General features: G+C 46.5%; 2 protein-coding genes across 12 annotated transcripts; both read right to left on the bottom strand.

Annotated features, from left to right (window-relative positions):
• Window positions 1–37902: 37902 nt before the first annotated feature.
• On the bottom strand, window positions 37903–167652 carry LOC146869331 (prolargin-like). Of its 4 annotated transcripts, XR_014980689.1 has the most exons (4): window positions 167528–167652; window positions 126212–127184; window positions 78385–78892; window positions 59883–60566 (listed from the first exon to the last, which is right to left on the bottom strand). XR_014980689.1 is itself a non-coding variant. In XM_085650452.1 (3 exons), the coding sequence occupies exons 2-3, from the start codon at window positions 127164–127166 to the stop codon at window positions 38258–38260; spliced, it is 972 nt and encodes a 323-aa protein (XP_085506578.1). In that variant the 5' UTR covers window positions 127167–127184; window positions 167528–167652; the 3' UTR covers window positions 37903–38257. The 4 variants fall into 4 exon arrangements, 3 of the variants coding, with proteins under 3 accessions (XP_085506578.1, XP_085506508.1, XP_085506442.1); XM_085650452.1 differs by lacking the exons at window positions 59883–60566; window positions 78385–78892 and adding an exon at window positions 37903–38274; XM_085650382.1 differs by lacking the exon at window positions 78385–78892.
• A 108580-nt stretch (window positions 167653–276232) lies between these two features.
• LOC146869330 (RNA helicase MOV-10-like) lies at window positions 276233–890958 on the bottom strand. 8 transcript variants are annotated; one of them, XM_085650280.1, is made up of 23 exons: window positions 890822–890958; window positions 767916–768012; window positions 733107–733261; window positions 732130–732368; window positions 682627–682867; window positions 680499–680648; window positions 582151–582313; window positions 580597–580751; window positions 553822–553998; window positions 547006–547153; window positions 495786–495947; window positions 468310–468413; window positions 456129–456226; window positions 455531–455650; window positions 453238–453340; window positions 409786–409903; window positions 408303–408494; window positions 407680–407754; window positions 379752–379877; window positions 376349–376437; window positions 314289–314410; window positions 286680–286770; window positions 276233–276603 (listed from the first exon to the last, which is right to left on the bottom strand). In XM_085650280.1, the coding sequence occupies exons 3-22, from the start codon at window positions 733256–733258 to the stop codon at window positions 286691–286693; spliced, it is 2814 nt and encodes a 937-aa protein (XP_085506406.1). In that variant the 5' UTR covers window positions 733259–733261; window positions 767916–768012; window positions 890822–890958; the 3' UTR covers window positions 276233–276603; window positions 286680–286690. The 8 variants fall into 8 exon arrangements, with proteins under 8 accessions (XP_085506406.1, XP_085506390.1, XP_085506397.1 ...); XM_085650264.1 differs by lacking the exon at window positions 890822–890958 and adding an exon at window positions 848117–848635; XM_085650271.1 differs by lacking the exon at window positions 890822–890958 and adding an exon at window positions 847921–848073.
• Between the last annotated feature and the right edge of the window lie 99717 nt (window positions 890959–990675).

Raw genomic sequence — 990675 nt, 5'->3', positions numbered from 1 at the left:
AAAAGAAAATCTTAAGGAAACGGTGTAGGAATAACACGTGATTGGAAACAAGCATCGGCAAAGCTAATAGATTTCGCCTACACCAGATCTAATGCCTTTGTCAATGTTTTTTATTACACGTTGCACAGCAGTGAAAGCTGCGGTGTAACATGGCTTAAAGTGAAACATCAAAAGTGATATGACGCGGTCGCGGGCAGCGTTGACTACAGTGGCGTCACTAGGGTTGGTGTCACCCGGTGCGGGTAACTCATGGTGTCACCCCCTCACGACTTACCGCATGGACCTCCTCCGCTCCGAGTCTGCCAGTGGACACAGTTGGCAAATAACGGGACCATACAGAATCCTTAGTAACGTTTGTAAATGTAGGTCCTATATTTACAAAATGTGCCTGTTAACAACAGTGTGATAATGACTCATTAATCAGGTTATACAGTGGGCTACCTGCTAGTCAACAGTTTATTGGAATTTATAATTTCATAGGTATGGTACTTTGTACTGGTGTGGTGTTCCCACTATCCAGCAACACGATATATCAGTGGTCGAAGTGGGGGGGAAAAAAGTAGGGGAACTGTGGGCGGAGAATCAGAGGGCGGGAATAACCCAAGGATTGGATCAGTGGGCGGAGCCAGAGGTGTGGCCAGAATGCGCAAACATCCCAATTTTATCAATCAATGGATACACATGATTAATAAATGTATTCACAAAGTGGGATATACTTCTAGTCACAGAATGTTCCCAAATACGATATAATGTGGAAGCACAAGCCATTTGTCTCCGAGCCATGGAGTTTCTGTCATCAGCACTTCTCCCTTTTCCAAAACAGCAGTTCAAACATGAATGGTTAGAAATCCTAGTTTGCAAATGTTTTCTAATTAATAATGGCTCCGCCATATTTGCTTCATAATGCAAGATCTGCAGCATGATCTGACCATTTAAACTAATAAATTGTTTGTAGCTTTAACGTATCAAAAGTAAAAAAAAAAGTGACTTTTGTTGCTGCGGAGTAGATGACAGTTAATAGCGCACTGTTCTATGTTAGGATTGTAACTTATAAACTGCAAGTAACAAAAGGATCTCTCTGACAAAAGCAGTAGCCCACTGGCCTATTTACATTATGTGCACTTTGTGATCTGCATGGTACATGTTATTTGCAGCACCAGGTACATTAACCCTCTGAGCTACCTTTCCATAAGTCAAATCTTCCATTAGACAAAATTCCGATCTCTCTCTAGGAGTCATCATGATATTTTTATTGTTACCGAAAATAGCTGGAGGCCAGGAAGGAGGCAGCAAGCGCTTTTAAAACCATAATATACTTGCAAAAATGATGCCTCCACCTAAAGTCAGCACCTGGTGTGGTCACACCGGTTGCACCGCCCTAGAGCTGGCCCTTCTCAAGGGTCCTGTGATCTCAGGGACAGGGTCACTCTTGTTCTAGGGTGTGATGCTTCATAGGCCTGCCCACAAGACTGGAGGTGAACTTCAGTATGTATAGTGGTGGACAAGCCTTGAAGGTTAACCTACACTTGTCATGCTAGGGTCCACCTGCTGGTGCTACGACACCGGGGCTTCTAATGTCTTGCGAAGCCTTCTAAGGTCTAGCATGAGATAGTGCTCTCTCAGGAGAGTGGTCTGGCGGACTGGTTATAAGGCTGAACCTGGTTCCCCAGTTCCAAATTCAGCAGCTCTGTCCATAGTGCCACATCCTCTCACCCACTGAACACCATACTGCCCCACTGAGAAAAACTCAGACTGCCTTCAACTACAACCCAATTGTTGCCAGCTATAAACACCTGGATGCGGCTCAATTTAAATTACGCACTGGGCAAGAGCAATATGTGGCCTACAAGTAAAAAGTGACAGCATCCTGGAAAAAGCAAACAATCATAGGGAATGCAAAATTGTGCAAACCATGTGAAATGTAAGCAGGAACAACATGCTTACCTTAACGCTTTTACACTCACTGTTCAGAAATCAGTGAGTGCTTTTGCCTGAAAAGTTAAGCACATGACAACAGGGCCCTGAATGGACCCATTTCAATGACCATTGCTTATATCCTTACAAAACGTAAGCAGTATGGTAAAGAAAGACAACATCCCTAGATGCAGAGCAGCAGTACAAATTTTGTTTTTCAATCCTCACATTGCAGTACCTCCAGGATTGGTGCACTAGTTCCAAGCCCTGGGAAAACAAAGCCAAGACAACAAAAATAGCGCTTCACTGGCAAACTCTGTAAAAGTGGCGCTAATGTGTTTGGGTGTGAATAAAATCAATCCGGCCAGTTTGCTACCACTCTGTCTTACTTTATTTAGTTATTTATGTTTCATATTTTTAAACTTTTATTCCCGATGCTGCACTCTGAAATTAAATGTCAGAAAAATACAACATTGATTTCCAGCAAAAGTGATTTTCTTTTTTGGATCCATTTCACAGGGAAGCAAATAAAAAAAAAGGAGAGGAAAGAGAGTGAGAACCCCGTCTTGCAGCCACTATTTTCAGTAAGAGAAAAACTGCCGCGCTAGCAGGCGAGAGGCCTCAGCATGTACACAGAGCTGCTGTGCCTGAAAGTCGTCTTCGCAGGCCTCCGGCCAGCTCAAAAGATGGGCCCACAACTCGGTGATCAGTGATCAGAGGCAGGCAACCTCGCTCCGCACTGCCTCCGTCCTCCGCCCTGCTCCCTGCTCAAGAAGTCACAAAAGTCACTCACTCACAACTCACACAGCACAGGCAGCATAACCGCTTGACCACCCATGATTATTAATCAATTGGTGCCGGAGAGACTCACCTGCTGTGTTGGTGCCTCTGCTACTCGTTATGCTGCTGCAGACCAGTCACACGCACTTTTAGGGCCCAATGCGCATGCGGGAATGACATCAGCCGCCTGCACGCGGGCCAAGAGAGGCGCGCAGACTCGGCAGAGGAGGAGACTGTGCGCACTCCTCCTCCTGAAAGGTTAGGTTGCTCTGCACACACCGGCCCTGTTGGTGCCACCCCATGTGAGGGTGTCACCTGGTGCGGTCCGCACCCCCATAGTGACGCCGCTGTTTCAGTTTATGTGGAAACTGGCACAGATTACGGTGGCTAACGGATTGTTATGTTAATTTCCAGAGCAACACTGGCATTCGCGGGGTTGCAAACTTTGGGTGGAGTATGTGCAGGAAATGCTGTGAATTCTTTTTTTCCTCACCTTTCCATGAGTACAGTACCCGCAGTTACCTGGCACACTGGAACTTGTAGCGGCAAGGTTGGAATTTCTGGGTATCATAACGGCCTCTCCTAAGGAGGGATATGGCCTCAGTTTTCTAGAGGTGCAGCCCTCTCTCCTGGTAACAGAGCATGCCCGGGGATTGCTCATCTGCTGGGCCGGATGAGCCTTTCATTTCACCAGGCATTTCTGCGGTGGGCTGGAGCACTTGGAGGACTCTCCTGGAGTCTCTATCAGTTTCCCCAGGCTCAATGCAGCATGTTTCAGGGGCTTCAAGGGAGAGGAAGGGAGGGAGGGGAAGGTAGGAAGAGAGCCATCAGAGAGGGAGGAGAGACGAGAGGAGGAGAGAGAAAGAGAATGGATGATAGAAATACAGATTGTGCGAGGAGAGAAAAGGAGCAGGGCTGGTTTGCGCATTTTTGCCGGGGCTGCTTTTGGTTCCCCAGTCTGGCCCTCCTCATCTGTCATTCCTGGTTGGTCTCTACAGATAGATAATCTGCTATGGCTGCGCCTCTCCTGGTCAGAATCCACAGTGATTCCAGGAGCAAAGAGCGGGTCACTGCTGCACTGCTCAAGAAAAAAAGTGCTTGAAGGATTTTCTTCCACGAGTAGATCAATGTGATTAACTGCTTACTTTACTTGTTCTTCATGAATTCTTCTTAATGATATAATATTAGAGTTTCTTCATTCGGTATCCACAATGCATTTTGGTACACCACGGGCCACATTACAGTCAGTGCCCCAACGGGTTATTGCGCCTGCTGCTTGTGTCTGCGTCATGTACCCTGAAGCACTCTTGTCTTATACAAAAAAATTGGTTTCCCTAGCACACGCTAATGTCAACCTGTATTACATAAATAACAGATATCAACAATTTTTGTCTTTCTTTGTATTTGTTAGGTTTATTCTCATATGTTCTTGTTTAGTTCTTTTTTTTTAGCCTCTTTTTAGCCAATTGAAAGCAAAGGTGCAAGTTGTGAGAAGGAGCTGCTGGGGGCTGAGAGTTCTGATTCAGAGAACTACGCGGACCAGAAGACCGTGGGGCTAGGAGCCGCCCACTTGACACGCCCTGCCTCAGCCCAGGCATACTTTACCTCTCGCGTTTCCCGCTTTGCGGGAAACACTCGCTGAAAGCAAAGGTGCAAGTTGTGAGAAGGAGCTGCTGGGGGCTGAGAGTTCTGATTCGGAGAACTACGCGAACCAGAAGACCGCGGGGCTAGGACCCGCCCACTTGACACGCCCCTGCCTAGGTGTATTTACCCAGACTCTCCCTTTGGTCCCGCGGGACGCGCGCCGGGCGAAGCCCGGGCCAAGGGCAGGCCCGTTTGAGCCCGTTCGAGACAGGAGAGGCTGGGCTGGGCCACCCCCCTGAGATGTAAGACAAGCTACCAGCTACCGGTCTGAGGAAGTGTGCTAAAGGGTGAGCCATCACAGAAGTGTGATATTGTTAACGGGTGTGGATTATGTGGCGGGAACAGTGGACCAGTTTATCACAAGGGCATCATCTGTACTGGCTAATGAGATCGCCGCCATAGAGAGACGCCTATCACTAGAGCCGCAGTTTAGGAAAAGGTCGTCAATGTGGGGCATTTCTAATGTACGTACACCGGAAAGAATGAGTCACCCAATTCTGGCCACGGATGTTAAGCAAATGATTGAAATGGCACCCCTAGCCCCACCAACAGTTCCGGACATGGTTGACTGTCCAGCAGTAGATAGGCCACAAGCTACTAAACAGTCACATCCTTGGAAGGATACGGGTGAGACCCGAGCAGACATTCACATGGTGCCCACTGATCCCATCGACCCCCCCGATCTACATACTCCCACACAAGGAGGGGTTATAAGGAAGAAACAAGGGGGCCCGCGAGGAGTCCATCACCAAAAGGGGAAGATGTCCGAAACTGCTGCACAGAGAGGAAAACAGGGAATAACACAAGGAGAACATCATGGGGCGGAAGAGCCGCCTGGGCCAGCGGTTACACTGGCTGTCACACTAACCCCCACAAATGAAGATAATTGTAGCAGGCGCACACTGACAATGGAGGACTCATATTGGCAGAAATTAGGGGCACTGATAACTGCCGCATTGGAGCCATTAACAACAAGACTTTTAGACATTGAAAATAGGCTTGCTGAAACAGAAAAACTGGTGTTAGCCGCTTTGGGGGTGTGGAAATTTAGCTTGCAAACTGAACATTATCTGCGCCATCTTGCCTCTCCCCAGCGCCACGCACAGCGAGCACACGGCAGCCATTTTAGGCACCCCACTCTCTCCCCCCGCTCATTATCGATCGCCAGCGCGTCCCCCTGGCGCTGCAAGCATCCCCCGCGCGCTGGCCACCCCCGCTCTCTCATACACAGGCCATAAACCCTCTCCTTCTGCGCGACCCTGCCATAGAACCACATCCCACGCCTGACCGACATCCCATACATGGTCATGCATCTCTTTGATAACCCCCTTCCTCTGCGCCCCATTGTCCGAACCGATCCCAGGCCATCACCTAGCCCTACGGATGCAGTTTATTACCCCTACTGTAAGGGAAACACCCCACATCAAAGGGATTACAGTAGATCAAAGCCCCTACCCCCTGAGACCCGGCCGGTCGCACCCAGCCCCGGGAATTGGCGGAATGTCCAGCTGTGTGATAGCCATCTCCTACTGTGGATGGGGTGGGGACTTCCACTGTAGATATGTGTGGGAACGAGCTCGAAGTGGGGATTCCGACGATGTTCTTTCATGTTCCAAGCGATCTCAAGAATGTGCCATGTATGATAAACCTGCAATAAAGTCATAAACGTGTGTATAAGAGACCAGGTCTCAGAGATGCAGTTAGAGCACCTCGTGACGATACTGTGGTAAATAATTTAATTACCGGGACTTAATTTGATACAGAAACATAATAAAAATAGCTCAGTAAATAAGAGGCAGAATCCGTGGTATTAGAGGTTCGGAATGGGCTTTATTCCAATGGACGATTCGAATAGGTTGCTCCAAGTTCCATCACCACGAAGGTTCAGGAAGTGAAGTACACACATTATTGATAATTAATCACTTTTATACAATAGGCATTACAGTGAAGCAAATGCAAGAGGCGTAACAATTGATAGTGTAGCTAAGAGATACATACGTAGCAAAAAATAGGCGTAACTGGGTGTGGCTAAAGAACGTCATCAGGTGTGATGTCATAATAGGGTGGTTCCATGAAAGAATTTCGCAATGTCAGCAGAAATACTTGGCAGAAATGCGCGCGCAGCCGCATGACGTGTGATTGACGTGCAACTAGGGGGTGAAGGGGACTTGACATTTAGCTCTACATGTGGCGACAGAAGTCTGGAGGGTCAAGTCAACCTAATCCCAAATCATATCTAACATCCTATGTTTAAAGAACTATGTTATCCAAAAGAGAGGTCTCTTTAGAGTAGAATCTTATTCTATACTGACTATACTGACTGTTAGTGCGTGTACAAGCGTCTAAGTGTCTACACTAGATGCGAGGGTAGAAATCTTCCATAATAATAGGGCTATGAATTACTTGCAGAAAGACAGAGAAGCCGGGCTTTTGCTCGGTAACTGGAAGAATGTTTACTTAAACTACTAGACAGGAATGCATTGGGCAGGGGCGGAGCAGATAATTTCGAAGGTGAAATACAGTTTTTGGCAGGCAACAGGCTGATGTCAGACTTCATGAGCCGCGCAGGGAATGAGACAAAGTTCATGGTCACAGATGCAGGCTCAGACTGGAGCTTTCAGAGGCAGAAGGCAAGAAAAGCTTGATGACAGAATCAGGGCCTACTTGCCTGGACTGTAAAATGGCATAAGTGAACCATATAAAGCCGGTGGCCTTTCATACTTAGGAATGGAATATCCGGCCTATTCATGGCGGATCTGAAAGAGGACATGTTGACGGTGGACGCACATGTGTTTGCGTCTTCATAACTGGAACTGGAGGAAACATACATGTACTTGTGATTCATACATGAAACCGTTGGGGTCCAAGATAGGGGACATAACTGATCAGAAAAATCCATATTTCCACATTCCCTCCTTGTCCCCTACTTGCCCGTTAAGAGATATCAATCTTCATCAATCCATTGATCTGTTCATATAGCATCATTTGTTCTTCTTTCTTCTTCCGTGATGAATGAAATCTTGGTGGTGGAATACACGATGTGGCACACAGACCACAGATCGCTGGTCCACATTGTAGACATAGACAGCAACTGAATAGTATGAGAAGGCCAATACCTAGGAAGGATAGGACCTTCCATCCAAAGGTAGATAATACACTCCAAAACCAACCGGACCAAGTCCAGGTGCCTGGATTCTGGTGTATCTGGCTTACAATCTTATGAAGGCGAGTTATGGCTTTATATACAGATGGCGAATTTTCTGGTATGAAAATGCAACAGCTTGATCCGATGACCCTACAGGCTCCGCCCCTATCGGCCAGGATGACGTCAAGGACAAGACGATTTTGAAGCACAACAATCCGCATAGCAGACTGCTCTTCTGTTAAATTGCCTAAGGCGGAAATAGTTTCGTTCACTACTGCTTCAAGGGTTCTAGTTAATCTACGTATCAGCTTACTATTAGTAACGGTACCTATATAGGGAAAGAGACCTTTATTGAAATCTGTGTATTTTTCCCATGCTGTTTCAGTGTAATCGACTATTGGGAGATCTCTCCTTTCTCTATTGTGTACTAAATGAGTATTTCTGTGATAATCAGGAGGAGCTAGAAAAACTGGTGGCAAAAGGAATCCAATGTAGCAAGTACCATCCCAATCTAGAGGCAAACGTACATATGCCGTCTGACCACATATAAAATAGGAATGGCGGGAAGCTCTAAATGTAGACTTGCCCTGATCACTAAATTCTACTACAGTGGTGCATCTACTATGGCCCATATGTATGGAACCATTCTTTCTTACACATAATTCACCTTTTACTGGAAATATTGACATAGCGGGCAAGATTGGAGTAGCTTCGGATTCGACATTTAGGATCATAAGATTAAGCGTAAAATTACCTAATCCATATACTTCATTTTCTAGATCAGTTCCTGTTCTCCTGGGAAGTCCCTCCTTGTTAGGGTAGCAGACTTTAAGTAAGACTAAATTCAAATTTCCCCATACCCAGTTATCTTGATAAACTGCAGAATTCGAATCTAGGGAATTAATTAAACTAAACCATGCTCCACAGGAGCCGTTGTGTGTGAACGGGTATGGAAAGAGAGGTAGAATTCCTTTATAATTCTGATAGGGAGGGAGTCGGCCACATATCCAACAATTTGTAGCATTGCTAACCTGATGGGAATGATGTAACATACTAATAAACGTGTTATTGCGCAGCGCAAATCTATAAGACAACTCAAGCGGAGGTAATTCACTAAAAGAATGTTCAGCAGTAACATTATAAACGTGTCTAGAAATAGGATAATATATATGCAACAATATACTTGCAGTAATTATTAAAAGACTTAAGAAAAACAAAATTAATAACGTCACTGTGCAATGACTACGCAGTGATTTACAGTACGCCTGTCGTTTCAACATTTTTCGGGTGTGTTCTCTATTCAGGTCTAAGGGATACATGTCAGAGACAATTCAACCGCTTCACCTTGGAGAGGACTTAAACAATCAAATTGCTTGACTGATTAGACCTGAGTTTTAGTTTATAATGTTCGTGATTACTTGTTTCAACCAAAGGAAGTTTTGAGTCAATGGGTGAAGACACACGAGGTGTGGTATTCACATCCGATGGTAGTCCATGAAATTTCTTGATATGGCTTGAATGAACCCAGCCTTTCCTGCCTTCGATCTTCACGGCTGTCCTTGTGGTGAGCAAGACAAGTTGCGGCGACTTCCACCTAGGATCCAGCTGAGTCTTCCGATCGAAGTTCCTCACTAAGACCAGGTCTCCCGGAACTACGTCATGGGATTTCACCTCAGTGTTGTCAGGAAAATCTGCAGCTACCTGTGAACGACAAGATTGTAGTGCAGACATCAAGGAAGCCAAGTAATCTGTCAGCATATTACAGTCAATATCAGTTATTTTGCGTGGTATGGGCGTCCCCCACATATTTGGTGGTCTGCCAAAGATCACCTCATACGGGGATAGCCCTGTTCGAGAGTGTGCTACCATTCTCATGTAAAAGAGTGCAACTGGTAACGCTACTACCCAGTCGACACCTTTCTCTCTGCATATTTTGGACAATCTGATTTTCAGGATCTGATTATGTCTTTCTACGAGACCTGCTGCCTCGGGGTGTCGGACACAGTGGAATTTCCACTGATAGCCTAACAAAAGTGAAACGTGTTTCATTAGTTCGGATGAGAACGGCTGGCCGTTATCTGAGTAGACAACACGTGGTAAACCGTATCGTGGGAAGAATTCTCGAACCAACTGCTTGGCAGTAGTCGGGGCAGTGTAATCTGAAACCGGGTATGCCTCTGTCCAACGGGAAAGAGCACAGACAACTACGAGAACATATTTGAATCCTCGACATCGTTCCATCTGGATATAATCCATCTGGAGGACTTCAAAAGGGTGATCAGGAGGCTGAAATCCACCCTGTTCTACAGGTACGCTTTTTCCTGGGTTGAACTGACAACAGATCATACAGGTACGAACTTTTTGTTTAGCTGCTGCTCGTAAATGTTTATTGAACCAAATGTGTTGAATGCTGTCTAGCATAGCTTTTTCTCCTAGATGCGCTGGACTATGGATAGTGTTAATAATGACTTGGACCATTGAATCAGGAAGGAACCACACAGATTTTTCCTTCGTCATCCATCCTTGATCCGTTTGAATCCCTCCTAATTCAGTCCATTTCCTTATTTCATCTGGTGTAGCATGTGTCTGTATGTCAATTACGTCAAGAGTAGGATCTTTAATCGTCATACAATGTGTTGGCGTCGGAACTATTGTCTTTGTCATGTCGGATGTTTGAGTTTGAGCAGTCTGTTTAGCTGTTCTGTCAGCTAGATCATTGCCTTGAGAAATGATATCAGTAACTTTCGTATGAGCTTTACATTTCATAATTGATATTGCAGTGGGTAGATGTATCGCATCTAATAAGGCATGAATGAGGGGTCCGTGCTGAATGTGGGCACCGTGAGAAGTTAAATAACCTCTCTCTCGCCACAGCACGCCGAAGTCATGTACAACTCCGAATGCATAATGTGAATCAGTATATATGTTGACTTTTTTATTTGTGGCTTGAATACAGGCTTGTGTCAGAGCGATGAGCTCTGCGGCTTGAGCTGACAAGGTATTTATGCAATTTGTTTCGATGACTTCAGTGTCTGTTGTGACTGCGTAAGCGGCCACTAACTCTCCTGTACTTGTTCTCATACATGAACCATCTACATACAACGTCAGGTCTGGGTCTGACAATGGGACATCTGTTAAGTCTTGTCTGGGTTTCGTCGTGATTGTAATAACTTCAATACAATCATGAGCTAGTGGGTCTGTTCCGATTACAGGTAAAAGTGTGGCAGGATTCAATGTGTTACAACGTCTGATTTCTATATGTGGCTGAAACAATGTTAATTCATACCCTGTAAGTCGCGCTATAGTCAAGTGTTGTGTTTGCGTTCGATTCACGAGAACCTCTACTGCATGTGGTACTTGAACTGTCAATGGATGTCCTAACACTATGGCATCGCTTTGTCTGATTGCTAAAGCTGTTGCTGCCACTGATTTCAGGCACGCAGGCAAAGCCTGAGCTACGGGATCTAATGTACTAGAAAAATAAGCACACGGTTTGCGTGATCCTGCTTGTTCCTGTGTGAGTACTGACAAGGCAGTACCTTCGCGTTCTGTAACAAAGAGTGTAAACTGTTTATTGTAACATGGTGTTGCTAAAACAGGTGCTTGACATAAAGCTTTCTTTAGGCTTTCAAAAGCTTGTGTATGTTCCTGAGTCCAAGGGAGAACAGTCGATGTGGCTGCCTCCTGTGTTGTCAATTGAATGAGTGGTTTTGCTAGAAATGCATACTGAGGGATCCACTGCCTGCAATATGAAGTGAGGCCTATGAAAGCCCGCACCTCCTTTTGTGTCTTGGGTATTGGCATGTTAGCTATTAACTGAATGCGGTCGGGTGTAAGCTGCCTTCCCTCCTTGGACAGCGAGTGTCCAAGATAAACAACTCGCTGAACACAGAATTGCAGCTTAGAAGGGGACACCTTGTGCCCCTTTTCGGCTAGAAATTGTAAAACTGTCAGTGATGCCTTCTCACATTCGGGTTCGCTTCTCGCGGTGATCAGCAGATCATCGACATATTGAAGCAAGGCGGTGTTAACTGGCATGTGGATACTGTCGAGTTCTCGTTTCAGTGCTTGGCTATAGATGCTGGGGCTTTCTGTAAATCCTTGAGGTGCGCGTGAGAATTTAAAGCTACGTCCATTTAAACGAAATCCGAACAAGTATTGGCTTTCCGGATCTATTGGGACGCTGAAAAAGGCATTCTTGAGATCAATTACAGTAAAGAATGTTGCTTCGGAATCAATAGCTGTCAGTAATGACGAGATATCTGGGACCACAGGGAATTGTGGCACAATGCACTTGTTTAATTCGCGCAGATCAATAACCAATCGATATACTGGCGGGGCCTTTGGATCTGTTCGTTTAAGAATCGGAATTATCGGTGAATTACATACATTGGAGTCTGTTTCCACAACCACTCCTTGGGCAATGAGCTCGTCAATGATTTGCAGTAAAGCCACTACAGCATCTGGTGGTAACTTGTATTGTCGCATTCGTGGTAGTACCACTCCTGCCTTTAGTGTAACTCGATATGGTGTAATATTCATGCAACCAACATCAGTAGGGCCTTGTGCCCATAGATGTGTAGGTAAAGTCTGCAATCGGGGATCAATGTCTCTAGACACATAGTGACCTTTGAAATCACGTAAAAACAATCTTACTCCTTCCGGAGAACAACATATTATAGCTCCTAGAGCTTTCAGTGTTTTTATACCTAACAAGTTTTCTGGACATGATTTAGTAAGCAATAAATCTGTAGTTCGGGTCAAAGGTCCTATCGTAAGTGGAAGAGGCTGTGATACTTCATTAACAATAGGTTTTCCTGAAAAACCAAGGGAAATATTCTGTGAGCCTGAGAGGGGTGCCCCTGGAACTTCACTACGTTTTATGGTTGTTCGACTTGCCCCTGTATCGAGTAAAAATTTTCTATCTTGGCCTAATAATTCACTATGTACATAAGGTCCTTCTTGATCTACAGGGACCTCGATAAGGGGTAAGTCAACTTCCCTCTCTAGGCTGGTTCATGCGTATCGTTGATAATCAGGATAGTCGTACTGTGTGGTCTGGTACAGCTGTCGTGTCGTGGTTTGTGTGGCAGCAACAGGCAGCGCTGGTGCAGCTGGCACAAACTGTATAGACTGTGGTGGAGCTGGCATGGACTGTGCATGCTGCGGGGCTCCTTGTTCATTCTGATCCTGTCTAGGTGGTCGTGGTCTTTCTTTTGTATTACCTATGGCGATATTATGTTTTAAAACTGGACAATCGTGTACGTAATGACCTGGCTGTTTACAATAGTTGCATGTCCCTTTTACAGGACCTGCTGAAACACTGGACTGTGTCGTACCCTTTTTATGTCCTTCAGCTGGAACTGTCTGGGAGACTAGCATTTTCATTTTCGTGTCTTTCATGCGTCTTTGTTCATGTTCTTGTTCCTCTCTAATTCTATTGTGATGATACTGTAACATTTGTAACATTTGTGATGGGGTGTTACCTTGCCAGGTACTCTCGAATTTTAATACTCTATTCTTCACTTGGGGTAAGGAATTTTCAACTAATTTTGTCACAAACAGATGTGGGTATGATTCGCTACTTGCTTTTATGCCACTATTTATACCAAAACATTTTTCAAATCGAGCATAGAAATCACTAGTGTCTTCATCTTGCTTTTGTTTACAGGCTGAGATTGTACCCCAGTCTTCCTTTTTCGTAGTTAATAAACGTGGCAGTACCTGTACTAGTAAACCTGGTAGTGCTTTAGTTTTATCCCCAAGCCCTGCTCCTGCAGTTCGGGCCTTTTCTTCTGCTTCTAATGCTGACCAGTCTATCTTTTGGTCTCCCACCTCCCACTCTTTTTCCTTGAGTTTTTCATAAATGCCAGCAGGCATCAATACCTTTAATATTGTCATAATGTCGGGATAGGTATACTCTCCCATGAGTAACATGTCTTTAATTTCTCGGTGGAAACCCGCTGGGTCTTTGTCATGACTGGGTACCACTTTCTTCATTTGTAACAATTCTATTTTCGATATGGGCGTATATACAAATACACGTTTAAACTCATTGTCCTCGCCTTTTATTGGGTGTACTTCTCGTAAGGGATTCTGTCTGTCCATGTAATACGTGGTTCTTTCCTTGATGGGCAGTGAGACATGTTCTGGGCATACAAAGAGAATGTACTGCTTTCTTGATTCTAGTATTTCTTTAATTAATTTAGTACCTGAACCTCTCCATCTATTTGTGAGTAATTCAGACAATATATCAGGTAAGGGACCAGGATCTGAATGCTGACTCTGATATAGTATAAGGAGTTGTTGAATCATATAAATCCCAGCTAAACGCTGTTCATCTGGGGTGAGATTCAAAAATGTGTGTGCTACTGTATCATCACCATACTTTCCGGGACTGTCAACCCAATGAACGGCTGACCTGGCTAATTCTTGTTCATCCATAGAATCGAGAAAATGATAACCCCTTCGTTCTCGGAGTAATTTGTCAGCGGCTTGGAACGAATGCTCGGGGGACCTTATATTTATTATAGGTGTTTGGAAATTCCTGTTATTATCTGAACATATCGGACGTATCGGGTCAATAAAACATTTAGTACTATTACAAGATCTTCCTCTACCTACATAGGCTATGGTGTCTGACTGTCCTGTGGGCAGTCCTGATCCTTCCTCCTCGCTTTGTTCGAACTGGTCTACCGCTAATCTCTCTTCGTGTAGGCGTTCTATTTCTTTACGGATCTTTCGGCACATGGCTATTATACAATTTTGCTTATCATGTCTCCCTTCTGATATATTCTGGCTCCATCTGGTAAGAATTTGCATTGCTTCCGGGTCTACCCCCGGTCGGTCTTGATTTCTGATCACACAATTTATGAGGAAACGTAACAGTTCCCCCTGTATCTCCACTTTCTGGTATTCCATAGCTCTGTTAATACATTCAGAATCTCGCCCTGTTTGGACAAAATGGTATATATTATCCAGATGCACAGTCATTCCTGGTATCTTCCCTAGATACACCGCGGCTCGTCTGATACGTAATGATGCCATGATCATTTCGTCCTCTTTGCCGGGCACAGGGTCATATCTACAATCTATAAGAAGTTCCTTAAGCGTGCGGGCATTTATGAGTTTGGGGGTACGTGAATGTGCTGATTCTTGAAAGGTAAGTTTATTTACTCTGGGTGGCGTAGAAAAAATGTTGGTAGCACCTCCCGTAGCCCCATCTGGGGTATCGGGCGTGAAAGGATTCGTTGAACGCGATACAGCAACTATAGGTGTGGACGCAGCTATAGAAGTAGCTGTAGGAACAGATGTAGAAACAGATGTGCTTGCCGGAACTTGTGTCAGGATTTGTTGCTGTAGAGATACAGATACTGGATCTTGGCGTTGAACCTCCCTGGCAGGCGGTCTATGTGGGGCGGGATTAGCGTACTCGGGAGCTGCGTCATCTAAATATGAGGAAAGAAAAACATCTTCTGCTGTTCTAGGATGCCCCTTAGGATGTATTTTTATTGGAAACAATGGGGGTGGCAAGTCTTTTGGTATCTCCGGAGTGGCCTTAGGTAATCCCTCGGCCAGGAGGGGATACATACCATTCATAAGGGCATTTCTTTGTCTGTCTATTTGTTCTGATTTCACTCGTGTACCTTCTTCAATTAATAGATTTTCTCGGACTTTATTTGAATTCTCTTTATTTTTCTCTTCCTGTCGGAGTGCTTTTTCTGTACGTCTATGAGATTCTTTACGCCATAACTCAACGGCGTCTTTCTGTGACTGTCTGACTTTCCTTTTCCATAACTCTTCCTCTACTTTCATGATGCACTCTGCATCCCAGGTCCCAGCTGCGGGCCACTTCTGACTTTCTGGTAATTCCTTGGTGTAGTCTACCCATAAATCAAGAAATAATATAGCGTCTAAGCCATGTTTGTGATACATGAAGTACCCTGGAGTGTCCCTAGGAGGAATAGGAACGGCTTCTTCGAGTACCCCTTTTCTTGTTGTGATCTGTCTTAATTTCGAAAAGAGCGGCATATTGGGAACTGATCTGATACTTGATCTTGAACAAACTTAATACAAATATACACAATAATGAACAGTCATTCATACCATAATATGCAGAACGTATTTAAAACATTTAACATTTAACATTTAACTGAGCAACAATGATGATGACGATCTAAGGAAAACTTAATCACTAAACATAATACTCGGCATTATCTGGATTATTCTGAAACTTGATATACTAGATATACTGCTAAACAGTACAGATACACTGCTGAAACAGTGCAGACCGGATTTGTGTACCCAAACCCGTCTTGACCGGCACAAACTATGTGCACGTCAGAACGCCTCCCCAGTAATGGTACTCACCGGGTAGCTCGGAACGGAAGGCCTCGGAACGGAACTGAACTGGACCAGACTGGACTCGACTCGAAAACTTCGGACACTCTGGACACCTGGCGGGCCTCTGTATACCTCGGATCTTGCTCTCTCAGCTAGGCTCTGGTCGGGATACTTCGCACTTCTCACCGCCTCGTCTGGGTGTTGATCGCAGCCTCAGTCGCCCCCGCTTGACCGGAGGGAGATACAGGAAATCCTGCTGGTACGCGTTGTTGTCCGTCCAGCTGTGGCAGGAGACCGGGCCTGCAACGCACCGCCGGCGCGTGAGATGAGAAAGTGTCCCTGTTCGGGCGCCATTCATGTGGTAAATAATTTAATTACCGGGACTTAATTTGATACAGAAACATAATAAAAATAGCTCAGTAAATAAGAGGCAGAATCCGTGGTATTAGAGGTTCGGAATGGGCTTTATTCCAATGGACGATTCGAATCGGTTGCTCCAAGTTCCATCACCACGAAGGTTCAGGAAGTGAAGTACACACATTATTGATAATTAATCACTTTTATACAATAGGCATTACAGTGAAGCAAATGCAAGAGGCGTAACAATTGATAGTGTAGCTAAGAGATACATACGTAGCAAAAAATAGGCGTAACTGGGTGTGGCTAAAGAACGTCATCAGGTGTGATGTCATAATAGGGTGGTTCCATGAAAGAATTTCGCAATGTCAGCAGAAATACTTGGCAGAAATGCGCGCGCAGCCGCATGACGTGTGATTGACGTGCAACTAGGGGGTGAAGGGGACTTGACATTTAGCTCTACATGTGGCGACAGAAGTCTGGAGGGTCAAGTCAACCTAATCCCAAATCATATCTAACATCCTATGTTTAAAGAACTATGTTATCCAAAAGAGAGGTCTCTTTAGAGTAGAATCTTATTCTATACTGACTATACTGACTGTTAGTGCGTGTACAAGCGTCTAAGTGTCTACACTAGATGCGAGGGTAGAAATCTTCCATAATAATAGGGCTATGAATTACTTGCAGAAAGACAGAGAAGCCGGGCTTTTGCTCGGTAACTGGAAGAATGTTTACTTAAACTACTAGACAGGAATGCATTGGGCAGGGGCGGAGCAGATAATTTCGAAGGTGAAATACAGTTTTTGGCAGGCAACAGGCTGATGTCAGACTTCATGAGCCGCGCAGGGAATGAGACAAAGTTCATGGTCACAGATGCAGGCTCAGACTGGAGCTTTCAGAGGCAGAAGGCAAGAAAAGCTTGATGACAGAATCAGGGCCTACTTGCCTGGACTGTAAAATGGCATAAGTGAACCATATAAAGCCGGTGGCCTTTCATACTTAGGAATGGAATATCCGGCCTATTCATGGCGGATCTGAAAGAGGACATGTTGACGGTGGACGCACATGTGTTTGCGTCTTCATAACTGGAACTGGAGGAAACATACATGTACTTGTGATTCATACATGAAACCGTTGGGGTCCAAGATAGGGGACATAACTGATCAGAAAAATCCATATTTCCACAATACCTTGCTGTCTGATCTGATGTGTTCTGCTCCGACGGAATAAAAACTTTGTTTCCTGCCTTCCAGTCTCCGGCGCCTGCCTCTTTCATTGGTAAATTATCGAATGGTATGAGAGGCGATTACCGCCGGGCAATACTTGAAGGGTTATCGACTGAAACTGCCGCTACCATTTAACAATTGGCGTCCCAAGCGTGGGGCCCATCAGAGACACGTGGATCCAGTGGGAGAGGTCCTGACGACAGAGTGAACGACTGCAACGATCGGGAGAGCTCCTGCCCAATAGACCCTCGTCTGGCAGCCGATCATCCGAACTTCACTGGTTCCGAGCAGACCTCTCTCGAGTGATCTACGGTCCTGACTGGGAACCATCAGGAGTGCCGCGGCAAATACGGAGAGTAGAGGACGATCGGGCGCTGGAGGCGGAAGACGAGAAACTGTCCACGCGGTCCGGGTAAGGTCGTGATACACGACAAATTGCGAAATAATTGATTGATTGTTTGAAGTTTTGAAATACTAGTATTGCTCATTGATTGTTCTCTTTGAGATATTCGCTGTCTACAAACGGGGAGGAGTAGAAATACTCTCTCTCTCTCCCTTTGCAGATAGTGAAGGGTAGGTAACGCAGACTTTTGTCCCCGTTGAAACCCGTCGTGCCTATCTTTATCTCCCCACTGATTGATTGTCCGAACATTGATTGTTTTGAAGAATAGTGCTCTTTGAGATATTCTCTGTTTGCAAATAACGTAGAATAGAAATATTCTGTCTAGTCTTTGCAAATAGTGAAGGGTAGGTAACGCAGACTTTTGTCCCCGTTGTAACCCGTCGTGCCTATCTTTATCTCCCCATTGATTGATTGATTGATTGATTGTCCGAACACTAGTTGTTCGATATTGGTTCTTTGGAGGTATTCTCTGCTTACAAATAACGAGGAATAGAGATATTCTGTCTAGTCTTTGCAAGCAGTGAAAAGATAGGTAGTGCTGACTTTTGTCCCCGTTGAAACCCGTCATGCCTATCTTCTCCCCACTGATTGGTAGTTGGTTCTGCCCGGACCGCTTATTAGAGGTGGACTATCCGGCCCCACTGGAAGGCACCCCTAATAAGGACATGTTCACTAAATATGGACTAGTCGCCGTAGCTTATAGCAAGCTATGGCATAAATATACAAGGAAGGACCCCGAGAGTCAGTGGCCACTGATGGGATCCTTCGACGACCATAAGATAGAAATGCTAGAAATAGCTCTGCGTAGTAATAAAACGACGCTTACTATGCTCGACAGTATCGGCATGTGGCGCAAAGAAGCAACGCAACGGAAAAAGAGGGAAGAAGTAAAAGCAGAAAAGGAATTACGAAAGGCAGCTCACCTTGCCGCTAGAAAGTTAGAAGAAGAAATAAAGGAGAGAAGGGAAACTAAACTAAGACAGGAGCCCGAAACATCAGGCCAGTACGCTGTTAGGACCCCCTCTATGCTCTACTCTGAGTTGTCCTCTAAGCAACGAACGAATGACGAATTACTATTAGGTCCCCCGATAATTTACATGCCCCCTCCATACGCACCCTCCCAATCGATAGTGCAACACCCACAACCCCTAAACACGAGCGAAAGCAGTACAGGGGCCTCGGTCCTCACGGCCTCCGCGCCGGCCGAGCCTCTTGTACTGAACACAACGTCGGCAGTAACGTTGGATGACCCTGAGATGAGAAAGAAAGATTCCACCAGAATGAATCGACTAACGAAGGATGAACGAACAGGAATCGACAAAATAGTAAAGACACTGGTGGGATCCTTTTTGACCCTACAAAACTAAAGTAACGCTAGGAAATAGCCCTTTGTGGGATATATGGAACTAAGGGAAGGAGCCAAGCTCACGGTCGAGACGGCCACGAGGTAGCCCGACTCCATCGCTCTCGCTACCTAAACATGTCTGCCCTACTACCCACCCCGCCCAATAAGCATGACCAAATCCTGCACAAACGGAAGCCTGCTGATACCCACCATCGACGTCACCGAACTAGGGCTAGATCGCGCACAATTGGGCTATGTTATTTTTCCGATTACGCAGTAACATCCTTGTGCTCGTCGCCAGATTGCAAATATGTACAAACACTCCAACGAAGTAGTATAGTTATAACATTTTAATAACTTATAGGTATAACAAACACACCAACAGGGTAAACAGGTTAAAACACGTTTTAAACAACTATTTACATGAGTCTGCTGCGACCTGCATCCCAAAGCATCCACGTCCACGTGACACCGTCCTCGCCTCTCCTTCCTCGAAGTTGCAACATTGGCCTGTTTTGGGCGGTCCTTTTAGTCGGTTTTGGGCTATAAAAGCCATGCAAAAATCCATTGACATCAGTGGCGGACGACTATGCGAATAGGCCGGAGGCTGCACGAAGCGCCGAAGCTCTGGCAGCGCCAAGGCGGGGTCTGCCATGCTGGGCGAATCTTCCCATTCTCTTCTTCTTTCTTCAATAACGGAGGGTGTCCTGGCCGGGGGAAGCGCCGCCGACAGGCCTCCCCCACCTCCCCAGGTGGAGGCTCGCCAGCAGATGAGGGCACCCCAACCGTCTCTTTTCACCGGCCAGCCAAGTTGGCGCCCCCTGCGCTCGACCGCCGGACGGCCACCCAAGCACGGGTTCACCAGGATCGCCACTAGCGCAAGACGCGAGGAGTGGGCCCCCGCAGCCAAGTAATCGGGGACCCACCCCGGTGGCGATACCATCCAAACTGCTGTTGTTGCTGCTACTGGAATCACCCCGGTGGCGATACCATCCGAACTTCTGCTGTCGCTGCTACTGGGCCCACCCGGTGGCTGTACCGAAGAGCTGCTACTGCTGCTGCCTTTGGACTCCGGCGGTCGGTTCTTCGGATCCAGGCCTAGCCCTCCGAGAGGCGATTCTGGACTCGAAAGCTTGTCTGCTTGGGCATGGGCCCCACCCTTGACAAAACACCCCCTCAGCTTTGCAGGGTTTGTGGGAGTCATTGACACTCGACTCCCGCGGACTTCCGGTAAGGACAAACCGCCGCCATTGTTCTTTGCCCCGGGCAGCAGCCACCTTGCCTCCGCTTGGTGCAGTGAGAAAGACTGATTCAAGACGTTGGCGGAAGAACCCGCCTGCTGCCCCGCCCCAAGAACGGACCACGGCATTGCTACAAAATCGCGGTGACGCCATGCTGACGCCAAGCTGACGCAAGCTGACGCTAACGAAAGTTCTCGAACTACCGAAAGGAATTCTGGTCCAACAGCTAATTCATGGAAAGACTTAGACTGTACACTGGCCCGACCTCGCCCCAAAATGGCGCCGATGTAGGAGAGGCCTACAACTCCTTGTGGCGTTCCAGTCACGTGGCATTTTGTGTTAAAAAGAGATATGTATGCGATGCTTCCACACATGATGGTCGGGGGGGGGGCAACCGATTTTATGCTAAAATAGTGTTGCTCATGATACTCGACGCCTCTCACGCCGTGGCCGGCCTATAGCGGTTGTAGGCCCGTATTTGTATACTGACATTGTTTTAAATAAAGGGCTTCTTAAAAGGAATTACGGAATCAATGTCATGACAAATCACCTAAGTTGGCAAAGGTTTTTCTTTTGAATAAATGATTGTTACTCCCAAGCAAAAGAATACAGATAATGCAGACCCCATTTGCCTGAATCTTTTTGATTAACGGAATTTGTACCCATCACACCTGTCCTTTTCCAAGAGTTGTCAAATCGATGGTCAACTATAGCTTAAGGTGTAGGCCGAACGCAAGGTATGGTATCTTGCACCATAATACACGACCGATTGAGAAAGGCATGCACGACCAGGGAACCCGAATTTAGGAGATGAATGAAATAGAGCATCTTTGTCTCGGACAAAAAGAATAATAGGTCTGTGGTATTACCCACTCCTGCGGCTAGCCTGGTACGTGGTAAGTAGAACTTTTCCGTGTCTACGCGCGCTAAGGTACTTTGAAAACTGCACATCCCCTCCCCTCTTTTCTCCCCTCTATAGGTCACGACGAAGTTCCGACTGAAGAATGGAGTGGACATGGACCGCACCGTGTTCGATATCAGGAAAAACATAGACAAACGTTGTGGGATAGTGCGTAAAGTGCAGACCACCATTGGGAACATGAAAAACTGTATGATATGATTGTGCGTGTGTGCTCCGATTATACGGTATGACTGTGTATGCATTTCATGCTTGGGTCACTTGAAGAGAGCGTCACCGTATGATTGAAGTGCTCGTCCATCGATCAAAGGGAGGAGAGTAAAAGGTCCAACACCCCCCCCAAGATAAACTACAAAATACTGAAAATACGCAGCATGCTTAGGAAAGAGGACAGGAAAGGAGAGGTCCCCATACTCAGCGTAGCCCTGAGTCTCCGTCTTAAGTTTCTGCGCTTGATGCATGTACTGTCACACCCTATCCGGTATTTGTGTGTACGTGATCACCGAATTTATGTCTTTTTCCCGCTTGTGTTTTCTTACATAGAACCGACCCATGCTACTCCATGTTGTGTGCGCACCAAGTGGCCTATTATCGTACCCATGTCTCTCTCTCTCTCGTTTTGTGTCGTACATATGCCAAATAGCCTACTTGATGCACTCGTCTCACTCTCACTCTCTCCCTCTCTCTCTCTCTCTCTCACTCTCTCCCTCTCTCTCTCTCTCTCTCTCTCTCTCTCTCACTCTCTCTCTCTCTCTCTCTCTCTCTCTCTCTCACTCTCTCTCTCTCCCCCCTCTCTAAAGGCTTTCTTGCCCTCTTTCTTTTTTAAATAAATTAATGACACATACCTCTTCGGTAAGTGTATAATTGGCCTAAAACACGGTGGTGTTCGAACAAATTGACAGAAACAAAACGACCATACTTTACCACGTTACTACCTCTCCTTTCTGCAAATGTTGAGCTTAATTGGCTGAAAAAGAAAGGACAGGTAAGACGACTGATGTCTCCCAATCTGGCCCTCATCACGGGGACTATATGTCATTGGTTTTGTCTTTAGAGCTTTAACAACAACACCTCCACCGCCCAGAATTGCCCCCGCCCAATTACCCCGAAATAGAATGTCTAAAGCACCCCGTTCTCCCAAAATAACCCCAGCCCTATACTAGCCGCCTCAGAGTATTTCGAACGAAACAGCTGATGACCTTATTCTCTAATAATACATCGCCTAAACTGATAAAGGGTTACCTATTGTCTCCAGCAAAAATAATGCTTAGCTTATGTTCCTCCCCGAAATGGATACTCGTGAACACGTGACAGTAGCACCTCGCACTTTTTTTTAAACTTAGCAGTCCTCGGAGGAAAATGTGTATTAACAAAACTTGTGTTAAGATGAACGAGTCTCTACCGGAGAAGCCGGTTCGAATTTTTTACTAGACCAGAAGGTTGACCGATGACAGGCTTCCTGCAACGATTATAGGGCGCAGGAATCGACACCTAGAAGGCCAGACAATGGACAGGGACACCCACAGAAACCTGCACCACAGCAATGATTAATAGATTAGTAGCACGCACACTAACATCAGAGTTAATAGACACCATTCATACAGCAACCGATACAAGCATTTCCGCAACTACTCGGTGGTTGGGAGAGAGGATGAAGTATGTAAATGTCTTCCCTGCCAACTCTCTAAGATTTTTGTTTCTTGTACCCATTCGAAGATAACCTGCGGCCATCGGAGGAGAGGGGTCGGACGTGACGCACAGCCTGGCTGCGGACCATGGAACATCTATGGCATCGACCAAGGGGGAAGCATCGAAGCAAAAAGGGCGTGAGACGAGGCACCATTATCAGGATGATAAGCGATAGAACGAAGGGCTATATCAAGGCCCCCTGCTCACTGACCATCGTGCCTGAAGTCTCAACCCGTCGGGCCCGATTGATGGGCCCAGTACTGGAAGATTCTGCTCTCCTTGGTCCGCATTTTTTTTTTTTTTTTTTTTTTGAAAACCTTTATTGACAGTTCAATAAGAACAAGTATGGGCCTACAACCCCCCAGGGCCGGCCGCTAAGCAAGCAGAGCAATAACGACAAGTATAAACACAGGCAGCACTTCGGGGAGCAAAATCATACTGCTAATACTGTGAACAGCGTAAGTAGGGCACCAGGAGAAAGAGGTTTTCATTTTATGATGAAACAAGGCAGAAGGATCAGGTGACAAGCAATTTTAAACAACGATCACGGATATGCAGAGTAATGAACGTTAGCGATTTACAGCAATCTATTCGGTCAATGGCGCAAACACAAGAACATCAGGATGGGGAAAAACATAGTATACAGTTGCGCCCGCAGTCCCCCGCCAGAACTCCCCAAGAACACCCCGGAAGTTGTGAACACATGGAACGGCAACGAGGCGTAGCAAAAGGAGGTGTATCACGCTGATCCCAGAAAAAGAAAAACAAAAAGAATCAGAGAAGAAAAAGGAGGCCATGGAAAAAAGGATGAAAGAATACGGAATCCCCTCCCCCAACCCCCCACCCTGCACCTCTGCAGATGAGTACGGCCCCCCCCCCCCAGCAGTGTGCCTGTCGCCCTGGAACCAGACCCGAAATGTAGAAGAATAGGGAAAAAGAAGTAGGAAAGGACCCCCACCAGACGGGGGGGTAGAGAAAGTGTTTATAAACTGGAGGAGGGCCTTCATAACAGACCCCCGGCTTCTCCCTCCCGCACGGTAAGGTTCCCCTAAAGTGAACAAGGAACAGCACAAAAACAATCTTCTCAAACCACGATGGGAAGCATTATGCACCTATTGTGCCAGTAGCCATGTCAGGAGAGCACACCACCTCAAGCCCGCCCGTCCACTAGGCGACCACCCCCGAGGGGGCAGCCTCATCCCTGACCACTCTGTGGAATTCTGCCCATGCCAACCCCTCGACCCAGCACCATACCCAATGTTCCTAGGCAGAGGAATGTCCAACAGCGACAGAGAAGCGACGCACACAGGTGGGGTGGAAGTCTCTGAGCATCAACACAGTCCGCCGCGTGAGGAAACAGGCTTCCCAGTGCTGCCCTAGGATCTGCACTGCACGCAAGGTTCAGGAAGGCAGAAGCAGCCAAAGCAGACATTAGTTGCTGGAGTTGTCTCTGGGTCGCAGGAGGGCATGCACGGGACGAGGCCACCACATCCCACTCAGGTCCAACGCCTCCGGGACAGATCAGGCCCTCAGAAGGTCGAACACACTGTAGCATACTGGCCGGGGCGTCCAGTCGTGTACTAACCTCAGGGGTGGCCGCCACAGCGTCCTCCTGCGCGCGGTGTGGGTAGACTCTGTGTTCGTGCAGACAGGCGGGCCGCCACTGCCCCAACCCCGACGCCACACCATCGAGCTTACTCCCCAAGATCACGAAACCATGAACCAAGGAGGAGTGAAGAGTACCAAGAGCCTCGAGGAGGTCGCCGTACCCCAGCTCAGCTCTCTGTGATCTCGCCGCCACACTCCCAAAAATCGTACGCTCACAGGCCCGCTGCGGCCCAGCGGACAGGATGGTAGGCTTCATCGACCCAAGATGGCCGCCAAGTATGCCCGACCCTCACCGGGGCCGGGACCCCGGGACAAGCGTCGCGATGTCCACGTCGCGGGTGACCGGGTTCCGGGGGCAGGCAAAAAACTATCCGTGGTCACGGGCAACAGTCGTCCCCACCACGGGCCAGCTCCCGTAGAAATCCGGGGGCGGCCCGCAATGATCGGGGCAGGATACGGACGGCGGCCGGGCAGCTCAACAGCAAGGCAGGGGCAGTCACCGGAGGATCTAAGATTTGCACCCCCGGTCATGCACTCGGTCAGCTACGCTGGGCAGTGGAAGTGACCACGCCGAAATGTAGGCCGAGTTTGGCACCACTCCGGTGGGCCGACTCCACCCAGTCACCACCGGCCGCTGTTGTCGCACTGCCACCCGGCCACGGCGTCCACTCGATGTCCCGGCTCCAGGGCCGCACAGGCCGCAAAGTTCAGATGCAATTTTCTCCGGCGATAGCACAGCTAGAAACCTCGGAGTCACACAGTCGGGAGCCCCTCTCCTTCAGAAACACGACCACGTAGCACAGGTTGAGGATCTCAGGCAGGATATCCGTGCGGGATGCGGAGGTTCACGGAGCCGGGAGTCTACGCTGCCGTCCCGGTCGCCATCTTGGCTCCTCCCTTGGTCCGCATTTTGATCCGATCCCACTCCACCCCCTCTTCCCTCGGCATCCCGAAGCACGTCACACCCTTCTCTCTCTCTCTCTCTCTCTCTCTCACTCTATTATATGGATTATGAATTTGACTTAACTACAGAAGAACGAAAAGCAGGTACCCTGTCTCAAAGTATCTATGATGAACTGTGTTAAGGAACAGGACTGTGATCGGAGAACAGCGAATGATCACACCCTGCCACGTGAGAAATTGGATTTGAGCTGGACTTTAGCTCCACCGCCGGTGCTCAACAGTGCCAACGAAAGAAGAACAACAATAAGAGCTTACCAGTGATGGCTCTTCGTAATAGGACACTGGAAAGAAGAACCCATGTTAAAGTTGAAAAATCCTCTCCCAACCACCTTTTTATATTAACTATCTTCCTATCGAGTTTTCATGATGTTGCATCAGTCACTTCCGACTGCACACTGAGAAGTTTAGAAAATCTAACTTTGTATAATGACATTCATACAACACCAGCCATGCACACGACTATACTGACTATCTTTTTGATCCACACGAAGTCTGGGCCTTATGTAATGTACGAAATATCCCTTGCTTTGCCAGAAACATTTTTTTGCTTTACAGTATCCTATTTGTGCTCAAACAAGCTCCCCTCTTCCTACCCCTGGGCCTGACATGCGGCGCAGCTGATGTAACTTTGTATGTACTACCTCCTCGCCTACTTTATCACCTGTATGTAACTATGTACAAATGTGTCAGATTACTCCTGCCTGCCCTAAAAACTCTGTATCTTTAAGGAATGTACGAAAAACATTAACGATATTATAGCTGAAGGTTAACGAAGGTAAACGTCGGCCAGGCAAGCTGGCGAGATATGTTAAAAGGGAGGACTGTGGAAATTTAGCTTGCAAACTGAACATTATCTGCGCCATCTTGCCTCTCCCCAGCGCCACGCACAGCGAGCACACGGCAGCCATTTTAGGCACCCCACTCTCTCCCCCCCGCTCATTATCGATCGCCAGCGCGTCCCCCTGGCGCTGCAAGCATCCCCCGCGCGCTGGCCACCCCCGCTCTCTCATACACGGGCCATAAACCCTCTCCTTCTGCGCGACCCTGCCATAGAACCACATTCCACGCCTGACCGACATCCCATACATGGTCATGCATCTCTTTGATAACCCCCTTCCTCTGCGCCCCATTGTCCGAACCGATCCCAGGCCATCACCTAGCCCTACGGATGCAGTTTATTACCCCTACTGTAAGGGAAACACCCCACATCAAAGGGATTACAGTAGATCAAAGCCCCTACCCCCTGAGACCCGGCCGGTCGCACCCACCCCCGGGAATTGGCGGAATGTCCAGCTGTGTGATAGCCATCTCCTACTGTGGATGGGGTGGGGACTTCCACTGTAGATATGTGTGGGAACGAGCTCGAAGTGGGGATTCCGAGGATGTTCTTTCATGTTCCAAGCGATCTCAAGAATGTGCCATGTATGATAAACCTGCAATAAAGTCATAAACGTGTGTATAAGAGACCAGGTCTCAGAGATGCAGTTAGAGCACCTCGTGACGATACCTTGCTGTCTGATCTGATGTGTTCTGCTCCGACGGAATAAAAACTTTGTTTCCTGCCTTCCAGTCTCCGGCGCCTGCCTCTTTCATTGGTAAATTATCGAATGGTATGAGAGGCGATTACCGCCGGGCAATACTTGAAGGGTTATCGACTGAAACTGCCGCTACCATTTAACAGGGGGGACAGAAAATAAAATAGTGTGTGGAGGTTTGCCTAGTGCGGGTGGGAGAGAGGCGGGGAAGGAACTGTTGGCTCGCCCTATTCCAGTTATTATTACCCCAACAAGCACAATTTCTACGGTGCCCCCAATACCACAGGAATGTCCAGTGGTTTCCGTGGGGGGGGGAATGGGACGAGCGGGAAGTTCCCACTAGCTGGGGGAGGAGCCATAAGTGCTAATGAAAGGGGGGGGGCAGAGGTACTGATCTGGAATTGCATTCAATTTTAGATTTACCACCGGAATGTACCCCGTATGTGGTGGTTCTCACTGGGGTCCCACCATGGGAGAGTGATGAAATCAAAGCTTATGACCAGCTGAAAAACAAGGTAATCCACTGGTTAAATATCCACAAACCATTACCCAGAGGGCTAAGATGCAAAATCCTTCATGTAAGGAGAGTGGACTGGATAGGAGGGGGAAAAAAAAAAAGGGGGTGGACTGTATTGTCATCAACTTTAGCGATCCTAGAGTAGTAGATCACATTTGTAGGGGAACATGGTCACATCAGGAGACACAAATCCAGGTTCACGAGTTGGGTTACTTCTATAGGTCTGCATATTTTGGAGGCACTCGCTCAAATCTGCGGCTTGCGGAGGAATGTAGTGGCCAGATAGGAAGAATAAGAGGGAGCGGGCGAGAATTTGGGCGAACATGGGAGTCTACGCAGCAAGAAGGAGAGGGTAGGTTTTGTACACAGCAGACATTAGGGAGAGGTGAGTGGGGGGGGGGGGCATGAATCAGTACAGCAGACAAGCAAGACCCCAGTGGGGTAGGCGCCTTAGCGAAATAGATTGACCCTGCGACATAAAAACCAGGCAGAGACAAGAACTAGCCAAAAGGGGGGCTCTAAAAAATGTAACAGTAAATGAGGTGGAAAATGTCCTGGTTAGGAAGGTGGGAGTAAATGAAACAGTTCAAGAGAAGATATCTCACATAAACCTGGAAGATGTCCGTGGAGGGGAGGTTGTTAGTGCAGGAAGAACATTGAATATGGTATCTTGGAATGTGGCGGGGCTAGTGACCAAATTCACAAACCAGGAATGGATAGCATACATCAAAAATTTTAATATCATTTGCATCCAGGAAATGTGGGAGACAGAATACTTACATTTTCATTTAGAAGGGTATAAACAATTCGGGACCCCAGCGAGCAAATCTACATCAGGGAGAGCAAGGGGCGGGCTTTTAATATTTGTAGATTTAACCATTGTGGGAACCTGGACAGACTTGAAATGGGGTACTGAAAACATGTTCGGCTTAAGTCTAAGAATGAGGGGACTCCATATCATTCTAGCTAACTTTTATAATGTGGGTGGTCAATGTGCAAGGGAACTTGAGGGAAGGCTAAATGATCTGAATGAGAAGACATTAGGGCCCCTTGCACCCATGTTTCTAATTGTGGGGGACTTTAATTGTCACTTATGCCCTAATCTATTGCCGATCAAGGAGGATTGGACCACCTGCAATTATGAGGAGGGCCCACATCTTGAACATACTCCCGAAGGTAAGGTGTTAGCTCGGGTGATAAATACACTCAATTTAGAGCACACCATAGATCTATTAGAGTTAAGACTAAACAAATTGATACCGCCAACATTTAAAGGAAGAGGGTGCTCCTCGTTTATTGATTTTATTGTGGTGTCAAAACAATTGAAGCCAAGAATAAGAGATTTCTCTATTGAAATCAGTGGTTTTAGTGATCATAACCCCTTAACACTGATTTTGGAAGACTCAAACTTATCTAAAATTAAGAAAAAGGGAAGGGAGACAATTGTAGAGACGGCCACTGATCAGGGTAGACGCTTAAAATGGACTTGCATAGATAGCGAGGAGTTCTACAGATCACTCATAATAGGGGGCAAACAGTTAATGGACGATCGCCTAGATTTAGCAGTAAATGGCAAAAAACTGGTAGAACTTTTTGAAGGATTGGGCCGTTTACTTGACGGCCTATTAATATCTAAAGGACAGGGCAGGCCAAATAACGATCCTAAATGGTTTGATAAGGCATGTTCCCTGGCACAAAAGAAACTGAGAAATGCCCTAAAAGTGACCCCTAGAGATAAACAAAGGATTGCACAATGCAGACTTAATTATAAGCAGGCAGTTAAACACAGGAAGTCTGCTCTACGCAACCAAACTTGGGAGGATCTTAGAGAGGCCTCGGAGAAAAAAGACTCGTCTAGTTTTTGGAAAATAATAAATAATCCCTGTTTTAATGAGGGATCTGGGGATCGGATCTCTTCTAATATGCTCGCAGAGCAGTGGGTGGAACACTTCAGTGGGCTGTATAATCGGGTTACTAATGAGCATCGGTATGATATAATAAATCCCCAGTTAGACGAAGGGAGACCAACGAGGGCAGCTAAAGCTGAATTTACTCTAGAAGAGATAAGAGTAGGAATCTGTGGACTTACCAGGAATAAAGCACCGGGCCCGGATGGGATACCCCCAGACCTCTTTTTAAGTAACGTTGATCTATGGGCACCACAAGAGTGCCAATTTTTAAAAAAGGAAATCGGGATAGCCCGCAACCTATCGCCCAATTTCACTAATTGATGTCACCGCTAAAATTTTAAGGCGTTTTATTTTAAATCGGTTGACAATTTGGGCAGAGGAGAAGAGCGTCATTACGGACGTTCAGTATGGATTTAGGTCAAGTAGATCCTCCACAGACCAAAGTTTAAATTTGTACTTGTTGGTGACAAAATATACCATTGCTAGTACTGAGGCGGTTTATCGTGCCTTTATGGATCTTACAGCCGCTTTTGACTGTGTTAACAGGGAGAAGCTATGGAATCTATTAAGTGCACTAGGGGCAGATCAAGAACTAATAGAGATCATGAAAGCACTCCACTGGAACACCTTGGCCAAAGTAAGGTACAACACAGAGGGGGGATGTACAGAACCCTTTGCTTGTACCAGTGGCGTACAGCAGGGGTGTATTTTGGCCCCATTTTTGTTTTCCATATATATAAATGGTCTGGAAAAAGCTCTATTGGATTTAAAAATAGACTCATCAAGAGTAGGGACTAGACCAATTCGTGTCCTGCTTTACGCAGATGATGCGGTCTTATTGGCACGCACGCCTTTGGGCTTACAAAAACTGATCAATGGGTTTGTCAATTTTATGAGCAACCTGGATCTAAGTGCCAATCTAGCGAAATCTTACGTACTAGAAGCAGGCAGGAGGGTCCACAAACGCTACAATTATAGAATAGGCGCCCATAAAATAGAGAAGGTCGCGACCTTCTCGTATTTAGGCATTCTATTCGATGGGCACCTACATTTTAAAGAACTCACAGAAGAAAGGGGCAATAAGCTCGCGGCCAGCGTAGGGGCAATCATGAATTGTGCCAGAAGGATTGGACGCTGGGCCCCAGAACAAATGATGAAGTTATATAACTCTATCTGCTTCACTAAAGCGACATATTGAGCAGAATTGTGGGGATTCGCGGGGGTAGAGAAGCTGCAGTTGCAGGAGAATAAATTTATGAGATGCTTGCTCAAGCTACCACAATGTGTTCCCGCAAGCATCATTCATGAAGAACTGGGTGCGAGCATGTATAGAGGACAAGGTACAGGTCAGACCACTTTTAGCCTGGCTAAAAATTTGGATTAATCCGGAAGCGGAACTCTCCAGACGGATAATTAAAGACTGCCTAGAAAGGGACAGGGGGATGAATATCCCTTGGCTAAAATATTTGAGAGCCACCTTTAAAGCAATAGGCCTCGAAGATCTTTTCTCCAACCCAGGCAGAATAACGAGAAAGATAAGGAGATAGTAAAAAAGGGATTTTTTATGCACAAAGTCACCGGAAGAGAAGATATGGATTGGAGGAAAAAGTCAGTGAAAGCATATGGGCTGGTGAGGACCACTGATGGAATAGAACCATATTTGTCCCTCATATATAACCCTCATGACAGATTTTTATTAACACGTTTTAGGTTCAATTTTTTACATTACTTATTAGCCGTACCGGCGGGTTTTAATAAAGTTTCTGAGCCAAAGGGCCCCTGCGGCTGCGATCAACGATCTCCGCAGGATGCCCTTCATTTTGTATTACTGTGCCCATTTTATTCATTGCCAAAGCGCCATTTTTTAATTGACCTGTTGAAGGAGAACAAATTTAAACATGCAAAGGTGGCCCTTCTTTATTTACAAATGACTAAAGACCCCAGGGTTCTATTCTGTATAATACGTTTTTTAAGATGTGCTTTTAAGTTAAGAGAAACAAGAGAGATTGGCTGAGGGTACAATTAGTTAGGATTAAGGAAGACCTACATATCATTGTTTATCATATGGATGCCCTTATTAGAGATTTACCAGGCAAGAGTAAGGCTGCCCTAAGATATAAGTGGGCAAAAATAGGGGAGTGTGCTTAAGTAATTTAGGATGTAAAAAGATTAACTGGCCTAACATATGAGAAGGAAGATTGTAAATATATGATGTTTTTTATTCTGTACTTTTTATGGCGTTAGTAAATGCCGAATAAAGTTTGTATTGATTGAATGCACATTTGTATAGGCCAAGGAATGGAATGCACATTTGTATAGGCAGAGGAACTGAATGCACATATGTATAGGCAGAGGAACTGAATGCACATTTGTATAGGCAGAGGAACTGAATGCACATTTGTATAGGCCAAGGAATGGAATGCTCATTTCTATAGGCAGAGGAACTGAATGCACATTTGTATAGGCCAAGGAATGGAATGCACATTTGTATAGGCAGAGGAACTGAATGCACATTTTTATAAGCAGAGGAACTGAATGCATATTTGTATAGGCAGAGGAACGGAATGTACATTTGTATAGGCAGAGGTGCACATTTGTATGGGTAGAGGAACTGAATGCACATTTGTATAGGCAGAGGAACTGAATGCACATTTGTATAAGCCAAGGAATGGAATGCTCATTTCTATAGGCAGAGGAACTGAATGCACATTTGTATAGGCCAAGGAATGGAATGCACATTTGTATAGGCAGAGGAACTGAATGCACATTTGTATAGGCAGAGGCATAGGCCAAGGAATGGAATGCTCATTTCTATAGGCAGAGGAACTGAATGCACATTTGTATAGGCCAAGGAATGGAATGCACATTTGTATAGGCAGAGGAACTGAATGCGCATATGTATAGGTAGAGGAACTGAATGCACATTTGTATAGGCAGAGGGCTGGGATACTAGAGATAATGCTAAGCTGTTCCTTCACTCCATCGCCAGTGACTATTGATATTTAACCTGAAATTACCATGGTCTACGTGACAGGCAAACGCCAGACTCGATCTTTCACCAAACATACATTACTGATAAAGATCTTTGGCACCCGTAGGCCCTCATCCCCGCATATTCATTTGAATTTCAGACGAGTATTAGAAATTGTGGGGGGTGGGGATGCTCACCACTAAACTTCTGAAATTTTCACTATCTGAAAACCCGGTGTGCTTCTCTAGAGTAAGTGATTAATCTGGAAGAGAGTCAGCTGAAGCCATGTGCTCCACCATCATATCCACTCCGAATTTACACTTGATCCAGAACAAATAGAACTTCCATTAAAATCAGGCATTTCATAATATATTCAGAGAGTATCTCTGGCATGTCATTTATCTCACAGGGCCTCTCGTGATTATGGCGTAGAGAGAAAGCAGAGTGCATTGTGGGAAACTGCACCAACGAAAGTCAGGTAGGTTTTTATGTCTCGCCTATTACGCAACTCATGCCCGTCACTTGCCATTATTGTCACACTCATTTGCTTGCTTCTCATTCAATGGTTTGCATTCATCTTCTTGAATTTGTCCCTCCCCTGGAGCATTACTTCTTTACCATCTTTTTGACTGGCTGAATTATATCCTTCCAGTGCTCAGTTTTAGGGGACTACTTTTTTTTGGCTAATCACTCTATCAGAGTGCATGTGTTTTGAAGTTCTCTTACTTGTGTGCTTTTCCTCCCACCATATACCCGCCCCAATGCCCTGTGTTGCTGTTCCCTAGTGTGCTGCTCACTCAATCTCCTGTGTTCTCCCCTATGCTCCCCTGGCCCCTGCGCATCATTCTGCTCTCTCCCTTGTGTGCTTCTCCACTGGCCCTTTTTTTTCCTATTCCACATATGATGCTTTCTATCGCCCACTTGTGTGCTTCTCTCTGCTATACTCCCCTACCCCCTACCCCCATGCTCCATGTTCTTTTCTCCATTGTGTTCTTCTCCTCCTAAACCCTGTGTTGCTCTCTACCTCTATGCTGCTTTTCCTCTCCTCCCCTCTCCTGCTCTCCCCGCCAACTCCTCAACTGCCCTTCACACAACGCCCCTTTACTATTTTTATGTAGTGCTATTGTGCTGAAAAAAAAAATTGGTATTTACTGATCCAAGTTGCATCTGGTATCTTGGATCGCTAAACGTAAAAAGAACAAGCATTGGCATAGCCAATAGGTCTTGCTTTTGGGACCTTATAAGTATTTAGTTATGCAGCACAATATCCTTGGTGCAACAACATCAGCTGTTGCATGGCTAAACACTTATACGGTCCCAAATGCAAGACCTATTGGCTGTGCCAATGCTTGTGTTCTCTTATCTCACCACATACTTAGAAACTACTCAGAAGGAACAGACACTAATTGCAGACTCATTTCTGGGAATGCAAATATCCCAGCTCCAGGACTTGGAGTGGTTTAAGTGTCCGTGTAAATATGCTTTCCCAGGGTAGATTCTTTAAGATGTCTGAGATCTCTTCTTGGAAGAGCATGCCTTTCAGGAGGTCTCTTCGGGAAGACTTACAGAATTCTCTGCACCAGCTCCATGGCACTGACCAACCAAAGCATTGTTGGTAGATCAAAAAGGCTAAAGTTGACAGGAAATAGTCCAGATCTTCTCCAGATCCAGATTCTAGAGCTGCAGTGGCAATGATACATGAACATGTACAGTGGTCCTTTATACTTCTGTGCCAGGTCATTTGTTGGAGCCTAGATAGCGCTGGGAAGAGACAGCTCTGTGCATCTAGCAGCTCTGAAGTGTTGGGGAGGGGAGGGCAGTGCTTGTGTCCACCATTGAAAAGCCAACAATCTGAGATTGATCAAAGGCAGCATCTTCTCTCCGAGTGGAGATGAGATAGCATAGCAGAAAACAAGAAGCATTTGCTGTGTCCTGGTTTAACAATCGCAGACAATGAGGCACTGGAGGACAATCAGAAAGAGCCTTCCTCGCCTCCCGACAATCCAGAGAACCAGTCAATAAACAGCCTTTGTTGGCTACAGCCAAATAGCAAGTATCCATTAATGTACTCGCATATATGCAGCCCCATGAGATAAAAAAAGTTTCTGGTCTGTGATTGGCTGCAGAATTCCAATTGCGTTACAGGCAAACTTTACATTTAAAGGTGCTTCTGTGCCTTCGAGTATTTCATCCAGGTTTTCTCTTGGTGGTTCTGCAGGTATTCGTTTACTTATTCTATTTGGGAATGCCTCGAATAATTTAATTTTTTTGCAGTTTTATATAGCGCGAACTCGACTCGAAGGTATTGGAGCACTTTACATGAGCACCAGTTACATTACATAAGGACATATTCATTTGTGGAAGGCACGAGGAGATGAAGTGATTTCCCAGAATAACAGGATGTTGAGCGGCTGTTCCAAGCATCAGTACCTGGCCTCTGGCGCGAGTGCCCCTGACTTGTGGCCAAGGAGACCCTTTTTAGGTCGAGGGACCGTCCGGTCTGCCGAAGGCAGAACCGGAAGTCCGGAGATCTTATGATGCTTAGAGTGGCTATTTAGCCCGCCTCTCTTTTTGCCTCTCCTCCATTGGCTGGCTTCCTAAACGGAGGCCAGCCATTGGAGGAGAGAGCCGTCCCACCAAATAGGCTCCGTCTTTTTCAGATTCGGGGGCGTGTTCCGTGCTGTTCTTTCCACTTTTTAGCCACGCCCTTTTTAGAACAGCAGGAACACGCCCCCGAATCCGAAAAACGCCGCTGCCTTTCTCCGAGGCATTTCTGCTTCACCTCGGAGAAAAGCAGTGGTGTGCTTGTTTCATTCTTGGGATGTTATAAAGAAAATAAAAGGAAAGCCCTAGGTATTTGCCGTGTTCCCTCCCGAATTGGAATCGCTTTGAAAAAGTCCAGTTGTAAACTGGCCTCTGATAAAACGTCCAGGAACACAGTCACGCTGGTCACGAGTGTCCATGGTGTTGGATTTCGCTGGGGCGCGTTGCGCCGTTTGTCAGGGATTTCTCGATGGTGAGTCCGGGGCATCCTGCGGCCATCTCAATTCCGGTGGTAGACAGCGATGTGGGAGGTTCGGAGCGGCTGTGCTTCGGTAGCGCTATTTTTACAAATTGTCCTGCTCCGAGCGTTTTGGGGGCACTCTTGGCTGGAAAAGTGTTGTTTAACCCAGTGATAATTGTTTGAGGACACAGTGAGCAGCACGGGCCAGGAGATGCAGCTCCTAGGCGTGGTGATTGTGCGGCGCCATTTGGGCTTATAGTTCTGCCCGGTCGGTTTGGGGCATGCCTGGGCCGGCTCGGCATTGGGTAACAGCGTAAGCGGCGCGGCCTGGAGCGGTGAAGGGGTCGCTGCAGGCGGGTGGTGTGTGTTCCCTGCGCTCACGTGTGGCGGGCTGTTGTGTCGGGCTTACAGGAAGCCGTGGCTCAGAGACTGTGGCAGGGGTCCTTGTGCCCCTGCCAGCATGCTTGTGTGACGAGATTTGTCTATACGGTTGCTCCAGGAGCGTAAATTATTCAGCCGGTGTTTGTTTTATCGCGAGGCGAGTCGCCCCGTCACAGACTGGCCCCTGGACCGATGGTTTCGGTCCGCCTGGGGGCCGTATGGGTCACAGTGCCTGTGACCGGGTGTGCGGCATGGTCATGGGCGGGAGCACTGGCATTAGTCTCCCACCAAGTGAGGGGTGAGTCGGCCCCCCCCTCCCCCAAGCCTCTGCGGGGAGGTGCTGCCCAGCCATGGCTGACTTGTACTGTCTGGCTCCCTCTGTTTCGCGGCGCTGAAAAGGTTAGATCTTGGGGTGGATCTACGGGAGCCTCTGCTCATGTCCTACTACGGTTTTGCCACTTTGTTGTTTGGGGGCTGGGAATGTCACAATGTCATTTGGTTCCACGCCACACTCTGGGTGCAGGCAGCGGTAGCGGGCTACGAGAGAATACTGGCCGCCTGAGGTGTAAGGAGGTAGCGTTGCGGATAGAGCGGTGGACTTCCACGATGGGGAACCAGGTTCGAGCCTGGGTAACGGCGCTCAGCATCCTGGGATTTTGGGCAGATCGCGTAATCTCCCCGTGCCCGACAAAAATGAATGTGTTCATCTGTAAACTGTGCGATCTAAAATGGCCGTGAGTGTGACGTCAAACATTTGGCACGTCCTTTTTCCATTTCAATGTACTCCCGCCTGGTGTACTTGCAATCGGTGCGGCTGAGGTGCGCGCGCTAATCTTTTAAATCCGCGTGTTCGTTCCCGTGTTTCGCTGTAACTCAAGTCTGTTGCGTAGGTCAAATTGCTGCGGCAGCCATGTGGCTGTTCAGGACAATGGGGGTCTTGCGCTGCTCAGAACTGGTTCAAGCGAAGCACTGCGCGTAGCTTGAGCCTGAGCGCTGATCTCCGAGGCATGTGTAACATGCTGTGACCCTTCCCTGTCTTGTCCCTTCCCCGCCCCCGTCCTGCCATGTCATTACACATGCGAGGTTGAGCCAGCAACGTGAAAGTCAACAACTTTTAGCAGGGAAAAAGTTCAGAAAAGAAGCAGGTGAGATATTTTAACTGTTACACGATGCGTGTTCTACCAACCGTGAACGCACCATGGTTTAAGTTCGACTGGGATTGATGTCTAATGTTTCATAATATTTAATGGTCCCCGGTGTTTATGCGATGAGCTTCCATACCGCGGAGGGAACCGAATGTATGTGCATGAAAATGAAGTGTGTGGTGGAGTATTGTGTTAATTCCAAAGCAGATTTTCGTGCTACCTTAAGAAAACTGTATCTTGTGCGCAGCATACAGCTGGAGGGAGCATTGAGCTCCCAGACAGGAAAGAGATGCTGTTGTGTTTCTCCCGAGCTTATCTCTACAATGGCATCGTAGGTATGGTTCTCTTGAGGAAGGGTTGTTGTGCTCTCAACCGGAAGGTGAATTTATTAGGTTCTTACTTTTGTGAGGATGGCTGTATTCTTAATTGTCAAGTATGTTGTAATGTAATTCACTTTGGGAATGAGGTTATGGTTGTCTGCCCATCTGACAAGGGCTGACTGTGTGTTCTAACCCTGGAGCTGAGCAGGGGACAGGGTTGTGTCCAGTTACAGTGGATATAACCTACTTGGCGGTTGCCTTGTGCATTGCATTAGGTGGGAACATGTCTAACTGCGAATGATATTGTCGTATAGGGAAGTAAGAAAATGACTATTGACAATGGTATTCGTGCTTGATGCTGGCGCTCGGGATCAGCACTGCCCATCTACCTGACTAAGTTACCGTTCACACTAAATATAATATTTTTATGTGGGTTAAAAAGTGAATCCAACAATTACAACTTATGTAAATGTACAATTAAAAATTTGCGAACATACGTGACAAGAGTTTTCAATTCTATTAAGGACACGGAGGCGAGGATTATGCTTCTCATTTCTTTACTGAAATTTGCTCAGCAGCCAATCATATTACAATATAAGAAAAAACTACAATACCCATGAACCCAATGGGTATGACGAAATAACCATAGAGTATGCACATATAAATAGTCAGCAAGAGAATACCACATCCTCTTTCTTTGGAAATTAGCAACAGTCAGAAGAAGAAAAAAGTGCAATAACTGGAAAAAAGGCGTGGAAGATAAAATCGTAGCTCGAACACTTCAACTGAAGACCAACAGGATAGAAACAGCTGATTTGATGCGTGAAACAACATCCCCCAAAACAGGAACCAGCAGACGTCCAGAAAAAATAATCCAAGGTAAAGAAGAAGCGCAGCTCACTTCGGATCAGAACCTGAAAAAAGATATAAAGTGGTAATATACCATTCCGAAGTGAAAAGAAAGCATAGAATACGTAGGGAGGGAAGAGAAAAAACAAGGATTGTATCCAAATACATCATAACAGTATACCAGAAATATATAGTTGAAAATTTATCATATGCAAAATATATAACAGAAAAAATGGGTGGGATAATCCTCGCCTCCGTGTCCTTAATAGAATTGAAAATTCTTGTCACGTATGTTCGCAAATTTTAATTCTATGTCAGGACCGGAGGCTCCGATTATGCTTGTTCAAAGCTGAGCCACCACAACAGAAGCAATATTCAGAATAGGTTTATAATAAAAAGTCTTAAACATAGAATCCGCTGACCAATCAGCTGCTTTCATAATATCTATTAAGGTCACACCCATAGAAAAGGCCTTGGAAGCCATAGCTCCACGAGTTTAGTGTGCACCAAAAGTAGTAACATCAATACCAGCTTCACCCATGAGCCATCTGACCCATCTGGCTAAAGTAGCCGGGGTCACAGGGCGAAAGGGTTTTTGCAACGCAATCAACAATTGACCATGTAAATCTTGACGAAAACGAGCAGTACTTACCTCATAATCCTTAATACATTGCACTACACAGAGTTTTGGATTATTGGGAAAACTTGGGTAAGTGACTGAGGCAGTATTACACTTAGTACGTCTGGAAATGGAAAAAGTAACCCCTTCAGGAGAAAAAGTACAACCTGCAAGGTCTAGCGAGCGAACATTAGACACACGTTTGCAAGAGACTAGATATAAAAGCATAGTTAACTTAGCTGATAATTGTTTGCGGGATAAAGAATCGTTGGAAGGCCAAGCCTCCAAAAAACGTAAGACAATAGACACATCCCACAATGCAACATACTTAGGACAAGGAGGTTTTACCAATCTGATACCTCTGAGTAACTTGGAAATCAAAGGATGTTCACCTGCAGGTTTACTATTAATAGGAATATGCCCCGCCGAGATGGCCAAACGGAAATTGTTGACAGTCCGATATGCAAGGCCTGAGGAAGCAAGGGAAGCTAAAAAATTCACAATCAAAGTGACATCTGTATTAGAGGGATCCACTTCCCGTTGAGCGCACCAATCACACCAACGTTTCCTTGCGGCTGCATAACGTTTGTGTGTGTTGGGAGACCAAGCTTCGTTGATAAATCTGGAAGCGTCTCCCGAAAGGCCTGAGACTTGCCAGCGATCTCCGAAACCCGCCATGCCACTAGAAAGAGTTGACCCGACTCTATTAGAGGATGAGGATTGCCGAGGGGATCCAATAACAGATTCCACAGCTGGGGAAGCAGAAATGGCACTGCACAAGACATCTGCAGAAGAACCGGGAACCAAGCCTGAGCCCTCCAGAGAGGGGTGATCAGAATCAACTCCGTCTGATAAAATTTCATGCGTGCCAGAACCCTGGAGATCATGAAAAACGGGGGAAAGGCGTAACACAGGTGAGACGGCCATGTCTGTAGAAATGCATGCGTGGCAAGAGCCTCCGGATCCGGACGCCAACTGAAAAACTGAGGAAGTTGAGTGTTGAGGCGAGAGGCAAAAAGATCGATCTGGCAGGGGCCCCACACACGAGACAGTTATCTGAACACCCGAGGGTGAAGTCTCCAGTCGCTGAAATCTCGAAGATGACGAGAATTCCAGTCTGCCACCAGATTGCTGTGACCCGGCAGGTACTCTGCAATCACCGTGATGTTTCTCTGAAGACAAAAGTGCCAAAAATCTTTGGCTATCTCTGCTAGAATCTTGGAACGTGTCCCCCCTAGCTTGTTGACATAACGGACCGCTGAGACATTGTCCATGCGTAGGAGAATGCAACAATTCGTCATGTGAGGAGATAGACAACGGATCGCAAAGGACCCCGCCAGAAGTTCCAGACAATTGATATGGAGAGATAATTCCTCCGAAGACCACCGGCCTCCCGTGGACATTGGACCGCAACGGGCTCCCCAACCCCACTGACTGGCGTCGGATTCTATCACCACCTCCGGGGACACTCCGAACAGGGCTCGGCCATTCCAGGACTCCATATGTTCCAACCACCACAACATCTCCCACCTCGCTTCCTCTGACAGAGGAATCTGATCCGAATACTTGAGGCCTTTCTGGAGATGGCGGATTTTGAGTCGCTGGAGCGCCCGATAATGGAGAGGACCCGGGAAGATGGCCTGAATTGATGAAGCTAACAGACTGACAATCCGAGCTATAGATCTCAACGACAAAAGCTGTTTGTGTAAAATCAATCTCAACTCCCGTTTGATTGTCCTGATCTTCTGAAGGGGCAATAGCAGTTGGCAAGAGAGAGAATTGATCAGGAAACCCAGAAATTCTATCGACTGCGAGGGGTGAAAAACAGATTTCTGAGGATTCACTAGAAATCCGAGAGACTGTAAGAGATCTATTGACCATTCCAAATGGAGCATTAACAGACGGGGACAGTGAGCCATGATAAGAATGTCGTCCAGATAAATTATCAGACGAACTCCCCGAGCTCGCAGTGACTCCACCACAGGCCTCAGAAGTTTCGTGAAGCACCAGGGTGCTGACGAGAGGCCGAACGGGAGAACCTTGAACTCGTACCAGACACCCTGCCACTGGAATTGATGAAACCGGCGATGAGGTCCGTAAATGGGAATCGACAAATACGCATCCTTCAGATCGAGGCGGACCATCCAGTCCCCTTCCTGAAGAAGATCCCTCAAAAGATGGATGCCCTCCATCTTGAAGTGGCGATAGACAATCCAGCCGTTGAACTCTTTCAGGTTGAGAACTAACCTGGAACCGCCTCCTTTTTTCTGAACCAGAAAGACGTTGCTTGAAAAACCCTGAGGGTGAGGAAAAGACCGGACAATAGCCCCTTTCCTCAGGAGGGAGTCTATTTCCGCGGAAATAATCGCCTGATCGTGAAGAGAAAACATCAAGGGAGAAGGAGGGAAAGGTTGACTTGGGCAACTGAAAAACTCTATTCTGAAACCTTTGACAGTCTCCAACACCCATGCATCGTTGGAGATCAAGAGCCAATTGGGAAGGAAAACTGAATCCTGCCCCCCAACATGACTTCTGTAACAGAGATCAAGCTCACCTGAAGCTGAGGAATCGTGATGTCCTCCTTGATGACCGCCGGCACGTCCTTTGCGGAATTGGTATCGACCTCTACGGGAGGGGTAGAAGGAAGGCTTGTTGGTGGCGGCGTTGGGGTGCTGACCTCCACCACGGTGGGACTGGAAACCACGCTGGTTAGATTGGTTAAAGCCGCGGCCGAACGATCGTCCCCTATATCGTCCGGCCCTCCCAAAAACCGGGCGAAAAGCCCGTCTAATAGAAGCCTGAGCCTTGTCCAGACCACTGAAAGTGGCGACAAATTTTGTGAGTTCCTTGAGAAAAGGATGCCCAAACAATAAACCCTGCGCCAAAGGACCGGATTCAGAGGAGGAAAGCTCAGCCAATTTTGGGTCCAATTTTAATAAAATGGAACGTCTGCGTTCAGAAGACATGGCACAATTGGCATTTCCCAAGTGACAAACAGCTCTTTCAGCCCAACCAATGAGGTCGTCAGGGTCAATGGCGGAGGAAGACTCTTTGGCCTGATAACCTAAATCCAAAATTTTGGTGAGAGGTCCCAATAAGTCCAATAACTTATCTTGACAAGAGCGCCAAGCTCTATCAATGCCTCTTTTTGGGTCCTTGGCATATTTCTTAAGATATGTCACCATAGTTGGATCCACCTCCGGAGTGTCTGCTAATTTGTCTGCTAAATCAGGCCGTGGACATTCAGAACGGAGACGGGTACGCACATCTTTGTCAAAAGGTTGACGAATGTGTGCCTGGACGTACTCCGCCACCTCCTGAGACGGGAGCCAAGAGGATGAATTAGGGTGCATGATGTCGGAAGGATCAAAAGTTAGAACCTGGGGATGCGATGGCGCATCAACAAAATGTTCCTTCCGGGCCTTCTTACGAGGAGGAGGAGAAGCGACCCCATGATCTGAGGAGGAAGAAGTAGAAGTACTGTCATCGTCTGTCTGACGATTTGGAGGGGACGAAGGCTCAATGGGAGGCTGGCCATAGGAATGTTCAGAAGAAAGGGCCTTGGCCAGTTTAACAAAATCAGATTTATGTGGATTGGATAGTTTGGAAGATTTAGCAGACCTGGAGGACTGTGAAGATTTTGAAGATTTAGAAGATTTAGAAGACTTAGAGTGAGGTAGCCAACCCTGCTGCACTGCATATTGGGACAAATGACGTTTCAATGGTGTAATAGCGCGAACCAGGGCCTTATTCACGGACGTTTGAACACCCATGTCAAGAGCCTCTACCAAATCCTGCTCCATAGAGCCAGAGGCTTCCTCATCATCATAATAATAGTAATCATCCTCCTCAAAATATTCAGCCATGGCAGTGCCTGGTGTAAATAAAGCCCACAAGAGGAAGGATATCAACAAAGAATCACTTATGCCAAAGCACAATAAAGGGGGAGCGGCAGAACCCCGTAGGCAAGACCAAACAACAGGTTTAATGACCTGAAATTATGTAAAATATTTAAATGTGGAAGGAGGGCTTGCCAAGCATAATAATAATAATAAGCCACTCTAGGCAGAGCCTATGCAAAATTATCCAGCCCCAACTGTGTCTGAAAACAGCAGGACGTCAACAGGGGCATAAAAACAGGCTGTGGGCATATGAGCAAAGAAGCGCTGCTCTCGCGCTGCATTCCTGAAGAGAAAACGATGTTTATCAACAGGAAAAATGGCCGCCGCGCATGCGCGGTAACGACCGCCTGAATGTAATTAAAGAAAGAACTACGCGACACGCGCGTAGCCTTTCAGCCCCGTTTTCTCCCTCTCCACGAATAATGAGGCGCGGGCGCACAGCGCCCGAACCGGGGAGGCAGACACATGCTCCCTGCAACGCGTATACGCAGGCAATACAAAATAAGCAACACTCGCGAAAATGAATTCAAAAGGAACGCGCACAGCGCTAGCAATACATACAAAGCAGATATAATAATACCTTTGCCATAAGTAAAAAACAGATTAGAGTATGAAAAGAGAAAGCAAAATGCACTTAACTGGCTGCGGAGCAGCAAAGAAAGAGGATGTGGTATTCTCTTGCTGACTATTTATATGTGCATACTCTATGGTTATTTCGTCATACCCATTGGGTTCATGGGTATTGTAGTTTTTTCTTATATTGTAATATGATTGGCTGCTGAGCAAATTTCAGTAAAGAAATGAGAAGCATAATCGGAGCCTCCGGTCCTGACATAGAATTCTACATACGTTTCAATAAGTGTTAAAATAACTACAGTCAGGCAAGTAACTTTTCTTAAATTATTGTCTAAGTTGCACACACATAATAAACTACGAAAGGCGCTAGTCGCCAGCATTGAAGGTAAAACTGATTTAAAAAAAAAAGTGACATGGATAACTTTAATAAATGACGGGTACTTTCCTCCCTTATTAAATATCCTGGTTTTTATGGGCATACTGTGCTTTAAACCATATCGCTTGCGCACTTACACCACGATGAGCTATTTTTCTGTATAGTTAGGCAGGCGATTGCTGCTAGCCGCTCCAAAATTATTTCTGAAAAAATAGACAGCTTATTATTATTACCTTTGTCAAGGACCGCAGGCGCTTCTGAAAACTGCGTGTGGCGAGCTGTGATGCTGTGTGCTCAACTAACTTTCCTATCCAATTGAGATTTTTTTTAAGCGATTTTCCTGGGAGGAGCGAGATCACCGGCATTAACGTTAGATCAAGTTTGGCTCACTTTCTTGGCTGTACTAGCCCACTGCATGATGTAACCGAGAAAGCCCTAACTTGTCTTTGCTCCTCGAGGTTCACTCGTGCACGTTATCAAGGTTTATCCTCCACTAAGTTAAAAGAAACCGCTATTTGTTCTGTACACACCTTTGTTGTTGGCTTGTGTAGCCGTTCTGTTATTGTTTGAATACACTTCTGTGTTTTTTTTAAGTGTCATTCCATCATAGTTTCGTTGTCTTTACAGATTGGTTACAGGAAATGCTTCAGTGCCGCCACTACATTTTAATGGGAGGTTTGTGTCCTTAAATCTTAGTCCTATGTTCCTCGTTTGAGGTGCTGGTTATAAGATGCTTTGGTTGCGCGGCTCACTGCTTACGTCTGTGCCACGCTTCGTTAACCTGGAGAAAGGAAACCTAACAAATTGTGTGCCAGGCGGTGGCAGTGAATTCGAGGTCACTCCATGTAACATTTTGAAGAAAAGCCGTCGAAAAAGTGAGTCACAATAAATAAGTAGAAAGCTAAATACATGTTGCACATCGGACGTTTTGTTTTGCTCGAGACGCAGCTGCTTTGCTGTCTTACCCCCAAGTTCAACATAACGCACGATACTGTGCATAAAATATAACGATTGCTGCGTTAAGGAACAGTAACGTGCTTCTCAAGTGATTGCGCGGTCTCAGAGATTCACATATTATCGTGAGACTATTTCACGCCATGTCACTTGTGGTTTTGTTCCAGTAAATGCAGATCACACAGCGTTACCATTTGTTTCTATTATGTAATCATTTCCGTGAATACGTTCATCTTGTTTGGGGTATGAAAGGCGAGAGTAAAAGTTCCCATAACACGGACGAGTTCACAATGTGACACCTGAAATGAGAATATTTCTGGCACTCTTGACAGATTTAGATGTAGTCAACAGTTCCAGGAGACCTTCACCAGATACCTCTCTAACTCCCCAGGCCAGGGTAGAACCTGAGGGGATCCTGCATCCCACTGGATGCAATAGGAAGGTGCACACAGGCTTTCCTACAGTGAGAGAATAAAATTAGTTTACTTAGTGGAGTACCATAAAACGGGTGCAAAAGCGGATACTACAGCATTTGCAGGCTATCAAAAATTCGGATGCTATGTACCCAGTAGCGAGCCATTTTGCAAAGGAACATCAGGGGACTGCAAGCCTTTTAAGTTACACTGCAATTGAGAGTTTCTGAGAAAATAAGAGGTGGATATAGAAAGGAGGGCCAGCAGCGATTGGAATCTCAGTATATTCAGAGATTAGATTCCAAGGAACTCTGGAGCTTCAATATTGATTAGGAGATGCACATTCATCTTTGATTGGTAATTACATTGTACCTCTGCTTGTTTTTAATGATCCAATTTTAAAGGTTACAATGAGTTTATGTTTTGTATCTACAGGTGCATGGCGGGTGATCATATAGAGAAAAGTACTGATGAGAAAAGTGTAAATAACAATGCCGTTTCTTTAAATGTTTTAAAAACAAAAACATAAACAAAAATAATATCATGAGCAATGCCAATAGCTCTAACTTTAACAATGCCGAGACCGTTGCATTGTAAATGCTTGTTCCTCATACAGCTCGTTGCTGAAGAAGAAACGGGTGCTGGCAGGTTTTTCATGTCTGTTTGGCTCCTGTTTTCCAATCCTGTATGTTCTTCCCCTTTGTGTGCTGTTGTTTTCGGTTTTTTTCCAGTATCACGATACCAATGTAAGGTACTTTTTATGCTGGTGATAGCAGTGATCTTTCGGTAACTTACTTGAGACTGTTCCAACTCAGACATAAGGCAAGGAACTAGATGCACGGGGCACCAGTGACTTCTGCCTAGCCCAGTGCTGAGTAATGCCTGTAACCATGGCAGCCTACTTTTTTCTCCGACTTTCAGATTGCTTTTCATCCAGTTAGATTTCACGATTAGAGCAACCTATGCTAGAGTTAAGGAATACGTATTAACACAGGGCTCTCCCTGTGTCCAACGCTGTGAGTCACTTGAGACGTTTATATGCAGTGATACTTTAAATTATCTTCTCTTATTTGTATGATGCACATCTGCAGTTTGTATGACGTCATAGCTGTGGTGTTGGTGACATGGGTGGCTTAACAGCACTCTGGTCTTACTTCCTGGCCAGAGTCTCGGTTCAGGTGGTTTGTGGCTAGTGAAGGGCTCAATTAAAGTAATAATAATAATGTAATACATTTAAGCTCATTCACAAAATACTTCTATCATACCCCAATAGAGCCTAGCATTCTATAGAGCAGCACTCCACAGTCACATTGAGCGCTGGGCAAGAGATTCGTGACATGGGTTTCTCACATCAGAACATATACCAGGCCTAAAGAATGTTAAAAGGAGGAGCTGGTGTCAGGTGATGCTGCACCAAGAGACCTTCGACCCTACAGCAGCCATTACATTTCCCGACCCCTCTGCTACCAGGATGCAGCAGATCTTACAGTTATTTTTCTCTGACCATTACTACAAGGTGCTTGTCACAAGAGATAAGGCTAGGTTGTCAAGGATTGTGTAGTTGCGCGATAAAGAGTACCTTTCACACCAGGCCCGCTTGGTTCCAGCCTCAATGGTGGGACACACAAAAGCAGAAGCGGCTTTCCGAGCTGCACCTTCTGTAGCCATCAGCCCTGAGCCCGACCACTCATGACAACATGATATACAAAGATTATCAGGAAACAAAGGTTTATTGTTCAAAGGGCTGCTTATCTCTGAGCGCAATAACGCATCTGGCTAACTGAGAGCGAGAGACTCTGTAACCTGAGAAACCCGCACCAACGTATTTTTTCCACTCATTCTACAACAAAGATCGGATTGTTTCTTAATAATAAGGCAACTTTCTCGAGGTTTGTCACGTTGATGCATTTAAAACGACCAATGCAGCGAATTCCATTTGCCGGAATGCGTCGAGATTACAATTGCGAAGTCTGTTTGTGTGACCGCGTATCTATAGGCCGTTTGCAAAAAGGAAACCGAATCACATGATTTTCGCAAACTCACAGTTTCCTTGTGGTAGGGCTTCCCGCAAGAAGGACGAACCGTTTTACAATTCTTTGACTCTGAGCAGGAATTATGAGCGAACGACGCATCTCGATATCTGGCGTGCCTGTCACTGACGTGTGTTTTGGGTACACCCGTGTATTTTGTGTAGATGCAAAACTTATGCAGGGGAGGAAGTGTGTCACAACAATTGTAGACTCCATGGCATAGCTACTATGGTAACAAGCCCGTCTTCAAACGTGGTGCAAGCGTGAGCGAATGTGAAAGCAGCACGTTTGCACATATGTTTATAATTAACGCGAGCCGCGGCGGGGGAAGGGCCGAGGAGCGTTGAGAGAGCAAGCAAGAGGAAAGCCAGATGCTGCCCGATCGGGCTTTGAAAGCTGGCGCTGCGCGCGTGACCGCAAGCGCTAGGCCAACAGAAGCCTGTGGTAGCACTTTTAACAGCACACTACTAAATGTCTCATAGAGCAGCGCATGCGCTGGCTCAGGCGAGACCTAAAAATGGCACCTGTGTCATTCTGTCAGCGCTCACATGACGTGATGCGCACATCTACAGAATGGCACAAGCAGCATCAGTGATCACCCCATCATGCCTTTTTTTCTTAATTTTTTTTGCAGAGGCTACACAGCATCAGAAGTCTACCCTGGCCTAGCCAATAAGTCCAAAAGGCAAGAACTAATGGCTTTGCTAATACTTGTTGTATAATAGTTTCATCAAAAATAGATCATAATATTTATTGACTTTATGGACATTGTAGAAGCTTTCCTGGTTACTGCTTTCTTGTGATATTTACAACTTAAATTCTGATTTCCTGTGTCTGCACGTACCCTATTAGTATTATTAGTAAATCACTTTGGCCCTCATTATGATGTCGGGTGGAAAACCATCTGACATCTCGCTGGAGGCGTTTCGCTTGACAACATAGGTTTCCATCTGACCGCTGTATTATGATACTGGCGGTTGGAGAAAAACCTGCGAGGGAATTCCACTCTGCTTCTGACGTGCGTAATTGTAATCCCAAAGTGGGAGCGGAGCCAGCCTCGGCTCCACTGTCGGGATTATAATGTCGCTTTCCACCTGCCCTTTCATGGTGGACCGCCTGCCACGAAAAGGCAGGTGGAAAGTGACTTTGGGGGCCCCTAGCAGGGCCCCTTCCTCCTGGCCCTCCGTTATAGGGCCTGGGGGGCACCCCCCTAAACATCCCTGCACCGTCTGACATTCGGTGCTTACCACACAGTGCAGGGATGTTTGAAAACATCAATTTTTCCATTGCAGCTTGTGCTGCAGCCCTTCTCTGGCCGCTGCAAAGCTCCAATAGAAACATTGATGTTTCCGACCGCCCATAGTGTGGTTGCATCCTAATACTGCAGGTGGAACTGCTGACTAATATTCAGGTGGTTCCATCCCACTACGGTGTCGGTCAGACACTTGTCCGAGTGACATCATAATAGGGCCCTCAGTAAGTACACCCAATAGATTTTTTTGATTTTCAAACATAATCATTTGTTATTAGTAAACTTCATATTAAACGATGTCTCTGTTTCCATACATATTATACTATGTCTCCAATTTTCACCCGACGAGTGTTTAGGAGATGGGAATTATGAAAAGATCTGGATAAATATATCCCATGTTAGGTGTGAGTAGTTTACCTATCTTGGATATTCCTTCTCCAGTGGTTCAGTTTTGCTTTTACCATTGTACATGCAGGTCTAATAGTAAAAAAATACAAAGAAAAAGAGGAAACGCTGAATGAGCTGTTTCCACTCTGACATGGGACAGATTTCAGGTGTTTTGCTTTGGAAAGCACATCTACAGCTGTAACTTGTTCTCGGGCTTAATGTTGTGGAGGCACAGAACAGGCATTTGTTTTCTCGGAAAATGTTTTGCCTGCAGTGTATAATTGACATCAGCTTGGAAAACCTACGAGTTAATGCATGAACTTCAGACCGCACAGCTCGAAAACACAGGCTATTCCGGCTCTGCTTCTGAGCCTTATTGTCTGTGCTTCACAGAAAGACCATTTAGTTTTGTGTTTCAAAGGATTGTTATATAGTGTAGTGTAAATCATAAATCTTTTAGGTAAGTTAGAGTGTTAGCTGTGGTTCTGAAGCTCTCCGATGGGTATTGGGCTTGCTTTTAGTTCTCTAAATGAGGCAGCCATGTGTATGATGGTTGCTATAAATGTTTCACAATAGACATTTTCTTGTAGCTACTAATGTCTATCAATAATTTGGATCTCCCACTTGGTATTCTGTCTCTTATCCTATTTGATTGGATGAGGGGTTCTATAATGCACCTCGGTCGGATGCGCCTTTAGCATTCGGACCCTCTGGGAAACTGACCGTCAGTGCTAGATCATGTCTGTCGTTCATGTCCATCAATATCAATCCAATAATCTGTCCTCATGTGCCCTGAGTTACAATTCTGCACACTCGTCAGCCCTAGTTCTGACCTTCTTGTAGGTATGAGTCTTTGTCCATGCGACTGACCTGATTTTCCAGCTATTACTTGCTGTGTGTCCATGGAATCCTTTTGCTGTCTTTACCCTTATTGTCTCCAAGATTCCTTTACACTCCCCATGTGATGCGACGAGAAAGGCAGACAGAGTAGTATCGGTGCAAGGGATTCAGAACCTTGTTACAGTGTAATAAGCAATGGATTGGTTCAGGGAGGTGTTGTAAGGCTCATCCTGGTGAAGGAAGTGGCGACATTGTTGGCAAATATTGATGTAGGTGTCTAGGGCCTTCACTGATGTAGCAACTGTAGTGAGCATCTTACGGACAGCTGTGGGGGCATTAATGGTGTACAGGGCTAGGAATCTTGGTGCAGGCGAATAGGGCTCTATTTAGAGTGGGCCGAGGTCTTGCTAGTGGAGGGATTAGGGACATTGTAAGCCCACTGGGCTGTGGGCCACGTTGGTTCAGAGGGAATAGGTTCTTTCTTGGTGCCAGGAATAGTAGGAGCTCAGGTAGGTCAGGTGTGCACAGGTGTAGCCGCCGTGATCAGTCAGAGGGGTAGGAGCTTGTCGATGTAACTAGCATGATTGAACAAACTGAGCTGCAGAGAAGCCAGGTACACAAAACGCTCAAGTCGTAGTTATGCACCACTCTAGAAATTGACAAGAGTGAGGAAGAAAGAAACATTTAAAAGTCAATAAAACATTGTTAAACAGGCTGAAAGTTATGTTTACCAGTGAAATTACAAAAGTTTTACAAAAAGGTTTCAGCTGGCGCTTGTCCATGCTATAATCTGAAGGGTTTCATCTGAACAGTCCTTGTAGTTTGCACCGGTCGCTATACACAGAGTACGGCCGCACTCCGTCCCAGGACAGAGCATCAATCAAATAGGTAAGTCCTTCTTCAATATTGCCTCCACACAGTTATAAATACCAAAAGGAGGAGGAAGAATTTGAAAATGACAGCCTCACCCATAATACGGTAATGACCAAAGCTGACCAGTATCTGGTGCCCTGCCAAGGACAACTCTACATCAACCCTTTCTATTTTACCTATTAAACTGGCCTTACTGTGCTAGTTGAATTTCCTAGTCTGACTTTAAATCTACACAACAACATTAAGGACTTAGCACCAGGTTCAAAAAGCAACCTCAAGGCCTTTGACCAATCCTTGTACCACCTCAACAGCATTGCTCAAGCTTGCCAACACCCAAAAACCAAACTTCAACAGCTGCTGGGAAACAGATTTCCCCCTTTCTCGAAGAGGAAGTCATACTGCCCCTAGCAAGGACGCCATAACTGATCCCAAGTGCCCAATGTAGCCCAGCCTCAATTTCTTCCCTACATCCCTTCACCCCTTTCACAGACTCAATGGCCTGTTCTACTGAACCACTTAACTTCTACCAATCTACCCTCTACCTCCTCACAAATAAGCGAATGCCTTACCAGCCACACCAATACACTGTAAACCATAAAAGACCAGAGACATACCACACCAACCAGAGGCTTCTTCTCAACCAACACTCCTAGCACACCCTCAAGGAGAACAGCTGATGCTCATCACTATTCCTCTTCCACTAAACCTGCCTAGGGTGCTTCCAGTGGCTTGCAATCTTCAGGGGAGTAGCACTCATTAGGTCAGCAATTATGAGGCCCTGAACATCCACAAAACCAATGCTGATCCCTCATCTCAGCACTGTAACAGAAAGGTGCCACATTGACTTGTTGGCACCCGTTATTCAAGATCTTCTCATTGCTGGCTGTGACATCCTATTGGAAAATAGAGCACTTGGATAGGGTGGTGTTATTGTGGTGGTCTCTCTTGACTCCATTCTGGCCAAGGAAGGACCCAGCGTGGGCTCTTGCCTCTTAAAACACCAGAGACTACCAGTGGAAGGCATTGGAGGCATCAAAACATCCACCTGACTGCACTATGTGCCTCCTCCTCCAAAGTGGACTCAATATATGCTCAACCGGACAATGACAGGTCACTTTCAAACTTACGAGGCAGTGGTAAACCCCCCTCTGCTCACAAGGAGCAGAACTACCTTCTTAGTGTCATTCAGCTTTGTTATATCCAAAGTGAAGCAAGGTTATTGCTTAGTTGCACATCAAAGAACAATTCAAAATTTGCGAATATACGTGACAAGAATTTTCAATTCTATTATGGACAATGGAGGCGAGGATTATGCTTCTTATTTCTCTGTTTTTATTACTCAGCAGCCAATAAAAACACTTATGTATAAAAAACTACAAATCCCATGAGTCATCAGCGCTCATGACAACCATAGATTATAACATATAAATGTCCGAACTGAGGCAACTACTTCCTCTTTCTTTGTTTGATCACAGCATATTTAAAATGAACCTTGTCCAAACACTATCTTGAAACGATGTCCCCGATGTTAGAGTCCTTCACGGCCCGACCCTGGACGAATGAATTTCAATCCGCAGAACGTGAAGATGATTCCATAAACTTCCAGCACTCGGTGAACAAGCGCAACATAACTCGAGAAGGAATAACCTTTTGACTGAATCAAGGTAGAAGAGTTGTACGTTTCACTTGCCATCTGACCCTGAAACAGAAATAAATCTTCGTAATACGAGGTAAAAGTCCACGGAAAACATAGTTATGACATTATACAACAAGGGAGGGAAGAGAAAACTTATACAATGGAACCACTCTAAAGGCATATTAGTTCAGCATAATACAGAACAACAGTATTGTATCCTTGGGTGGGATAATCCTCGCCTCCGTTGTCCTTAATAGAATTGAAAATTCTTGTCACGTATGTTCGCAAATGTTTAATTCTATGTCAGGACCGGAGGCTCCGATTATGCTTGTTCAAAGCTGAGCCACCACTACAGACGCCATATCCAATATAGGCTTATAGTAAAATGTCTTGAATGTAGATTCAGCAGACCAATCAGCTGCACTCATTATATCAGCAAAACTTACACCCATAGAAAAAGATTTGGATGCCATCGCCCCTCGGACCGAATGTGCGCCAAATTTTGAGACATCAATGCCCACTTCTTCCATGAGCCCCCGCACCCATCTAGATAAGGTGGCGGGTGTCACTGGTCGAAAAGGCTTTTGCAAAGCAATGAACAATTGACCCCTCATATCAGACCTGAATTCAGCCGTACTTACCTTGTACGCTTTCAAGCATTGGACTACACATAGTTTATAATTATCCGGGAACGCCGGATAAGAAACCGAGGTGGAATGTCCTTTAGTTCGTCTGGAGATAAGAAAAGTTACCCCTTCAGGAGTGAACCGATGGCCCGCGAGATCAAGGGCGCGGATATCTGAAACCCTTTTGCTGGAAACCAGACATAACAGCATGGCTAATTTCGCTGAAAGCTGTTTTCGAGATAGGTATCTGTTGGCCGGCCATGATTCCATAAACCGTAGGACCACGGATATGTCCCAAAGGACTGAGTATCTGGGGCACGGAGGTTTCACCATCCTAATACCCCGAAGCAGTTTACAAACTAAGGGATGTTCTCCAATTGATTTGCCATCTATTGGAACGTGGCCTGCCGATATGGTGGACCAAAAATTGTTCACGGTCTGGTACGCTAGCCCAGAGGACGCCAGGGAGGCCAAGAAGTTCACTACCATGGAGACAGATGCTGTATCGGGATCTGTGTTCTGTTGAGAACACTAGCTACACCATCTGCTCCATACAGATGAATATCGTTTATGAGTGTTGGATGACCATGCCTCATTAATGAACTTGTGTGCTTCACTCGAAAGTCCTGGGATTTCCCAGCGATCCCTGAAACTCGCCAAACCACCAGCGGAAGCTGTCCCAACTCTATCAAGGGATGAGGAGCCTTCTGAGGATCTAGCAATAGATTCCATTTCTGAGGAAGGAGAGGAGGTACAGCACAAGACATTTTCAGAAGGGTCGGGAACCAAGCCTGAGCCCTCCATAGCGGGGTGATGAGTATTATCTCCGCTTGTTGGCGCCTGGTTTGGGCCAAGAATCTGGGAATCATCGAGAATGGAGGGAAAGCATAATTCAGAGTCTGGGGCCATGTCTGGAGAAACGCATCTGAGGCTAACGCCTCCGGATCTGGACGCCAACTGTAAAACGCCGGTAACTGCCTGTTGAGACAGGAGGCAAAAAGGTCCAAATGACACGGACCCCATAGGAGATTCAGAGCCCGGAAGACTCGAGGATGGATTCTCCAGTCGCTGAAGTCTTGAAGGTAGTGAGAGTGCCAATCGGTTACCTCGTTGCTTCGACCCGGGAGGTACTCTGCCACTACTGAAATCCTGTGGAGTAGGCAATAATGCCAAAAATCCTTGGCTATCTCTCGATTTCGTTCACCCCAGTTTGTTGACATAGCGGACCGCTGAGACATTGTCCATTCACAAAAGAATGCAACAATCTGTCTTGTGGGGTGAGAGACTGCGGATCGCGAAAGAGCCTGCCAGCAGTTCCAATCAGTTTATGTGCAAGGAGAGTTCCTGTTGGGACCACCGTCCCCCAGTGGATATTGAGCCGCAATGCGCTCCCCAGCCCCAGCGGCTGGCATCCAATTCTATCATGATCTCGGGGTTGATCGGAATATGGCTCTGCCGTTCCATGACTCCATGTGTTCAAGCCACCACAGCATCTCCCACCTCGCCTCTTCGGAAAGAGGGATCTTCTCTGTATATCCGAGGCCTTTGCGGAGATGTTGGATCTTTAAACGCTGGAGTGCCCGATAATGAAGAGGGCCTGGAAAAATGGCTTGTATCGAGGAGGCTAACAGTCCTACAATCCGCGCCACTGACCGCAAGGAGACCACATGTTTGCTCAATACGATTCGCAATTCCTTTTTGATCGTTCTGATCTTTTGAGAGGGCAGCAGTAGCTGGCAGCTCCGTGAATCTATCTGAAACCTTAGAAATTCTATGGACTGCATGGGAGACAAAATAGCTTTCTGAGGGTTCACTACAAAGCCCAGACTCTGAAGGAGAGAGATAGACCATTCCAGATGAGTGACTACTACTCGGGGACAACTTGCCATGAGAATGATGTCGTCTAAATAGACGATTAACCTTACCCCGCGTGCTCTCAAGGATTCTACAACCGGGCGAAGCAGCTTTGTGAAGCACCATGGTGCAGAAGTAAACCCGAAAGGGAGAACTTTGTACTCGTAACACATGCCTTGCCAGATGAATTGGAGGAAGCGACGATGCGGGGCGGAAATAGAAATGGAGAGGTAGGCATCTTTGAGATCTAGACACACCATCCAATCCCCTTCTCGTAAAAGATCGCGCAACAGATGGATGGCCTCCATCTTGAAGTGGCGATAAACAATCCAGTTTTTCTCTACCTGAAACACATTGCTGACAAAACCCCTCGGGTGGAGACGTGACGGGGCGATGGTTCCTTTCCGCACTAGAGAATTGATCTCGTCTGTGATAAAATTCTGGTCGTGTTGGGAAAAATATATTGGAGGGTGTAAGGAGCCCTGACTGGGGCTGTTGTACATCTCTAGCTTGTAGCCCTGAATGGTCTCCAAAACCCTGGCATCTTGCGAAATCGTGCGCCAAACTGGAAGAAAAGATTAAATGCGTCCTCCCAAAATTACCTCTGAACATAAAACCAGTGTCACCTGAATTCCCGGTGTCGTGCTGGGTGGCCTGGTTGCTGTTGTATCTGCCCCTGCGGAACCTATTCCGAGCTCGTCTGGTGGGGTAGAAGGAGGAATTGGAAGAGTTGGAGTAATTGAAGTCCTGATGGCCTCCACGCTGTTGATGGAACTGGCCCCTTGGGGCGCCTTGATTTCCTCGGCTGAACGACCACCCTCTATATCGCCCGGCCCGAGTGAAAACCAGGCGGAAAGCCAGTTTCAAGGACTCTTGTGCCTTATCCAGGCCACTGAAGGTCGCCACAAACTTCGTGAGTTCCTTTAGGAACGGCTGACCAAAGAGGAGGCCTTCCGCGATGGGCCCTGCCTCTGATGTGGAAAATTCTGCTAGCTTGGGGTCTAATTTAAACAGAATGGACCGCCCCCTTTCGCTAGACATGGCCCAATTAGCATTTCCCAGCTGGCATACGAGACGCTGTGCCCAGCCAATCAGTTCATCGGGATCGATGGGTGCTCTGGATTCCTTGGCCTTGTATCCTAACTCTAAAATTTTTGTGGTGGGGCCCGACAAGTCGAGAAGCTTATCCTGGCATGACCGCCAGGCGCGGTCAATGCCTTTTTTCGGGTCCTTTGCATACTTCTTCAAGTACGTGACATGGTGGGGTCCACCTTGGGGGTATCCGCCACCTTCCCCGCCAAATCCGACCTAGGACATTCAGAGCGTAGTCGGGCCCCGACGTCCTTATCGTAAGGCCGACGGAGGTGTGACTGTACATAGTCTGCCACCTCTGGCGACGGGAGCCACGCCGTCGAATTGGGATGGATAAAATCAGCCGGCTCAAAAGTAAGTACCTTAGGTTGGACGGGGGTCTCCAAATGGTGCTCCTTCCTCTTTTTCTTGGCCGGCTCAGCCGCCTCCTGGTCATCCGACTGCTGATCGGAGGATGCATCATCAGGATCTCCGTAGAGAGATTCCGAGGGATCATCCTGAGTGGATGAAGCTTGATCCTTTGCCAAAGAATCGGCCAACTTTGCAAAATCCTCATTATGTGGGTTAACAACTTCTGCAGCGCTAGGCTTAGGAGGGTTGGGCTTGGCGGGAATCCATGCCTGCTGCAAGGCGTATTTATTAAGGTGTCTCTTCAATGGGGCGATAGCCCTTACCAAAGCTGAATTGACTGACTTCTGGACCCCAGCATCTAATGCTTCTGCAAGGTCCTGCTCTAAAGAACCAGCAGGTTCAGATTCATAATAATAATCTTCCTTGTACATATAGTCCACCATGATAGAGCCCAGTCAAGTAGCTACGCTATTGGTTAAGCGAACAGTGGAGGATAAATCCTCAAACCAACTTCCAGTGTTGGACAGTCAGGGGGAGAGGCACTACCCCAGGCAAGCCAAGATCTACTAAACCTTTTGTGATATAAGTGGAGGGAGGGGCTTGCCAAAAGCCTCTCTAGGCAATGCCTATGCACAGATTGTACAGCCAACTGCCTTCGCTAAACAGCTGGCGTAGGTGGGGGCTGAAACGGGCGAAAACACTTTGAAATTTGGGTCGTTCCCGCTCAGAAACTGATCGCTCTGGACTTTGTGGGGAAATTGACCTAAAATGGCTGCCGCGCATGCGCGGGAGCTGCTGCCCGTGAAAACCAAAAGAGGACTGCGCGGTCGAGCGACGCGCAGTCCTCGCTCCCTCACTCCCTCTCCACAGGAAAAACTGCAAAAGGCACGTCGCGCCCGGCGCGGGAGGCCTCGCGAACAAGAGCGCGAGGCAAAACTGGATTTGGCCGCCGCGCTTCCCCTACAGAAGGAGCTGACAAATGCTCCCCACAGCGGACACACGATTGCGCTAAGCAAAAAACACAGGTATGAGCAAATATACACTAGCATACGATCCAGCAATGAATCAAAGCACAGAACGACCGCACACTACAAAATGTAAAAAGGTAAAGTAAGAGGCACCTAACTGGCTGCGGAGCAGCAAAGAAAGAGGAAGTAGTTGCCTCAGTTGGGACATTTATATGTTATACTCTATGGTTGTCAGGAGCGCTGATGACTCATGGGATTTGTAGTTTTTTATACATAAGTGTTTTGATTGGCTGCTGAGTAATAAAAAGCAGAGAAATGAGAAGCATAATCGGAGCCTCCGGTCCTGACATAGAATTGCTGATGACTTCACTGTGGTTAGGGTGAGGCTTGCACATTGTCCTTCTTCGTAGTCTTCCAGAGGCATTTAACTCCAATAACTACAAAGTACTAAAAAATCCTTGCTCATCTTAATGCGATGTTAGAGGGACAATGTTTGAGAAGCAGTCCTTTAGCGGGTCACCTCCTTGTTCAGTTGCTCTCACCATGTACATCTGGCATCTTAACCAACCAATAGAACTGCACAACAAACATCCGCATCAACCAGGTCATTTCCTTGGCTAGAGTCTTTCTGAGCTTCAACATTGGCTGGTAATGTATACAGATGATACTCAGATTCACATCAAATAATCTAATAGATCTAGGACTGACTGGAAAATGAGGGACTGCTAAACACATGTCCATAATTGGACGGAACAGAACTTGGTTAAGCCTAAACTTCTTAACGACTGAAGTACTGCTTTTAGTTTTATAACTATTTGACTGGCTACCTTCTTTGGGCTCTTCGTTGTCTCACTCTCCAAATGGCTAGCACTTGGGAGTCAACATGAATGCAAACATATCACTGATTCCACAGGTCAGCATCAACAAAATTCCTTTAACTGCCTGCACATCCTCTGAAGAATCCTACATTTGCTGCATCTGCTGCATCTGCTGCAAGGATTAACTTTGTTCTGCGGTGTTAAGTTCTTGGATTGACTACTGCAATGGAATCGATTGGCCAAGACGATGATCCTGTTTCTACGAGGTCAGAATCATGCAGTGAGCCCCATTCCTGCCTTAAAGCTAATAGGCCATAAATGCCCTGCATTGATGACAAGCTACTGGCCCTTGAGCAAGGAACACATAAAATATTTGCTTCATGCAGTACCTTTTCATCAAGGTGACATCATAGCAGCTGGCCAGATGCTTGAGATTAGCCATCCGAAATAGATTCTCTCCCCATCTTGAGAGATTCAAATGTTTTGGGGACAGACACATACAAGACTCCCTCCTCTGGAAGGGGAGGGTCTTTGAATAATCCTGAAAATAATTGGTTATTGTCCCTTCTTAGATTATGATCCTAGGACATCATGTATGCTGCTGGCACTGAAAACAGGACAGTGGGAATATTCTTTCTTAGGAGGACATTACCTCACCTTGTAGACTGCATGCATTTCTGGCATTGTCCTACCCTGTTGTCTGCACCCGTCAACCTGCAGACATCCAGGGAACTTCACCAGAACAGCTTCAGATGCCTGCTCCTGGATGTAGACTTGCCATGCTATAGAGGTTTCCACTTTAGATAAAGTAGTTCTTTACAAGTATTCCAGTAGCCATCTTGAACCTGGACCTAGCTGTTAATCTTTCTCTGCAAGACTGGGGAAGTTATTTAAAGTTTGGCAAACAGGGAGCACAGCCATGAGTTGCTGGTGCCCCAAGCTCTCTATTTAGAGTCAGGGGAAGCAATTTGGTTACATTGCAGAGTGCAGCTGGTCCCACTGGCGTAAACCTTTGATCTGCCACCACATCTGCTGATCTGGTCCGTCAGGTTATGGTGATGGTCACAATTCCTCAATTTCCCTACCAGGGATGAGTTTACTACCGGGAGCCTTTGGTAATCCAGCCTTTATATCATGTCTCAAACAGCAGTGAGCATTGAGTCATTTTGACCACCTCCCACTTACTTCTAGCAAGGTGTATCTATGCCAATGAGGGGTGTCCATGCAGTAACATCCATTAATTGCTACGACCCTGGCTCTCCCTTTGGTACATCTGCCACCAGGGAGCGTCAAAACCTAACTCTTAACAGGGATCTATGAGATCCATTTTACTATTCTCAACTCCCTAGGTGTTTTTGGAGTCCTAGGAGGTTAGCCCCTCATAGCCAATAGGAGGTTGTTGGGAAAAGGGTGCAACAAATAAACCTTGTTACATCATCGTGGCTCAAAAACTGTGTAATGTCACTTCTGCTATCCCTAGTATTTTGGTCTATTGAGTCAGTGGATGACTGCGATAACTAGTAGAGCCTAGAAGTGATAGTGTTTCGAGGATTGGTGCACAGAAGGGCGGTAGGAACCCCTTAACGGGAACCCTTCCCTTGCAGCACCTGAGCACGCACTTTATTCGTTGGTTGAAGCTGTGCGGCCCCTCTCGCAGGATGAAGCCATATTTAGGCAAGTTGAAGAAATCCCCGACGCCCCCCCCCTACTTTTGGGCATTGCATGGACTACTACGAAATCCACAAGCTATCCTCACGCTACGGAGAAGCAAAGCTCAGTATAGTAAATCTATTCTTACCTATATATAACTACCTTCTCACCATCTTGGTCATTGATATTTAAACTACAATACTTTGCCACATTGATAATTCCCACATCCTTTTCGGATATACCGCCAGCAGTGATCTTGTCAATTCAGTTGGTAGCGCAGTTGTCAGGTCGCAGGTCGGGAGACAGCAGTCTTCCCTGCTCAGGATACAGTTATCTTTTGGGCTCTGGAGACAGCGCTGTTTTTTGTGAAGAGGGCAGTGGTTTTGTCAGTGAAAAGAACAGTGGGGTTGATTATGCATATTGCTGGTTTGTAATCATGATCCCTTAATCACAAAAGACCTTTTAACATTTTATTGTCAAGACCAACACAGCTGAGTCAATAGGAAATTAAGATCTGCTCTAATAACATATATTGCATACCTATGTATAGATAACTGACCTGGATACATTCAATATATATGCAGCCGGGAGAGTACACAGAACAAAAGCACTTTTCAGAAAGATCACAAATGTAGAGAGGTGAACAGCGACTTCTCCTGCTTGGCAAAACATCCCCAAAAATATTGACTAAATCCATAAAACATCGGCCCAGATTTCCTAATGCTTTGCGCCGGGTGTGCACCACTTTTGTGATGCATACCAAGCACAGTGTTGGGGTGGGATTTACTATCTAACGCAATTATGATTTGCGTTGGATAGTATCCCAAAGTAAAGCAAAATTCAGATTTTCCACAGCTTGGGTGGGTAGAAAATCATGATTTTATTAAAGACACGGAGACTGATATTACGCATGTTTCTTTAATTGCAACTCACAGCAGCAACACCAAACAATGTAAAGAATTTAGAACATTTGTTTAACATTCCAAAGTCCATATAATCCTGTGACAGCCAGCCATATTCCTTCTTTAAGCTGCGAACAAGTCAAAAGATTTACTCGATATCCAAATCTTTATAACGTAAGAGAAGAAGTCCAGAGAACGAAAAGAATCTCATCCGTAGATTACTTCTTCACATCACCACCTGAAATTCAAGAACAAAAATTATATCAATGGGAGAGAAAAAAACACAGGGAGGGATAATATCAGCCTCCGTGTCTTTAATAAAATCACGATTTTCTACCCACCCAAGCTGTGGAAAATCTGAATTTTATGGCAAGGCACGGAGGCCAATATTATGCATGTTTAAAGCCTTGCCATAATATTCCTTACTGGACAATCCACAGTCTTAAAATAAAACTTCTTAAAAACAGAGTCAGAAGACCAGTCTGCCGCTGCTAAAATGGCTGATAAACCACCACCCAAGATGAAGGCCTTAGAGGCCATTGCCCCTCTAGCAGAATGAGCGTCAAATTTATTTAAAATCGATCCCCGCCCTATTCATGACCTCTTTGACCCAACGAGACAAGGTAGGGGTAGATACAGCTTTATGTGGAAACTTGAAGGAAATGATTAGTTGTGTTTCCGAAACATTTCTGAGGGATTCAGTCCTTCTTTCATACTCACATATACATCTCACAACACACAGCTTTATACAATCATCAAAACTCGGATAGAAAATTGATCGAGACATAGTCTTGGTTCTTTTAGAAATAGAGAAATAAACCCCTTCAGGAACAAAACGATGTTCAGTGATCTCTAAAGCTTTCACGTCTGAAACTCTCCTGAAGGAAACTAAACACAGTAACATAACCAGTTTCAAGGAAAGATCTCTGAGACTTAAAAATTCATTTTCGTACCAACTTGTCAATTCCTTCAATACGATGTCAACGTCCCAAAGAGATGAATACTTTGCCCCAGGAGGGGCTTTGATTCTTACGCTTCTTAAGAGTCTCCTAACTACATTGTGCTGACCGATAGGAATGCTATCTACCAGATCATGACCAGCCAAAATTGCTGACCTACCAATATTAACGGTACTATAAGATTTTCCTTTAAGGAAGATCTCTGACAAATAGTTACCAACTTCAACTAAAGGAGCCGATACTGGATCCAAATTCCTCGAAGAACACCAATGAATCCATCTCCCGCATGCCAACCTGTATGCCTTAGAGGTCCCTGGGGCCCATGATTCTTTAATGAGTTTTGAAGCTTCCGGAGATAAGCCTGACATTTGCCAAGCTCTCCCGAAATCAACCAAGCCATTAGGTTTAAATGTCCCTGAAGAACTAAGTCGTGAAAATCTCCTACAGCGTTGGTTAGCAGATCCGGAACATTCGGCTGAAGTACTGGGTCTGCAATCAACATCTCCATAACATCTGGGTACCAGACTTGAGACGTCCAAAAGGGGGCTATTTTTTTTACTTTTAATAGGACTCTCTGAATGAGAGCAAAAGGGGGAAAAGCATAACAAGGAGACTCGCTCCAAACTTGGGAGAGAGCTTCCACTGCCTCCGCAGCTGGATCTGGTCTCCAACTGTAGAACCTCTGAACCTGTGCATTGATTCGATTGGCAAAAAGATCGATCTTGAAGGGACCCCACTTTTGATTCAATGATAAGAATATTTGACTCTTTAGTCTCCAATCACGGAAGTCCTTTAGTTGCCGAGAATTCCAATCCGCAATGGAATTGTTTTTCCCCGGCAAGTACTGAGCTAAGACCATGATGTTTTTGCTTAGGCAGAAATGCCAAAATTCTTTTGCCAGATCTGCTAAAGCCTTCGAACGAGGGCCTCCTAGTTTGTTCACATATCTTACTGCTGAAATGTTGTCCATCTTTAAAAGAATGCAACATTTCACTTTGTCCTTTGCAAAACTCTTTACTGCAAATGAGCCTGCCAGCAGCTCCAGATAATTGATATGCATTTGGCTCTCTTTCCCTGTCCATCTCCCCCCGGTAGTCAAAGATCCGCAGCTCTCTCCCCATCCCAAAAGGCTCGCGTCTGATTCTATGAACATATTGGGGCTCGGTCCAAAGATTGCCTTGCCGTTCCAAGCCACAAGATTCTCTAACCACCAAGTTAGTTCCTCTTTGGACTCTGAGTCTAATAGTATTTTGTGAGAATAGCTCACTCCCCTGTTCAGGTATAAGGTTCTCATTCTCTGTAGAGCACGGTAGTGAAGGGGAGCTGGGAAGATCGCCTGAATAGAGGCCGTAAGAGGTCTTATAACCCTCGCAACCTGTCTCAGTGGAACCCAAACACATTCTAGTAATCTTCGCACCTCTCTGCTAATCTTCCTGACTTTTTCCATCGGTAATTTCAAGACACAATCCAAGGTCGAGATCTGAAAAACAAGAAATACAGTCTCCTGACTGGGTACTAGACAAGATTTCTTTATATTTCCTATAAAACGCAGATCTTCTATAACCCTGACTGCAAGAGCCGTGTGTTCCTGAGCTTGAACCTTGTCTACTGACATTATGAGAATGTCGTCCAGGTAAATTATTAGTCTTATTCCCCTTGACCATAACCAAGCAGCTATGTGTCGCATCACTTTGGTGAAGCACCAAGGGGCAGAAGTCAAGCCAAAGGGAAGGCTCTTGAACCTCCACATGGTCCCTTTCCAAAGGAATTTCAAGAAATCTCTTTGATGTACACAAACAGGAATAGTCAGATAAGCATCTTTCAGATCCAGGCGGGTCAACCAATCTCCTTTCCTTAATACATCTCTCAGCATGTGAATACCTTCCATTTTGAAATGGTTGTATTCTACCCATTCGTTCACATCCTTCAGGTTTATTACAGGCCTCATTGTTTTGTCTTTTTTCTCTACCAAAAAGAGATTGCTTACAAACCCAACACATGAATTCTCCGCCTTTTCTATGGCACCTTTGTTTTCCAATTCTAATACCTCCTGACATACCAATTCTTCTTGTTCTTTTGCGAATCTTAGAAGAGGAGGTCTCCGTACCTTAATCGGTTTGGCGACAAAATCTATTTGATAACCTGACACCGTTTGTAATACCCAAGGGTCCGAGGTAATTTCTTTCCATCTGTCCAAGAACAGAGCAAGTCTTCCACCCACCTTTACAAGGGAAGATAAATGGTTGTTTTGAAAACATACCTTGGTATCTTGATCTTCTTTCACCTCTAAAGCGACCTCTACTTCCTCTCTGTCTCTGAGGAAAAAATCCTGGGAAATTTGAGCTTGATTGGTAACTTCCACCCCTAAAGCCACCTCTTGGGAAGGAGCCTCTCGAAATACCAGATCCGTGCCAAAAACTCTCCTAATATCCTTCTGAACCTTTTGGATAGAGTTAAAGGCTCCTGCGTATTTTGCCATTTCTTTTACAAACTCTTCACCAAAGAGTAAGCCATTTGCTGAATGTCCAGACTCTTTTCCAGCAAGGTCTGCCATTTTTGGGTCTATTTTCATTAGAAGACTCTTTCTCCTTTCGATACAGAGGGAAGCATTAGCATTTCCCAATAAGCAGATTGCCCTTTGCACCCATTGACGTAAGTCCTCTACATTAATTATGCCCTGTTGAGTATATGCCTCCTCGCAGATATCAAAAAATTTAGTCAAGGGGCCAAAGACATCAAGGAGCCGGTCTTGGCACCCTTTTAAACCCTTATCAAGGACCCTTCTTGGATCTCTACCCATTTTATTTAAAAAGGTGAGCATCTTAGGGTCTAATTCGGGTGTGAACGCGACCTTGTTGGCTAGTGATGGTCTAGGACACTCTGATCTCAAACGTGTCCTGACCTCTTTAGGCATTTCTTTGCGAATCCAATACTCTATGTATTGAGCCACATGTTTAGCCGGCACCCATTGTGGTGAGAGTGGGTGTTGGATTGTATTGGGGTCAAACATGAGCTCACCAAATGGATCAATAACTTGACCTTGAGAATTTGTGTCTTTATCTTTCTTAACCTTTGTGTAAGGGGGTCATCCTCATCTGAGGATCCAAAATCTGAAGAACATGAGATGATAATATCCCCGCTACTCGAGGATTCGTCACAACGATCGCCCTGTGATCACCCTTTTTGGCATTTATAGCCTCAGTCATACTGGCCTTTTATAGCCTCTTTGAGCTTTACCCTTAATGCCTGTCAAGTTAAAGGCAGCCTCGTTTAAATTATCCTTTTTTGAGGACATATGTTTTCTTTTATGGGGCACTTTCCTGCCCGAACCACTTGCATGAGGTTCTTCGCAAATTTCCTCCACAGACCAAAATTGTTCCTCATTAGGAATACTTTTGGCAAACCTGTCCTCCAATTTATTTACACATTCATCTAGTTTTTTGTCAAGTTGTAAAGCTAGAGCAGACATGGCCTGATCTACACAACCCTTAACTTTTAAATCCAGGGCATCATGTTTATCATTGTTATTTTCCATCTTTAAAACTAAAATGAAATTCCCTATAATAGTTAAAATCAAAACCCAAATAAATAGAATCCCACTTAAAATATACATTTGCGCAAAAAAAGGTCAGTAAGAATAAATTGAGTCGTTTTCCTCACAGTGTTCTCAGGTGAAGCCAAGCTGACAGTTAGACTGATCCTTGTCTGACAAGGAATAAACAATTGGGTTCTGCCACTTTTGCTTGTCCAAAAGATGGCTGCCACAAAGTAATAGATTAAAAGTAGAAAAGACCAATCCAAAATGGCTGCTGCATCATGTGATGCAAGTACGGTAGCCTATGAGGATCAAAATCTTTCCAAAGTGAAGGAGGTGATGAGGTAAATCATTCTGCCTGTTTGATATTGTATATACTCTTATTTTAAAACGTAAGAAAGCGGTTTTAGTTGTGGTATTGAGGCATGAATCATTTACACTGTTACGATTTGAAACACGCGCTGTAAATAAATAAATAAATGATTCGATGGGTGATTCATGCGGTCACTGCGTGATTATGGCCATGCGCGAGGCACTGAAAGCCTAAAAAGTGGATGAATCCGTGTCCTCGGCACGCTCTCGGCATTCAAAATATTCATTGTTCACTAAACTTTCAAACGGAAGCTCTTGCTCCGTTTTCTAAGATCTTCCGCATTGGGTGCGCAACGGTGAAACGAAGAAAGGAAGCGCGAGCGCGAGTCGAGCAAACAGTCTCCCTCGCGCTCGTCTGTGAAATACATTAAACGAGTTCCTTAATAACACTAAAAGAAGAACAAGGGAGGTACCGAGATTGAACAATAATAAAAGCCAGCACCCTAAAAGGAAATTACGAATTATTCAGCCGCAAAGATTCATTTAAAACATTAAGGGGCATATGTATCAAACGATTTTGTATTCGCAAACGCTGCGAATCGCAAAACAACAGCGTTTGCGAATACAAAATCGCAAAACGGTATGTATGAGCCATTTTCGCATCGCATAATTAAGGAATCGCTAATTTTACGATTTCTTAATTTTGCGTAAGCATTTAAGAAATCACATATTGCGATTCCTTAAATGCTATGTAACACGCACCCAAGTTGTACGATTTATCCTTAAGAAATCGCAAATTACCACCAACTTCTAGTTGGTGGTAATTTGCGATTTCTTTGAAAAATGCACTTTTTGGCATTTTTCAAAGTGCCACGTGGCGCACATACATGCCCTTAGGGCATGTATGTGCACCATATGCGCACACATGCTCATTTCAGGGGTGCATCAGGGTGTCATCATGACACCCTTGCACCTTTGAAATTATTCTCAATTTGCGATTAGCAAATTGCGATTCGCAATTTGAGAAATACTTCCCATTCATTCTTATGGGTCTCCTGGCCCATAGGAATGAATGGGAAGGTATTCCTTAATTGCGATTTCGCAATTTGCTAATCGCAATTAAGGAATATTAAGAAATCGCAAAATATTTGCGAATTTTTAAATACATCCCGTTTTGCAATTCTCAAATAGCGATTCTCAAAAAATCGCTATTTGAGAATCGCAAATTCGGTTTTTGATACATATGCCCCAAAATCAAGATTTGTCAGACAAAACAAGAAATGAATCATTAAAACAAGGCAAGAAAAAATCACAGTATGTAAATCACTACAATCACAAAGTAGATTAAAATTATCCCCAACAATATAAATGAAGACCAAAATGAGAGCGACCTTATCTTATCTGTGAGCAGCAACAAAGAAGGAATATGGCTGGCTGTCACAGGATTATATGGACTTTGGAATGTTAAATGAATGTTCTAAATTCTTTACATTGTTTGGTGTTGCTGCTGTGAGTTGCAATTAAAGAAACATGCATAATATTGGCCTCCGTGCCTTGCCATAAAATTGCTCTATATGCTGCTTTGTGTTACTTTGTGTCAGGTGGGCGTTCAATGAGTGGTGCATTGGTGTTCCCATGAAACCACCCATGTTTGTGATGCAAATGTCTATCTACAGACAGTGTTAGACAGGGATTTGCATCAAAATGTACACTTCCTCCAGGCAGGCGTAACGAGGAGAAATTTTTAATTTCTCCTTGTTTTTCCAATTTCGCATTTGTGCTGCATTGTACCTTAACACAACTATGGCAAACAAGGAAAATCTCACGAGGGAGTACACCCTCCCGTATGCAAACCACTAAATCACAATAAGTACTCCGTGGATGGGTGGCTGATGACCACGTCTCTTCTATAATATACCCTGATACGGTACTAATGGGAAGTCCTAAGATGAAGAGACCCACTAAGGAGTGGGGAAAGAAACAATTCCTTTTGTTTTAATTACCCTCACTCTCCCTAGTGGTTGCCCTGAAGAAAGTCCTGGACCTTTAAGGTCCTTGCAGGACTGAAACATATTGGCTTTATGGTCATAGGACCATAAATACTTCTATTTTACCCCCCCTTTTTACAAATTTTTATAACCCTAGTAGATGCAAAAATAAAAATAAAGGGATACGAGGATTTGCTTGCGGTTTTTTAATCTTTAATTCCCCCTGGTCACATTATCCCTGAAATACGGTCGAGCCCACCCTGACTTTTGGGCGTCAGGGTGACCTGATGATGAAGCATGAGTCCACTAGGGTGTGTGAGGGTAATTATAACAAAAGGAATGGTTTCCTTCCCCACTCCTTAGTGGGTCTCTTCATCTTAGGACTTCCCATTAGTACTGTATCAGGGTCTGTTATAGAAGAGACGGGGTCATCATCCACGCATCCTAGGAGTACTTATTGTGATTTAGAGCATTGTACAACATACCTACAAAGTGGGAAAAACCTTAAAGCTTAGTTTTTGTACTGGAAGGGACCCCTTCCAGTACCAAACCTATGCTTCATAGAACACACGCACTCTTACCCCATGGTGCATGGATGTGTGCGTTGGTACATGGCTGTTAAAAGTGCCCCAGAGCTGGAGAGAGAAAAAATGCACCATATATTACTAGATATGACACATTTTTTGTCTCTCCCTTTGACGCCAGACAGTGCAGCAACTTTGGTGCAGTGTTGCCTTGCGTCAAAGATTTACTATGGGTGGCTGCATTGCAACACCCAGGTGCCCCTCATGAGACCTCCCCTTGGTGCAAAGTAACGCAAGCAGTGCATTGCACAACTTTACGTTACTTTGGTAAACTAGCCAACCAAAATCCTGACTTGTGTTGGATAGTAGATTTAACCCTCACACTTTGCGCGACTAAAGTGATGCAAACGTGGTGCCAAGCATTCGTAAATCTGGGCCCTGGACCATGGTGTAGAAGTTGAAATGTAGTGCTGGACTGATTACTTACATTCAGAATCCAATGGGTAAAGCACTAAGGTGCTCAAAGGCCAGTCACAGGAAGAGCAGGTGCAGCAGATGTGGAGGCAGCAGGGCCATGTGCTAGTGAAACAGTAGAGAGCAGCCGGCTCGAAGGGTGATGCAAGCTGCAGCATGGGTTTAGCCAGGTCCAACTTTACACCAAGGGTGCAGTGAGCATAGCGTTGCATGTACCTGGACTCTGTACAGCACCACGGCTGCAGCAAGCACCAGCATAGGTTTTACCAGGGGCGTGCTCTTCACCAAGTGTGCAGCATGCATAGGGTTGGGTCTAGCAGGGCTCAGTTCTTTAACAAGGATGTAGTAAGCAGAAGTGTTGGGTGTAGCTGGGCCCTGCTCATCACGAAGGGTGTGGCAGCACAAGAATTGAAGTAGATAGGCCCTGACCTACATCATGGCTGAACAAGCTTAAGTGTTGGGTGTAGCTGGGTCCTGCTCTTCAGCAAAGGTGCAGCAAGCTCAAGCTTAGGTTTACCGAACACTGCTCTACACCAAGGGTATATCAATGCGCTCCCTTGTGCCACTTTGTACCAAGGGTTGTTTCATGGGTGGTGCTTGGGCGTGCCCATGAAACACCCATGGGTTTGACGTAAATCTCTATCTACGAAGAATTACAGACAGGGATTTATACCAAAATCTTGCGCCTCTTCAAGGCAGATGTAACGAGGAGAAATGTTTTCATTTCTCCTTGTTTTTCCCACTTTGCATGTGGGCTGCATTGTACAGCACACATAAAGTGTGAAATACCTAAAAGCCTAGTTTTGTACTTGAAAGGACCCTTCCAGCACAAAGCCTATGCTTTCCACTATGCAGACACCCTTGCCCTATGGCCAGTGTAATATTGTAAGACGTGCTGGGTGCTAGGACCAGCACAGGAGTTCTAGAGGTGGGAGGAGAATGGGAGGCAGAACAGGAGGAGTCAGGGGAGTAGTTCAGTGCAGGGAAAGAAAGGAGTAAGACGTATGCAAACAAAGCTCCTCACCACATAAATGTGTCGGTGTCGTACATTCATTCACGGCGACACTACAACTGGCGACGAAGGTGGTTGTGGACCTTGGCTGTCTTACCTGTGTCCCGTCGAGCGCTCCGCTGCCTCGGAGCTGCTGTGCTGTGTCGTGCACCGGGAGCTTTCTCCGGTCGCGTTGTGCCCCTGCTGTGTCTGCTGTCCGCTCCGCTGCCTCGGAGCTGTGGGGCTGTGCCGCGACCTGGGAGCCCACCCCAGTCGTGTGTACCCCTGCCGTGCACTCTCTTTACCGTGACCCGGGAGCCCACCCCGGTCGTGTGTGCTTTTTTCCGTCCACTCGTTTCATCGCGACCCGGGAGCCCACCCCAGTCGCGCAGGATCCGGGCTGTGAGTGCCCGTGCTGCTGTTGTCTGAAAGTGTCCTCGAGGGCGTGTAGGGTCTCGTCCTTGACCCGGGAATTGCATTCGTCTCGCCCGAAGGTACCGGTGCTTGCCTGTTTTCCTCGCTGCTAACACCACCTGCTTTTGGACTATACTCTCGCAAGGAGCGAGATTTCATCGGCGGCCATCTTGAGGTCAGGCGCCTCATCCAATCCCCTGCGAGAATTGCCGACGGCCATGTTGAGGTCTGGCAAGTGCTGGAAATCACCTCAAACCAGTAGCAAATGGGTTTCCATATGTGTTTTCGCACCATTACAGACTGATATCAGCGTGAGGAGTGGCCCACACGTTTTTCTCTTCTGTTGCACAATCTTGATCTCTATTACTGCTCGTGGTAGTAACCATACGTCGCGTGGCTGGTGGGACTGCGACATTCCCTAGGCTCCCTGCTGCTGAGCCCGCACCGTACCTTGCCTACTGATAGTGTCAACGCTACTGCATCTGCGCCAGGTGACAGGCTCTGTGAGACTTCCTGTGTCTAAACTCTTCGATACCAATCCATTGCTCACCTGTATTTTGCACTTCAATCTATCATGTCTAGGTCCCCAACGTCATGACAGCTTCATACCTCTGCTAACGCCAGCGCCAGGCTGGAGTCCCCTACGTCCACATCGCAAATTGGAGGCCACAGACTTGGCATGCTTGGAGGCCCTTTTTTATGCCCGCTGGAACCCCTAGTCCTTATTTCGGGGGGAGGCATGGGCCTTCACTGGCAGGAATGGCTAGAAGACTTTGAAGACTTCATGAAAGGTTCCCATGTGACTGAGGAGGATCAGCAACTGATTGTACTGCGCAATCTCAACGGGAAAGATGTTGGTCAGATTATAAAGGAACTTCCGGCTGATGCTGCTTCGTCTTATGCAAACATGCGTGACTCACTAAACAGAAAATGTCTTCACAAACAGAACATTGATTATGAAAGATACACATTCAATCTGGCATCTGAAGAAAAAGATGAGCCCATGGGTACATTCATCACGAGACTTAGACGCTTGGCCCGCTACTGTGACTTTGACTCTTTCACGACGGAAGAAGCCCTTTGCCTGTGAATCATAGAAGGATGCCAGTCTGAGTCATTACGCAGACGTCTATTAAAGAAAAGTTACTCTCTGGATGAGATTGAAGAAATGACGCGAGTACATGATCAAGCAGAAGAACATGCTAAGCGAATGGAAGCTGGAAGAGGCGAAAAATGATAACAGACATTCCGGCTCCAATCTCGCAACACCACTAGGTCTTCCCCTGCAAAGCAACGATCATCCAGACCCAAAGTTCAGTCTCACTATACAGGTCGTCATCGTCGCAGTACCAGTCGATCTGATAAACGACAGGAGCGCCAACTTAAATGCTATCGCTGTGGATAAGACTTCCCTCACACGGAAACTTGCCCTGCACTAGGCCAAAAATGCAGGAAGTGTGGCAGGGACAAGCACTTTGAGAACGTCTGCGGAGCACCTCGCAAAGACACCCACAGAGACAGTTACAGACAATCCAGACAATCCAACACTCGCATCGTGCCAAAGCAGTGTGGGACCGCAGAGATTCTTCCACTGGCTCTTCAAAGTCCAGCCATCATTCTCATGGCACATACAAATCACGTCGATCACAATCTCGTGAGTCAAGGTTGCTATCACCAATATCGCAAGACAGTGATGAATATGTCTGCATGGTCGCGGATCCTGACAGGCTGAAGAAATATCCGCGACTACATCTTCAAATGGACACACACATGGCCAAGTTTGTTTTGGACAGTGGGGCATCTCTCAACTATATTTCCGTTGCTTAATACAATAAAATGAATCCGCAACCACACCTGCATAAATCTGCCGTGCCGGTATACACATGGATGTCAAAGGAACCTCTTCCTTGCCTAGGACAATTTCAGACTAATCTCACATACAAGGACAGGACTATTCCAGCCCGTATTCATGTCATTGATGGCCCTGAAGCAGATTGTCTTCTCAGCTTGCCCACGACGGAACGGTTTTGACTAGTGGAAATATTGTACAAAGTTGATAACAAACCTGACATAGTTCACAAGTTTCCAAAATTATTCACCGGAATCGGAAAGATGGCTTATTGTCAAGTTTGATTGCATATAAATGAATGTGTGACCCCCCATAGCACAACATCACAGGAAAATTCAATTTCATCTTCAACAGTCTGTAGAGGAGGAACTGCAGGATCTTCTCCGGCCTGACATCATTGAGAGAACATCAGGACCCACCCCTTGGGTCTCTCCAGTGGTTATAGTACCAAAACAGGGCTCGCCTGACAAAGTGCGTCTCTGTGTGGATATGAGAGCACCCAACACCGCCATTGAAAGAGAGAGACACCCAGGACCTCACATCAGTGACATGATTGCGTCACTCAATGGTGTGCAAATATTCTCCAAACTAGACCTCAACAAGGGCTATCACCAGCTGGAACTCAACGAAAAATCGAGATATATTACCACATTCTCGACTCACCAAGGCTTATTCAGATACAAAAGACTCAGTTTTGGGGTTTCATCTGCCACTGAGATTTTTCAAGAGGCCATCAGGAAAGTAATCCATCACATTCCCAACACCCTATACTACAGTAATGACATTCTCGTCTATGGAGCAACAATGTAAGAACACGATACAGTGCTGGACCGAGTCTGTCATGCTCTGTTGGATGCCAACCTCACATTAAATAAAGACAAATTTGAATTTCACAAATCCACACTAAAGTTCTTTGGACATATCTTATCAGGTATGAGACCTGATCCTGAAAAGATCGCAGCTTTTAACGATACCCCCAGGCCGCGAGACGCTGCGGATGTGCGTTCGTTTTTAGGCATGGCAAGCTATTGTGCACGCTATATCAAGGATTATGCCACTATCAGTTACCCTCTGAGAAAGCTGACCAAACAGGGCCACCCCTTCCACTGGACCACGAGATGTAATCAAGCTTTCCACACGATTAAAGCTTCTGTTGAATCTGCCAACAACCGTGCGTATTTCAATCCTCGACGAAAAACTGAAATCACTGTGGAATGCGAGTCCCGTGGGACTTGGAGCTTTATTAGCTCAATATGACAAGGAGGGTGATCAACGATACATTGTAGCATATGCCAGTCGGAATCTCACAGACACAGAGAGAGCGTATTCTCAGCCCGAAAAGAAAAGCTTGGCGGTAGTCTGGGCTTGTGAACATTTTCACATTTTTATCTACGGAAAACACATCACGCTTATCACGGACCACCAGGCTCTGATAACCATCTTTGGAAATCCCTGAGCCAAAATGCCACCCAGAATAGAGCATTGGGGCATTCGCCTTCAAGAGTATACTTACACCATCATCCACAAACCAGGAAAAGCTGCAAATCCAGCTGACTACATGTCGAGACATCTTAAGGCAACGTCCAAATCCAATCCATCGTTAGCGGAGGAATATATCCATTTTGTATTGGATCAAGCCAAACCACCAGCAGTCCTGTTGGAGGCCATCCTTGAAGCCACCAATAAAGATGTCACCCAACAAAATGTAAAACATTGCGTCCAGACAAACAGCTGGAGGCATCTATAGGAATCCGGACAGAGTTAACAAATTGACAGTCATGAACTGTCCTCTTTTAGACATGTCAAGGATGAACTGTCCATCACCTCGGATGGTCTTTTACTAAGAGACAAACGGATCATCATTCCAAAACAGCTGCGCCAAGGAGTCATTAACTTAGCACATGAAGGGCACAGAGGTATCGTAGCTACGAAGAGGGCGCTGCGGGTGCGAGTCTGGTTCTCTATTCTTGATCAGATGGTTGAACTTACACTGAAAGACTGCCTGCAATGTCAGCTAGTAAGTCGAGAAGATCCCCCTGCGCCTCTACAAATGTCGGAATTGCCAGATGGTGTCTGGCATCATGTTGCAGTAGACTTCTTTGGCCCATTGCAATCTGGCAAGTATATTCTGGTCATCATGGACGAATACTCACGTTTCCCAATTGCGTCAACCAAAGCTGCCACCACTATACCTGTACTGGATGAGGTTTTCGCAGCATGGGGCATACCGAAGATAGTAAAAACAGATAATGGCCAACCATTCAATGGGCAAGAATTTGCCGCATTTGCCAACCACTTGAATTTCAGACACTGGAAGATTACCCCCTTGTGGCCGCAGGCCAATGGGATGGTAGAAAGATTCATGGCCACTCTAAAAAAAAAAACATCCAGCAAGCAGAACTTTCAAAGTGTGATGTGCAAGTGGCTTTAAATGAGGTATTACAAGCCTATCAAACCCCACCAGATACTACCACAGAGAGATGCCCTGCAACTTTAATGCTGGGTCGCACAGTGCGCACAAGAATACCGGCTTGGGAAGATGTAGCTAGTGGTATTCATCAAGACTCTGATCACGAAAAATAAGCAACAAGAGACAGACTGAAGAAGGAGAAGATGAAGGAATATGCAGACAGACGGAGAAAAGCTGCACAGCCATCTATCCAGGAGGGAGACTGGGTACTAGTGCGGCAAGAACAACAGAGAAAAGCAGACTGTCGATATCGTGCATGCCCCCTGCTGGTGACAAATCAAAAAGGGACCATGATCACAGCCACGTCAGAGGACAAGAGGATCACAAGGAATGTGACGCACTTTCAGAAATGCACGCCCAATGTCAGAGAAGCGTTGACCTCACCCAGCAGTGCGTCAAAAGGGGCCGCACCTGAGTTAGTAAGTGATCATCGGCCGTCCCCATCTCCTGATGAAGGGGAGCAGGCGACTCAGGAGGCAGTTCTACGGCCGCAGCAAATTCACCTGTTCGCCTGATTGAAGAACTGTAACTATGCTGTTTTATTTTATTGGTTAATCTATATGCACGGACACTTCTGAGGTATTTTCAAGTTGTTTAAGAAGGGGGGAGATGTAATATTTTAAGACGTGCTGGGCGCTAGGACCAGCACGGGAGGTCTAGAGGTGGGAGGAGAATGGGAGTGGGAACAGGAGGAGTCAGGGGAGCAGTTCGGTGCAGGAAAAGAAAGGAGTAAGACGTATGCAAATAAAGCTCCTCACCACATAATTGTGTTGGTGTCGTAAATTCATTCACGGCGACACTACAGCCAGGGCGACTGGAATTACGCAATTGTTCTGCTGCGGCATTTTTCGTTAAATTATGGATTTGACACAATTGCTACATACTCCTTCATCTGCTGCATAATCTGTAGATTTTAACAAAAAGTTACTAAAAATGCAGCAACTCATGTTGCCGCTCAGAGGAACGCCCTTTGCAAAGGTTGACTGGTCACCTTTCTGTTGCTTATTGGTATATTTGGGTGTTAAACCAGTTCTAAAGAGATGCAACCTATGCCCAGACAATGCTAACAAGTGTAAAAATAAGAAATCAATGAAGTAATACAATCACAAAATGTGACGCATTATGCCGCATCATTTGCCTTTTCTTGCAGCATAATTTAGTTAACGCCGTTGCATCATTTGACTTTTTCCTGGCACCTGATTCCAGCGACCTTGACCTTGGTGCATGGGTGTCTGCATAAGCTCATGACAGTCAAAAGTGCACCAGTGCAGGCAGAGAGCAGAACCGAGCCGCATCTTAATAGGCGTGGCGCTGTTCCGCTCTCTCAGTTCACGCAGCGCACTTCAGTAACTTTACTTGCTGCCCGCCCGGGGTTGCACAGCTTCCATGTAAATCTGGGCTCAGGGGTCCATAGGGCTGACACAATCGGGTTTAGTCTGCACTGTAGGACGCTGCGTTTGTATTAATAGCCATAGGGGCTAGATGTAGACTGCAGTAGATTAATGAATAAATGCAGCAATTTCCACGGTGTGGGAAAAGATGGACCAGTACAGACAGAGCGTTTGTCTGTGGTGATGGCTGGAGGGGGTTTGTAGGATTGAGGGTGAAGGGACAAGAGGGAAGTGCTTGTGAAAGAAGATACCTGAAGAAGGAGAATTACTATAGCCATAGGCTAACTGTGAGAGGTCGGGGGAGGGGAGGAGATCAAGAAGCGAGAGAATAAACAAAGACGGGCAGAGAGATGAACTTGGAAATGAGAAGGCATAGTGCATGAGAGAGGAAGCGAGTTGTACAAAGTGCAGGGAGGTCTCGAAAATGGGAAAATACATAGAGGCACAGAGATCTTGAGCACAGATGGACTTGATGGAACCCTGACAGAGTACAGAGAGGCGTGGGGGCCCTACTACCGAAACAAAGGAGCCTAAATCTGTGAGAGAAAAAGAAACTTACAACTCGAAAGGGGAGAACCAAACATGCAAATGGGGAGAGGCAAAGACTCAAAGCACAGAAGAAGAAGGACTTAGAACAAAGACAAGGCATACGACTACTGCACAGCAGAAAAACACACCTAAAATACAGAGTTCAACACAGAGCTAAATAGTAATAGAAAATAATTCTGGAGGATAGAGGGAGTAACAACGAGAAAGCCATGGGTACCGAGTTTCAGGATTAACTCCATTTGAGTCAGTTCTGAAAACATACAGGTATTTTCCTGGTGCCATGACCCTGGAAGCTGTTTTCCTGCCACCGTGACCCAGGAAGTTGTTTTTCTGCTATCATGACTCTAGAGGCAGGTCGACCAGATACACAGCCAGAGGCATCACTAGTCACATTTTGGGCCTTCTGCCTAGTTATGAAGTATATGTGCATGCAACCTGGCTCTTTATTGGTGTGCCTGTCCTGCCAGAGCCATGCTTCAAAAACTGAGCAAGAAGTACCTGCATGCAATGGAAGCGAGATCTGGAACACAAGGAAGGTGCAGAGGGGAAGACCTATCTAGGATCTAGCAAGAGATAGACTTAGAATACCAAGGAAGCCTTACAGATGCGAAGAGTGCAGGTGATTAAAACACATGACAGCTGAAGAGATACTGAGTGAGACAGAGGAAGATGTCAGGCACCAGACAGACAGGGGCTCCTCCATACCCCAGGAGGCTGGTCCTTCTCCAGGAGAGGTGCAATGAGTTAGTCAGGTAGAGTGAAGAATGAAGCGAGAGGCTGCATACACACACATGGCAGGCAGTTTAAGTAAAGGAACTGTCAGTAATACTGCATGGTACAGCGAGCTCCCCCTATGACCCAAGTAAAAACTGCAGTGTAGGTAATATCCTAACCCCCCCATCCCTCCAGGTGCCACATCCATCTCTAGTGACCAGCACCTCAGAAGACTTCAGGGACCTCCCTCTCCCCACCCCCTAGAGATCCAGGCTGGACAACCAATAGTCTGTGTAAATCATGCCCTCCAGCAGGGGGCGCTGGCTCTGCAAGTGGGAGGCCGCCCCAGGCGTCCGTCAGGGTCTCAAAGTGCCCACAATGGGCAAGTCACTTGGGAGGGATTGGCATGCACCTCCTTGGCCTTCAAAGGCACCACTGTGGCATTGTACAGGGTGACACGTGGGGTTGTGTGAGGAATTGTGCACCTCCAAATTGATATGTTAGTGAAAGTACACATATGCTTGTTGGAATGTGTCTTTTGGTTAGTATGTGAATGGGTGTAAAAATACACACGTGAATGTCTGTGTGCAGGTGCACACATGAGCACATGATACGGCTATAAAGATAAACATGGCTCCATTCAGGGGCAGAGCGGTTTGAAATGTATGACAATGTGCAGTTGTGTGTGGAGCGTAATGTGTTTCAGTGGCAATGCACATGTCGTAAGCATGGCATGGATCTGTGTTTAAGAATAGTGTTTTGTGCCCTTACCTCGATTTAGGAAGGTGTGAATCAGATAATGTTAACATATAAGTGAAGCGCGAGACTCGTCTAAGTGTCAAAAGTACATTATTGCGAGTTGAAACATACTTCCCTGAATGTATACAGATCACTATATGTGTTTGTGCGTTAATCTACCAGCTAAGGAGTACCCATGGAGCAGATTTGTGAATGTGCCTTTCTGTGCATTAGGAACCCTATGTTGCCTTGTGTGGTCCTGCTTGTAGGTCCGTCAATGTGAGTGCTTGCATGCAAACATATGTGTGTGACACAGTGTCCATTTTAGGTCTTGAACGCCCTGATCCGCGCCACACTTTCAGATAACTAATGGCTGTGTAACTTAGCTCAGTTGTGTGTCGCTGTATTCACATTATTTTACAAGGATGCTTTGAACATCAGGCACAGTTTGGAACTTTTGGGACCAGCATTACACATCCCTGACAAAAGCGTCCATGTGTCCATGTGTAAATGTGTGGTGTGCACCAGCCTAACAACGTACATGTATGTACATACACGCATATCACTGCACGTTTTGTACAGTATCTACATGTGACCGCTTGTATTTCTGTACCAGAGCATTGTGCATGCAGTCATGTACATACTGAGGTGATGCATGTTCAAAATGTGCTTATAGCCGAATGTATGTATGAATACTTGCAGACAACTGTTATTGTGTCCGTTCACAGATGTGCATACACATCAGCACTGTGTGCACTGGCCATAGTATGGACTCTGAATGTAAACCAATGCATGTGTGCCTCTTGTCAAATGTGCATTGATTGGAGGGTGCATCAGCGCGACGGCGGATCTTTGCCAGTGTGCATCAGTGGGAGGTTGTGCTTAAGTGTGATTACAAGTGCACCATTACAAGTGTGCATTGGTGGAAGTGTGCATCATTACAAGTGCAGATCAGAGGGAGTGTGCATCATTACAAGTGCAGATCAGTGAGCGCGTGCATCATTCCTGCATGCATCACTGTGGCTTGCATCCGGATGGCCCATTAGAGTGGATGTGCCTCTCTACAAGCGGGTGTGGAGGTCATTACATGTGCGCTTCCGTGTGGGCTACATCAAAGCATGCATTCGTGTGTGTGTGTGCATCATTACCAGTATGCATCAAGGTCGGTTGCATCCTGAGTGCAGACTGGTGTGAATGTACATCATCAGCTTGAGTGTGCACAGTTACAAGTGAACATCAGCATGCGCTTGTCACAGTAAGAGGCGGAATCATTGGAAGTTTGCCTTGGTGGTCGTGCTGTGAGACATGCCACCCTCTATGTGCCAACTGCTGATAAAGTCCCTTTCCTTCATCGATGCCTTGAGCAGGAGCTGACGTTTGAATGCGTGAAACCTCGCCGGCAGGAGATTTCGAGCATAAGTGTGACTCGAGAGCATTGAGGAGTCTCTGCATCCCGCCTCGAATCAGGCCAGGGTCACAGGGTTTAGGTGATGACAGACTGCAGGAGCCGGAAGCACAGCATGAGGTCCAGAGGGATAGGGGGCTTGAGCTGGTTCCCGTCTAGTCGCAGGTACCGCAATCGGGGGATCTTCTCTGGCACAGAGGAGAAGACCTCGAAGGACACCGTAGCAGGGCAGATCTCTGTGCCGTTGACCTCTGGAAAGGAAAGCAGAGGATTACACACTGTGCCCAGGAAAGGCACAGTTAACAGTAGGAGTTGAGGGAACTTTTCAGCAGAGGGAGACACCATACTGTCTTGAAGGCCTATCTTATCAATGTTCATAGTTCTCTTAAAGCCAAGAGTGTGGACGTTTAACAGTTTCCTGACTGCTCAAATCAACATTAAAGGGGCAGTAGTACTACCCCCCCCCCCCCATCCAAAACAGGCAACTTCTTCAAGTCAATCCTGTTCACAAATATGCCAGACAATACTGGTAGCACGAAGCCATCCTGAGTAGGGATCCATCGAGCCCTCCCTCCGGGATAGTGATTAGTCATGGTCAGGATGAAAACCTAGAACTTTAAGGTGACCACCTGTAAATTCCCATCAAACAACCATAATGGCTTCTTCAACCCTGTAAAAATTAGCTTTCATTGGGCACAGCTACAACTCCCTCAACCTGTGATTATTCAAAGGGACTGTCAGGCATTTCACAACCAAGAGTATTTGATATGAGAAGAAAATCAGACACGGACTGTCTAGGCTTCCCATCGGTTGGTATCTGATATTCACAGGAATAATGCGATTTTTCTCAGCTCTAGAAAATAATGTTAGAATATGACAGCATTTTAGAGAATTTAGCGTTTTCTTTTGACACTATATCTATTTGTGCCTTAAAAATAGCTAAATATTCATATGCAATGATTTTTTCAGTTATGAGGATAGAAACCAGAACCACTAGAATTATGCGATTGTGCAGCCACAGCGTTTTAAGCATAAATATGAACTTGCTATGTTTGCCACATAATCCATCACCTGCTGCCTAATCTGCAAATTTTAACAAAATAAATGTTGTTTCTAGCTGAGACGGTTAACAAGCTACTGAAAACACAGCAACCCCTATTTTCGTGCAGTGGAAGGCCCTTTGCAAAGGTTGACTGTCACCTGTCTGTTGCTTATGGCTACATTTTAATGTTAAACTGCTACTAATGAGGTGCAACCAATGCCCAGACAGTGTTAATAAACGTAAAAATTACAAAATAATGACATAATATTATCACAAAATGTGGTGCATTACGCTGCATAATTTGCCATTTTGTATTGCGTAATTTAGTCAGACCTGCCACCTAATTTGGCTCCCTTCTCCGGCTTAATTCCAGATTCCAGTGACTAATAACATTTCACTCCAGAAGCCCTTGATACTTGGATGTGCAATTTAGCGGCATCTCACCTCCCTGCACCACACCTGGTTGCATTCCAACCAGCTGCCTAGCCTTGCCTTCCTCGAGACCTATATCTGTATTGGCATACGAAGGTATTGGTCTGTCACAATTATGAGTAGTAGCAGCAATTGTTCTGCACCATGATTGATTGTGTTGAAACACACGGATTTAAAAAGGAAAAACTCTAAGACAAGCTTTAGGAAATGCTCCTAGGATGTGGGACAATTATATTGCATTACTTTTTCAAACACCTGAAAGCTTGTAGTTTAAGCGCCTGTTGTGAGAAAGTGCCCTCTTTCTTGCATGGTATGCCCCCACTTTTTGCTGAATTGCTGATGTACTTTGACTGAGTGTGCCCTGGGCTCCTGCCAATCAGGTACCCAGAGCCTATGTTCCTTCCCTAAAACTGTGTTGAAGCCTAAACCCAATTGGCATCTCTGGCCACATGTCAGCCCCTGGTAAATGGTACACTAGGTACCCAGGGCCTTGTGACCAGCGAAGGCCCCTAAGGGCTGCAGCACTTATTGTGCCACCCTTAGAGGCCCTGTACCCTGACACACACACACTGCCCTTGCAGGCTGAGTGTCTGGGTGCAGAACAAAAAAGAGAGTCGACATGGCACACATCCCTGGTACTGAAATGTTTATTTTATTTTATTTATTTTCTAAACTTTTAGAGCGCGAACAAATACCACGAATGGTGTCTCGGCGCTGGGCAGACAGAGAGGCACTTCCTGTGCATTATTGAGTGAATAACCAAGTCTTCACTTGCTTTCTGAAGAGCAGCAGTGAAGAGCTGTTTTTTATGTGATGGGGCAAGGAGTTCCAGAGCCTCGAGGCAGCTACCAAGAAACATCTGTCTCCCCAAGTGACTGTTCTCACTCGTTGAATGCATAGGGATGCGGATGAGGCAGATCTTAACGCTCTCTTGGGAACATACAGCTTGGTACTGAAATGTGCGTTATTTAACCGTTTGAAGTATCATGTTTTATAGTTAAACGTACCAAAGCGTAAGATATGTTTAGCATTCAATGTCAGGTCGATCAATTTAAGACGGACATCTGTTCATGTACTTTTTGATGTTTTTTGATGCTCTCTGATACATGTTTAAACAGCAATTGTGAATTGTCTTTTCAGAGTATTGCTCTTTGTGCAAAACTTTATTTTTCTTGTACTTTCAGAATATAAGACTCCTGAAGAAGGGCTCAGCCCGAAATGCATTGGGCGGAATTTAACGTTACACTATGAATGCAATAGTATGAAACTATTTAAAATCAAGTAAAAAAGATTAATCACATGAAATAAAACGAAGAAACTATTGAAAACATTCGTATGAAACTTTATTGAAAACAATTGTATAAAATGTATTTGAAGCATACCCAAGGAGTGCAAAGTTGGGGAAGTTACTCCCAAGGGAAATAATGCACATTTCAGTATTATAATCAACCTTGCGCTCAGAAGGGTTACCAACTCTGCACCCAATATCCTGATGAACCACGATCAAATTTAATGACATATACACACCTAGGAGTGCGTACGTTTCCACATTCCAATTGGATTCACACATCCCTGTGTGCCATGCCCACAACACACACTGCCCTGGCATACATCAGCCACCCCTCTAGCTGGGTTCCCTATGCCAGTGGTGTGGGTACAGGTGCAGTAGCCCTGTGCCCCTACAGTACCCAAGTCCATTTCTGGGCACTGTAAGTTCAGTGCTGCCATTTAAGAGTATATGGTGCTGGGAGATCGTCAACACGAACACCACAGCACCATGATGGCAACACTGAAGACTGAGAAGTTTGGTATCAAATGTCTCAGCACATTAAACCTGCACTGATGCCAGTGTGGTATTTAATGTACAATGCACGACAGAGGGCATCTTAGAGATGCTCTCTGAACCTAACCTACAATCCATGTCTTGTCTGAGGGGCTGCCTAGGCTGCCACCCAGCAGACATGTTGCTGGACCCCTGGGTAGAGAGCCATCCGCTCTCCTGGGCCTGCAACAATGCACATCCTGGGCGAAGTGCTAGGTTTCCTCCCCCAGAATGGGCAGGGGAAGCTTCAAAGGCATGCTGCCTTTTGGGAGCTTCTCCAGTCCACTTGTTGTACTCCGCAACTGGTCCCTACCGGTTCTGACTCCCACTCTGGCGGGAAGACTGGCTGGAAACACCAAGGAAGGAAAGGGGGTGGGCCAGCCTCTGCCAACCCCACCTCTCAGGTGGGGGAGGAGAGGTGAGGCAGATCTCCGGGCTCTCGCCATCTTTAAGATGGGAAGCCCTGCCCAATCAGGACTAGGCTACAGCCCCCCTCCCACAGGAGAGTGGCAGGATAGGGGGTTTACCCACCCCAGGGAGGGGACCCATTGGTCCCTGCCCTTTACCTACCTGTAACGCCCCTAAATTTAGTATTAAGGGGCACCCTGAACCTTCCTTCCTCGGATCCAGATTCCGAAACAAGAAAGAAGAACAAGGAACAAGAAGACCTGCCGTGCAGCTGCTAACAAGAGGAAGACACCAACTGCTTTGGCCCCAGCCCTACCGGCCTGTCGACTCTCGAACCTGCTCCTGCTAAACTCCGGCATCTCCTGTGGTCAGCAACCTCAAAAACCCCGGAGGACCTGACTGCCTTGTGACTCTGACTACCTGGGACTCCCACGAGCAGTGGTACTGCTCAAAGCAAGTAACTGACTCCTGGCATCAGCCAGGAACCGCGAACCCTGCACACTCTGCACCCGCCAAGCCTGGCCTGTGCCGGAGTGGAAAAAGATCACAAGGACGTCCCCCCGGTGACTGTGACCCCGAATCCAGCACCCAAGGTCCCACCTCGATGCTTCTGATGACGCCTGCAGCCTCAGAACCAGGGACCCCTCCATCCACGACCAGCAGCGGGTAAGATTTCCCGACACCAAAAGGCACCCCGGCACCCGGCGCCCTGCGGCTCCCTGTGCCCAATCCCGGGGTACCTACCTATCCTCCAACTACCCAACTTACCTCTCGAAGTGGTGGTCGCACCTGAAGAATCGTGGTTCCCGAGCTTGCAGCCTTTGTTCGTTCTTGGGCTTCTCCATTGCAATCCATTGAGCGCTCAAAAGCACCCTGCATCCAGCCTCCCGAGTGCCCCTGGCAGAGCAACTTCTTCTCTAATCTACTTCCCCATTTGCCCTTATCGAGTCAAGCTCCCACAGCCGCGTGGCCTTCTAGCCAGCAGCCACCAACCACAGGCCCCTGCCTCCAATAGGATAACATTGGGCCTAACTTACTCTGAGCTCGACCTCACACCTTACTTACATTTGTCTTTCAAGGAATTGAGGTCCCTATGCAAACTTAAAAATTTACCAATGGGCCTGCATCCAACCAAACTAGGGCTCCAGGAGCTCTTGGCTGAGAATGCTAAGGACCACCCATCTGAACATGGTGATGACCAGTCAGATGAGGACAGGGAGGACGAGGAGGAGGATAATGACCCCCCTCCAGCAATCCCTAGGGAGGAAAGGGCTACCATACCCTTGACTCCAAGAATCAACCTCTGGGAACCTTGAGACCACTTTTGTGGACCAGGTACCAGGGAACTCACTGGGGGACCCTCAAGTGAAGCTGGCCAAAAGATGGGATCTAGAGTCCAGGCTCCTGGCTCTAGAGAAAGAAAGAAAGGAGATGTATTTAGCACCCATCAATGGTGGCAGCAATACTAAAACTAAGGATAGGGAGGAAACTTCTGGTCCTAAAATCCCCAAAGGGATTGTCCCTAAATTTGAGGAAGGTGATGACATCACCAAGTGGTTCACAGCCTTTGAGAGGGCTTGTGAAATGAGAAGAGTAAAGAAACCTCTCTGGGGGGCACTCCTGTGGGAACTGTTCTCTGGTAACTGCAGAGACAGGCTTCTGACCTTCTCTGGGCCAGATGCAGGGTCCTATGACCTCATGAAGAAGACTCTGATTGAGGGATTTGGGCTCACCACTGAGGAATATAGAATTAGATTCAGGGGGCTCACAAAACCCAGACCCAGTCCGTGATTGACTTTGTAGACTACTCAGTAAAGACACTGGATGGTTGGTTAACTGGACATAATGTGCATGATTTTACTGGACTTTACAATTTGTTTATGAAGGAACATATCTTAAGTAATTGCACAAATGAAAAGTTGCATCAGCATTTGGTAGACCTAGGTCTAATTTCTCTCCAAGAATTGGGAAAGAAGGCAGACCACTGGGTCAAGACTAGGGTGACAAGGACAGCCACTGGGGGTGACCAGAAGAAGGTGGTTACAAACCCTCCCCAGGGGAAAGATGGTGAGAATCCCCAAGAGAAAAAGTCTGAGTCTTCTAAAGGGCCCCAAAAACCTGTTCAGAGAGGTGGGTCCCAAACTACTCCCTATGTGCCTCAAACATATAGGGGGAAGAACTATGATCCCTCAAAGGCCCGGTGTAACAACTGTAAGAAGTTGGGACACTTAACTGTAGATAAATCTTGCCACCACAACAAGGCCCCTAAGGCACCCAGTACAGCTACACCTAGGGTGGCAAATCTACAGATGGGATCAACAGTGTCCCCAGAGCAAATCAGAATGCACACTGAAGCAGTTCTAATTTCAGAAGGGGAAGTTGAGTTTGCCACTGTAGCTATGAGGCCACTCAACTTAAAGAATTATTTGCAATACCCCTGGGTGAATGGAACTAGGATAGAAGCTCTGAGGGATACTGTGAGAAGTTGGCCTGATATATGCTGTCCACTAGTTATAGTGGGCTCCTTGTATCAGTCCAAACAACCCCTTATGGTGATAGGTTAAAGACAACCTTTTATGAAAGCTATCCTAGTGGTAGCTATGGAGAGCAGCCTTCAGGCTAAGTCTTGAAGGAATGTAAAGCAGCTTGTTTTACCAGTCTATAATCTCTTGAATGACCAAATGAAAGGACAACCACACCAGGTATATATTTAAAATATATTTATTTAAGATAAAACACACCCCTCGAGTCTCTTTATGAGGCTAAAGTTCGAAGTATTTAAGTTACAAGTCAGAGTTCAACAGTAAAAGCACAAATACACGTTTGGGCCCTAGGGGCGTACCAAACCATATACGAATAAAGTGGTATAGGAACCTCGACTGAACTAGACACAAGGCCTAGAGCCTGTAGAAGTGCTTGGACCACAAGGAACCACACAGGGTAGAGACACAGGGGACCCACGGGGGACGCGTGCAGTGTGAGAACACAGGCGCGAATAGCCGTTAACTTCTATTGGGAAAGTCACGGTTGGAAATTAAGAGTTTAAGGACACTTAGAGGATGACTACGAGCAAACCCTTTTGGACTTAGAGGTGTCTAGGGCCAACACCCACAGGAGCACCGGAGTACTCGAGTTACCTCACCCAAGGAAGCCGGGTGCATAGGTGTCTTTTGTCGGGTTGCGTCGCTGTTTTCAATGGAAGCTGGCAAAGAAGTGCTGCTGCGTGAAGAGGAGAAGTGTCCGGGGAGATCCAAGCCTAGATCTAGGATGGAAGGAACCTGAAAGCAGAGGGGACAGGGTCTGGGTCACTTACCAGTGACCAGGGGCACGATAGTCCAATGCCCACAGATGTCGGGTGCTTCAGGTGAGTTGACGGGTGTCTTGACTCTTCAGCCACGAGGTCCAGGAGGCGTCGACGATGACAAGGAGCTGGATTCGAGCTGTCCCATGAAGTCTGTCGAGTGCTGCGGTGTCGGCGACCAGATTGGACCCAACAAGCCTTGGCAACGGCAAGTCACAGGAAATCAGAGAAAGGACTGCGGTGCAGACCAGCAAGGTCTGGGGGGCTCACCCAGCGAGGGTAAGTCGGGGCACGTCTGGAGCAACCAGGAAAGCCCAATCAGAAGAGGAGTCGCCTTCGTGGGGACCCACTAGCCAACGGGCTAGCGATCACGAAGGAGCCTCGAGCGGTCGCACTTGAAACCAGCCCACGGGTCACTCGTGGAGTGGAGGTCAGAGATCTTCGGTGCAGGAGGTGCTCAAGGCTGGGGCTACTCGGAGCCCAAAGCACAACTTCGAGGAAGACCAGGAAGATGATGGATCAGCAAAAGATCACGGTGTCCAGGGGTCACGGTTCCACGTCACCCACGATAGCCACTGACTGGACTCAGGGTAGCCTCGGGAAAGTCTGGAAATCCACATCTGGGGATGCAGAGACTTTGGCGTCTGGCGGGAGCTTCAGAATTGCAGACCGGACAGCTGCTTGTTTGGTACCTGCCAAGCAGGGGAGTCACACCTTGACCCCAAGGGAGATTTTTTCAGTCTTCTAGTTGAAATAGAACGTTGAAGGTCCAGGATATATGTTGCAGAGTTTCGTCCAGGGTAATCTAAAGTCTCAAGGACTGGGTTCCCATTCTTATGCAAAGTTTGGGGGTTGGACATACTCTAGGGATCCACCTATGGGAGGGTTTGGAAAGAGGGGTGGTTACACCTATTTCCTTTGTCCACTTTCATGCCAGAGCAGGGGCAGGTAGCCCCTGCAACCGGTTTGAACTGGACTATGCACAGGGACACCAAGTGTGCCCCCAGTGCAGGACTTCAAAGCACCAGAGAGTTCCCGCCCAGCCCCAATACACATCTGCCTGTCTGGGGAGGTGGTTACACCTCCCTGGGACAGGAAACCTATTGTCCAGGCCTCCCCTGCTGGAGTTTCGGTCAGCTGCAGGAGGCCAGACCCGTGTCTGTGGCAGTGGCATCCATTTTGTGATGCCAGGGCTTTAGAAAGTCTTTACTGGGTAGACCAGTGTGAACATGTCTCTCCCTCTAGAAGAGTGGAATGCTACCCCCGCCGCCAGAACTGGCAGGGGGGTAGTATTCCAAAGTGTTTGACACCAAACACAACATGTTTCCGTGCAGCCAGTCCAAAGTTAGCATTTACCGCAAGGTTATAATGCACTTAAGAGTATATGGTCAGGCTGCACCACAAACAGCATCAGAGGAGGTACTCCGAACACTGCAGAGGGGCTCTGCTCATGCAGGGGCACCTTCTCACATAAAAACCAAGCACTCTGCCTTCAGAATTGTTAAGGCCTGCCATAGGAGTGACTTATAGGTTTTATGTGTGTGCAATGGTAGTGATATAGGTAGCCTATATCACAGTAAGGGGTGCAGGCACCACCTTACCCAGGCTGCAGTAGCAGACCTGTGGTGTAATTTTGGAGTGCTTCCCAGGGGTGGCATAATACATGCTTCAGCCCCTGGTATGCCTCTGAGGTACCTATGCCCTAGGTACATAGTATACCATGTACTAGGGGCTTATAAGGCACTCCAGAATCCAATTAGAAATGTGCCTAATGTACATGGAAACCATTTTAGAGAGGGACTAGCTAGGCTGGGGTCCTGATTAGCAGGGCCACAGCCAGACTAAGGTCGTAAAACAGTGAAACACCAGCACCTTGCTGCGTCACTTCCTCTACCCTTCTATATTTGGTAATGACCACTCGACCGCGCAGCGGGCGCGCCGACGGCGCGCCGAAGGCACACCTAAGGCAAGCCCGTCTGCGCCCGTCCGCGGCCGGCCAGGGACAGGGGCCACGACCCCTGGCCGAAATAGGTCAGTAATATGCTGGAGCGCGCAACAACCCTCTGTCCTGCATTTGCTAAAGCCTGTCTCCATAGTCTTAATGCAGAAGACACTAACAACTGTAAAGAGTGTCAGTATAACTGGCACAATAGATCTACGCTTAAGGCTGAGAACATTAGGCTTACATGCGGACTACTTAATACCAGATCTATGCGGAAGCATAATCTTGATATATACGATCTGCTCACAGATATGAAACTCGACCTCCTATTCCTTACTGAGACTTGGCTTGACTCCAACTCAGAACCGGATATAGTTGCTTCTCTCCCAGCTGGCTATACCATGGTACAACTGGACAGAACTGTGGGCAGAGGTGGTGGGATAGCTATAATATCTAAGCAGCTACTATGTTGTCAACTTGAACCTCTCGCTATCGCTGACAGTGAGACAGGAGCCTTTTTCATTAAGGTTAACGCTGGTAACACGGTGAAGGGCTTCTTGGTCTATCGCGCTCCTGGTCCTTTTACCCACTTTACTACCAGCCTAACCGAAGGTATAACGGAAGCCGCTTTGCGTAGGGACAAGTTTATGCTCTTAGGTGACCTTAACATCCATTTGGATGACCAACAGGACAAAGGAGCCACTGACTTCTGTCAGCAACTACATTCCCTCCAATTACACATCAGATCTAAGGCCCGACCCACCAAAAGGGCCACTTATTGGACCCTATCTTTGTCAACTGGGAAGACATTGAAGTTAAGGCCCCCGTCCCAGTCCCTTGGTCCGACCACTTCTTAGTGCCTTTTATAATAAATATCCCTGCTAGCAATATCCAAAAGCGTACCAACTCTAAATATATGAGCCGTAAATGGACTGTTTTTTCCAAAGCCAAGTTCGATACTGCTCTGACTAAAGGCGGCAGACCAGGAGGTGAGGATGCTGATACTGCATCGGATAGACTAGACGGCCGCATTAATTATGCTTTAGATGACATAGCCCCTCTCTGTCATAAAAATCCCTGTAGTAGACCCCAGAGTTCCGCCCCCTGGTACAGCGATGAACTTCGCCTAGCTAAAGCGGAATGCAAACAACTAGAAAGACAGTGGAGGGTGGCTTACCTCGATCAAGCAAAACAGAGGTATATAGACAAACGCAGAGAATATCATAGCTTGATCAGGCGTGCCAAAACAACTTACTTTTCAGGTAGGATAGGAGAAGCTAAAAACTCTACCAAGGAGCTATTCAAAATTTATAAGGAAATCTCTCTCTGTGGCTCATCTGTTGACCCGTCCTCGGTCTCAGAGGAATCCTGTAACCGCATTGCCGCTTTCTTTTCTGATAAAGTGGCCACCATCTACTCCACTTTTTCAGGAGGAAAGAAAAAGGGAACAGAGTTCAGTGAGAGTATGTTGGTGGATGTGGATGTTAATAGCCTGGACAACTTTTTCACCCCATCCCCTGACGGGCTCCAGCAGATATGCCGCTCCATTAAGTCAGGATCCCCCCGTGATCTGGCATCACCGAAACTTCTTGGAGAGAGTATCGAGATCCTTGAACCCTATATTAGGGATGTTCTGGATCTTTCCTTCAGATCCAGCACCGTACCCAAAAGTTGGAAGCAGGCTGTAGTACTCCCACTTAAAAAAACAAGCATTTGCAATGCAATAGGTCTCGCATTTACAAGAGTTTGTGCTATTGGCATTGTAAATATCAATGCCTTTTAATTATATATTTAAAAAATCTGCAAGTGGTGCGTCAACAGGCACTTTGTGGTCATTGCTTACGAAAAGCAACGCTGGCAGTTACTACACCTCTTTTACTGCCAGTCTTTCTTTTCGTAAGCAGGGACTATAAGTGCGTGTTTATGCACAGCTTGCAGCTTTTCTGAACACATAAATAAAAGGTATTGTCATTACAATGCCAATAGCTCTAATTCTCGCGAATGCAAGACCTATTGCATTGCAAATGCTTGTTTGGAACCCAGAAAGTGCTGGTCACTGTTTTCCAACAAAACATAGATTTTTAAATGAATACTGAGTTATAGCTCACCGTCACAGCGGAGCAGCTACAGTACATTACCCCACCATGTAAATACACATGCACACGTAATGCTTGTTTAGATTTAAAGAAAGCTCTGGAGGGGTAACGCTGCACCTGCTACCATGTGTATGCAACATAGCTCCCAAAGTTTCAGATTGCTACGTGTGACATTTATATAATTTCAGTATAATTATGAGTAACATTCAACGAGTATAAGTGACACTTTCCTGTTTCTGCAAGCAAATACATGGCTGCATGTACAATTTTTCAAAATGTTTCCAATGCTCCATTGCAAAGACCAAATGAAATGTTTGAGATAGAACCATAGCTGCAGAAGAAGAAAATGTTGTACAAGCAGGCATTCCCTTTCAATCTATTTTTAGTAGAATACAATATGCCATGGACAGTCTAAAAATGTGCCCAAAAATGTAAAGGTAAGGAAATATTAATTGAGCACGTCTTACACATCCATGCCATTACATTTGTGTTAACCTAATACAGTTAGGCCCATGCTGCTAATATCAAATAAACACAGTGCACAGCGTGACTAACCTGCCTGTTCCCATTTCACAAGTGCCTTGGGGTCTCCAAGATGAGCGCTTCGGCCAAGCTTTGTTTACACATCTTCAGATGCCACGTTTCTTGGGTCGTCGGAATGGAGAGTCCGAGGCAAGTCCCCTCTCCTAAGGATTCTCGCTATGGTTGGCAGCAGTTTCAAAGGTTTGGAAACCCTCCGCATGTTGTTTTCCGGCAGGATTTTTGGAAAATTAAAAAGCATGCTGCCTGGTATCAGTCATGGGCGCTGAAAACCCTTTTAATGGCTGGTAGCATACAGAGAGTGCAGAACCAATGAGGCACAGCGTGGACAACAGGATACCAGCCCCACACTCTCTCTGCCTGCTGTGCGCGCCGAAACATGAAAAATAATGTTTTAATTGATTTGCCAATAATCCAACACTAATTATCCAGCCAGTTTCACACTGGCTGTCTCCTACGTCATATGGCAGTAGCTCATTTATCGCATTGAACCCTCTGATGAACTCCGCAGCATTTCAACTCCTAAGACTGAATGGCGGTGCGGCAGGTCAGGCTGGCCCTTTTAAGCCTGCACTGCGCTTAGACAAGACTCCAACTCCATTGCACACACACATGTCCATGAGTGCTAGAGGGTCGGGAGCAAAGGGAGTGCCATAGGTTTCTGCTCTTCCTGCTAACTTGTGCCACCAAAACAGCCTGCACAGCAGCACCCATAGTGCCTCCTACAGAGAAGCACACACAGGCAGCTGTGCCGTGGCGGCACCTTGTCTTATCGGGTGTGGGGACAGAGGAGAAGAGTAATACTACTGCTGCCTGCCAAACACGGGATCCAAGTGAAGCTGGGCCCGCTTCTCGGTGTTGTCAGTTTCACGCTGAATGCACATGGCACAGAGAGTCCGGCCTCACATCCTCATGATGCCGATACCATAAACAAAGTATCAGGCTCCGACAGTCTGCCACAGCGATCTCTACCCCAGCATAGGCTCTAGCCTCTGCCTAGCATCTGTACGCAGCGACGGGTGCCAAGCTTTCTCTGCGCCAGTGCTCCAACCCTGCTGGCTGAATCTGGAGTGAAGGTATCACCGCCGCCGGCCCGATTCGGCGCGAAAACCGGAAGTCAGGCAGCATCATGCCTGTCGTGGGGCGGGACTTCCGCCTTCCGCGGGAAGCCCGCGCGCACGGAGTGGCTGTCCGAGAGGAGAAGTGGTGACGCGGGGCTCCCATGCCTGAGGGAGAGCCCCGCGGTGGCGGAAGAAGTAATGGGAAGCCCTGGGTAAGAAGTGGCAGCAGAGGCCGCCGATGCAAGTGCGGGGCTCCCATGAGTGAGGGAAGCCCCGCGTGTTCCAGGTCATGTGAGGCGGAGGAGATTAGACTAGGGGAGTCCTGAGACGGAGCCTGTAGCAGCCACAAAAGAGCCCGGTGAGTGGGGCTCAGTTGTAACGTGGGGGCTGGTGTGTGTGTTTGTTGTTCAGTGATCTAGTACGCGTGCACTGGCTGGTTGTGTTTGGTGGCGCAGTTACTGCATGCAGCTGGCTTGCGTGGACGGAAGGGGGACTGGAGATGTGCACACGTGCGAGTTGGTGTACGTGCGCGTACACCAACTCAAATCCGCCAAAGCCTGCGCGTGCCCATCTCCTGTCCCACTTCCGAGGCAAGTCAGCAACAATAGATCTCGCTGGCGATAGCAGCGCTTCGCGCTGCGTTCGCCAGGCGAGACCTAAAAACTAATCTTAGCTGGGACAGGCTGGACAATCTCCGTCCTATCTCACTCCTCCCCCACCTGGCCAAAGTAGCAGAAAAGGTGGCAAATCTTCAACTTATGGCATTTGTGGAGAAAGCCAACCTGCTCCATCCAACTCAGTTTGGCTTTCGTGCACGCCACTCCACGGAGTCTGCGCTGCTCATGGCCACTGAGACCATCAGGCAAGGGGTAGATGAGGGGCATACTATGGCCCTCATTCTACTTGACCTAAGTGCAGCTTAGGTCAAGTAGCACATCAAGTAGGACTGTAGCACATTTCACCTTGCTACAGTGTCTTAACAAAGGTGGAGTCACTGGGTCAGCGCTGAAGTGGATCCAATCTTTCCTGACCGATAGGGGTTTTCAGGTCAGACAGGGAGAACACTACTCTTGTGTGTTCAATCTTGATCAAGGGGTTCCCCAGGGCTCCGCCCTGAGCCCCACCCTGTTTAACCTATATGCTTCCCCTGTAGCCACCATTGTGGAAAGTCATGGCATCCAACTAGTGTCATATGCCGATGACACACAGCTGGTCATCACGCTGTCATGGGCACCTGATGTTGCGGCATCCAGCTTCAGTGCTTGCATGCAGGAGCTTGCATCCTGGATGTCTAACAACTGCCTGAAGCTGAATGGGTCCAAAACTGAAGTGCTCGTGGTGGGAGGTGGTCCGAATGTGTGGTCCTCGGCATGGTGGCCAGCATGCCTGGGCTCCACTCCAGTGCCTTGTCAACAGGCCAAAAATCTTGGGGTGATGTTTGACTCCGACCTGTCATTTGATCCCCAGATTAATCGGGTTGTCGGAATGTGCTTCGGTATACTCAAGAGTCTAAGGAAGATCCAGGACCTACTTCCTGTTAGTGCCAGGCAGACTCTGGTGCATGCCTTGGTCACATCTAGACTCGATTACTCTAACCTCCTCTATCTGGGAATAACAGCTAGAAGCCTCAATCGTCTCCAGGTACTTCAAAATGCCACAGCCCGGCTGGTGCTGAGGCTTCCTAGGAGAACGTCCTCTAAAGCTGCTTTGAAGTCCCTACACTGGCTTCCGATCAGAGAAAGGATTACCTTCAAAGCACTATACATGTGTCACCGCATTATCGGGGGCAGGGCGCCCGTTCCCCTACACAGCCTCATCACCCCCTACAGACCGGAGCGGATGCTCAGATCCTCTGGCACCGGACTGGTAGTCGTCCCCAAAATTCATAAAGCTCGAATGGGGGGCAGATCTTTCAGGCTTGTTGCAGCCAGGAGCTGGAATATGCTTCCGATGGATCTGCGCCTCGAACCTTCTGAGGCCAAGTTCCACAGAGCTCTAAAAACACACCTCTTTCGCTCAGTACTAATGTAACCTCCCTGTTCTGGCCACTTCATACTTCTCACTCAGCGCGGGGACACGCCGGGGCGCGTAACCATGCGCTTTACAAAATTCCATAATAATAATAATAATAAAAAGTGGGGGTACCAATGTGAAGCAGATCCTACTCTCCTACACAACTCCCCCCAAACGCAGGGACATTAAACTAACTTTGACCAGTTGAGTCTTCATGTTCTAAGTGGAAATACCTAGAGAGTCCATCTGCATTGGCATGGTTACTCCCAGGTCTATTTTGCACTGTAAAGTCCATCCCCGGTAGGGAAATGGACCACCTAAGCAGTTTGGGGTTTTCACCCTTCATTTGTTTTAGCCATAAGAGGGGCTTATGGTATGTCTGAACAAGGAAGTGAGTGCCAAACAAGTATGGCCTCAACTTCTTCAGAGCCCAAACCACAGCAAAGGCCTCCCTCTCAATGGCTGACCAACGTTTCTCTCTAGGGGTCAGCCTTTTGCTTATGAAAGGTACTGCCTGATCCTGGCCTTCACCATTCAATGGTGACAGTATAGCCCCTACCCCCAATTCAGATGCATCTGTTTGCACAATGAACTTCTTGGAGTAATCAGGACTCTGTAGAATGGGAGCAGTGCACATGGCCTGCTTCAGATCATCAAATGCCTTATGACAGCTAGCTGTCCACTGAACCTTTTTAGGCATTTTCTTAGAAGTTAAGTCATTCAGGGGTGTCACTAGTAATCCATACCCCTTGACAAATCTCCTATAGTACCCAGTCAGGCCTAAGAAGGCTCTCACCTGAGTCTGGGTGGTTGGAGCAACCCAGTCCATGATGGTCTGAATTTTGCTCTGCAGTGGTTGAACCTGGCCCCCACCTACAAGGTGGCCCAGGTACACAACCTGACTTTGCCCTATCTGGCACTTGGTGGCCTTGATAGTGAGGCCTTTTTGCAGGGCCTCCAAAACATTCCTTAGATGATCCTCCCAGGTTGCGCTAAAGACAGCAATATCATCTAGATAAGCTGCACTGTAGGCTTCCAGGCCTGTGAGAACTGTATTCACCAACCTTTGGAAAGTGGCAGGTGCATTCTTCAAACCAAAGGGCATCACCACAAATTGGTAGTGCCCACTTGGGGTCAAAAATGTTGTTTTTGGCTTTGCATCATCAGCTAGTCTGATCTGCCAGTAGCCACCTGTCAAGTCAAATGTGCTAAGGTACTTGCCTGAGGCCAAAGTATCTATAAGCTCATCTGCCCTTGGAATTGGATGAGCATCAGTCCTAGTGACTGCATTGAGACCCCTGTAGTCGACACAAAACCTCATCTCTCTTTTCCCACCACTGGTGTGAGGTTTTGGCACAAGGACCACTGGACTAGCCCAAGGGCTATCTGAGGGGTCAATAACTCCCAAATCCAACATTTTCTGGACTTCTGTCCTGATACTGTCCCTGACATGGTCAGATTGCCTATAAATCTTATTTTTAATAGGCAGACTGTCCCCAGTGTCCACTTCATGAGTGCACCAGGTAGTCTGACTTAGAGTCAGAGAGAACATGTTTCCGGACTGATTGAGCACCTGTCTGCAATCAGTTTGCTGCTGGGCAGTGAGGCTGCCTGCCAAGGCCACACCATCAACTGACCCATCATCAGGGTTCTGTGAGAGGAGGTCAGGGAGTGGGTCACTCTCTTCCTCCTGTCCCTCATCAGTAGCCTTGAGCAAACCCATGTCAGCCCTGTCTACATATGGCTTTAGCCTGTTGACATGGAGAACCCTGGGAGTTCCTAGGTCTACTAAGTAGGTAACCTCTCCCTTCTGTTCAACAATAGTGTGGGGTCCACTCCATTTGTCTCGGAGAGCTGCTGGGGCTACAGGCACCAACACCCACACTTTCTGTCCTGGCTGGTAGACAGTCAGTACAGCCTTTTGATCATGCCAGGCTTTTTGCAGTTCCTGGCTAGCCTCAAGGTTTTTAGTTGCCTTTTTCATGTACTCAGCCATCCTGGAGCGGAGACCAAGTACATAGTCCACTATGTCTTGCTTTGGGGCTTGAGAGGCAACTCCCATCCTTCCTTCACCAAACACAATGGACCCCTGACAGGGTGACCAAACAAAAGTTCAAAGGGGCTGTAGCCAACCCCCTTTTGTGGCACCTCCCTGTATGCAAACAAAAGGCAGGGCAAGAGAATGTCCCATCTTCGCCTAAGCTTTTCTGGGAGCCCTTTAATCATGCCCTTTAATTCTTTGGTGAACCTTTCAACCAAACCATTCCATTGTGGGTGATAGGGTGTGGTTGATTTGTAAGTCACTCCACACTCCTTCCACATTGCCCTTAAGTAACCAGACATGAAGTTGGAACCTCTGTCTGATACCACCTCCTGAGGAAAACCCACTCTTGAGAAAACTCCCAACAGGGCTCTTGTCACCACAGGTGCTGTAGTGGTCCTAAGGGGAATAGTTTCTGGGTACCTGGTAGCATGATCCACTACTACCAGGATACATCTGTTCCCAGATGCTGTTTGGGGATCCATGGGACCAACAATGTCAATCCCTATCCTTTCAAAGGGCACCCCCACCACTGGTAGTGATATAAGGGGGGCCTTTGTAGTGCCACCTGCTTTGCCACTGGCTTGGAAGGTTACACAGGAGCGACAAAACTCCTTTCTGCCTTCAGACATGTGGGGCCAGTGAAAGTGAGGGACAAGTCTGTCCCAAGTCTTGTTCTGGCCCAGGTGACTTGCTAAAGGGATATCATGGACTAAGGTCAATAGGAAGCCCCTGAACTTCAGAGGTATAACCAACCTCCTTGTGGCACCAGGCTTGGGGTCTCTACACTCTGAGCACAGAAGTCCATCATCCCAATACACCTTAAGGGTACCACTAGCACTCCCAGCAGCCTCAGCAACAGCTTGCTGTCTGTGGGGTTCAAGAGAGGGGCAGCTCTGCTCCTCCTGGCTCAGATCTGCCCTAGAAGGTCCCCCTGTCCCCAAGAACTCAACCTGATCAGGCTCAAGCTCCTCTGGGACAGTTCCTTCTTCAGGACTGTGATCATCTCCCTCAAGAGACTGATCCTCCTTCTGAGTCAGGGGGGAAGGCTCTGCCTTAACCCTTCTGCTCCTCCTCTTGGATGGCACTTGGTCCGTTATTCCAGAATCCAAGGCCTGTTCAGTTTCAGACATTTTGGCCTGTGACCTGTGACCTGATCACAGCAAACACATCTGCAGGGATGCCGAGCATTTCTGCATGAGTCCTGAGCTCTACTTCTGCCCAAGCTGAAGTCTCTAGATCATTGCCAAGCAAGCATTCGACTGCTAGGTCTGCACTCACCACAACCTTCTTAAGGCCAGTTACCCCTCCCCAGGAGAAGTAAACAACTGCCAGAGAATGGTCTGTTCTGACATTGCTAGCATTGGTCACTTGGTACATTTCACCAAGTATAATCTGCCCAGGGTCCACAAGATCTTTTGTCACTATAGTGAAACTTGCTCCTGTGTCCCTGAATGCCAAAGCCTGTACTCCATTGATTAAAGGCTGTTGTCTGTACTTGCCCAAGTTACTGGGACTCAAAGAGGGGGTCATATCCATGCCCCCACCACAGACAAGAACAGCCTGAGTGGTTTCTCTGACTAGGCCAGAACCCAACTAAGTGCCCAGGGTCAACCCTTGGCTTGTGTATTCCCACCACCAATTGTAACTGCACTAGGAGGAGCAGGTGCCTTAGGGGCATTGGAGGGGGCTGAAGCATTCTCTTTGGACTTGGTGCAATCACTGGTCCAGTGTGTCTTTTGCGTACAGACTTTGCACCATGGTTTTGTTTGGCCTTTCCCTTTGTGGGACTGTGAATCCCCACCTGAAGAAGATTTTTGGGGACCTTGTGAAGACTTCTGGTCTTTACCCTTCTCCCCACCCTTGTCAGAGTTCTTAGAATCTTGCTTCTTTGGGTCACCACCTTGGTTCTGTACCTTCTGCCTCACCCTGGTTCTGACCCATTTGTCTGCCTTCTTTCCCAATTCTTGGGGAGAGGTCAGATCAGAGTCTACCAGGTACTGGTGCAACAGCTGATTTTGACAGTTATTTAGAATCTGCTCCCTCATTATCAAATTGTACAATCCTATGAAGTCACAGACTTTACTGCCCAATATGCAACCTTCCAGAGCCTTAGCAGCACAGTCAACAAAGTCCACCCAGTCTTGATTTGGTGTCTTTTGGGTATCCCTGAACTTTAACCTGTATTGTTCAGTGGTTAGGCCAAACCCATCTATCAGTGCACTTTTCAAGACCTGGTAATCATCAGCATCCTCTTCTATTACAGTGAGGAGCAGATCTCTACCTTTGTCTGCAAAGGAGAGCCATAAGATTGCTGCCCACTGCCCTTGGGGGACCCTCTGTGCTTTACAGGCCCTCTCCAAGGCAGTTATCTATTAGTGGATGTCATCCCCACTCTGGTAGGGAGGGACAATCTTACTTAGGTTTCTATGGTCATAAGACCTCTCCCTATCTCTAGAGAAATTGCTGCCACCAAGGGACTCTAGTCCCTCCTTTTTGCTGGCTCTGTAGAGCTCTAGGGCTTCCCTATCTAGGGCCATCTGCTGCTTTCTGAGGTTAAACTTATCTTGCTCATATTTCAGTAGTCTCTCTCTCCTGTCCTGGGAGGTTTCCCTCCCTCTGTGAGAAGAAACAGAGATCCCTACAGATGAGGTAGACTGGACAGACTCCCTTGAGAGAGATTTATTTCTTCTAACCCTACTTTCAACTCTTCCTGGAGGGACAAAGAGGGGAGCATTGTGCTCATCCTCATCATCCTCATTCAGTTGAGCTGTGTTCACCAGATCCTGATCATTGTCATCAGTCTGGTCAGCAGCAGAGTTTGGGCCAGGGGGAGTTCCACCCCCAGATCCACCCTCAACTGCTGCCCCACCCACTCTGCCTACCCCTTCAGGCCCACTAGGCCCTGAGAGATCATCCAGCCTGAGTATCTGTAAAAGATGCTGGATGTTTGGGCTTTTGCCTGTCTTACAGCTTCCTAATGGAACATAAGGCCCTAAGCTGAGCAAAGGTGAGATCCTCATATTTATAGGGGAGAAGCCCACTAGCTTCTGGCAGGGACCCACTGGTTCCTGGCTGATTAGGCATTACTAGTGTGGTGTGGTGTATTGCACTACCCACACTAGTGTGGCCTACTAAACTCTCTTGAGTTGTAGAAAGGGTGTGTGCAATAATGATGTCTCAGAGCACGCCTTATTTGAAGTAGGAAGCTTTATTAATATTGAGCTTCATAGAAATCAGCCTTATCGGTAAACCTGGGTCTAACCGTCTCCTCTAGAATCTGGCACACACACGGTGTTCCAGATTCTAGATTCAGCAAAACCCCACACATTTCCCTCCTTTAGAAATACAAAACAAAATTAAAACAAAAACATTTTTAAATACATGAACACTACTACATAACCTTTATACAAACAAATTGATCATTATTTACATTACACCAAAATAACCTACATCAATTAACACATTCAAATAAAAAATAATTATCACTTAGTTACATAATAATCTTTATACCTAACAGGCATTTGTCGTGACCTGTGCACATGGTCCTTAACCAAACTACTGACTTTTGGAGAAACAAACCTTCTCCAATTAGTTTTATTGTTAGACATTTTGGGTAACACTATATCATCTGATCGAGATGCCTCTTTATCAGGCCACAAGAATTGTGGTACTTTAATCACTTTGGATAAACTCCAAACATTTCCATCAGATAATTCAACCACCTGACGACCAACCCGAACTACTCTTAATGGATGAGAATAACGCGATTCACCAGCTTTAACCAACCTCCCTTTCTTCACACGAACCCAATCATTGACTCTAACTGGAGAAATAACATCTTTATTCAAACCACTTTTATCCAACACATCCCTGTCATCCTTGCAGGTACCTATATCTCTCATCCACCCTTGACTCAAGTTAGATATACACTTCCTCCCCCTCATCTTCTCAAAAGGCGACATATCCCCAGTGCTCCTAGGGGTATTCCTGTAACTCCACAAGACTTCGCTAATAGCTTGACTACAATTTTTCCCATTAGAAATTGCCAATTGTAACCCTTCCTTAAAAACTTTAATCCACCTCTCCACAATCCCATTACTTTGAGGATAATATACAGAAGCACGTTTGTGACTAATTCCATGTCTTTCTAGAAAACTTTTCATTTCAATTGAAATCAACTGTACCCCATTATCCGTCACCAGGGATTCAGGAAAACTCTCCCTTTCAAATACCTCATTCAAAAATTTAATAACCACACTAGAAGTCACATGAGGCACAATTTTAATTTCTGGCCATTGAGATAATTGATCAATGAGTACAATTGCATACACCGGTTTCTGACCAAGACAAATAGGACCAGCAATATCCAAAGAAACACACTGCCAAACTCTAGATGGTCTAGACACCGGTAGATGATCATATGTAAAACCTTTTTGTGATTTATCACTTACACCACATTATACACAATCCCTGACCTTGCGGTCAATAGCTTTGTCCATGGCTGGCCACCAAAATTCACTCCTAATTCTGCGTTTCATGCTTGTCATGCCCGGATGACCTTCATGAGCCATGTCTAAAATTGTTTGTTGTAACTCAACCGGGACCACTAGCTGTAGACCCCTCATTAAAATATCCTCCTTAAGAGACAACTCATGAGAAACTTGCCAAAATGGACGCACCAATTCCGACACCTCAGCCTTCTTTGGCCACATAGATTTGACGTACTTAATCACTTCCCCAAGTATGACATCCTTCTCACAAGCAAATTTCCATTCCTTCTCTTGAATACAACCATTAGACACCTCACAAATGGAAATCACCTTCTCCAGATCACTATCTTCTTCTACAACATTGTCGTCCACAACTGGCAACCTTGACAGGCAATCTGCCAGAATACTTCTCACACCTGGAATATATTCCACATGAAAATGAAAATCTTGTAATTTATATTGCCATCTGGCGATCCTTGAAGTGGCTCTACCACAACCTTTTGTTGTAAAGAGATCTACCAACGGACGATGATCAGATCTGACCTTAAATGTAGTACCATACACATACTTCCGAAAATATTCTATCCCCCACCAACAAGCAAGAGTTTCTTTTTCCAATGTTGAATACTTGCATTCTGCACCCTTCAATGGTCTTGATGCAAAACCAATGTTGACTAAATGACCATTCTGATTTTGCATCAACACTGCACCCAACCCAACATTGCTAGCATCGGAAACAATTATTGAATCATACGCAGTGTTGAACGTGGCTAGAGCAGGCGCAGATGAAATATCCTTTTTTAACCCCTTCGGTGCTCATGACGGAACGGTTCCGTCATGAGCCACGGTTGAGCTGTGCTCATGACGGAACCGTTCCGTCATGACCACGCCCGCGCAAGATTCCGTCAGCACAGCGGCGGAATCTGCGCAGCATGGAAGGGGTTAACAGCTTAAATTCATTTTTACAATTGTCATCCCATACAAAAAAAACATTTTTTTTAAATAAATTTCTCATATGCACAGTTTTGTCAGCAAACAAAGGTATAAATTTAGCATAGTATTCAGCTAACCCTAAAAAGGATCTTAACTGATCTTTGTTTTGTGGATCAGGAGCTTGTTCAATAGCCCTGATAAAATTTTGCTTGGGCGACACTCCATGTTTGTCAATTGAGTGCCCTAAATAATCAACTGACTTTACACCAAATTTACATTTATCTTTAGTCAAAGTTAACCCATTATCTTGGAGAATGCACAAAACTTGATGTAAGATATTCGTATGTTCAGTGGGATTGGCAGCAAAAATTAAAATATCGTCTTGAAAATACAGCACATTATCAAGGTCTTTCAATAACTTATGCATCAATCTTTGAAATACAGAGGATGCAGAAATTAGTCCGAAAGGCATTCTCTTATACCTAAACGCACCTTCAGATGTAATGAAGGACGTAAGATGTTTACTTTCCTCGTGTAAAGCAATCTGATGATAAGCATTAGACAAATCAAGAGTAGAGAATATCGCTGCACCCTTCAATTTGGTGAACATCTCACCTATATTTGGTAACGGATGTCTATCCACCCACACACTGTCATTTAGATCCCTCAAGTCCACACATAATCTGACTTTCCCGTTAGGTTTGTGCACGACTACAACCGGACTTAACCACAAAGATGATTCTATTTCCTCTATGATATCCAAGTCACAGAGCCTTTTAAGCTCCACCTTAACCGCCTCTCTCAAATGTAACGGAACATTCCTAACTTTATGAACCTTTGGTATAGCATCATGTTTTAACATTATTTTGTGCACAAAATTTTTTTAAAGACCCAAGTTTGTTGTTGAAAATACACTAGGAAATCTTTTCTCCCACTCAGACGCAGGATCAATGTCGATCTGACCAATCAAATCCGAATAACCTCGAACCTGATCCGGATGATTAGGGTCCAAAGTGATCATCAGATCTCTTTGTTGAGGCCACCCCAAAAGACATGAACCTTCTTTGGCAACATAAATTTTTGAAGTAATGGTTTTACCTTTGAATGTAAGAGTAGATGTAAAATAACCAATTACATCAATGGGTTTCCTACCATAACCAACCAATTTGATATCCGGAATAAACACACATCAGGAAATTGTTTAAGCCATTCATCCCCTATAAGTGTGTGTCTGGCACCAGAGTCAGCCATTACCCTCACATTTTTGTCACCAATGGTCACAGTGCATAATGGAGCATCTTTCAAATTGCTATTAATTTCATAAACCGCTAACATAAATTCATCCTCGTTGATGACATCATCAACTTCTTTTATATGCTCATCCTTTTGCATCTTTTGTTCAATACTTTTATTTCTTATCTTATTTTTGTTTCTGCACATCCTAGTATAATGACCTTTTAGTTTACAATATCTGCACACTTGGCCAATAGCAGGACACCTTTTGTCGTTAGCCAAATGACCTGGAATACCACATTTAAAACATATATATTCTTTTTTTTCTTGCATAACTTGAGTTTTAAATTTATCTTTGCTAGATGTCGATTCTGCAGCATTCGAAACCTTGACCGCATTGATTTGTGATGCTTTTTGCTCAGCAAGCTCTTTTAAACCCAACTCCATATCTTCGAAACGATGAGCAATATCCATAGCCTTATCCAAAGTCAAGTCTTCAGCAGCAAGTAATTTTTCTTGAAATTTTACATTTGCAACTTTATGCACCATTTGATCACGCAGCATTTGATCATGAAATGAAGAATAGTTACATTTGGATGCCAAAATTCTTAAATCATTTACAAATGTGTCTATGGATTCATTTACTAGTTGACCTCTGCTGAGAAATTTATGACGTGACACCACTTCATTGACTTTTTTTATGTAACGTTTATCCAATTTCATAATAGCTTCTTCATATACATCAACATCCTCTTCTGATGATGAAATCCGATTAGAACACGGTGGAAGATGGCTTAAAACATATCTTCCCTCTGCACCCAAACAATGTTTTAATATGGCCAGTTTCCTTTTATCAGTATAAGCTTCACCACCTATGGCTTCAATATATGCCTCAAAACCTTCTTTCCAGCGTTTCCATTCCAACACCGGTTCACCAGGAGATGGTAAAAATGGAGTGGGAGCATTAAAACCCTCCATGTATAATAATGAATTTAATGTAGCCAAGTATTCACTGGTGCTTCGTTTATGCTACTATATTTTTTTTTATTATTTTTTTTTATGTGTATATGTGTCACTATCACTAATGACAACACATGTTGAAATTGTGCGCACTAACTGTGTTCTGCACAAAATTTTAACCCAAATGCAGTTGCTGTGCACATCAGCGATGTACACGTAGCGTTACGCTCGTATTTTTCTCAAAATAGTAGCCCAAATACAGTTGCTGTGCACATCAGCGATGTACACGTAGCGTTACGCTCGTATTTTTCTCAAAATAGTAGCCCAAATACAGTTGCTGTGCACATCAGCGATGTACACATAACATTAAACTCGTGATATGCACTTAAAATGGCCGTCACGTTGCGTGCAGATATCCCAAAGTATGGCCGCCAACTTCATGACATCATCACGCCATAACGCGTGCTTGCGCAGTGATTCACTACAGTCATGAAATCGAGCCAATTAGTTAAAAATGACTATGCGTCTCACCGAAGGTCTTGTAAACATCGGATTTTCGTCAAATGCCTTCTGCTATCCCGCTCTTGCATCTGACTCGATACCGGCTCACTCACTTCAAACGATGACGGTCACTTGATCTGCAGCTCGCAGGACTCCAGGTTTACTTTTCTTTTATTTCCGCTTGTTCTCCAATCGTCGCCAATGCAATAATGATGTCTCACAGCACGCCTTATTTGAAGTAGGAAGCTTTATTAATATTGAGCTTCATAGAAATCAGCCTTATCGGTAAACCTGGGTCTAACCGTCTCCTCTAGAATCTGGCACACACACGGTGTTCCAGATTCTAGATTCAGCAAAACACCACAGTGTGTTAAGCCCTTGACACACATTTCAGTAGAACTTACTGTATACTAAACTTGATATTATATGTACCTAAGGTACCTTTAGTGGTTTTCAGTTGATCAATTCAATTGCGATTATCTGGTAAAACAATAGCAAGCTGGAATCCCACCGCTGCCACCAATGTGAGAAGTTGGCTTGATATATGCTGTCCACTAGTTATAGTGGGCACCTTGTATCAGTCCAACCAGCCCCTTTGGTGATAGGTTAAAGACAACCTTTTGTGAAAGCTATCCTAGTGGTAGCTATGGAGAGCAGCCTTCAGGCTAAGTCTTGAAGGAATGTAAAGCAGCTTGTTTTACCAGTCTATAATCTCTTGAATGACCAAATGAAAGGACAACCACACCAGGTATATATTTAAAATATATGTATTTAAGATAAAACACACCCCTCTAGCCTCTTTATGAGGCTAGAGTTCAAAGTACTTAAGTTACAAGTCAGTATTCAACAGTAAAAGCACAAATACACGTTTGGGCCCTAGGGGCGTACCAAACCATATACCAATAAAGTGGTATAAGAACCACGACTGAACTAGACACAAGGCCTAGAGCCTGTAGAAGTGCTTGGAGCACAAGGAACCACCCAAAGTAGTGACACAGGGGACCCACGGAGGACGCGTGCAGTGTGAGAACACAGCCGCAAATCGCCGTTAACTTCTATGGGGAAAGTCGTGTTTGGAAATTAAGAGTTTAAGAATACTTAGAGGATGAATACGAGCGAACACTTTTGGACTTAGAGGTGTCTAGGGCCAACACCCACGGGAGCACCGGAGTACTCGAATTACCTCACCCATAGGTGTTTTTTGGTGTCGGGTCCCGTCGCTGTTTTCAATGGAAGCTGGCAAAGAAGTGCTGCTGCTGTGAAGAGGAGAAGTGTCCGGAGAGATCCAAGCCTGGATCTAGGATGGAAGGGACCTGAAAGCAGAGTGGACAGAGTCTGGGTCACTTACCAGTGACACGATAGTCCAATGCCCACAGATGTCAGGTGCTTCAGGTGAGTTGACGGGTGTCTTGACTCTTCAGCCACGAGGTCCAGGAGGCGTCGATGACAACCAGCAGCTGGATTCGAGCTGACCCACGAAGTCTGTTGAGTGCTGTGGTGTCGGCGACCAGGATGGACCCAACAAACCTTGGCAACGGCAAGTCACTTGGAAATAGAAAAAGGACGTCGGTGCAGACCAACAAGGTCCGGGGGACTCACCCAGCGAGGGTAAGTCGGGGCACATCTGGAGCAACCAGGAAAGCCCAATCAGAAGAGGAGTCGCCTTCGTGGGGACCCACTAGCCAACGGGCTAGCAATCGTGAAGGAGCCTTGAGCGGTCGCACTTGAAACCGGCCCACGGGCCGCTCGTGGAGTAGAGGCCAGAGATCTTCACTGCAGGAGGTGCTCAAGGCTGGGGCTACTTGGAGCCCAAAGCACAACTTCGAGGAAGACCAGGAAGATGATAGATCAGTGAAAGAACACGGTGTCCAGGGGGTCACAGTTCCACGTCACCCACGATAGCCATGGGCCTTAGCTTTGCTGTGGACTCAGGGTAGCCTCTAGGAAGTCCAGAAATCCATATCTGGGGATGCAGAGACTTTAGCGTCCAGCGTGACCTTCAGAATTGCAGACCAGAGAGTTGCTTCTTTGGTGCCTGCCAAGCAGAGGAGTCACTCCTTGGCCCAAGGGAGATTTCTTCAGTCTTCTAGTTGAAATAGAACGTCGAAGGTCCAGGACATATGTTGCAGAGTTTCGTCCGGGGTAATCTAAAGTCTCAAGGACTGGGTTCCCATACTTATCCAAAGTTTGGGGGTTGGACATACTCTAGGGACCCACCTATGGGAGGGTTTGGAAAGAGGGGTGGTTACACCTATTTCCTTTGTCCAGTTTCGCGCCAGTGCAGGGGAAGGCAGCCCCTGCAACTGGTTTGAACTGGACTATGCACAGGGACACCAAGTGTGCCCCCAGTGCAGGACTTCAAAGCGCCAGAGAGTGCTCCCGCCCAATACACATATTGTCCAGGCCTCCCCTGCCGGAGTTTCGGTCAGCAGTAGGTGGCCAGACCCCTGTCTGTGGCACTGGCATCGATTTTGTGATGCCAGGGCTTTAGAAAGTCTTTACTGGGTAGACCAGTGTGAACATGTCTCTCCCTCTAGAAGGGTGGAATGCTACCCCCGCTGCCAGAACTGGCGGGGTGGTAGTATTCCAAAGTGTTTGACACCAAACACGACATGTTTCCGTGCAGCCAGTCCAAAGTTAGCATTTACCGCGAGGTTATAATGCACTTAAGAGTAGATGGTCAGGCTGCACCACAAACATCATCAGAGGAGGTACTCTGAATGCTGCAGAGGGGCTCTGCTCGTGCAGGGGCACCCTCTCACATAAAACCAAGCACTCTGCCTTCAGATTGTTAAGGCCTGCAATAGGAGTGACTTATAGGTTTTATGTGTGTGCAATGGTAGTGATATAGGTAGCCTATACCACAGTAAGAGGTGCAGGCACCACCGTATCCAGGCTGCAGTAGCAGACCTGTGGTGTCATTTTGGAGTGCTTCCCAGGGGTGACATAATACATGCTTCAGCCCCTGGTAGGCCTCTGAGGTACCTATGCCCTAGGTACATAGTATACCATATACTAGGGGCTTATAAGGCACTCACGAATCCAATTAGAAATGTACCTAATGTACATGAAAACCATTTTAGAGAGGGAGCAGCTAGGCTGGGGTCCTGATTAGCAGGGCCACAGCCAGACTAAGGTCGAAAAACAGTGAAACACCAGCAAAAAAGTGGGGGTACCCATATGAAGCAGATCCTACTCACCTACAGATACAGGTGCCAGTGTCACTATGGTGAGAGACACACTGGTTTCCCCTGAACAATACTTGATTGGGAAAACCTACCCAGTTACCAATGCTGACAGTGTTACCACTAATCATCCAATGGCTATGGTGACATTAGGCTGGGGGGGGGGTGGGGGGGTTACTGGCCTGAAACAGGTAGTGGTCTCTCAAAAGTTACCAGCTGCATGTCTGCTAGGAAATTAACTGGAAACCTCAGCCTGGGCTGAAGTTGAGTTGAAAACCCATGCAGCCATGCTGGGTATCCCTGAATTGGTGTGTGTGCAAACCAGAGCACAGAGCTAGAGGAAGGGTGAAAAAGTAGGTTTGGAGCCTGAAAGTATGGCCCAACCAACCAAGAGAAAAGGCACGAAGACTCGGGGACCAGCTTCTGTACAACAAACCACTCAGGACCCCTCTCCACAGGGAGAGGACTTGGACACCCCAGAGGGAACTGAGCCCATGGAGTTAGACCCTTACCAGGCTGAACTCTTGGGCCCAGGGGGACCCACTAGGGAAGGGCTGTGCCAGGGTCAGCAAGACTGTCCCACTCTTGAAAGCCTGAGGCAGCAAGCTGTTTCAGAAGCAAAGGGAGATGTCAGTGGTACCCACAGAGCTTATTGGGAAGAGGGATTACTGTATGCTGAGGCAAGAAACCCCACTCCTGGAACCACCAGGAGGATGGTAGCGCCACAGAAGTACAGGGAGTTCCTCCTAACTTTGGCTCATGACATCCCCCTAGCTGGACATCTGGGGCAAACCAAAACTTGGGAAAGGCTAGTTAGTCACTTTTACTGGCCCCAGATGCACCAAAAGGTGAAGGAGTTTGTCAGCTCCTGTGTTACCTGTCAAGCCAGTGGCAAGACAGGTGGCCACCCAAAGGCCCCCCTAATCCCACTGCCAGTGGTGGGGGTGCCCTTTGAAAGGGTAGGTGTGGACATTGTGGGTCCACTTGAACCTCCCACAGCCTCAGGGAACAAATTCATTCTAGTAGTAGTGGATCGTGCTACTAGGTACCCTGAAGCAATTCCACTTAGGACTACTACAGTTCCAGCAGTAGCCAAGGCCCTCCTGGGTGTCTTCACCAGGATAGGGTTTCCTAAGGAGGTGGTTTCAGACAGAGGTTCCAACTTCATGTCTGCTTACCTGAAACACATGTGGAAGGAGTGTGGAGTGCAGTACAAGTTTACTACACCCTACCATCCACAAACCAATGGCCTTGTTGAGAGATTCAACAAGACATTGAAAGGCATGATCATGGGGCTCCCTGAAAAACTTAAAAGGAGATGGGATGTCCTGTTGCCATGTCTGCTTTTCGCTTACAGGGAAGTGCCACAGAAGGGAGTAGGTTTCTCACCCTTTGAACTTCTGTTTGGTCATCCTGTGAGGGGACCACTTTGTCTTGTAAAAGAGGGCTGGGAGAGGCCTCTCCAAGAGCCCAAACAAGACATAGTGGACTATGTGCTTGGCCTAAGGTCCAGAATGGCTGAGTACATGGAAAAGGCATCCAAGAATCTTGAGGCCAGTCAGGAGCACTGGTATGACCAAGAAGCTGCACTGGTTGAATTTCAACCTGGGCAACAGGTGTGAGTTTTGGAGCCAGTGGCACCAAGGGCACTCTAATATAGATAGAGTGGCCCTTACCCTATCCTAGAAAAGAATAGTGAGGTCACCTACTTAGTTGACCTGGGCACTAGCAGGAAACCCAAAAGGGTTATCCATGTGAACCGCCTTAAACTCTACAATGACAGGGCTGACATCACCATGCTGATGGTGACTGATGAGGAGCAGGAAGCAGAGTGAACCTCTCACTGATCTCGTCTCCTACAGCCCACAAGATGGGTCAGTAGATGGTGTAGTCTTTTCAGACACCCTCTCTGCCCAACAGCAGACTGACTGCAAGCAGGTCTTGCAGCAGTATGCTAGCTCTTTTCCTTGACCTTCGGTCTGACAAACAGGTGTACCCATGATGTGGACACTGGTGACAGTGCACCTGTCAAAAACAAAATCTATCGTCAGTCAGACCAAGTCAAGGAAAACATCAAAGTTGAAGTCAGCAAGATGCTGGAGTTAGGGGTTATTGAACCCTCTGAGAGCCACTGGGCTAGCCCAGTGTTTCTGGTCCCCAAACCTCATCCACAGGGTGGAAAGAGAGAGATGAGGTTCTGTGTGGACTATAGAGGACTATAGAGGGCAGACTCTGTCACCAAGACAGATGCTCACCTTATTCCAAGAGCAGATTAATTGATAGATAAATTTGGAGCAGCAAAATTTCTCAGTACATTTGACTTAACTGCAGGGTACGGGCAGATTGGCATGGCCCCAGGAGCAAAAGAGAAAACAGCATTCTCCACACCTGATGGGCATTCTCAGTTCACGGTGATGCCTTTTGGGTTAAATAAAGAGCCTGCCACCTTCCAGGTTGGTGAACCATGTCCTGGCTGGGTTTGAGTCCTTTAGTGCAGCTTATCTTGATGATATTGCTGTCTTTAGCTCCACCTGGCAGGATCACCTGATCCACCTTGGGAAGGCTTTAGAGGCTCTGCAAAATGCAGGCCTCACTATCAAGGCATCCAAATGCCAAATAGGGCAGGGCACTGTGGTGTACTTGGGCCACCTTGTTGGTGGAGGCCAGGTGCAACCCTTACAACCCAAGATCCAGGCCATCCTGGATTGGGTAGCTCCAACAACCCAGACCCAAGTCAGGGCATTCCTTGGCTTGACTGGGTACTACAGGAGGTTTGTGAAGGGATATGGGTCCATTGTGACTCCCCTCGCAGAACTCACCTCCAAGAAGATGCCCAAGACGGTTAACTGGACAGTTATTTGCCAAAAGGCTTTTGACACCCTGAAAGAAGCACTGTGCTCAGCACCAATTCTAAAAGCTCCAGATTATGCCAAGCAGTTCATAGTGCAGACTGATCAATCAATCAATCAATCAATCAATCAAATAATTTGTAAAGCGGACTACATACCCACAAGGTTTTCAAGGCGCTGAGGGTGGGGAGTAGGGGGGTGGTGTCGCTACTGGCTGAACAGCCAGGTCTTGAGTCATCTCCTGAAGGTTAGAAGGTGTTTGGTTTGTCGTAGGTTGAGGGGGAGGGTGTTCCAGGCCTTGGCGGCGTGTTGGGAGAAGGATGCCTCTGATCTAGGGATAGGAGCGGTCCTATCCCAGACCAATGATGAAGGCCAAGACCAACCTGTTGCTTTTATAAGCAGGAGGCTACTCCCCAGAGAGCAGCGTTGGAGTGCCATTGAGAGGGAGGCCTTTGCTGTGGTTTAGTCCCTGAAGAAGTTGAGGCCATACTTGTTTGGTACTCACTTCCTAGTTCAAACTGACCACAGACCTCTCAGATGGCTAATGTAGATGAAAGGGGAAAATCCAAAACTACTGAGGTGGTCTATCTCCGTACAAGGAATGGACTTTGAAGTGGAACACAGACCAGGGACTGCCCATGCCAACGCATATGGACTTTCCAGGTTCTTCCACTTACACAATGAAGACTCCATAGGGCAAGGTTAGTCTCATCACCTTTCGTTTGGGGGGGGGGGTGTTGTGTGAGAAAGTGCCATCTTTCTTGTATGGTATGCCCCCACTTTTTGCTGAATTGCTGATGTACTTTGACTGGGTGTGCCCTGGGCTCCTGCCTATCTGGTACCCAGGGCCTATGTTCCTTCCCTAAAACTGTGTTAAAGCCTAAACCCAATTGGCATCTCTGGCCACATGTCAACCACTGGTAAATGGTACACTAGGTATCCAGAGCCTTGTGACCAGAGAAGGCCCCTAAGGGCTGCAGCACTTATTGTGCCAGCCTTAGAGGCCATGTACCCTGACACACACACACTGCCCTTGCAGGCTGAGTACCTGGGTGCAGAACAAAACAGAGAGTCGACATGGTACACATCCCTGTGTGCCATGCCCACAACACACACTGCCCTGGCATACATCAGCCACCCCTCTAGCTGGTTGCCCTATGCCAGTGGTGTGGGTACAGGTGCATGAGCCCTGTGCCCCTACAGTACCCAGGTCCATTCCTGGGCACTGTAAGTGCAGTGCTGCCATTTAAGAGTATATGGTGCTGGGAGATCGTCAACACGAACTCCACAGCACCATGATGGCAACACTGAAGACTGAGAAGTTTGGTATCAAACTTCTCAGCACATTAAACCCGCACTGATGCCAGTGTGGGATTTAATGTACAATGCATGACAGAGGGCATTTTAGAGATGCCCCCTGAACCTAACCTACAATCCACGTCTTGTCTGAGGGGCTGCCTAGGATTCCACCCAGCAGACTTGTTGCTGGACCCTGGGTAGAGAGCCATCTGCTCTCCTGGGCCTGCAACAATGCACATACTGTGCGAGGTGCTAGGTCTCCTCCCCCAGGTTGGGCAGGGGAAACTTCAAAGGCATGCCGCCTTTTGTGAGCTTCTCCAGGCCACTTGCTGTACTCAGCAACTGGCCCCTACCGGTTCTGACCCCCACTCTGGCAGGAAGACTGGCTGGAAACCCCAAGGAAGGAAAGGGGGTGTGCAAGCCTCTGCCAACCACACCCCTCAGGTGGGGGAGGCGAGGTGAAGCACATCTCTGGGCTCTCGCCATATTGAAGATGGGAAACCCTGCCCAATCAGGACTAGGCTACTGCCCCCCTCCCACAGGAGAGTGGCAGGATAGGGGGTGTACCCACCCCAGGAGGGGACCCGTTGGTCCCTGCCCTTTACCTACCTGTAACACCTCTAAATTTAGTATTTAGGGGAAGCCTGAACCTTCCTTCCTCAGATCCAGATTCCGAAACAAGAAAGACGAACAAGGAACAAGAAGACCTGCCGTGCAGCTGCTAACAAGAGGAAGACACCAACTGCTTTGGCCCCAGCCCTACTGGCCTGTCGACCGTCGAACCTGCTCCTGCTAAACCCCGGCATCTCCAGTGGTCAGCAACCTCAAAAACCCCGGAGGACCTGACTGTCTTGTGACTCTGACTACCTGGGACTCCCACGAGCAGTGGTACTGCTCAAAGCAAGTAACTGACCCCTGGTATCAGCCAGGAGCCGCGAACCCTGCACACTTTGCACCCGCCAAGTCTGGCCTGTGCCAGAGTGGACAAAGACCATGAAGACGTCCCCCCGGCGACTGTGACCCCGAATCCAGCACCCAAGGACCCACCTCGACGCTCCTGACGACGCCTGCCGCCTCGGAACCAGGGACCCCTCCAACCGTGACCAGCAGAGGTTAAGATTTCCCGACACCAAAAGGCACCCCTGCACCCGGCGCCCTGCGGCTCCCTGTGCCCAACTCCTGGGTGCCTGCCTATCCTCCAACTACCAAACTTACCTCTCGAAGTGGTGGTCGCACCTGAAGAATCTTCGTCCCCGAGCCTGCAGCCTTTGTTCGTTCTTGAGCTTCCCCATTGCAATCCATTGAGCGCCTGACGGCTCAAAAGCACCCTGCACCCAGCCGCCCGAGTGCCCCTGGCAGTGCAACTTGTACTCTAATCTACTTCCCCATTTGCCCTGAGCAAGTGACCAGGAGCCCAGCTCCCACAGCCATGTGGCCTGCTAGCCAGCAGCCACCAACCACAGGCCCCCTGCCCCCCATAGGATAACATTGGGCCTAAGTCACTCTGCACCCGGCTGCCCCTGTGCCGCTGAGGGTGTAACAGCTGTACTTACCTGACCCTGGGAGACCCCTGAGTCTACGCCCAGAACCTTAACTCTGCCAGTCGAGTACTTACCCAAAAGCCGATAACTAACTTTTCTTCCTTAGGGTAACATTGACTGGTTTCACTTGGAAATTCTTCTAAGTGTCGAGTTTTGAAACTTTTAAATATTCATCTAAAATCATCTGAATTACGAAAACAAATGTACTCACCTGTTATCAGGAGAGATCCCAGTGCTGGATCTTGGTGCCCAGCACTGACCCTGAAAAGTAATTACAACCGTACTTACCTAAACTTGATTTTCCTGCCATAGGATAACATTGCCTGGTTTTCACCATAATTTCTTCTGTCGATCTTGCAAACTTACAAATATTCGTTAAAAATCGCCTGTATAACAAAATCACATTCTTTCAACTGTTTACTGGAGATGCCCCAGTGCTGGGTCCAGGATCCAACACTGAGTTAGAAAAAGTAACCATTACTCAACTGTTTACAGGAACTGTCCCAGGACTGAATCTAGGATCCAGTCCTGTGGTAAGAAAAGTAATCCAAAAAGTAATCTATTGCATTTAACTAGAAATTCCCATTGAGCTCAATGTATAATTGTGTTTGAAATTGTGTTGCCTATTGCAACAACTGTAACATTGCATTCAAAAGTCTATTGCCTAATGAAAAGTATTTATTTAAAGCATCTCATTCTGAGAAAGTGTATTTTGATATCTATTGTTGGTTCTAAAATAAAACAAGCATATATTTTTATATACAAACCATTGGCCTAGAGTTCAGTTCTTGAGTGTGTGAGACCATTTGCTGACTGAGTGTGTACAACAAATGCTTTACACTGTCCTCTGATACTGCCTTACTGCTCGACCAAGCTACCACTTTAGAGAGTAAGGTTATATCTAACTTAGCCTCTGCCAAACCTCTGGGGACTGTGGACTCTGTACACCCTGTACCTATTTGGGAACAGTATATACAGAGCCACTTTCTTACACCTGTGATTTTTGGGTTTGGCGTGTAATGCTGGCAAACATAAGTATGCCTACTGTAAGGGGCTTTGGTTCACCCTCCTTCAGCGACTGGCTTTTGTTTTGTTTTTTAGCTCGGGAGAATTCAGCCATTGGGTTAATACATTGTCAGTGACTTTTTGGAATAACCTACACAAGTATTTGACCCTCAACCTCTTTCTATTGGCTGTATGGATTTATCCTTCCACCCTATTACAATGTACGAGGAACTATTTACATGTGAAGAATACACTTCGTTGTCACACATTTCATTTTTTGTAATCTCATCCATCCTTTGTATACACAAAGCAATATTTTTGTGAATGTTCTTTAACATTCCAATGCTTGTTTTCTTTGCTGTAACTTTGTAAACAAGCACTTTATGTGAGAATATTTGTGCATTACATTAAACCAATGTAACTGTTTATATTAAGCTTATGCTATAGGATATTATCTTATATTATCATTTTTTCTGAAACACTTCATTTGTAAAAAAAAAAAAAATGCAAATGTTCTTCGTTTTAAATAGTATTAAAGGTGCTTTATTTACACCGCTGGACTATGCAACCTGCGGAAGACATCGTTATCAACAGACTGAATTGTTATACATTTAAGTGGGTGGGCTTTGACTCGTTACAACTATGTAAGTCACTTTTAAGTAGCTGTAAAGATGACTGCTTGGTTTGTCTCAATGAAACTGCCAGCAAGTCTGATGTTCTTAGTTCTTTTAGAAATGTATCCCCGTTCATACAAAACAAATTATTATCAAGGCAAAGACCGGGCAGATAGTAAGAACGGTTGGTTCGACTCCAAATGCTCAAAAGCACATGCAGCCTTGCTAACCGCCTTGCATAAGCCCATGAGAGACGCAGGAGCAATAAAAATGGCAAGAGTAGCATATAAGGTATCCCTTAAAGAATGTAAAATTGCCATAAGATCGGAATTATGGCAAAATCTTAAGCAAGCCTCAGAACTGAAAGATACGAAAGGCTTTTGGAAGGCGGTGAATGCACCATTTCTTGCCTCTAGGAAATTACCTAGTATTGAAATCACACTGGGGGAGGATCAATGGGTGACTCATTTCTCTAGTCTCTATTGCAATCTGGTAGAGCCCCAAAATGAAGGGGTCCTGAGACTAAACCTCCCAAGCTATCTGCCAATTGATATTGACTTCAATGTTAATGAGGTGATTTTAGCTATAGATGTGAGTAAGGGAGGCAAAGCCCTGGGCCCGGATTGTATACCCGTAGATCTATTTAAATCTTGCCCTGCGCTTCGGGCCCACTATTAACTATGGTCCTAAGAGCTTGCTGTACCCAGGGATTTACAGCAACTTGGATTCTCTTGTAAAGGTGGCCGGGCGTGTTGTCTTAAATCGATTGCAGCTTTGGGTGGAGGAAAACGATATAATTTCAGAATTACAGTATGGATTTCGTCAAGGACTGGGTACTGTTGAACAGAGCCTGAACTTGAATCTCCTGATGAGAAAATATATATAAGCCAAAAGGGGGAGTTTATATTTGTGTTTTGTCGATCTGAGCTCAGCTTTTGATTGCGTCAATCACCAGAAGCTATGGTGTATATTAGAGACCATGGGGATGGATTTGCTGATTCTAAATTTTTTAAAGCAGTCTTACTTAGTCGCTAGGGCCCAGGTTCGATACGGGAGAAGTGGCAAACTCAGCCACAGTTTCCATGTTAAGACGGGGGTGCGGCAGGGGTGTGTGTGAGCCCCCCCCTTCTGTTTACACTCTATATTAACAGGTTGGGAGCAACTTTGAGAAGTTAATGCCAGGACCTACCAGGTATTGGTAATCGGCCAATTGGAGCATTGCTGTATGCGGATGACGATGTCCTCTTGGCCCGTACCCCCCTTGGCCTACAGAAAGTTGTCTCTAGCTTTCCTGCCTATATGTTAGATCTTGATCTTAAAGTAAACATTAATAAAACATTCACAATGAAATGTTGTAAGTCCAATGTTAAGTGCCGCGATTTCTATATTGATAATAGGAAACTCGGCTTCACTAATCACTTTTCTTACTTGGGCGTTGTAATCGAAAGAAGGGGCCTATGGGCAAAAGCTTCTGACTCCAGAAAATTGATATTTTGCAAAGCCATAGGTGCATTGATAAATTTTTCTGGAAAGGTAGGAAAGCGTCCAAGTGCTGATCTATTAACAATCTATAAAGCCAAATGCATACCTATTGCCATGTATGGAGCTGGCATCTGGGGCTATTGCAATTTTGCGTCTTTACAGTTGGTAGAAAATAGATTCCTAAGATACCTTTTAGCGGTACAGAGTAGCACTGCTATGTTTATCTGTCATGCTGAGTTGGGGCTGCCATACTTGTCCGACTTGATTAAAATGCAGCCTATCCTATTATGGCATAAGGTTTGAACAGGCATTTCAACTACCTTAAATCGGGACGTGATTAACGACTGTCTGTCTCTTCATGGGGTAGACCGTATTCCCTGGATCACATATGTTAAGAAATTCGTAAATGATTTGTTAATCCTGACAGTTTGAATCATGTCACCAGGAATGAATTAAAGTTGTTATGCATTGATCATATGGAGAATACTAGATTGTCCACAAATATAATGAAGCCTTCAGTTAGAGAAAATCAATTGGTTTTGACCCAATCAGGAACGCAGCCCTATCTGATAAACACCTTAGGAATTTATGAGTGGTTGCTATTGACCCGTTTACTCCTAGGAAATCTTCACATTAGGGTCATTTTTCCAAATATCAACGACTGGTCTCGTTCCTTATGCTTATGCCCCGGTGATAATACGTCTGTACAGTCCACAATTCATGTTATGTTTTTTTGTAAGTTTTATACTCTGCATAGGAAAATATGGATTTTACCTATTTTAATAGTGTATGGCTTGAGACAATGCCAACCTGCTTTTTTAAAGTTGCAACTTTTAAAAGATGGACCTGTGACTGATCACATAGCTAAATATTTGAAAGGGGCGGTTAGATATAGGAAGTCAATGGATGGCCCCTCTTTCCTCTAAATCGCTTGTGATTCTTGCTTCTTTTATTTAAGTTGTTCTGATGTAATTTAAGTTTTAAGTGCATTGTGCTTTTATTGTTTAATATGTCTTAAATCGAATAAAGCGTATTCAGTCTGTCTGTCTGCATTACATTAAACCTATGTAACTGTTTATATTAAGCTTATGCTATAGGCTATTATCTTATATTATCATTTTTTCTGAAACACTTTATTTGTAAAAAAATGCAAAAAATGCAAACGTTCTTCGTTCTAAATAGTATTCAAGGTGCTTAATTTACACCGCTGGACGGTGCTTTGACTTTTGTGCTAGGACGAAAATATTTCCATGTAAGATGCTCTGTCCCCCACTCAGTCTGGTCCTGCGCTATACACACCCAATAATGAAAGGAGCTGGACATTGAGGTGCAGGGGAGGTGCGGTGTTCAGACCTTGCTCCTCAGCTCAGGATAGACTGTTTTGAGGGTGCACCACAGACACCACCACGTGGGCAGGGCCCAAGAGTGGAAGTGGCTCATGGTTTTTCCCAGTACATTCCTGCAGCCCTCCACCTGCCCCAGGGTACAGCTAACCGTGCGAGGTCTTTGCTAGAATAAGCTGAGCCCAGAGATCCCCTGGGACCTACACTGTGTGCAGGTCTGGAGAAAGCTTCATATTGTATTATTCAGGGTTACCATGAAAGCTACTCCGGCGGGACCACAGCCGGCTCCGTGTTCATAAAATCGACTTTTGATTTCCGTGGTCTTATGCGAGCCGTCAGAGCCAACTCTACTAGGCGCCTGTTAGACCTGACATCCTTGGCGTGGGTTTTTCCCCTATCTTTTGCCTCTGCTACCTGGATTTTGATGCTGTGCTGGATTTCGTTTTTGCTGGTTTAGATGCTTTGGACACTCTGCCACTGCTAACCAGTGCCAGAGTGTAAGTGCTCCCTGTGTAAAATATCATATTGATTGGATATACCTGATTGGCATATCTGTATCACCATGAAGTCCCTAGTAAAGTGCACTGTGTGTGCCAGGGCTGGTGATGACAGATGCTACTAGTGGGTCTGCAGCGCTGATTGCGCCACCCACCTGTGTAGCCCTAATACAGTGTCTCAGGCCTGCCGCCGCAGGCCTGCCTGCAGTCCCCGGACTGCCATGTCCTCCTGGCCAGTGTCCACACTGGCCGGGCCTAACCCTTCCCTTTTCGTACACGTCAGTCATCCCTATGGAAGGCCCAAGGTACCCCCCTGGGCAGGGTGCAGTGTATGTAGAAGGTAGAGCATGTACTAGTGCAGGTAACATGTTCTGGTAGTGAACACCGGCCATTTTGTGTGTTCACTACTGCAAGGTTATCTTGTTCCGTAGGCTAACATGGGGGAGGCGGGTGCCAATGGCTATCCGCCTATCTTCCCATAGGAACAAGATAAGACATGAGTGTTTGATATCCCTGAGCTCAGCATTTAATAACACATCTTTTAGGAGAGGTTGTTTTTAAATCCTGAGTTGGAGAATAGTACTTTTTAGAGAGTAGCTGTTCTCTTGTCTGACCTTTCTGTGTGCCTGGGCGCGCTTGTGGATTGACTGTCTGGTTTGAGAGTGACAGGGGCTAGGGATCCCCCGGGAGGTTGGCTGAGTCAGCCCTCTGCTGAATGGCGACATTTGCAAGGAGAGTGGAGGGAGGAGATAGCACCTGGGATTGAATAGGGCTGTGCCTGCCTGCCACTCTGCTGGCTCCACCTCCTGCTGGGCGGCTGACGACTCTGCCCCTCACTCTGAAAAGAATGTAGAGGCCAGGAAAACAAAGTGCTCCAGCAACACCCAGAACTGGATCAGACCGGGCTCAGGACCCGCTTGCACAAAGACTTCAAAGACTTCTAGGGGTATAAGTACACGACCCCTGACAACAGATTTTTAGATTCGACCATCGAGAGGAACCTCTGCTGAAAGACGGACCGCTGAAGAACTAAAGGAAGATTGCCGTGCTGTGTGCTTTAAAGGCTGACCTGTTCTGCTGTACAACTGAAGCTGAGGAGGAGAAGGGGTCTTGCTGTGTGCTGACCCTATCCACTTGACCAAACAAGACTTTGCTGTGTGCTGTGTCTTCAACTGAATCTCCAAGGGCCTGAGAAGAGCTGGCCTCCTGTTTCGCAACCCAGGGATAGAAAGGTTGCCAAGAACTCAAGACTCTGCTGTGTCCCACCTGCGCTGCTGTGTGCCGCAGGGACCGTGGACTGTTCTACCAAGCTTCTCAACATCTGCCTGTGAGGTGGGCTGGCTGCTCTCTGTCTTGCTGGAGAGTACCACACCGATCCGGGCCTGACACCGGTTGCCGCATCAAGAAGATCGACGTGCTCATCGGCACGTGCCTTGCCGCGACCCGGAGGCCTGAAGCAGATCGAGAGTCTTATTTCCCTGCTCTACGAAGCCGCGCTGTGAGTGGCTGACTCCGGTGACGTCGACATCGTCACTGGGGGCTCGTCGAGGGAGTTGTGGAATCCTTGCACCGAACAGCCCGAGGAGCGCTTGTACAACGAGTGCAGCGACACCGCCGGAGCAACGTAGCTGCCTAAACATCGAGAGCCTACAAACTGATTCATTCTCAGTGAGTATCGAATCACTCAAGAAACTAGAGACTATCATCTCACGATCCCGACCAACCAAGAAAGCGAATATTGTGTAAACCTGTGATGCTTGATTTCAACTGCGGGAACTAGATAAAGATATATTATTTTTGATATAACTCACCTGTGTGATTTAAGCTTGTGGTGTGCGGAGGGGGGATCATTGTGGTGTCTACGTGCAAATACCTTACACATTGCCTTGGGGATAAGCCTGTCTGCTCGAGCCAAGCTACCTAGAGGGTGAGCAGGGGTTATCTACCGTGTGTGTCCCTGTACCCTGACTAGAAGCAAGGGTCCCTATTTGGTCTAAGGTGGATACCTCTGCCAACTAGAGACCCCCAGATCTAACAGCGCCCGTCATTGCATCGCTGGCTGGATCTGGTTCATGCGGCATCGCTCCCATTGGAGTTGGCTACAGCAACCTGCATAGCACACACGCCCTCACTGCACCATGAACCAGAGATAGTTTAATTTGAAGAGTGCCATCAAAGATCTCCCTCACTCATCACCGCGGACAGCCTTCCGCGCCTCCAGCGTCAACATCTCATCCCGCGGTGTGTCCATTGCCTGGCTACAGTTCTCCTGTCTGACTGTACGGGTCCAGTTTATCTGAACATCCCTGGTCTGGTGGCATGTCTCTTGTCCAGCTGCACATCCCTGTCTGGCTGTGTGTCTCGCGTCTGGTTGTATATCTCCTATCCACCTGCACATCCCTGTCTGGTAGTGTGTCTTGCATCTGGTTGTATGTCTCCCATCCACCTGCACATCCCTGTCTGGCTGTGTGTCTCGCGTCTGATTGTATGTCTCCTGTCCACCTGCACATCCCTTCTCTGGTTGTACATCTCCTATCCACCTGCACATCCCTGTCTGTCTGTGTGTCTCACGTCTGGTTGTATGTCTCCTGTCCACCTGCACATCCCTTGTCTGGTTGTATGTCTCCTGTCCACCTGCACATCCCTGTCTGGCTGTGTGTCTCATTGTATATCTCCTGTCCAGCTGCACATCCCTGTCTAGCTGTGTGTCTCGCGTCTGTTTGTATGTCTCCTGTCCACCTGCACATCCCTATTTAGCTGTGTGTCTCACGTCTGGTTGTATGTCTGCTGTGCAGCTGCACATCCCTGTCTAGCTGTGTGTCTTGCGTCTGGTTGTATGTCTCCTGTCCAGCTGAACATCCCTGTCTAGCTGTGTGTCTGGTTGTATGTCTCCTGCCCAGCTGCACATCTCTTGTCAGACTGCACCTCCTCTTTGAATGAACATAGACAAAAATAATCTTGTAATCTCGCATTGGCTGCTGCCACGTCCCGTGGTCGGTGAGGCTGAGAGACCTTCCTGAGGCCATCTCTTCAGTGTTTCCACTGGCTGCTCCTGGCACAGTCTCCCCAGGCCACCTGTGGCTCCTCAGACCGCCCCCGAATCTCTATACCCGGTCCACTTCCATCCATGTGTCGCCTGTCTGCAATGCTGGAGTCCTGTCCACAGGTCACTCCTGGCCCTGGATACTTCACTTTCCTCTGCCCCCACCAACTGATCCCGGCTGTGTCCCCCTCAAACTCACCCTGCCTCCGTCTTTGAGAGTTGCCTCTCCTCCATCTGCCCCTGGCTTTGTGTCTTTAGGGTCGCCAAGGAAACACAGGCAATGGCTATTCCAGCTGCATCTGCCTCCTCTGGCTTACGCTGGAACTGTCCCCGCAGGGTCCCCTAAACCTGTCTCTGCAGGCCCCCTAAATCTTCGTCCTCACCGTCTCTGGAGGTGCCATCACACAAGCCTTGTAGACGTGTGCGTGGTTCACCCCGGAAGTGTTTATAAAGTATCACCTTTTCTGTGACCGAAAGAGAGACCAGTTGGAAGTCCAGATCTCTACAAACTTTCTGAGGGACAGACCACGGAAAACCCACACACCCTGTAAGTTCCTTAGAAACATTTTCATGGGGTAGAGACTGAAAATGTGTCTACAAGGGTTGCAATGCTGTCCTGCTCATTAAGGATGCATTCAATGTTGAGAACATTCAAGAGAAGTTGAATGTTTGTACCAACCATGTGGAACGGGTGATGGGACAACAATCCCATCTCATTCTCTCAGATGCCGTCTTCTTCTTCAATCTGTGATCTGAGCATGGAATGCGAAAGGACTGATCAAGTGTCAGGTGGTGATGTCAAATCCCTGGTTTGGGACAAAGGCCGTAAACCTCTAGAGGACAGACAAGTGGACTCCCTGTAAATTCAGCTGGGGTTTGTAGAACTTCAAGAAGTTCCATGTAGGTCGCAATGGAACCTGCAAACTGTTACAAATCGAAGCAAAACACATAAAAGCCCCCCCATAGCCCCCGTCTGAGGAAGAAGAAGCTGCAGGTCTCGCTTGGTGGTTCTGTGCCAGGAAGCGTAAAGAGATGCCTTAGAAAGACGGAGCGCTTCAGGGACGAGGCTTGATTGGCCACGCGCGCGATATATCAACAACCTGTCCTGAGACATAGAACCTGTGAATTCAGAAAAGAAAGGGGGGGGGGCACAGACATATTTCCTTTCGGGCTTCTGAACTTTGAATACTTCGTGAATTAAGCTCCACACATCTTCAAAGGCCGACAGACAGAGCCACCGCCCAGGCTGAACAGCATATTATGTCACATTTCATGCACTGAAAGCAGATGCTGTGAACACTAGAACTCCACGTATTAGAACAGGGAGGAAACCTTTGAATGTATTCTGTTGCAGCGGCTGCTCTTTGCTGTATTTCTATTCATTGTGAGCAGGTGAAGCATGTGCTAATGTAGTAAATGTGTGAAGCTTTTGTCTAAAGCCCATAAAAGGGTGTGATTTCTTCATGCTAAGAGAGTCCCTCTCCCCAATCCTTTGAAGTCGAATCTATGCTGGAGTCGGAGCGCTGCTGAGTATTGCTGTCATTCCTATGAATTAAATGCTTATTGATCTCACATTCATGGCACAGCCTCTGCATGTCTGTACTTTAATTAATTGAGTAAACCTTAAAACAGAGCGCTTTGTCTGTCACTCTGTAGCAGAAATGCTTTATTCTTGCCTTCTGTACATTCCCTACCGAGCTCACCAAGAGAGACAGGTCCAGCGGGAAGCACCAACGTCCGGCAGGGTCTACACCGCTCCTGATCCGGTGCTAGTGCGATCAGGAGGAAAGTTCATGTATGGGCGCGTGTGTTGGCAGGTCTTTCATGGCTCTACAGAGAATAATCCTGGGGAGGACCTGAATTTGGAAAAAAGATTCAGAAGTGACCCTGTCAATCTCTGTGTAGTTTACAACCCAGAGTCTTTACCAGTTAAACTGACTCAGGCTCACCGCTGCTTACAGGCCAATCCACAGGATCCCAAAGATCTGTATTCCCCATTATCTCTGTCACTTTGTCATCAAATTGAGGCAACTGCAGCGCGTCCAGTTTAGAGCTGCCACTGTGCTCTCATGAAAAGGATTATCTTCAGTCTTTCGACTCATCTCCTAAGACAGACGAGAGTTTGAGAACCTGTACAGGTGACAGTCCAAGGGTGGAAGAGCTTCGCAACCAGATCAAAGTACAAGTTAAACATCCCTGTGGAGATTCTCAGTGGTTAGAAATAAGGAGGTGAAAAGTGTGAGAACACCCCCTGATGGTGCTTGTGCAGAGAGAGCTGTATCCTGGATAGACTAGGAGCACCCGTATCGACCTCTGACTGTGTCAAAAAAGCTGATGGGTCCAAAAGAGCCCATGCTGAGACATCTCCGTGGTAGACAGACTTACCATATAGCATGATCAATGGGAGAACAGATTCTGTCCCCTGAGTGTGGACTAAACCCAATCTGAAAACACTGATGCCATTGCACCAAAATTCCAGGGGCAGTGAAAATGGCGTCATACTGTCTTCTACTTTCTAAGATGTCACAAGCTAGTCCCCTTGTCACACTATTAGACCCCAACTCATCCATCTGCTCTTGAGAAACTGTGGAAAGGTTAAGGAGTGAATGGTATTGAAAATAAGCATGCCTTTAAGAGCCTGCTTACTTACTGTTCAGGCAGATATGTTTAAGCCCTTTGAGACCAGCAGTAGGAAGTACAGCGCCAGAGGCCCCACAGAACAACTAGGGGTAGCAATTTCTGCCTCCTGCTACTCTTAAATAATATCCATGCATGATAATTGTCAAGGCAGTTTAACAACTCCAAAACATCCTGCATTTGAGATGCAGCCATTTTGGTAACAGTGGCAAGTAATTAAGGAGAGGAGACACCACCACCACGCCCTTAACACCGGACACCACACTGCCTGCCACCTTTCTCCTGCCGAAACTGCAGCTGCACCCTCACCCACCTCCGCACTCAAGCTCCTCCCGCCACCCGGCCGACCCACTGCATACCTGACCAGCTGAGCAGCATCCTCCTCAACATGCGCTCCATCCACATACATGCCACAGAAATCTGGGACTCTTCTACTCTGTCTCGCCCAACAAAGCCTTCCTTATAGAAACCTGGATGAACCCCAGCCCAGCCATAGACATCGCCACTGCCATCACCTATGGCTACAAGATCACCCGCAAGGACCGCACAAACCAACCAGGAGGAGGCATCGCCACCATCCACAAAAACACCCTCACCCTGACCACCCACTCAGATGACCCAACGACAACCATGGAACATCTCCACTTTCACGTCCAGACCAACCCCAACACCACCCTCGTCTACAGACGTCCTGGCCCCCGCCTGCCCTTCACCGACACCATAATCGACTTCATCGCACCACAGACTCTCACATCCACCAATTTAATCCTACTCAGCGACCTCAACTTTCACCTGGACAACCCCAATGACAAGAACACCAAATTCCTCCCGGAGAACCTCACAAATGTAGGACTCAAGCAGCTAGTCATCTCTCCCACACACTCAGCAGGACATATGCTCGACCCCGTCTTCTCTGCCACTCTGCCACTCTGGCGCCCCTCAAGAAAGCACCCAGCAAGCAACACTCCAAGAAAGCCAGCTAGGTCACTCACCTCCTCCATGAGTCCAGGCGTACCTGTAGACAGCTCGAGAAAAGATGAAGGAACAACAGAACCCTGGAAGCCCACGCAGCCTTCAAAGCCGCCGTCACCGCACCCGACCTCCTCCTCAAAACTACAAAGAAAACGGCCCTTCAAGACAGAATCATTACCAATGCACACAACAGCAAAGAACTCTTCGCCCAACAGCAAGGCAACAGAAGACCCACCCTTCAATGCCCTCTTCAACAAACTCGGCACCTACTTCCGCGACAAGATCAAGCAGAACCCTCTCATCACTCCCGCCACCACCGCACCCAACAATGCCACCCCCCAAAAGATTCTGCTCAACTGGACATCGCTCACCACGAATGACACTCTGAAGACCATGAAGGGCATCCACTCTGGAACCCTCCATGGGCCCCTGCCCGCTCCACATCTTCCACTGAGCCTCAATCTCCATCGCCCCCAAGCTACACTGCACCATCAACTGGTCCATCGAGATTGCCACCTTCCTGGATGACTGGAAACACAATGAGATCAACCCCCTGCTGAAGAAGACATCCGCCGACCCGATGGACCTCAAGAACTTCAGACCCATCTCCCTGCTCCCCTTCCTAGCCAAGGTCATTGAGAAGGCCAACCATGTCCTTGACATCTCCCAATCCGGCTTTCGAAGCAACCACAGCACATATACCGCCCTCCTCGCCGCCACCGATGACATCCGCTCCCTCTTCGACCGGGGCGAAACAGCAGCCCTCATCCGCTTGGACCTCTCAGCCACCTTCAACACTGTTTCCCACCACACCCCAAGCATGAGACTCCACAACGCCGACATCCATGACAAAGCCCTGGACTGCATCTGCTCCAGCCTCAACGGTAGAACAGTGAGTCAGACTACCACCGTTCCTCTCAGAACCCATGAAGGTCGGCTGTGAAGTCCCCCAGGGCACCTACCTGAGCCCCACCCTCTTCAACGACTACATGGCCCCACTCGCAGCCATCGTCAGGAACCACAGACCCAGCATCGTCTCCTACACCAATGACACCCAGGTGATCCTCACCAACCAGCGCCACAATCATCAGCAACAACACCCGCACCAGGATAAAAGCAGCAGCTACCTAGATGAGAGACAGTTGCCTCAAGCTCAACTCAGAAAAGACTGAAGTCGTCATCCTGAGGTCCACCACCTCCACACGATGACTCTTGGTGGCCCGCCGCGCTAGGAACACCTCCCCACACCCACAGACCATGCACAAAACCTCTGCATCATACTGGACTGCTCTCTCACTATGAACCGATAGATAGACACCATCTCCTCATCATGCTTCCACATTTTCCACCTGCTTTGAAAGACCTTCAGATGTATCCCCACTGGGTCCAGACAGACGGTCGCCCTCACGCTCATCAGCAGCAGACACAACTACGGCAAAGTAGTCTATGCAGGCGTCTCCCAGAAACATCTCAGGAAACTACAGAACATTCAAAACGGTGCATCCAGGCTGGTTCTCAACATCCCTCGCCGTGGCCACATTACCGTTCACCTGCAAGAACTCTACTGGCTCCCAGTCAACAAAAGAGTCACCTTCAAGCTCCTCACACACACCTATAAGCACTCCATAATGCCCGACCAGCATAACTGAACCACCACCTCTCACACCACGTACCCACCAGACACCTCTGCTCCACCCAACAGGCTTTTGCCACCGTCCCACGGATCTGCTAGACCAGGACTGGGGAAAGATCCTTTAACCAGATAACAGCCAAGACCTAGTACGCCCTGTATCTCCACCTCAGGCAATTGCTGATGCAATTCAGGAAGGATCTCAAGACTGGCTCTTCAACTAACCTCAGTGCCCAGACAGACCTTCAGCCCCCCCATCCACATCGCCATGAGACCCTCATGGGTGAGTAGCTACGCTCTACAAATTATGATTCATTGATTGAATGTGGTCTGTGAGATAGAGCTGACATATACACCAGTGAAGAGGCAGAATGAGTTTGTGTATGGATAATAATAATCTGCTGCAACAAAAAAAAACAAAGAGCTCGTTTCACTTAAAAATTGAGCTCCCTGACTCCGAGGATATATAAAAAACTAGAACAGTGTCAATCAATGATTGCCAAGGGAATCTGTGTCATAAGTGAAAACTAGCTTTTGATCAGAGAGGACTCGAAGGCCTAACAAAGGAACCTCATAGACTTTGGGCAGCATGCATTCTTATACCAAGATTAAAAGGCCCACCATTACCATCCTCTTTGAAAAGCTTAATACTCACTTTCAATGACATTGTCATTCAAGTACAAGTGCTCCAGTGTGGGGCTGATCCGCGGCACAGTGGTCAGTCTGTTATGGGACAACTGCAGAACCAACAAATTCGAGACGTTGAAAATGTTCTTGGGCGTGCCTTTGTCAGACAATTGGTTGTAGTTTAATCTGATGAAGGCCAGGTTAGGGAAGTCTTTAAAGTAGTCATCAGGTATTTCCTCAATATTATTCCTGTCCAGAAACAGCTGGTGGATGCTGTTGGGGACACCTGATGGCATCTTTCGGAGGATGTTATGGGCAAGGTTCAGCTGCATGAGGTTCTTTAAGCCCTTGAATGTGTTCTTATTAAAGATCCCATCGCTCAGCTTGTTGTGGTGAAGGTCCAAAAGCAGCAGGTGCTCCAACTTATTGAATACACCGGCAGGAATTTTGGAAATTTGGTTCCTGCTCAACCTCAACTGTTCCAAGTGGGCAGGTAGGAAGGCAGGCAGTTCCTTCAGCTGATTCCTCTCCATGTACAAGAAGGTGAGGTTGTCCATCTTCTCTAGGATGCCCTTGCCCACCTTCTTAATGCGGTTGTTGTCGAGGTTGATCCATTTGATCCCAGTTGCATTCCTGAAGGATTCTTCCTGCAGGTCATCAATGAAGTTGTTCTGCAAATAAAGGTACCGGGTGCGGGCTGGGATGATTGGGACCTTTCTCAGGTTTCGGCTGTCACAGTAAAGTGCTGATGGGAAATCTGGTGGGCAAAAGCATTCCCGTGGGCAGTCTGGGAAAACTGATGGTGGACCAAAAGGAAGCGGTGGAGGCAGGTCCGTCGGCTCCACTGGTTCCGGAGGAGGTCGGGTGGGCTTCTTGGGTAGCTTGGGTGGCTTGGCCTTCGTTGGCTTTGGTCTGCGTTGCCCATCAACCTCAGACAACAGTAGCAGGATCAGAGGGAGCAACAGAATAAAAAAGGACTTCATGGTCCAGGTCCCCAGCAGCTGGAACACAAAAAGTGCAGAAGAGGCTTGTTAGACATGGTCCAAACCAGTGTTATACTCCCCAGCTGAACTAAAAAAATCTGTTGAACATGGTGACAGAAATATGACAACTAAAACAACCCAAATACATGCTGCTACTTTTAATGGTGTTTTCACAGCAAACAGTTCCCTTTGTACCTTATAATTCCCTTCCCATGGGGAGTCTTGGACCTCTACTGCCCTCAGTCCCTCCTACCATCTCTTATAGTCTGACATTTCTCTGCTCTAGCATTTCCTAATCCCATATCAGAACAGTGTGTCGCTGGGCACATCTGACCTTTCACAAGCTTTGTTATGGTGCGTTATGAAGAAGTTTTGTCACTTATCAACACTGGCATTACCAGACACACATCATCCCACATCTCAAGAAACTCCATTGGCTACCAGTCGTGAAGAGATGTCAGTTGAAGCTGCTCACTTACAAGGCACTACACAACGGAGGTCCGGCGTACCTCAGCAAACGAGTGAACTTCTACCTACCAAACCAGGAAACTCTGTTCCAGTTCCCTCTCTTTAGCAGCACCCAGTGCATCCGTCGTGAGAACTATGGAAGCTGCTGCTTCTCCCACCTGGCGGTTAGGATCAGGAACCCCCTACACCTAGGGTAGCTCTGTCTCTCCAACAGTTCAGGAAGGACTTGAAGACCTGGATGTTCATCCAATAGGACTAGGCAGAGGAATTCCGCAGCAGAACCCCATAGCACCGAGATCCTCACGTGGGGGACAAGACTTGACACTATACGGCGGGCCGGATTACTTTCCCTTTGGTGTTCTAGGGGGTGGGCAGAGGATCTCAGCACCGGGGCTTCTGGAGGGCGAAACTGTGGTCGGGCAGATTTGCGAATGCTCTAGCACGCCCCCTCAGCCAAAGAACAGCTAGGTTTCCCAGGCACAAGGTTCGTCTAAATAAAGTGTGTTGTGTTCTCTGGTGCACCAAAAATAGCCAGGGAATCAGAATCCCACCGGGCTCTTGGCTTTTCTTCTTCTGATCTGAATGGAGGGGGGCCTGTCTGTGGTGAGGGAGCCGCGGGTACCGGTGGGGCAGTCGGATGGGTGCCTTCAGGTGATGGAGCAGCAGGTAATCCCTGGCGTCACTATTTCCAGACAAGTTTATCCCCCCCTGTTTTGTCCTACCTGCTATCGTACCTGGTTGCGGTCAGGGTTTACGGCAGGATTAATCCACTGCTTTGGGACTTACCCACCTCACAGTCTTGTGCGGGCCTCGTGCTCCCCTGTCATGCCATGGCGCTGTTGCTTGTCTGGTAGGTGGGGCGGACAATGCTAGGGTGCCGGGCAGATGCATGCGGGGAGCACGTGGGTGAGTTGGCCCCCATTCGGGCTGCTGGTTGTGTTGAGTTTTACCGGGTCCACACCCCAGTTGCGGCTCCACATCCCCGTGCACTGGCATGCACGGAATTTGAACAGAAAAGCACATTTGTTAATGACCATGATGCAGTGCCGATGGAGGCCTAGTGGGTAACACCGGTATACCACCAAGAGACCCCTGCTCCACGGGCAATCCATCAGCTTTGCATTTGTCACATGATGGGCATGTTGTTGTGTCGCCAGATAATTTTAATTGAGAGGCGGTCGTACCTGGCACTGCTTGTGTCAATTCACCCGGGAGGCGGTTTCTCAAAGTCGGGTCTCTGGAACTATGTATGCCGTGTTGTATTTCGTATACCATGGACCACTCATCCACAGATCACCTCAGGATATACAATTGATTATGTTACTGCAGGGGGAGGGACTCAATCACGCTCACCCCTGCCAATATAAGCACAGGGATACCCCCTTTACAATTTTGAACCCGTAAGTGCCCAATGACCTACCAATGCTAATCCTCCGGATCCAGTCCACCGGAGCTAAATGTGAGCGGGGGTTCCTGGTGCGCACCCCCGTCAGTTATTGATCACCTCTGGAGCTGGTGACAGTCTGCCACCAGTTGGCGCTGGCTGTCTAAGTTTACTACAACAGGCATTGAGTAATTCAATCACATTGAAATTACTAGTGCGCGCTGCCCCTGCCATTCTTTTAGCCGTTGAAGCCTGGAAGAGTCTGTATTGTCACAATTGGACTATTGTCAGGGTAGGAGTTGTGAGGTTACCAGGAGTGGCAACACAGCAGGAGCAATGTGTGGGGCAAACTGAAGGGGCTGCCCGACTGCAGTCCTGGCAGATAGTTGCACAGTGCCAGGGTCAGTAGTTGCGATGTTAATATGTTTGGACAGCACGGCAGGAGCGATGTGTGGTGCAACAGAAGTGGCTGTCGGATGCAGGCCTGGCAGATGGTTTTGTACAGGTTAAGCACTGCACGTGCGGAATCTGTGAGGTCTTTGGGGCACAGCTGGGCCGATGTGGGTTATAGAGATTGGGGCGGGTCGCGTGCCTTCCTGCCCAGGTCTCAAATTAGTTCCAGGGGCAGAGCTCCTTGTTTCGATATCGTGAATCTAATGTTAGTTTTAGGAAGGCACGGCACAGTACAAGACCTCCAATATCCATACATCCCCCAGTTACCTTCACTACACCTGCCGTCCATTTCTCACTCTTTCATTACCCCCCTAAGTGCTGCACCACCGGATGAGTGTTGCCCTTCCATAGGGTTGGGGTCCCCTTTATAGGGGGGGCTCGACTTGGTGCGGGGATAAGGGGGAAACCTCGGTTACAAAGCAAAATTAGCAGGCATGTGAGCTTTTCCTAGACCATTGGGAGAGTGCACTTTTTTTCTGTGTTTTACTGATCTTGCAAGAGATCGGCATGCGATTTCTGGGAGTTAAACTGTGCTACGATGATGGCATCTTGGGCGAGGGCAGAAGCTGAGGCAACTCAGACGGGTAGACATATTGCCAGACACTGCCTAACCAAAAAAAATAAAAAAGATTATGTATTAACTAAAAGGGGATAGAATTAAATATAAGATTTTTTAAAGAATTAAGAAAGGGATCTGACCTCAAAGATGTCAGAGAATGAAATACAAGATAATGAAGACCTACCCCTTACTGAAAATATGCTAATGAGTTTCTTTGAGAAACACCTCAAGTCCCCCTTAAAAGAGGCACTGGAGGCAGCTGTTAACAAATAAAAAGATATCATGTTACTGAGAAAGACTCAGTTGACCTCTCTGAGGACGTAAACCCTTTACGAAAGAAAGGAGGTAAGGCCTTAAAAAAGACCAAACACTTTGAACCTCATGGTAGCTTGTGCGCTACAAATGACTGGGAACTATCCCTAGGTAGCCTGTGCGCTACAGGTGAACTGGGTGCCCCTAGCGGCATAATGAGAAAGAGCGACCATATTGGCGCAATAAGTACAGGTGTCCCTCGTGGCACAAGAAGACCAAGAGACCTTCATGGCACAAAGACCTCAGTTTACCAACTGACAATGATGATGAATACTTATTCCCAATAAATATTGATGATGAGGCTGACGAGTATCTATTTGATCCTCTTGATAATGACCTCCTTAATGAGCATTTATATCAACCCAGCAATTCTAAAATTATCAAAGACCCAGCGGGAGTGGCGATGTTTAACCCCACCTGCATCACACACCCTTGGGGATCTGTTTGGTGACCCTTGGACCACATAGCAAAATTAATTAAATTCTGGAACCGGAAACCCTTTGAAAAGGACACACGAATACTAATGAGGGCAGAATGCCCTAGACCCTTTTTAGGCAATAAATCGGGATAATACCAAACCTAAACCCCGAACTACTGACTTTCCTATTTTAAAACAGGAAGAGATCCTAGAAAAGTGCTTGAGCGCTGCCTCAAACAGTGCCAAGATAAACTACTAGGTAGTCTAGGACCAATGGCTAGAATCCTAGACTTAGCGGAAGAAGTCTCCCTTCAGGGCACTCCTGTGGATGTAGAATTACTCCGGGGATGGAGCCAACATGCCCTATGCATTCTTGGTAATGCCAACACAGGGCTAACCTCTGAAAGAAGAAGAGCTATACTAATGAGCATAAACACCAAATTGGGAGACCTTGCAAATAAAGATATCCAGGGTAACTCGAATGGCTTACTCTTCGGGGAAAACTTTACCAAAATATTAGGAAAGTATGATTCCACCTTCTCAGCCTTTAGTAAAGCCCAATCAAACATAAGACGCATGTTCGGGGGTATAATGTTTGGAAGGGCTGACAGGATGGAACTGGCTGTCAGCCATTCCACAAACAAAGTCAGCGTGGTTACAGGAGATACTTCATGGATGCCTTGACGGACGTTGGGATCTTGCGTGTCGGATGCTATCAAGACTTATCAGCCTCCATTTTGTATTGGGTCCAAGATGTCCCCATAACGTATGACTACGAATCAAATGTGGACTTTGTTCGGCACGCCTAAATAGTATACTCTTATGAAGGCACCCCTATATTTCAAGTCGAGGACTATCACTTTAAGATCATATTCTCGGATATTGGTTCATGCTGATGACCCATAGAATCATAGGGGCCCACGCTTCTCGACACTCTATGTCTGATTTGTTCCTTCTCTAACTGCTGACTTACTTTGACCTGTCTTTTCAAAAAATTATATATGGCTATATACTGTGTTATTAAGGAGCCCCCTCACTTCGCTACATGTATATACACAAATAAAAAGAAACCTTGGATGGGACTTTTGACCACCTGATGATCTCTACCTTCTGCGCCCTGACGAAGGAACTGTTGGACTTTAGGTCCACTCCGAAACACGCGTTGGCGCTTTGTTTGTTAATCATTTGAAATAGAAGGTTCCTATTTGCTATCTGTAGTCCTAAGTTTGTTAATAGATCTCAATTGTGATTTTTGTGATTATTGTCTATTTGATGCAGTTTTGCCTTTCTTTCTTTTCTATTTATGTATTGTTGGTATGTATGTTGTGTGTATGTGTATCTTGAGTTTGTGATTTTTTGTACTCAGTATATATTTTTTCTTGAAGGGGTTGCTCAGGTGATATTTATATGCAGAAACGCTTGGAATTGTCTAAACTGAATGTATATCAAATTTAATAATTTTGTCTCAACATTATTTTTTTCATAAAATAAATCAAAATGAAAATATTTTCAGTGGGACAATGATGTTTTTAATTACTTTTAGATATATTACCTATTAAGAATTTAATAGGGGGAGGTTTGTTGTTTGTATTTAGTTATTTCCCCGGCCCTCCTCTCCCTCTCATTCAATATTCAGGGGCCCTCTTAAGTTTAGTATTCTACAGGAGATACTTCTGCAGAAACAACAACTCCTTTTTCCCGCAAAGAGGCCGCAGCACCCGCACACAGAGTGATGGTAGAGGCAGATTCCAAGGCCAGGGATAACAAGGTAAGAGTGTTACATCCCATTGTTTCTTCCCATCGAAAGATAGAGAGAAGGATACGGCTTTTCACCCAACATTGGTCATTAATAATAAATGACTGTTGGGTACTAGATACCATAAAGGAATTCAAAATAGATTTCAATATGACACCTTACCAGATACACCAACCCAGAGAACTTAACCTAGACCAGGAACAATGAACTCTGGTAGATACAGAAGTGAATCAAATGCTATTAAAAGGGGCTATATGCAAAGTGACATACACAGGCAAGGACTCGTGAGCATGATATTCCTGGTAAAGAAAAAAGACAGAGGTTTGTGCCCTGTAATAAATTTGAGAGAACTAAATATTTGTCTAGTATACAGACATTTCAAAATGGAAGGTATCCCCCTTCTAAGAGACAACCTACAAGAGAAAGAGTAGCTTGTGAAATTGGATCTCAACAACGATTATTTCACAATCCTTATGGACAGGGACTCTCAAAAAAACTTAAGGTTTATTTGGAAAGGAATAACTTACCAATTTTGTTGTCTTCCCTTCGGCCTCTCCACAGCACCATGGTGTTTCACCAAGATTGTGACGCCAGTGGTCACCTCTCTGAGGAGCAGAGGAGTATGGCTAGTACTCTATCTAGACAATATACTACTGATGCCTCAAAGTCAAGAAGAATTACTAAGACACATGAAATGGTGAGGGGATCTTTTGGAAGGATTAGGATTTATTATCAACATAGAGAAATTCGTAATAACCCCAACACAAAATCTAGAATTCCTAGGGTTCCACGTAGGCACCATTACGGCCCAGCTACAACTTCCACTAAAGAAATTGTCCAAAATAAAGAAGGAGGTAACTTATGTGTTATCAAAAAATGTAGTGAGCTTACGCAAACTAGCAAGAGTAGTTGGACTTCTATCCTTTTCCATTCAAGCAGTTTCCACAGTTCCACTTCACTACAGATCCTTACAGAGACTTAAAATCTTCGGGGTTAAAAAGGGGCCTATGGTACTCAGAGAGAATTCCCCTATCACTGGAAGCTCAAGAGGACCTCCTATGGTGGCGGAACAATTTAGACAGCTGGAATGGAAAAGCAATATTTGGGAACACCCCGTATCACACTGTTGAGTCAGATGCAAGCAAACTGGATTGGGGTGCAAATTGGGAGGAATAGAAACATGGTGGAAATGGTCCCAAGAGGAACTCCCACTCCACTTAAATTGCTTAGGAATTATGGCAAGTTTGAATGCTTTAATGAGCTTCAAATCCGTACTGAAAAACAGTGTCATTCTTATCAACCTAAACAATTTTACAACTGTCTCCTACATCAACCGCGTAGGAGGCGCAAGGTCAAAAATACTTGCAGACCTTGCCAAAAAAAATTGGTATTTCTGTTGAAATCAAAAAATGGTACTGAAGGCAGAGTTGATCCCTGGCCATCAAAACACAAGAGCAGATTGGAACTCGAGGTTTCTAAGAGATTCAAGCAATTGGAAACTGAATCCAATGGTCTTCAAGAAGGTTCAGTGCCTCTGGGGTCCTTTGCAGGTAGACCTGTTGAATGAATGAATGATGCACATTTGTAGAGCGCACGGCTACTCAGCAAGAGTGTCCCGGAGCTAACAGTCTCCGTCTAACATACCAAGCCATGGAAAAAAACAGGATTTAAGAAGTTTCTTAAAAACCGCCAGGTCAGCCGTAGAGCTGAGAGTAGCTGGGAGTCTGTTGCAAGCTTGACCTCCCAGGAGCTTGAAGGATCTTCCCCCTGACCGGGCTAGGCTAGGCATATTCTGGGGACGCAGGCCAGTTCCATGGAGGATGACCTAAGAGTTCTGGCTGGCAAGTAGTGGCTAACTCTTATCCTGAAATATCCAGCGCCCATTCCATGAAGGGCTTTGAAGAACAGTACCAGGGCCTTGAATTTGATCCTTTTACTCATAGGGAGCCAGTGCAATGCCTTCATGGGCGGGGACATGCGAGTTCTTGTCTTGAGCATAAGAACCAGTCTGTCCACAACTGAAGGCCCTGGAGGAGATATTCAGGAAGGCCTAAGTACAAAATATTGACAAAGTCCATCCTGGAAGTAACCAGTGCCTGGACCATGGTTTTCCTGGTGTCCAATGAGAGAAGTGGAAGACATTTTCTCAACATACGTAGAAGGCCAAAGCAGATGCCCACTACAGATTGCACCAGAGATCTTATCGAGGGAGCACTGTCAATATAGATGCACAGATTTTTTAACATGGTTTGAGCTGAGAGAGGCATCGATATCTCCTCAGGCCACCAGCGTCTCCATTCTTATGCGCATGGAGTGCCAATATGATGATTTTCCCCCTAAGCCAATTGAACACCATAGTGAGGCACGATCCGATCTTATCATAGGCATATGATATTATTTTAGCCCCCCCCCAAGCTTCTGCCAGGGATACGAGGGGTGACATATATAGATTAAAAAGAGTGGGGATCAAAGCCGATCCCTGAGGGACCTCCAATTTCAAGCTGGGAATGGAGGAAGCAAAAGGAGGAGTCCAAATTTCCTGGCTTCTGTCCTCAAGAAAGGAAGACTACCATTCCAGCGCAGATCCGCCTATTCCAAGCTCTCTAACCCTATCCAGGAGCCTATCATTTGTGACCTTATCGAAGGCCTCTGACAGGTCCAATAAAATAAGGATAGCTCTGCCGCCTTGATCAAGCTTTTCTTTGATGTGTTCAGTCACCTCCAACAGAGCCGTTTCAGTGCTAAAATTAGCCGTGAAGCCAGATTGACTGATGTGCAGAAGATTATTATTTTCTGCATAGTCAGAAATGACTCTAGTCATATATTTCTCCAACACCTTAGAGAGAGACAGTAGAAGAGATATGAGCCTGTAATTAGCAAGCACATTCGAGTCAGCTGATGGTTTCCTCAGGAGCAGAAGAATGTTTGCATGCTTCCAAACGGAAGGCATATGGCCCATTGAGAGACAAGAATTCAGAACCTTATTGACCTCTGGGTTTATGACCGAGGCCAGCAATTTCACTGGACATGAGTCTACGGGCATGCCAGACTTGATACCCTTCAAAATATATAGAGATATCTCAGGCTGCAGAAAAGGTATCTGTAATAAAGCGGGGGTTTCCCTAGCAGGAACTCGCAAATGTGAGTGCTCATCTAGAGGCCCCCCTGAAAAAGATTTCTGAATAGTCACGATCTTCTAATGGAAGAACGTTGCCAGATGGTTTGTCCAGTCTGCGGAATGCGGGAGCTCCTTAATGGCAGCCTTAGGGGCTGTGAACAATTTCACAATATTAAAAATGTCCTTTACCTTTTTGTTGGAAGTCTCGGTTTTGTTATCCAGATAGCTCTTTTTGGCACCCTTGACATTAGTATAGTAAGATTTCAATGCAGCCTTATATTCCAATTTATCCTCAAGATTATAGTTTTTCCGCCATTTCTTTTCCAAGCGTTTACATACGCTTTTGCTAGTTCAAAGAAGATCATTGAACCAGGGGGCTGAGGGCCTGGCCTTCTTGGAAGTGCATATCATCAGAGGGGCTAATTCATGTGTGTTCTGCCTTATCCAGGATTCCAGTTGTAGTGTTTCCCCATCAGGGTTACCTGATAACGAGGGGACAGAAGATTCAAGAGCTTCCTCCAGAGCTGATGGTGAAATCCTGTGCAGTGCTATAACATTATTTTCAGCCCTACTCTGGAGAGTCCGGCAGTCAGTCCAAGTGCTGGGTACCCTAAAACTAATTAGGCAGTGGTCCGACCAGGCGGTCTTTCTGACGTTTGACCTGCACACCATGCTCTTTTGTGGTCCTGTTTGCCAGCAGGTTAATGTTTCAAATAGATCTGTATTACAGTTGTAGACCAGATTCCCAAGACGCAGTAGTAGACGCTCTGGTCCAATCGTGGAACAAAGAACTGCTATGTGTTCCCTCCCTTTGCACTGATTCAGAGGGTTTTACTGAAAGTTCAAACGGAGCAATGCAGCATCGTCTTAATTACACCATTTTGGAATACTCAAATATGGTTTCCAGATGTGATGGAATTGACACTGGAGGTCCCACGTTTTATCCCAGGGAGTTTAGACCTTGTCCAGCGAGACAAGAGAGGGAGGTACATCCTCTTCTTCTATAGGGAAACATGAACCTTCTTGCTTGGAGGATTTCAGGGGATCCAAAAGATACTCTGGCCTTTCAGGAGAGGCTACAAACCTACTGGATGAATCATGGGCACCAGAAACAAGGAGAGGATACACAGGTGTGTGAAGGAAAAGGTGTAGTTGGTGCCTGGAATGGGATCTGGATCACGTGGACAACCCTTTAGTGAATGTAGCAAGCTACCTAGCAGATTTATTTAAATTGGGTTTATGTTATAGAACAGTTAACTGTTACAGATCAGGGATTTCAGCAGGCCACTTACTAATAAACGATTATTTTATTGGTACCGACCCTTTAATACGTGGAGTAATGAAGGAAATAAGACTTAGACGTCCTACCAAGGCCAAATATGACTCACTATGGAATATTTTTGACCTATTCGTCTCTTGGCCTGATAACCCACATCTTTCCAGAAAACAACTATCCATAAATTAGCAACAATACTTTGTCTAATATCCTTTAGAGGAGTGTCAGATGTTAAGGCGTTAGAGATCTGTAACAGATACTATTCCCCAGATGGAGTACTTTTTGAAACATAGAAAAGAACCAAAACTATGTCTGAAAATATTTTTTATCCTTACTTTACTGATTGCCCAAAACTGTGTGTTGTAAGCTGCATGAAAGTTTATGTACAAAAAATGGTTGATGTTAGACTAAATGGTGAAAATCAATGACTAATATCCTTCGTAAACCTTTTAAGGCAGTCACTTCAGCTACAGTTTCGAGATGGGTAAGAACAGTCATGCTAGAAGCAGGAATAGATTTATCCAAGTTTGGCGCACACTCATCCCGTGGTACAATGGCCAATTAAGTGTTTAGGGGCGGAGGTTCCCTACCTGGGTGTCGATTCCGATCATGGAAAACCCGGGTACGAATCGTCGTTCGGAGCGTTTTCTCCATACGACTCGTACCCGGGAAATCCACATTACAAACCAGCAAGTACGATTCGTCCCGATATCCCATTTCCGTACGATTCGTAAACATTTACGAGCGTGGAAAACATACCCACAATTCCGATCCGGGACATCTTGTACGTGAGGTCCGGACGGAGTCAGGCAGCGTTCTACGGACCAGCAAGTACGATTCGTGCCTACGTCACTCCGCACGGATACATTTTTACGGCAGCCAAAAACTCTCGCGAAACTGAAGACGACGCGAACAAGGAGCAGCGGGACGCGACGGACAGCCATGGAACCCATTCTACGTGTCATCCTGGCCTTCATAGCCTACGACCTGGTGCACCGAAACCGCCGCGCACGCCGCAGAAGGTCAGAACAACACCCAGGGGCATAGGGGGTGCGAGGGGCAGGAAACATAACCTCTACATAATTACAAATATACCATATACTGTACATACCTGACCTCCAGGGTCTGGTCACTTCGGGGGGCATGTCCACTAATACCCGCGCATGCGTACCCGTCACCACTACAATGTTGGTACGGTCCGTACCCATGCCCTCAGAGCGTGGGTACGGCCCGTACCACCATTGTAGTGGTGACGTTCGGGTACGCTTGGTACGGACCCTACCCACACCCTCAGAGCGTGGGTACGGCCCGTAACACGCGTACCCCTACGTCACCACTACAATGGTGGTACGGGCCGTACCCACGCTCTGAGGGCGTGGGTACGGCGCGTACCCCTACATTACCACTACAATGGTGATACGGGCCATACCCACGCCCTCAGAGCGTAGGTACGGCCCGTACCACACGTACCCCTACGTCACCACTATAATGGAGGTATGGGCCGTACCCCCGCTCTGAGGGCGTAGGTACGGCCCGTACCACCATTGTAGTGGTGATGTAGGGGTACGCGCCGTACCCACGCCCTCAGGGCGTGGGTACGGCCCGTACCACCATTGTAGTGGTGATGTAGGGGTACGCGTGGTACGGGCTGTACCCACGCTCTGAGGGCGTGGGTACGGCATGTACCCCTACATCACCACTACAATGGTGGTACGGGCCGTACCCACGCTCTGAGGGTGTTGGTACGGCGCGCACCCCTACATCACCACTACAATGGTGTTACAAGCCGTACACACGCCCCCCAGAGCATGGGTACGGCCCGTACCGCGCGTACCCCTTCGTCACCACTACAATGGTGGGACGGACCGTACCCACGCTATGAATGCGGGTGTATGGGCCGTACCACGCGTACCCATCACCACTACAATGTTGGTACGGCCCGTACCCACGCACTCAGAGCGTGTGTACGGCCCGTACCACTATTGTAGTGGTGCCGATTCCGATCAGCAGTGGACAGAGACATGGGTGTGGGTGCCCAGGACTCCCAGCAGTGGCCTGACATATGAGTGGTGGGTGCAGAGGACTCCCAGCAGTGTCCAGACATATGAGGGCTGGGTGCAGAGGACTCCCAGCAGTGTCCAGACATATGAGGGCTGGGTGCAGAGGACTCCCAGCAGTGGACAGAGACACGTGATGGATATGTGCACAGGACTCCCAGCAGTGGACAGAGATATGGGGGTGGGTGCCCAGGACTCCCAGCAGTGGCCTGACATATGAGTGGTGGGGGCAGAGGAATACCAGCAGTGGACAGAGACATGGGGGTGGTTGCAGAGGACTCCCACAAGTGTCCAGCCATATGAGGGGTGGGTGCATATGACTACCAGCAGTGGACATAGATATGGTTGTGGGTGCAGAGGAATACCAGCAGTGGACAGAGACAAGTGACGGGTGTGTGCCCAGGACTCCCAGCAGTGGATACAGACATGTGAGGGGTGTGTGCATCCTAATCAGATGGCCACAACTTCATGGGTGTATGTACGCATCCCTGAAAATGGACTATGTTGATAGTGCCATAACAACACATCACAGACAGCAGTGTCCCACTCCCATGAGGATGGATGTTTTTCGCCCACTGCATGACACACCACATGTGGGTGTGCGTACAAATGACACCTGCATACCCACCCCTGGCTGATGCAGCACAATACACACACACAGACCATGCCACAAGACTGTATAGTCATGTCTATGCCCAAGAAAACAAGAAAGCCTAAGGGAACACACACTGTCACGCACATCCCCGGACTGATAGGGATGTACAGGTGCTGGGACAGCCACCAAGATGGTGTCTCTCATGGCTGGAATAGGGCGGAGTTCCCACAGATACAATGACCATAAATGTGAGTCAGGTGCCCAAATACCCAACAGAACAAGTAACATATGTGTGCTAGGCTGGGATTACACACATGCAGTGTACGGAAAAGTGTCAATTTCGACATCAAGGCATTGCAACATACTCAATACACAGGTACAGTGACTAGCAAGGATGGCACAGACGATGCAGCCGGAGACATTGATGAGCAGGCATGGCCATAGTGGAAGGAATCCGTCACCAACAGAGGAAATGTAGACACAGGTCAGCACAACAATTGGGCAACTCCGTGCATGGAAGATGTCAGGTGGCACAGAGGAAGGAACACTCCTTGGGACAATGTCTCAAAACACAATTAGCACATATGACCAAAGATTTTTAGAGGAGACCTTGTGATGGCAGGCAGATACCATGATCCACCCCATGAGCAGCAGACCACAACATTACCCTGAAACAGAACACATTAACACAACCCCAACTCCTGGAGCATCAGCACCCACATCAATACCTCAAATGCAATCTTGTTGAAAGTGAAAAGAAAATGCTTTATTCAGCACGAATAACAAAAAATAGAAAAGGACACTATGTACAAAGGCACATGGCCAGTCCATACGAGAAGTCCTTTGGGGGGACACTGGGGCACATGTCTCCCCTAGCTTGCCTGCACATCAGAACTATCAGGTGTCTCGACTGGTGGGGGGGCATCATGTGGGGAAGGACCAGGCACCGCAGGAACAGGAGGGGGAAGGGTAGGTGGGGTGGGTGCAGGGACGGACGACTCCACCACAGGGGGGTGGGGCAGCGCCAAAGGTGGATTCTAGCACGGCGCTGCACACCACTGCCAGGTCGTCCAGTGTCACCCCTGCACCCAAAGATACCACAGGCACCAAGGAGGGGGGGGTCGGAGGGATGGGGTGCAGCGCCACTGGGGGAGGGGGTGGACAGGGTGGGAGACTCAACTCCCCTACCCGTGGAGTGCCTTGCCCGATTGCGGGATGGTGATCCAGTGGGGCTGAGGCCCAGCACAGCCAAGTAGCTCTCCTTCTCAGCTTGTGGGGCAGGGGAGCCGAGGGGAGTGCAATGGGAGGTACTGGGTGGTGAGGCATGCGGACTCGGACTGTGGCTGCGTGTATGGTTGTGTGTCCTAGACCCAGTGGGTGTGCCTTTCTCCCCCTGAGTGTGCGTGCGAGGGGGTGTGCGTTTGCCCTTGTGTGTTGGTGTGCTGCCTGTGTCTGGTGTGGTGCTTGCCTTGGAATGTCTGGGTGTGCTTGGGACAGGCGTGGGAAGGGTGGATGGTGCAGGGGTAGGGGGGTGAAGAAGCGCTGCATGACACTCACTGCTGCCGTCAGTGAAGAGTCCATGGACCTCAGCAACATCCGTTGGTCAGACATCGCTGATGACATGCCCTCCATGTACGACACCATCTGTGTCAGCAGTCTGGTGTGGCCATGGAGGACATTCAGCATCGATGTCTGGCCAACCTGTAACTGACGCTGAAAGTCCACAGACTCTGCAGTGAGGGCAGCAGGGGGGACAGGGGCAGGGGGAGCGGTGCCTGGAACGAAGGAGACACGGTGTCTGCCTACATGGCCAGAAGGGACCCCAGCAACTGGGAGGGCGGGAATGGGAATGGAGGGGGCGGTGACAGATGTAGTGCTGCTGCCAGCTGTTGTAGCAGCCTCCGCCCCCTCAGGGAGTTCAGCCTCGGACCCGTCAGCGTCGTATTCGTCGTTGGTAGTGGACAGGTCCTCCGCCTGACTCCCCTCGCCCTCCGTGCCACTTGCTTCCGCAGATTCCCCAGAAGTGGTGGCACCGGTGCTGGATCCCTCCTCCGGCTCCGTGCATGTGTCTCCCTCGTTGTCCTCCGATGATGCTGTGGGCAAGGTGAAGAAACAGAAAATAATCAGTCACTTGTATACATCTGACACATGAGTCCAAACTAAATAGGTCACAGTGCACATCAGGAAATGCATCATGAGTAACATCGAAAATACTCTGCACATATGTAAGCCCTGCACTCCCCAGTTGGTTGACCCACCATGCCACTCGGTAACAATGACAATTAGGACACAACAGCAAATAACTTGATATCGAATTATACTGAGATGCCAGTGTCTGGGAACTGTTGAGCACAGCAAGACTATGAAGGCATGCCACCTCTTATTCACTGTGAACTAAACAGTATTGGTTCCCACAAGGGAAAATAACAGACACCAATGCTGAAGGTGTCCCCACCCTCAGAGACCTGTGAGTACATTAGAAACAACAAAAAGAATACATTGGGATCCATTGTGAATCACAATAATTGTCAAAATCTACATGTTTAGAAAGTGTGAATGTGACACTTTCTGACCAGAACACACATGTGTCTGTATAACAGAAGTCACAAAAGGAGGTGCACACTAAACGACATTTCCACAGTCGTTGTATGAGCTGCCAGCCTAAATCACAAAAGCCACTGTTCAGAAGAGATGGGGTATCAGTAAGTACATATACATGGCACAACGGTGGTCTGGATGGCTTGACACTCGTAAGTAGTAATCAGCAACAACCAAGGAATTACCCAAATGCAACAACACTGTGGCAACATGTCTATGCATAATCGCTAAACAAGTGTCAATCCAAATGTGCCTTTCAGTTAAAAGTGCCAGTGTGTCCCCGGCAAGTGCCGTGGTGGTGTCTTGTGCACTTCCCTGGGAGACATCTGTCATGCAGGAACATCATTGTCCTGCACAACAAAACTGAAAAGTAAAGGCTTGCTACAATTGGGAGATGTTGACAGGTGTAGTGAGTGGCAAGGTACCACACTTCTTGAGTAACAAATTGAATCATGCCACCTGTCACATGGACATCCGTAACATGATGACACATTTGGAAACACATCTGACCCACTGCCTGTCATGTGGAGTGCCACACATGTCCAAATACAGGACAATGCATGAGAGAATGGGCCTGCATTTGTGTTGGAATAAGGAGCACCTGCACTGAGGAGACACCCTCATGTGAACAAAGAATGTCCACACAGATGTCAGCACACACAGAAAAAACTACGTAGCATCTCGATCACACACAGGTGCCAAATATGGATGAGCAGGAAACATGTATTTTAACTCTTGAAACATGCTGCAAGGCACAACCATTGAACCCTGCACAACATGACTGTGTCCCTACACGTTGAGTGGCTGTCCTGTCAATTATCACACACAGGTCAGAGCTTGCAAGGAGACATAAGGTCTGGACATGTAGTCCTTGGCTGAACAACCCCCACAAACCTGAGACAATGTGATTGAGACAGTTCAAGAAGTGACAACTCTTAATCAGGGTTAACACAAATGTGCAGCAATAATTCCCAAAAGTACTCCACCACACCTCGTGAGGCTTGCAACACATATTTGTGAGAAAGAACCATCAACAGATAATTTTGAATATACACACAGGCACTGGCCAGTGTGAGGATGCACAATCAACATGGGCTCGACCTGTACAGTGGACACATGTAGTACATATTACATGAATACTAATGATGCCATTGAACAATGCCACAGAGGCCAAACTATGCTGAACACACAGAAAATGGGCACAGTGTTGGATGAGACACATGATTATGAGGCAAGGGTGTCTAAGGGGACTGTAGTGGGCACACTGCTCCATGGCCCTGGAATGATCTGACTGTAACATGAGCAACCCTCCCGGCACTATACATATCTCCCAACCATGCACATCATGTCTGAGGCCACAACATCGTTCATGCATGGTGCAAGTCTGTGCATTTGAAACCTCACACTCCTAGGTTGAGACTCATCATCAGTGCAAAGATACATGGACCCCCATCTGACTGAACAGGACAGGGCACAGGCAAGGTACCAACACATGTCACAGACCACCCCCACACATGATGCAGAAAGCTGTGTGCACTTGGATTACCTGGCAGAATAGATGACCATGTGCAAGAGTGATTGCACACAGACCAGGGAAAACATGTCAAGGAGGGGAAAGGGAGGAAGAACAGCACCGGTTGACTTTGAGCAACAGGATATGCCCTGCACTTATGAACCCTGCCAGTGTATCTGAGCACTACCAAGATCTTGGGACACACAACAAACACACATGTACCTACCCCCTCCTTGCTGCTGTTTCTCCTGTAACCGCCTATCCATTTCAGGGAAGACCACCGCCAGGACACGCTTCATCTGGTGGGTCAGGCGTCAGCCCCCGCCGTGCTTGCGTGGAGGTGAGTCCTTCAGCAGGACCCGGGCGATCCTCCTGGTCCAGCACCGGATATCCTGCCAGCGTTTCCGCACATGTGGCAGGCGCCGACTGCAACCCTCCACCGATCTCACGGCCCTGACGGCCTGCTTCCATATCTCCCCCTTGGCGTAGGCGGTTACCTGTGAGGATGACAAAGTGAGACAACATCACTACACCTGCTACATGTCACAGAGACACACATTTTAACATCTTTGCTATGTTGAACAGGGCATAGGATTGTGCCAACCAATAGCACCTTTGTAATAGGGAGATTAGCCTCTGTGGAAGCCCCAATGCACTACATGGCATTGAAAGTACACAGGTGGCATGAGGGGTGCGACACACTCCCTGATCATGGCACACACTGGTCATCCCAAGCAACACCAGGCTGATGGACAGCACCTCAAAGCAGTCACATGCCCCTGGCCACTGACGTAACCTCAGCAGAGTACACAGACACACACAGGCACAGAACAATCACCTGCCATAGGCAACAGCGACTACAAACCTCACTCTGCACATGTGCCACTTGCCTGTGGGGTGTCACAGGTGTGGTGCTAGCTCAGCAAGTCAGACGCACAGCACGGCTTACTTCTCACATCAGATGGTTAGAGCTGTTGCCTCCTCCATGCAGCTGTGGTGCAACACTCCACATACACACTCACACACATGACAAGGAACATTCACACACATCAATGTCCAGGGGGCGTACACATCATTTGGACTGTGTCAACACAGCTCCACTCAACTCACACACATCTGTGGGTACAGTCACCTAACACAACGGGGGGACCACTGAATCAACTCAGGCACATAGAAATTAAATTGCAAAAAGGATGAAAGTTGCAGAATGTGCAATGCACTACGCAGTGAATGTAAGAGTATGCACAATGCAAGTGATGAGTGCACACATGAGCTACATCATGCTCTGCATGAGAGACATAAGTCAATCACACCCCGGGGACCCCCTCTAAACAACATTGCATGTCTGTCACACCGGGACACAATGCCAGGAGTGACAGTCACAAACAAGGGCCACAGTCAAAGGTAGTGGAGTCAGCACTCACCTGCTCCCCGGTCTCCCATACAGGCTGGGGTACTGTGGGAGGATGACGTCCAGCAGCGCCTCATTCTCATCATGGGTGAAGGGCTGGGCCCTCTCCACAGACCTTGACATGGTTCCAGGGGAAGCACAAACAGCAGCAGTGGTGTGTAATAAAAGGTTGTGCAGGCAAGTACCCTCTCATGGGTCCTGCCTAACTTATATCTGCCTTGCTGTGCAGTTTCATTTACAGGAGTAACAAGTGATTGGTCAGGCACATTTGCATCCTACGTTTCCACCAATCGCTTTAAACATGCACCAGTGAGGGAGTTTTGATGGTTTGAAAATCAGAGCATCATGTCAAGTCAACAACCACTTTGCAACATTGTATATAGTGGCCAACCGACTCTTGCAGGCCACCTGATGGAAAAATTTGAACTGGGACCTCGGTATCCATGACAACAAGCATGCATTTAGGCCCGAATACTTGTCCCCCATGTGTCCCCTATGTAATTTTAAGTTAAACACACAGGTATGGTGCGTTTTACACGTACCCCTACGGCACCAGTTGCACACGCGTACGTGTACGCACTGGTCGTACACGTACGTGTACTACCGTAGTACAGGTATGTGTACGACCAGTGTGCACGCGTGCGTGAACGATCATTGTGTACGCGTGTGTGTACGATCAGTGTGTATGCGTGCGTGTGTACGGACCCTACACACACGCGTACACACTGATCGTACACGCACACGCGTACACACTGGTCGTACACATACCTGTACTACGGTAGTACACGTACGTGTACGACCAGTGTGTACGTGTGCGTGTACAATCATTGTGTACGCGTGTGTGTACGATCAGTGTGTACGCGTGCATGTGTACGGACCCTACACACACACGTACACACTGATCGTACACGCACACGTACACACTGGTCGTACACGTACCTGTACTACGGTAGTACACGTACGTGTACGACCAGTGTGTACGCGTGCGTGTACGATCAGTGTGTACGCGTGTGTGTATGATCAGTGTGTACGCGTGTGTGTAAGATCAGTGTGTACACGTGCGTGTGTACAGACCCTACACACATGCGTACACACTGATCGTACATGCACGCATACACACTGGTCGTACACATACCTGTACTACGGTAGTACACGTACGTGTACGACCAGTGTGTATGTGTGCATGTACGATCAGTGTGTACGTGTGTGTGTACGATCAGTGTGTACGCGTGCGTGTGTACGGACCCTACACACATGCGTACATACTGATCGTACACGCACGCGACACACTGGTCGTACACGTACCTACACTACGGTAGTACACGTACGTGTACGACCAGCCTGTACGCGTGCGTGTACGGAACGTACATCTCCAACAATAATCGGATGAAGTATCTGTAGACTCTACTATAGTGCCAAATATGTACCGTTGATTGCAGGTGGTGGGCACTTAGCGCTGCCACTGTGTTAAGGTCCGGCGTCCGGCATGGTGTGTATTTCTCATCATCAGCCTTCACCCCCAGAGCAAGAGAGAAAAGTCCGTTAACCAGGGAATACAACGAGAAGAAAACAGTGACATAAGGGAACGAGGGTGCAGAAAGGAATGTGTGAGAGTAACTGAGCTGACCTAATGCCCATAGCTTTTATGATTACAAAACGTAAGCTGAATGGTTTCAAAAGACCACGTTTGTGTATACAGAGCCGCAGTATGCATTTTGTAACCCAATGCACGGACCCAACAAGCAGGCATTTCAGTACCTCCGGGAATAGTGTGCTTTCCGGCCCAGGGAAAACATGGTTGTGCAAAGAGCGAGGAGGCGACAAAAGTAGGGCTTCACAGGCAAACACTAATGTGGCGCAAATGTGTTTAGGTGCGAATAAATCAATATGGTCACCTTGTTTCAGTTAGTTATTTGTTTTTCATTTGTCGAATGTTTCATTTCTCTCTACCCTGTCTGCCCTTGTCAAATTTGAATATTTCAGCAAAAGAGTACCTTTCCAGCAAGTGTATATCATTTCACAAGGAAGCAAATACACGAAAGTCTCTACTAAATGAGGAGGAGCGAGACAGAGAGGGAAGAGGGGGAATAAAGGAGGGGGGAGGCAGCTGGCAGCAGCGGGAGATCTGGACTCAAGCTGTGACTTACGACAACAGAGCACATCACACAATTGATTGAACATCAATAGCGCCTACTGAGACCTAATGGCCATAGCTTATATCATGTAAAAACAAAAGCAGTTTGCTCGTTGTGGTGGTCCGAGGGAGAATAAGATTATAAATATGACACAAACTTACATGAGCCAACCGCCTCTGCTCCTGGTCCGCGTTGGTGTCTCTGTCGCCTTCAAACAGGAACACCGTCATCAGCACACTGGAGTGGCAACCCCTCAGCCAATCATGGCGCTGCTGCAGCCCCAGGATTGGCTGAGGGCAATGCTTACGCTTCGCCCAACCCCTGCACATTAGGAGACCGAGGGGCTCATAATGGGCATGCACAAGGCAGTAAAAACACAAGTACGCATGACTGGGCACGGCCAAATGTGAGTTTACCATGCCCACTCATGCGCACTTGTGCTGGCTTACCCTGGCTTGTCTGACAATGCATGTCAGTCAACATGACGCCGGACCGCCCACGGTCCGACCTCATGCTGACTGACATGCATTGTCAGTTCACCCTCGGCGTTTATAGACGCCGAGGGAGCTGTATGCGCCGGCAGGGGCGGGGGGGCAACGCCTCCATGCCACAATGGACGCACCGCGCCTGCGTGTGTGTCCGTTGAGTGTGTACGCGTGTGTGTACCGTCCGTACACACACGCGTATTCTTACGACTGTCCCCAATATAGTGACACAACCGCACACAAGCCCTCAGAGCGTGTGTCCGGTGCGTTTCACAGCTTACAATGGGGATAGTAGGTGCTCACAAAAATGGAGGTCTCAGACTCGCACAAGGCTGTACATCAAGTGATTGTCAGTGCAGTCCTTCATGTGCAGGGACAATGCATTTCAGGCAGTGATATGATATGGCACATGTCTCATCATGTGTTATCACAATAGATGTGTGAGGACCTGTGTCCCAATGTCATGTGTGATGGGGCACTATGTACACACTTCTCCTTCCCACTTTGCACATGTGTGCATGTAGTACAAACATGTCAAGCACTGCATCACTGGAATGGCACAGTCAACAACACCCACAACTGTCCTATGGTGCCAGGGACTGTGACACTACCACCTGACATCTAACTGCCAGCATGCCCCGATGTGACTATGTCATGTGTGTCATGTGTTCCCATGAGCTTGCTGTTGCTGGTCCGTCAACTGCATCTGCTGTTTCTGCATCCAACATGTGTCTGTGTGTATATGTGCATGTCGCACATATACGCACAACATGCCACATGTGGCATCACACGTAACGTGTGTCTGGATGCTCCGAACATGATGGTTGTTTTACATGAGGACATATCTGCGATGTCTCCATGTCTGTGTTTCCATTACTCACGTGTACCCCTTCATTGTAATGTGTGTGATCTGTACATTAATGATGACATGTGACCTGTGCGTCTAGCTGGCCGCCAGCTGTCTGTATGAGATGTCATCCTTGGAATGCAGATATGTGGATGTATGTTACTCCTGTGATGTGTCTGGCTGTTCACTTACACTGGCACATAGCTAGTTCCAGGGCATGTAATGTAGAATTTGACAATCAATGGGTGTAGCTGTGTCTTCGTAGGGGTATCACCTGGATAGCAGATGTGTCTGGGAGGTATTGCACAGACCATACTCTGAATTTAGCTGATGTGTAGTAGCAGCGTAGCAAGTGCTCAGTTCATTGACCTAGATGTCATCATGTACTCACCCTTCATCATTCCTTCTGATTTAATGCAGGGCACCGCCCCTACCCAGACCAATGCCAGATTTGGGTGCCATGAGGGAACGTGACTGCATCAGATGCTACCGCTTCTCGCAACAGTTGATTAAGAACTTAACCGCGAGGCTGGAACCACACCTCCAACCGCGACACAGGTATCCTACTGCGCTGACCCCCAAGATGAAGGTGATGGCAGCCCTACATTTTTTTGCCACGGGTACGTTTCAATTCACCATAGCTGATGTTGGTGGCATGTCACAAACCATGTTCAGCCGTGTCCTGCATGATGTTTTAGAAGCCATGTTGCAGCACATGGATGAATTCATCCATTTCCCGACTCGTGAGCTGTTGACAGGTGTCAAGGGTGAGTTCTATGCCCTGGGAGGGATGCCCCATGTCATTGGGGCCATTGATGGGACACATGTGGCTTTTGTACACCACAGGCACAGGAGGTAGCCTTTCGCAACCGTAAACATTATCACTCTATTAATGCCCTTGTGGTGTGTCTTGCTAACATGCTTATTCCCATGTCTGTGCACGTTTTCCAGGGTCAGCACACGATGCCTACATCATGAGGCGTAGCAGGGTGCCAGAAATGATGCAGCGGCTGCACAACGAACGAGCATGTCTTGTTGGTGGGTATCCTCTGTTTGTCCTGTGTTTAGTGCTATCTTTGTATCCTACGTCATCTCCTGACCCACTTCTTCACATGATGTTTCCATGTAGCGGACTCTGGCTATCCCAACATGCCATGGCTGATGACGCCTCTCCGCAACCCCAGAACTGCTGCAGATCACCGTTATGGGCAGACCAGGCGAGTGATTGAGAGAATGTTTGGACTCCTGAAGAGCCGATTTCGCTGCCTTCACAAGACAGGCGGTCTCTCCCATATGCACCGGTGAAGGTCTGCAAAATCTTCCTCGTGTGCTGCATGCTGCACAACATGGCAGTGGAGAAAGCTGTGCCACTCATCCTGGATCCGGATGAGCAGGAACATCCACCCGTGGAGGATGAAGGGCTTGGTCACGAGGCAAGTGACGAGGAGGAGGAGGAGGACATCCGAAGTCAGCTCATCCGCAACTTCTTCTCATAATGGTGAGTCCCTGTGTCTGAGTGTGCACGCTTGGAGCCTTGTGTGGCATGTGTTGCTATGTGTGTGTCCAGCTGACTGTCTGCTAAGTGCCTTAGAGGTGTGTTCAGATGTGTCCCTCGCGTGATGATGTCATTCAACGCATTGTAGCTGAGACACTCAATTTTCAAGTAGCATGGTGACACACTTATTCCTGTAGGGTAAATGACCATGCATGCGGATGAGAATGTTTTGGCTGACTTCTTGTGTGTCTGTCATCCCCAGGTACTTGTGCATGCTGTCTGCTTGTGTCATGGTTGTCCTCCTGCTATTGCTCATGGGTATTGCAACGTGTGCTGAATCAGCGTTCCATGCACGGACATGGTGAGTAGTCATTTTGTGTGAGGATTGCTACAAGCCCTTTTGGGTGTGGTAGGTGTTTGTAATGTGTGTGCCCTGCTCCTATGCATGTAGGGTCACTATGCATACATGTCGACTCACCATGGGGCACATGACATGTAGCATGACTCACATGACTTGATAGTCACACTTCGTGACAGTCATCTGTAATGGGACTGTGGATTCTGATGAAGGCATCAATGTGTGTAAAACTACCCTGGCAACATACAGGATGCTACAGGTGGACAAAGTGTGGGACATCCCCATGACAGGCTCAATGGGGAATTGCAGCCTCTCTGTGTGCAGCAGGGGGTGTTTGGCTCACACACTTCACTTGTGTGCCAGTTCAATGGATTTACAGCCTCTGTGTTGTGAAGCGGGTGCCCAGTTTAGCTCCCACATGTTCAGGCAAAAGATCTGTGAGTCTGTTCAGATTGATGCATGTCCCGTGGTGTGAGCCTGAGTAATAAAGGTGTTCCTCACCCTCCAAGGTGCCTCATCTCACTCAATGCAGGTCTCTTGCCACTTTGCATGCGGCATCTCTGGCATAGTTGTCAAAGATTGGGAATATGAGTCTATGTGTAGTTTTGCAACATGCATGCAGTTACTCATGGATTCAATTGTCTATTGTGCATGAAGTCCATGTTTGTGTATGTATTTGGGCTTGTCGGTCCCCACAAGGGGCAATCAACGCCTGCTGAGGGTGTGTCTCCTGTGCACATCTCGGCCTTCGATTTCATGGTCCTGTGTCAGTCATCTTAGGTTATTGTGCATCCATTGTGTCTGTGTGTGCCATGGAAAAGCACACACTCCTTCATGTACATACGCCTGTTGCAGTTGTCCTTTCTGACATCTTTGTGTTTTGGTGCAACTTGTGGCATATTTTCAAGGACATGCCGCATGCTGATGCAGCCCCAGCAGCAAGGGCACAGAAAGTATCCGGATTCGGCAACACACATGCCTCCAAGATGATCCTCCCTTCCTCCCTCCACCCATTCATTTGGCCTGTCATCATCTTGTCTGTGCCACTGTTGCGGTCACACGGTGCCAAAGGATGGACCGTCAGCGCATGCAACGTGCACATTGCGTGACCTTCATGTCCTTGCATGACCCACATCACACTACAGTCTGATGTTGCAGCCACACTCCAAGCAATGTCCATCCGCAAATCTGCCGCATGCTCTCAGGCATACCCTAAGTACACACACAGCAGCTTTGCATGATGAGTGTGCCACTCCAACTGCCTACACAGCACTGCCACGCATTCCAGGCCCTGTCACACCAACCAGGTCATGTCCCACCTACTCCCCACCGGCGCTCTACCACAGCAAGTACATGGGAGTGGGAGTCAAGCCTTCAGCATGTAGTATGGTGTCATCATATGGCACATGGCCCAAGTATCATCTCTGAGCGTGTCAATCTACCTGTGTCCAGGACTACCCTATCCCCCATGACATGCGCACAGCAACTCCTCATCAGCTCGTATGCCATTGACAGCCAAGTGCTACTCACCCTCACCAAAGACGCCAACATTGCCAGTTCCAATATTCAAGAATGCATGTCATCCATTGATGAATGGCTGTACAGCAGCAAGCTGAGGCAGGAATGGTACAGGACTGAGGTAATAATCTGAGGATTGTCCCCTTACAGCTGGGTCAACTGGTTGTGTCCCACACGCAAGACACCTGCACAAGCACACAGTGGCCACGCACACAAGATGGTGTGCATCATGTATTGCTGGCTCACATTTGCCATGCTAATCTCAAGCATCTGTACCTCAGGCCGAAACTCACTCGGCATTATGCACATGATCCACAGATAGATCCACTCCATGGACAGACAGGCCATCCCCCAGGTCCACAACAACATCCGTGTCAAATACTGCCCTTCCCTATACGGAGCAAGTACATCCAAATTCACAGGAAACTTGTCCACATCCAGGGGGCATCTGCACACCTCTGCTTCAACATCCTGTGCCCCAGCCACATCACCGTCCACCAGAGATAGCTGCAATGGATCACTGGGTGCTGCCGGATGACCTTCACACTCCCCGCAAACACTCATGAGGCAGGCCCCAACCCCAGACTCCAAACCAACCTTGTACGTCTATCAGCCGAGACCCCGTTGGGCCATCTCCCTGCATCCAACCTTGCCCTGGCCACCATTCTTCACATCCACCATACTACAGCATGCAGGACATGTTTTGCACACCTGCCAAGACGTACCTGCTACTCCCTCCCTGGCAACATCCACATGAGCCATGTCCTCTACGCATTAATTGTTCCTCTTCCCAATTTGTCTGTCCGCACAGCATTTGAATCCCCCCCTCAGCAGCATGGGGCCATCACGGGTGAGTATTGTGCTCCATGTCTGTTTAGGATGATACATTGTGACCCAGGTGTGTCCTGTACCAGACTCAGCTCCCAGGGTATGGATGGCTGGAGTTAGTTAAACACTCAGGCATAGTTTGACATTTCCCTACATGTAGGTTGTGGACACATGCTAAATAACTGCAACATATAGGTAGAGAGTTTAAGATTTATTGTCAGTGGGGGGCGTGTTTAGTGGGGACAAGTAGGTGCTATACAGTGTCCATAGAATCCAAAGTTCACAGGGGGAGATGGGATCCTTGTCATTGGAAGTCATCAGAGTCCAGACCACAGTGTTGGTCATCATTGGTCAGACTGTGACCAGCAAGTCCATGTGGCAGAGAATGTCATTGGATGAGGTGCTGCTGTTGCGCCAGAGGTCCAGGTGCCAGGCCAGGTGACCTGGGAGATGTGGATGGTACGCTGCCTCTCACGGTCTTTTCCGTGGACGACCCACCTTCCCTGGGGGACCCTCAGATGCAGGCCTTGACAATGCTTGTGATGCTTCATCGGAGCAATCCTCCTCCTCCTCCCTCCCTGTGGCTGGTGTTGTTCATCGCCTGGTGGCACAGAGAGGGTTGCCCATGTTGTCGGCGATCTGACGGAGTGAACGGCTCATGTCCGTTTGCACCTCCAGGAGCTCAGCCAGTCTTGCCTCCATCCGTCCTTGGTGTTGCTGTTGACTGGCATGTTGCTCGGCCTGCATGTTCTTCATCTCATCGAGGGTCCCCTTGATGTCTGTGAGGTTTTCCACTACCTGGCTGATGCCCCTGGTGTCACGCCGGTATGCGTCCAGTATGTGGCTTATGTGTGACATACCGGTTCCCTCAGCTGGCTGCTCAGGTTCTCGCCTCCGCCTGCCTCCACTCCCACCACCCCTGACCACACGAGCCGGGCCTGCCGTTGTGGGCACATCGGGTCTACGGGACCCCTGAGGGATGGCATTTGCAGGGTTGGCTGCCTCCTCCTGGGTGCCCGGAGACCTTGTCCCTCCTGGTCAGACTGGCTGTGTTGTTTAGTGCGATCAGGGCTCCTGGGTGTTTCCAGGGATGTGGCAGGAATGGGGGTGATGGTTGGCCCAGATGTACCTGAAGCAGGTGCTGCAGGGGCTTGGGCACCAGAGGGGCCAGGTTGGCTGGGGTCATCCACGGAGTGGTGAGAGTCGACGCTGCCGGTGGGATCATCTTCACGCCGAGCCTGGGACTGTGATTGTTCCCCCCCAGTGTTGGGGGAGATCCATGACGTTGCCCTGTGTGTGAGAGAGAGACAATGTAAATGCTGTTTCATGCGACATCCATGTTTCATACATATTCAAGTTGGCACAGTTCCTCAAGGTAGTTGGATGTGCCTGGCATTCCTCTCAATGGACACTTGGGGATGGGTATGTTGCGTGGGACAGATTGATATTTTCTCCTGAGTGTTTGACCAGTGGAATTTTGCCTAGGATGCTTATTTGGCTATGGATTGTTCTTGTTGTGTCACATGTCCATTGTGAGAGTAGGTAAATCCGTTGGCTGCCCCGGGGGTGTGTGCTTGTGTAAGGGGGGGGTGAGGCCGGGCCTGCTGTTGGGTGTAGTGTGAGTTGGCATTGGGTCTCCCAGGTGATGTGTCTGTCCCCTCATGGTGCATGCTGGCATGACAGTGAGTGTGAGTTCCTGTGCTAGGTATCTGACCTTGTGGAGTTGGTGTTTGGGTGTACAGTGGTCACAGGAGGGGCCTTGTGCTGGCTACAGCAGAGCCAAGTGTCAGCTACCTTTTCAGTACTTGGCCAGTCCCTGTGCATTGAGCATGGTGCATGGGTATGTACCTAGGCCATATGGGCTGAGGGCATTGGTGTCTGCTTCTGAGTTGCACAATGTGTTTTGTGAGCACCACCCGCCAAGCATTGCAGACAGCCAGTCTTTGTTTTGTGTTTTGTGTAGCCTGGGACATGGCATGGCCTTGCTTTGTGAATGGGGCATTTAGACGTTAGTGGCAGTTGCGTGGTTTTTTAGTGTGGTTGTGTCCGGTGAGGGCTTGGGGGTAGTTGCGTGCATTTGTTGTAGTTGGGGTGTGGATGCCGTTTCCCCCATGTTAGCTCAGTGGTTTGTGTACTCACCAGGCTCTGCGACTCCTTCGACTCTGTACTCCCACCGGCGGCAGCGTGCGCATCACCTTCTCCTCCCAGGGATGGTAGTGTACCAGTCTGCGGGGCAGCCCACCTCCAGTGATGTTACTCTGGGCATATTCGTCACTCATTTTGCGCCGGACTGACCTCCGCAGATCGTACCACCTGGCTTGGCATTCATGCCTGGTCCTTCTGATGGGTGCAACAGCATTCAACCGATCGACGATCCTCTGCCACATGGCTGATTTTGCAGCTATGCTGGTCTGTCTGACCAATGTTCCAAAGAGCTGTGGCTCGACTCTGATGATTTTGTTGACAAGGATGTCTAGCTCCTCCCTTGTGAACTTTGGATTCTTGTCTGTGGGCATGGTGTGGGGTGTGGGTGTAGATGGTTGTGGGTGTGTGGGTGTGAATGTGACGGTGTGTGGGTGAATGTGGAGAGGGGGTGTTTGTGAAGGAGGTTGTGTGAAGGTGTGTAAGTTGAGGTGTAGTTAAGGTGTTGGTAAGGTGCAGTTGTTTGTCTGTGGGGTCTGGCAGCAGTGGGTCTGTTGCAAAGGCTCATGATTTGTGTGTGTGGGCCCTTTTTATTGGTCCATTTTTGGGTGTGGCTGTGTTTGAATTTTTGGTGGGTGTGTTATGAGAGGTGGTTGTGGGGTTGGGCCTCTGTTTGCCTGTTTGGATGTGCAAGGTCAGTCATTTAGCTGTATTTTGTCATGTAGACGTGTTGTTGTGCAAGTCGAATTGAGCCTCCTTGTGCTGTTTTACAGTGTCCGGGTTCGGTACGAGTCTTTTTCGCGTAGGTAAGGTGCGTACATGCGCGATGCTGGTTGAAGGTGCTGTGGTACGGTGTTGGGGTACGGTGCGTACAGGAACGTGGCTGGTGTATGGTGTTGGTGTATGGTGCGTACAGGCATGGTGCTGGTATACGATGTTGGGGTACGGTGCGTAGAGGCACGGGGCTGGGGTACGGGCCTGGGGTACAGTGTGTACAGGCACGGGGCTGATGTACGGGCCTGGGGTACGGTGCGTACAGGCACGGGGCTGGGGTACGGGCCTGGGGTACGGTGCGTACAGGCACGGGGCTGGTGTACGGTATTGGGATACGGTGCATACAGGCACGTGGCTGGGGTACGGGCCTGGGGTACGGTGCGTACAGGCACGGGGCTGGTGTACGGTGTTGGGGTACGGTGCGTAGAGGCACGGGGCTGGGGTACAGCCCTGGAGTATGGTGTGTACAGGCATGGGGCTGGTGTACGGGCCTGGGGTACGGTGCGTACAGGCACGGGGCGGAGGTACGGTGTTGGGGTACGGTGCGTACAGCCATGGGGCTGGTGTACGGGCCTGGGGTACGGTGCGTACAGGCACGGGGCTGGGGTACGGTGTTGGGGTACGGTGCATACAGGCACGAGGCTGGTGTACGGGCCTGGGGTACGGTGTGTACAGGCACGGGGCTGTGGGACGGGGCTGGGGTATGGCACGTACACGTAGGGGGCTGGGGTACAGTCCGGACATAAGGGGTACGGTGCTGACATACGGGGGTACGGTGCTAACATATGCGGGGGGATGGGGGGCTGTGAGACTCGTATTCGGGCACATGTTTAAACGTGTACATGAGTGGTATAGCGTTCGCTCTGTACGGGGCTTTTTCCATACGGTTGTACATTCGGACGGACGGGACGGATCGTACTTGCGCGCTCGGACTTATTTTTTACGAACTGTACATAAAAATGTCCGGGGACGTGTCGGGGACTTTTCCCGATACGAGGACGTGTCGGGGAATTTTCCAGATACGATTCGTATGTATTTTTCACATACGAATCGTACTTCACCGGATGGACGGTCCTTGTACGATTCGTACGGAAAAAATACGATTACGAGTCGTATGGGGAAAATTTTTATTGGATCGGAATCGGCACCCTGATATTGTAAAAGCAGCAGATTAGTCGAATGCATCCACTTTTGTTTCCTGATTTCTTTCCATTCTTTCCAGACACTTTGTCTCTGTGAAAATCTCCTCCTTATCAAATGCAATTAGAGAGGAGGACATCAAATAAACAGATTCCATATTTTCGTCGCAGCTCTAAGAGGATGATGCTTAGTTACCACAATGTTATATAATGTGCTATGTTCTTATGGAATGCTTAATTTATGATGTAACATGTTCTTTAAAGGGCTGCATGTGGGCAGCAATAAAAGGATTATTACATAATGTTAGCATCCGTTGTCTTTAATAAAATCCTGATTCTCTCTATATGTTAATTGAGGAATTGTCATTTTTCCCCCCATCCTGGCAACAATGCCAATAGTGAACTAAACAGGCAAGTCAGTTGTTTGGTGTCCGGGGTTGCTATTATACATGAACAACATTATAGTGTATTAAATTAAACACAGGAGAAGGTTTTGTACAGCGAACAACCTGAAGACATGTATTTTGAGGGTCCCAAATATGAGATAATAAAGAAAAAGGATAGAAGACGATATAAAATAATTTCCTAGGATCACACAATTTGGTAAAGTGGTGAAGCCGGGACTAATCTCAGGTTTTCTGGTTTCACATTGTTCAGTTCAGCCACTAGATGTATATGCTTTCCTTACCCTACACCACTTTACCGCCAATCCCCCCAAATCCCACCTGCCTGACTGCCACCCCGTTGGCATCAATGCGATCCTCTGTCACATCACAGGCTGAACTTTTTGGCCCCTGGGAAAATGTAGTAAGTACCCATGATATAAAAATAAAGTAGAGGGAGATAGAAGCATAGTAAAGGAGACAAGAGATATTAGAAAGGGCGGAGGAGAACAAAGAGGGCACTTAAGAGAGAGAGAGATCAAGAACATCAAGATGTGAGGAGACCGGAAGGAGATACAGAGAAAGTGAAAGAAGACAATAAAGGTGAGGACTGACATAAAATAATACAATGATGTAAGGGCGAATATGAGATACAGAGGGGGTAGAAAGAGAGGGAAGAGCTGAGATGTGGGAAGAATTGAGGATTGGGGAAAGAAAATAACAGGATGTGAGAGATAACGAAGGAAAAGGAGAGACAATGAAGGCAGAAGACCAGCCCAGAAAAAGAAGGGAGACATAACAGGGAAACAGAGAGAGAAACAAGCACTGGCAAAGCTAATAGGTCCCACCTACTCAAGAGCTATTGGTTATGGCAATGTGTTTTAACCATTATGTAAACCAGTGTGACTGCTGTTCAGCATGGCTAAAAATTTGTGGCATAGAGTGGAGTATGGTAGATTGGAGAGGGGTAAATTGGAGTACAGTGGAATGGGGTAGATTAGGGTAGAGTGGAGTAGGGTAGATTGGCCTAGAGTGTAATGGGTGCTGATTGGGGTAGATTGAAGTGGGGTGGAATGGGCTAGATAGGGTAGATTGGAGTGGGGGAGTTGGTTAGATTAGTGTGGTAGATTGGTGTTGGGTAGATTGAATTGGGGTAGATTGGGGTGGAGTTGGGTAGATTGATGGGGAGTAGATTGGGGTAGATAGTAGTAGGGTAGATTGCGGTAGATTGGGGTACAGTGGAGTTCGATAAATTGAGGTAGATTGAAGTGGAGTGGGGTGGATTGGGGCAGATTAGAGTGGAGTGTGGTAGTGTAGACAGGAATGGAGTTGGAAAAAGTGCAGTGGAGTGGGGTAGTTTGGGCGGATTATAGTTGGGAAGAATGGAATGGATTTGGGGTAGATTGGGTGAGTGAGGTAGATTAGAGTGTAGTGGGGTAGAGTGGTATAGGGTGGGGTAGTTTGGAGTGGGATAGATTGGGTTAGAGTGAGATAGATTGGAGTGAAGTTGAGTCGACTAGAGTGGAGAAGATTGAGGTAGATTGGAGTGGGGGAGTGGGATAGATTGAATTGGGGTAGACTGGGGTAAAAATGAGCAGATTGGAGTGGGGTGGGGAAGGCTGGAGTGTGGTAAATCTTGGTAGAGTGGAGTGGGATATATTGGGGTAGATTGGAGTGGAGTTGGGTAGATTGTGTAAGAATAGAGTGAAGTGGATTGGGGAAGACAAGAGTGGAGTGGGGTAGATTAGAACAAGGTAGATTGGAGTGGAGTTGGGTAGATGGGAGAGGAGTAGAATGAAGTGAGAAAGATCATGTGGATTCAGGTAGGGTAGTTTAAATGGAGTGGATTGAAGTGGAGTGGTGCAGATTGGAGTGAGATAGATAGGAGTGGGTTTGTTTGGAGTGGGGTATTTCAAAGTGGAGTGGGGTATATTAGAGTGGCGTAGATTGGAGTGGAGTTGGATAGAGTGGTGTGGGGTAGATTTGGATGGGGTGAGGTAGACTGGAATGGGGTAGATTAGGATAGGGTGGGGTAGATTGGAGTGGAGTAGATTGGGGTAGATTAGCGTGAGATAGATTGGAGTGCGGCTGATTGGATGGGATAGTTTGGAATAGGGTGGTTTGGGGTGGAGCGTGGTAGGATAGATTGGAGTGAGATGGAGTCAAGTGGATTGGGGTGAGTGGAATGAGGTAGATTGTGTTGATTAGATTAGGTTAAATTGGGATGGAGTGTGGTAGATTGAGAGGAATGATTAGAGTGGAGTAGTTTGGAGTGTGTTAGATTGGAGTGGAGTGGGGTCAATTGAAGTGGAATAGATTTGGATGGGGTAGATTGGGGAGGTGTGGACTGGAGTTGGGTAGATGGGGTGGAGCAGGGTGGAGTTGATTGGAGTGGGGTGGGGAGGATTGGGGTGGGGTAGATAGGGGTGAAATGGGTTAGATTGGAGTGGAATGGGGTCAATTTGAGTGGAGTGGGGTAGATTGGAGTGAAACAGACTGGGGTATATTTGGGCAGAGTGGAGTGTGGTATAGTGGAGTAGATTAAAGTGGAGTGGGGAAGATTGGGCGGATTGGAGTGTGGTAGATTGGAGTAGAGTGGGGTAGATTGTGGTAGATTTGAGTAGGGCAGATTGTGGTAGAGTGGAGTAGATTGTGGTGGAGTGGGGTAGATTTGAGTGGAGTGGGTAGACTACAGTGGAGAGGAGTGGGATAGATTGTGGTGGACTTTAGAGTGAAGTGGGGTAAATTGGAATGTAGTGGGGTATATTGGACAGGGGTCGTTTGGAGTGGAGTAGAACAGAGTGGGGTGGATTGGATTGGGGTACATTGGAGTGGGGTGGATTAGGGTACATTGGAGTGGATTCAATAGAGTGGTATGGGGTAGATTGGGATGGAGTGGGGTAGAGTGGGGTAGGCTGGAGTGGGGTAGATTAGGGTAGGATGGGGTAGATTGGAATGGAGTGGAGTAGATTGGAATGGAGTAGATTAGAGTGGGGCAGATTGGTATGGGGCTGATTGGATGGTGTGGATTTGAGTAGGGTGGCTTTGAGGTGGAGTGTGGTAGGAGAGATTGGAGTGTGATGGATTGGGGTGGAGTGGGTTAGATTGTGCTGGAGTGGGATAGAATTGGGTAGCATGTGATAGACTGGAGTAAAGTGGAGTGGGGTAGATTGGATAGAGTGGAATAGAGCGTGGTAGATTGGGGTAGAGTGGAGTGGGGAAGATTGGGTAGATTAGAATGGGTTAGATAGGTGTAGAGTGGATTGAGGTAGGTTGGCGTGGAGTAGGGTGGAGTGGAGTTAGATAATTTGGAGTGGAGTTGTGATTAGAGTGGAGTGAAATAGGTTGGAGTACAGTGTAGGTGGTAGATTGGGGGAGTGGGGTGAGGTAGATTGGGTGGATTAAAATATGGTAAATTGGAATGGAGTGAGACAAATTTGAGTGGGGTACATTGAAGAGGGATGATTGGAGTTGGGTTGTTTGGAGTGCGGTAGATTGGAGTGGAGTGTGGTCAGTAGGAGTGAGGTATATTGGGATGGGGTAGATTGGGGAGGGGTAGATTGGAGAAGAGTAGATTGGGGTGGAGTGGGGTAGATTGGAGTGGGGTACAGTGGATTGGGGTGGGATGGGTAGGGGTAAAGTGGGTTAGAGTGGAGTGGAATGGGGTAGAGTTGAGTGGAGTGCGGTAGATTGGAGTGAAATTGAGTAGGGTAGATGTTGGAGTGGATTGTGGTATAGTAGAGTGGGAAAGATTAGAGTGGAGTGGAGCGAAGTAGATTGGGCAGATTAGAGTGTGGGAGTTTGGAGAGGAGTGGGGTAGATTGAGGTAGATTTGAATAGGGCAGATTGTGGTAGATTGGAGTGGGGTAGATTGGAGTGGGGTGGAGTGGCGTTAGATAGTTTGGAGTGGACTTGAGTTTGGAGTGGAGTGAGACATATTGGAGTAAAGTGTAGTGGGGTTGATTGGGGTGAGAGGAATGAGGTAGATTGAGTGGATTAAAATATGCTAGATTGGGATGGAGTGAGGTAGATTTGAGTGGACTACATTGAAGAGGGATGATTGGAGTGAAGTAGTTTGATGTCCGTTAGATTGCAGTGGAGTGGGGTCAATCGGATTGCATTAGATTGGGATAGGGTAGATTGGGGAGGGGTACATTGGAGTAGGGTAGATTGGGTGAAGTGGGTTAGATTGGAGTGGAATGGGGTTAGATTTGAGTGGTGTGGGGTAGATTGGAGTGAAATGGAGTAGGGTATATTTTTGGAGTGGAGTGTGGTGTAGTGGAATGAGAAAGATTAGAGTGGGGTGGACTGAAGTAGATTGGGCAGATTGGAGTGTGGTAGATTGTGTGGATTAGAATAGGCTAAATTGGGATGGAGTGAGGTAGATTGAAAGGGATGATTGGAGTGGAGTAATTTGAAGTGCGTTAGATTGGAGTGGAGTGGGGTCAATTGTATTGGAATAGATTGGGATGAGGTAGATTGGGGAGGGGTAGACTGGAGTTGGGTAGATAGGGGTGGAGCGGGGTGGAGTAGATTGGAGTGGGGTGGGGAGGTTTGGGGTGGGATAGTTACGGGTAAAATTGGTTAGATTGGAGTGGAATGAGGTTGATTTGAGTGGAGTGGGGTAGATTGGGGTGAAATGGACTGGGGTATATTTGGGCAGAGTGGAGTGTGGTATAGTGGAGTAGATTAAAGTGGAGTGGGGCAGATTGGGTGGATTGGAGTGTGGTAGATTGGGGTGGCATGGGGTAAATTGTGGTAGATTTGAGTGGGGCAGATTGTGGTAGATTGGAGTGGCATGGGGTAGATTGAGGTAGATTTGAGTGGGGCAGGTTGTGGTAGATTGGAGTGGGGTAGATTGTGGTGAAGTGGGGTAGATTTGAGTGGAGTGGGGTAGACTAGAGTGGAGAGGAGTTGGATAGATTGCAGTGGACTTTGGAGTGAAGTGGGGTAAATTGGAATGGAGTGGGGTACATTGTACCGGGGTCGATTGTAGTGGATTGGAGTGGAGTAAAACAGAGTGGGGTGGGGTGGATTGAATTGGGGTACATTGGAGTGGATTCAATAGAGTGGTATGGGGTAGATTGGGATGGAGTGGGGTGGAGTGGGGTAGACTTGAGTGGGGTAGATTAGGATAGGATGGGATAGATTGGAGTGGAGTGGAGTAGATTGGAATGGAGTAGATTTTAGTGGGTCAGATTTGAATAGGGCTGATTGGATGGTGTAGATTTGAGGTGGAGTGTGGTAGGAGAGATTGGAGTGTGATGGATTGGGGTGGAGTGGGTTAGATTGTGATGGAGTGGGGTAGAGTTGGGTAGCATGTGATAGACTGGAGTAAAGTGGAGTGGGGTAGATTGGATAGAGTGTAGTAGATTGGGGTAGAGTGGACTGGGGTAGATTGTAGTGGGTTAGATAGGGGTAGAGTGGATTGGGATAGGTTGGAGTGGAGTAGGGTGGAGTGGAGTTGGATAGTTTGGAGTGGAGTTGTGATTAGAGTGGAGTGAAATAGATTGGAGTACATTGTAGTGGGGTATATTAGGGGATTGGAGTGAGGTAGATTGGGTGGATTAGAAAAGGGTAAATTGGAATGGAGTGAGGCAGATTTGAGTGGGGTGCATTGAAGAGGGATGATTGGAGTGGGGTTGTTTGGAGTGGTGTAGATTGGAGCGGAGTGGAGTCAGTAGTAGTGAGGTAGATTGGGACAGGGTAGATTGGGGAGGGGTACATTGGAGTAGGGTAGATTGGAGTGAGGTGCGGTGGATTGGGGTTAGGGTGGGTAGGGGTGAAGTGGGAAATGGGTTAGAGTGGAGTGGGGTAGATTGGAGTGAAATGGAGTAGGGTAGATTTTTGGAGTGGAGTGTGGTATGGTGGAATGAGAAAGATTAGAGTGGAGTGGACTGAAGTAGATTGAGCAGATTGGAGTGTGGTAGATTGGAGAGGAGTGAGGTAGATTGTGGTAGACTTGAATGGGGCAGATTGGAGTGGGTTAGATTGTGGTGGAGTGGGGTAGATTTGAGGGGAGTGGGATAGATTAAAGTGGAGATGAGTTGGATAGCTTGAAGTGGAGTTTGGAGTGGAATGGGTTAAATTGAAATGGAGTGGGGTAAATTGGACAGGGGTAGAGTGGAGTGGAGCGAAGTAGAATGGAGTGGGGTAGACTCTGTGGAGTGGATTGAGGTACATGGAGTGGGGTGGATTGGGGTACATTGGTGTGGAGGTGCGTAGAGTGGAGTGGGTTGTCATAGGTAGAGTGTTGTGTCGTAGAATGGAGCGGTGTGGCATAGAGTGAAAGGAAATAGAATAGAGTGGAGTGGGGTAGTGTGGATCATGCATGGTGTGGTACCACACTGACATTACAGACAACACATTTTCAATTGAAATGACCATTACATTTGGACTGAAATATGGTTTTACTGTACAAAAACAATAATGTGTGCAAATGTCATCATACAGTGCATTGATGTGTTTTGATCCCATTCAAATATTTGTTTCCACCACAATTCAGAATTTAAAAAAATCATTCACTTGTATTAATTCTGATATATTCTGAAGCCTTATCACAGTAAATTTTTTTGTTTTTGTGTGTTTGCTAGAAACAAAAAAACCTGCACCCTCTCCTCTTACATGGATACTCAGCAGGATTGTCACATAAATGTTCTCACTTTGAAGACAGAGAAACACAAGTAAACACCAAGGTCCCTCTGTAGAGAGAGCTTGACATTCAAGTTTTTGAATGCACACCGCAAATGTGACAAGATAAGAACACGATTTAAAGGCCTGTTTACAGAAAGCAAGTTTGTGGAAAAGTTCAGTAAGCAAGGTTTGGGCAAGGGGAGGGGCAAACTCAAGTTGGACAGCCTAGAGCAAATAATGCTAGCAAATAGAAAGCCAGAAAATGTGATTTACGAACCACAAAGCCAGTGGTGAACAACGGGCGGAATCATTCCTATGGCAGCTTTCTAAATGTCCCCAAGATGTGTTTAGCAAACCTAAAAACTTTAGGTTTGGGAGGGTATGGACAGTACGTGAAGGGAGAGAAAGGGCGAGTAGCTGACGTCGTGGCCGAGACAGGTGTGTGATCACAGCGCAGTCACGTCACCGCTTGCAGCATATATGATACACGGCAGTAAGCGAACGAGGGCCAGGCAGTGAGGAAACCAGAGGAAGAACAAGAGATGAACACACGCTAAGCGAGGAGAGGTCAAATTAGAAGATAGGAAATAGGAATAGAGAAGAAAACGCAATGAAAACAATGTACTGAAGATGTGATCAGAGTAGTGCAAACGGGCGTTGGGCACTTACACAGAAGAGTCCAATGTTTCAATCTCTCGCTGAAACCATCTCCTGCAGAAGCGCTGGTTTCCCCCAATGTTTACTAGAGCGCCTCGTGCTCACATCCACGGACCGCAGCACCTTCACCTCCTGCACCTCGCCCCATCACGTGTGATGCAGGGGGGCTCCTTACCCACCGGGCGGGGTGGCACCTGCGCCCTGACTGAGCTCTAACGGTGCAGCGCCTTACCTTAACGCTTTCCATCCACCGAGGTACAGTCTCTTACCTGGGAACACTCTATCGACCAGGTGTTGTCCCTTGCCTGGGAGTAGTACCTCCTCCTGATTCTATCTCCTACCGTAAAACTATCCACCTGGTGCGTATGGAACACTCTTCATCACCCGGGCGCTATCACCTTGGAACCCTCAGTCTACCTGCCGTTGTCTCTTAATCAGAGTTCTCTATCGACCGGGTGCTGTACCAGAGCTCTGCATCGACCGGGCGTTGTCTCTACTCTTAATCAGAGCTCTGCCTCGACCGGGCGTTGTCTCTACTCTTAATCAGAGCTCTGCATCGATCGGGCGTTGTTTCTTAGAGCTCCGACTCTATCGACCGGGTGCTGTGTCTTTCCTTAAAGCTCTCGATCCACCCGACGTTCTCACATAGAAGCGCTCCACCTACAGGGGCTTTTGGAAGCACTCTACCCACCGGGTGCAGTCTCTCAACTTGGAACCTTGTATCCACTGAGCACTCCTAGAATCTCCCCGGGACCTGTCTGACGCATAGGTGCGTTTCGTCCCAGGGCGCTGTCTCTTATCATGGGGCACTCTGTGCTTGGGGTGCTGTCTCTTACCTGGGAGTGCTCTCCCCTCAGAATCCATTATTTAACCTCTGGGGCACTTTACCTCCAGGGTGCGGCCTCTTACCTGGAAATGTTCTTTCCTCAAGGTTCTTGTCTGAACTATCCTGCACTCTATCCTCAGGGTGATGTCTCTTACCTGTCTATATGGTGCGGTCTCTCACCTACCCTACGCTACACCCTCAAGGTGCTCTTACCTGGAAGTGTTAGAGCACTTCGGGTGCTGCCTGACTTTTACCTTGCACTCTCTCCTCAGGGTCGTGTCTCTTATCTGAATATCCTTTATCCTCGGGGTGCTGTCTCTCACATATAGTGCAGGCACTCCACTCTCATTGTGTTGTTTCTTACTTGGAAGTGTTATGTTACGTTATGGATATTTGTGGAGCGCATGGCTACCCGAAGGCGCCCTAGCGCTAGCCGAGAGAGAGGCAGGTCACAACAAGGTGGGGAGTTTGAAGTGTTCTGTCCTCAGGGTGCTGTCTCTCGCCTTCCTTGCTCTTTACCCTAAGGCTGCGGTCTCTCTTCTGGAACAGCTCTATCCTCAGGGTGCTGTCTCTTGCCTTCTATGCTCTCTACCATAAGGCTGCGGTCTCTCCTCTGGAACAGCTCTATCCTCCGGGTGCTGTCTCTCGACGTCCTTGCTCTCTACCCTAAGGCTGCGGTCTCTGTTCTGAAACAGCTCTATCCTCAGGGTGCTGTCTCTCGCCTTCTATGCTCTCTACCATAAGGCTGCAGTCTCTCCGCTGGAACAGCTCTATCCTCTGGGTGCTGTCTCTCGACTTCCTTGCTCTCTACCCTAAGGCTGCGGTCTCTGTTCTGAAACAGCTCTATCCTCAGGGTGCTGTCTCTCGCCTTCCACGCTCTCTACCATAAGGCTGCGCGGTCTCTCCTCTGGAACAGCTCTATCCTCAGGATGCTGTCTCTCGACTTCCTTGCTCTCTACTCTAAGGCTGCGGTCTCTCTTCTGGAACAGCTCTATCCTCAGGGTGCTGTCTCTCGCCTTCTATGCTCTCTACCATATGGCTGCGGTCTCTCCTCTGGAACAGCTCTATCCTCAGGGTGCTGTCTCTCGCCTTCCATGCACTCTACCATAAGGCTGCGGTCTCTCGTCTGGAACAGCTCTATCCTCAGGATGCTGTCTCTCGACTTCCTTGCTCTCTACCCTAAGGCTGCGGTCTCTCTTCTGGGACAACTCTATCCTCAGGGTGCTGTCTCTCGCCTTCCATGCTCTCTACCATAAGGCTGCGGTCTCTCGTCTGGAACAGCTCTATCCTCAGGATGCTGTCTCTCGCCTTCCTTGCTCTTTACCCTAAGGCTGTGGTCTCTCTTCTGGAACAGCTCTATCCTCAGGGCGCTGTCTCTCGCCTTCTATGCTCTCCACCATAAGGCTGCGGTCTCTCCTCTGGAACAGCTCTATCCTCCGGGTGCTGTCTCTCGACTTCCTTGCTCTCTACCCTAAGGCTGCGGTCTCTGTTCTGAAACAGCTCTATCCTCAGGGTGCTGTCTCTCGCCTTCTATGCTCTCTACCATAAGGCTGCGGTCTCTCCTCTGGAACAGCTCTATCCTCTGGGTGCTGTCTCTCGACTTCCTTGCTCTCTACCCTAAGGCTGCGATCTCTGTTGTGAAACAGCTCTATCCTCAGGGTGCTGTCTCTCGCCTTCCATGCTCTCTACCATAAGGCTGCGGTCTCTCATCTGGAACAGCTCTATCCTCAGGATGCTGTCTCTCGACTTCCTTGCTCTCTACCCTAAGGCTGCGGCCTCTCTTCTGGAACAGCTCTATCCTCAGGGTGCTGTCTCTCGCCTTCCATGCTCTCTACCTTAAGGCTGCGGTCTCTCGTCTGGAATAGCTCTATCCTCAGGGTGCTGTCTCTCGCCTTCCATGCTCTCTACCATAAGGCTGCGGTCTCTCGTCTGGAATAGCGCTATCCTCAGGGTGCTGTGTTTTATCCAGAAGCGCTCTGTCCGAATGCTCGCTCTTACTTGCTCTTTCCACGTGGTGCTGTCTTTCTCTTAGCAGAGGGTTCTCTCTCCCACACGCCAGCTATAATCGCTTTTGGCAGGATGCTGTCTTTAGTCTAGAGGCTGCGGTTCCCTCAGGGTGCTGACTCTCACCTGCATGCATAATATTGGCAGGGCGCTGTCTCGCACCTCGTGGGCCCTGGAACTTTGCTCGAAGGTTAGTAATGTCCGAATGAGGTCTCTTACCTGAGGGGCACTCTCTTCCCAGGGCGCTGTCTCTCTCCCTCTCCTCCTGAGTCCAGCTCAGCGCTCAGTCTCTGCACTGCCAGTATGCTGAGCTCACTGCCTGCACTGCCTCCGGAGATTCCATCTGGGATGGAGGGAGGGAAGACGGGGAGAGGGAGAGAGGGGAGAGGGGCCTGGCAGGACAAAGAGTGTTTTATCTGCCAGCCAAAGTTCTCAAGATGTGTTCCACACAGCGGAACACTAATAACATTCCCTTCTGCAGGGCTCGGCGAGAGAGAGGGCCGTGCAGGAACGACACGTAAAGAGATTAACAGACAACATTATACTACATTAGTAAAGCTTTCTTCCTCTTCTGCATAAAACTAATCTGTGCACAAGACCCTTTGCCCTCCTCTGCACACAACAAATGCAGATAAGACCCTTTACCTTCCTCTGAACATGGCTAACATGTTTAAAACCCTCCAGCCTCCTCTGTGCATGGCTTACATGCAATGACGACTCTTCGCCCTCCCCAGTCTGTACATGGCTCACATAAGACCTTTCACCACCATGTGTGCAGTAGGATAACACCTTACGGTATTATGGATCTCAGAACAAGCCCTGGAAACTGTAGTGTACCACCTGGCCCTGCGCCACTGGCTACTGCATCACACGGACCTGTGGCCCGGCCTGGCCTGAGGGAGGAAATAAACAGGAGGTGGACGGCTCAAGGCCAGGGGCGTAACTCAAGCCCCTACAGCCCCTGCAGCTCCCGCAGATCAGGGGGTCCCACAACTCTTCAGCGGACCCCAACCACTTCATGGGGCCCCCATTCAGCCCAAGGCTAATGGATATTGGAGAGATATGGGATACCTAGTGACCCCCTCGTCTGATTCTGCAGGGGGGCCATAATTTTGTGTTATGCCACTGCTCTAGGGGCCACTCCCACACCAGGAACGGAGTGTTTGTGCGTGTTCTCTCATCGGCCAGCGGTCTCCTGCGCGGCCTAGTGTGACATTCTACACTGGTGGCATGGTGGGCAACACACACTGAGGCTTGTAACCAGGCCCGGTTCCAGGAATTTTCCTCTGGATGAGCCACAGGTATGTTTGGGTGGGCCAATGTGGGCCCAATATTTGTCAATTCTGGAGGAAGCCTACAAGCCCAAGATTACATCATATCTTCTTCCAAACAGGCCCACAGTACAGTTCATTGAGAGTAAGAGCTGATGCCTATACTCAAAAGCCCCGCCCTTATAATGACCGGCAGGCAAAGCTTCAACGGAACCACCTGGAGTCCAAGCAGATGCTAATAGCTCAAGGTTAAGGAGGTCCCTGTTCCCACACCTAAGCCTTCACAGTATGCACTCGGAAGACTGACTACTTACTCCTTGGAATATGTCCAACACCTATTTCTTTGCAGATTACTTCGCTGGACGGTGTAAAGGGTAAAGGAAGTGGTGGTGCCTAGCTGATTATGCGTGTAGTGTGTTCATCTCCTTATTGGTGCGGTGCAGTAGGTGGGGGAAACACCCTCAAACCCCCAAATGTATGGAGGAAGAATCCTGCACAAAACTGAAAGCGAAAGTCCTATGCACACGTCATATTAACTCAATGAAAGTTAATCCAGCAATTTGAGTGCAAATGTCAATGAAAGTCCAAATGAATCCGATTCTTGTCTTTAATTCAAACAGAAAGCAAAGAGCATCCAGCCAACGCGTGTTTCGTCTTATCGGGAAATATCCCTCGACTTCTTCAGGGCTGGGAAGGATTCAATAATCATTGTATAATCACGTTGCATCACATTGCTGTAGCATTGTTAAATTACTCACATCTAATAAAAGATCAAAGTATCACCTTAATGTGGAAACCCTAAACTCATTGTAAATTAAAATGTGACAATTTACTCGCTCCTCAGAGCGTGTGAATATGAAAAAAGGGAATTCTCTCTCTCCAATCTATACATGAAAGTGATGTGATAGGTGCCAGTCCAGCGTCGCTTGAACAACCGTATAGCCTGCAGCAGAAGAAATCACAAAATGTACATTAAACACGATGGAAGGCAGTATGTAGGTACAGTAGAAACTACATGTATTATCTAGCTATGGGAGCACAATCAAGCCTCAAAAAGAGTGGTACCTGTACTTCTTTGCCAAGTCTTTTCCACGATCTATAACACACAAATGATAGAAAGTGCCAAAGTACGGGGAAACTGTATTATTGGAAAAGGGCCAGGAAAATTAGTGGTAGATAGAATGTCATGAGTTAGTGACGGATCCTCACCCCTCCATCGGTTATATTTACGGCCCGGCTGGCCAATAAATGAGAGTATTCTCAGAGTTCTCACAAGCGCTCATGTAGTGTTCTACAATATTAAAACAAGTGATTAATAAGGTATTTTAATATCCAACCAACTGCTGCATTACTGGGTTACAACATAAGCTGATTGCAAACAACAACTCTTACCTATATTAGGATATGAGTCACGGACCGATATGAGATGTGCGGGAAAAGATTCCATTCCACACGTGGTAATTAGTAGAGACCTGCAAAGTGTATTGTACCCCATTAGAGTCCGAGAAACAGCCTGCTAATGTCATTGCATGTGTAGTTCACAAAAACAAACCCAAAGGGAATGGGTCTTACCTTGAGGAGTGCGCTATAGGGATATGTGTGCATTGGTCGAGTGCTCTGCTCCGGTTGAGGACAGATGCACGACCCGAAAGTGCTGTTTTATACCAAAAGACAAGCTCAGAACGACTAGAGCGTAAACTGCCAAGTTGGCATATTCAATCATGAAAACTTTATAATGCGTTTTGTTCCTGTCTCTTGAAGATGTGTTTATGCTAGTAACTTGAAACCAATAATGAGAAAAGATATTTTATGTCCGAGGGAAATAAAATCTAGGACCAGCGTGATTCAAAAGGATAATTCGTCCAATGTCGGATCGTGTGATGAAATGACCTGGTGCTGAATATTACAAAGTGTTTACAGGCCGTACTTGTCGGCCCAAGAAAAAGTTACAAAGTAGGGAAGTGATTCGAGCCAAGTTGGTTTTGGTGATTATATTTTTGCTCGTCGTTCTAGAGCTCCTAAGGTGTATGTGACTAGTCATTGTAACACGCAAGTATAGTGTACACTCATATGAGATGCGCGCTTATAGTTTTCGGATGTGTATCACAGGGTCGTCATTCATTCTGTCAGAGACCTAGAGTGATCATGTCAGAGGCAACTAAGTCTCAATGAACCCCAGTGTGGTGTGGGATATCTGGCATTGTAACTAAGGTTTAAATGTCAAGTCAAGGGATGACACTCTAAAGGACAAGGTTCGGAAACCACAACGCAATCAACCAGAGAGATTGATAACTGATTCCAATGAGACCAGCTTCATCCTAAAGAAAAGCCTGACCAAGCACCAGAGGATCCTGACAGCAGATAATTCACTGAAAATTAATCATATTGCTTCTCATCCTCAAATCACCTACAGACGGGGCAGGACACTCAGAAATCGACTTAGCCCCTCGATCCCACGGACTCGTGGTGACTCCACATGATTCACACCTCGGTCCATAGGTTTTTATAAATGTAGTTCCTGTGGTGTTTGCAGATGGGCCAAACACAACACCAAAGAATTTACTGAACATATAACATAAGATATATTATCAACTGTAACACAAGATATGTAGCATACGTCATTGTATGCGCGTGCCAGGGCCAATATGTAGGTAGAACCATCAGACCCCTTGGAGATAGGATTGGGGAACATGCCAGGGCCCTACACTAACAAGACGCTAGATACCCAATGGCACTCCATGCCGCCGTCTGTCCTTCTCAAGGACAACACAAACGCTTTACTTTCTGTGGCATTGATATCGTGGAACCCAGCCCACGTGGTGGCAACAGAGAACTCAGACACACGGAGGCATTCTGGATCATACGCCTCCGCACCGTCGAACACAGCCTCAACAGTGACCATGCGATGCAGTATTTCTTGGGGGATTAAGAATCAGGACAACAAAATCCTACTCTATATTTTCAGCCTTCATATTATCACAGGTTTGATCAAAAGTTGCCAATACCAGCAAACGTTACTGTTACGTAATCACTGTCACTGTTAAGCACCATCTATTTTTATATTTTGCCAAAGTGTTAACGTTTTGAATTACCCAGGACATGTCACCCAATTGTTTTGTCGTTCTATTTCGAATATTGCCTACGTACTTTACAAAGCAGAAGGTGTCTCCTTGCTTATCATAATAACCTAATTGTCAAAAACACACCCCTTTTCAAACTTAGAAACTCATGTCTTCCATATGGTATTATATGGCTGGGGTACTGTTAGAAAGTGGATTATTGGTAGGGGCAAATGTAGGTCTGTCACTGGCAATAAGGCCACTAACACATAATAGGACCCAGCATAGGTCTTAGAATATTATTCCCATGCTCAACCCTGGGTAACGTGGCTGCGAGCAGGCAGACTTAACTTCAAAGACAGGTATGTAAAGCATTCAAAAACACCAATTCAGTAAATAATTAAGACACAACACAAAATAAAAATCCAACACCAATTTATAAAAATATGTAATATTGTTATCTTTTACATGACGCCAAAATGAAAAAAATCCACTTTAGGGAATCAGAGATATGAGTTTTTAAAGATTAGACACTTTCTAGTGCTTAGAAACCAACAGTGCCCCTTTTAGTCATTTCGTTTTCTCTGACAGGGACACAACTTTAAAATTGTTCTGAAGAATTTCTCACCACTGTGTTGTGCCGCCTTCTCCAGCAGGCGGGGTCCAGTTAGAACTCCTTCCTGAAGTTCTGCTTGCGGGTCCCAAAGTATCCAACACACAATCCAAGGTTCTGGAATCTCCAAGAGGGTCCTTGAAAGTGTGAAACTTCAATTCCGCAATCCACATGAACAAAACCCTTACAAATCCACTGGTACTCCAGGCTGGGAATTCTTTGTGGGGATGTCCAGGTGAGCTCTGTTAACCTGTAGCTTGCAGGGAGTCCACTCTTTGGTCCTTTTGAAGCAGGTCTGATCCACAGGGCTGTAGTTTCCAATGGTGCAAAAAGGCACAAACTCAGAGTCCTGGCCTTTGGAAATGCACTTCAAAATCTTCAGCGTAGACAGACCCTTCTTATTCTTTTCAGTTTCAAGCAGCAGATCTAAGAGGCTCTGCACCTCTCAGATACGTATTCCAAGTTCTCTGGGTCATGCAGGACGTCACTTCTGCCCAATGGGAGCAGGATAACTCCTCAAAGATATGACCACATCCTGTAGAGTGTGGCATTATTTTGTCCCAGAGTGCATCAAATCTTCCAAATCCATAATGGCTGATTTTCCAGCAAGGAGGTAAGAGCTGGCTAAACACACCCCGAGGGAGGCTAATTTACTTAGACTCTCCCCCCTGCATCTGCTCATACTTTCCTTAATCCTACATCTGCCTGAGGTGGTAAGTTCAGAGCCGTAAATGACACTGGCCTCTGCTCTCCTCTTTGAAGACTATGGTTTACAACTCCTCCCAATGGCCTGGCATTCCTATGGAGCAGCACACTGCCCTCCCAGCAGAGCTGGTCAACCCCAGGGGCTCTTTATCACCTTTACAAGGCAGCCTGGGTAATCCACTTAACTCTGACCAATCAGGGCAGACCACTGGAAGGCTGAATTTGGACTTACAAACAAGAAAGTCTTATAACTTCTTGTATGTACACTTTAGGAGAAATTCAACAATATGATATTGCTGGATTTAATAATCCCACTCTGGGAAGTCTTTGAATGGCTTTTCTAGCCCTCTCCTATCAAGAATTATGAATCAACATCGTCCTACCATGTTAACCTATGTGCCAGGGGATTTGCAATGTGAAAAATGACTTGGGCCATTTTTCCAGCACCAGGACTTACAAAAACATATGTTATAAGTACTTAACTTATATCTACAGGAACCCCACCCCATGTGCAATAGGGGAGACTTTAGGGGTTCTGAATCTGTAGAAATATTGCAGATCCTCCCTCCACAGTGCTCCTAGCATCAAAGTCGAATTTGAGCAGCATTTTACCACAATTTGGGGAGTGAAATGTGAAATTTCACTTTACCCAGGCATATAAAAACTCATTTTATAAGGGTGTACCTTATACGTATCTGATCCCCCATCCCTGGGATACCTTGGGGAGGCCCTGGGGGCCCCCAATATGCCAAAACATTGTAGGTTATCCATTTTTAAGTGCCCCAAACACCAAAGCCGGGTTTGGGCACAATTTACTTCTTAAAAGCAGTCCTGGCACCCAGGGCTGTTTGTAAACTGACCTCAGGCTTCAGCAGTGCACACATGCAAGTGCAAAAAGAGCTGCTCGCCTCTAAACTGCCATGCCCTAGGGTACTAAGGACTTCTAGGTAGATTCAATCCCTCGGCCATATTATATACTAGGGGCTTATAGGGTAGGTCATACCAATCACAGGGGTACCCTACCATACCATTGTGTACCCTAGTGTATGTAGGTGTTTTAACTGTATTCTAATGTGTTTCTTTCAGCATAGCACAGGCCCTGGGCCTGGTTAAGCAGAGCCCAGGGTCAGTCAGAGTCAGTTACCACCAGTATCAGTCAGCAAAAAGTCAGGGGGTGCCCAGGGCACAGGATGACTTTGCAACATAGCCCCCTGTGGTCAGTTTGAACACGAAAGTGAGTCCCAAGCTAATATGGTCTCAGCTTTTTCATGGACCACACCACAGCAAAAGCCTCTCTCTCAATGGCACTTCACCTCTGCTCTCTGGGAAGAAGCCTCCTGCTAATAAAGGCAACTGGCTGATCAAGGCCTCCCTCATTTAGCTGTGACAACACTGTCCCAATCCCTTGCTCTGAAGCATCTGTCTGAACCACAAATTATTTTGTGCAGTCAGGGGCCAGTAGCACTGGTGCTGAACACATGGCAGCTTTCAGAGTGTCAAAAGCCTTCTGACAATCTGGGGTCCAAATGACCTTCTTGGGTCTCTTTTTAGAAGTGAGTTCTGTAAGGGGCCCCACAATGGTCCCATAATTTTGAACAAACCTTCTATAGTACCCTGTCAGTCCAAGGAATGCCCTGACCTGAGTTTGGGTAACAGGAGCTGTCCAATCCAAAATAGTTTGGATTTTCGCTTGGATAGGCTGTACATTGCCCCCACCTACCAGGTGGCCCAGGTACACCACAGAACTCTGCCCTATTTAGCACTTGCTTGCCTTAATAGTCAGGCCTGCCTGCTGCATGGCCTGAAGCACTTCCCTTAGGTGGCTTAAGTGATCCCCCCAGGTAGAACTGTATACAGCTATATCATCCAGGTAAGCTGCACTGAACGGTTCCAGCCCAGACAAGACCCAGTTCACCAACCTCTGGAAGGTGGCAGGTGCATTCTTTAAGCCAAAGGGCATTACCTTGAACTGATAATGTCCCTCTGGTGTGGAGAATGCTGACCTCTCCTTTGCTCCATCAGTGAGGGCAATCTAACCTGAAGTCAAATCAAATGTACTCAGTTACTTAGCAGCCCCTAACCTCTCAATAAGCTCATCAGCTCTAGGTATAGGGTGAGCGTCAGTCTTTGTGTCTGCATTCAATCCTCTGCACTCCACACAGAACCTTAACTCCTTGGCCCCCCCCCCCCGAGGATTAGGTTTGGGTACCAGCAGCACTAGACTGGCCCATGGACTCTCAGATGGTTCAATTACCCCCCGTTCCAGCATCTCAGCAACCTCAGTTTTAATGCTGGCTCCGACATGGTCAGACAACCTGTACAGTTTATTTTTGACAGGTAGGCTGTCACCAGTGTCAATGTGGTGCACACACCACTCAGTGATGCCTGGGGTCAAAGAGAACAGGCCAGTAAACTGCTCCAGCACTTGCTTATAGTCTCTGTGCTGCTGGTCTGTCAACTTGGGAGAGAGCACAACTCCCTCTACTGACTCATCTTGCACATTAGTGGAGAGCAGGGCGGCCACAGGCTCAGTTTCCTCCTCCACACCCTCATCAGTGACCAGTAACATGGTCATGTCTGCCCTGTCATGCTGGGGTTTCAATCTATTCACATGCAGGACCCTATGAGGGTTCCTGGGGGTGCCAAGGTCAACCAAATAGGTAACCTCACCCTTCTTTTCTAAGATTGGATAGGGCCCACTCCACTTGTCATGGAGGGCCCTGAGAGCCACAGGCTCTAACACCCACACCAATTGTCCTGGAGTATACTCAGGCATAGTAGCCTGTTGATCATACCAGTGCTTCATGAGCTCCTGGCTGGCCTCCAGTTTCCTGTTTGCCTTGTACATGTACTCTGCCATTCTAGATCTCAGGCCTAGCACATAATCAAGCACCTTGTCCTTAGCTTCTTTAAGAGGCTTCTCTAAAGACCCTCTTGGCAGGCTCAATGGCCCCCCTCACAGGGTGTCCTAACAACAACTCAAAGAGACTGAAACCAACCCCTTTCTGTGGCACATCCCTGTAGGCAAACAGTAAGCAAGGGAGGAGAACATCCCATCTCCTCCCGAGTTTCTCTGACAACCCATTTATCATGCCATTCAGGGTTTTATTGAATCTCTCAACAAGACCATTTGCTTGTGGGTGATAGGGGTTGGTGAACCTGTAGTTAACATCACACTCATCCCACATAGCAGTCAGATAACTGGACAGGAGGTTTGTGCCCCTATCTGACACCACCTCTTTTGAAAAACCCACTCTGGTGAACACACCAAGCAGTGCTCTAGCTGCCGCAGAAGCATCAATGGTTCTAAGAGGTATGGCTTCAGGGTATCTAGTGGCATGGTCAACTACCACTAAGATATACCTATTCCCTGATGCTGTAGGTGGGTCCAGGGGACCAACAATGTCCATCCCCACCCTTTGAAAAGGAACCCCAACCACTGGCAGTGGTATTAGGGGAGCCTTTGTCTTGCCCCCTGCCTTGCCAGTGACCTGACAGGTGACACAGGAGCTGAAAAACTCCTTGACCTTTTCAGACATATGTGGCCAGTAGAAATGGTTCACCAACCGGTTCCATGTCTTTGTCTGTCCCAAATGTCCTGCCAAGGGGATATCATGACCCAAAGTCAGGATGAACTCTCTGTACTTCTGGGGCATCACCAACTTCCTCCTGATGGCCCCCTCCTTGAGGTTTCTGGCATCAGTATAAAGCAGTCCATCTTCCCAGCAGAGTTTGTGAAACCCATTGTCATCCCCCTCCTCTTGCTTAGAAGCAATCTGCCTCAAGCTCTCAAGGGTGGACCAGTCACGCTGACCCTTAATGAACTCCTCTATGGAGGGTCCACCTGCTCTTTTCAGTTCTGCCAAATCTGACAGCTCTGGCAGGAATGGAGTCCCTCCCTCAGAGGCCAGATCCTCCCCATCAGGGTTAGATTCTTCCTGCACCTCTGGAGTTTGCTGGGCTGGCTCACCAGACCCAGTGCCCTTGTCCTTGGATGCTTGGCCCTTTGTTCCAGGGCCCAAGTGTCCAGCCCTTCTCTTCTGGCTAGTCTGTGACCTAGTCACAGCACATACCCACTCAGGGAGCTCCAATATTTTCATATGAAGTCCTCTCTCCACCTCTGACCACACAGAGGCTTCAAGATCATTGCCCAGTAAACACTGGACTGGGAGAACCTTTGACACAGCTACCTTCATAGGGCCTGTCACACCTCCCCATTCCAAATCCACCACAGCCATAGGATGGAGTTTGGTAGTGCTGTCTGCATAAGTCACCTGGTGAAACTCACCAGGTAGCAACCTCCCTGGAGGAACCAGCTCATCCAGGACCATAGTTACACTAGCCCCAGTGTTTCTGATAGCCTCAACCTCTGTCCCATTCACTTTATGCCTCTGCCTGTACTTGTCCATGTTTGGAGGTAAGGCAGCCAGGGTTGCAATATTCACCCCACCCAGGGACACCAAGGTTGCTTCCGCCACCTGACTACCCCTCTCTGGGACAGCACTCTCCACCCCTACACTTACACTGGCAATCCTTGTGGATGGCCCCTTAGGGTGGAGCTTCTTGGCGCAGACAGCATCTCCCTGCTTGTGTCCTGGCTGGTTACAGTCAAAGCACTTACCCACCTTTGAGGGATCAAATAACCTATCATTTTTTCCCTGATACCCCCTCCCTTTTAATTTGGGTTGGCTCAGGCCCCCCCCCCCCACCCTCCTTGTGCAGGTTTTTGTGGGTCTTTGCAGGACTTCTTCTGATTTTGACCTGGGTTTTCGCCTGGGGAGGGGCCTGGCCTTTCTTCTGGTCACCCCCCTGGTGCTGAATGGAAACCTGGGTTTTCACCCACTCATCAGATACTTCTCCCAGCTCTCTGGGGTCTGTCAGCTTAGAGTCCACTAGATGCTGGCGTAACTTCTCATCTGCACAATGAGTCAAAATATGTTCTTTCAAAAACAAATTATATAATCCCTCATTTGTGTCAACAGTGTTAGCAACAATCCAGCCTTCCAGTGCCTTCACTGAAACGTCCACAAAGTCTACCCAAGACTCAATTTCTGTGTGCCTCTAAACTTCACCCTGTACTGCTCTGGAATCAGACCAAATCTCTTGACTAAGCATGCCTTCATCTGCTGGTATGATTCTGCATCCTCTCCCTTCAGGGTCAGGAGCCTATCCCTCCCAGCTACTGGAATCAACTCCCACAGGAGTGCACCCCAATACCTAGAGTGACCCTACTCATTCTAAGGGCCCTCTCAAAAGCTGCTCGCTACTTGCCTTGGGAAGTTTGTGATCAAGACCACCACCCCTGGACATTTCGAAATCTTCATCATTTTCACTGCCACCATTTCTTTTCAATGCCTCCTCCCTCTCCCATCTCTTCTCAGCCAATTCCAGTTTCCTCTGCTCCAAAGCTATCAAAGCTAATTGAGCCTTAAGCTGTCCCTCTGCAAGGGACAGTGGTGGTTCTGGAGTAAGGGACTCTTCCCCCTCCCACCACCTGGAATCATATGGCTAACACTAGACAAAATGGAAGAGGCATCATCCTCACCCCCTCTGGGTTGAGGTTGGGGGGCTCGCCCTCTATCCTCCCTTGACTCTTCTCAGTTACCCCGGGCCAGGCCTTTACGGACTCAATGAACCCTGACTTCTTAAGCTTCTTTGAAGCAGGCAGTCCCCTAAGCCTACACTGTACCCTAGGATCAGCCATCTTGAACTGGGACAGTTTAGCCAGGTCCAGCTCCATGGTTAATGCAAAAACAACAGTTGATGGACAGAATGCAGAACAATGTCATACATTCACCCCAGTACAGACATCTGGGCCTAAATCCATCGTTTTTTTGCTCACCATGCCTTTCCAGTATGAACCCAGCCATATGCAAATCAGTCTGGACCCTGTGCCTCATGGGAACAGTCCAGTCCGAACTGCCAAGCCAGGTCCTCCCTGGACTGGAAACAAGCATCCTAGGACCGGTTTCGGGGTTTCACCCCTCTTCAGACAGGATAGCTTGATTCCAGTGGCATGGAGAGCACGGGACCCACGTCTGGGCCTACCCTTCCCACTCGGGGTGACAAATGTAAAAACAACATTCCGTCCATCATCTTTTTGTGTTGCATTTTCACCTTAAGTGGGAAGGGTATGCCCAGACGTGGGTCCCGTGCTCACTACGCCACTGGAGTCAAGCTATCCTGGCTGATGAGGGCTTAAAGCCCGAAACCGGTCCTAGGATGCTTGGTTCCTGTCCAGGGAAGACATGGCCTGGCAGTTCGGTCTGTACTGTTCCCATGAGGCACAGGGTCAAGACTGATTTGCATATGGCTATGTCTGAACTGGGGTGGCGTGGTGAGCAAAATAACGATGGATTAAACACAGATCTGTGACTGGGGGTGAATGTTTGACAATGTTCAACATTCCGTCCATCATCTTTTTGTGTTGCATTTTCACCCTAAGTGGGAAGGGTATGCCCAGATGTGGGTCCCGTGCTCACTACGCCACTGGAGTCAAGCTATCCTGGCTGATGAGGGCTGAAAGCCCGAAACTGGTCCTAGGATGCTTGGTTCCTGTCCAAGAAAGACATGGCTTGGCAGTTCGGTCTGGACTGTTCCCATAAGGCACAGGGTCAAGACTGATTTGCATATGGCTATGTCTGAACGGGGGTGGCGTGGTGAGCAAAAAACAATGGATTAAACCCAGATCTGTGACTGGGGTGAATGTTTGACAATGTTCAACATTCCGTCCATCATCTTTTTGTGTTCCAGCTCCATGGTTCCCTAGTTTTGGCAATAGGCACAACAGACTTAGAACAATTTGGAAAAATCAAAACAATGGATTAAAAACAGTTTAGTCCAAATTCCAAAAATCAAACTCAAATGATTTGTTCTAAGGCAATTTAGAGGATTTTTATAATCTTAATTCACTTTACTGAAAGGTGTACCTAACACAAGTCCTCATCCACGCCGCTGAGCACCAAATGTTGGAAGGTGGGTTATTGGTAGGGGCAAATGTCGGTCTGCCACTGGCAATAAGGCACTAACACATGATAGGACCCAGCATAGGTCTTAGAATATTATTCCCATGCTCAACCCTTGGTAACGTGGCTGCGAGCAGGCAGGCTTAACTCAAAGACGGGTATGTAAAGCATTCAAAAACACCAATTCAGTAAATAATTAAGACACAAAACAAAATAAAAATCCAACACCAATTTATAAAAATAGGTAATATTTGTATCTTTTAAATGACACCAAAACGAAAAGAATCAACTGTAGGGAACCAGAGATATGAGTTTTTTTAAAGATTAGTCAGTTTCTAGTGCTTTGAAACCAACAGTGCCCCTTTTAGTCATTTTGTTTTCTCTGACAGGGACACACCTTTAGAAATTGTTCTGGAGAATTTCTCACCACTGTGTTGTGCGGCCTTCTTCAGCAGGCATGGTGCAGTTAGAACTCCTTCCTGAAGTTCTGCTTGCAGGTCCAAAAGTATTCAACACACAGTCCAAGGTTCTGGAATCTCCAAGAGGGTCCGTGAAAGTGTGAAACTTCAATTCCACAATCCACTTGGAACAAAACCCTTACAAATCCACTGTACTCTAGGCTGGAAATTCCTTGTGGGGATGTCCCGGTGATCTCTGTTAACCTGTAGCTTGCAGGAAGTCCACTGTTTAGTCCTTTTGAAGCAGGTTTGATCCACAGGGCTGTAGTTTCCAATTGTGCAAAAAGGCGCAAACTCAGAGTCCTGGCCTTTGGAAATGCACTTCAAAATCTTCAGCGCAGAAAGACCCTTCTGATTCTCTTCTGTTTCAAGCAGCAGATCTGAGAGGCTCTACCCCTCTCAGATACTTATTCCAAGTTCTCTGGGTCCTGCAGGAGGTCACTTCTGCCCAATGGGAGCAGGCTAACTCCTCAAAGATATGACCACATCCTGTAGAGTGTAGCATTATTTGTTCCAGAGTGCATCAAATCTTCCAAATCCATAATGGCTTATTTTCCAGCAAGGAGGTAAGAGCTGGCTAAACACACCCCTAGGGAGGCTAATTTACTTAGACTCTCCCCCTGCATCTGCTCATACCTTCTTTAATCCTACCATCTGCCTGAGGTGGTAAGTTCAGAGCCGTAAATGACACTGGTCTCTGCTCTCCTCTTTGAAGACTATGGTTTACAACTCCTCCCCCTGGCCTGGCATTCCTATGGAGCAGCACACCGCCCTCCCAGCAGAGCTGGTCAACCCCAGGGGCTCTTTAGCACCTTTACAAGGCAGCCTGGGTAATCCACTTAACTCTGACCAATCAGGGCAGACCACTGGAAGGCTGAATTTGGACTTACAAACAAGAAAGGCTTATAACTTCTTGTATGTACACTTTAGGAGAAATTCAACAATATGATATTGCTGGATTTAATAATCCCACTCTGGGAAGTCTTTGAATGGCATTTCTAGCCCTCTCCTATCAAGAGTTATTAATCAATATTTCCCTACCATATTAGCCTATGTACCAGGGCATTTGCAATGGGAAAAATGACTTGGGCCATTTTTACAGCACCAGGACTTACAAAAATATATTTTATAAGTACTAGCCTTATATCTACAGGAACTCCACCCCATGTGCAACTAGGGGAGATTTTAGGGGTTCTGAATCTGTAGAAATATTGTAGATCCTCCCTTCACAATGCTCCTAGCATCAAAGTTGAATTTGTGCAGCACTTTACCACAATGTGGGGAGTGAAATGTGAAATTTCACTTTACCCAGGCATATAAAAACCCATTTTATAAGGGTGTTCCTTATACATATCTGACCCCCCCCCCCCCCCCGGATACCTAGGGGAGACCCTGGGTGTCCCTAATATGTCAAAACATTGTAGCTTATCTGTTGTAAATGAATGGTCCAAATGCTGGTTCTTAATGTATAGGGTTTATTCCAAGTTCAGAGGAAGCACAAGAGCGGACTCTCCACAACAGGAGCAACAAGCAACTGCCGTGGAAGAGAACTCAGAATCATATTACAACATAGAACATCCATTAGATCACATTCCACCACTACTAGAAATACAAAGAGTGTACTACACATCTTCTTTCTTTCTAATAAACAAATGCAAAACAAAACAAAAAGAAAACAAAATCAACATATAAAATCCTGCAAATAAGCTGGTGTTCTCCTAAATCTAGGAGTGTGATTAGAAACCAAAGACATTGGTAACGCAGAAACATTTGGAGTAGCAGGGCTAACAGATGTGCATGAATCACCCCCCCCACCCCCCACCTACCGCTTGAGATGAAGAAATCAAAGAGTTAGACACTGGTGGTGATGGAGCCAATAGATACCCACTATTGTTTATTGACCCACTCAAACAAGAATCAGGCACCCCTCTTTTATATAACGCAACACGTCTGAAATTACAACACTCACCATTATTGAGTATAACGCAATGGTCAAGAACCTTCTTGACCGTAAAAGGTCCCTTGAATTTGGGCAAACCTTTAACTACCCTTCCCGTCTTAACTTTGACCAAATCGCCAACGTTAAAAGGGCGAAGAAGAAGGTGTTGAAGAAGAACCCTGAACCGACACCACACGCTTCATCCAAGCAGGAATTAATTTTGAGCCAGGGGCTCGCCCTCCCATGAGATGGAAAGGCGAAGGCTGCCCATCAGCCGAGGAGGTAGTACGATAAGCCCACAACATCTCGTTGACCATCTTTCTTACAACGCAACCACCAGAAGAAGCCATCTGTATGATACCTTTCACAACCCTGTTGGGTTATAAAGAGAAGTACGGTGATGAGAAACACCGCAACCTTTGAGAAAAGACTGCATCTCCAAGGAGGTGAGTTGAGTGCCATTGTCGGTGATAACAATAGAGGGAAGACCCTCATCCTTAAACAAATTCCCCAAGAACTTAATCGTGCTCTCAGTGGTGATAGTATTGGTAAATTCAACTACCAACCATTTAGAGAAAATGTCAACTACAACAATAGCAAACCTATCCCTCTCATGTAATTCACCCATGGGACCAATGAAATCTAGGCAAATAGTGTGCCAAGGTAAACCTGGATTTTGTAAATGCCCTTGAGATGAACTAGGACCAACCTTAAGCCTCTTCTCACCATCCCGACAGGCTGAGCAGTTCTCCACCCATTCTACCACCTGTGAGTCCATACCTGGCCACCAAAAATGATCTTTCAAACGACGTTGGGTAAGAGTTTGACCTAAATGGCCTTTGTGTGCTAAAGCTAGAAGCTTACCTCTCAAACCAAGAGGAGGTACGAACTTTTCCCCTTTTATGTTAAGATTGTTATTGATAAGAGAGAGATCATACAAAACTTTAAGAAAAGGGCACCCAGAAATAGAGACCGCACTCTCCCTTCTAGAACCCAAAGTAGTTAATTTGAGAACTTCTTGTAACGTAACATCAGAAATCATTTCTCGCTCCCAATCACTCGCTTGAAAAACACCTTCACCGACGAACACCGCATCTTCCACAGAGGCTACAGCAATGTCCTCCCTAGGATCAGAGAGAGATTTATCTTCCACTGTGTGCCAATCCAAGGACAAACGTGAGAGACAGTCTGCTTGAATATTCTTCCAACCTTGAATATACTGAACAGAGTACTGAAACTCTTGAAGCTTGGAAGCAAGTCTGACTAGCCTAGCCGACCCTTTACCTGTGCCACCCGGAGAAAGAATCTTAATCAGAGGCTTATGGTCTGTTCTTAAGACAAATTTCATACCCCAGAGATACGTTCTAAAGTGCTCCACCGCCCAGGAGGCAGCTAGAGCCTCCCTTTCAATGACAGAATAATTATTTTCAGCCTCAGTCAATGTTCTGGAGGCAAAGGCAATAGTATTCTCAAATTGGCCAGATATCTGAGAAAGGACAGCTCCTAAACCCGTAGCACTAGCATCCACAGTTACCACCGATTTTTTTTTTATATCAAAAGGAGTAAGAACTTTCGCACTACAAATCTCCTTTTTTTTATTGTCAAAATTGTTTTTATTAGCTTAAAAAAAAAGGCATAACAAACATTACAGCCCAGGACATGTGTCTCGTAGCCGAGTGGACCGGCAAGCAATAGTGGATACAACATCAGAGTACCGACCCTAAACAAACCCAGAAGAGGCGAGCCTCCCCCATAAAAACTCACGCTAATGGAGGGGTACAGAGTAGCTAACATAGGGAGAGGATGCAAGCCCGGGAATTATACCCCGGAGACCCCCAGTGGGCGTCAATCGGGTTCTAACAGTCCTACGCCGGCAAGTACTCAAAAAGGCTCAGGCCAAACCACTATCTGACACTGTGTCATGGAGCTGCAAAACCAGTTTATAACCCCCCCCCCCCAACTCCCCACAATCCCTCCCGCCCCGCCCGCCCCACCCCACAAAATATAAGAGAAAAGAAGGAAGAGAAAGAGAGGGAGTAGAGAAAGAGATTGGCAGGGCTCCGGTAGAGGGCCCAAAGGTCCGGTGCCGGGGCAAGGGAGGGGCGAGGTCCATCCAGAGCGGGCACAGGCCAAAGGCTCCCCCAGGGACCCTGCAACAGCGAACCACACCCTCAGGGGGTGCCACCCACAGCCGCTGCGTCCGCCTACAGCTGAAACAGCTGCAGGCCCCTAAGCTGGGGCGGACATACCGCCGCCGGCAAACCGCTAGAAAGGAAATTCACCAGGGGGCCCCATTTAAGTTCAAAGGCGGCATAGTCATCCCTGAAGATGTCCGCCATTCTTTCCAGGCTCAAGAGCCTCCAGAGGCGGGCATGCCACATCGAGGCCATGGGAGCCGCCTGCTTCTTCCAATTGGCCACGATAGCCACCTTCGCCGCCCCCAGGCATAACCACATCACGGCCTTATCTGCTCTGGTTTGGTAGCGCAGAGAGGGATCTCGGAGGCCCAACAGTGTTGTCGCCATGGAGGTGGGGATCGGGTAGCCCAACATAGATTTAATTTGCGCCAGGATCTCCTCCCAGAAGGGGCGGATTGTAGGGCAGGTCCACCAGATGTGCTGAAAGTCCCCCAGCAACCCACAACCCCTCCAGCAGCGGTCAGAGGTACCAGGGAAAATACGCCGCAATTTAGCTGGATATAGGTACCAATCCACCATTACCTTCATGTGGACCTCACGCAATTCAATCGAATGCTTGTGCTTAGATATGTCCGACCACAGAGCCTCCCACACCCGTTCCTCAATTGGTCTAGGTAGCACCTCTTCCCATTTAGCCTTAAATCGCGGGGATGGGGAGACCACAGTGGCCAAAAGGTGCCCATAGAGAAATGAGATGGCCCCCCTCATGGTGGTGGTAGTGCGTACAAATCTTTCAAATGGTGTCTGGGGCCTGTGGATTGCTGCCTGGACCTCCTGTGATTGAAGCCAGTGCTTGAGCTGGAGGTATCTAAAGTGTTCAGTTTGCGGAAGGCTAAAGTCAGTCCTGCATTCGGAAAAAGTCATCAACCGTGACCCCCTAAAGAGATGCCCCATCATTAAACAACCCCCCTCCTCCCATGCTGCGAAAGGTCCCCTAGTGAACGCCGGTGGGAAGGCAGCCAACCCATGAATAGGGGTGTGGGGGGAAGGGAAAGTGGTCCACCGCTCGTCCGTCACCAAGGTGTCCCAAACCCGCAACGTCGTTCTGGTGGGCGTGCTGATGTACGCGTTGTCCCGTCTCTCGCGTTTCGGGCGCCACGCTATATCCCATATAGTCCGACCCGCCACCGACCTGTCCATATGTAGCCAATGTTTATCCGATTCTCTCTTCGACCATTCTATCAATACGCGCAGTTGAACCGCCTTATAGTAGAGGTGGAAGTCGGGGAGGCCCGCCCCGCCCGCAGAGCGAGGCCTCCGCAGCATGGAAAATGACAGGCGGGCTCTTCCCCCCCTGCCAGATGTAGCGAGAGCAGAGGGAGCGCATAGTCGAGAAAAAAGAGAGGGGGACATCAATGGGGAGGGCTTGAAACAGATGGAGCAGTTTCGGTAATATTGTCATTTTAAGCAAATGGATACGCCCCATCCAAGAGATAAACAATGGCTTCCAGCGCGCTAGGTCGGCCTTAATGTGCGTAAGCAGGGGGGGAAGTTGGCCTTATATAGGTCGTCTACGAAGGGGTGAGCTGAACTCCCAGATACTGGAGCGATGTAGTCGCCCAACGGAAAGGCGTGATCTGCTGGATGCGCGAGAGATCATCGCCCTGAAGCGTAAGATTAAGGATGTACGACTTGTCCTGGTTAATCTTGAACCCCGCCACCTGTTCATAACGACGCAGTTCTGCGTGGAGAGACGGGAGCGGCGCAGAGGGGTGCGTGAGGGAGAGGAGTACGTCATCTGCAAATAGGGAGATCTTATGGTCCTCTCCCACGAATGGAATCTCCGTTATCTGCGTGTTGTGTCGAATGGCCATCGCCAGGGGCTCAATGCTCAAGGCAAACAGGAGGGGGGATAGAGGGCAACCCTGCCTGGTGCCCCTAGAGAGGGGGAACGGAGCTGAACATGTCCCATTGACCTGGACACGCGATGTTGGGATCCGGTAGTTGGCCTGAATCATAGCGATAAAGGCGTCCGCAAAGCCCATCCGGCGCATGGTGGAGAAAGCCCCAGTCCACCCGGTCGAACGCCTTCTCGGCATCCAAACCAACCAGGATGGCCGGCAAGTGTCTCCTAGAGGCTTTTTCTATGAGATGTACAATACGTCGTGTGTTATCATGCATTTGCCTCCCTGGAATGAAACCTGATTGGTCGGGATGTATCAGCGCTGTCATAAGAGGATCGAGCCTAGCGGCCAGGATAGAGGAATACAGTTTAGCGTCCAGGTTTAGAAACGCAATTGGGCGATAAGAGGAACAGTGGTCCCTGGATTTCCCCGGCTTTGGGAGGACCGTAATAACCGCCTCCGCCATGGACGGAGAGACCACCCCCTGGGCGATGACGGCGTTAAAAAGAGCTTGCAGGCGTGGAGCCAGATCCGGCGCGAAGGTGCGGTAAAAGAGGGCTGTAAGGCCATCGAGACCAGGGGCTTTATTTAATTTAAGCGCCATGATGGCCCTGGTGACTTCCTCCAGCGAGATGGGGGCGCAGAGGTCTGCATTGGCGGCAGCGGCAACCTGGGGAAGCTGTAACCCCTGCAAATAATCTTCTTGCGCTGGGCTGTCCAAGGAATCCGACGAGTATAACTTGTTATAGAAGGAGTGGAAGCAGTCCGCCTTCCCCGCGTCGGAGCGAATCACCACATCCGTGGGATCTCGTATCCCCTCAATATATTCCCTATCCCTTTTAACTCGGAGTTGTCGGGCCAGGTGTCTCCCGATCTTGTTCCCCTGCGTATACGAGGTGTGACGGAGACGCAAGAGAGTAAGCTCAGCCCTGTTGGCGTAGATAGACTTCAGTTTGCCCCTCAGAGCCGTAAGAGGCCGCAAGGTGAGGCGAGAAGGCTTGGCCTTATGGGCCTGCTCCCCCGCTCCCAGCTCTACCTCCAGGCGTTCCCGTTCCGCTGCTCTCTGCCGGTTGAGCGCGGAGTTGAGTGCGATGCACTTACCCCTGAGCACTGCCTTAAATGCGTCCCACCGGATCAGCTCCAAGGTCTCATCCGCGCCGTTGAGGGTAAAGTAGTCGTCGATAGCCTCCCTCAAGGATGCGCGCAGCACTATGTCCCTAGTGAGGGAGGCAGGGAAGTACCACTTCCGCGGCCGATCCTGGGAGCCTGTCCAGTGCAGTGTGATCGTGACCATACTATGGTCAGAAATGGAGAGCGGGAGAATCCGAGCATCTCGTAGAGCCCCCGACAGAGAGCGGTTAATAAAAATATAGTCCAACCGCGAATACGACTGATGGACATGCGAGAAATGGGTGTAATCCTTCGTGGAGGGATGAAGGGTGCGCCATGCGTCGCAAAGGCCCAGATCGGAGAAGCGTTGTCTAGAAGCCGTGGAGAAAGCACCCGACTACGCCCTCTGGAAGTGCGAGCTATCCAACGCTGTTTGCCAAACCAGATTAAAGTCCCCCATCAGGACCACCGAGCCCTCCGCAAACTGTTCCAATTTCGAGCAAAAAGTGGACAGGAATCCCGCCTGACCCGTATTGGGCGCGTAGAGGGAAATGAAAGTGCAGGTCTGTCCTCTCAGAACCCCCTTCACCATTACCCATCTCCCAGTCTTATCCGAGCATACCTCCAATGGTTGGAACTTCATGAAACAGCAATGTTACCCCCCTTTGTTTGGTGGTGGCGGAAGATCTGTACATGAGTGGGTATGACCTATGCCTCAGCCTGGTGTCCTCCCCTCTACGCAGATGTGTTTCCTGTAGTGCAACTATGTCTAGGTGGTGGTCCGATATGTACTTCATCACCCTCTGTCGCTTCTGGGGGGAATTAAGCCCTTGAACATTCCAGGAGCCTATGGATAAAGCCATCGTGTAGGTGAATGAGAGTATCCGTCAGCAGTCAAGCCCAGAGTGTGCCCCACCGCTCCTCCACCCCCCCCCCCCCGGAAAACCCCCCCGCCCTCCATGTCAAGAGAAGAAAGGAAGAAAAAGAAGAAAGGGAAAGAAAAAAAAGGAAGAAAAATAACCAAGATACCCCAACTCTACACAAAATCCAAGTGTGAAATACTCGGAGGGTCATGGCAACCCGCCCACCCCCACCCCGGCAGCAAATATATCTCTATGCATAGAAAAGAAATGAGGAAAGCATCCTCAACTGTTGTTCCCAGGTCCCCCGACAGGCCCATACCGGTAGTCCAGTGTCCAGCGATACTCCCGCTCCCGTAATGTTATGTTATGTTATGTTATGTTATGTTATGTTATGTTAGTGCTATTTGTATTGCGCACGGCTGCTCCAGCGAAGGAGCGTCCCGGCGCACCGACAAGGTGGCGAACACAACACAACTGGGGAACAGAAATAATTATTAAGAAATTGGGGAGTGAAGGATTTAACAAAGCTCAGAAAATAAATGAGTTTTAGCGGCCTTGCGGAAGGAGAGCAGGTCACCAAAGGTCCGGAGTTTCAAAGGGAGAGCGTTCCAGAGTGCGGCTGCCCGCACCTTAAAAGAGCGACCCCCCACCCGACTGAGTTTGAACCGAGGGGCTACCGCTAATTCTTGGTCTAGCGAGCGCAGAGTGCGGCCCGGGATGTAAGGGCACAAGAGTTGGTGCAGTAAGGGAGGTGATAGGCCCTTCAGAATTTTGAAGGAGAGGCACAAAACTTTAAAGTGGATCCGCTGCCTAACGGGTAACCAATGCAAGGCTCGCAAAGATTGACCGGCCGAGCAAAACCTAGGAAGACCTATGATCGCTCTGGCCGCAGCGTTCTGCACTCTTTGAAGTCGGGTTAACTCAGCCTGGTTTAATCCTATAAAAAGGGAGCTGGCATAGTCCAACCGTGCCAAAACCGTTGCTTGCACCACCAATTGACGAGTTGCGGCATCGAAGTATTTAAGGGCAGGGCGCAGATTGCGCAGGATGCCGAAGCAGCAAGCCGCCGTCCTTTTGGTGTGGCCAACAAAGTTGAGGGAAGGGTCCAGCCAAACACCAAGATTTTTGATCTCCGCAACCGGAGTGGGGGTCGGCCCCAGCTCAGAGGGCCACCAAGTATCTCCCCATAGGTCCGTCCGCTTCCCAAAGATCATCACCTCCGTTTTTTTGGCGTTTAGTTGGAGACAGTTGGACGTCATCCAACCAGCCACCGCCCTGAGTCCTTCTCTGAATCTTGGGGCATCCACCCCAGAGTCCCCGCTGATCGTGACCGCTAGCTGGGTGTCATCTGCGTACGACACCATGGTCATACCACAGAGCTTCACAACCTCAGCCAGCGGCCTCACGTAGATGTTAAACAACGTGGGGCTCAGTGAGGAACCCTGTGGGACCCCAAGAGACAGAGGATGGCATTTGGACTGGTAGGGCGGGGACGCCACACAGAAGGAACGATCCCTGAGAAACGAACGGAACCACTGGTGTGCAGTGCCGATAACCCCTATCTCCTCAAGACGTTGCAGGAGAATGTCATGGGAGACCGTGTCAAAGGCGGCGCTTAGGTCTAACAAAACAAGCGCCGCCGTTTGACCTGCATCCAGAACTACCCGAAGGTGCTCGACCATAGATAACAGTGCTGTCTCCGTACTGTGGCCAGCCCGAAAACCATTCTGGGTGTCGTCCAGAATGTTGGCACGCAACAGATGACCAGAGAGGGCGGTGTTGACATGCGCCTCCGCGAGTTTGGCTGGCCACGGGAGAAGTGAAATCGGGCGGTAGTTCTCCGATTTTGTAGGGTCGAGAGATGGTTTTTTCAAAATGGGCATTACTACCGCATGCTTCCATTTCAAAGGCACTTGGCCTGATGATAGCGACGTGTTGATTAAGTCGCAAACCGGGCGAGCAAAAACCTGGTCTCTGAACATAGGTGGCTTGAGCGGGTCGTCCGGCGACCCCGACTTAACTCGGAGAGCCAAGGCCGTGTAAGACTCCAGAGAGAGAGAGGGGAGAGAGTCTAGCACCACCTGATCCAACCGGGTGGGAGGCCCCATACTGGTTTGTGCAGTGGAGGAGGGGAAGGCCCTATATATGGTCTGGACCTTCTCCAGGAAGAAAGCCGCCAGCGCTTCACAATGAGTATTGGAGCTGATGGAGTTACCGGCCGGCTTCCTTGCCACTAGGTCTTTAAGGGCCTTAAAGATGGTTTTAACAGGATTCCCACTATTGCGAAACTCCAGAGCGTAGTATTCAGCCCGGGTTCTACAAACCGCGCGGTGATAAGACTTGACCGCAGCCATATACAGGGTTTTTTTGCTGCTGTCATACCTCTTCCTCCAGTCTCTCTCTGCACGTCTGCAGACACTTTTCAGAGCCCTCAGATTGCCATCATACCAGGGACTGGGGGCGCGGGAGCCACACTTACTGAAAACCATCGGGATAAGGGAGTCGAGGGCCCTGGTTACCCATCCGCAGAAATGGTCATAACCAGACTCCACGTTCTCCACTGCACCCAGTGGGTCGTCAGTGAGAAGGCGGTGGAGATCTTCCGCCTTTAATTTGCTCCAGCGCCGTCTGGGCATGGCTCGCAGTGGCACCTTAAGTGGGGCTTCATCAAGGCTACAGTGAATGGTCACGAGTGAGTGGTCTGACCAGGTCAGGGGGAGGGGGGGGGCCACTGTAACCCCTTCTAAGTTAGAAAAAAAGGGGTCCAGAGTGTGGCCACCACTATGAGTGGGGTCCGAGACCAGCTGGAACAATTGAAGGGCCTCAAGGTCCGCCACCATCCCTCCCACAGAAGAAAGACGCAAAGTGTCAAAATGGAGATTCAAATCACCAATGATAGAAAAATTGGCAGACCCTACTGCTAGTGAACTAACCGCCTCAGGGAGAGCCTCTCGAAATGCCACTGAGCTACCAGGTGGACGGTAAATCAGCAATCCTGACAAGGTAAAATGCGGAGTAACCGCAACCTTGAACAGGGCGCTTTCGCAGCCCGTGATGTTCTGCACACTCCAGGCGCAAGAATAGCACGATTTAACAGCAAGAGCGACGCCACCCCCTCTCGAAGAGCGGTTGAGCGTGTAGATGGAATACTCAACGGGGAACGCCAGATTCAATACCGTAGAATCGGTGTCTTGCAGCCATGTCTCTGTCAGACAAAAGATGTCAGGGGGGTCATTGTCCACAAGATCAGCAATATCCTGATAATGCTTGACCGCCGATCTGACGTTCAAATTCCAGATGGTGAGATGTCGCGAAGAGACCTTACTGCTTATGGCAGGCTGCACTATACAAGACCCCAAACAGGAAGGGGCTTCGAGTAGCCAGCCGCCACAAGCACAGCGATGGGGGCCACACAAAGGGTCAACGCGGACTTCGGCGCAGGGAGGCAGACAGGTATTCAATGCCAGGAGACTATCCCTGGTATACATAAGCATGGTTAGAGATGCACCTGATGTAAAAATCGCCGCGAAGCCAGCGCAACCGAGCGCGGACGGGCGCAGACGGGCAGGACTCTGGCACGACTCCGGCCACGCGAGGACGCGCCCGCTGCGCGATCCCGCTGCGCTAGGGGAGGAGCCTTAAATAGGTGTTCCCAGGCGTCACATGTGCATTCAAGCGCTGTCAGGTGGAAAAGCCTCACTCCACTCACCCCACTCCAAGATGTCCGCCAAAAACGAACCAGGCACCCACCCCAGGACCAGACCCGCCAAAACGGCGGTGAAGGGGCACAATTTATGGTGCAGGTAAGGGGCAATTTAAAAAAGGGTCAAAATGACCAAAACAAACAAAAAGAATATATAACGTTTTTAAAACAGCAGTTTTACTGCAAAAACGCGCAAGCGCTCTCGCAGCAGCAGCTACCTTGTCAGGGGCTGAAAGCAGGAGGGACTCGCCCTAAATAGGTGTTCCCAGGCGTCACATGTGCATTCAAGCGCTGTCAGGTGGAAAAGCCTCACTCCACTCACCCCACTCCAAGATGTCCGCCAAAAACGAACCAGGCACCCACCCCAGGACCAGACCCGCCAAAACGGCGGTGAAGGGGCACAATTTATGGTGCAGGTAAGGGGCAATTTAAAAAAGGGTCAAAATGACCAAAACAAACAAAAAGAATATATAACGTTTTTAAAACAGCAGTTTTACTGCAAAAACGCGCAAGCGCTCTCGCAGCAGCAGCTACCTTGTCAGGGGCTGAAAGCAGGAGGGACTCGCCCTAAATAGGTGTTCCCAGGCGTCACATGTGCATTCAAGCGCTGTCAGGTGGAAAAGCCTCACTCCACTCACCCCACTCCAAGATGTCCGCCAAAAACGAACCAGGCACCCACCCCAGGACCAGACCCGCCAAAACGGCGGTGAAGGGGCACAATTTATGGTGCAGGTAAGGGGCAATTTAAAAAAGGGTCAAAATGACCAAAACAAACAAAAAGAATATATAACGTTTTTAAAACAGCAGTTTTACTGCAAAAACGCGCAAGCGCTCTCGCAGCAGCAGCTACCTTGTCAGGGCCACCTGACTTGATGAAGCAGTGAGCAGGCGAGGCCGCAGGAGTTCACGACAGGTGCACAGGGACCCCCTCCGCTTGTTAAAGCATTCTCCAGATGGCGGCACCCGCAGAGTCACCTGGGCGGTGCCCGCCCCACCGTGGCCCACTCTCCGGCCCTCGCCCTGGCTCCGTCAGATGTTGAAGTCCCCCCCTCTTCCTGCTCTCCTTCTGATGGGGAAAGTCCCAGAATGGCCCTGCCGGCCGCCAAGTCTGTCACAGTTCGTTGCTTGTTCTGGTACTCAAATGAGAGGCCAAAGGGGAAAGTCCAACGCTACCTAATGTGCTCCGCTCTCAATTTGGTAGTCAGAGGCCGAAAGGACTGGCGCCTCGCCAACGTCGCCGGGGATAGGTCTTGGTACAGCGCACATGTAAATCCCTGGAACGACACCTCCGCAGACGCTCGGGCCGCCGCTAGGACAGCCTCCTTGATTTTGTAGGAGTGAAATTTAGCCAGTATGTCTCTCGGCCTCCGCTTATCTCCCGGCGCCAAGAAGCCCACCCTGTGTGCCCGGTCAAGCTTGATCTTGAGGGTCTGCGGCTTCACCACCTCAGCGAAGAGGCCCTCCAGGAATGCCTCTAGGTCTGGACCCTCCGCCTGCTCTTCCAGGTGGCGCACGCGGATGTTATCGCGGCAAGCGCGATTCTCCAGGTCTTCCGCCTTGAGCTGCGTTAGCGTCAATTGATCTTGGAGGGCTTGAATCCGGCGCGAGTGATCCGTGGTCCTGCTGTCCAAATCCTGATGGCGGGCCTCCAACTCCACCACTCGCGTGCCCACCGCGTCGACGTCTTGCCTGAGGCCGGATAGCTGGTCGCGCAGGTCCGAGCGCAGCTGGTCAATCAAGCGCTGGACATCCTGGCCTATCTCCTCCCGCAGCTCCGCTTTGAAGTCCCGTAGTGAGGCCAGGAGGTGCTCCTTAGTGAACGCCATCGTGCCCGGCGCTTCTGCCGGGGTCCCCGACGGCCCCCTATCCGCTGGACCGAAGAAAGCTGTGACGGAGGCGTTGCGTTTTGCCTGATTCTTCTTAGCAGGCATATGGCCGCCCCTGACCAGCTCCGCCCGCGGTTCGCACGTGCAGGGCCCCCCGGAGCGGCACCCGGGGCCTCAGCCCGCTCCGACAGCACTCCTCCGTCGCTCCCGGCCCCTCTCACCACGGTCTCTGTTGGAGCTCCAGGGACCCGCCAGTCGGTGTTAGTGCGATGGGGAGCCTCTTCCGGCCCCCCCGTCCATTGTTAGCATGTCCCCTTGCAAAGGCTCTCTCTGCCATCCCCCGAGGGGGAGGCGCGTTGCAGATGCGGTGCAGCCGAGGGCCCCCAGTGCAACCACGAGGGGACGGCCCCCCACTAGCGCCTCAGGGTAGCTGGGACACGGAGGGCGGCTCACCTGCCACCCCTCCTCTCGCTCATTCCAGGCTCGCGCACACTCTTGGGGCCCCCTGGGCAGTTCTCCTCCCGCTCCTCACCGTGCCTCTGGCGCTCACGCTCCGCTCCCTGCTCAATGCGGCCGTTATATCGAGGGTTGCACGATCGCGGGTCCGAATCTCCGCGTAGACCGCAGCCTCGGGGGTCCGCTCCTCTCCCCCTCCGGGCCCGTGCCTCCACGAAGGCACCCAGGGAGCCGCAGCCGCACTCGTCCTCAGCCCGGGCGCGCCAGCCCGTCAGTCGCGCCCGGCGCGGAGCGCCGATCGCTCTATGGGAGCCGCCATCTTGTTCAACGGAGGCGCCGCTGCCGCCGCGGGTCTCAGGCGCTCCGGCAGCCTCCTAGCGGGATTCGGCCCGGATTACCGTTGCCCATCAGCTCGCCTACGCATACAGAGAGCGTTTGTCCCGCCCAGGGACCCAGGAACAGCCCTGTAGCTGGGGTAAGCCCGGGGTGTTGCGGGAGCCGACTCGGATTAGGTCCGATCGGCCATCTTGCTCAAGCCACGCCCCAAATCTCCTTTTTAATAGCGTCAAAAGATTCTTGTAATTGAGCAGACCAGACAAAACTCGTACCCTTCTTTAAAAGGGCCCTCATACTGTGGGTTTTATCAGAAAAATTCTTCACAAATTTTGAATAGTACTCAATGAGTCCCATAAAGGAACGTAATTGATCTTTATCCTTGGGTTGGGGAGCAGAATGGATTGCACGACACAAATCTTTCTTTGGTTGTACTCCCTTGGCACTGATGGTGTACCCCAAATAATCGATCTGTTCAGAAAAAAACTTACATTTATCCTTACGCAAGGTTAGACCAGCAGATGCAAGTCTATCAAGAACTACTTTAAGTGTAGTGTTATGTTGTTCAACAGACTGGCCAAAAAACAAAATATCATCTTGGAAATAGACCGGATTACCTACTCCATCAAAAATATCAGTCACCATTCTCTGGAAAACACTAGCCGCTGAATTCAACCCAAAGGGAAGACGAGTAAACTGAAAAGTGCCAAATGGCGTGATAAACGCCGTCATGTGCTTAGAATCTTTGTGTAGATTGATCTGGTGGTAGGCACTCCTAAGGTCCAACTTGGAGAAGAACTTAGCATCTTGTAGAGTGGTGACCAATTCAGTGATATTAGGGAGCGGAAAAGTGTCGGCAACCACACAATCATTCAAAGACCTCAAGTCCACACAGAACCGGAGCTTGCCATTCGATTTCTTAGTGACGACTATGGGGGAAATCCACGGTGAAGCTTCCACCGGTTCAATGACCCGTGAGAGAAGCATATCATCAATCATTTTTTTCACCTCTTGCCTAACTACTATCGGGATACGCCTGACTTTGTGCTGTACAGGCACAGAATGCTTTTTTAAAACAATGCGATGAGAGTACCCCTTGAGTTGGCCTAAACTCTCCCTAAACACAACGTCAGCATTAGCCAAGATTTTGTCTAAGCCATTATCCTCAATGATCATGACTTGTGGAGAAGCACGAGGATTAACAATTATCCCAAGATCGTACTGGTGGACCCAACCTAATATTGCCGGACCTGCTCTAGATACATATACCTTACCCTGGATGTTCCTATGGGAGAAAGTAATGTGAGCTGTAAAATATCCCAAGATGTCAATAGTCTCACCCTGGTAACCCCCCGGGGAGATATCTTTGGGCAAAAGACCTCGCATGCCCCAATTGTTCTGGAAAAGTTCATTTGGAATGATGGTATATTTTGAGCCGGTATCCACCATCAAATGCACTTCTTTGTCATCAATAACGAAAAGCGCCTTTGGCCTGACTTTGCGCTTCTCATCCAATTTAACATTAGAGTCACACTCAATCATCAAAATCTTATCACCCTCTTCCTCAAACACATCCGAATTCTCTACCACAGTTGTAATAGAAGAACGAAATTTGCTACGGCAGACTCTGGCATAGTGGCCCATGCGACCACATTTCAAACATTCCTGTTTGGCAGCAAAACAAAATTTAGAGTCCGAGGAATGGACTGTACTACCACACCTGTTACATGTACGGGCAAAAGACGGTTTTTGTGTACTGACAGCCTTAGTTGGAAGAATTTTCTTCGACATTTTCTTGTTCTTAACAGCAGCCACCTCATTATACTCTGAATAAACACCAGTTTGTTCTAAAACTTCTTGACCAGAAATTTCATTTACTTCACTAGAAGAACTCTTCTTCTCTAATTCTTTCATGCAGCCCTCTGACTCTTCGACAATCTTAGCTAAATCTATAGCAGACTGTAAATTAGGATTTTTCGCTGCTCACAGACGTTCTTGAATTTTTATGTTATTACACTGGACAATAAGTTGGTCTCTTATTAGCTCATCAGTCATGTTGCCAAACCTACACTTGACAGACATTTCTCTTAACCTTGCTACGAAGTCATCAATTGACTCACCTATCTTTTGACCCTTAGTGTAAAACCTATACCTGTTAATAACTAAGTTCTCTTCCTTGGCATACCTTACTTCTAACCTGCAAATAGCCTCTTTGTACTCATCTGGGAGGAGTTGACCATTGGCTTGTAAAGCTTGAGGTAGGTAGCGAAAAACGCGTTGACCCTCCTTGCCCAATGAGCCTAACAGTAAAGCTTTCTTTCTTTTCGCCGAAAACTCTTGTGCATCTAAAGCATCTAAATAATTTTCAAACATGGGAAACCAATCAACCTATGAGATGCTAGGTTGGCCAGGAAGAGGTAAGAAACTTGGAGGGAGTACCACGGAATGATTTTCATTGGACATGACTGTACTTTAAAACACACTTGAAATGCACTAGCTCAAAACAAAACAATCGTTTGCCCAACACTCCTAAAACTAAAAGGTGTTTTCCTCTTTTCCTCACTGTCCCCCCTTTTATGATGTCGAAAAGAATATGAAAAAAACCAAAAAAATTAAGCAAAAAAAAAAAGAGTATTCAAATTAGCGAACCCAAAGAGGCGTGCGTATCACCGAAAATGCACTTGAAAAAAAAACAATGTCTGGTGTGTGCAGCATGCACAAAAGTACCTTGAGTCAACGTGAAATCGGAAAGCGTGTGAATCGCTGTATGCGTGCTGACCACAAGCACCAAGATCCACAACAAGAATCCACGTAGTTCGTAAACTCCAGTAATCTCCAGAAATCGTTGTTACGATGGTGAGGTAACGCACAGTTGCAGGAAGTAGTTGCAGGTAGTTGCCATAGTAACCTCCAAAATGGCGCAGAAAACGTGTGCGTGAAGACGTGGATGACGCTTAGACGTCTGACGAAACGGGGACAGGGAAGAACATCGAATGCAGTACTTGCGAGGCACCGCTGTTACCAGTGAACATTCGATGATGTCACCAGAATAGGACGAGAGATCGCAGGCAACAGAGCTCCTCACGGAATAACTGCCACGGCCAGAGATCGCTTCAGATACGCCGAAGAGAAGTGAGTTGCTGTCTTTTCATAACGCGCTGGTTCAACAGTTTGCTCCTTCATAGCACGACATAGCCTCGCACATCCCTTACTCGCTAAAAGCGAACAGTCCAATCATTTGAGATAATCCAGTATAAATGGGCTAGGTTACGAGCTCTTGCCAGCGCCGCCCTTGGCTGATGAAGGCTGGCCTCACGTAAACGCGAACGGGACGTGGAGGAGTGGAGAGGGCTTCCGCTCTTGTGATGTGAAACCAAAATAGCTCACCAAAATAAGTCGAACCAAAATAGCTTGGGTGACCAGCGTGGGTTAAGGTAAAGCAGAAATCGTCGCCAAGAATTGTTGTAAATGAATGGTCCAAATGCTGGTTCTTAATGTATAGGGTTTATTCCAAGTTCAGAGGAAGCACAAGAGCGGACTCTCCACGACAGGAGCAACACGCAACTGCCTTGGAAGAGAACTCAGAATCATATTACAACATAGAACATCCACTAGATCACATTCCACCACTACTAGAAATACAAAGAGTGTACTACATTATCCATTTGTAAGTGCCCCAAACACCAAGTCGAGTTTGGGCACAATTTACTTTTTAGAAGCAGTCCTGGCACCCAGGGCTGTTTTTAAACTGACCTCAGGCTTCAGCAGTGCACACATGCAAGTGCAAGAAGAGTTTCTGGCCTCTAAACTGCCATGCCATTGGGTACTAAGGACTTCTAGGTAGTTTCATTCCCCCTGCCCTATTATATACTAGCGGCTATCATGCCAATCACAGGGGTACCCCACCATACCATTGTGTACCCTAGTGTATGTAGGTGTTTTAACTGTATTCTAATGTGTTTCTTCCAGCATAGCACTGGCCCTGGGCCTGGTTAAGCAGAGCCCAGGGTCAGTCAGGGTCAGTCAGAGTCAGTTACCACCAGTATCAGTTAGCAAAATGTCAGGGGGTGCCTAGGGCACAGGATGACTTTGCAACAGGTACTTACACTGAAGCTCGTCACAACGATTGGCATTGCCTGTAAAACCTAACTTACAATCAGGTTCGTAATCTAATGTCCTTTTCTTAGGGTAATAATGACCTTGACATTTAAACCTTAGTTACAATGCTGGATATACCACACCACACTGGGGTTCATTAAGACTTAGTTGCCTCTGACATGATCACTCTAGGTCTCTGACAGAATGAATGACGACCCTGTGATACACATCCGAAAACTATAAGCGCGCATCTCATATGAGTGTACACTATACTTGCGTGTTACAATGACTAGTCACATACACCTTAGGAGCTCTAGAACGATAAGCAAAAATATAATCACCAAATCCAACTTGGCTCGAATCACTTCCCTACTTTGTAACTTTTTCTTGTGCCAACAAGTACGGCCTGTAAACACTTTGTAATATTCAGCACCGGGTCATTTCGCCACACGATCCGACATTGGACGAATTATCCTTTTGAATCACGCTGGTCCTAGATTTTATTTCCCTCCAGCATAAAATATCTTTTCTCATTATTGGTTTCAAGTTACTAGCATAAACACATCTTCAAGAGACAGGAACAAAACGCATTATAAAGTTTTCATGATTGAATATGCCAACTTGGCAGTTTACGCTCTAGTCGTTCTGAGCTTGTCTTTTGGTATAAAACAGCACTTTCGGGTCGTGCATCTGTCCTGAACCGGAGCAGAGCACTCGACCGATGCACACATATCCCTGTAGCGCACTCCTCAAGGTAAGACCCATTCCCTTTGGGTTTGTTTTTGTGAACTACACATGCAATGACATTAGCAGGCTGTTTCTCGGACTCTAATGGGGTACAATACACTTTGCAGGTCTCTACTAATTACCACGTGTGGAATGGAATCTTTTCCCGCACATCTCATATCGGTCCTGTGACTCATATCCTAATATAGGTAAGAGTTGTTGTTTGCAATCAGCTTATGTTGTAACCCAGTAATGCAGCAGTTGGTTGGATATTAAAATACCTTATTAATCATTTAAGTTTTAATATTGGAGAACACTACATGAGCGCTTGTGAGAACTCTGAGAATACTCTCATTTATTGGCCAGCCGGGCTGTAAATATAACCGACGGAGGGGTGAGGATCCGTCATTAACTCATGACATTCGATCTACCACTAATTTTCCTGGCCCTTTTCCAATAATACAGTTTCCCCTTACTTTGGCACTTTCTATCATTTTTGTGTTATAGATCGTTGAAAAGACTTGGCAAAGAAGTACAGGTACCACTCTTTTTGAGGCTTGATTGTGCTCCCATAGCTAGATAATACATGTAGTTTCTACTGTACCTACATACTGCCTTCCATCGTGTTTAATGTACATTTTGTGATTTCTTCTGCTGCGGGCTATACGGTTGTTCAAGCGACGCTGGACTGGCACCTATCACATCACTTTCATGTATAGATTGGAGAGAGATAATTCCCTTTTTTCATATTCACACGCTCTGAGGAGCGAGTAAATTGTCACATTTTAATTTACAATGAGTTTAGGGTTTCCACATTAAGGTGATACTTTGATCTTTTATTAGATGTGAGTAATTTAACAATGCTACAGCAATGTGATGCAACGTGATTATACAATGATTATTGAATCCTTCCCAGCCCTGAAGAAGCCGAGGGATATTTCCCGATAAGACGAAACACGCGTTGGCTGGATGTTCTTTGTTTTTTGTTTGAATTAACCCCTTCGATGCTGCGCAGATTCCGCCGCTGTGCTGACAGAATCTTGCGCGGGCGTGGTCATGACGGAATGGTTCCGTCATGAGCACAGCTCAACCGTGGGTCATGACGGAACCATTCCGTCATGAGCACCGAAGGGGTTAAAGACAAGAATCGGATTCATTTGGACTTTCATTGACATTTGCACTCAAATTACTGGATGAACTTTCATTGAGTTAATATTACGTGTGCATAGGACTCTCGCTTTCACCTATTTCTGTGCATATTGTGAACTTTGGAACTGTTTATTTTCATGTCATTCTTGTGTGGTGTACTTCCATTAATGAAACAGTTTTAAAAAAAGCAACACATTTGGAAAAAGGAAAGCAGTGTTCTTAACAACTAAGAGTAATTTTCATGCCTGAGAAGTGTAAAACCATTGACTGCAGTCAAACAGGTGCCCTGGTTACAGAAGGGGACACAGATGCTTGTGCCGCCCCTTCTGTAATAGTGAAGAGCTTGCTCACATGTAAAGCCAGTGCTATATTGAAAGGACATTTCCTCATTTGCATAGGTTGTGACCCCACACAAACAAGGGATTCATATTGCCTCTTTATCCTTCCAATATATGGATGTGGGCACAGAGGCAAGCAGACTCACAGCATGGGAAACAAAGCAATCATCCAGACTAGCAGAATACTCCAGCCACGGTTGGGTTTTGCAGCAGTTTGAACTGAACGCTCCATAAAGTTCAGTTGCCTCTCTCGGGCCATCATGTTATATTGGTTTGTAAAACACATTCTAACCCAGGAGGGTATCCTGGCGCTGAGCAGGTGTAAAATTAGACAAGCCTAGGGCCTGACGTGGTTACTCGAAAAGCCAGACCTTCAGCTTCTTGTGGAATTAAAGAAAAAAAGAGGAGGCTTGGATGTGTGACAGCCTGTCGCTTCATGCTTTAGGAGCGATGTCGGAGAAGGCTCCACCGCCAGATTGGTTTTCCATATGCATGGGTTGTGAGCAAGTAGGATTCTTACTGAGCCGAGGTGTCTGGAAGGTTGCTGGGCTAGAGTGCCTTAAAAGTTTGGTGGAGGAGTTTGAAATGGGCTCGTTGGGGTATGGATAGCCAGTGTAGTTCCTTGAGGTGAGGTGAGATGTGTAAGTGTCGTGGGAGGTTGGGAGTTATTGTGGCTGTCGAGTTCTGGATGTTCTGTGGCCTCCTGATGAGATGCTTCTTAATCCCAGCGTTGAGGGTGTTCTTGTAGTCTAGGTTGCTGGTGGCAAGAGTGGGGATGATGATTTTCCTCTTGTTTACTGGGAGCCATTTGAAAGTTTTCCTCAGCATCTCCAGTACGTGGAAGCATAAGGCACAGATGCCATTGACTTGGACTGTTATGTTGAGTATGCAGTCAAGGATAAGCTGAAGGTTCTTGCTAGGGTTATTTAGTTCTGAGGTAAGTCTAGATAATTAACATTAATGCCACCGTGTGTCTATCATCCCACATTTCATAACCCAAATTTGCCCTTTATGAAACTAAATTATGATCAGTCCCAGTTCGTGGAGGTGTGGTTATATAAAGAGTATCACCATGGCCACTGGATTTATGTGGTAGGAGGGGACCAAATTATGCAGCAAGAAATGGCAAATTATGTGTTGGAATGCGGTGACATTTTGTGGTAGTATTACTTCATTATTTTGTTATTTTTACAGTTATTAACACTGTCTGGTCCGGGGGTGCACCTTACCACAAGTATAGCAATAAGCATTTGAAAGGTGAACAGTCAACTTTTGCAAAGGGTCTTCAACTGTACTACAACATGTACTGCAGCATTTTTTTTAGTATCTTTTGATCCCTTCGAGCTATGATTTTTTAAAAAAATCTGCAGATTATTCAGAAGATGATAGATTATACGTAAAATGCGGCAAACACATAATTTTGCGGAAAACACCACAGCCATAAAATTGCGTAATTCCAGTGGGGTTGACTATAACCTGAGAATGTGCAATGTACTGTAACGAGATATCAGAATAAGAAATGCTCACATTTGTAACTCTGCCATACCTGGTGAGAACAAATTCAGCCCAACACAATATCTTACTTGAGATAACACTGTTATTTACTTCACCTCAGCATCTGGCAGTAAACAAACAACATGCTTAACGCCCGATTCAAAAGTAAACTTAAACTTTTGTATAAGTTTACTATTTTTTGCTATTCATAAACTACAAGTTTATTTTTATGAACAGCAATTTTACGACTCTGAAGACTCCACACTCATGGCAGATACTCTGAACATAAAAAGTTAGGCCTGTCCTATCTTTTTATGTGCAGAGCTCTCCACCCCTACTGCAGCATCTCCTGAGATAGAAGATTACAGTTAGTAAAAATAAACTTGTAGTTTGTGAATATAACATTTTTTGTAAACTTACACAAAAGTGTACCGTTACCTTTGTGAATCAGGCCCTTACTCTATTAGACATTTCAATTCCACATTAATTCTTGGGGGGACATTTATGATTCCCTTGCCCCGGTGGCTGCTCATCCAATGAGGCATGCACTGCAACTATCTGAATAGTATAATGCATGCCCCATCCTACAGTATAATACTGCATGCATCTTACGCAAGCTAAATTACAGAAACACTCTCAGAACCCCCACACAGACCATAACCGAGGTGCAGAAAGCTATTCACAGGCCTTGGCCCTGGTATTCATGAACCTGCTGCTTCATTGGCAAGGAAACCTCTGTTCCCACTCCCCCAGTTAGAGATGGGGGACCCTCTGAATGCTTAAAATGGGGTTGGCTTGTGCCTGAAGTTTGACTGTAGCTCAGCTTGAGGTGCTCTTGGAACTTCGAGCTCTTAATGAGCCGAGCTTTCATAGACCTTATGCCTGCCACCCTCAATCTACCCAAGATGTGGCATTAACGTGAAAACTTCCAATTATGGAACTGAACAAGCTAGGTTCGAGTTTCGGCTCAGCATCCTGTGATATTGGGTAAATCTCCAGTGCCTAAAATAAATTAATGTGACCTAGTATAATGTAACTGGTTTTTATGTAAGGGCCCTTCAATACCTCTAGGCGTCTCCAACGAGTGGCTCTGGAACTACTGGTAGATCACTAGCACCCTCAAAGCAGCTCTCAGAGTTATAGCCATGCATTTCATTCAGAGTCTGTGCAGATTAAAGAAGGCAATACTGCTAATCTCAAGACACTTAGACAGCCAGGCAAACCAATGACACACCTCATGACAATCAAATACACACTAAGCCAGCCTATTGGGTCTGCAACATCACCATCTTTCTCTAATCTCAATCTAGCGGAGTCCCAAGGAGACTGGATATGTTGTAGGCCCTGCTCTATCAGTCGCATAGTGTGTGTGAAGAATGGGCCATGAAAGAAGAGTGCCAGCAGTAGCCTGAGCGGTAACCCGTGCTGACCCACTGAAATGTCGGACTACAGGAGCAAGGGTGTAACTAATGTGTTATTTGGGTGCATGATCAGTCAAAGAGCAGAGGAGAACAGGGTATGGACTAAGAGTTGAGACAATTAAGAGTCCCATCTGGGTGGGTGTACGCATATGTGCACATTTATGTGTGTCTGTGTGTGTGACATTGTGTCTCCCTTACATAATAAACAGTGTCGCTCCCTGAAAGCTTTTCCTGGTGTCAAGGACAAGCAGAAGTATAATTTTCCTCTCGCCCGCCCCCCCAATCATAACTGGTTCATTTCTGGCACAACTGTGTCATAATAGTGGGAATGGCATAGGAATGTTCATCCAGGACTAGTGTGGGCATTTGTGGTCTAGTTTGGCATTTTGAAGCCATCATTGATGTCTTAAGAGCGTGACCAGCCACATTGCAGCCATCTCTGACGATGGTGGCAATGCCGGAGAGTTGATAGTTTGATGATAATTCAAGCGGAGTTGGGGAGACGTACTGCTGTGGTTATGTCCTTTGTGCTGGAGGTCATGTGATGCTTTGGCTGTTATTGCATTAGTCAGGTAGAGACATTTAATACTGATAACATTTATCCTGGTGTATCATGTGGCAACCTCTCCTGTATTGCTGGGGTGGTCACTACTGATAATCCTGCTTAGGTTGTGCCATATCTGGTCACTATTTTACAGTAATAAAATATGCTAGTAGCTCGTGAGGACTTTCCTTGAGCAGAAGTAGCTCTCACTACAGAAAAGGTTGGAGACCCTTGAGTTAACACTAAATAAAAACTGCAGAAAACTGTACAAAGAGGTGAAAACAAAACATTAACATAAAAAGAAGAGGCTGATTTGTACAAAGTGAAAACATAAAAGCTGGATAAATTGCAGCTTCCCCACTTAAATTGTGTGATCTTTGGCAAATATTTTACTTCACCAAAACTAATTTTTCTTCATATTTGTGCATTATAGCATGTTCAAATATATGAATCAGAAAACCAACTATATAAAAATCTGTTGTGTTTGATTTAATAGACTAATGTTGCTCTATAATAATTTTGGCCACATAAAGGGTCCATGAGACAATAGTCTGTCAGAGGCAGGAATGACTCTTGTTTCAAAGATATCACTTTTAATAAGTACTTCTCACTGCAGCGCTATATAGTGACATATTATTGTCAAAGCTTCCGTATGTTAAAGAAATACACTTTTTTGAACTTTGAAGAGACTGTACCATATTTTAAATAATATTTGTTGTGTGTTATATATAAGAAACATTTTCAGGGCTCGGCTCGTGCATGGGCTCTAAGAGCCAAGCCAGAGCCTTAACTCGGCTCTGGGGCTCTCCCTGTTAATTTGTTGGCTCGCTCACCTCTACCCAGTGGTCGAAGTGGGGGGGAACGGCAGGGCACGGTGTGCCCCTACTTCTTCATTTCCAGCGATTCCGTTCCCCTATTTTTTATTTTGAAAATGCGTCCCAGGACGCAAGAATTCACCATTGCCTATAAAGCTCGGCGTTCCTGGCGTTCGAGGACGGGCGGCAGAGAAGTAACAGGACTCTGTCTTTTCCTTCTTACCCAGAGAACAAAAAATACAGTGTCCGCTTCTGCTCTGCCGCTTCAGCTGCCTTCCTCCCTCCCCCCAACTCTTTCCCTCTTCCCTCTCTTTCTGTCTAGCAGTTCGTCTCTTACAGGAAACCGAGAATTCAAGGCGGGGTTTTTACACTCTTTCCTCTCCTTTATTTTATTTCCTCCCCTGTGAAATGGATCCAAAAAAGAAAATAATTTTTGCTGGAAATGTCGTATTTTAATTCCAAAGTGCAGCATCTGGAATAAAAGGTTAAAAATAGGAAAAATAACTAAGTAAAGTAAGACAGACTGGTAGCCAGAGGCGCTACTAGAGCCAAATTTCGGGGGGGGGGGGGGGCAAATTTGTTTTCGGGGGGGTCGGGGGGGGGGGCTTAATCTTTAAGCAATAGGCAGAGTGGAGCTGCAGGGGCTCTTCGGAGGGGTGAAACAACAGCAAGGCCTCATTAACATGCAAATGGTCTTTAAAAGACCTGTGAAGTGCTCGTTGCGGCTGTGTGTGTGCCCCGGAAGCTGTCTCAAGCCCTTTGAGTCCAATTGGTGTTGCGCGCCTGCTGATAGCAAACTGACCAGATTGATTTTATTCACACCGAAACACATTAGCGGCACTTTTACAGAGTTTGCCAGTGAAGCGCTATTTTTGTTTTCTTGTCTTTGTTTTCCCTGGGCTTGCAACTAGTGCACCAATCCTGGAGGTACTGCAAAGTGTGGATTGGAAAACAAAATATGTACTGTGGCTCTGCGTACAGGGATGTGGTCTTTTTACCATACTGCTTACGTTTTGTAAGGATATAAGCAATGGGCATTGAAATGAGTCCATTCAGGGCCCTGTAGTCATGTCCTTAACTTTTCAGGCAAGAGCACTCATTGATTTCTGAATAGTGAGTGTAAACGCATTAAGGTAACCATGTTGTTCCTGCTTACAATTCACATGGTTTGCTAAATTTTGCATTCCCTATGAGTGTTTGCTTTTTCCACAATGTTGTCACTTTTTTTTTGTAGGCTGCATATTGCTCTGCGTCATTTAAATTGAGCCGCATCCAGGTGTTTATAGCCGGCAGCAATTGGGTTGTAGTTGAAGGCAGTGTGAGTTTTTCTCAGTGGGGCAGTATGGTGTTCAGTGGGGGAGAGGATGTGGCACTATGGCCAGAGCTACTGAATTTGTAACTGGGGAACCAGGTTCAGCCTTAATAACAGTCCACTAGACCACTCTCCTGAGAGATCACAATCCCATGCTAGACCTTAGAAAGCTGCGCAAGACCTTAGAAGCCCTGGTGTCTTAGCACCAGCAGGTGGACCCTAGCAGTGGCAAGTGTGGATTAACCTTCAAGGTTTGTCCACCACAATCCATATTGAAGTTCACCTTCAGTCTTGCAGATAGGCCTATGAAGCAGCATACCCTAGAGCGACAGTGACTCTGTCACTGAGGTCACAGGACACTTGAGAAGGGCCAGCTCTAGGGCAGTGCAATCGGTGTGACCGCACCGGGTGCTGACTTTGGGTGGAGGCATTATGTTTGCAAGTATATTAAGGTTTTAAACGTGCTTGCTGCCTCCTTCCTGGCCTCCAGCAATTTTCGGCAACAATAAAAATGTCATGATGACTCTGGTGTTTAATGTTCTTCCTAGAGAGAAAACATTTTGTCTAGTGGAAGTTCTGATTCATGGAAAGGTAGCTCAGAGGGTTAATGTGCCTGCTGCAAAGAACATGTACCATACAGATTGTGAGAAGTTGGCCTGGTATATGCTGTCCACTAGTTATAGTGGGCACCTTGTAACAGTCCAAACAACCCTTATTGATGATAGGTTTAAAGACAACCTTTATTGAAAGCTATCCTAGTGGTAGCTATGGAGAGCAGCCTTCAGGCTAAGTCTTGAAGGAGTGTAAAGCAGCTTGGTTTACCAGATTATAAACTCTTGAATTACTAAATGAAAGGAGATCCACACAAGGTATATATAGGTGTCAAATGGTGTCGGGGATCGTCGTTGATTTCAATGGCGTTCTACTCCAAAGTGTTGCTGCTGGGAAGTAGAAAAGTGTTCGGTGTGATCCAAGCCTGGATCAAAGATCAGAAGAACCTGAAAGCAGAGGGTACAGAGTCTGGGTCACTTGGCAGTGACCAGGGGCACGGTAGACGAAAGCCCACCGATGTTGGGTGATTCAAGTGCGAAGAGGCGAAGCTTTACTCTGCAGCCACGAGGACCAGGAGGCGTCGACGACAACCAGAAGCTGGATTTGAGCTGTCCCACAAAGGATGTCGAGTGCTGGGGTGTCGGTCCTCGTATTGAACACAACAAGCCTTGGCAACAGCACCCACGCAGGAAGAGAAAAGATGCTTTGGTGCGGACCAACAAGGTCCTGGGGACTCCCCAAGCAATGGAGAGTCAGGACACGTCTGGAGCAATCAGGTAAGCCTAATTAGAGGTAAAGTTGCCTTCACAGGGACCCACCAGTCGACAGACTAGGGATCGCAAAGGGACCTCGAGAGAAAACACAAAGGGCCAGCTCACGGAACACTCGTGGAGTGTAGGCGGGCAATCTTCAGTGCAAATGCTGCTCGGGGTCAGGGCTATAAGTAATCCAAAGCTTAGCTGCAGGAGTTGTTGGAAAGCTGATGCTTCTGCAAAGTGACGTGGTGTCCAGGGGTTCGGTTTGCACGGTCGCCACAAGGGATACGGGCCTCAGACTTGCTGTGGGCACTGTTCGACCTCTAAGACCACGGAAACCCACCTCCTGTGTTGCAAAATTCTTTGGAGTCTGGCGGGAGCTTCGGAGCTGCAAACCGGTCAGATCTGTCTTTGGTGCATGCCTTGCAGGAGAGTAACTCCTTTACTCCAAGGGAGATTCTTTACTTATCTAGTTCAATGTAGATTGTCGAAGATCCAGGATTCAGTGGTGTGAACATTTCTCTCTATTAGGGTGGAATGCTACCCTCGCCGCCAGAACTGGCGGCGGGGTAGTATTCCAAAGCGTTTGACATCAAACACGACATGTTTCCGTGCAGCCAGTCCAAAAGTTAGCATTTACCGCGAGGTTATAATGCACTTAAGAGTACATGGTCAGGCTGCACCACAAACAGCATCAGAGGAGATACTCCGAATGCTGCAGAGGGGCTCTGCTCATGCAGGGGCACCCTCTCACATAGAAACCAAGCACTCTGCCTTCAGGGTTGTTAAGGCCTGCCATAGGAGTGACTTATAGGTTTTATATGTGTGTGCAATGGTAGTGATATAGGTAGCCTATACCACAGTAAGGGGTGCAAGCACCACCTTACCCAGGCTGCAGTAGCAGACCTGTGGTGTCATTTTGGAGTGCTTCCCAGGGGTGGCATAATACATGCTTCAGCCCCTGGTAGGCCTCTGAGGTACCTATGCCCTAGGTACATAGTATACCATATACTAGGGGCTTATAAGGCACTCCAGAATCCAATTAGAAATGTACCTAATGTACATGGAAACAATTTTACAGAGAAAGCAGATAGACTGGGGCCCTGAATAGCAGGATCCGAGTCCGACTAAGTCATAAACCAGTAAAACACCAGGCAAAAAGTGGGGGCAACCATATAGTCAGATTCCACCCTACACATGTTTTGCAACATATAGTGCAAATCTAGCTAAAATGCTGTGGTGCTCTGAATGTAATAGTTTGGGTAGGGAATGATACAAGATGAGTACAAAAAGCAGATATAGAGTGGGAGGTTTGGGTGCTGTCTGTATAGTTCATTGTTGTGAGCAGAAGGCTCTATGAATTTTCATTATGCACAGGAGATAGGTGCACCATGGATTCCAATTAGGTGTCAAGAGGAGGAGCATTTGCAATGCATTGCTTGCCCTCTGCTACCACAGGCACAGTCCTCACTACCCCTGGTCTTGGGCCTTATCAAGGCAAGTGTAAAATCAGAAAGCAAAAAACAGTTCTTACATCCCAGTTTACTTTTTTTTATTTTCAAAAACCTTTATTGCGCAAGCAAAGTGTACACAGCTATTCAGCCAACAACCCGGAGGCAGGCAGCTTGTAGACATATTGACGCGCCAAGAGCGCGGATCAATGCCGTACACTGTTTAGAGGAGATTGATGAAGCATTCTGCAGCGCCAAACAAACAAACAACAACCCTGCCAGTAAGCATCATTGGTGGGAAGCATACAGCTCGCCAATCGGTACCAGACAGTAGATGAAATATTGCAATCGTCGTCTCAGCAGTACAGTGATAGGGACCACAGAACAGTAGACCCTGTCCAGGGGCCCACGAGCCCGCCGGATACGGCTGCGGCAAGGAAGCGGAGCAACCCTGCAAGGGAGTACAAATTGCCAACGAGGCCAAGCGAGTGCCGCCAGCGGCACCGCCGCGGCCACAGTGAGGAAAAGGAAACGACCCGCCCACCCGCCGCCCTCCCATCTCCCCCACCACACTCGTATCACTCACTCAGGCCACCAGCCTCTGAGTCCCTGCGCTGATGCTCCCGGGCCCAGCACACAAACGGGTCCCAAATGTCCCTGGGCCGGGATGCGACTGGCATCAGCTCCCAGAACGTCGCCAGCTGCGTGCAACCATACGTGACAGCCGCCAGCCAACCCTTCACTGTGGGCACCCTCCTCCGACCCCAATGGATGGCCACCTGCCTCTTGGCAAACAGCAGAAGCAGTGCATGCAACTTACGCGACGGTGGTGGAGTGTCTCTGACATAGCCCAGCAGCCCGACTAGAGGGGAAGGGACAACCGCTAGGCCCACAATCTGGTTTACCAACACAAAAACCTGAGACCAATAGCTGTCAAGTTTGGGGCAGGACCACGCTATATGTAGAAAGGAGGCCGCGGCCGATCCACACCACCAACAGTCATCCGCCTCCCTAAGGCCCATCCGTTTGAGGCTGACGGGGGTTCTATAGAAGCGATGCAGAAACTTAAAATGTATTAGCCGTAGATTATAGTTCGGCGATAGCTCGGTAAGTTGCCCGCAGCAGAATTCCCACTGCTCCTCCGTAATCTCAGGGTGGAGCTCACCATTCCAAAGCAACAAGGCCGTGGGCACCTCCACCTGGTCCACGCTCTGCATATGGCGATAGATGCGAGTAACCAATTTACGGGGGGACTGGGAGCCCACCACCGCCTCCAAGGCTGAAAAGACAGGCGGCGCGATAGGGAACTCCCTTGACAGCGCCCGGCATGCCTCCCGTAGCCGATGGTACAGGAATAATTCGGAGAATGGCACCGCACCCCCATCCCCGGGTGACGGGGGCGGCATGAACTTGCCATCGGGGAATAGGTCAGCCAGTGTACAAAGCCGCACCTTCTCACCAAGGTGTCCGGCTATCCCATCCGCCACACAAGGCAGCAACGGGTTATGCATCAAAGGGAGCGAGGGGGCATATAATAACGGAACCTGTGCCCTCCGGCGTAGCCGCTCCCACACCCACTGCAACAGCCCCGCTGTATCGACGTCCGCCCCAGGGCGGCGCGCCTTGGCGCAAATTGCCACCCCCAGTGGAAGGGGCGCCACCTCTGCTCTCTCCACCGCCACATGAGGCTGAAAGGGGGTAGGGTGAGACCAGAAGTGCAGGAATTGTGCCCGAGTACAGAGAGCATACAGCTTCATATCCGGGGCACCCAGACCTCCCCGCGCAACGGCAACGTCAACGTGTCCCACGCCACCCTGGCCTGCCCGCCCGCCCAGACCAACTCCACCAAGCAGGAGCGCAAGAAGGCAAAGAAATGCGACGTGAGTGGCACAGGTATATTGGCAAACAGGTAGAGGAACTTGGGCAGCACTATCATTTTTGCCAGCGCAATCCGCCCAGTCAGCGTCAGGGGTAAGGAAGCCCAAAGCTTCACTTTTGCGCGTAGCCACATCATTGCCCTACCAAAGTTGAGATTCCAGATCTCCTGAGTGTCGCGGCTAATCCAAATCCCCAAATATTTGACCTCTCCGGCCTCCCAGCGCAGGGGGTACTCGGAGCACACTTACGTGGTGCTGTCCGTGAGGGGAAAGAGCACCGACTTGGCCCAATTTATGGAAATGCCAGCGAGACCCTCAAAGCGGACGAACTCCCGCAAAATGGGATCAAGGTTGTCCGCGGGATTGGTAAGATAAAGGGTCACGTCGTCCGCATAAAGGGAGACCAGAAGGCTTCTGGAGCTAAAACCGATACCCCTCGCCGTGTGATGCTGCCTAATTCTGGCCGCAAGCGGCTCCATAGCTATGGCGAACAGCAGCGGGGAGAGGGGGCACCCCTGTCTAGTGCCTCGCGAGATGTTGAACGGGTCAGACACTATGCCATTCACCCGTGCAGTAGGCAGAGTGTAGAGCAATCGAATTTTCCGGAGCAATAACGCACTGAACCCCATCCTTTCCAATACTTGGAACAGATAGGGCCATTCAAGGGTGTCAAAGGCCTTCGTGGCATCCAAAAACACCACCGCGGCCTTGATCTCAGGGTGTAAATAATGCAGCACCGCAAATATGGTGCGCAAATTGTGCGAGGTCGCTCTCTCCGGTATAAACCCCGATTGATCTGGAAGGGCAATCAACGGCAGCATCGGCTGCACCCGGTTCGCGAGAATCTTGGCGAGGATCTTCACATCCACATTTATCAAAGAGAGGGGCTGATACGAGTTGAGGTCATCTGCGGGCTTATCCGGTTTTAGCAACGTGATAATCAGTGCCTCGCGCATGGTGGGAGGCAGAATTCCCGTTTCTAAAGCCTCCTCGTATACCGCCAACAACTTGGGCGACAGTTCCTCTGCATATGCCTTATAGAAGGCCGTCGTGAGGCCATCAGGTCCCGGCGCCTTATCAGGAGGCAGGCTCCGGATGACCTGCGCTACATCCCCTGCGTCTATCGGAAGATCCATATATTCCCTATGGTTGTTGTTAAACCATGCTAGCGCAATGGAATCCAGGAAGGGCGTGAGTCCCTGCGGGCACGCATCCTGGGTGTTAGTATATAACCGGGAGTAGAACTCGGAGAAGGCACCCACTATCTCCCCCCTAGTGTGAAGCAGTTCACCCGCTGACGTGTGCAGTTTGTGGATATATGTAGCAGGCCGCGGCGGCCTGGTCATGTTCGCCAGTACCTTCCCCAGCCTTCCGCCCTCGCCGTAGCACCGAGCCTCCGCATATTTCCCTAGGAATTTAACTTCCCGCATCGCCTCCTCGTCATAGGCCAGTAATTTAGCCTTCAGCAGCCCAGCCACCTCCGCGCCTCCGCCCTCAAAGAATGTGCGTTCGAGTCCCTTGATATCACCCTCCAGTGTGGCTTAGGTGCCCCGTATCGCCCTCAGCACCCCTGCCTGCCGGGCTATGCACTGGCCCCTGATGACGACCTTAAATGCCTTCCAGAGAGTCGCCACCGAGTCCACAGAACCCACATTTCTATCGAAATAGTCGGTGATATCCGACCTTATCTCCTCCTTGAAGGCATCATCGAGTAGCGCGTGGGGCGGGAGCCTCCACGAGAACGCCGGGGGAGGGTCGCCCGGCAGCCGCAGCCTCAGCATGCAAGGCGCATGATCAGATAGCGAGCGGGGCATGTGCTCTACCTGCGATGTCCACAATGTGACGTCTCGCGACACCAGCCAGAAGTCCAAGCGGGACCACGCACCCCCATGGGCTGATATGCAGGTGCCCTCCCGGAGGTCCCCATGACGACCGCGCCACACATCCACCAGCGCACCATCCATCACAATTTTGCGCAGCGCGGAGCTCGCCATCGGATTCAGCGTGCGAGCCACCCCCTGCCTGTCTGCTCTGTCATCAAGCACAGCATTAAAATCCCCCCCCCCCCCCCCAGATAATGGTGTCGCAGCCAGTGGCCTTCACCTGCCCCCAAATCTTTGGAAGAACCCAGGAGAGTCAACATTGGGCCCGTACACAGCTAGAAACACCACCGCGATACCACACACCTGTCCATGTACTAGAACATATCTGCCGTCCGGGTCACACTGCACAGACCCCTGCCTCCAGTCCAATCCTCGGCGAAGCAGGATTGCCACCCCCCGGGCATAGTTCGAATAGATAGCAGAATAAACGTGTCCCCATCTGGTGTGACGCAGCCTAGGGGCAGGAGTGGCATTCAAATGAGTTTCCTGTAGCAGGCAGACATCCACACAGTGCCACACCAAATAAGCATGCACCAACCGGGCCTTCCTGTGATCGTTGAGCCCCCGAACATTCCAGGTAAGACAGTTCAGTGTTTTGTCAGTTCTTGGCATACCCCACACAGAGGAAGTAGAGCATAAAACGACATGTGTACGAAAGTCGACTTGCACAGTCTTGGCACCACATAGCGAGCAGACAGTCTAGTTTGGCAGTAATTCCAGTTTACTTTTTGAATGTTTCACTCCTTCCCTTCCTTTAGCCGCTTGGAGTAAAGTGAAGACTCCGGGTCCTAAAGGAGAGTATTTATACAGACGAGTAAACAGTACAACTTCACACTCGTCTGTATATATCCTCTCCTTTTGGACCCGCGGATTCTATGTTGTTATAGATGTATGGTTAGGGGATTGATCCGCGCAGGTCTGTAAACTTCCCTCAGACCCTTTTTTCTTACCTGGTATTATATTGTAAAGTGAAGACTGTCCAATCAATCAGTCAATCAATCAAACATTTATAAAGCGTGGCAAATCACCCGTGGGGTTCTTGAGGCACTGGAGATGCTGCTCCTGCAGGGTGGTATGATCATTCAAACATCCAGGTCTTCCTACGGTAGAGCTATGGAGAGAACGGCAAACTTTGATGGCCCAGTTGACAGCAGAGGTGATGTCTCCTCCTCATTCCAATTAGCAGATGTACTGACGCCAGATCTATGTCGTTCATTATGTCAGGACATGTCTTTTCGTTAGCGATCTATCTTGTAATTGGCCTGGCTCTGCACAGGGACAGTGAATTGCAACACTCCTCGCTCACCTTATATGTGGATGTAAAGTTACCGGAACCAGGTGTGGGAAATGCTAATATGGTTAAGATGTATAATGTGTACCGATTCAATGTTGTTGGAAAGCAAATAAAAAAGCATCCAGGCCTTTAGTTCTTTCCTGAATTGCTGGAGTAACAGTGCGTTCCTGAGGTGCAAAGGGAGGTTGTTCCATGTTTCGGCTGGCAGGTGCAAGGAGCATCCTCCGCTGTTGGTTCGGCGGATTGTGGGGTGTCTGCGAAGGAGAGGGAAGCGGATCGAAGGTGTCTGGTCAGTTGGTGGAAGGTCAGGCCTTTGTTGATGTATGCTGGTCCTTCGTTGTACAAGGCCTTGTAAGAGTGAGACAGCAGTTTGAACTGGCATCTCTTCTGAATCGGGAGCCAGTGCAGTTTCTTGAGATGGGGTGTGATGTGGTTCCTTCTGATGGGGTAGAGTATGAGTCTTGCCGCTGAGTTTTGTATTGTCTGGAGTCTCTTCAGGAGGCGTCCAGGGATTCCTAGATAGAGTGCGTTTCCATAGTCCAGTCTGCTGGTAATAAGGGCCTGCATGATGGTCCTTCTGGTGTTGACTGAGAGCCACCTGAGGATCTTGAGCAGCATGCAAATGGTGTGGAAGGAGGCGGATGAGACTGCGTTGACTTGTTTTTTCATGGATAGTTTGCTATCCAGGATGATGCCGAGGTTGTGAGCATGGTCTGTTGGGGTGGGGGGTGGGCTGAGTCCCCTGGGCCACCATGCTCCGTTCCATGACGATGTGTAATTCCCGAAGATGAGAACTTCTGTCTTGTCAGGGTTGAGTTTGGGACAGTTGTTCTTCATCCAGTCCATGACGTTCATCGTGCATCTAGTGAAGTTGGCTTTGGTGAGGGAGGGCTCTTCGGACAGTGAAAGGATGAAGTTGGGCTGTGTGAAGGCTGTTGATGAGTTAAGGATGGAACAAGGGGTCAAGCCTCTGATTTTATTTAGGGTTCAAGGGTCTTTGATGCAACATTAGCTTCTTTTTGACTTTTTGCTTGATAGACGTCCAGAAGGTGCATCTTGAAGAGACACATTTGCAGCTAATTTCCGAAGGTGAGATTCTGATCTGTGGTTGGCCATTTGTTCCAGAACGTGGGTGCATAGACAGGCATGGCTTGTCATCTGGTCTTTTTTCTGTATTTGGTTGGTCAAGTTGGGATAGTTTGTTCAGTTTGGTCAGAAACCATTTTGTTCTGCTTGTGGTCAGCCTGTTGCCTCTTGCCAAATATACAGTATTCATGTGGTCAGTTTTTTCCTTCAAACTGTGCATTACTTAATTCATTGCGTGATCAGATTTCTGCTTGAATCACAGACACTCTTTCACTTTGTGGGCCAGCTTATCCTTTCACGTCTGCTACCTTCTTGTTCTGTGTCATCTGAAGTCAGACAGCCTTTTGTTTTATAATCTCTCATTCTCTGTGTTGTCAGTTTGTGTACTTAGGTCTGATGTCGTCTTATTCTTCACAAACTCACATATGCCAATCTCTTGATCTTCACTCCTTTGTTCTTCGTGCGGTTAGTTTGTTTCTTTAGCCAGAGACCCTCGTGTTCTATACCCTCTGCATGTGGTCAGCGTGTCGCTTTAGTCCAATGCCCTTCTGTACTTCATCTCCCCGTTCTTCATGTTTCTCAGCTTGAACCATCTGGAACATGCGCATTTGTTCCTCACTCTGGTAATCTTCATGTGATATGCATGTACTACCCTCGGTTCATGTCTTGCTCTTCTCACCCTTATTGTCTGTGTGATTAGCTTATACCTTCAGGTCAGAAGCCCTTTACTTCTCTACCCCCATGTTCTTCGTTTAATAGGCTTGTGCCTGCTGCTCAGCAACTGTTTTGTTTTTACCCCTTTGTTCAATTAGTGTGATACATTTTTTCATTGTGTGCTAAACCTGTCTCTTCAGGTCAGACTCCCTCTTGTTCATCCTGTGACATGTTTGGGTCCTCAGGTCAGACCTTATTTTGTTATTCTCCTGCTTGTTCTTCAACCCCCTATTTCCATGGAATGTCTGACAGAATATCGACGGACAGAAATTCGACCTACCAAAATATCGACACAAAAATATCGATGACAAGAATATCGAGATCCTATCTACAACATGGTAAGTACAAAAATATCGAAAATAAAATATAGAATGTCAAAAATATCGTTATTAAAAATATAGAGTATTTTTTAGTAAAAAAAAATATGTAAAATAAACCAAATAATACTTATAAACAAAATAAACATAATTAAATATATGCTATAATGTTTAAAATTAATAATTAATATATATAATGTAATAAAACATTAATTAAACATATACATATAATATATATACTTAATAATAAATTTTAATAATTGTTTTAATAACTTATAACTTGTTAAAAATTATTATAAATTACAAATACATCATACACATAAAACAATAACATGAATACAAATTAAATAATTATATATAACACATTTAAAAAATTACATTTTATTTGAATATTGTTAAAATTAATTATATATTACATTAGCTAAAATAATACAAAAAATATTAAATAGCACCGACAATAAAACCACTACTCCAGCTCCAAAAAAAAACAGTAAAGAAAATGTTGGATAGCGTAGAGCTAAAAATTACTATTTCCACTCCAGGGAGTGTAACAATAGGGAAAGTGTTGGATAACGTACAGGTATAAATTACTATACCCACTGCAGGGAGTGCAACAGTAAGGAAAGTGTTGGATAGCGTAGGGGTAAAAATGACTATTCCAACTGCAAAGAGTGCAACAGTAGGGAAAGTGTTGGATAGCGTAGGGGTAAAAATGACTATTCCCACTCCAGAGAGTGCAACAGTAGGGAAAGTGTTGGATAGCGTAGGGGTACAAATTACTATTCCAACTCCAGAGAGTGCAACACTAGGGAAAGTGTTGGATAGCGTAAGGGTAAAAATTACTATTCCAACTCCAGAGAGTGCAACAGTAGGGAAAGTGTTGGATAGCGTAGGGGTAAAAATTACTCTTCCAACTCCAGAGAGTGCAACAGTAGGGAAAGTGTTGGATAGCGTAGGGGTAAAAATTACTATTCCCACTCCAGAGAGTGCAACAGTAGGGAAAGTGTTGGATAGTGTAGGGGTAAAAATTACTATTCCAACTCCACAGAATGCAACAGTAGGGAAAGTGTTGGATAGCGAAGGGGTAAAAATTACTATTCCAACTCCAAAGAGTGCAACAGAAGGGAAAGTGTGGGATAGCGTAGGGGTAAAAATTACTATTCCCACTCCAGAGAGTGCAACAGTAGGGAAAGTGTTGGATAGCGTAGGGGTAAAAATTACTATTCCAACTCCAGAGAATGCAACAGTACGGAAAGTGTTGGATAGCGTAGGGATAAAATTTACTATTCCAACTCCAGAGGGTGCAACAGTAGGGAAAGTGTTGGATAGCGTAGAAGTTAAAAATAACATAGTTATAAATAAAATCATTATTTAAAATAATTAGTGATTTAATTATTAAATAACTCAAAATTATTTACAAATACCAATAAATAATTATTACAAACATAACTACCAAAGAATAATTAATTAACAATACATTAATAATAAATACCAATAAATAATAATTAATAAATATTAATTACCAAATAATAAATATTAAACGATAAAATATTTTTCATAACCAAAAACACATGAATTATTAAAAAGTAAATACCAATTAAAATATATTTAACCATTTAAAAAAATATATACCGCAAAATAATAATTATGAAACATTAATTACCAATTAAAAAATATTGAACTATTAAATATTTTTCATACGCCAAAAAAATAAATATTACACATTAATTACCAATTAATAATTACTTATTAATATATTTATTAGAAATATCAATGCATAATATTTAATTATATTTAATTCACAATTAATGATTAATCAACAATTAATTATTTTTCATAACCAAAATATTATAATTTAAAATATTTACCAATTAATAATTATTGTCCAATTAATTAATTATCAATACCCAACAACTAATTTAATAATTACGTAATTAGATTTCAATTACTTCCAACACTATTCCCCTATAAACGCACAACACATTCCACTAATAAAGTAATATACTTAACATAATTATCAATTAATCAACTAATTAAAACTAATTGCCAATTAATAAAAATTAATTACCAATTAATACTTAATTAACAATAATATAATTATCAATACCAATAAATGAAAATAAATTATTCATTAATTACAATTAAATTACTTCCCACCCTATTCCCCTATAAACCCACAACCCGCTACAGAACTTAAACGCAAAAATTTATTAAAATCAATTTATAATTCCTAAAAATGTATAATTAATTCCATATAATTAAATTACTTCCCACCCTATTCCCCTATAAACCCACAACCCGCTACGGTACTAAAACACAAAATTGACTTAAAAAAACATTGTTAACATATAAAAATTGTATACATATATGTTAAAACCAGTAGAACACTTAACTAAAAACATATAACACATACATATTAAATACATAATGAAATACATAACAATAATATAAATATCGATATTAGTAACATCAATATTAGTAAAATCGATATATTTGATGTCGATATTACTAACTTCGATATTACTAACATCGATATTAAAATAATTACCTTAGGATCGATATTCTGTCCATAGATATTATTGACATCGATATTCTGTCCCTTCGAAATTTAAAACTCGATATTAGTGTAGGTAGATATTTTAGTTTCGATATTTTGGCTGCTCACCATTTCCATGCATGACCAGCTGGCTCTTACCCACAGATCAGAATCTATTTTATTAGTTATCCCGTTTGTTCTTCACCCCCTTAGTTCCTTGCGTGACCAGCTACAGCCCGCAGGTAAGATGCCATCTAGTTTGCGCCTCCCATGTTTTTCGTGTGGTCAGCTTGTTCCACGCCTGCTTCCAAGACCCTTGTTTAATGAGGTGCTGCTGGAAAGAGTCTTGTTCTGTTGTTTGTTCCTGGCCTTGGTCAGCTTTCCTAGCACAGCAGCTCAGACAGTCCAAGGGTTTCAGACCTTACCTCACTGCGGCTCCTGTTTTTATTTTCCTTCTGTAGTTTTCCTTTCCTCTTTCTCTCTCATTCAAGTTGGAGACTCACTGTTGGAAGATTTGAAATGACTTTCGCTCAGGTCCAGTGTTCCTTGCCAAGAGTTTCTCTAACTATGGTCAGAAGTTTCCAAATGTTGGGATGTCTCATGCTCGAAAAATGCCACTGGATTTTATGAAGAGCTTCTAGTCTGAAAATGCTGAAATTGCGACCCCAGCTTCTCACATCAGCAAATTATTTCAAATACAGACAAATGATTGTAAGACATACATAATGATATGAATCACAAGACAACAGTAACATGGATATACAGAGTAAAGTAAAAAAATCAACAGACAATTAATACAACAGGACTGAAATTCAAGCTGAAAAAGCATGGGAAACAAGTAGATTTATGTACATTATGTAGTCCAAGATGAGCTGGGCGCAGGGGTATTCATCATGTTGCGTTTGAGTCACACCCATTTTCCTCTCCAATATTGTCTTCTACCCTCTCAATCTTTGACATTGCCATAGCTTCTTGTTCCCTTGTTTCACTCCCTCAGCATCTTGCCATGCGCTGTGACTGCCTTGATTTCGCATCTTTGTCTGCCATAGTCTCACCATCTCACTGAAACTTCTGTGCTCCACAACTTCAAATTTTGCTCGGCCACCTACAATGAGGATGTTGGCTTTTATCTATGGCTTTAGATGAGTAAAGAATTTAGCCTTCAGTTCTGAACCCCACACCCAGAGAAAGCTGGAATTACCTCCAGTTCATGCAGATTTTTACACATTCAAGGCACAGGCAGGACTCGCCTCCCATGGTTGTAGACAGCACAGGCGTAGGCTTCCCTCACAAGCATGATAATTATTCGTTAAGGAAAATGAACTCAAACTGAGTTTACAAACATGATAAACATAATTCAAACTCAATTTACAAACGTGATGGAGTTTTCAAATTGATAAACTGGACATTAGAAAAACATTTATAAAAAGAAATACAACCCTTAGAAAAGTGAGCCGACAGGAGGGGCTCGGCTAGTGAAGGATGGAAGGCTCGGTGGCAGGTAAAACTCCAAGAAATTTACAAGCTGGAATCAGCCCATGATAAATGAACATGTTTGACAGTTCACAAGTTCTAGTCCAATATTTTTCTGTCGAGCCAGACAAGGTATTTGGCGATTCAGAAACTAGAAAACTTCCACCCCGAATCACCTGATGAAAACTGCTGCATAAACGAGAACAGGCTGCAGAAAACCAAGGCTCAGTTTCTTCTACAAGCCCCTAAACCTTTTCCAGTGTGTAATGCTGATGGATGAAACTAGAGAATGCTGACCTGAGAGGAGCCCTTGGCTTGCTCAAAACATCTCCCTGATGCTGATGGTGAGTCAAAGTATATTACACAACCAAACATATTGTTTTCTGCTTCACATTTACTAGGAGTTTGATCTGCATTATTCCTGCTCCATAACATCTTTGTTGAATTTGAGGCTGGATTATGGCAAATCCCTGCATCTATAATCCTAAAACAGAGCTGATTTTGGGGTTCTAGACTGTACAGCACAGTTGGAGCAGAAGGCAGGGTGCATAGACACATGCTCAGCAATGAAAGAACATTGGTCCCTGGCTTTAAGGGCCTCTTTCTACTGCAGAAATGTGCTTTCAGGCAGGCCCATTCTTGCGACCATCTTTACCCACATTTAACTTAGACAAATCTTTCTTCACAGCTATATAATGCAGCTAGAACTCTCTTTATCCGAATTTAATGCTGCTGCAAATCTACCCAAATTTAATTCTGTCAGATACCTGTTTAGCCCACATTTCATTCAGTTTGTACCATCTTTATCCAATTTTAATTCGGACTGATCTGTCTTTTTACATAACTATAATAACTAGAACTATCTTTATCTTTCTTTAATACTGGTAGAAGTCTACCCAAATACAAAGTTGCTAGAGACCCTTTTATCCACATGTAACACAGCTGGAAGGTATGGTACCAGAGTGTTTATCCAAGACTATCCTTTGACATAAATATAGTATCCTAAATATCATTGTATATATTTTTTTAAATAATAGTTTGAACATGATATTTATATCAGCTAATAGTTTTTATTATGATGCTGTAATATACAGCCCAGAGAGAAACATCTTTACTCAAATGTAAAGCAACCTTAAATTGTTATATCTTCAGTAATTTCTCTACTTGGCTTTGAATCATGGTGTTTAGTAAGTGGGCGTCTCATGTGCCTTGAAACCTTTTTAGGTCGAGTCTAGGTAGCGTATATGCTGCTCTGCGAAACATGCTGTTATCTAGACTGTGCGAAAAGAACAAATGATGGTCGGAATGCTGAATTAATCAAACACTGGGTCCCGTTTTGGGGTAACACCCCCTCATCAGCCAGGCTAGCTTGAATCTGGTGGCGTAGCGAACATGGGACCCACGTCTGGGCATAGCCTTCCCACTTAGGGCGACAAATGAAAAAAGAACAAATGATCGACTGAATGCTGAATTAATCAAACATTCACCCCCAGACACAGATCAAACTTCTTGTTTCCAGTCCCGGGAGGACCTGACTCGGCAGTTCGTGCTGGACTGTTCCCATGAGGCACAGGGTCAAGACTGATTTGCATATGGCTGGGTCTAAACTGGGGTGGCATGGTGAGCAAAAGAACAATGGATTTAACCCAGATCTCTTGACTGGGGGTGAATATTTTGATTTGTTCTGCCTTCCGTCCATCATTTGTGTGATCTTTTGTAATCCAGACTGTGGCTTGAAGCACCTCTCAGCTTTTCCATTTGTTCCTGTTCGTGCCCTTCATAAGTGCCTTTTGGTGTTTCGGACCCTCCTGCTACATGTGGTCTTACTCTTTTTTTAATTTACGTTCCTTCGTGTGCACTTTTGTTTTCGGTCGGTCTCTGGCTTGTTTATCAGCACGGCGCCCACTTCACGGACTGCGTGTTGACATTTCCCAACAAGTACATTATTATGATAATCAGCATGACTGTCACCATGCTTTATTGCGTCGGTAGCCGCATTTCATGTAGAGCATGAGGAATCCCTTGTTACAACTTATTAAAAGAAAATTCCACCATCATGCAGGTCCACCACAAGCGAGTTTCTTTGATGGCAATAGTTTTCCTGCTTGCGAAGGCCACATTTGTATGACACATAAGGAACTCTATAGTAAAAAGAGCATGTTTTAAATATTATAAAATAGATGCTACACATTATTTATTAGTAGACTTATTATTTTGAAGAGTGGTTGCCCTTCTGTTCAATTTAGTTCACGAAGAAACGTATCTTTTATTTGTTTGTTGGTGAGATCAATTGTTCATAAATAGCAAAAAAAGTATCACCCAGTGATGACCGTCACGCTCACGCTAGGCGAATGATGGCCTGAATATCAGAGTGTAGAGCAGAGGTCTTCAAACTTTTGGATGCCGAGACCCCCCTGTCAACATTTTCAGGTGTGAGGACCCCCTCCTGACAAAAATGTCTAAACCTGTAGGCAGGGCTACTGGAATTATGAGGCAGATGAGGACCAAATTACGCGACAGGTTTGACTAAATTGTGTGGGAAGAAAATGTAAATAATATGTTATTCCGCGTATTTTGGGATAGCATTACTTCATTATTTTGAATTTTTTTACACACAGTAACACTGAGAAAAGTTTTCACCACATCAGTACCAGTTTATAACCAAAACACAGCAATTAACATCAGAAAGATGTCTAGTCAACATTTGTGAAGGGCCTTCCACTCCGCAGGAGTACGTGCTGCCACATTAGAAGCTCACCTGGCCCTGGCCATGAGCAGCAGGGGTCCCTTAAAATCCTGGCGGTCTTGTGCAGAGTTAAGCAGTTTACCCATGCTGGTTTCCTCTCACCCCCTCCCTTCCATCCCTCTCTTCTCTCGTCTCCCAACCCTGGATCCCTCTCTCACTTTGCAGGCCATTTTCTTTCACCCCTTTTTACAACTTATGAACTCTCCCCATGCAACCTCTCACTTTACCTTTAATCACCCCTTGCCATTCTGTATTTTCACTGTCCTCATCTCTAACAGACTCCCGCATTTTTCTCAGCGCCTCTCTGGCCCCATCACCTCTCGTGCCCGTCAGCACTTCTCATTCACCTCAAGTCTCTCCATTCAAATTTGTGTCTATTTGTATCTTACAACTCTCCAGTCCCCCATTCATCTTTCACATCTCCCCTTTGTTCTTCCACACCTTTTTGAACCAACGTCCCTCTCCCCTGTTACCTCAGCACCAGTGCCTAATTTGAGCAGGTGGTTTCCGGTGCTCCGCACTGGCACCTAACTGTGCGCACTGGCACTATGACAGACTTCCACATGGTGGCTCTGTCTGTGTAATTTAGAGGCGAGCAGAACAGCTGTTTATTAATTCAATACACATTAAAAACGATAAACTCCTGACACCCATGCCATTCTTATAGCTTTGGGGGCTTGAAATTGTCTGAATAGTCACACTTGTACAAGTTGCATAGGTATTGTCATTGGCCGCGCAGGCCAGGCAATGGGTGGGTGGTTAAAGTTACAGTGACCTACTGGTGAGGGCCCTGGCACATGTTTTATTACAAATTAATCACTGCTCAGCACCCACCCCAGTACTCCCTCTCTTCCCCTATCACTGCTGTCCCTCATCCATGTCGCATCAAATTATCTTTTTAGGTCACAGATCATCTCTCAGCTACCTTCTCTCACGGTTTAACAGTAGCCCTCACCTTTTGCTCACACTCACTTCTTGCGTGTCCGCACTTCCCTTCGGCACTTCACATTTTTCCTCATACCTGACCTCTTCAATCGAATTCTCTCACTCCTTTGGCATCCTCTCTCATCCTCTCATCTCTCCTCACGGAGCATACGGGTCGGACCGGTATGCTCCTCTCGGCCTGTGCCACTCTGCTTATTGTTCCCTAATTCAGGAAGGCATGAATTGTCTGTCTCACTGTTTTGGTGCAGGCCGCGTAGTTACGGAACTTGCATCCTCCTTTGCTTCGCTCCACCAAGAATCTACATCTAAATCTGCATATTCATCAAACTCCAGCTCTGGTCCAGGCAGCACAACAAGTTTTGGTCCCAGAGCAGGAGTGGGCAAAAAGCCTGGATTCTTGGCTCTGCCTATGCCGCAGGTCAAAAAACGGTTCCCTAAGCCTACATACTCAGTGCTTTAAAATTTGTACAACTTCAGCACATCCACAGGACCAAATTCTCACGAGTTGGAGTGCCGAGATGCAATGGGACTTGTATATAATGTTTTTATAAGATACATTATTCTTATAATAGAAATTGGCCAAAGTGGAAAACACTTTGTGTACAGAAAAAAACCTTTTAAGATATATGAAGCCCTGAGAATTAGATGAAAGGTGGGATATTGGTGCTTTACAAATACACAGATAAATTGTTTCATTAAGAGACAACTTGCTTATGTGCTGTTTTCAGACAAGCATTATCAATAAACACCATGTAAAATAAGTGTTACTGCACACGATCCCTGCTAAAATGGCCCTCTCTTTAATGACCTCAGATAAAGGAAAGTTTGTGCAATCCCTCCGTGATTTGCTCATGAAACTTGAAGTCTGTATGAACATTTATTCACTTATTTGTACAGCGCTATTCCACCCTTCTGTCACTTCTGAGCGCTAGGGCGTTAAACGATTTTTTGTTCTTGGCTAATTTCATTTGTTGTTGAACTGTGACATTCTTAACTTCCTGGAGTATTATTCACAGCTGAGTTTCCTAGAACTGTTTAAATGTAAGGAATAGGCAGAGTGGGAGTCCAGGGGGTACTGGAACCAGAAAAAAAACTAAGCCTTGGTAAGCAGTTTACAAAGGCATGAAAATATGCAAATGGTCTTTAACGACCTGTCAAAAACTCGGGTGTGTCAGAGATAAGACTCCAGACACTGCCCAGCCGAACCCACAGCTGCAGCAGCCCGGGCTGAGACACACGACGGAAGGAGGGGTGCTGAAGCCCTTGTAGTTCCATGGGCCTGGGCAGAAGTGTGACTGGGAATGCGCGCCCCACAGTTTGAAGACCCCTGGTGTAGAGTTTTGTCCCTTTTTTATTTTCATGGTGCTGTAGTGAGTACGCGCATGCGCCGAGAGGGGCGGCCGGGTGTGCACCTGCTAGGCACTTATTGCTTCCCTCAAGCGTAGTCCTGGTTTAGGGTGTTGGCTGCTTCGAGCTGCGATCTGTCTCTCGTAGGGCCCGCACAGAGGCCGGATAAGGAGGGCTGCTAACCCGCTCGAGCACCAGTGTCAGTGCAGTCCTCTAGAGAGGAGCCCCCTACAGCTCCCATGCAGGCCATCAAGTGTGTGGTGGTCGGGCACGGGTGAGTTACGGCTGTATATTACTTACTATACATAGAAATGCGCAGTACCCACCAGAACTGACATAGCTGTCAGTAAATAAAACTCTTGCCGAACCAAGGACGGCAACCCGATGCATTCAACTCACTGAGCTATTTTTTTTTTCTAGTGGTGTAGCTTATGTGCATGTAAATTAAACGTTTGCCGAACTAAGGACTATAACTTCATTGCCTTAAAATAGTAAGTGCAGCACTGCGCCGCCGGCTATTGAGGCGCATGGGAAGTATGTAGAAGTGGTCAGGGAAAGTGCTTATCAGTGCAAGAAGGTCATCAGAGCACACCTATATGCGTCTTCTATAAAATTACTTTCATTGATCAGGTTACTGACCAGCAGTGTTAAATGCGTACGAACAATTGTTTTTTTTTAAAAACATTGTCTTTTATAACGCCAATAGGTCTAACTTTCACAAATGCTAGACCGATTGCATTGCAAATGCTCGTCACATTCTACTGCGCTGTATACTTGTCGGCATCCTCAGAAGAGTTCCCCTTGGTCCACTGATGCTGCTTCTCTCGCTTATGGGTTTATTGGTCAGTTTTGAAAAAACCAATTATTAAAGGCAGCCCTGGGAATAAGCCCTGACAAAGTCAATAGGTCTTGTCTTTGAGAAGTTTTGGCTTTGCCCATGGCTTTTAGCCATGCTGTATAGTATCCCCAATGCTGTGCAGCATGGCTGAAAGAGAAAGAAAGCTTATGATGTGTCCTGCTGCGCCATTTTGTAGGTGCATGCACCAAGCATACACACACCTACAAAATGACACAAGCACCTTTTTTTCCTTTTTGTTTATCGATCCTAGTTGAATTGGTAATTAAAAAGAAAAACCTATGTCACTATAGAGCCATTCGATATATATCCTTTTCTAATTCCATAGCCGGCATCTAATGTGCTCTCATTTAGATTTCGGAGAACGTGTACTACTGTATGACTGCAAGATGTTATTGTTGTATTTTCTGTTTTACAGAAGCCTTAGGATGTCAGAGCTCCAAAGAGATCCTCAGACGCAGCTCTTTATTCTGATATTCTCTTTGTTACCTCTATTAACATTTGACATGACCTCACTTTACCTTAATCATACAAAATGCCTTAACACGTCACATATTATCATTTCACCACTCCTTTGTGGTTCTGAATATCAATTGACCAATACATCATATGTCACCACATCACATCAGAACACATCATTTCAGACCACACCATGATATCACATAACTCCCACTTGAACACATGACCACATCACACAACATGAACACATGACCACATAAGCAGGTAACCCACTAGGCTCCCTCCCTATACTTAAGTAGTTGCTGTACTAGTGATCCCCTTAAGGTGAGGTGTTAATGCTGCTATTTTAGCAGTCACCTGGCTACTGATCCACCTATGTACTAGCCTTAAATAGGTTATATGACTTGTTATCATTAACCGTTAGCAAGTTTACATGTAATTGTTATTCTTATTCACTTGCAACTTGTTGTTGCCAATGATGGCGGTTCTCACCCGCTGTCATCTCCCTCTACTACTAGGATCGGGTTGGGTGCGAGGGTTTATGGGGTGGGTGGGGTGGCGGGTTGGGGTTGGGGGATGAAAGGGATTGGAAGATTGGGGCTTCTTTTTTTCTCTTGTTTTTTTCTCATTTTCAGTTCCTCCTTTTTTATTCTATTCTCTTCCCACAGTAGGTATGCCGCCACCACAGGTGTTTATTCACACTCCAGGGTCACTCGCGAAATGAATCATTTACCTCACTCGGTATCGATCGCTCTCATTGCAGCTGGGTTTAGGCCCTATATACCTCTCTCACATCTTTTCTCCAATGTTTCCCAGGGGCTCTCTCTTAATTCAATCCACAGGCTAGCCTCACACTTGGTTATCTTGATTAACCATATTCCTCCACTAACACATGAATAACTCTCCATTGGATAGTATCTTAAAGATTATATCTCTAAACGTGAAGGGCCTTAACCACCCGATCAAACGGAAAAAAATAGAAAATTACCTTTTCAAGTTAAAGCAGGATGTTATCCTGTTACAGGAAAGAATGATGTCTCAAGATGGGCGTAGGAACTTTGGCAAGAGCCGGATCGCTGACATTGCTAGCTCGCCCAGGTAAGGCAAGAAAGGCAAGGTTGCCACCTTAATCTCCAAGAATGCAGGTTTCTCCATTGATTCATATTTGGCTGACAAGAGCGGAATATGGGTCCTTTCTTTTTTTTTTTTTTTTTCAAAATTCTTTATTGATTTTATATAGAGCATACAAAGAGACAGTAACAGGGTTATCATAACTATCTTGAGTTGTTAGAAGGCAAGTTTATACATTTATAATGAACCATAAGGGAAAAGCATTTCTGGTTGTCAAGAAGATCACTCCCTGTATACTGTGGAGAAGAGTGGTTAGAGAAAAGAGAAGGACAGAGATAGAAGCAGAAAAGAGAGCGCGACTGTTGGAAAGTGGGTTATTGGTAGGGGCAAATGTCGGCCTGCCACTGGCAATAAGGCCACTAACACATAACAGGACCCAGCATAGGTCTTAGAAAATTATTCCTATGCTCAACCCTTGGTAACGTGGCTGCGATCAGACAGGCTTAACTTCAAAGACAGGTATGTAAAGCATTTAAAAACACCATTTCAGTAAATAATTAAGACACAAAACAAAATAAAAATCCAACACCAATTTATCTTTTAAATGACACCAAAACGAAACAAATCCACTGTAGGGAACCAGAGATATGAATTTTTAAAGATTAGTCACTTTCTAGTGCTTAGAAACCAACAGTGCTCCTTTTAGTCATTTTGTTTTCTCTGACAGGGACACACAGAAACGGTTCTGGAGAATATCTCACCACTGTGCAGCCTTCTCCAGCAGGCTGGGTCCAGTTAGAACTCCTTCCTGAAGTTCTGCTTGCGGGTCCCAAATTATCCAACACACAGTCCAAGGTTCTGGAATCTCCAAGAGGGTCCTTGAAAGTGTGAAACTTCAATTCCGCAGTCCACTTGAACAAAACCCTTTCAAATCCACTGGTACTCCAGGCTGGGGATTCTTTGTGGGGATGTCCAGGTGAGCTCTGTTAACCTGTAGCTTGCAGGAAGTCGACTTCTTAGTCCTTTTGTAGCAAGGTAATCCACAGGGCTGCAGTTTTCAGATGGTGCAGTTTTCAGAGGTCAGGCCTTAGAAGTCTTTGCACAGCAGAACTTCACAGCAGGGCACGTCTTGCTTCAGTAAGTTTCAAGCAGCACATCTGGAGAGCTCTGCCCCTCTCAGATACTTATTCAAAATTTTCTGGGTCAAGTCACAGGTCACCTCTGACCAATGAAAGCAGGGTAACTCCTCATAGTGATGACCACATCCTGCAGAGTGTGGCATTTTGTGGTCCCAGAGTGCATCATTCTTCCAAATCCATAATGGCTGATTTTCCAGCAAGGAGGTAAGAGCTGGCTAAACACACCCCCTGGGATGGCCTATTTCCATGGACTCTTCCCTTGCCATCTGCACATACCTTCCTTAAGCCTAGCCCTGACTCCCGGTCAAGAGTGTCAGAGAGAAACTGAAACCCAGGCCTCCCCTCTGCCTTTGAAGAGCATAGTTTACGACTCCACCTCCTGGCCTGGCATACCTATAGACCAGCACACTGCCCTCCCAGCAGAGTGGCCCTTTATCACCTCTTCAAAGCAGCCTGGCTAATCCACTTAACTCTGACCAATCAGGGCAGACCACTGGAATGCTGAATTTGGACTTACAAACAAGAAAGTCTTATAACTTCTTGTATGTACACTTTAGGACACATTCAACAATATAATATTGTTGGATTTACTACTACCCTTCTGGGAAGTCTTTGAATGGTCCGGCTAGTTCTCTCCTCTCAATATTTATTAATCAATAACTTCCTACGATGTTAACCTATGGGCCATGGGGTTTGCAATGGGGTAAATGACTTGGGTCAGTTTTCTAGCACCAGGGCTTATAAAAACATATTTTATAAGTATTTCCCTAAAATACAGGACCCCCACCCCCTGTGCAACTAAGGGAGACTTTAGGGGTTCCGAATCTGCAGAAATATTGCAGATCCTCCTTAACCAGGTTTTCTAGCATCAAAGTCGAATTTGAGCAGCTCTTTACTTTTTAAAAGCAGTCCTGGCCGCCAGGGCTGGTTTAAAACTGACCCCAGGCTTCAGCAGAGCACACATGCAAGTGCAGAAAAGCTGCTGGCCTCTAAACTGCCATGCCCCAGGATACTGGGGACCTCTAGGTAGTTTCAATCCCCTGCCATATTATATACATCTAATGTGTTTCTTTCAGCTTGGCACTGGCCCTGGGCCTGGTTAGGCAGAGCCCAGGGTCAGTCAGAGTCAGGTACCACCAGTTCCAGTCAGCTAAAAGTTGGGGGGTGCCCAGGGCACAGGATGACTTTGCAACAGCGACGAGTAGTCTGGCTGTATTGATCAGTTCTGATATACTGAGGATTAGTTGGCAAGAGTGCAGTTACAGCTTGGTAGGTCTGCATGCGGTACCCAAAGTGCCGGCAACCTGGGTGAACCCATTATTACACAAATACAACCCGGGGGGACCTGCTATTGACATTCTGTGGACCCAAAAGGCCAAGGAGGTCAGGGAGGGTCATAATCAACCAGAAATTTGTCCAAAGAGTCTCACATCCTCCTTGACGAAGGTTTCCAGGGGGAGTTGTGAAGTGAGATGTTGTCCGCCCCTCTTCGGTGTATAATCCAATTCAACCAGCCCTTGAAGGACGTTTTGCTTGTATCCTTCCAGTTTGCTAGAACCATTTTAACTGACGACGTGATTAGTAGGTCAAGTAGGTCTTTGTCAGAGTCGGAGTTCAGGTTTGCGTTCGTAAATGCCCTATGTAATGCTGAGCAGTCTTTGGCTGCCTCACACCCAAACAGGTCCTTTAAGAAAGCAAAAATGTTCTTCCAAACTGGAAGATAAGGTGGGCGAGGTCCCCGTTATGCTGGTTGCAGTTCCAGCATTTTGCGTCCACCCTGAGACCTAGTGAAAACAGTCGGGCTGGGGTCCAGAAAGCCTTGTGTAGTAGCCAGTATTTCGTCTGTGAGAGGACCGGGGAGATCTTGTTCTGTGATACTGATCCCCATATTGTTGCCCATAGCTGTGTATTAGGTAGGTCTGGTGATTGTTGCTCCCAGTAAGCTATAGTCTTATCGTTAAGTTTAGTGGTTTTTGGGCACTGGACAGTTTGGTTTTTGAGAGTGCCGCTCTGATTTTTAGGAAGTTATAAAATTTGATATCTTCTAAGTTATATTTAGTTTTAAGGTCTGAGAAGGTTACTGGGTATGATGTGTTCTCTAGTTGCCAGGGACAATGTATGCCTTTTTGGATCCATGTGTTGAAAGTTAGGCTTTTGCCCTTGTACAGTATCTTCCTATTGGCCCAGAGTGACTCTGTCCTTGAGCCTTTGATGCTATTCTCTAGGCTCTTATCTACTTTTAGTAGGGCTATTTTTGTGTTCCTAAAGATAGACCTGGACATGTGAGAGTATAGTTTGTCCGTTGTTAAGAGTGCCAACGGGTTTAGGTTATTGAGGATGGCCCTCTCCACCTCTAGCCACACTGGGGTGTATCCGATAGGTGGAGAAATCCAATATGAGCCCTGCTTTGCCAGGAAGGTCAGCTGGTATATTCTAAAGTCTGCTAAGTTTACCCCTCCTAGTGTTTTGTTTAGTCTAAGTTTTTTAATACTGATCCTAGCTTTCTTCTCTCGCCATAAAAACTTGGTTATAAGGACGTCTAATTTGCGGTGGAAGTCGTCTGTCAAGAGAAGTGGTAGCATGCTGGTGAGGTAGTTAATCAGCGGGGTGATCATCATTTTAATCGTTTCTATTCTGCCCCACCAGGTGATGAATTTTGGGGACCACGAAAAAACACGCAAGACTATACCATGTCCTTAATATATATGGCCCAAATACGGACAACCCAGAATTCTGGGATTCATTATCCTTACCCCTAAGTAAAATCCCCAGCAATGACCTCATTATCTTAGGAGGCGATTTTAACCTCCCCATGGATATAACACTAGATAGACAATCCGGATCCAAAATTAACCCCTCTGGGGCACACAGGTCACTACACAAACTATGCGAAAGATTTAACTTACACGACTCCTGGAGGCTCCAGCACCAGGATACTAGAGACTGCACCTTCTTTTCAGCCCCCATAAATCCTACTCCAGAATTGACTACCTAATAATATTAAACCTCATATACACCTAATCGATCAAACAGATATACTAACGAGGTTAGTATCGGATCACTCAGCGATAACTCTCTCCCTTACTGGTACCAACGCTGATACCCTGAGTAAGAGCTGCAGATTCAATGATGAATCAATCAGAGACACTGCCTCAAAAGAGAGGATCGAGAAAACCATCTTAAACTACCTGGAAGACAATATCTGCTCTGATACCACGGTAAGGGGCACCCTTATTAATATACAATCTAAGATTAGCAAAGAACATAACAAAGATCTCCTATCCATGAAACAATACATTAAATCTTTGGAGACTGCACACAAATCTAACTTGGATCCGCAAACCCTCTCTAAACTCACTAACAAGAAATACAAGCTCAATAGAATCCTAAGTGAGAGAGCGGGCATTTGGGTCAACAAATAAAAAAGCTTAGGTCTGCGTGATGCAAACAGAGCTGGGAAAATTCTGTCCTCCTACCTAAAACATAAACAAAACTACAAGGGAATTGATTTCCTCACAGATAAATCTAACATCACACATACCAGTACCCAGAAAATATTAGAAATACTAAAAGATTTTTACCAGTCTCTTTACACAAACGACTCCGCGATAAACGCTTCCGCCTGTGCAGATTATCTTACGGACATCACGCTTCCGTCCTCACAGACCAAGAAAAAGCTTGCCTAAGCTCCCCTTTTTCTCTGGAGTAGGTAGACCTAGCAATTCAAGCGCTAAAAATTAACAAAGCACCCGGCCCAGATGGCTTCACAGCCAATTTTTTTAAAACCTTTGCCCATGTACTTAAACCAACCCTCTTGTCCCTTTTTCAATATTTTGCAGACTCTGGTACCATATCCGGCACCACCAGTGAAGCCACTATCGTTGTAATCCCCAAAGAAGGGAAAGACACGACTCAAGTCAAAAATTACAGACCAATCTCCCTAATTAATCTGGATGCAAAGATTTACGCTAAAATTCTCTGTCAGAGACTGGAACCTCTTCTTCCTCGTCTGATTGGGAATTCACAAGTGGGCTTCATGAAACATAGACTCTCCAATTATAACTCGGTCTTATTATTGAAAAAGCTAAGTTGGCCCCCCTCTGAAACAGTAGCGGTTACCTTTGATGCTGAAAAAGCATTCAACAGGGTCTCTTGGACTTTTCTCAATGAATCGCTTAAGAAATGTAATTTAGGAGATACCTTCACTAAAGTGATCATGGATCTATAGAGTGGTCCATCAACTAAAGTCAGGTCCGGGGGGTTTACTTTCCTCTGCATTTAACCCACAAAGAGGAACGAGGCAAGGCTGCCCTCTATCCCCCTCATTATTTATCCTAAGCTTTGAGCCATTACTACACAAAATGAGATCCAATCCCCTCATTCATGGTATCGGCTTCAACAACCTCAATGTGAAAGTCACGGCTTACGCTGACGACATCCTAATAATTTCTGAATTGGCCACACAATCTATCCCCACTCTCCTCCAAACCATTGAAGAATATGCCCAAGTCTTTAACTACAAATGTAATAATGACAAATCCGAAATCCTTGCTCTGAATAGTCTCTGCTCTAGGGCCCTGTTCACCAACACTGGGCACACCTGGCAACCGAAATTTGCAAAATATTTGGGTTTGGAATTCAACTCCGATATATTGGAATCCCTGAAACATAATGAGACACTTAATTTAAGAAAGGTAGAATCTCTTTGTGAGGGATGGAACCCTAAATTCCTGACATGGTGGGGCCGAGTTGAGACCATCAAGATGATGATCACCCCCATAGTCAACTATCTTACAAACATGCTTCCTTTGACTATATCTGAAAAATGTATACAAAAGATTGACAAACTGTTAAATAAATTCCTTTGGCAAAACAAAAAACCTAGAATCTTGTTAAAAAAATTACACCTCCCTGTTCATCTTGGCGGTGTTAATCTTGCAGACGTCAAGAACTACCAAACCGTCTTCTTGGCCAGACAGGGCTCACTTTGGTTCACTCAATCTCCGGACTATACTCCCATGTGGTTAGTGGTAGAAAAAGAGATCCTAGGCGAATTCCACCCGATCTCTTTCCTATCCAGTAACCCCGACACCCCGTCCTCGGGTAAATACATCCTCTACAACATAAAAAGGGCTGACTTGAAGATAGATAAAATCCTAGAACTTCCGATCTGTAGCTCGAATATGACTTCCATTTGAAACAACTCCAAAATTAGAATCCATGGCTCCCCAGCCTGCTGGTCTCACTGGGCTTCTAAGGGCATTCACTTCCTGAAAGACCTAGAAACTTCCCAAAACCGCTATCCTTTAGAGAAATGTAAAAGCGCGTCAACCTGCAAAACATAGATTTCTATGATTTTCTGAAACTTAAGGTTGCTGTATCTAAACTAAAGCCCTATAACAACAACCCTTCCCACATCAAGATCATCATATCTTTTAATAAATCTGGCCACCAGGCCTCCAAGTTCTACCATCTTTTATAACCGAAGTCTTCCACCACAGCCTCTAAAATGCAAATTAAATGGGATCCTAACAGCACGAATATGCCACAATCTTGGCATCAGATTTGGAGATAAGTGGTCTCATATAAAATATCTCCCTCCCTTGCACAGACAAAATTATAGTTATTACACAGGGCCTTCGGAACCCCGGCACGCCTGCACAAAAATCTCAAAGAGAATCCAGGTTGCTGGAACTGCAATGACCCTATGGGGGATCTCCCTCACCTTCTCTTTTACTGTAGAGCGGTCGGCCCATTCTGGGACTCATTGTTCAGCTTTATTCACTCTATTTATGGGGTCCCTCTGGAACAACCTTTCTTAACACTACTCAAGGTATTTTTAGACCCAAACATCAGATCCCACAATGACAGCCTACTAATTGATATCCTTCTCATGGCCACCTACAAATCTATTCTAACGAATTGGAAAAACACAGCCGCCACGTCCTTCCGGACTTGGCTAAACTGGATCGCCTTTCTGAGAGGTGCAGATAATATCTCATTACAAAATTCTCCATGGATTAAACGCAACACATCTATCTGGAACTCCCTCGACAACTATTTCACCACCCTAAAATCACAGTGATCCTCTTTTGTCCAACCACTATACTCTCATAAAACTTTCCTCTATCACATGGGTAGAATTATGAGAGATCTTTTAAATTTATTAACACCACCTCTCAAAACCCTAGGATGAACCCTTAAACGGAATGGAGCACATGATCTGGAATACGCCTGCTCATAAACCCGCTAAGATCTCCTTGGATTTTACACAATTCTTTATATGTTTGGTCTCTATGCCTTCTAGTGCCCCCTCTTCCCCCCTTTCATCTCATCTTACTCAATTTACTTTACTTCTATCTCTTATTTTCACGCCATAACACAGCTCTTTGGGTTTATTTGAATCTCCATTTGCTGTTTTTCTCTTAATTAGCATCTGTTTCCTGGATTTTGCTTTGTAAATCTAGACCCTCAGGACCCGATCAATCCTCCAGGACTCTATGCATTTGATCTGTATATTTTAAACTGGACGCTTGTATTCTCTGATTGCTCCTTTCTCTCTGTTCATTTGTATACAAAAAATCTGCTAAATAAAATTCTCCTGAAATATAAAAAGAAAAAAAATTGCGTGGTTTGGTGAAAACAACAGGGTGAGTGGAAGTGGAATATGGAGGTTGGTGGTTATAGAATCACAGAGGCAGAGGTGCAACAAGAGTGCCTGGGAAACAACATGGGTGTGGGTTGGGGGAAGCAAAAGAGAAGGCACGAGGATGGCAGTAACTCGGATACAGAAATGTGGAACAGGGGAGAAAGGCAAACAGGCAAGAGAGAGAGAGAATGAACTGAAGTTGAGAGGAGAAGCATAAGGCCAGGAAAGCAAACACTGGGAGGAGGGAAGAAGCACATATGGGCAAGTGCATCATGGAGGGAGGTAAGAAAGAAGAATACAAAAGAGAGAGCACACCAGCACAGTATAGAGGGGAGAAGTACGCAAATAAGAAGCAAACAAATGAGTGACAATAAAGTCATCCAATGATGAGTAATGGATGGGCTCTAAGCTCATTGTAAGCTGACAATAGATCTTTATGCCTACATAGAGTTGTGCTATCTGGTAGGCGAAATTGAAAAATATTCAAACCAGCCCTGTTTTTTAGGTCGAGCCTAGCACAGAGCGCATGTGCTGCTCTATGGAAGGCTTGTTGTGAGCACTCAACACTTCTCCGTGTGGGTCTGACTCCTCCCACACATTGGATTGGCCTTTGCGTGTATCTTTCAATAATGAAAGCACGCAAATGGCCAAAGGCGGGTGCATGTCCCACCTCCTTTCTCCTTTCCAATATGTCACTCCCACTGCGTTTTGCTCCCAGGAGCGAGCAGCGGTGCTCAGGGTGCAACTGCATTCCTCGTGGGTCAGGTTACCGTTCTTTCATTTTCGCTTGTTTCGTACATGCTGTTGCAGGCACCATAGCTATGGATTTCCCCGACCGCATTTTAAGAGCGCTGCTTTTCAGCATGTTGTTTTCCTTTCTGCCCTCTCATCGTCTTAGTGCCCAGTGCTGTTTCCGCTTCACTTATTCTCCCTGGCTTCCCCCAACAAAACTTCCTACACCGGACTGTGCATATGTCCGCCCGCATTTTTAGAGCACTGCTTTTCTGCATGGTTTTCACTTATTTATTTGCTGTAAATTCTGTAGCCAACTCTCGTTTCCTGTAAAGTGGTCCAAAGTCTTCGGCCATGTTCGCGAAAAAGGAAACTGTTTAAATATATGAATACATTTGGAATTTCAAAAGTTTTCAGTAAAGTTTCTGCCCAGTGCAGCAGCGGGCATCTGTTTTGGGTGGGAAACTCATACTGCGCATGTTCCTGCTTTTAGAGCTACCTCTCTGTTTGTACCAGGCAGTGAGGATGTCACTGTACCACCCCCTTGTTTGCAACATTTGGAGCCTGTTGGAAAACGAGGCAGCATCTGTGAGGCCTGCACAAATAACATGACTACATTTGTCCTTCACTGGGAACCAAACACCCAATTGTAGCGCCTGACTCTCAGAGGGTAGCGTTGCAGAGCAGTCTGAGGCTTACTCAAGGGAGGTGGTGTGGGCTAGTAATCGCCATTTGCAGGTGCGCAGAAATAACACTCAATAATTGATTGTCCAGTCTGTACTTTGCTTTATAAAAGTAAGAGTATATTTATTAAACACACACACTACTCAATACTATGCACCAATTTACAAATATACATAAGCTGTTGGAATTACTTTGTGACAGTGCATAACATCTCCACCCCTCCCGCAGGGGGGGTGGGGTCTAATACCACCACTCCCATGTATGCACATCAACTTGCCCCCAATGCAGTTAGTTGAACATAACCTGGAGCAAGGGCCCTGCGCACTGGCACCATCCCAGTGGCGACCCACCCCATTACCTCAACAAGCATTAAAAAGGGGTAAACCTGCCTTGGTGACACATGACCCTGACTGAGCATCTCCTACTGACCATGAAGTAGGCAGCTCTATATCTTAAGGGCTAGCAGTCTGGGGTCTTCACCTAAGCGCAGCAGCAAGAATCCATGTTTGCGCATACTTTAGAATGACAGTACTCATCACCTTAGTTGATCATTTGAATGCATTGCAATTACAGCCCCTAAAGGCTTCACATATGAAATCACAGGATTACACATATACAGACAGATACCCTAGCAGGACTGTCTGGCAACATAACCCCACTTGGTTTATGACATCACCTTACACCAGCACATCACATTAAACAAATGAATTTCAGTCCCTCTGAAAGAAATAACCATTAGTAAATGCATTTCGCTGCAGTTACACCACTTCACCTCCATGGAATGCCCTTCTCCAGACATCCCCAACTCAGCCCTTCACTCCATGATGCACTTCGTAGTACACCCTCAGCTGTAGCACATAAGTTCCAGCCCAGAAGGTGATAAATGCTGGCTGAGCCCTTGAGGGGTTATTCTTTCAGATGCCCCATGAAACTTATGGGGGGACTGTTCTCCTTTATGCTGGGGGAGGCTGCGGTGCTCCGGCAGACCCCTGCGCTTCTTTCCACACATGAGGGTGACCCCCTCCTCTGGGGGCCACCAGGCGCAAAAAAACGATGTTCTCCCCATTCCTTGCAAGGCATTATGGGGCGCTTCGAGCTCCTTCATATGCATAATAGATGAGCGGCTCTCCCGCTGTGCCGGGGAGAGCCGCGCTGGTGGTGCTGGCGGCTTCGCCGCTTCTTCTCCCTCCGGTGGGGGGCCCGGTCCCACCCGGACCCCCAGGTGATGTTCGGCGGCTCGGGGAGCCCACCCCCGGCCGCTCCTTCCCGTTTCTGGGGCCCGGTCCCATCCGGGCCCCTCGCACCTTCCGCCTTCCTGTTCGGGGTTCCGGTCCCACCCGGGTCCCCCGCCTGCCTCCGTGATGGAGGGCAGCCCGGGGAACCCACCCCCGTCTGCCCCCGCCGGCTCCCCGCCCGGCCAGCACCCTCGCGTGCTGCCGCAGGAGCCGGCACAACTCTTCTCGCCTGCCCGCTCCAGCGGGCAGACACGCAGCCTCCTCCATGGAGCGGTTTTTCGGGGGGAGTGCGACAGCACTTCCCCCCACCTTCTCCACACTAGGGGGATGGGGTCCCGGGCCCCCGAACATCTTCGGGGGGCGCGACGGCCGTCCGCATCGGTGGGGGCCAGGGTGGGCTCCTGGCCCCCTGCCTAGGGCCACCTTCACGGGGAGCGCACTTGGCGCTCCCCATCCTCCTTTTTCGGCGGGGGCCAGGGTGGGCTCCTGGCACCCCGCGGGGGTACCTTCATGGGGTGCGCTGAAGAACCGGGCTCTTAGGCCTGGCGGCGTCAGGGCACGCCTGAAATCTCCGAGTTCACCTGCCTTGTTATACAGAGACACGGAACACTTCTGGATGACGTCAAAGACCAAATTTATTAGCTGCAGCTCGCACAGTGGTCCTAGAAGTACACAGAAGTAGGTTCTCAGGAGACTGCCCACTTTACTCCGTGGGTCCCCATCTTTTATACACAATATTCACATTAAGAGGGCTACGCCTACTGCACCAAATTCTAGCCAATAGCAAACGTTTAAAAACAAGTATCATATAACAAAAATGCAATTTACAGCAGCCCAAACCCAAAAGTTAATCAATAGGTGAGTCCCAAATTCAATCTCCAGAAGCATGACAAACTTCATAATTGGGAATAGTATCCGTGTAATGAAAATAGTGTAAGAAAGGAACAGTGAAGGCTGATGAACAAGATAAAGCAGAAAAAGAATACTTGAGGTTAACCAATAGGTCAAACATGGATTAACGAGTTCAGACAAGGATCAATTGGCGAGATTGGTTTCCTAAAATTAATTTCACTGCCGGAGAAGGACCTAGTTAATGTATACACAGGTCGAAAGGACAAGGACATTCCGTTCGCCAAGATACCTTTGTGAGCCTACGTGAAGGCAACACAAAATGGCGCTGAAATACAAAATGGAGTCAAAATTCACAGAACCTCAGCGCGACGGTGCACCCTGACTTTCCTTCCTTGGGGGGCAGCCCCCGGGACCTGACCCACCCTGGGGGCAGTTTCCAGACCGGCGGCGGGGCCCCACGTGCTTCGTCGTCGGTCCCATCAAAGGTCAAAGGTCGTGTACCTTCTGGGGGGCATATCTCAGCCCCCAGGGGTCCGATCTCCTCCATTTTCACGTCCTCTTGCTCCTGGTGGCGCCCCGCAGCCACTGGGAGCACTCTCCTTCGCCCTCCGGGTCTCCAAGAGGGTGCCTTCTGCAGGGAACGGTCTTCACTGGCTCACTGCGCAGCCTTTCGCCTAGCTCTTCTTCTGGGCCTCTCTTCTCCCTGCGCAGAGGACACTGCTCCTGCGCACCGGTCCTGAACTCTTCTTTTGGTGCTGTTAGAGTCCTGGGGGCAGTCAGGGGGTCTCTCCTTCCAACTGCCCATTGTGCCAGGCTCCAGCACCTTCAGCCTCAGCAGACCACACCCCAGAGAGACCTTCTCTTCCTTTGTGAGCCTACGTGAAGGCAACACAAAATGGCGCTGAAATACAAAATGGAGTCAAAATTCACAGAACCTCAGACCCTCCTTTTGCCTTCACGTAGGCAATAACCTAAACTCATGTTAGTCTGAGTCTAAGTCTGCATCGATATTCATGAGGTCATCAAGGTGTTGCTGTAACATCATTTTTATATTCTCCGCTTCTTGGGGAACAGGTGTCCGAACGCACAAAGTGGCACATAGACCACAAATGGCGGGACCACATTGCACACAAAGACAACAAGAGAAAATAATAGCTAAGATCATACCAAGGAACCTTACAATCTTCCATCCCCACGTGGACAGTAGTCCCCAAAACCATCCCATCAAAGACCATTCTCCTTTGTCCTGGTGGATAGACTCAGAAATCAGGTGCAACTTAGATATGGCTTGGTATACTGTAGGGGAATTATCAGGTATGTAAATACAGCAACTAGATCCAATCAATTTGCACACTCCACCACGGTCTGCAAGTATGATATCTAGCACAATCCGGTTCTGCAAAGTCATAAGGCGGTCCGCTTGAAGCTCAGCCGTAATATTACTAAGAGCTCCTGCCACCTGATCAATAGTAGCTTCAACAACGCGGGCAAGTCGTCTTATATGTCTGCTATTGACCATAGGACCCCAAAACGGAAGGAAACCTTTGAGAAAGTCTCCTGCTTCTTGTGCTACGGTATCTTCCTGATCGAGGACACCTCTACTGTATCTAGTTCTGTGGTAGTCTGAAGAAGTAGTGTATGTAGGGGGAAGCAGAAAAGCTACATAACAGGTTCCTGAAAAATCAGGTGGCAACCAGGTATAGGCTCTGTCATGACAAACAAAATATGTGCCCTTAGCTGGCACAAACAATGGGGAAGTTCGAGATGAATAAACATAGGTTTGGGCACACACACTCTTGCCTAACTGAGCTTTCGGGTTCTGACCATTACCCTGTAAACACAAATGGCCTCGATAAGGTACTATCCAAATAGGAGATCTTTTTCGTCTCTCCTTTTCCGTCAGGCTAGCAACGTATCCAGTCATGTTCCAACCAACGTAGGCTCGCATCTCATCTGCAGGTATATTATTATAGGCATCAATGTCTCTGATCATGGCCACTATTCCTCTTATCAGGGCATCATTACTCGGATTTGCCTTAGGAGAACGCTGGGGTTGGACCTCATTCGCATAAATGAACATGGTCTGATAAGCCCAAACGGACCCATTAAAAGAAAAAGGCAAAACAAAATATGGCATTCCTTTGTCTGTCGTATGAGGCATGAGACCACAAACCCAACAATTAGTTGTGTTAACTACTAACTGGTGCTGGTGCAACAGCTGTATAAACGAGTTGTTGACAAACTCTGCTCTCCTTGTCTGTTCATGTTCGGGTAGTGTATAAAATTGATGCAGGGAAACAGTAGTAAAAGAAAGCATATGTTGGAAGGTAGGTGCAGGTATCTGTTGTATGGCATAAACAATCCAACCCACACAAGCTAATATGATACTTGAAAACATTAAAACACACAATATTATGAAACATCTGTTATGCAATAATTTCCAAAATTTCTTCTTCAAATCCGCTTTCTTAGCACTCTTCTCAACAATCGTAGACTCCATCCTCTAAAGGGGGTGCCCGTGGCAATCTTCCTTCTTCACTTAGGTGTGATATCTAGCGTCCTATGACACACTAGCCTGCAGACCTATTGCCACTACTCATGTCACACCCAAGACTCTACCACGGAACACACAACTGAACCGGATGATAGTTCGAAAAAGGAAAAAAAGAAAAATAGTCTCTTAGAAGGAAAAGTGCAATTTCGAAAAAAAGGTTCATTCAATTATTGCTCTGGACCTCAAATTGTAGCGGACTTTATTTGGAACAGTCTGGTCCTGAAAAAGTGTCTCTGGGTGACTCATGTCTAATCTCAAATGCGGTGGTACAGCTTCATGCAGAACTTCATCATCGTCTCTATCTGATCGAGTCCAATCCAGGTGCGCAATGCTAAAAGATACGAATCGGGGAACTTTCTCACCTTCCGAATCACCAATGCCTTCATGGACCCACTGGTCATAAGGTAAAGGCAAAGGTACCTTTTTACAATGCACACCATGGATCCAGTGTTTTTTCCCAAAGACCTTCAGTGCCGTACGTGTTGTCAACAGAACTTGACACGGTTTGGACCAGCGAGGCTCCAAATTCTTCGACCTCTGAAAATTTCGGATCAAAACAAAATCGCCGGGGTTGAATGGTGTGACCCGGATCTGTAGAAGCCGAAGGTAGAGCATCGTGGACCTGTTGGTGAAGAACACGCAATATAGCAGTCAAATCATGTAAGTAATCAATCAACATTGGGTATTCTATATCGCTGTACTTCTTAGGTCTAGGAACTCCCCAGACATTAGCCGGGTGCCCAAAAACTCTCATATATGGGCTAAGTCCCACACGAGAATGGACAGTCGTTCTCGTAGACAGAAGTGCCAAAGGTAAGGCGTCAGGCCAAGCAAGACCAGTGCTGGCCTGAATCTTCGCCAGCTTCAGTTTCAGAGTGTCATTATAACACTCAACTAGACCTGCTGACTGAGGGTGGTTCGCAGCATGAAACTTTTGTCTGATACCCAGACCTGCACACACTTTCTGCATTATGTGGCCTACAAATTCACTTCCATTGTCACTCCAGACAATTCGAGGCAATCCATACCTCGGGAAGTAGTCTTTGAGCAAAACCTTGGCTGTAGACAAAGCAGTATTATCCTTTAGGGGGTAGGCCTCTATCCATCTGGAAAAGGCACAGACAACCACAAGGACATACTTCAGGTTGTTACATCGTTCCATATGAATGTAGTCTATTTGCAGCACCTCAAACGGATACGTTGGAGGAGCAAAATGACCTGCCGGAGTTGGTGTTCCCTTTCCCGGATTATGCATTAAGCAAACTATACAATGTTTAACCAGATTCTCTGCATATTTGGGAATCCCTCCATTCTGCCATACAGGAGCCAAAAGCTTACAAATTCCCTTTGCACTAATGTGAGCTGGACCATGCGCCATAGTAACCACCGGAAGCACATACGCATCTGGCAACAACCATCGTTGATGTTCTGACAACTCTATCCAACAGCCTGTCGAATCTAACATTCCCGTACTCTCTCTCCACATACTCAATTCCTTCTCAGTAGCTTCTGCCTGAATCATTTTCACGCTTTCTATCGTATCCTCACACATTTTTCCTTCTCCGATCCATCTAGCAGGGCCTGCAACATATATGCGACTCGCAACATCTCTCGCTGTCTCTTTCGCTACCTGGTCGGCAAACGCATTCCCTCGACCCACATCATCCGTAATCTTCTTATGGGCGCTACACTTCACTATCGCTATTTGGGTAGGTAAAGTGAGCGATTCCATAAGCTCACTCACCAACTGACCATGCTGTATTTTAGTACCATGGGAGGTAAGAAATCCTCTCTCTCTCCACAATCGTCCAAAACTGTGAGCCACGCCAAACGCGCATTGGCTGTCCGTATAAACATTCACTCTCTTTCCTTTTGACAACACACACGCTCTCGTCAAGGCCACTAATTCAGCCGCCTGCGCTGAATTTTGTCCAATACGTGCGGTCTCCACTATCGTACACAAGGTGGTAACAGCATATGCCGCAGTCGTCTCACCATTCGGAAGCTTAAAACAAGAGCCATCCACCCATAGGGTACCATCGGGATGCGAAAGTGGAGTATCTTTCAAATCAATTCTGCCTTTTGTTTCCTCCTCTGTCCGGAGAAAAGAACAAGTTACTTACCTTCGGTAACGATGTATCTGTAAGAAACATTAGTTAGTTAGATTCCTCACCTTAGAATATCCCCAGGCGTCAGACTGGATCCGGAAGATTTTTCGTCAGCAATACCCCTTGCGCGTCGCTAGGCGTCGTCTGCGGCTCCGCGTCCGTCGTCGGCGTCGTGCACCGGGATGACGTCGTCGGAGTACTTATACGCCGCCCTCGCGCGCTGACGTCAGTTCTTGTACATAGCCTTCCGCGCCAGGAACGCAGAGCCATGCAAAGACCGACACTGGTGCCAAAAATAAAATCTAGGGGCCTGAAAGGACAACCTTAACCCTAGATGTCAGTTCGCAGAACGGGGAGGATGGGTGGGTCGGTGAGGAATCTAACTAACTAATGTTTCTTACAGATACATCGTTACCGAAGGTAAGTAACTTGTTCATCTGAAAGAAACACGTTAGTTAGATTCCTCACCTTAGAATAGATACCCAAGCAATACCATCCCCGGTGGTGGGTCTGCGAACCAAGATCACACCAGAAAGTCCTGGAGGACAGAACGGCCAAAGAAGCCATCCCTCCGGACTTGGCTGTCAAGGCAATAATGCCTGGCAAACGTGTGTAGCGAAGCCCACGTCGCCGCCTGACAGATGTCCTGCAAAGGGACACCCCGTCCCAAAGCAGTAGTAGCCGCTGTGGCCCGAGTAGAATGGGCGCGCAGCCCAACAGGAGGGTCCTTTTTCGCCAAAGAGTAACAAATTTTGATGCACAAAACGACCCACCGAGAGATGGTCCGTTTGTGCACAGCTTTCCCCTTCTTAGCACACACGTATCCAACGAAAAGTTGGTCGTCCACCCGGAACTGCTTAGTGCGGTCCAAATAAAAGGAGAGCGCACGTTTTGGGTCCAGACGGTGGAGCCTCTCTTCCTCTTTGGAAGGATGCGGAGGCGGAAAGAAGGTGGGCAAGGTGACAGACTGCCCAAGATGAAATGGAGTCACCACTTTCGGAAGAAAGGAGGGACGAGGCCGAAGGACAACCTTGTCCGGATGAACAGACAGAAAAGGAGGCTTTGAAGATAAAGCCTGGAACTCACTCACCCGTCTAGCCGAGGTGATGGCTACCAGAAAAGCAGTCTTAAGAGTCAGAAGACGAAGAGGACAATTGTGAAGAGGCTCGAAGGGAGCGCACATCAGGAATGTCAAGACAAGATTCAAGTCCCACTGAGGCATTACAAATGGGACAGGAGGGAACGTGTGAGTAATGCCTTTTAGAAAGCGTGTAACTACAGGGGACTTGAAAAGAGAAGGCTGATCAGGAAGCCGTAAGAAGGCAGAGATGGCAGCAAGATAACCTTTCAGGGTGCCCAGGGCAGAGCCCTGCCGGGCCAAAGAAAGAAGAAAGAGGAGAACCTCAGAAAGAGGGGCGGAAAGGGGATCCACAGCCTTTGCTGTGCACCATGCCACAAATTTGTTCCACCGGCAGGCGTATACCGTCTTTGTGGAGGAACGCCTGGCTGCCAGAATGATATCACAGACTTCAGGAGGCAAGTCAAATGGCATCAACTGCCGCCGCTCAATCTCCACGCATGGAGGTGGAGGCTGGACAGGTTCGGGTGGAGGACCGTCCCCTGCTGCTGCGACAGAAGATCCTCCCGAAGGGGCAGACGTATCGGAGGATCGGTCAACACACTGAGTAGCTCGGGATACCAGTACCTTCGTGCCCAATCCGGAGCCACCAAGATGACTTGGGCCCGGTCGTGCCTGATCTTCTTCAGCACTCTGGGCAGAAGCGGTATAGGCGGAAAGGCATACAACAGACCGCAACTCCACTCGCGACGAAAAGCGTCGCCGAGCGAGTGCCGCCTTGGAAATTCCAACGCGCAGAACTGCTGACATTGCGCGTTCTCGTCGGTGGCGAATAGATCTAACCAAGGCTCTCCCCACTGCTGAAAGAGACCTTGCGCCACCTCGGAGTTCAGACGCCATTCGTGATCCATCATGCACCGGCGGCTGAGTTCGTCTGCTCTGGCGTTCAGAGAGCCCGCCAGATGTTGAACCACTAGGGTGACGCCCTGGTGTTCCAGCCACGTCCAGAGGCGCAGAGCCTCCTGACAAAGGGTCCACGACCCCACCCCGCCCTGTTTGTTGCAATACCACATGGCGGTGGTGTTGTCCGTGAACACCTGCACGACACTGCCCCTGACAGAGGGAAGGAAGGCTTTCAGTGCAAGCCGGATCGCTCTCAACTCCAACAGGTTGATGTGGAGACGAGACTCTGCCGAAAACCAGAGGCCTCTGATCTCCGCCTCTCCCATATGGCCACCCCATCCCAGGAGGGACGCATCCGTCACTACGACATGCTCCGATTGGGGAAGGGAGAGGCTTCTGCCCATGACCCAATCGCGGTCCGTGAGCCACCACTGCAACTGCTGTGCAGTGCTCTCCGAGATCAAGACATGGTCGGACAGGTTGCCGTGATGCTGGGCCCACTGAAACTTCAGGTCCCACTGCAGAGCCCGCATGCGCCGCCTGGCGTGATGCACTAGTAGGATGCAGGAGGCCATCAGCCCCAGAAGCCGCAACACTAGCCTGACCGAAACCCAGGATAGAGGCCGAAAGATGGGAATCAGGGCCTGTATATCCCGGACCCGCTGTTCCGGTGGATAGACCCGGAACTGCGCCGAATCGAGAACTGCTCCGATGAAAAGGAGCTTCTGAGAGGGCCTCAGGTGTGACTTCGGCACGTTGATGGAAAACCCCAGCAAATGCAGGAGATCCGCCGTAGTCTGGAGGTGGGAGACGACTGCCTGGGGCGAGCCCGCCTTCAACAACCAGTCGTCGAGATAGGGGAAGACTGGAACCCCTGATCTGCGCAGATGAGCTGCGACCACCGCCATCACTTTCGTGAACACCCGAGGGGCACTGGTGAGGCCGAAGGGGAGCACGGTAAACTGAAAGTGCTCTTGGCCCACCGTGAACCGCAGGTAGCGCCGGTGGGCCGGCAGGACGGGGATGTGGAAATATGCGTCCTGCAAGTCCGACGCTACCATCCAGTCTCCGGGGTCTAGGGCAGCTAGAACCTGAGCCAAAGTCAACATCTTGAACCTTTCCTTCCGGAGGAAGGCATTGACGTTCCGAAGGTCCAAGATAGGGCGTAGGCCCCCTTTGCCCTTCTTGGGAACCAGAAAGTAGTGGGAATAACAACCACGACCCACTTCTTGACTCGGAACGCGCTCGACGGCACCCTTGGCCAAGAGGGCCGAAACTTCCTCGTGGAGAAGATTCAAATGATCCCCCGAGACACGGTGGTGCTGCGGTGGCATGGCTGGAGGGGTCGTCTCGAAGGGGAGGGAGTAGCCCCTTCGGACGATTTGCAGCACCCACCTGTCCGATGTGATGGACCGCCAGTGGAGCAGGTGATGGCTAACTCTGCCGCCCACTGGCGTGGAATGGGCCTGAAAGCTCGGACTAGGAAGGCTTTGAGGCGGATGCTGCCGGGGTGGATGTGGGCTGACCTCGTCGACCTCCAGAGCCGCCTCGGCGGAAACCACGTCCGCGACCGCGCGCAGGTTGGTTCTGCGGCTGGTGGCTAGGCGCACGTGAGGAGGCACCCCTTCCTTGGCCACGAAAGGGGCGAAAAGCGGAAGATTGCGACCGCGGGGCCGAGAGGCCCAAGGACTTGGCCGTAGCCCGGGAGTCCTTAAAGCGGTTCAGCGCACTGTCCGCTTTCTCGCCAAACAGGCGAGTGCCATCAAACGGCATGTCCATGAGGGTGCTCTGGACATCGCCCGAAAATGACGTGGACCGCAGCCAGGCGTGACGTCTAAGCGCCACTGTGGTAGAAATGGCCCTACCCAGCGAGTCCGTGGTGTCAAGCCCACAACGTATAGCATGTCGCGCGGCATCCCTCCCATCGGCCAGAGCCTGGGTAAGTCGTGTCCGGACCTCCTCCGGACACAGGGGCAGCGCGTCCTCCACCGCATCCCACAGAGAGTGGGAATAACGGTCCAAGAGACAAGCGGTGTTCAAAGACCGCAGGCCCAAACTAAGGGAAGAGAACAGCTTCTTGCCAAACTGTTCTAGTCTCTTGGAATCCCGGTCCGGCGGGGCGGTCGGGAAAGAGGATTGGGAGGTGGAGGCCTGGATAACCAGGCTCTCAGGGGTAGGGTGTTGGGACAGGAAACTGGGGTCGCCCGGAGCAGGGCGGTGGCGCCTGGCGACGTTCCGGTCCACAGGAGGAACTGTGGAGGACTTGGACCAGGTGCCCTGCAGAACGTCAATGAGGGCCTCATTGAATTGCAGCAGAGGCTCAGTGGAGCTTGCTGCAGACTGAAGCACCTCAGTAAGGACGTTAGTCCTCACAGCCACGGCAGGCAGCTCGAGCCCAAGGGCCACAGAGAAAGCAGCGCCCTCCTCCGAAGCCACAGTCGGAGGAGAGACAAATCCAGTGTCTGGAGAGGTATGCAGGCCACTGGCCTCCCCCAGTTCATCTGCCCAGTCCTGGGACAGTTGAGCCTGAACGGCCATAGGATCCTCAGATCCCTCCCAGTTGTCCCCATCATCCGACTCCTGGTATAGAGGAGAAAGTAACGGAGCCGGGCGGTAGACTTAATGTGTCTCTAGCGGCGTCGATCTCGGCGTCCATCGACGCCGGACCGGCGCCGGGCCCGGAGTGGGACTGAACCGGGGCTCGACGTCGAGCGGAGTCGACGTCGGGGGTGGTACCGGTGTCGACGCCGGCGGAGGAGGCGTGACAAGGTCGACCGGCGTCGACGGGGACTCGAGAACGGGTCCCTCGGGCGCTTGCGGCGTCGAGGCCGGAGCCGTCAACGGCGCCGGGGCCGGAGCCACCGGCAGGCAAGGCAGCCCAGTCGGGTCCGCGGGGCCCGAAGGCGCACCAGCGGGCGCCGACGGCGGAGCCAGGTTCCTCATGGCCGAGAGGAAAGCACTGACTTCCGCCGGCGTCACGTTAGTCCCAGGGACCGGTGGGTATGGGGACGGGCGCGGCGCCTGCGGCTCCGCCGGAGCCGCGGGGGTGGATCCACCCTGACCCTCGGCCGAGTTGCGCGACCGGCGAGGGGAGTCCGAAGAGCGATGTCGCCTCTTGGACTTCTTGGAATGCTTCGACTTACCCGAAGACTTGGATCCCGACGACCGATGGTGACGTCGGCTGCGGCTCCGCGACCGATCCTTGGACCTCCTCCTGGACCGGGATCGAGAGGCGCGCGGAGCCGAGTAGCGAATCTCGAGAAGCTTACGGGACCGCTCCCGTCTAGCCTTCGAGGTCAGGGCCTTACAGTCCGAGCACGACTCCGCGTCGTGGTCGAGGCCCAAGCAGTACAGGCACCGGCGGTGATGGTCCGTAACCGACATCAATCGGTTACAGTCCGTACAGGCGTTAAACCCAGGCATCCTACCGGCACCGGTGTCGATTGACAGGATCAAAAAGTTAGTCAAAAATTGACTAAAGGGGTAGCTCTCCCGGATCTGCGCTTACTGGCGCGGAAAAAAGAAGAACTGACGTCAGCGCGCGAGGGCGGCGTCTAAGTACTCCGACGACGTCATCCCGGCGCACGACGCCGACGATGGACGTGGAGCCGCAGACGACGCCTAGCGACGCGCAAGGGGTATTGCTGACGAAAAATCTTCCGGATCCAGTCTGACGCCTGGGGATATTCTAAGGTGAGGAATCTAACTAACGTGTTTCTTTCAGATCAATTGTGTTGTTCCTGAGCATCTTTCTCTACAGGAATCGGCAACAATGTAGCCGGGTTCAGAGTGTTGCATCTCTTAATATGCACATGACTAGCCAAGAGCGTCAACAAATAACCTGACAAACGTGCACTCGTAAGGTGCTGAGTTTTCGTCCTATTCAGAAGGGTATCCACTGCATGTGGCACCATCACAATCAGAGTGTTATCCAATACTAATCCAGCAGATTGCCGAATGGAAACAGCTGCTGCTGCCGTAGCTTTCAAACAACTAGGCAATGCCCTAGCTACTGGGTCTAAAGTAGCCGAAAAATACGCACATGGGCGCTGCTTGTCCCCAAATTGTTGTGCCAACACTGACAACGCACAACCTTCTCTCTCATGCACATAGAGTGTAAAAGGCTTACTATAGTCAGGAGTACCTAACACAGGAGCAGAACACAGTGAAGTTCGTAAATGCATAAAACTCTTCTGACACTCTTCTGTCCAGGGAAGAGGGTGTGGTGTATCCTTAAGAGTAAGTGCCAACAGAGGTTTCGCTAACAGAGAAAAATTTGGGATCCACTGTCTCCAATACAATGTAATGCCTAAAAATGCACGTACCTCTCTTTGTGTACGTGGTACAGACATTTGAGCAATTGCTTGAATACGTTCTGGGGTCAATCGTCTTCCCTCCTTCGACAAGAGATGACCTAAGTAGGTCACTTCTTGGCGGCAATACTGCAACTTAGAAGGTGAAACCTTGTGATGAAGGTCAGACAAATGGCGTAACAAAGAAAGAGTAACTTCTTTACAAATGTCCTCAGAGTCAGCAGCAACCAAAAGATCATCAACATACTGGATAAGAGTAGCACCAGGAGGCAAAGGAAAGGTATCAAGCTGCGTTTTCAAAGCCTGACTATAGATGGAAGGACTTTCAAAATAACCTTGAGGAGCTCGTTTAAACCGAAAGCTTCGGCCTCCTAAAGAGAAGCCAAAAATATCCCTACTCTCTTCAGCAATAGGAATGCTGAAAAAGGCATTCTTCTGGTCGATAACGGAAAACCAAGCAGCCGAGGCAGGAATCATAGTCAATAGGGCAGTGATGTCCGGAACAACCGGAAACTGGGGCACAACAATCTTGTTGACCTCTCGAAGGTCAATCACAAACCGATAAACAGGTGACTGGGAAGAATCAGTATGTTTAAGAACAGGCAAAACAGGACTGTTACACACATTACCTCTCGTCTCTTCAATTACACCTTTCGGAACCAAATCATAGATTATCTCAAAAAGAGCTCGTTCACCATCACTGGAGATCTTGCACTGGGGAATGCGGGGTAACTTAGCATTCGGCTTGAGAGTAACAACATAAGATGGAATCTGTAAGAGACCAACATCATTGGGGCCTGTAGCCCAAAGCGTTTCAGGAAGAGAACATAATGCAGGTGGGAGCTGGTCTCTAGACAAATACACTGGAGAAATCAATCTCTTACCCAGCGTGAGATGTACACCCGAAGGAGAACAATACAATGTTGCATGCAATCTCTTCAACAAATCCAGACCCAACAAGTTTTCACCACAGCCAGTTGTCAAAATGAGCGGAGCTTCCAAATCACAAGGGCCAATTGAAATGGGCAAAGGACAAGAAACTGGGTTACGAACTGGGGCACCAGAAAATCCTACAGAAACATTCGTTAAGCCAGACAAAGGTGCGCCAGGGAGTTTAGAGTGAATAATAGAACTCTTCGCTGCACCAGTATCCAAAAGAAAAGGTTCTGTAACAATTAGTGTAGTCACTTCAACATAAGGCCCATTTTGGTCTACTGGAACTGGTACTACTCCCTCGCTTTGTCCAAGGCTGTCCTAACTAGTACTAAAACCTGCATTTTCAACATAATAATCATCACTATAATACTGAGTAGACTGCACATTTTGCTGATCAAAATAATTCACTGCATTTTGAGGGGGAAAAGAACGCTCATTCTGGGAAAACGTACCACGTCCCCTACCCCTAGGCGCTTGCTGAAAACCACCACGTCCACGTAAACCAGGCATTCCACTCGTACGCTGTAACAAAATCGGACAACCACTTTTGAACTGACCTTCCTCTCTACATTGATTCGGACCCAGTGGCGGTCGCTGAACATAAGGCTCAGGCTTCTGCAACAGCTTCTGAAACTGTGGGGGTTGTGAAAACTGACGCTGATTAGGGCGCAGCGGGTAAGCCTGCTGCAAAAGAACTTTCGTCTTCAATTCCCTAGTCTTCTTCTCTACTTTATCCTTTTCTTCCTTATCTCTGTTTTCGTAATATTGGGCAGTAGCCAAAATCTGGGCTGAGGAAGAAATAGCCCATGAACTCTCAGAGTCCTTCAGCTTATTAGAAAGTTCGGGAAGCAAATTAAACACAAATTTATCCACAAACAAGCGTTGGCCACCTTCTGTACTCATATCCTGGCCACTATGATCGACGAAGGTCTCCTCGAACCTAGTAAAGAAATCAGACACACTCTCGTCCTTCTTCTGCTTGCAAGCCGCTAGCTTATCCCAATTAACTCGCAAAGGAGGCATCATCGTTTTCATTAAAGCAATAACCCTATTAGGGAGTTCTGCTATTAAAGGTTCAGGTTTAGATCCTCCTATCTGCCGACCATCCGTAGCAACAATATTAGCCCACGTATCTCCTAACTCCGCTGCATGATTCTCATTACGAATTTTAGCCCACAATGGCTGAGGAACCACATTTCCCATCAGCATATCTATATCAGCCAGATTCATAATACATGCATCAACAGTCTGAGACAACTCCTTATAATAGCCAGCAGGGTTTTTACGAGGATCAGGCAAGGTCTGCTTAAGAGCCAAAATCTCAAATCTTTTCCAAGGCACATGTACCCACACTCGCTGGAAATGCGCAGGTATAGCTGGTGGATTACCACCGGCACCAGCTGCAACTTCCTCTCTCCATACCGGAGGAACCTCTCTCATCGGATAATGCTTCACTCTTCTTCTAACAGAAGGGTCAGGTTCAGACAAAGACTGAAAAGCTAACTTAGACCTAAAAGTGAGAAGCGTCTCTACAGCTTCCCCAACACCGGGACCCACAATTGTCCCTTTAGCAAACTCCTGCTGAACATCAAGTAAACCCAACGGAACTGGACCCAACTCCATGTCCACCCATTCCTGACGAAGGAAGGCACACATGACATCAAAAACATACCTTTGTTTGGGCGCCTCCCACTGTAGGAAAGTATCCAGAATATCTTGTAAACTATACTTGGAGGCATTCAAAATCCACCTACGAGCGAGAAGATCTAACACTTCCCGTTCTTCGGGACTTGGAAGCCGACTACGTGTTTGTTTACGAGGAAGAACAGGGGTCAGATTCAGTGACCCAAGGAAAGGAGAAAAAAGACTAGAGACAGTATCAACCATTCGTTTACGAACAGAAGGGGAGGTTGACATAAGAACAGGAGATAAAGTATTCTGTGAAACAGAGGGGAAAGGAGCAGAGATAAGAGAAGTCAGAGAGGAAGGAGTTGGAGGCAAAGGAGTCTGAGGCAAGACTGATGGCCCTGGAAGGGGCTGTAGTGGGGGAGCAGGAACCATCTGTGGAACAACGGGTGGCTGGAAAACAGGGGGTGGAGCAACAGGGGGTGGAACAACGAGTGGAACAACAGGGAATAACGGAGGTGCAGTAGCACCGTGAACATAAGGTGGAGGCAATCTTAACAAATGCGAAATTAAGGGATCCTTTTCGGGGTCAACATCTGCATTCGAAGGGGGAGGTGGCAATGCTGGATAACATTTGTCAATTGCCATGCGATGTTGTCTGTCAGACACCTCAATTGAACGATCAGTTTCATCATCTTTAAACTGTCGAGCAGCTTGTAAAACAGGCATCCCTTTTTCCCTTCTATCTTTCTTTGTCTGTTTAATTTCTCTCTGTTTAGCTTCCTTGCGCCAAAGGCGAAAGGAGTCAAACATAGCCGGCTGGGCTTTCTTTTTAAACAATGCTACCTCTAGGTTGTCTAAAATATCTGATTCAAGTGGAGGCGGTGGAGACGGAGGGCCAACAGCGAGCGGAGGAGATAGTCCACCTCCAGCAGGACGTTCTTCGCCTCCGGGAACAGTGTGTGGAGCTCCAGGCCCACTCTGAGGACCTCGAGAACAGATCTCGGAGGAACAACATCCGAGTGCGTGGCGTGCCGACTGCGGATGAGGGGTCCGATCTGGGGGGCTATCTGCGGGCCCTGTTCCGAGAAATCCTGGGGGAGGCCGCGGACTTTCCCATCAGCATCGACAGGGCGCATAGGGTTGGCCGCCAGCGCCAGCCATCGGCACCCCCGCCGGACATTCTGGCCTTCCTGCCCGACTTTCCACTAAAGGAGCGTATCATGGCTGAAGCCCGCAGGAAACAGCCCCTGACCTTTCGGGATCGGCCGGTGGCGCTGTACCAGGACCTCTCTGCCATCACTCTACAGAAACGCAGGTCCTTTAGGATTGCCACTGACTTTTTGCGCGAGCATGAGACGCCGTACTCTTGGGGTCACCCCTTCCGCTTGATTTTTCGGTGGAACGGGGTATTGCATCAGCTACGCTCCTTGCAAGACATTTGTGGTGTCCTGGGGCTCACGGCAGCGGAGGAAGAGGGAGCTACGCCGTCGTGGAGGTCCTCGGAGGGACGGAATCGGCGGAGGTCATCGAGGCGGCGCTCAGCGACCAGTGCAGGGCGCCCGGACTCCCCTACCATTAGGGCGGACATGGCAGACGCCCTGAGGGCGGCGGCCGGGGACTCGATCGGCTCCTCTAGCGTGGCCTTGACGGCCTAACATACACTCCGGGGGGAGATGTCTTTAGCTTCTTAACATGCTTGGCACGGGGCGGGGGGGTTGGGGGGGAGCGGGCGGAGGTGAGTGGCTGGACGTCCACTTTGCTATTTTCTACGGACTTGCCCGTTTTGGGGCTTGACTGAGACTATGGGGTGTTTGAGTTTGGGGATGGCTAGTTGCCAAGGTTGGGTTTTGGGTGGGGGAGGGGGTTGTTTTGGGGTTGGGAAGGTCCCGTCCGATGTTGTCTTTGCCCGCTTTGTCTTGGCTTGTCCCGCGCTGCGGCCCCGCGCGCCCCACCCGCTGATTCCCTACCCATTGCATGGCGCTCCCGATCCCTGCGAGGAATGCCGGGCCTAAAGGTAGTGACCCTTAATGTTCAGGGTCTGAATAACCCGGTGAAGCGCAGGGCGATCCTGTCGTTGCTGGAGGGGACGCAGGCGGACATTTGCCTTTTGCAGGAGACACACTTATTGCCCCGAGACTGCCACAGGATGCGCTCTGCTAAGTTCCCCACCCAGTTCTTTTCCTCGGCAGCGAACAAGACGGCAGGGGTAGCCATTCTCCTAGCGAGCTCCTTTCGGGGGGAGGTGTTGCATAAGTGTGCTGAACAGAAGGGGAGGCTCCTTGCGTATCGCATGAGCCTGGGAGGCATAGCATTTACGGTTGGCTCCGTTTATAGCCCAAACGAGCACCAGGAGCGCTTCCTAGACTCCGCGCTGGTGGATGTCACTGCTTCCCCGGACCGACACGTTATCTTGGGCGGAGACCTCAACATTGTCTTTGACTCTGGGATGGACAGATCGGCGCAGCGCTTCCCGCAGACGGGGGAACTGTCCCAGGCTGGGAAGGCCCGAATTGCGGACATGGACTTGCATGATCTCTGGCGCTCCCTGCACCCCACGGATAGGGACTACTCTTTCTTCTCGCACGCACACCGCACTTACTCACGGCTGGACTACCTCCTGGTGAGTGGACCGATGCGTGCCGCTGCCACGGCGGCGGACATCGGGGTCCTGACCCTGTCTGACCACTCTCCAGTTATCGGCGTTTTCCAGTGGCCGGCGGCCTCCCCCTCTCGGGGGGTGTGGCGCCTCCGGGACACACTTCTACACAAAAAATCGGTGGTGCAACGCATCGGGGAGGTCATACAGGACTATCTCACTCACAATAGCAACACTGACACCTCGCAGGCGACACAGTGGGCGGCATTGAAGGCCGTCCTACGGGGGGAATTCATCTCTATCTCTGCAGCCGAGAATAAGGAGCGACAACTGAAGAGGGATGAGTTGACGGCTCAAGTTCGGGAGCTTGAGCAGGTCCACCGCCGTACGGGAGCGCCGAGGGTCTGGAGGCAGTTGAAGGCAGCGAGGAAGCTCCTCTCGGCTCTGGATCTTGATAGGGCGGAGTACGCCGCCTTACGTTTGAAACATGCCTACTACACTGGGGGGGACAGATGTGGCAAGCTCCTAGCACACCGGCTCCGGGTCGCGCAACAGCGCAGCGTCGTGAAAGAATTGGTGGGCGCGGACGGGGGGGTTGTCTCCGGGGACGCGGAGGTAGCGGAGTCTTTCCGCGGCTTCTACGAGGCGCTGTATGCTGAGGAGCCCTCCCCGCCACGGGAGACCGATAGCTATTTGGAGTCGGTGACCCTCCCGGTACTGGACCCGGCTCAGGCTGACCACCTGGAGCGGGACATCCATGTGGAGGAAGTGATTTCAGCTATTGCGCGGCTGAAACATGGCAAGGCCCCGGGCCCGGACGGGTTCACGTCGCTATTCTACAAGACTTTTTGCACGGCCGTGGCCCCTGTCCTTACGCGGCTGTTTAACTCTTTCTCCGCACCGGGAGCCATCCCCCCGGATCTCCTGAGGGCGACGGTCGCGGTAATCCCGAAGCCTGGGAAGGACCGGGCCCTTTGCGGCTCATACCGGCCCATCTCTCTCCTAAATGTCGACCTCAAGTTGTACACGGGGATTCTCGCAGCCAGGCTGGGTCCACACCTCCCCGACCTGGTGGAGGCGGACCAGGCTGGTTTTGTGCCCGGTAGACAGACGGTTGACAACACCAAGAGGGTGACACATGTTCTGGAGAAGGCCTCAAGGATCTCGGGGGAGCGGATGTTGTTGTCCGTTGATGCAGAGAAGGCCTTCGACAGAGTTCACTGGCCGTATCTTGAGCGGGTCCTTAAGAAACTGGGAATCGGCGATAAGTTCCGCACCATGGTATTTAATTGCTATAAGCATCCTTCAGCGTCGGTGCGGGTAAACGGGTGTAGCTCTGGTAGCTTTGCCATCGAGCGCGGCACGCGGCAGGGCTGCCCTCTCTCGCCGCTCCTGTTTGCCCTCTACATGGAGCCGTTTGCTCAGAGGATTCGTGACAATCCGGATGCTGTCGGGGTCCGGATGGGCCAGTACGTCCACACCGTCAGTCTCTATGCGGACGATGTCCTGCTGACTTTGGACGACCCTAGGAGGTCGCTGCCTACTTGCCTCCGAGAGTTGGACGCCTTCGCGGGGGTGGCCGGCTTCAAAATGAATATGAGCAAGTCGATGGCACTGGACGTGTCCCTGGCTGCGGAAACCAGGAGGGATCTTCAACGGCTCTTCCCCATGCAGTGGTCCTCGTCCACGGTGCCGTATCTGGGGATTCTGCTGGCGCCTACACTGTCGGAGATGGTTACGGCCAATTATGCCTCCCTCAGCAGGAAGATCAAGGACGAGCTTGGCCGCTGGAACAAGGGCCTGCTGTCCTGGCTGGGGCGAATCGCGGCGGTCAAAATGACGGTGCTGCCCCAGATACTATATCTTTTCCGGGCCCTTCCACTCCAACCCCCGGTGGGCTGGATACGACAAATGCAGGCTGACATCTCCCGCTTTGTCTGGCAGGGCCGCAGGCCACGCATGAAGAGGGTCCTCTCCACGCTTGCTCCGGAAGCGGGGGGTCTCGGCATTCCGGACCTCCGTAAGTACTTTCAGGCGGCACAGCTCCGCTATCTGGTGGAGTGGAGCAGGTGGGAGTCCGACAAACATTGGCTCTTCCAAGACCAGGCAGTGGCGGGCCGCACCTTACAAGAGGTTCCATTCCTGCGCCGCGCGCACCGCCCCGCTAATCTTTACGCTTCCTTTGTTACGCGGGTCCCCCTGCGTGTGTGGGACGCGGTCTGTGAGGCCCGGGGCCTTACCACCTTCCCTTCGCCGCTCACGCCCATTGCGGGCAACCCGGACTTCTCCCCTGGGATGGAGCCGGGGGTTTTCTCCCACTGGGTGCAGGCGGGCTGCAGGGCACTCTTCCAGATCTATGGCCCGGAAGGAGTGGTTCCTTTTCAGCAACTCCGCCAGGAGTTCGGCCTGACGGAGCTGGACAGATTGCGCTACATGCAAGTTCGGCATTGGGCCCTCCAGCCTCAGGTGCGTGCCGCCGCTGCCCGTCCAATTACACCGTATGAGCGGTGGTTGGCTACTCGGACCTCCGACGCTAAACTGATCACTGATCTGTACAAACACCTACAACCCCCGCCGTTTCACTACTACAATCCGGGGAGGGAGCGTTGGCACAGGGAATTGGGTAGGACACTCAGCCACAAGGAATGGGACAAAATTGCGTATCGGGCGCGGCACTCTGCATACCACACGGGCCTTACGGAAACCTTCACTAAAGTCTCCACATACTGGTACTACACCCCGGAGAGACTGTATGAAATGCATAGACACACTGACAAGGGGTGCTGGCGGAGCTGCGGGCAGGAAGGTACCCTTACACACATCCTATGGGATTGCCCAGTGCTGACCGCCTACTGGAAGGAAGTTCTGGACGAGGTGGATGAGCACTTTGGCATAGAGCTGCCGCGCCTCCCGGCGTATGTCCTGCTGGGCCTCCCCAATGACCTAATGTACCCACTGAAGTCCCGCAGGGGTAGGCAGATTGCGATAGCGCTGGGGTCTGCGGTTCAGAACATTCTGATCCACTGGCGCACATCCACCGCCCCCTCCATCACCGGTTGGTTGCACAGACTCTGGCATGTGCTGGGGATGGAGAAGCTGTCGCTTACGGTTGCGGGGGAGATAGACCAATTTGAGGAGCTATGGCAACCCTTTCTAGCGCTGCTGTCCACTGAATTCCGGGAGCTCACCTGCCCGAGGTATCTTAGGCTTCTCAGGCTGCGGCCGCCGGTGACCCCGGCGGACTAGCTTACATGTGAGATGGGGACCCCCGGCGGGGGGGGGGGGGGCTGTGCGGGGCTTCCTGGTTAGGGCTACTTTGCTGCGGGACCATAGGACGGGGGGAGGGGGGAGTGTTGTTGTTTTTGTACTGGGAGGATGGGGGATGGGAGGGGGGGGACTGTGTTCTGTTGAGGGGTTGATTGGGGGGGGTTTTATTGCTTTGCTTTTGGGTGTCGGATACGCGCGTGGGATTCCACAGCTTGTAATTCTAGCGTTCATTTACTGTGTTCTTCCCTCTGAGCCAACGCTTCACCTATTGCCAACCCTCTGGAGATGCATCCCTTCTTCTTTGACTGTATTCCACGTATCCTGCCTCCTGTCCCCCTCCCCCATGGTTTGTTTTGTCTCAATAAAAACGTTTTAAACATAAAATATCTGATTCAAAACTACCATTTTGTGGCCACTGTAGAACACCATCTTTCTTCGTGTAGCGAACCCATACATCATTAAAGGTAACGGGACCCACGCCATGCTTTGAGTAGAGCTCATAAGTCGGAGTTCCAACCGGAGGTATCAGACACGAATCCTCCAATCGGGAATCCCTATCACAACAAAAACAGCACCATTTCCTAAACTTACTGAGGCCAGGCATCGTAACTCACTGGTCTCATTACAAACTTCGAGGGGGTATTCAAATGACTTCAATCGCAAATATACATACCCCTCGGCTTTGACAATTGCAATAGCCGAATCAAAACCCAAGAAACAAACAAAACGTGGGAGCGACCCACTTATACTTAACCAAAATGTCTTCGCACGCCAACCAGAAGTCCGTCTTACGTCTCGTTTTACAAATCGTCACCAAAGGGACCAAGGCAGGGCGACAGTCAGGGTAGCAGTCATCAGCAGCCGTCGGAAAGGGGAAGCCGTGCAGCAAAAACCTTCGGTCCACCTCGACATGCAGGGGTCGATGTGGGGGCCCTCCTCCAGAATTTCCTCGCAGGGCTCCTCGCAATCTTCGGGCTGGACCGGTACCGCTGATGTGGCTCCACGTTGGGCACCAGTTGAAGAACCGGACTCTTAGGCCTGGCGGCGTCAGGGCACGCCTGAAATCTCCGAGTTCACCTGCCTTGTTATACAGAGACACGGAACACTTCTGGATGGCGTCAAAGACCAAATTTATTAGCTGCAGCTCGCACAGTGGTCCTAGAAGTACACAGAAGTAGGTTCTCAGGAGACTGCCCACTTTACTCCGTGGGTCCCCATCTTTTATACACAATATTCACATTAAGAGGGATACGCCTACTGCACCAAATTCTAGCCAATAGCAAACGTTTAAAAACAAGTATCATATAGCAAAAATGCAATTTACAGCAGCCCAAACCCAAAAGTTAATCAATAGGTGAGTCCCAAATTCAATCTCCAGAAGCATGACAAACTTCATAATTGGGAATAGTATCCGTGTAATGAAAATAGTGTAAGAAAGGAACAGTGAAGGCTGATGAACAAGATAAAGCAGAAAAAGAATACTTGAGGTTAACCAATAGGTCAAACATGGATTAACGAGTTCAGACAAGGATCAATTGGCGAGATTGGTTTCCTAAAATTAATTTCACTGCCGGAGAAGGACCTAGTTAATGTATACACAGGTCGAAAGGACAAGGACATTCCGTTCGCCAAGATACCTTTGTGAGCCTACGTGAAGGCAACACAAAATGGCGCTGAAATACAAAATGGAGTCAAAATTCACAGAACCTCAGCGCGACGGTGCACCCTGACTTTCCTTCCTTGGGGGGCAGCCCCCGGGACCTGACCCACCCTGGGGGCAGTTTCCAGACCGGCGGCGGGGCCCCACGTGCTTCGTCGTCGGTCCCATCAAAGGTCAAAGGTCGTGTACCTTCTGGGGGGCATATCTCAGCCCCCAGGGGTCCGATCTCCTCCATTTTCACGTCCTCTTGCTCCTGGTGGCGCCCCCCAGCCACTGGGAGCACTCTCCTTCGCCCTCCGGGTCTCCAAGAGGGTGCCTTCTGCAGGGAACGGTCTTCACTGGCTCACTGCGCAGCCTTTCGCCTAGCTCTTCTTCTGGGCCTCTCTTCTCCCTGCGCAGAGGACACTGCTCCTGCGCACCGGTCCTGAACTCTTCTTCTGGTGCTGTTAGAGTCCTGGGGGCAGTCAGGGGGTCTCTCCTTCCAACTGCCCATTGTGCCAGGCTCCAGCACCTTCAGCCTCAGCAGACCACACCCCAGAGAGACCTTCTCTTCCTGTGCAAGCACTTTTTAAAAGTTGAGTAGGGGGCTGGCAGGAAGTCTCTGTTGGTCCTATCAAACAGCGACACATCACGTCCCTGCCCCTGCTCCCTCCTTCTTGTCCAGCCTCTGAGCTTGTTCAAAATGGCGTCGTCCAGGGTTTCTGGCCACATGTCTCTGAAGCCCCTTTCGCCCACGCTGCCTTCCCTCCTTGGTGCAGCCTGGCACCCAGTGACAGCTGCTAATTGATGAGCCTGTAGCCCCTCCCATCTTCTCTTCGTGGAGAGGAGGCCCTAGCTTGTGGAAGAAAGGTTATCAATCCATCCAGCTGTGTCAGCCCTCAGCCTGGGTCTGGTCCTGGCTGGTTCAGAGAAATATGACAGTTCTGGATGACCGAAAAGCAGTACAAATATGACTTTGGACTCTGCAGAATACTTATTTTCACATTCGCTACATTGGACTTAAGTGCGTGTCTGGAATCTTTAGGCCTAATGGAAGTTAATCTAGCCATGGACCCCACATTCCCATAGGGGAATAATGAAGTGAAAACACACTGACTTTCCCTGGCATGTTTCTTTCCAGGGTATAAAGCCTATTCCATGTCACCACCCAATACTGCATAAGTCCTGCCACACCATTCACTTTGTAGCTGCTCCTGGACTGCGCACGCTAGGAATCTCCCCTGCGCAGCACGTAAACGTGTGCACACGCGTGTACACATGTGTCTTCATGTAACCAGCCTGGTGTCCCTTACTCCAGCTGCTGCGCAGTGGCCTGGTCAGGCCAGGGGAACACCAGTAAAATCCCCATGCAGTCTCTTACATCCTGAGTTCACTGTGGGTGAGTCCCAACTTATGAGGCTCCCCCACAGTAGAAGCCCAACAATTAGGTGCTCAAAAAGCGAAAAATCCGGGCGGCCCATAGTGTCAGAACCACCTTCTAACAGAGCCTCTGCTGCGAGCACCGTCACCTCCAGGGCCGTTTCTACCATTAGGCAAGAATAGGCGGCCGCCTAGGGAGGCAAAATGGCTAGGGCGGCAAAAGCGGGGAATGGTAGAGACGGCCCTGCATGCACGCTGCTGACTACCACTACCTAATGCGTCAGTAGAGGAAGTGTGCTTTAGCACGCTCAATTGATAAACTCGAAAAAAGTACTGGTGATACAAGACATCTCACAAACACGCACATTTTGCATCTAAACAAAATGTATTTCGGTAATCCAACTGCAAAGTGGATATGTACTCAAATACGCCGACTTTTGAACAAAAATAACCCCTCCTCTTCCTAAATTAAAAAGAAGAACCTGTTGCTTCGCCAGAACCCTCAAAACTATGAATTTCCATCCAGTCTTAAGGGCTTAGGGTGTATATGCGCACCACGACTGACTCACCAATGCAGTTGATTCCACGCCTGACCTAGAGAAGCGTCCTTTCACTGCACCGGAAGGACTAACGCTCTGTAAGAAGGAACACAAATAAGGGGTTGAGAGACCAGCCACCAGGTGCGGTCAACGTGTGGATAGATTTCCTGGAAGTGTCTGGTCTGTAATTTTTCCATGAAGAAGTGGGTGAGCTGCAGCGAACAGCTCTCGTTTTCACCGTTTATATCCCCAGGGACAGGCTATGGTGCTGTCTTTCCTCTTTATGCGTTTTTGACTGGCCTGTAGATTTTTCTGCATGAAGGCTTCCTACGTCGTGTCCTGTGTGCTCTGCATGATTTTTTTCTGTCCTGCAGATCAGTGCTGCACTTTGTTGATCTCCACCAGACCGCTCGTCCCGGTCCTGCAACAACTCACTGCAGAGTTTAATGAGGAGAGAGGAACCGGGAGAGGAGGTGATAAGACTGGGGAGTTCAGAGACTAGAGGTGCAGAGGAGGACCAAAGGAAGAGAGAGGGGAGAGGTGCACAGGAACAACTGCAAACTGAGTCATGAGAAGAGCTGAAGGAAATGTGCAGAAGGAGGCACAAGGGGTGAAGAGAAAGACCCGCGAGAGGAGAGTCGCACGGGGGGGAGAGTCAGAGGGAGCCGTGCACGAGGGGCAGTGACTGGTGCAGAGAGCCCTGCAGAGGAGAGAGGGGATCCGGAAGGAGGCTTCCTGGTAGAGAGGCGCCGAACACCGAGGTTGTGGGGATAAGAAGGGAGCATAGGAGAAGAAGTGAAAGGTAGAAGGAGGAAGCAGGGAGCCGTCCAGGGTAAGAGGTAGGCGCCATGGGAGAAGCAAGAGCTGTCGGGTGAAGATGGGAGTGCCGGCATCGGCATGTGGGATGAGAAGGGCACGAGGACAGAGAGTTCAATGATCCATGCAAGAGGGAAGGTGCATCAGTGACACGAGAGCAAGGATACTACTGAGGACTGTCACTGAGCGAGAGATGCTGTAGGGTGCTATCCACGGAGAGGCACTGAGGACTGGCACTGATTGAATGATAGTGAAGGGCACTAAGGACTGGCACCAAGGATTGGTACTCACAGACTGTCCTGTGGATTGGTACTCACAGAGGGGCACTGAGGACTGTCACTGAGCGAGAGGTGCGGAGTGGTGCTACCCACGGAGAGGCACTGAGGACTGGCACTGATTGAATGATAGTGAAGGGTATGAGGACTGGCACCGAGCATTGGTACTCACAGACTGTCTTGAGGATTGGTACTCACAGAGGGGCACTGGGGACTGGTACTGAGCGAGGTGTATCGAAGACTGGTGCTGAGGACTGCTACTAACAGAGGGGCACTGAGGACTGTCACTGGAGAGGGATTATGCGGACTGGCACTGAGCGAAGGGCACTGAGGACTGGTACTCACGCAGGGCCACTGCGGACTGGTACTGAGTGAGCAGTACTGAGGACTGGTACTTAAAGAGGACTGACCCTGAACAAGAAGTACGGAAGACTGCTATTAATGAGGGGAGGGGGAAGGGGGTCCGAGGACTAGTATTTGTGAAGGTCTTTGAGGTCTGGCACTGAGTGGAACTGAGACTGGCATTGAGCAAGGAGCTCTGAGGGCTGGCACAATAGGGAGGGGTATTAAGGACTGGCACTGAGAATTGGTACTCACCGAGGGTATCTCAGGACTGATACGGACCAATTGAGCATTGAAGACTGTGTTGAGTGAGGGGTACAGAGGACAGGTACTGGCCAAGTGTCCCTGAAGACTGTGTTCACTGTGGAGTACGGAGGGCAGGTACTGAACGAGTGAGCCCTGAAGAATGTGTTCACTAAGGGGTACTGAGGGCAGGTTGTGACCGAGTGAGCATGAAGACTGTGTTCATTGATGGGTACTGAAGACAGGTACCTACCGAGGGAGCATTGATGACTGTGTTCACTCTGGGGTACTGAGAGCAGGTAGTGACCGAGTGAGCATTGAAGACTGTGTTCACTGAGTGGTACTGAAGACCGGTACCTACAGAGGGAGCATTGACAACTGTGTTCACTGAGGGGTACTGAAAAAAGGTACTGACTGTGAGCAATGACAACTGTGTTCACTGAGGGATGCTGAAGACAAGCACTGACAGAGTGAGCATTGAAAACTGTGTTCACTGAGGGGTATTGAGGACAGGTACTGGCAGAGTGAGCATTGAAAACTGTGTTCACTGAGGGGTATTGAGGACAGGTACTGGCCGAGTGAGCATTGAAAACTGTGTTCACTGAGGGGTATTGAGGACAGGTACTGGCCGAGTGAGCATTGAAAACTGTGTTCACTGAGGGGTATCGAGGACAGGTACTGGACGAGTGAGCATTGAAAACTGTGTTCACTGAGGGGTATGGAGGACAGGTACTGGCAGAGTGAGCATTGAAAACTGTGTTCACTGAGGGGTATTGAGGACAGGTACTGACAGTGACTTTGAAAACTGTGTTCATCAAGGGGTACGGAGGACAGGTACTGGCCGAGTGAGCACAGAAGACTGTGTTCACTGATGGGTACTGTGGACAGGTACGACCAAGTGAGCCCCGATGTCTGTGTTCACTGATGGGTACTGAGGACAGGTACTGGGTGAGTGGGCAATGCAAGTTACTATTTTTGTTGTTTATGGTTTTGAAAATGAGGTGCACTTGATGCCTTGGTGGTATTTAAAGACAAGGCTCTATTGGGCATCCATGTACATAAATCTGTGAGTGTATGGCTACTGTAACGGTCTGGTCTGGGCCTTTCGTTGAGGTTGTTTGCAAGACTGACTGTTGTGTTTCCTGATAGTAAATGAGAGTAACATAGAAGGGTTCGGCAGTAGAGGGTGTGCCTCTCTAGCCTGGATGGCAGGGGGAGAGAGTGATGGTAGTAAAATGGAGAGGCCGGCATTTTTCAATTCTCGCCTAGAGCGGCAAAACACCTAGATATGGCCCTGGATGCATCTATTGCATCCATCAACCCCAAGTGAATGGGGAGAAGTGTATTATCCTCCTCTTCGGGTTCCCAAGAGATGAACTCACCCGCCATTATAAGAGGAGTAGGAAAAAACCTAGAGTGTGTTGACCAAAATATAAGTAGGTGCCTTAGAACTGCACCAGCACAGGCCCAGGAGGCGATTGGCTTGTTGCTCAACCAAGGCAGTCATTTGCTGCTCCGCGGAAGCACCGCAATGCTGGAGCCACTAAACAAAAGATACGAGCGCTGTCCGTCTGATTTCACCCTGAGCATGAAGAAACTGACAGCCCGCTCGACGGAAGCTGTCAGAAGAGCCGAAAGAAGCCAAGGAATGCCAAATATGTGGAGGAATGCACCCGCCCTCCTCGTACGCATGCATGCGCAACGCGCCCTCTATCAGGTCTGACGGTGCACTGCGTCTGCGATGTGAGGAGAAGGGAGCGCGCCGCAGGGGAAAATCCCCCACCGCGGTCTGAATAGCAGTCCGGTCAGAGCGTGAACGAGGTGCTCAACGCATTATCGCACACCGGGAAGGCAGAAGCAAGTAAGGACCCGCGAACACAAACAGCGCAGTATCGACCTCTCTGGAAGTCCCCCCCCCCCACCAGCAATAGGGTTCTACCGCAGCTGACGAGGCATTCGCCGAGAGAAAGGTTAGCGCCGACCTCGAAGTAAATAAAGTACAAACAACTCTCAATGAGCACAATCATGCCCTCAATGAGTACATAAGGGAACAAAGTCCACACACGCATAAACAAGATCAAGGCAAAACACTTATCTGGCTGCTGAGCAACGAAGAAAGAGGAAGTGCTGTTCCTTGATGTTGTTTATATGGGACTGCCTCTATGGTTGTTGTGAACTGTCAAAAGACTCATGGGATTTGTAGTCTTTTGTTGGTGATTTAGGTCTCGCTGAGCCCAGCGCATGCGCTGACTCGGAGAGACATTTTGCATGTGAGATTTTTTAAGTGCTGCTGGCTGGCCTAGCGCTTGCGTTCACGTGAGCGTGCAAGCGTGCAGCCGCCATGCGTTAGGCCAACCAGCAGCACTCATGAACACCTTTCTGCGTCATCGCGATCACTTTCGCTTTCACAGCGATCGCGATGACGTGCGTGGCCAATGCTTGTTTTTCTCTTAGCACCAAACTTGCAGAGCCTCGCATCCAGAGTCTCTCTTCTGGGGCCCCTCCCTTCCAGCCCTCACAACATCCACACTCTAAAACGGAGGCGCACGCGCAGGACCTGAGCAGACACCCAGGCAGAATCTCCTAGGTGCCTCCTTCCCGCCCCCACACCCGCTGCCCCGGGCGATGACAGCACTGTGCCCGCAGGTCACCGGAGGGCTAAGGGCCAAACCCACCCTCGTAAAAACTAATAGCGGTAAGATCGGTTGTGCGTTCATATGAACGCTCTTCACTCTAAGGGCAGCATTGCTCGTAGAACAGGTGCTCTTTCACTTACTGCTTAGTGGGTTTGCAATTTACACCCCCTTGTGCTTACCAAACTTACTTACAGAAACACTCGAAAAACACTTGCTGATAGAAGCACTAGGCTGTGGGTGTAAATCTGAACGTGTGACAGTGCTCTGTATTTATGACACTGTGGACTCTGGTGTGCATTTGTGATCGGTTTGTCTCCATATGCGTGTGTTTACTCGTGAAAGTTATATTTGCGTGTCGATATTTATGCGCGCATATCTCGAAGTGTGCGGTGTAAGTCTGTCAATGTACCTGGTTGTCTGCTGTGTACACGTCTATCTGGATTGTCTGCGTTATTAATACATCTTTGCAGAAATGTATGCACCATTTTCTATGTCGACAAACATATGTATTCTCTGAAACGTAAAACTAGAGGAAAGCGGGTCACCTCGTAAACTGAAACATCTCTCTGTGAGAAAAATATACACATACTATAAAATAAACACTAGCAAAGTGGGTCCGGTCACCACATTTGCAAAACTATTTCTGTGTGTGAAAAATAGACACGTACTATACTGTAAATCGCAAGCAAGGCGGGTTACTTATTTACAAAAAACTTCTTGTGGGAAACGGCAAATTCTGTCATTGCTGAAGGTAAGTTTGTAAGCTGTGTGTTTTTCTAAACATTTCTTCCGGGGGGCATTTGAAGTTATTCTCATGACCCCAGTGCCCGATTCCTTGGCGCAAAGGGTAGACCTAAGAATCTCCAAACCGTGTAAAAAATCATAAACATACAATTACAAACTCCCACCACAGTCCCTTCTTATGTTCTGTTGAAGAACAGTCAGAGCTGAACAGCGGAATGAGGCTTATCCGATGACTCACGTTTTTCCGCACAAGTTCATTCGAGGTTTTGCGAACTTTTATGCAATATATGTTTAATAAAGATAAAAATAATACAGCGTTAAACCTGAATTTGTTATATTTCCAATTTCCCCAGATATCATTTGCACCACTGCACAATTATTACGTGTTTCTCATTTATTTTTCAAGCGCACTAGGACCGTCAGAAATATGCTTGTGCTTACCAGGGCGTTTTATAGTCCAGAAAATCACTGGGCCACATATAGATTTTAAAGTAGAGCGACAAATAGACGTAGTGCCATTTGTAGCTTAGCAACACCAATGCCTTTGAAGGCTGAACGTAGCAGTATATTCTTTTCTTCATTTTTAGGTCTAGGTTTTGACAGTACCACCTTCTCTGTTTGCTCCTATTGGCTCCCTGTCTAGTATCTTTCCACTCTGCAAACACGCATTTGTTAACTTGTTATTCTCTGACCTATTGACTTTGCCAATGTTTTTTTCAGATCTGAGACGGCAAGAGGTAGCTTTTGATTGCATGGCCTCAAGGATTAAACATTACCATCTCACCCACTTTCTTATCCTTATTTACACAAGGCGTGGGCAGCTCCTATCTAGTCACCCGCTGTCAAACTTGCAACAAGCATTGGCTCGCTTTTGGGACCCTATAAGTGTTTAGTTATGCAACTGTTGCATGGCTAAACACTTATAAGGTCCCAAAGGCGAGACGTATTGGCTATGCCAATGCTTGTTTATTTTGCACGTCTTTATCTGCAGTCTGATGGTGTCACGGCTGCTGTGCCTGTGCCGAGAGCCACCAGAGATGGTGAGCTTGTCTTTAAAATAAGCAGTCCTGCTGGTCCTAGCTTAAAGATAATGACTCCCAACATGAGATGGATTGTTGAACAAAAAGTCGAGGATCAAACATGTCGCCCATGGTTAGACAGTCATCTAGGAGCCATGTCTAGCCAGGAAGGACTGACCACACTTAAAGTGACACCCGTCCAGATGGGTGGCGCTCTTTGCTTGGTTTGCCTGAGCGCGAGGGTGTTGTTTGTTTGCCGTAAACAGGAGTGAATCCCGCCTCCCTGGTGGTGCTTTTCCTCTCAGTACGTCAGCCTCGCCGAGCGACTCTTCGATGTGAAGATGACAGCGCCAGTCTGTTCCCTCTTTGTAGTTTGACTGCTCCAGTGATTTTCTTTTCTGTCTGACTTGCAAGGGAAAGATGACAAAAAAAGAAACAACCACCAACAAACGGGATGAGAAGGGAAGGGGCTGTGGCAGCCGTCCCTGCCATTCACTCGGAGGGAGACGACACCCAGGGTGCGGGCCAGCGGCGTGTGTTGAGAAAAGAGAAACAACAAAACGTGATGCCTCATAATTAAGAGGCCTTTAATTGCTGCCACCAGCTGTTGCGCGACAAAGATGAGTGCTCAGCAAAAGATTTAGCGCCAGTGTCAGTAACTGGAATGCGCAAGGACCGCAAACACAATGGAAGAGCTAATTAAACAGGCACATAACCGTCAAGTCATCGTCTATCTGAGACATGTCATCAACAACTACTGCAGGGAAATGCGCAGGTTCAGTGAAATATAAAAGCCTCATCTTAAAAACAACTAAGAACAAGAAAATAAATAAAGTAAATACGGTTAGCCATATGTAAACAAAGGCGCACGTTCGCCATGAAACTGAAAGCACAGCTAACTAGCACGCAACATCAAGCGGCTGTTTCCAGTGAGCTTTTAATAACACGTCTCCCACACACCAAATTGAAGACAAGCCCGGCGGAGCGTGGCGCGCGCGCTTGGCGGGGGAGCGCATTCCAGGCAGGGGAGCGGACCCTTTGAAGTGCTCCCAAAAAGCAGATTGCATGGCGGCACGATGCACGTGATTGTGCGCGTGCTAGCCATGCAATCCGCTTTTTGGGAGCACTTTTAAAACCCGCTTACAATAGTCACGCTTGGCGATCGCTTACACGATAGCAAGGTGAGACCTAAAAAAGGCGCTTGATTTCTCCTCACCGAAGACCCTCGCCCCAACCACTCCCGATGCTTAGTCAGCCACAACCAGGTCATTAAGATTGGGGATGGGGGGAGGGGAGAATGAGCTTCAGATTTTCCAACACTCACGCTGGGATATAACATAAAAGTACTTTTTACGGGGGCAGGGCGCATGAGGAGGCTTAAGGGGCAGTGGAAAGGGCGAGGAATATAGATTGGTATGGGTACTAAGTGAGGGAAAACACAGTATTTTGTAAACTTACCCGCAATTTAAAGACTTTGACAACAGACAAAGGGAGTGTGTGTGCGTTTTTGCATATGGGAAAAGTTGTGGTGAAATCCGACTTACACCTCACCATACAAGACTGAAAGCACTTGTACCCAACCATTTACAAGAAAAGAAATGTATTAGGGGGTATAACACCCAACTCCCCACGCTAAAACCACCCCTGACCACAGCAGCGCTGTTTGTGTCTGCATGCAACACATTCCCCACTGTACCCTAACCGAATGATAGCACATTGCTCCCAGGCCTAGTGCTGGACTTGGGCCAGAGAAAGGGGATGTGGCCTCAAGCTAGTGCTGCTATATAGGACGTGCCACCGGTTTATGCATGGCTCTCTATTTTCTTCTTACCCCTCCTATCAGTCTGTTAGCTGCCAGTCGTTTTTTTAGGCGCCTGTGGTGACCACTTTGTTTATGCCATGTACTTTCCTGAGCCTGTGTGTCTGCTCCGTGCCTGCTGTTGGGAGCCCACAGAAGATGGCGGTGAGGCCAGAATAGTTCTGCTTCTCTTCCCAGTTCCCGGTAGAGCAGTGCAGGCTGAGAGGATGCTGCACGTGTGGGGGGCTGGATTCCCTAGCAGCGATTGTGCTCTAGACCAGTGCTTTCAAAAGGTTTTAGAATATCCACCCACTCTTTTACATGACAAATATTCACGATCCGCCTAGTTTCAATGGACATGACGCTGTCATTTACAGATAGCATATTTTGCATTGAAATTGGCACTAAATTTGCAGACATGCAGTTTTAATGATAAAACTAAATTGCACGCAAATGATATGTATGGAAACTGGGTTTCAGTGAATATTTATCATTTGCGTATCACCAAGAAAAAGTGACTTTATTTGTTTAAATCCTCTTATTTGTTTCAATCACACTTCAGAATTACCAACAAAATGTGTGCTTCATTGTTGCTTTCCAAACTGCTGAATGTGTACAGTTCATTTGCAGGTCTTTACAGTCTGCTGTGTTTTATAGAAAAAATACCATCCCGCAGCCGTTCCTTTCACACTCTGTCCTGCTGGGAGATTGTCACATAGTTCACTTTACTGTTCTTTCTTTGACTGCGAAGTGTGAGGAGTTTGTAAACCCAAGACCCATGTTAAACAAGCACATGCAATGCAATACGTCTCGCATTTTAGAAACAATGACCTATTGATATTGTAACTGACAATGCCTTTTATTATAGCAGGTTTTTAAACATAAAAAGGCATTGTCATTTACAGTGCCAATAGCTGAACATTTTTCAATTGCAAGACCTATTGCATTGCAAATGCCTGATGTTTCCTGTGTAGTCTCTCCCCCTAGACTCTCCTAGGCAGATAACATGCAGGTCCTCCCCCAAGCCCTTCAGTAAAGTAAATGTTATTGAGCACAATTAATTAAAACCATTGCCACGATCAAACTCGATGCACCACCATCGGCAAAATCGTGCCAATAAAGCAATTATTCACTAGTTCGGTAAAACAATTACTTCTTTTACTTACTTACTTATTAAGATAGCCTCCTTAATTAACATAATAATTTCTTAAACACGGAAGTCACACTATAGTTAAAACGGGTTAAACAGGACATAGTAATATCACACTAGAAGCAAAATATCAATTTATTGAGGCAAACTTAAAAGGAGCAGTCATAAAACCCTCTAGTGCAAAATTGCTTGCTAAAATGTACAAGCCAGAATTTAGTCATTACAATGATTTAAAAAAAATCCCCAATGCCTCCAAAGGTTATCTTTTCCAGGCATTCCACAATCAGCTGTCCAGGGAGAGAACAGAGCAATTGCATGTGGCCTGCTATGTCCCGGGCTAGCGGGCGCGACTCAGGGCCACAGAGGGCCATGCCTTTCACCCACGCAGTACAGGCCATGTTTGTTTAATGGCTGGTGACTTGCAATGCTGGGGTCTGGCTGTAGGGTGACTATGTTTTTAGCTCAGGCGTTTGAGCTTGTGGGAGTTCACATACACATATATGTAATGATTTCACATCCATACGGCTGCCTGACTTGTGCTTTTAGTCAAAACTAAATTTTACAGAACGTTTCATATATAGAAAGACAATTAGATAGAGAGAGAGAGAGAGAGAGAGAGAGAGAGAGAGAGAGAGAGAGAGAGAGAGAGAGAGAGAGAGAGAGAGAGAGAGAGAGAGAGAGAGAGAGAGAGAGAGAGAGATAGATAGATAGATAGATAGATAGATGAACTAAGTCTAGCACGTCTGTGTGTGTGTGTATATATAACGGCACACCCTTTCGGTTTGGAGCGCCTTGGGAGACCAGCATTGTGGTATACTTGCAGTGGTGGCAAAACAAGGCGCCCCCCCAGCAGATATATTGCCATTTGGCTATATGGGCTGCAATGGGGAGAGAGGAGGCAACATGGTGTGCCTGAGGAAGGAATCGTTGAGGACTTCGTTTTACACCCCCGTGGGCACTCGAGCTGGTGTGTGGCCCGTGCTCATTAATTTGGGAGCATCACAATATGTTTGGAGCGCTTCTGAAACTTTTCAGCCGCCCACCCGGACTTCAGGTACCAGCATGCTACTGCCTGTGGGAGTGTCAGCGCGTTGCAAGTGCACATGATGTGGAGGAGGGGCATGAAGAACATTTAAACAGGAACAGTATTTACAGCAGCTGTACTGTGTGCTGACTCCCGATGGACTTTGTGAAACCGGCACTGATGAAGGTGACTTACCGCTGAAACGCGTATGCCATTGTTTCATGGACTGCCAGCACTGTGATATGCCTGTATCTCATGGACTGCCAGCACTGCGATATTTGATCGAAAATAAAGCCCTCAAAGGATTCCGGAGTGTGTCGTGCTTTTCTTCAGGGAACAAGTGTTGGTTTTTTATATATATATACACATTATATATATATATATATATATATAGATATATAGATATATATAGATATATATATATATAGATATATATATATATATAGATATATATATATATATATATATCTATATATATATATATAGATATATATATATATAGATATATAGATATATATATTTATTTATATTTTCTTTTTTTACACCGATCAGCCCCTCCCACAGGGCAAACCACCCATCACATTTATAATCCTTAACAAGCATTTGCAATGCAATGGGTCTCGCATTTTAGGAACTTTGACCTACTTATATTATAAATGGCATTGCCTTTTATCATTGCAGGTTTTTTAAACACATAAATAAAAGGTATTGTCATTTACAAAGCCAATAGCTCAAAATCTCGCAATTGCGAGGCCTGATGCATTGCAAATGCTTGTTTGTTAAGGCTGCTGAGCAATAAATAAGAGAGAGACAAGCATAACATAGATGACATGTTCAGACAGATGGCAGGCTTTTCCTTATGGTTCAGTGGCTTTGTGTCTCAAGATCTCGGGGTGCCATCTGCTACCATTGGCTTCCCGGGGCCTCCATAACCACTGCATTCGAATTGGACAATCAAGTTAATTGGTCTGGTTACTTGGCTCTTTAGGGAATGTGACGAAGAGAAGTCGAGTAATCAAGGCTTACTTTAGATGGTGGAAGGGGCTAGAAACTCATAGCGCATGACACAGCAAATAATGAAGTCTCAATATTCAGTCCTAACTGGCATTTCGAAGAAAAATAGGTCTTTATTTCCAGGTAATTAAAATAGGGTACTTTAAATAATATATATATAGATATATGTGGGTGCAGTAAATGTTATAAATAAATGCATTTTTATTGGACTTTTCAGCGTAATTGTCATGCCAATCTCACAGAACCGATCATAGAACATCCTCATGCCGACACTAATCACACACAGGAGGGGGCGGCATTTTTCAATTCTCGCCGACGGCGGCAAAACACCTAGAAACGACCCTGGTCACCTCTGAAGTGCAGACTGGACTTTACAGTTTTATTCCGAACTTGTCCAGTCTGACTGTACTCATCACAGAATACTCGGAGCCGGAGATGACCTTGCTGATGGACCCCGGGAAGAGCTGCCTGGCATCATCGGGGCGGCCTGCGAGTCACCTCCGCTGCCACCGAGGGGCTCCTTGCCAACACGTGTGGTTCTGAAAAGGCAGCAGAATCTAGCAGCCATGGCTCCCAGTGTCAGTGGCAGCAACAGACTGAACTTTTACCCATGTTGACAAGCCCGAAGACTCTAGAAGGATTTCTATTCTTACCTCCTAGGTAGCCGAAAAGATGGATCATTTTAGATTTCTTTCATTAGTGGGGTCTTTGTTTAAGCGTTGACACAAATTGCTTAAACAAAAACAAATATCTGATGTTTCTATAGAAACACCCCATTGTGCACCAAGGGAATGATAGTCGGTGTTTTGGATACATGTGATTTTTTAACTCCCTAAACTTTGCATGTCCAGCAATTAAGTAACTGCATCAGTGCCCCCTTAAGCAGAGTGGTGCTTCTTGTGAGTGCAACTCCTGGGTGGCTTACAATATCCTTATTTATACGGCCGGGGATACTTTATGCCATGTATATAAATCGCCTCTACATGATTAGTGGAATAATAGCCATTAAAATAAGTGTCCAGTGTTAAGTGAGATCGAATTATCACAAAAATATCAGCTTTAAATAATTTATAGTAATGCAACCATACTGGCCCCAAACATCAACTTGATATTTTAAGAATACGCTTAGTTCCTAAATAGCTGTATTTTATTTGCTTCAAATTAACTCTCACCTCCTCCAAATAAAAGACTACAATTATTTACAAATAATTTCAAGCACTAGGTTTAGCGAATCCACAAATTGTGGTACGTGTACAAGAAGTGTTCTCTCCATTCATGGATGTTCATAGGGTCCAGTAAAACTATCAGAAGAGGGTGAATGGTTTCCGCTCCTTTGATGCTTTGTGGACCATTTTGAAGACAAAAAAACTTTGACTGCTATTTGTGTGAAAGGGTTTGACTTGTTATTTCAAGAGCTTATGTGGCATTGGGCCAGGAAAATCCCAGCAGAATTTGGGATTTCTGTCCAAGTGCATATTGTTTTCCAGGATGGGGATTTGACGCACCAACACGGTTTGCACATAAATGTTAGTTTTAAACGTACTAGTGTGCAACAAGAGCTAAAAAGGCACGAGGGTTCACAATTTAGGGCACTACAATCCAATACATGCAACAATTACCAGATGAGAACATTTAGTAAAAAACAGGACTGCCCTCTCTACACTAGAAAAACAGTAGGAAAGAGACCTGCATTTAGAGGAAAGATAACACTTTTTGGAATGATTGAAGTACTAATCAGGCACCTTATGGACGCAGTCCCCTATACATACTCCGCTGGGGCCGTCAGCTGGTCCCAAAAGCCAGACAAGTAGATTACATTGTTCAGCCCCCCGTGGCCTTTCGAGGGCACTTGGATGTCTGCAATTCTTTATACTACAGTTTTTTTCTAGAGGCTTTGCTATACACAAACCATGATGGATAAACTTCATACCCCTGAATCTTCGGAGCATAAGCACCAAGTTTGGCATCATTGGATAATGTCTGAACCCCCCACAACGGATCGGTTCTGAATAGTATGGACCATTTACAATTGAGATTGGGATCCCCAATACTCAGAAGGAATGATCATGTCGCTGCACACCGCGGGAGCTGCTGTACCTGCTGACGCACTCTACTTGAAGCCTGCGATTGTTGGCTCATATCTGGTGCTTGTAACCAGGACTCTGGCACCTGGCCAACAATCGCTGCAGTACAAACGCAGAATGCTATCGATGCACTATATCCAAGTTAGTCAACACAGACCCATATTCATGAATATAGGCTCCATTAAGGACACCTACAAAGTGTGTGTACTTGTGAGTATGAATGACTGTGGCAAAAGAAAGAACATTCTAAACATGGAGGCAGGAGAGGGGCACGCCGCGGTACAAGGTGGAGGTGTTCTGTAAGATTTGCACCCAAAATGAAAAGGAAGTCAAGCAAATCTCAAACACTTCTCCACCGAAAATAGGAAATAGTTTCTTACAAGACATCCATGGTGCCAAACTCCAATAGTCCCTTCCTACTCCCTCAGGTAGGTTTCAATTCCCAATAGCTTGTCATAACGGAGAGCTCTGCAGTTAAAGGTGCAGAGCAGTAATGTCATTGTGATTGCAAGAGAGCGCCACCCACATGCTTTGATCATGTGAATGTAGGCCCCATATTTGAGACACTCGGGGCTGTCTGTGACCATGGTCTTGGCACCCGAGAACTCGAGATCAGAGTAAGTTGGGCTGCTGCAAAAGGGGCCATGTCCTGAAACCTGCACTCAAACCTTCATTGCCTCTTCAGAAGCATCGCTGCAATGGGGCATAACACATGAGCAGCTGAAGTACTGAAGAACCAGAGTCCGAATGTTCAGATGCTGCTAGTTTAATCAAGTGACTGTAGGCCAAGTACTGAAACAGGATGTGAAAACCACTGTTGACTGTCTTTAGTGTTTCGTAATTAGCTGCATAGATTCCATTTTTCTTTCTCGTTTTTACAAGGCACTTATAGGATTGTGCGAGTTTATCTGACTGGTAAACGATTAAAATGATTCTGGATGCGGTTTGCTACAACAAAGTACCATTTTGCGATTTCACACCAAGAAAGAGCACGTGGGAGGACAATGAACATGAATAAAAGACAGACAACTTCGGGACAAACACGTATGGAGGTAGAAGAGAACGTCTACCATCAGATCCTGCATGTCTTTAGGCCATTTCCATGTAAACCTTTAGTAAAGTCCATCTGCACAGGTTAGTGGAGAGGTGGACCATGTATGGAGCTTTGATGGATGAAGGAAGAGGCAACTGACGAACACATGACAAAGGCCGGTCCCATTCATGTGTCTGTAGGAGGCATGTCAAGGGCATCAAAGGTCATTCCTCCATTCTGGTTCCTCTTGCTGCTGGACAACGCTCTCTCCGCTAGACGTCCCTATAAAGGACATGGACAATAAGAGTAAAAAGTCGTTTCCCATATACATTTTGCAACCGAAGACACCTTTAACAGATCAGATGACATAGCGAATATGTGGAAGTAATTACGCATGTAATATGCTTGCTTTTTATGTGGACAACCCTTCTAAATGTTTGAAATTAGACAATACTATTGAGTTTACATCTGCACTGCCCACCAGCTAAGCTATTGTCTAAATGGTAATGTAGAGATATTTTACGTGTTTGAATATTTTTGAAAACACATTTTAAACCAAATAAAAATGGTACAAAATAACGACTTTGTAAAGATTAGTTCGCCTTTTATGCATTTAAAAGACCCATTATCAAAAAACCTCCAGGTCTACAACACAAAGTATGTTCTAGGTTTGCGGTTCTTAATCAGCGGTCCACGGACCCCTAGGAGTCCACAACACCGTGTTGTGGCGGAGTGAGAGCCCATCAAAAATGAAATACCAGATCAATAAAGTACATACACAAGAACAAGCAAAGTGTAAAACTGAAGATTTCTAAAGGTTTAGTAAATAAGGAATTTGAAATTGGAAGCTAAAACTTGAGTTTATATCCTTGTCATGAGTGATGTCATATGTGAGGTCATAAGGAACAGAATACAGGAGTAAACCCTTTCACCCAGTTGAGACCGGGTAAGTTATGTATCAAAAACGACAATGTCTCAACCAGTAATCATTAATAAAGACCGTTACACAAAGTGCGTTAATCACTTGAGGAGGGGGCACAAAGGGAGGAGGGAAGACCAAGAAATAGAAAATAAGGGTTGTTATTTGCAGGTAGTTATACAGCACTACATTACAATTGGATTGGAGTAACCATAACAACAAAATGTGCACTGAACGGGCTTGTGAGAGTGAACGGCGCAGTGACACAAGTGGTAAAAACAGCGTGGAATGGCGGGAAACAGTAAAAAATAGAGTTATTCAGGGTCAACAAGTACAGTTTGGATAAATATAAATACAATTTTAAGTTAACCTCGAATGACCCCGCAGAGGCCACAAATGATGCTGTGAATTTGACGGCGTTTCGACCAATTTAAATTGTGGTCATCATCAGGACGATGGATACTAATTTCTTATATAGTGCTGTGTGAGAAGAGAAAGGTAAATAAGGATAAGAATGAAAAGGCCCCAGATAAATGTATAGAAAGGAATGGCACCAGGTGAATCAATTAGAATTTACCTGGTGGCGCAAGGTTGATTCAATCAAGGTTGGATATTTTGGCGAGGGAAAACAGCTTGAGGGGTCGCTGGGGGAAGGAAGAGTACACAGGGTCATGGATGATAGGTCGCAAGGCCTAAGTAGGAAAAGGCGAAGTGGGAAAAAACGGGATTGGGGCATGACAAACAGTACCTGTTGAAAGCGTACGGGGAACACCTTGCTGGATCCAAATTGGCTCGGCAGATGAAACATACCCTAAGGGATGAAAAGAGGGGGGACATGCGAAGCACGAATTAGAATTAAGGAAAGGGGAAGTGGCCATGGACGAGGTCCGATCGGGTCGGGAATTATGAATTCTTACCTGGGCGTTAAGTAATTGCTGCCCGAATTGTAGAGGCTGGAAATAGCAATCCGCTAAGTCGGTCGGGATGCCGGGTAGCGGCGTGCGTGTCAAAAGTATAAATCAGACAGGATACGGGAATTAATCCAGGAGGATGAGCAAAACGTCCACACCGGTTGCGCAGCGCGTAGGGCATAAATGCCGGAGCACAGGGCTTCCTGGTCACGTGGGGGGTAGGGAACACTAGCTTGAGTATTGCATCCAGGGCAGGTGACCCAGGGGGACTTATTTTTGGAAAGTTCTGTGAAGATTTGTCAAACAAGGCCAAAGTTATTACCAACCTAAAAAAACACTCTTTCTATGGAAAAGCAGACCTAATAACTACCGAATGGCAACCGCAAGCAAGGCTCTGGGTAGCTATTCGAACTACCCAAAGCTGGTTTTACATTAACTAGTCTAGCCCACAGCTTGTTATGGTGGAATTTCTTTTTAAAAAGTCACCTTTACAACAATATGGAATATCGCAAAGCTTTCTTTGAGAACACTTTTTCCATACTGATACCCAGCTTGTTGATATGAATGCATATAAATCTCTGCAGGAAACCTGATTGTTGATAAGATGGATATAGTTAGTGAACGAGTGGGCCATTAAGGCACACAGGAGCTAATCTCACAATTAAGTGTTATTGCCCTAGCTGGAGAATACTGAACGGTAACTGCCCGCACAGCAATTATGGGTATATACCAAAGGCAACGACACAATGGGAAAAGACTAATTTACAGGCTATTTCAGTGCTAATAAATGTTACTTGGTCATCCACCAATGTTAAGCAATGGTGAATGTGATTGGGTATTATCTCCTCCCACTGGTGGATCTCGCTCTAAGGGAGAAGGGCTCCTATACATACAACACAATATCCTCGTTTTTCATTGTGGTCGAGCGACTGTATGAATATTCTACATTCTGATGGATACATCTGCCTGTAGATTCCTCACCTTTTGAATTAACCCATGCGCTGCAATCCACAGAAACATTTCTCCTTAGCTCTCCCACGTCCATGAGGAAGTCGTAATGGAACGGCTCCACATGCTACTCCGCGTGATGTCATCAGAGCCATAAGAAGACCTCGTCGGCGTGCTGACGTCAGTTACTTTTTTTCCGCGCCATTAATGCGTAACATTTGTTTTTCAGGGCTTTTCATTTCTGAGAGTTTCTTTGTTGCAAGTCTTCGGGTCTTTGTAGCAGCGACCATGGCTACCCAGAGGAAGTCTGGATTCAAGACATGCAGGGAATGTGGGGGTCAGATGTCGATTACTGACCCCCATGAAGATAGTTTGTGCTGTCTCTTGTCCGACCACACCGTCGGTGAGTGTTAGCCATGCACGCGCATGAACCCCAAGGCTTTAAAGGAGAGCAAGGCCAAGCTGTTTATGGCTAAGGCAAAAAAGCAGAAAAGAGGTCGAAGGAGGTCGAGGTCCGGGACCAAGTCACTGACTCCGCATACCTCGAAGTCGTCGAGGAAGCATAAAAAGAAGCAATGCCATGGTTCTCGATGTCATTCGTCAAAGGATGGACACTGAAGTCAGGGTCTCCTGCTCCCCAACATCATTGCAAGGATGAAGTCTCTCCTTCTCCTGAGGTGACTCCAGCACTGTCTTCGGCTCAGAGAGCGGTGACTTCACCAGTGCAGAGAGAAATGATGCCTTTTCCGCCGGCTACTCCATTCCCGGCTCCAGGGTCTCCGGCATCACAACCGGAGTAGATTGTGCTGCCTCCTTGAGCTGGCTCAGAACGCGCAGTACCGTATCCAGGGTATCCTGCCTTCCCAACGCCAGGTACGGCTCCATCTCATTACCTCAATGCGATCTTTGGCTTGTTTGTCAGAGCGGCTAACCCTGCTGGCGCACCAGTTGGCCTTATGGGCCCGCTGGCATACTCCCTGGGAGGCTCGCCACCTCACTTTCCTCAGGCACCTCTCATGCCTTTTATGCCAATGGCTCTGGGGAGTTGGCCTCTTTCAACACGAGGTTCTGGATGCCAGTGCAGTCTCGAGGGGAGAGAGGCAATGGACGGATCTTCTCCGACGCTGTGTGGCTCCAGTCCGGCGCGACCTTGTCCGACGCAGTCTACTATCCCGGTGGACCTCCCTTGGACGCCGATCCTAAAGTCACCGGCACTGCATCTGGCAGCCCCAAGAATGAGGTCTAGAAGGGAAGCGCAAAGGTTGATAGAAGAGTAGTAGTATAAAAAACAGCATGAGGAGGCTGAGGAGGGTGAGATTGTTGACCCTGATCAAGAATTTGAGGGCTTGCAGAAGGCTAGTGGCCTGGATACATCTCCTGAATGGAAGCTCTACTCACCAAAAGGTCATCCAACACAAGAGTTGACTTTGTATCACTCTGTCATTAGGAAGGCAGCTGATCTGCTGGATTTACCATTGCCTACTGTTATTGTGCTCCTCTAGGCAGTCAGCTGGGCCATTCCAGTCTACACCTGCAGATAGAAAAAATCCAAACTTGTGGAGCAATCCACAAAGAAAGTATTCACTTTGGGTAGTATGGCTCTGAAGTTGATAAATGTGACATGCCTGTTGGGCCCCTATATCCATGCTCTGATGGTTTAGGTGAGGGAAGTGCTCCCGAAGCTTCCTGAAGATGTTCAGGGCCATTTTTCGGAGTTACTTTCTGATACTCAATCTGCAGCCCGCCAGGTCATACAATCAGATCTGGACACTGTGGACTCTGTGGCCAGGGTAATAGGTCACTGTTTCAACCAGGAGGTACGCTTAGCTGCGTGGGTCTGGATTCTCACCGGTCATCCAAGCAACCCTATTGAACTTGCCTTTTGACGGTTCTTGTCTATTTGGAGGCAAGGCCGACTCGCCGCTGCAGCGCTTCGAAGACAGCAGAGCCACGGTAAGATCATTGGGTCTCCAGTCACAGCCCATTGGCTTCGGTTACCGCAGGTTTCGTGGTTTTGGCAGGACTTTATCATTTCGAGACAAACAGCAGCCACAACAGCAGCAGCAGGCGAACTCCCTTTACAGGTCATGCAGAGGGTACAGTACAGGTCTGCAAGGTTCAGCACAACAGCAAGTCTCCTCCTCTTCTGCCCCTCCAACTGGTACTGCAGGGAAGCAGCTCTAGCTCCTCCATCCTAGAGCACGCTTGTCCATTGGGAGGACTGGATTCCCATTTTCTACAGAATCGGAGGTCTGTTATTTCAGATTTCTGGGATGTTGAACCATGTAGAAAATGGGTACGCCCCACCCTTCCAGGAGTTCCCTCCCTCCTTTCTCCCCCCACCCCCATCAGGGTAACAGAAGAGCACCTCCTGATTCTCCTGTAGGAGGTTCTATCTTTACTACAAAAAGGTGTGATAAAGGTGGTTCCATAGCAGAAAAGGGGTCAGTACTTCCTGATTCTTAAAAAGGACAGTCGCTTGAGGCTGATCCTAGACCTCAGGGTCTTCAATTTTTACCTCAAGCAGGATAAGTGCAAGATGTTGACCCCGGCTCAGGTTCTTCTGGCATTGCAGCAGGAAGATTGTATGGTGTCGATCGATTTGCAGGATGCGTATTTTCACATTCCCACCCTTAAGTCGCATCGGAAGTATCTCTGTTTTACGGTGGGGTCTCAAAATTACCACTTTGCGGTCCTTATGTTCGGTCTTACTTCCGCACCTCGGGTCTTCACAAAGCTGATGGCAACCATAGCAGCACATTTCAAAAGATTGGGGGTTCCTGTTTGCCCTATTTGGACGACTGGCTGCTAAACGCAAAGTCACCAGAGATGGTGATGCATCATTTGCAAGAAACACAGCTGTTTGGATAAATGTACCCAAATCTCGCCTGGAGCCCCCTGAGCGCAACCTGTTCATAGGGGCAGTACTGGACACTACTGTGAGCCGTGCCTTTCCACCTCTGCAGAGGATTCAAAACATCCAGGCTATGATTCCACTTTTTCAGAATGGAGCGGTTGTTAAGGTCCTGAAGGTCTTGTGCCTGCTCAGTCTGTTCACTTCCTGCATGCTGTTGGTCAACCCTGCATGCCGGCACATGAGGCCCTCCAGTGGTGCCTCCGTAAGCAGTGGTTTCAACAGAGATCTCAAAGAGGTGGTCAGGATCGAGACACTGCAGTGGATCTGTTATGGTGGAGTGTTTCAGGCAACCTGTCTTAAGGGAAGCCATTTCAACCTCCCTCTCCGGTGACCACAGGGATAATGGCTGCCTCCACTCTGGGGTCGGGAGCTCAACTGGGGATCTGGAGGTCAAAGGCCTTGGTCTCCAGAGGAAAGATTGTTTAACATCAGTCTTCTGAAAATGCAGGCAATACGTTTGGCTCTCAAGGCCTTTCTTCCCTCTTTTCGCGGTCAGTCGGTTCAGGTTCTGACAGACAACAACAAGCAGGGAAGAGTAGGGTCGTATCGTCTCTGCAGAGGTTCTGCGACTTTGGTCCTAGGCTCAGAACTATCAGGGTTGCGTTATTGCAAATCATCTGGCCGAAGAGCTGAATGTGCGTGCGGACAGTCTCTGTCGGCAGTACTCGGCCGATCACAAGTGGCGTCTCCATCTAGAAGTGGTCCATCATATTTTCAGGATGCGTTTTTCTTCTTTTCGGTTGGGCCTATTTGCCACTGACTAGAACACGCACTGCATGTCATTCTGCAGTCTCCAGTATCTGTTCCAGGGGCACTAAGGGACGAGTTTGTTAGATTGGGGCAAACATCTTCTTTACGCATTTCCTCCCATACCCTTGATTCCTGGAGTTCAGAGGAAGGTTCGCCAAATCCGGGCCCAAGTCATATTGATCGCCCCGGACTAGCCAAGAAAGGTATGGTACACAGACCTTCTTTACCTCTCATTGCTCAGTCTCCCTCTCAGGGCAGACCTCCTCTTGCAATCGCAGGGGCAGGTTCTACAATCCCTCCTCCAGAGCCTGCACCTTCATGCCTGGAGATTCAACGGGGCAAACTGAGTTCTTCCTCTTTCCCACTGGATGTGGCGGATGTTATTTTATCGGCCAGGAGACACTCCACCAAACCTGTCTATTCTGGTAGGTAGGCCAGGTTTGTTAAGTGGTGTGGAACGAGATCTATTGATCTTTTGCAGGCCCATCTGTCTGATATTCTGAGTGCTCTTTTTCTTGCTCAATAGGGTTGTGCAGTAGATACTGTTCAAGGCTACTTGTCAGCCTTGTTGGCTTTTCTCTGTTTACCAGATCAACCCTCGTCGTTCAAATCTCCCATAGTTATGATATTTATTAATGGTCTCACTAATAGGTTTCCTCCCACTCCCTTTATCATGCCTCAGTGGGATTTAAATTTAGTTCTCTTTCAAGATGGGTTCCCCCTTTGAACCTTTACATAGTTGTCCCTTAAGGTTCTTGGAGTTTAAGACAATATTTCTGGTTGCAATCACTTCTGCTAGGAGGGTGAGTGAGTTGCAAGCTCTTAGTTCCAAGCCTCCATTTATTCATTCCATGCGGATTAGATGGTTCTTAGGACCAGAGCTGCTTCCCTGCCGAAGATGATCACTCCTTTCCACGTAGAGCAATCCATGCCTTTGTCTACTTTCTATCCTTCCCCTCACCCTTCTAAGCGGGAGGAGAGACTTCACCGCCTAGACCCTAAGAGGGCAGTCAGCTTCTACCTGGATAGGACTAAGGACTTCATGTTGGACGACCAACTCTTCATTGGATATGTGTCCAAGATGACCGGCAAGGCTGTCTACAAAAAAACGCTGTCCAGGTGGATTATACTCTGTATCAAGATCTACTTCGCCCTGACCAAGAAGGAGCCTCCTGAAGGTATTCGAGCTCATTCTACCAGAGCTAAGTCGTCTTCTTCGTCTTTGGTTAGAGGTGTCCCTGTTGTAGACATCTGCAAGGTGGCAACTTGGGCCTCACTCCAAACGTTTGTGAAACACTATTCCTTGGACTCGGAGGTAAGGAGGGATGGCCATTTTGCATGTTCAGTGCTGCAGGATTTTTTTGGTATAGGTAGGCAAGCACCCTCCGATAGGAGCAGGACTGTTTGGGGGAGTCATTTCAAAAGGTGAAGAAGACACAGGCAGATTTATCCATCAGAAGAACAACTTACTTACCTTCGGTAACGTTTTTTCTGGCAGATAAAGGATCCGCATGTGGATTCCTCACTGACCCACCCGCCTCCCCGTTGTCTGCCTGTTTACACCCAAAAATTATTGGTATGCATTTCATGTATTTTATTGTTGAAATAATGTGATACTTGACATAAGGAAATGCCTATGATTTAGAATTTCCAGTTTTAGTTCTGTTTTGTGTACTATGTATACTTGTGAAAATGTTGTCGGTTTGCCCGTTCATCTTGAAGGCACGGAAAAAATGGATAAAACGGACGTCAGCACGCCAACGAGGTCTTCTTATGGCTCCAATGATGTCACGCGGAGTCGTTCCATTGTGACTTCGACATGGGAGAGCTAAGGAGAAAACTTTCAGTGGAATACTGTGCATGGAGTAAAGGCGAGGAATCCATAGCCAGTTACTGTATCCACCAGAAAAAGCGTTACTGAAGGTAAGAAACTTGCTCGTTTAGCGCTTTAGTTCAATGCAGCAGATCATGTGACCACTTCACGCAGTCCAGTGCATCGAATTTCATAATAGAAGGTAGTGGCTGGTTCGGGTTTTCTTGTCACAGAAAGTGAAAATTGCTGGAGGTTGTCGTACTCTGTGAGACTTTCACCCAGATGATAGGATGGGTTGTCTTAGCAGATGATATTCTGAATTCATTTTCTCAGGAATAGTTTATTTCCTACCTTTTGCAACCACCCCATGGTTAGCCTAAGAGGAGTCCTAGGTGTACTTTATTCAATTAATGAATGTAAGAAAGTGGAAATCTTTTTCAGGTGTGCTACTGAACAGGCCTGGTGTTTGGCCGGGAGACTGACCACCACTGTCAGAAGGTTGGGGGCAGACTAGCAATTTTCTCCACTTCTGCTTTGCTACTATCGCTGACTCCCTGAATTTAAGTATTTTGTATGGTTTCACTTTAGCACATTAATTAAATCACTACGCTGAGTAGCATGTACTTCTAATTAATGAACCACACCCCTTCTGCCCTAACAAATGTATTAACGATTCAAGCAAAAAGTTGGTTTTCTTCTGCACGCAAAAGAGATTGAGTAAAATAAGGCAGTGAGGGAAAAGTGGTTTAATAGGGTCACCCAGTTTGGTCAAGCTGGGTAGCCAGGACTGAAACCAGGACTGTGGGTCAGGGCCATCAACTAGTTTTTGTCTCTGGGTCCCACAAACTCCAACTGCCCTAGGACCATCTGGACAGCTACAAATGAGCATACTGAGAAATTAGTTTTAATGTTGGACGATGTGTGGCTGCGAGCACAAATTTAAATAATTTTTTTCTTTTCTGAGCTTACAACTAGTAGCATTTAGCCTCAGCTCAGTCAGCTCCTGAAAGGAAGGAGTGTTGCACCTACGTCAGGAAGTGCTTAATTTGAGCCAATGGTTTAAGGGTGTTCGGCACCAGCGCTTAATTCTCAACACCGGCACTAATGATAGTCTACCACTTGGTGGCTCTTTCCGTCTAATCTTGAGATAAACATAACTGTGCGTAATAATTCATCATACATTAAATATGACAATTCAAACTATTCCACGACATTCTTATAGCTTTGGGTGGCTTGGAATAGTCTTAATGGCTAGACTTGCAGGAGTGCGATGGCCAGTAGTGGCACTCATACCGGCTGGGCAATGGGTGCTACACCCTGCAGTGGCTTCCTTATAAGGGCCCTGGCACTTTTCTAGAAATTAAGCACAGAGGTCGGGTGACCAGTCTGTATTATACTAAAGCGTCAAATTGTTCTACAAGGCCTCACTACGTGCCAATGAAAAAAAACAGTCAGAGAGCAAAAAAAAAATGATGAAAATGGAAGGGAAAACGGATTCAAATGGATGATCATGGAAAAATATTGATATTACAGAAAGAAACCTGACAAGAATACTTTAAAGTATTTTTTCTCAACATAAATGGATAATTGAACTTAAAAACGATTCAAAGTGACATTCCGAAAACAAAGGTGAGAGGAGAACGTGAGTACATTTAAAGGCCATTTTCATCAACTAATGATATTTGGTTTTTCTGGAGTGTGCAAGTACTAGCGCTTGAGGGGGAGCTCAAGTCAAGTGCTTGGCTGTTCTAAGTGTCTTGCTTTTAGTATTTATACAGTTAATGGCAACATTAACTGGTGTACGAGTGGTCAGAAATAGAGACTGCATTTGCCACCCTACAGTCATACTTGTGCGACCCACAGCTTACAGCCTTAATGTGCAGCAAATCCCTTTTGTGAATGTCAAAGAAAAAGCTCACTTGAAAGAGTAAATAAAATGTTAATTGTCCCCTAGGTAAATCTACCTTATTATCAACTCAGACAAAATATAGTATGTATGACAATAGAATATATGGGAGCCTGCAATCCTTGGTTTAAAGTCAATCTCCAAGTTGGGACATCTTCAGTCACCTTTAATAATGAAATGAAATAGCTGCTCACCTGTAATGAGTTTACAGTTGATTTGTGAGGTCATGAAACCTACTATCAGAGCCAGCAACCAAGCTGAATGGCAGGTCAAAGAGCAGACCTACTACAAAAAAAACAAGCATTAGTAAATGCATTAGGTTTCGCCTATGTGATTTTTTTGTTATAATTTGTAGCTTGCTGAGTAGCCGTACAATATAAGTAACAGAAGTACGTTAAAATGTTATGACTTGGTTACAAAAAGTCAATATATTGTGCTGTTAGTAGTACTATAATAAAGTGGGGAGATTAGGTAAATGGTGGAGGACCAAGATAAAAACAGGTACCTCTAGGGTTGAAAATGGTGCAGCTATGGGGAGAATAGGAAGAGGGTGGATTAAAAAAAAAATACAAGTACTGCGTAAGAGCTATTTTTGCAAATCCCAAAAATAAGATTACAAAAACCAGATGAAAAGGTGATGTTTAGTTATTGTCCATTGTTAGGATAAACAAATGAAAATGACAGTTAAAATGTTCACATAAGTGAAAGAAACACACTGAAAGTGAGATTATTTTATTGAGATGGGAAATTCTGTATTTTTTTTATTACAGATTTCTCTTGCAAAGTTTGTTTTATTATGCACTGCACATTTTATTCTATTATTGCGAAAAAACTTAAACATTAACAAACTCTGATAAATATTGGGCCTCCAGTAAATATTGGTACTTGTATTGTCGCACAAGTTACTACTTGTGTAACGATATATCTGTAAGAGACATTAGTTAGTGATAGATTCCTTACCTTAGAATATCCCCCGGCGTTAGACTGGATCCGTAAAGTCTTTTCGTAGCAGTACCCCTCCGCATCAATAAGTGGCGTTGTGCGGCTCCGCGTCCGTCACTGGCGTCATATGCGCCGAGGTGTCGTCACGGAGACTACTTAGGCGCCGCCCATGTGCGCCGATGTCAGTTCTGTACAAGACTTTCCGCGCCAGGAACACAGAGCCATGCAAGAAACTGACCAATGGTGCCATGAAACTAGGGCCCTGAAAGGGATGACCTTAACCCTAGAAATCAGTTCGCAGAACGGGGAGGATGGGCGGGCGGTAAGGAATCTATCATTAACTAATGTCTCTTACTAGTAGTAACTTGTGCATCTGAAAGAGACACGTTAGTGATAGATTCCTTACCTTAGAATAGATACCCCAGCAATACCAACCCTGGTGGTGGGTCTGCGAACAGATTACACCAGAAAGTCACGAAGAACAGAACGGCCAAAGAAGCAGTCTCTCCGGACCATAGTGTCAAGGCAGTAATGCTTGGTAAACGTGTGCGAGGCCCACGTAGCTGCCTGACAAATGTCCTGCAAGGGGACGCCGCGTCCCAAGGCAGTAGTGGCTGCCGTTGCCCTGGTAGAATGGGCACGCAGCCCCACAGGAGGCTCCTTCACGGCCAACGAGTAACAGGCCTTGATGCAGAGAACGACCCACCGAGAGATGGTCCGTTGTGCACAGCCCGACCTCTTTTTGCGCCCACGTAGCCAACAAAGAGCTGGTCATCCACCCGGAACTGTTACGTGCGCGTCAGGTAGAACGAGAGCGCACGTTTTGGGTCCAGACGGTGGAGCCTCTCTTCCTCTTTAGAAGGATGCGGAAAGAAGGTAGGCCAAGTGATGGTCTGCCCGATGTGGAAGGGCGTGACAACCTTTGGCAAGAAAGAAGAACAGGTCCATAAAACCACCTTGTCCGGATGAACAGAAAGGAAAGGAGGTTTAGAAGAAAGAGCCTGGAGCTCACTCACTCTTCTGGCAGAGGTGATAGCTACCAGGAATGCCGTCTTGAGAGTGAGAAGACGCAAAGGACAGCTATGAAGGGGCTCGAAGGGAGCACACATCAGATATGTCAAGATAAGGTTTAAGTCCCATTGAGGCATTATAAACAGTACGGGAGGAAACGTGTGCGTAATGCCTTTCAGGAAACGGTTAACAACCGGGGACTTAAAAAGAGAAGGCTGATCAGGAAGCCGCAAAAAGGCGGAGATGGCCGAAAGATAGCCTTTGATAGTGCCCAGAGCAGAGCCCTGCTGGGCCAAAGAGAGGAACAGAAAGACTTCGGAAAGAGGGGCAGAAAGGGGACCCACAGTCTTAGCTGTGCACCATGCCACAAACTTGTTCCATCTGCAGGCGTATACCATTTTAGTGGAGGGACGCCTGGCTGCCAGAATGACATCACAGACTTCGGGAGGAAGATCAAAAGCTGTCAACTGTCGCCACTCAATCTCCACGCATGGAGGTGGAGGCTGGACAGATTCGGGTGGAGGACCGTCCCCTGATGCTGCGACAGAAGATCCTCCCGAAGAGGCAGTCGGAGCGGGGGAAATTCCAATGCGCAGAACTGATGACATTGCGCTTTCTCTTCGGTAGCGACTAGATCTAACCAAGGCTCTCCCCACTGCTGAAAGAGACCTTGCACCACATTCGAGTGCAGACGCCATTCGTGATCCATCAAGCACCGGCGGCTGAGTTCGTCCGCCCTGGCGTTCAGAGAACCTGTCAGGTGTTGAACCACCAAGGTAATGCCTTGATGTTCCAGCCATGTCCAGAGACACAGAGCCTCCTGACATAGGGTCCAGGACCCCACCCCGCTCCGTTTGTTGCAATACCACATGGCGGTGGTGTTGTCCGTGAACACCTGCACCACACTTCCCCGGACAGAGGGAAGGAATGCTTTCAGTGCAAGCCGGATCGCCCGAAGCTCCAAAAAGTTTGATATGGAGCCGGGACTCCGCCGGAGACCAGAGTCCTCTGATCTCCGCCTCTCCCAAGTGGCTTCCCCATCCCAGGAGGGACGCATCAGTCACCACTGTGTGCTCCGGTTGGGTAAGGGAGAGGGATCTGCCACTGACCCAATCGTGATTCGTGAGCTACCACTGCAATTGTCGTGCAGTGCCCTCCGAGATCTGGACATGATTGGACAGGTTGCCCTGATGCTGCGCCCACTGGAACTTCAGGTCCCACTGCAGAGCCCGCATATGCCATCTGGCATGGTGCACTAGCAGGATGCAGGAGGCCATCGGGCCCAGGAGCCGGAGGGTCATCCTGACTGAAACCCGGGACAGAGGCTGAAAGATCGGAATCATAGCCTGAATATCCTGGACTCGTTGCTCGGGAGGAAAAACCCGAAACGGCATCGAATCCAGAACCGCTCCGATGAAGGGGAGCTTCTGAGAGGGACTAAAGTGCGACTTTGGCATGTTGATGGAGAACTACACCAAATGCTATATACAGATCGGCCGTAGTCCGAAGGTGGTTGATGACTGCCTGGGGCGAGCCCGCCTTCAACAACCAGTCGTCGAGGTAAGGGAAGACTGACACCCCCGACCTGCGCAGATGAGCTGCAACCACCGCCATCACCTTCGTGAACACCCGAGGGGCACTGGTAAGGCCGAAGGGGAGTATGGCAAACTGAAAATGCTCCTGGCCTACCGTGAACCGCAGGTAACGCCGGTGGGCCGGCAGGACGGGGATGTGAAATTATGCGTCCTGCAAGTCCAACGCTACCATCCAGTCTCCAGGGTCGAGGGCAGCCAAGACCTGAGCCAGAGTCAGCATTTTGAACTTCTCCTTCCGGAGGAAGCGATTGACGTTCCGGAGGTCCAAGATGGGGTGCAGGCCCCCTTTGTCCTTCTTGGGGATCAAAAAGTAGTGGGAATAACAACCACTCCCTACTTCCGGCACAGGAACGCACTCGATGGCCCCCTTGGCCAAGAGGGCCGTGACTTCCTGCTGGAGAAGTACCAAGTGAGCCCCCGACATGCGGTGGCACCGAGGTGGCATGGCTGGAGGGGAGGACTGAAAGGGAAGAGTAACCTCTGCGGATGATCTGCAACACCCACTTGTCAGATGTGATATTGCGCCAGTGGGTGAGGTGGTGGTGGATCCTGCCATCCACTGGCGTGGGGTGCTCCACAAAGCTTGGATTAGGAAGGTTTGGAGGTAGAAGCAGCGGGGCGGAGGTTGACTGACCCTCACGCTGATTCCCAGACCCGCCCCTGCGGAAGCCACGTCTGCGGCCGCGCTGAGGCTGGTTCTGCACAGACTTGCTGAAGGAACGCGCCTGGGTGCCTCTGCCGTGGCCACCAAAGGAACGAAACCCAGGAGTTGACGGGCTTTTTGCGGAAAGACCCTAGGACTTGGCCGGGGCTGCGCGAGTCCTTAAAACGCTCCAGTGCACTGTCGGCCTTATCACCAAACAGGCGAGTGCCATCAAAGGGCATGTCCATGAGTGAGCTCTGGACATCAGGCGAGAACCCGGTGGATCTCAGCCAGGCGTGGCGACGAAGCACCACAGTCGTAGAAATCCCCCTGCCCAGTGAGTCAGCGGTGTCCATAACACACCTAATGGCGAACTTAGCCGCATCCTTACCCTCTGCAACTGCTTGGGACAGCACAGCGTGGACCTCATCAGGACACTGAGGCAACACCTGAGCAACCATATCCCACACCGTGTGGGAATGGTGGCCCAATAAGCAGGCGGTGCTCACCAACCGCAGCCCCAAGCTGGCCGAAGAGAACAACCGCTTTCCGAACTGTTCCAGCTTCTTACGAGTCCTTATCCAGCGGAGCCGTGGGAAAGGCACTCTGCGACGTCGAGGCTTGGATGACCAGGCTCTCAGGCGTAGGATGAGTGGTCAGAAACGCGGGGTCACCAGGTGCTGGGCGGTGCCGCCTGGCGACATTCTTATCCACAGGGTCCCCTGTGGCCGGTCTCGACCAAGTGCCCAACAAGACGTCAGTGATGGCGTCATTAAAGGGAAGCAGGGGCTCCGACGAAGTGGACGCCATCTGGAGCACCTTAGTGAGATGATTAGTCTTGAGGGCCACCGTAGGAAGATCGAGGTTGAGGACCTCAGCTTCCCGACGGAGCACCATCGTGTAGGAGGCGCCCTCCTCCATGGTAGGCGGGGAGAGGCAAACCCCGGGTCAGAAGAGACATCGAGGTCGCCGGCGTCCTCCAAGTCATCCACCCATGGGGAACAGACCGCGGCGGCAGAGCTGGATCCGGAGAAGGAACATACGGCGCTGTGAACGGCGCCGGCCGGGGCTGAGCCGGTGCCGCATCCCATGGGATGCGGATCCCAGGTAGGAACGAAATGGTCCTGGAACCGGGGCAAGGGCCGTACAAACGGCACCCACTGCGGCGCCGGAGCCGAGGGTGGCGCTGTGGCCGGAGCCGGCAGTGCTGGACCTCGTGGCGCTGGGGTTGGAGCCAACGGCCCAGGATCCTGTGGCACCAAAGCTGGATCCACCGGCGGTGCCGACGGCCCAACAGGATCTGGACATGGGACCGCGGGGAGCCAGAGGCCTAAAAAGGCAGTCCATGGTGGCAAGAAATTCTTGCACCGGTTCAGGAGTCGCCGACGGACCCGGGTAAGCCGTGCTACTCCCAGGCTCCAAAGGAGCCACAGGGTCAGAACCCCTGTCCCCCTCGTCCACATCCGAGGACCGACAGGGGGACGTCGGAGAGCGAACATGCTTCATCAACTTCTTTTTATGTCATCGCTTAATGGAATCCAAGGGCGAAGACTTGGAGCCCGAGGAAAGACTGCGGCCCCGCGAGCGTTCCCGGGAATGGTCCCTGGACCTGGAACGGCATTGGGACGAGTGCCAGACCTCCAGCAGCTTCCGGCGCCGCTCCCTCAAGGACTTTGGGGCCATGGCCCGACAGTCCCGGCAGGACCGGGAGTGGTGGTCGCTCTCCAGGCAGTAGAGGCAAACATCGCGGGGGACGCCACCGACATATTGCGACGGCAGGCCACACAAGACTTAAATCTAGGCATCCCTACGTGCACCAAGGAGAAAAAGGGAGACAAAAGTCTCTAAAGTGTAATCAAAAAGTGACTAAGGTACGTGCTCTAACCGGATCTTCGCTTGCTGGCAGGGAAAAAAAGAACTGACGTCAGCGCGCATGGGTGGCGCCTAAGTAGGCTCCGTGACGTCATCGGCGCATACGACACCAGTGACGGACACGGAGCCGCACAACACCACCTACTGACGCGCAGGGGTGCTGCTACGAAAAGACTTTCCGGATCCAGTCTGATGCCTGGGGATATTCTAAGGTAAGGAATCTATCACTAACGTGTCTCTTTCAGATATTGTTTTACTTAGGGTTCACATTTTTTCTTTATTTGAACCGTACACTAACATTTTCAATTATTGTGCAATAAACTATAAAGTTTGGATATTGTAACAAATACTGTTTTTTTCCCCAAGGCATTTGTCCCTGTGTCACTGCATCTGCTGCACTATACCCTAATGCCTACTAGATTACTGCACTTTGCAGTTGGTATCCTTATGTTATATAAAAATGAAAATACAGGAGGTTGTTTACATTTCTTAGAACAACTCAAACCCTTTTTTATCAATTATTATGCTAAAATACCACATTTTGAAAGAATGCAAATACATCCACAGAAAAAATTCTCACTATTAGGAAATTACTCCCGCTTCAGTTGACAGAGTATCGCCCAATTATCACGTTCTTTATTCATATGGCCATTGGAAAATACGGCAAACAATACAACATGTTTGTGGTGCTGGGACAATATAAAAAGTCAGTCTTACCACATACCTGCCTAGTAAGCTATACACTCGGTGTTAAAAAGGTGAACTCACACCAAAGAAGAAACAAAATTAGTTTTTTTTTAAATGTAAAAATATTCCAAAATAGATACCTTCCGAAAAAAAGAACAGCAACACAAATCCCATACAGTCACCAAACACACTTGCTCACAAAGATAAGCTTTGAAACAGTGCGACAACAATGCCCAGCAGCTGGAATTTTCAAATTCACTGCTCTTGAAACTATACAGCCTCCCTTACCGTCCAGTAGAAGGAACAGGCAGCAATCACAAAACTCGAGGAATACTTTTTTTACTTTTTTATATTATTAATTTAATGTTTTTTATAATAAAATCAAAAGCGAGACTCAGAAGAACTTGAGTATATGGTGCGTTCGTGAAGCATACAAATCCAAGAATAAAGTTGACAGCGTATAATTCGTACGTTCCTGTGAAAATCGTCTAACCACACATACTTCTAGTCAGATACCAGCTTTGGCTAACACAACTCTCCCTCCAACACCACGCCAACAGTTGCAACTCATCGCCCCGGTAAGCTGTAGTGTGGGTTACATCAAAGGCATCTGGGACTCTGGCTTGGGTAAGTAGCACGGTCCCCTGATACTGTGTTCAGTCTTGTGTTGTGGCCTCGTCAGTGGATGCTACCCATGAGTACGTTTTGTACAACTCCCAGAAATTTTGGGGTCTGTTACGCGGAGGGAGTAAATCACTGTAGAGTTCGGTTTGTGTGCAGCAATATGTCATATCACGGGACCATTGTGTGATCGTTGGTACTGGGCCACGGAACCAGTTAAGGGTGGCCCTACGCCTGACCATCAGTAGACCCATACCCACCAAACGTCTGACCCCCTTCGCAATAGGCCTAGAGTATCCTAGGAGGGCCAACCCTGGGTCCGGTACCAAAGGTAGCTTGGTGATTTACCCTAGCTCTTTAAAGACCTCCCCCCAAAAGGCAGAGATTCCCGGGCATGTCCTGGACAAGTGAAGGAAGTCCACCGGCTGTGCTTTACAACGGTCGCATCTTGGGTCTTCCCGGAGGCCATACCGATGTAGCCTCTCAGGGGTGTAATATAACCGGTTAAGGTATTTGAAGTGGACATGCCTATGTCCCCCATTAAGTGTAATACGTTTGGTGCTGGTACAGCAGTAGGCCCACATTTCATCTGTTATATCTATGTTAAGATCGCACTGCCAAGCCAGACGCGCTTTAGTGTAGTGATTAGCTCTATATGCCATTGACGTGTTGTAAATCGTGGACACTATACGTTTTGGGGATTTAGCACGTATAATTTGCGTTAAGGCCAACAATTCCGGTGGTTCCAAGTAGTCGTCTCCTAAAACCGTCCTCAACGCCCTGCGCACTCTATGAAATTGGAACCTAGTCAGTAGAGTGGGTACCGTCTCAGTGGGGGAATATCTTCCCAAGCTTTCGCTGTTCCATCTATAAATAAATTGCCCACCGTCTTGAAGCCCAGGAAGTTGAATGCCAATAAAACCCCTTCATCTTTGCAGACAGTTCTCTACACGCTGCCCGTCCGAGCACAGAGATATCCCTTCGGGGGGTCGATTCTGGCGCTTTACAAATAAATAAATAAATAGGGCGTGAGCCATATGCACAAATCTAATGGGGTCTGCGGCAAATATAGTATTACGCATGCTTGTCGTTGTAGAAGGTGATGCCAAGCATGCGCCGTGGAGTTGATAGAGTCTAATATTCCTGTCAGTCTGTCCACATCCTTAAACAGTAATGCGGACAGCGGAAGTGGTGAAGCAACTTCCCCTCTCTATACAGAGGTTGGGGATGTCCGGAGAGCCGTGCATCCAATAATATGCATGAGCACTCTGTGCGGCCCTGTAGTATAACTCAAAGTCCGGTGCACCCAGTCCTCCCAGATGGTACGGTAAAACTAATATCTGCCAATTAACCCGCGCCTGCTTACCCGCCCAAGCTAGCTTAAGCATTAACGTAGTGAAGCGACTAAAGAAAACCCTTGGTAGGACCATTGGGATATTAGTAAACAGAAACAGAAGGCACGGCAGCACCACCATTTTCATTATGGATATCCTTCCCAGTAGGGATAGTGGAAGTTTTATCCACCGTTCAACATCATCTTCAAGCTTACTATAAGTAACACCGTAGTTCTCTCTGAACAATATGTCAGGATCTGTGTGTACTCTAACGCCCAAGTACCTCACCGCCTCTGTAGTACAATGCAGAGGGTACTCTGGGACTATGCGGGGGGGTGTTAGTAGTAAGCGGGAAGATAATGGATTTGGGCCAATTTACTTGGAGACCAGACAAAGCGCCAAAACGGACCACATCTCGCAAGACTGTAGCCAGGTTTCTAACATACAGAAGGGTGTCATCTGCGTAGGTAGAAAGTATAATGTTATAGTGTGGATAGTTGAGACCTCGGTGCTGATGGTACTCTCGGAGCGCGGACGCAAGCGGCTCCGCTACCAGCGCATATAGCAACGGAGATAAGGGACAACCTTGTTGTGTGCCTCTCGTGATACGTATGGGCTCGGTGACTATATTTCCTATCTTAATCCTGGCCATAGGTTACAAAGCGTGCCTAGCAATTGTAAAAAGGTAGGGCTGACACCCATCCTAGTCCAAACCTGCGTCATGAAGGGCCATTCAACAGAGTCGAATGCCTTCTCTAAATCAAGAAAGACTGCTGACAACTTATCTTTGCATTATTAGCATTAGTGGTGGTGAAAGGGGATGTGGCTTGTGCATGGGGGCAGCGCTTCCCCCACAGCTGGATGAATGGAGACGGGGAATGGACCTCTACATGGAGGCAGAAAGGGTTGCATATACAGCGAGGGGGTGCCCCCAGAAGTTCCATAAGGTACGGGGGAAATGGAGGAAGTATCATGAAGTATCATGGTCTGGATGGGGGTTTGGACCCTGAATAGCAAAGGGTGGGCCTCTTCGAAACTTACTGCGGTCGAACACGGAGTGCTATGGAACGTGTGTAATAGACTATGGGGGAGGACAGGCGGAGAGGGGAGTAGACTCCCAAATAGGTCACCGGCTCCAGAGCTGATTCTTTGGTGGGTTTATGTTATGGACAAGAGGCTATGGCAGGCAGGCGGGGGAGGGGGAGGGTATTTGGGTGCGAGAGTGACCATCTGTAACACGTTGGTTGTTTGGTTGAAAATGCAAATAAAAATATTTCACAAAAAAAAAAAAAGAAAGACTGCTATTGCTGACGTTTCTGGCCTAGTGTGCTGTAATGCCCCGAAAACCATGTGCAGGTTGTATGTCAAGTTCCTGCCTGGGACGAATCCGGCTTGCTCTGGCGCGACCAACAGCGGGACCAAGGGGACCAGTCGATTTGCTAAAATTTTGGCGAAGATTTTCGTGTCAACATTTAGCAATGACAGCGGGCGGTAAGAGGCACATTCCTCCGGAGGTTTGCCAGGTTTGAGTAACGCAACTATAACCGCCTCGGTCATTGAGGGTGGCATTGTGCCCGTGACACACATCGTCGAACAGGGTGGTCAGCTGCGGCAATAGTTGGTCGAGAAAAGCCCTGTAGAAAGAGACTGTAAGCCCATCAGACTCAGGGGCACTACCCGCTCGCATACCAGAAAGAGCCAGTAGGATTTCGTCATGTTCTATTGGTCTCATGAGGAACTCCCTGTGCATGTTGGTAAGCCACGGAAGTCGTATGTGTGATAAGTAGTCTAGTATCTCATCATCTGAAGTCGCACTACGTGTGGAATACAAGTCAGTATAATATTGGTGGAATCTGTCCGCCACATCAGAGACCTCCGTTAAGAGCTCTCCTTCCGCAGATCTAACCTCAGCCACTATTATCTTATCCCTTTTTTTCCCTAATCAATTGGGCCAGGACAGACCCCGGTCTTTCGCTCTCACTATACCTGCGAGCTGTGGCGTATTTGCCCATATGCTTAATTTCGTCATCCGCTGTTGTGTGGTATGACTCCAGCAGTTCCGAAAGTTCCGTCTTGACAAAGTCCCTTGGATCTATCAATAGTAATTGGGGTGACAGATAGAGCTCCTGAGGCGGAAGCCGGGAGCGGGGAATCCTTTTAATCATTTTAAAAATTGTGGTTTTAATCTCGTTTTACTCTTGCACGTAATAACGTGAATTTACCTGACTTGCATCCCGCGGTGTTGGCGCCATTCCAGGGAAGCCCCTCGCTCCTGGACACGCCCACTGACGCTCGGCCACGCCCCCTCCCACACTATTTAAATCGCGCCGTCTCACAGCGCGTATTGGTGACAGATAGAGCTCCTGAGGCGGAAGCCGGGAGCGGGGAATCCTTTTAATCATTTTAAAAATTGTGGTTTTAATCTCGTTTTACTCTTGCACGTAATAACGTGAATTTACCTGACTTGCATCCCGCGGTGTTGGCGCCATTCCAGGGAAGCCCCTCGCTCCTGGACACGCCCACTGACGCTCGGCCACGCCCCCTCCCACACTATTTAAATCGCGCCGTCTCACAGCGCGTATTGGTGACAGATAGAGCTCCTGAGGCGGAAGCCGGGAGCGGGGAATCCTTTTAATCATTTTAAAAATTGTGGTTTTAATCTCGTTTTACTCTTGCACGTAATAACGTGAATTTACCTGACTTGCATCCCGCGGTGTTGGCGCCATTCCAGGGAAGCCCCTCGCTCCTGGACACGCCCACTGACGCTCGGCCACGCCCCCTCCCACACTATTTAAATCGCGCCGTCTCACAGCGCGTATTGGTGACAGATAGAGCTCCTGAGGCGGAAGCCGGGAGCGGGGAATCCTTTTAATCATTTTAAAAATTGTGGTTTTAATCTCGTTTTACTCTTGCACGTAATAACGTGAATTTACCTGACTTGCATCCCGCGGTGTTGGCGCCATTCCAGGGAAGCCCCTCGCTCCTGGACACGCCCACTGACGCTCGGCCACGCCCCCTCCCACACTATTTAAATCGCGCCGTCTCACAGCGCGTATTGGTGACAGATAGAGCTCCTGAGGCGGAAGCCGGGAGCGGGGAATCCTTTTAATCATTTTAAAAATTGTGGTTTTAATCTCGTTTTACTCTTGCACGTAATAACGTGAATTTACCTGACTTGCATCCCGCGGTGTTGGCGCCATTCCAGGGAAGCCCCTCGCTCCTGGACACGCCCACTGACGCTCGGCCACGCCCCCTCCCACACTATTTAAATCGCGCCGTCTCACAGCGCGTATTGGTGACAGATAGAGCTCCTGAGGCGGAAGCCGGGAGCGGGGAATCCTTTTAATCATTTTAAAAATTGTGGTTTTAATCTCGTTTTACTCTTGCACGTAATAACGTGAATTTACCTGACTTGCATCCCGCGGTGTTGGCGCCATTCCAGGGAAGCCCCTCGCTCCTGGACACGCCCACTGACGCTCGGCCACGCCCCCTCCCACACTATTTAAATCGCGCCGTCTCACAGCGCGTATTGGTGACAGATAGAGCTCCTGAGGCGGAAGCCGGGAGCGGGGAATCCTTTTAATCATTTTAAAAATTGTGGTTTTAATCTCGTTTTACTCTTGCACGTAATAACGTGAATTTACCTGACTTGCATCCCGCGGTGTTGGCGCCATTCCAGGGAAGCCCCTCGCTCCTGGACACGCCCACTGACGCTCGGCCACGCCCCCTCCCACACTATTTAAATCGCGCCGTCTCACAGCGCGTATTGGTGACAGATAGAGCTCCTGAGGCGGAAGCCGGGAGCGGGGAATCCTTTTAATCATTTTAAAAATTGTGGTTTTAATCTCGTTTTACTCTTGCACGTAATAACGTGAATTTACCTGACTTGCATCCCGCGGTGTTGGCGCCATTCCAGGGAAGCCCCTCGCTCCTGGACACGCCCACTGACGCTCGGCCACGCCCCCTCCCACACTATTTAAATCGCGCCGTCTCACAGCGCGTATTGGTGACAGATAGAGCTCCTGAGGCGGAAGCCGGGAGCGGGGAATCCTTTTAATCATTTTAAAAATTGTGGTTTTAATCTCGTTTTACTCTTGCACGTAATAACGTGAATTTACCTGACTTGCATCCCGCGGTGTTGGCGCCATTCCAGGGAAGCCCCTCGCTCCTGGACACGCCCACTGACGCTCGGCCACACCCCCTCTCACACACCTTAAAGGATGTGTTGCCTCCGACCGCGCAGCGGACGCGCGCAGCGGGCGCGCCGCTGGCGCGCCGAAGGCGCGCCAAAGGCAAGCCCGTCTGCGCCCGTCCGCGCACGATCGGGCCCAGGGCCAGACCCTATGGCGGTCCTTCCAACTACAAAGGTAAGCTATTCTCGTAGAGAGCTACTTAGCCTTAGACCTAGAAAGACCAGTACATGCTACACTCCGCAAGACCCGAACCTTCCCTACCTCAGCTGCAGCAATTGCAAACCGACAAAGCTACTCCTCCACAAATCCCCGGTCCCACCGCCTGCCCTCAAAATGGCGACACTCAATTGCAGATCGCTCCCGAAGCATGCCCTGCATATTAATCATCTCATGGTCGATCTAAACTTGGACATACTCTTCCTGACAGAAACTTGGATCACTGAGCATTCCAATTCCGACATGGTACTGGCTCTCCCCCCTGGCTTTCTCATCTTGTCCCAACCACGCCCTATAGGTAGAGGTGGTGGTATTGCCATCATTTTTAGGGACCACCTCGCCTGCCGAACCAACACGATGGCAACCCCGGATTCAGAGAGCTGTTTCTTCACTTTTCAGCTTACTCCGACCAGCTCCCTGTCAGGTCTTCTGGTGTACCGACCTCCTGGCCACTTCGCCCCCTTCGCAGCTTCCCTCTTGGAAATCGTTTCCTCCTCAGCCCACCTTTCATCAAACTTCCTCATAACAGGTGACCTCAACATACACTTTGACGACCCGCTGGATACAGGGGCGGCCGAGCTTATCCGCGACCTGGCATCGCATGGCCTTCTCCTTGCCAACACTGGTCCAACACATGTTAAAGGGCACCTTCTCGACCCAGTCTTTGCGAACATCCCCTCCCTCCAATTTATTCACTCCCAACCTCTTCCATGGACGGACCATTTTCTGATCACTTTCCACATTCCTGGGGCCACCAAGAAACCCCACAAAGCCCCCATCTTCACTGAAGATAGATCGTGGGCCAAACTCTCTGCGGTGGACTGGTCCATAGCTCTGGACTCTTCTACCCCGAGCCTTGCGGTTGACCCGTCCGATGCTGATACCCAAGTAAGAAGCTGGCTCTCCTCTTCCCTCGATAGCTTGATTCCCATAAAAAGTCGGCAGATCAAAGATAGGACAATGGGCCATGCCCTGTGGTACACCCCGGAACTTCGAGACCTCCGCAAGGAATGCAAAAGAGCGGTAAGACTTTGGAGGAAAGACTGGCTACATAGTAATAAAGATACCTACAACATAGCGGTAAGACGCTACAAATCGGCCATCAAACTAGCCAAAACCACCTTCTACGACAATAGAATTAAAAACGCGACCAATTCGGCCAAAGAATCCTTCCTGATAGTCAAGGAACTGCTCAACACCCCCTCACATCTCGCTGCCTCCCCTCCCCCACCGGACAGATGCAAGGACTTAGCCTCTTACTTCGACTCCAAAATCACGCGGATCTTGGAGTCCCTTCCCCCAATCAGCCCCCTCTTCCCGGTTGAGGCAGACGCCGGCTCCACCAGCCCACGGTTGTCTTCCTTTAGAGGAGTCTCCCTCGATGAGGTCACCACCACGCTGGCCAAAATGAGAAGTGGATCCCCCCTGGACCCGGCGCCCGTCAGATTCTTAAAAACCGTTTCTCCCAGCACTTCACCCACCATTAGGGATCTGATTAACACATCTCTTGCCCAAGGCACAGTGCCCTCCTCTTGGAAGAGCGCAGTTGTCAAGGCCCTGCTGAAAAAGCCCAATTTGAACCCGGACGATATGGCAAACTATAGACCCATCTCGCTCCTCCCCTGCTTCAGCAAGGTGGCTGAGAAATTAGTCAACATACAACTCTCCCAATTCCTCGAAACAAATAAAATTCTACGTCAGTCACAAACCGGATTCCGGCCGGGCCACGGCACAGACACCGCACTCCTCTCCGTCATCGAGGAGGCTAGGTGTATCTTGGATTCAGGAGGATCAGTGGCGATGATCCTCCTGGACCTCAGTGCCGCTTTCGACACGGTGGACCACCGTGTTCTCCTCCATCGCCTGGCCAAGGCAGGAATTGTGGGAACGGCACTTGCTTGGATCAAATCCTTCCTCTCAGGTCGGTCATTTCAGGTGTGGGACGGCAACTCCCGCTCAGACCCCCTTCCGCTCACATGTGGTGTGCCCCAGGGGTCCTCGCTTAGTCCCACCCTGTTTAATGTGTACATGGCCCCGTTAGAGGATGTGGTTACCCCCTATGGGATAAAAATAGTCAATTATGCTGACGACACCCAACTCGTCGTCTCTCTTTCCCAGCTGGACAATAACCCTAAAATCCTTCTTAACTGCCTTCAAGACATACACACCTGGATGTGTGAATCATCGCTGAAGTTGAACGGGACAAAAACAGAAATCATGCTTCTGGGCAACAAATGGTCCTCCGTCCCTCCTTCAGTCTGGCCGGATTCCTTCGGGGACATCCCCACTCCTAAGACAGAAATTAAAACACTGGGCTTCTGGCTGGAGCAGGACCTCTCCTTGAAGACCCAGGCAGTCAAGACCGCGGGGATCTGCTTTGGCCTTCTCCGCTCAATTCGTAAAATCCTCCCCCTCCTACCACCCATATCTAGGAAACTTCTAGTTCAAGGGCTCATCCTAGCTCGTCTGGACTACGGGAACGCCGCCTACCTCGGCGCTCCTGACTCCACCCTGGCCAAACTCCAGCGTGCACAAAACGCCGCGGCGAGACTTATTCTCAACCTCCCTCCCAGAGCCCCGACTACACTGGCCCTCAAATCTCTGCACTGGCTTCCGGTCCGACAGCGAGTTGAGTTTAAGGCCATGTGCATCACGCACAAACTCATCAATGGGGCCGGACCTGCCGCCCTCAAAGATATGATTACACCTTATAAAGCTCACAGAAACCTTCGCTCGGACAACGAACATCTGGCCACAGTCCCAAGATTCAAAAAGTCGCGTACCGGTGGCCGCCGCTTCTCGGTTAAGGCCGCCTCTAACTGGAACGCTCTCCCTCGCCTGCTGCGCCTGGAATCTAGTCACGCACTTTTCCGCAAAAAACTCAAAACCCTCCTCTTCCCCAAATAGTTCCTGGTTTCCGCCCGTCCTGGATCTTACACGCATATAGCGCGGGGATGCCCTCGGGTCACCAGGCGCTCTATAAATCTCAAAATAAATAAATAAAATAGTCGCCTCTCTAACGTGCTGATTTTCCCTTCAAGGTCAGACAGCCGTTTACGCATGGAGCGAAGTACACCAGAGTGCTTTGATATCGTGAACCCTCTAATCTAGACCTTAAAGGTCTCCCAGACCACTTGGTAATCCTCTACAGAGCCCACATTAGTATAAAAAAACACAGGGATAAGCGTGAGCGAGGATTTTGGATTGACCCAAGTGAGGACTCCACGTGCGTGTGTGGTGAATCCTGCGTTGTGTATCTTGCCATGTAACCCTCTGCTACGTAACATAGTTAAGTTGGGTGGGAGATGGGTCTCCTGTAGTAATGCGATGTCTTTCACATGTCGTGTCAGAAACGAAAGGACTTTACAAACCTTTCTGTGATCGTTTAGCTCCCTAACATTCCATGTTAATGTTCTAATAGTATCCGTCCCGGTAGCCCTATTACCTACAGGAGAGTGCGTCATGTTGTCAGTGTGTGTTGCCATGTCGCAATGTGAAGTATCACATTCCAAGAACATATCACATGTGAACAACCATGATTGAATATCCCATAGTCTGAGTCTCAAAAACGTCCCTCCCCCCACCCACATCAGGTCCCCCCCAACTGTGGCCTGATGGAAAGCACCCCCAACACTCCCCAAACAACCCATCCCACCACACAACAAACTCAATGCAGTTACCCCAATGGCATGCTGCCCACCTCCCCCCAACTAGTTAACGTGACTAAACTTTCCCCTGGTGTGATTCACGCATGGGCGGATGTTGCTCGCTAGCTTATAGGAAAAAACTGCCTAGCCCATGTAGAGCCTCGCCCCACACACCGTCTAAACCATAGTGTACAACTACATGTCTGGATGAACCACCGAGTCCTCAAATGGCAGGGGGTCCATATCGTATATGCCTGGGCACCCAACAAGCAGGTAGGGGCTAGGATATGCTAAATCAGTCCAAGATTCCCCATAAGAGATCCTCAAATGCAGACGCCCAACAAGATCATGTGGGTGGCCCTCCACCCCCCCAATAGCCCTCGTGGAGAGGGGGGACACCGCAGTGACAACATGTTACCACCTGTACTAGTTCCCAAACTTCTCTCCTATGCCCCCAACTGCCCAACTACTTGTTACGGTCTGCATCTCTGAATTACAGGACACGAATCACAACAATCCCGATACCCAGCCCAGTCCTAGCATGATACTCATTGTCTGCAGGCGGTACTCTGGCGTGAGTCCCCAGAGGCGGGCGCAGACCCAGGGAGCAATGTGTCCTTTCCACCACAAACATGGATGAGAAGACATCGTCAACTAGTAGAGATATGAGGAGTTTTTCTATGAATAGTTCCATGTTGCCTGTGGGGGTATTTTCCGGAAGTCCTGTGATTCGGAGATTACAGCGTGGTGAGCGCGCTTCTAAATCCTCTGTTTTATCTTGCAGGACCCTCCTCACTCTGTCTAGTTGCTTATGCTCGGCGTCCAGGGTGGTTTGCGACCATTCCATCTCAGTAATCCTGCGCTCGGACACATCGAGACGCTCAACGTGCTCATCTAGTCTTTCCACCATGCGATCCATTCTATAGGACAGGGCATCCATCTTAGTGCCCAGCGAGGTGATACCACTCTGCAAACTTCTCCATTGCGATCAGCATGCCCCGAATGTCCTGGTGTGTCTCCTCAGCAGAGTGTCCATGCATGCTGGCCTCGTCTTCAGTGGTGGTGTCATGAGACTTCGATGGCTTTTGATGGAACAAGAGCTTCGGCTGAGACCTGTCTGTTCTTCCCATTCTAGTCGTTTCCAAGCACCGCTACGCAAGCTGCAGGGCGCAAGTCAGGCTTGAGGCGCAGTTATAGTGGTCCGCGTGTCCAGATATAGCCTCCTCAGGACTCTATAAGGTTGCCGTGGTATTACTCAGCAGACCGGATATATCCTCGCACCTGTGAGCTATGTCTCAAGCCTGCGTCGTTTGATCAGGCCTGCTCCGTGGGGCAATCTCGGCACAAGCGTGTATAAGGATGCGGACTCCTCAATGTCGAACCACCGGCCCCCACAGTCAAGCGCCAACACCTCCTCCGCACCCTCACCACCCTTCGACTCCAGTGGTAAGGTGGGTACCTGGTTGTCTCCGTGTGGCCGCTCCTACTAGTGAACCATGGGGGTGGGGGGGAGGTGGGGGGAAGACCATCTGGCAGCAACCCATAGCTGTGCTCCTAGCAGATAACCCCAGCGAGGCCGCGTTCACCTGCCACTACAGCGCGGGACCGGGCAGGCAGCGCCGGGTGGAGGCCCGCCCCAGCTTTCCAGGCTTTAGGGACTGCCCGAGGTGGATGCGTGACGATCCCTCGCCGCACAGACGCAGGCCAACCCTTCTGGGTGTCACCCCCTCGATTGCGTGGAGCACCCACTCGAGATGTGGCACTCACTGGCCTAAGCGCTCACTGGTGATGCGGCCGCACAGATGTAGCCCCAACGCTCAGGATCGTAATGGCGGAGCAGGTCGCTTCAAGCCATTAAGTCGCAGCCCCGCGGGGGAGCCGGGAATCTAATTCTGTCCCCCTCAGTTATCTCCGGTTACGGTAAGGCACCAGGCGCCCAGACATGCAACACCAGGCGGGCGTTCTTTCGCCAGTCTTCTCACCTGGTCTCCGCTACTTTGTTGCAGCTCAGCGAGCGCCCTGTATTTGTGCCGCTACGGCGCTCTTCCGCCACAGATGGAGGCCCTGCTCTCCAGGTAAATTCTCGGTCCGAGAACTGCTCCGCACGCCTCGGGGCGGGGGTTTGTCACCAGCGCCGTCACCTCAAATCAGGTCCAGAAGCGTTGCACTCCCAAGCACCGGAGTGCGGGTCACCGCGCCGCACCACCAGGGGATCTCGGACCGGCTAGGCCGTCACATGCAGTCTTCCGCAGCTTCGCAATGAACGATCGCACCAGGACTGGGATCGGCACTGTACTTTCCGGATCTCTTCCGGTAACCGGGACGCGCTTTGAGGCTCAATTTAATGCGTGTAGTTGTCGGATAATTGAATGGTAGTTCCACGGTGTATCGGAACTCGCAGCTCAAGTGGCCATCTTGATCACGAGCAAGCTCCGCCCCCCCAACTCGAGGAATACTTTTACAGGCAGATGACAATGCTTACAATCCAAGACTCTGCTGCAGTTGTCTGGCGCTCTAATGTTATACAGAACTGTCCCAACAGATAAAGGCAGTTAAAACATCCCTTCAGAGCACCACAGAGGGTGCTCATGTTAAGCACTGCAATCACTCAATTCGGGCTTATGCTACATAATGCGCCAACAACAAACATGACAGAAAAAAAAAATGCAATTTTGATAGTGGAACAATATCACAAAGAATGTGAAAATGTGTTAAAAGTTCCACCAACTGAAACAGAGTTAAACAAGCATGTTTTGAATGCGTGCAGCCAGGGGACAACATGTGGTCCTGGTGCAACTCCACCTGCTGAGCCATTTAAATCATGGCCATAGTGCCTGCAAGATAGCTGCATTTGTGACGGCCTGTTTAGTAGTAAAATATAGCAATATTCTGTGTTTAGTGAAGTTCTGACAGTTTCTAGGGCTGGTGCCACTACACCTGCTGCACCATTCAAAACATTACCCTATTGCCTGCAATGTAACTCCACTTGTGGCTGACCATTTAGTAGTAACATTTTGGGAATAGAGCTGTTCCTAGAGCTTTGGGGCCCAGTGTAATTGCACCTGCTGCACCATTCAAATCATGACCCCTACTGCCTGCAAGCTAACTGCACGTGACTGCCTGCTTAGTTAAATACAGCAATATTTGGTGATCACAGGAGTTCTGACGACTTTTGGCCCCAGTGCCACTGCACCTGCTGCACTATTTAAATCATGACCCTAGAGCCTGCAAGATTACCAATTGTGACTGCCTGTTCAGTTGTAAAATATAGCAATAATCAGTGTTTATCGGGGTGCCTAGAGCTTTTGGTCCCGGTGCCACAGCACCTGATGCACAATTCAAATCATGACCGTAATGCCTGCTAGATAACTGCACTTATGACTGCCTGTTTAGTGGTAACATTTAGTAATAATTTGTGTTTAGTGTGGTCTCTAGAACTTTTGACCATGGTGCCACTGCACCTACTGCACCATTAAAATCATGCCCCTTTTAACTGCAAGATAATTGCATTTATGACTGCCTGTTCAGTAGTAAAATATAGCAATATTTGGTGTTTAGAGGGGTTCCTAGAGCTTTGGTCCCAGATGTAACTGCACCTGTTGCACCATTGAAATCATGGCCCTAATGCCTGCAAAGTAACTGCACATTTTACTGCCAATTTGGTAGTAACATTTACAATAATCTGTGTTTAGTGGGGTCCCTAGAGATTTTGGCCACAGTGCCCATGCACTGGCTAAAGCATTTAAATGAAGCCCCTTTTAACTGCAATGTATCTCTGACTGCCTGTTTAGGAGTCAGATATAGTAATATTAAGTGTCTAAAAAGTAAACAGTGTGCAGCTTTAACAAAAAGAAATAAAGTTCAAACCACCAACAAGGTTGGAAATGAGTAGCTAGGCCACAGGACACTGATGAAAGAAACAGAAGGGAGAACAGGCTACAACCATTAGAAACGGAGGAAAGTAATCAGACAAGCATACAGACCAAAAGTCCCTTTAAAGATATATTAAAATAATGGATTTCACAAGCACAACCCAAGAGCTGTGCAGGCGAAACCTAAAAAACGAGCACTGGTATTTTTCGCTTCTGATAGGTTTTTCTGAAATGAACACTGATCTTCAGAAAATAAATATTTGTAGCAGTATATATTTTTTGCATGCACGCAGTTATTACTAGAAAGAATATCTCTGCATGTTTCTACACATTTCAAACTACAGTTTTTTCTTTATCTGACATACATTAAACGGATTCAAATATCTTTTGGGCAAAAAAAATGTTACTCCTATTTACACTTGTGATTTTTAAACAATATTCGTACAATGATTTTTATCTGTGAATCTCTGCACATGGATAACTCTAAATAAACATTTCACATATTATCAAAATCCCATACAAGCAATTTTTAAAAAAACAGTCAATCAAACCAATGCTCATGCAAATATAGTAAAAGCACTTTGCTTTACTATATTTGTATGAGCATTGGTTTGATTACTGTTTAAAAAACAAACAAAAAAAAAAATCAGTGTAGGAATATTGTGATTTTTCATCAACAAGTAGGAGGAATGACAAAGGATACCTTAAGTTTTTGATTTACATCTCAGTACAAGATTGATCGATTAACATTTTTTATAAAATATTGATATGGAGTCTGTGGTTCTGTATACAAGGAATATGCTACTTACCAGTATGCATCTGTTCTTGGCATGTAGAGCTGCAGATCAACACACTTGTGCATAGATCGCCATCTGGTGTTGGGCCCGGATGTTTGCAGTTTGTTTTTCCTCTTGGAAAGTCTTTGGAAGTCACGAGGTAGGTGACTCCTCCTTTGGATCGTATTGCGCATGGGCTTCGGCTCCATCCTCAGATTGTTTTTCGCCAGCAGGGAAAGATGGAGCGTAGTAATAACAGTGAAGATGCCCATGTGTGTGCTATCTAAATAAGATAAACTGGGACAGATACAGGTAGCCGGGGAGGCGGGTGGGCGTGTGTAGATCTGCAGCGCTACATGCCAAGAACAGATGCATACTGGTAAGTAGCATATTTTGTTCGAGGCATATGAGCTGCAGATTACACACTTGTGCATAGATTATATAGCAGTACCCACCGTTAGCGGCGACCACCCGTATCTGTTGCAGTGGTTGGAAATAATGTTTTGAGTACTGCCTGGCCCACACTAGCTTGTTGCTTAGTTTGCACATCTACACAATAGTGTTTTGTGAAAGTGTGCGGTGTTGACCATGTAGCTGCTTTGCAGATATCATCTAATGGGATGTTCCCTAAGAATGCCATGGAAGCCCCTATTTTTCGTGTAGAATGGGCTTTCGGGGGAATGGATAGCGTTCACTTTGCTTTATGGTAGCAGATTTGAATGCATTTTACAATCCACCTAGCTATCCCTGATTTTGAGATGGGGTTGCCTTTGTGTGGTGGAGAGAAACAAACAAACAGTTGTTTGGTCTTACGGAAAGGTTGTGTTCTTTGAATGTAGTAGAGTAATGCTCGTTTGACATCCAGTGTGTGAAGAGCCCTTTCTGCAACGGTCTGTGGTTGCGGGAAAAATACTGGTAGTTCTACTGTTTGGTTTAGATGAAAAGGAGAAACGACTTTAGGAAGGAATTTTGGTGTCGGTACGGAGAACAACCTTGTTGTGGTGCATTTGGAGAAAAGGTTCCTGAATGGTAAGTGCTTGTATCTCACTGACCCTTCTAAGGGAAGTGATGGCTACAAGAAAAGCGGTTTTCCATGTTAGGAATTGTAGTTCGCATTTGTGCAGAGGTTCGAAGGGAGGCCCCATTAGCCTTGTGAGAACGATATTTAAGTTCCACACAGGTGAGGGTAACACTCTGGGGGGAATTATTCTTTTAAGGCCTTCCATGAAGGCTTTAATGGCAGGTACTCTAAAGAGTGATAGATGTTGCCTGTTTTGTAGGTAAGCTGCAATAGCTGCGAGGTGTAGTCGAATGGACGTATAGGCTAGATTGCACCTTTGTAGGTGGAGTAAGTAGCCTATGATGTGTTGAATGGACACGTCCAGTGGATTGATGGTGTTATGGCAATAAACAACAAAACGTTTCCACTTGGCGGCGTAGCACGCTCTAGTGGTAGGTCTTCTAGCTTCTCTGATGATGTTCATACAGTCAGGGGGAAGATTTAGGTACCCGAATTCTAGGATTTCAGAAGCCAGATCGCAAGGTTGAGCTGTGCTGGGTCCGGGTGTTTGATCTCTCCATGGTTCTGGGTTAAGAGGTGTGGAGAGAGGTGTAGTTTTTGGTGCGGTACTACAGATAGTTCCAGCAGTGTGGTGTACCACGGTTGTCTGGCCCAAGTTGGAGCTACCAATATTAGTATGAGGGAGTGTTGTTGTAGTTTGCACACCACTAGTGGAATGAGTGGGAGAGGCAGAAAAGCGTACGCAAATCTGCCTGACCAGTTCATCTATATCGCATTTCCTTTGGACAATGGGTGTGGGTATCTGGCGGCGAAGCTTGGGCATTTGGCGTCTTCGTGGGTGGCGAAGAGGTCTATCTGTGGATGCCACCACATTTGAAAGTACGGGTGAAGAACTTGCAGGTGAAGCTCCCACTCGTGGATTTGTTGTGTCTGCCTGCTGAGCAGATCTGCCACTGTGTTTTGGACTCCTGGGACATGCTGAGCTAGGAGAAAGATTTTCTGGGGTATTGCCCATCTCCATATGCTCTGTGCTAGTTGAGAGAGCTGTGGAGTGTGTGTGCCGCCTTGTTTTTGAATAGAATACATGGCTGTCATGTTGTCTGTGCGGATCAGGACTGCCTTGCCTGAAATTTGGGTTTGAAAAGATTTTAGGGCTAAGAAGATTGCTAGTAACTCCAGATGGTTGATATGGAGTAACTTTTGTTGAGGTGTCCACTTGCCCTGTGTGGTGAGATGTAGTAGATGAGCTCCCCAGCCGGAGAGCGATGCGTCCATTGTCAGTACTATTTGAGGAACCGGGTCCAGGAACGATCGACCTTTGGAAATGTTTGTGGTGTTCCACCACTGCAGAGAGCGATGGGTGCGACCGTCTACCAACACCAGATCTGTTAATTGACCCTGGGCCTGGTTCCATTGGTGTGCTAAGCACTCTTGGAGAGGACGCATCTGGAGTCTTGCGTGAGGTACTATGAAGATGCAAGAGGCCATCATCCCTATTAGTTGCATAAACACTCGAGCTGGAAGGGAGTGTTGTGCTATGAATTTTGTGCGTAGAGCTTGAATGCTTGCAATCCTGGCAGGATTGGGGTAGGCTAGCGCTCTTGAGGTGTCTATGGTGGCACCGAGGTATTGTTTTATGTGGGATGGTTGTAGATGGGACTTCTGGTGGTTTACTGTGAAGCCCAGTTGGTGGAGTAGTTGAATGGTGGTGGACGTGTGTTGTACACACTGATTGTATGACCTGGCTTTTATCAGCCAGTCGTCTAAGTATGGGAAGACGTGGATGTGTTGTCTTCGCAAATGTGCTGCCACCACTGCTAGGCACTTGGTGAATACCCTTGGCGCTGTTGTGACTCCGAACGGGAGCACTTTTAATTGGTAGTGTTGTCCGTCCACTACAAATCTGAGGTACTTCCGGTGAGCTTTGTGCACTGGAATGTGGAAATAAGCGTCTTTTAGGTCTAAAGTGGTCAAAAAGTCGTTTTGGGAGAGGAGTGGAAGTACCTGCTGAAGCGTCACCATATGAAAATGGTCTGAGTATATGTATGTGTTTAGGGGCCGGAGATCTAGGATGGGTCGCAGAGTCTTGTCCCTTTTTGGTATGAGGAAATATAGGGAGTAGACTCCCATATTTTGTTGGTTGGTAGGAACGGGTTCTATTGCCTGTTTCTGTAGGAGGGAGATTACCTCCTGCTTAGATGTTCTTGTGACATTGGGCGCTGCCTGGGGGGAATGTTTGGGGGGGTAGATATTAGTTCTAGGCAGTAGCCTGACCGAATTATCTGTGTTACCCCTTTGTCTGAGGTGATGGTAGCCCAGACAGGAAAGAAATGTTGGAGTCTGCCTCCGACCGGAGTTGAATGGTCTGGGGGGTGCGGGGGGGGAGGGGGGGGGGGGGGAAGTCATTGTGTAGGCGGTGTGGCAGAGCGGGCGTTGTTTGTTTTGCCTTTGCCTTTATTATTGTTCCCCCTATAGCCGCCTCTTTGATAACCCCTTGTGAAGGTGGACTGAGTAGGGGATTTGTATGAAGTGAACGCAGTGTCTGAGGAGTAGCCTCTAGACGTACTTCGAAAGGAAGAGCGGCGAAAGGAGCGTCTAGGAGGGTGTGACTGTAAGGCTCCCATGGATTTCACCGTATCCGTATCCTTCTTCATTGTTTCTAGGGCCTCATCCACTTTTGGGCCAAATAGATGTTCCTGGTCAAAGGGATGGTTAAGGATGGAGGCTTGTACCTCCGGTTTAAACCCCGATATTCTTAGCCAAGCATGGCGACGGAGGAGGACGCTGGTATTGATGGCCCTGGAAGCTGTCTGCTGCATCTAGGGCACAACGTATAGAGGTGTTAGTAATAGTCTTACCCTCTTGAATTAGTTCGTTGGCCCTAGCTTTATATTTTTCAGGGAGGTGGTGCATTATGCTTTCTTACTCGTCATAATGTGCCCTGTCATATCTGGCCAATAGCGCTTGAGTATTGGCGATACGCCACATATTGGCTGCTTGTGACGCAGTAAGCTTCCCTGATGCATCCAGTAGTTTTGACTCTGTCAGGTGGTGGTGCTTCGCCTGACGCTGGGAATTTGCCCGTTTACGGGCAGTGGATACCACTAGAGAATCTAGTGCAGCTGGCCCTCTGATGTAGGAGGGATCTGTGGGGGCAGCTTTGTATTTTTTCTCGACGCGCCGGTTAATGACCCTGGCCCTAACTGGGTCCTTAAAAACTTCTGGCGCATGCTTTACCACTCCTTTGAGCATAGGTAATATGGAGGTAGACCTATGTGTGGTGTCGAATGTGTCGAGGAGGAAATCTTCCTCCACGGGGTCGGTATGCAAGTCTACCCCGTGATAGTGTGCCGGTCTTTGCAGTAGATGGTGGAACCCCAATGAGTCTTCCGGTGGAGATGGTCTGGAGGGGTAAAGATCATCTTGTGGGACGTTGGGGATATCCGGGATATTGTAATCGTCCCATGGGTCTGGGGATCCTGTAGGGGTGGGGTCCCCTGTGGGTAGGTCCTGGGGCACATCCCCCTATGTTATCATATGGGTCCCCATGATCATCATCGTGTGGAGAAGGGGTGGGAGAACGATGAGGTTGGGGTGGAGAAGGCGGAGGTGGGGAAGGTGAAGGAGGTGGAAGAGGTGGGGAAGGTATTCTGAACGGAGAGGTAGCAGAGTCCTTCCTCTTTGGAGGTGGAGCAGGCTTCTCCAAATGTCTCTTTTTGGTAGAGAGTGTCAAATGTCCAGTTTTTGGATCCTTGGTGAGTGTTTTTTGCAAGGGATCCGGTGTAAATAAGTCCGGTGAGGCTGGTCGGTCCGTCGGTGCCGGAGGCGTCAGGGCCGTTAGCTTTTTAGACTTTTCTGTACCGGTTTGTTGTTTGGAAACCGGTTTGGGAACCTCCGGACGCTTGGTCGGCACCGAGATGGGTTTCGGCCTCGAAGTGTCGGTGTCGGTGGCCTTGTGTGCTTTGGTCGGCACCGAAGGTGGTGTCGGTGCCTAAGAGCTGTGTTTCGACCCCGGGTGCTTCGGTGCGGGGCTCGGTGTCGATATGGGAGTCAGCTTCTTTTTCGGTGCCGAAGCGTGTTATCGGCACCGACGATAGGCTGGCTCGAGCCCATGCCGCCGGAAGGCTTGCTTGGCTTCTTTACCGGGCCCGAAGGTGCAGTGTTGGAAGCAGTGTCATTGGTCTTGCCTAGGCCCGGAGGCGAAGGTGTGACCGGAGCCTTTTTCGGTGCCGGCAGGGGTGTGGGGGGGGAGGGGGATCAGTACTCACGACCCTCTGGCCGAGGTGATGTCCTCCACATCTGAGTCGTCGGCTTCGGAAGCGCTGACGAGCCCTCGTCGGTGTAATGCTCTGGAGCGTCGATGCCTTCTCCGAAGATGACGTCCGGAATCGTCGTCGAGGAGTGCGCCATAGTTCTTCTGGCTCTTCGGTCCCGAATAGTCTTTTTGGACCGGAAGGACTTACTCGTCAGACAGTCTCGAGCCTCGTGTTCAGGGGAGAGGCAGAGGTTGCATACCTCGTGGAGATCGGTGTGGGGAAATTTGGACCCACATCGAGGGCACTTTTTAAATGGAGTCCTTTCCATTAGCCAGAACCGGAGCTTGGAGAGGCCCGAAGGCCGCCGTTGACGACCGGAACCGAAGGTCTGTGCCGATGAGAAGGCGCGTCGAGTGGGGGAGATCGCGATCGAAACAATACCGCGGTTTGGGGTGTGGATTGCGTGTCGATCGTCGAACTGGAAGCTGTTCGGAACCGGAGTGCGAAGATTACATCCGAGCCCGATGGCGGAAAAAAACAATCTGAGGATGGAGCCGAAGCCCATGCGCAATACGATCCAAAGGAGGAGTCACCGACCTCGTGACTTCCAAAGACTTTCCAAGAGGAAAAACAAACTGCAAACATCCGGGCCCAACACCAGATGGCGATCTATGCACAAGTGTGTAATCTGCAGCTCATATGCCTCGAACATATCAATTATTGTGATTCAGCGTTACATGAATATAAAAGGAACATTTTTTAATAAAGGAGGAGACACTTTTGCAAAAAACAGGTTTTATGCATATTGAGTATGTATGCATGAATGTGATAATAGAAGAACAATAGGGGTGTTCCACAATATTGAATGAATAAGCACATGAGGGACAATAGTTTTTTTTCCGGTTATTTGAACCCAGTTCCCTTTGTCCGTTTGAAGGGTTACTCTCTATTAGTTTAGGTACACACCGAAAATGGAAACAGCTCCCATTTAAATTCAATGTGAAATTCTCCTCTATTGATACTGGGCAGGTAACGAGGTTAGTTAACCAAGAGTCAATACTTCAGTATGAAATAACATGATGGCATGTTTACTATGTTACAACGTACTAGGTTTTACCTGGTGGCTCTGTATTTAAATTGAGAGCACTCAATCGTTCTGCAAGATCATCCTCTGCCATGTCATCTTCCTGGTATGGGAACCCAGTGTAACCTCCTTTATCGCTACAGTACTTAAGAAATCTGTTGAAGAAAAGATTCAAAATATGTGATACAACCAACACAAGTTCCAGGCATTGCTACACAAGGGAAGTCCACTCATTTACAGTACTCTGATCGCTGCCAGGAACATGCAAAAAAACTGGCTACATAATACAACCCCACTTATGAGAGCCATCATACACCAGAAAAGCTCTGTTTTGCTCAACTGCAAGTAGAATATATGCATTGCCTATAATCAACAATAAAAACCACGCTTCATGTTAAGCTTTCATACCAATATGTAGGTATTGACTTATGTAGTCTGTAAGCAAACGTGTTAGAGCACCAACGTTTTATACTCAGTGATTTCATAAAAAGTCTGATCATCATCAACAAAAGACCTAGTCAATTTGAATGTTACTTGAAGAATCAAAGATCTATGTCTCTCAAAGACCATTTCCATGCTGCATGGTGTTCATCGGGGTGATATAGTAGTTGTGTTTAAAGATTAAGGGCCTTATTACGACTTTAGCGGTCCTACAGGGGACGGTGCAATGCGCCATCCGCTGTAGAACCGCTATTAGAAAGTGAATTATTAATGCCACTGAAACAATAAAGGGCTCAAAATAGGTCTCAGAAAATGATTCCCATGCTCAACCCTTGGTAGCTTGACTGCGAGCAGGGAGGCTGAACTTAAAAGACAGGAATGTAAAGCATTTAAAAACACCAATTCAGTAAACAATTAAGACAACACACAATAAAAATCCAAAACCAATTTATAAAAATAGGTAATATTGTAGTCTTCAAAATGACACCAAACATGACAAAATACAATGTAGGGAAATGGAGATAGGAATTTTTAAAGATTTCGAACTGTATAGCATATAGAAACATATAGCGCCGATTGGGACATCTAGTCGTGCTGGACCGAGACAAGGTCAAAGTTTCAGGCCAACCGCGATGGAGCCCTGCACGGCTACCCCTCGCGGTAGGCCTCAGTCAAAGTTTTAACCTTCTGACTTAGAAACTTTTCTGAAGCTTTTCTTCTTGGGGTCCCTCGAAGCTCTCAGCCAGTCCGGAGTCGGTGAGGGTTCGCCCGCTGGCTTGCCTTGCAATGAGCTCCCGGCCAAACTTATGGAAGTCAGACCTACGGAGCCTTCCAGCGGGACAAACCAGAGATCCAGGCCAGCTCACAGTTGAAGGTGGGTGGCTTGACTCTTGCGGTTGGTCCTGGTCACCTTTCTACGTTCAGATTTATACATTTTCACTGAGCTTTTTGTCCTGGGGTCCCTCGATGCTCTTTACCAGGCTGGATTCAGTGACAGTTTGCCAGCTTAGGTTTCTACCAACTCCTGCTCAAACTCTGGAAGTCGGACCTACGGAGCTTTTCAGCAGGACGAACCTCGTGGGCAGGCCGGCTTGCGATTGAGGGTCGACGGCTTGGCTGGCCAGGTAAAGTTGGTCCACTTATGGAGCTTTGTTTCAAAGTTGCTCCAAACGTTTTCAAACTTCTGGAACATCTTTCTAAAGTTTCTTTGAGGGTCCCATAGTTCCCAAAACGTAGTCCAAGGATCTGGAAGCACCAAGATGGTCCTGAAAGTTTGGGACTTCAATTCTCACAATCCACTTGGACAAACCCTTAAAAATCCACTGGTAGTACTCTAGGCTGGGGATTCTTGGTGGTAATGGTCCAGGTGAGCTTTTTTAACATTCAACTTAAAGGAAGTCCACCATGATTTTAGTGGTCAGTCATTGGCCGATGATACGGGTAAGCATTTGTTTGTTGACAAATTTGTCGCCAGTATGTTACCCGGAAATAGCTAGTCGCTTAAAGGCCAGCAAGATTTCTTGGACTACATCTTCCCCAGTTTCCCTTTTGACTATGGCCCAATATTATGAACGACAGGAACAGGAAGCGACAGGCAGGGAGGATAAGAAGGTTAAGGAATTAAAGACAAAAGTTATGTTGGCTCAAGTATATGGTCCACCATTTAGGGGAGGTGGAAGAGGCGGACGTGCAATGTATACACCTGGGGTGCCCCCTCTCCCTTGAGCAAATTTGTCCCCTGATCAGTGTACTTATTGTAAAGAGACTGGGCATTGGTGTTCTGAGGGCCCTCTTCTGCGAGGTCAGCAGTACCAGCGGGGAAAGGGAAGTATGAGAGGACACCCAGGGAATTCAGGAAGCAGGGGAGGTACAGGAGCTTGCCCCAGATTTGAAGCAGTTGAACAAGGACCAAATTACTCGAATACTTTTGATAGACGAAATCAATATCAAATGTCTGATTATTCTGCTGATGCCCTTGCAGATTCCGATTATGCATCGGGATGCCTAGGATGGGGTAAGGAACCGGTTGAGGGGCCAGTAGATCAAATGGGTGCTTATGTTGATGCAAACGTCTTGGGATCTACTGATCGGTTTCTGGTTAATACAGGGGCTACCCGTAGTGCTCTGTCTAAAAAATTGGTTCCTAGGGCTCCCCTGTCCGGCACAATGATAACATCGATAGGATTCAATGGGACACCTACACCTAGCCCGTTTTCACAGCCACTTGAATTCGGACTTGACAAATTCACTGCAGCATGTCCATTTTTGCTTTCCCCTAACACGCCAGACAACATTGTGGGTATCGATATGCTTAAATATTTTCGTGCTACAAAACGTTGTTCTCCGGAAGGTGTGCTTGTTATTTTAAATAACAGTTATCCAATGGTTGAGAGAGCCTGTCTTATCAATGAGGATGCAGCTCTGGCGTCCTTACCTAGTGTGAAGAAGGAGCACTGATATTGTTATCATTTCTTGCCTCCCATCATCACAAAGTCTCACGAAAGAAATTGCAATATTGTAGACAGCAGGTTACCTATTTAGATCACCTCCATTCTAAGGAGCGACATGCACTCACACCAGACCGTATTCAAACCATTCTAGACACTCCTCTACCCCGCACTCAGAAGGATGTTCGTGCACTGATTGGCCTCACTTCTTTTTGTAGGCAGTTTTTCGCACATTATTAAAACTTTGTGGGCCCTTTTGATTAAAGACACTCCGATGCCCCTACCATGGACTGATGAGTGCCAGAGCGCCTTAAAACAGTTACGCCACGCCCTTTGTTCTGCACCAGTATTAGGTACCCCAGACATGTTGATGAGTGACTATCTGTCCCAGTTAACTGACAGCTTGTCTTCTATTTATCAGCAGGTGCGGGAAGCTCTCCCTTTGTGAGCCCTGCTGTGCTGACAGATCATTGCGACATTTTGGTCACCGAGAGAGGATGAGCTGTGTCACCTAAAAGACCTGAGGAAGTCTTCCCGGACCACACGATCCTTGGTACATCTAGATATCTGCTTCGATCCAGGAAGAAAGACATTTCATCGCAAAAAGAGACTGTTTGAGCCACTGTCCTGGGTGGTTAAAGACTGACTGCAAAGGGGGGGTATGCCTTTTAGTGACTACTCGTCTCAACGTTAGTGAAGAAACCAAAGCCTGCCCAGGACCTTAGGGCATCAGCTATTTTGTTGTTTGCGGATGAAAATGAGCTCGCCTAAGAAGAAGGAGATCGCTGCGACAACGTGCAACGGGTGTACAATCTGCATCTTTGGTCTGACTTTGACTGCTGCCATCATCGCCACTGTAATGTGGGTAGTGAAGGAAGTAATGCCTGGAGCCTCCTTACCTAACATTACTGTTACATCACTTGCTGCAAAAGAGCACCATCATTTTGATTTGCTGCAACATGAACAGGGATACCAGCAAAATCTGAGAAACAAATCATTTCTTCAAATGTTGCATCAGAAACACCAGCTAAGCAATGCTACTAACTGTTGGGTTTGTGGCAAGATTCTTCCTCATCACAACATAAAAGTAATCCCGTTGGGGGCGCTAGGTGGCGCCAGCCAAGATGGCCGCGACGGTGTGAGGCTCCTGGCTGCCGGACCCCTCGTAGTCGCCCCACATCCGTGGATGCTGTCCTAGGCTGGATCCGCTGTCCGCCGAGTGTGGAGGTCCCGATACCCGACCCTCAGAGCGAGTTTGGCCTGTCTTGGTGCCTCCGGGGCTGAGTTGGACGGCCCGCAGCCCGCGCCGGCGCTCGGGAGGAATCCATCAGGCTCCCTGTGCGGCTCCATCCGCTGCGAGAGGCCCCGGCGCACCACGAGGGGCGAGGGCCGCACGATCCTCTCCAGCTGCTGCGGACCCGGAGGGCGGACGCGCTGCCCGTGCTGCTCCTTCCTGGCACCTACTTGGCGGCGGTGAGGCTTGTGTTGCTGCTGCCTCCCGGGGGGTGAGTCACCCTGGCCGCCCCGCCGTGCTCTCCTGACGACTCCCTGGCTGGCTGCATCTGGAGGTGGCGTAGGCGAAGAGCGGCTGCCCCGTGACCGGAGGAGCTGAGACCCTTTGATCTGCTTCTGAGGTGAGCTGGGGGAGGCGAGGCTCGACGGACGCTGCCCGGGGGTGGTGAGGCCCTTGTCGGCGGGCGGATCGGCCCGGGGCGGACGCTGCGGCCGGCGTGGGACGACCCCTCCTGTGCCCTTGATGTAGACCGGCGCGGACTGCGGTGGTGGCCCCCCTGGGGACCTGCCCCCCCAACTCGGGCACATGGCTGGCTGAGAGGGGTCTCCCCATCGTACCCTCTCTGGAGCCGCGTCTTGCCCCCCGGATCTCGGGGGGGTTGGGCTGTCGGCCCCTGACCTCCTGCTGCCTTGATCACACCGGCGTCCCGGTGGCCCCCCCCACAGTTCACCGTTGGGCACCAGTGCGGGCGGACATTCTGGTTGGTGGCCCCCCCCCGCCGTGGCGACAGCGATCTGGTCCGGATCCAACGGAGTGGCCGGGTTGCGCCCCCTGCTCCTTCCTTTCCCATCGCCCTCTCCGGCCTGGTGCAGGGGGCTGCCCCGTTGTTGAGCGGGGGCCGTCTGCCTGTGTTCCATCGGTCCGCCATGGGCAAGGAGAAGGGCCCCAAGTTGCCGGGCACTTCTCATCAGACGCGGATCGACCAGTTCGCCAGCTCGGACCCTCCGGGCGGGGGGGGGGGGGGCCTCGGCCCCGAATAAGGACCTGACTGTCATCCTCCAGGCCATTGATGCCTGGTGGGATGGTTGGGGAGGTGAAGGTTGATGTCGCGCTTTTACGGCAAGATCTCCGCAACGCCACAGCCCGCATTACGGAGGCGGAATCCCGGATCTCGACGGCGGAGGACAACATTCACTTGCTGCAGGATCAGGTCCGGGAGCTCACCACCCACTCCAAGGAACTGCACAGGCGGGCAGAAGATGCAGAAAATCGCGCCCGTCGCAACAACCTTCGCCTGGTGGGTTTTCGGGAGGGAGTGGAGTCTGGCCGTGCCGATGATTTCCTTGAGCAATGGTTCAAGTCCTGGATGCCGGAGACCGGGCTGTCGACTTGGTTCGTGGTGGAGAGGGCGCACCGGTCGCTGGCGGCCAGACCCCCCGTGGGGGCTCCCCCGCGCCCGTTTATCCTACGGATCCTCAACTTTCGGGACAGAGACGCTATCCTGCGGGAGGCACGAGTGCGTGGGCCTTTGACTTTTAACAACCACACCATTATGGTTTTTCCGGACTACACCCGGGAGGTCCAGGAGCAGCGCCGTTCCTACATGGATGTGAAGCAAAAGCTGCGCTCCCTGGGTCTTCAATACCAGCTCCAGTTCCCGGCCCGCCTTCGTGTTGTCTTCCAGGACAAGACACTGTTCTTTGATACCCCCGGGCAGCCTGGACTTGGCTCACTGAGGAGCGGCCTCTGCGCCCACCCGCGGGGGTGTCCTCCGCTGCGGGGTCCCGAGGCCGCGAGGCGCCCGTAACCCGACGACCACGGCGCAGGAAGCGCACGCAGTCCCGGCTGCGCCGAGGAGTGGCGACGATCCGGACCCGGTCCGCCAACGCTTCTGAGAGACGTGTGAGGGGCTCGTCGGCCTCCTCCGACGCTTCGTCTAGGGCGGCAGGGGGACCCCGGCGTTGCTGGTCGCCCAGGCCGGGGGGATCCCCTGTCCCTCTCACCGTACAGTCGGACTTGTCTGACCTTTCCCGCAGTCCTGCCCTGTGATGTGTGGTCTGCCCCGGGTGTCCACGGGGGGAGACGGACCTGTTCGAGGGCGGGGAGCAGGGGACTCTGCACTCTTATGCTTTCTCGCCACTACCTAGGCTGTATCACTGAAATCCGTACCTCTGGAGGGGTCCACTACGCTCTTATACCCGAGCATCTAAGCTTGGGGTCTTGTACCTGTTGGGGTTTGTTCGGGCGACAGATGCTTCCGTTTTCGAAGTGTAGGGTGGGGGGTGGGGGCCTGGGGTTGGGGGCCTGTTGGTTGTTTCTTTCTGGGGGAATGTTTTGTTTGGGTTGGATTTGTCTTTCTTTGAACGTCTTTTACTACACCACACTCAGTGCATTGCCGTGCCTCTCCACACACCCACCCGCGCATGCCCCACTGCCGCTCGCCCTCATGCGCAGTTCAATGCTCCTCCCCGGTGTGGGACCCATGGTCCTGGCCTCTCACTGCCATCCCATCTTTAAAGTGCTCTGCTCTTACCATTCCCATGGGTGATCTCACCTCCAGGGACCGCGTGCGCATTCTGTCATGGAACGTGAACGGATTATTGGACAGACTCAAACGCACTGCAGTCCTTAAGTATGCCCAGCGCGCCGAGGTCGATGTCCTCCTTCTCCAGGAGACCCACCTGCTGGGTGAGAGGTGTCCCTTCTTGGCCAGGTAAGGGTATGACCGGGTGTGGCACTCGGGATACTCTCGCGGATCTCGGGGAGTCGCCATCCTGCTGCGCCGCTCCGTCCCCTTTGTCTTTTTCCGGGTGATCCGAGACCCCCAGGGGATGGGGATCGCTATCAGCGGTACGCTGGATGGTCGGCCGCTCAATTTCCTGTCACTCTACGCGCCACCCATTGAGTTGTCCAGGGCACTATCCCAGGCCGCATCTATGTTGGCTGATCTCCCACCGGGTGCAGTTGTGGGTGGGGATTTTAACGCTGTCTCCGCCCCGCCACTGGATTCCTCTGGTCTGGTATCGGCGCCCCGCGCGGGCTAAGCAGCTGGTGGGGTGGGCAGAAGCTCAGGGCTTATGCGACGCTTGGCGTATTTGGCACCCGCACACACGGCAATACACCCACACCTCAGCCGCCCACCACACTCACGCGCGGATCGACGCTATCTTTGTCCCCTCCACCGATTGTGCGGGCATCCAGGACGTCCAAATCCTTCCTAGAGGGATATCCGATCACTCCCCTGTCCTCCTGGGGCTGGGCTCCCCGCCCCAGGGGGCCCGTCAGATGTGGCGCTTCAACGCCTGGTTTCTCCGGGATCGGAAGCTCTGCAAGGGGGTGGGATCCGCGTTGGTGCAGTACTTTGGCGACAACGACGGGTCAGTCTCATCGGCGGGGACCCTCTGGGAGGCGGGTAAGGCCACCATCAGGGGGGCCGCCAAGGCGCTGGTGGTGCACCACCGTCAGACGCAGCTCCAACAACTCACTGCCTGCGAGGCCCGGGCGTTGCGTTTGGAGCAATCGCTACCCGCGGATGGAGATCCGGCTGTAGATAGACAGCTGCGGCTTTTAGGGGAGGAGATTCGCCAGCGGTCGCTAGACGCAGCTAAACTCCTCTGCCAGTCCTCGGTGGCACGGGTCTACGGGTGGGGTGATAAGAATGGTGCTCTGTTACACCGGCTGGTTACGTACTCGGTGGCGTCGCGCATTATCCCGGCGGTCACCGATTCGGAGGGCCAGCTTAAGTCCTCCTCCGTGGCCATGGCAAACGCCTTTGCTCAATATTATGCGCAGTTATACCGTGCCCGGGCGCCGGAATTGTCCCTAGTTTCGCTACTTGCAGCTCATAATTTAAAGCTCCCTTGCCTTCGGTCCGGTGACTGGGAGAGCCTGGAGGAACCCATCTCTCTAGAGGAGATTGGGGAGGCGATAGGGCGCACATCCGCGGGAAAGACCCCGGGACCGGATGGATTCCCTCAGGAATTTTATGCCACCTGCAAAGACCTTCCGACGCCTCGGTTGAGCGCCCTGTATGCCGAGGCGGTTGAACGCGGCTCCTTTCGCCCAGAGGCCGACATGGCCACGATTGTGGTTTTGCCCAAGTCCACACCACCCTCTTGTGATAGGTCGGCCTATCGGCCGATTTCCCTCATTAATACGGATATCAAAATCTACGCGGCGGTCCTGGCGCAGAGGCTTCGGCCCTTCTTGCCGCACCTGGTCCATCCAGACCAATGTGGCTTCATGCCGGATCGGGGTACTCGCCACTGCCTGCGTCGCCTTCATGTGGCTCTGGCTCACCGCCACCGCATATCCCCATATCTCACGCTCCTACTCGCCGACTTCGAGAAGGCTTTTGACTCGGTTGGGTGGCCCTATCTATTCGAAGTCCTGGCTCAGATGGGTTTCGGCCCCAAGTTTGTTGGAATGTTGCGGGTCCTTTACGCGCGTCCTCGTGCTAGAGTGCTAGTTAATGGGGCGTTGTCGCAGCCGTTTCGGATCGGCCGGGGGACGCGGCAGGGGTGCCCGCTGTTGCCCCTTGCCGCCCTGGTCCGCGCAGATCCTCTTTTTCGGGGCTGGGAGTGGCCGGACCTTGTGCCCGACAAAATAGCCCTGTATGCGGACGACGTATTGCTGTACCTTAGCGACCCGGCCCAATCTGGTCCCCGTGCGCTCCATCTCTTGGGCTTTTTCGGCCGTGCGTCCGGCCTCTATTTGAACCCACACAAATCGGTCCTGGTACCTCTGCACCCCTCCAGGGAATGCTTTGACTGGCAGGACAGGATTCCCCTCCGCCGGCTGTTCTTTAAATACCTGGGTATTTGGATCTCTCTTCTCCCAGAGTTGAGCTGGGCCCTTAATGTGGCCCCCCTGGTCAAGAGGGCCAAGGCTGATCTGGCGCGCTGGCACTCGCTCCCGCTTAATCCGCTGGGGAGGGTGGCACTCTACAAAATGATGGTCCTCCCCCGGTTCCTTTACGTACTACAAAACACCCCCGTGTCCTTTCCGCGGCCTTGGTTCCGCGAGATGGACGGGCTGGCTACTCGATTTCTCTGGGGTGGGGGGAGACCGCGGCTGGCCCTCGCTACGTGTCGCCTGCCCACCTTCGATGGAGGGCTCGGTATGACCAATCTCTACCTCTACTATTTGGCCACTCGCCTCCTCGTTATTCATGATTGGTTCGGAGGGGGTTGGTCCGACCCGGCCTACAGGGTGGAACTAACTGCCTTGGGTTTCCCCTGCATTTTGGATCGTCTGTATGGTGCCCCCATTCCCGCTTCCTGCCCCGACATCACTAGAGCGATCTTTTTGGCCTGGCGAGCGGCGCTCCGTCACACCCGGTGGACCGGGCAGCTGACTCGCGCCACTCCCCTTTGGCATGGGACGTGGTTGCGAGACGTTGCTGCCCTGGAGGGTTTTCGATCATGGGACCTGCTCGGCATCTCCCTGCTGGGGGACGTCTGGCGGGGGGGACGCATGTGCTCCTACGCGGAGCTGCAGGCGCGCTTCTCTCTACATTCATCACAATTTTACAAGTACCTCCAGCTGCGCCACGCCATCCGCACCTACACTCCCCTGGATGTTCGGTTGCCGGACCATAGTCCCCCGGAAGCTCAGGTCCTGCTGGGCAACCTAGGGAGGGGGGGTATTTCCCGTATACACCGCACTCTTATTAACAACACTCCCGCGGTCCAGAACGGCTTGAGGGGCAGATGGGAGGGGTGGGTGGGGCCCCTGGACGAGGTGGACTGGCGGGACGCCCTTATGGCCCACGGCTGGTGACGGCCTCAGCCAAGCTACGGCTGATTCAAATATATTATCTCCACACAGCGTACCTTACACCGGCGCGTCTACACCGTGCGGGCCTCTCAGCTGAAGCTTCCTGCCCCCGCTGTGGTTTTGACCCGGCCGACTTCATTCATATGGTGTGGTCCTGTCCGGATCTTGGGGATTACTGGAGGGGCATAGAGACTGATCTCACTGAGGTGCTGGGCTGGGAAGTGCCACACAATCCTAGACACGCCCTGCTGGGCATCACTGATGGTCTACAGGGTACCCGCGCAGAGAAGCTGTTCCTTATGACTGCGTTCATGGTGGCCAAACGGGATATTGCAGCGGCATGGAAGCACTCACAACCGCCTACCTTGGCCAAATGGAGTGCTGGTGTAGACTGGTGCGCGGCCCAGGAACGGACTCTCTACCAGGCGAGGGGTTGCCCCAAGAAATATCGTAGAGTATGGGGGAAATGGTTGGGCAATGTACTCTGAGTGGGTGTGTTGGGGGGTGGGGGCGGGGGGTGGGGCTTTGGGTGGGGACAGGTGGAGATTGGTCTCATTCCGTGTGCTTGCACAGTGGTGGTTTGTCCGGCTCAATGTTCCTTATTGTGTTTTTACAAAACCTAATAAAACTTGTTTATCAAAAAAAAAAGTAATCCCGTTGTCACAGCCTCCTTTCTCTCACAATGGCTCATGCCCAGCTTGGTTCAAACTTCTATATGCCTCTAATGAACAAAGTCTGTTACCCCAACGAAGATGGGGACACACAAGCAAAAGGTACTGTTTTAGAAATAAAAGAATATAGTAAAGGAAGTGCAGCAACAAACTATGTGTATCCAAATTCAAGGTCGGCTAAAAGAAATGGACCCCTTGTTATCTATGTACACAAAGGCGGCCAGTGGTCATGGCAACAAAGTACAGGCGATATGGCAGTGGGCCACAGTAACTCTACTATAGTGTTGCAGATGTCTACGAGAGGCCGAAGCAGCCTGCTTGCATCACGTCACACTTTTATTTTGTTTGTGGAATTAAGGCATACAACTTCCGACCTTCAGGCTGGTCTGGTAGCTGTTACATAGCCTTCCTCCTACCACCTGTGTTTTTGGCTCCCCCAACCTACCATCAAGAGTTGCAATTGTTCGATCACCATGCTGGTGGTAAGGGAAAACGTGCAATCGATGTCTCTGTAGTCGAACAGACAGAGACCACTTGGGAACAATATAGGCCCACATGCATCAAAACAAAAACCGGTCGCAAACGGGCAGATTCTCAGAATCTGACCCTTTGCTCCCGGTATTTTTGTATTTGGGATGCATCATCCCAAATGCAAAAATAGCAAAATAAGGAATCTCTAAATTGCGATTCCTTAAATTGCAATTGCATTTAAGGAATCTCAAATTGAGATTCCTTAAATGCAATGCATGAAAGTAAAAATATTAGCGATTTCGCTAATAGGGGGAGCAAATTACCATGAAGTTGAACTTCATGGTAATTTGCAAAAACATTGAAAAATGCACTTAAGTGCTTTTTTCAAAGTTCCATTTTACACACACACATGCCCTTGGGGCATGTGTGTGTGCAAGATGTACTCATATGCAGATTTCAGGGGTGCAACAGGGTGTCCTTTTGACACCCTGGCACCCTTGAAATTGCATGAGCAATTTGCGATTCTCTAATTGAGAATGGCAAATTAAGAAAGTCTTCCCATTCAGTCCTATGGGCCTCTAGGCCAATAGGAATGAATGGGGAGGTAATTCCTTAATTGCAACTCGCAATTTGCAAGTAGCAATTAAGGAATGTTTAGGAATCGCTATTTTGTAAGCGATTTCTACATGCATAGCCTTTAGCTATTCCTTATTAGCGAATCCTTATTTTTCGCTAATAAGGAATCGCAAATGGCATTGTTGATGCATGTGCCAGATCGACTTTAATAGAGGATTCGTCTTCTTTGTTGGCCCAGTACAGAACAGTAAGCTGGTCCGTCGCCTCACCCGTACAATGGAAGCAGTGATCAATCAGACAACTGCGGCCTTAGGGAACATGACAGAAGAACAAGCATTGATCCGTATGGTTGCTTTGCAGAATAGACTTGTTCTAGATGCTATTCTGGCTGATCGAGTTGAAGCATGCTGTATCATCGGATCCAGCTGTTGTGTCTTCACACCGGACAATTCACCTTCTGTATAGGCGTCATCTCCAAACTACACAAAATAGCTACTGAGATGCATCAAGACTCAGGAACATGGACTTGGGATGGATGGTTCTGGAGCGTATTTTCTGTGTGGGGTTTGAAAATATTATTGGCCTTGTTCATAATTATTGCAATTCTCTTCTGTATCCAATGCGGGGCAATGCTTTGTCCCCTCTGTATTTCCACTTGCACTACTTGTCTACCATCTAAAAGGAAAGTCCAAAATGTAAATGCCGGTTTAGCAATAGACCGAGAAGTCAGCGCTATGATGTTAATTGATTTACATGATGTTTATTGTACCCCTTTAAAAGCATAAGAAAATGTCTTAGCTTATGCTAAAAGGGTCATCTGTGGAAATGTGTAATATTTTACTTAGCGTAAGTGACAGCCATTTTGGCTGTGGTGTCCATTTAGTTTCCTTCATAATTCTCCCATCCTCTGCAGCTCGTCTTTTAACTCTGCTTGTGTTATCTATTTTAGTTGACTTCCTGACTCAGCTAAAGCAATGTACGTGCTGAGGGTTTGTTGTAGCTGCCAGTGCACCTGGTCTCAGATGTTAACTGTCGACCATTTACTGCTGCCATAAGCATTCCTGCTCCCCCTCCCACTTTGCTGACCACGTAGTTCTTCATCTGCCCTTGTTTGCAGATAACTATTTCTAAAACTTGTTCTTCCTATTTCTGTTCACATGCTTACATTGCAGAAAACTGGTATAAAAGGGACATGGTTTGTGCATTTAGTGTACTACCTCCTGCAGCACTTGAGTGCTGTGTGGATGTGGTCCCACTTATGAGTGAGTAATAAACTTGTTATTTATTCCAACTCCAGTGCCAATCTCTATTTTGTTGGTCTCTGGACCCGTGGACAAGAGGGTGACCACTTTTAGGCACATTTCCGCAGAAGATGGGTGAAACCCCGAACCCGGTCCTAGGATGCTTGCTTCCGGTCCAGGGAGGACCTGGCTTGGCAGTTCGGGCTGGACTGTTCCCATGAGGCGCAGGGTCAAGACTCATTGCATATGGCCAGGTCTAATCTGGGGTGGCATGGTGAGCAAAATAATGATGGATTTAAACCACATCTCTTGACTGGGGTTGAATGTTTTGATTAGTTCTGCATTCCGTCCATCAATTGTATGTCTTTTGCTTTCTCACCCCAAGTGCGCCAGGTATGCCCAGACGTGGGTCCTGGGCTCACTGTGCCACTGGAATCAAGCTATCCTGGCTGAAGAGGGGTGAAACCCCGAAACCGGTCCTAGGATGCTTGTTTCCGGTCCAGGCAGGACCTGACTTGGCCGTTCGGGATGGACTGTTCCCATGAGGCACAGGGTCAAGACTGATTTGCATATGGCCAGGTCTAAACTGGGGTAGCATGGTGAGCAAAAGAATTATGGATTTAACCCAGGTCTCTTGACTGGGGGTGAATGTTTTGATTTGTTCTGCATTCCGTCCATCAATTGTGTGTCTTTTACCTTTTTTGTGTGCGACACCATCCATTAATTTTAAATGGGTGCAGTTTCAGGAGTTCCCCTAATCCTCCACCTGATCCTTCCCCGCTTCCCATCAGTGATCCGCTGTGAGTATTAGCTCCTCACAGTGTCAGCAGAAACATAGATGAAGTAAAAAAGCTGTGGTATTAGAAAGCATGTATTGTGAATGAAACTTTTTCAAGGATTGCTGCTTAAAATTAGCATGCAGAACATCATAAGCCTATGAGCTATTGTTTTAAAAATCTTTCATATTATGTTTTACATCTCCAGAGTGCTATTGCTAAGGACACAGGCAGACAATTTCTCTTACCTTAAGAAATTAGTTAGTGCTAAAAATCTTACAATTACAAAGTTGTTTTTGATTTGCCAATGTGATGCAACCATGATGATACCATGCTGAATTTGCAGATTCCGCTTATTTTGAGCCTTTTATCACTTAGGATACTGTCAGGACTCTTTATGAGTTTAGGGGGATTTAATCGCCTAACTAGGGATTCTACTATAATTTATAATTGTTTTCTCTATCCGAGTCTTCATGGTAAATTATGTATTTTCTCTGTAATGTATGTATTAACAATTTTGCATGAAATCTTTTAAAACTTAATTTTGATCTCAAACTCAGTTCTTGAGTGGTCCCAGTTTCTAATTTGACTGTACTCTGCTAAATTTGTGTCATCGATGGGGAGGGTAGTCTCTTACTGTTAGATCATGGAAAAGATTCACATCTCTGCACAGCGCAAGATAAATTTAGGGGTTAACATGATATTGGGGTTCAGGAGATTATTGGGGTTCAAGCAGAGGATGGTTATCTTAAGAGCAGCTCCTCTTTAAGGGGTCCCCTGAAAGATTTTTGAAGTTGTGTGCCTTTAATCCACACATCAAATAAGAAAATACATTTTGGAAATATGCTAGTTTTCGGGTGTCGGACCGTCCTGGGAAGTGACTAGCTGTATTGGCTGTGTGTTGCTGAACACATTTTGAGTGTAAATATGAATAGGGACAAACTAGGTTTCTGAATGTATTTTGAAGTATGAGTTGTGATTATGGATTTCTGTGTTGAACTATTTGGATATGTGATGATGATCTTGGGCTCAACTTTGGACTGATTACAATATTATTCACATTTGTAAACCGATTTGAAGATTGGAGTTGGTTGTCGGATTAGTCAAAATTTCAAGACTGAGATATTGATTATTTGTCTGTACCATAGTGTGTAGAGTGATGCACCGACTGCACATCAATAGGGTTTGTGAACGAACAATTTAGTTTTTTTCTTTTAAGGATTGAAAATGTATTTTGAATTAATGCGCTAACCGTGGGTGCACAGGGGAGAAATATATACTCAGAGGCATATTTCTGCTGGTCAGGGTTTGCCTGGTGAGAACTTCAGTTGGTGGTTTCCTATTGTTCGTATTTGAACTTCTATGGTTGGTGATTGAGTTCTTTTACTTAAAATAATTACTTTTATTCCTTTGTAGGGTAAACAAACGATTAATTGATTTTTAAATTGTTTAAAGTATTGCATAATTCTTTTAATATCCAAAAAGAAGTCATGCTGTGACTAGTTGTTCAGCCAGGGAGCCACTCTGGTACTGGTGAGACAATCACAAAGCCACATTCTAATTGGTTGGTTGCTGACAGAGTCAGGTTGCGATAGGTGGACCTTTGACAGAGCTGAGCTGTTATTTGCTGTTGTCCGCTAAGTTTGTTTACAGTGATTTATTGTCGTTTTGAGTTTGTTTTTTGTTTATTTAGTGTGAAACATTGGTGGTGTATTTCCAAAACCTAAATCACAAGGCGATATATCTAAAGAGTCAGAAATTGCAGAGCGAGGCAATGGCAGCATATGACATTTTGGTGGAGGTCGGGTACTACACATGCATCTGGATCTCTGAGTGGAATATATATACAGCACATAATGAGGTTTTACAATTTCCACTGGAAGGCACCTTAAATATTAAAAAGCTAGATTTTCTTAGACAAATCATGTACGACATACAGCCAGTAAAACAAAATTGAAAGAAAAACCTCTATACTGACCTATCTAATTACAATATTGGCCAAAAGCTCATACGCAAGACATGTTCCCCATATACAAAATCTTATCACATGTGCTTATTTGATACATTATTTTGTTTATTAAAGATATATTTTTTCTCTTTTATGTATATTTTTGTTCTCTTTTTTTGTGCTCATAATGTCATCAAATCATCATATAAAAACATACATATATTACAAATTCATATAAATTATGCACATTTGAAGTACAAATCACAAAATCATAAATAACCCCACAAACAACCATCATACCTACATTCTTACCCATCAACCTGTTCAACCATACTATCATACATACATACAACACAAAAGTGACAATAGAATACAAAGCATATATGGGATCCTGTATGGGTTTGACTTCTACAAAGACACTTGATAATTTCATTATCCATCTCATCAACTCTTCTTTTATCTGTGTGTCTGGTAGGATTCCCAAATGTCTGGAAATGGTCTACGCACATTTCGGTGGGAAGTTATACCACCTTCATCAGGACCAAATACAGATTTAGATATATAACACAAAAAGAGTGGACGGGGGTTATCTGAATAGATCTGTTGAGTTCTCAGTAAGTGTATCTATAACTGTGATGTATCTGCATCATCATCTGAAACAGCCCAGAATATGGTTATTTCATGAATGGCAGATTGGTTCTGTCCCAATTAGGTACCACCAGGTGCAAACTACCCCTACGCCAGCAGTTTAGTGGCGTCACTGTGCTCCAGATCAAATAGTCATATAACAAATTGGGGGTGCGCAGCTTCAAGAAGTTCACTGAATCAACAAAAGTAGGAAAATAACTTCTTTATTCAAAAAAAATTCTCATAAAAAGTCAATTGATTTTTACACAATCCAGCCAACGTGTTTCATTCCCATAGCGGGAACTTCTTCAGGGCAAGCAAAAAGTGTCACAAATCTGAGTACACTTGTAGTGCAGATATATCCGCAACCATAGGTAAAGTATGCAGCTGTTGAAATCGGTGACCCTTTCCAGTGAACAGTAAGCTCCTGTCTGAACCTGGATGGAAAAGAAGCAACGTCCATCAGGTATATGTGAAGACGAGGTCTGTTAGTGGTGGAAAGCCCCCGCCACGACAAATCAGCGACTGAATGTAGGCTAAATATGCCCGTCAACGACTTCAAATCCAATTCTGGTTGCAAAAAGGGGAGGGGATCCAGCCGTAATATGGTTGTCCTTTTCAGGGATTCATTTTGAATAAATCCTCTTGTGACAAAGTGTATTGCACCACGACCACACAGGTTGATAGGTCAAAAGGGAAGGGGTTCCTCTATTGAGAACGAAAGTGACTGTCCGCCCTCCTCACCAATTGGCTTTTTATGAGAAAATGTTTTGAATAAAGAAGTTATTTTCCTACTTTCATTGATTCAGTGGACATCTTGAAGCTGCACACCCCCAGTTTGTTATATATATATATATAATTAGAAATGTTGAAGTTAAAACTAATCATAAAGAGTTGAAACAAATGATCCCAATACATGAAGAGCATTTATTAGTGGTTTTAAGGCTAATATGTACTCTAAAATGATTAGGGGGTATGCAGACTTCATGAAATTGAGCAAGTGCTACATATGTACTTACCGTCCCACATCAGCTAGGGAGGGTTCGACATACATATAATTAGAGATTTCATACTCATTTTCTTGTAATATTTCATACCAATTTTTAATAAAGAATTTATTTCTCGTTGACAGACTGATTTCAACATGTCTTTAGAGAACTTATTTACTGATTAGAATAACGGAAGGGGTAAATATATTTAGTATTTGAGTGAGATTGCACAAAACAGAGAATACTAATTTAAATAGAGACTATTTGTGTCCATTGGGTAATAAAGAGAATGACTATATCAGAGAATATAGTGAGAGAGGAGTAATAGTGAGAAATCTAGAAGGGAAGAAGATTGCTTGGAAGAAATAAAAGAAGAAGTGGAGGAATTTAGATGCTCAGGCTTCCATCCTATGTTGGAGGTGGATCAGGAAAGACAAGCATTTGCAATGCATTAGGTCTCGCATTTACGCGAGTTTGAGCTATTGACATTGCAAATAACAATGCCTATTGGCATTGTCATTTACAATGCCAATAGCTTTAACTCGTGTTACTGCGAGACCTATTGCATTGCAAATGCTTGTTTTGTTCACCGAATATTTCACCTATGCGTTGGACCTCAATTCGATTTGTGACAATAAAACAGAATAACGGGCAGAAAGTGGCGCGCGGGGTGCAGCGAGGGCGTTCATATTGAATCTAGTCAGGAAGCAGTGGCAACATTTCTGCCTTAATTGCGCACAATTGGTGCATGGGAAGCCTTGATAAAAATGATTTCCAGGTATGTTGCACATAGAAAGCACAGTCAAGTTAAACCGGTCACCGTTTAATTGGTGTGTTGTGACTGCGCAACAGAGAGTCCGGCGCGCGCGTTTCAGTGTTTTCAAAGAGGGGCTGCGAATGGCGCACACGGCAGTCTGAACTATTTACAGGATCGGATTTGCAATCCCCGGAGGGGTGTCACGCTGTGAGATGTGCTGAAAGCAGCCGGGTCAAGAGTGATTAATGGCCCGCTGGTCAGTGTAGTAACACGGTCCACCTTAGATGTGGCTGTGTAACATCAACTAACTTGATGGCGAGGAACAAATTGTATCTCAAAGCTATTATTATGAAATTCATTGACAACGTGAGCAGCCTCCCGAGGGCATGTCGGGAAAAAAACGTTATGGAATTATATCACACGAACCAAACCTAAAACAAGCAGGAAGTGGGATAAGGGAGGGGGTGGCAAATGGTGTGCACTTTCGCGGCCGCTTTGATGTTCTCAGTGGCCGCGCGGCTCACTGAGAACATCAAAGCGGCCGCGAAAGTGATCAGCAGGCTGCCAAATGGTGCGAGCGCCCGGCGCACATGCACTGTAGTTGGCGGCCTGAAAGCACTGGTTTGCACTTTCAAATCCCCCTTTTACAAAAGCTCTTGTGAGAGCAGCGCTAAAGCGCTGGCTCAGGCGAGACCTAAAAAGGACTATGATGTATCCAGCGCAAACGCACTTTAAAAAAAAGTGCATTAACCCTAGCTGCATTTTAGCACTTTATTAAGTTAGTTTAGCCACACTGCAAATCATCTGCACTGCTGTACAGCGTGGCTACAAAACTTTGCCAAAGCCAATAGCTCTCATAGGCGAGAACTATTTGCTATGACAATGCTTGTTTAACATAGGCTCTTCCATAGAAAACACAAACATCTATATTGCTCAAAACTTCCTGTATTAATTTCACCAACTTTCTATGCACACAGAACCAAATGGGTCCACAGATGTGCTTCATAGGGGTGGAGTAAACGATATTTGAAACCATGGTATATAAGGTCTAGCTGAGTAAAATGCTTATAACCCAAAATCAGGCACCTTAGTGGTTCCTAGCCTGGGACTTATGATTGGTCACCTCAAATGTAATCCAGCAACTCTCCTAGAGCATGGAGTAAGATCCCTGGGGGGTCAAGTCCTGAGATTATGGAACAAACTCTTCAGCCTCAGCTCCATTCAGCATCCAGCTATTTTCAATTCTGGATGCTCTCACTTGGATCATCTTTCAACAAGGAAGGATGTGTGGAGAGTATGATGGCCAAGACATTTTCAGGAGCCAAAGTTTTGCACTGTCTAGAATTTTCTGATGCTGCACATCAGATTTGAGCTCTATCTGCCTACCCTAGACTCTGCAGCATTAATTACTATGGGCAACGATGCTGGGAAGATGTTTTTTTCAACTGTCTAGGCTCTGACATTCCCATCTAAGCACAAACAGATGTTCTATGTGACATTCTCTTATAGTGCTCTAAAGAGACCAAAAGGAAACATTTTTGCACTTTATAAAACAAATAAATAAAATAAATAATGACCCTTTTAAGGAAAGCAGTTTGGGCAACAATGCTGAATGTTGCAAAGACACAGTAAACTGAGGCCTCCAACACCAGCACCATCTACCGCTATTCTAAGATCAACAAGTATTGCCTTCACCATCAACTATGCCCCATGTGCTGGTCTAATGCAGTCCTCAGTCTGTAGATTAAAGATATGGGTTCCTTAAATAAATGACTGTTGTTGATTGTTTACTGGCTGTCATCAAGAGTGCCAGCCACAAGACTGGAAAAGGATGTGCAGTTTGTTAGGACAGGACAGCATGGGATTTTCAGCAGCGGGGTGGACTCTGCATTTTTAAATGTAATATAGGCCAATTCAGAAGCTAAAGAGGAGTTGAGGATTTCCAATAACAACTAACCTCTGTTAATGAGGAAACAAGCAGGTGTCTGTCGGGCACAGGTTTATCGAGGCGAACAAAGCATTTCTGCTGTTCTGAAAGGAGAGAAATTATCTCGCTGGCTAGCACCATGAACATGCATCCTAACATAATTTTACTTTGTACGTATAGCCCTCAGTGCAGGGACAGCTTAAGGATGTTGGGGGCCCTGGGCCAAACGTAATTTGGGGACCCCTGTTCGAAACTGCTTTGAATTTATGATCCAATTCAAGCTTTTTCATGCCCTCTTTGGCCAGGTCACTGACAGTGCACAGGCACACGTGTCCAAATTCTAAATGCGTTTACATAGAATATTCAGGGATAGTGACATATTTTTAATATGTTAACCCAGCAGCAGCTCACTAATATTACTGCAAATAATCTCTGTGACACCCTCCCATTTCTCATATAGGAGGTCCTGTTTTAATCTAATCAAAACTATTTTATGGATGTTGAATGAGACATAAACACAACATTTCTCTGCAAAATGTATGTGATAGAATCGAACACATCACCCACATTAAAATAGAATTAAATGAAAATTGTATTTAAAACAATTATTCAAGATCATAAGGGCAAGGCTCTCTGCAGAACACAGCTAGCTTTATCAGGGGGCCTCAAAGGCTGGGGGGGCCTCAGCCCACTTTGCCCATGATTTAAAACGCCTCGGTGTGAGTCGAGTCTTATTGCTCAACAGCAACCCGTCTCTGGAGCTCAAAACAAAAGAGATGGTAGGAATGACTCACAACAGCTTTTGCATAGAGTATTTAATCAGTCTTGCTAGAGATATGTTGAGCATGAGTGTTAAATTAAATGAGACATTTATGTTCACCTGTCTCTAAAAGACATGCTGTTCCCTCATCCTGAGAATTTTTTTTTTTTACTGTTTTGGCTACTAAAGATACAAGCCGAAATGTGGAAAAAAGGGCGATGAGGGAGTATTTCAATGTTCCCTTCGCATTGCGTTCAAGTGGAGGACAGTTTATGAGAGGGAGCTAAAACAAAGCGATTTAATAGTTGGCACCCATTCACATATTTTAACATGTGGCATCGTAAAAGATAAATAAATAGAAAAGACTGTAGATAAGTAAAAGTTCATAACGGTTCCAGCATATCCTTAGACTTATAGTATATAGATGCTAAAACGAAAAAATATTATTCCAGTATTGGGACGAGGGAAAGAAGATGCGCAGCTGTCTGACAGCAGAGAAAGCACCGCCTGCTCCTCTGTCCCATTCACATATTTTAACATGTGGCATCGTAAAAGATAAATAAATAGAAAAGACTGTAGATAAGTAAAAGTTCATAACGGTTCCAGCATATCCTTAGACTTATAGTATATAGATGCTAAAACGAAAAAATATTATTCCAGTATTGGGACGAGGGAAAGAAGATGCGCAGCTGTCTGACAGCAGAGAAAGCACCGCCTGCTCCTCTGTCCGGGCTGAGGAACTCTGACGCGAGCGGCCATGCTTGGAAAGGATCATTGTACTGGAGTGTAGAGGTCAGAGGACGGAGGCCTCTAGATATCAAAAGACTGCCAGAAGAATGGCGGGATTCCCAGCAGCCCCGAGAGGACTCCATTGTTGATGGGGGACAGTGGGCTCGGACATCAAAGGGCAGCAGTGCCCCCCTAACCCCAGTGCCGTACTGGACATAGACAAGGAGCTGAGCACAGCAGTCCGGATGCCTCTTCACCTCCTCATACCGCAGGGCAGCAGATCAATGCCATCTGCATAACAACATCATGAAACAATACAAACACCCCCACAGCAAAATAATGGAACATTCCACACGAGTCAGTGGTGTCCAGCTATGAAAACGTGATAGTGTATCGTGCTGCCCGGCATCTACTTAGGCGCGAAGTAACTTGATCATATTATGCCTTTAGGGCAGAAAGGTGTCACCGAAACAGGGAATTGGTCGATTTTCATCGCATTGTAAAGCACAAATTAACAAAGGGCGTGTAAGAAACATAATACCTGAACATGTTTCTTGATTATGGGGCCAGGCTACATACTATTTGTCAACAAGCTTTGGCAACGCGGCCGCGAAAGTGAAAGTGATCGCAACCGCGATTACGATCGCGTGCAACGGAGGGCGCGCGTGCACGTTCACGTGCACTGTAGCTTTAGGCCACGGCAGCACTTTTAAAAAGCCCGTTTACAAAATGTCTCGGCCAGATCAGCGCAAGCGCTGAATCAGGCGAGACCTAAAAAAGGAGATGTGTATGGAAAGGCGTAACCCTAGGGAAGAAGAGAAAGTGGAATTTGTATGCGTGAAAAATCTTAGATGTGGAGGTGTGAGAAGTTGGCCAGCCATATGCTGGTCACTAGTTATAGTGGCCACCTTGCACCAGTCCAATTCGACTCTTATGGTAGATAGGTTTAAGACAACCTTTTAAAGAAAGCTATCCTAGTGGTAGCTGTGGAGAGCAGCCTTCAGGCTAAGTCTCAGAGGAATGTAAAGCAGCTTGTTTTACCTTATAATCTCTTGAATTACCAAATGAAAGGACACCACACAGGTATATATATCAAATATATATGTATTTATTTCTAGACACACTCTACTAATCTCTTTATGAGATTAGAAGCCAGGAACACATTCAAATATCAACGTTTCACAATAAATTAAGCAAAAATATGGCTGGGGCCCTAGGGGCGTACCAGACCATATACTAAAAAAGAGGTTTAGGTAAGTCGACTTGCAGAATGACAAGGGCTAGGGCCTGTAGAATCGCTGGGGCTTCACGACTGCAGTGATAGCAGGTAAGTAACAGACCCACGGGAGACGCATGCAGTGTGAGAACACAGCCGCGGGTTCCCTATTGATTACAATGGAGCAAGTCGCGGTTTGATTTTTAAGGTTTTAGGGTACTTCGAGGAAGTCTACAAGCAAGCCACTTACAAGGTAATTAATTCGAGGGCCAACACACACTAGGGCACCGGAGTGCACGAGTTACCTCACCCAGGGAAGCCGGGTGCATAGGTGCCTTTTGGTGTCGGGTCGCGTCGCTGTTTTCTATGGAGACCAAAGAAGACTTGCTGCTTGTGGCGACTGAAGAAGTGTCCGGTGGAATCCAAGCCTGGATTCAAGATGTAGAAGACCTGAAAATTGAAGGGACAGTGTTCACAGTCACCAGTGACTCGGGGCCAGGAAGATGAATGCCCACGGATGTCGGGTGATTTCAGGTCATCGATGGTGTTTTGACTCTTCGCTCACGAGGTCCAGGAGGGATCGACGATGACCAGCAGCTGGATTCGGAGTGTCCCACGACGTCTGCAGCTGACTGCGGTGTCGGTAACGGGATTGGAGCCAACAAGCCTTGGCAACAGCAAGTCTTGTGTGGAGTGAAGAAAGTCGATGGTGCAGACCAGCAAGGTCTGAGGGACTCACCCAGCGAGGGTGAGTGAGGGCAGGCCTGGAGCAACCAGGGGAGCCCTTTTAGTCGATAAGAAAGTCTTCAGGGGACCCACAAGCCAACGGGCAAGGGATCGCAAAGACGCCTCTTGAGGAAATGCTTCACAGGAGCACACGGTCACTCAGGACGGGGTAGGCCTCCGATTTTCGCTGCAAAACCTACTGGAGGCTTGGGCCACAAATGGTCCAAAGCACAAGTTCGTTGAACGTCGTGAAGGGGTTGCACTCGACAATAGTGCACGGTTCCCAGGTATTGCAGTTCCTCGTCACTCGTGGGGTCCAGACACCACAGCTTCGCTGGGGACTCAAAATGGCGGATGAGGGGTCAGGAAATCTGCTTCTGGGGTTGCAGGGACTTCGGACTCCGGCGGGAGCGGGAAAGTTGGCAACCATTGTTTCAAGTTTTGGTGCCTGCCAAGCAGGGGAGTCAGTGCTTGACTCCAAGAGAGATTCTTCCGTCTTCCAAAGGTAGTGGAACGTCAAAGGGCCAGGATTCTTCTTGTAAAGCGTCATTCAGGGTTATCTAACTTGTAATGGCAAGGTGTACCTATTTTATAGTAAAAGAAAGGGAGGGACTAGCTCTATGACCACTCCTCTAGGAGGGCCAGGGGGGTGGGTGGTTACACCAACTTCCCTTTGTCCAGTTTTGCGCCAGAGCAGGGGCTGGTAGCCCCTGAACCGGTTTGAGCTGGCAAATGCACAGAGGAGCCTACTGCTCCCCCAGTGCAGGACTTCAAAATACTCTAAGTGTGCACCCACCCAGCTCCAATACACTAAATCCTGACTGGAAGGTGGTGACACCTCCCTGTGACAGGATGCCTATTGTTGGGCTTCCTCCACTGTGAGTTTCGGTCAGCAGCAGGAGGGCAGCCCGGTGTCTGTGCTGGTGGCATCCATTTTGTGATGCCAGGGCTCTTTCAGATTTCTACCGTGTTACCACAGTAGGTACATGTCATCCCCTCTAGAAGGGTGGGATCATACTCCCTCACCAGTTACTGGTGTGGGGGTATGATTCCAAGATGTTTGACACCAAACACGACATGTTTTGATGCAGTCATTCCAAAGTTAGCATTAACCGGGAGGTTATAATGCACTTAAGAGTATATGGTTTAACCGCATCCACAAACAGCCACAGGGAATAGACCCTGCCAGCTGCAGAGGGGCCCTGCTCAGGCAGAGGCACCCCATCACATTGTAAACCAAGCACCCTGCCATCAGGATTGATATGGCCTGCCATAGGGGTGACTGATAGATTTATGTGTGTGTGCATGATGAGATATAGGAACCTATACCTCTGTGAGGAGTGCTAACACTACCTCACCCAGGCTGCAGTAGCAGGCCTGAGGTGTCAGATTTAGTCTGCTTCCCAGGGGTGGCATAATACATGCTTCAGCCCCTGGTAGGCCTGTGAAGTACCTATGCCCTTGGTACCTAAGGTACCATATACTAGGGGCTCATAAGGTACCACAGTAACCAATCACTAGTGCATCTAATATGCACTCCAAGTCGTTTAGAGAGAACAGAGACTAGGGCCCCAATTAGCAGGGACCCAGCCAGACTATAGCCAGAAACCAGTGTATACATCAGAAAAAAAGTGAGGGCAACATAAGTGCAGATCCTACTCTCCTACAGGAGGTCTTTTGTCTGGAGGAGAACCTGTTATGAGAGGAAACTTCTATGTTTGTGGAAAGACTGTTTATTTTAACGTGCTGGGAAATTAGGTGGGTTCATGTTTTTTAGCTTTAGTTTTTCCTAGAATGTATCATATAGAGGAGGTGGATGAAGAACATAGAATGTGGAGAGTAAAACGAAGTTCTGGAGAGAGATTTTAAATATTTTAAGAGCAATTACTCCTACAATGGGTGCAGCCAAGAATGATGTGAATATTAGTTACAGTAGTATACCAGACTTGCTGTAGCTACAGTAGGGTCTTTAGATTAGTACATTAAAACAATTAAAGCAATGGTCATGCAGAACAGTCTAACCTTGGATAATCTTTTTGGTGAAAGAGGGCAACGTTTGCAATGTAAATAAGACACAGAGGTGTTTTACTTGCATACTGGATTAGAAGTGATTGATTCATTTATTACTAACATAACTCATTTGACTCATGAGATGTTCACATGATATTGAAGTTCAGGAGATTACTGGGGTTCTTCTCCCACACTGGGCCCAAACTGAGGTGGCATGGTGTGCAAAATAACAGACAGGGATGCTGCAGGAGTAATTAGCAATGGCTGAAATTAAATCAAGCATTAAATAAGTCTCTTTATTGTATGCTCCACCACAACTCGAGAAGCACTATGTTTCACAGCCTTATTACATCCTCAATCACAGGGAGTTAAAAGCTTCGAAAGACCCAAATGCTCTGCCTTCAGAGTTGGATGCTTGGTGTCTGTTCTCTATATACTGCTATTCCTAAAACTGACTTCCTGATTAAATCTACCTTGAGACTTGAGGGCTGTGAAGAACATATAATCTACAATGAAGTATCACTTTGTTTTCAAAGGTAGTTAACCAACTTTTGTCCTGCTTTTGTCATGTAACATGACATTAACATAGTAGAGGATTTTTTGGAAGTGGACCAGGCTACATTAGCCTAGGTCTAGAACAACTGCTAGGCTTTGGCTTGCTTGCAAGTGAAGTGGTATTTCTGTGTGCCACACTGGCTGTAAATGTATTATTTTACTGGACAAATCACAGGTTTAGTTCCTCAGTTATTGAGCCTAAATCCCATATTATTCTGAAACGCTTTTGAGGGTCAAAGTCCAAACTCCTTGACAGCAGCCACTCATGTCTGTGGTACTGCACGCAATGCCTTCCAGTTACAGTATGTGTGTGAGAGATCAATACTTCAAAGGCACCCTTGAGGTGGTTTAGATCTATACTGGAAGATTGTTTAGTGTTACACTGAAGAACTGCAACTCTTCCCTAGTCGCCATCAAATTTAGAGTTCAACAGGGCTCCCCGTTGTACCTTTCTCTTTTTAATATCCATTGAAGGTTCCTCATGAACTGTCCATGAAACCAGTCTTGGGTTCCACTAATTTGCCAAAGACCCACACATCTGTTGTGGTGCATATGGTGGCAGGTCGTGGAAAGAGTGGCTTAAACCGAATGCTAACAAATTTGATGCTACACCACTTTTACTTTCCCAACTGTTTCATTTGCTATCATGCCAAATTCCACCTACAATGTTTTCCCTATAGATTACTGTTGCTAGAGGGGGGGGGGGGGGTCAAAGTGAGATGCATATTTGATATGCACATCCCAGGTAAACTGGGCAGTCCATAGAGAGTTTTTCAAGCTTTGTCAGCTTTGGAGAGTACACTCCAATTTCTTTTTTAAAATTTTGTTTTATAGAGCGCGGACTGGACCCGAAGGTATCAGAGTAAATTACATGAGCACCAGTTGCAAAAATTCAGACACATTCATATATATATATATCTATATATATATATTTTGTTAGGCAGAGGAAGATTAGGTGATTTGCCTAGAATCCCAGGATGTTGAGCGTCCCTGCCGAGACTTGAACCTGGTTCCCCAGCTTCAAGGTCGACCTCCCTGGCAGTTAGGCCCCATCCTCTCCAAATCCTCCAGCTTGCAATATGTTTAACGACATCAAGTGACTTAACAGAGGATTGTCAGTTCAACAATTTCATTTACAGCTAGTAGACAAAGGTCACAGTCCATCTGAGCTTTGCCTTAATACATAAGGATCCAGAGTATGAACATCTTGAGGCGACTTTCAAGATCATTGAGCAATATGTTGAACTACGGGTAGTTCAGCAAGTGCCAAGCAAAGGTCCAGGAAAGTGTGACAAATGTTTTTCTTACAGGCCCAGTGGCTTATTTAAAACAGATTCCTGGATGGCATGTAAACCCATATATATGCCTTATAGCTAAGCAAATGTAGTGTGCTCGGATGAAAAACGTTAAACATAAGCCCTGCTTGTACATTAGGACACCAACAGTGAGAGAACCTTTCCTTAAATATTCTCAGCTTCAAATAAACCGGAGCCGGGAGGAACTAGGCCTTTGAGGTCAGTTTCCATAGGTTTGCAAGTCCTTCTTTGTGTTATACAGTTTTCTACACAGAGGAGGTGGACTGGAACATTCCTTTTCTAGTACCATAATGATGTGACATTTAAGGAACAGAAATTCAACAGAAAGACACAGGCCTCTTTGGTTTTAATAAATCATTAAGCCCCTCAATTTATTTGCAGTACGCAGTGGCTATGGTTTCTTGCACGAGCCATCTTCTCCTTTAGATAAACAGGCTTGAGATTCTCAGCCTAGAGAGAGGATACTCCAATGGGAGCCAAGGGCAGGGGAGAAGAACCCGAGCCTCATGTGCAGACATTCCCCAATGTTGCAAAAAGGTTTTCAGGCCAGGCTGGAACTGAGCAAGTGGCATAGTGTGTAGAAAGATTTCTATACCAACACTGCCACTCGTAGCTGAATAAATCCAGATTTCAATACAGCATTGAGCCTGGAGGGCAGGTTAGAGATAGTTCTATATGCAGCAGTGGCTCCTCCGCGGCCGGCTGCAGGTAAGTCAATTTTTTCAAAAAGGATTTTGTCATTTGTTGTCCAGTGACCCCTTCCCCCACCAAATGGCTCACCACTCTTCGACAACACCAGCCGCTACTGTCTGTTAGGCCACCAGACGAAATAGGGTCCGGTACCACAGGAGTTTTTAAGTGTTAGTCAAGGAGTTCGACATTTGGAGATTGGAGACGAGTGCGAAACCAGGAGCTACACTGGATTGCAGTTGCGACAGAAAAACCAAAAACGGAAGCCTTGAGTGTTGAGTCTCCGTAGAAAGAAGAGACACGGACACAGGGTTCTTACTGCTCAGCTCCTTTATTAGTTCCTTCCTCGTCCCCGGGCTAACGGCTAACTGCCGTTCCTAGCCCTCCGCTCCTCCCTTTCCGCCCGCCCTGGTCCCCACTCAGGCCGGTCCTAGTGCCTGACCTGTTTGGTCATTATGCCCTATTACATAGGCACCATTACATTGAGTAGCTGGTGGCTGACTGTACAGGCCTGAATTACCCAAGAGAGACTCAAGCCCTTACCAGATGTGGGGTTTTGGTCTTGTGTCAAACACAGATTTAGGTAACTTTAAAATGAGGCGGGGGTGGAGCTTGCCGGCGCGACAAGATGGCCTGGAGCTAGTTGAGCTCCGCTACGATATGAGACAATCTTCACTATTATCACTATTCTGGCAGTTCTTTTCGGTTTAACGAGGGCTAATGAGGACGTTCTGTGTGTCGGAAGCCAACTGGTGCTGAATCGTCCGAGTTTGAGGCGGGTCTGTGGTGTAACTGCAGAGCTACGAGCGCCGGAAGGTGACACGAGTTAAGTGTGGCCCTGAGCCCCGCTGTGGTACGAGACGATCCCCGCCCCCCCCCTCGCCCCCCCCCCCGAGGAGCGACCCGACCCGTTAAGGAGCACCTGACCCGCTGAGAGCACCTATACCTTGGCTGCACATCGCCTGCAATCGGAGAACGCGCGCAGTCTACCAGCCCCCACAGATCCCTCTTGCTCTGAGGCCTGGAGGGCCTGTGTTGGGACGCAAAAGTGCCAGAAGGCCAGGAGCAGAGGTCTCGGCCTAGTGAACTACTGCGGGGAGCGGCGAGCTGGGATCGCACTGGGGCGAACCTTACTAAAGACGACTTGAAGCACCCTTAACTGGGACGGTGAGTCGCAGGAGGCCTGGAACTGTCCTTGAACGGCCCCACACGAGACTGCCTCTGGCAATAGAGATTGAATCACGTCCAGGCCCTGCCAGAGCTCCATTAGTCATGAGCCTGTTGGGCGCTGGGCACTAGTAGCGGTGCAGTACTAGGCCGTGATCCAGACGCCTGGTCAGGCCATATAGCTGCCGGTAATTTGAAGATTAGATAGTGAGATTGTGAGCAGTTGGGGGGCACCTGAATCACGGTGCAGCACTAGACCGACCTGGCACTGGCGGTGGTGGTGAAAGAGCGTCAGGGGTGGCCCAAGGGCTTAATCCTCGGCGCAAAAGCACTGAGCATTGGGAATCCCCAGAGGCACAACGTGGTAAACCCACAGCTACAATCCTAACCTGATAGACACTGGGGACCTATTGTGGAGTGGACCTGGGACTGTTTTATATCCTCCCGCTCCCTCTCTCGCACGACTATCGGCGCTGGAGGGACCAAGGGGGTGCTCCTAAAAAAACTCGGATTTGCTCCTTAAGCTGCGCTGCAAACATGTGAAGGTAGATCTCTACAGTGCCTCCATTGGGACGCAAACTAGCGACGATGGGGAAGGTGGACAAAGTCCAATCCAAACTCCCATTTGAGCAGCGCAAAACTAGGACCAGAGAGACAGGGGACGCTCCACACATTGTAGAACCGATTGACATGAGCGAAGAATCCCCTGCAGCATTTCGGCACATCCTGGCTACAATTCAGTCCAGCCTCAACTCAATAGATGGCAAGATAGACTCGCTAGTCTAGCTCGTTGACAGAATGTCTTAACGCCTATATAAGCACACCGAAAGGCTTGATATGGTGGAAAGGCGTATCACTGAGGTTGAGGAGGCCCACATGAAGGCAGATGGGCAAGATGCTCATGCAGCTACAAGATAAAGCAGAAGACCTCGAAGCCAGGTCTCGAAGGAGCAACATACACCTTACGGCACTACCCGAAACAACTTCTACCGTAAGCATGGAACTATTCATTGAAACCCTGCTAGTCTCACTTCTGGGCCGGGAGCACTTTCTCCGCCATTTTTGTAATTGAACGCTTGCACCTCTCATTGGGCCCGCGCCCTCCCCCAGGCGTTCCACCGCCCCCGTTTAGTTTTTATATTAAAGGGATATGGATGCGGCCCTGAGGAAGGCCAGAGACTTGGGGTCTTTGCTGTATGAGGGCTCTACACTATCGCTATACCCTGACTTCATGGCCAAAGTTCAGGAAGACCGGAGACAGTTTGCCCCACTAAAGACGTGCTCAGGAACTGGATTATGCAATGCTCTACTCAGTGCGTCGGCGAGTCACTATGAAGGGTGTATCGAAGATCTTCACGGATCTCAAGCCCCTACAGAAAGCGCTCAAGGACTACACCAAGGAGCAACAGCGAGCACCTACATTGGAACTGTCGCAGGGAGCTGAGGGAGGCATTATGGATGAAAATGATTAGAACTGCACCGCAAGTATTGCTTACAGCGGGAATGACAGCGGAGGGAAGGAGGGAGTGCGGCGAATTTACCGGTATACTAAAACTGCTTGGGTCACGATGGTACTTAATTAGCAGTTTAGGAGAGTCTTCAGTGCGTCCTAGGTGTATGGTTGTAGAGTTGGCAGTTTCCTAGATAAGCAGTATCACTGTCTCTACACCCAAGCGGAGATGTATTGTATTTGGGACTACCCTAGTATAGTTACACAGGGACTTTAGTTGAGGGAGTGTGGGGCCAGCGGAGCCAGACTACGAGATCTCCCACGGAGAGAGTGTGTCAATTAATATAGGAAGCCCCTTTCCTTTACCACCCTAAAATTAGGGGATAACTGCAGCACTACTCTTTAAGATAGACAGGCCCCTAGATACTGCAGCCACCGAATGTAGAATGTGTAATAGGCTTCAGGCAGATAGGGCCTCCGACCCTGGATGGTCTGAGAGATTATACAATGTGTTGACACTAGGCAGGTAATCTGCCATAATAGTATTGAAATGGCGGATAATCACTACTGGCAGATTCCAGTGGTGAGAGGGTGGAGTGGCAACATCCGCCCCTGTGTGTGAACCACTTGATTGCACTAGGCCACTTATTTGAATTTGGGGGTGGGGGGGGTAGAGGGTTCACCGATTGTGTCCAGTTGGGGTTGATGCAACGTGGGTGGGGGGGGTGATTAAGGGGTACTCTTTGTTGGAGTCATTGCTGAGATGGGACCATGACATACTTTCTAGACATTTGCCACATTTGTTGGAGGTTGACATAGAGGTACACACATTGTTAACAACAGCTACCTGTAATCCTTAACAATGACACAGCAAGAAGGTCTACTAAGCAGATTCTTAACCTGGAATGTCCGAGGCCTTAATAATTATCGCAAGGTGCGGAATGTGATTGCGTACCTTAAAGGACACGCAGTTGACTTACTCCAAAAACTCATTTGCCTACGGACAGCGCAATGTTAACACAAAAAGCACTGCAGGGTTCGTTTCATGCCTCAGGATTTACTTCTCGCGCCAGAGGGGTCCTCACATGGGTAAACCCGAAATTAGGATTCGAAATTGTCCCAGAGGTGACGGATGGTGAAGGGAGGTAAACTTTTTCCAGGTGTAGGGTAAAGGGGTTAGATATACGGGTTATTAATGTGTATGATCCAAATTACGACAACCCCCTCTTTTACAGGTCCCTATTTGCTTCTCCCAGTGTAGACGCAGTGCTTCCACTATTAGTGGGAGGGGATTTTAATTGTGTACTCGACCCAACTCTAGAGCGTTCTGGGGTCCTGAGCGTCGCACGTCTGCCTCAGCAAAATTTATCACAGACACAACATTACGATTAGACATGGTAGATGTTTGAAGGGCGAGATTCCCGGAGCAAGGGGGGTACACACACTACTCTGCTCCACACAGACTTCATACGAGAATAGAATTCTGGCTTTTGTCGCGCAAAGTGTACTCTGAAATCAGGGACTATAAAATCCACCCTCGGACCCTTTCGGAACACTCCCCTGTGCTCTTGGTTCTGCGCAGCCTGCAGGGACGACCTGCCCAGTTTACCTGGAGGTTACCCCATATTAACTATTAGACATGGCATTCAGGGCTGAGATGACTAAGGCGATTGAGGACTTCTTTACGAATATAGACTTAGTGACACTTTTCCATGGTCTGGGAATATTTAAAGTCTATATTAGAGGGGTAGTTATATCTAAATACTCTGGGGTGCTCCGTGCAATCAGGAATAGGCTAGAGCAGCTAAAGGAACGACTTGCTGAGCTGGAATCCGCTATGGGTCGCGATGGGGTAGAAGAGGGAGACGATAAATTGCAAAAAACACTTGCGGAATATCATGAGACCGCAGATAATGAAGTTCAGCATATGGGGAAATACACAGTTGCGAAAAGCCATGGTGAGGGGGAGCGACCGGGTGCCACCCTTGCGGCACTACTAAGGAACAGAAGAGAGGCGTCGTCCATAACAGCTATACGATCAGATGAGGGTGAGATGTTAGTTGAAGGCATTGCCAACCAATTTAAGCAGTACTTTGACTTCCTATATCGCTCCCGCCCCCTGGCAGAGGACAGAGCGATCCGGGATTATTTGGAGCACATAAAATTACCCTGGCTCACTAATGAGGCATTACGACATATGAGATCTGGCAGTGCACCGGGACAGGACGGCCTGCTGGTGGCCTTTTATAAAGAATTTGCAGATCTTCTCATTCCGCACTTGGCTACGCTTTTCAAGGAGCTGTACGAGTCTGGGGAACTGCCTCCAATAATGAGGGAGGCTATGATAGTTACCATTCTCGAGCCCGGTAAATCACCAGAGAAGTGCTCTTCTTACCGCCCATTGTCGCTATTGAATGTGGACACTAAAATCTATGCCAAAATATTGGCATATCGTCTTGCTCCTCTAGTCCCAAGTCTGGCCAGTACAGAACAGGCGGGATTTGTCCCGGGTCGCAAACTCTCATACAACCTGCGCACATTCTTTGGTACTCTTCAACATGTTAACCCTGATGTAAAGGCCACCGTGATATTCCTGGACGCTGAAAAAGCATTTGACTCTATAGAATGCCTGTTTTAAGTCCTGAAAAGGATGGGTGTGGGTGGAGTTTTCTTGAACTTAGTCGCTGTATTATACAATTCGCCTACTGCAAGAATACGCATTGGAGATATGGTCACTGCCCCAGTAAGAATTTCAAGGGGCACTAGACGGGGCTGCCCACTGTCGCCCTTCCTATATGCCATAGTTGCAGAACCCCTTGCATGCGCCCTGGGAGAATATCATGGATTCCGCGGGATACGCTTCCCTAAATACAACTTAATTGTATCATTCTATGCTGATGATACGTTGCTCTACATCAGGGACCCGGAGGTCAATCTGTCCCTGGTGCTGAGGGAGGTTGTTCGGTTTGGCATGTTATCGGGCTTAAGAATTAACTGGACTAAATCCATAATTTTCTCATTGACCCCTTCCACTACACCTTTTGAACTCGAGTTCCCATTGACCTGAACTACTGAGCCAGTCCGCTATTTGGGAATACAAATCCATACAGACCCGGAGATAGTTTTTAGGGAAAACTATGGGAGGGCAGTTACCAAACTAGAGGAAGACGTTGAGCAGTGGGTATGTCAGCCTATCTCGCTGTTCGGGCGGATATCGCCGATGAAAATGGTGGTATTACTGCGGTTTTTATTCTTGTTTTTAAACATTCCTATGGTCTTACCAGCTTTTTTCCTTAAAACCATCACCTCTACACTGACTAAACTTGTGTGGGTTGGAAAGCAGCCAAGGGTGCAATGGGAGGTCCTCACTATACCTTGCTATCTGGGGGGGTTGGGAGCACCTGACTTGGATCTGTATTAAGGGTAGCAAAGAGCACACATGCCTTTCATTGGATACATAAGACTCTAGAACCGCCGCATCTGCATATCGAAAAGGTGGGGGTCACTCCACTGGACCTCCCTACCAGTCTATTTCGGACCCAGGATCGTCATACAGGAAATCTTGATTCCATCAATTCCACGGTACATGCGTGACATGACTTGGTCAAGATACAAGACTGTTATGTGCTATATTCTCCATTGGCTCCACAGGAATGGTGTGCCTGGCTCCCTATATGCAGGGATCACGCAGTGCTCAAGGCACTGCAGACTTTGAGCATCAAGGAGGCGGGAGACCGCTTCCTGGAAGGGAAAGTTCGAACGTGGGAGTAGGCAGCTCCGGAAGGCATAGTGGTCACCCCATTAGTGCAGTTCCAATACCATAGGGTGAGACAAGCTCTACACGAGATACTAGGAGACAACATGGCGGAGCCCCCGGAGGTGACCCCATTTACTCTCATACTAAAAGCGGAAACCCCTGCTAAACTAGTATCCAGTTTCTATAGTGTTATTTAGGCATATCGTACAAACTCCTACACAAAATCTAGGCTGAAGTGGCAAAGGGACTTGGGCATGAATATAGATGATGATATTTGGAGAATTAGTGGTGAGGCAACTCGACGGGTGTCTCTAAACGGCCGTCACTGACTAATCCATTTCAAATATTTACAAAGAGTTTACTATACCCCAGAAAGGCTATTTTGCTATGGGTTGCGGGAGACTGTCGAATGTGAGAGATGCAAGAAGTGCCCGGCGGATTTCATGCACATAGCTTGGCAATGTCTGATAATCGCCAAGTTCTGGGAAAAGGTATTCCAAACACTAAGTGACATTACAGAGGTCCCTATGCTCCCAGATCCATTATTTGCTTTGCTAGGCTATACTAAGAAGATAAAAAAGCGTATCAGACGCTTGATTGAAATGGGGGTGTTAACAGCAAAACGCAGATTAGCCATGCACTGGTCGCGCGGCCCGCCTCCCACAATACAGGAATGGTCACGGGATATGCTGTATTGTAATACGCAGACGGAACTGTACAGTAAGTTGCTTCCCCCCCACAGTCGTCCTAAGAACTTCTCGGGATTATACCAAACATATCTTGCTGGGAAGTCCCTCTCGACCATAGACGCTACGCCCCGCGCGAAGAACACCTTGGGGTAAATGTTACTGTTATTTGATAAATGTGATACTGACGTATGTAACAAACCTGCTTAACCTTCCTGTTCTTATAAATGTACTCTGGGTGTGATCGAACTGTGGTGCTATGTCCACTGAACGACTCCTCTATGGCTCCATTTAGTTAGAAAATAGTTTGCATTACTTTTTCTTTTAGTAGGCTCACAAGTCCATGCTTCAAGTTGGTGCATCTTGTGATGGTTGTATTTGCTATGAACCACCCTTTGGAAGCAAAACCTGTTTTTATTGTAATGTATGACCTATTAAATGCAACAATAAAAAAAAAAAACCTTTAAAATGAGGCCCACAATGTGAGAAAACGAAATGCCATTTTAATTGATTTAGAAAGCCATCCATGAAAGCGTGGCAAATTCAAAAGATAGAACACAAGAAAGTGAAGTTTGAGAGTGTTACTTCCATTCTTGAAAAATTCATCAAAGGCACAAAGAACAAGCATTTGCAATGCAATAGGTCTCGCATTTACGCGAGTTTGAGCTATTGACATTGCAAATAATGCCTTGCATTTTTGTTTTCGTTTTTAAAACATAAATAAAAAGGCATTGTCATTTACAATGCCAATAGCTTACACTCGCATGAATGCGAGACCTATTGCATTACAAATGCTTGTTTGGTATAGTTTTATAGCTCACACTCGGCCTAAGGACATTAGACCGCTTAACAGAAACTGACATACCGAGACAAAACATACACATTTTCAAACCTTTTTGGGCACAAGGAGATTAAGTGATTTGCCCAGAATCACACGACTTTGAGCAGAAGCCAGGATGTTGTCCCACTTCAAAGTCAGCAGCGCTTACCACTAGGCCACATCCCTTTTGCCGTGTCTGCATGCTGACTGATACACAAAACGAACATGTGGCATGCAAAACGTGGGTATATCGTGTGTGCAGTCTACCCAGATTACTGCATAGTGACCGGTACAAGGGGACGTGTGAAGAGCAGAACGGCGCGCATTGCCCGGTTACTGCAGGTCGACTAGTATACCAACATCACAGACCTACATTGCAGACGTATATACCTAGGCATTGTTCTGTTATCACTGCATGCTGATTGGCGGAAAAAAATTGAAATATGAAGCGCAGAACCTGTTCACATGTTTCCTTTACTTTTATTACAGCATTCTGGATGGCACACTGCACTTTCTTTCGAAGGGTAGAGCGCTGTGCATTGTAAGGTTTTTTTCTGCATGCCCGGTGACACGAAAGCAAATGCGAATTGCAGAAAGTTGTTCTTATGCATTGGTCTTTTACAACTGCAAGCTGGCAGGTACCCAACACAGGATTGAAGCACACCGGAAGGGCTGCGTGTGGATGCAGTGCTGAACTAACAGGGGCTGAGATGCAGTGACGGAGATGAGTGCACACAGTGTGCGCGTGCTCTGGAATTGAAGGAGGTGCTTCAAGTCAGGACTGGTCTCGGCCCTGCAACCGCAGGGCGGGGCTTCAGGCCAGACATAATCGCACTTTGGCAGGTACATACTGACCCTCCGCTCCGAAACAGCGGGGGGCGCTGCAGGTGAGAACTGAGGTGAGTGTCGATGGCAAGATGCTGGCATGGTAAGTGGGGCTGTAGGGGGCTGGAGGGTGTCATTAAACCTGTAGGGTGTTAGTACAGCTGATGTCTCAGAGTGAGATTAAGTCAAAGTGACACAAATGTCAAGACTTGTGTGCTACGCATTAAAAATATGTTCCTTAGGAATGCTATAACTATTACTATAGAGTTTTTTTGGGAGCTGAGGCTACAAATGTGATTCTCTAGCTCAATATAAGCAATGAATGAAAATTTGAGTTATCAGCATAGTAGTTTTGCACATCAATGCTTAAAGCAAACATGGCTTAAATTACACAGTTTTAGGGACTAATGGCTTCATTATTATTATTATTAGAGTTTGAGGCTATGTGTTTAGAAATCTAAATGCTATCGCAGCCCAACAATTCAACTTCTAGTGTATCAGAGCTTAAAAGCAAAAGATCCACCAATGGATTGCTAGTTTTACAGGATAGGAGTTGAATGGCATTTAAGATGAAAACCATATGATATGAAGGCTGAGTAGTCTCAGTGCTATACATTTCATTTATTTAGTTTCATACAGCACTGTACGTGCCATCAGGACTAGTCCACAAGTTCAAAATTAGGGACTAGAAGGAGTCTACGTCTACAAGGCATGACTACTATCCGATATCGTGCTCATGACACCATCAAGTCTTAGTCAATGGATAGTTTAGGTTTTTAGTAGTTTCCTGAAGCACATATAGTCTATTTATTTAACTGACTTGTAGAGAGCATGGCTACCTAAAAAAACAACCTGCATTTCCAAAAGCCAAGCATGATTGTTAAAGACGTGTTAACATCCATGTTTTGAGGAATTCGCCGAAAGCTGTAAGTGATTTGCAGACTGTTTCAAAACTTGGGTCCCAGATATGCAAATGCCCGACCACTGCTGGAGCAGAGTTTTCTGTTGAAAATTTATTGGGTTTTTAAGCTCCAGTTTTGTCTATATGTTGAGAATTAAAATACTAATTTGTAATCATTAATTATTCGTTTTGTGTGAAAATTCTGTCTAACCAACACAATTAACAAGAGAAATTACACGTGGGAATGCATACATGTTGCTTAATAATAATGTGCAGGTTTAATTAAATGAATTATGCTAAGTGCTGTTTGTTTAAAGCACAAACCGCTTTTGAAATAACGTGTATTAATGCTTAAATATGTTGCAAAAGGCTAGATAATTACATACACATAAGGGAATTAGTGGGAATAACACTGTTTAATCATTGCGATGATGTAGTAACGTTGTTTGTGTTTCTTTCAATTAAGATGGTTCGTTTTGGCCTAAGGGAAAATGGCTGCCGTTTACAGCCTGTGCTCGAGTGAAATGAGATGACGAGAGGCCTTGTTGAAAGTCACCTGACTATGGCTTCTGCTGGAGTTTTGGAAGTTTCCATGATGACAGCGACTCCAGGCAATCGTCCAAATAACCTTGGAGGAAAAGAGAGCCACAATGAACTTTGTGATTACAGTGATGGTTTCGCTATGGTTCCGTGGAAGAACATTTACAAAAGTTACATTTGCAAACTCGAGTTTCCTTCTTCCGTCTTTTTTATTTTTGTGATTTTTCTGAGCGGAGATTTTCCAAATGTAGCGATGCTACATCCTTTCCTGCTCGCTCTGCTCAGCGGTTCAATGGATATTCAGAACATTTTATGTTGCGTTATTTTTGAAAGATTTCCTATAAGTATTGTTAGCCTAGAGAGGGTCTAAGGCCACTTCTTCCCAAACCTGCGTTGGTGAGGATCGATGCTGTGAGGACGGCGACTCGGGAGACTTCTACTGAGAGACCCGTCCTGACCCATTTATGACATTTAGCTAGAATAGGTAACTATGAGAATAATGATTTTGTTTTGATTGACTTTCCATTTGAACTAATTTTAGATAAGATACCATTATTTTAAATACAGTGTTGGTGGTTATTTCTTGTCATTTATTGAGTACTCTATTGTGATTATTGTTTAAATCATGACTCAAGACAGTGTCAATTTGGTCTCATTGACCTTACTGTAGATGCAGGGTGTTTAGGAGGTTTCTCTCTCCATGGTTGGCATTGATAGAGTAATCTGAGTGTATGTTAGTGAAATGGGCCCAAGCGTATGGTGAGTGTATGTGCGTGTATCTGTGAAATTACTCTATCCGTGGAAGTAGAGAGAATTTATATGCCCTGATCTGCACCAATTTCCTGGTAGCAGAATTTGATGGTTTTGATTATTGTCTTGATCTGATTAGATTGCTTGTACATTGGCTTTTTGATTCATTGATTATTGATTGATGTTGGTATATGTACTAATATTATATGTTGGAGTCGTCGTATTGAGTTTTATGTAGTGCTTCTGGAACTTGGGAGCTGGTAGCAGTTCCGTAGTAGGGCAGAGGGAAGTATATACTGCTCTCGGGAAAGACGGGATTGTTGGTCCTGTACGTATGCAGGAGAAACGTGTGACAAATTGAAGTTGCGCGTCACATTGTCTGGGTTCGGAATCAGTTGACATCGTCGTGTGTTACTATTAGGGATATATCTCTGGTATAAAAGGACTGTGTATGATAGCGAAGGTTATCTGTGAAACTCTGGTCTTAAGTCCCAGGGATCCGTAAGGTTCGCCGTTAAAGCTTATCGCGGGAGAAGTAATAGGTATTCTCTGAGCTTGTCTGAAGGACTGGGCAGAGGTAAACACTGCTTGGTTAATGCGTGTTATAATTCTGTAGTAGGACAGACTGTTCGCTGTTCTCGGGAAGGCAGGATTCTGTGTGTATGTACTATATTTTCTTGTATGAAAGTGCGTGAATGTATGAGCATTTAATTGATTGTAAGACTCTTTGGAGCAGTCCTAGAGGAAACAGTTAATGAATGCATGATAGAAGGGCAGAGTAGAGGGATGTGCTACTGTGTCAACGAGAGTATTAATTCCGTAGTGAAGCAGAAGTGAGCGCTGTTTCAGGGAAAGACGGGATTCTTGAGAAATAGATTTTCTTTACTATTCTATGGTTAGCGAAACAGACAATGGAGATGTTTATATGTTGTAACTAATAGATTTTGTAAAATTTGACACGAAGTCCACTGAGAAGATTTTGTAAAGGAGGGGTAGACGAGTGACAGGAGACAGGAGCAGGAGCGACTGCAGCGACTGCTGACGTCATACAGACCGCGCTCTGATTGGATAGTAGATCAGAGCAGTGCTCGCGCTGGGATTGGTGCGTTGGTGTGAGCCGCGCAAGGATTGGAAGGGGTACAAGGTGACGTAGACGCTCCAGGATTAGTGCGTTGGTGTGAGTCGCGCTGTTATTGGATAAAATATCGTATTGTACAGTTGTATTACGGAAGGGATTAGAAAGTTTTGGTAAACGCTAAAATGTATTACCAAGAAGAGAAAAAGAAGAAATCCTTGTTCGGAAAAATTAAAAGATGGTTTGACAAGGATAAAGATGTTAAAACAAGAGAAGGTGAATTGTTACCTCCAACGAAAACGCCTGCATCCTTCATGGTTGCGAGATATGGGTATCATACCTGTATATGGTTGGAGAATTGGGCTAGGAAGATGGTGTCCTAGCATTCCCAGAACATGGTTCATTTAATCTGGCCGTGTTGAGAAATTTGCGGGAGAAAATGATGAGTCTAGAGCCTAGACCAAGGCCGACACAGTTTGAGGCTTTGGTGGAATGGGAAGAGGAAGTACATGAGCGAGAAAAACAGAGGTCTGGAGGCAACTATAGATACATGTTTGAGAGGAAATATGATTGTGAAACTCATCATGATCGAATGAGGAGATGGCGAGATGCTAGTATGTCAGAGGGATTATATCCTATGAGAACAGTTGACGAGAAAGAAGAAAGGAAGGGTACGGAAAGGGTTCCTGAGGCAGAAGTGAAAAGATATAGAGTTAATGATTATGAGGATGAGGTCTTGGATGACATGATTTACAAGAGACCACCTCCATATAGACCAGAACCAGAAGAGAGCACACCAGTTGCTTCTCCGATAAGAGATACATTGCGTATCATTGAGACAGAAGTTGTGACACCTGAATTGAAAAGTGGTAACCCTTCCAGAGAAAGAGAGAGAGAGAAAAGATGTGGTGATGAGAATACGAGAGAATTAGCCAGAACTACATCTGAACTGACTGAAAAGATTAGAGAACTGACGAAGAATCTAGAAGCTGTTACGGTGCCTGTAACCATAGGTCCGGTTATGCCTGTTTTTGATAAGCAGAGGACGGGTGAAAATGGTTTGGTGGTTCCATATGTTGGGAATAAATTGACAAGTTTGGCTGGTCCCTCAGGAGAGTCAGCAAAAAGGACAGAAAATAATGATGATTTGAGACAATCCAGACGTGACACATGCAGTGGAGGATTAGAGGTACAGTCTAATTCGAGATTGGATGCTAGTGATACTAGTTGGTCAGGGATGCCAATTTTAGAACCACAGAGGATGCCAGAAAAAGTGGTTCCTGTGAAAAAAACTACTGAAATAACAGCTGAAGATTTGAATGATTGGATGAGAGTCCTTCAAAAGAGGGATAAAGATTCCCAGGCAATTGATGTGGCCAGGTTACGCATAGAATTAGAGGAGCTTGTTGTAGGGACAATTCCCACAGACATTCTAAAAAACCATCATGATGGAGAATTATTGTTCATGTGCAAAAACATTACCTGGAGAGCTAAAAATACACATGACAGGTTAAGAGCAATAGCGAATGAACAAGGAGTAGACATTGATAAGGTGAAAGCTTTGCAGAAGTCTTACAGGATGGATTTCACGGACAAAGATATTGAAAATCTGAATGGTGCTGGTAGAACAGGACAGATTAAGGAAATGATTGCATTGTTGCGAAAATGGGGTGATGTAGAAAAATCGAAGGATAGGTGGTACAAGAAAAGGGAAGAATCAGTGGACAGGACTTATTCAGCATTTCCTGTGAGAGAAAAAGAGAAAACAGTGGATGCTTATCCTATGAGAGAAATACCTGGAGGAGGATATGTACATGTTCCATGGACCAGACAGGATATTTTATCGTTTACGAATGATTTCCCTCGACTGAGAGAAAAGCCCGTCGAGTGGTATAGGCAGGTAGACAGGTTTGTGAAATTGTCAAAAGTGCTGTGGATTGACCTGAATAGTCTGTTTGATATAATTGTTCCAGCAGACTTGTGGGCTGAGTGTAAAATAGTTGTAAGTTGGCCTACTGAGGAATATCCAAGAGATCAGAGAACAGGAGCAGCAGATCCAGAGGTAATGAGGAAGTGCGATCAGGTGATTGTATACCTGAAAAGTAAAGTTCCTCCAAAAGAGACAGACTGGGTTAAGATAGATCGAACACATCAGGAAGCAAAAGAATCAGTTCATGCTTTTTATGAGAGGCTGATACTGGCTTTTAAACAATTCAGTGGGGATGAGCACCTGGGTGACAAGGATTTGAGTCATTTTGTATACAGATTTGTATATGGCCTGAGATCTGAGATTAGTGAGAGAATTCGTGAGCATACAGTGGACTGGCAGAGTAAGAAAATAGATGAGATTCTGAGACATGCAAAGTACTTCAGTGATGAAATTGAAGCAAAACAGAGAAAGCTGAAAGAAAAGGCAATGTGGGCACAAGTGAAGGTTGCGGAGAGACAAGAAGCACAGTTGGTGGAACAGGCAAATAATCCAGGGAATAGGCCCAGATATGCAGGGAAAGGAAAGGGGAATCTGGAGGAAGCTAAGAAAAAGTTCCCTTGTCACAACTGTGGCCAACTGGGACATTGGAGATCTGAATGTACCAATCCACCATTAGCGAATAATGAGAGTAAACCCTTAAATCAACAGGTGCAGAACGAGGGGAATAATCAACAGCAGCAACAACAGAAGGTTGTGAGACAGCAGAGCCAAGAGCCAAAACCGCCCTTGCCGCAGAATAGAGGGTCACAAAAGTATAACCAGGATTCAGGATTCTACAATGAGGAGCAGGTAAACAAACCAAGGCGTTCTAACCAGGTGCAACAGTATTTGTTAAAGAATGAAGGGAGTGAGTCTGAAGGTGAATATTGACGGTGCCGAGGAGAGGAGGAAGAGTGCATACTTGGTGCAACTCTAGAAATAGACCAGGCAGGACCATTTGTGGATGGGAAAATAAATGAAGAAAGTGTTACTTTTTTAGTAGACACAGGTGCGACAAGATCAACTGTCAGGTCAGCAGATATTAGAAATCTTCCTCTCTCGGATGAAGCAATCCAAGTAGTTGGTGTAGCCAATACACAAATCAAGACACGTCTTACTGAACCAGTAAGGGTACAAATAGGGAAATTTTCAGACATGCACAGATTTGTGGTCTGTGACACTAGTCCAGTGAACTTGTTAGGCAGGGACCTGCTATGCAAGATGAATTGTACAATTTTTTGTACTCCGGATGGAATAGCTTTTGAAACACAAGATGAGGATGTTTTGTACCGAATGACTCTAGATAATAGAGAAAGTGAGATGGTTGGTACATATGCTGTGTTTAATCCAGAGGATTTGCCTCAAGAGCTGAGAGACACAGTGAAAAAGACAGTTTGGGATTTTACTGGAGAGGATGTGGGATTGATGAATAATGTAGATCCTGTGAAAATTTCAGTGAAAGAGGGAATTACTTATCCTAACATTCCTCAGTACAAAATGACACCAGAAATAATTGAAGGAATAACTCCTGTAATTGAGAAAATGATTCAGCAAGGAGTTTTGAGAGAACTACTGAGTAGCCCGTGTAATTCACCGATAATGGGGCTAAAGAAACCTAATGGGAAGTTTAGGATTGTACAAGATTTGAGAAAGGTTAACAAAATTGTGGTGGCATGTTGTCCCATTGTGCCAAATCCGTCAGTGATTTTGTATCAGATTCCACATGATGCTGAGTGGTACACGGTGATTGATTTGTGTCATGCTTTCTTTTCAATTCCATTGCATCAAGACAGCCAGCCGATTTTTGCATTTAGGTTTGGCCAGCGTATTTTAGCATGGTGTCGAATTCCACAGGGGTACACAGAGAGTCCTTCGATATTCAATCAGTTATTGAAAAAGTCATTGGAGAGTTTGATCATGCCTGAAAACTCAGTACTAGTGCAGTATATTGATGACCTACTTGTGGCATCAAAGACACGCGAAGCTTGTGAAGTAGATACCATAGCTTTACTGAATCATCTGGCAGATGGAGGGTTAAAGGTATCTCCAGCCAAATTGCAATTTTGCAAGAAAGAGGTGCATTATCTTGGACACAATATTGAAAAAGGTCTGAGAAAGGTGACTGATGACAGGATCAAAATTATCAGGGGAATGAGAGCCCCAAGGACCCAGAGAGAAGTGAGGATGTTTCTGGGGATGGTGGGTTATTGTCGTCAGTGGATTAGTAATTTCTCCCTGATAGAAAAGCCACTGATTAAGCTGACAAAAAGTGAGATGAAAGACCCATTGGAACTAGATGGAGAACAAATGGCAGCATTTGAGGAGTTGAAGAGCAGAATGTGTGAAGCCCCTGCTTTGGGTATGCCAGACTATGAAAAAGAGTTTGAGTTGTACTGTAGTGAGAGAAATGGATGTGCACTTTCAGTGTTAATCCAGAAGCATGGACAACTGAGAAGGCCTATTGCGTACTTCTCATCGACACTTGACCCTGTAGCTGTAGGTTTACCAGGTTGTTTGAAATCTGTAGCTGCAACATGCAGAAGTCTGGAACAGAGTGAGGGAATCATAATGGGATATCCTGTATGGGTATTCGTACCTCATAATGTGGCAATTCTTTTGACGAGAAGCAGAACTCAGTACATGTCACATAGTCGGCTGACTAAATATGAGAAAGTCATTCTGCTGGGAGCATCAAATGTGACTCTTGAGAGATGTGTGAATGTGAATCCAGCAACATTATTGCCAGATAATGAAAGTGTGGGTATAAAGACAGAAGATGATCACAATTGTTTGGATGTGCTTGATTACTGTACAAAACCGAGACCAAACACAAGAGATCTTCCATTGCCTGAGAGTGATCATGTGCTGTTTGTGGATGGATCATGTCTGAGAAATGATGAGGGTGTGCTGAGTGCAGCATATGCAGTGTGCAAGGTTTCAGAAGTTATGGAAGCTTCACCATTGAAAGGAGTGAAGTCTGCACAAGTTGCTGACTTGGTGGCATTGACGAAAGCTTGCAAAATTGGGAAAGATCTGAGCGTGACTGTGATGACTGATAGTCAGTATGGATTTGGAGTTGTGCATGATTTTGGCCAGCTTTGGCTACAGAGAGGTTTCTTGACGTCGAGTGGGACTCCAATAAAGAATGCTGAAGTGATTGGAAAATTACTTGAGGCGATACAGCTGCCTAAAGAATTAGCAGTTGTAAAATGTGCTGCTCATGGACAAGGAGATGATTTTGTAACTCTTGGAAATCGTTTCGCAAACGATATAGCACAATATTGTGCTAAAAATAATCACTCGATTAATAGGGAACGAGAAGGGGAAATGTCTTTTTGTTCTGTGATGTTTACTAATGTCCTAGAAACATGGGATGAGGTGAAACAGTTGCAGGATGAGGCAGGAAAAGAAGAAAAGAAAGACTGGATCAAGGCAGGTTGTGCCCCAAGAGAAACAGATCATGTTTGGGTTTATAGAGATGGTAGACCAGTCATGCCAAACTCTATGTTGTCAACAATGGCAAGGATGTATCATGGCCAGGGACATTTGGGAAGGGATGTGTTATATTCTGTAGTCAATGTTAAGTGAGCCTGAGTTATTCTCTTGCTTCTTGTTATGTGTGTGTGATGTCAGCTCATGATGTCACTGTTAGAATGTTATAATTCAATTGGGAGAGTCTGACAGATGCCGGAGTTGGTTGGCAGTTCAAGAGCTGTGTAGTCCTGCTATCTCAATAAATTCACTTTAATTCAACTGGATTCTGAGTGAATTACTACAGAAATTTGGCGACGAGTTGACTACACAGCAGAACCCACGAGAATCTACTATCAAATCTAAAAATTTTATCGAATATATCGTTTTTTTTATCAAGACCTTCCAGTTTTCAAATCTAAAAATTCAACTTTACCTGCACGATGGATTTCTATACTTCATCTAACACTGCTGTTACACCGCAGTAATTGTCTCCTGATTTCCTGCGATCCTGGATATCTATTCCTGATTTACGATCCGTTACTTCAGGTGAGGGCAAGCTTCTGCTGTCTGCTGTGTCCTCATTCTCACCATCTCCAAAGGACTAGTACCAGTGATATCTCTAAAGGACAAGGACCTGTGAGTATCCCTTGAATATTTTTATTTGGAGGTGTGCGTGACTTTTTGGAATTATCGCCATACCGGCGCTTGGTTAGAGAGAAGCCTGGTTAGAGAGGCTGTTTCTGTTCTCTCGCAGCCTTGCGTTACCAAGTTTGCAGTGTTTTCACCCTTTTACCATGCTCAGTGTTTGAAGACAATTTGGGAGCGCTAACGTTTTGCTTCGTGTGAGCTACCTCAGCGTGTCCGGACCGAGCAAGTTGTGTTGTTTTGAATCTGCTGCAGCGTTTGCTTCTCGTGTCGTCCATTCTTCACGTCGGCTGTTACGCGCGCATGTGCACAAGGGATTACTCGAGCTGTTTACACGCGCACCATGTTGTGGTTTTCACTCGAGCATGCGCTTAAAATATCAATGTCATAGTGCACCCTGGAAACATCCTGGTTGTTGTGTTTCCCAGACAACCGTATCCGGGACAACGGACGTCACAAAGCACGTCTTCTAGTATCGAAGTTTCAAAGTACCCTGGAAACATTGTTGTGGTTGTGTTTCCCGGACAACAGCGTCCGTCAATATCCAGCTGACAGTGTACGTCACAGACCACGTCTTCAAACCATTGAGTTTTGGTTATTTCTTTGACTACTGTTTCCTGAAGGCATTTGCTTCAACCACGCTCATTGGCTGACCACGCGAACATCACAGAGCAAGTTTAGAAGCCATGGAAGCTTGATTGTTTCTTTTACTACTGCTTTCTGAATGCATTTGTTCCAACCACGCTTACATGCCAACCACGTGTGAACTTTGTTTTGTCAATCACACGCGCGAAGGATTACTTTGCCAACCATTTGACTGAAATGTACACATTCAAAGTTTTTTTTTTAACATGTTTGTTTATCTTCTGTTTATGTTTACTGTCAAATAACTTATTTTTCTTCTTTAAACAGGTTTCAATTTACTGTTAGTTATTACATTTAAAAAAGAAAATATTTTTTTTTAATATTTACATATACAGGTTTGGTGGAATTCTGCAAACTGTATCTTATATGCAATCCGGTGTTTGTGTAACTAATATTTAACATGTCAAGTATGCAGTCAATCAATGCTCCTCCTGCCTTTTTGGAAACTCCTGGTGAACCTCCTGTCAAATGGGATGTCTGGTTCGATGCTTTCGAGACTTATTTGGGTGCAATAGGGGCACTACGTTATCGTCCTGAAAGGAAAAAGTATCTACTTTTACACTCCTTAGGATTTGAGGGTAGATCAATATTTAAACATCTACCTGAGTTGCCAGACAATGGGGAGGAGCTAGATGAATATCTTATTACGGTAGCCAAACTAAAGACCCGCTTTGACAAACAACCCAGTTTGATTGTGTTAAGGCATAAATTCTTCAAGCGTAAAGCAGGCTGAAAATGAGGATGTAGATGGGACATTTCTATTCTTAGGAAATTGGCCTCAGTATGTTGTTTTGAAAATTTCTCAGAACAACTTATTCGCGATCAATTTGTATGTCATGGGAAAGACAAACACATTAGGCAGAAACTACTTTCCATGGACAATCCTACTCTTGATGAAACAATCAAGATTGCTAAAAGTATCGAGACTTCCCAGGTGTCACTAAAAGAGCTTGATGATAAACCAGTTGAAAAAGTCAGTTTTGTTGGTGGTGTAAAGAAGGATAAGGGGAAAGTTGGGAAAAATGTTTCTAAGAATTTTGCTAATAGCAAATCAGATTCTGTTATACCTAACAATGTTTGTTTACGATGTGGTAATGCATCACACATCAAGGGTGGGAAATGTCCAGCGTTGAATTCTATGTGTAATTATTGTAAAAAGATGGGTCATTTTGCATCTGTTTGCCTCAAGAAGAAATTTCAGAAAAAATCGATAGCATGTGTGGTGGAATCTGCTGACGAGTCAGATGAAGATATTATCTCTGTTGTTCATGATGCATGTGCTGTCGATGAAACACATATACCTTTAACGGGTGATCCTTCATCTTGTGTTGACCCAATAGTTGAAATAGTTGTGGGTGATAAAAAGCTTAACCTTCTTGTAGATTCTGGTGCTAGAATCACAATGATTACCCAGAAACTATTTCATGAAACTTGGGGAGACAGAGATTTGTTCCCTCCTGATAGATCACCAGTCTCGTATGAAGGACGGAAAATTGATTTGCTAGGTTTTATTGAAGATTTCTTAAGTTTCGAGGGAAGAATGATAAGGGGTAAAATCTATGTGGCAGTTAAGGGTTTGAATATTTTAGGGTGGTTTCACCAAGGTCTTTTTGGCATGATTTTAAGACCAGGAGCTAAAGAGCAGGTGTTGCTTGTCACTTCTGATGGAGTGTGTACTAAGTGGAAAAATGAATTTCCTTCTGTCTTTAGCGACAAACTGGGTAAAATTTCTGGTTTCAAGCATAAAATCATTGTCAAAGATGGAGCTATCCCAGTAAAGCACAAACTTAGAGGGGTTCCTTTTAGTGTTCGTGAGGATCTTAACAAAGAACTTCAGACACTCTGTGAGAAAGGTATTATCGAACCCACGGAGTCCTCTCTTTGGTTGTCTCCTTTGGTTGTCGCTCGTAAAAGGGACGGACAATTGCGTGTGTGTGTGGACCTTAGGTCACTCAACAAAGAGATTTGGGTTGACTCCCATCCTTTGCCAAGAATATCCGATCTATTCACTTCCATTAAAGGGGCTAGTGTGTTTTCAAAGTTGGACCTGGCTAGTGCCTATCATCAGATAGAGTTGCATCCTGATTCTTGTGCATTAACGGCTTTTGTTTCTCCTATTGGTACATTTAGGTACCGGAGGATGCCGTTTGGATTAGCCTCCGCGGCATCTGTATTTCAAAGGGTCATGCAAAACATGTTAAAAGGTGTGGAGGGTGTCATTGTCTTTCAAGATGATGTCCTCATTTACGCTAAGGATAATGATTCACATGATTCAATTGTCAGACAAGTTCTTGAAATCTTCAAGAAGAGTGGAGTAGTACTCAAAACTGATAAATGTAAATTTTCTTGTAGCGAGGTTGAATACCTTGGGCATTTGTTGACTCAAGAGGGTATAAAGCCTAGGCAGGGATTGATTGATGCAATTTTGGAGGCCCCTGTACCAGAAGATAAAAAAGGTGTAAAGTCTCTTTTGGGGCTCTTAGAGTACTATTCTAAGTTTATTCAAAACCACGCATCAATAGTTAGGCCCATTAGTGACTTGTTAAAGTTTTCAAGGAAGTTTGAGTGGTGTGTCGAGTGTGACCAGGCATTCAGCAAAGTCAAAGAAATTTTAAGAGATAGTGATGCTCTCACCCCATTTGATCCAGATCTATCGTGTTGTGTAACTGTTGATGCCAGTCAGAAGGGTCTGGGTGCAATACTTACACAACAGAATGGAAATGTTGAGAATACTATTGCATTTGCTTCAAGGGTGCTTAGCAATGCAGAAACGCAGTATTCTGTGATCGAGAGGGAACTGCTTGCTTGTCTATGGGCTATAGAAAAATATAGACCTTACATTTTGGGTAGACGTTTTAAGTTGTTAACGGATCACAAACCGTTGGTTGCCATATTGTCTGCGGGACCCAGTAAGTGTTGCACTCCAAGAATCACAAGAATGGTTAGCAAACTTCTTCAATATCAGTTTGATATTCGTCATGTTTCTGGAGGAAAGAATGTCAGGGCGCACTTTTTGTCTCGTTTTCCTCAGAGCAGTGAACACAGTGAAGGGACCAGTTTTCAAGATCTAAATGATGAGGATAATGAGGATTGTTTGGTAGCTTCAATAGATATTCCGGTCCTTGCTGTTGGCTCAGAGTCTGATTGGAGGACAGCATTGTTGGATGATTGTCTTCTTCAAGAAGTGTGCCAGTTTGTCAAGGATGGGTGGCCGAGTGAGAAATCGTTGTCTGCATTGTTACAACCGTACTGGAAAGTTGAGTCAGAGATTTCAGTAGAAGACGGCTTATTGATGAGATGTGACAAGCTCATTCCACCCCATTCCTTGAGGGTCAACATTATTAAAGAGGCCCACGAGGGACACCTGGGCATCACTCTTACTAAACGTAGAGTCCGTCAGGATTTTGGTGGCCCAGGATGGATGTTGAGGTTTCCACTATAGTTGAAAACTGCCTGGTTTGTCAGACATCTGAGAAGAGTTTGAAGGTCTCAACTCCACCTTTACACCCTATTGAATGTCCTTCGGGACCTTGGGTCAAAGTGGGTATTGATATCATGGGGCCGTATGATTCTTCCTTTGGGTATGAAATACATTTTTGTAGTAATGGACTATGCGTCCAAGTGGCCTGAGATTAAGGTTGTCAGGGAGGCCAACTCTTCATCTCTGGTCAAATTTCTCAAGGACATATTTTTGAGGGAAGGTTTCCCACAATTCCTGGTTTCTGACAATGGGACACAGTTTTTGAGTGAAGAGTTTGAATCTTTTCTTATGCTCAGTGGGATTAAGCATCTCAAAAGCTCATTGTATCACCCACAAACTAATGGTCTCGTTGAGAGAATGAACAGGGTGGTTGGTGATTGTGTCAAGTGGGCTGTTAATGGAAGGCATGATGTGTACAAAGCTCTTGAGAGCATGTTGTGGTTCTATAGAACTACACCTCATTCGTCTACGAAGGTTTCTCCATTTGAGTTATTAAGAGGTAGGAAGGCCAATACGAGTTTCCGTCCAGGCTGGATGGGAAAGTGGGTGGACTCACTGTGTGATGTTGAGGTACTCATGGGTAAGGTTAAAACAAATTCTGATAATACTCAAGAAAAAGAGAAAGCATGGTTTGACAAAAAGAAAAGTGTAAAAATGGTCTCTTTCTGTGGGTGCTTTTGTACGTATTAGGAGTCCTGTACACATCAAGAAGGGATGTTCTAAGTTTGGACATCCGGTCAAGGTCATTCGTATTTATAACAATGTTGCCCAGGTTGAGGGTGGTCATTGGTGGAATTTGTCTAGACTTATTAAAACTAGGTCTGATTTGTCTTCTAAGAAGTCAGGTGCGTCAAGCAAAGTTTTTACCTGTTCTAAGGATACTAGTGTGTCAAGCAAAGCTTATGGATCTTCCAAAATACTTTCAGGTCAACGTAGGAGAAGTTCCAGAATTCGTGGTATTCCTCAGACTTCGTGACTAGTGTTTTGTTTTTTTTGTATTGTATAATGTGATTAGTGTTTAGTTTAGTTTGCCAGAAGGAAGGGAGGTATGTTATATTCTGTAGTCAATGTTAAGTGAGCCTGAGTTATTCTCTTGCTTCTTGTTATGTGTGTGTGATGTCAGCTCATGATGTCACTGTTAGAATGTTATAATTCAATTGGGAGAGTGACAGATGCTGGAGTTGGTTGGCAGTTCAAGAGCTGTGTAGTCCTGCTATCTCAATAAATTCACTTTAATTCAACTGGATTCTGAGTGAATTACTACACACCCATCCTCCCTCACCCATCCTCCCTCATGAAGATTATTACAACATATAACAACGCAGACTAACACTGCGTACTTTGGGGAAGACTTAAACTGTCAAACTAGCAGTGACCCCATCCTTCCCCCTGAACATTTGAAATACATGTAGTGAAAGGTGAACACACCTGACGACAAACACCCGAGGCCAGAAACAGACAACAAGGGTGAACCAACACTACACATACACGTGTACCACAATATGGACCACATAGAGGATACACACAGTGAGGCGCAGGGCGACTTACACACGACCACAACTGAAGCGCAGGCCGACTTACACAGGACAACACGTGATGCACAAGGCGACTTACACACACAACAACATCTGAAGCGCAGGGCGACTTACACAGGACAACATGTGACGCGCAGGGCGACTTACACACATACAACATCTGAAGCGCAGGGCGACTTACACAGAACAACACGTGATGCACAAGGCGACTTACACACACAACATCTGAAGCGCAGGGCGACTTACACAGGACAACATGTGACGCACAGGGCGACTTACACACATACAACATCTGAAGCGCAGGGCGACTTACACAGAACAACACGTGAAGCGCAGGACGACTTACACACAACACAAAGAAGTGGGAAACCACCCACCAAGACCATAACCACCCTCACATAAGAAAGGGATGCGAAGATCAGGTCTTTTACACAGACTTGGTACAATGCAAAGTTCAGGATGATTGCAGAAAGCATTTGTCAAAGATGTTTGATTTGCCAGCAATTTAACACTGGGAAAAAGACAGTGGTGAGTCTGGAAACGATAGGCAGAAAAGGTGGTCCTTTTACGAGAATGCAGATTGATTTCATTGAAATGCCACAAGTGAACAGATTGAGGTATGTTCTAGTGGTAGTCTGTTTGTTCTCGAGGTGGGTGGAGGCCTATCCGACTAGGAGAAATGATGGAATAACAGTGGCAAAGTTACTGTTAAGAGAGCGGATTCCTAGGTACGGGTTTCCAGTAACGATTGAGTCTGATAGAGGTGGACACTCCTATAATGAGCTCATGAGTTTGATTTGTGAAGCATTGAGCATACAGCAGAGGTTACATTGTGCTTACAGACCAGAGGCTTCTGGCGTGGTGGAGCAAATGAACGGCACAATCAAGAACAGGATTGGTAAGATGTGTTTAGCCACTGGAATGAAATGGCCTGATGTCTTGCCTCTAGTGCTAATGACTATTAGATCTACTCCAGATAGAACTACTGGTTTGAGTCCACACGAGATTTTGATGGGACGTGCAATGCGTCATGCATTTGTGCCTGTCAATAAGTTGATGACAATAACTGATGACATGATTTTGGATTACTGTAAAGGCCTGGCTGGCGCAGTTCATTCTGTGTTTCACCAGGTTGGAGGAGAAGCTACCACACTTGAGAAGAAGCAAGCTCATGATCTGAGTCCAGGGGACTGGGTGAGGATTAAAGTGCACAGAAGAAGAAATTGCTTGGTTCCAAGGTGGGGAAGGCCAAGACAAGTCATTCTGACTACGACAACTGCAGTGAAGTGTGCTGGTGTGAAAAACTGGGTACATGCAAGTCATACTCTGAGAGTTCCAAACCCAAAAGATGGGACTGGTAAGGAGTATTTTGAAGAGTCAGATTCCAGTGATGATGAAGAAACAGAACCAGTGAGAAGGAATCGGAATTTTGAAAGAGCTGAAGGAGAAAGAGAGTCAGGTGATTCTTTCTTTCCAGGAGAAGCTTCAAGAGAAACATTGAGAGTTTCAAAAGGGAGATCAGATTCTGTGAGAGAGCCTGAAGTTCTAACAAGCAGTGGAGAAGAAAGAAGAGAAAAGAGCAGTTCCGCAGAGACTACTCCTGAATCAGATGAGGAGGTTGAAAATCCACTTGAGATTACACCTGAAGAAGCAGGGTTAGAAGAAGATAGAGAGGGACAGATTGCGGAAGACCCCCGAGGAGGTGTAGGGAACATTCCTGATAAGCTAGGTGAAGGGACAAGTAGACAGCAAGAAGATTGCGTGTTGGAGACCCGAGGAGGGACAGAAATAGGGAAGTCTCAAACAGTGGTGAAAAAGACTGTGGAGCGAAAGAAAACTGCTGAAGAACAAGAGGCATTTGAAACAGAATCGGATGAAAGTGAGAATGAGAAATCAGAGGGTCGAGTTCTGAGAAAGAGAACTTGGATTGGAGAAAGAAATAATAAAGAAACAAGACCGAAAAAGGTTGTGAAAGGAGATCTTTGGCCTAATAACAGAGTAAAGAGGCTGAGATACAGACTGACAAGAGCAAATACCTCGAAAGCTGAACAAGTGAATGAGGTGTCGAGTCAGAATTCAGCAAAAGGTGAAAAACGAAAAGAGTCGAAAGAACCAGAGGAGATCAAAAGGATAAGAAAACCTAACCAGAAGTATAGGTCGCCGGAATGGACGTACGTGGCACTGTCTGAAGGTGAAGAGGCAGAAAGTCAGGGAAATCCAGAGGAGACCTTACGTGAAGTGGTTGAGGAAGATACAGGTGAAATCCTGAAAGTAATCTTGACTGACATTGGAGAAAAGTCGGGTACTGAGGATGATGTTGGAGATTTAATACAATTTGATGTTGAAGAAGATGAAGTGAAGAGTGATGAGTATCCAAATTGAGTGAACAAAAGAAATCACTTGGAGAAAAGTGAAAAGAAGAAAGTCTGAAAATTAATTGTTTGAAGTAATCCAGAGTTTTAGAAATTCCAGTAGTGGAGTAGTAGAGGCGAAGTCAAAAGACACGGTCAAAGTAGTAAAATGGCTAACATAGAAAATAATCAAAGTAGATGTGCCTTCTTGAAAAGATGGTGTAGAATGTGCTGTTGCTGTACATGATTATTAATGCACTATGGGGTATATTAGCTTTATTAGTTACTTTTAGAGTTACAATAGGTACATTTGAGATACACACTGAGAATGTGACTAATGTAGAGAAGAATTCACAGAAAGTAGTTCCAACTAGAATTAGTAATACTTACATACATAAAGATAGGTCAATTAATGATTTTTCTAGTAATGTTTTTTCAAAATTGTTATATGAATACGTGAAGACAATGGAAGTAAGGGATTGCTACGTATGTATGCAGTTACCTGCATCCGTTTCAGAGGGTGTTACTTATCACCATTTACCAGCTACGTATGGAATTTCATGTAGTGTGTTGAGTAGTGTTTTTTATTTGTTAGGGAAAATAGATTATGTGATGTCTAACAAAGATAATATTTTTGGGCAATTGCCTATGAACAAAAGGCTGAATCCAGCTAAAGAAGCTAACATTTTTGGTGAGATTTTTATTGAAAAAGAAGAATTAACATTAGATTACATTTTTAAGAACAATTTAACTTGCAGTTTGAAAGAAGAGGAGAAGGCTTTCCTAAATATGGTAGAGGAAAGGAGAATGAGCATGCATGAAAAGGCAGGGAAATACAAAGTGAGTGAGACAATTTGGGACATTGAGATGGGGAAAGAATTGAGAAATGGGGCTAGTCCAACTTTAGCTCTAGATGCACCACAGAAGGGTAAGTTATGTATTACAAGAAAGAGATCCCAATATGATACATATTTTGTTGGGACTAGTGAGTGTCATGATACATACTTCATTGCAACAGGATGGGGTTTCAAGGGAGGAGAAGATCCAGTTTTCCCAGGAGTGTATTATGTTTGTGGGAACAAGGCTTATTACAGGTTGCCTGATCATTGGTTTGGCACGTGTTATGTGGGCCTGGTCTTTCCAAAGATCTTTCATATAGATAGAATAGAGGATGTAGAACATATTAATTTACTAACACGTTTTAAGAGAGAAACTTGGTCTGAAATTGTAGGTGATATCTTTGGAGCTTTAATTCCAGCAGTGGGAATTTCTTTGAATGCATATGGAATTAGGAAACTGTCAACAGTGGTGGATCGCTTATCGACAAATACCGCTGGAGGGTTTCTTTTTGGTGAATACGGAGATGATTGCCGTACGTGCCATGTCTATGCAAAATCGACTTGCCCTTGATATTCTATTGGCCAAGGAGGGTGGGGTCTGTGGAATGCTGAAAGTTCAACATTGTTGCACTTACATTCCTGATGAAAGCAAAGACCTAAAGGTCTATATCAAAAATATTACTGATTTGCATGAAGAATTAGTACCACTGGAAGCTGAAAGTATCTGGACCAAAATAGCTAATAAAATAGTTGCTGTTAAGAGTTTTATTGCAAAAATAGGTAGTACTATTATAGGTAAGATATTGTTTCCTTTAACATGTGTAATTGTTGCTTTATTGATACTAAGATTGGGGTGTTTGTGTTGTAAAAACAGGGGAGGGAAAAAGAAATTAATCAAAAGAAATATTGAAAAGAGAAATAAAAGGTCATAAAGAGATCAACAAGAAATAGAATTAGAAGAATTGAGGGAGAGTGTTTACTTGGAAACGAAGAGGGATGATGAAAGGGAGTCTGGTGTGTAGTGTTGTGAAAAAGAAAAAAGACATTTTCAATTTCTCCTAAAATGGGACTAAATTTTTTTTTTGGGGTTATTTGGTGATAATATCACCAAAGGGGGATTGCTGGAGCAGAGTTTTCTGTTGAAAATTTATTGGGTTTTTAAGCTCCAGTTTTGTCTATATGTTGAGAATTAAAATATTAATTTGTAATCATTAATTATTCGTTTTGTGTGAAAATTCTGTCTAACCAACACAATTAACAAGAGAAATTACACGTGGGAATGCATATATGTTGCTTAATAATAATGTGCCAGTTTAATTAAATGAATGTTGCTAAGTGCTGTTTGTTTAAAGCACAAACCGCTTTTGAAATAACGTGTATTAATGCTTAAATATGTTGCAAAAGGCTAGATAATTACATACACATAAGGGAATTAGTGGGAATAACACTGTTTAATCATTGCGATGATGCAGTAACGTTGTTTGTGTTTCTTTCAATTAAGATGGTTCGTTTTGGCCTAAGGGAAAATGGCTGCCGTTTACAGCCTGTGCTCGAGTGAAATGAGATGACGAGAGGCCTTGTTGAAAGTCACCTGACTATGGCTTCTGCTGGAGTTTTGAAAGTTTCCGTGATGACAGCGACTCCAGGCAATCGTCCAAATAACCTTGGAGGAAAAGAGAGCCACAATGAACTTTGTGATTACAGTGATGGTTTCGCTATGGTTCAGAGGAAGAACATTTACAAAAGTTACATTTGCAAACTCGAGTTTCCTTCTTCCGTCTTTTTTATTTTTGTGATTTTTCTGAGCGGAGATTTTCCAAATGTAGCGATGCTACATCCTTTCCTGCTCGCTCTGCTCAGCGGTTCAACGGATATTCAGAACATTTTATGTTGCGTTATTTTTGAAAGATTTCCTATAAGTATTGTTAGCCTATAAGTTATTGTTAGTAGTCTAAGGCCACTTCTTCCTAAACCTGCGTTGGTGAGGATCGATGCTGTGAGGACGGCGACTCGGGAGACTTCTACTGAGAGACCTGTCCTGACCCATTTATGACATTTAGCTAGAATAGGTAACTATGAGAATAATGATTTTGTTTTGATAGACTTTCCATTTGAACTAATTTTAGATAAAATACCATTATTTTAAATACAGTGTTGGTGGTTATTTCTTGTCATTTATTGAGTACTCTATTGTGATTATTGTTGTTTAAATCATGACTCAAGACAGTGTCAATTTGGTCTCATTGACCTTACTGTAGATGCAGGGTGTTTAGGAGGTTTCTCTCTCCATGGTTGGCATTGATAGAGTAATCTGAGTGTATGTTAGTGAAATGGGCCCAAGCGTATGGTGAGTGTATGTGCGTGTATCTGTGAAATTACTCTATCCGTGGAAGTAGAGAGAATTTATATGCCCTGATCTGCACCACCACCACCACGGGTTCTGTTGATTTTGGGAATTATGCAAGCTCCTGATGGCTAGAGCGAAACGAGCGTTAAGGTGTATACCAAGTATACCAATGTTTCTGTCCTTGAGGCTCTTGGCTTTAGATAAATCGGATCAGACTAACTTGATGACCACAGGGTCTCTCAAAGTGTATTGATTTATAGCGCAAGTCACACACTTTCCTAGGGCATTTTGGGGCTTAAATGGTCCAGACTCTCAAAGACCTCACTCAACATAGTTTGGTCGTCTGGCTGGTATGTCGGCTTAAATGATCTTAAGTATCAAAGTGCAAGTATTTCATTTCTCAGAAGCCCAATGCGTCTAAAGGGACAAGGATCTAATAGTTTGAAAGCACATATGCCTAAAAAGCTTTGGTGATCCGTGGTTGTCAGGTCTTAGAGTTAACCATATGACTTATTACTATAAATTTCAGGCTTGTCAGGACAAGATATTGCGGGTCTTAGACCATGCAGTCACAGAACTCGCGGTCGACTTTTAAATAATAGGCGATGGCCTCTTCTTTTTATGGGACTTTAGTTTCACAGTTTTAACCTTAGTCAAAAGATTCTGTTTTTGAGTCCGAAGCTTCAAATGGGCTTAATATCACTAGAACTCGGCAGGCCAACAGCTTTAGAAACAATCTTAGGTCAAATCTTAAAACTTGGATGTCTCATCGATTAACGTACTCCTGTCTCACTTACGTTTTGGCTAGTGCTTTCAAGGGAAATACAGAAGTGCAGGTACTCACTATTAAGTGAAGTGCCGATACTCTACCATTAGATATACTGCAGTAGTGCTGTAAAGTGCAGGTATTCTCCCTTTCAAATTAAAAAAGTGCAGGTACTTGGTACCGGACAGTATCTGCCAATTTGAAGCACTGGTTTAGGCATACGATTAATGATTGTAAGGCACAAAACATCGCATGCCTAAAGACTGGAGGTTCTTAGCAGCAAAAACCCTGCGCTGGAGTCTTGGGCCTTAAGGCCTCCGGACTTTCAGTGCTCTATGTTCTGGGAAGGGGTATAGGGATGGATAAAAGGTGTGAGGGTCGCGGCGGCGCACAGGCAGATCTCACTGGCTGTTTGCAGGATCTCACGGCGCAGACCGCTCGTGTAGTCGATGAGCTCCTCCAGGCTCTGCTAGCTGTGCTGTCCGTGGCCCGAAAACTTATGCAGCACCTTCTCCAGCTCCCGCTCCACCGTCACCCACTAGTCCATGGTGGGCTCCGGCAAGGGGAGGGGCCGGCGGTGCCTGAGCCTTGCCAGGGACCTCGCGGGGGCTCTCGCAGTCTCCCTGCACCTCTCTATGGCTCATAAGTGTTTCATGCTTCCCTGTGGGGCACACGAGGGAGGAGAGTGGGGCCTCGTGCAGCACCGAGTGATGCCTTGCGGGGGGGAGCAGACGGCCTCGCGCACTGTCTAGCGACGAGTCTCTTGAGCGGGGCCTGTGTCTCGTGTGTTCTGTGATGAAAACTGTCTCACGCGTGCCGTGACAGAGCAATTGCCGTGTTATTGTTTTCACAGATGAGATGGGGCTGAGTTCCAAGTTGACCTGCTTAGTTTGGACAAACCATTCTCACGTCTTTTAGGGTGACAACCGATAGGAACATGGATAAGACAACTTTTGGAGTTGCATTGGGAAGCTGAAATGTAAATCATAAAGAAACCGGCAGCGCAAAAGACCCACAGTTCGTTCTCTTCACGTGCAATACTGCATGACGTGAAACACCCCTCCAGTTCCATTTCTGTGCCACGGTCCATAAACTACGCCCTCACGGAAGTTTGTCCATTGAAACAGTCCTCGTGAACTAAACTCTGCACACACAGCTCAGCGGCAGGGAATCAGCTGACCCGGGGAGAGGCACAGCTGAGATAACAAACCATAAATCTGGGCGCGCACCAAAGCAGAATAAAAAAATAAATAGTGCTTACTGACTAAATGAAGGACACAGTATAATGCCACAAGTAAAAGATCCAGTCCTGATGGGCAGTCCCAAAAGGAGACGGGCGGTAACAAGGAGGGACTAAGAAGCCTCATTTTCAATCGGAAGCCAGCGTTTACCATGGACGATGACGCCAGCCAATGAAAAATATGGTCGGGGCTTCCACTCTACTTCTAAAACATACCCTGCTGCAATATGCCTCGCAGAGTGAGCAGCGCATGCGTGCTGCAACGCTAGGCGAGACCTAAGAATGTAAAGTTTACCCATGGGTGTAGCAGACATTCCTACCGTCACTGTCCCAAACAGAACCTGGCCAGTTCCTTTTCATGAACCTTGGGGTGTCTCTCTGCCCTTATATAAATGATGCACATTGGTCCCACGCACGCTGCCAACTAGCTTAACGCTCGTAAGCACAGCGCTTTTTCCTGCCTCCTAAATGTTGTTAGTGAGCTGTGCATTCCCACGTAGAAGAATGTTGAGAATAGACGTTTCTAGATAAACAGGATTTTACTGACTGAAAGAGTTGTATTTAGAATCCTGATTGTGCGGGCAAAGTTTGTTTTGTTAAACATGAGTAGAGAAGAGATTAAGAATTCTTAGTATCATTCTCGAGTTTTTAAGGGAGTGCTTTGTGTGCACTATCTCGTTTTTAAAACAGAGTGCACATTGTGTCAATGTATTACAAATGACCGGAGCTGCGCTGGTAGTTTACATAGTGGTTCAACATGGCAGAAGTTAGCACAAGAAAACCTACATTCAATTCAAGGCCCGTGATTTTAACGCTGGATTAAATTGCTAAATTTGGATGCAAATGTACTGTTTAAGTTCACTGCATAGGATATTGATCATGGTTTTCTTTATGTGACAGAGGCACGAAGAGGAATAGAGAAAAGTTGCGCATTTCAGTGTGGTAGAATTGTAAAATTTCACTTTTAACTGAGAATAATTCAGAATCCATTTTGAGATGGGCCGGGTATTCTTCTCAGGTAGCACCGAAGAAAGTGCCAAGCTGAAGAAGGTGTGCGCACTGTGAGGTAACTTCGATATGCAAATGAACCGGTTTAAAACCCCAGCAGATGTTTGAAGACCCCTATCTTGGCTTAGAAATGAATGGGCAGCTCTAAACTGGAGTATAAACCTGGCCAATCCTAGATTAAAAAGTACACAAAGAGGGTTGGGAAAAATGACAACTGGGAGAATAATAGATCCACAAGTATATATGGGTGAGAGAGTGAGGGCCGGCCAGAAAAGAGTGGACTTCCAAGAATTTGAAATAAAGTAAAGCAGAGGGGGAGGGTAAAATTAAACTGCCCAGTTTAATCATCCAGGTAGAACAATAATATGCAACTTATAATAGGCAAACAAAAAGCTCTTGGTCTATCCATATTTTACCAGAAAGCCCACATACCTTAAACCTTGCGCATGGCTTCCAAGCCCACAAGCAGCCCGGTGCCCGTTGCTCCTGGTTCCTTCAAGATCACCCAGGCTCAGAGTGCTAAACTGTGCAATCCCAATGCAGAAACACCACAAATGAAGGTGGCAGGTGTGAGTGCGCCATTGTCTTAGATCAACATGAGCGAGGCAGCCAGACTGCAGGGAGGGGGTGGTGTGAATCTCGAGACAATAGGATCATGGAGACGAGATTCAATATGGCATTTAAAAATACAGTCAGTGAGAAAGGACTTGCCCCATAAAGGGAGTTAGTGATCACAAGTTAAGAAAAACATGTACATTTGTTAAAATGTCAGTACAAAACAGAATACTGAAGAAATACGAATGCAGTAGTAGTAGTCTCATTAAATCAACCAAAGTACAATGAAATGCATTGCGATGAAGGCAATCCGTCACAGGACTCTGCAATAATGAGCAAAATCAGGAAAATAAGACTAGGTTTATATGTGCAGCAAATCAATAGCAAAAGGGACGGCGTCCCTAGTAAAAACTGCAAGCCGTACATCTCACCTCCAAATCCAAGGGTTTATATGGTCAATTTCAAGATAGAAAATTACAGAAACTGCTACGTCAGCATGGTGGGAGCAAAAATATTATTTTTGCAGAAAATCACAAAACGTCATTTAAAAACGTCATATAAACCTACCGTGTCAACACTATCACACTCAATGACTATTGATCGCCCATTATAACAGACTGTCATGGGGGGGGGGGGCTGTCATTTGGGAGGGGTGATTGAATGCAATATAGTCTGCTAGCAGGAAGAGATTTGAAAAGTAGCAAAAACTTCCTCCAGAGAGTTCTTTGAGAACATGTCATTCAAAACAAACAGTGCATATCTTGGTGTGTTCGGTGTCAATAGCAAAATAAATAAAACACACAATGTTTAAAGTCAGCAGCCTGGTTTACAAACATGAATTCGAGGCCTAACTGAGTCCTAGATTAGACTTGGCCAGAAAACACATTGAAACACACCCTAAAGATTTCCTTTCAAATTTTAATAGTTCCATGTAAATGTACAGATATAATTAAAATGTGGAAAGTTACACACAGGTGTGAATGAAATGCGAAGGTGGCCAGTGTTGTAGGGGGAACAATCCAATATACTAAACACTCAAGCAACACACTATTGCCTTCCAATTGTGCTTCAAGCACACACCCTGAATTCTTCAGGCTACGCAGTGTTTTGCCATATACGCATACATATATCTGAGAGAGTTTGGGATAAAGGCACTGATGAAGCAGCAGGTATGTTTGTTAAAGATGGAGTGATCATAAAAGGTCAAGAAAAATCACTGTGTCAAGTACAGTAAGTAAGACTTACCTGAGGTCAAGGGTTTGAGGTTAGTCTGCTAATGCTGCCAGGGCAAACCCTGTTGCTATTGTTCACACACACTTAAATGCAAAGGTGTAGATTATCCACACATTAAGAAGTTGGAAAAAATGATCATTGGTATTTACCTGGACCAGTTGGGATCCTTGTCGAGTATAATGGGATTTCCCACCACTATCAAGAGGGCCTTTGCTCTGGTTATTGCGACGTTAAACCTCTGCAGAAAGAAGGATACAAAAAGACAAAGCCATTACGCTCTTGATTGGTGAAATAGACTATTTTCCACAAATAGCAGCTCTAGAACCACTCTTCCTGTCTGCACGTATTTCACCCTTAACAAGAATCTAGTGCGTTTTTTGCAATATCGTACGTCCCTTAAAACTCATGGTCTGGGTCTGGTCAGTTTGGTGGGAACAGACCGGCAGACACCATCACTGAACGAAGCTCAGACCACCTAATCCAATAAGCCAACACCAGGAAGCCATTCTGGGATTCATCATCATCTCATCAAACTTTGGTCAGAAACTGAACTATGAGATCACCAAAATGTTGATCCTAAGCTGTTCCAGCGTGCATCTATTTCAACTTATAGACCTCTGGTCAACCTCGCTTGCTGGGTAAAGCTTGGAACAGGAACAAACTGGGACTCGTTGCAATTTACTGCGTAGTGTGAACATCTTTTCTCCATTCGAGTACATTGCAGGGCCATGCAATGCAACTTTCCAAAGACTTACCATTAATACCACTGAACTCCAGATTTTATTTCTGCATTAGACAACTTTCCATGAATGGAAAATTAGGAATGGGGATAGTACTGCAAAAAGCTGCGACTTATTTAAGAAGTAAGGCATAGTCTCTCCTAGGAAATCTAGTAAAATGAGCAAACACAGATGTCCTCGCACATGAACTTTTTTCATTCCTCCGGGCATTGTTTGTAGCAGCTTTTTTTAAATAAGTGTTGAGTACATTGCATCCACACCTCAGAATAGCGGCGCGCAGTGCTTCGGCAGCAGTTCTGCCAGTGGTCCTCATCTCTCTATGTATTCATCTCATAACTTCAAAAACCGCGCCTTCATCCACCACCATCACAAACCAAAACAAGATGATGCCATTATCAGAACTTCCAAATCAGCCATTCCAAGGCTGGACTTATTTGTTTTTTGAAAAAAGGAAAATCGAAAATCTGCAGCAGAAACCTTTAGCAAAGAGTCAGCCCAATGGGCAGGTCATTGCTGCACTCATTGAAATGGAAGCGCCCAATGGCCAGGTCATTGCTGCACTCATTGAAATGGAAGCGCCCAATGGGCAGGTCATTGCTGCACTCATTGAAATGGAAGCGCCCAATGGCCAGGTCATTGCTGCACTCATTGAAATGGAAGCGCCCAATGGCCAGGTCATTGCTGCACTCATTGAAATGGAAGCGCCCAATGGCCAGGTCATTGCTGCACTCATTGAAATGGAAGCGCCCAATGGCCAGGTCATTGCTGCACTCATTGAAATGGAAGCGCCCAATGGCCAGGTCATTGCTGCACTCATTGAAATGGAAGCGCCCAATGGCCAGGTCATTGCTGCACTCATTGAAATGGAAGCGCCCAATGGCCAGGTCATTGCTGCACTCATTGAAATGGAAGCGCCCAATGGCCAGGTCATTGCTGCACTCATTGAAATGGAAGCACCCAATGGCCAGGTCATTGCTGCACTCATTGAAATGGAAGCGCCCAATGGCCAGGTCATTGCTGCACTCATTGAAATGGAAGCGCCCAATGGCCAGGTCATTGCTGCACTCATTGAAATGGAAGCGCCCAATGGCCAGGTCATTGCTGCACTCATTGAAATGGAAGCGCCCAATGGGCAGGTCATTGCTGCACTCATTGAAATGGAAGCGCCCAATGGCCAGGTCATTGCTGCACTCATTGAAATGGAAGCGCCCAATGGCCAGGTCATTGCTGCACTCATTGAAATGGAAGCGCCCAATGGGCAGGTCATTGCTGCACTCATTGAAATGAAAGCCAGATTTCATGGGCAGGTCATTGCTGCACTCATTGAAATGAAAGCCAGATTTCATGTCTTGCGCCACATCATGACTAAACCAGCTTGAGTCACCTTGGGCCTTACCAGCATTATTCACAAATGTTTCAAGATCACACAATTAAACACAAAAGAGATCAGCTAAATATTTAGCTATACATAAATGGCGGTTACTGATTAGCATTGACACCAGTATGAACTGTACAATGACCAACACCATGATCCCCCAACAGTGCCATACACCGCACCACTCCAAGTCAGACATGCTGCCTTAACCTCATTTATAACCACATAAAAGCGCCGCTCCATCCCACGTTCCGACACCAATGTTGTGGCCATCGCTGTTCTGCGATCCATCTCATGCCTGCTTATTGCGCTCCCTTGCTCGATTTTCCCTAATCCCGCACTGTTAAAGACCACCCACAGTTTTTTCGAAGAACAATTGTTGGATGTTTTCTCCCAATTTGCTATTTTTTTAGGTCTTGCCTACAGACACATTTAGACCTATTGTGTCCAGTAGCAAAACGTATAGCAGACTCTGGGTCAGCCCATTGCTCGTGAATGGTTGGCTTTGTCAATCTCATTTGTTTGCTTCTGGTGTCTGTCTCTCCCTTGAAGAATATCTGTGGTACAGTGTTCCTAGTTGGATACATTGTCTGCTTCCCCTGCTTACATTAAGGGAGCTACATTGGTCTTTCAGCACTCCATGGGACTACAAGTTTTGTTTGTGCTCTTTTCCATTCGCTACTTTCTCCTCACATGTCAGGGCCACAATGATCTCCATGTTGCTCCCCCAACTCGTCTTTTGCCTCCCCATACTCTCCCTGCCCTACAACACGCCACAGCCCACCACGGCCCCCCAATCTCCTCTGTTGCGCCTCTCTGCCTTGTATTGCTGGGCACTCTCTTCTAAATTGCTCATCTCATTCCAGCTCTTGTCGCTCCCCTGCACAACATTTATTTTCCTGGAGGACCAGCAGATGACGTGTTCTACTAGGCGGCTCCTCTCTCTACAATGCCCTTTCACAGCTGCACGCTTTTCAGTTTACTGCCCAAAGATAGGCATTCTGAAGAGTGCATGATGCATGTGTGCACAAAGGTTATTATGCCAGAGCTAGCTTTTTTTACTTTGTTTTTGCCAATGCTGTTCAGCACGGATAACAAACATTGGTAAAGGCACACGGTTAGCCAATGCCTTTCAAAGGGAGGACATATTGGCTTTGACAATGCGGGTCACTTATTCCACCAGTTCTAGTAAAATTTCCCTCCAACATTAGTTACTTTAGATTTTTTTTCCTGTCTAATCCTCAAATACACTACCTCCCACTCCTCATAAACCATTTGCAGCCACGTCCTTAGCAGAATTTTAAAATAAGGTAACAACTTTGTGATTGAGAAGTAGCATGAATGCCTTTTAAAAAATGTTCTTTACTCTACTTTTCCTTTGAGAAAACACAGCTGAATACAAGTCCTCCACTGCACAACCATGAGAGCCAGACTTACTTTGAGGTTTTTCAGAAATCCTAGATTAAAATCTGCATCGAGCTTGACATAGTCTGTGCAGCTCCGCACTGTGGATATAATGATCACCCTCCGTTCTTGACCTTGATACTCTTCCACTGACCCAACCTGAAAAAAAGAAAAAAGGACTAGTTAAGACTTTTTAAAAAGAGATGAATAGAAATCCACAACAGCAAGGGGACATTAGGAAAGCTGAAGAGGGAAAACAAAGAATTTGTAAATTTTTATCAACAACTCTACACTAGGATCATGAACAGCTCCCTGATGACTGGAGGGATGCCACACCGTCTAAAACTTGGCCAAGTCTGCAACTCCTTAAAAAACCGGGAGCTGACCTGAATGACAACAACTTCAGACCAGTCTCTAACCTTCCCTTCCTAGCCAAAGCCCTAGAAAGATGTGTCGTATCACAACTAAACCAACACTTCAACAATAACAAACTCCTAGACCCTCATCAGTCAGGCTTCAGAAAGGGCTGCAGCACAGAAACAGCCATTCTGAACATAGTGGATGACCTGCAAAAATCCCTGGACACAGACTGATGCTGTCTGCTCCTACATACTCCTAGATCTATCGATGGCCTTCGACATGGTCAATCACAAGCTACTCTTGGATTTCCTCCAAAAGGGGATTGGAGCGGAAGGGCTGCTCCTTAGCTGGTTCACATCTTTTCTACAAAGCTGCTCCCAACAAATAAAAATAAGCAATCCGACCTCTGACACAATGCTAATCACCCAGGGTGTCGCCCAAGGCTCTGTCCTCTCGCCTACACTATTCAGTATCTACATGGAGCCCCTTACCATCATTCTCAACCAAGCAAACTTACCCTTTCACCTATACACAAATGACACACAGCTCTATTTGGAAATCTCCTCACTAGACTACATGCACAGACAAAACGCCACTCTCAAAGAAGTCCAACACTGGCTAACTCGCAACCACCTAAATACCCCTATTTATCCTGCATTTATGGACCTATTGAGCTCATTTGAGTTCATTCACAGATTCAAATTATCAGCTACCCGCGTGTCCCTGGGCTTTAATGAGGGCTTGGTCTCTTTCCTTAGACTCCTTCACCAGGATCTCCTGGCTTCCATTAATTTAACAAGGAGTATGCCAAGGATGTGTACTTGCCCAAGTCTTTTTTAGGTCGAGCCTACAGGCAGCGCGCATGCGTTGATCTGCAAAACTTGTTGTGGTGAAGTAGCGAATAGAAGCCCTGCCCACTCTCCACCCATATTTTCCATTTGCTTGTGTCATTGTCTGTCCTAAATGCTGGCTTCTGATTTGTCAACAGGCTTGTTAATCCCTCCTTGGTACCACCTCCTCTTCATTGGTCACCTCCCATGGCAACAGGCTCCTTTACTTCGGTTGTTACACGGTACATCTTTAGTCTCACAGCACTATTTTCTTTAATGAGGTTCTCCTACTGCAGGCAGTGTTGTGGTGCCTTCTGCGCCCCTTCACCCTCCCTCCTGTTGTCCATGCCTTCTTTCCCCCCCCCCCCGCCCTCCTTCCCGTTGTCTGTGCCTTCTCTACCCCACCTGCCCTCCCGTTGTCAGTGCCTTCTCCTCCTTCCCCCGCCCTCCCTCCCTCCCGATGTCGGTGCCTTCTATCCCTCCGCTCGCCATCTCTCCCCTAGTTGGTGATGCCAAGTTGCCAACCATTTGCAATGCATTAGGTCTTGTGTAAATTAGAAACCTATTCAATTTCAAATGCTTGTTTTTTTTTCATCTTTCTGTGCATGGTGTTTTCTTCTATTCCTGTTTCTAAGCTAAGGGGTGGACACTGGACTAAAACTCGTGACCGAATGACTATGACAAGGACATGGCAATAGTAATAATGCGTGGCGTATGAAGGGTAGGACTGAGTTGAGGGACATGCCGTCACGGCTGACTCAATTTTATTCCCCCACCTTGAATATGAGAGTTGCTGAACTGAGTAAGAATAGTACATTTTTAGGTCTCGCGTGTGGCAGCGCATGCGCTGCATGCGCTGTCTCAGCGAGACTTAAAGTAATTTATATATTGGCTTCACCTCCGTGTAATTTCTCCTGCCCCTCGTGATTGGTTTAAATTTAGCATTGCTGTTGTTTTCTTGATTTCTGTTGGCTGTTGGCCCTATTGTCACTTCCGTGTAGTCCCGAGGCAGCGGCGCCTAACTACAGTTTTCTTCCGCTTCTGCTCGCACTTAATTGCCTGCAGTGTGCCATCTGGTTGGGGGAGGGGTGCCTACTCTCCCTCGTTCCGGCCGCTTGTCTTTGCAGCCTACTGTTTCTTTGTATCAGAAGATACTTCACTTCCATTCAGCCTGCCTAAGATTCTTACCTCGTGGATGCGCATTTCCTTTCACTTTGTCCTACCTTTTAACTTATATTGGGCAAACTGCAGGTTTGTTCTTTGCTTCCTGCCGCAATTACATATTCACTGCTGAAGCCACACAGGAGGCTGCTCAGAGGATTTACAGTGCAAAACCTTTCGTATTATTCAAAATAGCCAGCTATTTACATTGCAAATGCAAATTTTTATTTCATTTCAAAGTATGCCAGTATTAGCATAAACAAAGAAATTATTTTCACGAAGAAAAGGGTGCAGTACCACAGGCTGTCCCTAGGTGTCCCTGGTCCTGCACCCTTTCCTTCGTGAAAGACATTTCTTTGCGTACTGGTGGCATACTTTGAAATGGAAACCAGCTATTGACATTGCAAATGCTAATTTTTATTTCATTTCAAAGTATGCCAGGATTAGCATAAACAAAGAAATTATTTTCACGAAGAAAAGGGTGCCATACCACAGGCTGTCCCTAGGTGTCCCTCGTCCTGCACCCTTTCCTTCGCCAGAGAAATTTCATTGCGTACTGCTGGCATACTTTGAAATGGAAACCAGCTATTGACATTACAAATGCTAATTTTTATTTCATTTCAAAGTATACCAGTATTAGCATAAACAAAGAAATTATTTTCACGAAGAAAAGGGTGCAGTACCACAGGCTGTCCCTAGGTGTCCCTGGTCCTGCACCCTTTCCTTCGTGAAAGAAATTTCTTTGCGTACTGCTGGCATACTTTGAAATGGAAAACAACTAATTAGCATCTGCAACGCCAATCGCTCACATTTACACAATGCTTCATTTAGGATTCATCTCCACCGAGGGAGCATGTCTTTCTCTCCACTAATTAACCTCTGGAGTTCCATTATTTTACGATTATTTCCCGTTGTCTGCATGTTGGGATCTCTGATCACACAAGCCATCCATCTGCTCCCTATGTTTGCGGTTTCCTTTTCTTCCCTGGATTATCTAAATGTATTTGATCATAACCGCTAATCCTAAAAAAAAAAATAATGATACGCAAAGAAATTCCTTTCACGAAGAAATGGGCGCAGTACCACAGGTTGTCCCTAGGTGTCCCTGGTCCCGCACCCTTTCCTTCGCCAAAGAAATTTCATTGCGTACTGCTGGCATACTTTGAAATGGAAACCAGCTATTGACATTGCAAATGCTAATTTTTATTTCATTTCAAAGTATGCCACTATTAGCATAAACAAAGAAATTATTTTCACGAAGAAAAGGGTGCAGTACCACAGGCTGTCCCTAGGTGTCCCTGGTCCTGCACCCTTTCCTTCGTGAAAGAAATTTCTTTGCGTACTGCTGGCATACTTTGAAATGGAAAACAACTAATTAGCATCTGCAACGCCAATCGCTCACATTTACACAATGCTTCATTTAGGATTCATCTCCACTGAGGGAGCATGTCTTTCTCTCCGCTAATTAACCTCTGGAGTTCCATTATTTTACGATTATTTCCCGTTGTCTGCATGTTGGGATCTCTGATCACACAAGCCATCCATCTGCTCCCTATGTTTGCGGTTTCCTTTTCCTCCCTGGATTATCTAAACGTATTTGATCATAACCGCTAATCCTAAAAAAAAAAAAAAATAATACGCAAAGAAATTCCTTTCACGAAGAAATGGGCGCAGTACCACAGGCTGTTACTAGGTGTCCCTGGTCCTGCACCCTTCCTTCGTGAAAGAAATATCTTTGTGTATTATGCTACTGCTGGCATAATTTGAAACGGAAACAAGCATTTGCAATGCAAAAGGTCTCGCAATTACCCTAGTTTGAGCAATTGGCATTGTAAATCACAATGCCTTTTATTTATGTTTTGGTTTTTGAAACATAAATGAAACACAAAGCCATTTACAATACCAATAGCTTAAACTTGCATAAATGCGAGACCTATTGCATTGCAAATGCTTGTTTTTTAAACATAATTCCATTTGTCGTGCATACTTTATAAAAGGTCACGGTCATACGATTTTATTTCGCCCGGTATCAAATCAGGAGTTTCCTATCTTTAATGCTCAGTTTTAAATGGCGACTCGTTGTGAAGGACCTTCAATTGTTAGTGTTGTATTGTTAGAGCAATACAGCGAGTAATGAAAAAAGATTTCCCCTCTCCCACCCCAACAGAATATGGGGACATGCTACAGAAGGGATGGGGAGCCTGCGACGCAGTGGCTGCAGAGCCCTGCGTTACCCACCAGGTGTCACCATTGTTTAACTATTCTTTTTCTTATTGTAGAGTAGTTGTGTATGGTGCTTCCAATGGTAATTTCATCGATATATCGCTTACTACCCATGGCGAGGCGTTGACATTAAATGAAAGAGGACTATGCAGTACACCCTGACGATCGATCCTTAAAGAGCTCCAAGGTGGCAGAGAAACCAACAAAAATAAAGTTAACCCCTTCCATCAATGCGAGTAGTTATTGCGGCTCTCCGTTTTGATTTTCCCGTCTTTTACATATATTTTTACATCACATTCATAGTCTGACAGGGGGCCTGGGTTGCCACTAAGCGTTCATCTGTTTTGCTACGCACACCATTCACTCCTCACCGTTCCACTTTAGGCGATTTATATTACGTATACTCACTGTTTTATTTGCATATAGCTCCTCTCACTGACGTTACAAGGTTTCTTAGCACACCCAGTATTGGAAGCTTAGGGCCCTCGCTCAGGTATTAGAGAACGTGTTTGCCAAGAATGACAGTTTAATTGGTGATGCCCGATAGAACTCCAGGCTTCAAGGTTGCGGGAGTCAAATACCACATTCTAGTCTCTTATAAAACAGAATCACATTTATACAAGACTCACCCCAACAGATTTGCAATTCGGGGGGCTTAAGCAAGTGTTTTAATACTGTTAACTCAAGTGCACGTAATTTGTCAATTTCACAAAGCCAAAGGGTAAAGTTAGCCCCTTATTTGCAAGTTGCCCACAGATCTTAACCAGCAAGTAATTGATGCACTGAGCATTTTCACTTTCAATACTGCAGTGTTGCACTCACGGATGTGGAACAGCGTATTTTACGTAGTCCTGCTATAGGGGAGCAGTTACCCCAACAGCGGCAGCTTTTGATCTCAAAATAAGAGCACGGATTCCGCTGTATAAAAATGTTATCCGGTCCTGTAGCCGAGCTGCTGGCAGGCCCGGCCCGGGCATTTTTTCGTTGGAGGGCCATAAAGAAGCATGGGTAAGCCATGAAGGTGAGTGGGTGCAGACCAAAAAAACAACAACGTATTTAATCGATCGTATATATTAGGTATTGGCATCTGTCCGCATTTGACATTTTTAACAAAATAAGTAACCAAAGAGCCTCATACTTTGCTTTCTTTGAAGTGCTTCTGGCTTCGGGGAAGGGAGGCTGCTTGTCACATCTTTAGGCTGCGGACCTTTAAAACTGCAGCCTGCTCCTTCTTGGTCACGTGCAGCAGCAGAGTTGTGTCTGCTGCCATGCAGAGCCCCTTTACAGCTTGTCATGCTTTAAAAAAACGGTGGCAGTTTTTTTATTTGCAAAGCATTGAAGTTTAAACATATGACGCAATAAGCCCGGGATCAGAATTCAGTTTTCAAGATATCCCTGCTGGTCATTTGTGCATCATAGCAGCTAATAAACTCTGCTGACTTGACATCTCTTCTCAGGCCTGACATTAGCCTATGTCAATGGTGTTAATGGTTGAAAAAACAAGAAGGGAGACCCCCAACATTAGGGTGAAAAACACTTGTTTTTCAGTTCTGAATGGCCTTGGGTGGACCAGGGTATTCCTTGGGTGGACCTGGCCCACCTTGCCCACCCTCTAGATCCGGGTCTGGCACTAGGGGGTGGGATGCATGTAGCTGTGGGTCACTGGCATGTGCCCTCTATATCTTTAAATACTGCTCTGTATTGAAGGAAATCGCTAAAAAACCTTGAGTCTTTTTGACTTTTATTGAAATTATGATTTTACCTGACCTACCTGTAATACACAAAAATATATGATGGACAGGGGCAGTGAAAGCCAAAACATTCTTCCTTTCACACACGCACGACACACACACTCTCTTACGCTCCCATATGTCACCCCACCCCTCCACTCATGATCACCAACTGCAAAATTCTCTCGAAACAGGCACAGCCTGAGCGTAAGCCATACATCCGTACGCACACACATGCACACCCCCTCCCCCATGGGCATCAACAGAGCAAGATTCACTCAGGCTCCGCTTCAACATGGAAAGCAGCGAGCTCCTGGCAAGCACACAGGTCCAGGGCAGCCTGGAAAGCAGCGAGCTCCTGGCGCGCACACAGGTCCAGGGCAGCCTGGAAAGCAGCGAGCTCCTGGCGCGCACACAGGTCCAGGGCAGCAAGCTCCTGGCGCGCACACAGTTCCAGGGCAGCAAGGAAAGCAGCGAGCTCCTGGCAAGCACACAGGTCCATGGCAGCAAGGAAAGCAGCGAGCTCCTGGCAAGCACACATAGGTCCAGGGCAGCCTGGAATGCAGCGAGCTCCTGGCGCGCGCATATAGGTCCAGGGCAGCAAGGAAAGCGGCGAGCTCCTGGCAAGCACACAGGTCCATGGCAGCAAGGAAAGCAGCGAGCTCCTGGCAAGCACACAGGTCCATGGCAGCAAGGAAAGCAGCGAGCCCCTGGCAAGCACACAGGTCCAGGGCAGCCTGGAAAGCAGCGAACTCCTGGCGCGCGCGCACACAGGTCCAGGGCAGCAAGGAAAGCAGCGAGCTCCTGGCAAGCACACAGGTCCATGGCAGCAAGGAAAGCAGCGAGCTCCTGGCAAGTACACAGGTCCAGGGCAGCCTGGAAAGCAGCAAGCTCCTGGCGCAAACACACAGGTCCAGGGCAGCAAGGAAAGCGGCGAGCTCCTGGCAAGCACACAGGTCCATGGCAGCAAGGAAAGCAGCGAGCTCCTGGCAAGTACACAGGTCCAGTGCAGCCTGGAAAGCAGCAAGCTCCTGGCGCAAACACACAGGTCCAGGGCAGCAAGGAAAGCGGCGAGCTCCTGGCAAGCACACAGGTCCATGGCAGCAAGGAAAGCAGCGAGCTCCTGGCAAGCACACAGGTCCATGGCAGCAAGGAAAGCAGCGAGCTCCTGGCGTGCACACACAGGTCCAGGGCAGCAAGGAAAGTGGCGAGCTCCTGACAAGCACACAGGTCCATGGCAGCAAGGAAAGCAGCGAGCTCCTGGTGCGCACACACAGGTCCAGGGCAGCAAGGAAAGTGGCGAGCTCCTGGCAAGCACACAGGTCCATGGCAGCGAGGAAAGCAGCAAGCTCCTGGCAAGCACACAGGTCCATGGCAGCAAGGAAAGCAGCGAGCTCCTGGCAAGCACACAGGTCCATGGCAGCAAGGAAAGCAGCGAGCCCCTGGCAAGCACACAGGTCCAGGGCAGCCTGGAAAGCAGCGAGCTCCTGGCGCGCACACAGGTCCAGGGCAGCCTGGAAAGCAGCGAGCTCCTGGCGCGCACACAGGTCCAGGGCAGCAAGGAAAGCAGCGAGCTCCTGGCAAGCACACAGGTCCAGGGCAGCCTGGAAAGCAGCAAACTCCTGGCGCGCGCACACAGGTCCAGGGCAGCAAGGAAAGCAGCGAGCTCCTGGCACGCACACAGGTCCATGGCAGCAAGGAAAGCAGCGAGCTCCTGGCGCGCGCACACAGGTCCAGGGCAGCAAGGAAAGCAGCGAGCTCCTGGCAAGCACACAGGTCCATGGCAGCAAGGAAAGCAGCGAGCTCCTGGCAAGTACACAGGTCCAGGGCAGCCTGGAAAGCAGCAAGCTCCTGGCGCAAACACACAGGTCCAGGGCAGCAAGGAAAGCGGCGAGCTCCTGGCAAGCACACAGGTCCATGGCAGCAAGGAAAGCAGCGAGCTCCTGGCAAGCACACAGGTCCATGGCAGCAAGGAAAGCAGCGAGCTCCTGGCGCGCACACACAGGTCCAGGGCAGCAAGGAAAGTGGCGAGCTCCTGACAAGCACACAGGTCCATGGCAGCAAGGAAAGCAGCGAGCTCCTGGCGCGCACACACAGGTCCAGGGCAGCAAGGAAAGTGGCGAGCTCCTGGCAAGCACACAGGTCCATGGCAGCAAGGAAAGCAGCGAGCTCCTGGCGCGCGCACACAGGTCCATGGCAGCAAAGAAAGCAGCGAGCTCTTGGCAAGCACACAGGTCCATGGCAGCAAGGAAAGCAGCAGGCTCCTGGCACGCACACAGGTCCATGGCAGCAAGGAAAGCAGCGAGCTCCTGGCGCGCACACAGGTCCAGGGCAGCAAGGAAAGCAGCGAGCTCCTGGCGCGCGCACAGGTCCAGGGCAGCAAGGAAAGCGGCGAGCTCCTGGCAAGCACACAGGTCCATGGCAGCAAGGAAACCAGCAAGCTCCTGGCACGCACACAGGTCCATGGCAGCAAGGAAAGCAGCAAGCTCCTGGCGCGCACACAGGTCCAGGGCAGCAAGGAAAGCAGCGAGCTCCTGGCAAGCACACAGGTCCAGGGCAGCAAGGAAAGCAGCGAGCTCCTGGCACGCACACAGGTCCATGGCAGCAAGGAAAGCAGCGAGCTCCTGGCGCGCACACAGGTCCAGGGCAGCAAGGAAAGCAGCGAGCTCCTGGCGCACACACAGGTCCAGGGCAGCAAGGAAAGCAGCGAGCTCCTGGCAAGCACACAGGTCCATGGCAGCAAGGAAAGCAGCGAGCTCCTGGCAAGTACTCAGGTCCAGGGCAGCCTGGAAAGCAGCAAGCTCCTGGCGCGCACACACAGGTCTAGGGCAGCAAGGAAAGCGGCGAGCACCTGGCAAGCACACAGGTCCATGGCAGCAAGGAAAGCAGCGAGCTCCTGGCAAGCACACAGGTCCATGGCAGCAAGGAAAGCAGCGAGCTCCTGGCGCGCACACACAGGTCCAGGGCAGCAAGGAAAGTGGCGAGCTCCTGGCAAGCACACAGGTCCATGGCAGCAAGGACAGCAGCAAGCTCCTGGCACGCACACAGGTCCATGGCAGCAAGGAAAGCAGCAAGCTCCTGGCGCGCACACAGGTCCATGGCAGCAAGGAAAGCAGCGAGCTCCTGGCAAGCACACAGGTCCAGGGCAGCCTGGAACGCAGCAAGCTCCTGGCACGCACACAGGTCCATGGCAGCAAGGAAAGCAGCGAGCTCCTGGCAAGCACACAGGTCCAGGGCAGCAAGGAAAGCAGCGAGCTCCTGGCGCGCACACAGGTCCATGGCAGCAAGGAAAGCAGTGAGCTCCTGGCAAGCACACAGGTCCAGGGCAGCAAGGAAAGCAGCGAGCTCCTGGCAAGCACACAGGTCCAGGGCAGCCTGGAAAGCAGCAAGCTCCTGGCGCGCACACAGGTCCAGGGCAGCAAGGAAAGCAGCGAGCTCCTGGCAAGCACACAGGTCCAGGGCAGCCTGGAAAGCAGCAAGCTCCTGGCGCGCACACAGGTCCATGGCAGCAAGGAAAGCAGCGAGCTCCTGGCACGCACACAGGTCCATGGCAGCAAGGAAAGCAGCGAGCTCCTGGCACGCACACAGGTCCATGGCAGCAAGGAAAGCAGCGAGCTCCTGGCAAGCACACAGGTCCAGGGCAGCAAGGAAAGCAGCGAGCTCCTGGCGCGCACACAGGTCCATGGCAGCAAGGAAAGCAGTGAGCTCCTGGCAAGCACACAGGTCCAGGGCAGCAAGGAAAGCAGCGAGCTCCTGGCAAGCACACAGGTCCAGGGCAGCCTGGAAAGCAGCAAGCTCCTGGCGCGCACACAGGTCCAGGGCAGCAAGGAAAGCAGCGAGCTCCTGGCAAGCACACAGGTCCAGGGCAGCCTGGAAAGCAGCAAGCTCCTGGCACGCACACAGGTCCATGGCAGCAAGGAAAGCAGCAAGCTCCTGGCAAGCACACAGGTCCATGGCAGCAAGGAAAGCAGCGAGCTCCTGGCAAGTACACAGGTCCAGGGCAGCCTGGAAAGCAGCGAGCTCCTGGCAAGCACACAGGTCCAGGGCAGCCTGGAAAGCAGCGATCTCCTGGCGCGCGCACACAGGTCCAGGGCAGCAAGGAAAGCAGCGAGCTCCTGGCAAGCACACAGGTCCATGGCAGCAAGGAAAGCAGCAAGCTCCTGGCACGCACACAGGTCCATGGCAGCAAGGAAAGCAGCAAGCTCCTGGCGCGCACACAGGTCCAGGGCAGCGAGCTCCTGGCAAGCACACAGGTCCAGGGCAGCCTGGAAAGCACCGAGCTCCTGGCGCGCACACAGGTCCAGGGCAGCCTGGAAAGCAGCAAGCTCCTGGCGCGCACACAGGTCCAGCGCAGCAAGGAAAGCAGCGAGCTCCTGGCAAGCACACAGGTCCATGGCAGCAAGGAAAGCAGCGAGCTCCTGGCAAGCACACAGGTCCAGGGAAGCCTGGAAAGCAGCAAGCTCCTGGCGCGCACACAGGTCCAGGGCAGCAAGGAAAGCAGCGAGCTCCTGGCAAGCACACAGGTCCATGGCAGCAAGGAAAGCATCGAGCTCCTGGCAAGCACACAGGTCCATGGCAGCAAGGAAAGCAGCGAGCTCCTGGCAAGCACACAGGTCCAGGGCAGCCTGGAAAGCAGCGAGCTCCTGGCGCGCGCACACAGGTCCAGGGCAGCAAGGAAAGCAGCGAGCTCCTGGCGCGCGCACAGGTCCAGGGCAGCAAGGAAAGCAGCGAGCTCCTGGCAAGCACACAGGTCCAGGGCAGCCTGGAAAGCAGCAAGCTCCTGGCACGCACACAGGTCCATGGCAGCAAGGAAAGCAGCGAGCTCCTGGCAAGCACACAGGTCCAGGGCAGCCTGGAAAGCAGCAAGCTCCTGGCACGCACACAGGTCCATGGCAGCAAGGAAAGCAGCGAGCTCCTGGCAAGCACACAGGTCCATGGCAGGAAGGAAAGCAGCGAGCACCTGGCACGCGCACAGATCTAGGACTTCATGGAAAGCAGAGAGCTGCGCGTGTGCTCGCACACAGGTTCCGGGTAGCATGGAAATAATAAAGGGGCAATGAGACCTTTTCTGTTGGTCCTGGAGCACTCAGGGGATACTGATTGACATAAGCAACTGCACTCAACAAACTCAGCTTTGAAGCATGCATGTTTATTATACATAAAAATAACTGACAGCTAAAATTAGTCGTACCTCTTATTCTTCCTCTCTACCCCAACCTGCACATCCATCCATTAATATGTTCCTAGGTGCAAACTATATAAATCCATTTACGGCCATACATACAAAGTGCTCCTAGAGAGTTCTGGGCTTAGATATAGGACCTAAAGATAATTGTAGCTCTTATGTGGGCCAGTTTTGTCCCGCTCTTTAAGGTAATGAGGACAAAAATCATTCCATCCTTGGCTTATGATCGCAAAATCTTGCTGGGGAGAGATGGCAAGCTCGTAAATAAGCTGGTCACCTGCAGAGATCCTCCTCAGCTGCCCAGATCAAGCTGGAATTTGGCCTTCTCAAATAGCGGGTGGCCAGGGCAGGTGCGTTCCTAAATCTCTGCCACAAAGTTCGGCTTACCAGGAGAGGAAGCTTAGAGGCCCTACTGTGGGACGAAGTTCAATCTGGTGGTCCAAGACAACCCCATTTCAAGTACCTCTGAGGATTGGTGCAGCATCTTCAATGCCAGAGAGCTCTGGGCACTACAACTGAGTCAAAATGCCTTTAAGCAATGCATTAAAAAGCGAGCGCGCTCTCTGTTATATCAGGCTGACATGGATGTCCAAGCAAAGCGCAGGCACGCATGGGCCATCATCAACTCCTACCAACCAAGGCAATTTCAGCCTTATCTGGAGTGCACATACTCAAAGTATAAACAAGCATTTGCAATGCAATAGGTCTCGCATTTACGTGAGCTTGAGTTACTGACATTGTAAATGACAATACTAATAGCTTAAACTCTCGCAAATGCAAAACCTATTGCATTGCAAATGCTTGTTTGCTTTATACTAAAAAATTCTTATTGTCTCTGCTGCGTAGGTATACGTTTTCTATATAAAAAGCTGCCTTTTTCTTTCTTCAGCAACTTAAGGATTATGACACGTTATTGGGTCTGTCGCTTTCCATTTTAGCACAGAGAAAGAGTATGTTATTTTAACAGTTATGCTGTTTATTTAACGATTATGATCCACATTATTGCTTTGGATAAGCTTTGAAATGCACTTTAGCCTAGAGGAAGAGTATGTTCTTTTAATTGATACAATGCTTCTCATTATTTGCACTTAATGTCCAGGCTTTTTTGTTCCCCACACTAGCAGTTTAACAAAATATTGTAATTCCTGATAATGTTGGATTCTAAGCAAGGTTTTATACTGTGGTATGCTTTTAATGTTTAATGTATATTTAATAGTCTTGCATATAGTTATTCTTTTTAAATCATGACATCTTCTGTAATGTACATCTTTTATGATCTACTTGATGAGATCGAATAAACCTTGATTGAATTGAAATCTGTAAATAATGCCAGGTTGAAAGACGCCAGGGGAAAAGTCTATAAGGAAGCGAATTTCTCCTAAAGGGTGAGCGGCGCCAAGAGAGGAAGCTTTAAGTTAGCTCTCCTACAGGCTATTTCTTCCGGACTGTTGTGTTGCTGAAGTGACTGCCTGTCTGCTAGACTGCTGCCTTGCTGCCCAGTTGCCCTCCTGCCTGGGTCAGAGGAATTGGTCCTGTACCTGAACCTAGGACTCCCAGATTGACTCCAAGGGCTAGCCTGCTGACCTCTTGTTCAGAGCTACAAGGACATAACAGGCTCCCAACCACATGAACCAGCACCCAGACCCAGCTGAAATAAGCACCTGACAGACCCAGCTGAAGTAAGCGCCTGACCCCGAAGAGGTGCCCCTCAGGTTGTGGACTCTTGGTATGGCCTCAGTCGGGCATGTTGGTGCCAAAACATTGTTTGCACTGCTAGCCAGTGTGAAGTTTTGTCAATCTGACCCTTTGCACTACAGCGTCCACTGCTCGCAGGGAATGCCACAGCGAACCTCCGGCCCAACCGTTTGTGATAACAAGATCTCCGCAATACAGTGACGACCATCCGGAATGCCAGGCCTGCTCTTTGCGCTAAATCAACAAACATCCATAATGCTTCCCTGCTCTTCCCAGCCCACCCAACTGCAAGTTACCCTTTGAGCTGGACTAAGAGGTAGTCCTTGTATCTAATTTGCGCTCCATCTCAGTTGGCCTGAACTTGTACCTTTCTCCTGGACTCACACGACCAGATAGCCGCAAGTAGCACTTTGGGCTTTTTGGCGCAGTTTTCACTCAAATATTTAAGATTGCATATCTATGGTTCTACAAATTGTATTTTTGTTACTTTAGTCTTGACTTATTTTATTAAATAGTACTTTATTTCTCTAAATTGGCGTGGGATTTTTTGTGCAGTGTTTTCACTTTATTACTATTTAAGCACTGCACAAATACTTAACACATTGCCTCGAAGTTAAGCCTTACTGATCTGTGTCAAACTAGCAGAGAGTTGATCACAGGTTAATTTGGGGTTTCCTTGTGCCTCACTCTGACAAGGATTGTGGTAGCGGCTTAAATAGAGCTTCACCCCCTTCAGACAGTCACCCATTTTCTCACAGTTGGTCAGTCTTTTACTGGCAAAAACACATTTAATATGTGCCTAAAAAGCACAATACTACTTATTTTATTTATCTTAAAAAGAAAATAATAGATGAGGAAAATCCTTCAGTTTCTTGAAACAAAATATTGAATTCTACTTACCAGAGTCTTGGTTACTGCTCAATTTTACTACTACCATAGTCGACATCAGCTTTCCCAAAAGACTGACAAAACATTGGCTGCCTGGTGTCTTGCTCATGTGCTCATGTAAGACTCATCTTAGTAGCAAGACATCAATGAGGCCTTCAAGATCTTTCATCTGACTTCCCCCTACCCACAACATACATCTCCCTTCTAATCCCTGAAGGAATCCAGGATTGCCTATACATTACTGTGCACCATACACAGCCTACTTCAACCATGGACATGGCTAGATCCAGAGAAGGGCCCCGAATTACTTAACTATTGGATTCCTCTAAACAAGCTAGCTGCTTAAGGCGCGGATCTTTGAAACAGCTTCACATTGACAAAACAAACTAATCACTTCCAGTTCTAGAAGCTCATGAAACAAACTAATGAGTGAACTATGACTAAATAATGTAAATGTTTAGCAAACCACTGCTTGAACAGGGGCTTACCAATTTTTCAGATGAGAAAAAACAAGAATATTATATCTGGACAGGCTAGGAAGATTGCTGGGGGTCCATCGACAAAATGAAATTTAACGTGGAATCCTAGCCCCGAGTTAAAGAGAGAACCATATTTTTATATTGAAATATCAGGCTGTGACACAGAGGTGCCAATCATGGAAAAGCAATTAGTCTCCGCATCTGATTCAGTCTGGGCGCTGTAAGCACAAAGACTGCACTGACCCTTTATTTTACATAATCGCTTGCTATGCCCTTGCCCTAATTCCTCATCCCCGTTGTGTCCACCCCAATATTATAGGGGTCCTGCCCTGTAGAAGATCATAGACCCACAAGGAAATGCACATTTGTCAGAGAAAACGAGAAGTAGTAGGTGTCTCTCAGTCTGTCTCTAATGATTTATGCTCTAATAGAGCCTTAACTCAGCATGTGCTATCATAGGATTATGTATTAAGCAGCATTTATCTACAAATCATCTGCATCAGAATGATTAGAAGCAACTCACCAGATAATATGCAGAGTAAGGCACATGTTAGCTACCGTCCTATTTCACCTCACATCCCAAATCTGTTAATCTGGTTCCTTCTTGAAGTATCTAAATATTGTCGTCAAACATCTAACATATATATATAGCTGCATTGATTTCCTCAGCTTAAATTATGCAAAGGTATATAATAAGTATTCACCCACATACTTAAGCCATAACTGAGTCAGCAGTCGGACTTCAGTATCTACCCTCAGCAATCTGTTCATGTGTCTGAAAACACCCTTGCGGCAGTGCCCTAAATACTCTTATCACCAACAACTTTGTATGGAGTGACAAAGGGTCGCTAATGCTCTGAATCCGCTTTGCTACAAATATGTGCAGTCAATGCCCCTTTACGGAAGCATGCAGAAGCTATTACTATTTGTCCCTTCTTTCTTTCAAGATGGAACTTTGCAAGGTCATCTTCCCTTGCAGCTACCATTACTATGCGAGCAGAGAACGTATAGTTTCTTACCTGTCGGTGCAGTTTTGCAGCTTGAAGAATTTTCTGGATTTACTATGCTGTGCATCTAGTGGCTGGGCCCGGAATTGTAGGGTCTCTTTTTTCGTGGTTTTTTTCGTGGCCGGTGGGCGTCAACATACCACCATTTAGTGTCCTTCTGTGCTTCCTCCGGAAGCTCCCACCTTCGGTCGCCATCTTCGGATTTTTTTTTTTTTTTATGTTCGTTCTTGTTTTATTTATTTCTTCCTCTGGTCTCATCTTTCTGGCGGAGGAGGGTGGGTTCGCTAGTGAATCCGTAAAATTCTTCAAGCTGCAAAACTACACCTACAGGTAAGAAACTATACGTTTTGCAGCATGAATCTTTTCTGGATTCACTATGCTGTGCATAGACTTTGTAGCGGTTTTCTAGTCTTGTGGTGGTTGGGTGCAAGCTGAGTGTTGGTTTGTGAAAATACGTTGTAAGACCTATTGTCCTACTTGTGCTTCTTTTTTCTTTTGAATATCCATGCAGTAGTGCTTTGTGAAGGTGTGCACTGTAGACCATGTTGCTAATTGCCCAATTTCTTGAATAGGCGTATTTGCTAAAAAAAAGCTACTGTTGCTCCTTTCTTCCTTGTTGAGTGAGCGTGCAGTGCTCCTTGTAATGTCTGACCTGCCTGGTTGTGGCACAACTGTATGGCTTGTGTAATCCATCTTGCAATGGTATTCTTTGTGATTGGTCTTCCAAGAAAACTGTTGGTGAATGATACAAAGAATTGTTTTGTTTTCCTGTATTCTTTGGTTCTTTCTATTTAGTGCATGACTGCTCTTCTGGTGTCCAGGGCGTGTAATGCCCTTTCTGATTGTGTCTTTTGTTTTGGGAAAAAACTTGGTATTTGTATTGCTTGGATACCACCTTTGGCATAAATTGTGGATCAGCTCTCATGACGATTCGGTCATTATGTATTTGGAAGTAGGGCTCTTGCAGTGTTAGAGCTTGCAATGCACTTACTCTACGTAGTGATGTAATTGCAATTAAAAACGCTGGTTTTAGTGTGAGAATTTGTTGCGTTGCTTTGTGGATTGGTTCGAATGGTGCCTTTATCATTTGAGCTAGTACTACATTGAGATTTCATGCAGGTGGTGGCATCTTTCTTGGAGGTGCTATTCTTTTTACTTCTTCTAGGAATCTTTTGACCACCTGGGATTTGAATAAAACTCTTCCCTGTTTCTCCCCTTGTGTACGCTACGATTGCTGCTTAGTGTACCCTTATAGATGTGTAGCTCAGTTTATTCTGTAGTAAATATGTTAAGTATTTTAGTACTGTTGATTCTCTTGTGATCCTTCTTGAAAGTTTCTTTAAGGCACCATTGAGAGAATCTTTTCCATTTGGCTGTGTAGCACTTCCTTGTTGTAGGTTCTCTCGCTTCTCGGAGTATTGCCATTGTGGTCTCTGGTAGTCTGAGGTGAGCAAATTCTAAGTCCTCAGGAGCCATGCTGCTAGGCTTAGGCTCTCTGGTTCTGGGTGTAGCACCCTTCCGGTTCTGCATGGTTAAGAGGTCCTTTCTGTTGGGGAACTTATGCATTGCCCCTTGAGTCATCTCCATTATCTAGGAGAACCAGGTTTCACCGGCCCACTGAGGAGCTAAGAGTATTAATGTCATGTGGCTGATCCTGCATTCTTTGAGTACCCTGTGTCGCAGTGGTATCGGGGTAAGAGGGTAAGCAAATGTCCCTGACCAGTCTATCCATAGCGCGTTCCCTAGGGACAGTTTGCACGGTTGCCTGGAAGCGAAGTGCTGGCATTGTGGGGTGTTGCAAATAGGTCGATTTGCGGAGTTCCCCATTTTTTGAATATCTTTAGGATTTCAAATGGATTAATTGCCCATTTGTGGGATGCTGATGCTTGCCTGCTCAGCCTGTCTGCTTCTACATTTTCCTTCCCTGGCAGATGTATTGCTAGCAAGTCTATTTTCCTTGGGATTGCCCATCGCCATAGCTCTTGGGCTAAGGTTGATAGTGTTATTGTGTTCTTCCTTTTTTGTTGATGTAAAACATGGTAGTTGTATTGTCCATTTGGATTAACACCCTCTTCCCATAAAGCTCTTTCTGAAAGGCCTTTAAGGCTAGGAACACAGACTTTAACTTCAGGAATTTGATGTGTTTTATTGCATCCTGTTGTGTCCACCATCCCCTTACTCTTAGGTTGTTCATGTGCGATCCCCACCCTAGCTGGGAAGCCTTTGTTGTGATGGTCACGGTTGGAGTTGGTTGTGTGAGAAGTCTCCACTGTGCTATGTTCTTTCTGTTCATCTCTTGATGAACTGTTTGCGTGACAACCACTAGATCCTCCCAACTCCCTGTTGCTTGTGACCATTGCTGTTGAATCCATTCCTGGAATGGTCTCATGTGTAGTCGAATGTTTGGGACTAGATGAATGCATGAAGTCATCATCCCTAGCAGTATGCCCACTGTCTTTACTGTCAGAGCTTGCCCCTTGTGGTATAGATTTGTCTCCTTCAGTATCGCTAATGTTCTCTTCGTGCTTGGAAATACCTTTCCTAGTATTGTGTTGATTTCTGCCCCTAAGAATATTTTTACTTGTTCTAGTTCTATTGACGATTGCTTCCCAGTGTATTGAGAAACAGTGTTGAGCAATGTCTCTATGACTTTCTGTATGTGTTCTTTGCAAAGACTGTACAAGCTTGCTCTTACTAACAAGTCATCTAGGTATGGGTAAACATGAATCCCTTGCCTTCTTAGGTGGGCCGCTACTGCTGCTAGGCATTTTGTGAAGACTCTTGATGCTAATTTCAGTCCAAATGCTAGCACCGTAAATTGGTAGTGTGTTTTGTTGATCTCCTGGAAGAAGTTTCTTATTCTGCCTCCCACTGATGTTATATGTTGGAGGGATTGTTTGATTTTTGGGACACGTTCTTTTGTTATGTTTGTCTGTTGTTGCACCCTCTGAGATTTTATTTCAGTGTGCGTAATTCTTGCAGTGAAGTCACTTGAAGGTGGGTTGCTGTCCCCCTCTTTGTTGTTAGTCTCTTGCTCGAGGGCACCCTTGAAAGGATTGTCTTCAGTGTTGGTATTGCCAACCTTGTTGTTGTTGTTGTTGGCCCTGCTGCTGGCCCTGGCGTCCTCCTTGATAATCTTGTTGAAATGTTTGGTGTAAGGCTACAGGCTGGTGGTTACCTCTGCCTGCTGGTCTCCGTAATGGTGCTCCCCTATGCATGCCTCTGGATTATAGTGCCCCCATGGACCTTGCAGTCTCATTCTCTTTCTTTAATTGATTTAATTTCTCGTCCACAGCTGTTCCGAATAGTTTTTCACCATTGAACACAGTGTTCAATATGTTATTTTGTACCTCTGGTTTGAAACCTGAAATTCTTAGCCAGGCGTGCCTTCTCTCAGTTACCCCGATGATCATCTGTCTGCTAGATGTTTCTTCTGCATCTAGGGCTGATTTTAAACATGTGTTCGCCATGTTCTTCCCTTCTTCCACTAAGTGGCTTGCCCTTCTTTGGAATTGATCTGGCAGATGTTTTAGTAGGTCACTACTTCCTCCCAGTTTTGATATGCATGTCTATTGATTAATGCATTTGAATTTGCGATATGCCACTAAATTGCCGCACTTCGTTCCACCTTTCTCCCCAAGAGATCCATCCTTTTCCTTTCTGTCGTCTGGTGGTGGCCCCACATTAGTGGGTATATTAGCTCTCTTCCTAGCTGTGGAGGTTATCATAGAATCAGCTGGCACTGAACCGCCGATATACATAGGATCCTTTGAGGAATGTTTGTATTTTCTCTCACCCCTTGGTGTTACAGCCGGTTCTTTACAGGCTTCCTTACCCTGGTCCAGCACACTAGGTAGCATGGGAAGGAATTGAGTCCTTGTTTGTGTAGGCAGCAAGGACTCTAGGAGAAAACAGTATTGAGGTTTTTCCTCCTCTAACTGCACTCCATAAGTGTCTGCAGCCTTCTTTATCACCCGATTGTACATCTGTTAAAAAAGTACACTTTGGAGGGATGAATAAAGATCCGCAGTCCATTTGTAGATGAATAAGGTTATTTAATTGAAGATGCAGGTAATACAGCTCAGCCATCCAACTGCCAGCAGGTTCATCTCTCAATCTCTCCCAACATTCCTACAGCCAGCTCATGATGAGTTGGCACTCTAGAACCCCATCACCTCACAGAGATGTCAGAAGTGACAAAACACAAATTATCATATTACAACATATCTCCCTCCTTACATTTTACATTGAATTCACAACAAACAACAGAACGTTATACAAAATAATCCTTCAAATAAGAAGGTGTGCGTGAAACTCTGCTAGGTCTTATTTTCCCTTGAGGAACAGTTTTCTCTGTTGGCAAAACTTGAGAAAAATACACATCATCATTTCTTTTACACAAAGCTACCAGACTCAAATTCCACACTCTGTGATCAGCAGTTCTTATTGCATTATTAAAAACTTTTATCACTTTAATGGGTTTGGAAAATTTAGCACCAGCAACACAAAACCCAGGTTTTTTAATCCTAACCATGTCGCCAACCAACACTTTTGTCACTTTGACAGCGTGTCGCATATCATAGTTTTCTTTACTCTTGAGACACTTAGAATCTTACTTGTCTTTCCAGGAAATAGAATCCTTAATCCCACCATTGGTCGACAGAACTTTGTTCACCCAAGGAGGTTCTAGAAACGTATCAGGATTCCTTCCCCGAAACAAAAGAAAAGGAGACTTCCCAGTTGTAGAATGGGGAGCAAAACGCTATATGCAGACTCTTTTTGATATTTCATCTTTCCAGTCAAGTCCATTTTGCTTGGCTAAAGAGATAGTATCTTTAAGAACTCGATTAAATCTCTCTACAGTGCCATTTGCCTCTGGATGATACAGAGCACACTTCTTATGTACAATACCACAACCACTAAGAAAGTTTTCCATTTCTCCAGAGACTAGTTGGACCCCATTGTCAGTCAAAATTGTCTCAGGAATACCTTCCTTAGCAATGAGCTTCTTTAAGCAAACAATAACACTCTTAGTGTCTATACTCTTTACAACAAATATCTCCGGCCACCTTGAAAACAAATCCATAATTACAATAACAAAAGAGTCCGAACCATCCCCATGAATAGGTCCTAAAATGTCTAAGGCTATATTTTTCCACGGACCACTAGGGCGAGATCTTTTTTCCATGGGCTGAGTTCTAGTCTTAAGGCCTTTTTCGCTTAGGGTACATTGAACACACTCTCGAACTAAATGTTCAACTTGAATGTCTACTCCTGGCCACCAATAACTTGAGCGTATTTTTTCTTTCGTCTTGGAAATACCTAAACGCGCCTCATGAGCTAAATTCAATAATTCTTTTCTTAGGGATGTGGGTGGAACCAATCTGTGACCCCTCAACAATAAACCATCACAATCAGAAAGTTGATCCTTCACCAACCAGAAATCTTTCACTAAAGAACCACCCTGTTCTTTGTGATGCCAACCATTACAAATAAGCTTTAGTACCTCTTGAATGGATGCATCAGCCTTGCAAGCGTCTAGCCACCGTTCGTGAGAAATCACCTCACAATCCACCACACACACAAAATCATGAGGATGACCAAAAGCAACATCCTTCTCAGAGTCAAGTAAATTTGGTTCACCAGACGGAACCAGTCTTGAAAGTGCATCTGCCACAAGATTCTCACTACCTGGAATATATTTGACAACAAAATCAAACCCTTGCAAACCAACAACCCATTTTGAAATTCGCGGCGAAATCGAATCAATGCCTTTGCTAGTTAACACTTCACGCAGTGGTTTGTGATCTGTCTTAACAACGAAAGATGTACCCCACAAATTTTTTTTGAATTTCTTAATAGCCCAGTAAACAGCTAGAGCTTCACGCTCAATGACTGACTATCTGGTTTCAGCCCCTTTCAGACTTCTCGAAATGAACATAATGGTGTTCTCAGGAGCAGTACCTCCTTGATATAAAACTGCACCAAGCCCCTTCAAACTTGCATCGGTGGAAATAATGGACGTTTTGGTGGGATCATAATTTCTAAGATTAGGTGCATTTTGTAGCATAAGTTTCAAGTCACAAAACTCCTTCTCACAAGAATCATCCCAACAAAATTTCTCTCCCTTTTTTAGAAGGTTCCTTATGTTATATGTAACTTCTGCAAAATTCTTTATGAATTTATTGTAGTATTCAGCCATGCCAAGAAAGCGCATTAATTCTTCCTTAGATGTGGGAGCCATCAGATCTTTAATAGTGTTTACCAGATCAGCTTTTGGAACTACTCCATCAGCACTTATGGTATGTCCCAAGTAGTCAATTTTATCCAAGCCAAATTTACACTTTTCCCGCTTAATAGTCAGATTGTGAGCAGTAAGTCTACCAAGCACTTGCCTCACTCTTTTCCCATGCTCCAACACATCGGATCCGTACACCAATATATCATCTTGATATACACAAATTCCCGGACATCAACCAAAACCTTCTCCATGACTCGTTGAAACACTGAAGCGGCAGAAACCAGGCCAAATGGAAGCCTTATAAATCTGAACGTCCCAAAAGGCGTAACAAACGCAGTCAAATCTCTAGAAGATTCGTCAAGTAGTATTTGATGATATGCGGACGTCAGATCAATTGTACTAAAGATTTTCGCTCCTGCCACCATGCTCAACAGCTCAGAAATGTTTGGAAGGGGATATTTGTCTACCAGTACACACTTGTTAAGCTGTCTAAGGTCCACACACAACCTCAGAGACCCATCCGGTTTTCTAGCAGCTACCACTGGAGCCAACCAAGATGTCCCTTCAACTTCTTCAATGATCCCCTGAGATTTAAGTTTGTCAATCTCTTTGAGCATATCTTCTTTGACTGTAAAAGGAACATTCCGCACCTTGCTAGAAACCGGAACCGATCCCGAGGCCAACTTTATTCTATGGCAGTAGCCCTTAAGGCAACCCAACCTTTCTCCAAAAACCAGGGGAAATTCTGCCATAAGTTGTGACTGTAAGGATGTGTTGTCTATTGACTTGATGACATTCCTCTCTTTGATAATGATGGGAGGTATACTATTGGGATCTAACATGACACCCAGGTCTTTTTGGTGCCACCAGCTAATAATACTATCCCCCTTTTTAGAAACATAGATCTTCCCGGAGGTGAAACGATCCTCAAATTCAATTAATCCCACAAAGTACCCTTTCAATTCAATGGGATCACCACCATATGCGGTGGGACGAATGTCAGGTTTTAGGAGTTTTACTTTGGAGCTCAAATTGTCATTAATGAATTTACTAGAAACAATAGTAATCTTTGCACCTGAATCAAATAACACTTTTGTTCTATGACCTTCTACTAGTATAAAATCCAAGGGTCCATCACTTCCAACCTGAACTATAATTTGTCCACATTCAAAATCATGTAGATCTGTTGTATTTTCTTGAGAAACTTCATTTATTGCGCTTCTAGAAGCCTTGATTCTACATGCACTCACCATGTGTCCCTTTTTTTTTTACAAAAAGAACATATAGTATTTAGGGCAGGACAAGATTTATCATTCACCCAGTGAGTTGTGCTGTTACACCTGTAACACTTACCACTCTTTTTGAATTGAGCTGGAGACTTAGTACTTAACTTGTCCTTAGTCAGGGATTTCACTAAGGAATCAGTAGGTTTGTGGGACACATTAGTATTAACCACTGTAACATCAGAAACTACTTTGTCAAGATCTTTTTTTATTTCCTTAACACACGCTAGTGAGTGTTCTATCCTTTTAGCTATTACTAAGACCTCATCAAGAGATGGTTCGTCTTTTAGCCAAAGTTCATCTCTCACTTTTTCAGAGATGCAACCAAGCATAAATTGATCTCTTATCCTTTCTTCAATCAGGATATCAAATTTGCAAGTGGAGGCTAAACGTCTGAGATCTGTTACATAATTTTCTATACTCTCACCTTCTTTCTGCATCCGCCTTCCAAAGTGATAGCGTTCCAAAATAGTACTAACTTTAGGTAGGTAATTCGCGTCAAGCTTATATATACAATGTTCAAATTCATTCAAACCCGCTGCAGCACTGCTTGGAACATCAGGAAGATGATCGAAGACATCTTGACCCTCAGATCCAAGACAGTGCATTAGCAGAGCCGTTTTCCTCTCAACACTGAGAGAGGTACCGCATACCCGAGCCAAATACCTTCTTCCACTTAGACCATTTAATAGGTGGATCACCTGGAGATTGTAAGAAAAACGGTGCAGCCGTAACATTTTGCATGACTCAGAAGATTTGAGATTAAAATTATTAAGATTTCCTTTTCTTCTTAACTTATACAGCCACTCAAACTTTACCAAATGCTAATGCCATACGTACCAATTAAGCTAGTCTTAGTATGAACATAGGAACAAGTTGTACAGACATTTTATTAATCAAACTTAATTTAAAAATTTCGTGTCAAGCTGCGTGTGTCAGCGATGTTAATTAGAGGACACACAGCATAAGCGGGAATTGTACTCGACACAACACTCTGCGTGGTAATGACTGCTCGTGTCAGCGTCGTGCGTCACAAAACACACAGAATGACTGTAGGTAAATAATTGTAGTGGTGATGAGGATCAAATGTTGTTAGCTGTGCGTGTCAGCACTGCATAATCACGCACATGTTGAATAAGTGATGTATACCTCAGTGGTAACGTTCAACAATCCTAGAAGCTGTGCGTGTCAGCGTAATTTGGCAAAATGACACGCAGTACCAATATAATTGCACTTACTGGTAGATAGCTGTGCGTATCAGCGTTGTACTACAAATGTCAGAAAGACGTTCCCACGATGTGGTCTACGAGTCCGCTATGCAATGAGCACGTTATAACAATATTTGAAACTTTTCTCAGAAGCTGTGCGTGTCAGCGTAATTTGGCAAAATGACACGCCGTAGAAATATAAATTGCACTTACTGGTAGATAGCTGTGCGTGTCAGCGTTGTACTGCAAATGTTGAAGAAACGTTCCCACAATGCGGTCTACGAGTCAGCTATGCAACAAACAGGTTATAGTCGTCCGCTTCAGGCTTGTCGTTGTCAGGGAAACCAACGTGAGCGAAGGTGCGTCCTAGGCTGAGAGGCGTTGCACAGCTACGTGAAGTGCGCTTCTGGTTTGCCGTTGCCAAGGAACATGTTCAGAAGGAGACGCTGCTTACGCTCTGACGTTTGATGAAACGTGAGATGCGTTCCAAGACTGCTGCGGGTTCTATGAGTGACGCTGCTGTTGACAATGGCGATTCACCCGGATGCAGAACACGTCAGAAGAATGTTGCACGAGTACTGGAACTGCGCTTGAGAGAGAGCGCGAGCAAGAAAACTGCAAGTCTAATTTAAATCATTTTGACATAACCGGCAAATATTGAGATGTTCCATCCACCATAAGTTAAAAAAAAATAATCATTTGTTCCCACACCGTATCTTCCTGAACGAAAATTCTGTCCCACGTAGAAACACTTGCTTGTAATTTTGATAAAAAACAGATAGCAGTGAAATCGGTTAGTGTTTAAAACGTAGGCGTTACGGTGGGTTACAAGATATCTGATGTGGACTGTTGATATTGCCAGACGAAGTGGGTCGGTCACCAATAATAAGCACTTTGATTACAATAAAAATCTTACTTGAATGTTCAGCAATGTAATGAGGATGAGATCCGTTTCTTGATCGTTAAAGATTCATGCTGTTGTCTGGAGTTGAGCTGTTGAATCCCATCCTCGTCGCCAGTGTTAAAAAAGTACACTTTGGAGGGATGAATAAAGATCCGCAGTCCATTTGTAGATGAATAAGGTTATTTAATTGAAGATGCAGGTAATACAGCTCGGCCATCCAACTGCCAGCAGGTTCATCTCTCAATCTCTCCCAACATTCCTACAGCCAGCTCATGATGAGTTGGCACTCTAGAACCCCATCACCTCACAGAGATGTCAGAAGTGACATAACACAAATTAGCATATTACAACAACATCCCAATGTCATCTGGTGGTCAGGGCCTCGAGGGGTACGAGTCCAACCCTTCTTCTGGTGATTCGGCGTCAAGATCTTGCCACTGCATGTCTTGCGCCTCCGAGGTCGCCGAACCGTGATATGTTCGGTCCTCTTCCTCTACTTTGGCTTTGAAGTAGTAATCTTCTTCCTCGACCGGTTCTGGCGTCGTCAGAAGATCTAGTTCTTGGACGTCTTTCACCTTCGGTCGAAATTTTCAGCGGAATTTTGAATTGTTTCATTTTCTCGTCGAAATCCTTCTTGCGTTGCAAGATACTCGCCATTTCGGCTTCAAGCCTTTTTTTTTTTCTTTTACAACTCAGACGCATGTGTTTCGGCGTCGAGATTTTCTGCCTTTCTTTTGTAGCTTGTCTACGTTGAAGCTTGTTTAACCCTTTCTTTTTTCGATGTTGAATAGTCCTTTTTGTGACTACTCTTCCGACAACTGTTTTTTCTAGGGTCTTCGTGTCTGGGAGTCCTTGTCAAAGGAACCGACAGACTGTTTGTCCTTGGACGCACTTGCAGTCATCAAATGTTTCAACGCCAAGGCTCCCTTCGAGGACTTGGAGTCACTCTTTCATGGATCGGCTGACTGTTTGGGGGTCGATGCTTCTCTTACCTCCTTTGGAGTTTTCTTTTCGACCGACGACTGGGACGTGCGCGTCCTCTTCGCCGCCAGGCCCTTCGGCGACGTTGTCCTCTTCTTCACTGGAGAGGACCAGGTCTCGAAGCGACGCAAGTGGTCCTTGACCCTGCATGTTGTAATTTGCTTTTCTGTGCCTCTCTCTCACCCTTAAAGTATTCGGGGTGAATGCCGAGCTTGCGTCGCAATCTTCGCTTCGGTGGTCCAGCGGCAGGTAAAGGTTACAGACCGAATGCTGATTCTTCAGTGTGTACTTGTGGTGACTATTGTTGCAGAACTTGAATGGTGTCTTGTCCATTACCGTGCACAGGGAGCCCCCAGTATGCACATTCTCCGTAGGACGTCGAAGCTTTGGTCTTTTTTCTCTTTGCTCTGTCCCGGTTCACTGACTCGAAGGCCAGTATGTCGATAAAGTTATTTTCTTGCTGTTTTTGTTATTTTTCGTAGATTCTTCTCTCCAAACTTCTGGAGCTCCTTCCGTATCGATCCAGACCCAACGGCAGAAAAAAAGAATCTGAAGATGGCGACCAAAGGGGGCTTCCGGAGGAAGCACGTTGATGTCACTGAAGGCCACCAAATAGTGGTATGTCTACACCCATCAGTCACAAAAAAAAAAAAGACTACAATTCCGGACTCAACCACTAGATGGCGGAATAATGCACAGCATAGTGGATCCAGAAAAGATTCACGCTGCAACACTGGAAAGTTCCCTTCTCTGCCATAATCATTTGAATGGTGTCAGAACATGTGGAGTTTCTACACTGAAAACATGCATGTATCTGTTAGCATTACCTTTCAAATTGTTTTCCTTTAAAGGCTCTATTCCGGTTATATGTATTCTGTAATATTAAGCACAACCATGTTGACATGCAATCAGGCCTGTGCTGCATGTAACATGCACTACTGTCACACACAAACGCTGCCACTCACACACACCACACACACCGTCCATGTAACATCAAGAGGAATCACAGCAAGAAACTGAAATACATCAGTTTCTATTTACATTTGATCATGGAGACAACTGTAACCATAGCAAGACAGCACCAGTAGTAACCATGCACTGGGAGGTAGCCAGAAGGTGACATGTCAACAGTGTACAGAACTTATTTAATTTAACAATGTTTGACATATAGTCAAACAGTGACAGTAGATGGAAATCAAACCTTGGTATAAAGGACCAAAGAAGGTATTCTGAAACAAAAAGTACAAAATAGCCCTGTAAAAAGATGTATTGTACCATTTCCACTGTAAATATTTCATAAATTGTAAGACAGAGAAAGCTATTTTACTGAGAATTTCAGAAGCACCATACAACACTAATTGCTCATGCAAGTGTAAAATGAAGCACATAGGATTTCAGTTGCATGCTTTTAAAGATGGATGATATGTAGGAATATTCGTGAATCTCTCCAACAGCAAGGCTGTATCTCATCTTTGACCTGCTTTTGTATAAAATCCTATCTGGAATTCTGGGTTGTGTAAAGTAAAGCAACCACTGCTGAGAACTGCTTTGCCCTGAATATCACACTTTGCCAATTTATCCTTCCATTCTGGCTAGGTTGGGTAACTGAACACCAATAAATTAGGTGAAATTTGTTATTTATCACTTGAATACAGCAAAAGTGCAGGTTTTATCCAGTGACCTCAGTGATGAACGCCAAGTCTGCATCCACCCTCTGGTCAAATGATATGAAATATGTTAACATATACTAGATGATTTACCATGTAAACAACAAGCTATGGTTTACCTTCAAATCCTTGATATCATTCATGCCTTTGAGCACTGGATCCAACTTAGTTATGGCTTTCCTGATCTTTTCAACCTGGAAAGATTCAACAGTGCAAATAGGTTAAGACTACACAAATGTAGCTTATTAGATCAGTCATGATGGCAGACTGTGCTGCTGCATGAATCATTTAAGAAAGACATTTTCAAATGCATGATTAAACACAATAAGCAACAAATGATACGGATTACAGCGGCTTATCTAAAAATGTTCTCTCTCTCCAATGCGGGACAACATCTAAAGACAAGTATCTTGGGTTGGAGTATTCCTATAGAAATTAACTTATCCAACCCTATCCCAATGCAGCGGGTTAAGAGAAAGTGAGACTAAAACAGTGTGTTCTCTAGAGGCCAATCTCCCTTACCAGAACAATGGGGCAGCATTATGAACAGGCTTCTATGTATTGCTGGCAAATGTCTTCTCACAAAATGAATTACACTGGCTTGAGCAACACTACTTTACCAAAGATGATACTCTCCATTAATCAGTGTAACATTCTAGTTTTTAATGTCACATAAAGCACTATACAAGGTGGCACAAATGTTGAACCAAGATCATAGTTTGCAATTATACCAACGCCTTACCTGTTTCCGATAAGGAGAAATAATGCCAATTTCCTTAGGAGAGAGTTTGGGCGTCCCCTTCTTTCCCTGGGCAACCAGCAGTTTCTTGAGGTAAGATACCACAGCATCAACCTCAGTCACATTGAAGAATGAAGGGCTGTTGCCTTCACGCTGGTCTTCTCCTAGTACCCCATTAAAAATGATTGGAAATCCCTAAAAGTGAAAACCGGACTAACTTTAAAATCTTCCATTCAAGGAAAATGCATTCAAGTATACACAATTATTTACTGGAGAACAATTCCCCTACTACTATGCTTGCAGTATGTGAATTAGTGAATCTTGACGATATTACACCTCTAATAAGACTGGTCGAATACAACAGGAAAGGAGTAGACAAAAAATTATCTTGCATTAAAATCAAATGAAATAAAAAAATGTTTTCCTACGATTAGACAAAAATGACTAGGGATGCAGACATCTTTTCAACATCTTTCATGTCGCTGCAAAGGTTGGAAGGGTGACAGCATGCAAGGGCGGAAGGTGCAAAGGAGCAAAGAAGTTGTAGACCAGACAGAAGCACAACAGCGTAAAGGCGCCTGGAGGAAGGGCAAGAAACGTCTTAAGCAGAGAACGAGTAGGAAGTGAATCCCAAGGACAGAAGCAGCAGAGAAACAGTGAGCGGAGATGTAAGCAGCACAAAGACATGGACCCTGAACAAAAAGGATCCTTGAGAGGTGCTGTTCATATGATGGGTGTGGATGGGATCACATACCAGAAACTATAGGCAAGAGAGGATTAACCTTCACATGCAGATGCAGAAGAGTAGCCACGAAAAATAGGATCACAGCTCGAGAACAGAAGGACAGAAAGGTGAAGTGCAATAATAAAAAAAAAAAGTGAGTAAAAAAATAAAGAAATCAACAAATTTAAATCAGCAAAAGGCAAAAGCAGCATCGGTAGACCAAAAACTTGGATTACTATGCACTCTAGCATTTGTCCTTGCAGGTTGCTTTTTTATTAGTTAAAATAACAAATTTAGTTTTGAGTACTCAATGATATGGACTTCAGAGTTGGACAGGTGTATAAATATTTCCAAACTGAAAAAATAATCTATTGTGGCATTTACATGGTACGGAGGCTTGGTACGAGGTTAGGTTCCGCAACACACAATACTTTGAAATTTTGACAACCTTAATGCCCCATTCACTAACGAATTCAGCCAAGTTACACTTAACAATTCAGTGTCTGAAGAAACCACAAATGAAATGGCAGAGCGAAACGTAGTCAGGAACAAGAATACTTTCAGATTACCGCAAGATCACGGACAAAATAATGTAAAAAAATAATGAAAAATGCTTTTATGCAGATTGTACCTCCTGAAACAAACCCCTCGAGAACATTGCTACTGAACAAACTTGGCCTTGTAAATATTAGATACACGACACAATCATGAAATAGCACACTCGCATAATGAATGCGACCTCATTTGGAAGCAAGTGCTTACCTGCTTTGGTAGATGTTCCCAATTGCAGTAAGAATGGCTCAGAATCTGATCTGCACACTCCTGAAGTTCTCCATCATAAAAAAGCTCATTTGGTATCTTGAGGATATCTGGATGGGACCTTAATGAGACAAAACAGCGCTGTTAACCTTATTACTGCAAAAGGTCGCCAACTCCTAAATATCAGTTAATTTAATCTTTCTTCCAACAATTTGTACGCCCTAAAGCCTGGCACTAATCATTTTCTGTTACACAAAAGACTCAACATTTAGAAATGATACCTTTCTGCGGTAGGTGGCATACTCTATCGGGTGTTGACCAAACACTGTGTAGGAGTGTGCATGATTGGGGCATAGATCTGCAACTATGCAAAAAGACTATCGGTTGTCCCAACTTGCAATGTTAAAGGAGTGAAAGAGTGGGAATGCTCACCACAACAGTAACCTTCCCTAAAACCATAGCCGATGTCCTCTTGACCACAGTTGAAGATAACCCCTGCCCTCAAACATTGATGAACTTCTCCGTTACCTTAAACAGTCAACCAACCCACCCTTATATGCATCCTTGGATCTTCAATGGGATTCACATGCAATGCCCTTCACTGGCTGGTTTGCTACCTTTCCAATCAATACCAGTCTGTTAACATAGGCACACAAAAGATCCCCATCACCTGCGGAGTCTCCTAGGGCTCCATACTCTCTTGTGTCAAACATCAATCTATACATTGAACTGCTTGGTACTCGAATTCAATAACAGCATCAAGATTCAGCAATGTGTCGATGATGCACAACTCTACTCGAAAACCTCCTCTGCTTCAGACATGCAATGCCTCAAACAGCGTGCACATCCTCCAGACCTGGATATCAAGCACCTACCTGAAGCTCAACCCAACCAAGATAGAATTCCTGTCATTTGCCAAGAACAATAAACAAGATAATATTCAAATCGGGCTCAACAACAGGAACTTTTACTGCTGGGAACCTCCACTTTCATCAAATGCCAAGTCACTTGGATCCACCATGGACACTAACTTCACCTCGAAGGAACACATAGTGAGGAAATTCGATTTTTGATCTCGCTTGTATTCAGCCACCGTTTCTTTGTGTTCCACCGCCATTTTGTGTTGCCCTCACTCAGGCAGCACAATGAACGAAGTTTTTCTGCTGATCTTACTGCGACGTGTCAAATAGCCTTCTGCCTCTGTTTACGAGACTGATGTCAGGGACTGGCTGAGTCCACTAATCCTCATCTGGTTTGACTAAACCCTGTCTCAACTGTCTGTCGGTTCACACCATTCTTTCCTGACTTTATCTTATCTTCTGGCCTTCGCTATTCTCTACTTGTATTCTCTCATTTCACAACTGTCCTCCAAAGCATACAAATATGTCCTGCCACCTGCAAGTTGAGTTGTAGACACTACCACTGATTAACTTGTGGGGAGGGGTGGCAAAAACAGTTGGAAGAGAGGTTTATTTGGGTTACTTGATATCTTGTTTTCAAACTTTTCTCATTGGTTATATCTTGTTTTCAAACTCTTCTCATTGGATAACCATGTATGCATTGGGAGTGTTCTTGGTGAATCTATGCGCTATAAAAGATTGTGTGTGATGCAGTAGAGTGGCAGTCTCCTAAGAACATACTGAGTGTACTTCTGGGACAACTGTACTTAGCTGCAGCTAATAAACCGGATCTTCTACGTTCAACAGAATGTCCTGTGTCTCTGTTCAACAAAGCAGGTGAACTCAGGAGATTAAGGCGTGCCCTGCGCCGCCAGGCCCATAAGGCCCTGGTTCTTCAATTGGTGCCCTCTGTGAGGCGGCTTCAGAGGTAGCGATTTTGCCTGAGGGTCGTGAGGAACCCCGCAAGAAAATTCTGGAGGAATCGCGAACCACGTCAAGCGACCCCTGTATGTCGAAGTGGTCCGAAGGTCTTTTTCAGCGCGGTTTCTCCTTCCTGACGGCTGCTGACGACTGCTGCCCTGACTGCCGCCTTGCTTTGGCCCCTTTTGGTGATGTATGGAATCGCGAGACGTTAGACGGGCCTCTGTTGGCGTAAGAAGACACTTATTTAGGTATTGGTGGGTAGCTCCCACCATTTCGTTTTTTTTTTGTTTTGGGCCTTTGATTCGGCTATTGCAAAAGCCGAAGCCGAGGGGTGAGTACAGATTGTGCTGTGTTATGCGATTTAACCCCTTGATGTTTGTGAACAGTCCAGTGAAATAACGATGCCTGGTCTGAGTAAGTTTAGAAAGTTTTGTTGTTTTGGTTGTGATAGGGATTCCCGGCTTGAGGACCCTTGTCCAATTCCTCCGGTTGGAACTCCCACTTATGAGCTTTATTCTAAACATGGTGTTGGCCCCATTGCCTTTAATGAGGCATGGATCCGATACACAAAGAACGATGGTGTTCTACAGTGGCCACAGAATGGTAGCTTTGAGCCTGACATATTAGATAATTTGGAAGCAATTTTGTTTAAAAGAAAAGCCCGGCCGGCAATGTTTGACTCTTTCCGCCTCTGGCGTAAGGAAGCCAAACAGAGAGAAATTAAACAGGCAAAACGAGATAAGAAAACACAAAGTATGATGATTATACAGGCTGCTCAGCAGTTTAAAGATAATGAGATTAATCATGAAATGGAAATTTCAGAGAGACAGCATCGTATGGCGATAGATAAATGCTATCCGGTGTTGCCTATTTCCCCTTCTGATAAAAGTAAGGATCCGGAGGAAGTCCCTTTGATGTCTCACTTAGAGATTGCCTCCTCCCTATGTACAAGGTGCTAATGCACCCCCATTGTTACAACCAGTTCAGCCATTAGTTGCGCCTCCGCCTGCTCCGGCTCTTCCGCATTTGCCCCTTCCGGTAGTGCAGCCCCCCACCTCTTCCGCCACCGACTTCTTTGCCTCCGTTTCCTGAACATCAACCTCCTTTGCCTTCGGCTCCCCTTATAACTGTTAATTCTTCTGTTAGTTCACCTAATACCTTGTCCCCTGTTCTTATGTCTAATTCTCCTACTGTGCGCAAACGAATCACAGATACGGCCTCTGGGTTTCTGTCTCCTTTCTTTGAGACTTTGAATATGTCTCCGGCTTTTTCTCGAAGACAGTCTCGTAGTCAACTCCCAGGTTCCGACGAACGGGTGGTATTGGACTCTCTCGCTCGCAAATGGATCGAGAAGGGTCCCCAGTATAGTGTGAAAGATATCATGACCACCTTTCATCAGTGGGAGGCGCCCACGCAGAGATATGTATTTAATGTTGTGTGACACTCTCGCTAAAGAATGGGAGGATATGGATTTGGGTTTACTTCCTCAGGGTTTGTTAGATGTTCAGGCTAATTTCGATAAGGGACTCATTGTGGGTTCTAAGGTTGAGGATGCCGTTTAGGTCCTTATTTTCCTCACAGACCTTTTTTGATTCCGATCCTGCTGTTAGGCTGACATCCAAACATTATCCCATGAGAGAGGTTCCTCCAGTGTGGAGAGAAGCGGTTGCAGCAGCAGGTGCTAATCCAGCTGTTCCCGCGCACTTCCAGCGTATATGGGTACATGTCCCCTGGAAGAGATCTGAAGTTTTGGCTCTTAAACAGTCTCTACCGGCTCCCTGTAAAAACACTGCTGGTTATTATAAGGAGTTGTCCCAGACTGTTGATGCCTGTATTATGAATTTAGCCGATATTGATATGTTGATGGGAAATGTAGTCCCACAAGCATTATGGGCTCGGATTCGTAGAGAGGATCACGCCCAAGCATTGGGTGGTACTTGGGCCGCTATTATTGCTGCGGATACAGCTCAAGTGGGTGGTGCTAAGCCTGATGTTTTGATTTCAGAACTCCCTGGTAGGATTACTGCTTTAATGAAAACGATGATGCCCGCGTTGAGAGTTAATTGGGATAAATTAGCTGCGTGTAGGCAGAAGAAAGAGGAGTGTCTCTGATTTCTTCACTCGTTTTGAGGAGACGTTTATTGATGACAGTGGTCAGGATATGACTACGGAGGGTGGACAGCGATTATTTGTAGATAAATTCATATTTAATTTGCTTCCCGAGCTGTCACACAAGTTGAAAGATTCTGAGAGTTCATGGGCTCTTTCTTCTTCTGCCCAGATATTGGCTACTGCTCAATATTATGAGAACAGGGATAAAGAGGAGAAAGAAAAGCAAGAGAAAAAGACGAAAGAATTAAAAACGAAGGTTCTTCTGCAACAAGCTTATCCTCCTCGTTATACTCAGCGCCAGTTTCAACCAGTTTCAGAGGGTGTATCAAAAGCCTGAGCCCTTTATTCTGCGACCTTTATTAGGTCCTAACCAATGTGCCTATTGTAGAGAGGAAGGTAATTTTAAAAATAGCTGCCCGGTTTTATTGCAACGTAAGGGAGAACTATCTGCTCCACGAGGCCATGGTGGTTTCCAGATAATATAGAGGGGTAGAGGTCGAGGTGTGATGCCTCAAGAACAGCGTTCCTTACCCCCTCCAAATTCTACGAACTACTTCGATCAGCAGAATACTCAGTCTACACAGTATTACAATGATGATTATCATGTTGAAGGTGAAAATGAAAGCCTTCACGCTAACTAGGACAGCCATAGACAAAGTGAGGAAGTTGTATCGATTCCAGTAAATCAGGATGGGCCTTATGTCAATGTCACTACAATGGGTGTTTCAGAGCCATTTCTTTTAGATACTGGTGCGATGAGAAGTTCTGTCATTCACTCTAAACTCCCTGGGGCACCTTTGTCTGGCTTAACAAATGTATCGGTGGGATTTTCTGGCGCTCCAGTTCGTAACCCGGTCTCCTGTCCTTTGCCTATTTCAATTGGCCCTTATGATATGGAAGCTCATCTTCTTTTAACGACTGGTTGCGGCGAGAATCTGTTGGGTTTGGATCTATTGAAAAGAATGCATGCAACGATATATTGTTCTCCTTCTGTGCATCCTACTTTAGGGCAGAAATTGACTTCTTCAATGTATTTGTCTAAAGATCAATTCCCACCTGAATTGCTCTCTCTTCCTGCAACGCTCTGGGCTACGGTCCAAATGATGTTGGTTGTCTTATGTTGTTACTCTCAAGCCTAATGCTAAATTGCCACGCATTCCTCAATACAGAATTTCCAATGAAGGTGAAAGAGCGCTTTTGGATATCATTTATGATTTGGTTCAGAAGGGTGTGATTGAGGAAACGAGAGGAAATGTATGTAATAGTCCTATTCTTCCTGTTCTTAAACGTACTGATCCTTCTAAGCCTCCTGTTCATCGTTTTGTGATTGATCTTCGGGAGGTCAATAAAATTGTTGTACCACAGTTTCCTGTTGTTCCAGATATCACTGCCCTGTTAACTATGATACCTGCCTCAGCGGCTTGGTTTTCTGTTATTGATCTGAAAAATGCTTTCTTCAGCATTCCCATTGCCAAAGAGAGTAGGGATTTTTTTGGTTTCTCTCTAGGAGGCCGAAGTTTCCGGTTCAAGCGTGCACCCCAAGGCTATTGTGAAAGCCCCTCCATTTATAGCCAAGCTCTGAAATGTCAGCTCGATGTTTTTCCTTTGCCCCCAGGTGCTACTCTTATTCAATATATGGATGATTTGTTTATTGCTGCTGATTCAGAGGGTGTCTGCAGGAATGTGACTGTTGCACTGTTACGTCACTTGTCTGATGTTAATTATAAGGTTTCGCCTTCTAAACTACAATATGTCCGTCGAGAGGTTACCTATTTGGGTCATCTCTTATCAAAGGAGGGAAGGTGATTAACCCCAGAACGAATTCGAGCAATAGCGCAAATGTCTGTGCCATTTACACAAAGAGAGGTGCGCGCCTTTCTGGGCATCACTTCTTATTGTAGACAGTGGATTCCGAATTTTTCTTTGTTGGCCAAACCTTTGTTAGCACTCACTTTGAAAGACACACCCCAACCCCTTCCTTGGACTGACGAATGTCAGAAGAGTTTTTCTGATTTATGTACTGCTCTGTGTTCTGCTCCTGTGTTGGGTACTCCAGATTACAGTAAGCCCTTCACGCTCTATGTCTATGAAAGAGAGGGTTGTGCGTTGTCAGTCCTAACACAACGATTTGGAGACAAACAGCGGCCATGTGCCTATTTTTCAGCTACGTTAGACCCAGTAGCCAAGGCATTGCCTAGTTGTCTTAAAGCTACAGCAGCAGCAGCGATTTCTATTCGTCAGTCTGCTGGAGTGGTGCTAGATAATACTCTTGTTGTTATGGTGCCACATGCAGTGGATACTTTGCTAAACAGAACAAAAACACAGCATCTTACGAGTGCTCGTTTGTCTGGATATGAGCTGACGCTCTTGGCTAGTCATGTGCACATCAAACGATGTAATATTTTAAATCCAGCCACACTGTTACCTCTTCCAGAAGAGAAAGATATTCGGAAACAACAGGATTGTTTTCTCCATACTGAGGAGGAGACAAAAGGCAGGATTGATTTGAAAGATCTGCCATTAGTGGATCCAGATGGGATCCTATGGGTGGATGGGTCTGGTTTCAAACTCCCAAATGGTGAGACAACTTCAGCTTATGCTGTTACCACCTTGTATACAATCGTGGAGACAGCACGCATCAGACATAATTCAGCTCAGGCAGCTGAACTGATAGCTTTGACCAGAGCGTGTGTGTTATCTAAAGGAAAGAGTGAATGTGTATACCAACAGCCAGTATGCGTTTGGTGTGGCGCATAGCTCCGGTCGTTTGTGGAAGGAAAGAGGATTCCTTACCTCCCACAGTACTAAAATACAGCATGGTCAATTGGTAACTGATCTTCTTGAGTCACTTGTTTTGCCTACCCAGATAGCAATTGTGAAATGTAGTGCGCATAAGAAGATTACTGATGATGTTGGTCGCGGAAATGCTTTTGCGGATGAGGTAGCAAAAAGGACAGCCAGAGAAGTCGCATGTATGTTGCGGGCCCTGCAAATTGGGTCAGGGAAAGAGGGATGTGTGAGGACACAATAGAAAGTGTGAGATCGCTTCAGGGAGATGCTACAGAGAAAGAGTTGAGAAAGTGGAAAGAGAGTACAGGAATGTTATACGCAACAGGATGTTGGATAGAATTGTCAGAACACCAGCGTTGGCTGTTACCAGACGCCTACGTACTGCCTGTAGTTACTATGGCGCATGGTCCAGCCCACATCAGTGCAAAAGGAATATGTAAACTTCTGGCTCCAGTGTGGCTGAACGAAGGGATTCCAAAATGTGCAGATAATGTGGTGAAGCATTGTATCATTTGCTTGATGTACAATCCGGGAAAGGGAACCCCAACTCCGGCAGGTGATTTTGCTCCCCCAACATATCCTTTTGAGGTGTTGCAAATCAACTACATTCACATGGATCGATGTAACAATCTTAAATATGTTCTGGTAGGGGTATGTGCCTTTTCCAGATGGATAGAGGCTTACCCCCTGAAAGACAAAACTGCTTTGTCCACTGCCAAGGTTCTTCTTAAAGAGTTCTTCCCTAGGTTTGGTTTGCCGCGCATAGTCTGGAGTGACAATGGAAGTGAATTTGTAGGCCAAATTATGCAAAAGGTGTGTACCGGTCTTGGTATAAGGCAGAAGTTTCATGCGGCAAATCATCCTCAGTCCGCGGGTTTGGTAGAGTGCACTTAACTTAAGCTTGCAAAAGTACAAGCCAGCACAGGTCTTAATTTGCCCGATGCTTTACCTTTGGCTCTCCTGTCCACTAGAACAGCTGTACATTCTCGTTTGGGACTCAGCCCATACGAGATTGTTTTCGGGCGCCCAGCTAATGTATGGGGAGTCCCTCGCCCTAGAAAGTATTCTGATATACAGTATTCAATGCTGATTGACTATTTACATGACCTCACCACTAAATTACGTGTTCTTCACCAACAGGTTCAAAACGCTTTACCAGAAGCCTCCACAGACCCAGGTCATTCTATCCAACCTGGAGACTGGGTCTGTGTGAAACATTTTCAGAGGACAAAGAATTTGGAACCTCGCTGGAAGGCGCCTCGTCAAGTTCTTCTGACAACTCGCACAGCAGTAAAAGTCGAAGGGAAAAAGAACTGGATCCACGGCGTGCACTGCAAGAAAGTGCCCTTGCCTTTTGATCAGTGGGTTCGTAAGGGTATAGGTGATTCTGAAGGAGAAAAAGTCCCCCGATTCATACCTTTCAGTAGTGCACACCTGGATGGAACTCGATCGGAGAAAGATGACGACGACATTCTACAAGAAGCCGTACCTTCCCATCTCCGATTAAACACTACAGAGCCACAGACCCTATTTCAAGACCAAACTGTACCAACAAGGACTAGATACAATTTAAGACCTAGATTGGTCAAGGACACCAGAGATTTCCATCTCTTCTGCTACATTTATCATCTGTCCAGGTTGCAGGGTCACGGTAGGAGTCTTGGTTTGTGACATGTATAATGGCTAGGCCCCCAGGACTTGCAGTGTCATAGGACGGCTAATAATCACAGCCAAGTGAGTAAGGAAGATTGCCGTGAGCAACAATTTTAGAGGATGGATGTTATATTAGGAAAGAAGGATAATAAGGAAGAGATGAGAAAGAAATATTGTAAAATATTGTACAGTCGATGTGGCGTAACATTGTGTGTTTCTATATTTTTGTGTATCTTATTGGCTTGTGTAGGTTGGGTTATTCATGCTATGCAGCAAAAAGTTGTCCCTAATTCTATCTCCTTGCCTCTTCATTCTACTATCTCCCCACATCAATTATATACACTTCCCCAACATGAACTAAATCAGGAGAACAGAATATTTTAATAATTCATTTATCCAATTGTTGCACCAACACCAATTGGTAGTCAACACAACCGACTGTTGGGTGTGTGGACTTATGCCTCATACCACAGTTAAAGGGATGCCATATTTAGTCCTTCCATTTCCTTATGAAGGTTCCGCTTGGACCTATTTTGTAATATTTTCAAATGCATATCAGAGCCGATTTAGACATCCAGTTGGTTCCTATGGTAGTAAGCCAGATTTTAGTCATAATTCTCCGACTAAAATTGTGGAGAATAATAAGGTTCCTGTTGACGAGAGACAAACATACTAATTGGAACGTGACTCGTTACATTACTAGCCTTACAGATAAAACTAAACAGGGAAAATCTCCACCAATTTGGACTGTCCCTCATCAAGGTAATTTCTGTTTACAAATGAATAGCCAGACTACTGACACTGGACAAAGAAAAAGCTTTTGTTCCCATACATACATCTACACGTCTCAGAATTCACCGCCGTTAGTGCCATCCCAGGGCACATATTTTGTCTGCCACGATAGAGCTTACACGTGGCTACCAACGGATTTTTCAGGAACATGCTATATAGCTTTTCTTCTCTCTCTTACATACACTGCTCCTTCAGGCCATCATAGAAACAGATATGGCAGAGGGATTATTGATTCTAAAGACACGGCAGGACAAGAGGGAAGTGATTTCCTCAAAGGATTTCTTCCTTTTTGGGGCCCAATGGCCAACAGCAGAAACATGAGACAGCTGGTTCGTGTTGTTGAGACTACCATAGATGTCACTGTGGGAGCCTTGAGTAATCTCACAGCTGAACTTCAGGCGGATCGTCTCATGACTTTGCAGAACCGGATTGCACTAGATGTTATTCTTGTAGATCGTGGTGGAGTCTGTAAATTGATCGGATCTATCTGTTGTATTTATATGCCCGACGACGCCCCTACGGTATACCAAGCCATCTCCAAATTACACATGATCTCCGAATCGATTCATCAAGATGAAGGAGATGTGTATTTATTAGGATGGTTTTGGGGATTACTATCTAAATGGGGATGGAAGGTACTAACCTTCCTTGGAGTGGTTTTGGCCATCATTTTTTCCTGTTGTCTCTGTATGCAGTGTGGCCCCGCCATCTGCGGTCTTTGTGCCACTCTGTGTGTCCCAAGACCTGAGTCACACAAAACAGAGAACATTAAAATGATGTTGCAACAACAGTTTGACGACCTCATGGCTATTGACATTGATTCAGATTAACGTGAATCTGTGTGTTTTGCCTGAGTTATGGCAAAAGGAGGGTCTGAGGAAATTCGATTTTCGATCTCGCTTGTATTCAGCCACCGTTTCTTTGTGTTCCACCGCTATTTTGTGGTGCCCTCACTCAGGCAGCACAATGAACGAAGTTTTTCTGCTGATCTTACTGCGACGTGTCAAATAACCTTCTGCCTCGGTTTACGAGACTGATGTCAGGGACTGGCTGAGTCCACTAATCCTCGTCTGGTTTGACTAAACCCTGTCTCAACTGTCTGTCGGTTCACACCATTCTTTCCTGACTTTATCTTATCTTCTGGCCTTCGCTATTCTCTACTGGTACGCTTTCATTTCACAACTGTCCTCCAAAGCATACAAATATGTCCTGCCACCTGCAAGTTGAGTTGTAGACACTACCACTGATTAACTTGTGGGGAGGGGTGGCAAAAACAGTTGGAAGAGAGGTTTATTTGGGTTACTTGATATCTTGTTTTCAAACTTTTCTCATTGGTTATATCTTGTTTTCAAACTCTTCTCATTGGATAACCATGTATGCATTGGGAGTGTTCTTGGTGAATCTATGCGCTATAAAAGATTGTGTGTGATGCAGTAGAGTGGCAGTCTCCTAAGAACATACTGAGTGTACTTCTGGGACAACTGTACTTAGCTGCAGCTAATAAACCTGATCTTCTACGCGCAACAGAATGTCCTGTGTCTCTGTTCAACAAAGCAGGTGAACTCAGGAGATTAAGGCGTGCCCTGCGCCGCTAGGCCCATAAGGCCCTGGTTCTTCAATAGCCAAAAATCAAAGATGGCCTTGTACCAGCTCTCTCCTGTACAAAAAAAGAGAAACCATTTCTTCCAGAAATGGACTTCAGAACTGCATTTTAAGCTGTCCTAATCTTGCATCAGGATGGTGGTAATACCCTACTCCATGGCCTCCTATGTGCCACACTGGCACCATTTAGGGGCACCCCGCATGCTGCAGCACATTTTATTCAGGGCCTGAAGTCATAAGATCACATCACCCCCATCCTGATGGAATGGAACTCTATGGGCTTCCAGCTTTCTCTCCTCTTAAGCAGTAACTTTATGCTGGTCTTTGACCATGTACTTTCCTCCACTGCCTTCCGCTTAGGGTACTGCTATAGAAATACCATATGCACACATGCATATATTGGGCAGCAAAGGATATCATAATGCTTTAATTGGGGTAGGTTGTCCAACCGCCTCATGGGATCCTCAAGGGAATGCATTGAAGTATGCTGCAGCCAAGTTGGGAAGGTGTTGTCTAAGGAGACTTCCCTTTGGACAAGCACAACATCAAAACCCTATAGTGTTTCTAGAATTGGGAACTAATTGGGATTACTAAACTATACAACGTCTGGTGGCTCAAAGATCACTTGAGCACCCAAATAACAAGTTTGTGCACGCTGAACTTTCCATTTTTGATACTTAAGGTTGGTATGCTTGTAAACTAAATGAGAAATCAACTGGGCCTTCAGATGACAAGGATGTGGAAGATGCACAACTTGGCCTCATAGAGGGATTCTAAAATTCTATATGGTTTACGACACACAGATTCAATTACTGTTTAGGAAGGTGGATGACAATACATGCTTGAGAGACTGGAATGGTTGGCACTGCTGTACATTATCGCAATGCCACAGTACCCAAAAGATTTTGTGTTAAAAAGGCAGAACACTGTTCTGGGGCTCAAGCTGAGTTTATGGCCAAGGCGGTCTCTGGGAGTTTGGGGCAATTGAGCCCCACCAAAATGCAATAAATAGTTATGCAATATTTGCATGGCAAATGCACATGGATGCGCAGATTATGAAGTAGCTCAATTTCTCCACTGGAGACAGCATCTTAAAATTGACTTGTGAATGAACAAACAATTGTTTATACACTAGACAATGTTGGCCTTAAAGTTTGCTACTGTGGAGTAGTCACTGGGGACTGAGTGGGAGATGCCATATGATTATATATGGATATCACTATTGCTACTATATACTGCCTGGATAAACCCTCCTGTTAATGCAGTGCCTAAAATAATGTTGTCAATGTTTGGACATGCCTGCAAGTATAACCAATGTATGCTGATTTATCCCTCAATGGATGGGTATTTCTTGCAATGTATTTCACCATGGCTTTTATGTTTATATTTGCCAAAACCTAAAAAAGAAGCCCTTTCTATCAAAAAAGTAGAGAAGGTGAAGTATTTCTTTAAAGGCATAGTTTACATCATCTTCACTGTAAGAAGAAAAACAATTTAGCTGCCTTTGATTTTTACCTGTGCAAGCCTGCCAGCCTTTGGTGAATCTTTTTTTTTTTTGTATATTCATTTTTATTGGCATTTCATTATTACGCAGAATACATCGCATATGATCGTTAAATGAACACAGTACAAATTTAAGGCGTTTCATTTGATATGGCATTGTGTCAGCAGTCTGTGGTGGTATAGATTATGGTTAACTGGATATCACTGCTGTTGGAGAAGAACTTGCTAACTGGACGCCCGAGGACACGGGGCATTGTCTGTATCAGGTACCGTGGGTACGGGGCATTGTCTGTATCAAGTACTGAGCGCAAAAAAATAAGAGTTTGCAGACAAAATATGTATACAAGTTATACTGGTATCCATCTAAAGATGGCTATTTTAATTTAAATTAAAAGGAAACATTAAGTCACATACATCTTTGTCTAGAGGATTAAAGGTTGCCAACCATTAGTGTGCTGATAAGCAGGCACAGTGAATTTCAATAGGAGCAGAAAAAAACTGGAAGATACATTATGCCACTTACATAGCTCTTTGCTGCTCTGAAAGTAAATCGCATCAATCAACCTAACTAGATATACCACCAGGCTGCCACTTTTTATCCCAAGGACATTTTCCTTGAAAAACGCATGGGTCTAGTTAAACCCTGCATAAAAAGTATAGTGCTCATTGAGATTGTCTTGGGGTTTCCTACGCATTGTTGCCACTGCTTATCTGTGATTTCGGTGGAGAGCGACGCTGTCCAGTATTCACGCAGTGGGGACAGTGAGGGGGCTGTGTCTGTTCTAAGTGAATAATGTAGGAGAGTAGGATCTGCACTTATGTTGCCCCCACTTTTTTTCTGATGTATACACTGGTTTCTGGCTATAGTCAGACTGGGTCCCTGCTAATCAGGGCCCCAGTCTCTCCGTTCTCTCTAAACGACTTGGAGTGCATATTAGATACACTAGTGATTGGATACTGTGGTACCTTATGAGCCCCTAGTATATGGTACCTTCGGTACAAAGGGCAGAGGTACTTCACAGGCCTACCAGGGGCTGAAGCATGTATTATGCCACCCCTGGGAAGCAGTCTAAATCTGACACCTCAGGCCTGCTACTAAAGCCTGGGTGAGGTAGTGTTGGCACTCCTCACAGAGGTATAGGTTCCTATATCTCACCATACACACACATATATAAACCTATCAGTCACCCCTATGGCAGGGCCTATCAATCCTGAGGGCAGGGTGCTTGGTTTACAATGTGAGGGGGTGCCTCTGCCATGAGCAGGGTCCCTCTGCAGCTAGCAGGGTCTATTCCCTGTGGCTGTTTTAGGATGTGGTTAAACCATATACTCTTAAGTGCATTATAACCTCCTGGTTAATGCTAACTTTGGAATAACTGCATCAAAACATGTTGTGTTTGGTGTCAAACATCTTGGAATCATACCCCCACACCAGTAACTGGTGTGGGAGTATGATCCCACCCTTCTAGAGGGGATGACGTGTACCTACTGTGGTAACACGGTAGAAATCTGAAAGAGCCCTGGAATCACAAAATGGATGCCACCAGCACAGACACTGGGCTGCCCTCCTGCTGCTGACTGAAACTCGCAGTGGAGGAGGCCCAACAATAGGCATCATGTCACAGGGAGGTGGCACCACCTTCCAGACAGGATTTAGTGTATTGGAGCTGGGTGGGTGCACTCCTAGAGTGCTTTGAAGTCCTGCACTGGGGGAGCAGTAGGCTCCTCTGTGCATATGCCAGCTAAAACAGTTTCAGGGGCTACCTGTCCCTGCTCTGGCGCGAAACTGGACAAAGGGAAGTGGGTGTAACCACCCCCTCCCCTGACCCTCCTAGAGGAGTGGTCATAGAGCTAGTCCCTCCCTTTCTTTTACTATAAGATAGGAACACCTTGCCATTGCAAATTAGATAAAACCTGGACGACGCTTTACAAGAAGAATCCTGGCCCCATCGACGTTCCACTACCTTTGGAAGACAGAAGAATCTCCCTTGGAGTCAAGGAGTGACTCCCCTGCTTGGCAGGCACCTGAAACTCTAATCAACTGTCGCAAACTTTCCCGCTCCCGCCGGAGTCCGAAGTCCCTGCAGCCCCGGAAGTGGATTTCCTGACCTCAACGGCCATTGTGAGTACCCAGCAGAGCTGAGGCGAGTGGACCCCACGAGTGACGAGGAACCGCAATACCTGGGAACCGTGCACTATTGTCGAGTGCAACCCCTTCACGACGTTCTACGAACTTGTGCTTTGGACCATTTGTGGCCCAAGCCTCCAGCAGGTTTTGCAGCAAAAATCAGTGGCCTACCCCGTCCCGAGTGACCGTGGGCTCCTGTGAAGCATTTTCTTCAAGAGGCGTCTTCGCGATCCTTTGCCCGTTGGCTTGTGGGTCCCCCGAAGACTTTATCGACTCAAAGGGCTCCCCTGGTTGCTCCAGGCCTGCCCTCACTCACTCTCCCTGGGTGAGTCCCTCAGACCTTGCTGGTCGGCACCATCGACTTTCTTCACTCCACATGAGACTTGCTGTTGCCAAGGCTTGTTGGCTCCAATATGGTTGCCGACACCGCAGTCAGCTGCAGACGTCATGGGACACTCCGAATCCAGCTGCTGGTCATCGTCGATCCTTCCTGGACCTCGTGAGCGAAGAGTTAAAACACCCTTGATCACCTGAAATCACCCGACATCCGTGGGCATCCATCTTCCTGGCCCCGGGTCACTGGCAAGTGACTGAACACTGTCCCTTCATTTTTCAGGTCTTCTACATCTTGAATCCAGTCTTTGATTCCACCGGACACTTCTTCTGTCGCCGCAAGCAGCAAGTCTTCTTTGGTCTCCATAGAAAACAGCGACGCGACCCGACACCAAAAGACACCTATCCACCCGGCTTCCCTGGGTGAGGTAACTTGTGTACTCCGGTGCCCTAGTGTGTGTTGGCCCTCGAATTAATTACCTTGTAAGTGGCTTGCTTGTAGACTTCCTCGAAGTACCCTAAAACTTTACAAATCAAACCGCGACTTGCTCCATTGTAATCAATAGGGAACCTGCGGCTGTGTTCTCACACTGCATGCGTCTCCCCTTACTTACCTGCTATCACTGCAGTCGTGAAGCCCCAGCGATTCTACAGGCCCTAGCCCTGGTCATTCTGCAAGTCGACTTTCATAAACCTCTTTTTTAGTATATGGTCTGGTACGCCCCTAGGGCCCCAGCCATATTTTTGCTTAACTTATTGTGAAACGTTTATATTTGAATGTGTTCCTGGCTACTAATCTCATAAAGAGATTAGTAGAGTGTGTCTAGAAATAAATACATATATATTTGATATATATACCTGTGTGGTGTCCTTTCATTTGGTAATTCAAGAGATTATAAGGTAAAACAAGCTGCTTTACATTCCTCAGAGACTTAGCCTGAAGGCTGCTCTCCACAGCTACCACTAGGATAGCTTTCTTTAAAAGGTGGTCTTAAACCTATCTACCATAAGAGTCGAATAGGACTGGTGCAAGGTGTCCACTATAACTAGTGACCAGCATATGCCAGGCCAACTTCTCACAAATAATATATGGCCGTGATGGCTTTCCTACCCGACCTGTGGGTCAGTAGTGTCTGCAAGGCTTCAGAAGTCGGTGGTACCGTGCTTATGTCCCACCAGATATGTGTTGCCTGTTGTGTCAGTGTTGCGTAGAGAAGGAATGTTACGGGAGCCACCCCGTAGTTGTCCCTCAGAGTATCAAAACCACACAAGGCAGAATCTATGAATAAATCCCCCCCATGCTGTCAGTCCAGCCTGCTTGCCAATCAACCAGTTCCTGATGCTTTAGGTAGGTGTATGATCCTGGTAGCGTCTCAATGGGGAGGTCTGGGGCATAGGATATGATGCGATTACTTTCAGAGCAGCAAAGAGCTATGTAAGTCTAGAACTCCTGAGGCCTGAGCCGGGAGTATTATCGAGTGACTCGTGAGCGTTTCATTGCTTATTTTGCAATCAATCAATCAATCAATCAAAGACATTTCTAGAGCGCGCTACATACCCGTAGGGTCTCAAGGCGCTGGGGGGGGGGGTGCCGCTACTGCTCGAACAGCCAGGTCTTCAGCTTCTTCCTGAAGGAGAGGTGGTCTTGGGTCAGGCGCAGGTCGGTCGGGAGGGAGTTCCAGGTCTTGGCGGCCAGGTAGGAGAAGGACCTTCCTCCTGTAGTCGCTCTTCGGATGCGGGGGACGGCGGCGAGGGCGTGGCTGGCAGATCGGAGGTGGCGTTTGGGAGCGTAGAAGTTGACTCGGCTGTTGAGGTAGCTCGGGCCTTGGTCGTGTAGGGCTTTGTGTGCGTGGGTGAGGAGGCGGAAGGTGACTCTCTTGCTGACGGGGAGCCAGTGGAGGTCTCTCAGATGTCCGGAGATGTGGCTGGTTCGTGGGATGTCGAGGATGAGTCTGGCTGAGGCGTTTTGGATCCGCTGGAGTCTCTTCTGGAGCTTGGCGGTGGTGCCGGCGTAGAGGGCGTTGCCGTAGTCCAGTCGGCTGGTGACGAGGGCCTGGGTGACGGTCTTCCTGGTCTCTGTGGGGATCCACCAGAAGATCTTCCGTAGCATGCGTAGGATGTTGAAGCATGACGAGGAGACGGCGTTGACTTGCCTGGTCATGGAGAGGGAGGAGTCCAGGATGAAGCCCAGGTTGCGTGCATGGTCTGTCGGTTTGGGTGCGGTGCCCAGGGCGGGAGGCCACCAGGAGTCGTCCCAGGCGGAGGGTGAGGAGCCCAGGATGAGGACCTCCGTCTTGTCTGAGTTCAGCTTCAGGCGGCTGGTCGTCATCCACTCGGCTACCTCTTTCATCCCTTCTTGTAGGTTGGCTTTGGCGGCGGCGGGGTCGTTGGTCAGGGAGAGGATCAGCTGGGTGTCGTCGGCGTAGGAGATTATGCTGAGGTTGTGTTTGCGTACGATGGCCGCGAGGGGGCTCATGTAGACGTTGAAGAGGGTGGGGCTCAGAGAAGATCCTTGGGGGACGCCGCAGATGACTTCGGAGGCCTCTGACTTGTATGGTGGTAGGCGGACTCTCTGTGTTCTACCGCCGAGGAAGGAGATGATCCATTCTAGCGCCTTGTCCTGGATTCCGACGTTGCTGAGGCGCCGTACTAGGGTGCGGTGGCAGACCGTGTCGAAAGCCGCGGAGAGGTCTAGGAGGATGAGGGCCGCTGTTTCTCCATTGTCCATCAGGGCTCGGATGTCATCGGTGGCGGCGATGAGGGCGGTCTCGGTGCTGTGATTGGCTCGGAAGCCGGACTGAGAGGGGTCGAGGGATCCGTTTGTCTCGAGGAAGGCGGCCATCTGCTTGTTGACGGTCTTCTCGATGACTTTGGCTGGAAACGGGAGAAGCGAGATGGGGCGGTAATTCTTGAGGTCGGTGGGGTCCGCTGTTGGTTTCTTGAGTAGGGCGCTGAGTTCGGCGTGCTTCCAGCTCTCCGGGAAGGTGGCGGTGTTGAAGGATGTGTTGATGATGTCTCGCAGGTGGGGTGCGATGACAGCGTCGGCCTTGTTGAAGACGTGGTGAGGGCAGGGGTCAGTCGGTGATCCGGAGTGGATGGAGTTCATCGTGCGGATGGTGTCTTCGGTACTGATCGGGGTCCAGGCGTGGAGGGTGGTGGTGGGGGGTGGTTGTTCGGTCATGCTGTCCGTTGGTTGGTTGTTGAAGCTGCTGTGTATGTCTGTGATCTTGTTGTGGAAGTATGAGGCGAGGGAGTTGCAGAGGTCTTGCGATGGGGTGATGTCGTTGTTTCCTGCGCTGGGGTTGGAAAGCTCTTTCACGATGTTGAAGAGTTCCTTGCAGTTGTGTGCGTTGTTGTCCAACCGGTCCTTGAATGCTGTTTTCTTGGCGGCGCGGATCAGCTGGTGGTGCTTCCGGGTAGCAAGCTTGAAGGAGGTCCTGTTGTCCGGTGTCGGTTCCCTTTTCCAGACTTTCTCGAGGGCTCGGCAGTTCTTCTTGGAGCTCTTGAGTTCGTCGGTGAACCATGGGGCCTTCTTGCTGCCGGGTCTGCTGGGCGCGGTCCTCAGTGGGGCGAGTTCGTCCGCGCAGTTGCTGATCCACTTCGTGAGGTTGTCGGCGGCCTGGCTGGGGTTCGCTGAGCTGGCAGGAGGGTGCTGGCTCAGGGAGGTGGCGAGCTGGTCTGCTGTGATCTTGTTCCAGCTTCTGCGGGCGGCCTGTTGTTGGTGATGGTGGGTCGGCGTTCTCTTGAAGGTGAAGTGGACGCAGCTGTGGTCCGTCCAGTGAAGCTCTGTGGCGTGGCTGAAGTCGATGTCTGTGCTGGATGAGAAGACGGCGTCGAGAGTGTGTCCGGCAAGGTGGGTGGGGGTGGACACCAGTTGCTTGAGTCCCAGGTTGGCGAGGTTGTCGAGCAGGGTGCTGGTGTTGCACAAATCATTTTATCTGATATATTGCTGCTACTTGCTTTTATCCTGTGTTTTAGTATTTTAGTCGAACTGGGGGCACGTCTGGGATAGAGGCGGAGCTCTAGATTTTGGGCCGCCATTTTGGATGTACGCAGGTCAGCGGGCTAGGCTCCCTGACTGCGTATAAATTGACGATCTGGCGCGAGCGCACAGCAGGCGCGCCGTTGGCGCGCCGAAGGCAAGCCCATCTGCGCCCGTCCGTGCCAGGTCAGCGCCTAGCGCCAGGGACTCTGCCGATTTCGGCTCGGTTACTGAGCCAATCCTCAGATATGACACCCTAACCTTGCAGAACCTCAGAAAGGGGACAACCTTAAATTGCCCTTGCCTGGTACCGAAGGATCTGCCCTTAATTCCCCCCGATTACTGTTCAGGCTGTGCCTCCAGTATTCCGAGGATTCTTAACATCCCCATTTCCATTAAGGAAGGGAAGAGGGGAGAGGCCGAGATCAAGAAGGATCGCTCATTAGCTTGCATTTTGTTAAATGCAAGGTCCCTAAGTCAAGCATAGCCTTGAGTGTGCTAGACTTATGGAGGAACTGGAGGTTAAGGTTGCCTTCATAACGGAAACATGGACCGATCCATCTGCAGGGCCAGACATGGTGAAGGCCACCCCCCCGGACTTCCTTTCTTATACTATGGATAGGCCTTTAAGGAAAGGCAGAGGTTTGGCGGTGATATATCACTATTCCATCAAAGCATCCTTCCAGCCCATCCCCATGGACACCTGCGAAGCCCTATTTTTTAATCTCATGTTAACCCATCACCAATCTTTTAAGGGCTGTCTTGTGTACAGGCCACCTGGGATCCGGAACTCCTTCCTGGCCTCCGTTGGAACGTTATTGGAGGAGGGGCTGCTTTCCAGGGCCTTTACAGTCCTGGGAGATTTTAACTTCCACCTAGAATTAAGGGAAGATGGGGACACTATGGCTTTGCATGATTTAATGCTGTCAGTAGATCTCAGGCAGCGGGTTGAAGGACCTACGCACAGGGGAGGGCATACCCTGGATGGGATTTTCTCTAACCAAACTAATCTTCATTTCCAGGGCCTTCTCCCTCTGGCTTGGTCCAACCATGCTGCAGTTCAGTTTGAGATACGACTAGGCAATCTTGGTAAGGAAACCATTGGTCGAAAGAACAGTATAAAAATCCGAGCCTGGAATAAGGTGGAAGAAGTTTCTCTTAATAAGCTGCTATCCTCCTCAGCAGCCTGTATGTCAGATGAAGTGGAGAGCGCTTGTCAAAATTATATGGGCTGGCTGCAGCAGGCCTGTGACAGACTAGCCCCGATTAAAGTATTACGGCCAAAGAGAGCACAGCCCTCCGCCCCATGGTACTCGCAGGAGCTCAGGACCCAAAAGCTCAACTGTAAGCAGCTTGAACGCGCTTGGAGGAGCAATTATAAAGGAACCGAGAGAAAAGCGTACAAACTCAGCCTGCAGACCTATAAACAAGAAATTGCGTCAGCCAAACAAGATACTTTGCCGCTCAGATTTTAGAGTCTAAAAACGCAGCAAAAGAACTGTTCAAGACGGTGGCGATGCTGGCATCGCCGAAGCCAAGGCCGGTTCAACCGAGCCAACAACTATGTGAAGACCTGGCCGAATTTTTTCTGGCCAAGGTGGAAGTTATTTTCGGGGTTTTCAGTGAGGGAAGTACTGGCATTATGGACGTGAGCAGGGAAGGCCCGAGGTCAGAGCATGCTTCCGGCCCAACCTTTGACAAATTCCGGACAGTTTCTACACTGGATACACAACAAGGCTTGATGGAAATTAACTCAGGCTCCCCTTTTGACCCCTGCCACAGCAGGGTGGCTAAACTGGCTTCGGGTCTGATTGCAAAGAGGCTTACAAGTATATTTAATCTTATGTTTGAAACCGGTCTCTTTCCAAGGCTGTGGAAACTAGCATCGATTCTACCATTACTAAAAAAAAACAACCTTCCAACCAATGATCCTAATAGCTTTCGCCCGATCGCCAGACTTCCTCTACCGGCCAAGCTGGTCGAAAAATTCTTGAACAGACAACTCAGTCTCTTCTTGGTTGATACACAGGCGCCTGACCCTACTCAATATGGCTTCAGGCCAGGTCACAGTACGGAGTCCGCTTTGGTTAAAGCCACGGAAGAGATTAGGGAGGCAGTGGATCAGGGAGGTAAGGCGGCACTGATCCTGCTCGATCTGTCCGCAGCGTTTGATACGTACCACCACTCAATACTCCTTAATCGCCTAAAAACGTGTGGTATCGGTGGTAAAGCTTGGGACCTTATCAGATCCTTTCTAACAGATAGAAAACAAGTGGTAACTCTGGGGGAGTTCCAGTCTAAACCTTTTTCCACACCTTGTGGTGTCCCTCAGGGGTCATCACTCAGCCCCACCCTTTTTAATATTTATGTGAGCGCACTGGCATCCGTTATTAGCGCATATGGATTTGGCATCACCTCCTACAGAGATGATACTCAAATCGTGGTATCTCTGACTCCAGGGGGGGAGGTGGACACGAAAGGGCGACTGCGGGAGTGTATGCTAGCAGTATGGAGCTGGATGGCTAAGAACTGTCTCAAATTGAACTCTGACAAAACGGAGGTTATTCTGTTCGGAAACACCTCCAATTTCTGGACCCCGGCCTGCTGGCCCGATTCTATGGGTACGCTTCCGGTTCCGGTTGTAAAAGCCAAAAACCTCGGCATAATACTCGACGACAGACTGACGCTAGAGTATCATATTAAGGAGGTGACTTCCAAAACTATGTACACCATCAGGATGCTGAGGAAAGTGCTACCCCTGTTGCCCCAGGATAGTACACATGGTGGTCAGTGGGCTGGTTTTGGCTAGACTGGATTACTGTAATGGACTATTTAAACGCGCAACACAGAGCACTGAGTAAACTACAGATTCTGCAGAATGCTGCAGTACGTCTACTTATGGGCTCCTCAAGATTTTCTTCGGCCTCTTTGGGAAGAAAAACCTTGCACTGGCTTCCTGTCAAAAGCCGAATTCGGTTCAAGGCACTGACCATGACCTTCAAGGCATTGCATGGCCTAGGCCCAGAATTCCTAAAGGACCGACTACACTGGCATGTGCCGGGTAGAAGCCTGCGGTCAAAAGAAGCTAATCTGGCCCATGTCCCGCGCATTAGGAAAGCCCGCTGGGGTGGTAGGAGTTTTGTCTATGAGGCCGCTAAGGCTTGGAATGACCTCCCTTTCTATCTCAGGACCATGACAGATCTTCTGTCATTTAGAAAGGAACTCAAGACCTGGTTGTTCCTTAATGAATAACCCCGGTCATCTATTTATTAGCTCTCCCGGTTTCAGGACTCTCAGGAAATTCTAGATATCGCCAGGACACCTCCGGGTAATTGCCGCGCTCGACAAATATCAATAACATAACATAACATAACATAAGTGGCATAATGTATCTTCCAGTTTTTTTTCTGCTCCTATTGACATTCAATGTGCCTGCTTATCAGCACGCTAATGGCCGTCAACCTTTAATCCTCTAGACAAAGATGTATGTGACTTAATGTTTCCTCTTAATTTAAAGTAAAATAGCCATCTTTAGATGGATACCAATATAACTTGTAGACGTATTTTGTCTGCAAACTCTGTTTTTTTTGCTCTCTACTATTGACTGCAGCCCTCATCACACTGTCCCCTTTCCACAAGCAAACATACACACACCCTCTTCCTTGCCTTTTAATAAACAATAGAGCTGAAAGCAATATACCGTGGCATGATTTGCGGTGCTAATTTAGTATTGAACCCTCAACAGTGTCACCAAAGGCCGGAGGGACCTCCGTTGGCGGCCTGGAGATGGGGGGGGGGGGGTTTAGTAAGTGGGGAGCCTTGGAGGAAGAGGCGCTAAGGTCAGAATAAATTAAAGGCATTTGCAAAAACCACATATCCATGCAATGGGAGACACTACTCCACTCCTATAAGCAGGATGGGCAGGCAAACCACTGACGCAAGTCACCCCGCCTCCCGCGGGAGGGATACGTCACGGAGAGACCCAGCGCACCTCTCCTGTAGAAATTGACATACAGTAGAGCGTGGCCCAATGCCAAACACAAACAACAACCAGCACACTCTGCCACGACATTTCCCCTCCACATCGAGGTCCACACAGCGCTGAAATCAAAGCCGACAAATCAGCCAACCGGCCCCTATAATAATGCGGTATCACGCATACAGTTATAGTTACCCTAGATGAAGAAGTTAAGTTTCTCGCTAAAAGCACAATAAGCGGAGTACCCCAACTCAAACACCGCAGATCAACACAGAACCCATGATACAGACAATGCCCTGTGTCCTCGGGCGTCCAGTTAGCAAGTCCCTCTCTAACAGCAGTGATATCCGGTTAACCATAATCTATACCACCACAGACTCCTGACAACGCCATATCAAATGAAACGCTGTAAATTTGTACTGTGTTCATTTAACGATCATAGGGCAGCATTTGGATATCACGTAATGCCACCAGGCACTACGGGCTGCCCATAGCAGAGTACAACCCTAGGTCCTCTTAAGCTGGGCTCTAGTACCCGATAGCCATTCAAGCAGGTCTGCTCCCGTTAACGATATTGCCCAGGTGTCTAGTTCAGCTAGGTTCTTCTTTGCAAGCCAGCGCATGGGCCACTAGAGCTGGGCGGAAGCATAGTATAACTCATAATTGGGCGCCCCCAGTCCTCCCTCAGATATAGGGAGATGAAGCTTTGAGAGTGCTCCCCTCGAGTTGACCCATATCAGGGAAACTAAGAGTGAGCGTAGGTCATGGAACAATTTCTGAGGCGGTCTGTAGGGGAGAACTGCAAAATAGTATAGGAGCCTAGGGAGGAGCAGCATTTTGGATATGGCAATCCGGCCCATAGGGGATAATGGGAGAGCATTCCAGAACGGGAGACTCGCCCTAGCACTGGCGATCGCCTTCCCCAGATTGCAGTCAATCAGATCAGACGGGGAGTGGTCGACCTGGACTCCCAAGTATTTATATGAGTCATACACTCTGGTAAGTGGGGCATGGGGCCGCTGCCTTTACTCAACTTGGATTGGTGATATCAGGAATAAGACGGATTTATCCCAATTAACTTTCAGACCAGACAACCGCGCATTGGTTTTTAAGAGTTCAACTAGACCTCAGAGCGCCTTGCCCTGGATACAAAGATAAATCAGTGCATCGTCCGCGTAGAGGGACACTATGTGCAACTGCGTGTGCACTCGAATGCCCCAGTCGATAACATGGCTGCGGAGCGCACAGGCCAGGGTCTCCATGGCCAAAGCTAACAGCATGGGTGAGAGTGGGCATCCCTGCCTGGTACCGCGCTCAATATAAAAGGGTGGTGAGATAACGCTGCCTGTTTTCAGCTGGGCACGTGGGTTGGTGTATAACATTTTCACCCAGAGAAGGAACTTAGGACCTATACCAAAATCGAGCCAGCACAACATGTAGGTAATCCCACCCCAGGGTATCGCAGGCCATTTCTATGTCTAGGGCTGCTATCCAGTGTTACCCGGGAGCCGTTTGGGCCCACTCTAGGATTCTAAACAGGGGACGAAGGTTCAGTCCCGTGCTCCCGCCCGGGACAAACCCGTTTTGGTCCGTATGGACCAACAGGAGGACAACCTCCAGCAATCTATTGGGACGCAATTTCCCCAGAATTTTGTATCCAGTGCTTCCTTATGTGCCAATCTCGTTTTGGAGAGTACTGGTAGTATGTGCGGGTCCGTGGGGGCCGTGCATTCCTGGTTTAGTACGTCGGCAGCTAGCCCTTGGATTTCCCTTGTTAGTGTCATGCGGGTACCGTACACTGCCTGTATGACCTGCCCGTTGTAGGACGACCTTCAGGGCGTCCCATTCAATACCAGCATTTGTGGCCACCCCTTCATTAGTCTGGAAGTATGTGGTTATGGACTGCGAGATGGTGGCATTCAAAGCCGGGTCACAAAGTGCTTCTAGAGGGAGTTGCCAAGTCTTTACGCTGGGTCTGGATGCACCTCAAGTCAATTGGACCTGCAGGGGGCTATGGTCCGATATTGTGTGAGCTAAGTACTCAGCGTGAGCTACATGAGTTAGCGCCGTTTCCGTACAGTAAATGGTGTCAATACGCGTGTACAGGTCATGGAGAGTGGAGTAGTGTCAGTATACCCAATCGATAGGATGTTTTGCGCGCCAACCATCAAGCAATCGCATCTGCACGGCCCAAGCGGTCATTGTGTGTGCAAGCCCAACAGCCTGTGCTCCGGGGAGGGCAGGAGCATTCAAGAGTTAAGTCGTGCCCCCCCCCCCCAGTAAGTGGAAGCCGATGGATCACTGAGGAGTGCCAGGTTTAGTGTTTGGTGGAATGCGGATTGTCCTGAGTTGGGCACATAAAGTGATAACACAGACCGCTGGCGACCATCTAGAGAGCCTTCCAGAACCGCATAACGGCCTCCAGTGTCAAAGCGCATGTGCATTATCTGTATTGGAATACCTGGTGCCACTCAGATCATGGACCCCCTAGTGTAGCCTGAGTAAGTCATGCCTATTACTGTGCCCCTCCATCTTTTACTAAGCAACTGCAATGTTTGTTGCGTTAAATGAGTCTCCTGAAGTAGAGCTATGGCAATCTTGTACCTACGTAAATACTGGTACACTTTGTGTCTCTTGAAACAACCAGCCAGACAGCACACATTCCAAGTCAACAATAAGTAATTATTCCCATGCATGTACATCGATAAGAGCTAAGTACGGTAGATGTGCATTCCCCACATGCAGGAGACAGCTCAATAACCCACACAAGGCAATCCTGCATTTTAGCAAGGCAAGCAGGCATATACATTTAACTGACATTTTGTGGTATACTATAAACCAATCCCACCACCCCAGGCCACATTGCAAGAGGCCATATGCACTTACATGCAAACATAGTAAATTAAAGAAGCAAAGAAAAACAGTAACTTGCACAACTCTGTAACAGTTGCTTATCATGTGTGGGACGTGTGGATACTCGCTCGGTCTCGCCGTCGTCTTCTGATCACCCTAGTAGTATGTTCATGAGCGAGCCGCTCCAGGAATGACATACTTGCAATCAGCAGTCGCCACCTGCTTGTGTATAATATTACATTTGTTTGTTTTACACAGTTCCGGTGAGTCGTAATGCCATAAGTAGCTAACCCAGTTCATCGGAAGTCTGTGGCTTCATGCTGGGGCCGTCGCCCAGCATCAACTGTTGCTGTGAGTCCGATAAGGAGTATTCCTGTTCTGGAGAGGCCTGCGTTTCCGAGTCTAGATGGGGAGGTGATGTTGCAGCTCCGTGCTGTTCGGCGTGTTTGAGAGCTTGTTCCCTTTCCTGCACTGCTTGGGCCTTGGTGGGGCATGGCCCGCAAAGCTAGCTGTGGCGTCCACGGTGTGCAACTTTCTTCCATTGTTGGCATAGGCCCCCACGTCGCCACTCCATTCTGTTCCACCTAGTTCCAGGCATCTTCAGGAGGCTGACAGAAGATTGCGCTACCTTTATTGTGTATGCGCAGAGTGGCCAGTATTGTAGTGCGTATTTTATCTCATGCTCGTGGAGGCAGCGTTTAACGTCCATAAAGGATGCCCTGCGATGCTGTACTAATGTGTAGTCCGGGTATATGTGCACTTCCGCATTCTCAATTACCCACGGGGCCTTGTGACCTATAGGATGTGGTCCCTATTGCGGTAGTTGAAGAGGCGTGCGACTACTGGCCTGGAATGAGCGCCTGGTCGATGAGGGCCTCCCGGAACTATGTGCTCGCCCCACGGAGAAGAACTTAGAGTGCTTGCCCTGAAGTATGGTGTCTGAAAGGAAAATGCTACTTACCAGTATGCATCTGTTCTTGGCATGTAGAGCTGCAGAGAATCACACTGTGCATAGATCACCATCGGATGCTTGCACCTTGTTGTTGTCCTGGAAGAAGTCTTTTGTAGTCACAAGATAGGCGACTCCTCTCTTAGAAGATAGTGCGCATGGGCATCAACTCCATCCTCAGATTGTTTTTCGCCATGATGGGAAATGATGCAGTTTGTAGAAACAGAAAAGATGTTCATGTGAATGTATCTAAGTAAGATAACATTGGAACAGATACAGGTTCTAGGGAGGTTGGTGGGCGTGTGAATCTCTGCAGCTCTACATGCCAAGAACAGATGCATACTGGTAAGTAGCATTTTCCGTTCGAGACATATGAGCTGCAGAATTCACACTCTGTGCATAGACTGTACAGCAGTGTCTCCCCTAGCGGTGGTCACCTGTATCAGTTGCAGTGGTTTGAAAAAGTGTCTTAAGAACAGCCTGGCCTACAGAAGCTTGTTGCTTTGCCTGCACATCTACACAATAGTGTTTGGTGAAGGTGTGTGTGGTAGACCATGTCACTGCCTTACAAATGTCTTCTAGGGGAATGTTCCCTAAGAATGCCATGGAAGCCCCTAATTTGTGTGTTGAATGCGCTATAGGGGGAATTGTTAATGTGCGTTTTGCTTTTTTGGTAGCATATCTGAATGCATTTAACTATCCACCGGGCAATTCCAGCTTTGGAGATGGGGTTGCCTTTATGAGGCTGAGAGAAAGCTACAAACAGTTGTTTTGTCTTTCTAAAAGCTTTAGTCCTGTCTATGCAATAAAGTAAGGCTCTTTTGACGTTGAGCGTGTGAAGAGCTCTTTCCGATACGGAATCAGGGTTTTGGAAAAACACTGGTAACTATTTATTAAGGTGAAAGCAGAGATTACTCTGGGAAGGAATTTTGGATGTCCTAAGAACCACTTTGTTACGATGTATTTGTAAGAATGGTTCTTGTATGGTTAAAGCCTGGATCTCACTTACTCTTCTGAGAGAGGTGATTGAGACAAGGAAAGCTACTTTCCATGTAAGGAATTGTAATTTGCATTTGTGTAAAAGCTCAAATGGGGGACCCATGAGTCTAGTAAGAACAATGTTTAGGTTCCACACTGGAGAGGGTGGCAGTCTGGGTCGAATTATTCTTTAAGGCCTTCCATAAAAGCTTTGATAGCAGGTACTCTAAACAATGACAAATGTTGTCAGTTTTGTAGGTAGGCGACAAGGGCAGCCAGATGTAATCTTATAGATGAATATGCCAGCTTGCATCTTCAGGAGCCAGATTGCTAGATTCAGTTGTGCTGGATCTGGGTGCCTTATCTCTCCATAGTTCTGCGTGAGCAGCTTTGGGGAGAGCTGTAATTTTTTATGTGGAACTATTGAGAGCTCGAGTAGTGTTGTCAACCACGGTTGCCGTGCCCATGTGGGAGCAACCAGGTTAATCTTGAGAGACTGTTTGAGCTTGCGTACTACTAGCGGAATGAGCGGGAGTGGCGGAAAAGCATACGCAAATCTGCCTGACCAGTTGATCCATATTGCATTGCCCTTGGACAACGGGTGTGGGAACCTGGCGGCGAAGGGTGGGCATTTTGTGTTCGCGGGGAACAGATCTATGTCTGGTTGTCCCCACATTTGGAAAAAACATTGAAGAACTTCCGGATGAAGTTCCCATTTGTGTATCTGTGGAGTTTGACGACTTAACAGATCCGCAATCTGATTGTTCACTCCTGGCAGATGTTCCACCAGAAGATAGATGTTTTGTGAAATGGCCCATCTCCATATGCTTTGCGCTAGGTGAGACAACTGCAAAGAGTGTGTCCCTCCTTGTTTTTGTATGTAATACATGGCTGTCATATTGTCGGTGCAGACTAGGACAGTCTTGTTGAGGAGATGTGTTCGGAATGACTTTAACGCTAGAAATATTGCCAGTAGTTCTAGTTGATTGATGTGGAGCACTCTTTGTTAGGTGGTCCACCTGCCCTGAATTGTGTGGTTTAGGAGATGGACTCCCCAGCTGGTGAGTGATGCGTCTGGCACTATCTGTGGAACTAGCTCTAGGAACGGCCGCCTTCTGGAAAGATTTTTTGTGTTCCATCACTGCAGAGAGCGATAGGTGCGGCTGTCCACCAACACCAGATCTGTAAGTTGACCATGAGCCTGGTTCCACTGATGTGCTAAGCATTCTTGTAAAGGGGGCATCTGGAGTCTTGCGTGAGGTACAATGAAAATGCAAGAGGCCATCATCCCTATGAGCTGCATAAACACTCGTGCTGGAAGACAGTCACTGGCGTAATGAAAATTGAGAGTGTCTCCCTGCAAGGAACGTGAAGGGCCCCCTCCAGGCTCAATCAAGAGCTCTCCGGCCAGAGTAATGTGCTGAGGGGGGCCCCCTGGAGTTTGGGGCCCCACCGCACCGCAGGGGCTGCGGTGGCCTGTGTTACGCCCGGAAGAGAGTGTTGGGTTTGAAACTTGGTGATGAGTTTGCATACTGGCTATCCTGGCTGGATTGGGGTATGCTAGGGCTTTGGAAGTGTCTATTGTGGCTCCTAGATACTGATGTAGGTAGGAGGGCTGAAGGTGTGACTTGGTATAGTTTACTGTAAACCCCAAGTTGTGTAGCAGTTGAATGGTTTGATAAGTATGGCGAACATATTGGTTGTGTGACTCAGCTTTTATCAGCCAGTCGCCCAGGTATGGAAATACAACTGATTTGCTGCCTTCGCAAGTGTGCCGCTATTACCGCAAGGCACTTTGTGAATACCCTGGGTGCTGTGGTCACCCCGAATGGGAGAACTTTGAATTGATAGTGTTGGCCGTCCACTGTGAACCTCCAATATTTCCTGTGAGCAGGGTGTATGGGAATATGGAAGTAGCCGTCCTTGAGATCTAGTGTGGCAAGGAAGTCACCTTGTTGAAGCAGTGGAAGGACTTGTTGAGTGATCATGTGAAAATGATTTGATTGTATGTAGAGATTGAGAGGTCTGAGGTCCAGTATTGGCCGTAGAGTACCTTCCTTTTTGGGGATTAGGAAATACAGGGAGCATGCTTTTGAAGCAGTGAGAGAACCTCCTGTTCGAGGAGTGTCAGATGTTCTGTGGATATCGGACGTTGTTTGGCTGGTATGGTGGGGGGATTTGCAGTAAGTTCCAGGCAGTAACCATACTGGATAATTTGTCTTACCCACTTGTCTGTAGTGGTGGAGTTCCAGACAGGTAGGAACTGTGAGAGTCTCTCTCCAACCAGAGTGGAATGGTCTGGAGGGAGTGGAGGGAAGTCACTGTTTATTAGCGGGAGAGGCCCGAGTGTTGTTGTTACCTCGTCCTCTACCCTTGTTGTTATTTCCTCTGTACCCACCTCCAAAATATCCCTTATTGGGGGATGATTGTGTGGTGTTTTTATATGAGGAAGCACCCGTGTCTGTGCTGATGTTTTTGGATGCTTCTCTAAAGAAGGGGCATCAAAAGGAACCTCGTGTGGATGGAGACTGTAATGCTCCCATGGATTTAGCAGACTCTGTATCTGCAGCTGGACCAAATAGCTGTTCCTGATTGAACGGCTGATTGAGGATAGTCATTTGTACCTCCTTTTTGAAACCAGAAATGCGCAGCCAAGCAGGTCTTCTCAGTAACACACAAGTGTTGACGGATCTAGATGCGGTATCTGCCGCATCGAGGGCACATTTAATTGATGCATTTGTTATTAATTTGCCGTCTTGAATCAAAGCATTGGCTTTGGTTTTGTATTGATCAGGCAAATGCTTCATTAGGGATTCAAGCTCGTCGTAATGAGCCCTATCATACCTGGCAAGTAATGCCTGTGCATTGGCTATCCTCCAGTGTCCTTTGTGACTGCGCAAACGTGTCTAGTAGGAAGTCTTCCTCTGTGGGATCCGAATGCATTTGAACACCCACCCTCCGCACCTGGACGACGGTCAGCACCGAAGATACCACCCGCACGATGAACACCATCCACTCCGGCTCCCCTACTGACCCCTGCCCACACCACATCTTCAACAAAGCCGACTCCGTCATCGCACCCCAACTCCGGGACATCATCATCAACAACAACTCCTTCGCATCCGCCACCTTCCCAGAGAGCTGGAAACACGCCGAGCTCAGCGCCCTCCTTAAGAAACCCACCGCGGACCCCACGGACCTCAAGAACTTCCGACCCATCTCGCTCCTCCCGTTTCCGGCTAAAGTCATCGAGAAGATCGTCAACAAGCAACTCTCCGCCTTCCTCGAGACTAACGGATCTCTCGACCCCTCGCAATCCGGCTTCCGAGCCAACCACAGCACCGAGACCGCCCTCATCGCAGCCACAGACGACATCAGGTCCCTGCTCGCCAACGGGGAAACAGCCGCCCTCATCCTCCTGGACATCTCGGCAGCCTTCGACACCGTATGTCATCGCACCCTGATACAGCGCCTCAGCAACATTGGAATCAGAGGTAAAGCCTTAGAGTGGATCCAGAGAGTCCGTCTTCCCCCGTTCCGATCCTCGGCCACCGAAGTCACCTGCGGCATCCCACAAGGATCCTCGCTCAGCCCCACCCTCTTCAACATCTACCTGAGCCCCCTCGCAGCCACCGCACGCCAACACAGCCTTAACATCATCTCCTACGCCGACGACACCCAGCTGATCCTCTCCCTCACCAAAGACCCCGCCACCGCCAGAGCCAACCTCCAGGAAGGAATGAAAGACGTCGCAGAGTGGATGAAGCTCAGCCGGCTGAAACTAAACTCCGATAGGACGGAAGTCCTCATCCTGGGAACATCCCCCTCCGCCTGGGACGACTCCTGGTGGCCCCCCGCCCTGGGTCCCGCTCCAAAGCCCACGGACTATGCACGCAACCTGGGCTTCATCCTGGACTCCTCCCTCACGATGACCAAGCAAGTCAACGCCATCTCATCATCCTGCTTCAACACCCTGCGCATGCTCCGAAAGATCTTCCGGTGGATCCCCGCCGACACCAAGAAGACGGTCACCCAGGCCCTCGTCACCAGCCGACTGGACTACGGCAACACCCTCTACGCCGGAACCACAGCCAAACTACAGAAAAGACATCAGCGCATACAGAACGCCTCTGCACGACTCATCCTGGACACCCCCCGCCTCAGCCACATCTCTTCCCAGCTGAGAGACCTGCACTGGCTCCCCATCAGCAAGAGGATCACGTTCAGGCGCCTCACCCACGCACACAAGGCCCTCCACAACATGGGCCCCACATACCTCAACAACCGCCTCACATTCTACATGCCCACCCGCCAGCTCCGCTCCGCCAGCCTCGCCATCGCCACTGTCCCAAGCATCCACAAGACCACTGCTGGAGGAAGATCCTTCTCCTACCTGGCAGCAAAGACATGGAACTCCCTCCCCACCCACCTACGTCTGACCCAGAACCATCTCTCCTTCAGGAAACAGCTCAAGACCTGGCTCTTCGAGCAGTAGCGGACCCTCCCGCCCAGCGCCTTGAGACCCTGCGGGTGAGTAGCGCGCTTTATAAATTTATTGATTGATTGATTGAACACCATGGTACTGGGCAGCCCTATGAGTGAGCTTACTAAAGCCAATGTTATCATCTGGGGGAGATGGCTTTGTCGGGTATGCATCGGGATCAGGAAGGTCTGGAGGACCTACTGGGTCATCATATGGATCCTGTGGCATGTCTGTGTCGTCATCAGGGTCAGTGAAAGGGTCATTAGTCCTTCCCCCACCCCCTAAATCATCATCATCATCATCCTGTGGTGGTGGTGAGTATGGAGGAAGTATGGGTGACTTTGGAGGAGAGAAAGGCTTAGTAGGAAGAGGGTCTTAAAGGTGAAGTGGCACAGTCTCTTCTTTACAGGCACTAGAGGGATGTGTGCGGTGTTTAATTTCCTCTTCCTGGGTGGAACATTGACAATATGTCCCATCTTGGGGTCCACTTTGAGAGTTTTCTGTTTTGGATCAATGGGATCCGGCCAAAAAAGTTCTTCCTCTTCGGTAACCGCTTTCTGCTCTGGAGCCTTTGCAGGGGTTTTTGGATCCTACGGCTACGAGTCGGGAATCTTAGTCGGTTCCTGATGTTTCGGATCCGAGGCCTTTTGCTGCTTCGGTGCAGGGGTGTTCGGTGCAGATGTCTTTTTGGGATTTGCAGGAGTAGGATGAGCACCCGGCTTCGGTGCTGTTGGTGTCTGGGAGACACTGATATGCGGCTTGCTCGGTCCTGAGCTGCCGGAAGGCTTTTCTTTTGTCTTCGGAGCCGAGCCTGAGGGCGGGGCTTCTGAAGCTTTGACTGGGCGAAGTTTTGACCGGTGCCTTCTTTTTCTCGGGCAGGGGCACTTGTACTCACTCGTTGACCCGGAGTGATGAGGTCATCGGAGTCAGAGTAGTCTGCCCCAGAAACGATGTCCAGATCCTCAGAATCCTGTGCCTCAGGAACATCGGGGCCTTCATCGATGATGACTTCTGGCAGCGGTGCAGCTTGTTGCGCCATAACATGTCGTCGGGCCCGGCGATCACGGATGGCCTTCTTGGAGCGGAAGGAGGCGCAGGCTTGGCAGTTTTTCTCCTCGGGCGAGAGACAGAGGTTGCAGACCTTGTGTTGGTCGCTGTGTTGAAATTTAGCGCCACACTGGGGGCATTTTTTGAATGGAGTCCTTTCCATTAGCCGTAGGCCCGAATGGCACCGACAGGCCCAGGGGCCCACGTCGATGACCGGAATCGAGTATTTGAGTAGCGCGTCGAAAAGCAATTGATTGAAAACATTACCTGTCGAGTTTGATATGCTTTGCGCATCGAAAAGGTTTGGATAACACGGCACCGAACCAGAGCGCTGAAGTTACATCCGAACCCGATGGTGGAAAAAAACAATCTGAGGATGGAGTCGATGCCCATGCGCACTATCGTCTAAGGGAGGAGTCACCTATCTCGTGACTACAAAAGACTTCTTCCAGGACAACAACAAGGTGAAAGCATCCGATGGCGATCCATGCACAGAGTGTGAATTCTGCAGCTCATATGCCTCGAACACCAAGTTTCCACATATAGCTCCATGCTCTGTCCCTCAACGCGTTCCGGCATGCCCACCAGCCGCACGTTGTTCCGGCACGATCTACCTTCGACATGATCGCTGAGGTAGTTCACCTCCTCTTGCAGTGTCTTGATTGGGACCACGGTGGATTTTATGTCCATCACCGCCGCAATGAGTTCATCGAGGCAGTGCGAGAGATCAGCCTGTGGCATGGTTTGGGTCATTGATGACTGGTCAGACCCCACGGCAACAAACATTGGGCCCTGTGGATCAGTGGTCAGTGGCTGCTGCTTCTCCAGTTTTGTCTTGCCCATCCTGATGGTGGTAGTGCTCCGTAGATTCCAGGTAGAGGAGGGGTAGAGGTGTGTTGGAGCCAATGCTCATGCCCCACTACTGGAGGCACCCCCAAGCAAGAAGGGGTAGTCGATCTTCACGCCTGCAGGGTACACGATATTAGTGAGGAGGTCTGAGTCTCAGGCCCCTGTAGTGCTGACTGATGAATACGTGCATGCGGTGGGAGGGGAAAGTTTAGGCTCGGGATATGCCCACGGGATGTGGAGCACAGGCGGCCTACCTGTCTCTCTTGCCGGGCCCGGTTCCAGTATGGTGCAGTAGCGCTCCTTCCGTGACGGGTGATATGCAGGGTGCTGGGCTAAGCAGCATTCCGTCGGGTCACAATACCCCAGTGAATAAGTCCCGGGTCTCCCTGTTGCAGCCTGATGGGTCCTTGGATATGGAGGGGGTGGGGCGCACGGAGGAATATGGGGCCCCAGCCCGACCTTGGTGATGCAAGCCTTGAGGCAAGCTCAAGGGGAATGGAGCACGGGTGGCCTACCTTCATGCGTGGCCGGGCCCATCTCCAACGTGATGCAGCGGTGCTCCCCCGGCGTTGACTGTCACACAGGGGGGGCTCGATTTGGCTGGACTCCGACCTGATGAGCCCCTGCCTCAGCTGCGGGGCTCGCGGGTGTTGTACTCAGTCGAGGGGGAGGCTGCCGGGGGTGAATCAGGCCTCCGCGGGCAGGTGCGCCTTTAGCGAGGGTCTGGTGGGGGAAGGGCAGCAAGCGTGAGCTAAAGTCTCCGATTCAGTGCACGGCTTCCCCGTGGTCCAAATTGCTGTAAATAGCTTTTGACAAAGTCGCGGGATGCCCACGGTGCGCCCCGTAGCAGGTTCGGAGGACTTTGGCTGGTCCTTGGCGGCCAAACTCAGGATGGTTGGTGGTCGTGATGGAGCGAGCTCAAAACTCGACTGCTCACATCGCCATCTTGGACACGCCCTGAGAATCATTGTTAATCATGATAATCATGATGTTAAATGGAGCATAAATCAATTTTGGACTATTACAATTATTGCACTTTGATGATGTACTGTAGTATGATTGTGTGAATGTGTGGATAATTGTTTGTCATATCTTTTGTTGTGATTCACACATTAATATATTCTGCATGCCAGAATTTAAAAAAAGATAATGATTAAGTAATAAAAACATTTCAATTTTAAGTCAGTCTTTTGGCCCATGTATAGAGTAATCATCTATTGGGTGTGTTTACAGAGGATCCCTATTTATACACTGATAAATGCAGACCCATCCAGGAGAGCCAGATTCCAATAGACAGAACCACCACAGACGAGATAAACCAAGGTGTCACTAAATTAGAAAATATGGAACCAGGATGGAATCAGAATGATTTTAGAACTTTAGCTATGACTATCTCTTCGTGATCACTACTAAATCCAGTGCCACCCAGAATCTGGAAGAAATGGTCAGATTGCATATTTTTAGTAGAAATGGGTATAGGTAATCAGTCCTTAACTACAAGCAGAGTTACACACAAGGGCGGCTCCTCCATTTGGGCGGAGAAGCGCCGCCCCACTGTTTTCTTGCAGTGCCAGAAGCAGAAACATAAAATTGAATTTTCATGCTGCGCAAAACAGAAGGTAGGGAGGGGTATGCCTGGTTGGGGGTAGGCGGTTGGTGGGTTCGGGAAGGAGTGGCTTGCACCACTCTGAGTACCCCGACTGTTTGGTCAGCCCTATTGCAAGCCATGACTGGTCACACACGTGGAAGAAAGCACTAATAACCCCTCTATTGAAAAACTTACAGCATACCCATCAGTGCTTAGTAACTATTGGTCAATATTGCAACTTGTCAAGGCCCCACGAGGCTTACCTGGTATACTTGTGAGGTTATCTCGCAGAGACGACACGAACAACCTCCACCGCTCCCCTCCACACCTCGGCAGGTGGATACACTGACCGAGTTGAGGATGGAACCAGGGGAAGGAGACAAGGACAGGGGAAATGAGGTCGTCTGGCAGGAGCTAAGTTGTCTGAGGGTGTGTTGGAGGATCGCCAACTAGAAGAGAAAATGACCCATGGATTAATAAACGGGTTCAGCTTCTAACCTACTTGCTCATGCTATGCATTCATCTAGCACCAGGTTTCAAAACACAGTCACCTGAAAGGCAAGTGGGTCCAGGCTTTTCTTCTGCCAGCAAGGAGTGCGTTGCGGACGTGCAAGGAGGAGGTGCTTTCAAGGAACGAAAGGAAATGTCACAAAATGTCACAACATAAAGCGCTCCGGCGCGGTGAAATTAAAGGTGCTGCGATTCACGCTTCCCTGTGCGTGTCGCAGTATGTCTCCACGTAAAGCGCTCCGGCGCGGTGAAATTAAAGGTGCTGCGATTCACGCTTCCCTGTGCGTGTCGCAGTATGTCTCAGCATAAAGCGCTCCGGCGCGGTGAAATCAGGGTACTACTGCGAACACACTTCCCTGTGTGTGTCTCAGTGACGTTCTTGAGGTCTATGGAGGGCACACGATGCCGTGAACAAGCTACCCTGTGCGTGTCACGGGACTTCTGGGCGCCCCGGTGTGGCGTTCCCCTAGTACAGCAGTGAGCACTTGCGGCGTGGTGCTGTACGAGTTTATGGGGGCAGAGGTGCTCCTGCACCGGAAAGGCAGAGGCAAGGGACGGCAGGAGTCAAGACGAGGGCCAAGGGAATGTGGGCTGAGGCGCTCCTGCGCTGGGGAGTCAGGAAGGCAGCCAAGCAAGGGTGACGCAAGGCGGGTCGGCAAAAACCTAGTCTCTGGATGTCAAGGCTGGAGCGGTGGTCAGGCGGCAAGCGGAAGGCTCGCTCTCCGGTTCTGTACTGGAAGCGCTGCTTTGGTTGAATACCGCGGTTAAATGCGGTCTCAACCGGCAGCGCTTCCCAGGCGAGTGAGGCACTTCCGGGTTGTGCGGACGAGCGGACAGCTAGAACGCTGACTCGCTCAGTTCTGCTGCGCATGCGCGTGCCGTCTGAATCCTTCTGCTGCGCATGCGCGTGTCGTCTTGAATGCTGGTTCCCCGCTGCACCATGACACAACTCCCCTACATGGTAAAAGTCCTGGAAAGATATCTCAGTAAGAAACCATCAAACTATCTAGATCATAACCTCTTAGAAAACAGACTAGTTTTAGACCTGCACATAGCATGTAGACAACACTAGGACTTGCTATGGATGAGCTCAGTCGTGGCCGGCATGTCTCGCGGAGGAGGTGTGAGGGGGTCAGAGGGGCAGAGGGGGATCACGTGGGGGGGTGGGAGGTATGGAGGTTTAATTTTAATTATAAAAAAAAACTACAAAAAAAAACTTAACTTAGCCGGCCCGATCCGGTCCCACATCATCTCTGCTTCTCTGCTCCTCGCAGGAACCAGGGAGCCTCCCTCCCCTCCCCTAAGCCAATCACGACGCTGCAATGGCAGCGTTTTGATTGGTGGGGACGCGCCTAGCCAGGCGCCTATGGAGAAGCCACAAATCCCTAAAATTGGGCTAGCGACTCCTCCCCTGGCCTGTTGCAGGATTGCCCACCCCCAACCAACCCTTCTGATTTCTCGCAGTGCGAGAAGCAGTAACATAAAATGGTATTTATACCATTTTATGTTACTGCTTCTCGCACTGCGAGAAAGCAGTGGGGCGACGCTCCTCCACCCACATGGAGAAGCCGCCCCTGGATAAGGTCCAGATGATGGTTGACAGAGTTCAACCAGCGGTCCTGATCTTGATTGACTTGTCCGCCTCGTTTGACACGGTCATTCATCAAATACTTCTATCTAGATTAGAAGATATAGGCGAGGATGGTACACAATTAAAGTGGATTGAATTCTATCTCTTAAATACAACAAAGCGATCTCAATTCCCCCTTTCTAGTCAGAATTTTTAAAAGTAGAACACGGGGTACCTCAGGGCTCTACCCTTCTCTACCAATCTTTTAAATGCCCACTGTTGACAATTATCCAATCACAGGGCATTAGCTTTGTGATCTATGCTTATGATGTGCAGCTGATACTTTCGTTAGATAGTGATAGGCACACTTTACTAGAAGCATGCCATAACTGTCTAAGAGAGGTGGAAGAGTGGAGAACAGCAACTCGCTAAAATTCAATGGTGAGAAAACTGCAGGTCTATGTTGTTCACCCTCTAATAACCCTCATTTACTCCCAAACAATTTCTGGCCTTTGACTAGCAAAGTCAACTTGGAAACATCAAAGTCAGTGTGTAATTTGGGAGTATATATTGATGACAAGCTCTCTATGTAGACATGTCAATATGACAGCGGCTACATGTTGTGGACTACACCGAAACCTTGGGAAACTCCAGTCACTACTGCCACAGCCAGCAAGAAGCTAGTGGTGCAAAGCACAGTTCTAAGCAGAGATGATTATTGTAAGGCGCTGCTACTTGGAGCTCCAGGCTCCCTAATACACAGGTTATATGGAATACATGCAGCAGCAGAAAAACGTGCATTAGAAAAACCTAGACATGCCTCTTCTTCTGGCACCAGTAAGGAACTCTACTGGCTTCAAGTGAAAGAGAGGATCACATTTAAATGTTTGTGCAGAAGGCAATATAAGAAACAGGACCTAGGCTGCTACAAAGAAAATTCAAACACTACATTCCAGCAAGGAACCTACACTCCTCCTAAGCCAATCTATTATGTATTCTGCAATATCGGAAAAAGAGATATGGAGGCCAAGCATTCTCAGTGAGGGCTGCCCAGCTGTGAAACAAGCTGCCATTCCCTTTAAGAGCCTGATTCAAGTTAAGAAGGATCTGTAAACCTGACTCTTTCCCAATTACCCAGTTGTGCACTAGAAGATAGAACTAAAGGATGTACCTTCAAGATAGACTGGAAAATGTTTTTCTGGGGCTGATCTAGTTTTTGGGAAACTGCATGTGAGTGTTTTATTTATGTGTACGCATGCATATACAGTTAAAGCGCGCGCATGCTTGTCTTTCCAGTTTTTATGTCTGCCTCATGTAACATAGCTGCCATTGTTTCAGATTGCCTATGTGTGACATTTTCATAATTTCAATGAAGCGCGCGCGTGATGCACCAAGAGCTTTTGGATGCAGTTTGTTACTTGTTGGTTCTGACCACTTGCGCGGCGGGTAGGAATGCTGCCAGTGCCTAGCACTTGCTGTCCTGAACTCTCCCAGTCCCTTATGTTTGCCAAAGCTGCCACCGATTTTGCTGCAAAAAGAACTATTGATGGACAGAATGCAGAACAATGTCATACATTCACCCCAGTACAGAGATATGGGCCTAAATCCATTTTGCTGCCACACTGCCTGCAACTGCGCCTCCTTAAACTTAGGCTGTATGCAGCTCAGCACACACCACCCTCCCGCTATTCACAAATGCTGGTATTTATGGAGGAGTGCTGCTGGAGTGCTGGAGGCTAATCCGAGACAGCAAGTATGGGAGAGCTTGTGGCTTACACAAACCTTTGTGACACTGACCCGGGGCATTTTGCTACTATATGTCCCCTTTTGCCCTGAAAGTGGAATTTCAACCGGCAGGTGGGCTCTTCTCCCTCTGGAACTGCATGTGACTGTTTTTTACAAGTGTACGCCCGCATTTACAGTAAAAGCGCGTTTGTGCTTTAAAAATGTCTTTCCTTTTTATGTCATCCTCATGTAAAATAGCTGCCAATGTTTCAGATTGCCTATGTGTGACATTTTCATAATTTCAATGACATTTTGGGTGACATTCAAAGATTACAAGTGACACTTATTTGTGAGCAAATATCAAGCAATTATTGAGCTGTTTATGTTGATTTTTGTGTCTGTGGCTGCTGCTGTGGAAAGGCACATGTGTATAGGTTATCGTTACTTGGCAGGCGGGTAAAAATAGATGCAGCCGGGATCGGCAGCAGGATTTTCGTGCTGCTTTCCAATTGCTAACTTTGCATAAGCCCTTGGGTGAATTATGTCTGTTGTCAAGCTTTCATACTCAGACATATCAAGCTCTTATACTACGCAGCCATTGCAGTTTGTTGTTGGCCGGGGACGGGGGCAGTGGGCCTCCTAACAGGCGAGGGTCATATCAGGTGCCACGCGAGGCCTCTCAGAAACATGCTTAAACTGCACTGCTCACCCCCGTGGTGGTAATATGTTGTTCTGCTGTCTGTGTCTTGTAAAAATTGCTTGGGGGGTCCACGGCCTCCAGTAGTGATTCAGTGGGGGTCCTCAGGAGTCAAAAGTATGGGAACCACTGCTCTAAAGAAAGAGGCAAGGTGATTTTACGCCAAGAGCTACGTAATGTAGAATCATGGTTTTTTATCAAAGTGATTGGAATCGAAAATTTTAAAAGATAGTGATCAGTCCATAATAATTGAACTGGGGATTTTACAGTGATTTCAGACAAAATGGTAAAAAGAAGGTCAAGGGTGTGACCGGCGTTATGCGTAGGTTCTGGTACCAATTGGGCAAATGTGTGTCCAATGGGACATGCAGCTGAAGGTGCACTGTCCACATGGAGTCTGGCCAGTAGTATTGTGTTGCTCTCTTTACTTCATCAGCGCCAGCCTCCCAGGCCATGAAGGTGGTGTTTTGCAGGTCTCTGGGGGCCTAGCACATCAGGGTACCCCCCTGCCCCAGCTGGTGCTCTCTTCTCCTCAGGGGGTTGAGACAGCTTAGTTGGCACTCGGCGGTGATCACAGGACTCCGCCCCTACCGGGCTGAAGTCAACCACATGCCCAGCTCCAGCCACGGTGGATGCTACTCGGGTGGCAAGCTCAGCCCGCCGGCAAGGGAACAACAGTTGGCCCAGCACTGACTGAGACGGAGGGGTGGGGGATAGAGCCCTGGATTTGACCCCATAAGGTACCCGGGGGGGAAAAGGCAAACACCAGGGGGGACCCCAGCAGGTCGGATAGGTACCAGTTGCCGGATGGGTGTTCAGAATATTAAGTGGCCCAGCTTAACATGAACGGCCTCCATCTTGCCAGTGGCAATTGGATGTCCACCCAAAGCTACTTGGCTACTTAAAGTGCTGGGTAGGGTTTGAGGGGAGAGCTCCTCAGGGAGTTTGCCTCACATACTCCCTGACTGCATCCACCCAGTAAATTTGTATTCTTTCATGTCCTCAACCTTCAAGATTTCCTTCTGGGTGCCACAGGGCTCTGCCCAATCAAAATGTATGTTGAATGCCTATATTCACCCCTCCAGCACAGGTTCCAGTTGCTAAGTGATTGGCTTACATATGTACGTTGACAACACCCATATAGGTCTTAGACGTGAGAAGGATGGTGGTCATCAAAAGGGTCCAAGGACTAACACATTTAGGGTTGGATGAATCAAAATGGTAATTCCAAAATTATTTTTCTGGGGGGGGGGGGGGGGCAAGTGGACCAAACCACCTTAATACTGACCTCCATTAATGTGGTCCTAGACACCAACCCCACCCCCCCACCTGCAAGTTATATTTCCTTCTTACTTTGCGTCACAATTTGAATGTCATCTCTGGGTCTTTATCTTATTGCTCAAGTTCCACCCCATCCTAATCATGTTAAAATGAGAATGCTTGTAGTTTCAATTGTCAAGTTAAAGCTTAATTTCTGTAAACGTTTCGACACCAGGCACTCAGCTGTAGCATTTAACGAGTTTAAGTTGGTCCAAATCTTTGTAACTGGCTTCATCTATGGCTTTAAGAGAGCGAATCTGAGCCAGGAAAACGTTAGGCTGCCTGAGGAGCAAATAACCTATTGACTTCAAAACTGTTTGCTAGCCCCCATAACCGAGTTTGGGCACTTCTACAGAGCACTCCTGTGCTACCAGCAGCCACAAAGTAAATCTTCTAAAACCTATTGCTGCATCTACCACCTTAAGTAATTCCATTCATCACAATATCTTTATAATGAAGGGATCTTGCTTTAGCACCCTTGAATCACAACATGGCCTGGAACCTATTTGTCTGAAGTTTAGAACCATGGGGACACACTGTTCTTCTGCAAATTAACCTTAATCGTTCCATTGTACTTGGATTCCCTACGCTTCTCATCATTAGACCCAACTGACACTTTGAAACTACCTCCTGGATGCACACTCGCTATATCTAAACACACAATCTAAAACATAATTACCAAAGAATAGGAAAGGGAGACTTAAATGTTATGCAGTTTTCAGGCATGTACTTAAATGATACAGAACCCCTTCCTGGAGTGAAGCCACCTGCCACAAATGAAACATGGATTGCCTCCTCAAACAAAAACAAGGAGAAACCTCCCTCTCAACAAAAACACAAAAGATATTCAGAGAAACACAAACTTTAAAGTGGTGTGGGACAGAGATGGATCTCTCACACTAGCTGAAAAATGGCCAGATGGATGGTATAGATAGAGGGTGATCTTTTAAGAGAATATAGACAGTAAAACGCAGCCCAGTATGTTGCTGCTTCCAACCTTTGCAGACGGTTGAAAACACCTTGTGATTTAACACATATGACTAATGATATAGGACAGGGGTCTCCAACCTTTTCAGTAACCAGAGCCATTTATGTTCATTTAAATGTATCCCAAGCTAACAAATAGTACTGTTGTAATAGTGACTACATCAAACAAGATTACGTTCGTGACTACCCTAAGCAAAATTACCAGCAGTGATAGCAAGAGTGTGCAGGGTTACAGGCAGTAAAGTAAACCAGGCTTTGCCGATTTGGAAAGTCTCTACAGAGGCAATACATAAAAGCCACAGCTTGAATACACCAGGGTAATAGTAGTAAGTGGAGAAGTGGAGAAGTGTGGCTCGATGATTGGAGTGGCAGACCCTGATGCAGAGGTCTAGCCCGGGACCAGGGTTCAATTCCCCGCCTCGGTGGGTCTTGGGCTCAAAATTCCATGAACCTGATAATTCTTGCCTCGGTGCCATTCCAATCATGGAGTCCCACTCTGCAACTCTGGGCAATAGCTTGCTTAATCTCCACAACGGCCCCCACAACGCTAAGGATGCCTGGCCTCCACCTTGGGGGTGCCCAGGTGTGGACGCCTCACGGGGAAAGCCAGGATGGGTTCCACAGCGGTATTCGTACAAGAGCCTTGAGACCCTTGCGGGTGAGTAGTGCGCTATACAAGTATCAATTTACAATTTTTTAGTAAGTCTGACCTACGCCGCATGGCTCATCACTCAACTATATTTACGTATATCATGGCAATAATGAGAATACACACATTTTCTTCTCAAATATACACATTTCAATTTTGGTATACATATATTAATTCAACCAAACAACATCTTCTAATTTAATAGGGTGGGCTGCTTACAGGAGTGCAACTTTTATGTAGCTGGAGAGTTATCAGTAGCTCTCAAGCTACTCATTGGAGAAGTCTGATCTAGTACAACTTAATATTTTGCTAGCTTGCCATATGTAACCATTGTTAATCATACTGTTCCCTGAAGCTCAATCTCTTGCAGCATAAATACCAATTTCTTCAAAGAAATACAACCTGAAAAGCCCCACCATCAGGTTTCAATAAACTTGTATGGCTTCTTTTGAAAGAGCCTATACTACACATAATTGCAAATAACGTAAAGTGGCTAGTGTACCATCACGCCTTGATTTACAAACTAAATGCATACAATCTTCTAAAGACCAACCTGTAGTTTTTCAGTAACTTAGTTACAAACACTGAATTAAAACCTCTGTCAGTCTTTTGATAAAGGGAGTTCTGGGTCATGAGTCTTTCCAGTAAGGACATGTCTGAAAGAGAGGAAAGAAGACGTTCACCTTACTATTAAAGTCAAATAGGAAGAAGACTTTACCTTAATTAGTTTACTAGAACAAATGGCTAGCCTTTTCATAAATACGCTGCAACACTTCCTTATGGTTGCAGTACCTTGGGAACCCTTTCAAAATATGTAGTACATCTCTTCCTCTTACATTCCTGTCTTTCGCAGTATGGCACCATCATAAAGTTGCTTTAGATCTTCTGTACAGAACATAGTCAATTAAGTCTGAGTTATGGGTGAAAAGTGGAGTCCATTTTAATGCATCTAGTAGCACAGATTTAAGGTTTTGTTTGAGTTAAACACTTAGTAGTACATATATACACACCATATATATGGGAGACTACCTTTACTACGCGGGCATTTCACCGCGGTAGGTTTACAACGCGGGCTTTACAACGCAAGTCGTTTCAATGACTTGCACTGGAGGGCGCTGTAAGCTAAGGAATAGTACGATTTACTATCCAATACCTTCCCTACTGTACATAGACTGGTGTTGGAATAGTAAATCGTACTATCCCTAAATCCAGTGCCCTCCAGCGCAAGTCGTTGAAACGACTTGCGTTGTAAAATCCGCGTTGTGAGATACCGCGATCAACATGATCGCGTAGTATCGTCATACATTCACCTATATATATATATATATATTTATTTATTTTAATCAGGCCCAGGTGGTGGCAAGACTTGTGAGCCAATGGGGGTGTCCAGGGTTCTAGACGGTCTAATGCAAAACAAGACGTACATCCAGTAGATGAAGAATTGAAAAGAACAATCAGAATGATGATCTCACACACAGTGTGGGTGGAGAACATTTGTAATCCCCTGCAGAGTACTGTACACCCATAAAGCCTGGACTTCACTACTTAGTTCAAACAAAAAACCCAACTTCAAGCAAAAGGTTCAAGAAGATAAAGCCACAAAGTTGTCAAAACAGAATGCTTAAAGCACCACTGCCTTATCAATTCAAGATCAGAGGCCACTGTGTGGAGATAATCAAGAAACCCTCCTGTACAACCTTCCTCATAATGGCCTACCTTCTTCCAATTCTGGTTTCCATTTACAGACAGCAACATAAACTCCACATGAATCACAAGCAAATATCCCACTTAACAAAGGGCACACTTTTGTAAAGGCTTTCAAGAAATATCTACTCTAAATATTTCAGTTTTCAGGAATTTCCTGAAATACAGGTTACTGTGTTCATAGTCAACAAATTATGATGGAGGGCGTTTCATCAATTACATCCTTTAACTTGCAGGGACTTGCCTCAGTGATCCTTCCTCTTACAGGTTCAATGAAGGATCAGAAAAGGAGAAGCTAAGTGAAGGTTCCTAGTAGGTAAGCACATAGACGTCACATAGCGCTGCATGAAACAAAGGAATATAGGCGAGCCCTCCTTTTCACTGCATTGAAGGGTAAAAGGCTCAGCTGAGCACCAGTGATTGAACAGGGTCCTGATCCTCAGCTGGCGGCATGTGTTAGTCATCCTCACAAGACTGACGCTTCACCTCAGGTCATTCTCCATGTGGTTCTATCCCTACTCGTGACAATGCTTGAAGGGTGAGTGAAGATTTGTACAAGTACATTTTGTACTTCATAGTTTCAACTCAGTGAACAGGAAGCCTCACCAATGTTCTTTTGTTTCATGCTGAACTTACAGGTCTCACCACCCTCAAGTGAGAATTACCTTTTTTCACCTCCACATAGGTCACACTTTTACACCAAAATTGGTCTTTCACTTCCATACTCCTACATAATTGCTCTGAGCAACTGGATTTATAATCCCATTCAATAAATGCATTGTTTTTACCCACAGATCAGATTGTTTTGTAGCATTGGAATTCGAATGCGAAACCAAGTGCCACCAAGATGCCAGATGAACAATATCAATGGCCTAAGCAAGGGTGGCAGCAGTTTCAAAGGCACTCATTTTGCGATTATTCTTTCACTATGTCAACACTATCTCACAACTTAGGAGTCTGTCCATCTCAGCTACAGGAATCCAGGAGTAAAGAGACAATTTTAAGTATACACTCTATTAAGCTGTATTTGTATGGGCCCTTCATCTTCATTTTAAGTTTTACCAAATTTTAATCCTCAAAATTTTACAGTTCAAAGGTTTCTTGTAAACCCAAATGTATACGTCAAGCACCTTTGGACTCACCTAAACCATGTTTGATGGCGACAGGGGACCTCAAGATTGGCCCTAGCTGCTTCGGGTCACCTGCTAGAACCAGCTGTCCTCCATCCTTGTTGGTCAGGGTGTCCATTGCATCCATTATTCCTGAAACGGTTAAACTAAAGGTTTATGCTGGCTGCTCCTCTTGGATCATTATCAATACTGCCAAACTGAGAAGCATTACCAAAGCCTTGAGGCGCTTCATGTGACGCTGCAAAACGTTATTGCATTGACATAGTCAGTCCCCTGTTAAAAGGTCATCCATAGGGGGAACCTCTTCAAAGCGAATATTGTTTTAGGTGCACGGAGTTGACAAAACCCTCTCAAAGTTTAAAGACCTTCCAGAAGGCTCATTCAGGGTTTGTGCAGAATAAAAGATGCACACCAAGGAAGAGTATTTTCTGCTACTTCCTCGCAGTGGTGCTCTAAGACCACTGACTCTCATATCTCATCCAAAATGAGAGGAAACTTCACAATTGACAATGCTAGGAGTTAAAGATGTAGAAATGTTGCACATAAGCAAATGATGTGAGACAAAGGTACCAAAAGCAAAACGAATGTTTTCAAAACATAATACCCATACCTGCTATTGCAATGACACATTCAGGCTCCACGGCATGCCCGGATTCATCAATGAATACATGAGAAAAGTGACCATGAGGGAAGTTTGCAGAAACAAGTCTAAAAGGAAAATAGAGTCAAATAAGACAATTATCAACATGGCTTTATCTACCCATATTAATGAACTAAAGACCTAAGGCAGAAATGCAGAAGGTGTAAGAAAATATAAATTCCTGCATATGCAGCAGCCACAGTAAGGTGTAAAATGCCAAATAAAGAATAAAGGAGTTTCTTTATATTCTCCCCCCTGCATCAGTCAAACATACAAAAAAAACCATCTGTTTAGGTTAGAGAATCTTGGTTAAAGTTTTTAATTCTGGAAATAATCCTAAAGGACATGCTACCTCTGATCAAAGGCTGGCAAGCCCAACCATCATTGTTTCTGTTGCATGTATCCTGAGAACTGAAGTCTAAAACGGCATCTAGCTGGACTACCTCAAATGCCTGCATTCCCAGGCAGTTCCATCAGTTTTATTACTGGTGATTTATAACAGATTTGTTTCATTTTTTCAGTTTTTCTTAAAAATTCTGATGGAAATGGAGTAAATGATTTAATTTTCAGGAGCACAACCCCCTTCTCCCCCGTGGATTAGGCCCTTAAATGAATATTCTGCTTTTATTCTTGTATCTTCCGTTTTTTTTGTTTTTTATTATTCTCTGCCTTTCTCACTGCCTCACACCCAAATTATGCCAACGTTTGCCCAACCAATTCCTCTTTTCCATTTTAAGTATATCCTTTCCTGATGCTACACTTTTTCCCTAAAACCGCACTTTGTTTTTTTACTTCTCTGCAACATATTCCGTTTGCTTCCTCCATTAATTTTGCATTTCCTATTTAATCACCCCAAATGTCAGTAGGCAGAGGTAATTAAATGGAGTAAGTGACATTATCGTCCCAGACACCGTATCCAGACCCCATTTTCGCTGCCCCCTTTCATTTCTCCTTTGCAACAAATGCAGTGAAGTTACTCCCTTCAGAAAATTGTCCTATATAAAAAGGAAAGTTACCATAATAGATTCAAAAAGTGGGTTTGGCTTTTTTCATGACGTGCAATTCTGTCAAATGTTTCTTGTGGCCTTAATGCAACGCCTAAGACTTCCCAACCCACCAGCCCAAGTCACAAGGATCCTTCACTTGGCCGCGCGGAACAGACGAGTTTGCTTGTAAGCCTAGAGAGGATCAAGGCAAGGACACCGAGAGCTGTGCATTCCTGTTCCTAGGTTTTGGCTGTGAAGAACCATCGCGGCTCAAGGATGTGATTTCTCCGAGTACATCCGAGGATCTCACAGTCCATTCTTGTTTTGCAGTTCAGAACTCATGCGGAGACCCTCAAGTGCAGGCTGCGTTTGCTCTGCCCAAAACAACCCAACGAACAGAAACATTGGGGACAGCACATGAACACGTTTTGCACATTACTGCCGCACATTTCTTAGCCCGTCTCAGTAAGACATGGACACCATCAATCAGTGGTTAAAAAGGTTTCCTGGGATCTAAATTAAAAGCTTTTTTTCAATATATCTTGTGTTTTTTGCAGTAGTCCATGTTTGGCCTAGAAACAGATTTTGCTTTATTTTTTTCTTTTGTTAAAGTCTTGTTTGGCTTCAATCTTGTGGACCTAGCTTCCCACCTTTAAAGGAGTCGTTGACTGAGAACCACTGCCATCAGACAATAACACCAAAGTGCACAGGAAGTGAGCAGCTAGGCAGAAACGGAAGGGGGGGATTAAATGTCTGTTATACTTGGCTAATGCTTGCGGAAGGGGGGGGGTGGGGAGGCGAATCAGCGGTTGGACCAATTTCTAGAACTGCACCACCATGATTTAGGACTACATGATTCTTTTTGCTGCCATTGGTTGCACACCAGTATTATGTCATTGTGTAAAACTTTAAAGTTATAAAAAAAACAACAACAAAAACCATACTACGCGCTTGACTTATCCTACTAGGACTGCCGCCTAACTTCAGCCTGCGGAATGCAGTGTGCGCACACCTTCATCGCCGCATCAGAATACAGAAGCGACAAGGTATAAACCAAGAAACAAACATTGCTGAGTGCACACCCTTACCTTCCAGCTGTCACCAGGGTTGTAATGATAACCCTGTAGGTCTCCAGCTTCTCCTTCCCAGGGAACACATGGCACAGCTTCATCGCCGCATCAGAATACAGAAGTGACAAGGTATAAACCAAGAAACAAACATTGCTGAGTGCACACCCTTACCTTCCAGCTGTCACCAGGGTTGTAATGATAACCCTGTAGGTCTCCAGCTTCTCCTTCCCAGGGAACACATGGCACACCTTCATCGCCGCATCAGAATACAGAAGCGACCAGGTATAAACCAAGAAACAAACATTGCTGAGTGCACACCCTTACCTTCCAGCTGTCACCAGGGTTGTAATGATAACCCTGTAGGTCTCCAGCTTCTCCTTCCCAGGGAACACATGGCACAGCTTCATCGCCGCATCAGAATACAGAAGCGACAAGGTATAAACCAAGAAACAAACATTGCTGAGTGCACACCCTTACCTTCCAGCTGTCACCAGGGTTGTAATGATAACCCTGTAGGTCTCCAGCTTCTCCTTCCCAGGGAACACATGGCACAGCTTCATCGCCGCATCAGAATACAGAAGTGACAAGGTATAAACCAAGAAACAAACATTGCTGAGTGCACACCCTTACCTTCCAGCTGTCACCAGGGTTGTAATGATAACCCTGTAGGTCTCCAGCTTCTCCTTCCCAGGGAACACATGGCACAGCTTCATCGCCGCATCAGAATACAGAAGTGACAAGTTATAAACCAAGAAACAAACATTGCTGAGTGCACACCCTTACCTTCCAGCTGTCACCAGGGTTGTAATGATAACCCTGTAGGTCTCCAGCTTCTCCTTCCCAGGGAACACATGGCACAGCTTCATCGCCGCATCAGAATACAGAAGCGACCAGATATAAACCAAGAAACAAACATTGCTGAGTGTACACCCTTACCTTCCAGCTGTCACCAGGGTTGTAATGATAACCCTGTAGGTCTCCAGCTTCTCCTTCCCAGGGAACACATGGCACAGCTTCATCGCCGCATCAGAATACAGAAGCGACCAGGTATAAACCAAGAAACAAACATTGCTGAGTGCACACCCTTACCTTGCAGCTGTCACCAGGGTTGTAATGATAACCCTGTAGGTCTCCAGCTTCTCCTTCCCAGGGAACACATGGCACAGCTTCATCGCCGCATCAGAATACAGAAGTGACAAGGTATAAACCAAGAAACAAACATTGCTGAGTGCACACCCTTACCTTCCAGCTGTCACCAGGGTTGTAATGATAACCCTGTAGGTCTCCAGCTTCTCCTTCCCAGGGAACACATGGCACAGCTTCATCGCCGCATCAGAATACAGAAGTGACAAGGTATAAACCAAGAAACAAACATTGCTGAGTGCACACCCTTACCTTCCAGCTGTCACCAGGGTTGTAATGATAACCCTGTAGGTCTCCAGCTCCTCCTTCCCAGGGAACACATGGCACACCTTCATCGCCGCATCAGAATACAGAAGCGACAAGGTATAAACCAAGAAACAAACATTGCTGAGTGCACACCCTTACCTTCCAGCTGTCACCAGGGTTGTAATGATAACCCTGTAGGTCTCCAGCTTCTCCTTCCCAGGGAACACATGGCACAGCTTCATCGCCGCATCAGAATACAGAAGTGACAAGGTATAAACCAAGAAACAAACATTGCTGAGTGTACACCCTTACCTTCCAGCTGTCACCAGGGTTGTAATGATAACCCTGTAGGTCTCCAGCTTCTCCTTCCCAGGGAACACATGGCACAGCTTCATCGCCGCATCAGAATACAGAAGCGACCAGGTATAAACCAAGAAACAAACATTGCTGAGTGTACACCCTTACCTTCCAGCTGTCACCAGGGTTGTAATGATAACCCTGTAGGTCTCCAGCTTCTCCTTCCCAGGGAACACATGGCACAGCTTCATCGCCGCATCAGAATACAGAAGCGACCAGATATAAACCAAGAAACAAACATTGCTGAGTGTACACCCTTACCTTCCAGCTGTCACCAGGGTTGTAATGATAACCCTGTAGGTCTCCAGCTTCTCCTTCCCAGGGAACACATGGCACAGCTTCATCGCCGCATCAGAATACAGAAGCGACCAGGTATAAACCAAGAAACAAACATTGCTGAGTGCACACCCTTACCTTGCAGCTGTCACCAGGGTTGTAATGATAACCCTGTAGGTCTCCAGCTTCTCCTTCCCAGGGAACACATGGCACAGCTTCATCGCCGCATCAGAATACAGAAGTGACAAGGTATAAACCAAGAAACAAACATTGCTGAGTGCACACCCTTACCTTCCAGCTGTCACCAGGGTTGTAATGATAACCCTGTAGGTCTCCAGCTCCTCCTTCCCAGGGAACACATGGCACACCTTCATCGCCGCATCAGAATACAGAAGCGACAAGGTATAAACCAAGAAACAAACATTGCTGAGTGCACACCCTTACCTTCCAGCTGTCACCAGGGTTGTAATGATAACCCTGTAGGTCTCCAGCTTCTCCTTCCCAGGGAACACATGGCACAGCTTCATCGCCGCATCAGAATACAGAAGCGACCAGGTATAAACCAAGAAACAAACATTGCTGAGTGCACACCCTTACCTTCCAGCTGTCACCAGGGTTGTAATGATAACCCTGTAGGTCTCCAGCTTCTCCTTCCCAGGGAACACATGGCACAGCTTCATCGCCGCATCAGAATACAGAAGCGACCAGGTATAAACCAAGAAACAAACATTGCTGAGTGTACACCCTTACCTTCCAGCTGTCACCAGGGTTGTAATGATAACCCTGTAGGTCTCCAGCTTCTCCTTCCCAGGGAACACATGGCACAGCTTCATCGCCGCATCAGAATACAGAAGCGACCAGGTATAAACCAAGAAACAAACATTGCTGAGTGCACACCCTTACCTTGCAGCTGTCACCAGGGTTGTAATGATAACCCTGTAGGTCTCCAGCTTCTCCTTCCCAGGGAACACATGGCACAGCTTCATCGCCGCATCAGAATACAGAAGCGACAAGGTATAAACCAAGAAACAAACATTGCTGAGTGCACACCCTTACCTTCCAGCTGTCACCAGGGTTGTAATGATAACCCTGTAGGTCTCCAGCTTCTCCTTCCCAGGGAACACATGGCACAGCTTCATCGCCGCATCAGAATACAGAAGCGACAAGGGGTGCCGTTCGTGGAAGGAGTTGGACATTGATTTTAATGATGAGCTTTTAAACGGAGGGGTCTATCCAAGGCAGAGCAGCGGAGGAGTCGCCTGAAATCCTTGCTGGAGGCTGTCACCTGAGGAAGTGAGTGTAAAGCGGGACTGCGAGGACCAGCAGCCCCGTGCCTGAACACAGCTGTGTCCTCTTCCCGTACTCCCGCCCTCCCGCCCTGACGCTATAACACTCCTCACGGCCCCCGCTTCGCGGGTGCCGTTCGTGGAAGGAGTTGGACATTGATTTTAATGATGAGCTTTTAAACGGAGGGGTCTATCCAAGGCAGAGCAGCGGAGGAGTCGCCTGAAATCCTTGCTGGAGGCTGTCACCTGAGGAAGTGAGTGTAAAGCGGGACTGCGAGGACCAGCAGCCCCGTGCCTGAACACAGCTGTGTCCTCTTCCCGTACTCCCGCCCTGACGCTATAACACTCCTCACGGCCCCCGCTTCGCGGGTGCCGTTTGTGGAAGGAGTTGGACATTGATTTTAATGATGAGCTTTTAAACGGAGGGGTCTATCCAAGGCAGAGCAGCGGAGGAGTCGCCTGAAATCCTTGCTGGAGGCTGTCACCTGAGGAAGTGAGTGTAAAGCGGGACTGCGAGGACCAGCAGCCCCGTGCCTGAACACAGCTGTGTCCTCTTCCCGTACTCCCGCCCTCCCGCCCTGACGCTATAACACTCCTCACGGCCCCCGCTTCGCGGGTGCCGTTCGTGGAAGGAGTTGGACATTGATTTTAATGATGAGCTTTTAAACGGAGGGGTCTATCCAAGGCAGAGCAGCGGAGGAGTCGCCTGAAATCCTTGCTGGAGGCTGTCACCTGAGGAAGTGAGTGTAAAGCGGGACTGCGAGGACCAGCAGCCCCGTGCCTGAACACAGCTGTGTCCTCTTCCCGTACTCCCGCCCTCCCGCCCTGACGCTATAACACTCCTCACGGCCCCCGCTTCGCGGGTGCCGTTCGTGGAAGGAGTTGGACATTGATTTTAATGATGAGCTTTTAAACGGAGGGGTCTATCCAAGGCAGAGCAGCGGAGGAGTCGCCTGAAATCCTTGCTGGAGGCTGTCACCTGAGGAAGTGAGTGTAAAGCGGGACTGCGAGGACCAGCAGCCCCGTGCCTGAACACAGCTGTGTCCTCTTCCCGTACTCCCGCCCTCCCGCCCTGACGCTATAACACTCCTCACGGCCCCCGCTTCGCGGGACGCGCGCGGGCCGGGCGAAGCCCGGGCCAAGGGCGGGCCCGTCTGAGCCCGTCCGAGAACGCCAGAGAACGGAACGGGACCCCTCTCTAACACCTGCTGCTTGTAACTTTGGGAGCCTGGTAAGTGCAAGCCTATTACAGCTCCTTTGTAACTTAGAGAGATTTTTGTTTTAAAACGTGGCGACCGGATGACAAAAATGGATAAAACGCAGAAAAGGGATGGTCCTATCTTGCAATCGACTGGGGGTGCCCTAATGGGAACATTGGACAATTTCTTGGTGAGAGTGCAGACAGTCCTTGCTAAGGATATCGAACTAACGGAGAAAAGACTTTCATTAGACATTCTCTGCGACAAGAGGTCTTCTTTGGGGAGTATGGTCAATTCAAAATCACCTCCCTGTGGTCAGCCCGTAAGGTTGGATTCTTCGAGCCCAGTATCGCCCGTGTTGGAAGAACAAACCAACGAGCCAATGATATGCCTTACGTCTTTCATTGAAATACCGGACGATAATGTTGATAATGCTAATATGGGTAATGGGGTCTCCATTTCAGAACCTTTGCTAGGTGTAAAAACTCGCTCAACCAGCAACCTAAATGCGGCTTCCGGCAAGCAACAACCAGCCACCACCCTGAAAAAAAACTGTAGGGGTAACCAAAAGAAAGCCGCTGGGAAGATCATTAATACCAAGGCTGGTCAATCCCTAGCCCCAGCTCCACCGAAGGCTTTTGCCGCACACCCCAAACCCCAAACAACTGATGTAAGGTCACATCCATCACCATTGTTGGGGATGGCGGATGTGGAAGTAACTGATACTGTACCTTTTTGGGCTAAAATTGAAAGTATTCTTAAGAAATTATGTGATCCCATCTACGAAAGATTAGGCTCTATTGAGAGTAGACTTGTGTGTATGGAACTCTCACTCGCATCGGGGAATTCTCGGGGTGGCAAATAACACCAGAGCTCGTCAAAACAGCATTCTGGTATAACAGGCCAACGGATTGTGACCAAATCTACAGTCAGTAATTTGACTAACTCCACACTAGATAATCGGCCTATCCCCCATGAGCCTGACCAGACCCCAGTAGTGGACATTAGGATAGCAGACGAACATCTCTCCCCACACCCGATATCAGCCAGCCCTAGGGATAGTAGAGAAGTAACTGGCAGGCAGTTTCCAACCATTCAGTCCGGAGCACAGGCCTCTTCAGGCCTAATTGATTTACATCTACCCCCTGAAGCTGCCCCCTATGTGGTGATTTTAACTGGGGTTCCCAGCCTGGCGAAGGGGGCAAGGGAATCCTATTGGGATTTGAAGAACAAATGCACTCATTGGCTTAATGCCAAACGACCTCTGCCGGCCCAGATGAGTGCTGAGATCTTATATGCAAGGCGTGTAAACTGGGTGGGCAGAAATACAAAATCATCTAAGGGGGACTGTGTGGTTGTTAATTTTAGGGATAGGCGGTGTGTGGAATATATTTGTTCCTGGCCCCAAAACGCTTCCGCTTCTTCCTCTGTGATAAGCACAATGCCACTGTCTTACTTTTATGTATCCAAGCCACAGTTTACAGGTGGGAATACATGCAGGGGCCCCTTGACTAACGGAACCTTTTTTGAGGATATAAGATCGATTAATAGATTCGATGTACTCTCTGGGTTAGCGGACTGTGACTGACTGTTTAGTGGTAGTATACACTCTAACGTTGCCATACCATGTGTATCCTTACTATCATCAGGCACATGTGGTAAAACAAATGTGCTCTTAATGCCAGATGAGGGTACGTGTGATAGCGATCCGCCTAATGATAGTGATGTTAATACATCCCTTGTACAAGTAAACATGATTGGGACTAGTGTACAAGGCATGCATGTTGAATGTCAGAAGGAAATCTTAGGCATTAACTCCAGGCCTTGTCTTGGTCAAGATATAGTCCCTTCTCCTAAACCAATCACAGGGACTATGGAAGGGGGATCCAATTCTGCAAGCCACGTATTGTTTTTATCTTGGAACGTGGCGGGTATAAACTCTAAGCTAGCATCTCCCCTTTGGGTGGATTTTATCAGTAAGCATGACATCTGTCTTTTTCAAGAGACATGGTCAGTGGATCCGGTGTTCATGCTGGGATATTTGAACTATTTTGCTCCGGCGGTGAAAATGCCCAGGGGACGGGCATCAGGAGGCCTGATCATCTGGGTTAAAAAGAATTTGGAATGTAAATTTCAAATTATCCAAACACAGAACCCCGATATATTGGGAATTAGGCTGACCAGCCCGCAAAACCTTAAAATTGACATTTACAATGTATATGCAAGGGGCTTACCAGGTGGGAAAAAATCTGAGGTGATATCTGCATTAAACACCATTGTAGAATCTAGCCCCTTTGATGTGCTCCCACTTATCGCTGGAGACTTTAACACGACCTTCGAGCCACTTGGGTCTCAAGACATGCTCCTGACAGAGGAAGAGGATGCAAAATGGGGTGTCCCACAGCTTGAGGCGAAGACTGTCAGCAAATGGACTGAGGCGGCCCTGTACCTGAAAGGGTTCTGCCTGGGTAACCAGCTGAGGGCAGCCAATGGCAGAACCAAATCAGATAGGATGTGTAATAAAACGTATAGCAATGGCACAAGGGCAAGCAATATAGATTACCTCTTAGTCCATTTGAGGATGTGGCATATGTTAGTGGATATGGTGGTTGAGACACGGATTGAAAGCGATCATAATCCCCTAATAGCTGCGTTTGATTTGAGAATGGGAGCTAGCAAAGATCAAATACCCGATAAGAATGGTCCAGCGGTAGTTCTATCAAATAACAAACGCCACCTTAAATGGCGCCACGTAGCAGAACACCCAGACCTGTTGGATAGTATAGAGTCCCACGTTGAAGAGGCACTGTCGTTAATTACGGCAGTAGGTAATTTAGGACAACTCCCAGTAACATTTGAGGAAATCCATGGGAAGTTAGTTGGAAAACTAAAATCTTGTTTTTGCAAACCCCCCGTAGTGCTGAAAGCCCAAAGAAGTAAGCAGGAGGGTTGGTATAACGCCTCCTGTAAACATGCTCGCACCGAGCTGGGACTTGCTTTAACATCGAAAGATCCGAGCAAGATTAAATTTGCTCGTAATATTCATAAAAAAGCCCTATGGAAAGCAAAAAAGGAGTGGAACGAAAGTGAGTGGCAAGACTTAAAAGCAGCATGTGCTCATAAAGACCAGAAAAAATTCTGGAACATTTTTAAATGGAAAAAGGGCGAAATAGTTGACAGCCCTCAAAATCATGTACCACAGAGCTCTTGGGTAGATTTTTTTAAGTCTCAATATTCGATAGGCCCTGTGGAAGCTAGCGAGTCTTCTCAGGTAAGGCCTTTTTATGATACTCCTGTGTTTAGTGTCGGGGATGTTGACATTGCGCTCGACAAGGTGACTCCGGGTCGTGCACCCGGCATGGACTGTATCCCGGCCGACGTTTTTTTGTACAAAAGAGAGAGGTGGTCATTATATATTATGCACCTAGCAAATGCTATTGCACAGGGAATGCCGATCCCGTATTCTTGGAAAGGTGCGGAAATCGTCCCAATATATAAAAAAGGAGATAAATCGTTGGCTTGCAACTATAGACCCATTAGCCTGATAGATGCTTTACAAAGGATTTTGGGCAGGCTGGTCTTGGGCAAAATCCAGACCTGGATGGAATCAAGTAACGTGCTGAGTCCATTGCAGGCGGGGTTTCGCCCTAAAACCAGCACTATAGACCAGGTATTTAGGTTTATTGCCCTCTATTGGAGGACAGTGGTCCTGGAAAAAGGGGTTTTGTATGCCGTGTTCGTCGACCTGCGGGCGGCCTTCGACTTGGTCCCACGTGGCAAGCTGTGGCAAGTGCTGGAGGGTTTGGGGATGGCTCCGGAGTTGTTGGCATTAGTCGTCCGCCTACATGAGGGCAATTTTGCTCGGGTCCGGTGGGGAAGGCAGGGCGAGGTTACGGAGTCTTTCCCCGTGGAGCGAGGAGTGCGGCAAGGCTGTGTCTTGGCACCGACCTTGTTCTCACTCTTCGTGAACGGGGTGGCCGAGTTCCTCTCCCGGGTCCCCTCAGATGCTCCAGCAATGGCCGGTACCCGCATTCCTGTCCTTATGTTCGCGGACGACACTCTGCTGATTTCGAAAACCCCGAGTGGCCTACAGCTGACCCTCCGGCGCTTTGAAGAATTCTGCTTGCTACGTGGTTTGGAGATTAATGTCTCCAAGACCAAGTTTATGGTTTTAAATGGCCCGAACCCGTGTAGATCGTACAAACCCTTTAGTGGCGTAATTCTAATGAACGGCTCCCCCCTGGAACAGGTGGACGCCTTTACCTATTTGGGAGTAACATTACAGAAGAATATGTACTGGAAAAGCCAAATAGACTCTATTCTGAAGTTTAAACAGCAGACAGGTTTCCTTCTAAAAAGGTTCAAAACCTCGCAGACCCAGCCAATAGCCCCACTCCTTGAGGTTTATACGATGAAGGTACGCAGCTCATCCTTATATGGTTCTGAGCTATGGGGATATGGAAGTAACCCAAAGCGATTGATCGCCATGGAGAGTGAGTTCATAAGGAAAGTTGTTGGCGTACCGCAAAGTACTCCTTTGTTACCCCTTTTTTGGGACTTAGGTTTGAAAACCATACAAGACACTGCCAATCTGCGACCATTGCTTTATTGGCGCAGGATTTGGTCAACTGAGGAGCTAAAGCATTATGCGTTGGGCCTAAAAGAAATAATGGAGAAAGATCACTTTCATAGAATAGACTGGTTGAGGTCCATTAAGGTGTTGCTATACAGACTGGGTTGGAGCAACCTTTGGGACGATCCCCTAAATGCTGTTTTCCCCTCAAAGGAAATTGTCAAAACCAGATATTGGGAATTTATCGCCATCGAATCTGCTGCAAAGGGGTGTACTTCCCAGCTAACAGCTAGATACCTGGAGATCAAGGTTTATCCCAGTCAGGAACGTTATTGGGATTTGATAGAAGCACCAACTGATCGCAAACTTTATTTTCAGTTTAGGTTAGGCACTCTCCCTATTACTTCATTTACATCAAAATGGACAAAAGGGTCCTCGGACAAATGTCCAAAATGTAGGGACAAGATCGAATCTATGAGCCACTTTGTTTTCTTTTGTCCCCTTTATGAGCTCCCACGGAAAAAATGGGTTTTACCTGTCTGTCGCCTCTTAGGCACCCGAAGATATGTCGAGGCATTAAGAATCTTGTGTTCTGACCCAAGCCCACTAATTGCAATTGCAATGGCAAAGTACATAAAGTGGGCCTGGATAATACGCTCCAGGCAGACAAATATCAATAGTGCCAATTTAGTAGCGCTGATTTGAAGTCATGTATAATGTATCTTTTACCTTTTAATTTCGGATTTATCTGTTCAATTTAAATTAAACTAGGAAGTTTTTCTTTACTAACTGCTTCACTAGATATTATTGTTGTTTACCTAAATTGTTGTTTAGTACAGGTGTAAGTCCGAAAATCATGTGTTTATGGAAATATGTTATGTCTTAACTTATGTTTTAGCTTGTGTATGAAGTTTGGCAAATGTATGATACTTTCATGACTTAATTGTCGAATAAAGTTTATTAAATCGACAAGGTATAAACCAAGAAACAAACATTGCTGAGTGCACACCCTTACCTTCCAGCTGTCACCAGGGATGTAATGATAACCCTGTAGGTCTCCAGCTTCTCCTTCCCAGGGAACACATGGCACAGCTTATTTTCGTCCCAATTGCAGCATGGCTAGATTCAATTGAAATATAAACAAACACCACTCAGATTCAATTTTAAATTGTTAGATTTTGCACAGGATTATTATACTTCCAAGTGAGGGGTGCAAACTTCAAAGGCAAGTGCTTGATTTCAGTTTGTTCAGAAAGAAAAATATGTTGTTCTGCAAAGTGGTAGCTCTACCTAAGACAGGGGTATTTTCTTCCTTTGATTGAATGAAAACACAAGTCCCCCTTTTTTGCAATTTTACATCCTCCATGATGGTGTACTCCCTAAAATATTTTTAATACTTCAGGTAGTTAAAAAAGCATTAAAAGGAGGCATATCTTGCGGATTGACAATACTTAAAACCCAGAGCCTCATGAGTTGTGAATGTCCACTAACGCCTGTATTAGCCCACGTGTCACTCACTGCCAGAGGTGCAGGCTGACCCGTGGGATGGGCATTATGTTTAATGTAGGTGGTACACAACTGTCCTAGGCTAAATCACAAACCTGTCTTTTTTTACATTATGTCAAAATCTAAGGTTTACTGATCAGACTATGCAACATGGCTTTCTGAAGCATACATTTGAATGCAGTCTATTCTTCAAATGTAAATTTCAGGATACTGTTTGCTTCAAGTCTTTACTACTAAAACTAATTTAAGTGGAGCGAGCTGGGAGACCATCAGCAACCATGCACCTGCTATAGATCACAGAGTGGTAAATAAAGCAATAGACCCCACGAGCAAATGCCTACAGTTAGTGAAATATATGGGATATGTACTCCAAGAGCGACCACTGACCTAATGTATTGTGGGGTGTAAGAAACTGGGTTCCTTGGTGATGAGACAGGACTCCGCATCGCAGCCCTGTAGCTACTTCAGAACCACAGTTGCATGACGCATCCTTGACCTGGTATCTTGCAATGATCCACTAACAAGGATTTAAACTACTTTGTTCAGTGGGCCAAACTTGCTCCTTCTAAGAAATTGGGTTACTGGTTGAGGGGGGTGAAACCGTACTCAAGCAGCAACCAAAATGTCCGTCAGGGTGAAAACACAAGCAAACTCCAAATTTAACTGTGGTTAACCCTTAACCCCAAAGCAGTAAGGCCTAACTTGGAGACAACGTGTAGAGTATTTATGCAGTACTTCAAGCAGTTTTAAAGTGAAAACAATGCAAGAATGATCCCAAACCAATTTAGAAAAATAGAGTAAAAGTTAATAAATTGAGATCAAAACAACATAAATCCAAACAGTAGAACCGGAGATACGCAATCTCAAAGTTTAAAGTAAAAATAGTGGCTAGCACCAGCTTTGGTTATCTGGTCACAACAGACTGGGACAAAGTCACAAGTTGAGGTCGACTGCAATGAGGCATGGGCCGGATACATGGACAGTTAGACCCATCAGCTTTAGGGTGGTCTTCCCCCAAACGTTTTGCCTCACTCCTTCATATTTTTCTGATCTCGTTTCTTTTGGCCTTAGAACTCTACGAACTTTGCCACTGCTAACCAATGCCAAATTGTGTGTGCTCACTCCTTAGAACATGGTATCATTGGCTTATTTACTTTACTTATAATTACCTAGTGAAGTGGTACTACATTTACCCAGGGCCTGTAGATTAAATTCTAATAGCAGGCCTGTAGCACTTGTTGCACCGCCCACTTAAGTAGCCTTGCAAACCTTTCTCAGGCCTGCAAATGCAGCCTGGGTGTGCAGTTTTAAACTGCCATTTCGACCTGGCAAATCAACCTTTTGCATGCCTATACCTGCCTTTTTAGGTCGAGCCTAGACAGCACATGCGCGGTCTGCAAGACCTAGAGCAAGCAGTATACTGGCATGTAATCCCGCCTGCCGCTTGCCTTTGGCTAATTCCTCCGTTGCTCTTCTCTTTTGACTCTGTATTGGTTGGCTCTTCCAATACATCACTTCCGATGTATCGGAAGCAGCACCAACCAACTACAGTTTTGTTACGGAGTAAAGTGTTTAGCTCTTTCATTTGGGACTATTTCGTCTGTTTTGTGCTAGGGATATTTCATCACAGCAGCGCCAAGCACTGCACCCGGTTTCCGGTTATTTTCTTTTCTTTTTTATCTATCAGCATGGTGCCGCTTCATGGGCCACCATGCTTATACCTTAAATATGCACGGGCGCTGCGCTTTATAGTTTAGCACTGCGCCCGCTTTCATCATTATTGTCGGCTGCTTCTCGGATTTTCCTTTCACATGTATACTCTGGTGTTCCTCATGCACCATCTTCGCCACCTGCCTTCTCTCACTGACCCTTTCTTGACTGTTTTTAAGGGAGATGCCTGAATTAACTCTGCCTGCAACCCGGAGCCTTCAGTTTGTGCACCCCGCTTCTAGTCAGTCTCTCACATTGAAGCTGTTAATTGGCCACAGACGTTACCATGGCAGGCTGAGGGCTGCAGCGAACCCTTTAACCATGGGCTTCAGGGGTGTAAACTAGGCCCTGCCACAATCCAAGGTTAGCTCCCGCAAGGTCTGTGAGCCCCTCTACCCCCGTCACTCAATGCAATTGTAATTTGATTTATATAGCGCTTATTCCCGCTTTTCAGCGAGTCCCAGATGATTTCCTTTCATTTTGCGGTAATATACTATAACGAACAAGGCACACGTAGATCTTGCAAGTATTTAGATGCGAGTTGCACATTTTCAGACGATTCCTTGTTTTACTCTAAATACCTGATGTTATCTGAATACAGGGTTGGGACACTCCACGTGAAGAGGCTGCCATGAGAAAAGCAGGGCTAATGCCTCTAAACGATTGAAACAAAGGCCTGTAAGATTAATCTCCTCTGCACTTCTGATGCAAGCTAAAAGAAAAACTGACTTAGATGAACATTCTTTAAACACATGCCCTCACACGATCACCAAATATGAACAGACTAATACCAGCTGACTTAATGCTACCTGGACCGCCCTTGGGGTTTCCATATACAAATAATTGTAACGTCGAACTTCGGTGCAGTTTTATTAATTGAGGTGGATCGGGACTACAGCTCCCAGAAGGCACTTGGTTATTCATTCAAGGTCTGCTATATAGTGTCTCAGTGAGATGGATGGAGCAATTTGTAAATCTAGAATACCATGGCAATGGTAAAAATGCGTTATTCATGCTTTTGTCCTTGAGGCGGGGTGAGGAGGAGGGGGGGGGGGGGGAGATCTCACAATATTACTGTATTATCTAACACTCAGTGGTACCAAATTAAATCTGATGAAGTTATACCTCATCTGGTAAATACCTCACACACTGAGCCAGTATTTACCATGTGTAATTTTACTGAGTACGAAATTAGTGCACGCAATTGTGGTCATTTTAAAATGAGACCCTAAATGTTGTGTTAAAACAGCACAGTTGACATTGTGCCACAAAGCTGTACCGCCTGATTTAACACAAAAAAGTAAATGATGTCAGGAGACTTTAAGTTGTCCCAGATTTCCATTTTTAAACTCTGGTAACTTTAGGTGTGAACCCTTGGGGACAAAAAACAAGTAAGGGAACCACTGTTCATGTGCATGACCAGTAATTGTGGCCCAGTGACGCTACTTCTAGCAGCAAGCCACGTGTGTGGTGATAGGTGTGCTCTCTCATCACAGCAGCAAAGTGGCGTAAAGGCCAGAGCTCCCGACTCTGGAGCTGGGGAACCCTGTGATTCTGGGCAAATCATTTAATCTCCCGGGGCCTACCAAAAAAACATATCCTTGTGTAACATAATTGGTGCTTATGTAAAGCGCTCCAATAACTTCAGGTCGAGTTCGCGCTTTGTAAAACTGCAAAAAAAGGTTGAGTGATGGGTGCTGAAGATTGGGCTAGTTGGGGGTGCCACATAAAGAAAACAAACTTGTTGGAGGGGCCAGCGTCTCTAGGTTTCCAGGAAGCCTGGCTGGCACTTTTGCTTCAATACTTGTTAGTTGTTTTCCATCCGATAAGTGGGGTGTTTTGTGCCTTGGTCGACAGTGCTAAATGGCTTTGTACATCTCTTCACACATTTTGTGGCAACCTATCTAATACTGTGTGTAAAAGAATATTAAAACAATGATTTTCATATTTACAGTGCTTTCAGCAAGCTGGGATCTCGTAGCAAAATGAATGCACATCACCATTTCCTGGTGCACCAACCTGCGAGAGCAATGCACACAGACTCTACAGCAGCAGAACTGGCAGCAGGCCATGTGGACAGCTTCAATGTTTAGTACTAGCATTGAGGAAATGGCCACTACTCACCTGCAAGCGTTCAGGAAGCACCAAGTCAGGATTCACTTAGGTCTCGTCACAATGTTGCTCTTCCACAGGCTTGAGTGGAGCTTCACCTTATTTTGCCAGTATAGGGTAGGATGGGATACGTATTTATATAGCGCAGCGAATGCCGAAGCGTCTTGGCGCTCATACAACACAAAGGGGGAAACGAAATCCTCAAATACAAGCCTCTTGAAAGAGCCGTGTCTTTAACATTTTTCTGAAGGTCTGATGGTTATGTATAGATTTTAAAGAGTGGGGAAGCCTTTTCCAGAGTCCGGCGGCACGAACCGAAAAGGCTCTGCCGCCCCATCTAGCTTTCCTAATCCGATTAATCTTGATGAGACTCTGAGTGCTAGATCTTAGCACACGGCCGGCGGTATAAGGAATAAACAGCTTCTGAACGTCCCTAGCACCACCTCCGAAGACAGCTTTGTGTACCAGGCAGATAGCTTTAAAATCTATACGCAGATGGACAGGAAGCCAGTGTAATGCAATGATTCCCTCTGAGATCGATTGATCTCTTGGGACGTCCAATAATAACCTCGCCGCTGCGTTTTGGAGAGTCTGCAACCTTCCTACCTGCGTCTTGTTTATCCCTAGCAATAAAGCGTTGCAGTAGTCTAGTCTGGATAGGACAAGTCCCACTACCACCGCCTTGCGCATTTCGGCGCTGATGAAAGGAAAAATCTTACGCAGCGTCCTTATAAGTAAGGAGCAGGATGATGCAAGGCTGTTGACATGGGCTGAAAAATTCAGCTGACTGTCAAACAGCATGCCCAGATTTCTCACTTTGGGCACGGGGCAGGGACACTCCCCGGCCCTTGCCGGCCACCAAGATCTGTTCCACAAGCGACTTCCATGACCAAACTCAATAATCTCGGTTTTCTCAGTATTAATCTTCAGGAAGCTTTCCTGCATCCAACTCATAATTTCTGACAGACACCTATGGAATTTAAGGGCCAAGTCAGTAGAATGTTTAGCCGCGGAAATTATGAGCTGAGAGTCATCAGCGTAGGAGACTATCTGGAACCCATGCTTCCTGATGAGTTTCGCCAAGGGAGTCACATAGATGTTGAACAGAGTGGGTGACAATGCTGAGCCCTGAGGAACACCACACGGCAGCTGAAAACTGTCCGACTGTAGCCCGTCCCAAAGTAAATTTTGCTCCCTCCACTCCAGAAAAGAGGAGAGAAGGGACAGTGCCGTCCCCCGAATGCCAACCTCCTGAAGCCTCTGAGTCCACACCGTATGATTTACGGTGTCGAAGGCTGCTGATAAATCTAGCATCACTAGGACTGCCTTACCTCCCTTGTCCACAATATTGCGGATCTCCTCTGCTGCCACCAGAAGGGCTGACTCCGTAGAATGCTGTGCCCGAAAACCATGTTGGCTCGAATCAAGTAGGTTGTGGGCAGTTAAATATTCTGTCTGGGATCTATTTAGCTCCCTTTCCATAATTTTAGCTGCAAAAGGCAGAGCGGCGATTGGGCGATAGTTCTTTAGTGTAAGAGGGTCCAATGAGGGTTTTTTTTAATAGCGGTCTGATGATTGCACTCTTCCAGCTTCTAGGGTAAGTGCCGGACTCTATTACCTGGTTGATTAAAGCGCATAGCTCTCCAGCAATCAGGTCTGGAGCAAGGTGCATAACAAGGGGGGGGGGGCAGGGATCTTTAGGTGAGCCTGATTTCGTCAGAGTAATCAATCTACAAGTTTCCTCTATTGTAATGAGAGGGAAGGGGCTAAGGCCAGAACTGTCCTCCCCACCAGTTGTCAATAGCTGGCTATGACTATCTGGACTAGGGTGCAGATTAAGAAGATCCCTATATATTACCTGCACCTTGTCTTGAAAAAACCGGGCAAGTTTCTGGCACATTTCCAGGTTTGGCCGATAAATGTTATCCAAAAGGGGCTTGGAAAGGGCCGTGATAGGTTTAAAAAAGCTCCTTGGCTGAATTCCCTGCATCCTTAATCTTAGTCTCATAGATTTTCCTTTTGGTTGATATAATTGCCTCTCTATAAGCTGATAGAGCATGGTTATATCTGGCCTTTCGGTCAATACTATAGTCGACTCTCCAAAGGCGCTCAGCCCTTCTACAAGTACTCTTCAAGACCTTAAGCTCCCTATTGTACCAGGGGGCAGATGGCTTAGTCCTACTTGTACCAAGCCGTTTAACAGGCACTACTTCATCAGCCGCATCCGCCAGCCATTTGTCAAAGAGCAGTGCTGCCTCGGAGTTGTCACTACTATGAAAGGGGCGTGATTGACCCAGCGCAGTAATTAGATTATCCGCCTTCGTCTGAGACCAAAGTCTAGTTATTACCTTCGGCGCTTTAGAGCGGGAGGACGCTGCTACTATTTCCGCTCTGATAGCAAAACCCACTACGCTGTGGTCGGACCAAGGAAGAGCTTTAATGTTAATAATTTCCAGATCCATCTTGCTCGTCAAAATACCATCTTGGGTGTGTCCCATTGTATGAGTCGGACCTTTGACCACTTGGTTAAAGCCTAGGGCTGTTAGATTATCCAGTAGTAAAGCTACCTCTGGTTGATTACTAAGTTCTAAGTGGTAGTTGAAATCGCCCAGAAGGATAAAAGGGTGAGGATCCATTCGGGATTCCAAATGGCTCATAAGCTTTGAGGGGAAAGTGGATTTAGGCCCAGGCGGTCGATAGATTAATAGGCCTTGCAGTTTGAAAACATTTCCCAAATATATAGTAAAATAAAGTGCTTCTGCTGGGAGATCAAGATATGTTTCCACTCGCAGGTTTAAATGTGCTTGATGAGCCACCGCTATCCCCCCGCCCCTCTTGCCTCTCCTATCTTGAGAGGAGACCACATAACCGCTGGGTAAGGCGATGTTCCAGCCTGGGCCCGATGTATTGTCGGTCAAGGTTTCGGTTAGAAAGATTATATCAGGGGAGCGGCTTTCTACCAGATCAGCGATCTGATACTTATTGCTATGTAAAGAGCGAACATTTAAAAGTATGACAGTTGAATAAGAGCCTTTTAGAGTTTGAGATCCAATCCAGTCTGTTGTGGCTGGATTTATGTATGTTTATAGGGAGTAGGTATTGGTTGTTGTGTTTCAAACATGCACAGAGATTAATCTAGGGACATGCCACCAAACAGATGTACACTCTCGCATGCTCGGGCGAATCTATAGGCATGGCTTCCAGACCACATCTGGAAAAATAGCAAGGAGAAATAGGAGTTGGACAGACACTTGTTTTTTAGTGGATAGCATGCATCCCTCATTTTGGATTAATATTCACACAAAAGGATGTTTGCACTCATCTGCGGGCAAACCAAAGCATAATCCCAAATAGTAATTGTAATGATTCATTATCAATATTTAGTCTGGTCTAAATATTAATAATGATTTACTACAATTACTACTTGGGATTACGTTTTGGGCCAAAGATCATCCATCACTCGCTGCTGTTGATAGGAGTTTTACAGTTCCTAAAACCTCGGTAGAACAGTGAAACAAAGCAGACAGGCTACCTCACCGGGCTCAGGCCCTCACAAGTTAAAGGTGGGAGTTACCGCTCCTTGGCCTTTTTTTTTTTTTAATACTATTGTGGACCTCCTTTGTCTTCATATTTAGGCAACGTCTGGCCATACCCTCTTCCTTCGTCCTCACTCTTTAATACAAGTTTGCCAATTAGTTTTTTGTCTGAAATGAGATTATGGTTGTCTGTTGGGTCGCCTGTTTGGGTCGCCTGTTTGGGTCACCATCTTTTGCTTGCTTTGCCTGTTTCAGAAGCCATTCCATGCTTAGTCTGGTCAGGACAAGGCTCTGCCAGAGTCCTTCAGTCAGGGAGGTGGAGGTTAGCTGCATGAGCCAACGGTTTGAGATATGAGGCGGTGGAGGGAACATTTAGATATACATTGGTAAAGGAAGCTCGCCAGTCATCTATAACTACCAACCCCCACCAACAGCCCCCCATCTTTATTGTGCTTTTAAAAAACGGAACACTCCAAAACCTCAATATAGGAAACCTATTGTAGGTTTGTGTACCTGTGAATGCCTGTAAGGGTACCTGGCATGTCATGATTGTTGTTTTCCACAAAGGGTGGTTCTACTACGCAGTAAGAAAACGAGCATGTGCTATGCAATAGGTCTCGCATTTGCGAGAGTTTGAGCAATTGGCATTGTAAATACCAATGCCTTTTATTTCTGTATTTTAAAAACCTGCAAGCGGTGCGTAAACATGCACTGTGTACTTGCAGTCGTTGCTTACGAGAAGTAACGCTGGCAGTAACTATGCCTCTTTTACTGTCAGCCTTCCTTTTCGTAAGCAAGGACTATAAGTACAAAGGGCGTGTTTATGCAGGGCATACAGCTTTTCCAAACACATAAATAAAAGGCATTGTCGTTTACAATGGCAATAGCTCAGACTCTTGCAAATGCGAGACCTATTGCACTGCAAATGCTTGTTAATACATGCAAGTCACCCCTAGGGTGGACCCTAAACACCCCACCGGGTATGGTGCGGTGTATTTAAAAAGTAGGCCATGTACTTTTAATATTTACATGTCCAGATAGTGAAAACGCCTAAATAGTTTTTCTCTAATGCAAGAGCCACCTCTCCCATAGGATAACATTGGGGTTGCCTTATTACATTTATTAAAAAGATTGCATACCCCCTGTAGTTAGTCTTGAGCCCGAGCAGTGGAGGCAAGAAACCAGAGAACCTAATAGGGAATTCTCTAGAAGTTTCTCGAACTTCAAAGATGGCAAGAGGTATAATTATTGGACCTTAGACCAAATCTTCAGTACACTTCTGCACCAGTGGAAGACTGACTGGAAGGATTGAGGTGCTGCTGAAAGGACTGCCACTTTGTTGGACTGCTAGACTGACCTGCTGCCCTCTTGCCTTGGTGAGAAGGACTGGAACCTACAACCTGTACCCAAGACCATCAGAGTGACTCCAAGGGCTAGTTTCTAGTAAACAGCACCTTGACTCTGCAACTGTGAGTCTTAGCCTGCCACGGTGTGCCACCCCCAACCCAGACCCTTGGAAATGAGCTAGAAGGTGCTCGGTCAGCCCATCTGTGGACGCAGCAGAACGGACACATCTACTCTGCTGCACAGCGCAACCCTGAGTAGAACCGACTGATAGTCTCTGCTGTGTGGACTTCCCCGGCACTAGTACTTTGCATCCCCCTTGCAGCCTCATAAGAACTACTGCTGCACGACTCATCCTCACATCGCAAGCCCCTCATAGACGACTGCCTGAACGATGATGCAGGACTCCACACTACAAGTCCCCCAGCTTCCTCAAAACCAGTCTGTACATGATGCAACCTCGACACAGGACTTTACATCGAAAGCCCCTGCTTTGAAGGCTTCCTTGAACAGAAGCAAGATCTAGCATTGCAGCCTTGCAACTTCCCTGAACAGCAGCTATGTGATGCATCTCTGGCCTGGACCCCCCATCGCCTGCTCAATGCATCCACGACATGGGTCCTTGCAGCTCTCTGAAACCGGAATTTAGGTACTCTTGTTCAGCAGGGTCACTGTAGCAGGCGTGCGCTTCATAGCAGTTGGCCCAGAATTTGAGACTTTGTCCTGATTCGCCATGACAAGATAACCATAGTTGGCATTTTCTGCTTTTTGGAGCTATATTCACTGAAATCTTAAACATTGCACATCTCCAGTTCTATTGATAGGATTTTTGTTGTCTTGGTATTATTAGAATTATTAGATCTTACTACACTTTTCCAATTTTGTGTGGGATTTTTCTCGTGTTGTGTTTTCACTTTATTTGTGCTTGAAGTGGTGCATAAATACTTTACACATTGCCTCTAAAGTAAGCCTGAATGCCAAGCTACCAGAAGGTTTAACACAGGTTAATTTGGGTTTGCTTGTGACCCTGACCAGGATTGGGGTGGCTGCTTGAGATGGGTTTCAGCCCCCTCAATCAGTAACCCAATTTCTTACAGGGCCCAAGTACCTTAAATCCTGGTTTGTGGATCATTGCAAGATCCTGCGTCGAGGATGCGTCATGCAGGGGCAGTTCTGAAGAAGCTACACGGCACGATGCAGAGTTCTTTTATCATCGAGGAATCTGTTGATAAGGTGCTTGCTCTGCAAAGGCATACGCAGGCCTGGTTCCTAGGGTACTGTGATGCAAGGTTCATAATCTGGGATGCGTTCATGCTGCATTGGTTCTGCCCACAGAATCACAGTTGGGCGGGCAGAGCACCAGGAGGCCCACTTCCAAAGGTCCAGGACTGGGAAGTCACCACTTAGGGGTCGCAGCAGACAGAGGCCAGGAGGCGGACTCAAGGTGGTTGGAGCCATATCTTTCCCCAAGGCACTGAGCAAGAGACCAGACAACTAGCCATTGGAGTTACTCTGGTGGTCCTAGGATCAAGATGCAGGTCCAGTCCAACGCCGGCAGCAGGGTAACAGAATAGCAGTCCTTCTTGCAGAGCAGCACAGCACAGCAGTCCTTCCGAGTCTTCTACAGGTCCAGAGGTGTATTGAACAGTTGGAACCGAGGGTCCAATATTTATACCTGGTGCCCACTTTGAAGAAGGAGAAGGTTCTGGAGGTTTCCAACCCCAGAGGTGCTAGCAATTTCCTAACTCCCTGCCCTGGCCCCAGCTTGTCTGGAGTCACAAATGACTTGAGTTCAACACTTTGTGTGTGCTGAGGCAGAGACTTTGTGATGTGCAGGTGTGGTAGGTGACAGCTCATCCCCTTCATCAAATTAGAGAGGACCCATCCTACCAACACCTATTTCCCCTTTGTCTCACTGTCTGGGAGCAACACACAAAGACCAACTACCAGCTACATTTAGTCATTTGGAACAAGATGCAGGCTGCAGACATCAAACTGTTAGGACAAGGGCCAACTTTCTGAAAGTGACACTTTCAGTATTGGGACTTAAAATCCACACCTACCATTAAAGAGGGTTTTTTTTTTTTTTTAAATTTTTTTTATTTAGCCACAAGAAAAAAAAAAGCTTATTATTACATGCCATCACATTTCCTGCATACATAATAAAAAGAAGACCATCTCAGATATTTGGAAAGACAATAAAAAACATATCAAAATTCATGCATAAATATACAGTGAGAATATTCACATAGCAGCTTGGATTACCCTATAACTTTCCTTTGATAGTATATCATAGATAAAGTGACTGTGCCATAAATAACTTACTAATTACAAGTTTGCTACTTCACCAAATTGCTGATTGGGGCCCATAATTTCTGCCCAAACTCTCTAATTTTTTTTACCCTTGAATGGATACACTGCAGATTCTATGTTGTGGATAGCCAGTAACCTAGATCTCCAATTAGAAAATGTAGGAGGATCTGTATTAATCCATGGTGAAGTTATGCAAGAGTGAGCCAGGGGCGTAACACAGGCCCCACGCATCCTCCGCGGTGCGGGGACCCGAGCTGCAGGGGGGCCCCCTCAGCACAGTACTCTCGTCCGAGAGCTCGAGCAGGGGGCTGTGCGGAGGGTAGAGCAGCAAGACACGTCCTGAAATTAGCCTGGTGGAGAGGACAAGAGGCAGAGACAGATCGGGGGTGAAGCCTTGGAGAGGGAGAAAAGGATGGGAAAGTCTGAGTGGGGAAGAGGAGGTGATGGTGAAAGAGAGACTGGGGAGGGTGATCAGTGGACAGAAGGCAGGTAAGAGAGGACCCGAAGAGCATGAAGGAGTTGATTGACGTAGAACGAGAAGGGAAAGAGAGGCGAGGAGAGAGAGGTGGAGAGGAGACCGCAACGCAGAGAGAGAGAGGGAGCGGCCACCCATTACAGAAGTCACTGCAATAGTATTTATATAGCGCTTACTACCCCTGATGAGGCGCCGAAGAAGGAGATCGGGGAGAGAGAATAAAAATAGATACTTAGGAAAGATGTGCAGAGAAAGTGAAGAGAGTGTTGTAGAAAGGACAGAGAGAAATAAAGGTCGACACCCGAGAGAGGATAAAGGAGAAACCGATAGAAGAGATGGCACTGATGAGAGAGTGTACAGGACGAAGAAAGAGATGGGGAAATAAGACTACAGATAGAGGGAATGACATAAGACTGCAGGAGCAATGGCACTGAAGAATCGGGAAGGGGAGAGAACAAGGAGAAGTGAGGGACTCAGAAAGAGAGACACAGAGGGATGGATGGGGAAAAACAGGGAGTGTGAGAGGAAGTGATCGAGAAAAAGACGAGTGAGTACAGGGTGGGTGGAGGAGACGGACTAGAGGGAGTGATGAACAGAGAGAGGCAGCAACAGAGAAAGAGAATGATGGGGACAGGAGTGGACATAAGTGATGAAGAAGAGACCTTTGTGTGGTCGTGAACGGAAGGAAAGAGTGCGAGAGAAAGATAAAAGGGGAAGGAAACGACAAAGAAAGAAACCAGGAAGAGAGTGAGTGAGTGAGTGAGTGATAAAAAGGAAGTGATGGAGAGACTTGAAGGAGATGATCTGATGGAGACACACAGGGAGGAGAGTGAGTGATAAAGAGTGAGCGATGAGAGAGACAAAGAGGATAATATATGATGGAGATACAGGGAGGAGAGAGAGTGAAGAGAGTGAGTGATAGAGAGGAAGTGATGGAGACAGACAGAGGAGATTGTCTGATGGTGTCACGCAGGGAGGAGAGTGAGTGATCGAGAATGAGTGATGAGGGAGACAGAGGATATTATAGGATGGAGACACAGGGTGGAGACGGAGTGAAGAGAGGGAGTGGTGAATAGAGATAAGGTCAATATTATATGATAGAGACACACACAAAGGAGAGTGAGTGATAGAGAATGAGTGATGAGCAAGACAAATAGGATATTATATGATGGAGACACAGGGAGGAGAGTGAGTGAGAGGCAGTGATGGAGACAGACACAGAGGAGAATGTCTGGAGACACGCAGGGAGGAGACTGAGTAATGAGAGGGAGTGATGAATAGAGAGACGACAATATTGTGTGATGGAGACACACAGAGTGAGTGATAGAGAGGAAGAGATGGAGAGAGACTTGAAGATAATCTGATGGAGACACAGGGAGGAGAGTGAGTGATAGAGAATGAGTGATGAGAGATACAAAGTAGATATTATATGATGAAGACACAGGGAGGTGAGTGAAGAGAGTGAGTGATAGAGAGGAAGAGTTGGAGATACACACAGATGAGATGGTCTGATGGAGACACGCAGGGAGGAGAGTGAGTGATAGAGCAACAGAGTGAAGGAGGGAGAGAGACAGGTTATTGTGTGATTGAGACACACAGGGAGGAGAGTGAGTGATAGAGAATGAGTGATGAGGGAGACAAAGAGGACATTATATTATTGAGACGCAGGGGGGAGAGGGAGTGATGAATAAAGACAACAACAATATTATATGATTGAGACGAAAACAGAGGAGAGTGAGTGAGAGAATGAGTGAAGGAGAGAGACAGGATATTGTGCGATGGAGATACAAACAGAAGAGAGTGAGTGATAGAGAGGAAATGATGTAGAGGACTCGAAGGGCATAACCCACAGACCACAACCCTAGAAGAAGCACAGACAACCTCGGAAGCAGACCTGTGGAGAGTGGAGTAGACAGACCTTTTCCTACCCCCAAAGGCATGTACCCTGTGGAAGTCCTACATGAAGAAGTCAACCGGAGGGGCCCCTTCCACGTATCCTGCAGGGGGGGCCCCCTCAAGTTTCGTTACACCACTTGAGCGAGCAATAGCCATAGCAATAAACAGGAGCCCTATCTCTGCTCTATTTCTTTTATTCGCTTCTATGCTGTCTAATAGCTCTAAAATGAATAACATGGGAGTGATTAAAACCGGGAAATCTAAGACCTTAGTTAAAAAGTTCCTGCACGAAAATTTACATTTTTGGGCATATGAAGAACATGTGTAAAGAATCAGCTGCAGCTAGATCACATCTATTGAATGTTCCTTCTCTTCGCCCTTTCGCCCATTTAGCTACTTTTGCTGGAGAATAATATAGATCAAAAGCTGACATACAGTGTTGGCTTGACTTCTAAGACTCCCTGTTAATAACACTTGATTTGCTAGCTTCAAGGAATCCTCGCAGTATTTATTGAATCCTCCCCCAACATATTTTCCCAATTCCTATTCTGCACTTCCAAATCATCCGGGACAGATTGAATTACATTTTGATAGATCTTCCCTATCCTGGACTTATTCCTCAATAACTCCACATAGGGAATGCTTTCTGATATTCCCTTTATCCTGTTCTCGTTACTGCTTAGAAAGCTTCTCATCTGTAGGAATTTAAAAAAATCCCTTTTATCCACCCCAAACCTTTCCTGCAGATCCATGAATGACATAAGCTGACCTTCCCTGCATAGATCACCACGTCACTAATTCCTTTTTCCCTCCATCTAAAAGTGATTTGATCCTGAAAAAACGTTGGGAGTAAGCCCGGCACAGAAAATGGAGTATATATCAATTTTGGGATCTTTAGCTTCCGTTGCACTTGTCTCCATACCACATAAGCAGCTCTTAAGATTTCAAATTTAGTTTTTTATAATAACTCGGTTCAAGAATCTTGACCAAGCACCCTTTAACTCCCGCCCCAGTCCTATTTCATATATTGTCGGTCTGGCTTCCCCTGAAATTTGTGCTTTATCCCCCACTAAAAGAATGCCCATATGTTGCAAAATTGCCGCCTAATAATAAAGGAAAACGCCCATCCTCTCCAGCTTGTTTTGGGAGGGTCATCCATTTAGCCGCTCTCCTTGGTGTGCGGTACCCCAATAAGAATCTCTGACAAATCCTATCAATCTTTGTTTGCTAAGGTAGATGAGGGAAATTGTAGCGGAACTGTTCTAAAAATGTATAAAGACTTTGGGAGGACCGACATTTTGATGACATTGCTGTGACTGCACAAAGAGGTGGAGATGATCTAACTTCTCCAATTTTTAACTCCTATTATCTATTATTGTGGAGTAATATTTATATCAGGTATTTTTTCTATTGTAGCTGTAATTCTTACCCCTAGGTAAATTGCCTCCTGGACAACCGGGAGATCCAGCGTTTGAACAGGTCCAGAACATAAAATTTGCGTTTTCTAGATATTTAATTTATAACCTGAGAAGGTTCAAAACTGTTCTGCCAGCAGCTTTACCTCTGCAATTGCCGAAATAACATCTGTTGTAAGAACCGCGATGTCATCAGCATACGCAAGTGCCCTATAATTAATATCATCAATTTTAACCGCCTTAATATTGATGTCCAGCTCCAATGTCCAGCTCCAATTTTTGTAAAAAAAGGATCCAAATAGAGGGCAAAAAGCAGAGGTGAGCATGGACAGCCCTGCCTTGTCCCTCTGTCAATATTAAAGTCCCTTGGGTTTTGGCCCGATATACGGATTGCAGCCTTTGGAGAGAGATATATATAGTGTTCTTATCGCCTGAATAAACTCTCCACAGAATTCCTTCCATTGTAAGGCATAACACAGATATCGCCAGGAAACCCTGTTGAACGCTTTCTCGGCGTCCAACAGGGCTAACCCCAGCGGTGATTCCGTGGCCTGCGCTCGATCTAATAGAGCTATAACCCGGCGCACATGATCTGTTGTATCCCTTCCAGGGATAAATCCATGCTGATGAGACGATACTAGAGGGGTAATAACCTTACCTAATCTAGTTGCAAGTATCTTAGAATAGATTTTGCTATCGCAGTTTATGAGTGAGATAGGCCGATATGATGCTGGTATTAGATCAGATTTCCCCCTTTTTTTTTTTTCTTTTAATACTATTATAGCCGTCTTTTGCCATGAATCCGGAGAATATCCCCCTTGAGCATTTCGGAATATCTGCAGAATCTCCTGCTGACAAGATTTAAAGAATGTCCTATAAAACTCAAGGGGAATACCATCGGGCCAGTGGTCTTACCAAAGGCTAGAGAATTTAGAGAAGTTTTTAATTCTTGCAAAGTAATTGGTGATGCAAGAGTTTCATTTTGTGTATCTGTAACCCTCTTTGTTTCTAGATCTTTAAGAAAGGCTGCCTCGGGTTCTCCATCTACTAAAGTCCGTCCCTCTCAGTATATAATTGTTCATAGTAGTCTTTAAAAACATTTAATATTTCTGTTGGGGATTCTTGAGTCTGTCCTGATTGATCTTTGATTTTGATAATTCTACTTGCTACCTCACGTTGCTGCAGGCGTTTTGCTAAGATCCGGCCAGTGTTCTCCCCTAATTCATACTGGTCATCCCTATAATGTACATATTTAGCCGCTACCTCTGAGCCAAAGTGCTGATGTATTTTAGCCTTGATAATTGAAATTTCCTGCTGGCACTCCTCCTTATTAAGCCCTTTGCTAACACTTCTCGTGAGCTCAAGTTCCGCCACTTCTAACTGTTTGAACCATTTCCCCATTTGATTCTGCAGAGCTTTCTGTCGGGAAATGGAGAAGCTTAAGGTCTCGCCTCTGATCCCTGCCTTGAATGTATCCCATACTGTAGTATCGGCAGATTAATCTCTGTTTATATTAAAGAATTCAACAATCCATTTAGTCATGTGGTCTTTGTAAAGTGGATTGCACAAAAGTTTTCTATCAAAATTTCAGGGCCTTTGAATCCTAGTATGCCCAGACAGAAGAACTTCAACTACCAAGTGTTGTGATCAGACGTTGTTCTTGGGTAGATTTCCAATTTAATTATTTTAACTGATTGGTCAGAGATAAAAAAAATAATCCAATTGGACTAACTTATTATGGGGAGCAGAGTAGAAGTTAAATCCTGGATCCATTGACCTATGCTCAAACCAGATGTCTATCAGGCCTTGTTCCCTTACTAAACTTTGCAGAGCTTTATAAACTTTTACTTTCCTGCCCTGATATGGCAAGTCAGTGTTAAGTTACTAGCCAAGTGAATGTTAAAATCACAGCAGAGGATCAAGGGGTGTGGCCATAGGGCAAGTTCTATTCTTAAGAAATGTAATATGTCAGGATCATCTAGATTAGATTCATAAATGGAACATACTGCAATAGGGTCACTGCCAGCTATTCGTTCATATTCCACTATAGCCCACCGTCCCATCTTATCTTCCTTAACTCTCTTACAGATACCCACGCTGTATTTTGCAAGGATTGTTACCCCCATTGTTGTTGTTCCCTGCCGAGAGCATGCTAAGATGTTAAACCCCAAGTCTCGTAGCCACCCACGCTTGTTCCAAGGTATATGAGTTTCTTGCAGGCAAGCTACTTCAATCTGCATATATCGTAGGTATTTAGCCAGTATACCTCTTTTTACCCCGATCATTAAGGCCACAGACATTTAAAGAACAAATTTGGATTTTACCCATTATCCTTATAGTGAAAAGACTCAAATCCTGACTCTCCAAAAGTAACATTACATTATTAAAATGTATACAAATTATTTCAGTCTTCCTTAAGCATATGTACATATTATGACATGTAACAATCAAACATTGTCTTAACCTTTGCTTTCCCCCCCAACCCCCTCCATCCCCCTGCCCCTGAACCTCCCTTCCCTGCCCCCCCACTATCACCCCCCCCTTGTGTCCCACCTCTCTTCACTAACGGCTAGACTAACCAGGTCCTGTGATGAAAAGGGAGCCCTCCCTCGTACCCGCTCCATTTAGGAAAACAGAAAAAAACACCCAAAGTCAAAAAAAGCCCACCAATGCCTCCTCTCCAGAAATTGCCAAACAGTAAATGTATCTCTTTTCCCCATGTGAAAGGGCTTACTCAAGGGATTGTAAAAATTCCTTAGCCTGAATTTCTGATGAAAAAAAATGGGGGATTTCCCTCCAAATTACTTTAAGTTTGGCCGGATTCAGTATAAACGCATGCGCTCCCTTATTCTGGAATGGCTGTATTAGCTGACGAACTCGGCAGCTGCGTTCTACTGTTGTATGGCAATAATCGGGCCTTACAAAAAAAGTTTGACCATTAAAGGATCACTGTCGATCTGGGCGGGCAAGATCATATATTGCCTGGCGGAGAAGAAAATTCCCCACAAAAAACAAAATAGCTCGAGGTTTATTCCCTGCTGATGCGGAGGATTTCCTCTGTTTAAATGGAAATCTATGAGCACGTTCTATCTCTTGCACCCAGTTCCAATTCCCCAGCTCAGGCAATGCTCCTTTTAAAAGATCGACCATAAACTTTAGAGCGTCACCCCCCTCAATCCCCTCTGGGACGCCAAGGACGCTCAAGTTATTGAGTCTCACCCGATTCTCGAATTCCTCCAATTTCCAGCGAGTGTCCGACATTTGATTCTCCAGTGACACGGTCATCTCCTTATGGGTTGAGGCTTCGTTTCCAACGCATTAACTCTGCTTTCTACTTCCTCATTTCTCCCCAGAAAATCAGAGCTGGTCTTTGATATCTTCTGGATTGCCCCTTGCATCTTCCTGCACGCTGTCTGAACCCTCCGACTCTCAATGTGCGTTTCGTCTTTATGCGCCATGATACTTTGGTATATGGAGTCAAGCGAGGCAGACTCGGCTTCACCTGACTTGCTTCCAGCTAGGGGGGTGTTCCTTCTAATTCTGGGGAGACAGTAGTCCCATAGAAGGCCTCAAGTTTTCTTTTCCTTTTTACTGCCTCTGTTGTAAAGATTCCTTCCCTTTTTAACTGTGCCAGCGTCAGCTGGGGTTTCCCCTTGCCCCTTGTTGGACTCACTGAAATCCGATAACTGACCCTGGCTGTCTGAGTTAGACCAGTCTGTGATAACGATTGGGAGAAAAACGTATCCGCAGCTTCCACCTCCTCTCCACGATCGTTAGCAGTCTCTTCCTTTGGCCCCTCCTGTATAGCACTAGGACCAGCTAATTGAGATGTTTCATTGCCTGCCATTGCCAGTTCGTCATCATTCTTTTGCTCAGGTATTTCCCCTTTACCATCAAGGCACTCTGAGACCTGCCCCTCTCCACTAGGAGAAATTAAGGTTTGGCTCACCTCACAGTCCAAAGGTGATTGTATCCCGGGCAAAGCGTCTTCCATCTGGTGTAGACTGCTGGATCCAGTGCCTTGCGAATGTGGAGCTAAGCTTGTGGGGGACGGCTGGTCTTGCATCTGTGCAATTTTTTTATTAGAGACTTTGTCTAAATCCGTCACACTGGTGCGAGGGGGGGGGGGTTCTTGAAAAATTTCAGCCAGATGCCTTCTGTTTCGCCTGGTGGGGGTCTTTTCGCTGAGGACCCCTGGTCTGCTTTTAATATGGGCTTCTTGGCTATCGCTCCTGCCTCCCCACTGATTTTTGTTTTTTACTGGAGACATTGCCTGAACTGGAGCCTGATTAATGCTGCTCCCAGTCAGGGCAGCTCCGGTGACAAAAAGCAGCACCGGCCAAGCAGTGCAGGTCGGAATCCATGAAATGAGAACCGTCCGAAGCGAAAGGACACCTACAATCCTCACGGAGCGTTTTGCGCAGCCTACTGCAGCAACCACTTCTCCCCAGAGCATACTGTAGGTGGACTGGAAAACACGATACGGAGTGGTCGAGCTGGAGGGCTCCCAACAGCCGCGATTAGACAGCCGCCATCTTGCCGCAATGTTAATTTCCCATAAAAAAGGGTTTTAAATTACAATTCCATAGACAAAATCTACACTCCCATCTGCTCCCAACTGAAAGTTATCATGTATTAAAGTATTAAATGTAATGAGTTAACCCAATGTTATCCTATGGGACAGGTAGGCCACAGGGTATTGGAAGAATCATTTAGGAGTATTTTACTGCCAGGGCATGTAAAACTTATAAGTACATGTCTAACTTTTTTTTAAATCACTGCACCCAGCCCTATGGGCTATTTAGGGCTCATCTTAGGGGTGACTTCAATGTATTAAAAAGGAAGGTTTTGGCCTGGCAAGAGGTTTACCTTGCCAGGTTGAAATGGCAGTTTAAAACTGCACACAGGCTACAGTGGCAGCCCTGAGACATATTTAAAGGTCTACTTAAGTGTGTGCCACAATAAGTGATGCAGGCCTATTAGTAGGATTTAATTTACAGGACCCGGGTACATGTACTACCAGGGGCGTAGCTTGGTCAGTGAAGTGTGGGGTGGAGGGGGAGAGCTTCAGATTTTCCAACAATCATGCTGGCATATAATATTGAAATACATTATATGACAAGCAGGATACATGAGAGAAGCTCAAGAGGCAGAGGAAAGGAAGATGAATGCAATTGGTAGGCATACAATGTGAGAGAAAACACAATGTTCTGTAAAATATCCAACATTTTTAAGGACTTTTTAACTAGATGGAGAGATTGTGTGTGCATTTTTGGCTGTGTGAATGTAAAACTTCCAGGTGAATTTTGACAGACCTCACCATACCCGACTGAAAGCACCTTTACACAATTACTTCTCAGAAAATACATTTATTTGTGAGGTGATAACACCCCAACACCTCCACCTGGAGCTATGCCCTTGTGTAGTACCACTTTACCAGGGACTTACAAGTAAATTAAATATGCCAATTGGGTGTAAGCCAACTTTACCATGTTAAAAGGAGATAGCTCAAGCACTTTCACACTGGTTAGCAGTGGTAAAGTGTGCAGAGTCCCAAGGGCAGCAAAAACAGGAGAATGAAAGGCAAAAAACAGGAGAAAAACCACACCAAGAATGCCAGGTCCAACATGGGGATTTGTGCAGGATAGTTGGCTGGAGGCAGTTAATGTGTGTATGTTCAAATCAAACGTAACGTTCAAACATGGCTTGTCAAGACCAAGTATTTCTTCCATTTCACTAGCCACATGCATACATTTCCAGGAAGGCCAGTCATTTAAAAAAGTCATTTTCAAAACACAATTTAGGGCAATGAGGATCCCATCTACAGGCATAAGGAAAAACACAGAGCTCTAACGTGGCTACAAAGTAGACTATGGAACTTTAAAAATAAAAAAATAAAGTAGCATCTCCCTTTGTATCAATTTCCTGACCTCCCTAAACTAAGAGTACCTAGAGACCAATTCAGTTTGTCATACGACAGAGGCAAAAATATCCACCCACTTCCATCTGAAACAGATTTGCTCACTCCATTCTGTACAGAGGTTCACATACAGGCACTGAGATTAAGTTTTACACTGTGACTCTTCTGTGTAACTTGGCGTACTTTTGTAAGGGGGGAAAGTCATTTTAGCACAATTGTCTTCCTCATGCTAGTTGTGGATTTCCGATCTGCACAGTTTCAAAGAAAACAATAGAGCACTTTAAGTGTCCGAGAATTAAAAAAGGAATATGCTCCTTACCAGTATGCATCTGTTCTTGGCATGTAGAGCTGCAGATCTACACACTGTGCATAGATCGCCATCTGGTGTTGGGCCCGGAGTGTCTGCACTTGTTTTTGTCTTGGAAAGTCTTTGGAAGTCACGAGGTATTTGACTCCTCCTTTGGATCATAGAGCGCATGGGCATCGGCTCCATCCTCAGATTGTTTTTCGCCAGCAGGGAAATGATGGAGCTTAGTAAGAAAACAGGAAACATGCCCATGTGTGGTGTATCTAAGTAAGATAATACTGGAACAGATATAGGGAGGCGGGTGGGCGTGTGTAGATTTGCAGCTCTACATCCCAAGAACAGATGCATACTGGTAAGTAGCATATTCCGCTCGAGGCATATGAGCTGCAGATTACACACTGTGCATAGATTGTAAAGCAGTATCCCGTCCTAGCGGCGACCACCAGTATCTGTTGCAGTAGTTTGAAATTTTGTTTTGAGTACAGCCTGGCCCATACTAGCCTGTTGTTTAGTTTGCACATCAACACAATAGTGTTTTGTGAATGTGTGCGGTGTAGACCATGTAGCTGCTCTGCAGATATCACCTAAAGGAATGTTCCCTAAAAATGCCAATGAAGCCCCTATCTTTCATGTAGAGTGGGCTTTAGGAGGAACAGATAATGTACGTTTTGCTTTGTGGTAACAAATCTGTATGCATTTGACAATCCACCTAGCTATTCCATATTTTGATATGGGGTTGCCTTTGTGTGGTAGTGAGAAAGACACGAATAGTTGTTTGGTCTTACGAAAAGGTTTTACTCTCTCTCTGTAGTATAGTAGTGCTCTTTTGACATCTAAGGTGTGAAGAGCTCTTTCTGCGACTGTTTGTGGCTGCGAGAAGAATACAGGCAGCTCTACAGATTGATTGAGGTGGAAGGGAGAAATGACTTTAGGGAGGAATTTTGGATTAGTGCGGAGAACAACTTTATTAAGATGTATCTGCAGAAAGCGTTCTTGAATGGTTAGTGCTTGTAGTTCACTAACTCTTCGTAGAGAAGTAATGGCTACAAGGAAAGCAGTTTTCCATGTTAAGAATTGTAGCTCACATTTACGTAGAGGTTCAAATGGAGGCTCCATTAGTCTTGTTAGAACGATGTTTACATTCTACACAGGGGAAGGTGGTACTCTGAGGGGAATTATTCTTTTGAGTCCTTCCATAAAGGTTTTTATGGCAGGTACTCTGAAAAGTGAGAGATGCTGTCTATTTTGTAGATAGGCTGCAATAGCAGCAAGATGCAGTCTGATAGATGTATAGGCTAGGTTGCATCTTTGGAGGTGTAGTAAGTAGCCTATGATGTGTTGGATAGACACATCTAGGGGATTAGGGTTATTGATATGGCAGTATATGACAAACCTTTTCCACTTGGCTGCATAGCATGCTCTAGTGGTAGGCCGTCTAGCTTCTTTGATGACGTTCATACAGTCAGGAGGAAGGTTAAGGTAACCGAATTCTAGGACTTCAGGAGCCAGATCGCTAGGTTGAGCTGAGTTGGGTCAGGGTGTTGGATCTCTCCATGGTTCTGGGTTAAGAGGCGTGGAGAGGTGTCGTTTTTGGTGCGGAACTACTGAGAGTTCCAGCAGTGTGGTGTACCATGGCTGTCTGGCCCAAGTTGGAGCAACTAGGATGAGCGTTAAGGAGTGTTGCTGTAGTTTGCGCACCACCAGTGGAATGTGTAGGAGAGGCAGAAAAGCATACGCAAATCTGCCTGACCAATTCATCCATATCGCATTGCCTTTGGACAATGGGTGAGGATACCTGGCGGCGAAGTTTGGGCATTTGGCGTTTTGTTGGGTGGCGAAGAGGTCCATCTGTGGTTGCCCCCACATCTGAAAAAACGGTTGAAGAACTTGTGGATGAAGTTCCCACTCGTGGATTTGTTGTGTTGGACGGCTCAAGAGATCGGCTATTGTGTTTTGGACTCCTGGGACATGTTGGGCTAGGAGAAAAATGTTCTGAGGTATAGCCCACCTCCATATGCTCTGTGCGAGCTGGGAGCTGCAGAGAGTGTGTCCCGCCTTGTTTTTGGATATAAAACATGGCTGTCATGTTGTCGGTGCGGACTAAGACAGTCTTGCCCGATATTTGTTTTCGAAATGCTTTAAAGGCTATGAATATGGCTAGTAACTCCAGGTGGTTGATGTGGAGTAACTTTTGTTGAGGTGTCCACCTGCCCTGCATGGTGTGATGTAGTAGGGGAGCTCCCCAGCCGGAGAGCGATGCGTCCGCTGTCATGACTATTTGAGGAACCGGCTCGAGGAACGGTTGCCCTTTGGAAAGGTTCTTGGTGTTCCACCACTGCAGAGAGCGATGGGTATGACCGTCTACCAACACCAGATCTGTTAGCAGACCTTGAGCCTGGTTCCATTGGCGTGCTAAGCACTCTTGGAGAGGACGCATCTGGAGTCTTGCATGAGGCACTATGGATATGCAAGAGGCCATCATCCCGATGAGTTGCATGAACACTCGAGCTGGAAGAGAGTGTTGGGGTTGGAATTTGGTGAGAAGAGCTTGTATGCTGGTTATCCTGGCGGTTCTGGGATAGGCCAGCACCCTTGAGGTGTCTATTGTGGCACCGAGGTATTGTTGCGTGTGGGACGTTTGCAGCTGGGACTTGGCGTTGTTTATTGTGAACCCCAGGTCGTGAAGTTGTTGAATAGTGGCGTGAGTGTGTTGTACACACTGCTTGTATGAGCTGGCTTTTATGAGCCAGTCGTCCAGATATGGGAAGACATGGATGTGTTGTCTTCTTAGGTGTGCTGCCATCACCGCTAGGCACTTGGTAAACACTCTTGGTGCTGTGGTGACTGCGAATGGGAGTACTTTGAATTGATCGTGCGGACCGTCCACTACAGATCTTAGATATTTTCTGTGAGCGCTGTGAATGGGAATGTGGAAATAGGCATCCTTGAGGTCTAGAGTAGCAAGGAAATCGCCCTGGGAAAGCAGAGGGAGGTCCTGCTGGAGTGTGACCATATTGAAGTGGTCTGAGTGTATGTATAGGTTTAGGGGTCTGAGGTCTAAAATAGGCCTTAGAGATCCGTCCTTCTATGGTATGAGAAAATAGAGAGAGTAAACTCCCTTGTTTTGTTGTTGCAGGGGAACTGGTTCTATTGCACTTTTTTGTAGGAGGGAGATTACCTCCTGCTTTATCAGTAACAAATGTTCTTGTGACATTGGACGGTGTTTGAGTGGTATGGTTGGGGGGGTAGATGTTAGTTCGAGACAGTAGCCTGATTGAATGATTTGGTGGACCCATTTGTCTGAAGTGATGTTTATCCAGGCAGGGAGAAATTGGTGGAGTTTTCCCCCGACTGGAGTGGAATGGTCGGGGGGAAGTGGAGGGAAGTCATGGGGTAGGTGTAGAGGCAGAGCAGGAGTTGTTGTTTTTGCCTCTGCCTTTGCTGTTATTCCCCCTGTAACCACCCTTTTGGTATCCTCTGGTAAAGGTGGATTGTGCGGGAGCTTTGTAAGAGGTGGAGGAGCTATCAGAGGAGTAGCCTCGATGTGTGCTTCTGAATGATGAGCGACGAAAGGACCGTCCGGTAGTTTGCGATTGCAAGGCTCCCATAGATTTGGCGGTGTCTGTATCCTTCTTCATTTTCTCAAGGGATACGTCTACATTGGGATCAAATAGGTGTTGCTCATCAAAAGGCTGATTGAGTATAGAACTCTGTACTTCGGGTTTAAAACCTGATATACGTAACCAGGCATGCCTGCGCAAAAGAACACTGGTGTTTATTGCCCTTGAGGCGGTATCAGCTACATCTAGGGCACATCGGATGGAGGTGTTGATGATGGTTTTACCCTCCTGGATGAGTTCATTGGCCCGGTTTTTATATTCGTCAGGGAGGTGCTGCATTTTGGACTCAAGTTCGTCATAATGTGCCCTGTCATACCTGGCTAGGAGAGCTTGTGTATTAGCAATGCGCCAAATATTTGCAGCCTGTGATGCTGTGCGTTTGACAGAGGCGTCTAGGAGTTTTGATTCCTTGTATGGTGGTGGTGCGTCACCTGAAGTTTGGCAATTTGCTCTCTTTCGGTCATTAGAGACAACTAGGGAATCTAGTGGTGCGGGGCCCTTAATGTATACTGGGTCAGCTTTATATTTCTTTTCTATACGTGGGTTGATGACACGAGCCCTGACGGGGTCTTTAAAGATCTGATGCGTGCTTAATGACCCCTTTAAGCATGGGTAGTGTTGAGGTGGACCTTTGTGTGGTATCAAAGGTGTCCATAGGAAAATCCTCCTCTACTGGTCTGTATGCAGGGCCACCCCATGGTATTGCGCAGCTCTGTGGAGGATCTGGTTGAATCCGATATTGTCCTCTTGGGGGAGGAGTTATGGAGGCCTGGAGGGATAAATGTCATCCTGTGGGGTGTAAGGGACATCTGGGACACTGTAATCATCCCATCGGTCAGGGGAGCCAGTAGGGGTAGGGACCCCAAGGGGTTGATCGTCCGCACCTCCCCCTGCACTATCTGAGGTGTTATCATCATCTATTGGGGTTGGTGATGGTGTGGGAGAGTGATGTGGTGGAGGAGGAGGAGGAGGAAGAGAAGTCTCTCTTCTTTGGTGGCGGTGCAGGCGCAGGCATTTCTAGTGGTCTTTTCTTGATGCTGAGCATTAAATGACCAGTCTTAGGATCCTTCATTAAAGTCTTTTGGGTAGGATCTGGATGAAACAGTTCATCTGTGGAAGACAGATCCTTCGGAGTAGAGGGCTTTGGTGCCGTTAGTTTTTTGGGCATCGACTCGGTAGCAGTTCGAGGCTTGGAACCGTGTAGTTTTGAAGTGTCTTTATCACTTGGAACCGGTTGCTGTTTTTTTGGTTCCGAGGTCTTTGGTTTGGAAGAATCGGAGCCTTTTGGTGGGCATTTTTTAGTCTGCTCCGAGGGTGTGGTCAGTGCCGAGGAACTGGTGCTAGGCTTCGACGCCGAGTGCTTCGATGTGGGAGCAGCGGTCGGCGTTGATGAGGTCGAAGATGCCTTTTTCTTCGGTGCCGGAGTTGGCTTGTCGGTACCGAGGGTAGGCGGACTAGAGCCCAAGTCGCCTAAAGGCTTAGTAGGCTTCTTTATCGGGCCCGAAGGCGGGGCATGGGAAGCAGTGTCTCAGCGTGCACCTGGGCCTGAAGGTGGAGGTGGTACCGAAGCCTTTTTCGACAGTGTCGAGGGGGGGTGTGGGTCGGGGTCGATGTCTGTACTCACGGCCCATTGAGCTGGAGTGATGTCTTCGACGTCGGAATTGTCTGCTTCGGAGGCGCTGATGATTGCTTCCTCGACTCGACCCTGCTCCGGAACATCGACGCCCTCTTAAAAAGATGTCATCGGGGATCGAAGATGACGAGCGTGCCATTGTTCTTCGAGCTAGTCGGTCCCGGATGGTCTTTTTGGAGCGGAAGGAGGCACAAGCTGGACAGTCTCCAGCCTCGTGCTCCGGTGAGAGGCAGAGGTTGCACAACTCATGTAGGTCGGTGTGGGGAAACTTCAACCCACATCGAGGACACTTTTTAAATGGTGCGCTTTCCATGAGCCGGAGATGAGGCCCAGGTAGGCCCGAAGGCCTTTGTCGACGACCGGAATCGAAGACTTCGAAGTTGAAGGGTCGCGTGTGATTGGAAAACGCGATCGAAACAATACCGTCGAGAAGGGAAGGATTGCGCGTCGAAAAACAACGTTTACAGTTCCGAACTGGAACACAAGAACACATCCAAGCCCGATGGCGGAAAAAAACAATCTGAGGATGGAGCTGATGCCCATGCGCACTATGATCCAAAGGAGGCGTCACATACCTCGTGACTTCCAAAGACTTTCCAAGACAAAAACAAGTGCAGACATTCGGGCCCAAAACCAGATGGCGATCTATGCACAGAGTGTAATCTGCAGCTCATACGCCTCGAACACTATTTTCTGATGCGTACCTTAATCACCTCTGGGATAAGGCGGAAGTCTCTGCTGCTCGCATTTATCCTGTACAATTCCCTCTTGTCTCGGTGTTTCAAAAGGCGCTCACACAGCAGGTCAGCTGCACTGTTAGAGGGTGCACACGCAAGGACATGTGATGTAGGAATGCGTTCCAAAACCTGGATAAAAGATCAATGGAGATCAAAAGCCAAAACGGAAAAACACTTTAGCCAAGACAGCCATAGAATTACATACTCCACACTTCTGAAAATAATATGGACACATGGATTCATCTTTCGCAGGACTTGTGTATAGTGCTTTATAATAAATGTGCTAACACTGAGCAGGCCAGGTTGAGAATGAATATCTAAACTGGTTGCTTGGTCACGGTTAAGCTTCAAAGAAGATATCAAGGATATGCCGATCTGGCATGGTGTGTGGCAGAGAACTCCACAGATAATCAAAACAGTCATAAACATGGGCATTGCCCATTATTGTATTCAGGCAGCTTCCTTAACCGATATGTTCCTTGCATTAGGGCTGAAGATGACCGGACTGGTATACTGGGAAGGTTGGTGGAAATACCCAGCACACATGGAATATTTGTTGAGGCCATGAAAGATCCAGAACAGACTGCTCATTACAAAATACCATACAAATCTAGGGGATTTTTAAAGAATTTTAAATATAATGCAGAGAATTAAAACTAAATAAAGCAAATGACAGAGCACAATACTGAAAGAAAATTAATCATCAATTTCCAGTAATGTGTCAAGACCAAATTAAAGACCTCTTACCACAAGAGAACACCACTTACTCTAAGGATGCTAATTTAAGTTCAGAATTAACCATTTTCAAATTTTACATGCTTTTTAAGCCGCACAGCACTGGTCACGTTGCATGACAATGCTGTTTGATAATTCAGCCATTTTATTGAGCATATAATGACTGTGGTTCAACTTTCAATTTCAACACTAAAATAATTCTTTAAACTTTACTCCACACATCAAAAGAAATGGACAGCCATTGAAAAAGCACAACTTAACTGCTAAGTCAATATAGATCATATTTATAACATGCATCAAATAGATATTTAAAATCATAGTCTGCAATACCACGGAGTCTACAATAAGTTTCTAATCGCTGCTTATGTTCTACCGACTTGTATCACGTGCTAGTTACCAAGGAGGGTATATACGTGCCCTGGAAGGGAAGACCTGAGACAAGAGTAGACTAGTTGAAAAGCCAGGTTTTCAGCTTGCTTCTGAATTTAAGTTGGGTTTGGGGGGTAAGAAGCTGGTTGTTCTGAAGGGGAGCTTGTTCTAGGTCTTGGGGGCGATGGGGAAGAAGGTGCGTTCTCCCATTTTAGTTTGTCAGATGTGTGTGAGGAGCTGGCCAGCCAATTTGAGTTGCTTGGTGTGGAAGTTGAAGTGGTAGTTGAACTAGGCAGGGCCTATGTTATGGAGTAACTTGTAGAAGAGCGAGAGTAGTTTGATGGTGGTGCATTTCTTGATGGGGAGCCAGTGGAGGTCCTTAAGGTGTTTGGAGATTTGGGCTCATGAAGGAAGGTTGAGTACGAGTCTAGCAGCCACGCTTTGAGCTACTTGGTCGGTTGGAGTGCTTGACTGAGAGGCCAACATAAAGGGCGTTGCTGTAGTGTAGTCTGTTGGTGATGAGAGCCTGAGTTACTGTCCTGAAAGTATCAAGTGGGAGCCTTTTAGGGATTTTTCTGAGCATTTTGAGTTTACGGAAGCATGCTACTGCTATCATGTTGACTTGGCTGGCCATGCAGATTTGACTTCCATTTAGGATACCCAGGTTCCTAGCAGCATTGGTGGGGATAGCTGGTGGTCCACAGGAATAGGGCCACCGGACAGGGGTCCATAGAGAGGTGTGCTTGGAAGCACCACTTCTGATTTGCAATCACTGAGCTTGAGGCAGCTTCTTTTCATGCAGTCTGCCATGTCAGACATGCATGCTACGAAGTTTGATTGCGAGGTAGGCATGTCTTCCTAGAGGAGGAGTAGAAGTTGTGTTATCTGCTTTAAGAGATGATGTGGAGTCCGTGTGATTGAATAATGGAAGCAAGTGGAGTCTTGTAGACAATAAAGAGGTGGGGCGGCTCAGGGAAGAATCTTGTTTAAATCCACAGATCAGCTTGGTGGCGTCAGACTGGAAAGGGGCAAGGCTGACCATTGGAGCACATGCAGAAATGAATGAGCAGGCCCGGTGAAGGGCAGGGCCACAGTTCCAGCCTCAGGGTATTTGGATGAGGATTGAGTGCAAGACTGTCAAAGGCTGCTTTTAGTGATACTAACTGTGAGAAGTTGGCCTGGCATATGCTGGTCACTAGTTATAGTGGCCACCTTGCACCAGTCCAATTCGACTCTTATGGTAGATAGGTTTAAGACAACCTTTTAAAGAAAGCTATCCTAGTGGTAGCTGTGGAGAGCAGCCTTCAGGCTAAGTCTCAGAGGAAGGCAGCTTGTTTTACTTTATAATCTCTTGAATTACCAAATGAAAGGACACAACACAGGTATATATATCAAATATATATGTATTTATTTCTAGGCACACTCTACTAATCTCTTTATGAGATTAGAAGCCAGGAACACATTCAAATATCAACGTTTCACAATAAGTTAAGCACAAATATGGCTGGGGCCCTAGGGGCGTACCAGACCAAATACTAAACAAGCATTTACAATGCAACGGTCTCGGCATTGTTAAAGTTAGAGCTATTGGCATTGCTCAATGCTCATGACATTATTTTTGTTTATGTTTTTGTTTTGAAAACATTTAAAGAAACGGCATTGTTATTTACAATGTCAATCGCTTAATCACTCTCAAATGCGAGACCTATTGCATTTGCAGCCACACACAAAGCCACCCACACACATAGAGCCACCCACAGAGCCACTCACATAGACCAACCCACACACAAATAGAGCCACCCACAGAGCCACCTACACACACACATGCAGAAGCCCACTGACCTATTTACATTATGTGCACTTTGTGATCTGCATGGTACATGTTCTTTGCTGCAGGCACATTAACCCTATGTGCTACCTTTCCAGGAGTCAAAACTTCCACTAGACAAAACTCTGATCTCTCTCTAGGAAGAACATTAAACCCCTGAGTCATCATGACATTTTTATTGTTGCTGAAAATTGCTGGAGGCCAGGAAGGAGGCAGCAAGCGCTTTTAAAAGCTTAATTTACTTGCAAACATAATGTCTCCACCCAAAGTCAGCGCCCGGTCACACTGGTTGCACTGCCCTAGAGCTGGCCCTTCTCAAGGGTCCTGTGACCTCAGTGACAGAGTCACTGTTGTTCTTGGCTGTGCTGCTTCATAGGCCTGCTAGCAAGACTGGAGGTGAACTTCAGTATGGATTGTGGTGGACAAACCTTGAAGGTTAACCCAGACTTGCCAGTGCTAGGGTCCACCTGCTGGTGCTTAGACACCAGCGCTTCTAAGGTCTTGCGAAGCCTTCTAAGGTCTAGCATGGGATTGTGCTCTCACTGGAGAGTCGTCTGGTGGACTGGTTATTAAGGCTGAACCTGGTTCCCCAGTTCCAAATTCAGCAGCTCTGGCCATAGTGCCACATCGTCTCCCCCACTGAACACCATACTGTCCCACTGAGAAAAACTCACACTGCCTTCAACTACGACCCACACTTTACAGTAAATTATTCTCTTTTTCCGCCAAAAATACTACGAGGTGAATTATTGCTGCATTTGAGGCTGCTGTGCGCCTGGATGTGGTGCTGAAGTTAATACCTTGCTACAGTCGGGAAGATGTGTATCGTTGAACTGCAATGTGATGAACACACGAACAGCCACTTCATCCACTGCAGACACATATACTAAGTGTGCATTTGACCACTAACCTAACTTCCAAGCATTATGACGCCACATTTCAGATATCACTTGTTAAGATTTGGCGAGATGTGTGCTTTAGAGGATTTTTTCTTATTCCCCTAGCGGTTGTGACCCGTGTGTGGTTGGGAGCTGGGGAGGCAGTGAAGAAAGGTCATTGTGTGCTTAATGCCCTATACCGGCAGCATTTCACAGGCGTCGGTGATTCATTACCTTGGTGGGCCTGGAGTACTGGGTGAGGGAATCGGTAGTTAGACAGCAAGCCAGTTTGGTGTCCATATTTGGGTGGCCGCAGTCAAGGCAAGTTTAACTGTACCCGTGTAGGTCTCCCAGCTAAGATGTCCTGAGAGGAATACTATTTTCTTCATACAGTGCGTGCCATACAGCTTTTAGTTTTTTCACCAACTTTAATAACATACTTTAGGATTACCCTATGTTCCTGTTCCTAAGGTCCTTGTTTTATGGCCTAAAACAAAAGCCAGAAACAAGCTGTGGTGTTTTACGCCTGTGGTATGCAGAGGGCATAGATGTTAGTGCGGGCGGAAGACACATTGACCTACTGAGCCAATTTAGCCATCTGCAGAATATATTGTACCATAGGTGACGCAAAGTGAATAATCTTGAGGCTTCAATATGTTTTATCTATTCTGGTTCATTTCAAGCTATTGACAACTGGGGCTGAATTATTTGGTTGCTTTAATTCTGAAGAAAAGAGGGGGTATGCTGTTCCTATGGAGGGAGAGGAGATGGGGGTCCTTGTTTTTGTTGTTTTAACTCTGTCCTGAGTCTACGGTACCAAAGTGGTACCAGGGCATAACCAGAACCGAGCCCCGAGGGGTGGCAAAGAGTGAACTGGGGTAGAAGCAGTGTCCTAGTCACGTCGCGTTCGGTTCCATTTTCTATACAATAAATGTTTTCATGTGGTTCCTTTTTTGAGCATTTCATTACAGCCCTGGGGAGAAATGGGGGTTTTCAGTTCCTTCAAGTTAACCCCTCCCACATTTACAGAGATACTAGCGCATGTAGGGCAGACGGTAATTTTCGTAGCAACGCTGTCTTCCTCAGCCCAAAACCTTCGAAAGGACGCGTGCGTCACACGCAACTGTAAAAAGGCCTTGGAAGACGTCGGTACACAATGGCTCTGAGGAGGAAGTAAATTAGATGAGTAAAAAATAAACACTATTCCGGCGACGGCGCTTAGAGAGTTAAATAAAAGTGGCAAACAAGCAGTTACATGTATTCCTTTTGGTGCTGGTGCGCCGCTTTTCTTAAACAGACGAGCAAACTATATAGACCACATGGTACTATAGGGCAAGATAACTAAGCAGAATTTAAACAATGAGGTTAAAACAGGAACCAAAACACTGTCGCGCGGACGCTGGCCGTGTTCCACCGCGATTTTAGGTGATCACATATTTTAGGTTTGTGAACAACTCCGTTGTTGGCCACCAGCATTGCTGCTGAGATAGTAGAATCCTGAAAGCAATACAGAGTGGAGGAGTGATCCTAGAAGTGGAAGGCACGATACGAACCAGAGGGAGCGAATTTGAGGGATGGCACGGGAGTAACTGTAGAAAATATGTGTTCAAATAAACGTTGAATGCCAGAAGCAGCATACCTAATTAGACAAAACAGAGCTTGTGTTTAAATACTACTTGGACAAACTAAGAGTACCTGAGCTCTGAGAAGAAGACTGGCGTAACGGCCAGAGCAGCCGACCTTAAAACTGGGTAACCAGGCTCGAGGCTCGGCGTCGGTCCACCATTCTGTGATTCTGGGAAAATCACTTAATCGCCCCGTGCCTACAAAAATGAATGTGTCCTTGTGTAGTGTAACTGTGATGATGCAAAAGTGCTCCAGTACCTTGGAATCGAGTTCGCGTTAAAAAAAAAACTGCAAAAATAAAGACTGGAGAACAAAGTACACTGGGGCATCGGGGAAACTGACAGGACAAACAGAACTGCCCGTCTAAACTTATCGCGTCATATACCCTGCGTAATCCTCAATTCTCATCCTCAACGTCGTCTTTACATGCATGTTTCTCCTCCAGTATTTCGAAAAGTATTTTTTAAAATGTATTTAAAACAGTACTGTAACGTTTTGAAGGTGCATTTTGAATGAATGAATTTATACTGAGCATTTACATAGTTTATTTTAGCCTTGCACCTCCTTGACTGTTTTTTTTTCACCCTCTTGCCCTTACTTTCTCCTGTTCATGTTACTGTACATTAATGCTGGCTGAGCACTTGGTAAACCGTCTGATCTGTAATGAAACGTACACACTGTTTTTGTCTGGGTATTATTGCACAGGAGGCAGCCTGCTGGGCTCTTCGTTGCCCTTATAATTTTCCTTTCCTACTTCCTCCACAGCAATCTTACGGGGATTTGGGTCGGCCGATCTGGCTGCAGGTCGCAGAGTCCGCTTACAGGTTAGAGTGACATGCCTGCGCACGCTTCTCCGGGCCGGCGCGCTGTAACATTATCTCCTCAGACGGGTGCAGACGGGCCGAGATGCCGCCCATTGATCAGGCGGGAGGGGAAGCGCGCCGGAACGCCCCTGGCTCCAGGCTGTCTTCAGGGCACAGCTCCCGTAATCACAGAGGCCTTGTAGGGCTCGGGGTAATTATACGAGATGCCGCCGATACACACCAGAAATCTGAGGGAGCGAAGAATGAGGAAGCGGAGATCAAAGAGATAGTGCCTAAAAAAATAGAAACAGAAGCACGTCTTCGTTTCCAACTTGCTGGCTTCGTAGAGTTTGCTGTTTAGTGGAATGCATAGTCTAGACTGTATTGTTGCGGTTTACCTGAGGCTTCATTAACCAACACAGGTCCCAGCGTTAAAATATTGTCTCGGTTTTGTTTTCTCAAAGTAACGTGCTACGGGTGTCTGTGTACAAGCATTAACAAGGGCATCTGAAGGGCCCCTGGAGGGACCGTGTTTAGACCGAGGAGCAGGGGATGATGCCATGAACACCACCGCCTTTCTCCGAGGCGAAGCAGAAATGCCTCGGAGAAAGGCAGCAGCGTTTCCGAATTCGGGGGCGTGTTTTTCTTTTCTCTCCTCTTGCCATTGGCTGGAGGAGATATTGAGAAAAGTAGCAAAAAACACGCTCCCGAATCCGAAAAGGACGGGGCCTGTTCGGAGAGACAAACCTCTTCTCCAATGGCTGGCCAGCATTCAAGAGGCCAGCCAATGGAGAAGAGGGGAGAAGAGGGGCGGGTTCAAGCCCCTCTTCTCCAAGTCATTAAATCTCACAAGCGAGACTGCGCAAGCGCAGCCTTCGCTAGCTGAGACCTAAAAAGAGGTTTTGGAAAGTCGACTTGCAGAATGACAAGGCTTAGGGCCTGTAGAATCGCTGGGGCGTCATGACTGCAGTGATAGCAGGTTAGTAACAGACCCACGGGAGACGCATGCAGTGTGAGAACACAGCCGCGGGTTCCCTATTGATTACAATGGAGCAAGTCGCGGTTTGATTTTTAAAGTTTTAGGGTACTTCTAGGAAGTCTACAAGCAAGCCACTTACAAGGTAAGTAATTCGAGGGCCAACACACACTAGGGCACTTGAGTGCACGAGTTACCTCACCCAGGGCAGCCGGGTGTATAGGTGTCTTTTGGTGTCGGGTCGCGTCGCTGTTTTCTATGGAGACCAAAGAAGACTTGCTGCTAGCGGCGACTGAAGAAGTGTCCGGTGGAATCCAAGGTTGGATTCAAGATGTAGAAGACCTGAAAATTGAAGGGACAGTGTTCACAGTCACTTGCCAGTGACCCGGGGCCAGGAAAATGGATGCCCACGGATGTCTGGTGATTTCAGGTGATCAAGGGTGTTTTGACTCTTCGCTCACGAGGTCCAGGAGGTATCGACGATGACCAGCAGCTAGATTCGGAGTGTTCCACGACGTCTGCAGCTGACTGCGGTGTCGGCAACCGGATTGTAGCCAACAAGCCTTGGCAACAGCAAGTCTCGTGTGGTGTGAAGAAAGTCGATGGTGCAGACCAGCAAGGTCTGAGGGACTCACCCAGCGAGGGTGAGTGAGGGCAGGCCTGGAGCAACCAGGGGAGCCCTTTTAGTTGATAAAGTCTTCGGGGGACCCACAAGCCAACAGGCAAGGGATCGCAAAGACGCCTCTTGAGGAAATGCTTCACAGGAGCCCACGGTCACTCGGGACGGGGTAGGCCGCTGATTGTTGCTGCAAAACCTGCTGGAGGCTTGAGCCACAGATGGTCCAAAGCACAAGTTCGTAGAACGTCGTGAAGGGGTTGCACTCAACAATAGTGCACGGTCCCCAGGTATTGCGGTTCCTCGTCACTCGTGGGGTCCACTCGCCTCAGCTCTGCTGGGGACTCACAATGGCCGTCGAGAAGTCAGGAAATCCACCTCCGGGGCTGCAGGGACATCGGGCTCCGGCGGGAGCGGGAAAGTTTGCGACTGTTGATTAGAGTTTCAGGTGCCTGCCAAGCAGGGGAGTCACTCCTTGACTCCAAGGGATATTCTTCTGTCTTCCAAAGGTAGTGGAACGTCGAAGGGCCAGGATTCTTCTTGTAAAGCGTCGTCCACGTTATCTAACTTGCAATGGCAAGGTGTTCCTATTTTATAGTAAAAGAAAGGGAGGGACTAGCTCTATGACCACTCCTCTAGGAGGGTCATGGGGGTGGGTGGTTACACCCACTTCCCTTTGTCCAGTTTCGTGCCAGAGCAGGGGCTGGTAGCCCCTTTTTAGCTGGCATATGCACAGAGGAGCCTACTGCTCCCCCAGTGCAGAACTTCAAAGCACTCTAAGAGTGCACCCATCCAGCTCCAATACATTAAATCCTGTCTGGAAGGTGGTGACACCTCCCTGTGACAGGATGCCTATTGTTGGGCCACCTCCACTGCGAGTTTCAGTCAGCAGCAGGAGGAGGGAAGCCCAGTGTCTGTGCTGGTGGCATCCATTTTGTGATGCCAGGGCTCTTTCAGATTTCTACCATGTTACCACAGTAGGTACATGTCATCCCCTCTAGAAGGGTGGGATCATACTCCCACACCAGTTACTGGTGTGGGGGTATGATTCCAAGATGTTTGACACCAAACACGACATGTTTTGATGCAGTCATTCAAAAGTTAGCATTAACCAGGAGGTTATAATGCACTTAAGAGTATATGGTTTAACCACATCCTCAAACAGCCACAGGGAATAGACCCTGCCAGCTGCAGAGGGGCCCTGCTCAGGCAGAGGCACCCCCTCACTTTGTAAACCAAGCACCCTGCCCTCAGGATTGATAGGGCCTGCCATAGGGGTGACTGATAGGTTTATGTGTGTGTGTATGGTGAGATATAGGAACCTATACCTCTGTGAGGAGTGCTAACACTACCTCACCCAGGCTGCAGTAGCAGGCCTGAGGTGTCAGATTTAGTCTGCTTCCCAGGGGTGGCATAATACATGCTTCAGCCCCTGGTAGGCTTGTGAAGTGCCTATGCCCTTGGTACCTAAGGTACCATATACTAGGGGCTCATACGGCACCACAGTAACCAATCACTAGTGCATCTAATATGCCCTCCAAGTCGTTTAGAGAGAACAGAGAGACTGGGGCCCTGATTAGCAGGGACCAAGCCAGACTAGCCAGAAACCAGTGTATACATCAGAAAAAAAGTGAGGGCAACATAAGTGCAGATCCTACTCTCCTACACTAACTGATCAAGATAGCTGTGTTTTTTGTTAAACCACACCTGGAGGAATTGGAGGTTTGTGCTCTTGCTTTTGGCTGTTAGTTCATAAACCATTGCCCGTTTTCTTGATCTTCCTTATCCCACTAAAAATTTATTTTTGTAAAGATTTCTAACATCTTGTTAATTTTTTAGTACACAAGAAGAGCATCATGATGATGTTGCAGGCCTATATAGTTCTATCATAGTGTAAAATTGGAAATTAGATTTTTACCAATCCCTGTTGAAAGTTCTCGGGTTGGGCAAATCAACAGCTAGATACGCAACACAGAGGTTGAACTGCAAGACAAACATACAGTCTCCTTTCAGGCCTCTTTGTATAGGTCTTCGAGGATAATGTCATGAGCAAATAATCTATATTTGCACCCAGGCTTTAGTGTGTAGCTGCTGGATGGCTCGTGTTTGAGTTCCTTATGGCTGCTGCCCATACTGCACTTTTCAGGTAACTATCAAGGGTTTTTGCCTGTTTGAAGGATTTTTACAGCTCTAATGTTTAGGATTGATTTATTCAGCACTGACTAGTCTTCATCTTGTAGATTAAGTCTCCTTCATGTACGAGATTCCTTACAGAAACGTTTCCTAGTTACTACAAGTGCTGACGTTTGGGATTTGGCAACGGGGACACCTTGTGGTTTTCCATGAGATTTTGCATTGCAGTTCTTTCATTCTGCCTTATTTCAGATTTTTGCTAATTGGGCAGATTCAGGAAGTAGTGCAACACATTTCTATTACATCTCGTAAGATGTTCGCTTAATATTTCACATCAACATTGATTGATCTCATAATTCTCTTATGTGAAGTATCTGTAAAATACCCTTTTTTCATAGAGGATGCAGCAGTGACCCCTTCCATGAAGCCAGTAATATAGCAATAGTGAAACAAATAGTCGACTGAGCCATCTAGACCAATAAGAAGGAAAATGCTACTTACCAGTATGCATCTGTTCTTGGCATGTAGAGCTGCAGATCCGCACACTTTGCATTAGATCGCCATCTGGTGTAGAGCTCGTATACTTGCACCTTGTTGTTGTCTTGGAAGAAGTTTATAGTAGATAGGTGACTCCTCCCTTGGAATATAGTGCGCATGGGCATGGACTCCATCCTCAGATTGTTTTTCGCCATGATAGGAAATGATGGAGTTAGTAGAAAAGAAAAAGATGTCCATGTGTGTATCTCCAAATAAGATAGTACTGGAACAGATACAGGTCCCGGGGAGGTGGGTGGGTGTGTGCGGATCTGCAGCTCTACATGCCAAGAACAGATGCATACTGGTAAGTAGCATTTTCCGTTCAAGGCATATGAGCTGCAGATCGCACACTTTGTATAGACTGTACAGCAGTGTCTCCCCTAGCGGTGGTCACCTGTATCAGTTGCAGTAGTTTGAAAGAGTGTTAAGAACAGTTTGGCCTACAGAAGCTTGTTGCAGGGCCTGCACGTCAACACAATAGTGTTTAGTGAAGGTGTGTGTGTGGTAGACCATGTTTCTGCCTTACAAATGTCTTCTAGGGGTATGTTGTCTAAGAATGCCATGGAAGCCCCTAGTTTGCATGTGGAATGCGCTCTAGGGGGAATAGTTAACGTGCGTTTAGCCTTGTGGTAGCATATTTGGATACATTTAACAATCCACCTTGCAATCCCAGCTTTGGAGATGGGGTTACCTTTATGAGGTGGAGAGAAGGCTACAAACAATTGTTCTGTTTTCCGAAAGGATTTAGTCCTGTCAATGTAATAAAGTAGTGCTCTTTTGGGTCATTGTAATCACCCTAATCGTCTTGTGGTGTGTCCTGTGGATCCGTGAACGGGTCATTAGGGTCTCCCCCTAAGTCATCGTCCTCATCATCGTGTGGTGGTGGTGGTGTATGTGGTGGAGAGGTTACAGGCAGAGGTGGTGTAACAGGTTTAGGGGGAGAAATGGGATTAGAAGGAAGGACAGGAGAAGAAGGTGGTATGGGTGAAGTGGCACAGTCCTTCACAGGCACTGGTGGGATGTGTGCTGTGTCTAGCTTCCTCTTCTTGCATGGCACAGTTGTGACATGTCCTGTTTTGGGATGAATGTAGATCTTTTTCTGTTTGGGATCGACAGGATCCGGATGAAAAATTTCTCTTGGCTGTTTCGGCGCCGATTTGTTCAGTTCAGAGCGAAGCTGAGGTTTCTGCTCCTTGGCCTTAGGAGGTGTGGTAGAATCCTTTGGCTTGGTTTTCAGTTCCGAGGGTTTTGGTCTTGAAGCCGAAGGGTGGTCTTTAGGCTTGGAAGTGTCCGGAGCCGGTTTGTCTATCGGCCTCAGGGTGTTCGGGCCGGTTTGTCTTTTGGCATCGAAGCGTTCGGAGCCGATTTTGGAGCAGAGTGTTCTTTTGGCTTTGGTACCGAAAGCGCCTGTGGGACTATTACATGCGGTTTGCTTGGTCCCGAGCTACCGGAAGGCTGGTCTTTTTTTCTTCGGAGCCGGGCCCGGGGCTTCTGAAGTGTGTTTTCGGTCAAGACTGGGGCCAACAGGCGAAGTCTTGACCAGTGCCTTCTGTTTAGGTGGTGGGGCTGGGGCAGTTGTACCCACTCGTTGACCAGGAGTGATGGGGTCGTATGAGTCTTCTGCCTCTGACACGATTTCCAGGTCTTCAGAATCTTCCTCAGGGATATCTGGGCCTTCGTCGGCGATGTCCACTGGTTCCGGAGTGGATCTCTGCGCCATGATGTGTCGTCGGGCCCTACGATCTGAGATAGTCTTTTTCGATCAAAAAGAGGAGCAGGCTTGGCAGTTGGACTCGTCGTGTTCTGGCGAGAGGCACAGGTTACAGACCTTGTGATGGTCAGTGTGTGGGAACTTCGCTCCACACTGGGGGCATTTTTTTAACGGCATCCTTTCCATGAGCCATAGGCCTTTACGGCGATGATCGGCCCAGCGTCCCGCGTCGTTGACTGGAATCGATGATAGGCGCGTCGAAGATTTAGACGTTCGAAGCCAATTCCAAAGAGTTAGAGAAAAGTTTTGCGTATCGAAAATGTTTAAAATGGAGTTTCGAACTGGTGCGCAAAAGTTGCATCCAAACCCAATGGCGGAAAAAAACAATATGAGGATGGAGTCGATGCCCATGCGCACGATCGTCCAAGGGAGGAGTCACCTATCTCATGACTACAAAGACTTCTTCCAAGACAACAACAAGGTGCAAGCATCCAAGCCCAACACCAGATGGCGATCTAATGCAAAGTGTGCGATCTGCAGCTCATATGCCACAAACATGTAATTTAAATAAGGCAGCACATTTGGGCCCAGCGTTCTATCTAAGCGCAGCTTCATAATGACCTCACTCACATTCTTACTTTTCAACTTAAACACTGATATTTTCCTGTAACCTGCATGATAATGCAGTTCGTCTTTATCTATAGTGAAATCTAATTTTTTTTATATAAAGTTGCCAGACTTTATATAAAAACGGCTTTATGATTGGGGATAACTTCTAGCCTCTTACCACTTAGCTGTCCAAATGTCGGTTTGGATGTTTTTAAAAAAGTTTTATAATTCAAAGCTATTATTAATTTAGCATGATTGCATGACATTTCTGGCATTTTTCTCCTGCCTTAAGATTTTACTGAACCAGGTATTATGTCTTAAGATTTCATCACTGCTCAACAAACATCTCCGGGTTCTCTTGGGAGGACAGAATTTCTAGAAAAGGTTTTACTTAATGATGTCCAAATCAAATTAGATGGTATATCTATTGCCTCGATAAGCGAAGAGACCATTGATTTCGTTTTGACTGAGAGTTTCCATGCTTCAAAATTATTACTTATAGAGGTAGACCACTTATTTAGTTTCTTCTGAGACCAGTCGATACTTCGACCTGTAGTGCCTGGGTCGATAACGTTTGGCTATCAGAATTTAATATAAAACTTTGAGAAAAACGGTCACTCTCTACTAGCCTTTGATGACTGGAAGTTTTCTCTATAGAACAGAATAATCTTAATGACACTAAAGAATCTTTGCAGGCGCCAGAGATGTGCTCATTTAATTGGGTAATCAGTTCTAGGTCTTCAATTTAGGGCTTCCAGAAAACTGTGAAGGATTCCAAGCAATTAAAAATCCAGTATCTCCTTTATTTAGAAAGGTGAAGTACTGAGTAGTTCCTCAGATAAACGATGGTCATCAAAGTAAAAAAAAAATTATATGCTGTTTAAAGACACCAATTCTATTCAGTGAGGTGTCCGTGTATGCCAAGTGTAATTTATGAACAACATCAAGATTTTGATTCACTCGGTCGTTTGTGGCCCAAAGCAAAAATATCATAGCTGTACTCGTCCCAAGTAAATGGAAAAAGTAAATGTATGCAAGAGACTAAAATCACAAGTACAAAGAGGTTAATCAGTAACTAGTAAGATAGAACTATTTGATAAAAATAATGCTAAGCCCCCAGATGTCTGCGTCTTTTGTCAGTTTCAATATAGGCAGAATAATCCAGAAATAAAATCATTGGCTGGCAGCCCAGATTTCCTGCAGGCACAGGATATTGAAGCTCTTCACAAAGTTAGCTTTGCAGCATTGTACCATTTTCTGATAAAGTGCTACCAAAAGTGCCACAGGACATACAAGCATGGAACATAGTTACACTGAACACAACTCCCAAATATTCCTACCAAACTCAGGCAGCTCTGCATCTCCTGCACCTAGTTCATGTGCTACACCGCAGAATAGGTCAATAAAGACCCGCACAAAAAGGAAAGGTGAAGTTAGATTGTCAAATATTTTCTCTGTGTCACCTCTTATAAGTGCTTTATGTGGTCTTCGCACAGAAATGCTTATTTTTCCTAAAACATTCTCGATCCTTGACAAACTTCTCTGCAACATGATTGCCAATGGATTCAGGACTTATTGAAGACAGTCTGGCGACACTGGCTAAATATATGTTCTGTAGCACATACAAAGTTGCTTGAGGGGCGACCTTAAAGGGAGATTTCTGAATGGCAGGTTGAGGATACTGCTTCACTTAATTGAAATTGTAAAGTCAAAACAGTGAGCATCAATACATCTTTGAGTATATGAAATTTACCAGGCTATTATCTTTAAAACAGAGTTTTTTTTATTCAGAAGAAGAGTGATGGTTTTCAAAACTTTGGCTAGTGAAAAGTCTTTCTAATGTGAAGGCAAAGATTGTTTAAAAACCTTCTGATCCCCATTAGGAGCATTAGTTTCTATCTAGGGAAGACAGTTGGAGACTTTTTACTTCCCAACCATACTGAGACAAGGAAACAAAGTGTGCAATAGGAGTCACTTCCCTCAAGTTCTCCAAAAAGCAGGGCCCAGATAACAGAAGCCACAACATCAGTTGAACCCACCCCGTCATCCACTCAGCTACACTCCAGACCCAGAGTCAGAGCAGTCAGTCGGTTCACGTTGATCGAGCCCTGCAGGGTGGCCAGTCTCTGGCATGAACCATGGCGACAGGGAACAGGCTGAAAGCAAGGTGGTGAGAAGGCGGAACCAACCAAGGGATGCTTAGGTAAACTTAGAGTGACCTAGAAAGCAGAGTAGAGACAGTAATCCTACCACACCAGGAACGGGCACCGGGGCTGCAACTTCACACCCATCCTGAATCAGTAGAAGGACAATTAGTCCCAAGCTCACGAGAGCTCTGAAAGTTAAGGTATCGATGACACCTTAGGTAAGCGTTTTAGTCCTGGACAGTCGCCATACAACTCCTCCGGGCAGCCTCTCCAATCCACTCAACTTAACTGCCCATGATCTCAGTACCATTATTCATAAGAATATATTGTAAAGCGGTGATATACCTACTAACACGAATGCCATAAAAGGAAAAATAAAATACAAATTAGACCATCACTAATAACCTAAAAAGAAAATTATATTAAAGATATATTTACAAAAAGGTAATAAATCAAATATCATTTATTTTTACAGACTCAAGTAAGTCTTCTCAATAAAAAGGGTTTAAGATTATATGACCTGATTTGCTCTGAATTATCTCACTTTACTCAGTTATTTTTAACTGTATCCTCGAAAATATTCCATCCTTCCTCCTTATTTGCCATAGTGACATAACATTCCACATCCAACTCATGCGACCAATTAAAATGGTTCTTTCCTTCTTCAACACCTTACTCACTTACAATGCACTTAGCCACCCTGTTCATGTGCAAACGCTTCCATCACTTCATTTAGCTGTATTCAGAAAGAGCTTCTGCACTCTTAGGGGCCTGGAAAATGTACTTTCCCTGTTTTTTTAGGGCACAAACCATCTCTCCTTCCTCCAACTGTACCACTTTTGCTTGCTTTATCATTTGTAATTCTTCTGTGCATTCTCAATGTCATGTTTAAATACCTCCAAGGACCAGTTAAGCTTGTTTGGACTCCTTCATTCAACCTCAACTATCTTTGCTGAATGCATCCCTATACTGCATGATGCTGGATGGACTATAATGGTGGAGGTGGGGCAATCCATCCAAATCATCTTCTTGCGCTCAACCATTTACGTTTTGTTCTTACCCATAGCCATGAGGAGAACACCCTTATTTGATTAAGGGCCTTATTACGGGTTTGGCAGTACTCCTGCAGCACCGCCACAGCTGAGCTGGAAGGAGGACCGCCAGGCCTGTGGTGCACCCACCGGATTATGAGTTTAATCGAAGGCTGGCAATGGTGCAGTGGTCTCACAGCAGCAGCTGCATCAGGCTGATAGGAGAGCCTTAACAGCAGGCCACCTCGGCGACAGCGCCGGCATCATGTTCCTGCACGGTGTGGCAGACCTGCCACACCGTGCAGGAACAGGGGTGCATCTTCAGGGGAGCACAACATGTCCTCCCCCGCATGCACCCCTAGGCACAGAAGCAGCAGGGGGCCCTATTAGGGCTACCATAGTTGCATCTCCGCTACCCTTTTCACGGTGGGCTCACCGTCATCAAATGGACCGTGGTAAAGCAAATCGGAAAATGCTCGGCGGTACCACAGCAGCACCACCAGCATATTCCTGCCCTTTAACGCTGAGCCACTGCCACAGAATCCTGGATCCCGGCAGACACAGGATCCTGTGTCAGTCCGACTGCCACACTCTAAATACGGCGGGCAGTGGTTGAACTGCCACTGGGAGTATGGCTGTCCTAGGACCACCGTACTCATAGTAAGGAACTAAATCTTTCCACTTCCCCGTTAATATACAGAGATACATTTTTGTTCAATGCCATTACACCTCAAAATTATTTCAATTCCTCAGCTTCTTTTTGGAAAACCTCATCCAGAAATGTCACTATATCTACAGCATATTCACACTCCACAAGGTCTAGTTCTAGCCATTTCGAAAAATAACACATGGCCACAAGACGACTGGTATTTTCACCATTCTCAACCACAGGACCTGTTATAGCTACCCAAACTGTTTCCCAGGCTATGTCTGACATAATGGAGATTTGTCTGCGCATCCATATTCAGAACATTCTCTCACAATATATTCAATCCCCACATCCACACCCGGCAATAAGGAATATGCTACTTACCAGTATGCATCTGTTCTTGGCATGTAGAGCTGCAGAGTCACACACTGAGGATAAGATCGCCATCTGGTGTTGGGCTCGGATGATTGCAGGTTGTTGTTGTCTTCGGAAGAAGCCTTTGGTCACGAGGTTGGTGACTCCTCCCCTGGACAACAGTGCGCATGGGCATCCACTCCATCGGCAGATTGTTTTTCGCCATGATGGGAAAAGATGGAGTATATAGAAAAGAAAGAAAGGATGTCCATGTGTAATGTCTAAGTAAGACGGATGCTGGAACAGATACAGGTCCCGGGGAGGCGGGCGGGCGTGTGTGACTCTGCAGCTCTACATGCCAAGAACAGATGCATACTGGTAAGTAGCATATTCCGTTCGAGGCATATGAGCTGCAGATCACACACTGAGGATAGATTATACAGCAGTGCTCCCCTTAGCGGTGGTCGCCTGTATCCGTTGCAGCAGCTTGAAATAAAGTTTTTAGGACAGCCTGGCCCACGGAGGCCTGTTGTTTGGCCTGCACGTCAACACAATAGTGTTTAGTGAAGGTATGCGTGGTAGACCATGTGGCTGCCTTGCAAATGTCTTCTAAGGGAATATTGCCTAAGAAGGCCATAGAAGCCCCTATTTTACGCGTGGAGTGCGCCCTAGGGGGAACTGTAAGTGTACGTTTAGCCTTGAGGTAGCATATTTGGATGCATTTAACTATCCACCGGGCTATTCCTGATTTGGAGATCGGGTTGCCTTTGTGTGGTGGCGCGAAAGCAACAAAGAGTTGTTTTGTCTTTCGAAAAGGTTTTGTCCTGTCGATGTAATAAAGCAAGGCTCTTTTAACATCTAAGGTATGTAGGGCCCTTTCAGCTACCGAGTCTGGATTTGGGAAGAAGACCGGTAGTTCTACTGATTGGTTAAGGTGGAAAGGGGAAATCACTTTTGGAAGAAATTTAGGGTTTGTCCTAAGAACCACTTTGTTACGGTGTAGTTGTAAGAAAGGTTCCTCGAGTGGAAGGGCTTGTATTTCACTTACTCTGCGGAGGGAAGTGATTGCGATAAGGAAGGCTACCTTCCATGTTAGGAATTGCAATTCACATTTGTGCATAGGTTCAAATGGGGGACCCATGAGTCTTGTTAGAACCACATTGAGATTCCACACTGGTGCAGGTGGCAATCTTGGGGGAAGAATTCTTTTGAGACCTTCCATAAACGCTTTGATGGCTGGTACCTTAAAAAGGGACAGGTGTTGCCTATTTTGCAAGTAGGCTGCCAAGGCTGCTAGGTGTAAACGTATAGAGGAATACGCTAGATTGCATCTTTGCAAGTGTAGTAGATAGCAAATGATGTTTTGGATGGAAGCATCCAATGGATGTATGTCATTATTAGCGCAGTAGATGGCAAATCGTTTCCATTTAGCGGCATAACACGCTCTAGTAGTAGGGCGTCTGGCTTCTTTTATGATATTCATACAGTCTGGAGGGAGATTGAGGTAACCGAACTCTAGGATCTCAGGAGCCAGATCGCTAGGTTCAGTGTTTGAGGATCTGGGTGTCTGATTTCTCCATGGTTCTGGGTTAATAGATCCGGGGAGAGGCGTAGCTTTTGATGTGGAACTAAAGATAGTTCCAGAAGTGTGGTGAACCACGGTTGACGTGCCCAAGTGGGAGCCACTAGTATTAGTGTTAGTGACTGTTGTTTCAGTTTGCGTACCACAAATGGAACTAGTGGGAGAGGCGGAAAGGCGTACGCAAATCTGCCTGACCAGTTCATCCATAGGGCATTGCCCTTCGACTGTGGGTGTGGAAACCTGGCGGCGAAGGTTGGGCATTTTGTGTTTTCGGGAGTGGCGAACAGGTCTATGTCTGGTTGTCCCCACTTTTGGAAGAAGGGGAGTAGAACCTTGGGGTGTAGTTCCCATTCGTGGATCTGTTGTGTGTGGCGACTTAGGAGGTCGGCCACTTGATTGTGGATCCCTGGGAGATGTTCTGCTAACAGGTAGATGTTCTGGGGAATTGCCCATCTCCAGATTTGCTGTGCCAGTTGGGACAGTTGGAGAGAGTGTGTCCCTCCCTGTTTCTGTATATAATACATTGTCGTCATGTTGTCTGTGCGTATGAGGACAGTTTTGTTCTTTAGGTGAATTTGAAAGGATTTTAGTGCTAGGAACACTGCTAAGAGTTCCAGGTGGTTGATGTGGAGCAGTTTTTGTTGGCTGGTCCATCTGCCCTGAGTGGTATGGTGAAGGAGGTGGGCTCCCCACCCCGTGAGAGATGCGTCTGTAGTTAGCACAACTTGTGGAAGAGACTCTAAGAACGGTCTCCCTTTGGACAGGTTGATGGTGTTCCACCATTTCAGTGATCGAAGTGAGCGACTGTCCACCAACACCAGATCGGTAAGTTGTCCGTGAGCTTGGTTCCACTGTTGTGCTAAGCATTCCTGTAAGGGACGCATTTGAAGTCGTGCGTGTGGGACTATGGAGATGCATGACGCCATCATGCCTAGGAGCTGCATGAACACTCTTGCTGGAAGAGTTGGATGAGTTTGAAATTGAGAGATGAGATTTTGTATACTGGCTATCCTGGCTGTGCTGGGATAGGCAATGGCTTTGGATGTATCTATGGTTGCTCCTAGATACTGATGTAAGTGGGAAGGTTGTAGGTGGGATTTGGGGTAGTTGATAGTGAATCCCAAATCGTGGAGAGTTTGAATCGTGCGATGAGTGTGGAGAACGCATTTTTGGTATGTATTGGCTTTTATGAGCCAATCGTCCAGATAGGGGAAGACATGGATCTGTTGTCTTCTGAGATGCGCTGCCACGACTGCTAGGCACTTGGTGAACACTCTGGGTGCTGTTGTTACTCCGAATGGGAGAACTGTAAATTGATAGTGTTGCCCATCTACCACAAATCGTAGATATTTTCTGTGAGCGGGATGCATAGGGATGTGAAAGTATGCGTCCTTGAGGTCCAATGTGGCGAGGAAGTCTCCCTGTTGTAAAAGTGGGAGGACTTGTTGGAGAGTGGTCATGTGAAAATGATCCGAATGTATATACTGGTTTAGTAGTCTGAGATCCAGTATGGGCCTTAGTGTTTTGTCCTTTTTGGGAATGAGGAAGTATAGAGAATATACCCCTTTTCCCTGATGTTGAAGGGGGACTGGTTCTATCGCATGTTTTTGTAACAGGGATTGAACTTCTTGTTTGAGGAGAGAGAGATGATGCGAGGACATTGGACGTTGTTTGGGCGGTATGTTTGGGGGGGATTGTATGAGTTCGAGGCAGTAGCCAGACTGGATAATTTGTCTTACCCACCTGTCTGTGGTGATGGAAGTCCAGACAGGCAGGAATTGTTGGAGTCGCCCCCCGACCGGAGTGGAATGGTCTGGGGGGAGTGGTGGCAAGTCACTGTTTGGTGGCTGGTGAGGTGCGGGTGTTGTTGTTGTTGCCCCGCCCTCGACCTTTGTTATTGTTTCCCCTATAACCTCCCCGGAAATAACCTCTGTTAGGGGATGTTTGTCCAGAATTTTTAAAGGTGGACGTGGTCTCAGTTGATGTGTTTTTGGAGCCTCCTCTATAAAAGGAGCGACGAAAGGAACCCCGGTTTTGATGAGACTGCAGTGCTCCCATAGACTTGGCAGTTTCATTATCCTTTTTCATTTTTTCTAATGCAGTATCCACTGCAGGGCCAAATAGCTGCTCTTGGTTGAAAGGTTGAGCTAGAATTGCGGTTTGAACCTCCGGTTTAAAACCGGAAATACGGAGCCAGGCATGTCGTCTGAGTAAGACGCTAGTATTGACCGCTCTAGAAGCAGTGTCTGCTGCATCTAAGGCGCATTTGATGGAGGCATTAGATATTAATTTGCCTTCTTGGATGAGGTCAGAGGCCTGGGACTTAAAAGGTTCAGGCAGATGTTGCATAAGGTCCTCAAGTTGGTCATAATGCGCTCTATCATACCTGGCTAACAGGGCCTGGGTATTCGCAATACGCCAATGGTTACCCGCCTGCGCGGCGACCCGTTTGCCCGAGGCTTCTAAAAGCTTAGACTCTTTGTCTGGGGGAGGCGTTTCTCCAGTTGTCTGTGAGTTAGCGCGCTTCCTGGCATTTGATACGACTAGGGAGTCTAAAGGGAGCTGGGCCTTAATGTATGCAGGGTCTTGCGGGGCTGGTCGGTACTTTTTTTCGATGCGTGGGTTGAGAACCCTAGCTCGAACAGGGTCCTTAAAGACTTCAGTAGCATGCTTTATAACCCCTTTGATCATGGGCAGTATGTGAACAGTCTTTTGTGACTGCTCAAAGGTATCAAGGAGAAAGTCCTCTTCAAGGGCGTCTGTGTGCATTGTAACGCCGTGGAATGTTGCTGCCCTATTTATAAGTTGGCCGAACCCTAGGTGGTCATCAGGAGGGGAGGGCTTGGAGGGGTAGGTAGTGGGGTCAGGCATGTCAGGTATAGGATAAGACCAGTCATCCATGGGTGCTGGGTCTGGGAACGTAAAAGGGTCGTTTGGATCAACAGGATCATTAAATAAATCAGGGTCCGCCCCTCCCCCTAAGTCATCATTATCATCCTGTGGAGGAGGTGAATGATAGGGAGATGGTAAAGGTAAAGGTAAAGGAGAATCAGGAGGAGGAGGGGGGGACGGGTTAGGAGGTAAAACAGGAGAGGAAGGACGAAGTGGTGAAGTAGCACAGTCCTTTTTCCGTATGGGAGCTGGGGGAGGTGTAGTGTCCAGCTTCCGCTTTTTATATGGGATGGCAGTCACATGTCCCGTGTTAGGATTGATGTAGATCCGCTTCTGAGTAGGATCTGGTCGAAAAAGTTCATCTGGCTCCGAAGGTGGTGTCTGTGACGTCCGCTTCGGGTCTTTATGAGCTTTTTTCGGCGGGGACGCAGTTTTTGGCGTCGACGATTTTTTCGGGTCCGATGGATTTTTCGGAGCCGACTGAGTTTTCGGTGCCGACTGAGGTTTCGGTGCCAACTGAGGTTTCGGTGCCGACTGAGGTTTCGGTGCCGATGGACTTTCAGGCATCGATGTTGAAGAACGTCTCGGTGCCGGTGGAGACTTCGGTGCCGAGGAACGTTTCTGTGCCGAAGGAGATTTCGGTCTTGGAGCCTGTTTCGGTGCCGACAGTGGGTGTTTGGGTGCCGAGGGTGTTAAAGGCACAATCAGGTGAGGTTTGCTCGAGCCCGAGCCACCCACAGGCTTAGATGTCTTCGGAGCCGGGCCCGAGGGCGGGGCTTCTGAAGAGGATTTCCGGTCGCGACTGGGCCCAGCTGGCGGAGTCTTGACCAATGCTTTTTTGGATGGGGCAGGGGCAGGGGGGGTGGTACTCACACGCTGCCCTGGAGTGATGAGGTCATCGGAATCGTCGGCCTCGGACACGATCTCGAGATCTTCGGTGTCGTCTTCGGGAACATCTTGAGCAAAGATGTCCTCCGGTTGTGGAGCTGGTTTGGCCATAATATGGCGTCGAGCTCTTCGGTCCCGGAGTGTCTTCTTCGAACGGAAAGCGGAACAAGCTGGACAGGTGGACTCGTTGTGTTCCGGCGACAGGCAGAGGTTGCAAACCTCGTGGTGGTCACTGTGGGGGAACTTCGCTCCACACTGGGGGCATTTTTTGAAGGGTGTCCTGTCCATCAGCCGCTTCCGGAACCGGTCCGAGTTGATGTCGACGTCGATGGAATGAAGATTAAAGAGTTAAATCGATTGCTGGAAGTTTTCTGCTGGAGCGGAAAAAAGTTCATCCGAACCCAATGGCGGAAAAAAACAATCTGCCGATGGAGTGGATGCCCATGCGCACTGTTGTCCAGGGGAGGAGTCACCAACCTCGTGACCAAAGGCTTCTTCCGAAGACAACAACAACCTGCAATCATCCGAGCCCAACACCAGATGGCGATCTTATCCTCAGTGTGTGATCTGCAGCTCATATGCCTCGAACATATATCTTTTTACTCACCTTTTGGGCTTTACATTCCCTAAATGTCACAATTCTACAATCTTCCACATTTCTTTTGGTGGTACCACTCTTTCACCTCTCAAATTTAGAACACAACTAGACAATTGCTCACGCACGTCACAAAATTTGTGACAAACCGTGCCAATCATTGTTTCTTCATCCTACCTTCGATCACAAATTATTCCACATGAGTAGGCACTTCATCTTTCACTTCAGTTTTACTCATCTTTTGGTATGGTATCCATGCATGCTTTTCCTTCTCAAGCTACACTTAATTCTGTCTATGGTACTTCATTAAATGGTAGCAGAAAGCAACTTAACCACTCTGTTTTTATTCCAGGAACATACTGGATCCTGTCATTATAATCCATCAATTGTATGTATAATCTGGGAATTTTCAGGGTTGCAGTAATTAACCTTTCAGGGGACAACAGTCTTACCAGAAGGTTGTGATCACATCTTATAAGAACATCAAACCACAAAGTTTCTAAAAAGTTCAAGGCCTCACACAATGGCTAACATTTCCTCGCACTCTGCCATAGAGTAAAGTTCTTCCACAGGTGACAATGCTCTAGAAGCAAATGCCACAGTTCACTCTTTACCAATTTTAGTCTCTATGCGACAACACCGCACACATACCTTTGTTACTTGCATCTGTGGTTATGATGTATTCGTTTGCTGGGTCAAAACCTTGCAAAGCATTAGCTGAATTAATATCCTCATTGCAGAGCTCATTTTGAGTCGGTGGTTGCCAGTAGGGGTCACCAGCACCTATTTGTGGGGACATGCACTTATTTTTTGCGCTTCAGATATTTACAGAGTGTAAGAGGGGAAGAAAAAGACAGCAAAACCATCATGAACAGTAAGCAGAAACCTGCAAGTGCAGAATCGTGCTAGTGGCCGGAAGAAGGGGTAGGAAGTGTCTGGTAGGAGATTAAAGACTCGCGGCCTTGGCTTCTGCGCACTGCGCATTGGGCACTGGAACTCTTTCACAAATTAAGCACTGCCTACTTTTGAAATCTGCTTGCAATTTGGTATCCCATAAAAACTTAGCCTTACTTTTTTAGCAGTCTCATATCATATTTTTTCTGTGAAAATTAGGTACAGGCTTAGCATAAATTTCACTAGTGCTTAGAGTGATCGCAAGTTTTCTTTAGTAGAAGGTGCTGCTGCATTACATATGGCCTGCATCAATTCATCTTTCGGTTTAATCACTTCTTTGCATACTTTGTGATTTAGATAATTTAAAATTTGAAACTCCAAACTTGCACATGGAAAGATCTACAGATAAGACATATTTCTGGAAATTAAGACTTTCTCCAAGCCACCATTGTGTTGTTTCTTGTCCCTTACCATGACTAGAATTTCGCCCTAGAAGTACATGGTGCCAGAACCAACCCAAACGGCATCCACCTCATGGGAGTCATGAAATTGCTAAGTCTCTTACAGGCTGAGAGTAAACAGACCACGTGATTGGCCGATGGAAGAGAACCATTGCATCCCCTTGGTTATAGTATTTAATTAATTTAAGGTAGGGGAAATCTTTTAATTACTATATTATAATGGAATTGTCTGAGGTCTACAATAAAGAAAGCCATCCATCACGACGCCTCCACATGCCCCAGTATCGGAGCCTTTAATAGCTTTTCAGTTTCCAAATGGACTTCTCTTACAGTTCAAGGAATATTCCTTACTTTATGTACTTCGGTTTTCCATTTTTGTTTAAAAATACATTCCTACCTGAAAAGCCTTCTGAGGTGCCAACTTTCCCTGAAAATACCTGTGGAAATGTTCTCAGATATTCTTGCCCCATTGCTTCACTAGTTCTTATGACCAACACCTGTTTCGGACTAGTCGGTCCAAGAGCTCTTGGATGTATCCGCCATGGCAATGACAGACCAGATTCTGCGGCTGTTTTCCCTATTGACTTCGGTTTTTAAACTCAAAGCCGACTGTCCTATAACCCACCATGAGTATGGGATAACCAGCAAAGGTGTCTGGAACTACATTGAGTTGTAAAACCTGAGCAGCCAATACCTCAGCAAATGTCTAATCAGTAATCTTCTACCGCGACCCCTAATGAGAAACTCTCAAGGTTTGAAGCAGTGGGCTCATGGTATCTAATTGTTCTGCACAGATGTGTTTGAGTATTTTTTATGGCCTGCGGTATTTGCACATTATACTCAAAACTTGAAGGTGCTCAGTTTTTAAAAATTGATTTGCAATAGTTACACATTTAATGTTAAAACAGGACGGTGCTTGTGGGCATATTACAGGGCACTTTGTGTAGCATATTTTCATTTCACTGGCCATGGTGAGAGCCAGCAGGCACTCAAACCATTCGTGGGTGCCATCTTGGTTGGCGGTCTAGTCTTTCATTCCAGCCTCGTTATCTAATGAGGTCCGAGGTACAGATGCGCGTAGCCGGTTTGCTGCTGGTGCACCCAAGGCTCGCTTGTCTGCGTCCGTCCGAGTCTGGCAGGGGCTAGGGGATAGAACCCCGGCCAGGTTAATCACAGGAAGTATTCCGGACACCTCGGATGCACTGAAACCCCTTCATTGCTCAGTGGATGGGGCCTGCCACCACTCCATGAACCTCATTAACCAGCCCAGCAAGTGCTTCGATTGTAGACAATAACTGGGGCATGTAGAATCAGGTGCAACAACAGACTCATCCACACACCAAAATATGAGTGAGCAGAACTTACAGAGCAGAACTGAGCATCTGTGGCATATGCTCTTAATTAACCGCAAGTCTCTCCCAAAAAATAAACTAGAAATCTTTATCTTTCTAGAAGACAACTAGCTAGAAGTTTTATTTCGGACAGAAACCTGCCTAAAATAGGATTGTCTGACATTGCAGTATCGCTGCCCCATGGAGATTCCATCACAAGATGTGATCGAGCACATAAGATCGGCTACGGGGGCTGAACCTGGGGGGGTAGCAGCGATATAAAAAGATATATAAATCACCCGAGAACTAAGTTCTTCTCCGTCATGATTTCAGGGTGGGACGTTTCAGTCTCACTTAGCTTGCAGACAGCAAACTTTAAGGTGTTAGGTGACTTAAACATGCACCTTGACGATAAGTATGCACACAAGCCGCAAACTTCATATAGGACCCCTCAGCAATAAAGATCTCTCAAATGGTCTCCTCATCCGCACACAAAGGTAATCTGCCTGATCCATATTTTACTAATATTCCAATCCATTTCTCCTTTCCAATGACATAAAATAAACCCCCATAGCATTGCAATCAAGGATTACCAGGGAGCGGTCAGTACTGGATACAATAAGGTGGGGCATGGCCTTACACAATTCAGTACCTGAACTACCTGGAGAGGTCTCCTCATCACATTCAGAATTCAAGGAATGGGTATATGTTTCCCAAGATAAATTAATCTCACTAAGATCTAGCAAGAACCCCTTGCCGCAGGCAAACGTCCAGTAGATTTCTACAGAATGATGGAATTAAAGCAATATTGTAAAAGAAGTCAAAGGAGGTGGAGGGTAATCTATGATGACACCAGTAAACTTATCTACAAACAAAACTAGGAAAAGAATCAACATGCCATCCGGAAAGCCTGGATGGATGATTTTTTGGAAATGATTGATAACTCCTCTAAATTCTCAAAGTATCTTTATATTATTGTTAATTCCTTTTTAAAAACCTGTCACCTCAGAAGCAGGCGCTCCTCCCTCGGAGATCTGCGGTGAGCTATTAGCCAATCATTTCTTTGGGAAAGCAAGGCTCATTTAAAACGTGCTTGTAGTGACGTCAGATTACAAAACTAGGGCCAACAAGAAAGGAGGACATTTTAACTGTAGCAAAAATGGTTGAATCAGGCTCCCCACTTGACCCTGTACCCCTAAAAATCCTTCTAAAAGCTGGGGACATCATTCTCTCAGCACTAACTGACTTATACAATTCATCCTTGGATAGCTTCAGTATGCCAAATGCATGGAAACACGCTATCATCAGAACCTTGTTAAAGAAACCTTCTTTGGACCCTGAGCTGGTCGAAAATACTGGCCTATCTCCCTCCTCCCGGGAGTCAGTAAAATTCTGGAAAAGGCTATAAATAGCCATCTCTCTGTACTTCTGGAATCCAATAATATACTACAGCCTAGTCAAAGAGCGTGTTGGCCAGGTTGTAGCACTGAAACAGTGCTCCTGGTTGTCACGGAGGAGCTTAAAAGTGTTCTCAACCAAGGTGGATTAGCTGTGACCATTCTGCTAGACTTGAGTGGAGCATTCAACACAGTCTCCTACACTACTGTGTAGACTGGAAAAGATCGGTATAAAAGGTAGAGCATTATAATGACTCTCTTCTGTTCGAAACGATAGAAGTTGAAGCAAGAACGGGGCCATTTCTTTCTGCGATCCACCACTTAAATTGTGGGGTGACCCAGGGCTCTTGCATTAGCCCCACACTTTTCAATATGTACTTTCGTCCACTGTCAAACAATCTGCTCCTTAGGCTTCGCTATGAGGTCTTATACTGATAACATAGATCTTAGTCTCTATCATGGCCAAAACGGGTTCAATCTCACAAAAATTAAACTTCTGTTTAAAACAGGCCACCAACTTAATGGCTTCCAGTTGTCTCAAGTTAAATGGTGACAAAACTTAGGTTTTGGAGGTCGGCAACAACCACTTTGAGAGCAGCTAAGCTGTCCTTCTTACCTGGGTGACAGACCGTCCCCCAAGCAAAATGTGCAGAGTCGGGGTGTCACACTGGACAGTAAACTTGGCCTCCAGCTGCGTGGCCTCCTAAGAGCTCTTGGGGAGATGCATATATGGCTACCAGCTACAGTCCGTAGAATAGTGCTTCAAACTTTAGTACTGTTCAGCCTGGACTAAGGGAAAGCTATCCGGGAAGTCTGCTCTCTATCACAAATAAACTTTAAGCTTATACAGAACGCAGCTGCCCGAATACTATTGAACGTTCCCAAATTTCAATTGGCCACCCAGGTGCTCGCTGCCAATAAACAAGAGGATTCCTTTTAAAGCACTCTGCATAACACACCAGGCGAGGCACAAAGTAGGTCTATGCATCTTACATCACTGGATTAGCCCATATTGTGCCAACTGAAAGCTACGATGATGTAATCCGAGTCTCCTTTTCATGCCCAGAGTAGAAAGAGCCAGATGCAGGGGCGTCCTTTTGCCTCTTGCCCTCAAGCTCAGGAATACTTTAACGGTAACCCTTAGACAGAAGGACAACCTACGCAGCTTTAGAAAACAACTCAAAACTGTTTAAGCTCTTTGTATCCGAGTCAACTGGACATCGGGGCTAAAAAGCCCGTTCAGGAGGCCATGTGTTTAACCAATCCTTTGAACCCAATCTACATTCACACACTGATTTATTTCTGCATGTTTTGTTAAGACTGCTCACTAGCCTTGAAGAACTGGTGTTACCTGCAGCTCTACTAAATACCAGTCTTCATAATCAAGATTCCATGTTAAAAAAGGGCACCCCGATTATATGCATCTTCTTTTCCCTACTATTTTTCCTACAAATCTTTGGAAGGCATCCTTTAATTCCACATGCTTGGCATCCTGGATTTATTGCTGGACAATGGTTGGTAATAGCTAAATGCTCCAATTTGCCACACCTAGAACATCTCTTAATGTCACTTTTTCCAGTATCCGTCCAACCCGGTTTGCTTTTAAATGAGTTGGTCTGTTTACTTTGTTTACCCCTGATCATGCACAGTAACCTTTTGCCTAATCCTGACAATTCTAAATGGTGCTCTAGCACATTTTTTTGAAATCTCAGCTTTCGTCACCATTACAACCGCTAGAGGGGCATCACCAGGAGTCCATACCTTTCCCAGAATATATTCATTGGTAACCTGCATAATGATTTGGTCCCTTAGAAGCTCATCATTTAACAGGCCAAATCTACATATCTGTGACCTCTTTTATCAACACATCTCTAGACTCTGTTCTCCTTTTTTATCAACACATCTCTAGGCTCTGTTCTCCTTTGTTTTCAACGCATCTCTAGGCTCTGTTCTCCTTTGTTTTCAACGCATCTATAGGCTCTGTTCTCCTTTGTTTTCTGAGAAGAAAATAAATTAGTGATTCGCGATGCATACGGATGGTGTACAGTAGTATTCTAATGCATTTAGAAAAAAAGTCACCTTCAGCAGGTGGCCTGGGTTTCCTTTCAATACTGTACACTTTGAGACCCTAGGGTCCCAAGGAGAGTAGACATTGGTTTCCTTTCTAGAGCCAACTCCTCATCCTTGAAGGAGTCAATGTAATGCACAAAAGATTCCCTCTACTCTTGACGCTTTAGTGGAGGATTTCCTGATGTAGCCAGACATGGCTGTGCTGGCGTTAGTGGTAAAATCTGAGAAGCCCACATTGGGTATTTTTTGCAGTATTCGTTTAATAATCCAACATTTTATCCAAAGTGAATGAAATTTGTTGAAAATCCAGAACTTGGGATAGTGTGAAGTAACGTTTGAGGAAAATATGAGCCACATTGTTCACTTGGTAATTCCTCAATGCATGGCAGTTGAAGTGGTGAAAAAAGACAAGTAAACAAGTGCAATTACAAACTGCAGATATGTTATACTGCGTAGCCGTAAGCCTTGTGTGTTAAATAGTTTGTTAAGCGATTCAAGTTAGCCATCGCAGCGGTTCACATCATGTGACCTTACTGTGGCGTGATGTAATGCTTTAGGGATGCACAATCGTGCACATTCGTATCCTCGCTTGGCAACATACGAGCACACACACAGGTGACTGCTCTCAAAGGCGACCCTAGCGCTGCTGTCAGCTCAAGGTTTGTAAGGAAAAGTTGTTCACCAATAGTTGCCAGACTAGAGCAGTCCTTCAAATGCTGAACTAACACTGGGCTACAGGCGGCCTCTACAATCCATTCTAAATTTAACTAACATTCTCAAAACCATAGTTCACAATACATGCCAAAGCTGTGATAGAACTACTAATGCCATACAATGAAAAAGGGCAAGTGAGAACACCACAAGTTCATGTACAAAACTGTGGACCATACCATCAAACTTACAATCAAGCAAGGAAAGCAACTTTATAAAAAGCTAGAAAGGAAAAAAAAAACAGGAAAGACAGTGTTGGAAAACGAGGCAGCATCTGTGAGGCCTGCACAAATAACATGACTACATTTGTCCTTCACTGGGAACCAAACACCCAATTGTAGCGCCTGACTCTCCGAGGGTAGCGTTGCAGAGCAGTCTGAGGCTTACTCAAGGGAGGTGGTGTGGGCTAGTAATCGCCATTTGCAGGTGCACAAAAATAACACTCAATAATTGATTGTCCAGTCTGTACTTTGCTTTATAAAAGTAAGAGTACATTTATTAAACACACACACCACTCAATACTATGCACCAATTTACAAATCTACATAAGCTGTTGGAATTACTTTGTGACATTGCATAACATCTCCACCCCTCCCGCAGGATGGGTGGGGTCTAGTACCACCACTCCCATGTATGCACATCAACTTGCCCCCAATGCAGATGGTTGAACATAACCTGGAGCGAGGGCCCTGCGCACTGGCACCATCCCAGTGGCGACACACCCCCATTACCTCATCAAGCATTAAAAAGGGATACACCTGCCTTGGTGACACATGACCCTGACTGAGCATCTCCTACTGACCATAAAGTCTGCACCTCTATATCCGAAGGGCTAGCAGTCTGGGGTCTTCACCTAAGCGCAGCAACAAGAATCCATGTTTGCGCACACTTTAGAATGAGAGTACTCATCACCTTGGTTGATCATTTGAATGCATTGCAATTACAGCCCCTAAAGGCATCACATATGAAATCACAGGATTACGCATATACAGCCAGACACCCTAGCAGGACTGTCTGGCAACATAACCCCACTTGGCTTATGACATCTCCTTACACATGTGACTTACAGTCCCTTCAAAAGAAGTACTCCTGGCAACTACACTTCTCCTGCAGTGCGCCTCTTCACTTTAAAAGGAATCACAGGTAAAAGCATGGGATTGTGTAAATACAGCCAGGCCCCCTAGCAGGAAGGTCCAGCAACATAACTGCATTTAGCTTAACATCACCTTACACAGGTACTTCACTTTACACATGTGACTTTCAGTCCACCTAAAAAGAAATAACCACTAGTAAATGCATTTCGATGCAATTACACCACTTCACCTCCAGGGGATGCACTTCTCCAAACATCCCAACTCAGCCCTTCACTTCATGATACACTTCTCCACACACCCTCAGCTGCAGAACAAAAGTTCTAGAAGGTGTTTAAATGCTAGCTGAGCCCTTGAGGGGTAGTTTCCTTTAGGTCCCCATGGCACTGAGGGTGGGACTTTTCTTCGTGGTACGGAGGGGGGGGGGGGGGGGGGAGACTGCGCTTCTCCAGCAGCTCCCCAGCACCTTTTCACAAGTGAGGGTGACCCCCCTCCTCTCGGGGCCACAAAGCACCAAAACGGCAGATTTTCAAATGCCTGGCAAGGCATTATGGGGCGCTTCATGCTCCTCTTTACCAGCCCCAGCCACTGGGAACACTCTCCTCCGCCCTCGGGGTCTCTGAGAGGGTGGATTCAGCAGGGAGCTGTCTTCACTGGCTCCCTGCACCAGCCTTTTGCCTGGCTCTCCTCCTTGGCCTCTCTTCTCCCTGCGCAGAGGCCACTGTTCCTGCGCACCGGTCCTGGGCTCTTCTTCTGGTGCTGTTAGGGTCCTGGGGGCAGTCAGGGGGCCTCTCCTTCCAACTGCCCATTGCGCCAGGCTCCAGCACTTTCAGCCGCAGCAGACCACACCCCAGAGAGAGCTTCTCTTCCTGTGCAAGCACTTTTTAAAAGTTGAGTAGGGGGCTGGCAGGAAGTCTCTGTTGGTACTATCAAACAGTGACACCTCACGTCCCTGCCCCTGCTCCCTCCTCCTTGTCCAGCGGGGCAGTTGATCCATCACTTCACAGCCCCCTCACAATGCCCCCCCAGCCCCCCCAATAGCAATGGCAATCTTGTGGTGGAGGCTCGCATACTAAACATGATCATTTTAAGTTGAAACCAGATGCACTCGTGTTAAGTTTGGAAGGGTTTCCTTGGTTTTGGAGTTTGCTCCAACAACAGGCAGGCTTCCCATCCACTGGCCCAGTTTTAGGATTCAGGAGGTAGTGTTGATTACCCGATACGTGCACAGAAAATTATAGATGTCTTCTGTTGTGGTCAGTGTTTCATAAAACAGCAGTATAAATAAATTGAAATGCATTATCATTACGGAATGCCTGTAAGACCCGCTTCTGAGAGCACTGGGTTATGATTCTCATTTATGATTTTAAGAATGGTTTTACCTGATAACTTGATATGATTTAGGTGGAGGTAGATAAGCAGAGTAAAACGAAATCCCAACTGGTATGAAAGCGGAAATTGGTCCCTGAGAGATGAGCAAAGCTTCTATGCTGGCATCTTCTGGTAATAAGTCAATTCTAAAATCTTAATTGCATGTGCTTTACTGCTTCAGGGTACTTGAATTGTTTCACTACATAGTGACTTGAACCAGCTATGTGTTGATTTCAGTCCGAAAAAAGGTCTTGTTCTGCATTATAACTTAAAAATGACAAGTTATGCGACAATCATTTTGAAATCAATGGCCAGCAGTAAGACAGTGGCTATTTATTATTTGCATATTGAATTCTACATTACGCATTGATTTTCTGGCTCCTAAGCCCGGGAAGTACTCTTCCCCCAAAGGTAGAAGGGTCTATCTAAGACACAATGAAAGACACATTGATAGTATTGAAGCACAAACCAGATGAGGACCCTGAAGATTGTAGATAGTAAAGACAACAGATATTAAGCAGTGTTTGCTTCTTGAAAAGGTAACTGCTTCCCATTTGGCCCCACTGATGCAGAAGCTGCCCAATTCAGGCCAGGACGACGTTATACAAGCAGGAAGATTATGGCTAACCTAAGGTGACTATTTACACTGTTGGATACATGGGCAAACTGATGGTCATAAATGTGTATCTAATCTGGATAAACAAAAGGTGTTTGACATTTTATGCTAGCAATAGGACTGCAAATATCAACATAAACAAAGGTTTAAGCATGAACTAATATGTTGCAATATTGTTTGCTGTTCATTTTGCTCATAAGCATTGCAGCCACTATTCAGTTTTTTTATTCTGTAGTTACTATTCACATTGTGTGCACTAGGACAGGATTTTGTTTTTAAAATAAACATTTAAAATATATCTATTGCTTCCTAGGTGCCTTTCTGTTATAAATGCAGGCATAGAGTCCACTACTCAGCCCTTTGATATCACCAAGAACTAATCATTAACAGAAACACATCTCACTCAGATACTGATCATTGTTTTGCGGGGAGGTTGCTGCCTGTTGCAAAGTCATCCTGTGCCCTGGGCACCCCCCAACTTTTTGCTGACTGGAACTGGTGGTAACTGACTCTGACTCACCCTGGGCTCTGCCTAACCAGGCACAGGGCCAGTGCCAAGCTGAAAGGAACACATTAGAATACAGTTAAAACACCCAACATACACTAGGGTACACTATGGTATGGTGGGGTACCCCTGTAATTGGTATGACCTACCCCATAAGCCTCTAGTATCTAATAGGGCAGGGGATTGAACCTACCTAGAAGTCCCCAGTACCCTGGGGCATGGCAGTTTAGAGGCCAGCAGCTTTTTCTGCAGTAGCATGTGTGCAGTGGTGAAGCCTGAGGTCAGTTTAAAAGCAGCACTGGGTGCCAGAACTGCTTTGAAACAGTAAATTGCTGGTCAAATTCTACTTTGATACTTGAAACACAGTAAAAGGAGAATCTGCAATATTTCTACAGATTCAGAACCCCTAAAGTCTTCCCTAGTTGCACAGGGGGTGGGGGTCCTGTAGAAATTAGGGAAATACTTATAAAATATGTTTTTATAAGCCCTGGTGCTAGAAGACTGGCCCAAGTCATTTTCCCCATTGCAAACCCCATGGCCCATAGGTTAACATGGTAGGAAGTTAATGATTAATAAACATTGATAGGAGAGGACTAGCCGGACCATTCAAAGACTTCCCAGAATGGTAGTAATAAATCCAACAATATTATGTTGTTGAATTTCTCCTAAAGCGTGCATGCAAGAAGTTATAAGACTTTGTAAGTCCAAATTCAGCCTTCCAGTGGTCTGCCCTGATTGGTCAGAGTTAAGTGGATTAGCCAGGCTGCTTTGAAGAGGTGATAAAGAACCACTCTGCTGGGAGGGCAGTGTGCTGGTCTATAGGTATGCCAGGCCAGGAGGTGGAGTCGTAAACTATGCTCTTCAAAGGCAGAGGGGAGGCCTGGGTTTCAGTTTCACTCTGACACTCTTGACCAGGAGTCAGGGCTAGGCTTAAGGAAGGTGTGTGCAGATGGTAGGGGGAGAGTCCATGGAAATAAGCCATCCCAGGGGGTGTGTTTAGCCAGCTCTTACCTCCTTGCTGGAAAATCAGCCATTATGGATTTGGAAGAATGATGCACTCTGGGACAACAAAATGCCACACTCTGCAGGATGTGGTCATCACTATGAGGAGTTACCCTGCTTTCATTGGTCAGAGGTGACCTGTGGCTTGACCCAGAGAATTTTGAATACGTATCTGAGAGGGGCAGAGCCCTCCAGATCTGCTGCTTGAAAATTACTGAAGCAAGACGTGCCCTGCTGCGAAGTTCTGCTGTGCAAAGACTTCTAAGGCCTGACCTCTGAAAACTGCACTATCTGAACACTGCAGCCCTGTGGATTACCTTGCTACAAAAGGACTAAGAAGTAGACTCCCTGCAAGCTACAGGTTAACAGAGCTCACCTGGACATCCCCACAAAGAATCCCCAGCCTGGAGAACCGGTGGATTTGAAAGGGCTTTGTTCAAGTGGATTGCGGAATTGAAGTTTCACACTTTCAAGGACCCTGTTGGAGATTCCAGAACCTTGGACTGTGTGTTGAATACTTTGGGACCCGCAAGCAGAACTTCAGGAAGGAGTTCTAACTGGACCTAGCCTGCTGGAGAAGGCTACACAGTGGTGAGATATTCTCCAGAACCGTTTCTAAAGGTGTGCCCCTGTCAGAGAAAACAAAATGACTAAAAGGGGCACTGTTGGTTTCTAAGCCATAGAAAGTGACTAATCTTTAAAAATTCATATCTCTGGTTCCCTACAGTGGATTGTTTTCGTTTTGGTGTCATTTAAAAGATAAAAATATTACCTATTTTTATACATTGGTGTTGGATTTTTATTTTGTGTTGTGTCTTAATTATTTACTGAAATGGTGTTTTTAAATGCTTTACACACCTGTCTTTGAAGTTAAGCCTGTCTGCTCGCAGCCACGTTACCAAGGGTTGAGCATAGGAATAATTTTCTAAGACCTATGCTGGGTCCTATTATGTGTTAGTGGCCTTATTGCCAGTGGCAGACCTACATTTGCCACTACCAATAAACCACTTTCCAACACTGCCCAACTACCTTTCTGTCTCGGTTTGGCGCACTGACAAAGTAGTTCGTGCCAGTGGGTAGAGATGGCTCATATCTGGCATTCTCCAGTTTCAAGGCTCCTAAGCCTCGTATGATGGTAAGAAGAGATTAAACTAAAAAAATAAGTGACCTCAAAAATAGTAATGCTAACATATTGCATTGGTTAAAAAGAAAAATCAAAATCATGCCATTAGGTTTTTTCATCCCCAGATGGTAGACCCGTCACGTCTCCCCAGTCTTACATGTCTGCCTGTCCCAGGGCTAGTAATGTTATCATAGAAAATCCAGGTGCGAAAAAATTTCATTTGGTGTGAACGACATTTGTGCACAAGGATGATTTCCCTGCAAGCCAGTCTCTATATTTCTTAAAAAAACTCCAAATATAATTACCTTGCTTTTGCCTTACAAGTTGTCGGGGACCAATACAAAGCATTTCTTAGTCATGGCTAGCAACAAAGACCTTATGGATCATACAAAACCACTAAACAGTGGGCTTACAGCCAACTCATATTTTATCATTAGCTAGCTTTATTGTCACTCATTTTCTTGCTTCTCATTTCATTACTTTTCTTCCTCTATATTGAGCCTACTTAACAGCACAAACTGTCTTTTGTAAAAAACACAATGTGGGCTTACCAAGAACGTACAGGGGCTTACAGCCGGACCATTGCTTTCCTTTGGTTTCCCAGTTGCCTTCTTTTTATTCAAAGACTTTTCTTATCTTAGATTGTACATCTTGTGTTTGCCCCCCTCTGGAGCATAGCCTGTGTGAGAAGGTGGCCTGATATATGCTGTCCACTAGTTCTAGTGGGCACCTTGTATCAGTCCAAACAACCCCTTATGGTGAATTGGTTAAAGAAAACCTTTATTGAAAGCTATCCTAGTGGTAGCTATGGAGAGCAGCCTTCAGGCTAAGTCTTGAAGGAATGTAAAGCAGCTTGTTTTACCAGTCTATAATCTCTTGAATGATGAAATGAAAGGACAACCACACCAGGTATATATTTTAAATATATGTATTTAGGTTAAAACACATCCCTCTAGTCTCTTTATGAGACTGGAGTTCGAAGTACTTAATTTACAAGTTAGCAATCAACAGTAATAGCACAAATACACGTTTGGGCCCTAGGGGCGTACCAAACCATATACCAATAAAGTGGTATAAGAACCACGACTGAACTAGACACAAGGCCTAGATCCTTTAGAATCGCTGGGACCCCAAGGAACCACCCAAGGTAGTGACACAGGGGACCCACGGGGGCCGTGTGCAGTGTGTAAACACAACCGCGGGTTCCCGTTATCATCTATGGGCAATGTCACGGTTGGAAATTTAAAGATTAGGGACACTTAGAATCGAGTCAGGACCAAACCCTTTTGGACTTAAGAAGTTCTAGGGCTAGCACCCACCGGAGTACACCCAGGGAAGCCGGGTGCATAGGTGTCTTTTGGTGTCGTGTCGCTTCGTTGATTGCAATGGAAGCCTGCAAAGAACTGCTGCTGCCGTGAAGAGGAGACGTGTCCGAAGAGATCCAAGCCTGGATCTAGGATGGAAGGAACCTGAAAGCAGAGGGGACAGAGTCTGGGTCACTAGCCAGTGACAGAGGGCAGGATGGACCAATGCCCACAGATGTCGGATGCTTCAGGTGAGTTGACGGGTGTCTTGACTCTTCAGCCATGAGGTCCAGGAGGTGTTGACAAAGTCCACGAGCCGGATTCGAACTGTCCCACGAAGTCTGTTGAGTGCTGCGGTGTCGGCAACCAGATTGGACCCAACAAGCCTTGGCAACGGCTAGTCACTGGAATTCAGAGAAAGGTCTGCGGTGCAGACCAGCATGGTCTGAGGGATTCACCCAGCTAGGGTAAGTCAGGGCACGTCTGGAGCAACCAGGAAAGCCCAAGTAGAAGAGGAGTTGCCTTTGTGGGGACCTACTAGCCAACGGGCTAGCGATTGCGAAAGAGCCTCGAGCAGTCGCACTTGAAACTGGCCCACGGGTCACTTGTGGAGTGGAGGCCAGTAATCTTCGGTGCAGGAGGTGCTCAAGGCTGGGGCTACTCGGAGCCCAAAGCACAACTTCGAGGAGGACCATGAAGATTTGAAGAACTGGGGTTTAACCCAGCGGCGTCAGGGGCACGCCTAAAATCTTCGAGTTCACCTGTCTTGGTATACAGAGACACAGAATACTTCTGGATGGCATCTGAGACCAAGTTTATAAGCTGCAGCTAGTAACAGTGATCCTAGAAATACATCACGGTGTAAATTCTCAGGAGACTGCTCATTTTACTAAGGCGAGACGTCTCCTTTTATACCCGATATTCACATTATAAATGTACACCCACTGCACAAAATTCTAGCCAATAAGGTTCATTTTCAAACAAAGTGTCACATAACAAAAACTCAATTTACAGTATCCCAACCCAAAAGTTAATAATTAGGAATGTCCCAAATTCAATCTTCACAAGCCGGACAAACCTATAATTGAAAGCATAACCCATGTAATGAAGAAACATAAAAAAAAGAAACGGTAACAGATGTTGAACAAGATAAGGCATGTGCAAGGAAACTAAAAGTTAACGATGTCCTGAACATTGATTGGCAATCTCAGACAAAGATCAATCAGGGAAATTGGCTTTGCGGGGTCAGTTTCAGGTGCAGAGGTCAGTTTCTTACAGTTCATTTCAGAGTCAAAAAGAAACCTAGTTAATGTATACATGAACTAAGAAGGCCAGGCCACTTTATTCGCCAAGCTACCTTCACAGGCCTACCTGAGGGCAACACAAAATGGTGGCACAGAACAAAATGGAGACAGACTCGATAATTACAGAACCTCAGACCCTCCTTTTGCCATTACGTAGGCAATAACCTAAGACTCATGTTAATCTGAATCTAGGTCTGTCGATATTCATTAGGTCATCAAGGTGTTGCTGTAGCATCATCTTATTATTCTCTACCTCTCTTGGAACAGGTCTCCGAACACACATAGTAGCACAAAGACTACAAATGGCGGGACCACACTGGATGCAAAGACAACAAGAGAACAGGATGGTTAAAACCATACCAAGAAATGTCAAAATCTTCCATCCCCATTTGGACAGCAGTCCCCAAAAGCATCCCGTCAATGACCAGTCTCCTTCGTCTACATGGATAGACTCAGAGATTTTATACAACCTAGAGATGGCTTGGTACACTGTAGGGGCATTATCTGGTATGCAAACACAGCAACTGGATCCAATCAATTTACATACTCCTCCTCGATCTGCAAGTATGATGTCTAATGCCATACGGTTCTGCAAAGTCATAAGGCGGTCCGCTTGAAGCTCAGCTGTAACATTACTAAGAGCACCTGCGGTCTCATTAATAGTAGCTTCAACAACGCGGACAAGCTGTCGAATATGCCTACTATTGATCATAGGACTCCAAAAGGGCAAGAAGCCCTTGAAGAAATCTCCTACTTCATGTGCTGCGGTATCTTCCTTATTGAAGACACCTCTACCATATCTCGTTCTATGATAGTCTGAAGCAGTAGTGTATGTAGGGGGAAGTAGAAACGCCACATAACACGTTCCTGAAAAATCAGGTGGCAACCATGTGTAGGCTCTGTCATGACAAACAAAATATGTGCCTTTAGCTGGCACAAACGGTGTAGAAGTCCGAGATGAATAGACATAGGTTTGAGCACACACACTCTTACCTAGCTGAGCTTTTGGATTCCGACCATTACCTTGAAAACAAAAGTGGCCTCGGTGGGGCACAATCCAAATAGGGGGGAGACCTTTTTCGTCTCTCCTTCTCTGTCAAACTGGTACTATATCCAGTCACATTCCAACCAACGTAAGCCTGCACCTCATCCTTAGGGATAGCATTATATGCATCAATATCTCGGATCATAGCTACTATTCCCCTTATTAAGGCACTATTGCTCGAGTTATCTTTAAGGGAACGTAAGGGGCGTACCTCATTTGCATAGATAAACATGGTCTGAAAAGCCCACACAGACCCATTAAAAGAAAAAGGCAAAACCAAATATGGCATACCTTTATCTGTCATATGAGCCATAAGACCACAAACCCAACAATTAGTGGTATTTACTACTAACTGATGCTGATGCAACAACTGTATAAACGAGTTGTTGACAAATTCTGATCTCCTTGTCTGTTCATGTTCAGGCAACGTATAAAACTGGTGCAAAGGAACAGTAGTGAAAGAAAGCATAGGTTGGGAGGTGGGTGCAGATGTCTTTTGTGTAGCATAGACAGTCCAACCCACACAAGCTAATGTGATACTTAAAAACATCAAAAAGCACAATATTATAAAACATTTGCTATGTATCAATGTACAAAATCTTGTCTTAAGATCTATTCTCTCAACATCTCTTTCAGTTACAACAGACTCCATCCTCTAACGTGCTGCTCGCGGCAATTTTCCTTCTTCACTTCAAGTGTGCGTCCAGGGATCCTAGACGTCCCTAGAACCGCAGACCTTTCGTCAATACGCGGGCCACCCCTTAAGTTCTTATACCGCGACCCTGCACCTGAACCCGGATGGTGGTTCGAAAAAGAAAAAGAAAAATAGTCTCTTGTCTGAAAGAGTGTAATTCACAAAAACATTCAAATTTTATTTGTCCTTTTTAGACCCTAAGTTGTAGCGTTCTTTACCAGGTACAGTTTGATCCTGAAAGAGTGTCTCTGGGTGCGTAGTATCAAGTCTCAAACACGGCGGCACAGCTTCTTGCAAAACTTTATCATCCGTACGTTCTGACTGAGTCCATTCCAGATGTGCATCGCTAAAAGGTACAAATCTCAGAACCCTTTCACTCTCGGAATCGGCAACACCTTCCCGGACCCACTTATCGTACGGTAAGGGCAAAGGTATCTTCTTACAATGGGTACCATGTACCCAGTTTTTCTTGCTGAACACCTTAATAGCAGTCCGAGTTGATAACAGGACTTGGTATGGACCGGTCCATCTTGGTTCCAAGTTCTTTGACCTCTGGAAATTCTTGGTTAGAACCCAGTCGCCAGGTTGAATCGTGTGGCCTGCGTCTACAGAAACTGAAGGCAAAGTGTCATGGACCTGTTGGTGAAGAACACGCAATTTAGCAGTCAAATCATGTAAGTAGTCAACCAACATAGGGTACTCGATATCACTGACTTCTTAGGCCTCGGCCCACCCCAGACATTCGCCGGGCGTCCAAAAACAATCTCGTATGGGCTAAGTCCCACGCGAGAATGTACTGTTGTTCTCGTGGACAAAAGTGCCAATGGTAAGGCATCGGGCAATGTAAGACCAGAGCTCGCTTGTACCTTGGCCAACTTCAGCTTCAGAGTGCCATTATAGCACTCGACCAGGCCTGCTGACTGGGGGTGATTCGCAGCGTGAAACTTCTGTTTGATACCCAGACCCGCACATACTTTCTTCATAATCTGACCCACGAATTCACTTCCATTATCACTTCATACCATCCTCGGCAAGCCATATCTGGGAAAGAATTCTTTGAGCAAAACCTTGGCTGTAGACAAGGCAGTATTATCCTTTAGGGGGTAGGCCTCTATCCATCTGGAAAAGGCACAAACAACCACAAGGACATACTTCAAGTTATTGCATCTTTCCATATGAATATAGTCTATCTGCAGCACCTCGATGTCATGCCCCGCGGTCCAAGCCCTCAGACGCTCCAGTATTTAAGGAACCTCGACGCATGCAAACGCGCTTCGCGTTCTTGCTTCGAGCATCACTTCCGTCCTAATCCTTGGTGCCTGACTTCCGTTGTTCTGTTTCCTGTTTCCGCTTTCAATCCCGTGAGGGAAGACTACTTGCCGTGCAGTTGCCGCTGACTCCACCGTACGCGGCGTTCCGCCCCGCGGCCATCTCCACCGTCGCCTGCGGGTCGGACATTGCCTCTCTCCCCTTATTGCTGAGAGAGAGGTTTTCTTCATTGTTCCTGGCCTCCCCGTATCTCTCAGCACCTGCTGCATTTCCCCGCTTGTGCCGCTCACCTCGGCGCTGGGTCAAGCACGCTGATCTTTTTTTCACTGCCAGGCCGGGCATTGCCACTTCACTCCTTGTATCCTAGGGAGTGCCTGAGTCCGCATTTCAGCCCCAACAGGGTTTCATTGTTTATCTTCTTATTTCCCCCTTTCCCTACTTTTGGTGCTCCAACCAGGGGCTGACTCTGCCCTTTCCATCGGCCACTGTGTGTCCAGTCTGGTGGACTTCTGTTTGGCTTTACATACTAGCGTGGGTGTGACCTCACCTATCCCATGAAGAAGGTGTCCTGTGGTTCCCTTGGGATACTTGCGTGGATCACTGTGCTGGCTCTCCTTACAACAGAATCACGATTGTACTATATGTCTCAGGTGAACAACTACACTATTATCCGTAGTGGACTCAAGGTGAAGTACAATCCGGTGTGCCGGTAGTCCTCCAACAGAACGAGTGGGGGTGAGCTGCCCACATTTATAGGTTAAGCTCTAGTATACAGTGCCAACTCCCTTCTAACCCTGTGCTCTCCATTGTGTAGGATGTTACGTTTGAACCACTGACGCCTCCCCTCTACACAATTAGAAGTAACCATATAGTGGGAGGTGAAGTCGAGAGTCTAGTTATTCAAGAGGGTTGTTCTGAGAAAGCAGAAATTAACGCAATCTTTGTTTTACAGTGTTGCCTCCCTTATTCCTGACCAGACGCCAGTCACGCTACAGAAGTTTAAGCCAACCTTCCCTTGTTTTGTTTCCCTGTTTTCCCCTGGCGTGTCATCCGATACTCTAGAGCCTGATAGAGTCGGAAGACCATTGGGGAAGACTGAGGCATTTTCTCCGGGTTCCTGACGCTCCTGCAGAACTTTCCTGGCTCTCCTTACACTCGAACGGATACGTTGGAGGAGCAAAATGACCCGCTGGAGTTGGGGTTCCCTTTCCAGGATTATGCATCAAGCAAATCATGCAGTGTTTAACCAAATTCTCAGCACACTTAGGAATTCCACCATTCTGCCATACCGGAGCCAACAACTTACATATTCCTTTTGAACTAATGTGAGCCAACCCATGAGCCATAGTAACCACCGGAAGCACATATGCATCCGGCAACAACCATCGCTGGTGCTCTGACAACTCAACCCAACAGCCTGTTGAATCCAACATTCCTGTACTCTCTCTCCACATACTCAATTCTTTCTCAGTAGCTTCTGCCTGAATCATCTTCACACTTTCCTCCTTCCACAACCCATCTGGCAGGACCTGCAACATACATCCGACTCGTCACATCTTTCGCCGTTTCTCTTGCTACTTCATCTGCAAATGCATTCCCTTGACCCACATCATCCGTAACCTTCTTATGCGCACTACACTTCACTATCGCAATTTAGGTCGGCAAAGCAAGTGATTCACGAAGTTCACTCACTAATTGTCCATGCTGAATTTTCGTACCATGGGAAGTAAGAAATCCTCTCTCTTTCCACAAGCGACCAAAACTGTGAGCCACGCCAAATGCGTATTGGCTATCAGTATAAACATTCACTCTTTCCTTTTGACAACACACACGCTCTAGTCAATGCTATCAACTCCACTGCTTGCGCTGAATTCTGTGCAATACGTGCTGTTTCAACAATCGTGTGCAAAGTTGAGACAGCATATGCTGCAGTCGTCTCTCCATTCGGAAGCTTAAAGCACGAACCATCTACCCATGGGGTACCATCAGGATTCGAAAGAGGAGAATCTTTCAGATCAACTCTACCCTTCTTTTCCTCCTCTGTCCGGAGAAAACAGTCATGCTGTTCCTGAGCATCTGTCTCTACAAAAATCGGCAACAATGTAGCTGGATTCAATGTGTTGCACCGCTTGATGTGCACATGGCTAGCCAAAAGCGTCAACTCATAACCTGACAAACGCGCACTGGTAAGATGTTGAGTCTAAGTTCTATTCAATAGGGTATCCACTGCATGTGGGACCATCCCAATCAATGTATTATCCAATACCAAACCAGCAGACTTTCGGATAGAAACAGCCGCTGCCGCTGTAGCTCTCAGACAACTAGGCAACGCCCTAGCTACCGGATCTAAAGTAGCTGACAAATACGCACATGGGCGCGCTTGTCTCCAAATTGTTGCGTCAACACTGACAATGCACAACCTTCTCTCTCGTGTACATAAAGTGTAAAAGGTTTACTGTAGTCGGGGGTACCCAACACCGGAGCAGAACACAATGCATCACGCAATTCGGAAAAACTCTTCTGACATTCGTCAGACTAAGGAAGAGGGTGTGGTGTGTCCTTAAGAGTAAGTGCCAACAAAGGTTTCGCTAGCAAAGAAAAATTCGGAATCCGCTGTCTACAATACGAGGTGATACCTAAGAAGGCACGCACCTCTCTGTGTGCATGGCACAGTCATTTGGGCAATCGCTTGAATACGCTCTGGGGTCAATCGCCTTCCCTCCTTCGACAAGAGATGACCTAAGTAGGTCACTTCTTGGCGGCAATACTGCAACTTCGAAGGTGACATGATGAAGGTCAGACAGGTGTCGCAACAAAGAAAGAGTAACTTCTTTACAAATCTCTTCATCATCAGCAGCAACCAACAGATCATCAACATACTGGATAATAGTAACACCAGAAGGCAATGCAAGAGTATCAAGCTGAGTTTTCAAAGCCTGACTGTAAATGGAGGGACTCTCACAATAACCTTGAGGAGCGCGCTTAAACCGGAAACTGCGGCCTCCTAAAGAGAAGCCAAAAATATCCCTACTTTCCTCAGCAATCGGAATACTGAAGAAAGCGTTCTTCAGATCAATAACAGAAAACCAAGCAGCTGAGGCAGGGATCATAGTCAAAGCAGTAATGTCCGGGACAACAGGAAACTGTGGCACAACGATCTTATTGACCTCTCGAAGGTCGATCACAAACCAATACACAGGTGGCTGAGAAGAGTCCGTATGCTTAAGGACAGGCAGAACAGGACTGTTACACACATTACCTCTCGTTTCTTCAACCACACCTTTCTCAACCAAATCATAGATAATCGCTAAAACCATCACTGGAAATTTTGTACTGGGGAATGCGAGGTAATTTAGCATTCAACTTAAGGGTAACAACGTAGGGTGGAATCTGCAAGAGACCAACATCATTGGGACCTGTAGCCCAAAGTGTATCAGGGAGAGAACGCAGTTCCAGTGGAAGGCGATCCTTAGACAGATACATCGGGGAAATCACTTTCTTACCCACCGTAAGATGTACTCCCGAAGGAGAACAATGTAATGTCGCATGCAATCTTTTCAACAAGTCCAAACCCAACAGATTCTCACCACAGCCTGTCGTTAGAATAAGGGGAGTCTCCAATTCACAGGGACCAATAGAAAGGGGCAAAGGACAAGAAACCGGATTACGAACTGGGGCGCCAGAAAATCCTACTGAAACATTGGTCAAGCCAGACAAAGGTGCGCCGGGGAGTTTAGAGTGCATGATAGAACTCTTTGCTGCACCAGTATCCGAAAGAAAAGGTTCTGCCACACCTGATGTAATCACTTCAACATAAGGTCCACTCTGGTCTACTGGAACTGACACTACTCCCTCCCTTTGTCCATGGCTGTCCTAACTATCATTAAAACCAGCACTCTCACTTCCAACATAATAATCATCAGTGTAGTACTGAGCGGACTGGACGGTCGGAACATTCTGTTGGTCAAAATAATTCATAGAATTCTGAGGGGAAAAGGAACGTTCATTCTGGGGAAACGTACCACGTCCCCTACCCCTAGGTACTTTTTGGAACCACCACGACCTCTCAGACCAGACTTACCATTCGCACGCTGTAGCAAGATCGGGCAACTATTCTTGAAGAGACCTTCTTCTTTACAATAAGCACACTGATTAGGGCCTAGCGGGAGTCGCGAAGCAAAAGACTCAGGCTTCTGCAACAGTTTCTGAAACTGTGGGGGTTGCTGAAACTGGGAAGGTTGCTGAAACTGACGCTGATTAGGGCGAGGCGGATAAGCCTGCTGCAGAAGAACTTTTGTTTTTAATTCTCTAGTCTTCTTCTCTACTTTACCCTTCTAATCTTTATCTCTATTCTCATAGTACTGTGCAGTAGCCAATATCTGAGCCGAAGAAGAAACAGCCCATGAACTCTCAGAGTCCTTTAACTTATTAGAAAGTTCAGGAAGTAAATTAAAAACAAACTTATCTACAAACAACCTCTGACCACCTTCTGTACTCATATCCTGACCACTATGATCAATGAATGTTTCCTCAAACCTAGTGAAGAAATTAGACACACTCTCGTCTTTCTTTTGTTTGCATGCTGCTAACTTGTCCCAATTCACCTGCAGAGGAGGCATCATAGTTTTCATTAAATTAATAATCCTACCAGGTAGTTCTGCAACTAAGGGTTCAGGTTTGGCACCTCCTACCTGCCGCCCATCTGCAGCAGTAATATTAACCCACGTATCTCCTAACTCTGGCGCGTGATCCTCGTGACGGATCTTCGCCCACAAGGGTTGAGGAACTACATTACCCATTAACATATCTATGTCAGCTAAATTCATAACACACGCATCAACTGTCTGAGACAACTCCTTATAATAACCAGCAGGATTTTTATGGGGGTCAGGCAAAGTCTGCTTAAGAGCCAGGACCTCAGCTCTCTTCCAAGGGACATGCACCCACACTCGCTGAAAATGAGCCGGTGCAGCCGCAATACCATGAGCGGCATCAGCCACAACTGCCTTTCTCCATACAGGGGGAACCTCTCTCATAGGATACGGCTTCACTTTTCTCCTAATAGAAGGGTCAGGTTCGAACAATGACTGAGGTGGAAGTCTAGACCTAAAAGTGAGTAGTGTCTCTACCGCTTCCTCAACATCGTCCCTTTAGCAAATTCAAACTGAACATTAAGCAATTCCAGTGGAATTGAACCCAACTCTTTATCTTCCCACTCCTGACGAAGGAAGGTACACATGACATCAAAAACATACCTTTGTTTTGGTGCCTCCCACTGTAGGAAGATATCCATAACCACTTGTGGGCTATACTTGGAGGTATTCGAAACCCATCTACGAGCAAGGAGATCTAACACTGCCCGCTCTTCAGGACCAGGGAGCTGACTACGTCTCTGCTTACGTTCAGAAACAGGGGTCATATTCAGTGACCCAAAGAAAGGAAACAAAAGACTAGTGACAGTCTCAGTCATTCGTTGCCGAGCAGAAGGAGAAGAAGTTGACATGAGGACAGGAGACAAAGTGTTTTGAGGTGACAGAGACGTAGGGACAGAAATAAAAGAAGTCGAAGATAAAGGAGTGTAAGGCAAAGGAGTGAGGCAAGGCTGGTGGCAAGGGTGGCGGCCCTGAAGGGGGCTGCGCCGGGGAGGAAGAACCACCTGTGAAGCAACGGGTGGCTGAACAACAACAGGGGGTTGAACGACAACAAGGGGTGCAACAACTGGAGGTAACGGAGGTGCAGTAGCACCCTGCACATAAGGGGGTGGTAATCTCAGTAAATGTGACATCAAAGGATCCTTTTCAGGGTCTACAGTCACATTTGAAAGGGGAGGTGGCAAAGCCGGGTAACATTTGTCAATGGCCATGCAATGTTGTCTGACACTTCAATCGCACGATCTTCTTCATCTTCCTTAAACTGCCTAGCAGCTTGCATTACCGATATATTCCTTTCCTTCCTATCTCTCTTAGCTTGCTTAATTTCTCGCTGTTTGGCTTCCTTACGCCAAAGGCGGAAAGAGTCAAACATCGCCGGCCGGGCTTTCTTCTTAAATAGCGCAACTTCTAGGTTATCTAAAACATCTGATTCAAAACTACCATGTTGGGGCCATCGTTAAACACCATCTTTCCTTGTATAACGGACCCATACTTCATTAAAGGTAATGGGACCTACACCATGCTTTGAATAGAGCTCATAAGTTGGAGTTCCAACCGGAGGTATCGGACACGAGTCCTCCAATCGGGAATCCCTATTACAACTACAACAAAACCATTTCCTAAATTTGTTAAAACCAGGCATCTTTTAGCTCACTAGTCTTGCCTCAAACTTCAAGGGGTTATCAAAAATGATACACTTGCAAATATACGAACCCCCCGGCTTCGACTATTACAATGGCCGAATCAAAACCAAGAAACAAAAAGTCGTGGGAGCGACCCACTTATACTTAACCAAAATGTCTGTAACGCCACCAGAAGACCGTCTAACGTCTCGCCTTACAAATCATCACAAGAGGGACAAGACAGGGCGACAGTCAGGGCAGCAGTCCTTCGCAGCCGTCGGAAAGGGGAAGCCTCGCAGAAAAAAAAACTTCGGTCCACGTAGACATGCAGGGGTCGATGAAGTGGCGGCTATCCTCCAGAATTTCCTCACGGGGCTCCTCACAATCCTCGGGCTTGGACCAGTACTGCTGAAGTCGCCCCACGTTGGGCGCCAGTTGAAGAACCAGGGTTTAACCCAGCGGCGTCAGGGGCACGCCTAAAATCTTCGAGTTCACCTCTCTTGGTATACAGAGACACGGAATACTTCTGGATGGCATCGGAGACCAAGTTTATTAGCTGCAGCTAGTAACAGTGATCCTAGAAATACATCACGGTGTAAATTCTCAGGAGACTGCTCATTTTACTAAGGCGAGACGTCTCCTTTTATACCCAATATTCACATTATAAATGTACACCCACTGCACAAAATTCTAGCCAACATTTCAAACAAAGTGTCGCATAACAAAAACTCAATTTACAGTATCCCAACCCAAAAGTTAATTATTAGGAATGTCCCAAATTCAGAACAAGATAAGGCATGTGCAAGGAAACTAAAAATTAACGATGTCCTGAACATTGATTGGCAATCTCAGACAAAGATCGATCAGGGAAATTGGCTTTGCGGGGTCAGTTTCAGGTGCAGAGGTCAGTTTCTTACAGTTCATTTCAGAGTCAAAAAGAAACCTAGTTAATGTATACATGAACTCAGAAGGCCAGGCCACTTTATTCGACAGGCTACCTTCACAGGCCTACGTGAGGGTAACACTACATGGTGGCACAGAACAAAATTGAGTCAGACTCGAGAATTACAGAACCTCAGATTGTGTTGCTGCAAAAGTTCACGGTGTTCAGGGGTCACGGTTCCACGTCACCCACGATAGGCACGGGCCTCAGCTTTGCTGTGGACTCAGGGTAGCCTCGGGGAAGTCTGGAAATCCACCTCTGGGACTTCGGCGTCCGGCGGGAGCTTCAGAATTGCAGACCGGTCAGTTGCTTCTTTGGTGCCTGCCAAGGGGAGATTTCTTCCGTCTTCTAGTCGAGATAGAAAGTCGAAGGTCCAAGATATATGCTGCAGAGTTTCGTCCAGGGTAATCTAAAGTCACAAGGACTGGGTTCCCATACTTATACTAAGTTAGGGGGTTGGACATACTCTAGGGACCCATCTATGGGAGGGTTTGGAAAGAGGGGTGGTTACACCCATTTCCTTTGTCCAGTTTCGCACCAAAGCAGGGGCAGGTAGCCCCTGCAACCAGATTGAACTGGACTATGCACAGGGACACCAAGTGTGCCCCCAGTGCAGGACTTCAAAGCACCAGAGAGTGCTCCCGCCCAGCCCCAATACACCTCTGCCAGTCTGGGGAGATGGTTACACCTCCCTTCAACAGGAAACCTATTGTCCAGGCCTCCCCTGCCGGAGTTTCGGTCAGCAGCAGGAGGCTAGACCCGTGTCTGTGGCAGAGGCATCCATTTTGTGATGCCAGGGCGCAGGAAAGTCCTACCGGGTAAGACCAGTGTGAACATGTCTCTCCCTCTAGAAGGGTGGAATGCTACCCCCGCCGCCAGAACTGGCGGGGGTAGTATTCCAAAGCGTTTGACACCAAACACGACATGTTTCCGTGCAGCCATCCCAAAGTTAGCATTTACCGCGAGGATATAATGCACTTAAGAGCATATGGTCAGGCTGCACCACAAACAGCATCAGAGGAGGTACTCCGAACGCTGCAGAGGGGCTCTGCTCATGCAGGGGCACCCTCTCACATAAAAACCAAGCGCTCTGCCTTCAGGATTGTTAAGGCCTGCCATAGGAGTTACTTATAGGTTTTATATGTGTGTGTAATGGTAGTGATATAGGTAGCCTCTACCACTGTAAGGGGTGTAAGAACACTCTTACCCAGGCTGCAGTAGCAGACTTGTGGTGCCATTTTGGAGTGCTTCCCAGGGGTGGCATAATACAGGCTTCAGCCCCTGGTAGGCCTCTGAGGTACCTATGCCCTAGGTACATAGTATACCATATACTTGGGGCGTATAAGGCACTCCAGAATCCAATTAGATATGTACCTAATGTACATGCAAACCATTTTTACAGAGAAAGCAGATAGACTGGGGCCCTGAATAGCAGGGTCCCAGTCCAACTAAGTCATAAACCAGCAAAACACCAGGACAAAAAGTGGGGGCAGCCGTATAGTCAGATTCCACCTTCCAACAGCCTGTATACAATCTCCGACAGGCTGGCTTCTGTATTTCCACTGCCCACTATTAGGAAGTTACTTTTTCTTTTCACTTGAGCACTCCACAAGAGCGCTCCCCCACTCTATTTTGTTCTTTTGTGTACTGTTTTTCCCTTCTACCGCCACTCCCTGTGGCTTCCCTCCATCCATTCCTCTATTTGCCCAAATAGCCACTGTCTTTTAGGACAGACAATGACTGCCAACTCATCCACCTCAAAAACAAAACAAAAAGCAACAAAAAAGCTTTTTCATTCATTTTTTATTATATGTGCAGATTCATCACATATCAGTAAATAAAAATAGTGCATATTTTATTTTTTGCTTTTGGTGATGTAATGCACAGTATCTTGCTGAATCTGTACACCATCACTAGAAAGGCGTTGCTAAAGCCAATAGGTCCCAAAGGCAAGAACTCCTGGCCTTCCCAATGTTTGTTTTGATTGTCAGTACCCTGGAGCACAGTTTCTTTGCCATTCTTTTGACTGTATGACTATTATCCCTTCCACTGCACACACGCAGGCTACTTTTTTCCTTTTTAAGTACTATGTAAGGGCGCACATGTTTCTTTGATAGCATCCAAAAGACTGTCCCTGCATGGCCACCCCAATACCTTCCTCGGCATGCTCTGCATCACTCTCTTCGACCCCACCCGACCATTTCTTCCCCCCAACCTGTATTTGTTTTTACATTTCTTTATTACCTCCTTCAGCCTCAGGTTCATTTATTTCTCTTCGGTCTACTCCTACTGCTTCCCCCACCCTCTTTGTTGCTCCCTCAACCCTCATTGTCCTTTAAATATTTTTTTTTCAATTTGTGTGTCTAGTGTCTCCCATTTCTTCCAGGCTGCCCAGTGTTAAAAAAACCAGTTTTTATTCTATTTTACTGCTCTATGTGGCATTTTCAATCAATAAAAAGAAAAAAATGGCACCCATGCCATTTCAAAGGCACATGATTAGAGAAGGATGTAGCAGCTAGCGGCATTCTGAGGTGCATGTATGTATCCAGGTCATGGCTTTTTTTTTTGGTATAGCATTGGCAAAAAACGTTTTGCTGAGGCTGCACAGTTCCGGCAAAGCCAATAGGCCAAAAATGATTTTGCAAATGTCTGTTATGTTTGGTGGTGTATTAAAATCCCGATGCAGTAACACAAATAGGTCTCTTACCACTAGTGCAAATGCGTAGCAACGATGACCATCCTTCAGTAGACGAGTCACTTCTAAACTAACATAATTTAACTGCAAGAACACAAAGTGCAAGAGAATGTAAGAACTGTAGTTACCTGTTTGATTGACTCAACAAAGGTTACTGTTTTCCCAGTTCCAGGTGGCCCAAAAATCAGGTATGGAGCAGGCCTGGAGGATCCAGTCACTATCTGATGAACAGCATTGAACTGTTCCTGGTTACTCTCCAGGTTGCTATCGAAGAGTCTAAATAAATTAAGAACAGAGACAGGAAAGGTAATATCCTGAATGGGATCCACTAGCTAGCAGTACCAATCAATAGAAGTAAACATGGACTAGAGGTTAACTTTCTTTAATGTGGACACCGAATAATCTTACATTCCCCAAACAATCAAAAGGTGCAATCCGAAGCAAATCACTGTCCGTGCCTTAGATCCTCACATGCAAACATAAGGGTCCCTTTTATACATGCTGTCTGTCGCCCAGTGTTAAGCTATAGCTCTGCATATTTTAAAAACAGAACTTGTATAAACACAATCATATATTCAGGTTTGCAAAGTAAATTTGAAGCGGAATGACACGGGTATCCCAACCATCAATCAATAGACATCACAGGTCATGCTAACACCCAACCAAATTTATATCCAAGATTAGTACCCAGGGTGAGAATTCCACACTCCAGTTTGCAGGAGACAAAACTGAAGATCCGATTCACTGGAAATAACATTAATCGCAACACAAGGGTGAAGCTGCCACTAAGTTTTGAGATTTTCCCATAAACCAAAAAATGAGTTTGTGCGCTGTAGACTTTTTTTTTTTTTTTTAATAAATTTCTGGACCAGCCAATATCACCAGCCATCCCAATGTTGAATACGGTAACATTTTTTTAAGGTTATTTATAATGAGAAAACAGACAAATCATTTGTAAAGTCCAGTGTGATGTCAGTATGCTGTTGGTCCGTATGATACACTAGTGAGCTTCCTAGAAGGGCCTTAAATATATATATTTTTTTTATTTATATAGTTTTATAACGTGAAAACGTGATCCAAAGGTTTCAGAGTGCTGAGCAAGGCAACCCCCACAATGTGTTACATAACCTAGTAGCTCATATACACAAACCATAGTAATCACAAGAGAGTTTGTGGTTCAAGATAGGGCTTCTTGTGTGGTGCCAGTAGTTCCACGTACATGTGCATTTATGTGAGCACAATGACCCTGCTGCAAGGGTCTCGGAGTTGAGGTTGGTTAGAACCTTGCATTATGTTAAGAATCTGTCTAGAACAATCCTTTTAACCTCTTTCTTGAAACAGTTAGTTGATGAATTCAACCAATCCTCCGACGGGAGAGAGTTCCATATTATTGGCGTGGATCCAGTGGAGTGTGGGCCCAGGTTTTCTTTTTTCTGAATCTGTGGTTCCAGCAAGAGGGAGTTGGCACTTTGTAGAGATTAAGTACCCCCTGAAATCTTGAGCTTGTTTTTTAAGGTACTCCGGTGTATCATGGTGTAGGGCTTTATGCATCAGCCACACTATCTTCATCTGGATCCTTGCTTCGACTAGTAGCCTGTTGAGAGACTTCAAAGCGTCTCTAGTATCAGTTATTAGTCTCACTGTGGCATTCACAGACCCCTTGAGTGATGCTGTGCTTTATTTCGGTAAACCTCTTAGTGTTGCACACCCATATTCCAGTCTGGATACGACTAAGGATTGGACCGCGAACCTGAGCTCTTGTGGTGGGATTAAAAGTTTCACCTTCTTGAGGTTAAGGTGGAGAAATGCACTACGTGTGGATGCTCTGATGTACGCCCGCATGTTGAGATTTTCATCCAGGGTTATCTCAAGGGATTTCATTTTTGCACGCTTCCAGATAGCCCCATTCTGCATTCAAGTAACTCTAGAAGGCAGTTGTGGTCAACTGTGTGGAATGCCACAGATGGGTAGAGTAGGAGAATGGCAGGAGTCATTCTGGTCCAGTATGTTAAGTGGCATCCATGATGATTACGATGGCCGATTCAGTGCTGTGACCTGGTCTGAAACCAGACTTGAACTTGTCTAGTAGACTGTATTGTTTAATATGTTGACATAACTGGTTAAGTATACATTTCTTTAGCAGCTTTGCGAGGAAGGGGCTGTTAGACATTGGATGGAAATTATTTAGATCTGTAGTATCTGACATTTTTTAGGAGAGGTGTCACTTTCGCTATCTTCAAACATTCTAGTATGGTTCCTTGATTTAATGAGGAATTTACTATTTTCGTCCTGAGTGGAAACAAATTGAATGATGTCTTATGATTGTGGGGGGGATTGAATGATAGAAATCAGATATTGGTTTATAGATGCTTGTTCATCTCATCTTCAGTGATGGTTTTGAACTTGCTCCATGCGGCCTCATTCTAGGTCTCAGTGGGCTGAATGTGGGTTCAGGGTTTGTCCACTAATGTGATTTCTCACTGATCGTGGAGTATATTGTTATCCGATGTGGCTGTTGGCTGAATGTGGGTTCAGGGTTTGTCCACTAATGTGATTTCTCACTGATCGTGGAGTAGATTGTTATCCGATGTGGCTCTTGGTTCAATTTTCAGTATCTCCTCCTTGGAGGTTAGAAGGCTTTAGAGTTTTCCTGGCAGGTCCTCGCGATCACTGTGGGATTGCAAGATCCAGCTTGCCACCTGACAATTTTGAAAACTTTCACTGGCCTATTTTTGGCTCGGTCTAGTTGAGATTTGAAAAAAAGATACTTTTGCATTCCCTATTGTCTTCTTGTAGGGGTTTCTTAGCTTCCGTAGTGGTTTTTGATGGCCAGATGAGGGTTATTGTATCCATACTTTCTCTCAGCAAGTCGGAGTCTCTTCCTTTTTAGGTTGAGCTTACACAGTGTATACAGCTAGACGGATTGTTTACAATTCAATGGGCTTACAATGCGCCCACAGTATACAATGAGTTGTTTTTGTTGTCACTCTTTTGCAGTCTTTAGATTGCTTGCCCATAAGCTTACCTTCCCTCCTTGTCTCAGCTCCTCCTTCCTTGGAGCATGGAATAAGCATGTGTTCCTCCTCATCTATGTTCTTCCTCTTTTTTTGAAACACACTATTTTTAAATTTTATAAGCAGTCCTGTGTTATTCTTGGCCATGCAATGTTGCCTACTTTTAACACAGACATATGGCTTCCTTTTTTTGTTGCTTTCAACCTATCAGCCGTCTCTTTTGACAATTTAATTACTTACACCCACAACTGTACCACTCTACGCCACTCTATTCTATGCCCCTCCACTCTACACAGCGCAACTCCAAACCACCCAACTCTTTGCCATTCTACTCTATGCCACTTCACCCCACTCTATGCCACTCCACGCTTGTATGACAGAAGCATGCATGGCTAAACCACACGTGCCTATACCAAGCAGCCCCAACAAAGACTGCGTCTTAACGAATTCCTTTACCACGCAATTTCGAGGCAAATGCATGATTAGTGAAGGGATATTAGTTGTAAAGATCATACCCCAGCCCCCCTGCCCTGAGCCCTAAAACCAAGCCCCATGTACTAAAAACTACCCCGACCCCAGACCTGCCCTTGAGCCCTAAAAATGTCCCCAGCCCTAAATACTGTCCCTTCCTCCTGCCGCCTTCAGCCCGAAAACTCACCCCTTCTTAATAACTTCCGACTCTGCCCCCCTGCTGAACCCTTAAACTGCCCCCACCCCTGAAAACTGTCCTCCCCCCTGCCCCAAGCCCCAAAAGCTGACTCCCACATCCTAAAAACTACCCCGAACCCAGCTCCTCCACCATGAGCCCTATATATTGACCCCACCCCAGAAAATTACCCAAACCACCCCCTTCTCTGAGCCCTAAAGCCCGGAACGCTGCCCTATAAACCACCCTGACCCCACCTCACCGAGCCCTAAAAAAGACCCCACCCCCAGAAACTACCCCCACCCCCCAAAACCCAGCGCCACTTACCAGACGGCCTCCTCTCCCAATCCTTCCTCTTCCTGTGCCCAGCCAGCCACGCATCTAGACCGCACACTACCTTAACCACGCATGTATGGGGTTAAGGCATATGCGTGATTAAGGCATATACGGGGTTAAGGCATATGCGGGGTTAAGGCATATGCGGGGTTAAGGCTGCTGCGCCCAACTCCACACCAATCTATTCTACTCCACACCACTCCACACTACTACACCCTCCTCTATACCATGTCACTAACCTTTAGCCATTCTGAACAACAGCCACACTGCTGTACAATATGGCTATATGACGTTGGCAATGTCAATAGCTCTCACACAGGGAAGGCCTATTGACTTTGCCACTGCTTGCTTCTTTGTTGAACCAAGGATGGAAGAATTTGTTTGGTGTCTTTTGTGGCAAACCAGAGCTACCACCTCTAATATATCGGACATTGGTTTGTAGTGCTCAGTAAGCTCATGTATGCTCCTTAGTTTGTTTAGTGGTGGAAGGTTTCTCTAGGATAGGGAAGTCAGGTCATTTCAGCTCATGTTTCTAGTGTCTCTCATACAGTGCTTTTGTTTGATCTATTGACATTTTGGTGTGGGTGTCAACATAGAATATGATTTGGTGATTAAGTGACCAGTCAGTTGGGATGATGGAGTCTGTGGTAATGGCACCTCTTCATTATGATTAGATCAAGCACAGTCACTTTGGTGTGCGTCACACCTGTGCACACTTGTACCAGTTTATGATTGCTAAGTATGTTTTTCAGAGTAGTGACCTGTATGTCTTCCTCATTGTTCCAGTGGAGACTGAAGCCTCTTAGAAAGATGGAGTTTGAGTGTAGTAGGGAGTGTACCACAGTTGTTTCCATTAGTTGTTCGAGGAACAATAGGTTGTCCCCTGCCGGCTGGTAGAGAAGTTGAACTGCCTTCTGTGTGTATTTCAACGCTCATGTATTTGCAAGAAGATGAATTATCCACCATGAATGGCTTAATGTGCAGAGAGTTTCAGTACATAACTGCAATCCAACCAACCAGTCGTTGCGTATGATCGAGTTGTTTGATGGTAAAATTAGGAGGTGCAAAGATATCCATCAAGGGATTGGACGACTGATTTGCCAAAGTCTGGGTTTGAAATATCATGTCAATCTCATGAAACCAGATCGATTTGGCAATGCCTGTGCCAGATTTATCCACTGACCTGCAATTGAATAACATACACTTTATTGTAGGCTCTGACTTCTAGGGCTTGTTCTTGTGGTCCTTGATAAGAAGTTTCAAGATCAAGTTATTGGGGTTGGGCGTCTACACCTAGCAGCATGATATTTGTGCATTGCTGATTGAAATGATCGGTATCTCGTAGGTTGGTGAAGTGAGTGTCTGAGCTGCATCTTGCTAGGATTGTAATGGGTCTATATAGTGTCCGCCTTAGAGATTTAGTTGGACGTGTGGTTTTTAGGTTGAGCCTGAGCCAGTGCGCATGCTCTAGTGGAGTAAGGAGTAGAAGCCCCGCCCACTCTCCGCCCCTATTTGCCATTGGCTTGTGTCATTGTCTGTCCGAAATGTTGGCTTCTGATTCATAAATGGGATAGGTAGTCCCTCCTTAGTACCGCCTCCTCTTCATTTGTCACCTCCCATGGCGACTGGCCCCTTTACTTCGGTTGTTACACTATTTTCTTTATCCAATTTCTCTTACTGCAGAAACAACGAGCTTTGGTGCCTGCTTTACAACCCTTCCCTCCCGTGTTGTCCGTGTCATCTTTATCCCCCGCCCTCCCTCCCATTGTCCGTGCCTTCTTCCCCCCCCCCCAGCCCTCCCTCCTGTTGTCCGTGATGCCTACCAATAGGTCTCGCATTTACGCGCACGTGATTGAGCTATTGGCATTGTAAATGGCAATGCCTTTTATTTATGTTTTGGTTTTTACAACATAAATAAAATGCATTGTCATTTACAATGCCAATAGCTTAAACTTGTGTAAATGCGAGACCTATTGTATTACAAATACCTGTTTAGCCAGTGGTATGGCCGGTTGTGTGGTATCGTAAGAGTGTGTGGGGGTAACCTTCTTAGGTGTGTGAATGCCACTAATGCATACGTTTTTACCTCCAGTATGGCTAGTGAGGTCGCATTTAAGTTAGTGATGATGCTTTTTACATCCTCGCTAAGAAAGTGGATTTTGTATTCCAGCCTATTGAAGCTGCATCCACAACAGATAGGGTCACACTTACCTCACACTGCTACACTCCTTCTGTCGACTACTTTAAATGGTCGGTAAGGGATTCCCTCAAATCTTGTTAAGAAGCAACAAACTGAATAAATTGTGAAAGAACGAAACAAATTCATAGATCTGACAGTGAAAACGTCCCAATGACTCTTGCGGTTAGCCTTAAAACGCAATCAAACGCAAGAAAAAAAGGCAAGCTGCTGAGGATTTCATTGTGGAAATCTCAATTATAAAAATGAAAACACTACCACAGGCCCTCCCCTCTCAGGCCTCTGACACATCAGAGAAGAAAAGAGGGTGAACTGAATGATGCCAATGGTTTCAAGAAGTTTCCAACATCTCCCATCCAAAAGCACACGATGCAGAGGTGATAAGGGGTGCTTCCCCACTGTTAACAGACTGGTGACCTCTTTCTTACAAGAAAGTAGTGCTCATGAAACTATACCCTGCTAGTTTATAAACTGGAGACGATGTGATTGCGAGGCTTTCTTCAATCATTTGCAGCCCATTTGCAGCTGAGAAAGCATGCTTACATTGCCACCAACTGCTTTAGAGTAAATGTAACTACTGGACCCCATACCATGGAAGAACGCAAACATTTGTTTTTCAGTGCACCACTCTCCAGGTAAAACATGTAGCCCACATATAACGCACTTGAAAGGGCACTCAGCGCCATTTCGTTTTGCTGTAGCCCCACAACTCGAACATACAGCTGCCGGCCCTCTCCCATTCGGACCTTACCGCAGTTTTGTTCCAGGAGGTAAGATGCACTTCCCGTAGGACACGGAGGGAAAGAGGACATCTTTCAGGTGCTTCTGTACCGCGAGCTCCACTGCTCTATGCTGCACTCTGAGAGGCAGACGATTAAAGGTGAAGGTGACATCGAACTTCAAGTGGTCAACAAACGTGCCTAAGAGGCTGCAAAACACAAAAAGATTTAAAGCGATCAGCCTGCATGATCAAACTACCGACGTTCACGAGAAGACCACACATTCTGGACTGCACTCGCTAGTTTCCCCCTCACTACCACCTTCACAAACGAATAGGTTTTATTGCTTCTACAGGATACCCCTTCCAGTCCTAAACGGTATGAATTCTAGCCTAAGATCCAGTCACAGAAAGCAGTCTTGTTTGAGCAGGATGATCAGCAGAGTGAATGCAGTCATTTTTGAAGCTGGGTTTTGGTTGTTTTCTCATGGCCAGTGTTTGTAGCTGGAGATCTTAACCAATTTGGGCACGTGCCATTTGAAGGACTGATAGATGTACTTCCTGGATTGAGGAATGTGCAAGTGGAAGCAGACTATGGGGTCTTGTTGCAGTCCACAGTATGGGATGCGTTTTGTTATTTTAGTATATATTTGGTAGTTTATATCACACAGAAACGATCCAGGGTTGGCATCTCTCTTGACATAGTAGCAGCTGCACAAAGGAGTAGCTAACGCAATCAAATAAGCAGCTATCACATAAATCTAAAAATTAGATAAGTGGGAGGGTTAATGGAGAGACCCAAACTATAAAATAAGAATATAACTTCTGTAAATATTCAAATTGTTTTATGAAGAGAGGAGTGCTGTTCTGAACTAATTTAAAAAACTTTCATGTGTACAATGTTAACTATACAAGACTGTACATTTTCCGCATTCCCCCACATCGTTTCTGAAATTAATGCATACACTGGTCTAAATCACAACCCTCAACTATTTCAAATGAATCCAGTTTTTGTTACGTCAAATAACTAGACTGACTCATTGCTACACAATAAAAAAGATTATTATGCATTAAATGTAATAATGAGTGCACCTAGAAATTTACATACAAGTATGCATTATCTTTTTTTTTTTTTTAAAACAAATCTTTGAGTTTTTGGCTTATTTTGCATTACCCGGCCCCCCCACCCCCACCAGCCACCAGCTTACAGGCATTACAGTTTATTTGTATATATATACACATTTAACAGAAAAAAATAAGATATAGCCGCTTTTAATTTAGACATATTAGCAATTACAACTTTTTTTTTTTTTTGGGTTAGTCGATATCTTCTATCCATACTCTGAGTGGATCCCAGATAGCTAGGCCTTTCTTTTTCTTATTAAAGCCCTTACATCTGTATATGGCTATTTCAAAACTATAAGTTGCAAGTAAGCGTGCTCGCCATTGTTGAAATGAAGGTGGATGTAGATCTAACCAGGCCGACACTAAACAAATTCTAAATATTGCCATTGCAACAAATATTAATCCCCTTATTTGAGTTGATCGAGAATCCCCTTCTACCCACAAAACTATTTCTGCTGTTATTACAATATCGGTTTTGAGGATTTTAGAAAGAAATATAGAAATATCCCGTCTAATGGTATAAAGTTCCTTGCAAGTAGCAAACATATGTATTAAATCCACTTCGGGAAGTGCGCATCTTGAACATCTTGTCCCCTTGCCATTGCTCCATTTTGCTATATTTTTAGGAGTGTAGTATAACTGAAAAAAGGTCTTGTAAAATTGTGCTTGTAATTTGGTTGATATTAAGATTGGTTGCAAGAGGTTGAATGCAATTTGAATGCAGTTTTCGGAAATTTCTAATTTATCCTGCCATATCTGAATGTGTTTGTCGAGGTCATCAGGTAGATTAGTAATTAAATTATTGTAGATTTCACCAATTTTAATTGTATTATCCTTTATAATCATATCTATTATCTGTATTTTCTGAAAAGCTATATTACCACCCCCTTTTTTCAACATAAAGTCTCTTACTTGCAAATACTTGTAAAAGTCACGATGTTCTAGTGCAAATTTATTCTTTAGTGATTCAAATGTATTAAACCCAGTTTGATTGAAAAATACACCAAGTTTTGTGATTCCTGACATAACCCAGCGTTTCATACATGAATCTGAAAAAATTGCGGGGAGATTTTGATTGCAGTGGATAGTCGTGTAGTATGAAAATCTACCAATCCCCAGTATTTTGCGTACATTACCCCAGACGCAATAGATTCCTTTAAGGGTTTTAAACCGGACCTTTTTAAAATGACAGTCATAGGTCAAGCGCCAGAGATGATCTCCCGTTGCTGCCCCGAGAATAAGTTCTTGTGGGGTTGGAACCCTTCCTGCAGGATTTAAAGCGGGATTTGGAATTAGAAGCATTCTACTATCATTAAGTGTACTAGCCCACCAGTATGCTTTAGAATTGGGTAGGGCAAGTCCACCTCTATCTTTGGGTAAATTAATAAACTTCATGGCTCTACGCGATCTACTGTACCCCCAGATAAAACGAGAGAGGATACGATCCAGTTCTGTAAAGATATGTTGATCAAAAATTAAACCAATGCTTCTAAAAAAAAATATAAGAATTTAGGAAAAAATACCATTTTTATTAAATTGCTCCTGCCAAAAATTGTTAAATGTAAATTATGTAATCTCTTCAGTGATAAGTCCGTTTGTTTCAAAAGTGGATTCATATTTAACCTGACTAGATTGTTAAGATTAGAAGTGATATTTACCCCTAGGTAGGTCGCATTTTCAACAATCCTTTTATCAGCTCAGCTAATTTGATTATTAATGACAATTTGAGTTTTATGTTGGTTTAGTTTATAGCCTGAAACTTCACCAAAATGATTAGCCTCTGTTTCAATTAGTCTTATAGCATCACTAGGGTTGGTTATGGTTGGCAATATCATTGTAGGCTAATGTTTTGGTGTCTCCATTAGGGGTCCTCACTGGTATAATTGCTAGATTTGATTCTAACCTCCGAATGAAAGGATCTATGAAGATAGCAAAAAGCAATGGGGAGCAGGGACAACCCTGCCTCGTTCCTCTCGTCACTTTAAAGTTTTCGGATATATCCCCATTTATCACAACTGCTGCTTCTGGGTTAAGATTCATCATACGGGTTGCTTTGATGAAATTTTCCCCAATTCCACTCTTTGACCTGGCTGTCCATAGGTATTGCCAGGAGACCCTATCGCACGCTTTTTCGGCATCTAGTAATATCAGTGCCATAGGGTCTCCTGCCACCTCGGTCACGTCAGAGTGTGATGACTCTCTGTATGTGATCGATGGTAGATCTGCCGGGAACATATCCTTGTTGCCTGACCAATATAATTTTGTGTATGAGTGGGGCGATCCGACTGGCAAGTATTTTGGAATAGATTTTGGAATCGTTATTGATTAGGGTGATTGGACGATAAGCCCCTAACTCGGTTGGATCTTTGTTTTTCTTAGGAAATACAATTATTTTTGCTTGTGCCCAAGATCCTGGTGGTTGTCCACCATTAAAGACCTGGGTCATCAACATTATAAGTATCTCTTTTAGCTGTTTACTGAATCTGGCATAAAATTCAGAGGGAATTCCATCAAGCCCACTTGCTTTACCCGAGGGAAGACTGTTAATTGATAGTAATATTTCGATCCATTGCGGCGCCTCTGCCAAGCTATCTGTCTGTTTGGGAAAGCTGAGTCCATATAACCGTCTCCAAATAGTCATCAATTTGAGATTGGTTTTTATAAGTCTCTGTATAAAGTTCCGAATAATATCTTTTAAAACAATCTCCAATTTCTTTGGGATCTTGGGTGAGGCCTTTAATGGGGTCTTTAATTTCTTTAATTGTACTATCCGTATGTTCCTGTCTAGCTCGAATTGCAAGATGATGGCCAATACTTTCCCCGAGCTCATAGATTTTTTCTTTATTTTGGGTGGCTTTACTGATTGCTTTATTTGAGAACACATCTACAATTAGATTTTTTGTAATGGCAACGTCTCTAATTGCCTCTTCAATATTGATATTTCCCCGGATTGCCATTATGACCTCTTCCTCTTTTTTAGCTAATTCATTTTGTAGGTTTTTTAATTAAAATTTTTCCTCTTGATTGTTTTTAATTGAGAATCTCAGGGTTTCTCCTCTGATTCCCCCCTTAGGGGAATCCCAGACAATTTCCAGCGGTGCACTGCCAAGGTTATTTTCTAAAAATTCGGGGATCCAGTTCTCTAGAACCTTACAATATTCTTCATTCAGCAGAAGAGCCCTTTCGAACGTCCACCTATTGTGTTTAGATTCTATTTTACCAGTATCAAGACATATGGTTAGAGGGTTATGGTCGGACAATACCTTGGGTAGTCGATCTATGGAGCTATGTGTGGCTATATTGTGTGATGCAAATATATAGTCCAGCCTTGCGAACTTAAGATGTGGGTTTGAAAAAAAAGTGTATCCTGGATTGTTTGGGCACTTCAATTGCCAACAGTCGGATAACCCATGTGTGTTGCATAATTCTTCAAGGGCTCTGAAAACTTTCGGTTTTCGACCTTGATACTTAAGTTTATTGTGCCCCAGTGCCCAGTTTGAAGGAAGATTTAAGTTAAAATCACCACATACTATCAATGGTAGTGGCCAATGAACCAGTTCGTTGGATAAAAATTCTAAAAGACCTGGGTCATCGTCAACACACCCGTAGACCGAGCAGATAGTTAATTTCTTCCCCACACCATAATGGCATTCGGTGATTGCCCATTGACCAGATTTATCTGCAGCTGATTTACCGAATTGAAGACCCCGGCTACGAGCTAAAATTGCAACTCCCCGTGTTTTATTGCTCTGAGTTGTTGCCGTAATCACCTTATATCCGAGAGTTTTTAAGACTACAATTTGGGACCTTTCAACATGAGTTTCCTGGAGGCAGACAATGTCTGCCCCAATTGAGTTAAGACCAACAGCTGTTCTCTGTCTTTTATTTGGATCGTTTAGGCCACATATGTTAATAGTTAAAATTTTAATTTTACTCATTTTGAAGCTTTAGGAATACCAATTTTCCTAGCCTGATCGTTACGCCTGTAAGCCCTCCCCATCTCACTTCCCCCCCCAAGCCCCTTAAAACAAATTGAGACTGAATGTGTAAATATAGAAAGAAAATCTAGTGCCCCCTTCCCCGCCACCCATCCCCACCCCCCAATTCCCCTAAGAGAGGCTACCTGATTCAGGTTGAACCAGGTTGTGGGCATCATTGCAGTCAGAGGGCAGCAAGCGGCGGCTGACCTGACATATATCTTTATTTCCCATTTTCTTAACATCCCTGTGTGTTTTTTTTTTTTTTGTGCTCCCCTCCCTCTTTGCCATTTATGACTTGCTTGTTTTAACATTCCTGTTATATCTAACTAAATTCAGATTAGGTTATTTTTAGAGAATTACGGTTATTTTTTGGGTTTGTTTTTGTCTGAGATTGTGATTTCTCTTAAATACGCTTCAGCTTGAATCTCACTAGTAAAGCTTCTTGTATTGCCGTTAAAGATCATCTTTAACCGTGCAGGATTCTGTAAGTAAACAGTGGCGCCAATGCGTTCAAACGGGGTGAATAGTTGTCTCATCCTCCACCTTCTTTCGACAGTAGCATGGGCCCAATCTGGTCTGCAAAAGAACGCAAAGTCTTTAAATTCTCTTTTTTTTGTCGGTCGTGCGAGATCAAAAATAGTTTCACGTAGCACAAAATTGCCAAAGTTAACAAGGAACGCCCGGGGATATTGTGTTGATGTCTTGGTTCGCTTAGGGAGTATCAAGGGAAAGCGATGGGCCCGATGTATTTCCTTGTTAAAGTCCCACTTTTGTAGATGTGGAAATGATTCTTTCAGTAGTGTGATTATAAAACCCCTTGGATCATTTCCCTCAGCGTTCTCAGGAACCCCAAGAAAACGTAGGTTGTTTCGTCTGGCTCTATTTTCTTGATCTTCAACCTTCACCATTAAGTCTTTGATTATGCCATCCTGTTCTTTCCCAAGTGTTTGTAGATCACAGACATCTTTCTCCAAATTTTCCGTGCGTATTTCCACAGAGGCCATTCTGTCCGAAATCTCTAGACAGGTTTGTCCCACCTTTTGTATTGCTCCTTGAAGCTTCTGGATAGCTACGTGGTTTCTTATTATCATGTTTGACATCTTCATGAAAGTTCTTAATTGATTTGAGGATATCGCACAGGGAGAGTTCTGATTGATCTTGATTATCGTCACCTATCTCAATTTGCAGGTTTTTAGATATATTCGGTTTCCTCAAAGCCTTCCCCATGGGACTTAGGTTTACATCAGATTCTTGTGGTAAAATATTCCTGGGTTTATAGTTTGTTTGTTCGTTGTTACTCCCTTGATCCGTGGTGTCTTCAAACATTAGTCTATTTTGTCTCTTTTGCCTTTCCTTTTTTCTTTCCTGTTTCTTCTTTGTAGAGCTACCTCTTAAGGAGGTTTTCTGTTTCTTTGCATCGAGCTCTGATAATTCAGGGTCTGACATAATAGATTCGGAACTTGACTGTTCCAATTTCTGTTGCTCACTTGAGGTTGAGGCACCGGTTTCATAAATTTCAGAACCTGAACTTGAGTCAGGATCGGGTTCTTGTAGCACAGAGTGGGCTTTGTTCTGATCTTGGTCCCGAGCAGGGCATTGAAGATAGCTGGTGTCTTCCAAGCCTTGAGTGGCTTTACTGTTGGAACGGTCAGAGCGGAGACTTATGCCGATACTCGGTTTTTTTAACGTTGTGATGACCGCTGTTGTTGGTATTTCTATTCCTTGCGCACCTGTTTGTACAGGTGTGGTCTTATACAGTTCATTTGGTTCGTATGCTTCGTTTGATTCCGTTTGTGCAGTATTCAACGCTTCTCCCACACCTGGCAGACTCTCAGTACACACGCTAGTTAGGGGGTTAACTCCCTGTACCCCTAGCGTTGTGTTACTAGATTTCAAATCAGGTCCGGGTTGGCTGCATCCCTCTACAGGGCCGGAAGATATTTTGGCCACAGTGTTAAAGATGTTTGATATTCGAGGTTGGGTAGTGTCTGGTTGTCCGCTGCTTCTTGCAGCAATCTTTAGGTTTTTTATTGTTTGGAGCCGCTTCGATTTTTTCTCCATCAAATCAATTATATCTCTACATTCTTCATCATCACCGACCATATCCTTGTCCTTATCTTTTTCCTTATCTTTATCCTTGCCTTTCGATTTTGTTGTGACTTTGATTTTGGCCTTCTCCTTTTCCCTTTCTTTATCCTTTTCTTTCTCCTTCTCCTTATCTTTCTCCTTTTCTCTCCCCATCTTGACTTTCAGCCCTCTTGTTTCTGGGCGGGTATGACCGCTGTGAATCTCCTAAGTAAGCTGAGTAGGCTGGTCACCCGGGGCACCTTGACACCCCAATAAATCATTATCAATATTGGTGTCATTTTTCTGCTCTGGGTCAGCCCTCTGCTCCTGGTCCTGCTCCATGTTTCTAGGTGGGTTTGTATTTGAGTTAGTAATTACCGTCCTAAGCGTTGCTCCTCACTCTTGCTCTTGCTCTCCTTTATCCTCACTCTCACCTTCAAAGAAATTACCTGGTTGTCTGAATTTCTGCCACCTCCTCTTGCCGAGCAGCACTGTCCCGACAAACAGTGTGTGCCCTAGGAGGCAGGAAAAGTGAAAGACGAAACACCGCATCGACCAGCATCAGCCACCAATCACTTGAAGCGCTCACTGCGGGATTAGCGTTGCAGCGCAGGTCACCGTAGGATTACCGAAGACCGAACGTAGCAGAAGCTGACATGACCGCCAGAGCCGTCCCTGCCACGGACAGATCTGACGAACGAGCTGCGAAACAGGTCACAACCGCCAGGTTAGACTCCGGGGTTTTTTTTCCCCCACAGACACAGCTCTATCTTTATCGGTAACTCGAAGGAGATTGCATTCCGGTGCCTTCGCTGATCTCACTGATCTCGCCGGTGTTCGATGTTCAGTATTAAATATTAGATAACCATAGATAGCACATCTCTTGGGTTCACATTGCGATTATCGTAGGCTTGAACAGGTTCCAACGCTCAACGCTGTGTCTCCCTGTAATCGCTGTAATCGCTGAAATCACTGTAAATGCCCGCTGTCTGACTGGATGCATAACAGCTAATCCTTGTTAAGTATTTAGTCAGTTTGACGCAAAAGGCTCACTGGGGGTTCACGAAGATTCATGAGGGTTCATGAGCTCGTTCGGTTTTCAAACCATGCCGCCATCAACACACAGGAGAGTGGAGCTCTCAGGTCAGCCTGTGCCGGTTCGCGCTCCAATCACAATGACGCCATCTTGCCTCTGCGCTGTGCCCTGCGCCTCCAAGTATGCATTATCATTGTCAGAAATGGGGCTATTAATTTGGGAGGGTGGTACCCATACCAAATCAAACCCTTTGATTAAGTCAAAACACAGTTCTGGGGGAATCTCTGCTCAACCCCTGGAAATTATGGCACAAGTAGTAGGCAATTGCAAGACAAGTATGCAGTAAGTTCAAGCAGTACCAACCATTTTAAAGAAAAGAACACAATATCTCCAACTGATTAAGAAATGGAGGAAAAATGGAGTAAAAACATGAGCATATAAAATTAGTTCGGGGGAAAAAGAGGTATATTTTTAAATGTTTAAGTCAAATAGCACCAAGAAAAACTAAAGCACCAATCAAAAGTCACTGTTCTCTGTGGAGGTGCAATTTCAGGTCCTCTGCAATAGAGCAGAGGTTGAACACACCAAGTGGATTGCCCTGGTTTAATTTTTTTAACCTTCAAACCTATTTTTTATGAAAGTCAAAAATCCTCCAGTAGGGCAAGTTCCAAGGCGGTGGCCGGAGAGGGCCCCCACAAAGTTAGATATGTAGTTATTGAACTCCTGCTGAATCCGTTGGTTTTGGCACCAAAAGCTCTGAGTGTGACTAACCTGGGTTTTATGGCTTGCTTTAATATTTTGGTTGCTTAACATGTCAAATTGATTTGCCTCCTCACTACACTTAAAAATGTAAGCCAAATCTTATAACCAACAAACTCCAATGGGTTGCGAACCAAGACAAGTAGGATGACTGTTAGAAATGGGATCTCTGGTTGGCTAAGGCGTGCGCCAAATCCAGGCAGAGACCACCACTCTAGTCAGGGCAAGGGAGTTACACGCCAAAGATAACCCCTGCTCACCCCCTCGGTAGCTTGGCACGAGCAGTCAGGCTTATCCCGGTGGCCATGTGTAAAGCATTTGCGCAGGCACACAGCAACAACATCCCAGGCACACTACAAAAGGAACTCCACACAAGGTTATATCAAAAATAGCCTTTGTATTCTCAAAACACATTAGAATAGTAAACACATAATATACATGGTGCCATATGGCACTAGGTCATATCTACAAGGGAATTATTTACTCCTGACAGGGCCAACTGGACCACTGTCAGTACCATCACAAAGTGAACTTAGTAAATGTAGAACTTATCATAAACATAGAACACAACCAGTAACTACTGGTAATCACTGTACTTAGCATCGGCCTGTAACAAACTACATTATGCACAGCATCACATCAGGCGCAAATTACATTCTGCGCCAACCTCACCAGCATAAACACATTATGCAATTCCCTCAAGTCTAAATGCATTAGACAATAACCTCCTAAGTAGAACTACATTAGGGGCATAACTCACACAGTGGAACATAATCTCACTAGCATAAACCATGATATGCAAAACAACCTCAGAATCATAAAACACATTTAGAGGTAGAACACAGGATGCGTAAATCATTCTACATGAATCACATTTCCTAGCACCCAAAATCACTGTAGGGCCTGGCGCCCTATAAACCTAACAATCCCCCTGGCCAACTGGCCATCCCAAAGGGGCTCAAATGCCCTGTGTCCAGAATGTCAGGGCGCGCTGCCTAGCAGCAGGAGTCAGGGGTGCGCAATTGCGCAAACCTAAACGTTGCAGTTGGCACTAAGTGCTGCACAGCTGTGGAAGGATGGGGCAAAGGAGTGCATCTCACTCCGAACTACCAACATGCCCCTGAAGAAAAGAAAGACCTAAACGTTGCAGCTGCCCACTACTTGCTGGGCAGCTGGGAATAGCAAAATGAGGCTGGGCTCTCAATGGCCCTTAAAACAAATGTGCCCCCTTCGTTGGAGCCACATGGGGCTCTGAAGCAAATACAAAGCCTTGGAGCCTCACGGGTCTCTGTAAACAGCTATGTCCTCTTTGTTGGAGCCATCTGGCTCTGAGATTCCGGGGGCAATCGTTGGAGCCACATAGGCTCTGAAAAGTAAAACATGGCCCTGTTGGAGCAACCACTGGCCCCTGAAACAAATTATGCCCCACGTGACAGCTGCCCTCTAGCCATCGGGGCAGCAGGAAACAAAGAATACGGGCACGGCACCTCGGTGCCCTCTGGCCCCTACGGGGCTTGCAAATAACTTGCCCCAAGTTGGAGCGCGCTGGCTCCTAAAACAAAACATGCCCCACAAAGGAACTGAACTGCTCCTTCAACGGTGGAGCGGCCTGCTGCCAGATGGGGCCGCTCGCCAATTGAGCACTCACCGGGACTTTGGGTGGGGACTCTGCTCCTCTCCCGGTTGTTCTGCGGCGGCCCGCGGGACTCCCTCTTCACTCCGGGAGTCCCGCCTGGAGTATACCGGGGTAGCGGCATTCCTCTCTTCACCCGGGCCCCCTCCTGGGACCCGGGACTCGTCACCAGTACTTGGAGAGGCGGGGTAGGCTCCCGTCCTCCCCCAGCACGCAGCACAGCTACCGGCCGCACTCTTCTTCTCAGCAATTCCACGACAGGCATGATGCTGCCTGACTTCTGGCCCAGGCCAGCGGCGGTGATCCTTCACTCTGTAAAGTGTGGGGTGGGCACCCGCTTTTAGATAAAATCAATTTGCGGCATATACAGCGGGGTGGGCACCCGCTTTCCATTAATTACAGCGTGCGGCCATAACACGGCCACCATTAACAAGAACGCGGGGTGGGCACCCGCTCCAACAGCATCACTGGGGGAATCCCTCACACTGGGATTCCCTTGAAAAAGGGGCGGCAGCACAGCGCTGCGCAGCCCACACTCCTGGCAGAGGTTCAGCAAAAGGGAACTAAAGCGCTCCCAGGCGCTAGATGAGGCAAAAGTCCAGGAGTAAAGAGAGTAAGTCCTTAGAGAGGAAGGGGCATAGCTGGGCCCAGGGGCCAGCACACAGGGCCCTCCAGCAGGGAGGCAGCCCCCATGGCGGTCCCTCCTGGGCCCCAGCAGCAGCAAGCTCCCTCCGTCAGGAACAGAACAGGAACACTGAACCTTTACATGGGGTCACAGCCCCTATATTTATACTATTAAATCCTTTGTGTAACAGCACAGGGCTGGGGGGATACCAGTCAGAACTGGTACAGGGGATTTTTGGAGCACTTTGTTTTGCTCAGCTCCTCTCCTTTTCACAGGACAGGCCATGGACATCAGACGCACCACAGGAGGTGGAGCCAGCATTGTGGAGGGAAGGCACAGCCCTATTCAGGTCCCAGGCGCAACTCCTCCCTCCCATCTACATGCAGATCTTTCCATTCACCACCGGGCAGACTCATCCTGGCTCCTGGAATTCCCCAGCCCTCTCAGCTCCTGTCAATCACAAGCCAGATATGCAATTCATATCATGCAGGGAGACACACAGTATGTGTGTCAGAACCAGAGGGTTACCCCTAATTATTATTCCTAAATCAGGGTAAGGCTAAATTCAATTGGAAAGAACATAGATTTAGGAATATAGATTAAATAAGCAGTGTAAATTGAAGAACAGCGTAACTCTTGAATACAAAACTAAATAGTGCTAAAGTGCTTTTTATGCATTATTTTTATTTATGTTTTTATAGATTTGTAGCAAAAATATATGTATATCACCTTATTTACAAATACATGTTTTAAATTTCATTTTCAATTGTAAATCAATTATGGATAGTTTAACATGTTTTTCACAAATATTTAACAAAATTTACAAAAATTCCATTCTGTGTGACATAAATACAGAAATAATAAACATGGTACACCGATATCTAAGCAATGATGTGCAGAGGATGAAGTATAAATATGGCCTTAGGATGCTTCCACAATCCTACGCGCGTTTCGGCATGTGCCTTCATCAGGGGGCCATACATAGGTTGTCACTGGAATCTGAGTAAGAACATGTATAAAAAATAATATCAAGAGTATGCTGTACAATGATGTGACCTAATACAGACCATAATTGACTATCGTGATTTCTATGGTCAGACAATTTACAACACTAGTCTATCACATCTCATTTGACATATTTGTGTTTGAAAATTGACTTTTCACCTTACTTAATCCCTTCACCAAGAAAGTGACTTTTTTGCATTCTCGGAAAATAGCTTAATTATGAAACGATTCTACGAACTACAATATTCACTGTAAGAAGGGAAAGGAAGAAAGAAAAAGGGGGGGGGGGCCAAGAGAAACTGGAAAATCTAAAATGATTGAGCTGCTGGAAACCAAATTGTATGTGTATGGCGTGAATTTTGATAGCGGATAAGACGTGCTGACCTAGGTGTTAGTTAACTTCAAAGTGATTTGCTAGGGGAACTATGATGGAGAAGATCTTTACCTAATTACTCTATTGGGACTACAACTCTTTCGATAAAATGGAGACGACTACAGACGGATGTGCTAAAACGAACCTGCAGATCTGTATTGCAGCTGCATTTTGTTATATATAGCATGACTCACATTATATTAGGTGGATCCGCTTTGTGCTGGGTGTTACTTGTCCGTAATTGGGGTCCAATGGAATCTGATATTGTAAACAATAGAAAATAAGCTGTAAATTTATGTCAAGTTGTTCAGAAAATGGTGGCGAATAGCAACTAGGACTGGCTAATGTCAGAACGCTTACTTTAAAATGTGTTTACAGGTTCTCCCTGGTGTTCGTGACAAAGAAAAACAGGATTGATTGCTCTTGTATCGTAAGCGTATTCGGTTGACGGTGTAGACTATCGGCTAATTTGGGCTTAAGCTAGTTGTCTGAAAAAAGTAGAGAATAGAACAATTGCAGTGGAAACCAATCATGTTTCAACTGGATCAGTCCAATTATGAATGCGATGATTATCTTACTTACATCTATAGAGAAAATAGGCGTTCCACTTAATCATGTATTCTTATGACCTCCGATCTTTGACTTGTGTCCTATCAAGGAAGAACTAAAAGATGGAAGCAGAGTATGTGTGTTAATAATGGTCTCTATCAAGTTTACTCTGTGATGGTAAGACTCGTGACTGAATGAACGCGTACTTACTAAGTGTCCGAGGTGGTGTGTTTTCTACAGTGACGACTTGATTATGCTGGATATATCCTTAACGGAGCCCCGCCGTTCCTATGGTTAACTGGCGTGCGGTTCCTTGAAAGTCTAAAAAAGGAGGGAACAAGTATGAAAATACCTATTGTGAAGGAAACTAGTTAATCGTAATATAACTAGTACACGAGTATGGGCGTACTTACTCTGTGTCTTAAAGGTAGTTCATTCCAGCATAACCTCTCGGGCCGGCAAGGCGTCCCCGCGACGGCGTCTTTTTTCCCTCGTGTTTACGATCGGTTGAGGTTAGGGATCATGGCTACTACTTTTTGTATGCTTAATGTGTGTTTTGATTGGGCAGTCGTTTGATTGAAAATAAAATTAAGAATAATAAAAAGAGGACTGGCAATAACATGGCTTGTTGAAGACTGTGGCAATGGCGGCCATCTTAGAGTGGAGCTCAAGACCCAAAACTATTGGGTGAAGTGATCAAACACATTGAAGGTGGAATCCATAGTATAGAGTATTACATACTATGGGTGTTGATTTATTTAATGGCTTGTTCCCAAGGTATTTCACTGTTCATACCTTTGAGATAAGTATTCAAATGGAAAATCCAAAACACTTCTCTTTTTTTGCGTATATTTGTACCTATATTTGTGGGATGATTTCTAATTTTTTCTAGAATGATCCACTTTATTTGATCAGGTGTATGATTGAATTCCACATAGTGACGCACCATAGAGGCTTGAATTTTCTTGGTCCGTATTGCTGACCTGTGTTCAGTTAGTCTAGTAGATAGCATGCGAGCTGTCTCGAGAAGAGACAAGGAATTCTTGTGACAAGACCCTCGCACAGGCAGGCTGTGGAGTAAATGTGTGTGTCAGAACCAGAGGGTTACCCCTAATTATTATTCCTAAATCAGGGTAAGGCTAAATTCAATTGGAAAGAACATAGATTTAGGAATATAGATTAAATAAGCAGTGTAAATTGAAGAACAGCGTAACTCTTGAATACAAAACTAAATAGTGCTAAAGTGCTTTTTATGCATTATTTTTATTTATGTTTTTATAGATTTGTAGCAAAAATATATGTATATCACCTTATTTACAAATACATGTTTTAAATTTCATTTTCAATTGTAAATCAATTAAGGATAGTTTAACATGTTTTTCACAAATATTTAACAAAATTTACAAAATTTGAGAGATTTCGACATAAGAGCGGATGAAATGAAACAAAAATTTCTAACAAGAGGCTACCCCAAACGCCTAATACGAGACTCCTACAAGAGAGCAAGATTCTATGACCGGCAACACCTGTTAACATCACGCCAAAAAGTTCCCAATTCTAGATTAGTATTTATATCTAGACATTCCACGATGAATGCCAAAGTACACCATGTCATCAATTCGAATTGGCATATCCTAAATGCTACTAAGTCAAGAGGTCAAATTTTACCAAAACCTCTGTACGCATACAGAAAAAATAAAAACCTCAAAGATTTGGTAGTGAGATCGCGGTTGACAACAACACCTATAGATGTCCAAACACAAATGTGCAGTACAGGTCTCACCAGATTGACAGGCAACTTTAAATGCATGTCCTGTACAGCATGCGATTCAGCAATAGAAACCAAAGAATTCACCTTTAATAACAGAAATATCACATTGACAAATTTTACTAATTGCAAGACCACCAACGTCGTATATCTGTTAATATGCCCTTGCAACCAAGGCTATGTTGGAGAGACAGCTCGCATGCTATCTACTAGACTAACTGAACACAGGTCAGCAATACGGACCAAGAAAATTCAAGCCCCTATGGTGCGTCACTATGTGGAATTCAATCATACACCTGATCAAATAAAGTGGATCATTCTAGAAAAAATCAGAAATCATCCCACAAATATAGGTACAAATATACGCAAAAAAAGAGAAGTGTTTTGGATTTTCCATTTGAATACTTATCTCAAAGGTATGAACAGTGAAATACCTTGGGAACAAGCCATTAAATAAATCAACACCCATAGTATGTAATACTCTATACTATGGATTCCACCTTCAATGTGTTTGATCACTTCACCCAATAGTTTTGGGTCTTGAGCTCCACTCTAAGATGGCCGCCATTGCCACAGTCTTCAACAAGCCATGTTATTGCCAGTCCTCTTTTTATTATTCTTAATTTTATTTTCAATCAAACGACTGCCCAATCAAAACACACATTAAGCATACAAAAAGTAGTAGCCATGATCCCGAACCTCAACCGATCGTAAACACGAGGGAAAAAAGACGCCGTCGCGGGGACGCCTTGCCGGCCCGAGAGGTTATGCTGGAATGAACTACCTTTAAGACACAGAGTAAGTACGCCCATACTCGTGTACTAGTTATATTACGATTAACTAGTTTCCTTCACAATAGGTATTTTCATACTTGTTCCCTCCTTTTTTAGACTTTCAAGGAACCGCACGCCAGTTAACCATAGGAACGGCGGGGCTCCGTTAAGGATATATCCAGCATAATCAAGTCGTCACTGTAGAAAACACACCACCTCGGACACTTAGTAAGTACGCGTTCATTCAGTCACGAGTCTTACCATCACAGAGTAAACTTGATAGAGACCATTATTAACACACATACTCTGTTTCCATCTTTTAGTTTTTCCTTGGTAGGACACGAGTCAAAGATCGGAGGTCACCACCTCGGACGCTTAGTAAGTACGCGTTCGTTCAATCACGAGTCTTACCATCACAGAGTAAACTTGATAGAGAACATTATTAACACACATACTCTGCTTCCATCTTTTAGTTCTTCCTTGATAGGACACAAGTCAAAGATCGGAGGTCATAAGAATACATGATTAAGTGGAACGCCTATTTTCTCTATAGATGTAAGTAAGATAATCATCGCATTCATAATTGGACTGATCCAGTTGAAACATGATTGGTTTCCACTGCAATTGTTCTATTCTCTACTTTTTTCAGACAACTAGCTTAAGCCCAAATTAGCCGATAGTCTACACCGTCAACCGAATACGCTTACGATACAAGAGCAATAATATCCTGTTTTTCTTTGTCACGAACACCAGGGAGAACCTGTAAACACATTTTAAAGTAAGCGTTCTGACATTAGCCAGTCCTAGTTGCTATTCGCCACCATTTTCTGAACAACTTGACATAAATTTACAGCTTATTTTCTATTGTTTACAATATCAGATTCCATTGGACCCCAATTACGGACAAGTAACACCCAGCACAAAGCGGATCCACCTAATATAATGTGAGTCATGCTATATATAACAAAATGCAGCTGCAATACAGATCTGCAGGTTCGTTTTAGCACATCCGTCTGTAGTCGTCTCCATTTTATCGAAAGAGTTGTAGTCCCAATAGAGTAATTAGGTAAAGATCTTCTCCATCATAGTTCCCCTAGCAAATCACTTTGAAGTTAACTAACACCTAGGTCAGCACGTCTTATCCGCTATCAAAATTCACGCCATACACATACAATTTGGTTTCCAGCAGCTCAATCATTTTAGATTTTCCAGTTTCTCTTGGCCCACCCCCCCCTTTTTCTTTCTTCCTTTCCCTTCTTACAGTGAATATTGTAGTTCGTAGAATCGTTTCATAATTAAGCTATTTTCCGAGAATGCAAAAAAGTCACTTTCTTGGTGAAGGGATTAAGTAAGGTGAAAAGTCAATTTTCAAACACAAATATGTCAAATGAGATGTGATAGACTAGTGTTGTAAATTGTCTGACCATAGAAATCACGATAGTCAATTATGGTCTGCATTAGGTCACATCATTGTACAGCATACTCTTGATATTTTTTATACATGTTCTTACTCAGATTCCAGTGACAACCTATGTATGGCCCCCTGATGAAGGCACATGCCGAAACGCGCGTAGGATTGTGGAAGCATCCTAAGGCCATATTTATACTTCATCCTCTGCACATCATTGCTTAGATATCGGTGTACCATGTTTATTATTTCTGTATTTATGTCACACAGAATGGAATTTTTGTAAATTTTGTTAAATATTTGTGAAAAACATGTTAAACTATCCATAATTGATTTACAATTGAAAATGAAATTTAAAACATGTATTTGTAAATAAGGTGATATACACATATTTTTGCTACAAATCTATAAAAACATAAATAAAAATAATGCATAAAAAGCACTTTAGCACTATTTAGTTTTGTATTCAAGAGTTACGCTGTTCTTCAATTTACACTGCTTATTTAATCTATATTCCTAAATCTATGTTCTTTCCAATGGGAGACACACAGTACACAGAAATGCCAACTTCTAGAAGTGGCACTTCTCATCCAGTCACCATAAATCTGCGCACACTATTGCTGCTGGTTGGCTTGCAGCACTGGTTGTGCCACCCACAGAAGCGGCCTAGTAAAATGTGTCTAGGGTCTGCCACTGCAGAACCTGCGTGCAGTCTGGTACTGTCGCGCTGACTGCGCAAGTGCACCAACTTGCCAGTCCCTAAACCTTCCCTTAACTACATATTAGTCACCCCTCTGGTAGGCCCAAGGGCAGGGTGCATTGTAGGCATAAGGTAGGACATGCCCTGATGTGTGTGGCATGTCTTAATAGTGAATTACAGCCATTTTCGTTTTTCACTATTGAAGGCTACCTGCTCTCCATAGGCCAGAATGGGCTGCTGGAATTACTACACGCTGTAATCCCAGTGGACTCAGAGCATGGTAGAAAGTCAAGTTTAGTATGTCTGAACTCAGAATAATAAAATACTTCTTTTAGTAAAGTTTATTTTAATATCCTGTGTTTGTAAATACTACTTTTAGAAAGTTAGTATTTACTGACCTGGCCATTTCAGTCCGCCTCTGCTGTGTGTGTGTGTTCTGCCTAGCAACAGAAAGGAGCAGGGCTGGGGAATTCCAGGAGACAGGCTGGCTGCCAGGTGGTGGGTAGAGAAATTACACCAGGATGGGTGGGAGGAGTACACCTTTGACTCTGAATAGACCTGTGCTCTGTCACCACAATGCCGGCTCTGCCTCCTGTGGAGCGGCTGATGTCTCTGCCCTGCTGCTGAAAGGAAAGAGTCACCACAACAAAGTGCTCCAGAACTGGACTGAGCCAGGCCCAGGCCCCCTGGCGACAAAGAACAAAAGAATTGTGCTATAAAAGAAGGAGCCCTGCTCCTAAGAAATCAGATCCTGTTTGCGCCAAGACGAACCTCTGCCTGAAGGAGAAGGACCTGGAGAAGCTGAAGGAGGAATACTGTCTCTCTGCCTGAGAGACTGGCCTGCAGTGGGTGCCTGTCTGCTGGAAGGAGAGGAAAAGACTAAAGGAAAAGACTATGATTCAACTTGTGCTTTTAAACAATCTCCAAGGGCTTGCTTGTGAACTTGCCCCCTGGCCTGCGCCCCAGGAACAGTGGGCGCTACCTTCCCCAAGGAGAAGAGAAACTGCTGGAGACAATCCTTGAACGCTGACCCCAGAGAACCTGTGCGTCCCCCTCTCTCTGAGCACCGCGACTTCTGCCACCGGGGCTGCTGTGAGCACAGTAAAGGCCTGCCTGGCCCGAGCACAGCAAGCAACTGCCCCCCGAGCCGTAGCTCGCAAAGTAAAGAAGAACCTGACCAGGCTCCAAGCGCCGAGCCTCTGCGACCCCTGGAAGTGGAGAGCATTGTAAGGACCTGTGATGCCCTGTTTACCCCCTGAGCGAAGCTGCCAGCGCGACGCGCTGAAGATTGCCCCCGAGTTGCCCCTCCTTCTCCTGCCTGTGATCGTGTGGCCGAGACCGTCCTGGAGCACCCCACGAGGCACCGCCGCCCACTGCCAAAGAGGGACGACAACGCGACGTGGGACGCTCCTGCAGGGACCCCTGAAGCTGCTGTGATCATCTTTGGGCAAAAAATAAGGGACTGTGTGCGAGCGCGCTAAAGTATGACCCGTCTGCTGCTCGGGCCGTACTAGCGCTGTAGACCCGCTACGCGACTAATGCGTGAAGTGTGAGCTTTTGTAGGGTCGAAATCAGCTGTTCGAGGCGTCCCAACGAAGGTACGGTTCGTCCAGCATTAGATACATTGACGGCGCTCACGCGGGAAGCGTGAGCTTTGGCAAGACGCGTACCGGACGTGTACGACGCGTACCAACGAAGGTACGGTCCGTACGGTTCACGTCCCGAGTACGCGTGCTCACGCGAGAAGCGTGAGAAACGGCAAGTGACGTCCAAAACCTTGTACGAAGCATACGCAAGGCGCTACGAAGCGCACAGACACCCTAAGGAAGCTATTTTAAGTACAATTTTGCCATTTTGAGAACTGTGGACTGCCTGAAAGCATTTGAAAGTAACTGGAACATTTATACAAGAGAGCTGTATTTTGACAACCTGCCTACAGAAATCTTTTATATAAAGAACTTTATTTTGATATAAATCCAGCCTTGTGTCTTTGTGTGGTGGGGTGGTGATTATCGTGTGAGATATCTTGAACGCTTAACCTAATGCCCTCTGGAAATCTAGCCTGACTGCTCGCGCCACGTTACCTAGAGGGTGAGCAGGAGTTATTTTTAAAGAGGTAATCCTATGCCCTGACTTAGAGGAAAGGGTCCCTGCTTGTCGCAAGTGCATACCTGCGCCAACCAGAGACCCCGGATTCTAACATCCCCCATGCATTCCTATGGAAAGGCAGGCCCGACTCACCACACATACACAGAGAGCGCACGCACTTTACACTGGACCCCAGTGCTAAAGTGCTCTAAGGCCTAAAATCACCAACACCAGGTTACAGAAAAAGGCTAGGAGAACGCGAAAAGTTTCGGGGTGAACCTGCCAAAAGGGCCAAGTCCAACAATGACAAAGACAGATCAACAGAACCAGGAATGTTTCAGAGAGGAAAAAAAGCCATTTTGGAGAATTCAACGCCAAAGTGCAGAATTGAGGAACCTGAGAGATAGCTCAGAGGTGCAAAACCTCCTGAGTGTTTGTCAAAGTCATGAGGCTCTAGTAGCTGGCAGGCATGATCTGGGCACGTGTACACATTAAAGGTTAGATGAAAAAAACTTTTTTCTCAATACCTGGAAGGGTAGAGAGGTTACAGAGTTAGAGTAACTCCTCCTATTTATAGTCAATTAATCACTTAAATTACTCTAACAAATCAACCATGGTTGATATGGGTGCACTTCAGTGGGTAGAGATGTGAAGGATTTAGATAAGGTAAATACTTATATCTTCACCGAAAGGTGAGCAAGGAAAGTCTTCCTTTTTGTTTATTTACCCTCACACACCCTAGGGGTGTCATGCTTCATCATCGGGTCACCCTAACGCCTAAAAGTCGGGGTGGGCTCAACCACAGTGTTGGGAGCTCTTGTTAGAAGTTTTTGACCTGGGGGGCTGAATAAGTTAAAATACCTCAGATAGATCCCCGGTATCCCTTTATTCTTGGGTCTATCTGGGTAACTAAAAAACAAATATTGGGTCTTATTGGGAGTCTTATGGTCCTAAGACCCTAGTGCCAACATGTTTCAGTCCTCTAGTGGCCGTAAAGGTCCTGGACTTTCTTCAGGGCAAGGTTGGGCCTCCCTAGGAGACAGGAAAGATGGGAGTTCCCTATCCTGTACGTGGTGTAAGGGCAGAGTAGCTGCTCCTTGTTTAAGTCATTGATTATTTATCAATAATGTGTTAAACTCCATCTGTGAAGAGAAGAACAAACAACGAAGAAAAACAGAACAAAAACAAAACAACATACATTTGTATGGTAATGTCATAGTATTTCTGTAATACTGTATCCCACATTGCGTGCTGTGGAAGTGATTAAAGAACCACACGTGCCAAATTGTGTCTATGACATAGTGGTTATCAATTTCTTCCAAACATGTGCCACTCACGTCCATATCTTCACATAAAACTATTACGTGATAGATGATTGGTGGGGTGGCAATTGCACTCAAAAGACTGACAAAATTTCCTGTCAGTAAGTATTCACTAGTAACACACTCCATGCCTCACACTCGCTCCACACTCATACCGTGTTTGTGAGAATAACGGTAATCTTAGTCATGTTCATATATCATTAACCCTCCTCATCAAGGTTTGTGCATTAAAATTCAACGAAAATTCCCTTACCCAATTCTTGAATGGTTTCTGTATCTCAGGGGACCGTAAAGCATCTAGGGGTAGCTCTATAGTCAAACCCTAAAGTTATGACCCCAGGAGGTTAAGGGAAATGTGGGTAAACAGGGTAAGTGGTTTTTACCAAAAGACGCGTATCTTAACCCACGTATTCCCCAAATGGAGGAACACGGAATGAAAACGATGGCAATGGATCTCAAAATGCCTATCCGTCACTTACTTCGTCAAGAGTCCTGCCCCGTGTGCACACCTACTTGGCTTCGGTTCCCGGCTTTTGCGATAGTAATACGAAGGAGCCGCGTTTTTGTACCTTCATGTTGTCAGAGGCACTGATTGGTAGGCGGCAGTCGGCGCGGTCAGAATGACGTTATGGCGCATATGACGTAAAAGGAATCATGGGAGTAATAGTTTCTCATGATATTAGTGAGACACAACGGAAAATAAGTGTATATCTTCCGACAATTTGTCATAGTCTCTTAAAGAACAGGACAAAGGTCAAAATAACGCGTAACACTCAAGCGTTAGATTCAATCTATTGTACTTTAAGAGTGAATTATCGGAGGCACAGTGTTTTTTTTATTTATTACGCTTCTCCGACAGATGACTACGTAATTTTAAACGCAACTGTTTATTTCATTACAACACTCACAGATTCGAACTTTTGAAAAATGAATCGGTACTAATGGTAATTAGTTGGCTCACACTATACGTGAACCTAAGTGGATGTATCGAACCGGGACTCTTGCTAGTATTATGTTCCAAGGATTGTGGGAATTGTAGTTACCCAATTTTTGAACTATTGTACTGTATGAGTAAGTTGTGGGAGGCACAGTGTGTTTTTATTATTATGCTTCTCCGACAGATGACAATCATATTTTGAGCACAACTGTTTATTTCATTGGAACACACGCAGGTTCGAAATTTTGAAAATGAGGCTATAATAGTGGTACTTAGTAGGTTCACACTGTAGGTGAACCTAAGTAGATGTATCGAACCGGGACTATTACTAATATTATGTTCCAAGGATAGTGGGAATTGTAATTACCCAATTTTTGAAAAACCTTTTGATACACCAAGTTCATTGATATTTATTATCACTCCTCACTTGTCCCATAGGGATAGCCCTTAGGGGGGTGTTGTAGCAACTGTTTGGTTCGTAGTTTTCAATGGCAGTTATTTTCCTCATATCAACAGTTTGAATCCCCACCTCCACTTCACAATGACAATGAACAAAGAAAGAATATCCTTTCTAGATGTAATCTTCACAGCTAGTGAAGGTACTCTTAAGAACTCTCTGTTTACTAAATCTACAGATAAGAACAGCCTACTTAGGTTTGATAGCGCACATCCACGCTCGCTTAGGGAAAATCAACCTGTAGGTCAGTTTTTAAGGGTTCGTAGAAACTGTTCGGATCTTGACACATACAAAAAGGAAGCAGCTATCCTCACTAACAAACTCAAACAAAAAAAAGTACCCGATTAAGATCATAGATAGAGCAAACAAGAGTGCCCGTAATACACCAAGAGAGGCCCTGTTGGAGACACATGTAAAAAAACACTCTGACCAATTGATATGTGTTACAACATATAATACATCTTCCAATGATCTAAAGAAGATAAAAACAAAAAGTGGTCCATTTTGACCTCTAATACAATATCTTTTGAGAAACCTATGTTCTCATTCAAAAAGAACACAAGTCTGAGAGATGTACTGGTACATACTGACACATACACACCAAAAACTACCAATCAACTAACTCTTTGGAGAACGCCTCAGGTGACTGGACACTACCCATGTGGCTCATGTGTAGCATGTCCATTTACTGAACATACCAAAACAATAGAATTAGGATTACACTCTCCATGGGAACAGAGATCACATACTAATTGTAACTCTGAAGCAGTGGTCTATATGATCAAGTGCCCATGCGACCTAATGTATATTGGAATGACAAGTCGAAAAGTAAAAGTGCGCATCAGTGAACACAGGAGTACAATAAGACGTGCAATAACAGCAACGAAACTGACTGCACACTACAATGAAAAAAAACACAAGGACACAGAGATCAGGTGGACCATTATAGAAAAAATCAAACATGTAAATAACCTTCAACGCAAACTTCTGGAGCGTGAACAACGTTGGGTTCACCGTTTAAAAACTTATGAAAGGGGCCTAAATGACTGCATACCTTGGAACCAACTAAATAGATGAAGATAATGGGTCCAATTACGACTAGGCCCTATGTCTGTGTGTTAAGATGCCCCCTAAAATTATAGATCCAACTTGGGCACCTTAAACAGGATGGCCATACTAGTGTTGATTCACCTCTAAAATAGCAGTACTAGAATACACCCCTTTTTTTGGCTTCAACATCTGTCCTGTATGAAGGGAATATGAATACGACCACCGTATATCCTATGGCGTCGTGTCAGTCCCGATATGAGGAAAATAACTGCCATTGAAAACTACGACCCAAACAGTTGCTACAACACCCCCCTAAGGGCTATCCCTATGGGACAAGTGAGGAGTGATAATAAATATCAATGAACTTGGTGTATCAAAAGGTTTTTCAAAAATTGGGTAATTACAATTCCCACTATCCTTGGAACATAATATTAGTAATAGTCCCGGTTTGATACATCTACTTAGGTTCACCTACAGTGTGAACCTACTAAGTACCACTATTATAGCCTCATTTTCAAAATTTCGAACCTGCGTGTGTTCCAATGAAATAAACAGTTGTGCTCAAAATATGATTGTCATCTGTCGGAGAAGCATAATAATAAAAACACACTGTGCCTCCCACAACTTACTCATACAGTACAATAGTTCAAAAATTGGGTAACTACAATTCCCACAATCCTTGGAACATAATACTAGCAAGAGTCCCGGTTCGATACATCCACTTAGGTTCACGTATAGTGTGAGCCAACTAATTACCATTAGTACCGATTCATTTTTCAAAAGTTCGAATCTGTGAGTGTTGTAATGAAATAAACAGTTGCGTTTAAAATTACGTAGTCATCTGTCGTTGAAGCGTAATAAATAAAAAAAACACTGTGCCTCCGATAATTCACTCTTAAAGTACAATAGATTGAATCTAACGCTTGAGTGTTACGCGTTATTTTGACCTTTGTCCTGTTCTTTAAGAGACTATGACAAATTGTCGGAAGATATACACTTATTTTCCGTTGTGTCTCACTAATATCATGAGAAACTATTACTCCCATGATTCCTTTTACGTCATATGCGCCATAACGTCATTCTGACCGCGCCGACTGCCGCCTACCAATCAGTGCCTCTGACAACATGAAGGTAAAAAAACGTGGCTCCTTCGTATTACTATCGCAAAAGCCGGGAACCGAAGCCAAGTAGGTGTGCACACGGGGCAGGACTCTTGACGAAGTAAGTGACGGATAGGCATTTTGAGATCCATTGCCATCGTTTTCATTCCGTGTTCCTCCATTTGGGGAATACGTGGGTTAAGATGCGCGTCTTTTGGTAAAAACCACTTACCCTGTTTACCCACATTTCCCTTAACCTCCTGGGGTCATAACTTTAGGGTTTGACTATAGAGCTACCCCTAGATGCTTTACGGTCCCCTGAGATACAGAAACCATTCAAGAATTGGGTAAGGGAATTTTCGTTGAATTTTAATGCACAAACCTTGATGAGGAGGGTTAATGATATATGAACATGACTAAGATTACCGTTATTCTCACAAACACGGTATGAGTGTGGAGCGAGTGTGAGGCATGGAGTGTGTTACTAGTGAATATATAGACTTACTGACAGGAAATTGTCAGTCTTTTGAGTGCAATTGCCACCCCACCAATCATCTATCACGTAATAGTTTTATGTGAAGATATGGACGTGAGTGGCACATGTTTGGAAGAAATTGATAACCACTATGTCATAGACACAATTTGGCACGTGTGGTTCTTTAATCACTTCCACAGCACGCAATGTGGGATACAGTATTACAGAAATACTATGACATTACCATACAAATGTATGTTGTTTTGTTTTTGTTCTGTTTTTCTTCGTTGTTTGTTCTTCTCTTCACAGTTGGAGTTTAACACATTATTGATAAATAATCAATGACTTAAACAAGGAGCAGCTACTCTGCCCTTACACCACGTACAGGATAGGGAACTCCCATCTTTCCTGTCTCCTAGGGAGGCCCAACCTTGCCCTGAAGAAAGTCCAGGACCTTTACGGCCACTAGAGGACTGAAACATGTTGGCACTAGGGTCTTAGGACCATAAGACTCCCAATAAGACCCAATATTTGTTTTTTAGTTACCCAGATAGACCCAAGAATAAAGGGATACCGGGGATCTATCTGAGGTATTTTAACTTATTCAGCCCCCCAGGTCAAAAACTTCTAACAAGAGCTCCCAACACTGTGGTTGAGCCCACCCCGACTTTTAGGCGTTGGGGTGACCCGATGATGAAGCATGACACCCCTAGGGTGTGTGAGGGTAAATAATCAAAAAGGAAGACTTTCCTTGCTCACCTTTCGGTGAAGATATAAGTATTTACCTTATCTAAATCCTTCACATCTCTACCCACTGAAGTGCACCCATATCAACCATGGTTGATTTGTTAGAGTAATGATCTGGGCACGGCCATGACAAACCAGTCTTTGGCATTAGTCAAAAATTATCTTTTACTTGCCACCACGCCCAACCAGGAGACATCTCATTAAAATCTTGCGTCTTTACTTCAAAGAAGGGAACAGTGAAAGGTTTCAGTTCTTCAGCTGACGTATAATGAACAGAAAGGAGAATGTATTAACGAGAAGTGATGATCAAGTAAAGCCCTACACTGTTCTACGAGGGGTCTAGCCTGGCAGATTTCCTTTGAACAATCTGTCAGAATGTAATTTAAGAAAGAGCAAGCATGTGTCAACGATGGGGCTATATGGTATCAAAAAAGTGCTGTATTTTATGAGTAGAGATGGAGCACTGTCCTAGTGAATGGCTCCTGGCTTTATTTTCGTCAAGTTGCTGGCTTTACGTGTTGCTTTTGCGCTTTTATTCAGTCATGTTAAATGCTTTGGGCACTTATTTCCTCAACTTGGTGCACGCTGCAATAGACGAGAGGTGGGTGGACACCAACAAACTACAGAGGAGCAGAAACAAAGCCAACGGGTAATAGCCATGCAATAAAAAGAAAATCAGCTGAAGACAATCAGAAGAAGCGACTATGACAGAAAGTAGAACTATGCCAGTTTACCCGCACTCCTCCCCTCAAACCCGACATGGCTTCAGCGACAAACCCACCGCAAAGTACAATGAGGCATGCTTGAGAAAACGAGGACCAGCAGTCTTACTTTTGGGAGAACCCCAGCTTGACTTGTTCCAGTTCCACCGCGTACACGTAGCCTTTGTACCGAATGATATTTCGCCCTCCGAGGTGGTTGGCAGGGGTTACAAAGAGGTGATCTCCTCGGAGCACTGACGGTCTATTTTCAGCAACACCAGGAACCTGTGGTACAAGAGGAATATTAGGCAAAGACGCAAAAACATGTAGCTGGGCTAAAATGGCTTCTATCCATCCTCCCCAACTCTTGCTAGAATCAAGAACAGAAAACACAACCTAAATCCTATATCTAATATTACACTTAGTACCACTTTACTGCGAAAAACTGTAGCCACTGCAATGTACAAATGGCCAATAAGGAGCCCATTATCTATGGTTAAGTGCCCATGGCTGGCTGCTTGCGAATGGTTATTCCCCAAGGATTGCTGCACCTCAGCAGGCGCATCTGACAGCTCATAACAAAGAGCCCAAGACCGTGCCAGCAGCACACCCGCACCAGCATTTGTGCCCGCAATGCCAATGGCCAATGTTCACCTCAGCAGGCGCATCTGACAGCACATAACTAAGAGCCCAAGACCGTGCCAGCAGCACACCCGCACCAGCATTTGTGCCAGCAATGCCAATGACCAATGTTCACCTCAGCAGGCGCATCTGAAAGCTCATAACAAAGAGCCCAAGACAGTGCCAGCAGCACACCCGCACCAGCATTTGTGCCCGCAATGCCAATGGCCAATGTTCACCTCAGCAGGCGCATCTGACAGCACATAACTAAGAGCCCAAGACAGTGCCAGCAGCACACCCGCACCAGCATTTGTGCCCGCAATGCCAATGGCCAATGTTCACCTCAGCAGGCGCATCTGACAGCACATAACTAAGAGCCCAAGACCGTGCCAGCAGCACACCCGCACCAGCATTTGTGCCAGCAATGCCAATGGCCAATGTTCACATGCCCACAGGATGTTTGGCTTTTCCTTGTATAGTAGCAGTTGTGGGCGTGTATATCAAGTGTACAAAAACAAATAGACCCACGCTTGGGTAAATAGGTCTCTCTATTCACCAAATGAACAGAACTACTTTTGATGGAGCCAGAAGGATTAAAAGCGGAGTTTGCACAACTATCTCTGATGCACAAACACAGAATTGTGTGCACTTGCCTTTCTTGGCACACAGCTAGTTTATGTAAATACCAGCAAGCGTTCCACCTTAAAATATAATAAATGGTACAAAGTAAACATTCCCACCCTCTCCCCCCATGAAATTCAAACACACCTATAAAATGGAGCAAAGGGGGCATCATATTATAACCAAGTCTTGCAAGTCAGGCTGGCTTAATGCCTTCCTTCACCCGAACAGAGGCTTCCGCTTAGGACTCGATATCCCAAAGGCTTCAAACGTATTTATTCCAGAGACGCGTCATAACAAGGGAGGTTATTGCTATACCCAGAATATGAATTCAACAAAATAAGACTTCAATATGTGCTTGACCTCAAGACAATACCAATGTGACATTCAAACTGATGGGAATATTTAAAACGCCACCCACTAGAGGCAAAAACATTCTTACAGACAAAATGAGAAGCCTTCTGCTGCTCGGATCCTGGACCAGGCTCATGTCCGTTTGATCATATCTTCTGATGTCCACCTCCATCTGGATCTCCTCCAGCTGCAGCAGGAGCTGGAAGCGGCCCTTGTAATTTGAAAACTGCAGATCTGCCGCAAGCAATGACCTGGAAGCACAGCGAGGAATGCAGGTTGGGTCAAGCGGTCAGCACTCACGGGACAGTGTCTTCGATGGCATGGCTCAAATAAAGTGCACAAGAGAACGCCTCTCCTGGTCCGGGCTGAGGCAGTTTAAGCAGGGGCTCCCACTGGGCCAGTTGGGCTGGTGAAGCGAGTCCCACTAAAACAGGATCTATTCCAGCCTTCTGTCTGCAGATCTGCTGATCAATAATACCAATGGGGAATACAATGACGGAAGGGTGTGCATGTGAAAGTGAAGGATGAAGAATGGACAGATGGAAGAAAGGATTGGTGTATATATTGATGGATGAACGGATTGATAAAAGGGTGAAATGATGTATGGATGATTGGAAGGAGGAGGGTGAAAGGGCAAAGCAAGTTCTTCAAAGGAGGGCCGGGTTTGCTTGCTTTACCTTTATTAGTGTGATTGAAGATGTGGCTCAAATGGGGGTATTTAAAGGTTGTGGCTAGTCCCTTTACGTCAGACCTATTACAATACCAAAACTCCTACGACCGCATTCATGATTTCCTGAATTTCTGCTCCCCAAGGTACAGATGCATTTATACTTAGCAAAGGTAGCAACTCTTTATTTCCTGGAGCTGGGCACATTTTCTTTGCATCCGCTACAATGTCAGTAAATTAACAAAAGTACAGTAAGTGAACCTCACTTCAAGAATTTCCTTGCATGTGTAAGTCATGCATGCCTTTGCTATTTTTACACTAGCCATGCCCAGCCTAAATGTCTTTCAACATGTTTTTATGGAAGCCTACAATGGCAACCCTGAAAAAGTCGCCATTGGCTGGACTAAACTCCAATTTTACATTACCTCTCTCAATTTCTCCCACTGGTCCTTACACCAAAACAGGATTACACAGTTTTCAAGCCGATTTGGACAAACATCAACTTCCCTTGACAGGTTGTACCTTTCGCTTCGCACATGAGCATCCAACTGAATTATTGCACGAAGCAAGAAATAAAATGGGTCCGTTTTCAGAGACGGATTAGTCCATTCATCTTGTGGCAGATCTAAGTAGTCCTATATATTATTTTCATAAATAAACACAGGCCAAACAATGGCACCAGACAACGTGGCCACTGAGGATGAATTTCCAGAGATGCATTTAATGGAGCCTAGACATGGTGCCATACAATAACAGAAGAGCACCACACACATTCTGGGAACATTCCTTACTGGCAAAACCCACTCTCGTTTGAAGATCATTGGATCTGCTCGCGTACCAGCCCAAGACATTAAGCGGACACGCCAACTCTTTCACTGCTTTTTCTTCTCTCCAGCCACCTCAGTGGTGCTTTTTTCTAATCACCATCTCCTCGTTCTTGCTATTTCCTGGAAACTAATGACTAACCTTTCATTTTATTTTTCCCCACTGTAAGTTACCTAATGTTCCCTTTCTTACTCTTTTCTGCTAAATGCAACCCATTATTTTGTTTATTTGTAGAATATTTTTATGTAGTTTTATATTGTGTTTTAGGTCCCTTGCTCTCCCCAAATTAATTGCCTTTGAAACGATGTAACTTAAGTATATTCCTTTTAATTCCGTTACTGTATACAAATTAGCTTTTTCTATTGTTGCTCTTTTCAAATAAATGAATGCCACTCACGGTTCTTAATTATCTATGAACTTAGTGTGGGTAGAGGATAAGGGCCTGCCGAATTCCTCTGTATTTAAGTTTTGAAATCGTTTTCTTTAAATATTTACTTTTAATTGAATGCAATATCATACATATTTTATTATTTGTATCCTGCTTCGTTTAATATTTGGACATAATAGACCAACATTAAAGTGAATCAGGATATGCTAAGTACTCGCCAAAGATGAAATGGTGACTGAGCAAAGGGCCAATAATGAAATGGCAAGCAACAAAAAAAAATAATGATGAAATATTATGAAAAAGAATGTCTACCCATCTTGGTGAAATCATAGGCTGACCTCATCCTTTACCTTTTAGGTCTCGCTTAGCGTAGCAGCGCGAATGCGCTGCCATCGCTTTGCGAGGCATACGGTGTATACTGCAGTGTGGAAGCTCCGCCCACTCTCTGCCCATTGGCTTTTGTGTTAAATGCTGCCTTCCGACTGGTTTGAGGCTTGTTAGTCCCTCCTCATTCGTCATTTGTATCCTTTCACGGCTATCAGCCCCTTTACTTCCAACAGTATTTTTCTTTCCCTGCGTTCCCCCTCCCCTCCCACAGTCCGTGACTTCTCAGACCACACCAGCCCCCCTCCCTGCTCCCGTTCCTGCCTTCTTCCCACCCGCACTTCGGATTCTAATGCAATAGGTCTCCCGTAAATGCGAGTCCTATTGCATTTTCAATGCTTGCTTATCAAGTCCTTTCTGTGACGTGGGAGGCGGATTGGCTATACCGGCATGCCTCTGTTTGCACTTGCGTCTCACTTGTTTATTAGAGTCATTGCGCGCGGCTCTCCTGTTTCCGACGCCTCCTTCCGACAGGTGAAGAAAGACAGTGAAAGATGAGGCCAGAATATAGGAGTCAGGCCGGAAACTCCGGAATTGCAAGAAGGCACAGGAGGCGGCAAGGCTGTTTTAAAATATATATACGTGGTTTTTATTGAGGCCCACAGATGTTTGGGCTTCCGAGCATTAAAGAGAGCATAAATAATCTTTAATCGGTGCGTCGGCGCCATACTCAAATTGGCTTTTTATAAGTGGTCTATTTATTTGCCACATGCGGCCCGTTCCCTTCTTTGTGCGCGCATACTCCATGCCTGCAGCAGAGGTCTTCATGCACAGTCTTTGAGTGTCGTGCCTGAACGCATGCACACCCTGCGTCTGCCGACGAGGATTTCATGGATACCTCTTCTGGGTGCGACGGCTGAGCTCACGCACACTCCGGATCTGCAGAAGACTGCTTCACGCACACCCCTTCAGGAGTGTGACACCTTAACACTTGCATACACCGCGGTGTTTAGACGGGCATTAATCACAACAACATTACATCTGTGTTTGATTTTTAGAAACAAAACTCTTTTATATGTCTCTTTTGTGTGCAGCCTTGTCTTAAAAAACAGTGGGATATCCTCTTTCTCTGTGTCTCTAGTCCCTGCTTTACCTGTGTAAGGTGCAAATGGCTAGAGAGGGATCTGTTTTTCAGCGGTGCTCAACAGAACTTCAAAAACTGATTCATGAATCCATAAACAAGGCCAAAATAAACCCGACATCTGTTTGAATGCATTATTTATTTATCCCTTCGGACTTACTTAAGTTCAACATGTTGCAAATGTTTAATTGGTATAACGGAAGGCTGCCTTTAGAAAAATATACAAAGATTTGTATATTTGCACAGCTTTGACGTGGTGTAATCATTTTAAACCAGATTTTGCAACATGTTACCTGGGCTAGAGCGGTGGACTTCAAGCTGGGGAACCGGGTTCGAGTCTCGGCAACGACGCTCAACATCCTGTGATTCTGGGCAAATCGCTTAATCTCCCCGTGCCCAACAAAAATGAATCTGTCCATCTGTAACAAAACCCGTGCTCATGAGCGCTCGAATACCTGATATCTTCGGGTCAAGTTTGCGCTATATAAAACTCTTAAAAAAATCTTTGGATCATAGTTTGCTGGGTGCTATATAAGATGAACAACGTCTCCGGAGATTCATTTAAAAACTATTTTTTCAACTCTTGCCTTCACTTGTACATCGTTGTATTGCTTTGCGAAACCTTGACGTTATATAAATCCACATAGTTACATACAAAATTAATTAATTGTGCATATTCACCTGTGAATTTCACTGGTGAGATAGCCAGTGGGTCGGAGGACCTTGCCACGTGGGTCTGTAGAGAACTTGCAAGTGATGTTTCGTTCTGCCTCATCCTTTCATTTATCTGAGGTGGACGAGTCAGTATGCTACACCTATGTGTCCTTTCCATACCCCACTCTTCCCCAACCTTTGTCCGTATGAGGTTAACAATTTCAATACCGTTAGGTTTGGTAAAAATAATGTAAGGCTGGCAACAAGCAGTATAGAACAGCAAATTGACAAGAGGTTTTTTGCGTTGAACATATTTTGCGCCGAGAAGTAGCAAAACAATTCACAACAGCAATGTTGTGTCAATTACTAGCAGATTAGACTTGCAGTCAAGGCGCGTGCACAGCTGACATCTTGTCCTGTGTCTCATACAGGACACTTTCAGTCACATAATAGGTTGAGCGGCGTCTGATTGGTTGCTCTGATTGACATGTTGAGAGTGTGTACATGTGAGTGGAGTCCAGCATTAACAGGAACAGTTGCAGCTGGCTAGACCATCGTCTTTGAGGCTGAGCACAAAGCAGCTTGCATAGGGCTGGAAGGGTTTAAGATGGAGTTGTACTGCAGTACCACTGTTTCTCCCCGGAGCAGTGAGCCTTCAGGTCTCACACCTTGGGACAAGGTGGGTGCAAAAAGGTGAGATAAACACCCTGGAGCATCAGTAGTCAGTTACGATCCAGGATTCCATCAACCTGGAATCTTTCAGGTGCTAAAGCCAAGTTTACTATTCTACTTGCAGTCCGCAGATTTGTGGGAAAGTGCAAGTTTGGAGGGCTTATTTATAATCCAACTCACCACCTGGAATATTTTTGGGAAAGTTAAACATTCTGCAAATATTTTAAAACGGAGTTAAAATGTTGAGATTTAGCAAAGTCGGCAGGTACTGCTCTCAGGACGCCAATGAGGGCAAAAAGCTATGGATCAATCAATCATGGCATTTGTAAAGCGCACTACAAACCCGCGAGGGTCTCAAGGCGCTAGGGGGGGGAGGGGGAAGCTGCTACTGTTGGAAGAGCCAGGTCTTCTGAAGGTCTTCGGTCTAGATGATGTATTTATTTATTTTAGAAGGACAGCCGGATTACCAACAGAGTGCATTGTTGACCACTGATAAATTAATTCAGTTCCCTTACAAGAAACGTTGAGGTGATGTTGATCGGATATGAAAGTAAAAATTCTTGAAGGGGTTTCTTGCCAAGTCACCTAAACAAGTGCACACTAGCATAGTAACCAATATGAGTAGTAAATAACTATTTGAAGAGAAAAAGTAGGTCTACTAAAATAGTATTCCTTGACCAGATACTTTGTGGGTATAAATTGGTCCCATATCTTAGAATCTGAAAATGATAAATGTTCCTTTGTTTAAGGAGCTATTGAGGTACCAATCCAGCCAGTCCGACTTGGCTGACAATCATTGAAGTGGGGTGACTAGACGTCCCGGTTTTGCCCGTACACTCCCAGGTTTTAAAGACTGTTCAAACTTCCCGACAGTTTCTAACAAAACAGACATGGCCCAGTTTTTAGGTCGAGCATTCAAGACCTCTTGTATATACTTCAGTATATACTTTAGTACATATACTTTAGTATAACTTATATGTGTATGTTCTTTGTGGGCTCTGGAGATCAGCCCTAGGACTTTTCTGCTTCCGCTTAGGGACTTTCTTTTTTGTTCAACTGCCTCTATTTAACTGTCTTGATAGAAAATAACCAGCAGAGGTCAGTAAAATACCAGAATTGCTTTCTGCTGAGCAGACCCTCCAGGATTTCGCGATTTGCAAAAAAAACGCGAAATCGGCAGTTTTGTAAAAATGAAGCAATTTTTACAAAACTGCCAGCGAAAATTAGAAAATGCGCCAAAACGCTGAAGGTCCATACGAATTTCATCTTAAAGATGTAGATTTGTGAATCCAGAGGGAAATTGAAAAGCCGTCGATACATGGATGCGGGGGCAGGTATGTATGTTTTACCCACAGTGACAGATTCAAAGGGCTTCAGCCCCTTCCCTCCCCCGTCGTGTGTGTCAGTCCGGGCTGAGACAGCTTTCCGGGCTGGCGACCGTCTTAAGGCAGCCGCACCCGAGTACTTTACAGGTCTTTAAAAGACCATTCACTTGTTAACTAGGCTTTGTTCTGTTTTCACCCCTTCTTACAGCCCCCTGCACCTCCACTCTGCCTATTGGTGTAGGAATTAGCGCCCCCCCCAAAAACAATTTGGCTCTAGTTGCGTCTCTGCACAGTTGTACGCACACACCGAAGCAGGCATAAAATCCTTCATTTGCACGCACACTCCACGTTGAGGGGATTGATAGGTCCGAAATACACTTATTCTTGCTGACTGGCACAAATAAAACCATTGCTGCCCTGGTGAATGCAACATTGAAGGAATCTTTTAATAGCCGGTTTTAGCACACCAGGCTTGCATGCAAACATTAGATTACTACAGGCCTGGTGTGCAGCATGCCCACGGACACGTACTCTTGTTTTGCACATCATTGGTGCTTGCATTTGCCACGGTTATTTATGGCATGTGTCTGCAAAAAGGCATCCGTGATATGGTTGAGTCCTTTACACCACTTTCAAGAGGGCCGGCCAGACGAGTCTCAGCTGAGGGGGTTGTGAGCTGTGATTCATTCAGAAGCCATTAAGCCATCGAGCATTCGAAGCAGGAAGCGTAAACACGAGCTGCGTTACATTGCAGCGCAGGCTTGTGTTCGCAAGTACTTGTGGATCTTGGGGTAGGATATATTCGAAATTAATGTTGCTTTTTATGACATGCTCAGAGATTAACTCTTTGGTCATTATAGCATTGCCTCTCCCTTCTTTCTGTATATATGAATTAATAACACGCAATCGCTGCCTAACATGGTTCCAAATCTGCAGCAGCCATTTCAGATGGGAACAGCCCACGGTGACAGTGCAGTCTGTACATCCAGAGTCAGAAAGACAGTACAGGAAGACTAGCAGAATTAGCTTGAGGGACAAATGTTACAGTATTAGTTTCCTTGGAAATACAGCTATCAGAATCAAGGTGCTGTATGGTCCCACAAGATTGGGGGGCATCAGTGGCACCCTCAATTCTTCAAATTGACGTGGGTAGGTGATCAGAGGTGGGCAAGTCAAAATGGCACACTTAATTGCTTTTAGTTTACCCGTGAATTAGTCAAATAGTCTCTTGAGTGCTGGGTATGTACAGAGTTTGTGATGCTGAAATTAACCTAATCTCCAAATTCACTACAGCAGTAGTGGTACACACTGAACTGCCAAGTGGATTGGGAAGCACTTTATCCTTACGGTGAACAGTACGCAAAGAGTCCTTTTTTACTTTTCCCTGGGTGTGAGCTGAGAAAAGTCAATCAAAGGCTTCACAGAATTAACTGGATCTGAATTAATAGTTACAAGTTCATGTGTAATACAAGGATTAACTCTCCTCCATCAAGAGGACCCAGATGTATTTAATCCACTCAGGTTGCTTGATTCAGTACTGGGGCCGGCGACGTCTGATGCTGGTAGAGCCTGCTTATCTGCCAGCAAAACCTGTTTGGTGACCCCTAGGCTTTCCTCAACATTACTGATCTCATGGTTGAGGGCCCCCATAGCACTAGTTAAAACATTTGCAAAAGAGGGTGCCTGAGGAAGAGGTGTACTGCCTCTCCGATCCAGAGGCAGCGGTGCCCCGACACGATGCATGCATGGGCACTAGAACATCCCAGGGAGAAATACAGCACACTCCCACAAGGTTAGGACTGGAGCTGTGCTTCCGTAGAGCGGCAGATCCTTTAAACATGCCTATTACAAGTGGAATACTCTGCTAAAACAGTCTCCATTGGCTTCAGGCTGAAAATGAATGATTATGAGTAAAATAAAGTGCCGCAAAAATGCCGCTAAATTTCCATATTTGTGCCGCTAAATTTGCTAATCCATGCCGCAATATCCTGGGGGGGGGGGGGGGGGGTCTGGCTGAGGGACTTTCTTTTTTTAATTTTTCTGGCAACTGCCTCTTTTTAACTTTCTTGATAGAAAACGACCAGCAGAGGTTAGTAAAATTCTAGAATCACGTTCGCATTCTCTAGATTCCAGTCCACAGAAATCATCTTCCACGAGCACCCGTAGACAATATTTTTTTCAAATCTTGTATTTTCAGTGCTATGACCACCGAAGGCCCTGACAGAGCTTTGGACTATACCATTTCCCGCTGAAAGGCAATATTTCTCTCCATGTGTTCCCATACCTGGCGTGTCACGCCGTTTGGTGCTTACATTCCCTCCATCTTAAAGAATAGTAGATGTTTCAGCATCGTGCTGCATAGCTAACTACATATAAGGTCCTAAAGGCGAGACCAAATGCATTGCAAATGCTTGTTTCTCTAGCACCCACTAACCACGAGGTGAAAATGACATACTAGGGCAGAAAGGCTTTTTACTCCACCGGGCCTTTCCTCAGTGGGCTGCAGCCCTTGGAGGCCGGTTTTGAAAGTCACTGGGTGCATTTGTCACTTTCCCCAACTCCCCCAGGTTATCTACTGAAGGCATACAGAGGCTTCAAAAGAGAGAGAAATGAAGGGGAGGGTAAAGAGAAAGCGACCAGAGAAGGAGGAGAGGGGAAAAAAGGAGATAGAAATAATGAGTGGATGGAATGAGAAATTGTCTGAGGAGACAAAGGGAGCGGGTTGTTTTGAGCATTAGGCTAAGCGGCGGCGCACCCCTGTGACACCAGAAGAGCGCCAGGTGGCGCATTTAAACAGAGCGGCCCCCGGCAGGAGCAGGGGTGCTTTTACCTGGACATTGCAGGACGCGGGAGAGTCCGGGTCAGCAGCAGTATCTCGGGGGCAGCACAAGTGAAGGCCGACATCGCCAAGAGTCACCAGTGCCCGAACCACTCACGCCGCCGCCCCGGGACTACACTTACCGGTAGGCTAAGCGACGGCGCGCCCCTGTGACACCAGAAGAGCACCAGGTGGCGCATTTAAACCGCGCGGCCCCCGCGTCACGGGACGCAAGCAGGACGCCGGGCGAAGCCCGGGCAAAGGGCGGGCCCTCTGTGGCCCTCAGAGGCCAGAGGTGGCTGGGCTGGGCCATGGACCTTGGCTCCGTCTCAAAGAATTTATAAACTAAGTGAGTCTCTTATATTTTGTCACTAGAGTAAAGTGCCTGTGTTTACCTATTTTGGTTATTCGCGTTGTATTGTGGCATATAGGCAAGTTGGACCATGTCTAAGTCTAAGACCGACAAAACTGTATCTGGGCTAGGAACCATGGACAACTACCTGGTTAAAAAGGTGATCCAAATTAATAATGAGTGAAGGGCCTCATTAGGTCGAGGAGATCATCCTGTTCCACACGAAGAGGTGCCTTTCCCACCGATGGACCAGGCTGTAATTGATATCCTGGAGGGGGGCAATAGGGACACCATTACGGCTGAAGCACAGGTCCATGCTGATTTAAATGATGTCCTACCTGACATAATTAACGAATCAGCAGAAGAAGAAGAGCTACCACCCTCCCCTAGGCCAGTGAGAATATGCAGATAGGCACAAACTAAACGTGGGGGGAAGAATAGCAAAAAAAGAGCTGAAAAAGGCCATTCTGTCTCGATTAGCGCTGTGACTATAACTGATCGACAGGAAGGTATAAGTGTGGTTGTTACAAATCTAAACATAAATACGGAGCAACTTGCCCTTTTAACTCATTCCTTAGAAGCAAAGATAGAGGCAAAAATCATAGAGCCGATGAAACCCCTGATATCTAAAATAGATACAGTGGCACTAGAAGTTGAGAGATTGGGTGGGCTGCTAGCAACACACCTGGCCTCAGCAGCGGCAGGAAGATCCAAGGTGGTGGACAAGAGATCAGTTGCTGAGGGGCAGGGAGCTGGTAGAGCATACTTACAGCAAACCATCCAACCAACATCTGTAATTGAGCCAGCCCCACTTGAGTCTATCCCTCCAACCACTCAGAATAAAAAGGCCACAGTAGATCTTGAGGGAACGCCAGCTCCCAGGTATGCAAAGAAAAACCGCTAAGCTAACCTCCCTCCTGATTGCGCACCTTATGTGGTTGTTCTTACAAATGTCCCCCCCATTGAGTGTCATCCTCATCAGGCCCATGAGGAACCCCATGATTCATTAAAAAATAAAACAGTATCATGGTTGAATAAAAACTGTGGGTTTCCAGTCACAGTTGCTGACCAAATATTGTCAACAAGGAGGGTGAACTGGATTAGAACATCCAGAAAATCAACAAATGGAGACTGTATTATTGTTAATTGTAAGCATCCCCAACATGTTGCCACAGTTTTATTAAGAGCGGCATCCTTAGTTTATAATGTGAATAGTATATGTGTATGCCCACTTGGTTACTTCTATACCCATCTGATTAAAGACACACTGAATTCTGGGTCATTTCGACCATTCACTCCTATTCAGCCACCGACCCCTAATGGAGCATATTTGTACAATGTTGGTAATCAGTGTGGGAAAGGGCTCAATATTGTAACGCAGAATAGATTTGATACTCTCTCAGATCTAGAGTCATGCGATTGACGTGAGGAATTTGTGGGACAGGATAATGGGAGATTGGAGGAAGTGGGATGCGCAGAGACAATCCGGGTAAAAATGAGTCAGAATAATGTAATCTCATGGAACATTGCGGGTCTGGGCACTAAAATGGAGGATTGCAATTGGATTAGGTACATTAAGCAGTACCAAATCATCTGCTTGCAGGAGACTTGGTCTATTGACTGTAACCATTTTCTCGAAGGGTACAAGGCTTATTATGTCCCTGCAATAGCAACTATTAGGGGCAGGCCCAAAGGGGGATTGGTTACATTCATCTCGGTTGCATTATCCTGTAAAGTACGTAGAGTCTCAACAAGCAATACTGGAATTATCGGTCTAGTTTTAACGGGGGAAAACTGTATGGCCGGTGTGGTTAATTTTTATAATGCTATTAATTTCTACTCAGCTCCTAGCCAGATAGCAGCATTGAATGTTTTCATCAGTAGTTCTATGAAGCCTATGAAGGACTGTGCCCATAATCTTCTGATTATGGGAGATTTTAATGTTCATCCCTGCGGGGACCCTCTCTTTAAAAAGTATCACAGATCTGAACTGTCCACGATCCGCGGATTTTCATTTTGAACATATTACTGAGGGCAAACACTTAAATGATATGCTTAATGATCTGGACTTAACGGCGACAATGGCATTGACTGAACCTACTATGCGTTTTGAGATACCGACCTTTAAGGGTCATGGGAGGGGAACCTTCATTGATTATGTATTATTAACATCATCAATGCAGTCCTTTGTGGGTTTCTTTACTATTGAAGTCAGTGAGTTCAGTGATCACAACCCACTCACTGTACACTTGAGGGGCCCGTGGTTAGTTAAAGAAGGAATGAATCTCTCTTCAGGTAGGGGGGGAGTACGACAGATGGGAGACGTCGTTTAAGATGGTCCAAGATCACCCCAGATTTGCTGTACAAAGAGATTAAAGTCGCCTGTGCAGATGAGATTACGGTTTGTACGCAAGAAGGTGCACAGCCACACAATGTCCTTAATGCTTTCCAAAGTTTAGTGGATAACGTTTCAAAGCTGCTGTCAACTCCAGCAAAGAAGTTGGCGATCAAGGGACCTAAATGGTTTAATCATGATTGCTCAAAAGCTGCTACAAATTTAAGAATAGTACTGGCAGCCAAACCAAGGATAAAGGCAGAAGTTCAGCTATGTCGCAAGATATATAAAACTTCTATCGCCCGACACAAGGAATTCCTTAGGGAAGAGGCATGGAGTGAGATTCTTGATCCCTCTACTCTGCAGTGTAGCACTAGATTCTGGGCAGTGATGAGGAAGCCTTTTTTGGTCCAGGAGCCTGGTGACGGCTTAGAATGCCATATTCCTAAGGAGGACTGGGAAGCACACTGTAAGAAATTGTACTGTTGCTTGATGGATGAGTCTCTTTGCTCTGCCTTCTCTGTCAGTGGTGAAAATATTAGCTTTAATAGAGGTGAAGTTATTGAGGGCATTGTGGGTCTAACAGCTGGTAAAGCACCAGGGCCTGATGGGATCCCTCCGGACTTGTACAAGTCCGAGCCTAACTTTTGGGCACCCATATTAGAGTCTGTTTTTAATGCTGCTGTGAAAGATGGGTGCCCGCAATCATGGGGTGTTTCTACAATTGTCCCGGTTTTTAAGAAGGGGGACAAAGGTAGTCCACATTGTTATAGACCCATTTCACTAATAGACTCTATGGTTAAAATTGTAGGAAGAATTCTATTGCAGCGACTCTCTGACTGGGCAGAGGCAAAAAACATCATGTCCATTTCTCAGTATGGATTTTGTAGAGGTCGCTCTACAATAACTCAATGCCTTAACCTCTTTTTAATATTAAGTAAGTACACTGTAGTTCAAAGGGGTACCATCCATCTCGCCTTCATGGATCTGTCCTCAGCTTTCTACTGTGTAAACAGGGGAAAGCTGTGGCAGTCCATGAGGGAGAAGGGGGTAGACAGTGGTGTGGTTGATTTTTTGGCTGATCTACATAACACCAGAGCTAACGTGAGATACTCCCAAGATCTGAGTGTAACAAATAACTTAAGTATTAGAAAGGGCGTTCGTCAGGGATGTATCTTGGCCCCCTTCCTTTTTAATTTTTATATTAATGAGCTAGATAGCGTGCAACAGAATGTCCCGGCTGACTGTCCTAGAGTCGGTAGGCGGGGAATTCCTATACTTCTGTACGCAGATGATGCGGTTTTAATTTCGAGAACTGACAAGGGACTTCAATCTCTCCTAGATGCTTTTAAATTGTTCATGACAGATAGAGATCTTTTGGTTAACAATTCCAAATCATTTGTCATGCAAGTAGGTCAGCAACCAAGGAGGACTTTCACATTTAAAATCGATGAAGCTATAATCCCCTTAACAAAAACTTTCTCTTACCTTGGGGTCCTCTTTGATACCAAACTTAATTGGGCCCCTCACCTTGCAAAAAAGAAAGGAGAATTTGTGAGGGTTAATGCTTCTATTTTTAATTTTGCTGCCAAATTGGGGAAAAAACCCATTTGTGCCATGTTAAAACTGTATAATGCAAAGTCAGTGGCAACTGCAATTTATGGCAGTGAAATTTGGGGGTGTGTTGGTGGCGAGCAACTGCAGATTGCTGATAACTCTTTTTTGAAGCGTCTTCTATGTGTCCCTGCAGGCACGTCTAACCTTGTCGTACATGAAGAGCTAGGGACGCAGTATTTAAGTGACATGTTCTCTTTACGTCCCCTGACCTGTTGGCTTAAATTATGGTTGAATCAGGATATACCACAAACGCATTTGATTGTGAGGGATTTTCTGGGTCAGGATAAGGTAACGTGTACCCCTTGGATAAAATATCTGAAATCCAACTTTGCTAGGCTTGGCCGTCCAGAACTGTTTGAATACCAGAGTAAAATTGTAAAAGGGGACTCGGAGCTCATTAAACGGGCCTTCCTTATGGATAGGAGGACCCGGAGGGAAGGTGTGGAGCTCCAGAAACAAAGTGTGAGGAACTATAGAACTGTACCTGACCGGCTCACTGACCTCCCATGAAAAATTTTTGCTGACGAGGTTCAGGTTAAATCTCTTCCATCATCTGTTGATCAGACCAAAACCAGACATTTTTAATAAAGCGGCAGCACCCTGCGGCTGCGACGGAAAGTCTCCGCAGGACATGCTGCATTTTATATTTTTATATAAGTTTTATGAATTCCCACGCAAGCGCCATTTGGTAACTCTTTTAAAAAAACTTGATTTTACACAAATCAGACCGGCACTAATGTACTAACAACTCCTGCATAGTGACAGTATCCTACATATGAAGGAATTTTTAAAATTAACTGTCAAATTGAGGAACTGTCTGGACCAGTAATGATTCACTGTGTATTTTGCACTATCTATGTCCTCATCTTTAGTAATGACTATTTTGGGGAAGAAAGTATAGTTATTTACTTTTGGCACTTTACCTGAAATGTGTTTACTTTTTTCTTGTGACATGTATTTTAAATTGTATATGCACTTTTATGATTTGTAAAAGAACCGAAATAAAGTATTTTATATATATATACTGCACCAATCTCAGTCCGCGAAGATGAGCGCACAATCGTTTGCAGAGGAGATCAAACCCAGATCCAGGGAGGTCAAAGCTTTATGAATCTCACTAGACCTGCTAGGCCTCTCCAGGAATCAGGCATAGAGATCAAGATTGGCTGCATTACGCGGATTGAGATTTGGATACATTATCCCACAGCATACAAGCATAACGCATTGGAGCTAGGTGGTAGGGCATCACTAATCTTGTTCATTGGAGGATACACGTGGTCTGCAATTCCCGGAGGGTGGCTGTTTCTGCAAATAGCCACCCCTTGGTAGAGAAAGGTACAAGAGGACATTGCTGCTGCTGGAGCAGAGTTTTCATTTAGAAAATTCAGGGGCTTTTGAAGCTCTAGTATGTATATGCGTTTTATTAAATATTAATAAATAACAGTTAATTATTTGTCTTGTGCAAGTGTGTTTTTTATTAATCAATTCGTTTGTCTTAACATAAGAGAAAGTTACACGAGGGTTAGCATGTGTGTGCTGTTTCGGTTTTCTAAAAAATAACGTGCAAGTTTTCATGTTTAAACGTTGCTGTGTGCGGTTTATTTTGAGCACAAAACGCTGTCTGAATTAATGCTTTTTTATGTTGCGAAAGCTAGATAAATGCATACACATAAGGGTATTAGTGGGGTTAACACTGTTTAATCATTATGCTGTAGTAACGTTGTTTTTATTTCTTTTAATTGAGATGGTCTATTGCGGCCTATGGAGGCCTAATCCATGATGGCTAATTTTGAAGCCTGGCCTCGAGTGAATAGGTGAAAGACGTGACGAGGGAGACCCCTGCTGGAAATGGTCTTGAAGTTGACTGACCATGGTCCTTCTATGAAACTTTCCATGAGGACAGCAGCAGTTTTTGGGAGTTCTCCAAGAAAAGTGAAAGTGTCCTTGGCAATCTCGAAAGACAAAGGAGCCTTAGAGGAAAACTCTGAACTGTGGCTCGATGGCCGAGGAGAAACCGGATTAAATGTGATACATGTTTTATTTTCTTGGTTCCTGTTCCGTAGTCTTCGCTATGTGTATTTTTCCTGAGCGGAGGTTCACAAATGTTGCAATGTTGCATCCTTTCCTTCTCGCTCTGCTCAGTGATTCAGTGTAATTTTGCAAACTTGATGAGTGTTTCCATTGTAATTTTTACTATAAAAACTGTTAGCTTAGGGAGGGATCTTGCCACCCTTTTGCCACTTGCCATTTTTACCTTTGCTGCGTGAAGCTACGTTGCTGAGGATTGATGCTGAGGACTTCGTCTTGAGAGACATTTACCGAGAGACTTGTCCTGACCCGTTCTGACACTTAGTTAGAATAGGTAACTATGAGAAATGATTTATTCTGATTGATTTTACTTTGACTAATTTTAGATAAAGCAATATAATTTTAAACATGGTGTTGAATTTTCTTTCTTGTCAATTATTGGGTTTATATTTTTGATCATTATTGTATATGTTGTGTAGATTATGTTATTGATTAAGACAGTCACTAAACCAGATCTGATCGACCTGATATTGATGCAGGGTGTTTAGGTGTTTTCTTTCCACAGGTTTATTGTTGGTAGAGTATTTGAGTGTATGTTAGTGAAATGGGCCCTAGCGTATGATGAATGTATGTGCGTGTAACTGTGTGATTACTCTATCCGTGGTAGTGGGCATATTTTAGATACCCTGATCTCTATCAATTTCCTGGTAGCAGAGGATGGTTTTAGATGGTTGTCTTGATCTGATAAGATTGCTTGTACATTGGCTTATTGATTATTGATTTTATTTTGTCAATATTGGTATATGTACTAATATTATATGTTGAAGTCGTCATGTTGAGTTATATGTAGTGCTTCTGGAACTTGGAAGCTGTTGTAGCAGTTCCGTAGTAGGGCAGAGGAAGGTATATGCTGCTCTCGGGAAAGACGGGATTGTAAGGAATAACGTGTGACAATTGAAGTTGCGCGTTCACATTGTCTGGGTTCGGAATCAGTGACATCGTCGTATGTTACTATTAGATATTTCTGGTATGTAAGGAGTGTGTATCGTAGTGAAGGTTATCTTTGAAACTCTGGTCTTAAGTCCCAGGGATCCGTAAGGATTTCCGTTAAAGCTTATCGCGGGAGGAGTAATAGGTATTCTCTGAGCTTGTTTGAGGAACTGGGCGAAGTTGCTTAGTTAATGTGTGTTATAATTCTGTAGTGGGACAGATGTGCGCTGTTTCCCGAAAACAGGATTCTGTGCGTATGTACTATATTTTTCTTGCATGAATGTGCGTGAATGTATATACATTTATTGATTGTAAGACTCTTTGGATAAGTCCTAGAGGAAACAGTTATGAGATGTATGAAAGTTTGTTGACTCTTGAAAAATAGACTCTCTTTTACTATTCTGTGGTTAGCGAAGCAGACAATGGAGATGTTTTTATGTTGTAACTAATAGATTTTGTAGAAATCTTGACACGAAGTCTACTGAGAGATTTTGTAAAGGAGGGGTAGACGAGTGACAGAAGACAGAGACAAACTGCAGCGACTGTTGACGTCAGAAAGTCCGCGCTCTGATTGGATAGTGGATCAGAATAGGGTTCGCGCTAGGATTGGTGCGTTAGTGTGAGTCGCGCAGGGATTGGAAGAGCTGTTTAGTGACGTAAACGCTCCAGGATTGGTGCGTTAGTGTGAGTCGCGCTGCTATTGGTTGAGAAGCTCGTATTGTATATTTATAATACGGAGAGAGTAGAGAGTTTTAGTAAGCGCTAAAATGTATTATCAAGAGGAGAAAAAGAAAAAAACTTTCTTTGGGAAAGTTAAAAAGTGGTTTACTAAGGATAAAGAGGTTAAAACGAGAGAGGGTGAGTTGCTACCTCCAGCGAAAACACCTGCATCCTTCATGGTTGCAAAATATGGATTACATACCTGTATATGGTTGCAGAATTGGGTTAGGTATACTAAAGAAGATGGTGTTCTAGCATTTCCAGAACATGGTTCATTTAATTTGGCCGTGTTGAGAAATTTACGGGAAAAGATGGTACGTCTGGACCCGAAGCCGAGACCTACGCAGTTCGAGGCTTTAGTGGAATGGGAAGAGGAAGTTCATGAGCGAGAAAAGCAAAGATCTGGAGGGTATTACAGGAACATGTTTGGGAGGAGACATGATCGTGAAACACATCATGATCGGATGAAAAGATGGCGAGATGTTAATATGTCAGAGGGATTATATCCTATGAGAACAATTGAAGAAGGAGCAGTTGGAGTTAATGAGTATGATGATGAGGTCTTAAATGACATGATTTACAAGAGACCACCTCCATATAGACCAGAACCAGATGAGAGTACACCAGTTGTTTCTCCGATAAGAGATACAGTCTGTATTATTGAGAAAGAAAAAGTGACACCTGAATCAAGAAGTAGTAGTTCTTTCAGGGAGAGAGAGAATCGAAGTAGTGAGGAAAATGCCAGAAAATTAGCAAAAACGACAACAGAACTGACTGAGAAAATTAGGGAGTTAACGAAGAATCTGGAAGCTGTTACGGTGCCTGTAACAATAGGTCCAGTTATGCCTGTGTTTGACAAACAGAGAGCAGGTGAGAATGGACTAGTGATTCCATATGTTGGGAATAATCTGACAAATTCAGTTGGTCCTTCAGGAGATTCAGATAAAAGAGCAGAAAGAAGTGACCTGAGACAAACAAGACATGATACATGTAGTGAACTATTGGATACTAGTGAACCTAATTGTTCAGGGATGCCAATTTTAGAACCGCAGAAAAGAGTGGTTCCAGTGAGGAAAACTGCTGAAATAACAGTTGATGATTTGAATGATTGGATGAAGGTTCTTCAGAAAAAGGATAAGGATTCACAAGTTATTGATGTGGCTAGGTTACGTATAGAATTAGAAGAGCTTGTGACAGGAACAGTTCCAATAGAAATCCTGAAGAGTCATCATGATGGTGAGCTGTTGTTTATGTGCAAAAGTGTTACCTGGAGAGCAAGGAATACACATGACAGGCTAAGAGCAATAGCAAATGAACAAGGAGTTGACATTGATAAAGTAAAAGCTTTACAGAGAACTTACAGGATGGATTTTACTGAGAAGGACATTGAAAATTTGAATGCTTCTGGTAGAACAGGACAGATTAAAGAAATGGTGGCATTACTGCGAAGATGGGGTGATGTTGAAAAGTGGAAGGATAGGTGGTATAAGAAAAGAGAGGAATCTGTAGATAGAACAACTTATTCGGCATTTCCAGTGAGAGAAAAAGAGAAACCAGTGGATAATTATCCTATGAGAGAAATACCTGGAGGAGGATATGTACATGTTCCATGGACCAGACAGGATATTTTATCATTTACGAATGATTTCCCTCGATTGAGAGAAAAGCCCGTCGAGTGGTATAGACAGGTAGACAGGTTTGTGAAATTGTCAAAAGTGCTGTGGGTTGACCTGAATAGTCTGTTTGATATAATTGTTCCAGCAGACTTGTGGACTGAGTGTAAAATAGTTGTGAGTTAGCCTACTGAGGAATATCCAAGAGATTCAAGAACAGGGGCACCAGATCCGGAAGTAATGAGGAAGTATGATCAGGTGATGGTATACCTGAAGAGTAAAGTTCCTCCAAAAGAGACAGACTGGGTTAAGATAGATCGAACACAACAGGAAGCAAAAGAATCAGTTCATGCTTTTTACGAAAGGCTGATACTGGCTTTTAAACAATTCAGTGGAGATGAACACCTGGGTGATAAAGATTTGAGTCACTTTGTATACAGATTTGTATATGGTCTAAGACCTGAAATTGGTGAGAGAATTCGTGAACACACAGTGGATTGGCAGAGTAAAAAAGTAGATGAGATTCTGAGACATGCAAAATACTTTAGTGATGAAATTGAAGCAAAACAAAGAAAGCTGAAAGAGAAAGCAATGTGGGCACAAGTGAAAGTTGCAGAAAGACAGGAAGCATAGTTAGTGGAACAGGCGAATAATCCAGGAAATAATGCAGGAAATAGACCCAGATATGCAGGAAAAGGAAAAGGAAGTCTTGAGGAAGCGAAGAAAAAGTTCCCTTGTCACAACTGTGGCCAGCTGGGACATTGGAGATCTGAATGTCCTAATCCACCATTAGTGAGTAATGAGAGTAAACCTTTAAATCAACAGGTGCAGAACCAGAACGAAGGGAATTATCAACAACAACAACAGAAAGTTGTGAGACAGCAGAGTCAAGAGCCAAAACCGCCCTTGCCGCAGAATAGAGGGGTACAAAAATATAATCAGGATTCAGGATTCTACAATGATGAGCAGGTAAACAAACCAAGACGTTCTAACAAAGTACAGCAGTACTTGTTAAAGAGTGAAGGGAGTGAGTCTGAGGGTGATTATTGACGGTGCCGAAGAGAGGAGGAAGAGTGCATACTTGGTGCAACTCTAGAAATAGACCAGGCAGGACCATTTGTGGATGGAAAAATAAATGAGGAGAGTGTTACTTTTTTGGTAGACACAGGTGCGACAAGATCAACTGTCAGGTCAACAGATGTTAAAAATCTTCCTCTCTTTCGGATGAAGCAGTCCAAGTAGTTGGTGTAGCAAATACACAGATCAGAACACGTCTTACTGAGCCAGTAAGAGTACAGATAGGGAAATTTTCAGACATGCACAGATTTATTGTCTGTGACACGAGTCCAGTGAACCTGTTAGGTAGGGACTTATTGTGTAAGATGAATTGCACAATCTTTTGTACACCAGATGGAATAGCTTTTGAGACACCAGATGATGATGTTTTCTACCGAATGACTCTAGAAAATAGAGAAAGTGAGTTAATTGGTGCATTTGCTGTGTTTAATCCAGAGGATTTGCCTCAAGAGCTGAGAGACACAGTGAGAAGAGCAGTTTGGGATTTTACAGGAGAGGATGTGGGATTGATGAATAATGTAGATCCAGTGAGAATTGCAGTGAAAGAGGGAATTACATATCCTAACATTCCTCAGTACAAAATGACACCAGAAATAATTGAAGGGATAACTCCTATAATTGAGAAAATGATTCAGCAAGGAGTTCTGAGAGAACTATTGAGTAGTCCGTGTAATTCACCGATAATGGGACTGAAAAAGCCCAATGGCAAATTTAGGATCGTACAGGATCTGAGAAAAGTTAATCAAATTGTGGTGGCATGTTGTCCCATTGTGCCAAATCCATCAGTGATTCTGTATCAAATTCCACATGATGCTGAGTGGTATACAGTGATTGATTTGTGTCATGCGTTCTTTTCAATTCCATTGCATCATGACAGCCAGCCGATTTTTGCATTTAGGTTTGGCCAGCGTATTTTAGCATGGTGTCGAATCCCACAGGGGTAGACGGAGAGTCCTTCGATATTCAATCAGTTATTGAAGAAATCGTTGGAGAGTCTGATTATGCCCGAAAACTCAGTGTTAGTGCAGTACATTGATGACCTACTGGTGGCATCAAAGACACGTGAAGCTTGTGAAGTGGATACCATAGCTTTACTGAATCATCTGGCAGATGGAGGATTAAAGGTATCTCCAGCCAAATTGCAATTTTGCAAGAAAGAGGTTCATTATCTTGGACACAATATTGAAAAAGGTCTGAGAAAGGTGACTACTGACAGGATCAGAATAATAAGAGAAATGAAAGCTCCAAAAACCCAGAGAGAAGTGAGAATGTTCCTGGGTATGGTGGGATATTGTCGTCAGTGGATAATTAATTTTTCCCTGATAGCAAAGCCACTGATTAAACTGACAAAAAGTGAAATGACAGATCCATTAGATCTGGATGCAGAACAATTGGCAGCATTTGAAGAGCTCAAAAGTAAAATGTGTGAGGCTCCAGCTTTGGGTATGCCTGACTATGAAAAAGAATTCGAGCTGTACTGCAGTGAGAGAAATGGATGTGCACTTTCAGTGTTAATCCAGAAACATGGACAATTGAGAAGGCCTATTGCGTACTTCTCATCAACACTTGACCCTGTAGCTGTGGGTTTACCAGGTTGTCTGAAATCTGTGGCTGCAACATGCAGAAGTCTGGAACAGAGTGAGGGAATCATAATGGGATATCCTGTAAGGGTATTCGTACCTCACAATGTGGCAATTCTTTTGACAAGAAGCAGAACTCAGTACATGTCACATAGTCGGTTGACTAAGTACGAAAAAGTGATTCTGGGAGCATCAAATGTGACTCTTGAGAGATGTGTGAATGTGAATCCAGCGACACTCTTGCCGGATATTGAAAATGTGGGTATAAAGATGGAAGATGATCATGATTGTTTGGATGTGCTTGAGTACTGTACGAAACCAAGACCAGACATAAGGGATATTCCCTTACCTGAGAATGACCATGTGTTGTTTGTGGATGGATCATGCTTGAGGAATGAGGATGGTGTGCTATGTGCAGCATATGCGGTGTGCAAAGTTTCAGAGGTCATGGAAGCATCACCATTGAAAGGAGTGAAATCTGCAGAATTGCTGAATTAATAGCATTGACAAAAGCTTGTGAAATTGGGAAAGATTTGAGGACGACTGTGTTGACTGATAGTCAGTATGGATTTGGAGTGGTGCATGATTTTGGCCAACTTTGGCTACAAAGAGGTTTCTTGACATCGAGTGGAACTCCAATAAAGAATGCTGAAATGATTGGGAAATTGCTTGAGGCGATACAGCTGCCTAAAGAGTTAGCAGTTGTAAAATGTGCTGCCCATGGTCAGGGGGAGGATTTTATAACGATTGGAAACAGGTACGGCAATGATGTTGCACAGTACTGTGCCAAGACCAATCAGTCCATTAACAGGGAAAGAGAGAGGGAAATGTGTTTTCTTTCTGTGATGTTTACTAATGTCCTAGAGACCTGGGATGAAGTGAAGCAGTTACAAGATGAGGCAGGAGATGAAGAGAAACAAGATTGGATTAAGGCAGGATGTGCTCCAAGAGAAACAGACCATGTTTGGGTCTACAGAGATGGCAGACCAGTGATGCCTAACTCCATCTTGTCGTCAATGGCAAGGATGTATCATGGCCAGGGACATTTGGGGAGAGACGCGATGGTTAGGTAGTTTAAGCAGACCTGGTACAATGCAAAGTTCAGGACAATTGCAGAGAGCATCTGTCAGAGGTGTTTAGTTTGTCAACAATTTAACACTGGGAAAAAGACAGTGGTGAGTCTGGAAACAATAGGTAGAGAAGGAGGTCCTTTTACAAGAATGCAGATTGATTTCATTGAGATGCCCCAAGTGAACAGACTGAGGTATGTTCTAGTGGTAGTCTGTTTGTTTTCAAGGTGGGTGGAAGCTTACCCGACTAGAAGAAATGATGGATTAACAATGGCAAAGTTACTGTTGAGGGAGTTGATTCCTAGGTATGGGTTTCCAGTTACAGTTGAGTCTGATAGAGGTAGACACTTTCAGAATGAGCTCATGGGTTTGATTTGTGAAGCATTGAAAATACAGCAGAAGCTACATTGTGCATACCGACCAGAGGCTTCTGGTGTGGTTGAGCAGATTAATGGCACGATCAAGAATAGGATTGGAAAGATGTGCTTAGCCACTGGCATGAAATGGCCAGATGTTTTGCCTCTAGTTCTGATGACAATGAGATCTACTCCAGATAGAACTACTGGTTTGAGCCCGCATGAAATAATCATGGGACGTGCTATGCGCCATGCATTCGTGCCTGTCAATAAGTTGGTGACAATAACTGATGACATGATTTTGGATTACTGTAAAGGCCTGGCTGACGCAGTTCATTCTGTGTTTCACCAGGTTGGAGAAGAAGCTACCACACTTGAGAAGAAGCAAGCACATGATCTGAGTCCAGGAGACTGGGTGAGGATTAAGGTACACAGAAGAAGAAATTGCTTGATTCCAAGGTGGGGAAGGCCGAGACAAGTTATTCTGACTACAACGACTGCAGTAAAGTGTGCTGGAGTAAAGCACTGGGTACATGCAAGTCTTACTCTGAGAGTTCCAAACCCGAAAGAAGGGACTGGTAAAGAGTATTTTGAAGAGTCAGATTCCAGTGATGATGAAGATACTGATGATACGGAATCAGTGAGAAAAGAAGCAGAGAGAGCTTCAAGAGAATCACTGCGAGTATCAGAGAGAAGATCAGATTCTGTAAGAGAGCCTGAAGTTTCAAACAGCAGTGAAGGAAAAAGAAAAGAAAAAAGAAATCACACAGAGACTACTCCTGAATCAGAAGAGGAGGAGATTGAAGAACCACTTGAGATTATACTTGAAGAAGTAGGGTCAGAAGAAGATAGAGAGGGACAGATTGCGGAAGACCCCCGAGGAGGTGTAGGGAACATTCATGAGGAGCTAGGTGAAGGGACAAGTAGACAGCAAGAAGATTGCGTGTCGGAGACCCGAGGAGGGACAGGAGTAGGGAAGTCTCAAACAGTGGTGAAAAAATTTGTGGAAAAGAAGAAAGCTGCTGGAAAACGGAAACAAGAGGCACTTGAAACAGATGATGAAGATGAACAAACAGAGGGTCGAGTTCTGAGAAAGAGAACTTGGATTGAAGAAAGGAGTAATAAAGAAACAAAGCAGAAAAAGGTGTTAAGAGGAGATCGTTGGCCTAACAACAGAGTTAAGAGGCTGAGATACAGAGTAATAAGAGCAAATTCATCGAAAGCTGAACAAGTGAATGAAGTTTCGAGTCAAAGTTCAAAAGCTGAAGGAGAAAAATCAAAGGAATCAAACGAACCAGTGGAAATAAAAAGAGTAAGAAGACCCAACCAAAAGTACAGATCACCGGAATGGTCTTATGTGGCACTGTCTGAAGGAGGAAAAGAAGAAACAGTGACTCGAGATAATCCGGAAGTGGTCTTGAGAGAAGTGGTTGAGGAAGATACTGGTGAAATTCTGAAAGTACTCTTGACTGACATTGGAGAAGAGTCGAGTACTGAGGATCTTGATGTTGGAGATCTGATACAATTTGATGTTGAAGAAATTGAAGTGAAGAATGACAAGTATCCAAACTGAGTGAAAGAAGGATTCACTTGGATCAAGTGAACGAAGAGATCATTTGGATAAACTGAAAGCTGAAGAATTGCTGAAGAATTGAAGAAGTTCAAACAGTAGTGGAGTAGTAGAGGCTAAACTAAAATGGCTAACATAGAGGATAATAGAAATAGATGTGCCTTCTTTAAGAGGTGGTGTAGAATGTGCTGCTGTTGTACTGGATTATTAATGCTTCTATGGGGTATTTTAGTTTTATTAGTTACTTTTAGAGTAGAGTTTGGAATGAATATAGAAGATGTGACTAATGTAGAGAAGGATTCACAAAAAGTAGTTCCAATTAGAAGTAGTAGTTACATACACACGGATAGGTCAATTAATAATTTTTCTAGTAATGTTTTTTCTAAATTGTTATATGAATATGTGAAGACAATGGAAATAAGGGATTGCTACGTCTGTATGCAATTACCTGCATCTGTCTCAGAGGGTGTTACTTATCACCATTTACCAGCTACATATGGTATTTCCTGTAGTATTTTAAGTAGTGTTTTTTATTTGTTAGGGAAAATAGATTATAAGATGTCTAACAGAGATAGTATTTTTGGGCACTTGCCAATGAACAAAGAGCTGAATCCAGCTAAAGAAGCTAACACTTTTGGTGAGATTTTTATTGAAGAAAAAGGATTAACATTAGATTACATTTTTAAGAATAATTTAACTTGCAGTTTGAAAGAAGAGGAGAGAGCTTTCCTGGATATGGTAGAAGAAAGGAGAGTGAACATGCATGAGAAAGGGGGAAAATATGAAGTGAGTGAGACAATTTGGGACATTGAGATGGGAAAAGAGTTGAGAAATGGGGCTAGTCCAACTTTAGCTCTAGATGCGCCACAGAAGGGTAAACTTTGCATTACCAGAAGGAAATCCCAATATGATACATATTTTGTGGGAACTAGTGAGTGCCATGATACATACTTCATTGCGACAGGTTGGGGTTTCAGAGGTGGAGAAGATACAATTTTTCCAGGAGTGTACTATGTTTGTGGGAACAAGGCTTATTACAAGTTGCCTGACCATTGGTATGGCACGTGTTATGTGGGCCTGGTTTTTCCTAAGATTTTTCATACAGATAAAATAAGAGATGTAGAAGATATTAACTTATTAACACGTTTTAAGAGAGAAACTTGGTCTGAAATGGTGGGTGATATTTTTGGGGTTTTGATTCCAGCAGTGGGAATTTCTTTAAATGCTTATGGAATTCGGAAACTGTCCACAGTGGTTGATCGCTTATTGACAAATACCGCAGGAGGGTTTCTTTTGGTGAATACGGAATTAAGTGCCGTACGTGCCATGTCTATGCAAAATCGACTTGCCCTTGATGTTCTATTGGCCAAGGAGGGTGGAGTTTGTGGAATATTGAAAGTTCAACATTGTTGCACTTACATTCCTGATGAAAGTAAAGACCTGAAGGTCTATATCAAAAATATTACTGATTTACATGAAGAATTAGTACCACTTGAAGCTGGGAGTTTCTGGACTAAAATAGCTAATAAAATGATAGCTGTTAAAGATTTTATTGCAAAAATAGGTAGTACAATTATAGGTAGAATATTGTTTCCCTTGTCTTGTATAATTGTGGCTTTATTAATAATAAGATTGGTGTGTGTGTGTTGTAAAAACAGGGGAGGGAAAAAGAAATTGAATAAAGAAAAGAAAAATAAGAAGTTGAAGAGAGAACCTCAAGAAATTGAACTAGAAGAATTGAGGGAGAGTGTTTATTTAGAGACAAAGAGAGATGATGAAAGAGTGACTGGTGTTTAATGTTGTGTAAGGGGAAAAGACATTTCTGATTTCTCCTAAAATGGGACTAAATTTTCACAAATTTTTTTTTTTTTTGGGGTTTATTTGGTGATAAAATCACCAAAGGGGGGATTGCTGGAGCAGAGTTTTCATTTAGAAAATTCAGGGGCTTTTGAAGCTCTAGTATGTCTATGCGTTTTATTAAATATTAATAAATAACAGTTAATTATTTGTCTTGTGCAAGTGTGTTTTTTATTAATCAATTCGTTTGTCTTAACATAAGAGAAAGTTACACGAGGGTTAGCATGTGTGTGCTGTTTCTGTTTTCTAAAATATAACGTGCAAGTTTTCATGTTTAAACGTTGCTGTGTGCTGTTTATTTTGAGCACAAAACGCTGTCTGAATTAATGCTTTTTTATGTTGCGAAAGCTAGATAAATGCATACACATAAGGGTATTAGTGGGGTTAACACTGTTTAATCATTATGCTGTAGTAACGTTGTTTTTATTTCTTTTAATTGAGATGGTCTATTGCGGCCTATGGAGGCCTAATCCATGATGGCTAATTTTGAAGCCTGGCCTCGAGTGAATAGGTGAAAGACGTGACGAGGGAGACCACTGCTGGAAATGGTCTTGAAGTTGACTGACCATGGTCCTTCTATGAAACTTTCCATGAGGACAGCAGCAGTTTTTGGGAGTTCTCCAAGAAAAGTGAAAGTGTCCTTGGCAATCTCGAAAGACAAAGGAGCCTTAGAGGAAAACTCTGAACTGTGGCTCGATGGCCGAGGAGAAACCGGATTAAATGTGATACATGTTTTATTTTCTTGGTTCCTGTTCCGTAGTCTTCGCTATGTGTATTTTTCCTGAGCGGAGGTTCACAAATGTTGCAATGTTGCATCCTTTCCTTCTCGCTCTGCTCAGTGATTCAGTGTAATTTTGCAAACTTGATGAGTGTTTCCATTGTAATTTTTACTATAAAAACTGTTAGCTTAGGGAGGGATCTTGCCACCCTTTTGCCACTTGCCATTTTTACCTTTGCTGCGTGAAGCTACGTTGCTGAGGATTGATGCTGAGGACTTCGTCTTGAGAGACATTTACCGAGAGACTTGTCCTGACCCGTTCTGACACTTAGTTAGAATAGGTAACTATGAGAAATGATTTATTCTGATTGATTTTACTTTGACTAATTTTAGATAAAGCAATATAATTTTAAACATGGTGTTGAATTTTCTTTCTTGTCAATTATTGGGTTTATATTTTTGATCATTATTGTATATGTTGTGTAGATTATGTTATTGATTAAGACAGTCACTAAACCAGATCTGATCGACCTGATATTGATGCAGGGTGTTTAGGTGTTTTCTTTCCACAGGTTTATTGTTGGTAGAGTATTTGAGTGTATGTTAGTGAAATGGGCCCTAGCGTATGATGAATGTATGTGCGTGTAACTGTGTGATTACTCTATCCGTGGTAGTGGGCATATTTTAGATACCCTGATCTCTATCACTGCCAAAGGTCTCTATTCTTTCGCTGGTGTACCTGGAGTGAAGACTAAAAGAGTTTTCAGCTGTTGCTGTGTTTGCAACGCCTGGCTAAACCCAAGCAATAGCTCAGGGAGGAAGGACCTCGGGATTGGAGCTGTACGTTTCTCCACATGACCACATCTCTCCTATCCTATCCCATCCCCTCCCAGGACCAAGGCTGCCACAATGTGGACATGCTCATCAGGCGTGCCAAAGGCATACCCATCTGCACCCGTCCATGCCTGGACCGCGCCAGGGATCCTGGTCCTGCCCCCCTCACACCGCTACCACACTGCGACCCTCCCCACCCACAGCCCCAATCAGTGCTCCACACGCTGCTGCCACACCACACAACACTGAAGAAGCATCCTCCTGCACTTTTCATTCCCCTACCCACACCCAACCCTGACCACATCAACAGCACCAAACACTTCACTCTCACACAGTCCTGCAATCATCCACACAACACTCCACTCTCACATGCATGCTCCTCAACACCTGGTCACTCACCACATACCACAGAGATCTGGGACCTGCTGCACGGCAATGTCTCTGACCTACATTTCCTCACGGAAACCTGGCGGATCCCTTCATAGGCACATGACATCAAGAGCCATCACTAGCTGCACAATTTCCAGGCAAGATATACTTCTCAAGGCTGGAGGCGGAATAGCCATCATCCACAAGAACACCATGAACTTTACCACATCCACAGATATGATATTCTCCAACATGGAACACGTCGTTCAAACTCCACGTCACAGCCAACTGGACTCTAAGCAACACTTGTATACAGGCCACCCTGACCACGCACTAACTTCACTGACACCATCAAGGACTTTGTTGCACCATTCGCCCTTGATGCTAGCAATTGCATCTTATTCGGAGACCTGAACTTCCACCTTGAAGACAACACCTGCCCCAACTCAAGAGCACTGATTGAAGACCCTGGAATCATGGGCCTAGCCCAACAAGTATGTCGGCAGACACCTCCTAGACCCTATTTTCACCAACTTCGACAACATCTGAGTCGACGACCCCACACCAGTCTGTTGGAAAGACCACTCCCATACGAAGTTCAGCATCCCCGTCCCGGTCTAACGCACATGCACCACCACCAGACCAGCTTTGCTGAAACTGGAACAGCATCACTGAAAAGGACTGGGACACCGTTCTCAACACCCACCAACCCAAACTCAGCAACAGCCTCCCCAAAGTCATCAAGAATTTCAACAATTGCATCACCTCCTGCGCAGACTCCGTGGCAGCCCTCAAACACAGCAATACAACAAGATCCGGCCCCCAGGCTATTTAGTATATGGAGCAACTTAAACTGAAGAAACACCTCTGGTAACTATCGGACAGCAAATCGAGAATAAGCTAGCACAATGCAGACAGGAGTACGTTCAATTCTGCCCTAAAATTCTACCACCAAATGCTCCGGATCACCAAATGCACCGCTCTGGCAGACTACAGTGATGCCAGCACAAAACGAGACAAAGAAATCTTCGCCATTGTGAAAGATGTCACTTCACCATCAGACGCCTCCAACTTGATCATCCACTTGAAGGACCTTTGCAACAATCTTCCCTCTATTCTTCAGCAAAATCACTCCCATTTGCAGCAACTTCAGCCAGTAGCCGAATCAGACAGACCTCACCAAACACCCTCAGGCCTTATCCAAAAAACCTTGCTAACTACATGGCCAATGATCATCCTATAAGAGACCGCTCCCACCATGAAGTCTCACCATGAGTGGATACTCTGGAACCCCATCGGACCCCTCCCTCCACCACGCTTACTCCAGAGGACTGCAACCCATTAGAGCCATGCTCACACACATTCTGAATGCTTCCATCTCTTCCGCCACCTTCCCAGATGGTTGGAAACAGGCATCTGCCCTCTCATTGCTGAAGAAACCCTCTGCAGACCCCTCAACACTCACCAACTTTAGACCGATCTCCTTGCTACCGTTCCCAGCCAAGGTCTTAGAGAAAATCATAAACAGACAACCTCATCTAATACCACAACAACCACCAACTCCTCAACACCACTGTGTCTGGTTTCAGACCCTACCACAGCACCAAAACTGCCCTCATCCCCTCCACAGATGACATCCGAATGACTATGGACAGAGGAGAATGAGGGGCCCTCATCCCTCCTGGACCTCTCTGCAGGATTTGACTCAGTCTCCCACCCCTCATCCAAAGCCTACATCATCAGAATCCAAGGACAAGCACTTCAAAGGATCTGCTCCTTCCTGGCTAGAAGGATGCAGTAAATCAGCCTGGCACCGTACACCTCAGACTCCCTCAACCTCACTTGTGGAGTTCCGCAAGAATCCTCTATTAGCCAGACTCTATTCAACGGATACATGATCCTGTAGCCAGCATCATCTGCTCTCTCAACCTCAACGTCCTCTCTTACGCCGATGATACATAACTCATTCTCTCCTTCACGGGCAAGATGCCCAGTACCCAGATCAAGTTCAATGCCTGCACGACTGAATTTGCCCACTGGATGAAGACCAACTGTCTAAAGCTGAACATCGACGAGACCAAAATCATGATTTTCAGGATGAGTAGATCACTGTCGAACTCCAGCTGGTGACTAACACAGATAGGACGAACACACATCCCAACCACCCACACCAAAAACCTCAGGATCATCATCGATCACAAACTCAACATGACAGCCCTAGTTAATGCAGTCACCGCCTCATGCTTCCACACCCTGAAGATGCTGCAGAAGATTTTCTAATGGCTCCCAATCAGCACCCGAAAACGCACACCCTGGTCACAAGCAAACTGGACTAAGAACATTTTCTAAGCCAGGATCAACAAGAATATTCCCAGAAGGCTGCAGACTATTTAGAATCCAGAAGCACTCTCAACCTCCCATGCCGCACTCACATCACACCACACTTGAAGGATCTCCACTGGCTCCTTCCCATTCACAAACTAGCACAATTCAAACTCCTAAGCCACACTTTCAAGGCACTACAAAACACTGGCCCAGCATACCTCAACAATTGTATCAGCTTTCACAACCCTTACAGACACCTCGGCTCATACAGACTTCTAGTTGCAGAAATCACAAGCATAAAGAAAACTAGATCCGACGGTCAAGCCTTCTCCCACATCGCTCCTAAATGGTGCAACGATCTGCTGCGGGACAGAAGAGCCTGCTCCTCACTTCTTGAATTCCGCAAGAAGCTGAAGACCTGGGTTTTCGATTAGTCCCACTAGGTCCTCGGTGTTGCTAAACTCTCACCTGCTCAGCGGCAGTATATCCTCATGGATGATGGCACACTCCACAAATCTGCATAACATAACATGACTACCCCCACTCGGTGTCAGGAAACCAGAGCCCTTTGGTTATCCCTTGCTTTATGTGCCATCCAGGCTCCCAAATCCTGCATCAACTCAGCAGAGGTGCATTGATGCAGCCTATTGCACAAGTAATACCATTCTGCTTTTCATCCAACCACCATCTACTTTGTTATCCACTTGAGTGATATTGCCCAGAGACACAGAGTCCGACAGAGACTTTCAAACGTGTGTCCCAGTCCCCGAGCCTGATCATGCAGCACCAAATAACTCAAATGGTATTAAAGACAACTGCCACTTTAGAAACTACACTATGTCCATCTCAGGCCTCTGCTAAAAGTATCCTGATGTGTCTAACTCACCTCCCACACCTCTGGTTGGCTACTGAAGCCTTTTCTCATTTTTGAGTCCTGGAGCTTACCTTAATTCCCATCTACTATGTTGATGCCCCCCTCTCCAACCCTTCATACTCCATGCCTGCTGTTATAATTTTCTTGCATGGCACCAGGCTGTTCCTCTAAACCCTCATTGCATTTCATGGGGACTTAACCATTACTGTTAAACAAATCTGTGCAACCCACCTCAAATGTCCTATCTCAGAGATACTAGACTTTTAACTGTGGCCCATACCAGTGAAGTAATCCACTTTTCAATAATATTCATTTCTAATAAAAAGAAAAAAGTAATAACAAGACTTCATAGGCTTCCATAGTACTGCACTGTCGGACTAAAATGTGCCTCCCCACAGGTTGAGAGAAATGCAGTTTATTCCCTCGATCTTTTGTCCACGCAATTGGACTTCTAATGCATTCTTCAGTGAGGTTATTTCACATGTGTTTTCCTTTTCAACTATATGTCGAGTCAATTGGCCCCAGGTAGTTCAGCTCTCTCGAGGAACCTTCTTCAGTTAGTAGGACCGCACTCCTTGTGCATCCAACATACTGATTGAGAACTGCACATATTCCTTAGGAGGTACTGGTCTCTCTTCCATTCTTCACAACTCCGGGCGATAAGCCCCTGCTGAGCTCAAGCTGTGCAAAGGAGTATAGCATGGTGGAGACTGCCCTGAACCCCTGAAAACCTGCACATCCCACTACATCAGACTATCGTATGGTTCTCACTAATTCAGTTAGACTGTGCGTTTGGGCAACACCAGCGTAAAAACTATGGGGGACTGTGTCTACTCATACCATCGGAATGACCTAGTTCATGGATAGCTCACAGTGCACCATCTGGACCCTTAAACCTTTCAAGGTACTTGGTGTCTGCAACCTCAGAAAATTACTGTCCTGATTCTCCCAAGGAAATAGTGGAAAGAGATCTACCCTTTCATTGTAATCTCAGGCATGCCCTAAAGGAAACACAAGAAATAACCATATTGGCATTTCAAACATTCATTGAAGCAATTGGATTCCGGTGTAAAAATACGTGTGCTGCGATGATTAGTAGAACGAAAAAGAATAGTAACCAGCACTACGGGAATGGAAATGAAGATGAATACTACAACATTTTAGTTAATGCAGCGAATATTTAAATACACATAATTGTACTCCTACCTAGCATTGCCTAGCCTAGAGAGCAATTCTGTCAAATACCTTAGAGTGGTCCAACTCCCCATTTACCTGCATGCTGTGTGCCATTTGGTAGCCAGTCTGGCATAGAGCAGTCTGCCATCCCTCTCTGGGTAGGGTCAAGAGTCAGCTGGGCTGGAGCTCAGGCACGAGGTGACCAGGGCAATCTATAGCAATGCTATGCTACTCTCCCAAACAAAGGTTTGGTTCGGTTTACATAATGAAAACTGTCCCTATTCGTACCATGCCAGAGCTCGGGTCTGCCTTTGATTGTTGATTCTACCCACCCAGATGTCACTGAACAGACAACAAACAACAAGGCCAGTGTGGGCAGTGTACCGGGTCCTTGAACAGAATTCTTTAAGGTCTAATAATGTGCCTACCAGGAAAAGTAATTGTAAGCAAACCTTTTCTGAGTACACCATCTCATACCAGCGCGCAAGCAAATCTGTGCTAAAAGTCATTGTTTAAAAAGATGCCAACTTTAAATGTGGACATGTAAAATGCATGTGTTTGTGCACATGGCCTATGTAACCTCACCACAAGACCTAGAAAACAATTGTCTGGTATAATTTTTCATACATCGCTCTCAATTTTCCCTCAAGACTCAGTTTAAATGACCAGTATTAGCACAATCCAGAAGAGGTATGTGAATATCTTCAAAGTGATGAACACATGCAATTACAGATGGATATCTGTCAGGAACAGGGTTGTTTTATACCGAGGAGTTTGAAGTGACATCAGATAGACCATGAGAGGGAAGCCTAAATTGTCCATTGTATCCCTTGGAGCCTAGAGGTGAAAACACCAATTTGTTGATGGCTAGCCATGTACAATTTTGAGTGGGCGTGGCTTCCCCAAAATATCTTCCCCTGCAAGGTGAATGAGCCAAAACATCCCAATGCGAATACGGAGAAACTACAATGCAAACAATATTTTCCAAGCTCAAGCTGAAAACTCCCTTGATCAATTCAGTAACTGTGAACAATAGGAGGTTTGAGGCTGCCAAAGAAATAATTCCTCTGGGATTAAAAGACTAAACGAAAGGAAGATGGCAGAGTGAGACCGCTATGGTAGATGCTGTTCAGTGACCTCCCCATCGGCTACGAGGCTCCCCTATCTCCTGCGCCTAGGGGCAAAGGCTTGGCACGGGATGAAATGATGAGAGCATGGGGAGGGGCACTCTAAAGCCCCTCAGACAGCAGTCCAGCCTCTCACCCATTTACCGGTCTGCTCAAACGGCTTTGCAGCTTCACAGCAGAGCAGAGCGGATGGCTCGATAGCAGGCACCAAGCGATCGATGTGAAGGCTTGGCTCAGCTGTCACGCACAGTCTGGTACATGCGAGCCCAGCATAGCTCTGGTCCCATACTAACTGGGGGTGTGTTTTTGAAAAGTTTAAGCACTTCGTCCATCATGTCCTTGTGTTTGCTTTGTGCGCCTTAAGTTGGCAGGGTATACCCAGACGGGAGTCCCTTGCTTACTTTGCCTCTGGATTCAAGCTAGCCTGGCTGAAGAGGGCTGTTAACCAGAAACCGGTCCCAGGATGCTGGTTTCCGGTCCAGGGAAGACATAGCTTGGCAGTTCGGGCTGGACTGTTCCCATGAGGCACAGGGTCAAGACTGATTTGCATATGGCCATGTCTGAACTGGGGTGGCAAAGTGAGCTAAAGAATGATGGATTCAACCCAGATCTGTGACTGGGGATGAGTGTTTGAAAAGTTTCAGCACTCCGTCCATCATCTCCTTGCGTTTGCCCTGGTCCCATACTGGGCAGCTCCTTCGCTACACCATGGCAACTGCTCCAGAAGCTGTATCTTGAGCTTAGACAACCATCAGTAAAGGTGAGTGGACATCCGTGGTATCCTGCACAGCAATGGCCCTCCCTCACACTACAACCCCCAAAGGTCAGGGACGCACAGCAGATACTCAGGCATCAGGCAACAGTCCCCTTACTGAAGAAACTGGTATAGGCAGGAACGATGGCCAGGACACCAAAGCAGACCAGCTCGGTCGACCATTTCTCCAGCTACTTGCATCTGGCAGGGCTGCTCCGATCCTGTGGATCAGCATGCTCCATTCCTGGCTGGAGAAGGCTGAAGCCCTCATTGGAGCAGTGCAGGATGGCCTGGAGGAAAAGGACCATCCTCTGACTGGCGCTTCAGCATCAACGTTTCTGGTGTCACGGAGGAATGGTCCCCTCACAATAGTGCCTGATGAAGCCAATGGTCCCGGAGTCCCGGAGTCCCGGATGAGAGCGGCAGGGATGGCGAAAGTGAGAGCCATCCTGCATTGGGTACTTTCAGAGCTGGTGATCACTGTCCCAAGCGCTCAAACTACTTTTGCAATACAATTAGCTCAGGAGCAGTCTTACCCTCCGCTAAGCATCATTAATGATAACGACGATAACAATACTAACACTGGCACACTCCATAATTTGGACCCCAACCTCCAAGTTTGCACGTCATCAGACTAGGATAGTTCAACGCCACCATCCTTATCCAGCTGCAATGGCAGGCTAGTGTTGCCGGATGGCTCTATGCTTGCTCACCTCGATCAGGCCCTCCAGGATGTGCGGACCGGTGTCTTGCCGGGAGCATCGATACAGCCAGCAAAAGTGGCTGGGGGTGATGGTGAAATCGAGGTTACTGAATTATCTGCTGCATGTATGCCAGTGGCTGTGGAGGTGACGTGCCTACAGGGAAAAGGTCCTAAAACTGTCAGAGGGGCCAAAGGAGGCAAGAGCGGAAAAGGTCATGGTGGGGCTAAACCTCTCCCTACTACTATTGTGGGGCGACTTAAAGACCATGCCTCAAGTGATACGAAGTCTGACTCTGGCTTTAGTCCTCTTCGAAAGTGGGTGGCATCAAAGGGAGAGGTCAAAACCATTGTCTCAAGGCTCTCTAACACTGGCAGCACTGTCTCTAATGCATTGGTGGGGGCTGCAGCTGCCGAGGGCAGTGACTTACATCCATCTTCTATCTCTGGTATGGTCCGTATGGCATCGCCAGTGGTCCTCAGTCAACAGTGTAGCTCTGAAGGGACAGGGGCGATGAACAGGCCGAGACCAGGACAACATCTGCACCGCAACGCCAGTAGCAAGTACTGACACACATGACAAGGCCTGTAATTGGTCACTTTGAGCCTTCCGAGCAGGACATACCCTCCTTGTCTACAACTCTGCAGGCTTTGTCTCTTCAGAAGGCCGAGGCTCTGAAACACTACACTCAAGCAAAGGTAGACAGCCAAGATATCAAGCTAGCTCTTGCCGAAGTTACTAGTAAGGTTGCCTCTTTGTCCACAGACATTACTGAACTAGAAGAACATGTGGCAGTAGTTGAAGAAGCTAACACTCATTCCGCAAGCATTGCTAAAGCATGCAAAACCCAGGTGGCTGTTCTACAATCTAAGGTGGAGGATCTTGAGAACCGTCAACGGTGGCACAACCTACTAGTCTTCGGCATACCAGAGGGGAGAGAAGGCTCACATCCACCGGCGTATATTGTTCATCTGTTTCAACAAGCATTTCCTGAACTATCAGACTGGGACATAGACTCACAAGTTCAAAGGTCGCACTGTATACCTTTTACTATCCCACAAGGAAATCATGGCAATCCAACCCGTCCACGTCCGGTCTTGGTATTCTTGGGCAACTTCTTGCTACGCCAAGCAATATATACCATAGCGCGCCCCTCTACTCCTGTCAAATTGGTCACTATTACTATGTTCGTGCGCTCGGATCTGTGCAAGTCAACAATGGACTGACGATGGAGGATGCAGCAGTTAATCGACCCCTTTGAATCGGTGTGTTCGCAAGTTTATTTACAAGAGCCAGCACGCTTGAAGATCATAAGAAACTGATGTTCACATTTTTTCAGCATGGAACAGGAGACCAGACAGGCTCTGTCGAAATGGCAGGTTGAGACGTGTTAAGCGCACAGATCCAGAAAGATAGAAATTGAGCACAATGTGCCTGGCTGCTCTCTTACGTTCTCTTATCCTCCCCCTTCCACTTCTCCAGCCCTCCACCCCCTTTTTTCTATTTCGTCCCTTTTCCAGATTTAAAACGTATAAACTCCATTAGGGGCAGGGAGTGGGGCGGGGAGGGGGGGGGAACGGCCATTAATGGGTGTCAAACAGCCCAGGCTCTTTTCTTCTGTCTGAATGGGAGGGTGTGGGGCTGCCGTGCCATGGGGGCTGGGTGGACATTCACCGACAGCTCGGGTGGGATGATTCCTTTCAGTAGGCAATGGAGGGGGCTTGGGGATGGGAGTCCCTCAGGGATGGGGGGGTTCACGTGTTGGATATTGTTTTTTCACTGGGTGACGAGGGTGGGGGCAGGGGGAGGGCAGATGTGGGGGTTAAATAGCCATTTAACAGAAGTGTAAATGCTAAAACTAAGACGTCAGAAGTCCGAGAAATTTTAACTATCCAATGTCTGATTTAAAACTTATGTGCTGGAATGTCGAAGGGTTGAACCAATCTCGCAAACAGCGCTTAATCAGGGAGGAACATCTTATCCTGAAACCACATCCATTAGGCCTAACTGAGACCCATTTAGCATGCAAAGACTGGGACAGCTTGGCTATGACACACTAGTATGTACATCGCAGACAGTCTCTATTCGGGGGGTTGCTATATTGAAATCAAGGAGCCTAGCCACCACTATAATGCGTACAGACAGCAGGGGGAGATGGGCTATCGTTCAGCTGCAGATAGCGGGTCACACTGCTACAATCTGTGCCATATACGGTCCCAACTCAGACTGCCCCGAGAAGACGCCGTGTTTTGTCAGCGCCGCCCCTTTGTATGCTGAATTGAAAGCAGACTCCATGAAGACGCTCTGGACTCATGGAGGGGTTCTCTACTGCAGCCTATTTTCAAGAAGGGTGACAATACCGATCCCAAAAATTACCACCTAATATAGCACTGCTGGATATTGCAGGCAAAGCCTATGCCACTATACTATTGCAGGAGCTAGCTGACTGGGCTTCTGCCGAGGGACTTCTACCCTTTTATCAAACAGGGTTTCGAGCGGGAGGATCAACAGTGCACAACATTGTTGCCCCCTCGTACTAAGCCCATCAAGCTGTAACTCACACATCTCTCCCCATTTTTGCCTGCTTGACTACTCTGCAGCTTTCGACTGAGTAGTCCGGAACACACTCTGGCAGAAACTGGAGAGGTGGAACCCTCGACAATCCAATGACCATGGCTAAGAGGAGGATGCTTTGGGTAAAACTTATGCCCTCGGTTAATTACGCTCCGTAGGCATTCCCAGGCATGCTGGGTGACAAACTTAAAAAGCTCCATTGTACGGACTATAAGAAACTGTGACAAATTCCCTCTTACACAAGGAACACATTGATTAGACTCGAGTTCGCCCTTGTTAATCAAAAACTCTAACGTATGGCGGGTCTAGCGAAATTCTTTTACTAGACTACAGTCGCACATGAAAATACTATGAAGGCAGTTGTAAAAAAAATCTTCACAAACGAAAATAATTCCTGGTCCATTAACCCTTTAGCTGCTAGGACTTTTCCCCCTATGCTAAGCCTTTTTTGTGGCTATTTGGGGTAGTTCACGCTTGGGCCCCTTCAACTTTTTGTCCACATAAGGTATCCACGCTAAATTTGCGTCCTTTTCGTCCAACATCCCGAGGATTCTAAAGATACCCAAGGTTTGTGGATTCCCCTGGCGGGAGTGAGAAATTAGCCAAAATACAGCAACATTCTGTCATTTATGGGAAAAACGTGCTGTAGAAGAAAGTGTCTGTTTTTCCCCCTGAAAATGTTATCAACAAATGGTTTGCATTTTACTGGAACATAGCCTATTTTTCCTATTTTTTGTGCTTTCAACCTCCTTCCAGTTAGTGTTAGAAATTGGTGTAAAAACCAATCATGGAAAGCTATACATTTCTGAAAAGTAGACAACATTCTACATTCAAAAATGGGTCATTTGTGTAGCTCCTTCAAGGTTTTTCTATAGAAACCAACAGTTGAAATAAAATAAAATTGAGCTAAAATAATCAGCCATTTGTGCCTACATTTACACCTGTAACTTCTTCCAAATATAGCAGTCTTTTGAAAGCAATATATTGTTACGTCCACAGGACCTATCTGGTTGCGGGATATATAGGACTTGTGGGTTTACCAAGAACCTGAGGTACCCAGAGCCAATAACTGAGCTGTGCCATGCAATGGTTTTTCATTGTGCATTGGGTATACAGTAATTCATTTGGTAAAATAGGGTAAAGTAGGTATCAAGGAAACCTATATATTTCTGAAATGTGAACAAAAAATGGAGTTTAGAAGCAGAGGTTATTTCATCATATCTGAATTTGTGGGTACCCATACTAGCATGTGAATCAGAAGGCATCTTTCAAAATGTCTTCTTTTTTACACATTGTCTTACATTTGGAAGGCAGAAATGCATAGAATATCAATTGGTCCTAACACTTGTTCTACTATTTTGTGTTCCTCTACGTCTCCCGATAAAAACAGAGCCTCACTTGCCTAGTGCCCGTGGCAGGAAATAACACAAAACGCAACATGGACACAGCACATTTTCCAGTGAACAAGGACCCTTTTTTCGCTATGTGCCTAGCTGTGGATTTTGGACCCTGGTTCAGCTAGCAACTAGGGAAACCTAGCAAACTTGTATATTTTTTTAAACTAGACACCCAGGGGAATCCAGTATGAGGTGACTTGTGTGGCTCTCATCCGGTTCGGTTACCAGAAAATCTGTCCGGGTTTGGCAAGTTTCCCTACATGGCTGCCGAGACCCAGACTAAAAAGCAGTAACCTCCTTTGAAAACAGGTAATTTGGGGATAGATAGGGAGGCACCTGGGTTTTTGTTTTCAGGCGTGGCAATCACCTAGGTAAAACTACCAAACCCAGTCATTTCTAAAACTAGACACCCGGGGGAGTCCAGGGAGATGTCCCGTGCATGGATGCCCCGACGTTTTCTAACCCAAAATCCCCTGCAAACCTCAAATTTAGCTTAAAACAAAGAAAAAAATGAATTAAAAAAAAATCACATTTTCCACACATTACTGTGTGGTTTCAGCATACCAGCACAAATTTCCTACTACCCAGCGTTCCCCACTATTTCTTGATAAAAAAGGATACCTCACTTTTGTGGGGGCTCAAAGTAGAGTCCGCTTACACACATGTAGAATGAAAAACTGAGGGGGAACCAAAGAGTGTCCATAAGGGCTCTTCAGCATCGTGAAAGAACTCTCCAACCCCAGCTCCAACACCAACGACATCCCGCCATCTCAAGTCCTGTGCAACTCCCTGGCCACCTTCTTCCACCGCAAGATCACCGGCATCCACAACAGCTTCAACTCTGACCCCCCCCGCACCCACCACCGAGTCCACCACACCTGCGACTACCACTCGAACCAGTCGCATGACCGTCTGGTCCAGCGTCAGCGACGAAGACACCATCAAAACCATGAACTCCATCCACTCCGGATCCCCATCGGACCCCTGCCCTCACCACGTGTTCAACAAAGCCAGCGCAACCATCGCGCCCCACCTCCGGAAAACAATCAACTGTTCCTTCGAGACAGCAACCTTCCCAGAAAGCTGGAAGCACGCCGAGATCAACGCCCTTCGGAAGAAGCCCAAGGCGGACACCAAGGACCTCAAGAACTTCCGGGCCATCTCCCTGCTCTCTTTCCCGGCAAAATTGACCGAGAAAATTGTCAACAAACAGCTGACCCGCTACCTCGAAGTTAACAACATCCTGGACCCTTCCCAATCCGGTTTTCGCAGCAACCACAGCACCGAGACCGCCCTTATCGCCCCCACGGACGACATCCGGACCCTGATGGACAAAGGAGAAACAGCCGCCCTCATCCTCCTGGACCTATCAGCAGCCTTTGACACGGTCTGCCACCACACCCTATCAGCACGCCTCCATGACGCCGGTATCCAAGAGAAGGCCCTGGCCTGGACCACATCCTTCCTCTCCGGCAGAACCCAGAGCGTCCGCCTCCCACCCTTCTGCTCTAAAACCACCGAGATCATCTGCGGCGTCCCGGAGGGATCCTCCCTCAGCCCGACGCTGTTCAATATCTACATGGCCCCCCCTCGCCCACGTCGCACGACAACACAACCTCAACATCATCTCCTACGCCGACGACACCCAGCTGATCATATCCCTCACCGAAGATCCCCACACCGCCAAAGCTAACCTCCACAGAGGAATGAAGGCCGTAGCCGACTGGATGAAGGACAGCAGACTGAAGCTGACCTCAGACAAGACAGAGGTCCTCATTCTCGGACCCACCCCATCAGCCTGGGACGACTCTTGGTGGCCCACGTCACTTGGCACAGCCCCGGAACCCACGGACCACGCACGCAACCTGGGGGTCATCCTCGACTTCACTCTCTCCATGACCAGGCAAGTCAATGCCGTCTCCGCGTCCTTCAACACCCTCCGTATGCTCCGCAGGATCTTCAAATGGATCCCCCTCGACACGAGAAAAACCATTACCCAGGCCCTCATCACCAACAGACTCGACTACGGGAACACCCTCTACTCAGGAACTACAAACAAGCTCCTGAGACGACTCCAACGCATCCAGAACGCCTCGGCCCGACTCATCCTCGACGTCCCCCGCCGCAGCCACATCACACTTCACCTGAGAGGCCTGCACTGGCTCCCCGTCAACAAAAGGATCACCTTCAAGCTCCTGATCCATGCACACAAAGCACTGCACAACACCGGACCCACCTACCTCAACAACCGACTCATCTTCCACACCCCCACCCGAAGCCTCCGCTCAGCCAACCTCGCCCTTGCCACAGTCCCTCGCATCCGAAAAACCACAGCCGGCGGCAGATCCTTCTCCTACCTCGCCGCCAAGACCTGAAACACTCTCCCCACCATCCTATGACAGACCCAGGACCTGCTGGCCTTCAGAAGACTCCTCAAGACCTGGCTCTTCGACCAGTAGCAACCCCCCCCCCCCCCTCCCCCAGCGCCTTGAGACCCTCTCGGGTATGTAGCGCGCTTTACAAATGCAGTGATTGGTTGATTGAAGGGCAGTTCTTTCTATATATAGGCTGACTTTGCTTTGGGCACCCACACAAGTGAGGTATAATTTTTATCAGGAGATCGACAGGAACGCTGGGTGGGAGGATGTTTTTGTTGGTGCAGTGATCCTCACCTTTCCCACACAAACCTGTGAAGAAAATTTGAAATTTTGGCTAAAATTGAGGTTTGCAGTGGATTCTGGCTGAGAAAACACTGGAGGATCAATTCAAGCAACACCACCAGCGAAGTGACAGCCCACATTGCCAGCCAAATGCCAGTCCACGCACAACGCCAGCCAAGCGCCAGTCCACGCACACCGCCAGCCAAGCGCCATGCACACACACTGCCAGTAAAACACCAGTCCACACACACATCACCAGGCAACAGCAAGTCCACACACACTGCTACGCTACAAAGCACTAGTCCACACAGTCCGCCAGCCAAGCAGTAGTCTACACATACTGCCAGCAAAATGCCAGTACACACACTGCCAGCCAAACGGCAGTACATGCAGACTGTCAGCCGTACTAGAATACACACACAAAATTTCCCTTGTATCTAGTGGTTATCTGCCCCGGTTGGGGCAGGTGAGCCTAAACATATTGCTGATCTGCCACCAAGGGGGTTAGAAATGGGGAGCGACCCTTGACTGTGGGACCGCTCACTAACATGCTCGTAAACATATTCCTGGTGCCTAAAGGGCTTTCTGCCCCCACCCTGGGGCAGTTTGGGTATAATAACCACCACTGGTCCCCTGGGGGGGAGGGGGGTCAGGGGGTAGAAAGACTGGCCATTTTGTTCTCAGGTGGGGGGGGTGTATCGGCATGCCCATTCTGGGTATTCCCACCCCTACACAAAGTAAAAATAGTCCCTGGTGTCTAGTGGGCTTTGCCCCCCCCCGGTGGGGGCAGACCAGGGGCTGTGTCCTATATCTGCCCCCTAGGGGGCAGAAAAACACTGCTTATTTTTTGAGGGGGTGGGGGCATTGGCATACCCATTCTGCCCAGTGCCCACCCCTCGTATATAAAAACAAAATCCATGCTGTCTAGTGGGTCCTGGATACCTGGTTCCCAGAGGGCTTTTTGCCCCCCCTGGGCGGCAGATCGGGGGTATAAGTCCCATTTGCCCCCCACCCGAGGTGGCACAAAGACTATTAATGTCTGGGGGAGTGGGGGCATTGGCATGCCCATTCTGGGCAGCCCCCACCCCTCTTATTTAAAAATAAAATCCATGGTGTCTAATAGGCTTTCTGCACCACATGGGGGGGGGGCAGATCTGGGGTAATAACCTCCAACTGCCCCCCCCGGGGGGGGGGGGGAGAGGGAAAGCTTGTCCTTTTTGTATTATTGGGGGGCATTGGCTTGCCCATTTGGGGCATCCCTTCCCCTATGTTTACAAAACAAACAATCCCTGCGGCCTAGTGGGCTTTCTGCCCCCTGGAGATCAGGGGCTATTGCCCCCATGTGCCCCAGAGTGGGCAGGGGGGGCAGAAAGACTGATCTGGCCCTAAAATATGGGGGTGGGGGCAAAAGTCATTGCCCAAGGGGCCGCTCCCCCCTCCTTGGTGCTTAATGGAGTGGATCCCTGTTTGGGGATCGCACTGCTGCAGTGCTCCCCAAGCAGGGATCCACTAGGAAAAGGCACCATTGGAAAGCGGAGACTCTCACCTTTCAAATGGCAACTCTTCCATTTGCCTAGGTGCTCGGGGAGGTGAGATAGTCCCCATGAGCATGTAGGCAGGAAAGGTGAAATAAGACGATCACCTTATTTCACTTTCAGTGTACTGACGTTGGCACGCCATGCATGCCTTTCATCATAATACTGGGAAAAAAAAAATGCCCCAGGAGATTGAAGAATATCTTCCCCTGCTCCTGAGGCAGAAAAAAGAGAAGGAAATCACTCTGCTGTTTACAGCAGAGGGATTTGGTGGTTGTGTGCAGAGAACAAAATGGTTCTGCCCTCAGCACAAGAGCACAGTGGCGCCTGATGAAACCATTCAGTCATGCACACACAAGTGGTTAATCTTAGTCGTGAGGAAAACCCTGCAACTCACCCTCGAGAGCTGGGATAAAAATGCCATTAACTACACATTCATTAAAACTGCAATTAAAAAGAAACTGTACCTCCACTCGTGTTCAGGCTAAGAAAGCTCTCCATGCAAGGCCCTTAATTTTTTTTATTTTTTATTTCTTTATTGGTATTTTCTGCATAAAATTGTCATCATATTCATGTACATTTCCAAATGTATATATAGTGCATACAGTACAAAAACAGCGGAATATTTCCTGCATTTCTACAAATTATTGTTAGTGACAACATTGCATTTGCTAATGACATGGGTTACATCTTCGGTAGGTGTGCACTCTGGGATTCCAGTGCGCCATCGCTCATATTTCTACAACAGCTTGGTTTAGAAATTATAATCATTCCTAGCCACATCTAGCTTCCGACACATTGGACTAAGAACATACTGATATATGCTTATGCATATATAACATGAACATACATATGCTGCTTTTCGGAACCGAACATCACGTCATTACAGAAAAAGAATAGAGTTTCCGTCCAGTGACAATTTACGAAAAGAGATCACTGAAAATTACCAATAAATCTTATCATCTAAAACTATACAAAACAAACGGAGACCTACATTATATACAATTAAAAAGAAAAAAAATTAAAAAAGAGGGGAGGGGGGGGGGGAGGGGGGGAAAGTTTGCCATCAGCAAAATACTAACGAAATCATTTTCTCTTGGCAGGGTACGAGGAGATATTGTTGGATCCATTTCTCACAATACTATGGGGAGGTGCGTGCAGCTAGGTGTGATTACCAACTAGCAGAGGGGACCCCCATGTCTAGTGAGGCAGCTTGGGTGTGTGTACCTTCCCATGTCGTGTGGTGTATTCACGAATCAGTGGCCAACGTGTCATCTACAGTTATGGTGGTAGCGGCACGCAATGTAGTGAGGAGTGCGTCCCAATCTTGCGCAATAGGGAATTTACGGAGCCCCGCTCTTCCCAGTGCAATGGCATACTTTCCGCTTGTGCCCATGTTAGAAATGAGCACTGCCAGTTAGTTGTTACTGGAGGATGCGTGCTTTTCCAATTCTTGGTTATGAGTCGCTTTGCAGTAATTAAGCCTAGATCGTGAAACCTCTGGGCGACCTTGTGTTTTTTTAGATCTGGCATAGAGCCCTAGGAGGCAGGCTTCCCATGACATTGGCAGCTGAGGTGTCTGTACATCTCGCCAGTAATGCTGAAGAGATGTGCAAGCCCACAGCATGTGAAGCAGGTCTGCGCCTAGTTGTTGACAACGTGCACATGCAGAGGCGGCAGTGTTAAAGTATCTGTTTATCACGTCCGGTGAGAAGTATGCCCTTTGTATGATACAGGTTTGTATGAGTTTAAACCTAGAGTTTCTCGGTATGTTCCTGGCTCCTGCTGATATGTCGTCCCAGTCCTTATCTGTCCAGGGACTGTCCCTATCCGTCTCCCATCCAATGCGAAGGTGCTGCATCGGCCTCAATGTGTGTGCAAGCAACGCCTCCACTAGCCAGTGTACTATGTGCGATCCCGCCTCCAACACATGCAGATATTGCAACACCAGATGCGTTGGTGGTTCGGTTGCCAAATCTCCCCAGGCGGTTGACAGAGCCTTCAAAAGGGAGGTATGCAAAAGGAATTGGCCCGCTGGCAACCCAGACTCTTCGACCAACGCCTCAAATGATAACATTGCACCGTCTCTATATAAAATCGCCCAGAGTGTGCAAGTCTGCTGCATGCCAGGTTGTCAATGCTGTCTCTGATGTGCCTAACCTTCCTCTTGGCGTCCCCAATAGTGGCAAGATCAGCGCGTAAGGGAGTGTTGTGCGGGTAAGATATAGGCACTGTTTGCATTTATGGGTCAGTCCTAAATATAATTGTACTGGCCGTGGGGGTTTAGCAATGGGGTGGAACAAATGGTAAAGTTGAGAGTGTGTCCAGGACTGCTGCATAGTTGCGGTATCCTCCAAATATCTACCGTCCAACCATTTCGTCACCCACTGGAGCTGGGCAGCCAGATAATACAATTCCATATTGGGGACTGCTCATCCACCTTGGCCAATAGGAACATACATCTTTCATAAAGCAACTCGTGGTCTGCCCTTATTCCATATTAAATCTCGAAACAATCGTTCCAGCTCCCGAAAGATCCTAGGTTGGACATAAAGAGGGAGATTTGAAAAATAATAGAGCAATTTGGGAAGTACAATCATTTTCAGTAAGGCAATGCGGCTCGGTGCATTCAGTGGAAGTGTTTTACAAAATTGCACCTGGGCTGAAATAGCCCGGAACAGATTACCCTCCAATAAATCGCCAGGTGATCGATATAAAAAAATGCCAAGGTACTTGAAAGTGGTGGGATACCACGCAAGAAGCGATCCATTCAGAATTATATCCTCCTCTATGTCAGCATTGAATGAATAGATCCCTGATTTGGCCCAATTGACCCGGAGACCCGATTTCTCCTCAAATGTCTGAAGTATATCTGCAATGGATGCCGGGATCGCTGTAACATCCCGAAGATATAACAATAAATCGTCTGCATACAGGGAAACGGCATGTAGCCCATCCCCCAACTGTATACCCCAATCCTCACCATCTCTCCTGAGCAGCATCGCCAGGGGCTCCATAGCTAGGGAGAACAACAACGGAGACAGCGGGCAGCCTTGGCGCGTCCCGCGTCTCACTCTAATGCAATCGGAGACCAGATTTCCGGTGCGGACCCGGACAGTAGGTCGCCGATACAATAGACGAACCATATTCTAATATTGTTCCCCTAATTCATATTTGTCTAGCACAGCTGCCAGGTAGGGCCATTCCTAAGAGTCGAAGGCTTTTTCTAAATCTAGTCCAGGTAGCCTGATTGGAGCCAGCTATGCGCTGCATATTGTTGACCTCTAAAGAACCTCTGTATATTGAGAAGTGCACCGCTCGGGGACAAAGCCATTCTGGTCGGGGTGCACCAATGTTTTCACTAATGGCGAGAGGCGTCTGGCCAATAATGATGCAAATATCTTGTAGTCTGTGTTAAGGAGCGCAAGCGGCCGATAAGAGCCCAAAAGCTCCGGGTTTTTATCAGGCTTGAGGAGGGATACCAGCAGGGCTTCATTTTGAGTAGTAGGGAGGGTGGAGTCATCCAGTGCCGTCTCGTACACCTTTAACAATTGCGGTACCAAGATGTGCGCATATGCCTTGTAAAATTCGGCCAGCAGACCATCCGGTCCCGGCGACTTCCCATTAGACAATGAGAAAATGCTGTCTCGGCTTTCCTCAGGGTTAAGGGAAACGTTTAGTTCATCACTTTGAGTGCGTGTGAGCTTTGGCAGAACTGTGTCTTCCAGGTAAGCTTACAGCTCTAGAGATGTAACCCGCACGCGCGAACTATGACTACGACATCCTGACTACCGCCGAACACCTACACTTCCGGATCCACACCGACCCGAAGACCACCCTCAGAGGCACCCTGATCTACCGACCCCCGGGACCACGCACACAATTCAGCGAAGACATCGCCGACTTAGTCAGCCCGCATGCCCTCCCCTCTGCTGACTACATCCTCCTGGGGGACCTCAACTTCCACCTGGAGAACAACAACGACCACAACACCACCACCCTGCTCGACAACCTCGCCAACCTCGGACTCAAGCAACTGGTGACCGCCCCCACCCACCTCGCCGGACACACACTCGACGCCGTCTTCTCCTCCAGCAAAGACATCGCCTTCAGCCACGCCACAGGACTCCACTGGACGGACCACAGCTGCGTCCACTTCACCTTCAAAAGAACGACGACCCACCACCACCAGCAACCGGTCGCCCGCAGAAGCTGGAGCAAGATCACAGCCGACCAGCTCGCCGCTTCCCTGAGCCAGCACCCTCCCGCCAGCTCAGCGAACCCCAGCCAGGCCGCCGACAACCTCACGAAGTGGATCAGCAACTGCGCGGACGAACTCGCCCCACTGAGGACCCCGCCCAGCAGATCCGGCAGCAAGAAGGCCCCATGGTTCACCGACGAACTCAAGAGCTCCAAGAAGAACTGCCGAGCCCTCGAGAAAGCCTGGAGAAGGGAGCCAACCCCGGACAACATGACCACCCTCAAGCTTGCCACCCGGAAGCATCACCAACTGATCCGCGACACCAAGAAAACTGCATTCAAGGACCGGTTGGATAACAACGCACACAACAGCAAGGAACTCTTCAACATCGTGAAAGAGCTCTCCAACCCCAACGCCGGAAACAACGACACCACCCCATCGCAAGAACTCTGCAACTCCCTCGCCTCCTACTTCCACAACAAGATCGCGGACATACACAACAGCTTCAACACCCTACCGAAGAACGCCACGTCCAACCCGACCGAACCACCGCCCCCCACCTCCACCCGCCGCGCCTGGACCCCGATCTGCACCGAAGAAACCGTCCGCATGATGAACTCCATCCACTCCGGATCTCCGACCGACCCCTGCCCTCACCACGTCTTCAACAAAGCCGACGCCGTCATCGCACCCCACCTGCGGGACATCATCAACACCTCCTTCACCACCGCCACCTTCCCTGAGAGCTGGAAGCATGCCGAACTCAGCGCTCTACTCAAGAAACCAACAGCGGACCCCACCGAACTCAAGAATTACCGCCCCATCTCGCTGCTCCCGTTCCCAGCCAAAGTCATCGAGAAGCCCGTCAACAAGCAACTGGCCGCTTTCCTCGAGACGAACGGATCCCTCGACCCCTCACAGTCTGGCTTCCGAGCCAACCACAGCACCGAGACCGCCCTCATCGCTGCCACCGATGACATCCGAACCCTGATGGACAACGGAGAAACAGCGGCCCTCATCCTCCTAGACCTCTCCGCGGCCTTCGACACCGTCTGCCACCGCACCCTAGTGCAGCGCCTCCGCAACGTCGGAATCCAGGAGAAGGCACTGGAATGGATCATCTCCTTCCTCGACGGAAGAACACAGAGAGTCCGTCTACCACCGTACAAGTCAGAGGCCACCAAAGTCATCTGCGGCGTCCCTCAAGGATCCTCGCTGAGCCCAACCCTCTTCAACATCTACATGAGCCCCCTCGCGGCCATCGCACGCCAACACAACCTCAACATCATCTCCTACGCCGACGATACCCAGCTGATCCTCTCCCTGACCAACGACCCCGCCGCCGCCAGAGCCAACCTTCACGAAGGAATGAAAGAGGTAGCCGAGTGGATGTCGACCAGCCGCCTGAAGCTGAACTCGGACAAGACGGAAGTCCTCATCCTGGGATCCTCGCCCTCCGCCTGGGACGACTCCTGGTGGCCCCCCGCCCTGGGCACCGCACCCAAACCGACAGACCACGCACGCAACCTGGGCTTCATCCTGGACTCCTCCCTCTCCATGACCAAGCAAGTCAACGCCGTCTCCTCGTCATGCTTCAACACCCTGCGCATGCTACGGAAGATCTTCCGGTGGATCCCCACCGAGACCAGGAAGAATGTCACCCAGGCACTCGTCACCAGCCGACTGGACTACGGCAACGCCCTCTACGCCGGAACCACCGCCAAGCTCCAGAAGAGACTCCAACGGATCCAGAACGCCTCAGCCAGACTCATCCTCGACATCCCACGACACAGCCACATCTCCGGACACCTAAGAGACCTGCACTGGCTCCCGGTCAACAAGAGAATCACCTTCCGTCTCCTCACCCACGCACACAAAGCTCTTCACGACCAAGGCCCGAGCTACCTCAACAACCGCATCAACTTCTACGCTCCCAAACGACACCTCCGATCAGCCAGCCACGCCCTCGCCGCCGTCCCCCGCATCCGAAGAACGACAACAGGAGGAAGATCCTTCTCCTACCAGGCCGCCAAGACCTGGAACTCCCTCCCGACCGACCTGCGCCTGACCCAGGACCACCTCGCCTTCAGGAAGAAGCTCAAGACCTGGCTGTTCGGGCAGAAGCAGCACCCCCCCCCCCCCCCCCCAGCGCCTTGAGACCCTCCGGGTGAGTAGAGCGCTCTATAAATGCCTATGATTGATTGATTGATTGTATCGGTAGTGCGTTACAAATGCACTATGAATGCTCCGTTGAGTATACGCGATTTCTCCTGTAGCCAGTTTCACCGCTGCCATCGGTGTTGATGACTCGCTTTGGCGGATAAGCCATGTGAGTAGCCTGCCAGCTTTGTCGCCCTTGTGATGCGTCCTTGCCGAGTGTGCAGCGTAATTGAGACAACGCAGCCGTTCTAGAAACCGCGTATGTTCCTCTCTGTGACGGTCCAACTGTTCCAGAGCACCATCTATGGCAGTCTGTTCACTGACGGCCAGTCTCCGTTCCAAACTAGTGAGGTCTTTTTCTAGTTGCCTACGCATGCCGGCCTGCGTCCCCAGGCAATGCCCTCTGATCACCACCTTAAGGGCGTCCCATTCCACCAGTGCCAAAGTTGCCGTATCCTCATTGTCTTCAAAGTATTGTGCTACAGCGGAGGCCAGCGAGTCACGAAATGGCGCATCAAGGAGAACATCCGGTTGGAGGCGCCATACCGGAATTGGTGGCAGTTCAACCTCCCATTGGAACTCCAAAACATGAGGGTTATGATCAGAGTGTGTGCGTCCCATGTACAAAGAGTCTGAAATGCATGGTAAGAGACCATCTCACATGTAAGCGGTCTAGGCGTACATGTAGTTGATGGGCCCCAGAGTAATAGAGTACACCCTGTCTAGCGGATTTTTGAGCCGCCATACATCCGTGAATTCACCAATGCTTTCGCTGCCGTGTATGTGATGGTGCCTGGCAAGGGGGGGTAGGATCAATCTAAAGAGACATCCAGTACACAATTATAATCCCCACCCAAGATCATAGGAGTGTCATGCCATGTGGACAGTTTCTGCGACATCTAATCTAAAAAGGCAACCTGTTCAATATTGGGTGCATAAAGTGATGCCAATACTATCGGCTTACCGTCTAGTATCCCCTTAACAAGAACATACCTGCCCTCCCCATTTATTATTGTGTCCACCATTTGAACTGGTGTACCTGGTCTTACCCACACTAGGACCCCCCCGTGCATATGTAGAATATCCTGTTGCATATAATTGCCCTCTCCAGCGCCTATGGGGGCGTGTGATTTCTGCTTTAGCCAAATGCGTCTCTTGAATAAGCGCTATTTATATGCGAAGATGTTTAAGGTAGGAGTATATAAGATAGCGGCGCGCTGGGCTATGTATACCTCGCACGTTCCATGTGCCTATCCTAATGGGAGCCATGACCAGTATGTGTCAGGGGTACAAATGGTTCCGCCCGCCAGAGGTCAGGAGGGGGGAGCAGCAGGCTTATATTGATCATCCAAGAGCGCACGACTCGGTCTAGATCCATTCTCCAACACTCATACCCTTTTTTTTTTTACATACTTTTATTGAAACACCTCGGCAGCGTAAAGGTAGGATCACTTACAACACATAAGGCATTTTGTTTTTGTTCTCATCTTATACATAATACGGATCAACCAATAATGCGGCCTTACAGGTATTTTTCACATTCGTGGTAAAGAACTTGATATCGAAATCAATAAAACCAAGCATGTTAACTTATGAATTAACTCTGTCTAACTAAACTGGTCCCATCCCCCACTCCCTCCCCGCCCCCCTTCCTGGTCTGCCATTCTTTAGTCATATAGCCATTCACTAGATGACCGCCGTGGTGCTAAGTATCTTTTCCCTGTCTGAGGCCCTTAAGAAGTGGTCTGGGGTCTGCGCGGGTCTATCTATATTTCCAAGAAAAAGGAAAGTAGCTTATCGTGTTAAAGTGTGTTGTGTAGGGGTTAAATCTAGTTATTTAAAGGCCTCCAACATAACGTCTCATTCCAGCGAGATAGGCAGTTTACGTTATCCCCTTGCCTCCTCCCTACGCAGCACCGCACTCTCTGCGCCACCCCAGTGTGTCATGTCCTCTTGCCAGCTGGATAATGTCGGGCATCTAGGGTATTTCCATCTCATGGTGAGGGCCCGAACTGCCAACAGAAGGGCAAGATCCAGGAAACGCTGTTGAACCTTTTGTGTTTTTTTATGCCTACGGAGCCCCACAAGGCATTCTAGGGCATTGTCTCGAATTGTCATTTGAGTGACCACACCCAGATAATGCCGAACTCCATTCCAGTAATCCAATATGCACGGGCAGGACCATAGCATATGAATAAAGTCTGCCTCGTCACCTTTGCAGCGGGGGCAGCTGTGTTGGGCCTCTGGGAACATCCAGTGTATCCTTTGCAGAGTGAGATAGTCCCTATGTAGTATCATTGTTTGGATAAATTTCAATATGACATTGCGGGACACCTTCTTGGGGTGTTCTAGCATACTTGCCCATGCTTCATCAGTAGGTTCTAGACCGGCGTCCTCATTCCATTTCGCCCTAAGTGTTATGAGTGTTATGCTAGGATGCGCCCTGATACCGGTATACAACCAATTGATAAGATGCCCCCCTGCCCCCATATAATACAGTAAATGAACCAGGTTGTGTTGTGGGGGTTCCCTGCGCTGTGGTGCCCAAGTGATCCTGATGTAGTGTGAAACGATTGCATGTAGTAGGTACTGATGGCCCGGCGCTCCAGTAACCTGCACAAAGGTGTCTTGATCCAGGAGGTTACCATCACCAAAAAAAGCACCGACCTCCTCCACCCCTGCCTCTGCCCAGGTACATAGTCTAGCCCTCGTGAGCTTACGCCCGTGGACGGGACTACCCAGTAATGGTATATTTGTAGCGTATGGGGTCACTCCTGAGGTATACAGCAGCGCTTTCCTCCAGCATAGTAGCACTGTCTTCAGTAACGTGGGTCCCTCTGGGGGAATTTTAGCTTTGAGCAGAATCAGGGAATGCAGCCTACCCCAGTCAATATCTCCCAACGTGAATTCGATTTCATGTAGGTTCCTCTCCGCTGTCCAGTTAGACTGCCATTGGATTTTACAAGCATAATAATATGCCCTAAAGTCCGGGATCCCCAGTCCTCCCTTGCAGGTTTCCAGTTGAAGTTTTTGAAGACTTACTCTCCGGCGACCCGCCCCCCATATAAGTTCCACTAAGATCGTGTTCAAGGTGCGGAATATGGATTGGGGAACTACTATGGGCAAGTTAACAAAATAATATAATAACCGAGGGAGTACTACCATCTTGGAGATGGTGATTCATCCCATCACCGAGAGGGGTAAAGACGTCCAAAAGGCCACACTGGAGTGCAGGGCCACTATGGCCTTCAAAAGGTTACCCTCCAGCATATCCGCCTGTGATCTATATACCTGGATTCCCAGGTATTTGAAGGTGTTGTGGGCTACTGGTAGAGTGTCAGTACCAAATTGTACTTCAGCTGGGTGTGGCCCTTCCTGAAAGAAAAAGGCATGTGATTTTCTTGATTTAATAACAAGGCCCAATATCTTCCCAAAGTCCAAGAGAATAGTGGGGAGGGGCGTAGCATCGGCAGCCAAATCACGGAGATATAAAAGGATATCATCTGCATATATAGAAATAAGGTGGGCCGTGCCATCGATAGGTATTCCAAGCTGTTCGGCTGATTGCCTCAAAGCTATCACCAGAGGTTCCAGGGCGAGTACAAATGTAAATGTAAATTTGTATGTGCTTATATAGCGCCGAATCACCCCTGGGGGTATCTCCGCACTGTACTCATACCGCTGTAGGAACCCTTCCTGGCTATCCATGTGAAGTGTCCACTCCTGGGCACCCCCATGGTGAAGCCAGGCATCCCAGCGCTGTTGGGGCCATTGTGGAGACTAAGCAAGCTATTGCCCAGAGTTGCAGCGTGGGACCCATGATTAGAATAGGCACTGATGCGAGAATATCAGGTCCGAGGAATTTATAGCCCGAGACCCTGCCGCATCGGGAATCGAACCCTGGTCCCGGACCTGTGCTCTGCATCGAGGTCTGCCACTCTAACCATTGAGCCACACTTCTCCACAAACAGGGGGGACAGAGGGCATCCCTGCCGCGTTCCCCTGTGAATCGTGTACTCCCGGGAAATATGCTGTCCTGTACGAGCCCTCACCGTGGGGGAGGTGTAAAGTAGGCACATCCATTTAAGATAGTCGTCCGGGAAGCCAAAACGATGTAGGGTAGTGAACATGTAGTACCAGGTTATAGAGTCAAAGGCCTGTCGTAGGTCTAACGCTATGCAACCTGCAGCTGGATAGGCGGTCGGGGTAGCAGTCATGACATAGTGGAGCCGTCCATTATTAAGGAACATTCTATGATTCGGTAGGAATCCACATTGGTCACCATGTATGAGGGTGTGAAGATAGGGCTGTATGCGGTTCGCGAGAGCTTTACTTAAAATGTTATATTCGGATGCCAGGAGAGATAGGGGTCTGTAATTAGTAATGTCCGTGCCATCACGGCCTGGCTGGAGTATGGAGGTGACCAGGGCCTGCATGGTGGAGTGTGGTAAATGACCAGCCTCTAAAGTGGTCTTATATACCTCTTCAAGTTTGCGGACAAGGTGTCTGAATAGGTTTGATAAAATTCTATTGGCAAACCGTCTAGGCCAGGTGCCTTATTTCAGCTTAGACCTTTAATTGCAATACGTATTTCTTGTTGGGTGATAGGGCCCGCCAGTTCTTCTTGTATGTCTGCCGTCAGGGAGGGGAGTGTTAGATCTTGCAGAAAATCATCAATAGAAGTGCCGGTGTCATGTGCTGGGGCTGCGTAAAGACTACTGAGATAGGTGCAAAAGGCTTCATTTATTTCTTGTTGCGTGTGGGCTGAGGTACCGGATGGTGTGTAAATATGCGTAATAATGTGCGGCTCCGGTCTGTCCTGTACTATTCGGGCTAATAATGTCCCAGCTCTATCTGCTTCCAAATGTTTCCGCTGTATAAAAGCCCTGTGGTCTATGACCCGCAATGTTTCAAGTGTTTCAGCATGATCTATATGAGCACTCTGCAGTGTGTCCCTTTTACCGGGGTCCGTCGCTGCTTCCTGCTCTAAGGTGGTCATCATCTCTTCTACTCTCATTAACTTCTGTTGTATTTCCTGTCTAGCCCCCACTATCTGTCCAATTGCAGCCCCTCTCACCAACACTTTAAGTGCGTCCCATTCAATCAGGTGAGAGGAAGCTGTGTTCCAGTTTTCTGAGAAATAATTCACAATGGTGTCAGATATAGTAGTGCGGAACGGGGTTTCCTCCAATAACTGTGGTCCCAGACTCCAGGTGGGCACAGGGGTCGACAGTCTACCCCAGGCAAGTGTAATCTCGAGAGGGTTGTGATTCGAAAGGGTGTTAGCTAAATAAGTGGACTGGTGGACCTGTGTGGCTATGGCTTTGGAGCTGAGGAATCCGTCTATCCGTGTGTGGAGTTGGTGGACTGGTGAGTAAAAGGAGTATTCCTTATGTGTGGGGTGTAGACAGCGCCAAACGTCCGATAATGCTCAACCCTCTAGCCAGATGTTCAGCATCTCTGCTAATTTGCCTACGCTAGTGCCGTGTAACGGTGGATGAGACCTATCCAAGGCCACATCTAGCACTGCATTGCAGTACCCGCCCAAAATCCATGGAATGGTATGCCATCCGACTAATGCTGTGCCCAACCGTTGATAGAATTTTTCGGTCGAAGTTCAGGGCATATATACTTCCCAGAACCACATCTACGCCATCCAGTGTGCCCTTCAGTAGCATATACCTCCCTTGGTCGTCCATGCGACGATCTAGTACCGTGAATGGGACCCTGTGTCGAATCCAGATGGTAGCCCCTCTAGCGAACGCTGAATAGTTAGTGGAGTAAACATGACCCCACCATTTTTTGCGTGTTTTCTGGACCTCGGTGTCGGTGAGATGCGACTCTTGGAGGAAGACTATGTGGGCCTTACGCCTAAGGAGATATGCGTGTACACGGTGCCTTTTCTGTATTGGGCCTAGACCCCGTACATTCCAAGTTAGTATATTATAGGAGCCTACGGTGGTGCGACCTCTAGACATAAGGCTCTATAGTAGGTGAAGCTCCATATGTTATGGAGTCTGTTAATTGGTGCAGACCAGGAGTACCCCATTTCTTGAAAACTAACAAAACTTGGCTCAGCTTCTAAACTGTGCTGGGCCCAACAACTAATTCCAACATACAAATTACATATAATGGTGCATACGCTCTGTGGGGTGCGCTGTCACCGTCCATACTGCACTTTGTGTGAACGCGGGGTCCTGGAGGCTCGACGGAGCCCGGAAAGGGGGGGAGGGGGGGGGGGAGTATATACACAATATAAGTGTCATTTGACTACCACCACCTGGGTACATGTGAACCTCTATAAATCAGGCAGTACTGCTGGGAGATGGATAAAATCACATAGCTAGATATGGCCATACTTGAATACAGTAAAAAGTAACATTCCTACGATTACAGGCCTTTTAACTGCTATTGGTCAATCGTGATACCAGACAATACAGTTGAGACCGACAGGTCAGTGGCGATCGCAGTAATTAGGAATCCCTTCATACATTTGTGTCCTCATGCAAGGCCAATCATTTCACAGAGGTTGCATAGCTTCAAGTATCAACTAGATCATCTACTGTCTGAGGTGTAACTGAGCGGAACAGGGTGATACTGTGCTCAGAGTCCGAGTGGAGTGTGCTGTCGTCAGAGTCTGTGGAGATCTTGTGGCTGCCATCCCTGAATGACCCGGCCGCATTCAGAGCCTCCACCCTATCCAGCTGCTGTTGTTCTCGGGTCGGGCCAGTAATGCCTCCGCCCCGAGTCTGCAACAGTGTGCGGCGATGCTCCTGTCTCTGCGATCCTTTGTGGCTCCTGGGCTGCGATTCAGATTGACCACTCTGACTCGGCTCGAGGTTCATAACTTCCAGCCATTCCTCGGCATCACTCGGACTGTCAAAGAAATAGGTTTTTCTGTCATAAATAACCTTTAGCCTGGCCGGAAACAGTAATGCGTATTTGAGTTGTGCTGCCCGTAGTTTTTTCTTTACAGCTTGGTAGGAGGATCTTTGCCGTTGCACTAGGATAGTGTAATCTGGGTACAATGAAATTCGGTGATTCTTGTAGTGGATCTGTGCTTTTTCTCTGGCTCTTTGTAGGAGAACATCGCGATCCCTGTAGTTTAAAATTCTTACAATCAGTGGTCTCGGGGTGCGCCCACCTTTGGCGCCCCTGTTGGTAGCCGATGGGCTCTCTCTACACAGAAGTACAGTGAAAGTCAGTCTTGAGCCACATGTTCCATAAACCAGGTTTCCATGAAGTCCGCCGCCCTGGAGCCTTCGCTGATCTCCGGAAGGCCAATTACGCGTATGTTATTGCGTCCGTTTCTGCCCTCTGCACCCTCCACGCGATCCTGAAGACTGGTGACCTGTTGCAACTGTTGCAAGTGCGTCGTGTGCGTCGCGATTTGTGGTTCCAAATCTTTCAGAGCTCGGTCATATTCTGTAACCGTTCCAGCTAGCTTCCCATGATCAGCTTTAAGCAGCGTAAGGCCAGAGGTGAGGGTCCCTATTTGCTGCTCGAGAGCTGTCTGGGATTCGCGGATTCCCTTCAGGATTAGATCTAGCTTGTCAGGGGTGCTCTCCGCCGCTCCCGGCGATGGGGGCCTACTAGAGGTCCCAGGTGGGTTAGAGTTGCCACCCACGACCAAGTGGCCATCCAGAACCTCCCCCTTAAGCCTGCCCATGGTGGAAACCGGTACTGCCCGATAGTGGTGCTGATCTCTAACACACAAGGGAAGAGGGGGGGGGATGTTTCCCCCATCGCGCCCACACGTTGACTGCACCAAGCCCAATGTCCAGCACCACACCTCCAAGTCAGACCCCTAAGTGGTGTGTAGTGATTAGACTCCTTTGTGTACCAAACACAGTCAGTTGCTAAGGGCCAGGCCGGTGGTACTCAGCATATCCAGCCCTCCCTGAGTATAGGCACCACTCACCTCAGAGTTGTAATGCACAGTTGGCGGGCTTAATTCGACTCCTCTCCTAATAACAATCACATACTGTCTTTATACGGAAGGAGGAAGGCAATCAGCGAGCCTGTGCCCAGTGCACCCCCGAGCCACTCCCCAAGCTCAGTCAGGCCCAGTAGGGGCAAGGAAGTCTGGGCAACCGCGGCAATACTCACAGCACAAGCACCATCGTGAGTCAGGAGCAAGCAGATCCCCCACTGTCCGCCGCTGCAGTGGTGTCTTTTCCACGGGCCAGAATAGGGATTTTTCCGGCTAAAGTCGGGAGGAGGGGGGGGGGGGCGGGCCCCTTTTCAAGCACCAACGTGATGTGGCAGTCTTTCAATCTGTGCCCCCCCGCGCAGCCACTGGCCGATGTCGGCCGCACGCGAGGTATTATTAATGCACCTCGGTGAAGGGGCAGGTTCACATTCCAGGCAGGCCCAGTCCCAAGCGCCGCACCCACCACCCGTTGTGCCGCGGTGCTGTGCCGCTCCTATCCAGAGTCGACTGGGGGCTGCCCGCCGTGTAGCCAAGCTCTCAAAGTGTCATGCAGCCGCCAGGTCCGTGGGCGCTCAGTCCGCTTCGCAGGTCCCAGGGCGCTGCGTCCTGTGAGGCTCGAGTAGAAATCGACCTCCTGGTCTCGGCAGCACCACCGCACCAGGCCGCCTCCACCAGCAGACAGCCGTATTTCCGCATTGCCGGCAATTACAGGCTCCGCTGTCACCGCAGGCTGAGTCGGAGGCACTCGCAGGTACATGCCGATAGGTATGACTGGTGGGAGTTCATTTTGGGTGGTTCAGATTAATTTCTCCCCCCCACCACCGGGAATCCGGAGCCTCACCAGGACACGTCCGCCATTTTAGGCGGTTAGCCACGCCCCTCCACTCATACCCTTGTTGATAAAAGATGGCATAATAAACAAAAACACACAATCAAAAATTCCATAAGAGCAAATCTGCAACAGGCAATTGCCCAAACTTAAAATGGAATGGCACAAAACTAATGTCCGGGGGAGACTATTGTGCACAGCAATCTAAAAATTAAATAAAGAAAAGGAGGGGACCGCCAAATGTGGCTATACCCGGCTCTGGCCAGTCACCTGTGAACTGTGGCCGCTGTCTGTTTGTTATATATGAAATTCCCATACATTGAAAAGCTAAAAAGAGAAACATGGCAAGGATTATAAACCCAGTCCTGCACAATCCCAACTTCGGCATGACTACTAAATACAATCGTCAGAAAAGGAGGGGTTTAGCCCAAAGGATTAGAGGGTAGGTAGGGCTAGTTATACTATTTAAGAATTTTTTTTTTACCTATGCCTCTGGTGACTTCAACACTTATTCGTATGAAGTAAGATAAACGAAAATTAATACGTTTATCCAAGCAATGATTTATGCCTTTTATTTATTTTATTTTTTAAATTTATATCTTTGATCACAAAAAGAACACATAATAAACTACCCGAAATACCACATTGATATTTACAAAATAAAAGTGAACAACGTGAAAAATGTGTTTTGACATGCAATTATAAATAAACTCATAATAGTCAAACATTGAAACCATCAAATGCAATGTCACAAAAACAATCATTATATAAACAATACGAAATGCAAAGTTGTCAAACAAATTGATAGATTGGACAATTAACACCCTTATATTTGGAATCAATCAAATCCCCTAAATATCAGGGACACAAGGGAGTATATTTGTGATATTTAACCAAGAAGTTAGATTCCTTTGTCTGCCTTGTAATATTTAACCAAGGAGTTGAATTCCTTTATCTGCCGACGCGTTTCGAGTGCCGGTTAAATCAATTGCCGCACTCATCAGGGCTGGATTAATCTTTCTCACGAACAGACTGATTGTGACAAAAAAGGGAGGGATGAAAAAAAAAAAAGAATTTGAATCTTTATTAAAAAAAGGCGCTTCCCAAAGCCCTAATTGTTTTTCTATCTGTACAAGTTGGTGGTCACATACCTGCATTATGCCGGTTGCATGTAACCATCAGCAATGTATGTATAACACACAGTGGTTGCCAAACTGATTTTCAATATTGCGGGGCCAAGACGATTTTTAAACCGCAGATCTTTAATTCTGCAAGAGAAATGTTACACGCACATTCGCAGTGTCTGTTTAAATGAGTTTAAAACGTGACAACTAAGCACAAGTTATTTACTCACTCAAGAAGGGGGGCCAAAAACGTCGTCCCACAGAGGAAGTGTTGTAACAAATAACGATCCTTCACTCTCTTTAAAAGTAGTTCGTGGCTGCAAGAGCAAACAAGTGTAAGAATTTGTAAAAATCGTTTTTTAGCTAAACTCACTTGAATTCAAATGCAAACTCTATTTTGCTCACCTAAAGAAGCTTCAAGCTCAAGATTTCAGGCTCAAGGTTTCAAATGGGATCTGTCTCCATTACTGCTAGCAGCTCGCCGAGCTGATTAGCACATCATGTGACGGTGCATCAGTGTCACATGATGCATTTCTGACCAATCACAGGAGGAGATGATCTAATTACATTTGTATTGACTTCTGGGAGATGTAGTTTATTGAAGTCATGCGTTTCAATCCAACTTTCCTTGATGTTGCAGTATGTCCCCAGAACCAAAAATTGACAACCAGCCTTTACAAAAAAGAGACAGACAGGAACACTACACTTCACTATACAAGTTTGCATCCACAGTTACATCCCTAAACCAAAGAGCGACTTGATTACCAAGTGGAATCTAAAACCCATTTGTGGGCACCATAAGTGTGGTAACTGCGTGTCCTGCCCTGCTACTATAGAAGGAAGTGTATTTGAACGGAGTAAAATGGAGACATGAAAATTTCACAAATTGTAAGACTAGGAACGTTGTTTATGCAGTGGTATGCTCTTGCAATAAATTGTACATTGGAAAGACAAGCCAACAGATTAATGTGAGAATTACACAGCACAAATCTCGAATTAGGGGAAAAGTCCGTACAGCGCCTATGGTAGAACACTTTCTAGCTGTTGAACACAGCGAAAATGAACTGCGTTGGACAGTTATTGCATGGATTGATTCAAAATCGACATGTATAGAGACCGCTCTATTGCGGAAAGAGACATATTTAATTATGAAATTCGATAGCATCAACCAGGGCCTCAACTGCATGAGTGAGCTAAACAGAATCTAGAAGACTCATGAGCTATAATTAAATATATGGTGCTGTTGTCTGCTTCTGGACTTGTATCTCTCTAATAAAGCATAAATGGGATCGATATCGATATGTTTGTAAATATAACCGACCTGTGATATTGAAAAATTTTACCTTGGGTAATTGGATTGAAACACATGACTTCAATAAACTACATCTCCCAGAAGTCAATACAAATGTAATTAGATCATCTCCTCCTGTGATTGGTCAGAAATGCATCATGTGACACTGATGCACCATCACATGATGTGCTAATCAGCTCGGCGACCTGCTAGCAGTAATGGAGACAGATCCCATTTGAAACCTTGAGCCTGAAATCTTGAGCTTGAAGCTTCTTTAGGTGAGCAAAATAGAGTTTGCATTTGAATTCAAGTGAGTTTAGCTAAAAACGATTTTTACAAATTCTTACACTTGGTTGCTCTTGCAGCCACGAACTACTTTTAAAGAGAGTGAAGGATCGTTATTTGTTACAACACTTCCTCTGTGGGACCACGTTTTTGGCCACCCTTCTTGAGTGGGTAAATAACTTGTGCTTAGTTGTCACGTTTTAAACTCATTTAAACAGACACCACGAATGTGCGTGTAATATTTCTCTTGCAGAATTAAAGATCTGCGGTTTAAAAATCGTCTTGGCCCCGCAATATTGAAAATCAGTTTGGCAACCACTGTGTGTTATACATTGCTGATGGTTACATGCAACCGGCATAATGCAGGTATGTGACCACCAACTTGTACAGATAGAAAAACAATTAGGGCTTTGGGAAGCGCCTTTTTTTAATAAAGATTCAAATTCTTTTTTTTTTTCATCCCTCCCTTTTTTGTCACAATCAGTCTGTTTGTGAGAAAGATTAATCCAGCCCTGATGAGAGTGCGGCAATTGATTTAACCGGCACTCGAAACGCGTCGGCAGATAAAGGAATTCAACTCCTTGGTTAAATATTACAAGGCAGACAAAGGAATCTAACTTCTTGGTTAAATCTCACAAATATACTCCCTTATGTCCCTGATATTTAGGGGATTTGATTGATTCCAAATATAAGGGTGTTAGTTGTCCAATCTATCAATTTGTTTGACAACTTTGCATTTCGTATTGTTTATATAATGATTGTTTTTTGTGACATTGCATTTGATGGTTTCAATGTTTGACTATTATGAGTTTATTTATAATTGTATGTCAAAACACATTTTTCATGTTCACTTTTATTGTGTAAATATCAATGTGGTATTTTGTGTAGTTTATTATGTGTTCTTTTTGTGATCAAAGATATTAATTTAAAAAAAATAAAATAAATAAAAGGCATAAATGATTGCTTGGATAAACGTATTAATTTTCGTTTATCTTACTTCATACGAATAAGTGTTGAAGTCACCAGAGGCATAGGTAAATTTGTTTTCTTATATACTAAATACAATCGACACAATACATTAACAGCACTTAGAGTCTTTTATACTTGCATGTCCGGCGAGGGCGCACAGCTTTCTGTCTACAAGTGGAGGGAGAATTGAATACAGTGCGGGCAAATGTTCAAACAACATTATCGGAGGTCTGCAGAGTAACATGTGGTAGCGCGCAGGAGTCCTGGGAACCAGGAAGACTGTCCGAGAGTTCCTCATCACTTTGCGGACCTTGCCGATCAGAATCAGAATCGGATTCCCTTCCCAGTGATCTGCTGATGCTTGCCACGGCTTGCACCGCTTCAAGTTGACCACTCAACATCAACTCTGGTGTGGGGCCAGAGGTTTGAGACACCGAAGATTGAGATTTCCTTCTTCTTCCCCTACGCCGCCGCGGTGCAGCCTCCGGAAGAGTCTCTCTCCGTCCTATTGGGGTTGAATTATAGGATTCTAACCATTCTTCAGCGCTGTCTGGGGTATTGAAGAAGTGAGTCTTACCATTCGCAACAACTCAACTTCGCCAGAAACAACAGAGTATTTGAGATCACATTGTCACAAGCGCCTTTTCACCGCTAGATAGGAGTGTCTCTGCTTCTGGACTTGGAACATGTAGTCTGGGTAGTTCATGACTTTATGATTGTCAACTTGAAGGTCCTGCAGTTTCCATGTCTTTTGGAGAATGGTATCCCGATCTCTGGAGTTCAATAAACGTATTAGAAACGGCCTTGGGTTCGAACCTGGAGGTGGAGGTTTGGCAGGCACCCTATCTGCTCTTTCAACAACAAATTGTGGAGATGGGGCTTTGGCCGGAACCAACGATCGGATCCAGTCCTCTGCATACGTCACTTCATTTCTCCCCTCCACTCCTTCTGGCAGACCTATGACGTGTACGTTATTGCGGCGGGCCCAACTTCGGCATCTTCAGCTCTGTCTTCCAAGAACTCCACCCGATTCAATAAGTCACGGATGTTCTTTTCAGCCGTGGCTACTGTGATGTCTTCTTCCTTCTCATGACATGATGTACATTCCAAAGAATGTAGAACGCTGTTTGTGAAAGGGAGTTCCTGAGCGGTCAGTTGCTAGTTTGGACTGATGGCTGAGATGTTACCAATTAAACCTCTTCACCGAACTTGATGAGTGTACCTCGTTTATGTGAACTTTACATTGGCGACGATTTATGGGATACTAAGGAAGAGTGAAGAAAACACCTCAACATCAACGGCGTCGGTTTACCGAGTCAGAGGAGGATTGAAAGGCGGAGGAGGAACTGTTCTGTCTGCTGAGTTTCAAATTTTTGAGGAACGGTTTGACAAATCAGAACTTGTAAGGTACTGTTTCGTGAAAGGAATATATACATTTATTGCGCGTTATTCAAGTCCGATTGAGGAAAGCGTTGCCCGGTTATTTAAAAATAATTTAAATGGGTTTGTTTTTCCGGAGTAATCGGTTCGTTTAAAAATGGTAAATGCGCATATGGATGTCAAGGCGTTTGTAAAAGGAAAGGTAAACTATCCCCTCCAGCGGCTGAATTTAAAGAAGGGAAGCGCGTAAAGAGTTTCCCCGGCGGCAGGCATTTCAAAAAATTATTTAAAAGTGAGACCTTACCTTTGAAGGGTAACGAGGGGCTGAAACTGTGTGCTGAAAGGATCGGCTAGAATTTGAAAAGTCGAGGAAGAGTCGAAGGAGGTCGGGTTCCTGTTGTCTGTGGAGCTTCGTTTTCATGTTGTTTGGAAGCAAGGAGGTCCGTGTAGTTGCGAGGCAAGAGGAAAATGATGACGCATTAGAATCCTGTGTGGAGTCGGCGAAGTGAACGCGTTACTTCATCACGTGTTAACGCGTCAGAATTATTAAAGGAGAAAGACTCTTTGACGCATTGGAATCTTGTGATTGGAGTCGGCGAGTTGAACGCGCTATTTCAGCACGTCGGAGTTAATAAAGAAGAAAGACTCTTTGCATTTTTAAAAAAAAAGGAGACGAAGGAAAGAAAGACATTCTTTAAGGTTTAATGTTCTTGCTCATAGTATTGGGTAAAATTGTGTGAAACTTTAGTTAAAATAACAGTATAAGGGTTGTTTACAAAGAGGTAAAAATGGTATACTGAAAGTCTCTGTTTTTCACTTTAAGGACATTTTTCTTTTAAGGAAAAGTGGATTGTGTTTTTTAATTTTATGATTAAAATAAATATATTTATATAAATGTTATATAAAAATATTTATAGGGAGGCAAATTTATGATGAGAGATAATAACCAGAAAAAATAAATAAATAAATAAAAAAAAAAAAGGTATAACAGGATAGGAGAGACTACTGTTGAGGTCTTTGTAAGTTTTTGGGTTTGATTAGTTTAGTTAATACATTCAATATGCAAAACGTAACTCCACCGGCGTTTTTTCTACCAAGTCCAGGTGATCCTTTGGTGAAGTGGAGTAAGTGGAAGAAAATATTTGCGCACTATGCTAGGGTGTGTGGGACTAATTTAAGTGCGGAAAGGAAACATTCCTTACTTTTGCATTGCTTAGGCGGGGAAGGACAGGAAGTATTAGAAAACTTACCAGATTTAACAAATGAAGAACAGAGGGGTTTAAATGAATATGAGATTTGCATTTTACAATTGGATAAGCACTATTTACCCAGAACTAGCACCATTATGGAAAGATATCATTTTGGTTTGAGAGCGCAAGGCAAGGATGAGTCTGTGGAAGATTTTGTAACTGCATTAAGAAAGCTTGCTTCAACTTGTAAGTTTGGGGGATTAAATGAGGAAAGAATAAGAGATCAACTTGTTTTAAAATGTAGAGAAGAAAAAATAAGGGAAGAGTTGTGGCTGAAGGATGAGCCAGCTTTAGAAGAAGTAATCTCTATTGCAAAAAGGGTAGAGCACATGTTAAAATGTGTATTAGAGTTGAAAAATGAGAAAACTAAGGTAGATAGTTCTACGGAGGATGTACAGAAAGATGTGTGTGTGGTGAAAGAAGGTAAATCTTCTGTTTCGTTCAGTGAGGAAAAGAAAGAAGAGGGTGCGGAGACTTTAGTTGTGTGTATTCGATGTGGCATGACTGGCCATAAAGCAAATTTTAAAAGGTGTCCAGCGATGAATGTAAGTTGTCATATGTGTGGGAAAAAAGGTCATTTTATGAAGTTCTGTAAAACTAAGCAAAAGAAAGTACTAAATAAAGTGGTAAAGGAGGTAATTTGTCAAATTAGCAAAAATAATTCAGAACAACATCCTGTGGGGAAAGTAAAAATTGATGGAGTTGATTTGGAGATGAAATTTGATTCTTGTTCACATTTGACCATTATTGGAAAGGAAATATTCAAAAAGTGGTTTCAAGAAAAGAATAATTTACAAAGAATGGATGTGAGTCCAGGTGGTTATGGAGGTCAGCCTATAAAAATGCTTGGTTATTTTAATGCTACCATTGAGATGGAAAATAATTTAATTTTAGGTAAAGTCTATGTAGCACACAAAGGGGATGATTTATTAAGCTGGCCACATCAACGTTTGTTAGGTGTCACCCTGAACCCAAATGCAGAACCACAAGTTCAGATTCAGGAAGTAGAAGCAAGTGAAAAGATTGATGTAGTAAAAAAATTTCCAAATTTATTCAAAGACAAGTTAGGTTGTTTGAGAGGCTATAAACATGATATTAAACTCAAGCGTGGAGCACAACCTTCCATAGCTAAAGTAAGAAGAATTCCTATAGCGTTACAAGGAAAAGTGGAACAGGAATTGGATAAGTTGTTAGAACAAAATATAATCACACAAGTAGAAGCATCTGAGTGGTTGGCTCCGGTAGTCGTTGCCAACAAGCCTAATGGAGAGATTAGACTTTGCATTGACCTTCGCTCGCTGAATAAAGAGGTGGTTGTGGATAAATTTCCTTTACCTAATATAGATGAAATTATGTCTACTTTAGATGGTGCTAAAGTGTTCACGACATTAGATCTTACGCAAGCGTATCACCAAATTGAGCTAACTGAAAGATCACAGATTTTGACATCATTTATCACTCCCATGGGTGCGTTCAAATATAAGAGAATGCCATTTGGGTTGGTGAGTGCAGCCTCTGTTTTCCAGAGAATAATGTCATCTATCTTAAAAGGCATAAAAGGGGTAAAATGTTACCAAGATGATTTGTTGATTTTTGGTGCGAATCAAAAAGAACATGATGTAAGACTGGAACGTGTTTTGAAGAGATTAGAGTGTGCAGGTCTAACGTTAAAATATGAGAAATGTAAATTTTCGGTAAATGAAGTGAACTATCTAGGTCATTGTATTACTTCAATGGGTGTGGTACCTAAAAAGGAGTTGGTTGATACCATTGTAAATTTGAGTGCTCCAAAAAATAAAGAGGAATTAGTCTCTTTTTTAGGGATGGTGGAGTATTATGGAAAATTCATTAATAATCTCTCAAGTAAGTCATATTCGATGAGGGAGCTGTTGATAAAGAATAAGGAATTTAAATGGTCAGATGAGTGCCAGGGAGAATTTGAGGAATTGAAAATGAATTTGAAGGATGCACCAAAACTTCAAGCTTTTCTGCCAGGTGAAGAGACGGTAGTGGTAACTGATGCTAGTTCGAAAGGATTGGGAGCAATTTTAAAACAGATTAGAGATGGAAAGGAACAGTTAATTGCATGTGCATCTAGGAGTTTGAGAGGTGCAGAAATAAACTATTCCGTTATTGAGAAGGAGGCGTTAGCTATCTACTGGGCTTTGAACAAATTTAGAAATTTTATTTGGGGGACTAAATTCAAAGTCTGTACAGATCATAAACCTTTAAAGCAGGTGTTTGAGAAGAAAGGTCTGGATTTTATCTCTTCTAGGATAAGAAGATGGGTAATTGGTGTGCAGGATTTTGATTTTGAGGTTGAACATCTCCCAGGGGTGGAGAACATAACGGCGGATTGTTTATCTCGTTTGGTTGGTTTAACTAATGAAGATGTAATTTGTGAAGGAGAGTTTGAAAGTGATATAAGAGTGTGTGAAATAACTAGTGGTACTGTGAGTGAAGAAGAGTGGAAAGAGGAATTAAAGAATGACTCTGAGGTAATGGAAGTTGTTAACATGTGTCAGTCAGGTAACGCTGCTGATAAGTCGTTAGATAAAGTTTGGCGTATGGTTGCAGATGAATTGTCAGTGGATAATGATGTCCTACTAAGAGGTGATAAGTTAATTTCGCCTAAGTCTTTGAGAAAGAAATTGATAGAGGAGGCTCATATAGGTCATCTTGGAATTGTAAAAACAAAAGAGAGGTTAAGACATAGCTTTTGGTGGCCGGGCATGGATTTGGAAGTTGAACGTGTAGTGAGAGATTGTCTTTTATGTAAAGTAAGTGATAAAGTTCTGTCTCCAAGAACTCTGCCCATGGTTTGTCGAACTTTACCTAATTCTCCTTGGGAGGAGGTTGCTATGGATATAGTGGGTCCACTCACTGGAGAGCACACCACGCCTTATTTGTTAGTTTTGATTGATTTGTACTCTAGGTGGGTAGAAGTATTAAGTGTGTCTGATGTGACTTCTAGTAGTATTATTTCATTTTTGAAAGAAATTTTCAGAAGGGAGGGTTTCCCAACAAGTTTGACGGACAATGGTCCTCAATTTTGTTCAAAACAGATGGAGGTGTTTTTGGAGTCGTGTGGTATTAGGCATAAAAAATGCTCAGTTTATCATCCGGAAACAAACGGCACGGTTGAGAGGTTCAACAGAGTAATAAAGGAGAATATTCAGTTGTCAAGAGTGAATTCTTTGAGTTGGAAGGAGGAATTGCAGAAGTGTATTTTAGCTCATAGATTCTCTCCTCACACTTCTACTGGTAAATCACCTTTTGAGCTGTTTAAGGGGAGGACTCCAAACACGAAATTAAGCCCAGGATGGATGACTTGGGGGAAAGGTATCAAGGATAATAGAATTGGCACTTGGCGTGAGAGAGAGGAAAGATTACAAGGGAAAAATAAAGTATATTATGACAAGAGGAAGAATGTAAAGATGTTTCATGTTAAAGTTGGAGATGTTGTTAGAGTTAAGGCACCTGTAGGAACAATGTCTTGGTCTAAATTTACCAAACCTTTACAAGTGGTTAAATGTTTCAAAAATGCTGTGAAGTTACAAGATGGAAGGATTTGGAATTTAAATCGTGTTGTTTCTCTCAAGTCATCACAAAGGGAAATATGTGACAGTAATACTAATGCTGATGTCAATCATTCTAATCTGTGTAATGTACCAAGGAGGAGTGGACGGAGATCTGTATTTCCTTCACACTTAAAAGATTTTGTGAGCTAAGTTATTCTGTAACTAATTAGTGGTCAGGTTTGTTTTGTATTTTTAGCATGAATTTAATTTGTCATTTTCTTGTTAATAGAAGGGAGATGTGTGATGTCTTCTTCCTTCTCATGACATGATGTACATTCCAAAGAATGTAGAACGCTGTTTGTGAAAGGGAGTTCCTGAGCGGTCAGTTGCTAGTTTGGACTGATGGCTGAGATGTTACCAATTAAACCTCTTCACCGAACTTGATGAGTGTACCTCGTTTATGTGAACTTTACAGCTACTCGTGGCGAAACCTCTGCAGCATCCCCTTTTGTGGCGGCTGTGCGATCTGCGAGTTTTCGATGGTCTGCATGTAATAACGTGAGATCTAATGCCACCTTGTCTATCTTGCCTTCTAAGGAGGTGCGGATTTGATTCATTGTCTCTCCCAGCTTCTCAACAGCTGCCAACACCGCGTCGAGCTTGTGCGCCATGGGGTCCTGTGTCTCCTCTCCTGCCATCTTGTCTGCGTGCGCCCGAGTCTATGGGTGAGAGGCCGTCGCACTCCCAGTGCCAACCTTCGTTCGGCCCCCTCGTGACATGGAATGGCGGTTAGTGAGCGTCAGTCGCCTCTAAAGGAAGCTTTGAAGTTCACACTCGCCAACCGTGGTAATCGAGTTAATAAATTAACTGGGCTGGGCAGCAGGGGTCTACCAGTGCCACCCTCCACTGCACAGCAACAATCGTCGTGTGAGTTGTGTCAGCTGGGTCCTTCCGGCTCTGAATTCGGTGTTGCAGTCTCAACAGAGCAAGGGGTGTCGTGCTTAACAGACCCTTATGGACAGCCATACTTGATTACGCAGCACCCCAACCGATGAAGACAGTGGGGGAATGAACACATGTTGCGGCAATTCACGCCAAGACAAGAAGTGTATCAGCGAGGTGCGGCCGTTATGGCAGGCCTCAAATGGCTGTGTAGTGTCCCCCAGTTCCTGCTATTCCCAACAGACTGTACCTGGCAAGCCACCCCAGCAGAGCCAACCCCTGTTGTGTAAGTAGCGTTCGGGCAGTAGTGAGTCATGCAGTGCCCCAGGTCGCATCCACCAGCACTAACAAGCCGCGCGCAGACTGCCCTTATGTGTGCAGAGATGCCTCACCTCAGCCTTATTCCGGACAGCACGGCCTGGACGGATGGTCTCGGTCTCTCAATTACTAGGGGGGGAGGGGTAGTCACCGGTTTCGGGCGAGTCACCAGGCCCGGCGCTGTATCTCACTCTGTGGCAGGGCGGCGGGTCAGCTCTTGGACATAGACGCCCTTCGCTGTCACCACAGGGACCCACCGGTGATCTTGAGGCCTCAACCGTGGGTTGCAGTTGACACACTCCTCCGGTCTCGTACCTACCAGTCAGGCCCAATACTTGAAATCTCACATCAGGTGTCGCCATCTCACACCCAACAGCCTTGTGTGTGGAGGGGTACTTCATCGGACACTGCCCCTCTGTGTCAACTTGACCAGTCGTGGGCAGTTACCAGCTGCAGGCAGTGTGCAAGGCAAGACGGGCCACAGCTTCCGTCGAGGCCTAGGGGGTGGAGTCAATCCCCAGCCTCGCGTAGACTTCCATGCCCCGGCCCCCGAACATTGTGTCCAGGAAGGTTGCAAGCAGGGGGAATCACCTCTACAGCCCGGGGCAGCCGCTCACCTGCTTCCACCCGCAAAGCGCCTCAGGCGAATCATCGGCCGCTGTGTCACTACCCAACTCGCAGCGGGGGATCAGGTCAGCCACCAACCCCACGTCCTCACCGCCTAGTCCTTCAGATGGGCCCGGGAATTCAGCAGCCGATCACAGTCTCCACAGTGCACCAGCTCCACTCAGTTCAGCCCAGCAGACGGGGCCGATCCCCTGCCTTGCATGGAGGCCTGCCGCCGGCGCCTACGTCTCCCTCTCTGCCTGCAGCTCTACGGGCAATGAAGTTAGCCACCAGCCCTCTCCGCTGGATACTGTCAGTGACGATTATGGGCAGCACGCAGGGCTGGTCAGATCTGTTGCATCCGGCAGGGCCTAGAGGGTGGATCCAACTCCCGGTCTCGCGTGCCTTGCCGCATTCAGCGCCGTCGAGGCGCGCTCGATGACGCTATAGGCCGGGGGGAGGGGGGTTTTAAACACTGGGCTGCTCAGTAGCCATCCACTTGCTTTTGTCACCGAGGCATCAGGGCGGTCATAGGAGCAGTCTCGTCTGGCAGCAGCCCCCTCAAGTCTGTTGCCGACAAGAGTATTTCGGCCAGAGCCGTGAGCCGATGGCGGACCTGTACAGCGACACGACCGGCTTCATTGCTGGCTAAGCCACGCCCCCCCATGCAAGAGCCCTTCAGGATTTCCTAATAACATCACAAATTAATTAGTCATGCAAACTGTTGCATATGCTTTGCGTGGTTTCCGCGAGCGTTTCTCTTTCCACGCTCGTGGAGATCACGCAGAGTATTTGTTTTCAATTATGTGATTCTCGGTAGGGGTGGTTAAGGATTGCGGTTTTGGCATTATGTAACTGACTCCTATCTTATGAAGATGGATTAAACTCTTCTCTCAACATCATTCTTTTTCCTGTTATTTTTCTACTTTGAGTACGCCACCAACTTTTTTCCACATTGGCGACGAGCGGGCATGGATGTGCCCATGCGTTTTTAAGGATTACAAAAAAAAAAATTTTTTTTTTCGAAGAAAAGAAAGACTCCGGAGACCTACTCATCATATCCTACTTGTTACTGCTGAGGCTTACTTGGACGTATATTTTGCACCACAGAGTGTAATTCAACATTTCATCATTGTTCTGTGCACTAATTCCACAAGAGAATTGCATTTGTATAAGTGCGAAGTTGACAGATTGGGAGAGGATCTAGGGCGCACGACCGTTGTTTGCAACCCGAGATAGAGGGAATTGAAAATAGCAGAGGATTTTACACTTCGATCATCTAGGTGAGTTCAGAACGCTTTTTTGCGTTTTGTTTTGAAATCGCATTGCGGTTCACTCACCACTTTGATGTAAAATTTTCGGACCTGTTCTCCCTCATTCGCGTTTTCCGTAAGTTTTGAACACGCATGCACGCTATTACCTCACCACGTTACGCCGCATCTTCATCCTACGTGCTTCCGTATTGACTTGTTGTACCTCGTCACGGAGATTAACGTGTCTCCATACTTAATGGTGTCATTTCATCACGGAGGTTGGAATACAAGGCAGCATTCACATCTCATCGTAGAATAAGACACCTGTTTCCGCACGATCATCGCGTGTGGTGGAGCACTTTATCTTATTACAGAGGAAAGAAAGATTTAGCAACACGCATACTGCGTGTTGTGAGGTACATTATTGATTGGCAAGTGTTATCACATATTTCTTTTTATTTTATTTCTCTCTTTTGCCTTATTCATATGCACATTAAGCACATTTTGAAAATGTGTACGTTTACTCATCGTTATTGTTGTGTGACATGTCCGGTATCGTACCACCCCCTTCCTGCCTCACGTCATCAGGTGACCCTCCGATGCCATGGGAAGTGTGGGAACCTGTTTTTCTGGCATATGTTGAGGTCCTGGAAGGAGAAGACTGTGAACCTGAAAGCAAATTATCCTTATTAAAACATTGCCTAGGTGGATTTGGATTAAAAGAGTTTAAAACGTTAACTGCTTTAGTTAATCCTGGGAGAATTAACGTATACCAGTATGCTTCCTCACAACTCAATTTACGTTTTTGAAAAAAACCAAATTTGGTTATGGAAAGATTAATCTTTAACTCACGCACCAACGTCCTGATGAATCAATTGAAGACTGTGTTTCAGCACTCAGGTCTCTTGCAGCGTCTTGTGATTTTGAACGCATCTCATATGAACAGGTACTGAGAGACCAAATCCTAATGCATACCAATAGCAAAAAAGTTCAGGAAAGATTGTGGTCCACTTCTGATCTATCATTAAATGCGGCTATTGACATTGCCAAATCCATTGAACATTCTGAGGAATTTGTAAAAGTAATTAGAGGCAATGAAAAAGGAGATGTTTTTAGTGTCAACAAAGAGCTCAAAGATCTTGACAAACAAATAAAAAATTTAATCAAAGGATTGGCAACTCCAACAAAAGTGAGAGCAAATACAAGAATTCAAACGCAAGAGTTGAAAGACGCAATCCACCTTTACTCTGTTTTAGATGTGGAAGCAACAGCCATTTAGCAAACTTTAAGGGTTGCCCTGCTACCGATAGAGTTTGTTCTAAATGTAATAAGAAGGGCCATTTTATTAAGTGTTGTAAAACTACTCCTAGGAAGGTAAATTACATACAGTGTTCAGATGACGATAACATTTCCTATAGATAATGATGAAAATGAAATCAATACTGCAGTGATGGAGTTTCAAAATGTCCTTCCTGTTTCATCAACGTTCATGGAATCAGTTTGAGAATTTTGGTAGACTCTTGCGCTTGGTATTCCATCATCTCCTCAAACGTTTTTTATGAGAGTTGGCCAAACAGACATCTTATTCATCCCGATGTATCTCCTGGGGGTTACACTAGGCAAAAGATTGACCTAATAGGTTATTTTTACGCAGATTTAAAATTTTATGGACGCCATACCTTCAGCAAGATTTATGTGGCAAAATCAGGGCAATCCCTTCTAGGGTGGCCACACCAGCATGAATTGGGCATTAAACTTGATCCCAGAGCCAATCGTCCTGTTTTTGCTGTTGAATCCGATGCTCATTATGGGCCCATTTCAGTTGATAAATTAATCAGAGAATTTCCAAGCGTTTTCATTGGAAAACTAGGGAAATATAAAGGCTTTGAGCATGTTATTAAACTTCACGAAAATTCCATCCCCATTTGTCACAAAGTAAGAAATGTTCCACTGTCATATAGGGACAAATTGAAAAATATGCTAAAGAATCTTTGCAGTGAAGGCATTATAGAACCCATAGAGTCCTCCCCGTGGGTTTCTCCCAGAGTTATTTCGGTAAAATCTTCAGGGAAACTTAGGCTGTGTGTTGACTTACGCAGTTTAAATCGTGCCATTTGGGTAGATGCACACCCTCTTCCCAACTTGCATGAAATGGTTTCCACTTTAGCTGATGCGCAAGTATTTTCCTGCATTGATTTAGCAAGTGCGTACCACCAAGTAGTTCTTTCTGAAAATTCTAAAGATTTTACAGCATTCATTACACCAGAGGGTCTTTTCAGATATTGCCGCATGCCGTTTGGCTTAGCCAGTGCCGCATCAGTTTTCCAGAGATTGATGAAAGAGACTCTGGAAAGGTTGTCTGGGGGAAACAACCTTTACAACGCAACTTTTACAACGCAATGCTATTACAACGCATTTTTTACAACGCAAAAGCTTTTACAACGCATGCATTTACAACGCATGCTTTTATATGGTAAGTACTTTTACAACGCATTTACCATTACAACGCATTTTTTAATTTTTTATTTTTTATTTTTTTTGAGAAAACCGATGTTTGAAAAACAATTAATTAATATTTTATTATTTATATTAAATACTATATTTGAAAAATATGAACGAGTAATTAGAGTATTAATTATTTAATATTTAAGAAAAATTAAAAAATATGAGTAGTATAATTAAAGAATATTACTATTATTTTGAGAGATTAATACTTGAGTATTTTTATCTTTCTTATTAAAAATGTAATTAATAAAAAAAAATAAAAAAAAGAAAGAGTACTTTTAGAGTATGTAAAAAATAATTAATTAATAATTAATTATTTATATTTAAAACTATATTTTAAAAATTAGAAAAATTAATTAGTGTATAAATTATTAAATTTATTTTGAAAAATTAAAATATATGAGTAGTATTATAAAAGATTAATACTTGAGTATTTTTTAAATTTGAAAGAGTATTTATAAATTTAAAAAAAAAATAAAAAAAAAAAAAAATGAGTAGTATTATGAATGATTAATACTTGAGTATTTTTAACCATAAATAATAAAATCTAATTAATGAAAATAAATATTAAAAAAAAGAAAGAGTACTTTTGGAGTTTTAAAATATGAACTATGAATAATGAAAAAAAATATATATATATTATATTTAAAATATTAATAGAGTTATTAAAAATGATTTTAAAATAAAATTATACCAAAAAGAAAATAGAACTAAGAAAATAGAACTTACTTTTAAAAAATTCCCACGCTTTTGCATTGAAGTCTATGTGCTAAATTGTCCTTCATTTATTTTGGCAGCTTAAGAAGATACAACCCGCGGAACAAGAAAAGAAGGAGCGAAAAGAGAAGAAAAAGCAAGTTAGAAAGGAAAATGAAAATAGAGTCGAGGTAAGGAATACATTTAGTAAATTTACAAATTATAATGTACATTTTACATGTTTAAATAACAATAAAGAAAATTAATAACAGTAAACAAATAAGGTTTTTTACATATTTCTTTATTTGAAAAAACATAGAAAACACATTTTTGATTTATTGTTTTTTATAACATAATGTACATATTTTAGAAAACATACATAATTTATTATTATTTTTAAACATTAATTTATTGAAATAGTAAATAAAATAGTCCATTTTTAACATTGATGCACGCGATGACGTCATGACGTGAACGTAAACGTAAGGCGCCATTTTGAAGAGCATCGGAGGAGGAAGCAGCAGGAAGCTGATCTGCGTCCAGGTAGGAAACATTTTCACAATTATTTATAGATATAACGTTAAAACAAGATACATATATAGTAAAAAAGGAATAAGGAGAGGTTGCGGAATAACTAATTGATGTTTAAAATGTAAAAAAGCATGTCCACAATCATGTCATTAGTGTATGCCTATGTCGGGTCGCGAAAATGTATTTGTTCATCAAAAATTGTAAGTAACTGTAACAGTAATTAAAGTTACTATTAAAAATGTTTATTACAAAACTTCGGAACAATTAGAAATGATCTATATCTTCATTTTTTTTTTAAAAAGTTTGCGTATTCATAATTTCTGGATAAAAAAATTGTAATTAATTTGGTGTTTATGCAGCAATGTGCATTTCGGAAAATGGATTGACTATTGAAAATTTAAATAGGTAGAGTTTAATTGGATTTTATGGGTGGTAGTTTCTTAGGAAGTTTTCAAATAAATATTTACTTGCGATTGATTTTTGGAAAGTTGGTCGAATATTATGGAAAAGTTGATTTGGATACATTGGTTGTTTGGAAAAAAATGAAGATTGGGAAAGAAAATACAAAAATTAGGAGACCCGACTTGTAATTTTTTAAAACAATGTTAGAAAAATAATTGTATTCCAATTGTAATTAAAGGATATTTAAATTTGAAGCAAAGCAGGAAGGTAAGTACATAACTATTTTTAGAAAGAAAGAATGTTAGCAAGATTTTCCAGGTAGTCTAGAGCCACACACAACGAAAATTGTTGTAATATAGCCAATAGTCTCTCAGACATTTCCTTAGTTTTGACAGTTACTCGTGGGTTTAGACTACCTGCAAGTGTTTGGGCAAGTCTCATTTCTTGAAAACTTTGCTCCTTCTTCAAAGTTTCCAAGAAAGAGTAGAAATTTGGATGAGGTTTGCAAATTGTATGGTTGAAGGAGTTATGCCATCCCTCAATGGCATTATTTGTTTTTGCTTCTCCCTCTAAACAGCTCGTGTAGCAGTTCCACCACTCCACATGGAATCGTGGCTTCCTCCTGCGACCCGATCTGCTTAGGTGCCCAATCCATGTGTCCTTGAAATAATTTAGGATGGGTGCCAATTTCTCTTCATTACTTGTATAAAAAACAGATTCTATAATAGCAGTGTAGTACTCGTCCACACTATTGGGAGGAACAAAACAAAGTGCAGTTAATTTTTTTAGTTCAAACTGTAGTTTGCTATCATGAGAATATTCTGCAACTAGGGATGTTTTTTGTAATTTACGCCAAAAAGCCTGGGAAAAATGGAAAAAACATCCCTGAATTTGGGTATCCGTGTACGTTTTATTGATCACATTGATCATGCTCAATTCAAAATCTATTATTTTCCTAGGACTTTGAGAAGTTTTACTTTTAATAACAGATAAAAGTTCAGAGTATGTTGCAGAAGTTTTATCAGGTAGCAAACTATATACTAAGGGGATTACATTATTGTTAATTTTGGCATGAATAGTGTAAATTTGAGTGAAAGGATGGGGTGTACTTTTAAACGTCCCATCCATCATCCAAATTTCACTATTTTCTAACTTTGCAAGGTTACTAGGGGTACTAAAAATAAGAATTTGTTTCTGAGGGTTTTGGTTATCATGCAAAAGGAAAGGTTCATCAGAAAAAGAAATAGAAAGATCATGTGGAATTCTAATATCAGAAAAAGTATGTGGTGTAGATAATTGGATGTTACTTGCCTGCTTTGCTTTTGTCTTTGAATAATTCGTCTCAAATTAGGAATTATAGGCATGTTGCTAGCAACATGACTGGGGACATGCTGTGCAACCTCTCGTAAAATGGATCCTGTAGAATCATTGGAGGTGCTTGCAATAGCTTTCATTTCATTAACAGTTTCTCTAATTTCTACCTCCATTGCAGAGGCAGAGTGGTTACGTTCTGTTGTTTTTACAACTAAATTATCAAGTGTAACCGCTCTGCCACTGCAATGGGTAGTGTAGTATTGCACACACCTCCAATGATTTCTAGGAAAACTTATTCTTTCCTTACTATATATGTATCCTGCATGGTTTAATACATTTTTCCCTTTCTTCGATTTTATGTATTTAGCTGCTTCAAGAGTAGACATTATCTGTGAAGAGAAGAGAAGAAAAACAAATTAGGATGTAAAACTAAATACACTAGCTCTAATTTTACCCCTACACCATCCAACACTTTTCCTACTGCTGCACCTTCCTGGAGTTAGAATAGTAAATTATACCCATACACCATCCAACACTTTCCCTACTGCTGCACCTTCCTGGAGTTAGAATAGTAAATTGTACCCCTACACCATCCAACACTTTCCCTACTGCTGCACCTTCCTGGAGTTAGAATAGTAAATTGTACCCCTACACCATCCAACACTTTCCCTACTGCTGCACCAACCTGGAGTTCGAATAGTAAATTGTACCCCTACACCATCCCACACTTTCCCTACTGCTGCACCTTCCTGGAGTTAGAATAGTAAATTGTACCCCTACACCATCCAACACTTTCCCTACTGCTGCACCTTCCTGGAGTTAGAATAGTAAATTGTACCCCTACACCATCCAACACTTTCCCTACTGCTGCACCAACCTGGAGTTAGAATAGTAAATTGTACCCCTACACCATCCAACACTTTCCCTACTGCTGCACCTTCCTGGAGTTAGAATAGTAAATTTTACCCCTACACCATCCAACACTTTCCCTACTGCTGCATCTTCCTGGAGTTAGAATAGTAAATTTTACCCCTACACCATCCAACACTTTCCCTACTGCTGCACCTTCCTGGAGTTAGAATAGTAAATTATAACCCTACACCATCCAACACTTTCCCTACTGCTGCACCTTCCTGGAGTTAGAATAGTAATAGGTATTCCAACTACAATCCGTATTTTATGCATTTTGTGATCTTATTTAAATTAAAAAAAAAAAAAAAGGTTTGACTAAAATATTGATGGATTTATAACAGTGTTGATTAAAAATACCTTTTTTTGGGTTTTTTTTTCCTTGGTGAGGCTTCTGCTGTGGTATTGGCCTGCTGGCTGGAGTTTTGAGTTATGTGTTTTACAGATTTTTCAACAAAGTTGCAAACAATTGTCTGGGAAAATGAAAATAAAAAAATAAAAAAATTAAACACTGACAACGTTGGTGACAAATGCAATTTTTGAAAAAATGTTTGAAATCATGACATTGTATTTAAGTATTACTACATAACAATTTCCCTACTGATGCACCTTCCTGGAGTTAGAATAGTAAATTATACCCCTAGACCATCCAACACTTTCCCTACTGTTGCACCATCCTGGAGGTAGAATAGTAAATTATACCCCTACACCATCCAACACTTTCCCTACTGCTGCACCTTCCTGGAGTTAGAATAGTAAATTGTACCCCTACACCATCCAACACTTTCCCTACTGCTGCACCAACCTGGAGTTAGAATAGTAAATTTTACCCCTATGCCATCCAATACTTTCCCTACTGCTGCACCAACCTGGAGTTAGAATAGTAAATTAAACCCCTACACCATCCAACACTTTCCCTACTGCTGCACCAACCTGGAGTTAGAATAGTAAATTGTACCCCTACACCATCCAACACTCTCCCTACTGCTCACCTTCCTGGAGTTAGAATAGTAAATTTTACCCCTACACCATCCAACACTTTCCCTACTGCTGCATCTTCCTGGAGTTAGAACAGTAAATTTTACCCCTACACCATCCAACATTTTCCCTACTGTTGCACCATCCTGGAGGTAGAATAGTAAATTATACCCCTACACTATCCAACACTTTCCCTACTGCTGCACCTTCCTGGAGTTAGAATAGTAAATTGTACCCCTACACCATCCAACACTTTCCCTACTGCTGCACCAACCTGGAGTTAGAATAGTAAATTTTACCCCTATGCCATCCAATACTTTCCCTACTGCTGCACCAACCTGGAGTTAGAATAGTAAATTAAACCCCTACACCATCCAACACTTTCCCTACTGCTGCACCAACCTGGAGTTAGAATAGTAAATTGTACCCCTACACCATCCAACACTTTCCCTACTGCTCACCTTCCTGGAGTTAGAATAGTAAATTTTACCCCTACACCATCCAACACTTTCCCTACTGCTGCATCTTCCTGGAGTTAGAATAGTAAATTTTACCCCTACACCATCCAACACTTTCCCTACTGTTGCACCATCCTGGAGGTAGAATAGTAAATTATACCCCTACACCATCCAACACTTTCCCTACTGCTGCACCTTCCTGGAGTTAGAATAGTAAATTGTACCCCTACACCATCCAACACTTTCCCTACTGCTGCACCTTCCTGGAGTTAGAATAGTAAATTTTACCCCTACACCATCCAACACTTTCCCTACTGCTGCATCTTCCTGGAGTTAGAATAGTAAATTTTACCCCTACACCATCCAACACTTTCCCTAATGTTGCACCATCCTGGAGGTAGAATAGTAAATTATACCCCTACACCATCCAACACTTTCCCTACTGCTGCACCTTCCTGGAGTTAGAATAGTAAATTGTACCCCTACACCATCCAACACTTTCCCTACTGCTGCACCAACCTGGAGTTAGAATAGTAAATGTTACCCCTACACCATCCAACACTTTCCCTACTGCTGCACCTTCCTGGAGTTAGAATAGTAAATTATACCCCTAGACCATCCAATACTTTCCCTACTGCTGCACCTTCCTGGAGTTAGAATAGTAATAGGTATTCCAACTACAACACATATTTTATGCATTTTAGGATCTTATTTAAAATTTAAAAAAAAAGGTTTGACTAATGTATTGATGGATTTATAACAGTGTTGATTTAAAATACCGTTTTTTGGGGGGTTTTTTCCTTGGTGAGGCTTCTGCTGTGGTATTGGCCTGCTGGCTGGAGTTTTGAGTTATATGTTTAACAGATTTTTCAACAAAGTTGCAAACAATTGTCTGGGAAAATGAAAATAAAAAAAAATAAAAATAATTAAACACTTTGACAACGTTTGTGACAAATGCTATTTATGAAAAAATGTTTGAAATCATGACATTGTATTTAACCCCTTCAGCGCGGCGCGGATTTCCACGCCGCGCTGAAGGTTCCGTGCGCGGGCGGGGCCGTGACGGAGCGGTTCCGTCATGCGCACAGCGCGACCGTCGCGCATGACGGAACTGCTCCGTCATGCGCGTCGAAGGGGTTAAGTATTACTACATAACAATTTCCCTACTGCTGCACCAACCTGGAGTTAGAATAGTAAATTGAACCCCTACACCATCCAACACTTTCCCTACTGCTGCACCTTTCTGGAGTTAGAATAATAAATTTTACCCCTACACCATCCAACACTTTCCCTACTGCTGCACCAACCTGGAGTTAGAATAGTAAATTGTACCCCTACACCATCCAACACTTTCCCTACTGCTGCACCTTCCTGGAGTTAGAATAGTACATTTTACCCCTACACCATCCAACACTTTCCCTACTGCTGCACCTTCCTGGAGTTAGAATAGTACATTTTACCCCTACACCATCCAACACTTTCCCTACTGCTGCACCTTCCTGGAGTTAGAATAGTACATTTTACCCCTACACCATCCAACACTTTCCCTACTGCTGCACCTTCCTGGAGTTAGAATAGTACATTTTACCCCTACACCATCCAACACTTTCCCTACTGCTGCACCTTCCTGGAGTTAGAATAGTAAATTGTACCCCTACACCATCCAACACTTTCCCTACTGCTGCACCTTCCTGGAGTTAGAATAGTAAATTGTACCCCTACACCATCCAACACTTTCCCTACTGCTGCACCTTCCTGGAGTTAGAATAGTAAATTTTACCCCTACACCATCCAACACTTTCCCTACTGCTGCATCTTCCTGGAGTTAGAATAGTAAATTTTACCCCTACACCATCCAACACTTTCCCTACTGTTGCACCATCCTGGAGGTAGAATAGTAAATTATACCCCTACACCATCCAACACTTTCCCTACTGCTGCACCTTCCTGGAGTTAGAATAGTAAATTGTACCCCTACACCATCCAACACTTTCCCTACTGCTGCACCAACCTGGAGTTAGAATAGTAAATTTTACCCCTATGCCATCCAATACTTTCCCTACTGCTGCACCTTCCTGGAGTTAGAATAGTAATAGGTATTCCAACTACAACACATATTTTATGCATTTTAGGATCCTATTTAAAATTAAAAAAAAAAAAGGTTTGACTAATGTATTGATGGATTTATAACAGTGTTGATTTAAAATACCGTTTTTTGGGGGTTTTTTTCCTTGGTGAGGCTTCTGCTGTGGTATTGGCCTGCTGGCTGGAGTTTTGAGTTATATGTTTAACAGATTTTTCAACAAAGTTACAAACAATTGTCTGGGAAAATGAAAATAAAAAAAAATAAAAATAATTAAACACTTTGACAACGTTTGTGACAAATGCTATTTATGAAAAAATGTCTGAAATCATGACATTGTATTTAAGTATTACTACATAACACTTTCCCTACTGCTGCAACTTTCTAGAGTTAGAATAATAAATGTTACCCCTACACCATCCAACACTTTCCCTACTGCTGCACCAACCTGGAGTTAGAATAGTAAATTGTACCCCTACACCATCCAACACTTTCCCTACTGCTGCACCTTCCTGGAGTTAGAATAGTACATTTTACCCCTACACCATCCAACACTTTCCCTACTGCTGCACCTTCCTGGAGTTAGAATAGTACATTTTACCCCTACACCATCCAACACTTTCCCTACTGCTGCACCTTCCTGGAGTTAGAATAGTACATTTTACCCCTACACCATCCAACACTTTCCCTTCTGCTGCACCTTCCTGGAGTTAGAATAGTAATAGGTTTGACTATTACATTGTTGGATTTATAACAGTGTTAATTTAAATTACCTTTTGTTTTTGGTGTTTCTTATCTTGGTTTGGCTGCTGTTGTGGTGTTGGCCTGCTGGCTGGAGGTTTTGACCTGCTGGCTGGAGGTTTGAGTTATTTGTTTAACAGATTTTTTCAACAAAGTAGCAACCAATTGTCTGTGAAAATGAAGAAAAAAAAAATTAAAACAACTTTGACAACGTTGGTGAAAAAAGCAGAATGTGATTTTTTTTTTGTAATTCTGATATTTTATTTCAGTGTAACTACATACCATATCATATTTTCCATGGTGCTGCACCACACTTGAGTTAGAAAAATAAATGGTACCCCTAAACATACTACACTTTCAATAATGCCTCACCATTATGAACTTAAAATAGCAATGGATACCCCTACACCATCCCTCACTTTCCCTACTGCTGCACCTTCATGGACTTCGAATAGTAATTGTTACTCCTGCACCATCTAACGCTTTCTCTACTGCTGCACCTAAGTGCAGTAATATTAGTAATTGTTACCCCTGCATCATCGCACAATTTCTTTTATGATGCACCTTTAATGTTTAAAAAAAATTATTATATACCCCTACACCATACAACACTTTTGCTGATGCTAAAAATATATTTTTAAATTTAAAAATTAAAAAAATGAAATATTAAATCATTTACCTTCACTATAGCAAAGGTGAGTCGAGTAGGTTGAGGTGAAGATAAATTAGGCAAACGATATGTTGCTTTTGATAGAAAAGCAAATTTCTGTTGTAGGAACAAAAAAAGATGTTTTAAGTTGGTATATATTAAAGTTACTTCAGAGAAAAAAAATTGGTTAGAGTACATTTTATAAAATATAAAGTATTAAATTATTTTTAAAGCACTGTTTGTATGGAAATAAAATATGATTTAGGACAAAACAAGGTGTTAAAATATAATAGTGACTTACTAGTAGTTGGAAAAAAAGAATGCTTCTTCAAAGGATTGCAGTGTTCTCTCAGTCGAGGTCACAGTCAAGGTGTCAGAGGGTCAGGTTTTTGCGTCTGGTCTCTCTGGTAGTTGATAATCAACTGAATGCAAAATGGTGTCTTGCTGGTATTTATAAGTTTTAGTCAGTGTCACTATTATTTTTTTTAAAAACAGCGTTCGTTGTGTTTTTTAGTATATTTTATTTTGCTGTGGAAAATGATAATTTAAAAAATCATTAAAAGATGTATTGTTTTCATTTATTTGCTCCGTTTTGGCATCCATTTTGGAACATGTCTTTTGCTATTGTTTTCATAGAAAGTGTTGTAGGACAAGTTTTCGAAGTAAGATGGATAAAATGGCGACTATGTGTATGTGTCTTCTGTTTTAATCCGTTTATTTTGTGATATAATCATGATTTAAATGTATATGAACTGTTTAATTATTGGTTATTTGTGCAAAACTTTAAAATGTGTTAAAACGGATTTTTTGGGAAATAATGGTATTAATTTTAATACTCTAGTATTAATTTTAATACTCAAGTATTAATTGTAATGCTCGCGCATTATTTGGTAATGCATTTCAGTTAATTTACGTTCAGTTTTGCTCCACATTTTAATACACTTCCCCACCCTAAAACCCCTAATTTCCCTGCATCCCGTGCCAGATTTTATTGAACTTTTTAATAAAAAATATATTTTTTTTGGCGTTGTAATGGTATGCGTTGTAAAGGTTTTCGTTGTAAAAGCACTTTTAAGTATTTTACTTAGTTTTGCGTTGTAACAGTATTCGTTGTAAAATATTGCGTTGTAATAGTGTTTGCGTTGTAAAAAATGCGTTGTAAAGGTAGGCGTAATAGCATGCGTTGTAATGTCATACATCCGTTGTCTGGTGCCATTGCGTTCCAGGATGACATTCTGGTTTACGGAAAGAATGATGAGGAGCATGACCGCAATTTATATAATGTCATAGCGGCTTTGGCTGAGAAGGGCCTCACCCTTCGTTTGGATAAATGCAAAATAAAAGCAAGGGAAGTGGAATACTTAGGACACACAATCAGTGGGAAGGGAATTAAACCAAAACAAAAACACATTGAGAGTATTAACGCTCCCTTACCTACCTCGAAAGAACAGTTAGTTGCGTTTCTTGGGTTAACTGAATTTTATGCAAAGTTTATTCCAAATTATTCTGCTAAAGGTGACCCTTTCAGGTGTTTGCTTAAGAAAAATGCCAAGTTCATGTGGTCGAATGACATGACTGAAGCATTTGAAAAATTGAAGAGATTCATTGTTAATGCACCATGTTTAAAACCATTTGTCCCCGGAAAAAAATGTATAGTTATGGTAGATGCCAGCAATTTAGGCCTTGGAGGTGTCTTACTACAAAAAGATAATTGCAATGAATGGATTATAGTTTACGCTTCTAGGGCTTTAAGAGATGCAGAGAAAAATTATTCGGTTATCGAAAGAGAATTACTTGCTTGTGTATGGGGGCAGAACACTTTAGAAGTTTTTTGTGGGGCACTGATTTTATTATCAAAACCTATCATAAACCACTCGTATTTTTAATGTCCCCTGGTGGAGGTAGGTCTATGTCTGCACGGTTAGCCAGATTATCATCAAGATTACAATCCTTTTGCTTTTGTATTGGGTATGTTCAAGGGAAGGCGAATATGCACGCTGACTGTATGTCCAGGTTACCTATGGCTAGCGACAAGAACTATCAGGATGATGATTGTGAAGTCGCTTTCACCACACATGATATGAACTTAATACATGGTGGGAAACCAAGTCTGTGTGAGGATATCTGGATTGCTGAAATGGGAAAGGATGTTGAATTAAATACTGTCAAAAAATATATTGTGCAAGGTTGGCCAGAATCAAGGAGGTTATCTGGCGACATGATGAGTTTCTCAAAGATTCATGATGAACTAGCTATCGAAAATGGGTTAGTCATGAGAGTGGACAAAATAATTCCGCCTTTTGGCCTTAGAAACACCATCATGGAGATTGGTCATGGACACCTTGGGGTTTCATTTACTAGAAGGCGGATTAGGGAGGCATTTTGGTGGACTGGAATAGATTCCTCTGTCGAGCATTTTGTACGCAAGTGTAGTAAATGTTCGGGTAGTGACAAATCAGCTTTTCCTTTGCGTGTTGAATCTCACCCTGTTGACTGTCCTGTTGGTCCATGGAGGAAATTAGGGCTTGATATCATTGGTCCATTTCATGTCCTACCCAAAGATAAATGTTTTGGCATTGTTTTAATTGACTCTTTTTTAAAGTGGCCTGAGGTTAAGATGGTCAAAGAGGTCACTTCACAAAGTGTGATTGAGTTTTTAGATAGTATTTTTTGCAGAGAAGGAATCCCGCAAGAAATTGTTACGGATAATGGACCTCAATTCATTAGTAAGGAGATGGAGTCATTTTTTGGAAAATGTAGTATAACTCATAGGAGAATAGGAGAATATCTGTGTTCCATCCAGAGGCTACTGGTCAAGTAGAACGTTTTAACCGTGTGGTGAAGGAAGCGATCCAACTATCCACTAAGGGGGGGGGTCTTAATTGGGGTAATGCCTTACAATCCATGTTACTAGCATATAGGACATCTCCCAATTCAGTTACCTTAGCTAGTCCATTTGAACTTTTGAGGGGACGAAAACCTAGTACTAGCTTAGTTCCGTGGTGGTTAAAAAAAGGTTTGGATGACAACAAGTTGATTGCTATCGATTATGATGTTGTTAAACAAAGGGTCAATGAGTACAAAAAAAAATGAAACAGGTTATGGATAAGCAGAGAGGTTCGGTAAGCAAACAAAAAATTGTTACTGGTGACTTTGTTCGTCTGAGAAGAAAATAAAATGTTCCTAAAGGTTCCCAATGTTGGTCAGATCCAAAAAGAATTATAGAAGTGTTCAACAACGCGGTGAGAATAGAGGGAGGAAGTGTTTGGAATTTGAACAGGATCTCTTTGTTCAAAGGGGTTTCCCATTCACCTAGGGATCTTAGCAAAAATACATGTTTGGATGATGTACACAATGATGTCTCTCCTAAACAGCATCCAGGTTGCTCCAATTGGGACAGTGACTCTTCCAGGAAGAAACGTGAACATCATTGTCCTGAAAGGTTCAAAGATTATATTATAGATTAGTATACCTGTTAAAGGGGAAAATAATAATTATAAATAAATAAATAAATAAATAAAAGGGGGAAGATGTGTTGCATATGCTTTGCGTGGTTTCCACGAGCGTTTCTCTTTCCACGCTCGTGGAGATCACGCAGAGTGTTTGTTTTCATCTATGTGAGTGTGGTTTCCACGAGCGCCTTCTTTTCCTCGCTCGTGGAGATCACGCAGAGTATTTGCGTTCAATTATGTGATTCTCGGTAGGGGCGGTTAAGGATTGCGGTTTTGGCATTATGTAACTGACTCCTATCTTATGAAGATGGATTAAACTCTTCTCTCAACATCATTCTTTTTCCTGTTATTTTTCTACTTGGAGTACGCCACTAAATTTACCCCACACAAACCTCCTCTTAAACAGGTTTTGGGAAAACGCGCTCTAAATCAAATATTATGGGAAAGGCTGGTGCCACTCCCAATTAGAGAACTGAACCCGGCCTGGAAAATAATTGAAATCATCACATGCTGCAGGCTGTGCAATTACACAAGGGAAATCACTGGCTCACATGTTACTTTGCTACACGGCACTTCAGCATGCCCCGTCTACCCTTCCTGAGGCCAATCTTTTTGTACACCAGGGCACTCGATCGGCCAAAGAGGCTCTACACTTCTTATATTGCTTGGAAACCATCACGGACATGGAAAAGTTTGGAAATTTAATATACAAGGCCTGTTTACTGCCAAATGGCAAGTTGCTGGAAAAACACAGATCAACAACCAGCAGCCGATTGTTCAATAAATATTTCCCCAGCCAAAATATTGATTTCTTCAATTACCATACGTTTGGGGGAACAAACTGAACTTGCTTGCTAACATGCATCTGATTAAAGCAGTTATCTCCCAAAGCGGTGGCTAACCGGTGTCTGTTGCAGTGGTCTGAAATAGTGTGCGTAAAACTGCTTGGCCCTCTCTAGCTTGTTGTCTTGCTAACACATCCACACAATAGTGTTTTGTGAATGTGTGTGGGGTAGACCATGTTGCAGCTTTGCACACGTCATCTATGGGTATATTTCCTAAGAATGCCATAGAAGCCCCCAGTTTGTGTGTAGAGTGTGCTCTAGGGGGAACTGTTAGCGTTGGTTTTGCTTTTGCATAGCATATTTGAATGCATTTGACTATCCACCTTGCAATTCCTGATTTTGATATGGGATTGCCTTTGTGTGGTGGAGCAAAAGCGACAAAAAGTTGACTTGTGTTACGGAAAGGTTTTGTCCTTTCTATGTAATACAGCAATGCTCTCTTTACATCTAATGTGTGTAGGACACGTTCTGCCACTGAATCTGGTTGAGGGAAGAACACGGGTAACTCAACCGATCGATTGATGTGAAAAGCAGAAATGACTTTAGGAAGGAATTTATGATTAGTCCTAAGAACCACTTTATTTTGGTGCATTTGTAAAAACGGTTCTGCTATAGTTAATGTCTGAAGCTCACCCATCCTTCTGAGCGATGGGATAGCCACAAGGAAAGCAGTTTTCCATGTGAGAAATTGCAGTTCACATTTGTGCAATGGCTCAAAGGGTGGACCCATTAGTCTGAGGAGAACAATGTTGAGATTTCATACTGGAGCAGGTGGACGTCTCGGGGAATTACTCTTGAGTCCCTCCACAAATGCTTTGATAACAGGCACTCTAAAAAGAGATAGATATTGCCAAGTTTAAGTTTATTATGTTTTTGGCTCTCTTAAGAGGGCCACATAAAATAAACACACAATTATACAACAATACTTACAATAAAATCACAAAAGGACGGATGAGAAGGTAATACATCATATTCACTGGTCAAACAATCGTCTAATATTTCTCTATGTATCATTTAATAAATATCTAAAAAGCCTTTAAAAAAGTTAAAAACTTTAAAACAAAACATTTCATTTGGCGGACAATAAAGTGCATGGAAGAAGGTATTTACATTTAAAATTCCTAATTGTAAACAAATAGGTTTCAACCATTTATAACGCAATGAGCGTAAAGCGGGACAAATAAACAAGACGTGATTACGATCCTGTACAGTATTGTGACAAAGATTACATATAGGAGATACACCATACCATTTAGCTAAGAGGGGATTTAGTGGGAGCAAATCTTGTCTTAAAAGGTACCATAACCTACGGACTCTATGGGGGATATTCCATGTAAGGTATTGTTGTGCCAGCTTTGGTGTGTATGTATTTAGAAGAAGTTGCCTTTCTGTTTTTCCTTGTTGGGCAATCATATCCAATTTATAACTGAGTTCCCAAGATGCACTTTTTAATTTAGACTTTAGTTCAGAGGGAGTAAGTAAAAATAAAGTGCTTACATCCAACTCTAACAGAGTTACTGCTTTTCTAAAGTTTTTTACTAACAGGGAAAACTCGTTAAAATTGCCCAGAAGCTCATTTTTAATGGCTTCCCGTAAGGAATCCTTTTTACCTCTAGCTAAGCAAGCTACCCACCTTACCAGGGCAATCAACCCCTGTACCCAACAACTTCGGAGTCCGAATTCCAGTCTACATGAGGATACAGAACAAGCTGTGTTGATAGAAGTAATTCTTCTTAATATCTTTCCTTCCATTCTATGTAAAAATCCCCAATGTTTCAACTCCACTAATTCTAACCCATACAGTAAGGTTGGGGGAATCTTTGCCCTAAATACATCCAAAAATAGTGTGAGATGTCTCTTCCCTGTAGCCTTGTACAAGGAGCATAATCCCATACCATGAGCTAATGCTTTACGCGAATTATGGTCTATATGGGGTTTCTCACTTAGGTTTGCAGAGATTATTTTACCTAAGAAGGTATAGGTTTTAACCACCTCTAAATTATGTCCGCCTATGGCCCATCTATAATTTTCAGACCTACATTTTTTCTTTCCAAAAATACACATGATTTTACTTTTCGAAGTATTAATCTTCATATAACTTGCTTCTGCGAATTGATTTAATGCATGTAAGCGGTTAGACAGGCCCTTCGGGGTTAAGTCTAATATGAGGATATCATCTGCATACATTAAAATTGATACTGATGATCCTCCAATTATCGGGGCTATCCCACCGCACACTGAAATGGAAGAAGGAAGGTCTGCCGTATAAAGAGAAAACAATATAGGGGCCAGTATACATCCTTGTTTCAGCCCATTAGGAGAAGGAATAGATTGAGACAAACCTCTTTCTCCGCCTTGTAATACCTTACACCACGTGTTCGAGTGAAGGGATTTTACAAGTTCAAGTAACTGTAACGGCATGCCTAAAGTAGCAAGCTTTCTCCACAGCGTTGGACGGTCCACCTTATCGAACGCTGTGGAGAAATCAATGAATGCCGCATATATTCCACCACCACGAACACGTACGTATTTATCGACAATCACCTGTAATGCTGTTAAATTATCAAGTGTACCATGCTCTTTACGGAATCCAGTTTGTTCCAAGGGTAAAATGTCATTTAGTTCTATCCATTCAGAAATTAAAATCAAGAGACATTTAGCAAAGATTTTCCCTATAGAGTCCAATAGAGCTATTAGACGATAATTCCCAGGATTATCCCGCTCTCCCTTTTTAAATATCGGGATTAATATACTTCCCCTCCAAGAATTAGGGACTGATCTCGATAGAAAGCAGGCATGAAATACTGGAAGGAGAATCCTACTCCAGGAAGTGACATCTTGCTTTATTATTGACATGGGCAGCTCGTCCGGACCCATAGCTCCGGAAGCACTCATACTCTTTATCACTGAAGCAATGGCTTTCTCAGTCGGAAGCTCTATATTAGGCTGACTATTCGGGGCTGGGTCCCAGCTGTCACCCTCTACGCTGTTAGGGGCATACAAACTAGATATAAATATCCAGACATCTTCAGCAATAGAGATGGGGATGGGGGAAGTTCTTACCCAACATCCTTTCCCTATTAGGGACCAGAATTCTCTAGATTTATTAAAGGCCGATGCCTCTCTTAACCTAATCCAGAGAGAATCTTCTTTTTCTCTTTTTAATTTTATTCTAAGTCTAGCTCTCCTTCTTCTTAATAAGGCTATCTTATGCTCATTTTCCTTAGTTCTACTAAGGTACTGTTGCCTTACAAGTTTATTTATTTCCTTATTTAGGGGTAGTAATAAACTGGGAGGGAGATATAACTTCTTAGGTTTTCTTAATTTCTTAGCTCTCGTGGTAAGCTTTTCCTTAAAAATTTCAAAATATAAAAATTCCCTACCCTGCCATTCGTCTAATTCAAGTACGGTTTGGGCAAGAATTATTTGTACATCTTTCATAGTGGAAGGGTCCCAGAAACACCTTCCAGACTTGCAATGAATAGAAAGACCTTTATTAATTATAGACCAGGATTCAGTATCTGGGGGTTGTAATGAGACTATTATATTAATCACATTATGGTCGCTCAAGCAGGATTGAGAGATCATCATGTCCTGAATATAAAAAAATGAATCATAATCCGTAATTACATAGTCCAGGATGGATTCACCCCTAAAAGAATTATGTGTAAACTTAGCCGAGTGTCAGAAGGCATCCTACCATTTACGATTAGCCCCTCTAAATAACTGAGTTCTTCAAGTAATAACTTTCCTCTTTTATTAGTTTTTATTTTACTAGGAAAGATTGCTTGGGGTATATTATATGCTTCTTCCTTAAATTTACTTCTAAACATATCTATACTAGAAGTGGACACTTTGCTATTTAGGTCACCCATAAGTAAGATATATGGAGGGTGATCAAGCTCTAGTAATTGTTTTACATAAGAAAACATTCGCTTCAGGACGATATTAAAAATATCTTCAGGTGGGATATATGCATTTAGGATTACGAGAGAAGTCCGTCTACCTGTGGACGCTAGATTATTAATAGTTATTGATTGAAAAAGATTACTAGTGTCCTTATAATGGGAAAATTGCCATTGTAATGAATTTGATAAAAAACAGGCTATTCCTCCTTTCGCATGACCTTTTTTTGAGGGTAAGGCGGCGGCCTCAAATACAAAATAATCTTTTGCCCCCCATAAAGGGAATCTTTACACCATGTTTCCTGAATACATAGCACATCTGCATTCAAAGAGAATAGATAATCAAACTTCTGTGGACAATTATGTAATCCTGCAGCATTCCAGGATATGATTTTTAATTGTCTGTTAAAGATGTAGAAGCGGTCTTAAATTATTCGATGTATTACTAGATAAAACCCCTGGGAGCCAATTCCAGTGTAGATTATCTTCTGTTAAGGGAGTAACCAAATTTTCAAGGGGGGAAAGTACCTGAGAAACCATACGCTTTCCTCTAGAGACCCGTATCTTTAGATCTTTAATATGGATCTTGCCGAAAACCCAACTCTGAAACTCCTTTTCTAAAGAACATATGCTTTCCATTATTAAGAAAGGGTAACACACGTCAATCCCTCTACGTTGGAATGTTTCCGCTTGTTGAAGGACAAGATTCGCAATTATTTTTGAACAAAATTTTACCCTTACGCGCGGACCATTTTCAAACCTTATTATTGAAACCAAATCAATATCACTTGACAAAATAAGTTTTAAGCTTTCAATGTCCTTAAAGGAATTCAACAACCATGATCTGTTCATATTAAGGTCTGAGTCAAATAAGGGGAGAAAATCCAGTGACAGGGTATCCACACATGGATTAGAAGTTTTTAGTGGTACAGTAGTTAAATTTGTGGTCACATGCGCTGAAGGCCAAAAAGTAGATGCCGATGGATTAAGTACCCTTATTACAGTAGGCATATTACTTGTAACTTCATCCATTGGTACCGAAGGCTCTATCCACCAACCTCGGAACATAGGACTCCCCCATCCATAGTGCTGACATCAAGGGGACCTTCGACTATAGGGTTGGTAACACCACCAGCAACCTCTACAGAGGAAGTCTCCAATAATAAACTATCTGGAGTTTCTATAACATCAAGTACTTCTGTATTTACATGCTTTTGAAAAATATTTTGCCTCTGTCTTTTCTTCTTATATTTGCGAACAGGTTTCCTATTTTTCCATTTGTTCTTTCTACTTTTTTCTATTACTGTCCCCGTAATCACTACGGTTCCTTCAGGTTCTTTTTTATCCTGAATAAAAATGGGAAAAAGTTTGTTTCCAGCGGTTGGGTTAACCACTGCCGATTGTTCTTCCTTCAAAGTCGGTTCCAACTCTTTCCTCAAATTTAAAGAAAGTGGAGGAGAAGTCATTGAGGGCTCATGAATGTCTACTTTTACTGACATCCCCACTGGTACATTTTTTCTTAATGGAATATTACTATCAAGAACATTCTGGACAACGGGTTCGATAGGGAAAATAGACCCGTTCACAGCATTTTTGACAGTTAATACTTTCAATATTTCAGTAACTGAGTCCAGAATACAGTCAGTGCTCCCAACAAATTTACCCAATAAACCTAATATAGAGGTCAATAAATGTTCAAGTGCTATCAGGGAATCAGAAATTGGTTTTTCATTTTTTATATATTCAGGTGCAGTGAGAGAGCAAATACCTGATAAATTGAATTGCGGAGATTTCAAATCACTCTGCAATGAAAGAATGTCATTAGATGTAATAGAAGGAGTGCTACTATATAACAGTAATCCTGATGGCGTTTCTCCATTTAAGGAAATACTAGGATCAGGCTGTTTCAAGATTCTCTCGCCCATATAGCGACCACACAACTCTAGATCAATACTAGACGGAATAGAGATTTCTTTTATATCCACCACCTGATCTTCTGTATCCTTAAGAGTGTTAAACTGAAAACCTTTCGAATCTGCTTTCATAAGGACAGAATTGTCTCCTTTAGAGAAACATAGTGGGATGTCTACATCTTTAGTCAGGAATAGGGTGGAAGAGTCTTTTTCCGTAGTTAACATAGGGTTAGTATCGGTCGCTACTTCTAACTGCGGTTCCGTCGTATTTATTATCTCATTGTCAGTGATGTCCATATATTTGTTCTCTGGTTTTTCCCATAATTTAAACAACTGCATCTGTCCCTTCAATTGTAAGCAATGTTCAAATTTATTCCTCATGGGGTTGGATCTAGTTTTTATGCATGACCTCCCCCCTAGGACTCTTCCAGAGCGTAGTTTTTTTGCTGTCATGTTGTATAAAATAAAAGAGTAAAAACAAAGACTACCAATAAACAAATAAATAAACCACTGATATAATTAGAATCAGCAATCAGAATAAAATATATATGCGACCAGTCAATAGTTGTATCACCCTCACCGTTTTATCGCCTTCAATAACTGTCAAAATGTACTTGCGATGAACATCAATATGAAAATAGCAGGGCCCTGCCCGGCCGACCTCGGCCACAGAGGGCCCACCCTTTGCCCGGGCTTCGCCCGGCGCCGACCCGCGCGCGATCCCGCGACGCGGGGGCTAGCAGTTGATTTATGCGCCTCTGTGCGCAATAGCGATGACGTTGGCGGGATTCCCCCGCAAGGGTTCTTGGGGGCTGTAGTCTCGGTGCACACTGCGGCCGCGAGGGCTGGAAGTGCGGCGGCGGCAGGGAGACGCTGGAGGTTGCGGGCACAAGCGTGGATCCAGAAGGACAACCAGGAACACAACCAATGCACAGGTAGGATGAACTGCTCGTTAGTGACAGGGAACACCCGCTCTGCCGAGGCTAGCAGTTGATTTATGCGCCTCTGTGCGCAATAGCGATGACGTTGGCGGGATTCCCCCGCAAGGGTTCTTGGGGGCTGTAGTCTCGGTGCACACTGCGGCCGCGAGGGCTGGAAGTGCGGCGGCGGCAGGGAGACGCTGGAGGTTGCGGGCACAAGCGTGGATCCAGAAGGACAACCAGGAACACAACCAATGCACAGGTAGGATGAACTGCTCGTTAGTGACAGGGAACACCCAATTATTGCCAATTCCAGAGGTATGCAGCTATTGCAGCCAGGTGTAAACGTATTGACGTGTATGGTAAATTGGATTGTTGTAGATGTAACAAATAGCATATAATGTTTTGGACAGAAGCATCAAGCGGGTTGATGTGGTTGTTATTACAGTAAATTACAAACCGCTTCCACTTTGCTGCATAGCAAGCTCTTGTGGTAGGACGTCTAGCTTCCTTGGTAATATTCATACAGTCTGGCAGTAGATTAAGATGGCCAAACACCAAGACTTCAGGTACCAGATTGCCAGATTGAGTTGACTGGGTTCTGGGTGTCCTATGTCTCCATGGCTCTGAGTGAGGAGATTGGGTGTAAGACATAGTTTTTTTATGAGGAACTACAGAGAGTTCCAATGAGGTTGTGAACCATGGTTGACATGCCCATGTGGGAGCAACTAGGATTAGTGTCAGGGACGCTTGTCTGAGATCCCGAACCACTCATGGAATGAGTGGGAGAGGCAGAAAAGCGTAAGCAAATATCCCTGACCAGTTCATGAATCGTGCTTTGCCTTTGGACAATGGATGTGGATACCTGGACGCGAAGTTTGGGCATTTTGCGTTTAAGTGCGTGGCGAACAGGTCTACGTCTGGAAAGCCCCCCATTTGAAAGAATGGGAGGAGAACTTGAGGGTGTAATTCCCATTCATGGATTTGCTGTGTCTGACGACTTAGCAGATCTGCCATCTGATTGTCTACTCCTGGGTGGTGTTCTACTAGGAGATAGATTTTGTGATCACCAGCCCACCTCCAGATTTCCTGGGCTAGGTGGAACAGTTGGAGGGAGTGTGTCCCCCCCCCCCCCCGTCTTGGTATGTAATACATAGCTGTCATGTTTGTACGAACCAGGACAGCTTTGCCCACTAGATGGGTTAGAAAAGCCTGGAGGGCTAGAAATATGGCCATAAGCTCTAAATGGTTGGTGTGGAGCAACTTTTGTTGGTGACTACACAGGCCTTGTATTGTGTGTTGCTGTAGATGAGCACCCCAGCCAGTTAGAGACGCGTCCACTGTTAGTACTGTCAGTGGAACCGGGTCTATGAAGGGCCGTCCTTTTGACAGAGCTTTTTGAGTATCTAAAGTGGCTCCTAGATCGTTCTGAATATTGGCTGGCTGAAGATGTGACTTTGGCACATTGACTGTGAACCCTTGTCGATGTATTGTATTGTAATTGCATTTTTATAGTGCTTACTACCCCTGACGAGGCATCGAAGCGCTTTTTCGGTGAGTAGCACGCTACTCCAGGACCCATAGAGCATTAGTGTTGAATTAGTATAGTGAAATATGAAAGTAATTTTAAGTGGTGGATAAGTTAGTCAGTTATTTGGGTTCGGAACGTTAGCAGCAGGATAGAGGAGGAAAAAAGGTTTGTATTTATATAGCGCTTGTTACCCCTGATGGGGTGTTGAAGCGCTTTTTTTTGGCGAGTAGCAAGTTTCCCGGAAACCCATAAAGTATTAGTGGTGAATTAGTATGGTGAAATATGAAAGTAATTTGAGTGGTGGATATTAGTCAGTAGTAACTTGATTGTTATGAAAGTGTATTTGAGACACTGTTGGTACGTGCTGGCTTTGATGAGCCAGTCGTTTAAGTATGGGAAGACATGGATGCTTGGTCTCCTTAGATGAGCAGCTACTACTGCCAGGCATTTTGTGAAGACTCTGGGGGCAGTGGTGACTCCGAATGGGAGTATATGTTGGCCTCCTAGCACAAACCTGAGAAGTTTTCGATGAGCAGGGTGGATTGGAATATGAAAGTATGCGTCCTTTACATCTAGAGGGGACAGGAAGTCGCCTTTTTGAAAAAGAGGTAGTACCTGTTGAAGTGTTACCAAGTGAAAATGGTCTGACTGTATCTAAAAATTGAGTTCTCTGAGATCTAAGATTGATTGGTATGAGAGACCCGTCATTTTTTGGTATTAGGAAGTAAAAGGAGTACACGCCTGACCCTTGGTGTTGAAGTGGTACGGGCTCTATAGCTCTTGTAAAAGTAGAGACTGTACCTCTTGTTTGAGGAGGTGTAGATGATCTGGTGAGAGTTTGTGTGACTTTGGGGGAATGTTTGGAGGAGTGTTGATAAACTCCAGGCAGTAACCAGAACAAATAATTTGTAGAACCCTCTTGTCTGTTATTGACTGCCAAACTGGTAGGAAATTTGACATTCTTCCCCTGACAGGTGTTAGATGGTCGGGGGGGGTGGTGAAGAGGTGAGTCACTGTTTTGTATTGGAGGAAGAGGTGCGTGTGTTTGAACCTCTACCTCTTCCCTTACCATTATTTCCTCTGTAACCCCCTCTGAAGTAGTTCTTAAAACCAGAGCGTTGGTTTTTATCCTTGTAGGTGGAAGTATTTTCTGAGGAAGAATTGTTGGACCCCGCTCGATAGAAAGAGCGTCGAAAGGAACCACGGCCTTGTAGTAACTGAAGCGCCCCTATGGATTTGGCCACCTCAGTGTCTTTCTTAATCTTTTCCAGTGAAGAGTCTACCACTGGACCAAAAAGGTGTTCCTTATCAAAAGGTGTGTTTAAGATAGAGGTTTAAACCTCAGATTTGAATCCAGAGATACGTAGGCAGGCGTGCCTTCTTAAAAGGACACTGGTATTTACTGCTCAAGGGAGCACCTGATTTGATGGTTGAAAATAAGCTGTACCTCCCTTTTCAGGTCTTCCGCTTTAGATTTATGTTCTTGGGGTAGATATTGGATAAATTGTTCCATCTCGTCCCAATGCGCACAGTCGTATCTAGCTAGCAACGGTTGTGTGTTGGATATGCTCCAGATGTTTGCTGCTTGAGATGCGACTCTTTTCCCCAAAGCATTAAGAAGCTTAGATTCCTTATCTAGGGGTGGAGCATCTCCTGTGGTTTGAGAGTTAGCCCTTTTGCGTGCGTTAGACACTACTAGCGAGTCCAATGGTAATTGTCCCCTAATGTACGCTTTGTCCAATGGTGTTAACTTATATTTTTTGTCTACCCTAGGGGTAATGATACGTGCCCTGACAGCATCACTAAAGATATCATCCACATGTCTGATATTACTCTTGAGCATTGGTAGAGTGTGATGACCTTTGAGTAGTGCTCAGGGTATCGAAAAAAAAATCCTCTTCGAGGGAATCTTTGTGGAGTTGCACCCCATGGTAATTGGCAGCCCTACCCAGCAATTCAATGCAACCTACACTGTCGGCAGGTGGGGACGGTTTGGTAGGATATAAGTCAGGATCATTGCCTGTGGGCGAGTTAATGTTATAGTCGTCCCATGGGTCTGCAGGTATTGGCTGATTATCATCATCCCCATTATCATCCCCATCATCCTGGTTGTCAGGTGTATATGGTGAATGCTGAGGCGAAGTAGGCACAGGTATAGACTGTGGAGAAGGAGGAGATGGGATAGGAGGAGGGGAAGGGTTAGTTCCAACAGTTCCCTTCTTCAAAGGAGTGTGAAATTCCTCTTCAGCCTCAGTTACTCTTTTTAGAGTCACTGTGGTGGTGATATGCCCAGTTTTTGGTTGAATGTACAGCACTTTCTGTTTAGGGCCGGGTTTATTGAGCGGATCATCGAAACAGTGTTTTTTCGGTAATTTCGGTGCCGGCCGTGTTTCGGCACCGAGGGTTTTAGGGGCTGGAGTTTTCGGAAACGAAGCATGTTTCAGTGCCAAGTGTTGTGGGTCAGAGCCGAACTTCGATTTCGATCCCGAAGATTTCAGCTCGATGTCCGATTTAGCGTGTGGTTTTTTGTAGGCTTCAGTGCCGAGCCAGAAGGCAGGGTGTCGGAAGCGTGGTCTCGGTGCCGACCGGAACCCATGGGCACAGGTTGGTCCGTAGCCTTCTTTTTGGGTTGAGGTGGATTTCGGGCGAGGGAGTATCTGTACTTACAGTACGCTGTCCATGTGGGATTTCTTCATCCTGGTCGGAGCCGTACTCTGAAACGGAGATCGGTTCCTGTTCCTCCTCGGCCCCAATAGCATCGCCGGGTTCTTCCTTCGATTCAGTTCCAAAGAGATCCAGAATGGAGCCTGTGTGCTGGCTCTGCATGTCGAGACGTCGAGCCCGACGGTCCTGAAGCGTCTTCTTGGAGCGGAAAGCTTTGCACGCTTCGCAGTCCTGTACACTGTGCTCAGCAGACAAGCACAGGTTACACACTTTGTGTGAGTCGGTTCACAGGTATTTTGAGTGGCACCAAGGGCAGAACTTAAATGGAGTTTGTTCCATCGACTGCGAATCGAACCGACGCGGGTAGGCCCGACAGCCTACCACAAGCTCTCCGATCGAAACAGGTTTTTTTTTTTTACAGTAAACATGACACGCGAAGAATGAAATACGCGATCAGAAATAATACAGTTGAGGTAGAATGTCTTGCGCACCAAGGGAAACCGAAAGTACGATGTCAAACCGGAGTGCATCGACTAACATCCGAACCCGATGGCGGAAAAACACAATCTAACAATGGAGTCGATACCCATGCGCACTATCACTGAAAGGAGTCACTACCTACCTTGTGACTGGAAAGACTTCTTCGGAAAAAAAACAAAGTGCAACCATCCGGACCCAACACTAGATGGCGATCTGTGCGTAGCATATGATGTACAGCTCATATGCCTTGAACATGTAATTCTGTTGTATCAGCTTTTCCTTACCTTTTCTGATCCTTTCATTGGGAGAGCTCTGTTCCATAAGAAATCATGAGCGCAGGACTTAAACTACAGATGGCTGGTCACAGTTACTTACATAACTTGCCTGGTGTCCTCCATAACGGGACTGCGAGGGTTGGGTCTGTCTAATCCCAACTGGATAAGTTCTTGGACAATGTCCTTCAACTTCATGGGATACTTGTACTGACCAAGAGAAATGGACCGCTCAAGTTCATAATCCAAGAAACTGTAAAGACAAATGGCAAAGAAATTGTGTTATGATTCAAATATCCAAGTGCATTGTCATCCTTGACAGAATCTGCAGATGGTTTCTACATAAAATTTCAATGATTGTATTTGGTAAAAACACATTGGGAAACCCTATTGACACATGATATGGCCTCCATCCAGACACCTTCAATGCTCCTGTTGTGTTCATCTTTTCATTCAAATTTTACAGTGATCATGTAAAAACACATGGGTATTTTTATAATAGCTCCATCATGCCATGAAGATGTATTAGGGTCATACTTTTAATGAGGTGCACACACATACCCTGAATTTCACCACAAAAAATAAAGTTAAGGGTTTTAATGTTCTCAAAACCTAGAAGTAAAACTTGCAACACATTACTTATAGCCCACAAACCCATAGGAAACCCTGCTCAGATTTCAAGCCAGGCTTCTCAACATAATTATGGATTACATCAGTTGGCACAGGTCTTGATCAGTGTCTTTGTTAAGATCACACAAAGACCATCAAGTTATCAGCATAAGTCAAAACAAATGGAAACGAATGAAAGTGGCCGATAATTGCCTTGTCCTCAGTTATCATACTTCTGTCTCGCTCTCAACCTTCGTGAATGTGTTAACCTTACACAGGCGACCTGGAGTCTGGGACTATTGCTTGAGAATTTGCTGCCCATAGAACCACAGGTGACCCTTGCTATTTCTATCTGTGATCGTTTTACAATTTGTTTCCATAAGTCACTTGTCTCCAGCAGTTGAATTGAATCCCTATAGTCTCATATTAAGATAAAAAGTCTATGTAAAGTGCTCTGAAAAAGTAGCCTGGCCCCAGCCAGCTTACCTGGTTAGGTCCATAAAAGTGTACATCTGTACCCAGGATAATAGTATACCTGTACACATGGCCATACATGGCGAACACACACACATCTATTCTAAAACATTAAGCAATCAAGTGAGTTAGAGACGTCTCTCATTCAAAAATGTATCACATGGAATAGGTCAAGAGTACAGTATTCTGATTCACAGGCACCTTGGCCCTCAACACACAATCTGCAGAACCTAAAATTTTTGGGGATGTCCAAGTGTTCACAAAGCCCGTTTCCTTTCCTATCTGAGGTGATTATCCATGCCAATTTGATTTCATTGCTGGTGTTTTCTCTATGTCTCTTTGTATTATCTTGTCATGCCGTATAGTCTATATTTTGCTCCTTGTATATTTGATGCCGTTTATTAGGTTGTACAGCGTTTTGGCACCAAAATGTTGGTCAAGTTCGTGTTGGTCATGAAAGTGAACTATCTAAACCCACTCCAGTTTGATATTTTACATACATTTTTCTGGTCACCAGCGCCTTTTTCGGCCATTTGGTCGAGTACATACTCATTCCTGAGGTTTTTACAGTAGAAACTAGAAATCTGCAAGACATTACCATAAGTCACATTTCTTTCCTCTAAAATGGATTTAGTCGGGGAAAGGATGAAAATCCCAGGCCACAGGAGCACTGGCCAACACGTCCCATTTATGTACCCGTCTACAGAGACCAAAGGCTACATTGTGAATTCTTTTTTAAATGACCCCAATAACTGGACCACCATGCTCAACCACAGCCAAAATGGTTATTATACTTTTGCAACATTTTTCCATTTATAAACATGTAAATAACACGATTATCTGTCACTTAGCTACCTGAATGAAAGGCCGTGTTGCACACTTAGTTACTACCTCCAAATCGCCCCAATAGTGGATGTACTACTGGTTTTAATTTATCTGGCCAACTGCTTTACCCTCCTCACCATCCCAAAAGAGACTTTACGTTGGAAAAAAACTGAAAGAGTATTCTTAGTGAGTGAAATCAAACATTTTCTCAGTGATCTAGTTTGGCAGGTATATATCACACAGAACCCATAATAAACTCCATCTGTACATCATCTAAGCCATCATCTGCATCATTCTTGAAAACATGGCGACAAAAAGCTTACTTCTCTGGTGGAACTCCTTCATCGTCCAGATATGTTATTGGTCTTTGGATGGTCGCTTGGTAGGGCTTATATGGAGCAGTAGGGCCCAGTTCCTCAGCAAGGCTGCCATTTGACACAGCTGACAAAAAACGACCAATACAAAAGTTCCCAAAGCCTGTGCATGAAAACTCAAACACCACAGTGATGGGGAAATAGCCACAGTATTTTGTCAGGCAATATACTCGGACCTCATAGGCATCTCCTGCAAAACGACCAAAGAGCAGCAAATAATACTAGGTTTTATGTAACATTTTGCAGAAAAACTGTTTGCCACTGTGATCAATTAAGGTAACCAACATGTTAATTTTCCATAAATGTATGGTTGTCTAGAATGGTATTTTAATGCTTACATTGTTAAATATATAGAATAAAAATAAACAGTCAACCTTAGAAATATAATTTAAGTAAAAATTGTGATCTGTCGTTCTCCATAAAATGCCTAGAAGACATATGGATCATTCTACCACACCATATGGGGCTCCAAAGCCATTAAAGAATTCTGGAATTGTACACATTCATAACAGGCGACTTTTCCCCAGACCCAGAGAAGTCTCGACTCGCCTAAAAAGAGCCTTCGGATGCTGCGAGAGACTACTTCTCAAAACACAGACACTGTACGCAATGGGCCTGACGTCAGCACAGAAAGATCACACAAAGCTGGGGTAACCTCTTGACCACGAATGTGGATACTTGGAGAGGGAAATGTTTGGGGCATGAGAGGTCGAGTAAAGAGGGAAGCGGTTGTCCCAAGTAATAATCGAAGCAGGGCCGGCTCTAGAGCGGTACGATCGGTGCCACCGCACCGGAGCTGACTTGGGGTGGGGGCGTCATTTTTGCAAGTATATTCACATTTTTTTAAAAGGACCTGCTGCTGCGTTCCTGGCCTCCAGCAATTTTCAGGCATCAATTAAAATGTCAAGATAACTCCGGCGATTAATCATGATCCTGGAAAGAGAACGGAGGTTTGTCTAGTGAAATTTTTAATTTATCGTAAGGTAGCGCAGAGGGTTAAAATGCCTGTTGCTAAGAACATGTACCATGCAGATCACAAAGTACATATAATGTAAAGAGGTCAGTGGGTTACTGCTTCTGGGAAAGAGCTCTTTTTGTTACTTGTAGTTTATAAGTCAAAATCCTAATACAGAACATAGAGCTATTAACTGTCATCAAAGAGCTGTATGCAAACAACAAGGTATATGTTAGAGCTATATGGTTTTTTTTGCATAGTCTTTCATTATCCTAATCTTCCCAAAAGGGTTTATTAGGGCAGAAAACAATTCTTATTATTAAATAGAACCACCAACAAACATTGTCGCACAGGGCGCTGCGAGTGCTAAAGCCGGCCATGAATCGAAGGTCTGGACTCCGTGAAGATACTCCGAACATGACAATTAATAGTGGAGGTTTTCAAGTGGCGCGAACCAATAAGATGCTGGTTGGGAACAGCGGTGGTTGGGGATGGGTGGGTCGTTGACCAGCGATTACTAAACATAAAAGTAGCAAGCGGCATTGTATCTCCGGGACAGGTTGGAGAGATGCGCTAGAGTGTGATCCTCTAAGGGTGGGCGTAGTTCGCAAAGTAGCACTTCGCGAAGCTACGCAAAGTGAAGTTCGCACTACGCGAGCTACGCGTAGCACTTCGCGAACTGCGTAGTAACATGTTCGCACTGTGCAAGATGTTGTTTTCAATGATTGCACAGTGCGGACAAGCAACCGGCACTGTGCAATCATTGAAAATGGCATCTTGCACAGTGAGAGCTGTAGTTTTCTGCTGCTCGAGTAGATTTTTACTCGAGCTGCAGCTTTCTCAACGCGAACTGGTAGTTTCTCATCGCGAGCGGTCGCGAGCATACGCGACCCCTCGCAATGAGAAACCTCGCGTTGGGAATCTCGCCGGGAGGTTTATTTTCCATGCTCGCGATCGCCAACTTGATGTTGCTGATCGCGAACAAGGAAAAAGTCTCGCCGGGATGTCATTTTGCTTGCTCGCGGTCGCCAACTTGACGTTGAGGACCGCGAGCAAGCAAAAAATGACCGCAGCACTACGCAAAACTACGCTACGCGTGTTCGCACTGTGCTACGTGCAGTTCGCGTAGCGCGAAGTAGCGCGAACTTCGCAAACTACGCGAGCGTAGCGTAGTGCTTCGCCCAGGCCTAATCCTGTACACATACTGAACACTTATGTTCCGCATGCTATGCGGCATTGTTAAAATAGAAACAGAATAAAGAACGCTTTTTAAAAAAAGAGAATGGCCCAATCGACTGAAACGCCAGTGTGAATAGCTAAATTGAGTCAAGCGACGTTAAAAAGGGGCATACCTTAGCGATGCCTGCTTTCAAATCTTGTAACCTCTCTAATAAAGCATGGACTTCGACATGAAGCTTTTAAAGGTCTGGGCCACAAATCTTATAAACCTAGATTCTGACTTTGAGAAATGTAAAAAGACCGTGTTGTTGAACTATGAGATTTTAGATGCCATAACCATGCAAAAAATGCTCACAGATGCCACAACAAGCACTAATTAATAAGTCAGAGAGAGGCCTTTAAGTGTGGGCCAGATATGGATACGTATCTGGAGAGTTCCTTCAGAACTAGAGCGTGAATGCACAGACCCACAGTGCAAGGACTCCGTTCAGGGCACGTGCTGAGTTCGAGCAGCCCAGTGGACCGCAGCACAGCAAAAACCCACCTAGCTATTATTTGCAGGCAGTGTTTTCAGGTTACATACGAGCTGTTGCGTTAAACAGGTTCAGGGACACGGTGGATTTCGTCTTGCAGAAAATACACAAACTTAGCACTAAGTAATTGGGACTTGTAGTTTTAAAAACTTTATTTTAAAAGCCTTAATCTTGTGCAGATAAAATGCATGGCAAAACACAGGAAAACATTATTGCAGTTACAATTGTCATTAATGAAAACAATAAGAACATTTCAAATATTATTTTGCGAGTTCAGATGGTATTTTAGACCATATTGCTATTTGTAAACCTCATGCTAATTTAGTAGGCTAAAACATCATACATATCTGCATGCCGCGTATTTGGAATGACGCAGAGCATATCCTTGGAAAACACCAAAGGGCGGCTGTTTGTTACGAGAGTTCTTTCAGGAAATAACAGGCTCGTACTGTGCCCAGACTCTCCTGACGCATCTCTCCGAGTTAAGTCTGGATTAGGAACCGGGAAATATTATCGCAACATCGGTCGATAATCTCTCTGGCAAAGACCTCTCCTAATTAATAGTAAAAAAAGAAACTGAATTTTTATTAGGGTTTACTGCGACCATGGTTTTAAAATACGTCTCTTTAGTCAAAACTATCACATCCTTATTTACGTAAACTGAATTCCACGATTAAATTAATGGGCAGCGCCATGTTGGCCTTGAAATTTTCAGGGGGCTGCCAAATTGATAACTGCGTAATTATGTGTGTAATCAAGAACAAGAACAATGTCAGAGTACAGTGCAGGCATCCATTATGAAGACAAGATGTCAATTTACACTGGGTGTGGCCATGTTTTAACAGTAGTTGACATAGAAAGTGTGAAATTCCTCTTATACAGATAACATTTTAATGAGTAGAAAGCTGGCCTTAGAAAACAGATGACCTGAGATGAGAACTACCTTAGTGTTAACAGCAATATTAAGAACACGTCAATCACAGACATGTAAAGATGGTGCCAACCTTATGTCTAGGTGAAAGGTTTTGAAAACAAAGCTTTGGAAGATATTTACTTGGACTAAAACTGACAAAAATTATTGTGAATGTTCACTGCCAAAGTAACCAAGTAAAAGCAGAAAACAAAAAATAAAACGATAAAATAAACATATGTAGCGGCAACGGAAGTGTTTCAAATTAAAAATAGCATAAAACCCTGTCACTGGCCCAGGAAGAGAACCAGACTATGTCTTCAACTCAAATTAACCGCTTCGCTGCTGGGGCTTCCCCCCATGTGCTAAACCTTTTTTGGGCTATTTGGGGTAGTTCGCGCTTATGCCCCTGTAACTTTTTGACCACATAAGGTATCCACGTCAAATTTGCATCCTTTTCTTCCAACATCACCGGGATTCTAAAGGTACCCAGGGTTTGTGGATTCACCTGGAGGGAACCCAGAAATTAGCCAAAATACAGCTAAGTTTTTTTTGGACAGGGGGATGGGAAAAAAGGGCTACAGATGAAAGAGTCTGTTTATTCCCCTGCAAATAGTATCAACAAAGGGGTTGTGGTGCTGAAATCACCATCTTCCCAGCTTTCAGGGACAAGAAGACTCTCGTCAGAAAACAAAAAAAATGTTTTACACAGTTTTGGTTTTTTTCTGGGACATACCCTATTTTTGCTATTTTTTGTGCTTTCAACCTCCTTCCAGTTAATGGTAACAAGCATTTACAATGCAATGGTCTCGGCATTGTTAAAGTTAGAGCTATAGGCATTGCTCATGACATTTTTGTTTATGTTTTTGTTTTTAAATCATTTAAAGAAACGCCATTGTTATTTACAATGTCAATAGCTTAATCACTCTCAAATGCGAAACCTATTGCATTTGCACCCACACACAGAGCCACACACACAAAGCCACCCACACACACAGAGCCACCCACACACACAGAGCCACTCACATAGAGCAACCCACACACAAATAGAGCCACCCACAGAGCCACCTACACACACAGTTACCCACACACAGACCGAGCCACCATGCATAGAGCCGCCTACAAAAAAAGCCACCCACACAGAGACACACACACAGAGCCTCCCACACACACACAGAGCATTTGCAATGCAATAGGTCTCGCATTTGCAAAGTTTAAAGTTGTTGGTATTGTAAATGGCAATGTTTTTGGCATGGTCTGGTCTGTTGTGCACCCTCAGACCCCATGAAAAGCCTCCTCCCTCACCGAGAGCATGGTCTGGTCTGTTGTGCACCATCAGACCCCAGAAAAAGCCCCCCCCCCTGCCCAGAGCATGTGCTGTGAAGATCTGTTTAGATCAAGCGATGGCCCACGAGTGGGCGCACTGTGGAGTCCCTAATATTACAGAAACAACCTTTCAAATAATATATATACGAATGTATGTGTACATGAGCTGCATCAGTTATAGGGTAATGTTTCATTGTTCTGTAACTTCAGACGAGGCTTGGCTGCTTTCTTGGCTTGCTGGCGCTCCTCTGCCTCTCGTAAACAAGCAACTAACAACCGAAAGGCACACCAGCTGCCAGTAATCCAACTGAGGCTTGTCAAGCTAGTTAAATAAACATGTACAGGTCCGAAAGGGTGTGTGTTGGGGGGGGGGGGAGGGGGGAGGGGGGCTGGTGGGGGGAGGTAAAGCACTGGTGAAGGGTTTGTGATTGCTGGCCGTGGCCGGTGCTAAGTTAGGGCCATTGTAGGCAGCTGCCTTATGGCGCTATCATGAACTCACCAGATGGATACTAATGTCCGTGTAGCACGATTAGAAGGAGCGCCCAAACAGCAAAATATCATTTAGCATGGGACTCCGATAACCCTAGCAGAGGAGCGGTTTCTGTGCATGGTCGGCGGTGCACAGCTGATTGGTTAGAACGTCGCAGCACAAACAATGCAGTTGACAGTTCAGAGCACTGTGTTTTTTGGCGTTGTAGATTACAGTAGGAGCTCTGTCCCCGGCTTAATTTAATTCTGCACTGAAAACAGATGAATTGAGCCAAGAGTCCCATAATGACTTCTCATCACTGCGTTAGACATTCAACTGTATGTACTGGTGTTTTGAGACCACCTCTTAACCAATTTAGTCCTGGGGCATAGCATAGTAGGAGGTGAAGAATTATAGCCTGACCTTCCTGCAAATACAACTCGGATAACAGCACCCGGTTACACTCTTGCTTAGAACTTCACAGCAGCGTTTGATTACAATGCACGTGCAGGTGGGAGACGTGCATGTTTGCCGCCTACTTCCTTTACACGTGAGTTTAGACAGCCGCGTTTGTGCACGGCAGCCTAATCCCACCCCCCCCCGCCCTTACTGGCTGTTAGTCCCTTTTCCAGGGTAGAGGCAAAAGTTAGGGGTGGCCCACTGAGGCTGGGAATAAAACCAAGAGTTTTTTTCTTTCTTTTTGCAGTTCTATGTAGCGCACTGGAACGCATTACATGAGCACTGGTTACATTACACAAGGTAAGTAAGATTCATTTTGTTTTAGCACAGAAAGGCCATCCTAAATTCCAACAGGGAGAGGCGTGTGAGCTCGACCTGGGAACGAGGCGGCTTGTTGCCTTTCGACTCCCACAACAAAGCTACACGTCTTGAGGTGTTTCAGAAATAAAACGTGTCTGGGAGTCCGGGCCTTTTATGGGGTGTCTAACAGCTGCTCCGCGAGGGGTGAGAACCTCTCCTAATTCCAGGGAGGAGTCGGGCAAAGCTGGTGCCCGGTGGCCCGAGGCGTCTGAATCTTTCCAAAGTGGCCCCTGGATCCAGACGTGGAGGACGTCTCCGCGGATAGCCGCGGGCTCCGGATTCCGCTGCTGGCTAAGGAGGAGCAGCAGCCTGGGCCTCTCTCCACCTGAGTGACATCTGGCAGCGGCCCCTGCGTGCCAGACAGAATGTGCTGCTGGGGGAAAGGTTTCATCAGCTGCGACACAAACTCCCCCCCCCCCCCCTGCTGTCTCTGCGCTCCTAAAGTAAACCGAAGTGCTCCAAAGGAGGCCCTCCCAAAAATAAATAAATAAAAACACAAAAAGTTAACACTCTAGGTGCTTGTTTGGACTCCTCGTAAGTCGCCATGCCCTGGAGAACTGGCTTCTGGGCTCACCGCAGCAAGACACATTTAATCACATTACGCGCCACACTACGTGCATTTGTAGCCTTTACGGTGGTGCGTAACTGAGTTTCACGCTGGGGGAGGCATGGGCCCCTTTCCATGCTGCTGCTGCCCGGGAATCCCCGGAGCAGAGAAAAAGGAGCCTGTCTGGAATACCAGGCTATGATGGAGGAAGCTACAAAACACAGCAGTTCCAAAGCACAGGAGGATAACACACAACAGACACACTGCACCAGCCCCCACCATCGCCTGCCCCCCTCTGTGCCATTCCACCTCCACCGGCTGCAGCGGTTACCGTGTGGGGCCCTTGCAGATGCATTCACAGGGAGCACCAGACGAGGGCCCTCTCCGTGGTGGGTGCGGGGGGTGCGCAGGCAGGACTGGGTCATCCTTGGCAGCTGGACATTGCCTCACAGGCTTCCATGGAAAAGTAAAAAAAAAAAAAAAATCAAATCACAAGTGACTAAGGGGGTCCGCCAGTGCCCCTGCCAGGAAACTTCGGGAAATGCTGCAATCCTTACTGGAAAATCTGAGCCGATGTGACCCAAACGCCCGAGGAGAGGGAGCGAGCACCACCATCTTTCTCCGAAGTCAAGCAGAAATGCCTCGGAGAAACGCAGCGTCGTTTTCGGATTTGGGGCGTGTTTTTCTTTCTCTCCTCTTGCCATTAGCTGGAATGTTTACATTCCAGAGGAGGGAAAGAAAGTAAAAAACACGTCCCAAATCCGAAAAAGACGGGGCTTAAATGGACAGACGCCCCTCTCCTCCAATGGCTGGCCTCAGTTTAGGAAGCCAGCCAATGGAGAAGAGGGGCAGGTTCAAGCCCCATACTAGAAAACGTTAAATCTCGCTAAGCGAGACTGCGCAAGCGCAGCCTTCGCTAGCCGAGACCTAACAATGGGTATGAAAGCAATTATGGATCCTGGAAAGCTATACATTTCTGATAAGTAGACAACATTTTGAATCAGCAAGGGGTCATGTGTGTAGATCCTTCAAGGTTTTCGTATAGGAACGAACAGTTGAAAATAGAAAAAATGGAAAATGAGTTTAAAACACAGCCATTTGTGCCAACGTTTTCACCTGTAACATCTACCAAGTATGACAGATGTTTGAAAACAATATACTGTTACATTCAATGGACCCTTCTGGTTGTGGGGATATATAGGAACCCAGAGCCAATAACTGAGCAGCGTCTTGCAATGGTTTATTATTGTGTACCGGGTATATAGCAATTCATTTGGAAAAATATAAACAGGGGTGGGGGGAAAAAAAAAAAAAAAAAAAAAAATCGGTCTGAAAGTCACCTATGTGTTTCTGAAATGAGAACAAAATATAGAGTTTAGAAACAGTAGCTATTTGCACATCTCCGAAATTGAGGGTACCCATACCAGCATGTGAATTATAGGTCATTTGTCAAAGTGATTTCTTTTTTTACACATTGTCTTACATTTGGAGGGCAGAAATGCATTGAAAGTCAATAGCTAATAAAAGTTGCTCCACAATTTTTTGTTCCCCTAAGCCTCCAGATAAAAATGATACCTCACTTGTGTGGGTAGGTGTAGTGGCTGCGACAGAAAACGGCCCATAACGCAACGTGGACACCACATTTTCACAGTGAAAACTGACCCTTTTTTTGCAAAGTGCCTAGCTGTAGATTTTGAACCCTAGCTCTGACAGCAACTAGGGAAACCTAAACAACCTATACATTGTTGAAAACTAGACACCCAGGGGAATCCAGGATGGAGTGACTTGTCTGGCTCTCACCAGGTTCTCCCCTTTCAAACGATACCTCTCCTGACTTTCTACGTGCTCAAAGGGCTGAGATAGCCCCCTGAGCACGTAGAAAGATGAACTGAAATGAGCCTCTTGGCTCATTTCTTTTTTTCCCCCCAACTTTATTGATCAGTTTCAAGATGCAAAAACAAAACATCGTTCCAATTCCAGTTTCATGACAATGGATACAAACATTTGCCCGTTACATAATGTGCCTAACACAGGATATGCAGTACCCCGGCAAGATTTACAGTGTGCTTGAACAAGAGTATGTTTGCACAACGTGCTACCTCTCGCATCTCATTTCCAACCCCTGTACCTGCATATCTATCAATCCTTAATATGAGTAACAATCTTAGTTGTAACATCATAAAGCTTGTGTCCAATTATATTGTACAGGTAGTCCTGAATTAACCAATAATCCTCTTGGCTCATTTTACTTTCAGTTTCACTGAAATGACGTCAGCGCAAAGTGCACGCTGATTGTCATTTCAGGGAAACCATGCAGGCAGCCTCGGGAGCTGGGGAAGCTCTTCCCCCAGCTCCCGAGGCTGTTGGAGGGTAAAGGGAATCCCTCTGGTGCCTGCACCAGAGGGATTCCCTGTGCCATGTGCAAGGACACCTACACACATGAGCACCGGTGCGTCGGGAAGGGGTTAAACAAGTCACTTACCTTTGGTAATGATTTTGTTGACTTTGTTCTGCCCTGGAAGTGACAAAGCAGGCTGTAGCACCAAAGTCCGTTTGCTTGACTCTTTCTGCACCCTCAGGTGCAGATCACAAAACAATTGGAGTTACTAGGGTACAGATCTCTAGTTTGGGACCTTATTAGATGGCAAAAAGAGATAATTTCACAGAATGAGGTGGGAGGACAGTGAGTATTTTGCAGTTACAAACAGTATCCCCCAGACAGAGTGTTACAGAGTGTTCACCTGCTGCATACTTCTAACCGCATATTTCTCACCTTTAGACTAGATACCAAAGCAGTACCTTCCCAAGGTGGAGGGTATGTGAAGTGAGCTCAGACCAGAGTACTGCAGGACCAAATACACAAAATACCCTTTCACTCAGAGCTGGCTAACAAGACAGTGGCACTTCATCAATGTGTGCACGGATTCCCATGTCATAGCCTGGCAGATGTCAGGAACAGACACTTCATGTGACAATGCAGTGGGAGCAGCTTTAGCCCTTTTGGAATGAACCCTCAGTCCCTCCAGAGACTGATTCCCAGCACCTTCACAAAGTCCTTTTCTGAAAAGTCCTTTTCTGCCCAGCTTTACTGCTCTTTGCCCCAAACAACCCCACAAAACGCTGCTCGGCTATCAAGTCTTTGGTGCAATGGATGTAACGCAAGCTCTTTTGGGGTCCAGCTGATGGAGTGTCTCCTTTTCTTTCGAGGGATGAAGCGGGGCAAATAACTTTGGGAGGGTAATGGACTGCCCAACATCAAAAAGCGTCCCAACTTTAGGCATACAGCTGCCGGGTCCCTTGCAAAGGATTGTCTGGAAAAGTTTGTGTACAGAGGCTGCGTTGAGACAGCTTGGAGCTTACTCACACAACAAGCTGAAGCAATCACAATCGTGAAAAGGGTTTCAAGATTCAGTAGGAGCAACAAGAACTGGGGATCAGTTCGAAGGGGTTACACATGAGGAACATCAGGACCAAATTAAGATCCAACTGTTGCATCACAAAGGGTTTAGGAGAGGAGGTGTGCGTCATCTTTAACAATCCACATCACAACAGGTGATTTAACCATAAATGACTGGTCCTGTAAATGCAAAAAAGCCAACAAATAACCTTTTAAGGTGCCCCCTATAAAACCTTGCTGGGCAAAAAATAAAATTCAAAACCAAAGGAAATGATGGCCGGAGTGTTGAACATTGCAAGCACTCACCCCCAGTCAACTGATCTGGGTTTAATCCATCACCGTTCTTTAGCCCACTCTGCCACCCCAGTTCAGACATGGCCTTGCACACTTTGCCACTGGATTCAAGCAAGCCTTCCGAACTGGGGTGGCAGAGTGGGCTAAAGAACGGTGATGGATTAAACCCAGATCAGTTGACTGGGGGTGAGTGCTTGCAATGTTCAACACTCCGTCCATCATTTCCTTTGGTTTTTGCAAAAAATAAAATTAACAAAACATATGACAGTTTAGCTTGTACGGGGTCTTGGTTCTGGATTCCAGACCACGCCACAAATTTGTCCCAGCTCTCTGCATAAATAGATTTTGTAGAGGGGCCCCTGCCCACGAAGAGGACATCTCCAACCTTAGGTTTATTGAATACAGTCAACTGCAGCTGCTCAATCTTCACCCATTAAGATGTAGATTGTGCAGGTTCGAGTGAAAAACTTTGCCCTGCTGCTGTGACAGAGAATCCTCCTGAAGCAGTAGCCTGATGGTAGGAGCAGCTATTCATGCCCAGAAGTTATAGATACCACACTCTCCTAACCTAATCTGAAGTCACAAGGATGGCTTGGGTCTAATAGTTCCTGAGCTTCAGAACAAGGGAAAGGAGCTGCAGGTGCGGAAAGGCACACACAAGTTCTGTGCTCCTCTCTAGCCTAAATGAGTCTCCTAGAGAGAATTCTGACACTTTGACACTGCCTGTTCTTGGCAGTAATAAAGAGATCCAGCCCGGGCTCGCTCCACTGCTGGAAGATGCCCTGTGCCGCCTCTGGATGCAACCACCATTCATGATCAGCCAGGCATCGCTGACTGAGCACTTCCATCCTGGTATGTAAAGATCCCACCAGGTGGTTCATGATCAGGGAGATGCCCCAACGCCCCTGCCAACTCCAGAGGCGCAGCACCTCTTGGCAAGGACCGATGTCCCACTCCACCCTACTTTTTGCTTGATGTTCATGGGAGCCTGCAACAACCTTCACTTGATGGACGGCTGGAAGGCCTTTAACACCAGGTAGATGGCACGCAGCTCCAAGACATTTGTGAGAAGCTTGGTCGCAGAGTTTCTTGCTGAATCTTTACTTCTCCAGTGGATCTCCAACCTATCCACGATGACCTTTCCAGTCCAGCAGGGAAGCATCCATCACCAAAGTCAGCTCTTGATGGGGGAAGGAAAAAGATTCTGCCACTGGCCCGGTGGCAGTCAAGCAGTCACCATTGCAGCTCTTGTGCATTCTCCTCTGAAACCTGGGTGATGCCCGACAGGTTTTCTTGGAGCTGGGTCCACTGAGACTTCAGATCCCAGTGCAGAGTTCGCATATACCAACTAGCAAAGTGAACAAATAGGATGCATGAAGCCAGCAGGTCAAGAAGCCCCAAGGCTGCTCTCACTGAGATATAGGTCGAAGGCTGAAACATCAGATCATATTCCGAACGTCTTGGACTCATTGTGAGGGAGGAAAGGACCAGAACAAGACTGTGGCCAAAAAAGCTGTGATAAGAGGAAGATTCTGTGAAGGAGTCACATGTGATTTGGGCTAGAGAACCCTAAACAGATCCAAAGGTTCACCAGCGTCTGAAGGGGTCAATGACTGCCTGTGGTGAATCCACCCTCAAAAGCCAGTCATTGAAGAAGGGGAAAACTGGTCTTCCCCCATCTGAAGATGGGCAGTAGACCACTGCCATCACTTCAGTGATTTCTCACGGACAAGGCTGACGAGAAGTACAGCAAATTGAAATTCTTCTGGCCTAGCATGAACTGCAGGTAAATGCATGATGGGCACATGCTAGGGTTAGTTCTGTAAGTCAAAAGCTCTCATCCAGCTGCCATGATCCAGCGCAGGCAGAATTTGGGCCCGTGTGAGCATTTTGAATTTGTCCTTCTGCAGGACAGCATTCAGATGGTGAAGATCTAAAATAGGCTGTATATTTAAAAAAGGGTGAAGGCCTCTGTCCTCCTTTGGCACGAAGATTGAATATGCTACTTACCAGTATGCATCTGTTCTTGGCATGTAGGGCTGCTGACATTCATATCTGTGCATAGATCGCCGCCTAGTGTTGGGTCCCGATGTTTGCACGTTGTTGTCCTGGAAGAGTCTTCGAAGTATCCTGAGATAGGTGACTCCTCCCCTGGACCACAGTGCGCATGGGCATCCTCTCCATCCTTAGATTGTTTTTCGCCATTGTGGCAGTGATGGAGTAGATACAGAAAGTGATGACCATGCGATACAGTAATTCTGAGAGCTGCAGCTGCTACAGGCGCCGGGGAGGAGGGTGGGCGATATGAATGTCAGCAGCCCTACATGCCAAGAACAGATGCATACTGGTAAGTAGCATATTCAGTTCAAGGCATGTGGGCTGCTGAATTCATATCTGTGCATAGAATACATAGCAGTACCTCCTTTTAGCGGCGGCTACCAGTGCCAGCTGCAGCAGTCTGAAAAAGAGTTTTGAGAACAGCCTGTCCTACAGCTGCCTGCTGTTTTGAGTGTACATCTACACAGTAGTGTTTGGTAAATGTATGTATAGTGGACCATGTGGCTGCTCTACATATTTCCTGTAAAGGAATGTTTCCCAGGAAAGCCATGGATGCCCCTAACTTACGTGTTGAGTGGGCTCGTGGGGGAATCGTTAATGTGCGTTTAGCCTTTTGATAGCAAATTTGAATACATTTAACGATCCATCTGGCTATACCTGCTTTGGAGATTGCGTTGCCTTTGTGTTGTGGAGAAAAGGCAACGAAAAGTTGATTTGTCTTCCTAAAGTCCTTAGTTCTGTCAATATAGTACATGAGGGCCCTTTTACATCTAGTGTATGGAGCATTCTTTCAGCGACATTTTGTGGATTCTGAAAGAAAACAGGCAGTTCAATAGTTTGATTCATGTGGAACTGCGATATTAATTTAGGCATGAATTTGGGGTTGGTACGCAGTACGACCCTGTTTGCGTGAACCTGTATGAATGGCTCTTGAATGGTTAGTGCCTGGAGTTCACTAACTCTTCTTAACAAAGTGATTGCTACTAGGAAAGCTACTTTCCAGGTGAGGAATTGAATCTCACATGAGTGGAGAGGTTCGAAGGGTGGACCCATTAGTCTGGTGAGGACCAAGTTGAGGTTCCACACTGGTGCTGGTGGGTGTCTTGGGGGAATTACTCGTTTAAGTCCCTCCAAGAAAGCTTTGATGGCAGGCACTCTGAATAAAGAGAGGTGCTGCCTGTTCTGGAGATAGGCTGCTATTGCGGTTAAATGGATGCGTATTGAGGTGTATGCCAGATTGCATCGGTATAGGTGTAAGAGGTAACAGATTATGTTTTGAATAGATGCGTCTAGCGGGTTGATGTCATTGTGGGTGCAGTAAATGACAAACCTCTTCCATTTAGCTGCATAGCAAGCTCTGGTAGTGGGTCTCCTGGCCTCCTTGATGATCTCCATACAGTCAGGTGGCAGGTTTAGGTAGCCAAACTCTAAGACTTCAGGAGCCAGATTGCCAGGTTCAGCTGTTGCGGATCTGGGTGCTGAATTTCGCCATGGCCCTGCGTTAGAAGTGCATGTTTTATCCGCAGCCTTTGATGCGGCACCTCGGAAAGTTCCAGAAAGGTGGTGTACCATGGCTGGCGCGCCCATGTTGGAGCAACTAGGATAAGCGTCAGTGAGTGCTGTCACAGTTTGCGTGCCACCAGCGGTATTAATGGCGCTGGGGGAAAAGCGTACGCAAATCTGCCGGACCAGTTCATCCATATCGCATTGCCCTGCGATTGTGGATGTGGGAACCTGGCGGCAAAGCTTTGGCATTTTGCGTTTTCGTTTGTGGCGAATAGGTCTATCTCTGGGTGACCTCACTGTTGGAAGTACGGTTGGAGTACTGATGGGTGTAGCTCTCACTCGTGCATCTGGTGGCTGTGTCTGCTGAGCAGATCCGCCATCTGGTTGTCCTTGCCCGGGAGGTGTTCCGCCATGAGGAATATGTTCCTTTGAATGGCCCACTTCCACATGCTCTGAGCCAGATGAGACAACTGCGGAGAGTGTGTCCCTCCCTGCTTCTGCATGTAGTAAATGGCAGTCATGTTGTCCGTCCGGATCAACACGACTTTGTTGCACAAGTGTACTTTGAATGCCTTCATTGCCAGGAAGATTGCCATCAGTTCCAGAAGGTTGATGTGCATCTTCTTTTGCTGTGTTGTCCATAGTCCCTGCACTGTGTAATTGAGTGCATGAGCCCCCCATCCCTGGAGAGACGCGTCCGCCGTCAGTATTATTTGTGGAACAGGCTCTTGGAACGGTCGGCCCTTGCAAAGGTTTTGTGGATTCCACCAATGCAGAGAGTTGTATGCCCGACCGCTCACCAACACTAGGTCTTTTAATTGCCCGTGAGCCTGATTCCATTGACGTGCTAAGCACTCCTGAAGCGGGCGCATATGTAGTCTTGCGTGCGGGACTATGAAAATGCAGGAGGCCATCATGCCTATCAACTGCATGAACACTCTTGCAGGAAGGGAGTGTTGTGGTTTGAACTTGGAGATCAGCAGTTGCATGCTGTTGATCCTCACTAAATTTGGCTGAGCTGTGGCTGCCAGAGTGTCTATTCTCGCACCCAGGTACTGTTGTACGTGTGCGGGTTGTAGATGTGATTTTGGGTAATTTAGTGAGAATCCCAGACTGTGAAGAAGGTGAATGGTGAGGGACATGTGGCTGGCACATTGCTGGGCTGACTTTGCCTGAACAAGCCAGTCGTCCAGGTAAGGGTAGACGTGAATGTGTCGTCGCCGTAGATGTGCAGCCACTGTAGCTAGGCACTTGGTAAAGACCCTGGGTGCTGTTGTCACGCCGAAGGGGAGGACTTTGAATTGATAGTGCTGTCCCTGAATAGTGAACCTGAGATATTTCCTGTGTGATGGGTGGATGGGTATGTGGAAGTACGCATCTTTGAGGTCTAGAGTGGCTAGGAAGTCTCCCTGGCTGAGCAGCGGGAGAACCTGCTGTAGGGTGAGCATATGAAAATGCTCCGACAGAATGTAGTGGTTGAGGGGTCTGAGGTCTAGTATAGGTCTGAGCGACCGGTCCTTTTTTGGGATTAGGAAGTACAGGGAGTACACCCCTGTCCCCTGCTGGTTGACGGGCACGACCTCTATTGCACCTTTTTGCAGCATACTTAACACTTCCTGCTGCAATAATGCTAAGTGCTCTGCGGACATAGGACGGTGCTTTGGCGGTATTGTGGGTGGAGTGGAGGTTAATTCGAGACAGTAACCGTGCTGGATAATATCCCTGACCCACCTGTCCGTGGTGATGGCTTTCCACGTGGACAGGAACCGCTGGAGTCTCCCCCTGACAGGTGTTATGTGGTCGGGGGGAAGGGAGAGGGCGTCACTGTTTGTTCTTGGGTGAGGACCTGGTGTTGCCGTAACCGCGTCCTCTGCCCTTGGTGCTGGAGCCACGATATCCACCTCTGTTGTTTTTATCGTAGGTACTCTGTGTGCCCCCTTTATTGTATGGCTGCTGTGACCCCTGTCCTCTAGCTGCTCCCCTATTCCCGGGGCGACGAAAGGAGCCACTACGAAATGGCTGCGTTTGCAGAGCCCCCATTGACTTTGCAGTGTCAGTGTCCTTTTTTATCTTTTCTAAGGTGGTGTCAACTTCTGGTCCGAATAAGTAGTCGGGGTTGACAGGCTGATTTAGGATGTTGTTTTGAATCTCAGGTTTGAATCCGGAGATTCTTAACCAAGCGTGTCGGCGTAACAGGACGCTGGTGTTTATCGCCCTCGCAGCTGTGTCGGCAGCATCTAGTGCGCACTTAATGGATGCGTTTGTAAGAAGTTGTCCCTCTCTGATGAGGAGCTCCGCTGCCTCTTTGTATTCATCTGGCAGATGTTGGAGTAGTGACTCCAGCGTGTCGTAGTGTGAACGATCGTAGCGAGCCAGGAGGGCCTGTGTATTGGCAATGCGCCAGATGTTTGCTGCTTGAGCTGCAATCCTCTTGCCTGAGGTCTGCAGTACTTTGAACTCCTTGTCTGGGGAAGGAGCATCACCAGTTGTTTGCGAGTGCGCTCGTTTGTGAGCGTTAGCAACCACCATGGAGTCCAGAGGTAACTGACCTCTAATGTACATAGGGTCCCCGGGCGCAGGTTTGTATTTTTTTTCAATCCTGGGGTTCAGCACCCGTGCCCTGGTTGTTTCCTTGAAAATGTCCTTTGCTGGCTTGAGAACACCTTTCAACATGGGCAGAGTCTTGACAGTCCTCTCAGAGGAGGCGAAAGTGTCCACCAAGAAGTCGTCCTCAACTGTGTCAGAGTTGAGTTGCACTCCATGATTGGCTGCAGCACGTTCTATGAGGGCATTGAAGGCAGCAGTGTCCTCTGTGGGAGATGTTTTTGCACCGTAAAGCTGCGTGTCCTTGGTATCTGTTGCGGCACCTGGGTCTGCAGGGTCATCCCAAGCTTGATCTGGGTCCTGCTGCTCCTCAGGATCTATATCACTAGGGTAGGTGGTATCATCACCCATGTAATCCTCCATTGCGTCCGTGTCGGAGGGCGTCGGAGAAAAGGACTGGGGATCCGGATAGGACGTATGCAGGCGTTCGTATAGAACCGGTTCCGACTCTGCTGGCAGTTTCTGCTTTAGAGGGATTCTGTAAGAGTCCAAGGCCTGCTCTGGCGTGACCTTCCGTTTTCGGAGCATGAGTCTGCCGGTGTCGGCGTTGATGAATTGGGATGGTGAAGGCTCAGTAGGAGAGTTTCCAGTAGATGGGGACCTTGTCTGGCGGACACGTGTTCGGATCTCGAACATCTTCGGCGCCGTGGACGGCGGCAAACCAAAAGTGATGTTGGTTGGTGCCGAAGGTGCCTTTGGAGCCTTTTTCGGGTCGGGGCCCGACGTGGACTGGAGGGCTGCCCTTTCTCTGATGCGTTGCAATGACGCCGCAACTTGTCGCACCGAGAACGCCGAAGGTTCTTTGGTGCTGAGTGGTTCTGTAGAGGTAGGCGTGGACTGCTTCGGAGCCACAGGGTCATCGATTCGAGGAGAGGTAGTAGCGGTCGACGGAGTCGATGACTTGACCCGTGTCGCTGCCTTCGAAGTGGACTCCGATGGAGCGGCCATCTTAACTTTGGTGGTCGGGGCCGAGGCGCTTTTGTGGTACCGATGGCTTTCCTTTTCGGGTCGGTACCGACATCCGCTGCAGCGAGTTCGGCGCCGAAATCCCTTTTAGTGCGTTCGGAGCCGATGGTCTGTGCTGGCGTCGAAGGAGTGGAGGTCTTCGAGCCGACCACTGCTAGTTTCACTTTCGGTTTCTGTGGAACCGGTGCGACGATTGGTTTCGGTTTCGTTGAAGGGAAACCATTCTTTTTCTGTAATAATGGCTCTTGCTGGATGTTCGAGGCCGGGCCTGAAGGCGGGGCCGAAGAACTGTGGGATTGATCTCGGGTAAGGCCCGGAGGCGATCCCTTGACCGGAGCCGTAGAATGACGCACTTTGATAGCCTCCGTTTCGACGGGTAGGCCCTGCTCTTCACCAGAGCTATCTTCTTCGGCCCCAAAGGCCTCGTCGTAGTCTCCTACCTCATCGTCGGCTTCTTCCCTGTGAAAAAGCGCTTCATCGGCGTCCTCCGATCGGGAATCGTGTTCGGAAGCGGGGCTGGAGTTTGTCTTCCACGCTTTCAACATCCTCGTCCTCGGTGCTGAAGATGTTGGCCGGGGCCGGTGCTGATTGCTGCGCTTCTAATCTCGCTGCCCGTCGATTCCGGAGAGTCTTCTTGGATCGGAATCGGGCACAGGCCATACATTTCGATTCGTCGTGATCCGGCGAGAGGCATTTGTTGCACACCGGGTGGACGTCGATATGTGGATATTTGGCGTGGCATACAGGACACCGTTTGAATGGGGTCCTCGATTCCATCGTCGATGTAAGGTCGATGGTCGGATTAAACGGATCCGAAAACTGGAAGAAGTTTGCTAAACTAAGCAAGAAAGCTGTCGATACCGAGCGGGAACAGTACCGACGAAAACTAAAGGCCTTTTGGCCTGGAACTAAATTTTTCTAACTTGAGCTAAGATAAGCACATCCAAACCCAATGGCGGAAAAAAACAATCTAAGGATGGAGAGGATGCCCATGCGCACTGTGGTCCAGGGGAGGAGTCACCTATCTCAGGATACTTCGAAGACTCTTCCAGGACAACAACGTGCAAACATCCGGACCCAACACTAGGCGGCGATCTATGCACAGATATGAATTCAGCAGCCCACATGCCTCGAACATAGCGGGAGTAACAACCTGCCTCCTATTCAAAGGCTGGCACTGTTTCAATGGCCCCTTTTGCCAATAGGTTTGAGAAGTGCTAATCTGAGAAATGCTTTGATGTGGAAGGAAGGTGTGGTAGGTCAGAGAGAAACAGAAGGGCCTAACCCTGCTAAACTATTTAGAAGATACACCTGCCGGATGTGATGGATTGCCACCCTGGAACTGCTAAGGGAAAACTAAAGCAGTCTGGAAGCTGATGCCACAGGGGTGGGGGGGCGGGGGGAGACTGAGATGAGCATTATCCCTGGTGACCTGTGCAATGGCTGCTTGATCACAGTCCTCAGTCACAAAAGCACTGGGATGGCTGCTGCGGGAGTGGTGGGGACTGGCTGTTTATACACCAGTCATCTAGACTAATCTCAGAAGGAGAAAATATTGATGGGGAAACTGGTAGGCAGGGGTGGAAAGGCCCAAGGAACGTGACATAGCTTGGCTTTCCTTAAAGAATTTGAGGGCAGAGAGAGATTTCTAGCCAAATAGACAAGACCCATCAAAATACATCTACAAGAGATGCGGTCACATTTCTAAAATAAAAAATAAATTGTAAAAAGTAAGCACATTGGCAAAGGACCACTAGTACTACCCGCTCACCCCAAGCAATCTGTAGTGTCACAGCCAGCATTAATTACATAGTTGGTGGTATCCTGGTTGTCCTGAATGATTTGAGCCAAAGAGGCCTGAAAAGCCTCTGGGACCACTGGCAAGATCGCGCTGGTAGTGTCCCAGAGGGCACGCATATGAGGGTGTAACATGGAGACCGAAATAACAGACCTCAATGCCAAGCTGCCAGAAGAGAACATTCACTTCTTGAATGCCTCAGCTCTTTTTGAATTCCTGTCTACAGGAGTTGTAGGAAACCTATTCAGATTAACTTTGCAAGTAAAGGCCTGAACCACCAAACTCTCATGAGTAGGATACTGCAGAAATTGTGGGTCACCAGGAGCCAGTCAGTTGAGTCTGACTACTTGCCTGGTCACTGGTTAATAAAAACAAGGCTTAGCCTAAGTGCCCCTCAGGGTGCCAGTCAGGTCTTAGTTAAATGGAAGTATTAAGCTCAGATTAGGCTGACCCAGGGTATCAAACCTCAGTAAGGACATTTGTCTCGACTTCAACTGAAGGTAGCTGTAGGTCCAGGGCCTCACCTGCACATCTAATCACTATGACACATTTGATTTAATTACAAAAAATATAAAGCGCAAATTGCCCGCAGGCATCTCGCATCTGGTCCTTCCACCTCAAACCAGATTTTTTAATTCCACACGGGTAGCCATAGCTATAGGTATAATGAAAAGTCAGGTTTTTAATTCTTTGCGAAAGCAAAGAAAATTGTCCTGACTTTTAGGAGAAAAGGGCAGAGCATTCCATAAAATGCATGTAGAGTATACAAAACTACAACCACCCCCGGTCACTTTCTTAATTTTTGAGACAATCCCAGATCTAGTAGTAGGTGATCTATGTATTTTTGGAGTGTATCATCAGAATTTACTTCTCAAATACTGGGGTCCGACTCCATGAAACACTATGTGCCAAGCATAACACCTTCAAGGCAATCCTTTTTCTGACCAGGAGCTTGTGAAGCTCCACAAGTACAGAAGACACAGACTTAAATTTGGGGTTTTCTTGAGCAGACGGCAAGCTGAATTCTGCAGCATCTGGAGCTTATTAAGAAGTCTCTGTTTGATACCCAAGTAATAGTAGCAATAGTCAAGTCAGTCCATTGAGTTATGTGTAGCGGAGTGTAGCAGAGTTCTCTTCCATTGGTGTTCCAAGGGGGGAAATCGACCCAGTGTCCTGAGAATTATCAAGCTCACTGGCCTCCTGCAAATCCTTGTACACACTGTGTTAATAGTAATGTGAGTAAATCGTCAACATCATCGTCATAAAGCGATGGCAAACTCTGATCACCATCAGAGTCAAAAAGATGATGGAGCAGCTTCATTTAGTACCAAATGTTATTCCTAGATACAGGAAACGTAATTTTGCAGCCAGGAGCTCCCCCCTATAAAATGGGACCGGACCTTCATGCTTTTGGGTCCACTTTTCATAATAAATGACTTGGCCCTAAATACAAATCTTACCATGTCCTTCATGAATTGTGCGATAGAGTATAGCAGGTCTTGTACGCCATTCGCTGTCCTTGAGACAAAGACCGCTTCATCTGCATTTAGCGCGACTGGCATAGGACGTTTCCTAATTGTGTAATGTCTTACTTGTTTTTGAACAAATGTCTCTTGTTAGAAATGGGGGCCTCTAGTTGGCAGAGGTAAGTACCTTTGCTGACTAGAGACCCCCATTTCTAACATTGGTGGTCAGCGGTGAGGATTTGAACCTGTATTTGTACTTGTCCCGCAATGATTGATGCAGATCACTAGTTTAGTGCAGACCACTACGCAACAACATACTGGGTTTTGTTTTAGTTCTTTTTTTGATTGACCCTTAAAGTATCCACGCATCATGTCTCAGAAGAGTAAACCAGCAAGTGAGATGGCAGAATTGGAGTTTGATATTGAGGTTTTGCATACCTACAGAGTATATCAGCTCAAGCAATTTTGCAAAGATTTTGGATGTCCCATGAAAAGCATCTCCAGGAAGGAGAAGCTACAGAAGGCCTGAAGAGCCTGGTGGGAGGCCAAAGAAGCGGAGGAGACAGGTGATGCAGAGGTGGATGAGGATGCACAAGGGAATGGTTTCAGGTCACAGGATCTGCCTCTGTCAAGAACAGCCTCCAGGGCTGGCAGCCACCATTCCACTAGGAGGTTTTCCCCAGAGGAGTTGGAGGAAAACCAAAGGGCCAGAGATCATGAAGTTCAGCTCTTAAGCTTAAAGATGAAGCAATTAGAAATGGAGAACCAAAAGGCTGCTATAGAGAAAGAGAAGATGGCAGAGGAGAGAAAGAACGCTCTCGCTTTAGAGGAAAATAAATTGCTTTTGGCTCATGAGTTGAGCATGAGGGAACTGAACAATAAGGCCAAGCAAGTGGAGTCCAGTTCCAATGGTGACAGCGCGCAGCCAGTGCAAGGGCGTAAGGTTTACATACCCAAGGACCTAGTGCAGAATAACCAGAGGGGTGATGATATTTATGCATGGTTTACGGTGTATGAGATAGCCTTGAGAATGAATGAGGTTCCTGAGAAGCATTTGGGGGCGGACTGTGGAAACACGGAGGCCTCTGGGGGGAACACGCTACCACCTTTCGAGCAGGCGGGTACCTTGAACTCTGCCCATATGAAGGAGGCTTTATACCTCAGGTATGAGCTCATCCCAGAGCACTACAGAGAGAAGTTCATGAACTTTAAGAAGCTTGATTTGCATACTTGGGTTGAATGTGTGAACATGTATAACAGTGCACTGGAAGGTTGGGTGAAGGGCAGCAAGGTAACTGATTACCAGGGGTTGTACAACTTAACTGTTTGGGAGCACTTGAGTAGTCTGTGTGCCCCAGAGCTGCACTAGCATCTATTGGATAGTAAGCTAACTGATCCCAGGGAGCTTGCTAAGGAAGCGGACCGCTGGACTAGCACCAGGGTCCACAAGGGGACTGTGGGTAACCCAGCCAAGGGTGAGCAGGGTCCCCAGCAGAAGAGTAGCAGATTTACCCGGTGCCGAGATGTGATACTTTATTAAACCGTTCTCCAAATTTGGATGTTTTTAACAAAGTTGCGCTACAATTCGTGAAAATGTATGAAATGGACGCCGATACCTTTTTCTATTAGAAGAATATAAATCGCCTTGAGAAAGCCCTGGCCTTACTCGCCACACGGGGCAAAACACGTGTCAACTGTTCTCTCTCACTCTCCTTTATAATGCTCACAATGAAAAAATGATAAATGAGTGAAATGGACTCAATTAAGTGAAAAATAAAAAGAATTACTTTCACTCCAACGTACTTGTATTGTGCTACCTTCAAAAAAGTAATTAACCTACTGACAGGTGTGCAGATATGTATCTGGAAAGGAGGAACACATGCTCACAACCCTCTCTTCACTTGTTCCTTTTGAGTCAGAAAAGGTCCAGAGCCTTGAGCAAAATTCCTCCAAAACTCTAGGGATTCATATCCAGACGCAGGATCTCTGGACCGTTCTCTTTTTTCATAAATCCCCAGCAGAAGAGTGGGGGGGGACAAGGGTAACAAAAAGGAGTTCTCTAAAGGGCCCCAAAACAGTTCCCAGGGTAAGGAGTCCCAGAACCGCAAGCTTAAAGTGTCCTGACCCCCTAAGGGCAGGCACGACAACCGGGGTCCCTCCAAGGTGTTATTCATGTAATCAGGTGGGCCACATTGCAAGAGATCCTAAGTGCCCAACACACGCCCAGAACCCACTAGTGCACCGTCACCGGGGTAAGTGAGTGTAGCACTGGGGAAGGAATTGGTTCATAGTGAAGACGGCGAGCAAGCAGTTATGACCCTTGTCTCATTAGGAGACAGAGAGATGGTCCAGGGATCCTATCTGCCAGAGAACACTAAGAAATACAGGCAGTGGGTGACCATCATTGTGAGGAGGGCAGAGGCTCTGAGAGATACAGGAGCCAGTGTGGCATCTGTCAGGTGTCAATGGGGGTCTGAAGAGCAGGTTATTCCGAATGTACTTCACCCGGTAGTTGCAGAAGACCACTCTGAGCGCTTATGTAAGATGGCGCTAGTTCCCTTTGGGGGGTAAGTTTCAGGATCCTTGAAGGTCATTGTTAGTCAGTCCATGCCTGTAGACTGTCTGCTTGGAAATGACCTGGAGAGTTCCCCATGGAAGGAAGTGGAACGCCAGGCTCATTTGGAGAGGTTGGGTCTGCCTGAGTGTGTCTGTGTGACCACTTGCCAATGGCAGCCAGTAGGGGTAATCAAGAGGACCTGGAGCCTGAAACAGTGTCCCAGGTGCCTGCCAGGAAGAGGAGGGGTTGGGGGCGTGGGAAACCAGCCCCAGAAGTTACCACGGTACAGGAAGAGGCAAACCCTGAGGGGGATGCGCTGGAACCCACAGGGGAGCAGATAGCCGAACTGGGAGTCCTACCAGAGCTGACCCATTGGAAGCAGGAGGGGGGTTCCCCAGGGAGGAGTTCTGCATGACACAGATGGAGTGCCCTACTCTTATTGGTTTGGGGCAATGGACTGCAAACCAGGCAACAGGTGATCAGTCCGGATCACATCCGATTTACTGGGAAGATGGATTTTTGTATGGTGAGCCTAAGGTCGCTGAGCCTGGTGAAGCCCATGTGCTGGTGGTACCAGAGTGCTTCAGGACCTTCCTACTGGGGCTGGCTCATGACGTGCCTCTCACATGAGATTTGGGGTGCGACAAGACCCTTCAGAGGCTTGTCACCCACTTTTACCAGCCCCAAATGAGAAGGCACGTTGACACACACTGTAGTTCTTGCCCAACTTGCCAGGCAAGTGGCAAGAGTGGAGGGAAGTGTAAGGCTCCCCTCCAACCCTTTCCTGTGGTGTGCACCCCTTTTGAGCCCGGGGGCATTGACATTGTGGGGCCACTGAAACACAAGACAGCTTTAGGCAACAAGTTTACCTTCGTTTTGGTGGATCATGCCAACCGGTACCCAGAAGCTGTCCCTCTCTGGACAATCACAGCCCCCGTGGTGGGCCGTGCATTGATGGGGATCTTTTCCTGTGTGGGGTTCCCCAGAGAGGTGCTCTCTGACCGTGATACAACCTTCATTTCAAAGTACATGACATCTTTGTGGGAGGACTGTGTGTGGCATACAAGTACACCACTCCTTACCATCCTCAAGGGAATGGGTTGGTTGAGAGATTCAACCGAACCCTGAAGAGCATGATCAAGGGTCTTGCAGAACCCATGAGACGGAAGTAGGAAGTCTTTTTGCCATGTCTGCTGTTTGCATACAGGGAGGCACAATCAATCAATCATGAAATTTATATCGCGCACTACTCACCCGGAAGGGTCTCAAGGCGCTTGGGGGAGGGGGGCTGCTACTGCTCGAACATTCAGGTCTTGAGCTGTCTCCTGAAGGCGAGGGGGTCCTGGGTCAGTCGCAGGTGGACGGGCAGGGAGTTCCATGTCTTAGCCGCCAGGTAGGAGAAGGATCTTCCTCCGGCGGTGGTCCTCTGGATGCGGGGGGGCGAGGGCGAGGTTCGCGGATCGTAGCTGGCGGGTGGGCGTGTAGAAGGTCAGTCGGTCGTTGAGGTATCTTGGGCCCAGGTCGTGGAGGGATTTGTGTGTGTGGGTGAGGAGTCTGAACGTGATCCTCTTGTTGACAGGGAGCCAGTGCAGGTCTCTTAGGTGGCTCGAGATGTGGCTGCGTCGGGGGACGTCCAGGATGAGTCGGGCGGAGGCGTTCTGGATACGTTGAAGTCTTTTCTGAAGCTTGGCTGTTGTACCGGCGTAGAGGGTGTTTCCGTAGTCAAGTCTGCTGGTGACGAGGGCCTGGGTGACCGTCTTCCTGGTCTCGGTCGGGATCCATCGGAAGATCTTGCGGAGCATGCGAAGGTTGTGGAAGCAAGCTGAGGAGACGGCGTTGACTTGTCTGGTCATCGATAGGGAGGAGTCCAGGATGACGCCCAAGTTGCGTGCGTGGTCCGTTGGTTTGGGTGCGGTGCCTAGTGCCGGGGGCCACCAGGAGTCGTCCCATGCGGAGGGCGACGGTCCCAGGATGAGGACTTCTGTCTTGTCCGTGTTCAACTTCAGGCGGCTGATGTTCATCCATTCGGCGACGTCTTTCATCCCTTCGTGTAGGCTGGCTTTGGCGGTGTCGGGGTCTCTGGTGAGGGAGTGGATCAGCTGGGTGTCATCGGCGTAGGAAATGATGTTGAGGTTGTGTTGGCGTGCGATGGCAGCGAGGGGTTTCATGTAGATGTTGAAGAGAGTGGGGCTGAGCGATGATCCTTGCGGGACGCCGCAGATGACTTCGGTGGCCTCAGAGCGGAACGGAGGGAGGCGTACTCTCTGTGTTCTGCCGGAGAGGTAGGAGATGATCCATTCCAGGGCCTTCCCTTGGATGCCTGTGTTGTTGAGGCGTTGGACTAGGGTGCGGTGGCAGACAGTGTCAAATGCTGCGGAGAGGTCTAGGAGGATGAGTGCCGCTGTTTCGCTGTTGTCGAGCAGGGCTCGGATGTCGTCGGTGGCTGCGATGAGGGCGGTCTCGGTGCTGTGGTTGGCTCTGAATCCGGACTGCGAAGGGTCGAGGGATCCGTTCGTCTCGAGGAAGGCGGCCAGTTGCTTGTTGACGATCTTCTCGATGACCTTGGCAGGGAAGGGAAGGAGCGAGATGGGGCGGAAGTTCTTGAGGTCGGTCGGGTCAGCTGTAGGTTTCTTCAGTAGTGCGCTGAGCTCGGCGTGCTTCCAGCTGGCTGTGTCGAAGGAGGTGTTGATGATGTCTCGGAGGTGGGGTGCGATGGTAGAGGCGGCCTTGTTGAAGACATGGTGGGGGCACGGGTCGGTCGGAGATCCGGAGTGGATGGTGTTCATCATGCGTGTCGTGTCTTCGGGGGTCACCTCGGTCCATGTCTGGAGAGTGGCGGCGGGGTGTGTAGGTTCGACCGATGGGTGCGGGGGTGGAACGCCGAAGCTGTTGTGGATGTCGGCGATCTTGCGGTGGAAGTACGAGGCGAAGGAGTCACAGAGGTCCTGCGTGGGAGTGATGTCGTTGTAGCCGGTGCTGGGGTTGGAGAACTCCTTGATGATGTTGAAGAGCTCCTTGCTGTCATGGGTGTTCTTGTCCAGTCGTTCCTTCAGGGATTTCTTCTTGGTGGTGCGGATGAGCTGGTGGTGTTTGCGGGTGGCGAGTTTGAGGGCAGTCATGTTGTCGGCGGTCTTGTCGAGGAGCCAGGCCTTCTCGAGGGTGGGGCAGGCCTTCTTGGAGTCCTTGAGTTAGTCGGTGAACCAGGGGGCCTTCTTGCTTCTGGGTCTGGTGAGTGGGTTCTTCATTGGGGCGAGGTCGTCGGCACAGGAGGCACCAGAGAAGTTCTTATGGTTCAGTCCCTTTGAACTACTGTATGGTCACCCTGTGAGAGGACCTCTGAGTCTGGTGAAGGAGGGTTGGGAGAGAACTCCTGGTAAGACCCCACAAGATGTGTTCAGCTATGTGCTGGCCTTCAGAAACTAGTTACTGCTTAAGGAAACTCACTCGGCAAACCTTTAAGCTAGCCGGGAAGAAATGAAAAGATGGTATGACCAGAATGAAACTCAGATCGAATTTCACCAAGGCCAGAAAGAGTGGGTGATGGCACCAGTGGAGCCTTGTGCGCTCCTAGATCAATCAATCAATCATGTGTTTGTTAAGCGCGACTACTCACCCGTAAGGGTCTCAAGGAGCTGGGGAGGAGGGGAGGTGAGGTGAGGGTTCCAGTCCATCAAGGAGGGGGTCTGTCGAAGAGCCAAGTTGAGGTTTCTCGTGAAGATGGGGAGTGATGTTGACTGTCTGAGGACCGTCAAGATAAGTGGACTGGTCCATATGAGGTGGTGGAGCGCAAGAGTGAGGTGACCCATCTGGTTGACTTGCAGACTCCTGGGAACCCTTTGAGGGTCCTGCATGTAAACTGCCTCTAGCCACACTTTGAGAGGTCTGAAATAGCTATGATCCTTGTATAGATGATGGAATGGAAGAAGAGAGCGAGTCTCTTCCTGACCTCCTGTCAGCAAAGGAACATGATGGGTCATTGGATGGGGTACCCCAGAGCAGCAGAGGGACTGTCGCCAGGTGCTGGGACAGTTTGTCTTCCTGTTCTCCCTGACACCAGGAGTCACCAATTGGTGAGTCCATGATGTGGATACTGGGGACAGTCTACATGTGAAGCAGAAATTTTAACGGGTAGCGGACAAAGTCTGGGCCAGCATCAAGAAAGAAGTTTCCAAGATGTTGGCGCTAGGGGTGAAGGAGCCCTCAATCAGCCCCTGGGCTAGCCCAGTTGTCTTCGTGCCAAAAGCTGCTGCACCCGGTGCCACTGTGGTTCTGTGTGGACTACTGTGGGCTCAATGCGGTCACCAAGATTGACACGCACCCCATCCCCAGAACTGGGCCAACGCCACCTCCGGCCCCGACATCACCACTGCCATCCCGGACTGCTACAAGGTCCAGAGAAAAGACCGCCCCCACCACCCAGGAGGAGGATTCGCCAGCGCAGACAAGACCCCCTCCGACTCTCCACATCCAGCATGTGTGCCCCACTCTGACACAGAACACCTCGACTTCCAGACCAGCCCCAGGACCACGCTACACGGCACCCTCATCTACAGACCACTGGGCACTCGCACCCAGTCCGCAATCGCCGAGCTAGACGCACCCCACGCAATCACCTCCACAGACTACATCCCCCTCGGGGACCTGAATTTCCACCTCGACAACTGCAACGACCCCCACGCCATCACTCTCCTCAACAGCCTCGCCAACCACGGACTGAAGCAGCTGGTCAACACACCCACACACAGAGCTGGACACACTCTGGACCCTATCTTTACGGGAGGAACAAACATCCGGTTCAGCCACACCACCCAGCTGCCCTGGACGGACCACCACTGTGTCCATTTCACCTTCAACACCACCACCGCACCCAAGCCCGCACCGCGACAGCTACAAAAACTGGAGCAAGGTCACAGAGGAACTCCTCAACACCACCCTATGCCAAGACCCCCCCAGCACCACGACTGACACCAACTCCGCAGCCACAGAACTCCACCGCTGGATCACCCACTGCGCTGACATACTCGCACCCCTCCGGCACCCAGCCAAGCAACACCTGCTGAAGGCTGTCTGGATCACCAAAGAACTACAGGAAGCTAGACGCTCATGCAGACACCTAGAGAAAACCTGGTCAAACCAGAAAACCATGGAAGCACGGAACAACCACAGGAGCGCCCTGAAGGAATACCACCAGTGCATAAGGACACCAAAAGGACCTTCATAATCCAGGCCAACGCGACCAACGCCAAGGAACTGTTCAGCATCATAAAACAGCTCACAAACCCACCCAGCGAAGCCACGGACGTCACACCTTCCCAACAACTCTGCGACAAGCTCAGCTCATACTTCCACTATAAGATCAAGGACCTCTATGACAATTTCAGCGAACCGACGTGGGACATCACCCCCCCCCCACACCGCAACGCGGCCGATCAGCCAACGATCTCGACCTGGATGCCCACGACCGAACACATCTCCACGACCATGCATAAAACCCTTTCAGGAGCCACCACAGACCCCTGCCCACCTCATATTCCACAGGGCCGCCACAGCCATTGCACCCAAACTTGGACGGACCATCAATGCCTCCTGCACGTCTGGCATCTTCCCAGATGACTGGAAGCGGGCGGAGGATAAACCCGTCCTCAAGAAGCCCACGGCCGACCCAACGAACCTGAAAAACTACCGGCCCATCTCTCTCCTCCCTTTCGCAGCCAAAGTCACCGAGAGACTTGTGAATGCTCAGCTGACCACCTTCATCGAAGAGAACTCCATCCTAGATGCCTCCCAGTCCAGATTCCACAGTACCCACAGCACAAGATCACTCTCCTCGCTGCCACAGAAGACACCCATATGCTACTCGACCAGGAACACCCCGCGGCCCTCATCCTTCTAGACCTCTCTGCAGCCTTCGACACAGTCTCTCATCAGACCCTTGCAGCCAGACTTCATGACACAGGGATACAATTAGGCCTGGGCGAAGCACTACGCTACGCTCGCGTAGTTTGCGAAGTTCGCGCTACTTCGCGCTACGCGAACTGCACGTAGCACAGTGCGAACACGCGTAGCGTAGTGTTGCGTAGTGCTGCGGTCATTTTTTGCTTGCTCGCAGTCCTCAACGTCAAGTTGGCGACCGCGAGCAAGCAAAATGACATCCTGGCGAGACTTTTTCCTTGTTCGCGATCGCGAGCATGGAAAATAAACCTCCCGGCGAGATTCCCAACGCGAGAAGGTCAGGTTTCTCATTGCGAGGGGTCGCGTATGCTCGCGACCGCTCGCGATGAGAAACTACCAGTTCGCGTTGAGAAAGCTGCAGCTCGAGTAAAAATCTACTCGAGCAGCAGAAAACTACAGCTCGCACTGTGCAAGATGCCATTTTCAATGATTGCACAGTGCCGGTTGCTTGTCCGCACTGTGCAATCATTGAAAACAACATCTTGCACAGTGCGAACATGTTACTTCGCAGTTCGCGAAGTGCTACGCGTAGCTCGCGTAGTGCGAACTTCACTTTGCGTAGCTTCGCGAAGTGCTACTTCGCGAACTACGCCCACCCTTAGATACAATGAGCCGCCCTTGACTGGATCTGATCCTTTCTCTCCAGCAGAACCCAGAGGATCAGACTCCCTCCATTCCTCTCCGAACCCACCGACATCAACTGCGGAGTGCCCCAAGGCTCATCACTCAGCCCCACGCTCTTCAACATCTACATGGCCCCCCTCGCCGCCATCGTCAGACAGCATGGGCTCAGCATCGTATCCCATGCCAACGACACCCAGCTCATCCGCTCACTCACGAAGAATCCCGAAGACACCAGACTCTGCTTCCAGGAGGGAATGAAGAACGTGGCAACCTGAATGAAAGACAGCTGCCTTAAGCTCAACTCAGAGAAAACCGAGGTCTTCATCCTTGGACCCTGCAACTCCGCCTGGGACAACTCCTGTTGGCCCTCTGCCCTCAGGAACCCACCCACTCCTACAGACCAAGCATGCAACCTCGGCATCATACTCTAATCTTCCCTCTCCATGAACCGCCAGGTCAACGCCGTCACCTCCACTAGCTTCAACTGCCTGCGCATCCTCCACAAGACCTTCAAATGGATCCCCCCAACTGCAGAAAGACCATCACCCATGTGCTCCTAACCAGCACACTGGACTACAGCAACGCTCTATATGCTGGAATCAACAGATCTCTCCTACACGGACTCCAGACCATCCAGAATGCCACCGCCAGACTCGTCCTCGGGACTCCATGCCACGAACACATGACCCAACACCTACGAGACCTCCACTGGCTGCCTGTCGAGAAGAGGGTCACTTCAAATTCCTCACCCACGCCTAAAAATCCCTCAACATCGGACCCAAAATACCTCAACGAGAGACTATCCTTCCACGTACCCAAGAGAAACCTCCACTCCACCGACCTCTTCCTGGCAGAGGTCCCCCGGATCCACAGGAACAGACCAGCCAGGCAGGAGAGCCTTCTCCCACATCGCAGCCAAGACCTGGAAGGAGCTCCCCGTGAATATCGGATGCTCCCCAACCCTGCACACATTCAGGAAGGACCTCAAGACCTGGCTCTTCGACTGATCCGGGCTCCCCCTCCCCCCCCCCCCCCAGCGCCTTAAGACCCTCACAGGTGAGTAGTGAGCTATATAAACCCCAGATTGATTGATTGAACTGATGAGCTCGTTGATTGGTTAGGAGCTGCCCGTTACCGCAGTGCATTTGATTTAACATCTGGGTATGGCTGATTGTCCTAACTGATTGGGCCAAAGAGAGGTCAGCATTTTCAACACCAGAGGGGCACTAATAATAATAATAAAACCATTTCTAAAGCGCATGGTTACACTTATCCAGTGTGTCCCTGCGCTAAAAGATGCCACTACTCCCCTGGAGGCCAATGTCCGGGGCTCACCTGAATCCGAGGATCCAAAAGTTATTGTTTACGTGGGAAGAGATGAGTTTTCAGTTTTTGTCTAAATCTTGTTTCGGAGGGCTCCATACGTAAATCAAGCGGAAGCTTGTTCCAGTGTTTGCTGGCTAGAAGCCTAAAGGAACTACCTCCCATCCTGGTCTTGCGAACGAGAGGAAGTTGGAACAGCATCGCTCCGGCAGATCTTAAATTACGGATGGGACGATGGATGGTAAGAAGATTACGCAAATAGCCTGGGCCTTTTCCTTGGGCGATGCGATGGGCAAAACAAAGAGCCTTAAACCTAATTCTCTCCTCAATAGGGGGCCAATGAAGTTCAAATAATGCCATTTTACCTGATGCTCTCCGTGGGAGGTTTAACACCAGGCGTGCAGCAGCATTTTGAACGCACTGCAGTTGATGGATACCTTTTTTGCTAAGGCCTAGGAGAAGAGCATTGCCATAGTCTAAATGAGGCGTGACCAAGGCATGAATAAGAGTTTTCCTGGCACTGATAGGGAGTAGATCGAGAACTTTTCGGAGTGTTTTGAGTATACCAAAGCATTTTCCCGTGATCTTACTAATCTGGTGCTTAAAGGAAAGCTCCGCGTCCACCATGATCCCTAGATTTCTGACAGACTCCGCTGGATGGGGAATTGCCCCTAATTCTGTAGGCCACCAGGCCTGCGACCAGTCGGAGGGGGATTTACCAACCACAAGCAATTCTGTTTTGTTGCCATTAAGGCGCAAGCAGTTGTTGTTCATCCACCCTGCCACAGAAAGCATGCAGTTGGAAATGTTAGTAGCATCCTCTGCCTGATTGTGAGTAAGTTTAATAATAAGTTGGGTATCGTCAGCGTATGTGACCATATCCACTCCAAAAGCTTCCACAATATGCGCTAGAGGCTCCATATATAAATTGAATAACGTGGGACTTAAACTGGAGCCCTGAGAAACTCCATGTCTGAGTTTTCGAAGGGAGGATTTTTAAGGGGGGCAATGCACCTGGAAGCTCCTGTTTTCTAGAAAGGATTTTATCCATTCCAGTGCGGATCCCTCAACTCCCATATCTGAGAGGCGAGACAGCAGCGTTGAGTGCAGCACGGTGTCAAAGGCTGCACTTAGGTCTAGTAGAACCAATGCTGCCGTCTGCCCCTCATCTGCTAGTTGTCTCAGACATTCAGTGGAGAAGAGAACCGCCGACTCAGTAGAGTGGCCCGCTCTGAACCCTGATTGTGTTGAATGGAGAAGGAAATTCTCCTCAACATATTTCATGAGTTGTATATTTACTACCTTCTCTACCACATTCCCGCAAAAAGGGGGAAGGGAGAAGGGCGGAGATTTTGTAGCTGGGAAATATGTATGGTAGCTTTTTTCTTCAGGGGTATTACTTGTGCCGTTTTCCATGCATCTGGCACATAGCACTCCTGAAAAGATAGGGTGATCAGGTGTTGAAACTGATCAATCAGATCTTCTAGAACTTCCTTACAACGAATAGGAGAAATCACATCATAGGGGGAGCCGGACTGAATGCCGTTTATGAGGTGAGCAGGTCTTGCCTCTCAGGGACTTTGAAACATGTCATATGGGGTTTAGTGGCATAGTCATTTCTCACCATCGGAAGTTTAGTCGGCATGTTATCAACAAATGTGGCATGTATTACGTCTACTTTCTTCACAAAAAAGTCTGCAATATCCTCACATAGCTCATTGGAGCAGGTGTCTTGGGCCTCCAATCTAAAAGGAACAGTGTGTTCTTTGTAAATAGAAAAAAGCTCTTTAGTGGGGTTCTTTGCAAGTTCAATGCGTTCCTTAAGATGAGCGCTTTTGGCTGCTCTTATGAGTTTATGATATATTTTTAGTTCTTTTTTATAATTCAACATGTCTTCCGGAGTGTAGTTTTTCCTCCAGGCCCGTTCTAAGTTTTTACATTTGACTTTAACTACTTTAAGTTCTTTGGAAAACCAGGGGGCAGTTTTGGTTTTTCTGGCAGGTGGCTTGAGTGTCCAAGGAGCTACAGTGTCTAAAGCTCTAGATATCCATGTTTCATAGTCATTCCATGCCTTCAGCAGAGTATCATTAAACGGAGGAGGATCTTTAAGAAGAGCGGATTTAAAATCTTCCTGCGTGAACTTCTTCCAATCTCTGCGTTTTTGAGGCACGGGCTTGGTCGTCCTACCTTTCTGTTGGGCAATTTCTACCTCCATAGGGATGATGAAATGATCAGACCATGTTATTCGAATGGGTGTAGCAACTAATTCCGGGTTATGCCCTTTGGGTTGAGGAACGCCCCTGCCACCTTCCAGAGACTGGTCAACCAGGTACGGTTCAGGCTCGAGGAATTCAGCGCCGCCTACCTGGATGACATTGCTGTGTTCAGCTTCAGTTGGGAGGAAAATTTGCAACTTTCTGCGAAGTGTTGAAGGCTCTGCAAAGGGCAGGCCACACTATCAAGGCGAGTAAGTGCCAGATAGAGCAGGGATCTGTGGTGTACTTGGGGCACCAGGTAGGGAGCAGCCAGGTGGCACCCCTACAAGTGAAGAATGACCCCATTCTGGCTTGGGAGCCCCCCCAAAGACCCAGACAGAGGAGAGAGCCTTTTCAGGTCTCACCGGGTACTACAGATGGTTTGTCAAGGGGTATGGCACCATTTGTGCCCCCTTGACAGAGCTGACTTCAAGGAAGCAGCCCAGGAAGTTGATCTGGACTGATGCCTGCCAGACTACTTTTGATGCCCTGAAATCTGCCACGTGCACGGCGCCCGGGCTTAAGGCACCTGACTTCTCCAAAGAATTTGTTCTACAGACAGATGCTTCAGAGCATGGTGTGGGAGCAGTACTCACAATTAAACAACAAGGGCTTGGACCGACCTGTAGCTTTCATCAGTAGGAGGCTACTTCCCAGGGAACAGAGGTGGAGTGCAGGGAATGAACTTTACGGTGGAACACCGCCCTGGTACAGAACACGCCAATGCTGATGATCTGTCCAGATTCTTCCGACTTAGTGATGAGAACTCCCAAGAGGGTGGGTAGTTCTCCCCACTTTTCAGCTGGAGGGGACACGTGTTAGACCTGGCATCCTTGGCATGGTTTTCCCTGACCTTTTACCCCTACCTCCTATGTTTTTGATGCTGTGCTGGATTTCGTTTTTGCAGGCTTAGATGATTTGGGCACTTTGCCACTGCTGATCAGTATCAAAGTGGAAGTGCTCCCTGTGTAAATTGATATTGTGATTAGTTCTCCCCGATTGGCATATTTGTTTTACCAGTAGGTCCCTAGTAAAGTGCACCTAGTGTGCCAAGGCTGGTAAATCAAATGCTACTAGTGGGCTTGTAGCGCTGATTGTGCCACCCACATGAGCAGCCCTGAAAACAAGTCTCAGGTCTGCCACTGCGGTGCGCTATCTTGTCCCATAGGACAGAATGAGGAATGCTTTGTAACATTTTACAAGCATATCTTCCCATAGGGATAAGATAGACAAATGGAGTGTAGTATCCCTGAACACAGGATTTACTAACATCTTTTAGTAAAGATGATTTTTAAATTGTGTGTTTGAAAATACCACTTTTAGAAAGTGGCTATTTACTTGTTCAACCATCCTGTGTGCCTCTGCCTGTTTGTGGACTGACTGTCTGGTTTCAGTGTGACAGAGGATGTGCATTCCCTGTAGACCACCTCTGGTGGGGTTGAGGTGTGCCTGGCCCTTCCTGGATGACTCAGCCCTGAGCTGAATAGACCTTGTCTGCATATAGAGTAGTGGGAGGAGATTTCCCTTGCACCTGAATGGAGCCTGTCTCCCTTGAACAATGCTGTCTCCACTCCTGTGGTCATGCTGCACCAGTGAAGGCAGAACTGGTTTGAACTGGAATCAGAGCCCCCTGCACAAAGAACAAATACATTTTGAGTTATGAGTATTAGATCTAAAACCCCTGAACTTTAGATCATCCCTGGAATACAAGAGGACCCTTTGCCAAGGAGAAGAACTGGAGAGAATGAGGAGAAGTACTGCTCATTTGGTGTGCGAGGTTGGCCTGCAGTTGTGTTTCCTGCCAAGGAAAGGAGAAGGACTTTGCTGTGTTCCCTGCTTGAAGGAGATCTCAAAGGGCCTATGTGTGCTGGCCTCCAGTTCTGAAGTCTCAGGGACACAAAGACTTCACCCTGAGTTCCACTGAACACTGCTGCTGTGAGTTCTGACCTGCCAGGGGGTGCCTGTGCCAGTACTGGACCACTGGAGGTTGTTGCTGCTGTTTGGGAGCTGGAAGAGAGAAGGAACTTTAAGAACTACAAAAACGACGCATTGCTCTTCTTGAGGCTGTTTTTCTGACGCTATCCACGGTGCGAGAAGAATTTCCACGCATCGCTGTGCCGCAATGAAAACCAACGCAGCGTCCGTCGCTCCTGCAAGAATAGACGCATCGAGGGGTTGCGGCTGGAGAAAACCGACACAGCACCACTCGCCGCCACCGCATTGATTACCAACGCATCCCGGATTTCCATACATTGCACCTGTGCGAAAAGTTTTCCCGGCGCATCACCTGCAGAACAGAACAGTCTGGAAGAATCTACACAACACTTCCCCTTACACACCGGATTCGACGCATCACTTCCCCTGCGTGCAGCAGAACTGTTGCATTGCATCCCCAAGGTCTCAGGAACTAACATCTTTGTTAGACGCCTCTTCACTCTGCGGCTGTTTGACCTTGTGAATTTTTACGCAGCTACAGGTACTTTGTGTAAAAGTCACGCATCCATAGGTTTCTATGGCATTAGTTCTTGAAACATTTTGAAAGTCATATTTTTATCTGTGTATTTTGGATTTTTGTCGTTTTACTCTTTTTAAGTTTAAAGATATTTTATTTTTCTAAACTGGTGTGGTGTCCATTTGTGGTGTTTTTACTATATTACTGTTAGTGTTGGTACAAATACTTTACACATTGCCTTTGGGATAAGCCTGTCTGCTCGTGCCAAGCTACCAAGGGGGTGAGCAGGGGTTATCTAAAGTGTGTATCCCCCTTACTCTGACTAGAAGCAAGGGCCCCTATTTGGACAAAGGTATCTACCTCTGCCAACTAGAGACCCCCATTTCTAACATCTCCCTTACCCATTATTGTAGATGGTTAACAAGAATGGGTCCAATACACATTCCTGGTGAACACTTCTATTTGCTTTAATTGGGTCTGAACATTTGCCATCTCACTCATAGTGAACACTTGCAGGCATTGCCCCAATGCAAGCATCGAAGTAGGGTAACTAATGTTTCCTCTACTGTAGTCTCCATGATCAACCGCAGTTTTGAGCAGTTTAGGGTGGCAAATGCACAGATGAGGTCCGTAAGTACCAAATGATAGATCTTCTCCAGCTTTGACATCTTTCCCGATTAAGAGATATGGATTTAAAGATTTGTCTACGGTTCCAGTATTGAATCTCAAAAAGAGCATTATTTTCCTCTACCCAGGCCTCCAATCTTGTCAGCAACACTACCCATGATTTTGGTGGAGGAATCAAGTAAAGAAGTTGGATGACAGTAGCTGGGCGAGATTCTTTCCCCATTTAAAAAAAACTGCACTAAGCGTCTTTTTGACACCAGTGGATTCACTATTACACGTAGTGCTGAGTCTGATTACATGTGGGTCCTACTCTTCTCTTTTTCTTTCTTCAGTCGTCACTAGCGCTAGTGACAAGGGAAAGCCTACTTGTTCAAAGAAAGAGGAGCAGGGCCCACATATAGTTAGACTCATCACTACCTATAATAGGGAATCCACTGTTGTCAAAAAGATGCTTAATAGGCACTGGCATTCAGTTAGAGCCATCCCTGTTATAGGGAACAGAATGCCACCTCCACATCCTTTGGTCACATATCGCAAATCTAAATCACTGCGGGATATTGTAGTACACACCTACACAGACACACCTGACAGTACAGGAGGTTGGTTACATGAACAGCAAGGTTTATACAAATGCAGCTGGTGCAAAGCCTGTAAAGGGAGCAGCAGCAATCAAAAAACGTACAAACTACACATGGGCAAGACATGCCTCATCAATAAGCTCATCACATGTGGAAGTGATTATTGTGTATGTCCTTGATATTTGATATAATTTTTGGGAATTGACAGGATCATGAAGAGTGCACGAGGAGGAGACAGGGAGAAGAGGCTCAGACTTTTGAATTACTGAATATATTTTTCTGCTTGGGAGCAAGTCCCCAGAAGATCTCAATGAGGATGTTCACATAAGCTGATCCGGTAGTATGGTCTATTCCATTGCAGACCTGTGAAGTCCTGGAGTGACCGTGATGTCGGATTTGGCTTAGAATTTCTAATTTTGGAACTTTGATTTGTATGAGAATTGTGCTAGGATAATGTTGCCCTCTCCAGTGAAACAGAATGCGTTTAGGACTGCTCTCCCTTTCCCAGATCTCCTTTGTCAAGCAACACTCTACCTTATTTTATTTTAGGAGACTTTTAGTACCTTGTAAATTTCCTGTAGCAACACATTTTCCTAGTGTGCTGTTGAGGAGGTTATGGTTTGTGTGTGATTTTTTTTTTTTTTTTACATCACATGCGAGTAATATGCGGTCTGAAAGAGTGTTTGCTATTTTGATTTTTCATATATGAGGGGACAAGAGATCTGGCAATCTGATGTACAGTCTAACCATTTGGTTGTACATGTTCTTGCTTTCCCTTTTTATTAAATCTTTAATGAAGACTGACAAGATGGACTAGTGATAGTTACCTCTATTGCCATAACGAGTGTTAAACTGGTTGGCCTGCATACATTTATTCGTATAAATTCAGGACATGCACCCGTGACGGGTTCTATCAGTGTCACATTAAGAGTATGTTGTTCAATTTGCCTATACTTTATCCAATTTATTTAGTTTGGTGAACTTTAAGGCAGACACAGGGCAAGTATCAGTTGTACTATGAGCCACTTGCGGCATTATACATGTATTCTTTGCATTTGAGAAGCATGAAACTACCTATAATGATGAGTTAATACACATGTACTTTTATATCACTTCAAAAGCGGCAAGAGGCACTTACAGTAAGATAGAGCTTGAAGCTCAGCATAAATTCAAGATCTGTTTTACTCATGATATATGTGAGAAAGTGGGTTTCTGTTGCAGTCCCCCCACACACCTTTCACCTGGCTTTTGATGCAACTTTGCTTGAAGTGTACTGGGACCCTGCTGTTCAGGTTCCAAGTACCAGTGTTCTTTGCCTAAAAACTGTACAACAATTGGCTACTTCAGACCCCCCTGTAAGTCACTAGAAAATAGTACCTACCTAGGGCATGGGGACTGAAGAGGGGCCCCAAGGGACCACTCACCAGGGCCTAGGGACCCCTCTCCAGGGCCTAGGGACCCCTCACCATGGCCATGTTAAAGGCCACAGCAGTCTGCATGCCTTGGTGCAGACAAATCGACAAAGTCGACATGGCACACTGCCTGTGTAGCATGTCAAATTAGAACTACCTAAGGTATAAGTAAGTCAACTCTCTAGCAGGCCATACAATCCCTGAGGCAAGGTGCACTATATCATCGGTGTAGGCATATATGCATGAGCAAATATGGCCCTACAACATTTAATTCTATTCTTAATATTATATAAGTGACAGGGAAGCCATAGAGTACATGGGCTGGAAACGCGACAGCTCGAGTTCCCCAGCACCATGATGGCTTCACTGAACCCAGGAGTGTTTGGTACCAAACAACCCCTCCTAATAAACCCAAACTGATGCCAGTGTTGCATTTATTAAACCTGTACTCAAGAGCCACCTCGGAGTTGCACCCTGAAAACCTATCAACCCTGTTGTGGTTTCTGACTGGCTTTAGGCACCAGACATAATTCTAAACCCCTAGGTCGAGAGCCGCTGCTCTCGGAGGCCAGAAACAAAGCCTATCCTGGGTGGAGGGGCCACACCTCTTACCCCAGGATGAGCATAGTGCTAAAGAGGGAAGCTTCAAAGACCTTGCCGCCTTTGTAATGTGACCCCAGCCTCTGCTGCTAGCAGCAGATGGCAACCCCCAGTTCAAACCCACTTTTGGCGGGAGAACAGACGGGAAAACCTAAGTGAGAACAGAAGGGTGCCCCACCCCCTACGGCAACTACACCCCTCAATTGCTGGAAGTGAAGCACATTTTTCTGTGTCCCTACCGGTCACTCCCCTGTAATGATTCAAAATCTAGTATTTAGGTGGCTCCCCAGAAACCGGACTTCAGATTCAACCGACACAAGAAGACGACAGAAGACTGCTGTGGTTCAAGAATGGAGATCCGATGCAGAAAAAACTGGCGCAAACACCCACCAGTGCTCAAGAATCTACCTCTGCAACCTGCTGTCCTTCCTGACAACTGTGAGGCCCCCACAAAACCCCAGAGCCCACAAGCCTTCTGCAAATTGACCGGCACTTGTGTCAACGCGACTCACCACTGTAAAACAACCTTTGCAGCAGGCCTCTATTACCTCCCGGGATCCTCTCAGCACATCGATCGATGCTGGAAACAGCCCAGCTCCTGCGAGCCCCTACCCTCCTGCTAGTGGCCCAGATGGCAGAAGCAGCAACTTTAACAAAACACATTGACTCCTCTTCGGAGCCATTTCAAGATGCACAGCCGTTAGAGAATGAATCAAATCAATCAAAAGTTTCTTATTCTTTACTCTTCGTTTTATCCATCATGTACTCGGTTTCTTATTCTCAAATTATTCAATTCATTTTACTCATTCCATTATCTTTGTTCCAATCAAAACGTAGGAGGCGTTATGTTGTCCACTGGACGGAGCGCGTGTCATGTTTGCACGCCAAACACAGTTTGAAAGAGTTACGTGTCCAAATTCTGGAGTACGCCGGTGTGCATCTCACTACCCCACATCGTTTACCATTGAATCTGTCCGCTGTGAGATTGCACCCTTGAGGAAATTCTGAGAAGCACAAGGACATCAAAGGACGTTTAAATGGAATTACAAAACAAAACTTTCATCGTAGGAGTGGTTATTCAGCCACAAAAGGAAAACGCATTGACATTACAAACGAAACTGGCATTGTGTATCATTGAGTTGTTTCAACACAGCAAATACAGTTAAAAATTGCTTGAGCAGTATACGCATTCACAAATATTTGTAATGAATAGTGATATTTGCAGACGATCATGCTGGTTCATAGACGGGCAGGGAAAACAAGACAGAAACCGTGGGGTGAGGTTTTGGGACTTGTAGTTTTTCACATGAGATTGGATCAGCCAATGTCTTCAGCATTGGCTGGGTCCAGTAGAACAGTGTGCACGTGATTGTTCACCTGGGGAGAATCACACGGGAGGGAGATAAATTGCACTGGCTTTCAGTAATGGTTTTGGCTTAACAGCGAAGAAGTCGGGGCTGCGGCGTGATGTGGAGAAGCGCCCTGGAACAGGGTTAAAGAGTGAACTGGGTGGATTTTAAATGCGCGATGTAGCACATGTCACGGTAAGCGTCCGAACAGGGTGCAGCAGCGAATCTCATGTATTTTTAATACGCTTTGTTGCATTTGTTACGACAAGCGTTTGGAAGCAGAAGGGAGACTACAAGGATTGTAGAGGAGGTTCAACTATTAAGCTTGTGGTTTTTTCAAGTTTTCCAATTGCACATATCAAAAAGATTTCACAGTTTTAAAGACAGAGCCAGGAGCACAAACAAGCATTAGTTGCTGTGATGTAGATACAGGGATAGAAACTGTTAACATTATGTCGTTGCACTAAAACAGTAATGTTGATGTTAAAAGGTTTTTAAACATTAATTTTGTGTTCTAGATACCCCTGAAGAAGGGATTTCATCCCGAAATGCATTGGGTAATCTTAATAAAGATGTGGCATGTGGACAACATAACGCCTCCTACGTTTTGATTGGAACAAAGATAATGGAATGAGTAAAATGAATTGAATAATTTGAGAATAAGAAACCGAGTACATGATGGATAAAACGAAGAGTAAAGAATAAGAAACTTTTGATTGATTTGATTCATTCTCTAACGGCTGTGCATCTTGAAATGGCTCCGAAGAGGAGTCAATGTGTTTTGTTAAAGTTGTAACGCGCAACTGGACGGAGCGCGTGTCATGTTTGCACGCCAAACACAGTTTGAAAGAGTTACGTGTCCAAATTCTGGAGTACGCCGGTGTGCATCTCACTACCCCACATCGTTTACCATAGAAGCAGCAACTTTGCCACGAATGCATCTCCTCAGTGAGGGACTGCCCTGCAGTCCATCAGCGGCCCAAACCCAGCCAGTGAATTCCGATAGCTAGCACCCACAACTTCTGGTACTCCTGCTCCAAGTACACTCCAACTCCTGTTGTACCAGGGTCCTGGGCCTCCAAAGACCTTCACCCAGCCGGTGAAGAAACCTCCGACCGTCCAAGGTAGTGTGGTCCTCCGAAACTCCTCGGCGAAGTCCTCTTTCCAACGACTGCTAGGGTAACTGCGTCAGCTGTACTCCATCATTGAAGACTACACCTTCATCCCAGCAAACGCAACCACAACCACTGGGCTGGTGGTGTTTCTATAGAACTACAGTGACCTGCTGCCGTCGACCGCGTCGGTAACTGTGTTGACGGTCTACTGAACTCCATTAAAGTTATACGCATACCGGGCTTCCTCTGCTGGCCGCGATGGTAAATATTTGACGGTAATAACTGTTGTGTTCCTAGATACTGAGAGTACTGCATACTTTGAACTGTATTGCCTTTTTATTCTAACTACTAGAGTCTACACAGTATTTATTGAAGAATTTTGAAACTGTACAAAGTAGATCCCCGATTTGATGACTTGCGTCTCAAAACATGTATAAAGAAACTTGTTATTTTTATACAAAATTGGTCTCAGGTTTATTCTTGAGTGGCTCTCTCATTTATTGCCTCTGTGAGCACAACAAATGCTCAACACTGTCTTCTGATAAGCCTAACTGCTCGCGCACACTACCACAAAAAGAGTTAGTATGATCTTCTTGTTGCCTCCATCTTCCTCTGGGGATATCTAGCACGCTCTTCAAAGTGTACTTCCTTGTAGTACACTGTACAGAGAGGTGGTATCTTACAATACAGATACACACATATACACACAAACGTGTATATATATATATATATATATATATATATATAGGTAACTATAACTTGCGCGACCGCAATCCACAATGTGTCATTTGAGAGGTCATCATTGATGTGATGAGTGATGTCACTGACCATGTCATGAGTGATTTAATATGTGACGTCATCAGCAGTGGATTGCGGTCGCGCAAGTTATAGTTACCTGATCTAACTATAACGTGGAATTTCATTGGTTTTTTACGAGTGAAATGTACAGCTAACTATAACATGTGTGAAACCTATGGTTTTTTCAGTGAATTTGCAAGGTTTTTTTAAATGCTAATTCCTAACTATAACGTGTGTGAAACCTATGTTTTTTTCAGTGAATATATATATATATATATATATATATATATATATATATATAAATAATCTACTGGCGGTCGCCAGTAGATAGTTTTAGTTAGGATCGTGTTTCTATAGGAAATCCGCAACATTCTATTTGGAATAACTTTGGCGCCGATTGACGACTACTCGCGAAATTTTCAAAATAGGTGGGGCGCTCCGCTCCTTCCCTGAAAGTCTCGGGGGGATTCGTCAAGCGGGGGCTGAGAAAAAGTGGGGGTCCCAAAACGCGTTTTCCCCATGCATTTTTCCATAGGACCTTTAGTCCAAGCTACAGCCCGAACGGCTGAACAGAATTACTTGAAATTTGGCAGAGAGGTAGTCCTCAGGTCAGGGATGTGTCTTTTGCTGGTGTAAATCTGTTCAGTATTTCCTGAGAAAATAGCATTTAAAAGCATATATATATATATATATATATATATATATATATATATATATATATATATATATATATATATATATATATATATATATATATATATATATATATATATATATATATATATATATATATATAAGCGCGCACCGTGCGCATACGGTAAAACTTACCGTACGCGCACGCTGCCGTGCGCGAGCGCGATTCTGATTGGTTGTTAGATCTTAGTAAACATTCGAATCGGTCGAAACCAGGAAGTGTCGGCCTCCATTTTGTCTCTCGCAGTCTGAGGGGGTGAAAAACAAAGGTGGAGAACGTGAAAAGGGGGCAGGGTGGACAATTCCTGACCCCCAAGCCTTTGTCAGGGGGTCCCAGAAGGACCCCCAAGGGCCAAAATTTCTTTTAATTTTGTTTCGAAAAACCACGGAGTGCGCGTAGCGTGCGCGTACGGTAGAAACGGAAAAATTCCGCGAACTGCGCAACGTGGCGCGTACGGTGCACGCACGGTGAAAAACCGTAAAAAAAAAAAATAAATACATAACTTAGCATTTAAAAAACCTTGCAAATTCACTGAAAACACCATAGGTTTCACACGCGTTATAGTTAGGAATTAGCATTTAAAAAACCTTGCAAATTCACTGAAAAAACCATAGGTTTCACACATGTTATAGTTAGCTGGACATTTCACTCGTGAAAAACCATTGAAATTCCCCCGTTATAGTTAGTGCAGGCAACTATAACTCACGTGACCGCAATCCTCTGCTGATGACGTCAGATATTACATCACTGATGACATATGTGTCTTTCTGAAAAAAAAAAAAATTGTAATATATGTATAGCTAAAAATGAATGGAAGAAGACATGGGTAAATAAGTGTCTAAATACAGTGATGTAATATCTGACGTCATCAGCAGAGGATTGCGGTCGCGTGAGTTATAGTTGCCTGCACTAACTATAACGGGGGAATTTCAACGGTTTTTCACGAGTGAAATGTCCAGCTAACTATAACATGTGTGAAACCTATGGTTTTTTAAGTGTATATATATATATATATATATATATATATATATATATACACATATATATATATGTGTATATAGATTGTTGCCCTGAAATTGAAAACGGATACAAATGCTTTTATTGCACAACTCGGCATCCCACATCAAGTACACTCTGCCGACGCGTTTCGAGACAACATGTCCCTTCTTCTTGGGCTGTGTACTGCGCAGACTCAGTTCACTAATCCCCGTGATTTGCCTTTCATATTTAATTATTCCTCTCAGGTGAGTATTAACTGTTTTGAGGCATTGTGGGATTAGTAGTGCAATCCTCTGGTGGATATTGAGTCCGTAGCAGTCTTTGTTCACTAAGCAAATTTACACCCTCCAGTGGGCCCCAGTGTGGCATCCGAGTTGTAATTAGCTCCCTTCACGCCGTTATTGCCGCCCAGTCAGTATATATTATATATATATATATATATATATATCCACCGTGCAGAGGCTCCGGCAGTTCCCTGGATGTGAAGCCCTCAATGGGCCTGGACATGAGGATGTGCGCTCATCCTCACCTCGTGTTCCACAGACATAGCGCCGATACATATCAGTTCTACGTGGCCCCCTGTTCACGGGGTGGTGCTCCTCGGCGGCTGGGCTGCCGCCTAAATACAGTCCATTGCGCTTGCCCTCCGGATAAGGAGCACTCGAACACGAGTTTAGCTTCAAGCTTTATTCCAGGTATGCGCACATTCAAAATGTCAATTGCAATTCAGCTCCGCCGTGATGAGTGCCTGACGCGTTTCAGAGTGAGTTCCACCCCTTCCTCAGAGGCTCCGGCAGTTCCCTGGATGTGAAGTGACACTCCCCTATATTTGAATGCCTAATTGCACGTCCTGATTGGACTTCTCAGTTACATCCTGATGCTGAGAATTCTGGGCAATGTAGTGTCACCATCTCTTCATAATTGATCAAAAACGGGAAATATTGCTGCCGGAGCCTCTGAGGAAAGGGTGGAACTCACTCAGAAACGCGTCAGGCACTCATCACGGCGGAGCTGAATTGCAATTGACATTTTGAATGTGCGCATACCTGGAATAAAGCTTGAAGCTAAACTCGTGTTCGAGTGCTCCTTATCCGGAGGGCAAGCGCAATGGAATATATATATATATATATATATATATATATATATATATATATATATATATATATATATATATATATATTCACTTAAAAAACCATAGGTTTCACACACGTTATAGTTAGGAATTAGCATTTAAAAAACCTTGCAAATTCACTGAAAAAACCATAGGTTTCACACACGTTATAGTTAGCTGGACATTTCACTCGAAAAAAACCATTGAAATTCCCCCGTTATAGTTAGTTCAGCTAACTATAACTTGCGCGCCTGCAATCCACTGCTGATGATGTCACATATTACATCACTCATGACATGGTCAGTGACATCACTGATGATATCTCAAATGACATCACTGATGACATCGTCAATGTGATAAATTACTGCATCTTCTCACACCCTAATTTAACCGATGATACGCAAACTCAAAATTTCAGACGTCCATTCTCAAAACCATAAATACTCCAATACCAATAACTACATACCCACTTATTAACTCTTAGGTTTACATACACCTCCACTCATTAATATGTAGAGTCACTCATACACAGTCACTCCGTACAAGACTATCATATGCATTTATGCACCTGCATAGACACTCACACACCACCAATCATCCATAGAGGTACTGTCACACCTAGTCAGTTATGCAAATAATTAATCACACTCCCATTTACTCACCTATGCAGTTATACACACATAAGTTCATTTACTCATAAAAATAGTACCACATTCTTACGCTCTTATACAATCATTGATACAAGCACACACTCATCCATACAGCCACTCTCACAATCACACACTCACATATACCCACTTATATACTCTTACACACATATATACTGCCTTTCACATATGTAGTTAGTCACAAATGTACCACTGAGATATACATTCAATCCCTAACACACCCATACATACACTCACTCAACCATACAGTCCATCACAGATGCACTGTTAAAACCGTGCACCCATGGAATCACCCACTCACACATCTATGCACAGAGTCACACACAGCCTACCCACACAAACACTCAAGCACCCATACAGATACTCAGACAACTAATCGATAATCCATATAGACACTCATATAGCTATTCACAAAACCATGCAGCCACTTATACACCAACAGACAGAAACATGAAGACATTCACACAGTTTAGTCACTAGTCTGCAGTAAGATACATTTAATGACTCGCTTTTCCAGTCAATTACGCACGTAGAACATCATCCATTCACACACTTGTACAGCCACTCATTCTTCCACAGGCCTTTCACTATAAATATATAAAACATATTTAAATTTTACAGAAACACACAGTCACTGGATGATGTCATCAGTGATGTCATTTGAGATGTCACTGACCATGTCATGAGTGATGTAATATGTGACGTCATCAGCAGTGGATTGCGGGCGCGCGAATTATAGTTAGCTGAACTAACTATAACGGGGGAATTTCAATGGTTTTTTTCGAGTGAAATGTCCAGCTAACTATAACGTGTGTGAAACCTATGGTTTTTTAAGTGAATTTGCAAGGTTTTTTAAATGCTAATTCCTAACTATAACGTGTGTGAAACCTATGGTTTTTTCAGTGAATTTGTACGGTTTTTTAAATGCTAAGTTATGTATTTATTATATTTTTTATATATTTATTTTACAATAAACTACGTATTAAAATCTTTTTTTTTTTTATGGTTTTTCACCATGTGCGTGCACCCCGCGATTTAAAAAAAAAAAAAATTAAAATGTTTTTTTTCTGCCTTCGGGGTCCTTCAGGGACCCCCTGACAAAGGCTAGGAGGTCAGGAACCCTCTACCCTGCCCCCTTTTCACGTTCGCCACCTTCCTTTTTCACTCTCGCACTCAAAACAAACAAAATGGCGGCAGACACTTCCTGATTTTGACAGATTCGAACGTTGACCGACATGTAACCACCAATCAATTACGCTTGCGCACGTTAGGGTGCGCGCACCGTGCGCACACGGTGCGCGCCTATAGATATATATGTACTTTAACTGCAATTTTCTCAGGAACTACTGAACAGATTGACTCCATATATGCAAAAGGCACATCCCTGACCTGAGGACTACCTCTTTGCCAAATTTCAAGTAATTCTGTTCAGCCGTTCGGGCTGTACCTTCGACTAAAGGTTCTATGGGAAAATGCATGGGGAAACGTGTTTTGGAACCCCCCTTTTTTCTCGGCCCCCGCTTGACGAATCCTCTTGAGACTTTCAGGGTAGGAGCTGAGCAGAGCACCCCATTAGTTTTGAAATTTTTGCGTGGATTCGTCAACCGGCGCCAAAGTTATTCAAAATAGAATTTGTAGATTTTCTATGGAAACACGGTCCTAACTATAACTATCTACTGGCGACCGCCAGTAGAATATATATATATATATATATATATATCTATCCTACTGGCGGTCGCCAGTAGGTAGTTATAGTTAGGACCACGTTTCCATAGGAAATCCGCAACATTCTATTTTGAATAACTTTGGCGCCGGTTGACGAATCCTCGCGAATTTTTCAAAATAGGTGGGGCGCTACGCTCCGCTCCTACCCTGAAAGTCTCGGGGGTATTCGTCAAGCGGGGGCTGAGATAAAAGGGGGGTCCCAAAACACGTTTTTCCCATGCATTTTTCCATAGGACCTTTAGACACAGCTACAGCCCGAACGGCTGAACAGAATTACTTGAAATTTGGCAGAGAGGTAGCCATAAGGTCAAGGAAGTGCCTTTTGCAGGTCTGGTGTAAATCTGTTCAGTATTTCCGGAGAAAATAGCATTTAAAAGCATATATATATCTATATGCGCGCAGGGTGCGCGCACCGTGCGAGCACCGTGCGAGCACCCTAACGTGCGCGAGCGTAATTCTGATTGGTGGTTACATGTTAGTCAACGTTCGAATCGGTCGAAATCAGGAAGTGTCGGCCGCCATTTTGTTTGTTTTCAGTGCGAGAGTGAAAAAGGAAGGTGGCGAACGTGAAAAGGGGGCAGGGTAGAGAGTTCCTGACCCCCTAGCCTTTGTCAGGGGGTCCCTGAAGGACCCCGAAGGCAAAAAAATTTTTTTTTTTTTTTTTTTAAATCGCGGGGGTGCGCGCACAGTGCGCGCACCCTGAAAAACACCAAAAAAAAAATTTTTTTTTACAAAAAAAAAAAAAAAATTCGCAGGGTGAAAACCAAAAAAAAAAAAAAATAATAATTTTTAATACGTGGTTTATTGTAAAATAAATATATAAAAAAAATACATAAATAAATTAGCATTTAAAAAACCGTACAAATTCACTGAAAAAACCATAGGTTTCACACACGTTATAGTTAGGAATTAGCATTTAAAAAACCTTGCAAATTCACTTAAAAAACCATAGGTTTCACACATGTTATAGTTAGCTGGACATTTCACTCATAAAAAACCAATGAAATTCCCCCGTTATAGTTACTGCAGGCAACTATAACTCACGCGACCGCAATCCTCTGCTGATGACGTCAGATATTACATCACTGATGACATATGTGTCTTTCTGAAAAATAAATATTTGTAATATATGTATAGCTAAAGATTAATGGAAGAAGACATGGGTAAATAAGTGTCTAAATACAGTATTAGCATCAGCAGAGGATTACGGTCGCGTGAGTTATAGTTGCCTGCAGTAACTATAACGGGGGAATATATATATATATATATATATATATATATATATATATATATATATATATATATATTTATTTATTTTTATTTATTTTTATTTTATTTTATATCCTCAATATGATGCTCATGTGAATTACAAATAATGTGTGCCACAGCTGAAAACTTCTGAAATGCTGGATGACTGCTTGCACTTTTTAAAATGTTTTCTAGGTCTATTGATCTAGTAAGTTTGTTTTAAAGGGGTGATTGGGCACATTATGGTTTGATCAGGCTGTGACGAAGCCCCTGTGTGGGTGAAACGCATCGCAGAATTAACACTGGTGGAGTTTGAATCTTGGAGTGAGAGTCTTCCTGGGGTGGTATCCTCGACTCAGGTTCTTTCTAGATATAGATATATATATATACACACATACATATACACACACACAAATGGTAACCCCAGGAAGATCAAATCAGACTTATGGTACATGACTACATACTGCTCATAGGTACCTTTATTCAGCTGCTTTATAAAAATAATACATTTTGTCAATTTTTTATCAAAGCTGAATACCTGGTGCCAGAATGAGGGGGCTGCTCGCAGACACTTTCTTTTCATTTTCAAAGCCAAATACCTGCAGTCTTCGCAGAACTTTGTACTGCCTGAACGTCACCTCCTCATCACCCTTATTTTCAATACAGATGACGATTGTTTTAGGCTCATCTTGGGTGAGAGGAAATCGAATCCTTCCATTTGTAAGGTCATGTGCTGAGTAAATATGGATCCCTTTTTTCCCACTGATAAACTCCGACCTGAGAAGAAATGATCTGGTCAGCATGTTCATCCTTTAAACAGATGCATCCATGGCGAAATTCAGGGAATTTCAGACCTCAGTGCTGGAGGCTTATAGATTTCATTTGGTTGCTTTTGGGCTCCTCTTGAACGCAGTGATATACACTGGATTACCGATCATCAAAACAATGAATAGAAACATTAATGTGTGACGTGTTATTCAATATTATGGATATTTAAAATAGCTGAAGTAGTGCTACTTGAACACTTTCATGTGAATGTCATATATAGACTATGGTCCAAAGAATTAGCAAATTCTCAAGCTGCCTTTAACAGAAAAACAGCTAAGAACGCCCAGACCTGCGATGTTTATGTTCATCCGTCTTTCGTGGGGACTGTAAACCTGCCCTAAATGTGCAAAACACAGTGCTCCATTAACAAAATAGAGACCATCATGCACACACAGGAATGCATAAGTTCTCTATGGGAATGATGCCCTATTACCATCCGTTGATGAAAAGCCATAGATGCTAAAAAGGGAAACTACCTTGGCTCTACTAACTTTAAGTCACTTGAGGGGAAACACCCGCACCACTCTCTCAGGGATTTAACTCTCCTCCTAGCACAGCAGAGCAATATTTTACTATTCCACAAAACACTCTGTCGAGACATCTTGAAGGCTGAGGTATGACTATGTCTAAGCAACATTGCTCTACAGTCTAAGTATAAAACACTTGTAATACTCCGCAGTAAAATACCTGTTGTTCTTGAACCACTGAATATACTTTTTTGCTTGACCCCTTGAATATGTTTGACCGCCATCAGTTGGTGGAGTTCGGATGGGTTCTTCCTGTCGAGAAGTCTGGGGTCTTCTGTACTGATCTGCAGGTTCCCACCGATTCTTCTTCATTACCTAAGCAAAAATAATAATATAAAACAGTATTCTGAGGCACAACATGCCAGTCGATGCCGGGTAAGGTCAGTTTCTCTTTATGTGACTTTTTATTATCCAGTGGATGTATGCTTCTGCAATGTGTTTTATATACTACTTATTGGAGGAATCAAGGCTTCCAAATGACCCAGAAGAAACTGTACACTCGTATTCTCTACCGATATCCGAAGCTCACCTACAGTTGGGATGGTATTACATTCTGCTAAAAGGACATCCTAAACTAAGTGATTATTTTCAACTAACGTTGGTTAGCAATGGGGGTGGAGTGGAAGCAGAGTCTGTACATCACTAAAATATACGTGACAAAGTACAACCTGCTGTACATCATGAAGTATTTTGCAGATCATCATGGAGATCCGCAACCATATGGAGGAACAAGGCCAAAGGCAGGAGTTCCTTTATAAGGTCATTGAACTCAGAGGTGACTTGCAATGTCCTTATAAAGTGTGGCAGGGAGTACTTTATTCTTTATAATACATGACCACACAATCACCCTTTCCACAAAATACTTATATCCTTGGTGTGTCACTCTTTCATGTGAAAGACATAGAATGTTTGTAAACATGAAGAATACAATTAGAATAAGCTATCAGTCACACACTTCTTTAATGTCATGATGTGCATTGGTTTGACATGCTAATGTCTAAACACTAATCTATAAGTAACGTTTACTTTACATGACCAACGCTGGGTTGCATTTGCAAAATAATAAAACTATCTCTATTTTCTACCACGCAAAATTAAACAAACACAAAAGCAATTCGATATTGGTTTCAAAAAGATTTTAGAATCAGTTTAATACAAGTCAGATTAAAATAAACTGTTGCTCAGAATTAGCAGAAACACGCAAAACGATTCTATTTTTCCACTAGTTACCTGAAGCATGGTAAAATAAACATGCTGCCATAAATATCTTGTTTCTGCTTATTACTGTTCATCTAGAAAAACAGGAGAATGGAAAGCCACTTTCCTTTTTAGGTCTCGTGTTTGGCAGCGCATGCGCTGTCTCAGCGAGACCTAAAGTAATCTGTATGTTGGCTGAAATTTAGTCTAATTTGTTTTTCTGCTTGTGATTAGCTTACCTGAGGCATTGTGTTGTGTTCGTGCTTTCTGTTGGCTGTTGATCCTCCAGTTACTTCCGTGTAGTTCCAAAGCAGCAGCGCCCAAGTACAGTTTTCGTCCGCAACTCGCACTTGGTTTAATTAACTGCAGTGTGCCATCTGTTTCTCACGCCGCGTTTGTTTTATTTATTTAAGACGCGCTCCCCGTGTTCGCAATAGAACGGCGGCATTCCTCCAGCCCAGCATTCTACTTTCAAGCCTGGTCTGCTCCTAGCAAGGCTCTCTTACAAAGTCTGGTGCGTGTCATAATGTGGGGATATTTCCATATGTTTACAAGTTCATGCGCAAATTTGTTCTGGAATTTGGAAATGTCAGCGATGTGGCTTTCGGCAGCAGCAGCACCCTTGACAGCGCGTGCCAATTGCCCTTTCTTCTCGGCGCTCAAGCAATTTACATTCAAGCAGAGTGGCATTATTTCGCTGTTATGTAGAATCAAATGATTGGAAAACTCTGAGACCTTCTTTAAGTAGGCCAGGCCCGGTCTTTCTAAGCAGGGCGCCGGGATTCACATGTTAATAGAAAGCTATAGAAGTGACTGCCAAGGGAGGCGAGGAGTGTGTGTGGGGGGAGGAGAGATTGCTGGAGCAGGGTTTTCTATTTAAACCCAAACACCAGTTTATATTTTTGTATGTCATAATTAAAATTACTAATGATTAATTATTAAGTACTAAGTTTTGTTGAGTTTTATTAACCAACTTTACTAATGGAAGGAATTACACGTGGGAACGCAACTGCATGGCTTAATTAATAAGTGAACTAAGATGGTGAGCAAATTAATTAAATAAGTGTGGCTTATGTGATATTTGTTATGTGATTGCGCTTTAAAATAAAATGCTTTAATGCTTTTTATGTTGCAAATGGCCAGATAAATACATACACATAAGGGTATTATTGGGAAATTAACACTGTATAAATCAATACAATGTAGTAACGTTGTTTTGTGTTTCTTTTTAATTAAGTTGTCCATTGTGGCCTGTTAAGAAAATGGCCGACATCTACAGCCTGCATTTGAGTAAATTAAATATGAAGAGAGGCTTCGCTGATTGTGACCTCGGCCTCTGCCTGAATTAAAAGTTATGAAAAAGATGACAACTCTGGGATGTCCGCCAGTTATCCTTGGAGGAGAACAGTTGTCACAAATGAACATTTGATAAACTTGTGGTGGCTTCACTGCGAGTGATACAATTCCGGAGAAGGGCATCCGTGAATGTTACGAATTCGTTTTGGACTTCCTATTTCTTTGTTTTGAATTTTGAGATATCCAAGAGCGGAGATTTTTCTAATGTTGCAAGCTGACATCCTTTCCTGCTCAACAGACGTTTTAGAGCTTTGTTTGTAACTTTTAGTATGTAAATTTTAGTATAAATATTACTAGACTAGAGAGGGTCTAGGGCACTTCTTCCTGAACTTATGCTCAAGAGGATCGATGCTGACTGAGAGGACGGTGACTCTACATGACAGCTTGAGAGACTTTAATTCTTTGCTGAGAGACCTGACCTGACCTAGAGAACGACATTTAGCCAGAATAGGTAAATATGAGAATAATGATCTTGCAAATTGAATGATTCCCATATGAATTAATTTAGATAAAATAATTCTTGTTTGAATTACAGTGTCGGGTGGTTATTTCTTTGTCATGTTATTGAGATCTCAGATGTGTTTAACAGTTTCATCAAGACTCAAGACAATTCAATTTTGGTTGCATTGACCTCAAATTAGGTGCAGATTGATTAAAGGAGTTCTCCTTATATTCAGTACGGATAGGGTAATAGAATGGATGTTGGTGTAATTGGCCCCACCAGCGTATGATGAGTATATGTGCGCATGACTGTGAAATTATTTTGTCCGTGGAAGTAGGGAGAATTTATAAGCTTTGATCTAAAGCAAGATTACTGATGGCAATCCCCAAGTCCGCCTCTCCATTTGAATAGGGAGAGCCCGAGGATTACAACACCTTGCAGTCCAAAGGACTATTCATGGCCGTCACCTGACCTTATTACATACATCTCAGTCAGTGGTTCGGCTGATGACTATCAGCATCCTGACCCTTCAACTTTCCCACCTCCCACGCACATAAACTTGGCGGAAATTCACAGCGCGCTTTCAGTGCTAGTTTGTTCGGTCCTGAGCATGACAGATGCACTGAAAGCAGGCTGCGCGCTGCAGGACGAAGGAGCAGAGCTGGTCACTTGTGTGTTTACACCCTACAATGAGATGCCCAGAGGTCGCATTCAAATGAGAGTGGGAGTGGGAGTGAATGGTAAATGAGAGTGGAGGAATTAGCCCGCCATCAACAAGTTGGTCTCAACCTCACGTTGCTGTGTAGATTCGGAAACAAGTACTGACAAACTCAGTAGGTCTGGCTTTTGTAGAAAACCGAAGTGTGAGTGGGGGTAGACTATAATGATGCATTTGTAATTGCATTTATATTGCGCTTACTACCCCTGATGAGGCGTCGAAATTGGTAAGAGATGGACAGTGCCTTCACATTTAAAATATTTTGTTAAGTTTCCCAAAATGGCCCAACACACTGCATGCTCTTTGCTAAATACGTGTTTGTGTTACAATAAAAAAGAGATAAAGTGCGGTGGAAATGCTGTTGGCAGTGAGGGGCCTATGCGAGGGCACGATGACGATCACTTACAATATTTCACACCACTCACAGCGGAAGATGTGGGTGAGACAGATGATCTTCTTCCTGTACAACAGCTATTTATCTGAGAGGCTGTAGCTCAGTGGTAGAGTGCATGCTGTTCATGCATGAGGCCCCGCGTTAGATTCCCCGGCATCTCCGCTTCTTTTGCTACGTAAAATGGATTATGATTTATGTATATTTCTGGGTGACCGTCTACATAGCCCATAGCCATGTATTATTATTACCAAATGCATTATTGATAATAATATTCATAGATGTATAGACCGAAACCGATATCCATACAGCTGAATTGGAGCTGATAATGGCTAGAGAAATTAGTAGAATTGAATAACGATCGCTGGTCGGATAGAAAGACACTACCATGTCTGGTTTCACAGTTTCTCAATCACCAGCACAATAATGTTAGACAACTCAGTTTCTATATTCTTTAAAAAATCCAAAATCTATAAAAATATAGAAACCCCAAAAATACGGAAATTGAGAGGCAGTGCATAAAAATACAGTCAAAAACAAACTGTGAGAACATGCAGTGAGACAACATAAAAATGTAGCGGTTGGTACTATCATACAAATTTTACGTTCGAATTCGCTTTTGATACATACTACGTCAAACACTGACAAGCATGTATGCCCTCTGTCTTCAAGGATTTAGTAGAAGGACAGTCATCTATCTGGGTATGTAGCTCAGTGGTAGAGTGCATACTTCTCATGTATGAGGCCCTGGGTTCAATCCCTAGCATCTCCAGCTTTTTTTAATAAAAATGTGCTTTTCTATTTTTTTTCATTTACACTAATAGATCAGATGAAACATTTACTTTCTTTTCTTTTAATCGGATTTATTTTTCCGCTAATGACCGTTGCAATGCCTTCTGAGCACTAGCTCATTAATGTGCTACGGTGGCCCCCGCGCAAATGCTCGTGTGGTACTGGACACAAAGACCACAACATATTTAGTCACTTATGGATTTGCATTTATTATATATTAGTAGGACACTGTGCCCTCTGCTAAAATTTGCTTTTGTTAGTAGTCTCTCGATAGCAAATCAGCAGGAGTTGTACACTCATTTCATGTACACTGTACTCTATCAGCGACTTCCACCACTACCTGATTAGATATGCACCCCCTTTCTCATCACTTATGAACACTGCTCCCCATCTCCCCATAATCAGCCTTAGCATCTCTTACTGACTAGTTAGTGCACAGCACTTCAGTCATCGTAAGTGGCGTCTAGCAGTTAATTTCAGGAACTGCGACCGAGGAGACTGAAGCGCTCCCCAGGCAAACCGACAGTCTCTTAGCACTCCCTCATCATAAACAGACCTGTCTGACAGCCTTTAAGTAACAAGTCTTTGATTAACCTTCATAGGAAAGCGAGCTCACAGATCTGCGGCGGACGCAGTATCATTTCATTTAGAGTTAATCACTGCTCTCTTGTCAACATCGGACTCAATCCCAGAGTCGAGCCCGCTCTGTTGAGTTGATCAGCTAAGTGTCAGCGAGAGGCCAAGAAATGAATGAGCACTTAGTCTATGCTGTGCTCCTTCTTGAGCAAAGTTGATGTGTGCTAGCAGGCTGCCAGAAAAACGCTAGCTGCAGTGAAGGACTTACCTTTTAGAGTTCTATGTGGTATTGAGTATCTTTAACTTGGGTCAGAGGCGGCAGCTATTATTTATAGCGCTTAGTAACTGTAATAGCGTTGTATATAATAAGAAATCATCATTAATACTACTCCTGTTAATATTACTCTTCAGTGAACTCATGCCACTGGTGCAGAGTAAAGAATCTCGCACATGACCAAAAAGGTCCTTTTATCTTGGGTATACTATTGATAAGCTACTGTAGATGTGGTCTTAATTTATGCATAAACAAATCAGTGCAGAGGTCTAAAGCTTTTCTGCAGAGCCCGCCCCGGGCGCTGCCAAGTACCAATGCAGCTAGTATTGATTTCACCGCATGTCCTTCTCCCACCACCCTATGCTTCTTTTACCTTTGCCTCATTCTTGATAGGTTTCTGCTTCCTTTCCTCCCTGCTCTCTGCCCGACCCCTCTCGGTGTTAGACCTGGCATCTTTGGCGTGGTTACCCCTGACTTTTTGCCTCTACCTCCTGTATTTTTGATGCTATGCTGGATTTCGTTTTTGCTGGTTTAGATGCTTTGGGCACTTTGCCACTGCTGATCAGTGTCAAAGTGCAAGTACTCCCTTGGTAAATTGTTATATTGATTGGTTATCCATGATTGGTATATTTGTTTCACCTGTTAGCCCCTAGTAAAGTGCACTGCGTGTGCCAGGGCTGGTGATTCAAATGCTACTAGTGGGCTGCAGCACTGATTGTGCCACCCACAGGAGTAGCGCTAAAATGATGTCTTAGGCCTGCTTGCAGTGCCAATGTGCAGTCCAGGACTGCCATGTTGACCTGGCCAGTGCACCCACTGACCAGGCCTTATCCTTCCCTTTCTGTACATGTCAGGCATCCCTATGGTGGCCCTAGGTACCCCCCTGGGCTGGGCGCAGTGTATCTGAAAGGTAGGGCATGTACTGAGGTGTGTAACATGCCCTGGTAGTGAATTACAGCCATTTCCGTTTTTCACTGCTGAGAGGCTATCTTGCCCATAGGATAGAATGGGGAAGGCTGTTTACATGCCTATCTTCCCATAAGGGCAAGATAGAAAATCCAAGTTTGGTATCTCTGTGTTCAGAATTTAATTATGCATCTTTTTAGCAAGATGGTTTTTAAATTCACTGTGTGGGAATAGCACTTTTTAGAAAGTAGCTATTCTCCTGTTTAACCTTCCTGTGTGCCTGTGTGCTGGTTGGCTGACTGGTGTCATGTGATGGGCCAGGTGGCTCCAGGAGCCAGGATGAGTCAGCAGCAGGGTGAATAGGGAGATCTGCTTTAGATGGGTGGGAGGAGTAGTCCCTGGGTTTGAATAGGGCTGCCTCTGCCAACACAAAGCTGGCTCCACCCCCTGCTGGCCAGGCTGAGGACTCTGCCTCTGCTGGAACAAAGAAGGCTCCACCTCCTGCTGAGCGTCTAACGACCCTGCCCCTCACTCTGAAAGGAACCAGGTGCTCCAGAGCAGAGCACACCCAGGAACCGGTTTGAGCAGGGGAATCCCCCCACTGGAACAAAGAGAGACAAAGACTTGGAGGGGTATAAGAAGAGGACCCCAGACACCTAAACTTTAGATCACTTTGGAACTAAGAAGAAACCTCTGCCAAGGAGAAAGCTGAAAAGGACTGAAGAGGAGAAGACTGCCTGCTTGCTGTTTTGCTTTGCTGCCAAGGAGAGGGGAAGGACTTTGCTGTGTCCCCTTCTTTTGATTCTGATCTCCAAGGGCCTGAGAAGAGCTGGCTCCCTGTTAAGAAGTCCCAGGAACAAAAGGACTTCACCACCAGCTCCCCTGGAACTCTGCTGTTAGACCTGGCATCTTTGGCGTGGCTACCCCTGACTTTTTGCCTCTACCTCCTGTATTTTTGATGCTATGCTGGATTTCGATTTTGCTGGTTTAGATGCTTTGGGCACTTTGCCACTGCTGATCAGTGTCAAAGTGCAAGTGCTCCCTTGGTAAATTGTTGTATTGATTGGTTATCCATGATTGGTATATTTGTTTCACCTGTTAGCCCCTAGTAAAGTGCACTGCGTGTGCCAGGGCTGGTGATTCAAATGCTACTAGTGGGCTGCAGCACTGATTGTGCCACCCACAGGAGTAGCGCTAAAATGATGTCTTAGGCCTGCTTGCAGTGCCTATGTGCAGTCCAGGACTGCCATGTCGACCTGGCCAGTGCACCCACTGACCAGGCCTTATCCTTCCCTTTCTGTACATGTAAGGCATCCCTATGGTGGCCCTAGGTACCCCCCTGGGCTGGGTGCAGTGTATCTGAATGGTAGGGCATGTACTGAGGTGTGTAACATGCCCTGGTAGTGAATTACAGCCATTTTCGTTTTTCACTGCTGAGAGGCTAACTTGCCCATAGGATAGAATGGGGAAGGCTGTTTACATGCCTATCTTCCCATAAGGGCAAGATAGAAAATCCAAGTTTGGTATCTCTGTGTTCAGAATTTAATTATACATCTTTTTAGCAAGATGGTTTTTAAATTCACTGTGTGAGAATAGCACTTTTTAGAAAGTAGCTATTCTCCTGTTTAACCTTCCTGTGTGCCTGTGTGCTGGTTGGCTGAAGGGTGTCATGTGATGGGCCAGGTGGCTCCAGGAGCCAGGATGAGTCAGCAGCAGGGTGAATAGGGAGATCTGCTTTAGATGGGTGGGAGGAGTAGTCCCTGGGTTTGAATAGGGCTGTCCCTGCCAAACACAAAGCTGGCTCCACCCCCTGCTGGCCAGGCTGAGGACTCTGCCTCTGCTGGCACAAAGAAGGCTCCACCTCCTGCTGAGCGTCTAACGACCCTGCCCCTCACTCTGAAAGGAACCAGGTGCTCCAGAGCAGAGCACACCCAGGAACCGGTTTGAGCAGGGGAATCCCCCCACTGGAACAAAGAGAGACAAAGACTTGGAGGGGTATAAGAAGAGGACCCCAGACACCTAAACTTTAGATCACTTTGGAACTAAGAAGAAACCTCTGCCAAGGAGAAAGCTGAAAAGGACTGAAGAGGAGAAGACTGCCTGCTTGCTGTTTTGCTTTGCTGCCAAGGAGAGGGGAAGGACTTTGCTGTGTCCCCTTCTTTTGATTCTGATCTCCAAGGGCCTGAGAAGAGCTGGCTCCCTGTTAAGAAGTCCCAGGAACAAAAGGACTTCACCACCAGCTCCCCTGGAACTCTGCTGAGAGAGTTCTGACCTGCCTTGGAGTGCTTGCCCAGTCTTGGGGCCTCAGGAGGTCGTTTTGCTGTGTTTGGGAGCTGGGAAGCAGAAGCGTGAACAAGAGTGACTGGTACCCAACGCATCATCCGATTGCGTGTCGCAAGACGAGAGTGCGTGGAAAATTTAATCGCGGCACCATCGCAACACGCAGGGTCTCCGCATCGCCGAGTGCGTCGAGCATCGTCCCGAAGCGTGAAGCTTCCTGCCATTGCGAGGGTTGTCGCAGAACCAGTTTGCGGGCCGCACCACTGCCGGTGCGTGAAAAGTCTCCAATCGCTGCGTGCGTCGACGCAGAGTCCCGTTCCGTGGCGCATCGAGAGTTGCGGCGCCGGAAGGCAACGCTGCGCCACGCATCGCACCACATCGAAGAGTGTCGCATCGAACCTGTGCGTGAAGCTTCCCCCTAAGAAACCTACGCAACGAAAGCCAAAGGTATCGCATCCTCCCCCTACAGATCGGAGCCGGCGCATCCACCTCTGCTGCGTGAAGCAGGGCTGCTGCAAAGCCTCCCCAGGATCTCAGGAGCATCGCATCGCCTTTGCCATCTTCCTTGTTATAGCTTTTGGGAACCTTATCGCAACTACAGGTACTGTTGGGCACGAGAGTGTCGCATTTTGTGCATTGAGAGTCGCACTGTGCAGGACACTGATTTTGACATCCTGGAGTACTTTCTGCAAACTCTTGAACTATCTTTAAAGTAACCTTTTGAAGTATATGTTGGTTTGTCTGTAGTATTTGGTCTTGTGAAGTTTTTTTAGTAAAGATGCATTATTTTTCTAAAACTGGTGTGGAGTAAATCTGTGGTGTTTTCACTGTGTTACTGTGAGTGTTGGTACAAATACTTTACACATTGCCTTTGATAGCCTAGACTGCTCAGGCCAAGCTACCTAGAGGGTGAGCAGGGGTTATCTTAACAGTGTATCCCCCTTTCCTTGACCAGAAGCAAGGGTCCCTACTTGGACAGTGGAACCTACCCTGCCAACTAGAGACCCCCAGATCTAACATTGGTGGTCAGCGGTGAGGATTGAACTTGTATTTGTACTTGACCCACAGTAATTGGTGTACATCACTAGGAGTGCAGACCAATAGACAACCACATACTGTATTATTTTTGATTCTATTTTTGAGTAACTCTTCAAGAGCATCATGTCTCAGGTGGCAACAAGTGAGAGGGCAGAATTGGAGTTTTCCATTGCGGATTTATATTCATACAAAGTTGAAGATCTCAAGCAATTCTGCAAAGACCGTGGTTGCTCTTTTAAAAGCGGAGCTAGAAAGGATGTGCTACAAAGAGTCCTGAAGGCCTGGTGGAAGGCCCAAGAGGAAAGTGATGCAAATGAAGAGGATGGTTTTGTTCCCCAAGATCTGCCTGTGGGCAGACCAGTCTCAAGGGCTGGCAGCTCCCATTCCAGTAGGGGGCTCACTCCAGAGGAGTTGGAGGAGAATCAAAGGGTGAGAAACCATGAATTGGAAATTATGAAAATGAAAATGAAGCAATCAGAAGTAGACAAGGCGGCGGAGGAGAGCAAGAATGCCCGTGCCTTGGAGGAGAAGAAATTGCTTCTGGCTCATGAAGTGAGCATGAGAGAACTGGACATCAAGGCCAAGCAGGTGGAGTCCGGTTCAAATGGTGGCAGCGCACAGCCAGTGCAGGGGGGTAAAGTATATATCCCCAAAGATTTAGTACAGAATTACAATAGGAGTGAAGATATCTATGCCTGGTTTACATCGTATGAGATAGCATTAAGAATGAATGGTGTGCCTGAATGTAACGCCCTGAACATCTCAGGATCGTTTAACAGACACGATAATGAGAACGCAACCACTTGTGAAGGTTTAGTTATTTTAATGAAGGCAAAAATAATACAAGGAATAAACAAAGGTTATAGTCACTGAAATCCTCCAGGCTAAGTACGTTACCAGCCCACAGCACGGATGGTCCTAACCGTCCTCTGCATATACGCCGATCCCGGCGTATGCCAACAGAGGGCAGAAATGAAATGGCCGACAATGCCAATCGGTAGGCTGTGAGGGGCACGAAGAGTGTTGGGGAGAATCGAGGAGTCAGGGAAACACCCAGCCGGGGTCTCTACCTGAAGGGAGCAGCCGCTCAACCTCTTCCTCAGACTGCACCGGGACGCGGAGTCACCTCCTGGTGATGCGTCACCGATACCCCAATCACAAGCAAAGAAGACTGAACCGAGAGCAGCCGCTCGATCGATCCCGTGGACTTCCGAGTCTGTAACGCGGCAAACACCTCCTGGTGTGCGTTACAGCTGGCAGTCCCTGTATCTCTGGTCGGGCTGGTACGACTCCAACCAGCAAAAGCGCCACTGCGCTTTGACTCAGCCGAGTCAAAAAGCGAAGCTCAATGGTTATCCGGTAGAGCTTCCGGGTCCTTCACAGGTGACGATGGGGCAAGACACGGCCCAGGGAGTAACGACTCGACCTACCTCCGTTCTTGCCTTACTGGAGCACCACTCCGGAACACTGCTCTTCACTAAGCAGGTACGTCGGTGTAAACACAATATCCGACAGCGTTGTACCTCTCGGTTCCTCCCTTTATAGGGCGTGTTTTCCTTGAGTTATGTAACAGCTCTCCTGTTTACATAAGGGCGTGTTTTCCTTGAGTTATGTAACAGCTCTCCTGTTTACATAAGGGCGTGTTTTCCTTGAGTTATGTAACAGCTCTCCTGTTTACATAAGGGCGTGTTTTTCCTCCCCTCGCATGACAGGAATTCTTGACACTGAACAGCATTGGGGGGCGGGCCTGTGGAAACATTTTGAGGCTTCTGGGAGGAGTGTTCTAGAGCCCTTAGAATTAGCAGGTGCCATGACCTATCCCAATATGAAGGAGGCCCTATGTCTCAGGTATGGACTTACTCCAGAGCAGTATAGACTGCAGTTTAGAAATTCCAAGAAGAAAGAGTCTGAGACTTGGATGGAGTGTGTGAATCTGTACTCGCGGGCACTGGAAGGTTGGATGAAGGGCAGCAAGGTAACTGATTATAAGGGGTTGTTACATTTAATTAGTTGGGAGCACTTGAGTAGTCTATGTGTTCCAGAGCTGCGCCAGCATCTTTTAGATAGCAAGTTGACGGACCCCATTGAGCTTGCTAAGGAGGCGGACCGCTGGACCAGTACCAGGGTCCACAGAGGAATTGTGGGTACCATTGCCAAAGGTGGGCAGGCTCCCCAGCAGAAGAGTGGGGGGGACAAGGGTAACCAAAAGGAGTTCTCACAAGGGCCCCAAAATAGTTCCCAGGGTAACCAGTCCCAGCCCCCCAAGTCAAAACCCAAACCAACCTGGCCCCCTAAGGGCAGGTCGGATAACAAGGGTCCCATTAAGTGTTATCACTGTCAGGAATTGGGTCACAAGTCTCCTGTGTGTCCCAAGAAATCCCAGGCACCCACTGGTGCTCCAACACCAGGTATAGCTAGTGTAGCTTTTGGGGGGGATTTAATTTCTAGTGATTTGGAGGGTTTAGCAGTTATGTCCCTTGTCTCTTTAGGAGACACAGAGATGGTCCAGGAAACCCCTGTCCCTGATAACACTAAGAAGTACAGGCAGTGGGTGACCATCAATGGGAGGAGGGTGGAGGCTCTCAGGGACAGTGGAGCCAGTGTGACTACGGTCAGGTATCAGTGGGTCCCTGAGGAGCTGATCATTCCAGACGTACTTCACCCAGTAGTGTCAGCTGACAACTCTGTGCGCCTTTGCAAGGTAGCACATGTTCCCTTTGAGTGGGGGGGGTCTCAGGTCCTCTCAAAGTTGTTGTGAGTCCATCCATGCCAGTAGACTGTCTGCTAGGTAATGACCTGGAGAGTTCCCCGTGGAAGGAGGTGGAACGCCAGGTTCATTTGGAGATGTTGGGTTTGCCTGAGTGGGTCTGTGTGACCACCCGGTCCATGGCAGCCAGACAGGGTTGTGAAGCAGACCTGGAGCCTGAAACAGTGGCCCAGGTCCCTGCCAGAAAGAGGAAGGGCAAGGGGTGTGGTGCGTCCACCCCCGCTGTTCCCACGGTCCAGGAAGGAGCAGAACCTACGGGGGATGCCCTGGAGCGTACAGGGGAACAGGTCGCTGAGCTGGGAGACATACCTGAGCTGACCCATTGGCGGCAAGAGGGTGGTCCCTCCAGAGAGGAGTTCTGCCGTGCGCAGAAGACATGCCCTACTCTTGAAGGTCTGCGGCACCAGGCTGCAGACCAGGCAGCAGGTGCTGATCCGAAGAACTTTTTTCTCTACTGGGAGAATGACTTGTTGTACAGTGAGCCTAGGTTTGCTGAGCCCAGTGGATCACGTACCCTGGTGGTACCCGCAGGGTTCAGAGACTTCCTACTGGGTCTGGCTCACGACGTGCTGCTTGCAGGACATCTCGGGCAGGACAAGACCCGACAAAGGCTTGCCACCTACTTTTACTGGCCCGGGATGAAGACGGACGTCGCTTCCTTTTGTAAATCATGCCAGACTTGCCAGGCAAGTGGCAAGGCTGGAGGAAAATGCAAAGGCCCTCTCCAGCCTTTTCCGGTAGTGAGCACCCCTTTCGAGCGGGTGGGGATAGATATTGTGGGGCCACTGGACCCCAGGACCGCCTTAGGCAACAGGTTCATCCTGGTCCTGGTGGATCATGCCACCCGGTACCCGGAGGCTATCCCTCTCAGGACAACCACAGCCCTGGTGGTGGGCCGTGCGTTGATGGGGATCTTTTCCCGTGTGGGTTTCCCCAAAGAGGTGGTATCTGACCGGGGTACCAACTTCATCTCCAGGTATATGAAGTCTCTGTGGGAGGAGTGTGGGGTAACTTATAAGTTCACCACTCCTTACCACCCTCAAGGAAATGGGTTGGTTGAAAGGTTCAACCGGACCCTGAAAGGCATGATCATGGGGCTGACAGAGCCCATGAGACGGAAGTGGGACGTATTTTTGCCATGCCTATTATTTGCCTACAGGGAGGTACCACAAAAGTCTCTAGGGTTCAGTCCCTTTGAGCTTTTGTACGGGCACCCTGTTAGAGGACCTCTCAGTCTGGTGAAGGAGGGTTGGGAGAAATCCCCGGGGAAAACCCCTCAGGATGTGTTCAGCTATGTGCTGGCCATCCGCAACCAGACACAGCGCTTCCGGGCCCTCGCTCAGGCGAACCTGGAAGCCAGCCAGGATGAGATGAAGAGGTGGTATGGCCAGCATACCACTCTGATGGAATTTCAACCTGGGCAGATGGTGTGGGTGATGGCGCCAGTGGAGCCTTGCGCGCTCCAGGACAAGTGGACTGGGCCATATGAGGTGGTGGAGCGCAAGAGTGAGGTGACCTACCTGGTCAACTTGCAATCTCCCAGGAACCCCATGAGGGTCCTACACGTGAACCGCCTCAAACCCCATTTTGAGAGGTCTGAAATAACAATGCTACTGGCTACAGATGCAGGGATGGAGGAGGATAGCGATCCTCTTCCTGACCTCCTGGCAGCTAAGGAGCAAGATGGGTCAGTGGATGGAGTGGTCCTCTCGCCCACCCTGACCCCAGAACAGCAGAGGGACTGTCGCCATGTGCTGGGTCAGTTTGCATCTCTGTTCTCCCTGACCCCCGGTATCACCAACTGGTGTGTCCATGACGTGGACACGGGAGATAGCATGCCTGTGAAACAGAAGTTTTACCGGGTGGCTGACAAGGTCAGGGCCAGCATCAAGAAGGAGGTTTCTAAGATGTTGGAGCTAGGGGTGATTGAGCCCTCCAGCAGCCCCTGGGCTAGCCCAGTGGTACTTGTACCGAAAGCTGCTGCGCCAGGTGCCACTCCAGAACTTAGGTTTTGTGTGGACTACCGTGGGCTCAATGCTGTCACGAAGACTGACGCACACCCCATCCCCAGAGCAGATGAGCTCGTGGATCGGTTGGGAGCTGCCAACTACCTCAGTACGTTTGATTTAACTTCTGGGTACTGGCAGATTGCCTTAACTGATGGGGCCAAGGAGAGGTCTGCGTTTTCAACTCCAGAGGGGCACTTCCAGTTCCGTGTCATGCCCTTTGGGTTGAAGAACGCCCCTGCCACATTCAAGAGACTGGTCAACCAGGTACTGTCCGGGCTGGAGCAATTCAGCGCCGCATATCTGGATGACATTGCTGTGTTCAGTTCCACTTGGGAAGAACACTTGCAACACCTCTGCGCAGTGTTGAAGGCTCTGCATAGTGCAGGCCTCACTATCAAGGCCAGTAAGTGCCAGATAGGGCAGGGTTCGGTGGTCTATTTGGGACACCAGGTAGGAAGCGGCCAGGTGGCGCCCCTACAAGCCAAGATAGATACCATCCGGGCTTGGGAACCCCCCAAAACCCAGACAGCGGTGAGAGCCTTCTTAGGACTCACCGGGTACTATCGCCGTTTTGTCAAGGGGTATGGCACCATTGTTGCTCCCTTGACAGAACTAACTTCCAAGAAGTTACCGAAGAAAGTGATTTGGACCAGTGCCTGCCAAGAAGCTTTTGATGCCCTGAAGGAGGCCATGTGTACAGCACCTGTACTCAAGGCGCCTGACTTCTCCAAGGAGTTCATAGTGCAGACAGACGCTTCTGAGCATGGAGTGGGAGCGGTGCTCTCACAACTAAATGATGAGGACTTGGACCAACCTGTAGCTTTCATTAGTAGGAGGCTACTTCCCAGGGAACAGAGGTGGAGTGCAATTGAAAGGGAAGCTTTTGCTGTGGTCTGGGCGCTGAAGAAGCTGAGGCCCTACTTGTTTGGGACTCACTTCCGGGTTCAGACGGACCACAGGCCCCTCAGATGGTTGAAGCAGATGAGGGGTGAGAATCCTAAGCTGTTGAGGTGGTCCATTTCCCTACAGGGGATGGACTTTACGGTGGAACACCGCCCCGGTACAGAACACGCCAACGCTGATGGTCTGTCCAGGTTTTTCCGCCTTAGCGATGAGAACTCCCAAGAGGGTGGGTAGTTCTCCCCACTTTCAGCTGGAGGGGACACGTGTTAGACCTGGCATCTTTGGCGTGGCTACCCCTGACTTTTTGCCTCTACCTCCTGTATTTTTGATGCTATGCTGGATTTCGATTTTGCTGGTTTAGATGCTTTGGGCACTTTGCCACTGCTGATCAGTGTCAAAGTGCAAGTGCTCCCTTGGTAAATTGTTGTATTGATTGGTTATCCATGATTGGTATATTTGTTTCACCTGTTAGCCCCTAGTAAAGTGCACTGCGTGTGCCAGGGCTGGTGATTCAAATGCTACTAGTGGGCTGCAGCACTGATTGTGCCACCCATAGGAGTAGCGCTAAAATGATGTCTTAGGCCTGCTTGCAGTGCCTATGTGCAGTCCAGGACTGCCATGTCGACCTGGCCAGTGCACCCACTGACCAGGCCTTATCCTTCCCTTTCTGTACATGTAAGGCATCCCTATGGTGGCCCTAGGTACCCCCCTGGGCTGGGTGCAGTGTATCTGAAAGGTAGGGCATGTACTGAGGTGTGTAACATGCCCTGGTAGTGAATTACAGCCATTTTCGTTTTTCACTGCTGAGAGGCTATCTTGCCCATAGGATAGAATGGGGAAGGCTGTTTACATGCCTATCTTCCCATAAGGGCAAGATAGAAAATCCAAGTTTGGTATCTCTGTGTTCAGAATTTAATTATACATCTTTTTAGCAAGATGGTTTTTAAATTCACTGTGTGAGAATAGCACTTTTTAGAAAGTAGCTATTATCCTGTTTAACCTTCCTGTGTGCCTGTGTGCTGGTTGGCTGAAGGGTGTCATGTGATGGGCCAGGTGGCTCCAGGAGCCAGGATGAGTCAGCAGCAGGGTGAATAGGGAGATCTGCTTTAGATGGGTGGGAGGAGTAGTCCCTGGGTTTGAATAGGGCTGTCCCTGCCAAACACAAAGCTGGCTCCACCCCCTGCTGGCCAGGCTGAGGACTCTGCCTCTGCTGGCACAAAGAAGGCTCCACCTCCTGCTGAGCGTCTAACGACCCTGCCCCTCACTCTGAAAGGAACCAGGTGCTCCAGAGCAGAGCACACCCAGGAACCGGTTTGAGCAGGGGAATCCCCCCACTGGAACAAAGAGAGACAAAGACTTGGAGGGGTATAAGAAGAGGACCCCAGACACCTAAACTTTAGATCACTTTGGAACTAAGAAGAAACCTCTGCCAAGGAGAAAGCTGAAAAGGACTGAAGAGGAGAAGACTGCCTGCTTGCTGTTTTGCTTTGCTGCCAAGGAGAGGGGAAGGACTTTGCTGTGTCCCCTTCTTTTGATTCTGATCTCCAAGGGCCTGAGAAGAGCTGGCTCCCTGTTAAGAAGTCCCAGGAACAAAAGGACTTCACCACCAGCTCCCCTGGAACTCTGCTGAGAGAGTTCTGACCTGCCTTGGAGTGCTTGCCCAGTCTTGGGGCCTCAGGAGGTCGTTTTGCTGTGTTTGGGAGCTGGGAAGCAGAAGCGTGAACAAGAGTGACTGGTACCCAACGCATCATCCGATTGCGTGTCGCAAGACGAGAGTGCGTGGAAAATTTAATCGCGGCACCATCGCAACACGCAGGGTCTCCGCATCGCCGAGTGCGTCGAGCATCGTCCCGAAGCGTGAAGCTTCCTGCCATTGCGAGGGTTGTCGCAGAACCAGTTTGCGGGCCGCACCACTGCCGGTGCGTGAAAAGTCTCCAATCGCTGCGTGCGTCGACGCAGAGTCCCGTTCCGTGGCGCATCGAGAGTTGCGGCGCCGGAAGGCAACGCTGCGCCACGCATCGCACCACATCGAAGAGTGTCGCATCGAACCTGTGCGTGAAGCTTCCCCCTAAGAAACCTACGCAACGAAAGCCAAAGGTATCGCATCCTCCCCCTACAGATCGGAGCCGGCGCATCCACCTCTGCTGCGTGAAGCAGGGCTGCTGCAAAGCCTCCCCAGGATCTCAGGAGCATCGCATCGCCTTTGCCATCTTCCTTGTTATAGCTTTTGGGAACCTTATCGCAACTACAGGTACTGTTGGGCACGAGAGTGTCGCATTTTGTGCATTGAGAGTCGCACTGTGCAGGACACTGATTTTGACATCCTGGAGTACTTTCTGCAAACTCTTGAACTAGCTTTAAAGTAACCTTTTGAAGTATATGTTGGTTTGTCTGTAGTATTTGGTCTTGTGAAGTTTTTTTAGTAAAGATGCATTATTTTTCTAAAACTGGTGTGGAGTAAATCTGTGGTGTTTTCACTGTGTTACTGTGAGTGTTGGTACAAATACTTTACACATTGCCTTTGATAGCCTAGACTGCTCAGGCCAAGCTACCTAGAGGGTGAGCAGGGGTTATCTTAACAGTGTATCCCCCTTTCCCTGACCAGAAGCAAGGGTCCCTACTTGGACAGTGGAACCTACCCTGCCAACTAGAGACCCCCAGATCTAACATCTGCTGAGAGAGTTCTGACCTGCCTTGGAGTGCTTGCCCAGTCTTGGGGCCTCAGGAGGTCGTTTCGCTGTGTTTGGGAGCTGGGAAGCAGAAGCGTGAACAAGAGTGACTGGTACCCAACGCATCATCCAATTGCGTTTCGCAAGAACGAGAGTGCGAGCAAAATTTCATCACGGCACCATCGCAACACGCAGGGTCCCCGCATCGCCGAGTGCGTCGAGCATCGTCCCGAAGCGTGAAGATTCCTGCCCTTGCGAGGGTTGTCGCAGAACCAGTTTGCGAGCCGCACCACTGCCGGTGCATGAAAAGTCTCCAGTCATCGGGTGCGTCGACGCAGAGTCCCGTTCCGTGGCGCATCGAGAGTTGCGGCGCCGGAAGGCAACGCTGCGCCACGCATCGCACCACATCGAAGAGTGTCGCATCGAACCTGTGCGTGAAGCTTCCCCCCAAGAAACCTACGCAACAAAAGCCAAAGGTATCGCATCCTCCCCTTACAGATCGGAGCCGGCGCATCCACCTCTGCTGCGTGAAGCAGGGCTGCTGCAAAGCCTCCCCAGGATCTCAGGAGTATCGCATCGCCTTTGCCATCTTCCTTGTTATAGCTTTTGGGAACCTTATCGCAACTACAGGTACTGTTGGGCACGAGAGTGTCGCATTTTGTGCATTGAGAGTCGCACTGTGCAGGACACTGACTTTTACATCCTGGAGTACTTTTCTACAAACTCTTGAACTATCTTTAAAGTAACCTTTTGAAGTATATGTTGGTTTGTCTGTAGTATTTGGTCTTGTGAAGTTTTTAGTAAAGATACATTATTTTTCTAAAACTGGTGTGGAGTAAATCTGTGGTGTTTTCACTGTGTTACTGTGAGTGTTGGTACAAATACTTTACACATTGCCTTTGATAGCCTAGACTGCTCAGGCCAAGCTACCTAGAGGGTGAGCAGGGGTTATCTTAACAGTGTATCCCCCTTTCCCTGACTAGAAGCAAGGGTCCCTACTTGGACAGTGGAACCTACCCTGCCAACTAGAGACCCCCAGATCTAACACTCGGGCACCAGTGGCACTTTGGGGCCACGGCGCATATTTTCCACATCCTCATTGTTTGACCCTCAGCAAAAGAGAGAACAAATATTTGCAATGCAATAGGTCTCGCATTTATGCGAATTTGAGCTATTGACATTGCAAATGACAATGCCTTTTATTTATGTTTTAAAAACGAAAACAAATAAAAAGCCACTGTCATTTGCAATGTCATTAGCTCAAACTCGGGTAAATACGAGACCTATTGCATTGCAAATGCGTGTAATCAAATGTTAATAACACGGCATGTCAGAGGGGCTCTGGCATCGCAAAATAAACCATTACCATCTACTCCTACAAACTTCCGTATTTTTAGTGTTTCGAATGATCCTCTTAAATTGCGTCAGATTGTAGGTGGTCTTTAAATTCTATACACAGACAGGATGCTGCAAAGGGGTATCCTGCTCGGGGTCCACTGTGAGAACTGTCTCTTACTTTGTTAAATGCTTTTCTTGGACTCTGAATCTGCAACATCTTCGCTTCAGAAATTATTCACAGATGAGAAAGGATGGCCGGTGCCAAGAGACACATTCATTTTGCGAAGCTGGAAATATGTAAATGAGTTTAACATCATTTAAATAATGTTGGCATGGAGTGTATTCTTAGGACTGTGCATTGTGTTTGAAGAAAACAAACTCTGCGTAAGACTATGGGTCTGGAGAGGCTTATCGCAGATTTTGGGGCGAGGATACTGAGACGCTGGAGTCTTCACTTCCGGCTGGTATCCCAGTATCAAAAACTGGCATTTACAAGACTGGTCTCTGGAGTGTGGAATAACCACACGGACAAGGGCTTACCAGGTTCTTTTCTGTGTATTTATCCCCGATTTCGGGGCCAAATCCTCTGATTTTCCCCGCCTGTCCAGGGAGGTTAAAAATGTCAGCAGGGGGGGGGCAGTGCCTTGTCAGGGGCAGGGGTCTGTGTCCCAGGCAATGCAAAGTAAGCTGGAAGAGCGTTGATTACTCCCCAGGCCCATGTGCTTTGGGCGAGGGGGAGGGGGTAAGACACCCCCAGGCTCTGCCACTGTCCCAGGGCTGTCCTTCAGGGGATGTCCAGGGCTTGCTTGAAGGAAGAGTAGTCTGCTCTCCCCATGCAGATGTTGGGATGAGTGGGTCCCCTCTCTGATCATCTCTGGGTTCTGGCTCTGAACGTGGCTGGGTGCTGCCTCAAACTCAGGGAAGTCCCACACAGTGTTACATCACAGGCCATACCGTTGCCCACGACGCATCTATCTTTACCACCGCGGGCTGAGGTTCAGTCCATGGTCCCTCCCTCCTTCTCTTGGGCACGCCATGGTCCTACGCGGCGGCCTGCTGTTGCTGTTTTGGCATGGCCGGTGTGTCTCGCAACGCTCACACAATCAGCTGCGAGCCGCAGTTCAGCACGCAGCTCGTCTCTCCATCTATCAGGCACACCACGGATTAATGCAGCAACCCGTTGCTTTTCCTTCAATGTACCAAGGAATCTGTGCTCCTGGTTTTGGAGCTGCGGTCTCTTGTGCAGCGCTTTCCTCAAGCTTGGGAGATAAAGTTTCCAAACCTTAGCAGTCAACATGTGTTTATGAGCCATTTTCCTGCAGGCTTCATTCCATAATCCTTCAGCATTGTTCCGAACATTCCTTGGGAATGGTTTTCTTACACCATTCTAAGATGGTGACTTCTCTATTCTTTTCCATTTCCACTTCCCTATCCAAGATGGATGTATGTCGTTACAACGCACACTTTTACAATGCATGCACTTACAACGCATTTTTTACAACGCACAATCCATTACAACGCATGACATTACAAAGTAGGACACTACAACGCATTTTTAAAAACTACCTTTACAACGCATTTCCATTACAACGCATACTACCTTTACAACGCATACCATTACAACGCATAATATTAAATTACATTTAAGGTAAGTATTAGATAGTATAGGGGTGAAAATTACTATTCTAACTCCAGGGGGTGCAACAGTAGGGTAAATGTTGGATAGTGTAGGGGTAAAAATTACTATTCTAACTCCAGTGGGTGCAACAGTAGGGTAAATGTTGGATAGTGTAGGGGTAAAAATTACTATTCTAACTCCAGGGGGTGCAACAGTAGGGAAAGTGTTGGATAGTATAGGGGTAAAAATTACTATTCTAACTCCAGGGGGTGCAACAGTAGGGTAAGTGTTGGATAGTATAGGGGTAAAAATTACTATTCTAACTCCAGGGGGTGCAACAGTAGGGTAAGTGTTGGATAGTATAGGGGTAAAAATTACTATTCTAACTCCAGGGGGTGCAACAGTAGGGTAAGTGTTGGATAGTATAGGGGTAAAAATTACTATTCTAACTCCAGGGGGTGCAACAGTAGAGTAAGTGTTGGATAGTATAGGGGTAAAAATTACTATTCTAACTCCAGGGGGTGCAACAGTAGGGTAAGTGTTGGATAGTATAGGGGTAAAAATTACTATTCTAACTCCAGGGGGTGCAACAGTAGGGTAAGTGTTGGATAGTATAGGGGTAAAAATTACTATTCTAACTCCAGGGGGTGAAACAGTAGGGTAAGTGTTGGATAGTATAGGGGTAAAAATTACTATTCTAACTCCAGGGGGTGCAACAGTAGGGTAAGTGTTGGATAGTATAGGGGTAAAAATTACTATATTATGCGTTGTAATGGTATGCGTTGTAATGGTAGTATGCGTTGTAATGGAATGCGTTGTAAAGGTAGTTTTTAAAAATGCGTTGTAGTGTCATGCGTTGTAATGTCATGCGTTGTAATGGATTGTGCGTTGTAAAAAATGCGTTGTAAGTGTAGTGCGTTGTAAAAGTTGCGTTGTAAAGGTTGTTCCCCTCCAAGATGGTGGTTGTTCACTTCCTGTCGCATCACTTCCTGGTTCTGGGTATATAAGGTGCTGAATCTTTTATTTCTCTGCGTTGCAACACTCCTTGCTCTTGCTGGTCTGTCCTCGCTCCTTTTGGTGCATTTTGCTCCTGTCTGGTGAATCTTAGTTTCCTGTTGGTGCTTCCTGTTCCTGTTTGGAATCCTTTGGAGACTTCTGCTCTTGTCTGGAGCTTCCTGTCTTCTGGTCTGATTCCTTCTTGCTGATATATTCTGGCCTCTTCCCTGGCCTTCTCCTTTTGCCTCCTTTCCTTTCCTGGACTCTCCGTCTGCAGTTAGAGGTTTTTTCCCTTTAGGGATTTTCCTCTTTGGGACTCCTTCTGGAAGGCAAAGTCTCCTCTGGCGTTATGCTGTCCGGAAAGGGTTGCCTTACCTTGTACAGACCAGAACCTTCAAGAACTGAAATCGGGAACCATCCCAGCACACCAAAGTTGGCAAGAGAAGTTCCAGTCTCGTCAGACAGTGGTCTGAGTTATGTTCCTGCCCTCAGCCCTAGCCCTCCCATAGCAGTTTCACCTGGTGCACATCTGTAGAAAGTGAGAGAGGTCCCAGTGCCACTTGGCTTACAATTATCAGGCCTGGAGTTTTCAGAACCAGGATAAAGGAGCCTACAATTTTCACACCCTGCTATTACTGATCCTAAGACAGGTGAAATACCACAAGCCCCATTACAAGTGTGTCTGCATCCAGAATTATATGGTCAGAACACACTGTACCCAATAATTATATTCCCCAAGACAACCAGCCTGTAAGACTTGCTGTGGGCTGCAGCATTGCCCGGCTCTAGCCCACCTCCCTGTCCCCCCCCCCACCAGCACTCTGGGGCAACAAATGATGCTGCCCCCAGACAGGCACAATTGTGTGCAATTCACCATACCATTAACCCCACTCCATCACGCAACATTGGCAGTCTTGCAGACGCTTTGCAAATGTTTAGAAAAGGTAATAAACGTCTGTTTGTTTCACCAAAATATTGTATCCTGCCTGGCAAAGCACCCAGTAAATTTGGATCTGAGCAATTATTACACATTTCAAGAAATAAACTTGCAATGGCAGTACTAGGCTGCTGAGTAACTGACTGATGATGTAAATTCTCTACCTAGCAATATCCCAATTATGCGTGGAATATCACCACTCGTGATCAGGGCCTATTTATACTCCCACCTCATGAAAACTATGTGTTGATAAAGCAGTTTACAAAATGACAGTATTTCCTTTTGATTATCCTAGTGCTTGGGTGCCTATCATTGATCCAGGACTGCCAAATTCCCAAAAGAATCAATGGAGAACCCCTAACTATGTAAATTATTTTTATTTAAACTTAAGATATGTAAATGTATTTCATGTGGAAATCATGAAAATCTGGTAAAAATAGGGACCTTCTAAGCCTGTGTTGGATACTCTGGTCATAGTGTGTGTGGTTTGCAGTTCCTTTCAGAAAGAAAATTATTCTCAGATGTCTCAATCATAAGAAATTCCACTCTCCATGTTGAAGTCAGAAACATTTTTAGGGTGAAGCCTACCAGATAGCACAGCTGTCTGGCTGTGAAAAGACTTCTTGTGGGCATTCTGAACGCTTCCCTGGGATTACTTGGTGGTTTGTAACTCACATTATCTGGCTTTCTTATTTGCTGGCTTCATTTGTTTTAGGCTGTCCTGTATGTCTTTGTCCCTCCCATGGAGCATCACATGTATACTGTATTCTTCCACGAGTGCTCATTTTATGTAAACATACCCTTGAATCTTGCTCTTATCTGGTCACATTTGCTGTGCGTTCAAAGACAGAGCTCAAATGTCAGTTTCTGTCTTCCGAGGGAGCTTGGTGTTTACTTTTCTTTTTCGGACTTTAAAATTAGAGGATTTATCTGACAATCTCACTGGGTACTGGGAAAGAAAAGGTTTTTTCTAGCACACAAAATAAATGTAAATGTCTGTAAATGAACTGTGCAAATATATCAGAATATATCAGAATTTGTAAAGCACAAATAAAGCCTTTTTTTGTGCAATTCTGAAGTAAGGAGGAAACATATTTTAATATGATCCTAACAAATCAGTACACTTGGTGATGCCATTATCACACATTCTTGTTAGTGCGCTGAATAGTTTTATCAGTAAAACTGTATGTGCAAATGTAACGGTCATTTCAATTGAAAGTATGCTGTCAATAATGGCAGTGCACCAGCACACCATGCATACTCCACTCTAAGCTTTATGCCACTCCACAACAGTACTTTACGTCACTCAATGCCTCTCCACTGTACACCCTTCCACTCTACTCCTCTCCACTGTATGTCCCTGCACTCCATCCCACCACACACTTCCCCCTACTTTGCCACTCTACAATAATCCATATTTGTACAGCATCAACATTTCACCCCCTTAAGGGTTTCAAGGCACTTGGGGCCATTGGGGAGATAAGTGAGCTATTGCCCAGTGTCACATGATGCTGAGCTGCCGCCGGTACTGGGGATCGAACCATGAGCCCCGCGTGTTAGAGTCAGCCGCTCTGGCTGTTACGCCACACCTCTCACTCAACTCCACTCTACGCCACTCTACTCCACTTTTCACCAATCTACAATACAATAATCTACTCCATGTCACTCTCCTTTATGCCACTAACTTTGAGCCATGCTGAACAGCAGCCACACGGTGTACAACATTTCAAAAACACATTGGTAAAGCCAATAGCTGCTACATAGGCGAGGCCTATTGGCTTTGATAATGCTTGTTTAAATTGCAGCTTTAATTATGCTCTGTGACTTGTCTTTCTCCTTGGCTGCTGACTCTGACAGCAGCCACTGTGCCATCAGAAAGTAACTGTAATATGTTGTTACAGTTGAGGAGCTCCTTCATTCCATTATTACAGTTGACTAGGTGCATCACAAGTCACGTGTAATAAATAAATTAGGGACTGCCTTTATTACAGAGATAGCAGGCTGCCATTTATTATAAATTGACATTGTAACAGGGGCCATAAATTTCACACCGTTTGAAAACTGTAACAAGGGCATATAGGTTGTTTTATTTTACAGAAATTAGTTACCATGCTGGCCAGTCAGCGATAAGGAAGAGGACCAAAAACAGACCAGTCATAAAAACAGACTTAAAACATCCTGTTTTAGGAGAATATCAAAACTCTAAATGTCGCTCATATTTTTCAGATTGGGAAGCAATCCAAGATCCTGGAGAAGGCTTGACCAAAAGCCCAGAAAATTTTGATTACCCTAAAGGATTTCCTGTACATGCTCTAAATGCTCTCCTCCTGAAGATAAGTGATGCATTGGTTGGGATGAACTTCTCTTTTAACATTACTGAAGAGGTACTGGTCAACTCCTGATCGTGATCTTCAGGAATAGAAGCTTTTCCATGAAGCAGGAAAGCTCCAGCATCTCAGCTTCCATAGCAAGAGCCACAAGAGAGTATTGTACTGAGCTGCGGGAAAGTTCCATAGGGTCAGCATCCAGATCTATTGTTTTCAACCCTAAAATCCCATGTGGGTTAAACGAAAAACAAGATTGTGGTTTATTCTTATAGGATTGTCAAGCTAACTGAAAGCCACATATTACAAGAGGTTGGTGATCTAACCACAAAGAATACATGAGGTTAGCAGTCTGCCACATTTTCAACACGTTATGGACACAAAAGTGATGAGACTAAATTAAAAAACACTGAACGCAGATACTTTATGCGTTACTTAAACGCAACAAAGCAAGTAGAAGGTTTTCTGTTGATTACATAATTCTATATAAGTTTGTGTTTAACAAAATTACTCGAGTAGGAATATATTTATTTTTTACAGATTAATATATGTAATGTAATTCTTGTGATGAAGGGTCCATCAGTTAACGAAATGTGTGGAGTATTTCAGAACTGAATTTACTGCAATTCATACGAAATATTGCATGTGTGTAGGTATCTATGGATTAGAATACATAGTTTTGGATAGCATATATATATTTTTTTAAACGGCAGTTCTGAACTTGTGGTCTGCGAAATACTGGGAGTCCACAACACCACCTCAGGGTTGATGTTTACAAAATTCAATATTGGTGGATTCATAAAGTATGTACCCAAAAAGTGTAAAATTTTAAATTGAACATTTTAAAATGCTTTGTAAATGTTAAGGAGCTTGAAGTTAGAGGCGAAAAATGAAGGTGGCATACATAGTCGGATTCGTGGGTGCAGCGCAAGTAAGAATCTCGTATAAGCGATTGCTGGCCTCAATTCAATCCCTGGTGTATACCCACAAAATTTGCATGCATTAGGATTAAAAACAGATAAAGTGATAACCAAAAGTCCAGCATACCACTTTGTCTTTTAGAAATAAAACTACATTTTAAAAAGCTCCAACCTACCCATTAAAATTAAGATTTTTGTATACTTTTGCTTGAGGATTACATTAAAAAGAAATTAAGATTTCTTTTTAATGCAATCCTCAAGCAAAAACATACCAAAATCTAAATGTTATTTTAATGGGTAGGTTGGAGATTTTTAAAATGTAGTTTTATTTCTAAAATAATAAATTATGAGAAGGCAAAATGGCATCCGCCGGGTCGGACGTGCGGGCTGGCTCTCCCGGTCTCACCACCTGCACAAAGGGTGAAGCAGTAGGGGGTAGAAAAAGTCCCCTAAAATATGAGCAAGCGTGTGAAAACGTACCAGAATCCAAAGGACGGTCCGTCCTGCATGCTCAGAACTAGGGCTGCGGCGCTGATAATCAGCGTACAACAGCTCGCCGGGCTGCGTAGTGGAATCGGCGCTGGTGGTGTACTGCGGCCATGATGCCAGACAGAAGCATGAGGGGAAAGGGCGGAGCTGAGTCGACGATGCTTCACAAGGCTGGGAGAGGGAGGTCTCGCCCCCTGACTGACATCGCAGGGGCTGGAGCCGGACCCGTCAAGAGCTCTGTCAACACAGTTACATCGTCTACAGCAGGCAACAATGGCACCGCTGGATATGCTTTGGGAGAAAAGTGGGACGGCACACCAAAAGAAAGCATTAGTAAGCGCATCATTCCCCCTCTGTTTTCTGTGGCACAGAACGCTTTATCATATACCCTCAGATTAAAGGTATTTGACAGATGGTAGAGAGGTAAAACCCCAGATCTTGCTGTGGTACACGGCTCTGTGGAGGGGGACCTTGCTGTTGAAAAGTCGAATGTAGCAGATGCTGACATTATGATGCAAATTCTAGAGGGTGCAAATCCGATGCTGGAAGGAGCAGAAGGGGATAAACACCAAGATACCGTGCCATTGGGTGTACCTAGCACGGTCTAAAGTTAATATCTGGATCTGGGAGAATGGCCTCTACAAAACCAGAGATTTCAGGTGCTAAGAGTAAGGGCAGTTCCCAGACCACAACAAAGGAGATGTACTCTGGGGATAATGTTTACTGCCTGTCAGATCATTCAGACTCTTCCAATTGATGAGCTGGAGTCAATCCTGACGTTTCAAGTTAGGGGACACTCGCATGGCAGTGGTGACAGTGATCTAAGTAGCATGCACCCCAATGACATGGGTGGGAATACCCCAAAAGCCAGCTCACGGACGATCCGTAAGAGGAAGGACTTGAGAGAAGGGGTTACGCTGGTGGATGGCAGCGATACTTTGCAATGGGCCTACTCCTTCTCGGCAGAGATAGGCGCTGGCAGCGGGTGCATCCTAGAGCCCAATAAAGATTACATCAGACAGACCTGAGGAGATCTCACTAGCCCTGATATACCAAACTATTATGACTCACAGGGAAGAGACATGCACAGAGAGCCAGCAGACACAGAGTGCTTGTAGTAAATTGCAGAATTCTGTCTTACGCATCGCAAAATCGTGCTCTGAATTTACCGAAAAGGTTCAACGAAGCGGAACTCTGATTTCGTGCCTGGAGTATCAACTGGCAGCTCAGAAGGCGACAACGGAGGCCATGTGGTCACTTAAGGATGATACACAACGGAAGTTGACTGATCTGGAAAACCGTCTCCGAAGGAACAACCTCAGAGTCCTGCAAATTCCAGAGGGTGGGGAAGGCCAGGATCCCAGAAAATATGTCATCAAACTATTCTCAGAAGCTTTTCTGGAACTGACACAGTGGGACTGGCAGAGAGAGATCCAAAGAGCACACCGATTCCCATTCTCTCCTCGAGCAAGACCAGGACAAGCAGCACCCAGACCGAGAGCGATATTAATATCATTTAATAACCTTTTGGTCCACGAAGCTGTATCGTAGCCGGCGCGCCCTGATAGAAAGAGGGCAGGGAAAGGGGCAGAGTTTTTTGTTAGGTCAGATTTTTGCCATCAAACTGTAGAGAGGCGCTGGCATCTACGTCGGCTTATTGCACCATTTGAAGCTAAAGGGGCGCAAGCCTTTTTGCTAAATCCAGCTAAGCTAAAGGTGCTATATAAGGAGCATACTCCTTTCTTTACCTCTGAGGTACAAGCAAAGGAGTATTTGCAATCTATCTGAGGCAAGGGCAGGCGGCTGACATTGTAGGATAATGTATGATCTGCTTAGTTATGCATATCTGTTCTAACTACCAGGTGTTTTTGACTTTAAGGGCTCTTAGCCTTCTTCTGTCCACCCTCTCTCTTTTGCCAGTGGGGGGCATTTTTCTATGTCTTATGTCCTATCTTTATCTTTTTTTATACAAACATCATCTGCATGGAGTTAGATTGTGTGTATTATGTAGGCTGTGGTGTTTGGTGTTCAATGTTTTAACACAGGGTGGTGTGCAGGTGGGCCGGAGCAACCAGGTGGGGGGAGCTTGTCCTAGCAGGGACCACTAGACCCAAAGCCTTACTACAGGGGTGGGGGGGGTGTTGGGTTGGATGGGGGGGTGGAGGGAGTTAGTGGGGTGGCTTGCAGGGTGTGTGAGAGGGGGTAAAAAAGAAGGAAAAGCAATCCACAGCATGATAAGCGTGATGAGGAGGAATGAGCAATAACTACACAACAGGAGTATTGATAGAGGGAACGCAGCCACATTTAATTAGGTGATAAGATGGTTAAATTAGGATTACGTATTTGCTCTCTGAATGTTTGCAGGCTAAATAATAATAATATAAGACAAAACGTAGCTGCAGAGCTGTGGGTGATTCATCCTAACCTAGTGTGTTACAGGAAACGCACATACCCTGGGGTAAGCGGAAAAGTCTAATGGAATTAGGCTATGTGGTTTTGGCATGTTCACAACAATCCATAATGACTCGGGGGTTCCAGTATTAGCCAAACAAGAAATCCAGCAATCAGGACGAGTGTTAGTGGACAAACGAGGTCGCTGGGCTATTTTGGAATGCATTGCGGGGGCAGCTAAGTTTACGGCATGCACGGTATATGGGTCTAACTTGATGAGGGCTCAGTCCTGGAGGGGTTAAATGTGGAACTGGCATTAAGGCCTACCCCACTTTTACTCTGCGAGGATTTTAATATACATTTGGGTGGTAGGGAATTACAACCGGGCACACAAAACTACATTGACTGATCACGGTTGGATCGATGTATGGGCAACACTGCAGGAGTCGGACCTGGGATATACATTCTACTACCATCCGCATAGGAAAGCTAGTGAGACTTGATCACTTTTTCGTGTCACCAGTATTACTAACAGGAGCCAAGATGCAAGTCTTTCCTAGGATCACCTCCGACCATGGTTCAGTAGTGATGGATATTCCTACTCTAGGTAGCCATACGGTTCCGAGAGTTTTTACATTCGACAGGAAGCTCCTACTGGACAGTATGTTTATTGACCATATGAAGGGATGGATTAAGGACTTTTTCGAGAACAACCGTAATTCTACCTCAGGTTGGTTTGTCTCGGACGCCCTAAAGGCTGGGTTTTTTTTGAGAGGGGGGGGGTTTGAGGGAGTCTTGAGCTATGGATTGTATAAACAGAGGAAGGCAAAGCTAGCAGTTCAGGAATTCTATATGAATCTCAAAGCAGCTGAAGAAAATTGAGCCCAGGGGATCTTGACAGGTAGATATATCATGGAATTGCAAACCAATGTTGACAGATGTAAAGTCAATGTTAACTGGCAGACGAGCAAGGATAAATCTATTAAATGCCAGCTATAGATGGAGGACTGCTATGAATGCGGTGAGGCCATGGGGTGCGGTCTAGCGCAAAGACTTCGCTCAAAAGAAGTTTCGCAAAGAATCGATGGTATGAAAAACACACAGGGTAACTTGGTACATAATCCCCAGGAGATCCTAAAAATCTTTCATAACTTCTATGAAGAGCTATATGCAGAAAAAACGGCAGTGGGACAGACTATTGATATAGGGCTACAAAATCTAGTCTATGAGCTGCTGGGGCAGAAGGAGGCAGGGTTCTTAGATAGACCAATCACTATCAAAGAATTAGGAGAGGCCATAAATAGAACGACTAGCGGTAAGGCGGCTGGGCCCGATAGGCTTCCCTCGGAGGTTTAGAAGATCTTCATTCAAGACCTAAAATTGGATATGTTGGCTGTATTTCAAGCAGCACAAAGTGGGTTGGTGCTGGGATCCTGGGATCAGGGGAATATAGTTGTATTTAAAAAGAAAGCTAAAACACCAGATCTCCTCAGGTCTTATCGGCCAATATCCCTAGTCAATTGCGATTGGAAAATATATGCTACAATTTTAGCAAATCGACTGGCCAAAGTTATTTCCTCGTTAGTTTCTCTAAGACAACATGGGTCCATAACTTGCAGGGGGACCGTTAATCATATCAATAGGGTCATTACCCTCTTGGACATGGCAACGGTTCATGGTAGTGATTTTGGGCTGATTTTGTTTAGACGCCGAAAAGCCCTTTGATCGCATCACGTGGGGTTTTCTATTGGGAGTGTTTTACAGCAGATGGGTGTTTGGCCCTGGGTTCATTAAAACTATTTGGGTTTTATATCAATCTCCCATGGCCAAGATATATACAATGGGGCTCGAATCAGACCCAGTGCGTATCTCCAGAGGGACGAGGCAGGGAGGTCCCTGTTCTCCACTTTTATTTGCCTAATACATTAATCCTTTTTTAAATATGTTGGAGAAGCTCTGGGATTAAACCTGTTATTGGAGGGCAAGATCACTTTTGTGTTCTCGCATATGCTGATGACATAGCGGTCGCAACACCGGATCCTGTTGCAGGTATGCAAGAAATTGAACATCTAGCATATATGTTTGGTTCCGTCTCAGGTTATAAATTGAATGCTGTCAAAACTCAGAGCATCTGCATGAATCAAACTATGGACAACGATCCCAGAATAGTTAAAGAAGCAACATATTTAGGAATCAAGATTAGGGAGTGTCTAAAGGAATTGGTTGAGGTCAATTGGGGCCCATTATGGCTAATGGGAGCCACCTTTTGGAGAGGTGGGAATGCTTACATCTCTCACTGGTTGGAAGAGGTAATATTCTCAAAATGAATATTTTGCCCAAGATTCTGTACTACTATGTCAGTTCCACTGGAACTCTCTCAAGATCAGCTACAACAATTACAGTCAATGTGTGCTAGTTTCTTATGGACCCAGGGGAAACCGCATAGAGCGATGCGTTTTAGGACTCCCTCGGGAGAAAGGAGGGTGGTCAGTCCCAGATTTCACATTCTACTATATTGCCTGCAAATTACAGAACATGCGAATACTTTTAACAGGAGAAGAGGTGGGTAATACTGCTGAGGCCCCATCTATATACCAGATGGTCTTGGGACTGAAGTTAACAACTGTTTGTTTAAAAGGCAGCTACTACATGAAAACTTGTTTTAAGATCATGGTGACGGCCTTTAAGGTGTGGAAGGTAGTACGGAAAAGCCTCCAGATTGAAGGGTTGTCGTATTATATGCCCACCTCTACAACACCAATACTGCCTGAAGTTTTTTGGGGATCAGACGGTCGATAACTGGAGACTTAAAGGCCTTACGCAAATTGGGGCTTTTTCTGATGAAGGGGATCTGTGCTCCTCCTTCTCAATATTGGTTGATAAGTTTCATCTGCCTAAGAATCAATATTTTAAGTTCTTACAAATTTGTGATTTCTTGGGCAAAAGTGAGATCATGAGCGAACCACATAAATTAGTAGAAGCTATCAGGCACTGTGGTAAGATAGGGTTACTGTATAATCTGCTGTGAAAGACTAGGAGAGACGATCTTGATAGACAAAACTTCAAATGGGAAAATCGTCTAGGAGAGCAGGGTGTGTCTGTGGAGCAATCGAGAGATACAGCAGGGAAAATTTTGATTTCAGCCAATTTAAAAGCACAGCACTTTAAGACAGTGTTCAATTTGTACCATACCCCTGCAAAGATGTTGAATTGGGGCGGAGTTAATGACAGGAAATGCTTTCGCTGTGGAGCAGATACCGCTGATATTGTACACATTTTTTATTCATGTGAAAAATGTATACATCTTTTTGGACCTATTGAAAGGTTTGTGTCAGAAATAACAGGAGCCGGGATAAAGATTTCAACCTCCATGATGCTCTTAGGAATTGGGGAAGAGTTGCGGCAAGGCCTACCTGTGTTTAAATTCTGTTATTTCGTTTTCATAGCCACGGCGGGGGCTCGGTTGTGCATATCGTCTATGGGGCTGCAAAAGGAAGCCCCATCCTTTCAGATATGGAGGGCCAGGTTCTATAGTACGTTCAATTTGGAGTATAGCCTCTCCTCAGTCAAAGGGGTAAGAAGGCGCAAACTTGATATATAGATATATATATATATATATATATCTATCTCCATATCCATCCCATGATTGCCCATATGAAAGATTGAAAAGGTATTAGTGTTTTTTTATTTTCATTTTTAAGCCGCTTTATTAATTGCTTTTTCCCCTCTATAAACTCCATAATGAGATGTGGTACAAAAGGTTTATGTATTTATACATGTTGCTATGGATTGAAATTTAAAAAAAGAAAAAAGAAATTATGAAATCAATCATGATTTGTGCATTTCTCTAATGTTAACTTGCTTATGTATCCTTTATCGGTTCAAACTGTACAAATCACTTAGGCTGGGAACACCTGCGCCCAGAAGAGATCCATTGGGGGCCCACTGAAGTCACAAGGTTGAGAACCGCTGCAATAAAGAAATGCATTTGAAGGATTCTACAAGACAGCGACAGATTGTCCTCAAGGAACAAAATATTGTGCTGCAGTGCCTCTTAGAACACTGCTCAAGACAACAATATCAGGCTACAAGACGTCCCTTTGGGAGGCTGAAGGAAAAGATATGGAGAAAAACTGCTCACGGCACTTCAAGTGGATGCATCGGTTTACTGTGAGCTGAATAGAACTCACTGTATCACAGCAACCATTCCAACCAACCCCCACCTCCCCCTCCCCAATATACTGACAAAAGTCAATTGCTTACAGAAGAAGAATTGTTCATGGCTGCAGCACGGAAACAAAAAGTATTTTGCTTTGAGGCTCACACAAGAAATATCGGCAATGAACTGCAGAAGTAAAAGACCTTCCAACAGGTGATGGAACTCCTGTGACCTCACACAGTACTGTATAGATGGGGCCACCTTTCCATTGAATCCTTTAGTGGTAGTGTGAATCGCACCATGCAAAAATCACCGGAAGGGAAGACAAAAATTCTTAATAGACGATTCACAACCAGAAGAGGAAAGTCCAGACGGAGTACCCAAAGAGAGGAAACCAGATACAAAGATAAGCAACAATAAGGCAGACGGGAATTAGGCAGAGAGCAACAGACGGTTCAAGAAAGACCAAGGATATCATTGTCCAGCTCTGGGGGTTGCAAAAGAAACAACTCAATAAGTCAGGAGGACAATAATAAATGATTCGGACTTCGAAGCAGTTCTTCACCCCTAACACCTTACGTATGTGATTCTTAGACTGGATTGGGGGGGGGGGCAGGAACTCATCAGTAGACAGTCATGGGTCCTCCAGTATTTCTGAAAGGTCTTAAAATTGTGAATATAAGAGGGGAGAGAATGTTGTTAAGAGGTTAGAGGAACGGTGGGCTACATGGGAGGGAGGCGAAAGAGACAGCAATGCCAACCTGAACTGAGATACATGGAGGGGGGAGGGTTAAAGGTTGACTCTGCCCTATAGACTTCTAGCTGGTGATGAAAGCGTGCAACTACAAGATGTACTGGTGTTCCCTATGTATTAAAATGAATGAAGATGTATTAACACAAAGCAGTTTATATTGCAGTGAGCTTCTCTCAGGCTACTATTTGAGCGAGACAGTTAAGAGGTCTTACCATGAAAGTTAACTTGTAGTTTCATGGGTTACTGTAGCACCAACTTTGCTCTTAAGTCTGAACTTGGTAATAGAATGATGGAGTAGCCCTCATTAAGCCAGTGTGCGATTAAAATTGCATCCTTCAAATATTAGATGCCCATCCACTACGATCGAGATGTTTGTCTTGCAGTACATGAGATAACCCCTCGAAGAAAATGTTTTCTTTTAATGCTAGAGACCAACTGAGAGCCTTTGGGGAGCCAAAGTCGATTTGTCAGAGCCTACAAGATGCTGGGGACTGGACCAAGGTTCGGTAAATTAATTTGGCAAGTCCATGTTTTGTACCATACTTTAACTTTTGCTGGAGTGTGAACTAAAAGGGATTTCAATCTAGGTTAGGATTGAAGAATACTTGGCGCTACCATCCCTCTTGGTCTTAAAAATTAAAAGGAAAAATCTCCCACATACCCCTCTTCCACTGCACTACCAGTAACCAATTTAAATAAGAATGATGAAAAAGTGAATGCAATACCTTTGTGAAAAAAACATCATCTTTCCTCGCTTGAGCTTTACCAACTTCAACCAAGGAAAAGAGTATTGATGAAAAAGCTGGTCTTCTTTGCCCATCCCTTAAAGATTTAAAGGAAAAAAAAAATTAATCCTCACAGCATTTACAGTTGCATGTCTAAATCGAAACAAATTTCATGGCATGCAATGAAGGCTCTGGACTTGGGTGTCAAATATATTTTGACTCAACATACAAGTACTAAGCGAGTACAGAGAAAATAGATCATATATCTACAGATACAATATAGTATGCGTAGTGTTATTACATGTTCCTTAGTTGCATTTAAAAAACTTAAGCATTTGTTGTAGTTTTAAAAGCATACTAAAACAAATCAAAAGACAAAGCACAAACAAAGGTTAATAAGCATGAGAAAAGGGAAGTAACAATGAGGGAACATTTACATATATATCTCTGACTACCTAAAGGCAGAAACCTTTTGCTATGGTTCATGCAAATATTTAAGACCGGTTTAAGTGACTGCCTAAACGTATGGTCAAAGAATGGAGTAACAGTAAATTTGTACAAAGGCAACAAATACAGACCAAAACTAGAATCAACAGTCATTTTTTACACACAGACCATTTTAATCAATACTTGACTGCGTTTATACACGTTCATACTACTTGGCTACCACTTTTAGGTGATGTAACAGGCGTACCTGTGACCAAATTTAATGTTACTCACATTACAAGTAGAAGGCTCAGGCATTCTTTTCAGGATTCAAACTTGTGACTTGCAGATCACTGTATATTTCAGTGTGAGTGTGTAGTTCCAAGACATGCTTGGACATGCATCCAAGACAGACTATCTATCCTCGCTTTGAATAGTTCATTTGATTGAAACAAAAAAAAACATTGTTTTATGCTTATGCAGTTTACACAATAATACAAAGTCTCATTATTCAGGAACATTCCTATTTTCCGTAACCCCAATGTTCCTCGTTTAATCATTCAAAGAGAACTGGTAGTAACAATGTAAACCGGAGCTAAGCCCCTGGTAGCTATGGCTCCTAGCAGGCAGGCTTAACTAAGCAAAAATGTGTAAAGCATTTAGAAGTTTGCTAAAACTCCAATAGGAAGAACGGGAGATATCATTTTTTAGATTTAAGTAGAAAAAGTTCCTAGAGAAATAACTTGCCCAAATTGTGTCTGGAAGTCAAAAAGTAAAAAATGTATTTAAGCCCCACTTCAGAAAGAGACTGTATGTTTGTGAGGAAAAATCCTCTCAGTACTGGTCGCAACTAACACTCTAGCTGCTGCTGTGGTCCCGTTGGAGCGTTGAAGATTTCTCTGAATTTCTTTTAAGTCCTAATGAAGAATGGGGCTGTCATGGTTACACCTGCTCCCCCTGAGGCCCGGATATCTCTGTGCAGGATGAGCTGAAATTCAAACCAACACTGTGGAACTGCCAGTCAGATTCTTATCCCGGCAGGTCCTGCTGAAGCACTGCAGGAAATGTTTTAAAAGTTTGCCAAAACCCTTCTTCTGGTGCCAACCCAACCAGAGTAGTAGTACACTTCTATTACCCCCAGAACCGTAGGTGAGGCACTTGGAGACTGGCAGGGTGTCATGCAGAGGAAAACAGCATGGTCCAGTTCAGGTCAAGTTGCCACTGGCCAGCTAGGCCTTTCAGGATAAAGGTCTCTTGCAGCTTGTGTCTCTGTGGCCACTTAGGAGGTACAGGGTGCAAGTGGGAGCCGGTTCAGCTCTTTGTGTCTTCTTGTGGGTTGCAGTGTTGCTGTTCTTCCACAGGTCGAGAAAGTCTTCTGAGGAAGTGTTTTAGGGTGGCAGGGTGACTCCTGGCTCTTCCCAAACCAATGGGGTAGGAGTTCCTAAGGGCAAACCAACCAACTTCAGCAGCAGTTCACGTTTGTCCTACTACAAACAATCACACAGTGAATCTTAATCCCAAACTCCATGCTGGGGGCACCATTCTTTACGTATGCAGAACTCGTGTGCCCACCCAGAGGAATGGCCAAAGTAATGGGCAGTCACCTACTACATAGTCACTCAAAACCAGTTACGGGGTAACCTTCCTCCCACTGATTTGTTGCCAACCTGACTAAGGAGACAAAACGCCGCTTCCTTCAGAGCTCCACTTATATTTACTTGTGAACGGGCAGATCTCTTTCAAATTAATTAATCTCCTGGGTGCACCATAATTGGTCTTCCTGCAAGGGGAAGAAAATCACCTCTCCATACTCAAGCAATTGTCTCTGCTTTGGGACCATATTTCATACCTCTATCACACCTCAATCAGGCCAAGCACAGCCTGGGTAGTTGCTGGAGATTTAATGCCAATCAACCTCACCAGCTTCAGGCAGGGTAAAGGTAACTTTCTAAAAGTTTCATCTACAATAGGTTTAATAAAAATCTGACCTTACCACTGGATTTATTTTTATGAAATATAAAAATAAGCCTGTCAATAGAGTATGTTGCTGGTATGTTATAAAGAGTATCATCTATACTTTGATTTTCCCTACGTGACAGCTACTGCCTGACCAATGACAATGTTGTTTTTTGACTTAGACAATGAGGGAACATGCCTTTTCGAATTTCACATTTGCCACTCTTCAATAATACGCAGCGTATCTTGTGGGCAGGAATGTGCACTTAGGAGTGACTTAATACTTAAAAAAAAAAAATCAGTGTTCCTACCTGTCGAAAGGGTGATTATGACACGTCTGCGCAGAAGGGTTCAAACTGCTGCTGTCAGGATACATGGGGTAGGCCTGAAGCCATGTTTTTACTGCCACTTTTGTGGATGGGACAAAAGACAATGCAGTCCACAGGCGACTTAACTTTCCTCGCCATGCTTGTCATTCTTTCTACACCATACAGGGGAGTTAAATACGCCTGTCAGGGATTAGCCAATGTCTACATGGTTTTGGGGGTCGGAGCACATACATTGTGCAGAAGTGTCCTGGTGTGCAGAGTCTACAAACCAAATACAAATTTCACCAAAATATCGGGGTGGCCACGCAGAAAGGGGTATTTCCTCACATGGAGCAATTGAGAAGTATAGGCTCAATCTAAGTAATTACCACAGAACTAATAAAGACATTACTCAAGAGAAGGCTGATGTCAGTTACCAAACGGGTCCAAAAAAGTTAAGTGGTTCAGAGAGAAAAGCATCAGCACTGAATGATCAAAGTCCACTCAATCTACACAATACTTAGGAAGAGGAATTCAATCTAGTAACTCAAAGATCCTATGGTAGGGAACCCTTCAACTGTACATAGCTCACTTCTTGTGTCGACCTTTGATCGCGTGCTATTTTAAGCTGGCTGTGACAAATGGGTTTTAAAATAGACCACACAACCCCAGTGATTAAGCTGAATGTGTCAACCAGTCAACCTCAGTATTTTAGTTGGATGTTTTCTGTGTGGGAGTGGAAGGTTACCAGGCTGAGCCCTTAATATGTCCCACATAAGCAGCAGATTGTTGAATGGAAGATGTTTGCTTTAATAACGTGCAATCATAGTTCTAACTTTAGAGCTTGGAGGAGGATAGATTTTTGCAAATTAATTTTCCCCTTCTACTTTATCAAACCAGTACTTTTCATATGAAAGAGACAGGGTAACTAGAGACTAACATGGAAACCACTTTAGTACTATATGCTACAATTAAATTAGAGAGTGGTGTCCTAATGCATGTTAAATCTCATCCATGACTGATATTGCCCTAAGCTTTTTTTTTTCCACATTTAATGATTAATGCCATTGCAGCAACTCAATAATTAGAAGCACAAATGAATTACAGTTGCAACAATCTAACTAGTCGCACTTTAATGTGCATCAATATGTTAGCAAACCTACCAGATATTATAATTCTACACTCCGAGCAATTAACAGAAAGCTGTGTTTATCATAATACAACGCCATACAGTTAAGCAGCCAGTGGAGTATGGTTATGTGGCTCATGGCATCTGCGTAGAAATAAAATGACAATGACGTAAATACTTAGTGTAGGAGAAACCTATACTATGCTAACGTTTTCACATGTAGGTCTGCTACAGCACCCTTGAATAATAAAAAATGATTCTAGCACGCAACCTACCATCTATTCAAAGCTTCTAGAGGCTGAATGTAATAAAGGGTGCCGAAAAACTGGACTCCTAGCACTATATTTTGACAATACAATATACATTCTGGATGTTTATCAATGTAGATAAATTAGGGTTCTTAATTTATTGCCTATTTTAACAAAGACGTCAATAAGATTATGCAACTGTAAAACCAAACATTAATGTTCAAATTATTTTAGTATATAGCTAATATGCAAGACTACACAGAACAAATACATGAACCATAACCCTATAGCAAAATATAGCTTAAGCTATAGATAATGTATAAATTGAACTACTGATAGGAGTGTGTATAGATAGATAGATAGATAGATAGATAGATTTTTTTTTTTAAATTGTTTAAATAAAGTGTGAGCTACTAAGACAATCTTAACCAATGGGTAAAATTACAAGATTCTGGAAATGCGAGCAAGAGATAAATCAGTGCCTCTTCGAGTAAAGATAATCCAAGTCAACCATGTATGAATTGATAAATTTAAATTTTTCCAATTGGAATGAACAGATTGGATAGCAAAGATAAAAGGAAATCACATACTGTTATCTCTAGTGGCTAACGATAAATAAACATAAGATTTACAAATAAGCAAATTATATGATATAGGTTTAGAGGTAGTAAGGATATTTGCAATGGTATCCCAAATAATAGATCAAAATTGAATACAGGAGTACAATTCAAACAAATAATGTTTTTCAGAACCAGGGATTACTGGGCCCAACCGTGGGTGTTGAGGCCTTCTATTCCCGATGTCCCATGGGCCTACTTTCTATGGATTCTGAGCAACTGGGCCAAGCAACCCTTATGCACTTGACTCTCAGGGTGTCATGGTCAGAGCAGTCCATCAGAGGGTGGGGGGGATAGGGGGGAGAGAGGAGGTAAAGGATAGTGAAAACAGGCACATAATTCAAACTGCGCACAGCAGCAGCGATAGAACATTACTCAGCCAAATAATGTTTTTGAAAAAAGAGGTATTTTCTTTTTACTGCACATCAGCACAAAATAAAATTATGACTTACACAAACAGTCCTAATGTCGGGGCTCTATTGTTTCTTTGGCAGTTCCCACTCACTCCTCGCATTAGCGATCATGGTTATTTGCCATTCACTATTGGTAACATCCAGGGTATGCCCCCATGTGTTCAGTCTCTCTAGAGTCCAGTACGATTCTAAAGTCAATAGTGTTCCAAGCGCTACTGCACTAATTTAGCATCGACTTCTCCCGGGGTCAAAATGTCCAAAACTAGTCAGACCCGCAGTGGTAGGCGAGAAGCATTCGGAGTTCCTGAGTGCACCCCATCCGCAGGTGCTTGCAGTGGCTGCAGCGGAGTTCAGGTGAGCCGGCCACACGTGGCCTAGGCGGCCGGTGGGTGCAAAGTCTTTCACTCACTGTTGCATTCCTAAAGCAACCGGAGGCTCTCTGTAGCTCCTCATGCGGGGTAAGTGTTCAGTTTGTCTCCCCGTGGTGGCTGGGTGGAGGGGAGTTGGCTGCAAAGAAGACTGCCTTGGGGCCCTCGCCTGGGTGAAGGTGCGCTGGTGCTCCAATGGCATCCTAAGTTCTTTGGGAGAAGGGGTGTAGGGGGGAAGAACAAGTAGCAGTCCTTGGTGCTCAAAGTGACCCCCTCTCTGGCATACAGGGTCACCGCAACTAACAGTACACGGGCTCCTGCCAAACAAAAGGCATGGTGAAATTCTTCACGGTGGCCCCTCCTGGCATACAGGGTGGGTGCCCACAACTGCACAATGCTACGGCTCTTACCACACAGCAGTCTTTTCCATGGCGGCCCCTCCTGGCATGCGGGGTCGCTGTCTATGCACTACGCACAGGCTTTAGCATGATTGGCGCAGCATGGCACGATTCACAGCGGGCTACTTCTGGCATACATGGGTCGCAGACTCTGTCCTGCACTCAAGCAATGACTCAATCTGTGTAGTATGTAACAAGGAAATGGGGATAGCTCTAATAACCCTACCTCAAGGGCTAGTGCTATGCGAAAAACAGAAAAATACTGAGAAGTAGGGAAAGATACAATTAATTCTATTGATTACATCAATTAATCATAGACACAGCTCGAACATTGCGAGATCTTTTTTTATTAGATCTTTCCAAGTATTCATATTTTATCCAGATTGAAATAGGGTTGTTGCTAATTATAGTACAAACATACAAATTTTACTATATACAGAAATAAAACAAAATAATACAAAACGTTATAAAACTCAATACAACGCAAAATATGGTCCCTATAAGGAAGACTCCTATCTTCCATACACCTACTTGTATGAGGCTGTGCATCCGATTCCTGCACAATCACTCTGAACAATAGTCTCTGGGGTCTGTGTGTATTTGCAGAGCAGAAAGTAGTAGATCTTAATGCAACACACAGTGTATTTAATACATTCAATACTCCAGGCCTTCCAGAGACTTCGATAGTGCGGTGTCAACGCGTTTCGGTACTTCACTTATCGGCCTCTTCAGGACGTAATAAAAGACGGGGTGCTTATACAAAAAGTGTATACAAAAATATGTACATAATTTACAAAATGGACCGCATTATGGTACATACAAACTAAAATGGTCACTTGTGTGGAACCAACTGTCAAGTGACTATATAAAAAATTCCACAAATATCAAGGTTGCAGGAGTGAGTCCAACCAGTGTTCAAAAGTAAAAGATTTTACATAATTATTACACCACAGGAATGGGTAGACAAATAGTTGAGTGAAATTCCAGGTGAGTCAAGCAGTAAAGCAGACGTGAAAGAGTACACACGTGGGGGCGCAGCTTGGCTCACGGCGAAAATGGCTGCTTGAGCCTCGAGCTCCGGAGCATAGAACACCTATCCTGCAATAATCCTGCCACACAGCGCATGTGACTTTACCGGTGGTTGCGACCCGAGTACCGGAATTGGTACGCTGCCTGCGGCTGGTGATTCGGAGCCTGTAGACGCAGTTAGAGCCAGGAGATCTGCTGTGGTAGACGGAGGTGCGAGAGGCCTATGATCCCCAAGCGCTTGTACAGGCTAAGGTGGAGCGACGTCGTCGTGCGTGCGGCTTGGCAGACGGGGGTCGCAGGGTCCCTTTGCCGGTGCTGGCCCGTACCGGAGCAGAGCAGTGAGCGCGACACAGGCGCTGGCGGAGGCACCCCCGAGGAGTACCAGAGAGCGGGGGGCTGCCTTCGTGAGGGCTGGGCGCCCTCATTAGGATACGCAGCCAGCGCGGAGAGCGCATCAACACGCTGGCGCCCCCTCCACCCACCCGACGCGTGTGTGATGGCTGGGGTCGGGTTCTGCGTGAAGGAGCGCTGCCACGCAGCATAGCAGGAGTGCTGAAGTAACGTGAAAGAGATTTAGACGGTGCCGCGACGCAGCGATAGTCTTTTGCTGGCTGGGGCGGTGCTCGGAGCCGCTAAGCTGCCTGAGAATAGGAGGAATATCATCGCCAGCCACCACGAGTAGCCCCGCATTAGGAGCGGCGTGAGTGGCACCAGGAAAGCAGGTGCTGGCGGCGAGGTGGGGATGAGGCGATAAATATTGGAGCATGTGCCTGGTGGGCCTGAGCGGTCGGCCCCATATTGAAGGTGTGGTGCTGTAAGACATTGCAGCGGTGGCTCCAGTACCTCCCTACACCTCTGCCACAATGATTGGGACACAATGACAATGACAGGAGGGCACCGAAGGCAGCGAATAGCAGGTGTACTGGTGAGGGGGCCCAGAGCACTACTCAGCACCGGGAAAGAGGTGAGGCAGCAGACGCGGCGAGAAGACGTGCCGCACAAGAATATCGCAGACGGAGTACAGGCGGGAGCCTTGTACAGGAGGTGGTTACTCGGATAAGGCGACCTTTATAGGAGGTAGCGAGAAGGAAAGAGCAGAGCCGGATTGAAGTGGAGGCGTGGTGTGCCGCATTGCTGCTGCCGGATTATCACTGCGACAAGGTGGTGCCTTGCTGCGGAGGGGTCTATACACCGGGTCCCAGCAGAGAGGTGAGCAGGTGGCCGACGTGACGGGAAGCTCAATATGGCATACCTCTACTAGCCTAGATACGCAACCGCACATTGGGAATTGGTCCCCGACGGGCCATGGGTTGAAGAGGTGCGAGGTCTGGACGTGAGGCGGGCAGTAACAGGCAAAACTACATATGAAGAGTCCAGTCGACCAAGTTGCAATTACATACCAAGCAGCGGTATAGGACTGTTGGCCTGGGAAGACTGTTTCAGGTGAGGAGTCTTCTCGTACACTTTTATCACCTAGCCCCGGTGGGGGCATTCGGCATCGCTGTGTGAATTGCCCGGTTGCTGCAGTATACACGATGGGCAAATCGGATAGGACCCAGTCAAAACTGACGTTTGAGCAGAAGCACTCCAAAACCCAGGACCCGTCTGAGGGGGAAGTAAGCAGAACAACTCCCCCGATGGATGAAGGACAGGATATCCGTAGTTTGTTGCTCTCCATGGAGAAGGGATTGCAGAGTGGCATCACCTCCTTGGGCATAAAGATTGACGCCCTCTCCTACAGGATGGATCAGATGGGGCAGAGGCTAGACAAGCAGGCGGAGAGACTGGACATGTCCGAGCGACGGCTGGCTATGGATCACAAAAAGCTGGGACGTATCATGCAGGTGCTGCAGGATAAAAATGAGGACCTTGAGGCAAGTTCACGACGCTGCAACTTGCGGATCACGGGCCTGCCGGAGACGACGCCAACCAGGAACAAAGGGCGCTTCGTGGAGAAACTGCTGGTCGAACTACTTGGGGCTGAAGTGTTCACAAACATGTTTGTGGTGGAGAGAGCACACAGATCCTTGGGCCCCCGGCCTCCGCCGGGCGTGCCACCGCATCCAATTATAGCAAAACTATTGAACTACCGGGATAGGGATGCGGCTCTACACGCGGCGAGGGACAAGCAGACGCTGCCATATGAGGGGGTCGAACATCTCCCTCTACCCGGATTTTACTGCCCGAGTGCAGGAGGCTCGTCGGCAGTTTATCCCACTAAAGAAGCAGCTGCGGGAGCTGGGACTGGACTACGCGATGCTGTATTCGGCCAAGTTGAGAGAATAGGCAGGGGAAGTCCCATATCTTCATTGACCCTAAGGCATTGCAGAAGGTGCTAAAAGACTGGAACAAAGAGCAGAAGCGGAGTCCGGAGAGACAGTTACGGGAAGAAGCCACTGGGGGATCGCTGGAGGAACAAGACTGAGTCTAGCTAGACGGCAAGCATGTGTCGAATGTTTCCATCTACTTGGGGGTCGTGGGAGTGGGGGTTAGAGGGGAGTACGAAGGTATGATGTATAATGCGGTTATGAAGCAGGAATTTATTGATATACAGATTCCCGGTCAGTAGGCAAGCTATTATATGGGTAGCGGCCAAAAGAGCGTAGGCAGACAGACTAGTTTCAGCCTTCGTGAGGCCACAGGATGCATTCGACATAGCGTGCAACCTAAGAGGGCACACAACACGGTGCTTCGGGTCACACACTGCTATACAACGTATTTGCTTCTGACTTAGCTGTGGAGCCTAGACTTGTATTCTGCGCTCGGAGGTCGAGACTAACTCCAAAGTGAAATCTCTATATAGGTTGAGCACGGAGCGACCTCCGCCCACGAGTGCAAAACACCACTTCTGGTCTAATTTGTTTGGGGTGGGTAGAGGGAGGTGTGGGAAGTCCCTATAAGGGATGCAGCGTGGCCGAGTTGGGGGTGGTCTGCTGTGGGTGGGGGGGGAGGGAGGGGTGTGTCACAGTTCTATATTCGGAGGTTAGTCTGGCTGGACAAATTGTCGATAATTTCCCACTGCATATGTCACCTGCAAGACTCAGGACGATACATAATGTGTAACAGACAGGACGGTAATGACTAGCGAGGCCAAATCCCAGAGACTGGTGGACTCCATAGGAGCGGTGACCTAGAATGTAAGAGGCCTGAATGATTACCGGAAACTACGTAAAGTACTACACTATCTCACGCGGCACAACATTGACATTGCCCTCCTACAGGAGACGCACCTCCCGAATCAGAGCCCCATGATGCGAACTAGGGGTTTGATGGGGAATGTCAAGGCGGCTGGTTTCACAACACACGCCAGGGGGGTAATGACTTGGGTCAATCCCAGGTCGGATTTCAAGCTACAACTGTTGAAGGCTGATTGCGGCAGTAGGTTTGTGATCTCACACTGCCAGGGTAGGGGTCTAGACTTACTATTGGTTAAGGTTTACGGCCCCAACTATGACTGCCCGGAGTTTTTCACCACGTTAGCCAACATAGTTGGAGACAGCGGGGATCCTCATATTCAGTGGGGAGGAGATTTCAATATGGTTAGGAACCCGTGCCTCGACAGATCAGGGGGTCCGATCAGAAAGCCAGCAACGGCGGTTAAAGCGCTAGATAGGGCAATGATTAGTATGGCACTTGCAGATGTGTGGAGAACGCTCAACCCTACGGAGGGGGGTTTTACGCACTACTCCGCTTACTATAACCTACACACACGTATTGATTACTGGCTAGTGTCAACATCCCTTATGTCACAGGTTCGTAGGTGTCAGGTTCAGCCGCGTACCCTATCGGATCATTCTCCTATATTGTTAGATTTGTCCACTCCTAAGAAGTCCATACCTCCATTCACATGGCGATAACCCCCATACTCTCTACTGGATCCCCTCTTTAAGGAAGAGATGGCGGATGCAATAGTGACTTTTTTTGACACTAATGTTGGTTCAGTGGACAGTTTTCAAATGGTTTGGGAAGCGTTTAAGGTGTATATCAGAGGGATTGCCATTACCAAACACTCCTGGGTGCTTCGAGACATCCAAAAGAGATTGTCGAATCTGGAGCACAAATTGGGGGAAATTGGAAGTTAGGCAGCAGTCAGGGAAGGAAGAGGACACTGCAGAAGAGCTAAACAAAACTGTTAGAAGAATATCATGAGGCGGCAGATAATGAAGTGCAACATCTGGGGAAATACGCCACAGCACAAGTGTATGGTGAAGGCAACAGGCCTGGTTCAGTGCTAGCTAATATTCTCAAGGCCCGGCGGGGTAAAACCTCCATCACAAAGGTTAGATCGGAAGGTGGGGAGTTATTTATGGAGGAGGTGGACATTGCTAATTGCTTCAAATTGTATTATTCGACTCTGTACGCCTCACGTCAGACCGATATGGATGGGGAAATACTGAACTACTTGGAGCACATTCAGTTACCCTTCCCAACTAATTCGCATAGGGCATTCCTGGCCCTTCCTATAGAAAGAGATGAGATCTTAGAGGCACTGGCTGGAATGAAGGCAAACAGTATTCCGGGTTCGGATGGCCTCACTGTGACTTTCTATAAAACTTCATAGACCTCTTGCTCCCATATATATCGGAGTTGTTTGATGATATGAGTGTAACAGGCCAAATGCCACAGTCACTGCGTGAGGCTATTCTGGTGGCTATCCCCAAACTGGGTAAGCCCCCGGAGGAATGAAGCTCTTACCGCCCACTCTCCTTGATCAACGTGGACACTAAGCTGTTTGGGTAAGTCTTGACAACGCGCCTGGCTCTGCTAACCCCGGAGCTGGTCGCTCTGGAGCAGGCAGGGTTTGTACCCGGTAGAAACCCCACTTATAAATTGCGTACGGTGTTTGGCACAATGCAACATGTCCGGCGGGATTCTAAGGCGCTTGCTGTCTTTCTGGACATGGAGAAGGCATTCGACTCGGTGGAATGGTCTTTCATGAGACAGGTTTTGACTAGAATGGGACTCGGTCCAGTCTTTTTGCAAATGATTGGGGTGCTATACCATGCACCCATTGCGAGGATACGACTGGGCGACCTGGTCACAAACTCCATCTCTATCACTAGGGGAACACGTCAAGGATGCCCCTTATCGCCTATACTATATGCCCTGATAGCTGAGCCTTTGGCGTGCACACTCCGGGAATATCATAGTTTTAGGGGAGTGAGTTTTCCTACCTACAAGATAGTGGTCTCCACATACACAGATGACACCCTGCTCTACGTCCGTGACCCTGAGAATAACCTGTCTCCAGTATTGCGGAGGTGGTGCACTTTGGGGCGCTTTCCGGACTCCAGGTCAATTGGTCCAAGTCCATTGCTTTTCCGCTCACCCCGTCCACCACACCATTTGAGATTGAATACCCGTTGGAGTGGTCAGACGACGCGGTCAGATATCTTGGGATAAGGTTACATATGGACTCTGAAACAGTTCTTAGAGAGAATTATGGGAGGGCGGTGGATAAATTGGAAGATGATGTAGAAACTTGGATTGGGCTCCCTCTGTCGCTGGTTGGTAGGATATCAATTATGAAGATGGTGGTGCTACCTAGGTTTCTATTTTTGTTTACTAATGTCCCTATAGTGTTGTCGCGTGCCTTTTTTGCTAGGCTCACTAAATCTTTGGTACGGCTGGCATGGGCAGGCAGGCGCGCGTCAGCTGGTGAGTGTTGACATTGCCTTATCATATGGGAGGCCTGGGTGCGCCTTATTTGGAGTTGTATTATAGGGTGGCGCAGGGAGCTCAGGCGCATAGTTTGATTCACGGTGCGGAATCAGTTCCATATCTTAAACTAGAGATTGTTTGCCGATCCTCTCCCACTTCCGGCAGTCATCTTTGAGCTGGTTGATCGCAGAATGGGGTTTTTGGACTCCCTCAACTCAACTAGGCATGCATGGAATAACATACTGCAGCAAACGGTGGGGGGGGGCCTTATTATATTCTCCGGGAATGCCCTGAGATTGGGCGGTCTGGCTGTTCCCTTGTAAAGACCGGGGAGTGGTGCGTGCCCTCCGAGCATTGGGAATACACACGATGGGGGAACTGTTTTCAGACGGTGTCGCTAAAACATGGGATGAAGTTGCGACCGCGGTGGAAGCTCCTACTCTGCTGAAGCGTTTCCAATTCTACAGGGTGAGTGGGGCATTGAGGCAACACCTAGGGGAAGACATGGCCGAACCCCCTGAGGTTATGGAATTATTGTACCTCATCAAAACTAAATCTCCCCGTAAGTTAATTTCCAAATTATATAACATTTGTTGGACTTGGCCCTTTTTGCAGGGTCATCCCTAAACTTTTTGCCTTCCTCCTGTATTTTTTCTGACCTGGTGTTGGCTGTTTTATGACTCTGGGCACCTTACCACTGCTGACCAGAGCTAAGCTGCATATGCTCTCCCTATGGTAAAATGTATTATGTGAATTGATATTCATGATTGGTTTATTGGATTTACTGTCAGTCCCCAGTAAAGTGCACCAGGCGTGACAGGGCTTGTGAATGCCAATGCTGCTAGTGGGCCTGCAGCGCTGGTTGCGCCACCCACAGAAGCGGCCTTGTAAAATGTGTCTAGGGAACCTGCGTGCAGTCTGGTACTGTCATGCTGGCTGGGCAAGTGCACACACTTGCCAGCCTCCAAACCTTCCCTTTGCCTCATGTTAGTCACCCCTATGGTAGGCCCACGGGCAGGGTGCATTGTAGGCGTAAGGTAGGACAAGCCCGAGTGTGTTGCATGTCCTAATAGTGAATTACAGCCATTTTCGTTTTTCACTATTGCAAGGCTACCTGTTCTCATTAGGCCAGATGAGCTGCTGGAATTATTACACCCTATAATCCCAGCAGGCTCAGGGAACATGGTAGAGAAATAGGTTTAGTATGCCTGAACTCAGAATAATAAAATACTTCTTGTAGTCAAGTTTATTTTAATATCCTGGGTTTGTAAGTACTACTTTTAGAAAGTTAGTATTTACTTGCCTAACCATTTCAGCCAGCCTCTGCTGTGTGTGTATTTGACTGTCTGGGCTATGTGAGTGACAGGGCTGGGGGATGACAGGTGGTGAATGGCAGGAGGACACCTTGGTGGGAGGTGGGAGTGCCCCTTGGACTCTGAATAGGGCTGTGCTCCACCACCACAATGCTGGCTCCGCCCCCTGGGGAGCGACTGATGACTCAGCCTGCACCTGGCCCAGGAAGGGCGAAGCACTGTCAACAAAGTGCTCCTGGCTGTACTTGTCCCCTGAATGCTGGCTCCACCTCCTGTGGAGCGGCTGATGTGCCTGCCCCTCACACTGAAAGCAGAAGTCAGAGTACCCCCAACAGGACTGAGAGCAGTTATGCAAAGGCCCCCCTGGCCTGGAAGAACAAAAGAAATGTGGTATAAAAGTAGGAGCCCTGCTCCTTGAGAATCAGAATCCTGTTTTACCACAAAGAACCTCTGCCCGACTAGAAGGAGAAGAAGACGCTGGAAGGACTGGCCTGCTGCTTGCCTTGCTGAGAAAGGAGAGGAAGAGACTTGCTGAAAGGACTTTGCTGCTTTGTGCTTTAAACATTCTCCAAGGGCTTGATCTGAGCTTGCTCCCTGAACTGAACCCCAGGACCAGTGGGTTCTTTGTGCCTTTGCTCGTCCTGAAACTCGAGCCGTGTGTGCATCCAGCTGGAGAAAGACTGCGCCCCTCATCGCCCCCTCCTACGGCCGTGACACTCGGGAGCTTGCCTGCCTTTGTTCCCGTGAGAGCCTCGCTCCGACCGGAGTCGCTCTCTGCCCCCGGGCTCGGCTACCTGCTCCTCTGCCACCGTCTGCTACTGGAGCGCGCTGAAGCGCTATCGCCCCTCCCGCCGGAATTCCTCTCCGACGATCGTGATCCCCGCCGGGTCAACAGCTGCACGGACCGCGCCCTGTGACCCCGCTTCGCTATCCCGGACTAGGATCAGGCCGCGCCGCCCCCGTTGTGGAGACCCCCGCACCACCGTGCTGAGGGTCGTGGGCCGCGCCTGCCTGAGCGCATGCACCCGCTGACGTAGGATCCAAAGGTGCTCCCCCCTAATCACCGAGTCGCACTGACCCGTGCCGACTCCCAAAGAACTTGCTAAGTTCCTCAAGGTTCCAGTATCAGGCTCGGGGCCCGCAACGCCTTATTTCCCCGTCATCAGGAGCCGATCGTGCCAGAGGGCTGTGCTTTCTCCAGAGTCCTCCCGGGTGAGTGAGAGCGAGCGCATACCTCAGTCTCCACCCCTGGGACCTCGAACCCTCTGACAGGCGCCCTGCTCCCCGTAGCCCCCACCGCACCGCAAGCCCGTCTCGCCTCCCGTCCTGCCTCCGAGCCGCTGGGAAGAGCCGTACGCGGCGCAGGTGTGCTCACGCCCGATGCGTGAGCCGCGGTAGGGTCCGGGCCGATTTTCGACAGGGGAGAGAGGGAAGCGCGACGAAGCGCACCGAAGGGCTAGGACTGGCCTAAATCACCTAAAAAGTAACTGGAACCCCAAGTAACATTTCTAAGAGACTAAAGAATATCCATTTGGAGCTACAACAAAGAACATTTGCCTGCTTTACAATCTGGTGGCATAGAGAAAACGTTATTGGTCTTGTGATAAGTCTGCTGATATATATATACCTATATTTTTCCATAAAGAAGCATATTTTTCTATATCCAAGCCTGGTGTCCATTTGTGGGGGGATTGATGTGTTTACTGTGTGTATGGCTACTAATGCTTAGCTAACTAACGCCTGGAGAATAGCCTTGGCTGCTCACGCCACGCACCTAGAGGGTGAGCAAGGGTCATTTCAAAAGGGTTATCCTGTGCCCTGACCTGGAGGAGAGGGTCCCTGCTTGACACAAGGGCATCCTTACGCCAACCAGAGACCCCCAAGTCTAACAACATTGCAATGTCACAGAGAGTAGACCAGTACACTAAGGCCAGGCTGGCCTGGCAGAGGGATCTGGACACTGTAATAGATGATGCCATGTGGGCATATTGCTGTGCGGGTACACGTCGCATATCACTGCATGGCAAACACAGACTGATTCATTTCAATTATATAAATAGAGTCTATTATATGCCAGAACGATTGCATAGGTATGGCTTACGGGAAGGGTCGACTTGTGATAGATGCGGCTATCGGACGGCAGATTTTATCCACTTGGCATGGGATTGCCCTGGAGTTTACAAATTCTGGGAAGCCATCTTTCGGAAGATAGGAGCGTTGGTGGAGCAAGATCTGCCCCCAGACCCAGTAGTGGCGCTGCTGGGCTACTCTAGAAAACTTCCGAGGGCTGTGCGCAAGCTGGTGGATATGGGATTGTTGACAGCAAAGCGCAGAGTAGCACTGTGCTGGATGCGGGGGCCCTTACCCACAGTGGCGCAATGGACTCGCGACGTGCTCTACTGCTGCACGCAATCTGAGAATTTTAGTGAACTACTCCCGCCGCGGAGCAGGCCAAAGAACTTCTGGGGACTATACACTGATTATCTTAGAGAGGGTGGAGAGGGTATAGGGACAGGGATGGGGACAAATGACGGGACAGATCCTGACACGATGGCTCCCTGAGGAGATTGGGGGACAGTGTTTGGGGATGGACGGGCTTCCCAGACAGAGAGGTTGGAGGGGTACAGGAGGTGAGTGGGACTGGAAACGAGGGGACATAATGGCCACTGATCGAGAGTCACCAGTCTTAAATGGGGAAGATGGAGTGTAGTTACCTCTGAATCGGGATTTAACAACTGTACAGGGTGTAAGAGGATAGCTTTAAGGACAACGAATGGCCGGACGCCTCAAAGTTGAAAGGTGAGGGGAGGGTGTTGGTTTCTTTCTTGAATTAAAGAGAAAACTTTGCATTCCCATATGGGAAACATATATGGGATTTGACATACAACAAAGTATTATTTGTATAACGTACGGCGCTACAAATGTCGGACACAGCAATGTCCGGCCTCCAGGATGTGAGATAAGCTGTGAAGGGACGTGCCTTTCAGAGTGAATGCGGCCGGCCTCATGGTTGTAGGCGCACTGCTGTGTATGTCATCATGTGCTTTCAGTTACAAAATAGAATAAAAATTTAAAATAAAATAAAAAAAAAAAAAAGAAGAAAGAGTACACACACACCGACAGTGAAAAAGTGTTGAAAATCATGCCTCTGAATTTGAGTGCACCCCAAGAGAATCTCATAAATGACCCCAAAGGTTATTCATAAGGGGATATGCCCATCAATTTACAGAAATATCTTCAATCTTGGAGCATGCCAAGCGAGAAAGGAACAAGGTCCTCAGCCACGGGAGGAGCAGAGAGGTTACACAAAGCCCTTCGGCTACCTACATCAGAATGCAAATTACATGGGATTAAAGCCCCATTAGTTCCATTCTGGGATGCTCCATGATTGAGATATTTCTGTAAGTTGATAGGCATAGATCACACAAGCGCAGATACACCATCTATGTGCTGCGCAGCACTTCACACCAAACTGATGTGGGCCAAGGGTGCATTTAGCACACAGCAGAATTTTAAAAATGCGTGAGCCTGTAGGCCTCACTTGGGTGACATGGGTTAGAAAGGACCTATTTACTTCTACTGATCTCTACACAGTATGCTGCCACCACTGTGCTTGTGCTGCTTAACTCCTGGTGAAGTAGTTGTCTATCACCACTATGAAGGTGGCACTTTGGACACCCCTCCCGGTCCAAAAACACCAAAATCTGTGAGAGAGGCCTATGACACAGCGCCCATGCATTATCCTTGCTGGTCACGGACCAAAAAAAAAAAAAAAAAAAATCGGCATTAGGAATCCAGACATCAGTACAGTTGGACACGTCCTTCACCATGCAGAGGATTTTTCCATCCCAACATTGTTACAAATATCCGTCTTTAGTTTTACAATGCCAGCACATTGAAGACTCAATTAATAAAGCCTTAAAACGTTTACAAGGAGGATATAAGAAATTGTACACAATAAACAAATTTCTCTGACAGATATACGTGACCACCCAGAAATGCTAAAAAGTCATATTTGTTTCCTTTGCTATAAAGAAAACTTTACATGCAATTTATTATTCCAAATTTCACAATTAAAGCATACATGTTTAATATTTGGGGGGATGCTTCATTATAAAGTTTAGAAGCAACAAGCCTGTTTGAGTTGTTTAAACTGAAGAACAAACCAGTCTGGGAGAAAATATAGATTACCTACTGGCGGTCGCCAGTAGGTAGTTATAGTTAGGACCTATTTTCCATAGGAAATCCGCAACATTCTATTCCCAATAACTTTGGTGCCGACTGACGAATCTTCACGAAATTTTCAAAACTTTTGGCCAGCTCCGGTCCGCTCCTATCCTGAGAGTCTCGGGATGATTCCTGTAGTGGGGGCCGAGAAAAAAGGGGGGTCCCAAAACGTTTTTTCCCCATGCAATTTCCCAAAGGACCTTTAGCCGCAGCTACAGCCCGAGCTGCTGAACGGAATTACGCCGAATTTGGCAGAAAGGTAGACCTTGGTTCAGAGTTATGCTTTTTGCTTAAATGGTGTAAATCCGTTCAGTATTTCCTGAGAAAATCAAAAGTAAAATCACATATATCTGGGCGGAGCCTACCCACACCTCTCATTGTGAGATCTGATTGGCTGTCAGCACTTCATCCAAGAAGTGTTGGCAGCCATCTTGGGACCAATATACATGATAGAACCTCATTAAAAAGCATTGCAGTTAATAAAAGGTTTTAAGACTTTAGTTACATTATAAATCATTTGTTGATGGTACCATATTCATTTTAGGAATTGTGGTATGTTCTAAGGTGATTTTACCATGTGAAAAAGCCTTCTACTAGGATATCATGAATCATGTTTGAGAGAAAACTATTTTCTCATGCTTTTCCCACAGAGGTTTGGAAGGTGCGCTATAATCTAAACGGAGAGCATATTTTCTGTAAATTCACATTATCTTTCTTAGTCATGTGAGAATGAAGTCTAACATTCTCAGTAAAACATGTGCATCCAACAAGGGCAGAGACTGTCAGTTGATTCCTTTGTGTTCTACTGCAGCTTCCCAGAGTGTTCTAAAGAACAACTAGAGCGCTAACAGTCCTACTTATGACAAACATATTGCACACCTGAAGCCATCTAGATTGGAATAAAGTGGTAACTCTTAAAACATTTAATTCAAAAAGGAACAAAATAAGGGGGTTCATTTTGCCATAGAAAATATCATTAGTGCTGCAGAAAAAAAAATAAGGGCACATTTTGACTTCTCAAATCCTCTTCTATTTCATTAAACAATTCTGACATGCAGACTGAAACATGCACTTTGAATACCAGCAGCAGACTTCCATGGTGAGCAGTAGCTTTATTACAGTGATCTAATGAGCAACTAGAGTGCAACCATTCAGAATTTATGGCAAATGTGTGACACATCTGAATGCCTTCTTGATGGAACCAAAGTAAACAAGCATTGAAAATGCAATAGGTCTCGCCCTCGTTTAAGTTAAAGCAATTCTGTTTGTAATTAGGTGGCTTTTTAGCTTTGCTTGTATTAGTGTTTTTCAAACTTATATGTATGCATGCATTTATATTTGTATTTATATAGATATGCAGATTATATATATGTTTATATATGTAAGTATATATATATATATATATATACACATACATATATATAAATGCATATTCATATATATGTGCATATGTGTGCGTGTAGAGTGGTAGAGAGTGGTAGAGAGTGGTAGAGAGTGGTAGAGAGTGGTAGAGAGTGGTAGAGAGTGGTAGAGAGTGAGTAGTAGAGACTGAGTAGTAGAGACTGAGTAGTAGAGACTGAGTAGTAGAGACTGAGTAGTAGAGACTGAGTAGTGGAGACTGAGTAGTGGAGTAGTAGAGAGTGAGTACTAGAGAGAGTAGCAGAGAGTGAGTAGCAGAGAGTGAGTAGCAGAGAGTGAGTAGCGTAGAGTGAGAGTAGTAGAGAAAGTAGTAGAGAGAGAGTAGCAGAGAGTAGTAGAGAGAGAGTAGTAGAGAGTAGTAGAGAGTAGTAGAGAGTAGTAGAGAGTAGTAGAGAGTAGTAGAGAGTAGTAGAGAGTAGTAGAGAGTAGTAGAGAGTGAGTAGTAGAGAGTGAGTAGCAGAGAGTGAGTAGCAGAGAGTGAGTAGCAGAGAGTGAGTAGCAGAGAGTGAGTAGCAGAGAGGGAGTAGTAGAGTAGTAGAGAGTGAGTAGCAGAGAGGGAGTAGTAGAGTAGTAGAGAGTGAGTAGCAGAGTAGTAGAGAGTGAGTAGTAGAGAGTGAGTAGTAGAGAGTGAGTAGTAGAGAGTGAGTAGTAGAGAGTGAGTAGTAGAGAGTGAGTAGTAGAGAGTGAGTAGTAGAGAGTGAGTAGTAGAGAGTGAGTAGTAGAGAGTGAGTAGTAGAGAGTGAGTAGTAGAGAGTGAGTAGTAGAGAGTGAGTAGTAGAAAGTAGTCAGTGTCAGTCCGTCAGTGTCAGTCCGTCAGTGTCAGTCCGTCAGTGTCAGTCCGTCAGTGTCAGTCCGTCAGTGTCAGTCCGTCAGTGTCAGTCCGTCAGTGTCAGTCCGTCAGTGTCAGTCCGTCAGTGTCAGTCCGTCAGTCAATCAGTCAGTGTCAGTCAATCAGTCAGTGTCAGTCAATCAGTCAGTGTCAGTCAATCAGTCAGTGTCAATCAGTCAGTGTCAGTCAATCAGTCAGTGTCAGTCAATCAGTCAGTGTCAGTCAATCAGTCAGTCAGTGTCAGTCAGTCAGTGTCTGTGACAATCAGTCAGTGTCTGTCAATCAGTCAGTGTCTGTGACAATCAGTCAGTGTCTGTCAATCAGTCAGTGTCTGTCAATCAGTCAGTGTCTGTCAATCAGTCAGTGTCTGTCAATCAGTCAGTGTCTGTCAATCAGTCAGTGTCTGTCAATCAGTCAGTGTCTGTCAATCAGTCAGTGTCTGTCAATCAGTCAGTGTCTGTCAATCAGTCAGTGTCTGTCAATCAGTCAGTGTCTGTCAATCAGTCAGTGTCAATCAGTCAGTGTCAATCAGTCAGTGTCAATCAGTCAGTGTCAATCAGTCAGTGTCAGCAGGAGCAGCTCTGCTGACCTGGTTCTCTCCCTCTAAAGCAGCTCTGCTGACCTGGTTTCTGTGGCTCTACAGCAGGTCTGCTGACCTAGTTCTTAGGCTACAGAGCAGCTCTGCTGATCTGGTTCTCTGGCTCTACAATAGCTCTGCTGACCTGGTTCTCTGGCCCTAAAGCAGCTCTACTGACCCGGTTCTATGGCGCTAAAGCAGTTCTGCTGACCTGGTTCTCTCCCTCTAGAGCAGCTCTGCTGACCTGGTCCCTTGGCTCCAAAGCAGTTCTGGTGACCTGGTTCTCTCCCTCTAAAGCAGCTCTGCTGACCTGGTTCTCCATCTAAAGCAGCTCTGCTAACCTGGTTTCTCTGGCTATAGAGCAGCTCTGCTGATCTGGTTCTCTGGTTCTAGAGCAGCTCTGCTGACCTGGTTCTCTGGCTCTAGAGCAGCTCTGCTGACCTGGTTCTCTCCCTCTAGAGCAGCTCTGCCGACTTGGTTCTCTGCCTATAGAGCAGCTCTGCTGACCTGGTTCTCTGGCTCTAAAGCAGCTCTGGCGACCTGGTTCTCTCCCTCTAACGAGCTCTGCTGACCTGGTTTCTCTGGCTCTACAGCAGCTCTGCTGACCTGGATCTCTGGCTCTAGAGCAGCTCTACTGACCTAGTTCTTAGGCTCTAGAGCAGCTCTGCTGACCTGGTTCCCTGGCTCTACAACAGCTCTGCTGACCTGGTTCTCTGGCTCTAAACCAGCTCTGCTGACCTGGTTCTCTGGCTCTAAAGTAGCTCTGCTGACCTGGTTCTCTGGCTCTAAAGTAGCTCTGCTGACCTGGTTCTCTCCCTCTAAAGCAGCTCTGCTGACCTGGTCTCTTGGCTCCAAAGCAGCTCTGCTGACCTGGCTCACTCCCTCTAAAGCAGCTCTGCTGACCTGGTTCTCTCCATCTAAAGCAGCTCTGCTGACCTGGTTTCTCTGGCTCTAGAGCAGCTCTGCTGACCTGGTTTCTCTGGTTCTAGAGCAGCTCTGCTGACCTGGTTCTCTGGCTCTAAAGCAGCTCTGCTGACCTGGTCTCTTGGCTCCAAAGCAGCTCTGCTGACCTGGTCTCTTGGCTCCAAAGCAGCTCTGCTGACCTGGCTCTCTCCCACTAAAGCAGCTCTGGTGACGTGGTTCTCTCCCTCTAAAGCAGCTCTGCAGACCTGGTTCTCTGCCTCTAGAGCAGCTCTGCTGACCTGGGTTTCTGGTTCTAATGGCTCTAAAGCAGCTCTGCTGACCTGGTTCTCTGGTTCTAATGGCTCTAAAGCAGCTCTGCTGACCTGGTTCTCTGGCTCTAAAGCAGCTCTGCCGACCTGGTTCTCTGGCTGTAAAGCAGCTCTGCTGACCTGGTTCTTAGGCTCTAGAGCAGCTCTGCTGACCTGGTTCTCTGCCTGTAGAGCAGCTCTGCTGACCTGGTTGTTTGGTTCTAATGGCTCTAAAGCAGCTCTGCTGACCTGGTTCTCTGGTTCTAATGGCTCTAAAGCAGCTCTGCTGACCTGGTTCTCTGGCTCTAAAGCAGCTCTGCTGACCTGGTTCTCTGGCTCTAAAGCAGCTCTGCTGACCTGGTTCTCTGGCTCTAAATCAGCTCTGCTGGCCTGGTTCTCTGGCTCTAAAGCAGCTCTGCCGACCTGGTTCTCTGGCTCTAAAGCAGCTCTGCTGACCTGGTTCTCTGCCTCTACAATGGCTCTGCTGGCCTGGTTTCTCTGGCCCTACAGCAGCTCTGCTGACCTGGTTCTCTGCACTCGCAATGCACACACCCAACTCCGCGAAAATATATTTAAAAATAATATAAGTTTATTGTAAGTACAAATATATTATTTTTATGATTATCTTAGATAATCTCTTGCCCTAATATGTATATTAAAAACACATGCATACCATTTTGGAACATACATTTTTTTGGCGGGAGTCGTGCACCCAGCGCGCCCCAGCACGTATAGGACGTCACACATTACCCACAACCGAGCAAGCATCTCGTACCATAATGCGCATGTGTCGCAAATGCGCGGGAGCAGGAGTCACGGACTGGTCGCATACCAATCGCACACATCACGTAATAATAAATGTATATGATGTAACTGAAAAACACACAGCCGTCGCACACCGTACGCGGATCCTTCATGACTTTTCTAAAATGGCGGCTGGAATGCGTGCACCCACCGTGATGTGTACGCTTTGAGTGCGCGATTTCGAAAAAAAATTGAATTTTTTTTTTTTAAAGAAAATTTAAATATATTAAAATACAAAATGAAAACAAGAAAATTAATCAATATTTCAGTTAGAATTTTTTAATTTTTTTTTGCAATTTTCAGAATAGACGATGTTATTTAATGAATGAAATATTTATAAATAAACAGTTAAACTGTAGAAAATCAGTACAAAAAAATAGGTATAACTACTATCACACTTAAAAATTAGCATTTAAAAAAGCTTTGAAATTCACTAAAAAAAAACACATAGGTTTCAGAGAAGTTATAGTTAGAAATTAGCATTTAAAAAAACCTTAGAAATTCACAGAAAAAAACATAGGTTTCAGGGGTGTTCTAGTTAGCTGGCCATTTCACTCTTACAAAACCATAGAAATTCCTCTGGTTTAGTTAGTTCTGCTAACTATAACTCGCGCGCCCGCAATGCACTGCTGCTGATGTCACATATTGCATCATTCATGACATGGTCAGTGACATTACTGATGACATCACTGATGACATCTCAAATGACATCACTGATGACATCATCCATGTGAAAATCTGATACACCTCATCAGACACTAGTATAACATTTCATCACTCACTGTAAAATACAGAGTACCATATTTGAAACCATTGACACACCAATACCAGTTACTACATACCCACTCACTGATTCCTAAGTCTAAACCCACACACACACACACACACACAACTACCCATTCAACAACAATCATTTATACATGCAGTCACTAATTAATAGAACACTATCAAATGCACTTATACACATATATAGATATTGACACATCAGCAGTCATCTTAGTCGGTTATGCAGTCATCCTACTCAATCATGAAAAAAACTTAATCACACTTACATTTACTCACTTACACAATTATCCAACAACACCTCATTTATTCAAACACATAGTAACTCATAGTTAATATGTTAAAAAATCACCATTACAATTATACACATTCATATAGTTACTCACAATCACTAACTCTTACACATACTTATTTATATACACCAACTCTCACATAGAATGCCTTTTATTTTTTTTACTTTGTTGAAGATATACAGCTAAAACATATATTCGCTCACCAACACACAAATAAATACAATCAGTCACCCAAACAACTGTTTCCACATGCACTCTTAAACCTAAACACCTAGTCAACCATTCACACATCTATGCATAGAGTTACACACACCCCATCCAACCACACACAAACTCAGTGTTCCATACAAATACTCACCCAACTAATCAATAACTAATATACACACTCATGTAGTTAGTGACCAACTGATGCAGCATGTTATACAACAACAGAGACAGTGCTGCACACATTCACATAGTTTAGTTACTAATCCATGTATTAAGTGAGACACTTAATTACTCACTTAAACAGACAGTCAGACAGCTTCTAAATCCTCCATCCAGACAGTTATATATCCACTCAATCTTCAATACAGATTGGTATATAATACATATTTAAATTTCAAACTAAACCACATTCACTGGATGATGTCATCAGTGATGTCACTGACCATGTCATGAATGATGCAATATGTGACATCATCAGCAGTGCATTGCGGCCGCGCGAGTTATAGTTAGCAGAACTAACTATAACGGAGGAATTTCTATGGTTTTGCACGAGTGAAATGGCCAGCTAACTATAACACACCTGAAACCTATGTTTTTTCTGTGAATATCTATATATATAATATGACCATGTGACTTGGGGTCGGAACTTACCTTCCAATGAGGGCAATGCAGGACACTCAAAAAGGCGTGGGTGGAGTCTGAACGTGATAGCAGCGGCAACTGAGGAAGGCTACTATGCCGAAATGCATCTTGCTTTGCTGTCCTAATAAATCGGCTCCCAAGGTTTCCCCGTGTGGCCTCTTCTCCTTTTCTATCGGAGGGGTGTTTCGTGTTGATTCAATTTGCGCACCAGCCAGAGGTGTGCAAGAGGCCCTGTTCCATTAGTGGCAGAAGAGATGCTGGCACCAGCTTTTGAAGCTTTCTTTCTTCTTTCCGTGGAAGCGGAACAACTTCTGCCCGCCTCAAGTGCAAGAAAAGCCTATGACTACTGCCAGGTGCAGCTCGTGACTGCACGAGGAGATGTAATCACTGTATTGTCGTCTCAAAGCCAGGCTGATTTGCTTTCTGTGAGCTGGAGCATAAAGGGGACCCGAGGGAGTGCGAGGACTTTATTTTCATCGTGAAACTCCATTCTATCACTGCGCCTTTGCCCTGAACAGTTTTTTTCCTTCTCCAGGCAACACCCACCGGGGAGCGATGCTTTCTGGGAGTTGAAGTAACATCGGAACCACAGCGGGTAATATGACCATGTGACTTGGGGTCGGAACTTACCTTCCAATGAGGGCAATGCAGGACACTCAAAAAGGCGTGGGTGGAGTCTGAACGTGATAGCAGCGGCAACTGAGGAAGGCTACTATGCCGAAATGCATCTTGCTTTGCTGTCCTAATAAATCGGCTCCCAAGGTTTCCCCGTGTGGCCTCTTCTCCTTTTCTATCGGAGGGGTGTTTCGTGTTGATATATATATATATATACACATTCACAGAAAAAACCATAGGTTTCAGGCACGTTATAGTTAGGAATTAGCATTTAAAAAACCTCAGAAATTCACTGAAAAAACCATAGGTTTCAGGGGTGTTATAGTTAGCTGGACTTTTCACTTGTACAAAACCATTGAAATTCCCCCGTTATAGTTAGTTCAGCTAACTATAACTCGCGGGCCCGCAATGCACTGCTGATGACGTCACATATTACATCACTCATGACATGGTCAGTGACATCACTCATGACATCTCAAATGACATCACTGATGACATCATCCAGTGAATGTGTGTTTTTCTGAAAATTAAATATGTTTTATATATGTATATCTCAAGGTCGATGGAAGAATAAATGGGTATATAAGTGTCTAAATGGATGATTTGTTTTTGAAAAATTGATTGTGTAACTGACTGATTAAGTGTATCATAGTGAATACATGGCTTAGTGAGTAATGTTTAAATATGTAAATATCTGTATCAGTATCTCACTTTGTGTATAAGTGGCTGCATGGGTTGGAGAGTAGCTACATGGGTGTCTATATAGGTTATTAGTTGTTTTTTTGAGTATCAGTCTGAGTGTCTGCATGGTTCGGTGGGGGGTATTACGTAGTGCATAGGTGCATGAATGAGTGACTCACTCTTTGTATGTGTTGAAGACAGCATGTGTGCAGGACTGTATGGGTGGATGAGTGTGTGTATGGGTGTGTTAGTGAGTGAATGACTGTCTCAATAGTGTCTTTATGAGTAACTACATATGTTTTAAACTAGTATATGTGACTATTGGTGTATATAAGTGAGTATATGTGAGAGTGAGAGATTGAAAGAGTTCCTGTATGAATAAGTATGTGTTTCTATAAGTGATTGTTTAAAAGACTAAGTATGTGTAAGTTTCCGTAGAAGTAAGTGGGGTGGTGTGTGTATAACTGTATATGCAAGTAAATGTATGTTTGATTCTTTATTAGCATGAGTGACTATGTGTGTGAGTAGCTCTATGGATGAGTGGCATTGTGTAACAGGATGTATAGGTGTATGAGTACATATGATGAGTGAGTACATGTATGAGTGACTGTATAGGACTGTTGGTGAATGAGTGGATGTGTATGTGGATCTTAGAATTACTGAAGAGGTTGTTGTAACTGGTATTGGTATGTCCATTGTTTTGAAAAGTTTAGTCTCTATTTTTGAATGTGTGTATCAAAGGTTATATTAGGGTGAGAGGAGGTCTGCCACTCTATCACAAGGATGATGTCATCAGTGATGTCATCAGTGATGTCATTTGAGATGTCATGAGTGATGTCATGAGTGATGTCATGAGTGATGTCACTGACCAGGTCATGAGTGATGTAATATGTGACGTCATCAGCAGTGCATTGCGGGCGCGCGAGTTATAGTTAGCTGAACTAACTATAACGGGGAATTTCAATGGTTTTGTACAAGTGAAAAGTCCAGCTAACTATAACACCCCTGAAACCTATGTTTTTTTCAGTGAATTTCTGAGGTTTATTAAATGCTAATTCCTAACTATAACGTGCCTGAAACCTATGGTTTTTTCTGTGAATTTCAAAGGTTTTTTAAATGCTAATTTCTAACTATGCCTACAGAGATAGGACATGTGAAGAAAGAAGAAATAATGCACAGAAAGAAACAAAAGAAGTGCAGAAAGAAGCAACAGAAGTCCTCAAAGACGAAGAAAAGTGCAGGAAGAAGGATAACGTGCAGAAAGAACAAAAAGAAGAGCAGAAAGAAGCCTTGTTGCAAAATCCTCCTGTACCCTCAACTTTTTCAGACGGATACTGGTGGTAACTGAGTCTGACTAACCAGTCCTAGAGCCAGTGCTATGTTAAAAGACACTTAGAATACAGTGAAAACACCTACATACACTAGGGAACATTATGCGTTGGGGTCCCCCTGTGATTAGCATGACCTCCTCTGTAAGCCCCTAGCATATAATAGGGCAGGGGGATTAAAACTACCTCTTAAAACAGGCCACAGGGCGTTTTTGTACACGTTAACTCAGGCCCTGTCCCCTCCCTTCACCACTGTGTAAACACGCCCGGTGTCCGTTTTTAGTTGGGAGATTAAGTTCATTTGAATCCTGAGGGTCCCTAGGGTCCAACTAGCCCAGTAGGTACCTCCATGAAGTGCCACAGAGCTGCGTTGCAGAGAGGTGTAAAATGTGGCATGGCCTGGACCACCTCTCTGCAATGCAGCTCAGTGGCGCTTACTGGAAGCACTTGGTGGGCTAGTTAGCCCCCAGGGGCCCTCAGTATTGAAGGAAAATTATATCCCCAATTTAAAACGTGCCATAGTGCGTGTTTGCACACGTCACCTCAGGCCCCGTCCCCTCCCTTCACCACTGTGTAAACACGCCCTGTGGCTGTTCTAAGTTGAGAGATTAAGTCCCCTTGAATCCTAAGGGTCCCTAGGGTCAAACTAGACCACTAGGTACCTCCCGTAAGTGCCACAGAGCTGCGTTGCAGAGAGGTGTAAAAAGGGGCTTGGCCTCAGAACACCTGTCTGCAGCGCAGCTCCCTGGCGCATACTAGAGATGCCTGTTGGGCTAGTTGGCCCTAAGGGACCCTCAGTATTGAAGAGGAATTAATTCCCCAACTTACAACTCACCAGGGGGCGCGTTTGCAGAGTGCTGCAAGGAGGGGGCGTGGCCTCCGGCACAATGCCAGTCTTTTATTTATTTCAATTTTTTTAAGAAGGGGGGCTGTGTGGTTCCCCTTCTTATTCTAATTTATTGGCCCTGATGACCCCATCCCCCAGGGCCTGTCTCCTAATTATATTTTTTTGACCCCAATCCCCAGGGCCGGCCACTGTTGTTTATTATTTTTAAAAAATATATATTTATAGACACACCTAGGACATGCTGGACAAACCATATGTACCTATCACCATGACGATTTGCGTGATATTCATTAAAAGGCGACTATGCATACAATGAATCCACGTGGAATGTATTTACACCACTAGTGAAGCTCTGACATGTCTGATGCCCTACCGTGCCTAATCCCGGTAGACACCCTTGTCGTTTATTTATACAAACATGGGTAGCTATTGACGGGCACATTTAATACACATGCACACCAAGCCATTCAAAGGGGATTCGACAAAACTTCGACCAAAACTATGCAAGAAACCCCCCTCACGGTTAATAAAACCCACATCCACTGCCGGATGTGTAATACTTTTTATTTTACTCTCTGGAAAGGGGACGAACATCACTTGAGAGTCACAGCGCGCTCCTGGCAGAGCCCAATGCTGTGTTACACCCACCATTGCCTGCTGAGTGCCACACACCTCTGTGTTGTATTCCACTAGCTAGTGCATATGCTATGACACTCTCTAGCCCATGTGCACTGTAACACCACCCCGTGAATGTCATGCCACACTTGTCTTCGCACGGGTTATATTGCCCCATCTAACGTGCCTTCCTCGATGCCTATGTTATAACGCACAGTGCTATGCCATACATATTACAATCTGGGATCCATATCTTTGTCACAGTGCATATGCAACGTTACACTCCCCAGCACATATGTTATATTACAACTTTAGAGACTAGTTAGGTTACACAACACTGCCCTGTGCATATTACACTCCAAGGCGCATATCGCATGGCACGCGCTAGTGCCTGTGCTATCTCGCGCTCTCCAATGAATCTGTCATTGCGCACAATGTATTGCATATTATATTTCACACCCGGTTCATCTTATATCACACTTTTTGGTGCATAGTTTATACCATACACTATATCTAGTTTTCATTTTCAATCGTGCTCTCAGGACTATGTTCTATATAACACTGCGTCCACCTACCCTTTTCACGGGCATTACATTTTGCGATAGGGGGTGGGGTGTCAGGGGGTGTTTCTGCCAAGTGAGCCCAGAGTCACAGTCACAAACGTCCTCTTCTTCCTGAATAAAAGTGAATTATGCTGCATACTTGTTCGTATTTTAAGTAGTTCGCACAGACACACATTTTAAAAACAATAAAATTCCTAATACTCGCCTTCTCTGAACAGTTAGCTTGCTGCCTCATCCCCCTCCTCCCTATCCTCTGTTGTGTGAATCCATGGACTAGCCTCCTCCCTCCTGCCATGCATGGTCTGATGTGCTGCCACTGCCCTCAATTTAGTATGATGTACCAGTCCACTCCTCCTGCCCTCCATTGCCCAATTCTATGCCCCATCATTGACCTCCTGCTTAAACTCTGTGCTTAGCTTGCTGCCCCTATTCTCCTTCCCCCTGCCCTCCGATGTCTTTGTGCATGCCCCTGCTCCATCCTTTTTGCCCACCATGTTCCATGGACCTGCCACTCCTATCTACTCTGAGTGTTCTGTTGAGCTGCCACTCCCTTCCCACCTGCCTAGCATTGTCACATAACTGTAACCTGTCCCTGCCACCTCCACCCTGCCTGTCCACATGCCATGCCCCTATCCTCTTCCTCCTGTCCTACAGGTCCATTGTACTGCCACACCCTTCTGCCCTCCCTGGTCTGTTGTGCTGCAACTGCTCCTCCTGCCTGCCCCGTGCGGTCTGTTGTGAGGCCCCTTCCCCTGAACTTTCTTGTCTGTGCACAGGTGCTGACCCTCCCTTCTATCCTCCATCGTCCTTTGTGCATGCCCCTGCATCCTCCTTCCTGCCCATCATAGCCATTGTGCTGCCACTAACCCTCCCACTTGCCATGCATGGTCTTCTGTGCTGCCATGGCCCCCCCTACCTTCCCTGTGTGGTCAGTTAGCTGCCCCTGAACCCCTCCTACCTTCCCTCCATGGTATGTGTGTATGCCATCACAGTCTCACTGTTGCTCTTCATGGTGTGTCTTGCTTCTAGTGCCCATCCTGCCTGACCTCCATGGCTATCTTGCTGCTCCAGCCCTGCCCCCTTGCCCCCAGCCCTCTGTTTACATGTGCAGGCCCCTACTCCCTCCCTCCTGGGTTGTCTGTTCCATTGTAATGCCCCTGATCCGTCCCTCCTGCCCTTTATGGTCTGTTATGCTGCAGCTTTCTCTCCTATCTGTCCATTATGGTCAGCTAGCTACCATTGCCTCTTGCCCCTCTGTTCTCTGTTGTCCATGTGCATGGTCCTGTCCCCTCCCTCTTACTTTCTATGGATTGTTGTGCTGCACTCCCGTCCCGCATGCCCGGTGTGGTGTATTGTGCTGCTGCAAACCCTGATGCCTGCCCTGCAGGGTCAGTTTTGTGCACCTCTCCATGTCCCTCCTGTCCTCTGTTATCCAAGTCCATGTCCCTACCCCATTTCCTTCCATGATCCAATGTACCATACTTGCGAACATTTTGAACTTGGTAAGAGGGAGATTTTGAAAAAAAACTGAGGTATTGATTTTCCCCTTTGAGTTACATTGAAAAAGAGGAGATTGTAGACAGGAGACAGATCAAATAAAGCCCATTTGAGCTTAAAAACATTGGACGTTTCCTGGCTGAATCGGGTCTGTTGGCATGTATGGTTGTACTACCATTGCCTCTTCCTTCTGCCCACAATGGTCTATTACATTGCCACAGCCTCTCTTGCAAGTCCTGTATTGTTGGTTTGTTGCCCCTGCCCCCCTTTCCACTGCCCTCCATAGTCTGTTCTGCTGCCACGGCCCTTCCTGCCTGCTCAGTGTGGTTAAATTGTTGCATTTGCACCCTCCTACCTGCCTTCAATTTTCAGAGTCCGTGCCCCTGGCCTCTGCCTCTCAACAGTATCCTAATGAACAACTAGATTGCCAACATTCTATATTTATTACAAAAGTGTGGAACGCCGGACGTCATCTTGATGTAATCAAAACTGTAATACCTAGAGCATTTCCTTTAGAAATTACATATATGAGAGGGTCTTATTGGCATCAAAATTATGGTTAGTGCTGTAAAAGACTAAAATAAGGACATATTTTCTGAGTTTTCAAATAGTGACAAAGCACTTTTAAATTATTTGTTACCTTTATGTTTTTTTATCCAGTTGACCACTTGATTAAATGTTGCACTTAGGGGAGAGGACGTGGTGTTACTTCCAGAACTGCAGACTTTGCAACTGGGGAACCAGGTTGGAGTTTCTGCTTCAGCTCGACATTCTGTGATTCTGGTCAAATCACTTAGTCTCCCCATGTCTACAACCAAAATGAATTTGTTCTTGTGTGATGTAACCAATGCTCATGTAAAGCACTCCAATACCTGACAAGTCTGCACTATATAACACTGCAAAAACTCAAAATAACAAGTGTTTTCCACACTTCTGTCATTGGACTATATTTGGGCTACATCTGGGTGATTTTGGGCTACATTTGGGCTCTTTTGTCTCCGGTGGCCATCTTTGGAGATTTATTTGTTATGAAGTTTCCTAGTTTCCTCATGTACTGCAGTCTCCTCAGTAGGAAATGCTTTCAGTTTTTTACTTTGATTCCATCATGAAGGTATTCAGATATGTCACACATTTGCCATAAATTCTGAATGTTAGCACTCTAGTTGCTCATTAGATCACTGTAGTAAAACTACTGTTCACCATGGAAGTCTGCTCCTGGTATTAAAAGTGCATGTTTCAGTCTGCATGTCAGAATTTTTTAATGAAATAGAAGAGGATTTGATAAGTCACTCAAAATGTGCCCTCATTTTCTTTCTTCAGCATTAATCATAATTTCTATGGCAAAATGAACCCCCTCATTGTGTTCCTTTTTAAATTAAATGTTTTAAGTGTTACCAGTTTATTCCAATCAAGATGGCTTCAGGTGTGCCATTCTTTTGTCATAATTAAGACAGTAAGCGCTCTAGTTGTTTTTAAGAACACTCTGGGACATTCTGTCATTGGGCTACATCTGGGTGATATTTGGGCTACATTTGGGCTCTTTTGTCTCTGGTGGCCATCTTGGGAGACTTATTTGTTATGAAGTTTCCTAATTTCCTCATTTACTGCAGTCTCCTCAGTAGGAAATACTTTCAGTTTTTTACTTTGATTCCATCAAGAAGGCATTCAGATGTGTCACACATTTGCCATAAATTCAGAATGTTAGCACTCTTTTTGCTCATTAGATCACTGTAGTAAAGCTACTGCTCACCAGGGAAAACTGCTGCTGGTATTGAAACTGCATGTTTCAGTCTGCATGTCAGAATTTTTTAATAAAATAGAAGAGGATTTTAGAAGTCACTCAAAATGTGCCCTAATTTTTCTTTCTGCAGCACTAATCATACTTTTTAAGGAAAAATGAACCCCCTCATTGTGTTCCTTTTTAAATTAAATGTTTTAAGAGTTACCACTTTAATCCAAGCAAGATGGCTTCAGGTGTGCCATACGTTTATCATAAGTAGGACTGTTAGCGCTCTAGTTGTTCTTTGGAACACTCTGGGAAGCTGCAGTAGAACACAAAGGAATCAACTGACAGTCTCTGCCCTTGTTGGATGTACATGTTTTACTGAGAATGTCAGACTTCATTCTCACATGACTGAGAAAGATAATGTGAATTTACAGAAAATAAGCTCTCAGTTTAGCTTATAGATCACCTTCCAAACCTCTGTGGGAAAAGCATGAGAAAATATTTTTCTCTCAATCATGATATCCCAGCAGAAGGCTTTTTCACATGGTGAAATCACCTTAGAACATACCACAATTCCTAAAATGAGTATGGTACCATCAACACATGATTTATAATGTAACTAAAGTCTTAAAACCTTCTATTAACTGCAATGCTTTTTAATGAGGTGCTATCATGTATATTGGTCCCAAGATGGCTGCCAACACTTCTTGGATGAAGTGCTGACAGCCAATCAGATCTCAGGATGAGATGTGTGGTTAGGCTCCGCCCACATATGTATATGATTTTACTTTAGATTTTCTCAGGAACTACTGAACAGATTGACACCAGACCTGCAAAAGGCACACCCCTGACCTGAGGACCACCTCTCTGCCAAATTTCAAGTAATTCTGTTCAGCCGTTCGGGCTGTACCTTGAACTAAATGTCCCTATGGAAAATTGCATGGGGAAAACGCGTTTTGGGACCCCCCCTTTTTTCTCAGCCCCCGCTTGACGAATCCCCCCCGAGACTTTCAGGGTAGGAGCGGAGGGGAGCACCCCACCTATTTTGAAAATTCCGCGAGGATTCGTCAACCGGCGCCAAAGTTATTCCAAATAGAATGTTGCGGATTTCCTATGGAAACACGGTCCTAACTAGAACTATCTACTGGCGACCGCCAGTAGATAATATATATATAAAAAACTATTTAGAAGCGAGTTGCGCACTAATTTCGTATTTGGACTTAAGAACTGAATTTCTTATGTAGTTAAGATAGTATGTTGTTATGCTTTGCAGAAGACTTGGAAAAAAAGGAAAAAAAACATTTAAACAACTTTTCCAAAACATAACATTAGTAAGTTCATATGTGGATTATGCAAAATAAATTTATATAACATTTAATATTTTTGTAGCTGAAAAAAAGACGAATTTTAGTATTAGACCGAGATAAAATAGTAGCCAACGGGTCCTCTTTTCTAGACTTTCCTCAACTAAGATCTATTTAGGGGATTTAGGAGGATCAATAGTTTTGAATCAAAATGATCCTTGCTGATTTTAAAAAAGCAAATTGACTTTTGTAAAAATCACCTTATTCATTACATGCTTTATGCAGGAGGTCGGAGATTCTAGGCTACTTACTGTTCCAAATAAAGTTGGTAATAAAACATTTTAAATAAAATGTAGAAGGAATTTATACTAGTAGCATAGATAACCAATATAACATATTTGAAGACATTGGGCCCTATTTTGATGTCGGTTGGAGGCTTTCCGACCAACTTATTCAGTTTCACTTTTGACCGCCCTATTACAATGAGGGCGGTCGGAAGTAAAACCGCCAGGTCATTCCGGCAGGCTTCAGACAGGCTCAAGAAGCCCATCTGCCATTCGAAACAGGCACCTAATCCCTCAAGGATGACGTTTCCGCTGTCAGGATTACGATGCCGGTTTCCCACAGGCTTTTCATGTCGGAAAGCGACTTAGGGGGCCCCGAGGGACCCCTTGCAAAAGCGGCACCCGAATTGGGTCCTGGGGGGCATATATGGGGCTCCCTGTCAATCCCTGCACCGAGTGACAGGCACTGTGTGGTGCCTGCCAAGCTGGGTAGGGATTAACAAAAACTCCCATTTCCCTATGGGAGCTTGTGCTGCGTCCGGTTTACGGCCACAGCACATGCTCCCATAGAAAAATGGGAGCATTTGACTGCACCATGTGTGGTTGCATTGCAATAGCGGTGTCAGGACCGCCGAGCAGAGGTCGGTCCAAAGACAGCAACATCCACCTGACATCATAATGCAGACACTAATGTCCCAACTGCTTCAAATCGACCCAACACATTTTTAAAAAGTCAGGGCCAGGTCTCAATTCAGTCCTATTCTTTTAAGACCATTGAATTACAATTTAGTTCAATTGTGCTGATCATACAAATAGAAAAAAATACCCAGATTTGAGGGTAGTATTGCACCAAAGACTATCAAAAGGTACATTGAATATTAAGCAGGAAACATTCAGACTGGTTTACATTTACAACATATACAGGTACGCAAGTGCATCACGGTGTAACAGAAAGGATAGCTGTTAAAAGTAGCAATTGGGCTATTAAAATATAGTACATCTTTTGCATAAGTAGGGATTTTCAAAATGGCATCTTGAATAACTACTCCATTACTAGTGAGTACCCATTTCAATGGTCCGATAGCTAGCAAAAATAACAAGCATTTGCAATGCAATAGGTCCCGCTTTTATAAGAGTTTGAGCTTTGGCATTGTAAAATTACAATGCCTTTTATTTATGTTTTGGTTTTAAAACAAATAAAAGGCATTGTCATTTACAATGTCAGTAGCATAAACTCGCATAAAAGCAGTGTGTGGAGTGCAGCAGTGTGCGGCGTGCAGCAGTGTGCGGCATGCAGCAGTGTGCTGCGTGCAGCAGTGTGCTGCGTGCAGCAGTGTCATGCAGCAGTGAGTAATGCAGCAGTGTGCAGCAGTGTGTGGCGTGCAGCAGTGTGCCGGTTGCAGCAGTGTGCCGGTTGCAGCAGTGTGTGGCGTGCAGCAGTGTGTGGCGTGCAGCAGTGTGTGGCGTGCAGCAGTGTGAGGCGTGCAGCAGTGTGAGGCGTGCAGCAGTGTGAGGCGTGCAGCAGTGTGTGGCGTGCAGCAGTGTGAGGCGTGCAGCAGAGACACGTGGAGGGTGAGGAGAGACACGTGTGGAGGGTGAGGAGAGACACGTGTGGAGGGTGAGGGGAGACACGTGTGGAGGGTGAGGAGAGACACGTGTGGAGGGTGAGGAGAGACACGTGTGGAGGGTGTGAGGAGAGACGTGGAGGGTGAGGAGAGACACGTGGAGGGTGAGGAGAGACACGTGTGGAGGGTGAGGAGAGACACGTGTGGAGGGTGAGGGGAGACACGTGTGGAGGGTGAGGGGAGACACGTGTGGAGGGTGAGGAGAGACACGTGTGGAGGGTGAGGAGAGACACGTGTGGAGGGTGAGGAGAGACACGTGTGGAGGGTGAGGAGAGACACGTGTGGAGGGTGAGGAGAGAGACGTGTGGCGGGTGAGGAGAGACGTGTGGCGGGTGAGGAGAGAGACACGTGGCGGGTGAGGAGAGAGACACGTGGCGGGTGAGCGGAGACACACGTGGCGGGTGAGCGGAGAGACACGTGGAGGGTGAGCGGAGAGACACGTGGAGGGTGAGCGGAGAGACACGTGGAGGGTGAGCGGAGAGACACGTGGAGGGTGAGCGGAGAGACACGTGGAGGGTGAGCGGAGAGACACGTGGAGGGTGAGCGGAGAGACACGTGGAGGGTGAGCGGAGAGACACGTGGAGGGTGAGCGGAGAGACACGTGGAGGGTGAGCGGAGAGACACGTGGAGGGTGAGCGGAGAGACACGTGGAGGGTGTGAGGAGAGACGTGGAGGGTGAGGAGAGACACGTGGAGGGTGAGGAGAGACACGTGGAGGGTGAGGAGAGACACGTGGAGGGTGAGGAGAGACACGTGGAGGGTGAGGAGAGACACGTGGAGGGTGAGGAGAGACACGTGGAGGGTGAGGAGAGACACGTGGAGGGTGAGGAGAGACACGTGGAGGGTGAGGAGAGACACGTGGAGGGTGAGGAGAGACACGTGGAGGGTGAGGAGAGACACGTGGAGGGTGAGGAGAGACACGTGGAGGGTGAGGAGAGACACGTGGAGGGTGAGGAGAGACACGTGGAGGGTGAGGAGAGACACGTGGAGGGTGAGGAGAGACACGTGGAGGGTGAGGAGAGACGTGTGGAGGGTGAGGAGAGACACGTGGAGGGTGAGGAGAGACACGTGTGGAGGGTGAGTTGGAGGGTGAGGAGAGATGTGTGGAGGGTGAGGAGAGACGTGTGGACGGTGAGGAGAGACACGGAGGGTGAGGAGAGACGTGGAGGGTGAGGAGAGACGTGGAGGGTGAGGAGAGACACGTGGAGGGTGAGGTGGAGGGTGAGGAGAGACACGTGGAGGGTGAGGTGGAGGGTGAGGAGAAACAGAGTTGGAGGGTGAGGAGAGACGGAGGTGGAGGGTGAGGAGAGACGGAGGTGGAGGGTGAGGAGAGACGGAGGTGGAGGGTGAGGAGAGACGGAGGTGGAGGGTGAGGAGAGACGGAGGTGGAGGGTGAGGAGAGACGGAGGTGGAGGGTGAGGAGAGACGGAGGTGGAGGGTGAGGAGAGACGGAGGTGGAGGGTGAGGAGAGACGGAGGTGGAGGGTGAGGAGAGACGGAGGTGGAGGGTGAGGAGAGACGGAGGTGGAGAGTAAGGAGAGACGGAGGTGGAGAGTGAGGAGACGGAGGTGGAGAGTGAGGAGACGGAGGTGGAGAGTGAGGAGAGACGGAGGTGGAGAGTGAGGAGAGACCGAGGTGGAGAGTGAGGAGAGACGGAGGGTGAGGAGAGACCGAGGTGGAGGGTAAGGAGAGACCGAGGTGGAGGGTAAGGAGAGACCGAGGTGGAGGGTAAGGAGAGACCGAGGTGGAGGGTAAGGAGAGACCGAGGTGGAGGGTAAGGAGAGACCGAGGTGGAAGGGAATCAGAAGTGGAGGAGAGAGAGAGGTGGAGGGTGAGAAGAGACAGTGGTGGAGTGGGGGGGAGGGGAGGATATCACTTTTACTTCCTCTCCTAGTGTAAGGTAATGCCCCCACCCCACAGGTCCTGCCGGGGCCGAGAGCAGATCACTCTTCGCATCAGCCGTCACTCGAGACCGCTCCGTACTTGTTGGTAAATAGAGGTTCACTATCTGTAGATAATGGGATTCACTTGGGGGGCTGACTAACCTCCTCCACCCCCAGGGCCAACACTGAGAAGACATCAGAGACCTGGTGCTGCCTATGCTGCAGTACTGCGAGAGAGAGGGATGGGGGGGCGGGCAGAGGAAGAGGAGTGGGGTTAGAGAAGGGACAGGTGGGGTGAGAAAGAGGAGAGAAGGGACAGAGACAGAAAAGGAGCAAAAAAAGAATTAGAGAGAGGAAAGAGGAGAGTAGGGGAAAATGAAAACATTACGAGAGAACATGTAGCAATGAGGTGGAGAGAGAAGATGGGAGTGAGTAAGGACGCAGCCAAGAGATAGGGCAGAGACAAAAAGAATCGAAACAATACAAAAGTATTTTCCAAGCTCGTAAATAACCACGGGCCAAACAACTGATCTGCAATGAAGCATCCAAATCCGGTATATCATGACGTTAACCATGCAATAAAAAATAAATTTAAAAAAAAAAAAAAAAAAAAAAAAAAAACACGTATACACCATGTTGACCCTTTTCCATGCAACGTATTCTAAAACGCCATTCTCATTCATACATTCACAGCAAACCTGTTCACAAGAGTGACAGAAAATGTGGTATTAGTGTTACATTTTTGTTTACATCCATACCCGCTCACTTATGCAATTAAAGGATTCATGACCACACGGTTAAACAAAACGTACTGATTGGCCTTGCCGTGAAGGAGAAACACGTGTTGACACACACTCCCGATCTGTGGAACGTTCACCCCACTTTCTCGAAATTGAAACCAGTGCATGTGTCCGACAAACTTCCTGCCGCTTATCTGAATGCGCCAGTGGCAGAAGATAGTCACCATCTTGCAACAACACAATTAAAGGGAGGCATGTCTGTCTCTCCCCACCGCCACATGTCTCTGAGTCTTACTGTCTCATGCGAGATCTCCCTCTAGGAGACAGCTGACTCCGACTCCTCCCCTGAGACAGTACAGGAGATGCGTGCGTGTGCATAGTGTGTGTGTCTATATGTATATATCTGTGTGTGTGTTTGTATGTGTATATGTTTGTGTATGCATGTGTGTGTTGGTGTCCAAGTATGGGTGTGTCATTGTGTTCATTTGTCTTCATGGATGTGTACACATGTTTGTGTGTATACCTATGTCTGTGTATGCATGTTTGTGTGTATGTATATGTGTTTGAGTATGTTGGTGTGCGTGCTTGTTTATATGTGTATGTGGGGTTGGTGTTTATGTATATGCATATGTTAATGCATGTGTGTGTGTTTGTATATGTTCATATGTGTGTGTAAATGCATGTGTGTGTTTGCATGTGTGCATAGTTGTGTATGCATGTGATCAGAGGGAAGAGTGCACTTGAGGGCAAAGAGGAAAACATACAGGGAAGAGTATGTGAGGGCAGAGAGAAAAATACAGACGGAAAAGCACGTGAGGGCAGAGAGAAAAATACAGAGGGAAGAGTCCATGTGAGGGAGGGGAGAAAAATAGAGAGGGCAAAGCGAAAAATACAGAGGGTAGGGCGCATGTTAGACCGGAGATAAAAACATAGAGGGAAGAGAGCATGTGAGAGCAGAGAGAAAAATATAGAGAGAAGAACACATGCGAGGGCAGCGAAAAACATACAGAGCGAAGAGCACATGTGAGAGCATAGAGAAAAAATGCAGAGGGAAAAGTACATGTGAGGGAAGAGAGACAAATACAGAGGGAATAGCATGTGTGAGGAAAGAGAAAAATGGAGAGGGAAAAGCACATGTGAGGGCAGAGTGAAAATACAGAGGGAATAGCACATGTGAGACCAGAGAGAAAAACAGAGGGAAGAGCATATGTGAGGACAAAGAGAACAAGTACAGGCTATGCCAAGCGGAAGTGATCGAGTTTGCGATCAAACATCAAAGCGGCGAAAGTGAAAGTAATCGAGCAGAGCATCAAAGGGCTGGGTGAGAAGGGAGGGGGGAATGCAAGGGTCAAAGCGGCTAAAGTGAAAGTAATCGAGCAGAGCATCAAAGGGCTGGGTGAGAAGGGAGGGGGGAATGCAAGGAGCAGAGGAGCAGCTGTGCACGTGCACGCCATCGTGCACTCAAGCCCTAGGCCAGCAAAACCATGTGGGTAGCACTTTTGAAAGCCCACTTACAAAATGTCTCAAAGAGACCGCTTTCGCTGTCTCAGCGAGACCTAAAAAGGGGGCTAGCTGACAGCACTCTAGTTCCTATAATAAGGTTAAAAACGTTTGAAATTATCCCATTAACATACATTTTGGTCCGTGTTCAACGTATAAAGCTTTAACCATGCTTGAATGGTAACTAAATGAAAAACATTGCACAGATTTGAATAGAAATTCACAATTTACTTTTTCAAATGTTTATTCAGTATATAGGGCCCGATTATGAAGGTGGTGGGACTGCCACCATCAGGCAGTCGGTCCCACCGCCATCCAGCCCATCTGATCCGACCATCTCATTATGATGCAGGTGGTTGGATCACGTCTAGCGGGGGAAAGACGGCTCATCAGACAGGATCAAGGATCCAGTCAGTGCGGCGGTTGGACTACTATTCCCTACAATTGGATTAGGATGCCCCTTTCCACCGGCCTTTTCATGGCCGGTAACCTGCCATGAAAAAGCAGGCAGAAAGTGACTAGGGGGTTCCTAGCAGGGCCCCCTTCCGCCCTGGGTCTCCGCATTGGTTCCTGGGGGGCACCTATGGTGGTCCCCTATATATCCCTGCACCATGTGGCAGTATGGTGCAGGGATATGTAAGATGTGTATATTTTGTGCTGCAGCCCACAGGACAAGCCACAATACAAAGCATACAAATTGCGACCGCCGTAAAGGCGGTTGCATTGTGTTGCGGGCAGCGGAACAGCCCACTACTAGTCGAGCGGTCCTGCTTCTGCCACAGTGCCAGTCAGACGCTAGTCCGAGCAGCATTGTTATCAGGCCCCAAATGTCAAAAAGCATAGAGGTGATGAGGTTGAGTTACCTATGATAGATCATGGCAAAGCAGTCTTGTATTCTCATTAGAGTATCTATTTTTTTTTATAACACCAACTTGGTCAGGACCGATAATTGATATTATGACCGATGACAACCTATGTGCTAGGATTTACCGTACGGTCAGCTATTTTTTTTCTCCAGTTTAGTTTACTTTCATGTGCCTTTTTGGATAGAATTGTACCAATTATAATTTTTTTAAAGGCATAACAATGTGCTCTTTTAGAAGTATGTTCTACTTTATTACATATAAAGTAAGAATGGATGGCATTTAGCAGCTTCACTTTACAATGATTGTCGGGAATGGGATTGACTTGGGAGGGGGTACCCCTACCAACTTAATAAATCCACTGTGGTTAGGTCAAAACACAGTTTAGGGCGAATCTATGCTCAATCCCTGTACAAGCTCTTTAGAGCAGTAAAAAGCTCAGAGTTGGACTAACCAGAGTTTCTTGCCCACTCGGGTGAGACATCCCTAAGCAAGGCTCGAAATCTTGTCCCATTCCTCCGGAGATTGAAAATGTAGGTCTTAATAATGTTTGCCAAACGCTGAAGGGTGTCTCCTCGTCAGCCCTGTGGTCCTTAGGTCCTCAGAGTGCACTTTTCAAGTACAAACGTCTCTCCAGCTAGGACTCCCGCAGGGTCCAATCATCTGTGGTCAGCTGAGTCCTCTTAGGATCACGCGTCCTGGTTTTTGGGTCTCCTAAGTAAGCACGGAGGAGACTGACCACGTGATCATTTGGGAGGGGTGTCAGTACTTGATTTCCAGCAGGGTTCGGAAGCCTTTGCGCTCTTCAGTGAGTCCTCTTCTTCTGTGAGTAGTCTTCCAGCGTAGTCATTTTATTCATATGAAGATTCCTCAGGTCCAGCAATGTCCTGAGGTGGCGGCAGAGGTGCCAGGTTTATCCTATGTACTTGCTGGTGACTGGAGAGCGTGCCAGCATCTTTTCTCAATCTTACCAAGGACTTCAAAAATAAAAGAATACCCTTTGCAGTTACTGATCCAACGTTACTTATCTTACTATGTGAGGGGCAGGGTCCGCGAGCGCCGCAAAGCAAGCAACTGAAGTGTCATTGTGGGGCAAAGTGAATGGGACACTGTTTCAGAAACCTTCATCCTGAATCTCCTGTGTATGAATACAGACTCCACACTGATGGGCGTTTCACAAACTGTCACATCAAGGACATGCTCATTTCATTTGTGAAACTAGAGGCTATTCATGGCTGTTGCTAAGGTGGACTGGGGTCTGTTAATCCGATTACGTTGTACCGTCCACCACATATTCTGCTGTTCACCCTGTCCAGAAACGACAGTCGACATGAAACTTCTGAAACAGAAAGATTCTGTTCCATAATCTCTCATGTGTAGAGTAGGAAAGGCTATTCGCAAAACCGGACACAATGCTGAAATACTGGAGTACCAAATGCAACTGCACTCAGACTGCTGGTTACCCAGAAAGCCATACTACTAAAGACTAGCTCCTGGCATCAAAGAGTGGAATCGGCCCTATAGCAGGGATGTAGTATGCAAGACAAAAAGACCACATTAAGGACAGTGTTAAGAAACTACATGAGACTCAGAACAAATAAACTTTCAACGTAAGTGGCATCTAGCCTTTGCTGTCAGAGATATTCAGGAATTGTGGGATGAATAGATTTCATATAGTTATTGCAGTCATGTCAGTCTAATTGTGGTCATTTTGTGTGGCTTAACATTAATGATGTGCACCATCTTATACACTTGTGCTAGTAAAGGCTGTGTCAACACAGAATATGCTTGATACTGGTTTCAATCATTAAGGTGGTGATAAGGACGATGTAAACGCCGAAATAATACGTTTATATTAAATGTAATTACTGGTAAGGGCTTTTTGCCTCTCTGCAAAAAAACAAAGGGGGTGAGGGGGGCGAGAAAGCAAAATCATTTATGTGCCTTAATGTAAGTATTTTATTAAGAATCGTCAAAACGAATTTATGCCATAACATCTACTGAATACATTTCATGTCTGATTTGCAATTGTGTTTTATATTAACCCGAAGTGCAATTTATCTGTACCATGTCTGCAAAGTTTCATATAACTCTGTAATCCTGAAGCCATTTTTTCTCAGTGTTGCACATTTTTTGCACTATTTAGTAAGCTTAGCCTAGTTTTGAAGAAGTCTCAGTTGTAGTAAGTGGTAGTAGTGTCAGTCCTTGTTTATATTTCAGTATCTGGTCTTAAAGGACTTTCCACATTCTTTAAGTAAGAAGATTCTGCCATCTGCTCATTAGCTAGCTTCATTCAAATAACTTTTTCAATCAAATCCTCATGATTCTATTGACTTGTATGGAGAACAAACTGTATAAAAGTGTGCTAAAAATATATGGATTTTATTATTAGATGCTCCAACTGGAGCTTGGGAGGAAGCTCAAGTCTAGTTCATTGAAACGACAGTTTGCTTGGATATTGGCTATTTCTGCATTAAATGCAGCTTAGACTTTTAGGCTTTTCCAAAGTGCTGTGTTTTATGTTAGTCTATGGAGGGAGTTAGGACCGTGGAAGACTGCCAACCTAACCCTTGAAACATTACTTCTGTTCGAGGTAAACCCATCACTTCCTGGCTACTAATCATCACTGAGGAACAGTGGTGTGTGCTGAGCTTGGAGGTACTCTGGTCACCTTAAAATGTGACCCCATGCCATGAAAGTCCACAAATCCTCCATAACAAACAGAGGCTGTATTTCTACAGGATTGAATCAACATGGTCTTACAGATTCGTTTTTTTTAAATCAAGAATGCATAAACGATACAAATTGTACATATCTGAGGAAGCACTAAAGGTTATGAATCATGCTACGGGGCGAGGCTTGGGCAGCGAGGCGAATGGCAGTATGATCCGGTGGCGTGGACCGAAAACAGTGATTCCAGTGACTTGAACGGCATTAAAATGCTCCCAGGTGACTCCACATGAGAGGGTAAGAAAGCTAGATTCCAGCGATGCTCCATGTTTCCAACAGATCGCATTTTTTGAGAGTCCCCTGCCACTTCCAATCTTCTGAGAGGGGCCTAGTTGCCTCGTAAAACGGCTGCCGCCCCTTTTATCGTTCCGGACCCGGCGGCATTCAAGGAATGCTACTTATTCCTGGAGGCTCTATGCAATGACCGCTCCTCTAGGATTGCTCACATGCCATCGCAAGTTGGGGGGAATTTGTTGTGTTTGTTTCTTCTATGCAAAAACTGAATAAAGAGATATAAAAAATAAATTTTAAAAAAAACTTGCAACGGCACAGCGAGCCCAAATCAGGTATACACTGTTTCCACCCTTGTCACAGCACCGTCTCCCGCACTAGTTTCCTTAAAATACATTGTGCCTGACCCGAAGATGGTGTCAAGGAATGTGGTAGCCTAACGACATGTTAGCCCGATTCAACCTCAAAGAGACTGCCGCCCCTGGCTCACCAGACATCAGCCCAAGGGGCCAGAATACAGCACACATTGAGCTGAACACCACCAAGCTTGCTCCCACTGAGCCTGCCCCACTGTGTTTACTCCCTGCATGATCCAGGTGGCTGTGTTTCCTCCGCTTACCTGACACCAGCGTTAGGGTCTAGTCCACAGCGATTACCATACTGGACTCCACTAAGTTTACTCCATGAATTACCCCGCTGATTGAATATCTGCCAGCGTGGCTCCTAAGCTCCTGTTTTTAACATCTCTCTCCCTGTGTGCTGTGGGGGTTCTATGTGCTGGAGGAGCACTACTGCCAAAGCAATTCTCTCATACCCTCAATAAACTACCTAAGCTTGTATATCTACTGGACAAAGGGTACACACGTCGCAAACTCTGTTTAATTTCTAGCAGGTCAATCGGCTGCACAGGGCCCCCAAAGGATATCTTACTACTACCACTAGATGAGACAGTGACAGTACAATCTCACTACACCATTTCAAACATACCAAGGTGACACTAAGATACCAGGACATCTGGCCTATGGTCGGTCCCCTTTGCACACCCTTGTTCTCCTGCCCCATTGCTTGGCCTTCAAGCCTCTACCTGAACAAATTGGAAACTTTTCACCACTTGTGACACTGTTGTTGCTTGGACCATGGCAGAAAAAGAACCTAAAACATTTCTTAAGTGCTCCAAGGCTATTCCTCCAACTCTAGACTCGTCGATCGAAGGGAAAACTGACAATGCTGCTATGGGCACGATTAAAAAAATTAGCTGAGGTTCACAATCATCAAATCAACCAAGAGCAACACAGACACAATACAGCTACAATGGAGTTCCATAAGAGCAGACCTCTGTTAAACAGAAAAAATGGGAAACCCAATAGACCCTTGGAGGCTTGGGCAATATAGTACAATATCAGTTAAAAGTGCCTACAAGGGATTCATTTTCATAATGTCTTGGATAGATTCAGAAATTAATTTTAATAAGCCCTAATCAGTAGCTTATTTTGAATGCAATTCAAAACAATTCCTATTTTTATCGTGAATCAATCTTGAAAAAACCTTAACAACGTTAACCCAGCAGGACCCAGGCCGTTCTATAATAAATATTGGCTGGCTGTATCGCAATCCTCACTGGACGATTGAGGTTGCCATAAATAATGAGAATTCTCAAATGAGTGATTGCATAAATAATAGTTACCATCTTGTATCTTTAGAAACTGGAAATTCCTTCAAACCAAGACACTGCTTAGTACAGCCTCTCGGTTTCGAACATATAATCACCTACCCAGTCTTTCTAAAGGGTTTTCAGTCCACATATGACTAAATCATCCTGAAGATGATCTTACAGATGTCTTCACACCAAAGACCGAAACGTCGACAACTGCACCCATTTTCTTTGCGATTCTTTTCATTTCAGGAACTGTTTTTAATGTACCAGACGACAATATCTTTGCTTTTGTAACATATGAAATGGGTGATAACAAAAGTGTCAGTGAGATAAGATAAGAAACATAGCAAAAAATTGTTAAATCTCGGTCACTTTTGTTTTATGTGAATTGGATAATGTACCCTATCTGATACACAGTTTTATTCACATACATTTGTGCTTGAATTAGTATACACGTCTTGCATTGTTCTTTTATGTTAAAGTTTTTTTCAAGATTGATTCATGTTAAAATAAGGAATTACATTCATAATAAGCTACTTATTAGGGCCTATTAAAATTCATTTCTGAATCTATCCAAGAAATTGAATCCCTTGTAGGCACCTTTCCCTGATATAAGAGCAGACATCAACAACATTAGTAACAAGCTCTCTGATGCAGAGCAACAAATCAGCAACGTGGAAGATCTTGGATACAAAACAGAGAACAAACTCCGAACGCTCTAATCATCTACAAAATCCCTTCATTAAGAAGTATCAGACTTAGAGGACAGAAACTGGAGAGGTAATATTTGGCATTCCGGGGGGAGAAATTAGAAGACTCTGCTGACTCATGATTCACCTTCTAGGAAAAATGGCTCTCACAACCATCGGCAAATTCTTTGCCAAAGGAAGTTAACTAAAATAGATAGCACAAGCAGGGAAAAAAGACGAGCAGCAGAGGATGGAAGAAATACATAGCTGACAAAATGGATGCCACAAACAAGATGGCTTCAGCCTATGCTAACAGATTATCTGCGATTTCCACAAGAGGATATAAGCAATATGCATGCAAAAGAGTTTGTAGATGCCAGAACACGTGGTCTCAGACTCAACTGTCAATCGCTTAGTGCTACCATAAGCACTCCTGTTCCCCCTCCCACTTTACTGACTAAGTGATTTCCCATTTGACCACGTTTGTCGGTAGTTATTCTTATGTAGGCCTGTATCTTCTATTTGTAACCGCATGCTTACCAGTGCAGAAAACTCAGTATAAAAGGCCCCAAGTCACTACCTCCTGGAACACTTGAGGGTGTTGTATGGACGTGGTCTCACTCATAAAAGTGAATAAACTTTATTTTGAATTCAAGCTTCAGTGCCAATCTCTTCTTTGTGGCTTTAAGGACCCATGGACAGAGAAGGGTGAAACCCTGCACAGGTGGGCCCCTAAAAAGGCTCATTTCCACAGTTTGGCGTCCGACTCGTGGGGCTCATGGGAGACGCCGCTGTCTGAAGGAGTGGTCTTGACGGAGGACAGGAATCTACTGAGGAGGTACCCTGCACGAGGAGACCCTTTGTCTTTGCAGACTGACCTTTTTTCCGGTTTTCCCGATCTGACCCTCCAGGTGGTGGCCGGTGTCGACTGACATCTCCTTTGGCGTAGGTTTTGCAGTGACCATTAGTTCGACCCACAGCTTGGCAGGTGGAGGTTGGAGACTTTGGTTTGGTAAGGTCGCTGGAGCAACACTCTTGTTTTGGATTTGCTCGGCCAAGATTCTGGTTTTGTTTGTTTGTTGCAATAAACAAAGGCAGGTAATGAGGAGATTTTTGTCTCTACTTTTGATATACTTGGGATAAATACTATTTGATTATGTTATATTTTTGGCATGCCTGCTCCTAGCACACTTCGTAGAATGTGTTGCTGTCTTGGTGGTACCAATATGGATCTAGAAAGTAGTCAGCCAGCTCCCCTTATGTAGATTAAATATGTCTATTTCTTCCATAATGTATAGTACACTGTGGATCAAATATTCGAAAAAGGATCCTGGTCTACGATGGCCAGTAAATGGGTCATTTGATTTTAAGAAGATTCAGTATGTTCAGCAGTGTCTGTTTCAGAGAAAGAGTCGACAAGATATGTTTGATTGTGTATGAGTGTGGGAGAAAGAAGTGAATGAGAGAGTGAGGAGAGAAGAAGCTATTGCAGAAAAAGAACAGCGCAAATCGATTTATGAAAAAGCTTTGGAATTAAAAAATAAGGCAATGAAAGAAATAAAAGAGAAAGAAGATAGGGAGAGTCATTTAGAGGTAACTAGCCAGTACCCTGTTAGTCGCACCCCACTTATCCCATACTTAATAAACCTCAAGATGATTCTATTTTGTTAGACAGACCTCCGCCCCCATATAAATTCCCTAGTGCCCCTGAGAATGAAGGTTCTGATGAAGAAAATGAAGATAAGGAAGTCGGGCAACCAACTCGCTCTACTTTAACTACTGAACATAAGGCCACTCTTCGGGATGCTGCTCGTAAAGCAGCTTATGGGGATGCCTCCACGCCAGACATTCTAGCAATGGTCCGATTTAGAGCAGTTATATTTTTTAGAGACGTTCACTTGTGAAGTAATAACCAGCTATAGAAAACATTCTGGTGCTCTAGAGCCCTCTGATATAAATTCTGATTATAAACAGTTAAGTGATGGCACCTTTCTTTTTTCACAGGTGTCCGATCTAATTAGGCGAGTGGTTAAATTGCGAGTTGACACATTCCGTCTACGAGGAGAGAAAAAAGCAGTTGGTAAAGCTACAGCTGAGCAAACAGTTCAGATACCAGCGCGACAAGAAGAAGCTACAGGGACAGATAAAGACACTAGTAATCCTGTAGTTACTGTGAAGCCGATGCTTGAAGCTGCGCCTTTGTGTATATTCCTCCAAAGGGAGCGGGCACAAGTGACGATAAAACTACATATAATGCGAAGGGATATTTTATTTATAATAGGGTCTATACCCCTTGGAGTAGAGCAGACGTTATGGCTCTTAAAGCTGCTTTGCCTGATCCACGCAAAAATCCAGCCGCTTTTTATGAAGAAGTAGAAGGAGCTATTATCTCCTGCACTATGACGTTGCCCAATATTGACATTTTTTTGGGCCTTATTTTACCCCCCGATATGTGGAGATCAATTCGGAAGGTAGATGATAATGTAGCTTATGGTGATACTTGGGTGCATTTAGAGGAAATAGATGCTAATAGAGAGCCTGCGCAGAAACCGCAACAGGTGATATTAGATCTTTCCAAAGCCATTGTAACTAAGTTGAAAACTCCTATACTCCCTAAGAAAATAGATTGGACTACATTAGCGTCTTGTAAGCAGAAAGCGGATGAGTCAGTTTCTGATTTCTTTACACGATTCGAAGAGACATTCCATGACTTTAGTGGGCAGTCGTTGACAGATGAAACGGGTAAGCATCTGTTCGTAGACAGATTTGTTGCCAACATGTTGCCAGAAACAGCTAGTCGCCTAAAGGCCAGCGAGAGTTCATGGACTATGTCTTCCGCTGTCTCCCTTTTGACTATGGCCCAGTATTTTGAGCGTCAAGAATTGGAAGCAAAAGGCAAGGAGGATAAAAAGGTTAAGGATTTAAAAACGAAAGTTATGTTGGCTCAAGTCTATGGTTCATCATTTAGAGGCGGTGGTAGAGGTGGACTTGCGATGTATCGCCCTGGTGTACCCCCTCGAGCAACTCTGGCTTCTGATCAGTGTGCGTATTGTAAAGAGATTGGACATTGGCATTCCGAGTGCCCCCATTTGCGAGGTCAGCAGTATCAGCGGGGTAGAGGAAGTATGCGAGGCAGCCCAGGGAACACAGTAAATTGGGGAGGCATGGATAATTGTACCAGAATTGAGACAGTTGAACACAATCCTAATTCCTTTAATACCTTTGATAAGCTAAACCAATACCAAATGTCTGATTATTCGGCTGATGGTCCTAAGGATTTTTATTATGCATAGGAATGCCTAGAATGGGGTAAGGAACCGGTTGAGGTACCAGTAGATCAGAGGGGTCCCTATTTCGATGCAAACGTCTTGGGTTCTACTGATCGCTTTCTGGTTGATACAGGAGCTACTCGTAGTGCTCTGTCTAAACAATTGGTTCCTAGGGCTCCCCTGTCTGGCACAACGATATCATCGATAGGATTCGATGGGACACCTTCCCTTAGTCCACTGTCACAACCACTTGCATTTAGTCTTGATAAATTCACTGTAACATGTCCATTTCTGCTTTCCCCTAACACGCCGGATAACATTGTGGGTATCGATATGCTTAAACATTTTCGTGCTACAAAACGTTGTTTCCCAGAAGGTGTGCGTGTTATTTTAAACGACAACTATCCAATGGTTGAGAGATCTTGTATTAATAAAGAGGATATTGCTTTGGCATCACTACCTAGTACCTTGTGGGCTACATCAGACACCGATGTGGGTCAAATGGTTATCCCACCAGTACATATTCAAGTGAAGGAAGGTGCTTCGTTGCCTCGATTGCCCAAATATAAAATCTCTCCAGAAGGTGAAAAAGCATCGATACATATTGTTCAGGATTTGATCAGAGTGGGGGTTATGGAAGAAGTTCCTTATAATATCGGTAATAGCCCTATTCTTCCCTTTTTGAAAAAAAAGACTGATACTAAGGTTTATAGATTTATTATTGACTTGAGAGAGGTCAACAAGATAGTAGTGCCCCAATATCCAGTAGTCTCTGACATCACAACACTTCTTACTATGGTTCCTCCTACTGCAACTACTTTCAGCGTGATCGATTTGAAGAATGCTTTCTTCTCGATACCTATTCATCCTGACAGCTCTTATTTGTTCGGCTTCACTTTGAATAATCGCTCATTCAGATTTTGTAGAGCTCCACAAGGGTTTACAGAGTCCTAGCATTTATGGCCAGGCACTGAAAAGACAGCTTGATTCTTTCCCTGTACCGAAAGGGATGGCTCTTATTCAATATGTCGATGACATCTTGTTGGCTGCTGATGCCCCTGAACAGTGTGAAGAAGAAACACTGTTATTACTATCATTTCTTGCATCTCATCATCACAAAGTCTCTCGGAAGAAATTGCAGTATTGTAGACAGCAGGTTACCTACTTAGGTCACCTCCTGTCTAAGGAGGGACGTGCACTCACACCAGACCGCATTCAAGCTATTTTAGACACGCCTGTGCCCGTACTCAGAAGGATGTTCGTGCACTGATTGGTCTTACTTCTTTCTGTAGGCAGTGGATCCCTAGCTTTTCCTACATTGTTAAGCTCTTGTTGGCCCTTTTGACTAAAGACACTCCGATGCCTCTCCCATGGACTACTGAATGCCAGAATGCTTTCCAACAGTTACGTCAAGCTCTTTGTTCTGCACCAGTATTAAGAACACCAGACTACACTAAGGCCTTCACACTCTATGTACATGAGAGGGACAGTTGCGCTCTCTCGGTTTTAACCCAGATACACGGTGATAAGCAGCGTCCTTGTGCCTATTTTTCAGCGGTCCTTGATCCAGTCGCTCGTGCGTTGGCTGGGTGTTTTCGAGTGGTGGCAGCGACAGCTGTGTCCATACGTCAAAGTGAGGGAATAGTCTTGTCACATAGATTGCTTGTGCTAGTGTCCCATTCAGTTGATGCCCTTTTAAATCAAACGAAAAACACAACATTTGACTAGTGCTCACTTGACAAGCTATGAATTAACACTTTTGGCCCCTCATATCACACTGAAAAGATGTTCGATTTTGAATCCTTCTACACTATTGCCATTTCCAGCTACTCAGTCACAGTCACAAGAGTCACATGATTGTATATCCCTTACTGAAGAACAAACAAAGGGTCGTGTTGACCTACAAGATACGCCCCTTTCTAGTTTTGATGGGGAATTGTGGGTTGACGGGTCCTGCTTGAAGTTGCCCGATGGCACGACATCTGCTGCGTATGCTATTACAACACTTCAGACAGTAGTTGAACAGCTCACATCCCATAGAAGTCAGCTCAGGCAGCTGAGTTGATAGCGCTAACAAGAGCATGTGAGCTTAGCACAGATCAGTTTGTTAACATCTACACTGAGAGTCGATATGCTTTTGGAGTGGCTCACGATTTTGGGCAACTCTGGAAGGAAAGAGGCTTTCTTACTTCACATGGAACACAAATAGTGCATGGGGAATTAGTACATAATCTCCTTACTGCCTTGACATATCCTAAGAAAGTAGTGATTGTTAAATGTAGCGCACATAAGAAAGTGACTGATAAAATAGGGCAAGGCAATGCCTTTGCGGATCACACAGCCCGTGAGACTGCAATGCAGCGAACTACTACATCTATGTACGTGGTCAAGTCACAAGCTGAACATTGGCATGATGCCAGGCAAGAGGTGCTGGACATGCAACGATCTGCCTCTGCTGAAGAATTAGACCAATGGTCTAAGGAGGGAACATTGGATGATGAGGGCTGTTGGAGGAATAAAGAAATGACCAAGTGGAAATTGCCCACAGCCTATTTACATCCCATGATTCACATGGCACATGGGCTGGCGCATGTTGGAGCATCCTCAATAGCAAAGCTACTTATGCAAGTTTGGGATCATCCAGATATTGCTGGCACAGCTAAAAAGATAGTCCAGTCTTGTCTGATTTGTCTCCAGTACAATCCTGGAAAGGGAACACAAACTCCAACTGGAGGGTTTGCCATACCTACTGTACCTTTTGAGGTTCTACAAATTGATTATATCCAGCTTGAACGCTGTCATAATCTAAAGTATGTCTTAGTGGTGGTATGTGCCTTCAGTAAATGGATAGAGGCATACGCTATGAAAGATAATACAGCTCTTACTACAGCAAAGGTGCTCCTAAAAGATTTGGGATTTGCCGAGTTTTGTGGAATGACAACGGACCCCATTTCATTGGGCAAGTTGTTGATTACCTCATGAAAGGATTGGGAATCAAGCAGAAGTTCCATGATGCTTTTCACCCACAATTAACAGGGCTAGTGGAACGATACAATTCTACCCTCAAACTTAAGTTGACCAAAATACAAGCTTCGACATCTCTGAAATGGCCTGATGCACTGCCCTTGGCATTGCTATCTATTAGATCGATACCACATACACGATCTGGCCTCACACCGTATGAGGTGGTTTTCGGGAGGCCAATGAATATTTGGGGGATTCCTAAGCCACGCCCTATACATGATTTACCTTGTGTATTGATGAACGACAATTTGTCTCAGTTGACTGACAGTTTGGCTTCTATTTATCAACAGGTTCGGGAAACGCTTCCAGACAGGTCGCAGGGTGAGGGCCGTGATCTACGACCTGGAGACTACGTGGTGACGAAGTCCTTCCAGAGAGCCAGCTCCCTAGCCCCAAGGTAGCGCGGCCCTGAGCAGGTGCTCTTGGCTACCAGAACTGCGGTGCGAGTAACCAACCGGAAGAACTGGGTCCATGCCACCCACTGTCGGCGGGTTCCGCATGACCTAGTGAGCCCAGCTGTGTTGGCGGATAATCGCGGCATCCTGGATACAGAAATGGGACAAGCCACGTCACCTGAAGAACCTGAGTAAGTCTTTCTGGACCACACGATCCCTGGTACATCGCGATATCAGCTGTGACCCCGGAAAAGAGACACTTTGTTACTGAAAGAGACTGATTGAGTCACTGTCCTGGGTAGTGAAAGACTGAGTAGCAAAGGGGGTCTTCTAGTAGGAATTACTCATCTCAACCTCAGTGACAAAACCAACATCTGCCCAGGACCTTAGTGTGTTATCGGTTTTGTTGTTCAACATCGAGATGAACATGCCTACTGAGAAGAAATCGACTGCCGCAAGAGTCTGTGATCGAAAGAGTATGTTCATTATTGGACTCACTTCAATTATTGTTCTGATTGCTACAATCACATGGGTTGTAGAGGGAGTAACTCCTGTTCGAAACCTATTGACTGTGAATACTCCTGTCCCCATCGAGCATCACTATTTCACTCTTCCCTATCATGAGCAGCAGCACAGGATGTCCTACCTCAACAATACGTTCAATCAAATGTTGCATCACACCCACAATGCTATGAACATCACTAACTGTTGGGTGTGTGAAATGATGCCAGCTCATCAGAAAAAGGGAGGAACGCCTTTCATTCCCTTGCCATTTTCACATAATGGCTCCTGCAGAGCCTGGTTCGCACTGTTATGGGCTTCTCAAATTGCTAATATCACTGATGCTGGTGTAGGAGGATTCATTACTCAGCTAAATAAAGTGTGCTATCCTGAGGAGGAAGGAGATCCGCAAGCTATAGGAACTAAATGGGAAATGGAGGAATATCACAGAGGAAATGCCTCCACACGCTATGTTTTCTCCAACACACGGACAGTCAAAGGCAATGGCCTCCTGTTATTGCTGTTACTAGAGCTCGAGCAGGTCTTTGTGTAAGCAGTATTGGTAGCATCCCAGTGGGAAAAAGTAACTGTATTCTTACACTGGACATTATTGGAATAAATAGCAGTTTTTTGTCATCATATATCACCTATTTCATTTGTGGGAGTAAAGGGTATTACCACCTACCTATTGGGTGGTCTGGAATCTGTTATGTGTCCTTTTTGCTACCACCTGTTTTTGGCTCCTGCATCCTACCACAAAGTCTATAAACTGTACAATGACATTTCTAAGAGCCGATCAAATAGAACAATAAATTATAAGGTGGATCAGACTGATACTGCACTGCAGCAATATGTTGACTTTAATTTGGGACTGTTCTTCTTCGTTGGTGCGGCCTTTAACAGCAGAAAGTTCAGACGCTTGACACGTGTTGTAGAGGCTGTAACCAATCAGACAGCTATGGCCCTTGGAAATCTCACGGAAGAACTACAAATTGCGAGGGTTGTGGCGCTCCAAAACAGGATGGTCCTCGACGTGGTCCTTGCGGACCGTGGTGGAGCATGCTGCCTCATTGGGAGCAGTTGCTGCGTCTATATCCCTACCACGCCCCTTCCGTTTTTGAGGCAATTTCCAAGCTGCATAAAATAGCCACTGAAATCCATCAGGATTCAGGAACATGGACTTTGACTGGATGGCTATGGACAATATTTACTGTATGGGGCTGAACACTATTGTCAGCTCTATGTATATTTGTTGCAATCCTTTTTTTCCTGCTGTTTATGTATACAATGTGGCCCGATGCTTTGTTCCCTTTGTGCTTCTACCTGTACCTCCCATACCAGCTAAATGAAATGTTCAGAATGTAAATGCCCGACTAGTAACTGACCAAGAAATAACAAAAAACTGATGTTAATAGATATAGGTGATAACTTTCATGTTTTTTCTAATGCATAGCGAGGTCTTCAGCTAATGCTAAAAGGGCCGTCTGTGGAAATCGCAGATAATCGATTAGCAAAGGCTGAAGCCATCTTGTTTGTGGCATCCATTTTGTCAGCTATGTAATTCTTCCATCCTCTGCTGCTCGTCTTTTTTCCCTGCCTGTGTTGTCTATTTTAGTTAACTTCCTGACTCAGCTAAAAGCAATATGCATGCTAAAGAGTTTGTAGCTGCCAGAACACATGGGCTCAGACCCAATTGTCAATCTCTTAGTGCTACCATAAGCACTCCTGCTCCCCCTCCCACTTTGCTGACTAAGTGATTTCCCATTTGACCATGTTTGTCGGTAGTTATTCTTGTGCAGGCGTGTACCTTCTATTTGTAACCACATGCTGACCAGTGCAGAAAACTCAGTATAAAAGGCCCATGGTCTGTATATTCAAGTCACTACCTCCTGGAACACTTGAGGGTGTTGTATGGAAGTGGTCTCACTCATGAGTGAATAAACTTTATTTTGAATTCAAGCTTCAGTGCCAATCTCTTCTTTGTTGTTTTAAAGACCCGTGGACAGAGAAGGGTGAACCCCTGCACTAGTGGGCCCCTAAAAAGGCTCATTTCCACACTCTGCAAACCTCTCCGCTTTCAACACACTGAGCTGATCCTCAACTATATGTGCAAGCATAATCGCATCCTCTAGAATGACCCACAAAATATACATTTCGCAGGACCACTCAAAGTCAACAGTTGACACAAGAAAAGGTTTCCTGGCCCTTCGACCCCGAATCAAAAAACTTAATCTGCAAATTCTCATTCCCTGGATGAGCAAAATTCAGAGTTCTCGTCAATGGCAAGCACCATATTTTCGTTGATGCTAAAGACCTTACAACTTTCCTAGAGGACCATAAAATGGAAACCCAATTTTCCAATTCTAACAAAAGTAATCACTAACTCTCCAATTGATCCAGTACACATCTTGTACTTAAGCGAATAATGGTTCTGCTACACTTTTACCAGATTCCCTGATCATAATCCCAGATCAGTTTAGCATGTCTGTTTTTGCAACCATTCGATTGGCTGATACGGTAGTAATTACCAACTCTGTCTGCCCATACCCGATAATGTTTCCCACTGTTACTTCCTAATACATACTTAGGATTTAAGATAATATGTAACTGCTGTTGTAACCTGTACATGTTTACGACTACTTAACTAAAATATTGAGCCTTGCACCTATATCACTGATGTTACTTCACACCATTATGCCTTAAATCAAGCATATGCAATGTTGCAGTTTGCCCACTCATTCCTCCTGCTAGTTGGAAGAATTATTGCTGTAAACCTACCCATCCATTTACCCACATGGCCTTAAACCTGTGTTCATATTTAAGAGCGTTGTTCATACATAGATCACTTACGTTTTTCACCTTGATCAACTCACAAGTTGTTACTTACTCATTGATCTCGCAGCAGTCGGTTGATGTGTGGAATTTGGTTTTTAATTTCTTCACATTGCACTAAGAATTGTGTGAACATTGACTTATAGCTCATCTCATGTCCTCTTACCCACCAGAACACTCCCCTGATGTCCCGTTTTAACATCCACCGGATCTTTATAGATCTTGGATACCCCACAGTATACCATTCTTTATTACGGACACACTGTTTCCTTCTCCCTACAGTACGGTAATCCCAATACACTAGATTCGACAGATCATCTACTCTCGCAAGATGGCAAACCCATTCTCTGCAAATTGTCTGAAAATAGTCTCACTGACCATTAAGGGGCTCAGCCACCCTGTCAAGCGTAAAGAAATGGAGAACTACCCGTTTAAAATAAGGCTGACCTGATTATACTCCAAGAAACCTCAATTGGCCAGAAAGAAGCTGCTTCCCTTAGCAACAGACGGACAAGCAAAGTCATCTGTTGCCCTGCTGTGAATAAAAAGAACGGAGTCATAACGATAATCTCAAATAAATCCAAACTCAGTCTAATGTCTCACACCACTGATGACAAGGATAGGCTAGCAATCACAAAACTTTGTCAGAATGGAAACTATAGTCACCTAAACCTATATGGCCCAAACGCTGAAGTTCTCAACTTTTGGAAATCCCTGAGCGACAACCTAAAAAACATCCCTGTAGATGAATGGACGATAGTGGGTGGAGATTTCAATCTCCCCCTTGACCAAACTCTGGGCAGACTATGGAAATCCTGCCTCCACTCTCCAAAGTCTCACAAGGCCTTACTTAATATCTGCACTAGATTTAACTTTAAGGATTGTTGTAGGTTACAACACCCTGACACCAAAAGATTACAACTTTTGTTCATATTCCCCTTCCTCATACTTGAGAATGGACCATCTTCTTATATTGGCAGCATTATCCTCATACTCGAGAATTGACTATCTTCTCATATCAGTGCCTTTACCCACCTTATTTCCAAAACAGACATTCTTCTTCAACTAATATCCGACCATTCATGCATATCCTAAACAATTGCAGGTACTAATACTAAACCTAAAAACAAACTATGGTGCTTTATTGACCAATCGATAAAAGACGATATATCCAGATCATGCATAGAATCAACTATCCTTAATTACATCAATGAAAATAAGTCACCTGATATCTCAGCACCCACCTTTAGGGATGCATTAAAAGCAACAACCAGGGACACCTGAATAGATATTCAGGCAAAAGCAAACAAAGAACAGAGTAATATGTGTGCATTAGTAGCTGAAATTAAGATACTCAAAGCACTTCAACTCTCGAACCTGGACTCCACAACCCTCACCCTCTTAAAGAAGGAAAAATATAAATACAATAAATTGCTGAGAAGGCAGGGAACTGGATCAGCAAATTCAAATGCCTGTAACTCGGTGAGGTGAACAGAGCAGGGAAAATATTCATGTCCTATCTGAAACACAAGCAAAAACGAAATGATTTTAATTAAATAAAAGATAAACTGAACCGCATACAAATGAACACTCACAAGATTCTAGACGTGTTCGAAGAGTTTATGAGTCATTATACCAGGACGATTGCGGACTCTCTGCTTTTTCCTGTAAAGCCTACCTAGTTAAACTGAACCTACCACAGCTATCCCAAGGAGATAAACAGAGACTCAACTCTGCCCTTAGCACAGAAGAAATAGAGATAGCAAATATATGTCTCAAGTCACATAAAGCCCCAGGACCTGATGGCTTTACAGCTAAATTTATAAAACATTTGTACCCTCACTAATCCCTATAACGGTAAACCTATTCCAACACTTTGCAGAGACTGTTACCGGACCGACAAGTGACGCCATCACATTAGTTATTCCCAAGGATGCAAACACCGAACCTTAGCAAAAATCTACAGGCCTATTTCCCCATTTAATTTGGATGCTAAGAGATATGCCAAGATCTTAACCAAACGATTTGAACTACTTCTGCCTAAACTACTTAGTGGATCACAAGTAGGCTTCATGAAAGGCCGCATGTCCAACAATAACACTTGATTGCTATGCCAGGTACTAGAAAAAGCCAAGAATACATCCTCCAAAATTGTGGCCATCACGTTGGATGCCGAAAAGGCATTTGATAAAGCCTTGTGGATTTTCCTCAAAGAAGCCCTGACAAAATTCAATCTTGGAGAAGACTTTATCAAAATGGGATGGCCCTCTACATTAACCCCAGAGCTAGGGTGAGAGCAGGAGGCCTTATTTCTTCAACTTTTAAGTTAGAGAAGGAAATGAGAAATGCGTGTCATCTCTCCCCCTCCCTGTTCATGCTTGCCTTCGATCAACTTCTCTACAGTATCCAGAACAACAATGTAATCTCTGGTGTTAATTACAATGATATCATTATAAAAGTAGCGCATACGCAGACGATATCCTGATTGTGTCAGAAAAAAAAAAAACACCCCTCTATTAAAGCGCTGATTAGCACTATAGATAACTATGCTCTGGTTGCTGGCTACAGCCTCACTAGAGATAAATCTTAAGTCAAAGGCCTAACATACATCTGCTCTAAAGACCTACTAGAAGACGCTGGACTAGCATGGCAAACTGGCTACCTTCAATATTTAGGAATAGATTTTGAATCAGACCCAATAGACACCTTAAACCATACCGAAAAAAAGACACTATAGAAAGTACATAATCTTTTGGACAACTGGAACCCCAAATTCATTACCAGCTGGGAAAACTTTTAGACAATAAAGATGATGGTCACATCTATTGTAAATTATCTCATATGCATGCTCAAACTCAATCTCACAGATGACTTCCACCACAAACTAGACAAACTACTATGCAATTTTATTTGGCAAACTAAACACCCTAGGATCTCAATCAAGAAACTTCGACTCCCTCTAAGCATTGGTGGGGTAAACTTGCCAAATTTTTTGAAGGTATTAATCTGCTTTCCTTGCGAAACAGGGTTCCATGTGGTTATCTCTACGACTTGATTACATGCAAGCCTGGCTCATAGTTGAACGAGCAATCCTGGAACACTCTCACCCAATCATGCTACTGTCCACCAAAATTAAGCCTTCCCGACCAGCCATACAAATATTTCAAGACAAAAAAATGGCCTTACTCAGACTAGATAAATGCCTTGATTGCAAGATAAAGTCCTCCAACCTGATTTCTCTTTGCAATAACACAAAATTTAAGATTGATGATATCCCACTCCGTTGTAACTCATGAATCTCTAAAAGGCTTCCACTTTTTGATGCAAATAAGCCTAAAAAAACTACCTACTCACTTTCAAAGATCTTCAGAACCAATACAATCTAGAAAACATGGAATTCTAGGATTTCCTTAAACTTAAATCCTGCATATCTAAAGCCAAACCATCTTTCCAAGACCCCTCCCTTCCTAGGCTGATTAGCATCACCAACAGATCTGGACACCAGGTCTCAAGATTATACATACTCTTACAACTGCTCTCCACATGACTAAACTTAGTCATACAGGATAAGTGAGATGTGACATAATTCCATCTCCCAATAGAACTGGAGTCTGATATGCAAACAAGTCCTCTCCCACACAATGATACCAGCCCGTTCCCAGACCAAATTTTGGCGCCTACAAAGAATTTTTGGACACCCTCACGTTTCCACAATATTCACTTCAAAGACAACCAAACTTGCTGGAACTGTAATACAGAAATTGGTGACTTACCACACCTGATCTTTCATTGCACCACTGTTACTGCATTTTAGGACAGAATATTTACATTTCTCTGGACGCCACTTGGCTTTCAGATGAAACACTAGTTTCACTCCATCATTATGCGGTTTTTAGACTGTCAACTAAGTTCTCCCAATAAAGCGTTAATTCTAGACATTCCACAAACTACTGCATGCAGTTCCGTACATACCAATTGGAATAAAACTGCTTCCACTTCTTTTAAGTCATGGTTGAACTGGATCGCACTTGTGAGAGGTGTAGACAACACCGCACTGAAACACACCCCATGGAAACCCCTGCAAAGACCCTTGTGGGGAACACTTGACTCCTATTTTGCTAACAGTAAACCCCCACGAGGCCCCACACTTAATATACATTCTACCCTCCTATATCATGTTAGTCAATCATTAACAAATTAGCCTCTTGCAATACAATTCACACAGTGCGCTCATGCCTATATTTTGCTCCCACACCCCCCCCAGTGAACTGCAACGTTACAAGAAAAAAAATGAGTATTTGCCTTCAAATATTATCTTAAAATATTCTCTCATGGAAATGTACATCGATCTCATGTTAAGCTATATATATTGAACTTACATCTCGCTGCTAGTGCTTTAACCCTGTACTATGACATTGCTACCCTACCTGCAGTGCCTAGGATTCTGCACAATCCTATTTCACTTGATTTTCTTTTGTCAGTTATGTATTCCCACAAGTATGATTTGCTTTTTTCTTTTTGTAAAAGGTTAAACTTGCAAGTAATGCCTGGTGAAAGACAGAAAAAAGGAGGGCAAACAGCACAGGCGAAACAGGGAATGCAGGTTAGCAGGAATTAAAATCTCTAAAACCAAAGTGACGCATTCATATGGAAGCGGGACATTCAGGGGCCCCAATCTTTCTACATGGAAGCCAAAAATATAGGGCCCAGTTTAGGATGAATATTTATTTTACCAAGCTGATTCCCCCCAAAAAATACGGTCCTAGGTGCCTGGATCCAAAATTTAACTTATGGGGGCCACACTGATCAAGACCATCCTTACAAAATTATTTGGTAAACAGAAATGTTTTCCAGTTTTTCTGAACCTTAGTAAAGAGGGTTTATCCTTAATTCAGGCATGGAAATTTCCATTTGTGGCCCCAGAATGGAGGATGCGGAGTAACCCTTCAAATCACAACTTGGTTCTTGGAACCTCAAAGGCCTCATTTAATGATTCTGAGCAATTTTATGCCTCAAGTATGAGGGAACACTGCACAACCAGCATCTATATACTAAACATGAAAGCTTAAAAGTGATGCGTTTAGCTAGAGTGTTGAGTAAATCCAATAGTCGAGAGAGGATTTAAAACGAGATTTAATCCATAGGTAAGAATAAAGGAAGCACCGCTGGTTACACAGCTTCCAGCTCCAGCAGCACTCCAACAACTGTCGCCTCTTGGTTCATGGGACCGATCACATGCTCTATTCTAGAACACTGTGATCGTGCCATGAACCAAGGGTTTATACAATAACATGATCTCGTGCATGCAAGCACGAGATAAACAGAGAAACAGCAGGATATGACATACAACACATCTTCCCCCCTAAAGTAAAATAAACAAAAATTAAAACATTTAATACACAAATCTGTTTCTGATAAATGAAACAAAATCAGCCATCCACCCTGGTTTTTTCCGCTGTCGTTTTCTAGAATCTGCATCACTTTCCTCATCATTGGAAACATTCACAAATTCGGCATTGCTGATAGGACAATTGACAAGATCTTCATCTTCGAAATTGTCAACTGACTTTGTTTCATCCACAGAATTGGAATAAATACTTCTGTCCCCTTTGAGAACAGCAATTCTACTCAAATTCCAAACTTTATTATTAGTAAGTTTGACAGAGTTCTTAAGTACCTCCTTTATTTCAAAAGGACCCATAAATTGGCTCTCACCTTTTTTGACCCTCCAGGGTTTTTTTACTTTAACAAGCATCCCTACATTAACAATTGGATCATGTACAGACCCTCTTTTCTTGTCATACCGTTCTTTATTAACAGCATGATTTTTGATGAGATTATCCTTTACAATCTGAAAATCTAAATTAGACATGGTAGACGGAGCTAACCAATCAGGATTGCATTTGGTTCTTGGAAGTCTACCCCTCATTATTTCAAACGGGGAGTAACCCGTCATAGCATTAATGGAGGTTCTGTACATCCATACAGTTTTTAAAATTTGAAGTTCCCATTTATCATTTCCAATTCCCGTAACTTGGATAGCACTTTTGAGAACCCTATTAAACCTTTCAATGACACCATTACCACTAGGGTTGTACAGAGAAGTGGTACAATGAATTATGCCTACTCTATTGAAATACGCTTTAGCTTTATTAGACAGAAATTGGACACCATTATCTGTAATTAACCGTACTGGTAACCCCTCCTCTGTGAAAATTTTGTCCAGAAACAATAAAACCGCATCAGTGTCTACCTTATCTACAATTTTGACCACAGGCCATTTAGAAAAAACATCAATGGTAGCAAGAACAAATTTAGAGCAAGGACCAACAGGACCCATAATATCCATGGCAATAGTATGCCACGGAAAATCCGGAATGTTGTGTTCACCTAAATTAGGTTTGAGAGTAACCAAAGTCTTGTCAGCATTCGCACAAATAATGCAATTCCTGATAATACGTTCAATAAAAACATCCATGCCTGGCCACCAAAAATTGTTCTTCACTTTTGGTTGGTCCGGACAATGCCACAATGACCCTCGTGACCATGAGAAACAATATTATGTCTTAACTTGCATGGAGGAATGGCGCGATCACCTCTTTTTAACACGCCATCCACTAAAGAAAGTTCATCCTTGATCTCCCAAAAACCTTTAAGGTCGGAATCGATGTTCTTTTTATTCGGCCAACCTGATAAAATGTACCCCTCCACTTTTTTAAAAATGGGATCACTTTCAATTTCCTTAAACCAAACCTTTCGGTCAATTGGTGAAAGGTCTTCATCATGCACTAAAGCAATATGATAATCATCCCACTCATTGTATGTGCTTTCTTTCAAAGGCAAAGGCATTCTTGATAGAAAGTCAGCCGTAACATTATCTTTTCCAGGAACATACACAATGGTGTAAATAAAATCCTGAAGACGCATAGACATCCGAGCTATGCGTGCTGAAGCTTTCAACATGCCTTCAGTGGTTAAGAGGCGTACTAAAGGTTTATGGTCACTTCTCAGTAAACACTCCTTGCCCCACACAAACACCCTGAAATGTTCAAGCGCCCAGACACACGCTAAAGTTTCTCTTTCGATAGTAGAATATTTCTCTTCAGCAGGTGTGAGTGCCCTGGATGCATGCGCAATGATGTGTTCATTCCCATTTTTTGATTTCTGGGACAGCACCGCACCTAAACCCTTCGAACTAGCGTCTGTAGTGATAATACTAAGGAGCGAAGGATCAAAACCAGAAAGCGCAGTAGCCGTACAAATGGCTTTCTTGACATCATTAAATTCAGTCTCGCAATCTTTACACCACAGAAATTTGCTTTTGTTTTTTATTAATTGTCTTATGTTAAATGTACGACAAGAAAAATTTGGCACATATTTTGAATAAAATTCGGTAAGACCTAAAAAAGATCTAACATCATCCTTGGATTTGGGATGAGGAGCAGATCTAATAGCCTCAACCAAATCATTTTTAGGTTTGACTCCTTCCTCACACAATTCATGACCTAGGTAAGTCACCGATTTCACTCCAAATTTACATTTGGAATATCTAATGGTCAAACCATGGTCAGACAGAACTTTGAGTACATTCTCCAGTGCTGACAAATGCAACTGGAAAGTACTACCAAAAACAAGAATGTCATCTTGAAAACAAATTGCATTTTTGCAATTTTTGAGAATATCCTGCATTACACGTTGGAAAATGGCAGCGGCAGACGCCAAACCAAAAGGCATTCTGTTGTACCTGAAACATCCAAAAGGAGTAATAAAAGCTGTGTAGTCTTTGCTATTCTCATTTAACTCAATTTGGTGGTACGCTGCCGATAGGTCAATTGTAGAAAAAAACTTTGCTCCCCCAACGCTACTCAGCATTTCAGAAATGCGTGGTAGAGGAAACTGATCAATAATGATGTTATTGTTCAAATGGCGTAAATCAATACATAACCTAATTTTCCCATTGGCACGTTTAGCAACGACGATGGGCGAAACCCACTCAGAAGACTCAATTCGCTCAATAATGCCATCCCTCACTAAAGATTCTAGCTCTACTTTAACTTCCTCACGGACTGCTAGAGGAATGTTGCGTGCTTTATGAATTCTTGGACATGAATCTTTTTTTAAACGGATCTCGTGTTTAAAATTATTTAATTTGCCAATATCCGTGCTGAAAACACTGGGAAATTTTTGTAATAAAAGTGCACTAAGGCCATTAGACTCATCAATTACCATGACTGGTTCAGAACTATTGGGGTTAAGAATAATATCTAGCCTGCCCTGATCGAACCAGCTCAAGACAGAAGGTCCTTTTTTAGACACGTATAACTTGGTGGTGCACTCCCTATTTTTGAACCTGAAGATGAGCGTTCTATAACCTAGAATGTCAATTCTTTCACCTGAATAACCCTCTGGACTGATGTCCGTCAACTCCAACGTGCTACCTAGTTTTGGCGCGAATTGCGATTTCCATACATTCTCATTCACTATGGAGTAAGGGGAACCTGAATCTGCATACATCTTGGTATCAACACCCCCAATGACCATATCACACAAAGGTTTTTTCCTGATGACTGAGTTGTCAATATTCAGAATAGGATTATCAGAGTCTTTAATATTGAGAAGGTAAGAACATACCTCACTGTAATCAGAGCTAGGTTCTTCGCCCTCACTATCATCAGTTTGATCAATACACTTTACTTTGTTGTTAACCTTCTTTTTGTTGCAAGCTTTAGAAAAATGACCAATTAAACCACAATTTGAACATTTTTGCTTGATAGCTGGACAAAGTTTGAAATTAGCTAAATGGGTCTTACTTCCACATCTATAACACCTCAAATTATCTTTTTTTTCCTCATTCTTACTCTTAAAAGAACTAGAGGTTTTATTAGATTTAACGTCCTGTTCTTTGAAGCGAGTTTTAGCATTAACTTTAGCGATAGTATCTTTATTGGCATTGCTAGATTCCCCCTTGACCTGTTTTGCGCTTCTGCATGACATTTCAGATTTTCTTACGATGGCTAGAATATTCTCAAGATCCGAATCCCCATTGACCCATAACCTTTCTTGAATAGTATCATTGTTAGCATGCATTACTACCTGGTCTCTAATGAATTCCTCTTGTAAATCGCCAAACTTACAATCCAAAGACAAAGTTTTCAAAATGGAAACGTAACTGTCCACAGATTCATCTGTAAGCTGTTTCCTTTGAAAGAATTTGTACCTTGAAATGCCAACACAAACTTTAGGGGAACAGTAGCGATCAAAATCTGAAATAGCTTTTTCAAAGACATTACCATCACCACTGCTTTCCACTCTGGGTAATTGATTAAACGCTTTGAGTCCTTCAGGACCCAAAGAATGCAAGAAAATGCCTTTTTTTTCTGGAGGTTTCATTTTACCATTGGAATCTAGCGTATCAATATAGTTTATGAAATACGCTTTCCATTCTACCCAAGGCATACATGGAGAGCTACCAGCTGACCAATAAGGTTGGGGAGGAGCAAGAGTATAACCTTGTGCACACATGTCAATATTTTACAGAAAGAAAAACAGTAAGTGTAAGCTATAAGTACCGAATAAATAATTGTAAAAGCACAAAAGCAAAACAGATAACGTTCTTATGTCTAAAACACACTTCAAATTGTCAAGGAAATCATTTAAGGGGAACAAGAAAATTGAAGGAATCACCCCTGAAGACTTTGAAATGCAAAGAAGAAGGAAATCTTACATACAAAAAAAATTACCATTTTAAACCACTAGATGGCATAAATGGTTAAACGAAAATCAAACAGAAAATAACATATGTAAAATTCTGTTTCACAAAATACGAACCAAACTGGAACAGACTGAATTCGAAAAGTGTACGATGGTAATCCTTTCGTAAGGGTGAATCAGTCTCCTTAATGATGGTGTATTCTTTTTTTTTTTAAATAAACGAACAATAATGAATCAGGCAGTCAGAAAGAGGAAATCCGTGGGCTGTTGAAGTTCTGCCGATCTACGAGTAGCGTGGCACGTGACTCACGACGCATACGCCATCACCGTGGTTACGTAGTCAGCGCTGGAAGAAGAAAAGAACTCTGGACGGAAGAACGACGATGGAGCTTCTGGAGTGAATTCGGTGAGTGGAGCGTTGGTTATGTTTTTAAAACATAACAAATACACAGATGCTAGCTACAAATGTTCCGCATGTCTTAACTAACGATGCTGACATTGTAGGTTTCACAACTCTGTAAAGTACGAAAAGCTCGTCCACCTTTTTTTTAAATGTATTTCCCCGCTCCGCGTCAAAATCCGTTCAGACCTGGATACAGCATTAGAGGAAAATGAACTCGAGAAATGAACACTCGATCCGCTCAATTCCCACGAAGTGGCCAGGAACTATGTAAATCCAAACGAGATAGTCAATTAACTGGAAAGAAGGTATTTAAAAAAAAACGATGAAATTCTTGAAAAATATTCCAGCTCGAGGGTTCGAATAAAAGTGCTTCCTTAGGTCGTCGCCAGTTTTGTTGAGTAAATCCAATAGTCGAGAGAGGATTTAAAACGAGATTTAATCCATAGGTAAGAATAAAGGAAGCACCGCTGGTTACACAGCTTCCAGCTCCAGCAGCACTCCAACAACTGTCGCCTCTTGGTTCATGGGACCGATCACATGCTCTATTCTAGAACACTGTGATCGTGCCATGAACCAAGGGTTTATACAATAACATGATCTCGTGCATGCAAGCACGAGATAAACAGAGAAACAGCAGGATATGACATACAACATAGAGGCAGCCAAAGTAGGGTTGACAGCCCTCTCGAATGCTGTTGAACTTAAACTTGAGCACCATCCTAGTTGCGGCATTCTGGACTATTTGGAGCTGCCTAATCTGGCCCATGGGTAGCCCGAACCCAGAATGCCAAAGGCATCAAGGTGTTTGACATTACAACAGAATCCTACAACTAGTTTGTGAATGGGTTCATTCTATGAAAGGCAAGTGGATTTAATTGCCGGAGGCAGAAAAATGGTAACCAAACCATTAACTGTGTGTGATTTGAAGAGGAGGTTGAAATCCCAAGCCAAACTCGGGTTTCTCGCTGGTTTAGCATAATGGCAAAAAAGCTAAATAGTTCTATATGAGGAATTCAGTTCCAGCACCATTCACTTTTCGCCTAAGGAGATTGATTCTCTGGTCTATATCATCGATCCTTTTTTAGACTAGGGAAATATTGATCAGGACCCTTGACAGAGATCTGAATATCATTAGTTCAGGGTTGAACTTCAGCCCTCTAGCCCTCATAACAGAAAACAATAGTTTAATGTAAGTGTTACATAGCAGGGGAGATGGTAATGAAATATGGGGAACGCGGCATTTCACCTCATTTTCGGTAACAAAATATGGGCTAAACAAGAGTGTACGATGGCAGAGAAAGGACTTCAACTGTCCTGCTGCCTCCTCCAACACAGTGGCCTTTGACAGAAACCTTTAAATTGGGATGTCTTATCCACAATGTTGAGTGCGGACAGTCGGCACAAAACTACCTGGAGAGTCGTGTTGCCTTATTCTGCAGCAGCAAGCATGCAATCAAGTAAATTTACCGGTACTGTCTGTCCAAATCCTGGCAAAGGATTGCAAACTCACATTACAAAAAGACCTGTAGCTGTGAAGTAACTACCTTCTCCAGAATTTTGGAAAGCCAAGGTAGGCCTGTAATGGGATTATAGTACTATAAATTGTCCTTTAACAAAATATTTTTTTTAAAAAGACTCATGCTCCTGAAGCTGCATAGGCAAAGACACTCTAGGGGACATATGGACGTGGGATCGAATGCTCACATTCAGCGAGCTACACAAAGACTATCAATTTGTAGAGACGGAACAATACAGCTTTATCCAACTGAAGCATGCGCTTAGATGTTCACATCAAAGATGGGGAAACTATAGCAGAATATGCCCCGTTAGAAAACCGACTGCTATTAGACCCAATCCCTGACAAAACAATCTCCCTTACATACAATAAAATAATGAACAACTTACCTGACCCTCTCGGGGTGCTCTGGGCGAGCTGGGAACTAGATATTGGTCTGTTGGAGGACAGCGACTGGCAGAAGGCAATGCAGAGCCCCAGAGAAATAGCAATACGGGCCAAATTTCGATTAATCCAATTGCGAGTTTTGCACAGGACTTACTACTCCTGCACACTTTTACATAGAATTGGGTGTGTAGACTCAGAGCTACACATACGGGGAGTGGCTTACCCAGCACGTTCTTCCACACTCTATAGGAATGTCCGGTGATACAGCGATACTGGACAAGGGTAGCCGGTGTGATGACGGGGATAGTGGGCATACACATACAACCAAAGGTATGCTGGCTCTTGATGGGCGTTACAGGGGAGGATAGATGGCCAATATACACGAACATCTGGCTGATGCTAGCTGGGGTTGCTAAGCGCAACATTGCATGGCTGTGGGGTGCAGGAACACCTCCCAAATTATCAGACTGGAAGGCAGATATGGACTGGTGTCGCCTTGCGGAGAGGGTGATGTATGAGAGCAGAGGCTGCCCTAAGAAGTGCGAAAAATATGGAACACCTGGGGGAAATATAGAGCTTAAGAATAACGTCATCGGATGGGGGAAGCGATAAAGTAATACAGTGGCTTTTGAGGGAGAAGTTGACCTGCTTAGGATGTACAAACATTATTGATCTGTTCACGACAGTGCCCCGCTTCGGAATGTAATCTGTATTTTACATGTCAATATGATGTACGTTGTGTATCTGACTGGAACTGTTCTTGTTTCCTTTTCTGTTTGTTTAATAAAAATATATTATTTTTTTTTAAGTCATGACTGATTGTTTTAATGGGGGGCGTGGTCTGCAGCCCAAGATGGTGGTCGTTAAAGCGATGAGCTCCGGGCCGGGGCCTTGAATCCATTTCCTTATCCGATATTCCCTACCTGTCTAAGGGTACTTTTAGCGCTGCTGAACTGTCTTCACTGTCGGGCTGCCTCGACGCTGCACAGCGGAAGCCTGTGACCCTTGCAGAGTGGGTTTACGGACGGTGGCGCTTCCCGGCCTTTCCAGAGGCCTACTGGGGAATTGAAGCCGTGGACTGCCCTGGGAGCTGGCTGGGCTATGAGCGCCCGATCCCGGCCGCGGTGACAACTTTGGTCCCCGGGGCCTCCGCACCCTCACTGCTGGTGCTTGATTCTGCCTGCACACTGCCTGGGTTTGATGGTACACTCCGGATCGCTGCTGCCGTCGGGGGGTGAGTGCGGCGCACCGGTCAGCTGGTGAATAGCTACCCGCCGTAGCGGGGGCCCTATTAGACGCGGGACCACTTCGCGCCACGACTCGTTGGCGGGTCCCCTAATGTGCCCGCATTGCCTTATTGGAATGTGAGAAGGCTGGGGAGCTGGACTGGTGCTCCCTGATTCCCCTGCAACATCAAGGTGAGCGCCGATATTGGACACGGGCCTATGTGCGCCGCCCTCTGCACCTAGTGACACCTTGGGATCTCCGGGCTGTTTGGTGGACTGGCTAGACCAGGGATACAGGGTCTGTTTGGTGTGCTCCTGCTGCCTTCCACTTAGCTGGCTGGGGTGGGGCGGCCTGCTCTTGCTTGTGGGGGCCCTTTCGTGCCACGTGTCGGTGGTGGATTTCTGGCTGGTCCTGTGCTGGTCGGCACTGTGCTGGGGTTGCTGCCACGTTGAGGCGAGTGCACTGCTACATCTCATGGCCCATCTTGTTGTGGTCGCAGGTGGAGTGCCGGACTGCACGGTGGACTGCTTGGACTACTGGGGCCTTGCACCCCTGGAGCCGCGGGACGCTATATCACAGCCCTTTCCGCCGATCCTTTCCCATTGAGTTGGGGGAGCCCACTGCTGCACTGGGTATCGGCTGCCTTGTTCCACCTGGGTGCTCCAGATTGCTACTGTGCTTGGTTGTGTGGCATCCGGGCAGCTGACTTGTGCCACCAGTAAGTGGTGGGTACTTGCTATCTGACGTGGCTCTTCTCCGACTGCCTCCCTGGCTGCAGATGTGCCAGAGTCTCTGAGATTCAATTGCTGTAGCCAAGTGTTTGCTGCATTGCTCCACAACACCGCCGGTCATGGGCAGGGGAAAGCCCAGGGCGTCTACACGGTCGGGGAGAGCGGGTTCTCTCTCTCCACCTTCGGGCCATTTCTCCGCCCTTTCTCATCAAACGGAGGGCCATGTAGGCACTAACGCTCCGGAGGACAAACTGGACATGGTCTTGCGGGAGAGCCGCGATTCTCGCTCTGTGATGGAAGCGCAACGGGGCATAATCTCAGTGGATCTAAACTTATTGAAAGATGACCAGAAGCTTGTTGAGAAGGTTAAAAAAGCTGAGCAGAGGTTGGACAGTGTGGTGCCTCAAGTGCAAGCCCATGAGGAACAACTAACCCATATGCGCCAACAGATCGACTCCCTCCAGGCCCGGGCTGATGACACGGAAGGCCAGGCCCATCGGAATAATCTCCGAATAGTAGGCCTGCCAGAGGGAACGGAAGGTTCCACACCCACGGAATACATAGAAAACTGGTTAAAGTCTAGCGTGGCCCCGGTCGGATTATCAGCTCATTTCACAGTCGAACGGGCACATCGTGTCCCTACACGTCGAACAATTCCAGGCGCTAACCCACGCCCCATCTTTGCCAGGATTTTGAATTTTTAGGACCGGGATCATCTACTGTAGGCGGCGAGGGACAATGGTCCGCTGCAGATTGATAACGCGAAGATTTCCATATTCCCGGATTACACCCTGGCAGTGCAGCGCAGGCGATTTTCCTTTATGGAGGTGAAGGCACGAGCTTGGGCAGCGGGTCTGTCGTTTGCCTTATTGTTTCTGGCAAAACTGAAAATCCTTTACAATCAACGCTCCCTGTTTTTTGATACTCCTGACAGTGCGTGGGACTGGCTCGACAAGACGTTCCCCGATGTCCAACCAATGAGACAAATGGACTACTCGCTGCCAAAGACACAGCACCCCCCTCTGAGGCGTAAGAAGGGGCTTCTTACTCAAAGTTCTGCCTCCAGTCCCCTGATTCGTCAACAGGTGATGGAGGGCAGGCGAAGGGCACTCCATACTGCCTCGACCTTCCGCACCACTCGCACGCCAATCAGCTCCAGCCCATCTGAAGGATTGGATACAGATACGGATTCTGATGGCAGCGTTGCACTGTTTCCTTCGGTGACCACACAACTTAGCAATGAGACTCTAGCCTCCGCTGGTTCTTAGTTCTCTGACATGTGCCATCGTAAGGCACGCTCAGTCTTTTGTTGTCTCTCTGTCCAGTCTGAAGTACTGTTGTATTACATATGCTCATTTACTCGAATGGTAGTATGCCATGAAACTTGTCCGTCTGTATGACAGGTGGGGACGGTTTAGTGAGTCTCCCTGGCCCGGACCGCGTTCTGGGCGCTTTCATATGTTGATTGTAGCTCTTGCGTGACTATTGATAGTGTTGGCGACTTTTTCCCCGTAGGCGTTAACATTTGTTGAATGTGAAGCATGTTACCCTTGTTTTCACGGTTTGGTCGAACAAAGTTTGGGCGTTGGACCCAGTATTGGGACACTGTTGAGTTTTTTGTAACTATGCTGCAGGTCTGTGGGTTGTGGGGGGGGGGGGGGGGGAATGGGTGGGGTTGGGATCCAGGGGGATTTTCTATTATTTTTGGTGATGCCTGCTGTTAATTCTTATACTTTGGTCTCACGGAACGTTCGGGGTATGGGGTCTATTGCTAAACGGCACAGAATAGCTACGCAATTACATCGTTGTAAAGCACACATAATATGCTTTCAAGAGACGCATCTGGTTCCCTCCGAAACTATGAAACTACACAGGCGATGGCGGGGTCAATTCTATGCCAATGCATACTCTGCCTTTTCTAGGGAGGCTGCCATCTGTATGCGGGAGGGAATCCCCTTTTCCCTTACTGAGAGCAAAATTGACCACCGGGGCCGGTTTGTCCTCCTGCTGGGCACATAGGATGGTAGGCAGGTGGTGTTGGGGTCCCTCTATGCTGTGAACACAGATCAAGAGGCGTTTTTAACACGGGTCTCCCGAGCGCTTGCTGGCTGGTCCCATTTCCCATGGCTCTTGGGTGGAGACTTGAATGCGGTGTTTGACAATGTCTGGATCGTTCCCATCCCCCTTTATTTAACACTACGGTGAGGGCGCAGGCCGTGGCCTTAACACGTTGGGCACAAGGCTGGGATCTATTGGACGTGTGGAGGGCCTTGCATGCGAACATGAGGGAATATTCCTTTTACTCTTACCCTCACAAGTTACACACACGTTTGGATTACTTTCTTTGCTCCCCGGATTTATCCTCTTCTATTACACACTGGGAGTACCTGGGCAAGACTATATCTGACCATAATCCCATAGAGTTATTGTTGACTTGGGGCCGTCCTCCGGCTCCTATTCCGACTTGGAGAATGCAACCTCCGCAGTTAGAGGACCAGGTGTATCGGGCCGCATTGTCAACAGCTATTGAAACATATTTTGTGGAGAATGAGGGCACTGCCTCGTCCAGATCTATTGAGTGGGAGGCCTTCAAAGTGACGGTCCGGGGGGGGTCGCCATGGGGACTTTGGCGGGGTTGCGTAGGGAGACGATCAGGGACATAACGGCCCTAGAGGGGGGACTTGCAGGCTTTGGAAGTAGCGGCTCAGAGGAGCGCCGATGGCGTGGAGCCACTACAGTCCGCTAGAATTAAGTATGCTGAATTGCTAGAGCGCTTACGTGTGATAGATTTTAGTGCCTATACGCTGCACACACATTCCGAGGCAGATAGGGCAGGTACATTATTGGTGAGACTGATCCAACCTACGGTGAGTCCTACTCCCATTTTAGCTATCAATACAATCCATACCACGTTAGTAACCTCCCAGTCTGAGATCAATGCTGCGTTTCGGGACTATTATGCTCAATTATATACCACCCCAAGCTTGGATGTCTCGGCTCCCACACTCTCCTTTTTGACCAGGGTCCAACTTCCCACAGTTTCTGATTCGATCGCTAAGGAATTGGTGGCTCCGATTACAAGTGCAGAGACCTGGGTGGTGATAAAGACATTGGCCCGTAACAAAACACCGGGCTCCGACGGCCTACCTGTGGTGTTTTATATAACTTTTGCTGTTGTGCTGATCCCTAGGCTGTTGCAACTTTACACTTCCTCCTTGGAAGACTGTGTCCTGCCCCCCACTGCTAGGGAGGCAATAGTCACATCCTTATTAAAACTGGATAAGGCACCAACTGACCTTCTCGCTTATATGCCGCTTTCTATTCTTAACACCGAATACAAGATACTTAGTAAGATTTTGGCGTTGCGGCTCCTCCCTCATCTTCCTCGGTTGATCCATACGGATTAATGTGGATACATACCCCAATGCAGCACCTCTTTGAATATCCGCCGGCTCCATGCCCTAATGCTCGCAGCGTCCGACACTTCACCGCTTGCCGGTTGCTTATCTTTAGACGTGCGTCAAGCCTTTGATACCCTAAGCTGTCCGTACATGCTGGCAGTATTATCTAAATTTGGCTTCCCTCAATCTTATTGTACATGGATTAAATTGTTGTATACTAGCTCTACATCGCGCGCTAAACCGGGTTTGACCATCTCCCCCTCTTATGCAATCTCCCGGGGTACGCGCCAAGGTTGGCCCTTATCCCCGATGCTCTTCGTATTAGCCCTCGAACCTCGTGCGCAATATCTGCGGCAGGTCATGGTCCCGTGTGGCCTCCCCTTGCACGGGGTGATACACGCTGTATCATTATACGCAGATGATATGCTGTTGTATTTCCGGGATTTAGATGCCGATAAGCGCAAGATAGCTGCTGTATTTTCTAGTTTGGGGGAAATTTCTGGCCGGTGTCTTAACGTCTCTAAATCGGTCGCCTTCTCCTTCTATAATACTTATCCATATCCCCTTTTGCAATTTGGTCGGATGCAATTTAGAGTTAAACCTGTCACTTTTAAATATTTGGGAATTCATATATATAAATCCAATGCAGATACCATAGATGGTAATGTAGTGCGCCCCATTAATTCGCCGCGCTCTCAGATCGCCTTATGGAATACATTGCCTTTTACGACGGCGGGCCGCTTGGTGGTGTCGAAAATGGTTATGTTGCCCCGCCTCCTTTACTATTTTGTGAATTTGCCGGTTGTCCTCCCAGCCTGGATTTTTAAAACACTTGACACACTTATCTTCCTTAATATGGGGGACGGGTAGACGTAGATTGGCGCTGACTAAGTTGCAACTCCCTAGTGCTGCAGGGGGCATGGGGGCGCCTGATTTTAAAACTTATTGTATAGTGGGACAATTACAGTGGATGGCATATTGGTTAGCGGGTAAGAACTTATTTGAAATTGGGTACTCCCTGGACTATTTGAAACGTGGAACCCTTCAATCTCAGTTATGCCTGGGTGTACAAAAGCTCAGTGATCCTCCTTATTTGCTGCAAGTTGCACTACATTATTGGAAGCAGGCTAGACGACAGGCAAAGTTGCCATTTCGGTACGCCCCAAACATCCCGATCTGTGGGCTACATACTAGGCGTGGAATAATTTCGATGAATCAAATTCAGGGGTGGACGCGGGAGGGGGTGGGGACAGTCGGAGATCTCTTTGCCACTTGATGCCCCATGATGAGTTTGCACGTACTTATTCAGTGCCGGAAACCTTGTTTCTCACTCATGCTGCGGTTATGCGCTTCATTCAGACTTATTGGTGCGTAGCATAGATCAAAGAGAACCCCCAACTTTTCAACTGCTAAAATCGCTACACATTATGGGGCACGGCCGACACTTGGTGCGCTGGCTCTATCGAGGGTAGAGGGAACATTCACATATTCCGTTACTGCATCTTAGGCAGAAGTAGGACTTGATACTGGGGCGGAAACTGGAGGACAGGGAATGGGCTCAAATGTTAGAGCACCCCCGGCGAGTTTCTCGTAATTGTCGCCTAAAGATGATTCAATTATTTATATTACATAATGCATACCTTGCCCCGGCAACGATACGAAAGATGTTTCCTTCTGCGTCCTCGGCATGTTCGCGATGTGGGGCGCCTGAAAGTGATTTTCTCCATATGATATGGTATTGTCCAGTGCTGCTGGGGTTTTGGTCAGAGGTTGTCCAGGGTTTGGGGGGTGCTGACAGAGCGTACACCATGGGACACAGTTGAGGCCTGTCTCTTGGGACTTTTCCCCCTTCCTAGGAAGGCGAAATTGCTACGCCGCTTTGCAGGCTTGGCTTTGATGCTACCTAAGCGTATGATTACGCAGAGCTGGAAGTCTACTTCAGCGCCCCGTGCGGGCGCTTGGCGTGAGGAGGTGGTCAGATGGGCCATTGCTGAGAGGGAGGCTTTACACCGCGAGGAATGCAGGGGACTGCGGACAAGGACGATTTCTCTGGATTGGGCGCACCTAGTAGAACTATTTAAGACTGCCGGGGAGGATGACCTGGAAGAATCACAGATTGCGATGCATGACAATGATACAGAAGTTTGACTACTAAGGGTATGATGCCAATGCTCACACTACCCTCCTGCCTCCCATTCCCTTCCCTCCTGCTCCGTACCCTCTGGCCTTTTCGGCCTTCCTCCCATTCTGGACCTCTTTTCATCCCCTCCTCTTCCCCCCCCCGCCCCTCCTCCTTGTGCACCCTTCCCAGAGGATCTCAGACCTGACAATCACCAGTTCTGAGAGCATCAGCTGTGTGTATTGTCACTGTAGCGGCAAATGGTTCACTAGTTCAGTTTGGGGGGCGGGATGTCTTGGGTGGGAGTTTAAAGGAGTACTGTGACTAGACGTTCATAATTGGGTCATTATTCGGTATGCAAGTACACAGTCCGTATATATATATTGATCCATTTAGTAACAGACAGCACAAGATCAGCAAACTATTGACGTGCAAAACCGAGTATGCGATCTATGTCCTCACCTGTCCTTGCAACCTTAGCTACATTGGCAGTACTAAATTAGCGGTGCACAAGCGTATATTGCAGCACTTACGTGCTATTTCCAACCAAGACAACACCTACCCCGTCGCCCGACATTTTAAAGAAGTGCATAATAGCGACACTAGGGGGCTCAATTATTATGTCATTGATTCCATTGAGCCCAGTAGGAGGGGAGGTGATCGTGAGTTCAACCTACGCAGATTGGAAACACGTTATATTTTGCAACTCAACACCAAGACACCATCAGGATTAAACATGACTGAGGATCTGCACACTTGTTTGGGTTGAGTTGTTCCTCATACGTTATAATGTTGCACTAGAATCTGTAATGCATTAGGACTTCTTTTTGCGATATTTGCACAAGTGTTCGTCACTTTTTAGTCTCCATTGGCCTTTATCCTGTTATGTTTTACTGGAATTTATATCGGATGTGTATACGGCAATTTTAAGAAAAGTTTTAGTCTTTTGTCTTAAAGCTATTAAGTTATATTATTTTATGGCTATTTATCTAGTATTTAACTATTTATTATTGACAAACTGTAATTTTTATGTGAATTTGCGTCTTTGCACATCTGCTATTGTCATCTATTCCTACATACATAGCTTTGAGGGTCAATATTCGCACTCCGTAATTTGATGTAACGTCCTTACAATTTATGTTATACCAGTATTTAATTTTGGACGCTTGTAATCCTCTCTATATTTGTTCCTATAACAATATGAACAGTGTCCTGTTTGCCAGTTCCTGAGTCTTAACAACTTACTTTTTTGGTATGACCATGTCCAAATATGAATTGTTTATAGATATTTACATCATCATATTATCCTTTTTAAAAGCACAGGCGCTTTTGTATTTTTAATTGCACTATACACTTTTCTTATTGGCCCTAAGGGAGAACCGTTTATATGTTTTCTGACATTGAGAGCAGGCTGTATTTATTGACTTCGATATCAGCAAGTATGTTAAATATGCGTGTCATTTTGCCTTACTCATACGAGCATTTATGCCGTTATTGAAGAGCATGTCTCTTTGTTGCAAGGTATTCGGAGATTTGAGTCCAATATGTAACTACAGTTATTGGCAACCTGATTATATTGTCAGCCCTGTCTCTCCAACAATATTTTTACTATGTCTATGAAATTGTAACCATGTGACTCCCCCATGTGACCAATACTAGCACTTTAAATTTGTGTTAACACGAGTGTAACGCTGTCATGTGAGCAAGGCTCTGAGGAGCCGAAACGTTATGGCCGTCGCTCTGGGTGAATAAATCAACCTGCACTTGAATTTGGCTCGTGTACTTACTTCGCAAAGCAGTTGAAGGATTTCAAGGCTGGTGTAAGTGGTAGCTGTGATATATATATATATATATATATATATATTCACAGAAAAAAACATAGGTTTCAGGCACGTTATAGTTAGGAATTAGCATTTAAAAAACCTCAGCAATTCACTGAAAAAACCATAGGTTTCAGGGGCGTTATAGTTAGCTGGACTTTTCACTTGTACAAAACCATTGAAATTCCCCCGTACTAGTTAGTTCAGCTAACTATAACTCGCGCGCCCGCAATGCACTGCTGATGACGTCACATATTACATCACTCATGACATAGTCAGTGACATCACTCATGAAATCACTGCTCCTCCTGCCTGCCCTGTGCGGTCTGTTGTGAGGCCCCTTCCCCTGAACTTTCTTGTCTGTGCACACATGTTGCTGCGCTTTTAGTAACATTTGAACCGCTTGGGCTAGAAACTATTTCTTTTTTGTTAAAATCTTCAGACTATCCACCAGATCGTGGATTATGTGGAAATGGGGTAAATATCCAATTATGCGATAAACGCAGCAGCCACACAATCACATAATTCCAGTGACTTAGATTATGCGGCATTAATTCCTAGTACGTGCAAACCAGCAGTTTTTAAGTCCACAGGATCGGTCGAAAGTGGTTTACGAAAACACCCGTAGATTAGTAAATCACACGAGAACCCTAACGCTTATAAACTCAATTTAAATTATCGCTCCCAACAAAACAATGGCTAGAGCATAGATATCCGTAGTGCAGCATGTGCAGGGTCACCAGGGACCAGAGATGTGAAGGGCCCAAGCACTTCAATTGGAATGGGCTTTTTCTACCAAACTGGAGCATTGTCTTTGGTTTAATTAGGCCCCATTGTACCCTTATTAGGTCACTGCAAAAAGCGTTGGTCACAAAGCATTTGTCAAAACTGTCTGGGTGAAATAAAAATGCCTATGACAGAAAGCACAATTTACCAGCCCCTACAATCACAAAAGTAGAAGAGGGTGTTGCAACCAATTAACAGGGCGAGCCGAGCCAAGGGTCTCCAACACGAATTTAGCCCTGAAAATGTTTGCCATGGAAATCATACAATAAACATCGCATAAAATATGATAACGTCTATTCAAAACGTAAAAAAAGTGCATTTCTTTAACACGTGGATGCTCTGACATTCATACATCACATTATAGCACTGTACTTTTTAAAAGTGGTAGTTTCTAAACACGAATTTACAGATAGAGCGATATTGTCTGTGTCTATTGAATCAAACGCAAAGGGTTTTTGAACAACTGGTATTCTGACCTCACACATTTGAAGGTGCTTTCGTGTGTGATCGCGAGAAAAAGGAAGATCGGTAAACCAAAAATTTGCCTAAAATCACACAATTCATTTAAGCAAGGAAATCGTGATTAATCCAGGTTTTCTGGATTCACTGTGTGCAAATAAACCACTAAATAATACCCATTGGTCGTTTCTTTTACTACGTGTTTATGCTTTGTGTCTACCTTTTTGTACACAAGGGTAGAGCGAGAGAGGCCGGCAGAAGCCTCAGTTGTTACAGGCTTGAGGTTTCAACGAGACAGCGAGCTGTACTAGAGCCAGACCTCAGGCTCATGTCTGGCGTGAGCTCCCAGCGGCTCGCCCACCTCCATGGAAATGCACATATGCTGAACTGTATACAAATAGTTTCAAATCGATCTTGTGAATGAAAAACGTTATTTGAAAGGAAAACGGGTTAAAAAATGTCCCAAGCACCAGGGGTGGATTGGGATAAAAAATTGGCCCGGCACCCTAAAAAAGTGGCCCATATTTGCAGATTGCTCCTTTTTCGCAAAGCGCTGCTTCAGTGTTTTAGTATTATGAAAACAAAGAGGGGGCGCTGGGCCGCATCTTACCGGCACAGACGCAGCCCAAATCGGCCATCACTCGGGTCAAAACAGCGACCCGCAGCTGCAACTCGAACACCGGCCCATTGCCCGAGTGCCCGCTTTACCAATCCGAGCCTGCAAACAACTACCGCCACTTCCAGACTACTTCTGATTTTACATAACTTTATGCCGGAAAAACAGGAAATGCTGAACAACATGAACGTATCAAATTCTTACCCCGACCAAACAAATTATTTGCACGAGGTCACCACAGAGTAACCCAATAATGGATGCCATGAATAAAACAAGCCACACCAGATAACCTTTATTCCTAAACAAGTGTTTCGGACAAATAACTCTCAACGTCAAAGCAGACACAAACCTAAATGCAGACATCGCAAACAAACGCTGCGTTCTCAACAGACCCTCGTGTTAGAATGAGCAGTCACCAATTTTCTTTTTTAAAAATATTTTGTTTTAACCACCTAGATTATTAACTTTTCAATAGACAACTTGGGAAATGTATGATATGTTTCGTTATTCGTTAAAACATCCAATAAAGTTAGAGGTGTATAGACGAAATAGTAGGGGAAAACTCACGTTAAATTACCTCTTTTAGAAAGTGCAATCCGAAATAACTACAAAATATTATTTTGGACTGCTTGGACATGTTAAAAGATACAGGACGTAATTGGGACCGAAGGAAGGATGTCTGCTGTTTGATGGACCGCATACAAAGTTGGACAACAAGTTACTAGACAGCATTCATTGTCGCTGTTTCTTTTCGCGCGCACGTAGTGAATTACCTGGATCTTTCAGAGTACATGGTGAACCAGGATCAACAAACTGTTCCTAAATTTGCAACCCAACCTTTTCAGACCTATCACTAATTAACGCCACGTGACTAGAAAGCGCCCGTGACGCAATTGTTTGGTTCGCACCTGTGAACTCTCGGTCTACGTCATCCACGGCTTTCTCTCCATTCTCCCGCCACCCGCCCATTAACAGAGCAGAGCCAAGGCACAGACTAGACGTAACATAGCGGTAACGTCGTGTTTTTGGAAGTTGAGACAAACTCAGTTTTGACTGCCAGCAGGAGTGGGACTCATGTCGCGAGAGCTACCCTACATTTTCACCAATGCACCTCTGTCCTGGGTGCGAGTTCCAGTGAAAGTGTGGCAGCCTAAAAAGTCAGAATTGAATGAAGAAAACCCTTGTTTCGCCTTGAGGATACCACCAGCCAGTCCTGTCCTTTTAGCCAACACAGCTTTGCATTATGGGACGTGTAGATTCACTTAAAATTGTGTAGGTCTCAGCTCAGCAAGCGCAGCATGAAAATGCGGCCCCCGGGGGAAGTAAGACCAGCGGTCTAGTCTTCCCCCGGGGAATTCGCGCAATGGAAAGGACAGGGAAGGAAGGGGTGGGATAAGGGGCGGGGTCGTCAGGTAGGGGATAAAGGGGGGAGGAAGAGGGAGTCCTTCCTCTTCCTTTCCCCAGCGCCTCAGGGTGGGTCAGCTAGTGGATCGTTGGAGTCGGGGGATCGTCGGTTTTGTGGCGAGCTTCGTTGGAATTTGCATTGGTGGTCGTGGTATCGGCGGGAATTTCGAACGGTGAGCGGCGGTTGTTGGTGTGGAGCGTTTCTGTGGCGGCCTCGTCTGGCGACGGTGGGCGGCCTGTGTGTGGCGTTTTTGCGGGTCCGTGAGGGCGGGGGCGGTTGTGCGGCGGAGCGCGAGCAGTTATAGAGGGAGGGAGAGGGGGGGGGGCGCTCAGGTGCCGGACGATGCGGCGGTTCGGGCAGCGCTTCAGTTGTTAGGTCGCGCGGGGAGGGCTGATTTGCTGCGGCCGGGCGTCTTAGAGCAGGCGTGGGTGGGGATGTCGAGGACACCGTGTTCTGCGTCCGCGGGGGTGGCGGCGGCCGTTGCGGCCTGCATGGAGGAACCGCCTCCGAAGAAGCACGCGGCGGGGGCGCGAGGGGGAGGAAGGAAGGCGGGGCCTGTGGGGAAACCCGGAGATAGGCGTCTGAGCCTCCCGGCCTTGGGGACGACGGCGGAGGTGCCTGTAGGGGGGGGGGCGGGGTGGGGGGGCGCGTAGTGACGCGGGTGGTGCTGTGGGGGCGCGGCCGGGCTGGGGGCAGCGGGGGGGCCTCGTTTTTGGTGGATTACAGTGGGGATAGCGACCTGGTTGAGGAGGCAGAGGATAGGGTGGGGGATGATTTCGCCCTGTATCTTTCGGGGAGTGAGTCGGCGGGGGGTGAGGGCGGTGGGTGGGGGGACCAGGCTCTGGACTCGGTGGGTGGGGGCAAGGGGAAAGGTGGGGGGCGGGGGGGCAAGGGTAAAGGTCCGGCTAAGGCTGTGGGGGGACGGGGATCGGGGCGGGGGACGCCTGCCCCCTCAGGGGGTGCGGGCCGCGGTCGTGGGGCACGGGCCACGGGGGAGGGGCGGTGGGATGATCGTTGGGCGGAGATGTCTCTGGAGGAGCGTATCCGGGAACAGCGGCGGTTGATCGAGACGGAGCGGCGTTGGGAGGAGTTGTGTGCGGCTAGGGAGGGGGAGCGGGCGGGGGACCAGGTGGCGGGGGCGCGGGCGCTGGGTGTGGCTGGATGAGTCAGGGACGGACTTTCCGTCGCAGAGACCTGGTGGCGCTGGGGCCCCCTCGGACTATGCCGGTCCCGAGGGGGGGGGGGATCCAAGCCAGCGCAGATTGCTGGTAGAGGCCGGGGAGGGCCGGCGGGGCGCATGACGGCCTCCAGACGCCGGGACGAAGTAGTAGGGGGGTCCGCGGCGGCCTGCCCTCCACCGAGGGAGCGCGCATCATCGGCGCCGGAGTATGAATTTGTTCAAGGAGAGAAAGGCAAAGGAGTGAAGCGTGTAGTGCGTGAGGTGCGGGTGGAGACCAGCGAGCCTGTGGTGGTTGAAGAGCTGGATTACGAGTCGGAGAGTGAGGAGTTGGAGGAAGGTGAAGTGCGTGAGGTGACGGGGCCGGAGGCAACGCGGAAGTTTGGGGTTTTCCAGGCCAAAGCCAGCTGCAGCAAGGCGCCAGTGGTGAGGGTGTCAGTCCCGGGTCCCGGCGGACGGGCGCAGGAGGTGCCACGCACTTTGACAGGTGAGAGCACATGGTGGGGGGTGGGGGGTGGGGGGTGTGGGATGAAGGGACCGGGCGGGGGCGCCGGAAGTCTTGCAGGTCTGTGGGGGTGGGGGACAGGTTGGTGAGGGCGGTGGGAGAGTCGGCGCAGCCGAAGGTGCCGGCTAAGGCGGCGGCCCCGGAGGGGGATGAGAAGCGGATGGTGGGGGCCGGCGTTCAGACGGATAAGGAGGGGGAGAAAGAGGGGAAAGAGGAGGGGGGAGAGAAACATAAGAAGAAGTTGCCTTATATGGGTTTGGCGATGCCATTGGGGTCCCATCTGTCCGAAAAGACGAGGGGCAGGATTTGAAAACACGAGTATGTGGACGTCTTTAAATTGTTGCATCGGGAGATTCAGGCGAAAGAGGGGTCTAAAGAGGAGGAGTGGGAGTTGACGAGGTGGCCACGTGTGCCGGTAAATATGGAAAATTGGACGTCGGCTTTCTTGATTTATGCCAGTATTTACTGGCAAAAGCATGAGGATAGGGCGATTGCGTTATTTAAATTCATGGATATTATCAGGAAAGCGCAGATGCACTTTGGGGGTTTCGCCTGGCTCAGTTACGATGAGGAATTTCAGGCGCGGGTCAGCGTCAACCCTGACAAGCCCTGGGGAGAGGTAGATCAGGAGCTGTGGGTGCAGTGGATGGCCTCCACGCAGTCTTCTGCGTCCACCCACACGGCAAGTGGCCTTCCGGTGGCTTATCGGCCTTTTCAGTCACGTCCCGCCTCGGGGGGCGGGAGGGGGAGCCGGGGGAGCGGGGGGAGCGGGCGGGCAGGCTGCCACTGCAGGCGCAACAGGACAGCCTGCTAAGGGTGGGGGAGCCACCACAGGGGCTTGTTGGAATTTCAACAAGGGGTTCTACACCCGACACCCCTGCAGATTTAAACATGAGTGTTCTAAGTGTGGGGGCAAGCACCCGGTCACACAATGTTTCACATTGGCCACCCCGTCCGAGCAGTGGCGGGTCACAAAAGGCAGGGGGCAGACTGGGCCAAAGGGCTCCTACACCAGTTAGTGTGGAGGCCATGGGTCCGTGGCTCTCCCGCTACCCGGATCGGGCGGCGGCATTGAGGCTGTTCTGGGGATTCACGGAGGGGTTTCGAGTGGGGTACCAGGGGCCTTGGGAGTGCAGATGGGCGGAGAATTTGCGGTCGGCGAAGGAGTTGCCGGGGGTGGTGGAGGCAAAATTGCGCAAGGAGGTGCTCGAAGGGCGAGTGGCCGGCCCGTTTGACACGTGGCCGCTACCTGCGCTCATCATATCCCCGTTGGGGGTGGTTCCAAAAAAGGAGCCGGGTGAGTTTCGCTTGATTCACCATTTGTCATGGCCTGAGGGACGGTCGGTGAATGATTTCATCGCGTAGGAGGATTCTCGGGTGTTGTATGCGTCGGTGGATGATGCGATTGAGTTGGTGAGATTGTGTGGGCGGGGGGCTGAGCTGGCCAAGTGTGACATCAAGTCGGCGTTCCGCCTTCTGCCCATTCACCCGGCGGATTTCTCGTTGTTGGGCATGCAGTTTGGGGGGGCCATCTTTGTGGACAAGGTTTTGCCCATGGGGTGCGCGATCTCCTGCGCTCTGTTTGAGACTTTCAGTTCCTTTTTGCAATGGGCCTTCACTGACAGGGCGGGGCACCGGCTGGTGTCCCACTATTTGGATGATTTCTTGTTCGTAGGCCGTGGTCGATCGGGGGAGTGCGGGGCGGCTTTGCTCCACTTTCAGAGGATGGCGGGGGAGTTTGGGGTGCCGTTGGCGCCTGAGAAGACGGCTGGGCCCAGTTGTTGTCTGGCGTTTCTGGGAATTGAGTTGGATTCAGTGGAGTGGATGGCGCGCCTTCCCCAGCAGAAGGTGTCGGAGATACAGGACTGTTTGAGCAGCGTGGTGTTGCAACGGAAGATCGATTTGAGGTCCGTCCAGCGTTTGTTGGGCTTGCTGAACTTTGCGTGCCGAGTGGTGCGGGCGGGCAGGACGTTTTGCAGGAGACTGGGGCTGGCCATGTCGGGGGCGGTGTTGCCTCATCACAGGGTGCAGATTTCGGTGGGTGTCCGGGCGGATCTGCGAGTGTGGCAGGGGTTCTTGAGTGATTTCAATGGGGTCTCCTTGGATTTTGCTGATGAGAACATGGTGTGGCAGGTGCAGATTTTTTCGGATGCGGCCGGGGCGCGCGGCTTTGGTGTGTTTTGGGATGGCCGGTGGTGTGCGGAGCAGTGGCCGGCGCGCTGGTTGACACAGGGCAGAAGCATTGCGTTTTTGGAGTTCTTTCCGCTGTTGGTGGCGCTGCAGGTGTGGGGACAGGAATTCCGGAACCGGTCGGTGCTCTTTCATGTGGACAACCGGACGGTGGTGGATTTGGTGAACCATCAGAGGGCGAGGGACCTGCGGGTGCTGCACTTGCTGCGAAGTTTCATGCTGCTGTGCCCGCGCTTCAATGTGCTGTTTCGCGCGAAACATGTGCCGGGCGCTAGCAATGACATCGCGGATGCATTGTCTCGTTCGCAGTGGCAGCGTTTCCGGAGGTTGGCGCCCGGAGCGGACTTTGCCAAGACCAAGGTGCCGGAGGGTATCTGGAGCTGGGGGGAGTGAGAGTGGTGAATCTGGTGGAGCAGTCTGTTGCCGAGTCCACGCGGCGGACGTATCGTATGGCATGGGTGGAGTTGGGTGTGTTCTTGGGTTGGTCGCGGGGTGAGTGGCGGATGTCTCAGCGAGAGTGTGAGGCAGGTGTCGTGCGTTATGTGTTGCACTGCATGGATAGAGGATTGTCGTCAGTGACGATTGCAGGTAAATTGGCGGGGATTTCTTTCTATGGGAAGATCTATCTGGGTTTTGATCCAGCCAGGGGTGAGTTGCTGAGCAGGATGCTGAAGGGCTGGTCCAGGGAGCGGGGAGGGCGGGGGGGAGCGCCTTTGTGCGAGGCGATCACTTTTGAACTGTTGGTGGATGTGTTGGGGGTGTTGGGTTCTCTGTGTTACGATCTGTACGAGTTGGCGTTGTTCCGCCTATGTATGACGTGGATGTTCTTTGGGGCTTTCCGGGTTTCGGAGTTGCTGGGGGGTAAGGGGGGGATGGGGATGAGGTTTGAGGATGTTCGCTTGGATGGGGGGCGCCTGGGGCTTTGGTTGGGGCGTTCCAAGACGGATCAGGCTGGAAGAGGCTCGTGGGTGTGGTTGAGTGAGTCAGGGGAGTTGGGAGTGTGCCCGGTGCGGGAGTGGAGCAGTTTTTGCGGGCAGTGCGGCCGATTGGTGGGGGAGATTTTCTGTCATGCTTCTGGAAAAAGGGCCACGGCTTACCAACTGTTGGCGGTGCTGCGCATGGCGTTGCGGCGCTTAGGTAGGGACCCAGCGGGGTATGGGACTCATTCCTTTCGGATCGGCGCGGCGGCGGCACGGCTGGGTTGGTCCTGGGATAAGATCAGGAAGATTCGTAGATGGCGTTCGCGCTGCTGCGAGCTGTACGTTAGGAAGTAGGGCGGAGGGGTGCGCGGCGGCTGTGTGAGCGTTTTGTGCGAATGTTCTCGTTTCTAACGCTCCTCTTTTCTTCGTAGGTTGTTTTGGGGGTCCTGGAGCCAAGACGGTTACCTGGATAGTGGGACATTCATTTGTGCATTGGGCTGCCAAGTTTTCTGACAGGCAGGTGTACGGGCGTAGCCTGGGCCTGAGAAGCAGCAGTCATGAGGTGTTCTGGTGGGGTAGGAGTGGGATGCGCTGGGGGGAACTTTTGCCTTGGCTCACGAAGAAAGTCTCGCAGCAAGGATGTCCGGATCTGCTTGTTATACACCTGGGAGAGAACGATCTGGTGCGGCAATCAGCGGTGTCGTTGATTTATTTGATGCAGCGGGACTTGGAAGCGATAAAACGCAATCTGGCTGGCGCTTGTATTGTGTGGACAGAGTTCATTCCCCGAAGGGTTTGGAGGGGGGCGTTGAAGCCCGCTGCGGTGGAGCGCGCTCGCAGGAAATTGAATAGGGCGATGAGGTTTTTTTGTGAGGACTGTGGGATCAAGGTGCTGGCGCATCCTGGTCTGCGGCTCGAAGAGCCCTTGCTTTTTAGGGCTGATGGCGTGCACCTTTCACACATGGGAAACGCCTACTATATGATGGAGATGAGGGATCTGATTAGTGGGTTGTGGAATGAGTCGATTTGGTGTCTGAGGGGGTGAGGGCGAAAGGTGCACTTGTGTGGAGTGGGGCAGGTAACCGCCCTCTGGGGGTTCCCTGGTTGGCGGATTGGGGAGGGGGGAGGAGTCCATGACGGGCATACTCACCCTTCCGGGGAGGGGGATACTGGGGAAACGTGGGGGTGCGCCAGACCAGTGTACGACGAATGGAGATGATGGTGGAGTTTTGGGAAGAGAAGTGAGGAAGCGAATGGAAGTGAGAAGGTTGCGGTGTGAAGTGGGGATGGAGTAGTTGGAGTCTTGGAGAGTATGGGATAGTGGGAAATGTTGTTGTTGGGGATTGTTGGGGATTTGTGTTATGTTTCTGGTTATGATTGTCCAACCCTGTCCTAATAAAATGGCCTTTTACGCTAAAGTACCTTGCGTGGACTGATTATTGCGCGACGTTGCACTGCACTTGCTGACTGTGAATTCGTCGTATGTACCTTTGAACCCTTGTGTTTCTGTGTGCTTGTGCAGTGGGCGCTCACAATCTGCTACCCTCCAGCCTTTTCTCCATCAAATTAATTGTTCAACAAGTTTCTTTTCAAAATATTCGAAGTCTATTCTGCTCCTTGACACGAATTGCCGCTACGGTTGGATGACGCGCAGGTGGTGCCCGGAAGTAAACGCCACGGCGGACGACAAGGGTTGCAGAAACTGCAGCTTTATCTCACAGCTGTAGACACACTGCCAGAGCCTTCGAAGAATCTTTATGCTACTTGTGATAGTACACATTGAAAAGTACTTCTGCCTTCAAGTGACGTGCAGTCTCGTTCCTCACGCGTACCAAGCGCAGGCACTGCTTGTTTTTATTTGCATACCTTGCAGAACAGCTGATCTTCTACAGTAAAACCGAGGCTGCCGAACACTCCCTTGGTCCACACAGACCCAGAGACGGCGCTCGGTGGGCCTCTGTTTACACCTCTGTAAACCTCTTGTATCACCCTCAGGGCAGTGCGCCTTTTAAACACGTGCAGATGCAGATGCAGATAGCCTGCAGATCCACATCTGGGTCAGTCGGCCGGTCAGAGGGTGCTCCCACTGCTCTGCCGTCTTTACAACAGCCCGGGCAGTCTCGTGGCTTTGATTGCAAACAGTGAATCTGGGGCAGCTCTGCCCCTCAGCCACTGGTCAGGGAAGATCATTTCACCTAAGATTGAACAGCATCCTATGGCGTGCGTCTGTTGATGCTGGATTCACAAACGTGACTGTAGCGTCACTGCGTGAAGCAGCACCTTCTGTACATTGGAGTTGGGCATAGCCACGTTTGGTTTATGTTAGACCTGACAGACTTTGATGGGGTCTTTCCTTTACATTTTACCTTCTCCGATCCATGGACGTCATTTAGGGGTCACCAGGGATTGCCAGATGCGACCCCTGTGTTGCCCCTGAGACTGGCACTGCCTCTGCAACCCCTCGCCATGGAGATGGAAAAGTCAGTGCCAGAAACACAGGGGCACCTCGTCTTAATGGACATTCGTTAGGACTCAACTGTCCCTGTTTTTTGTCTATTTATTTTTCCATACCAATAGTGAACAATATCTTACTCGCTATTAATGTAATAACAAATAGAGTAGATGTAGCTGCCTCGTGACCCTCCCTGGCAACTGAGGTAAGTACAAAAAAAATGCTTTTAAATGTATGTTGTGTGCATGCTAGCAGGTTTGAGTGTGTTTATGTGAGAGTGTGTGTATGCATGAATGTATATGTATGTGTAAGCAAAGGGTGTGCATGTGTTAGGATATGCGTGTGTGTGAAAGTGAAGGTGTGGAAGATAAATACAATAGTCACAGACAGGTGAATTTGAAAGGCAGCTTTATTCGTATGTGCGGGAACAGATGGCACGGAAAAAACAAATGTCCGAATTGCAGAAGTTCAGTCTTTTATGCCCCCAAACCACAAAAAGCGTTTCATTATATGTCACAAGAAAAAGGGAGTTTCTCAGCAGCTATGGACGAATCCATCACGTGTACATGCTACAGGCAGTTCAGGTTACACAATTATCAGGTAAAGAGCCAATCAGAAGGAGCCAATATTGCGTGCTACCTGCATGCCACAAGGCCGTGGTGTTCACTTCCTTCCCACATGTCCAGATTGGGACATTAGGGTTTCTTCCACACTTAAGCCATGCACTAGTAATGGTAAATGCTGTCTGAAATATTTGTAATACTTGTTCAATCACGGACATATAAGCTTTGCCACTTATAAATATGGTGTGGCCAAATGCCTGTTGCTAATCTAGCAGCATGTGCTGTGAGGATGATGTCCATGAACAAGCCTTGCGATGCCAGCTTACTTCCAGTAGAGTGCATCAGCTCACAAAAGTTCAAAATATAAGCTATGCACATTCTACAGGGCTTCAGGCACGGTCCGTGCAGGTAACAGCGGCGGGGTAACGGGGGACTTTCCAAGGTTGACGCAGAGGGGAAATTAATTATTGAATTCATATTCCCTCTGCATCGTCCCTTGAAATACCCCCTTACCCGGTCCCACTGCTGTTACCTGCACGGACCGCAGCTGCAGGCCTTATCATCACTGAATATTACAGGACTCAGCAGGACGAAATGGATTCTATGCATGACATAAAAACATGATTCCGCAAAGGTCAAGGGGCATATGACGTCTCTGCCACCATTTTGGCGAATTGACGTCCATGCTCCCTGACGTCCGTGCTCCCCTCCAGTATGCTGAAATTCATTTTTGTTGCCTTTAGGACTCTGTGCACCTTACTGCTGCTTACCGGTGCTAAAGTGCCTGTGTTCACTCCTTAAAAGATGATGGAACTGCCTTACACTCAATTGGCATGTTTAATTTACTTGTACATTTCTAGTAAAGTGGTAGTTCATGTACCCAGGGCCTGTAAATTAAATGCTACTAGTGGGCCTGCAGCACTTACTGTGCCACTCAGTTAAGTAACCCTATAAAACCTGTTTTTTAAAAAACAAATCTCACTCAGTTGGGTAGCTCCAAAAGGATAGCTCAGGTATGTTGGATTGAAGCCCAATGGAGTGAGTTAAAATGGGCTTAGGCTCTCAAGAGAAATGTACAAAAACTTAAAGACCATATTTTATATGCAGAGGTTTTTTCTAGCTGGGAGACCTTCCCACATAAAGAAGTTACTTCGGGAAGCTGCCTCCATTTTGACTAATTGGAAAGAGAAGGAGTATCTGTCTCAGAAACTATCAATCCAAATGAGAGTATCTTCCTTGGGTAGGACAGATTTATATCCATATCTCTATTTAGCTGCCGGATCATTACTTAGTTTAGAAATTAAAAAAATTAGAATAGACCTAAATCATTTTAAGGCTATATCCCTGTTTGACTGGAAAAAATAGAGGAACTAAGGTATATTGTATAGGCACTTTACAAAGAAAATTTACTATCATTCACATATTAATTGATTGTCATCTTCTGTTATCCAGGCATCAGAAATTTTCAATACCATTGTTTTTAAAATATGGTGCATAGTCTCGCCTCCTTGCGATGTTTTAGTGAGTATCTGCTTTTTAGATGTGATTATAGGCTTGGGGTACATTTTACAATCTTTGAGAAAAATGGATTGTCATGAATTAATGTTTTAAGTGATTCCTAATTCATTTGTTTTCATGTAAATTGATATTTTTAACCAGTGTGCATTTGTTCCGAAGAAATTAAGGGTTTAGGATGTTTTTATTGTGTTTCATGAGAAATACGGATAGTTATGAAACAAATATCATAAGCAGTAATATGGTTATTTTACTGCAGCTAATTAAAGAATGTGGTGTTAATTTGAATTGGTGGTTGAACTAATGTCCTGCCTGTGTGCAGTTTTATAATGTCAATTTACCTTTCAAAATAAACTTTTTCCAGGCCGAAACCCCATTTTTTAGTAAATACAAGTCACCGATAAGATAGGCCCTAAACATCCCATAGTGCAGGGTGCATTTTATTTAAAAGGTAGGACATGTGTTTTTAAGTTTTACATGTCCTGGTAGTGAAAAAATCCCATATACGTTTTTCATTACCGTGAGGCCTGTCACTCCCACAGTAAAACATTGGATTACCTTATTACATATATTAAGTGCTAACCTTAGATTGGGAACAGATAGATATGTTCTGTTTTATCTTAAAATAATTGTAATTTAAAATCCTCTTTAATGGTAAAGTAGGATTTTAAGTCACAATTCTTAAAATGCCACCTTTAGAAAATTGATATTTTCTTGTCCTAACCATTTGGTGCCTGCAGCCTGTGATCTGAGTCACATGACTGTGAATAGTTGGCAGTTTGCCTTTGTGTATACCTCCCAGACAGTGAGACCGATGAGGACTAGGTGTTTGTAGGATGGACGGAGCAGAGCTGTTCTCTGCTGCACATACATTTCAAAGGGCTGCTTCCAGCACACTCACAAAAACTTGACACCCTCCATTGTCACCCTAGACTACTTGAAGCCTAGGCAGGGGAAGGAAGGACATTTCCAGAACTTCAAAAACTAGCACCAGGTATAAATATTGGACCCTCAAAGCAACTCTACAATATACTGCTGGACCTGCGGAGGACCCACAGAAGGACTGCCTTGTACTTCAGAGGACTTTTCTGCTGTTTGAGACCTGCTTTGTACCTCAGAGGACTGACCTGCTGCTACCACAGGACTGCCCTGGTGCTTAAAGCTTGCCTTGTCCCCTCAAAGGGCTGTCCTGCTGCTGGAGGCCTGCTTTTTTGCTTGATCCCCAGACTATCAAGGTGACCCCAAGGGCTAGTTGGCTGCTCTCCTATTTGAGCTACAGAGAAATAACAAGCTCCAGAAACCTTAAGCCCTGCACTTGGCCACTGCCTTGGAAGTGATGCTAAAGGCACTTATCCAGAGAAAACCTGAAAGTTGGGACTGAAAAACAAAATTTTCACCAAAACGTAGCCTGAGAATCAACAGGAGATCGGTCCTTAGCTGCTCGCCGATCCACCTGAGGTGCATCGCCGGTTGGCCTGACTTCTCCATAGCTCCTGCTATTTTGTTCTCCGAAGCACCAAATCCTATTTAGCAGGTCCTCTCAGAAAGGGTGTCTGGCCTTGTGGAGTCATTGTCGGCTACATCTTGCAGCTTCGTCCTATTGGACATTTTTTACTTCCATAAAAGAGACTGTCTGACGGGGACGCGCTAAAAAGATCATTCTGCCTACCGTGAGGGGAACGGTTGTTTCGCAGTGTTCCTGATCTATTCCCTGCCTAGCCTGTAGCAGAGACTCAGGGGCCGTGAGGGGAACGGCACCCGCCTGCTGGCAGACACGAACTACACCCCCCAGAAGGCCTAGCGCTCTCAGCGCATCACCGACAGCTGAGGGGAATCCCTCATAAGGGCGGGACGCAGACCGCAGCGCGGGACGCGCTAAAAAGATCATTCTGCCTACCGTGAGGGGAACGGTTGTTTCGCAGTGTTCCTGATCTATTCCTGATCTATTCCCTGCCTCGCCTGTAGCAGAGACTCAAGGGCCGTGAGGGGAACGGCACCCGCCTGCTGGCAGACACGAACTACACCCCCCAGAAGGCCTAGCGCTCTCAGCGCATCACCGACAGCTGAGGGGAATCCCTCATAAGGGCGGGACGCAGACCGCAGCGCGGGACGCGCTAAAAAGATCATTCTGCCTACCGTGAGGGGAACGGTTGTTTCGCAATGTTCCTGATCTATTCCTGATCTATTCCCTGCCTCGCCTGTAGCAGAGACTCAAGGGCCGTGAGGGGAACGGCACCCGCCTGCTGGCAGACACGAACTACACCCCCCAGAAGGCCTAGCGCTCTCAGCGCATCACCGACAGCTGAGGGGAATCCCTCATAAGGGCGGGACGCAGACCGCAGCGCGGGACGCGCTAAAAAGATCATTCTGCCTACCGTGAGGGGAACGGTTGTTTCGCAGTGTTCCTGATCTATTCCTGATCTATTCCCTGCCTCGCCTGTAGCAGAGACTCAAGGGCCGTGAGGGGAACGGCACCCGCCTGCTGGCAGACACGAACTACACCCCCCAGAAGGCCTAGCGCTCTCAGCGCATCACCGACAGCTGAGGGGAATCCCTCATAAGGGCGGGACGCAGACCGCAGCGCGGGACGCGCTAAAAAGATCATTCTGCCTACCGTGAGGGGAACGGTTGTTTCGCAGTGTTCCTGATCTATTCCTGATCTATTCCCTGCCTCGCCTGTAGCAGAGACTCAAGGGCCGTGAGGGGAACGGCACCCGCCTGCTGGCAGACACGAACTACACCCCCCAGAAGGCCTAGCGCTCTCAGCGCATCACCGACAGCTGAGGGGAATCCCTCATAAGGGCGGGACGCAGACCGCAGCGCGGGACGCGCTCGGGCAGCGCCCGGGCGAAGCCCGGGCCAAGGGCGGGCCCGTCCTTGCCCGTCAAAGGCCGGATAAGGCTGGGCTGGGCACACCCGCTAAGATCTGTGGCAGGACTTCAATTAGTAAGTACTGGCGTCTCATTGTGTGGATGTAAATTTTACCTGAGACTGTCTGTTTGTGGACCTAACTTTGCCAGGAGCTGGGTGGAGTGGTGTCGCTTCGAAATCACCACGCAGGTTGAGACTTAACGCCCTGCTAATTGTGGTTCTTGTACAATAAGAGGAATCTAAGGCATTTGTGTCGTGAGAGCAAAAGGAGGAGAATTAGGCTTATCTCTCTGTGGGACACTGAATTTATTTGTGGGCCAATTAAGTTTACTATCTGTTAACCCGCACTGGAGTTGCCTGCTAAAAAAGGCTTACTAGTATATTGCTTATCATGAATACCAGGCCTAGTACGAGAAGAAAATCGTCGGTGGGGGGATCCGTTCGAGGCACCCTAGATCAGTTCATTACAAGGGCTGCCTCTTTGCTTGAACGAGAAATTGTGCACACAGAACGTCGATTATCATCTGAGGTATTGAGGAAACGCTCCTCGCTGGGGGCTATCCAGCTAGCAACTACCCCCTCACATCATATTACACATACTGATGACTTAGAACTAAACACTGATATAGGTATCCCCCCGCAACTACAAGACACTACAGAATCACAGCCAAGATCTAGGGGACCAGTCACCCTAGATAACAGCATAGGCTCACAAATCGAACTTTCCCTTGAGGAGCAGTTAGCGACCCCAGCAAACAAACATCTCACTAAAAAGAACAGTACAATTAAAACAAAAGATCCAGGACCTGGGCTAACGTGGCATAAATAAGCAAAAAGGAGGCCACGCCAAACCCTCAAATATTGCCACAAGTCCTGTGAATATAATTGATTCACCAGAACGTAATACTGGTTCAGGTAATACGTCAGTGCATCCATATAAAGATCTAATGAGGGACATAGAACAACTAGTTAAGTCCCTATTATCTCCTCTGGCGGAAAGGGTAAAGAGAATAACAGAGCAGCTGGAGTCTTTGCAAGATACTGGCATAGTTAACACAAATCTGTTGAGGGAACTATCATTGAAAACGTGCTCTTTGAACCCTCCAGGCCCAACACCCGAATCAACAATGAATATTACAATCCCTGTAAAAGGCGCTAAGACGCTTTCTCCCTCTAACAAGAATAGCACTGCCTCACAGAATGAGTACATAGATATAAAGAAGCTAAGGGGTAGCGGAGTCCCAAACAAGCAGAACCATGAACCCAGTAAATGTGATGAGAGAGCCCACGTAGATAAAAATCCTAGGGGCTCTTCTGCACACATTGATCTCCCTCCAGAGGCAGCTCCATATGTTATTGCACTTACTGGGGTTCCAGAGCTAGAATGTGAGAAATTTGAAGGGTACCAAACTCTTAAGAACAAAGTAATGCACTGGTTAAGAGTGAATAGGCCATTACCCCCCAACTTAGATTGAGAGATTCTTCATGTGAGAAGGCTGAGCTGGGTGGGACAAAGACCTAAAAATGTACAAGGGGATGTTATAATTGTCAATTTTAGAGATCATAGAGTGGTGAACTATATTAGAGACTGGCTATCAGAGGGTTATGAGGGTGGTATATCCACCCACGACTTAAGTTACTTTTACCCAATATCTCTGATAGTGTAACGTCCTGGCTTTCGCGGGGTTGGGACAAACAGACGACGGACCAGAGAAATGGAGGTTTAAGGATGATTTAATAAACAGTTAAACAACTACAGACAACAAAGAATACCGGTACTGGAATCACCAGTTAAAGTACGATACCCATTCACAGCTCGTCTAACCGTCCTCCGCATGCACACCGGACCCGGTATGCTCCAACGGAGGGCACAGTGCTAAGCAGTGGCCGACAATGCCACTCGACCGCTGTGAAGGATAGTTCCAAGGTTGTGGAATCTACGGGGGGGCACGTGGGAGTCACCCGGCCGGGCTCTCTACCACCTGGGAACAGCCGCTCTACCAGTATCCCCCAGAGTACTGCCACAACACAAAGACGCTGGGAACACCTCCTAGTGTGCGTCTCTTGTATCCGGGTTTAAGTGATGATACCCAAGGTGGCGCAGAGAATGGAGGGGAGCAGCCGCTCTACCTATCCCAGTTCTCCTACGAGTGTCGATGGCTAAGACGCGGAAACACCTCCGGGATAGCGTCTTAGCTCTGAGCGTGTGTTTACCCAAGGAACGAGGGTTGGGAGCTTCGGCTCGCACCAACCTCGTTTTCTCCAAATTGTCAGGCCGTTGGGAGCTTCGGCTCTACCAACGGGACTTGTGCCCAATGACGTTGAATACGGCTCTCAGAACGGGACAGGACACGGGCAGGAAGCACACGCCAGCACCTCTCCTCCGCTCCTTAGAATGTTCCTTCCGCCGCTCAACTCACCAACGGGTCCGTGTACCTCAACCAGGTACTCCGGCAAAGATCAGAATATCCGACGCCGAGTCCCAGTGATCTTCTCCTTAAGTAGTACTCTCGGCGTTGTATAACCATGACTCTTGAGTTGCATAACATGAAAACTAAACATAAACTTGGTGTTATGCAACCTGAACTCTTGAGTTGCATAACATGAAAACTAGGCGTTACCCTTGGTGTTATGTAACCAGAACTCTTGAGTTGCATAACATGAAAACTAGGCGTTTCCCTTGGTGTTATGTAACCAGAACTCTTGAGTGGCATAAGGCAATTGTTGCCGGAGGGCATTCTGGGAGTTGTAGTCCGCTCTCCTCCATGCGCACCAGGTTCACGGAAGTGGCATTGTGGGAGGGAATCCATGTGCGGGAGGGGATTCCTGACAGTACATCCCCCTCCCATCAGCGCCAGCACAGGAAGGATATCGACGATGGAATGACGATACCAGACGAGGAGCGTGAACCCACGCCGCAGGTTCCCATGACTGCTTTCGGGTCCGTACCCCTTCCATGCCACCAGATACCATAGTTTGTCCCTGCGCCACTTGGAATCCAAGATACCAGCCACCTCATACTCCACCTCCGAATCCACAGTCACCGACACCGGCGTACGAGGCCTCACCGCGTTCGCGGGTTTCAAGAGAGAAACGTGGAACACGGGATGGATCCGCAGGGACTGGGGCAGGCACACTTTCACGTTCACCGGGCTGATGCATCGAAGGATCCTATATGGGCCCATGAAGCGGGGATGGAACATGCTACTTTTCTTGAATCTCATGTGCCGAGTAGAGACCCAGACGTAATCTCCAGGTTTGTAGACCGGTCCAGGCCTTCTCCTCCTATCAGAAAAGGCTTTATACGTGGCCTTAGCCCCCTCCAGGGCAACTCGAGAACTCATCAAGGCCTCCTTGATGCGGGCCACCCTCTTGGCTGTTGTCGGCAATCTGTCTTCCCTGACCGGGTGCAGAAACGGCAAGAACCGGGGATGATGGCCGTAGTTACTATAAAAAGGGGAGGCCTTGGTGGAACAATGTGTGGCGTTGTTGTACGCGATTTCCGCGATCCAAAGTAGGTCCACCCACTCATCCTTCCCTTGCTCTACAAAACAACGTAGATATTGTTTGAGCGACTGGTTCAGGCGCTCCGTCTGGCCGTCCGTCTGCGGGTGATAACTCGTGGACATGGCAGACTTGACATGTAACGCCGAACACCAAGTTTTCCAGAAGTGCGACGTGAACTGAGACCCCCTGTCCGACACGATCACGTTGGGTAGGCCATGTAGTCTCACTACATTCTTCAATAACAGCGACGCCAGCTCTCCTGCCGAAGGTACCTGTTTGCAAGCGAGGAAGTGCCCCATCTTCGTGAGATAGTCCACCACCACCAGTATGGCCGTCTTTCCTTGATCCTTTGGTAGCCCGACAATGAAGTCTAAGGATATGTTTTCCCAGGGTTTGGTCGGTGTAGGAAGGGGTTGGAGGAGTCCTTGTGATCTTCTGTGGTCCGATTTCATGGATGCGCAAACGGTACATGATGAACACCAATTCCGGACGTCTGTTCTCATGGCAGGCCACCAGAACTGCCGTCCTAGGCTCGCTACCGTCTTTTCGACACCCAGATGGCCGGCACAGGGAGACACGTGGCACCAGGTGAAGGCCTGTTTTCGAAGCCTAGGCGTGGGTAACAACATACATCGTCCTTTCACCGGAATCCCGTCCTTCATCTGCCACTCCTTGTGACTGTGAAGCCACCTCCGCCACATGACGGTATGGGTCCCCTTCTGGACCCCCCTGAGGAACGTCTGTGGTTGAATCACCCCTATCACAACTCCTGGAGGGATGATGGAATGTTCGGCAACCGGCTGCGGATCCCTGGCATTCGATTGCCTCGAAAGCGCGTCCGCTTTCCTGTTCTCCGTACCGGGTCGGTATGTGATGTGGAAATTGAAACCGGAGAAAAAGATCATCCACCTCATTTGACGGGGAGACAAATGCCGGGCCGCCGTCAGAAACTGGAGGTTTCTGTGGTCCGTATACACTGTAACCACGTGTCTGGCCCCCATTAACAAATGCCTCCACTCAGCAAATGCGTCCTTTATTGCGAGTAGTTCCTTCTCCGCAATATGGTAATTGCGTTCCGCGTCGTTCAATTTACGAGACATGTACGCCACAGGATGGAGCAAACCCGACATCTCATTCCTCTGAGATAGAATGGCACCCAGCGCCACATCAGAGGCGTCCGTTTCTACCACATAGGGTAATTCCGGATTCGAGTGAGCTAGCACCGGGGCGGTGCTGAAGGCCTTCTTGAGGGCCACAAATGCTTTTTGTGCTTCCGGTCCCCACACGAACTCCTGAGACTTCCTTAGTAGTTGCGTGATCGGGGCAACCAAGCCTGAAAACCCCTCAATAAAACGCCTATAAAAGTTGGCGAAGCCTATGAAGCTCTGGACTTCCTTTACTCCTCGGGGCACCGGCCACTCCTCCACCGCTCTGATCTTGCGTTCCGCCATCTCCTGTCCGTTGGGGCTCAGCATCACCCCAAGGAATTCCACTGATGTGACGTGGAAGTCACATTTGCTGAGTTTGCAGTATAGCATGTTTTCCCCCAGTTTTTTGAGAACTGCGGATACGTGCTGTACGTGTTCTTCCTCTGAGTTGGAGTAGATGAGTATGTTGTCTATGTAAACGACCACGTAGATATCCAATACCTCCCGGAACACCTCATTGAGGAAGTATTGGAAGGCGGCAGGGGCATTGCATAGACCGAACGGCATGACGAGGTACTCAAAGAGCCCGAACCTGGTCTTAAAGGCGGTTTTCCATTCGTCGCCGTCCCTCATGCGCACAAGATGGTATGCCCCCTTGAGATCAAGCTTTGTGTATATTTGGGCCTTTTTTACCTGTTCCAGGAGAACGCTTATGAGAGGCAGGGGGTACCGGTTTTTTATGGTTATCGCGTTCAAGGCCCTAAAGTCCACGCAGGCCCTCAATTCGCCATTCGCTTTCGGAATGAAAAAGAGAGGCGATGCGGCAGGGGATTTCGACGGCCTGATGAACCCCAGCCCTAGTAACTTATCCAAATATCCCCGTAGATGTACGTTTTCGGGTTCTGTGAGCGCATACAGTCTGCCGCTGGGAACGCTAGCCCCCGGAACCAGGTCGATTTGGCAGTCGAACGGTCTATGTGGAGGGAGCACCTCCGCTTGGATTTCATCGAAGACGTCCCCGAAACTGTGATACACTCTGGGCAGCTTTACGTCCTTTTCTGCTGCCGTGGCGACCGTGTGACCTTCACCTACCTCACCTTCGTGGGGGTCCTGCCGCATGCCGCACCATTGTTCACAAAACGGGGAAGTCATCTCAATGTGATGCGTAGGCCAATCCACCGTTGGGTTATGTTTTTGGAGCCAGGGTAGACCCAATATGACCCCGTACTGCGGGGCTCTGATTATGCTAAAGTCGATACGTTCGTTATGCAGTTTTCCGAACCTCACCGGTATTTCTCCTGTGTGCTGTCCGATAGGTCCGGTCACCAGACTTCTCCCATCCACTGCATACACCTCCTCTGGTATCTGTTTGGGAAGGAGAGTGAGACCCAGTCTCCGTGCTTCATTGTAGTCCATGAACATGCCCGTGGCTCCTGAATCAATCATGGCTACCACAGGTATCCACTGGTCCTGCACTCCTACGTGTAAGGTAATAAACAAATGTCTTCGCCCTTTTTGATTCGGGCTCAACATGGAAGGGATGTGGGTGTGACTCCAAGATGCCCCTTCCCTAGACCCGGAGTCCCTCAGTTTTCCGCCGGTGCTTCCACCACTGCTGTCACCGTTTTGTTCGCTCGGTATCGTGAGGTTTTTGGCTTGGCTGGACACTCGCGTACATAGTGCTCCTTTTTCCCGCAGTAAAGGCAAAGGCCTTGCTTGCGGCGTGATTCTTTTTCAGTGGCTGTAAGGCTCGCCCTTATAGCTCCTATGTCCATGGGTTCCGTCCTGGTGGAGGAGTTGGTCTCAGGGCCACCTATCGAAACATACGATGGCAGCGCTTTCCCTTTCCTCTTGTGATCGCCCTTTCTTTCGTTCAATCTATGGTCCAGCCGTAGCACCAGGTTGATCAAGCCTTCACATGTCTTGGGTTGGGGGTCGATTTGTGCTACCACATCTTTGAGCTCTTCGCTCAAGCCCTGGTGAAACAGCGCGGTTTGTTTGGCTATGGGCCACTTGGTTTTGGCCACTAACCTTCGAAAAGCATTAAGGTACTGCACCAGATCATTGTTGCCTTGCCTCAGCTCCAACATCTCTCGGTCGGCAGTATACGAGTCCGCCCTTCGATCAAACACCTTCAAGAATTCCTCGCGGAAGGCTCCCCAATCACATAGGATAGGGTCGTCCCTGCTCACCAGTGGGACTGCCCATTGCGCCGCGTTCCCAGCAAGATACGAGATCAGAAAGGCCACTCTGGCTTGGCTGGTAGGAAAGGCCTTTGGTTTGCAGGACAGATGCAGTGCTACTTGAGTGAGGAATACCTGCACTGTGTTGGGGTCTCCGCTGTACCTCTCTGGTGTCGCCAAAGGAATGGCTACGGGCATCTCTACCACAACCGCAGGAGCCGTGGCCGTGTGAGAGGCACCCGCCTGTAGCGGATCGTTCTGCAGAGCGTCCATTCTAGCCTTAACGTCTGCTGTTTCCTGTCTGGAAGCGGTGAGCTCGATTTGCATCGCGGCTAAGACGGCCAACACATCCTCAATCGTGGCCATGTCGTTCACCCAACCAGGAGATAGTTATGGAAGAGGTCGGATATTATGTAACGTCCTGGCTTTCTCGGGGTTGGGACAAACAGACGACGGACCAGAGAAATGGAGGTTTAAGGATGATTTAATAAACAGATAAACAACTACAGACAACAAAGAATACCGGTACTGGAATCACCAGTTAAAGTACGATACCCATTCACAGCTTGTCTAACCGTCCTCCGCATGCACACCGGACCCGGTATGCTCCAACGGAGGGCACAGTGCTAAGCAGTGGCCGACAATGCCACTCGACCGCTGTGAAGGGTAGTTCCAAGGTTGTGGAATCTACGGGGGGGCACGTGGGAGTCACCCGGCCGGGCTCTCTACCACCTGGGAACAGCCGCTCTACCAGTATCCCCCAGAGTACTGCCACAACACAAAGACGCTGGGAACACCTCCTAGTGTGCGTCTCTTGTATCCGGGTTTAAGTGATGATACCCAAGGTGGCGCAGAGAATGGAGGGGAGCAGCCGCTCTACCTATCCCAGTTCTCCTACGAGTGTCGATGGCTAAGACGCGGAAACACCTCCGGGATAGCGTCTTAGCTCTGAGCGTGTGTTTACCCAAGGAACGAGGGTTGGGAGCTTCGGCTCGCACCAACCTCGTTTTCTCCAAATTGTCAGGCCGTTGGGAGCTTCGGCTCTACCAACGGGACTTGTGCCCAATGACGTTGAATACGGCTCTCAGAACGGGACAGGACACGGGCAGGAAGCACACGCCAGCACCTCTCCTCCGCTCCTTAGAATGTTCCTTCCGCCGCTCAACTCACCAACGGGTCCGTGTACCTCAACCAGGTACTCCGGCAAAGATCAGAATATCCGACGCCGAGTCCCAGTGATCTTCTCCTTAAGTAGTACTCTCGGCGTTGTATAACCATGACTCTTGAGTTGCATAACATGAAAACTAGGCGTTCCCCTTGGTGTTATGCAACCTGAACTCTTGAGTTGCATAACATGAAAACTAGGCGTTACCCTTGGTGTTATGTAACCAGAACTCTTGAGTTGCATAACATGAAAACTAGGCGTTTCCCTTGGTGTTATGTAACCAGAATTCTTGAGTGGCATAAGGCAATTGTTGCCGGAGGGCATTCTGGGAGTTGTAGTCCGCTCTCCTCCATGCGCACCAGGTTCACGGAAGTGGCATTGTGGGAGGGAATCCATGTGCGGGAGGGGATTCCTGACAGATAGGAAATTATGTGAGCTCAACAAATCGGAGTGCCCAGCTGATGGCAGGCCCCACTTTCAATATCCCCACTTCCAACCGTTTTGCTTCACTTTCTGGACTGGAGGGGGTTGACTGACTACATATACCACCTCCCAGTAATTTTATTCCCATGGAAAAGCCAAGGTTGGGTGACATTGGTCTAGTATCCTGGAATATAGCTGGCCTGTCCTCCAAATTTGACAACAATGAATGGAGGGAATATGTAACCAGGTTTCATGTCATTTGTCTCCAGGAAACGTGGGTGGTGGACCATAACCCTTTCCAGCTAGAAGGATATGGTAGCTTTGCTGTTCCCGCACAAAAACTAGCACCAGGTAGGCCTACTGGTGGATTAATTATCTATGTGGACTTGCAATTGGCAGGAGTGTGGTCCAGCTTGAACTGGAAATCTAACTACTTCCTCGGTTTAAGGTTTCAAAGAAATAAAATGAGTTTTATCCTTGTTAGTTTTTATAACGCCATAGCATCAAGCAAGGAAGGTTCTATATTACATGACTTGCAGACTCACTTGACTGCTGTTATAGAGCAGAGTAAGTCCACAGTGGCCCCCTATATAATCCTGGCGGGTGACCTAAACTGCCAGTTGTGTCAAAACCTAAAATACTGCACGGGGGGTTGGTCTGGATGTACCCTGATAAAAGGTCTGCACTTTGAACACACGAAAGAGGGGAGGGAGCTAGAGAAAGTGATGAAAACTCACTCACTAAAACACACACTCGACCTAGTGAGTGTAGATGAAGGCTCCGGTCCTCCAACAACCTTTAAAGGGAGGGGGTGTAGCTCCACAATAGATTTTATACTAGTTTCTAACTTATTTTGGGAATGTATAAAAGAGGCCACAGTCGACTGGAGTATATTCAGTGACCATAACCCACTTGTACTATGGATTAAAAATTGGTCTTCCAACAAAGAAATAAGAAGTACACCGGAAGGCAGTCTTGAGAGGGTTACAGATCAGGGGAGGCGCTTAAAGTGGTCCCGTATTGATGGAGACGCCTTTTACAAGACCTTAATTAAGGAAGGGGGCAAAGAGTTTGAAATTTGCTCTGATCCCCTGGCTGAAGGTTTGGCCGTGACTAAAGCTTTTGAATCAATGGCCACCCGCATAGAGAGTCTATTAAAAACCTCCCGGCCCCCGAAACAAAATAATGCGCCAAGATGGTTTAATGCAGATTGCTCACGAGCACAGAAAGATCTCAAGGAAAGTTTGAAACTGAGACCCAGAGACAAACCACAAATAGCACATTGTAGGACTGTCTATAAAAAGGCCATCAAATGTAGGAGACTTGCCTTACAGTCCCAAACTTGGGAAACTTTAAGGGAAGCCGCGGAGAGGAGGGATTTAAGTACTTTCTGGAGAACCATAAATAGCCCATGCTTTCAGGATTCTGCAGCACCAGCAATTGATACAACTATTCTCCCAGAGCGCTGGTTTAATCATTTAAAAAAATTATATAACTTTTTAGATGAATATCCGGAGGCTGAAGAGAAAACTTGCCCGTGGAGGACAGTGATTGAATTCACTTCTGGTGAAACTAAAGCGGGCATCCTGGGACTGTCACATAATAAGGCACCAGGCCCTGATGGGATACCACCAGACCTCTTTTTATCCAACACAGAATTTTGGGTCCCAATACTGACACGCGTGATCAATGCAGCTGTTGCCACTGGTATGCCACGTTCTTGGTCAACAGCTACTATAGTACCTATATTTAAAAAAGGCAAAAAGGACGACCCGCAGTGTTATCGCCCAATCTCTTTAATCGACGTAACCGCAAAAATCTTAGGCAGAGTGGTACTAAACCGCCTATTGGATTGGGCTGAGGAGCACCATATTATTTCGGATTTACAATACGGTTTCAGGACTGGCAGATCAACTACGGATCAATGCCTGAATCTCTATCTACTGGTGTCAAAATATACTATAGCCAGTGATCAATCAATATATCTGGGATTTATGGATCTCTCGGCCGCATTCGACCGCGTGAACAGGGAAAAATTATGGAGTCTTTTGATTAGACTAGGAGTAGAGCCGGGTCTTGTAAATATTATGAGAGCACTCCATTGGAACACCTCCGCCAAAGTACGATTCAATCTGGCGGGAAACACAACTGCACCGTTTAATTGCACGAGTGGAGTAAGACAGGGCTGCATTTTGGCCCCGTTCTTATTCTCTCTGTATATAAACGAACTGGAACAGGCATTGTGTAAATTGAACGCTGATACCCCAAGGGTAGGGTCTCGCCCAATCCCAGTGCTGTTATACGCAGACGATGCGGTCCTTCTGGCACGCACTCCAAGAGGTCTACAATGCTTAATAGACGGCTTTGTTGATTTTATGAACACTCTAGACTTGGCAGCCAATTTAACTAAGTCCTATGTCTTAATAGCCGGTACGAAACCGTGTAAAAAATTCACATATCGTATAGGCACACACACACTTGAACAAGTAAAAACCTTTTCGTACCTGGGTCTTTTATTTGATGGGCTTTTAAATTTTAAATTTTTAATCGAAGAACGGTGTATAAAATTGATTTCATCTACAGGAGCAATAATGAATTATGGCCGTAGGCTGGGCCGGTGGTCACCGGAGCAGGTCATGCACCTCTATGGCGCCATTTGCTGCTCGAAAGTCATGTACGGTGCAGAAGTTTGGGGCTTCGCAGGGGCACGGCAAATACAAGTTGAGGAAAATAAATTTCTGCGGAGAATACTCAAAACGCCCCAGAGCTCCCCAGCCTACATCACCCATGCCGAATTAGGGAGGCCATACATCGAGGACCTGATCAAGGCCAGGCCCGTTATGGCTTGGCTGAGGATCTGGTCCAATCCTGATGCAGAACTGGGTAGACAAATTATTAGAGATTGCATCAGTAGGGATAAAGGGATGTGCATCCAACCACAATCATACCCCAAGATAAGGATAGAATTAAGAGGTTGCTCCTGAGGAAAGCCGCAGATTGTAGATTTGATTCTGAGGGTAGGAAGATTTTAGCTTGTGCGCACAGCACCACCAAAACAGTAGGTGGCATGGAACCATATCTCAGTCTGATACATAATGCAGAAATTAGGTTTTTATTTACTCGTTTTAGGCTCAACCTTATACATCATTTGTTGGCGGATCCCGCGGGTTATACCGCCACGGTTGAGCAGAAAGGACCCTGCGGCTGCGATAGTAAATCCCCGCAGGATTCCCTTCATTTTGTATTGTTATGCCCTTTTTATTCCTTTCCCAGGCGTTATTACTTAGTAAGAATTTTAAAAAATGGCAAGTTTAGACAAGCCAGGGCCGCACTATTATATTTACAAAGGGCTGAAGACCCTTTGACCCTGGCATGTATAACAAGTTTTCTGAAAGCTGCACTGAAAATAAGAAATACTAGAGGGCAACCAGGATTAACTAATGGTTGAAGGCACTGTATTGTAATGTTTCAGATTTTAATGCACTGATCTGTATGTGGAATACCTTGTTATATTGGTATATGTGTGGCATTTTAACTATATTTTTTAAAGACATGACACCAGCACTCTTGGGGGCTGTCACATAGTTTTATTTGTTAAAAATTATTTCTGCAGGATAGTACGCTCTGGTCACTGTACTTGTAAATATGCACTTTATGAGCTGTATAGACATTACAAATGTATTTTTTAAATTGTGTAAATGATGTGGTATGCATGCTTTTTATAATAATTGTTTTGCTTTTATGGTGACATGTATTGCACCGAATAAAGCTGGTTTAAGGTGACTGTCTGAACATAGAAATCTTCACCACGACTTGGTCAAGTGGCTCCCCAATGACGATGCCTCCTACTCCTTGGACAAAGCCAGCGGCCTCGCCCCGCGGAACGTTTACCTTATCAGGAACTTTTCCTCAAAATTTCTTCTAAGTCTGAAGGTGAGCCAAAACTGGGACAAATCCACCTCGTGTCTCCAAACGGCACTCCATCTCAGACGACTAGAACTTTTGACTGTGCCCCTGCCTTGCGTGACTTGACTCTTGTGGTTGGCACTTTTATCTTTTAGGGTCTATTTTTCACTTAAAACTTTAGGAATTCTTAACACCGGTTCTATTGATTGGATTTAATTTGTTTTTAATAATTACATTTCCCTCCATTTTTCGAAATTGGTTTTTTTTGTGTGTGTGATGCGTTTTCACTTTATCACTGTTTGTGTGCCGCAAAAATAATAAACTCGTTGCCTCTAAGTTAAGCCTAACTGCTTTTGTGCCAAGTTACCACAGAGAGTTAAGCACATATTAGTTTAGTGACTTTTGAGGTCCACCCAAAGGAAGGATTGTGGTTGTTGCTTGAGAAGAATCTTCACCACCAAATCAAAAACGAAACTTCTTACAGTTTAATGAACACTTCTTCTGTAAACCACACAGCTAAGACAAGAAATATCATTGCATGGAACTCCTGATCCGTAGGGAGCCCGTCTGTCACTGAATTGGAAAATATCAGTAGAACTTGCATATCACTGAGTTTTGTGTAAGTGGTAGGTGATAGACATGCACGGTTAAAGGAAGGCTTGATGTTACCTGGTAGCACTGTGCAAAGCCTTTAAGGGCATACACATCACAGACCGAATGGGGCATACACATCACAGACCGAATGACACAAGTCGAAATCCCAATTTAATTAATGACTCAAGCTGTAGATGCAATTGTATTATTTATTTTTTGGCTGATGATGAAATAGCGAGAAACCCCTTCCTTAGCATGTTTCTGCTGGGTAGAGGTAAGCAGGTAAACACATATGTTTAACAGAGGGTTAGATAAGTCTGTCACCCTCACTGTGAAAATTCAAGTCTGAACCATTCACAGCCTCACCTTGGAGATGCATTAACTGATCCAAACTCTACGGCACATGTCTTCATTACTCCCAGGTGGCTGTAACAACTCGAACAGCACTAAGAGTCCTCAGCAGAGCTCTTCTTTCCGGTAAATCCAGCTCCTCCTCACAGCTGTTTCTAAGACTCGCAAGGCTTGTTCATATGACTAGCCGTCTCCTCCAATAACGCGTGCATCCACCTGAAGTCATTAATGGGGTTGGAAAATGCATTTCACTGATACAGCGTCATCCATGTCTCCGGTTTGTTTATCACTGCTTATAAAATCCATCACTCCTCTTCCCTCGCCATGCTTAATCTCTCCTCTGCTGTTTGATATCCCGCTGTGCTCTGTGGTTCATTTAGGCATATTTATTCTCTTCCTGTCCTGGTTTCTCTCTGGCTGGATAAACACAGCTCTTGTTCTTTTCTCTTTGGCCGATTTTACTGGATATGGTAAAGTGACATGTTTGCCTTTTCTTTTGTCATTCATACTCCACCTCTTCCTACTATTTCCCTGCTATTGACACCCAAATGTTTTTTTATTTCTCTTGCCTCAACCTTTCTACTCTGATTCACATCACTGGCTGTTTTCCCACCTCCACACTGTATGAACCTCTGCTGATGATCTTTCTACCGAGCGAAAAAAACGCAATGATTAATTTTCTCTCATCAACTGATTAGCGTAAGCCATCTCCCCACACAACAGCACACCCCCCTCTTTCCAGTCCACATTGACAGCACAGTATATCACTCCCCACTCATTACATCGACCACCACTGTGGCCCCTCTCAATCCCTTCAAGATCCACTGAATCTGACTTCCCACGCCTCCACTCAACTAAAACCCTGTTTAAGACAATAGACACCACCGAATGCCACTTCTCCTGTAGACTACTCTTAGATTCCGCCGCCTACACTTCAGGTGTGTTATGACCAATAATGCTGTCTAGTATGTATTGGACAATATCGCTAATCATGCATAATTATGTTGCATGGTCCTCCTAGACCAGAAGATGCTTCAATGCTACTAAACTTAAATGTTATGCTGGGCATACACCCCTGCATACACCCCTGCATACACCCCTGCATTCACCCCTGCATACACCCCTGCATACACCCCTGCATACACCCCTGCATTCATATTAAAATTTTGCAGGTTGAGGACTGTGATCCCAGTGGAAGTGTGCCTCTTGTTAATATCTTGGTTTATAAGGCAATTATACACCGATTCCAGCCTCTATACGCCCACTACCACCGAATGATTATCACCTAAGCATGAGACACGATTCCAGTGCTTGTATAATTCCATAATGTATGAACTGCTTACCCGCTACACCATTGGCTTCTAGTGTGAAGATTTTTGGTAAGGATTTTTTTTTAAAAAAAGATGACACTCAAATCCCCCACTTTGAAGATCCAGCCAATCACAAGGGAAAGCATTTACAAATGGTCAGTTGAACCCAGGATGTTCAATCATTTTTTTCGACTTGTATACTTTGTTTACCATTTTTTTTTTTTATTGGCACAGGCTCTGCAACCAGCAACTTTGAGTAGCCAGTATGTTTTCAAATTTGTAATGTGTAATTGTTACAGACTGTAACTGATTGGCCACTCACCAGGATTCATATGACCTAAAGATCAACTCATTCAACCACTTTAAACACTCGCTGAAAGACCACCTCTAGCTCAAACACCTAGGGTCATCCGGAACAATAACCGCTCCAACTATATGCCCTATAGTCTGCTTGCCCTCCAACCTGCGACAAGGATGTAAACATGCTTCCTTTGGCTCTCCAACCAACTCCTTGTCTCAATCTATGTCATCATGAATATTTTCAATATAAGCAAAGGATTATTAATTCATGCTGTAGAACTTGGTTTCTTTACACACATTTTGATCTGACCATAATTACCAAAATGTAGCCATTGTTCCTGCTATTGCTAATCATATTGTACATTAACATATAATATAAGGAGCTCTGACGCCATTTTTTCTTTGGATTTGCCAGCATTGGTATAAAACTGCAAAGATAAAATAAATACTATACCATGGATAGGCGAGGATTGTCAACTGTAAGCTCCCTGCTTTGTTTCTTGAGGATTGTGTAGCATACACCACTGATCGATAGAATTGCCTTCCCTTCCTTTGGAATTAGGGGTTCTGGTGAACATGAAAGGATCAGATTCTGCGGAAGAAACCTGCAGTCGTCGGACCAAGAACGCGTAGCTCCCCTCCCTCCGGAGGAAAGAGGACGGTTGCTCCTCAAGAGCTTGAAGTTGGGTTCTAAGGGCCTACATTTCAAACTGGGAATCTCGAAAATCATCCTGCTGGTCTCTACTGATGGCTGCAGAGCATTTCTGGATCAGATATTTGAGTTCATCTTGAAGAATGCACCAAGGAAGGAAGGACATTTCCAGTTTGTATGTCAGAAGCAGCTGTCTCACATGAACACACACAAACTTGCCGGTCACACATGAACTTGCTGGTATCTGTTAGGTCATTGCCCTCTTCCAGGAATTCAGTCTCCCCTCTGCTGATATGTGGGCAGGTGCATGTTTGGGACCACCAATGGAACACGTTTCCTTCTGCAGTGTCATGCTAGACAACAGTCAGCACTCTTGCGTTATTTTGGACTCGGAACTACATGTCCCAGGACTCGCGCCATGGTGGCCAAGTTGTTCTGACAGTGCCCATATAAAAATGCCACAGCAAATGTATGCTATTTAGTATTGAGACCAGAGCCTGGCTTGCATTACAGTTGGTCATCACCAGCTAGATTCTGCTTTGTGCACCATCGTGGCTTTGTTACTGATCGTCCTTTGGCTTGAGGGCTTCACTGGAGCTTTAAGGGACTCTTGTGGCCATCAGACCCTGTGCGAGGTACACACCCTGTGCCTCCCATGTGCCGGTACCTACTAATACAGAAACTCCAGAGGTGGCAAGACTCTACATACTTAAAAGGTGGGTCCTTGCACATATACTATAAAGTACTAGACTGCGGTGTTAAAATAGTTCTGAAGAGATTTTTGCCTGAATTTTGCAGTAATGTTGAAGGGGAAAATTCCAGAAATTGCTAGAATTTGCCACTGAATTATTTGTAGATCTTCCTGATTTTGAAAGGAGCATTCCGGAAACTCCTAGAACAAAACGTTGATATTTTTTTGAATCTTGGTACAGAGTTGAAGGGAATATTATTGAAACTTACAGACCATGTAGTTAGTTGGCTTACCCAAAATCAACAACAAGCAAAACAAATTGCAGAATCTGCTCCTATTGGTTTTTGAGTGCATAATGTTTGGGTCATCATTTTTATCCTATACATGAGTACTATACTGACATGACAGGCTGTTGTTCCTAAGTAATACTTTTCGGCATTGAATGGCATGGAGTGGGGTGATGCAGAGTAGAGTGGCGTAGAGTGCAGTGGCAAAGAATGCAGCGGTGCAGAGTAGGGTGGGGTAGAGTGCAGTGTTGCACAGAATAGTGTTGTAGTGACCAGTGGCATATAGTGCAGTGGCATAGAGTGGAGTATTGCAGAGTGAAGTGGTGCAGAGTGGAGTGATGTTCCGTAGAGTGCAGTGGGAAAGAATGCAGTAGTGCAGAGTAGTGAGTAGTAGAGTGCAGTGGCATAGAGTAGAGTGGTGCAGTGTAGAGTGCAATGGCATAGGGGTAACAGTGGGGTGGAGTGGAATAGGAGTGGACTGGTGTAGAGTACATTGGCGTAGAGTGTTGTGGTGTAGAGTGCAGTGGCATAGAATTCAGCTTCACATAGATTAACGGTGCATAGTAGAGTGCAGTGGTGCAGAGTAGAGTGGCACTGAGTGCAGTGGGGTAGAGTGCAGTGGTGCAGAGTAGAGTGGCACAGAGTGCAGTGGTGCAGAGTAGAGTGGCATAGAGTGCAGTTGTGTAGAGTAGAGTGGTGCGGAGTAGAGTATAGTGACGTAGAATTTAGTGGCGCAGAGTGCAGTAGAGTAGAGTGCAGTAGAGTTTAGTGTCATAGAATGCCTTGTTGTAGAGCAGAGTGGCATAGACTACAGTGGTGCATAGTGTAGAGTGCAGTGGCGGAGAGTAGATTGTTTCAGAGCAGAGTGAAGCGACGTAGAGTGGAGTGGTGGAGGGCGGAGTGCAGTGGCGTAGCATAATGGGTAGAGTGCAGTGGCTTAAAGTGGCGTTGTGCCTAGTAGAGTGGAGTGGCCTAGACGAGAGTGGATTACATTTTAGAGTGCAGTGCTGTAGAGTAGGGTGATGTGGAATGCTTTGGCATAGAGTAGAGTGGTGTAGAGTGGAGTAGTGCAGAGTGGAGTGCGGTGGTGCAGAGTGCAGTAGTGTAAAGCGGAGTGGTGCAGAGTAGAGTGCAGTGGAGTGTTGTACAGTGAAATATGCATAGTATGGTAGCACACTTCCATTACAGACAACACCTCTTCAATTGATAAATCACCATTACATTTCCAGACATACAGTTTCACTGATAAAACTATACAGCACACCAAGGATAATGTGTGGCATTGCCATCACCTACTGTTGTGATTTGTTTAATCACACTTCAGAACTATCAAAAATGTGCTTTATTTGGGATTTTCCAATTCTGAAATATCTTCACGGTTCATTTACAGGCTTTTAAATTTAGTTGTGTGCTAGAAAAATAACAATGTACAGCCTTCCTCAAGCACTCCCCCAGAGCCAGGATGATTGTCACAAACATCCTCTCGCTTTGAAATCAGACAAAGAAAAATAAACCTAAAGCTCCCAGGGAGAGAGAGAGACTGACGTTTGGCCTCTATCTTTGAATGTACACCAAATGAGAACAAGATTTAAAGGGCTGTACTGGTGGAAGAATACGGTAAGGGTTTGGGCAGGGAAGGGTGGAACTCAAGCTGGACAACCTAAAGCAAGAACAGCCAGCACATAGAAAGCAAAGAAATGTGAGTTACAAACCACAAAGCCAATGGTTAATGATGGGTGTAATGCATTCCCCGGAAAGATATCCAATTGTCCTCAAGATGCCGGTAACAAAGCAGACAGCGCAGCTTTGATCTAAAATGGACAGGAACCATGCGAAAAGCAGATTACCTGCGAATGAAAACTGCTTTTGCTTGAGGGGCGTGGCCAAGTACCTAAGATGGCAGACGTGTTTTGATCGCGCTCCAAACCCTATACCCGATTTTCCTGAGCGTCACTGCATCTAGCTGGCAATTTCAACATTTCAGGCATGGACAGCGTGAGCAGACATTCGCGGCACCCAGCGGTAGGCTCCCTGAAACCGTAGGACAAGCGGGGGCAGTGCCCTGGAGCGTTGGACATTCGTGGAGACCTCTTTAGAGATGGCACTTTAATCCGATATGCGGAACTCACTTCAGAGGAGGGTCTACCCCCGGGACATTTCCTACTGTACTACGCACTCATAACTCCACTCTCATCTTGGTGGGGTAACTTCACAACAGAGCCTCCCACAAACCATTTGATTCAGTACTTACATATAATGGGGGAAGGGGCCATTTGATACGCTGGTTTGCATCGTCCCTCCGTCAGCATACGGCGATCTCACTCGCCCCCCTAAAACAACAATGGAAGGACGAACGGGGGCATGCCCTTTAAGAGAAGGAATGGATGGCAGTGGTGGAGGGCCCGACACGTTTCCCTTGCAACCAAAACTTTTGGCAGATTCAATACTTTATTCTGCACCGAGTATACCTCACCCCTGCCTAGAAAAATAAGTATTTCCGCCGCACTGACTCAGACTGCCCCAGATGCCGTTTGCCCAATGCAGACCACCTGCACATGCTTTGGCATTGCCCAGCCCTGGGAGAGTACTGGACCGACATAGCTACCACTTTAACCTGCTGCACAGAGCGCGACATCCCTTTTCGATGGGAGGTGTACATTTTTACACCTCTTCAAAAGGAGCAAGAAAGACAGGTTCACCTCACGATTCTTGGACCCGGGCCTAGTCACAGCAAAACTCCTGATCACTAAGAGATCCAAGGCATCTCATGCACTGGCCTGGAACCGCTCATTGCTCAACTGGGCCAGGCTGGAGGGTGTGGCCTTGCAAAGGGAAGACCTGCTGGGACTTCGCCAGCTTTCCCTAGCGAGTGGTTGGGGGACAATTGTGAATGACCTACAGGAGCTAGATGCACCCACTGAAGACATACAAGAAGAGATGGAAGTCTAAGCAGCTCCAAGGCCACAAATCGCTGTCGCTATGGCAGTGTCCCTCAATCTCTACTCAGCCAGGCATAACATAGTTGCTTAACACATACTACATGCAGATAAACACCTGATTTAGTACCTTGCAGCTGTAGGTCACGGGCGGTTATCACCACCCCTTTGTTGAGTTATTTTGTCCTCATTTTGTTGAACCCTACGCACACTGTTCAGAGATGCCTTATACCATACACAGATCATCAATGATCCACATATCGCACAGGCAATCTACACGGTTCCTCCAACATTCAGGTGACCTACTGATATGGACTCCTTTAACCCCTCCTTCATGACACATTAAACACATACTATCACCGTTGTATCAACAACAGTCAACATGCTAATGTGTTTACTCTTTGTGTACGGTGTCGTTGATCTGTTGTTGTAATGCAACATTTATAAAATTACAAATGACAATAAAAAGATTTAAACAAAATGAAAACTGCATTTATTTTTATAAAATGGTGTCATTTTATTTCAGCTACAAAATGGTGGACACGTGATTCAAATTTTCATGAAAATCAACATCTTACAATAACAGATCCATTTTTTTTTTTTTTAATATATATTTTTTTTTAAACCGTTTATTACAGAATCCAAAAAATATACAAAGATGGGCCTACAACCTTCAGGCCGGCCGCTAGCAAGCAGAAGGAGCATGTGATACAGACAATAGCACGCATGCTGCGGCAGAGGGAAAGTCACAGGAGTTGGAAGAAGCGTTGGCAGCCACACCATCCGGACCCCACATAACGGTTTCTTTTTAATATAAATAACAACAAAAAACAAATCCACAAGGCAACCCACAATCGGAAACAGCAGCATGTGCTCCCCGAGGAGGGGAACCCCACTAGTCCATAGGAGTATCGCGGGGGGGAAAAGGTCAGGACGGGGACTAAGTAGACTCATTGCCCAGAACCGGGAAGACAAACTGGCTAAGGAGACGGGGCCGGTGACAGATCGGGCAATAACGGCGGGGTACAGATTCCCCCACGGTAGGCGTTCCAGGGGCCCCATACCTTCACCCATGTCCCAGGCTTACCTCTCGCAACATACACCACCTTTTCCCGAAACATGCACCAATCCATGTTATCCTTCCACGCCGAGACAGTCGGCGACCTCTGGGAACCCCACAGTTGAGCAATGTCACGTTTGGCCACCATATATCCCAGAGTCACCCACCACGTCTGCGGCACCGAGTAGTCGGTTGGCTCCCACACATTCAGAAGACATCTCCTCGCCTCGGGCAGCAGCGGCACACGCGTAACTACCCGCAAAACCTCATGCACACCACGCCAGAATCGCGCCACATCCGGGCATTCCCACAAAATATGGAGAAAGGTCCCCAAAGAGCCACACCCACGCTTACACAACCCGTCCACAGCATAGCCCATACGCATCAGCCTCGGCCCCGTAACATAGACCCTATGGAGTATCTTGAGCTGGACGAAGCGAAGGCGGGCCGGTATGGCCACCTCTTTCGGGGAGGCCACCGCAGACACCCAGTCCTCGTCATCCAGCTCCAGTCCATCGGCAACCCATGCCTCACGAAGGCTAGTCAGCAGTCCCGAACGGTCATTGATAAGTTTTTTATAAATTAATAAAATCGTGCCGTCCGGTACATGCCCATCCAGCACTCTATCTTCCAGCGGGGAGTACTCCGGGATGGAGGCGACGTCCGGAAAGACGGAGCACAACGCATGACGAATCTGCAGATATCGAAAATACTCCCTGTCCTGCAGCTGGAATTCTGTCTGCAGCACATCGAACGTCTTGAATCCCCCCCTTGTCCAGAGATCGCCCACCCTGCTGATGCCTATCATGTCCCACTTCTCAAAGCCCTTCGAGGTCCACAGGGAGCCCAGCCGCTCAGATGCGTATAGTGGCGTCGCCCGGGTCAAGCGGTCCCTCCACCCCATCGCCACGTTAGCCGCGTGCCACACTCGTACCATGACCCGTGTGGGGCCCGTCAGACGTGCGTCGAGCGAGCTAGAGTAAAGCGCCCCATTATAATCACCACCCGGCAGTAACATCTTATCCATTTCAAAGGGAGGGTTTAGAGCGGGCCCGTACAGGCCGTGAGTGATCGCAGCCAGCTGGGAGGCCCAATAATATCGCTTGATATCCGGGAAGGCGACCCCCCCGTCGTACCACGGGAGCGTCAGCTTCGCCAGGGCGATACGCGGTCTACCCTCCCAAAACAGTCGGCGCTGCAGACTCTCCACCTCGCGAAAGTAGCGCGCCGGGACGACGTCCATTGTGTTCTGTAAAGCGTACAGGAAACGTGGCAGCGACATCATCTTAAACAATGCCGCCCGGCCGAGCGGCGAGAGCGGCAAGCGCCTCCAACGCGCGACGTCCTCCTTCAGGCGCTGGAGGGGGGGAAGCAAATTCTGACTATATCGGGCCTCCGCGTCCAGGGTAATGAAGACACCCAGGTACCTAAATCCCCGCGGGGCGATCTGGATAGGACAACCCCGCGGAAGGATAGGATCCTCCCCAGAGAGAACATACACACACGATTTAGCCCAGTTGATGACAAGGCCGGAGTTGAGGCCAAATGAGCGCAATACATCAACCAGTACTATCAGTGATTTACGTGGGGAAGCCAGGTACAGAAGAATATCATCAGCGTATAGAGATACGCGGTCCTCATACTCAGGGGTCCAACGGAGACCACGGATAGAAGGATGCCACCGCAGCCACTCCGCCAGGGGCTCCAAGGCAAGCGCGAAAAGGAGCGGTGATAACGGGCAGCCCTGCCGCGTGCCCCTGCCCAGCTCGAACGGAGCCGACACTCTACCGTTCACAACCACCTGTGCCAGCGGTCCCGAGTACAACAATTTTACCCAACCGATGAATCCTGGGCCAAACCCAAACTTCGCGAGTGTCGCCCAAATATATGGCCACTCAAGTGTGTCAAACGCCATAGTGGCGTCCAAGGACGCCAAAATGGCCGGCTCCCATATGAACGGGACACGTGCGAGCACCCCATGCAAGCGCCGCAGGTTAAGCGCAGTGTTGCGATGAGGGATTAAGCCGGACTGATCCTGGTGAATCAAGTCGCACACCACGCCAACCAGCCGAGTAGCCAACACCTTGCCGAGAATTTTGGGCTCCGCATTCAACAGCGAGATAGGCCGATAGGATGTGACCCGGTCCCGCGGCCTCCCCTCCTTATGAATGACCACAATAGTAGCCAGACGCTGGTCTAGCGGGAGGGAACCCGCCGAGTGGGCCGCGAGGAACATAGCACGGAGATGCGGCGCCAGCGTATCCGGTCGCAGCTTGTACAACTCGATGGGAAGACCATTAGGACCCATGGCCTTGCCGGAAGCGACCGAATATTCTGCAAAGCAGTCAACAATTTCTTCCGGTTCAGTGACACACACACCATCCTGTTTCTCAATCGTTGGGACAACTCGACTCGCTCTCTCCATTTTGTCCAGCCACGCAATCAATTTACCAGCCTTATCACCCACATCATACAGTCTCCCCTGTTGCTCTCTACTGAGGCCCCTGGCCGCCTCCGTGACGAGGGCCTTATAGGCCGCTTGCTTGAGTCGGAGAACATGTAATTTGTCATCCGTCACCCCACATTCTAGATCACCCTCCAACTCGGTTATCTCAGTTTCAATACGGGTCACCTCCTCCCGCTCGCGCCTCCGGGAATGGCAAATAAGGGACAGGGCCTCCCCCCGGAGTACCGTCTTGAACGCCTCCCACAGAGAGACCGCCGATGACACAGACCCCACATTATCGTCAAAGTATCGCTTAAGGGATTTAACCAACTCTGCGCGAATGGTGGGGTCACGCAGGTACCAAGGATTAATCGGGACCACCCTACCCTCTCCCCTCGGGAGAATATCAAAGTGCAACAAGAGCGGGGAGTGGTCTGAAATACCCCGCGCCAAATGGCGCACCTCCCCTATCCTCCCCGCATGCGCCGCCGGCACCAGGACATAATCTAGCCTTGAGAGACTACCATGGGCCCCAGAATGAAAGGTGTACTGTAGCTGTGTGGGATGTTTCAAACGCCAACAATCCACCAGCCCCAAGGTATCCAAGAGGCCAGACAACCACGCTTGGGCACGGGGGAGATCCCTAGGGGGGTGACGATCCTCCGTTCCGGAAACCACAGCGTTAAAATCCCCCCCAACCACTAGAATCCCCTCCGGAAGGCCAAGGAGGAGGCGTCCCAGATCCGCAAAGGTGGTCGTCTGCAACCCTGGCGGGACATAGACAGACACAAAAACGACCACTCTGCCCTCCATTCTACCCACCAGAACCGTGTAACGTCCCCTGTCATCATGGAGCACCTCATCAATTTCCAACGGGAGCGAGTTCTTGGCCATGATGCCCACACCCCTTGAACCAGACGTGAAGCCCGAATGGGCCACAAGGCGGTAGCCCCGTCGATTCATAGCACAAAAGGAGTTGCCAATGAGGTGTGTCTCCTGCAGAAAAACTATATCGGGTGAAATTTGTTTCAGGAACTGCAGGACCACACCTCGTTTTATCCTGTCCCCCAGTCCATTAACATTCCAGGACAAAAGACTCAGTCCCCTACCCCCCATCATAAACGAAAGCAATCACTCGTCCCCCAGAGAGCACTGTAGAAATAGCACACCGATACTTTTGCCTTGTGGTGTAAACGAACAACACCCCACCCCAACCCAACCGCCCCAACAAAACTCCCCCCTCCCTGCACCCCTGCATGAGCCCAGACAGCCCCCCCAACTTGCAGTGTGCCTGTCGCCCCTATATAATGAAACTAGCTAGACCCCCTAGAGGAGAAAAGAGTACCCCTTCTAGACCCCGCACCACCTCCAAAGGAGGGAAAAACGAATACAGAAGAACTAAAAACCCTAAGCTTGGCCGAAAGTGGCATCATATCCGTCCAGAGTGAGGCCCAGTATCAACACCTCAGTCCCGGTCCAGTGGGCCGTCTCCTCCCGCCGCCCCCCCCCGCCATCCCGATCACGACCCCCAGACAGAGTGTCCAGCCAGTCCCCGGCCACTTCAGGACGCTCAAAAAAGTGCGTGCGACCATCCACCTCTATCCGCAGCCTGGCCGGGAAGAGCATGGCGTATTTTAAGTTCATGTCCCGAAGCCGCCGCTTGACGCCCAGGAAACTCAGTCTCTGCTTCTGGACCGCTTGGGTGAAGTCAGGATAAAAGTTCACCTCCATGTTCTCCAGCTTAATCGGCCCTTGCAGTCTGGAGGCTTGCAGAATCGCGTCTCTGTCCCGAAAGTTAAAAATACGGGCAATGAGAGGCCGCGGAGGGGCTCCGACCTTCGGCTTTCCCCCGGGAACTCTATGAGCCCTCTCCACGGCAAAGAATTTACTCAGTCCCCGAGGCTGGAGATGGGTAGTGATCAGGTCCTCCACAAAGAGATCCGCCTCCTCCCGTCCCTCGGGTACTCCGATGATGCGGATGTTATTCCTCCGGGCCCGACTCTCGGAGTCCTCCAGGCGCCGATCCATGAGCGCACTCGCCTGACGAAATTGGTGCACCTCCGTTTGGAGGGCCGCCACCTCAGTCGTGAGGCCCGACGCGGTGTGGGCCAAAGAATCGACCCGGTCGTTGGTCTTGGAGAGATCAGCCCTCACCAGGTTGACATCAACTAGGACCGCGTCGATTTTATGGGCTAAGGTGTCAAACCGCTGGCCCACCGAGGCCTTCATCTCAGCAATGGCGCCCATGACGTCTTGCAGAGTCAGCTCTGTGGGCAAATCCGGGGCATCCGGGGGGCACTCAGAGGACTTGTGCGGTCCACCGGGAGATCCCTTCGGGAGGGTGTAGCGGTCCATGATGTTGGCCTGATGTGCGGTGCCACGCCGGGTCGACTTGGCCTTCAACCGATCGCCATCCTGTTTCGTGGCCATCGTCGCGGGTCTCACACCCTCACCAACCACGCAGTAAAAGGCAAGCAATCAAGGCCACGGGCTCCGGGGGGTCAACCCAGGACGGCGGAGCGGGCCACAGCAGGCAGGCAGGCTGGGTCACCCAGCGAGGCCACCCCAACACAAAGAGCGCCGCGATCCCACTTGCAGAGACGGCAAGGTGCGCGAAAGTGAAAGTGAAAGTGCGGGGTACGCGACTCGCCAGGCCCAGCCCGCCGTTGTTGTTCACTTTGCCACCGGGTCGCCCCCAAACGCGAGTCCGGGGTCAGGAGCCAAGCAGGCCGCAAACTTCAATCGGTGCTCACTCCGGCACCCGAGGTCCGATTCGAAAACGGGAAACGGGTACTACCTCGGCTCAGGCTCACCGACACAGTCCCCTCAACCGATGCAGGATGAAGACAGGATAAACGTAGGAGGTCGCGGAGGTCCTCGGGAGCCTCGCACCTACGTGGCCATCTTGGTTGCGCGCTAGGCTCCTCCTCGAACAGATCCATTTCATTTGTTCCTGTTTTCCACATTCAGTGGCCCTACTTCCTATGGGGCAGGCACTCTTAGTGTGACTACCCAATTGCTCTATAATCTATCTTGTAGAATAAAAAAGGCTGTGTAGTGAGGCATGAGCGGCGAATTCTCCCGCTCATGTACCGCACTTTAGGAGACATCACAGGCTGAGATTATTCTGAAGGCTGAGACATTGAGGACGCTTAGTATGGACGCACGATGTTTATTTAATGGATTCGTTGAGCCATTATTTGGAGACTCACACATGATGTAACCTACATTCCCTACTAAGGTGGTGTGGTAGTCGAATGACTATGTCCTGTGAAGACCCTTCCAATAATTACGGGTTGAAACAGACAAACCCTCCTATTTGGTTGTGTTGGAAAAAGAGGCAGCATCTGTGAGGCCTGCACAAATAACATGACTACATTTGTCCTTCACTGGGAACCAAACACCCAATTGTAGCGCCTGACTCTCAGAGGGTAGCGTTGCAGAGCAGTCTGAGGCTTACTCAAGGGAGGTGGTGTGGGCTAGTAATCGCCATTTGCAGGTGCACAAAAATAACAATCAATAATTGATTGTCCAGTCTGTACTTTGCTTTATAAAAGTAAGAGTACATTTATTAAACACACACACTACTGAATACTATGTACCAATTTACAAATATGCATAAGCTGTTGGAATTACTTTGTGACATTGCATAACATCTCCACCCCTCCTGCAAAAGGGGGGGGGGGTGGGGTCTAGTACCACCACTCCCATGTATGCACATCAACTTGCCCCCAATGCAGATAGTTGAACATAACCTGGAGCGAGGGCCCTGCGCACTGGCACCATCCCAGTGGAGACCCACCCCATTACCTCAACAAGCATTAAAAAGGGGTAAACCTGCCTTGATGACACATGACCCTGACTGAGCATCTCCTAAAGACCATAAAGTCTGCACCTCTATATCTTAAGGGCTAGCAGTCTGGGGTCTTCACCTTAGCGCCGCAGCAAGAATCCATGTTTACTTACACTTTAGAATGACAGTACTCATCACCTTGGTTGATCATTTGAAGGCATTGCAATCACAGCCCCTAAAGGCTTCACATATGACATCACAGGATTACGCATATACAGCCAGACACCCTAGCAGGACGGTCTGGCAACATAACCCCACTTGGCTTATGACATCACTTTACACCAGCACATCACATTAAAAAAATGAATTTCAGTCCATCTGAAAGAAATAACCATTAGTAAATGCATTTCGGTGCAGTTACACCACTTCACCTCCAGGGAATGCCCTTCTCCAGACATCCCCAACTCAGCCCTTCACTCCATGATGCACTTCGTAATACACTCTCAGCTGTAGAACATAAGTTCCAGCCCAGAAGGTGATAAATGCTGGCTGAACCCTTGAGGGGTTATTCTTTCAGATGCCCCATGAAACTTATGGGGGGACTGTTCTCCTTTATGCTGGGGGAGGCTGCAGTGCTCCTGCAGCCCCCATGCACTTCCTTTCACACATGAGGGTGACCCCCTCCTCTGGGGGCCACCAGGCGCCAAAAACGATGTTCTCCCCATGCCTTGCAAGGCATTATGGGGCGCTTCGAGCTCCTTTCTATGCATAATAGATGAGCGGCTCTCCCGCTGTTCCGGGGAGAGCCGCGCTGGTGGTGCCGGCGGCTTCGCCGCATCTTCCTCCCTCGGTGGGGGGCCCAGTCCCACCCGGACCCCCAGGTGCTGCTAGCGACTTGGGGAGCCCACCCCCGGCCGCTCCTTCTGGTTTCTGGGGCCCGGTCCCACCCGGGCCCCTCGCGCCTTCTCTCTTCGTGTTCGGGGTCCCGGTCCCACCCGGGAACCCGCATGCTTCTGTGATGGAGGGCAACCTGGGGAGCCCACCCCCGGCTGCCCCCGCTGGCTCCCCGCCCGGCCAGCACCCTCGCGTGCTGCCGCGGGAGCCAGCACGACTCAGCATCCTCCCGGGAGCGGTTCTTCGGGGGGAGTGCGACGGCACTTTCCCCCACCTTCTCCACACTCGGGGCCTGGGGATGGGTCCCGGGCCCCTGAACATCTTCGGGGGGACGCGACGGCGCTGCCCCTCGCTCCGCATCGGTGGGGGCCAGGGTGGGCTCCTGGCCCCCTGCCTAGGGGTACCTTCACGGGGTGCGTGACGGCGCACCCCGACTTTCGTTCCTTGGGGGGCAGCCCCCGGGACCTGACCCGGGGGCAGTTTCAAGACCGGCGGCGGAGCCCCACGTGCTTAGTCGTCGGTCCCAGCAAAGGTCAAAGGTCGTGTATCTTCTTGGGGGAATATCTCAGCCCCCAGGGGTCCGATCTCCTCCATTTTCGCGTCTTCTCGCTCCTGGTGGCGCCCCCCACCCACTGGGAGCACTCTCCTTCACCCTTCAGGTCTTCAAGAGGCTGCCTTCTGCAGGGAACGGTCTTCACTGGCTCCATGCGCCAGCCTTTCGCCTGGCTCTTGTTCTGGGCCTCTCTTCTCCCTGCGCAGAGGCCACTGCTCCTGCGCACCGGTCCTGGGCTCTTCTTCTGGTGCTGTTAGGGTCCTGGAGGCAGTCAGGAGGTCTCTCCTTCCAACTGCCCATTGCGCCAGGCTCCAGCACCTTCAGCCTCAGCCGACCACACCCCAGAGAGAGCTTCTCTTCCTGTGCAAGCACTTTTTAAAAGTTGAGTAGGGGGCTGGCAGGAAGTCCCTGTTGGTCCTATCAAACAGCGACACATCACTTTCCTGCCCCTGCTCCCTCCTTGTCCAGCCTCTGGGTTTGTTCAAAATGGTGTTGTCCAGTGTCTCTGGCCACATGGCCTCTGAAACCCAACTCCTTCCCTCCTTGGTGCAGCCTGGTGCCTGGCACCCAGCGACAGCAGTTGATGGATTGGCCTGCAGCCCCACCCATTTTCTCTTCGTGAAGAGTAGGCCCTAGCTTGTGGAAGAAAGGTTATCAATCCCTCCAGCTGAGGTCAGCCCTCAGCCTGGGTCTGGTCATGGCTGGCTCAGAGAAATATGACAGTTCTGGATGACCCAAAAGCAGTACAAATATGACTTTGGACTCTGCAGAATACTTCTTTTCACATTTGCTACATTGGACTTAAGTGCGCGTCTGGAATCTGTAGGCCTAATTGAAGTTAATCTAGCCCCTGGCTCCACATTCCCATAGGGGAATAAGGAAGTGAAAACACAATAAAACACACTGACTTTCCCTGGCATGTCTCTTCCATCCTCAGTTCACTGTGGGTGAGTCCCAACTTATGAGGCTCCCCCACAGTAAAAGCTCAACAATTAGGTGCTCAAAAAGCGAAAAATCCGGGCGGCCCATAGTGTCAGAACCACCTTCTAACAGTTCGGCACTGGCAATAACCAGGAAAGGACTGTGAATTCGCTTGAACTTCCCTTACTTCATCCGCTTTGATTAATTGATACAACCATTGGAAATTGTACAGTGTCTTCTGTATTATATGTTCTAAATACACGATTTGAGCTGTGCGTCGTCTGGACTATGCTCACTTATATCACATTGTAATGCATATGCATTGACTTAATACATTCTTGACTGAAACTAAGTTTGCCCTGGGCTGTTCTTAAAAAAAAAAAAAAAAAAATCTGAAAAGTTACATTGAAATTAAATCATGTTATTAAGCAAGTTGTGGGTTCCTTTAAACACACAAACGAGGTCCCCCTGTCTGAATGACTCCCACGGGACTTTATGTTAGGATAATACGTGGAATCTTTTCACAGCACGATTCCGTACAAAAACACGATTTCCAATGTGATGGAAAATAAATGTGATCCCCTTCAATTAGTCAATCAAAAAAATCAAATGTGATCGATAGAAATAGCCATTGCTAATCCTACCTGACATTGTTGTTAAAAATTAATATCTCAAACAACTAAACAGACTTACACGAAACCAAAAAAAAACACATTTTCTGAGTCAAGTTCTACTTCCAAAAAATCCAATGGTTGCTTACCTGTTTCTGAACTCTTCTGCGTAGATGGCTTTCAGTTCGCCTTTTTTGCTCAATTTGCCTCTCCAGTCGTAATTAGCTCTTTAAAGGTCACAGAAAGCATGACTCCTCTTTTGCGCGGTTCCCTTCTCTCTGTATTTCCTGCACGTCTCGCCCTCAGTCTGCTTTACCAGTTTTGATCGACGCGCTTACCGCGCTATATATCCCCAGAGCTTGACACACACAGCCTACGGAAGGGAGCCGGTGGCATTTAACTTACTCGCAGCCTCATTGAAACTCGGAGGAGGCGGAACGGCGTTGTACACGCGCGGGCCCCACCCCTAAGCAAGAAAGGAGATTTTCGGCACCGGAAGACACATTTTCGCATTAGGATTGTAAGAAATATTACACATACGCTTAAAAGAAAATGCACAGGCGCACGACTTAATGGGAAAATGAATCATAATTGATGTTTTAAAAGTGGATGTTGATTTAGACGGTATTTTATAATTGAATTAAACTATATATTTGAATTGCAGAAAAATAAATGTAAACGGCTTTGGAATGGGGAAAAGCTCAGATGGGAAATAATTTGTTCTTAGTTGGCTACTTATTCTAGTTCTTTATTCGCTTTACAACTATATTCACATGAAACTTTTTCTTGAACTAAAATTCATGGTTTTATATATTCAGCTGAGATGACGCTTATTAAGTCAGCTGGGATCAAATGTATCACTTCAAGTCACACATGGAGGTCATTCAGGGGTCGCAAGTGATACCCTGACTCTTGGGCAGTGCGACTTGTGCGGCGGCAGTGGACCCTGACCTGCGGGGGGTGGGGGCGCTGTGTTTAGCAATATCTTATGATAAGAGAGATGAGGGGCACTTTTGCCCGGTGGTAGTGAGAGAATCTGAGGAGAAGGTCATGGGGGCGGGGGGGCCAAAAATGATTGTCCCACCGGGCGCCACCAGCGCTAAAGCAGGCCCAGCCCTGTCTTGCCCTTTGCAGCCACTGCCTTTGCAACCTCTGACCTTAGAGCTGGAAAAATCAGTGCCTGGGACAACTCGTCATTATGTACATTGATTGAAGGCTGGCGAAATTTGAAAATAGAGAGCTGAAAGAACACACATAGAATTTACTGAAATGCAATGAGTACATGAAGCATACCCCAACTCTAAAAAGAAAGACTCAGGACTACTTTTCTTGTGTTTGCCCACCTTGGTATGTAAATGTAATGGAAAACCACTTTACCTCGCTTCATAATTTGGTGAAGCGCTGATGTCAAACATGCATTAGTTTCATTAAATTCTAATACAATAAACATCATATACAACAGACCAGAAGGTGGCGTTGTTTGATTACACTACTTCAGAACAGTTTTGCAATGTCTCACATAAAAGGCAAGAAATTTAGGAATTTAAAATATAGTAATAACAAGCATTGGCATAGCCAATAGGCCTCGCTTTTGGGACCTTATAAGTATATTTACTTTTGGTATAATCACGGCACGGAAAGCGCGGGTGCCGCGATTATAGCAAAAGTAAAGAAATAGAAAAAAACATCTATTCCTTTACTTTTGCCATAATCGCGGCACCCGCGCTTTACGTGCCGCGATTATGGCAAAAGTAAACATACTTATAAGGTCCCAAAAGCGAGACCTAATGGCTATGCCAATGCTTGTTTACTTTTGAAATCGCGCAGTGGAGGGGGCCTGCGAGATTCCCTTGCGGGAGCCTGCCACCATATGGCGCCACGCGCTCCCGCAAGGAAATCGCCAGACGTGCAAGCGTTGCCATTGCAAGCAATGCAACGCGTGCACGTTTTTGCCCCCAAAGCTGTGCCGATGGCATTAGGTCTCTCTCCTATGCAGCGCATGCGCGCTTCGTAGGCGAGACCTAAAGAATAAGCCTTTTTACAGCTTTCACTCAGTAAAATCTAGATCACTCAAAGCGCCACTGACATCAATTACTGTGAAATAGGAACAATGGCATATTTTCATAAGATGCATGAAGTACCATTACAGATCTTTGTAAATACCTACATAAAGTGTCTGGTCCTGCAGCATTTAGTGGAGGTTTCTGATTGCCCTGTTTAATCAGCTTTGCAACAACACAGTCAAAATATGCAGTCTGTCATCCATTAAACATTGCAGATGGACTGCTACAAAATGGATGTCTCAGACTGTACGAGCAACGTAGCTGATGACTACATTATGCTGGGCTTGAGCGTGCACAGCCTGCGAGAAATGATTTCTCGACGTGATGTCGTCACCCCTGCAGAGCCTTTCCAACGATAATCAAGGGCTATAAAACGATAATCCCTAAGGGAAGGATTCCCAACCACAAGCTTGGCTGTACTTTCCGATGATGCTCGGAACGGTTGAAAGATGAGACAGCCAGCTCTTTGTAGGTAAGAGTAAGGGAAACATTTTATGGGGCACAACATTGGAGGGACGTAGGCCGAAAGCCCTAATGCAGTAACCGCCCCAGGGCTCCACTTTCCTTGGTTTCTGTCAATTTTTTTATTACACTAATAGCAATAGTAATAATATAGTATTATTGACTATTAGCGTAATAAGATTAGCTGCAATATGACACTCCCTGGCAGCTGAGGTAAGTAAAAAAGGCTTCTAAATGTATGTTGTGTGCATGCTTGTGGGTGAGAGTGTGTTTATGTGGGAGACTTTGTGTATGTGTAAGTGAAAGTAAAAGTCAAAAGATGTATGATGTTGCTTCTGAGATCCCCCCAGACAGATTTGTGTATTGCTGCATTCCTGTAAGGTGGGTGGGACATACACTGGAGAGGGGGCGAGGTTTCCCCCGTACACTTCAAAAGGTGCACTTTGATTCAGTGACAGGTCACAAGGAAGGGGCCTGGGCACATCTCAAGAAGGAGATGGGGATAATAAGAGAATCATGACAAGCATTTGCAATGCAATAGGTCTCGCATTTACGCAAGTTTGAGCTATTGGCATTGTAAATGACAATGCCTTTTATTTATGTTTTGGTTTTTAAAACATAAATAAAACACATTGTCATTTACAATGCCAATGGCTTCAACTTGCGTAAATGAGAGACCTATTGCATTGCAAAGGCTTGTTTCATTCCAGCTACTTGCGTTGCCCTACATGGGAATTCCTACCTGGAGAATGACAATGCTGTTCAGAACTGCCGATTCCTTCCTGACTTCAGTCACCTTGCATGGCCTCCACTTTTACCCTTACTTTATCAGTACCACAGAATCAGTACTTCGAGGTTATTATTTGCCCAAATATTCTTCTGGTTCTCTGGCTCTACAGCAGCTCTGCTGGCCTGGTTCTCTGGCTCTAGAGCGGTTCTGCTGACCTGATTCTCTGGCTCTAAAGCAGCTCTGCTGACCTGGTTCTATGGCTCTAGAGCACCTCTGCTGACCTGGCTCTCTGGCTCTACAGCACCTATCCTGACATGTTTCTTTGGCTCTACAGCAGCTCTGCTGACCTGGTTCTCTGGCTCTACAGCAGCTCTGCTGACCCGGTTCCCTGGCTCTACAGCACCTCTCCTGACCTGGTTATCTGGCTCTACAGCACCTCTCCTGACCCGGTTCTTTGGCTCTACAGCAGCTCTGCTGACCCGGTTCTCTGGCTCTACAGCACCTCTCCTGACCCGGTTCTCTGGCTCTACAGCAGCTCTGCTGACTTGGTTTTCTCACTTTGAAGTCAGAGAAGCAAAAATAAACACCATGCTCCCTGGAGGACAGCGCCTGACATTTGACCTCAGTCTTTGAATGCACAGCAGATGTGACAAGATAAGAACAAAATGTAAAGGCCTGTTTACAGAAAGCTAACACTCGTGGGAGAATACAAGAACCATGGGAGGAACAAAGACATGCTGGACACTCTATAATTTTTTTTTAAAAGCCAGCAAATAGATAGCAAGCAAATGTGTTCCAAACCACAAAGCCAATGCTAAACAACTATAATATCCCCAAGATATCTTTGCAAACCAGGCTGCTGTGCTGTCTGTGGGCTTCGAACAAAAAACACAAAACATAAGTCGGGGCGAGCTGGTACCATTTGTGAAGCTCACTCGACTGATTCCACAGGAATAGTGCTCCCCGCACCTACATTGGAGACACCTCCCTAGGAAACTCGATTCAGAAGCCAACAGTATCGCTTAGGTTAAAACGTGAAAAAAAGAAAGCTGCAGTGAGAAAGAATCGAGAAATCACCTTTTACTTCCGGGGCCGGGTTTTGTTAAGGCATTGACAGAAGGCATGAACGCGTGAAGCTGACGGCCTGAACAAAAACAGTATTCAATGGACCATCTTGGATTAGCCATGTTTGGTGATCTTACACCAGCTGCAGAATAAAGGAAATCTCCTAGTACTGCTTTTTGTGTAGGTTATATACTTCCTTTTATTTCTGAATGAAAAAGACAATTTTGTTTCCCCCCAGGGAGGCAATCTTACACAACATGTAATTCTGTTTTTAAGATGGCTGCGGCAATAGCATTGCGGCATCCTCTCGATTGCTAGTTCGCAGGGAAACGTCCTTCCTTTGTGTTCACTATTTCGACGAATTCTTCCAACTATGATCCGCAACAATCATTGCCGAGAAAATTGAACGGAGACACGAGTGGGCCCGTGGTCTCCAAGGCAACTGCAGCGAGAGCGGCCCTAACAGCCCGACCTCTTGTATAGGTATATATTTTTTTCTCATCGGGGATGCCTCCCTGCAACACCTGCGGGGGTGGGGCACCAAGGGCTTCGGGGGAGGGAGAGAAAACACAAACGCGGTGAGTCTGTTTAAAATGGCTGGGCGACGACCTTGTCGGTCGAGGTGTGGGGATCAGTGTTGCTCCAATTTCATATTTATTGTACCCGACCCATATAGTTTCCGTGTTTACTGTACGCCCCGTTAAGAGATGCGTGCGACCCACTCGCCCTAAATTTGAGCAAGGCAGCGATGCTGCCCTTCGCCAGCGGGACGTGCAGGCTGGCGGAGTCTATAACAAGCCCTACGCGTGCACATCCTGATGGAGACAGGGAGGGAGCGAGCAAGAGGGTAACGCTGCAAGCCATACGCGTGCACATCTGCTGTCCACGCGTACACATCCTGATGGAGACAGGGAGGGAGCGAGCCAAGAGGGTAACGCTGCAAGCCGTACGCGTGCACATCTGCTGTCCATGCGTGCACATCTCCTGTCCCCCTTCGGCCGAAAAACCGATGACAATAGACCTCGCCAAGGCGAGCAGCGCACGCGCTAAATCACTAGGTGAGACCTAAAAAGTAGGGCTAGGACCCTGGGCTAACCTTTTTATGCACATATCACTGTAGCTGATTTCCAGGTGTGAACTCTATTAATTTCCCTTGGCCTGTGTTGTTGGACTATCAGCTTTGGAGTCGCTCCTGCTGTGATAGACGGCTTTCAGGAGGAAGATAGGGCAATGTAGTGGGAACTTCAAAAGAAACCTGAAATACTTCAACTCTGAATCACATTTTAGAAATGGACTATATAAAGTTGAGTTTAAGACCCCAAAGAGTGCCATCTGCCAAGCAGCCAGGCGGGCTGTGTGAGGAGGAGAAGATCTGCAAGACTTCTGACTGTGACCAGAAGTGGGCGAAGACCAAGGCATGCTAGTCTGCCTGCTTGGTGAGGCGACATCACCCTGGGAATCAAAGACTACCTGCCCTGGAGCCTGGAGCAACATTGCCTGCCTGCTTGCCAAGACCGTTGTGCCCTGTGAGGAAGAGGAGAGCGTTGGCAGGCGCAAGGCGCAGGGTTAATCCTGTAGAGTGGAATTTGCTGAAAGCTTTTCAGATTGGGCCAGAGCAAGTGTGCAGCTAGGAATCGGCAACCCCATATGCCAAGAGGAGCTGCTGCACATGAACTTTGTTGAACGCTGTGCCAATCGCGTTGGAGACTGTGTGCAGCTGAGGCTCAGCAACCCTGTTTGCCAGAAGGGGCAGCCGTGCCGATCAAGTCGACGCTCATGTAGAGCAGGGGCCCTGTATTCAGTGAACTCACCTAGTCTAGCCACCGCTGTTCTGATGACCGCAGAAGGGGTACACTCAGGAACTCGGACACTCCGAGCCTGCAGGTGCTTGTAATGCTGAATTCGGGCCAGTTGGCCCTGGGGGAATTTACTTGCTAGAGAGCGTGTCAGAACTGGAACACTTTTAACTTTAGAACATAGTCAAAGTAGACTCTTGCGACTCGGACTACAAGTGGGGCATACCCTGGATATTGCCAATAGTGAATGGGGAATAAACACTATCGCTAGAGCAAGGAGGAAGTGGGATAGGGAACTCCCAATGAAACACTGGAGACTTCAAGGGGATTGTGAGGTAGTTTGTGAATGTTGCTTAGTTCCTTTGTGTTGAAAGCGGAAGAAATAATATACTGCTCTATCTTCATAAAAGTCAGTATTTGGCTGAACAATAATTTATTGTTGCTTCAGCTCCCATATTGAGCTGTGATCCCCTGTTTACTCCCCTGCATCCACCTGCCCCTGAGAGAGTCTTGTACTGCTCGTATCGCGCTATTCCTGAGACTTTAGTGCTGTAGGGGAACTTAACCCAGTTGATCAGGATCATAATAGGTTGGGCCCCGGGACATCAGGAGTAAAAGGCCTCAAACTCCACGGTTGGGCCTACTAACCCCTGCGTGCACTGTGGCCCTCTGAAAAGAGCTCTGACACCGCTCATTTAGTAACAGAAACCTTTGGTGCTCGTTGAGATTGGTGGAATTGCATCATGTGTCTAAGAGAGCAGTGGGCAATTGAAAGGCTAGGATTTTACTGAAGAGTAGTGGCATAAAGGGTGTGGTGTGTGGAGGGCCGGTAGAGAGATGCAGGTTAGATAGTGGGGGAGTTTACTAGTTAGAGGGGGTGGATGATTTTCAAGTGAGGTGTGGGTTGAGTTCCACCATTAGTCCTTTATTATAGTGTGTGGAGGGAATGAGAGAGGGAATATGTGAGTGACATAGTCCTTGGTGACATGGAAATAGTCAGTTGTTGATAGATCCCCATGATATAGCGACAGAATGTTGGCCTTCTAAAGGGTGTCTGGGTGGCAGGATTTTTGAAGTGCTGATGGAATAAAAGGGATGCACAGTGAGGCATGCAGGATTCTGGAATCAGAGGAGGTTTGGATGGGAGAAGGGGTGGCATGGATTTGACAAGTTTGATGGTAACTGAAGGTGACACTATTTGTGATATGTACCATTGGCTGAGATGACTGCATTCACCCTTAACAAGAGAGTAAACCAAATAGTTATCTACATCAAAGATGTGTGGGTAATTATCTAGCATCTTGTAGTATCCTGGTCTGGTATGGTTTAAGATGTGCCAGTGGAATGCTGACAGTATGATGCTAGATGGAATGTTGGGAGTAGGAATGGACAGTTGGAGAAGGGCTGAGCACCTGGAAGGTTGCTCCTGGTGGGGCTAAATACTGGCTTATTTACATCTAACCTACATCTTGTAACCAACCTCAATAAATCTACTTGCAACTACTACCTGGATTTGGGCCTGATTACTACAATTTATTGGCGACGAGTTGAACTAAAGAACCTACGTCTGCTACCTCTGATACCTTCAACTTCAAGTCTGGAGTACCTACTCTCAAGCTAAAGCAACTCATGTAACTACAGCTGCGATTATTCAACCAACTGGCACACCATAGCCCCACCAGTGACCTCTACAACGGTCGCCCTCTACGTTACGGTGCCAGTTCCTGTCTTAACTACAGCTCAAGTCTCTGTTTGCTGTCAAGAGAGGGTAAGCCTCTGCTGTGCGCTGTGCCCTCAAGAGAGGGTAAGCCCAACGCCTTTGTCAAGTGCTGTGCCCTCTGCTGTGCCCTCAAGAGAGGGTAAGCCCAACGCCTTTGTCAAGTGCTGTGCCCTCTGCTGTGCCCTCAAGAGAGGGTAAGCCTCTACTGTGCGCTGTGCCTACAAGGGAGGGTAAGCCTCTGCTGTGCCCTCAAGAGAGGGTAAGCCTCTACTGTGCGCTGTGCCCTCAAGGGAGGGTAAGCCTCTGCTGTGCCCTCAAGAGAGGGTGAGCCTATTTTTGCTGTGCTGAAGACTGTCAACTTGGAGTTCATTTGTTTTTGAATGCGTGACATTTTGTTGGCAAGAATCTGTGAATGGCTTTATGTGAAAACCGGCACCTTTGTGAGCATTGGAGTCTCTGTAAGCTTGGAAGTGTCCTAAAATTTACATATCCTGAGTTGTTCAAGTGTTCAACAATTTTCAACTGAATCGGCATTATGTGGAAATCGGCATCCCTCGTGAACACTGGGGTTTCTGTAAGCCTGGAGTTATTCCAAAAGTTACATGTGCTGTGTTATTTTGTTCTGTATTGGATGTGCGACGTTCTCTAACTGGTTACGGCTGGTTTCCAGTGGCCATTTAAAGTCTCCTGCCTGCTGCTGAAGAAAGGCATGACATCTTTGACTTGGTAAAGTATTATTTTCTTTGAAAGGCATGTTTGTTTTTCAATGCCCGTAAAACATGGCAGTTGCGCACTATTTTAAATTTAAATTTGTGCTCGCGCACCTTACCTGATCCATGGTGTCGCGCTCTTCAGCTCACGAGCCTCTTGTGACGTCCTTCGAGGTTCCCATCGGCGTTTGGAGGTACTGGCGTGCCGTGAACCATCCTGCACGACGTAAGATAGCGTGGGGCCATCTTGAAATCATCTGCCTGTTTTGCTCTTTCATGGAGTGTTTTTTTTGCCAGCCACGATTTCAGTGTGTTCTGCCAACCACATTTGAAATAAAGTTTATCCAATGTTTCTCTGTCAGCGGAGCCGTCGTGGGAGCAAGAATTACGCTCTCTCTATAACTGTTGCCTGCTCGTGGATTTTCCTGAACATTGAGCCTTATCCGGTGACTGTGTATTTGTTTTGCAACTTGCTGGTATTTCTTTCTTTATTGGGAAATTCATATATGTGACAAGGTCAACGGAGCACAAATGTTGTTTCAATTACAACAGTGACTTGTTATTATTGGTCGTGGCATGCTTTTCTAGAGGGGAGTGTAAGGGTGTTAAAAATTGGAAATTTGTTTTTGTTCACATTCACTGTTCTATGCCATCTAGTGACGTTTTTTATTTTTCGAGTTTGAAGCTCCATGGTAAATATTTCACCATTCAATGTGTATTTAATCACAATAGTCAAAATGTATTTCTGTCATAGTGGTTCCTTTTGTTTATGGATCACACTTTTTAACCCTATATCTTGTTATGCACAATGTTTCCTGACCTCTCCGTGAGGTGTGTTTGACTTCATTTTTCTTAGGGTGTCGTGTTTTTATTTTGGGTTACAGTGTGGGGTACCCAACGTTAATACGTATGTATGAGGTGCTTGTTTTCACTGTTTACTTACCTCATTAAATGTTCTTTGTTTGTTTTCACCAGTATTATAGTGTACTGTGTCTCATGTACACATGGTTATGTGTGGACTACTGTCCCACTCGCACATGCTAATCTAAGGACCTCTCCGCGAGGTGTGTTAGGGTTATGTCCCTAGTTCATGTGCATATTAGTTGACCTCTAGTAGAGGTGTGTAGCGCGGACGTGTGTCCCGTGTTTTCTATGCACAATCTGTTGACCTCTCCGGAGGTGTGTTGTGGGGCTTTTCCCCGTTATCCGGTGCATATCAATTGTTGTCTCCAGTCGAGGTGCGTCCGTAGGTGGACATCACATTATTTGTCAGTTGCCTCCACGGCAGTGCACGCTTTACCTTTCTTAGTTGTTTAACCCCTTCGCTGCTGCGGACATTCTGCTGCAGCGCTGGGGGGGGGCAGGGGGGCAGCGCGGCGGGCCTGTGCTCATGACGGAGCCGCTCCGTCATGAGGCACAGTTGAGCTGTGCTCATGATGGAATGGTTCCGTCATGACTCCGCCCATTTGCGTTGTCCCCTCGCACAGGCGGGGAAACAGCGCCACGCAGGCGGAGCGGCCGCCAACAGGATTGTCATGACGGAACCGTTCCGTCATGAGCACACGCCAACCGTGGCTCATGACGGAACGGTTCCGTCATGAGCAGGGAAGGGGTTAAGGTTGGACATGTTTTTTTTTTCAAAAGTGCACATATTTATACCTCCACTCGAGGTTGCCCATGCTTTAGCAAATGTCTTTACCCTAAGTGGGTGTGCGGTTTAAGTCGCCATAGTGCATGGGTTATGTTACTCTGGGCGTTTGAATTGTCTTAGTTTTGTTTTGCATGCTGTAGCCCAGTTGTATTGTATATTTGTAATCTCTTTTTCTTGCTGTCGATGGGGAAGTGTGAGTACTTGGATTCCTCTTCTTCTCTGTCGTCTTGTTTTCTCCTGTTGTGAGCTGCCTTTTTGTATTTCTACCTGGCCAGTGGGTTTGCAGAGGACAGCCATTAATGGATTTTTTCTTCTTCTATTTCTTTCTATCTTTGGAAGGGAAGATGGGTTTGGTGTATGATATTCTCTCTCATCTCCTTTCATTATGTTTTACCGCACTCTCCTTGGTGTTTTTGTTAGGTTTCTATCCTTGGAAGGAAAGATGGGGTTGGTTTTCGTTATTCTCTCTCATCTCCTTTCGTTATGTTTTCCCTCTACTCTTTTATGTGTTTTCCGGTTTTCTCCTTCCTGTAGCCTGTGTCTCGCTTCTGTTCCTTTTCTCTCCTGTCATTCTAGATTTTGGCGTTTCTTTTTGTTTTTGTTGGAACAAAGGAGGATATGTAGTATCCTGGTCTGGGATGGTTTAAGATGTGCCAGTGGAATGCTGACAGTATGATGCTAGATGGAATGTTGGGAGTAGGAATGGACAGTTGGAGAAGGGCTGAGCACCTGGAAGGTTGCTCCTGGTGGGGCTAAATACTGGCTTATTTACATCTAACCTACATCTTGTAACCAACCTCAATAAATCTACTTGAAACTACTACCTGGATGTGGGCCTGATTACTACACATCTCAACCTAGTTTTGGCTCCTGTAAAAACAGGATAATGTGTATTGATATCATCAACTATGAGGTACACCCATGAGGCCGTTGTCAACGGCCTGAAGTAGAAAGAAGGAAACTGAAATTCAGGGTTAAAGTTCAGTTGCGTCTTGGACTGTAATATCTCTGGAACAGTAAGGGCTAAGATGGTTTATTTGGTTCTGAAATTTGGGTAAACAGCCTTTAAGAACAAGATTCTACCATAAGACCTTGGTCAAAAAGGGGAGCAAATATATGCCAATTTGGCTATGAAAGGGCTATGCATCCAGAAAGTCATAAAATGCTGTTGGCAGGTCGGGGTGATGACGGGTCACTGCGCTCAATGTATCCAGCAATGTCTACTGCAGGCCATCTTGCAACACAGAAATCTTCAGCTTGGATCTGACTAGCTGGGTTACAGACCATCATGGCTCTTGGGTGGGTTATACTGTCAAAAGAACCTCCACTGATGTTGGATATGAGAGTCAAGGCTAATATAGTTAATTTTTTAGGGCAATTATATAGCAAAATATCAGCTAGTGTGAGGTATGGCTCGATGGGGGAAAGTACTGATCCATTTATGCTTTCCTTGGGTATATGACATGGCTGGATTTTGGCACCCCTTTTAATTACTTTATATACTAATGTATTGGAACAACATCTTGTCAATTTAAACAGGGATGCGCCACATTGAGGAACTCGTTCTGTTCCCATTTTACATTACACGGCCGCCGCTTTCCTTATTGCCAGAACAAAATTTGGGTTGCAGATGCAGCTTGATAATTTTGTCGGCTTTATGAATGGATTGGAACTAACTGTAAACCATTCCAAAACTCACATCATGATCTATGGGCCTAGAATAAATGAGAACAAGTCCTTTTTTTGTTACCGGAACTACAATTGCACCAATCCTGACGTTTCCATACCTCGGAGTGCTCTCTGGCGAAAATGGTACATGGAACCCATTGGGTGCTGCTACATCATCTACATTTGGTTGGACTGTAGAAGCATTTTTCAAGTTCATAACAAACCTTGGCTCCAAACCTCTTAGGGAGCTTATGGCAGTATATAGAGCCAAATGTGCAGCAACAGCAACTTATGAAAGGGTTCTCTCGCCATAAAAGAGTTGAAAATGGGTGCTTGAAAAGACTGTTGGTGGCTCCTCAGAGTACTGCTACCCACATTAGTCATGCTGAACTGGGCCTTGATTATGTTGATAAGCAATCCTATTAGAATCTTACCGCTCCTTTTGTTGCTGTCTATGTGGACCAAGCCAGTGACTGATTTTAGTCACAAAGTGATTAGGGATCGTATAAATCTGGATAAAGTCAACAAACCACCCCCCCACCCCCCCCGGCTAATTTACATACAGAACATAAGGAATCCCTGCATTTTATGCTAGTCCGGAGGCTCTTTCACCGACCTTTAAACAGATTCTAAAGTATCTCTTCTGGATCTGGCATAGAAATAAGAGACTGTACAGAGAATATTAAAAGTACACTTTTCCAGCACAGCTTTTTAAACTCCGGGCCTGGTATGGAGTTATACTTTACCTGGGTAAATAACATGTTTCAGCGGGGTTTGCTGACTACGCTAAGTCTAGCACCTTAAACTTTATGGTTGCCTTTCCAGAATAAGTTAGGTATGCAGCAGGCCTAGATGTGTGCACCTGTGACGGCTTCTCTGCACAATCTACTTTGCACCTTATGCTATTTTTTTTACATTTTATTTAGGTATTAGGAAATGTATATTATTGCCGTTTTTAAAGGGATCTGATCTAAGAAAATGCAAGCTATGTTTTATTTACAATTACTGCCCTCCTGAGTGTATGTCTGACAATAGTTAGTTTTATTCAGTGTGTAATTAAATATAGAAAATATGGGGACTTATTTAGAAGGAAATGTCAGAGCGCGGAGCTGCTAGAAATTTGGCAGTTCCGCATTCCGACATTTCCAAAACGCAGGGATGCGCCATATCAACAAGAATACTGCACAACCCTGTATTTTCCCTAGCGCTGGCGCTAAATTAAGCTGCCTAGCACCAACGCAGGCACCCTTGCACCATAGTGCAAGGGTGCCTGCATTGCAGGGAATGATTGTTTATGTGCAGGAAGGTATCCCTTTCTGCACATGAACAATCAATAATGGCAATTTGTTACTTCTATATGTGCTGTAGAACACATAGAAGTAGCAAATCATCATTATTTAATGATTGTTTATGTGCTGGAATGGGCACGTTCCTGCACATAAACAATCATTAATGGTGTTTTGCTCTTTCTGTGGGCTGCAGACTGCAGCATACATAGAAAAATAAAAAATGAGGAGAAATAAAAGTATTTCTCCATTCTAACGTCTGCTATTGCATGGCGTTAGTTTTTGTTGCTGCCTGAGATTTACAGATCCTTGTAAATCTGGGGCAGCGTCAAAAAGCACTGGGTGCCGGGGTGAAATGCCCACAGCACAGTGGCGTAGCTAGGGTGGGGCGGTGGGGGCGGTCCACCCCAGGTGGCACTATTTTGGGGGAGGACAAAAGCATTCAATGGCCCCTCGCGGCGGGATGCCTGGCTTTCACCTTGTGGATGCCCTGCTGGGTTATCTCACAGGGGAATACCAGGACGGGTTCCCTAAGCAAGCGCTTAGAGACCGGTTGGTGATTTGCGCTATATAAATATCTGCACATTTACATTTACATTTACATTTACATTCAGAAAAGGCTCTGCTTCCTTTCGTGGACGGGCAGAGAAGGAATAGGACTCGGGCAATGTCCTCTTCTTTTTTGTGCTGGCAGCTGCCCCCCCCCCCCCCTCTCTTCCTATTATTCCCTCTCTTTCTGTCTTGCTCCTCACTTACTGAAAACCGTGACTTGAAGAAAGGTTTACAACCTCTCTTTCCTTCTTTCATTTAGTTGCTTCCCTGTGAAATGGATCCAAAAAAGAAAAACACTCTTGCGGGAAATGCCCTTTTTCTGAAATTTTTCTATTCCAAAGAGCAGCGGGATGGAGAGAAATAGAAGGTTTTAAATATGAAAAATAAATACATAACTAAATAAAGCAAGACAGAGTGGTTGCAAAGTGGCCAGATTGGTTTTATTTACATCCAAATACATCAGCATCACTTTACAGAGTTTGCCAGTGAAGCGCTGCGTTTGTTTTCTCGTCTTTCTTTGAACAGCATTTTTGTTCCCAGGTGGGAAAGTGTACCATTCCTGGAGGTACTGCAATACCTGGATGATGGGTGGATTGGAAAACAAAATGTGTACCATGGCTCTGTGTTTATGGATGTGGTCTTTTTAAACCATACTGCTTACGTTTTGTAAGGATATAAGCAATGGACATTGAAACGGTTCCCATCAGGGCCCTCTAGTTATGTCCTTAACTTTTCAGGTAAAACCACTCGCTGATTTCTGAATAGTGAGTGAGAGATCGTTAAGGTAACCATGTTGTTTCTGCTTACATTTCACATGCTTTACTTAATCTTGCATTCCCTATGAGTGGTTGCTTTTACTTTTTTTTTTAGGCAGCATATTACTCTTATCAAGTGCATAATTTGAATTGAGCCACATCCAAGTGTTTATAGCAGGCACAATTGGGTTGTAGCTGAAGGCAGTGCGAGTTTCTCTCAGTGGGGAAGTATGGTGTTCAGTGGGGGAGAGGATGTGGCACTATGGCCAGAGCTGTCGAATTTGGATCTGGGGAACCAGGTTCAGCCTTCATGACCAGTCCACCAGACCACTCTACTGAGGGAGCACATTCCCATGCTAGACCTTAGAAGGCCCCACTAGACCTTAGAAGGTTGGATGTCTTAGCACAAGCAGGTGTACCCTAGTGGTGTCAATTGTGGGTTAACCTTGAAGGCCTGTCCACCACAATCCATACTGAAATTCATCTCCAGTCTTGTGGGCAGGCCTACGAAGCAGCGCACCCTAGAGCAACAGTGATCCAGTTGCTGTGACTCTGTCACCGAGGTCACATGAACCTTGAGCAGGTTAGGGCGATGCGAACGGTGTGACCGCACTGGGTACCTATTTCGGGTGGGTGCATAGTGTTTGCAAGTATATTATGGTTTAAAAAAAACTTGCTGCCTCCTTCCTGGCCTCCAGCATTTTTCAGAAACAATAAAAATGTCATGATAACTTCGGTGATTAATGTTCTTCCTGGAGAGAGATCGGAGTTTTGTCTAGTGGAAGAGTTGACTCCTGGAAAGGTAGCACAGAGGGTTAATGTGCCTGCTGCAAAGAACATGTACCATGCAGATCACAAACTGCACTGCTTTAATGGGGGGACCATGATGAATGGTCATTTAATATCAGCTGTAGATGATGGATCCCTGAACAGTGTCATGTATGTGCATGTTTGCATTGTGCTGAGGGGATTACTAGGTAATTATTCACGCAGCTCTCTGATGGATGTCACATGCGGTTTTTCTGAGTCCTCAGATAGATCATGCAGTCTGTGTGTTCTCTTTTGTACTGCCAGTCACCGGTGTATTCAACTGTGTAGCCTTGGACCGTGTCATGTATGTGCATGTAACTTGCATGATGAGGTAACTATTAGCGGCGATACTACGTGTCTCTCGGACCTCTTTCAAGTGCTCGCCGTTATTTTTCCCCAGCAAACCCCCCTTCCCCAGGGGCGGCAATCTGAGGGATAGCCCCGGGCGCCACAAGCTCTAGCTACGCCTCTGCCACAGCAACACCCACTGCATGCCCCTTTCATGCAAAGTGATGCATGTAAAGGGTCCATATATTCACAAGGTAGAGTTAAGCCACAAAAAGTGGCTTAATGCCGCTCTGTAGATCTGGAGAAGGGCAAAACTCCACCAGATCCGGTAGCGCTCTCCCCCTGAAAATATACCCCATAGTGTCCAGGGAAATCCGCCTATTTGATGGTCTTTATGCATTTTATGTTTGATATTTTGTGATAGTTTTTAATCTGCTTTCTTAATCTAATGTGTTCATTCAATCTTGTGCTATGTATTTAATAATTGATTTTTTAAAATTGTTATTTGCATCCGTCTTTTATGGCCGTTCTGTACGAAAAAAGTTCTTAGACTGACCTACAACTCATTTTTCAGCCTACTGGGCTCTTCTACTTTTCTCCCATTCTACATCCTCATCTTACTCCATTGTATTTCCAGGGGCACAATTCTGATGTATGTCCTGGTTACAAGAGGCTTGTACATTGCTGCTGAAATATCAAAAACATGGAATGCTCTTACTCATTATCAGGTACAGTGAGGGGAAAGAACATCGCAGACCAGAAAAAGTAAAACAAGGTCATGATGAGCCCACTCTCTTATGTCATTAAGCGGGCTCCCTTCTCTAGGACATGCCCGTTCAAGATGAGTGCTTCAGGAGTCCATCTCATCTGAACTGGAAAACCAGCAGCACTGCCATTCCTTTCCTTCCATTTTTCTCTGCAGTGAGGTATAATCCTAGAAGCAAAATGGGTCAGCTAATAAACCTTGGCCTCTTCATCATCGTCAGGCATTTGAGGGGTTTATGGTCCATCTTGACAATCAAATGGGCAAGAACTAAGTAGAGTCTAAAGTGTTCTGAGACCCAGCCAATGGCAAAGACTCTTTCATTCACAGCACAGGTTTACTCTCTGAGCACCAGTCTAAGACCAATGAAAGCCATGCTAAGCTTCCTTCCTTCTCACAAAGATGACTCATAATGGCTGAATCGCTCATGGGGATGTGTCAGTCTGCCCTATGAAGGGCTGAACCTATTCAGAAGCCTTCAGAACAGATGCATTACACATTGCTGATTATGTGGCCTTAAATGCCTTCTAACACCAAGTAGTCCACCTGACCTTATTTGTATGCATCTTTTTGAGGTCAAGACAGTAAAGGGTCAATTGTGTTCCCATATTTGGACCATAAAACTCTTGCAGCACCATGTGATGTTGGCCTCACATGTGTGAGGCTTGTTTCTAACCTTGGAGTAAAGAGCAACGTTTGTTGTCCTTTTGTTGGTTATACATTCAATTGAATTGTACTGCATAACTTGTCAAGAAGCCTATACAAATGCCAAGTGTATTTAAATCTAGAAACACTTGTAGGATGCCAGGCCCAATACAGCCCTGACAAGGGCCATGCATCTCGAGTTTGACTAACACTTTTTGAATAATTTGTCCGCATCACCACAAGGTATGAGGATGCCACACAGTGTTTGGCGCTTGGCAGGGCTGCACAGGATGTACAGTTTTAAATAAGACAGCTGAATATGTGTTTGCTGTGTCATAAGGTACTACAATCTGCACTGGTTCTCAATATAGCACTTGCAGCTGTGGCTCGTGCTGAGGCAACAAGGGAGGTGTTTGGTTTAATTTCCTGATTACTGACTGTAAAGTTATACAGCAGGGCTGAGGCACTCTGTCTGCCTCTTGGTGAGTGTTGTCTGGGCCTTCCACTTGTTGTTTGTCAGGTGTGATTTTGTTATAAACGTGTCCATGACGAGACTATCTCGTCATGGGCACTGAAGAGGTTAAGCAGTTAGCACGCCTGCTCACACAGCGTGTGAAGTCAGAATCCGCCCCAGTCTTGTGGTACGATGGAAGGGACAGCTGCGGTGTTCCTGCTGTAGCAACCAACAGCGGGAACACCGCAATACAACAGCACAACAGCCCATTGTATTGGATGTTCACCTCTGTAGAGTGCCACCCAGCCTCTACAATAAATTGTTGTATTAGATGCATCCCGAGGAGACCAACGCCTCAGTTAAAGCGCTGTCACCATTTAGTGAGCTGAAGGACCCCGCAAATGGCTGTGCCATGTTGGCACCAGTGGATTAGACGCCTGCAGCACTACTTCTGTGCAACATGAGAAACAGATGGCACCATCAAGAGCTTCTTGTTGCTTCACTTTGGAGGGGCAGAATTATATGACCTGTTTGAGAACCTGCCCAACACGAGAGACAACACGGATTTCGACGCAGCAGTGGCTGCTTTGAATAGGCATTTTGACCCACAACTCAACCCCAACTATGAGCGATTCCCACTGCGCCAAGGTAGGCAGCGGGGAGAGGAATCAGTATCTGTATTCTACGCAGTGCTCATGAAGCTGGCGAGCATGTGAACGGACATTAACCAGCAGGATGAAATCAGGGCCCAATTAATGCAAGGCTGCAAGTCAGCAGCCCTCAGATGGCTAATACAGTGCCAACCAGGGATCACCTTGGATGCCATACTAGTGCTAGCTAGGTCGCACGAGTTGGCGGACACCCAAAAAGATGGAATGAAGATGGCTCTAGCGATGGGAATGGCCAAGGCGGGCACTTCCCTGCACCATTAAAGTGAAGGTAGAGCAAGTAGACACCATACAAAGGCGTGCTGCCCGACTCCACAGACCCAGTGGGGCGAAACCATCGGAGGGACGGTGCGGCAACTGTGGCATAGAAAAACAAGCATTGGCTTAGCCAATAGGTCTCGCATTTGGGACCTTATAAGTGTTTAGCCATGCAACAGTTGCAGAACTAAATACTTATAAGGTCCCAAAAGCGAGACCTATTGGCTATGCAAAGATGCCGCGAAAGTGATCGCGATCATGATCAAACATCAAAGCGGCCGCGAAAGTGAAAGTGAAACTAATCACGGTAAAGCGCGGCGCGCGTGCCCGCGCACATGCACTGTAGCTCTAGGCTGGCTTGGTAGCACTTTTTGGAGCCCTCTCAATAAGTCTCGCCAGACCAGCGCATGGTCAGGCGAGACCTAACCAGTACCGAACTCCTGCCCTGCAAAGGGCCAGTCCTGCTCCAAGTGCAGCCGCATGAATCAATCGTCAAGTGTGCTGCATCGAGGGACAAGGGCCCCGGTCAGCAGGAAACAAGGGCAAGGCAAGATCATCTCTGAGACAGCTATCAATCAAAGAGGACAAGACTGAGGAGCTACTGGTAGGTGGCAGTCAGACACGGTACGTCAGTGTTGATGAAGATGGCAGCAAGTTATTTACCATCTCATTTGCTAGGATAGAGAGCAACTGTAAAAGGCTCCCACTGATGTGTACGATAGAGATCGGCGGCACAACAGTGAAGGGTCTGGGGCCTCTGTCAATGTGATGGACTAGTTGCAGTTTGACAGGCTGATACCTCGCCCTAGGCTAGAATTGATGAAAGCAAGTATCTAAACGTACAGGGACATGGAGCCGCTACCCCTGAAGGGGGTTGTGGAAGTCAAAGTTGTGAGTGATGGAAGAAAGATCTAAGCCCAATTTCATGTCACAGAAGGAGACACAGGCATGCTGATAGACTGCTCAAGACCTGGGGCTCATCTTCTTTGCCCTGCCATTCCATGATTTCCACGCCACCACCATCCTGCTACATTACCCTCAGCTGTTTGAAGGGCTCGTACAATCCACCTCCCATGTAACATATAGGCAAGTCAGGATTTTCTTAAAACGTTAATTCCTGGCGATTACCGCGGTTAGCGCGGCTTTTTGTAACGCTACATGTATCCTAGGCTGTCTTGTAAATACGGCAAAGGACAGTTACCGATATTTTCCTGTTAGTTTAGGCAGGGAACGCCTACTTTGCATCTAGAGATGCAATGCGAGGTGTGTGGAATACGGCTGCTAACATGCGCTAATGCATGTTAGCCCTGCATTGGTAATAGGGTGATATTATTATCTCCGCTTTTTTGGCTTTTAAAGCCAAAAAAGCGGAGATATGGCCCTTGTTAATATGCCCATGGGTTCGTAGTTAAGTAACAAGCGTGTTGAAGTAACTCATACATCACTAATGGACTTCACATTTACTATGAGCATTCCTGACATAAAACTCTACTTTGACTACTAAAGACTCCCCAATACCCCACCATACTTCACTTCCTAGAGAAGTGGACGAGGCACATTTCGCCCCAACATTAACAGTTTTAATTGTAACAAATGAGTACTCAACACAACACATATAACTCTGTGCACTACCTTTCTATTGGATAATCTGGTGTAACGCGTGGAAGGCCATCTGTGAGCTCCGCCAGTAAAGCCAGTTGTAAAGCATCATTTTACGCATAAAAGCACATTATTGTCGACTTCCCTAAAGTCCTTTGCCCAAGTCTGGGTTGCTGTTGTCTTGTTGCTGTGGTTGGGTTCAGACTGTTGGGACAACCAATGAATCATTCGTGCTCTCTCTTTGGAACTGCTTTGAACTATTTTCATGGGGAGTCAGTTTGACCTCTTCTCTCTAGCAGTTATTGTTCTCCTTGTCGAGCGCCTGCTGCAGTCCAAGAGCTTGAAGGCTTCCATCTGGTCTCCAACCACTACCACGTGTTGTTAGTGTTGAGGAAGTGCTAGGTCTCACCCGGCACACTTTTACATAGTTTATTTGGAGGAGCATCATATAGTTGACTTCTCTCTTTTTTAAGTTCTTTCTTTGCCGCTTCGAGTGGGCGCCGCTGCTCATGTGCCACTTGGTTGAAGTCTGGAAATAAAAAGATTTTGACACACTTGTACATCAACTGGTCACGGGTTCTAGTCCCTGTAATATTGCGTGTCCATCATTGATGGTGCATGAAATGACCATACTTGGGAGGTGGCTGAAGCTCAGGCGCTGGACCCCCATGGGATCTTACTACAGAGAGGACCTTTGGGCGTAGATGTCATAGATTTAGATCTTAAACTAATATTCCATGCTTTACCCCTACACCCCTCTGTGACTTTTTTCTTTTGTTACCAGTTACAACAACACTGTTTGAAGTTTAGTCACTGTGACTTTACATCCAAAAAAAAGGGTATGAATTTATCTTTCTCGCTTCCCTCAAGGCCAGACATTTTATGAAAATCGGCACCCAGAAGGTTAATTCAGTGGTTATGGTGGCCATCTTATTTTCTAATGCTGTCCTGGATCTCTTTACTGCAACTAGTACATCAATGGTTCAGAGGGGGGGGGGGGTGCATAAGCGCTGGAAGTAGGGTGTTGCAGCACTCCCAGAAATAATTGCGCTGGAGTTCAGATGGTGAACGAGTAATAGAGATGCCTTTAAATTTGTCTTTATCTCGCCACACTTTCTGGACGTACAAAGACAAGGGTCCAATGTCAGGCTGTCTTCTGACAAATTGCTGCTGATTTGGAAAGTGGTGTGTATTTTTATTTCTCCGACTGCAAAGTATGAGAAATTTGTAAAAGGGTCGGGATCTAGGTGAAAATCCTACAGGCTGTAGGATGTCAGTTTTTTCTAACACACAACAATATTTAATTACCAAATGAACAATATACATATTTCAAATTATATCAGCAATTAGGAAGACACAAATGAAGACTTTTTTTGTAATTCAGATGTATGGAGGAGGCAAAGATTTTAATAGGATCAAGACAAATCAAGACACTTGACTTAGTGATGCACCAATGATAAATATTTGTTGAAAGACATTTTTCCATGCATTATTGTTTTTGCACTATATTGTTTTCCAGTAAAACTGCAGAACTATGCCAATTTAGTGGCCATTTCAACAGCAAATGTGCTGTCTGTAAATGACAGTGCCCTACCCCACCAGTGCTCCAAAATGCACCACCAGCTACATACCACCCCTCACCACTCTCCTGCTAATTGGTGTGGCACCTTTACTAAACTTGTTTTTTGAGTGATGTTCGGAATTTTCACGATCCCTAGGATCTTTGTCACCCTGTCTCTCCGGGCAATCTGGAATCTATCTCCCGTTGCTTGGCTGCTCCGCTCTCGGTGATGGTGTCTGGATGTCGTCAGATTTCATGACACCGAGCTGGCTCAGCAGTGTTGGATTGGCAGGGCGGGCAATTGGCCTGTGCCTAAGGGGCCTGTGGCAGAGGCCAGCTTGTGGGATGATATTTTTAGACTGTGGATCAAGAAACTCAAAATACCTGGGCTGGCTTTCCAATAGAGCTCCAGCCTCAGGTGAGAGGTCCTCTGAGAAGGCCACATATTAGGCCCTGTAATTGTTACTTGCAGAATGACAACAGGGCGTCAGGAGGACCCCATCATGTGGTGCACCTTCTTCCATACCGGGCCCCAGAAGGTGTCAGTGAGACTTTGAGAGAGGCGCGTCTTTTGACCAATGCGGGTAAAAAGTCGTTAGCGCATGGAGGAAGCTTTTGTCCCCCACATCAGGTCACAACGACCAGACAGACCAGCCTCAGGTGCCTGCTGCCAGTTTCCTCAGATTGAGAGTAGGAGTTTCCTTCAAATACTTTGCAATTGAATTAGAGGAAAAAAAAGAAACGCAAAAGTTTTAAATAACTTTGCAATTAAAAAAAAAATCTGACTAGACACGAATAAGAATAAATCACCTTTTTCGGCATGAATGGTTACGAACGGCAATTGTGGGCCACTTTTTTGGGGTGCCCGGGTCGATTTTTCATCCCAATCCAACCATGTGGTTCAGACAGGAGCTACATCATTAATCCGCCATTTCAAGCACTGCTGTTGTGCGAAACGTAAATAGACGGGAAGGCAAATATATCCAATTAAACATACAGAGGACCGGCACGGAATACCACGGACTCCCCTTCAAAAACGATCTGAGGGCAACATATATCACCCACGGATACTCCCACAGGTCGTAAAGATTTGAGCTTACATAGGCATGAGAACGCGACTCCTAGCCTGCTTTTGCAGCATTATTAAAACCTCCTTGTTAGACTTGGCATCTTTTGGCGTGTTTCCCCTGACTTTTTTGCTTTCTGACCTCCCAGTTTTGACTCTGTTTTTGCTGGCGTAACGTTTCTGCGCACTTTTCGCACTGCTGATCAGTGGTAAAGTGCATGTACTCTGTGTAAATTGTGTTATAAATTGGTCTTTCCATGACTAGATATTTGATTTACTTGTTAGTCCCTACTAAAGTGCACTGAGTGTGCCAGGGCCTGTGAATCAAATGCTACTCGTGGGCCTGCAGCATTGATTATGCCACCCACGTGAGTAGCCCTGAAAAAGTACCTCAGACCTGCCATTGTAGAGTCTGCGCGCAGTTTGTAACTGCCATGTCGACTTGGCCAGTGCACACACTTGCCAGTCCCCAACCTTCCCTTTTCTTACATGTCAGGCACCCCTAAGGTCGGCCCAAGGTACCCCTGTGGGCAGGGTGCTGTGTATGTGAAAGGTAGGCCATGCCCTGGTGTGTGTGGCATGTCCTAATAGTGAATTACTGCCAATTTCGTTTTTCACTATTGCAAGGTTACCAGTTCCCCATAGGACAGAATGGGAGGTTTGTTTATAACATCTTATAAACATAATTGGCCCAGGGAATTCGGTAAGAAAATAACATTTAGTATGCCTGAACTCAGAATCTAAAGATGCATCTTTTAGTGAAGGTGCTTTTTACATTCTGCGTTTGAAAATACCACTTTTAGAAAGTGGGTATCTTCTTGCTCAGTCATCCCGTGTGCCTCTGCTGGAATGTGGATTGCCTGTCTGGGTTTTGGATGACAGATGGCTGGGGGGCCGGAGGGGCTCCAGATAGTCTAGGTAGGTCAGGAAAGGGCTGAATAGACCTGGGCTACGATGGGGGAAGGGGTAGGAGATTTCCTTGCACCTCAAAGGGCCTGGTCTGCCTCTGACAAATGGTGTCTCCACCTCCTGCCAGAAATTCACACCAGAGAAGGCCCAACTGGTTCTGGCCGGGCACAGACACCCTCTGCCTGAAGGATCAAAGGATTTTTAGATACAAATACTGGGTCCCAGACCCCTGATCTTTAGAACTCATCTGGATCAAGAAGACTGCCAAGAAGAAGAGCTGGAGAAGCTGTAAAAAGGAACAACTGCTTTGCTGGGTGCTTTGCTAGGCTGACCTGCGGTGGCTGCTTCTGTCTTGGGTAGTGAAAGGCCTGGACTGGACTTTCTGCAACCTAACTTGTGAGTCTCTCCAAGGGCTTGAGGTAGAGCATGCCCCCTGCTCACGAAGTCTCAGGAACAGCAAAGACTTCAAGTTCTTCGACCCGCAGCACTGGGGACTGTGTGTTTTGTGCTGCAACTCGAAGAAAACCAACTCGACGACATCTACGACATCACTGCTGACTCCATGTCCTGAAGGCACCGCAGAGGGCACCGCCGCACCGCAAGCCTGGTCTCACTGACGAAGCCTGTTGATGCCGCCAACGAGCCGCTGCTTGCACCACGACCTGTGGGCACCGCACCGCCTCGCTTTACGACGAAGCTTTGGCACCGCAGAGAGCACCGCCGCAACGCAACTCTGGTCCCACCGACTACGCCTGTTGACGCTGCCACCGAGCCACTGCTTGCACCGCGACCTGTGGGCAACGCACTCTGCACCGCCTTGCTTCACGAGGATGCCTTGGCCTGCCTGACGCCGCCACTTCCCGCCAAAATCAATGCCACTGCTTGAACCGTGGTTCGAGGGCACCGCTCGTAAGTCACACGATGCACCGCCCTCATTCTGGACTGCAGCCTTGGCCTACTGACGCCGGCGCCATCAACTCCAGTTCGTCAGCCAACGACAGTGCTTCAGCAACGACGATGCCGCTGCTTGCACCGTGACCTGCTAGCACCATGGCGAGCGCCACCTTCATCTCGCACCGCAACCCTGGTCTCACCGACGAGGTAATCTGACGCCGCCACCGAGCCGCTGCTCGCACCGTGACCTGGGGGCACCGCACGCCGCACCGCTGCATTTCACACCGCAGCACCCGACGCCTACCGGAGCCAGCGCTCCTGATTCCACCAGAGAGGAGGTCAACCTGCAATGCGAGTGACTTCATGGGTCTCAGCGCCCTGCATTTCTCACAGGTACTGTTTGCGGGTCTTCCCGACACTGAAGCTGGCCCGCGACTCCGCGACCAGCCAGAACTGTTGGATTTGTTGTTCATGACGCCGTGGTAGCCCGGACGGAGCTATCCACACAAGGAACACTTTTTAATCAGCATATTTTTGGAACGTTAAGTATAGTATTGTGGATTTTTATTGTATTTGGTCTTGGTTATTTTTCCAAACTGTCGTGGTGTCCTTTTGTAGCGCGTACACTGTATTACTGTTGGTTATGTGCAAATGCTTTACACACTGCCTCTAAGATAAGCCTGGCTACTCGTGCCAAGCTACCAAGGGGGTGAGCAGGGGTTGTTTTAGAAGTGTAACTCCCTTATCCTGACTTGAGTGGTGGACACTCCTCCAGTAGTTTTTGCCAACCTTGAGGCTTGTTCATTCTTGAATGGAAGGATGTAACATTTCTCCCACAATCTGCAGGAGCCATTGAGCAAGGGTGCAGCTTCTCCCAGAAGAAACAAAGCCGTCACCCTGCCCCTGCCCACCTTTGCCTCCTGTGCTGCAGTGAAATAATCCAGGGTAGTTTGCCAAGTAACACCGACGTCAAAGGCAAAGCTTCTCTTGCATTAATGAAATTCTGACACTGAGCTGCCTTGCTAAATGCTTGAATTATACCAAACTGTTGGGCTAAAAGTCACTGTTGACCTGTACAGAAAGATTTAGGTGTAGTAAACAAAGAGAAAGATTTGTGTGCCTGGAATAACTCCGTCAGTTGATTCAGCCTGTGGTTTGTGAACAGCTTTTAATCTTGGAGAGGAAATACCAATGTTACAGATTGGAGATCCAGTGAAAAAACAAACAGTCTTAGTCATAACTGACGTCTCATCGCCTAAGATGCGGCCATTCCCAGAGGCGTAGGAGACACTGAATATTTTTTTTTGGGGGTGGGGCAAAGGGGGGGAGACAGGGACAACCTTGTGGACTTTCCAATGACCCTATACAAATTGCCTGTTGCGTGAGACTGTATGCCCGTTAAATAAATACAATTGCATAGTTTAGAAGTGATATTTTGAGAAAGGCAGGCATGTAGTCACAGTTTGCAAGTATGCTTTATTGTTATTTACATTCACAAAGTAATTAGAACAAATGTGGAAAAATCATCTATATTTTTTATAGTGCTACTCATAGCTAACTTACACTCAGTTCTGTGATCTGCATGGTACACATTCTTCTCAGCATGCACATTAACCCTCTGCGCTACTTTACGAGGAGCCAAAACTTCCACTAGACAAAATTCTGAACTCTCACTAGTAGGAACATTAATAACCAGAGTTATCTTGACATTTTTCCTGTTGCCTGAAAACTGCCTGATGCAGTAGGAAGTTCATGTGGGTTTAAAGCAAAATGTATTTTTAAACAAAACGTCCCCCACCAAAGTCAATGCCAGGCGCGGCTGCACCAGTCGCACTGCCCTAAAGCCAGTCTTGCTCCCAGGACAAGCATTTCCGGAAATCGGGTCAGTTAACCGCATAACCATTATATTAAGGAAAAGGATCTATGTAAGTGGTGGGGTGTAATACTTCTTCCAAATTCCAGAAAGCAAAACAGATTTCTTGTAGACTATTTAAGGGAGAGTAGACTTCTCTCCTGAGGATATTCTTAAATTTTTGGGATCAAATTTCTAAAACGCCGCAGACCCTTATAGGGCATTCATGAAATATTCCAGTAATTTCATGGTGCAAACCTGGCCTTTCCTAGGAGTAGATCTTGTTTTTTTACAAATGTCTTAACACAGAAATAACTTCCACTATACCAAAGTCCTCATTTTTTTCTTGGGTGAGCCCATTACGCCATGGAGTACATTCAATATGACAGTGCCATAAATTTACCATGTATACTTCAGCTACAGTCATGGGTACCTCTAAAGATTCCCTCCAGTATACAAGGGTCAACATTTTGCCTTAGGCACCCCCTATAAAATGAGTCCAGGAAATCTTATGACAAGAGTTACCTCAAATATCAGTTCCAACATTTTGCTATGGATACACCCCATATGCTAAGAATTACCTGCATCAAGTCAGGGCCTTCGGTCTTTTAGAAAGTTGGAATTTTCCTGCCCTACACTTTCTGTGACCGTCTAGGAGTTTTCCAGCTGCCGAGACCTGTTAATTGCTCCCCCATCAGCAATGCGGATTGGGCCCAGACAGTAACAAATAGGACCTGGGTGTAGCTGGGAGGGCCATCCTGCCAAGATGGAAGGGGTGGAGCTGGTCACTGTCCCACTTGCATTTCAAAGGACTGCCTACAGCACACTCACAAAGGAACTTGATACCAGCCCTTTGTCATCTTAGACTGCTTGAAGCTTGGGCAGATGTACAAAGGGAAAGGAAGAAACTTTCCAGAACCAGGTGTGGGGGTAGACTAGGTGTTTCCTCTACTTATAAGCATGGCACCAAGTAGAAATATTGGACCTCCTGAGCAACTCATCAGTAAACTCCTGGTCCCTTTATCTGGCCTGCACTTCATCGCGGTCAGGCTGAACTTGTGACTTTGACCCTATCTTGTAGCACCAGATTCTCATAGTTCGTGCTTTCTGCTTCTTAGTGCTATTTTTATTTAAACATTTAAAATTGCATATCTCTCGGGGTGACTCGGGCTATAATGGATGTCACAGTTCTCCAGGTCTCAGTGGAGGCAGGATAGCACCTACTGGGAGTGACTGGGCCCAGGCACACAAAAATTTGGCTCATGATGGCCTCCGGAGTGGCAAAGAGGAACATTGCAAGGGCATGGGAGCTGCAGATTCACCTAGGATTAGGGACTGGAAACATGATCTGTACTGGTGCCAGCAGACGGAGAAAGTAGTTTATCACAGTAGCAGATGCCCTAAAAAACAGGAAAAGATTTGGACCCCGTGAGTGGATTTCAGAACTTAATTGTGAAGTTTGTGGAAAAGTATTGGAGCAACCGGGAACTGAGACCTCGAGAGGCAGGGGGGAAACACTGTGGCATATTATTATCAAAGGCTAGTGGCTGTTAACTATATTATTTTCCTTCGACCACTGCTATCATATTCTACCCCTGACTCTGCATTATTTGTAATGGTGTACTATGCGACTGTTTAAAAAAAGAATTTAAAAAGAAATTGCATAACTCTGGTTCTACTGATTGGATTATTGTTGCTTTGTTCTCATTTTATTTATTGAATTTTACTCTGTTGTTCTAAATTAGTGTGGGATATCTTATGTTGTGTTTTCATTGTATTACTGTTTGTGTGCTGCATAAATACTTAACCCAGTGCCCTTAAGTTAAGCTTGACTGCTTTTGTGCCAGGCTACCAGAGGGTTACGCACAGGTTAATTTACTGAATTTTTTGTCAACCCTGACAGGGATTGTAGTTGTTGCTTGAGAATGATCTTCTTCCCCTCAATCAAAAGGAAAGTGCTACTTACCCAGTATGCATCTGTTCTTGGCATATAGAGCTGTAGATTAATATTCTTTAGCCAAGATCACCATCTGGTGTTGGGCCCGGATGTTTGCGCTTTGTTTTTCTTCGAAGAAGTCTTTGTAGTCACGAGGTAGGCGACTCCTCCTTTTGGTGACAGTGCACATGGGCATCGACTCCATCCTTGGATTGTTTTGCCATAACCGGTGATGATGGAGTTAGTAATAGTAAAGAGATATCCATGTAAAACGTATCTAAGTAAGATATTACTGCAACAGATAGAGGTACCCGGGGAGGCGGGTGGGTGCATATGAATCTACAGCTCTATATGCCAAGAACAGATGCATACTGGGTAAGTTGCATTTTCCGTTCGAGGTATATGAGTTGTAGATCATATGCGTTAGCATAGACTGTACAGCAGTTATCTTCCCAGCAGTGGCTAACCTGTATCTGTTGCAGTGGTTTGAAATAGTGTTCTTAAAATTGCCTGGCCCACACTAGCTTGTTGTTTTGCAAACACATCTACACAAAAGTGCTTTGTGAATGTGTGTGGTGTAGACCATGTTGCAGCCTTGCAGATGTCATCTAAGGTTATGTTCCCTAAGTATGCCATAGAAGCCCCTAGCTTGCGTATAGTGTGCACTCTATGGGGTATTGTTAAGGTGCGTTTAGCTTTAAGGTAGCATATTTGGATGTTCTTAACTATCCACTGTGTAATACCTGCTTTTGAAATGGGATTGCCTTTATGTGGTGGGGAAAAAGCAACAAAGAGTTGTTTAGTTTTCTTAAAAGATTTGGTTCTTTCAATGTAATAAAGTAGCGCTCTTTTCACATCTAATGTGTGAAGAGCACGTTCTGCTACGGAGTCTGGTTGAGGAAAAAACGCGGGTAACTCAACAGACTGGTTGAGATGAAAAGCACAAACGACTTTGGGTAGAAATTTTGGGTTAGTCCTAAGAACCACTTTATTGTGGTGAATTTGTAAAAATGGTTCTTGTATGGTTAGTGCCTGGAGCTCACCAACTCTTCTAAGAGATGTGATGGCTATAAGGAAGGCTACCTTTCAAGTCAGAAACTGTAGTTAGCATTTGTGCAACGGCTCAAATGGCGGGCCCATGAGTCTTGTAAGGACTATATTAAGATACCACACGGAGAAGGTGGAAGTCTAGGAATTATGATTCTTTTGAGTCCTTCCATAAAGGCTTTGATAGCGGGTACACAAAACAAGGACAAGTGTTGTCTGTTTTGTAGGTAAGCTGCTATTGCAGCAAGATGCAGTCTTATTGATGTATATGCTAAGTTAGCCCGTTGTTGGTGTAACAGATAGCAAATGATGTTTTGAATTGATGCATCAAGCAGATTGATTTGATTGTTATTACAAATCGTTTCCATTTTGCTGCGTATCATGCTCTCGTGGTAGGGCATCTAGCCTCTCTAATGACGTTCATGCAGTCTGGTGGAAGATTAAGATAAATAAACTCCATGATTTCAGGTGCCAGATCGCAAGGTTGAGTTGACTGGGATCTGGATGCCTTATCTCTCCATGGTTCTGAGTGAGAAGCTTGGGGGAGAGGTGTAGTTTTTGATGAGCAGCTATTGATAGTTCCAGCAGTGTTGTGAACCATGGTTGTCGAGCCCATGTGGGAGCAACTAGGATCATTGTGAGGCAATTTTGTTTGAGCTTCCAAACCACTAATGGAATTAGCGGGAGAGGTGGAAAAGCGTAAGCAAATATCCCTGACCAAGCGATCCATAGCGGATTGCCTTTGGACAATGGGTGTGGATACCTGGATGCGAAGTTTGGGCATTTCACGTTGAGGTGTGTGGCAAACAGAACTATCTCTGGGTAGCCCCACATTTAAAAAAATGGGAGAAGAACTTGAGGGTGTAGTTCCCATTCGTGGATCGTTGTCTTTGACTGAGCAGATCTGCAATTTGATTGTTTACTCCTGGGAGATATATTTGTTTGAGGTATGGCCAATCTCTATATGCTTTGAACTAGGTATGAGACCTGTAGAGAGTGTGTCCCTCCTGGTTTTTGTATGTAGTACATCGCTGTCATGTTGTCTGTATGAACTAGGACAGCTTTGCCTACTAGATGCATCTGAAAAGCTTTCAGTGCTGGAAAACTTGCTAGCAGCTCCAGATGGTTTATGTGAAGTTGTTTTTGTTGTAGAGTCCACATGCCCTGAATGGTAGGTTTTCAAAGATAAGCTCTCCAACCGGTGAGGGATGAGTCTGTTGTGAGCACTATCTGTGGAACCAGGTTGATGAATGGCCACCCTTTGGAAAGGTTTTGTGTATTCCACCACTGTAGAGAGCGATGTGTGTGGCTGTCCACCAACATCAGATCTGTCAACTGACCTCGAGCCTGGTTCCACTGATGTGCTAAGGATTCTTGTAGGGGACATATTTGGAGTCTTGTATAAGGAACGATTAGAATGCAAGATGCCATAATTCCGATGAGTTTCATGAACACTCAAGCTGGTAATGAGTGTTGAGGCTGAAATTGTGATAGAGTTTGTATGTTGTGTATCCTGACAGGGTTGGATTATGCTAGAGCCTTGCAAGTGTTTATTGTGGCTCCCAGATATACTTGCGTGTTGGAGGGTTGGAGATGAGACTTGGTGAGGTTTACAGTGAATCCCAAGTCGTGAAGCAACTGAACTGTTTTGTGAGTGTGTTGTATGAAGCTGTGTTGTGAGTTGGTTTTTATTAGCCAGTCGTCCAAGAAAGGGAAGACGTGAATGTGTTGTCTTCTCAAGTGTGCTGCGCCTACTGCCAAACACTTGGTGAACACTCTGGGTGTTGTAGTTACCCCGCACAGGAGACCTATGAATTGGTAGTGTTGTCCGTCCACCACAAACCTGAGATATTTCCTGTGAGCTGGGTTAATGTGAATATGAAAGTAGGCGTCCTTTAAATCTAAATTGGAAAGGAAGTCGCCTTGCTGAAGCAGTGGGAGCACCTGTTGTAGTGTGACATATGGAAATGATCTGACTGAATATAGAGGTTTAGCTGTCTGAGGTCTAATATAGGCCTGAGAAAGTCGTCCTTTTTTGGAATTAAAAAGTATAGGGAGTACACCCCCGTCCCCCGATGGTGTAATGGGACTGGTTCTATTGCATGTGTTTTTAACAGGGAGAGAACCTCTTGTTTGGTGTTCTGGTGACATTGCACGCTCTTTTGGAAGGAGAGTTGGGGGGGTACATGTAAGTTCCAGGCACTAACTATACTGGATAATTTGTAATACCCATTTGTCTGTGGTGATTGAATACCAGACAAGTAGAAACTGTGAGAGTCGTCCCCCACAGGTGTTAAATGATCAGGGGGTAGTGGAGGGAAGTCATTGTTTATTGGCAGGGGAAGTGCGGGTGGAATACCTCTGCCTCGTCCCTTGTTATTATTTGCCCTGTAGCCTCCTCGAAAATAACCTCTGGAGGAGGTGGATTGGTTGTTTTTGTAAGAGGAGGAGGGAGTCTCTGACAACACTGTTTTTGAGCCACCTCTATAAAAGGAGCGGTGAAAGGAACCCCTGCTGGAAGGTAATTGTAAGGCCCCCATGGACTTAACAGTTTGTGTCCTTTTTCATCTTTTCAAGTGAAGCGTCGACTGTTGGTGCAAAAAGATGCTCTTTATCAAAGGGCTGAATGAGTATGGAGGATTGGACCTCCTGCTTAAATCCAGAGATTCGAAGCCAAGCATGCCTGCGTAGTAGTATGCTGGTGTTGATGGCACAAGATGCTGTCTCTGCTGAATCCAGTGCGCATTTAATGGAAGAATTGGTGATAAGCTTCCCTTCTTGAATGAGGTAGTTAGCCTTTGTCTTGTACTCATCAGGCAAGTGTTGGATGAGTTTTTCTAACTCATCATAGTGATCTCTGTCGTAGCGTGCTAACAGGGCCCGAGCATTGGCGATTCACCAATGGTAAGCAGCCTGTGAGGCCACTCGTTTGCCTGATGCATCTATTAATTTAGACTTCTTATCAGGAGGGGCGTTGCCTGTAGTTTGGGAATTAGCTCTTTTGCGGGCGTTAGATACGACAAGAGTGTCTAAGGGCAACTGTCCCCTAATATATACGGGGTCTGTAGGAGTGGGCTTGTACTTTTTATCCACTCTAGGGGTCAGTATTCTGGCTCTGACTGGGTCCTTAAAAACCTTGTCTACGTGTTCTATCGTGCCCTTGAGCATGGGCAAAGTATTAGTGGATTTCTGTGAATGTGTGAATGTCTCCACAAGAAAATCCTCCTGTAGAGGGTCTGAGTGTAGTTCCACCCCATGGTATTGAGCAGCCCTGTTAATAGCTGTGCAAAAGCCTATATTGTCAGGTGGGGCGGGTCTGGAGAGATACAGGTCAGGGTCATTATTGTGATCCGGGTCCTTATTGTAATCTTCCCATGGATCAGTGTCATGTGGAATGTCTTGTGGTATGTCCTGATCCTTGGCCCCATCCCCATCCCATAATCATCATCCTGTGGTTCAGGTGAAAATGGGGGTCGTGGCGAATTTGATGGTGTGATTAGTAGATGTAGGTTAGGTGGAGTAGGAGGTATGTAGGGGGGAGAAGGGTTAGTACCCATGTCCTTCATTTTCAGAGAGATAGGACAGTCCTCTGAGAGATTTAGCTTCCAAGAGTGGCTGTAAGGTGTCCAGTATTGGGACTGATACTGTAAGGTGTCCAGTATTGGGACTGATACTGAGTCTTTTCTGTTTTGGGTCAAAAACTGTATTTTCGGATGGAAGTTCCTTGGAAGGAGTGTCTTTCCACTTAGGAATGGGTTTCGGCGTGAGAGATTTATGAGGGTCCTTGTGCGCCGAAGGTTCAGAGTCCAAATGCTTACTTTTGGTGTGATTAGAACCTGATTCTTTCAGAGCAGGATGTTTCGGCTCCGAGTGTTTCGGTGCGGAGGTTGACAGCTCCAAGCTTTTAGGTGCCAAGGATTTCGGCGTGGACGATTTCGGCTCCGAAGCTTTTTTCGGCTCTGAGGCCTTCGGTGCCGAAGGTGTCTTCTGTGCCACCGATGTAGGGAGTTGCACATTAGGCAGCTTATGTTTCGGTGCCGAAAGTGGTGTTTCAGTACCGGAATGGGGCCGGCTCGAGCTGGAAGTCTAGTCCTTATGTTTTGTAAGCATGCCTGAGCCTTCGTTTTTTTGGGGGTGCGTGGTCACATGGGGATTTGTACTCACGGTACGTTGACCCGGGGTGATGTTCAGGTCTTCCTCCATGTCGGAGTCGGCTTCGGAGATGGAGACCGGTTCTTCTTCTTCGGACTCTATGTCTGTACGTGGTCGACACAGGTAGGCCCGACGGCACGCCTAGAAGTTCCTGATCGAAGGTTTTATGAATTATACGATGTGCATCGAGTGGGAAACCGCGATCGAAAGACAATACCGTCGAGGGTAGAGCATTGTGCGTCAAAGGGGTTTGAAAACAATACCGAACCGGAGCGCAGCAATACACTTGCGCACTATCGCCAAAAGGAGTCACCACCTACCTCGTTACTACAAAGAGTTCTTCGAAGAAAAACAAAGTGCAAACATCCAGGCCCAACACCAGATGGTGATCTATGCTAAAGCATGTGATCTACAACTCTTATGCCTTAAACACCAGATTTCTTACAGGCATGTAGACAGCTAGCATAAGCAGTATGGATCGAAGAGGACATATAAATTAACCTAACAAGCTAGAATTGACTTGAAGCAGTGATGATGTTCAGAGGCAGCTCACAAACTATTGTTCAAACAAAAATTTTGAAAACATGGCAACAAGGCACATTATTGCTGGCAATACAAGCTTATAGTAAGGTTAGCACCAGGAACCACACTGTAGTGAGAAAAAATGAATTATACAACAACAGATATTATTAATCCTTTCCAGGAGTTGTATTCCACAGTTTATAACTCACAAAGGCGTGATGAAAGGTTACTTAGCTATCTTCTCTTTTCCACCAGTCAACTCTGATGTTGTACATCTAGACAAACCTGTTTCAAGACAATAGGTGATATTAGCTATTAAAACTATAAAGAGCAATAAAGCCCTCCGGCTAGATGGCTTTACAGCAACATCTATCAAGCTTTCTCCGATTTATTAATCAATCACCTGACTAACGTTTTTAACCATTTCCGGGAGTCTAGCAGAATAATAGACGCAAACTGAATCTCCACTCACCTTGTTGCTAAAAACCTGCTAAAGGTCGAACTAAGGGGGGGCGTGGTCTGCAGCCCAAGATGGTGGTCGCTTAAGCGACGAGCTCCGGGCCGGGGCTTTACATCGGATTATTTCTCCGAATTTTCCTAACTTGTCGGACAGTGCTTTGGGCGCAACTGAACTACCCAGACTGGCAGGCTGCCCGATGGTGTTTCGTGGACGCCTGTGACCCCCCGGAGTGGTCTTGTGGGCAGCGGCGAAACCCGGCCTTGCTGCGGCCTGCTGGGCGTGTGGAGCCGAGGCCTGTCCTGAAGGCTGGCGGGGCTGTGGATGCCTGATCCTGGTTGTCGTGTCCACTCGCGGCCCCGGCTCTGGGCCTCTGCTTCTACACTGCTGCCGATTACCTTGATCGGAATCCTGTCGGGGCCTGTTACGGAGTTCCGGGTTCCCGACGCGCTAGTGCGGCTGTTCCTGCTGCGGGGGGAGATCCCCTGGAAGGGCCCGGTCGTTTGCGGGGCCTCATCGCGCCGCGGGCTCCAGCTGCACCCGCATCGCCATACTGGCCGGGGGGTGGCTAGGAGAGCCGGATTGATACCCCCCGCATCCGTGATGTGATCCAGGTGAGCACTGCCGCTGAGCGCCGTGGAAGCGGATCCTTGGCCCTCCCCCCGCACCGTGTGACGTCTGGAGCTTCCTCTCCCCGGGCTGCTGGTTGGACTGGAGGGGTGCAGGCTGCCGGGGTTGGTTGGAGTGCCCCCCCCTCCCCTGTCTCTTACACTGGCAGTTGCGGCGAGGCGATTCCGGCATAACTGTGGGGCCGGATCCAACCACACGGCCACTGCGGAGTCTTGACTGGGCCAGAGGAGTCCAGCGTTGGATTGGGATTGGAGGCGAGTTGGGACTGTGGGGAGTGGCCCGCCTTGGCCTGCTGGCTGAGGGAGCGCCGGGTGGCGCCAGGGACTGATTGGACTGCTTGGCCTTCACACCCGGGAGCTGCATGACACCCTATTGACGCAATTTCTACTCATCCCGGCCCGGTGGGCTGGAGGGGCTCGCTGTTGTACGGGATATTGGCTGCCGCGCCCCGCCAGGGTACCCCGGGATGCCCTTGTGATAGAGTTGTGTGGCTTGCCAGACACTGGCTAGACTTGCTGGCTGGGGGTAGCTGCTTGTTCTCCGGCAAGGCTCTCCGCCGCCTGAGGAGCGGACTCTGATATCCAGTTACTGCTGCTGGGGGCACACGGCCTGGCTTGGCCGCACCGCCGGCTATGGGCAAGGGAAAGCCTAGGGCGTCCATGAGGTCCGGGACGGCGGGATCTCTCTCTCCGGCTTTGGGCCATTCTGCTGCCCTGTCCCCACAAGCGGAAGGAGCCGTGGAGACCACCACTTCGGAGGACAAGTTGGACATGATCTTGCGGGAGATCCATGATTCGCGTTCTGTGTTGGAGGCGCAGTTGGGCGTGATCTCGGTAGATCTCAACTTATTGAAGGATCATCATAAGAAACTCGTTGAGAGGGTTAAAGCAGCTGAGCAGACGGTCAACATCGTGGTACCCCAGGTAAAGTCCCATGAAGAGCAATTAAATCATATGAGCCAGCAGATCGACTCCCTCCAGGCACGGACTGATGATGCGGAAGGCGGCGCACGCCAGAACAACCTCCGAATCGTGGGTCTGCTGGAAGGAACGGAAGGATTGTGGTAAATATTTAATTACCGGTACTATTTTTTATGCGGTAAAGTCTATTAAGAATAACTCAGTAAATATAAGAGGCAGAATCCGTGGTATTAGAGGTTTTAAAAGGCTTTATTCCTATACAAAGGAATACAATTCGAATTGTAGGCTTTCTATTCCATCACCACGAAAGTTCAGGAAGGAAGGGCATACATTATTGACAGATAAGCAGTTTTATAGAAAATACATTACAGTGGGACAGATGCAAGAGGCGTAACAGCTGATAGTACAGATAAAAGGTGCATACGTAACTAACAAAGGCGTATACATGGGTGTAACTAAAATACGTCATTTAAACATGATGTCACAAGTGGGTGGATCCATAAAAGAATCCTGCAATGTCAGCAGAAATATCTGGTAGAGATGCGCGCGCAGCCGCATGACGTGTGATTGACGTGCAACTGGAGGGTGAAGGGGACTTGACATTTAGCTCTACATGTGGAGACAGAAGTCTGGGGGTTATGTCAACCTAATCCCAAATCATATCTAATATCCTATGTTTAAAGAACTGGGTTATCCAAAAGGAAAGGTCTCTAGGATAGAATCTATTCTATACTGACTGTTAGTGCGTGTACAAGCGTCTAAGTGTCTACATGAGATGCGAGGGGGTAGGAATATTCCATGGTAACGGAGCTATGAATTACTTGCATGAGGACAGCGAGGCCTGGCCCCTTTGCACGGTAGCTGGAAGAATGTTTACCTAAACTGCTAGACAGGAATGCATCGGATGAGGAGCGGAGTAGATAATCTTGAAGGTGAAATACAGTTTTTTTGGCAGGCAATATGCTGGATCAGGCACCGTTAGCCGCGCAGGGAGTAGGACAAAGTTCATGGATACAAATGCAGGCTCAGACTGGAGCTTTCAGAGGCAGAAGGCAGGAAAAGGCTTGATGACAGAATTCAGGGCCTACTCGCCTGAATCTGTAAAATGTGGAAAGTGAACCACATAAAGTCGGTGGCCTTTCATACCTAGGAATGGAATATCTGACCCATTCATAGCGGATCTGAAAGAGGACATGTTGACGGTGGACGCACATATATTTGCGTCTTCAAAACTGGAGTAGGAGGGAACATACATGTACTTATAGCATGCACATGGAGCCGTTGGGGTCTACGATAGGGGACATAACTGATCACAAAATTCATATTTCCTCATTCCCTCCTTGTCCCCTACGGACCCTCAGGAGATATCGATCTTCATCAATCCATCGATCTGTTCATATAGCATCATTTGTTCTTCTTTCTTCTTCCGGGATCTTGAACGAAAACTTGGATGTGGGATACACGATGTGGCACACAGACCACAAATCGCTGGCCCACATTGTAGACATAAACAGCAACTGAATAGTATGAGAAAGCCAATACCTAGGAAGGATAGGATTCTCCATCCCCAGGCTGACAACACGCCCCAGAACCAACCGGACCAAGTCCAGGTGCCTGGACTCTGGTGTATCTGGCTTATAATCTTATGAAGGCGGGTTATGGCTTTATATACTGACGGCGAATTTTCTGGTATGAAAATGCAGCAACTTGATCCGATGACCCTACAAGCTCCGCCCCTATCGGCCAGGATGACGTCAAGGACAAGACGATTTTGAAGCACAACAATCCGCATAGCAGACTGCTCTTCTGTTAAATTGCCTAAGGCGGAAATAGTCTCGTTCACTACTGCTTCAAGGGTTCTGGTTAATCTACGTATCAGCTTACTATTAGTGACTGTACCTATATAGGGAAAGAATCCTTTATTGAAATCTGTGTATTTTTCCCATGCTGTTTCAGTGTAATCGACAATTGGGAGATCTCTCTGTTGTCTATTGTGTACTAAATGGGTATTTCTATGATAATCAGGAGGAGCTAGGAAAACAGGTGGCAGAAGGAATGCTATGTAACAGGTACCATCCCAGTCTAGAGGTAGACATATATATGCGGTCTGGCCACATATGAAGTAGGAATGATGGGAAGCTCTAAATGTAGACTTGCCTTGATCACTGAATTTTATTACAGTGGTGCATTTACTATGGCCCATATGTATGGAACCATTCTTTCTTATACATAATTCCCCTTTTACTGGGAATACTGACATGGCGGGCAACATTGGTGTAGCTTCAGATTCAACGTTCAGGATCATGAGGTTAAGTGTAAAATTACCTAATCCATATACTTCATTTTCTAGATCAGTTCCTGTTCTTTTGGGAAGTCCCTCCTTGTTAGGGTAGCAGACTTTAAGCAAAACTAGGTTCAGATTTCCCCATACCCAGTTGTCTTGATAAACTGCGGAATTTGAATCTAGGGAATTAATCAAACTAAACCATGCTCCACAGGAGCCATTGTGTGTGAACGGATAGGGAAAGAGGGGCAAAACTCCCTTATAGTTCTGATAGGGAGGTAGTCGGCCACATATCCAACAATTTGTGGCATTGCTGGTCTGATGGGAATGATGTAACATACTAATAAATGTGTTGTTGCGCAGCGCAAATCTATAGGACAACTCATGCGGAGGTAATTCGCTAAAAGAATGTTCTGCAGTTATGTTGTAAGCACGCTTAAGAATAGGGTAATACATATGCAATAGTATGCTGAAAATAATGATAATTAATAATGTTACTGTGCAGTGACTACGAAGTGATTTACAATACGCATGTTTTTTCAGCTGCATCTGTTGATTTCTTTCTCTATTCCGGTCCAGAGGATACATGTCAGAGACAAATTCAACCGATTCACCTCGGAGAGGACTTAAACAATCAAATTGTCTGACTTGCTAGACCTCAATTTCAGTTTGTACAGTTCTGGTTTTAATTGCTCAACCAAGGGGAGCTTTGAGTCTGTCTGTGAGGGAATACAGGGTTGAGTATTCACACTGGATGGTAGTCCATAAAATTTCTTGATATGACTCGAGTGCAACCACCCTTTGCGACCCTCAATCTTCACGGCAGTCCTTGTAGTCAGTAGAACCAACTTAGGCGACTTCCACCTAGGATCCAGTTGGGTCTTCCGGTCGAAATTCCTGACCAAAACCAGGTCACCAGGAACCACGTCATGGGGCTTCACCTCAGTATTATCGGGAAAAGCTGCGGCTACCTGTGAACGACAAGATTGTAGTGCAGACATCAAGGAAGCCAGGTAATCTGTCAGCATATTACAGTCAACATCAGTTATTTTGCGAGGTATAGGCGTCCCCCACATATTTGGTGGTCTACCGAAGATCACCTCGTACGGGGATAGCCCTGTTCGAGAATGTGCTACCATTCTCATGTAAAAGAGTGCAACTGGTAAGGCTACTATCCAATCGACACCTTTTTCCCTACATATTTTGGACAATCTAATTTTCAGAGTTTGATTATGGCGTTCCACGAGACCTGCGGCCTCGGGATGCCGGACACAGTGGAATTTCCATTGGTAGCCTAACAAAAGGGAAACGTGTTTCATTAGTTCGGATGAGAACGGCTGGCCGTTATCTGAGTAGACAACACGTGGTAAACCGTACCGTGGGAAGAATTCTCGAACTAACTGTTTGGCAGTAGTCGGAGCAGTGTAATCTGAAACCGGGTATGCTTCTGTCCAACGGGAAAGAGCACAGACAACTACGAGAACATATTTGAATCCTCGACATCGTTCCATCTGGATATAATCCATCTGGAGGACTTCAAAAGCATGATCGGGAGGTTGAAATCCACCCTGCTCTACGGGGATGCTTTTACCTGGATTAAACTGACAACATACCATACAGGTACGAACTTTTTGTTTAGCTGCTGCTCGCAAGTGTTTGTTGAACCAAATGTGTTGAATGCTGTCTAGCATAGCTTTTTCTCCTAGGTGCGCTGGACTATGTATTGTGTTAATGATGACTTGAACCATAGAGTCGGGAAGAAACAATATAGATTTTTCCTTCGTCATCCATCCTTGATCCGTTTGGATCCCTCCTAATTCAGTCCATTTCTTTATTTCTTCTGGTGTAGCATGTGTCTGTATGTCAATTACATCAAGGGCGGGATCCTTAACTGTCATGCAATGTGTTAGTGTCTGAACTATTGTCTTTGTCATGTCAGTTGTGAGAGTCTGATTCTGAGCAGTCTGTTTAGCTGTTCTGTCAGCTAGGTCATTACCCTGAGAAATGATATCGGTAACTTTTGTATGGGCTTTGCATTTCATAATCGATATTGCAGTAGGTAGATGAATCGCGTCTAATAGGGCTTGAATGAGGGGTCCGTGTTGGATGTGGGCACCGTGAGAAGTTAAATAACCTCTCTCTCGCCACAGTACGCCGAAGTCATGGACGACTCCGAATGCATAACGTGAATCTGTGTATATATTGACTTTCTTATTTGTGGCTTGAATACAGGCTTGTGTCAGAGCGATGAGCTCTGCTGCTTGAGCTGACAAAGTGTTAATACGATTTGTTTCAATGACTTCAGTGTCTGTTGTGACTGCGTAAGCGGCCACTAACTCTCCTGTACTTGTTCTCATACATGACCCATCTACATACAATGTCAAGTCTGGATCTGACAAAGGGATATCTGTCAAGTCTTGTCTGGGTTTCGTCGTGATAGTAATGACTTCGACACAATCATGTGCCAATGGATCTGTTCCTCCCACTGGTAACAGTGTGGCAGGATTTAACGTATTGCAACGTCTGATTTCTATGTGTGGCTGAAACAATGTCAGTTCGTAACCAGTGAGTCTCGCTATAGTCAAGTGTTGTGTTTGTGTGCGGTTCAGGAGAACCTCTACTGCATGTGGTACTTGTACTGTCAATTGATGTCCTAACACTATGGCATCGCTTTGTCTGATTGCTAAAGCTGTTGCTGCCACCGATTTCAGGCACGCAGGAAGAGCCTGAGCTACTGGATCTAATGTACTAGAGAAATAAGCACATGGTTTGTGTGATCCTGCTTGTTCCTGAGTGAGTACTGACAAGGCAGTACCTTCGCGTTCTGTAACAAAGAGTGTAAACTGTTTGCTGTAACATGGTGTTGCTAAAACAGGTGCTTGGCATAAAGCTTTCTTTAAGCTTTCAAAGGCGTGTGTATGTTCTTGAGTCCAAGGGAGGACAGTTAATGTGGCTGCCTCCTGTGTTGTCAACTGGATGAGTGGTTTTACTAGAAACGCATATTGAGGGATCCACTGCCTACAGTATGAAGTGAGGCCTATGAATGTCCGCACCTCCTTTTGTGTCTTGGGTGGTGGCATGTTAGCGATTAACTGGATGCGGTCGGGTGTAAGCGCCTTCCCTCCTTGGACAGCGAGTGCCCAAGGTAAACAACTCGCTGGACACAGAATTGCAGCTTAGAAGGGGACACCTTGTGTCCCTTGTTAGCCAAAAATTTTAAAACCGTCAGTGACGCTGTTTCACATTCAAGTTCGCTTCGGGCGGTGATCAGCAGATCATCGACATATTGAAGCAAGGCAGTGTTAACTGGCATGTGGATACTGTCAAGTTCTCGTTTCAGTGCTTGGCTATAGATGCTGGGGCTTTCTGTAAATCCTTGAGGTGCGCGTGTGAATTTAAAACTTCGTCCATTTAAACTGAACCCGAACAAGTATTGACTTTCCGGATCGATTGGGACGCTAAAGAAAGCATTTTTGAGGTCAATTACAGTGAAGAACGTTGCTTCTGAGTCAATAGCTGTTAGTAATGAAGAGATATCTGGGACCACAGGGTATTGTGGTACAATACATTTATTTAATTCGCGCAGATCAATAACTAATCGATATACTGGTGGTGCTTTTGGATCCGTTCTTTTAAGAATCGGAATTATCGGGGAATTACATACATTGGAGTCGGTTTCGACAACCACTCCTTGTGCAATGAGCTCGTCAATGATTTGCAGCAAAGCCACAACAGCATCGGGTGGTAACTTGTATTGTCGTATTCGTGGTAGTATTACTCCTGTTTTTAGTGTGACACGATATGGTGTAATATTCATGCAACCAACATCAGTGGGGCCTTGTGCCCATAAATGTGTAGGTAAATTCTGCAGTCGGTGATCCATGTCTCTGGACACGTAGTGACCTTTGAAGTCACGTAGAAATAGTCGTACTCCTTCCGGAGAACAACATATTATAGCTCCTAGAGCTTTCAATGTTTTTATACCTAACAAGTTTTCTGGACATGATTTAGTAAGCAATAAATCTGTAGTACGTGTCAATGGACCAATCGTGAGTGGAAGAGGTTGTGTTACGTCATTTATTATAGGTTTTCCTGAGAATCCAAGGGAAATATTTTGTGAACCTGAGAGGGGTGCCCCTGGAACTTCACTGCGTCGTATAGTCGTTCTGCTTGCCCCTGTATCAAGTAAAAACTTTCTGTCTTCCCCTAATAGTTCACTATGTACATAAGGTCCCTCTTGGTCTACAGGAACCTCAATAAGAGGTAAGCCACCTTCCCTCTCTAGGCTATGTCATGTATATCGCTGATAATCGGGATAATCTGCTTGTGCATACTGATACATCTGTTGTGTTGTTGCTTGTGTTGCAGCAATAGGCTGCGCTGGTGGTGGTGCTACGGTCTGTTGTGGAGCTCCCTGTTGCGGAGCTAGTTGTTGCGGAGCTAACCTAGGTAGTGCATGCTGAGAGATTTGTTGTTGATTCTGATCCTGTCTAGGTGGACGTGGTCTCTCCTGGGTTCTACCTGTAGCAATATTATGTTTCAGGACTGGACAATCGTGTATATAATGACCTTGTTGTTTACAATAGTTGCATGTCCCTTTCGTAGGACCTGCGGAATTACCCTTTTGGTGACCATCAGCTGGAACTGACTGTGCAACAAGCATTTTCATTTTTGTATCTTTCATACGTCTTTGTTCGTGTTCTTGTTCTTCTCTAATTCTATTGTGATGATATTGTAACATCTGTAACATCTGTGATGGGGTATTACCTTGCCAGGTACTTTCGAATTTCAATACTCTATTCTTAACTTGTAGCAGAGAATTTTCAACTAATTTTGTCACAAACAGATGTGGATATGACTCACTACTGGCTTTTATACCACTATTTATACCAAAACATTTTTCAAATCGGGAATAGAAATCACTAGTGTCTTCATCTGGCTTTTGTTTACAGGCTGATATTGCACCCCAGTCTTCCTTTTTCGTAGTTAATAAACGTGGCAGTACCTGCACTAGTAGTCCTGCTAGTGCTGTAGTCTTTTCCCCAAGTCCTGCTCCTGCAGCTCGGGCCCTTTCTTCGTTTTCTAATGCTGTCCAATCTATCTTTTGGTCTCCCACCTCCCATTCCTTTTCTCTGAGTTTCTCGTAAACACCGGCGGGTAATAGGACTTTTAATATTTTCATAATGTCGGGGTAGGTATACTCTCCCATGAGTAACATGTCTTTTATCTCGCGGTGGAAACCTGCTGGGTCCTTGTCATGGCTGGGTACTACTTTCTTCATTTCTAATAATTCCAGTTTAGTTATAGGCGTGTACACAAACACGCGTGTAAAGTTATTACCGTCACCTCTGATTGGGTGTACTTCGCGTAACGGGTTCTGTCTATCTATGTGATACATTTTTCTTCCTATGATGGGAACTGGAACGTGTTCTGGGCATACGAAATTTAAATATTGGTTTCGGAATTCTAGAATTTCTTTGATCAAATCAGTACCTGACCCTCTCCATATATTCGTGAGCAGTTCTGTCAATATGTCAGGTAAGGGTCCTGGATCGGAGTGTTGGCTTTTATATAATATAAGGAGGTGTTGAATCATGTATATACTAGCTAAACGCCGTTCGTATGGGTCAAGATTCAGAAACGTGTGTGCAAGTACATCATCATTGTAGTCGCTGGGACTGTCAGCCCATTGTACTGCTGACCTGGCTAATTCTTGTTCGTCCATGGAATCGAGCATATGGTACCCCCTTCGATCTCGGAGTAATTTATCAGCGGCTTGGAATAGATGTTCGGGGGACTTTGTATTTAACATAGGGTTTGGAAAATGTCTATTATATTCTGGACGTAGTGGACGTATCTGATCATTAAAGCCTCTAGTATTATTATGGGGTCTTCCTCTACCTACATAAGCTATCGTTTCTAATTGTTCTGATTCTTGCTCCTCCTCCTCTTCTGATTCTACTCTGTCTGTTTCTCGTCTTTCTTTATGTATTCGTTCTACTTCCTTGCGGATCTTTCGACACATGGCGATTATACACGCCTGTCTATCATGTTTCTCTTCTGATATGTTCTGACCCCATTTGACAAGTCTTTGCATGGTATCGTGATCTGCCCCGGGCCTGTCTTGATTCCTAATTACACAATTTATGAAAAAACGTAGTAGTTGTCTTTGGACATCCACTTTCTGGTATTCCATAGCTTCGTTAATACTTTCTGGACCTCGCCCTGTTTGGACAAAGCGATATATTTCGTCTAGGTGTTCACCCATTCCTGGTATTGTCATTAAATATAATGTAGCTCGTCTTATACGTAGTGATGATATGAGCAATTTATCCTGTCTACCTGGTACTGGGTCGTATCTACAATCCACAAGCTGTTCTTTAAACATGTCGGATGTCGCTAGTTGGGGTGTACGTTGGAGTGCTAAATCTCTAAGGGTTTGTTTATTTCGCGGCGGGGTGGCAAACATGTCTGTCGTACCTCCTGTAGCACCATCTGAGGTGCTAGGCACGAAAGGATTCGTTGGACGTAGGATAGAGATTGTGGATGCGGGAAAAACTGTAGAAACGGACGGACCTGTGGGAACTTGTGTAGGAGTTTGTAGTTGCGGGGATACAGACGGATGCTCTTGGTGTTGAACACCATCGGCAAGCGGTATGTGTGGTATGGCATTAGCATACTCGGGAGCTACGTCATCTAAATAGGAGGAAAGGAAAACGTCCCTTGCTGTTTTGGGATGTACTTTTATCGGGAGCAATGGAGGAGTTAAGTCTTTTGGTATTTCCGGGATAGCCTTAGGTAACCCTTCGGCCAAAAGAGGATACATACCATTCATAAGAGTGTTTCTTTGTCTATCTACTTGTTCTGAGTTTACTCGGGTACCTTCCTCAAGTAATAGATTTTCTCGAGTTTTATTTGAATTCTCTCTACCTTTCTCTTCCTGTCTGAGTGCTTTTTCTGTACGTCTGTATGATTCTTTACGCCATAATTCAATGGCATCTTTCTGTGACTGTCTGGCTTTCTTTTTCCATAATTCTTCTTCTACTCTCATGATGCAATCTGCATCCCAGTTCCCCGCTGCGGGCCATCTCTGACTCTCTGGTAATTCTTTGGTGTAGTCCACCCATAAATCAAGAAATAATACGGCATCTAGGCCATGCTTATGATACATAAAGTATCCTGGAGTGTCCCTAGGTGGAATGGGAACAGCTTCTTCGAGTACCCCTTTTCTAGTTTTGATCTGTCTTAATTTCGAAAAGAGCGGCATTTTTAGACCTTATTACTAGAACACACTTTATAAAACACAATAATGAACAGTCATTCACACCACAATGTATAGAACATATTAAAACATTTAACATTTAACAGTTTTAACGAACAATGATAACTAATAGAAAACTAGTTACTGACATAATACTGATACTAGATAATACTTATTTATATGCAAGACATACTATATATACTGCTAAACAGTACAGATACACTGCTGAAACAGTGCAGACCGGATTTGTGTACCCAAACCCGTCTTGACCGGCACAGACTATGTGCACGTAAAATGCCTCCCCGGTAATGGTACTCACCGGGTAGCTCGGAACGGAAGGCCTCGGAACGGAACTGAAACTGGACCGGACTGGACTCGACTCGACTGGACTCGGAACTTCGGAACCTGGTGGGCCTTTGTATACCTCGGATCTTGCTCTCTCAGCTAGGCTCTGGTCGGGATACTTCGCACTTCTCACCGCCTCGTCTGGGTGTTGATCGCAGCCTCAGTCGCCCCCGCTTGGCCGGAGGGAGATACAGGAAATCCTGCAGGTACGCGTTTTTGTCCGTTCAGCTGTGGCAGGAGACCGGGCCTGCAACGCACCTCCGGCGCGTGAGATGAGAAAGTGTCCCTGTTCGGGCGCCAATTTATGTGGTAAATATTTAATTACCGGTACTATTTTTTATGCGGTAAAGTCTATTAAGAATAACTCAGTAAATATAAGAGGCAGAATCCGTGGTATTAGAGGTTTTAAAAGGCTTTATTCCTATACAAAGGAATACAATTCGAATTGTAGGTTTTCTATTCCATCACCACGAAAGTTCAGGAAGGAAGGGCATACATTATTGACAGATAAGCAGTTTTATAGAAAATACATTACAGTGGGACAGATGCAAGAGGCGTAACAGCTGATAGTACAGATAAAAGGTGCATACGTAACTAACAAAGGCGTATACATGGGTGTAACTAAAATACGTCATTTAAACATGATGTCACAAGTGGGTGGATCCATAAAAGAATCCTGCAATGTCAGCAGAAATATCTGGCAGAGATGCGCGCGCAGCCGCATGACGTGTGATTGACGTGCAACTGGAGGGTGAAGGGGACTTGACATTTAGCTCTACATGTGGAGACAGAAGTCTGGGGGTTATGTCAACCTAATCCCAAATCATATCTAATATCCTATGTTTAAAGAACTGGGTTATCCAAAAGGAAAGGTCTCTAGGATAGAATCTATTCTATACTGACTGTTAGTGCGTGTACAAGCGTCTAAGTGTCTACATGAGATGCGAGGGGGTAGGAATATTCCATGGTAACGGAGCTATGAATTACTTGCATGAGGACAGCGAGGCCTGGCCCCTTTGCACGGTAGCTGGAGGAATGTTTACCTAAACTGCTAGACAGGAATGCATCGGATGAGGAGCGGAGTAGATAATCTTGAAGGTGAAATACAGTTTTTTTGGCAGGCAATATGCTGGATCAGGCACCGTTAGCCGCGCAGGGAGTAGGACAAAGTTCATGGATACAAATGCAGGCTCAGACTGGAGCTTTCAGAGGCAGAAGGCAGGAAAAGGCTTGATGACAGAATTCAGGGCCTACTCGCCTGAATCTGTAAAATGTGGAAAGTGAACCACATAAAGTCGGTGGCCTTTCATACCTAGGAATGGAATATCTGACCCATTCATAGCGGATCTGAAAGAGGACATGTTGACGGTGGACGCACATATATTTGCGTCTTCAAAACTGGAGTAGGAGGGAACATACATGTACTTATAGCATGCACATGGAGCCGTTGGGTTCTACGATAGGGGACATAACTGATCACAAAATTCATATTTCCTCAGGATCTACGCCTACGGACTACATTGAGAACTGGTTGAAGTCAGCTGTGGCCCCGACCGGATTGTCCGCGCACTTCACGGTCGAGCGGGCGCATCGGGTCCCAACGCATCGTCCAATTCCAGGCGCCAACCCGCGTCCCATCTTGGCCAGGATTTTAAATTACAGGGATCGAGATCACCTACTGCAGGCGGCGAGAGATAATGGCCCACTACAGATTGCAAATGCGAAGATCTTAATATTTCCAGATTACACCTTGGCAGTGCAGCGCCGGAGGTTTTCCTTTATGGAGGTGAAGGCACGTGCTTGGGCAGCGGGCCTGTCGTTTGCCTTATTATTCCCGGCAAAACTGAAAATCCTGTATAACCATCGCTCTCTGTTTTTTGATACCCCCGACGGCGCATGGGAGTGGTTGGACAAGACGTTCCCTGATGTCCAGCCTATGAGACGCATGGACTCCTCACTGCCCAAATCGCAGCGCCCCCCTCGGAGGCGTAAGAAGGGTCTTCTTACTCAAAGTTCAGTCTCCAGTTCCATGGTTCATCAACAAGTGATGGAGGGAAGGCGAAGGGCATTACACACTGCAGCAACTTTTCACATCACTCGCCCGGCTATCAGCCCTAGCCCGTCTGAGGGGTTGAACACGGACACTGACTCCGATGGTAGCATTGCACTGTTTCCTTCTGCGACCTCTTGTCTTAGCAAGGATCCCCTTGCCTCAGTGGAGTCATAGTTCTTTGTCTAATACCATTGTGGGGTATGCTTACCCTATTGTTGTCTTACTGTCCAGTCTGAAATGCGGTTGTTCATCATAGGCGCCTTGCTTGACTGGTAGAACATTATGAGACTGGGATGCTGTTACGACAGATGGGAACGGATGAGTAAGATCCCTGGCCCGGCCCACGTTCTTGGCGCTTTAATGTGCTACTTACTTCTTTTGTGAGGTTGTTGATAGTGTTGGCGACCTTCCCCCAAAGGCGTTACCACTGGTTGAATGTGAAGCATGTTCATTTGGTTTTCACAGTTTGGTCGAACGATGTTTGGGCGTTGGACCCAGTATTGGGATATTGTTCAGTTTGTAGTAACTATGCCGCATGGTCTGGGGGTTGTCGGGGGGGTGGGTGGGGGTGGGTGAGTGGGGTTGGGATCCAGGGGGGTTTCTCATTCCTTTTCGATGATGCCAGCTGTTAATTCTTATAAATTTATCTCGTGTAACGTTTGAGGGATGGGTTCTATGGCCAAACGACATAGAATAGCTGCGCAATTACTTCGCTGTAAGGCGCACATAATTTGCTTTCAAGAGACACATTTGATCCCCACTGAGACTACGAAACTACAAAGGAGATGGTGGAGTCAATTTTATGCAACTGCGTATTCGGCCTTCTCCCAGAGGGGCTGCCATCTGGATCCGGGCAGGCATCCCCTTCTCCCTAAATGAGAGCAAAATAGACGATCAGGGTCGGTTTGTACTGCTGCTGGGAACGTTGGATGGTAGACAGGTAGTGCTGGGGTCCCTCTATGCACCAAACACGGATCAAGAGGCAGTCCTTACACGGGTCTCCCGGGCACTTGCTGGCTGGTCCCATTTTCTGTGGCTTTTGGGTGGTGACTTAAATGCGGTGTTTGACATTAGTTTGGATCGTTCCCATCCCCCTTTATCTAACACTGCAGCGAGGACAAGGCCGTGAACATGACACGGTGGGCACAAGGCTGGAATCTGTTAGACATCTGGAGGGCGTTGCACTGGAACATGAGGGAATATTCATTTTACTCTTACCCCCATAAGCTGCACACACGGCTGGATTACTTTCTTTGCTCCCTAGATTTATCCTCCTCCATCAAACATTGTGAGTATCTGGGCAAGACTATATCCGACCATAATCCCATAGAATTGCTGTTGACTCGGGGCCGTTCCCCTGCTCCAATTCCAACATGGAGAATGCAGCCTGCACAATTGGAAGACCAGGTATATCGGGCCGCACTGACTACAGCTATTGACACATATTTTGTGGAGAATGAGGGTACTGCCTCGTCCAGATCTATCGAGTGGGAGGCTTTCAAGGTCACTGTACGTGGGGTTGCCATGGGGACCCTGGCAGGATCGCGGAGGGAGACGATCAGGGATATCACTGACCTAGAAGGAGAATTGCAGGCCCTGGAGGTAGCGGCTCAGAGGAGTGTAGATGGCGCAGAGCCATTACAGTCAGCTAGGGTTAAATGTGCAGAGTCGTTGGAGCACTTACGTCTGCTGGATTTTAATGCCTATACACTGCGTACACACTCTGAAGCAGATAGGGCGGGTACACTCTTGGCAAGATTAATCCAACCCATGGTGAGGCCTACCCCTATTTTAGCTGTGAATACACTTAATACTGTATTAGTTACATCGCAGAGTGAGATCAATGCTGCGTTTCAGTATTATGCTCGTTTGTATACCGTCCCATGTTTAGATGTCTCGGCTCCCACACTTTCCTTTTTGTCCGAGGTTCAGCTTCCCCCAGTTTCCGACCCAATTGCCGCAGATTTGGCTGCTCCGATTACTGCCACGGAAATCCGGGTGGCGATAAAGGCGTTAGCCCGTGACAAGACGCCGGGCTCCGACGGCCTCCCTGTGGAGTTTTATTCCACTTTTGCTGATAAGTTGGTCCCGAGGTTGTTGCAACTTTATATTACTTCCTTGGAGGACGGGGTCCTGCCTCCTACTACCAAGGAGGCGATAGTCACGTCCTTATTGAAACCGGATAAGGCACCAGCTGATCTTCTATCTTATCGACCGCTTTCTATTCTGAACACAGAATACAAGATACTCAGTAAGGTCTTGGCGTCGCGGCTCCTTCCACTCCTTCCTCGCTTGATCCATACGGATCAATGTGGATTTATACCCCAACGCAGTACTTCTCTGAATATCCGCCGGCTCTATGCTCTAATACACGCGGCGTCCGTCACGTCCCCGCTTGCTGGTTGCTTATCTTTAGATGTGCGCCAGGCTTTTGATACTTTGAGCTGGCCATATATTTTAGCGGTGCTGTCTAAATTTGGTCTGCCCCAGTCCTATTGTGCGTGGATTAAATTGTTGTATACATGTCCAACGGCGCACGCTAAGATGGGTAGGACCATTCCCCCTCTTATATAATATCCGGGGGAACGCGCCAGGGCTGCCCCTTATCCCCTATGCTTTTTGTACTGGCCCTCGAACCCCTTGCGCAGTTCCTGCGTCAGATTATGCTCCCTTATGGCATCCCCTTGCGTGGGGTGATTCATTCAGTATCATTATATGCAGATAACATGCGGTTATATTTTCGCGATTTGGATGCTGATAAACGCATGATAGCTGCTGCCTTTTCTAGATTCGGGGAGATTTCAGGCCTAAGTCTTAACGCCTCTAAATCAGTCGCTTTTGCCTTCTATAATACCTGTGATTCTCCCACTCTACAATTTGGCCTGATGCACTTCCGAGTTGAGCCTGTCACTTTTAAGTATTTGGGGATTAATGTCTATAGAACAAATGCCGATACTATAGATGGTAACGTGGTTCGCACCATTGGCTCGCTGCGCTCCCAGATTGCCTTTTGGACTTCGTTGCCATTGACGGTGGTAGGCCGCGTAGCTGTGTCAAAAATGGTTATGCTACCCCGCCTCCTTTATTACTTTGTGAACTTGCCGGTGGTCCTTCCGGCCTGGTTTTTTAAACTTCTTGATACACTGTTGTCATCGTTGATATGGGGGACGGGCAGGCACCGGTTGGCGCTGTCTAAACTGCAGCTACCTAGTGCAGCGGGGGGCATGGGGGCACCTGATTTTAAAACGTATTGTGTAGTGGGACAGTTACAGTGGATGGCATATTGGTTGGCGGGTAAGAATTTATTTGAAATAGGGTATTCCCTGGAATTTTTGAAGGGTGGAATTCCTCAATCACAGCTCTGTCCGGGGGCACTAAAGCTGCGTGATCCTCCTTACTTGCTGCACGTTGCATTACATTATTGGCAACAGGCGAAAAGACTGGCTAGAATGCCATTTCCATACGCCCCGAATATCCCCCTATGTGGACTGCCTACTAGGCGTGGGATACTTTTGATGAATCAAATACAGAGGGGAACACGGGAGGGGGTACAGACAGTCGCAGATTTATTTCTAGAGGGCCAATTGATGCCACATGCTGAGTTTGCACGTACTTACTCAGTGCCTGAAACCTTGTTTCTCACGCATTCTGCAGTAGTGCGCTTCACTCGTACTTATTGGCATGCAGATCAAACAGAACCCCCAACTTTCCAATTGTTGAAATCGCTACACATTATGGGTCACGGCCGACACTTGGTGCGTTGGCTCTATCGTCGCTTGAGGGAACATCTACATGCTCCATTATTGCATCTTAGGCAGAAGTGGGACTTGCTCTTAGGGCGGGAATTAGAAGATAGAGAGTGGGCTCAAATGCTAGAACATCCCCGGCGAGTTTCTCGGAATTGTCGTCTCAAAACGATTCAATTATTTATATTACATAAAGCCTACCTTGCCCCGGCAACGATATGGAAGATGTTTCCTACTACGTCCTCGGCATGTCCGCGGTGTAAGCCGCCAGACGCTGATTTCCTTCACATGATGTGGTGTTGCCCGTTGTTGCGGGGGTTTTGGTCAGAGGCTGCCCGGGGGTTGGCGGTATTAACGGAGCGAACGCCATGGGACACAATTGAGGCCTGCCTTCTGGGACTTTTCCCTCTCCCTAAGAAGGCAAAATTGCTGCGCAGATTTGCGGGATTGGCTCTGATGTTAGCTAAGCGTATGATAACGCAGCACTGGATGTCCACTATAGCGAGGTGGGCAGATGGGCGGTGGCTGAGGGGGAGGCTTTGCGACGCGAGGAGCATAAGGGACTGTGGCAGCGGATGATCTCTTTGGAGGGGCACACTTGGTGGAACAATTTAGGGCTGTCGAGGGTGATGAGCTTGTTGAATCACAGAGTGGAGTGCGGGACACTGGTACAGTTATCTGACTGCTGACGATATAATGCCTGTGCACGCTCTGCCTGGGCACCTCCTGTTTCCTTCCCTCATCTCCGGCTCTGCTCCTTTTATTCCCCCCCCTTCTTCCTCTTCTCTCCCCTTCGTTTCCTCTCCCCTTCCCCACCACCTCCTCGCGCACCCTTCCCTGGGACCTCAGGCCTGATATGCACTGGACGCAGAGACATCAGCGTGGTGTATTGCCTATATGGCGGCGGTTAAGTTGCTTGTTTAAGTTTGGGAATGGTTTGGGGTGGCATGTTTTGGGTAGGGGTGGTAAGGGGTACTGTAACTGATCGCACATATTGAGGTCAATATTCGATTTATGAATATATAGGTTGTACACTTATGATGAAAATATTGCTGTACTACATGTAGAGAGTGTCTCCAACCCACGTAGGTTTTCCCTAAGTATGCGGATAAGATTTATGCCAACTAGTTATTTTGAAATGTACTCCACTGCTTATTATCAATGGTGTGCATCTGTATGTTACTTGCAGTACTCAATAAAAATATTTAAAAAAAGGTTGAACTAAGTGTGGGTCTTATGAACCCATAGCTTTGTTTAACACGGACATGGATGTTTACACTGAAATTTTGGTTCCTCAGCTACATTTGATATGGCCTACATTAATTTCAGAATATCAGACATGTTCTGTAAAAAATAGGCAAACTATATAGCAGTGTAGGACTTGGTCTTTTTGGCTAAAGTTCCCTAAACTTTTTGCTTTCCCCTAGACTGTTTTCCTGGCATAGAGTTGCCAATTCAGATGCTTTGGGTACTTTGCCACTACTGATCAGTGTCAAAGTACAAGGGTTCCCTGTGTAAAGTGTAATGGGGATTGGGTGGCCATGATTGGTATGTTTGCCTTACTAGTAAAGTCCCTAGTGATGTGCACTATGTGTGCAAGGGCTAGTAATGCAAAGACGCGCAGAGAAAGGAACTCAGGCCTTCAGTGTAGGGCCTGCGCGCAGAGTGCTAAGTTAGCATGTTGTCCTGACAAGTTTAACCACTTGTCAGGCCTTACTTTCTCTTTTGCGTACACAGTGGGCACCCCGGTGGTAGGTCCTAGGTAACCCCTGAGCAGGGTCCAGTGTAGGTAAAAAGCAGGACATATACTGAGGTGTGTGCTATGTCCTGAACAGTGAAAAACACTCCATTTCGTTTTCACTGGTGAAAGGCCATTCTGCCCATTGGACAGAATGAGGGAGGCTGGGTATTGTATTTTGTTAGCCTAGTTTCGTGTAAGTTTATAATGGAGAGGTAAAGTTTAGTATGTATGAACTCACAGTGTCATAACACATCTTTCTATGAAGGTGGTTTTGTCACTGGGTGTTCAGAAACCACTCTTTCAGAAAGTGGCTGAGTTTAGTGCTTTAAGCATTTCTGTGTGGCTCTGCTGAATGTGGATTAACTGTCTGGATCTGAGAGGTGCGAGGAGCTGGGAGAGGTCTTGACCTAGGGAGGGGTTGTGATGGCACCAGGCTGCCCTACATCTGGAGAGTAGGGGGAGGAGAAGCCCGGGAGGTGAAAAGGCCTGGGCTGGTGCTATAAACCAATTGACCCATCTCTTGCTGAGTGATTAAGGATCCAGACCCCCAGTATCAAAGGGAGAAAGGTGACACTGGGAGGGAGACACCCTGAACTGATTTAGGCAGGGGCCAGGGACCCCCGAGCACAACGAACTTCAAAGACATTGAGGGGTATAACTATGAGAGCTGAAACCCCTGAACGTTGGAATGAAACAGAAATGGATTGAGACTGAAAAGGCTTGGACCCGTTTTTGTGGTCAAGAGGAACCTCTGCTAAAGAAGGAGTAAATGAAGAGACTGCTGGGAAAAGACCAATCCTTGATTCGTGATCTGGGGCTGGTCTGCAGTTTGCTGCTCTAACTAAGGAAGAGGCTGTTGGGACAGTGCTTGGAGGTGCTGGGTCCCCCTGCTTGACAAAGACTGTGCTTTGTGCTGTGTCTTGTAACCCTATGGGCCCGAGGCGAGCTGGCTCCCTGTTTGGAAACACAGGAACATAAAAGTTTTTGGAGAAGTTTCAAGCGACGCGGTGGGTGCGTGTTGTGGCAGCTTGAGACCCTCGGAAGGTGTGTCCTGTGATCTTGGACACACGGAGAAGTGAGACTCAGACGCGCGTGGTGCGTGTCGTGGTGCACAGGAGGAGTTACGAAGAGCGCCTGGTCAATGTGTGCACTGAAGCTGAAGTGAGTCTCGGACGAGCTTAGTGCGTGTCGTGGTGCACCACAATCGCTGTTGAGGAGCGTCTGGTCGGCGTGTGCAACGGAAATGGAGTGAACCTCAGACGCGCAGGGTGGGTGTTGGGGTGCACAGGAGGCATTGGTGAAGAGCGCCTGGTAATCGAGTGCACCGGAGAAGTGAGGCTCGGGCACGGTGAGCATGTCGAGGTGCGCCGAAGGGGTTGGTGACGAGCGCCTGGATATCGGGGACCTGGGACTGTGGAGGTGATCGGCTTATTGTTATATCCTACTTAATTGAATAACATGTAGTCCAGCCCTGCTGCCACTAGCTGCTCAGCCAGAGCGTGAGATGGTCATAGAATGTTGGTGTGCCTGTGATGCATGGAATGCCTGGGTGTCTGAGTGGATGAGTGTTGGCAGTTGAAGATGGGCTGAGCAGCTAGGGAGGCTGCTCCTGGTGGGGCTGGTACCATACTAGGCTGGCTGGAGTAGAGACAGATGTAACCTGAACTGGAGACTGAATAAAGATGGCTTAAGAATACCTCCTGGCTCCAGGTGTCTTTCTACAGAGATCACAACATTTATTTTGGCGACGAGCGGACTTGAACCCTAGAGACTCTTGGTGAACCTCTGAAACAAAGGAACTACAAAGAAAAAAAGGAGAAACTAAGAGATCTTACAAGTAACTACTATCTACAAACAAAGAATTCCCAGGAAAGCCAGCGCCAGCCCCATCAGTGTCCTCACCAACGGACAGCCCCACAGAGCAGTGTCATCACCAAAGGACACTACAGCCTGGGAATACTACAGTGACTTAAAGGACTACAGTGAGTTGGAGGAGTAGCTAAGCTAAAGCCGCATCTGGTGTTCCAGCCACAACATTTGTCACTTAAAGGACTACAGTGTGTTGAAAGAGTAGTTTCAGCCACAACGCTTTCTGCTACAACGTTTTCAGCTGAAAGGATTTCGTGAGTTGGAGGGGAAGTGTTCACTTCAACCAGTTGTTGGTGTTCCAGCCACATCGCTCCACAGAGTATACAGTCTTATTAACAAAAAAAAAAGGAAAAATCTTGGATTTATTGTAATTAAGATGTTTGATCAAACAGTGTGAAGTGGCTGCACATTTGGTGAAGTTTTGGTGCTTAATTGACATTCGCAGCGATCTATAGTGCCTCCAAGACAACTATGTCTTCATAATGCTACATGTGTGTTTTCCTGCCACATCACGGAATGGATGATCAGTAACCACAGCACTTCAAAGCAGTCTCCATGCTTTCTTCAGAGGTGTACATTTATCGGCACAAGGAACAAGTAGGATGGGCCCCTGCGGTATGTGCCTGCACAGAGGAACAAGGTACTGGTGTTTACGTTGTTTGATGGCAGGTAGGCTCTCTGCGAGTCTTGCAGAGACACACAGGATCCTCTGGGCACTGTGGGACACACAGGATTCTCTGAGCAATGTGCAAGTTTTGGTTTTGGGCAACCTAGCCGGCTGTTTTCTGTGCCCGCCCAGGAGATGTTGGTCACGTTTTGTCTTGTATTGTTTCAGTCCGCTGAGACATCTTGTCTGCGGGCGTCAGTAACTGCCGTGTGAAGTTCAAAATACTGGGCGCGAGTCTCATACAGCGCGCGCAAACTTACTTGGAGTTTCCTCGTGGGTTCCTGCGTGATGCGTTCATGTTCGAGGGATCTTCGATGACGGCTGTGCTTCACAGAGGACGCTTTGGAGCATCTGCGCGCCTGGAGCCACCCGGCGCAACGTCCAAAGCGTACCGCCATCTTAGGGTTGGTAGTGGCACATGGTATGTCAAGGCGATCTTCTTTCCTTGTGCCAACCACGTTGCTCAGAGCATGTCTCAATAAAGTTGAATGACAACAAGTACGAAGTCAATGCTGCGCTTGCGATTCCAGAACATTTTGAAGCATTGTCGTTTTGGGTTTTCTCCTGGAGAACCTCCGTTTCAAGTATGTTGGGGGTAGTGCTCTTTCAGCATGCTTATTGCTATGTCCAACATGTCGAGGTGAGCCATGGTGACTTTTCAGTTTTGTAAAGAGGGTGTTTGCGCTCCCAGGATCTTGTTGATTTGTTTGGTGCACAGATGTGTTCTCTAACGAAGAAGAGGATCTTTCATTATTTTCAAATTCTGGCAGTGCACTTTGTTTTGATGCTTGACACTGGACTGTGTTGAGCTGTCACTGGATTGTGTTGAGCTGTCACTGGACTGTGTTTTGAGCCCCTCTTACCAAATGTGTGAGTTTTGTTTTCACACCAGAACGTTTTTTTTTCTAATTTTGTTCTACAGTTTGGTGTAAAACGTATGACATAGGGTTGGCATTGCTTATCTTTGTAATCGTTTATGGAACTTGGCTGAAAGTGTGCAGTAACCTTCGTACCCTTTTACGCAAGGGTAGTCTTTGTTCAGGAAAATTTGGGTGAGGAGTCGCTCACCGGTGGTTGTATGGTGGCATCTTTGTTTGTTTTCGAGGGGCATGTTTAGATGTTTTGTCTATAGTGGGTATTCAAAAGCACTATAGTTCACATTTCTTGGAGTATCAGTTCATATGTGTGTCTTCTACAGCACATCTTTTGTCGTGATGCCACAGATTCTCGTTCTATGGGTGGTCATCACATTGTTCCCACACACGAGGGAAGGTTGTGGTTTACAGCCTTTTGTTTAGTCACGTTTGGTACTCCCATAGGGGTAAGTAACCTCCACTAGGGGGTCAAGAGCTCTTTTCGATTTAACGTTTGGTTACTTCTACATGGGAGTGTGTAACCTCTTCAAGGGGTTTGGAGTACCTAGGTTAACCCTCACACTGGGTTGGGTTATGGCTTTGTCCATAGATAGTTGCGCGCAGTACTAATGTACATATTTTTACGGTTAACCCTCACACAGGGTTGAGTTAGTGTAGCACACAGGGTTGAGTTTTAGTTGCGCGCAGTACTTATGTATGTCCCTTCATGGGAGTTTCTATGGGTGACGACCCATATACATGTTTGGTTCCCTTTCTTTTGGGATTGTTGTAGTAGAGTATTCTATCTTTGGTGGTACTCTAGGTTATTACTTTGGGCATTGGTTGAGTGGGGTTTATTTACTCTTTGCGTTGTAGTGCATTATGTCACGGTGTTTAATGCAAAATGCTTCAAATGTATTACGGGCAATGTTATTCTTGCTTCATAGTGTTTTTATCTTTAACGTAGGGATGGGAGATATTGCTTATCAAATGTATTTATCTTATCCGTTCTTTCTGTGTATAATGGTTCTTTCTCCTGCGATGTTTTAATTTTATGTTTGCATCTGTGGGACTTGTACCATTATTCATTTTTCTTGTGGATAGTTCTTCCTTGATGTTTTATCACTTGCATGTTTCGTTTTCGTTGAAGAAAAAGGGATAATGTTATATCCTATTTAATTGAATAACATGTAGTCCAGCCCTGCTGCCACTAGCTGCTCAGCCAGAGCGTGAGATGGTCATGGAATGTTGGTGTGCCTGTGATGCATGGAATGCCTGGGTGTCTGAGTGGATGAGTGTTGGCAGTTGAAGATGGGCTGAGCAGCTAGGGAGGCTGCTCCTGGTGGGGCTGGTACCACACTAGGCTGGCTGGAGTAGAGACAGATGTAACCTGAACTGGAGACTGAATAAAGCCAGCGCCAGCCCCACCAGTGTCCTTTCCATTGGACAGCCCACAGAGAAGTGTCATCAAAAGGACACTACAGCCTGGATTATTCATTTTTCTTGTGGATAGTTCTTCCTTGATGTTTTTTCACCATAGTGTGCACCGAAAGAAACTGAGTCTCTGCAGCGCGGTGAGCGTGTCTTGGTGCCAACTGAGACCGCAAGGAGGAGTGCCTGGTGAGCGTGCACTCGGAGTCGACGTGAAGTCTCATCAGCGTTGTGTGTGTGGCTTCGTGGCAGAGGAGACCCGGAGGGTGCGGTGGTGAATGTGCACCCGGATCAAAAGTCATCTCAGGGGCGTGGGGTACGTGTGCCCTGAGGCTGCCTGAGACCTCTCTAACAGTCGCGGCCCCGACCGGTAGCCCCGGAAGAGCTGAGCTGGCAGGCCGAGCCGCTGAGGCCTGTTGAGAGTACTGCACGGCAGTTCAAGGAAGGAGGAGAGGAGAGTGGGGTCGTGCACCCAGGTAACATGGATTACTACCTGGGCGGGGTGCGGGCTCGAAGGAACACTCTCTCGGCCTCTCAGTCCTTCTGATGACGTGAGCCTTTTGCTTCGGCTCAGAGTTAGGCCCGTACTGACTAAAGGAGCGGCAGTACAGGGGCTAGAGTAATAAGTTGTGCTCCGTCGTCGTTTAACCGTGTGGGGAGGCAACTCTTATCGAAGAGGCTGATTGTCACAGGACACATTGCCAATATTGCTGCTAACGAACTGCCGGACTGTCTTCGGACGCCTGACATTATTATTGCCTAATGAAGTACACGATTGTAGCGCTACGCATTGCATTAATTCTCCCTTGCCAAGTACATGATTGCAGCGGGCCGCATTGCAATATTTCGTCATTGCAAAGTACAAGATTGTCGTTACGCATTGCATTATTCCTTAACTGCAAAGTGCATGATTGTAGCGGCCCGCATTGCATTGTTTCTACCTTGCAACGTACGTGATTGGGGTGTGAGGCATTGCATTATTCCTTCATTGCACAGTACATAAAGATAGCGGTACACATTACATTATTTCTCCCATTGCAGGTACCGGGGTGTATCGTTATGCATTATATTATATCTCCTTTGCCCAGCACAGGATAATATCGTTACGCAGTGCACTATTGTTTGTCTATTGCAACGTGTGTGATTCGAGCATTGCAACCAGCATAGCATTTCGAAAGCGGTGGTTGGGATTTGAACCTACCAGCCAGCCGGAATGAATATTACCCTTTATTCTATGTTGGCTTATGTATCGTGTGGTCTGATCGTATATCTTTTTGTATAAAGTTTATACTCGTTTCTATCAAACTTGTGCGGAGTCCATTTGTGGTATCACCGGGGGGTTGCTGTGGGCGTGGTTGCACATACTGAACACTCGTGCCTTGGAGATAGGCCTGGCTGCTCGTGCCAAGCTACTAAGGGGGTGAGCAGGGCTATCTCAAACGGTATCCTTACTTGGCCTAAACGTTAAGTGGGGAGCGCCAGGTCGCACACCTGGTGACAGTAGTGCAGGACTGGGACTCCGGCTTCCAACAAGCGGATCTTACTAAAATGAAATCAGTCGTTCTAATGGCAAGAACCCCTTAACTAGGGTCTAGTGGAGGTTCCTATAAAATAGGACTAGACAATAACATGCCAATTTATATATCTATATATTAGAAAATGTTAAGGTTTCCAAGGCTAAAATAAATATTAATGGCAATTTTTTAGCCAATCTGGCTTTGAGTAGGGGTAGACAGGACTGAGAATTGCCCCCTCTACGGTACCATTTCCATGTGGCATTAAAAACGATCTAGAGATTCATAGTATAACCACTAAAAGTGATCAGTACAAGCTAGTTCTTTTTGCTGATGACGTCTTGTGACGCAGCCGCAAAGGTCTCTTCTTGCTTTGACGCTTCTCAATAGTTTCCAGGTTCAGAGTTAACCATACTAAACAAATGGCAATGGGTGTTCTGGATTGCACTTGGCTCAACATACATCCCCTAAATATCTAGGGTCCCATTTCACCTGGATGGGGAAGGCTAGAGATTTCTTGGTTTCTATGGGTCTTGTCCATCAAGATGAATTTCATACTGCAACTCTTGACATAGTATAGATGATACCACTTAGATTCGCACGTCAACCACTGCAACCATGCAAAATAAAAAATTAGCTTTCACTTGGTGTAATAAGATTCCTAGGTTCCTGTTGGACTTGGCCCTTTTTGGCTAAAGTTCCCTAAACTTTTTACTTTCCCCCTAGACCTTTTTTTCTGACATGTTGTTGCCAACTTAGATGCTTTGGGCACTTTGCCACTGCTGATCAGTGTCAATGTGCAAGTGCTCCCTGTGTAAAGTGTAATGGTAATTGGTTGTCCATGATTGGTAATTTTGTCCATAGTAAAGTGCACTATGTGTGCCAGGGCTGGTAATGCAAATGCTACTAGTGGGCCTGCAGCACTAATTGTGCCACCCACACAAGTAGCCTTAAAGAGAGAACTCAGGCCTGCCACTGCAGCACCTGTGCGCAGTTTGTTAAACTGCCATGAAAAGTGCACCCACTTGCCAAGCCTTACCCTTCCCTTTCTATGCACATCAGACACCCCTATGGTAGGTCCAAGGTACCCCCTGGGCAGGGTGCAGTGTATGTGAAAGGTAGGACATGTACTGAGGTGTGTACCATGTCCTGACAGTAAAATACTCTCCATTTCATTTTTCACTCTTGAAAGGCCATCTTACCCATAGGACAAAATGGGAAGGCTGTGTAATATGTTTCCAGCCTATCTTTCCAAAGGCTTAAGATGGAGGGGTGAAGTTTAGTGTGCCTGAACTCACAATTCAACAGCAGCGAGCTCACCCTTATCTTTAATGCATTCATCACCACGACCAACTTCCCAAAAGAATGGAATCATGCAGAAGCCAAACCTCTTCTCAAGAAACTGTCCGCCGACCCCAGCTAACTCAAGAACTATTGTCCTATCTCTTTGCTCCCCTTTCCTGCCAAAGTCCTCATAAATGCCATCAACTACCAACTCACTGAACACCTGGAAAGCAACAATCTTCTGGACACCTTCCAATGCAGATTCTGAAATATGACAGAACGAAAACCACCCTGATCGCTGCTGCAGATGACACAAGAACCCTTCTAGATTTGGGAGAGACATAGGCACTAATTCTTCTCAACCTCTCAGCAGCGTATGACACCGTATCCTACCACAACCTAATCAAAAGACTACATCACATTGGAATTCAAGGAAATGCCCTCAAATGGATCACCTCCTTCACCCGAAGAACCCAGAGATTCTGCCTATCAACGTTCACCTCGGAACCCAAAAACATAATCTGCAGCATCCCTCAAAGTACATCCCTCAGTTCCACTATGTTTAGTACCTACATGACTCCCTAGGTCAATATCGTTAGAGCCTATTAGAGGCTGAACATCATATCTTATGCAGATGGCAGCCAGCTCATCCTTTCGTTCTTAGATGACCCCACTACCACAAACTTCAACAGGTGTTTGATGAGAGTCACAGACTGAAAGAAAAACAATGGCCTGAAGCTCAACACTGACAAAACGGAAGTGCTGCTCTTCGGGAAAAACTCCTGCCCGTGGAATGACTACTCATGGTCCTCCGAACTGGGTCCCTCACCCACTCCCACAGACCACACCCACAACCTCGGCCTTACCCTGGACAGCAAATTCACTATGAAAAGCTAGATCAATGCAGTTTTGTCTGCCTGCTTCCTCACTCTTTGCATGCTCCAAAATATCTTCAAATGGCTCCCCGTCAACACCAGACGAACTTTGGCTCAAGCCCTAGTCCCCAGCCATCTGGAGTAAGCCAGCGCACTCTACGCAGGACTCACCACTCTCCTGAAGAGACTTCAAACCCTTCAGAACTCCGCAGCCAGGCTCATCCTTGACCTCCTGAAACAGACCACATCACCTCTCACCTAAAGAAAATCCATTGACTTCCCATCCAGAATAGATGTCAGTTCAAGATGTTGATCCACACCTACAAAGCCCTTGACAACCTAGGACCAGCGTACATCAGCCACTGCGTAAACTTCCATCAACCCTCTAGACACCTGTCCTCAGCAGCCTTCTCACTCTTTCACAACCCTGCATGCCCCAAAGCAACAGTGGAGATACTCCTTCTCCTACCTCACTGCCTAATCTTGGAACAACCTCCTCCTTCATCTCTAGACCTTCACTTCATACTTGAATTCAGGAAGGGACCGAAGACCTGGCCATTCAACTGAACCACTGGAAGCAGCAAGGCCCTCAGCACCTGGATACCCTCGCTGGTGCCTAACCACAATCTATACATCATGATTGATTGATTGACTGATGCCCTGTCGTGTAGTCTGTCCTACTCCATGACAGTAAGGGTTTTCCCTAATTCTAGTTCCCATCTTCTTTGAGCTGGTGTTTTGTGTTTGGGTGTTATTACCGGTTAGTTCCTGAATATGGCCAACATAGCATTTTTGTTCTGTGTAGCACGCTTTAGACATTTTTATAAGCTGGTGATTGGCCATGGGATCCTTTTTTGACCGTGGGCATGAGTACCCAATGGCTCACCTCATAATAGGAAAAGCTTTGATATTTGGGGCGATTGTAATGATGATTTAACATCTGGGGGCCTGGGAGGCCCTCATGACCAGAGCAGAGATTAATGGCTCAAGATGGGTGAGAAGAAAATCCATCTACTCCAGCACTGTAGAAGATGACCACTGCTGTAAACAGACTAGGAAATCCCCAAACCTCAGCGTCTCTAGGGATACTGGAGTCTAATGGGGTATGAGGGTATCATGTGGTCCAGGAGGGTACACTATCTACTGAACAAGTACAGAAAGTCTTAGTGGACGGCCTTTCTGTTTGGAAAAAGTTACCTGCTCTTGATTCAATAACAAGTAGAATTAGTACATATATGTTAAAACGGAAGGTTTAAACCTGGCAAAATGTTTATTTTGCTGGGTCAAAATGGCAGTTTTACAACCGCACTACAGGCTGTAGTAGGAAGTCTGCACTACGTTTTAAAAGGCTACTTTTAGTGGGTGGTATAATGAGTGCTGCAGCCAACTTGTAGCATTTAAGTTACAGACCATGGGTACATGAGGTACCGTTAATAAAGGACTTATAAGTAAAGTAAATATACCAGTTAGATGTATACCAATTGTACCATGTTTAGAAGGAAGAGAACAAGCACAGTTAGAGAGAGTAAAGTGCATAGAATACTAAAAGACAACAAAGTGAGTTAAGAAGCAAAAATAGAGTAAAAGAAACAATCTAGGAGAATACCCTTCAAAAGATGGTATTTTCCAACATGTATACTTCCTGTTTCCACAGCAGAGAATGGAGTCTGAAATGAAAATATGCTTTGGTCTGAAATCTATTGCACTGCATCATTAATCCACATAATTCCACTTGCCCAGCATCAGCAACAAAGAAAGATGATGTGCCCCCTGACACCGTACACCATCGATGGACACAGTAGGTAAGAAAAGTTACGTTTATTCTGGGTACAATGAGCCACCACTGCTCTCCCTCAGGCGAGAGGCACCAACTGTCACATATCGAATGCCCCCACGCATGGGAGCTCCATGGCAACTCATGGAGGTTCTAGAGAGAACATTTACAGATACAACTAAGCACAACATACTACCTCTTTTTTTATAACACAAAGGACAAAACACAATGGATGAAGAAACTAGCACAACTCCAAATGAAGTGTGAGAACTAAGACAGGGAAGAAAAGAACCAAAATAAAAGAGAATAACACATGCAAGAAAAACATAACACTATGAATATAATATTTTGTTAGAAGAACACTAGAGAACTTTATCGTAATTTCCAAGGAGTACGTCTAACGCAACTAGACCTCCTTAGCACTCCACTAACCCTTCAAACTCACTCCTAGTACAGTTTGAGGCACCAAGGCCACTGTTGATCATGTCATTAACTTTCACAACTTTGCCAGCATTCCACCAATGCCCACCACGTACCATAAAAGCACCACAGTAAACTTTCTCGATACAGACAGGATCGCCGAAAGCCGCACCACCTTTTCCAAAAAATTGGAATTTCTAATACGAGCCATGTCACCAGGATGCAATGCAACAGGTTTCATGGACTTCTTGTGATCATACCTGTCACACATCTTCCTCTGTGCCCCTGCGACCCTGGATTCCAGTGCAACATGATCCACCAAGCATAACACTTTATCACAAACAGTTCTTGAAAGACAAGCCGGGTATAAAGCAGAAGTGGGCACCCGACCTCTGAGGGACACAAAATGTGCTACCTTAGTGAGAGAATGTGGCGTAGTGCAGTAGAACCACAACATGGATCTGACAGCACCCTCCACGTCGTATCCATGGTGTTTTGCCCCCTTAATGCATTCCACAACCACCCTGTTCATTCTCTCAACTAATCCATTTGTTTGGGGGTGTCCAACCGAACTTAAGTGCTTCACACCAGATTCACACAAAAACTCACTAATTTCCTGGTTCACAAACTGCACACAATTATCAGAAACAAGTGCTTCTGGGAATCCCTCCCTCATAAAAATCTCTTTGAGAAAATTGATAGCACAACTCGCCGTGGGAGAAGCACTAAACCGGACTTCAGGCCACTTGCTGTGGTAATCCATCATTACAAAGGCAAACCTTAAATGGTGAGGAAGAAAGTTGAAAGGACCCACCAGATCAATTCCCACCTTATTTATTTTATTTATTTATTTAAACTTGTAACGCGCAACAGCTACCCACAGTGGGTTTCCCGGCGCGGAGGGATAGACTAAAGAAGAAAAACGGACCATTGTTAGCAGCACCCTGAGACAATTAGATACCCATGCAAATCATCAGAATAGGAATGTTTTAAGTCGTTTCCTGAAGGCAAGAAAATTAGTCTCAGTTTTCAAGGAGGAAGGTAGCGCATTCCAGTATTTAGGGGCGCGGTGGGTGAAGGCCCGCCCTCCCATTTTAACAAGTTTAAATCGAGGAATGACAAAGTCACAGTTAGCAGACGATCTGAGTGTTCGATTAGGTTTGTAAGGTTGAACGAGGTTACGCAGATACATTGGAGCCGAGCCCTGCTTGATTTTAAAAAGATAGCATAAGGCTTTGAAGTTAATGTGGCTAGGGATCCTAAGCCAATGTAAATCGCGTAGAGCCTGCATAGCTGATTGTCTTCTCGGGATGTTACAGAGAAGACGGGCAGCAGAGTTCTGAACAACCTGGAGTTTATTAACAGTGGCCGCATCAGCACCAAGGTAGAGGACATTTCCGTAGTCCAGGCGAGAAGTTACCAACGCCTGAACAACGGTTCTCCTAGTAGATGGAGGCAGCATCCATAGAATTTTCTGGAGCCATCGTAGAGTAGTAAAACAGATGGCGGCCACCTGAGTGGCCTGCTGTCGCATGGAGAGTTTATCGTCTATGAGGAAGCCAAGATTACGGGCCACTGAAGAAGGTTGGGGGAGAGGTCCCATCTCGCTAGGCCAATGTTGAGGGCCCCATAGATCTTTCTTTTTACCGAAAATAAGAATTTCGGTTTTGTCACCGTTTAGCTTAAGGAGATGCCTTTGCATCCACCCAGCTATACGTGACAGCCCAGTTTTCAAAACAGATATGTCGTTGCTTTCGCAACTGGAGAGGGAGAAAACAATCTGGGTATCATCAGCATATGAAAAGATGGTCAGCCCAGCGTCTTCTGCTATGGAGGCGAGGGGTCTTATATAGATATTAAACAGCAAAGGGCTGAGTATAGACCCCTGAGGAACGCCATATGCCGATGTGTAAGTGGAAGAGGAGGCTTTCGCGGAAAAAACCTGGAAGGTGCGCTCACTTAAAAAGGAGGCAATCCATGCTAAAGCCGGACCGTCCAATCCCAGGGAACAAAGAGAGCTAACAAGAATGGAATGAGACACAGTGTCGAACGCCGCACTTAAATCCAAAAGGATAAGCGCCGATGTTTCACCGCGGTCGACACTGTGTCTTAAACTCTCTGTTACCCCAAGAAGGGCGGTCTCAGTGGAATAATTAGCACGAAAACCAGACTGAGATGGATGCAAAAATCCCGACGATTCCACTAGATTGTATAATTGGGTGTTGACATGCCTCTCCAGCACTTTAGAAAGTACGGGTAGCAGCGATATCGGTCTAAAATTGGCAAGATTAGACGCATCTGCTCCAGCTTTTTTCAGAAGTGGGACAACCATTGCGTGTTTCCAGTCCCGCAATACCTGGGATTCACATAATGAGGCGTTTAAAAGTCTCATAAGAACCCTCTGAGGTGTAAGATCTAATAATTTAAGAAATTTTACAGGAACAGGATCACGAGGTGAGCCCGAGCGTATGCTATTTAAACAGACGGAGAACGAAGTGTCGTCAAACAATTCCCAGTGTGTCAATTTTACCCTGGGAGAGGACAATTCGATATCTCCGGTCAATTCAGGACGCAAATCTTCTGAATTCAAAGGGGGGCTCATAGAGTCGTAAATGCGTTCAACCTTAGCTATAAAAAATTGTGCGATAGAGTTACACTGGGCCTCGTCTAGTGCTGGGGGTGTTGGGATGGTATCAGCTCCTGTCAGTTTTTTAACAACAGAGAAAAGAGTACGAGGATAGTTCTGAGCTTGTGTAACAGTATCCGCAATGTAAGCCGCTTTGGCGGTTTTACATTTTTGATGGTAATCTCTTAAAGCCTCTTTATAGACAGTCTTCGGAGAGACTGAATAAGATTGTCGCCATTTCCGCTCCAGGGCCTTACATTTAGTGCGCTGGGCTTTCAAGTCAGTGGAAAACCAAGGCGCCGGGGGACGATGTGACCTGACATGAATGGAAGAAGGCGGAAGGAGAGTGGTCACAGCGTTTGTAAGCCAATTGGAAACGACTGTGTTCATCTCACCAACTGAAGCCATGCATTCCTTAGGGCAAGTATTGGAAAGATGGTGATTAAACCGATTAATATCGAGTTTCCCCCAACGATAAGTTGGAGCACCCTTATCTAGGATTCTATTTATCTGATGTTTAGGGTACACTAAAGAGAAGTGAACCGCAAAATGATCTGACCACTCCAGAGGGCGAGCATTCTGAGAGCAGTTAAAAGAAACATTCGAAAAAACAGGATCCAGTAAATGTCCAGCAGAATGGGTGGGACCAATATTCAGCAGGGGCAGGTTGAAGGCCACCAGGTCAGGCAGAAAACGTTTACTATTTGTACACTGGGGGTCCTCAAGGTGTAAATTAAGATCGCCGAGAATGGTGAAATTAGCTGCCCTGAGAAGTAAAGGCGTTATAATATCAGAAAAAGAAGAGATCCAGGAGGAAGCATTCCCTGGAGGGCGATATATCAGCAGGCCCGACAAGGTGAATTGAGGGTTGATCACTAATTTGAAGAATGCAGTTTCACTTCCAGGCATAGGAAGGGCTTCAAACTTGCATGTGTATATTGCCTTGAAGATGATAGCAATCCCTCCCCCCTGTCCGGACTTCCTGTCAAGCCTTACCATGACATAGTTGTTGGGGACAGCTACAGCGACATCAGGACCGGAACAATCATGAAGCCAGGTTTCGGTAAGAAACAGAGCGTCAGGCTGCTCTTCAATGATAAAGTCGTATATGTGATGACTATGTTTCGGAAGGGATTGGCAATTAATGCTCCAGAACTGAAGTGGGGGGTTAGAAGGATGTTGGGACCTTCTACGCCTTCTCCTACCCCGAATATAAGACAGATGTGAACTTTTGACCCGGGACCCTTTACCGAGAGAATAGCCGCAGCTGGCACACACAAACCGAGAGTCCGGAGAGCAACAGACAGTGCATTGTGTGAGATGAATAGGACGACAAGATGTTAGGTCCTCACCTGAATAAGTAATTCTACCGCAGGAGTTCGCAAATGGAGTCATAGCCCCGAGGCCCGGTCTGGCACGGACGGGCACAGACGGGCTGAACTCTGGCGTAACTCCGGCGGAAGTGCGGCGGTCCGCTGCACGTGTCCGCTGCACGGAGGCAGGGCCTCCTTAAGTAGAGGTCTAGCGTCCTTATGACGTCTAGACCATCATACCCCAATGGCGCCGTCCGGCGTCCGCCCAACCCAAGATGGCCGCCAAAATCCTAGATGACACAACAAGGACCCGCCAAGTGCGGTGAAATTACATTTATGGTGCAGGTAAGGGGCAATTCTAAAACCAGGGCGAAGAAACAAAATAAAATAAAATATCAAACGGGTAGAGTTAAAAAACACGCGCGATTAGCGCGAAAAGCGTCATAAAAGTTTAGGTACTCCGCTCTGCACACGTGCAACCTAGCGGTCGTCAGGAGCAAGCGGTGAGGTCCATAGATAGGAAACCGCCTGGTTTGTCCGCCTTAAGTAGAGGTCTAGCGTCCTTATGACGTCTAGACCATCATACCCCAATGGCGCCGTCCGGCGTCCGCCCAACCCAAGATGGCCGCCAAAATCCTAGATGACACAACAAGGACCCGCCAAGTGCGGTGAAATTACATTTATGGTGCAGGTAAGGGGCAATTCTAAAACCAGGGCGAAGAAACAAAATAAAATAAAATATCAAACGGGTAGAGTTAAAAAACACGCGCGATTAGCGCGAAAAGCGTCATAAAAGTTTAGGTACTCCGCTCTGCACACGTGCAACCTAGCGGTCGTCAGGAGCAAGCGGTGAGGTCCATAGATAGGAAACCGCCTGGTTTGTCCGCCTTAAGTAGAGGTCTAGCGTCCTTATGACGTCTAGACCATCATACCCCAATGGCGCCGTCCGGCGTCCGCCCAACCCAAGATGGCCGCCAAAATCCTAGATGACACAACAAGGACCCGCCAAGTGCGGTGAAATTACATTTATGGTGCAGGTAAGGGGCAATTCTAAAACCAGGGCGAAGAAACAAAATAAAATAAAATATCAAACGGGTAGAGTTAAAAAACACGCGCGATTAGCGTGAAAAGCGTCATAAAAGTTTAGGTACTCCGCTCTGCACACGTGCAACCTAGCGGTCGTCAGGAGCAAGCAGTGAGGTCCATAGACCTTAATCCATGGCTTCTCAGGAAAAGGAATAGGCTGTAGAGTTGGTGTTGAAACTTTATAACCCTTATCAGCACCACAACAGACGCCACACACTTTGAGTCTCAAATTAATGTCTTTGTCCATAGTAGGCCACCAATAATGCAGTCTGACACGCCTCTTAGTCATGGTAGCCCCCAAATGTCCACATTCAACCAACTTTGCACGTACACTAAAAGGAGAAATACACCGGTTGAATGTCAGGAGATGCACATCTCTCTCTGGGCCAACCATTCACAATATATCCTTTAACTCTTGCAAGAATAGAATCTTTGCACAAAGCCTTTTTCCACTCACTCTCACTGCAGGCTTTATTTTCCACTGCATCCACAAAAGCGATCAAACAATCTTCCTTGTCCTCTGCCACATCAAGCACATCATCGTCACATATGGGAAGTCTTGACAACAAATCTGCTCTGACATTTTCTTTCCCTGGGATGTGTTTGGCCACAAAATCATACTGTAGAAGTTTGGTGGTCAGTTGTGCAATGCAGGGCGTAGCATACTTTAGACGTTCCCTCCCCCCCCCAAGATGTAAATAAGAGGTTTATGGTCAGTTTGAATGACAAATTTCCTGCCCCAAATATAAGTCCTGAACTTTTCACAAGCCCAATAGCACGCAAGGAGTTCTTTTTCGATCACAGAATATTTAAGTTCTGGGTCACGCAAAACTCTGGAAGGATAACTGATGGTAACTTCACTCACACCAGAGAGCTGGGTCAGAACATCACCTAACCCATAATTACTGGCATCAACTGTAATGGTGCAGGGAACACACGGGTCATATGAGCTAAGAGTTTTAGCATTAACCATCTCAGATTTGACCAAGTCAAACGCCTATTGACAGTTCATATCCCACTCAAAGATGACATTCATCCTTAACATATTGGAGAGGACCTTCATCTTACTGGCATAGTCAGGAATAAAATGAGTAGAACTCACACAGCCCCAAAAAGGAGCGCAATTCATCCTTATTTTTGGGACACAGCCATTCTACAACAGCCTTCACCAAACCGGGCCTCGGGCTGACACCTTTAGCAAAGACAAGATGCCCCAAGAATTCAATTTCCCTCTTACAAAACTCACACTTATCTTTTTTACAACTATGCCTTTGCTCTCAAAAATACTAAGTACATTCCTCAATATCTTATCGTGTTCTTCAATGTGTTTAGAAAAAATGAGAACATCATCTTGAAAAATGACTACACCCTTTTCATCTTGAAGCACGGTCTGCATTACGCGTTGGAACACGTAGGCCGCAGAGGCAAGCCCACAGGGCATCCTACAAAATTGAAATGAACCAAACGGTGAGTTAAAAGCTGTATAGTGGCGTGACTCATTATCCAAAAGAACTTGATGGTACGCAAAAGCAAGATCTATCTTTGAAAACCACTGTGTGCCCCTCAGCTCTTCCAACAAATCACCAATTTCTGAAGCGGGTGTGAGTCGACCCAAATTTCTTTGATTAGGCTTCTCAGGTCAGTGCACAAGCCTATGTCGCCATTCCTTTTGCGCGCGACAACCAATGGGCTCAACCACAAACTTGATTCTATGGGTTCAATGATTCCACTATTCTGCAATCTGTCCAATTCCGTTTTGAGATCCCCTCTAAGGCTAAATGGCACTGACCTAACCTTGTGCTTCACAGGTATGGCGTCCTTCTTAGCCCTGATCTTGTGCTTGAAGCCTGCAATTTTTCCAAGAGAATTGGAAAAAAACATTGGGAAACTCTTGTTCCAAACAAACTGAATCAGAATCGTCCTTAATAACTAGAACCTGTTCGCTCATACCAGGCCTTAGTACCATGCCGAAAAGCCCTTGATGGTACCATCCAAGAATGTTTAAACCATGCACAGCCACATAGATTTTACCCTGTATTCTGCGCCCTCTGAACTCTAGCACATCTTCAATGAACCCCTCCAAAACAATTCTGCGTTCCTCGTAAGAAACTGGTGTTCTATCAAGAGGAAAAAGCGGTCTGTCTCCCCAAGATATCTTAAACAAACCCCTCCTCGGCACCCGACATCGTCATAGCCATCCCAGAAGGCTATAAAATCACCAGCAGGGACCGCACCAATGGAGTAGGAGGAGGAATCGCCATCGTCCACGGAACTCTCTCAAAGTCTCAACCTACACCGATGACACCCTCAGCACCGCCGAACACCTGCACTTCCAGATCCACACCGATCCCAACACCACCCTCAGAGGAACCCTCGTCTACAGACACCCCGGACCATGAGCACAGTTCAGTGACTCCATCACCGGATTCGTCAGCACACACGCCCTCGCCTCCACGGACTACATCCTGCTCGGGGACCTGAATTTCCACCTCGAGAACAACAACGACACCAACTCCTCCACCCTGATCGACAACCTCGCCAACCTCGGACTCAGACAACTTGTCACTACACCCACCCACTCCGCCGGCCAAATGCTTGACCCCATCTTCTCTGCAAGCTCCCACGTCTCCTTCAACCACACCACTGAACTCCACTGGACCGATCACCGCTGCATCCACTTCACCTTTCGGAAACCCACCATGCACCACCGCACCCAACAGATGCCGCGATGCTGCTGGAGCAAAGTCATCGAAGACCAGCTTTCCACCTCCCTCGCCCGGAACCCACCCACAGATCCAACCGACCCCGACACCGCCGCTCGCAACCTCAAACAGTGGATCAACGACTGCACCAACACCCTCGCCCCCCTCAGGAAGCCCTCCAACACCCACACTAGCAAGAAAGCCAGCTGGTTCACCGAAGACCTCCAGGCCTCCAAGCGAACCTGCCAAAAACTCGAAAAAACCTGGATCCGTGAACGAACACCGGAAAGCTACACTGCCCACAAGAACTCCACCCGCAGACACCACCACCTCATCAGATCCACCAAAAGGACCTCCTACAAAGACCGCCTAGACAACAACGCACACAGCAGCAAAGAACTCTTCAACATCGTGAAGGAACTCTCCAACCCCAGCTCCAACACCAATGACATCCCACCCTCACAAGACCTGTGCGACTCGCTGGCCACCTTCTACCATTGCAAGATCGCAGACATCCACGACAGCTTCAACACCATCACCACCCCAGCAACCACTGAAACCCCCACTCCCACGACCACCACCTGCACCAACCGCCTGATCTCCTGGACCAACATCAACGACAACGACACCATCAAGATCATGAACACCGTCCACTCCGGATCCCCGGAAGACCCCTGCCCACACCACATCTTCAACAAAGTCAGCAGCACCATCGCACCCCATCTATGTAAAACTATCAACATCTCTTTTGAGACAGCAACCTTCCTGGAGAGCTGGAAGCACGCAGAGATCAACGCCTTACTCAAGAAACCCAAGGCAGACCCCAAGGACCTCAAGAACTTCTGACCCATCTCCCTGCTCATGTTCAGGGCGAAGATCATCAAAAAGGCCGTCAACAAACAACTGACCAGCTTCCTCGTGGAGAACAGCATCCTGGACCCGTCCCAGTCCGGGTTCCGCAGCAACCACAGCACCGAAACTGCCCTCATCGCCGCCACCGATGACATCAGGTCCCTGCTAGACAACGGAGAAACCGCGGCCCTCATCCTCCTGGACCTGTCAGCCACCTTTGACACGGTCTGCCACCGCACACTACGAACACGCCTCCACTATGCCGGAATCCAAGAGAAAGCCCTGGACTGGACCTCCTCCTTCCTCTCCGGCAGAACACAGAGCGTCCGCCTCCCCCCTTCCGCTACGAAGCCACTGAGATCATCTGCGGCGTACCCCAAGGCTCATCCCTCAGCCCAACGTTGTTCAACGTCTACATGGCACCACTCACCCACATCGCACAACGGCACAACCTCAACATCATCTCCTACACCGATGACACCCAGCTGATCCTCTCCCTCACCAAGGACCACCACAACCAACCTCCACGAAGGAATGAAGGCCGTCGCCGACTGGATGAGAAGCAGCCGACTGAAGCTGAACTCGGACAAGACGGAGGTCCTCATCCTCGGATCCACCCCCTCGGCCTGGGATGACTCCTGATGGCCGACTGCACTAGGAACACCCCCAACACCCACCGACCACGCACGCAACCTGGAGGTCATCCTCGATTCTACCCTCTCCATGATGAAGCAGGTCAATGCCGTCTCCTCCTCCTGCTTCAACACCCTCCGCATGCTTCGCAGGATCTTCAAGTGGCTCCCCACCGAAACAAGAAGGACGGTCACCCAGGGCCTCGTCAGCAGTAGACTGGACTACGGAAACGCACTCTACGCAGGAGCCCCGGCCGAACTCCTGAATCGACTCCAATGCATCCAGAATGCCTGATCCTCGACATCCCTTGCCGCAGCCACATCACACCCCACCTGGGAGACCTACACTGGCTCCCTGTCAACAAGAGGATAACCTTTAAACTCCTCACCCACGCACACAAGGCACTCCACAACACCGGGCCAATGTACCTCAACAGCCGACTTAGCCTCTACACCCCCACCCGCCCGCTCCGCTCCACAGACCGTGCCCTTGTAACCGTCCCCCGCATCCGAAGAGTGACCGCCGGGGGAAGATCATTCTCCCACCTCGCGGGCAAGACATGGAACACCCTCCCCATCCGCCTGCGGCAGACCGAAGACCTTCTGACCTTCAGAAGACTTCTCAAGACCTGGCTCTTCGAAAAGTAGCAGCCTCCCTCATCCATCCCCCCTAGCGCCTTGAGACCCTTGCGGGTATGTAGTGCGCTTTACAAATACCATGATTGATTGATATGTGATCATGGATATACGGGCACTAGAATCTACCAGCAACTTCAAACAAACTCGCCCCACGAACACATCTACATAGGAATCCACACAATCATCCGGATCTCCTGAGACTACCTCTCCATCTGTGACAGATATAATCATATCTTGAAAATGTTGCACAAGATCACTTTCACACAATGGTTCATCCTGCATCACACAATTCACCTTGCCAGTTTTACTAATAGTGGACTGACACACTCTTGCATGATGTTCTACTTTGCCACACTTGACAAATTATGTTATCCTTACCATGTGGAGCATACCCACACCTATAGAAAATATTTGTTCTTTTAAAAGATACTTTCTCATTAGATTTATCTTACGCAAAGTGTTGCTGAGGGGATTGGCAGAGGCAATCGCATTCACTGACTCCTTTGGGGGTGGAGTTCACATTAAGTTCCTTAAGAGATAACTGTGCTAATTCTACACTCTTAGTATAAATACTGTCAGCATAGCAGCTAGTCCATACATTACACATATATTACACAGATGTCATCATGAAAAGACAATAGAGAAAAAACCATAGAGCCCAACCTCCCTCCCCTTGCTAAGAATTAGTATTATTATATATCAGAAGATCTCTGGGATTTGTTGGCAGACCCCATACATTAGCCTTTAGATGGTAGATCTACATCATAGGTGCTGTCTCGCTCTTCTCCCTGGAAAGGTCCCTTTCCAATTGTGTGCTACCTATGCGTGTCCCCCACTAATACCAAAGTATGATTTTCAAACAACCGCTGTATTGGTATGTTTTGTCTAGGTGCTAGGGCCTGACCTGAACAAAATAACAAGGGGCATTGTATATCGGCCTTGCTCACAATATTCAGACTAAATCCCAGGAACCTGCAGAGAATGAACACAGCGATAAGTTCGCTTGTGAAAGCCGCCCTAGAAATTATTACAAAAACAAAGTGGTGCAGTAACGTGCGCAAAGCAGCAGGCAAGCTGCAACGAGCTCATGCTACCTTCGAGAAAACGACAATGTCTCCATGGGCCATGTGACACCCTCCCCTTCGCTAGGTCTGTAGCACCTAGATGAACAGAAGTCCAAGGTAATGTCAAAATGTGTAGGGCCTAGGCCAAATTGTAAAAAAAAAGTAAAAGTCAGGAAAGCGAATACATAAATAAAAAGAAAAAAATTGTATATTTTTATAGAACACAGGATGCCTTCACAATATTTCCCAGAGGTCGTTTACAGGGGCTCTTAGGAATAGGAAAGAGCATGTGAAAAGTGGAATGCCAGTAACTCCAACAGACCGTTCGAGTCAGCCATTGCAAAAAGACACGCCATACAGTTAAGTAAGTCGAATCAACAAAAACATGCTCCTCATATCGGGAAGCAGCCAGGAGCCTTTCCGGACAACCTGCATTAAATTTGATGAAACTGTGATGCAAGAGGCACTGTGCATGAGCACAGGTACTCAAGCCTGCAGAGTCTCCAAATGTAGGATCATACATAAAGCGTTCACCCACGGAACAGTCCTGGTTATGGGCCATCAACGGACACATCAACAGTTCGCCATTCAGGGCAGTGCACGATGTATTGGAGAGGCAAACATCCTGGGCCCATTGGAAAGGGCACTTGAGGCAATAGAGCACAGGTTGCAAGCAGGTGAAGTAGGCGTAGTGGAAGGATAGCCTATAGCCAATGCTAAGGGCTGCTAACGGCATGACTCCAAAAGATTGTCGCATTCGTTCACGGTACAGCCTCAATTGGTCTGGGTTGGACAGAACCAAAGGTCGGACAGCCATTACATAATAGTAGAATAGGAACCAGTGCTCCACAAGCCAGCAAGAGCAATAGAGGCAACCATCCGAAGACGCTAGAAAAATAGAATGGATAAAGGCCGGTATTATTTTAAAAATAGTCTGAAAAGAAGAAACCAGGCCAGATTCCTCAAGTTTAAAAACTAATTGGCAAGGCCCTCGGTATCAGACTCATTAAATATTTGGTGAATTTATTCTCCAAAATGCAGTGGGAGATTCGTGTTTAATAGTGATTGAATCTCACTTGCGGTTCTCTCCACCTGCAATTCGAAGGTCTCTTGAGCTGAAGTGAGAGCCACTGCTTGTTGAAATAATAGCGCTTTGCGTCTGCTTAGCTCACTAAAATCTGTTTTCAAAGTTGGAATTGAAAGCCACAGTGAACTCTCCACAATCCCATGTGGTGGTGGAAAGAGGACATTGCTGCAGCATGTAACACGCTGTGAAACTGTTACTATATACAGGATGCCTGCCCATAAGCCACAGCAGTTGTGATAAGATAACTACTGTTAGAAAGCAAAGTAAGCGCGGGAATAATAGCCGGGACTGGAGTCCCGTGAAGCTGATCTTGTTTACAGACAAGGGAGTGTCCTACCCTAGAATCACAACCCTCCCCTGTAAGGAAAACCTCCTTATAGGCTCCTTGACACTGAAAAGTGAAAGGTAATGACTATTATTCATGAATATAATTACTCCAGAGGGGCTCATCTCTACCAACTTGATAGTGTTTCATGCAGGCAGTAAACTGAAAGAAGGAGATAGGCAAGGAAAAAACCCCATGTATTAACCACACAGCCGAATCAGTCTCTGCCACTGAAAATGGTAACTGTTCTAATTTTTCAATATGTAGCATAGTTTATGTTGCATCTTTCATTGACATTAATTTCTGTTAAATTGATTGGTAATAACATACAGAAACATTCAAGCAATCCCATGGCACTTTCCCACTTTTTAGCATTTGCAAAGTCCAACCAAATTGCATTACAGAACGTAATTGATTTTGACCATGATACAAAGTAGACACTTCATTTTGAACAATGTCAATAAGAGAGGGCACAATATTATCCAAAGTGTATCTACGAGAAGACAGTGTATTAATGCTTGTATCAACTACTGCTAGAATATCTGTGTGTAATAGAAGTAGCTTTGCACAAGCATGGACTTTGTAGCAGAGGAATCGGTGTAGGTGAAGAGAAGTTGGAGAACCCTAAAGGTACTTTGTGTCTGCCTGTACATCATGAAGGAGAAAACAGCAATGTAGAGTGCGACTATGATGGCATCTAATTCCTTAGTCGCAGATAGCAGCTAAGGAATTGCATAAGATATAACGGCGCAGAATGTTCTGTCTTATGTATTTTTGTATAGAACTCATGATTATTAACCCCTTCGATGCTCATTACGGAGTGGTTCCGTCATGAGCATCGGTTGGGCTGTGCTTATGACGGAACCGTTCCGTCATGAGCACAGCCCCTGGGGGAAGCGCTGGCGCTACACCCCTTGGGCACCGATCGTGCAACCCCCGAGCCCCCCCACGCTTCCCCATGACGTCAGCGCGCACAGCGCGCGCCGACGTCATCAGGAAGCGCTGGGACGCCTGGAAGCCATTTGCTTCCAGGCGTCCCAGGGAGGAGACGGTGAGTTTCGCTGGCTGATGGGGCCGCGGGGGTGATTTGCGTTGTGATTGAGGCATCGGGGAGAGGAAAGAGTATTTCCTCTCCCCTGATGTCTCAATACAGTGCATTCCTGCAGCACGATCGCGCACAGCGTCGCGATCGTGCTGCAGGAATGCCACCACTAGGCACCAGGGATGCTTTTAGTAGAAAAGTAAGCGACCCCTTGAGCAAGGGTCGCTTCCTGGGCCCCCATTTGTGTGAGAAGACTTTTCTGCCCCCTCTGGGGGCAGATCGGGTTCCGTTTTTTTGCGGCATCTGCTCCCGGGGGGGGGGGGGGGGGGCAGAAAAGCCACTAGACACCAGGGATGCTTTTAGTTGAAAAGGAAGCGACCCCTTGGGCAAGGGTCGCTTCCTGGGCCCCCATTAGTGTGAAAAGACTTTTCTGTCCCCTCTGGGGGCAGATCGGTTTAGTTTTTTTGCCGCATCTGCTCCCGGGGGGCAGAAAAGCCCACTAGACACCAGGTATGTGTTTGTTGGTATAGGAAGCGACCCCTTGGGCAAGGGTCGCTTCCTGGGCCCCCATTTTTTTAGTCAGACTTTTCTGCCCCCTCTGGGGGCATATCGGTTTCATTTTGTTGCCGTATCCGCTCCCAGGGGGGGCAGAAAAGCCCACTAGACACCAGGGAATTAGTGTAAATAAAAATGGAAGTGACCCCTTTGGCAAGTGTCGCTTCCAGGGTGCAATTTTTATAATATGTATTTGGCCCACCCGCCCCGGGACAGAGTAGCCTTTTTTTTCCCTGCTGTTTTCTGCCCCACCTGGCACACAACCCGATTGACCATATGGGTAGTAAGATAGCATGTTATAATGTTTATTGTTATATTTTTTGTGAATTGAAATTGTAATGTTTTTTTTTTTACTTTTTTGTTCTAGGTGAAGGCTTTTGCTCTTTTCAGTTTGCCGTTTTATTACTGGTGGTTCTGCTGTTTGTGTAGTTTGGTAAGAGACTTTTTTTTGTACAATGTAAATGTGTTTGATTTCTCTGCATGAATTTTTTTGCAAATGGTGTAATAATAGCAGTATGTTTGTTTTTTGAGTGTCAAAAACTTTTTGCATTGGTGCTCGATGTGTATTTTGTTGTCTTGTGAGTAATTTGTTTTTTTTTCTTCTTTCTAGTTGGATATCGTTGGTTTTTGCTGTGTCACTGCAGTGTTGGTTTCTGGTGAGTGCAGCTGTCTCTTGTAATTGAATTGTTTAGTTTTTGAGTACATTGATCTTTGTGATAAAGGTACACATTTCTTTACTTACTTGGTTTGCACATTGTTGGTTGTTGTTGACTTGTTTGTGCAGTCTTCTATCTTAGTAAGTATAATGGCTAGCCGCAGGATTACTGCTCAGCAGGTTGTTGGTTTGCTGTTTGAGTCTTCCTCTGACCATGGTTCAGAGACTGACTCTGCATCTGAGGGAGAGGAGGCAGGGGATGATTCTGGCAGTGAGTTTTCTCTCCGTATGAAGTCATCGGATGATGAAGATACTCTTAGTGCGGATGAAGTGCCTGTGTTAGCGGAGGAGACTGATGTGCCGATAGTGCGGCAAGAGGCATCTGGGCTGCAGCCTGGTGCTGCAAGGCTTCCCGTTGGTGTAGTGCGGCAAGAGGCTTCTGGGCTGCAGCCTGCGGCTGCAAGGCTTCCTGTTGGTGTAGTGCGGCAAGAGGCATCTGGGTTGCAGGCTGGGGCTGCAAGGCTTCCCGTTGGTGTAGTGCGGCAAGAGGCTTCTGGGCTGCAGGCTGGGGCTGCAAGGCTTCCCTTTGAAAGTGATGACCTCTGGGTTGCCCCTGGCATGGTGCAGCCGGCATTGCCAGAGTTTACTGGTGTTCCAGGGTCTAGAGTGAATACTGAAAACTTTTTGCCGGTAAATTTTTTTCAGTTGTTTATGGACGATGTGTTTTTTGCAGAGATTGTTGAGCAGACTAATTTGTATGCCGAACAGTTTTTGAGGGACAACTGTGCCAGTCTTAAGCCACACTCTAGAGCTACCCGGTGGACTCCCACAAATGTTGAAGAGATGAAGAAGTTCTTGGGTTTAACTTTTTTGATGGGCTTGCTAAGGAAGCCATCAATGTCTTCATATTGGTCTAGCAGTCCCTTGATGGCAACGTCTATTTTTCCGGCAGTCATGAGTCGTGACAGGTATTTGCTTCTGCTTCGGATGATGCTTTTTGTTGATAATGGTTTAGCGTTGCCACGAGATCACCCTGACTGTGACCGTCTTTTTAAGATTAGGCCTGTCCTTGATCACTTTGTTGATCGATTTTCTGAGATTTATGCCCCTGGGAAAGAAATTGCAGTGGATGAGTCTTTGGTGTTGTTCAAGGGCCGCTTGGTTTTTAGGCAATACATTCCTAGTAAGAGGGCACGCTATGGAATAAAGCTGTATATGCTGTGTGACAGTAGGACTGGATATGTCTCTAATTTCAGGGTGTACACCGGTAAGGAATCTAGGTTTAACCTCCCTGGTTGTCCGTCCACTTTTGGAGTGACTGAGAAAATTGTTTGGGAACTTGGAAGAGGATTTTTTAACAAAGGCCACCATTTATATGTAGATAACTTCTACACTGGTGTGCGGTTGTTAAGGGAATTGGCCAAAGTGGACACTCTTGCTTGTGGCACAATCCGCTCTAACCGTAAAGGTTTCCCGAAAGAACTTGTTTGTCAAAAGCTTGTGCGGGGACAGTGCAGTGCGTTGCGTTGCCAGGAGCTTCTTGCTGTGAAGTTTACAGACAGGAGAGATGTCTACATGCTGACTACCATCCATGATGAAAGCACTGTACCTGTGACTGTTTGGGGTCAGGTCGCTGAAGCGCGCAAACCTGTGTGCATTTTAGACTATAATAGGCACATGGGTGGTGTTGACAGAGTAGATCAGAGGTTGGAACCTTACACTGCTCTTCGTAAGGCTTACATTTGGTACAAGAAGTTGGCTATCCATCTTTTCCACTTGGCAATGTTTAATGCTTTTGTTGTGTTCCAGGATTCTTGCCCTGAGTCAAAGATGACTTTTGCTAAGTTTCAGGAGTCTGTAATAGGCAGCCTTGTTGTCGTGGAACAGGCAAGTGTTCCTAGAGTTGGACTGGTGGAGGATGTTGCTAGATTGAAAGAACGCCACTTTCCAGATCACATTCCTCCCACACCCGCAAAAGATTTTCCCAGTAGGAGATGTAGAGTCTGTTGGCGAAAAGGTTTGCGGAAGGAGAGTCGTATGTACTGCCCCGACTGTCCTTCTCATCCTGCACTGTGTCTCTCTGCTTGTTTTAGAGCGTACCACACACGAAAGAATTTTTGGGAGGATTCTTGAGTGGTAAAGTGAACTGCCTGGTCTGTATTCTTTGGATAATTTGATTCTGTTTCAAGGTTGGTGTTAGTGCAATGTATTTAGTTGCTGATTTTCTGTTAGAAGATTTGTATCTATTTGCAATTTGTTTGTGTTTTTATTTTTTTCTAAAAAAAATCCTAAATGTGATGGCGGTGTGTGTAGGCTTGCGCTTGGCTGTTGGTGTGTGTGGACTGGCACTTGGTTGGTGGTGTGCGTGGAATGGTGCTTGGCTGGCGGTGTGCATGGACTGGCGGTGTGCGTGGACTGGTGCGTGGCTGGTGGTGTGCGTGGACTGGAGCTTGGCTGGCAGTGTGTGTGGAATGGTGCTTGGCAGGCGGTGTGCGTGGACTGGTACTTGGCTGGCGGTGTACGTGGACTGGTGGTGTGTGTGGACTGGTGCTTGGCTGGTGGTGTCCGTGGACTGGAGCTTGGCTGGTGGTGTGCGTGTACTGGAGCATGGCTGGCGGTGTGCGTGGAATGGTGCTTGGCTGGCGGTGTGCGTGGACTGGTACTTGGCTGGCGGTGTGCGTGGACTGGTGGTGTGTGCGGACTGGTGCTTGGCTGGTGGTGTCCGTGGACTGGCGCTTGGCTAGCGGTGTGCGTGGACTGGTGTTTGGCTAGCGGTGTGTGTGGACTGGTGCTCTGCTGGCTGTGTGTGAGTAGTGACTTTCTGCTGGTCACTACACACACTGCTAGCTGAGTGCCACTCCACGCAATCCATCAGCCTGTGTAGTTGCTGTGTCTGGATTGTGGGCGTGTGAAAGTGATGGGCCCTTGAATGGCGCTGTGTGCTGGTGTGAGTTTTGTTATGTGATGGGCCCGCGGCTGGCGGTGTGAATGGTTTTGTATGTCTCACACGTATGAAAGGTGTATGAATGGCCTGTAAAGAGGTTGGTGCCTTGTCGTGGCTTTACAGCTCACGAGCTGTGAGTCAATGGTTCAGTTTCTCGCCCTTTCAATTATTACGAGTGCATTTCATTTCTGTGAAATCACTTGCTAATACAATTGTATCTACTGAACCATCACTCACCCTCGTGCCAAATCCAACCAGTATGTGTGTGTGCTTGCGGATTAGATGGCTGTGCAGTAATATTTGTCTTTCTGAAAGGGTGTACCTTGTCCCTTTTTGGTGAATTTTGTAATGTGTTGCTTTTATGCCTGGTGGTGCGAATGGTCTTGTTTGTATCACGTATGAAAGTTGTGTGAATGGCCTGTAAAGTGGTTGGTGCCTTGACGTGGCTTTACAGCTCACGAGCTGTGAGTCATTGGTTTGGTTTTTTGTGAATTTAATTATTGACAGTGCATTTCATTTTTGTGAAATCTCTTGTTAATAAAATTTAATACACTGAACCATGACTCGCCCTCGTGCCAAATCCAACCAGTATGTGTGTGTGTTTGAGGAATAGATGGTTGTGCAGGAATCTTTGTCTTTAGTTTCTCTGCCAAGGTACACTCTCCATGCAAGAATAACCCACCAACTGTAGATATTGTCGAAAACCCATGGGAGTTCATGGTGATGTCTCTCTTGTGAATTCAAAAAATGTTTTTATCCCAATGTCCTGCAAACCTCAAAATGTCTGCCACATTTTCTTTGCAATATTATTCCAAAATTCTCACGCTGTAGGAACAATACATAATCTGGTTTTGCAAGGGGGGTCACTTTGGTTTTTGGCCCGGTGCTCGGCGGCCATCTAGGGAAACCTACCAAACCCACACATTTCTGAAAACTAGACACCCGGCGGCTTCCAAGGAAGTATGGCTTGCGTGGATCCCCCAACGTTTCCTTACCCAGAATCCCCTGCAAACCTCAATTTTTGCTGAAAAAATCACTTTTTTCACACATTTTGGGGTGGGAAAGTAGTGGCATCACCGGGCTCACACAAATTTACCACCACCCAGCGTTCCCCCAGGTCTCCCGGTAAAAATGGTGCCTCACTTGTGTGGGAGGCCCAAGTACCCGCGGCAGGCAAGGGCCCAAAACGTAGTGATGGGACATTTGGGATAGGCAATGTTGATGTCGCCTCACTACGTTTTGGGCCCTTGCCTGCCGCGGGTACTTGGGCCTCTCACACAAGTGAGGCACCATTTTTACCGAGAGACCTGGGGGAACGCTGGGTGGTGGTAAATTTGTGTGAGCCCGGTGATGCCACTACTTTCCCACCCCAAAATGTGTGAAAAAAGTGATTTTTTCAGCAAAAATTGAGGTTTGCAGGGGATTCTGGGTAAGGAAACGTTGGGGGATCCACGCAAGCCATACCTCCCTGGAAGCTGCCGGGTGTCTAGTTTTCAGAAATGCGTGGGTTTGGTAGGTTTCCCTAGATGGCCGCCGAGCACCGGGCCAAAAACCAAAGTGACCCCCCTTGCAAAACCAGGTGGTTTTGCGATAGGCCATTTTGATGTCGCCTCACTACGTTTTGGGCCCTTGCCTGCCGCGGGTACTTGGGCCTCCCACACAAGTGAGGCACCATTTTTACCAGGAGACCTGGGGGAACGCTGGGTGGTGGTAAATTTGTGTGAACCCAGTGATGCCACTACTTTCCCACCCCAAAATGTGTGAAAAAAGTGATTTTTTCAGCAAAAATTGAGGTTTGCAGGGGATTCTGGGTAAGGAAACGTTGGGGGATCCACGCAAGCCATACCTCCCTGGAAGCCGCCAGGTGTCTAGTTTTCAGAAATGCGTGGGTTTGGTAGGTTTCCCTAGATGGCCGCCGAGCACCGGGCCAAAAACCAAAGTGACCCCCCTTGCAAAACCAGGTGGTTTTGCGATAGGCCATTTTGATGTCGCCTCACTACGTTTTGGGCCCTTGCCTGCCGCGGGTACTTGGGCCTCCCACACAAGTGAGGCACCATTTTTACCGGGAGACCTGGGGGAACGCTCGGTGGTGGTAAATTTGTGTGAGCCCGGTGATGCCACTACTTTCCCACCCCAAAATGTGTGAAAAAAGTGATTTTTTCAGCACAAATTGAGGTTTGCAGGGGATTCTGGGTAAGGAAATGTTAATAATAATAATAATAATATGAAATTTATAATGCGCTCAGCTTACCCGGGGGCATCCCGGCGCAAAAGATCAGAAGGAGAGACACAGCTAATCACTGCTAAGGAAACAAGTGGGTCTTAAGGAGTTTCCTAAAAGGTAGGATCTTAGGCTCTGAGCGAATCTTGAGGGGCAGAGAGTTCCAAAGGGAGGCCACTTGCACAGAGAAGCGCCTGCCCCCAGAACGAGCTCTTCTTACTCTCGCTGACTGCAAAAGGTGTTTTTGGTCCGAGCGTAGCAGACGTGGGGGTTTGTAAGGACGGGCCATATTAGCAAGGATGGGGGGGCCTTTGCCATGTAGAATTTTGTGGGCTGTACATAGCGCTTTAAATCTCACCCGCTCCTTCACGGGGAGCCAGTGAAGCGCTTTGAGGGCCGGGGCAGCAGACTGCCTTCTGGAAACATCCATAAGGACTCTCGCAGCTGCGTTTTGCACCTGTTGGAGGATTTTGAAGGTCGCTTCAGGAGCACCGAGAAACAGCGCATTCCCATAATCGAGCCTCGATAGAATCAGGCCACGTATCAATAGCTTCCTTGCTGAATCAGGAAGCAGAGGTAGCACCTTTCGGGCTGATCTCAGTAAGCCAAAGCAAACCCCTGCGGTCTTCCTGGCATGAGTCCTGAAGGACAGGTCTTCTTCCAACCATACTCCCAAGGACTTGATCTCCTTCTTGGGGGATGGTGGGTCGCCAAGAGACCGGGGCCAGCAGCTAGCAATAATGGAGGGGCTGGAGTTGCCCAGGAGCATCAGCTCGGTTTTACCTCCATTAAGCTTAAGAGCGGAGATAGACATCCAACGAAAAACATTGGCAAGGCAGTCGTGTAACACCTCAGGTTGTTCCGCCAGCTGAGTGAGGCCCACCACCAGCTGAGTATCATCAGCGTAGCTGATGATCTTCACCCCCGAAGGGGCGACCACTCTTTCAAGTGGAGTCATATATATATTAAATAGGGTAGGGCTCAGCGATGAGCCCTGCGGGACTCCACATTGAAGAGGGATTAGGGCAGATTGCTCTGACCCTTCCCAGACTTGGTAGAAACGGTCAGAAAGAAAGGATTCCAACCATTTCAGGGCCGTCCCTGAGACACCTACCTCTGACAGACGTTGGAGGAGCACCTGATGACTCACGGTGTCAAAGGCAGCACTCAAGTCCAAGAGGATCACTGCCACTGACCCTCCTGTATCCAGAGTGCTCCTTGCCTCCTCCACTACTGCCAGCAGGGCAGTGTCTGTTCCATGGCCGGGGCGGAAACCAGTCTGGGAGTCTCCTAGCAGGTGGTTAGACTCAAGATGGTGAGAGAGCTGACGGTTGACCAACTTTTCTGCAATTTTCGAAAAACCAGGCAGAAGTGAAATAGGCCTGAAGTTGGTCAAATTGGATGGATCCAGTCCTGGTTTTTTCAATAGGGCTTTCACCACAGCCTTTTTCCATCTCTGGGGCACTGTGCCCTGAGCGAGTGAGAGGTTCAAGAGATCAGTCAGAGGAGTGGACAAGGTGTTAGCCACGAACTTGAGGTGTTTTATGGGAACAGGGTCACTCGGGGAGCTTCTCTTCATCTCCAACAGGACTTTTGTCACCTCCTCCTCCGAGAAGGGGCCAAAAGATGCTAGCTCAATCGAGTGACTTGTGCGGCTAGTAACCGGTTCATGGCTTTGAGGAATAGTGGGAAGGGAAAATAAGATTTTCTCTATTTTTGAATGGAAGAAACTGGCCAGTTCCTCACATTTTTCTTTGGGGTTATCATACAGTACTGGAGGGACTGGTGCTTTCAGGAGTTCCTTGAAGATTTTAAACGATTCTCCAGAAGAATTGCTTGCTCTCTCAATCCTGTTACTAAAGAAAATCTTTTTAGCGTCCTTCAGTGCGCTTTTATATTTCCTCAGCTCCCTTTTGTAATTGGCCCGGCTTTCTTCCGTCTGCTCTCTCCTCCAAGCACGCTCAAGCCTTTTACAAGAGGTTCTGATGCACCTAAGTTCGGGGGTATACCAGGGAGCAGAGCCAGTTCTTCTCTCCCTGACAAGTCTCCTTTTATTCGGGATCAGTAAGTCCAGAGAATTAGTCAGCCATTCGCCCAAGAGCTGATCAGCGATGTTGGGGTCATCTACAGGGTGAGGACAGGTTTTAGCCAGTTCTTCCGCCCAACTGTCCACCGGGAGCTTCGACCAGAGTCGTTCCACAATATATTGTCTTGGTGCGGGGTCACTCCGGTTCCCCAGCAACCAGCTAAACGGAATGAGATGATGATCAGTCCAAGGGAGAGCCAGCATTTGGAGAGCCAGTAGGTTCGCAGAATTGGCAAAAACCGCATCAAGCTGATGACCTCTAATATGAGTAGCTCCCATATTAACTAGATGTAGGTCCAATGCCCTGAGCGAACTTAAAAAATCCCTTGCTACTACGTCATTGGGGTCGTCAAAATGGAAGTTGAAATCCCCAAGAATGACAAAGTTGGACGAAGCAGCAGCCAAGGGGATAACAGCCTCCATGAAAGAATCCACAAAGTTCCCTAACGTAGCGGGGGGCCGATACACAAGGAGACCAGAGATAGAGACAGTGGAGGAGACGCAAAGGGTAAACTGACAACTTTCAGCGTTGTTGATGCCACAGTCTACCGCTTTGCATAAGAGTGTGTCTCTATAGACAATGGCCACTCCACCCCCTCTCCCATCCGGCCTATCAAGATGGAACATGAGGTATCCTGGGGGGAGAGCGTTGATAATGTCGGGGTCGGAACCTGAAGTCAGCCACGTTTCCGTCAGGAATAAGACATCAAGACTGTGGTCCACAAGGACGGAGTGAACCTCCGTAGCATGACAAGGCAGTGATCTGCAATTCAGCAGAGCCATAGTTAATGGGTCAGGATCCTTACGGGTGTTATGCGGGCGGCAGACACGACAATGTCTAAATGTAGAACCCTCAGTCCAATCATAGCAACGGCTGGGGTGTCTGGCCGTGCGTAATGCAAGCAGTGTGTCCCGCGAATACCTGTGTAAAGGGGCCCGGGGGCTAGACGTGTTAAGCAGAGTGGTATGCCCTATGCCCGTCCGGGCCCGTCCGGGCACAGACGGGCTAGTCTTTGGCGTGTCTTCGGCGTGCCGAGGAAGTGCCCGCTGCGCTCGTCCGCTGCGCTTCCGAGCAATGAGCATAGTAAAGGGGAAGAGGAGGAGGCGTGGCTGATCAAAAGGGGCGTGGCCCCGAGTCACGGGAGAGGTGACGATGCCGGGAGGTTGACCTTCCCCCAGCAGTGCGCGAAGCAGAAGCAGCAGGTAGGACAACAATAGCGGTTAAAATGTCAAACAAAACAGTGCAAAGAATACAATTTTTAAAAAGCTAAGGAGCAGACCCCCGGCTTCCGCCTCAAGGGTAAATAGCGTGTCAGCACCTGCAGAAGCTCGGCGCGGCGTTTTCAAGCCTCCGGGAGGGGGCGTGGCTAATCAAAAGGGGCGTGGCCCCGAGTCACGTCAGAGGTGACGATGCCGGGAGGTTGACCTTCCCCCAGCAGTGCGCGAAGCAGAAGCAGCAGGTAGGACAACAATAGCGGTTAAAATGTCAAACAAAACAGTGCAAAGAATACAATTTTTAAAAAGCTAAGGAGCAGACCCCCGGCTTCCGCCTCAAGGGTAAATAGCGTGTTGGGGGATCCACGCAAGCCATACCTCCCTGGAAGCCGCCGGGTGTCTAGTTTTTAGAAATGCGTGGGTTTGGTAGGTTTCCCTAGATGGCCGCCGAGCACCGGGCCAAAAACCAAAGTGACCCCCCTTGCAAAACCAGGTGGTTTTGCGATAGGCCATTTTGATGTTGCCTCACTACGTTTTGGGCCCTTGCCTGCCGCGGGTACTTGGGCCTCCCACACAAGTGAGGCACCATTTTTACCGGGAGACCTGGGGGAACGCTGGGTGGTGGTAAATTTGTGTGAGCCCGGTGATGCCACTACTTTCCCACCCCAAAATGTGTGAAAAAAAGTGATTTTTTCAGCAAAAATTGAGGTTTGCAGGGGATTCTGGGTAAGGAAACTTTGGGGGATCCACGCAAGCCATACTTCCTTGGAAGCCGCCGGGTGTCTAGTTTTCAGAAATGTCTGGGTTTGGTAGGTTTCCCTAGGTGCCGGCAGGGCTAGAGTTCAAAAACTACAGCTAGTCACTTAGCCAAAAAAGGGTCATTTTTCACTGCAAAATTGAGGTGTGACCACCTTGCGTTTTGCACCGTTTCCTGTCGCAGGCACCAGGCCGACCCGCACAAGTGAGGTACCATTTTTCTCGTATGACTTTGGGGAATGCGGGGTGGGTGGAAATTTGTGGATCCACGCAGATTCCAGAACTTTCCATCCCAGAAATGTGGGGAAAATGTGTTTTTTTTGTCATTTTTTTATGTTTGCAAGGGATTCTGGGTAACAGACCATGGTGGGAGGCAGTCAAGTCACCCCATCCTGGATTCCCCTGGGTGTCTAGTTTTCAAAAATGTATAGGTTTGCTAGGTTTCCCTAAGTGCCGGCAGGGCTAGGGTTCAAAAACTACAGTTAGTCACTTTGCCAAAAAAGGGTCATTTTTCACTGCAAAATTGAGGTGTGACCACGTTGCGTTTTGCGCCGTTTCCTGACGCGGGCACTAGGCCGACCCACACAAGTGAGGTACCATTTTTCTCGTAGGACTTTGGGGAACGCGGGGTGGGTGGAAATTTGTGGATCCACGCAGATTCCAGAACTTTCCATCCCAGAAATGTGGGGAAAATGTGTTTTTTTGTCTTTTTTTTTACGTTTGCAAGGGATTCTGGGTAACAGACCATGGAGGGAGGCAGTCAAGTCACCCCATCCTGGATTTCCCTGGGTGTCTAGTTTTCAAAAATGTATAGGTTTGCTAGGTTTCCCTAAGTGCCGACAGGGCTAGGGTTCAAAAACTACAGCTAGTCACTTTGCCAAAAAAGGGTCATTTTTCACTGCAAAATTGAGGTGTGACAACCTTGCGTTTTGCGCCGTTTCCTGTCGCAGGCACCAGGCCGACCTGCACAAGTGAGGTACCATTTTTCTCGTATGACATTGGGGAATGCGGGGTGGGTGGAAATTTGTGGATCCACGCAGATTCCAGAACTTTCCATCCCAGAAATGTGGGGAAAATGTGTTTTTTTTGTCATTTTTTTACGTTTGCAAGGGATTCTGGGTAACAGACCATGGTGGGAGGCAGTCAAGTCACCCCATCCTGGATTTCCCTGGGTGTCTAGTGTTCAAAAATGTATAGGTTTGCTAGGTTTCCCTAAGTGCCGGCAGGGCTAGGGTTAAAAAACTACAGCTAGTCACTTTGCCAAAAAAGGGTCATTTTTCACTGCAAAATTGAGGTGTGACCACGTTGCGTTTTGCGCCGTTTCCTGTCGCGGGCACTAGGCCGACCCACACAAGTGAGGTACCATTTTTCTCGTAGGACTTTGGGGAACGCGGGGTGGGTGGAAATTTGTGGATCCACGCAGATTCCAGAACTTTCCATCCCAGAAATGTAGGGAAAATGTGTTTTTTTGTCTTTTTTTTTACGTTTGCAAGGGATTCTGGGTAACAGACCATGGAGGGAGGAAGTCAAGTCACCCTATCCTGGATTCCCCTGGGTGTCTAGTTTTCAAAAATGTATAGGTTTGCTAGGTTTCCCTAAGTGCCGACAGGGCTAGGGTTCAAAAACTACAGCTAGTCACTTTGCCAAAAAAGGGTCATTTTTCACTGCAAAATTGAGGTGTGACCACGTTGCGTTTTGCGCCGTTTCCTGTCGCGGGCACTAGGCCGACCCGCACAAGTGAGGTACCATTTTTCTCGTAGGACTTTGGGGAACGCGGGGTGGGTGGAAATTTGTGGATCCACGCAGATTCCAGAACTTTCCATCCCAGAAATGTGGGGAAAATGTGTTTTTTTGTCATTTTTTTACGTTTGCAAGGGATTCTGGGTAACAGACCATGGTGGGAGGCAGTCAAGTCACCCCATCCTGGATTTCCCTAAGTGTCTAGTTTTCAAAAATGTATAGGTTTGCTAGGTTTCCCTAAGTGCCGGCAGGGCTAGGGTTCAAAAACTACAGCTAGTCACTTTGCCAAAAAAGGGTCATTTTTCACTGCAAAATTGAGGTGTGACCACGTTGCGTTTTGTGCCGTTTCCTGTCGCGGGCACTAGGCCGACCCGCACAAGTGAGGTACCATTTTTCTCGTAGGACTTTGGGGAACGCGGGGTGGGTGGAAATTTCTGGATCCACACAGATTCCAGAACTTTCCATCCCAGAAATGTAGGGAAAATGTGTTTTTTTTGTCATTTTTTTACGTTTGCAAGGGATTCTGGGTAACAGACCATGGTGGGAGGCAGTCAAGTCACCCCATCCTGGATTCCCCTGGGTATCTAGTTTTCAAAAATGTATAGGTTTGCTAGGTTTCCCTAGGTGCCGGCAGGGCTAGGGTTCAAAAACTACAGCTAGTCACTTTGCCAAAAAAGGGTCATTTTTCACTGCAAAATTGAGGTGTGACCACGTTGCGTTTTGCGCCATTTCCTGTCGCGGGCACTAGGCCGACCCGCACAAGTGAGGTACCATTTTTCTCGTAGGACTTTGGGGAACGCGGGGTGGGTGGAAATTTGTGGATCCACGCAGATTCCAGAACTTTCCATCCAAGAAATGTGGGGAAAATGTGTTTTTTTTGTCATTTTTTTACGTTTGCAAGGGATTCTGGGTAACAGACCATGGTGGGAGGCAGTCAAGTCACCCCATCCTGGATTCCCCTGGGTGTCTAGTTTTCAAAAATGTATAGGTTTGCTAGGTTTCCCTAGGTGCCGGCAGGGCTAGGGTTCAAAAACTACAGCTAGTCACTTTGCCAAAAAAGGGTCATTTTTCACTGCAAAATTGAGGTGTGACCACGTTGCTTTTTGCGCCATTTCCTGTCGCGGGCACTAGGCCGACCCGCACAAGTGAGGTACCATGTTTCTCGTAGGACTTTGGGGAACGCGGGGTGGGTGGAAATTTGTGGATCCACGCAGATTCCAGAACTTTCCATCCCAGAAATGGGGGGGGAAATGTGTTTTTTTTGTCATTTGTTTACGTTTGCAAGGGATTCTGGGTAACAGACCATAGTGGGAGGCAGTCAAGTCACCCCATCCTGGATTCCCCTGGGTGTCTACTTTTCAAAAATGTATAGGTTTGCTAAGTTTCTCCAGGTGCCGGCAGGGCTAGGGTTCAAAAACTACAGCTAGTCACTCTGCCAAAAAGGGGTCATTTTTCACTGCAAAATTGAGGTGTGACCACCTTGCGTTTTGCGCCGTTTCCTGTCGCGGGCACTAGGCCGACCCGCACAAGTGAGGTACTATTTTTCTCGTAGGACTTTGGGGAACGCGGGGTGGGTGGAAATTTGTGGATCCACGCAGATTCCAGAACTTTCCATCCCAGAAATGTGGGGGAAATGTGTTTTTTTTGTCATTTGTTTACGTTTGCAAGGGATTCTGGGTAACAGACCATGGTGGGAGGCAGTCAAGTCACCCCATCCTGGATTCCCCTGGGTGTCTAGTTTTCAAAAATGTATAAGTTTGCTAGGTTTCCCTAAGTGCCGACAGGGCTAGGGTTCAAAAACTACAGCTAGTCACTTTGCCAAAAAAGGGTCATTTTTCACAGCAAAATTGAGGTGTGACCACCTTGCGTTTTGCGCCGTTTCCTGTCGCAGGCACCAGGCCGACCCGCACAAGTGAGGTACCATTTTTCTCGTATGACTTTGGGGAAAGCGGGGTGGGTGGAAATTTGTGGATCCACGCAGATTCCAGAACTTTCCATCCCAGAAATGTGGGGAAAATGTGTTTTTTTTGTCATTTTTTTACGTTTGCAAGGGATTCTGGGTAACAGACCATGGTGGGAGGCAGTCAAGTCACCCCATCCTGGATTCCCCTGGGTGTCTAGTTTTTAAAAATGTATAGGTTTGCTAGGTTTCCCTAAGTGCCGGCAGGGCTAGGGTTCAAAAACTACAGCTAGTCACTTTGCCAAAAAAGGGTCATTTTTCACTGCAAAATTGAGGTTTGACCACGTTGCGTTTTGCGCCGTTTCCTGTCGCGGGCACTAGGCCGACCCACACAAGTGAGGTACCATTTTTCTCGTAGGACTTTGGGGAACGCGGGGTGGGTGGAAATTTGTGGATCCACGCAGATTCCAGAACTTTCCATCCCAGAAATGTGGGGAAAATGTGTTTTTTTGTCTTTTTTTTTACGTTTGCAAGGGATTCTGGGTAACAGACCATGGAGGGAGGCAGTCAAGTCACCCCATCCTGGATTCCCCTGGGTGTCTAGTTTTCAAAAATGTATAGGTTTGCTAGGTTTCCCTAAGTGCCGACAGGGCTAGGGTTCAAAAACTACAGCTAGTCACTTTGCCAAAAAAGGGTCATTTTTCACTGCAAAATTGAGGTGTGACCACGTTGCGTTTTGCGCCGTTTCCTGTCGCGGGCACTAGGCCGACCCGCACAAGTGAGGTACCATTTTTCTCGTAGGACTTTGGGGAACGCGGGGTGGGCGGACATTTGTGGATCCACGCAGATTCCAGAACTTTCCATCCCAGAAATGTGGGGAAAATGTGTTTTTTTGTCATTTTTTTACGTTTGCAAGGGATTCTGGGTAACAGACCATGGTGGGAGGCAGTCAAGTCACCCCATCCTGGATTCCCCTGGGTGTCTAGTTTTCAAAAATGTATAGGTTTGCTAGGTTTCCCTAAGTGCCGGCAGGGCTAGGGTTCAAAAACTACAGCTAGTCACTTTGCCAAAAAAGGGTCATTTTTCACTGCAAAATTGAGGTGTGACCACGTTGCGTTTTGTGCCGTTTCCTGTCGCGGGCACTAGGCCGACCCGCACAAGTGAGGTACCATTTTTCTCGTAGGACTTTGGGGAACGCGGGGTGGGTGGAAATTTCTGGATCCACGCAGATTCCAGAACTTTCCATCCCAGAAATGTAGGGAAAATGTGTTTTTTTTGTCATTTTTTTACGTTTGCAAGGGATTCTGGGTAACAGACCATGGTGGGAGCCAGTCAAGTCACCCCATCCTGGATTCCCCTGGGTATCTAGTTTTCAAAAATGTATAGGTTTGCTAGGTTTCCCTAGGTGCCGGCAGGGCTAGGGTTCAAAAACTACAGCTAGTCACTTTGCCAAAAAAGGGTCATTTTTCACTGCAAAATTGAGGTGTGACCACGTTGCGTTTTGCGCCATTTCCTGTCGCGGGCACTAGGCCGACCCGCACAAGTGAGGTACCATTTTTCTCGTAGGACTTTGGGGAACGCGGGGTGGGTGGAAATTTGTGGATCCACGCAGATTCCAGAACTTTCCATCCCAGAAATGTGGGGGAAATGTGTTTTTTTTGTCATTTGTTTACGTTTGCAAGGGATTCTGGGTAACAGACCATAGTGGGAGGTAGTCAAGTCACCATATCCTGGATTCCCCTGGGTGTCTACTTTTCAAAAATGTATAGGTTTGCTAAGTTTCTCTAGGTGCCGGCAGGGCTAGGGTTCAAAAACTACAGCTAGTCACTTTGCCAAAAAGGGGTCATTTTTCACTGCAAAATTGAGGTGTGACCACCTTGCGTTTTGCGCCGTTTCCTGTCGCGGGCACTAGGCCGACCCGCACAAGTGAGGTACTATTTTTCTCGTAGGACTTTGGGGAACGCGGGGTGGGTGGAAATTTGTGGATCCACGCAGATTCCAGAACTTTCCATCCCAGAAATGTGGGGGAAATGTGTTTTTTTTGTCATTTGTTTACGTTTGCAAGGGATTCTGGGTAACAGACCATGGTGGGAGGCAGTCAAGTCACCCCATCCTGGATTCCCCTGGGTGTCTAGTTTTCAAAAATGTATAAGTTTGCTAGGTTTCCCTAAGTGCCGACAGGGCTAGGGTTCAAAAACTACAGCTAGTCACTTTGCCAAAAAAGGGTCATTTTTCACAGCAAAATTGAGGTGTGACCACCTTGCGATTTGCGCCGTTTCCTGTCGCAGGCACCAGGCCGACCCGCACAAGTGAGGTACCATTTTTCTCGTATGACTTTGGGGAATGCGGGGTGGGTGGAAATTTGTGGATCCACGCAGATTCCAGAACTTTCCATCCCAGAAATGTGGGGAAAATGTGTTTTTTTTGTCATTTTTTTACGTTTGCAAGGGATTCTGGGTAACAGACCATGGTGGGAGGCAGTCAAGTCACCCCATCCTGGATTCCCCTGGGTGTCTAGTTTTCAAAAATGTATAGGTTTGCTAGGTTTCCCTAAGTGCCGGCAGGGCTAGGGTTCAAAAACTACAGCTAGTCACTTTGCCAAAAAAGGGTCATTTTTCACTGCAAAATTGAGGTGTGACCACGTTGCGTTTTGCGCCGTTTCCTGTCGCGGGCACTAGGCCGACCCACACAAGTGAGGTACCATTTTTCTCGTAGGACTTTGGGGAACGCGGGGTGGGTGGAAATTTGTGGATCCACGCAGATTCCAGAACTTTCCATCCCAGAAATGTGGGGAAAATGTGTTTTTTTGTCTTTTTTTTTACGTTTGCAAGGGATTCTGGGTAACAGACCATGGAGGGAGGCAGTCAAGTCACCCTATCCTGGATTCCCCTGGGTGTCTAGTTTTCAAAAATATATAGGTTTGCTAGGTTTCCCTAAGTGCCGACAGGGCTAGGGTTCAAAAACTACAGCTAGTCACTTTGCCAAAAAAGGGTCATTTTTCACTGCAAAATTGAGGTGTGACCACGTTGCGTTTTGCGCCGTTTCCTGTCGCGGGCACTAGGCCGACCCGCACAAGTGAGGTACCATTTTTCTCGTAGGACTTTGGGGAACGCGGGGTGGGTGGAAATTTGTGGATCCACGCAGATTCCAGAACTTTCCATCCCAGAAATGTGGGGAAAATGTGTTTTTTTGTCATTTTTTTACGTTTGCAAGGGATTCTGGGTAACAGACCATGGTGGGAGGCAGTCAAGTCACCCCATCCTGGATTCCCCTGGGTGTCTAGTTTTCAAAAATGTATAGGTTTGCTAGGTTTCCCTAAGTGCCGGCAGGGCTAGGGTTCAAAAACTACAGCTAGTCACTTTGCCAAAAAAGGGTCATTTTTCACTGCAAAATTGAGGTGTGACCACGTTGCGTTTTGTGCCGTTTCCTGTCGCGGGCACTAGGCCGACCCGCACAAGTGAGGTACCATTTTTCTCGTAGGACTTTGGGGAACGCAGGGTGGGTGGAAATTTCTGGATCCACGCAGATTCCAGAACTTTCCATCCCAGAAATGTAGGGAAAATGTGTTTTTTTTGTCATTTTTTTACGTTTGCAAGGGATTCTGGGTAACAGACCATGGTGGGAGGCAGTCAAGTCACCCCATCCTGGATTCCCCTGGGTATCTAGTTTTCAAAAATGTATAGGTTTGCTAGGTTTCCCTAGGTGCCGGCAGGGCTAGGGTTAAAAAACTACAGCTAGTCACTTTGCCAAAAAAGGGTCATTTTTCACTGCAAAATTGAGGTGTGACCACGTTGCGTTTTGCGCCATTTCCTGTCGCGGGCACTAGGCCGACCCGCACAAGTGAGGTACCATTTTTCTCGTAGGACTTTGGGGAACGCGGGGTGGGTGGAAATTTGTGGATCCACGCAGATTCCAGAACTTTCCATCCCAGAAATGTGGGGAAAATGTGTTTTTTTTGTCATTTTTTTACGTTTGCAAGGGATTCTGGGTAACAGACCATGGTGGGAGGCAGTCAAGTCACCCCATCCTGGATTCCCCTGTGTGTCTAGTTTTCAAAAATGTATAGGTTTGCTAGGTTTCCCTAAGTGCCGGCAGGGCTAGGGTTCAAAAACTACAGCTAGTCACTTTGCCAAAAAAGGGTAATTTTTCACTGCAAAATTGAGGTGTGACCACGTTGCGTTTTGCGCCGTTTCCTGTCGCGGGCACTAGGCCGACCCGCACAAGTGAGGTACCATTTTTCTCGTAGGACTTTGGGGAACGCGGGGTGGGTGGAAATTTGTGCATCCACGCAGATTCCAGAACTTTCCATCCCAGAAATGTGGGGAAAATGTGTTTTTTTTGTCATTTTTTTACGTTTGCAAGGGATTCTGGGTAACAGACCATGGTGGGAGGCAGTCAAGTCACCCCATCCTGGATTCCCCTGGGTGTCTAGTTTTCAAAAATGTATAGGTTTGCTAGGTTTCCCTAGGTGCCGGCAGGGCTAGGGTTAAAAAACTACAGCTAGTCACTTTGCCAAAAAAGGGTCATTTTTCACTGCAAAATTGAGGTGTGACCACGTTGCGTTTTGCGCCATTTCCTGTCGCGGGCACTAGGCCGACCCGCACAAGTGAGGTACCATTTTTCTCGTAGGACTTTGGGGAACGGGGGGTGGGTGTAAATTTGTGGATCCACGCAGATTCCAGAACTTTCCATCCCAGAAATGTGGGGGAAATGTGTTTTTTTTGTCATTTGTTTATGTTTGCAAGGGATTCTGGGTAACAGACCATAGTGGGAGGCAGTCAAGTCACCCCATCCTGGATTCCCCTGGGTGTCTACTTTTCAAAAATGTATAGGTTTGCTAAGTTTCTCTAGGTGCCGGCAGGGCTAGGGTTCAAAAACTACAGCTAGTCACTTTGCCAAAAAGGGGTCATTTTTCACTGCAAAATTGAGGTGTGACCACCTTGCGTTTTGCGCCGTTTCCTGTCGCGGGCACTAGGCCGACCCGCACAAGTGAGGTACCATTTTTCTCGTAGGACTTTGAGGAACGCGGGGTGGGTGGAAATTTGTGGATCCACGCAGATTCCAGAACTTTCCATCCCAGAAATGTGGGGGAAATGTGTTTTTTTTGTCATTTATTTACGTTTGCAAGGGATTCTGGGTAACAGACCATGGTGGGAGGCAGTCAAGTCACCCCATCCTGGATTCCCCTGGGTGTCTAGTTTTCAAAAATGTATAGGTTTGCTAGGTTTCCCTAGGTGCCAGCAGGGCTAGGGTTCAAAAACTACAGCTAGTCACTTTGCCAAAAAGGGGTCATTTTTCACTGCAAAATTGAGGTGTGACCACGTTGCGTTTTGCGCCGTTTCCTGTCGCGGGCACTAGGCCGACCCGCACAAGTGAGGTACCATTTTTCTCGTAGGACTTTGGGAAACGCGGGGTGGGTGGAAATTTGTGGATCCACGCAGATTCCAGAACTTTCCATCCCAGAAATGTGGGGAAAATGTGGTTTTTTTGTCATTTTTTTACGTTTGCAAGGGATTCTGGGTAACAGACCATTGTGGGAGGCAGTCAAGTCACCCCATCCTGGATTCCCCTGGGTGTCTAGTTTTCAAAAATGTATAGGTTTGCTAGGTTTCCCTAGGTGCCGGCAGGGCTATGGTTCAAAAACTACAGCTAGTCACTTTGCCAAAAAAGGGTCATTTTTCACTGCAAAATTGAGGTGTGACCACGTTGCGTTTTGCGCCATTTCCTGTCGCGGGCACTAGGCCGACCCGCACAAGTGAGGTACCATTTTTCTCGTAGGACTTTGGGGAACGCGGGGTGGGTGTAAATTTGTGGATCCACGCAGATTCCAGAACTTTCCATCCCAGAAATGTGGGGGAAATGTGTTTTTTTTGTCATTTGTTTACGTTTGCAAGGGATTCTGGGTAACAGACCATAGTGGGAGGCAGTCAAGTCACCCCATCCTGGATTCCCCTGGGTGTCTACTTTTCAAAAATGTATAGGTTTGCTAAGTTTTCCTAGGTGCCGGCAGGGCTAGGGTTCAAAAACTACAGCTAGTCACTTTGCCAAAAAGGGGTAATTTTTCACTGCAAAATTGAGCTGTGACCACCTTGCGTTTTGCGCCGTTTCCTGTCACGGGCACTAGGCCGACCCGCACAAGTGAGGTACCATTTTTCTCGTAGGACTTTGGGGAACGCGGGGTGGGTGGAAATTTGTGGATCCACGCAGATTCCAGAACTTTCCATCCCAGAAATGTGGGGAAAATGTGTTTTTTTTGTCATTTTTTTACGTTTGCAAGGGATTCTGGGTAACAGACCATGGTGGGAGGCAGTCAAGTCACCCCATCCTAGATTCCCCTGGGTGTCTAGTTTTCAAAAATGTATAGGTTTGCTAGGTTTCCCTAGGTGCCGGCAGGGCTAGGGGTCAAAAACTACAGCTAGACTCTTCGCAAAAAAAGTGTAAATTTTCAGTGTGAAAATGTGGTGTGTTCAGCTTAGGTTTTGAGCCACTTCCTGTCGTGGGCACTATGCCTACCCACACAAGTGAGGTACCATTTTTATCGGGAGACTTAGGGTAGTTCAGATTTGTAAAGCAACTGTTATTACCTATTGATTTTGGATGCATTTCTCCCTTCCAAATGAAAGACATTGTGTAAAAAAAAAGTCATTTTGAAAAATGACCAATAATTGTCATGCAAGTATGAGTATTCCCAATTTCGAAAATGTGCAAATATGCACTGTTTCTAAACTCTGTAGTTTGTTCCCATTTCAGAAATACATAGGTGTCTTTCATACCGATTTTTCCATGTATACATTTTCCCACAATAATTGCTATAGACCCGGAACAAAAAAAAAACCCATTACAAAATGCTGCTCAGTTTTTTACTCTGGGTTCGTTGGGCTCTTGGTGAACCTAAGTGAACCTACAAGTCCTATATATCCCCACAACCAGGAAGGTCCAGTGGATGTAACGGTACATTGCTTTCTAAGAGATGTGATAATTAGAAGTTACAGGTGAAAACGTTGACTCAAAAGGCTGCTTTTTTCAACTAATTTTTAATTTTTCCTTTATTTAACTGTTAGTTTCTATAAAGAAACCTTGATGGATCTACACAAATGACCCCTTGCTGAATTCAGAATGTTGTCTACTTTTCAAAAATGTATAGCTTTCCAGGGTCCATTATTGTTTTTGTACCCATTTCTACCATTAACTGGAAGGAGGTTGAAAGCACAAAAAATAGCAAAAAGAGGGTATGTCCCAGAAAAATGCCAAAACTGTGTAAAAAATGTTGGTTTTCTGACAAAATTCTGTCAGTGGCTGGCTCCCTGGTTGGTCCTTCATCAGCAGTGCAGTGGCTGGCTCCCTGGTTAGTCCTTCATCAGCAGTGCAGTGGCTGGCTCCCTGGTTGGTCCTTCATCAGCAGTGCAGCGGCTGGCTCCCTGGTTGGTCCTTCATCAGCAGTGCAGCGGCCGGCTCCCTGGTTAGTCCTTCATCAGCAGTGCAGCGGCTGGCTCCCTGGTTAGTCCATCAGCAGTGCAGTGGCTGGCTCCCTGGTTGGTCCTTCATCAGCAGTGCAGCGGCTGGCTCCCTGGTTAGTCCTTCATCAGCAGTGCAGCGGCTGGCTCCCTGGTTGGTCCTTCATCAGCAGTGCAGCGGCTGGCTCCCTGGTTAGTCCATCAGCAGTGCAGCGGCTGGCTCCCTGGTTGGTCCTTCATCAGCAGTGCAGCGGCTGGCTCCCTGGTTAGTCCTTCATCAGCAGTGCAGCGGCTGGCTCCCTGGTTGGTCCTTCATCAGCAGTGCAGCGGCCGGCTCCCTGGTTAGTCCTTCATCAGCAGTGCAGCGGCTGGCTCCCTGGTTAGTCCATCAGCAGTGCAGTGGCTGGCTCCCTGGTTGGTCCTTCATCAGCAGTGCAGCGGCTGGCTCCCTGGTTAGTCCTTGATCAGCAGTGCAGCGGCTGGCTCCCTGGTTGGTCCTTCATCAGCAGTGCAGCGGCCGGCTCCCTGGTTAGTCCTTCATCAGCAGTGTAGCGGCTGGCTTCCTGGTTGGGCCTTCATCAGCAGTGCAGCGGCTGGCTCCCTGGTTAGTCCCTCATCAGCAGTGCAGCGGCTGGCTCCCTGGTTATTCCCTCATCAGCAGTGAAGCGGCTGGCTCCCTGGTTAGTCCCTCATCAGCAGTGCAGCGGCTGGCTCCCTGGTTAGTCCATCAGCAGTGCAGTGGCTGGCTCCCTGGTTAGTCCCTCATCAGCAGTGCAGTGGCTGGCTCCCTGGTTAGTCCATCAGCAGTGCAGTGGCTGGCTCCCTGGTTGGTCCTTCATCAGCAGTGCAGTGGCTGGCTCCCTGGTTGGTCCTTCATCAGCAGTGCAGCGGCTGGCTCCCTGGTTAGTCCCTCATCAGCAGTGCAGCGGCTGGCTCCCTGGTTAGTCCATCAGCATTGCAGTGGCTGGCTCCCTGGTTGGTCCTTCATCAGCAGTGCAGCGGCTGGCTCCCTGGTTAGTCCATCAGCAGTGCAGTGGCTGGCTCCCTGGTTGGTCCTTCATCAGCAGTGCAGCGGCTGGCTCCCTGGTTAGTCCCTCATCAG

This window comes from Triturus cristatus, chromosome 1_1 (genome assembly GCF_964204655.1).
Source record: "Triturus cristatus chromosome 1_1, aTriCri1.1, whole genome shotgun sequence".
NCBI lineage: Eukaryota > Metazoa > Chordata > Amphibia > Caudata > Salamandridae > Triturus > Triturus cristatus.
This window is presented reverse-complemented; position numbering and strand designations above follow the sequence as displayed.

Coding starts and splice junctions, on each gene's coding strand:
- LOC146869331 (XM_085650316.1), bottom strand. CDS start 127,166: ATGAAGTCCTTTTTTATTCTGTTGCTCCCTCTGATCCTGCTACTGTTG. Junction 78,893..126,211: donor GAATGACAATGTCATTGAAA/GTGAGTATTAAG, acceptor TTTCCTTTCCAG/AGGTCAACGGCACAGAGATC.
- LOC146869330 (XM_085650241.1), bottom strand. CDS start 847,528: ATGTTGTTCAGCATTTCCTGTTTTTCCGGCATAAAGTTATGTAAAATC. Junction 455,651..456,128: donor ATGTGTCATTGCAATAGCAG/GTATGGGTATTA, acceptor TAACCGTTTCAG/GAATAATGGATGCAATGGAC. Junction 376,438..379,751: donor GATTTCTGAAAAACCTCAAA/GTAAGTCTGGCT, acceptor TTCTTTCTGCAG/AGGTTTAACGTCGCAATAAC.